The 1,110,390-nt window shown below is 42.8% G+C and overlaps 2 protein-coding genes and 1 pseudogene across 12 annotated transcripts; 1 reads left to right on the forward strand and 2 right to left on the reverse strand.

Moving 5' to 3' along the window:
- Nucleotides 1-262,038: 262,038 nt before the first annotated feature.
- On the forward strand, nt 262,039-878,783 carry CREB5 (cAMP responsive element binding protein 5). Of its 11 annotated transcripts, none has more exons than XM_056519874.1 (12): nt 456,020-456,326; nt 457,113-457,184; nt 462,393-462,486; nt 476,886-477,001; nt 529,410-529,579; nt 736,834-736,960; nt 747,797-747,907; nt 820,113-820,436; nt 838,193-838,420; nt 842,522-842,630; nt 860,915-861,112; nt 878,727-878,783. In XM_056519874.1, exons 2-11 carry the CDS (start codon nt 457,131-457,133, stop codon nt 861,076-861,078), a joined length of 1,497 nt encoding a protein of 498 aa, XP_056375849.1. In that variant the 5' UTR covers nt 456,020-456,326; nt 457,113-457,130; the 3' UTR covers nt 861,079-861,112; nt 878,727-878,783. The 11 variants fall into 11 exon arrangements, with proteins under 11 accessions (XP_056375851.1, XP_056375848.1, XP_056375847.1 ...); XM_056519878.1 differs by lacking the exon at nt 878,727-878,783 and adding an exon at nt 850,431-850,466 and having other exon boundaries at nt 860,915-861,053; XM_056519876.1 differs by lacking the exons at nt 456,020-456,326; nt 878,727-878,783 and adding an exon at nt 262,039-262,057 and having other exon boundaries at nt 860,915-869,188.
- Nucleotides 843,181-843,299, reverse strand: LOC130274766 (small nucleolar RNA SNORA17; annotated as a pseudogene).
- Nucleotides 878,784-1,080,036: 201,253 nt separating the features above from the next.
- On the reverse strand, nt 1,080,037-1,082,944 carry TRIL (TLR4 interactor with leucine rich repeats). The gene has a single exon (XM_056518415.1). The coding sequence runs from the start codon at nt 1,082,723-1,082,725 to the stop codon at nt 1,080,113-1,080,115; it is 2,613 nt and encodes an 870-aa protein (XP_056374390.1). The 5' UTR covers nt 1,082,726-1,082,944; the 3' UTR covers nt 1,080,037-1,080,112.
- Between the last annotated feature and the right edge of the window lie 27,446 nt (nt 1,082,945-1,110,390).

Here is a 1,110,390-nt window from a genome sequence, read left to right on the forward strand (position 1 = left end):
CCGCCTTCACCAACAACTCCTCCACCTGACAACAGCCAGGTGACAGCCCCTCCACCTGAGTGGAGCCGACAGCCCCTCCACCTGAGTGCAGCTGACATTCCCTCTACCTGACTGCAACCAACAGCCCCTTGACACCCCCCTCCACCTGACTGCAGACGACAGCATCTCCATCCGACTGCAGTTTACAGACAACAGTCCTTCCTCCTGAGTACAAATTAACAGCCCCTCCAACTGACTGCAGCTGTCAGCACCTCCACCTGACTGCAACCCAACAGCCCCTCTATCTGACTGCAACTGGACAGTCTGTTCACCTGACTGCAGCCGGACAGCCCCTTCACCTGACTGCAGCCAACAGCCCAGTGACAGCCCTTCTGCAGCCAGCGGACAGCCCTTCGACTGCAACCTGGTGACAATCCCTCCACCTGACTACAGACAACTGACAGCCTTCCACCTGACTGCAGCCGACAACCCTTCCACCTGACTGCAGCCGACAACCCTTCCACCTGACTGCAGCCGACAACCCTTCCACCTGACTGCAGCCGACAACCCTTCCACTTGACTGCAGCTGATAGCCCTGTGAAAACCCCCGCCACCTGACCTCAGATGACAGCATCTCTGCCTGAATGAAGTTTAAAAAACTAGAAACAGGCGCTCCATGTGGAGTATCACCCGAGCTGAAGTAAATAGGGGAGAAAGGAGTAGGCAGTCGCTTACCCAGTCTGGTTGTGTACTGACATACACAACAATGGACAGCACGTAGTGAATGGTAAAGGTAACCCGTCTGCAGCCTTCCTGTTGTAACGTAGGGTAAAAAGCCAGACTTCAAGGAAATCAGGAATTCAACGGCACTGACTGGGATGGACACAACTCAGGTGCGATGACTTGAGGCAGAACACTTTTTTATTAACCAAGATACAATGCGTTTCACTGTGCAGGCGCAGCTTCCTCAGGCATCACATGCATCTTGGTTAATAAAAAGTGTTCTGCCTCAAGTCATCGCACTTGAGTTGTGTCCATCCCGGTCAGCACCATTGAATTCCTGATGTCCTTGAAGTCTGGCTTTTTACCCTATGAATGAAGTTTCAGAAACTCCACCTGACTGCAGACACCCAACAGCCCCTGTACCTGACTGTAATTGTGTAGCCCCCTACACCTGACGGCAGCCAACACTCCCTTCACCTGACTGCAGCCAACAGCCCTGTGACACCACCTAACTGACTGCAGCCGACAGTTCCTCCACCTTACTGCAGCCAACAGCCCCTCCACCTGACTGCAAACGTATAGCCCCTCCACCTGATGGCAGCAGAAATCCTGTCCACCTGCCTGCAGCCAACAGCCCCGTGACACCCCCCCTCCTCCTCTACCTGACTGCAGCCGACAGCTCCTCCACCTGACTGCCGCCCCCCCGCCTCCAACTGACACCCTCTGATGGCAACCGACACCACCTCCACTTGACTGCAACCGACACCTCCCTCCACCTGACTGCTGTCTACAGCACCTCCACCTGACTGCGTCCAGGAGCCCTTTGACACCCCCTCCACCCAACTGAGGCCAACAGCACCTCCACCTGACTGCAGCCGACAGCACCTCCACCTGACTACAGCCGGCAGCACCTCCTCTTGACTGCAAGCCAACAGCCCCCCCCCAACTGACAGCACCTCCACCTGACTGCAGCGGACAGTACCTATACCTGACGGCAACCAAACAGCCCCTGTTCTTGACTGCAACCGGACAGCCCCTTTATCTGACTGTAGCCGACCGTCAGGTGACAGCCCATCTACCTGGCTGCAGCTGACAGCCGGGTGACAACCTCCTTCCCTCTACCTGACTACAGCTGTCAGTCACTCCACCTGACAACAGCCAGCAGACAGCCCTTCCACCTGACTGCAGTCGAAAGCCTAGTGACACCCCCCTCCACTTGAATGCAGCCAACAGCCCCTGACTGCAGCTGACAGCCCAGTGTCAATCTCTTCACCTGACTACAGCCAACCCACAGCCCCTCCACCTGACTGCAGCCAACATCCCCTCCACCAGACAACAGCTAGGAGACGGCCCTGCCACCCGACTGCAGCCAACAGCCCCTCTATCTGACAACAAGTGACAACCCCTCAGCCTGACTGCAGCCGACAGAATTTGGACCTGACTGCAGCGAGCCGACAGCCCCTCCACCTGACAAGAACCAGATGACAGCCACACCTCCTGACTGCAGCCAACATCCTCTCCACCTGACTGCAACCGACAGCCCCTTACTTGAGAACTGCTAGGTAACAGCCCTACCACCTGACTGCAGCGCAACCTGAAGAGCGCACTCTGTGCTCTCTGTGCTTCTCCAGGTGTCAGGTGCAGAGGGTCCGAAGAGAGGCAGGTGGAGGGCCACATCACCTCCAGCAACTGTTTTGTTTTTTTCAGCGAATCCTCCCCCCCCCCCCCCCCCCCCGCTCCATGCCCAGCATCCCTTCGGATATTTCAGTCATGGTGCTCATTGATCATAGTTACCAACTTTTCAGAAGGGACATCAGGAAGTTTCCAAAAAGGTGCAGAGCCCATATATATCTTCAAGCCTGTATTTTCTATATAGGGAACAAATAATACATATCACCCAATTGTGTACACTTCGAAACACAGACTATCTGTATGCAGTCCCCTGTACACAGACTCCACAGCGGACCACTCTGTATACTGTCCCCAGGCCGTACATACCACAGAGCTCCAAAAAAAACTACATGCACTCACAAAAACAGACCAGCCTCCTTTCTGCTTTTACACAAACCCTGACGTATAAAAACATAAGACCAGTGCCCAATTTTACAAACCCCAGACCAAGCCCCTCTGTTAACAGTCCTTTAGAACAGACTATTCCCAGTGTAAAGACCAAAGACCAGACCCCAAACTACCCCTTTACAGACCTCAGACCAGACATCAGGAGATTTGTAGTGGGGCAGATTCTCCTATACAAAGACTCCACAGCAGATCCCCACGTATACAGCCACAGGCTCCCAAAATAAATACAAATCCATAGATAAAGATTCTTCCACAACCCCTAAACTAATAAAGCATCAAGACCAGACACCTAAAAATACACACCCCAGAGCACCTACAAAATACAGGCTCTCCAAAAATACGGAACAGCTCGCTCCCATCTCATATACAAACCCCAGACCCCCAGCATATACGAGCCTCAGCTGTGCCCCATTTTATGAACTCCAGACCAGCCCCCCTCGTTTACAGACCTTTAGAACAAACTCTTCCCAGTGTACAGACCTCAGACCAGACCCCAAACTACCCCTTTACAGACCTCAGATCAGGCATTAGGATGTCTGCTGTGGAGCATGGGAGGAGCAGGACAATGGAGAGATGAGTATGTTGGACAGTGGCTCTTCCAGTCTAGGAGGTCTCCCTTTACTCTGGAAGTTGTCACAACTTGGCCCTCAGGTCTGAGGGAACTAAAAAAAAAAAGTGTGGATCCAAGTGAAACCCCTTTAATACCATGGCAACTTTCGCTGTACATGTACAAAGGATGTGTGCCAAGGAAATATGGGGCTAGTTCAAAAGCTGGACCCACTCCATATGTTGCAGTCCTGCTGCGGTAGTTTAACTTCTCAGATGCCACAGTCAGTAGTATCTTAGACCAATGTTTCCCAACTATTATGCCTCCAGCTGTGGCTTTCTATGCATGCTGGCAGTTTTGCAACAGCTGGAGACACCTTGGTTTGGAATACTGGGTTAGAGAGGTAGAGTTCCTCCTATGTCACCCGGTCATCCTCACCCCATAGGAAACCATGAGATTAGTTATGTTACATCTAGTGTTTTATTTCCCATGTTGTAGGTAAAAAGACAGGGTCCTGTACAGTGGGTGAAGTAAGTATTAAAAACATCACCATTTTTCTCACTAAATATATTTCCAAAGTCGTTATTGACATGAAATTTTTACCAGATGTTGGTAACAACCCAAGTAATCCAAACATACAAAGAAACCAAAACAAATAAACTCAGAAGTTAAGTTATGTGCAATAACGTGAAATGACACAGGGAAAAAAGTATTGAACACATGAAGAAAGGAAGGTTCAGAAAGATATGGAAAACCAGTGCAAATAATATTTTCTTCATATGTGAAGATTATTTAGGTTATGTTTGTAGCATTACAAGAAAAAGGAATTCCTAATACATAAATAAAAAGTTCTAAAAATGTATCGTCAGTCTTCAATAAATGTGTGAGAGAATAAGTAAATAGTAATAATGCTTATCACAGGTCCATATGGATGCCTGAGATAGAATGTATTAACAACCATCTCTTAAAGGAAAGCTGTAAGCCTGTTGACCCATACTTAACACAATACACTGGGTTATAGTGTAGGCAAACGGGTCCAATGAGGGATCACCTACTTTTTTTTTTTTTTAAAGTATTTATTTATTAAATTTTGATGCAGAAAATACACAACAGAACAATAACGTGTAGCACCGAACCAGTGCCTCTGTAGGTCCACAAGTCAACTCCATCACTATTACAAGGATAAGATAACCAACGGCAATCACGCACATAAGTAAAGAGCATTCCCATGACCATCCAGAGAAGCCCTACACCGACAGACAAGCATACATTAACACTACCACACATCCCAGTGACTCCGAGCCCCCCCCCCCAGTCCACCCCCCCTGGAAGGCCAATACCTTAGTAGAAAAAAGTTACTGAGCCAAATTTTTTCAGGCACCTACAACTCTTATACAAAGCTTGGTACAACGGGACATATTTATTAACCATATTCAGCCAGCGAGATAAAGGAGGAAGGGACAAATCCTTCCACATCATCACAACCACCTTACGGGCACAGAACCGGATCAGGGTACGTCTATGCGAACCAGTTACCACCTCATTGAGGATTTCCAACAAGCAAACCACTGGGGTAAGCAAGAAGGGGAAATCTAGATTATCCGCCAAAAACCCCATCACCTCCCTCCAAAAAGAGGCTATAACAGGACATTCCCAAACCGCATGCAGAAAAGTACCTACCTCTGCAGAACAGCGGAAACATAAATCCGACGAGGACACCCTTGTACGCTTCAGCTTAACAGGAGTATAATATAACCTCAAAACATACTTTGCCTGAGTCAACATGTCCCTACTATTAACCACCATCGAATAATAGGATCCCTCCACTTCCTTCCACTGGCACAAATCAGGAATATGAGCAACCCATTTATGATAGGCTTGCGAGAATGGGCTAGGCCCCAGCATCTGGAGGAGATCATAAGGCTGGGTAAGGGGTTTAGTGAGATCCAAGAGAATCTCCACCTCAGAAAACACAGGAGTAAACGTCAGGGAGCCAAACTGCGCTTGGACCGCATGCCGAAGCAGAAGATACCTATAAAAGGCACTGCCAGGGACATCATATGTGTCCTTCATTATATATGCATGACATATCAGGAAGCTCCGCCCATGTCCAGTCACGTTGCGTCACTTATCAGCCCAGCGTCGGAAAATTAACCCCTCACCCTTCGGAGTCTTGCAGTAAGGTCCACAGCGGGGAGCAGGGGTGAATTGACAACTCGTGGGGACCCCAGGCAATGTGTGAGCCACACCTATATAGGTGAGCTGCCCACATACAATAAAATGTATTTCTCCTTATTTTATGTTTTTTTTTTTTTTTAAATAAATCTTTTAATACCTCCACATATTAATTTATACTATATACTGACCCCCATATATAAATGTATACTATATATATATATATATATATTTATACTTTATACTGACTCCATATATGAACTTATACTATATACTGACCCTATATATGAATTTATACTATATACTCACCCCATAAATGAATTTATATTATATACTGACCCCTATATTGAATTTATACTATATACTGACCCATTATATATGAATTAATAGTAGATCATTTTCAGCAGCATAATTGATAAATATATATTCTGCTTATTAGTGCACAACCCCCTCTTGGTGGTCATTAGTGTGAACTGTGCCCTGGTACCCCAATCTGTTTACAGAGATTTACCCTACTTTAAATAATACTGTAATTGCTGATACCACCTTACCACTATACCAAGATTAGATAACACTGCCATAACAGTGCTGAAAAATACCACCATACCAAGACTAGGTAACACCCCCATACCATGACTGAACAATACCACCATACAAACCATCATTCTACATTAGGGTACATTGACATTTTACTGTGTGTTTTACTGCTGATTTTTATACCCATTAAAGTCAAAGGGCAGCAAAATATGTGTTCACACAGTTGATTTTTTTTCAAACTCACACCGTGTTTCCTGCTGTGAGTTTAAAAGGGACAGGCTCTCTTCGGACTGTCTGCTGCAAATATACAGCAGCAGAACTTTCGCTGCAAAAAATCTGCCACAGACCCCATTCTAGTCAATATGGTCTGTGGCGGATTTTCCTCAGCGGAATTTATGCTGCTGAAAATTTACTCACAGCGGGAAATTCAACCTCACAGCGGGAAACACGTACGAGTTTAAAAACAAATCTGCTCATGTGGACGCAGCCTAAGGGGCAGTTCACACTGTGTATTTTCTGCTGCAGATTTGCTGTAGCAGATTTAGTTACCCATTGAAGTCAATAGGCAGCAAATTCTGCAGCATGAATAAGGATATGTGAACTGACACTAAGGCTGAGCCTTTTACTTCTACAGAAGCTGCAGAGTCATAGGGTACCTGTAAAAATGCAAGTACTACAACTCCCAGTGTGGTCCATCTGTGCCCCCCTAAGGCTCAAGGTTGGAGGAAGCACAGGCTGAACAGACACACCACACTGGGAGTTGAAATCCTGTAGTTGTAAAAGATCCTGAAAAAAAAAAACTTAAAAAAACAAACAAACTGCCTGGGGCTTCCGTGATCGTAATGCCACCCCCCTCCATTCATCTCTATGGGAGGGGATGTGATGGCTAGTACACAGCCATCATGCCTCCTCCCATAGACATGAATGGAGGGGGCATGGCGGCTGTGATCACTAGTCTTCTGGCACGGAGCGGAGTTTGTGGAGTGCCAGCAGCTGGACCCCTGCGATCAGACATTAAAGGAGAGTACTCCTTTAATGTTCTCATCAGTCTGCTGCTCTGATATCCCCCCCCCCCCCCCTCCTTATTAGTCACAGTGTAAGTCAGTGGTACCCAAGTTGGGTGTAGAAGAGTGTACATGGGTGACAGGGGGGCATAGGGGGTAACAGAGGATTGTACATGGGTAACGGGTGTTGGGGGTGTAGAGAAGTGTACATGTTGAGGGGTGTACATGGGTGACAGATGGGTGTAGAAGAGTATATATGGGTGACAGAGGGGTGTACATGGGTGTAGAAGAGTGTACATGGGTGACAGGGATATGTAGGGGGTGACAGAGGGGTGTACATACATAACGGGTGTTGGGGGTGTAGAGGAATGTACATGGGTGACAGAGGGGTGTAGAAGAGTGTACATGGGTGGCAGGGGGGCGTAGGGGGTGAAAGGGGTGGACAGGAATTACAAGGAGGTAACAGAGGGGTGAAAAAGGGACAGAGGGGTGAATAGTGGGGGTTGGACATTGGTGATGGGGGTAGACTGGGGGTAGTCAGAGGGGTGTGAACATGGGTGACAGAGGCGGACAAGGTGGATGACAGGAAGGTCGACAAGAGTGAAAGGGGGCAACAGAGGGGTGACAAAGGGGAGGGGATGGACAGGGGTGACAGAGGGAAAAGGGTGCAGTACCTTAATTAAGCTGAGCTGTTTTTCAATGTCCTTCCGCAGGGGGCCAGGAAGATGGTCCTGGGGCTGGAAGGATGGATGTCCCTGGGGCGGGAGGATGGACGGTAATGGGGCAGGGAAGATGGTCCTGGGGCCGTGAGGATGGTCTGGCGCACCATCCCCATTGCATATATCCCCTTCCCGCGCCTGTGACTCACTAACGTCCACCAGCCACGCACCCCCCCCCCCCCCCCTGTGCTGCCGTGATTCACAGGCGTGCAGGCCAAGGCGGGAGAATTAAAATAAAAAAATTGTTGGAGCGTCGCGGTACCCCGGGCAGGGATCACTTGTGTAAGTACTGATAGGAAGGGGTTAATCTTCTCCCTTGTGCTGAGCTCTGCAGGCAGATGACAGGCCTGTGTGTGTGAGTGAAAGGTCTCCACCAATCAGAGCTCAGCTGGCAGAAGGAGGGGGGCGTGGTTAGCTCTCTCCTCTCCCTCTCTAAATATCACAGCATAGGGGAGATGAATAAATACATTGCATTGCTAATATTTTTATATAAAAAATACCGGCAGGGTGTTTAAAATATCGGCTGTGCCTGTAAAATAACAGCCAGGTGGCAACCCTAAGTGTATGACATGGCTGTAATAATTATTGGGGAGATAAACAAAACCTGTGCAGTGGAAAAGTTTCCCAGTTTCCCATAGCAACCAATCAGATCGCTCCTTTCATTCTTAACAAGGCCTCTGAAAATAAACTAAGCAATCTAATTGGTTGCTATAGGCAACTGGTCAACTTTTCTCTCCTCCGATTGTCTTCATAAACAGGATGAGAATCTACTGACAAAGTGAGAAGCCAACTATTTCTGGGCATACATTTCTATAACAGACAGCAGTCTGGGGGGCATCTGTGGTGGCCATCAAGGGAGGGGAGGAGGTCCAAAGACATTTTTTGCATCAGGGCCCTGTGGTTTCCAGCTGCGCCCCTGCACATACCCCACATCGGATTATACAGGTAGGCAAGAGCAGCACTCTAGAGACCTTTCAAAAAGTCAAATAAACTTCAGGAATAACAATCTGTCCAGTTAGGAAGCATAAGCTCCCATCTTTATCATATTGGCAAGAAGGTTGCCATGTCTCCCAGGTAGACAACATGTGCTCTATTCATTTCTATGGGAGTGCTGATGATGCCCAAAAGCTGTACTCCGGTCTTTTCAGTGATCCCATAGAAAATAATGGCGCGAGGGCCGTTTGCAGCATGCGCTTCTCACTGAGCGCCAGGTTTCATCCCGGAGATTGCAGGGGGCCCCAGCGGTCAGACCCACCGGATCAGCTACTTATCCCCTATCAGTTAATTTTTGCCATAGTACTACTGCGGTGGTCCCAATCAGCTCCGCTGAGCTGCTGGGAATGATTTTTTATTTTACTTTAATTTATTTTATTTTATTTGCTGCAATCAACTTTAATTGCAGTGGGACCCCCATGATCAGACATCTCATCTCCTATCCTTTAGATAGGGGATAAGATGTCTAGGGGCGGAGTACGCCTTTAAGGGCCAGTGCACGTACCCAAAAGTTGATCCTTTGGAACCGTATGATCCTTAGCAAGTTCCCTGCATGAGTCCTGTTCATCAGAAAAAGGCTCGTGCACGGAACTTGCTGGGTGTACGGAACTTGCTGGATGTCTTACGGTTGTCTTGGCAATGCACCGCATTGTGCAGGTCCTGCAGGAGAGCAGCTTTGGACACTTAAAAAGAAATATCATGTCATGGACATTTTGCTAACAATATTTTTCACACACAGAAATTAAATAAATGAGTCGAACAAGTCAAAGAATGGTTTAAAAAAAGGCGAACTTTGTTATTTATTAAAATATTTGTGTAGGGTATTTTTTTGTAACCTCTCATTACTCACAAAGAGCGTACAGTAACACTGAGGACAGGAAGAACCTCCAGAGGGGAGGAAACCTGTAGGGAATCCATGGCTACTGTATTGCCCTTCCTCTGGGCATACTAAAGGAGGTTACCTTTATAATTTGGCCAAATGTGTACGCGTATGTGCGTGATTCGAAGGGCTATGCCTTCATCCAACTTCTTGCTGTAGGTCCAGAAATGCGACTACACATCCTGGAAATATTGTATCTAAGAAAGGAAAACAAAATATAGACTATTTACATGTTTATTATAGAAATGCCCATGGAGGTGCACTGACCTTTTGGACACAATAATGTTACAGTTACCTGTCATGTGTATGAATCTGCATTCCTGGATTCCTACAGTGTCCAGCATTGGCCCCTCACTGATAAAGAATGAGCAGGAGCAGTCTTATTTCTGCTCAGTACTACTCTCTAGTGGAGAATAGTTATGATATCACATGTATGAAACACAGTTACCTCCTGGGAGTTCTTTTTGAGTAGTGCTGTTCTCTGATTGGCGTGACTGTTATCTAAGGGATTTTTGGCAATTTTTATTAAAATGGCGCTATACCCTGTGGGGGCGTTATATTTGTTTCTCCTAACTAGACACTCAGTATGTGTAATATCATTTGGTGGCACCAACAGCCTGGGCCCAAAGGTTTCTTACTCATATTGATGCAGGCTCAATGAGCAATGAGCATCACTGGCTGCCGGGACGTCTGACGAGTGATGCCCCTGACGTTGCAGTGTGGAGCTAAAGGACATCACTCGTCAGACATTCTGACAGCCAGCGCTGCTCATTGATTTAAAGTGGTTGTGGCTCTTGCTGCCAGTTCAACATCGGGCAGCATGAGTTGAGATTGACATACTGCATCAGTGATCATCTGTGGCTGTCTGGCTGTATCAAAACTACAACTCATAGCATGCCGGGAGTTGTAGTTTTGCAGAAGCTGGAAAGACGTCTGTCGGAAGGGGAGAAAAAAAGGCCAAAGATAAAGCAATGTGGGCTTTGAAAAATAACACACATAAATTGTGTTTAATCCCAGTCTAAGCCTAGGATCAGACTCAATTTTTGTTTGAGGTTTTCTTTGGCCAAAAACAACAAACACCACAAAAAACTGCCCCCTCATTTCTTTTCTCCCAAGATGCCGTTTTTGTGGCGTTTTTGCCAAAAACATTGGGGGAGATTTAAAGGAAAACCACAACATATATGAAATTGAGAGGCGATCCCATTATTCAGTACTCCAGAAATATTGTGTAACAGGGATAAAGATAAAGGCATCCTATCCAAACAAGAGTTTGATTTTTATCACAGGCACACATAAGTGTACACCGTTTTTTATACCATACCCAAAATTCATAAAGACCCCAGAGAACCCCCAGGGAGACCAATTGTTTCAGGCATTTGCTCCCTAACAGCCAATTTATCTCAATGCATCAATCAATTCCTTTAACCGTATGTCAAATTAACCTCATCATATCTACATCATATGACCCACATTATTCAAATTATTAAATCAGTCAAATGGAACCCTACTTGGTATCTGGAGACACTTGATGTGAGTTTGCTTTACACTATTATTGATCATCAACAAGGATTGGAGGCCATTCACAATATACCAAACATGCTGACACACATCCAGATCAGGTTTCATTTATATAAAATAGCATCCAATTTATATTATCACACAACTACTTCCTGTTTGGCTCTGACTTCTACCTTCAGAACAATGGTTCAGCCATAGGCACCAGGTTTGCGCCCAGCTACGCTAATCTATTTATGGCAGATGGGTACGTTTCCATCATCATACCCAAGTTGGGCGGCAGCCTGGTGTCATGGCACCGCTACATTGATGATATTTTTTTCATCTGAAGCGGAGACAAGCCGGAAATATATCAGTTAATTTCTTCACTAAATTCTAATTCACTCAATCTTAGGTTCACCCCTCCCCCCACATATTAGTACAAATTCTGTAGAATTTTTGGATTTACTTATCTCATCAACAAATGAAGGACTAATTTGCAGCATGTACCATAAGCTAGGGGCCAAGAATGGATTTAAATTACACACTAGCTGCTATTTACCCCAATGGTTGGTTAATGTACTAACAAGCCAGTTCCGTTGATTGAAAAAAAAACTGCACAAAACCTGAACAATTTGAAACAGAAGCCGCCATACTCACCAATCAATTTTTAGAGAAAAAATATCCTATGAAAAAATCTAGAGAAATCCCTGGACAAAGTCTGTAAACTGTACCTAAAGACACGAGTATTCCTACAGTATCAAACATAGATGAGGACCCCAAACTGATCAAAATAAAATATCTACAGTGATGGACATACAGTGGTGCAAAAAAGTATTTAGTCAGCCACCAATTGTGCAAGTTCTCCCACTTAAAAAGATGAGAGAGGCCTGTAATTTTCATCATAGGTATACCTAAACTATGAGAGACATAATAAGAAAAAAAATCCATAAAATCACATTGTCTGATTTTTAAAGAATGAATTTGCAATTTGTGGTGGAAAGTAAGTATTTGGTCAATAACAAAAGTTCATCTCAATTCTTTGTTATATACCCTTTGTTGGCAATGACAGAGGTCAAACATTTTCTGTAAGTCTTCACAAGGTTTTCACACATTGTTGCTGGTATTTTGGCCCATTCCTTCATGCAGATCTCCTCTAGAGCAGTGTTTTGGGGCTGTCTCTGGGCAACACGGACTTTCAAATCCCTCCAAAGGTTTTCTATGGGGTTGACATCTGGAGACTGGTTAGGCCACTCCAGGACCTTGAAATGCTTCTTACGAAGCCACTCCTTCGTTGCCCGGGTGGTGTGTTTGGGATCATTGTCATGCTCAAAGACAAAGCCACGTTTCATCTTCAATGCCCTTGCTGATGGAAGGAGGTTTTCACTCAAAATCTCACGATACATGGCCCCATTCATTATTTCCTTTACACGCATCAGTCGTCCTGGTCCCTTTACAGAAAAACAGGCAAAAACATGATGTTTCCACCTCCATGCTTCACAGTAGGTATTTGGATGCAACTCAGCATTCTTTCTCCTCCAAACATGACGAGTTGAGTTTTTACCAAAGTTCTACTTTGGTTTCATCTGACCATATGACATTCTTCCAATCCTCTTCTGGATCACCAAATGCTCTCTAGCAAACTTCAGATGGGGCCGGACATGTACTGGCTTAAGCAGGGAATACGTCTGGCACTGCATGATTTAAGTCCCTGGTGGCGTAGTGTGTTACTGATGGTAGACTTTGATACTTTGGTCCCAGCTCTCTGCAGATCATTCACTAGGTCACCCCATGTGGTTCTGGGATGTTTGCTCACCGTTCTAGTGATCATTTTGACACAACAGGGTGAGATTTTGCGTGGAGGCCCATATTAGGGAGATTATCAGTGGTCTTGTATGTCTTCTAATAATTGCTTCCACAATTGATCACACCAAGCTGCTTGCCTATTGCAGATTAAGTCTTCCCAGCCTGGTGCAGGTCTACAATCTTGTTTCTGGTGTCTTTCGACAGCTCTTTGGTCTTGGCCATAGTGGAGTTTGGAGTGTGACTGTTTGAGGTTGTGGAAAGGTGTCTTTTATTGTTACGCCGAGCGCTCCGGGTCCCTGCTCCTCCCCGGAGCGCTCGCGGCGTTCCTCTCTCTGCAGCGCCCCGGTCAGACCCGCTGACCGGGAGCGCTGCACTGACTCTGCCGGCGGGGATGCGATTCGCATAGCGGGACGCGCCCGCTCGCGAATCGCATCCCAAGTCACTCACCTGTCCCGGTCCCCGGCTGTCACGTCCTGGCGCGCGCGGCTCCGCTCCTTAGGGCACGTGCGCGCCAGCTCTCTAAGATTTAAAGGGCCAGTGCACCAATGATTGGTGCCTGGCCCAATCAGTCTGATTAGCTTCCACCTGCCCCCTGTCCTTATAACCTCACTTCCCCTGCACTTCCTTGCCGGATCTTGTTGCCTATGTGAGAAAGCTATTACTGTGTTTACCATTACTGTGTTCCTGACCTCCTGCTCTTACTATTGACTACGAACCTAGCCGCCTGCCCCGACCTTCTGCTACGTCTGACCTTGCTTTTGCCTAGTCCATCTGTCCCACGCCTTCTCAGCAGTAAGCGAGGTTGAGCCATTGCCGGTGGATACGACCTGGTTGCTACCGCCGCAGCAAGACCATCCCGCTTTGCGGCGGGCTCTGGTGGAAACCAGTAGCAACCCTAGAACCGGTCCACCGACTCGGTCCACGCCAATCCCTCGCTGACACAGAGGATCCACATCCAGCTAGCCGAATCCTAACAGTAGATCCGGCCATGGATCCCGCTGACGTGCCGCTGCCAAGTATTGCTGACATATCCACGGTGGTCGCCCAGCAATCCCGACTGATCGCCCAACAAGTTCACCAGCTGTCGCACTTGACCACCATGTTTCAGCAACTTCAGTCACAGCTACAGCAGCTGCTACAGCAGCAACCATCTCCTCCGCTGGCTCCTGCACCTCCTCCGCAGCGAGTGGCCGCTCCTAACCTCCGCTTGTCCCTGCCGGACAAATTTGATGGGGACTCTAGACTCTGCCGTGGTTTCCTGTCACAATGTTCCCTACATTTAGAGATGTTGTCAGACCAATTTCCTACTGAACGGTCGAAGGTGGCTTTCGTGGTTAGTCTCCTGTCTGGGAAGGCTCTGTCATGGGCCACACCGCTCTGGGACTGCGATGATCCTGTCACCGCCACTGTACAGTCCTTCTTCACTGAGGTTCGCAGTGTCTTCGAGGAACCAGCCCGAGCTTCTTCTGCCGAAACTGCCTTGCTAAACCTGGTCCAGGGTAGTTCTTCTGTAGGCGAATACGCCATCCAATTTCGTACCCTCGCCTCTGAATTATCTTGGAACAACGAGGCTCTCTGCGCGACCTTTAAAAAAGGCCTATCCAGTAACATCAAAGATGTGCTGGCCGCACGAGAAATTCCTGCCAACCTGCATGAACTTATCCATTTGGCCACCCGCATTGACATGCGTTTTTCTGAAAGACACCAGGAGCTCCGCCAGGAAAAAAAACCTTGATCCCTGGGCACCTCTTTCACAGTATCCTTTGCAATCTACCCCTGTGCCTCCCGTCGAGGAGGCTATGCAAGTGGATCGGTCTCGCCTGACACTTGAAGAGAGGTCTCGCCGTAGGGATAAAAATTTATGTCTGTACTGTGCTAGTACCGAACATTTCTTGGTGGATTGCCCTATTCGTCCTCCACGTCTGGGAAATGCACGCACGCACCCAGCTCACGTGGGAATGGCGTCTCTTGGTACGAAGTCTGCTTCTCCATGTCTCACTGTGCCCGTGTGGATTTCTCCTTCTGCCAACTCCTCCTTCTCAGCCGTGGCCGTCTTGGACTCTGGTTCTTCTGGAAATTTTATTCTGGCCTCTTTGCTTGATAGGTACTGCATCCTGGCGACCCATCTCGTCAAGCCGCTCTACATTTCTTCGGTCAACGGAGTGAAGTTGCACTGCACTGTGCGTTACCGCACAGAGCCCCTGCTTATGAACATTGGACTGCATCACGAGAAAATTGAATTTTTGGTCCTGCCCAACTGCACCTCTGAAGTCCTCCTCGGTCTGCCATGGCTCCAGCATCATTCTCCCACCCTGGACTGGACCACCGGGGAGATCAAGAATTGGGGTCCTGCTTGCCGCAAGAAATGCCTCACGTCTGCTCCCAGCCCCGTCTGTCGGGCCTCAGTGTCTCCTCCTGTGCCTGGTCTCCCCAAGGCCTATCAGGACTGTGCCGTGCCTCCTCATAGCCCCTGTCCTGGTGACACCCTGCCCTGTGACATGCTTCTCCCTCTGCCCCCCCTCCCCATTCCTTCTGTACTGCCTGCCGTTGATCTGTATACCCAGGACTTCTCTGTCCTCCAGAAGGAGACTCTACAATCGCTCCCAAAGTCCTCGTCCCTGGTGGAGCGACAACCGGACAAAAAGAAGGGGAGACCTAAGGGGGGTACTGTTACGCCGAGCGCTCCGGGTCCCTGCTCCTCCCCGGAGCGTTCGCGGCGTTCCTCTCTCTGCAGCGCCCCGGTCAGACCCGCTGACCGGGAGCGCTGCACTGACTCTGCCGGCGGGGATGCGATTCGCATAGCGGGACGCGCCCGCTCGCGAATCGCATCCCAAGTCACTCACCTGTCCCGGTCCCCGGCTGTCACGTCCTGGCGCGCGCAGCTCCGCTCCTTAGGGCGCGCGCGCCAGCTCTCTAAGATTTAAAGGGCCAGTGCACCAATGATTGGTGCCTGGCCCAATCAGTCTGATTAGCTTCCACTTCCTTGCCGGATCTTGTTGCCTTTGTGCCTAGAGAAAGCTATTACTGTGTTTACCATTACTGTGTTCCTGACCTCCTGCTATTACTATTGACTACGAACCTAGCCGCCTGCCCCGACCTTCTGCTACGTCTGATCTTGCTTTTGCCTAGTCCTTCTTTCCCACGCCTTCTCAGCAGTAAGCGAGGTTGAGCCGTTGCCGGTGGATACGACTTGGTTGCTACCGCCGCTGCAAGACCATCCCGCTTTGCGGCGGGCTCTGGTGGAAACCAGTAGCAACCCTAGAACCGGTCCACCGACACGGTCCACGCCAATCCCTCGCTGACACAGAGGATCCACATCCAGCTAGCCGAATCCTAACATTTATACTGATAACAAGTTCAAACAGGTGCCATTAATACAAGTAATGAGTGGAGGACAGAGGAGCCTCTTAAAGAAGTTACAGGTCTGTGAGAGCCAGAAATCTTGCTTGTTTGTAGGTGACCAAATACTTATTTCCCACCATAATTTGCTAACAAATTCTTTAAAAATCAGATGTGATTTTATTGATTTTTTTTTCTCATTATTTCTCTCATAGTTGAAGTATACCTATGAAGAAAATTACAGGTCTCTCTCATCTCTTTAAGTGGGAGAACTTGCACAATTGGTGGCTGACTAAATACTTTTTTGCCCCACTGTACAAGGTTTTTTCAGGTGTGGTCAGCGTCCAAATTGTAAGGCAACTAACTTTCAAAAAAGAACAACTTCAGTTGCATTAACTACTAATGAATTTGTCCATAAAATTTATGAATTTCTAAATTGTGCAAGCAAGGGTGGTAATATTTTTAAAGGGTTACTCTGCTCCCCAGCGTTCAGGAACTCAATGTTCACATTGAGTTCCTGAACGCTGTGTGCAGGCTTCCGTGTTCACGCCCGCCCCCTCGAGACGTCACAGCCTGCCCCCTCAATGAAAATCTATGGGAAGGGGGCGCGATGGCCATCACACCCCCTCCCATAGACTTGCATTGAGGGGGCGGGACGTGATGTCACATGACGGGGCGTGACGTCACAAGGGGGCAAGCTTGAACACGGAAGCCCGCACACAGCGTTCAGGAACTCAATGTTTAATAGAATTCCTGTATGTTGCAATAAGCAACATGTAGGAAGAACCTCCAGTGCACTTACCCTTAAAAGGCTCTGGGGGGGGGGGGGGTCCCTTCCCCTTCCTTCGTGTATTTGTCTCTTCTACATGTGTATGTATTTTAATTGTATTTTTATATTCTGCAGGCCAAATTTATTTTTATTTCTTTAATTCCTGCAAGTAAGATTTATTTTTATTTCTATTTTTATCTTTCTTTATAATGATAGTTAAGCCTGTATAACATGTTAGGAGTTGTATAATTATCTAGAAGTTTTCATACCTGTTCTATATATCATTGGTATATTACCATATTGAACTTCCTACAGGTAATGATTTTATCTTTGTATCCATACATATAAATAATAATATTATCCTATAAGGTGCTAAACCCTTATATGGGGCAAGGAATCCTGAGAATGCGGGAACAATGATCGGCGGGATGACCCTGAATCACATCCAGCATGCAGCCTATCAGCAACCAGCCACCCCTGTGATGTCACAGCTCTATGTAATCAGCAGCCATCTTGTGGCCAGTCACATCAGCGTCCTATTACAGAGAGTGAGGGACAGCCAGCAGTGTGTGTTGCACAGAAAATTATTTTTACAGCAGCGATTCACCTCCCAGTCACATCAGCGTTCTATTGCAGGGAGAGAGGGACAGAGAGCGTGTGTGTTGCACAGAAAAGCTTTTTTACAGCAGCGATTCACCTCAAGCCCAAATCCAGCCTAGAAGCACTGATAGGGAATGGAGTGAGATTGAGAGAGAAAGTGAAATTTTGGGTGTAGTACACAGCGACTGTGTGCTACAGCACTGGTGTGTACAACAACTGAAAAGCTAATAGCAGCCAGCCAGTTGGGGTGAACAGAGCACTAAAAGCGTATTGTCCTCTAGTAAGTGTAACCTGTGTGTACAACTAAGTGGTGTACCATTTTGTTCCTATTAAAATCTTAAGTGCCTAGATACTGTGAAAGGCCAGGCAAAAGTACATACCTGCTGGTGTTATAGACAAATACTGTTTTAAGCGTACTGGAGCGCATTGTCCTCCCCTGATAAGTGCATACCACATACATACATCTAAATGGTGTACCATTTTGTTCCTGTTAAAGTCTTAAGGGTCTAGATACTGTGAAAGGATAGCCAAAAGTACACACCTGCTGTTGTTGTAGACTAATACTGTATTAAGCGTTCTTGAGCGCATTGTACTCCCCTCATATACGCACTAAGTATGTCAGGAAGAGAAGTACCAGGACGTGCACAAAGGAGTGGCAGAGGCCTAAATTTATCAGGCAGAGGTCGCAGCATTGTCGTCGCCTCATAAGTGCATGGCACATATATACATCTAAGTGGTGTACCATTTTGTTCCTGTTAAAGTCTTAAGGGCCTAGATACTGTGAAAGACCAGCCAAAACTAATCACCTGCTGGTGTTGTAGACAAATACTGTTTTAAGCGTACTGGAGCACATTGTCCTCCCCTTACAAGTGCATACCACATACAGACATCTAAGTGGTGTATGATTTTGTTCCTGTTAAAGTCTTAAGGGCCTAGATACTGTGAAAGGCCAGCCAAAAGTACACACCTGCTGGTGTTGTAGACAAATACTGTTTTAAGTGTACTGGAACGCATTGTCCTCCCCTCTTAAGTGCATACCACATACGTACATCTAAGCGGTATAACATTTTGTTCCTGTTAAAATCTTAAAGGCCTAGATACTGTGAAAGGATAGCCAAAAGTATACACCTGCTGGTGTTGTAGACTAATACTGTTTTAAGCTTACTGGAGCACATTGTACTCCCCTCATATACGCACTAAGTATGTCAGGAAGAGAAGTGCCAGGACTTGCACAGAGGAGTGGCAGAGGTCTAAATTTATCAGGCAGAGGTCGCAGCATTGTCCTCACCTCATAAGTGCATGGCACATATGTACATCTAAGTGGTGTACCATTTTGTTCCTGTTAAAGTCTTAAGGGCCTAGATACTGTGAAAGACCAGCCAAAACTAATCACCTGCTGGTGTTGTAGACTAATACTGTTTTAAGCTTACTGGAGCACATTGTACTCACCTCATTTACGCACTAAGTATGTCAGGCCATGTAAGAAGTGCCAGGATGTGCACAGAGGAGTGGCAGAGGCCCAAATTCATTAGACAGAGGTTGCAGCAGACTAGGGGCGAGTGGCAGCAGGAGTCGCAGCGAGAGGCCTTAGCTCCCGGTATCATCTAGTGGTCGTGTCTCGACCAGCAACCCATCTGCCATCATCTATTGACATCTGACACCCCCAGTCAACAGTCAGTGGGTTCCTCAGACACATCCCTCAGTTGGCATGGCCCGGGAGTAATCCCTGTGCTCTCATTGCCTCTGTCCTATGCTGTTCCCTCCCCCACAGAAGTATCTTATGCTGTGGGTTCATCTTCACTATTTAGTGTGGATGATCTACTAGATGACAGTCAGCACCTACTGTCCAGCCAAGAAGTGGAGGAGACATCCGCCGCTTCCTCCGGTAGGTAGGCGGGCAAGTAGTGATGAGGAGACTGGCATAGGAGGTGGTGTTGCGAGCATTCAGTCTCCTGAAGCAGACACTGTTGAGGAACCTGAGGAGGACATTAATAACGTGCAGACACAATTCGATGATGATGAAGCCGATCGCACTTGGGAGCTGGGTGCAGAAGGGGTTTCATCATCATCATCATCATAATCATCAGGAGAAGAGGGTTGCAGGTTGCCTGTGAGGCCACAGCTGAGCCAGCAAGGTGATAGCATGGTTGGCAGCCAGCATGGTGGCCAAAGTGGAAAGTCTGGAGCCAAACGTGCCCGGGGTAGACCACCTGCTTCGTGGCAGCCTACCTTCCCATGGGTTCCTGGAGAAGGCGGCAGTAGCAGTCAATCAGTGTGGACTGTTGGTGGGCTTTGTGGCAGTTTTTCATCAAGCATCCGGAGGATGTTAACCTGGCCACAAGATATATTGGCAGAAGGTGAAGCATGAGCAGGGCCCCAATGTTGGTACCATAGCCCTGCGCCAACATATGCAATGTCAGCATTAAGTGGCCTGGGAGAACTGTGGTTCCAATGTGGTGGTCCAGCCTTCTGCATCACCCAGTGGCACGCCGCTCCCTGTTTCAGCCAGCCAAGGCTCCACCACCTCAGCCGAAGGGAGCTGTGTATCATACCCATCTTCTGTTGCTCCAGATGCTCCTCCTCCTATTTTGAGTCAGTCATTCCGCCAGCAATTCATTGGCAAAGCCATGTCCAAGAGACAACAGTATGCACCCACTCATCCAATGGCGCAGAAGCTGAATGTGCTCATGTCCTAGTTGCGGGTGCTGCAATCCCTCCCTTTTCAAGTGGTGGACTCTGCATCTTTCAGAGAACTGATGGCTTTTGCCGAGCCGAGGTGGAGCGTTCCAAGCCGTTATTTCTTTGCGAAGAAGGCAGTAGCAGCCCTGCACAATTTTGTGGAACAGAAGGTGAGCCAGTCCTTGAGCCTGTTGATGTGTACCAAAGTTCAAGGCAGCGCCGACGTGTGGAGCTGTAACTACGGTGAGGGACAATACATGTCCTTTACGGCTCACCGGGTGAATGTGGTTCCTGCACAGCCACAGCAGCAACTTGGACAGGTCACGCCGCTTCTGCCTACATGCTCTCGGGCCGTTGGTCCTGTGACAGCGTGCGACTCCACCTCCTCATCCTCCCCCGTGTCCTCAGCCTCCACTGCACCGCAGTGTCACACTGTTCTTCACATGGTTTGCCTTGGCGAACGGAGCCACACAGGGGGCAAATAGCTAAAAGTCATTCAACAAGAAATTGAATCATGGCTTACTCCACAAAAACTGGCAATGGGAACCATGGTGACCGACAACGGGAAGAAAATCTTGTTTGCAATGTGACAAGGAAGCCTGAGGCATGTGCCCTGCATGGCACACGTGTTCAATCTGGTTGTCAAGCGGTTCCTGAAGTGTTCCCCCCCATCTGCAAGACATCTGCAAGACATCCTAAGACACCGCAAAGCACACCCTCCTTGAGCTGCAGTGTGAGAACCGTATCCCCCAACATAGTCGGATTTGAGAGTTTTCCACACGTTGGAATTCCACCCTCCATATGTTGTACCGATTTCTTGATGATCCAAGCGGATAGGGGGACTCCCCTTGTGTAATGTCAACCAGTGGTAGCTCATACGTGACACCTGCCGTTTGCTCAGGCCCTTTGAGGAAGCCTCCTTTTTAGTCTCCAGGATTATGGGATGAACAACGTCATTCCACTGCTTCATTTACTACAACACGTGTAAGTAACGATGGATGATCACGGCACTGGTAAAGTGGTGCCCACATCTCATGGCCACATGAGCCCTGTGGGGGCTGAACTGGAGGAGGAGGGGGAGGGGCACAGTGGAGCACAGATAAGGTTTCGCGAGATGGGCGGTTTTTCTAGTCAGCTAACAGGAGAGGAGGAGCAGGAGCAGCCAGAGGAGCTAGAGGGTTATGAGGAAGGTGAGACAGAGGACCCAGATACACCATGGCAGTATGCAGCAGAGATGGAGGCAGGGAGTCCCTCCGAGTCACTTGCAAAAATAGCACGATGCATGCTCACTTGCTTGCGTAGTGACCGCCGACTTGTCACCATTCGGCAGCTGGATGACTTCTGGCTCTCTACCTTATTGGGTCCTTACTACTGGCACAAAATGGGGGACTTTGTTACACCCACTGAGAGGGAGGACAAACTAACCTACTACAGAGACATCCTACATAGTAAGTTGGCCAATGCTTATCTGTGCCATCGTCCATCCCCTCACAGGTCATGGTGCCACACCAACACTTCACAAATATTGATAGTGCAAAACATACTTAAGGTGCTGCTCCCCAGTTACAGACATTCCTCCACATCAGACTACAAGTAAGTATTGAGCAGATGCATTAGCTAAAACGTAAAATTTCTTAGGATAAAATATATGTACCCCAATTTTTTTTAAATCAAACAAAAGGAAAGGTGTGCAAAAAACACCATGTGCCACTTACACCACCAAGTATTGATGTGATGCAAATACCTTTAAAAGGTGTAAGGCAACAACGGATGGTCCATTGTAACCGGTGGGGGTAAAAACTTTCCCTGTAAGGCCCTACTCTCGCATTATTAATTCCCTTCTTGGCAAGTGTTACTCGCCCTAAAAAGGGCAGCCCCACACAGGACCCTCTCCCTATTTCCACCTACAAACAGGGGCTGCCCTTTATAGGACACTCGTCCTATAAAGGGCGGCCCCTATTTGTAGGTGGAAATAGGGAGAGGGTCCTGTGTGGGGCCGCCCTTTTTGCCAAGAAGGTAAATTTTTTTGAAAATTCAGCGAATTGGCCGAATCAAATTTTTCTAAAAATCGCTCATCTCTAATATTATATATATATATATATATATATATATATATATATATATATATATATATATATGTTTTATTTTTTTACCTAAGTGGTTCACAAGGGCCCTGTGAGCTGCCAGTTACTATCACTAGCATTGTTTTTACGTTTTATAATAGAATACATTAAATATTATTCATATCTATATACTGAGTCATTATATCCATATAATGCAAATAATATTTTATGCACTTAAAACCATAGTGTACTGCCCTTGACTACAGTACATATGTTCAGGCCATTAAACTAAATGGACCTGCTGCCAGTGTGCCACAGTAAATACGGGCCAACTTTTTTGAATGGGCAATTGCAGTGTGAACTCTAAAACCTTATATAAATATAAATTTGCTTATTGAACCCCTTAAGGACAATGGACGTACTCCTACGCCCCCTTTTCCGAGTCCTTAAGGACCGAGGACGTAGGAGTACGTCCTGTCCATTCCCAGCCCCCCGCAGCCAGCTGGAGCGGAGCCGGTGCCCGATACCTGCTGATATCGATCAGCAAGCATCGCGGCATATCGCCCAGGGGGGTCATGATGACCCCCCATGTCAGCGATGGCCGCAGATCGCTGAACAATTTAGCCCAGCGATCTGCGGCGGATTCCGGGTCAATCGGGTCTCCAGTGTCTCTGACGGCCCCGAACAGCCATAGCCAGTAGGGGTGAGGTGGCACCACACCATCACCATGATTCGTCGGCCGGTTTACCGGCCGACCAATCAGGGCGCCTGCTGCGGGTGTCACTCCTACAACCCACTCCGCCCCTCTTCGGGTGCGGGAAGAGGACCCCGGCAGCTGGGGACCCCGATCCCCAGCATCCCTGTTGGGATCGGGGCCCCAGGAGCGGCGGCGGCAAGGGACTGACCTGCAGCCTGGATCAGCAGTTGGACGTGAGTGACAGCCTCCTGCTGCTGCTTAGCAACAGCTCCCAGAATGCAAAAAGGGCATGCTGGGAGCTGTAGTTATGCAACAGCAGGAGGCAGACCACCACAACTCCCAGCATTCCCTTATGGGCATGCTGGGACTTATAGTTTTGCAACAGCTGGAGGCACATTTTTTCTATGGAAAAGTGTACCTTCAGCTGTTGTATATCTACAACTCCCAGCTTGCACAATCAGCTAAAGTGCATACTGGGAGTTGTAGTGGTGCATCTGCTGGTTGCATAATTACAACTCCCATCATGCCCGTTGGCTGTCGGTGACTGCTGAGAGTTGTAGTTTTGCAACAGCTGAAGGCACACTGGTTGTGAAACACTGAGTTAAGGAGCAAACCAGTGTGTCTCCAGCTGTTGCATAACTACAATCCCCAGCCAAAGTAGTATGCCTCCAGCTGTTGCATGACTACAAGTCCCAGCATGCCCTTCCACTGTCTATATATGCTGGGGGTTGTAGCTTTTGCAACAGCTGAAGGCACACTGGTTGCAAAACACTGAGTTTGTTACCAAACTCGGTGTTTCACAACCAGTGTGCCTCCAGCTGTTGCAAAACTACAACTCCGAGCATGCACTGATAGACCGTACATGCTGGGAGTTGTAGTTTTGCAACAGCTGGATGTTTCCCCCCCCCCCCCAATGTGAATGTACAGGGTACACTCACATGGGCAGAGGTTTACAGTAAGTATCCGGCTGCAAGTTTGAGCTGCGGCACATTTTCTGCCGCAGCTCAAACTGCCACGAGAAACTACTGTGAACCCCCGCCTATGTGACTGTACCCTAAAAACACTACACTACACTACACTAACACAAACTAAAATAAAAAGTAAAAAACACTACATATACACATACCCCTACACAGCCCCCCTCCCCTCCCCAATAAAAATGACAAACGTCTGGTACACTACTGTTTCCAAAACGGAGCCTCCAGCTGTTGCAAAACAACTACTCCCAGTATTGCCAGATAGCCACTGACTGTCCAGGCATGCTGGGAGTTTTACAACAGCTGGAGGCACCCTGTTTGGGAATCACTGATGTAGAATACCCCTATGTCCACCCCTATGCAAGTCCCTAATTTAGGCCTCAAATGCGCATGGCGCTCTTTCGCTTTGGAGCCCTGTTGTATTTCAAGGCAACAGTTTAGGGTCACATATGGGGTATCGCCGTACTCGGGAGAAATTGTGTTACAAATTTTGTTACAATTTTTTTTTTTACATATGCAAAAGTCGTGAAACACTTGTGGGGTATAAATGTTCACATTACCCCTTGTTACATTCCCCAAGGGGTCTAGTTTCCAAAATGGTATGCCATGTGGGTTATTTTTTTGCTGTTCTGGCACCATAGGGGCTTCCTAAATGCGGCATGCCCCCAGAGCAAAATTTGCTTTCAAAAAGCCAAATGTGACTCCTTCTCTTCTGAGACCTGTAGTGCGCCAGCAGAGCACTTTTCACCCCCATAAGGGGTGTTTTCTGAATCGGGAGAAATTGGGCTTAAAATTTTGGGGGGTATTTCTGCTATTATCCTTTTTAAAAATGTAAAATTTTTGGGAAACCAAGCATTTTAGGTAAAAAAAAAAATTTTTTTTTACATAGCAAAAGTCGTGAAACACCTGTGGGGTATTAAGGTTCACATTACCCTGTCTAGTTTCCAAAATGGTATGCCATGTGGTTTTTGTTTGCTGTTCTGGCACTATAGGGGCTTCCTAAATGCGGCATTCCCCCAGAGCAAAATTTGCTTTCAAAAAGCCAAATGTGACTCCTTCTCTTCTGAGACCTGTAGTGCGCCAGGAGAGCACTTTTCACCCCCATATGGGATGTTTTCTGAATCGGGAGAAATTGGGCTTCAAATTTTGGTGGGTATTTTCTGCTATTACCCTTTTTAAAAAGGCAAAATTTGAGGGAAACCAAGCATTTTAGGTAAAAAATTTATTTTTTTTTTTTACATAAAAGTATTTTTTTGCAAAAGTCGTGAATCACCTGTGGGGTATTAAGGTTCACTTTACCCCTTGTTATGGTCCCGGAGGGGTGTAGTTTCCAAAATGGTATGCCATGTGTTTTTTTTTCTGCTGTTCTGGCACAATAGGGGCTTCCTAAAGGTGACATGCCCCCCAAAAACCATTTGTCGCTCCTTCCCTTCTGAGCCCTCTACTGCGCCCGTTGAAATATTTACATAGACATATGAGGTATGTGCTTACTCAAGAGAAATTGGGTTTCAAATACAAGTAAAAACATTCTCCTTTTACCCCTTGTAAAAATTCAAAAATTGGGTCTACAAGAACATGCGAGTGTAAAAAATTAAGATTTTGAATTTTCTCCTTCACTTTGCTGCTATTCCTGTGAAACACCTAAAGGGTTAAAACACTTACTGAATGTCATTTTGAATACTTAGGGGGGTGCAGTTTTTATAACGGGGTCATTTTTGGGGTATTTCTAATATGAAGACCCTTCAAATCCACTTCAAACCTGAACTGGTCTCTGAAAAATAGTGAGTTTGAAAATATTGTGAAAAATGTGAAAATTGCTGCTGAACTTTGAAGCCCTCTGGTGTCTTCCAAAAGTAAAAACTCATAAATTTTATGGTGCAAACATAAAGTAGACATATTGTATATGTGAACCAAAATTTTTTTTATTTTGAATATCCATTTTCCTTAGAAGCACAGTGCTTCAAAGTTAGAAAAATGCTAAATTTACATTTTGGATAGGGGGATAAGATGTCTAGGGGCAGAGTACCCCTTTAAGGTGTAAAATGGCCTGGTCCTTACGGGGTTAATGTAAAAAAAAAGTAAAATTATTAATTTTATAGCATTATTTTTAAAGCCCTAAATGAGTGGACATTGGGATGGTGTTATCTAATACATGTAGTGATCTGCCTGCAATAATCCATTACTGTTTTTATGTAATTACCATGTACCTTAACCCAGGCATAGCTAGGGTTAGTGTTAGCTGTCCACAGCCCTGTTTTCCCAGTATTTGTACTGTACATTGATCATATACAGGTTGTATTGCAATTTTATAAGCTGACAACTCAGTTAGCTTATCTGTGGAAAATGGTTTCTATGTTACTTCTATTGCTATGTAACAATGCAGTTAAATGTAAGGGGCTATTGGGAAAAGTGCTATAACACTGTGTTGTAATTTCAATAAGATCTAATCTTTTTCATGATATTTACAGTGGGTGTGCGCTTCTCTTGCATATCATCTTTTTCTTGTATTGCATGGTAGTCTATTGATAAACCTAGAAAGCACCCCCGGTTAGGATTTTGTTGCTGAGCCCGCTTTGTCTTTGGTACCTCTGTCCATGCCAGGAACTGTACAGAGCAGGAGAAAATCCCCATAAGAAACATATGCTGCTCCGAACAGTTCCTAAAATGGACAGAGGTGTCAGCAGAGAGCACTGTGGTCGTGACAGAAAAGAAATCCCAAAATAAAAGAATTTCCTCTGTAGTATGCAGCTGCTAAAAAGTACTGGAAGGGTTATGATTATTTTTTATAGAAGTAATTTTCAAATCTGTTTAACTTTCTGGCACCAGTTGATTTAACCCCTTCCCGACCCATGACATACATGTACGCCATGACCGGAAAGGTTTTCCTCGGTAAGATGGTGGTATCACTAATAGCCAGCCATCTTGCCTCGGGACCCCCGTCACAGCGATCGCTCCTATTAGCTAATTAAATCTGGCTAGCTGATGGCAGCGTTTCGCACATAAAAATCCTGAGCAGCGCTGTGTTTGTGTCCCCATCACAGGGATCGGGACACACACAATGCTCTGCTAGGAGTCCCCAGTGTACCTTACCTGTCCCCCTTCCCCAGGTGTCCCTTACCGTTTGTAAAGGAGCTGTTTAGTTGTACAACAGCTCCCCTAGTGACCTAAACCTGCTACTGCATATTTTGTGCACTAGACACTAGGGGAGCTGTTGTACAGAAGTAGAATATATATATATATATATATATATATATATATATATATATATATATACAGTACAGACCAAAAGTTTGGACATACCTTCTCATTCAAAGAGTTTTCTTTATTTTCATGACTATGAAAATTGTAGATTCACACTGAAGGCATCAAAACTATGAATTAACACATGTGGAATTATAGATATAACAAAAAAGTGTGAAACAACTGAAAATATGTAATATTCTAGGTTCTTCAAAGTAACCACCTTTTGCTTTGATTACTGCTTTGCACACTCTTGGCATTCTCTTGATGAGCTTCAAGAGGTAGTCACCTGAAATGGTCTTCCAACAGTCTTGAAGGAGTTCCCAGAGATGCTTAGCACTTGTTGGCCCTTTTGCCTTCATTGGGTTCAGGTCTGTGGTAGCCATGCTTGTTCAGTATGCCTTCAATTTTGAATAAATCCCCAACAGTGTCACCAGCAAAGCACCCCCACACCATCACACCTCCTCCTCTATGCTTCACGGTGGGAACCAGCAGTTAGAGTCCATCCGTTCACCTTTTCTGTGTTGTACAAAGACATGGTGGCTGGAACCAAAGATCTCAAATTTGGACTCATCAGACCAAAGCACAGATTTCCACTGGTCTAATGTCCATTCCTTGTGTTCTTTAGCCCAAACAAGTTTCTTCTGCTTGTTACCTGTCCTTAGCAGTGGTTTCCTAGCAGATATTCTACCATGAAGGCCTGATTCACACAGTCTCCTCTTAACAGTTGTTCTAGAGATGTGTCTGCTGCTAGAACTCTGTGCGGCATTGACCTGGTCTCTAATCTGAGCTGCTGTTAACCTGCGATTTCTGAGGCTGGTGACTCGGATGAACTTATCCTCCGCAGCAGAAGTGACTCTTGGTCTTCCTGTCCTGGGGCGGTCTGCATGTGAGCCAGTTTCTTTGTAGCTCTTGATGGTTTTTGTGACTGCACTTGGGGACACATTCCATCTAGAATATAACATCTTTTCAGTTGTTTCACACTTTTTTGTTATGTCTATAATTCCACATGTGTTAGTTCATAGTTTTGATGCCTTCAGTGAGAATCTACAATTTTCATAGTCATGAAAATAAAGAAAACTCTTTGAATGAGAAGGTGTGTCCAAACTTTTGGTCTGTACTGTATATATATATATATATATATATATATATATATATGTATATATATATAGTCCTGGCTGTAAATGTTGGCACCCCTGACAGTATTTCTCACAGAAAAGGATTGCAGCAACACATGTTTTGTTATAAACATGTTTATTCCCTTTGTGTGTATTTGAACTAAACCAAAAAAGGGAGGAAAAAAGCAAATTGGATACACCGAACTCCAAAAATGGGCTGGACAAAATTATTGGCAAGATTGTTTCAAGCATGTGATGATCCTTTAAATTCACCTGGGGCAAGTAACAGGTGTGGGCAATATAAAAATCACACCTGAAAGCAGATAAAAAGGAGAAGTTCACTTAGTTTTTGCATTGTGTGTCTGTGTGCCACACTAAGCATGGACAACAGAAAGAGGAGAAGATAACTTTCTGAAAACCAAAATTGTGGAAAAAAATCAACAATTTCAAGGTTATAAGTCCATCTCCAGAGATCTAGATTTGCCTTTGTCCACAGTGCGCAACATTATCAAGAAGTTTGCAACCTATGGTACTTTAGCTAATCTCCCTGGGCGTGGACGGAAGAGAAAAATTGACGAAAGGTGTCAATGCAGGATAGTCCGGATGGTGAGCAGCCCCAAACAAGGATAAGCAGCCCCAAACAAGTTCCAAAGATATTCAAGCTGTCCTGCAGGCACAGGGAGAATCAGTGTCAGCAAACTATCCATCGACATATAAATAAAATGAAACGCTATGGCAGGAGACCCAGGAGGACTCCACTGCTGACCCAGGGACATAAAAAAGCAAGACTACATTTTGCCAAAATGAACTTGAGTAAGCCAAAATCCTTCTGGAAAAACGTCTTGGGGACAGATAAGACCAAAAATAGAGCTTTTTGGTAAAGCACATCATTCTACTGTTTACCGAAAACTAAATGAGGCTTACAAAGAAAAGAACACAGTACCTACAGTGAAATATGGTGGAGGTTCAATGATGTTTTGGGGTTGTTTTGCCGCCTCTGGCACTGGGTGCCTTGAATGAGTGCAAGCCATCATGAAATCTGAGGATTACCAGTGGATTTTGGGTCGCACTGTACAACCCAGTGTCAGAAAACTAAGTTTGCTTCCGGGATCTTGGGTCTTCCAGCAGGACAATGACCCCAAACATACGTCAAAAAGCCCCCAGAAATGGATGGCAACAAAGCGTTGGAGAGTTCTGAAGTGGCCAGCAATAAGTCCAGATCTAAATCCTATTGAACAACTGTGGAGAGATCTCAAAATTGCTGTTGGGAAAAGGCGCTCTTCCAATAAGAGAGACCTGGAGCAGTTTGCACAGGAAGAGTGGTCCAACATTCCGGCTGAGAGGTGTAAGAAGCTTATTGATGGTTATAGGAAGCGACTGATTTCAGTTATTTTTTCCAAAGAGTGTGCAACCAAATATTAAAATAAGGGTGCCAATACTTTTGTCCAGACCATTTTTGGAGTTTGGTGTGACATTATGTCCAATTAGCTTTTTTCCTCCCTTTTTTGGTTAAGTTCTAATACAAACAAAGGGAATAAACGTGTACAGCAAAACACGTGTTACTGCAATCCTTTTCTGGGAGAAATACTTCAAATTCAGGGGTGCCAACATTTACGGCCTTGACTATATATATATATATATAAATAAATATATATATATATATATATATATATACACATATATACGTATATATATATATATACATATATATATATATATATATACATATAGATATACATATATATATATATATATACATATATATATATATATATATATATATATATATATATATACACAGTGTCATGGCCGTAAATGTTGGCACCCCTGAAATTTTTCTAGAAAATAAGGTCTTTCTCACAGAAAAGGATTGCAGTTACACATTTTGCTATACACATGTTTATTACCTTTGTGGGTATTGGAACTTAACCAAAAAAGAAAATTGGACATAATGTCACACCAAACTTCAAAAATGGGCTGGACAAAATTATTGGCACCCTTAACTTAATATTTGGTTGCATACTCTTTGGAAAAAATAACTGAAATCAGTCGCTTCCTATAATTATCGATAAGCTTCTTACACCTCTCAGCCGGAATGTTGGACCACTCTTCCATTGCAAACTGCTCCAGGTCTCTTATTGGAAGGGCACCTTTTTCCCAACAGCAATTTTAAGATCTCGCCACAGGTGTTCAATGGGATTCAGATCTGAACTCATTGCTGGCCACTTCACAACTCTTCAGCGCTTTGTTGCCATCCATTTCTGGGTGCTTTTTGACGTATGTTTGGGGTCATTGTTCTGCTGGAAGAACCAAGATCTCGGACGCAAACCCAGCTTTCTGACACTGGGATGCATAGTGCGACCCAAAATCCGTTGGTAATCCACAGATGTCATGTACACATTCAAGGCACCCAGTGCCAGAGGCCAGGGCCGGATTAAGAGCATCATGGGCCTAGTGCTGAGGATTTTGATGGGCCTACAAGTGTCCGTGACCCAACAGCTGGGTTGCGGCCATTTGTGGGTTGCAGTGCAACTCCATTTACTTACATTATGTGCGACACGTACGACAAACATATGACATATGTAGATAGCCAGATAGCTAAGTAGAAGCAAGGTAGAGCAGCACATCCGAACAGCGTCAAGGTGATGTGGGTGCAAGTGGGCCCAATCACAGCCCTGGTCGCTGGCGGCAGTAATCGACACAAATAGAAAGCGTCCCACAGCCTCCAATATAAGGTGAAAAGCAGTGTCGTTTATTTCCTCATATGTGGCAAGCAATGTTTCGACTGTCTGCACAGTCTTTATCAAGCATACAAAAGTGACCAGAGTACTGGTATTTATGTGTGAACACACACAAAATCAATTACAGGGTAATTATAGCAAATCAAAGTGAAAAGGTTAAAAAATTAAATTAAAAAAAAAACAATGATCCAGTGTAAAAAAATAAAATACACATACAGTGATCCCTCAGCTTACAATGGCCTCAACATACAATAGTTTCAACACACAATGGTCTTTTCTGGACCATTGTAACTTGAAACCAGACTCAACATACAATGTACAGACAGTCCAGATCTGTGAAACATGTCAATGGCCGGAAGAACCGACCAATCAGAATGGGCATTTACTGGTAAAACCCCTGTATTACTGAAGTGCATGCACTGACTGGCTGTTTGGTAGCGCCCCCTACAGTACAGGAAGGTATTACATGTTCTATTCTCTTTACCTGTGCCAGGGTTAGCTGCTCCTTTGGACACCAGGTGAGGGCGGCTCCACGATACTTTTTTAGGACACTGTGCACTGTACAGGACCCCGAAGAAGCTCCTGTCCTCTACATAGACCAGTGTTTCCCAACGAGGGTGCCTCCAGCTGTTGCAAAACTACAACTCCCAGCATGCCCGGACAGCCTTTGGCTGACCAGGCATGCTGGGAGTTGTAGTTTTGCAACAGCTGGAGGCACCCTGTTTGGAAAACACTGAAATAGACAGTGATTACAGCTCCCAGCAGATCTTTCTTATTTATGTGTAAGGATTTGCTTTATCTATATTAGTTATCTACTTATTTTTTATTTAATCCTCACTTTTTCCTATTTTCAGATGACTTTTTGGGGCTTCAGAACCAATTACCAGGTTTCCATAGAGTTCTGGTCTCAACATACAATGGTCGTCCCGAAACCTATTAATATTGTAACTTGAGGGACCATTGTATGGATATATGCGTGCAATGAAATACAATGTATTTAGTGTTATTACATTTTCATATCACCAAACCGATCATAGTGAAAATATAATCATGATTAAATACGTATCTACAAGAGAATTAAAAACAATGGCGGAGGAGGGGTTAGGTCAAAAACACTCACCACATGTGTAAGTAATCATGGCAACGTGACAGGTTGTATACAGACGCTCACTGCCTCGTGAACATAGAAAATGTGATGCGTCCTATACACAGACCAGTATCACTAATAACACCACAATACAAGGGACATATAAATCTGACACACCATGACCACTGACTAAACAATACCACCATACTGTATGGAAATAAAAGCCACTATACACAGACCAGTATCACTAATAACACCACAATACAAGGGACATATAAATCTGACACACCATGACCACTACCACTACCATGACCACTACCACTGCTATATTGTTATTGAATAAAAACCAGTACAGTATACAAAAGATCAATAACCCTACACAGGAATAGATTTGAGCTGTACACAGGGTCTGCAGACCATATAGGTTATTATAGTTATATACTCACAGGGGCGTCTTCTCTGATCGGAGTCGTTCACTTTTCTCTTTCTTCTCCATCTGTCCTGGGTCATCATGAAGATTTCTCCCAATCACAACTCGTCTTCACCGAATCTGCCAGACAAACATTTTAGGATTCTCGCTACAGCAAAATCCTCACCTCTATACAAACCCCCTATATGTATTACACTGCCCCATATAGTAGTCCCTTCTGTGCCCTATATAGTATTAGGCCCCAACATTGTCCTCATACATTATAATGCCCCTTCTCATTGCCCCTATATAATATAATGCCCCCTCACATTGCCCCCATATATAGTAATGCCCCCTCACATTGCCCCATATATAATAATGCCTCCTTACATTACCCCCATAGATTATAATGCCCCCTAACATTGCCCCCATATATAGTAATGCCCCCTCACATGACCCCCCATATATATATAGTAATGCCCCCTCATATAGTAATGCCCCTCACATTGCCCCCATATATAGTAATGCCTCCTCACATGACCCCCCATATATATAGTAATGCCCCCTCATATAGTAATGCCCCTCACATTGCCCCCATATATAGTAATGCCCCCTCACATGACCCCCATATATATAGTAATGCCCCCTCATATAGTAATGCCCCTCACATTGCCCCCATATATAGTAATGCCCCCTCACATGACCCCCCATATATATAGTAATGCCCCCTAATATAGTAATGCCCCTCACATTGCCCCCATATATAGTAATGCCCCCTCACATGACCCCCCATATATATAGTAATGCCCCCTCATATAGTAATGCCCCTCACATTGCCCCCATATATAGTAATGCCCCCTCACATGACCCCCCATATATATAGTAATGCCCCCTTATATAGTAATGCCCCTCACATTGCCCCCATATATAGTAATGCCCCCTCACATGACCCCCCCATATAGATAGTAATGCCCCCTCATATAGTAATGCCCCTCACATTGCCCCATATATAGTAATGCCCCCTCACATGACCCCCATATATATAGTAATGCCCCCTCATTTAGTAATGCCCCTCACATTGCCCCCATATATAATAATGCCCTCTCACATTGCCCCCACACACAATGCCCCCCTCACATGTCCCCCACATATAATAATGCCCCCCTCACATGTCCCCCACATATAATAATGCCCCCTCACATTTCCCCCACATATTATAATGCCCCCTCACATGTCCCCCACATATTATAATGCCCCCTCACATGTCCCCCACATATAATAATGCCCTCCTCACATGTCCCCCACATATATTAATGCCCCCCTCACATGGCCCCCACACATATTAATGCCCCCTCACATGGCCCCCACACATATTAATGCCCCCTCACATGGCCCCCTCGTATATTAACGCCCCCCTCACATATTAATGCCCCCTCACATATTAACGCCCCCCTCACATATTAATGCCCCCTCACATATTAACGCCCCCTTCACACATTAATGCCCCCACATACAATAATGCCCCCTCACATGGCCCCCACATATAATAATGCCCCCTCACATGGCCCCCTCACATATTAATGCCCCCTCACACATTAATGCCCCCTCACACATTAATGCCCCCTCACACATTAATGCCCCATCACACACATATGCCCCCTCATATAGTAATGCCCCCATATATGGAGGTCTTGTGAGGGGGCATTACTTATATGGGGGCATTACTATATATGGGGGCCATGTGAGGGGCATGTATGGGAGGCATGTGAGGGGGCATGTGAGGGGGCATTACTTATTGGGGGCAAAGTTAGGGGGGCATTACTTATTATTACTTTTCCCCCATATAAGTAATGCCCTCTCACTTTGCCCCCATATAAGTAATGCCCCCTCACTTTGCGCCCATATAAGTAATGCCCCCGTCACTTTGCCGTAATGCCCCCTCACATAATAATGCCCCCAGCAAAAAAAAAAAAAAACACTCACCTCTGTCTCGTTCCCCCCCAGCTCTTGTTCTATCCTCTTCTCTCCTGTGCTGACAGCCTCCGCAGAGCCGCTGCCGCACAGGAAGCCCGGGATGGAGTGACAGGACGGAGCCGCCGGCTCCTTCCTGTTACGTCAGCTGCCGCACCGAGCGCACGCTCTTAAAGGCGCACTCAGTGTTAAAAGCTGCGGACGCTCGGAGATTCAGGACAGGTGTCCCGAATCTGCTGGCGTCCCGGATCCTTCACCTGCTGGCCCAGTCGCAAGGGGAACGATGGGGCCCGCAGGTGAAGCGTCTGGTTATGCACATGCAGGGACCGTGCCAGCATCGGTCCCAGCATGTTGCAGCCCTCGGTCTGTGCGGCCGTTTGTGCAGGCCATCGGGCCTATTTTAACGCAGGGGCCTGGAGCTGCCGCTCCATCCGCCCCTACGTTAATCCGGCCCTGCCAGAGGCAGCAATACAACCCCAAAACATCAATGAACCTCCACCATATTTCACTGTAGGTACTGTCTTCTTTTCTTTGTAGGCCTCATTCCATTTTCGGTAAACAGTAGAATGATGGGCTTTACCAAAAAGCTCTATATTGGTCTCAATATGTCCACAAGCCATTTTCCCAGAAGGATTTTGGCTTACTCAAGTTCATTTTGGCAAAAATTAAGTCTTGCTTTTTAATGTCTCTGTGTCAGCAGTGGGGTCCTCCTGAGTCTCCTGCCATAGCGTTTCATTTCATTAAAATGTTGATGGATATCTCGCACGGACACTGATGCTCCCCGAGCCTGCAGGACAAATTGAATATCTTTGGAACTTGTTTTGGGCTGCTTATCCACCATCCAGACTATCCTGTGTTGACAACTTTCATCAATTTTTCTCTTCTGTCCATGCCCAGGGAAATTTGCTACAGTGCCATGGGTTGCAAACTTCTTGACAATGTTGCGCACTGTGGAAAAAGGCAAATCTAGGTCTCTGGAGATGGACTTGTAACCTTGAGGTTGTTGATATTTTTCCACAATTTTGGTTCTCAAGTCCTCAGACAGTTCTCTTCTCCTCTTCTCCTGTAACCGTATGCGCTCCCGTATGCCATTCACTTCAATGAGCCGACCGGAGTGAAACGTTCGGTCCGGTCGGCTCATTTTTGCGCCGTATGCGCTTTTACAACCGGACCTAAAACCGTGGTCAACCACGGTTTTAGGTCCGGTTGTAAAAGCGCATACGGCGCAAAAATGAGCCGACCGGACCGAACGTTTCACTCCGGTCGGCTCATTGAAGTGAATGGCATACGGGAGCGCATACGGTTACATACGGGAGCGCGAGCTTTTAGCTCCCTCCTGCCGTATGCGCTCCCGTATGGGACAAAACGTAGTGTGAACCCACCCTTTGTGTGGCAAACACAGAAACACAATGCAAAGACTAAGTGAACTTCTCTCCATTTTATCTGCTTTCAGGTGTCATTTTTATTTCTCTATCGGCTCCATTGGGGGACACAGACCATGGGTTATGCTGCTGTCACTAGGAGGCTCAACACTATGGCAACAAGAGAAGTTGGCTCCTTCCAGCAGGGTATACCCTCCCACAGGCACCTGAGGTAATCAGTTTTAGCTTAGTGTCTTAAGGAGGTGGACATGATCTGGAGTTCTCTCCAGACCAGGCCTTATGTTTTATTCTTTTCCTAGTTAGGGATGTGTTAGTTTTTTTATTCCTTTTTCTTTCATGTTTTCAGGTGAGGATTCAGGAACTGCGGCTCACTGTGTCCCCATTGCGATTGAAGGGGCACAGACATTGCGTATATGCGCTGTTAACCCCCTCTCGCCAACGGTCAGCGCCTGGGGTTGTACCTCATGGGTCCGGGTCCCCCTGTTTTCCTGCTCGCCTCGTTCGCACATGGTAGCTCGGCGTGATGCAGGTGACAGAAAGCTGACTGAAGACCTCATAAAAGTCTTCATTAGGTAAGTTCTTCTGACTGAGGTGAGTATATTCCGTTCTCCTAGGTACAGCCTTGCAACCTCTGGAGACCCTCACTTTTTGCCCACTTTTTCTCAGGGGCTGGCCTGGACAGGGTTTTTTTCTATATTTATTGAAAAAACTGGGGTGAGCAGGAGCATTTTTGGACTGGGGCACAGATTTATTCAGAGGGCACCATACTTTTTACTTTTCTGAACGATATGTGTGTGTGGTGTGTGTTACTATGCGGGCGCATGAAGCGCCGGCTTACTTTCGCTTTCGGCAGCAGTCGGCTGCCGGCGGCGTCTCGCTCGCTCGCTTCCCCGCAAGCGCATATGCGAATGGCATGTGCGCTCGGGGAGAGGAACGGGCGTGGGCGCCATTACTGACCTTCTTGTCAGGAGCTGAGGGCGCTATAGCTCCGCCCCCTCTGTTGTTGGGGCTTCTGAGAGGCGCGAATTAGCCTCCAATCAGTGCTGTGTGCGCGTTTGTGAGAGGCAGGGGCCAATCAGCAGTGCCCCTGCTCCTGGCCCGCCCCTCTTTTGCTATTGGCCGGCATTTCTACCTTCTTTGTCTACACTAGAATGGAGTTCTCCTCACAGCAGCTGCCCTGGGGTCACAGACTTGGGCTGCACAGACAACTGGAGCGTTAGTTCATCATTTTGTCTGTAAAGCTGTAATTCCAAAATGCCTGATTCTGCTGAACCCATTTGCTTCCTCTAAACAGTTAACTGGAGTGTTAGCCACTCAATACATCTGTAAAAGTTGTATCTAAAAAATGTCTGGTTCTGCTGAACCACTTGTTCTGCCTGCTCCACTGCTCCCCCAGACCCCCCTGCTATTCTACCCCGGTTGTCTACCAGACCCGGTGGGTTAAAAAAAAAAAAAAAGGCCGCTCTCCAGAGCTGCGTACCTGGTCAGTCTCCCCCTCTTACAGGGCCACCTCACACGTTCCCATTCACCTGGAGAACTTGTGGATGCAGTTTCCGATTCGGCCTCTGATTCAGAGGACCACACGGATATGTCGGACATGGTGCACTCATTGGTCTCGGCCACAAGAGACACCTTCCATCTAGAGGACCCAGGAACTTCGGACGTGACTCCAGAAGTTTCCTTTAATCGTGCCCAACCTCCAGGGCTGCCTCACCTCGTTCCCATTCTCCCGGAGAACTTGTGGATGAGGTTTCTGATTCGGCCTCCGACTCAGAGGACCATACGGATATGCCTGATGTGGTGTACTCATTGGTTTCGGCCATAAGAGACACCTTCCAGCTAAGGACCCAGGAACTTTGGACATGGTCCAGAAGTTTCGTCTCATCGTGCCTGACCTCTTCCAGGACTGTCTCACCTCATTCCCATTCACCTGGAGAACTTGCGGATGAGATTTCTGATTCGGCCTCCGACTTAAAGGAACGCACGGATGCCTGATGTGGTGTACTCATTGGTTTCGGCCATAAGATACACCTTCCATCTAAAGGACCCAGGAACTTCGGACGTGGCTCCAGAAGTCTCTTTTTCTTCGTGCCGGACCGGCACCCAAGACCTTCAGCTCTCACGCTGAATTTTACGCCCTGCTGGTATCCGCCTGGAGGCACCCTGACAAGAAGTTTCAGGAAACTTAGAAGGTTCAAGCGCGGTATCCCTTTACCAAGGACCTCTTTGCTTGGTGGACCTCCTCTACAACTGTGGATCTGCCGGTCTCCCGCCTCTCTAAGGCGCCTACCAGGCCTTTGACTGATGCGGCTGCCTTCAAGATCCAGCCGACATGAAGGTGGAGACTTTGGCAAACTTTGCCTTGAGACAGCAGGATCTTCCTGCTTTTGCTTCGGCCTGGGGGTCAAGGGCCCTTTCAGTATGGTGTCCCAACTCCGCCAGGGTAGTCTTCAAGATCCCTCTGGTGGATTTATTTAATCTAGCTCCCGATGCTCCGCAGCTGGAGATTTTCTGTTCCATACACAGCCACTGTGCTGCCTTTGCCGCAAGCTACCTGGTAGCCACCGTCCCTCCATATGGCTTAAAGCCTGGAATGTGGATGCTGTCTTCAGGAAGTGAGGCGTCGGGTGAAAAAGAGTTCTTTATTATCTCTGGATACGGCTCACAGAACCGCTTTCCGTCATAAGTCCTCCTTCTGGTTCTGCGGACCTTTGGTGCCACCACAGGGTACCAACAAAGGGTCCAGCCAGGCGCCTTCACGGGAAGAGGGCTTCCTCCTTCCGGACCTGTCCCTCCTGGAGGTCGGCTATCCGTTCAGGCCGTTTTGCGGCCCCATCAGGCACCCGTAGGCCTTCCTCGATCTGATGGGTCGCCCCCACCCGCCGACCTTTCTCGGGTGGTTGGTCGCCTCTTACTCTTCCGGGATGCCTGGACTACGCACATTCATTGACCGGTTTCTTCAGGGGAATGTTTTCGATCTTTATCCCAACCTCTTTGTGGTCCCCAAGAAGGGCGTTTCTGTTCGCCTAATCTCGAGTATCTCAGCCACCATCTTCTGCTTCCCATCCCGAATGGAGTCTCTCCATTCGGTGCTGGTGTCCCTGGTTCATGGGGAATTTTTGTTCCTCGGTGGACATCAAGGATGCCTGCCTCCACATCTCATTGTTCCGGTCATCAGCAGTACCTCCACTTTGCAGTTCCGGATGGTCATTTTCTATTGTGGCTCTCCATTTCGGTCTGGCCACTTCTCCGCAGACCTTTAACAAAGTCCTGGCGCCTGTGATAGCCCCTTTTACAGACAACAGTTGTTTCCGTGATTCCTTACTTGGACGACTTTCTGATCAGAGTTCCAGCCAGGGCACAGATCCTGAGAGAGTCTTAGTCTCAACCTCCAGACCTTGTCTCTCTTCGGTTGGATGGTCATTCGGGACAAGTCCAATCGCTTTCCTGGGGCTCCAGTTCGACGCGGCCTCTGCCCGCTTTCAACTTTGTCGACCAATCGGCTGACTCTCTTATCAAGAGTCCAATGACTTCGGCACCCTGCTCCAGTTTCCATTCGCTTTTGCATGGATGTCCTGGGTCGGTTAGCGGCGGCCGTGAGGGTCATGCCATTTACCCAGTTTCATCACCGACCTCTTCAATTGGTGATTCTCTTCCGGTGGGACAGGTCTCCATTGTCACTCGACAGTCATGTAGGTCCCTTCTATGGTGGCTTTGTTTCCCCTCTGCTTTTTCGGGGGCGCTCCTTCCTGCCCCTCCCTGCCAGTCTGTCGGGCTGGGGAGGTGTTTTCAAGGACCGGCAGGTCTGGGGCCTTGGTCCTCGAGAAGCCCTTTTCCCCTTCAACATGTTGGGGCCTAGGGCAATCCTTTATTTGCTTGCTTCTTGGGAAATTCCCTTCTGGGCGGAACTCAGGTTTGCGGCCATCTCAGCGCTTTTCATTCCGGGCGTTTCTGGGATGTCGTCTTTCTCAGCCGGTCTTCAGCCGTCCAAGGCGAGTGGTCCCTGCATACGGAGGTGTTTTCAGTGATATGCAACCTCTGGAGCGCTCCAGGCGTGGACCTCTGCTCGTCCTGCCACAACCAAGCGTTCCTCTTTCTTGATTGGGTTTTGCCCTACCTTATCTGTTTCCTCCCCTTCCTCTCTTTTCGGAGTCCTGAGGAAACTCACAGCAGAGGACATTCCCGCCATTCTCGTGGCCCAGACTGGCCCCGGCGGGCGTGGTACGTCGTCGTGGTCAGGCTCCTGTACTACTTACCTCTGCACCTTCCCTATCGTCCAGACCTCCTATATCAGGTCTCCTGTGCCACCCCTATTTAATGTCTCTGCTTTTGGCGGTTGAGACAGCGGTTCTGAGGACCCGTGGTTTCTCTTCCCAAGTGGTTCACACTATGCTGAGGGCTCACAAGCCTTCCTCTGCAAAGATTTACCACCATACCTGGCGGTCTTATTTCTGTTGGTGTGAAACTCAGCCTTTTTCTCCGGTCGTGGTTGGCTTTCGACCGTTTCCATTCTTTTTCAACGTTCTTTGGCGTTCAATTATCATGTCCGAACCTAGTTCGGGGAGTGGCACAAGCTGCCCCTCCTTATCAGTCACCTTTTTTCCCTTGGGACTTACACTTGGTCTTAGGTGCTCTGCAAGACGCCCCTTTTGACCCTCTCAGGGACATTTCTCTTCGCCTCCTTCCCCGGAAGGTGGCGTTCCTTATTGCTCTTACATCTGTTAGGAGGGTGTCAGAGCTGGTAGCTCTCTCCTGCCGTTCTCCCTTCCTGGTGGTATACCAGGACAAGTTGTTTTCCGTCCAGGTCCTTCTTACCTTAAATGGTTTTTGACTTTTTCATCTCAATGAGAACATCGTCCTACTGTCCTCTTGTCTGGCCCCTTTCTCATCCCTGGAAGCGTTGGTTCCACAACCTGGTTGTGGTGAGGGCTGTTCGGACTTATCTCTCAGTCACTCTTTCCTTTCGGCAGTGTGGCCCTCCTTTTTTGTTTTTCCGGAAGGTCGTTGTATAGGACAACCTTCTTTTACGACCACCATTTTTCGGTGGATCTGGTCTTCTCTTTTTGGGAGCTTACCACTGCAAGGGGAAGATCCCACCCTTCAGGGGTTTTGCTCATTCCACCCGTTTTTCGGGGCATCCTGGGCCCTCCGCTACGTGGAATTGGCCTTGTAGTTCTGTAAGGCGTCTGCGTGGTCGTCTTTGTACACTTTTTCAAGGTGCTACTGGATTCATGTCTTCGCATCAGTTGATGCTACTCTGGGCTGTAAGATGTTGCAGACGGCGGTGGTCCAACCGTCCATCTGTCTGATTCCTTACCCACCCAAGGGACGGCTGTGGTACGTCCCATGGTCTGTGTCCCCCAATGGAGCCGATAGAGAAAAGGAGATTTTTTATGCTTACCGTAAAATCTCTTTCTCAAAGGATCCATTGGGGGACACAGCTCCCACCCTTTTTTCTGGTGTTCCTATTTCAGTTATCTGTCCGAAGGTGTGTTCAGTTGCCTTTTCTTTTGATTCCTCGGACAGTTGGTCGTTTTCTCTTGACCTGTCGGTCGTCTCCTATTGCTCTGGGACTAAAACTGATTACCTCAGGTGCCTGTGGGCGGGTATACCCTGCTGGGAGGAGCCGACTTCTCTTGTTGCCATAGTGTCGAGCCTCCTAGTGACAGCAGCATTACCCATGGTCTGTGTCCCCCAATGGATCCTTCGAGAAAGAGATTTTACTGTAAGCATAAAAAATCTCCTTATTGCCCACACCTGTTACTTGCCCCCAGGTGAGTTTAAAGGAGCATCACATGCTTGAAACAATCTTATTTTTCCACAATTTTGAAAGGGTGCCAATAATTTTGTCCAGCCCATTTTTGGAGTTTGGGGTAACAGTATGTCCAATTAGCTTTTTTTCCTCCCTTTTTCGGTTTAGTTCCAATACACACAAAGGGGATAAACATATGTATAGTAAAACATGTGTTACTGCAATCCTTTTCTGTGAGAAATACTTTAATTTTCTTTAAAAAAAAATTTTTTATTGTTCCCCAAAAAATTGATTTTGAACTCATATTTTGAAATGCTCATAATAATATAAGCCTTCTAATGTCATAAAAAAGTAAAAGAATGTTTAACAAATGATGCCAGCATAAAGTAGACATGTTGTGGATGTGAATTATAAACAAAATGTATTTGGCATGACAATTTCTCTTACAAGTAGAGAGTTTCAAACATAGAGAAATGAAAATGATTCAAGTTTTTTACAAAAATTGCTTCATGTATCAATAAAAATTTACCACTAATATAAAGTACAGTATGTCTCGAAAAAAGCAGTCCAACGTTATTACCACTTAAAGAGACACATGTCAGATTAGAAAAAACGGACTGGGTCATGAAGGGGTTAAAAATAAAGTTTTGCACTGGAGTGCCCCTTCAAACTTGTAGATTTAAACACTCCAGGGTCGCCACTTCCCTGAGAGCAATTACACAATCTACCTACGTACATTGCTTAGAAATCAGGGGTGGGATTCAAATTTTTAACAACAGGTTCCCTACTTTGAATATATATATATATATATATATATATATATACATATACAGGGTGGGCCATTTATATGGATACACCTTAATAAAATGGGAATGGTTGGTGATATTAACTTCCTGTTTGTGGCACATTTGTATATGTGAGGGGGGAAACTTTTCAATATGGGTGGTGACCATGGTGGCCATTTTGAAGTCGGACATTTTGAATCCAACTTTTGTTTTTTCAATAGGAAGAGGGTCATGTGACACATCAAACTTATTGGTAATTTCCCAAGAAAAACACTGGTGTGCTTGGTTTTAATGTAACTTTATTCTTTCATGAGTTATTCACAAGTTTCTCTTTGTTTACAGCCATTGACATGTCGTCGAGGTTAACATGTGAGGAGCGGATAGAAATTGTGTTGATGTCTGGTGAACGCAGTAACTGGGTCATTGCAGCAGATTTCAATGCAAGACACCCTACGAGACGACCCATCTCCCATGCTACAGATAGCAAACTGCTTGCTAAGTTTCGCAAAACTGGTTCAGTGTAGGATTTGCCAAAATGTGGACGCATGAAATCTGTCACTAATGATGAAACATCAGTGGCTGTCCTAGCTTCATTCACCAAGAGCCCACAGCGTAGCACTCACCGCATGTCACTGGAAAGTGGCAATAGTCGAACATCCCTTCGGCGGATATTAGCTACTCACAAATGGCACCCTTACAAACTCCAGCTACTGCAGCATCTCAACAAGGATGACCCAGATCGGCGCACTGAATTTGTGGAATGGGCAAAACAAAAATTGGAACAGGACCCTCAGTTTACGCAGAAGATTTTGTTCAGTGATGAGGCAAACTTTTATGTGAGTGGTGTAGTTAACAAACAAAACCACCGCTATTGGTCTGACACTAACCCACATTGGATAGATCCCTCCAATACTGTTGGAACACAAAAATTGATGGTATGGTGTGGCATATGGGGTACAAAGATGGTGGGGCCATTCATCAATGGAAACTTCAAGGCCACTGGATATGCGAAATTGCTACATGATGATGTGTTTCCCTCTTTAGGCACTGAAGCTGGCACGTTCCCTGAGTCTTTCCAGCAAGATGGTGCACCACCACATTATGGGTGTCAGGTCCGAGAATTTCTAGATGAAAAGTTTCCTGGAAAGTGGATTGGTCGTCGTGGGCCAGTTGAATGGCCCCCAAGGTCTCCCGATCTGACCCCCTTAGACTTTTATCTTTGGGGTCACCTGAAGGCAATTGTCTATGCTGTGAAGATACGAGATGTGCAGCACCTGAAACTACGGATACTGGAAGCCTGTGCTCGCATTTCTCCTGCGGTGTTGCTATCAGTGTGTGAAGAGTGGGAGGAAGAGGGTTGCATTGACAATCCAACACAATGGGCAGCACACTGAACACATTTTATAAGTGGTCAGAAACTTGTAAATAACTCATGAAAGAATAAAGTTACGTTAAAACCAAGCACACCAGTGTTTTTCTTGTGAAATGTCCAATAAGTTTGATGTGTCACATGACCCTCTTCCTATTGAAATAACAAAAGTTGGATTCAAAATGGCCGACTTCAAAATGGCCACCATGGTCACCACCCATCTTGAAAAATTTCCCCCCTCACATATACTAATGTGCCACAAACAGGAAGTTAATATCACCAACCATTCCCATTTTCTTAAGGTGTATCCATATAAATGTCCCACCCTGTATATATATATGTGGTATCCCGGTACCGTATTGCATACGTTACCTTGTGGTGAGGTCCCCAGAGTCAGAGCCCCTAGGAACAGTGGGGGTCCTCTTCCTTGGTTAACCCCTCGTCACCCCTCAGTTAACTAGAATTTATGTAAATATACATGTAAAGCTGTATATTTAATATTCCTACCTTGTTTGCGTTGCAGGACCTGCGGGTCATGTTACCGGGTTACAGAACTCTATGGTTTTGCTAAAGGACCTTTGGTGGTTCTAGTCAGGTGATCACCCACAATCCATTGTAACGGTGAGTGACAGCTGATATGGACCAATCCAAAATGGCCAGCCCCTGCCCATATGAGGGAGCTGCACCATGTTGTCTCTCTCTTGGGTTGCTGATTCTGGACGAGGTAGGACCTCTGCAGCTTACAAGACAATTACTAGGCCAAAGCCTTACGGCCTAAGCCTGCACTAGAGACGGATAGTTCTTACAATTCCCCGCTATCTCTGCAAGATCTCTGGACCTAATACAACCCCTAAATCCAGAAGATCTATGCCAATCTAATCCTAATCTTAAGAGAACTTTCCGGTCCTAAGCAACTGTCAGTCACTGCTATGCTGTCTATATAGACTTTGTTATCTGGACTGTTACCGATGCAGCATGTACAGAAAATCTTCAGTAAAGTTCCTGCAAGTTTTAAGTTCAGCACTGCTGTGGACAATCCATTTATTTGACACTCACCTATCGCTCTTGGGAAGGGAGGTGATAGGCCCAGCATCACTATAGAGTTTTAACCCCCACCCTGGCATCACGAGTGACAAGGGTTAACAGTGCCCTTTATAATACTGAACAGCAACACCCCAACTACCCTACACCCCCACAAGGCTTTATTCCCCAAGTCTACCACAAAGCCTTTTTGGCGTCTGACGAACAGGATTCAGGTGTGTGCCTGCTGCTGTTGCCACTAGTGAAATTGTACTCCCCCCAATATAACGGACTATATTCATGTGCTGTAAACCGCATTATTGTGTACGAGAGCGGTGCGTGTGGTGCAAGTTGCAAAGGGGCCACGCGAAAAGTACGGGGGGAGGCGGAAATTTATGCGTAGCAAGAATGTGTAAACTGCAAAATGAATACATGCTACGATCCTCTGGTCCGGTCAGCACAGGAAGAGTTAACCTGCTGCCGGAAAAGTCCCGCTCTGCGCCATGTCCCGCCCCTGGGCATGGCTGTCAAGTTGCTGTATCGCAGCCGAAAAGGGAACTTGGAAATAGAGGAGTTGTTTCTGGGAGGACAATAAGTCGGGGCTGCACCGATGACGTCCTTCCTGCCGGCTGCCATTTTGGGGAAGCACAATATAAAAGACACCATGCACAGCGACCTCTTCCGTCTGCACAAGGAGCCGGAGAGTACAGACATGGAGGAGAGCAGCGTTCCACATGGTGAGAACAGCAAAATGGCGCCGGAACAGCGGAAAGTTGTGGCAGTCGCAGCCCAACTATTCCAAGATATTGCCGGCCGTCTGCAGCGGTTGTCACTGGACGAAGAGGGGGCCTGCAATCTTCCCCCACTGCCCGATGACGATAATGACTGGCCGGACACACCTCCAGTGGAGAGCGCAGGGACACCTGGAGGTGCATCACCGGTGAGATTGTCCCCTCACCACAGAACTTGGGGCTCATCGACCGAGATCCCATCAGAGAAGTCTCCAGTGAGTACCCCGCCAGAGGTGGCCTTTTCTTCCTCCTCCAGCCCTGAAGCTGAAATACCCCTATCCAGCTTACCATGTGCACGACCGTGCTCACCAGATTTGCCCCAGTGGATTTTTGGGGACGAGCCGGGACTCATCGAGTATATGCACACGGTTCTACAACCTATACCTGGGAAGCCACTCCCACCAATTCCAACGGCAGGGGTATACTAAAGAAATGGAAGCACTCTACATCTGCAAGTGGGACCATCCCCAAGAATGGGAGGAGCCTTTAGAACGACAAAGAACAACTGTGGCCAAGTTCAACAAGGTCAGAGGTTATGGGACACTCCCAGATTGCCATACAGGGCAAACCATCCTCGTAAATCGGCGAGCAGTACAGAGGCCATATCTACATAAAAAATTCTACTCTCTGGAGGTGGGTGAGATAGTGGAGTACACCCCCGTCCAGAGCCTGCGTGCAGAATGGGCTGCAGCGGTCACAAGACCAACGGCCCCAACACAGCTTCCCTTCAAATACTTTCTGTCTACAGATTGTGAATCGGATCCCTTCAACCTGAGGACGAAATGGTCTGCTCCTGATGCCTCCACCACCATACTCAAGGAGGAGGAGCCTCTACAGCATCAGTCATCTGTTTCATACAGCCAAGTGCCAAGACCTGCTCAAGACCAAGAAAGTAAGCCCAAATTGCGGGCACCAAAGACCGTACCTAGACCCTCTCGGAGCAATGAGAGTTTGTCTGTTCCAGAGATACCAACATATGCACCTAGGCCCTCTCGGAGCAATGAGAGTTTTCCTCCTGCACAGGTACTAACGTATTTACCAAGGCCCTCTTCCGACGTGGAGAGTTTGCCTGTTTCCGGGGTACCAACGAAAGTGCTCTGGCCCACTCTTGGCATGAAGTTGGGGCTAAAACCTTATGCACCAACCTTGATCCCGACCAGTAAACCTCTGGTCACTTTGAATCCTACTGTTACCCATTCTACTCTCACCAATGTGGTGTGGGAGAGTTACATTAACTCCTTGCCTGCTCCAGATGTTGGAAGGTATAGAGGAACTACAAGAGGCACAAGAAGAGTTCGGAGGAATATTCTCTGAAGGACTGTAAGGTAATGTCTATTGTTTGTCTGTGCTAACCACTTTTGTTTTTCAGTAACCAGGTTCAAGAAACTGTGCCTAGCAGGACTATGCTAAGATTGTTCCAGTTCCAAGTTCAGCAATTTAACCATTAAGCTTTGTGCCTGACCATCAGGTCAAGAGACTCCTAGCCAGTAGGAGATTCGTAAGTTTTGTGCCCAGCTGATTGTGGTAAGGCCGTGTTCTATCAATAGACTCCTAGTGTAGGTGGACTGCAGATCCTTACATGCCAGTTTTGTGTATACACCTCTATATTTATGAGAATTTCTTGCTAAAAATTGCATTTATCAGGTGTATGCGCCAGAACCTTGTTGGAGTGTTAATAAATATGTAAGCTTGTATAATAAAAATGTATATGGTTCCTGTACACAGAAGAGATAGCTTTGTGTCTGTGTACATAAAAAGCAAGTGAAGGTTGTACACGGAAAATTGTCCGCTAGATGCACGTGTACACCAAAAACAAAAAAACTTAAATAATTCTTGTATACATGTACATACAAATGTATAAAAATATTTAAAAGGTGTTTTAGTAGTTGCTAAATAGGTGACTTTCACTGAATAAAACTACTTTTAAGATATCAAGACTAACTATTAAGTAGTACCTGCACACATAGTAGCTCACTTAAATGTACTACCTCAGTCTTCTTCAGTACATACACAAAAACAAAAATATCTCTCTCAATATTGATATCCAATTCCTGCCACTGTTAGGTACACTCATATTTCTCTTCTCTGTATTACGTGTGTGAGATGCTCTACCTGGCCAGTGAGTGACAAGGGTTAACAGCGCCCTTTATAATACTGAACAGCAACACCCCAACTACCCTACACCCCCACAAGGCTTTATTCCCCAAGTCTACCACATATATATACCACAAATATATCTCTCAATATTGATATCCAATTCCTGCCACTGTTAGGTACACTCATATTTCTCTTCTCTGTATTACGTGTGTGAGATGCTCTACCTGGCCAGTGAGTGACAAGGGTTAACAGTGCCCTTTATAATACTGAACAGCAACACCCTAACTACCCTACACCCCCACAAGGCTTTATTCCCCAAGTTTATCACATATATATATATATATATATATATATATATATATATATAATGTATAATAATATAATAATTGAATGTATCAGTTGCCAAATAAGGAGAAAAAGCTTTGGGAAATAAATAAGGAGAACGTTTTTACCATGTGAAACTACAGCTCCCAGTATGACTACAGTACTGATGGGCAGAGACATACCTAGTGCCCCTTGCGCCCATGGAGAGATGCTGTATCAGCATCCCCCCCCTGCCATGCATCTTTGCCCTTTCCCCCCCTTTAACATAGAGTTTAATTATAGTTAAATTAAGTTACTCACAATTTATGTATTTTCTGATCTTTCCTTTTTTTCTCTATTTGGCTCAGATCACCATGATGACTTCTTCCAGCCAAAGCATCATCTCTTATCTTAGACTCCCCCCTCTGCACAATCTCCTCATCTATAGGCTCCAAACTGTAATAAGGCCCCCCTTGGTGTCTGGTACAGTAAAAGTGGGTAGAATAGTAGGAACTCCATTAAGTAGGTATATCCCCCACAGTAGGAAGATAAGTGTGTCCCACAGCAGTTAGTATCCTTATTAGGTAGTCCCCTCTTAGGCAGGTATATAGGTGGGTAGTTAAATACATCCTAAGTTAGACCCCCCCCAAAGTAGATAGGTATCCAGGTAGGTAGCTAGCCAGGTAGCCAGTTAGATAGTAAGCTGGTAGCTAGCTTTGTAGGTGAGTAGGTATGAAGATAGCTAGGTTGATAAATAGAAAATAGCTATGTAGGAGAATAGCAAGGTAGCTAAATAAGTAGGTAGCTATGTAGGTAGGTAGCCAGGTAGCCATGTAGGTAAATAACCAGGTATCTAAGTAAGTAACTATTTAGGTAGGTAGCAAGGTATCCAGGAAAGTAGATATGGAGGTAAGTAGCAATGTAGCTAGCTAAGTAGGTAAGGAGGTAGGTAGCCAAGTAGCTTGGTAGAAAGGTATGTAGCCAGGTAAGTAGTTACATAACCAGGTAGGTAGCTATGTAGGTAGGTAGCAAGGTTGGTAGCTATTCAGGTTGGTAGCCAGATAGGTAGCTATGTAGGGAGGTAGAAATCCAAGAATTCAGCAGCACACAAACTTGTGAAAAAATAGGTGGGTGTTTATTACATCACCAGAAAAAAAGAAGCAACGTTTCCGCGACCTCTCGCCGCCGTTTTCAAGCTCAAGCTTCTTGGATTTCTACTTAAGTGAGGACCCCTTACCAAGGTCTTTATTTCCAGCGTGCACCTTTTTACTTTATGAAACTGAACTAGTTGTGCTGCTCTTCCTTTTCTTTTTTTTTTTTTTATGTAGGGAGGTAGCTATGTATGTTGCTAGTCAGGTAGGTAGCTATGCAGATTAGTAGCCTGGTAAGTAGCTAGGTAGACAGTGGGTGTTACCCAGTGAGGTCTGGACCCCCTAGCAATGCCACTGCTTAACAAAGCCCCATGTACTGAAACCAACATAAAAAAAGACAAATAATAACGCCACAAGATGAGCACATATGGCCACCACATAGGGGTAGATTTATCATTGTTGTCTTTGGAAAGGGAGTTTTGAAGCAAGGGTAGACTGACCGGACAGTCTGTTCAGACATGGTCCCAGATCCCCAGGCAGGCGAGCGCAGCTTTCAGTTGTATGCGTGGATCACGCATCTGCGGCCTACACTGAGAGGAGACGTGACCTCCGACCCCCATGCAGTGCTGGCGCCAATGACGTCACTCATCGGCGCCTGCACTGTGGAGGCTGAAGAATGCGGCTGGCAGTAAATCTGAGGAGAATCGCTGCGTGGGACAGGTGAGTATTTCTTTTTTTTCTTTTTCTTTTTTTTTTTAACCTGACACAAGAGGAAGGGGAAGAACTGGAAGGAGAGGGGGCCCATAATTACCTGGCTGCCCCCAAATGCCGGGCTACATGCTTGTCTACCTACCTAGCTAGCTACCTACTTACATGCCTGACTACCTACCAACCAGGCTTCTTACCTACCCACATATCTTACTACCTACTACATACCTGGCTACCTACATATCTGCCCTTTTCTGTGCAGGACACCTCGGAGGGCATTATTACAGTTCAGCGACCATAGATGGGGATAATGTGTAGAGGAGGGGACGGCACTGGAAAAATGCAGAGTCTAACATGTTTGTCCTGCAGATGTTAAGAGATGAGTTTTGAATGGAAGTAGTCAACATAAAAAGAAGCAATCTTATTAGTTGCTATGGGCAACTGGTCAACTTTTTCTCTGCCCAGGTTTTGATAAATCCCTCCTCCCCCACCTTTTTTTTTTACTCTGTCAGTTCAACTCCTGGTTGAACTGACATATAAAAATACTGCATGTGAACGCAGCCTGATAACTACACACATTTTACATCACTTTTATTTGTCTTAAAGAAGCAGCGAGAAAAAAATATTTTTTGATTAGAAACAAAACAGTACCAAGCCATTATGGAAATACAGCCTTGTGAGCTTTGACACATTTAAAAAAATATATCCGTTCTATGAACGTACAGATCTTTTACCTTGCACTGTATTGATAAATCTGTTAGAATATGTGTAGTGTTATTTTCGGTATGGACGTAGATGACTTTATGACTTTATTAGGGGCCATGTGCTGGAGAAAGCTGTGCTGTTCTCTTTTTGGGACCAATCAATACTGATATGGCCTGCACTGTGACAGATTGTCTATTGTAAGAGACATTAATGAACACACCTATTGTGTGAACGGGAACAGAATCCAATAAGCATCCCTTCATGGCTGGTGCAGTACATAATAAACTGTAAGGGCACTGTGACACTTAGGGGTAATTTAGCATCAAATGTAGCAGCTTTCTAGACTCTACTGAGGTGTTTTGTGGAGCTGAGTGCCATAGAAGTAGCATAGAAGCAATCCAAAAGGAATTGCTTTATCCAGCTTTTATATGATATCAGGAATGAAAACAAGATAAGTCTAGCCCAAACATTTCTTGAACCCTAGCTATACTTTTACCAAGGTCCCTTCTGAGGACCCTGGCTCACACTGAGCTTCTTGAAGTCCCTTCTGAATGCCAGTCCTCTAGGGACTAACCACCTGTCTCAAACTGGTCCAGAGTTCACCTGCTCCCTGAAGGACTAAACAGCTTTCCCTTGGCTTTTTGTCTAAGCTCAAGTGTAGTAAGTGTTCTATTAGTTAGTGTAGTTGTAGGAGATCACCAAGGCAGAATAGAGAACCAGAAAGGTAAACACTCTGGGTATGCGGGGGTGGGTCCAATGGCTACACCGGGGTAACCTCCATATTTGGCTTAAAGGTCTAAGTAGGGTAAGAGCCGAGGTGCCCTGGGAGTGGCAAGTCCAGGGTTTCTTAACTCTCACTCTGTTTGGGCACTCACCTCTAGTGCTCCGCCCTTCCGACTGTCAATCCAAGAGCTTTACTGATGTAATGTTTTTTTGGTGGGGTCCTATGTATGAAGCGGGACAAAACGGTGCACTGAGGTAATAGAGGCATATTACACATTATTTTATTTGGCATTGTGAGCTCAAAGGCTTAAGAAAGAAAATTCTGGAATATCCCTTTGCCGCAGTTTCACAGCAAGTTCAGCAAACGCATATAAAAATTATGGGGAAAATTTATCAAAACATGTGCAGAGGGAAAGTGGGGTAGGTGCCCATAGACCTCTGAAAAATAAAAGAAGCAATCTGATTGGTTGCCATAAGCAACTGTTCCACTTTTCCTCTGCACTTTTCCAGAGTCTTTTTGGTGTAGTGAATTTTGAAAAAGTGGCTTGCTTGTCATTCTACTTTGGAAATTCCATAATGAACCTACCCTCAGACTTTTTGTTTGTTTTTGTTTTTTTTTTGCTCTTTTGACATTGTCATTATTGATACAACCTAGTTTGTATCAGGAAATGACTGTACCCTGAATATTTAGGTTCCCAGATTTTTTTGTTAGTGAGCCCCTTAACGACTGCCGCCGCATATATACATCGCAGCCGTGCTGCGGGTCTATGAAGCAAGCTCTGGAGCTGAGCTCACATATCTGTTTGGTCAAGGCTGCAGCAGTTGGGACCCGTGGCTAATGTCGGACATTGGCGATTAGACTGATGTCCTTCAGATGCTGCGATCAAAGTTGATCATGGCATCTAAAATGCCGAAAATTTACTACCAGCAGCTCAGTGGAGCTGTTCGGGGCACCCGGGGCAAAATCATGAGGTCCCAATCAGTGAGAGGACAGCAGGAGGGCCCTTATCTGTCTCCTTGCCGTCCAATTGGCACTCCAATTCTGCAGAAAGCCGATAACACTGATCAATGCTGTTCGATGGAGCAATATTTGCAATTTAAAGATTGCATGTAATAGTCCTCTATGGGGACTGAAAAAGTGGGATTTAATCCCTAATAATCACTCTCCTTTTCCCATTTTATAAATAATATAATGTAAACAAAAATAAACATAAACATATGTGGTATTGCCATATGTGTAAATGTCCAAACTATTAAAATATAATGTTAATTAAACCGCATGGTCAATGGCATAAACGTAAAAAAACACCAATGGCCAAAAATGTGTCCTTTTGTATATATCATGGTGTAAAGAAAATTAGCCCTTATACGTCCCCATATATGGGAAAATAAAAAAGTTATAGGGGTCAGAAGAGGACAATTTTGAAAAGTTATAATTTTTTACTAAAGTAGTAAAGTAAACGAAAACTTTTAGGAATTGGGTATCATTGTAATCGTATGGACCCACAAAATAAAGAGAACATATGATGGCTATTTAAGGCGAATAGGAAAAAAACGAACCCCACCCAAAAAAGAATTGTCTGGCTCCTTAAGGGCTTATGGGATGGAGATTTACTTAAAAAAAAAGTGCCAACTTTCAATCTCAAGATGCACCATAACAATAGAGTACATTGTGTGTGCTAAATGTATTATGTGTTTTGTACACTTTTATACCTAACTAGTCAGTTTATTGAACATGTATGCCAGCCATGAGGTAATATAAGAAAAAGTGAACGGCACCAATTTTTTTACGCATGCTCATCATGAATCTTACAAGATTGGTGTCATATTAGTGAGTAAACATCCCATTCTATAATGTGCTCAAATGTACCGTAGTATTTAATGTAGTCTTTAATTTCTTTATGAAATGTAAATGTTTGATCCTTAACAAAATTATTCCTATTAAACTGCATTAAAGAAAGGTCACAAGTTCAGTGGCTCAGCTTGCTTTTATTTAGGATTGAGTAGGATTGTCATTGAAGATTAATGGATGTGGGAGGTGACAGGATGGAAATGCCGGCTGGAGACAATGATCTAGTGATAAATAGAAGTGGCCAGTACACCTGCATGCACTGACCGGGGTCACACATATGCTAAAGCTTTCCTAGCAGACATCCTGATCCGTCAATGTAAGACATCAATATTCAGTTACTTGTCATTTTTCAAAGTCATTCTTGACAGTCTGATGGCAGTATAATATGACAGTGAGAATTAGGGTTCGCAGAAAAGATTATATAGGCTGGAAAATGTAATTTGTTGTAAAATTTAGGTTCAATTGATGCTGGAAAATTGCAACAAGCAATGTATGTTTTGTGATATAGGGTATTACTTAAATTATTCCTGTTGGCCTGATTTACACAACAGAAAGAGTAAAAATACACAGAAAAATACACATCACTAACTATACAGCTAGATATACAGGATCCACAGAAAATATAATGTTAATAAGTAAAGGGCAACTGTTGGACCAGTTGGGAACAGACAGCCTGGGTTTTAAAGGGGTTGTCTATGGGCTGCATCTGTTATTGTATCTCAACCTCATTCAAATAAATAAGTACACTCTTCTCTGACTGAAGACGTTTTTTCCTTTTCTTCTCCATCCGACCCAAACCACCCTGACGGTTTCTCCCATCCACAATTCATGTCTATAGAATCTGTTAAACAAAAATCTTAGGCTCTTTATTTTTCCAACATAATCTTTTCCCCACCCAAAGTGCCCCAAATGTTAATAATGCCCCTCTTGGTAGGTAGATGCCCCTTTTAGGTATCTAACTTCTGGTAGGTAGTTGCCCCCCCCCTCCCCCCCCCCCGCAGTAGATAGATATGTGCACCCAGTGGGTAGCTGGTGCCCCCATTATATATCCCCCAAATAACTAATTAGGTGCTTTCCCATGAGGTAGTTCCTCCCCTGTATTCAGTCAGGTGCCAACCCATAGGCAGATAGGTGCCCTAGTAGGTATATGCCCCCGAGTAGGTAGTTGCTCCCCTTTAGTTAGCCAGGTGACCCCCATAAGTAGATACCTGTAGGTACCTCCCAAGTATGTACCTGGTGCCCCCAGTAGAAAGGTGTCTTCCCCAAGTAGGTAATTGCCCCTTTTGGTAGCTAGGTGCCATCCCCATAGGTAGCTATATGCAACCAGTAGGTAGCTTCCTCCCTAGTAGATATCTGGTGCCCACAGTATGTATATTCCCTCTAATAGGTAGATATGTGCCTACCCCAATAGGTAATTGCTCCCCTGTGAGTAGTCAAGTCCCCCCCCCATAAGAAGATAGGTGAAATATAGTAGGTAGCTTCCCCTAGTCGATATCTGGTGGCCCCAGTAGGTAGCCAGGCCTCCCATAGGTAGCTATGTGCCACCAGTAGGTAGCTTCCCCTCATTAGATATCTGGTCCTCCCTATATCTATATTCCCTCTAATAGGGAGATATGTGCCTCCCCCATTAGGTAATTGCTCTCCTGTAGGTAGTAGGTGCCCCACAAGAAGATCAGGTGACAGACAGCAGGTAGCTTCCCCCCTAGTCGATATATGGTGCTTCCAGTAGGTATAGCTGCCTACCTTTTAGATAGCCAGTTGACCCAAAGTGTAGACCCCATTCGGAATAATAAAAAAAAAAACACTGTATGCAGCATTTGAGACTTCTTGGCAGCTTGAGAATTACTGTTCTCAGTGATTTTGTGTCCTGGCACCCTTTGGTTACATTCAGATGTGGCATAAGTACCACAGATCCATGGTAATTTACAGTACAATACTTCTGAAAAGGGTTTTTAGAACCATATCCACTTGTATTGGAAGTCAGAGTATACTGCATTTTTCAAGTTAGCACCATGATCATTTTTTCACAGAAATGTTGAGATGTTTGTGAAAAACAGATGTTGCAGCCAATATAACACAGGTTTCCTGATTTATTTATTTTTTGCTCTTTTAAAACTGTCATTATTGATTCTAGTATATATTGGGGGCACCAGATATTTACTAGGGTGGAAGCTACCTACTGGTGTCACATACAGTCATGGCCGTAAATGTTGGCACCCCTGAAACTTTACTAGAAAATGAAGTATTTCTCACAGAAAATTATTGCAGTAACAAATGTTTTGCTATACACATGTTTATTCCATTTGTGTGTATTGGAACTAAATCAAAAAAGGGAGGAAAAAAAGCAAATTGGACATAATGCCACACCAAACTCCAAAAATGGGCTGGACAAAATTATTGTCCCCCTTTAAAAAAATTGTGGAAAAATGTGATTGTTTCAAGCATGTGATGCTCCTTTAAACTCACCTGGGGCAAGTAACAGGTGTGGGCAATATAAAAATCCCACCTGAAAGCAGATAAAAAGGAGAGAAGTTCAATTAGTCTTTGCATTGTGTGTCTGTATGTGCCGCACTAAGCATGGACAACAGAAAGAGGAGAAGAGAACTGTCTGAGGACTTGAGAACCAAAATTGTGGAAAAATATCAACAATCTCAAGATTACAAGTCCATCTCCAGTGATCTAGATTTGCCCTTGTCAACAGTGCTCAACATTATTAAGAAGTTTGCAACCCATGGCACTGTAGCTAATCTCCTTGGGTGTGGACAGAAGAGAGAAATTGATGAAAGGTCAACACAGGATAGTCTGGATGGTTGATAAGCAGCCCCAAACAAGTTCCAAAGATGTTCAAGCTGTCCTGCAGGCTCAGGGAGCATCAGTATCAGCACAAACTATCCGTCGACATTTAAATTAAATTAAATGCTATGGCAGGAGACCCAGGAGGACCCCACTGCTGACACAGATACATAAAAAGCAAGACTACATTTTGTCAAAATGAACTTGAGTAAGCCAAAATCCTTCTGGGAAAATGTCTTGTGGACAGATGAGACCAAGATAGAGCACATCATTCTACAGTTTACCGAAAACAGAATGAGGCTTAAAAGGAAAAGGACACAGTACCTACAGTGAAATATGGTGGAGGTTCAATGATGTTTTTTTTTTTTTTGCTGCCTCTGGCACTGGGTGCCTTGCATGTGTGCAAGGCATCATGAAATCTGAAGATTACCAATGGATTTTGGGTCGCACTGTACAGCCCAGTGTCAGAAAGCTGGGTTTGCATCCGAGATCTTGGGCCTTCCAGCAGGACAATGACCCCAAACATACATTAAAAAAAACACCCAGAAATGGATGGCAACAAAGTGCTGGAGAGTTTTGTAGTGACCAGCAATGAGTCCAGATCTAGATCCCATTGAACACCTGTGGAGAGATCTTAAAATTGCTGTTGGGAAAAGGCGCTCTTCCAATAAGAGAGAGTGGTCCAACATTCCAGTTGAGAGGTGTAAGAAGCTTATTGATGATTGTATGATTTCAGTTATTTTTTCCGAAGAGTGTGCAACCAAATATTAAGTTAAGGGTGCCAATAATTTTGTCCAGCCCATTTTTGGAGTTTGGAGCCCATTGTGTCTTTACAAAGTACAATTGGTCCTGCAAAAAACAAGCCCACATATAGGTCTGTATGTTGAAAAATAAGAGTTCTGGTTCTTAGAGAGCAAAGAATGCAAAATTATGTCCAATTTGCTTTTCTCCTCCCTTTTTTGGTTTAGTTCCAATACACACAAAGGGAATAAACTTGTCTATAGCAAAACATGTGTTACTGCAATCCTTTTCTGTAAGAATTACTTCATTTTCTTGAAAAATTTCCGGGGTGCCAACATTTACGGCCATGACTGTAGCTACCTATGGGAGGGCACCTGGCTACTTTCAGGGGCAACTACCTACTGGAAGAGGCACCTATCTATCTACTACATACTTATATTCTCACAGCTCCCTTGCTCCTCCCCAGAATATGCACGCATGCACAAACATGTGATCATCACATGTGTGTCTGAGCCAGGGAGCACAGATGATTCCTGCTTCAATACTGCCTGTGACCTACAGTTGTAGTAATAAATCCTGGCACTCGTGGATTCTGGATGCAATTTATTTTCTCTTTTAGTGAAACATCTCATGCAAAGTGAACGCAGCATGTGTCCCGGTTAGATAGCCTTTTTCAACTGCCAGTTGAAAAAGGCTATCAAGCCGATACGCGTGCTGCGTTAATTTTGCATGAGATAATGCTTCAATAAAAGAGAAAAGAAATTGCATCCAGAATCCACAAGTGCCGAGATTTATTACTACTATTGTATTTTGCTGTCCACGTGCACTGATTATCACACCATTGCAAACCAACTAACTACCTGTGGCCTACAGTTGGTTTTCACCTGCAAGTGTGTCCTAAGAACACACTTGCAGATAAAAGCTTCTTTTGCTAGTACTTGAGATCCAGGGCTTGCCCTGGTTTCTCAGTGCTAGAGATCACCAGCAATTGTGCCCCCCGGCCGGTGAGGTGCTCTCTGAGGGTACTAACCCTGCCTACCCCTTGTCCCAGCCCTGTGCACACTTACCATGACAAAAATATTAATCACACAGTTGCTACACTTCTATGAAGGATGCTCATGAGCTGAGCATGCTTCGTAGGCAGTGGGTGATGGCTGCTATCAACAGCCTTGAATCACGTTAATGTTGGTCGATTAACTCCTTAAAGGGTTACTCCGGTGGAAAAAATTTTTTTTAAATCAACTGGTGCCAGAAAACAGATTTGATAATAACTTCTATAAAAAATTTTAAATCCTTCCAGCACTTATTAGCTGATGAATACTACAGAGGAAATTCTTTTCTATTTGGAACACAGTGCTCTCTGCTGACATCACGAGCACAGTGCTCTCTGCTGTCATCTCTGTCCATTTTAGGAACTGTCCAGTGTAGCATAGGTTTGCTATGGGGATTTTCTCCTACTCTGGACAGTTCCTGAAATGAACAGATATGTCAGCAGAGAGCACTGTGGTTGTGATGTCAGCAGAGAGCTCTGTGTTCCAAAAAGAAAAGAATTTCCTCTGTAGTATTCAGCGGCTAATAGGTAATGGAAGGATTAGGAAGGCTAATAAGTACTGGAAGGATTTTTAATAGAAGTAATTTACAAATCTGTTTAAAGGGTTACTCTGGTGGAAAACTTTTTTTTTTTTTTTAATCAACTGGTGCCAGAAAGTTAAATAGATTTGTAAATTACTTCTATTAAATCATCTTAATCCTTCTAGTATGTATTAGCTGCTGAATACTACATAGGAAATTCTTTTCTTTTTGGAACACAGAGCTCTCTGCTGACATCACAACCACAGTGCTCTCTGCTGACATCTCTGTCCATTTTAGGAACTGTCCAGAGTAGGAGAAAATCCCCATAGCAAACCTATGCTGCTCTGGACAGTTCCTAAAATGGACAGAGATGTCAGCAGAGAACACTGTGCTCGTGATGTCAGCAGAGAGCTCTGTGTTCCAAAAAAAAATAATAATTTCCTCTGTAGTATTCAGCAGCTAATAAGTACTGAAAGGATTCAGATATTTTAATAGAAGTAATTTACAAATCTGTTTAACTTTCTGGCACCAAAAAAAAAAAGGTTTCCACCGGATTACCCTTTTAAATGCAGTGATCAATAGCAGTTGGGGCACTTAAGCACTGGATTGACAGAAGCTGCGCCTTTTGGGTGCCAGATTGGCATCTCTACATTCTATTAGCTTATGAAGGCCTCCATTCCTGCCATGGTAATATCTGCTAATACAGCATGCCTCAGAGTGCCAATCAAACTTATCAATGCCATGCAATAGCATTGATCAGTCTAAACAATCTATTTATTGCTTCTAAAAGTTCCCTATGGGACTTAAATGGGCACTCTCATTAAAAGAAACTTTTGATATGTTATACCTTATTAAAAAGTATTAAAATCTTTCTAATATGTTTGTTTAAAAAAAAAATTGTTAAAACCCTGTTTTTTTTATCTTTGAAATGCTGGCCACTAGGGGTCTCCCTACTGGTCCAGCATGCTTAACCCCTGAGTTCGGACCACCGCTGGCCGGGCAGTGGTCCCATCCCAGGAAATGATGTCAGGCCACAGCTCGCTCGCTGCCTGTATATGAAACAGGCAGAGAGCGAGCACAGGTAATATTGTAAAATGCAATTGTGTCTTTACAAAGTACAATTGGTCCTGCAAAAAACAAGCCCACATATAGGTCTGTATGTTGAAAAATAAGAGTTCTGGTTCTTAGAGAGCAAAGAATGCAAAAATGCAAAAATAAAAATTGTCTGGCCCAAACAGGCTGGGTTAGTAAGGGTTCAATTGCTTTGTTTGCTAAATTTGTGGTCCTTTTTTGTTATGGTCAGAAATATTCCCCTCACTTTACGGGGTTGTCTACTTTGGGCAGTCCTTTTTATATTAATAGTTTATAGATCACAGTATTCCACTGCTGGGACCCCTAGCTGTCACATGGAGTCTGTAGTGAAATCAGCAGCAACTATTCAGTTAGCCTGAATTGCCACCTCTTTCAGAACGTTGCCCCAGGGAAATGAGCTGATTGCCCCATGTCCTGCTGCTGGCACCTCTGGCAAACAGCTGATTTTGAATTGAATTCCCCATGCAGCAGTCATTGTGTAAAACATGAAGGAGGCACCAATGTAGGATGGCATGAAATAATGGCAGGCAGACATGTGACAGTAAATGCAGCACTCAAAAATGTTACTTGACATGGGAATAGATGACAAATGATTTCTATATTACAGTTCAATATGTCCACAGCGGTGAAAACATTCTCATTAACCTATTAACCTAACATTCTCATTAACCTATTAGTCCTAAGGCTAAGTTTCTACTTGTTTTTTTGTCCTGCGTTTTTTTTGGGTTGAAAAAAACGCATGAAAAAACGCCAGTGCAATTTCCTGCGTCTGGTGTTTCTCTGGCGTTTTTTCATTTGTGTGGAAATTGCATTTTTGACACCTTTGGTGTTTTTTTTGGTATGCAAAATGTGTTGGGTACCAAAAAAAAAAAAAAAAGGAGGCAGTAGTGATGGAAAAAAAATATATATTTAACGAAATATTGATTTTTTATAACAAAATTGTAATTCATTTTTAATAAAGTGTGTGTGTGTTTCACTTTTTTTTCTCTATTTATTAAATTTTTTAGGTAGTACTACTACTCCCAGCATGGAACAGGCTGTTCCATGATGGGAGTAGTAGTACCTGTACTAATAGACATATCGTCCCGGGTGTCAGTCGTGACACCCGATGCGATTGTCCATAATATAGCAGAGATGCTGAGCGGCTCTATACAGCACTCGCATCTCTGCTCTGTACTCTGGCCAGTGATGTGAATAGAACATCATTCATATTTTCCACCCAGAGTGGTGATTGGCCAGGCCAGGATTGCAGCCAATCACAGCTCTGAGGGAAATATGAATGAGTGAGTGGCCAGCCGGAGTATAGTGCAGCGATGCAAGCACAGGAGAAAGCCGCTCTGCATCTCTGCTATAGACAGGACGATCGTAGCGGGTGTCAGTAGTGATACCCACTGTGATCTGTTCTTACCTGCAAGTACTACTACTCCCAACATTTAGCACTCACTGCTCCATGCTGGGAGCTGTAGTACCTGCATTAATAGACAGATCGCAGCGAGTGTAACTTCTGACACCTTTTGTGATCTGTCTATTAATGCAGGTACTACAGCTCCCAGCACAGAGCAGAGTGTGCTCCATGTTGGGAGTAGTAGTACCTGCAATTAAGGAAAGATCACAGTGGATGTCACTCCTGACACCTGCTGTGATCCTCCTGTATAATGAATAGATACGGCCGGACGCTCTTCCATGGTCCCCTGCACTGACGTATATATACACCTATTCCTATTTTCCACAGAGAGCTGTGATTGGTTGGAACCATCTGGCCAATTACAGCTCTCTGCGGGAAATATGTATAGGCGGCAGTGCAGGGGACCATAGAAAAGCAGCCGGCCGCATCTATACATTATACAGGAGGATCGCAACGGGCGATCTGTCAATTAGTACAGGTACTACTACTCCCATCATGGAACAGTGTGTTCCATGCTGGGAGTAATAGTACTACCTAAAAAATAAAAAAATAAAGAAAAAAATTTGAAAAACTCACACACACTACATTTTTATTATTGCTGGTTACATTTTTAGGTCCCCGCCCACCCACATAAATTGATCCCTCTTTAAAAATTAATAAAAATTTTGTAATAAAAAAGATACATTTCATTAGATACCCTTTTTTCCTTCACTACTGTATCTATTTATTTATTTTTTAATGGTACCCTACGAAATTTTATTAAAAATGGTATCTCCATCACTTTTTTGGATCACTAAAGTCAAAAAAAGAATAAAAACCACCTGCAAAAACGCCAAAGTTAAAACCCACATATCGTTTTTCTTGGCGTTTTTTCACTCCCATAGAAAAACACCACGATTTTGAAAAAAAAAATGCTGCGATTTTGAAAAACCACCAAGGAGCTGAAAAACGCCAAAAAAGAGCGAAAAAATGCCGAAAGGATTAAAAAAAAGCCAAAGTGAAAAACGCCAAATAGAATAAGAATTTTGCAATTTCTCATTGATTTACAGCTATTTTCTCATTGATTTTTTGGCGTCCCCCCCCCCCCCCAAAAAAAAAACAAAAACAAGTAGAAACTTAGCCTAAGAGGGAACTTCCAGATTCTCTGATCTATTAAACTATACTATATGTATCAAGACCCTAACCCTCCTGTACAATACCCCAACCCCCCCTGTACAATAACCCAACCCCCTGCACAAGACCCCATGCCCTCTCTGCACAACACCCCATGTCCCCTTTGCACAACAACCCATGCCCCCCTGCACAAGAAAGACCCCATGCTCACCCTACACAAGAACCCATGCCTCCCTGCACAACACCTGATGAACCCTTCACAAGACCCCATGACCCCCCCTTCACAAGACCACATGCCCCCCTGCACAACACCCCATGACCCCCTTCACAAGACACCATGACCCCCCTTCACAAGACCCCATGCCCCTTTTGTACAAAATTCCATGCCCCCTTTGCACAAGACCCCATGCCCCCCTTCACACAAGACCCCATGCCCCTCAGTTCCCCCACATTAGGTATGCAGTACAGTTCCCCCACATTAGGTGAGCAGTACAGTTCCCCCACATTAGGTGCAGTATAGTTCCCCCACATTAGGTGCAGTATAGTTTCCCCACATTAGGTGCAGTACAGTTCCCCCACATTAGGTGCAGTATAGTTCCAAAACATTAGGCGCAGTACAGTTCCCCCACATTAGGTGCAGTACAGTTCCCCCACATTAGGTTGGCAGTATAGTTCACCACATTAGGTGCAGTATAGTTCTCCACATTAGGTGCCTATAGTTCCCCACATTAGGTGCAGTATAGTTTCCCCACATTAGGTGCAGTACAGTTCCCCCACATTAGGTGCAGTACAGTTCCCCCACATTAGGTTGGCAGTATAGTTCACCACATTAGGTGCAGTATAGTTCCCCACATTAGGTGCAGTATAGTTCCCCACATTAGGTGCAGTATATTTCCAAAACATTAGGCGCAGTACAGTTCCCCCACATTAGGTTCAGTACAGTTCCCCCACATTAGGTGTAGTATAGTCCCCCACATTAGGTGCCGTATAGTTTCCCACATTAGGTGCAGTACAGTTCCCTCACATTAGGTGCAGTATAGTTCCCCCACATTAGGTGCAGTATAGTTCCCCCACATTAGGTGCAGTATAGTTCCCCCACATTAGGTGCAGTACAGTTCCCCCACATTAGGTGCAGTATAGTTCCCCCACATTAGGTGCAGTACAGTTCCTCCACATTAGGTACAGTACAGTTCCCCCACATTAGGTGTAGTACAGTTCCCCACATTAGGTTGGCAGTAGAGTTCCCCCACATTAGGTGCAGTACAGTTCCCCCACATTAGGTGCAGTATAGTTCCCCCACATTAGGTGCCATATAGTTCCCCACATTAGGCTGGCAGTATAAGTCCCCCCCACATTAGGTTGTAGTTCCCACCACATTAGATGCAGTATAGTTCCCCCACATTAGGTGCAGTATAGTTCCCCCACATTACGTGCAGTATAGTTCCCCACATTACGTGCAGTACAGTTCCCCCACAGACATACAGCCTTCAGCCTTGTCAGAACACAGAACATCGAAGATGACGTGCTGGTGAGTGGTGACTTACCATACCCGCGTATCCTCCTCACTGCTCCGCTCTTCTCCTATGGGCGCACGCATGGGTCGTCAGTGATGTCCCTGCGTGCGCTACCTACCGGCGGCCCCTGTGTTTTTGAAGTTAACGCAGGGCCGCAGAGAGGTAACTGGGGCATCCTTGTGTCCTTAAAAGATTTTTCGGGACACAGGGATGCCCCAAATGTGATGGGGGCCCCCTGCGGGCACGGGGCCCGAAGCAGACGCTCCAGGAGCGCCAATGATGATCAGGCCCTGACCAGAGTAATGAATATCTTTGCCAGGCCACAAAGATATTCATTGTGGGGCGTGCCGCATGTTTGACACCCATTATCTACAGGTATCATCTTATAGAGCGGGAGGAGCTGAGCAGATTATATATACAATACAGTACAATCTGCAGGGATCATGTTATAGAGCAGGAGGAACTGAGCAGATGATATATACAATACAGTACAATCTGCAGGGATCATGATATAGAGCAGGAGGAACTGAGCAGATGATATATACAATACAGTACAATCTGCAGGGATCATGTTATAGAGCAGGAGGAACTGAGCAGATGATATATACAATACAGTACAATCTGCAGGGATCATGTTATAGAGCAGGAGGAACTGAGCAGATGATATATACAATACAGTACAATCTGCAGGGATCATGTTATAGAGCAGGAGGAACTGAGCAGATGATATATACAATACAGTAAAATCTGCAGGGATCATGTTATAGAGCAGGAGGAGCTGAGCAGATGATATATACAATACAGTAAAATCTGCAGGGATCATGTTATAGAGCAGGAGGAGCTGAGCAGATGATATATACAATACAGTAAAATCTGCAGGGATCATGTTATAGAGCAGGAGGAACTGAGCAGATGATATATACAATACAGTACAATCTGCAGGGATCATGTTATAGAGCAGGAGGAGCTGAGCAGATGATATATACAATACAGTACAATCTGCAGGGATCATGTTATAGAGCAGGAGGAACTGAGCAGATGATATATACAATACAGTAAAATCTGCAGGTAACATGTTATAGAGCAGGAGGAACTGAGCAGATGATATATACAATACAGTACAATCTGCAGTGATCATGTTATAGAGCAGGAGGAGCTGAGCAGATGATATATACAATACAGTACAATCTGCAGGGATCATGTTATAGAGCAGGAGGAACTGAGCAGATGATATATACAATACAGTAAAATCTGCAGGTAACATGTTATAGAGCAGGAGGAACTGAGCAGATGATATATACAATACAGTACAATCTGCAGGGCCGCAAAGATATTCATTGTGGGCCGCACGTGGCCGGCAAGCCGCATGTTTGACTCCCATGCTGTTTACACTTGAATTTTAGCTAGCTAGCGGTGTTTCAGCCTTGTGGCCATATCCATAACCTTCTCCATCCCTGGGCACTTGCTTGTTGCTGTGGGAACTGTCCAGTTGTTATGTTGTAGGCCAGCTCGAATCTGTAAGTCTGTGCACTAGCACAAGTGAATCAAAGTGAAGTGAAATCTCTGACCCTGGAGCATCTCTTCCGTAGATGTGACAGTGAATTCCCCACCACTGAAATCCGTAGTGTTAATAGGTCCACAGAAGGCCCATTCACACCAATGTTAAGGTTCACACAGCGGAATTCCCGATAGCAATTCTGCACATGGAAATTCTGTAGTGGGAACATGCCCTAACAGGTAACTTTACTTTGCTCAGCAAGTAATTATCTGTATACATGGAGACACAGTTCTTAATCAGTAGTGATGTCGCGAACATAAAATTTTCGTCCGCAAAAGTTCGCGAACTGGGCGAACCACCATTGACTTAAATGGGCAGGCGGATTTTGAAACCCACAGGGACTCTTTCTGGCCACAATAGTGATTTAAAAGTTGTTTCAAGGGGACTAACACCTGGACTGTGGTGTGCCGGAGTGGGATCCATGGCAAAACTGCCATGGAAAATTACATAGTTGATGCAGAGTCTGGTTTTAATCCATAAAGGGCATAAATCCCCTAACATTCCTAAATGGTTTGGAATAACGTGCTTTAGCCCCCTTTAGGCAGCACATAGAGCCCCCCTTTAGGCATCACATAGTTAGATTCCCCCCTTTAGACAGCACATAGATTCCCCCATATTAGGCAGCTCATAGTTAGAGCCTCCCTTTAGGCAGCACATAGTTAGATCCCCCCTTTAGGCATCACATAGTTAGATTCCCCCTTTAGGCAGTACATAGATCCCCCCATGTTAGGCAGCACATAGTTAGAGCTCCCCTTTAGGCAGCACATAAGATTCCCCCATATTATGCAGCACATAGTTAGAGCCCCCCTTGAGGCAGCACATAGTGGGATTTGAACAAGGCCCCAGCGCTGCAAGGCAGCAGTGCTAACCTCTGAGCCACCATGCATACTTAGCATACATCTAATATCCACGGATGCAAAAATGTACACATGCCTGAAAAATTTGGTATTGTTGCAGCTGCTTCTGTAGCAGCGGCCATAAAAATTGCAGCAGCATAAAAAGTGCAGCAGCAGAGGCCAGAAAAATTAGGCATGTACACATGGATGAAAAATTTGGTATTGTTGCAGCCGCAGCTGTAGCAGCAGCCAGAAAAATTGCAGCACCATAACAAGTGCAACAGCAGAGGCCAGAAAAATTAGGCATGTACACCTGGGAGGAAAATTGGTTATTGTCGCAGCTGTAGCAGCGGCCATAAAAATTGCAGCACCATAACAAGTGCAGCAGCAGAGGCCAGAAAAATTAGGCATGTACACCTGGCTGGAAAATTTGATATTGTCACAGCCACAGAAAGTGCCCTAAAACTTTGCGGCTTGAACCCTAGTTGATGGCGGATAAGTCACGCAAGTCATCCGGCATTCAGAGTTCAAACACAGCAGCGTGTGGACCATTTTTAGGCCAAGGCAGCTCATCTGATCAGGCCTTGTTCAGTCAAATGTATCGCCCAGTGTCAGCGGGATCCAACCCTCAAGGTGAGGTAATCCAGACTTTTTTGACCAAGGCGACTCCTCTTCTCAGTGACAATACCTCCCGCTGCACTGAAGGTCCTTTCTGACAGGACACGTGAAGCGGGACAGGCCAGAAGTTTGAGCGCAAATTGGGATAGCTCAGGCCACAGGTCAAGCCGGCACACCCAGTAGTCAAGGGGTTCATCGCTCCTCAGAGTGTCAATATCTGCGGTTAAGGCCAGGTAGTCTGCTACCTGTCGGTCAAGTCGTTCTCTGATGGTGGTGCCCGAAGGGCTGTGGCGATGCGTAGGACTTAAAAAGCTCTGCATGTTCTCCATCAACAGCATGTCTGTACAGCTTCCTGTCCTTGCCGGCGTGTTCGTGGGAGGAGGAGGAGGATTACTTTCACCTCTTCCCCTGTTAGATCCCTGTTGTGCTGTGACATGACCCTTATACGCTGTGTACAGCATACTTAATTTATTTTGGACCTGCTGAATCCTTTCCGCCTTGCTGTAATGTGGTAACATGTCAGGCACTTTATGTTTATACCGGGGGTCTAGTACCGTGGACACCCAGTACAGGTCGTTCTCCTTCATCCTTTTTATACGAGGGTCCTTCAACAGGCACGACAGCATGAAAAACCCCATTTGCACAAGGACGGATGCCGAGCTACTCATGTCCCGTTCCTCGTCCTCAGTGATGTCAGGGAAGGTATAATCTTCTTCCCCCCAGCCACGTACAACACCACGGGAACCAGATAGGTGACAAGGAGCACCCTGGGATGCCTGCTGTGGTTGGTCTTCCTCCTCCTCTTTAAAGCCACATTCCTCCTCTGACTCCTCTTCCTCACAATCCTCTTCCAGCGTTGCCGCAGGTCCAGCAAGCGATGCTGATAAGGCTGTTTCTGGTGGTGATGGTGTCCACAACTCTTCCTCTTCACGCTCATCTACTGCCTGATCCAGCACACTCCAGGGCACGCTCCAGGAAGAAAACAAACGGTATGATGTCGCTGATGGTGCCTTTGGTGCGACTGACCAGGTTTGTCACCTCCTCAAAAGGACGCATGAGCCTACAGGCATTGCGCATGAGCCTCCAGTAACGTGGCAAAAAAATTCCCAGCTCCGCAGATGATATCCTAGCACCCCGGTCATACAAATATTTGTTGACGGCTTTTTCTTGTTGTAGCAGGCGGTCGAACATTAGGAGTGTTGAATTCCAATGTGTCGGGTTGTCGCAAATCAAGCGCCTCACTGGCATGTTGTTTCGCCGCTGGATATCTGACAAGTGTGCCATGGCCGTGTAGGAACGCCTGAAATGGCCACACACCTTCCTGGACTGCTTCAGGACATCCTGTAAGCCTGGGTACTTGAGCACAAAGCGTTGTACAATCAGATTACACACATGTGCCATGCACGGCACATGTGTCAACTTGCCCAACCTCAATGCCGCCAACAAATTTGTTCCGTTGTCACAAACCACCTTGCCGATCTCCAGTTGGTGCGGAGTCAGCCACTGGTCCACCTGTGCGTTCAGGGCCGACAGGAGCGCTGGTGCGGTGTGACTCTCCGCTTTGAGGCAAGTCAACCCCAAGATGGCGTGACACTGCCGTATCCGGGATGTGGAATAGCACCTGGGGAGCTGGGGTGGTGCCGGTGATGTGGAGCAAGACACAGCAGTGGAAGAGGTCTCGGCTGAGAATGTTATGGAAGAGGATGGAGTAGGAGGAGTAGAGGAGGTGGCAGCAGGCTTGCCTGCAAGTCGTGGCGGTTTCACCAACTCCTCTGCAGAGCCACGCATTCCATGCTTGGCAGCCGTCACCAGGTTTACCCAATGAGCAGTGTAGGTGATATACCTGCCCTGACCATGCTTTGCAGACCAGGTATCAATGGTCAGATGGACCCTTGCCCCTACACTGTGTGCCAGACATGCCATTATTTCCTTTTGCACAATGGAGTAAAGGTTGAGGATTGCCTTTTGTGCAAAAAAATTTCGTCCGGGTACCTTTCACTGCGGTGTCCCAATGGCTACAAATTTTTTAAAGGCCTTAGACTCCACCAGCTTGTATGGTAAAAGCTGGTGGGCTAGCAGTTCCGACAAGCCAGCTGTCAGACGCCGGACTAGGGGGTGACTTTGAGACATTGTCTTTTTGCGCTCAAACATCTCCTTGACAGACCCCTGACTGTGGGCAGATGAGCAGGAACTGATCAAGGCGAGAGACGGAGAGGCAGATGGTTGAGAGGGGGCAAGGAGGGCAGCAGTGGTTGACCTGGCTGAAGATGCTTGACCAGGAGGAGGATGGCGGCTTTGACTTTGTGTGCTGCTTGTACTGACGTGTTGATCCCATAGGCATTTGTGATGTGACATCATGTGCCTTCGCAAAGCAGTTATGCCTAGGTGGGTGTTGGACTTCCCACGACTCAGTTTCTTCTGGCACAGGTTGCAAATGGCCTTGCTCTTGTCAGAGGCAAGCACACAAAAAAAATGCCACACTGCTGAGCTCTGCGATGACGGCATTCTGGTGGTGGCAACAGCATGCGTTGATTGGCGTCCCGTCTGGCTGACCCCGGGTGCCGATGCATGCTGTCTGACTGTGCCACTAGCTCCTTGCGACGACCTCCCCATGCTTCCAACTCGTCTCCTCCTCCTCTCTGTCTCCCCATCTGAACTTTCCCCCTCTTCTTCTCTTCAAGCGGGCACCCACGTGGCATCCACAGACACATCGTCATCATCAACACAGAAGTGAAACAAGACACCTGGCACCGCCTCAGGATTTTGAGCACGAGTGTGAAAGTGCTGTCAGAGGGCTACACGCTAATGATGTACAGCTACTTATATGGTGGTGCTCACGCATTGATAGATGAGGCAAAAAAACAAAGTCCAGAAGAAATGAAGAAAAGAGCGGATCACTCACCGATTTGATGCTGTGAATTTTATTGAAGTTATCGTGCAGCGGCTACATACGGGTTAATGTCAGCGGCAGGGCAGGAGGTAGATCAGAGCCCCGTCCAAAGCGACAGCGCCGTTTCACGCCCACCAAACCAGTGGGCGTGAAACGGCGTTGTCACTTTGGACGGGGCTCTGATATAACTCCTGCCCTGACGCTGACAACAACCCGTATGTAGCTGCTGCATGATAACTTCAATAAAATTCACAGCATCAAATCGGTGAGTGATCTTGTCACGATGCCGGCTGGCAGGAGGTGGATCCTCTGTGCCAGAGAGGGATTGGCGTGGACCGTGCTAGTGGACCGGTTCTAAGTTACTACTGGTGTTCACCAGAGCCCGCCGCAAAGCGGGATGGTCTTGCTGCGGCGGTAGTAACCAGGTCGTATCCACTAGCAACGGCTCTGGCCTGCGAGATGGGAGGAGTGACCCCATTTGAGGATTCCGAGGCGTTGGCGTGGAGAGACGAAGGTCTTCCCTGGAGGAGTTTGCCTGATGGAGGCTGGAGAAGTGGAGATCAGGCAGTCAGGAGGAATGATGTGTTGCGGAGAGAGCTCTACTTCCGAAGCATCCGAGGAACGAGAGAGAGCATCGGCCCTAATGTTCTTATCGGCAGGGCGAAAGTGAATTTCAAAATTAAACCGGGCAAAGAACAGAGACCACCTGGCCTGGCGAGGGTTCAGCCATTGGGCAGACTGGAGATAGGAGAGATTCTTGTGATCGGTGTAAATAATAACTGGAAATTTTGATCCCTCCAGCAGATGCCTCCATTCCTCAAGTGCTCATTTAATGGCCAGTAGCTCTCGATCCCCGATGGAGTAGTTCCTCTCCGCTGGAGAGAAGGTCCTAGAAAAAAAACCACAAGTAACAGCATGCCCAGAAGAATTTTTTTGTAGAAGAACCGCTCCAGCTCCTACTGAGGAGGCATCAACCTCCAATAGGAAGGGTTTAGATGGGTCAGGTCTGGAGAGCACGGGAGCAGAAGAAAAGGCAGACTTGAGCCGTTTAAAGGCGTCTTCCGCTTGAGGAGGCCATGACTTAGGATTGGCATTCTTCTTGGTTAAAGCCACGATAGGAGCCACAATGGTGGAAAAATGTGGAATAAATTGTCTGTAATAATTGGCGAACCCCAAAAAACGTTGGATAGCACGGAGTCCGGAGGGGCGTGGCCAATCTAAGACGGCAGAGAGTTTGTCTGGGTCCATTTGTAGTCCCTGGCCAGAGACCAAGTATCCTAGGAAAGGAAGAGATTGACATTCAAACAGACATTTCTCCATTTTGGCATAAAGTTGATTGTCTCGAAGTCTCTGAAGAACCATGCGGACATGCTGGCGGTGTTCTTCTAGGTTGGCAGAAAAAATCAGAATATCGTCCAGATACACAACAACACAGGAATATAAGAGATCACGAAAAATTTCATTAACAAAGTCTTGGAAGACGGCAGGGGCGTTGCACAGGCCAAAGGGCATGACCAGATACTCAAAGTGTCCATCTCTAGTGTTAATTGCCGTTTTCCATTCGTCCCCCTCCCTGATGCGGATGAGATTATAAGCACCTCTTAAGTCCAGTTTGGTAAAGATGTGGGCACATTGGAGGCGATCAAAGAGTTCAGAGATAAGAGGTAGAGGGTAGCGGTTCTTTACCGTGATTTTATTAAGTCCGCGGTAGTCAATGCAAGGACGTAGGGAGCCATCTTTTTTGGACACAAAGAAAAATCCAGCTCCGGCAGGAGAGGAGGATTTGCGGATAAACCCCTTTTTTAAATTTTCCTGGATGTACTCAGACATAGCAAGAGTCTCTGGGGCGGACAGAGGATAAATTCTGCCCCGGGGTGGAGTAGTGCCCGGGAGGAGGTCAATAGGACAGTCATAAGGCCTGTGAGGAGGTAGAGTCTCAGCTTGTTTCTTGCAAAATACGTCAGCATAGTCCATATAGGCCTTAGGGAGAACGGTTACAGGGGGAACCACAGGGTCACGGCAGGGAGTACTGGGAACCGGTTTAAGGCAGTCCTTGAAACAAGAGGTACCCCAGCTCTTGATCTCCCCTGTGGACCAATCCAGGGTTGGGGAATGGCGTTGAAGCCATGGTAGTCCAAGGAGAATTTCGGAAGTGCAATTGGGGAGGACCAAAAACTCAATTTTTTCATGATGAGGTCCGATGCACATTAGGAGGGGCTCCGTGCGGTAACGTATGGTACAGTCCAATCTTTCATTGTTAACACAATTGATGTAGAGGGGTCTGGCGAGACTGGTTACCGGGATGTTGAACCTGTTGATGAGAGAGGCCAAAATAAAGTTTCCTGCAGATCCGGAATCCAAGAAGGCCATAGTAGAGAAGGAGAAGGTAGATGCAGATATCCGCACAGGCACAGTAAGACGTGGAGAAGCAGAGTTGACATCAAGGACTGTCTCACCTTTGTGCGGAGTCAGCGTGCGTCTTTCCAGGCGGGGAGGACGGATAGGACAATCCTTCAGGAAGTGTTCGGTACCGGCACAGTACAGGCAGAGATTCTCCATGCGGCGTCGTGTCCTCTCTTGAGGTGTCAAGCGAGACCGGTCAACTTGCATAGCCTCCACGGCGGGAGGCACAGGAACGGATTGCAGAGGACCAGAGGAGAGAGGAGCCGGGGAGAAAAAACGCCTCGTGCGAACAAAGTCCATATCCTGGCGGAGCTCCTGACGCCTTTCGGAAAAACGCATGTCAATGCGAGTGGCAAGATGAATGAGTTCATGTAGATTAGCAGGAATTTCTCGTGCGGCCAGAACATCTTTAATGTTGCTGGATAGGCCTTTTTTAAAGGTCGCGCAGAGGGCCTCATTATTCCAGGATAGTTCAAAAGCAAGAGTACGGAATTGTATGGCGTACTCGCCAACGGAAGAATTACCCTGGACCAGGTTCAGCAGGGCAGTCTCAGCAGAAGAGGCTCGGGCAGGTTCCTCAAAGACACTACGAATTTCCGAGAAGATGGAGTGTACAGAGGCAGTGACGGGGTCATTGCGGTCCCAGAGCGGTGTTGCCCATGACAGAGCTTTTCCAGACAGAAGGCTGACTACGAAAGCCACCTTAGACCTTTCAGTAGGAAACTGGTCCGACATCATCTCCAAGTGCAAGGAACATTGTGAAAGAAAGCCACGGCAAAACTTAGAGTCCCCATCAAATTTATCCGGCAAGGATAGTCGTAGGCCTGAAGCGGCCACTCGCTGCGGAGGAGGTGCAGGAGCTGGCGGAGGAGATGATTGCTGAAGCTGTGGTAGTAGCTGCTGTAGCATCACGGTCAGTTGAGACAGCTGGTGGCCTTGTTGCGCTATCTGTTGTGACTGCTGGGCGACCACCGTGGTGAGGTCGGCGACAACTGGCAGAGGTACTTCAGCGGGATCCATGGCCGGATCTACTGTCACGATGCCGGCTGGCAGGAGGTGGATCCTCTGTGCCAGAGAGGGATTGGCGTGGACCGTGCTAGTGGACCGGTTCTAAGTTACTACTGGTGTTCACCAGAGCCCGCCGCAAAGCGGGATGGTCTTGCTGCGGCGGTAGTAACCAGGTCGTATCCACTAGCAATGGCTCAACCTCTCTGACTGCTGAAGAAAGGCGCGGTACAAGGGAGTAGACAAAAGCAAGGTCGGACGTAGCAGAAGGTCGGGGCAGGCAGCAAGGATCGTAGTCAGGGGCAACGGCAGGAGGTCTGGAACACAGGCTAGGAACACACAAGGGAACGCTTTCACTAGGCACAAGGGCAACAAGATCCGGCGAGGGAGTGCAGGGGAAGTGAGGTATACATAGGGAGTGCACAGGTGAAGACACTAATTGGAACCACTGCGCCAATCAGTGGCGCAGTGGCCCTTTAAATCGCAGAGACCCGGCGCGCGCGCGCCCTAGGGAGCGGGGCCACGCGCGCCGGGACAGGACCGAGGGAGAGCGAGTCAGGTACGGAAGCCGGAGTGCGCATCGCGAGTGGGCGCCACCCGCATCGTGAATCGCATCCCGACTGGAGGCGGTATCGCAGCGCACCCGGTCAGTGGATCTGACCGGGGCGCTGCCGTAGCGAGGATGTTGCGAGCGCTCCGGGGAGGAGCGGGGACCCGGAGCGCTCGGCGTAACAGATCTGCTCTTTCCTTCATTTCTTCTGGACTTTGGTCATCATCAACACCTTCACCGCTATCTGACACCTCAAGAAAGGAAGCAGCAGCAGGTACAACATCATCATCACACCGTACATCCATGTGTGTAATGCTGCCTGACTGAGACATATCCCTGTTAACTACATCCTCTGCCAATAATGGTTGTGCATCACTCATGTCTTCAAACTGATGTGTAAATAACTCCTCTGACGGATCAAGTAAAGCTGCTGTGGTGCTAGTGTTGGTGGTGGCGGCAGGCGGGCAAGTGGTAGCATGAGAGGTGCTCGAAGCTAAGCTAGAGGAGGAGAAGGACGGTGCGTCAATGTTCCGAGCGGAAGCTTTAGTAGTTGATTGGGTGTCTTGTGATAGCCAGTCAACTAAGTCCTCAGAACTTTGGGGGTTCAGGGTATGTGGCCTCTGAACACTGGCTATTCTAGGGCCAAAGGGAATCCCAGCACCACGACGGCCCTTGCAGGGTGGCCTTCCTCTGCCTGTCATTTTTTTTTGTTAAATTTGCACAAGTGTCACACCTAATGTGATTTGCACTAGGGTGACACAATTTGCCCTGCAGGCAGGAAAAATGGCAACTGTGACGTGAACTAACAGTGACGACTGATTTTATTTAACAGACAAAAAAGGTATTTTTTTTTATTTACACAACTGTCACACCTAATGTGATTTGCACTAGGGTGACACAATTTGCCCTGCAGGCAGGAAAAATGGCAACTGGAACGTGAACTAACAGTGACGACTGATTTTATTCAACAGCCAAAAAAGTTTTTTTTTTTAATTTGCACAACTGTCTAACCTAATGTGATTTGCACTAGGGTGACACAATTTGCCCTTCAGGCAAGAAAAATGTCAACTGTGACGTGAACTAACAGTGACGACTGATTTTATTTAACAGACAAAAAAGGTATTTTTTTTAATTTGCACAACTGTCACACCTAATGTGATTTGCACTAGGTTGACACAATTTGCCCTGCAGGCAGGAAAAATGTCGACTGTGACGTGAACTAACAGTGACGATTGATTTCATTTAACAGCCAAAAAAGGTATTTTTCTTAATTTGCACAACTGTCACACCTAATGTGATTTGCACTAGGGCGACACAATTTGCCCTGCAGGCAGGAAAAATGATATCTGTGACGCGAACTAACAGTGACGTCTGATTTTATTTAACAGCCAAAAAAGGTATTTTTTTTTAAATTTGCACACCTGTCACACCTAATGTGATTTGCACTAGGGTGACACAATTTGCCCTGCAGGCAAGAAAAATGGCAACTGTGATGTGAACTAACAGTGACGATTGATTTTATTTAACAGCCAAAAACTGTATTTTTTTAAATTTGCACAACTGTCACACCTAATGTGATTTGCACTAGGGTGACACAATTTGCCCTGCAGGCAGGAAAAATGGCAACTGTGACGTGAACTAACAGTGTCGACTGATTTTATTTAACTCCTTCAGGACGGAGCCCATTTTGGCCTTAAGGACCAGAGCGTTTTTTGCACATCTGACCACTGTCACTTTAAACATTAATAACTCTGGGATGCTTTTAGTTATCATTCTGATTCTGAGATTGTTTTTTCGTGACATATTCTACTTTAACATAGTGGTAAATTTTTGTCGATACTTGCATCCTTTCTTGGTGAAAAATCCGTAAATTTGATGAAAAATTTGAAAATTTAGCATTTTTCTAACTTTGAAGCTCTCTGCTTGTAAGGAAAATGGATATTACGAATACATTTTTTTTTGGTTCACATATACAATATGTCTACTTTATGTTTGCATCATAAAATTGACGTGTTTTTACTTTTGGAAGACACCAGAGGGCTTCAACGGTCAGCAGCAATTTTCCGATTTTTCACAAAATTTTCAAACTCAGTATTTTTCAGGGACCAGTTCAGGTTTGAAGTGGATTTGAAGGGTCTTCATATTAGAAATACCCCATAAATGACCCCATTATAAAAAACGACACCCCCAAAGTATTCAAAATGACATTCAGTCAGCGTTTTAACCCTTTAGGTGTTTCACACGAATAGCAGCAAAGTGAAGGAGAAAATTCACAATCTTCATTTTTTACACTTACATGTTCTTGTAGACCCAATTTTAGAATTTTTACAAGGGGTAAAAGGAGAAAATGTATACTTATATTTGTAGCCCAATTTCTCTCGAGTAAGCACATACCTCATATGTCTATGTAAAGTGTGGCGGGCGCAGTAGAGGGCTCAGAAGGGAAGGAGCGACAAGGGGATTTTGGAGAGTACGTTTTTCTGAAATGGTTTTTGGGGGGCATGTTACCTTTAGGAAGCCCTTATGGTGCCAGAACAGCAAAAAAAAAACACATGGCATACCATTTTGGAAACTAGACCCCTCGGGGAATGTAACATGGGATAAAGTGAACCTTAATACCCCACAGGTGTTTCACGACTTTTGCAAATGTAAAAAAAAAAAAAAAAAAAATTTTTACCTAAAATGCTTGTTTTCCCAAAATTTTTTAATTTTTAAAAAGGGTAATAGCAGAAAATACCCCTAAAAATTTGAAGTCCAATTTCTCCCGATTCAGAAAACACCCCATATGGGGGTGAAAAGTGCTCTGCTGGCGCACTACAGGTCTCGGAAGAGAAGGAGTCACATTTGGCTTTTTGAAAGCAAATTTTGCTCTGGGGGCATGCCGCATTTAGGAAGCCCCTATGGTGCCAGGACAGCAAAAAAAAAAACCCACATGGCATACCATTTTGGAAACTAGACCCCTCGGGGAACGTAACAAGGGGTTAAGTGAACCTTTATACCCCACAGGTGTTTCACGACTTTTGCATACGTAAAAAAAAATTTTTTTTTTTACCTAAAATGCTTGTTTTCCCAAAAATTTTACATTTTTAAAAAGGGTAAAAGCAGAAAATACCCCCCAAAATTTGTAACACAATTTCTCCCGAGTACGGCGATACCCCATATGTGTCCCTAAACTGTTGCCTTGAAATATGACAGGGCTCCAAAGTGAGAGCGCCATGCGCATTTGAGGCCTAAATTAGGGACTTGCATAGGGGTGGACATAGGGGTATTCTACGCCAGTGATTCCCAAACAGGGTGCCTCCAGCTGTTGCAAAACTCCCAGCATGCCTGGACAGTCAACGGCTGTCCGACAATACTGGGAGTTGTTTTGCAACAGCGGGAGGCTCCGTTCTGGAAACAGTGTCGTACCAGACGTTTTTCATTTTTATTGGGGAGGGGGGTTGTATAGGGGTATGTGTATACGTAGTGTTTTTTACTTTTTATTTTATTTTTTGTGTTAGTGTAGTGTAGTGTATTTAGGGTACAGTCGCACAGGCGGGGGTTCACAGTAGTTTCTCGCTGGCAATTTTAGCTGCAGCAGAAAGTTTGCGGCAGCTCAAATTTGCAGCCAGATACTTACTGTAATCCTCCGCCCATGTGAGTGTACCCTGTACGTTCACATTGGGGGGGACATCCAGCTGTTGCATAACTACAACTCCCAGCATGCCCGTTGGCTGTCGGTGACTGCTGAGAGTTGTAGTTTTGCAACAACTGTAGGCACACTGGTTATGTATCACTGAGTTTGTGACCTAACTCAGTGTTTCACAACCAGTGTGCCTCCAGCTGTTGCAAAACTACAACTCCCAGCATGTACGGTGCATGGTGTACGGTGACTGCTGAGAGTTGTAGTTTGCAACAGCTGGAGGCACACCGGTCGTGAAACACTGAGTTAGGTAAAAAAAAACTCTGAGTTTCACAACCAGTGTGCCTTCAGCTGTTGCAAAACTACAACTCTCAGCAGTCACCGACAGCCAATGGGCATGCTGGGAGTTGTAGTTATGCAACCAGCAGATGCACCACTACAACTCCCAGCATGCACTTTAGCTGTTTGTGCAAGCTGGGAGTTGTAGTTATACAACAGCTGAAGGTACACTTTTCCATAGAAAGAATGTGCCTCCAGCTGTTGCAAAACCATAAGTCCCAGCATGCCCATAAGGGAATGCTCGGAGTTGTGGTGGTCTGCCTCCTGCTGTTGCATAACTACAGCTCCCAGCATGCCCTTTTTGCATGCTAGGAGCTGTTGCTAAGCAACAGCAGGAGGCTGTCACTCACCTCCAACGATCCAGACGCATGAGGTCAGTCCCGCCGCCGTCGCTGCTCCTGGGGCCCCGATCCCAACATTAACGCTGGGGATCGGGGTCCCCAGCACCCGGGGTGCACCCGCAGCAGGCGCCCTGATTGGTCGGCCGGTAAACTGGCCGACGAATCAGGGCGATCGTGAGGTGGCACCAGTGCCACCTCACCCCTGCAGGCTCTTGCTGTTCGGGGCCGTCAGAGACGGCCCCAAACAGCCAGTAATTCCGGGTCATCGGGTCACTGGAGACCCGATTGACCCGGAATCGCCGCAGATCGCTGGACTGAATTGTCCAGCGATCTGCGGCGATCGTCAACATGGGGGGGGGCATAATGACCCCCCTGGGCGATATGCCGGGATGCCTGCTGAACGATTTCAGCAGGCATCCGGCTCCGGTCCCCAACCGGCTAGCGGTGGGGGCCGGAATTCCCACGGGCGTATGGATACGCCCTCGGTCCTTAAGGATTCGGGATGCAGGGCGTATCCATACGCCCTATGTCCTGAAGAGGTTAACAGACAAAAAAGGTATTTTTTTTTAATTTGCACAACTGTCACACCTAATGTGATTTGCACTAGGGTGACACAATTTGCCCTGCAGGCAGGTAAAATGTCAACTGTGACGTGAACCAACAGTGATGACTGATTTTATTTAACAGCCAAAAAAGATATTTTTTTTTAATTTGCCCAACTGTCACACCTAATGTGATTTGCACTAGGGTGACACAATTTGCCCTGCAGGAAGGAAAAATGTCAACTGTGACGTGAACTAACAGTGACGACTGATTTTATTTAACAGCCAAAAACTGTATTTTTTTTTAATTTGCAACAGCGAACATGCGAAATTCGCCGGGAACTGTTCGCCGGCGAACAATTCGCGACATTTCTATTAACCAGTATATTTTCAATGTGAACAAAAAAGCAGCAGATGGTGGAGAGTTTATCCATCCAACGTCAACATTCAGAGCTAGATCCTGAAATGTTAAAATCCCTAAGGTGACAGAAATGTTGCTGGTTGGTGGTCAGATCCTAACCAGAGGTTCACAGCTGATCATGTTTGTTCTCTCTAATGCCTCTCTTCTCTTACTCTCTCCTTCATACTATTCCATAGTCAGCTCATTGGCCACATAACAAGGTTTAAATAATGTTTGATTAGGATATCACACCCCCTACCACCAAAAAGTTGTATGAATGGAACAGCAGCATGACAATACAGTATAAAACACAATTCTACTAATAAACATAGATCAATTTTAGTAGCTATTTACACTTGTTCAACCATAAGAAACACAGAGAGTACTGATATATATTATTATATATCTATCTATCTATCTATCTATCTATCTATATATATATATATATATATATATATATAGTATACATATTATATAGTATAAATGCTAATGATCTAATGATCAGGTTCCTCACACTATATTGTTGTTGAGAGGGTTAATCTTTACTCCTATAAATAAGCACCTTACCTCTCCTTGTCATGCCTGATGAAGCTGCACCATTGCAGTGAAACGCGTTGCATCTTGGGAATAAACCTTTTGTTATGCTACCTGGCTGTATCGTGAGTCTATCCTGCATCTCGTTGACCGGCATTCTGTTTGAAGCATTTCCTCTCTATGCATCAAATGTAGCCGGAGGGCAGCGGATGACTTGTCTTTATCTACGTGTGTTACCATTGTTGTGTGTCAGGGGCAGCGCTTGGCCATCCATCCTGGCCGTGAGCGCTCCCCCTCTCCTGTCTCTGCCCGTCCCATGACTCACGGTGCAGGACGCACCCGCACACGTATCCTGGGCATTGCTAGGGGCAACGCTCTGAACTTTTTGTCTGGCCGTAAGCGCTCCCCATCTAGTCCCTGTGGCGGCTCCAGGACTCGCTATGCGGGACGCGTCCGCATGCAAGCCCCGGGCGTCCCCTCATCTCTCTCTGCTCCTGACTGTTCCTCTGTTCTGCTTCGCGGGCACAAGCATCCCTTGCCCTTAGGGTGCACGTGCGCACCGGCATTGCTAAATTTAAAGGGCCAGTGCGCCCACAATTGGTTGATCGCTGGGCAGACTCTATATTAGTCCGGCACCTCCCTATTAGGGTGCTGGATCTTTGTACTTAGTGCCCTAGAGAAAGTGTTTCTGAGTTTGTGCCATATTAGTGTTTTTGACCTCTAGCTTGTGACCTGACTTTCCTCCTTTGCCACCTGCCTCCTAACCTTATGCCTGTGACCTGACAACGCTTTTTTCCTGCCTGCCTTCTGACCCGTGCTACGCTTCTTCTTCTTGCCAAGTTCATCTGGGCATCCTGTGTGGACGGATCGTGCCAGGGGTAGCGACCTGGGTGCCGCCTTCCGCAGCAAGACCATCCTGCTTTGCGGTGAAAAACAAGTGGCACCTTGCCCACACAGGTCAGCAGATCCCCTTCCCAGCCGTCTATGGTAAGACCGTTACATTGTGTATGTAGGTACACAACAATCTGGGGTGAGCGGCTTTCATGCCTTCCCTTAATAATTCTTTGTATCTATTTTATTACACTATGGCGTGCTCTTATTTTGTTTTTTAGGTCATATCCTTGAAGTCGGCAGTCACCACACAGGGTCAGGCTTCCAAACACAGGACATGAGACAAATGTGCCTTTTGTATCCTAGCAGTTATAGATGAGTGAATTTTTAGAAAATTCGATTCAGATGATTCACAGAATAAAAAAAAAATGTTTTGGTTCAAATTTTTTTGGGGGGGCGAATCGCTATTAAAAATGCTATTTCTAGCCTACAGAGAGCCTCAATAGGGGTATAGAACACTTTGCCTTGCTGTAACATAGGATGTGTGCTGGGTTAGTGAAATAATACTGTTATTCAGTATGACATGCAAATAAGAGGCGTCGCTATTAGAATAATTGTCACAGAGCGGCACAATGACAGAGCCTGGAGGTGGCATCAGTATGAGGAGACCATATAGTGGCTGAATGACACAGCGTGGTGGTGGCAGCAGCATGAGGAGAACATATAGTGGCTAAATGACACAGCCTGGAGTTGGCGGCAGCATGAGGAGACCACATAGTGGCTGAATGACACAGCCTGGAGTTGGTGGCAGCATATAGAGGCTGAATGACACAGCCTGGAGTTTGCGACAGCATGAGGAGAACATATAGTGGCTGAATGACACAGCGTGGAGGTGGCGGCAGCATGAGAAGAACATATAGTGACTGAATGACACAGACTGAAGGTGGAGGAAGCATGAGGAGACCATTTAGTGGCTGAATGACACAGCCTGGACTTGGCAGCAGCATGAGGAGACAATATAGTGCCTGAATGACACAGTGTGGGGGTAGGGGCAGCATGAGGAGAACATATAGTGGCTGAATGACACAGCCTGGAGTTGGCGGCAGCATGAGGAGACCATATAGTGGCTTAATGACACAGCTTGGAGTTGGTGGCAGCATGAGGAGAACATATAGTGGCTGAATGACACAGGGTGGAGGTGGCAGCAGCATGAGAAGACCATATAGTGGCTGAATGACACAGCCTGGAGTTGGTGGTAGCATGAGGAGGCCATATAGTGGTTTAATGCCAGCCTGGAGTTGGTGGCAGCATGAGGAGAACATATAGTGGCTGAATGACATAGCCTGGAGGTGGCGGAAGTATGAGGAGACCATATAGTGGCTGAATGACACAGCCTGGAGTTGGCGGCAGCATGAGGAGATCATATAGTGGCTTAACCCCTTAAGGACTGAGCCCTTTTTCACCTTAAGGACTCGGCCATTTTTTGCAAATCTGACCACTGTCACTTTAAACATTAATAACTCTGGAATACTTTTAGTTATCATTCTGATTCCGAGATTGTTTTTTCGTGACATATTCTACTTTAACGTAGTGGTAAAATTTTTTGGTAACTTGCACCCTTTCTTGGTGAAAAATCCCAAAATTTGATGAAAAATTTGAAAATTTTGCATTTTTCTAACTTTGAAGCTCTCTGCTTGTAAGGAAAATGGATATTACGAATAATTTTTTTTTTATTCACATATACAATATGTCTACTTTATATTTGCATCATAAAATTGATGAGTTTTTACTTTTGGAAGACACCAGAGGGCTTCAAAGTTCCGCAGCAATTTTCCAATTTTTCGCAAAATTTTGAAACTCGCTTTTTTTCAGGGACCAGTTCAGGTTTGAAGTGGATTTGAAGGGTCTTCATATTAGAAATACCCCATAAATGACCCCATTATAAAAACTGCACCCCCGAAAGTATTCAAAATGACATTCAGTAAGCGTTTTAACCCTTTACGGGTTTCACAGGAATAGCAGCAAAGTGAAGGAGAAAATTCACAATCTTCATTTTTTACACTCGCATGTTCTTGTAGACCCAATTTTTGAATTTTTGCAAGGGGTAAAAAGGAGAAAATTTTTACTTGTATTTGAAACCCAATTTCTCTCGAGTAAGCACATACCTCATATGTCTATGTTAATTGTTCGGCGGGCGCAGTAGAGGGCTCAGAAGGGAAGGAGCGTCAAATGGTTTTTGGGGGGCATGTCACCTTTAGGAAGCCCCTATGGTGCCAGAACAGCAAAAAAAACACATGGCATACCATTTTGGAAACTAGACCCCTCGGGGAACGTAAGAAGGGGTAATGTGAACCTTAATAACCCACAGGTGATTCACGACTTTTGCATATGTAAAAAAAATATATATTTTTTTTACCTAAAATGCTTGGTTTCTCTAAAGTTTTACATTTTTAAAAAGGGTAATAGCAGAAAATACCCCCCAAAATTTGAAGCCCAATTTCTCCCGATTCAGAAAACAACCCATATGGGGGTGAAAAGTGCTCTGCTGGCGCACTACAGGTCTCAGAAGAGAAGGAGTCACATTTGGCTTTTTTGAAGGAAATTTTGCTCTGGGGGCATGCCGCATTTAGGAAGCCCCTATGGTGCCAGGACAGCAAAAAAAACCACATGGCATACCATTTTGGAAACTAGACCCCTCGGGGAACGTAACAAGGGGTAAAGTGAACCTTAATACCCTACAGGTGTTTCACGACTTTTGCATATGTAAAAAAAAATAAAAAAATTTACCTAAAATGCTTGGTTTCCCAAAAAATTTACATTTATACAAAGGGTTAAAGCAGAAAATACCCCCCAAAATTTGAAGCCCAATTTCTCCCGATTCAGAAAACACCCCATATGGGGGTGAAAAGTGCTCTGTTGGCGCACTACAGGTCTCAGAAGAGAAGGAGTCACATTTGGCTTTTTGAAAGCAAATTTTGCTCTGGGGGCATGCCGCATTTAGGAAGCCCCTATGGTGCCAGGACCGCAAAAACCCCCCACATGGCATACCATTTTGGAAACTAGAGCCCTCGGGGAATGTAACAAGGGGTTAAGTGAACCTTAATACCCTACAGGTGTTTCACGACTTTTGCATATGTAAAAAAAAATAAAAAAATTTACCTAAAATGCTTGGTTTCCCAAAAAATTTACATTTATACAAAGGGTTAAAGCAGAAAATACCCCCCAAAATTTGAAGCCCAATTTCTCCCGAGTACGGCGATACCCCATATGTGACCCTTAACTGTTGCCTTGAAATACGACAGGGCTCCAAAGTGAGAGCGCCATGCGCATTTGAGGCCTAAATTAGGGATTGCATAGGGGTGGACATAGGGGTATTCTACGCCAGTGATTCCCAAACAGGGTGCCTCCAGCTGTTGCAAAACTCCCAGCATGCCTGGACAGTCAACGGCTGTCCGACAATACTGGGAGTTGTTGTTTTGCAACAGCTGGAGGCTCCGTTTTGGAAACCGTGGCGTACCAGACGTTTTTCATTTTTATTGGGGAGGGGGGCTGTATAGAGGTATGTGTATATGTAGTGTTTTTTACTTTTTATTTTATTTTTTGTGGTAGTGTAGTGTAGTGTTTTTAGGGTACAGTGGCACGGGCGGGGGTTCACAGTAGTTTCTCGCTGGCAGTTTGAGCTGTTGCAGAAAATTTGCTGCAGCTCAAACTTGCAGCCCGATACTTACTGTAATCCTCCGCCCATGTGAGTGTACCCTGTACATTCACATTGGGGGGACATCCAGCTGTAGCAAAACTACAACTCCCAGCATGCGCTGACAGACTGCACATGCTGAGAGTTTTAGTTTTGCAACAGCTGTAGGCACACTGGTTATGTATCACGGAGTTTGTGACCTTACTCAGTGTTTCAAAACCAGTGTGCCTCCAGCTGTTGCAAAACTACAACTCCCAGCATGTACGGTGCATCGTGTAAGGTGACTGCTGGGAGTTGTAGTTTGCAACAGCTGGAGGCACACCGGTCGTGAAACAATGAGTTAGGTAAAAAAAAAACTAAGTTTCACAACCAGTGTGCCTTCAGCTGTTGCAAAACTACAACTCTCAGCAGTCACCGACAGCCAACGGGCATGCTGGGAGTTGTAGTTATGCAACCAGCAGATGCACCACTACAACTCCCAGCATGCACTTTAGCTGTTTGTGCAAGCTGGGAGTTGTAGTTATACAACAGCTGAAGGTACACTTTTCCATAGAAAAAAATGTGCCTCCAGCTGTTGCAAAACCATAAGTCCCAGCATGCCCATAAGGGAATGCTGGGAGTTGTGGTGGTCTGCCTCCTGCTGTTGCATAACTACAGCTCCCAGCATGCCCTTTTTGCATGCTGGGAGCTGTTGCTAAGCAACAGCAGGAGGCTGTCACTCACCTCCTGCTGCTGCTCCATCGCAGGCTGTCCCTCGCCGCCGCCGTCGCTCCTGGGGCCCCGATCCCAACATTAACGCCGGGGATCGGGGTCCCCAGCACCCGGGGTCATCTTCCCGCACCCGCTCACGCCCTCCGGAAGAGGGGCGGAGCGGGTGCGGGAGTGACACCCGCAGCAGACGCCATGATTGGTCGGCCGGTAATCCGGCCGACGAATCAGGGCGATCATGAGGTGGCACCAGTGCCACCTCACCCCTGCAGGCTCTGGCTGTTCGGGGCCGTCAGAGACGGCCCCGAACAGCCAGTTATTCCGGGTCACCGGGTCACTGGAGACCCGATTGACCCGGAATCGCCGCAGATCGCTGGACTGAATTGTCCAGCGATCTGCGGCGATCGCCGACATGGGGGGGCATAATGACCCCCCTGGGCGATATGCCGGGATGCCTGCTGAAAGATTTCAGCAGGCATCCGGCTCCGGTCCCCAACCGGCTAGCGGTGGGGACCGTAATTCCCACGGGCGTATGGATACGCCCTGCGTCCTTAAGGACTCGGGATGCAGGGCGTATCCATACGCCCTGCGTCCTTAAGAGGTTAAGGACACAGCCTGGAGTTGGCGGCAGCATGAGGAGATAAATGTAGTGACTGAATTACACAGCCTGAAGGTGGCGGAAGCATGAGGAGAACATATAGTAGCTGAATGATACAGCCTGGAGTTGGCGGCAGCATTAGGAGACCATATAGTGGCTTAATGACACAGCGTGGAGTTGGCGGCAGCATGAGGAGACCATATAGTGGCTTAATGACACAGGCTGGAGTTGGTGGCAGCATGAGGAGACCATATAGTGGCTGAATGACACAGCCTAGAGGTGGCAGCAGCATGAGGAGAACATATGGTGGCAGTATGAGACAGCTTGGAGCTGGCATCAGCATGAGGAGAACATATGGTGGCAGAATGAGACAGCCTGGAGCTACCATCAGCATGAGGAGAAAATATGGTGGCAGAATGAGAAAGCCTGGTGGTGGCAACAGCAGCATCAGGAGTCCTGAAAGTGACAGAGTGGTGCATTGGGTGGCAATACCAGTACCGGTGATGAAGGTGGGTGAAAAAAAGGAAAGCATCAGATGTGTGGCATCAGGTTGGTGGCAGGATCAGAATAGTAGCTGAGGCAGGTAGGCAGAAGAAAACGGTCTCTTTTGTAAAAGTGTTAGTGCGCAAAAGTAAGTATTGAGGATATGCATTACATAAAAGCTAACTTATACATTTTTTAAAGTCAAACAAAAGGAACGGTGTGCAAAAAACACCATGTGCCACCTACACCACCAAGTATTGATGTGATGCAAAGACCTCTAAAAGGTGGTAGCGAACAACGTATGTCCATTGTAACCGGAGGGGGTAAAAACTTCCCCTGTATGGCCCTACTCTCGCAGTACAAGTATCTTGGCAAGTATTGTTCGCCCTAAAAAAGGGCGGCCCCACACAGGAACCTCTCCCTATTTCCACCTACATACACTGCCAATGCTTTTCTGTGCAACACACACTGCTGTCTGTCCCTCTGTCTCTCTCTGCAATAAAAGGCTGAAGTGACTGGCTGCAAGATGGCTGCCAATTATATAGGGCTCTGACATCACAAGGGTGGCTGGCTGCTGATAGGCTGCATGTGATTCAGGGTCATCCCGCCTACCCTTGTTCCCGCCTTCCCAGGATTCCTAGCCCCATGTCCTCACATGTGGATACGCCATTTTAGATGCTCTGGAGCCTGGACCGCACTAAATGGAGTTTAATGTAGCGATCACATTTTTCCTGAAATTCGTAACAAATTCAGATTCGTCAGATTCGATTCGCTCATCCCTACTAGCAGTTGTTACGCTATGCGCTCTAGCCACACACGCTGGCCGTGAGCGCATGCTCTCCTTACCTTTTGCTGCCGACGGGGCTGGGACTCGCATCGCGGGACGCGCCTGCATGCGAGCCACAGTCCGTCACTCTACGGGTGTTTCTCCAGCCTCTGCCTCGGCCTCTCTGCTCTGGCGCGCCTGACCCCGTCCCTTAGGGCGTGCGCGCACCGGAGCTTTAAGAGTTAAAGGGCCAGTACACTCATTAGTGTAATCCACCTGTGGCTTGTTTATAAACTCCTCCACCCTCCTCAGTTCTCTGCCAGATCTTTGTTGCCTTGTGCCCTAGAGAAAGCATTCCGTTGTATTGCCTTGCCGTGTACCAGATCTCCTGCTTTTGTGACTTGACCTTGCTCCTATGCCGCCTGCGTACTGAGTAAGAGCCATGCCAGGGGTAGCGACCTAGGTGTCGCCTGCAGCTGCAAGTCCATCCTGCTTTGCAGCGGGCTCTGGTGAAAACCAGCGGCACCTTAGACTCCGCTCCCTGGTACGGTCCGAGTCATCTGCCACACAGGTCCAGCGGATCCACATACACCGGAGTTCCTGTCTTTAGTGTTACAGCAGTCAATGTAGTTTGTTGCCCAAGCCCAGCAGTGTGTGTAGTCCTGGTTTATACCTTTTTACTCACCAATAAAGAGCCTGCCATTCAGGTAGCCAGCTTAACTACTAAGGAAAGCTTTCCCAGTCCAAAAAGTAGGCAGGCCTTTGTTCGTGTTGGTTTATACAGTGCGCTTCTTCCAAAATCTTAGTATGCTAGAGTCATAAACCCAACAATAAGAGTAAAAGGGGAATTCATTTTGCACATCACGGCACATGTCACAATATTGCACTTGCATGGAATTCTTGGCTCCAACACCAAAACTAATCTGCTCAATTTGTTTAACTGGAAGTTGACCAATTCATTTTTCTCTTGTATAATATATGAGGTGATTGTGGTGCAGGCTTACTTCCAACTAAGATCCTTCTGAACAGTTTCTTCAAATAAAATAATCAATTTTGAGCTCCATATGTGTGAATTGTGCTGCCAAGTGCCATACAATAAAAAAAAAATTATAAAAAAAACATCTTCAAAAGGAGATTCTGGAAAGGGAATTTGTGACATAGATCTCATCCTCACTGTATTCATGGTAAAGTAATACAGTAAAGCTTTATTTACAGTATTTCTATTGCCATCAAGGTTTTTTTGTTTATAATGAAAAATGCTTTATTATTTACTTCATGTCCACACAATTTTTTTCAGTCTTATTTTTTTGCCTTATTAACTGGAAGTTGTAGTCCACATTTTACATCTCAAACCAAAACACAAATGCTGCCCATGCATTATAAAATAAAATTGTTCTGCTCTCCTTATCCATCTGTGGAGTCTTTGGAATAATGTAAAAAATATTATATTTCATGATTTGGCTGCATTTATGTCCTTAACCCCTTAAGGACCCTAGACGTACGCGTACGTCATGACACCCTGGTACTTAACCCATTCATGACCCAGGGTTTTTTCATTTTTGCACTTTCGTTTTTTCCTCCTTACCTTTAAAAAACCATAACTCTTTCAATTTTGCACCTAAAAATCCATTTGATGGCTTATTTTTTGCACCACCAAGTCTACTTTGTAATGACATCAGTCATTTTACCCAAAAGTCTACAGAGAAACGGAATTTTGTGCGACAAAATTGAAGAAAAAACACAATTTTGTAAGTTTTGGGGGATTCCGTTTCTACACAGTACATTTTCCGGTAAAAATGACACTTTCTCTTTATTCTGTAGGTCCATACGGTTAAAATGACACCCTACTTATATAGGTTTGTTTTTATTGTACTTCTGGAAAAAATCATAACTACATACAGGAAAATTTATACGTTTAAAATTGTCATCTTCTGACCCCTATAACTTTTTATTTTTCTGCGTATGGGACGGTATGAGGGATAATTTTTTGCGTCGTGATCTGAAGTTTTTAGCGGTACCATTTTTGTAATGATCGGACTTTTTGATCGCTTTTTATTCATTTTTTCATGATATGAAAAGTGACCAAAAATACGCTTTTTTGGACTTTGGAATTTTATTGCGCGTACGCCATTGACCGTACGGTTTAATTAATGATATATTTTTATAATTCGGACAATACCACATATGTTTATTTTTATTTTTATTTACACAGTTTTTTTTTCTTAAATATGAAAAGGGGGGTGATTCAAACTTTTATTAGGGAAGGGGTTAAATGATCTTTATTCACTTTTTTTTCCACTTTTTTTTGCAATGTTATAGCTCCCATAGGGACCTATAACACTGCACACACTGATCTTTTACATTGATCACTGGTTTCTCATAAGAAACCAGTGATCAATGATTCTGCCGCATGACTGCTCATGCATGGATCTCAGGCACTGAGCAGTCATTCGGCGATCGGACAGCATGGAGGCAGGTAGGCATGGAGCATGGATCCCGAGCAGCTCCCTGAGCTAACCGGCATTAGTTTACTTTCACTTTAGACCCGGCATTCAACTTTGAACACCACGTCTAAAGGGTTAATAGCGCGCGGCACCGCGATCACTGCCGCGCACTATTAGCCACGGGTCCCGGCCGTGTCATGGGAGCCGACCCATGACATACATGTATGCCATGGGTCGGGAAGGGGTTAAGGACCCATGACGTACGCATCGGGCGGGGATCGGACCGGGATGCCTGCTGAAAACATTCAGCAGGCATCCCGTACAAATGCCCAGGGGGGGTCATCAGACCCCCCCATGTCGGCGATCGCGGCAAATCGCAAGTGAATTCACACTTGCGATTTGCGCGATTCTGGGTCATTACGGGTCTATAGTGACCCGGAATATAAGGGGGATCGCGGTTTTCTAAGACACCCATGATCCCCCTGAAGGCATAGGAGTGAGGTGGCAGGGGTACCACCCCTCCTATCCCTGCTATTGGTGGTCTAGACGCGACCACCAATAGGAGATCGGGGGTGGGGGGGGGGGGTTAACTTTAGTTTTCCCCATCCTGCCCACCCACAATAGACGGGGCAGGACGGGGAAACGACATGGCCCGGCGCCGAAGATCCACTTACCGATCCGGGCGGGAGATGGAGATCGGCGGGCGGCGATCCGACGGAAGACAGTGAGTTGCCTAGCAACATCTGGAGGGTACAGTTTGAGACCATTATACAGTGGTCTCTAACTGTAGCCCTCCAGATGTTGCAAAACTACAACTCCCAGCATGCCCAGACAGCTGTTTGGGCATGCTGGGAGTTGTAGTTTTGCAACAGCTGGAGGGCTACAGTTTGAGACCACTATATAGGGGTCCCTAAACTGTAGCCCTCCAGATCTTGCAAAACTACAACTCCTAGCATGCCCAAACAACTGTTTGCTGTCAGGGCATGCTGGTAATTGTAGTTTTGCAACAGCTGGAGGACCACAGTTTGGAGATCACCTTGCAGTGTTCTCTAAAACTGTAGCCCTCCAGATGTTGCAAAACTGCAAATCCCAGCATGTCCAAACAGCAAACAGCTGTCTCAGCATGCTGGGAGTTGTAGTTGCGTACCTCCAGCTATTGCGTAACTACATCTCCTAGCATGCCCTTCGGCAATCAGTACATGCTGGGAGTTGTAGTTTTGCAACAGCTGGAGGCACACTGGTTGGAAAATACTGAGTTATGTAATAGAACCTAACTGAAGGTTTTCCAACCAGTGTGTCTCCAGCTGTTGCAAAAGTACAACTCCCAGCATGCACGGTCTGTCAGTACATGCTGGGAGTTGTAGTTTTGAAACAGCTGGAGGTTTGCTCCCCATGTGAACGTACAGGGTACATTCACACGGGCAGGCTTACAGTAAGTTTCCTGCTTCAAGTTTGGGCTGCGGCAAATTTTTCAACGCAGCGCAAACTCCTAGCGGGAAACTCACCGTAACACGCCAGTGTGAATGTACCCTAAAAACACTACACTAACACTTAATAAAGAGTAAAACACAACATATACACCCCCTTACACTGTCTCCCCCAATAAAAATGAAAAACTTATTGTATGGCAGTGTTTCCAAAACGGAGCCTCCAGCTGTTGCAAAACAACAACTCCCAGCATTTCCGGACAGCCACTGACTGTCCAGGCATGCTGGGAATTTAGCAACAGCTGGAGGCACCCTGTTTGGGAATCACTGGCATAGAATACCCCTATGTCCACCCCTGTGCAATCCCTAATTTAGTCCTCAAATGCGCGTGGAGCTCTCTCACTTCGGAGCCCTGTCGTATTTCAAGGAAACAGTTTAGGGCCACATATGGGGTATATCCGTACTCGGGAGAAGTTGCACTACAAATTTTGAGGGGCTTTTTCTCCTTTTACCCCTTATGAAAAGGAAAAGTTGGGGTCTACACCAGCTTGAAAGTGTAAAAAAAGAAAAAAAAATTACACTAACATGCTGGTGTTGCCCCATACTTTTTATTTTCACAAGCGTTAAAAGGAAAAAAAGACCCCCAAAATTTGTAACGCAATTTCTCCTGAGTACGAAAATACCCCATATGTGGGCGTAAAATGCTCTGTGGGCACACAACAAGGCTCAGGAGTACATTTGAGGCCTAAATTGGTGATTTGCACAGGGGTGGCCGATTTTACAGCGGTTCTGACATAAACGCAAAAAAATAAATACCAACATGTGACCCCATTTTGGAAACTACACCCCTCACGTAATGTAATAAGGGGTACAGTGAGCATTTATGCTCCACAGGGGTCTGGCAGATTTTTGGAACAGTGGTCCGTGAAAATGAAAAATTTTATTTTTCATTTGCACAGCCCACTGTTCCAAAGATCTGTCAAACGCCAGTGGGGTGTAAATACTCACTGCACCCCTTATTAAATTCTGTGAGGGATATAATTTCCAAAATAGGGTCACATGTGGGGGGGTCCACTGTTCTGGCACCACGGGGGGCTTTGTAAACGCACATGGCCCCCGACTTCCACTCCAAACAATTTTTTTCCCAAAAGCTCAATGGCGCTCCTTCTCTTCTGAGCATTGTAGTTTGCCCGCAAAGCATTTTACGTCCTAACATGGGGTATTTCCATACTCAGAAGAGATGGGGTTAAAAATTTTGGGGGTCATTTTGTCCTATTATCCCTTGTAAAAAAAAAATATTTGAGGGAAAACTAGCATTTTAGTGAAAAAAAAAAGCTGACCGCCGCTTCTAAATTGAAAGTGAAAGTGACTCGGCTGCTCAGTCGGGCTGTTCGGGACCGCCGCGGTGAAATCGCGGCGTCCCGAACAGCTGACCGGACACCGGGAGGGCCCTTACCTGCCTTCTCGGTGTCCGATCGGCGAATGACTGCTCCATGCCTGAGATCCAGGCAGGAGCAGTCAGGCGCCGATAACACTGATCACAGGCGTGTTAATGCACGCCTGTGAACTGTGTAAAAGATCAGGGTGTGCAGTGTTATAGGTCCCTATGGGACCTATAACACTGCAAAAAAAAAAGTAAAAAAAAAGTGTTAATAAAGGTCATTTAACCCCTTCCCTAATAAAAGTTTGAATCACGCCCCTTTTCCAATAAAAAAATAAAACAGTGTAAAAAAAAATAAATAAACATATGTGGTATCGCCGCGTGCGTAAATGTCCAAACTATAAAAATATATCATTAATTAAACCGCACGGTCAATGGCGTACGTGCAAAAAAATTCCAAAGTCCAAAAAAGCGTATTTTGGTCACTTTTTATACCATTAAAAAATGAATAAAAAGTGATCAAAAAGTCCGATCAAAACAAAAATCATACTGATAAAAACTTCAGATCACGGCGCAAAAAATGAGCACTCATACCGCCATGTACGTGGAAAAATAAAAAAGTTATAGGGGTCAGAAGATGACATTTTTAAACGTATACATTTTCCTGCATGTAGTTATGATTTTTTCCAGAAGTGCGACAAAATCAAACCTATATAAGTAGGGTATCGTTTTAACCGTATGGACCTACAGAATAATGATAAGGTGTAATTTTTACCGAAATATGCACTGCGTAGAAACGGAAGCCCCCCAAAAGTTACAAAATGGCATTTTTTCCGATTTTGTCGCACAATGATTTTTTTTTCCGTTTCGCCGTGCATTTTTGGGTAAAATGACTAATGTCACTGCAAAGTAGAATTGGCGACGCAAAAAATAAGCCATAATATGGATTTTTAGGTGGAAAATTTAAAGGGTTATGATTTTTAAAAGGTAAGGAGGAAAAAACGAAAGTGCAAAAACGGAAAAACCCTGAGTCCTTAAGGGGTTAAAGTGTTTGAATATTACCCCTCCTCCCTAAAAAAAAGTGTTACTATGGACACCCCCTCCTCTGAAGACCTATTCTTCACCTGTGTGACATAGCGGCTGATGTAAAAAGATACTTGCAGAAGTAGTATTGTGTCAGTACCAGTCACCTTCCTAAAAACAGACCCACCGGTAAAGGCAGACATCGGTAATCCTGCAGATGTCCGCCATTGACCCCACAGATGCCGCGATCAATACAGATCTTTGGCAGTGCATCACTTAAAATCGGAATCGCCCACTGTGCTGCAGCGTGGATCTGATCATACATCATGGTGGAACCTGACTGAACCCGCAAAAGTTTTGAGATAAACAACACAAGAGTCCAGGAATCTGCAGAAAGGTCTAAACAAGAGTGCAAGCTAGAGCTTTTCCCGCCCGCCCCAAGAGTGTAAGCTAGAGCACTAGGTACCATCTCTAGGGGTACCTAGTGCTCACATGCAAATGAAAGAAACTGATTACTCTTTTTTTTCCCTCAATGCCAAGAAAACTATTGAGAAGGCCTGGAAAAAAGTACTTTGCACTTCTTTGAAGAAAGTCAACAGCTAGATTACTATTTGGTCAATGAGAAACTTGTGTTTCTTTCCTAAGAAACGCACTTAAAAAAGTGGATTCGATTTTAACTGTGAATGCTGGCCATAACTATTTATTTTTTCTAAAATTTGATGAGGACTTGCCATGCATCTGTAATATTTAAATGGGCACTGTCGTATTGAAAAACTTTTTATATGCTGTACATATTAGCAGCACATTGACCTTTCTAATATACATCTGAAACATATCTATCTCTTTTTTATAGAAATCATGGCTTATAAAAAATACCTCAAGGTGTCCCCATACCATCCAGAACATGGTCCTGTCCGACTGCAGCATCATCTTTGTCCCAGCTGAAGCACAGTGAGGATGGGACTAGCACTCCTCTGTCCTCACTTCTGTCCAACTAGACTGCAGTCTGGAAACAGAGAGGAACGGGTATTACCTGTATTGATTGGATGAAGAGACCCAGCACAGCACAGCAGACTCAGTGAGGAAGTGAATGCATGATAAGGGAGGGCAATAGATGGACACATCTCTAAACACAAAAAAAATTAACACTAAAAAGAAAGTATTTGTGAGAAAAATATAGGTGCTAGACACATACAAGTCATATTTACATAATCAAGATTAGGTATTGAGTAACATATAACATATTTTTTGTGGGATATGAAAGGTACTCTTTAAGCCTTTATTTGACCCTGTTTACATTTTCCTTAGCTCCTGCATGAGCATGCATTGATCACACAGCTTACTTTTCTTTGGTACTTTCTTTTTACTTTTCGATTTTTAATTCTTTGTTTTTAATCTCTTATGGTCTTTATTTAAAATTCGAATAAAACTAAAGTTACTTTTTTTTTATCAATGAGAGTCCAGTGTGTTATATCAGGGAATGGCCTCATATAATTTTTTTAGTGATTGGTAATAGCCTGGTTTACCTGTAATTTATGCAGCTATAAATAAACACATGATTTTGCATGTAAATTTTTCAAAACTGTCAGCCATTACCAAGCAATTAGAAAACAGCATTGAACAATGTGTCAGTATATGAGACCATATCCTTGAGTATTTAGAACAACTATTTTTAAGAATAAATCTCTAGAATTTGAGATTATCATTTCAAAGGGTTTATCAGCTAAACTGTAGTAACCCACAACAGTGACTACATAACGTAGAGAGTTGTCTGCTTCAGTCTCTTTACTTTATATGAAGATTCCTCACCTCTGCAAATAGCTTATGGGTGGTTGTGTCAAATTCTTTTAAAAAAGAAAGCCCCAAAAATACATTGTCAACTTTCAAGTTAAAGAGAATGTGTCATCAAAAAATGACAAATTGTATAGGTTTTTATGTTAAACATATTTTATAAGAATTTTTAAATACCGTATTTTTTGCCGTATAAGGCGCACTTTTTCTTCCCCAAAGTTGGGGGGGGGGAGTTGGGGTGCGTCTTATACGGCGAATACCTGCGGCCATCAACGGCCGGGATCCGCGGCTATTACAGGACATCACCGATCGCGGTGATGCCCTGTATTAGCCCTTCAGATGCGGCGATCAAAGCTGACCACCGCGTCTGAAGCGAAAATAACACTAACCCAGCTGTTCAGTCGGGCTGTTCGGGACTGCCGCGATTAAATCGCGGCGTCCCGAACAGCTTACAGGACACCGGGAGGGACCTTACCTGCCTCCTCGGTGTCTGCACCGTTCCGGGATCCCCTGCATGACGGCGCTCTCCTTTGACGTCATCACGTCATCGTGCACGCCGTCCCGTCATCCAATAGGAGCGGTGTGCGTAGCGACGTAATGAAGAAGACGTCTGGAGCGTCGGGGACACCACGGGGACGCGGCAACAGCGATGGAGCGACAACCAGGGCAGCGGTGACGGGTGAGTACTACCTCCTATCCGGCTGTCTGGGCATGCTGGGAGTTGTAGTTTTGCAACATCTGGAGGTCCGCAGGTTGAAGATCACTGTTTGGTGCAGAATCTTTTTTTTCTAGAGTTTGCACCTCTAAAATAGGGTGCGTCTTATATGCCGGTGCGTCCTATAGGGCGAAAAATACGGTATGTTTTTTTTTCATTCTCTATTTCACTATATACATTTTAAAATAATCCTAAACTATTGCAGTTTTCATTCTGTTCAAATTCTCTTCCAACAGTGATCTCCTTATCATCACAGACAGGATTACAATGAAAGATGACACCAGAAGATAGATAACACAATAGATGATGTTGACAGCTCAGTTCCCCCCCCCCCCCCTCCCCCTATGGAAAGTAAGGTCTGTAAAGTTCAGAAAGTACACCCAGAAACCTTTCATATTGATGTCAATGGGACAGTTCCTGTCTATTATTGCCTATGTCTACGGGGCTTGCTGTAAAAAAAATTCTCTAAATGCTGAAATGCTGTAAAGGAAAGAAACGCAGACAGGATGACTTCCCCAGTATAATGTACAAAACTTTTTTATCAAAATAAATGGAAATATTACAATCATAAAATGGAAACAAATTAGAAAAAAGAACATGTTTCGGTATCTGACTCTAATAATTAAAAACAGGCTTACAGATCATAAGTCCAGTATTTTCCATACCAATTTGTTCTCAGATAGGCATAGACAGAACAAAAGATGGTGGGGTCCAGCTCACAAAACAGAATTGTTAAAACGTAACTTTTACTGTTCGAAATTAAAACATGGACATGAAAATTGAAAAACCTAAGGGTGAATTAAAACAAAACGCCACATTTTTTATTTGCCTTTAGGTTTTTTGCTTTTCATGTCCATGTTTTAATTTAGAACAGTAAAAGTTACGTTTGAACAATTCTTTTTTGTGAGCTGGACCCCACCATTTTTTGCTCTGTCTATACCATACGGGATGCAGCCGGCATTGTCCGTGCTCCAAGAACTCTTGCAGTGCCGCATCAGAACCGCAGTCCTGTCCATTGAGGTCCACATTGGGTGGTGAGCTGAACTACATTTTCTTTTTTCTATCTCAGATAGGCATGTATGTCGTGTCCAGATTTTTAGAATCCTAATGACTTTCTAGAAATCCGTACACCATTCTTCAAGGATAGTTGATCCATGCTGAGTAAAATGGAACAGCCACAGAGCTTAGCTGTGAGGGTGGGGGTCTAGGCACTTGGACTCTCACCGAGAAAAACTGTAGGTTTATTTTTTTAGTTAGTCTTAGTTTTTTTTTTTTAAATAAGCCAGCTGCAAGGCTTCAGATCTTCTTGAGAAGATGAACAAGGTGGTGATGAAGACATCAAAACAATAGGTAGAGAGACGTCCAAGGGCTTAGACAGTAACTTGGAGAATAACTTTTCAGTTTACTATATGTTATCCCTTAATACTTGTTTTGTAGATAAAGAGAAGAACTTCAAGGGAAAAATATTTTGTAGTACCTTTCAAAGTAAAAAGTATAACACACAGGTAACCAAGGACTGACTGGAAGGATACTGTGAAATATCTTTACCACCTTCATTACTGTATGTGGAAACATATAAAAGAAAAGTGTTATTCTAAGTACAGTTCTATAGGCAAGAAATGAATTGTATATGTACAAAACAACTTGGTTATAAATCACATGAGATTTCTTCAATTAAAGGCACAATAATAAAATGGAGGAGGGTCTAGCTTTCAGTCCTCCCCAGTGTTTTATTACATCTCAATCCCAAAAGATACAAAAGAAACAAAAAAAAAGACAGAAATTGGAACCAACACTCAAGATCTAATAGAATTGGAATGTTGGATGTCAGCCCAGTGCGAGTGCTTAGAGAGGGGAAGGAGACGGTCTGAGTCAGTGCACACATTTATTAAACTGTTTATTTCTGTTGTCATGGGAAAGATATATATGTAGCTGTTGCCATGATCATGTTATACAGATGGACTCTGCTAACAAACTTTGGAAAGTCTTCCATCAGCCCAGCCAGTTTATGACTGTAGTCGGGCAGCAGTGTTATGGACCATGAAAGGTGAAGGTTAATGAAACTTCCTTAATAGATTGATGTTTATATAACATAAAGAACACAACCTCCAGCGCTGGTTTTCCTGGTACACTTTCTTTGCTCTATATTGTAAATGGCTTATGTTACAATTAGAGATGAGTGAATTTTTTAAAAATTCTATTCGGCCGACTTGCCGAGTTTTCCCAAAAAAATTTGGTTCGGTCCGAATTTATTCGTGACGAATCTGTATTAAAAACTGCTATTTCTGGCCTACAGAGAGCCTCAATAGGAGTGTAGAACACTTTGCCTTGCTGTAACACGCATAGGATGTGTGCTGGGTTAGTGAAATAATACTATTATTCAGTATAACATGCAGATTAGAGGTGTCGCCATTAGAATCCCTGTCGCAGAGACGCACAATGACAGAGCCCGGAGGTGGCATCAGTATGAGGAGACCATATAGTGGCTGAATGACACAGTGTGGAGGTGGCGGAAGAATGAGGAAACCATATAGTGGCTGAATGACCCAGCCTGGAGGTGGCAACATCCTGACGAGACCACAGGGCCTCACAATTGAAAAGACTAAAGACATTTTTAACATTTAAATTGAAGATTTCAAATAGATGAACCTAAAAAGTTTTATTTAATGTGCCAGCAGCATGAGGAGACCACATGGCGGCACAGTGACACAGCCTGGAGGTTGCAGCATGAGGTAACCATATAGTGGCTGAATGACACAGGCTGTAGTTGGCGGCAGCATCAGGAGACCATATAGTGGCTGAATGACACAACCTGGAGTTGTTGGCAGGAAGAGCAGACCATACAGTGGCTGAATGACACAGTCTGGAGTTGGTGGAAGCATGAGGAGACCATATAGAGGCTGAATGACAGCCTGGAGTTGGTGGCAGCATAAGGAGACCATATAGTGGCTGAATTACACTGCCTGGAGGTGGCGGAGGCATGAGAAGACCATATAGGTGAAGAATGAGACAGCCTGGAGGTGGAAGCAGCATGAGGAGAACATATGGTGGCAGAATGAGACAGCCTGGATCTGGCATCAGCATGAGGAGAACATATGGTGGCAGTATGAGACAGCCTGGAGGTGGCATAAGCAGCATCAGGAGTCCTGAAAGTGACCCGGTGACATAGTGGGGCAGTGGGTGGCAATACCAGTACCCTGTGAGGAAGGTGGGTGAAAAAATTTGAACTTGGCATGAGATGTGTGGAATCAGACGGGTGGCAGGATCAGAATAGTAGCTGAGGCAGGTAGGCAGAAGAAAACGGTCTATTTTGTAAAAGTGTCAGTGTGCACAAGTAAGTATTGAGGATATGCATTACGTAAAACTTAACTTTTAATAATATTCTTAGGTTAAAATATATGTACCCTAAATTTTTGGGAAATCAAACAAAAGGAAAGGTGTGCAAAAAACACCATGTGCCACCTACGCCACCAAATATTGATGTGATACAAAGACCTCTAAAAGTGGAAGGGAACAACATATTGTCCATTGTAGCAGGTAGGGGAAAAAAAATTCCCCTGTAAGGCTCTACTCTTGCTCTATTAATTTCCTTCTTGGGAAGTGTTACTCACCCTAAAAAGGTTGGCCCCACACAGGAAACTCTCCCTATTTCCACCTAAAAACCCTGTGAAATGGCAGTGTTTGTAGGTGGAAATAGGGAGAGGTTTCTGTGTGGGGCTGCCCTTTTTTAGGGCGAGTAACACTTGCCAAGAATGGAATTAATAATGCGAGAGTAGGGCCTTACAGGGGAAGTTTTTACCCCCCCACCAGTTAGAATGGATCATACGTTGTTCCCTTCCACCTTTTAGAGGTCTTTGCATCACATCAATACTTGGTGGTGTAGGTGGCACAAGGTGTTTTTTGCACACCTTTCCTTTTGTTTGGTTTAAAAAAAATTGGGTACATATATTTTATCCTAAGAAAAGTTACGTTTTAGCAAATGCATATCCTCAATACTTACTTGTGATCTAATGCGGAGGAATGTCTGTAACTGGGGAGCAGCGCCTTAAATATGTTTAGCACTATCCATATTTGTGAAGTGTTGGTGTGGCATCATGGTCAATCTACTCTGATGCATCAGGCATTGGTGGGTGGAAATCCCATTTTTTGTGGACAGTCGAGTTTTCCTTGGGGTTACTATGGCCCTGCCGCACTAAACACCCAGTCTGATGGCACACTACTGGCCAGGCAGGACAGCTTTTCCAGGGCTAACTCTGCTAGTTGCAGCCACAAATCAAATTTGGCTGCCCAGAAGTCCAGCGGATCTTCAAGGTGTGTTGGCATGGTCATGTCAAGGTATGCCACCACCTGCTGGTTCAGGTTCTGCTCCAGATCTACCTGCTGCTGATGAGTTGCTCGCTATGTGGGTGAAGAAAGCTACTCATCAGCGACTGTAGACTCAAGCTGCTGCTGATGAAGCTGTTACTGCTCCTGCGACCCCACCCCTCCCCAGCAGCCATGGCAGTGGAAGGTGAGCACAAAGGGCCCCCCAAATCAGACCTTCGAGAGGATGGACGATGGCGCAGATAAGCATCGGCCAACCGACTAAGTAGGGTGTCTCTGTAGTAGGTCTGTTTGTCCTCCCTCTTAGTGGGTGTAAAAAAAGGCCCTCATTTTGTGCAGGTAGCTAGCGTCCAATAAGGTGGAGAGCCAGAAGTCATCTCGCTGCCTAATGGTGACAATTCGGCGGTCACTACTCAAACAAGTGAGCATGCATCGTGCCATTTTGCAAGTGACTCGGAGGGACTCCCTGCCTCCATCTCAACGGAACACTGCCACAATGTGTCTGGGTCCTCTGCCTCACCTTCCTCATAACCCCCTAGCCCCTTTAGCTGTCCCTGCTCCTCCTCTCCTGTCAGATGACTAGAAAAACCGCCCATCTGGTGAAACCTAAACTGTGCTCCACTGTGCCCCTCCACCTCCTCCTCCTCCAGTTAAGCCCCCAGAGGGCTCATTTGGCCATGAGATGTAGGTGCCACGTCTCCAGTGCCCTGACCAGCCATCATTTCCAACACGTGTTGTAGTAAATGAAGCAGTGGAAGGATGTCGTTCATTCCGTAATCCGGGCAACTGACTAATAATGTGGCTTCCTCAAAGGGCCTGAGCAAACAGCAGGTGTCACATTTGAGCTGCCACTGGTTGACATTGAAGTTACATAGGGGAATCCCCTTATCCGCTTGGATCATCAAGAAATCAGTAATGGTTTTTCTCTGTTCATATAGTCGCTCCAACATATGAAGGGTGGAATTCCAACGTGTGGAAACATTGCAAATCAAACTATTTGGGGGGATACCGTTCTGACCTTGCAGCTCAAGAAGGGTGTGGTTTGCTGTGTATGAGTGGCTGAAGTGCATACAAAGTTTACTTTTCATTGTTAGGATGTCTTGCAGATGGGGGGAACACTTCAGGAACCATGTGAATTCCAGATTGAACACGCGTCCCATGCAGGGCGCATTTCTCAGGCTTCCTTGTCGCAGCGCAGACAAGATGTTATTCCCGTTGTTGGTCAGCATGGTTCCCATTTCCAGTTTTTGTGGAGTAAGCCATGATTTGATTTCTTGATGAATGACTTTTAGCAGTTCCTCCCCTGTGTGCCATGGCAAACTGTTACGCCGAGCGCTCCGGGTCCCTGCTCCTCCCCGAAGCGCTCACGGCGTCTCTCTCCCTGCAGCGCCCCGGTCAGTCCCGCTGACCGGGAGCGCTGCACTGACATGGCCGTCGGGGATGCGATTCGCACAGCGGGACGCGCCCGCTCGCGAATCGCATCCCAAGTCACTTACCCGTCCCGGTCCCCTGCTGTCATGTGCTGGCGCGCGCGGCTCCGCTCTCTAGGGCGCGCGCACGCCAGCTCTCTGAGACTTAAAGGGCCAGTGCACCAATGATTGGTGCCTGGCCCAATTAGCTTAATTGGCTTCCACCTGCTCCCTGGCTATATCTGCTCACTGCCCCTGCACTCCCTTGCCGGATCTTGTTGCCTTGTGCCAGTGAAAGCGTTTAATGTTGTCCAAAGCCTGTGTTACCTGAACTCCTGCTATCCATCTTGACTACGAACCTTGCCGCCTGCCCCGACCTTCTGCTATGTCTGACCTTGCCTCTGCCTAGTCCTTCTGTCCCACGCCTTCTCAGCAGTCAGCGAGGTTGAGCCGTTGCTAGTGGATACGACCTGGTTGCTACTGCCGCAGCAAGACCATCCCGCTTTGCGGCGGGCTCTGGTGAACACCAGTAGCCTCTTAGAACCGGTCCACCAGCACGGTCCACGCCAATCCCTCGCTGACACAGAGGATCCACAACCTGTAAGCCGAATCGTGACACAAACCATGTGAATAACAGCATGACACCGCCGTGCCCTGCACACATGGCTGACTCAAAGTAGGAGGAGCAGGAGCATCTGGAGCGACAGAAGATGGGTATGATACACAGTTCCCTTTGGCTGAGGTAGTGGAGTCTTGGCTGGCTAAAACAGGGAGCGGTGTGCCACTGGGTGATGCAGCAGGCTGGATCACCACATTGGAGCCATGTTTCTTCCAGGCTGCTTTATGGTGACGCTGCATATGTTGATGTAGGGCTGTGGGGCCAACATTAGGACGCAGGCCACGCTTCACCTTCTGCCGACACATCTTGCATGTGGCTAGGTTAACATCCTACAGATGCTTGATGAAAAACTGCCACACTGCTGAGTAGCTGATTTTCCCACCAACAGTCCACACTGATTTACTGCTACTGCCACCAACTCCAGGAACCCCCAACCCCTGTTCCACTACCTCCCAGGAAGATAGGCTGCCGCGAAGCAGGTGGTCTACCCTGGGCGCGTTTGGCTCCAGACTTTCCACTTCTGCCCCCATGCTGACTGCCAACCATGCTACCAACCATGCTACCAACCATGCTGACTGCCAACCATGCTACTGTGTCCCTTTGTTTTTCTGCTCAGCTCTGTTCATAAAAGCAGAGCTAAAGGTATATGATTAATTGAAATGTGAATGAGACTTTCTGCAAATGCTTATACCACTCACTCCAGCAGAAAAAAAGCAAAAAACTATGGGATAAAGTGATCAGTCGAGCATTTCTGCCCCTGCATTTTTGTGATTGGTGGGTGTCTCAGCACCCGGACTCCCACCGATCAGAACTTCTGACATGTCGGTATTATGTTGCAGAAGGTTTTTAAGTGATAGGCACCCTTTAAAGAGGTATTTTGGCTCCTTGATCTTTTCATCCTTGGAAGTATAGGTGAAACACAGCAAGTAGTGGTTGCTATGCCTCTGCCACACTGTGTAGAAGTAGCCTAAAACATAGTAAAATATTTGCAAGGAATGAGAAAAAAAAGAGGAAAAATATAGCTGGTCCATAGGGCATTAAGTAAGATTAAAAAAGCAAAGATGAATAGGAACCAATTAGCACTTCTATCAATCAGAGAGAAGAGATGTGCTCATTCGCACAGGAGGACCAGGGAATGGTGAAAATGCCAAGTTGTCACTTGGTATTATTAGTGCAGCTCACTATGGGGATTTAATGGATATGACTACATAGGATCAAAGTTGTTGATGTGTCACCCCTACCTGTAAGTAACTGGGAAATTAATATAGATATATACAGAGTCACCCATATAAGTGAACAAGAGCTAAGGTAAATTAGCTAGATGCTATAGGACAGTGATGGACCGTAATGCACGCCAACTTTTTCCCCTCAAAGTGCCAGCACAGCAATTAAATCAGAATACTGAGGTTTAAGTTTAGAAAAAACAACTCATCGAGTTGCCATTACTAATTAACATCTTTTGTTTTAAAAGAAGAACACAGCAACAGAGTTCAATGATCCAAACTTTTTTTTAATTGATAGTTTATAGTTCCCCACATTAGGTTTTAGTTCCCCCACATTGGATTGGCAGCGCAGTTCCCCCACATTAGGCTGGCAGTATAAGTCCCCCCCACATTAGGTTGTAGTTCCCACCACATTAGGTACAGTATAGTTCCCCCACATTAGGTGCAGTATAGTTCCCCCACATTAGGTGCAGTATAGTTTCCCCACATTAGGTTTTAGTTCCCCCACATTAGGTTGTAGTTCCCCCCACATTAGGTGCAGTATAGTTCCCCCACATTAGGTTGGCAGTATAGTTCCCCCACATTAGGTGCAGTTTAGCTCCCCCACATTAGGTGCAGTGTAGTTCCCCCACATTAGGTGCAGTATAGTTCCCCCACATTAGGTGCAGTACAGTTCCCCCACATTAGGTGCAGTACAGTTCCCCCCCCACGTTAGGTGCAGTACAGTTCCCCACATTAGGTGCAGTATAGTTTCCCCACATTAGGTGCAGTATAGTTCCCCACAGACATACAGCCTTCAGCCATATACAGTGTATGGCTGGAGGCTGTATGCCTGTGTACTGCCCCAAGTCAGTGTTTTCCTACCACCGCTCCTCCGGTACGGTTGTTGTGTTTAAACTATACTTCCAAGGATGAAAAGATCAAGGAGCCAAAATACCTCTTTAAAGGGTGCCTATCACTTAAAAACCTTCTGCAACATAATACCGACATGTCAGAAGTTCTGATCGGTGGGAGTCCGGGTGCTGAGACACCCACCAATCACAAAAATGTAGGGGCAGAAATGCTCGACTGATCACTTTATCCCATAGTTTTTTTGTTTATTTCTGATTGAGTGCTATTTACTGCTACAGCCTACAGGTAGGTGCAGTAGGTCCCGGGACTGGAGGAGTGGTGGTTGCAACACTGAAGATGACGTGCAACATACAGGTAACTTACCATGCACGCGCGTCCTCCTCCTCGCTGCTCCGCTCTGCTGTTGCTATGGGCGCATGCCCAGTATATCAGTGATGTCCCTGCATGCGCTACCTCCCAGCGGTCCCTGCGTTTTTAAAGTTAACGCGGGGCCGCAGAGAGGTGGTAACCAGGGCATCCTTGTGTCCCGAAAAAATCTTTCAGGACCCAGGGATGTCCAGAATCGGCTGATGGCGAACTATGGCCGCGTGCCCACAGAGAGGGACATCACTGCTATAGGATGATAAGTATGATATACCTCACTACTTCTCATCCCTTGGCCTTCTTCTGGTCCAGACACTGTTGCACTGAGTTCTGAGGCCATCTTTCATTAAAATGAAGTGTACGGTGGCATGCAAAGCATACTGATGCTGGCTGGCACCCTATAAATATCACAGCTGTGGAATTGTGCTCCTCTGGAAATCCTGGCCAGCATCACTCATTACGCATTAAGCCTAAATTGCATGGAGGAATCTTTGGCACAAGCTGCTCCTGGTTGAAGGGTGAGGGTCATACAACAGCTGTATCTCCTGCCTGGCAACAAAGGCATATGGGGCTGTAGCAGCTGTGCCAAGCCATTACGGACAGTGTTGTTTTGGCTGTGCAGTGCACTGATGTGTGTGCAGTCCTGCCAACTATGGTAGTAGCTTGGGATGGGTTGCATGACTGAATGAGCTCTTATGTGGTTATTTGTACCATGTTACTGGAGTGTGATTGTCATATGGAACTCTTTGTCCATAGACCAAAAGTAATGGTACATTACAGTCAATTACAGCTTCTGGTGACCAATTAAAGATGTATTCCTGTTTGATACACCTGGATAGGTGATAAATGCTAGATATTTATTAGTCTAGATACGGAACAAATAGGGCCTGCTTTGGTCCTCCATCTGCATACCTGCAAGTCTGCAGCTAAGAGGAGTTGGAATGGAGCTGCAGTCAAGCATGCTCATTGTCACATTATTCAAAGTCCAAGGCACTGATGAAAACAGTTGAGCAGTACCATGGACTATGAACGGAGTGCCATGACATATGTCTCACCTGTGCTCCTAGCCACTGACTTTGGGAAAATGGGGTCTCCATTCTGACAATTACCAGGGGTCACAGCAGACTTACCCTCTTACCCTCCATCTATCTAGCAATTGCCACCTTGGCAGTGGATTGATGAAATGATTTTCAGTCTGGAATAGAGATTTGATTAGGGGTCTGGTGATTACTCCTTAATGTGTAATACAGAACAGTAGTCCCAGATCCCCAGGCAAGTGTGGGCCACTTTAGGCTGTATACACACATGCATATACACTTGAAAGCTGCCTGTCAGTGTAAGCCATAGGAACTGTTATCGTGACATGCTTTATTGACCCATGTTAGCTGCTGGGACTTTACTTGGTATTTGGCTAACTACTTCAATTAGTGACCTGGATTGTAACCCTGTCTGCTTGCACCCATACAGCTATACTCTAATTTGGTTGTGCTGCTCCCACGATAAGAAAAAAAAAAAAATGGAACATAGGTTAGTATATTTATGGTGCTCTACCCTGGGGATAACACCCACTACTACCCCCCCCCCTATCATTTCCAGACACCCTTTGACTGTCTGGAAATTATCGGAGTTGTAATTTAGCACCAGCTGGAGGCACCCTGTTCCAAAACTACAACTCCCATGATTGGAGTTGTAGTTTAGGAACAGCTGAAGGCACCTTGTTCCAAAACTACAACTCCAATCATGGGAGTTGTAGCTTAGCAATAGCTGGAGGCACCCTGTTGTTAAATGGTAGCTGCTCCTCGGCCACCAGTCCGAATCTACCACCCGCCCGCTAGCTAATGCAGAATTACATCTCCCAGCATGCCCGTACAGTGAGGACATGCTGGGAGTTGTAGTTGCAACAGTTAGCAGGCGGGTGGTAGATGCGGGCGGGTGGCCAGGGAGTGGAGCCGGCCGGCTGAAAGAAATATCTAACTATATATATGCAGCAACAGAAGAATGCAGCAGCACACTGCCAGCACAAAGATATAGATGAAACATGAATATGCAGTTAAAACATGGAGAGCTATACAGCTATGGTGTAATAGATGCAAATGTGAAACTATGAAATAGTGAGGCACTTAGCTCGCAAATTTGTCTCCGCCGGCGGTCAATTCTTTGTCTGTATAACTATATATATGCATATGTCCTGGGCGGAGCACGCAGGCGCGTGGACAGGTAGTGGAGCTTTACAAAAAGTCGTACAAAAAGTCAAAGTTGCAACAGGCCAAAAGGCAAGTTTTTAAGCCTGGTCTGACCTGGCTTTGACTTGCGACTTTTTAAAGGGGGTTTGTGATTATTTTTTTTTTTTGCCTATGTGCGACATTTGCACTTCATAAATTCCCAACCACTGCAAAGTGAAAACTGAAAATTGCTTAGGTAGGGCTGATTGATACTTTATGCGTACCCACAAAAGTCGATTATGCGCACGTGCTGTCCCTTGTCCCCTGTCAGAATGGAGTGGCGTTGCGCTTACATGACTGCTTCTACATTCACTAAGTGGGATTGATGGAATCTGCCTAGTGCGATCTCTAAGTCCCATAGCAGTAAATGGAACGTGGTCATGCATTTCAGTGGGGTGTGAAGACTTGTGTGAAGACTTGATCACAGACATAATTCAGAAATCACAAAGTCATGAAAAATTATTTATTTCTTTTTACTATATAAATTGATGTAGAAAAGGCAAATACATTTAATGTATAAGTAACAGATACATTAGTAGAGCGAGTCATGCCTGAATGAGATAGTCCAAAAGAATTGTCAGAATATGTAAGTGTTTATTAGCAGAGAACTGGCACAGGCTGCAATACCAGTATTATTTCAGATTTTAACAAAGATTGATTTCACTGTGGCTAAAAAGTCATGCGAGATAAGACTTGCTCTTCAATGCAAGTCATGTGTGTCTAAAACATCTCAGTACTCAAACTCATAGGAAACATTTTCCTGATGTGAACACACAAACAGGGCTGTAGCTGCATTACATTGAAATCATGGCTTATAGCGTGTAGCTACATAAAAATTTTAATTTTTCTTTATATAATTTTTTTACCAGCAACAATAACAATTTTTTTTTTTAAAGCTACCACTCCCTAACCCTTAAAGTGCACCTGTCATAGTGCAAAAAAAAGAAAAAAGAAAAAACGTGATATGTTACTCAGGACCCAATCCTGATCATGTGCATATAATTTTTATGTGTCTCGGACCTATATATCCAGAGATATAAGCATTTATCTGCTGGTGAGTTACTTTTTCATTGTGCAGGCTGGAGGGGGCGTGTCAGTCTGTCTCCCTCACAGAAGCAAGCCTGGGCAGTCAGCCAATCAGTACTCTCTACTCTGTAACCCTTTCCTCTCTGGTTTTATGCGGTGTCATGTGTCAGAGGAAGATACTTGGAGCTTGCCTGCAGTAATCAGAAGACATTATGGTGAATTCATAACAGGATAAAATGTATAAATATAAGAATAGATCTTTATAAAATTAGTGCAAGGATTTTTTAGATAAAAGTACAGCATTTTTATGAATACATGTTCTATCTGTTTTATCTTCTCCTAGTTAAGCTGGATGCTAATCAGCATAGCTGTCACTATGTGTGTCATTCATCTTTCACAGACTCCTGAATGTCTGATCAACTTCTTTGTCATTCAGGAGTCCGAGAAAGCTTTGACTATTTCAGCATGCTGGGAGTTGTAGATTAGTAACAACTGAAGCTGCAATGTTTGTAAATAACTGTTAGAGCAGTGTTGCCTCCAGCTGTTGTAAAACTACAGCTCCCAGCATGTCCACACATCCTTTATCTGTAGTTTTGCATACACAATAGAAATCTCCTATACTGGATACCGGTATGCTTTACGGCCGGTATCCAGTATGCTGTAAAATCTAGACTAGTCTGTCTGGCTAAAAGACAGGCGACCCCTAGTGGTGGCTATTTTGAGCATGAATTTCAGGTGAAAATGTAATTTTTTTTTAACAGGTGTATATTGTGAAATGTCATAATATAATGAGTCCTGCAATATATGAAAAGTTTTTAACAGTGACAGTGCCTCTTTAAACAAAATGTAAATGTACTATTAAAGGGGTATTCTGGCACAAACTTTATATATATATATATATATATATATATATATATATATATATATATATATATTTATTTATATGTTTTGTTCGGGCCACTGTGAAAAAGGTACCTTACCTAAACAGGTCTCCTGCAGCTCCTAATGTGGCTCCTACCAGTCTCCTCCTGCTCATCTCTTCTTTATGCTTTCATGAAGAAAGGTTGGAGCAGGTTTTGCTATAAACTTTCTTCTTGGAAGCAGGAAGAAGAAAGTTCATATTTTTTCCTCCATAAAGCTATGTTCACAAAGTGGAAACTGGTGGAAAAAGTCAGCTTGGAAATTCTGTCCCATTGTTCAATAAGATGTCCCATAAGATTACGCTGCACCACATGCACAACGGAATTTTCACGGTTTAACCCCTTGGGGACGGAGCCTATTATGACCCTAAGGACGGGAGCATTTTTTGCAAATCTGACCACTGTCACTTTAAGCATTAATAACTCTGGAATACTTTTACTTATAAATTTGATTCCGAGATTGTTTTTTCGTGACATATTGTACTTTATGTTAGTGGTAAACTTTCGGCGATACTTGCATCCTTTCTTGGTGAAAAATTCAAAAATTTCATGAAAAATTTGAAAATTTTGCATTTTTCTAACTTTGAAGCTCTCTGCTTATAAGCAATATGGATATTCCAAATAAATTATATATTGATTCACATATACAATATGTCTACTTTATGTTTGCATCATAAAATTGATGAGTTTTTACTTTTGGAAGACATCAGAGGACTTCAAAGTTCAGCAACAATTTTCCAATTTTTCGCAAAATTTTAAAAATCGGAATTTTTCAGGGACCAGTTCAGGTTTGAAGTGGATTTGAAGGGTCTTCTGGTTAGAAATACCCCATAAATGACCCCATTATAAAAACTGCACCCCTCAAAGTATTCAAAATGACATTCAGTCAGCGCTTTAACCCTTTAGGTGTTTCACAGGAATAGCAGCAAAGTGAAGGAGAAAATTCAAAATCTTCATTTTTTACACTGGCATGTTCTTGTAGACCCAGTTTTTGAATTTTTACAAGGGGTAAAAGGAAAAAAATCCTCTTAAAATTTGTAACCCAATTTCTCGAGTAAGAAAATACCTCATATGTGTATGTCAAGTGTTCGGCGGGTGCACTAGAGGGCTCAGAAGCGAAGGAGCAACAATGGGATTTAGGAGAGTGAGTTTTTCTGAAATGGTTTTTGGGGGGCATGTCCCATTTAGGAAGCCCCTATGGTGCCAGGACAGCAAAAACCCCCACATTGCACACTATTATGGAAAGGACACCCCTCAAGGAACGTAACAAGGGGTACGGTGAGCCTTAACACCCCACAGGTGTTTGACAACTTTTTGTTAAAGTCGGATGTGTAAATGAAAAAAAAATATTTTTCCACTAAAATGCTGGTTTTTCCCCAAATTTTACTTTTTTACAAAGGGTAATAGGAGAAAATGCCCCCCAAAATTTGTAACCCCATTTCTTCTGAGTATGGAAATACCCCATGTTTGGACGTCAAGTGCACTGCGAGCGAACTTCAATGCTCAGAAGAGAAGGAGGGCCATTGAGCTTTTAGAGAGATAATTTGTTTGGAATGTAAGTCGGGGGCCATGTGGATTTACAAAGCCCCCCGTGGTGCCAGAACAGTGGATCCCCCACATGTGACCCCATTTTGGAAACTACACCCCTCACGGAATGTAATAAGGGGTACAGTGAGCATTTACACCCCACTGGCGTTTGACAGATCTTTGGAACAGTGGGCTGTGCAAACAAAAAAATTAAATTTTTCATTTTCACGTACCACTGTTCCAAAAATCTGTCAGACCCCTGTGGGGCGTAAATGCTCACTGTACCCCTTATTACATTCCGTGAGGGGTGTAGTTTCCAAAATGGGGTCACATGTGGGTATTTATTTTTTTGCATTTATGTCAGAACCGCTGTAAAATCAGCCACCCCTGTGCAAATCACCAATTTAGGCCTCAAATGTACATGGTGCGCTCTCACTCCTGAGCCTTGTTGTGCGTCCGCAGAGAATTTTACGCCCATATATGGGGTATGTCCGTACTCAGGAGAAGTTGCGTTACAAATTTTGGGGGTCTTTTTTTCCTTTTACCTCTTGTGAAAATAAAAAGTAAAGGGCAACACCAGCATGTTAGTGTCAAAAAAATTTTTTTTACACTAACAGGCTGGTGTAGACCCCAACTTTTCCTTTTCATAAGGGGTAAAAGGAGAAAAAGCCCCCCAAAATTTGTAGTACAATTTCTCCCGAGTACGGAAATACCCAATATGTGTCCCTAAACTGTTTCCTTGAAATACGACAGGGCTCCAAAGTGAGAGAGCACCATAGGCATTTGAGGACTAAATTAGGGATTGCATAGGGGTGGACATAGGGGTATTCTACGCCAGTGATTCCCAAACAGGGTGCCTCCAGCTGTTGCTAAACTCCCAGCATGCCTGGACAGTCAGTGGCTGTCCGGAAATGCTGGGAGCTGGTGTTTTGCAACAGCTGGAGGCTCCGTTTTGGAAACACTGCTGTACAATACGTTTTTCATTTTTATTGGGAGGGGACAGTGTAAGGGGGTGTATATGTAGTGTTTTACCCTTTATTATGTGTTAGTGTAGTGTAGTGTTTTTAGGGTACATTCACACTGGCGGGTTACGGTGAGTTTCCCGCAAGGAATTTGCGCTGCGGCGAAAAATTTGCCGCAGCTCATACTTGAAGCAGGAAACTTGCTGTAAACCCGCCCGTGTGAATGTACCCTGTACGTTCACATGGGGGGGGGGCAAACCTCCAGCTGTTTCAAAACTACAACTCCCAGCATGCACGGTCTGTCAGTACATGCTGGGAGTTGTAGTTTTGCAACAGCTGGAGGCACACTGGTTGGAAAACCTTCAGTTAGGTTCTGTTACCTAACTCAGTATTTTCCAACCAGTGAGCCTCTAGCTGTTGCAAAACTACAACTCCCAGCATGCACGGTCTGTCAGTACATGCTGGGAGTTGTAGTTTTGAAACAGCTGGAGGCACACTGGTTGGAAAATACTGAGTTGGGTTCTGTTACCTAACTCAGTATTTTCCAACCAGTGTGCCTCCAGCTGTTGCAAAACTACAATTCCCAGCATGTCTGATCACAGAAGGGCATGCTGGGAGATGTAGTTATGCAACAGCTGGAGGTACGCAACTACAACTCCCAGCATGCCGAGACAGCTGTTTTCTGTGTGGGCATGCTTGAATTTGTAGTTTTGCAACATCTAGAGTGCTACAATTTAGAGACCACTGAACAGTGATCTCCAAACTGTGGACCTCCAGATGTTGCAAAACTACAACTCCCAGCATGCCCAGACAGCAAACAGCCTGTGTGGGCATGCTAGGAGTTGTAGTTTTGCAAGATCTAGAGGGCAGTATAGAGATCACTGTGCAGTGGTCTCTAAACTTCATACCTCCAGTTGTTGCAAAACTACAAATTCCAGCATGCCCACACAGCAAACAGCTGTCTAGGCATGCTGGGAGTTGTAGTTTTGCAACATCTGGAGGGCTACAGTCGAGAGACCACTATAGTGGTCTCAGACTGTAGCCCTCCAGATGTTGCTAGGCAACTACTCACCAGCTTCCGTCGCATCCGGGAGCCGTCCTCTTCTGCCGCACGCCGCCGCAGATCTCCGCCGCCGCCGCCGATCCCCGTCGCTCCGCTGCCTCTGGAGGGGTAAGTGGACTCCGGCGCCGCTCCTCTTCGTTTTCCCCCTTCTGCCCCGCCTATTGTGGGTGGGCAGGACGGGGAAAACGAAAGTAAACCCCTCCGCCCCAGATCTGCTATTGGTGGTCGCGTCTAGACCACCAATAGCAGAGATAGGAGGGGTGGCAACTCTGCCACCTCACTCCTATCGCTTTAGGGGGATCGTGGGTGTCTTAGACACCCGCGATCCCCCTTCTATTCCGGGTCACCATAGACCCGTAATGACCCGGAATCGGCGCAAATCGCAAGTGTGAATTCACTAGCGATTTGCGCCGATCGCCGACATGGGGGGGTCTAATGATCCCCCTGGGCATTTGCACGGGGTGCCTGCTGATAGATATCAGCAGTCACCCCGGCCCGGTCCCCGCCCCGCGCGCGGAGGGGGCCGAAATTTCCACGGGCGTATGGATACGCCCTTCGTCCTTAAGTACCAGGACGCAAGGGCGTATGCATACGCCCTTCGTCCCCAACAGGTTAAACATCTGCCACTGAAATTCCGATTCAAGTCAATTCTTCCTGCAGAATTTGCTCGTCGTCTATGAAGAAGGCGCATTTCCGAGAGGTCTTACCACCAGCTTGTTGTGTCAGCAGCCACTGTCTACGGGACGTAGCCTATAAAGGTATGTTCACACAGACGGATTACCTGCTGAATTTCTGCATCATATTTGCTGTGGAAAATCCGTAATGGATTTTGCTACCTCTGACTTCAATAGGTCCGAAGGAAAATCTGTAAATCTGCCTATATTGCGGATTTTCTGCTTATCCATTGAAGTTAATGGTAGCAAAATCCGCTGTGAATTTTCTGCAGCAAATACACTGCGAAAATTCCGCAGGTAATCTGCCCATGTGAATGTACCTTAAGGGTATGTTCACACGTATATAATCCGCTGCACATTTTGTTGCTACTCGTTGACTTCAGTAGGTCAGCAGCAAATCTGCTGCAGAAAACCTGCAAGGGACTGTGTACATGTGAATTTACCTAATTTACTTAGCTAATGCAGTTTTTTTTTTTTTTACCTAAATAGTTGATTAAAGGGGTAGTCCAGTGGTGAAAAACTTATCCCCTATCCTAAGGATAGGGGATAAGTTTGAGATCGCGGGGGGTCCGACCGCTGGGGCCCCCTGCGATCTCTCTGTACGGGGCCCCGGCTCTCCGCCGAGATAGCGGGTGTCGACCCCCGCACGAGGCGGCGGCCGACACGCCCCCTCAATACATCTCTATGGCAGAGCCGGAGATTGCCGAAGGCAGCGCTTCGGCTCTGCCATAGAGTTGTATTGAGGGGGCGTGTCGGCCGCCGCCTCGTGCGGATGTCGACACGCCCCCTTCCAGCGGGCTGTCGGGGCTCCGTACAGGAGATCGCGGGGGGCCCCAGGGGTCGGACCCCCCGCGATCTGCAACTTATCCCCTATCCTTAGGATAGGGGATAAGTTGCTCACCACTGAATCACCACTGGACTACTCCTTTAATGTATATCAATTTTTTTTATGTGGCATGTTGTCACCTGTGTTTTCTTTTCTCGTGATTCATTATTCATTCAAAAAAATGCACTTGGAAATACATTACCGCTTATCCGAGGGGTCCTAGAGCCTGCTTATTCTGCTGGCACCCACCACAAATGGAATTGTGGCGTGTTGTGTGAATGAGCCTTTGCCCATGCATTTATTTAGCCATTTCTTTTTATCCTATGGAGGTTTATGGGTGAAAAAATGCTACAAGCCAGAAAAAATTGCTATATCCAGAGCATGCCACATCTTCAAAAGACTTCAAAACCAAAACTTTGGTGTAGGTTTATATTTCCTTATTGACTTCCAGCTAACACCTTGCATTTTTGCAGAAAAAAACAAAACGAAACGCTGTGTGTTATCCATGTATTTTAAATTTAGAGTTATATGGAAAAATGCTTTGTCTGAAACCACCCTAATTCTTCATTCCTTAATTTAATCTGTAGTCTAGGAAGATCTTCCCAATTTATACAATTTTTGTAAGTACTTTTCATTATTAAGAATGATACCTGTATAGAGGAGGCTTGTTAGTCCTATGTGTGGGTAAAATTTAACCCTGATATACTGCAGCTTTCGAGATGTTTTTTCACTTTGCTATCACAAGGTATATACTTTATGTCACAAATTGCTTTGTTTTAGTTTTTTCACTCAAAACTAACACATGTGAATATACCCTAAAACATTGAAAGCAAGTAAATTAGGAAAAAAAGGGGTTCTATGAGTTAACTGCATAAGGGTCAGGATGGAATAAAAGTATTTCTATCAGTGTCCCAGTTGAGTTGAGCCAGAACAGTCTTACTACAGTATGCCATAATTAGAATTGATTGCCCATCCGAATGGCCTGAGGTGGCTTTTACATCTCAGGTTACGTCAATGAGAGTAATCATCCTCATGCTCACTAGCGGGGGTCAGAAGGGACTTCCAGAATGGCTTGTCTTTTGGCAGCCGGCCATGGTTAACTTGGAACATTACCATGGAATTTAAATTATTTTGTCAAACAGCTCTTCTAAAAAAAAACATAAGCATACTGAAATACTGATACTAGACTGCCAGCTCCCAGACAGGTTAGGAACATCACCAACTGCTTTTACTATTTCCCCACTTTATTGTACACATATCATAGACACAAATGTTTCATAAGGCAAGTATGAAGGCAGTGTGGATCTACAACTATATAAATGAGGGCCTAAAATTATATATGGGTGCACAAAGCGGGCACTATTATTGTGTGAAGCAATATATATTGGGGGGGGGGGGATTATTGATATTTCAGGGGGCACTATAAATATATTGGGGGGGGGGCATTAATAATATACCAGGGGATACTATTAATATGAGATGGGCATTTAAAATGTATGGGGGCATTATAAATATATTAGGGGCCACTATAAATATAGCAGGTGTAATGGTGCTGGATGTGGATCCACTGACCTGTGTGGCAGATGACTTGGGCCGTATCGGGGAGCGGAGTCTAAGGTGCCGCTGGTGTTCATCAAAGCCTGTAGCAAGGCAGGATGGGCTTGCTGTGGCAGGCGGCTCCCAGGTCGCTACCCCTGATATGACTTGACCACACAAGTAGCTGGGCGAGGTGAGGTACAGAAGAATGAGGCAGAGGCATAGTCGGACTTAGCAGAAGGTCTAGGCAGGCGGCAAGGTGGCGTAGTCAAATAATGTAGCAGAAGGGTCAATACACGGGCAAACAACAAATGAAATGCTTAAGCTCAGGCTATGGGGCACTGAAGATCCAGCAGGGAAGAGGGGGCGGAGCTGCCTTAAATAAACTAGCAGAAGGACCAGGCACCAATCAGTGGTGCACTGGCCCTTTAAAGCTCAGGCAGCCGGCGCACAGACACCCTAGAAGTCGGGGGTGCACACTTCGGGAACCAGAGACGGGAGCAGATAAGGGACGGGTCGCGATTCGCATGCGGGCAAGTATCGCCATGCGAATTGCAGCCCGGACCGAATCCTTCCCAATCCACAAGGAAAAAATATTTTCTTCTGATAAACTTGGAGTCTAAAATCTCTTTAACGACATAAACATCAGAGGTACCAGAGATGGGAGTAGGTGAGATTACTTTTTTAGAAAAGCGGTTGTGGATGACAAGTTTCAAGAGGGAGACATGGAAGGAATTTGGAATCCGGAGAGAGGGTGGCAAATGGAGAGAACAGGCCATGGGATTTAGTCGTTGATTTTGATTTTATAGGGACCCAGATAGCGGGAGCCCAGTTTATAGCTGGGTACCCTGAAGTGGATATACTTGGATGACAACCAGACTCTGTCACCAGGAGAGAAGTTGGGAGCAGGACGACTTTTCTTGTCCGCTTGAGATTTCATTCGAGCAATAGTGAGCGACGTGTCGTCTGCCAGATGGTGGAAAAATTCCACACTTGCTCAACCACAGGAACTCCAGAGGAAGAAGACAAGGGAAGAGGAGTACAAGGATAAAGTCTATAAACCACAAAGAAAGGCGAAGTCCCAGTGGATTCAGAATCCCTATGATTGTATGAGAACTCTCGAGCCAGTCGTTCTGACTAGCAGAGACAAAATGATAAAGATACTCTCCTAAAACCTGATTCACTCTCACGACCTGTCCATTGGACTGAGGGTGATAGGCAGAGGAAAAATCCAGCTTAACTTGGAGACGTGAACAGAGGGCCCGCCAGAACTTTGAGATGAACTGGACTCCACGGTCAGATACAATATGAGAAGGCAGTCCATGTAAGTGGAAGATGTGGCAAAGGAAAAGCTTAGCAAGCTGTTGTGCAGATGGAAGTCCAGGCAATGGCACAAAATGAGCCATTTTAGAAAATCGTTCCACTACCACCCGGATGAACGTATTGCCGCCGGAAGACGGAAGGTCGGTAATCAAGTCCATAGCAATATTGGTCCAGGGCAGCTCTGGGACTGGCAAAGGCTGTAGAAGACCTGCAGGTTTAGAATGAGGGATCTTGTCACGGGCACAGGCTAAACAGGAATGGACAAAATCAACGACATCCTGTTTTAACCTAGGCCACCAATACTGTCTGGAGATGAGCTGCAAGGACTTACGAATTCTGGAATGACCGGCCAGGAGAGAGGAATGACCCCACTTCAAGACTTGGAGACTTAAACGGGCAGATACGTAAGTCTTGCCAGGAGGCAGGTGCTGAAATCTTGCTGGTGCTACGGAGATGAGACGCTCAAGAGGAATAATATGCTGAGGAAGAGATTCCCGGTCATGAACGTCAGAAGACCTGGAGAGAGCGTCGGCTTGTAGATTCTTTGCTGCTGAACAAAAGTGAATGTAGAAGTCAAATCTGAAGAAGCCAATGGATCTGAAGGTTTAGAAGCAAATGCTATGCTCCCTCAAGGCATCGGGCACCATCCAAGCTGGTTGGGCAGGCCAGGCCTGAATGAGTCAGGAATCAGGAACAATTCTAACATTATTGTACTGTGATGGATGACTTAAAGGGGTATTCCAAGCCAAAACTTTTTTTTTTATATATCAACTGGCTCCGGAAAGTTAAACAGATTTGTAAATAACTTCTATTAAAAAATCTTAATCCTTCCAATAGTTATTAGCTTCTGAAGTTAAGTTGTTGTTTTCTGTCTAACTGCTCTCTGATGACTCACGTCCCGGGAGCTGTGCAGTTCCTATGTGGATATTCTCCCATCATGCACAGCTCCTGGGACGTGACATCATCATTGAGCAGTTAGACAGAAAACTTCAGAAGCTAATAACTATTGGAAGGATTAAGATTTTTTAATAGAAGTAATTTACAAATCTGTTTAACTTTCCAGAGCCAGTTCATATATATAAAATCAACTCTTTTTTTTTTATTTTTATTTTTTTTACCAACCTAATAACCAATGTAATTATGTAATGTATCTATGTGTGTACTTTGCATTCTACAGCAGCACTAGACTGAACACTGATCACGGAGCGATCATTCTATTAAACCATTGACTGAGAAAACTGTGCTTTTTGTCTGGTGCTTGGGATTTTCAGGGTGTGCCCAGGATAACCCTGTGCACATACATATGCAGTGCTTCCATTCAGAGTTTCTTAGTAAGATTTCCTGGCGCATACATCAAACTTGGTCAAAAAACAATATATGAGCAGAGCCTTAATAAGATGGTGCCGCCTAATCACAGGGATTCATGAAATAGAATTGACCATTACTATTAGTAGTCACCTCAGTAATGAGATCAGCATTATAAGTAAGGCTTGGTTCACATTCCGATTCTGCTATATGTTGCTCATAAATGTCATTGGATGCAGAAATATCCATGCAAGTAGTGGCACTAGCCCTATTGACTTTAATGGCCTAACATAAGTTAACTAGTTGAGTACATTTGCACCATTAAAGTCAATAGGGCTAGTGTCTGTCTGTGCACATATACAAAGGCAGCCAATTTTGATAGGCTGCTGACGTATACATGCAACGTATTATTAAATCATAATGTAAAGCCTGTCGTATGTTTTCAGTATGATCAGAAGACCAAGAGGAAATGAAAGAATCATGGTTGTCCCAGAATATGATAATTATATGTAAATAGTCAAAGTTTAATACAGATAATAATAAATATAAGTTCAGTATCATTGAACTGACTTTTTTTTTATTAAAAAAGGAGAGTGACCAAAACATTTTTTAAACCAATTCCAAGGAGGTATAGAACCAATCATTGTACATTGTACCCCAAACTAAACTACTATGGAAACACACTGCACATCCTGCTTCCCATTTCCGTAATGTCTATACAGACAGACATTTCTTTGAATGTTGTATCTGTGTATTGAACAGAGATATCAGTGACTTTACTACAAATAGTTCTTTTCACCTCGTGCCCACACAGGCCATCTCATCACATCTACAAATGCAATGGTTTCCTCTGATGGCAGGCAGCCAGCTCTATAGAAATGCCACAGAAGTGGTCTGCGTTATGTAAATCAGAGATCTCGCCTTAGGCCATCTGTGCAGCCAGGCACATGAATGTATAATGTGAATGTCTAGCAGCTTACTGCATTGTATTAGGACTTGTATTATATGATGAATTGGTCTCCAAGCTATTCATTTATGTTACTTACAATTTATAACACACTTAATATAGAATTATGATTGAGGGAGCGGTGCTTTAAAGAGGCACTGTCATTATGAAAAACTTTTTATATTTTGTGGTACTAATGATAAGATTACTTTTTTTTAAATATACATTTATTTAAAAACATTTTTTTAAACTAAAAATCTAAAATGAAAATAGCCGCCACTAGGGGTCATCTGTCTTTATGCAGATAGATAACTCTGTATTTTGCAGCATACTGGATACCGGCCATAAAGTGTGTTGATATCCAGTATAGGACATCACCAATGCACCACTGCAGCCTTCAGCTATTCCTAAACTACAATTTCCATGATAGTAGTTTTGCAACAGCTGGGGGGTACAATCTTTGCAAAACTCTGTTTTATAGCTGTGTATTCTCCAACTGTGTGCCTCCAGCTCTTGCAAAATTACAGACAAAGGATGTGTGGGCATGCTGGGAGTTGTAGTTTTTCAACAGCTAAAGGCAACACTGCTCTAACACAGTGCTTTATAAACACTGCAGCTGTTGCAAAACTACAACTCACAGCATGCTTGAACAGCTAAAGCTTTCTCTGACTCCTGAATGACAAAGAAGCTGATTAGACATTCAGGAGTCTGTGAAAGCTGAATGACACACATAGTGACAGTTATGTTAATTAGCATCCAGCTTTACTAGCAACAGATAGAAAATGTATGAATAAAAACTACTAGGCAGTGTTTTGCAGACTGCCCAGAGAAGAAAGGGTTACAGAGTGCAGTGATTTGCAGACTGCCAGGCTGCTCCCAGATGAGTCATTAACAGTGAGGTAGAGAGATGGACACGCCCCCTCCAGAGGGCAAGAACACAAGCAAGTGAGCAACATATGAATGCTATTTGTTAGGGATATATAGGTCCTAGACACATACAAATTATATGCACATGATCAGGATTAGGTACTGAGTAACATATGCCTTTTTGTTTGGTTGTTTTGCACTATGACAGGTACACTTTAAAGTGTGACTTTCCATGTGTTTTACATCTATGGAAGTGAATAGGTTAGCTTTTGGGTTACTTAGGAAGCATTTCTAACCTGACTAAATACAAAGGAAGCCATAGGGGAATGCTCGCATGGCAAAAATCTATGATGATTTGGATGCGGAATCCACAACTATTTCCACATCCAAATCAGCATGGTTATCCATAAAAACAATCTCCTATTGACCTCAATGAGAAATTCCACACTAAACCTGAAAATCTGTAAAGTAAAAAGGGAAAGGTACTCCTCTGCACACTTTCACATGGCTTCTCATATTGAAATCAATGTCAAAATCCACATGTAAATCTTTATCGTTTTGACATAATGATCCATGATCCGCACCCTTCCAGTTGCGTACTTTTGGGTCTGAGTGCATTAAACCCTTAATGATAACGGGTTTTATCATTTTTACACTTACGTTTTTTCCTCCTCACCTTCTAAAAATCATAGCATTTTCAATTTTCTACCTACAGACCTATATGAGGACTTGTTTTTTGCACTACAAATTTCACTTTGTAATACCATCAATCATTTCCCCACAAAATCTACGGCGAAACTGGGGCAAAATTGAATAAAAAACACACCATTTTGTAACTTTTGGGGGCTTCAGTTTCTACGCAGTGCAGTTTTCGGTAAAAAAATGACACCTTATCTTTATTCTGTAGGTCCCAAAGATACCTAATTTCTATAGGTTTTATTTTATTTTTACTACAAAAAGAATTATAACTACAAGCACCAATATTAGTATATTTAAAATTGTCATCTTCTGACCCCTATAACTTTTTTATTTTTCTGCATACAGGGATGTATTATATAACATTATATTTTTATAGTTTGGACACTTACACACGTGGTGGTACCACGTATGTTTATGTTTATTTTTTTACATATATATATTTTTTTTTTTTACATGGGAAAAGGGGAGTGATTCAAACTTTTATTAGGGAAATGGTTAATTCACATTTATTAACTTTTTTTTAAAACAATTTTATAGGGGACTATTACATGCAATCCTTGGATTACATACACTGTTCAACGCTATGCCATAGCATAGCATTGATCAGTGTTATCAGTGCTTGATTGCTCCAGGCTGATTAGAATGCCTGGAGCAACCTAGCAAAGATCAGACGAGTACGAGGCAGGTAAGGGCCTTCCCGCCGTCCTCTAAGCTGATCGAGACACCAGGGTTTGACCGCGATTGTCCCGATCAGCTCCACTAAGCTGTTGGAGATACATTTGTTTTGCTATTTTAGATGCCGGGATCAACTTTGATCGTGGCGTCTAAGGGGTAAATGCCGGATATCACTACGATCAGTGATGTCTGGTATTAGCTATGGGTCCCATTGGGACCACCCTGCTATGATTCAGGGTCAGTCCATGACCCCACATCAGAGAAGGGGATCAGGACGAGGGCGTACAGCTACGTCCTCCGTCCTCAAGGAGTTAGAATGGTTATCCAGCTTAGAAAAATAAGTCCCCTACACAAATTATAGAGGATAAGTGTCAGATTGCAAGGAGTCCAACTGCTGGGACCCCTGCAGGGGTCGGCACATGCCCTCCATTCATAGACGAAGCGCAGTATTTGGGTAACTCCGACTCTTCCATAGAGATGCATTGAGGGGGCATGTTAACCACAGTTTTGTGCGGTGGTCGTCCCAGCGGTCAGACCCCAACACCCCCCCCCCCCCCCCCACAATCTGCCACTTATCCCCTATCCTTTGTATAGGGGATACATTTTTCTAAGCTGGACTACTCCTTTAACATACCTGGAGGCATTGTTTCTTGTTATTGGTGGGGTAACAAGCAGATTTGGAGAGGGGATCACCGGAGGTATGTTACTATCTGTGACTTGAGGGGCAGATATGATGTCGACACTGCTGGATGCAGTATTCCTGCTCACCTGCCCCTGTGTAGCACAGGGGTAAGCTACCATCTCCTTCAAACCTCCTTTAAATGCCCATGCATCCAGTAGTACACAATAGATATTAGCTTTCTTCCCTACATTCTTTGGCACTGTCCATACTCTGCTCCAGTATTTATTCTATGTAGAATATAAGTATTTTCTAAAATGAATGTGAGGTCTGACAGCTTCTGGTTCTTTTTAATATACTTATATGTCTAAAATGCTTAAAAGTGGATTTAGTGCAAAGTTGATTTAGCATTTTCGTTTTGTGTAATTTTTTTAAAATAATTTTTTAGAATTTGTCTTCTCTCAGAACCCTTCTCCGCCACAGAATAAATCATAAAATCCTAATTCAGCAAACATCAGTATCTTTCTGAATAATTAGATGCCTTATTACATATTGATATTATCATAAAGTCAGATCATGTATATTTAGGAGCACGTTATACAGAGCACATTATACATGGTAAATGCAGGGATTGTTAGAGAAAACTATGGTTGACATACACCTGCAAGGCAATATGTTATAGGACTATAATCTAATAAAACATTTTACTAATTAATTTATTGAAATGAATAAATAAAAATGGATTTGCCTTTTACGTTTATCAGTACATTTCCAAAGTGAATGAGCCGAATTACCTATAGTGACCACAAGATGGCACAAGATCAGTATAACGTTAATTGTTTTGTTTAGAATACAGCGGCCAATCAAGTACAATGTTAACTGTAAGATAACTGTTAACTGTGTAGAGACGAGAATTCTATGAAAATCTAGTAATTGTTTTCAAAGCTCCCAAAATTTCAACTCAAAGTAAAAAATAATGAAGGTTAAAAAATGAAAATAAAAAGAATAAGCAGATAGCTAACACAAATAAATTGAGTCTTTAGATATAAAAGTCAGAAAATCAGAGAAGAGAACAGGAGCTTCTTCAGGGTCCTGTATGGTGTAGTACTGATCTGTACTGCAGAGCGGCGCCACTATACAATCAGTACATATACTACAGTAATACAGAAGTTTGCCAGTGAAGTGCCCAATCATTTTATATCAGATTCTCCAGTCATTTACATATACCACAAATAAAGACTGTCTGTAGTGGCCCTCATTTACTAAGAAAATGGGGTTGTAAGTCTATGTTGCTTTCTTACCCGACTGCTTTTTTCCCCTGATATTTATTATTATGTCGCATCCTGTTTGTCGCACATGGGTTTTGTTGGTTTTGGTTTCCAACTCCCCTGAGCTGTCGGGAAAAAATCCACAACAATTCAACAAATTCGGGTTGGAAACCTTTATAAATACGTGGGAAAGCTCAGAAATGTCGGGTTACGCCCCTTTTTCGGGTTTGGGAGAATCCACATCGGGTCCGTCGGGAAAAAATGTCGCATCGTGTCGCAGACTGGCGCACGATGTCTGCGACATGGCGCAGACAAAGATGCGACAAAAAACCCCGACAAAAGAGGTCGGGTTTAGAATAGTAAATGAGGGCCAGTACGTTCAATTGAATGTTCAATATGGGTCCAAGTTACAGGGACCCAGTAAAAATCATTGTGTGCTACAAATACTGTAACCTGAGGCCATTATAAGTGGAGGGAGCCCAGGGATCACATTCATCAGCTCTAATATTGCTCTTTAATGGCTCCTATACATACTAAGGGTTGTGAAAAACAGTGGATGAATGTAATAGTGTATATCACATCTCATAAATGTTTTATTGCATTTTAGACCAGGGCTACACAACGACACGTGTCATGCAACAGGGAATAGGTTGTGCTACCAAAGTATTTGTAAGAATTGTCTGCAACTTGCTTCATTACATTTGAGATTAAGTTGTTAAAAAAAAAACGTCAAATCACTTAAATTCCCACTTGAGGTCAATCGTAGCAAAATTGCGTGCAACTTGCGACCGAAAGATTTATTTGTCTTTTTTCTTTAACTGTCACAACCTGTCACAACACAGAACAATCTACGTGATCAGCTGATGAATGAATGTTTGGTATTTTAAAGGGGCAATATTCAATAACTGTCCCAGGTTAAGGCCCTGAAGCTACATTTACAGTAGATTTACAAAGAAATTACTGGTTAACACTAAGGCAAAAAGATACTCTGGAATGATCTAAAAACATTGAGGGACATAGTCAAACATTTTGCGTTTTAGCGAGAAAAGTCTCCATCAGATATTTAAAGTGTTTTACATGACAATTATTTGAGTTTTACACTATTAAAGTCATTTTGCAAAAGTGGCCGTGGGGATGTACATTTCATGTTTTGCATGATGTTTTTAAAAAGGTGACAGTCCATTTTACATCACAAATGTATACCATGAAAATCACAAAAATGGTTGTGTTTTTTTAAAGTGTTTTTTTTTTTTTTTTTTTAACTCAATTATTGAAATAGAAATTTTTGGCAAATTATAAAAAAAAAATTACTTTTAAATTTTTCTTCATAGGGTTGCAACAACACATCTATTTGTCATCATGGTTGTTTTGATTAAAATTACAGTCCAGGTTGTCCCACCTGACTACACTGTCACTGCACATGTACTTACATTTAACCCCTAGAGGACATGCAACATATATGTAAATCTCTGTGCCCTGGTAATTGGCACACACTGACGTACATGTACATTGGGTTTACAGCCTAATATGTAAAGCGGGATGCTACAATGGTATACAAAACACACTACAGAAAATCTAAGAACAAAGTAGATACCATACAAATGTGTTTACCCAAAATGAGATAAGATAAATCAAATAATTTTATTGCGGAACAATTACCAAAAGACACAGACATTTAAAAACACTTAAAAGGCTCGACACAGAGCCACTCTAGAAGACAGGGGGAGGGGGGGGGGGGGGAGTCAATGTGGCCCCCTCCTGGACTGCCCCACTGTATGCAATGAAAATGATGACCCACCCTCAAAAACAGGGAACCACTAAGATGAATAAAGTGCCTTTACACACATATGGTAAACAATACAAAAAATACAAAAATGTATGTGTGGCAAGCAAAACAAACCATATCAAAGGGACATAATAAGGAAAAAAGTATATGCATGAAGTGAGACAAAGTAATGCTGTCCTTAAGCAGCAGATACCAGCAATAGAAGAGAGGATTAGGTCAAATATCAAGATGGTTGTCACAGGTACGGTGTACACTAAGTCCCATATTCATAGATTGCAGGTACAGCCGTGGATCCACCACTAATGGTGGACATCAGCGATCACGCTGATGTCCACCATTATCCCTTTAGACAATGCAGCCAATACTGATTATATATACAAATATATATATATATATATATATATATATATATATATATATGTAAAATCTATTTTCCTCTTGTCTTTGCCTTCAAACATGTTTCATCCCCACAGTCATCGCTTGTCTTGTTATCGTGTTAATAGTGTTACCCTGGAATATTACATGAGATTAGCTTGCTTCCGATGGAATTTAACAAGAATTACAATTTGGCGCCTAACTTGGACAACTTTGGCACGGAAAAACAAAACAAAATTTGCACAAAAAGCCCCAAAAGTCTCAAATATTTTGAAAGATGCACAAGGGATCCTTAAAAGTGTTAGGAGAAAAAAAAAATGTGATCGCACAAGCAGCTAAGTAAGTAGGCACCTATTCACATGGAAGATTGGTGGAAGGTTGGGAGTTGGGAAAAAAAATACAGGAATAATAAATCGGGAAGGGGGCGTGTCGACCTCCGCACGAAGCGGCGGCTGACACGCCCCCTCAATACAACTCTATGGCAGAGCCGAAGCGCTGCCTTCGGCAATCTCCGACTCTGCCATAGAGATGTATTGAGGGGGCGTGTTGTCTGCCGCTTCGTGCGGAGGTCGACATCCGCTATCTGGCCGGAGAGCCTGGCCCCCGTACAGAGAGATCGCAGGGGGCCCCATCGGTCGGACCCCCCGCAATCTCAAACTTATCCCCTATCCTTAGGATAGGGGATAAGTTTTTCACCACTGGACTACCCCTTTAACAAGTATACTTCTTAGATACTTAGATTAAATAAATAAATAAAAAACTTAAAAAAAAATACATTTCATTTTTGTTTTTTTAACATACAATAGCTATAAAAATTGTAAGCTCAAGTCTTACATTAGTCAAAATAAGATACTAGAGATTTCTTCGCACAAAGCACCTTAAGAGTATTAGGGTGCATTCACACTACGGAATTCCCGTGGAATTCCACGAGCGGAACTCCGCGAGCGGAATTCCATAATGTGAACTTAACATTAGTGTGAATGGGTCTCCGTGAGACCCGTTCACACTGCGGAATTTTCGCGCAGACAATTCCGCCACTGAAATTGTTCCGCACAAAGAAAGAAGATGTTCATTCTTTGCGCGGATTCTGCGAGCACTGCATAGCCGTCAATGGTGATGGCTCAGTGCCCCGCGGCCCTAACGTCGAAGCACCTCCGGCGGCGGCCACCAGGCAGAATCTCTGCTCACGGAATTCAGCGAGTGGAGATTCCGCAGTGTGAATGCACCCTTAAGATAAACTTCTGTGCATCAGTGGTAGACTATTGACATTTTTATTTGTAAACAATACATTTTCTTCTTGTAAGTAATACTAGTGTTGCTCGCGAATATTCGCAATTCGAATTTTATTCGTGAATATCGCATATTCGCGAATTAGCAAATATTCGCGAATATAGCACTATATATTCGAAATTATAAATATTCATATTTTTTTTTTTTACAGTACACATCACAGTGATCATCCCTCTCTGCTTCCAGCTTTTGTGGTCTAAAGAAGGCTCTAATACTACTGTGTGAGACCGCCGGGCGAATATTCGCATATTCGAATTTTCACGAATATTGATCCCTCCCTTCTGCTGCTTCTATCAAGTTACACTGGTATACTTGCTATGAAGTTCATAAATTTTCGCATATGCAAATTTTTACATATGCGACAAAAACGTGAATATTATGAAAATGCGAATTTAGCGAATATATGACGAATATTCATCCATATATTCATGAAATATTGCGAATTTGAATATGGCCTATGCCGCTCAACACTAAATAATACTTTTTACATCAGTGTTTTCCAAACATTGTGTCTCCAACTGTTGGAAAACTACAACTCCCAGCGTGCCCGGACAGCCTTCGGCTATCCGGGCATGCTGGGAGTTGTAGTTTTGCAACAGCTGGAGGCCCACTGTTTGGAAAACACTGATTAACATGATCCATTTATTGTTGAATTATATTTACTTCATTTATAGAAGCTCTGGGATGAATTTTGTTCTTCAGCCATTAGAGGGAGTTTTAGCTCCATGTATTTCATGAATACGATAGTAACGTTATCTGTACAGCCGGTTTATCAACAGTTGAAACATTACCAACATCTGACGCCACGTACAGACAGCATCTTTGTGCTGCCGCAGTTTACATATATTCTTAACAGTTAGTATATATGCAGAGAAATAGAGCAGTACCGTAGATCACACAGTTCTGGCTTTCCTTCTTTATTAGGCCAGGTTCACACCACGTTTTTGCAATACATTTCCCATGTCAGGTTTTTGATGAAAAACAGATTCCTCAAATTTTAACCCGTATACGGTTAAAAAACGCATATGGTTTGAAAAATGATGTCCGGTTGCAGAAAAAAATTTATATGTTTTTAACTTTTCACTCCATCATGAATAAGTTTCACTTGTTTGATTGAAATTCCAAGAAAAAACTGTACAAAGTCAAAAACCGTATGGTGCAAACCGGATGGAACCGTACACACATACAGTTCTCTATGGTTCCCATTGACTCCCATGTTCAAAAAAAACTGTATACGGTTTTTAATACGATTTTTCACCCGGACCAAAAACCGTGGTAGGCTACAGTTTTGAAAAAAAAAAAAACGGACAAAACCGTACAAGACGCAAGGATGCAACCGGATGCATCGTTTGGCATACGGTTTTCAATGGAGAGTCAATGCATACGGTTTTCAATACGGTTCCATACGATTTTCAAATTGTAAACGTATATGGGAACTGTATTGAAAAAGGTGGTGTCGATGCACCCTTACACACCAATATACATGATCCACAATTAAACTGTACACTGTGATTTACCCATGCACGGACATTTATTATAAAGCAAAACAAAAACTACCACAACAATATGAATAAATACAAGCTTCCGACGCATATTTGGGATCTCAGTACCTTCCTCAGGGAAAACAAAAACTACAAACTGGAGGGTTATCAGAACCCCAAATACAGGATCTCATACCACAGAGTACCCAGGACTGCCCATTAAATGAAAGTTTGGAAAATAAAAAGAGCCCAATGCTAATACCAAAAAAATTTGAATATGCACATGTAGTATTGAGAAGACCGAAAAAGCTGACTAATTAATCCAATTCAATTTGGAAAATGAAAAACCAGGAAGAGAATAGAATAAGAAGAAGATGAAGAAGAAAGTGAGGGGAAAGTTTACCAAAACTTGAGTGGGGAATATTAATGGTTTCAGAGTCCCAAGTAAACCCTCCTGGCATTGATAATTTGAGAAAGGGAGGGATGTTTAATTTATCTACACATCATATTACACGAGATACATATTACATAAGATGAACTTGCAGTTCTAAAAAAGGGTTTTGTCTTTTTGTCTATCCTCTGGTATGGATCTTTTTAACCCCTTAAGGACCCTGGGTTTTTCCGTTTTTGCATTTTCATTTTTTCCTCCTTGCCTTTTAAAAAATCAGAACTCTTTCAATTTTGCACCTAAAAATCCATATGATGGCTTATTTTTTGCGTCACCAATTCTACTTTGTAATGACATCAGTCATTTTACCCAAAAATCTACGGCGAAAGAGAAAAAAAATCATTGTGAGAAAAAATTGAAAAAAAGCACGCCATTTTGTAAATGTTGGGGGCTTCCGTTTCTACGTAGTACATTTTTCAGTAAAAATGACACCTTATCTTTATTCTGTAGGTCCATACGGTTAAAATGATACCCTACTTATATAGGTTTAATTTTGTTGTACTTCTGGAAAAAATCATAACTACATGCAGGAAAATGTATACGTTTAAAATTGTCATTTTCTGACCCCTATAACTTTTTTATTTTTCCATGTATGGGGCGGTATGAGGGCTCATTTTTTGCACCGTGATCTGAAGTTTTTGTTACCATTTTTGCATTGATAGGACTTATTGATCATTTTTTCATGATATAAAAAGTGACCAAAAATGCACAATTTTGGACTTTGGAATTTTATTGCGTGTACGCCATTGACCGTGCGGTTTAATTAATGATATATTTTTATAATTCGGACATTTCCGCACGCGGCAATACCACATATGTTTATTTTTATTTACACTGTGTTTTTTATGGGAAAAGGGGGGTGATTCAAACTTATTAGGGGAGGTGTTAAATGATCTTTATTCACTTTTTTTTCCACTTATTTTTTGCAATGTTATAGCTCCCATAGGGACCTATAACACTGCACACACTGATCTTTTACATTGATCACTGGTTTCTCATAGGAAACCAGTGATCGATGATTCTTCCACTTGACTGCTCATGCCTGGATCTCAGCGATCGGACAGCGAGGAGGCAGGTAGGGATCCTCCAGCTGTCTTATAAGCTGTTCGGGATGCCGCGATTTCGCCGCGGCTATTCCGAACAGCTCCCTGAGCTAACCGGCATGCTTTCACTTTCACTTTAGACGCGGCGTTCAACTTTGAATGCCGCGTCTAAAGGGTTAATAGCGCACGGCACCGCGATCAATGCCGCGCGCTATTAGCCACGGGTTCCGGGCCGGGCCCGAACCGCCATGACGCGGGGCCACGCTGCGTTATAGATCGGAAGCGGACTCATGACGTAACGTTACGTCATGGATCCTTAACAGGTTAAAGTTTTTTGTGAGTTGAAATAATTATATATGAAAATTTACTTTTTAACATTTTTCCCACTACAAAGGAGAAAAAAAGAAGGTAAGTCTCCATTTTCGCTTTAAGTAAAGGGGATGGTGTTTTAAGATATGATAGATTCGGATAGGGTAGCAGAATTTTGTAAAAATAAGTCCACAGAATCAGGATTAAAAAAGAAATCCACATTATAATCTACAGATAATAAAAGGAATCTTGTTGTGACCTTGGCTTCTGTGGTCATAAACCCCCCAGCGCTGACCCCGTAATCAGACATGTTATCCCCTATCCTTTGGATAGGGGATAAGATGTCACGATACTCCGCCCCCTGTATTGCCCATCATTAAGCATAGAGCAAGTTTGCTCTGTGCAGTAATGACAGTGGGGTGCTGCAGCCGAGATCCCAAGGGTCCCTAGCGGCGGGACCCCTGCGATCTGACATCCTATCCCCTATCCTTTGGATAGGGGATGAGATGTCCTGGGCGGAGTACCCCTTTAAGGAAGCGGAAAAGGGGATAGGGTATTGGTAATGGAGAAGACAGACAGTCATGGCCGTAAATGTAGGCCCCCTGAATTTTTAAAGAAAATTAAGTATTTCTCACAGAAAAGAATTGCAGTAACATGTTTTGCTATACACATGTTTATTCCCTAAACCAAAAAAGGGAGGAAAAAAAGCAAATTGGACATAACGTCACATCAAAGTCCAAAAATGGGCTAAACAAAATTATTGGCACCCTTAACTTAATATTTGGTTGCACACCCTTTGGAAAAAATTACTGAAATCAGTAAGCTTCTTACACCTCTCAGCCGGCATGTTGGACCACTCTTCCTTTTCAAACTGCTCCAGGTCTCTCTTATTGGAAGGGTGCCATTTCCCAACAGCAATTTTAAGATCTCTCCACATGTGTTCAATGGGATTTGATCTGGACTCATTGCTGGCCACTTCAGAACTCTCCAGCGCTTTGTTGCCATCCATTTCTGGGTGCTTTTTGACATATGTTTGGGGGCATTGTCCTGCTGGAAGACCCAAGATCTCGGAAGCAAACCCAACACTGGGCTGTACAGTGCGACCCAAAATCCATTGGTAATCCTCAGATTTCATGATGCCTTGCACACATTCAAGGCACCCAGTGCCAGAGGCAGCAAAACAACCCCAAAACATCATTAAACCTCCACCATATTTCACTGTAGGTACTGTGTTCTTTTCTTTGTAGGCCTCATTCTGTTTTCGTTAAACAGTAGAATGATGGTAGACATTTATCATTGTCTTTAGACAGTATTTTGTGTCTAGAAAAGGGGCAAAAAAGGCCCAAGCCATTTTTTGCGCCTTTTGGTTTACACATTTCTGCTAATTTTGAGTTGCAATCCACTAGTTTTGACAATACACATGATATTGACTGGTTTTATGAACTACGCCTTTTTGTAAAAAGGCGCAAAAAAGGCGCTAAGCCACGGAAAAGTCTCTAAAGCTATACCAGCCCAGACTTAGCTTAGCTTTTTGGCTTATGTGAAGAGAGAAATTTCTGAAAATGTGACCTGCACAAAATTTATGAAATGCTCTTTGACTATTTAATAAATTTGGTGCTCCCACACATTACCAGCACACACAAAAAAGGTGTAGAAAAATGCTTCACTTACACCTACAATGATAAATGCCGGCCGATGTACTTTACCAAAAAGCTCTATCTTGGTCTCATCTGTCCACAAGACGTTTTCCCAGAAGGGTTTTGGCTTACTCAAGTTCATTTTGGCAAACAGTAGTCTTGTTTTTTTATGTCTCTGTGTCAGCAGTGGGGTCTTCCGGGGTCTCCTGCCATAGCGTTTCATTTCATTTAAATGTCGACTTATAGTTCGCGCTTACACTGATGCTCCCTGAGCCTGCAGGACAGCTTGAATATCTTTGGAACTTGTTTGGGGCTGCTTATCCACCATCCGGACTATCCTGCGTTGACACCTTTCATCAATTTTTATCTTCCATCCACGCACAGGGAGATTAGCTACAGTGCCATAGGTTGCAGACTTCTTGATAATGTTGCGCACTGTGGACAAAGGCAAATCTAGATCTCAGGACATGAACTTGTAACCTTGAGATTGTTGATAGTTTTTCACAATTTTGGTTCTCAAGTCCTCAGACAGTTCTCTTCTCCTCTTTCTGTCATCCATGCTTAGGGTGGCACACACAGACACACAATGCAAAGACTAAGTGAACTTCTCTCCTTTTTATCAGCTTTCAGGTGGGATTTTTATATTGCCCACACCTGTTACTTGCCCCAGGTGAGTTTAAAGTAGTATCACATGCTTGAAACAATCTTATTTTTCCACAAATTTGAAAGGGTGCCAATAATTTTGTCCAGACCATTTTTGGAGTTTGGTGTGACATTTTATCCAATTTGCTGTTTTTCCTCCCTTTTTTGTTTTAGTTCCAATACACACAACGGGAATAAACATGTGTATAGCAAAACATGTGTTACTGCAATCCTTTTCTGTGAGAAATACTTCATTTTCTTGAAGAATTTCAGGGGTGCCAACATTTACGCCCATGACTGTACTATATGAGCATTTTAAATGATGCTATATACTGGGGCTAACTTTCAGAGGATCCAACTGAATTGTTGAGTTGTTGACCAAAGGTATAGAAGAAGCAGCGTAAAACAGAGAAGAAAAATGTTCTTTGCTCATAAAAAAACCCTTTAATTCCCTATTGTTAGTTTCTATCTAAATTGCAAAAGGATCCCTTAGTTCTTCCTGGGAGACCTTTTGCACTCCATAAATATTCAGTCTGCCTCACTTCATATTAAGAGACTCAGGACTTCTCCTTATCTTGTTAGAGGAAGTTGTATGGGATCAGGATTGTTGTATGGTGACATTATACATTTCAGCCTTATATTCTAATATATTTCATGGTAAAGGGTTATAAGCAGTGGGAGAATTCCTGAGCGAAGATATTTTTATGCCACTTCATCAAAGACAAGTTTTTTTTTATTATTAATTCACTCCGAACCATAATTATTTTGTTTTCAATTATCAATTTTATACACAACAGCTCAGCACAACCATGGGTGCGGAATGCGCACATTTTTGCTAATGTTTTTATGGGAGGTTTTGAATTTTTTTTTAAAATTTATGATAGTAGTTTTTATTCTTGTAACCAGTTTAATAAGTCCCAAGATTTATTACAGCCATTTATACAGCACCTTAATAATAATGAATGGGGATTGAGTTTTGCAAGTATAAGTAGCATGACCAATAGAACATTTTTATAATTTAGTATAAAGAATGATAAAATGAATACAAAAACATATTTTGAAACTGTAGATGTTAATGGATACTTGCATTTTAATAGCGATTATTTGAAGATTTGGAAAACAAATATTTCTTTCAGCCAGATGGTAAGTCTTAGAAGGAACTGTACTGTTGAAAATGACTTTGAGGATCAAGCTAATATTTTCAAAAAAAAAGGTTTAAAGAAACACTGGTTAAAGGAGCAAAAACTTAAGTTAGAAAAAAAAAAGAGAAATATCAGAAAAAGGAAAAAAAAGAATGTGAAAAATAAAATAAAAGAAGTCACTTTTATAACTAGGTAAATAGAAGAAGTCACTTTTATAACTAGGTATTCAATTGATCACCAAGAGATTTGAAACATTTTAAAAACAAATTTGGCTATCGTGGAAAAAGATTCTTTCCAAAAAACCTGCCTTGGTGAAGTCCCAAGAATAGATTTTAAGAAGCAAGGTACGCTTAGACAAATGATGGCCCCTTCTTACCTGTGTTTTCAGCATAAAAACAATAAAAATATGTGTATAGGTAGCAAGAACCTAAGCAAATGTTCAGAAGTGTGGACAGAATAGGTGTAAAGCATAAATGGATGTAATATCAAAAATGGAGTTACATTAAAATTAAGACTATTAAAGATAGCATAAATTGTGGAAGTAATTTTGTGATATTATGTATTGGAGTGCACTTGTTCTGCGTAGAAGAACTCAAACACTTAGAAGAAGACTAAATACCCACCACTTTAATATACAGCATTGCTATCCTAAGCATAGCGTTTCTCAACATTTAGCCAAATTCCATGAAGCAGATCCAACAGCACTAAAAGCAAGTTCCATAAAAGGATTAATGAAGGTTTCCAGAGATTTGCTAAGTTATGTATACAAGAGTTTTATTGGGATATTTTATTTAAATACCCTTACTCCTAGTGGATTAAACTAAATGTATAACATGTGAAACATGTATATGTGTTTGTAATTTTATATTTATATTTTTCTTTGGTACTAACAGTTTCCAGTGAGCTTCTAATGTGTAGTTGACAAAATTGGTTATTTCAGGTTCTGTAAGGGATCATTTGCAATAGTATCACTAATATAAAGAAGAGTCTGTGTTAGTTGGGGGTAATTTCCCTGAGAACCAGGATGAGACCCTAAATACATGTCGGAAGCATGTATTTATTTGTATTGTTTTAGTAATTTGTGTTCTGTTTAATAATACATTTCTGTGAATAATTAATTCGTAGTGTACAGTTTAATTGTGGATCACGGCTATTGCTGTGTTAGAAAGAAGAAATGCCCAATGCTGAGTCTAAGTTTAAACGTGAACTTATAGGTATTTATGCTTTGGTCTCTTGACATTCATAAGGCAAACTTGGATAGAGGGTGTCACGATGCCGGCTGGCAGGTAGTGGATCCTCTGTGCCAGAGAGGGATAGCGAGGACCGTGCTAGTGGACCGGTTCTAAGACACTACTGGTTTTCACCAGAGCCCGCCGCAAAGCGGGATGGTCTTGCTGCGGCGGTAGTGACCAGGTCGTAACCACTAGCAACGGCTCACCTCTCTGGCTGCTGAAGATGCTGAAGATGCTGAAGAAAGGCGAGGTACAAGGGAGTAGGCAGAAGCAAGGTCGGACGTAGCAGAAGGTCGAGGCAGGCAGCAAGGATCGTAGTCAGGGGCAACGGCAGGAGGTCAGGAACACGGGCTAGGAACAGACAAGGGAACGCTTTCACTAGGCACTGAGGCAACAAGATCCGGCAAGGGAGTGCAGGGGAAGTGAGGTAATATAGGGAAGTGCACAGGTGATCACACTAATAGGTAATTGGAAGATTGGACCAGGCACCAACATTGGTGCACTGGCCCTTTAAATTGCAGAGACCCGGCGCGCGCGCGCCCTAGGGAGCGGGGCCGCGCGCGCCGGGACAGGACCGACGGAGAGCGAGTCAGGTACGGGGACCGGGGTGCGCATCGCGAGCGGGCGCCACCCGCATCGCGAATCGCACCCCGGCAGGAGGCGGGACCGCAGCGCACCCGGTCAGTGGATCTGACCGGGGCGCTGCAGCAACGGGGATGAGGCGAGCGCTCCGGGGAGGAACGGGGACCCGGAGCGCTCGGCGTAACAGTACCCCCCCCCTTGGGTCTCCCCCTCTTCTTGGGGCCAAAGAACCTGGGGAAAAAAAAGTCAATTTTTCCGTGAAGAGGTCCGATGCACATTAGGAGGGGTTCTGTGCGGAAACGCATGAGACAGTCCAATCTTTTATTGTTAATACAATAGATGTAGAGGGGTCTGGCGAGACTGGTCACAGGGACGTAGAACCTGTTGATAAGAGAGGCCAAAAAAAATTTTCCTGCAGATCCGGAATCCAAGAAGAGCATAGTAGAGAAGGAGAAGGTAGAGGCAGATATCCGCACAGGCACAGTAAGGCGTGGAGAAGCAGAGTTGACATCAAGAACTGTGTCACCTTTGTGCGGAGTCAGCGTACGTCTTTCCAGGCGGGGAGGACGGATAGGACAATCCTTCAGGAAGTGTTCGGTACCGGCATAGTACAGGCAAAGATTCTCCATGCGGCGTCGTGTCCTCTCTTGAGGTGTCAAGCAAGACCGGTCAACTTGCATAGCCTCCGCGGCGGGAAGCACAGGAACGGATTGCAGAGGACCAGAGGAGAGAGGAGCCGGGGAGAAAAAACGCTTCGTGCGAACAAAGTCCATATCCAGGCGGAGCTCCAGACGCCATCCGGAAGAACGCATGTCAATGCGAGTGGCAAGATGAATGAGTTCATGTAGGTCAGCAGGAGTCTCTCGTGCGGCCAGAACATCTTTAATGTTGCTGGATAGGCCTTTTTTAAAGGTCGCGCAGAGAACCTCACTATTCCAGGACAACTCGTAAGCAAGAGCACGGAACTGAATGGCGTACTCGCCAATGGAAGAAACACCCTGTTCCAGGTTCAGCAGGGCAATCTCGGCAGAAGAAGCTCGGGCAGGCTCCTCGAAAACACCACGGACCTCAGCGAAGAAGGACTGGACTGTGGCTGTGGCAGAATCATTGCGGTCCCCATCAAACTTGTCCGGCAGGGACAAGCAGGGGTTAGGAACGGCCGGTTGCTGCGGAGGAGTTGCAGGAGCCGGCGGAGGAGATGGTTGTTGCAGCTGTAGCTGTGACTGAAGTTGCTGTATCTGCGGCAGCAGCTGCTGTGACTGAAGTTGCTGTATCTGCGGCAGCAGCTGCTGTAACTGTGAGTGAAGACGCTGTGTCTCGGAGATCAAGTATGCCAGCTGTTGATCTCGTTGGGCGATCTTTCCGCCAAATTTGTCCGGCAGGGACAAGCAGGGGTTAGGAACGGCCGGTTGCTGCGGAGGAGTTGCAGGAGCCGGCGGCGGAGAAGGTAGTTGCAGCTGTAGCTGTTGCTGTATCTGCGGCTGCAGCTGCTGTATCTGTGACTGAATACGCAGTGCCTCGGAGGTCAAGTATGCCAGCTGTTGATCTCGTTGCGCTATCTGTTGCGACTGCTGGGCGATCTGACGAGCTTGCTGGGCGACCAGCGTAGGGAGGTCAGCGACAACTGGCAGAGGAACTTCAGCGGGATCCATGGCCGGATCTACTGTCACGATGCCGGCTGGCAGGTAGTGGATCCTCTGTGCCAGAGAGGGATAGCGAGGACCGTGCTAGTGGACCGGTTCTAAGACACTACTGGTTTTCACCAGAGCCCGCCGCAAAGCGGGATGGTCTTGCTGCGGCGGTAGTGACCAGGTCGTAACCACTAGCAACGGCTCACCTCTCTGGCTGCTGAAGATGCTGAAGATGCTGAAGAAAGGCGAGGTACAAGGGAGTAGGCAGAAGCAAGGTCGGACGTAGCAGAAGGTCGAGGCAGGCAGCAAGGATCGTAGTCAGGGGCAACGGCAGGAGGTCAGGAACACGGGCTAGGAACAGACAAGGGAACGCTTTCACTAGGCACTGAGGCAACAAGATCCGGCAAGGGAGTGCAGGGGAAGTGAGGTAATATAGGGAAGTGCACAGGTGATCACACTAATAGGTAATTGGAAGATTGGACCAGGCACCAACATTGGTGCACTGGCCCTTTAAATTGCAGAGACCCGGCGCGCGCGCGCCCTAGGGAGCGGGGCCGCGCGCGCCGGGACAGGACCGACGGAGAGCGAGTCAGGTACGGGGACCGGGGTGCGCATCGCGAGCGGGCGCCACCCGCATCGCGAATCGCACCCCGGCAGGAGGCGGGACCGCAGCGCACCCGGTCAGTGGATCTGACCGGGGCGCTGCAGCAACGGGGATGAGGCGAGCGCTCCGGGGAGGAACGGGGACCCGGAGCGCTCGGCGTAACAGAGGGGAGTTGAAACAATACTTCCCTCTTGAAAGTAAGTAATTCTTGAAAAGTTTGTGGATATACCAGTGTATTACCTATGAACTTGGTGCTGGCCCGCTCTTCTTTTTTTCTAAGTATATTTTTTTAAGTAAACTATTGTATTGTAAATATAGATAAAATATTTGAATGTTCAGAAGGGGCCATACTGGTTTTTAGATTATGGTCACCACCGATTTTTTCACTTATAATTTCTTTACTGGGTTTTACTGGATCCGGCGAATCACCAATTACCAAAAATTCTACTAAATAAAAAGAGAATGCACAGTTATGTTTACATATCATTTTGCACATATTTTCCGTCACAATCTTGTAGTGTTGTATTAAAGTTTGAGCTCACACTTTTTCTTCAATTACTCTGAGATAAAAACAAATGGAACAGAACACAGAGGCCCAACTTTATCAATACATGAAAACTTATCTTAACGCCCCATGCTTATATCAGAGGCCTATACAGCCATGGAGCATTCAACCTTCATGTACTACTGTATGCTCTTTTGGCTGCTGTGCTTACAGAACTAGGATACAGTGATGATGGAGCATGCCACATTTGTATTCCACCTGAAATTAAAGACATATGAAGGTACAGCAAAGGCTTTACAGTGGGATCCTAGTTTTGTAAAGCTTTAATATGGTTGTGTGGATGTGGTCTGCCAGAGGGGACAAGCTCAAAGCAAAAGAAAAAAAAATAGGATCATCCTGTGTCTTGATTTGTCTATTTTTGTATCCCTTCTTTTTACCTATTTTTCACCTTATACCCTAACTTCCCATAATTATGCACTATCACTATGGCTTAATTTAGCAATATTCTGCCTTTAACCCTCTCCTGCAGTAATAGTACACTGCAGGAAATATGCAATTCCCACAGTACTACAGCACTATTGTGACTCACAAGCTGTGCTGGTGCTATCACTTGTGGGGGTGGCTGTATTATTTTCCTGTATACTCTGGAATATCTCCTCCATGCTACTGCTGCTTTTGAGGGTTTTTCCAGAGAAGAACAAAAGCATTATTTGGGTGTCCTATGGAAGTCTAATACACTGGCCTATACACTGACTGACATGATTTTTGCTATATATTGAGACTTTATAACTCCAGTACATGAATACTTATCCCCTATCCACAGCATCCTGTGAATAGAGAGTAAGTTATCTCCTGCCCAGCCCCCCTTTTCTCTACATGCATGGAGCAACCTTCGTTCAGTGCACGTATTACTGTCTACCATGGCATGATATCTGTATTGGAGAGCTGGAGATACAGGGGGAGATTTATCAAAACTAGTGCAAAGGAAAAGTTGCCCAGTTGCCCATAGCAACTAATCAGATTGCTTCTTTCATTTTGCAGAGGTCTTGTTAAAAATGAAAGAAGCGATCTGATTGGTTGCTATGGGCAACTGGGCAACTTTTCCTCTGCACAGGTTTTCTCCACAGTGCTTGTGTATCTTCAACTCTCCCATAGAGATACATGGAGGGGCATGTTAGCCACCGCTTCGTGCTGTGGTCAACAGCAATACGTGCACGAAGTGGAGGTTGCTCCTTGCATGGAGAGAGCTGGTTTTCCGGGCAGGAGATCACGAGTATCCCAGTGGTCAGACCACCCCCATGATCAGACACTTTTTCCCTATTCACAGAACTCTGTGGATAGGGGATAAGTACTCATGTACCTGAGTTCCACTTTGAAACACAGTTTTTCATGAAGAAATGCCTGAACAGTTTTGGCCATTTTTCACCTTTTTTTTTTTCTTTAAAAAGTTTGCACATACTGATGAAAAAAAAAAAATCCAACCATGTATTTGACCATATATGGCATAAAAAGAGACATTTCATTTAATTTTACGGCTGTTAAAATAACAGTTGTACATTTAATGTATGTATGTACAAAATGACATTTTACTATTGATTTTAAATTAGCTGTACAAAAAACTAGGCAAAAACCTGTGAACGATTGATTGAATTGAGATCTGGGAAATTTGAAGATCAAGCCAACACCTTGAACTTTTTGTCCTGTTCCTCAAACCAATCCCTTAAAGGAGTAGTGCAGTGAAACATAGGATAAGTTATAGATCGCAGGGGTCCGACCGCTGCCCCCCCCCCCCCCCCCCCGCGATATCTTGAACAGGGACCCGGCAGTCTGCCGGAAGCGGCTGTTCCAACCCCCCACAGGGAGCCAAGGTTGACACGCCCCCCCATGCATCTCTATAGGACTGCCGGGGCCCCATTCAGGAGATCACGGCGGGTCCCAGCAGTCGGACCCCCCACAATCTATTACTTATGACCTATCCCAACACAATTTAGCAATGTGTGCTACATTAACCATCTTTAGGATCGGACCTGATGGGAAAGCCTTTGTTCTCCATGCACATAAATGACCCTGCCACTGGTTCACTAGTTGACTTTCCTTAGACACCTTTGTTGTCTTACCTTAGACTCTGCTTACCAGGAAACCCTCCAGAAAACTGCCATTTTGAAAGTGCTCTTACCCACTTGTCTACCCATTGTTAAAGTTAATCAGATTCTTATGCTTGCCGATTTTTCCTGCTTCCAACAAGTCAGCTGTAAAGGTGTACTCCGGTGGAATTTTTTTTTTTTATTAACTGGTGCCAGAAAGTTAAACAGATTTTTAAATTACCGTATTTATCGGCGTATAACACGCACTTTTTAGGCTAAAATTTTTAGCCTAAAGTCTATGTGCGTGTTATACTCCGATACACCCCCAGGAAAGGCAGGGGGAGAAAGGCCGTCGCTGCCCGCTTCTCTCCCCCTGCCTTTCCTGGGGTCTAGAGCCCTGCTGCCGGCCCTTCTCTCCCCCTGGCTATCATCGCCGCTGCCCGTTCTGTCCCCCTGACTATCGGTGCCGGCGCCCCATTGCCGGCGCCGATAGCCAGGGGGAGAGAAGCGGCGCCGACAGCCAGGGGGAGAGAAGGGGCAGCGGCACCCATTGCCGGTGCCACTGCCCCGTTGCCTCCCCCCATCCCCGGTGGCATAATTACCTGTTGCCGGGGTCGGGTCCGCGCTGCTTCAGGCCTCCGTCGTGCGTCCCCTGCATCGTTGCTATGCGCTGCACGGCGCGGCGCATGACGTCAGCGCGCCGCGCCATGTAGTGCATAGCAATGACGCAGGGGACGCACGCCGGAGGCCGGAAGCAGCGCGGACCCGACCCCGGCAACAGGTTATTATGCCAACGGGGATGGGGGGAGGCAACGGGGCAGCGGCGTCGGCAATGGGTGCCACTGCCCCTTCTCTCCCCCTGGCTGTCGGCGCCACTTCTCTCCCCCTGGCTATCAGCGCCGGCAATGGGGCGCCGGCACCGATAGTCAGGGGGACAGAACGGGCAGCGGCGCCGATAGTCAGGGGGAGAGAAGGGCCGGCAGCAGGGCTCTAGACCCCAGGAAAGGCAGGGGGTGAGAAGCGGGCAGCGACGGCCTCTCTCCCCCTGCCTTTCCTGGGGGTGTATCGGGGTATACGCGCGCACACAAGCACCCTCATTTTACCATGGATATTTGGGTAAAAAACTTTTTTTACCCAAATATCCTTGGTAAAATGAGGGTGCGTTTTATAGGCCGGTGCATGGTATACCCTGATAAATACGGTACTTCTATTAAAAAATATTAATCCTTCCAGTACTTATTAGCTGCTGAATACTATAAAGGAAATTATTTTCTTTTTGGAACACAGAGCTCTCTGCTGAATCATGAACACAGTGCTCTCTGCTGACATCTCTGTCCATTTTAAGCACTGTCCACAGTAGGAGAAAATCCCCATTGCAAACATATGCTGCTCTGGACAGTGCCTAAAATGGACAGAGGTGTCAGCAGAGAGCACTGTGCTCATGATGTCAGCAGAGAGCACTGTTTTCCAAAAAGAAAATAATTTCCTCTGTAGTATTCAGCAGCTAATAAGTACTGGAAGGATTAAGATTTATTAATAGAAGTAAATTACAAATCTGTTTAAACTTTCTGGCACCAGTTGATTAAAAAGTTTTCCACCGGAGTACCCCTTTAAGAATTGACTGTTACCTTTCTGCCTTATACATCCCATCTCTTACAAGATGCCGTTGTCGCAAGATTATCCATCGTATTCACTTCATTTGTCAGCGGTTTTAACTGTTATTGCTGACTGGTGTATATAGTAATATTATTGCTCTTGTTTTCCAGTCTGAGGCTACTCCTATCATTTTCATGCTTTCGCACATGCTTGGACACAGAATCTTGTATACGGATTACATCATCCTGAAACCACCACATTTTATGGCCAGAAAACATTGTTCCAGAGCACTTGCTTCTGTTACTCCTAGTTCTCTGAATCCCCGTTCTGCTTCAATTCAGTTTTAATTATTTTTGACAACAGCTTGGTGCTCATCAATTGACAAAAAATACTGACCTGACTGTTGGTAATATTAAAAAGGTATTTACGGAATATTTTTTTTTTTTTACACCAAACAGTAGTAAGAACAAAGAACACATATGTGTTTTGTATTAGGATAAAAGAGAAGTAAAAAGGCAAAGCTCCAGCAAAAGGGTTTGTGGTGGAAGGAGAGCAAATCCATGGCAGAAGTTCCATTGACCTAGGGGTTGTTTATATAGGTTCAGTTTGGTTACACTTGAGTCTTTTCTTGGCAATGGTTGTTGGAGAGTTGATAATAAAATCTGATCATAAGAGTGACATGACGTTACTTCTGTTCATGTTCTAGAAATTGCAAATTTTTTTAAAACTGTGACAGTAAATTCCATTATTGTTAGAACCATACTCAGTGCTGTTGCTGGAAAATGTCTTTCATTGTCTTTGCCAGTGGTTCCTAACTTAGGCGTTGTAAGGATTCACCAGATATTGTTGCCTAGAGGAGCAATCTATCTACCTAATTGGGGGGGGGGGGGAGAGACCTACCAACTGCCCTAAACCTCCCCACGAACCCAGTTGCCTACCCACTTAACTGTGCCTGACACCAAACATTAGAATTATTACTGTTTGGGACCCTATAGGTTGGGAAAAGGTTAGGAAGGTAATGAAAATGTGGAGAGGCTAAGATGTTTGCCTGGCAGGATCTGCAGAAATTAGTGTTGGCTGGAAGAAACAGTCATGGCGGTCTGGGTCAGTTGGAGAAGAAAAGGGAAAGTGAACGACTCTTCTGTGAGGCACTGGACATAACAGCACTGTAATCTACATAGCTATACATAGAGAGGTGTCTCATGGTGGGAAAGGTTTGTAATTACTGGTTTAGGCAGCTGAGAACTCGACCACACCACTTTTTCTCTATTTGGCACCACTTGACTTTCTTTGGGGTCTGCATGATCAAGCCATTATAGTCAAGAGCCAACAAAGCATCGTCAGCAGAAAAAAAGAGTGGCACTGTCAGAAGATGAAGCAGCTTTCATAGTGAAGCAAACACATTATTCTGGGGATCTGTGGGGTCCCAGTGTATGCTTCCTTTAATGCCGGTCCGGCAGCCACACTCCGTAGTGAGTAGATACTCAGGGAATGTTAGCAGTACCGGGGGCATGTTGATGAGTTCTCAGTGGAGGGCTAATGGCTTAAATATCTCCACACTGATTTTTTTTGTTTTTTATCTATCTATCTATCTATCTATCTAAATTCAGAATAAGGAATAATTATAAATTATTGTCTACCCTTCAGCCCTAAGGCCAACCTTTAAAAAATCAATATAGTACAAAAATATATTGTCTCATTATGTCTAAAACCAGTTATGAAAGATAAAAAGTTTCCGCGCGATGTTTATTTGCGTTCTTATAAGAAGTCCAGGACGTCTGCACAGTATTAAATAATAAATGCAGCCATTTGTGATATGAAACCTGATTGTAAGCAGAAGACAAGGTCAAGAACCCATTATACTGCTTTTCCAAAACATTTTTCACGTGCCTTTAATAATAGTGCAAAGTCAGTCAAGGAAACATATTTCACTGTTACTGAGGAAAATCAGTCCACATTTTTTAACCTGAGGAGAAACGATCTTTTTTTGGACATTAACCAGAATATGAGCTGGATCTCAAAATCTATTATCTTAATAATAACCATATATTCTGACCTGCAGTATCAGGGTAAGTGGGATGTACTTTTAGTCATCATTTATAATAATTCAATGTTTTCAAACTCAGTATCGTAAGTAGATTCTATTCTGTACATATGCATATTACTGGAAATTTTAAGGTAGGCTTGTCTAATTATATATAAAAAAATATATATTTATAAAATAATATAAAAAAAATAGATAATAGATGAATGGACAATGGACGTAAATGTACGTCCTGGTGCCCTGGTACTTAATGCATCAGGATGTACATTTACGTCCTGTACATGAAGCAAGCACAGGAGCTGCACTAACGTCATTCACGGCAGGTCCTGACTGTGATCCGCTAGTAATGGCGGACATCAGCAATTGCACTGATGCCTGCCATTAACCCCTCAGACACCGTTATCACTACTGATCACGGCATCTGCAGCTATGCGGGGGTTCCGATGGCTGATCTGATCAAACCTATTTAATATCTGCATGTGTAAATGTCCGAACTATAAATATTAGTCAAAATAATAAAAAAATCTAAATATTAGTATATATATATATATATATATATATATATATATATATATATATATGAAGAAGCAGGTAGAGCAGCACTCACAGAAAGATATGATGTAACGGGTGCAGGCTGTGGATGGGCTCTGGTCCTCGAGCCCCAATTAGATACAGCAACCAAGCAGACGCAGCAGCACTCCTAGTGAGGAGTGCTGCTGCGTCTGCTTGGTTGCTATATATATATATATATATATATATATACACATTTTTTTTAATTTAAATGCATTGGGGTAGTAAAAAATAGTTGCAAAAGAGTAAATTTTCTTTAAGATCTTAAAAATAAGCTTGCCTTTATAAATGACTTGAAAAAGCACACGTTCCCTTTTATGTTATTTAGAAGTAAAATTGCACTTTTATTTTCATAACGTAAACCACAGCCATATATATGAGCACCACATCCTATAGTTTTTTTTTATAGTTCAGATCTCTTTCACAGATTGCTAAATCCACACATTCAACCACATTTAACACATAAATACATAACACTTAAATTACAGCATGTAACTTGTCTTATGATCTCATAATTGGTCAACTTTCTGCAGTTATTACACTACTCCTAGTATATATTAAAGATTTTCTGAGCTGATAACATTGTTATTAGTGCTTTAGAAATACAATACATAAACTATAACATTACAGCACAGAAATAATTTTGTCAGAGCAGGTATTTTCCAAATTTTAAGAAGAGAACCCATACAAACATGTAGAAGGACTTAATTACATCACATTTACGGGCTTTTTTTTTGCTAACAATAGACTTAAAACACAAGAAAGATAGATAAATGCCAACAAAGAGGTTCTGCAGCACGCCGGTTATGTCAAAATATGTAAAGTTTATTTACCCATGTCTGTGATACAACGTTTCTCCGCCCTCACGCCAGCTTTCTCAAGACACTTCAGAAAGCCTGCGTGAGGGCAGAGAAACATTGTATCACAGACATTGGTATATATATTGTACATATTTTTACACAACTGGAGTGCTGCAAAACCTCTTTGTTTGCAGTTGGCTATTTGTGGCTGACCCTGACCTGGACTGCAAATTTTTGCTGGCACCCACAGCATCTTGAGTTACCTCTGAGGCTATGTTCACACGTCGGAATTTCCCTGCCGCATTGGAATTTGGCACAGAGATTCCACTGCAGCATAGTCCCGTTGAATTCAAGGGGATTCTTCTGCACTGTGCACAGGGCAGAATTTCTGTGCCAGATGTTTCTGGCTCAGAAATTCCATTTTCGGTATTGTGCATTCTGTGCAGCCCTAGCACTGGCATTTTGCGATATGTCCGCACAGAGATTTTCTGTGCCGACAATCTGTAGTGTGAACATAGCCTAAGGGTTGTGCTGCTTCATTGCTTAAATGGGCACTGTAAGAATCAAAAACTTTTTATATGTTGAACATCTTGGCAAAACAATGACGTTTCTAATATACTTCATAAGAAAATGTTATTTCCTTTTTTCCTTTTTATAGAAATCATGGCTTTGTCCAAGCTGAGGCACAGGCATGGACAAAGTCCATTTAGTGAGGGTGGGCTAGCATTCCTCTGTGCTCTCTCCTGTCTGATAGTACTCCTCTGTTCTCTTTCCTGTCTGATAGCACTCCTCTGTGCTCTCTCCTGTCTGATAGTACTCCTCTTTGCTCTCTCCTGTCTGATAGTACTCCACTATATTCTCTCCTGTCTGATAGTACTCCTCTGTGCTCTCTCCTGTCTAATAGTACTCCTCTGTGCTCTCTCCTGTCTGATAGTACTCCTCTGTGCTCTCTCCTGTCTGATATGACTCCTCTGTGCTCTCTCCTGTCTGATAATACTCCTCTGTGCCCTCTCCTGTCTGATGGGACTCCTCTGTGCTCTCTCCTGTCTAAAAGGACTCCTATGTGCTCTCTCCTATCTGATATGACTCCTCTGTGCTCTCTCCTGTCTGATAGTACTCTTCTGTGCTCTCTCCTGTCTGATAGTACTCCTCTGTGCTTTCTCCGGTCTGATAGTACTCCTCTGTACTCTCTCCTGTCTGATAGGACTCCTCTGTGCTCTCTCCTGTCTGATAGTACTCCTCTGTGCTCTCTCCTGTCTGATGGGTCTCCTCTGTACTCTCTCCTGTCTGATAAGACTCCTCTGTGCTCTCTCTTGTCTGATAGGACTCCTCTGTGGTCTTTCCTGTCTGATAGTACTCCTCTATGCTCTCTCCTGTCTGATAGTACTCCTCTGTGCTCTCTCCTGTCTGATAGTACTCCTCTGTGCTCTCTCCGGTCTGATAGTACTCCTCTGTGCTCTCTCCTGTCTGATAGTACTCCTCTATGCTCTCTCCTGTCTGATAGTACTCCTCTGTGCTCTCTCCTGTCTGATAGTACTCCTCTGTGCTCCCTCCGGTCTGATAGTACTCCTCTGTGCTCTCTCCTGTCTGATAGGACTCCTATGTACTCTCTCCTATCTGATAGCACTCCTGTTTTGACAAGATGTACAACATTTGAAAAGTTTTTGTATCTGACAGTGCCCATTTAAGGATATTAGATAGATAGATCTACAGATGCAGAGATACGTACACAATTATGCACACATTTAAGCAATGACAGATTCCCTGCATTTCAGAGGTGGTGGGATGCACGAATATCATTTATGTTTTGTATAAAATTATAAGAGTCAGAAGTTTATTATTGACACTAGATATTTGTATTGTTTTTTTGTGTTTTGTAAACAGTCATGGCCGTAAATGTTGGCCCCCCTGAAGTATTTCTCACAGAAAAGGATTGCCGTAGCACATGTTTTGCTATACACATGTTTATTCCCTAAACCAAAAAAGGGAGGAAAAAAAGCAAATTGGACATAATGTCCCACCAAAGTCCAAAAATGGGCTGGACAAAATTATTGGCACCCTTAACTTAATATTTGGTTGCACACCTTTTGGAAAAAATAGCTGAAATCAGTGGCTTCCTACAACCATCAATAAGCTTCTTACACCTCTCAGCCGGAATGTTGGACCACTCTTCCTTTTCAAACTGCTCCAGGATTCTCTTATTGGAAGGGCACCTTTTCCCAGGAGCAATTTTAAGATCTTTCCACAGGTGTTCAATGGGATTTAGATCTGGACTCATTGCTGGCCACTTCAGAACTCTCCAGCGCTTTGTTGCCATCCATTTCTGGGTGCTTATTGACATATGTTTGGGGTCATTGTCCTGCTGGAAGACCCAAGATCTCGAACGCAAACCCAGCTTTCTGACACTGGGCTGTACAGTGCAACACAAAATCCCTTGGTATTCCTCAGATTTCATGATGCCTTGCACACATTCAAGGCACCAAGTGCCAGAGGCAGCAAAACAACCCCAAAACATCATTGAACCTCCACCATATTTCACTGTAGGTACTGTGTTCTTTTCGTTGTACACCTCATTCTGTTTTCCGGAACCGGTAGAATGATGGCAGACATTTATCATTGTCTTTAGACTGTTTTTGGTGTCTAGAAAAGGTGCAAAAAAGGCACTGATTTTGAGTTGCAATCCACTAATTTTAGCAATACTCATGATATGGACGGGTTTTATGAACTGCACCTTTTTGTAAAAAGGCACAAAAAAGGCACAAAGCCACTGAAAAGTCTCTAAAACTACACCAGCCCAGACTTAGCTTAGCTTTTTTGTTAATGTGAAGAGAGAAATTTGAGAAAATGTGGACCTGCACAAAATTTATGAAATGCTCTTTGATTATTTAATAAATGTGGTGCTCCCACACATTACCAGCACACAAAAAAAGGTGTAGAAAAATGCTTCACTGACATCAACAATGAGATTTCATGATTCCTTGCACACATTCAAGGCACCCAGTGCCAGAGGCAGCAAAACAACCCCAATTTCACTGTAGGTACTGTGTTCTTTTCTTTGTAGGCCTCATTCCATTTTCGGTAAACAGTAAAATGATGTGCTTGACCAAAAAGCTCTATCTTGGTCTCATCTGTCCACAAGACATTTTCCCAGAAGGATTTTGGCTTACTCAAGTTCATTTTGGCAAAATGTAGTCTTGCTTTTTTGTGTCTCTGTGTCAGCAGTGGGGTCCTCCTGGGTCTCCTGCCATAGTGTTTAACCCCTTCATGACCCAGCCCATTTTCACCTTCAGGACCTGGGCATTTTTTGAACATTAATAACTCTGGAATGCTTTTACTTATCATTCTGATTCCGAGATTGCTTTTTCGTGACATATTCTACTTTATGTTATTGGTAAAATTTCACTGATATCTGCATCCTTTCTTGGTAAAAAAAAATCTAAAAATTTCATAAAAATTTAGAAAATTTAGCATTTTTCTAACTTAGAAACTCTCTGCTTGTATGGAAAATGGATATTCCAAATAAATGACATATTGATTCACATATATAATATGTCTACTTTATGTTTGCATCAAAAAATTGACGTGTTTTTACTTTTGGAAGACACCAGAGGGCTTCAAAGTTCAGCAGCAATTTTCCAATTTTTCTCAAGATTTTCAAAATCATACTTTTTCAGGGACCAGTTCAGGTTGGAAGTGGATTTTAAGGGTCTTCATATTAGAAATACCCCATAAATGACCCCATTATAAAAACTGCACCCCCCAAAGTATTCAAAATGACATTCAGTAAGTGTTTTAACCCTTTAGGTGTTTCACAGGAATAGCAGCAAAGTGAAGGAGAAAATTCTAAATCTTCACTTTTTACACTCGCATGTTCTTGTAGACCCAATTTTTTAATTTTTACAAGGGGTAAAAGGAGAGAAATCACCCTAAAATTTGTAACCCAATTTCTCTCAAGTAAGTAAACACCTCAGATGTGTATGTAAAGTGTTCGGCGGGCGCAGTAGAGGGCTCAGAAGGGAAGGAGCGACAATGGAATTTTGGAGAGTGAGTTTTTCTGAAAGGGTTTTTGGGGGGCATGTCCCATTTAGGAAGCCCCTATGGTTCCAGAACAGTGGACCCCCCCACATGTGACCCCATTTTGGAAACTACACCCCTCATGGAATTTAATAAGGGGTACAGTGAGCATTTACACCCCACTGGCGTTTGACAGATATTTGAAGCAGTGGACTGCGCAAATGAAAAATTTTATTTTTCATTTTCACAGACCACTGTTCCAAAAATCTGTCAAACACCAGTGGCGTGTAAATGCTCACTGCACCCCTTATTAAATTCCATGAGGGGTGTAGTTTCCAAAATGGGGTCACATGTGGGGGGGTCCATGTGGGGGGGGGGTCACATATTGATATTTATTTTTTTGCGTTTATGTCAGAGCTGCTGTAACAATCAGCCACCCCTGTGCAAATCACCTCAAATGTACATGGTGCACTCTCCCTTCTGAGCTTTGTTGTGCGCCCGCAGAGCACTTTGCGCCCACATATGGGGTATCTCCATACTCGGGAGAAATTGCATTACAAATTTTGAGGGTCTTTTTTCCCTTTTTCCTCTTGTGAAAATGAAAAGTATGCGGCAACACCAGCATGTCAGTGTAAAAAATTAAATTTTTATACACTAACATGCTGGTGTAGACCCCAACTTCACCTTTTCATAGGGGTTAAAGAAGAAAAAGCCCCCCAAAATTTGTAAGGCAATTTCTCCCGAGTACGTAGATACCCCATATGTGTCCCAAAACTGTTGCCCTGAAATACGACAGGGCTCCGAAGTGAGAGAGCGCCATGCGCATTTGAGGCCTAAATTAGGGATTTGCATAGGGGTGGACATAGGGGTATTGTACGTCAGTGATTCCCAAACAGGGTGCCTCCAGATGTTGCAAAACTCCCAGCATGCCTGGACAGTCAATGGCTGTCCAGCAATACTGGGAGTTGTTGTTTTGCAACAGCTGGAGGCTCCGTTTTGGAAACAGTAGCGTACCAGACGTTTTTCATTTTTATTGGGGAGGGGAGGGGGGGCTGTGTAGGGGTATGTGTATATGTAGTGTTTTTTATTTTAGGTTAGTGTAAGTGTAGTGTAGTGTTTTTAGGGTACAGTCACACGGGCAGAGGTTCACAGCAAGTTTGCCGCTGGGAGCTTGAGCTGCAGCGCAAAATTTGTGCCATCTCAAACTTGCAGCACTCACTGTAAACCTCCGCCCATGTGATTGTACCCTGTACATTCACATTGGGGGGAGGGGGGGCAAACATCCAGCTGTTGCAAAACTACAACTCCGAGCATGCCCTTTGGCTGTCCGTGCATGCTGGGAGTTGTAGTTCTGCAACAGCTGGAGGCACACTGGTTGCGAAACACGGAGTTAGATAACAAACTGGTGTTTTGCAACCAGTGTGCCTTCAGCTGTTGCAAAAACTACAAATCTCAGCATGCAGTTACAGCAGAAGGGCATGCTGGGACTTGTAGTTATGCAGCAGCTAGAGGCATACTGCTACAACTCCCAGCATGCCCTTTGGCTGTCCGTGCATGCTGGGGGTTGTAGTTATCTAACAGCTGAAGGCACACTGGTTGCAAAACACTTGAAAGTTTATTACTTAACTTAGTGTTTCCAAACCAGTGTGCCTCCAGTTGTTGCAAAACTACAACTCCCAGCATGCCCAGACTGCCCAGGCATGCTGGAAGTTGTAGTTCGGCAATATCTGAAGTATCAGATGTTGACGAACTACAACTTCCAGCATGTTTGGGCAGTCTGGTATGCTGGGAGTTGTAGTTTTGCAACATCTGGAGGTCCACAGTTTGGAGACCACTGTATAATGGTCTCCAATCTGTGCTCTTCCAGATGTGACAGAACTACAACTCCCAGCATGCCTGGACAGACTGAGCATGCTGAGATTTGTAGTTTTGAAACATCTGGAAGAGCACAGATTGGAGACCATTATACAGTGGTCTCCAAACTGTGGACCTCCAGATGTTGCAAAACTACAACTCCCAACATGCACAGAAAGCCAAAGGCTGTCTGGGTATGCGTGGAGTTGCAGTTTTGAAACTCCCAGAGGCAGCGGTGAGATCGCTTTACGGCGATCTCACTGCTGCCAATGAAGATGCCGCCCTGCTGCTGCAAACTCACCACGGGGACGCACCACCGCCGGGACCGCCTGGAGGATGCCGCTCGTGCCGGGACCGCTCGGGACACCGCGTGGCCGGGTAAGTGACGCCGGGGGACGGGTAAGGGACACTTAGCAGAGTGTGATCGGGACTCACACACCGCGCTGCTAAGTATTCTCATAGCGAAACGCTGCTATCAGCTAGTCATATTTGACTAGCTGATGGCAGCGATCGCTGGGGGGGGGGGGTGGGGGATGAAACCCCCGTGGTCGCATGGTAAGATGGCTGGCTATCAGTGATAGCCACCATCTTACCGGGCGCTGCGGGATGCCGCGAGTAGCGGCAAAAATGTTCATGACGTACCTGGTAAATCATGGGTAAGGAACACCTTCCCACTCATGACGTACAGGTATGTCATAGGTCAGGAAGGGGTTAATTTCATTTAAATGTCGACAGATAGTTTGTACTGACAGTGATGCTCCCTGAGCCTGCCGGACAGCTTGAATATCTTTGGAACTTGTTTGGGGCTGCTTATCCACCATCCGGACTATCCTACGTTTACACCTTTCATCAATGTTTCTCTTCTGTCAATGCCCAGGGAGATTAGCTACAGTGCCATGGGTTGCACACTTCTTAATAATGTTGCACACTGTGGACAAAGGCAAATCTAGATCTCTGGAGATGGACGTGTAACCTTCAGATAGTTTATATTTTTCCTCAATTTTGGTTCTCAAGTCTTTAGACTCTACTCTGTTGTCCATGCTTTGTGTGGCACACACAGACACACAATGCAAAGACTAGGTGAACTACTCTCCTTTTTATCTGCTTTCAGATGTGATTTTTATATTGCCCACACCTGTTACTTGCCCCAGGTGAGTTTAACCCCTTAAGGACCAAGGACGTACCGGTACGTCCTTGGTCCTGCTCTTCTGATATAATCATATCACGGCGGGCCCGGCGTCATAGTGAAGCCGGGACCCTCCTCTAATAGCACGCAGCGCCGATCGCGGCGCTGCGCGCTATTAACCCTTTAGCCGCGCCCTCAGAGATGAGCCGCGCGGCTAAAAGTGAAAGTGAAAGTTACCGGCTTGCTCAGTCAGGCTGTTCGGGATAGCCGCGGCTAATCGCGGCATCCCGAACAGATGACAGTACAGCGGGAGGGCCCCGTCCTGCCTCCTCGCTGTCCGATCGCCGAATGACTGCTCAGTGCCTGAGATCCAGGCATGAGCAGTCATGCGGCAGAATCGTTGATCACTGGTTTCTTATGAGAAATCAGTGATCAGCATAGAAGATCAGTGTGTGCAGTGTTATAGGTCCCTATGGGAGCTATAACATTGCAAAAAAAAAAGTGAATAAAGATCATTTAACACCTCCCCTAATAAAAGTTTGAATCACCCCCCTTTTCCCATAAAAAAACACAGTGTAATTAAAAATAAAAATAAACATATGTGGTATCGCCGTGTGCGGAAATGTCCGAATTATAAAAATATATCATTAATTAAACCGCACGGTCAATGGCGTACACGCAAAAAAATTCAAAAGTCCAAAATAGTGCATTTTTGGTCACTTTTATATCATGAAAAAATTATCAATAAGTCCTATCAATGCAAAAATGGTACCGTTAAAAACTTCAGATCACGGCGCAAAAAATGAGCCCTCATACCGCCCCATACACGGAAAAATAAAAAGTTATAGGGGTCAGAAAATGACAATTTTAAACGTATTAATTTTCCTGCATGTAGTTATGATTTTTTCCAGAAGTCCGACAAAATCAAACCTATATAAGTAGGGTATCATTTTAATCGTATGGACCTACAAAATAAAGATAAGGTGTCATTTTTACTGAAAAATGTACTACGTAGAAACGGAAGCCCCCAAAAGGTACAAAACAGCTTTATTTTTTTTACATTTTGTCGCACAATGATTTTTTCTCCCGTTTCACCGTAGATTTTTGGGCAAAATGACTGACGTCATTACAAAGTAGAATTGGTGGCACAAAAAATAAGCCATCATATGGATTTTTAGGTGCAAAATTTAAAGAGTTACGATTTTTTAAAGGCAAGGAGCAAAAAACGAAAATGCAAAAACGGAAAAAACCCCGGTCCTTAAGGGGTTAAAGGAGCATTACATGCTTGAAACAATCTTATTTTTCCACAATTTTAAAAGGGTGCCCATCATTTTGTCCAGCCCATTTTTGGAGTTTGGTGTGACATTATGTCCAATTTGCCTTTTTTCCACCCTTTTTTGGTTTAGGAAATAAACATGTGTTTAGCAAAACATGTCTTACTGCAATCATTTTCTGTGAGAAATACTTCATTTCTTGTAAAATTTCAGGGGTGCCAACATTTACGCCCATGACTGTATGTATTTTTACTTTATTAAAAATAAATAAAAACATTGAACAGGATATTGGCAAAAATGTATTCTGATGTACACTGTGATGTACCTATGTAGCTTCTATTTTTAATAGACCAAACATAGTCTATGAATGACACAACATTTGGTCTATCATGTGGTTCACTAAGGTCATTGACCTACATTTATCATATTAGGTGTAAGTGAAGCGTTTTTTACACCTTTTTTTGTGTGCTGATACTGTGTAGGATTACCAAATTTCTTAAATATTCACAGAGCATTTGATAAATTTTGTGCAGGTAAACATTTTCTCAAATTTCTCTCTTCACATACACCAAAAAGCTACGCCAGGTCTGGGATGGTGTAGCTTTAGAGACTTTTCAGTGGCTTTGCGCCTTTTTACAAAAGGCTCGGTTCATAAATCCCTTCTATATCATGTGCATTGCCAAAATCAGTGGATCGCAACTCAAAATCAGTGGATTGCAACTCATAATCAGCAGAAATGTGTTAACAAAAAGGCGCAAAAAAGGTGCTAATAAACCCTGCTTGCGCCTTTTTGTGCCTCTTGTAGACACAAAAAACAGTCTAAAGACAATGATAAATGTCGGACATTGGGTGTACCATGGTATATACATCTATTGGCCGTAGATGCAGCATTAAAACTGGTCTTAGGCATATAAATAAAACAAAAAAAAAGGGGGAGGGGGGGTCTTTCAGGGCTGTATTTACAGGTTGTGTTGTCCATTCCACAAGCTTCAGAAATGATTTTTATGAAGATCTGTCACAAATATATTTTACATGTGGATTTTGTTGCAGAATCACTGTGGATCTAATCCCCATACACAGATCATTATCAAAACCACAACAATAATAAGCAGCTTCGGCTGCAAATCCATGGGTAAAATAAAATTATTAAACAAAATGTGAATGTTTTTCTTTAAAAGACCTCTATAAACTGCTTATTGTAAAATGAACACATACAAATATAGAATAACAAATCTATTAAATCTATTACATATAGAACATAAAAAAAGTCATAGAGGGGAATTTATCATTGAATATTGAGCTTTTTTGGTGTATTTATTAACGCAAAAAAAATAATAATAATTTTGCGCAAAATCTGCTAGAATTTTTTATTAACTGTAAAAGCTGGCAGCACATGCAGCTACACTGCCCTGCCTGCCGGCTCCAGGCTCCTGTATACACTGTCATAATTCCTAATCCCTGCCGCCTGGAGATGGGAGCTCTGATTGGTGAAAAGCTATTAACCAATCAGAGCTCCCGTCTCCCGGCAGGGATTATGAATTATAAGAACTGTATACAGGAGCCGGTGGGGAGCACAGTGTAGCCGCATGTGCCGCCGGTTTGTATAGTTAATAAATGCGGATCGCATCTGATCTCCGGAGAGTGATTTGCTGCGATCTGCCCCTCTGCCCTTGGACTACTACACCTATTATGGGACAGAGTCTGTCCCATGATGGGAGTAGTTGTAGTACCACGGCGCTGCTGAGGGATGGCACTTGCACATCCCCCGGCTGCGAGACTTTATAGGACTACTACTCCCATGATGGGAGTTGTAGTCCAGGGGCTGAGGTGCAGATCGCACGCGGTCATTCTGCAGAGACCCGCTGCGATCCGCATTTAAGTTAACAAGCCGGCAGTACATGCGGCTACATCGCGCTCCCCGCCGGCTTCTATATACACTGTCATAATTCATAATCCCCCCGGGAGACGGGAGCTCTGATTGGTCAATAGCTATTTACCAATCAGAGCTCCTGTGTTCCTTCGGCAGGGATTGTGAATCATGACAGTGCATGTAGTAGCCGGCGGGCAGCGCAGTGTAGACACATGTACCGCCGATTTGTATAGTCAATATATACGGATCGCAGCAGATCTCCAGAGAATGATCTGCTGCAATCCACATTTAAGTTAACAAGCCGCCGGTACAGGCGGCTACATCGCGCTGCCCGCCGGCTTCTATATACACTGTCATAGTTCATAATCCCCGCCGCCAGAACACAGGAGCTCTGATTGGTGAATAGCTATTGACCAATCAGAGCTCCCATCCCCCGGCGGAGATTATGAATTATGACTGTGTGTATAGAAGCCGGCAGGGAGCGCGATGTAGCTGCATGTACCGCCGGCTTGTTAACTTAAATGCGGATCACAGAGGGTCTCTGCAGAATGACCCGGTGCGATCTGCACCTCAGCCCCTGGACTACAACTCCCATCATTGTCAGAGTCTGTCCATGATGGGAGTAGTAGTCCTAAAAGTTCCGCAGCTGGGGGATGTGCAAGTGCCATCCCTCAGCAGCGCTGCAGTACTACAACTACTCCCATCATGGGACAGACTCTGTTCCATGATAGGTGTAGTAGTCCAAGGGCAGAATGACAGATCTCTGTTCACATTATGCGTTTTGCATAACGGGAACAGAGCAGTGTGTTCCCAAACAGGGAGACTCCAGCTGTTTCTTAACTACAGCTCCCCATGATGGGAGTTGTAGTTTAGCAACAATTGGAGGCTCCCTGTTTAGGAACACGCTGCATTATGTGCACTCTTCCCAGAGGAGTGCACAAAAAATGTACTAACCCATATTTCTTGTTTTTCTCTTCTTCTCATTTCAGATACGTGAATGCGGAGGACTAGGTCTGATTCGGTGGACTGCGACGATGACCAGCGTTTTTTTTTATTTCAATAAAATGGTTAACGAGGGCTGTGGGGGAGTGTTTTTTTAAATAAGATTTTTTTCAATGTGTTGTGTTTATTATAATTTAATTTTCAGGGTTAGTAGTGGAAGCTGTCTTATAGACGGAATCCATTACTAAGCCGGGTTTGGCATTAGCCGCAAAATCAGCTAGCGCTAACCTCCAATTATTACCCCGGTACCCACCGCCACAGGGGTGGCGGGAAGAGCCGGTACCAGCAGGCCCAAAGTGTTAAAAATGGCGCTCCTGGGCCTAGGCGGTAACAGGTTGGCATTATTTAGGCTGGAGAGGGCCAGTAACAATGGTCCTCGCCCACCCTGGTAACGTCAGGCTGTTGCTGCTTGGTTGGTATCTAGCTGATAATGAAAATAGGGGGAACCCTATGCATTTTTCTTTTTTTTCTAAATAAATAATTTAAAAAAAAAAGTGTGTGGTTAACTCATTTTTTCAGTATCAACCAGATACCAACCAAGCAGCAACAGCCTGACATTACCAGGGTGTGCGAGGACCATTGTTACTGGCCCTCCACAGCCTAAATAACGCAAGCCTGTTACTGCCGAGGCTCAGGAATGCCATTTTCGACACTCCGGGCCTGTTGGTCCCGGCCCTTCCTGCAAGCCCTATGGCGGTGGGTACCGGGGTAATAATTGGGGGTTAGCGCTAGCTGTTTTGGGGGCTAACGCTAAGCCCCAGCTTAGTAATGGATTCTGTCTACAAGATGCCTTCCACTACTAAGCCAGAATATTCAATTATAAAAGACACAACACATTGAAATTTTTTTTTATAAAAACACTCCCCCACAGCCCTCTTTAACCCTTTTATTGATATTTTAAAAAACGCTGTCCATCGTCGCAATCCACCAAATCTGACATAGTCCTCCGCATTCAGGAATCTAAATTTCGAAGAAAATAAAAAACAACAAAAAGTTTAGTACGTGTTTTTGTTTCTACACACCAGCAAAAACGCAAGAAAAAAACCGCAAGAAAAACTGACAAAACGCAGGAAAAAGCTGGGACAGTTTTTCTGCATTTTTGCTGATGGACAAAAAACCTCAATGGAATCCGACCTCAAAGCAATAGAACAAAATCCATACCTCCACTCCACTTTTCCTGTGAGGTAGAGATGGAGTGTACGGTAGAGCGAAGGGGGGGGGGGATGTTTCTATATTTGCACAAAATTTATCAAAGGAGTGCACAGCCTTTGTAAATTCTGAGCAAGAGTGTAAATTAGACAAGCAGTGTAAAGGGGTAGATCTGAATCGACAATAGACACCTAATGATAAATCTCCCCCATACCGTACAGTATATGTGACTGAGCAGATAGTATTTTTATTGTGTAACCATTTGAGCTGTGTGTTCATCTAACAATATACTCGAGCACTGCTGTAATTCATTAGCAATACCACGGCTATCCATTGTGGCCTCTATAAACACAGTTGAGATTGCTGGCATACAGTTATGAAGAATGCATGGCTAATATCATGATGCAGTTGTGTTTAACTTTGTAGCATTGTTATATTGTGCTTGAGATTGTAAATGAGTACAGTCCAAGTATATGAGTGCTCTCTGGAGAAAATTTTTAGCTGCAGCTCCACCTAGAGCCTTTTCTCATCACGTCTGGGATTTGGAAGATGTGCTGGAAGATGTGCTACATTCACTCACTTATTTATTCAGAGGTTTCAAGTATTTGCAGCACTAATGTCTGACTCCAGTTTAACCTCTTGATGTCTAAATAATAATCCATGTAACCTACACCATGAGTAAAAATCAGTAAGAAAAAAAATTGTAAGTAAGAGTGAAGCCACATGATCAGGTTGCAAGTGATGCAGTAACTGCTTCTAAAATGATGTGGAGGACACTAATGATCGTGACACATCAGGGAAGATGAGGGGGACACTAATGATCGCAAAACAGTAAGATGAGTGGACACTAATGATTTTTGACACAGGGATTGATGAGGGGACACTACCACTGACCCCCATTCCCCCCCCCCCCCAACCTCCTGATTTCCTGCGTGGCGGCCTGGCTCTGTAGAAAAGGAGCTGTGACATGCCCCCCCATGTACAGGGGGGCAAAAAAGTATTTAGTAAGCCACCAATTGTGCAAGTTCTCCCACTTAAAAAGATGAGAGAGACCTGTAATTTTCATCATAGTTATACCTCAACTATGAGAGACAGAATGAGAAAAAAAATCTGTAAAATCTCATTGTCTGATATTTAAAGAATTTATTTTGCAAGTTATGGTTGAAAATAAGTATTTGGTCACCTAGAAACATGCAAGATTTCTAGCTCTCACAGACCTGTAGCTTCTTCTTTAACTGGTTAACGACCAAGCACGTGTATACACGTCCTTATGCCGTTAACAGGGTATGGTGCGTGCTCCCGACTCGAGCCCGCTTCATACCAGCTGGCAACAAGCGATCCACTTCTGAGGTAGCTGGAAGGCTTACCTTTCCTCCTGTGTCGGCTGCAGTGTTGTGAATGATAAAGCCTGGCAGGGCCAAGCTTTATCAATCGAGCGCAGAGCACACAGATCAATGTGGTTCTATGGAACCACAGTGATCTGTATGAGGAATTAAATGATTCCTCCTAAAAGTCTCCTAAGTGAACTAAAAGTGTAAAAAAAAAAAGGGAAAAAAAAGGTTAAAAACACACACATTAACCCCTTTCTTATTAAAAGTTTAAATCGCCCCCCTTTTCCCAAATTCCATAAAAAAAATATAAACATAATAAAAATGAACATATATGGTATTGCCACGTGCGTAAATGTCCAAAATATAAAAATATAGGGTTAAACTGCACGGTCCATGGCATACACATAAAAAAAAACTTCCAAAGTCCAAAATTGTGTATTTTTGGTCCCTTTGTACACCCAAAAATAAAGCTATAAGAAGTGATCAAAAAGTCAGATCAAAACAATCATGGTACCGATAAAAACCTCAGATCACTCACGGTGCAAAAAATGAGCTCTAATATCAACCCATATACGGAAAAATAAAAAAGTTATAGGGGTCAGAAGAGGACAATTTTAAACATACTAATTTTGGTGAGGGCAGTGATAATTTTTTTAAAGTAGTAAAATAAAGAAAACCTACATAAATTGGGTACCTTTGTAACTGCATGGATGTACAGAATAAATATATTGTGTCATTTTTACCAAAAAGTGCACTGCGTAGAATCAGAAGCCCCCAAAAGGCATTCTTTTTCCAATTTTGCCCCAAAAATATTTTTTCCCTGGGTTCGCCATAAATTTTGTGGTGCAATGATTGATGTTATTACAAAGTACAATTGATGGTGCAAAAAATAAGCCCTCATATGTGTCTGAAGGTGAAAAATTGAAAGCATTATCATTTTTAGAAGGTGATGAGCAAAAATTGGAAGTGCAAAAACAGAAAAAACCTGTGGTCCTTAAGGGGTTAAGAGTCTCCTCTGTCCTCCTCTCGTTACCTGTAAAAATGGCACCTGGCACTTGTTATAAGTATAAAAGACACCTGTCCACAACCTCAAACAGTCACACTCCAAACTCCACTATGGCCAAGACCAAAGAGCTGTCCGAGGACACCAGAAACAAGATTGTAGACCTGAACCTGCACCAGGCTGGGAAGACTGAATCTGAAATAGGGAAGCAGCTTGGTGTGAAGAAATCAACTGTGGGAGCAATTATTAGAAAATGGAAGACATACAAGACCACTGATAATCTCCGTCGATCTTGGGCTCCACTCAAGATCTCAACCCGTGGTGTCAAAATGATCACAAGAACAGTGAGCAAAAATCCCAGAGCCACACAGGGGACCTAGTGAATGACCTACAGAGAGCTGGGACCAAAGTAACATATGCTACCATCAGTAACACACTACACCGCCAGGGACTCAAATCATGCAGTGCCAGACGTGTTCCCTGCTTAAGCCAGTACATGTCCGGGCCCATCTGAAGTTTGCTAGAGAGCATTTGGATGATCCAGAAGAGTATTGGGAGAAAGTCCTATGGTCAGATGAAACCAAAGTAGAATTTTTTGGTAAAAACTCGTCGTGTTTGGAGGAGAAAGAATGCTCAGTTGCATCCAAAGAACACCATACATACTGTGAAGCATGGGGTGGAAACATCATGCTTTGGGTATATTTTTCTGCAAGGGGACCAGGATGACTGATCTGTGTAAAGGAAAGAATGAATCTGGCCATCTATCATGAGATTTTGAGTGAAAACCTCCTTCCATCAGCAAGGGCATTGAAGATGAAACATGGCTGGATCTTTCTGCATGACAATGATTGTAGATGAGCGAATTTTTGAAAAAATTCAATTTGGTCAATTTGCCGGATTTTCCCCCAAAATGTGTTTCGGACCGAATTTCTTTCTGGCGAATCGCTATTAAAAACGGCTATTTCTGGCCTACACAGAGCCTCAATAGGGGTGTAAAACACTTTGCTTTGCTTTAACTGTGTGTTGGGATAGTGAAATAATACTGTTATTCAGTATGACATGCAGATCAGAGGCGTCGCTATTAGAATGACTGTCGCAGAGCAGCAAAAAGACAGAGCCTGAAGGTGGCATCAGTATGAAAAGACCATATAGTGCCTGAATGACACAGCATGGAGGAGGCGGCAGCGTGAGGAGACCATATAGTGGCTGAATGACAAAGCCTGGAGCTGGCGGCAGCTTGAGGAGACCACATAGTGGCTGAATGACACAGCCTAGAGTTGGCAGCAGCATATAGTGGCTGAATGACACAGCCTGGAGTTTGTGGCAGCATGGGGAGAACACATAGTGGCTGAATTACACAGTGTGGAGGTGGCGGCAGCATGAGGAGAACATATAGTGGCTGAATAACACAGCCCAGAGTTGGCGGCAGCATTAGGAGACCACATAGTGGCTGAATGACACAGCCTGGAGTTGGCGGCAGCATATAGTGGCTGACTGACACAGCCTGGAGTTTGCGGAAGCATGAAGACAACATATAGTGGCTGAATGACACAGCCTGGAGTTGGCGGCAGCATGAGGAGACCACATAGTGGCTGAATGACACAGCCTGCTGTTGGCGGCAGCATATAGTGGGTGAATGACACAGCCTGAAGTTTGAGGCAGCATGAGGAGAACATATAGTGGCTGAATTACAAAGCCTGGAGGTGGCGGAAGCATGAGGGGACCATATAGTTACATAGTTACATAGTTAGTATGGTTGAAAAAAGACATACGTCCATCAAGTCCAACCAGGGAATTGAAGGGAAGGGTGTAAGGGGATAAGGGAAAGGGATGTAGTTTTATAATTCTGCAAAAGCATTAATGTTATTTTGTTCCAGGCATGTATCTAACCCTGTTTTAACCCCTTCCCGCAGAATGTCATATATAAACGCCGGGTTGTGCTGTGCGTTCGCGCATCCCGGCGTTTATAAATGACATTCAGTTAACCCGGCGATGCGCAGCATCGCACGGGTTAACTGGCAGAAGTCCCGCTGTTTCCAGCAGGGGACAACTTCTGCTTCATCCCCCAGGACCATCCATTGATGGTCCTGGTCAGCAATCACTGTGATTGGTCCCTGTGGACCAATCACAGTGATCTGGGGTGAAAGTTCAGATCCCCCGCACTGCCCGCCCCTGGAAGTCGGGCAGAACGGGGGACGAAGGCTGCGGGGGCTCGCGGGGACCTGCGGCACACGGGGGGAACACGTGGGGATCGGCGGACTTACCTGGAGCAGCGGCGGGACCGAGGAGCAGCGGCAGGACCGGCCACGTGGAGGAGCAGCGACGGGACCGGCAGGTAAGTATGTAGTCCTCAGAGGCAGCAGTGAAGATCTTCACTGCTGCTTCTAGGAGTCTGAAAACTACAACTCCCAGCATGCCTAGACAGCCTTTGGCTGTCTGGGCATGCTGGGAGTTGTAGTTTTGCAACATCTGGAGGGCCCCAGTTTGGAGACCATTGTATAATGGTCTCCAATCTGTGCTCTTCCAGCTGTTGCAAAACTACAACTCCCAGCATGCACTGACTGTCCAGGCATGCTGGGAGTTTTAGTTCAGCAACATCTGGCCCTTCAGATGTTGCCGAACTACAACTCCCAGCATGCCCTTCAGCTGTCTGGGCATGCTGGGAGTTGTAGTTTTGCAACAACTGGAGACACACTGGTTGGGAAACATTGTTTCTAACTCAGTGTTTCCTAACATGTGTGCCTCCAGCTGTTGCAAAACTATAACTCCCAGCATGCACTAACAGACCATGCATGCTGGGAGTTGTAGTTTTGCAACATCTGGAGGGCCCCAGTTTGGAGACCATTGTATAATGGTCTCCAATCTGTGCTCTTCCAGCTGTTGCAAAACTACAACTCCCAGTATGCACTGACTGTCCAGGCATGCTGGGAGTTTTAGTTCAGCAACATCTGGGCCTTCAGATGTTGCCGAACTACAACTCCCAGCATGCCCTTCAGCTGTCTGGGCATGCTGAGAGTTGTAGTTTTGCAACAACTGGAGACACACTGGTTGGGAAACATTGTCTGTTTCTAACTCAGTGTTTCCTAACCTGTGTGCCTCCAGCTGTTGCAAAACTATGACTCCCAGCATGCACTAACAGACCATGCATGCTGGGAGTTGTGGTTTTGCAACAGCTGGTGCAGGGTACATTCACATGGGCGAGGCTTTTACAGTGGGTTTCTCGCATCTTGAGATGCAGCAAATTTTGCGCTGGGAAACTCGCTGTAATCCCCCGCCCATGTGACTGTACCCTAAAAACACTACACTACACTAACACAAAATAAAATAAAAAGTTCAAAACACTACATATACACATACCCCTACACAGCCCCCCTCCCCCAATAAGAACGTCCGGTACACCACTGTTTCCAAAGCAGAGCCTCCAGCTGTTGAAAAACAACAACTCCCAGTATTGCCGGACAGCCGTTGACTGTCCACGCATGCTGGGAGTTTTGCAACAGCTGGAGGCACCCTGTTTGGGAATCACTGGCGTAGAATACCCCTATGTCCACCCCTATGCAAATCCCTAATTTAGGCCTCAAATGCACATGGCGCTCTCACTTTGGAGCCCTGTCGTATTTCAAGGCAACAGTTTAGGGCCACATATGGGGTATCGCTGTACTCGGGAGAAATTGTGTTACAAGGTTTGGGGGGCTTTTTCTTCTTTAACCCTTCATGAGAAGGAAATGTTGGGGTCTACACCAGAATGTTAGTGTAAATTTTTTTTATTTTTTACACTAACATGCTGATGTTGCCCTATACTTTACATTTTCACAAGAGGTAAAAGGGAAAAAAGCCCCCCAAAATTTGTAACGCAATTTCTCCCGACTACGGAGATACCCCATAAGTGAGCGCAAAGTGCTCTGTGGGCGCACAACAAGGCCCAGAAGGGAGAGTGCACCATGTACATTTGAGGTGATTTGCACAGGGGTGGCTGATTGTTACAGCAGTTTTGACAAACGCAAAAAAAACAAAACCCCACATGTGACCCCATTTTGGAAACGACACCCCTCACGGAATGTAATGAGGGGTGCAGTGAGAATTTACCCCCCACAGGTGTCTGACGGATCTTTGGAACAGTGGTCCGTGAAAATGAAAACTTGTACAGCCCACTGTTCCAAAGATCTGTCAGACACCAGTGGGGGGCAAATGCTCACTGTACCCCTTGTTACGTTCCTCAAGGGGTCTAGTTTCCAAAATGGTATGCCATGTGGGTATTTTTTGCTGTCCTGGCACCATAGGGGCTTCCTAAATGCGACATGCTCCCCGTGCAAAATTTGCTCTCAAAAAGCCAAATATGACTCCTTCTCTTCTGAGCATTGTAGTTCGCCCATAGTGCACTTCAGGTCAACTTATGGGGTACCTCAATACTCAGAAGAGATGGGGTTACAAATTTTGGCGGGTATTTTCTGCTATTAACCCTTGCAAAAAGGTGAAATTAGGGGGGAAACACACATTTTAGTGGAATTTTTTTTTTTTCTGCTCCTAGCCTTGTTGTGTGTGGGCGCACAGCCAACTTCGGTAAGCGGCTTGGGAATTGCCTTCCCCTACCCCCACCTGCAGGATCTACTGATCCCGCACATGAGGCGCCTTCCTTCCTTTCTCTAAAAGTAAAAACTCGTCACTTTTATGATGCAGACATAAAGTAGACATATTGTATATGTGAATAAAAATTTTTTTTATTTGTAATATCCATTTTCCTTACAAGCAGAGAGCTTCAAAGTTAGAAAAATGCAAAATTTTCAAATTTTTCATCAAATTTTAGGATTTTTCACAAGGAAAGGATGCAAGTTACCACAAAAATTTACCACCATGTTAAAGTAGAATATGTCACGAAAAAACAATCTCGGAATCAGAATGATAACTAAAAGCATTCCAGAGTTATTAATGTTTAAAGTGACAGTGGTCAGATGTGCAAAAAACGCTCTGGTCCTTAAGGCCAAAATGGGCTTGGTCCTGAAGGGGTTAAAGCTGTTAATTGTTCCTGCTGTGACCAGTTCCTGAGGTAGACCGTTCCATAAATTCACAGTCCTCACGGTAAAGAAGGCGTGTCGCGCCTTTAGACTAAACCTTTTCTTCTCCAGACGGAGGGAGTGCCCCCTCGTCCTTTGGGGGGGTTTAACCTGGAACAGTTTTTCTCCATATTTTTTGTATGGGCCATTTATATACTTATATACGTTTATCATATCCCCCCTTAAACGTCTCTTCTCAAGACTAAACAATTGTAACTCCTTTAATCGCTCCTCATAGCTAAGATGTTCCATGCCCCATATTAGTTTAGTCACACGTTTCTGCACCCTTTCCAACTCCGCAGTGTCCCTTTTATGAACAGGCGACCAAAACTGAACAGCATATTCCAGGTGAGGCCGTACCAATGCTTTATAAAGTGGGAGTATTATGTCCCTGTCCCTTGAGTCCATGTCTCTTTTTATACATGACAATATCCTGCCGGACATTGCTTGCTATTCTGTAGTCTGTGATCTACAAGTACACCCAGATCCTTCTCTACCAGTGACTCCCCCCTAAGACATACGATGCATGCATGTTATTAGTACCCAGATGCATAACTTTACATTTATACACATTGAAACTCATTTGCCAAGTGGATGCCCAGACACTTAGTCTATCCAAGTCATCTTGTAATTTATGCACATCCTCTATAGACTGTACCGTGCTACAAAGCTTGGTGTCATCTGCAAAGATAGAAACAGAGCTGTTAATGCCATCCTCTATATCATTGATAAATAAATTAAACAACAGCGGGCCCAGTACTGAACCTTGGGGTACACCACTAATAACCGGGGACCAATCAGAGTACGAATCATTGACCACCACTCTCTGGGTACGATCCATGAGCCAGTGTTCAATCCAGTTACAAACTAAAGTTCCCAAGCCCAAAGACCTTAACTTACTTGTCAGACGTCTGTGAGGGACAGTATCAAACGCTTTGGCAAAATCCAGAAATACTATATCCACAGCCATTCCTCTGTCAAGGCTTCTACTCACCTCTTCATAAAAGCAAATTAGATTGGTTTGACAACTTCTATCCTTAGTAAACCCATGCTGGCTATCACTTATAATACTATTATCCCCTATATATTCCTGTATGTAATCCCTTATAAGTCCTTCAAACAATTTACCCACAATGCACGTTAGACTTACCTGTCTATAATTGCCTGGCGAAGACCTAGAGCCCTTCTTGAAGATTGGTACCACATTAGCCTTGCGCCAGTCCCTTGGCACAATACCAGACACCAGAGAATCTCTAAATATCATGAACAAGGGTACAGATATTACTGAACTTACCTCTCTAAGAACTCTTGTGTGTAGTCCATCCGGCCCTGGAGATTTGCTTACATTTACTTTACTTAACTTACCTTGTACCATCTCTACATTAAGCCAGTTCAGTGCATTACATGATGTGTTACCAGCACTGACCTGGCCAATGTCAGCTCCTTTTTCCATAGTGTATACAGAACTAAAGAACCCATTCAGTAGCTCCGCCTTCTCTTGATCGCCCGTGACAACCTCTCCATTATCATTATTAAGGGGTCCTACATGCTCTGTCCTTGGTTTTTTTGTATTTATATATCTAAAAAAATATTTAGGATTAGTTTTGCTTTCTTTGGCCACCTGTCTCTCATTTAGAATTTTTGCTGTTTTTATTACATTTTTACAGATTTTATTAAACTCCTTGTACTGTTTAAATGTTATAGCTGACCCATCAGATTTGAATTTTTTTAATGCAATTTTTTGGTTGTTTATTGCTCTTTTAACATCATTTGTCAGCCATGTAGGATTTAGTTTTAATCTTTTATATTTGTTCCCCTTTGGTATATATTTAGCTGTATAGTTATTTAGAGTTGATTTAAAGATGTCCCATTTACCTTCTGTATCAGTATTTGAGAACACCTCCCCCCAGTCTATGTCCTGTAGTGCAGCTCTCAGCCCAGGGAAATTTGCCTTTTTAAAGTTATATGTTTTTGCCTTCCCCGTCTGTCTTTGTTTTCTACATTTTAAATCAAAAGTAACTATATTGTGGTCGCTATTACCAAGGTTTTCCCACACAGTTACATTACCAACCAGCTCTTCGTTGTTGGAAATGATCAGATCCAACAAGGCATAACTTCTTGTTCTTATGGGCCACAAACTGGCCCATAAAATTATCCTGCAATAAATTTAGGAATTTTCTCCCCTTTGTAGTTTTAGCCAGCCCCCGGCCCCAATCTATATCTGGATAGTTAAAATCTCCCATTATTACCACTGTACCGGCCCGGGCAGCCCTCTCTATTTGTTTATACAGCTGACCTTCTATCTCCTCAGTGATATTAGGGGGTCTGTAGATTACACCAAATACTATTTTTTCAATATTTCCCTCCTTTTGTAATTCTACCCACAATGATTCCACATCCTCAGAATCATCCCACACTATGGCATCGTTCACACTTGCTTTCATATAGTGGCTGAATGGCGGCAGCATGAGGAGACCATATAGTGCCTGAATGACACAACCTGGAGGTGGCGGCAGCATGAGTAGAACATAGAACGACTCCAGGAACTCCTGTTCCACTACCTCCCTGGAAGGTAGGCTGCCTTGAAGCAGGTGGTCTACCCTGGGCATGTTTGGCTCCAGACTTTCCACTTCTGCCACCATGCTGACTGACAACCATGCTACCACCTTGCTGGCTCAGCTGCTGCCTCACGGGCAATCTGCAACCTTCTTCTCCTGATGATAAATCCCCTTCTGCACCCGGCTCCCAAGTGCGATCGGCTTCATCATCATCATCAGGTTGTGTCTGCACGTCACCGATGTCCTCCTCAGGTTCCTCAACAGTGTCTGCTTCAGGAGCCTGAACGCTCGCAACACCACCTCCCACGCCACTCTCCTCATCACTACTTGCCTTCTTAGTGGAGGTAGCTGCATATGTCTCCTCCACTTCTTGGCTGGGCAGTAGCTGCTTACTGTCCTCTAGTAGATCGTCCTCACTAAATAATGGAGCTGAACCCACAGCATAAGATACTTCTGTGGAGGAAGGAACAGCATAGGACAGAGGCAATGGGAGGACAGGGACTACTCCCGGCCATGCCAACTGAGAGTTGTGTCTGAGGAACCCACCGACTGTTGACTGGGGGTGTTAAATGTCACTTGTGATGAAATGGATGACCATGTTAACCAATTGATGACGGCAGATGGGTTGCTGGTTGAGACACTACCGCTAGCTGATCCTGGGAGCTCAGGCCTCTCACTGTGACTCCTGCTGCCACTCACCCCTAGACTGCTGCGACCTCTGTCTGATGAATTTAGGCCTCTTCCACTCCTCTGTGTACGTCCTTGAACTTCTCTGCCTTACAGACTTAGTGCAGTATGAGTGGAGTACAATACGCTCTACTACGCTTAAAACAGTATTTGTCCACAACACCAGCCAGTGTGTACTTTTGCCTGGCCTTTCACAGTATCTAGGCCCTTTAGACTTTAAAAGGAACAAAATGGTACACCACTTATATGTACGTATATAGTATGCACTTGTGAGGGGAGAACAATGCGCTCCAGTAGACTTAAAACAGTATTTGTCTACAACACCAGCAGGTGTGTACTTTTGGCTGGCCTTTCACAGTATCTAAGCCCTTAAGACTTTAACAGGAACAAAATGGTACACCACTTAGATGTACGCACAGGTTACACTTAATAGAGGACAATATGCTTTTAGTGCTCTGCTCACCCTAACTGGCTGACTACTAATAGCTTTTCAGTAGTTGTACACACCAGTGCTGCAGCACACAGTCGCAGTGTACTGCACCCAAAATTGCACTCTCTCTCTCTCTCTCAATCTCACTCCCTTCCCTATCAGTGCTTCTAGGCTGGATTTGGGCTTGAGGTGAATTGCTGCTGTGAAAAAGCTTTTCTGTGCAACACACTGCTCTCTGACCCTCTCTGCAATAAAATGCTGATCTGACTGGGAGTTGAATCATTGCTGTAAAAATGCCTTTCTGAGCAACTCACACTGCTCTCTGTCCCTTTTTCTCTGCAACAGAATGCTGATGTGACTGGGAGGTGAATTTCTGCTGTAAAAATGCTTTTCTGTGCAACACACACTGCCTTCTGTCCCTCTCTCTCTCTCTCTCTGCAATAAAAGGCTGAAGTGACTGGCCGCAAAATGGACGCCGATTATGTAGGGCTGTGACATCAGTGCATGCTGCATGTGATTCAGGGTCATCCCGCCTACCCTTGTTCCCGCCTTCCCATAATTCCTTGCCCTATGTCCTCACATGTGGATCCGCCATTTTAGATGCCCTGGAACCTGGACCACGGCGATATTCGCATTCATTGCGAATCAAATTTTTCCAGATATTCCTAATGAATTCAGATTCGTCAGATTCGATTCGCTCATCCCTAACAATGATCCCAAACACACCACCCGGGCAACAAAAGAGTGGCTTCGTAAGAAGCATTTCAAGGTCCGAGAGTGGCCCAGCCGTGTTGCCCAGTTACATCCCCCCAAAAAATCACTGCTCTAGAGGAGATCTGCATGGAGGAATGGGTGTAACACTCACGTTTCTGAAGACAGGAACTCCGGTGGATGTGGATCCGCTGGACCTGTGTGGCAGATGACTCGGACCGAGTCAGGGAACGGAGTCTAAGGTGCCGCTGGTCTTCACCAGAGCCTACCGCAAAGCAGGTTGGGCTTTGCCTACCGCAAAGCCGGCAACGGCTCAACCACACAGACGGCTGAGGAGATGCGAAGCACAGAAGGGATGAGACAACTCGTAGTCAGGATAGCTGTAGGTCAGGGCAGGCAGCACAGTAGCGTAGTCGGGACGTAGCAGAAGTTCAGTAGGCAGGTGGCAGAGAAGCAAGGTCAAGGTCACAAGAGCAGGAGATCTGGTACACGGCAAGGCAATACAAAAGAACGCTTTCTCTAGGGCACAAGGCAACAAAGATCTGCCAGAGAACTGAGGAGGGTGGAGGAATTTATCAACAAGACACAGGTGGTTACAATAATGAGCATACTGGCCCTTTAAATCTTAAAGCTCCAGCGTGCGCACGCCCTAAGGGACGGGGACACGTGCGCTGGAGCAAAGAGGTGGAAACAGAGGCAGGGGAAACAACCGGAGAGTGAAGGACTGAGGCTCGCATGCGGGTGCGTCCCGCAGTGCGAGTCATAGCCCCGTCGGCAGCAGAAGCTAAGGGGACCATGCGCTCACGGCCAGCATGTGAGGCCGGAGCGCATAGTGTAACAATGGGCCAACAAACTAGCAACAGTGTGTGAAAACCTTGTGAAGACTTACAGAAAACGTATGACCTCTGTCATTGCCAACAAAGGGTGTATAACAAAGGATTGAGATTAACTTTTGTAATACGTATTTTGCACCATCATGTGCAAATAAATTCTTTTAAAATCAGACAATGTGATTTTATAGATATGTTTTTCCCTTATTATGTCTCTCATAGTTGAGGTATACCTCAATTACACGCCTTTCTAATCTTTGTAAGTGGAGGAACTTGCACAATTGGTGGCTGACTAAATATTTTTTTGCCCCATTGTATCTCAATGGTAAAGTCAGAGATACAGTGTTCCTGTATCATCGCCTCTCCCATAGAGAAACATGGACGGGGCTTGTCCCTTGCTTCATTTGGGGGACGACAGTCTCTGTGCACAGAGCGGAAAGTAAGAATAGACCCAGAAGGTCCAGCATGAGACATACACACATAATATACAAATATATATATATGTACTGTAAGTATTTGGTCAATAACAAAAGTTAATCTCAATACTTTATTACAAACCCTTTGTTGGCAATGACAGAGGTTATGTAATGTTTTCTGTAAGTCTTCACAAGGTTTTCACACACTGTTGCTGGTATTTTGGCCCATTCCTCCATGCAGATTTCCTCTAGAACGGTGAGGTTTTAGGGCTGTCGCTGGGCAACACAGACTTTCAACTTCCTCACAAGGTTTTCTATGGGGTTGAGATCTGAAGACTGGCTAGGCCACTCCAGAACCTTGAAATGCTTCTTACAAAGCCACTCAGTTGCATGGACGGTGTGTTTGGGATCATTGTCATGGTGAAAGACCCTTCCACGTTTCATCTTCAATGCCCTTGCTGATGGAAGGAGGTTTTCACTCAAATTTTCACGATAAATGGCCTCATTCATACTTTCCTTTACTTTGGTTTCATCTGACCATATGACATTCTCTTCTGGATCATCCAAATGCTCTCTGGCAAACTTCAGATGGGCCAGGACATGTACTGGCTTAAGCAGGGGGACATGTCTGGCACTGCATGATTTGAGTCCCTGGTGGCGTAGTGTGTTACTGATGGTAGCCTTTGTTACTTTGGTCCTAGCTCTCTTCAAGTGATTCACTAGGTCCCCCCGGGTGGTTCTGGGATTTTTGCTCACCGTTCTTGTGATCATTTTGACACCACAGGGTGAGCTCTAGCGTGGAGTCCCAGATCGAGAGAGATTATTAGTAGTCTTGTATGTCTTCCATTTTCTAATAATTGCTCCCACAGTTGATTTCTTCACACCAAGCTGCTTGCCTATTGCAGATTCAGTCTTCCCAGCCTGGTGCAGGTCTACAATTTTGTTTCTGGTGTCCACCGACAGTTCTTTGGTCTTGGCCATAGTGGAGTTTGGAGTGTGACTGTTTGAGGTTGTGGACAGGTGTCTTTTATACTGATAACAAGTTCATACAGGTCCTATTAATAAAGGTAATGAGTGGAGGACAGATGAGACTCTTAAAGAAGAAGTTACAGGTCTGTGAGAGCCAGAAATCTTGCTTGTTTGTAGGTGACAAAAATACTTATTTTCCACCATTATTTGCAAATAAATTCTATAAAAAATCAGACAATGTGATTTTCTTGGAATTTTTTCTCATTGTGTCTCTATGATGAAAATTACAGGCCTCTCTCGTCTTTTTAAGTGGGAGAACTTGCACAATTGGTGGCTGACTAAATACTTTTTTGCCCCACTGTATACATATAAACAGCAGATGAAATAAGTATTGAACACGTCCCCATTTTCTCACTATATATATTTTTAAACGTGCTATTGACATTAAAGTTTCACCAGATGTTAGTATCAACCCAAGTAATCCATACCTAAAAAGAAACCAAAACAAATAAACTCAGAAATTAAGTTACATGTGATAATGTGAAATAATTACTTACAAATAGGACAGAATAAATTAGCATGGAAACAAACTGACATAGTTGTTCTTCCAAGAGATATCAGTACAGAAATTATAAATTATGTAGTGTCCCAGCTCCAAAGGCTGTACTGTGGCTTCGAACTTCCTCGGGCAGACCTGTGGCACAGGTGTTGGGCCCCCATTAGACTGGTCATCATGTTGAAGCATTTTATCAAATGGTTAATCTATTTTCTATGTTATTTCTATATATGTTATTTATCATTTTTTTTTTTACCTTTAAGAGAACAGCTGTGCAAGCCCATGTGACCCTGTATGCCCAATGGGAACCCCTAAATTCCATAGTATATAGATAGTGGGGGAGGAATTGCCCCAGTGCAGTGCTAGTCACTGAACAGTTCTGAGCACAAGTTTGGTAAAGGTGTAAGGTGTGTGGAGAAGCTCTGAGGGAAGGCCCAGCTCAAAATCTAATTTCAAGTCTAATCCAGCCATTCTGTGAGGATCAACCGCATGGAGAAAATTCATGCCCTGGCAGAGAAACCTACAGGACCTTGACAGAATCCTAGCTACCTGGAACAATCTTCAATCTCATTTCATGTTAGTATTGAATATATTGGGTGAAAAACACCATAAGTCCCAGCAAGACAACAGGGCTCCCAAGGGGTTACACTACATCCTCTCCACCCTGCACCATACTGTCTGCGTGTATTAACATCTGCACCATGCTCAGTAAAGACAGTTATCCGTAACCTGACGTTGTTGTGCTCCTTTACTCCCCGTGTCTGGCCCAGGAGAAGCTGTCTGCAACCTCAGACCATGTATAGGCTAACGGTGGCCTGGCGTCACAAAGTAATCAGATATTCCTCACACCAACAGTGGCACCACAATGACAAAAAACAAGATGGTAATTTTTAATGCAATAATATTAAATACTAAATCCCATTCACATACTAGTTATGCATTTTGTAGTCAGATGATAAATACTAACAAGTTACACTATAGATGTGCATATTCCTTTGGTACATGATGGCTAAATGTTTGTTTGCCTGACAACTTATCCTACTAATACCCTGTACACATGTATGCTTGGTTCAACCAAGTGCGTATTTGTATTCAATGGGGGGAGGGGTGTAAACTGTTCCCAGCCACTTTGCGCACTGGCTTATCTCAAGACAGAACAAAAAAAAAAAAAAAGGATCAGAATTGGAATTCCACACTCCAAAATCATCTGCTGGAGAGAGTCTGGAGGCCCCCATATACATTAGATAGGGCAGTCAGGCTGAAATTGGGGGGTTTGGCGTACTTTCCTTACAATTATGTTGTTTATGTTTAACCTGATTTTATTGAATTTTTAACCTTTAACCCACATACTTAACTTACAAAGAGTACAGATGGGATCTCAAGTGATACAAAGGCAAGTAATGTATTCAGTGAGGATACACTGTAAATATCTTTGAGGTGTAACCCACCAATACAATAGACAAATAATGGATATCATATATGTAAGCTTGTGCATGGCATGCAGGTCTGAGTGCAGACAATAATGCTGTATAAAATTGTGTTGTTATTTATAATATGGCAGAGCTGCTTTCCTACTGTAACATAATGGGTACAATTGTATTATTTTTTACTCCTTTTACACTATTTTTTACTGGCTTCTTAAATTCTTACATTACTGATTTGGAATCCCCTTTTATATAAATGTTTAGCCCAGGTCGGCTAGTTGCTAGATGTATAAATGTATACATTTTCTTCCTATGTAACAAAACGAGCTATGGTAGAATACAGCTGCTAGTAGTCATATAGCACTGAATAAGCCAAGCACAGCTTCAGAGTGTTTATATGGCCAATTTACATAAGAAGTAAATATTAATTTATACAATTCACAATTTGCTTTAACATTGTCCTTATTGATTTTGGTTTATAAGTCATAATGAAGCAGGTTTATTTTACATAAGGTATGAGACCAAATAGATCACTTAATGCATACTTAGACGACAATACAGCACAATGGTAAATTCCTACTCTAAAGGTAAAGCAGTTGTACAGACATATACCCTCCTTAAAATGTACCTGTCATTTTGCAAAAACCTTTAATATAATGTAGATAATAACATTATATGAATATTGGTAATATACATTGGTTAACCCCTTAAGGACTGAGCCCTTTTTCGCAATTCTGACCACCGTCACTTTAAGCGTTAATAACTCAAAAAAGCTTTTACCAAATATTTTGATTCTGAGATTGTTTTTTCGTGACATATTCTATTTTATTTTGGTGGTAAATTTTCGGCGTTACTTGCATCCTTTCTTGGTGAAAAATCCAAAAATTTCATGAACATTTTGAAAATGTTGCATTTTTCTAACTTTGGAAATGGATATTCCAAATAAATGTTATTTTTATTCACAAATACAATATGTCCACTTTATGTTGGCCTCATAAAATGGACATATTTTTACTTTTTGAAAAAATTAGAGGGCTTCAAAGTAGAGCAGCAATTTTCAAAAATTTCATGAAAATTGCAAAATCTGAAGGGACAGATGTTACAGAACAACAACTCCCAGCATGCCTGGGTGGTCTGTAACAGTGGTCACCAAACTGTGACCCTCCAGATGTTGCAAAACTACAACTCCCAGCATGCCCAGACAGCCTTTAGATGTCTGGGCATGCTGGGAGTTGCAGTCCAGTCTTCCTAGTGGTTGCCACAGTAAAGATCACATTACTTTCACTTTAATTTCTCCCCCCCACCGTCGATTCCCTACCTGAGCCGTGATCTCCGCTGGATGTCTGTGATGATCGCCTGGCCCCACACATCTGGTCCTCAGATAAAGGCCTCCATCTTCTCTCCCCATTCTGCCCGACATCCAGGGGTGGGCAGAACGGGGGGTTTCCATGGCAACCCTGCAGCACTGCAACCTCACTCCTATCCCTTAGGCTGATCGGGGCTGTCACTGACAACTCCAATCATTCCTATTTTCCGGGTGATTGTGTCACCATAGACCCGATCAGCCCGGAATTGGAGAAAATCGCATGTCTGAATTGACATGCGATTTTCTCCGATTGCCGACATGGGGGGTCTCAGGACCCCCATGGGCGATGTGCCGGGGTGCCTGCTGAATGATTTCAGCAGGCATCCCGATCCGGTCCCCAACCGGCTAGCGGCGGGGTCCGGAATTACCACGGGCGTATCCATACGCCTTGCGTCCTTAAGGACTTTAAAACGGGGCAGTATGGATACGCCCTGCGTCCTTAACAGGTTAAAAATGCATATTTTTGGCAGTGAAAAAAACGCTGTCTTGATTGTCTGTGTGTCTCTGTGCAAAGACAAAATATGGGAAGTGTGGGTGGACAGGCAAGACTATGTGCAGTGAGGACAAGCAGGGCTCTGTACCCTGAGGACAAGCAGGCCTCTGTACACTGAGGACAAGCTGGGCTCTGTACGCTGAGCACAAGCAGGGCTCTGTACACTGATGACAAGCAGGGCTCTGTACACTGAGGACAAGCAGGGCTCTGTACACTGAGGACAAGCAGGGTTCTGTACATTGAGGACAAGCAGGTTTCTGTGCAGTGAGGACAAGCAGGGCTCTGTACACTGAGGACAAGCAGGGCTCTGTGCAGTGAGGCTCTGTGACATGCCCCCGGCTCACACAGCAGGGATGATTGACAAGCCAGGAGCCTGCACAGAGCCCTGCTTGTCCATCCACACTTCCTGTATTTTGTCTCTGCACAGAGATACACAGACAATAACTGCAAGGACAAGATAGCATTTTTTCCACCAAAAAATATACCCATTTTTAACCAATGTATATTACAAATTTACATATAATGTTATTATGTATGTTATATAAAAAGTTTTTGCAAATAACAGTAATGCTTTAAAGTGTATTTTTTTTATCTAGTGAAGCATAGGCTATTAGTATAGAATAATGTAGAGAATCTTGTGTATGCCTTTTGCTTACCTTTTTTTGTTCACCCCGGAAGAAGCCTTCATTGGTGAAACGTTGGGTGGCGGGTGGCTGTAGCGCCGTACTCCTTGCTCCACTTGGTAAAGTATTTTGCTATCTCTGTCCAGTTTTGGTTTTGCCCTACCTATAATGCTTTATTGATCCCCTGGTTTTTTTTTGTCTGCTCTATGATTTTCTGTACTTACCTGTGGTCTGAACATACTTGCTGGATCCGACCTTAATACTTAATACACAAATTATGAGCAGCAGTCTCTTTCATTAACCCACGGGAGCCAATATTTATTATGCACTAATTATTTAACCCTTTTCCTGGCAGACAAGCGTAGCCCCCGTTTCTCTCTCAGCATTTTTGGATTCATGATTGTTACTATATATGTATTTTTTTAATTATTTTAAATGTCTTGTCACTTTGGATTCATGTTAATAAAGTATACTTTGTGATATTTATGTCCTGTTTGACGCCTTTCTTTATGAATTTAATCTCTTGTGCCATAGCAACAGCCTTTTTTGATGCTATTCACATTTGATCTTATATACATTTTACATTTCAAGAGACTTCAAGGAAATACAATCTGAACAGAACCACAGTTTTTGGAAAAAAATGCAAACATTTCTGGATGATATTTAAACCTTAAGACATTTTCAGTAATACAGTTCCATGGCTATTGCCCTAAAAATCTAATTTTTATTGTGAATATCGCAAATTCACGAATATTGCAAATATATTTCCTATGTATTAGAAATTACAAATATTCACTTTTTTCCACATATGCGCATATTCCCATATGGGAATATTCGCATATGCGCATATTCGCATATGTGAATATTCACATATTCCTTCTTTTCACTTGTGGGCCAATTAGAATGATGCAAATACACTTGTGAGAGGTTATCAACAACATCCCTAGAAATCAATAGTAAAGTTGCCCACCCCCTCACTGTTTTCTTCATCGAATACGCGAATATGCGAATATTCGCATATGCGAATATAACGAATACGCGAAATTCGCGAATATAAGACGAATATTCGTCTAAATATTTGCAAAATATCACGAATTCGAATATGGGCAATACCGTTCATAACTACTAAAGAGTTAATAAACAGTGGCAACATAAATTAGACCTGTTTTAGTTGTAAATGAATCATTCATTTATGTGTCATGACTATTTCTCTTATAAGCAGAACATTTCAAATCTAGAAAAATTTACATTTTTCTCGCTGAATATGTAAACCAAAATTTACCACTGATATAAGGTACAATATGTCACAAAAAAACTATCTTGGAATCCCTTGGATAAATAAAAGCATCCCAAGGTTATTACCACATAAAGAGACTGATTTGAAAAATGCGGCTGGGTCATTTAGGTTAAAACAGGCTGAGATGTGAAGGGGTTAAAAAAAAAATCCCTATTTTAGCTGCAAAATGTGCTTATATAAAAATGTCATCAAGATAGAGCAAAAATTATTTTAAAAATGGGTCATAAAGAGGTGCAAGTGGCCAGGTTTACAAGTGATTAAAGGAGTAGTGCAGTGAAGCATAACTTATCTAAAGGATAGGGGATAAGTTATAGATCGGAGATCGCGGGGTGTCTGACCAGCTGGGACCCCCTGCGATTTCCTGAGCAGTATGCTGGAAGTGGCCTCTACATGAAAGAGGCGTGTCGCCCGCTGCTCTGTGCGGCGGTCATCACGCCCCCATCCAGCAGACTGTCAGGGCCTCGTTCAGGAGATCACGGGGAGTCCCAGCGGTCGGACCCCCGGCTAATTATAACTTATCCCCTATAACATTTTCTAAGAGTGGAGTGTAGTTTTCTTTGTGTTTTTTTCCGACAAGTATTTTTTTATGGTATTTACTATTGCATCTTGTATTTGGTAATTTTCCCTACATTTTGCTTTTTTTTTTTTTACACATGCTCTGAGCTGTTGGGCTTTGCAGAGCTCAAATCCACCACATTTTATATGGGAAAACAAATTTAGAGATTTCTTTAAAAAAAAAAAGTCCATTTGTCCAGATGCCTTCCCTCTCTTCGGGTTTTCTAGTAAAGTAGAGAGTTAGCAGGGTTTAGGTGCAGGTGTCCTGATCAGCTCCAATAAGCTACTGGCAAGAGATTTTTCCTGTATTAGATTCTGCGATCAACTTTGATCGTGGCGTCTAAGGGGTTAATACCGGACATTGGCCCGATCGACGATATTCAGCAGAAGACATGGGCTAATAGCAACTGGGACTTACCTGGCTCAGCTCAGCTCAGATATGAGTGTGCTTCATATTGCAGGAGCGGGCACAGGACATACATATACGTCCTGTGTCCTGAAGGGGTTAATACCGGACATTGGCCCGATCGACGATATTCAGCAGAAGACATGGGCTAATAGCAACTGGGACTTACCTGGCTCAGCTCAGCTCAGATATGAGTGTGCTTCATATCGCAGGAGTGGGCACAGGACATACATATACGTCCTGTGTCCTGAAGGGGTTAAAAATGAATATCAGGCATCTGTAAGTAATAGATGAAAAATAAAAATGAGCAGCTTCAAATACTTTTGACCTTGATATTTGTATCATATAAATGTCCTGTTTATTGTCATCTAGCAGATGTTGCAGGTCGGATAACAAGATCCACCACATCTAAACCGACGGAACCTTTCCATATATAAAGTAGTTAATTACTTCAGCTCCAGTCTGTAGAAAAAACAATGTCACCTCAGTTATCTTATTGTCTTGTCTGAAGTCTCAGTTAAGATTCTGTTGCACGTCCTTCTTCTAGGAGTAAATCAAACAGACTGAATAGACTAGGACGCCTGTCTGACATTGTATAACACTACAGAATACTTGGTGATAATCTGGAAGCTATCAATATAGAAACACAACACAGCTGGTGTTTTCTCTTGCGCGTGTGAGAGATAGCTGGCATTTTATTTTAGGTGACATCTGACATCCCAGTAATTGGTCTATGGACTCTGGAGACAGATTTTTTTTTTTTGGTATGAGACTTGCTTTAAAATACAATTATGAAGATGGGGATAGCCCCTATGTATACTAACACGCACACATGACCTTCTGGATAAACTAGAACATGATTGTTGCAGTGCAAAAGTTGTTAACACGTCCAAAGTATAGATTGTAATAAAAAGGGTTGTTTGGATGGGTTTACACATGTCTGGTGATCTGGAACCATGGGAATGCAAAATGCTAGATGTGGTGCATTATAAGCTCAAATGAGGAATGGTCTCAGGCTTTTCGTAGTTTTGCATAATTACCCCCCTGTGTTGTTTTTGCCAGTTAATTTGGCCTTAGACTTGTAAGCTATCATAAAATCTGAATCAGGGACACTGTCAGATCTCAAACTCTCAACAAACTGATCCTGGACATGAGAACATAAGATGACATGGCTCAACCTGAAGCTTTTAAGTAGAATAAACGTTCTACTTTCAGTGCTCAGATGATGGACATGTGTCTTTTTTTCAACCGTAATAAGTAACTATGAAACTATGGTTATCTTTCCCGACGTCCCCATTCAAACAGCATTTGGCACAGTTGACCCATAGGTAGGGAAAAGGGGGGTAAACCACAGCTAGAAAGCTCTGTCATTGGCTTATCCTTACCAGGACAATAGAATCAAGCAGTCCAAATCCAATATGCCTGACCCTTCCCTCTACCAACACCAAAAGTCATCATACATCTGAGACAGTCATACGAACCCACCACAGATGGATATGTCTGATATTAGTCTAAGGTCAATTGGCACCTTTAGTTTTCAACCTATGAGTGAGTAAGAAATTTTGATGGTCCCAGGGGTAGACATTGTCTTTTTGGTCCAAAGGCAGCATGTCAACACATCAAGCTTGATACACATAGCTTGGCATTAACTAACAAACCTCAGCTATGGCAACAGTTTTCAGGACCATTTATTTTACATCACATTGGTATATGATGCTCAATATAAGTAAACATTTATTAAATAAATAACAGACCTGCACTTTAGACCTGCACTTTAAATACATCAAATTTTATTGATTGCCATAATTTTTTTTCCATAGTATATTTTACTGATGCCCTTCATATTAAGTGTAAATTAATCTCCCCTAGGCATAACTGTACAGGGACGAGAGTCTTTTAGACTGTCCTTTGACATAAAAGAAATATAGGCAGTACCTTTACTGTTGGTTCTATCAGAAATGTTTCTGCAAAATGTATCTAATAAAAAATATTGAACTATTATTACAGGCCAAAAGCTGCATTATTCACAAACCTGGCACAGACCTATGATGAGATGATGGCACGTCCTTCATCCATTGCCAGGCATCCCAATTATTCTCTGATCATATGAGTCAACCCAAATCTAGATAAAGAAGAAACTTCTACACCTCTCGTCATTATACCTTGGTGATTAATGGATGGATTATAGATATACCCTTTAATAACTGTCTTGGGTATAAAAATGCAAATAAAAGAGCCTATAATAAATCACTGTGTACTTTGTGTGAAATGAAGCAAATAATCATACAAATCATTTCTTCAACAGCTCCATGTACTGTATGGAAGCCGAGAGAACTATAGCATCGATCAATCCTTCCGTGATCACCCCATCAGGTCAGCTTTACATCAAGGTCGGGATGGCTGAGGCCAGTGCTAGTTTGGCTACACTCTGAAGAGGACATCTGCAAATCATTGTGAGAATCAGTGGAGTACAAATTCATTGCAGTAATGCTCTCTCGAGTTGTGGTTGATATTTCCTGTTTTTTTTTTTTGGTTTCCTTGGTATCTGACACATTGGACTGCTAAACACCAGCTGCTCCAACTGAGTCACATTTACAAGGTCTTTGATCAGTTATCTTGTCGTGATTAACCAATTTTTAGATAATTGTTGGAAAAATTTTTTTTTTTTTTGTAAACATGAAGCTGAATAAACATTTGTATGCAGATTTAATTCAATTTATAAAAGTGTGCTACAGGCTATAGGCTATAAAGGATACCTCATTTTCATCCAATTCATTCCTCAATGATATTTAGAAAATATAACTAATTGCACACGGATGGGAAAACCAGGGAACTAAAAGCTAAATTTAACCTATTAATTGTAGCAGCTGCATTCTAAGTGCTCTAAGGGTGCATTCACATTACTGAATTTCCAAGGTGCAGCAGTCCAATTGCTGTCAATGGGATTCCACTGCAAAGTGCACACTACGGATTTTCAGCGGTGAAGTTTTCCCCCGCTTACATTTTTCCACAGAAATAATGGACATGTTTGTTCTTTCAGCAGAATACTGCTTAGAATACATTGCCATCTATGAGGACTTTATCTTTTCCCTCTATAATCCAGTAGCTATCTGAGCATTACTTGTTTTCCACAGTAAAAGCCTAGTTGTCTCATTCATTTTCGTGTTTGCTCTCTCTAAATACCATTCTTGGCTATGTTCCCTCCCTAGGCCTCATTCCTCCTCTGCTGTGTTCCACTCTGATTACTTTTTAATTTAGCACTATGGTGCTATATACATCACTACTCTATATTTTATTATGTGGACTATGTTTCTGTCTCATATTTTGGTACCACAGCTAGTCATATCTAGTAACATAGTTCATAAGGTTGAAAAAAGACCAGTGTCCATCAAGTTCAACCTATAACCCTAATGAGTCCCTACTGAGTTGATCCAGAGGAAGGCAAAAGACCCTCATACTAGAGGTAAAAATTCCTTCCCGACTCCAAATATGGCAGTTAGAATAAATCCCTGGATCAACGTTCTGTCCCTATAAATCTATTATCCATAACCTCTAATGTTATTGTTCTCCAAAAATGCATCCAAACCCCTTTTGAACTCTTTTACAGAGTTCACCATGACCACCTCCTCCAGGAGAGAATTCCACAGTCTCACTGCTCTTACAGTAAAGAACCCCTGTCAGTGGTGGTGTAGAAACCTTCTTTCCTCTAAACGTAGAGGATGCCCCCTTGTTATAGATACAGTCCTGGGTATAAACAGATCATGGGAGAGATCTATGTACTGCCCCCTGTTATATTTAAACATAGTTATTAGGTCTCCCCTAAGCCTTCTTCTTCTAAATTAAATAAACCCAATTCTGCTAATCTTTCTGGGTACTGTAGTTCTCCCATTCCCCGTATTACTCTGGTTGCCCGTCTTTGAACCCTCTCCAGCTCCACTATATGTTTCTTGTACACTGGAGCCCAGTACTGTACACAGTATTCCATGTGTGGTCGGACTAGTGATTTGTACAGTGGTAGAATTATTTCCTTGTCGTGGGCATTTATGCCCCTATTGATGCACCCCATGATTTTATTTGCCTTGGCAGCAGCTGCCCGACACTGGTCACTACAGTTAAATTTACTATTTACTAAGACTCCCAAGTCCTTTTGCATGTCAGTCGTCCCAAGTGTGCTCCCATTTAATACATAATCCTAGCCCTGATTTTTCTTCCCCATGTGCATTACCTTACATTTATCAGTGTTGAACCTCATCTGCCACTTCCCAGCCCAAAACTCCAACCTATCCAGATCCATTTGCAACAGTACACTGTCCTCTATAGTGTTTACCGCTTTACAGAGTTTAGTATGATCTGCAAAGATTGCTACTTTACTATTCAACCCCTCTACAGGGTCATTAATAAATATATTAAATAGAACAGGACCCAAGACGGACCCCTTTGGTACCCCACTAGTATTAGTCACCCAATCAGAATAAGTATAATTAATAACCACCCTCTGTTTCCTATCATTGAGCCAGTTACTTACCCACTTGCACACATTCTCCCCCAGCCCCATCCTTCTCATTTTATGCACCAACCTTTTATGTGGCACCGTATCAAATGCTTTGGAAAAATCCAGATATACGACATCCAGCAATTGCCCCATGTCCAGTCTGGAGCTCACATCCTCATAAAAGCTGATCAGGTAAGCTGATCAAGCCTGATCTGCTTTAAGGATATTAATAGTCCATCCGCTGTATGTTCTCTGCCTTGGACTGTAGAATGGATACTAGGAATGAGCGAATCGATTTTCAGGAAAAATTTGATTCGCAACTAATGCGAATATCGCTGCGATTCGATCATGCTAATCGCTTAATTAAACTCCATTTGCGTGTGGTCCAGGCTCCAGGGAATCTAAAATGGAGGATACACATGTGAGAACATGGGGCAAGGAATCCTGGGAAGACGGGAACAAGGGTCGGCAGGATGACCTTGAATCACATGCAGCATGCAGCCTATCAGCAGCCAGCCACCTCTGTGATGTCACAGCCCTATATAATCGGAAGCCATCTTGCGCCCAGTCACATCAGCGTTCTATTACAGAGAGAGAAGGACAGTCAGCAGTGTGTGTTGCACAGAAAAGCATTTTTACTACATCGATTCACCTCCCAGTAACATCAGCGTTCTATTACAGAGAGATAGGGAAAGAAAGCAGTGTGTGTTGCACAGAAAAGCTTTTTTACAACAGCGATTCACCTCCCAGTCACATCACCGTTCTATTGCAGAGAGAGAGGGGGACTGAGAACAGTGTGTTGCACAGAAAAGCTTTTTTACAGCAGCGATTCACCTCAAGCCCAAATCCAGCCTAGAAGCACTGATAGGGAAGGGAGTGAGATTGAGAGAGAAAGTAAAATTTTGGGTGTAGTACACAGTGACTGTGTGCTGCAGCACTGGTGTGTACAACAACTGAAAAGCTAATAGTAGCCAGCCAGTTATGGTGAACAAAGCACTAAAAGCATATTGTCCTCTTTTAAGTGTAACCTGTACGTACATCTGAGTGGTGTACCATTTTGTTCCTGTTAAAGTCTTAAGGGCCTAGATACTGTAAAAGGCCAGGCAAAAGTACATACCTGCTGGTGTTGTAGACAAATACTGTTTTAAGCGTACTGGAGCGCATTGTCTTCCCCTCAAAAGTGCATACCACATACGTACATCTAAGTGGTGTACCATTTTGTTCCTGTTAAAGTATTAAGGGCTTAGATACTGGGAAAGGACAGCCAAAAGTACAAACCTGCTGGTGTTGCAGACAAATACTGTTTTAAGCGTACTGGAGCGCATTGTCCTCCCCTCATAAGTGCACACTACATACGTACATCTAAGTCGTGTACCATTTTGTTCCTGTTATGTCTTAAGGGCCTAGATACTGTGAAAGGCCAGCAAAAAGTACAAACCGGCTGGTCTTGTGGACAAATACTGTTTTAAGCGTACTGAAGTGCATTGTCCTCCCCTCATAAGTGCATACCACATACATACATCTAAGTGGTGTACTATTTCGTTCCTGAGACTGGAGCACATTGTACTCCCCTCATAAGTGCATACCACATACGTACATCAAAGTGGTGTACCATTTTGTTCCTGTTAAAGTCTTAAGGGCCTAGATACTGTGAAAGGTCAGTCAAAAGTACACACTTGATGGTATTGTAGACAAATACTGTTTTAAGCATAGTGGAGCGTATTGTACTCCCCTCATATATGCACTAAGTATGTCAGGCAGAGAAGTGCCAGGACATGCACAGAGAAGTGGCAGAAGACTAAATTCAACAGGCAGAGGTTGCAGCATACTAGGGGCGAGTGGCCGCAGGAGTCGCAGCAAGATGCCTGATCTCCTGGTATGAGCTAGTGGTTGTGTCTTGACCAGCAGCCCATCTGCCATCGTCGATTGGTTAACATGGTCATCCACTTCATCACAAGTGACATCTGATACCACAGTCAACAGTCGGTGGGTTCTTCAGACACAACCCTCAGTTGGCATGGCCCAGGAGCAGTCCTTGTCCTCCCATTGCCTCTGTCCTATGCTTTTTCCTCCCCCACAGAAGTATCTTATTCTGTTGGTTCAGCTTCACTATTTAATGAGGAGGATCTACTAGAGGACAGTCAGCAGCTATTGCCCAGCCAAGAAGTGGAGAAGACATCGGCCGCTTCCTCCGCTAGGCGGGCAAGTAGTGATGATGAGAGTGGCGTGGGAGGTGGTGTTGCGAGCGTTCAGGCTCCTGAAGCAGACACTGTTGAGGAACCTGAGGAGGACATCAGTGACGTGCAGACACAACTCGATGATGATGAAGCCAATCGCACTTGGGAGCCAGGTGCAGAAGGTGCTTCATCATCATCAGGAGAAGAGGGTTGCAGGTTGCCCTTGAGGCAGCAGCTGAGCCAGCAAGTTGGTAGCATGGTTGGCAGTCAGCATGGTGGCAGAAGTGTAAAGTCTGGAGCCAAATGTGCCTGGGGTAGACCACCTGCTTCGCGGCAGCCTACCATTCTGAGAGGTTGTGGAACAGGGGTTCCTGGAGTCGGCGGCAATAGCAGTCAATCAGTGCGGACTGTTGGTTGGAAAATCAGCTACTCGGTGGTGTAGCAGTTTTTCATCAAGCATCCGGAGGATGTTAACCTGGTTACATGCATGATGTGTAGGCAGAAGGTGAAGCGTGGCCATGGTCCCAATGTTGGCACCACGGCCCTGCGTCAACATTTGTAGCATCACCATAAAGTGGCATGGGAGATCTGTGGCATTGATATTGTGATCCAGCCTGCTGCATCACCCAGTGGCACGCCACTCCCTGTTTCAGCCAGTCAAGGCTCCACCACCTTAGCCGAAGGGAGCTTCCATACCGATCTTCTGTCGCTCAAGAAGCTCCTGCTCCTCCTACTTTGAGTCAGTCATTCTGCCAGCAATCCATCGGCAAAGCCATGTCAAAGAGACAACAGTATGTGCCCACTCGGGCGCAGAAGCTGAATGACAGTAGTGTGCCATCAGAGTGGGTGTTTAGTGCGGCGGAAGCCTTAGTAATCCCAAGGAGAACCCATCTGTCCATGAAAAATGTGGAGTGACTGATCTTTGTGAAGATGAATCAGGCATGGATCAGCCAGGATTTCCATCCACCAATGCCTGATGCATCAGAGTAGATTGACCATGGTGCCACACTAACACTTCACAAATATGGATAGTGCAAAACATATTTAAGGTGCTGATCCCCAGTTACAGACATTCCTCCGCATAAGACCACAAGTAAGTATTGAGGATATGCATTAGCTAAAACGTAACTTTTCTTAGGATAAAATATATGTACCAAAAATTTTTTTGAAATCAAACAAAGGAAAATGTGCCACCTACACCACCAAGTATTGATGTGATGCAAATACCTTTAAAAGGTGTAAGGCAACAACGGATGGTCCATTGTAACCGGTGGGGGTAAAAACTCCCCCTGTAAGGCCCTACTCTCGCATTATTAATTCCATTCTTGTCAAGTGTTACTCGCCCTAAAAAGTGTGGCCCCACACAGGAACCTCTCCTATTTCCACCTACAAACACTGCCATTTCCCAGGGTTTTTAGGTGGAAATGGAGAGAGTTTCCTGTGTGGGGCAGCCCTTGTAAGGGTGAGTAACACTTGCCAAGAAGGGAATTAGTAGGGCAAGAGTAGGGCCTTAGAGGGGAATTTTTTACCCCCACCTGCTACAATGGACAATACGTTGTTGCCTTCCACCTTTTCAAGGAAAATTTTACTTGTCTTAAAAAGGGCGGCCCCACACAGGAACCTCTCCCTATTTCCACCTAAAAACCCTGGGAAATGGCAGTGTTTGTAGGTGGAAATAGGAAGAGGTTCCTGTGTGGGGCCGCCCTTTTTAGGTAAAGTAACACTTGCCAAGAAGGGAATCAATAATGCGAGAGTAGGGCCTTACAGGGGAAATTTTTACCCCACCGGTTACAATGAACCATACGTTGTTCCCTTCCACATTTTAGAGGTCTTTGCATCACATCAATACTTGGTGGTGTAGGTGGCACATGGTGTTTTTTGCACACCTTTCCTTTAGTTTGATTTAAAAAAAAATGTGGGTACCTATATTTTATCCTAAGAACTTTATTAAAATTTAAGTGTTACGTAATGCATATCCTCAATACTTGTGCACACTAACACTTTTACAAAAGAGACCGTTTTCTTCTGCCTACCTGCCTCAGCTACTATTCTGATCCTGCCATCCGCCTGATGCCACACATCTGATGCCAAGTTCTCCTTTTTTCACCTATATTCGTCACCGGGTACTGGTATTGCCACCCCCCACCCTATGTCTCCGGATCACTTTCAGGACTCCTGATGCTGCTGATGCCACCTCCAGGCTGTCTCATTCTGCCACCATATGTTCTCCTCATGCTGATGCCAGCTCCAGGCTGTCTCATTCTGCCACCATATGTTCTCCTCATGCTGCTGCCAGCTCCAGGCTGTTTCATACTGCCACCAAATGTTCTCCTCATGCTGATGTCAGCTCCAGGCTGTCTCATTCAGCCACCATATGTTCTCCTGATGCTGATGACAGCTCCAGGCTCTCTCATACTGCCACCATATGTTCTCCTCATGCTGCTGCCACCTCCACGCTGTCTCATTCTGCCACTATATGGTCTCCTCATGCTTCTGCCACCTCCAGGCTGTGTCATTCAGCCACTATATGGTCTCCTCCTCCTGCCGCCACCTCCAGGCTAGGTCATTCAGCCACTATATGGTCTCCTCTTGCTGCTGCCAGCTCCAGGCTATGCCATTTATCCACTGTATGGTCTCCTCTTGCTGCTGCCAACTTAAGGCTTTGCCGTTCAGCCACTATATTGTCTCCTCATGATTCTGCCACCTCCAGGCTGTGTCATTCAGCTACTATATGGTCTCCTCTTGCTGCCGCCAACTCCAGGCTGTGCCATTCAGCCACTATATGGTCTCTTCTTGCTACCACTAACTCCAGGCTGTGTCATTCAGCCACTATATGGTCTCCTCATGCTTCCGCCACCTCCAGGTTGTGTCATTGTTCCGCCATGTGGTCTCCTCATGCTGCTGACACATTAAATAAAACTTTTTAGGTTCATGTTTTTGAAATCTTCAATTTAAAAGTTGGAAAAGATCTTTAATATTTTCAATTATGAGGCCCCATGGTCCCGTCAGGCTGTTGCCACCTCCAGGCTGGGTCATTCAGCAAAGATATGGTTTCCTCATGCTGCCGCCACCTCCAGGCTCTGTTATTGTGCTGCTCTGCAACAGTGATTCTAATAGCGACACACTTAGTAACCGGGCACACACCCTATGCATGTTACAGCAAGGCAAAGTGTTCTACATCCCTATTGAGGCTACAGAGATTCACTAATTTTTGGATTTATAAATTAATTTTTTATAGATAATCCTATGGAAATTACTTTTCTAATATACTTCTTAATAAAATTTTGTAACTTTATGTGTTAAAACTAAAAGTTTGTCCACAAGGGGTCCTGCTTCTGGTACTGCCTGCAGTTCTGCTAGCAGATTGTCTCCTGCAGCAGCCTGGAAGAGACAAATGTCCAGGAATGCAGGTGGGACCTCAGCTCTGCACAGTGTACACAGTGTGTAGACCTGAATATTTTGGCTCCTTTTCCACTTAAGCTGAGTTAGACTGTGGAGTCATGATGCTTTGAGTGCAATGTGCTGAACATTTTGCTAAATATTGTGCTGAATAGTTCAGCTCCCTTTGCAAGCTGCTGGGCAGAGCTGACACACTGTAGAGTACAGTGCAGAGAGCTGAGGGGTGTGTGTGTGCAGTCTCAGCCAATCACAGACTCATCTCACACTGAACTGCCCTCGGCTGTTTGTAGCTGAATGAGGGAAGAAGTTCTTCCCAGTAGGGCTTCAGATGACGTCACGCCTGCTGGGGAGAACTTCCCAGTCTGATAAGCTCAGTGAGACAAACAAGAAGATACCGAACAGTATCAAGGAAGAAAAATAAAAAATAAAGGCAAGGGGTGGTTTATCATGATGGGGAAGTGAATTTGGAGGATTATAACATTGATCAAGCACATCACAAGTACTCTTTAAGCACAGTATCAAATATGTGGCATAAAATCTGCAGTGGAAAAAGATGTTAGATGTTTCTTGTCAACTGCATGTATAAACAAAATGGGAAGGCTATAAAGGAGATACAAATAGACCGAGAAAAACATCAAAGCTTCAGGATAGAAAACTCAAAGCAATGTCCCTTGAAAATAGAAAGTGCACAACAAATGAAAAGCAAATGGGTAGAAATGTGTCTTAAAGGGGTTATCCACCATAAGGTGATTTTAATATGCACCTGGCAGACAGTAATGGACATGCTTAGGAAGGATCTGCGCTTGTCTTGGGGCTAAATGGCTTGTGAGATTACCTTAACACTGTGGCTAGCTGTTTGTGAACTGGTATTTCCTGTTTCACTTTTCTTTTTTGACTACAAATCCCACAATTTCATCTTCCTCCCTCCCACACATCAGCCACCCCACCCATAGAAACATAAATTATCTGCAGCGATTCAAATAAGTGTGCCCACAGCTGTTGCAATTTGATCTCTCTCCCACTAAGCGATCCCTCCAACCATTGAAGCAGACAGACAGTGAGTCAGGTCTCGGCCGCATTGCAAGTTGGGAGTTGGGAAAAATCTGAGACAACAGTCATTTTGTATGCTGGTAAAAATAAATATTGGAGTGAAAATACAGAAGAATTGTGAGAAAACTGTCACACACAGGTACAGACACTATATTATGAACTACACTAACTTTACAGCCCCTGTAGCATGGTCAAATAAAAAAAACTTCCTGGAATACCCCTTTAACTCCTTAAGGATGCAGGGCATACCTGTATGCCCCGAGTCCGCTCCCTTTCTATAATGCGGGGCCACTGCACTAATAGCATCTAACAACAGCCGGAACGCGTGGCTAATTGTGCGCGGCACTGATCGAGGTGCCACGTGCTATTGACCCTTTAGACGCAGAGTTCAAACTGCTCCCGGCTAGCTCAGCGGGCTTCATGGGACCGCCGCAGCAAAATCACGGAGTCCCGAACAGCTGGCAGACACAAGAAGGGTCCCTACCTTCCTCCTGCATCGCCGATCGCCGAATGACTGCTCAGTGCCTGAGATCCAGGCATGAGCAGTCAAGTGGCAGAATCATCGATCAATGTTATCCTATGAGATAACAAAGATTGATGTAAAAGATCAGTTAGTGCAGTATTATAGCCACTAGAGGGGGCTATAACACTGCAAAAAAAAAAGTGAGAAAAAAAAAGTTAATAAAGATCATTTAACCCCTTCCCTAATAAAAGTTTGAATCTCCCCCCTTTTCACATAAAAAAAAAAAAGTGTAAATAAAAATAAACATATATGGTATCGCCGTGTGCGGAAATGTCCAAATTATAAAAATATATTGTTAATTAAACCTCACGGCCAATGGCGTACGCGGAAGAAATTCCAAAGTCCAAAAAGTACAATCAATACAAAAAGGGTACTGCTAAAAACGTCAGTTCATGTTGCAAAAAAAATAGCCCTCATACCGCCCCATACATGGAAAAATTCAAAAGTTATAGGGGTCAGAAGATGACAATTTTAAACGTATACATTTTTGTGCATGTAGTTATGATTTTTTCCAGAAGTACCACAAAACCAAACCTATATAAGTAGGGTGTCATTTTAATTGTATGGACCTACAGAATAAAGGTAAGGTGTAATTTTTATCGAAAAATATACTGCGTAGAAACAGAAGCCCCCAAAACTTACAAAATGGCGTATTTTCTTCAAGTTTGTCGCCCCAAATTTTTTTTCCGTTTTGCCGAAGATTTTTGGATAAAATTACTGATGTCATTACAAAGTAGCATTGGTGGTGCAAAAAATAAGCCATAATGTAGATTTTTTGGTGCAAAATTTAAAGAATTATGATTTTTTAAAGGTAAGGAGGAAAAATGAAAATGCAAAAATGGAAAAACCCTCAGTCCTTAAGGGGTTAATATCTGTGACAGAACTGTTAGAAATCAGCTGAATGAAACACAGTTACATATAGTAAAGCCAAATAATAACCAGGGATAATACCTAAACAAAAGAAAACAATGTTACAGTGGACTAAGGAGAAGCAATCATGGAGTGTGGAAGATTGGATGAAGGTGATACCAATATGCATTGGCCAAGGAGATGTTGCTGGAATTAACCATTCTGTAGATGACATCTGGAGAAAACAATTATGTTTCCCCATTCATTTATGATATACAGTAGTGAAAAGGGACCAGGGAGTGTATAGGACTAGGGAGATGGTCATCATTGCCTCAGTATTCAATGCACAGGTGTGTATAGAAATTGTGGGCACATTTCTCTTTCCATCTTTAGAATATAGGTGTAGTGATAAAGGAATATTTTTTAGGATGAGAATATATATTTCCACAGAGCAAAGAGTGTTAAAGCTTTTTTTTTTTTTTTTTTTTAAAGGAAAGGCATGTATAGTCAAAGGGGGAAATTTATCAAACCCTGTGCAGAGGAAAAGTTGATCAGTTGCCCATAGCAACCAATTAGATCACTTCTTTTATTTTTCAGAGGCCTTTTCAAAATAAAAAAAACGCGATCTGATAGGTTGCTATTGGCAACTGGTCTACTTTTCCTCTGCACAGGTTTTGATTCCTCTGCAAAGAGTTTAAATCTCAATCTAATATAAAAAAATTGTCATTTGACATACATTTGAAATTTAAAAATCGGTCCATAATAAGACTTCATCCTGTAACTTTGATGTTTGTTCCACTCTTCAAGTAAGTTGAAACCAGCAAGATATAGAAGATTATTTTATAACTAGTAAAATCCATGCCTCAAAAAACTTAATCAATCATAAAAGCTAGAGGAGGAGCAATAAAGAATTAATTGGGATTTTTGTATGGTGATTCCATAATTTTTTCCTTCAATGGTTAAGTGTATCTGTCATAATACAAAACGTTCGACAATTTGTCAAAAGTCTTGATCAGTGAGGGTCTGAGTGTTGAGACCCCTACCTATCTCTATCCTGAAGCTTTTATAGTGTTACAATGTTACTGGATAGAAATCATGGCCACCCAGGTATATCTTGAGACCCCCTCACCTGATGACATGGACCCTTTAATTAAAATAATGTACTTTTTATTTGTTTGAGGTGCGTTTGATGAATCCAGAATGCTTAGCTATTATGCATTGTTTTATGCCATATCTGTGATACGTGTGCCACAGAGTTAGAAATTTGTGTGAATATTCTATAAGTGTTGTGATTCCATATTTTTTAGGGGTGGCAGGATGTATTTTACATCTTCTTTGAACTATCGTAGTTATGAATTTTTTTTTCTGTTTAAAAACCTTCCTGTGGGTGGACATATTGGAGGCATACACTGTCCAGTATTGTTTGTACATACTTTCTGGTTCTTATAATAAATAAGAGGTAAAATGTCAATAAGCTATTACAGTCTCTAGGAAGTGATGGGACACACATGCATATAGAGTTTTATCTGTGTGTATAGTGTGTGGTGGTACTTTCCTGCCTTGCCTAGACCTACAACAGTATAATATACGGTAGCTATTGTTAAATTTCCTGCCCTCTGCTAACACTGCCCTAGTCTATACAGCAAAGCTGACAAGAGAGCTACAGAAAACAGGAAGTGGTAAAACTTAAATATTTGAAATTTTATTTTATATGGAGTATCACATAAAAAGCAAAATAAAAAATATCTATTTATTATAAAAGCCTGAGGAAAATATTATTATGCCATTTGCTTATGATGGATGAGGATAAGAAGTCAAAGGGAATGGCCTAAGTAATCCAGTGGGCAATGCTATTCAGTGACTTTTTCTCACAAAACTAGATATCAATCCGCTCAGCTCCTCCTGCTCTATAACATGATGCCTTCAGATTGGACTGCATTTTCAATGTGACAGGCTCCAGAATGATACAATCCAGAATGAGACAAGTTTATTTTACCAATTAAACTGCATTATTGAAGTGAACAGTATGCAGCTATATAAGTATTTTGTATGTTATAGTAATATTAATATGTTACGTTCATGAAATTGTATATAAAATATACTAATTAATAATTTCCTTTACTATATTTAATCTTTCTTGTGTTTCTGAAATACACAAATAAATACCTGGGACCAGACGTTGACTCAAGGCTTCGGTTGGAAAACAGTTAATTTTTACTTTAATCTTTGGGAACATTCTTTTCTGCTCCATAATTAACTAGTTGAGCTGTAATTGCAGGGGGACATATGGAAAACATACTATAACTGGAAGGAACAAAATGTTTATGAATTATAGTCCTTTTAATACCCCATTAATTTCATTCAGATTCGTAGTGATGAAAACCAGCTTTACAGAACTTATCATAAAGTTACTTGAGGTTAGGCTGTGCATGTTTACTTTAATGTTATAAGGTGTGAGGGTTTAGGGTCAGATTCTTATATATGGCTGCAAAGGCCAAATGTACAACAAATAGGCATGTTAAAAAATACAAGAGGTTAACCTGTCTTGTTATGGTTCCCCACATATAAAAAAAAGAAGAACAATAAAAATTGTAGTACTTTTGTGAGGTTGTAAGAGAATGTACACGTGTTTTGGCTTTTTTCCTTGGTGCAGCTGTACTGGTGACGCTCATTATGTTTACCCTTTGGATGTAGCTATGCCTATGGGGTTGTGCATAAGGTAGATGTTGTCAATAAAGCAATCTATGCTTTTTTTATTTTTTACTGTTGTGTATAAAGCATGTGGAATAGGTTAGTAACAGTTTATACACAGGCAGAACAAGTAGCCATTGGGCCCTATAGCAAATTTGGATGGGCCCTTGCTCCACCATAACCACCTTTAGCAACATATTCAGAACATGAAAAGCATATGATTATTTTGGTCTGCCATGTGTCATTTATTAATGCACAGAAATAATGTACCAAATGATGACATAGGGGGAGATTTATCAAAACTGGCCAGAGGAAAAGTTATTGAATTGCTCATAGCAACCAATCAGATCGCTTCTTTCATTTCTGAAAAGGCCTGTGAAAAATGAAAGAACCAATCTGATTGGTTGCTATGGGCAACTCAGCAACTTTTCCTCTGGACAGGTATAGGTAAATCTTCCCCATAGTACTTGTTAATGTACTTAGTGATGTCTCAGCAGTGGCGTACATAGTACACCCTCTCCCTCATTATAGTGTTTTTTATTCTCCTTCTAAATACTTTTCCTATTCTTTTGGGCCAATTTGCCAGCCAAGTGTTTGCTGGAAATGCAGTTTCCATTAAGACAGTAGTCCTGAAAAAATTCTCTCTACCCAATAGAAAGAGAGATAGGGCTACCCCAGGCTGTGTCCCAAATCTTGAACTAAAGTGAAGTTACAGTGCAAGAATCATGTGACAGTAACTATACAGGAGTAATGTGCCCAGGGAGTAAGATGACACATATATGGATGTCACAGAACAGAAGCAATGCACCAAGTGATGTCATAAATGTGGATAATCTACTCGCTAAAGTTACTGAATAGGATTAATACAGTGAAGTCAGAGTGCAAGGACTGTGCGCAAAGTGATGTCACAGTACAATAATCAATATTATAAAATCATAGCACAGGAATAACAAATACAAAGATATTACCGTGGTTACATTACATAGTTATTTACACACACCCTCACCAGTTATAAGAGATTGTGAGTATTCATTTTAGGTTTAAAGTTTAACCCATTGAGGATGCAAGGGTACATCCTGCTCCCTTTTCTGTTGTATGAAACGTGCTCAGGAGCTTCATACCAAGTGGGTCCAGGCTGCTATCAGCATCTGGGACCCACGGCTAATACTGGACATCACTGATCAGGCTAATGTCTGGCATTAACCTTTTAGAAGCTGCAATCAAACTTGATTATGGCGCCTAAAACAGGTCATTGCCAACTAGCCCGGGGAGCTAATTGGGACCACCGCCGCAAATTCATGGGGTCATGATCAGCTGAGAGGTTGGGCAGGGGGTCCTTAACCCCTTAATGACAATGTACGTAAATGGACGTCATGGTGCCATGGTACTTAACGCACCATGACGTACATTTATGCTCCACCATGACCGCGAGCACGGGACCAGTCTTCGCGTCATGCACGGTAGGTCCCGGCTCCTATCAGCAGCCAGGGACCCACCGGTAATGGCGGACATCCACAATCGTGCGGATGTCCACCATTAACTCCTCAGATGCCCTGATCAATACAGATCACGGCATCTGCGGCAGTGCGGTACTTTAAATGGATGATCGGCTCGCCCGCAGCACTGCCGCAGGCATCCAATCATCCATAATGGCGGACGGAGGTCCCCTCACCTGCCTTCGTCCGTCTCCAGGGGTCTTCTGCTCTGGTCTGAGCTCAAGCAGACCAGAGCAGAAGATCGCTGATAACAATGATCAGTGCTATGCCCTATGCATAGCACTGAACAGTATTAGAAATCAAATGATTGCTATCAATAGTCCCCTATGGGGACTATTAAAGTGTAAAAAGAAAGTTAGCAAATTTTCAAAATAAAAAGTAAAAAAAATGTGAAAATCCCCTCCCCAAATAAAAACGTAAATCATCCATTTTTCCCATTTTACAGGCAAAAAAAGGAAAAAGAATAATGAATAAACATATTTGGTATTGCCGCATGTGTAATAGTCTGAACTATCAAAATATATTGTTAATTATCCCGTACGGTGAACGGCATAAACATAAAAAATAAAAAAGTCAAAAATTGCTGCATTTTTGTCACATTTTATTCCAAAAAAATCATAAAAAATGTATAAAAAGTAAAATCTAAGCAAACCGAGAAAAACTACAGATCACGGCGCAAAAAATTAGCCCTCATTCCACCCCGTGTACAGAAAAATTAGAAAGTTATAGGTGATCAAAATAGGGCAATTTCAAACATACTAATTTTGTTAAAATAGTTTGAGATTTCTTTTAAGCGGTACAATTATAGAAAATCGTATAACATGGGTATCAATTTAATCGTATTAACCCACAAAATAAAGAAAACATGTCATTTTTACCATAAAGTGTACACTGTGAAAACAAAACCTTAAAAAATTAGCTAAATTGCGGTTTCCTTTTCAATTTTTCCACATAAATCATATTTTTTGGGTTGCACCATACATTTTATGGTAAAATAAGTGATGTTATTTCAAAGTAAAATTGGTGACGCAAAAAACAAGCCCTCATATGGGTCTGTGGATGGAAATATAAGAGAGTTATGATTTTTAGAAGGCGAGGAGGAAAAAACAAAAATGCAAAAAGAAAATTGGCCTGGTCCTTAAAGGGATATTCCAGAAAAAAAATATTTTTATATATCAACTGTTCCAGAAAGTTAAACAGATTTGTAAATTACTTCTATTAAAAAATCTTAATCCTTCTAATAATTATCAGCTGCTGAAGTTGAGTTGTTCTTTTCTGTGTGACAACAGTGCTCTCTGCTGACATCTCTGTCTGTCTCGGGAACTGCACAGAGCAGAATAGGTTTGCTATGGGGATTTGCTTCTACTCTGGACAGTTCCCGAGACATGTGTCATCAGAGAGGACTTAGACAAGAACAACTCAACTTCAGCAGCTCATAAGAACTGAAAGGACTGAGATTTTTCACAAATCTGTTTAACTTTCTGGAGCCAGTTGAGAGATATATATATATATATATATATATATATATATATATATATTTATATATAAAGTTTTTTTCCTGGACAACCCCTTTAACCCCTTAAGGACCAGGCCAATTTTCACTGTAGGACCAGAGCGTTTTTTGCACATCTGACCACTGTGACTTTAAGCATTAATAATTCTGGGATGCTTTTAACTTTCATTCTATTTCCTAGATAGTTTTTTCGTGACATATTCTACTTTATGTTAGTGGTAACATTTTGTCGATACTTGCATCATTTCTTGGTGAAAAATTCAAAAATTTTATGAAAAAATAGAAAATTTAGCATTTTTCTAACTTTGAAGCTCTCTGCTTGTAAGGAAAACAGACATTCCAAATAAATTAGATTTTGATTCACAAATAAAATATGTCTACTTTATGTTTGCATCATAAAGTTGACATGTTTTTACTTTTGGAAGACATCATAGGCCTTCAAAGTATAGCAGCAATTTTCCAATTTTTCACAAAATTTTCAAAAGTGGATTTGAATGGACTTCCTATTAGAAATTCCCCACAAATAACCCCATTATAAAAACTGCACCCCTCAAAGTATTCATAATGACATTCAGTAAGTGTGTTAACCCTTTAGGTGTTTCACAGGAATAAGAGCAAAATAAAGGAGATAATTCAAAATCTTCATTTTTTACACTCGCATGTTCTTGTAGTCCCAGTTTTTGAATTTTTACAAGAGGTAAAAGGAGACAAATCTTCTCAAAATGTGTAACCCAATTTCTCTCGAGTAAGGAGATACCTCATATGTGTATGTCAAGTGTTCGGCGGGCGCTGTAGAGGGCTCAGAAGGGAAGGGGCGACAATGGGATTTTGGAGAGTGAGTTTTTCTGAATTGGTTTTTGGAGGGCATGTCACATTTAGGAAGCCCCTATGGTGCCAGAACAGCAGAAAACTTCCACATGACATACCATTTTGGAAACTACACCCCTCAAGGCACGTAACAAGGGGTCCAGTGAGCCGTAACACCCCACAGGTGTTTGATGACTTTTCGTTAAAGTCGGATGTGTAAATGAAAAAACATTTTTTTTCACTAAAGTGCAGTTTTTCCCCCCAAAAATTTACCATTTTTATAAAGGGTAATGGGAGAAAATTCCCCCCAAAATTTGTAACCCCATCTCTTCTGAGTATGGAAACTTCCCATGTTAGGACGTAAAATGCTCTGCGGGCAAACTACAATGCTCAGAAGAGAAGGAGTCACATTTGGCTTTTTGAAAGAAAATTTTACTGAAATGTTTTTTGGGGGGCATGTCGCATTTAGGAAGCCCCTATGGTGCCAGGACAGCAAAAAAAAAAAAAAAAACACATAGCATACTATTTTGAAAACTACACCCCTCAAGGAACATAACAAGGGGTACAGTGAGCCTTAACACTTCACAGGTATTTCACGACTTTTTGTTAAAGTTGGATGTGTAAATGAAAAAAAATTTTTTTTCACTAAAATTCTTTCCCCCCCAAAAAAATTTTACAAGGGGTAATAGGAGAAAATTACCCCCAAAATTTGTAACCCCATTTCTTCTGAGAATGGAAATACCCCATGTGTGGACGTCAAGTGCTCTGCTGGCGCACTACAATGCTCAGAAGAGGAGGAGCGCCATTGAGCTTTTGGAAAGGGAATTTGTTTGGAATTGAAGTCAGGGGCCATGTGCGTTTACAAAGCCCCCCATGGTGCCAGAACAGTGGACCCCCCTCATGTGACCCCATTTTGGAAACTACACCACTCACAGAATTTAATAAGGGGTTTGACAGATTAATAAGGGGTTTGACATTTGACAGGTCTTTGGAACAGTGGGCTGTGCAAATGAAAAATAAAATTTTTTATTTTCACAGACCACTGTTCCAGAAAACTGTCAGACACCTGTGGGGCGTAAATGCTCACTGCATCCCTTATTACATTACGTGAGGGGTGTAGTTTCCAAAATGGGGTCACATGTGGGAGGGGTCCATTGTTCTGGCACTATGGGGGCTGGGGGCTTTGTAAACACACGTGGCCTTCAATTCCGGACAAATTTTCTCTTCAAAATCCCAATGGCGCTCCTTCTCTTTGCCCTCAGAGCACTTTACATCCACATATGGGGTATTCATATACTCAGAAGAAATGGGGTTACAAATTGTGAGGGGGCTTTTTTCCTATTTCCCCTAGTGAAAAAGAAAATTTTAGGGCAACACCAGCATTTTAGTGACATTTTTTTTTTTTTCCCATCCAAATTTAATGAAAATTCGTCAAACACCTGTGGGGTGTTAAGGCTCACTATACCCCTTGTTACATTCCGTGAGGGGTGTAGTTTCCAAAATGGGGTCACATGTGGGTATTTATTGTTTTGCGTTTATGGCAGAACCGCTGTAAAATCAGCCACCCTTGTGCAAATCACCAATTTAGGCCTCTAATGTACATAGTGCGCTCTCAATCCTGAGCCTCGTTGTGCGCCCGCAGAGCATTTTACGCCCACATATGGGGTATTTCCGTACTCAGGAGAAATTGTGTTACAAATTTTGGGGGTCTTTTTTTCCTTTTACCTTTTGTGAAAATAAAAAGTAAAGGGCAACACCGGCATGTTGGTGTAAAAAAAATTTTTTTTTACACTAACAGGCTGGTGTAGACCCCAACTTTTCCTTTTCATAAGGGGTAAAAGGAGAAAAAGCCCCCAAAAATTTGTAGTGCAATTTCTCCCGAGTACGGAAATACCCCGTATGTGGCACTAAACTGTTTCCTTCAAATACGACAGGGATCCGAAGTGAGAGAGCGCCATGCGCATTTGAGGACTAAATTAGGAATTGCATAGGGGTGGACATAGGGGTATTCTACACCAGTGATTCCTAAACAGGGTGCCTCCAGCTGTTGCTAAACTCCCATCATGCCTGGACAGTAAGTGGCTGCCCGGAAATGCTGGGAGTTGTTGTTTTACACCAGCTGGAGGCTCCGTTTTGGAAACACTGCTGAACATTACGTTTTTCATTTTTATTGGGGAGGGGGACAGTATAAGGGGGTATATATGTAGTGTTTTACCCTTTATTATGTGTTAGTGTAGTGTAGTGTTTTTAGGGTACATTCGCACTGGCGGGTTACAGTGAGCTTCCCACTAAGTGTTTGCGCTGCGTCAAAAAATTTGCCGCAGCTCATACTTGAAGCAGGAAACTCACTGTAAACCCGTCCATGTGAATGTACCCTGTACATTCACATGGGGGGCAAACCTCCAGCTGTTTCAAAACTACAACTCCCAGCATGTACTGACAGACCGTGCATGCTGGGAGTTGTACTTTTGCACCAGCTGGAGGCACACTGGTTGGAAAACCTTCCGTTAGGTTCTGTTACCTAACTATATATTTTCCAACCAGTGTGCCTCCAGCTGTTGCAAAACTACAACTCCCACCATGAACTGATCGTTGAAGTGCATGCTGGGAGATGTAGTTATGCAACAGCTAGAGGTATGGAACTACAACTCCCAGCATGCTGAGACAGCTGTTTGCTGTTTGGGCATGCTGGGATTTGCAGTTTTGCAACATCTGGAGGTCTACAGTTTAGAGACCACTGCACAGTGATTTCCAAACTGTGGACCTCCAGATGTTGCAAAACTACAAATTCCAGCATGCCCAGACAGCAAACTGCTATGTGGGCATGCTGGGAGTTGTAGTTTTGCAAGATCTAGAGGGCCACAGTTCACAGCACAGTGATCTCCAAACTGTGACCCTCCAGCTGTTGCAAAACTACAAATCCCCGCATGACAACTGTCTGGGCATGCTGGGAGTTGTAGTTTTGCAACATCTGGAGGGTAACAGTGTAGAGACCACTGTATAGTTGTCTCAAACTGTAGTCCCCTAGATGTTGCTAAGCAACTTACGGCTTCCGTCGGATCCAGGGAGCCGTCCTTTTCTGCCGCACGACATGCCGCCCCTGCCACCTCACTCCTATCCCTTCAGGGGGATTGTGGGTGTCTTGGACAACCTCGATCCCCCTTATTTTCCGGGTCACCGGGTCCCCCTGGGCATTTGCGCGGGGTGCCTGCTGATAGATATCAGCAGTCACCCCAGTCCGGTCCCCGCCCGGCAGGGACCGAAATTCCCACGGGCGTACAGGTACGCCCTTAGTCCTTAAGTACCAGGGAGCAAAGGCGTACCTGTACGCCCTTGGTCCTTAAGGGGTTACTGTCAAAATGGGCTTGTTCCTTAAGGGGTTAACTGCATCCATCCAATCAGCCTCAGCAGCCTGTAGTAATGGGGCGGCTATAACACTCATGCACACGGTAATTAGTTGCGGTTCCACAATGTGTATACACAGACCAAATTTTTTCCTCAATCTACAGAATGTTAGTGAAAGTGCACAAGGAGTCCATGATATGCTGAAATCGATGTAGGGTAATATATCATTTTTCCATAAGCTAAAACGCTTTCATGAATAGAAAGCCTCATGTGAGGTGTATGTAGGGTGAGCGGAGACAACTAGATTGAAAACAAATATAAGCAAAAAAAAATCTGAAAATGTTTCCCACAACAGTGTTATCCAGGGTTAAACAAAATATCACAGTCACACTACATAGAAACCGTGCAGGAACAAGGACACAGTAAGACATGACGGCTGAGTAGCCTAGGTTATAAATGCCAAGCTTGTGCTTTCTTACTGTCACTTTAGTTTCTTCCTGGACCACCTGTGTAAATAGCTGGGACACTTGTTTAACATAAAACATGTGCACGCTAAAGAGGTGAAAATCACAGAAATAAACCCAGTGTTCAATATAAGACTGAGTAACTGCTTGTATGATATGAATCTTTCCAATTAAATTTTACATTTAAATGTTAATTTTAATATTTTATACAGGGATCTAAATAAGTTGCAATTCCTTATCGGCATTGCTACCTTGAAGGTGTGTTCACATGTTCAGGATTTTAAATGCAATAATTGAATGCAAAGCCAGGAATGTGAGGAAGTCCTTCCTTTGTATGTGATCTGTTCCTGGCCGTGTATTCAATACCTGTCATTAAAATTGTTTGGACGCACCCTTAGCAACTGAAGTGTTAAGTTAATATAGAAGCTGCAAAATTTAAACTCTACGTTTTAAACAATTTTACACTAAGGAATCTTCCGAGGGGCATAGGCTTTGACAAACTAATGGACCTCTAGTATAAGAAGGGACCCCAAAGACTCATATGAAGACAACCCCATTTAAAGGAAAACTGTCATCAGTGTCACTGCACTAACCTGCTGATGACAACCATAGTCACATGTCCGAGATCTGTGCTCCCATTTTCCCGGTATCTTCACCTGTTCCCTCCGTTTGGCCGGCAGGCTTGGGGCAAGGGCAGGGTTTCATGACATCACTGCTGCTATGTATCTGCTGGGCCCTGCTGAGAGCAGGCCTAAGAAAAAAAGCAGCGGTGACGTCAAGAAGTTCCACCCGTATCCCAAGCCTGCTGGCCAAACGGAGGGAACAGGTGAAGATACCGGGAGAACGGGCATGAATCGCGGACACTTGAAAATGGTTGTCATCAGTGTCACCCGCACTATCTACCTGTAATAGCAGAGTATACAAAAAAGAGGATTGCAGCAGCACCCATTGGTCACAAAATTGAGGCTCTTAGCGCACTTTTTGATCAAAACGTATCCCCATCCACCACGGTGAGGTGGCCTCATTTAGGATGGGACCCTAGCACAAATTCTGAGCCTAACGCTCAGATACCAACTCACCTCTGCTGGGCATATAGCCTCTGACTGGGTGACATGCTGGATCCATATACAATTTAAAACACCACCTGTGAGAAAGGGGGAGGGGTGCACAGCTAAAGAGGGTGCCATTCCACCTGAGTTGTAAATACAAGCAAAAAGAAAAATAGCCAGCACAACAACCTAATACACGGGTGCACACTGCTGTGGCAGATAGAGAGTATACAAAAAAGAGGATTGCAGCAGCACACATTGGTCAAAAAATTGAGGCTCTTAGCGCACTTTTTGATCAAAACTTGTCCCCCATCCACCACGGGGAGGTGGCCTCATTTAGGATGGGACCTTAGCACAAAGTCTGAGCCTAACGCTCAGATACCAACTCACCTCTGCTGGGCATATAGCCTCTGACTGGGTGACATGCTGGATCCATATACAATTTAAAACACCACCTGTGAGAAAGGGGGAGGGGTGCACAGCAAAAGAGGGTTCCATTCCCCCTGAGTTGTAAATACAAGCAAAAAGAAAAATAGCCAGCACAACAACCTAATACACGGGTGCACACTGCTGTGGCAGATACAGAATATACAAAAAAGAGGATTGCAGCATCACACATTGGTCAAAAAATTTAGTCTCTTAGCGCACTTTTTGATCAAAACGTGTCCCCCATCCACCATGAGGTGGCCTCATTTAGGATGGGACCCTAGCACAAATTCTGAGCCTTGGGGACACGTTTTGATCAAAAAGTGTGCTAAAAGCCTCAATTTTTTGACCAATGTGTGCTGCTGCAATCCTCTTTTTTGTATACTCTGTATCTGCCACAGCAGTGTGCACCCGTGTATTAGGTTGTTGTGCTGGCTATTTTTCTTTTTTTTTGCTTGTATTTACCTGTAATAGCAGGTTAGTGCGGTTACACTGATGACAGTTTTCCCTTAAGGCTAGCTTTAGAAGCGGTCATTAACCAATAGGGTATAAACAAATAACCCATTAGACGTTTGTGATTATATGTCCTGTATAATGTACAATGATAACACAGATTGCAAATTATAGCAAAGATTATGATGAATCAATATGACCTTCAGAGTAATTTTGTCTGGTGAGCCCTGGAAGGATCTCCAGTCCAATGCAGGTTATATCTGTCTGTCTATCTATCTATCTGTCTATCTATCTAAAACTCCCTCAGATACGTGATACCAGAGGGAGAGGGAGGAGGTGGGGGGGGGGGGGGGGCTAGAGTTGGTCTTGTTGGATTTCAATTGCCTGATCCTAATTCCTTCAAGAGAAAAGCTGTTGCCGGAGATGTCTGGCAGCAACTTAGTGCCCCTCTTGCCATTCAGAACACATGAATGTGCAACTTAGCCAAGTGCTAATATGAACGGGAGAGATAGCTGTTGGTCAAACAACTATAGGGGTATTTTAGTATATAAAGAACATGACCCCTATCATCAATGACCTAGTGTGGGTCATTATTTTTTAACTATACATTTATTTTAAAAAATTTGAATTTTACTTAAAAATCTAAAATGAAAATAGCCGCCACATTTGTCTTTATGCAGACAGACAACTCTGTATTTTGCAGCATACTGGATACCGGCCATAAAGTGTGCTGGTATCCAGTATAGGAGATCACCAATGCACCACTACAGCCTTCATCTGTTCCTAATCTACAACGTCCATGATGAGAGGTGTAGTTTTACAACAGCTGGGGGTACAATCTTTGTAAAACTCTGTTTTAGAGCTGTGTATTCTCCAGCTGTGTGCCTCCAGCTCTTACAAAACTACAAAGGATGTGTGGGCATGCTGGGAGTTGTAGTTTTGCAACAGGTAAGGGCAACACTGCTCTAACACAGTGATTTACAAACACTGCAGCTCCAGCTGTTGCAATGCAGAACTATAACTCCCAGCATGCTTGAACAGCCAAAGCTTTCTCTGACTCCTAAATGACAAAGAAGCTGATCAGACATTCAGGAGTCTGTGAAAGCTGAATGAAACACATAGTGACAGCTATGTTCATTAGCATCCAGCTTTACTAGGAACAGATAGAAAATGTATGCATAAAAAACTACTGTGCAGTGATTTGCAGACTGCCAGGCTGGTCCCAGACTCAGAGCAGATGAGTCATCCACAGTGAGGGAGAGAGACGGACACGCCCCCTCCACAAGGCAAGAACAAAAAGCAAGTATACAACATATAAATGCTATTTGTTAGGGATATATAGGTCTTAGACACTTAAAAATGATATGTACATGATCAGGATTAGGTACTGAGTAACATATCACTTTTTTTTAAATTTGCAGTATGACAGGTACACTTCAAATAGTTGTTATATTTGTATTCTTTTGCACATATTTTAACCCGTTAAGGATAAAGGGTGTACAGGTATGCCCTTGCGTCCTGGTACTTAAGGGCCAGGGGCGTACCTGTACACCCTCTGGTCCTTAAGTAAGGTCCAAGTAGGTCCTGGGATATCATTTTGGGTACATAATTGGCATATCAGTATGCAAATAACAATTTAAATTTTTCCTAAACTTCACTTCATCCATTCCTGGAAAATAAATTTAGGGAACACCTGTCCCTTCCAAATGTCCACTTCATCCTTATACACCTTCCCTAGGGGGTGTACTGTCTTTAAAAGACTCACATGTGGGTGTTCCTTTTATTGTCCTCTGAATGTATGTAACCGTCAACTACTGATGGGTGAGAAAGAAACATTGGCCTCAAATGTGAGTTCTCTCTCACGAACCCTGTCATATTTCCAGGCAACAATTTTAGGTCACATGTTGGTTGTTCCCAGAATGATGATGCAGAGCATAGGTTGAAAATTGCAATTTTCATTTTTCTCAAACTACACTTTATCCATACCTGGAAAATAAATTTAGGAAACACCTGTGCGTTCAATATGTCCACTTCACCCCTATACACATTCCTAAAGACAAGGTTGGTTCTGTCTGTAATGGTGTCACATGTGGGTGTTTCTTTGTTCTATTTTCCTCTGAATGTATGTAACCGTCAGCTACTCATATGCTGTAGGCCTCAAATGCAAACATAGCTCTATGACTCTTGAGCCATGTTGTGTGTCCGCACAGCACATTACGTCCACATATGGGGTATTTCCATACTCAAAAGCAAATTTTCGGGGGCATTTTTTCTTATTACCCCTTGTGAAAATAAAAAAAATTGGGAAATCACCATCATTTTTGTTAAAAATCTAATTTTAACAAAAGTCCGTCAGACACCTGTGATGTGTTAAAGCTCACTGTACCCCTTGTTACGTTCCTTAAGGGGGGTAGTTTCCAAAATAGTATGCCATGTGTTTTTTTATTTTATTTTGCTGTTCTGGCACCATAGGGGCTTCCTAAATGCGACATGCCCGCCTAAAAACCCTTTCAGCAAAATTCGCTCTCCAACATCCCATTGTCGCTCCTTCCATTCTGAGCCCTCTAGTGCATCCACAGCACTTTACATCCACATATGATTTATTTCTTTACTCAATGGTAATTAAGCTACAAAAGTGTGTTTTTTTCTTTTGCCTCCTTTTACCCCCTTGTAAAAATGGAAAAAATTGGGCTACAGGAACATGTTAGTGTAAAAAATTGAGATTTTGAGTTTTCTTCTCCATTTGCTGCTATTCCTGTGAAACACATAAAGGGTTAAAGCGTAACTCTCATTAAAACTAATTTTTGCTATTGCATTCCTTATGGTAAATAAAAAATATTTCTAATATACTTTGTTCAACCTCTTCAGGACACAGGGCGTATGGATACGCCCTGCATCCCGAGTCCTTAAGGACCGAGGGCGTATCCATACGCCCGTGGGAAATCCGGTCCCCACCGCTAGCCGGTTGGGGACCGGAGCCGGATGCCTGCTGAAATCATTCAGCAGGCACCCTGGCACATCGCCCAGGGGGGTCCTGAGACCCCCCCATTTCGGTGAACGGAGAAAATCGCATGTCAATTCAGACATGCGATTTTCTCCAATTCCGGGCTGATCGGGTCTCTGGTGACCCGATCACCCGGAAAATAGGGCTGATCGGAGTTGTCAGCAACAGCCCCGATCAGCCTAAAGGATAGGAGTGAGGTCGCAAAGCTGCGATCTACTCCTATCCCCTGCCATTACTCAGAACGGAGTTCTGACCAATGGCAGCGCAGGACAGGGCAGGACAGGACGTTCTGCCCGCCCCTGGATGTCGAGGGGCTCTGGGAAGAAGATGGAGGCCGTACCTGCAGGAGAAGATGCCTAGGCTACCTGGGATCTTCGCTGGAGCCTGCAGGATCCTGATCAGGTAGGGAATCGACAGTGGGGGGGGGGGGGGGAATTGAAAGTGAAAGTAAATCGATCTTTACTGTGGCAACCACTAGGAGGGCCAAACTGCAACTCCCAGCATGCCCAGACAGCCAAAGGCGGGGCATGCTGGGAGTTGTAGTTTTGCAACATCTGGAGGGTCACAGTTTGGAGACCACTGTTACAGTGGTGCCCAAACAGTAGCCCTCCAGATGTTGCCAAACTACAACTCTCAGCATGCCTCGACTGCCCAGGCATGCTGGGAGTTGTAGTTCTGTAACATCTGTCCCTTCAGATTTAGCAATTTTCATGACATTTTTGAAAATTGCTGCTTTACTTTGAAGCCCTCTAATTTTTTCAAAAAGCAAAAATATGTCCATTTTATGATGCCAACATAAAGTGGACATATTGTGTTTGTGAAGAAAAATAAAATTTATTTGGAATATCCATTTTCCTTACAATTAGAGAGCTTCAAAGTTAGAAAAATGCAAAATTTTCTAAATTTTCATGACATTTTGGGATTTTTCACCAAAAAAGGATGCAATTAACACCGAAAATATACCACCAAAATAAAGTAGAATATGTCACGAAATAACAATCTCAGAATCAGAATATTCGGTAAAAGCGTTTTCGCGTTATTAATTCGTAAAACGACGGTGGTCATAATTGCGAAAAAGGGCTCAGTCCTTAAAGGAGTACTATGATATTGAAAAAAATGTCCCCATAGAATAAGGTATCTAAATACCTTTAAATAGAGGTGCTAATCTCCCGAATCGGTCCAGCGGTTCTCCCGTTACAGCCCGTTCTAATTTCTCTTACTTCCGGGTACTGTACGTCTCAAAGTGACGTCATGATTGACGCTACACCAGCATTCATATCGCCTGTCCCTCTGGTCTCAAGCCCTCCTTCACTGTAGCTCCCCATCCCTAATAATATTCAGCACTACGCCCTTCTCTGCCTCCCCTTTCCCTAACCACCACCCCCATCCGCATGGAACTTGTTCTCTACCAATTACATCATGCGTAAGTTGATTTGTGAATCTAACTGATAGTTACGCCGACGTAATTATCAGTTATATTACTGGACGAAAGTAATCACATGCCCGGTCCGAAGATGTTGCTGAGTGCGCAGGCGCGCGACTCGCAGCATGATAGGAGGGAGGTTAGGGAGGCATTTCCTCAGCAGAGCGAATGCCGGCTGAGGAAACGAGAGGGGTTATGAATATTCAGACGGGAGGGACCGAGTTGGGCTTGTGGGGGCTGGCAGACTGCGGGGAGGATCACAGAAATGATGACGTTTCGTTACAAAGATGGCGACAGATGGCCAGAACATGCGGAACGAGCGTCATAGCTCACAGTCAGAGGATGAACTTCCGGATTACGGGAAAACAAGGTATGCTTGCTATATAGGTTATGAAGGTCATTTAGACTATTGTATAACTTGATAAATGATTGCTAATGGCAGTTAAATGTTTTGATTTAGAGTACTCCTTTAAGGTGAAAAAGGGCTGCGTCCTTAAGGGGTTAAAAAAATGAAGTTTTCTATGTTTTATTTGTCCTTTAAAAAGCTCAAGAGCACATTTTCTCCCATCTCATTCACAGACTTTGGACCGAAGTCCAAACACAGGAAGGTCAGCCTGAAGTGCTGAGGGGTGTGTGTCCAGCCTCATCCAATCATAAATCCCCTTACACTTAACTGCCATATGCTGTTGGTTGGACCCCCCCCCCCCTCAGAACTCTAGGCTGCACTTCCTGTGGGCTTTGGTCCAAAGTCTGTGAATGAGATAGGAGAAAATGTGCTCTTGAGCTTTTTAAAGCACAAAAAAACAAGGAAAACTTCATTTTTTTTTATAAACAAAGTATAATAGAAATATTTTTTATTTACCATGAGGAGTGCAATAGCAAAAATTAGTTTTAATGAGAGTGCCCATTTAACAAACTTTCTGAATGTCAGTTTGAATACTTTGAGGGGTGCAGTTTTCATAATGGGGTTCTAACATAAAGACTAGAGATGAGCGAACTTACAGTAAATTCGATTCGACACGAACTTCTCGGCTCGGCAGTTGATAACTTTTCCTGCATAAATTAGTTCAGCTTTCAGGTGCTCCCGTGGGCTGGAAAAGGTGGATACAGTTCTAGGAGACTCTTTCCTAGGACTGTATCCACCTTTTCCAGCCCACCGGAGCACCGGAAAGCTGAACTAATTTATGCAGGAAAAGTCAGCAACCGCCGAGCAGAGAAGTTCGTGACGAATCGAATTTACTGTAAGTTCGCTCATCTCTAATAAAGACCCTCAAATTCACTTAAAAACCTTACATGGTTCCTGAAAAATTCAGATTTTGAATTTTTTTTTTTCAAAATTGGAAAATTGATGCCAAACTTTGAAGCTCTCTAACATCTTCAAAAAGAAAAAACATGTCAACTTTATGATGCAAACATAAAGTAGACATATTGAATATGTAAATCAATACATCATTTATTTGTAATGTCCATTTTTTTTTTCAAGCAGAGAGTTTCAAAGTTCGAAAAATGATAAATTTTCAATTTTTTTCCCAAAATTTGGGAATTTTTCACATCGAAATGATGCAAGTATCGCCAAAATTTACCACTAACATAAAGTAGAATATTTCACGGAAAAACTATCTCAGAATCAAAATGATAAGTAAAAGCATCCCATAGGTTATTAACCCCTTAAAGGAGAACTCCGGAATATAAAAATTGTCGCCCATAGTGCCGGCAGTAAAAAAATAAAGATGTACATGCCTTCCTCCGCTCCCCCAGGGCCTCCGGTAACCGGCTCCAGTCTCCGCCACGCCCACTTCCTGGTTGCCGGTGGTCGGATGAATCATACTGCGCTCAGCCAATCACCAGCCGCAGCGAAGTCAGACTCGGCCGGCGATAGGCTGAGCGGCAGTGTGAAAACGCTTCAGGACACAAACTTCACTACACCGGCACCTGAGGCCGGGGCCGAAAACGTCACACTGCCGCTCAGCCTATCGCCGGCCGATTCAGGACTTCATTGCGGCCGGTGATTGGCTGAGCGCAGTAAGATTCTCCGACCACCGGCAACCAGGAAGAGGATCACGGCGGAGGCCAGAGCCGGTTACCGAAGGCCCTGAGGGAGCGGAGGAAGGTATTTTATTTTTTTACTGCCGGCACTATGGGCGACAATTTTTATATTTCGGAGTTCTCCTTTAAGGACCAAGACCATTTTTATCTTAAAGGGGTGGAAATTATTATTTTTTTTTTCAACTGGTGGAAGAAATTTAACAGATTTGTAAATTATTTCTATTAAAAAATCTTAAAGGGGTTCTCCCTTGTTTATACTGTTTTTTGTTATTATGTTTGTGTGTTATGTGTGTATAAGTATGTGTTTTTTTATGTGTGTTGTGATTATGTATATATGTATTTTCTCACCTTTTGTGAAGATTCGGAAGCTGGCCCCTTTTTCTTCCAGTGGCTCGCTGTGTACCTCGGCCTCCGCCATGTTGTGTTCGGTAAGTGGAATGTGGGGGGGTGTTCTTGCTTCTGTTCTTCCTATCTTCTGACGTCCGAGGCAAATCTTTTCTTCCTGTTTCTTCTGTGGCTCAGCGACGAATCTGCGGCCTCTTCCGGCGCATGCGCAGGTATTTATTATTTTTTTTTACCAATAATGTTTTTTTTGGCTAATTGACAAACTGTCTGCGCTTCGGCGAAGCTACGCTATTAGCGTAGACCTAACGTACGCTACGCTGTTAGCGTAGCACTTGCATACTCGCGCATGCGCAGACAGTTTGTCAATTAGACAAAAAAAATACGTTATTGGTTAAAAAAAAAAACTACCTGCCCATGTGCTGGAAGAGGCCGCAGATTTGTCGCTGAGCCACGGAAGAAACAGGAAGAAAAGATTAGCCTCGGACGTCAGAAGATAGGAAGGACAGAAGCAAGAACACACCCCCCGACATCCCACTTACCGAACACAACATGGCGGAGGCCGAGGTACAAAGCGAGCCACTGGAAGAAAAAGGGGCCAGCTTCCGGATCTTCACAAAAGGTGAGAAAATACATATATACATAATCACAACACACATAAAAAAAAACACATACTTATACACACATAACACAAAAACATAATAACAAAAAACAGTATAAACAAGGGAGAACCCCTTTAATCCTCCCAGTACTTATTAGCTGCTGAATACTACACAGGAAATTATTTTTTTTTTGGAAGAGGTTATACAAGGAGATCGTCCTCGTCTTACGCAGCAGGAGAGGTCACGACGAGGCAACGAGAATTTGTGTTTGTACTGTGCTAGCCCGGAGCACTTTCTCAAGGACTGTACTGTTCGTTCTCATCTAGGGTATGTGGGAGAGGCATCCCTGGGTGTGAATACTACCTCTCCACGCTTAACAATTCCTGTACAAGTCTTCGCTTCAGCCAAGTATTCCTTCAGCGCTACTGCATTTTTGGACTCTGGATCTGCAGGTGACTTTATTGATACTGCTTTAGTCCACAAGTATCATCTTCCTCTTACTCGGCTTGCCAAGTCCTTGTTCATCTCCTCTGTAAATGGACAAAATCTGGACTGTAAGGTTCACTTCCGTACTGAATCTCTCGTCATGCAAGTGGGAGTATCACATAAAGAGAAGATTGAATTCTATGTTCTGCCACACTGTACTTCTGAGATTCTTCTTGGTCTTCCTTGGCTGCAACGCCAACTGGATTGGAGAACTGGAGAAATAATTCGCTGGGGACAATCCTGTCAAAATTTTTGCCTCCAATCTGCTCTGCGTAAAGTTGTTTCTCGTCCTCCACCTTTACCTGGCCTGCCGCCACCTTACCAAGATTTCTCGGATGTCTTCTGCAAGAAACAGGCTGAGTCTCTGCCTCCACATCGTCCTTACGACTGCCCTATTGATCTTCTGCCTGGTACCACTCCTCCTCGTGGGAGGATATATCCTCTTTCAGTTCCTGAGACCAAAGCCATGGCTGAGTATATCCAGGAGAATCTCCAAAAGGGATTTATCTGTAAGTCCTCTTCTCCTGCAGGAGCAGGTTTCTTCTTTGTAGGGAAGAAGGATGGCTCACTACGTCCATGCATTGACTACAGGGGACTTAAAGGACAACTGCAGCGGCATTACACTTATCCCCTATCCACAGGATAGGGGATAAGTGTTTGATCGCGGGGGGTCCGACCGCTGGGACCCCCCCCGATCTCCCTAATGGGGCGCCGCCATAAGCGCTCATGGTGACGTAGCGTCGACCTAGAGGTCGACGGTGACGCCCCGTCTCCTCCCTGTCCCCATACAGTTCTATGGGGGATGCGGGGAGGCACTAATGCTGCCTCCCCGCCTCTCCCATAGAGATGTATGGAGGAGGCGTGACGGCCACAACGTCATGCTGCGGCTGGCACGTCCCCTGCACTGGAGAGCCACGGCCCCGTACAGGAGATCGCCGGGGGCCCCAGCGTTCGGACCCCCCGCGATCAAACACTTATCCCCTATCTTGAGGATAGGGGATAAGTGTTTGTAACGCTGCAGATGTCCTTTAACAAAATCACGGTCAAGAACCGTTACCCTTAACCTCTTATCTCAGAACTTTTTGACCGTTTACGTGGTGCCAAGGTCTTCTTCAAGCTGGACTTACGCGGTGCGTATAATCTCATTCGTATCCGCAAGGGAGATGAATGGAAAACGGCCTTCAATACTCGTGATGGACATTTTGAGTATCTTGTTATGCCATTTGGTCACTGCAATGCTCCAGCTATTTTCCAGGAATTCGTTAATGATATCTTCCGTGATCTTCTTTACACCTGTGTTGTCGTATACCTTGATGACATCCTGATCTTCTCTTCCAACTTACTGGAGCATCGTGCTCATGTTCGTCAGGTTCTTCAGAGACTACGGAAGAATCATCTCTATGCCAAATTGGAGAAATGCCTGTTCGAAAAGTCTAGTCTTCCGTTTCTTGGCTACATTGTCTCTCATCTGGGCCTGCAGATGGATCCAGATAAGTTATCTGCAGTTTTGTATTGGCCTCGTCCCTCGGGCCTACGTGCAATTCAACGCTTTCTGGGATTCGGTAACTATTATCGTCAGTTTATCCCACATTTTTCATCCTTGGTTGCTCCTATTGTAGCTCTCACTAAAAAAAGCATCCAATCCTAAGTCTTGGCCTCGAGAGGCTGAAGAGGCCTTCTCCCGTATAAAGTCCGCGTTTGCCTCTGCTCCCGTGCTTACAAGACCTGATCCAGAGAGGCCCTTTGCGTAGGAGGTTGATGCCTCATCTATTGGAGCGGGAGCCGTCCTCACACAGAAAAACGCCAAGGGCAAGAGTGTAACTTGTGGGTTTTTCTCCAAGACTTTCTCTCCTGCTGAGAGGAATTACTCCATTGGAGATCGTGAACTCCTCGCTATTAAGCTAGCTTTGGAGGAATGGCAACATTTACTGGAAGGTTCTTCTCATCCGGTCAGCATCTACTCTGATCATAAGAATATTCTATACCTTCAATCTGCTCAGCGTTTGAACCCCCGCCAGGCAAGATGGTCACTGTTCTTTTCCCGTTTCAACTTCTTCATTCACTTCCGTCCTGCAGACAAGAACATCAGGGCTGATGCACTCTCCAGGTCCTCTGACGTCATTGGTTTGGACTCCACGCCTAGGCACATTATTACTCCTGACCGTTTGATTCCTGCCGTTCCTGCCGAGATTCAGCAAATTCCTCCGGGAAAATCCTTTGTGCCCACCAGATTGAGACGCAAGGTCTTGAAATGGGGTCATTCTTCCTTGACAGCAGGACATTCTGGAATACGCAAGACCCCACTTCTTATTTCCCAGCACTACTGGCAGCCCCATCTTGAACGTGATGTTTCTCGGTCCTGTGTAACTTGTGCCCATGACAAAATTCCTCGGCAAAGACCTGCAGGACTCTTACAGCCTTTACCCATTCCAGAGACTCCTTGGTCCCATATAGCCATGGATTTCATCACCGATCTGCCACCTTCTCATAATAACACTGTCATCTGGGTCGTGGAAGATCGGTTTTCCAAGATGGCTCACTTCATTCCTCTACCAGGTCTTCCTTCTGCTCCACAGCTAGCGAAGTACTTCATGTTGCATGTCTTTCGTTTACATGGTCTTCCACAACATATCGTTTCGGATCGAGGTGTGCAGTTTGTCTCTAAGTTCTGGCGAGCCCTTTGTAACCGTCTGGACATCAATCTGGACTTCTCCAGGGTCAATCAAATCCTTGAGACTTATCTTCGGCATTTTGTTTCAGCTCGCCAAGATGATTGGGTCGACCTTCTCCCCCGGGCTGAATTCTCTCATAATCTTAAGGATTCCGAGTCCACGAGGTCGTCTCCCTTTTTTGTTGTCTATGGACTCCATCTCCATCCTCCTCTTCCTCTCCCAGTCTCCTCCGGTGTGCCTGCTGTTGATGAGCTGGTCCGTGACTTCTCCACCATCTGGCAACAGACCCGACAGTCATTGTCCCAGGCTTCTTCACGTATGAAGGCGCAAGCGGATAAAGGTAGAAGACCTCCTCCGTCTTTCTCTCCTGGTGAAATGGTGTGGCTTTCATCCAAATACATCTGATTCAAAATCCCCTGTTACAAGCTCGGTCCCCGCTACCTTGGTCCCTTCCAGATTCTACAAAAGATCAAACTCCTTCTACCTGCTACATAATGTATTCCCAATTCCTTCCACGTCTCTCTCCTCAAGCCTCTTGTTGTAACCCGGTTTTCTCAGAAGAATCCTCCCCCAACACCTGTCTCCGGCTCATCAGATGTCTACAAAGTTAAGCAGATCCTTTCTGCAAAAACTGTGAGAGGTAAACAATTTTTTTTGGTCGACTGGGAGGGTTAAGGTCCTGAGGAGAGATCTTGGGAACCTGAGGAGAATATCCTGGACCGTGACCTTCTCAGGAGTTTCCTCTCTCATAAAAGGAGGGGGAGACCAAAGGGGGGGGGGGGGTACTGTTACGCTATGCGCTCCGACCTCACAAACTGGCCGTGAGCGCATGGTCCCCTTACTTTCTGCTGCCGACGAGGCTGGGACTCGCACTGCGGGACGCACCCGCATGCGAGCCCCAGTCCGTCACTCTCCGGGTGTTTCCCCTGCCTCTGCTTCCACCTCTTTGCTCCGGCGTATGTGTCCCTGTCCCTTAGGGTGTGCACGCGCCGGAGCTTTAAGATTTAAAGGGCCAGTACGCTCATTAGTGTAACCACCTGTGTCTTGTTGATAAATTCCTCCACCCTCCTCAGTTCTCTGCCGGATCTTTGTTGCCTTGTGCCCTAGAGAAAGTGTTCCTTTGTATTGCCCTGCCGTGTACCGGATCTCCTGCTCTTGTGACCTTGACCTTGCTTCTCTGCCGCCTGCCTACTGAACTTCTGCTACGTCCCGACTACGCTACTGTGCTGCCTGCCCTGACCTACAGCTACCCTGACTACGAGTTGTCTCATCCCTTCTGTGCTTCGCATCTCCTCAGCCGCCTGTGTGGTCGAGCCGTTGCCGGGGGTTACGACCTGGGTGTTGCCTGCAGCAGCAAGCCCATCCTGCTTTGCGGCGGGCTCTGGTGAAGACCAGCGGCACCTTAGACTCCGTTCCCTGGCACGGTCCGAGTCATCTGCCACACAGGTCCAGCGGATCCACATACACCGGAGTTCCTGTCCTCAGAAACGTGAGTGTTACATCTACTTTATGGTTGCATCATAAAGTTGACATGTTTTTACTTTTGGAAGACATCAGAGGACTTAAAAATTCAGCAGCAGTTTTCAAATTTTTCACAACATTTTTCAAAATCCGAAATTTTTCAGTGACCAGTTAATGATTTGAGGGGCCTTAATATTAGAAATACCCCATAAATGACCCAGTTATAAAAACTGCACCCCTCAAAGTATACAAAATAACATTCAGAAAGTTTGTTAACCCTTTAGGTGTTTCCCAGGGATAGCAGCAAAGTGAAGAAGAAAATTCTAAATCTCCACTTTTTACACTAAGTTCTTGTAGACCAAGTTTTTGAATTTTTACAAGGGGTAAAAGGAGAAAAAGCCCCCCAAAATGTGTAAACCAATTTCCCGCGAGTAAGGAAATACCTCATATGTGAACGTAAAGTGCTCTGTGGGTGCACTAGAGGGCTCAGAAGCGAAGGAGCGACAATGGGATTTTGGAGAGTGAATTTTGCTGAAATGGTGCCACAACAGCAAGAAAACCCCCACATGGCATAATATTTTGGAAACTATACCCCCCATGGTACGTAACAAGGGTTTCAGTGAGCCTACGCCACAGGTGTTTGACGACTTTTCGGTAAAGTCGGATGTGTAAATGAAAATTTTTTTTTTTTCACTATAATGCTGTTTTTCCCCAAATTTACCATTTTTACAAGAGGTAGTAGGAGAAAATGTCCCCCAAAAGTTGTAACTACATTTCTATGGAGTATGGAACTACCCTATGTGTGGAAGTAAAGTACTCTGTGAGCGCACTACAATGCTCAGAAGAGAAGGAGCCACATTTGGCTTTTTGAAAGCAAATTTTGCTGAAATGATTTTTGGGGGCATGTGGCATTTAGGAATCCCCTATGGTGCCATAACAGCAAAAAAAGAAAAAAAACACATGGCATACTTTTTTGGAAACTACACCCCTGAAGCCTCGTAACAAGGGGTACAGTGAGCCTTAACACCCCACAGGTGTTTGACGACATTTTGTTAAATTTGGATGTGTAAATGAAATTTCTTTTTCACTAAAATGCTGTTTTTTCCCCCCCAAATTTACAATTTTTACAAGAGGTAATAAATGCTTCTGAGTATGGAAAACCCCATATGTGGATGTAAAATTCTCTACGGGCGCTCTACAGTGCTCAGAAGAGAAGGCGCGCCATTGGGCTTTTGGAGAGAGAATTTGGCTGGAATTGAAGGCCATGTGTATTTACAAAGCCCCCATTTTGCCAGAACAGTGGGCCCCTCCCCCACATGTGACCCCATTTTGGAAACTACACCACTCACGGAATGTAATAAGGGGAACAGTGAGCATTTACACCCCACAGGTGTCTGACAGATTTTTGGAACAGTGATCCATGAAAATGAAAATTTTTTCATTTGCACAGCCTACTGTTCCAAAGATCTGTCAAATGCCAGTGGGGTGTAAATGCTAAATGCACCCCTTATAATTATTAAATTCCGTGAGGGGAGTAGTTTCCGAAATAGGGTCACATGTGGGGGGTGAGGGTGGGGTCCATTGTTCTGGTAGCATGGGGGCTTTGCTCAAAGAGAAGGAGCTACATTTGGCTTTTTGAAAGCAAATTTTGCTGAAATAGTTTTTAGGGGGCATGTTGCATTTAGGAAGCCCCTATGGTGTCAGAACAGCAAAAAAAGCCTTGCATGGCACACAATTTGGGAAACAACACCCCTCAAGGAATGTAATAAGGGGTACAGTGAGCCTTCATACCCCACAGGTGTTTGACAAATTTCTGCTAAAGTTGGACGTGAAAATGAAAAAAAAAAAATTTCACTAATATGCTGGTGTTACCCCAAATTTTTCATTTTCAGAAGGGGTAAAAGGCGAAAAAGCCTCCCAATATTTTTGACCCTAATTCTTCTGAGCATGGAAATACCTCATATGTGTATGTAAAGTGTTCTGTGGGCGAACTCCAATGCTCAGAAGAGAAGGAGCGCCATTGGGCTTTTGGAGAGAGAATTTGTTTGGAATGGAAGTCGGGGGCCATGTGCGTTTACAAAGCCCCCATCCTACCAGAACAATGGACCCCCCACTGGCATTTGACAGAGCTTTGGAACAGTAGGCTATGCAAATAAAAAATATTCATTTTCATGGACCACTGTTCAAAAAATCTGTCAGACACTAGTGAGTTATAAATGCTCACTGCATCCCTTGTTACATTCCATGGGGGGTGTAGTTTACAAAATGGGGTCACATGTGGGGGGGTCCTCTGTTCTGGCACCATGGGGGCTTTGTAAACGCATATGGCCTTCAATTTCAGACACATTCTTTCTCCAAAAGCCCAATGGCGCTCCTTCTCTTCTGAGCCTTGTAGTGCGCCAGCAGAGCACTTTATGTCCACACATTGGGTATTTGTATACTCAGAAGAAATGGTGTTACAAATTATTTCCTATTACCCCTTGTGAAAATGAAAAATTTGGGATAACACCAGCATTTTAGTTAAAAAAAAATAGATATATATTTTTCACGTTCAACTTTAACGAAAATTCTTCAAACACCTGTGGGGTGTTAACTTTGTTATGTTGCATGAGGGGGGAAGTTTCCAAAATGGGGTCACATGTGGGTGTTTTTTTTTTCTTTTTGCGTTTATGTTAGAACCACTGTAACGATCAGCCACCCTTGTTCAAATCACCTCACATGGTGCTTTCACTCCTGAGCATTTGTTGTGCGCCCGCAGAGTATTTTATGTCCACATATGGGGTATTTCCGTACTCAGAATAAATTGCGTTACAAATTGTGAGGGTCTTTTTTTTTTCCTTTTAACTTTTTTTTACAATAACATGCTGGAGTAAACCCCAACTTTACCCTTTCATAAGGGATAAAAGGAGAAAAAGCCCCCCAAAATGTGTTAGGCAATTTCTCCCGAGAATGGAAATACCCCATATGTGCCCTAAACTGTTGCCTTGAAATAAGACTGGGCTCTGAAGTGAGAGAGCGCCATGCGCATTTGAGGCCTAAATTAGGGATATGTATAGGAATGGACCCGGATGCAAGAATTACACTTGCCTACGATACCAAAATTACCCTACGGGAGTGTGACCGGTGAAGGTCCGGGGCGGCGGGGACACGTGAGTATAACTTTCTATATTATTATTGCAAGGATTCCTCAAAATACAATGGATTAAATTAATGATGGTTCATTTGGAATTAATTACCATCATATGTTGAGGGATAACTGTACACATGTTTATTTCCTTTGTGTGTATTGGAACTAAACCAAAAAAGGTAAGAACTCCAAAAATGGGCTGGACAAAATTATTGGCACCCTTAACTTAATATTTGGTTGCATACCATTTGGAAAAAATAACTGAAATCAGTCGCTTCCTATAACCATCACTAAGCTTCTTACACCTCTCAGCCGGAATGTTGGACCACTCTTCCTTTGCAAACTGCTCCAGGTCTTTCTTATTGGAAGGGTGCCTTTTCCCAACAGCAATTTTAACCCCTTACGGGGGTTTTTCTGTTTTTGCACTTTCGTTTTTTGCTCCTTGCCTTTAAAAAATCATAACTCTTTAAATTTTGCACCTAAAAATCCATATGATTGCTTATTTTTTGCGCCACCAATTCTTCTTTGTAATAACGTCAGTCATTTTACCCAAAAATCTACGGTGAAACGGAAAAAAAAATAATTGTGCAACAAAATTGAAAAAAAATGGCGTTTTGTAAATTTTGGGGGCTTTCGTTTCTACGTAGTACATTTTTTGGTAAAAATGAGACCTTGGCCCTCATTTACTATTCTAAACTCTTTTGTCGGGTTTTTTTGGCGCATCTTTGTCTGCACCATGTCGCAGACATCGTGCGCCAGTCTGCGCCACTATGCGACATTTTTTCCCGACGGACCCGATGTGGATTCTCCCAAACCCGAAAAAGGGGCGTAACCCAACATTTCTGAGCTTTCCCACGTATTTATTAAGGTTTCCAACCCGAATTTGTTGAATTGTTGTGGATTTTTTCCCGACAGCTCAGAGGAGTTGGAAACCAAAACCTACAAAACCCACGTGCGACAAACAGGATGCGACATAATAATAAATACTAGGGGAAAAAAGCAGTCGGGTAAGAAAGCAACATAGACTTACAACCCGATTTTCTTAGTAAATGAGGGCCTTTATCTTTATTCTGTAGGTCCATACAATTAAAATGATACCCTACTTGTATAGGTTTGATTTTGTCGTACTTCTGGAAAAAATCATAACTACATGCAGGAAAATTAATACGTTTAAAATTGTCATCTTCTGACCCCTTTAACTTTTTTATTTTTCTGCGTATGGGGCGGTATGAGGTTTTTAACGGTTTCATTTTTGCATTGATAGGACTTATTGATCGCTTTTTATTCATTTTTTCATGATATAAAAAGTGACCAAAAATGCACTATTTTGGACTTTGGAATTTTTTTGCGCGTACGCCATTGACCGTGCGGTTTAATTTACGATATATTTTTATAATTTGGACATTTCCGCACGTGGTGATATCATATATGTTTATTTTCATTTTTATTTACACTTTTTTTTTATGGGAAAAGGGGGGTGATTCAAACAAAGGGGAGGGGTTAAATGATCTTTATTCACTTTTTTTTTTCCACTTTTTTTTTGCAGTGTTATAGCTCCCATAGGGACCTATAACACTGCACACACTGATCTTTCACATTGATCTTTCACATCAATACACACAAAGGGAATAAACATGTGTATAGCAAAACATGTGTTACTGCAGTCCTTTTCTGTGAGAAATACTTATTTTTGAAAATTTCAGGGGTGCCAACATTTACGGCCATGACTGTCTGTAGTGTTTTACTTTTTATTTTTTGTTGGTGTAGTGTAGTGTAGTGTTTTTAGGGTACATTCACACAGGCGGGGGTTCACAGCGAGTTTTCCGCTTGGAGTTTGAGCTGCAGCAGAAAATTTGGTGCACCTCAAACTTACAGCGAGAAACTCGCTGTAAACCCCCGCCCGTTTGAATGCACCCTGTACAACTACTGGGGATTGTGGACATGCAACAGCTGGAGGCACACTGGTTGCAAAACACTGAGAATTTGTTCCTTAAATCAGTGTTTCGCAAACAGTGTGCCTCCAGCTGCTGCAAAACTAAAACTTCCAGCATGGACGGTCTATTAGTGCTTCAGCAGTGCTGCTGAAATCATTCAGCAGGCATCACGTGACATTGCCGAGGGGGGGGGGGGGGTCCTGAAACCTGAAGGGATAGGAGTTAGGGGGCAGGGGTGCCACCCCCCCTATCCCTGCGATTGATCGGTCAGAAGCGACTGACCAATCACAGAAGGGGGGCGGGGGGGGTTAAAGTTCAGTTCCGCTTTTCCCACCCATGGGTGTTTGAATGATGCCGCTCACCAGATCCAGTGGCAACAGGGGTGATTACGTCATCCGGCGGCGGTCATGTCGACAGCGGTGCAGTGGTGGCGATCTGAGTAAGTGGCCTGAAGATCTGGAGGATCACAGTTTCAAATCTCTAAACTGTGGTCCTTCAGATCTTGAAAAAATACAACTCCCAGCATGCCCACACAGCCATTTGCTGTCTTGGCATGCTGGGATTTGTAGGTTTGCAACATCTGGAGGGCCACAGTTTTGAGATCACTGTGCAGTGGTCTCTAAACTTTGGCCCTTCAGATCTTGAAAAACTACAACTCCCAGCATGCCCACACAGCCATTTGCTGTCTGGGCATGCTGGGATCTGTAGTTTTGTAACATCTGAAGGGCCACAGTTTGGAGATCACTGTGCAGTGGTCTCTAAACTATGTCCCTCCAGATGTTGCATGACTACAACTCTCAGCATGCCGGAACAGCAAACTGCTGTCTCGGCATGCTGGGAGTTGTAGTTGTGTGCCTCAAGCTGTTGCATAACTACAACTCCCAGTGCATGCTGGGAGTTGTAGTTTTGCCACAGCTGGAGGCACACTGGTGAGGAAACACAGAGTTAGGTAACATAACCTAACTCAGTGTTTCCCCACCAGTGTGCCTCCAGCTGTTGCATGCACTGACCATGCATGCTGGGATTTGTAGTTTTGTAACAGCAGGAGGGATACTGGTGGGGAGTTAGTTTGTTACCTAACTTGGTGTTTCCTCACCAGTGTGCCTCCATCTGTGGCAAAACTACAACTCCCAGCTTGCACGGTTTGTCAGACCATGCTGAGAAATGTAGTTTTGCAACAGCTGGAGAGGTTTGTCCACCCGCCCCCCCATGGCCCCATGTCCCCATGTGAATGTACAGGGTGCATTCACACGGGCAGGGGTTTACAGTAAGTTTTCCAGGTCAAGTTTGAGCTGTGGCAAATTTTCCACCGCAGCTCAAGCTCCCACTGGGAAACTCGCTGTGAACCCCTGCCATGTGACTGTACCCTAAAAACACTACACTAGACTAACACAACACAAAATAAAGAGTAAAACACTACATATACTTAAAAATTCCCCCCCTTAAAAATTCAAAATGTCTCGTACAGCAGTGTTTCCAAAAAGGAGCCTCCAGCTGTTGCAAAACAACAACTCCCAGCATTGCCAGACAGCCATTGACTGTCCAGGCATGCTGGGAGTTTTGCAACAGCTGGAGGCATCCTGTTTGGGAAACACTGCTGAAGGGTATTTGTGGTGGCGGAGGCAAGTGCCATGCTTGAACCCGGGTCCACCCCTATGCAAATCCCGAATTTAGCCCTCAAATGCACATGTGCTCTCTCACTTTGAAGCACTGTTGTATTTCAAATCAACAGTTTAGGCCCACATATGGGGTTACAAATTTTGGGGAACTTTTTCTCCTTTTACCCCTTCTGAAATGAAAAAGTTGGGGTCTACACCAGTATGTTAGTGTAAAAAATATATAAATTTTTACACTAACATGCTGGTGTTGTCCCATACTTTTCATTTTCACAAGAGGTAAAAGGAAAAAAAGACCCCCAAAATTTGTAACGCAATTTCTTGGAAATACCCCATATGTGGATGTGACAGTAGTGAGTGCGCACCATGTACATTTGAGGCCTAAATTGGTTATTTGCACAGGAGTGGCTAATCACAGCGGTCCTGACATAAACACAAAAACAGAACGTAGAAAGGAGTACATTGTGTTTGACGAATTTTCATTAAAGTTGGACGTGAAAATGAAAAATTAGATTTTTTTCACTAAAATGCTGGTGTTACCCCACATTTTTCATTTTCACAAGGGGTAATAGGAGAAAAAGCCTCCCAAAATTTGTAACCCCATTTTTTCTGAGTATGGAAATACCCCATATGTGGATGTAAAGTGCTCTGCGGGCAAACTACAGGGCTCAGAAGAAAAGGAGCACCATTGGGCTTTTGGAGAGAGAATTTGGCTGGAAATGAAGGCCATGTGCGTTTACAAAGCCCCCATGGTGCCAGAACAGTGGGCCCCCCACATGTGACCCCATTTTGGAAACTAGACCCCTCACAGAATTCAATAAGGGGTGCAGTGAGCATTTACACTCCACAGGTGTCGGACAGATTACATTTTTCATTTGCACAGCCTACTGTTCCAAAGATCTGTCAAACGCCAGTGGGGTGTAAATGCTCACTGCACCCCTTATTACATTCAGTGAGGGGTGTAGTTTCCGAAATAGGGTCACATGTGGGGGGGGGGGGGGGTCCATTGTTCTGGTAGCATAAGGGCTTTGTAAACGCACATGGCTCCCGACTTCTATTACAACCAAATTCTCTCTCTAAAAGCCCATCGGCACTCCCTCTCTTCTGATCCCTGTAGTGCGCCCGCAGGGCTCTTTACATCCACATATGGGGTATTTCCTTACTCAGCAGAAATGGTGTTACACATTTTTTGGGGGCTTATTCTCCTATTTTCTCTTGTGAAAATGAAAAATTTGGGGTAACACCAGCATTTTAGTGAAAAAAATCACATTTTTAATTTTCACGTCCCACTTTAACAAAGGTTTGTCAATCACCTGTAGTGTTTTATGGCACACTATACCTCTTGTTACGTTCCTTGAGGTGGGTAGTTCCAAAAATATTGTGCCATATGGGTTTTTATTGCTGTTCTGGCACCATGGGGGCTTCCTAAATGCGACATGCTCCCCAAAAACCATTTCAGCAAAATTATCTCTCCAAAAGCCAAATTTACGTCAACATATGAGGTATTGCCATACTCGAGAGAAATTGGGTTAAAAGTTTTGGGGGGCTTTTTCTCCTTATAACCCTTGTTAAAATGAAAAAAAAATGGGTTACATGAACATGTTAGTGTAAAAAATTGAGATTTTGATTTTTCTCCTCCACTTTGCTGCTGTTCCTGTGAAATACCTAAAGGGTTAACAAACTTTCTGAATGTAATTTTGAATACTTTGAGAGGAGCAGTTTCTATAATGGGGTACTTCTCACAGAAAGTCCCCTCAAATCCACTTCAAACTTAACTGGCCCCTGAAAAATTCAGATTTTGAATTTTTGGGGAAAATTTTGAAAATTGCTGCTATACTTTGAAGCCCTCTAATGTCCTCAGTAAGTAAAAACATGTCATCTTTATGATGCAATTATAAAGTAGACATATTGTCTATGTAAATCAATATATCATTTATTTGGTATGTCTATTTTCCTTACAAGCAGAGAGTTTCAAAGTTAGAAAAATGCTAAATTTTCAAAAGAAAGGATGCAAGTAATGACGAAAATTTACCAATCTGTTAAAGTAGTTATGTCACGATAAAACAGTCTCGGAATCAGAATAAAGGGTAAAAGCATCTCAGAGTTATAAATGCATTAAGTGACAGTGACAGAATTGCAAAAAAGGGCTGAGTCCTTAAGGTGAAAGTGGGCTGAGTCCCTAAGGGGGTTAAGATTTTTAATATTTATTATTAACTGTGAATGATCCTTAGCTTTTAAATCGGTCTTGTATTGTTCAGAAAATAACTGCCACTCAAACCAATGGTCACATGACCACTAAACCAAGGGCGTAATTTGGGTGTTTTATGTTATTAAAATTGTGTTGTATCTTTTATCTAGATGTACCTTACAAAGACGTCCCTTTGGTAAAAAAAAAAAAAAAAACAGAAATGGATAAATGAAGTATCTTTAATATGTGTGGCAAGGCAGAATTAGAGTGCTGCTTTTTCTGTGTATGAAGAGCACCAACCCATTACTTGAATATTAGTATATATAGAGAAAAAGTGTCAATTGTCCTGTTTCAGACCATAATTTCTTGGCACAGTTTGCTTTCTTCACAATAGAAAGTAATGTGAAAAAAAGTGGAATACTCTTTTACAACCTCTTCTAAATGTGTCCATAAATGTAAACACTCCCACAACCAAGGACTCAGGCACATGGAGCTTGTTAAACTGGCACCTTTGTCCCTTGTTTAGTAACGCCACAGTGCAGGTGCTGAGGGGGTGCCCTGCACAGGTTCACAGAAGGGACACAGCATGGAGCCAACCTTGACTTTAGTCAAAGTTGACCACATATTGGACCTCATACGTTCTACAGGGGCTGCCTCTTTATTATATATGCCCCTTAGATTTAAATATATAGGTGGACATTTATAATGGTGTTTAGTGCTCTTTTTTTGCTTATTTCAGGCGCACAAAAAGCCGTACCTTAGCACTTTTTTTGTGACTTTTGTGGATACCCATAACGTTGCAAACAGCCTTACCTAAGCAACTTTGCAGTGGTCCCCAATTTATGATGTGTGAATTTGGCACGTAAGCAAAAATAAAAGTCGCAAAACCCTTCAAAAAGTCGCAAGTCAACTCCAGGTCTGACCTGGCTGACAAAACTGCCTTTGGTAAGCACTTTTAAAGAGTTGCAAAAAAGTATCACATAAGTCTCACTTGTGACTTTTGTGTTTTGCTTATGTGCTCTTCATAGTGTGATAAATATGTAGCACATAACCAAAACTTAAGAAAAAAAAATTGACACACTTACCAAAGCCAACAATGATAAATGTCCCCCCATTATCCTTATCAGTTAACCCCTTAAGGACCCTTGACGTACGCGTACGTCATGACACCCTGGTACTTAAGGACCCATGACGTACGCGTACGCCATTGACAATTCTGGTCCCCGCTGGGCGGGGATCGGACCGGGTTGCCTGTTGAAATCATTCAGCAGGCATCCTGTGCAAATGCCCAGGGAGGTCATTAGACCCCCCCCCCCATGTCGGCGATCGCAAAAAAACGCAAGCGAATTCACACTTGTGAATCGCTGCGATTCTGGTGATGCAGGTCACTGGTGACCCCCTGACCCGGAGATACAAGGTGATCGGGGGTGTAGGATACACCCCCGATCACCTCCTGTATCTATGGGGAGGTGGCGATTTCGTCACCCCCCCCCCCCCAGGATCGCTGCTATTGGCTGGACAATCGATTGTCCAGCCAATAGCAGCCGGCAGGGGAGGGGTTAACCGCATCCTCCTGCATCTCCCGTGCCTGGCTGGGTTCAGTCAGCGGTCAGAGCTGCTGGAGGAAGACCGGGATCCCCTCTGCTGAGATCGGAGCCCCCACAGAAGAAAAGAAGCCCCCATAGATCAGGGAAAGAATACAATCCAGGGAAAGGTAGGGTAAAAAGTAAAATAAAAGTTAAAAAAAGTAAAAAAAAAATTCCCCCCGACCCCCTAATAGGTCCCCAAGGGTCCGCCACAATTTTTCAGTGTAACCAGGGCCCTATTAGGGGTTCAGGGCACTGCATTTGGCCCCCCATTTTTTTTTGGGCCGCAGCGCTTTATTTCCCCCCCCATACAGTTTATAGTTACACCAATCACACACAGTACATACTCCACCCCCCCCCCCCCCCCCCCGAACACACACGGCCACGGGTTCCGGAGTTTGTTGGCGACTCAGGAATCCGGATTGACATGGCCGGGTTCACTGAAATTGACTATTTCAGTTATTTTTTCAGTGACGGCCTGGTCAATCTAATGGTGGAGCAGACAAATCTGTACACCAGGCAGTTCATCGCCCACCACCCTGATTCCTTTTTGGCCAGGCCCAATGAATGGCGTGCCATTGATGCAGCAGAGATGAGGACATTTTGGGGCCTCTTGCTGCATATGGGCCTGGACAAAAAGCTTAGTGTCAGGCACTACTGGAGCGGGGATGTCCTATACAAGACCCCGCTTTACAGTATGGCCATGACACGGAAGCGGATCGAGGCCATTCGGAAATGCCTTCATTATGCAGATAATGAGGCATGTCCATCCGGAAGTGATCCCACCTATGACCGGCTTTACAAAGTGAGGCCGGTCATCGTCCACTTTGGGGCCAAATTTTTGGAGGCCTACGTACCGCTTAAGGAGCTCTCGGTTGATGAGTCTCTTATCAGTTTTAAGGGGAGACTCATCTTCCACCAGTATATTCCCTCGAAGCGGGCGCGATATGGCGTGAGGCTCTATAAACTTTGTGAGAGTACCTCCGGGTACACTTACAAGTTTAGAGTGTATGAGGGACGAGATTCCAGTATTGAACCCCCAGATTGTTCCCCCACTCTGGGTGTTAGCGGGAAACTCGTTTGGGAGCTTGTGCACCCATTGCTGGATAAGGGTTACCACGTGTACGTGGACAACTTTTATACCAGCATCCCTCTCTTCACATCCCTTGCCGCCAGATCGCCGACCGCTTGAGGGACCATGCGGAGAAACCAGAGAGGCCTCCCTCTAAATTTAATCCAGACACCTATTCCCAAGGGTGAGTCCCGTGCCCTTGCCCATGAAAACCTGTTGTTGGTCAAGTATAAGGATAAGAGGGATGTCCTTATGCTGACCACTATTCATGGCAACGGCAGCTCACCTGTCCCTGTGCGAGGTACCACAACACCGGTCCTCAAGCCCGATTGTATTCTGGACTACAATCGGTATATGGGGGGAGTTGATCTTTCATCTTTCTTTGCGCAAAACACGGGTATGGTACAAAAAAGTTGCGGTCTACTTGGTACAGGTTGCCATGTACAACTCTTTTGTACTGTCCCAGCACACTGGCAACACAGGGACTGTTACGCCGAGCGCTCCGGGTCCCCGCTCCTCCCCGGAGCGCTCGCTTCACTCTCCCCGCGGCAGCGCTCCGGTCACGTCCTCTGACCCGGGGCGCTGCGATTCCGCTGCCAGCCGGGATGCGATTCGCGATGCGGGTAGCGCCCGCTCGCGATGCGCACCCCGGCTCCCCTACCTGACTCGCTCTCCGTCTGTTCTGTCCCGGCGCGCGCGGCCCCGCTCCCTAGGGCGCGCGCGCGCCGGGTCTCTGCGATTTAAAGGGCCACTGCGCCGCTGATTGGCGCAGTGGTTCCAATTAGTGGTTACACCTGTGCACTTCCCTATATCACCTCACTTCCCCTTCACTCCCTCGCCGGATCTTGTTGCCTTAGTGCCAGTGAAAGCGTTCCTTGTGTGTTCCTTGCCTGTGTTTCCAGACCTTCTGCCGTTGCCCCTGACTACGATCCTTGCTGCCTGCCCCGACCTTCTGCTACGTCCGACCTTGCTTTTGCCTACTCCCTTGTACCGCGCCTATCTTCAGCAGCCAGAGAGGTGAGCCGTTGCTAGTGGATACGACCTGGTCACTACCGCCGCAGCAAGACCATCCCGCTTGCGGCGGGCTCTGGTGAAAACCAGTAGTGGCTTAGAACCGGTCCACTAGCACGGTCCACGCCAATCCCTCTCTGGCACAGAGGATCCACTACCTGCCAGCCGGCATCGTGACAGTAGATCCGGCCATGGATCCCGCTGAAGTTCCTCTGCCAGTTGTCGCTGACCTCACCACGGTGGTCGCCCAGCAGTCACAACAGATAGCGCAACAAGGCCAACAGCTGTCTCAACTGACCGTTATGCTACAACAGTTACTACCACAGCTTCAGCAGTCATCTCCTCCGCCAGCTCCTGCACCTCCTCCGCAGCGAGTGGCCGCTCCTGGGATACGCTTATCCTTGCCGGATAAATTTGATGGGGACTCTAAGTTTTGCCGTGGCTTTCTTTCCCAATGTTCCCTGCATCTGGAGATGATGTCGGACCTGTTTCCCACTGAAAGGTCTAAGGTGGCTTTCGTAGTCAGCCTTCTGTCCGGAAAAGCCCTGTCATGGGCCACACCGCTCTGGGACCGCAATGACCCCGTCACTGCCTCTGTACACTCCTTCTTCTCGGAAATCCGAAGTGTCTTTGAGGAACCTGCCCGAGCCTCTTCTGCTGAGACTGCCCTGTTGAACCTGGTCCAGGGTAATTCTTCCGTTGGCGAGTATGCCGTACAATTCCGTACTCTTGCTTCAGAATTGTCCTGGAATAATGAGGCCCTCTGCGCGACCTTCAAAAAAGGCCTATCCAGCAACATTAAAGATGTTCTGGCCGCACGAGAAATTCCTGCTAATCTACATGAACTTATTCACCTAGCCACTCGCATTGACATGCGTTTTTCCGAAAGGCGTCAGGAACTCCGCCAAGATATGGACTCTGTTCGCACGAGGCGTTTCTTCTCCTCGGCTCCTCTCTCCTCTGGTCCCCTGCAATCTGTTCCTGTGCCTCCCGCCGTGGAGGCTATGCAGGTCGACCGGTCTCGCCTGACACCTCAAGAGAGGACACGACGCCGTATGGAGAACCTCTGCCTGTACTGTGCTAGTACCGAACACTTCCTGAGAGATTGTCCTATCCGTCCTCCCCGCCTGGAAAGACGTACGCTGACTCCGCACAAAGGTGAGACAGTCCTTGATGTCTACTCAGCTTCTCCACGTCTTACTGTGCCTGTGCGGATGTCTGCCTCTGCCTTCTCCTTCTCTACAGTGGCCTTCTTGGACTCTGGATCTGCAGGAAATTTTATTTTGGCCTCTCTCGTCAACAGGTTCAACATCCCGGTGACCAGTCTCGCCAGACCCCTCTACATCAATTGTGTAAATAATGAAAGATTGGACTGTACCATACGTTTCCGCACGGAGCCCCTTCTTATGAGCATCGGATCTCATCATGAGTGGATTGAACTTTTGGTCCTCCCCAATTGCACCTCGGAAATTCTCCTTGGACTTCCCTGGCTTCAACTTCATTCCCCTACCCTGGATTGGTCCACTGGGGAGATCAAGAGTTGGGGGTCCTCTTGTTCCAAGAACTGTCTAAAACCGGTTCCCAGTAACCCTTGCCGTAACTCTGTGGTTCCTCCAGTAACCGGTCTCCCTAAGGCCTATATGGACTTCGCGGATGTTTTCTGCAAAAAACAAGCTGAGACTCTACCTCCTCACAGGCCTTATGATTGCCCTATCGACCTCCTCCCGGGCACTACTCCACCCCGGGGCAGAATTTATCCTCTCTCTGCCCCAGAGACTCTTGCCATGTCCGAATACGTCCAGGAGAATCTAAAAAAGGGCTTTATCCGTAAATCCTCCTCTCCTGCCGGAGCCGGATTTTTCTTTGTGTCCAAAAAGGATGGCTCCCTACGTCCTTGCATTGACTACCGCGGTCTTAATAAAATCACGGTTAAGAACCGCTACCCCTTACCCCTCATCTCTGAACTCTTTGATCGCCTCCAAGGTGCCCACATCTTCACTAAATTGGACTTAAGAGGCGCCTATAACCTCATCCGCATCAGAGAGGGGGACGAGTGGAAAACGGCATTTAACACCAGAGATGGACACTTTGAGTATCTGGTCATGCCCTTTGGACTGTGCAACGCCCCTGCCGTCTTCCAAGACTTTGTCAATGAAATTTTTCGTGATCTGTTATACTCCTGTGTTGTTGTATATCTGGACGATATCCTAATTTTTTCTGCCAATCTAGAAGAACACCGCCAGCATGTCCGTATGGTTCTTCAGAGACTTCGTGACAACCAACTCTATGCCAAAATTGAGAAATGTCTGTTTGAATGCCAATCTCTTCCTTTTCTAGGATATTTGGTCTCTGGCCAGGGACTACAGATGGATCCAGACAAACTCTCTGCCGTCTTAGATTGGCCACGCCCCTCCGGACTCCGTGCTATCCAACGCTTTTTGGGGTTCGCCAATTATTACAGGCAATTTATTCCACATTTTTCTACCATTGTGGCTCCTATCGTGGCTTTAACCAAAAAAAATGCTGATCCCAAGTCCTGGCCTCCTCAAGCAGAAGACGCCTTTAAACGACTCAAGTCTGCCTTTTCTTCGGCTCCCGTCCTCTCCAGACCTGACCCTTCCAAACCCTTCCTATTGGAGGTTGATGCCTCCTCAGTGGGAGCTGGAGCTGTTCTTCTACAAAAAAATTCTTCCGGGCATGCTGTCACTTGTGGTTTTTTCTCTAGGACCTTCTCTCCAGCGGAGAGGAACTACTCCATCGGGGATCGAGAGCTTCTAGCCATTAAATTAGCACTTGAGGAATGGAGGCATCTGCTGGAGGGATCAAGTTCTCCTGTTATTATCTACACCGACCACAAGAACCTCTCCTACCTCCAGTCTGCCCAACGGCTGAATCCTCGCCAGGCCCGGTGGTCTCTGTTCTTTGCCCGATTTAATTTTGAGATTCACTTTCGTCCTGCCGATAAGAACATTAGGGCCGATGCTCTCTCTCGTTCCTCGGATGCCTCAGAAGTTGAACTCTCTCCGCAACACATCATTCCACCTGACTGCCTGATCTCCACTTCTCCTGCCTCCATCAGGCAGACTCCTCCAGGAAAGACCTTTGTTTCTCCTCGCCAACGCCTCGGAATCCTCAAATGGGGTCACTCCTCCCATCTCGCAGGTCATGCGGGTATCAAGAAATCTGTGCAACTCATCTCCCGCTTCTATTGGTGGCCGACTCTGGAGACGGATGTTGTGGACTTTGTGCGAGCCTGCACTATCTGTGCCCGGGATAAGACTCCTCGCCAGAAGCCCGCTGGTTTTCTTCATCCTCTGCCTGTCCCCGAACAGCCTTGGTCTCTGATTGGTATGGATTTTATTACTGATTTACCCCCTTCCCGTGGCAACACTGTTATTTGGGTGGTCGTTGATCGATTCTCCAAAATGGCACATTTCATCCCTCTTCCTGGTCTTCCTTCTGCGCCTCAGTTGGCTAAACAATTTTTTGTACACATTTTTCGTCTTCACGGATTGCCTACGCAGATTGTCTCGGATAGAGGCGTCCAATTCGTGTCTAAATTCTGGAGGGCTCTCTGTAAACAACTCAAGATTAAATTTAATTTTTCTTCTGCATATCATCCCCAGTCCAATGGACAAGTAGAAAGGATTAACCAGATCTTGGGTGATTATTTGCGACATTTTGTTTCCTCCCGCCAGGATGACTGGGCAGATCTCCTCCCATGGGCCGAATTCTCGTATAACTTCAGGGTCTCTGAGTCTTCCTCCAAATCCCCATTTTTCGTGGTGTACGGCCGTCACCCTCTTCCCCCCCTCCCTACTCCCTTGCCCTCTGGTCTGCCCGCTGTGGATGAAATTTCTCGTGACCTTTCCATCATATGGAGAGAGACCCAAAATTCTCTCTTACAGGCTTCATCACGCATGAAGAAGTTCGCGGATAAGAAAAGAAGAGCTCCCCCCGTTTTTTCCCCTGGAGACAAGGTATGGCTCTCCGCTAAATATGTCCGCTTCCGTGTCCCTAGCTACAAGTTGGGACCACGCTATCTTGGTCCTTTCAAAATTTTGTGTCAAATTAATCCTGTCTCTTATAAACTTCTTCTTCCTCCCTCTCTTCGTATCCCTAATGCCTTTCACGTCTCTCTTCTCAAACCACTCATCCTCAACCGTTTTTCTCCCAAGTCTGTTCCTCCCACTCCTGTTTCCGGCTCCTCGGACATCTTCTCGGTCAAAGAAATTTTAGCTGCCAAAAAGGTCAGAGGGAGAATTTTTTTTTTAGTGGACTGGGAGGGTTGTGGTCCTGAAGAGAGATCCTGGGAACCTGAGGACAACATCCTAGACAAAAGTCTGCTCCTCAGGTTCTCAGGCTCTAAGAAGAGGGGGAGACCCAAGGGGGGGGGTACTGTTACGTCGAGCGCTCCGGGTCCCCGCTCCTCCCCGGAGCGCTCGCTTCACTCTCCCCGCGGCAGCGCTCCGGTCACGTCCTCTGACCCGGGGCGCTGCGATTCCGCTGCCAGCCGGGATGCGATTCGCGATGCGGGTAGCGCCCGCTCGCGATGCGCACCCCGGCTCCCCTACCTGACTCGCTCTCCGTCTGTTCTGTCCCGGCGCGCGCGGCCCCGCTCCCTAGGGCGCGCGCGCGCCGGGTCTCTGCGATTTAAAGGGCCACTGCGCCGCTGATTGGCGCAGTGGTTCCAATTAGTGGTTACACCTGTGCACTTCCCTATATCACCTCACTTCCCCTTCACTCCCTCGCCGGATCTTGTTGCCTTAGTGCCAGTGAAAGCATTCCTTGTGTGTTCCTTGCCTGTGTTTCCAGACCTTCTGCCGTTGCCCCTGACTACGATCCTTGCTGCCTGCCCCGACCTTCTGCTACGTCCGACCTTGCTTTTGCCTACTCCCTTGTACCGCGCCTATCTTCAGCAGCCAGAGAGGTGAGCCGTTGCTAGTGGATACGACCTGGTCACTACCGCCGCAGCAAGACCATCCCGCTTTGCGGCGGGCTCTGGTGAAAACCAGTAGTGGCTTAGAACCGGTCCACTAGCACGGTCCACGCCAATCCCTCTCTGGCACAGAGGATCCACTACCTGCCAGCCGGCATCGTGACAGGGACATTTCTCCAGTTCCAAGTCCTAAAGGTCCTGATCTTTGGCGACCGGGAAAGAGCAGGTCGGACTTCCCAAGGAACTGGAGTTATAGGTGCCAGGATCATCCACGGCCAACACTTTCCAGGTGAAGTCCCCCACACTGGAAAGAAGGGACGAACCCAGAAAAGATGCAGAGTGTGTTACAAGAGGGGGATTCGGAAGGACACCACCACTCAATGTGACACTTGCCTTGATCATCTGGACCTCTGCATTAAGGATTGCTTCAGGGAGTATCACACTTCCATGGAGTACTAAATTTTCCCTTCTCATTTAAATTTTCCATAATTTGACCCCAATGTACCAAGTCCAGAGTACATTCCAAGTTTTAACCCCATAATCAACTAAATTGCCCAAAATAATGTTTCATCTGAAAAAAACAAACAAAAAACTGATAACACCTCTGGGGGTATTTTTTATTTTTTTTTACAAAAAATGGGTCACTATCATCGGGGACTTTTTATGTTGTCTCAAATGCGCAGCGCTCTCTCTCCACCTGAGCGGGTGCGCATTTGAGGAAACAAGTTAGGGATGGCCACGCACATCACATTCCCAGAATGATGATTCAGAGCATAGGGTTTGGGGTGGGCATATTTTTTAGCTTTGGCTATGCTCGGGGTCATCATTCTGGGAACATAATTTATAATTTTATGTCCCACTTTACCCCATTTTAGTTATTTAGTGTACCCCAGTTATTTACCCCATGTAATGCCCCTTAAGGGGGGTCCCACTGTTCTGGCTCCATAGGAGAAAGCCAAAGCTCAAGGACCCTGACTGATCTCCGGCACCTCTGAGACCGGTGTGCATGCTGTTTACGCCAAGATATGAGGTATGTCCTTACTCCAAAGAAATGTATTTACAATGACATTTTCTCCTTTTACCACTAGTGAAAATGAAAAATTTGGGGTAACCCCAGCATTTTAGTGTGAAAAAAATAAAATTTTTCATTTTCACATCCCACTTCATGAATATTTATCAAACACCTGTGGGGTGTTAATGCTCATTGTACCCCTTGTTACGTTCCTTGAGGGGTGTAGTTTGTAACATAGTATGCCATTTGTTTTTTTTTTTGCTGTCCTGGCACCATGGGGGCTTCCTAAATGCGATATGCCCCCGCATTTCAGCAAAATTAGCCCATGGGGTATTTCCATACTCAGAAAAGATGGGGTTACACATTTTGGGGGGCAGTTCTCTTATTACCCCTGGTAAAAATTTAAAATTTTGGAAAAAAACTGCATTTTAGTGGAAAATAAGAATAAAAAATAATGTACACATCCAAAGTCGTCAAACACCTGGGGGGTGTTAAGGCTCACTGTACCCCTTGTTACGTTCCTTGAGGGGTGTTGTTTCCAAAATAGTATGCCATGTGTTTTTTTTTTTTTTGCTGTCCTGGCACCATAGGGACTTCCTAAAGGGGACATGCCCCCCAAAAAACATTTCAGCAAAATTTACTTTGCAAAAGCCAAATGTGACTCCTTCTCTTTTGAGCATTGTAGTACGCCAACAGAGCACTTGACGTGCACATATGAGGTATTTCCATACTCAGAAGAGATGGGGTTACACATTTTTGGGGTAATTTTTTCCTATTACCCCTTGTAAAAATGTAAAATTTGGGGGAAAACCAGCATTTTAGTGAAATAAAAAAATAATGTGCACATCCAACTTTAACGAAAAGTCGTCAAACACCTGTGGAGTGTTAAGGCTCACTGTACCCCTTGTTACGTTCCTTGAGGGGCGTAGTTTCCAAAATAGTATGCCATGTGGTTTTTTTTTTTGCTGTCCTGGCACCATAGGGACTTCCTAAATGAGACATGCCCCCCCCAAAAAAATTCAGCAAAATTTATTTTGCAAAAGCCAAATGTGACTCCTTTTCTTCTGAGCATTCTAGTACGCCAATAGAGCACTTGACATGCACATATGAGGTATTTACATACTCAGAAGGGATGGTGTAACAAATTTTGGGGGCATTCTTTCCTATTAACCCTTGTTAAAATTTAAAATTTGGGGGAAAACTAGCATTTTAGTGGAAAAAAATAAAATCATTTACACATCCAACTTTAACAAAAAGTTGTGAAACACCTGTGGTGTGTTAAGACTCACTGGACCCCTTGTTACGTGCCTTGAGGGTTCTAGTTTCCAAAGTAGTATGCCATGTGTTTTTTTTTGCTGTTCTGGTACCATGGGGCTTCCTAAATGTGACATGCCCCCCAAAAACAATTTCAGAAAAACTCACTCTCCAAAATCCCACTGTTGCTCATTCCCTTCTGAGCCCTCTACTGTGCCCGCCGAACACTTGACATACACATATGAGGTATTTCCTTACTCGGGAGAAATTGGGTTACACATTTTAGGAAGATTTCTCTCCTTTTACCCCTTGTAAAAATGCAAAAACTGGGTCTACAAGAACATGCCAGTTTAAAAAATGAAGATTTTGAATTTTCTTCTTCACTTTGCTGCTATTCCTGTGAAACACCTAAAGGGTTAACAAACCTTTTGACTGTCATTTTGAATACTTTGAGGGGTGCAGTTTTTATAATGGGGTAATTTATGGGGTATTTCTAATATGAAGACCCTTCAAATCCACTTCAAAACAGAACTGGTCCCTGAAAAATTTCGATTTTGAACATTTTGTGAAAAATTGGAAAATTGCTGCTATACTTTGAAGCCCTCTGATGTCTTCCAAAAGTAAAAACATGTCAACTTTATGATGCAAATATAAAGTAGACATATTGTATATGTGAATCAATATATCATTTATTTGGAATATTCATTTTCCTTATAAGCAGAGAGCTTCAAAGTAAAAAAAAAAATGCAAAATTTTCAATTTTTTCATCAAATTTTGAAATTTTTCACCAAGAACTGATGCAAGTATCGACAAAATTTTACCACTAACATAAAGTAGAATATGTCACGAAAAAACATTCTCGGAATCAGAATGAAAGGTAAGAGTTATTAATGTTTAAAGTGACAGTGGTCAGATGTGCAAAAAATGGCCGAGTCCTACACTGAAAATTGGCTGGGTCTTTAAGGGGTTAAGCATTCCAAAATATTTGAATACTTACTACTAACCTAGAATTTTGATTATATTTCCAACAATTGTTTAATTAAAAGAGTATATTAATAAATGTAACATGCACATGTATTTCTTTTGTAATATTGAAATGCATGCATTTTATTTTATTGCTCTGCCCGATCAACAAATCAATAAATCTCTCTAGTTGGATGTGTTAAACAAAAAGTACTTACAATAATACAACACAAGGAATGAAAAGTAGCAGAACAGATGTTTCACACCTTATGTAAACAACTAGTGCTGGGACTTGCAAGTGCATAAAAATCTAGGCCCTATAAAGTTTCTGTGAGCAACTTGAGGGTACATCTTAAGATTTAATAAGGGTGAGCTATGCCAAATGTTGCTGGCTGCTTCAGTGATCACTGTTATTCATCTTTAGTGCAATACATCAACAACTTGTTCAGCTTTGCAGTTCTGGAATAATTTAGGCCAGGGCTTAGCTTTGTTATAGTTTTTCAACAAACATGGAACAGTTTTATTCCAAAGTTCTGCATTTTCAAATATCCCTAAGGTGGCTAGTTCATCAGTAGAAAAGTAGTTCATTTTCTAAGAGGTAAAACTTTAACATCAGCCTAAAAGAGTCAAACTTAAAAGTCAAAGGGGTACTCCACCGGTAAACATTTTATTTTTATTTTTTTATCAACTGGTGCCAGAAAGTTAAACAGATTTGTAAATTACTTCTATTAAAAAAAAAAATATCTTAATCCTTCAAGTACTTATCAGCTGCTGTTTGATCCACAGGAAGTTCTTTTCTTTTTGAATTTCCTTTCTGCCTGACCACAGTGCTCTCTGCTAACACCTCTGTCCATTTTAGGAACTGTCAAGAGTAGAAGCAAATCCCCATAGAAAACCTATCTGGACAGTTCCTGACATGGACAGAGGTGTCATATTTCAACAAGCGTACCTGGACAGTGTGAATTCGGCTAGGCACGTGCTGACATCAGTCAGTAAAGTTACTAACAGACTCAGAAGCTTTCTCATTAACTTCTTGTTAACGCTTGTTGAAATATTGCAGTAAAGAGGTTGTGCAGCAGACCTAAGTGCCTGTCGACTTGTGCAGTACTTAACCATTGGAGTACTTGTATCTTAACTGTGTCTAAGGACTGTGTTTATCTGAAAATGGACAGAGGTGTCAGCAGAGAGCACTGTGGTCAGACAGAAAGGAAATTCAAAAAGAAAAGAACTTCCTCTGGAGTATACAGCAGCTAATAAGTACTGGAAGGATAAAAAAAATTAAATAGAAGTAATTTACAAATCTGTTTAAAGGGGTATTCCTTGGAAAAACTTTTTTTTTTATATCAACTGGCTCCAGAATGTTAAACAGATTTGTAAATTACTTCCATTAAAAATTCTTAATCCTTTCAATAATTATCAGCTGCTGAAGTTGAGTTGTTGTTTTCTGTCTGGCAACAGTGCTCTCTGCTGACATCTCTGCTTGTCTCGGGAACTGCACAGTGTAGAAGAGGTTTGCTATGGGAATTTGCTTCTCAACTGGGCGGTTCCCGAGACACGTGTCATCAGAGAGCACTTAGACAGAAAAGAACAACTCAAATTCAGCAGCTTATAAGTACTGAAAGGATTAAGATTTTTTTTAATAGAAGTAATTTACAAATCAGTTTAACTTTCTGGAGCCAGTTGATATATATAAAAAAAAGTTTTTTCCTGGATAACCCCTTTAACTTTCTGGCACCAGTTGATTTAAAAAAAAAAAAATTCCAGTGGGGTACCCCTTTAAAACTTCCAAAAAAAAATGGGCATTCAGATTTGGTTGAGCAGGGTCCAGCAATTGGATGAGATGTTAAAGTTACAGACATCTTTTTAGAGGAAAATATTGTTCCATTTCGGATGTATACAGGGTTATTCTGCAGCTGCTGTCAAATGTGTGGAGGGCACAAGTATTAAATGAGTAGGAGCAATAAGTACATTAGATTTATAAATATGAGTCCAATGTTGTCTATGTACATATGTTGCATTTTCTCATTATTAGCCATGATAACTGTTACGCCGAGCGCTCCGGGTTCCCGCTCCTCCCCGGAGCGCTCGCTTCACCTCCTCCGCTGCAGCGCCCCGGTCACGTCCTCTGACCCGGGGCGCTGCGATCCTGCTGCTAGCCGGGATGCGATTCGCGATGCGGGTAGCGCCCGCTCGCGATGCGCACCCCGGCTCTCCTACCTGACTCGCTCCCCGTCTGTTCTGTCCCGGCGCGCGCGGCCCCGCTCCCTAGGGCGCGCGCGCGCCGGGTCTCTGCGATTTAAAGGGCCACTGCGCCGCTGATTGGCGCAGTGGTTCCAATTAGAGTTATCACCTGTGCACTCCCTATATTACCTCACTTCCCTTGCACTCCCTTGCCGGATCTTGTTGCCTTAGTGCCAGTGAAAGCGTTCCTTGTGTGTCCCTTGCCAGTGTTTCCAGACCTTCTGCCGTTGCCCCTGACTACGATCCTTGCTGCCTGCCCCGACCTTCTGCTACGTCCGACCTTGCTTCTGCCTACTCCCTTGTACCGCGCCTATCTTCAGCAGCCAGAGAGGTGAGCCGTTGCTAGTGGATACGACCTGGTCACTACCGCCGCAGCAAGACCATCCCGCTTTGCGGCGGGCTCTGGTGAAAACCAGTAGTGGCTTAGAACCGGTCCACTAGCACGGTCCACGCCAATCCCTCTCTGGCACAGAGGGTCCACTACCTGCCAGCCGGCATCGTGACAGTAGATCCGGCCATGGATCCCGCTGAAGTTCCTCTGCCAGTTGTCGCTGACCTCACCACGGTGGTCGCCCAGCAGTCACAACAGATTGCGCAACAAGGCCAACAGCTGTCTCAACTGACCGTTATGCTACAACAGTTGCTACCACAGCTTCAGCAGTCATCTCCTCCGCCAGCTCCTGCACCTCCTCCGCAGCGAGTGGCCGCTCCTGGGATACGCTTATCCTTGCCGGATAAGTTTGATGGGGACTCTAAGTTTTGCCGTGGCTTCCTTTCCCAATGTTCCCTGCATCTGGAGATGATGTCGGACCTGTTTCCCACTGAAAGGTCTAAGGTGGCTTTCGTAGTCAGTCTTCTGTCCGGAAAAGCCCTGTCATGGGCCACACCGCTCTGGGACCGCAATGACCCCGTCACTGCCTCAGTACACTCCTTCTTCTCGGAAATCCGAAGTGTCTTTGAGGAACCTGCCCGAGCCTCTTCTGCTGAGACTGCCCTGTTGAACCTGGTCCAGGGTAATTCTTCCGTTGGCGAGTATGCCGTACAATTCCGTACACTTGCTTCAGAATTGTCCTGGAATAATGAGGCCCTCTGCGCGACCTTCAAAAAAGGCCTATCCAGCAACATTAAAGATGTTCTGGCCGCACGAGAAATTCCTGCTAATCTACATGAACTTATTCACCTAGCCACTCGCATTGACATGCGTTTTTCTGAAAGGCGTCAGGAACTCCGCCAAGATATGGACTCTGTTCGCACGAGGCGTTTCGTCTCCTCGGCTCCTCTCTCCTCTGGTCCCCTGCAATCTGTTCCTGTGCCTCCCGCCGTGGAGGCTATGCAGGTCGACCGGTCTCGCCTGACACCTCAAGAGAGGACACGACGCCGTATGGAGAACCTCTGCCTGTACTGTGCTAGTACCGAACACTTCCTGAGGGATTGTCCTATCCGTCCTCCCCGCCTGGAAAGACGTACGCTGACTCCGCACAAGGGTGAGACAGTCCTTGATGTCTACTCTGCTTCTCCACGTCTTACTGTGCCTGTGCGGATGTCTGCTTCTGCCTTCTCCTTCTCTACAGTGGCCTTCTTGGACTCTGGTTCTGCAGGAAATTTTATTTTGGCCTCTCTCGTCAACAGGTTCAACATCCCAGTGACCAGTCTCGCCAGACCCCTCTACATCAATTGTGTAAATAATGAAAGATTGGACTGTACCATACGTTTCCGCACGGAGCCCCTTCTTATGAGCATCGGATCTCATCATGAGAGGATTGAACTTTTGGTCCTCCCCAATTGCACCTCGGAGATTCTCCTTGGACTTCCCTGGCTTCAACTTCATTCCCCAACCCTGGATTGGTCCACTGGGGAGATCAAGAGTTGGGGGTCCTCTTGTTCCAAGAACTGTCTAAAACCGGTTCCCAGTAACCCTTGCCGTAACTCTGTGGTTCCTCCAGTAACCGGTCTCCCCAAGGCCTATATGGACTTCGCGGATGTTTTCTGCAAAAAACAAGCTGAGACTCTACCTCCTCACAGGCCTTATGATTGCCCTATCGACCTCCTCCCGGGTACTACTCCACCCCGGGGCAGAATTTATCCTCTCTCTGCCCCAGAGACTCTTGCCATGTCCGAATACGTCCAGGAGAATCTAAAAAGGGGCTTTATCCGTAAATCCTCCTCTCCTGCCGGAGCCGGATTTTTCTTTGTCTCCAAAAAAGATGGCTCCCTACGTCCTTGCATTGACTACCGCGGTCTTAATAAAATCACGGTTAAGAACCGCTACCCCTTACCCCTCATCTCTGAACTCTTTGATCGCCTCCAAGGTGCCCACATCTTCACTAAATTGGACTTAAGAGGCGCCTATAACCTCATCCGCATCAGAGAGGGGGACGAGTGGAAAACGGCATTTAACACCAGAGATGGACACTTTGAGTATCTGGTCATGCCCTTTGGACTGTGCAATGCCCCTGCCGTCTTCCAAGACTTTGTCAATGAAATTTTTCGTGATCTATTATACTCCTGTGTTGTGGTATATCTGGACGATATCCTAATTTTTTCTGCCAATCTAGAGGAACACCGCCGGCATGTCCGTATGGTTCTTCAGAGACTTCGTGACAACCAACTCTATGCCAAAATTGAGAAATGTCTGTTTGAATGCCAATCTCTTCCTTTTCTAGGATATTTGGTCTCTGGCCAGGGACTACAGATGGATCCAGACAAACTCTCTGCCGTCTTAAATTGGCCACGCCCCTCCGGACTCCGTGCTATCCAACGCTTTTTGGGGTTCGCCAATTATTACAGGCAATTTATTCCACATTTTTCTACCATTGTGGCTCCTATCGTGGCTTTAACCAAGAAAAATGCTGATCCCAAGTCCTGGCCTCCTCAAGCAGAAGACTCCTTTAAACAACTCAAGATTAAATTAAATTTTTCCTCTGCATATCATCCCCAGTCCAATGGACAAGTAGAAAGAATTAACCAGATCCTGGGTGATTATTTGCGACATTTTGTTTCCTCCCGCCAGGATGACTGGGCAGATCTCCTTCCATGGGCCGAATTCTCGTATAACTTCAGGGTCTCTGAATCTTCCTCCAAATCCCCATTTTTCGTGGTGTACGGCCGTCACCCTCTTCCCCCCCTCCCTACCCCCTTGCCCTCTGGTCTGCCCGCTGTGGATGAAATTTCTCGTGACCTTTCCATTATATGGAGAGAGACCCAAAATTCTCTCTTACAGGCTTCTTCACGCATGAAGAGGTTCGCGGATAAGAAAAGAAGAGCTCCCCCCGTTTTTTCCCCTGGAGACAAGGTATGGCTCTCCGCTAAATATGTCCGCTTCCGTGTCCCTAGCTACAAGTTGGGACCACGCTATCTTGGTCCTTTCAAAATTCTGTGTCAAATTAATCCTGTCTCTTATAAACTTCTTCTTCCTCCTTCTCTTCGTATCCCTAATGCCTTTCACGTCTCTCTTCTCAAACCACTCATCCTCAACCGTTTTTCTCCCAAATCTGTTCCTCCCACTCCTGTTTCCGGCTCCTCGGACGTCTTCTCGGTCAAGGAGATTTTGGCTGCCAAAAAGGTCAGAGGAAAAAATTTTTTTTTAGTAGACTGGGAGGGTTGTGGTCCTGAAGAGAGATCCTGGGAACCTGAGGACAACATCCTTGACAAAAGTCTGCTCCTCAGGTTCTCAGGCTCCAAGAAGAGGGGGAGACCCAAGGGGGGGGGTACTGTTACGCCGAGCGCTCCGGGTTCCCGCTCCTCCCCGGAGCGCTCGCTTCACCTCCTCCGCTGCAGCGCCCCGGTCACGTCCTCTGACCCGGGGCGCTGCGATCCTGCTGCTAGCCGGGATGCGATTCGCGATGCGGGTAGCGCCCGCTCGCGATGCGCACCCCGGCTCTCCTACCTGACTCGCTCCCCGTCTGTTCTGTCCCGGCGCGCGCGGCCCCGCTCCCTAGGGCGCGCGCGCGCCGGGTCTCTGCGATTTAAAGGGCCACTGCGCCGCTGATTGGCGCAGTGGTTCCAATTAGAGTTATCACCTGTGCACTCCCTATATTACCTCACTTCCCTTGCACTCCCTTGCCGGATCTTGTTGCCTTAGTGCCAGTGAAAGCGTTCCTTGTGTGTCCCTTGCCAGTGTTTCCAGACCTTCTGCCGTTGCCCCTGACTACGATCCTTGCTGCCTGCCCCGACCTTCTGCTACGTCCGACCTTGCTTCTGCCTACTCCCTTGTACCGCGCCTATCTTCAGCAGCCAGAGAGGTGAGCCGTTGCTAGTGGATACGACCTGGTCACTACCGCCGCAGCAAGACCATCCCGCTTTGCGGCGGGCTCTGGTGAAAACCAGTAGTGGCTTAGAACCGGTCCACTAGCACGGTCCACGCCAATCCCTCTCTGGCACAGAGGGTCCACTACCTGCCAGCCGGCATCGTGACAATAACAATGACCAGACCATAACAGTTGATTCAGACTGAAAGTGATCAGATGTTTGCTAACCTAGCTTCTCTAGAATAAGTGTCTGCCTTTTAAGGCGCATAAAGTTTACTATATCATGCAGTTGACTAAGTTAGCCTCTCTTAAAGGAGATTTTTATTAAAGTTTCAAGAGAAGTAAAATTGCTTATTAAAGAGGACTGCAACAAATGCTTGGTAAATGGCAGTGGTAGAGGATCAGGATAAGTAAGCAACTTATTATTTTCACTGCAGCCTAGGCAACATTTCGAAAAGCTTTCCCTGCCTGGGAAACCAATATGACTCAAGGGCACCTGTTATTCAGGGAGTTTCATTAAGATGAGGAAAGAGATACTGTGACAAAGTTACATAATTGGTATTGCAGTTTAAAGGAAACCAAAGGAGTTACAGAGATTTGGCTTATAACCCTTCAAAGTTTCCTTCATATTAATATTATGGCTTTTTCCTTTGGAAACTCTATTGTGGAATCCATGGGAGAAATCCAAGTCCAAATCTATGGGAGAAATCCCATTCTGCCACAGATTTGTTGCAAATTTGTTCAAGGTTTTGGACATGGCTGAGCCCCTCTAAGCAAAAAATAAATAAAAACCCTCACTTGTCAATTTTTGTCTGTGTCACAGATTTCAAGGAAATAGGAAAACGTTTATAAGACTAGAAACAAGGCCTGTGTGTGTGTGTTGAAAGGAGAGTTGCGACTATGACAAATATTTTATAACTGCCCCAATTTTACAGCAACCTAATGGCTTTGTTGTTCAGTCCATTTTTTAAATGCGTAAAATTTTGCATTGCTTAACCCCTTAAGGACTTAACCCTTTTTCCCCTTAAGGACTCGTCCGTTTTTTGCAATTCTGACCACTGTCACTTTAAACATTAATAACTCTGGGATGCTTTTACTTATCCTTCTGATTCCGAGATTGTTTTTTCGTGATAAATTCTACTTTAACATAGTGGTAAAATTTTATGGTAACTTGAAAAATCCCAAAATTTGATGAAAAAAATTAAAATTTTGCATTTTTCTAACTTCGAAGCTCTCTGCTTGTAAGGAAAATGGATATTCAAAAGAAAAAAATTTTTTGGTTCACATATACAATATGTCTAATTTATGTTTGCATCATAACATTTATGAGTTTTTACTTTTGGAAGACACCAGAGGGCTTCAAAGTTCAGCAGCAATTTTCCAATTTTTCACAAAATTTTCGAACTCGATATTTTTCTGGGACCAGTTCAGTTTTGAAGTGGATTTGAAGGGTTTTCATATTAGAAATACCCCATGAATGACCCCATTATAAAAACTACACCCCCCAAAGTATTCAAAATGACATTCAGTAAGTGTTTTAACCCTTTAGGTGTTTCACAGGAATAGCAGCAAAGTGAAGGAGAAAATTCAAAATCTTCATTTTTTACACTCGCATGTTCTTGTAGACCCAATTTTTTAATTTTTACAAGTGGTAAAAGGAGAACATTTTTACTTGTATTTGTAGCCCAATTTCTCTCATGTAAGCACATACCTCATATGTCCATGTAAAGTGTTCGGCGGGCGTAGTAGAAGGCTCAGAACATTTTTCTGAAATGGTTTTTGGGAGGCATGTCACCTTTAGGAAGCCCTAGGGTGTTAAAACAGCAAAAAAAAAAAAAAAAAAAAGCACATGGCATACCATTTTGGAAACTAGACCCCTCGGGGAATGTAACGGGATAAAGTGAGCCTTAATACCCCACAGGTGTTTCATGACTTTTGCAAATGTAAAAAAAAATGTTACCTAAAATGCTTGTTTTCCCAAAAAAACATAAAAAAAAAAGAGAAAATACCCCCCATAATTTTAAGCCCAATTCCTCCCGATTCAGAAAACACCCCATATGGGGGTGAAAAGTGCTATGCTGGCGCACTACAGGTCTCAGAAGAGGAGTAGTCACATTTGGCTTTTTGGAAGCAAATTTTGCTCTGGGGGCATGCCGCATTTAGTAAGCCCCTATGGTGCCAGGACAGCAAAAAAAAAAACCCATATGGCATACTATTTTGGAAACTAGACCCCTCGGGGAACGTAAGAAGGGGTTAAGTGAACCTTTATACCCCACAGGTGTTTCACGACTTTTGCATATGTAAAAAAAATATATTTTTTTTATCTAAAATGCTTGTTTTCCCAAAAAATTTACATTTTTTAAAACGGTAAAAGCAGAAAATACCCCCAAAAATTTTGAACACAATTTCTCCCGAGTACGGCGATACCCCATATGTGACCCTAAACTGTTGCCTTGAAATACGACATGGCTCCAAAGTGAGAGCGCCATGCCGATTTGAGGCCTAAATTAGGGACTTGCATAGGGCTGGAGATAGGGGTATTCTACGCCAGTGATTCTCAAACAGGGTGCCTCCAGCTGTTGTAAAACTCCCAGCATGCCTGGACAGTCAGTGGCTGTCTGGTAATACTGGGAGTAGTTGTTTTGCAACAGCTGGAGGCTCCGTTTTGGAAACAGTGGCGTACCAGACGTTTTTCATTTTTATTGGGGAGGGGGGCTGTGTAGGGGTGTGTGTATATGTAGTGTTTTTTACTTTTTATTTTATTTTGTGTTAGTGTAGTGTAGTGTTTTTAGGGTACAGTCGCACGGGCAGGGGTTCACAGTAGTTTCTCGCTGGCAGTTTGAGCTGCGGCAGAAAATTTGCCGCAGCTCAAACTTGCAGCCGGATACTTACTGTAAACTTCCGCCCATGTGAGTGTACCCTGTACGTTCACATTGGGGAGGAGGGAACATCCAGCTGTTGCAAAACTACAACTCAAAGCATGCGCTGAGACTGTACATGCTGAGAGTTTTAGTTTTGCAATAGCTGTAGGCACACTAGTTATGTATCACTGAGTTTGTGACCTAACTCAGTGTTTCACAACCAGTGTGCCTCCAGCTGTTGCAAAACTACAACTCCCAGCATGCAACAGCTGGAGGCACACCGGTTGTGAAACACTGAGTTAGGTAAAAAAAACTCTGAGTTTCACAACCAGTGTGCCTTCAGCTGTTGCAAAACTACAACTCTCAGCAATTACCGACAGCCAACGGGCATGCTGGGAGTTGTAGTTATGCAACCAGCAGATGCACCACTTCAACTCCAAGCATGCACTTTAGCTGTTTGTGCAAGCTGGGAGTTGTAGTTATACAACAGCTGAAGGTACACTTTTCCATAGAAAAAATATGCCTCCAGCTGTTGCAAAACTATAAGTCCCAACATGCCCATAAGGGAATGCTTGGAATTGTGGTGGTCTGCCTCCTGCTGTTGCATAACTACAGCTCCCAGCATGCCCTTTTTGCATGCTGGGAGCTGTTGCTAAGCAACAGCAGGAGGCTGTCACTCACGTCCAATTGCTGATCCACGCCGCCGCCGCTGCAGGTCAGTCCCTCGCCGCCGCCGCTCCTGGGGCCCCGATCCCAACAGGGACGCTGCCGGGGTCCTCTTCCCGCACCCTATCACATCCTCCGGAAGAGGGGCGGAGCGGGTTTAGGGAGTGACACCCGCAGCAGGTGCCCTGATTGGTCGTATACCGGCCGACGAATCAGGGCGATCATGAGGTGGCACCAGTTCCACCTTACCCCTGCTGGCTATGGCTGTTCGGGGCCATCAGAGATGGCCCCGAACAGCCTGTAATTCCGGGTCACCGGGTCACTGGGGACCCGATTGACCCGGAATCCGCCACAGATCGCTGGGCTGAATTGTCATGGAATCATCATGACCCCCCTGGGCGATATGAACGATTTCAGCAGGCATCCGGCTCCGGTCCCCAACCGGCTAGCGATGGGAACCGGAATTCCCACGGGCGTATTGATACGCCCTGCGTCCTTAAGGACTCAGAATGTAGGGTGTATCCATAGGCCCTGTGTCCTGAAGAGGTTAAAGCACAGCAGACCAGGTTTTTAAGTATACAATGGGAAAATAGACCAAATGTAGTCACTAGTTGACTACATGTGGTCCATTATGCTCTTAGAGTGTACCTTTCGTCAACAAAAACTTTTTATATAATGTAGATAATACCATTATATGTTTATTTGTAATATACATTGGTTAAAAAAATGTGTATATTTTTTCCCTGCAGCTATTACATGTGTGTCTCTATGAGGAGTCCAAATACAGGAAGTGCCTGTAAAAAGCAGGGCTCTGTGCACTAAGAAAAAGCAAGACAGTGTGCACTAGACAGTGTGCACAGAGTTTTTTCACTGAAAAAACACCAGAAAACGCCAGAAAAAAATGCTATTGCAATTTGCTGCGTCTGACTTTTTTCTGGCGTTTTTGCATTTGAGTTGAAATTGCATTTTTGGCCCCTTTGGCTTTTTTTCAAAATGTGTTGGGTACCAAAAAAAAAAAGGGTGCAGTAGGGATGGGAAAACATTTATTTAAGGATTTTTTTTTTTTATATAATTAACTTTTAATTCATTTTTAATAAAGTGTCTATGTGTGTTTCACTTTTTTTTCTCTATTTTTTAAAAATCTTTTTAGGTAGTACTACTACTCCCAGCATGGAACAGACTGTTCCATGATGGGAGTAGTAGAACCTGTACTAATAGACATATCGCCCCGGGTGTCAGGACTGCGATTGTCCTATCTATTGCAGAGATGCGGAGCGGCTCTATACAGCACTCGGCATCTCTGCACTATACTCCGGCCAGTGATGTGAATAGAACATCACTCATTCATATTTTCCGTCCAGAGTGGGGATTGGCCGGATGGTTGCAGCCAATCACAGCTCTCAGAGGGAAATATGAATGAGTCATGTTCTATTCATATCACTGGCCGGAGTATAGTGCAGAGATGCCGAGTGCTGTATAGAGCTGCTCCATATCTCTGCAATAGGACGATCACAGCGGGTGTCAGGAGTGATACCTGCAGTGATCTGTCCTTAACTGCAGGTACTACTACTCCCATCATGGAGCACACTCTGCTCCATGTTGGGATCTGTAGTACCTGCAGTTAAGGAAAGATCACAGCGGATGTCACTCCTGACACCCATTGCGATCCTTCTGTATAATGTATAGATGCGGCCGGCTGCTCTCCTATGGTCCCCTGCACTGCCGTATATATACACCTATTCATAGTTCCCACAGAGAGTTGTGATTGTCTGGAACCATCTGGCCAATCACAGCTCTCTCCGGGAAATATGAATAGGTGTATATATACGGCAGTGCAGGGGACCATAGAAGAGCGGTCGGCCGCATCTATAAATTGTACAGAAGGATCACTACAGACTCGGGTGATCTGTCAATTAGTACAGGTACTACTACTCCCATGATGGAACAGTGTGTGTTCCATGCTGGGAGTAGTAGTACCACCTAAAATAAAGAAAAAAAAAGTGAAAAACACACACACACTACATTTCTATTAGTGTTGGCTATATTTTTAGTGCCCTGCCCGCCCACATAAAATGATCCCTGCTTAAAAATGAATAAAAATGTTGTTATAAAAAAGATACATTTCGTTAAATACAATTTTTTCCATACTATTGTATCTTTTTTTTTTTTTAATGGTGCCGTATGAAATTTTATGAAAAAAGGTATCTCCATCACTTTTTTGGATCGCTAAAGTCATAAGAGAATAAAAACTTCTATGGGAGAAAAACGCCATGATTGCAGGGAAAAAACGCCATAGGCTCAACATGCTGGGATTTTGCAAAACCGCCAAGGAGCTGAAAAACGGCAAAAAAGAGTGAAAAAATGCCAAAAGGATAAAAAAAAAAAAACACTAAACTGAAAAACGGCAAGTGGAAAAAAGAATTTAACGATTTCTCATTGATTTACAGCTAACATTTGGCCGCAGAATTTTTGGGCTGAAAAAAACCCCATGTGGGAGAATTGGCGTTTTCCCCCAAAAAAGTGGAATTCCAGCCTAAGGCTCTATATAACATGCTCCTGGCTCAAACATCAGGATGAATGACAAACCAGGAGTCTGCACAGATCCCTGCTTGTCCTACACTTACTTCCTGTTTTTGGACTCAACAGGCAATAGCTGCAGGGACAGCATTTTTTTCACCCAAAAATATACACAATTTTTAACCAATGTATATTACAAAAATACATATACAGTGGGGATCAAAAGTTTGGGCACCCCAGGTAAAAATTTTTTATTAATGTGCATAAAGAAGCCAAGGAAAGTTGGAAAAATCTCCAAAAGGCATCAAATTACAGATTAGACATTTTTATAATATGTCAACAAAAGTTAGATTTTATTTCCATCATTTACACTTTCAAAATAACAGAAAACAAAAAAATGGCATCTGCAAAAGTTTGGGCACCCTGCAGAGTTAATATCTTGTACTGCCCCCTTTGGCAAGTATCACAGCTTGTAAACGCTTTTTTTAGCCAGCCAAGAGTCTTTAAATTCTTGTTTGAGGTATCTTTGCCGATTCTTCCTTACAAAACTCTTCCAGTTCTTTGAGATTTCTTTGAGATATCTGTCACGCACTGCTCTTTTAAGGTCTATCCATAGATTTTCAATTATGTTGAGGTCAGGAGATTGTGAAGGCCATGGCAAAACCTTCAGTTTACGCCTCTTGATGTAATCCCCCGTGGATTTCGAGGTGTGTTTAGGATCATTATCCATTTGTAGAAGCCATCCTCTCTTTAAATTCAGCTTTTTCATAGATGGCATCAAGTTAGCATCCAAAATTTGCTGGCATTTTATTGAATCCTTTTTTCCTTCTACTCGTGAGATTTTCCCTTTGCCACTGGCTGCAATACAACTGCAAAGCATGATTGATCCACCCCCATGTTTAATAGTTGGACAGAGGTTATTTTCATTAAATTCTGTTCCCCTTCATCTCCAAACGTACCTTTGCTCATCGGTCCACAAAACTTGTTTCCAAAATGCATGAGGCTTGTCTATGAGTTCATTTGCAAAGTTCAAATGCCGATTTTTGTGGTGAGGACGTAGAAGAGGTTTTCTTCTGATCACTCTTCCATAAAGACCATATTTGTACAAGTATCTCTTTATAGTGGAATAGTGTACCACAACTCCAGTGTCTTCCAGATCTTTCTGGAGGGATGGTGCAGCCAAACGTGGGTTTTGAATTGTTTTTCTCACAATCCTGTGAGCTGTTCTGTCTGATATTTTTCTTGGTCTTCCAGATCTTGCTTAAACTTCCACTGTTCCTGATGACTGCCATTTCTTAATTACATTCCAAACAGAGGATATTGACATCTGAAAACTTTTGCTATCTTCTTATAGCCTTCTCCAGCTTTGTGAGCGTCAACTATTTTCAGTTTTATATTTCTAGACAACTGCTTAGAAGAACCCATGGTGCTGATTGTTGGGGAAAGGTCAGATGAATCTGGGCATTTAACATATTGACATATTATAAGAATATCTAATCTGTAATTTGATGCCTTTTGGAGATTTTTCCATCTTTCCTTGGCTTTTTTTATGCACATTGTTACGCCGAGCGCTCCGGGTCCCTGCTCCTCCCCGGAGCGCTCGTGGCGTTCTCCTCTCTGCAGCGCCCCGGTCAGACCCGCTGACCGGGAGTGCTGCACTGACACTGCCGGCGGGAATGCGATTCACATAGCGGGACGCGCCCGCTCGCGAATCGCATCCCAAGCTACTTACCTGTCCCGGTCCCCGGCTGTCACGTCCTGGCACGCGCGGCTCCGCTCTATAGGGCGCGCGCGCGCCAGCTCTCTAAAATTTAAAGGGCCAGTGCACCACTGATTCTTGCCTGGCCCAATCACTGTAATTAGCTCCCACCTGCTCCACGCCTATATAACCTCACTTATTTCAAAGTAATACAATAATAGTAAAGCATGTAAACATGAGAATCATTTTCATAGACATATTGACCCACACCGTATAAACAAACCCCCCAAAAAGCTGCATAATTGTGGTTTTATTTTTAATTTCCCACCATAAAGGATATATTTTTGGTTGTGCTGTACATTTTATGGTAAAATTAAAGGTGTCATTAAAAAATACAATTGGTTGTGCAAAAAACAAGCCTTCATATGGGCCTGTGAATGGAAAGAGAAAAGAGTTATGGCTCTTAGTGGGCTGTGTCCTTAAGGGGTTATACTCAGTAGACATTCAGTCAGTAAAACATGGTATACGATGAGGTTTTTTGTTTTTTTTCCGTTTTACAGGTTGAATAGGTTATTATTATACCTGTTATACAGGTTGAATAGGTTATTATTATACTTTGAGCATAGAGGGTAAAAGTGACGTGAACATGGCCTTAGAGGGGGTTTCCAGGAAATTAAAAACAGAGATAATTTCTTTCAAAAACTGCTCCCTTCTTTCTCCAGGTTGAGTGTGGTTCTGCAGTTCAGTTCCAATTAAATGAATGGAGCCAAGTTGTAATACCACACAACCTGGGGACAGATGTGGAGCTGTTTATGAAATAAATTACCTCTGTTTTTCTATTCCTGGATAACCCCTTTAAGCACTGTTTCTATTATTGTATGGCTCTTTATGGCACCACCTTCTCCCCTTTAATACCTGTAGTAGTGAATATCTACATAATATGGCATGTGATGGGGCATGCCACACTTTTTCTGTGTGAAATTGGAAATTTTCTCAGGGGTTATGTCAAAATAGGAATATGTAGACATTTTATTTGATTAGGAAGGAAATTGTCATTATTTTACACATTGGAATAAAACCAACAGCATTAATGTATTGTCCAGTTGGCATTCTACAGAACACTTTCCAACTTTTCCTAGTTTGGCTTCAGCCCAGCATACTCTAATCTTCCCTAAATATTTCTCAATATATTTCTGAACACTGACTCGAAACACCATTTCTATGTTTAAGAAATTAACAATCAGTTCCTTTTGTGGCTTATGGTGGAGAACATGATATTATTTCCAGTGAATTTGATAAGCTTGTTTTGAGTATACATTCACATGTCTGGGAGTTGATGGTCAGAATACAATGTGCAATGTATTCCACTTGGACACTGGATTATTGACTTTGAGCCAAATCCCACACCTGGAAGAATTCAGAGATAATATACCGGCTAAAGAGAGCCCAGTGACAACTTAATGGACTCCTGCTGTGGTATTTGTAGAATAAAAGATGCTGAGGCAAAAATCTGAGCATTTATTTTCAAAGCAGGAGGCCGATATTATCCCATCACAATACAATGACACTCCCAATTTTTTTCTTCTGTTTCAATTTATTAACAAAATAGATTTAATGAAATGTTGTGAAATGTCTATATAGAGCTGACTTTTACTCTTGTCACTAAATGAAATGGCGTATTAAACATGTCAAATGGAAAGCCATATGAAATCATTTAATGTACAAACCAGTGCCAAGAATACTCTCTAGACTTCTAACAATAAACTGCTACAACAAGAGTTTCAATGCACATAAATGCCGATCTGTAGAGTTCAGTGCATTAATGCTGTCAGTGTATATTATACTTTACTATTTGGTACTTTGCTTATTAAGAATTTCCTCTAAAAATCAAAGCTAGAACATTGTCTAATGGGTTTGTATGTTTGACCCAATGTATTAAGGGAAAACACGGATTGGATCTGGCTATCCTAATTACAGCTACAAAGATCTATTAGGACACTCAACCGGGACTTATACTGTTGAAAGGCGGTCCTCTTCAAGAATGTTTCTTTCCCCCAAAGAATATGTGATGTTAAATAGTTTTGTGTCGAAAAAGACAAAAGTAGAAGGAATTATTCCTATTTTGGCTTACAGTAAAAATATTTAATAAAAGGTATCACCCCTATAGTACTTTTGACTATTTTAACACAAAAGTATTGAGGATCATGTAGACGTTTCTGGCTCCGACATGGGTCCAGCAGGGATAAGGCAGAAGGCGGTTTTGAAATTCTTCAACCAAACTTGGCTGCCATAGAGTGAAACCGTCAGGGTTTCACTCTATGGCAGCCAAGTTTGGTTGAAGAATTTCAAAATTGCCTTCTGCCGTATCCCTGCTGGACCCATGCCGTATCCCATTCATTTTAATAAGCTGACAAGAATCAGCTAGAAACTCCAGTCAGCTCAATTTCCTGATGGTATCTGTTTTTTGAACCAGACTGAAAACCATGGTCTGATGCGCTTTTCAGTCCGGTTAAAAAACCAAATATGGTCAGAAAATAATGATATTCTCACAAACATTACTGTGATTGAAAATCAGTCTATTTTATTCAAATGGGTTTGTTATGGCAAGAAACGTGAAATTCTGTAAGCCCCATTCATACAAAGTGATGCACGCAGTATAAACAAATCAGGATATAATATACACAACACCATATCTTGCTTTGCAATGCTTGTTACCATTGTATCTTTAGGTAGGAAAGTGGCTTCAGTCCCTTTCACATGGCGGAATTTCCATCTGAAAAATTCTGTCTGGACATTCTGTGGACTGTTCGGAAAAGTGCTGTCTCAAAGATGGAAATGCATGTCTTAACAGATTCTGCATGAACATGTTCATTCTTTCTGCAGAGTCCTGAATTAGAATTTTCTCAGCAGAATCTAACTGAAAAATAAATGGGAGGCTGCTGCAATGGAATATTCAAGCTGAATTTTTCCGCCAGATTCTGTTCAGAAATTCCACTGTGTGAATGGGACAATAGGATGATGAAAAGATAGGAATAAAGAAAGAGTGGGAAAAGAATGAGAATAAATACTGAAATCTAGGACTGATTGAAATTGGGGGCACAGGAGGCGGGGCCCCGCCAGCTGGCCACCCCTGCTTCTTTCTGTCTTCTCAATCAGCCATCCCCTTAGTTAGCATATTCATATTCTGCAACTCCACATCCTAGTGACATGAGTTGCATGTCACATGAGCACAGCACTCTGTCGGCAGAGTGCATGCGCCGGCAGCTCTACAGCTTCCACATGACTACAGCTCTCACATGACTGCTTTCAGCAGTAAGAGCTCGGGACATGAGAGCTGTATGTAAACTGCCAGCACATGCGCTCTACCGACAGCGCAGCGCTCACGTGACATGCGACTCACGTAACTAGGACGTGGAGTCGTAGAATATGAATATGCTAACTAAGGGGATGGTTGATTGAGAAGACAGAAAGAAGCAGGGGCGTCCAGCCAGCAAGGCCTTGCCTCCTGCCCGCGACTCCCTGAATTCAGAAGGGGAACTTCGCCAGCCAATATTTCGGAAACCACAGTGCTGATTATAGTAAGTGATCCCTCTTTGGATTCCTGGTCACCCACCCTATAACCCAGTGTATTGGGTTTAGTTTGGGTGATCAGGGTGACAGTTTTTTCCTTTAAATTTGTATTAGGCTGAGTTCACAAAAAAATAAAACAAAAAAGCCAAAAACAGCAGTAAAATAGGTATACAAAAGTGTCAGTAATTTTAATCTAATAATATATTCCATTATGAAAAAGCAGTCTATGAAAAAGCAGCCAAAAGCACAAATATAACATTAGAATGACAGCAGTTTTTAATACAATGGGGACATATACAAATCTCTTCACATCAAAAATGTTGTGTTTTGCATCAAAATGTTGGTGCAAAAAAGTTTCCATCAGATATTCAAAATGTTTTATGAAAATTAATAAAGGTTTACGCTAGTCACACCAGTTTTGCAAAAGTGGGCGCGTTTATGTAAATTTCATGTTATTTCATGATATTTTCAAAGGGGTGGGGGTCCATTTTACATTTTTTTTGGGGGGGGGAGGAGAAGTTATCTAATCAATTATTAAGAAAGAGATAATTTTTATGTATTTATTTTTTCATGGTCACTGCACCTGCACTTAGATTTAACCACTGGACACGTTTTATTTATACAGTTATCTCTTGTATGGGAACTAGTGATCATGGAATATTATGTGAGATGGTGCTTTTGGTGTAAAAACTGCCCCAAAAAAATATAGATGGCAGTAAAAAAAACCTTTGGGTGCCAAAATTGTAAATTTTGCTATGATAAAAACCTTAAAGTGGCACTAAAAATGAACTCTCTGATTAATATCAGTGTAACAGAAATTACAGTAGTTTTTGAATATCTTCCCCAATGTATACACTGACAGATGCTTTTTTGAAGAATCTAATGGAACACATTAGATAAAAAAAATTACCACTTTTAAAACCTATTTTACTGCAATTTTTATCACTTTACATTTTATTTTGCTTTTCGGTTTTGACTTTACAATGTGTAAACTTAGCCTTATGCTCATCAGCTCTAAGTTCCTCCGTTCTCATTAAAGGGGTACTCCGCCCCTAGACATCTGATCGTGGGGGTCCCGCTGTACGGGAGTATTGTGACATCATGACTCCGCCCCCTCGAGATGTCATGCCCTGCCCCCTCAATGCAAGTCTATGGGAGGGGGTATGACTGCCACCATGCGCCCTTCCATAGACTTGCATTGAGGGGGTGGGGCGTGACATCAGCCACGGAGCAAACGTAGCTCCAGGCTGCTGATGAACAGGGGTGCAGCAGGAGAGATCACGGGGATCCCCAGCAGCGGGACCCCCGCTATCAGACATCTTATCCTTTGGATAGGGGATAAGATGTCTAGGGGCGGAGTACCCCTTTTAGAAGTTTAGAACATTCACCCACATGGATTTCATGTATATATGCTTATAAAAGTGGCAGGTTTCTATGATATTCGCCTGCAGCACTACCCTTTGTCCACACAACAAACTAATAGCTGAAACATCTGGGATATGCTGTTATCAAAATAAGGGGCCCTTGAGCACAGGATATTAAAAGTGCATGAAGGGAATAGTAACCGTTTTTGTGAGAAACAATTGTGCTAAGTCGTCCAAAAAACACCAAATTTACTAGATGTTCATGTTTACCTACTAAACCTTATAATGTTGGTTATTGGACAAATGTTACTAAACAAATTGAATTGTTTTACACGTACACTTTATCAATTTAAAACACAAATGTAACTTTGAAATCAAACTACTGCACTTAAATGGGCACTCTCATCAAAACTAATTTTTGCTATTGCACTCCTTGGGGAAAATAAAAAATATTTCTAATATACTGTGTTTAAAAAAAATGAAGTTTTCTATGTTTTATTTGTGCTTAAAAAAGAGCAAATTTTCTCCAATCTCATTCACAGACTTTGGACCGAAGCCCAAACACAGGAAGCGCAGCCTGGAGTGCTGAGGGGGTGTTTCCAACCAACAGCATATGACAGTTAAGTGTGAGAGGAGCTATGATTGGATGAGGCTGGACACACCCCCGAGCACTCCAGGCTGCACTTCCTGTATTTGGGCTTCGGTCCAAAGTCTGTGTATGAGATGGGGGAAAATGTGCTCTTGAGCTTTTTTAAGTACAAATAAAACATAGAAAACTTCATTTTTTTTAAAACAAAGTATGTTAGAAATATTTTTTATTTACCATAAGAAGTGCATTTTTGCCCTGTATGCAGTTTTCCACCACGGTTTTCGGTCCAGTGGGAAAACCGCATACGGGGCAAAAATGAGCCGACCGGAGTAAGCGTTTCACTCCGGTCGGATCATTGAAATTAATTACATACTGGCAACATACGGCAGGGATACGGGAGCACCTGGTTTCGGCTCCCCCCCCCCAGCCTTATGGGGTCCCGTATGGCTGAAAACGTGATGTGAACCCAGCCTTATACTTGTCCCCCCTTGTAATTGGATGGAATTGGCCTGGCTTTTTTTTTTTGGCACAAACCTCATTCACAGTTATCTGAATTTGTTAATGTGAAGCTTTCCTAGGAGGAAATCCCAATATATGCCTGGGTATCGAGGTACGCCCTGAGTCGCACCGCAGCTGTGAAGCAAACACAGGTGCTATCAGCAGCAAGGCAGTGCCCATAATGGTGTACATCAGCGATCACACTGATGTCCGCAATGAACCCCTCAGATGCCTGATCACGGCATTTGCAGAAATGTGGTGGTTCCGGCCATCATCATAGAGTCTTCTTCTCTGATCTGGCTTCTTGCAGACCAGAGAAGTAGATTGCAGTTGCATATGCATAGCACTGATCAGTATCTGCAATCTAAAGATTTCAAAAAATAGTCTCCTGTGGGGACTAAAAAAATAAATAAATAAAAAAAGTTAAAAATAAGTTTTAATAAAAGTGAATAAGTTCCTCCCCCCAATAAAAAATGTAATTCCCCACTTTTCCCATTTTTCAAAGAAAAAAAAAGTAGAAAAAAATATCAAAGTTTGGTATCGCCACATACAGAAATGTCTGATCTATTAAAATATTATGTTAATTATCCTGCATGGTGAATGGCGTAGACGTTAAAAAAAATAATACCAAAGTCCAAAGATGCTGATTTGAGGTCACATCATATCCCAGAAAAAAAATTATAAAAAGAGTGATCAAAAAGTCACATATACACAAAATGGGTACCAATAAAAACTACAGATCATGCTGTAAAAAAATGAGCCCTATATATGGAGAATTAACAAAGTTATAGGGGTCAGAGGAGGACAATTTAAAACATACTTATTTTGTTATACAAAAAGAGGGAAAAGATGGGGATCATTTTAGTCATATTGACCGACAGAATAAAGAGAACGTCAGTTCAAAATTGGGGATTTCTTATCAATTTCCCACCATAAATAATAATTTCTTGCTCCGTAGATTAATGGTAAAATGAATGATGTAATCACAAAGAACAATTGGTGGGCAAAAAAGAAGCCCTAATATGGGTCTGTAGCTGACAAAATAAAATAATTATGGCTCTCAGAAGGTGAGGAGGAAAAAACAAAAATACAAAAATGAAAACTTTGTCTTCAAGGCCAAAATGGCCCTAAGGAATTAAGCACTAAACTGCTACTGATGCTGAAGAGTTTTAGTGGTGGGGGATATTTTACAGAGGCACTGTGGACATACAATAGTAGGTACACTGGCATTTACAAAAGGGACTGTTGTCCTGAGTTTAATGGTTTTTAAAAGCTGAGAGGGAAGCCTGGGGTTCCCTTTCAGAACCAGTGTGGATTATCTTCAGCAGGCAGACTGGCTTAGCTTGCAAGTACACAAACTCTCTCACTCTCACTCTCTGCTGCACCTAGCAGATGCTAAGCCCCACCCCTATTTCTTGTGTTTTGTCTTGCTGTGATTGGGACAGATTTTCCTTGACAACAGTTAGTAGACAGCATTTTGATAGACCTAGTGGCCAAGGGCTGTTTTTCTGGGGTAAGGAGTAATTTTAGGTTAATGAAGTTAGGAATCACATGGGCTATCAAATAGAGGGAGGTTGTTTGAAACAATGACCATTTAGAACCACAGAAACAAGGGTACAGTTCGCAGCCAATCTCTTCTGCAAGCGAATGCACTTCCCAAAGACCCACTTAACTTGCAGACCCCATAAGCAGCTGCCATGTTTATATTTAGACCCATATCTATCTAGGTGTAGGAGCAATCTGAAATGCCTGAATCATCATGAGTTAAGAATGAACATTCTAGACTCTTTTAAATGAATCTCTGTTTGTATTTCTTGTTATCTTTTTATGACCCTCCTCCTCGCTGCCAGTTTTAAGCAGCTTTTATAATATGATACTACTAGAGGAAAATTAAATTGCACGGAGTGTTTCAGGTAACACGGGGTTCATTTTCCGATACGGTGCTAATCTTAAACCCATAAATTCTGTTACGCAATCTACAAAGTGGCTGTGTTTTATTTTTTCAGACCAGATGTACATGTGTTTTCACAAACGATCCCACTTAAATATGGAACAAGTAATAGAGCCATTCAGCCCTCGCACCAGAGTCAGGTGTGTTTTATTTCACAACATTTTCATGAAGCAAAAAACGTTCAATTATTACCTCTTAAAACTTTTAGATAGTTAACTCAACATTTTGTTTTGACTTTTTTTTATTTTATAGCATTTTTCGCAGGCTCACCTCTCATTGGAATGCCTGTGTGAGAATAAACACATCATTGTTTATAAATTGTAAAGTCGATCGCTGTCCCCTTTTTAATTAAATGACAGGATCTTTATATGAACGCAGGGTTCATAAATATACAAATTACTACATAAATGTACATTGTTGTTTGCCTTTATTTATTATAAGAAACAGGGAATACCTTCTCTACTAACCTACATGATGAATATGGGGGTGGGGGTAAACTTCACTGCCATAAGCTCTGTTGTGTAAGGAACTGGAAAACGGCTTCCTGGAATAGGGCTTTACTGTCCATTTGCCTCTAATTTCATATGAAGACAAACAGAGTCTTTACTGTTAAAAAGGACTCCATATGTACAGATTTAGTCTAAAGTAGAATATCTCTATACTTGATATGGCCTATGTAGTCCTCAGGAGCTCTACAGCCTCTGTGCAACACAGTACAGGCAACACACTTAATGTCCATGGGCCCTAAAGGCAGGTCTCAAGTCCTGCAGGAACCTGTGGGAACTGAGTTACTTCACTATTTTCACAGCAGGAACAATGTTACCGTTAGCAGGAGTTTTTTTCCCCAGGACTTGACCCCTGCCTACAGAGGATTATTTTTAAACCTATGGCTTATGATAACAAATAGGCCAAGTCTTAAAGTGTATGTTTGTCGTGAGCAAATACTTTTTATGTAATGTAGATAATACCATTATATGTACAGTATATTTGTAATATACATTGGATAAAAAAAATGCTGTTCCTTGCAGCTATTGCCTGTGTCTCTGTGAAGATTCCAAATACAGACAGTGTGGGCGGGACCAGCAGGGCTCTGTTCAGGCTCCTGGCTTGTCAATCATCCTGCTGTGTTAGCCGAGGGAGTGTCATAGAGCCTCAGAGCACAAAGCCTCACTGCAGAGATCCCTGCTTGTCCTCGGTGTACAGAGCCCTGTTTGTCCTCACTGGACAGAGCCCTGCTTGTCCTCACTGCACAGAGCCCTGCTTGTCCTCACTGTACAGAGCCCTGCTTGTCCTCAGTGTACAGAGCCCTGCTTGTCCTCACTGCACAGAGCCCTGCTTGTCCTCACTGTACAGAGCCCTACTTGTCCTCAGTGTACAGAGCCCCGCTTGTCCTCAGTGTATAGAGCCCTGTTTGTCCTCAGTGTACAGAGCCTTGCTTGTGCTCACTCAGTGCACAGAGCCCTGCTTCTCCTCAGTGTACAGAGCCCTGCTTGCCCTCACTGCACAGAGCCCTGCTTGTCCTCAGTGTACAGAGCCCTGCTTGTCCTCAGTGTACAGAGCCTTGCTTGTCCTCAGTGCACAGAGCCCTGATTGTCCTCAGTGTACAGAGCCCTGCTTGTCCTCACTGCACAGAGCCCTGCTTGTCCTCACTGTACAGAGCCCTGCTTGTCCTCAGTGTACAGAGCCCTGCTTGTCCTCACTGCACAGAGCCCTGCTTGTCCTCACTGTACAGAGCCCTGCTTGTCCTCAGTGTACAGAGCCCTGCTTGTCCTCAGTGTAGAGAGCCCTGTTTGTCCTCAGTGTACAGAGCCTTGCTTGTCCTCACTCAGTGCACAGAGCCCTGCTTCTCCTCAGTGTACAGAGCCCTGCTTGCCCTCACTGCACAGAGCCCTGCTTGTCCTCAGTGTACAGAGCCCTGCTTGTCCTCAGTGTACAGAGCCCTGCTTGTCCTCAGTGCACAGAGCCCTGATTGTCCTCAGTGTACAGAGCCCTGCTTGTCCTCAGTGTACAGTGCCCTGCTTGTCCTCACTGCACAGAGCCCTTAATGTCCTCAGTGTACAGAGCCCTGCTTCTCCTCAGTGTACAGAACCCTGCTTGTCCTCAGTGTTCAGAGTCCTGCTTGTCCTCAGTGCACAGAGCCCTGCTTGTCCTCAGTGTACAGAGCCCTGCTTGTCCTCAGTGCACAGAGCCCTGCTTGTGCTCAGTGTACAGAGCCCTGCTTGTCCTCAGTGTACAGTGCCCTGCTTGTCCTCACTGCACAGAGCCCTTAATGTCCTCAGTGTAGAGAGCCCTGCTTCTCCTCAGTGTACAGATCCCTGCTTGTCCTCAGTGTACAGAGTCCTGCTTGTCCTCAGTGCACAGAGCCCTGCTTGTCCTCAGTGCACAGAGCCCTGCTTGTCCTCAGTGCACAGAGCCCTGCTTGTCCTCAGTGCACAGAGCCCTGCTTGTCCTCGGTGTATAGAGCCCTGTGTGTCCTAAGTGTACAGAGCCCTGCTTGTCCTCACTGCACAGAGCCCTGCTTGTCCTCACTGCACAGAGCCATGCTTGTCCTCAGTGTACAGAGCCCTGCTTGTCCTCAGTGTACTGAGCCCTGCTTGTGCTCAGTGCACAGAGTCCTGCTGTCTTCAGTGCATAGAGCCCTGCTTGTCCTCAGTGTATAGAGCCCTGCTTGTCCTCAATGCACAGAGTCCTGCGTGTCCTCAGTATACTTTGTAATTACATCACTTATTTTACCATAAAATGTACGGCGCAACCAAACAAATATTATTTATGTGGGAAAATTGAAAAGAAAACTGCAATTTAGCAAATTTTGGAAGGTTTTGTTTTCACGCTGTACACTTTCCGGTAAAAATGACATGTTTTCTTTATTCTGTGGGTCAATACGATTAAAATGATACCCATGATTATATTCTTTTCTATAATTGTACCGCTTTAAAAAATCTGTTGATTGCTAATACTGTGCTGTGCTATGTATAGGACACAGCACTGCTCAGTATTATCGGTAATCTTCTACTCTGGTCTGCTCAATCTCAGACCAGAGCAGAAGACCCCAGGAGATGGCCGGAGCCAGGTGAGGGGACCTCCGGCCGCCATGCTGGATGATCGGATCCCCACGGCAGCGCCGCGGGTGATCCGATCATCCATTGAAAGTACCGCACTGCTGCAGATGCCGTGATCTGTATTGATCACGGCATCGGAGGGGTTAATGGCGGACATCCGCGCGATCGCGGATGTCCGCCATTACCGGCGGGTCCCTGGCTGCTGATAGTAGCCGGGACCTGCCGGATATGACGCGAGCACCGCTCCGGTGCTCGCGATCATGACGGCGCGTAAATGTACGTCATGGTGCGTTAAGTACCATGTCACCCTGACGTACATTTACGTCCATTGTCGTTAAGGGGTTAAAAACTGTGAGGGAGCCAGAAATTCATGTGAAATCAGTAATGGAGTCAACAAACATAACATGATAGCAGCATGCATAGGGTTAATTTGATAAATGCCAATGTAGCTAAGACTTAGTTCACTAAATGCTGGCTGATTGGTAAACATAATGATCATAAATATGACCTCATAGCAGCATAAAGCAGCATAGTAACTAATAATGCCATACAGCACAATAACTAATGGCAATGCGATGAAAGGGCAGATGGAATTAACCCTAGGGGCAGATGGAATTAACCATAGGGGCAGATGGCATTAACCCCTTGTGTTTTTGATGCCAGGGTGTGGTTATCCTCTTCACCACCTGAGGTATGGCCGCTGATTCCTGGGCCAGGTGCGGGGCAAATATTCATTCTGATGCAAGGTTACAGAACAACAGCAGCTTTACTGAGGCAGACAGATGGAATAGTCTTTACAGCTCAGTTAGGCCCAAGGAGAAGACCAGTGACTTTAGGAGACTTGTGGGCTCGCTTGGACTTGTAGTGGACTTGGACTTAATTATGAAATCCCACGCTGACTTTAGCAGACTTTATAAACTTGACAATGACTTACCAAATTTTGACTTTCACCTGAAGGGGTACACGGTTGATGAAAGCATGGCTGGGTGGTTAGGCCTAGGTCTCCTTTAGGACACCAGATACTCTCAGGTCTTGACTGTACTCTACCTCCGAACAGAACTCGATTAGCTAGCTCCTCCTCAGTATATATGGGAGCAATTTGGAGGACTCCCATAGGTCACCCACAAGTCACCTGGTCACTGACACCTTCCCTGGTTACATGACTTGGTAACAACATTTAAGGGCACATTAACATCAGAAAGACAAATGAATAAATAAAATAAGGCACTGTCAACCATTTAGAATGAAGGTGGACCCAGGGGGCACTAAAATAGAGTCCGCGGCCGCCACACAGGACTGAAAAGGGTACAGGAGGGCAACTCCTGTACTGTAATAAAAACAAGCAATCTCCAGGTAGCAGAGCGGGATCAATGGAAGTGCTGAGACCAGATAAGAAGTTAAAAGGATTTATTTCCCATAATGCAACGCGTTTCACGGTCACCCGCTTCCTCAGGCATGTCTGAGGAAGCGGGTGACCGTGAAACGCGTTGCATTATGGGAAATAAATCCTTTTAACTTCTTATCTGGTCTCAGCGCTTCCATTGATCCTGCTCTGCTACCTGGAGATTGCTTGTTTTTACCATGATTCTATTTCAGCGGGACGAAGCTGCAGAGACCCTTTGATGATACGCCCTGTTCCATTGTTGTACTTGGTTGGAGTACAACTTCATGTGGTAAGCGCAATTCAAACTTAGCGGTCCTCACCCCGCTGCTCTCCTCCTCCCTCCGGGTCCTCTCCCCGGGGCGTCTCCGTTGTGCGGCTCCTTCCTCGTGGCCGCACGACAGCCGCATCACTGTAATGTCGCGGCGCATCTCCTGTGCGCCCTCCTGTGGTGCCGGTGCGCGCGCGTCTCTTCCTTAGGCGCGCGCGTGCCAGTACCTAACATTTAAAGGGACAGTGTCCCTTTAATTGGTCCTTGCCTGAACCACCCTTATTTAAGGATGTCACTTCCTATGTCTCCCTGCCAGATCTTTGTGCTCAGTGCCTTTGAGAAAGCGTTCCCACTGTTCTGTTTCTGACCTGACCGTGTACTGAACCCTTGCTACGTTTCTTGACCACGAACCTGAGCCGCCTGCCCCTGACCTTACTGCCATTCCTGACTACGAGTATTCTCCCTGCCTGGTCGGCCGTCTGCCTCTAGCATCCCAGCTCCATCACTCCGAGCCAAGCGTCACCTCGGCAACCCACACGGACGAGTCGTGCCAGGACGTCGCCTGCCGCAGCAAGTCCATCCTGCTTTGCGGCGGGCTCTGGTGAAGACCAGCGGCGTCTTAGATTCTGCTTGCCTGGTACGGCTCTCTACTCCTTCCTCGCGGGTCCAGCGGATCCACCTTCTGATTCATCCCGGTGAGTGTGACAGATAATAAGACAGCAAAATAAAATTCCCAATGCAGCAGATGTAATGAGTAACTGATAGACGGCTCCCCCACTGCTTTGTCCAGGAGCGGTGAGGTGGGGGAATGGCACAAGTCTTATATACCTGTATATGATATAGCATGGCCAATGACAGTGCAGGCACCATTACTGGGTGCTTCCTGCACGCTGCGTGCCATATATATATGGCCGCATATATAGTGTCACACTGTTGTGGCGACATTTAGAGCTAGCACACACGTCGGGTCATTTCATACTGACAAACAACACTTCACAGTCACAAGTGCCAGAAGAAGCTTTAACCTCCCGTTGCTCTGTTCTGCCTGCCCACACACAGAAGATGGTGAGAAGAGTGAAACCCTGTGCCATCTGTGCCCCATCCTGTGCTATCCAGCACTGTATTCAGGTCAAGGACATCTTTAGATTAGGGAGGAAGAGTTAGGAATTAAAAAAAATATATATATAAACATTTAGGGGGAGATTTATCAAAACCTGTGTAGAGGAAGAGTGGTGCAGTTGCCCATAACAAGCAATCAGATCACTTCTTTCATTTTTCACAGGACTCTTTAAAAATAAAAGAAGCTATCTGATTGGTTGCTATGGGCAACCGCACAACTCTTCCTCTGCACAGGTTTTGATAAATCTCCCCCTTAGGGTCCACAGCAGTGTGGGCTGTTTGACACAGACCCTTCTTAGGGGTGCCTCTCCTGCATGCCCCCAGCCTTTTTTTCGGATGTATACCTTTTTTTAATAACTTGCTGATCAATGTAGCACCTATGATTATCTTTTTCAGGGTGCTGGAGTTTTATTTTGTTTTGTTTTGTTACAAGCTCTTTTTTGAGGAATCTGTCTGACCTGATTCCTGTGTGCAGCCTGCCTTGACCACAGACATGTTTTTTTTTTCTTTAACGTCTTGTCTGTTGTCCGTGCCACATAAGCTGTCCATGTTGTGTGGACTGACAGCACCCTTAGTGTAGCCTGCCCTGTCCACTGGGGATCAGGAGGGTGTTCTTTTTGTTTGATGGGGGGTCTTTGCTCTACATGGCACCAGCAACTGTTCTGCACTCAGAATCAGTACAATAGACAAAAACATCCCAGAGTTATTAATGTATAAAGTGAGACAGGTCAGATTTGAAAAATGTGGCTGTGTCCTTAACCCCCAGAAAATGAGGGGCGTACAGGTATGTACTGAGTCCTATCACATCTATGAAGCAACTACATTTCGAGCAGAACAGAGAAGTAGTAGCTTTGCATATGCAAACCTCTGATCAGTATTTGCAATCTAAAGATTGCAATAAATAGTCCCCTGTGGAAGTATGGTATCACTGTATGCAGAAATGTCCGATCTGTGCATACTGTGGGCATATTGCTGCTCAGCCATTCACTGGCTGCAGCAATGTCTCGCCTCACCTGTGATTAGCTGAGCAGCACTGTGACACACTGGGCCCCAATGTCCCTCTGGGTTCAAGAGTCACACTTACTCTGAGAAACCAAGAAAAGAAAAGAAAGACATGTGTCCCTAGTGTAATAGACAAAAACACCAATAGAATTAATACAGGCTAGGTACACTCAGCCTGCCCAGTTACACTAAGAGCACAATGTCTGTACGGATGTGGGGTAGTAGTTAAATCAGGATAGAAGTGATGATGCACTTCTGTCCTGAAAAAGGGCCTGATCCGGGCCAGAAATGCATTGATATGTGCCTTTAATAAACAGTTATATATTGATTTATGCCGTATGTCATCTTACTTTGGACCGAATCCAGCGCTACAAAAATTCCTATTTTTTACTGCTCACTCGTTAACTTACTCTCAGAAAGAAGATTGCGCCTAGGCACCGGAGCAGGACACAGGAGGCACCACAAGAGCGCTTAAACTAAGTAATAGGTTTATTTTTTATATACTTTAGAATGGGCATTGTTATTTTAACACCTTAAGGACCAAGGGCGTACCCGTACGCCCTGGTACCGCTCCCCTGCTATGACACTGGGTCACAGGCTGACCCCGCATCATAGCTGGGTGGTCCCGGAAGCTATCAGCCGCCAGGACCCGTGTCTAATGCCAGACATCACTGGCATTAGCCCCTTAGACACAGCAATCAAAGTTGATCGCTGCATCTAAAACAAAAGTAAACCATTCCCGGCAGCTCAGTTAGGCTGTTTTGGGCTGCCGCAGTGAAATTGCAGCGTCCCTAACAGCTGAGATCCAGGCTGGAGCAGCAGAGTGCCGATAACACTGATCAATGCTATGCTATGGCATAGCATTGGACAGTGTATGCAATCAGAAGATTGCATGTAATAGCCCCCTATGGGAACAAAAAAAAATGGTGTAAAAATAGTTTTAAAAAAAGTTAATAAATGTGATTTAACCCCTTCCCTTATAAAAGTTTGAATCACCCCCCTTTTCCCATAAAAAAAATATATAAAATATTTAAACATAAATAAACATATGTGGGTCAAGAGGAAGCGCAACCGCGCAAAACAATTGTCGCTCGTACTTTGTGAACGCACTTGCGATTGTCCTGCTGTAAAAGATTTACTGTACCGGAATAAAAAAGGTGTTTGTTTTGCATCACTGGAGAGTGCAGTCCCATTCTTTCTCTCTGGACTTTATACAACATATGTGGTATAGCCGCGTGCGTAAATGTCCGAACTATAAAAATATTAATTAAACCACACAGTCAATGTTCAAAAAATTCCAAAGACTAAAATTGTTTGTTTCTGGTCATTTTCAGGGCGGGCCGTGACATCACAATGCTTCATCCCCTGCACCACCCGTCATCAGCCTCGGAGAAAACTTAGCTCCGGGCTGATGAGGTACCGGGCTGATCGAGGGGGTCCCCAGCTGTAGGCCCCCGGTGATCAGACATCTTATCCCCTATCCTTTGGATAGGGGATAAGATCTCTAACAGCAGAGTACCCCTTTAAGGCAGCAGGAAGCCTTTCTCAGTCACAGTAGTTTTCTTCAGAACAGGCTCAATGCTGTTTTATCTGAGAAAGGATTTCTGCTGCCTTAAAATCTAACAAAACAGAAAAGTGTTTCAAAATCATTATAGATGTGTACGATTAAAGTATTGTAAATTTATTGTGTGCAAATCATGCCACAATTCTGGTGCATTTGCAATAGTAAATTAGTGTTTTGCTGTAAGAACATAACTTTATAACTTCTTTGTTTATTTGAGAATTTTCCCACATAAGTTTCCCATTTTTTTTAAATCTTCGGACCCTGAAAAAATGAGTCGTCAGTAGGCAAAAAAAAAATCAAAAGGAACCACTAAAGAGCAATTTGGTCATACACTTCTCAGACAGATATTGATATAGAAATAGTGCAGCATGTCTCAGCAATAGGAACTGATGGAAGGTCAACAGTGGAAGTTCAAATTTGTTGTAACTGAGAGAACCAGAATGTTCCATCAGCATGCCCTTGGTAGATACAACAAATCCCTTAGGGTAGGAATCTTTAGTGAAATTAGTTTAAACTGTGTTTTTAGGGAACTTAAAGGGGTAACTCCACTGCCCCAGCACGTCTATGGGAGGCAGGGATGGCAGCTGCCACGCCTCTTCCCATAGACTTGCATTGAGGGGGCATGGTGTGACGTCACAATCCACACATACCGCACCGAGCGTTTTGAACAAAATGTTCCGGTCGCTGGGGCAGTGGAGTACCCCTTTAAAAGGGAAATTCAGGGTTAAAAAAATAAATACCTGTAGCTACTTTCTTTCAGAAACAGGGTCCCTCTTGTCCTAATTTTATGTGTGGTATTGCAGCTAGGTTCTATTGCAGTTAATGGAGCTGAGTTGTAATATCACACACAAGGACAGGTGTGGTGCTGTTTTTGAAAGGAATCAGCTACATTTTCCTTACAGGCTTTCCTCCAAACAAATGCTCAGATAAATTACTCTTAGAGTCTATCCAACTATGCACTTTACAGCTGTTACGCCGAGCGCTCCGGGTCCCCGTTCCTCCCCGGAGCGCTCGCCTCATCTTCGTTGTTGCAGCGCCCCGGTCAGATCCACTGACCGGGTGCGCTGCGGTCCCGCCTTCAGCCGGGGTGCGATTCGCGATGCGGGTAGCGCCCGCTCGCGATGCGCACCCCGGTCCCCGTACCTGACTCGCTCTCCGTCTGTTCTGTCCCGGCGCGCGCGGCCCCGCTCCCTAGGGCGCGCGCGCGCCGGGTCTCTGCGATTTAAAGGGCCACTGCGCCGCTGATTGGCGCAGTGGTTCCAATTAGTGTGTTCACCTGTGCACTTCCCTATATCACCTCACTTCCCCTGCACTCCCTGGCCGGATCTTGTTGCACTTGTGCCTAGTGAAAGCGTTCCCTTGTCTGTTCCTAGTCCGTGTTCCTGACCTCCTGCCGTTGCCCCTGACTACGATCCTTGCCGCCTGCCCCCGACCTTCTGCTACGTCCGACCTTGCTTCTGCCTACTCCCTTGTACCTCGCCTATCTTCAGCATCTTCAGCAGCCAGAGAGGTGAGCCGTTGCTAGTGGATACGACCTGGTCACTACCGCCGCAGCAAGACCATCCCGCTTTGCGGCGGGCTCTGGTGAAAACCTGTAGTGGCTTAGAACCGGTCCACTAGCGCGGTCCTCGCCATCCCTCTCTGGCACAGAGGATCCACTACCTGCCAGCCGGCATCGTGACAGTAGATCCGGCCATGGATCCCGCTGAAGTTCCTCTGTCAGTTATCGCTGACCTCACCACGGTGGCCGCCCAGCAAGCCCGACAGATCGCCCTTCTAACCCGTCAGCTGTCGGAAATGTCCACCATTTCGCACCAACTTCAGTCGCAACTTCTCCAGCAATCTTCTCCTCCGCCAGCTCCTGCACCTCCTCCGCAGCGAGTGGCCACTCCTAGCCTCTGCCTGTCCTTGCCGGACAAATTTAATGGGGACTCTAAGTATTGCCGTGGCTTTCTTTCGCAATGTTCCCAGCACTTGGAGATGATGTCGGACCAGTTTCCTACTGAAAGGTCTAAGGTGGCTTTCGTAGTCTGCCTTCTGTCTGGAAAAGCCCTGTCATGTGCCGCACCGCTCTGGGACCGCAATGACCCCGTCACTGCCTCTGTACACTCCTTCTTCTCGGAAATTCGAAGTGTCTTTGAGGAACCTGCCCGAGCTTCTTCAGCCGAGATTGCCCTGCTGAACCTGGCCCAGGGTGTTTCTTCCGTTGGCGAGTACGCCATTCAGTTCCGTGCTCTTGCTTACGAGTTGTCCTGGAATAGTGAGGTTCTCTGCGCGACCTTTAAAAAAGGCCTATCCAGCAACATTAAAGATGTTCTGGCCGCACGAGAGACTCCTGCTGACCTACATGAACTCATTCACCTTGCCACTCGCATTGACATGCGTTCTTCCGGATGGCGTCTGGAGCTCCGCCTGGATATGGACTTTGTTCGCACGAAGCGTTTTTTCTCCCCGGCTCCTCTCTCCTCTGGTCCTCTGCAATCTGTTCCTGTGCTTCCCGCCGCGGAGGCTATGCAAGTTGACCGGTCTCGCTTGACACCTCAAGAGAGGACACGACGCCGCATGGAGAATCTTTGCCTGTACTATGCCGGTACCGAACACTTCCTGAAGGATTGTCCTATCCGTCCTCCCCGCCTGGAAAGACGTACGCTGACTCCGCACAAAGGTGACACAGTTCTTGATGTCAACTCTGCTTCTCCACGCCTTACTGTGCCTGTGCGGATATCTGCCTCTACCTTCTCCTTCTCTACTATGCTCTTCTTGGATTCCGGATCTGCAGGAAAATTTTTTTTGGCCTCTCTCATCAACAGGTTCTACGTTCCTGTGACCAGTCTCGCCAGACCCCTCTACATCTATTGTTTTTACAATAAAAGATTGGACTGTCTCGTACGTTTCCACACAGAACCCCTCCTAATTTGCATCGGACCTCATCACGGAAAAATTGAGTTTTTCTTTCTCAGGTTCTTTGGCCCCAAGAAGAGGGGGAGACCCAAGGGGGGGGGTACTGTTACGCCGAGCGCTCCGGGTCCCCGTTCCTCCCCGGAGCGCTCGCCTCATCTTCGTTGTTGCAGCGCCCCGGTCAGATCCACTGACCGGGTGCGCTGCGGTCCCGCCTTCAGCCGGGGTGCGATTCGCGATGCGGGTAGCGCCCGCTCGCGATGCGCACCCCGGTCCCCGTACCTGACTCGCTCTCCGTCTGTTCTGTCCCGGCGCGCGCGGCCCCGCTCCCTAGGGCGCGCGCGCGCCGGGTCTCTGCGATTTAAAGGGCCACTGCGCCGCTGATTGGCGCAGTGGTTCCAATTAGTGTGTTCACCTGTGCACTTCCCTATATCACCTCACTTCCCCTGCACTCCCTGGCCGGATCTTGTTGCACTTGTGCCTAGTGAAAGCGTTCCCTTGTCTGTTCCTAGTCCGTGTTCCTGACCTCCTGCCGTTGCCCCTGACTACGATCCTTGCCGCCTGCCCCCGACCTTCTGCTACGTCCGACCTTGCTTCTGCCTACTCCCTTGTACCTCGCCTATCTTCAGCATCTTCAGCAGCCAGAGAGGTGAGCCGTTGCTAGTGGATACGACCTGGTCACTACCGCCGCAGCAAGACCATCCCGCTTTGCGGCGGGCTCTGGTGAAAACCTGTAGTGGCTTAGAACCGGTCCACTAGCGCGGTCCTCGCCATCCCTCTCTGGCACAGAGGATCCACTACCTGCCAGCCGGCATCGTGACAACAGCCTTGTATGTATTAAAGTTGTGATTATAAACACTCCTGGTAGTGTATGTTCAAGTAGTTGGCATGCTCATACGTCCCAACTTGATATACATATATATCACATTGTCTTTACCTAAAAGACAATGCGGTATAAAAAATGATATAGTTCCAAATCTATGTAGAACAAGAAGGTATGTGTGGCAGAGGCACACAAAAAACTTTACTCCTGGATTGTTAAATTGCCATATATGACTGCTTATAAGAGTTGCTGGTTGCTGTTTTGAAACTTTGTTTAACCCCTTAAGGACCCAGCCAATTTTCACTGTAGGACCCGGCCATTTTTTGAACATCTAAAAGGCTAAGGAAAATGAATATTCCAAATAAATTATATAATGATTCACATATACAACATGTCTACTTTATGATTGCATCATAAAGTTGAAATGTTTTTACTTTTGGAAGACATCAGAGGGCTTCAAATTATAGTAGCAATTTTCCAATTTTTCACAACATTTTCAAAATCAAAATGTTTTAGGGACCAGTTCTATTTTGAAGTGGATTTGAAGGGCCTTCTTATTAGAAATACCCCACAAATGACCCCATTATAAAAACTGCACCCCTCAAAGTATTCAAAATGACATTCAAAAGGTTTGTTAACCCTTTGGGTGTTTCACAGGAATAGCAGCAAATTGAAGGAGAAAATTCTAAATCTTCATTTTTTACACTCGCATGTTCTTGTAGACCCTGTTTTTGAATTTTACATGGGGTAAAGGGAGAGAAATCTTCCTAAAATGTGTAATCCACTTTCTCTCGAGTAATGAAATACCTCATATGTGTATGTCAAGTGTTTGGTGGGTGCACTAGAGGGCTCAGAAGGGAAGGAGCGACAGTGGGATTTTGGAGAGTGAGTTTTTCTGAAATGGTTTTTGGGGGCATGTCACATTTAGGAAGCCCCTATGGTGCCAGGAGAGCAGAAAAAAACCACATGGCATAAGATTTTGGAAACTACACCCCTCAAGGAACGTAACAAGGGGTACAGTGAGCCTTAGCACCCCACAGGTGTTTGACGACTTTTCGTTAAAGTTGGATGTGTAAATTATAAAAAAAAAATTCACTAAAATTCTAGTTTTCCCCAAAATTTTCAATTTTTTCAAGGGGTAATAGGAGAAAATGCACCCCAAAATTTGTAACCCCATCTCTTCTGAGTATGGAAACACCCCATATGTGGACGTCAAGTGCACTGCGGGCGCACTACAATGCTCAGAAGAGAAGGAGTCACATCTGGCTTTTGCAAAGCAATTTTTCCTGAAATGGTTTTTGGGGGGCATGTCCCATTTAGGAAGCCCCTACGGTGCCAGGACAGCAAAAAAAAAAAACACATGGCATACTATTTTGGAAACTACACCCCTCAAGGAACGTAACAAAGGGTACAGTGAGCCTTAACACCCCACAGGTGTTTGACGACTTTTCGTTAAATCTTGGATGTGTAAATTATTTTTTCTTTTATTTCACTAAAATGCTAGTTTTCCCCCAAATTTTCAATTATTGCAAGGGGTAATAGGAGAAAATGCCCTCCAAAATTTGAAACCCCGTCTCTTCTGAGTATGGAAACACCCTATATGTGGACGCCAAGTGCACTGCGGGCGCAATACAATGCTCAGAAGAGAAGGAGTCACATCTGGCTTTTGCAAAGCAATTTTTTCTGAAATGTTTTTTGGGGGGCATGTCCCATTTAGGAAGCCCCTATGGTGCCAGGACAGCAAAAAAAAAACACATGGCATACTATTTTGGAAACTACACCCCTCAAGGAACGTAACAAGGGGTACAGTGAGCCTTAAAGGAGTAGTCCAGTGGTGACTCAGTGGTGAGCAACTTATTCCTAAGGATAGGGGATAAGTTGCAGATCGCGGGGGGTCCGACCGCTGGGGCCCCCTGCGATCTCCTGTACGGAGCCCCGACAGCCCGCGGGAAGGGGGCGTGTCGACCTCCGCACGAGGCGGCGGCCGACACGCCCCCTCAATACAACTCTATGGCAGAGCCGAAGCGCTGCCTTCGGCAATCTCCGGCTCTGCCATAACGATGTATTGAGGGGGCGTGTCGGCCGCCGCTTCGTGCCGGGGTCGACACCCGCTATCTGGGCCGAGAGCCGGGGCCCCATACAGAGAGATCGCAGGGGGCCCCAGCGGTCGGACCCCCCGCAATCTCAAACCTATCCCCTATCCTTAGGATAGGGGATACGTTTCTCACCACTGGACTACCCCTTTAACACCCCACAGGTGTTTGACCACTTTTCATTAAAAGTTGGATGTGTAAATTATTTTTTCTTATTTTTCACTAAAATGCTAGTTTTTCCCCAAATTTTCAATTTTTTCAAGGGGTAATAGGAGAAAATGCCCCCCAAAATTTGTAACCCCATCTCTTCTGAGTATGGAAACACCCCATATGTGGACGTCAAGTGCACTGCAGGCGCACTACAATGTTTAGAAGAGAAGGAGTCACATTTGCAAATTTTGCTGAAATGGGGGGGGGGGGCATGTCGCATTTAGGAAGCCCCTATGGTGCCAGGACAGCAAAAAAACAAACACATGGCATACTATTTTGGAAACTACACCCCGCAAGGAACGTAACAAGGGGTACAGTGAGCCTTAACCCCCCACAGGTGTTTGATAAATGTTCATTAAGTGGGATGTGAAAAGGAAAAATTTGATTTTTTTACACTAAAATGCTGGGGTTACCCCAAATTTTTCATTTTCACAAGTGGTAAAAGGAGAAAATGTCATTGTAAATTTGTAAGTACATTTTTTTGGAGTAAGGACATACCTCATGTCTGGGCGTAAACAGCATGCACACCGGTCTCAGAGGTGTCGGAGATCAGTCAGGGTCCTTGAGCTGTGTATTTCTCCTATGGAGCCAGAACAGTGGGACCCCCCCTCAAGGGGCATTGCATGGGGTAAATAACTGGGGTACACTAAATAACTAAAATGGGGTACAGTAGGACATAAAATTATAAAACAGGTTATGTTCCCAGAATGATGATCCAGAGCATAGCCAAAACTAAAAAATATGCCCACCCCAAACCCTATGCTCTGAATCATCATTCTGGGAATGTGATGTGTGTGGCCGTCCCTAACCTGTTGCCTCAATTGCGCACCCCGCTCAGGTGGAGAGAGCGCTGCGCATTTGAGGCAACATAAAAAGTCCCCGATGATAGTGACTCAGTGACCCATGACCCATTTTTTATTAAAAAAAAATACCCCCAGAGGTCTCATCAGTTATTTTTATTTTTTGATTAAACATTTTTTTGGGGCAATTTAGTGGTTTTATGGGGTTAAAACTTGGAATGTACTCTGGACTTGGTACATTGGGGTCAAATTGTGGAAAATTAAAATGAAGAGGGAAAATGTAGTACTCCATGGAAGTGTGATACTCCCTGAAGCAATCCTTAATGCAGAGGCCCGGCTGATCGGGGCCAAGTGTCACATTGAGTGATGGTGTCCTTCCGAAACCCCCTCTTGTAACACACTCTGCATCTTTTCTGGGCTTGTCCCTTCTTTCCAGTGTGGGGGACCTCACCTGGAAAGTGTTGGCCTGGGACGATCCTGGCACCTATATTTCCAGTTCCTTGGGAAGTCCGACCTGTTCTTTCCCGGTCGCCAAAGATCAGGACCTTTAGGACTTCTTCTTGGAACTGGAGAAATGTCCCTGTGTTGCCAGCGTATTGGGATAGTACAAAAGAGTTGTACATGGCAACCTGTACCATGTAGACCGCAACTTTTTAGTAACGTGTTTTCTGCATGGCGTTATATGGCTTGAGGACTTGATCAGAAAGATCAACTCCCCCCATATACCGATTGTAGTCCAGAATACAATCGGGCTTGAGGACCATTGTTGTGGTACCTCGAACAGGGACAGGTGAGCTGCCGTTACCATGAATAGTGGTCAGCATAAGGACATCCCTCTTATCCTTATACTTGACCAGCAACAGGTTTTCATGGGTAAGGGCACGGGATTCACCCTTGGGAATAGGTGTCTTAACAAAATTTAGATGGAGGCCTCTCTGGTTTTTCCGCACGGTCCCACAAGCGGACGTCGATCTGTCGGCAAGGGATGTGAACAGAGGGATGCTGGTATAAATGTTGTCCACGTACACGTGGTAACCCTTATCCAGCAATGGGTGCACAAGCTCCCAAACGATTTTCCCGCTAACACCCAGAGTGGGGGAACAATCTGGGGGTTCAATACGGGAATCTCGTCGCTCATACACTCTAAACTTGAGAGTGTACCCGGAGGTACTCTCACAAAGTTTATAGAGCTTCACGCCATATCGCGCCCGCTTCAAGGGAATATACTGGTGGAAGATGAACTGCCTGGCGTACAGATTCATCTGCTCCACCATCAGATTGACAAAACTGTGACTGAAGAAATAACTGAAATAGTCAATTTCCGTGAATCCAGAATTGTCAATCCGGATTCCGGAGTCGCCAACAAACTTTGCAATCCGTGGCTGATAAGCCTCTGGGGGTCTCCAGACAGGTTCATCGGAAGGGGGCTCCGGTAAACTTGTCTGGGGGGTCGGGCTCCTAGTACGAGCGGCATCACCACTCGCACTAGTGCCGGCCACTGGGCCACTATCATGGGGGGTGCGTGGCTTTGCTTGGCAGTGGCGGGGGAGGGGGTCGATGACGGGGGGGGGGGGAGGTATGTACTGTGTGTGTGCTTGGTGTAACTATGTATAACGGTGTGTGATTAGAAATCACACACTGTTATATGGGGGGAAAAAATGCTGCAGCCCCAAAAAAATGGGGGGGCTAATGCAGCGCCCTGAACCCCTAATAGGGCCCGGGTCACACTGAAAAATTGCAGAAGACCCTTGGGGACCTATTAGGTGGTCAGGGGGGGGGGAAACAAATTTTTACTTTTTTTTTACTTTTTACCCTACCTTTCCCTGGATTGTATTCTTTCCCTGATCTATGGGGGGCTTCTTTTCTTCTGTGGGGGCTCCGATCTCGGCAGAGGGGGGGGGGGGTTCCGGTCTTCCTCCAGCAGCTCTGACCGCTGACTGAACTCAGCCAGCAGCGGGAGCTGCGGGAAGATGCTGTTAACCCCTCCCCTGCCGGCTGCTATTGGCCAATAGCAGCGATCCTGGGGGGGGGGGGGGGGGGGGAAGAAATCGCCACCTCCCCATAGATACAGTGGGTGGTAGGGGTTGTATCATACACCCCCGATCACCTAGTATCTCCGGGTCAGCGGGTCACACGTGACCCGCATCGCCGGAATAGCCGCAAATCGCATGTGCAAATTCACATGCGATTTGCGGCGATCGTCGACATGGGGGGGTCTGATGACCCCCCTGGGATTTCAGCAGGCATCCCGACCCGATCTCCGTAACTGTACGTCATGGGTCCTTAAGACCCAGGGTGTCGGGACGTAACGTTACGTCATGGGTCCTGAGCGGGTTAAGGATGAATTTATATTATTATTATAATGATTATTATGATTGAAATCTCCAAAATCAGCAATAGGGCATGGGGAGCACGCAATGTATGGGTATGAAGGTATTCTTTGTACAGTGGGGATCAAAAGTTTGGGCACCTCAGGTAATTTGTATTAATGTGTATAAAGATGCGAAGGAAAGATGGAAAAATCTCCAAAAGGCATCAAATTACAGATTAGACATTCTTATAATATGTCAACAAAAGTTAGATTTTATTTCCATCATTTACACTTTCAAAATAACAGAAAACAAAAAAATGGCATGCAAAAGTTTGGGCACCCTGCAGCATTTATAGCATGCTGTAATACTCATGTTTCTGAAGACAGGAACTCCGGTGTATGTGGATCCGCTGGAATTGAAAGTATATGAGGGGGAGATAAGCGAATATTTGAGCAGGATTGTATTCCCTCGGGTGGAGGGAGCGTTAGGAGAGAAATTGGAAGAACCCATTACGATAAGGGAAGTGGAGGAGGTTTTGAGTAAGATCACAGGTAATAATACATCACCAGGCAGTGATGGCCTGCCCTTTGAGGTATTCCGGAAATATGGGCCTGTCTTGATCCCTGCCTTGGTGAGAGTATTGGAGGCAAGTATGAAAGAGGGTCAGCTCCCCCTATCGATGAGAGAATCAATAATTGTATTAATATTAAAGGAGGGGAAGGAGGAAAGCGAGATGGGATCTTATCGGCCCATCTCGCTTTTGAACACAGATGTCAACATTTTTGCAAAGTTGATGGCAGTCAGGTTGCAACGGGTAGTGGGGGATTTGGTCCATCGGGATCAATGTGGGTTTATCCCTTGGAGAATGGCCTGTCTGAATATTCAGAGGGTATTTGCCAACATAGAATTGGGGGGATGGAAGGGGGGGATTCCCACTCCATCCTGTCCCTAGATGCCTCAAAGGCCTTTGACAGGGTGGAGTGGGAGTTCCTATGGGGGGTGTTGATAGGGTTCGGAATAGGGGAGAAATTTATAAAAATGGTCCGACTGTTGTATTCGGCCCCCAGAGCCAGAGTGCTAGTAAATGGGGAGAAATCGGAAGATTTCTCTCTAACAAGGGGGACCAGACAGGGGTGTCCTCTCTCCCCATTGCTTTTTGCCCTTAGTGTGGAGCCTCTTGCAATTAGGATCAGAGCAGAGGAAGAGATTGGGGGGTTTGGGGCGAGGGGGAGAGAGGACAAGCTATCCCTTTACGCGGAGGACATCCTTTTATTTCTCAAGGGGGATGGGGACCTGTGTAAGGTAATGGAGATTATAAAGGAGTTTGGAGGGTATTCAGGGCTAGAAATTAATTGGGAGAAATCAATATTTCTGCCACTGGGGGAAAGCACCCCAGTAACGGGAGGGAAGGTAAGAGTGTTGAATAAGGAAGAGAATTTCAGGTATTTGGGTATTAAAATTTCAAAAAATATCGAAGATTTCCACTCATTGAACTTGAAACCGGTGGTTAAGGAAGTGGAGAGGAAGGCTCAAATTTGGAATAAATGGACCGAATTTGTCTAATTAAAACTATAATTCTTCCAAAATTGTTATTTTTATTTGGAGCTACCCCAGTTTGGTGTGAGGAGGGATTATTTAGGAAGATAAAATCAATTCTCAATTCTCTAATTTGGGGGAGATGTCGAACGAGAATTAAGATGGACTACCTCAGCCTCCCCAAGGATAGGGGGGGGGGGGGGGCTGGAGTTCCCAGATATTAGAGGGTACTTTTTGGCTTCACAGATATATCTTATTAATAGATGGGGGGAAGTGGATTTTTTTAGACACATTATTAAATCTCAACAGGGAGCTTATGATGATATCCATCAATTTTTAGAGGCAGGGGGGAAGGGCACGGGCACAAGTACGGGATTAGAGAATAATGAACTTGTTATACAATTAAGGAAATCATGTAAAATATTAAAACAAACACTAGGGATTAAAAGTATTTTGGAAAATGCCACAATCTGGGATAATAAACACTTCACGGTGGAACTAAGAAGTACGGAGTTTGAGAGTATGAGGAGTTCTGGGATAAAAATGATTAAGGATGTTTGGAATAATGGGAAATTTGTATCATGGGAGGAGTTGGGGGGGACAAACTAGACTGGGGGGTGGAGGATGGTTGGAATATCTGAAAATTAGAGAAACATTTATGAAATCGATCAAGAAGGGCTGGTGATCCCGAGGGGAGACACTTTAATCCAAAAATTAATAGGCGGAGTGATAAAAAAAGTACTTTCAGTGGTGTATGGAGAAATTAGAAATAAAGCCAAAAATGTACCAGAACATTTTAGTAGAAAGAAGTGGGAGAGGGAATTGGGGGTAATAATGGAGGAACAATGGAATAGAATATACTTAAGAATGAACTCAATTACAAAAAATAATAATGATGATACAATATAATATCATATATAGATTATATTATACTCCTTATTTCATGAAAAAAATCGGGAAGACTAGCTTTGTATGTTGCCCAAACTGTGGGGAGGACAGGGTTGGTTTTCTGCACATGATGTGGGAGTGTGGGGAAGTGCGAAAATTTGGATCAAATATTTGCAAAAGAATGGAAAAAGAATGGAAGGTTAGGGTGGAACCAGCTGCGGTCTCAGCAATTTTGGGGGATGACCCGGTAAATATTAGAGGGTACCAAATAAGAAAAAAGGTCGTTTTGGGCCTTTTCTATGGGAGATTAACTCTGGTTCGGAAATGGATTTCAACTGAGCCACTGCAAGTTCAAGAATGGTGGTCCGGACTGAAAAAGGAATATCTGAGGATATAAGTCCTTTTTTATTTTATTTTTTTTTTGCTCACGGGAGGTCGGGGGGAAGGGGGGGTGGGTCTTAAGGGGTGAATTGTAAATTCTGTATTTTAATGGAATTTGCATCTGATGGAATTCATAAGACTTGTATGTTGTAGCATTTCTAAAAAATAAAAAAGAATATTATAAAAAAAAAAAAAAGAGGCCGCTGCAAAGCGGGATGGGCTTGCAGCTGCAGGCGACACCCAGGTTGCTACCCCTGGCACGGCTCGACCACACAGGCGGCTGAGGAGATGCGAGACACAGGAGGGATGAGACAACTCGTAGTCAGGATAGCAGTAGGTCAGGGCAGGTGGCACAGTAGCGTAGTTGGGGCATAGCAGGAGTTCAGTAGGCAGGCGGCAGAGGAGCAAGGTCAAGTCACAAGAGCAGGAGATCTGGTACACGGCAAGGCAATACAATGGAACGCTTTCTCTAGGGCACAAGGCAACAAAGATCTGGCAGAGAACTTAGGAGGGCGGAGGAATTTATAAATAAGCGACAGGTGGTTACACTAATGAGTGTACTGGCCCTTTAAATCTTAAAACTCCAGCGCGCGTGCCCTAAGGGACGGGGACACGCATGCCAGAGCAGAGAGGCGGAGGCAGGAGAAACACCTGGAGAGTAACGTACTGGGGCTTGCATGTGGGTGTGTCCCGCAATGCGAGCCCCAGTCCCATCGGCAGCAGAAGGTAAGGGGACAATGCGCTCACAGCCAGCATGTGAGGCCGGAGCGCATAGCGTAACACATGCACTGCCCCCTTTGCAAAGCTGAGACCTGCCTGTGTCATGGATTGTTCTCAATCATCATCTGGGAATACCAGGTGATGCCAATCTCAAAGGTTTTAAATGCCCAGACTCATCTGACCTTGCCCCAACAATTAGCACCATGGGTTCTTCTAAGCAGTTGTCTAGAAATCTGAAACTGAAAATAGTTGATGCTTACAAATCTGGAGAAGGCTTTAAGAAGATAGCAAAACGTTTCCAGATGTCAATATCCCCTGTTCGGAATGTAATTAAGAAATGGCAGTCATTAGGAACAGTGGAAGTTAAAGCAAGATCTGGAAGACCATGAAAAATATCAGACAGAACAGCTCGCAGGATTGTGAGAAAAACAATTCAAAACCCACGTTTGACTGCACAATCCCTCCAGAAAGATCTGGCAGACACTGGAGTTGTGGTACACTATTCCACTATACAGAGATACTTGTACAAATATGGTCTTCATGCAAGAGTCATCAGAAGAAAATCTCTTCTACGTCCTCCCCACAAGAATCAGCATTTGAACTTTGCAAATGAACATATAGATAAGCCTCATGCATTTTGGTAAACAAGTTCTGTGGACCAATGAGCTTAAAATTTAACTTTTTGACCGGAATGAGCAAAGGTACGTCTGGAGAAGAAGGGGAACAGAATTTAATGAAAAGAACCTCTGTCAAACTATTAAGCATGGGGGTGGATCAATCATGCTTTGGGGTTGTATTGCAGCCAGTGGCACAGGGAACATCTCACGAGTAGAAGGAAAAATGGATTCAATAAAATTTAAGCTTTCGGTATCAGCTAGCGGTCATGTCTCGACCAGCAACCCATCTGCCATCAACGATTGGTTAACACGATCATCCCCTTAATCACAAGTGACATCTGATATCCCAAGTCAACAGTCGGTGAGTTCCTCAGACACAACCTTCAGTTGGCATGGCCCGGGAGCAGTCCCTGTCCTCCCATTGCCTCTGTCCTATGCTGTTCCCTCCCCAAAAGAAGTATCTTATGCTGTGGGTTCAGCTCCACTATTCAGTGAGGACGATCTAATAGAGGCAGTCAGCAACTACTGCCCAGCCAATAGGGGGAGGAGACATCTGCCGCTTCCCCCGCTAGGTGGGCAAGTAGTGAAGAGGAGAGTGAAGTGGGAGGCGGTGTTGCCAGGGTTCAGGGTCCTGAAGCAGACACTGTTGAGGAACCTGAGGAGGACATCAATGACGTGCAGACACTTGTTGTTGATGATAAAGCCGATCACAATTGGGAGCCGGGTCTTCATCATCATAAGGAGAAGAGAGTTGCAGGTTGCCCTTAAGGCAGCAGCGGAGTCAGCAAGGTGGTAGCATGGTTGGCAGTCAGCATGGTGGCAGAAGTGGAAATTCTGGAGACAAACGTGCCCTGGAGAGACCACCTGCTTCACGGCAGCCTACCTTCCCATGAGATAGTGGAACAGGTGTTCCTGGAGATGGTGGTAGTAGCAGTCAATTAGTGGAGACTGTTGGTGGGAAAATCAGCTACTCAGCTGTGTGGGTGTTTTTCATCAAGTATCCGGAGGAGGTTCACATAGCCACATGCAAGATATGTAAGCAGAATGCGAAGCGTGGCCAGCATCCCAATGTTGGTACCACTGCCCTGCGTCAACATATGCTTCGCCACCATAAAGCGGCCTGGGATAACCATGGCTTTCGATGTAGTGGTCCAGCCTGCTGCATCACCCAGTGGCACGCCGCTCCCTCTTTCAGAGAGCCAAGGCTCCACCACCTCAGCCAAAGGGAGCTGTGTGTCGTACCTTCCTTCTGTTGCTTCAGATGCTCCTGCTCCTCCTACTTTTAGTCAGCCATTCCACAAACAATCCATCGGCGAAGCCATCTCCAAGAGACAACAGTATGCGCCCACTCATCCAATGGCGCAGAAGCTGAATATGTTCCTGTCCAAGTTGCTGGTGCTGCAGTCCCTCCCTTTTCAATTGGTGGACTCTGCACCTTTCAGAGAATTGATGGCTTGTGCCGAGCCGAGGTGGAGAGTCCCAAGCCGTCATTTCTTTGCGAAGAAGGCAGTACCAGCCCTGCACAATTTTGGGGAAGAGAAGGTGGGCCAGTCCTTGAACCTGTCGGTGTGCACCAAAGTGCACGGCAGCACTGACGTCTGGAGCTGTAACTATGGTAAGGGACAATACATGTCCTTGATGGCTCACTGGGTGAATGTGGTCCCTGCACAGCCACAACATCAACTTGCACAGGTCACACCGCTTCCTCCTCCATGCTCTCAGGCCGTTGTTCCTGTGACAGTGTGCGACTCTGCCTCCTCAGCCTCCACCGTGTCCTCAGCCTCCACTGCCCAGACAAGTCTTAGTGGCCCTTCAGCATATCATGTGTGCAGGGCATGGCATTGTCACGCTGTTCTTCAAATGGTTTGCCTTGGCACATGAAGTCACACAGGGGAGGAACTGCTAAAAGTCATTCGTAAAGAAATCGGAGCATGGCTTACTCCACGAAAACCGGAAATGGGAACCATGGTGACTGACAATGGGAAGAACATCTTGCAAGCGCTGCAACTGGGAAGCCCGAGCCATGCGCCATGCAAGGCACACGTGTTCAATCTGGTTGTGAAGCAGTTCCTGAAGTGTTCCCCCCATTTGCAAGACATCCTAACAATGAGAGGGAATCTTTGCATGCACTTCAGCCACTCGTACACCACAAAGCACACCCTCCTTGAGCTGTAGCGTCAGAACAGTATCCCCCAACATAGTCTTATTTGTGACGTTGCCACACATTGGAATTCCACCCTCAATTTGTTGGACCGACTGTACAAACAGAGAAAAGCCATCACCGATTTCTTGATGATCCAAGCGCATAGGGGTACTCTCCTGTGTAACTTCGATGTGAACCAGTGGCAGCTCACACGGGACACCTGCCGTTTGCCCAGGCCCTTTAAGGAAGCCACATTATTACTAAGTCACAGGATTACGGGATGAACAACGTCATTCCACTGCTTCATTTCTTACAACACATGTTTGAAAGGATGGCTGGTCAGGGCACTGAAGACGTGGCGCCTACATCTCACGGCCACATGAGCCCTGTGGGGGCTGAACTGGAGGAGGAGGAGGGGGAGGGGCACAGTGGAGCACAGTTTAGGTTTTGCCAAATGGGCGGTTTTTCTAGTAATCTGACAGGAGAGGAGGAGCAGGAGCAGCCAGAGGAAGTAGACAGTTCTGAGAAAGGCGAGACAGAGGACCCAGACACACCGTGGCAGTATGCAGTGCAGATGGAGGCACGGTGTTCCTCCGAGTCACTTGCAGAAATGGCACGATGCATGCTCACTTGCTTGCGTAGTGACAGCCGAATTGTCACCATTCGGCAGCAGGATGACTTCTGGATCTCAACCTTATTGGACCCTCGCTACCGCCACAAAATAGGGTCCTTTTTTACACCCACTGAGAGGGAGGACAAAGTGACCTACCACAGAGGCATCCTATGTAGTCAGTTGGCCGATGCCTATCGGCGCCATCGTCCATCCTCAGGTCTGAATCGGGGGGGCCCCCTGCGCTCACCTTCCACTGCCATGGCTGCTGGGGAGGGGTGGGGTGGCAGGAGCAGTACAAGCTCCATCAGCAGCAGCCTGAGTCTACAGTCGCTGATGATTAGCTTTCTTCATCCGCATAGTGAAGCAACTCATCAGCAGCAGGTACACCTGGAGCAGGACCTGAACCCACAGGTGGTGGCATACCTTGACATGCCCATGCCAACACACCTTGAAGATCCGCTGGACTTCTGGGCAGCCAAACTTGATTTGTGTCCTACCCGGCCAGTAGTGTGTGATCAGAGCGGATGTTTAGTGCGGCAGGGGCCATATTCACCCCAAGGAAAACTCGTCTGTCCACGAAAAATATGGAGAGACTGACCTTTGTGAAGATGAATCAGGCATGGATCAGCCAGGATTTCCAACCACCAATACCTGATACATGAGAGTAGATTGATCATGGTGCCACACCAACACTTCACAAATATGATAGTGCCAAACAGATTTAAGGCGCTGCTCCCCAGTTACAAAGAAACATTCCATCAGACTTTTTCCCCCACCTTCGTCACCGGGTATTGGTATTGCCACCCACCGCACCACTCTGTTACAAGGTCACTTTCAGGACTCCTGATGCTGCTGCCGCCACCTCCAGGCTGTCTCATTCAGCCACTATATGGTCTCTTCTCATGCTTCAGCCACCTCCAGGCTGTGTCATTTAGCCAATATATGGTTTATTGATAGTGCTGGGCCTGGGCTTGGGCCTAACAATATTTATGGTAGCACTAGCTACCATAAATCTTCAATTAAAATTTCAAAATTCGTCTTTTAATCTTAGGGATTCTGAAACCGTAGTGTCTACTCATGCTGCTGCCAGCTCCTGGCTGTGTCATTCAGCAACCATATGGTCTCCTCATGCTGCCAACACTTCCATGCTGTGTCATTTAGCCACTATGTGGTCTCATCATGCTGCCAACACCTCCAGGCTGTGTCATTCATCCAATATATGGTTTACTGATGCTTCAGCCACCTCCAGGCTGTGCCATTCATCTAATATATGGTTTACTGATGCTTCAGCCACCTCCAGGCTACTCCATTGATTCAATATATGGTTTACAGATGCTTCAGCCACTTCAAGGCTGTTCCATTATTCCAATAAATGGTTTACAGATGCTTCAACCACCTCCAGGCTGTGCCATTCATCCAATATATGGTTTACAGATGCTTCAGCCACCTCCAGGCTGTGCCATTCCTCCAATATATGGTTTACTGATGCTTCAGCCATCTCCAGTCTGAGTCATTATGCAACTACATCATTTAGTGATGCTGCTGGGCCTAGGACATTACCTATATATGTTTATGGTAGCACTAGGTACCATACATCTTCAATGGAAATTTCGAAATTCATAATTTAATCTTAGGGGTTGTGAAGCCCTCTTGTGTACTCATGCTGCTGTCAGCTCTAGTCTGTGTCATTCAGCAACTACATGCTTTAGTGATGTTGCTGGGCATAGGACATTACCTACATATGTTTATGGTAGCACTAGGTACCATATATCTTCAATGGAAATTTCAAAATTCATCTTTTATTCTTAGAGATTGTGAGGCCCTATTGTCTGCTCATCTGCCACCAACTCCAGGCTGTACCATTCAGACACTATATGGTCTCCTCATGCTTCAGCCACATCCAGGCTATGTCAATCAGCCACTATATGGTCTCCTCATGCTTCAGATACCTCCATGCTGTGCCATTCAGACACTATATGGTCTCCTCATGCTTCAGCTACCTCCAGGCTGTGCCATTCAGACACTATATGGTCTCCTCATGCTTCAGCCAACTCCAGGCTGTGTCATTCAGCCACTTTATGGTCTCCTCATGCTCCAGCCACCTCCAGGCTATGTCATTTAGCCAATATATGGTTTACTGATGCTGCTGGGCCTGGGCCTTAACCTCTTAAGGACATAGGACGTTCTCTAACGTCCCAACTACCTGGGCTTTAATGCCCAAGGATGTTAGAGAACGTCCTGTTGTATTTCTGGTCTCTGCCGCTCGCCGGGCAAAGATCGGAAGCGGATGCCTGCTGAAATCCTTCAGCAGGCATCCATGGCAAACGCCGAGGGGGGCCATGTAGGGAAATAACCCTTGCGATCTGCAGCGATACCGGGCTGATCGGGTCTCTGGGACCCGACCGCCCGGTAATTTTGCATGATCCCGGCTGTCACAGACAGCCAGGACCATGCTGGAGTATAGGAGCGAGGTGGCAAGCCTGCCACCTCCTCCGATCCCCTGCGATCCGTCGGTTAACTAACCGACCAATCGCAAGGGGGGGGCGGTTACTTCCTCCCATCCTGCCCGGCCCCTTGAAGTCCGGAGAGGATGGAAGGAAGACCGGAGGACGCGGCGGGGGACGGGGTAGTGCTGGGGACCGGCCCCGGTACTTACCTCATCCCTGAAGAGCCGGATCCCGGCGACGGAGACGGCGGCGGCAGCGAAAGGTGAGTTGATCTTCAGCCGCGGTCGGGCCCTTTACAGCAATGCACGTCGCCGTAAAGCGACGTGCATTGCTGTATTGGGACCCTGTATACTACAACTCCCAGCATGGGAGTTGCAGTTTTGCAACATCTGGAGGTCCACAGTTTGGAGACCACTGTGCCCTTCCAGATGTTGCAAAACTACACATCCTCAGCATGCCCTTACTGTCCAAACATGCTGGGAGTTGTAGTTCTGTAACATCTGGCCCTTCAGATGTTGCAAAACTACAACTCCCAGCATGCCTGGACAGTTTTGGCATACTGGGAGTTGTAGTTTTGCAACATCTGGAAGGGCACAGATTGGGAACCACTGTATTAGTGGTCTGCAAACTGTAGTCCTCCAGATGTTGCAAAACTACAACTCCAAGCATGCTGGGAGTTGTAGTTCGGCAACATCTGGCTCTAAAGATGTTGCCGAACTACTACTCCCAGCATGCCTGAGAATGCTGGGAGCTGTGGTTTTGCAACAACTGGAGGCACACTGGTTAGGAAACATTGTCTGTTTCCTAACTCAGTGTTTCCCAACCCGAGTGCCTCCAGCTGTTGCAAAACAATAACTACCAGCATGCACTGATAAACTGTGCATCTGGAGGCCCCCCCCCCCTGTGAATGAAACTCGCTGTAATCCCCCGCCCGTGTGACTGTACCCCAAAAACACTACACTACACTACACTAACACAAAATAAAATAAAAAGTAAAAAAAACACTACATATACACATACCCCTACACAGCCCCCCTCCCCTCAGAATAAAAATGAAAAATGTCTGGTACGCCACTGTTTCCAAAATGGAGCCTTCAGCTGTTGCAAATCAACAACTCCCAGTATTGCCGGACAGCCGTTGACTGTCCAAGCATGCTGGGAGTTTTGCAACAGCTGGAGGCACCCTGTTTGGGAATCACTGGCGTAGAATACCCCTATGTCCCCCCCTATGCAAATCCCTAATTCAGGCCTCAAATGCACATGGCGCTCTCACTTTGGAGCCCTGTCGTATTTCAAGGCAACAGTTTAGGGTCACATATGGGGTATCGCCGTACTCGGGAGAAATTGCCTAACAAACTTTGGGGGGCTTTTTCTCCTTTAACCCCTTATGAAAAGGTGAAGTTGGGGTCTACAACAGCATGTTAGTGTAAAAAAATAAATTTTTTACACTAACACGCTGGTGCTGCCCTATACTGTTCATTTGGACAAGAGGTAAAAGGGGAAAAAAAGCCCCCCAAAATTTGTAATGCAACTTCTCCCGACTACAGAGATACCCCATAAGTGGGCGCAAAGTGCTCTGGGAGCGCACAACAAGGCCCAGAAGGGAGAGTGCACCATGTACATTTGAGGTGATTTGCACAGGGGTGGCTGATTGTTACAGCGGTTTTGACAAACGCCAAAAAAAAAAAAACACATGTGACCCCATTTTGGAAACTGCACCCCTCACGGAATGTAATGAGGGGTGCAGTGAGAATTTACACCCCACAGGTGTCTGACGGATCTTTGGAACAGTGGGCTGTGCAAATTAAACATTTTGTACAGCCCACTGTTCCAAAGATCTGACAGACACCAGTGGGGGGTAAATGCTCACTGTACCCCTTGTTACGTTCCTCAAGGGGTCTAGTTTCCAAAATGGTATGCCATGTGAGGGTTTTTTTGCTGTTGTGGCACCATAGGGGCTTCCTAAATGCGACATGTCCCCCGACCAAAATTTGCTCTCCAAAAGCCAAATATGACTCCTTCTCTTCTGAGCATTGTAGTTTGCCCGTAGTGCACTTCAGGTCCACTTATGGGGTACCTTCATACTCATAAGAGATGGGGTTACAAATTTTGGGGGGTATTTTCTGCTATTAACCCTTGCAAAAATGTGAAATTTGGGGGGAAACACACATTTTAGTGAAAAAATGTATATATTTTTTTACATATGAAAAAGTCGTGAAACACCTGTGGGGTATTAAGGCTCACTTTACCCCTTGTTACGTTCACCAAGGGGTCTAGTTTCTAAAATGGTATGCCATGTGGGGATTTTTTGCTGTTCTGGTACCATAGGGGCTTCCTAAATGCAACATGCCCCCCGAAAACCATTTCAGAAAAACGTACTCTCCAAAATCCCCTTGTCGCTCCTTCCCTTCTGAGCCCTCTACTGCGCCTGCCGAACACTTTACATAGACATATGAGGTATGTGCTTACTCGAGAGAAATTGGGCTACAAATATAAGTATAATTTTTCTCCTTCTACCCCTTGTAAAAATAAAAAAAATTGGGTCTACAAGAACACGTGTAAAAAATGAAGATTGTGAATTTTCTCCTTCACTTTGCTGCTATTCCTGTGAAACACCTAAAGGGTTAAAATGCTGACTGAATGTCATTTTGAATACTTTGGGGGGTGCAGTTTTTATAATGGGTTATTTGTGGGGTATTTCTAATATGATGACCCTTCAAATCCACTTCAAACCTGAACTGGTCCCTGAAAAATAGTGAGTTTGAAAATTTTGTGGAAAATTGCTGCTGAACTTTGAAGCCCTCTGATGTCTTCGAAAAGTAAAATCACGTCAATTTTATGATGCAAACATAAAGTAGACATATTGTATTTGTGAATAAAAAATGTTTTTATTTGGAATATCCATTTTCCTTACAAGCAGAGAGCTTCAAAGTTAGAAAAATGCAAAATTTGCAATTTTTTCATAAAATTTTGGAATTTTTCACAAAGAAACGATGCAAGTATCGACAAAATTTTACCAATACATAAAGTAGAATATTTCATGAAAAAACTTTCTCAGAATCAGAATGATAGGTAAAAGCATTCCAGAGTTATTAATGTTTAAAGTGACAGTGGTCAGATGTTCAAAAAACGCTCCGGTCCTAAGGTGTAAAATGGCCTGGTCCTTAAGGGGTTAAACATTTTTATGGTAGCACTACAAAAATTTCAAAATTCATCTTTTAATCTTAGAGATTGTGAAGCCCTAGTGTCTACTCATGCTACTGCCAGCTTCGGGCTGTGTAATTCAGCAACTATATGGTCTCCTAATACTGGTGCCACCTGCAGGCTCTTTCATTGTGCTGCCATGTGACATGTGACTCCTTGATAGATTTGGTCCTTTGTACCCACACGCTGGGGCCCGGGACACTAAAACTTGGGAGTTAAAATTTCAATTTCAATATCCTCAATTTCAATTTAAAAATCTTACATTTCTATTTAAAAATCTTAAATTTCAATGGTCTCCTCATGCTTCTGTTAACTCCAGTCTGTGCCATTGAGACACTATATGGTCTTCTCATGCTTCATTCAACTCCAGGCTGTGTCATTCAGCCACTATATGGTCTCCTCATGCTGCCAACACCTCCATGCTGTGTCATTCAGCCATTATATGGACTCCTCATACTGATGCCACCTCCACGCTCTGTCATTGTGCCGCTCTGCGACAGTGATTTTGAAAGCATTTGAATACCTGTAATCTGCATGTCATACTTAATAACAGTATTATTTCACTACCCCAGCACGTTCCATATGCATGTTAGAACAAAGCAAGTGTTCTACACCCCTATTGAGGCTCTCTGTAGTCCAGAAATAGCCATTTTTAATATTGGCCAAATCAAAATTTTCATCTCTAGAGGCTAACATAGAGTCAGTTTGGGTTACGTTGCAGTTTGGTAATCATGCAGTAACTTGTGTAGATGTGATATATAGACCACCTGGCCTAGTTAAAGAATTAGATCTACTAGTTTAAGAAATTGCTAAAATGACAATGAAAGGTTATCATTATGGGAGACTTCAATCTTCCAGATATAAACTGGAAACCAAAATAGCTAGTTCTGCCAGGAGTACAGCTCTTCTAAATTCCCTACTGGGATTATCTCTACAACAAGTGGTTGAGGAGCCAACCTGGAGGGAGGCCATTTTGTATTTTGTATTCACAAATGGGGATTTTGTATATGATAATATTGTAGGCGAAAGCTTGGGATCTAGTGATCACCAGTCAGCGTGGTTTAATAATAAAACAGTGAAGTAGTCAAACCACACAAAAATAAAAGTTTTAGATTTTAGAAAAACAGACTTTTCAAAAATTAGATTAGTCATAAATGAGTCCCTATGAGACTGGAACAGATTACATGGAGTCCGGGAGAAATGGGACTACTTAAAAGACGCTTTATTGAAGGCAAGAGACCACTGTGGTAGTCAGCAGAAATGTCCAAAATCATTAAAAACTAAAAGCTAGCATTTAGCAATTATAAAACAAGCCAGAGAAATGAAGATAGGCAGGCAGAAGAAAACTATCTCAGTCTGTGAAAAAAGGGGATAAGACATTCTTCAGATATATAAATGAAAAAAGGAAATTAAAACAAGGAATAACTCAATTAAAAACAAAGGAAGGAAGGTATATAGAAGAGAATAAAGGGCTAGCCGACTGCCTTAATGAATACTTCTGTTCAGTTTTTACAGAAGAAAAAGAAGGAAAAGGACCTCAATTAGGGAGGAAGACTAATGAATCAGTTGATGCATGTGTCTTTACAAAGGAAGAGGTTCTACGTTTGCTGTCTAAAGTGAAGACAAATAAGTCACAGGGGCCTGATGGGATACGCCCAAAATAATTAAGAGATTAGTGGTGAGCTATAAAACCGTTAACAGATTTATTTAACCAATCATTGGTAACAGGAGTAGTCCCGGAAGATTGGAAATTAGCAAATGTTGTGCCCATTCACAAGAAAGGTAGTAGGAAGGAATCAAGTAACTATAGGGCAGTAAGTCTGACATCAATAGTAGGGAAATTAATGGAAACCCTACTAAAGGATAGGATTGTGGAACATCTAAAATCCCATGGATTGCAAGATGAAAAACAACATGGGTTTACATCAGGGAGATCATGTAAAACAAATGTTATTGATTTTTTTGACTGGGTGATTAAAATAATAGATGGTGGAGGGGCAGTAGACATTGCATATCTAGATTTTAGTAAGGCTTTTGACACTGTCCCACATAGAAGTCATATTGTTGAGTTGATTAGGCAGTGGCTGAGTGACAGACAACAGAGGGTTGTAGTCAATGGAGAATATTCAGAGCAAGGTCTTGTTACCAGTGGGGTATCTTTGGGATCTGTAATGGGACCATTTTTGTTTACTATCTTCATTAGTGATATTGCAAAAGGTCTTGATGGTAAGGTATGTCTTTTTGCTGATGACACAAAGATATGTAACAGGGTTGATGTTGCTGGAGGGATACATCAAATGGAAAAGGATTTAGGAAAACTAGAAGAATGGTCAGAACTCTGGCAACTGAAATTTAATGTGGATAAGGGCAAGATAATGCACCTGGGGCGTAAAAACCCTCAGGCAGAATATAGAATATTTGACACAGTCCTGACCTCAGTATCTGGGGAAAGAGATTTAGGAGTAATTATTTTAGAAGACTTAAAGGTAGGAAGACAATGTAATAGAGCAGCAGGAAACGCTAGCAGAATGCTTGGATGTATAGGGAGAGGTATAAGCAGTAGAAAGAGAGAAGTGCTCATGCCGCTATACAGAACACTGGTGGGGCCTCACTTGGAGTATTGTGCGCAGTACAGGAGGCCGTATCTCCAGAAGTATATAGATACTCTAGAGAGAGTTCAGAAAAGAGCTACTAAACTAGTACATGGACTGCAGAATAAAACTTACCAGGAAAGGTTAAAGGACCTTAACATGTATAGCTTGGAAGAAAGAGGGGATATAATAGAGACTTTAAATACAAAAAGGGAATCAACACGGTAAAGGAGGAAAGCATATTTAAAAGAAGAAAAACTACCACAAGAGGACATAGTTTTAAATTAGAGGGGTAAAGGTCTAAAAGTGGATGCATGGAATAACCTTCCTGCAGAAGTGGTCGCTGCAAATACAGTGAAGGAGTTTAGGCATGCATGGGATAGGCATAAGGCTATCCTTCATATAAGAAAGGGCCAGGGACTATTGATAGGATTCAGATTATTGGGCAGACTAGATCGGCCAAATGGTTCTTATCTACCAACACATTCTATGTTTCTATGTTCTATATGTGTTATGGTGCCCCCTGGAGTTCTTTTGTCTTAAAAAGTCTTATGTGTTTACAGTAACTAAAAAGAGGTCATGGGATAGTACCCACAGTTTTCCCTCACTGTATTGCACATCTGTACAAATCACTTTGCTACCTGTGTAGAAAAGGAACTTGGAGTAGAACTGAGCTACTGGGCATGACTGAATTCCTTAGGTGGACATTCTGTGAAGGAATCAAAAGAACATTAGGGGGCAACTTAACAAGTATATAAAGGCATTATCAAAATATTTGAATGATTCTGAAAACTCATTCTACAGAAATATAATACTGATTTGTTGGACAATCTTTATAAAGGTTTTATTTGATTTTTCAAAGAAAAAAAAAAAGAAAGAAAAAGAACATAATATTATTTAAATAATGTTTATATACTTTAGCAAATGAGCATTCCTGAAATCCAATGTGCAGAGGAGAAGTAGCGGACTGTTTATAGGGTCGGGTATTATGGCTTAGTTTATAAAATCATTAGCATACCGTAAAGATATTTAAAAACAAACAGCAGATTAAAGGATTATTTGGTGGCCATCATCACTTACATACTTGAAGCTTTATATTCTCTTGCTCCTGCAGGGGGAGAATCGTTTAGCATAATAAGCTACTGTATCAACATTTGGACTCTTGTGGTTTTGGAGAGATGTTTAGGAAGTATTAGCAATTCTGCAAAAATAAATTTCAAGACGGTAAAACTACTAGCAAAAGAAAATGTGGGTTAAACGCAAAGATGGCTATTTTTTGATTATACTAATTAGATTTGGTATGATATATTGTATATAAGGATTAAAGGGCTTTTATGGGATTAACACATTGGAGGAAATTTACTCCAGTGTTTTCATAAAACTCCACCCATGTTTACTGCGCTGGACCTACTGAGAGGCGCAATTTGTAAAGTAAATCCAGTTTATTTGAGGTGCCAGTTGCAAGAAATTTGAGCTAGCTGGAGCAGATTTCTTCAGCAATTTGTGTCTGCACAAAAATTTTGCGACTTCTGACACTTCGTGTCTGATGCGCAGATACCCCCTTCCCCCTTAGTGTCCATTGCACTAAGTCTAAACATGGCAAATTTATTGCAGAGTTCTGCACAACTGTCATATTCAGCTACATGGAGCTTGCAAAAAAATCTATGTTTGTTGCAGTAATTTCTGTATCAAATCTGTTATGTGTGAATATACCTGTAATTTTAATTTACTAAAGGGTTTGGAGGATGCATTCACACCAGAGTGCTCATGTCTGAAGGGGCCGTAGATTTGGTTGCCCTCTTAACCCCTTAAGGACTCAGGGTTTTTCCGTTTTTGCACTTTCGTTTTTTCCTCCTTACCTTTTAAAAATCATAACCCTCTCAATTTTCCACCTAAAAATCGATATTATGGCTTATTTTTTGCATCACCAATTCTCCTTTCCAGTGACATTAGTCATTTTACCCAAAAATTCACGGCAAAACAGAAAAAAAATCATTCTGCGACAAAATCGAAGAAAAAACGCCATTTTGTAACTTTTGGGGGCTTCCGTTTCTAGGCAGTGCATATTTTGGTAAAAAATGACACCTTATCATTATTCTGTAGGTCCATACGGTTAAAATGATACCCTACTTATATAGGTTGGATATTGTCGTACTTCTGGAAAAAATCATAATTACATGCAGGAAAATTTATACGTTTAAAAATGTCATCTTCTGACCCCTATAACTTTTTTATTTTTCCACGTACAGGGCGGTATGAGGGCTCATTTTTTGTGCAGTGATCTCAAGTTCTTAACGGTTTGATGTTTGTTTTGATCGGACTTTTTGATCACTTTTTATTCATTTTTTAACGGTATAAAAAGTGACCAAAATACGCTTTTTTTGACTTTGGAATTTTTTTTGCGCGTTCGCCATTGACTGTGCGTTTTAATTAATTATATATTTTTATAGTTGGGACATTTACATACCACATATGTTTATTTTTTATTTTATTTACACTGTTTTATATTTTTTATGGGAAAAGGGGGGTGATTCAAACTTTTATTAAGGAAGGGGTTAAATGACCTTTATTAACACTTTTTTTAAACTTTTTTTTTGCAGTGTTATAGGTCCAATAGGGACCTATAACACTGCACACACTGATCTCCTATGCTGATCACTGGTGTGTATTAACACGCCTGTGATCAGTGTTATCGGCGCTTGACTGCTCCTGCCTGGATCTCAGGCACGGAGCAGTCATTCGTCGATCGGACACCGAGGAGGCAGGTAAGGGCCTTCCCAGTGTCCTGTAAGCTGTTTGGGACGCTGTGATTTAATCGCGGCGGTCCCGAACAGCCCGACTGACTTGCCGGGATACTTTCACTTTCGCTTTAGAAGCGGCTGTCAGCTTTGATCGCCGCTTCTAAAGGGTTAATACCACACATTGCTGCGATCGGCGATGTGTGGTATTAGCCGCGGGTCCTGGCCGTTGATGAGCGCCAGGACCGACGCTTCATATCGCTGGAGCCGGCGCAGGACGTAAATATACATCCTGCGTCGTTAAGGGGTTAAAGGGAACCAATCATGTGATTTTACTATATATATATATATATATATATATATATATATAAAACACTTGGCAATGCATTATATTAAGGAGGGGCTTGTGAGGGAGTGTGTGTCTATATAGGAACTGACTAATTAGCTGGCCTAATTCATTAGCTGCATATTCAAAGTACTGCTATTTCTAAGTGCATTTGAGAGATATTGCAAGAGATAGTCAGGAGGTAGGCTGGAGGTGGATACAATCTAAAAAGGTAAGATTTGTTTGTTTTAAAATGTTCGCTTAAAATGGCAGACTTGGTTCAGTGCAGGAATTGTGCATTTATTTCATGTTCCACTCTTTGGAGGTTTGGATGCTGTCAGATCTGTAGACAGTTCAGGAAGCAGCTGTTGCTGGGTGATTCAATCATAAGAAGTGTGGAGCGTAAGGAAAATGGTTTTGTGAGAAGCCTCCCGGGTGCTACAGCTAGAAGAGACAGAAGACATATTCTTAATATTGTTAAGCAAGCAAAGCATGAAGGGGACATAGATGTTCTTGTCCATCTAGGGACAAATGGCCTGGCTTGTAATGAAGTTTCAGAGGTGAAGGAATCTTTTATCACACTTGGTAATGATGTACAGGATTTTGCATACACTGTTTCATTTTCTGAAGTTCTGCCTGTGCATAACATTTAGAATGATAGGCAGAGGCACATTAAGAAGTTCAACTTATGGCTTAGTAAATGGTGTCAAGAACAAGGATTTGGCTTTGTGTCTCATGATAGCTCTACTTGTAATAGAATGGAACTGTAAAAAAAGATGGTTTGCATCTTTCTCTCAAGGGAAGGAATGTACTCAGTGAACAGTTCCAAGAATTTGCTAAGGAGTATTTAAACTAGGAAAGGGGGGTAAAAGAGTGAAAACCCATGTGTCAATTTGCCCCCTGAAACAATGCCAGAACATGTCAGTAGAACAGAGGTTAAAAAATGACAAGCTCAGAGTCCTGTCTATAAATGCTCACAGTTTAGGTAATAAAATCAATGAAGTTGGGTCAAAGAATGTAGATTTAGTGGATGTTACTGAGATATGGTTTAATATAAGTAATGACTGGGACATAAACATACCAGGGTACTCTTTATACAGAAGAAACAGAGAAGGCAAGAAAGGAGGAGGAGTGGCCCTGTATGTGAAGGATAGCATAAAATCTAACCTAATACAAGTTAGTGAGGCCAACATAGAGTCAGTTTGGGTTACGTTGCAGTTTGGTAATCATGCACTAACTCGTGTAGGTGGGATATATAGACCACCTGGCCAAGTTAAAGCATTAGATCTACCTACTAGTTGAAGAAATAACTAAAATGACAATGAAAGGAGAAGTTATCATTATGGGAGACTTCAATCTTCCTGGAAAAACAAAATAGCTAGTTATGCCAGGAGTACAGATATGCGAAATTCCCTACTGGGATTATCTGTACATCAAGTGGTTGAGGAGTCAACCCGGAGGGAGTCCATTTTAGATTTGGTATTCACAAATGGGGATTTGGTATATGACGTTATTATAGGCGAAAGCTTGGGATCTAGTGATCACCAGTCAATGTAATTTAATATAAGAACAGTGAAGGAGTCACACAAAAACTAAAGTTTTAGATTTTAGAAAAACAGACTTTTCAAAACTGAGATTAGTCATAAATGAGTCCTTATCAAACTGGAACGCATTACATGGAGTCCAGGAGAAATGGGACTACTTAAAAGACGCATTATTGAAGCCAACAGAAAATTGCATTAGACTTGTCAGTAAAAGCCGAAAAAGGAAGAGACCACTGTGGTACTCAGCAGAAGTGGCCAAAATCATTAAAAACAAAAAGCTAGCATTTACTAATTATATAAAAAACCCAGAGCAATGAAGATAGGGAAAACTACAAGATTAGGCAGAAAGAGGCAAAGCAAGTTATAAGAACTTCTAAAGTGCAGGCAGAAGAAAAACTAGCTCTATCTGTAAAAAAAAGGGGATAAGACATTCTCAGACATATAAATGAAAAAAGGAAATTAAAACAAGGAGTAACTCAATTAAAAACAAAGAAAGGAAGGTATATAGAAGAGAATAAAGGGCTAGCCGACTGCCTTAATGAATACTTCTGTTCAGTTTTTACAGAAGAAAAAGAAGGAAAATAATCTCAATTAGGGAGGAAGACTAATGAATCATTTGGTGCATGCATATAACACTTGGCAATGCATTATATTTAGTAAAGTGTTCATCTTCACCATCCCTGGGGGATGTTACTGCACGCAGGGATGGTGAGGACATCAGGTTAAAAAGTCTATCCGCTGTCCCCCGGGCAGGGAGCTATACTTACCTAGTCCTGGTGTTCTCGGCTGTAATCATGCCCCCTCATCATGATTGACCGCCCACGTCACCACTCTTTAAATATGCAGCTTAAAATCCTGCACATCAAATATACATAGGATACTGTGCATGTGAATACACCCTTATACAGCCTACTCTAATGCTTAACCCCTTAACGACCACGGATGTAAATGTACGTCCTGATGCAGAGGTACATCACGCACCAGGACATACATTTACATGGCCGCGAGTATCAGAGCGATGCTCGCATCATGCACTGCAGGACCCGCCATTAACCCCTCAGATGCCGTGATCAATACAGATCACGGTATCTGCGGTAATGCGCATCTTTAAATGGATGATCGCCCGTGGCGCTGACGCGGGGATCCAAACATCTAAAATTGCTCCAGCCGTCTCCGGGGGTCTTCTGCTCTGGTCTGAGATCAAGCAGACCAGAGCAGAAGATAGCCGATAACACTGATCAGTGCTATGCTCTATGCATAGTACTGAACACAGCACTTATGTCCCTATGGAGACATAAAAAGTGTAAAAAAAAAAAATGTAACACATTTTTTTAAAAATCCCCTCCCCCAATAAAAAATGTAAATTGTCCCTTTTTCCCATTTTACCCCAAAAAGTGTAAAAATAATAATTATTAAACATATTTGGTATCGCCACGTACGTAAATGTCCAATCTATCAAAATATAATGTTAATGATCCTGTACAGTGAACAGCGTAAATGTAAAAAATTAAAAAAGCCCCAAATTGCTGCTTTTTTTGTCACATTTTATTCCCCAAAAAATCATAAAAAGTGATTTCAAAGCTTCATATACACAAATGTGGTAATAAAAAGTACAGATTATGGTGCAAAAAATTTGCCCTCATATATGCCCATATATTGAAAAATGAAAAAGTTATAGGTGGTCAAAATAAGGCGAATTTAAACATACTGATTTTGTACAAAAAGTTTGATATTTTTTTAAGCAGTACAATAATAGAAATGTAAGTAACCATGGGTATAATTTTAACCGTATTGACCCACAGAATAAAGAAAACATATCATTATAATTATATATATATATTAACAAAATGTAAAAAAAAATTTGATTTTCATTTAAATTTCCTCACAAATTTTTTTTTTATTTTGCCATACATTTTATAGTAAAATGAGTAAAAATTGGTGATGTAAAAAACAAGCCCTCATATGTGTCTGTGGATGGAAATATAAAAGAGTTATGCATTTTAGAAGGAAAAAAACGAAAATGCATAAATAAAATTGGTCTGGTCTTTAAGGACAGAATGGGCATGGTCATTATGGGGTTAAAGTGTACCTGTAGCAAAATCTTTTCATATAATGTAGATAATACTATAATATATATATATATATATATATATATATATATATATATATATGTAATATGCATTGATTAAAAGATTTGTATATTTTTGGGTGAAAAAATGTTGTCGTTGCGGCTATTGCCTGTGTGTCTCTATGAGGAGTCCAAATAGAGAAAGTGAGGGCAGGACAAGCAGGTCTCTGTGCAGGCTCCTGGTTTGTTAATCATCCTGATGTGTGAGCTGGGAGCATGTCATAGAGCCTTAGTATACAGAGCCCTGCTTGTCCTTAGTGTACAGAGCCCTGCTTGTCCTCAGTGTACAGAGCCCTGCTTGTCCTCAGTGTGCAGAGACATGCTTGTCCTCAGTGTACAGAGCCCTGCTTGTCCTCAGTGTACAGAGCCCTGCTTGTCCTCAGTCTACAGAGCCCTGCTTGTCCTCAGTGCACAGGGCCCTGCTTGTCTTTGGTGTACAGAGCCCCGCTTGTCCTCAGTGTACAGAGCCCTGCTTGTCCTCAGTGTACAGAGCCCTGCTTGTCCTCAGTGCACAAAGCCCTGCTTGTCCTCAGTGTACAGAGGCCTGCTTGTCCTCAGTGTACAGAGCCCTGCTTGTCCTCAGTGTACAGAGCCCCGCTTGTCCTCAGTGTACAGAGCCCTGCTTGTCCTCAGTGCACAGGGCCCTGCTTGTCTTTGGTGTACAGAGCCCCGCTTGTCCTCAGTGTACAGAGCCCCGCTTGTCCTCAGTGTACAGAGTCCTGCTTGTCACTTGTCCTCAGTGCACAAGCAGGACATTATATAAAAAGTTTTTGTTAATGACAGGTACACTTTAATAATGTCTTTACATTAATAGAGCTCACAATCTAAATTCCACATGCTTTGGAGTGTGGGAGGAAAGTGGAAAACAGGGAGAACATACAAACTCCATGCAAATGTTACTTTGAACCCAGAATGTCAGTGTTACAAGACAACAATGTTAGCCACTAAGCCAATGTGCTGCCCACTTTATGAACAAGCAATGGGTCATCTAATTTGACGATCAACTTTTTACAAAAATAAATTGCATATTTATCTAACATTTATAGGTGTTTTTCGGGTTAATGACAAGATTATACAGGGTTAAGGGATAGATACACCTCAGCATTCTCCCAGTCAGGCACTGCTACAGCAAGAACAAGTTAATATGACCGCTAAAGTTAGTGATTGGCTTAAGTGTCCGTATTAAATGTACTATGGCATCAATGGGACTCCTCAATTCCCATACCATCCTCCTGCGCTGGCTAGTTTTAAAAGTTTAGTTCAATAAATTCAGAATTCAGTAGACTATGGTGTACCTACTGCAGAGGCAGGGCACATGACTGTGGGCTTGACTCTGAACAGCTGCTGAGCTTGCCCTGACAGATTCTACATGAATACATATGGATTCTGCCTCAAAATCTGCCTAGAATAAATGCCTAAATGATTTCAATGGAGGGTCCTGAATGGAAATTTATGTTAAATCTGCCTCAAATTACTTAGTGTGCATTAGGTTCTGCATGGAGAAGTAGAAGACTTCAGCATACTCTCTCTTTTTCTTCTCCATCCGGCTCTGACCACCAATGATGACTTCTTCCAGCCAAAATACTTTTCTCTAGCATTTGCAGGATATATATTAGACTTTATATTTTTCCAGTGGTCATCCCTCAGCTACACATTCTCCCCATCAAACAGTAATAATAGTGGCAAGAGTGGATAGAATAGTAGGTCCCCCATAAAGTAGAGATATCCTCCCCACAGTAGCCAGGTAGGTATCTCCCACAGCACTTCCCTTATTAGGTAGACCCCCCCACACACACACACATAGGCAGGTAGGCAAATACATCCTTATGTCGGTAAATTATTCCCAACCCCCTCCCCCATCCCAAGTAGGTACATATGTAAAGAAGACATTAGGGATGAGCAAATCAAATCTGACGAATCCAAAATTCTATTTGCAACGAATGCGAATATCACCGTGATTCGATTGTGCGGATCACTTCATTAAACTCCATTTAGTGCGGTCCAGGCTTCAGGGCATCTAAAATGGCGGATCTACATGTGACATGCAGCATGCAGCCTATCAGCAGCCAGCCACCCCAGTGATGTCACACCCCTATTTAATCGGCAGCTATCTTGCTGCCAGTCACTTCAGCCTTTTATTGCACAGAGAGAGGGACAGAGAGCAGTGTGGGTTGCACAGAAAAGCAGGCTGGTGTTGTACACAAATACATTTTTATGCGTACTAGAGTGCATTGTCCTCCCCTCATAAATGCATACCACATACGTACATCTAAGTGGTGTACTATTTTATTCCTGTTAATGTCTTAAGGGCCTAGATACTGTGAAAGGCCAGCCAAAAGTACACACCGGCTGGTCTTGTACACAAATACTTTTTTAAGCGTACTGGGGCGAATTATCCTCCCCTCATAAGTGCATACCACATACGTACATCTAAGTGGTGTACTATTTTGTTCCTGTTAAAGTCTTAAGGGCCTAGATACTGTGAAAGGCCAGCCAAAAGTACACACCGCCTGGTGATGTACGCAAATACTGTTTTAAGCATAGTGGAGCATATTGTATATTATACACACTAAGTATGTATAATTGTATATTGTATAATTGTATATTGTATATTATACACACTAAGTATGTCAGGCAGAGACGTGCCAGGACATGCACAGAGGAATGACAGAGTCCTAAATTCATCAGGCAGAGGTCGCAGCGAGAAGCCTGAGCTCCCGGTATGAGCTAGCGGTTGTGCCTCGACCTGCAACCCATCTACCGTCATCTGACACCTACAGTCAACAGTCGGTGGGTTCCTCAGACATAACCCTCAGTTGGCATGCCTGGGAGCAGTCCCTGTCCTCCCATTGCCTCTTACCTATGCTGTTCCCTCCCCCACAGAAGTATCTTATGCTGTGGGTTCAGCTCCACTATTTAGTGAGGACGATCTAGAGGACAGTCAACAGCTACTGATCAGCAAAGAAGTGGAGGAGACATCTGCCGCTTCCTCCGCTAGGCGGGCAAGTAGTGATGAGGAGAGTGGCATGGGAGGTGGTGTTGCGAGCATTCAGGCTCCTGAAGCAGACACTGCTGAGGTACCTGAGTAGGACATCAGTGACTTGCAGACACAACTCGATGATGATGAAGCCAATCGCATTTGGGAGCCGGGTGCAGAAGGGGCTTCATCATCATCAGGAGAAGAGGGTTGCAGGTTGCCCCTGAGGCAGCAGCTGAGCCAGCAAGGTGGTATCATGGCTGGCAATCAGCATGGTGGCAGAAGTGGAAAGTCTGGAGCCAAACATGCCCGGGGTAGACCACCTGCTTCGCAGCAGACTACCTTCCCGGGAGGTAGTGAAACAGGGGTTCCTGGAGTCGGCGGCAGTAGCAGTCAATCAGTGCGGACTGTTGGTGGGAAAATCAGCTACTCGGCGGTGTGGCAGTTTTTCATCAAGCATCCGGAGGAGGTTAACATGGCCACATGTAAGATGTGTCGGCAGAAGGTGAAGCGTGGCCAGGGTCCCAATGTTGGCACCACGGTAGTGCATCAACATATACAGAGTTACCATAAAGTGGACTGGAAGAACCATGGCTGTCCAGGGTGCAGCATCACCCAGTGGCACGCCGCTCCCTGTTTCAGCCAGCCAAGGCTCCATCACCTCAGCCGAAGGGAGCTGGGTGTTATACCCATCTTCTGTCTGTCCATATGCTCCTGCTCCTACTACTTCGAGTCAGTCACTCTTCCAACGACGCATAAGCTGAATGTGCTCCTTTCCAAGTTGCTGGTGCTGCAGTCCCTCTCTATTCAAGTGGTGGAGTCTGCACCTTTCTGAGAAATGATGGCTTGTGCCGAGCCACGGTGGAGAGTCCCAAGCCATCATTTCTTTGCGAAGTAGGCAGTACAATCCCTGCAAAATTTTGTGGAACAGAAGATGGGCCAGTCCTTGAGTCTGTCCGTGTGCACAGCAGTGCCGACGTGTGGAGCTGTAACTATGGTCAGGGACAAAACATGTCCTATGCGGCCCACTGGGTGAATGTGGTTCCTGCATAGCCACAACAGCAACTTGGACAAGTCATGCCGCTTCCGCCTCCATGCTCTCAGGCCATTGGACCTGTGACAGTGTGCAACTCCGCCTCTTCATCCTCCACTGCACGGAAAAATAAAAGTCATTCATGAAGAAATTGTATCATGGCTTACTCCACAAAAATTGGAAATGGGAACCATGGTGACCGACAACGGGAAGAACATCTTGTTTGCAAGGAAGCCTGAGACATGCACCCTGCCTGGCATACATGTTCAACCTGGTTGTCAAGCGGCTCCTGAAGTGTTCCTCCATCTGCAAGACATCCTAACAATGGGATGGAAAGTTTGCATGCACTTCAGCCACTCGTACACCGCAAAGCACACCCTCCTTGAGCTGCAGCATCAGAACAGCATCCCCCAACATAGTCTGATTTGCGACGTTTCCACATGTTGGAATTCCACCATAGTTGGACCGACTATATGAACAGAGAAAAGCCATCACCGATTTCTTCATGATCCAAGCGGATAGGAGGACTCTCCTGTGTAACTTCAATGTCAACCAGTGGTAGCTCATTTGTGACACCTGCCGTTTGCTCAGGCCCTTTGAGGAAGCCACATTATTAGTCAGTCGCCAGAATTATGGGATGAACAACGTTATTCCACTGCTTCCTCTACTACGATGGCTGGTCAGGGCACTGGAGACATGGCACCTACATCTCACGGCCACATGAGCCCTGTGGGGGCTGAACTGGTGGAGGGGCACAGTTTAGGTTTCGTGAGATGGGCGTTTTTTCTTGTCATCTGACAGGATAGGAGGAGCAGGAGCAGCTAGAGGAGCTAGAAGGTTATGAGGAAGGCAAGACAGAGGACCCAGACACACCGTGGCAATATGCAGTGGAGATGGAGGCAGTGAGTCCCTCCGAGTCACTTGCACAAATGGCTTGATGCATGCTCACTTGCTTGCGTAGTGACTGCCGAATTGTCACCATTCAGCAGTGGGATGACTTCTGGCTCTCCATCTTATTGGACCCTTGCTACCGGCACAAAATGGGGGCCTTAGAAACATCCTATGTAGTCAGTTGGCTGATGCCTATTTGCACCATCATCCATCCTCTCCAGGTCTGACTCGGGGGGCCTCTGCGCTTATCTTCCACTGCCATGGCTGCTGGGGAGGGGTGGGGTGGGAGGAGCAGTACAAGCTCCATCAGCAGCAGCCTGAGTCTACAGTCGCTGATGAGTAGCTTTCTGCCTCTGCATAGTGAAGCAACTCATGTGCAGCAGGTAGCTGTCCTGCCCGGCCAGTGGTGTGCCATCAGAGCGGGTGTTTAGTGCAGCGGAGACCATAGTATCCCCAAGGAGAACTTGTCTGTCCACGAAAAATGTGGAGAGACTGACCATTGTGAAGATGAATCAGGTATGGATCAGTCAGGATTTCCACCCATCAATGCCTGATGCATCAGAGTAGATTGACCATGGTGCCACACCAACACTTCACAAATATGGATAGTGCTAAACATATTTAAGGCGCTGCTCCCAGTTACAGACATTCCTCAAGTATTGAGGATATGCATTACATAAAACTTAACTTAGAATAAAATATATGCTTAGGCTGTGTCATTCAGCCACTATATGGTCTCCTCGTGCTTCCGCCACCTCAAGGCTGTGTCATTCAGCCACTATATGTTCTTGTCATGCTGCCGCCAACTCCAGGCTGTGTCATTAAGCCACTATATGGTCTCCTCATGCTGCCGCCAACTCCAGGCTGTGTCATTCAGCCACTATATGTTCTCCTCATGCTGCCGTCACCTCCATGCTGTGTCATTAAGCCACTATATGGTCTCCTCATGCTGCCGCCAACTCCAGGCTGTGTCATTCAGCCACTATATGTTCTCCTCATGCTGCCGCCACCTCCACGATGTGTCATAGAGCCACTATATGGTCTCCTCATGTTGCCACCAACTCCAGGCTGTGTCATTCAGCTATTATATGGTCTCCTCATGCTGCCAACACCTCCACACTGTGTCATTTAGCCACTATATGGTCTCCTCATGCTGCCGCCACCTCCACGCTGTTTTATTCAGCCACTATATGGTCTCCTCATACTGATGCATTCTCCATGCTCTGTCATTGTGCCGCTCTGAGACAGTGATTCTAATAGCAACGCCTCTGATCTGCATGTCATACTGAATACCAGTATTATTTCACTAACCCAGCACACATCCTATGCATGTTACAGCAAGGCAAAGTATTTTATACCATTATTGAGGCTCTCTGTAGGCCAGCAATAGCTGTTTTTAATAGTAATTTGCCACAAATAAATTTGGACTGAAACAAATTTTTGGGGAAAATTCGGCAAACCAGTTGAATCTACTTTTTCAAAAATTCGCTCATCTCTAGAAGACGTTCCTGTCTACCCTTGTCATGGTCGTTGTTTAGAGGGGCACTCACCCAGCTAGGACTTTACGGACAGATACTTTTGGTGGTCACAAATATATTATATATTTATTATTATTTATTATTAACTTATTATTTATTGATTATATATTTGATAGTGTATCGTTAACCCTGAAATAAAGTTACACTTTTCTTCCAAAAGTTGTCTATGTGTATTTTATTTTAGCAGAAGTTTGGGGAGAGGGGGTAATATTGGGCTTGCACTCCCATGTTTTCTACATGTAATTCTGTGTTGTCTACATAGTATAAAGAGCAACTTATAATGTAACCAGAAAAACGGCATCAAGTAAAAAGCAATATTCCTCAGCTCTGCAGGATACTTGATACCTGAGGCCCGGACCTGATTGATTACTCAGCCTGCATTCTGGAAACTGTGAACTTTTGGCCTATTGACACTGATCATACTGTTTCCACCTGGTACCTGTTGGTGTGCCCTGTTCTCTGGGTCATGTCATTTGCAATTTACTTAGTTTTAAAATATTCTCATTTTGCTAACTCTACCAACTAAAATGGCCATAAGGACAATATAGTTAAGTGACACAGGATCACGACCTACTGACCAGATAATATGAGCAGTCAAAACTGTATTACAGCCATTAATCCCTTAAGGACGCATCCCATTTGGGCCTAAAGGACGCAAACTATTTTATTTTTACATTTTCGTTTTTTCCTCCTCGCCTTCAAAAAATCATTACTCTTTTATATTTTCATCCACAGGGCTTGTTTTTTGCACGACCAGTTGTCCGTTGTAATGCCATCACTCACTTTACCATAAAATGTATGGCGCAACCAAAAAAATACTATGTGTGTGGGGAAATTAAAAAGTGAACCTCAATTTAGCTCATTTTGGAAGGTTTCGTTTTCACGCTGTACAGTTAACGGTAATGTTATTTAATCTTTGGGTCAATTCAATTAAAATGATACCCATGATAACATACTTTTCAATTACTGTTGCTCTTAAAAAAAATCACAAACTTTTTAACCAAATTAGTACGTTTAAGATCCCCCTATTTTGAAGACCTATAACTTTTTAATTTTTCTGTATAAGCGGCGGAATGAGGGCTCATTTTTTGCGCCGTGATCTGTACTTTTTATTGATACCATATTTGCTTATATAAAACTTTTAATACATTTTTTATTAAGTTTTTTTGGAATAAAATGTTATAAAAACAGCAGCTATTTTGGACTTTTTTTTTTAAGTTCACGCCGTTTACCGTTAATGGTTCAGATATTTACGCACGCGGCGATACCAAATATGTATATTAATTTTTTTTTTAACACTTTTTGGGGGTGAAATAGGGAAAATGGGACAATTTACGTTTTTATTGGGGGAGGGGGTTTTTCACATTTTTTTACTTTATTTTTTTAACTTTTATTTTTATACTTTAATAGTCACCATAGGGGACTATTTATAGCAATCATTCGATTGATAATCCTGTTCAGTGCTATGTATAGGACATAGCACTGATCAGCATTATCGGTCATCTTCTGCTCCGGTCTGCGGGAAGGCAGATCAGAGCAGAAGACTCCCAGAAGGCAGCGGAGCCAGGTGAGGGGACTTCCGGCAGCCGTGATGGATGATATGATCGGATCGCCGCGACAGTGCTGCGCATGATCCGATCCTCAATTTAAGTGACCGCAGATACTGCAGATGCCGTGATCTGTATTGATCACGGCATCTGAGGGGTTAATGGGATCGGATGTCCGCCATTACCAGCGGGTCCCTGGTTGCGATCAACAGCCGGGACCTGCCGCGCATGGCTCCAGAAAGTTAAACAGATTTGTAAATTACTTCTATTAAAAAATCTTAATCTTTTCAGTACTTATGAGCTGCTGAAGTTGAGTTGTTCTTTTCTGTTTAAGTGCTCTGTCTTGGGAACTGTCCAGAGTAGAAGAAAATCCCCATTGCAAACCTCTTGTCCTCTGTGCAGTTCCCGAGACAAGGAGAGATGTCAGCAGAGAGCACTGTTGCCAGACAGAAAAGAACAACTCAACTTCAGCAGCTGATAATTATTGGAAGGATTAAGATTTTTTTTATAGAAGTAATTAACAAATCTGTTTAAATTTCTGGAGCCAGTTGATAGATATGGAGCAGTGTGCTGCTGTATTCTCCTGTTTATGTATATTCAGCCTAGCAGCGTGCACCTGTATGCCAGGTCCATGCAGTAGTTTCGGTATCAGTATGTGCTGGCCAACTTATCCTTGTTTGTGTTATACATATGGGGGAGTGGCTACCTCCATGTTGGCTCCTGCACCCCACCCACCTCTCAGACCTTGCAAGCCTGTTAAACTGATTGCACAGAGGCATATTCACAGTGTAGGGTCCGTCCCAATGAGGTCACCTTATCATGGTGGGATGGTCCAAACTATTTGGCCGCCAAATTGTGAGCTAAGTACCTCACTTTTTCATTTTTTGCATTATAGCTATATAACATTTCATGTTTTATCTGTATCTTTGTGCTAGCAGTGTGCTGCTGTATTCTCCTGTGTATATATATATATATATATATATATATATATAAAATCGTTTTTCCCTGGAATACCCCTTTAGTACAGTATTCTATGCAGATTTGATGCGCAGGATTTTCTGCTGCAGATTTCAAGGTAAACTGAATGACTGAACAAAGCTTGAAATCCTGTGCATCAAATTTGCGCAGAATACTGAACATGTGAATAGACCATTAAGAAGGAAAAGGAAACAAAAAAAACATAGAACAACAAAAGGAGACGTAGGTGCACTCACCGCAAATTTAAGACTGTCGCATCTCGGTGTCTGGTGTCGGGTAGCCGGGTCACGGAATTGGTGGCTGGTATCTTGTGGCGCTCAGAGGCTACGCCAGCAGTTTCACACTTAGGTACGTGCTTCTTCCGGCCTCTAGTTCACGTCATCGCGCCCGGACATATGTAGTGGGGAAGAACGTAATGTTGTCATAGCAATCATAAACACCGCTACGAAACACCAAATGAACCAAAAAGTGTCAATCAAGCCCCAGTGCAGAAGGTAGAAAAAAGTGTAGGTAACTCATCAGCTGTGAAGATCTGGAAAAAAGGCAAAAATAATCAAGCCATAATAAACCAAAGCAAACAGGGGAAAGAAAAATACTAATATAATATAAGAAAGCAAAAGAACAAAATAATATAATACCTATATAAAAATATACTAAATAGTAAGAAAACGGAATTCGACTAGTGTGGAGAATAAGGCTGGGTTCACACCGCATTTTGTAACTACGGTTCCCGTATATGGCTGGGAGGAGGGGGGCTGGGCTTAATAGCGGCGCCCGCACTCAGCCGTATTCGGGAATCGTATTTAATGCATGTCTATGAGCCGACCTGAGTGACCCGCAGCCTCCCAGTCGGCTTCGTTTTTGGCCGTATGCGGTTTCCCGACCGTAGGCAAAAACGCGGTCGACCATGTTTTTGCCTGCGGTCGGGAAACCGCATAGGGCCGAAAATGAAGCCGACCCGAGGCTGCGGTTCGCTCCGGTCGGCTCATAGACATGCATTAAATACCCGAATACGACTGAGTGCGGGCGCCGCAATTAAGCTCCGCCCCTCTCCTCCCAGCCGTATACTGGAACCGTCATATCGACTCTATCATTGAATCCCACAGGACCGCGGGCATTAGTCTTCATAATCATACGGGCTTCATGTTGTAGTAATAAATTCTCTATATCACCTCCTGTGTCAGGTGCAATTATTTTAAGGAGGTCACCAAATCTAAGTACATCTGTATTATTCTCATGGTGTGTCATTAAATGTTCAGCCAACCTGGGGATACCTGTACCTTTCTTTACGGTGTAAATATGTTCCCTAAAGCGGGCGCATAATTGACGCTTGGACCTATGTAAAAACGAGAGCAGGGGCAAGTAATATAGTACACTACATGTGTACTCTTGCATGTAATAAGCTGAGACACTATATGGGAAACTCCACCTAAATTGCAATGTATTGTAGCGGCAAAATTTGCAATTGCCGCACTTAAAGTTTTCTACCATTCTGTTGTCAGTAAGCCAATTAGAGGGGCCATCAATTTTACTCTGTTTTTTCTTAGAAAGTTTTTTCAAGTGGTCGGAGATTCTTACGATAGGTAATCAAAGGAGGTTTTCTAGCAATATGACAGATTTCCCTATCGTTTTCAAGGAAGTGCCAGTACTTACGGATCGTAGAATTGATAACTGAATTAAGTGGGGAATTTTTTTATGAAAATGTCAATCTTCTTTCTTCAGACAAAGTATTTTTCTTCCTTTTGGTCTTTTTATTCTTATATGTCAGGAGATCATGCCTAGTCATATTGGAGACTTTTTCTTGTGCATTTGTGAGGTATGAAGCTGGATAACCTCTCTCTAGGAGCCAGCTCTTCAGGTCCTCGGATTGTTGTATAAAAGTCTGATACCTGACACAGGAGGCGATATAGAGAATTTATTACTACAACATGAAGCCCGTATGATTATGAAGACTAATGCCCGCGGTCCTGCGGGATTCCATGATAGAGTTGATATGACTCCTTTTCTCGCTTAGCTCTGTTTTATTCTCCACACTAGTCGAGTTCTGTTTTCTTATTATTTACTATATTTTTATATATGTATTATATTATTTTGTTCTTTTGCTTTCTTATATTATATTAGTATTTTTCCCCTGTTTGCTTTGGTTTATTGTGGCTTGATTATTTCTGCCTTTTTTCCAGATCTTCACAGGTGATGGGTTACCTACACTTTTTTCTACCTTCTGCACTGGGGCTTGATTGACACTTTTTGGTTCATTTGGTGTTCCGTAGCGGTGTTTACGATTGCTATGACAACATTACTTTCATCCCCACTACATATGTCCAGGCGCGATGACGTGAACTAGACGCCGGAAGAAGCACGCACCTACGTGCGAAACTACCAGCGTAGCCACTGAGCGCCACAAGATATCAGCGCCGAATGCCGTGACCCGGCTACCTGACACCGAGATGCGACAATCTTAACCTTGCGGTGAGTGCACCTACATCTCCTTTTGTTGTTCTAGTTGATACTTCATATCTTGTTCGTGCACCCCGCAGGAGACTGGTATCGGAGGTCACCGCGGACCTTGCTGCAGACGCCATTAGGTGATATTATTCCCCATGTGTGCTCTCCCTGCACCTCTACCTTGATATTTGACACATATCTTTTTCCTTTATCCTCATTATTGTGGAGATTGAGCAACTGGCTAAGAACATACACCGTATCCATTAGTTTTGTGATGGACATGGATGCAAATACAGCTGAACTTGCGGGACCTCCCAATATGGGAAGAGATGGCGCTGGGGCATTTTTCATGTCTTGCCACAGCCTGGACGAGATTAGGGTGTTGAGTGTTGAAGCACTTGAATATAAGGTCACAAACCTTGCTTACAAAGAGTTAAGACTTTTCTGGACAATTAACTCATTAAAGGCATATCAGGAAAGTGGGCGGGTCCCTCGCGGACTTAGAGTATATAAAACTCAGTCTCAGTTCCTTGATAATGAGAGCTTTATGGAAGCTTGGAAGGATTCACATTCCGCCCATTCAGAAAAATAATTATCTTTAATATTAGAACATAATCAACGTGAATACCTTAGTGTGACGGAGGATTTGTGCAGTGCTAAGATTGAGTTGCGCACAAGATTGTCCTCACAACAAGCGTAAATTTTTTTCAGCAACCTAGATAAAAAGAGCAAACTTACAGAAATAGACGTAAAAGAGAGAAAGAGGGACAAGTTTATTAGGGATAAGAAAGACCACGATTCCAATACCATATTCACATGGAAAAATCTAAAACAACCCAGAGGGGGAGCTAGAGGGGGTAATAGACAATGTTTTCAAAGGAGACGCCGTAACCCCGATTTCTGGACCACAGACTCTGACACTAGTGTGTCAGATGAAACTGGTAAAGACCCTAGAATGTCTTCGGTTAGTGTAAATCCTGATGGTGAGGTCCCTTTAAAACGAGGAGAAGCCAGCATAAAAGGTAGAGGACAGTTGAGACCCTATCATCAGAAAAGGAAGTCAGTGTTTTGGAACGAATAGGAAGGGAGAATAATGTCATTAATATCTCTGGAAGTGAACTACCTATAGAATGCGTCAATGCTTTATCAAAAGGGTTGAATTACGGTTTACATGAAAATTTTGATATTGTTGGCTTTGAGATAGATCTTTTTAAGGCCACCAGGAAGATGTTCCTCTTTAAATTGTATAACAACAAACCTAAGAAGGCCAATACTCCAAGGGAAGGCACTATACCGTGCACTATTGGCCCATTAGGATTCAGTGCAGTCCATGGCTTTGAACAAAGTGATAATGAACTAGTCAGCATCTTAGCTGAACTACCTAATATCCAACAAGATGAAGTACTTACAGAAGACGAGTCCCTTTTTACAGGAGGGAATCCATCTATGTTGAACCCTCCAGTGGCATCGGGATCCCCCATAGATCTTTTTACCCAGGCCGTAATGCATGACGTGAAGTGCCTCATTTATCCTGAGAAACCACACAATTTGACAGGGGCAGAGTCTAAGGCTTTGGATTGGCTTGCTTCACAAACACATTTAACAGTTACAAAAGCAGACAAAGGAGGAGGTATCGTAGTTATGACAACAGCATATTACCAGTCAGAAGCCATGAGGCAGTTATCGGACCAAACTACATATGAATTGTTGACACAAGATCCTACTTTCAAAACAAAGGAAAAACTACGTACATTCCTTCGGATACAGGTGGACAAGAGCGTTTTAAAAATTAAAACAGCAGAACGGCTTCTTCCTCTTTTCCCTAGGAGACCGAAATGGTATATGTTGCCTAGGCTGCATAAATCACAGATCAATCCCCCTGCTCGGCCAATCGTCGCTGGAATTGGTTCTGTCACTGAACACCTGTCAAAATATATTGATTGGCTCCTACGCCCTCTTCTTCCGTCTATTCCTTCTTATTTGAAGGATTCGACTGAAGTTCTCCAATTTATCCAGGACCTCCCTTGGTCTGATACTTACAATTTAGCAAGCATTGACGTAGAGAGCCTGTACACCCGCATCCCCATTGATGTGGGTGTACAGGCTGTCCGTTTTTTTCTACAGCAGACTGACAAATCAGCAGATTACATTAATTTTGTGTGTGAGGCTATTCACTTCATTCTAACACAGAATACTTTCCAATTCGAACAGAGTTGGTACAAACAAAGGACCAGGACAGCTATGGGGACACCGATCTCCTGCACGTTTGCCAACATCTTCCTAGCAGTTTTCGAACACTATTATATTTTTTCTATGAATAACAAATACTCCAGCTTCATCAAAGCATACAAAATTTATGTTGATGACATTCTTATAGTATGGGATGGACCTGAAAATACTTTTGACGCATTTGTATCATACCTAAATTCTAATAACACTATGAACATGCGGTTTACTAGTACATTTAGTTCTACAAATTTAGAGTTTTTGGACATTAATATCATTATCACTCCAGAGAAACTTTTGACTGAAGGATACCGGAAGAGTATTGCTAAAAACCGCATTCTCCATTTTTTAGTTCACATCCCGATCATGTCAAACGGGGTATACCATTAAGTCAATTTATAAGACTTAAACGTCTGAATAGTGATGCAGAGACTTTCATACAACAATCCGAGGACCTGAAGAGCAGGCTCCTAGAGAGAGAGGCATGATCTCCTGACATATAAGAATAAAACAGACCAAAAGGAAGAAAAATACTTTGTCTGAGGAAAGAAGATTGACATTTTCATTCAAAAATTCCACGCTTAATTCAGTTATCAATTCTACGATCTGCAAGTACTGGCACTTCCTTGAAAACGATAGGGAAATCTGTCATATTGCTAGAAAACCTCCTTTGATTACCTATCATAAGAACCTCACCATCTCCGACCACTTGAAAAAACTTGCTAAGAAAAAACTGAGTAAAATCGATGGCCCCTCTAATTGGCTTACTGACACAAGAATGGTAGGAAACTTTAAGTGCGGCAATTGCAAATTTTGCCGCTACAATACATACGCTAAGCATTGCAATTTAGGTGGAGTTTCCCATATAGTGTCTCAGCTTATTACATGCAAGAGTACACATGTAGTGTACTATATTACTTGCCCCTGCTCTCGTTTTTACATATGGAAGACCAAGCATCAATTATGCACCCGCTTTAGGGAACATATTTACACCGTAAAGAAAGGGACAGGTATCCCCAGGTTGGCTGAATATTTAATGACACACCATGAGAATAATACAGATGTACTTAGATTTGGTGGCCTCCTTAAAATAGTTACACCTGACACAGGAGGTGATATAGAGAATTTATTACTACACCATGAAGTCCGTATGATTATGAAGACTAATGCCCGCGGTCCTGCGGGATTCAATGATAGAGTCGATATGACTCCTTTTCTCGCTTAGCTCTGTCTTATTCTCCACACTGGTCGAGTCCATTTTCTTACTATTTACTATATTTTTATATAGGTATTATATTATTTTGTTCTTTTGCATTCTTATATTAGTATTTTGCTTTCCCCTGTTTGCTTTGGTTTATTGTGGCTTGATTATTTCTGCCTTTTTTCCAGATCTTCACAGCTGATGGGTTACCTACACTTTTTTCTACCTTCTGCACTGGGGCTTGATTGACACTTTTTGGTTCATTTGGTGTTCCGTAGCGGTGTTTACGGTGATTGCTATGACAACATTACGTTCTTCCCCACTACATATGTCCGGGCACGATGACGTGAACTAGAGGCTGGAAGAAGCACGCACGTACGTGCAAAACTGCTGCCGTAGCCTCTGAGCGCCACAAGATACCAGCGTCGAATGCCGTGACCCGGCTACCCAACACCGAGATGCGACAGTCTTAACTTTGCGGTGAGTGCACCTACGTCTCCTTTTGTTGTTCTAGTTGATACTTCATATCTTGTACGTGCACCCCGCAGGAGACTGGTATCGGAGGTCACTGCGGACTGTGCTGCAGACGCCATTAGGTGATATTGTTCCCCATGCGTGCTGTCCCTGCACCTCTACCTTGAAATAAAAAAAAACATAGATGACATACAAAATGTATATAGTTCTATAAAATGACATAGTTTGTAAGGTTGAAAAAAGACCATCAAGTTCAACCCAAAACTCTACTGTGTTGATCCAGAGGAAAGCAACAGCCCCATGAGGCTGATGCCAGTTTAACTTATGACAGAGAAAGAAATTCTTCCTTCTCGACTCCAATTTGGCAATCGGAATAAATCCCTGGATCAACTTTCTATCCACATAAATCTAGTATTTAAATTTAGACCCCCCCCCCCTTGAACTTGCATATCGAGTCAGACATCACAACATCCTGTGGCTGAGAGTTCCATAGTCATTATGAAGCTATCCTGTGCTATCTGCCCTAAAAATATTGCCAACAGATTGATTGCTGAAAGGCTATAGACAACTTTACTTTGCACTGATTTTTTTTAACATTTATTTATTTATTTTTATTGGTGATTTGTTTACTGAATACAAACGGAAGCAGCTTTCTAAATAGCCCTCATTAGATATTTCCTACCATTTCACTGGTATTCAGATAATGACAAATCCATCAGATGGACTTTTTGTTTTCTCATACATAGGCCCTGATTTACTAATGTGAACCTGACTCTGTTTCTCGAGTTGTGCGACCAAATTTGTGTCGCATAGCCCATGCAACACTTTGTGAGACACAATTTTTCGACACAAAACACCATCATTCAGAGTGTTTTTTAAACCCTTAAAACTGGGCATGGTTAGCCAAAAAGAGGCGTGTTCCCGACAAAAAAGAAAAAAAACACTCAGAATATGATGAAAAACTCACAGGAAAATGTGCGAATTTTGCTTCACCAAAACCCTACAGCTCTAAACTGTCTGGAAATTATTCAAAACTGAGTGAATCCTACCCCCATCATGGAACAGGGTCTGTTCCATGTTGGGGGCAGTAGTACAGGGGCTGAGGCATTGATCGCACCGGGTCTCACTTCTGCAGGGGAGCAGGCGGCATGTTCCGCTCCACAGCGATGTACAGTGTACTTTTACTTTCCTTTTGAAATTTCCCACTGGGAGCCCTGAATTGCCGGTACTGAGTTTTCAAATAGAAGCAATGCGGTGGGGAAAGATATATAGGATCGCTGGGGGGGTGGGTATATGTCTGGCCCCCTGCAGCACTTCGATATATCTTGCCACCTGTTGCGTTATAAAAGTCTTGCTTCCTGCAGCGCATTTATATAGGTAATGTCCCTGGCAGTGCAATCATATGCCCCCCACATGAGCATGTGTATATATATCCCCCCCCCTGCAGTTCTATCATAAGCCCCCGGCAGTGCTATGAATGAAGAGTATTCTAACAGCAGCGCATCTGGCTGGGAAGCCAGCCGACCTGATACGCTGCTGAAAGAATACTTGTCTTTCATAGCGCTGCGGTGATATATGCACATAGAAGCACTCTGGGGGCCAGATAACGCTATATGTCTGGCCCCCACAGCACTTCTATAGTCATATGCCTCTGCAGCACTATGAATGACAAGTATTCTTTCAGCAGAACATCAGGCCGGACGGCCTCCTGGCCCGATGAACTGCTAATAGAATACTTTTCATTCATAGCGCTGCTGGGGGCTTATGATAGTGCTGCAGGGGGGAAATATATATATATATATGTACAAGCGCTGCGGGGGACAATACCTATATAAATGCGCTGCAGGGGGGCAAGACTTATATAGCGCAGCAGGGGGCAAAATATATAGAAGCACTGTGGGGGCCCAGACTATACCCCCTCCCCCACAGCGATTCTATATATCTTTCCCCACTGCAACGCTTCTAGTTAAAAACCCCGCCTTGAGCCCTGAAAACCCCAGCTGGACATTCAGGGCTCCCGGTGAGGGAATTTAAAAATGAAAGTAAAAGTACACTATACATCACTGGGGAGGAGCATGCTGCCCGCTCCCCTGCTTAATAACTTCTGATCGAATCGGGTCTCATAAGTGAGACCTGGTGTGATCAATCCCTAAGCCCCTGTACTATTGCCCCCAACATGGAACAGACCCTGTTCCATGATGGGGGTGGTAGTACAAGCACTAATGTAGTCTGAATTTACAGAGACAGACGGCTGTGTGAATGCACCCTTTGAACATGTTACATTGTACAACTTTTTAAAATTCTTTTTGACCCATATATCTTAATCTGTTCTGTGTGTTTGCTTCTAACTTTCCTATCTTTAATTGGATGTTTCTGTAATCATCTTGGCAATACTGCCTGTCAGGGCAGAATAAATTTTGTGCAACAGATTTAAACCCGTGCGACACAAAAAAAAAAAAACAGAGATGGGCGACAGATCAGTAAATCAGAGGGGGAAAAAAACAAGTATAAAGAAAAACATTCCTCATTAAACACTCAAGTTTTTAGTAAATCGGGGCCATAGTGTTTATGTCAGGATTTTGCTGAGTGTTTTAAAACAATATCTGGAGTGGAACTAACACAGAAAAGGTGCACATCTTTCAATTATAGTTTTTCTATGTGTCTGTTTCACTCCAGGTTTTGGTTAAAAATGCTAAACAAAATCCGGACCAAAATACTATGGGGGAGATTTATCAAAACCTGTGTAGAGTAAAAGTTTCTGAGTTGCCCATAGCAACTTCTTTCATTTTTTTAAAAGGCCTCTAGGAAATGAAAGAAGGGATCTGATCGGTTTCTATGGGCAACTCAGCAACTTTTCCTCTGGACAGGTTTTGAAAAATCTCCCCCTATGTGTGAACATAGCCTTAGAGATAGCAACAAAGTGGGGGAGTAAAATACACACCAGTTTAACTGCAAAAAGGGGAGAGAAACCTTGGAGGACAGCTGGAGAAAGAGAGAAAAGCAGATACAAGACAGTCAGCTGGGAAGGATCATACAGACTTTGTACAGGTACAGAGAGAAAAAGAGCACATACAGCAAGTTTCAGAGGCTGTAGAAGCTAAAGTGAGCTAAATGTTTAAGAAATACTTTTTTGTATGTTGAAACAACTGCAAGGCTCAATCTGCAGAACATTAGGGGGAGGAGGGGGGCGGGGATTTACCAAGACTGACATTTCACACACTGATCTAATGTAAGTTATCATAAGTAGGCAAACTTATAGGAGAACTGCAGAGTAAATTTAAGTCCCCCTGTGCCCCGGCTGCAAAAACATAAAAAACAAACTTTAACTCACCTTCCTCCGTTCCTCCGTTGCGGAGATATCGACATCCCGTTACTCCGATGCTGCTGCTTCTTAGGCTTGAAATGTCACTCTGCAGGCAGCATTTTGCCGGCTGCAGCAATGTCCGATATCTCTGCAACGGGGAAACGTAGGAAGGTGAGTAAAAGTTTGTTTTTTATGTTTTTGCAGCCCGGGCACAGGGGGACTTAAACAAATTATGCCGCAGTTTTCCTTTAAAAAAATATAAAAAATCATGTGCTGGTGCACAAAATATGCATTCTGTTTTTTTTTTTTTTTCTTTGTAGTTTGCACTAGGTGGAACCTTGATAAATTCCCTCCTTTATTTCTACAGTTTTTGTCGTAGATTGGAATAATGCCATTTAGAATTCAGGAGATCTACTCAGGTCAGCATATTAATAGAATTATGAAGTACCTGACACAGAGCTCAAATTAAAGAGGAAGACTGTTAAGCAAGTTCTGAGTCTGGTCAGTAAGAAAGAAAGAACACAGTCTAATATTACCCGTTTACAGTCTCATAATGGGACCTAACAAGGGGATAATCATATTGGGACAATATAGTAACTACATATAAGTCACCTAAATGTCTCTCTAAGGCACAAAGGCTGCTTGGAAAACATTTAAAGCGACTACTTTCTTGTGGATTCTAAAGGTCATTAATTTAACATAGGAATTCCAGTTTCTTTGTAGTTACGAAGCAGTTAGCGTAATTAGTGTCAGAAAATATGAAGTGTTACTCGGTTTACAATGTAAATACCTGGAGCTAAACCCATAGAGGATTCATGCATGCCCTAGGAACATGTAACACGATATATCAGAATACTGCATACTGAAGCTCCACTGCTTAGTATGACTAAAACCCAAGACCCTTGTTTGTTGGCGTAATTCATTTGTAGAGATTAAACACTGCACAGTGTGGACACTCAAGTACTTTGCAGTTGGCAATTACATCATTAAGTGGATTATTCAGGCTAAGACGTTCAGAGACACTCTGTATTGTACTAAGAACGGTTGGAGAATGGATTTTTATATGTTCAACTACAGTCCATTTCACACAGACCACTGTAGTTTTTAAGATATGTGCCAAAATTTCAACAAAAGTTATAGCAGTAGTCTTGTTTTTTCTTTTAGCAGTTTCCAGTTTTAGGGTCTGTACTGTAGGTCCCTGGAAAGCAAGTGAGGAAACTAGCAGAATAAAGAACTATAAATGGGCCAACATACTTCGTTCTCAGGATCAATTACTGGAACCTGAACCTTACCGATCAAAAAGGTGCAATATGGTTTAAAGAGGTATTGGGCTGAAAACATCTTATCCCCTATCCAAAGGATAGGGGATAAGATGTCTCCGCTCTGGCACCCTTGTCATTCGGTGCACAGAGTGGACTCCGCTCCGTGCCCAATGACTGGCTAACACGGCCACCACACCCCCTCAATTCATCTTTATGGGAAGAGGCATGATGGCTACGTACTAGCCATCATGCCCCTTCCCATAAACATGAATAGAGGGGGCATGGCATGACATCACAAATGTGGAAGCTCCATCTCATCCCCTATCCAAAGGAGATGTTTTCAGTGGAGTAGCCCTTTAACTTTCTGTAATGGAAAACCATAGGAGTACAAGGTGGGGGGTGCATAGTTCTAACATCATGCCATACTATTAGGGCATAAAGATGGTATGGGTTTAGGAGCTGTGTGTATGTCTTTGATACTTTTTATCAGCTGTATCATACAGCTGACACCCTACTGCAACAATCGGGATTGAAGTTATATTTGATCTTGGATTTTTAACCCCCAGATGCTGTGATTTATTGCTGACTACATCACCTGTGTGTTTTGGGCTCCAAGGTCTGCCAAGTACCAAATCTTATCAAGTCCTGCCTAGGGCAGTACATAATAGACTACCTACCTGTATAAGGCTGGGTTCACACTACGGGTTGTAATTACGGTTCCCGTATACGGCTGGGAGGAGGGGTGGGCGGGGCTTAATCGCGGCACCCGCACTCAGCCGTATAGGGAACCGTAGTTAATGTATGTCTATGAGCCGACCGGAGTGAACCGCAGCCTCTGGTCGGCTGCTTTTTCGGCGGTATGCGGTTTCCCGACCACAAGCAAAAACGTGGTCGACCCTTAAGGACTCAGCCCATTTTGCCCTTAAGGAGCAGGTCATTTTTTTTTCTGCATAATTTTTTCCTCCTCCCCTTCTATAAATCCTAGCACTAGCACTGTTAATAAAAATAAACATGTGGTATCGTCACGTGCGGAAATGTCCGAATGATGAAAAATATATCGTTAATCGCACAAAAAAATTCTAAATTAGCATATTTTTGGTCACTTTTTATATCATGAAAAAATTTAGAAAAAACGACCAAAAAGTCCGATCAATACAAAATGGTACAGCTAAAAACTTCGGATCACAGCGCAATAAATAAGTAAATAATTTTTTCCAGAAGTACGACAAAACCAAAGTAGGATATCATTTTAATCGTATGGACCAACAGAATAAAGAGAAGTTGTCATTTTTACCAAAAAATGGACTGCGTAGAAATGGCTTTTTTTCTAAAATTTTGTCGCACAATGATTTTTTTCCATTTCGCCCTATATTTTTGGGTAAAATGAATGTCATTATAAAGTAGAATTGGTGGCACAAAAAATAAGCTGTCATATGGATTTTTAGATCCAAAATTGAAAGAATCATGATTTTTTTTAAGGTGAGGAGGAAAAATTGAAAGTGTAAAAAACTGAAAAACCCTGAGCCCTTAAGGGATTAAAGTTGTCATATTCTGACCCCTATAACTTTTTTTTCCCTCTTCATACAGGGATGTATGAGCTAATTTTTTGCACAGTGATCTGTAGTTTTTATTTGTACCAATTTTATTTTAATGGGACTTATTTGATTGCTTTTTATTAGTTTTTTTTTGTATATGCTCAAAAATGCGCAGTTTTGGACTTTGGTGTTTTTTTTTTATGTATACACCATCGACCATGCGGTTTAACTAACCTTATAGTTTAATAGTTCGGATATTTACGCACATGGGGATACCACATATGATTATGTTCATTTTTATTACATTATTTTAATAAAAAATTTGGAAAAGGGGGTTTTATTAGGGAAGCGGTTAATTTACTGCCGATTGGACGGCAAGGAGGCAGGTAAGGGCCCTCCAGCCATCCACTCTCAGCTGCCCTGCGCTAACCGGCACAGTTAATCCTGCACTTTAGACGCCACGATCAACTTTGATCACAGCGTCTAAAGGGTTAAGGCCAGGCATCAGCCCGATCAGCGATGCCTGGCATTAATCGTGGGTCCTGGATGCTCATAGCAACCAGGACCCACTGGGTATAAAGCTTGTGAGTGTGCTTCAAATCCTGGTAATGGGACCAGGGCGTACAGGTATGCCCTTTGTCCTTGAGGGGTTAAAAAATCTTCATCCTTCCAGTACTTATTAACTGCTGTATGCTTCAGAGAAAGTTGTGAAGTTCTTTTCAGTCTGACCACAGTGCTCTCTGCTGACACCTTTTTCTGTGTAGGGAACTGTCCAGAGCAGGATAGGTTTGCTTTGGGGATTTGCTCCTACTCTGAACACTTCCTGACACAAACAGAGAGCACTGTAGTCAGACTGAAAAGAACTTCACTGCCTCTGTAGAAAACAGCAGCTAATAAGTACTGGAAGGCTTAAGATTTTTTAATAGCAGTGATTAACAAATCCGTTTAACTTTCTAGCACCCGTTCATTTGAAAAATTGTTTATACCACTGGAGTACTCCTTAAAGGGATTTACCACCCTTAAAAAACAAAGTATTCTGTTTTTTGGAAGAAAATGCAATGGGGGTCAAAATACAAAGTGGAGAACTTATATTTCTTGCTGATGTAAAAAAAAAAAAACTGCCCACAGAATTTTTACTTAAAAAGAAACAAACAGATGAAACAAAAATGGCTCATTCTAATCTAGTCTACAAAAATAGAGAGTAAATTACATGCATCAAATTTGTTGCAAAAATTGGTTTGACTGTTACATACATTTTAATGAAGCTTGGAGAGATCTATGTGCTTGTTTACAACATATCCCCTTTACTATGTACAGGACTTTTCAGTCACAGAAATTTCAGCAAAAAACTAGTGCACTTAAATTCAGCCTAAAGATAAGCAGGGATATCTCCCTATAAAAAGTGCCAGGTCTATAATGTCTAAAGAGGTACTAAGAAGCAGAGCTGTCCTATCAATCATGACCACAGCAGAATCAGCCAGTGCCCTGAGGGGTTAAGTGAGGACAGCAGTACAGTTCAGCATCCTTTTACCATCTGAGAAGATCCAAAGCCTGCTTGCTGTTCCATTTATGACATTCTTCAGTAAAGTTTGAGTAAACTGCATTGTGTGTTAGGCATACATTCATCCCGGAACACCCTGAAACCCGTAATGTAGGCTTGTGGACCCACACTTCACAGGCTTCAACCCGTGCCCTGAATAAGGCTGGGTTCACATCTCGTTTTTGCAATACGGTTGCCGTATCCCGTTTATGTTCAAAAAGTGTATGTAACCGCACCAGACAGAAACGTATGCAAACGTATGCAACCGTATATGCCTCCTCACGTTTTTAAACCATATACGGTTTAAAAACGGATTTCCGTTTGCATACATTTTAATACGTTTTTCTTGAAAAAAATATATACGGTTTTAAAGTTTGTCAACATTTTAAATAAAGTTCTTCTTTTTATTGAATTTCCCCCTATAAAAAAGAAAAAAATTAAAAACCGTATTGTGCAAACCAGATGTAACTGTATGCACATACGGTTACCATAGAACTCCATTTTAAAATAACTGTATACAGGTTGGATACGGTTTTTGACCGGGACACAAAACCGTATCAGACTACGGTTTGGTGTACCGTTAAAAACCGTATACAACCGTAAATGATGCAAAACGTACACAACCTGATGCTACGGTTGGTATACGGTTTACAATGAAATGTCTATGTATACGGTTTGCACTACGGTTCGATGCGTTTTTTTAAATCATACCGGATACGGCCACCGTATTGCAAAAACGAGGTGTGAATGCAGCCTAAACTAACCTTGTAGCATTATGACAATCATATGAGGTAACTTAAGTTGTTTGTTCCTTCCACCATACTAATGCGACACACTCATAACTCTCCTGCCTGCAATAGTCCATGCTCTGAAGAAATTTTAAAGGGGTATTCCGGTTTTTATAAAATTCTTATTTAGACTAATACCCCAACATATATATCTTACTAATATTGTGTCATCATTCATTCAGTATTGGCATCAGCGTACTTTTGCGCAATTTATGTCTCTTCCAAGAAAATGCATAATCCTCTGCTGTCTCAGGAAGGGTGGCTGGATCTTGTCCCTGAGCTCTAGCCCTGCCTCCTGAGTGATGTCACCACCTATACCAGCCCCTACAGCCTATATCACCATCTCCCTGTCATATACATAGACAGGGTGGGCCATTTATATGGATACACCTTAATAAAATGGGAATGGTTGGTGATATTAACTTCCTATTTGTGGCACATTAGTATATGTGAGGGGGGGGGGGAAACTTTTCAAGATGGGTGGTGACCATGGTGGCCATTTTGAAGTCGGCCATTTTGAAGTCCAACTTTTGTTTTTTCAAAAGGAAGAGGGTCATGTGACACATCAAACTTATTGGGTATTTCACAAGAAAAACAATGATGTGTTCGTTGTTTTTAACATATTTTATTCTTTCATGAGTTATTTACAAGTTTCTGACCACTTATAAAATGTGTTCCATGTGCTGCCCATTGTGTTGGATTGTCAATCCAACCCTCTTCTCCCACTCTTCACACACTGATAGCAACACTGCAGGAGAAATGCTAGGTGGATTTTTTCTCTCTTCTCAGGCCTCAGGGGTGGGAGGGCTGTTAAGGTCAGATTGAGGCTGGGTTCACATATGTCGGGCATACTCAGCCTAGATCTCAACGCGCCTGATGCCATAACTGATGACAACAAGCATTAGTTGTCATCAGTTGTATGGCAACTGGCGTCCATTGTTTCTGGATGCTGGACATGGGAATGCAGCAAGCTACGTTCCCCTGCCCGGTGCTGTCCGGTGTGTCCAACAATCCGGTGTCAAAATTGAGATGCTGGATGATTGTGAACTGTCCCTTTCAAATAAATGGGATCAGTTCTATCATCAGTTTCCCTCTGGTGCACGCCAGAGGGAAACTATGCCGGACGGCAGAGTTATGTGCAACCAGCCTTATAAATGTTTTGGTAATTTGTTTGATTGTAAAATGTCATATGTAAATTTTCACTAATAAATTTATTGTAAAATGTCATTCTGTAATGTTGTACTGATAAAATAAAAATTTTAAAATAAAAATATGTCAGCAAACCAGATGTAAGCTATGGCATTCATAAATAAATCAGTTTATTTTATTTCCTATTCTGAGGCCTATTTCATACAAAACCAGATAAACATCAGCATTTTTTTACATTTAGGTAGGAAATCGGAGTACCAGGAGCAACCCCTTTACTCCATGTTAATGTTCCCCTGGTTGCTTTCCAAAACCAAGACCCCAGTGCTAACCACAGAACCACTGTGAAGAACACCCTGTAAATGTGATTGTGGTTTAAGCATACTCTTTTGCATGTTGTGTTTTTTTTTTTTTGTAACTGAAGCCAATGGGGCATAACTGTAATATAAAAAACCTAAGTATATGTCAAGCTATGGATTAAAAAAAAAACGCAGCGCACCGTAATACCCTGGCTATTGTAAGTAAAATTGTGTGAACTACGGTTGTCAAAATCCTTTTCATTACAATGTAAATTGCCAAAATGTAAAAAAATTGTACATTTCAACAGACCTTTACGAGAATGGTTAAATACACACCATAAATTAACACTTAGATTAATATAGGCCTCTCTCCTTTTGAATTATTGTTTGTTCATCTACTTTGAACATTTTGTCATTTAACTTGTTTATTACTTCCCAAATTGTGAAGTACTGAGGAATGTGCTGGATCTATATTTATAAGGAGAATAATTAGAATACTGATGATGATGATAATAATGATAATCAGAAATTATTTTTATTGGTATTATTTCACCTTCACTGCAATATTTTTTATTTTATGTCATATCCATTTTTTGCGGGTTTGTGAAACAAAAAAAAAAATCTAGTTTCATATAGGGAAATTGGCAGAAAGAAGATTTTTTTTTATATAAGTTAAAGGAGTACTCCAGGATAAGAAAACTTATCCCCTATCCTAAGGATAGGGGATGAGTTTCAGATCGCGGGGGCCCAACCACTGGGGCCCCCTGTGATCTCCTGTACGGGGCCCTCGTCTCTTTGCCGAAATAGCGCATGTCGACCACCGCATGATGCGGCGGCCGACACGCCCCTTCAATACATTTCTATGGCAGAGGCGGAGGCTGCTGATTGCAGCGCTCCGGCTCTCCCATAGAGATGTATTGAGGGGGCGTGTCGGCTGCAGTGTCATGCGGTGGTCGGACACACCCCCTGGCCGCTGACTGTCGGGGCCCCGTACGGGAGATCGCGGGGGGCCCCAGCGGTCAGACCCCCTGCGATCTGAAACTTAAGGATAGGGGATAAGCTTTCTTATCCTGGAGTACTCCTTTAAAGGGGTACTCCGATGAAAACCTTTTTTCTTTTAAATCAACTGGTGGCAGAAAGTTAAACATATTTGTAAATTACTTCTATTAAAAAAATCTTAATCCTTCCAGTACTTATTATCTGCTGAATGCTACAGAGGAAATTCCTTTCTTTTTGGAACACTGATGACATCACGAACACAGTGCTCTCTGCTGACATCTCTGTCCATTTTAGCAACCATGCATAGCAGATGTATGCTAAGGGCAGCATGGTGGCTCAGTGGTTAGCACTGCTGCCTTGCAGTGCTGGGGACTTGGGTTCAAATCCCACTAAGGACAACAATAAATAAAGCATTATTATAATAACATCAGCAGAGAGAACTGTGCTTGTGATGTCATCAGAGAGCATTCCAAAAAGAAAATAATTTCCTGAGTAGAATTCAGCAGCTAATAACTACAGGAAGGATTAAAAATTTTTAAAAGAAGTAATTTACAAATATGTTTAACTTTCTGCCACCAGTTGATTTAAAAGAAAAAAGGTTTTCACCGGAGTACCCCTTTAATGTGATAAATCTGTCCAAACCAAATGTACAGTGGTCCCTCAAGTTAGAACGGCCTCAGGTTACCAGAGCCACTGTGAAACCAAGCAACATGAAATCAAATTCAACATCTAAGACTATACACAGTGTGTAGGTTTCTTTGTGGATTTTAATTCCATACAATTTTTTTCATTTTCCACTTTCTCTACATTTTGCTTTTTTTTTTTTTTTTTTTGTTGTAGGGTTTTCCTCAGCTCAAATCCATCACATTTTCTGTGGAAACCTTAGTAAATATGTTGGGTTTTGGTTGACCACACCCCCTTTTCACAGACAGCCACCCCCCTTTTTCGGGTTTTCCCAGTAAAATGAAGAGTTAGTCATGTTTTTTTCAATGTACCAGAATCCGGTGCACAACCCTACAAAACGGGTTTGCAATAGTAAATGAGGGCCACAGTCTGTATCTGTCCCTTGAGTGAATCGCTGGAAGAGTCAGCCTACAGCATATACATTTCACTGGTAAAACCCTGTATTACCGAAGTTCATGTGCTGATTGGCTGTCTAGTAGCGTCACAGTGCTGCATGTACTTACCTTATTGCCCTTTACCTGCAGCCAAGATGAGTGGCTCCTTTGGACACAAGGCAAGGGCGATACCACTATGCCCCGAGTATAATTATACCACACTGTATTTCCTGAATAAAATAGCATAACACATTGGGGGGTCATTTACTAATGTGATCCCAACTGTTGTTCTCAGGTTTTGCATCAAAATTGTTTCCCCCACTTCATGAGCCAGAATTTGTAAACAAAAAACCCCAGCTCTCCATTTTACGCAGAAAACCTGAAAAGAGGTGTGGTCTCCGGAAAAACGTGGGTGTCCCCGACAGTTTTGAAAAATTATCAGTTATGTTGCCACATAAAATGTGGTGGATTTGAACTCTGGAAAACCCAACAGCTCAAGGCAGTTGTGTAAAAAAAAAAAATGCAAAAAGTAGAAAAAAGCGCCAAATTACTAAATACCAAGTAAAAATACCTGTCTGAATAAAAGCTAAATCCTACCCCTGGCCCATATAGTTTTTTTTATTCTACTGTTGACATTGTTGCATGATGGCTTGTTTTTTAAAGGATGATTTCAATTGCACCTTTTTGAAGTGTATATCATTTATTGATTAAAGGGTTTGCCTGGATTTAAAAATAGTTGCCAAGAGCCGTAAAATGTTAGGCAATTCAAAAATAATAAATACTCCACAAAAAGAGTACAGAAATAACCACAAAAAGAGTACAGAAAAACCATGTCCTTACTTTTATTAGTCAGAAGGAGCAACTTAAAACAGTTTAATCAGTACAGTCCAGTACTGTATACAGTGCTGACCTCACTCTCTACCCCTACATACAGTACTGTGTTGAGTAAGGGGCAATACTGAATAGGAGCAATGTTGTGAATGTGTGTGTGTGCTGTTTTGTGCACATTACTGTACTTACTGCCTTGCTTATATCCTTGCAACTGCGTGCACACTAGAGGTACATTTGGACCCCTAGTGTTCGAGGGATGAGCAGGGCAGCTATGATTTGATGTTGCAGCAGAAGCTGCAGGCTTATTGGACACAGGGTCAGCGTGTTAACGGGGCATAGTGATGAGGGCGGCGCAGGGCAGCGGGCATTGGACACGGGTGGCGTGAGTGGCACAGTGACGAGGGCTCCGCAGGCAGCGGTGATTAGATGCAGGGGCAGTGCACTGCAAGCCTGAGCAGCGGGGACAGGTGAGTGCCAGTGCAGCATTGCGGGGCAGCTCAAGCGACCCGGCGGCAGCTACAGCAGTCAGCGCCGCCAGAGAACCGTTTTCCAGGATGGCCCCGACTTTCTGATGCATCATAAGTCAATGCGGTATTCAGCATATGATGTGCTCTCAGAGCCCATTATATGTTGAAAACATCATATGTCGGGACCATCGTATGTCAAGGGACCACTGTATATGTTCCAGCATCACTTTCAAATGGCTGGAAATATTTTGCTGAAACTTTGCACACGTTACTTATATGTCAACTAAAAATATAAGATAGTTAAATTAACCCTAACCCACCCCCATTTCGAAAGTCCCATGCAAGTCTATGGGACATCCGGGTACCTTAATCCACAAGCTCCACTCTGCATCTCCTGGTGTGTCATTCCAGCTTTCAAGCCACACCCTCTCCACATGCCACACCCCTTCTATTTTCACCCATTTTTACTGTTTTGGTTCAAGTCAGTAAACACCATTTTTACCCCACACTACAGGTGCTTCAACCACAATCTCTTCACCACAGCTCTGCCCCACCTTACTCCTCAAGTTCTGCATCTCCAGGTGAATGTGTTGGTCCATCTTGCGCCCCTTCTATTTTAAGCCTACAATTTATTCATCACAGCTCAGTCCCACCTGAAGACAGGATATGAGGAGGGGATATAAGGTCGGGATAGAAGGACGGGATATGAGGACAAGAGCATCATTGTTGCTTTTTCTCTCCCACACGGTTTAGGTAGGAAGACCGGGCAATGCCGGGTACTCAGCTAGTATTTCATATGTCAACACACAAACTGCATATAAAAATATTCTAGGATAACACTAACAGCTTATTACAGATCTGTGCCACAGAAATCTTATACAGAGCTGTAATACAATAAGATTGTGTGATTTTTAAATTAGCTGAAATTTTGCACTAAATCCACAGCAGTGTGAATGGAGTTTAGGAGGCATGTTCATGTTGTGGGACTTGCATTTGGTCATCTAAACCCCATTCACACTGCTGTGGATTTAGTGCATTTTTTTCAGATTTCAACTAATTAAAACAAATCACACAATCTGTAATTTTATCTAGTGCAGATGTGAGATATTTATAACTTTATATATATAAATATATATGATAAATGTCAATAGCCCTCTTACAACTTTTATTGGGCCTAGATTGTAGTAAAAAGACAGCCTGAAGTTTATGTAACTACTGTATAAGTCTTACCATAACCTGTAGTACCACACGACCTAGCATGACTTATCACCTTAAAGGGGTACCGTACTCCAGTGGGAAACATTATTTATTTTTTTAAATCAACTGATACCAGAAAGTTAAACAGATTTGTAAATTACTTCTATTAAAAAATCTTAATCCTTCCAGTACTTATTAGCGGCTGTATGCTACAGAGGAAATTATTTTCTGTCACGACCACAGTGCCCTCTGCTGACACCTCTGTCCATGTCAGGAACTGTCCAGAGCAGGAGAGAATCTCCATAGCAAACATATGCTGCACTGGACAGTTCCTAAAATGGACAGAGGTGTCAGCAGAGAGCACTGTGGTCGTCGTGACAGAAAATAAATCCTATACAGCCGCTGATAAGTACTGGAAGGATTAAGAACTTTTAATAGACGTGATTTACAAATCTGTTTAACTTTCTAGAACCAGTTGATTTAAAAAAAAAGTTTTCCACTGGAGTACCCCTTAACTAGTAAAGAAATAAAGCTTTCCTTATCTTCTGCTTGCTACATCCTGTTGTAGAACTACAAGTCTCATTGTTACCTGTTGTAATACTGCACTGTACACTAAGCCATTACAGAATTATACTGTAACTGTCCTTATATTCTGCTAATTGCATGCTGTTGTGCAAATGCGTCTCTTACCATAGTATGCTGTTGAACTACACGAGCTAGCATGCCCTGCTTAAAGGAGTACTCCGGTGCACACTTTTTTCATGTTATCCTGTCCGGGCTGCAAAATAAAAGTAAACACACTTTATCTTACCGGCCAACGAGCCCCCGGAGTTCCGGTACACTCCGGTACAGGTGTTCGGTCCCCGGGCTGTATTCTTCTTACTTCCTGTTAGCCCAGCACATCACACGGAGCTTCAGCCTATCACTGGCCGCAGCGATGTCCCGCCTCAGCCAGTGATAGGCTGAAGCTCCGTGTGATGTGCCGGGCTAACAGGAAGTAAGAAGAATACAGCCCGGGGACCGAACACCTGTACCGGAGTGTACCGGAGCTCCGGGGGCTCGTTGGCAGGTAAGAGAAAGTGTGTTTTCTTTTATTTTGCAGCCCGGATAGGATAACATGAAAAAAGTGCGCACCGGAGTACTCCTTTAACTACAACACAACTATAGCTTTCCTTACTTCCGGCAAGATGCTGAAGAATATATCTTACTATACTTCGCTGTAGTACTACAAGAGCTAGCATTCCCTGGGGTATTATAGTCCCATAGTCTTCCTTATTTCTTACTTGGTGTATCCTGTTCTATACAAGTCTCACCATTCCCTATAATAGTACTATAAGACCCAGAATATCCCATCCATTATAGACCTATAGGCCCAGATTTATCAAACTGTGTGAGAGAAAAAGTGGAGGGATTTTCCCACAGCAACCAATCACAGCTCTGCTTTCACTTTACCTCAGCTCGTTAGCTGAGCTGTGATTGGTTGCTGTGGGAAAATCTATTTTTTCTCTCACACAGTTTGATAAATCTGGGTCAGTGTCTTTCTTCTTGTTGGCTGCATGATGTTATGTAACTACAATTCTTACCATCAGCTCTTGTAGTATTACAAGACATGACAAACCCTTCTCAGCTATTACAGAACTATACCTTATCTAACTACTTATTTCATTGTTCCACAACCAGGGTGCCTCCAGCTGTTGCAAAACTACAACTCCCAACATGCCCGGACAGCCGAAGGCTGTCCGGGCATGCTGGGAGTTGTAGTCTTGCAATAGCTGGAGGCACCCTGGTTGGGAAACATGGACTTATTTGCTACATGGTGTTGTGTAACTACAAGTCTCACTATCCTTTCTTGTAGCACTACAAGACTCAGCATGCCTTACTCTGCTATTACAGACTTTTCACGTTCCTTATTTGCGGAATTTTTTTGTTTGACTACTAGTCTCATCATCCCCTCTTGTAGTACTGAATGACCTAGCATGCCCTACTCAGCTATTACTGATTTATCACTTTCCTTATTCCCTACTTGCTGTAAGCAGTTGTGTAACTACATATCTCACCATCCGCTCTTGTAGTACTACAAGACCTAGCATGCCCCACTTTAGCTTTGATGTACCTATTACTATCCTTATTTTCCTCATGCTGTTGTGTAACTACAAGTCTCATCATCCCCTCTTTCACCACCCCAAAACCTAGCATGCCCTACTCATCTATTACAGACCTATCACTTTAGTTATCCCCTACTTACTGTAAGCAGTTCTGTAACTACAAGTCTCACCATCCCTTTATATGGTGAGACTTGTAGTTGTCATCCTCCTCTCGTAGCACTACAAGACCCAGCATGCCCTACTCAGCTATAACTTTCCTTATTTACTACTCGCTATCGTCACCCTCTCTTGTAGCACTACAAGACCCAGCATGCCCTACTCAGCTATAACTTTCCTTATTTACTACTCGCTATCGTCACCCTCTCTTGTAGCACTACAAGACCCAGCATGCCCTACTCAGCTATAACTTTCCTTATTTACTACTTGCATTCGTCCTCCTCTCTTGTAGCACTACAGGACCCAGCATGCCCTACTCAGCTATAACTTTCCTTATTTACTACTCATTGTCATCCTCCTCTTGTAGCACTACAAGACCCAGCATGCCCTACTCAGCTATAACTTTCCTTATTTACTACTCTCTGTCGTCACCCTCTCTTGTAGCACTACAAGACCCAGCATGCCCTATTCAGCTATAACTTGCCTTATTTGCTACTCCCTGTCGTTCTCTCTTGTAGCACTACAGGACCCAGCATGCCCTACTCAGCTATAACTTTCCTTATTTACTACTCATTGTCGTCCTCCTCTTGTAGCACTACAAGACGCAGCATGCCCTACTCAGCTATAACTTGCCTTATTTGCTACTCCCTTTCCTCCTCTCTTGTAGCACTACAAGACCCAGCATGCCCTACTCAGCTATAGCTTTCCTTATTTGCTACTCGCTGTCGTCCTCCTCTCTTGTAGCACTACAAGACCCAGCATGCCCTACTCAGCTATAACTTGCCATAGTTGCAATTTACTGTCATCCTCCTCTCTTGTAGCACTACAAGACCCAGCATGCCCTACTCAGCTATAACTTTCCTTATTTGCTACTCGCTGTCGTCCTCCTCTCTTGTAGCACTACAAGACCCAGCATGCCCTACTCAGCTATAACTTGCCTTATTCGCTACTCCCTTTCCTCCTCTCTTGTAGCACTACAAGACCCAGCATGCCCTACTCAGCTATAACTTGCCATAGTTGCAATTTACTGTCGTCCTCCTCTCTTGTAGCACTACAAGACCCAGCATGCCCTACTCAGCTATAACTTGCCATAGTTGCAATTTACTGTCGTCCTCCTCTCTTGTAGCACTACAAGACGCAGCATGCCCTACTCAGCTATAACTTTCCTTATTCGCTACTCCCTTTCCTCCTCTCTTGTAGCACTACAAGACCCAGCATGCCCTACTGAGCCATACCCCCGCTATAACTTCCCTCATCTCTCGCTCGTCCCATGCTCTGTCACTACAACCCCCAGCATGTCCTGCAAACCTCGATCCACAGACATCCACAAGACATAACACATTTCCCGATCGCTCGGTTATTCTACAAGCAGTGGCCGTCCCGGTGGTGTGCCCGGTGGTGTGCCCGGTGGTGTGCCCAGCAGCAGCAGCAGCCTGCCCTCTCCCCGGGCTCCTTTCCCGCATGAGTCAGCCCCCCAGCAGCTGAACTACAGCTGAGCGCTCTCCACCAGCCTCCAGGGGGCGTGCCAGCTAGCCTCCCCCGGCCACACCCCCGCTCCCTGCTATGATTTAGAAGTTCAGGAATCCCACGTGACGTCACCGGGGGATGATGTAATGCTGCTCTAAATAGAACGTATTGTAATCTTCCCTCAGTCCAACGTGGTTCTTTTGTAGTGCATGGCACTGTGTCTTTAAATGTGTGTGTGTATGTGTGATGCAGGGGAAAGTCACTCCCCACTCCAGAAAGACGCCGAGTCCTTAAGCAGTCTGTGAGGAGTTCAGCTGCTGCTCCAAGTCTTTGCCCTGTACATGCTGCAGCCAAATAAAACTTCTAGCCCACTTACCTGCATCAGCCCTGCGGAGCCGAGACCCCTCCATCTCCTCCTAGTCTCTTTATACAATTCAATCTATACGAGACCTCTGCTGATTTCTACACTGATTGGGTAAGTTATCGCAAATATTTATCTTTTTCATTACATACAATGTATAGTTGTCAATTAATTAGATGGTGGATTTAAAGGGACAGTAGGTTTAGCCATGAAAGCTTGTAGTTTACTGTGTAGGCGATTCAGGAAAGGATGTCAGATCTGTCACCTGTTGTGACAACTGGAGAAGTGTCAGCAAAGTGTGACTTTTCTACAAAACATTGTACCTGCGGGGCTGGAGGGGTTAAGTTAGCTTTGAGGATGACAGTGACAGCTCTTGTGTTGTGATAAGAGGACTGGTTACTCATCAGGTGGATGGAGGGGTGTGCTGCTCATTTCCAATACTTTTACAAAGCTGTGGCACTCTAGCTGTCGCAACACTACAACTCCCAGCATGCCCTGACAGCCGAAGGCTGTCAGGGCATGCTGGGAGTTGTAGTGTTGCAACATGCTACTCAATGGGGGTCACGCTTTACAGCTTGTACTAAGGTTGGGACATGCTGGGAGTTGTAGTGTTGCAACATGCTACTCAATGGGGGTCACCGCTTTACAGCTTGTCCTAAGGTTGTCAGCTGACTGCTGTCAGGACATGCTGGGAGTTGTAGTGTTGCAACATGCTACTCAATGGGGGGTCACGCTTTACAGCTTGTCCTAAGGTTGGGACATGCTGGGAGTTGTAGTGTTGCAATATGCTACTTAATGGGGGTCACCGCTTTACAGCTTGTCCTAAGTTGTCAGCAGACTGCTGTCAGGACATGCTGGGAGTTGTAGTGTTGCAACATGCTACTCAGTGGGGGTCACCGCTTTACAGCTTGTCCTAAGTTGTCAGATGACTGCTGTCAGGACATGCTGGGAGTTGTAGTTCTGCAGCAGCTGAAGAGTCACCAACTTCTGGGTGACCACAGCTGTAGCGTCACTTCTTATCACTTGTTGTCACCGAATTTGCTAGCTGTAAAAAGTTTCTAAAAACTTTTCCCCTCTTCTGGCACAGCTGATCTGGGCACCACAGTCAGGGCATTATAATGTCATTAATATGCTGGTGCCATCACCAACATGGGTGACAATACATTACACTGCCATCTCCACTGCCTCTGAAAAATAATACAATAAATAAGGGACGCATAACCCCTGCATTGTTCGAGTGTTGTCAAGTCAACGGCGAAGGGGGGGGGCACTTATATTAGAATGGATCGTGTCGCTGGAATGTGTCATGGCTAATTTTTATTCTAAGACATTAGCCCGTGCGTTTAAAACTATTTAATAAAACTATACTGTTTGCTGCATGGGTGCAAAACTACAAGTCTCAGCATGGCTTGCGGTGGTTAGAACATGCTGGGAGTTGTAGTTTTCAAATCAGTTAGGAAGCCACCGGTTTGGGGACACGGTTATAAGTAATCCCTTATTGCCCAAAAGTTCTATAATAAATGCTAAAATCCTTAAAATCCCAATCTAACTTTATTAGAACCTTTGTAAATCACAACTATTCACTAATAGAAATAACTTCTCCATCACGTTGTTTCAGCGCTAAATTTGTCGCTCGAGTTTGGTTGCACAAGTTTGAATAAAGGAATAAGTTTACACGACAAACCCAGCTCTGCTTCGTTTGCGTCATTTTTTTTTCTTCTAGGGATTATTCCAGTTTGGCTTTTCGACGTGTGTGGATAAACTCTCGCTTTTACTATACTATTGACCTTCACAGCCTTCTATGTATTATAGAGTAAAACAGTGTTTCCCAACCAGTGTGCCTCCAGCTGTTGCAAAACTGCAACTCCCAGCATGCCCGGACAGCCGAAGGCTGTCCGGGCATGCTGGGAATTGTAGTTTTGCAACAGCTGGAGGCACACTGGTTGGGAAACACCGGAGTCGAGTTTGGCTGTCTGCGTTGGATTGCGCTTTGTGTGTATTTGGTTGTTAGGTGTCAGTATTTGTATGTTTTCCTTGCAGACATCTCGGGGAATCATGCTGGACATAGGGTCATTACATCATTCTGCAGCCTAGGAAGAGGGTATGATTAACAGCTTCAGATAGCGAAGGGTGCAGGGGTTAGATATGCTGACAGTGCAGTCTGCCTCCCAGATAAACAGTGGCTAAACATACTGGACATCTTTGTTTTGTGCCCTGCTGATTGTTCTAATGTACTGTGTGAATTGCGTCTTGGTGGGAATTTTGATTCAGAGATATAGCTGGTTGATCCCTAGAACTAGTTGATGGGAAAAGCATTTATGGGAAAAGCACAGCCGTATTTTATCACCAACAGTACATCATGAATTTTACTCATAACAATAATAGAATCTCAAGTATCCGAAAACTCCTTAAGGCCGTACCGGTCAAGACTGTAAGTGAAGACCTGTTAATGGGCCATTAAAAATGACTCCTTTCATGTGTTCGCTTACTTTATGTGAGGTGTGTGACCCCAAGCAAAGGTTAAAAAGACAAGAGGTGCTTCTTAAAATTAGGAACTGATGTACCTGCACCCTTCAACTTGCTTTAAACTTCTCCACCCACCAAAAACATGAATGGAGCAGAAAGTGTGGGATGAAAAGGGGGGGTATCAAAAGATCTGTAGGGTCACTAGGATAGAAGGGAGATCAACCAAGACTGGCATCAGTTACATTAATGAGAACTAGTTAGCCGGAATAGTAGGGGAATAGAAACTTACAGGAAAGGCAAGAACGTGGAATGTATAGAATTTAGAATAGGTCATTGAAGTTGGGGGGTCAGGATAAAATGCTCAAAAAATACGACTTATAGTAGAAACTACTGAATGTTTATATTTCATGGTATTGCAGCCATCTATAAAAAAAATAAATAATAATAATATTTCGGACATTTACGGTAGCAGTGTATGTGCTTGCATGCCTATAAATTTTTCGGTATTTCAAAACATAATAACATCTCCCAACCGTATAAAGTTATAGTAACCTCTTGTAATCCTATTCTATGGAGCATGCAGCAGTATGACTCTTGTGTAAGCCATTTACTTAGTAAGAGGAAAGTTTAGGACTTGGATTCGACAAAACTGAAACTCCATAAACTTTGTCCTGGTGTCTGAGGTGTACGAGTACTAGTAGACCTCAGTATTATTACAACAGCGTTCTCTGTTTCAGTTTGTACTCGTGTTCAGTGTTTGGTAAATATTGAAATAAACATTTCCTTATTCATTTAATAAAGTCAATCTGTTATATTTGTTTTTAATATTAACATGAAAATAACATTTGGTGGCTTAAGCAAAAGTGATTTAGTCTGAACATGTGTATTCTGTGAAGCCAGAGGTATGAGGGTATATTGCGGTGGGGATGCTAATGTGCTTTAAAAGGCAACGGTGAATTATAGGAGTTTTTAAACAATGGCAAAAGTGACTCTCCATCTGACCGCATTTTAAGAACCAAACAGATGCACCCAGTGAGATATAAATGGATGGGCGGTTAAATATTAGATGAATAGATGATAGAGTGATATATAGAGATATATAGATAGATAGATTGATGGACGAGATAGATAGATAATAGTTGAATGTATGGATGGTTAAATATGAAAAGGTGAGATGGTGACAAATAAAAAGATAAGTATTGCATGAATGTATATATAGATAATTATAGATAAAAAATAAGAAGTCAATACATCTACATTGCATTGAGTCAATTATTAGCGTCTAATCTGTTTCGGAGTCTGATGCTTTTGATTCTCAATAACTATCGTCTATTCTATAATGCAGAACGGTAGCTGTGTATTCCACGTGTTAGTTCTGAAGCCTGAGCCTGTGATTAATGATAAGTGATTAACCATATTGTTTCAGGCCGTCCAAAGTAATGCATCAGAGAATCCGCTCGCCCTGTTATATTACAGATTCTTAACCTTTTTGGCAAATGCTGTGACCTGACAGTCGATTTGGAGGCTGATGTCCTCATTTAAATGAACAACTTGCTGCTTTCTAATTGATACAGATAGGCTTGCATGTTACATAGAGTAAAATATTGTTCATATTCTGCTTAACCCTTAGGAAATCACACATGGTTCGCATATTTGATTTTTTTAAAGTGATTTTAAACTTGCTTAAAATGTGCAAAGGAAATTATAACCTTCAGTTGTCTAGGCCTGATTAAGCCAGATCTAGAAGTTGGGGTGCCCAGCCATAGTAGAGCATTGGAGAACTGCACCCCTATTACACAAAGAAAAAAAACTGCAGAAAAAATGTGTGTTTGGATATAAGTTTATGAAAAGAACTAATTGTTTTTTATAGAAAATAAAAACTCAACATATCAATGAGTTAATTCTCATTCATTAACTTTACATTAGTAGCGGGGTGTGGGGCTCATAAACTCTCATTCATTAACATTACATTGTAATTTACATTTATACATGTGTTTGGTGCACTTAAAAATGAAATGTGTGATTACAAATATGTATAGGTTTATATAGTATAAAAGTATACATCTCTACTAGAGAATACAGTACTAAATGAATCTCACCATTAGGCAGAAGCACATGTACGTTACTAGGTAGCGCAGTCTCATGGCTTCATAAATAGGCAGGACAGGCTTTAGAGCCAGTCATATGAATTCTTGTTTAATAGTCTCAACGCTCACAACAGAGCTGATTCTGTAGTAGGCCAAACAGTAAAATAGTTTTTTTTTCCATGTCTCTTCAACCTGCCCATTTATTGGTCAATGGAAAATTTACTGTCATAACTTGTCATTTCACCTACACACAGAAATGTATAGAGTGATAGAAACTTTGAAAAAAAAACAACATTTTGTTTATTTAATATTTTTGAAGTTGACGAAGATCAGATATTCAGGACTGTTCTTATAAGCGCTTACTATACAGCAGACTGTGTATGGCTTTAGAACAAGCCATTCGAATGGATTGTACATTTACACTGTTTTACATTTGAGCCATGAAGGTTTAAAATTCTGCCATGCAATTTTTTTCGTTTGTTTAAATTTTTTTTAAAATAAATACTTAATAGAGAACATAAAATCATGAATTCAAGTTGTGTATATTGTATTTTTTTTTAGCCAAAATTAGGAGTGGATCCGAAAGGAAAAGGGAGTCGAAATAGTAAACTTACATGTTTTTTTTTTTAAATCTTTTTTTATCTTTTAATAGTTCACTAGGAGTGGATCCTGAAGGGAAGGGGAAAAAAGTAAAAAAACAAAAGCAAACCACTTCTTATCTTTTCGGATCTTATCTTTTGCCTACATGAACCTGGCCTATATGACATTGACCTAAAATGACGGTAGAGAACGCTTTTTAGGCTTCATTTATATCCTTCTTTAGAAGGATAAATTTGGTTTGAAAAAAAAAAAAGCGTACAAATGTATCCTGTGAAATATACATATGTTATATATTCAAAAAGCCTTGGCCTACTACAGCGTTTCTCAACCAGGGTTCCATCAGCTGTTGAAAAACTACAACTCCCAGCATGCTGAAAGCTGGTAGGACCTTGTTTGGAAATGACTGGCCTACTGTACGGCATGGATCTTGATAGATCAGGCAAAGCTTTGGGCAATTTCACACAACACAACTATTTATCTATTTGATCATTTTTGTTGTTTATTATCCTTTTCAAAGTATAAAAAAGTAAAATAGATAAAGCAAAGGTTGCAAAATGCTAAATGTAAAATACCATTACACATTATATTCCAATGTCTAATATTGCGCATTAAGGAAGATGTTTTGAATCGCTCTTATACAGGTAGAAGCCGAGAAATCTACTTTCATGGTGTCCTGAAATCCCAGGTTGCTATGAAATGTTTTGAGATATGAACTCTTGCTGATTCAGGTTCATGCAGTAAGTGATACAGTGTCAGGCGATCATATGTCTCACCCAAGTACTGTTCTAGTGTATCCCAATAAATAATTCCTGTTGGTTAATGTTCAGGGGAGCGGTGCATTTTCTAAGAGCGGTCATTTGTTTATGCCTTACTTGGAAAAATGAATATAGAAACAGGCCAGATCAGATGAAAGGAGTATACAGGATATGCTGTTGTAACCGATCCAAGGAGAACTGATCAGTTTATGAGGGAAAGAGCCATGTAATCTGGGCTGCAAGGTGACATGTACATAATGTATACACGCATGGACTTTTAGGGACAGAACATTATTTAGAACAATTGTTTATTAAAGATATTGTTTGTTTATCAATATTTTGCAGTTATAGCAAATGTGTTTATCATTTAGTTTAAAATGAGAACAAATATTCTATTTTTGTAGCCCACAAGCATGTTTATTACAATAGTCACCATACTGCATTGGAATTTAACATTTGAAAGTGCTACACAACACTGACATTTTACTATACCCATATGAGGCCTGACAAGGCTTATCGTTCACAGTTCACCTGCACTCATAGCTATGCAGTAATTATGTTTATTGTGTTGTTTTCTTATGTATCGCTTTTAATACATATACAAGTTCTAGGGTCGTCCTGCAAAACCAACCCCAAAGCTGCTTTCCCAACTGAGCTGTTTCCTATTAATTCAATAAAATCTGACAGGGCCGCGTAGCAATATCATTAATGCCTGCTTATGTTTTGAAAATCTTTAACCCTATAATTAGCTCTTAACCCGTGCCGATTAAATTTATGTCTTCATGTGGTTTTTGGGTGTTGGTGTCTGGTTTGAGTTTTCTCTCCGGCATCGATATAAAAGAAAACTATAAAACTGCTCACTCCTTTGCAAACATTGATTTAATCTATTGTCCTTGTGATATTAGGAATCTGCGCGGCGTATATATGTTTATATTATCGCTTCAAATACATGCTTGTTATTTGCCCATACTTTGAATGTACAGAGTAGAACTAATTTTTTTTTTTTCCTACAGAGTATTGCCTTGCACCATTATGCGGAAGTGGGTGGGTTAATGTGTGGCCTTGGTCGCTGTCGCAATCTACACAATTCAGCTGTTAGCGGTATAATTTGTTACCGTGGCTCAGCGCTGCATCGGTTGCAGTCTTTTAGGCTATAAATTAAACAGCTCATTAGGTAAAGTCAGCCTCATAAATCTGCCAGTTAACCTTTTCGCGGTCATGGAGGGTCGCACCCTGGTATTTAAAAGTTTTGGTTTACGCAAAGCGTAAGGAACAACAGAAGAAATGAGTCTTATTGGAATGCATTATTTTAAATTGGGCTTAGCCTCATGGTAATGATCTTGTTCAATCGGATAGTTTGTGCATTAGCGTATGAACAGCGCCATTATCCCTTCATCAATAATCTAATTGCCATACATACTATTGAGATCAGGCTAACTTTTACCAGATGTAGAGGGTTTGATGGAAAAGTTTGAAATGATGCATTATATTTGTATTTTCTAAACTTTCCTTTCAGGCATACAGGTTGGGGGACTGGGTCATTTTGAGAAATAATTTGGAACCAGTTCCTATAGATTAATATTAAACAGGTCATTTTTGCGATCAGTAGCCTGTAATATTATTAGGTTTGGGGTTAGTTTTCTGTATGCATCCTTACCGGTGTTCAGTTTGAGATAACAAAAATACAGTACCAATATGGAAATTTGTCATGGATCTGTATACAGCAGCCCCTCAACTTACAATGGCCTCAGGTAATATTTGTATCATACAATGGTCTTTTCTTAACTATTTTAACTTGAAGCCATACTCAACATACAATACTACAGACAGTCCAAATCTGTGAAACATGTCAATGACTGGAAGAACATGATCAATCAGAATGGGCATTTTACTGGTAAAACACCTGTATTACTGAAGTGCATGCACTGACTGGCTGTCTGGTAGTGCCTCCCTATAGTACAGGGAGGTATTAAATATTCAGTACTACTCTTTACCTGTGCCATGGTTAGCTGCTCCTTTGGACACCAGTTAAAGGCAGCCCCATTTTACTTTTTTGGGACATTGTGGGAGATTCATCAAAACGTGTGCTGAGGAAAAGTTGACCAGTTGCCCATAGCAACCAATCAGATTTCTTCTTTTATTTTTTAGAGGCCTTTTCAAAAATGAAAGAAACAATCCGATCGGTTGCTATGGGCAACTGGTTGACTTCTCCTCTGCACAAGTTTTGACAAATCGCCCCCATTGTGTGTACTGTACAGGACCCTTAAACTCCTGTTCTCCACATAGACAGTGATTTACATCTTCCAGCAGCTCTTTCTTACTATTATATGTAAGGACTAATGGGTGACATTTTGGGTCTGAAGAACCAATTACAAAGTTTTTAGAGTTATGGTGTGAACATACAATGGTTATCCTGGAACCGATTAATATTGTAACTTGAGGGACCACTACTCTTATTTACAAGTGTTCATTGACCGCCACGGGTGCAAATCATCATATCATGGCATATGATGGAACAAGGGATAATATTTTTTGACATGGCACATGGACTGCGTAGTAAAGGATTCTGTGCAGCAGTGTGGCCTAGCACAATGGTGGACACTTTCATAGGATAATCTGATGTGGTACGAGTAGTGGAGCTACTGAAACTATTATGAATCCATAGTGCAGTCCTGTGTAAGAGGCCTGAGGTAATCTACTTGTGTTACACATATGTATGGATTTTTCTACAGCATGTGAATAGGGTTTTGTAAATCCTCATCCAAATAGATTATTCTAAACTGTACTTTATTGTGGGGCAGAATTCACACTGAAATAAATAAAGCAGATGTCATCTTTTTCAGTTGCACAATTATTCACTAAAATAAACTGAAGCAGTAGAAAAACATCTCAAAATGGCTTGTGTGAACCAAGCTTTAGTGGCCTTAAAGTGGAACTCTGGTACATAAGTGAAAAAGATGTGTAGCTCACTTAGGGCCAAGGAATATGTACTCAAGGTTACTGGTGATACCTTCAACCAAAAAGTCCAGAACTGTGTAGGAATTGGATATAAAATGTATTATTATTAATTATTAATTATCTGGTACATAAGTACTTCTGGGGATAGGGAATAAGTGTCTGATCTCGAGAGTCCGACCTTAGCACTGTGTACGGATTACTGTCAACCATGGCACAAAGTGGTGGCCGAAACACCCCTCCATGTATCTCTATGGGAAAGCCAAAGATGCAGTGCTCGTGTATCTTCGATTTTCCCATAGAGGTACATAAAGGGGGGTGCCGGCCACCGCTTTGTGCCATGGTCGACAGTAATCCATGCATTGAGCGGAGTTCGCTTCATGCATAGGGAGATCCGGAGTGACGGGCAAGGTGTGGATAGGGAATAGGTACTTTATGTACGGGAGTTCCTCTTTAAGAGCAAAACCTTGACAATATGGCCCCACAGATATGGTGTATTCATTATACAATTATGTTAACACATATTTTATGCTGCAGAGTTATATTTAACCTCCACCCGTGGCCTCATGATTTGTTTTCCAAGCCAGTGGATGTAAATTGATTTGATCTTCATCATAATGTCAGCAGCCAGACACACATAAACCACCCATATTAATCTTTTTTTTTTATTATGCGCTTGCTAGATGAAAGTAATGATCTGGTTGTTATTGTTAATATTGTCGTAAATATTTCAGAATCAAAATGAAGAGGCAATGGAACCATCTTCAAGAGAAAAAAGGTGGTGGGATTGGGCTGGACTACCTTGACCCCATCAAGAAATATGATCCAGTTAGCTCATCCTTATGTTCGTGATTTCTTTATATTGTATGGTATACTTTTGTTATACCATTGAAAACACAGGCCAGAGGAGTAACAGGTTGTTAGTCCACCCTACTGTAAATATCAGGGTTTGTTTGTTACTTGAATACATGGACCCTGAGTATTGTGACTCTAAATCTACAGCCTTTGGCTGTCCAGGCATGCAGGAAGTTGTAGTTTTGCAACAGCTGGAGGCACACTGTTTGGAACCATTGCTCTAGAAACACTTTTCTTTTCATTGTCTTGTTAACGATAGACCCTAAGAGCTGGATGCTTTGTCATTAGAACAAATAGGATCGGACTTGCAGCCTTTGTTCTCTAAATTGTTATATCATTTGATATATTAACACCTTATGCATCATAACACCAATAGGAAAGTATTGAAGTTTCACTGGGCGTTTCTTAAAATTTGACATGCAGCTTTCAATTATTTCCAGTCTAATTGAATCTTAAAGTGTACCAATGGTTAGCAAAAACTTTTTATACAATGTAGATAATACTGTTATAAGTATATTTGTAATATACATTGGTTAAAGAGTATCTGTCACCAAACAAAACTTTTAATATATTGTTCCTTGTGTTATTATAAGACGCTTTGCTTTTTACTTGCAGTTAAAATACTCAACCTTTATATGTTTTTAATGTGATTGAAAAAATGGCCACTAGGTGGCTCTGTTCTGTTCTCTGACACAAGTCAAACAGTTAGTTTGGTCTCCACCTGGACTTGCAGAAGTCCAAACTCAGGAAGTGCATGTGGGGCATGGCGGGGGACAGCTCAGCTCTCGCAGGCTTCAGTAACATTGTGCCTGCTGGGGAATGCCCACTTTCTCCTGCCGGGAGCTCATACAATTTGAGCAAGGGGAAAGGTATGATACAGTGCTTTTTAAAGCTCGGAAATTTTTTTAAGGGCAGGAAGGGTGTTAGGAGTAGTTAGGGAATATAATCTGAGTTAGTTCAGAAAATATGGTTTGATAAATGTGAATATTTTTGAATAAAAAATTTCTGTCTCTGCAGCTATTGCTTGTGTGTCCCTGTGAAATACAGAAAGTGAGGGCAGGGCAAGCAGGGCTCTGTGCAGGCTCCTGGCTTGTCAATCATCCTGCCGTGTGAGCTGGGAGCATGTCACAGTGCCTCAGTGTGCAGAGTTCTGCTTGTCCTCAGTGCACAGAGTTCTGCTTGTCCTCAGTGCACAGAGTTCTGCTTGTCCTCAGTGTGCAGAGCCCTGCTTGTCCTGAGTGTACAGACCCCTGCTTGTCCTCTGTGCACAGAGCCCTGCTTGTCCTCAGTGTTCAGAGCCCTGCTTGTCCTCAGTGTACAGAGCCCTGCTTGTCCTCAGTGCACAGAGCCCTGCTTGTCCTTCGTGTACAGAGCCCTGCTTGTCCTTCGTGTACACAGCCCTGCTTGTCCTCAGTGCACAGAGCCTTGCTTGTCCTCAGTGTACAGAGCCCTGCTTGTCCTCACTCCACAGAGCCCTGCTTGTCCTCAGTGTACAGAGCCCTGCTTGTCCTCAGTGCACAGAGCCCTGCTTGTCCTCAGTGCACAGAGCCCTGCTTGTCCTCAGTGCACAGAGCCCTGCTTGTCCTCAGTGCACAGAGCCCTGCTTGTCCTCAGTGCACAGAGCCCTGCTTGTCCTCAGTGTACAGAGCCCTGCTTGTCCTCACTCCACAGAGCCCTGCTTGTCCTTCGTGTACAGAGCCCTGCTTGTCCACCCTCACTTCCTGTATTTGGTCTCCTCACAGAGACACACAGGCAATAGCTGCAGGGACAAAAATATAAAAAAAATGTTTAACCAATGAATATTACAAATATATATATAATGTTATTTTTGCTAATGAGAGGTACACTTTAAATAATGTGTTTTCACTCATGACTATAGGTAACATATACGTTTGCAACCAGGAATACAGTAGTCTCAAGAAATCTAGATGAAAAGGGACCCTTCAGACTCCCTACTAATGTCGTGTTAAGGCTTCTATGATAGCCTATGGTCTTACCATATCTAGTCAGTTGCTGAAATAGCTGTCCTGCAAGATTCTATGCAGATTGAGAAGGGCAGGTGTTGAGCATGTTTTTCTTCAGCCAAGGTTGAAAGGTAGCTACCAGTATCTGGGCTGTTTTAAAGTGTACCTTTCATATAACAGAAGAAAATAATGCCTACATATGTTACCCAATAGCTCATTCAGATTCTTTCCCTCTCTTTTTTTTTTTTAGGTGTCTAACTTCTGTACTCAGCTCACACTTCTCTTCGTTCTGCTGTTCAATCATCCTGACATCCACTGCTCAGGAAGGGGAAAGTGTGAGGCAAGCACTGAGCCCACTTACCATGCATTAACTTCTCTCCTGAGTCTGCTGTGCTGGATCTCTTCATCCAATCACTGCAGGCTGCTCTGTAACCCCTTTCTTTCTGTTTTCAGACAGGAGTCTGATAGACAGGACAGGAGTGAGCACAGAGAAGTGCTAGTCCCACCCCCATTTCCTTGACTTTGTCCATGCCTGTGCTTCAGCTTGGACAAAGATGATGTTCCAGCCAGACAGGATTATATTCTGGATGGTATGGGGACCCCTAGTGGTCTTTTTTAATAAGCCATAATTTTTTTTAGAGAGAAATGAAATTTTCTTAAAAAGTATATTAGAAATGTCCTTGTTTGGCCAAGAGGTACAACGTCTAAAAAGTGTTGGGTTCTGACAGTGCCCATTTAAAGAAAAGTGATTACTACACGCTTGTCAATTTTTACTTGAAATATGAATGTCAGAGAGTTCAACAAACAGCACTAGCCAGTTTAACCCCTTAAGGACCAAGGACGTACCGGTACGTCCTTGGTCCTGCTCTCCTGATATAACGCGGGGTTACACCGCATCATATCACGGTGGGCCCGGCGTCATAGTGAAGCCGGGACCCGCCTCTAATAGCAATCGGTGCTGCGCGCTATTAACCCTTTAGCCGCGCGGCTAAAAGTGAAAGCGAATGTTGGCGGTTAACTCAGTGGGCTGTTCGGAATAGCCGCGGCGAAATCCTGGCATCCTGAACAGCTTACAGGACAGCGGGAGGGCCCCTACCTGCCTCCTCGCTGTCCGATCGCCGAATGACTGCTCAGTGCCTGAGATCCAGGCATGAGCAGTCATGCGGCAGAATCGTCGATCACTGGTTTCCTATGAGAAACCAGTGATCAATGATGAAGATCAGTGTGTGCAGTGTTATAGGTCCCTATGGGACCTATAACACTGCAAAAAAAAGTGAAAAAAAAAAGTGAATAAAGATCATTTAACTCCTCCCCTATTAAAAGTTTGAATCACCCCCCTTTTCCCATAAAAAAAAAAACAGTGTAAATAAAAATAAACATGTATGGTATCACCACGTGCGGAAATGTCTGAATTATAAAAATATATCATTAATTAAACCGCTCGGTCAATGGCGTGCGCGCAAAAAAATTCCAAAGTCCAAAATAGTGAATTTTTGGTCACTTTTTATATAATTTAAAAATGAATAAAAAGCGATCAATAAGTCTTATCAATGCAAAAATGGTACTGTTAAAAACTTCAGATCACGGCGCAAAAAATGAGCCCTCATACCGCCCCATAAACAGAAAAATTTAAAAGTTATAGGGGTCAGAAGATGACAATTTTAAACGTATTAATTTTCCTGCACGTAGTTATGATTTTTTCCAGAAGTCCGACAAAATCAAACCTATATAAGTAGGGTATCATTTTAATCGTATGGACCTAAAGAATAAAGATAAGGTGGCATTTTTTGCTGAAAAATGTACTACGTAGAAACGGAAGCCCCCAAAAGTTACAAAACTGTGTTTTTTTTTTCATTTTTGTCGCACAATGATTTTTTTTCCCGTTTCACTGTAGATTTTTCGGCAAAATGACTGACGTCATCAAAAAGTTGAATTGGTGGCGCAAAAAATAAGCCATCATATGGATTTTTAGGTGCAAAATTGAAAGAGTTATGATTTTTTAAAGGCAATTATACACAACTGGTCCCTAAAGGAAGTCAGGGATCACTTTCTACGAAAAATTACTAAAGCCCGGGGCAAAGAAAGCCCAGGGCACAAGATCCCTATTGCAGGGAGACTTCCCTAAAACTTAACTTTTAATGGTGCTCTGATAAAATATTTGTGACCAAAACGTTAAAATCTCATGTCAAGGTCCACTGTGTTCTGATAATTGTGAGTAAATTCACTAGTATGATTGTATAGGGAACTGCAGTTTCCCTTTATCTGAGTGGGCCGAGACAGATTTAAAACACTATCATTTGCCCCCCTCTACTAGTTTCGGCGCTACTGCACCATCCTCACGAGGAACAATGGGCAAACACCTTCCCACGTGTCAAGCACTTCCTTATATATGGTCTGTTTGTGCTGTCATCACTCAGCGACAGGTGTATCAACCTATCCTGAGTGCTTAATGTTAAGGAACCAATCACAGAAATCCATTCCGGTTAACCTGTCCTGGATTGTCCAATCACTATGTTGCTGTCTTACCTGTCAGCTCTATGCGCCATATTTCCGCATTGCGCCCGCTCATGTGATCTATCACATGATCGCAGGGCCGTCTCGTTCACAGTCGCGCACGCGCGCGGACTTAGAATTTCTAAAGTCCGCGCGCGTGCGCGACTGTGAACGAGACGGCCCTGCGATCATGTGATAGATCACATGAGCGGGCGCAATGCGGAAATATGGCGCATATGTTGGCGCATATGGCCAATATGTTCACATACATTCATGGCTGTAAATATTGGCACCCCTGGCATTTTATAAGAGAATGAAATATTTCTCACAGAAAAGGATTGCAGTAACACGTTTTGCTATACACATGTTTATTCCCCTTGTGTATATTAGAACTAAACCAAAAAAAGGGAGGAAAAAAAAGCAAATTGGACATAATGTCACACCAAACTCCAAAAATGGTCTGGACAATATTATTAGCACCCTTTCAAAATTGTGGAAAAATAAGATTGTTTCCGGCATTTGATGCTCCTTTAAACTCACCTGGAGCAAGTAACAGGTGTGGGCAATATAAAAATCACACCTGAAAGCAGATAAAAAGGAGAGAAGTTCACTTATTCTTTGCATTGTGTGTCTATGTGTGCCACACTAAGCATGAACAACAGAAAAAAGAGAAGAGAACTGTCCGAGGACTTGAGAACCAAAATTGTGGAAAAATATCTCAAGGTTACACGTCGATCTCCAGAGATCTAGATTTGCTTTTGTCCAGAGTGCGCAACATTATCAAGAAGTTTGCAACCCATGGCACTGTAGCTAATCTCCCTGGGCGTGGACGGAAGAGAAAAATTGATGAAAGGTGTCAATGCAGGATATTCCGGATGGTGGATAAGCAGCCCCAAACAAGTTCCAAAAATATTCAAGCTGTCCTGCAGGCTCAGGGAGCATCAGTGCCAGCTCAAACTATCCGTCTACATTTAAATGAAATTAAACGCTATGGCAGGAGACCCAGGAGGACCCCACTGCTGACACAGAGACATAATAAAGCAAGACTACATTTTGCTAAAATGACCTTGAGTAAGCCAAAATCCTTTGGGGAAAACGTCTTGTGGACAGATGAGACCAAGATAGAGCTTTTTGGTAAAGCACATCATTCTACTGTTTACCGAAAACAGCATGAGGCCTACAAAGGAAAGAACACAGTATCTACAGTGAAATATGGTGGAGGTTCAATGATGTTTTGGGATTGTTTTGCTACCTCTTGTCACCTCTTGGAGCTGGATATGGATCCTCTACCTGTGTGGCTGATGACTCGGACCATATCGGGGAGCAGAGTCTAAGGTGCCACTTCACCAGAGCCCGCCGCAAAGCAGGATGGATTTGCTGTGGCAGGCGACACCCAGGTCGCTACCCCTAATATGGCTCTGCCAAACAAGTAACTGGGCAAAGCGAGGTACCGGAGGATGAGGCAGAGGTGTAGTCAAGGTGGCAGAAGGTCTAGGCAGGCAGCAAAGGTTTGCAGTAAAAAAAACATAGCAGGAAGGTCTGGAAACACGGGAAGGAAAACAGGCAATGGGAATGCTTTCTCTTGGGCAATGAGCACTGAAGATCCAGCAGGGAAGTGTGGGAGGTGCAAACAACTTATAACATGGGGACAGGTGCATTCACTAATTATGGGTGCACTGGCTCTTTAAATTTCAAACTCCGGCTCATGCGTGCCCTAAGGGACGGAGAGTTCTGAAGTGGCCAGCAATGAGTCCAGATCTAAATCCCATTGAACACCTGTGGAGAGATCTTAAAATTGCTATTGGGAAAAGGTGCCCTTCCCATAAGAGAGACCTGGAGAGGTTTGATGGTTATAGGAAGCAACTGATTTTCAGTTATTTTTTCCAAAGGGTGTGCAACCAAATATTAAGTTAAGGGTGCCAATCATTATGTCCACCCATTTTTGGAGTTTGGTGTGACATTATGTTCAATTTGCTTTTTTTCCTCCCTTTTTTTGTATAGTTCCAATACACACAAAGGGAATAAATGTGTATAGCAAAACATGTGTTACTGCAACCCTTTTATGTGAAAAATACTTTACTTCCTTGAAAAATTTCAGGGGTGCCAACATTTACGGCCATGACCGTACTTGCTACACTGCACAAAAAAAAATACAGGGAACACTTAAACAACACAATGTAACTCCAAGTCAATCACACTTCTGTGAAATCACACTGTCCACTCAGGAAGCAACACTGATTGACAATCAATTTCACATGCTGTTGTACAAGTGGAACAGACAACAGGTGGAAATTTTAGGCATGTAGCAAGACACCCCAATAAAGGAGTGGTTCTGCAGGTGGTGACCACAGACCACTTCTCAGTTCCTATGCTTCCTGGCTGATGTTTTGGTCACTTTTAAATGTTGGCGGTGCTCTCACTGTAGTGGTAGCATGAGATGGAGTCTACAACCAACACAACTGGCTCAGGTAGTGCAGCTCATCCAGGATATCAATGCGAACTGTGGCAAGGTTTGCTGTATCAGTCAGCGTAGTGTCCAGAGCATGGAGACGCTACCAGGAGACAGGCCAGTTCATTAGGAGAAGTGCTGGAGGCTGTAGGAGGGCAACAACCCAGCAGCAGGACCGCTTCCTCTGCCATTGTGCAAGGAGGAGCACTGCCAGAGCCCTGCAAAATGAACTCCAGCAGACCACAAATGTGTCTGCTCAAATGGTCAGAAACCGACTCCATGAGGGTGGTATGAGGGCCCGACGCCCACAGGTGGGGGTTGTGCTTATAGCCTAGCACCATGCAGGACGTTTGGCATTTTCCGGAGAACACCAAAATTGGCAAATTCGCGACTGTTGCACTGTGATTTTCACCGATGAAAACAGGTTCGCACTGAGCACATATGACAGACGTGACAGAGTCTGGAGACGCCGGGGAGAATGTTCTGCTGAATGCAGCATCCTCCAGCATGACCGGTTTGGCGGTGGGTCAGTAATGGTGTGGGGTGGCATTTCTTTGGGGGGGTCACACAGCCCTCCATGTGCTTGCCAGAGGTAGCCTGACTTCCATTAGGTACCGAGATGAGATCCTCAGACCCCTTGCGAGACTATATGCTGGTGCAGTTGGCCCAGGGTTCCTCCTAATTCAAGGCAATGCTAGACCTCATGTGGCTGGAGTGTGTCAGCAGTTCCTGCAAGAGGAAGGCATTGATGCTATGGACTGGCCCGCACATTCCCCAGACCTGAATCCGATTGAGCACATCTGGGACATCATGTTTCGCTCCATCCACCAACGCCACATTGCACCACAGACTGTCCAGGAGTTGGCAGATGCTCAAGTCCAGGTTTGGGAGGACATCACTCAGGAGATCATCTGCCAGCTCATCAGGAGCATGCCCAGGCATTGTAGGGAGGTCATACGGGCAGGTGGAGGCCACCCACACACACACAGTACTGAGCCTCATTTTGACTTGTTTTAAGGACATTACATCAAAGTTGAATCAGCCTGTAGTGTGGTTTTCCACTTTGATTTTGAGTGTGACCCCATATCCAGACCTCCATGGGTTGATACAATTGATTTCCATTGACAATATTTATGTGATATTGTTGTCAGCACATTCAACTATGTAAAGATGAAAGTATTTCTTACGATTAGTTCATTCATTCAGATGTAGGATGTGTTATCTTAGTGCTCCCTTTATTTTTTTGAGCAGTGTATTTATTAATTAGGCAAAATCTGGACATTTAAGCCTCTACTTTTGGAACTTGGGTAATGCCCCAAAGCTTTGCGTAATCACACCATTTTGTGCCCTGATTCTAAGGACACAAAATCAGGCATGTTGGCAAGGGTATATTCAGCTTGCCCCATAGTCCTGGTTCTGACATGTGAGCAGCTAGTTAGCGGTTGTCTGCGGCTGCTGGGCAGAATCCTGGCGTTCATTGAGATTCCCAGACAAGTCGTGGAAGTTTGGCAAGTATTATGTTACGAGTGAATATGTCTCCTGCTAGTGTTCCTTTTTAAGCAACTATCGCGAATATGGACATGACATTCTATTACACACATGATACACTCTGCTCGTAATGGACAATGCAGGCAGCCTCCCAGCAACACGAATAAGCTAGCCTTTTGTAGAACAAATGTTAATAGTATTTGAGTTCTCACAAATTCTGTGAAAACACAGGATATCCTACATACATTTCTGTTAATGTGGTATTTACTGATGCTTGTGTTCTAGAATTACTAATCTTTTAAGATGTGTCCCCTGTACAGTATCATATTTTTGTCTTGGCCTGGTAGGACCCAGGAACATTTTACCTCTGGACTTCTCCCCGAGCTGTGATTCATCTTATCAACAAGTCAAGTTTGTCTGATTTTAATGTTTTTCTTTGTATACAGCGCCAGTGGGAAAAATACAAAAGCTGTTTCAAAATTCTTGGAAGTATTTTATCCCAACAGACTCATAACGGCGTCACTCTGACATATAATATAGCAATTCCAAAGGCTTAAAAAAGCTAAATAACTTCAGATACATTGCAGGCTTATTTACTTCAGCCCCTCTGTTGCTTCATGGGTTTAGCTTCCAGTGATTATGATTTTTATAGTTATTTAATATTCTTTGTCCACATGCCTGAAAATTTACATCAGGCCATAGATTTTATGACCACATTTTAGAACATGGTCATGTGGTCTGCTTAACTAAGAAGACTCAGGGCTTGGACCTCTCATAGTAAGCAGTTCTGTGCATGGTATCATTTCAGGTGTTTCTTGTGTAGGAAGTGTCATTCAGAGGAATATCATCTATGTATCGTAGCTTGTAATTCACATTGTAAGTCACACAGGTCTCAGCAAGACTTGTTGTGAAGCATAGTAGGACATAGTATGACATTTGAGCTTAAAGGGGTACTCCGGTGGAACACTTTTTTTTAAATCAACTGGTGCCAAAACGTTAAACAGATTTGTAAATGACTTCTATAAAAAAAATCTTATTAGCTGCTGAATACTACAGAGGAAATTCTTTTATTTTTGGAACACAGAGCTCTCTGCTGACTTCACGAGCACAGTGCTCTCTGCTGACATCTCTGTCCATTTTAGGAACTGTCCGGCGCAGCATATGTTTGCTATGGGGATTTTCTTCTACTCTGGACAGGTCTTAAAATGGACAGAGATGTCAGCAGAGAGCACTGTGCTCTTGATTCAGCAGAGAGCTCTGTGTTCCAAAAAGAAAATTATTTCCACTGTAGTATTCAGCAGCTATTAAGTACTGGAAGGATTAAGATTTTTTTAATAGAAGTAATTTACAAATCTGTTTAACTTTCTGGCAACAGTTGATTTATAAAAAAAAAAAAAAAAAAAAGTTTCCCACCGGAGTACCCCTTTAAATAAAAGCTATTCCCACCTTCACAAACAAATTTATTTGTTCCAGTACACTTAAAATAAGAATGCAACTACAATATAGATCTTCAATAGGTCTTGAGTAAATCCTTGCAATCATTTTTGTGTATCTACGGGAGGTGTATATGAGCAAGCCTTATATAGGCTCATGCTATAGTTGTTCTGTAGGTAACCAATGAGAGACTGCTTTACTTCAGGGTCAGACTACACAGGTCTGAATATGAGCTGTATACACAACATTTAAAAGGACATTTTTAATCAAGACCTATTGATACATTACTTTATGTTTCATTTTGGAAGAATTGTATCTGTAAAACGGAAAAATAGCTACAATCCAACTCGTAAAAATCCCAGTTCTTTGAACTTGAAAGTTAAAAGCAAATCATACAGTATTTAATAATAACCTAGGGATCCTGTTTTTTAAATTAGCTCTGTTGAAAAGTCCCCATAACTATACATTAATTTGTATACCATAGAAAATTGTATAGGCAAACTGACCTTATTGAATAAAAATACCATCTTTATTTCTTTATTTTCTCACAATACTAAAATCATTTACGTATATAACAATATAAAATAGGTGTTTGGTGAAAAAAATTCCACAGCACTGATTAAAGTGCACACAGGAGAAAGGTGCTAAATAATTTCACATATACAATTTGTGCTCGCGGGAGTAATAGCTGTTACCACTGCCTGACTATGGCTATAAATATGCTCTATAGGGGTGATATATTCACTACTCCCTACTCAGAACAGACACTCCTCTATAAGGTGCAAAAACCACCTCCATTATCCCACATCGCTACAAAAGCAGTTCTTACCCATTTGCTATGCCATCAGTGCACTCCTCCGACCTCGGCGCATGTTTCGGTTCTTTCTCAAGGGGCCGTGCACGGCTGAGCACCGCCTCTTGAGAAAGAACCGAAACGTGCGTCGAGGTCAGAGGGGTGCATATCATTTTCTATAATTTTCTATGGTATACAAATATTCTTGCATAGAGCGACCTATATATATGGTGATATAGGATGTATAGAACCATAGTGTACTTATAACTATACATTCATGTAGCCCACTGTTAGGTTTGCATTAGTAATTGCTAGTGTTCTTAGAGATACATAACAGGTGAGGACTTCCAAGGGGCAGTGGGGGGTATCGGCGCTGGCCAAGATCAGACAAGTCCGGTGAGTAAAAGATTTTTTATTCAAATGCAACGCGTTTCACCGCACTTAGGCGGTTTCACCAGGCATCAGATGCCTGATGAGGCCGCCTAAGTGTGGTGAAACGCGTTGCATTTGAATAAAAAATATTTTACTCACCGGACGTGTCTGATCTTGGCCAGCGCCGATACCCCCCACCGCCCCTTGGAAGTCCTCACCTGTTGAATATTGCCCAGGTTGGGGGGGGCTGCAGACCAGATATACTCTCTCATCCACGCAGACCATTGTTGTGTGTGAGTTCACACAACCGCCTTCGGTAAGGGTTTTTTACCACTTTAAACCCTGGAGTGGCGGTTTTACGCTATGGATCGCTCTTCTTTCTTGTCTTAGAGATACATAGGTTACTCTACTAGCCTAAAGACCTATAGAGTTGATTATAGATCAGGAAAAAAATTCCTTCATTGAGATTTAAAAGAAATTATATAAACTCATAGTTAAAGCGTCATTGTAATTTGTTAGATTGCGTCGGGTCTTAGTACAGACACCCGCTGCAATTGCAAGTTATAGCTGGTAAAGTATGCGCTATTGTGGCCTCACTCCCTGACTGTAACCCAATCCTGAATTTTTTTACCATAATCTGTACTGTAGCAAATGGGTTGGATTTTGGGGCTGGCAAAGGCAGTGGAGTGTGGTTCCACACACTTTATAGGAATCAGGTTGATCTAAACTTTTGACATTCTGAACGACATGTCAAAAGTTTTTTTTTACAAATGACAGAGGACATGCATCGAGCATTTATGTTGCTGTTCCCTGCCAAATGCCCAGCGACATCTCCCGACATGGTGATGGCGCCAATATGGGGACGCGCTGCTAATAACCAGTATTGATCGCGCCATCTAAAAAGTAATAACTGACATCAGCGGGATTGCTGATGTCTGCCAATTAATCTTTTAGATGCAGTGATCAATACTGATTGTAACGCCGAGCGCTCCCAGTCCCGTTCTTCCCCCGGAGCGCTCGCGGCGTCCTGTTCATCCTTGCAGCGCCCTGGTCAGACGGCGGGGATGCGATCCGCGCGGCGGGACGTGCCTTCCCACGGGTCACATCCCGATCATCTCACCTGCCCCGTCCTCCTGCTCAGTCCCGGCACGCGCGGCCCAGCTCTCTAGGGCGCCCGCGCGCCAGGTCTCTCAGATTTAAAGGGCCAGTGCACCATTAATTGGTACCTGGCCCAATCAGTTTCTAATCGCTCCCTACACATAAAAACCCACTTCCTAGATCTTGTTGCCCTAGTGCCAGTGAAAGTGTTCCCGTGTGCCTATTGCCTGTGTATCCAGACCCTTTGCCGTTGCTCCTGACTACGAACCGTTGCCGCCTGCCCAGACTTTCTGCTAAGTCCGACCTGGCCTTTGCCTAGCCTTTGTGTACCGCCCCTGTCTCAGCAGTCAGTGAGGTTGAGTCGCTATCGGGTGGAACGACCTGGGGGTACCTGCCGCAGCAAGTCCATCCTGCTTTGCGGCGGACTCTGGTGAATACCAGTAACCCCTTAGATTCCGTTTCCCTGGTCTGGCCCACGCCATCGCCTCACTGACACAGAGGATCCACTCCCGTGTTCTTCCCGCTACCAACCCGGATCCTGACACTGATCATGGGAACTAAAGCATTAGGGGGCTTTGTGAGACTCATTGAACCACCGGCAACACATTCACAGAGGTCCGATGAGTTAAGATGCTTCATGCCGCTCTTCAGCAAGCCTCTTGTATGGTCTGCCTTTTGGCAGGCTGTACAAGTGGATCGCCGATATTATTGACCAGTGCTATGCCTATGCATAGCACCCAACAGTAATCGCAATCATAAGTCCCCTATGAGGACTTAAAAAGAAAAAAAGATATAAACATTTTTTAAAAATCAGCCCCTCTCTCCAATAAATAAAAAAAATGTAATTACCCCCTTTCCCCATTTTAGAAATTATAAATGTAAAATAAATAAATAAACATATCTGGTATCGCCAAATGTAACAATGTCCGAACTAATAAAATAAAATGTTGATGATCCCCATAAGGTAAACAGTTTAAACGTAAAAAAAATGGCAGTCCATAATTGATCATTTTTGGTCACATCACATCCCATAAAAAGTGGGAAAAAAAAGTTACCAAAAATATATATGCAATAATTGTACTGATAAAAACTACAGATCACGGTGTACAAAATGAGCCCCCCATACAGAATAGGGAGATTTTAAACATACTTATTTTTGAAAAGTTTGACTTTTTTAAAAGCAGCACAATAATAGAAAAGCATGTAACCATGGGTGTTTAAATAATTACCAACAGAATAACATGCCGTTTTTTGCTGTTAACTGCTGTAAAAATGTAATCCCCAGAAGTTGCAACATTTTTCAATTCTCCGCCACAAATAATATTTTTTTGGTTGCAGCAAACAATTTATCATAAAATGAAAGGTGGCATTGCAAAGTACAATTGGTTACACTAGAAACAATCCCTCATATGGCTGTTTGGATGAAAAATAAAAGAGTTGTAGCTCTTAAAATGCGAGGAGGAAAATGTGTCCTTAAGGGGTGTTAAATAAATACATTTTGTTAATCTACATTAAAAGAATGCAAATAATATATTCATAAATGCAGTACACATGTAAAATACATGTAGCACATTATTTATCATGATCATTGAACTATAAAATGGGTGATGTTTCTTTCTTTCGGCATTTTCATTGTAAAGCATTGCAAATGCTCTTATGCTGATTTCTTTTTTCTTTTTTTATTTTTTATTTCTTTTTTATCCAGAATCAGGATTGGAGCTGGCAAAGGAAGTATTACAGAAAGCTTTACAAGTCCTTGTTTTTGGACCCATTCCTAATTTTGATTGCAAAAATCTCATTCAATGCCTGCATCAAAATGCAAAGTGTCTGCTAGGCCTTAAAGGGGTACTCCATCCAAGACAACTTATTCCTTATACATAGGATAGGGGATAAAATGTCTGACTGCAGGGGTCCCGCCGCTGGGACCCCCTGCAATCTCCTTGCAGCACCTGGCATTCTAAACAATATGTTTGGGTGGCTGGAGATGTGACGTCCTCTCCCCTTATGACGTCACGCCCCGCCCCCTCCGTTCATGTCTATTTCACTTGTGGTGTTTTTTCTGTGTTTTGACTGCAGATTCTTGCTATATCTTTTCCTGAATCCGATTCACACTTTTGTGGAAAACAAACATGTTGACTTTATTATATAACACCCCGACATTCTACAGACTGAATTCATTTCAAATGAATAGGAAAATCTGCAAATGATACTGCATGTAAATCTGCATGCACAAATGCATGCAGATTTGCAATGTGCGTAGATGTTTTATCGGCCTTGCTCAGAGGTTGAAGAACTTACAGACGAGAGATTGTTGAATGTAAGGTCTAACTGCGCTGGGCTTTTTCCTGTAGCCAATAACCATGCGGCTATACAGATCTGCCTGGAAGTTGTAGATATTTAATGAATGAAATGTAACACTCTAAAATACCTCCTTAATTTATGAGAAAGTATCATGTGGACATACACATGTTTCAGGGTAATATTATGTTTCAACTGTATAGTTAATTTCATTTGAGTAAAATGCAGAGATTACTGTAGACTTCCAGTGCTGTTTTAATGACATGCGCTACCTCCTCTCCCCTCCAGATGGCACTGTAAATATTGCTGTTTGCAAAAAGATATTAGTTATTGGTAACATTTTTGTATGCATCAATAGTACAATAATAAAAGTACAGAATTCTAATAAACAAATACACATTTTATGAAAATTAAATGATATTATAAAAACTTATTAGCAGTCTATGCCAATGTTCCTTTAGGGTCTATTCACACGTACAGTATTCTGTGCAGATTTGATGCGCAGATTTGATGCACAGGATTTTCTGCTGCAGATTTCAATGTAAACTGAATGACTGAACGCAGCTTGAAATCCTGCGCATCAAATCTTCGCATCAAATCTGCGCACAATACTGTACGTGTGAATAGACCCCTAAGGTTCATTTATTTAACATATACTTCTTACTTTTAGCTGTTAAAAAGACCACAGGTTTGATACCTTGATTTTTTTCCTATATTTTTTTTTGAGGTTCTAAGAAAAGATAGAAAAATTAAATTTCCTGTATTAATTTGGATGCAGTTAATATAGTTAGAAGAAAATATATAAATGACCAGTTCTGATTCAAAATATTTTTGTGGCTTTTTTATGTGTTGAGATAGATAGAGATATATATATATATATATATATCTATTTTTTTTTTTTTTTCCTCACTTAGGGCTGGTTCACATCACGTTTTCTCCCATACGGGAGCGCATACGACAGGGGAGAGCTAAAACCTTGCGCTCCCGTATGCCTTTCTATTCGCTCCCGTGTGTAATTCATTTCAATGAGCCGGCCGGAATGAAACGTTCGGTCCGGTTGGCACTTTTTGCACTGTATGCGCTTTTGCAACCAGACCTGAAACCGTGGTTGACCACAGTTTTAGGTCCCGGGAAAAAGCGCATACAGCGCAAAAATGAGCCGACCAGACCGAACGTTTCACTCCGGCCGGCTCGTTGAAATGAATTACACACGGGAGCGCATAGAAAGGCATACGGGAGCGCAAGGTTTTAGCTCTCCCCTGCCGTATGCGCTCCCGTATGGGAGAAAACCTGATGTGAACCCAGCCTTACATAGAATAGAGGTAGACGAACAAAGCTCCAACTGGACCACTATTATGTTGTAAACACAGAAGTTCACTGTCGCTGGTTCACTGAAGGGTCACTGTCATTTGTGAACATTTATTACATGTTGTTCATATATGTCACATGTTTAGATTGCATTGGGTCTCAGCCCTGAGACCAGCTATGATCGTGGGTTATAACATTTCAAAGTGCAATGTAGTGTGCTCCACTGCTTTTCTGGCTGCCAAATCCAACTCATTCACTACATTAGAGTCTAGAAGTTGGCTTGGAGCAACAGGTGAGGTGCTCCTCTGCACAATTCACTGAGCAGAAACTCAGAATTAAAATGAGTGTAAGAATTGAGACCTGGCGAGATATAAACCTTATTTGGAAAATACCATATAGTTCACACTTAAAAGACAAGTCTTGTAAATTTAATCACACTACAGAACAAGATCAACTAAAATGATTCCAAGTGCTTCCCATTTAGGTTTACAGGCTCCGGGTATGGTCACATGTGCCGTATTTTCCTGTATATTTGTTGCGGCATATTTTCTTACTCATTGAAAACAAAATCAGCCGCAGAAAATATAGGGCATGTGCGATAGGACACATGTGACCCTACCCTTAAAGGAGTACACTGGTGGAAATTATTTTTTTTTAAATCAACTGGTGCCAGTAAGTTAAACAGATTTATAAATGACTTCAATTAAAAAAATCTTTACCCTTCCAGTAATTTTAAGCAGCTGTATGCTATAGAAGAAATAATTTTTCTTTTTGAATTTTTTTTTTTTATTCTTGTCCTCAGTGCTCTCTGCTGACACCTGTCCGTGTCAGGAACTGTCCAGAGCAGCATAGGTTTGCAATGGGGATTTTCTCCTGCTCTGGACAGTCAGAAGAGAGCAGTGTGGAAAAGACAAAAAAGAAATTAAAAAGAAAAAGAATTTCCCCTGTAGCATACAGCTTCTAAAAAGTACTGGAAGGGTTAAGATTTTTTTTAAGAGAAGTGATTTACAAATCTGTTTAACTTTCTGGCACCAGTTGATAAAAAATAAATAAATAATGTTTTCCTCCAGAGTACCGCTTTAAAGGAACACTTTGGCTAAACAGCTACCCTGCTCCCTGTATCACCGTGCGTCTCATGCACTTACAGAGAGAAAGTGACTTCTCCTTCACATACAAACCCTGTGAAGGTGTGAAACACCTTGTCACATGGCAGCGCACTGGGAGAGCCGCACGGTAAGATGGGGAGCAGGGTTGCCCCTGTAAGTTCTCCTGATAGAATAATATTTTCAGTTGGAGTTTCCCTTTAAGTGGCTTGAAGATAAACTCACTATGAAAAATAACTTCAACAACTACATGGAAGCACACAATAAACATACATTTGATCACCAGATGAGTTCCTGCTCAAGCCAACCATGATATATAGGTTTAAAACACCACTGCTTTATAGTCCTCTCCAGTGACTATTCATCACTGATGGTATTAAGTCACGAGTAGGGATCTGTCGATTATGAATTAACATTGGATGGCTACGGGTTGGTGAAAATTGTTTAAGTGGAAATCTCAGGGAAAAAAAAGGCTTTTAGCTGATTAAACGTATACAAGAAAAACACCAAATGCACTCCATAAATAACAAGGAAAAATCCCCAGACCCTGAAACTGCTGAAACCTCGAAGCAAATGCACAGTTTCCCTTCTGTGGCAGCAGTCAAGGTCCATAAAATACTGAATCACTTAGAGATGAATGCGGTATTGTTTTACCCAAACAAACACAGCTATCAGGCTTAATAGAGTAATTAGCACTTAGATCCCCTGACACAGCATCAGTGATGGCCAATAGAAAATACATCTCTGAAGGGGGCCACGGACATTCCCATATCATACAGTATATACTTATTTCTCACTGTAATCAAGACGAGATCTTCGTCCGAATGAAAAGTTTCGTTCAGCATTCCTTATTGAGGCACTGTTGTTGAGATTTAATTTTTTTTTAAATTTTAAGAATATTCTAATAGTCTACAGCAGCGTTTTCCAAACAGTGTGCCTCCAGCTGTTGCAAAACTATAACTCCCAGCATGCCCGGACAGCCGAAGGCCTGGCCTGGTCGTGCGCACAGCTCATCACATCTGTCATTGAAGCTTGCCTCACCCTTTAGGATGCTTTTACATAAGACTGGTATGCAGCATATTTTTTGCAGCAGATTTATGTGTGGAAAATCCACAACGTATTACAGCACCAGTAATGGGAAGTAGATTGCAATAAATCGTTTCTACACATTGTGGAACAACACTGCATGGAATATGTACAAATTGACCTGTGATGCAGATTTTAACGGCGTACTCTGCCTCTAGAAATCTTATCCGCCGCTGGGGACCCCTGCGATCTCGACTGCGGTACCCCAGATATCCGGAGCACGGAGCGAGCTTTGCTCCACGCTGGATGACTGGCGATGAGGGGTGGAGGCTCGTGACATCACGTCCACGCCCTGCTTGTGACATCACGTCCACGCCCCTTAATGCAAGTCTATGGGAGGGGGCGCCCACTTGCGTGACACCATCTGAACCAAATAAACTCATCTTGGTTTCATCGGACCACAGGACATGGCGATTCATGTCTGCTTGTCTTCCGCACACTGTGTGCAGGCTTTCTTGTGCATTATCTTTAGAAGAAGCTTCCTTTTGGAGCAGCCATGTAGAACAATTTGATGTAGTGTGCAGCATATAGTCTGAGCTCTGATAGGGCGACTTCCATCCCTTCAATCTCTGCAGCAATGCTTGCAGCACTCAAAAATCTATTTCCAAACACAACCTCGGGATGTGACGCTCAGCATGTGCACTCAACTTCTTTGATCGACCATGGTGAGGCCTGTTCTGAGTGGTCTTGGCAACCTTCTTATAGCCTAGGCCACCTTTATGTAGAACAACAATTTTTTTTTTTTAGATCCTGAGAAGGTTCTTTGCCATAAGTTGCCATGTTGAACTTCAAGTAACCAGTATTAACCTGTTGGGGATGGAGGGCATACCTATATTCCCTTTCTATAACGCGGGGCCACGCCGTGGCCCTGTGTCATAGCGAGTCGGGCCCGACCTCTAACAACGGCTGGGACCTGTGGCTAATAGTGCGCGGCACTGATAGCAGTAACCCTATTAACCCGTTAGACGTGGCGTTCAAAGTTGAACGCCGCATCTAAAATAAAAGTAAACTGCTCAGTGGGCTGTTCGGGATCACTGCGGCAAAATCACGGCATCCCGAACAGCTGTAGGACAGCAGGAGGGTCGCCGAATGACTGCTCAGTGCCTGAGATCCAGGCATGAGCAGTCATGCGTCAGAATCATTGATCAATGGTTTCCTATGAGAAACCATTGATCAATGTAAAAGATCAGTGTGTGCAGTGATACAGCCCCCTATGGGAACTATAACACTGCAAAAAAAAAAAAAGTGAATAAAGATCATTTAACCCCTTCCCTTATAAAAGTTTGAATCACACCCTTCTCCCATTAAAAAAAAAAAAAACTGTGTAAATTAAAATAAACATATGTAATATCGTCACGTGCGGAAATGTCCGAATTATAAAAATATATAGTTAATTAAACCGCATGGTTAATGGCGTATGTGCAAAAAATTCCAAGGTCCAAAATAGCGTATTTTGGTCACTTTTTATATCATAAAAAATTGAATAAAATGCGATCAATACAAAAATGGTACCGCTAAAAACTTCAGATCACGACTCAAAACGGGAGCCCCCATACCACCCCATACACGGAAAAATAAAAAAGTTATAGGGGTCAGAAAATGACAATTTTAAACGTATATATTTTCCTGCATGTAGTTATTTTCTCCAGAAGTACCACAAAATCAAACCTTTATAAGTAGGGTATCATTTTAATCGTATGGACCTACAGAATAAAGGTAAGATGTCATTTTCACCGAAAAATGTACTGCATAGAAACGGAAGCCCCCAAAAAATTACAAAATGGCGTTTTTCTTCAATTTTGTCTCACAATGATTTTTTTTTCCATTTCGCCGTAGATTTTTGGGTAAAATGACTGACGTCATTACAAAGTAGAATTGGTGGCGCAAAAACATAAGCCATCATATGGATTTTTAGGTGCAAAATTTTAACGGTTATGAGGAAAAAATGAAACTGCAAAAAACGGAAAAACCCTCCGTCCCCAAGGGGTTAAGATTGTGAGAGTGATAACACTAAATTTAAGACACCTGCTCCCCATTCACACCTGTGACCTTGTAACAATAATTAGTCACATGACACTGGGAGGGAAAATGGCTAATTGGTTCCAATTTGGACATTTCCACTTATGGGTGTACCTGCTTTTGTTGCCAAGGTTTAGACATTAATAGCTGTGTGTTGAAATATTTTTAGGGGACCCAACATTAAATACTGTTATACAGGCTGTGCACTTACTACTTTACATTATAGCAGAGGGTCATTTCTTCAATATTGCCACATGAAGAGATAAAATAAAATATTTACTAAAATATGAGAGGTGTACTCACTTATGTGAGATACTGTAGACTCTAGATGCATATATACATAACCGTTCTGTAAACTACTGACAATTAATTCCTGTCCAACATTTTCCTTACAACCCTAAGCATGGACATTTATAACAATAAAGTTACATTATATATTTGTCAAAATCTACTTAACAATGTCCTTTTATTGGATAAATCGCTAATGATTATTTTTGTTTTACAGTTTCAGAAAGGGGGATAATAAGATTTATTTTTATATTAATCAACAATAAACAATGATTTTATAATTTAGAAGTTCTGGGCATTTAGATTTGCCATTAGTAATAGGATTTTACAAAAAAAATAGCTTTTTGTGGAGGGAAAAAAAACATTCTAACGTACTGGAATTAATTTATTATGTCTTATTATAAATTGTTTACGTAACCTTTACACATTTACACTTAATGATTTATAGTAAACGTGAATTAAACTGTAGTTTAATTTAACAGTAAGATGTATAAATGACAATCTGTCCAAAAGCAATTAATGACATAGTGTTATCTGAATTAAATCAAATAAACAGTATAATCATGGAGATAGCGGAATGTGAATCACGTGAAATATATTATTCTAGTTTATTTATGTAACTTTTCTTGTCTTACATAAGCAATGCTGAGGCCATCTTCACTCATACCGTTACAATTATCAGGTATCCTGGGAGTTAATCAGGATCCGAACCTTCTATTCCCCCTAGTTAATTCACACAATGCATACACATCTGGTAACATTTATTATCTATGAATGCTAATAGGTTAATGATTAATAACTCCCATTCAGACAATACTGTGGGTGGCTTCAAATATTCATATATACCATTGAAGAATATTCGCTCATTCTTAAGTTATATGTATATTTTAAGCAAAGTTTATTTTAGTTTTATTATATTTAGGGGATTTTTTTTTTTTAGGGGAATTGAGAGCTTGTTCCCACATAGCATTTTGGGCCACTTCTACAGCTGTATTCTTTACCATTGAGTTTTACAGAACTTAATAGTAAAACAACATTTTTTATTACCGTTTTTCTTATTTTGGCCTTTTCGTTTGAAAATAATGGCTGATTTCTTTCCCCCTTATGTTTGCACTAATGGTCAATTTTTCATTGACAACAATGAAACACATTGTTTAGGGCTTTTTGCATAACGCTTTCAATTTTCCACCAACAGACCCACATGAGAGCACCATTAATTTTACTGTGTAATGACATCAATCATTTTACCAAAAAATCTATGTCAAAACAAAACCAAAAAAAAATTTGTGGTCCGGAAAAAAAAAAAAAAAAAGACGCCGTTTTGTAAACTTTGGGGGCTTCTGTCTCTATGCAGTGCACTTTTTGGTATAAATGACACATTATCTGCTTTCTGTAGGACAAGACAGTTATTACTATACCAAAATTATATAGGTTTTATTTAGTTTTACTTCTTTCAAAAAAATTATAACTTTTGTATGAAAATTTGCATATATAAAATTGTCCTATTCCGACCCCTATAACTCTTTTATTTTTTGATATACGGGGGATGTGTAAGGTAAATTTAAACATTTTATGGTATAAGAAGTGACTAAAAAAGATAAAATTCTTGTTATTATTCTGAATATATTTTTTTGCGTTTAACCCATTGACCATGCGGATTAATCAACATCATATTTTTTATAGTTCGGACATTTACACACTCGACAATACCATAAATGTTTATTTATGTTTACATGTTATGTTTTTTTTTTATGGGGGGGGGGATTCAAACTTTTATTAGGGAAAGGGTAAATTCACATTTAAAAAAAAATGCTTAAACATTTTTTTATTTTTTTTACTATTTTTTTGTCCCAACAGGGGACTGTTACTTGCAATCTTCAGAATGAATACAGTGTTTGAAGGAAATCTGTCATCAATGTCACCTGCACTAACCTGTCGGTACAGACAGATAGTGCAGGTTACACTGATAACAACGGTACTTACCTTGTCCCTGTAAGTTCCGTTGTCATCAGTGTCACCTGCACTATCTGTCTATACCAACAGGTTAGTGCAGGTGACAATGATGACAGATTTCCTTTAATGCTGCTCCATAGAACAGCATTGATCAGTGTTATTGGTGCATCTGGGATTAGTTTTTTTTACATTTTAGACACTACAATCTAGGTTAAAGAGTTAATGCCAGTGTGAGGTGCAGAACTGCGCCCCATGCAATTTTGCATTGGCCGCTCCCCTTAGCTGTCTGGAGATTTCAGAACAGACAGCGAGGAGAGGGGAAAGGCATAGCAGTGAAGGGCGCAACTCTGCACCTCCCTCAGGAAGACGTAGATTTTCACAGTCCTGCTGCTGGATGTAGATTTTGACAGCTATGAAAATCTACGGTTCAGGGGGCGGTAAAAATCTACTTGTGGTTGTGTGACTTACGGAGCCATTGTGAAAATTTACATCCAAGGGGCTGGACGCAGTGCACCTCCCTCAGGAGAAGAGGGATTCTCACAGCGCCACTTGCACAGACACCTGGACGTAGATTTTCACAGCTATCTAAATCTACATCCAGGAGCGGGGCTGTGAGAATCTACATCCTCCTGAGGGAGGGGCAAAGAGGGAGCTGTGTACGGGGTTTAGGGAGGTGCAGAACTGCGTCCTGCACAGCAGCTCTGCCTTCCCCTCCACTCGCTGTATGTTCGGAAATCTCCGGACAACTGACGGGAAGGGGGCAAACGCAAAATTGCATGGGGCGCAGTTCTACACCTCACACCGGGCATCACCTGATAGCCTCCGGGACCATTCCAATATGATGCCTGCTCAGCTCTTGAGTGTGTGTCATAGATGGTGAGTGGGCACAGGGTTAACACTTATGCCCTGCGTCATTAAGGTGATGATAAGAAAATCTTCCAATTTTAACAGATTTTTTTTAACTGTAAAAATGCTGTTATATGGCCCCCTTATACTCTGTGTATATGGCCCTGTATTTATGTAGCCCCCCGTATACACAGTATATATAGACACTACACAGTATATATACACATGCACACACAAATACATGTTATACACACACATGGGGGACATTTATCATTGGCGTTACACCACTTCAATGTTCTAAATGTCCCTGCAAATTTTGCGCAGTTGCATTTTTTTTGCACAATTTTTGGTAGAACATCTTTCAAAGTTGTCTACTGTTTGGTGCACCATACCTCACTTTTTGCAGTGGAGCTGTATTTATTATTTGCGCAAATAAAATTAAGAAGTGTTGTTTTTAGCGCAAAGCCTACTTTTTTTGCACAAACCTACACCACTTAATAAGACACGTACAAAAGTGTAAGATGCTAGAGCACAAAGCTTAAACCAATCTCTGCAGCCCACTGGTTTCTATAATTGTGCAAAATGTATCAAGCCCTGTGCACCTTTTTGGTAAATTTTTAGCAACTGTGCAAACAATACACCAAGCAAACAGGGGTAAAATCTATTCTACCTTACACCAACATTGATAAATGTCCCCCATAGAGTATATACAAACACAGAAAGAGTATTTACACACACACACACACACACACACACACACACACACACAGTATATATACACACAATATATATTCACACAGAGAGAATATACACAACATACAGAGATTATGGGGGAGATTTATCAAACCTGTGCAGAGGAAAAGTTGCCCAGTTGTCCATAGCAACCAATCAGATCTCTTCTTTCATTTTTAACAAGGCCTCTGCAAAATGAAAGAAGCCATCTGATATGGTTGCTATGGGCAACTGGGCAACTTTTCCTTTGCACAGGTTTTGATAAATCTCCATATATATATATATACACACTTACACACTTTTAATTTAAAAAAACAAAGCTCCAGGAGGCCCACATGACATTGCAGATCCTCCCCTGCTTACATATAGACACCTCTCTGCAGTCTCTCTCTACCCCTTCATCTCCTCCTGTGTTTCAGCAGCAAAAGCAGCCTGAGAGGAGGGGCCCATGAGAAGGGGCCTGCAGGGGGAATGAAGGGAGCGCAGCATGCATGAGGACATGGCACTCTCCAGTAGTGTGTCCCTCCCTATGTCTCTATCCGCCTGCTATCCGTCTATTATCCACCTGTTACTGCCTGTCCAGCCAGGCAGTGCAGCTGGCTTCAGGGGCAGCTGCATGAGCACTGATGAATGACAGGGCCCCAGGCAGCTGCCATTTATGCTTCGCCGTAAATACGGCTCTGACTCTAGGAGTTGTCCAATATTAAAGGGGTATTCCGTGCAAAAAACATTTTAGGGGATAGGATAGGGGATAAGATGTCTGATCGCGGGGGGTCAGCTGCTGAGACCTCCCGTGATCTCCCTGCAGCACCCGCATTCTATGCGGGTGCTGAATCTCCAGTTTCAGAAACCTCTGGGTTTCCGGGACTGGGGACGTGACGCCACGCCCCCTCCATTCATGTCTATGGGACTGGGGACGTGACGGCTGTCACACCCTCTCCCATAGACATGAATGGAGGGGGCGTGGCGGGACGTCCCCAGTCCCGGAAACCCGGAGGTTTCCGAAACTGGAGATTCAGCACCCGCATAGAATGCGGGGGCTGCAGGGATATCGCAAGGGGTCTCAGCAGCGGGCCTCCCGCGATCAGACATCTTATCCCCTATCCTTTGGATAGGGGATAAAATGTTTTGCCCTGAACACCCCTGTAACAAAAAGAATCAGCTTTTTCTTACAAACAACACTATTCTTGTCTAAAGGCTGTTTGATATTGCAGCTTGGAATGAAGTTGAGCTGTAATACCAGACTCGGCCCATAGACAAGAGGGGTGCTGATTCTGGGAAAAAGCAGAACTTTTTTTATTGTGTCAGTAAGCCATTCAATGTTGCACTGTGCTGAGACTATTGCTTTGCTCATCTACCAAATACAGGCCCCTGTAAATGGACCCTGCATTTATTCGGCTTCTTTTTACCATGTACAGTAAGTCTATCTGATCTGAAGTTATTTTGGGGGCTCTGACATTGCTTTTCCACAGAAAGTCCAACATACATGTAATTTAAGGAGAAAACAAACTAATATAAGATTATTTAGCAATTTGCTACGTTTCCATTTCTGTGGCTTCCCATTTAGAAGTAGACCTGGTAAAATTTTACAGTTTGGCATGAAACGCAGCGGTTAACAGAGACAGTTAGTGTTGCTTCTGGCTGTTTTAATTTCAACAGTCTTTAGTTTCAAAGCCTCTAATCTATTAATACATTGGAAATGTGCTGATCCGCAACTGAAAGCTTCTTTCATTGGGACTTGGAATTAGAAATGCTGTAAATTTAAACACTTTTTACAACAGCAATATTCACTAGTTAATGGAGAAATTGAAAAGTCCTTCCGTGTTTGACCATGGTGTGATATGCTTGAATGTAACGGATACTCATAAAAACAAGTCTGGGTATAAATCCCTCTTCAAAATCAAATATATGTTCCACAGAGGATCAAATACATTTCAATTTAAGCCCCTCTTTCAATACATCTTTAACACAGTGCTTCATTAATCGGCCCTTTTTCCTATTGTTTTTAAGCCTTGGAGCCATCTTGTTATGCCTCCTGCAGCCTATTTAGGGATTACCAAAATAAGATTGTGAAGCAAGTAGATCCAGTCTGTCGTACAGCAGACAAAACTTACTAAAAACAAATACTATAGTGCTTAGGTCTTCATGTGCTAGAATGGATCTCAAGTAAGTGGCTTACAAAAAGGTGGAATAAAATACGCCTTACTCCGTAACTTTCCTAGCTCTTCCCTGACGGTCTAGGAAAGTTACGGAGTAAAGTTTGCCTGTGATGATGTCTTCAATCTGCTAGTGACAAGTGAAAAATTACATGGGAGATGTTCATCTTTTATCTAGCAAAGGGCAGAGAGGATTGTATACAGATAGACAGTAGTCTATCAGAGAAACAGGAGGAGAGCCCTTTTACATAACGTACAATTAACTGCTGGCTGGAGCAGGACTGTACTGCTGTGCCCTCCTCTACCTTCATGAAAGATATTTAGCAAAGAATGTATGTATACTGTATTTACCAGTGTGTATATGTATATAAATGTGTCTGCTACAGTGTGTGCATGTGTGGGAATGTTTGCATGTATGTATACATGTGTGCTTCACTATGTTCATGAGTATTTGTACCAAATCCTACGTGCTTTCCTGTTGCAAGTTATTGGTTGACACCTTTCATTGAAGCCCATGAGAAGATAATACAAAATGCACCCATCTTCTGGTCCCCACTGATTGAGCTGCTTGCCACTTCTGAGATGGACTTGTCTAGATTGTGAGGGCTGCTCAGTCAATAACCGGTGTCCCACCGTAGTCAGTGGTTGGCTGAGCAGACCATCACTGCTGAGACAAGTCTTTCTCAGAGGGAACAAGCAGGGGGAGCCTCAGGGGATCAAGGTAGGTGAGCATTCATAGTGGCCCCAGCACCATAAAAAAATGATGTGTCTGTAATACCCCTAATACATTTAAAAAATTGTAAAAAATATTATACTCTACTCTCTTGAAATATAATGAAAGTTACATTTTTACATTTCAAAGTGTTCTTATGTGTCATTAAAAAGAAGCTTTTGACACGTTACAGAGACATGTCAAAAGCTTTTGTATCGGGGTCTTAGTACTGAGAGTCTTGCGATTAGTAGATTGAGTGGGGAGAAGTGCGCACATAAGCACTTCACTCCCTGTCTCACAGCGATTTCCATCCAGCTTCACTAGATGTCTTTGTGACATACACCTATGTGTCCCTTAAATGTAATTGCTTCCTAAAGGAGGAAAAATTGCTGAGTTGCTAATAGCAACCAATCATATTGCTTCTGTCATTTTTCACAGGCCTTTTCAAAAATGAAAGAAGCAATCTGATTGGTTGCTATGAGCAACTCAGCAACTTTTCCTCTGGACAGGTTTTGATAAATCTCCCCCATACGGTTGAACAAAGACACCTATATAAAGCTTATGCAGGACACACACAAATAAAGTAAAAATCCTTTAGTTATTGATCAAAAAAATCCATAATCCATTCAAGACACCGAACCAAGCAGATGGGGGGACACTAACACATATCAGACCATATGTATAAAAATTTCTACATGTAGACAAAATGAATGCAGAAGAATCCATGCAGAAAAAAATATTCATTAGGTAAATAAATTACTACATGTAGTAAAAAATCAACATGGCAACACAATAATTACCTTAAAAATGGGTAAAAATAACAGCATATTGAGAAGTTCCCAACAAGGGGAACCAAATATCCCCACAAAATGAAAAGTGAACCCTCTGCAAAATAAAGTGCAAGTCAGTAACAGCGTCCACCCACCTGCCTGGTTCAGTGTCTTGCTTTGCTTCTTTCATTTAGAGAAGTTTTTATGTTTTTTTGTTTTGTTTTTTTGTTGGTGAACAATAAATAAAGGATCCATACTTTGCATAATATTTTTTTATTTTATTTTTGTTTGACATGACAAAAGTTTATTTTTTTGTTAAGGACAGGGAAATGTTAAGTTTTTTTTTCCAATTGTACCCTGTATGGGATCCTATACAGTGGCATAAGTCAGAGTCTGTGTTGAAGGCTTATATCAGGATTATGTCATATACCTACTGAAGGCTCGAATGCATGCCAATGTACAGTATCCTATAAAAAGTACCATTGTAAAAAAAAAAATACAATATAACTGGCATTATGCATTTCTTTATCACATAATGAACTATATATAAGGAAACTTTTGATAGATCCAGTTAATAGAGAACTATGGCTACAACTGGCAGATGCACCAGGAGTTTTCCTGTTGTATTATTTACATGTGATTGAATAATTTTTTAGAAGTAGTTCATATATTATTAACACCCAGAGCGTACTCCGCTGCTCAGCATTGGGAACGAACGCTTATAGCTGGCGCAGGGGCTCGCGACATCATGGCCCCGCCCCTCATGACAGCCCCCTCAATGCAAGTCTATGGAAGGGGGCATGATGTCACGGCCCCTCCCCCTCATGCAAGTCTATGGGAGGGAACATGACAGACGCCATGCCCCCTCCCATAGACTTGTATTGAGGGGGCGGGGTGTGACATCACGAGGGGGGCAGGGCCATGACCTCACAAGCCCCCAGTGCCAGCTCTAAGTCTTCAGAACATTTTGTTCCCAATGCTGAGCAGCGGAGTACCCCTTTAACCTTTGCTGCCACTTTGGTTAATAGAATCTTAATGTGGATAGCAATAGGCAGACATTGTTCTCAAAATAATTTTCTCCGTTTTCCTTTGATGGAAGATTCTCATTCAGTCGCTGTAAATGTGGCTATTTCATTCTGTAAATAAAAGGCGACAGAAAGAAATGGGCCAGAAGTATTCCTGTCTTAGTTGCTGCATTCTTTTTACTGTCCTTCCTCAAATATTTAAAAAATCCTACATCTGTATTCAAAGCTCCCAGGGGAAAGATTGAAAGAGGTTGTAAATATATTTTATTCTTTCTACCAGACTAGACAGTAAACGCCTATGTTGTGGGAGGATGGCATAAAATTGCCTCTCTGTCCCTGCATTTAGTGAAAGGCTAAGTGACAGCCAACTTTGGCTGCAATCTCCAGACCACAGTCTGCTGGAAGTCACAAACTAACCACTGGACTATCCAATTAAGGGAGGGAACCGTGATGTCACAGGCGGAGGAACACACAGAACGAGCTGCAGGAGAGAACAATGCTGTCCTCTAGATAGCTGTCAGCTATGGGACGGGGGACATCTAAAATACTAATCAAGGTTTATGGGAAAAGATGTATTAAACAATTCAGATTCAGTCAGTACTGCCCACTCTGTATTTTCCCCCTTATATGTTTCCTATTGCATTGAAATGTAGACTGCAGGAAATTACTAAAGTTAATCGGGCAGAGTAGAGAACTTGTCCGCTGCCTGTCACCAGCATCTGGTATTCATCTCTCACATAGTAAAAGCTGCATTGTGGGTTTCATTAAAATTTAGTTTACACTCTTACTTGAATAAAGATGGCTTATCTGAAACCAACATTTATGTCGTATCTGAATTGATAATTTTCATCTGAAAACTGGAAAATGTCATAAACCACTTTCCTTGCCCCTAATTCCACACATTAGATGGCTATTACGCACCGCCAAGGCTTCCAAAAACATGTTCTCTGTTTCCTGTGTAACTTCACCTACCAAAATATCAGCCTTCACCTTTCTTAATAATCCAGTATCTAGTATCCAAAACAAATGACTATGAAGGATTATGATTAACTGCGATAGGGATAACAAGTAAGTATTGGTTTTAGTGGTTTGGTACGGTTAGAAACAGGCATATGGCCCTTCAAAAACAAAATGAAATTTTTACTGTATTACATGTACTGTAAGTGGATTGTATACAGTTCCTTGGATTATATTTGGAAAGCTTTATCAGTTAAATGAAAATATTGCATATTCTATAAACCTATATTTATTTATGTATTACTTTTATGTATTTACCTACTTTAGTAAATATGTTATTTCAATAACATTTGTACTATATGCATTTTCTGTTTCAAATAATTTTTATTGGTTTTAAAAATAAAATGGTAAGTAAACATAGAGATTTCACCATCTGTAAGGTAAATATTTTCTATTGCTTCATAGAAAATGCGTATCTGAAGACATATAGACATATTGTAGACTACAGCAATAGAAGAATACAGCAGCACACTGCTAGCACAATGATACAGATAAAACATGAACTGCTATACAGCTAAAGTGCAAAAAATGAAAAAAATGAAAAAGTGAGGTACTCAGCTCACAATTTGGCGGCCAAATAGTTTGGACCATCCCACCACGGTAAGGTTGGGACAGACCCATTGGGACAGACCCTACACTGTGAATATGCCTCTGTGTAATCAGTTCAACAGGCATTGCAAGGTCTGAGACGTCCAAGCACCTTATATACACATACTAGAGGTGGGTGGGGGGCAGGAGCCAACATGGAGGTAGCCACTCCCCCGTTTGTATAACACAAACAAGGATAAGTTAGCCAGCACTACTGACACCAAACTATTATATGGACCTGGCATACAGGTGCACGCTGCTAGGCTAAATATACAGAAATAGAAGAATACAGCAGCACACTGCTAGCACAATGATACAGATAAAACATGAACTGCTATACAGCTATAGTGCAAAAAATGAAAAAGTGAGGTACTTAGCTCACAATTTGGCGGCCAAATAGTACCTCACTTTTTCTTTTTTTGCATTTTTTGCACTATAGCTGTATAGCAGTTCATGTTTTATCTGTATCATTGTGCTAGCAGTGTGCTGCTGTATTCTTCTATTTCTGTATATTTAGCCTAGCAGCGTGCACCTGTGCGCCAGGTCCATATAATAGTTTGGTGTCAGTAGTGCTGGCTAACTTATCATTGTTTGTGTTATACATATTTTAGAATAGTCATTATATAGAGAATCAGATATTGATTACAGATATGAGTACAAATAACAAAACATTCCTGATACAGGAAGGGTCAGAGATAGGGATAACAAAGACACAAAGGGTAGGAGCAAATTTTTCACTTAGTATTTGTTTATGGTTTTTGCTTGTTGGATTTTCAAGAGAGAATCCCATGTAGCAGGGAAAGATTATCATGTGAGGAAAAAGTAAACTTTATAGGGGGAATTTATCAAGGCTTGCGTCAGTTTTCTGGAATAAAAAGTCCCATATTTTTCTACAAACCTCATTTAGCTCAAAAATTTTTAAGTTGTCTATGTTTCGGACACCTGCCACATCTGCTGCCTTATGTTGATCAGTATAAGAAGGGAATGACTAAAGTGCAACTCCACTCCATGCAATAGGTCCTCCCCCCCCCTCGTAGGTAGTTTTCCAGTAGATAGGCCCCCAGTAGTAAGGTTCCTACTGTAGATGCTCTCCCAGTATGTACAGGGTGGGCCATTTATATGAATACGCCTTAATAAAATGGGAATGGTTGGTGATATTAACTTCCTGTTTGTGGCACATTAATATAGGTGAGGGGGGAAACTTTTCAAGATGGGTGGTGACCATGATGGCCATTTTGAAGTCGGTCATTTTTAATCCAACTTTTGTTTTTTCAATAGGAAGAGGGTCATGTGACACATCAAACTTATTGGGAATTTCACAAGAAAAACAATGATGTGTTTGGTTTTAACGATACTTTATTCTTTCATGAGTAATTTACAAGTTTCTGACCACTTATAAAATGTGTTCAATGTGCTGCCCATTGTGTTGGATTGTCAATGCAACCCTCTTCTCCCACTCTTCACACACTGATAGCAACACCGCAGGAGAAATGCTAGCACAGGCTTCCAGTATCCGTAGTTTCAGGTGCTGCACATCTCGTATCCTCACAGCATAGACAATTACCTTCAGATGACCCCAAAGATAAAAGTCTAAGGGGGTCAGATTGGGAGACCTTGGGGGCCATTCAACTGGCCCACAATGACCAAACCACTTTCCAGGAAACTGTTCATCTAGGAATGCTCAGACCTGACACCCATAATGTGGTGGTGCACCATCTTGCTGGAAAAACGCACGGAACGTACCAGCTTCAGTGCATAAAGAGGGAAACACATAATCATGTAGCAATTTCGCATATCCAGTGGCTTTGAGGTTTCCATTGATGAAGAATGGCCCACCTATCTTTGTACCCCATATACCACACCATACCATCAATTTTTGTGTTCCAACAGTTTTGGAGGGATCTATCCAATGTGAGTTAGTGTCAGACCAATAGCAGTGGTTTTGTTTGTTAACTTCACCATTCACATAAAAATTTGCCTAATCACTGAACAAAATCTTCTGCGTAAACTGAGGGTCCTGTTCCAATTTTTGTTTTGCCCATTCTGCAAATTCAGTGTGCCGATCTGGGTCATCCTCGTTGAGATGCTGCAGTAGCTGGAGTTTGTAAGGGTGCCATTTGTGAGTAGTTAATATCCGCCGAAGGGATGTTTGACTAATACCACTCTCCAGTGACATGCGGCGAGTGCTACACTGTGGGCTCTTCATGAATAAAGCTAGGACAGCCACTGATGTTTCTTCATTAGTGACAGATTTCATGCGTCCACATTTTGGCAAATCCAACACTGAACCAGTTTCATGAAACTTAGCAAGCAGTTTGGGAGATGGGTGGTCTCGTAGGGTGTCTTGCATTGAAATCTGCTGCAATGACCTGGTTTCTGCATTCACCAGACATCAACACAATTTCTATCCGCTCCTCACGTGTTAACCTCGACGACATGTCAATGGCTGTAAACAAAGAGAAACTTGTAAATAACTCATGAAAGAATAAAGTTACGCTAAAACCAAGCACTAGTGTTTTTCTTGTGAAATTCCCAACAAGTTTGATGTGTCACATGACCCTCTTCCTATTGAAAAAAACAAAAGTTGGATTCAAAATGGCCAACTTCAAAATGGCCGCCATGATTACCCACCCATCTCCCGCCTCACATATACTAATGTGCCACAAACAGGAAGTTAATATCACCAACCATTCCCATTTTATTAAGGTGTAACCATATAAATGGCCCACCCTGTAGTTTCCATCTACAGAGGGAACCTACTACGGACCATCAATAGGGGAAACATACCTACACCTACTGGGGGTCATCTACAGGGGGAAACTGCCTTCTGGGGGCCTATCTCCAGAGGGACACAACCTACTGCTGTCCCTGTATACTGGAAAAAAAACTGCCTACTTGGACCTTTTTATTTTATACTTTTGGACTTATACTGGGGAAACTACCTACTGGGGCTCCTGAATACAGGAGAAAACTGACTACTAATACTGGGAAACTACCTTATGGTGCCACCTACCTAATGGGGGAAACTACATACTGGGGGGACCTTTTTACCTACTGGAGTTACATAAATAGTTATTGGGGAGACATGTCTACCTCTTCCTCATGGCCCACTTACCTATCCACATTATTTTGTTGGACAACAAGGGGACAATATTACTGTTTGGGACACTAACGATGGAAAAAGGTAAAGAGGATGCTAGAAAAGTTCAGAGCCTTTTTTCAAAGATTTTTTCTGGACTAGATTGATATACAAAAGGGAAAGTGACTGACTCCTATCAGAGAAGACTTCACCTGTGAATGACTGGATGTACCTGCACTGTAATATGGTTTACAGAAACTGTGTGGAGCAGGTATTTACCACTGTATTGGGGGGGGGGGGGGGGAGCGGGGTTGTCTGTATGCAGTCTTTTTTTTTATTTAGTAACTTTATGGTGATAATATTGGGTCATGGTGTGACATAATTATTTTTTTTAACCCCCCCCCCCCCCCCCCCTCATTGAGAAAATCCTGTGTACATCCCTGTGGGGATTTTAACATTTTTGGCCTCTTAACATATTTGAAAGGAAAATCTCATGCAAAGGATTGTATAGTTGTCAGTAGTTTCCCTTTAAAGAAGATGCAAAGAATAACACCTGTTAAGTCTCTTTTGCTGTCACTAGCAGTTAGAAGGAGACATAAACCAGACCTGCTTATTTATTCATTATCTTTCAGGATATGTATGTTACATTATGATACACTATGCTGCACAGTTCCATGCCACAGGCAGTAACCTGTTCTACATATTTTCATGAATGATTGCTTCAGATGAACAGCATGAAGCAGCATTATCTGCTATGAGATAACATAACCCAGTTTGATGAATATATCCTTAAGTGGGTTAAGTGCTTTTTATCTACATCAGAAAGTTGTGTGTATGACATGAAGCCTTCCATAATTCACAATTTGCATGTACAGAACATGTATAGATGTTTCTTTATAAGCTTCTTTCATCTGCCAGAAACACCACTGAAGAATGTAGCTTAAGTGAAGTTTACAACTTAGGCACGTGGCGGAGAGCTTTAAGAAATGCACCCTTGTGTTTAGAATAAGTAGCTGTACCATAAATCTTACAATAGATTTAGGCAATCCACTGGTGTATATATATATATATATATATATATATATCGCAAGTCCAAAAATCACCGCACCAATCAGATCTTGGATTGTGAAAAAAGCTGGAATTCTTTATTCCCAAATAAAGTGCAACATTTTGGCAGCAGTAGCCTTTGTCAAAGGGCCTAAAGGACAAAATCCTTTATATTGAGGGGTGAAAACACATTCACGTATGAAGTGTATCTATCATTTGAACAAATTTCTAACATGTCAGAATGATGTCAGGAGTTTGTATGCAGGGGTCTAGGCGCGGAAACCACACTGATCTCAAGAATAAAGGGGTAGAATCTCAGGGCTGAATGCAGTGTGCCCCTTCAGATCTGCCCTGTACAGGTCAGGCAAGCGGTACTTAGAATTACAATTGAGGTCTATGGGCATTTTGACAATTCCATATACTGCTTGCTTTAGCTATACAGAGTGGATAGGATGGGGACACAGCACTCTCATTGGCGCACCTCTTTTCCTTCATTCTAGCAATCAGTGGGGATGTTAGAACCTGAATCCCCACTGATAACTTCTAACATGTCACTATGGCATTCTAAAACATTGTTTAATGTGATAGGTGTATTTTAAACTCCTATAATAAGTTTAAGTTATAAAATTGCTATTAAATTTCCCCAATGCATCTTTGGTCCATATTTTATGTAATCTATTTCCTGTTGGGTGCTGTATAGAAATTCTCATCAGTCACATACAGTGGGGCAAAAAAGTATTTAGTCAGCCACCAATTGTGCAAGTTCTCCCACTTAAAAAGATGTGAGGCCTTTAATTTTCATCATAGGTATACCTCGACTAGGAGAGATATAATGAGAAAAAATCCATAAAATCACTTTGTCTGATTTTTAAAGAATTTATTTTCAAATTATGGTGGAAAATAAGTATTTGGTCAGAAACAAGTTAATCTCAATACTTTGTTATATATATCTTTGTTGGTAATGACAGACATTTTCTGTAAGTCTTCATAAGGTTTTCACACACTGTTTCTGGTATTTTGGCTTATTCCCCCATGCAGATCTCCTCTAGAGCAGTGATGTTTTGGGGCTATCGCTGGGCAACACAGAATTTCAACTCCCTCCAAAGGTTTTCTATGGGGTTGAGTTCTGGAGACTGGCTAGGCCACTCCAGGACCTTGAAATGCTTCTTACGAAGCCAATCCTTCCTTGCCCGGGCGGTGTGTTTGGAATCATTGTCATGCTGAAAGACTCAGCCACGTTTCATCTTCAATGCCCTTGCTGATGGAAGGAGGTTTTCACTCAAAATCTCATGATACATGGCCCCATTCATTCTTTCCTTTATATGGATCAGTCGTCCTGGTCCCTTAGCAGAAAAACAGCCCCAAAGCATGATGTTTCCACACCCATGCTTCACAGTAGGTATGGTGTTCTTTGGATGCAACTCAGCATTCTTTCTCCTCCAAAAACGACAAGTTGAGTTTTTACCATACTAAAGTTCTACATTGGTTTCATCTGACCATATGACATTCTCCCAGTACTCTTCTGGATCATCCAAATGCTCTCTATCAAACTTCAGATGGGCCCAGACATGTACAGGCTTAAGCAGGGAAACACGTCTGCACTGCATGATTTGAGTCCCTGACAGTGTAGTGTGTTACTGATAGTAGCCATTGTTACTTTGGTCCCAGCTCTCTGCAGGTCATTCACTAGTTCCTCTGTGTGGTTCTGGGATTATTGCTCACCGTTCTTGTGATCATTTTGACACCACAGGGTGAGATCTTGCGTGGAGTCCCAGATCAAGGGAGATTATCAGTGGTCTTGTATGTCTTCTTTCTAATAATTGCTCCCACAGTTGATTTCTTCACACCAAGCTGCTTGCCTATTGCAGATTCAGTCTTCCCAGCCTTATTCAGGTCTACAATTTTGTTTCTGATGTCCTTCGACAGCTCTTTGGTCTTGGCCATAGTGGAGCTTGGAGTGTGACTGTTTGAGGTTGTGGACAGGTGTCTTTTATGCTGACAACAAGTTCAAACCGGTGCCATTAATAAAGGTAATGAGTGAAGGACAGAGGAGACTCTTAAAGAAGAAGTTACAGGTCTGTGAGAGCCAGAAATCTTGCTTGTTTGCAGGTGACCAAATACTTATTTTCAACCATAATTTGCAAATAAATTCTTTAAAAATCAGACAATGGGATTTTATGGATTGTTTTTCTCATTATATCTCTCACAGTTGAGGTATGCCTATGATGAAAATTACAGGCCTCTCATCTTTTTTTAAGTGGGAGAACTTGCACAATTGGTGGCTGACTAAATACTTTTTTGCCCCACTGAAAGTCATTGATGCCAATGTTGCTCAGAATCTTATTTCTCAACATCAGATGCCCACACTGGGAACAATTTCATGAGAAGCCAGTTTACCTATCAGTATGCTTTTAGAGTGCGGGAGAAAATTGGAGAACCTTAAAGAAATCCATAACACGGGAAGAGCATACAAACTCCATGTACCATATATACTCGAGTATAAGCCGAGTTTTTCAGCACGATTTTTCGTGCTGAAAACACCCCCCTCGGCTTATACTTGAGTGAACTCTCCGCCCTCAGTGGTCTTCAACCTGCGGACCTCCAAATGTTTCGAAACTACAACTCCCGGCAAGCCCGGGCAGCCATCGGCTGTCCGGGCTTGCTGGGAGTTGTAGTTTTGAAACCTCTGGAGGTCATCATCCAGCCCCCCCCCCTCTCACCCCCTTTAGTTCTGTACTCACCTCCGCTCGGCGGGACGTTAGAGTGCGCTGGTCTGGTGCTGCAGGACTGTCCGGTGGGGAGGTCGTCAGGTGGGATAGTGGTTCCGGGCTGCCTCTTCTCCGTGCTTTGGGACCGGAATAGATGCGTTGCCTTGACGACGCCGCAGAGGGACGTTGGTAATGAACGTGCCTCTGCGTCGTCGTCAAGGCAACGTGACTATTCCCGTGCCGGGCCCGAAGCGCGGAGAAGAGTCCCCCAGGTGAAGATGGCAGCCCGGAACCACTATCCCACCTGACGACCTCCCCACCGGACATTCCTGCAGCACCGGACCGGGGGGCCTCTTCTCCGCGCTTCAGGCCCGGCCCCGGAATAGTCACGTTGCCTTGACGACGACACAGAGGCACGTTCATTACCAACGTCCCTCTGCGTCGTCGTCAAGCCAACGCCTCTATTCCGGTCCCGAAGCACGGAGAAGAGGCCCCCCGGTGAAGATGGCAGCCCGGAACCACTATCCCACCTGACGACCTCCCCACCGGACAGTCCTGCAGCACCGGACCAGCGCACCCTAACGTCCCGCCGAGCGGAAGTGAGTACAGAAAATAAGGGGGTGAGAGGGGGGGGGGGCTGGATAATGGCGAAGGCCGCAGTGGTCTTCAACCTGCGGACCTCCAGAGATTTCAAAACTACAACTCCCAGCAAGCCCGGACAGCCGATGGCTGCCCGGGCTTGCTGGATGTTGTAGTTTTGAAACATCTGGAGGTCCACAGGTTGAAGACCACTGTATCAGACATTGACATGCGGTGATGATGAAGGGGGGGGGGGGCTGATGATATGTGGTGATGATGACAAGGGGATGATGAAGGGGTGTGTGGGATTATGACAAGGGGATGATGAAGGGGGGGTGTGGGATGATGACAGGGGGATGACGAAGGGGGGTGTGGGATGATGACAGGGGGATGATGAAGAGGGGTGTGTGGGATGATGACAGGGGGATGATGAAGGGGGGGTGTGGGATGATGACAGGGGGATGATGAAGGGGGTGTGGGATGATGACGGAGATGATGAAGGGGGGGTGTCGGATGATGTCGGGGATGATGAAGGGGGGGTGTGGGATGATGACAGGGGGATGATGAAGGCGGGGTGTGGGATGATGACAAGGGGATGATGATGGGGGTGTGTGGGATGATGACAAGGGGATGATGATGGGGGGGCGTGGGATGATGACAAGGGGATGATGAAGGGGGGGTGGGATGATGACAAGGGGATGATGAAGGGGGGGTGTGGGATGATGACAGGCGGTGATGATGAAGGGGGGATGACAGGTGGTGATGATGATGAGGGTGTTAATGACGAGGGTCTGGATGATGACATGGGGGGATGATGTATTTCCCACCCTAGGCTTATACTTGAGTCAATAACTTGTCCGGGATTTTGGGGTGAAATTAGGGGCCTCGGCTTATACTCGGGTCGGCTTATACTCGAGTACATACGGTAGATATTATTGTCAGATTTAAACCCAGGACCCCAGCACTGCAAGGCAAGAATGCGTAGCAAATAACAGAATTTTCCTTTTACATGCATATCTTACCCTTGGTTTGACTGATTTATAACCTGCCTTTGAACCTCTTTAGAGGAGTTGTTCCTTTTTTGATCAACTACTTAGATGTCTGTTAGCTTTCTGGGTCATAATTATACACCCAAGTTTTATCTCTGGGCACAATTTGATCAATAATAATTCTAAAAACTCTTTACAGCAATTTGCTCAAACTCATTTCTGAGGGGCCGTGGGTACTCGAGGTACACATCTTAAACTTAAAGGGGTACTCCACTGTTATACATCTTATCCCCTATCCAAAGTATAGGGGATAAGATGTCTGATAGCGGGGGGGGGGGGGGGGCACGATCCCCCTGCAGCAACCCGGTACCCCTGCAGCCCGGAGCTAAGTTTTCTCCGAGGCTGATGACGGGCGGTGCCCTGCCCCCTCAATACAATTCCTTTCCATAGACTTGCATTGAGGGGGGCGGACGTGATGTCACGAGGGGGCAGGGCCACGATGCCCCGTCCCCTGCACCGCCAGTCATCAGCCGCGGAGAAAACTTAGCTCCGGCCTGCTGAGGTACCGGGCTGCTGCAGAGGGGATCGCGGAGGTCTCCAGCAGTGGGCCCCCATGATCAGACATCTTATCCCCTATCCTTTGGATAGGGGATAAGATGTCTAGGAGCAGAGTACCCCTTTAAAGGGGTTATCCACCATAAGGTGATTTTAGTACGTACCTGGCAGACAGTAATGGACATGATTAGGAAGGAAGGCTAAATGGCTATGTTGAGAGATTACCATAACACTGGGGCTAGCTTTTTGTGAACTGGTATTTCCTGTTTCAGTTTTCTTTTTTTAACTACAAAACCCACAATTCCATTTTCCTCCCTCCCACACATTAGCCACCCCACCCACTGAAACATAAATGAGCTGCATCCATTCATATCAATGTGGTTTTCAATCAGGGTGCCTACAGCTGTTGCATTAGTTGCAGATTGATCTCTCTCCCACCAAGTGATCCCTCCACCCATTGAAGCAGACAGGCTTCCTGTCATCGGCTGACTAGTGAGTCAGGTCTAGGCCGCACTTCAACCTGGGAAACAGTCATTTTGTATGCTGTTAAAAATAAATATTGGGGGGAAAATCACAGAAGAATTGTGAGAAAACCGTCACACACAGGTACAGACACTATATTATGAACTACACTAACTTTACAGCCCCTGTAGCATAGTCAAATAAAAAAAAAATCCTGGAATACCCCTTTAACTTTATCAAATTTAGTTGATCATGAGGTACATGGTGTATGGTACACAGGTTCCTCTGGATCAGCACAGTAGGGCTTTAGCTTGAACTCAATTGACTTTTGTCTTTTCTTCAACCTTACAGACTATATGTTACTATGTTATAAAGGGCTATTGTTGGACACATGGGCCTATATTGTCCTTTGTGATAAATATGATACAGTGATCATTCATGTGGCCATGCCTGCTGGATAGTTGAACCATATAAAGGTACTCTGACCAATGATATAGATGTTTACTATCATCCTGAAGTTGGCACATCTAAAAGGGCCCTTATCAGCAGCTGAAGGCAGATGCAATTTTTACTTTTAACTTCTGTGGGAGTCATGTAATGTACATTTTGCTGCAAGGGAAGTGAAGGTGTGCTGTTTGCTTTATTGCCTATATATCTAATAGAAGCATACTGTTTATACATTGAACTTGACAATAATACTGTACACTGCTAGCTCTTCACCTCTCTCAACTGGCAGCTAGGGGCAGCATACATGTTATTTATTGAAAGCATTTTTGTGCAGGAGATTTGGAGCTGTGCATGAGAAACAAACTATGAACATATATTAAAAATACAATAATCAATCCAGAAATGTGCATATAAAAACAAGATGATTATAAAAAAGTGGACATTGGCAGAGAGCTTATGGGGAGCTAAAACAAATGATATCTGTCTCCTAGCTGATGGCTGTTTGGAAAGTTATAAAATCATGTTTTCCTTCCAAGCTCAAGTGTCATAGAGATGATACTGAGCTGCAGCATGCATAACTCCTCCCTCCTTCACCTCCTTCTGCCTTCCATAACAAGGCTCTGCACTTGTAGCCAATCAAGGAGAGGTGTGGAAAGGAGGAGGCATGCATGCTTGCAGTATCTCAGCACTGCCTCTATGGCACCAGATCTTAAGAGGAAAACATGATGTTATAACTTTGCAAATAGACAGGTATCATTTCTTTTATCTCCTTATCAGCTATATTCCCATATCTGCAGCTCTTAGCATGATGGAACTGACAGTTTCCTTTAAAGTTCAGCTAAGCAATGTATTTGGGTGAATTGTATTTGGGCGAATTATGAAAAAGCTACCCAATTTAAACATCCACGTAATTGTACAATACCATATTGTATCAAAATTTATTTTTTATAATTTTTTATTTATTTTATTACATTGTCAGGACTGACATAGTTACCATGAACCATGGGACAATTTAGTTGAGATCTACAGTATATACACTTTTGTTATGGGACTCTTTGGTTACCTGTTATGTGTGAGTATGATTTTATTTTCTCTTTTAGGACTGCTCTTATCCCGTTACATATTTTTTTTTTCAGTTTTGCTTTCCGTAGGTGCTAGCTAGTACCTGTGGTGACATTCATCACATATTCACAGTCATCTGAGTATTGTGTATATGTGCACCAGTGATAGGTCTGTAAAAATCTGGCGTCAGAGTCTTTCACAGTCACATCATTGGAGACATTCACAGGTAATTCATTCTAGGAGATCAGTCTGTTATGCTCATTCAGCTGTTGATGAAGGAAGTGGAAAACTGATAGGCTGTATATGGAGTAGTGCACTCCTGACATGTAGTCACCATGTCCCCAGACTAGGGACACAGCCTATCACTGCCAAACATTAAAGAGTGTGTTGATCATGACAACATGGCTAATAATACTTATATAAACTTGGCAGTCGCCCTGCTTCCCAGTGTGCAGAGTCAGCACATTGATAAAGAGAATAGAAAACACACTTGTTTTATGCAATGCTGAAGGTAATTTGATGTGATATCTTTAACTACAATGTTGCGAATCTTTATTTAAATAAAATATTTACAGATACATACATTTCAAGAGTTACATATTGAATCACTATAGTTTATATTTGCATGTAAGTTTATACATAGGTCAAGATGAAGAGTGTAAGACAGTGGAAGTCTCTGAGATAAATTGTATTTCCAGGGTATACTTTCTATGATAAAGCTATAACATACGGATTCAATACAAGAGGTTAAAGTTACACAATTGACATTTTTATGAGCTAATTCCGTCTTCAAAGAGAATATATAGCTTATAGGACATTGGTTCTTGGAAACAGACATTAATGGCACGGGAAAGATTCCAGATGAAGATTTGCAGGCTGTTGTGTAAGCACTTCCACCATTTTGAAGAGAGGTTTTGACTGTACAGTGGTATGAAATGATAGCTTAGACATTAATACTCATAACTATGCAACATATGGTTATTATATAACTAGTATTCCTACATACACCTTTCATTCTCAGAGGTCACAAAGTCTTCTGAAAATAATCAGCATAAGCAGTCTTGGAATTGTTTGCGAACACAATATTGTTGGGTGGAAGCCATGTACTATACTCTGCATTTACTTAGAAAACTTTGGGCATGTCATCCAATCTAATAGGATTGGCATTCCCTTCATCATAGCCATTTTCTGATGTCATAGGCCTTCCCACCATAGACTGTGATGTCTCTTTTGTCTTGTGAGCTGTATTCATATCCTTCTTCAATGCAGAAGCATCTCAGCCTTTATGAATATTTGTTGCCATGTCTATTTTAGGTCCAGAATTTTATATTGATTAATATCTCAATTTGTTTTTACACTGGAAGGAGCTCTTTTTTCTGATATAAAGTACCAATTCCCCTACATGGATAACATAGATTAAAAGGGCACTCTGGTATCTAACATTTTATCCCCTATCCACAGGATAAGTGTCTGATCTCTAGAGGTCCAACCGTTGGGACCCCCCGAGATCTTCTGCTCGGTGCCCCATTGTTTGAAATCATTTGTCTTCAGAACACTGGCTCTTTTCTTGCTCAGAGTAGCTGTGGTTTGCATGCCCCCTTATTTATCTCTATGGGAGAACCAGAGATACAGCACTCGTGTATCTCTGGCTCTCTCATAGAGATGCATGGAGGGGGTGTGTTGACCACAGCTTCATGTGGTGGTTAACAGTCTTCTTGCACTGAGCTGATATCGCTCCCTATACAAGGAGAGCTGGGGCACCAGGCATGGGATAGCAGTGGGTACCAGCAGTCTGATCCCCCATGATCAGACATTTTTTTCCTATCCTGTAGATAGAGAATAAGATTTTATGTACCAGAGTCATCACTAGCGTGAGCATGAAATAAATCCGTACATAATTCTGAACCTGTTAGGATTTTAACAACCAAACTATGTTCAAAGCTAGATACTCACTTTGAAGTGGAAGTGTCATTTCAGAGTGGTTTTAACATGTCATAGATACATGTCAAACATTTTTATCGGTGGGGGTCTTCTCCTCACTGGTTCTAATGATTAATGGAGGTATCAGCACCCACTGTTTAGGCAACCTCATGTCCTGTTTTATGGTGATACGTATTTTGCTTTCTTTGTTACATCAAAATATAGTAACAATTGTGTATGTGATTTTCACCTATTGTTGCATTTGGGACTTGCTGGTGACGGCCATGGTCCTGTATACATGTACATTTTTTTTTAAATGAATTTATTCTTTACAAAATACACATAATAACAATCCAAACAGTAATCATTATTGTATAAAAAGTTTTCACCCTTCCCGCTCAACCACCCACTGCCACCGAGGAGGAAAAAAAAAAAAGAAACATTTCCCTTATGCTTACAGAGGACATATCCTCATTAAATCAAAAATTCCTCATGTCCCAATCTGCCAAAATTTTATCAAAAAAACACTGTTTTTTTTATAGCTTTCCATAGCCGAATGTTTCTCATACTGCCCAATTATTCTGAACAATGCTTTCCATTCCAGTATGCTAGGTAAAGCATTAGACAACCAAATGTGCAGTATAATCAACCTGGCACAGAACATTAATTTCAAGATAAGGAGACTTTTTGTTCCCAACCCTGCTGTAGACCCCAAGATAGCTAGTTCTAATACATTCTATATTTGCACCCAAATTCCTATTGATGGTTTGAAAAATCCCCTCCAAATATTTCCTCAGGCCTGCACACTCCCAGATCATATGGAAGAAATCTGCCTCCGCGTCAGAGCACCTTTTACAAACAAAATCCCCTTCACCTCCAAACTTAGCCAACTTCTTAGGAGTACAGCATGTATTGTATAAAATTCTCAGTTGAGTGATTCTAAAACTATAGATAATCGAAATGGCGTTAACATTTTTAAGTATTCCTATCTATTGGGTATCAGACAATGAGCCAATTTTCTTCTCCCGTCCCACTCTGTATTTTGAGTTCAAAAATGTAAATCTTATTGACAACATACTTTTATAAATTATCACTCGACCCATGTACATGTTTTTAGAGTGCATGTGTTAGTTATTTCAACCTGAGTTGTCCATGGGGGCCCAGGGTCTCCCTGACTTTATGCAATATAGTGATTTGTATTGTTTACAGTTTCATAATAAAGATTTATTGTTTAATTGAAATATCTCTGGACTTCTGGGACATGCAGTCCTTTTTGTGCATGAAACCTTTTCTATCTGTGTTGTTGTAGCTATTGTCAGCTCTGTTACGCCAAGCGCTCCGGGTCCCCGCTCCTCCCAGGAGCGCTCGCAACTTCCTCGCATTTGCAGCGCCCCGGTCAGACCTGCTGACCGGGTGCGCTGCAATGTCTCTCTCAGCCGGGATGCGATTCGCGATGCGGGAGGCGCCCGCTCGCGATGCGCATCCCGGCTCCCGTACCTGACTCGCTCCCCGTCGGTCTTGTCCCGGCGCGCGCGGCCCCGCTCCTTAGGGCGCGGGCGCGCCGGGTCTTTGCAATTTAACGGGCCACTGCGCCACTGATTGGCGCAGCAGGCTTAATTAGTGTGTTCACCTGTGCACTCCCTATTTATACATCACTTCCTCTGCACTCCCTTGCCGGATCTTGTTGCCATTGTGCCAGTGAAAGCGTTTCCTTGTGTGTTCCTAGCCTGTGTTCCAGACCTCCTGCCGTTGCCCCTGACTACGATCCTTGCTGCCTTCCCTGACCTTCTGCTACGTCCGACCTTGCTCTTGTCTACTCCCTTGTACTGCGCCTATCTTCAGCAGTCAGAGAGGTTGAGCCGTTGTTGGTGGATACGACCTGGTTGCTACCGCCGCTGCAAGACCATCCCGCTTTGTGGCGGGCTCTGGTGAATACCAGTAGCAACTTAGAACCGGTCCACCAACACGGTCCACGCCAATCCCTCTCTGGCACAGAGGATCCACCTCCAGCCAGCCGAATCGTGACAGTAGATCCGGCCATGGATCCCGCTGAAGTCCCACTGCCAGTTGTCGCCGACCTCACCACGGTGGTCGCCCAGCAGTCGCAACAGATAGCGCAACAAGGCCACCAGCTGTCTCAACTGACCGTGATGCTACAGCAGCTTTTACCACAACTCCAGCAACAATCTCCTCCGCCAGCTCCTGCACCTCCTCCGCAGCGAGTGGCCGCTTCCGACCTACGATTATCCTTGCCGGATAAATTTGATGGGGACTCTAAGTTTTGCCGTGGCTTTCTTTCACAATGTTCCCTGCACTTGGAGATGATGTCGGACCAGTTTCCTACTGAAAGGTCTAAGGTGGCTTTCGTAGTCAGCCTTCTGTCTGGGAAAGCTCTGTCATGGGCCACACCGCTCTGGGACCGCAATGACCCTGTCACTGCCTCTGTACACTCCTTCTTCACGGAGATTCGAAGTGTCTTTGAGGAACCTGCCCGAGCCTCTTCTGCTGAGACTGCCCTGCTGAATCTGGTCCAGGGTAATTCTTCTGTTGGCGAGTACGCCATCCAATTCCGTACTCTTGCCTCCGAATTATCCTGGAATAATGAGGCCCTCTGCGCGACCTTTAAAAAAGGCCTATCCAGCAACATTAAAGACGTGCTGGCCGCACGAGAAATTCCTGCTAACCTGCATGAACTTATTCATCTGGCCACCCGCATTGACATGCGTTTTTCCGAAAGGCGTCAGGAGCTCCGCCAGGATATGGACTTTGTTCGCACGAGGCGGTTTCTCTCCCCGGCTCCTCTCTCCTCTGGTCCTCTGCAATCCGTTCCTGTGCCTCCCGCCGTGGAGGCTATGCAAGTTGACCGGTCTCGCTTGACACCTCAAGAGAGGACACAACGCCGCATGGAGAATCTGTGCCTGTACTGTGCCAGTACCGAACACTTCTTGAAGGATTGTCCTATCCGTCCTCCCCGCCTGGAAAGACGTACGCTGACTCCGCACAAAGGTGAGACAGTTTTTGATGTCAACTCTGCTTCTCCACGCCTTACTGTGCCTGTGCGGATATCTTCCTCTACCTCCTCCTTCTCTGCTATGGCCTTCTTGGATTCCGGATCTGCAGGAAATTTTATTTTGGCCTCTCTCATCAACAGGTTCAACATCCCTGTGACCAGTCTCGCCAGACCCCTCTACATCAATTCTGTTAACAATGAAAGATTGGACTGTACCGTGCGTTACCGCACGGAACCTCTCCTAATGTGCATCGGACCTCATCATGAAAAAATTGAATTTTTGGTCCTCTCCAACTGCACTTCTGAAATTCTTCTTGGATTACCGTGGCTTCAACGCCATTCCCCAACCCTTGATTGGTCCACAGGAGAAATCAAGAACTGGGGTACTTCTTGTCTCAAGGACTGTCTTAAACCAGTTCCCAGTACTCCCTGCCGTGACCCTGTGGTTCCCCCTGTATCCGGTCTTCCTAAGGCTTATATGGACTATGCTGACGTCTTTTGCAAGAAGCAAGCTGAGACTTTACCCCCTCACAGGCCTTATGACTGTCCTATTGACCTCCTCCCGGGTACTACTCCACCCCGGGGCAGAATCTATCCTCTGTCTGCTCCAGAGACTCTTGCCATGTCAGAGTACATCCAGGAAAATTTAAAAAAGGGCTTTATCCGCAAATCCTCCTCTCCTGCCGGAGCTGGATTTTTTTTTGTGTCCAAAAAAGATGGCTCCCTACGCCCTTGCATTGACTACCGCGGACTTAATAAAATCACGGTAAAAAAACGCTACCCCTTACCTCTTATCTCGGAACTCTTTGATCGCCTACAAGGTGCCCACATCTTTACCAAACTGGACTTAAGGGGGGCTTATAACCTCATCCGCATCAGGGAGGGGGACGAATGGAAGACTGCATTTAACACCAGAGATGGACACTTTGAGTATCTGGTCATGCCCTTTGGCCTGTGCAACGCCCCTGCCGTCTTCCAAGACTTTGTTAATGACATTTTTCGTGATCTCTTATATTCCTGTGTTGTGGTTTATCTGGACGATATTCTGATTTTTTCTGCCAACTTAGAAGAACACCGCCAGCATGTCCGCATGGTTCTTCAGAGACTTCGGGACAATCAACTTTATGCCAAAATGGAGAAATGTCTCTTTGAATGTCAATCTCTTCCTTTCCTAGGATACTTGGTCTCTGGTCAGGGACTACAAATGGACCCAGATAAACTCTCTGCCGTCTTAGATTGGCCACGCCCCTCCGGACTCCGTGCTATCCAACGTTTTTTGGGGTTTGCCAATTATTAAAGACAATTTATTCCACACTTTTCCACTATTGTGGCTCCTATCGTGGCTTTAACCAAGAAAAATGCCAATCCCAAGTCCTGGTCTCCACAAGCGGAAGACGCATTTAAACATCTCAAGTCTGCCTTTTCTTCTGCTCCCGTGCTCTCCAGACCTGACCCATCTAAACCCTTCCTATTGGAGGTAGATGCCTCCTCAGTGGGAGCTGGAGCTGTCCTTCTACAAAAAAATTCTTCCGGGCATGCTGTTACTTGTGGGGTTTTTTCTAGGACCTTCTCTCCAGCGGAGAGAAATTACTCCATCGCCAGGCCAGGTGGTCGTTGTTCTTTGCCCGTTTTAACTTTGAAATTCATTTTCGCCCTGCTGACAAGAACATTAGGGCCGATGCCCTCTCTCGTTCTTCTGATGCCTCTGAAGTAGAGGTCTCTCCGCAACACATCATTCCTCCGGACTGTCTGATCTCCACTTCTCCTGCCTCCATCAGGCAAACTCCTCCAGGGAAGACCTTCGTTTCTCCACGCCAGCGTCTCGGGATTCTCAAATGGGGACACTCCTCCCATCTCGCAGGCCATGCGGGCATCAAAAAATCCTTGCAACTCATCTCTCGTTTTTATTGGTGGCCGACTCTGGAGACGGATGTTGTTGATTTTGTGCGGGCCTGTACTGTCTGTGCCCGTGATAAGACTCCTCGCCAGAAGCCTGCTGGCCTCCTTCATCCTCTGCCCGTTCCCGAACAGCCTTGGTCACAGATTGGTATGGACTTTATTACAGACTTGCCCTCATCCCGTGGCAACACAGTTGTTTGGGTGGTCGTTGATCGATTTTCCAAGATGGCACATTTTATTCTGTTACGCCTAGCGCTCCGGGTCCCCGCTCCTCCCCGGAGCGCTCACGGCGTCTCTCTCCCTGCAGCGCCCCGGTCAGTCCCGCTGTCCGGGAGCGCTGCACTGTCTTGGCCGTCGGGGATGCGATTCGCACAGCGGGACGCGCCCGCTCGCGAATCGCATCCCAGGTCACTTACCCGTCCCGGTCCCCTGCTGTCATGCGCTGGCATGCGCGGCTCCGCTCTCTAGGGCGCGCGCGCGCGCCAGCGCTCTGAGACTTAAAGGGCCAGTGCACCAATGATTGGTGCCTGGCCCAATTAGCTTAATTGGCTTCCACCTGCTCCCAGACTATATCTGCTCACTGCCCCTGCACTCCCTTGCCGGATCTTGTTGCCTTGTGCCAGTGAAAGCGTTTAGTGTTGTCCAAGCCTGTGTTACCTGAACTTTTGCTATCCATCTTGACTACGAACCTTGCCGCCTGCCCCGACCTTCTGCTACGTCTGACCTTGCCTCTGCCTAGTCCTTCTGTACCACGCCTTCTCAGCAGTCAGCGAGGTTGAGCCGTTGCTAGTGGATACGACCTGGTTGCTACTGCCGCAGCAATACCATCCCGCTTTGCGGCGGGCTCTGGTGAACACCAGTAGCCTCTTAGAACCGGTCCACTAGCACGGTCCACGCCAATCCCTCGCTGACACAGAGGATCCACTACCTGTGAGCCGAATCGTGACTTATTCCTCTTCCTGGTCTTCCTTCAGCGCCTCAGTTGGCAAAGCAATTTTTTGTACACATTTTTCACCTTCATGGATTGCCCACGCATATCGTCTCGGATAGAGGCGTCCAATTCGTGTCTAAATTCTGGAGGGCCCTCTGTAAACAGCTCAAGATTAAATTAAACTTCTCTTCTTCTTATCATCCCCAATCCAATGGGCAAGTAGAAAGAATTAATCAGGTCCTGGGTGACTATTTACGGCATTTTGTTTCCTCCCGCCAGGATGACTGGGCAGATCTTCTACCAAGGGCCGAATTCTCATACAACTTCAGAGTCTCCGAATCTTCTGCTAAGTCCCCATTTTTCGTGGTGTATGGCCGTCACCCTCTTCCCCCCCCCCCCCCCCCTCCCTACTCCCTTGCCCTCTGGTTTGCCCGCTGTGGATGAAGTGACTCGTGATCTTTCCACCATATGGAAAGAGACCCAAAATTCTCTTTTACAGGCTTCATCCCGGATGAAAAGATTTGCCGATAAGAAAAGAAGAACTCCCCCCATTTTTGCTCCCGGAGACAAGGTATGGCTCTCTGCTAAATATGTCCGCTTTCGTGTCCCCAGTTACAAACTGGGACCACGCTATCTTGGTCCTTTCAAAGTCTTGTGCCAGATCAACCCTGTCTCTTACAAACTCCTTCTTCCTCCTTCTCTTCGTATTCCCAATGCCTTCCATGTCTCTCTCCTTAAACCACTCATCATTAACCGCTTCTCTCCCAAACTTGTTTCTCCCACTCCTGTATCCGGTTCTTCTGACGTCTTCTCCGTGAAGGAGATTCTGGCCTCCAAGACAGTCAGAGGAAAAAAAAATTTTTGGGTGGATTGGGAAGGCTGTGGTCCAGAAGAGAGATCCTGGGAACCTGAGGACAACATCCTAGACAAAAGTCTTATTCTCAGGTTCTCAGGCTCCAAGAAGAGGGGGAGACCCAAGGGGGGGGGGGGTACTGTTACGCCGAGCGCTCCGGGTCCCCGCTCCTCCCCGGAGCGCTCGCAACTTCCTCGCATTTGCAGCGCCCCGGTCAGACCTGCTGACCGGGTGCGCTGCAATGTCTCTCTCAGCCGGGATGCGATTCGCGATGCGGGAGGCGCCCGCTTGCGATGCGCATCCCGGCTCCCGTACCTGACTCGCTCCCCGTCGGTCTTGTCCCGGCGCGCGCGGCCCCGCTCCTTAGGGCGCGCGCGCCGGGTCTCTGCAATTTAAAGGGCCACTGCGCCACTGATTGGCGCAGCAGGCTTAATTAGTGTATTCACCTGTGCACTCCCTATTTATACATCACTTCCCCTGCACTCCCTTGCCGGATCTTGTTGCCATTGTGCCAGTGAAAGCGTTTCCTTGTGTGTTCCTAGCCTGTGTTCCAGACCTCCTGCCGTTGCCCCTGACTACGATCCTTGCTGCCTGCCCTGACCTTCTGCTATGTCCGACCTTGCTCTTGTCTACTCCCTTGTACCGCGCCTATCTTCAGCAGTCAGAGAGATTGAGCCGTTGCTGGTGGATACGACCTGGTTGCTACCGCCGCTGCAAGACCATCCCGCTTTGCGGCGGGCTCTGGTGAATACCAGTAGCAACTTAGAACCGGTCCACCAACACGGTCCACGCCAATCCCTCTCTGGCACAGAGGATCCACCTCCAGCCAGCCGAATCGTGACAAGCTCATTATAAATGATTACATTTCTCTGTTAGATCATAAACATATATATAACGTTTAAAGGGGTTATCCAGGAAAAAACTTTTTTTTATATATCAACTGGCTCCAGAAAGTTAAACAGATTAGTAAATTACTTCTATTAAAAAATCTTAATCCTTTCAGTACTTATGAGCTGCTGAAGTTGAGTTGTTGTTTTCTGTCTAAGTGCTCTCTGAAGAAGCGTGTCTTGGGAGCTGTCCAGAGTAGAAGCAAATTCCCATAGCAAACCTATTCTGCTCTGTGCAGTTCCTGAGACAAGCAGAGATGTCAGCAGAGAGCACTCTTTCCAGACAGATAAGAACAACTCAACTTCAGCAGCTGATTATTGGAAGGATTAAGATTTTTTAATAGAAGTAATTTACAAATCTGTTTTAACTTTATGAAGCCAGTTGATCTAAACAATTTTTTTTTCCCGGAATACCCCTTTAAATCTGTTAAAGTTACAGCCAACTGTGGCCTTAGATGAGTTATCTAGCCTTTAAAGGGTTACTCTGGTGAAAAACTTTTTTTTTTTTTTAATCAACTGGTGCCAGAAAGTTAAACAGATTTGTAAATTACTTCTATTAAAAAGTCTTAATCCTTCCTGTACTTATTAGCTGCTGAATACTACAGTGGAAATTCTTTTCCATTTGAAACACAGAGCTGTCTGCTGACATTATGAGCACAGTGCTCTCTGCTGACATCTCTGTCCATTTTAGGAACCATCCACAGTAAAAGGAAATCCCCATAGCAAACATATGCTGTTCTGGACAGTTCCTAAAATGGACAGAGATGTCAGCAGAGAGCACTGTGCTCATGATGTCAGCAGACAGCTCTGTGTTTCAAAAAGAAAAGAATTTCCGCTTTAGTATTCAGCAGCTAATAAGTACAGGAAGGATTAAGATTTTTTAATAGAAGTAATTTACAAATCTGTTTAACTTTCTGGCCCCAGTTGATTTAAAAAAAAAAAAGTTTTTCACCGGAGTACCCCTTTAAAAACTGATGGCCTGTCAAAAGTGCAACAATGATGCAGCGTTTGGAGTCACTAATACAAATAGTACAGCAATTGCAAGTATGAGCTGATATGAACATCAAAGAGGCTGCAATGCTTACTGTACTGAGTGCCGTGACCGCTTCACACAGGAAATTGATAAGGGGCCATGAGTCCGACCCCTACCAAACTTATCCTGAGGATACACCATCAATGTTTTGGCTTTTTGAATGTTAGCTTTTCTGCAGGAATGGGAAATATACAGAGAGGGCTTGTGAATGTTAGATCAGTAGGGATTCCACTGATGGGAACACCATTAATCACAAGAAGGGGTCCTATGTGCCTTGTTTTAATGGAGCAGGGATCAAGCGTGCTGCATTTCAAATCTACGGGAGTCATAAGGATACCCAAGTAAACCATACCAGATAGTCTATGCCCAACAAATACAGAATCCTTAAACCTACAAAGAACATTTTCCTTTAGAATGGTTTCTGACTGGCCACGTGATAGCTAGCTGCTTAATAGATGACTCACAGGGATGTATTTAGAAGTCAGTAGATGACTGTCACAATGTGAGGTTGTGACATAACAACCAATCTCCCGACCTATACAGTGCTGCAGGTGAGGATATTTGTGTATTTGGCCAAGGTTGGGCCAAGTGTGAGTAGTTTAGAACAAACAGACAATTAACACTAGTCCTTTCACTATTATAATTCCTTAGAAATTGCTTTATATTCACTTGGTGTGTACACGCTCTCCCTTATTTTTGTTGTTCAAAGGGCATGAATTGCATTGTTTAGGTCTTGCTGTAAGGTGTACTGTGAAAGAGGATCCGTAATATATACTTAAAGTCAGAGTAAAGTGATCCCGCTGTATTATAAGCAGACCTTGAAGGAGTAGGATCAGACAGCTTTTTCTTCTTATTGTAGCATATAATTTTAGCATTAAATTACCTTCAGCATCAAGACAAAATAGTTTTGAGTTTAAAATGCCTCGATACAGGAGTTTTTCTTTCCTATGAGAGTTTACAACACTAGTAGCACTAATGCATATAAGGAGGGGACAGAATTTATATTTTTACAGATAAGGAAGCAATATAAAGAACTGTTTACATTTCATAAGCCTCCATGTTTGGCGTATGCTGAACTGACTGTGTATTGGGAGGACAGAACAAATACCCTAAATTTTGTCAGAAATGTATGGCCATCTAAAGGAGTTAACCTAAGATTATAACTTGCCACCAAGCCACAGGATATACCATAGCTCTTTGATCAGTGGGGATCCAGCCAACGGGCACCCTACTATCATAGGAATGGATGTCACGTGTCCCCTGAGTGAGTGAAGTGGGAGTCGAGCACTACCACTCCATCTTTTATTTCCTGAGACCAAGTGTCAAAGAGGCATTCCCAACCCCTGAAGTGCTAAGGGCTGAAAATGCCTCTTTGTTTCCTTTCACATCTATGATTCACTATCAGGGCTCAGCTTTCGGTGCCAAGCCCTGTGTATACAAATGGTGTGCCGTTGTGGCATTTGGAAACAGTGCTTGGCTTCCTGCTGATTGTCAATTTAGCAGGGATAGGGCCAGGAAGTGGGAGGTATTCCAGCTCTTATCACTTCAGGGGCTTGGAAACCCCTCTTTGACACTTGGCATCAGACATTAAAAGCATTATTCTATGTTATGGAAGCACAGACTGATTTATGAAAATTACCATATGTCTCCTTGTCCCAAAAGCTATGTAACAGTGTCAGCAGTTAAGTACATGAATTGCAGCTGATAGCGTTCCTTTAAGTCAGTTGTGGTCATGGCTCCAAGAGCCTAGAGTGGGAACTGTACAAACTGTATAATACTGACCGTACTTACCGACCTGGAAACAGGAGACCATCTAGAGGACCTAAGAGGGAAAACTAGCGGATGAGGTGTGCCCAATTACCGCGACCGTGGGTATGCCTGATAGAGGGCATACCCTAGTGGGAATTATGAGAAATGAGGGAGGGCTGGGTGGGTGACGCCAACGTAACACACGCCCCCAGATGTGGGAGAGGGGTGATTATATACCCCACGCCACTCCCACAAATAAAGCCAATTAGGCTTAACACTTGTGGTCATGGCTCCAAGAGCCTAGAGTGGGAACTGTACAAACTGTATAATACTGACCGTACTTACCGACCTGGAAACAGGAGACCATCTAGAGGACCTAAGAGGGAAAACTAGCGGATGAGGTGTGCCCAATTACCGCGATCGTGGGTATGCCTAATAGAGGGCAAAGAGTCGGAGGTAGGGTACAACTGAGTTTTATTTGAATTTACAGAGCCAACACTTTAAACACCCCCGCCATCTCGGTGGACGGGTCAGGGACGTAGCACTCGAAACAGCCAGAATTCCAGCACCCCAACTTCTTGATGACGTGTGCAGGGGCATTGTGTTTAGACGCTGCAGAGGCTGCTCCGATCCTAAACGAGTGACCTGAAATGCCACTAGGCTCGTGTCCCAGGACTCTGACAAGGGACCGCACGTGTTTGGTGAACTGTGAAGAGGAGAGTGCTGACCCATTGACCGGCAGAAGAGGGCTGTGCGCTGGCTGTCCAGGGAACGTGGAAAGGAGTTGTGTGAGGGCCAGGACCGGACACCATTGGTGAAAAGTGGGGAAATAGCGTATGGTGGCTCCCCATCTACAGGTTTTGGTGGAAGACAGAGTGAGTGCAAACCCTGCCCCGTGCGGTGATAGTTGGCTCAGGAGAAGACCCCGTGACCTTCGACCGCAGCGTGTGAACTCCCCCGGCCTCAAGAATCCGTAGAAGGCCAAGTAGATCGCTGCTTTGATGACAGTGCTGAGTCTGGGACCAAACAGGTGAGTGTCCAGGAGTGAGGACATGGATCGGAAAAGGTCGCCAGTGACTGGTGCACGGGAGGGTGGTTTGGGACGTGACAGGACAAGGATGCCTTTGAGTGCCGCCTTAATAGGGTTAGTGGACAGTAGAGAAAGTGCGTCGGGATGTGAGAAGGATCTATGGTGTTGTTACCCTGCTAAGTGAAGCTTGATGGTGTTGTGGGAGAGGTGAAGAGAAGAATGGCAGAAACCGACATAAGCAAGAGAGGAACGAACCGAAATTGTGGCAGGGAGACCTTGTTTGTGCATGAACGTGGAAAAAGAGGCTAGAGCTGCGTCATACGCCCGTTTGGTGCTGGGTGCAAGGGACTGTCTGATTAAAGAATTTGCCACTGTGATGAAGTCTGTTAGTCCATCTGGAGATACTGTGTTGAAGGAACTGGGACCCCGACGATGTCTGCTTCTGGGTGTACCTGAAAGAACAGCTTCATGTTACCTCGTGACAGAGCGTCAGCTGCTGTGTTTTTAGTACCCTCAATGTGCTCAACACAAAAGTGAAAATTGTGCTGAAGAGCGATCAAGACAAACTTCCTGACAAAACGCATGATATGCGGGGACTTAGAACGCCCTTTCCTTAAGATGTCTACTGTGGCCATGTTATCGCATCTGAAGCGGACAGTGGAGTTGACCCACGAATCACCCCATACGGCAGCGGCTGCTACTATTGGATAGATCTCAAATAAGGCCGAAGTTTCGTGAAAATTCGGGATAAGCAGTATGTCCTGAGGCCAAGGACTGGCCAGCCAGTGTGCGCCATGGAGAGTGGCGAAACCGACGGCTGAGGCGTCAGAAACCACGGAGGGGGATGTTTCCGTGGCTGAGGGGACAAAGAGCGAGATTCCGTTCCAGTTATTCAGGAAGTGACCCCACATGGCCAGGTCTGACATTGCCTCGCTGTCAATTCGAATGACATGCCTCTGCCCGGAAACTGAAGGAAGTAAGTCCAGGAGTCTGGATATGAATGACCTACCTTGCGGAATGATCCTCATCGCAAAGGCCATCATGCCTAGGAGGCTTTGGAGCTCCACCCTGGATACTGTGTGGCATTTTGTAATTTTTTGGATAACCTCACGGATCCTAGCCAGTTTCTCCTGGGGAAGCCTGGCTTGCATTTCCTCTGTGTCTAAGATGATGCCTAGGAAGGTGAGCTGAGTGGACGGGCCTTCGGTCTTATGGGGTGCGATTGGGACCCCAACTTCCTTGAACAGCCTCAGCAGTGACCTGAGATTAGAGGGACTGTGACCAGGGTGTTCCAGCAACAGGAATTCGTCCAGATAGTGGATAGTGTAGTGACAGTTGGAGACATGTTGTAAGCCCCAGTGTAAGGCCGTGGCTAGTTGATCAAAAAGCCAGGGGCTACTTTTGGCTCCAAAGGTGAGTTTAGTGGCAAAGTAATACTTGCCTGCCCATTTTACACCATGCCACTGCCACAGGTCTTGCTTGATGGGGAGAAGTTTGAAGGCGTCGGTAATGTCAGCTTTGGAGAGCCACGTGCCCCTGCCCAGCTGTAGTATGGCCTGTATGGCTTGATCGATAGTGGAATATTTCATACTGAACTGATCGGAAGGGATCAGTGCATTGATGCTAGGGATGTTAGAAGAGTAAGGCGCGGAGAGGTCATAGATTAACCTTCTTTTATTAGAAAACTTCCCAGTGGCTAGCCCCAACGGACTAACCCTCCAGACAGAAAAAGGGGGTACATCAAAAGGGCCGATCATAAAGCCTTTCAGAAGTTCGGTTTGTATTAATTCTGACACCACCGTGGGTTCAGCGAGTGCTGACTGAAGGTTAAGGCATTCATACGTGCTTTGAGGCAACGCGACCAACCCTGTGTGAAAGCCTTCGCGAAACCCCCCAACTAACCATCTGACCCAGCAGGGATCAGGGTGGCTGGCTAGAATGCGGGCCAGGGCGTCAACCCGCACCACGCCTAGTCACGCCTGGTTGCCTTTTTGAGAACAGATGGAGCTGGGGTGGGCCCGGAAACAGAGAAAACACACATGGAGAAGCTTGCAGTTGCTGTAGGTGCATGCAGAGAGGTTGAAATTGTTACATATCTGAGTCTTGCCCAGAAACCTGACCGGCCTACCTAGCCTGTCTAGAGCAGGAGAGTTCCTCTGACTGGGGCCTAAGGAGATATTTTGGCTCCTGTTGGTGCTTGTATCCGCCTGATCTTTGCTCAGGGGGCACCAATTAGTGGTGTGTGCAGTGACCCCGCACCAGCTGCAGGAGGGGGCTTTTAGACCTGCGAAATGCTCGCAGTAAAGTTCAGTGTCAACGGCTCCCCAGTTGGTCGTGTAATTGAATTGCTCGAAAGAAGCAGCTGCCTTAGCAGCAAAAGATTTGTGGTACTCGTAGAAAGTGGACCCTCCGTGTTTGTACGCCATTTGTGCGATCTTGTGGAGGTACAAATCAAGTTCCTCCCTGCGACTGGGACTAACTGAGCAAATGACGTCTCTATATAGCCCAAAGGCTATGACAAACTCGTTAATTGTTAGTTTCCTGTTAAGCCTGGCATCTTTGCTTTTGAAGGTGACAGCGAGATCGCCACAGGCAACGGTTTTGGTGTCATTGATGTCCGTGGTGGCTATCAGCAGAAGAGCCAAGTTGACATTCTTGCCCTCCAGAATGTCTTTTTTAATTGCTGCCGGGATAAAGTGTGCGGGTGTAACATTCGGGGGAGGCTGAAGCATACCTGAAGGCGGAGCCTGAGAGGTAGAAGCAACAGGAACAGCGGGGCCTGGGGCTGTGTCCGTGACCCTGGCGCGTTCCATGTCCTCTAGTCTATCCTGTAGCCCGGACACTGATGTGAGCACCTGGCTCATCATGGGGTGGAGCTGCGAAAGTGAAGCACTGGACGCTTGGTCCGATGCTGCTGCCTGCCTCGCCGGGGGGGCCCGGTCTGTGCCCAGCAGGTTGAACAGCTCCCCTTTCTTGGCTGAGGCCGGAAAGGGGGTGCCCCTCCTCCTGAGTTCCTGCATCAGTTTGGGGATTGTCCAGGTACGGTAGGAGGACATGCTACCCCGGTCCGAAGCTCTTGCTGGGGTCTCGGGGACGGAGAGGGTGTCCTCAATGTCAGAGGGTTGCGACATGCTGCGTCGGAACCTGTCCGGGCCAGTAACGGGTGCCGGTAGACAAAGTTGGATGCTAGTGAGAACAGGGATGGTACCTGAACAACTCTGGCTGCTATCTTGTAACACTGACCTGCTGTATCCTGAGTTGTGGGAATAGAGGGAGCCTGAATAGGCACGATCCGGCTCACGGCTGAGGGGATACACAGAGACAGACAACAAATAGTGAAAATGGGTGGCAGCTGAGTGCCTGACGTGATGAGTGCGTGACGTGGTGGGCTAAAAATGAGTTTCCCCCTATATATATATTTTTTTTTTTTTTTGGGGTGTGTCAGATAACGGATGACCCAGTGTTCGTGTGTGTCGAGTTGCGTTGTGCTGAAGCAAGTCAGGAACAACGGGCTACACCAAGGCCCCCACTGACGCGAACGGCCCAGGCTGAACGGGGGTGTCGGCCGCCCGAGGCCCTGGGCCGCGTCAGCGGCGGGTCCAGCGCGTGAAATGTGTTGGCCAAAATGATTGAATGTCGTGCAGAAGTGAGAACTGATGGCTATGTGAGAAGAAGTGAAATCAGTATATGCGTTTTTTTTTTTTTTTTTATATACCTCGAGCTGAAAGCTGAGAGGCGAAGCCACTTGTGGGGCTTAGGAACGACAGTGGAACCTGAAGGGTAAGACAAATACTATAGTCATTAATGATGAGGGACAGCATGTGCCTGGCCATAGGGCTGGTTCCCCCCTTTTTTTTTTTTGGAGAAGGAAGGGGGGGGGGGGCAGGTGTGATGACATGGTGGCCGAACCTGGGTGATGCCGACGCTCACGGCCCGACAGCCCAGACCCCGGGCGCCTCCCCCCCCCCCGCGGCACCCGACCATGCATAAGCACGCCGGGAGCTAGCAGGAAAGGGGGGAGAGCGCCCGGACCCGACTGTGGGATGGCACCCTGCGCACGTCCCGGCTGGCCCCCATGACAGGGATGGTGTGGCTCCGGGGAGTGGCGCCGCCCCCCTCAACGGCGGGGCCCCGCCCCCGCAGCCCGTGGCGCCGCAGAGCTGGGTGCAGGAACGGAGCCCCCCCCCCGTGGCGACGCGGCGCGGGGTGATGACGCGGGACGCCGGGACGCGTACTCTCGCCCTCTGTATTGTGGGAAGGAGTGACCGGAAGAGACGCCGACCGCCGGGGCGAATGGGGACCCCGCCCCCCGCAGCCCCACGCCGCAATCTGGAGCGTGGGACGGGATCCCCGAGCCCGGCAGCAGGCGCAACTCCACTCCCTCGGGACCGGGAACCGGGCGGGCCAGGTGAGCGGTGAGGGAACACGGGAAGGGGAAAACATGCAAGAAAAACCGGGGTACAAAAAACCTGGGGGAGCGCGAGGAGGCAAGCGACCCAGCTGGGGGTGAGCCTGCTCCGGCACTACGAACCCGGGCTGAACAACATAGAGCCACACTGGCACTTACCTAACCAACCTCTGCGAGGACGGGGGATAGAACCATTACACACTACCAACGACACTCCAGGGGGGGGGGACGTATGCACTAACACGGTAGACTACTAGAGAACTACCGCCAACGTAACACACGCCCCCAGATGTGGGAGAGGGGTGATTATATACCCCACGCCACTCCCACAAATAAAGCCAATTAGGCTTAACACTTGTTCCACAATCAATTGTTTTTCTTAAAAGTAGAGTATACACATAAAAACCACTACCCCGTACTAAAATAAACTTTGGGTTCCCCATTAAAGTATTTTGATCCCTATTCTCCTGTACAAGTATACCTCTTCAGACAGCAAGCTGGTTACTGCTACCACCTGACCGCCAAGCTAAAAAAGTGCCCTGCATACCCAAAAATGTTCTTATTGGTGGTTTACTTGGATCTTCTTTAAAGCATGCTTGACCAAAGCTGTCACGCTGCCTAGTATTGGTAAATACAGGCGAGAGAGACAAGGCAGGGAAACACAGCAAGCATTTAATAGGAGTAAAGGGAGGACAAAATGTGGTTTCTTAACTGCTAAGTGACAACATTATAGAGGAGTGTGCAGTAGAAATGAAGGGTAAATAACAGTGGGGGAGAGGATCAAAAACAGTCTTAGGCCAGGTTCACACCATTGAATCCCTGGCCACAATAAACTGCTCTGCCCAGAAATGTATTGCCGTCTATGAGGATGGTAATGCTGTCCACATGATCCTAGCACTGCCCTCATGGTCCTAGTGTTGCCCCCAGCCAATGATTCTATGGTGTGAACCCGGCTTAATTGTAAGACAGTGTAAACTAAGACTAGACAGCCATATAAAGCGCCAGATTTTGAACAATATCTCCGACTGTTTGATAAGCTGGCACATTTTTATACTGTCTAGTCAAAGTTTGCACCAACTAAGTGGCTTTGTTTTATGCCAAAAATGTGTGAAAAAAAGGTGGCATGTCATTTAAGCCATGTCCCTTTACAGAAGTAACTTGAACTTTCAGCAATCTATGGCCCTTCATCTGTAAAGTGTCTTGACAGTTTTGATTGCCATGGGATCTTTACAGGGGTGAAGATTAAAAGTGGCGCCTTTTGCAAAGAATACATATTTTGGGTATAGAATATACTGAACAATCAATGTAATCTTGGGAACACTCTCTACTATACATCAGTCCTTTTATAACCTTAATGGGCCACCTTGATCAAATGTAAGAAACCTCCCTCTGTTGCCCCTAGCAACCAATCACAATGCAGCTTTCATTTTACCAGAAACGTTTAAGAAATGAAATCTGAGCTCTGATTGGTTGCTACGGGCAACTAAAACCGTATTTGTTTTGGACAATTTTGATAAATCTTCCCCGTTCTTCCATTGATTTTAGTAAATACTCTTTTATATACTAAACATTAGATTTTACATTTCATGGAATGTTGTGCACAGCTAACTTTGGCCTCATCTACAATTGTTAGAATAACATATAAACATTTTACTGTTCTCTTTTTTATTCTATTTTTCCACTCTTGTAAAGCGAGCATTTTATTGTCCTCGTGATCGCTGCGCTCAGCTATGACATGATCACAGACAGTAATTTGTGGCTAGTCAGTAACTGGGAACTACTTTATTATGATGAACTGCCTACTTAATGGAGTCTCTGCTCTTTTTAGGCCACATAGGCAGCTTTTAAAAATCCATTTGGCAATTTAGTTATCTTTATTGTTCTCTTTCTAGGCACATTGTGGATGGTATTTTAGCCCAAAGGCATACATTTTGGCCATCTAAGAGGTACAATATTGAACTTCCCCTTTAAATGCAGACAGTACTAAACATTACTGCTACCATATGTCACATTGGCAGAGTAGATCTATGTTTGGCTTGTTTACAACATATTTATGTTGTAGATTTTTAGTTTCTTTTACCAGTTTGTTGCTCAGTGAATTGGAGCAGTATGTGTAGAGATGCACTATTGGATTATTGATTAATAAAATACTTAGCATGTAAGTAACAATTGACTGTTAGGATGACATTGTTGCAAAATTGCATTGTGGAATTTAACACTGAGACCATGTTCACACATCTAAATTTCTGTACAGAATCTGGCGGAAAAATCCATCTCAGAAAATGTTGTTGAAGGAGAGTCCTATTGTTTTCAATGGGATTCTGCTGCACTGTCCACATGGCGTAATTTCTGCATCATATGTTTCCGAGATGGAAGTTCCAATTTCGGTGTCTGCCTAAAGAGTGTACATGTTTATTCTTTTAGTGGAATCCACTCAGAAATGCATTGCCGTCTATGGCGACAGATCATTTTCGAGCAGTCTGAATGTGCAAATTTGCGTAATGTCTGCCCAAAAAACATGGAGGGGGCTGGTTAGGGTCCAGTGCTGACATGTCACTTCTTTTTCACCATCTTTGATTAAAATCTATGGAAATTGGGTTTTTGGTGTGGAAATTTGTGTATTTTTTACATTAAAAATCATGTGATTAATGCATTTTATTAATATACTACAATAATAAAAAATATACTACAACCAATAGCATTTGTTACATTTTCATGCTTTTACAGTGACAAAGTGGGGTTGGGTAGGCCTAATTTTGTTGCTGCCCTTTGCTCGGTTAAATATCTCTGTTCCCTAATGGGTCATATGAATTGGGCTCTCAAGTTGGGGGTCCGACTCTCATGAGAAGCTTGCGGCCCCATGGACATCCTGAGTAAAACCTTGCATTCCTTTCAGAATTGGAAAAACCCACATTCCGCCTGAACATTGCATTGCACAGATCCTACATTTACACCCTTTGATAGGTACCCAGCAACAAAACTGAATACGGTCCAAAAATGAGCCGACCGGAGTCACTAGCTTACTCTGTCTGGCTCATTCAAATAAATAGGGGGCAGCATGGGTGTGGCAGAGGTACGGCAGGGGCCAGCTGCCATATCTCCAAAACATGATGTCAATAAGCACTTACTAAAACTATAAACAGTTTTTTTTTTTTTTAAACAAACAAACATTAGAGCTTGCCTAAAACAAACAACCCCTTTTAGCAACTCAGCATCATCTATCTCTATTTCCATAGCCCCTGTCACTATGACGTGTTGAGGAGCAGCCATTGGAATTAACTACTTATCATTTAAGGGGTACTCCGGTGGAAAAAAACTTTTTTTTAATCAACTGGTGTCAGAAAGTTAAACAGATTTGTAAATTACTTCTATTTGAAAATCTTAATCCTTCCAGTACTTAGCTGCTGTATACTACTTTTTGACTTTCTTTTCGGTCTGACCACAGTTCTCTCTGCTGACACCTCTGTCCACGTCAGGAACTGTCCAGAGCAGGAGAGGTTTGCTAGCTCTGGACAGCTCCTGACACTGATAGAGGTGTCAGCAGAGAGCACTGTGGTCAGACAGAAATCTGTTACAAATCTGTTCAACTTTCTGGCACCAGTTGATTTAAAAATATCAAGAAAAACATTTTCCAGTGAAAAATTATTTATTAATTCTCAACACAATAATAATAAAGGTGGTTCAAGACAATTTGTAAACGCATAAGTAATATCACTCAATGAGCAGCCAAGGAACAAGTCAGGTGGGGAAATCTGATCCTATCTCTGTCTGAGACCATTGGCCTACACCGGAACCTCCTGGTAGACCCTAGGCTAGGTTGGGGATGCAGATAGTAGATATGGTATACAGGTGTGTTTGGCCGCAACAGGTAATAACCCTTTATTCTCAATAGTAAATACAGACGCACAGGTTGGTTACATAAGAGAAAATAACATGTGGTGGATAAGGTAGCAAAAATTACCCGTGGCTGTTATCCAGGGTTTTAACACAGTATTCAGTTGTCAACATAGCATAGCTTAGGATGTCATTATGCAAATATGAGTAAAACAATACACATCCAACACGTTTCGCTACTCTGTGTTACTGCAGGTAGCTCATCAGGGATAAGTAAGGAATACTTAGAGGCAGGTCAAAAGGGACCCCACATGGCAGTCAGAGTGCCTTGACATATATAAACAAATGATGCTTGATGGCATGCGTGCAATGGATAATCCTCACTTTGGTTATAGATGAGGATAGTAGCAGACGAGTGTACCGCATCGGGTGACACCCTGACTGGCCTGCCTGGCACTAAATAGCTGCACTCCAACTATCCCACAACAACCCATCCACTTTCCTCAGAAATTAAAAAGTATTAATAACATACTATGCCGCACCATGAATATAATGTTTAATTTTGAGCCCGCATTTTGTGACATTGGTGGGTGGAGTCTTGCATCGCTGCGCTGAGGCCGGAGTTTACATCATGAAAGAAGACAGCACCAACAGGCACATAAGCAATAGTGAAGCCACAAAAAAAAAAAAAAAAATGGCTCGGTACGTTACCCACCCCAAAATGTGCATGAAGCTGTATTACTATGGATGTAATTGGAGTACTATGGACTTGCGTTTGACAGATCTTTGGAACAGTGGGCTGTGCAAATGAAAAATTACATTTTTCATTTTCATGGACCACTGTTCCAAAAATCTGTCAGACAGCTGTGGGGTGTAAATGCTCACTGTACCCCTTATTACATTACGTCCATTGTTCTGGCACTATGGGGGCTTTGTAAACACATGTGGCCTTCAATTCTGGACAAATTTTCTCTCCAAAAGCCTAGTGGCATTCCTTCTCTTCTGAGCATTGTAGTGCACCCGCAGAGCACTTTACAACCACATATGGGTATGTTCTTACTCAGAAGAAATGGGGTTACAAATAGTTTTTTTTTTTCATTTTCCCATCTAACTGTAACGAAAACTCCTGAGCCTTGTTGTGCATCCGCAGAGCATTTTAAGCCCACATATGGGGTATTTCCGTATTCAGGAGAAATTGTGTTAAAAATTTGGTCGGTCTTTTTTTCCCCTTTTACCTCTGAAAATAAAAAGTATGGGGCAACACCAGCATGTTAGTGTAAACATTTTTTTTTACACTAACAGGCTGGTGTAGACTCCAACTTTACCTTTTCATAAGGGGTAAAATGAGAAAAAGCTCCCCAAAACGTGTAGTGCAATTTCTCCCGAGTACGGAAATGCCTCATATGTGGCCCTAAACTGTTTCCTTGAAATACAACAGAGCTCCGAAATGAGAGAGCGCCATACACATTTGAGGACTACATTAGGGATTGCATGGGGGTGGACATAGGGGTAGTCTATGCCAGTGATTCCCAAACAGGGTGCCTCCAGCTGTTGCTAAACGCCCAGCATGCCTGGACAGTCAGTACGATATGTTTTTATTGGGGGGACTGTGTAAGGGGTTGTATATGTAGTGTTTTACCCTTTTATTATGTGTTAGTGTAGTGTAGTGTTTTTAGTGTACATTCGCACTGGCGGAGGTTTACAGTGAGTTTTCCGCTAGGAGTTTGCGCTGCGGCAGAAAATTTGCCACAGCTCAAACTTGAAGCAGGAAACTCACTGTAATCCCGCCCATGTGAATGTACCCTGTACATTCACATTGGGGGGCAAACCTCCAGCTGTTGCAAAACTACAACTCCCAGCATGCACTGACAGACCGTGCATGCTGGGAGTTGAACTTTTGCAACAGCTGGAGGTACACTGGTTGGAAAACCTTCAGTTAGGTTCTGTTACCTAACTCAATATTTTCCAACCAGTGTGCCTCCAGCTGTTGCAAAACTACAACTCCCAGCATGTATTGGTCGCCGAAAGGCATGCTGGGAGATGTAGTTATGTAACAGCTGGAGGTATGCAACTACAACTCCCAGCATGCCGAGACATGTTTGGGTATGCTGGGAGTTGTAATTTTGCAAGATCTGAAGGGCCACAGTTTAGAGACCACTGCACAGTGATCTCCAAACTATGGCCCTCCAGATGTTGCAAAACTACAAACAGCTGTATGGACATGCTGGGAGTTGTAGTTTTGAAACATCTGGAGGGCTACAGTTTAGAGACCACTGTATAGTGGTCTCAAACTGTAGCTCTCCAGATGTTACTAGGCAACTCACTGGCTTCCGTAGTTTGCACCGGGGAGCCAGCCGCATGTCACCGCTGCCGCCGCCGATCGCCGACTGCTGTCATCGCTTCCGTTGGTAAGTGACCTCCGGCGCCGGTCACCGACAGTTCCCCTGCTCTGCCCGGACAACAGTGGGTGGGCAAAGCAGGGGAACCGAACCTTAACCCCCTGCCCCCGATCTATTGGTCGGTCACTTCTGACCGACCAATAGCAGGGATAGGAGGGGTGGCACCCCTGCCACCTAACTCCTATTCCTTCAGAGGGACTGGGGGTGTCTTGGACACCCCCGATTCCCCTTATTTTCTCGATTACCGGAGACCCGTATGACCTGCAATCGCCGCAAATCGCCAGTATGAGTTGACCGATGATTTGCGGCTATCACCGACATGGGGGGGGGGTTGTCTGGGCATTGGCATGGGATGCCTGCTGATAGATATCAGCAGTCATCCCGTCCGTTCTCCGCCGCGCAGTACCAGGGCATCAGGGCGTACCTGTATGCCCGTGGTCCCTAAATGGTTAATGTAGTTGCTTTGTTTCATGATGCAGACAAGAACAGTTGTGTTAATGTCCTTTTCTGCAGATGTCTGCACTTTCTGTAAGCCAGGTTGGACCTGGAAAACATATGCGACTTTTAAATGGAGATGCAACTTTTTTTCTTCATAAATATCGACTATCGCATTTGATAAATACATGACCACTGCAAGGTGAAAAAAATTAAAAAAATTACTACGTGAGCAGATTTCAGAAATGTGCTTTGGAATAAGCAAAAATAAAAAAGTCGCAGCATGTATAGAAAAGTCGCACGTGCGCCAGTAAAATCTACTACGGAGCTTTATAAATCTCCTTCATAGACAGCTGGCAAGATTGGTTGGTACACATGTACTCAGCTGTTTTAGTAACTCTTATAGAGTTGGCATGGAGTGGCAATGAACATGCTTAACCACCAGTACATATGAACCCCTTATCATTGCTGATCTATCACATGCTGCTGTGCGAGTGAGGAGGAACAGGGGACACCTGCTCTAGTGATTGGTCTCCAGGGTCAGGCGGATCCCCTGTTAACAAAATGTCATCATCTATCCTGTTTATTGTGAGAAAACCCTGCTTATGATGATCTTCACGTAAATATCATTTTATTGAAAATAAGATGGAAGTAGAGTATCTATCTTTTATTTACTAGCTACCAGATAGGGATCATCAGTACACATTATGATAGGCACAGATTTTTTCCAGGTGAATGATCCAGTATATTTTTTGTATAAAATAATGAAGTGTATCCAGTCTAAGACTTCTCACAGATTTTCTAGTTGAAACAATTTTCAAGCAAGATATTTTTCCTATTGTTGCAAGTATCACATTGGCAGTTTTTTTTTGCCTTGCATCCCCTAAAATAATTATAGAATAATTTGTTGCATAAAATTTTAGAGTGACAGAATAGATTTCCTTTGTTCTGAAACAATTAACCCCTTAACGACCACTGACGTAAATGTATGTCCTGGTTTGGTGGTACTTCGCGCACCAGGACATAGATTTGCGTCCTGTGTATGACCGCGAGCATCGGAACGGTGCTCGCGTCATACACGCCAGTAATGGCTGACATGTCCGCCATTAACGGAGCAGAGCAGGCGAAACGTCGGGCGAATGTCCTCCATTAACCCCTCAGATGCCGTGATCAATACAGATCACGGCATCTGCAGCAGTGCGGTACTTTAAATGGATGATTGGATTGCCTGCAGCGCTGCTGCGGCGATCCGATCATCCAGCATGGCGGCCGGAGGTCCCCTCCCCTGGCTCCGGCTGTCTCTCGGGGTCTTCTGCTCTGGTCTGAGATCGAGCAGACCAGAGCAGAAGATCACCGATAATACTGATCAGTGCTATGTCCTATGCATAGCACTGAATATTATTAGCAATGAAATGATTGCTATAGATAGTCCCCTATGGGGACATAAAAAGTGTAAAATAAAATGTTGGAAAAAAAATGTGAAAAATCCCCTCCCCCCAATAAAAATGAAAATTGTCCGTTTTTCTCATTTTACCCCCAAAAAGCGTAAATGTCCAAACTATCAAAATATAATGTTAATGATCCCGTACGGTGAATGGCGTAAACGTAAAAAATAAAAAAGTAAAAAAATGCTGCTTGTTTGTCACATTTTATTTTAAAAAAATTATAAAAAATTATCTAAAAGTTTTATATATGCAAATGTGGTATCGATAAAAAGTACAGATGACGGCGCAAAAATTAGCCCTCATACTGCCCTATATATGGAAAAATGAAAAAGTTATAGGTGGTCAAAATAAGGCGATTTTAGATCACTGATTTTGTACAAAAAGTTTTAGATTTCTTTTTAAGCGGTACAAAAATATTAAAGTATCTAGCCATGGATATCATTTTAATCATATTGACTCACAGAATAAAAAACACATGTCATTTTTACCGTAAATTGTACAGTGTGAAAACGAAACCCACCAAAATGTGCAAAATTGTGGTTCATTTAAATTTCCTCCCTAAAATTTTTGGGGGGATCGTCGTACATTTTAGGGTAAAATGAGAGGTTTCATTACAATGTACAATTGGTCACGCAAAAAACAAGCCCTTATATGGGTCTGTAGATATAAATATAAAAGAGTTATGGATTTTAGAAGGCGAGGAGGAAAAAACGAAAACGTTAAAATAAAATTGGCCTGGTCCTTAAGGTTAAAATGGGCTTGGTCCTTAAGGGGTTAAGTCATCAATGCAGAGGTGAATATCATCATTTTATATGTTAGAAAAGGTATGGCAGCCTGATAATAAACCCTAAGAACATGTTTTGCATAAATGCCAGAAGCTTTTCCAGTGTGCACACTATACATACTCGCAAACACAACCTTATCTATATTCATTTACTGCTGTGATAATGTACATGTTCCGAGCTGCGAGGTTTACACCTTGTTATAGCCGTATGCTGTGGTTTTATTAAGTGAGTAGTTGCAGGCTAAGATCAAACACAGTACATCAATATAACAGACATCAAGGTTCTACATGTAGCTAAATTGTTTGCAAATGTTTCCTGTAACTGTACATTATATGCTGCTTTTGTGTATTAGATTTATAATAGATAAATGAATGAAACATCTGAGAATTGGTGTGTAGATGGAGCGGATTCTAGCAAGCACTGATCCACATGCCTAAGCAATTCACAATAAACCCATTAATGGAAATAATGTGAGGATAATCCCTGTAGCTGTTGCTAAAGGGTGGAGCTGATGTTCTTAAGGATAGCCTGCCCGGGGTTTGTGATTAAATATTATATCAAAGAAGACCAAAAAGTTTTTTTTTCTTTTTTTATGTAACTCTACCTTCCACTGTCTTTCTAAGGGCCCATACATATTAGGTTAACGGGATACTCCACTGGAAAACTTTTTTTTTATATCAACTGATGCCAGAAAGATAAACAGATTTGTAAATTACTTCTATTTAAAAATCTTAATCCTTCCAGTACTTATCAGCTGCTGTATGCTACAGAAGAAGTTATTTTCTTTTTAAATTTCTTTTCTGTCTGACCACATTGCTCTCTGCTGACACGTCTGTCCATTTTAGGCACTGTCCAGCGCAGGAGAGGTTTGCTATGGGGATTTGCTCCTGGTCTAAGACAGTTCCTGATGGACACGGACAGAGGTGTCAGCAGAGAGCACTGTTGTCAGACAGAAAAGAAAATAACTTTCTCTGGAACATACAGCAGCTGATAAGTACTGGAAGCATTAAGATTTTTAAATAGACGTAATTTACAAATCTGTATAATTTTCTGGCACCAGTTGATTAAAAAATGTTTTTCCAGCGGAGTACCCCTTTAACCCCTTCATGACCCAGCCCATTTTCACCTTCATGACCTGGGCATTTTTTGAAAATCTGACCACTGTCACTTTAAGCATTAATAACTTTGGAATGCTTTTACTTATCATTCTGGTTCCGAGATTGTTTTTTCGTGACATATTCTACTTTATGTTATCGGTAAAATTTCACTGATATTTGTATCCTTTCTTGGTAAAAAATCTAAAAATTTCATGAAAATTTTGAAAATTTAGCATTTTTCTAACTTTGAAAGTCTCTGCTTGAAAGGAAAATGTATATTCCAAATAAATTACATATTGATTCACATATACAATATGTCTACTTTGTGTTTGCATAAAAAAATTGACAAGTTTTTACTTTTGGAAGACACCAGAGGGCTTCAAAGTTCCGCAGCAATTTTCCAATTTTTCTCAAGATTTTCAAAATCGTAATTTTTCAGCGCCCAGTTCAGGTTGGAAGTGGATTTTAAGGATCTTCATGTTAGAAATACCCCATAAATGACCCCATTATAAAAACTGCACCCCCCAAAGTATTCAAAATGACATTCAGTAAGTGTTTTAACCCTTTAGGTGTTTCACAGGAATAGCAGCAAAGTGAAGGAGAAAATTCTAAATCTTCATTTTTTACACTCGCATTTTCTTGTAGACCCAATTTTTTAATTTTTACAAGGGGTAAAAGGAGAGAAATCACCCTAAAATTGGTAACCCAATTTCTCTTGAGTAAGGAAATACCTCATATGTGTATGTAAAGTGTTCGGTGGGCGCAGTAGAGGGCTCAGAAGGGAAGGAGCGACAATGGGATTTTGGAGAGTGAGTTTTTCTGAAAGGGTTTTTGGGGGGCATGTCTCATTTAGGAAGCCCCTATGGTGCCAGAACAGTGGACCCCCCCCACATGTGACCCCATTTTGGAAACTATACCCCTCACGGAATGTAATAAGGGGTACAGTGAGCATTTACACCTCACTGGCGTTTGACAGATATTTGAAACAGTGGACTGTGCAAATCAAAAATTTTATTTTTCATTTTCACAGACCACTGTTCCAAAACTCTGTCATACGCCAGTGGGGTGTAAATGCTCACTGCACCCCTTATTACATTCCGTGAGGGGTGTAGTTTCCAAAATGGGGTCACATGTGGATATTTATTGTTCTGCGTTTGTCAGAACTGCTGTAACAATCAGCCACCCCTGTGCAAATCGCCTCAAATGTACATGGTGCACTCTCCCTTCTGGGCCTTGTTGTGCGCCCCCAGAGCACTTTGCGCCCACATATGGGGTATCTCCGTACTCAGGAGAAATTGCGTTACAAATTTAGAGGGTCTTTTTTCCCTTTTACCTCTTGTGAAAATGAAAAGTATAGGGCAACACCAGCATGTCAGTGTAAAAAATTAATTTTTTTACACTAACATGCTGGTGTAGACCCCAACTTCACCTTTTCATAAGGGGTTAAAGAAGAAAAAGCCCCCCAAAATTTGTAAGGCAATTTCTCCCGAGTACGGCGATACCCCATATGTGTCCCAAAACTGTTGCCCTGAAATACGACAGGGCTCCAAAGTGAGAGAGCGCCATGCGCATTTGAGGCCTGAATTAGGGATTTGCATAGGGATGGACATAGGGGTATTCTACGCCAGTGATTCCCAAACAGGGTGCCTCCAGCTGTTGCAAAACTCCCAGCATGCCTGGACAGTCAATGGCTGTCCGGCAATACTGGGAGTTATTATTTTGCAACAGCTGGAGGCTCCGTTTTGGAAACAGTAGCGTACCAGACGTTTTTCATTTTTTGGGGGGAGGGGGGCTGTGTAGGGGTATGTGTATATGTAGTGTTTTTTTACTTTTTATTTTAGGTTAGTGTCAGTGTAGTGTAGTGTTTTTAGGGTACAGTCACATGGGCGGGGGTTCACAGCAAGTTTGCCGCTGGAAGTTTGAGCTACAGCGCAAAATTTGCGCCATCTCAAACTTGCAGCACTCACTGTAAACCTCCGCCCATGTGAGTGTACCCTGTACATTCACATTGGGGGGAGGGGGCAAACATCCAGCTGTTGCAAACTCCGAGCATGCCCTTTGGCTGTCCGTGCATGCTGGGAGTTGTAGTTTTGCAACAGCTGGAGGAACACTGGTTTGGAAACACTAAGTTAAGTAATAAACTTTCAAGTGTTTTGCAACCAAACTTAGTGTTTCCAAACCAGTGTGCCTCCAGCTGTTGCAAAACTACAACTCCCGGCATGCATGGTCTGTCAGTGCATGCTGGGAGTTATAGTTTTGCAACAATTGCAACAGCTGGAGGCACTGAGGTAGGAAATGGACAATGTTTCCCAACTAGTGTGCCTCCAGTTGTTGCAAAACTACAACTCCCAGCATGCCCAGACTGCCAAGGCATGCTGGAAGTTGTAGTTCGGCAATATCTGAAGGATCAGATGTTGCCGAACTACAACTTCCAGCATGCTTGGGCAGTCTGGGCATGCTGGGAGTTGTAGTTTTGCAACATCTGGAGGTCCACAGTTTGGAGACCACTGTATAATGGTCTCCAATCTGTGCTCTTCCAGATGTTAGAGAACTACAACTCCCAGCATGCCTGGACAGACTGAGCATGCTGAGATTTGTAGTTTTGCAACATCTGGAAGAGCACAGATTGGAGACCATTATACAGTGGTCTCCAAACTGTGGACCTCCAGATGTTGCAAAACTACAACTCCCAGCATGCCCAGAAAGCCAAAGGCTGTCTGGGCATGCTGGGAGTTGCAGTTTTGAAACTCTCAGAGGCAGCAGTGAGATTGCTTTACGGCGATCTCACTGCTGCCAATGAAGATGCCGCACTGCTGCCGGAAACTCACCTCCGGGACGCAGCGCAGCCGGGACCGCACGGAGGACGCCGGGACCGCACGGAGGACGCCGGGACCGCTCGGGACACCGCTCCGACGGGTAAGTGACGCCGGCGGACGGGTCAGGGACACTTAGCAGAGCGGTGTGTGTCCCGATCCCCGTGATCGGGACTCACACACCGCGCTGCTAAGTATTCTGATAGCGAAACGCTGCTATCAGCTAGTCAGATTTGACCAGCTGATAGCAGCGATCGCTGGGGGGGGTGGGGGATGAAACCCCCCGTGGTCGCATGGTAAGATGGCTGGCTATCAGTGATAGCCACCATCTTTCCGGGCGCTGCGGGATGCCGCGAGTAGCGGCAGTAATGTCCATGACGTACCTGTATGTCATGGGTCGGGAACACCTTGCCACCCATGACGTACAGGTATGTCATAGGTCGGGAAGGGGTTAATATTGATGGCTGCTGGACATAATTCACTAGGTAAAATGGCACTAAACTGGATTGGCTATGCTGAATTTCCACATGACTGATCCTTTTTTTTGTGGTTAGAAACAGCTTGAAATTTTCCTTAGGAAAGAAGGATACCCCTCTACCCTCTATTCTCAAATTTGTGAGTGCTTGGCCAAGAGTTTGGCCAATAGCTAACTTGTGTGTGTGATACCTTATACAGGGGGGGGGGGGGAATAGCTGGTCAACAACTATTACATGTGATTAAAGGGGTACTCCGCCTCTAGACATCTTATTCCCTATCCAAAGGATAGGGCATAAGATGTCTGATCGTGGAGGGTCCCTCTGTTGAGGACCCCCGCGATCTCTGCTGCAACACCCCAGTCATCCTGTGCACGGAGCGAACTTCTCTCCGTGTCGGATGACTGGCGATGCGGGGCCATCACGCCCCCTCCAATAGACTTGCATTGAGGGGGCCGTGTTGTCACGAGGGCCCGTCGCCGTGACATCACGAGCCTCCAGCGCTGCAAAAGATGCTCTAAACGACTGCCAGGTGCAGCAGCGAGATCGCGCGGGGGGGGGGACCAGCAGCGGGACCCCCGCAATCAGACATCTTATTCCCTGTCCTTTTGGATAGGGGATAATATGTCTTGGGGCGGAGTACCACTTTAATACCTTTTTTAAGAAAGCTTCATTATAGTAATGTAAGGGGGAAAAAAAACATGTCACAGCTACAACACCGCAGCTTCACTTAGTCTGGGACTTTCTTTCAAGCTTGTAATAGACGGCATTGCATCATTGAAGAAAATTGTTTCAATTATCACCCAGAACTGCATTTAAAATTTTGCAAGCTGCAGAGCTAAATTCTTACTGCATTTTTTTTGTCAATATGCAAGAAATGAAGATGGCACTCACTTGTCCGCAGTATCATTGACCCGACTGTTTCAATAAATGGATGTTTCTGCAGACAATTGAGTGCCATAATCATTTCTTGCATATTGATACAGACTTGTCTATTCTGATTGAGCACCACTGAGTCGGCAGAGGGGGCAGTGAGTTGAGGACGACAGCCGTTCATAATTGTATCCACATGGGAGTGTGTAGCAGTGCCGGCCTATCTTTGTTCTATATGGACGGCATTCATTTTTTTTTCTTTGGTTATTTGAACTTTAGGAGATGTAATTTTGATTATGATAATGCATAAAAAAAATTCTCAGCCCCCGTCCCGCCAAAATTCTAACTTTGAAAATGTACCTGTGTATATTTAAGATACATTACCTGAAAACTGTAATTAGGACCTGACAAAGGAGGGAGCCCCTCTGAAATTTGTTGTCCGCACCAGGACTGTACTTTTTATGACTAATAAAAAAAAGTACCTTAACCCTATACCTGACTCCCGTGTCCTCACGTCGGTAATGCTCTACTGCCGAAGCCGGGATCTCCACCTCTTCACATCTGTTCTCCTGCCATCTTGAACATGACACTGTACAGTAATCTGGTATAGAAAAGTCTATCTGTCCTACTGCATTGTGGGAATTCAGCTAAGTTTTTATGAACATGTCTGGCAGTAAGCTTGTTGACTGTTTCATGAGCTTATTGACTATTTCCACTGACAACAAGTAGAACTGTGAATACAGCTCTTGACTATGACACAGTTAATAACTAGGATTAGACCAAATAAGCAAATAATGTGATATATTTTCTAAATGACTTATTTTTATGTAGAGTATACAAATAAATAAATATATTATTAACCATCCATCTTAATGTTACAGTAGCAAATCAGTTCTTTTGCTAGCGTTCTTATGCAGAGTACCCAATAATTGCATTAATGATCTGTAGAAGTTACAAGTTTTATATAAAATGATACATCTACAGTTTGCATTTTCAGGCTTTGATGTCTGGTTGACTTTAAAGGAAATCTCTTTTTAATCCATTAGCATGAATAAAATGTTTTTAATATTAGCTAAGTCCTATCTGATCATGGTCTGGAGCTTGTACAGTTGTTTATAGACACATACAGTTGCGGAACACAAATCCATGCTTCTGTCAACAAAGCCGGGATCTGGGAGGAAGTAATAGGCTGTGAAAATGTTGTATTTTTAAGTGAGCCACATATTTCTTTCCTTGGATAAACAGTTATTAATAGTTTGAGTTTGATTATGTTGGAAACCTCCATTAATGTTTGCAAATATAATTAAAAAAACACAGCCACAAGAAGGTTTTTATGACATTGGTTTTGGCTTCGGGTCTACAAAGTGCAATGTGACCTTTTATTATACAGATATTTTGTTAGATTTCCTCCAGTTTTTCTGACCCATTCATTAAGGCTGAGTATTATGTAAGGTGGAGGATCAGTGACAATGTGCTGTTCAAATGGCGGATCTGCAAAAAAGCTTTGACCCAAAAAGCTTTTAATAGATATACACTGCTCAAAAAAATAAAGGGAACACTAAGGTAACACATCCTAGATCTGAATGAATGAACTGATTGTATGAAATACTTTCGTCTTTACATAGTTGAATGTGCTGACAACAAAATCACACAAAAATTATCAATGGAAATCAAATTTATCAATCCATGAAGGTCTGGATATCTAGTCACACTCAAAATCAAAGTGGAAAACCACAGTACAGGCTGATCCAACTTTGATGTATTGTCCTTAAAACAAGTCAAAATGAGGCTCAGTAGTATGTGTGGCCTCCACGTGCCCGTATGACCTCCCTACAATGCCTGGGCATTCGCCAGATGAGGTGGCGGATGGTCTTCTGAGGTCTGTGGACAGTCTGTATTGCAAAGTGGCGTTGGTGGATGGAGCGAGACATGATATCCCAGATGGGGTCAATCGGATTTAGGTCTGGGGAACGGGCGGGTCAATCCATCAATGCCTTCCTCTTGCAGGAACTGCTGACACACTTCAGCCACATCAGGTCTAGCATTGTCTTGCATTATGAGGAACCCGGGCCAAGCACACCAGCATATAGTCTCACAAGGGGTTTGAGGATCTCATCTCAGTACCAAATGGCAGTCAGGCTACCTCTGGCAAGCACATGGAGGGCTGTGGGGCCCCCAAAGAAATGCCACCCCACACCATTACTGACCCACTGCCAAACCAGTCATGCTGGAGGATGTTGCAGGCAGCAGAACGTGCTCCACGGCATCTTCAGACTCTGTCACGTCTGTCACATGTGCTCAGTTGGAACCTGCTTTCATTTGTAAAGAGCACAGGGCGGCCAGAGCGGCAGTGGCGAATTTGCCAATCTTGGTGTTCTCTGGCAAATGCCAAACGTCCTGCACGGTGTTGGGCTGTAAGCACAACCCCCACCTGTGGACGTCGGGCCCTCATGGAGTCTGTTTCTGACCGTTTGAGTGGACAGATGCACATTTGTGGCCTGCTGGAGGTCATTTTGCAGGGCTCTGGCAGTGCTCCTCCTTGCACAAAGGCGGAGGTAGCGGTCCTGCTGCTGGGTTGTTGCCCTCCTACGGCCTCCTCCACGTCTCCTGATGTACTGGCCTGTCTCCTGGTAGCGCCTCCATGCTCTGGACACTACGCTGACAGACACAGCAAGCCTTCTTGCCACAGCTCGCATTGATGTGCCATCCTGGATGAGCTGTACTACCTGAGCCACTTGTTTGGGTTGTAGACTCTATCTCATGTTACTACTAGAGTGAAAGCACCGCCAGCATTCAAAAGTGACACAAACATCAGCCAGGAAGCAGAGGAACTGAGAAGTGGTCTGTGGTCACCACCTGCAGAACCACTCCTTTATTTGTGGTGTCTTGCTAATTTCCTATAACAGCATATGGAATGGATTGTCAATCAGTGTTGCTTCATGAATGGACAGTGGGATTTCACAAAAGTGTGATTGACTTGGAATTACATTGTGTTGTTTAACTGTTCCCTTTATTTTTTTGAGCAGTGTATATTTTCATCAAAATGGGACTGTTGTTAGGCTTAGTCTATCTAGCATATTATTATTTTTTTGTAATACATTTTTATTTAAGTTTTCAGTTTACAAATGCAAAATTTTTATTTTTGTTTTAGGTTACGAATGCAAAATGAAAGTTCCCCAAACTTCCCCACCCCTCCCACATGTGACCTATCCAGCATATTAACACACAAATAGGGGCCCTAACAGATCAGACTTAAATCATGAAAAAATTCTGTATTATACATCTAATAAAAAAACATATCTAAAAGAAGAAATAGATTAGGAATATACAGTTGAAAAAGAGCAGGCTTGCAGCTGGGTGTGTATAATCAGTTCATATAACAACAAAGTTATATGGCATCATTGACAGGTGTCCTGCTGAGAGTATATGCACTTAGTAACAACAACTTGCAGGTTTGCCCCTGCGGCAGGACCGCAAGTCTCCGCAAGACTGCAAGGCTACATAAACGTACAGAGAAACATCATAATAGCATGAAAAACAAACCCATAAACAGCAGAGTCCCCAGACCCAACACATGTTTTGCTTTCAATTGCTTCTTCAGTCCATCCAGCAGTATCAGTTCAATGCTTACTGTAACACCTTAATTAATAGGCTGCTGTAGTTTATTAAATTTTTACTCATATAACACCTTCTAAAGCCAGTACATCAGTAACCCCTTCTCTCTCATATGTCCGTCTATAGTAGTGCACTGTAAATTATTTCCCTGCACAGTGCCAACCTGTTGAATTCAGTACATGTTCTGCATCACTATGTCATGGTATAGCAAAGAGGAGTTTGTGCTCTGCTGTATTTGACCAGAGAGGTAAGGGAAAGGAAGTCAAGTGTATGTACAACTGGCAAACAGCCCAGCTCTGGCCCTGCCCCCTGAAACAGAGAATGAGAAATAGCTTTAAACCATGGAAATAACCTTCGGCGGCTCAGTAACAGTAGTGAGAAAACTTAATGACTTTGTCACCACTTTAAAGGGTTAATCTAACTGTGCAGATTTTTAACAATCTCGTGAAAATACCGGTACATTTTAAGCTCTACCCCAGGACTTCTGGGAATGTACCAAAAATGCCCAGGAATGCTCCAAAATGGGCGATTTTGCATAAACCTCTTCACCTTTTGTGGTCTGTTGGCAAGTATGACCATGCACTCTATTATGAATGAGGAGAACAAAATGGGCACAAAGCTAGAGGTTTGTATCAAACACTCTTTTTAATTTCACCTCAGGGTAAAAACACCAAGTACAAGTGATATCCCTGACAGGTCACACAGAAGAACCCCTGCTTATTCCTGGCCCAGCTCCTGTGGCCTATTACCGTATTTTTCGCCGTATAAGACGCACTTTTTCTTCCCCAAAACTGGGGGGAAAAAGTCGGTGCGTCTTATACGGCGAATACACCCCTATCGCGGCGGTCCCTGCGGCCATCAGCGGCCGGGACCCACGGCTAATACAGGACATCACCGATCGCGGTGATGCCCTGTATTAACCCTTCAGACGCGGTGATCAAAGCTGACCGCCGCGTCTGAAGCGAAAGTGACACTAACCCGGCTGTTCAGTCGGGCTGTTCGGGACCGCCGCGATTTCACCGCAGCGGTCCTGAACAGCCCGACTAAATAGCCGGGTTAGTGCTTACAGGACACCGGGGGGGACCTTACCTGCCTCCTCGGTGTCTTCTCCGTTCAGGGATCCCCTGTATGCCGACGCTCTCCTTCCTCATCATCACGTCGTCGCGTACGTGCGTCGGCGTGCGTAACGACGTGATGGCGGCGACGGAGAGCGAGGATACCCGCCGGCAGCAGAGACGTTCCAGAGCGACGGGGACACGTCGACAGCGATGGAGCAACATCCAGGGCAGCGGTGACGGGTCCGGAGCGGCGGGGACACGTGAGTATTACCTCCTCCTGCAGTGGTCTTCAATCTGCGGACCTCCAGATGTTGCAAAACTACAACTCTCAGCATGCCCGGACAGCCAACGGCTGTCCGGGCATGCTGGGAGTTGTAGTTTTGCAACATCTGGAGGTCCGCAGGTTGAAGATCACTATTGGGTTCAAAATCTAAATTTTTTTAGATTTTGCCCCTAAAAATTGGGTGCGTCTTACACGCCGGTGCGTCCTAAAGGACGAAAAATACGGTATATTTAAAAAATGGAATGGATGGACATATTCTTTTGGCCTCTGCATGAGGATCTATGGCTAGGTTTAGCGCATACACTAGGAGCTCTTCCCATCCTATATACTTTATGTGTACTGCACAATTACAGTATGCACTTGTGACAGCAGGAAACTATAAGGATGTTACTTGGGAATGAAGCCTGTCTCTGTTACCTTTTTATTCGTGAGACATCTGCTTTCCCACCCTTAATCTTGGCAGGAGTCTTTCCTCAATTGGGGAAATGTAATTCTTTTTTTAAACCTTACTCAAAGGTTTGTTTATTTTTCACCATTAATAAGGACTTTCTCTTCTGACACTGCTATAAATCTTGTTGAAACTCCCAGTGTCATGGAATTATTTTTGGAAGTTTGCAGAGTTGATCTATGTCTAAGAAAATCAATTGTAAATCATTTACTTGAGCGGAATGATCAGGTGCAGCTCCTTTTTTTTATATACAGTGATTTTGTTTGTTTGCCCACTGACAAAAAAATAATCATTCTAGAGTCTTAATGATAGGTTTATTAGAACTATGAGAGACAGAATAGCAACAAAAAATCCTGAAAAACACATTTCAAATAAGTTTATGAATTGATTTGCATTTTACTCTCTTTTATACAGGTAACGAGCTGAGATTAGGAGCACTCTCTTAGGCTGTGTTCACACGGTCAGGTTTTTAATTGCAATTATTGAATACAAAGCCAGGAATGGATCAAAAATAAAGAACATGTTTAAAGAAAAGACTGTGACTACTTATGTTTTCCAATCCACCCCTGGCTTTTTATTCAAAAATTTACATTAAAATTTTGAACGTGTAATACAGCTTTGGGCTATGTTCACACGGTAGAATGTCTGTGAAGAATTCTGCATGAATCTTCTGCATGGACATTCTGCAACGGCTAAGTCCCGTTGATTTTAATGGGATTCTGCTGCTCTGTGTCACACGCAGATGTTGCTGCTGCAAAAATCCTGATTCTGTCTACAAATACAACATGTTCAAAGTTTTTGCAGATTCCGCAAGAAAAAGCATTGCCGTCTATGAGATTGGCGCATTTTCAAGCGTCTCTAGCGCCGTCATGTTGTGGCGACGCTCCCATGTCTGTGGAATGTCTGCACAGAAATCTTTGCCCCTAGACATCTTATCCCCTATCCCAGCGACGCGACCCCCACGATCTACCTGCTGCACCCAGCGTTCATTTAGAGCGTCGGGTGCAGCAGCGGAGGCTCGTGATTTCACGGCCACGCCCCACTCGTGACGTCACCGCCGCACCCCCAAATGCCACACACCCCCAATCTCGGCTGCAGCACACCAGACATTCGGTGCACAGAGCGAACTTCACTCCATGCCGGATGACTGGCGATGCCGGGCAGAGATTTGTGACGTCACGGTCACGCCCCGCTCGTGATGTCACAGCCACACCTCCTCAATGTAAGTCTATGGGGGGGGGCATGGCTGTGACATCATGAGCTGGGCGTGACCGTAACATCACGAGCCTCTGCCGGGCATCGCCGGTGCTCCATGCATCGGATGTCTGGGGTGCAGCAGCCGAGATTGCGGCTGGACTCTGGTGATCAGACAGACCCCGGCGATCAGACATTTTATCCCCTATCCAAAGATGTCTAGGGGCAGAGTACCCCTTTAACTGGTTAACGACCATGGACGTGTATACTCGTCCATGTGCCGTTAACCGTTGTATGACGCGGGCTCCCGACTCGAGCCCGCATCATACCAGCCGACCCCAGCTGATTCTTGTAGCTGGTGGCCGGCGTTAATAGCCGACATGTGGCGATCGCAAAGTTGACAGCGGTGTCTAAAGGAACTGTGAACACTCCCTGTTGGTCCAGTGGGGTGCATTGCCCCCCAGCAGCGTGATCGCAGGGGCTTGATTCACTGTGGAGGTAGCCGGGGGGCTTACCTCTGCTGCTGCGGCTGTCCCGGCTCTCCCATTGATAAAGCCTGGCAGGACCAGGCTTTGTCAATTGAGCTCAGATCACACAGATCAATGTGGTTCTATGAATCACATTGATCTGTATGAGGAATCTAATGATTCCTCCTAAAAGTCCCCTAAGGAGACTAATAAAGTGTAAAGTAAGTGTAAAGTAAACAAGTAAAAAAAAACACACATTAACCCCTTCCTTATTAAAAGTTCAAATCACCCCCCTTTTCCTAAATTCCATATAAACAATATAGAAACATAAAAATAAATATATTTGGTATCGTCACATGCGTAATGTTAATTAAATCGCAAGGTCAGTAGCGTACACGTTCAAAAATGCCAAAGTCCAAAATTGCGTATTTTTGGTCACTTTGTATACTCTTAAAAAAAATTAATGAAAACAGGTAAAAAAAAGTCGCATCAAAACAAAAAATGGTCCCGATGAAAACTTCAGATCATGGCGCAAAGAGTCAACTCTCATACCACGTATACGGAATATGGAAAAATACGGAAAAATAAAAAAGTTATAGGGGTCAGAATAGGACAATTTTAAACATACTATTTTTGTAAATGTAATTTTTTTATAGTAGTGAAATAAAGAAAAACCTATATCAAATGGAAATCATTGTAACCGTATGGACCTACAGAATAAATATATGGTGTCATTTTTACCGAAAAGTGCACTGCGTAGAATCAAAAGACCCCAACATTTTGTGGTGAAATGATTGATGTCATTACAAAGTACAATTGGTGCAAAAAATAAGCCCTCATATGAGTCTGTAGGTGCAAAATTTAAAGTGTTATGATTTTTAGAAAGTGATGAGGAAAAAACAAAAGTGCAAAAACAGAAAAACCCGTGGTCCTTAAGGGGTTAAAGGGATAAAGGGAGTGCTCCTCACCTTAGCTTGTTATCTGTATAAAAGGCACCTGTCCACAGAAGCAATCAATCAGAATCCAAATTCTCCACCATGGTCAAGACCAAAGACCTGTCCAGTAATGTCAGGGACAATATTGTTGACCTATACAAGGCTCGAATGGGCTAAAAGACCATCACCGAGCAGCTGGTGAGAAATTTACAATGGTTGGTGCGATTCCTCACAATCGGAAGAAACACTAAATTACTGCCAGTCTCCCTTAGGCTGGGTCCACACTACGTTTTGTCCCATACGGGAGCGCATACGGCAGGAGGGAGCTAAAACCTCGCGCTCCCGTATGTGACCGTATGCGCTCCCGTATGTCATTCACTTCAATGAGCCGACCGGAGTGAAACGTTCGGTCCGGTCGGCTCATTTTTGCGCCGTATGCGCTTTTACAACCGGACCTAAAACCGTGGTTGACCACGGTTTTAGGTCCGGTTGTAAAAGCGCATACGGCGCAAAAATGAGCCGACCGGACCGAACGTTTCACTCCGGTCGGCTCATTGAAGTGAATGGCATACGGGAGCGCATACGGTCACATACGGGAGCGCGAGGTTTTAGCTCCCTCCTGCCGTATGCGCTCCCGTATGGGACAAAACGTAGTGTGGACCCAGCCTAAGTCAGGGGTTCCATGCAAAATCTCACCTTGTGGAGTGTCAGTGATCAAGAGAACGGCCCAGAAGTCGTCCCCCCCCACCCCCACATGAAAATAAAAAGTAAATATATGAAAAAAATAAAATATATACATATAAAAAACACCACCCAAGATTTCATGTTAAAAAAACATGAAAATAATTTTTTTTTAACAATGTCACAAAAGTAAACAATGTGTGAAGGAGGTCTAGGAATATGTGTTTCATTGTCTTAATACTCATTGGGAAAGAAAGGCATATGGCACTAATAAATATGTACATACATCAAAGCGCTGTTTAGCCTATGGCTGGACTTACTCATTGGTATATGATAATGCAAACCTTTTGCATTACCTTAGGACAAAGCAGTCATTTCCACTTCAAGGGCAGTGACAGAGGGCACTCAAGGCTAGTGACTTATCAGTGGCTACAGAGGTCTTATCTGAACTACAACTCGTAGAATGCTCAGGTATCTGGTAGATCAGTGGTATCCAAACTGTGGCCCTCCAGATGTTGCAAAACTACAACTCCCAGCATGCTGGGAGTTGTAGTTTTGCAACATCTGGAAGGCCACAGTTTGGAGACCACTGTGGTAGATGAAGTACATAGATTGTAAGGACAGGTGGTATGACCTAGGATACGGCATTGACTTCTTGCCATACTGTACCACCGACTTCCTGGTCTTTGTGCTCCAGATTAAGCGACTGGATCTCATCCAGTATTTCCACCTGGGTTCTAGCAAAAGCAGCATTGACTTTGGAAAGCTCAGAGTGCAGAAAGTTTTGTTGTTTTCTCCCTGCTTTCTCCATGGTGATCTTGGGTGTTGACTGAAAATTTATGTTGCTGTATTAAAACCAGATTCCCCCCGAGAAATAAAAAGAACTGGCCTTGAGTTTTGTTTACTAATGGTATAGCTGTTTGAGAATTGTGATGAATTGGTAGCTGATATTAACTAGGAAGATAAAGGCAACAATGGCCCATTACTATTTATTATTATTTATCCATTGGATGGCTGGTTTTACTTTGTAGCTGACATTGTGCATATGGCCGTTTCAGTGTTAGCTAAACCATTGGGGAAGGCCCAGAAATCGAGGGTTTAAATTTTCTACATCCGCTCTGTTAATCATGTGTTATTCATAAAAGCTATTTAGCTATGAGTGTCGTAGCTTCCCATTTCATGGTTATTGAGTCTAAAGTCTCACAAGAAAGACTTTTACCCAGCTATGTCCTCCCCCCATTGATGGATGATCTAAGAACTCTATTTAGAATTTCTGCTGTTTTCGGACATCACAATTAATCATAGTTGGGTTATTGTACACAGTATAATATGGGGTATGAAGTTTGCTAGAAGCTTAAAGGGGTACTCTGGTGGAAAACATTCTTTTTTTTTTTTTTTTTTTTTTTTTTTTTTTTTACAATCAAGTGGTGCCAGAAAGTTAAACAGATTTGTAAATTACTTCTATTTAAAATTCTTAATCTTTCAAGTACTTATCAGCTGCTGTATGCTCCAAAGGAAGTTCTTTTCTTTTTGAATTTCTTTTCTGTCTGTCCACAGTGCTCTCTGCTGACACCTCTGTCCATGTCAGGAACTGTCCAGAGCAGGAAAGGTTTGCTATGGGGATTTGCTCCTGCTCTGGACAGTTCCTGACATGGACAGAGGTGTCAGTTGAGAGCACAGTGGTCAGACAAAAAAGAAATTCAAAAAGAAAAGTACTTCATGTGGAGCATACAGCAGCAGCAATCAACTGATGCCAAAATGTTAAACAGATTTGTAAATTACTTATATTTAAAAATCTGGAAGGATTAAGATTTTAAATATAAATAATTTACAAATCTGTTTAACATTTTGGCACCAGTTGATATAAAAAAAAAAAAAAATCCTCCGGAGTACCCCTTAAAGGTGTAGATCGGCAAAACATAAAATGGCTGGAGCTAGGCTTTATGCAAGTGAATGAGGCATTGCTTTTATTTGAGAAAAAAAAAAAGCAGCCAAGATTCTGCACTTTAGGCAATTTTTACATGTTAGAATGGTCCCTTGACAATAAGTTTATCCTCTGCAGGGACCTCCAGCAATCATCTGTAATCTGTGAGAATACCTGCAAACAAGAGCCTATTCACACTACGTAATTTCTGAGTGCAGATATTAAGCTCGAAAATTCTGGTGCAGCAGCCTCCCAATGTTGTTTCACCATGCATACTGTTGGATTTCAACAGTGGAAATTCAAATACCAGATTCCACTAAAGAATGAACATGTTCTTGACAGAATCAAGTCGGAAATGCATTGCTGTCAATGGAGACGCCACATTTCCTAGCACTGGATGATTCTGGCAGCGCCTGCTGCTCACGGAGTTTCTCGAGGCATATATTCCATAGTGTGAATGAGTCCTAAGTGTGCAGTTTCCTTGCAGCACTACTACAGGAGAAATGAAGCATTACACAATGCCTATTCTCATCAATGTTTTGTCTGTGTAGTGCAGGACAGGATCATTCAGACTTATCAATCTGTCTGAGACAAAAACTGTCTGATTTTCCCATAGCAACCAAACACAGCTCAGCTTTTATTTTACCAAATCAATTTAACCCCTTAATGACCTATGACGCTTATTTTTGTCATGGAGCCGTTAAAGAAAACTGTCAGCTTTCTCCCCCCGCACTAACCAGCAGTACTGGCTGGTAGTGCAGGGGATGCTGATCAGTTTGATGCTTACCATGCCCGGATCCGCCTCGCCGTTCGGCCGTAATCTTCCATTTTCGGTATATGCTAATGAGGTGCTCACTGGCATCGGCCGGGCTAACTGGCACTCTGACGTCAGTGCCACCTGTCGCAGCGCCACCCAGCTCATCAATATTCCTCCCCTCCCTCCGCCTCTCCCTCTTCTCCCTGCTCTGTGATAAAGAGAGAGGGAATATTGATGAGCTGAGCAGCGCTGCGGCCAACAGCACTGACGTCAGGGTGCCAGTTAGCACCTCATTAGCATATACTGAAAATAGAAGATTACGGACAGACGGCGTGGCGGATCCGGTCAGCATCCCCCGCACGACCAGCCAGTAATGCTGGTTAATGCGGGGGGAGAAAGCTAACAGTTTTCCTTTAGGGGGCATGGAGTAGCTTGGGACTTGAGCATGCTCCATACCTGGCGATACCTGTCTATTTTTAAATCAATCAGGGCCATCACTAATAACAATCTCCGCTATTTGCTATTAACCATTTAGATGCTGCCGTCAAGGTTGACAGCGGCATATAAATGGCTGTTGCAACTGTCATTGGTGGTGCAGTAGTCCAGATCTGCTGCCCTCAACGCGATGACAGGCAGTAGTTTTATTGTCACGGCAGCCTGAGGACTGTATGAGGTTCACGTAGCTGCCAAGACACTGCTAGTGATAGATCCTGCATTTGTCAGGCCCCATCAATAGAGTGCAGATCTCATGGATCAATGCAGTACAAAAAATGCAGTACAAACAAATTATCCATACTATCATATAAAAGGTATTATTTTAAAATACAGTCAAAACTTTGAAAAACAGAAGGTCAAACGGTCAGCTGCTGCACCCCAAACCTTAACAGTTGTAGCAGTCAATCTGATCTGAAATCCTGGAGTTGTTTTCTGTCTCGGCTCCCCACATGAGTACTCCTCAGCCTGTTCCTTAATTTTTTATGTGAGCTTTGATTTGTTTCTTTATGCACTAAGTAAACTGACCCACCCAGCCACATTTCTAATTTATTGCAACAAAGACTTGAATTTCTCCTGACATCATATTTTGCTGTGGATACGTAAATAATACTGCCAAACAATAAACAACGTTGCCTGGTTGTTCTGCACTGCATTTGGCCATTCACTCTTTGGAAAATATGATATATCGATGATAGGCTTAAAAAGAAATATTATAGAGCCATATCTGCATTCATTCTTCTAAGATAACAGCCAGAAATTCTATATTAACAAGTATCTAAGGGACGTGACAGCTTTTCTATCCCTTCTCTAATGATATGTAACGTGAGATTTGTGTTTAGAAAAAAATGTAATATTTCTTTGTATTAATAATTCAGAACCTAAAAGTGCAGAACGCACCGACTTATAGTAAACGGCTGTTACAGATAGGCTGTTTTAACCCTTTCTGGGTGTCTGTGAAGTTTAAGGCATCACAAATTATACAGTATGAATAGCTAGCACATGTGTCCCAATTTGTCATAGAGTGTCCATATTACAGGTGTATTCACATGTAGATTTGTTGCAGAATTTGCTGCCTATGAAAAATTGTTCTGTACTTCTCACTGGGGTTGTTTCTGTAGTGTGTACATAGATTTCTGTTTTCCCCATTCACTGAAATTTCTGCAACAGATCTGTGACACATGGGACACCACATACAATATCAGTACAAGCTTAGTTGTAATTTATTCTCTGAAATAGAAATGCCAAAGATGGGACAAAAATTACTCAATTCACAGATAGAGCCCAGGGTGCCAGTGCTTTGTGTGGCGCACATATTAGATGCTGGATCGCTTACTTGATCGAATAGCATGGTGTACTACACGTTATTATATAACTGGTACCCTTTGTATGGCACCCAATGTTCTAGCATAATACTAAGCAGCTAACCCCCCCCTCCCCCCCATTAAAAGTAGGCATGTGAGTGGTTTATCTGTATTTTTGCAGTGGTGCTCCCTCTCCCCTTATAGCATTGAGGCTTGTCTACAGTGGCGATCAAAAGTTTGGGCACCCCAGGTAAAAATGTGTATTAATGAGCATAAAGAAGCCAAGGAAAGATGGAAAAATCTCCAAAAGGCATCAAATTACAGATTAGACATTCTTATAATATGTAAAAAAAGAAGTTAGATTTACACTTTCAAAATAACAGAAATCAAAAAAATGGCGTCTGCAAAAGTTTGGGCACCCTGCAGAATTTATAGCATGCACTGCCTCCTTTGCAAAGCTGAGACCTGCCAGTGTCATGGATTGTTCTCAATCATCATCTGGGAAGACCAGGTGATGTCAATCTCAAAGGTTTTAAATGCCCAGACTCATCTTACCTTGCCCCAACAATCACCACCATGGGTTCTTCTAAGCAGTTGTCTAGAAATCTGAAACTGAAAATAGTTGATGCTCACAAAGCTGGAGAAGGCTATAAGAAGATAGCAAAACGCTTTCAGATGTCAATATCCTCTGTTTGGAATGTAATTAAGAAATGGCAGTCATCAGGAACTGTGGAAGTTAAAGCAAGATCTGGAAGACCCAAGAAAAATATCAGACAGAACAGCTCGCAGGATTGTGAGAAAAAGAATTCAAAACCCACGTTTGACTGCACAATCCCTCCAGAAAGATCTGGCAGAAACTGGAGTTGTGGTACACTATTCCACTATAAAGAGATACTTGTACAAATATGGTCTTCATGGAAGAGTCCTCAGAAGAAAACCTCTTCTACGTCCTCACCACAAAACTTTGCAAATGAACACATAGACAAGCCTGATGCATGTTGGAAACAAGTTCTGTGGACCGATGAGGTTAAAATTGAACTTTTTGGCCGGAATGAGCAAATGTACGTTTGGGGGAGGGGAACAGAATTTAATGAAAAGAACCTCTGTCCAGCTGTTAAGCATGGGGGTGGATTAATCATGCTTTGGGGTTGTATTGCAGCCAATGGCACAGGGAACATCTCACGAGTAGAAGAAAAAATGGATCCAATAAAATTTCAGCAAATTTTGGATGCTGACTTGATGCCATCTGTGAAAAAGCTGTAGTTAAAGAGAGGATGGCTTCTACAAATGGATAATGATCCTAAACACACATCGAAATCCATGGGGGATTACATCAAGAGGCATAAACTGAAGGTTTTGCCATGGCCTTCACAATCTCCTGACCTAGGCATAAGTGAAAATCTATGGATAGACCTTAAAAGAGCAGTGCGTGACAGACAGCCCAGAAATCTCAAAGAACTGGAAGACTTTTGTAAGGAAGAATGGACTTCAATACAACAAGAATTGAAAGACTCTTGGCTGGCTACCAAAAGCGTTTACAAGCTGTGATACTTGCCAAAGGGGGAAGTACTTGATATTAACTCTGCAGGGTGCCCAAACTTTTGCAGACACCATTTTTTTGTTTTCTGTTATTTGGAAAGTGTAAATGATGGAAATAAAATCTAAGTTTTGTTGACATATTATAAGAATGTCTAATTTGTAATTTGATGCCTTTTGGAGATTTTTCCATCTTTCCTTGGCACATTTCTTTTATGCACATTAATACAAAGTTTTACCTGGGATGCCCAAACTTTTCATCCCCACTGTACATCATGGTAGGAATAGATGTCTAACCTGCCCTTGTACCAGTAACCTGTAAGTATGGCTAAAAACTGAAATGGACATGAAATTTGATTAAGCATGTATGATACATGGAGAACTCAGAGGTGAACCCTGATGCTTCTTTGCCCAATGCAAATCTTTACTAGGTCCCACATATCATGCACCATTACTCTGGTGTGTTGTAGAGAGCAGCGGGGCCCCCTAAGATTCAGAGCTTACCTATATCTACATGCCTTATAGATATGCCCAGTCAGATTGTAGGAGGAAACATCCATCAGTCCTGGAATAAGGTTCTGACAACCCTAAAAAAAAAGTTACATAAAAGTAATTGTGGAGGGAACCAATTACTATTAGCACTGCAATATTCCCTTACTAAGGAAAGACAGCAACAGCTTTGTATGAAAGTATATTGCAAACAAAAACCTAGTGCAATGGTATGGTTTTGAGCCCAAAACAAAACCTGTAGCAACCCCCTGTGCCCAAACTACATAGCATGCATTTTAATGCACTGGTCTTCTGATAAAATGCACAGGGATTTTGTGCACTCCCTTGTGGAAGCCATAAACTTTTAATAGCTTTCAACTGAATGCTATTTTGGCCAAAAGTAATTCATGCTGATTCCCCCATGCACATTTGGCTTGCCTGAATGTGCATATAAATATTAGGCCTGTCTCACCAAAATTGGCAGTTTTAACCTACCGTTCTCCAATGTGTATTTTGGCTTTAGACTCTAGACCACCCCAGCTGAATAATAAATAATGCATTTAAAAACAACTTCTACTTACCTCTCTCTCTTCAGTGCAGTCTCGGTCTCCGCCACACGGCACTACCCCGAGCTGCAAATGGCACGTCACATCACTGCTTAACCAGTCACTGGCCGCAGTGGAGTCCCCTCCCCCCCCCCCCCCCCCCTCTGCCAGTGATTAGCTGAGCGGTGATATGATGGGCCTTCTGCAGCTCAGGGATGTGCAGCGCGGCGGGAACTGGGTGCCAATAACAAAGGCTGTGCTGGAGCAAGGGAGGTTTTTTGGTTTTATTACATATTACTTTTCCTGGGCACATTGCTTTAAAAAAAATGACCCTTTAAACTGTGTCTTAGATGATTGGTAAATTGTTTTCACACCTCACAGGCTGATAATAGAAGATACATAAAGCAGGGATGGTCTATGAGTTATAATGGCTAAATTGATGCAAACCATTTACTGTGACAATATCACTGCCAAGGGAAAACCAGTTTCTCCCACTGATGGTATGTTATGAGATTAAGACAGTGGAAAAATATTTGCTTTGCAGCAGTTCATGTCAGTGATAAACCTTGTGCAACTTTAAGATTTATAATGTGTTTATTACCTGTTATGTATGTACTGTATATCAGTATGTACTGTATATCATTATGTATGCATTATGCAGCATGGTAAGGAGAATGTATCATTTACACTGGTCCTTGTCCCCATGGGCTTTATCACAATCTGTTTTTTCTCAGATACAAAAACAGGCTAAGTAGGGTTTTGATGTATGGGAGGAAACGTACCCAGAGTAAAGCCACATGGACATGTGGGGATCATATTCATAATGTGTGTGCTCCGTAGATATATTGCCCTAGTCAGATTGAACTTGTGTTGCCATTGACCATCCTGCCCATGCTAAAGCATATAAACAATTTATGATGATTATTCTAAGAAATAACTTGGATAACATAACTTTTATGCATGTAGTGATATACACAAAAGAGAGTGTGCCCCATAGGAAAGCTTAAACTGGGTCCCTTGTTATGGTTCCAGCAAAGAAGGGCCTGGTGGTTGTTCCTCCCGGCCATTACCATGACTCTTCCTTTTTTTCTAACAATTCAGTTTCTTTCGAGGGGAGCTTTTCCAAAGTTCTCACCATAGAATACTGACGGGGTGAACAAGCACTGGACCACTATTTAAAGGGGTACTCCGCAACTCAGCTTTTGGAACAAAATGTTCCAAATGCTTAGAGCCGGGAGATCTTGACGTCATAGCCCCCGCCCCCTCATGACATCACGCCCTGCCCCCTCAATGCAAGTCTATGGGAGGGGGCGGGACAGCTGTCATGCCCCCTCCCATAACTTGCATTGAGGGGGCGGGGCGTGATGTCATGAGGGGGGAGGGCTATGACGTCATGAGCTCCCGGCACCGGCTCTTAGCGTTCGGAACATTTTGTTCCAAATGGTGAGCAGTGGAGTACCCCATTAAGAACTCCATACCATTCACAAGGGTTGCCTTTATGGCACGTAAACCTATGCATGCAGGTATGAATATTACGTATTTGTAAGCACCATCATTTTTTTTAAATCAGATCTTCCATCATTCTGCTACAGACAATATGCTCCCCTTGGTGGACTTCAGGTATGCGCATGGTAAAAAGTAGTGTGATATACATAGAGCCAATGCCCACAATGATATCATACGTAGTGAGAAACTGTTGCTTTACTTGTATTTCAACTTGGATTTTCCCCGGACTTTGAAATTTGGCTTGAATTTCAGAAATGCATCTGACACTGGTTTCTGGGCCAAACACATAGATTTACCCTTCATCACCTCTACTTTACCCCATTCTGCAAGTGATCTAATCAAACTTATACGTGCCTTGGCATCCCTTCTGGCAGCTCCGAAAATCTCTTCTGCAGACTAAGTAATGTTTTTTTATTGACCTGCACTTGCAAGTGTAGTCAAAATAAGCAATTCAGATGGGCTTTAAAACCCACGGATTATTGTGTGTTGGGCACAAGTTGTAAAAGAGTTGGATATTTTGAGATGAGTTTTCCCCTTAAAAAACAGAGACATGAATCACCGGTCACAAATCGCATTGTTCTCCTGTAGAAAATAATCTGCATGCCTGGCTGTTTTCTTAGTTAAAGATTCATTCTTCCAGTTTGTAAGAAAGATCACATAGTATACTTTTCTCATGACGTGGGAGGGTTCTAACTGTCCAGCAAATATTCTCCCAGAATTCATAGGAATCATTTTCAGGACTAGGGGGTTGAAGCAGACTGATAGAATAGAAATGGTATTATATGCCACTGATTTATAGGGTTTCTCTCCCCTTCCTTAAACGGAGGATGTCATCATGACCGATTGTTTAAATTTAGTTTTTATGTTAAACATGTTGTATATAATATTTTGTGTTTTTTTAAATTTTATTTTTTATTATTATTTTTTTAATTAATATTATTTTTATTTCTGTTTCTTTGACGTCACGAGGGGGCATGGCCGTGATGTCATGACCTCTGCTGCCTGCACTCAGCTTTCTAAACAAATGCCAGGTGCTGCACAGAGGTCGCGGGGGGTCCCAGCTGTGGGACCCCTGCTATCAGACATCTTATTCCCTATCCTTTGGATAGGGGATAAGATGTCTAGGGGTGGAGTACCCCTTTAAAGATCCTTATAACATGACTGGGGATTATATGTCATGCCAGAATCTCTCCCAATCTCTCCATCCTAGCTGTGTCATTTCTATGTTACCGCCTCGCTGTCAGGATGCCTGGGGTCATTGATTTGAAGGGAAGCTACCTCCAGAAGGTGGCAGGGTAGCACTAGTTATGATGGAGAGCTGTTTTTCATACATTTTTCCCATATGCCAGTTTGGTACAATCCTTGAATTGGGAACCATTACCCCCAGTACCCCCCAAAATTTCTAAATTTCTGAACTGTTCCAATTTTTCCTTGAAACTGAGTCTGATAAACTGATATGTCCTGTCACTTGTCAACATTCTCAGTGTTAGGGTGGGTTCACACCACGTTTTTCAAGTACGTTTCCCAGACACATTTTCATTATTGAAAACGCATGGAACCGTATTGAAAACCGTATACATCCGGTTGCGTACGGTTTGCTTGCAATACGGTTTTCTCCCGTACTCAAAACCATAGTTGACCACCGTGTGGTCTCCGGTTTAAAAACTGTACTGCAACGGCATACGTTTTTTTATAACATGGAAGTCAATGGGAAATGCACATGTATACAGTTCCATACGGGAAACCGTATACGGTTTTTACTTTGCACATGCGCATTTGCATCCTAAAGTCCCCACCCAAGACCCCTCCCATTAAAAATGGACAACATTTTCAAAAATGTATTGTTATTTTTTTTTAAATAAAAATGGACGGAACTGTATGCACTTTTCAAAACAGTATACGGTTTAAAAACGCATACGGTTTACCTTTTGCCGTACTGTTCCATCCGTTTTTTTGCCATACGGTTTTCTTTAGAAAAACAGATTGAAAACAGTATGGCAGAAACGTGATGTGAACCCAGCCTTATCACAGGTAAGATTACTATAAAAGGTAAGGCTCAGTGCACACTGCATCTAAAATTTCCTGATGCAAATCTCCAGTGTATGCCACTAGTCATACATTGGCCAAAAAGTCCATTCTATAGAAAAGTCTGGTGCACTATCCTATACAATTGAAAAAAGGATCCTGACATATACCAGCTGAGAGAGGACAACATGCCACTCTTTTAGTCTCTTTGGGTACATTTGATATTTTTCTCTTAGAGCTTATAAGTGTAATTTGTTTTGTTGATGATTGATTGACTATTACATGTGACAGTCCTGCTACCTGCTGTACTACAGAACACAGTCCCCCACCCCTTCATCCCTCCAGACCTCCGAATGACAAATGATTTGTTCAACTCATCACTGTCTAGAACTGCAGCAAGTCTGTAGCTGTTGCTGGCACTGGAACACTGGCTGTTTATCCAGGCTGTAGTCATAATAAATATGCCATAGAGTATGCAAGACTATTCATACAAATATTTTTCAAATCACTTAAAGTGAGTGGATTGCCTGGCCATCTGTTGCTCTGGTTATGATCCATAACATATGCCTTTCCTTTTCTTTTTATTCATATCAAAGTATACATGATTCAGATGCATTCAAAAATCTCTTTCAAGGTAAAGTGCTGTTTAGGTTGATATTAGAAGGCTATGGCGATATGTCATTGACGTAACTTACACAAATCAGCCATAGCATATCACCTGCCTTATATTGTGGAGGTCTCCTATGGAATGGACTATACAAAACCTCTGAATGTGTCCTGGCACCAAGATCCCTTAAAAGGGACACTAGAGGGGATTTTCCAAGATGTTTTGGCTTTTGGTATGTGTAATTTGTGCCAGATTTTTTTTGGGGGGGGGAGTGGTGTACAGCACATTTTTGAATTAATTTCACCCTGTTTATGTCATTCTTGCCATTTTTTTTTATTTTATTGATCTTGCCTCTGAAATGGTGAATCTGATCCAAAAATCAATCTGAGCCACTGTTAAATATCTGGCTCAATCTTAGACTGCCTAGTGCAAAATTACCTTTTCTAAGAATTAGCCAATTAAAAATCTCCCCACTGAGTTTTCAAAATACCTCTGACATGTCCTAGGTTTCTGATTGGTTGGGGTCTAGTGATTGGTCTGTGACTTACCTGCACGCAGCTGTCCATATAATGTTAGAAAATAAGAATTAGAAGTCTGCCTTCTTCCGTTACCTTATTACTTTTATGGATAGGCAGAGGTCAACATGGACATTGTGACTGGTCTGGGGCTATATAGCCCTTTAGTAGTAAGCTATAACGCACTGTGTGTTCTGACACATCTCTAACAGGCAGTTTTGCTTATGAGTTTAATCCATTTAATTCTATCATTCTGCCATATAGTGCCAGTGTAATACTACCTTATGTACAGTGAGGCAAAAAAGTATTTAGTCAGCCACCAATTGTGCAAGTTCTCCCACTTAAAAATATGAGAGAGGCCTGGAATTTTCATCATAGGTATACCTCAACAATGAGAGACATAATGAGAAAAAAAAATCCATAAAATCACATTGATTTTTAAAGAATGTGTTTGCAAATTATGGTGGAAATTAAGTTTTTGTTCAATAACAAAAGTTAATCTCAATACTTTGTGTGAACAATGGCTGAACCGTACCAGGGAGCAGAGTCACCAGAGCCCGCCGCAAAGCGGGATGGACTTGCAGCGGCAGACGGAAACCAAGTTGCTACCCCTGGCATGATCCATCCACACAGGTTACCCAGATGTAACTTGGCACAGATTTTATAGCGCAGTCAGGACGAAGCATAGGCCAGAAGGCAGGCGGCCAAGAAGCGTAGTCAGGTCACAGGCACAAAGTCAGGAGGCAGGCGGCAAAGGAGCAAGGTTAGGTCACAGGCATAAGGTCAGGAGGCAGGCGGCAAAGGAGCAAGGTCAGGTCACAGGCACAAGGTCAGGAACACTAAATGGCACTCACAAAGAAACACTTTCTCTAAGGCACTAAGTACGAAGATCTGGCACCATGATAGGGAGGTGCCAGACTTATATAGAGCACCCCCAGCAGGCGACCAATTATGGGTGTACTGGCCCTTTAAATCTAGCAACACCAGCATGTGTGAGCCCTAAGGAAAGGAGATGCCGGTGAAGCACAGAAACAGCGAGTCCCGGGACCACCCGAGACAGGGGAGAGAGAGAGCGCTCACGGCCAGAATGAATGGCCGGAGCGCTGCCCTTAACAGTACCCCCCTTGGGTTTCCTCCTCTTTTTGGGTCTTAGAAAGTCTCAAACCAGGTAGCGATCAAAAATATTCTCCTCTGGTTCCCAAAACCTCTCCTCTGGACCAAACCCTTTCCAGTCAACAAGAAAATAACATTTTCCTCTTACAGTTTTCATAGCAAGGATCTCTTCTACCTCGAAAGCATATGAGGAACCAGATACAGGAGTGGGAGCAACGACTTTTTGAGAAAACCGATTAATGACCAGAGGCTTGAGCAGAGAAACATGGAAAGTATTTGGAATGCGAAGGGAGGAGGGCAGACGTAACAGCCCTGTAAGAGACAGGATTGATCTTTTGAAGAACTTCATATGGACCCAGATAACGGGGACCCAACTTGTAACAGGGAATTTTAAAGCATATATTCTTGGAGGAGAGCCAGGCCCTGTCACCAGGAAAATAGGACGGAGGAGCTGTTCTCCTCTTGTCGACTTGAGACTTCATTTGGGAGGAAGCGGATAGCAATGAGCGCCTAGTCTCCTGCCAGATGGATACAACATTTCTGATTAAGGCAACTACGGCCGGCACTCCAGAGGAATCTGATAGAGGAAGAAGTGGACGAGGATGAAGACTGTAGACAACAAAAAAGGGAGAAATCTTTGTGGACTCAGAGTCTCTATGTTTATAAGAAAACTCTGCCCATGGCAGAAGATCAACCCAATTGTCCTGCTGAGCTAAAACAAAATGACGCAGGTAGCTTTCCAGAATTTGGTTAACTCTCTCCACTTGCCCATTGGATTGAGGGTGGTAGGCGGAAGAAAAGTCCAGATACATTTTTAAACGAGAACAAAGGGCACGCCAGAATTTGGAGACAAATTGTACCCCATGATCTGAAACCATGTGGGTGGAAAGACCATGTAGACGAAAAATTTGTTGAAGGAAATGTTTGGCCAATTCAGGAGCAGAAGGAAGTCCGGGCAAAGGAATAAAATGTGCCATCTTGGAAAAACCGATCAACGACCACCCAGATGACAGTATTGTTACAGGAAGGAGGAAGATCGTTGATGAAATCCATGGCTATATGAGCCCAAGGGGTATCCGGAATAGGTAAGGGCTGTAGGAGTCCAGCAGGTTTCAACTGGGGAGTCTTGTCACGAGCACAGGTGGTACAAGAACTGACGAAGTCAAAGACATCCTGTTTGAGTTGTGGCCACCAATAGTGTCGAGAGATTAACTGTAAAGACTTCTTGATCCCAGACTGATGATAAATGCCACCTTGGAACACTCTGTAGGAAGATGGTCCGCTTGGAGTTCTAGGTGCGTAGAACTCTGAGTTATGAAGCCCCTGCACAGCTTCGGATCACCATCATATTTAGTAGGTAGAGACAGACGAATTTTGGAGCCAGCAGAAGCAACAAGAGCAAGAGTCGTGGAAGGTTCTGCTGGGGGGAGTTGAGGCTGTTGTGTAGCTAAGAGTTGCTGCACCAGTGAAGAAAGCTGAGACATCTGCTGGTCTTGCTGTTCAAACTGTGCAGACTGTCACGCCACAATAGTAGAGAGGACAGCAACATTGGGCAGAGGAACTTAGGCTGTATCCATTGCCGGATCTTACTGTAACTTTCTTACCGTAGTGGATCTGCTGTCCTGTGTGAACAAGGGCTGAACCATACCAGGTAGCGGAGTATAAGGTGCCTCTGGTTTTCAACAGAGCCCGTCACAAAGCGGGATGGACTTGCAGCGGCAGGCGGCACACAGGTCGCTACCCCTGGCATGATTCATCCACACAGGTTGCCCACATGTAACTTGGCACAGATGGTATAGTGTAGTCAGGACGAAGCACAGGTCAGAAGGCAAGCGGCCAAGAAGCGTAGTCGGGTCACAGGCACAAGGTCAGGAGGCAGGCGGCAAAGGAGAAAGGTTAGGTCACAGGCTGGAGGTCAGGAACACTAAATGCCACACACAATGTAACGCTTTCTCTAAGGCATACTGGCCCTTTAAATCTAGCAATGGCAGCGCGTTTGTGCCCTGAGGAAAGGGGATGTGCGTGCTGGCAAAGCACAGAAGCAGGAAGGCCGGGGACAGCAGGAGGTGAGGAGATGCCCGGGACTCGCATGCGGGTGCGTCCCGCATAGCGAGCCCCGGAGCTGCCGCAGGGACGAGACGGGGTGTGCTCACAACCAGGCAAAATGGCCATAGTGTTTCTCCTAGTAACGCCGTGGACACGCATGCGGGAACGTCCCGCACCGCGAGTCCCGGGACCACCCGACACAGAATGAATGGTCGGAGCACACTGCCCTTAACAGTTATATACATTTTGTTGGCAATGACAGAGGTCAAACGTTTTCGGTAAGTCTTCACGAGGTTTTCACTAACTGTTGCTGGTATTTTGGCTCATTCCTCCATGCAGATCTCCTCTAGAGCAGTGATGTTTTGGAGCTTTCACTGGGCAACCCAGACTTTCAACTCCCTCCAAAGGTTTTCTATGGGGTTGAGATCTGGAGACTGGCTAGTCCACTTGAGGACCTTGACAAAGCCACTCCTTCGTTGCCCGGGTGGTGTGTTTGGGATCATTGTTGTGCTGAAAGACCCAGCCACGTTTCATCTTCAATGCACTTGCTGATGGAAGAAGGTTTTCAAAATCTCAAAATTCTCAAAATCTCACCATACATGGCCCCATTCATTCTTTTCTTTACACGGGTCAGTTGTCCTGGCCCCTTTGCTAGAAAAACTGCCCCAAAGCATAATGTTTCAACCCCCATGCTTCACGGTAGGTATGGTGTTCTTTGGGTGCATGACAAGTTGAGTTTTTACCAAAAAGTTCTACTTTGGTTTCATCTGACCATATGATATTCTCCCAATACTCTTCTGGATCATCCAAATGCTCTCTAGCAAACTTCAGATGGGCCCGGACATGTACTGGCTTAAGCAGGGGGACACATCTGGCACTGCATGATTTGAGTCCCTGGCGGCATAGTGTGTTACTGATGGTAGCCTTTGTTACTTTGGTCCCATCTCTCTGCAGGTCATTCACTAGGTCCCTCCCGTGTGGTTCTGGGAATTTTGCTCACCGTTCTTGTGATCATTTTGACACCACAGGGTGAGATCTTGCGTGGAGCACCAGATTTAAGGAGATTATCAGTGGTCTTGTATGTCTTCCATTTTCTAATAATTGCTCCCACAGTTGATTTCTTCACACCTAGCTGCTTTCTTATTGCAGATTCAGTCTTACCAGCCTGGTGCAGGTCTACAATTTTGTTTTTGGTGTCCTTCGACAGCTCTTTGGTCTAGGCCATAGTGGAGTTTGGAGTGTGACTGTTTGAGGTTGTGGACAGGTGTCTTTTACACTGATAACAAGCTCAAACAGGTGCCATTAATACAGGTAACGAGTGGAGGACAGAGGAGACTCTTAACCCCTTAAGGACCACGGGTTTTTCCATTTTTGCTATTTCGTTTTTTCCTCCTCACCTTTTAAAAATCATAACCCTTTCAATTTTGCACCTAAAAATCCATATGATTACTTATTTTTTGCGCCACCAATTCTACTTTGCAGTGACATCAGTCATTTAACCCAAAAATCTACAGCAAAAAGGGAAAAAAATAATTGTGCAACGAAATTGAAGAAAAAACACCATTTTATAACTTTTGGGGGCTTCCGTTTCCACGCAGTACATTTTTCAGTAAAAATGACACCTGATCTTTATTCTGTAGGTCCATACGATTAAAATGATACCCTACTCATATAGGTTTGATTTTGTCGTACTTAGTAAAAAATCATAACTACATGCAGAAAAATGTAATACATTTAAAATTGTCATCTTCTGACCCCTATAACTTTTTAATTTTTCCACATATGGGGCAGTTTGAGGGCTCATTTTTTGCGCCGTGATCTGAAGTTTTTAGTGGTACCATTTTTGTTATGATTGGACTTTTTGATCGCTTTTTATTCTTTTTTTCATGATATAAAAAATACGTTATTTTGGACTTATTTTTTTGCACGTACGCCATTGACCGTGCAGTTTAATTCATGATATATTTTTATAGTTTGGATATTTATGCACGTGGCGATGCCACATATGTTTATATTTATTTTTATTTACATGGTGTTTTTTTATGGGAAAAGGGGGGTGATTTGAACTTTTATTAAGGAAAGGGTTAAATCACATTTATTAACTTTTTTTTTTACACTTTTTTTTTGCAGTGTTATAGCTCCCATAGGGACCTATAACACTGCACACAATGATCTTATACCCTGTTCACTGTAAAGCCATAGCTTTGCAGTGATCATGGTTATCGGCGGTCGATTGCTCAAGCCTGAATCTCAGGCTTGGAGCAATCAATCATCGAGGGGACACGCCGGAGGCAGGTAAGAGGACCTCCGCTCGTGTCCCAGCTGATTGGGACACCGCATTTTCACTGTAAATATAGTCCTTGGTCGTTAAGGGGTTAAAGAAGAAGTTACAGGTCTGTGAGAGCCAGATATCTTGCTTGTTTGCAAGTGACCAAATGCTTATTTTCCACCATTATTTGCAAATAAATTCTTTAAAAATCAGACAATATTATTTTATGGATTTTTTTTTCTCACTATGTCTCTCATAGTTGAGGTATACCTATGATAAAAATTACAAGACTCTCTCATCTTTTTAAGTGGTAGAACTTGCACAATTGGTGGCTGGCTAAATACGTTTTTGCCCCACTGTATACAGTCCACATACTACCATATAATGCCCCAACAATATGCAGTAGGGACTGGTCCCATAACAACTCATCCCCTATGCTAGCAGTTGCCCCTTGCCCCATAACATTGAGAACAAGGACATGAGTCTCCCATTGGTATAGAGTGGCAGTCCCGCATGTGGTCCTGCCACTCTATTTATTCTCTATGGGTGCTGTTGGAGATAGATAAGTACAATTGTTATGGTGGGAAAAACCCCTTTAAAGTGTGTGCATAATAATATTGGGTATTTAGTTTGCTCTTTGGGTTCCTAACAGCCCCCAAGTACATAGGGACTCTAGGCAGTAGCTCCACCTTTAACAAAAATGGGCCTTCATGCTGATATATCTCCATTTTACCTGTACAATTAAGCAGAATTGTCTAGCCTTGCAAGTATGACTTCTTAACCAGTGACATAACTGGAACATGAGTCATTTGAGTCACAACTAGTGCAGGAATAAATACACGTGATATGGTTATTCTGCTTTATAAACATGGCTGACTTCAGGATATGTAGAGCATTGAAAGTGTTCCGTTTCCAGCTTCCTGTTAAGCCCTCTCACTAAGACAAGAGCAGCAAATTGTCATTTGAATGTAATGCTGAGCAGCATATTTTATCTGAGAATGTAATACACGATGACAAATAGTTTTCCTCTGAATTCCAGGAGTTTGCTGGGCTGAAATCCTTTAGTGTTGATGTAATCACTCAACAATTATTCTCTGTGATGTAATCTGTGAATGGTTAATAAGCCTGTAATCGGTCACTGCTCATAAAAAGCTGGCATTACTCCACCGGTGGAATTCAAATGAGTTTACCATTTGGAATTTGGGAAAACAAACATTGTTGCGAGGCTGTGTGTGGACAGCCGAGAGGGGAAGGAAATACCAGCTATGGACGGGGAGAAATTGCTATTCTAACTACATTATCACAGTCGTAAAACTGAAGCACTTCATTTCTGCCACAGGCCAAAGTGTTTTGTAATGAAGGAAGGAACAATCGGGGAATTGAAGTAACAATTTGTAGGCTGCTACGGTACTTTTGTCTTTTATGAGCCAAGGAAATCTAGACAGTAGTGTTTACATGACATCATGGTGTCTCATCATAATAATCTCCATATAAGCCGGTAATACTGAACTTTAACTGAACAAAAAATCATTAATGGAAAGGTTATATATAACGAGCATAAAGGCCAGCTCCGGGTCATGTGTCTGGGGACACTCCAAATAAGGCTTAAAGGGGTATTCCCATTTTATAAATTATGGCATATTTCAAGGATCAGCGATAAAGTGGACAGGGGATGGGTGGGGGTTGCTGGTCAGACCTCTTGGAATGAATGGTCCGCAGTGCTGATTTAGCACATCTCCATTCAAGTTCCCATCATAGCTAGTTGCCTGGGAGTGCCTCTGTGCTGGGCAAAACTGTGCACTACAGCACCAAATCAGATGCCTTCTTTTCCCGGGTCAGTAGGGGTCTCAGAGGTTAGACCACCTGTGATTATAAATTAATTCAATACCCTAGGAATATATAACTTTATAAGTGATTATGTAAGGGTGCGTTCACTAGCAATGGGTTACCTGCAGCGGTAATCCCGCTGCGAGTTATGCTACCATTGATTTAAATGGGTCCACAGACAGTCCGAAATAGTGTCAGATTTGCGGACTGTCCGTGGACCCATTGAAATCAATGGTAGTGTAACACGCAGCAGGTTTCCCACAATGGAAAACTCGCTGCTAGCTACTAGCATGTGAACGCACCCTTAAGGGGTTTTTACAAGATTAGAAAAAAACAAAGCTGCTTTCTTTAAACAATAGCACCCAACTTGTCTGGGCATTGGGTATGGTATTGCAGCTTAAACGTATTGACTTCCATAGAGCTTATTAGCTCTACAGGTGAAGCACAGAAGCAGTTTGAAGGTCAGATTAACCTTAAGTTGGTTATACACATTAGATAGAAGTGGGATAATGGTTAAATGACTGTTTAACATCTGATAAACAATTGCTTGGCAGAGGTAGCCATACACATTTTATTCTATGTTAAAGTTGTTCAAACTGGCCGTACATGATCAATGACACCTGATGAAGGATTAACGATGTTTCTGAGAATATTCACTTTGAAAGATTGTTCTTGAATAAAAGAACTTTCCTGAATTAAAGATCTGTCATCTGACTAGCACCTAAACTGATCGTTTGTTGTTAAATGGGTACTTCAGAGGAAAAAAAATTCAAATCAACTGGTCCCAAAAAGTTATACATATTTATTTAGATACAAGTAACTTACAAATTTGTATAATTTTCTGGCACCAGTTGATCTTAAAAAAAATGTTTTCCATCGGAGTACCCCTTTAAGGAACATCTACTAGCTAATAAAATATTGCGGTTCAAGGCCAAGCATGTAATACGCAATACTTCATTTATTATTCCTGTCCACCTAAGAGGGCACCAGCCTCCTCGACTACTAAGTCCAGGTGCACTTTATGGTCCTGCCTTGGGGTACAAATGGAGCAGAGCCTAGTCTGTCCTTTGGCCAAGTTTGGCTCTGCTACGTCTGTAGGCAATTCTGTGCATGACATTATAGTTTATAAGATGAAAAATCTGTAGAGAACAAATGAAACTGTATATAGCAATACTTGGTATTTCATTATTTGGACAAAGACCTATTAGAGATATTTGGAAGACTAACCCTGCGTAAAGTTCATACGTCATATGTATGAAATTGAAAATCACACTACACTGGTAAAAATTGTCTTTAAACATGAATAGGATTATGCACAATTTGGATAATAGACCCTTTCAAAGATTTCGGCCTGTAAAGGTTGAAATCATTGGGATTAGGGGGATAAAGAATGATTTTAGTGGAAATCTGCTCATTGGCATTAGTGAGCTAAATGCGTCAGACTGGTAAGGGTTTTTGGCAAATCATTTTCCCTTGTCATGAGGAATACAATCAGATGGCTGTCTCTCAGTCTATCAAAGTATTAGCTGCTACAATCCAAACCCTTAAAACCGAGCTTCTGTTTCAATATTAGGGAGTGGACATAAGTGCTAAAGGCAATCATATTTCTGTTCCCCCCATTCCTTTCTTTATGATGTCTTACAGTATATCTAGTTTAATCCTCCATTCAGATTCATGAACTTTGAAGAAACAATGTATTCTATTATTCATGTGTTTCTTAACCTAAGTTCAAGGAGACGCATCGGTAAAATAGAAGTCTTAACGTTTAGAACAAGATTTAGTAATTCTCATAATTATATAGTCATATACCTCAATACCTTCTGCTGTCTTCACTCGGCTCCGCACACAAAGCCGCATTAACAGGTTCCATGCGTCGTGCTAAGTAGTGGTAGTGAATAAATACCTAGACTTTAGATAGTGGTCTTGGGTTTAGGCCAGTGATCTCAAACCTTGACCCTCGCAATCACTGCAAATGGGTAGCACTGTCCGCTCTCACCAACGACCTCTTGTGCGCATTATGATGTAACAGAAATTCTGGGGCGATGGCGATAAATTCCTTCAGACCAGGGGAGTAATTACTGTAGTGTTCCATGTGATGTCTGAGAGCCATTAAACCCTTGCAAAGTTGCAAAAATTGAACTCCCAGGATACCATTGGCTGTCTGGGCATGCTGGAAGTTGAGGTTTTGCAACATCGCGAGGGCCACAGTTTGAGACTGCTGGTTTAGGCTATGAGGTATATCACATTACTTTTATCAATAATTTAGTTTTATTTTACTCAACCATTTAGGCTGCACTTTACGATTATCTATGAACAACCAATGGAAATAGCTTTATGAAACCCACCAATTACATGACTGTTTGCAGAATGGTCTAAAAACCCTAATACAGATCCTAAAACTTTCTTAATAGCCCCTTGACCAACTGCACCCAATTCAGTGGCTGACACAAAATGGACTATTTACCGTAATGTATCAACAGCTGAACTAGGATTTGGTGGTGGATCTGTTAAAGAAAGGGTGAAGTAGGACCACTAAGGGACAGTCAGGAGCAGGGCCAATGCTATTGGGATCGAAGTAGAGATGAATGAATCTCCAATGGGTTTTTTCAGGCCCGATTTACTGAATATAATTGTCAAATTCATTTTGGATTTCAGGTCCCAATTTAGATGTGTAAGTGCCCCAATTGTCTTATGATTGCCTACACAAAGTATGTACAGGGACTCTTGTCAAAGCCAGGAGTCCCTGCTCTTGTATAGTACACCGAGTGGCCGGGTTGTATGCAGAGCACCTGACCCAGTAAATGTAGTAGAATCAGAGATGCATACATCATCGTTGCTTACCTACAGGTGTCCAGTGTACAGGAGCAGGGATCACCTAATCTATAACAAATCACAAAAAGTTTAAATTCTTACAAACCTGATTTTTTTTGTAAAATTTAAACCAATTTGTAAAAGTGAAATATGTGATTAAGCCAATGTTGGTTGCATGAAAATAGCCATGAATGGAGCTTTCTAATCAGTATATAAAGTTAGTGTATGATTAAAAACGACATACCTTTCTAACACACATTGAGGAAAGGTCATATTTTTTGCCAGTGTCTTTGAGGCCATATTTGTCAACTTCTGGCCACTTTTTACGACTCAACAGACAACAACAAACTAGTTATAAAGATTTGCTGCCAATTGGCTGCCATAGGTGCAGGTTAGGATTATATTGATCTGGCACATGTTATACTGGGGGAGTGACCAATGCACCACTCAGTACTTGTTACTCTTTTGATACTCAGGACCCCCACAGATCAGCTGTTTGCCAGAGCCATGGTGCCTGCATACATGGAGAACAGAGCCAGAAACAGGTAGCACCATATCTTGTGTAGTGGACATGCTCGATTACTGCAGCTACATGTCCATTGAACTAAATGCAAGCTGCTTTGCAGTTACCCAGCATGGCCACTATACAGGGTCCTAAGTGTCAGACCTTACCGATAGGACATTGATGAGGACAGGCAATGAATAAAAAAGTCCCAGACAGCCCCTTTATTTGTTCTGGATACATTGCAGCATGGCAGGAGATAGATTTGTATTGTTGTTGCATTTAGTTTGCAGACTCAAACCTGGATACAACTCTGGCAATTTCTGTAAGACATATAAGATGTGTATAAGGCTGAATGCACACTACGTTTTGGCTTTAAAACGGGTGTATACTGTGGTTTTAGGTCCGGTTACAAAACCGGATATGGGGCATAAATGAGAGTGCTGGAGTCACTATCTGACTCCGGTCGGCTCATTCAAATGAATGAGATGGGGACTGCTTTCGGCTGGGATACTGGAGCACCCGGTTTTCTCTCCCCCCAGCTGGATCTGGTCCCTGTATAGCCAAAACGTAGTGTGAACCCAGCTTGCATCCTCATATCAAGCAACTCCCCTCCACTGACTATAAACAGTGATCTTAAAGGGGTACTCCGGTGAAAACCTTTTTTCTTTTAAATCAACTGGCGGCAGAAAGTTAAACATACTTGTAAATTACTTCTATTAAAAAATCTTAATCCTTCCTGTACTTATTAGCTGCTGAATACTACAGAGGAAATACTTTTCTTTTTGGAATGCTCTCTGATGACATCACAAGCACAGTTCTCTCTGCTGATGTTATTATAATAATAATAACGCTTTATTTATTGTTGTCCTTAGTGGGATTTGAACCCAAGTCCCCAGCACTGCAAGGCAGCAGTGCTAACCACTGAGCCACCATGCTGCCCTTAGCATACATATGCTATGCATCTGCTATGCATGGTTGCTAAAATGGACAGAGATGTCAGCAGAGAGCACTGTGCTCGTGCTGTCATCAGCGTTCCAAAAAGAAAGGAATTTCCTCTGTAGCATTCAGCAGCTAATAAGTACTGGAAGGATTAAGATTTTTTAATAGAAGTAATTTACAAATATGTTTAACTTTCTGCCACCAGTTGATTTAAAAGAAAAAAGGTTTTCACAGGAGTACCCCTTTAAAAATGGCAAATAATTGAAATACAAAGTATATATAAAAAATTTCTCATTGTAATTTTTAAAAATAATTTTAAAGTAAAACCTGAAAAACTAATTCAGACAGAGGCTCTGTAGGTCAAGCTGGCAAACTACATGACATAGGACACTTGTATTACACCTGAAAGAGACCTTTGTGCCATTCTATATGGTATAGGTTTCAGGATTGTCCCACTTAACACACAATCGCTATTTAACATGACACCCAGCATTGTTTCATTCCCAAATGTACAGGTCCCTGCAGATGTGGCCTCCTGGTCGCTCTTAAAAGTTTATTGTTGGTAGCTTTCCCTTCCTTTCTACCGTGACCCATTTTATTCTGTTCTCAATGCCATGGCCCAGTTTTCCCATATACTTTTATAACTAAACTGTTAAAAAATAAATTATTAAAAAATGTTTTCATAAGTGGCAAAAAGTTAAACAGATTTGTAAATTCTCTTTAAAAATCTTGAGCCTTCCAGTACTTATCAGCTGCTGCATGCTCCAGAGAAAGTTGTGTAGTTCTTTCCAGTGTGACCACACTACTCTCTGCTGACACCTCTGTCCTTGTCAGGAACTGACCAGAGCAGAAGAGGTTTGCTATGGGGAAAGAACACAACTTCCTCTGTAGTATACAGCAGCTGATAAGTACTGGAAGTATTAAGATTTTTAAATAGAAAAGATTTATAAATCTGTTTAACTTTCTGGAGCCAGTTGATTTGAAAACATTTGTTTTCCACTGGAGTACCCCTTTAATGCTTTAAATCTCAACAGACCTAAGGGATAGAACATACAGTAACTCCGGTTGCATAACCTAAGATTTGGTCAACAGACCTGTGACTAAAACAACCATCAGTTAGTGCGATGCCTGTGCATCAGTATTCAGACCATCAGAATATATGTTTTTATGTTGTCACTTGGTTTTTTTGTTCAACCTTATGAAAGAACACAGGTTGCATGGTTAATATTACACAGTTTGAAAACTAGTAAAAAAGATATTAAAGAGGCCCTCCAAGTATTTAAATCTACCACATTACCTAGATATGTTTCCTGTAAACCACTCTGCCTTTATATGCAAGGATCCTGTGGCCCCTGTTGTCTTCTCTGGCTGCATGGCTTCTGTGGCTCCTGTTGTCTTCTCTGGCTGCTTGTTATTTTTTGCCATCCTTTCCTCCCTTTCACTATTAATACTACTTTCCAGGCAGCCATTGCAGCTCTGCTCTCGGTGCCTGCCAGCTCCCTCTCTGAAAGCAGCCCCCACCTTCTTGATCTGTGAGTAGAAAGATTCAGTGTTTGATTGGCAGAGGCTTCTCACACCTTCCAGATATCAGCACTAAAGGGAGCATGACATATCAGTGCAGGGCAGAAAGAACATGGTCTGTGTCTCTCAGGAGGGTGGGGGCTGCTTTCAGAGAGGGACTTGGACAGAGACACAGTGGATGGCTGGATGATGTCTTTTCCTCACTCCCTACATGTAAGTGACAATGGAAATAGAGGAAACTGCGCTATATACAGTGGTGCAAAAAAGTATTTAGTCAGCCACCAATTGTGCAAGTTTTCCCACTTAAAAAGATGAGAAAGGCCTGTCATTTTCATCATAGGTATACCTCAACTATGAGAGACATAATGAGAAAAAAAATCCATAAAATCACATTGTCTGATTTTTAAAGAATTTATTTGCAAATTATGGTGGAAAATAAGTATTTGGTCAATAACAAAAGTTCATCTCAATACTTTGTTATATACCCTTTGTTGGCAATGACAGAGGTCAAACGTTTTCTGTAAGTCTTCACAAGGTTTTCACACACTGTTGCTGGTATTTTGATCCATTCCTCCATGCAGATCTCCTCTAGAGCAGTGATGTTTTGGGGTTGTCGCTGGGCAACACGGATTTTCAACTCCCTCCAAAGGTTTTCAATGGAGTTGAGATCTGGAGACTGGCTAGGCCACTCCAGGACCTTGAAATGCTTATTATGAAGCCACTCCTTGGTTGCCCGGGCGGTGTGTTTGGGATCATTGTCATGCTGAAAGACCTAGCCACGTTTCATCTTCAATGCCCTTGCTGATGGAAGAAGGTTTTCACTCAATATCTCACAATACATGGCCCCATTCATTCTTTCCTTTACACAGATCAGTTGTCCTGGTCCCTTAGCAGAAAAACAGCCCCAAAGCATGATGTTTCCACCCCCATGCTTCAAAGTAGGTATGGTGTTCTTTGGATGCAACTCAGCATTCTTTCTCCTCCAAACACGATGAGTTGAGTTTTTACAAAAAAGTTCTACTTTCATCTGACCATATGACATTCTCCCAATCCTCTTCTGGATCATCCAAATGCTCTGATGCAAACTTCAGATGGCCCCGGACATGTACTGGCTTAAGCAGGGGGACATGTCTGGCACTGCATGATTTGAGCCCCTGGCAACATAGTGTGTTACTGATGGTAGCACCTCATAGTGTGTTACTGATGGTAGCCATGTCTGGCACTGCATGATTTGAGCCCCTGGCAACATAGTGTGTTACTGATGGTAGCCTTTGTTACTTTGGTCCCAGCTCTCAGCAGGTCATTCACTAGGTCTCCCCGTGTGGTTCTGGAATTTTGCTAACTGTTCTTGTGATCATTTTGACACCACGGGGTGAGATCTTGCGTGGAGCCCCAGATAGAGGGAGATTATCAGTGGTCTTGTATGTCTTCAATTTTCTAATAATTCCTCCCACAGTTGATTTCTTCACACCAAGCTGCTTGCCTATTGCAGATTCAGTCTTCCCAACCAGGTTCAGGTCTACAATTCAGTTTCTTGTGTCCTTCGACAGCTCTTTGGTCTTGGCCATAGTGGAGTTTGGAGTGTCAGTGTTTGAGGTTGTGAACAGATGTCTTTTATACTGATAACAAGTTCAAACAGGTGCCATTAATACAGGTAATGAGTGGAGGACAGAGGAGACTCTCAAGGAAGAAGTTACAGGTCTGCGAGAGAAAGAAATCTTGCTTGTTTGTAGGAGACCAAATACTTATTATACCGTGGAATTTACCAATTCTTTCATTAGAAATCCTGCAATGTGATTTCTGGTATTCCCCCCCCCCCCCCCACCCCCATTCTGTCTTTCATAGTTGAGGTATACTTATAATGAAAATTACAGGCCTCTCTCTCATCTTTTTACGTGGGAGAACTTGCACAGTTGGTGGCTGACTAAATACTTTTTTCCCCCACTGTAGCTAATGAATGATATTTAGACAATTAAATATATGAATGGGAAAGGATGGACTATGGGTTTAGTTCCCTGAGGTACCCCTTAAAAAAAAATAAAAAATAAAAAGATATGTGCTATATGAATGACCATTGAAAAAAATGGAAACTGCATACATCTGACCTTGTGATGTAATTTCCTGTGAATTATTGGGCTGGGGCAAAACGTGTAAATAAAGTTGCATAAAAGTTGCACATTTAGCATAAATATTATTTTTCTGTGTTTGTGTGTGTTTGGGTGGGGGTGAGGGGGAGTGAATAGCTGCCAACCCGTCCATTTCATTTATCCCTGACATTACTCAGGCAACTCTGGCAGCTCCCTAGACATGAGATTGTGGCTGAATTCCACTGAAATAGTTAAGATTTGCCACTAAAGCCTGTGAGCAGCACTAAAGATATTTGCAGAAGTCTTCACTGTGTAGTCTCAGATTTTAACCCATTTAAGTATCTCAGACATGTAACACTTTACCTTCTGGATTGCCTCATTTGTGAGGAGCTTAAAATAAGTTAGAACTTCTGCCAAAAAGCTTCTGGCAGTGTATGCCATTGAAAAATGGAATCTATACATGTCATTCAGTTAGAATGTTAAACATTCTGGGGAAAAAAAACAATGTAATTGTCACGATGCCGGCTGGCAGGTAGTGGACCCTCTGTGCCAGAGAGGGATTGGCGTGGACCGTGCTAGTGGACCGGTTCTAAGCCACTACTGGTTTTCACCAGAGCCCGCCGCAAAGCGGGATGGTCTTGCTGCGGCGGTAGTGACCAGGTCGTATCCACTAGCAACGGCTCACCTCTCAGGCTGCTGAAGATAGGCGCGGTACAAGGGAGTAGGCAGAAGCAAGGTCGGACGTAGCAGAAGGTCGGGGCAGGCAGCAAGGATCGTAGTCAGGGGCAACGGCAGAAGGTCTGGAAACACAGGCAAGGAACACACAAGGAACGCTTTCACTGGCACTAAGGCAACAAGATCCGGCAAGGGAGTGCAAGGGAAGTGAGGTAATATAGGGAAGTGCACAGGTGAAAACCCTAATTGGAACCACTGCGCCAATCAGCGGCGCAGTGGCCCTTTAAATCGCAGAGACCCGGCGCGCGCGCGCCCTAGGGAGCGGGGCCGCGCGCGCCGGGACAGAACAGACGGGGAGCGAGTCAGGTAGGGGAGCCGGGGTGCGCATCGCGAGCGGGCGCTACCCGCATCGCGAATCGCATCCCGGCTGGCAGCAGGATCGCAGCGCCCCGGGTCAGAGGACGTGACCGGAGCGCTGCAGCGGAGGGAGTGAAGCGAGCGCTCCGGGGAGGAGCGGGGACCCGGAGCGCTCGGCGTAACAGTACCCCCCCCCCTTGGGTCTCCCCCTCTTCTTGGAGCCTGAGAACCTGAGGAGCAGACTTTTGTCAAGGATGTTGTCCTCAGGTTCCCAGGATCTCTCTTCAGGACCACAACCCTCCCAGTCTACTAAAAAAAAATTTTTCCCTCTGACCTTTTTGGCAGCCAAAATTTCCTTGACCGAGAAGACGTCCGAGGAGCCGGAAACAGGAGTGGGAGGAACAGATTTGGGAGAAAAACGGTTGAGGATGAGTGGTTTGAGAAGAGAGACGTGAAAGGCATTAGGGATACGAAGAGAAGGAGGAAGAAGAAGTTTATAAGAGACAGGATTAATTTGACACAAAATTTTGAAAGGACCAAGATAGCGTGGTCCCAACTTGTAGCTAGGGACACGGAAGCGGACATATTTAGCGGAGAGCCATACCTTGTCTCCAGGGGAAAAAACGGGGGGAGCTCTTCTTTTCTTATCCGCGAACCTCTTCATGCGTGAAGAAGCCTGTAAGAGAGAATTTTGGGTCTCTCTCCATATAATGGAAAGGTCACGAGAAATTTCATCCACAGCGGGCAGACCAGAGGGCAAGGGGGTAGGGAGGGGGGGAAGAGGGTGACGGCCGTACACCACGAAAAATGGGGATTTGGAGGAAGATTCAGAGACCCTGAAGTTATACGAAAATTCGGCCCATGGAAGGAGATCTGCCCAGTCATCCTGGCGGGAGGAAACAAAATGTCGCAAATAATCACCCAGGATCTGGTTAATTCTTTCTACTTGTCCATTGGACTGGGGATGATATGCAGAGGAAAAATTTAATTTAATCTTGAGTTGTTTACAGAGAGCCCTCCAGAATTTAGACACGAATTGGACCCCTCTATCCGAGACAATCTGCGTAGGCAACCCGTGAAGACGAAAAATGTGTACAAAAAATTGTTTAGCCAACTGAGGCGCAGAAGGAAGACCAGGAAGAGGGATGAAATGTGCCATTTTGGAGAATCGATCAACGACCACCCAAATAACGGTGTTGCCACGGGAAGGGGGTAAATCAGTAATAAAATCCATACCAATCAGAGACCAAGGCTGTTCGGGGACAGGCAGAGGATGAAGAAAACCAGCGGGCTTCTGGCGAGGAGTCTTATCCCGGGCACAGATAGTGCAGGCTCGCACAAAGTCCCCAACATCCGTCTCCAGAGTCGGCCACCAATAGAAGCGGGAGATGAGTTGCACAGATTTCTTGATGCCCGCATGACCTGCGAGATGGGAGGAGTGACCCCATTTGAGGATTCCGAGGCGTTGGCGTGGAGGAACAAAGGTCTTTCCTGGAGGAGTCTGCCTGATGGAGGCAGGAGAAGTGGAGATCAGGCAGTCAGGTGGAATGATGTGTTGCGGAGGGAGATCAACTTCTGAGGCATCCGAGGAACGAGAGAGAGCATCGGCCCTAATGTTCTTATCGGCAGGACGAAAGTGAATCTCAAAATTAAATCGGGCAAAGAACAGAGACCACCGGGCCTGGCGAGGATTCAGCCGTTGGGCCGACTGGAGGTAGGAGAGGTTCTTGTGGTCGGTGTAGATAATAACAGGAAATCTTGATCCCTCCAGCAGATGCCTCCATTCCTCAAGTGCTAATTTAATGGCTAGAAGCTCTCGATCCCCGATGGAGTAGTTCCTCTCTGCTGGAGAGAAGGTCCTAGAGAAAAAACCACAAGTGACAGCATGCCCGGAAGGATTTTTTTGTAGAAGAACAGCTCCAGCTCCTACTGAGGAGGCATCAACCTCCAATAGGAAGGGTTTGGAAGGGTCAGGTCTGGAGAGCACGGGAGCCGAAGAAAAGGCAGACTTGAGTCGTTTAAAGGAGTCTTCTGCTTGAGGAGGCCAGGACTTGGGATCAGCATTTTTCTTGGTTAAAGCCACGATAGGAGCCACAATGGTAGAAAAATGTGGAATAAATTGCCTGTAATAATTGGCGAACCCCAAAAAGCGTTGGATAGCACGGAGTCCGGAGGGGCGTGGCCAATTTAAGACGGCAGAGAGTTTGTCTGGATCCATCTGTAGTCCCTGGCCAGAGACCAAATATCCTAGAAAAGGAAGAGATTGGCATTCAAACAGACATTTCTCAATTTTGGCATAGAGTTGGTTGTCACGAAGTCTCTGAAGAACCATACGGACATGCTGGCGGTGTTCTTCTAGATTGGCAGAAAAAATTAGGATATCGTCCAGATATACCACAACACAGGAGTATAACAGATCACGAAAAATTTCATTGACAAAGTCTTGGAAGACGGCAGGGGCATTGCACAGTCCAAAGGGCATGACCAGATACTCAAAGTGTCCATCTCTGGTGTTAAATGCCGTTTTCCACTCGTCCCCCTCTCTGATGCGGATGAGGTTATAGGCGCCTCTTAAGTCCAATTTAGTGAAGATGTGGGCACCTTGGAGGCGATCAAAGAGTTCAGAGATGAGGGGTAAGGGGTAGCGGTTCTTAACCGTGATTTTATTAAGACCGCGGTAGTCAATGCAAGGACGTAGGGAGCCATCTTTTTTGGACACAAAGAAAAATCCGGCTCCGGCAGGAGAGGAGGATTTACGGATAAAGCCCTTTTTTAGATTCTCCTGGACGTATTCGGACATGGCAAGAGTCTCTGGGGCAGAGAGAGGATAAATTCTGCCCCGGGGTGGAGTAGTACCCGGGAGGAGGTCGATAGGGCAATCATAAGGCCTGTGAGGAGGTAGAGTCTCAGCTTGTTTTTTGCAGAAAACATCCGCGAAGTCCATATAGGCCTTAGGGAGACCGGTTACTGGAGGAACCACAGAGTTACGGCAAGGGTTACTGGGAACCGGTTTTAGACAGTTCTTGGAACAAGAGGACCCCCAACTCTTGATCTCCCCAGTGGACCAATCCAGGGTTGGGGAATGAAGTTGAAGCCAGGGAAGTCCAAGGAGAATCTCCGAGGTGCAATTGGGGAGGACCAAAAGTTCAATCCTCTCATGATGAGATCCGATGCTCATAAGAAGGGGCTCCGTGCGGAAACGTATGGTACAGTCCAATCTTTCATTATTTACACAATTGATGTAGAGGGGTCTGGCGAGACTGGTCACTGGGATGTTGAACCTGTTGACGAGAGAGGCCAAAATAAAATTTCCTGCAGATCCAGAGTCCAAGAAGGCCACTGTAGAGAAGGAGAAGGCAGAGGCAGACATCCGCACAGGCACAGTAAGACGTGGAGAAGCAGAGTAGACATCAAGGACTGTCTCACCTTTGTGCGGAGTCAGCGTACGTCTTTCCAGGCGGGGAGGACGGATAGGACAATCCCTCAGGAAGTGTTCGGTACTAGCACAGTACAGGCAGAGGTTCTCCATACGGCGTCGTGTCCTCTCTTGAGGTGTCAGGCGAGACCGGTCGACCTGCATAGCCTCCACGGCGGGAGGCACAGGAACAGATTGCAGGGGACCAGAGGAGAGAGGAGCCGAGGAGACGAAACGCCTCGTGCGAACAGAGTCCATATCTTGGCGGAGTTCCTGACGCCTTTCAGAAAAACGCATGTCAATGCGAGTGGCTAGGTGAATAAGTTCATGTAGATTAGCAGGAATTTCTCGTGCGGCCAGAACATCTTTAATGTTGCTGGATAGGCCTTTTTTGAAGGTCGCGCAGAGGGCCTCATTATTCCAGGACAATTCTGAAGCAAGTGTACGGAATTGTACGGCATACTCGCCAACGGAAGAATTACCCTGGACCAGGTTCAACAGGGCAGTCTCAGCAGAAGAGGCTCGGGCAGGTTCCTCAAAGACACTTCGGATTTCCGAGAAGAAGGAGTGTACAGAGGCAGTGACGGGGTCATTGCGGTCCCAGAGCGGTGTGGCCCATGACAGGGCTTTTCCGGACAGAAGACTGACTACGAAAGCCACCTTAGACCTTTCAGTGGGAAAAAGGTCCGACATCATCTCCAGATGCAGGGAACATTGGGAAAGAAAGCCACGGCAAAACTTAGAGTCCCCATCAAATTTATCCGGCAAGGATAAGCGTATCCCAGGAGCGGCCACTCGCTGCGGAGGAGGTGCAGGAGCTGGCGGAGGAGATGACTGCTGAAGCTGTGGTAGCAACTGTTGTAGCATAACGGTCAGTTGAGACAGCTGTTGGCCTTGTTGCGCTATCTGTTGTGACTGCTGGGCGACCACCGTGGTGAGGTCAGCGACAACTGGCAGAGGAACTTCAGCGGGATCCATGGCCGGATCTACTGTCACGATGCCGGCTGGCAGGTAGTGGACCCTCTGTGCCAGAGAGGGATTGGCGTGGACCGTGCTAGTAGACCGGTTCTAAGCCACTACTGGTTTTCACCAGAGCCCGCCGCAAAGCGGGATGGTCTTGCTGCGGCGGTAGTGACCAGGTCGTATCCACTAGCAACGGCTCACCTCTCAGGCTGCTGAAGATAGGCGCGGTACAAGGGAGTAGGCAGAAGCAAGGTCGGACGTAGCAGAAGGTCGGGGCAGGCAGCAAGGATCGTAGTCAGGGGCAACGGCAGAAGGTCTGGAAACACAGGCAAGGAACACACAAGGAACGCTTTCACTGGCACTAAGGCAACAAGATCCGGCAAGGGAGTGCAAGGGAAGTGAGGTAATATAGGGAAGTGCACAGGTGAAAACCCTAATTGGAACCACTGCGCCAATCAGCGGCGCAGTGGCCCTTTAAATCGCAGAGACCCGGCGCGCGCGCGCCCTAGGGAGCGGGGCCGCGCGCGCCGGGACAGAACAGACGGGGAGCGAGTCAGGTAGGGGAGCCGGGGTGCGCATCGCGAGCGGGCGCTACCCGCATCGCGAATCGCATCCCGGCTGGCAGCAGGATCGCAGCGCCCCGGGTCAGAGGACGTGACCGGAGCGCTGCAGCGGAGGGAGTGAAGCGAGCGCTCCGGGGAGGAGCGGGGACCCGGAGCGCTCGGCGTAACAGTAATTATCATTGCCAGCTCAATGCATTCTGAGTTTGGGAATCCTCATGTTTTCAGTAGGAGCAAACAGATTATCCAAAAACCAGTGAAAACAAGACGTCAGCTAGGAATCTCTTGGAGCAGAATCCCTTATCTTAGCATAAAATTGCACATATGTTTATTTCTAATGCATGTTCCTGCAGTGGAAGTCAAGCTGTGTATTCCTTTTTGACTTTTTTTAACTAAACATATAGTAAACCTAAAAGCCATGCTGAAACTGTGAAGCCAGTAGTAGAAATTGTAACACTCACGTTTCTGAAGACAGGAACTCCGATGTATGTGGATCCGTTGGACCTGTGTGGCAGATGACTCGGACCGTGCCAGGGAACGGAGTCTAAGGTGCCGCTGGTCCTCACCAGAGCCCACCGCAAAGCAGGATGAGCTTGCTGCTGCAGGCGACACCCAGGTCGTAACCCCCGGCAATGGCTCGACCACACAGGCGGCTGAGGAGATGCGAAGCACAGAAGGGATGAGACAACTCGTAGTCAGGATAGCTGTAGGTCAGGGCAGGCAGCACAGTAGCGTAGTCGGGACATAGCAGAAGTTCAGTAGGCAGGCAGCAGAGAAGCAAGGTCAAGCTCACAAGAGCAGGAGATCTGGTACACGGCAGGGCAATATAAAGGAACACTTTATCTAGGGCACAAGGCAACAAAGATCCGGCAGAGAACTGAGGAGGGTGGAGAAATTTATCAACAAGACACAGGTGGTTACACTAATGAGCGTACTGGCCCTTTAAATCTTAAAGCTCCAGCGCGCGCATGCCCTAAGGGACGGGAACACATGCGCCGGTGCAGAGAGGTGGAAGCAGAGGCAGGGGAAACACCCAGAGAGTGACGGACTGGGGCTCCCATGTGGGTGCGTCCCGCAGTGCGAGTCCCAGCCCGTCGGCAGCAGAAGGTAAGGGGACCATGTGCTCACGGCCAGCGTGTGAGGCCGGAGCGCATAGCGTAACAGAAATGATGCATACACATACATTAAAGTGTAGTTAATGGGAATCAGTCAGCAGTATTTGCTTCTAAGAGCTGTATACACTATTGGATAGCTGTTAGGGTATGGCAGCATACTTTTACTTTTCTGGAGCTGACGGTGATTGCTAAACTTTTACATTGCCCTTTTATTTCTCAACCAAGTGTCAAAGAGGCGGGTCACAGCAGCTGAAACACCAAAAAAATACCCCCCCCCCCCAGTGGGAAACTCGCTTCTGATCCACCCGTGTGAACGTAACCTAAAAGTGCAGCTTAAAAAGAATTTCAGTTTGACTCTTTAGCCCTGTGAAATTGTTACATTCTTGATAAGAGATCTTCTTCTGCAATGCGCTAGTAGTACCTTTAAAGGGATTATCCAGGAATATGGATAATTTCTGGATGACCCCTTTAAGAACAAGGACTGTGTAATGGTAGGGAAATGCACAGGCTCCACCGCCAAATATTGACAATTGCTGAACCCCTTTTCTGGACAGCTATGTGTGGAGGTCCCATAGAGAGTGAAAGCAGCTAGTTATCTCTAGTGGATAAAGGATGAATTTTAATCATCGGACAATCCCTTTAATTGTTGATTAGCAATAAATAAGAAGCCATATAACAGACCAGTCAGTTTTCAGTACGTAGAAACAGGTACACAAGTGTTTTTTGATCTATAGCCCATACAGAAGTGTTAATCCCTACCTTTTCTTAAATTTAAAGGGATTGGCCACTCTCTTTGTGTTGTCAAGCAGAGCATATTCTCATTATAAAATGTTATCCACAGTGAGCTCAACACTCTGCATTATCTGGAAGCCCCATGAAAAATTAATGGAGCACTGGCGCTCCATTAGTTGTGAGGACATATTTCCTCCATTGTCATGATCAGTGAGGGTCCCTTCTGATCTGCTATTTCTATGGATGGGGATAACTTTTGATAATGAGAATACCTCTTTACGATAAGAAAAGGCCATGTGACTATATACTTCACTCTGCCTCCCCCATAGTAACACATAGTAAGATGGCTGCCGATGGAGTAGGCTTAGTGATGCGTATGATCACATGCCACTCCATCGGCAGTCATCTTATGGATGTAACTGCCATCAAAACAGCATAGTTACTATTCACCTGGGCAGGAGGGCTGTAGTAGGACTTGATCGTATATGCTGTTTCCATTGTTCTGTATAGTGTGCACAACCACGGGGGGGAGGGGGTGTAAGCTTATTCACACCTGACATTTCCCCCTGTCCTGTTGGTTTTATGCTATGGAGTGCTGTCTTGTTTGCTTTTAGGGTAAGTGAGGGGGCAGGACTTTAAAAGTAAGTAACTAGGTACTACTGCACTAAGGTTTATAGAAGTGGCATCTTTGATATGCTTTGCCTGACCCTCACAACACAACGTATGGGGCCGATCCCTTTAAGTATTTTGATTTTCCATAATATAAATTCAATACAACGTGACATGGTGGAAATGTCATTAACAGGCTGCAATCCACATCACAACCACTGGGCAGCCACGCCTAACATAACACATAAACATATCCTGAGAAAGTATGGCAAAATAATTTTTTTGCACTTTTTGAAAGTTTTAGCAATCTTTTGAAGCTAATCATTTTTAGATTATGTTCAGATTTTAGATTATGTTCAGCCTTGAGGAAAGGGAAGAAATAACACATTTGCATGCCACAGGTTGCTACAACATGTTGGATGTTGTAGCTTTGCAGCATCTGGAGAGTCATAAGTTCAAGATCACCAACATAAGAAAAAATTATGCTTTCAGGGAAGACTGAGCATGGGTGGGACTCTGAATGAATATTCATAAACAGTCATTCTGTTTAAAAGATCTTATGAAATTTGGGAGGGTCACTGCTAAATAAAAAAGGAATAATCCACACTTTAAATGCTGTATGATTTCATACAAATACGGTATTTAGTAAGTATTATTGTCATGTTCTCTTTACTTTTACCTTATTGTTTATGATATTGTTATATTGTTTATTTAATAAAATAAGAAAAAAAACTAATATTTATGAAGTGATCGGATGCCTTAGTATCTAATCATCACTGTATCTTTTTCTAGATATATGAAGAATAAGAGATGAATTTGGAGCAGGACCGGTCCTTTGTATGCAATGCTCCTGGCTGCTCACAGGTAAGGATATGAAATTGTTCTTAAGTATTTTTTGTATCAACACTTATTGAAATTTACACCGGGCCTTGGAATATGTATACATTTTTTTTTAATACAAAGCATTGTATGTGTGTCAAGAGCAGATTATATTACTTAAAACATTCACTGATTGGCTACAGCATGTAACCTACTGACAGGTGAAAGTAAATAACATTGATTGTTACATTACAAACTCATCTGTCAAAGTATTAGACAGAAAGTGACCACTCAATCCGTGAAGTTGATATGTTGGTAAGACCTTGACTAAATACTAAATAGTGATAGCTAGACAGTTGGGTTAGGGCATCTCCAAGATGGCATGTTTTTGGGGTGTTCCCAGAATGCAGCGCTCAGTCACTACCTTAAAAATATTGTATAAAAAAGACAACCAGTGAACCAGTAAAATATACTCTTTTTGGGCTGATCTTACAGAAGAGCTCTTGTAGCTGTAGCAAAAACTGCTGAAAATGTTAATTCTGGACACATTTTGAACTTTTGGAAAGACAATGCTTTGGCAGGTCAGAGTTGTATTGGTGGCACAAGGGATTCAAAGATTCATGAATAGTATATATGAACACATGAAACTTTTATAATCTATTATCTTCATCTCCTTTAAGCAGCCTGTATTTCCCATTTCTTTGTATATAGGCTTTCTTTGAATGTTTACAAACCTCCTCAATCCTTGTAATGCTATGTTCTATGACACAGTAACCAAAGACACACAGAAGAGAGAAAGGGGATGGGGAGGAGGGAAATATGCAGGTTATATTGATGGCATGTGGCCGGCTATGAACTTTTTCGATTGCTGCTGTCAGCTAGTGGGACATTTACACGGTCCCTGGTGGTGTAGTGGTGTGGATCAGACCCCCACCACGCTATCTCTGAGGGGATGATCCACTGTTGAGGTAGCCTTAAAGAGGGCTTAAAAAGTCCAATATATATCAAACAAGATAAAAACTTAAGATCACAGCGCAAAAAATTAGCCCTCATACAGCCCTGTATAAGGAAGAATAAAGGTGCCCATACACCCATTGTGGTAGATATAAGTGGTAACCCTGTGCTTCATCTGTAATTTACCTGGACTTGCGAAGTTTTCTTGGCAGTACACAGTAAATTGTAGAAATTAATTCCTGAGGATACTCTGTAAGTACAGATGAAGTACAGATGAATCAAGTGCTTTCTTCATGGATCTACCAAAATTTGTATGGCCACCCTAAGATGCTTAAAGGGGTACTCCACTGCACAGCATTTGGAACAAACTGTTTGTTCCAAATGCTGAGCAGCAGAGTACCCCTTTAAGGGTCTATACACTCGTACAGTATCCTACGCAGATTTGATGCACAGGATTTGATGAAGCTGTATTCAGTCACTTAGTTTACATTGAAATCTCCAGCATAAAATCCTGTGCATCAAATCTGTGCAGAATACTGTATGTGTGAATACACCATAAGGGTAGGGTCACATGTAACAGATCCGCAGCATATTTATGCTGCGTTTCGGCCGGTGAACCGACCCATAGTGTGCCTCCAGCTGTTGTCACCTAGCACCCCACCCTGCATGCCCCCTGGCCTGCTCGCAGCGGCAAACTGGAGGCACACTATGGGTCGGGTCACCAGAGGATCCGCAACGTACAATATCCTGCTCTGATTTGATGCGCAAGATTTGATGCACAGGATTTTAAGCTGTGTTCAGTCATTTAGTTTACATTGAAATCTGCAGCATTAAATCCTGCGCATCAAGTCTGCGCACAATACTGTACGTGTGAATAGACCCTAGGGGTCTGTTCACACGTACAGTAATATGCACAGATTTGATGCGCAGGATTTCAAGCTGTGTTCAGTCATTCAGTTTACATTGAAATCTAAGTAGAGGAAACAGACACGGTCGCACATTCACATTTAGTATTTTGATCTACTTGCTTCTCAGCATAAATTCAAAAACTAACAGGTTGTTAGTATACATTTTGATCAAAAAGTACAAGCCCACTCGCCACGTCAAGGCCACCTTTTTAGAGTGGGTCCCTAACGTCCCTAGCATAAAATGGCGTAGCACTGGGCGGTGACCACCACCGCCGCAACACCAGTGCCCACAGGGGAAAGGACGGACCCACTGGCAGAGCAGCCCCAATGCCATTCAAACCAGTCCTAGGGCCGCGCCTCCCCACAGACACGGTGCCACAGCAGCAATGGACGCCGCACAGCACCACATCAATGTGAACAAGGTGCAAAAGCTCACTAGCCATGTGCTCCCAGTCATACTGGGAGGCTGCCAGAAAGGAAGGGGCCCTGTGTAGCTACCTGCTACTTATATAGGGTTGGGCTGAGGGGATGGGGCAGAGTGCAGACCAAGAAAAAAAAATAAAAAGGAGGGGATAGAAAACACAATGGGAATTCAAGTAGAGGAAACAGACATGGTCGCACATCCACATTTTATATTTTTATGATAGGACAGGAAAGAGCACAGATGAGTACTATCAGACAGGAGAGAGCACAGAGGAGTCCTATTTGACAAGAGAGACCACAGAGGAGTACTATCAGACAGGATAGAGCACAGAAGAATGCTATCGGACAGGAGAGCAGAGAGGAGTCCTATTAGATAGGAGAGAGCACAAAGGAGTCCTATTAGACAGGAGAGAGCAAAGAGGAGTACTATCAGACAGGAGAGAACACAGAGGAGTACTATCACACAGGAGAGAGCACAAAGGTGTACTATCAGACAGGAGAGAGCACATAGGAGTGATAAGGATGTTGCGTTAATGTGCGGCCTTAATCTGTGAGTGACTACCGCTATACTAATTTCCGACTTCAAAATTTCACTTTGAAAATTCACTCCAGGCCAGGTTGGTATGAGTCCCCTACTCGGTACCCCAGGGAGTTCTGTTTATTACAGGAAGTCAATTTGGTTTTTACAAACTGACAAAAAGGGGAGGGTGAAAGGTAAAACTATGCATCTTTCTATGTGCTGATTGGTCATTTGACCCTGGCGTAGCATAAGTCATTTATGTTGCAAGACTTCTAGCTTGAGATTTCTTCATCTTTCCACAAAGTCCAATGTTTAGACGTCTTGTATCCAGAGTCTCCATCTCGAGGTTCTAATCTTAGTTACAGGCAAAGGGCAAGCTGAAATGTTTTGAATTAAGGAAAGCAAAATTCTTCTGCAATATTGAGCATTAGCATATAGCATTTAGCAAAGGCAAATGAGTATAGATATAGCGATCAATATATCAGAATAATATAGACCCAACAGGAGTACTATCAGACAGGAGAGAGCACAGAGGAGTACTATCAGACAGGAGAGAGCACAGAGGAGTCCTATCAGACAGGAGAGAGGACAGAGGAGTACTATCAGACAGGAGAGAGCACAGAGGAGTACTATCAGACAGGGGAGAGGACAGAGGAGTACTATCAGAGAGGAGAGAGCACAGAGGATACTATCAGACAGGAGAGAGCACAGAGGAGTGCTATCAGACAGGAGAGAGCACAGAGGAGTATTATCAGACAGTATTCCTCTGTGCTCTCTCCGGTCTATCAGACACAGAGGAGTGCTAGCCCACCCTCACTTGTCCTGTGCTTCAGCTTAGACAAAGCCATGATTTTACAAGCCATGATTTCTATAAAAAGGAAATAACATTTTCTTATGAAGTATATTAGAAAGGTTAATGTATTATCAAGATGTACAACTTATAAAAAGTTTTTGTATCTGACAGTGCCCATTTAAGTAAACAGCATAGCTGGCAGTGCTACACTGTTTATGCAGCTCTTAACAACATTGAGGGGAGCTATACAAATTACAGCTGGCATGGCTATTTTCAGCTTCCCTTAACCAGACTGGAGCGGGCCAGGGAACCCTTATTTTCAGACTTACCTATACATTCACCTTATGTCTAGATATCCATAATGTTAGTTAGGTGTCCGCTAAACAGTTACTCATTCTGTAGGTATTAGTCCCAAATCTCTTAAAACATAGAAGGTAGCTCAATTTATTTTCAGAAAAGATTAGGTAAAACAGAATCTTCAACCCCAAGGCATTAGTAGTTGAAATTGATGGATTCTTCAGGCCAAATGGTGTCTGAGAACAGCTGAACTTGGAGAGATGAAAACATCTCATCTTTCGGCTGCACATTGTGCTGTTGAGTGACTGTTCTTGCCTATTGTTTTCCAATCACTTGTGACCTCACAGAGTTGCCAAGTATCTGCATGTCCTTTTCTCTCGATGATTTGTTGTGGTCATCGGGAGAAGGGATTAGTATTGCATAAACAATATTCCAAACAATTACGTTAAGCAGATGTGGCAGATTTATGCATAGGAATCTATTCTAGATGCCAATACTGTTTATTTATTTTTTATGAGTCAGCGTTAGTTGGTAATGGTTTAGGCATCATTTTAGATTTAATTCTGCAAAAAATAAGCCCTCATATAGCCCCAAACGTGGTAAACTAAAAAAGTTATAGGGGGTCAGAATATGACAATTTTGAACATTAATTTTTAATTTTGGTGCATGTAGTTATAATTGTTTTTTAAAGAGTAAAATAAATAAAACCTACATAAATTTGGTATCCCTGTAACCATATGGACCTACAGAATAAAGATAATGTGTCATTTTTACCAAAAAGTGTACTGTGTAGAAACGGAAGCCCTAAAAATTTGCATAGTGGTGTTTTTTTCTTTTCATTTCACACCACAAATAGTTTTTTTTTTCCGCAGATTATCTTACAAAATAAGTAATTTCATTACAAAGCACAATTGGTGACGCAAAAAACAAGCCCTTATATGGCTCTGTTGGTGCAAAATTGAAAGCGTTATGATTTTTAGAAGATGAGGAGGAAAAAACGAAAGTGCAAAAACGAAGATTGTTTTGAGTCCTTAAGGGGTTAAATTCCACCAGAGATGGAACTGTAGTTACAGCGCTCATGGACAAGGGCTGTATTTATGAGACAACCTCTTAGGTACTGATTGATTCCAAATATGTACCCCAGCCTAGCAGTTCAACTTTGTTATTGTTGACGCCCAACAAATAGGTATTCAGTTAAGTATTGTCGTGTGAAGAAACAAACATTGTAAGTAACATCTAGTTACTTATTCATGCCCTAGATGGCTTTAATGGATCCTCTTACCTTTACAGCTCAGTTTGTGTTGTATTGATACTCCTTAGCAAGGATTTATTACACATTTCTGTTTTCTGTGTTACAGCGATTCCCCACTGAGGATCACCTGATGATTCACAGGCACAAGCATGAAATGACCTTGAAGTTTCCTTCTATAAAGAATGATAACTTGCTTTCAGGTAACAGATGACTTGTTTAAAATATGTTCAAAAATAAAACATTTTTATGGCTCAAAGTGATAAAATCTTTTTTGACTAAACGGGGAATTTTGATTAATTTTGGATGTAGGCAAATGGCAAAGGATACATATACAAAGGTGATGTTGATAGTTTTGACCAATAGACAGGAGTCACTCCTTCATAGAAATGTGTTGAAAGCAAACACAGCATAATGCTTCCTGAGGGGCATTGATACAGGGTGTGCAGAGGTAGGGTCTATTCACAAGACAAAATTTCCGCTTGTTGAGTTCCGCCTCAAATGAAAGCCCATAGACTTCTATGGGATTGTGTAGTGCAGTGTGAATGGGAGTGCGGAATCATATATAAGTCTATGGGCTTTAATTTGAGACGGAATTCCGCAAGCTGAAATTCTGTCATGTGAATAGACCCGTAGACTCTTTAATACACTCAGGTCCTGGTGTTTGATGGCATTTAAAGAAAACACCAGAATTATTAATGACAAATAGTACCCTAGATTTTCAATGGGCCAGAGGTGTCTGCAGAGAGTTGTCTTTCCAGGAGAAAGTTGTTGGCCAAATATGGTTTGGTAATGGCTTATGTTTATTTAGTGTATAGATAAGTCAATTACGCTTATGCACTAATTTCTAGTTCCCCCTTTATGCTTTTTTAATCTCCCTACACATAATAGCTAAGTAAAATCATAGACTAAAGCAAGTCTACATTATGGACAAAATAGCATAAATGTAAATATTTATTTCATACCTTTTTTCCCAATAGGGGGCAGTATGTGTAGGAGACTCAAATGAGTCAGCTCTTTGTTTTAATTTTATTCATAATACACTTGCCAAACCACATTTCAGTCTTGTTTTACAATAATGTACAATCATGCTACACAGACAAACAAGAACTGAGATTAGAATATACTGTTGTATGAAAGCAATTCACTTACTGTACATAATGTACAATCATGTAAAATAATCCACAACTGAATGTGCTAAATTTATATCGGAACAGAATTATTTTTTTGATGTAGTATACTGGTTTTCATGTAGAAGCCCAGAAGTGGTGTATTAAACAAACATATATTAATTATGTTGTGACTTCTGGCAAATATATATTTAAGTATGCTCCATCTTGGAATAGTTAGTACAAGAAAATGACACTGTTTCCCTTTATAAAGTGCTGTCGGGGTGCTCTCATCAGGATATGCTATACATGCAGGATAGGTGTAGTTCCTATTTCCCCTGACTACTGTTCACAAATTTAAATTAGAAACTATTTGATGGGAGGAATGAAAAGTTGCAGGTTTTCCCCATAGACTTCAAAGGGTAAATCGGTCAATTGATGAATAAGTATTGAGGAACCCCAGTTCTCTCACTAGCTGAGGATTCCAGTGGTGGGACCTACCAAACCTATGAATATACTATGAAACTATTAATGCATTTCCCTTTTTAAAGTGTCTGTGAGGTATTTTGTTCATTTAAGGCCATGTTCACATGGCCAAAAATGTGTGGAATGTCTGCTGGAAAATATGGGCGGACATTCCGCACACTTTCTTGATATAGCGGCACTAGCCGCTCAGAAATGCGCCGTCTCCATAGAGAGCAATGCATTTCCGAGACGAATCTGCAGAAACATTGAATAGGTTCAATGTTTCTGCGGATGCCGGAATCAGGATTTCCGCGGCACAAACATCTGCTGTGAAAATTCTGCTGTGTGTACGTGCAGCGAATGCCATTGAAATCAATGGGACTCTGCTGGAGCGGGATTTCCGAGCTGAACATTTCAGCGGAATTCCATTTGGAAATTTCGGCGTGTGAACATGGTCCAAGGTAGGGTACGAACATTGGAAAATCACAAGAAATATATGGCTGTAAAATAAGCATAAAAACCGGCCATATTTTTGTCTAATATTGTGCTCTATGAAAGTCTTTGGAAAAGCAAATGTTGGAATTATGACCATTGTTTTTTTAAACAATGTTTATTTTATGACCATCTTTTCCTTATCATTTTACATTGTGTGAACCGAGCCTCAAAATGCCCAGAGAGTGGTTCAACATTATTTCTTTCTCCTGGAGATTGGGCCATGCAGAGTAGATCAGTAAGCAGACCTCCGCTTACAGTACTTCCATTATATTTTCTTTACATAAAAGTATTTTTCATTGAAATTCTTTATATTTGGTTTTATTGTGAAATGTATAAAAAATAAATAATTTTGTTTTACCATAATTTATATTTGTTCTAGTCCCATTTCTGTTCACTACAGTCTCATATTTTGATTACAGGTTAATTTCTTAGCTACAACACATTTTATTTTATCACTTTATGCATTAATTTTGCATATTTTCTTATGATTTATTTTTAGAGTAAGTAACAACATCAATATTTAAAATTAGTGCTTTAACTTTTTAGTTCAGTAGAACATTAACATGTGTTGTCATATTTTGTAAAATCCTAATATAATAAAACCAACTCCCTATTTTACATTAGCGCAGGGTAGTTTATATTTGGCAGATTGCTGCTCCAATGACACATAGTGGTTTGGGGTATATTGTTGACCATTATTTGCAACTACTTACTACAAAATTACTTATGATTTGTTAATAAGTCTACTGTTGTCTGCCGTCTCCTCAAAATTGCCTTCTTTCTAATGTTAGCGTTGCTACGTTTGTCAACTCCAATTTGAACTCTCTATTTTAAACAATTGTATATTAACCCATACTACAAGTAAATGGCTAATTCTATCCATGAATATTTAATCCTATGCTATAAACTATTGTCATTGTTTTTCTTTACCTTGATAGCGTCATTTTTATATATTTGGTAATTAAATCCACACTTTGAGTTTCCTGCTTCACTTTTACTATCTGCTCTTCCACATCTTCAGGAACCAAATAAGAAATGTCTCACACTGATCTCTGCAAGTTCCCTTACACTGTATAAGTGATAAAATAATTAACATATAGAAATATATAACAAAAATTAACTTTTTCTTTTTTTTTTTTACTAAAAGAGAGATCAAATGGCCATATCAAATACAATGTAACCTGATGTAATCACAGCCATCCGTAAAGTTTTTTTGCCCTTATTTTACAGCTTAAAGGGGTATTCCGGCTTTATACATCTTATCCCCTATCCAAAGATGCAGGGCGCTTCCTCCGAGACCAAGACGGGACGCCACAGCCACACCCACTCGTGAAATCACTCCCTGCCTCCTCCATTCATTTAATCTCTTTTTTTTTTTTTTGCATTTGAGATGTAAAATATTGCCTTTTTTGGCATATATTGTAAGACATTTTTCTAGCAAAATCTATAGCTCAAAAACTGCTATTTTCACTGTCATCATGACAGCACCACCATGAGATTATCCCTTGTAGTTCTAATAGAAACAGGAAACACTGAGAGGTTAAATAGGCCCCTCCCCATCCACCCCTCAGTGTTTCCTGTTCCTAGGAGCAGACACGGAGAGTGAGGTTCTTACCTCTGGTGGGCTGGTTTCTGCTCCGGACGGGGCTGCCAGGCAATGGGGGCTTCGGTCATGCTGGCATCTCCCTCCCCCTGGACTCCACCGGGTCGTGCTCCCTCCAGGTTGTTGCCTCCTGGTCCCTTCCTCCTGCCTCGGCGCTCGTCCGGGTTTATGCAGCAGGAGTCCTGTTCTGGCCAGTCTCAGTACTCCTTGGAGCTCCCTGGCTGTTCCGCGTTAAAACATCTGCATGGATGTGTGCATGTTTGGACATTGGCTGGGGACAGGAAGTCCCTCCCCCAAGATGGTGGCGCACACCGCAATGCCGGAGAAGCATGGAGGGGCGCCAAGTTTGAACAGAGGAGTACAAATTGCTCCTCTGTTCCATCCTACATCCCTCTGAGTCATGGATGTGCCGTAACCGTGAGTAGCAGGCCGTTAGGGGGTTCACTTACTTTCTGTGCTGCTTTTTCTTATGTATCACATGGTGTTTTCTATAGCAGCGGTTTCTTTGGGGTTAGCACCATATTGCCTTGCTCTATGCTGCTTTTTTCCCCTAAATTCTACTTTCTTAAGTAGTATATAGTTTTGATTCTTATGGGTATTCCCATAAGGAGGCCCCGAAGAAATCAAAAGAAAGAGAATCCTCTAATGAAACTGTTAAGGAATCTAAATCTAAGTCCAAAAAATTTGGAATCTGTGCTGTGGTACTACCAGATACCCATCATTAAAGGGGTATTCCAGTCCAAAACTTTTTTTTTATATATCAACTGGCTCCGGAAAGTTAACCAGATTTGTAAATTACTTCTATTAAAAAATCTTAATCCTTCTGAAGTTGAGTTGTTGTTTTCTTTCTAACTGTTCTCTGATGACTCACGTCCAGGGAGCTGTGCAGTTCCTATGGGGATGTTCTCCCATCACGCACAGCTCCCGGGACGTAACATCATCATTGAGCAGTTAGACAGAAAACTTCAGAAGCTAATAACTATTGGAAGGATTAAGATTTTTTAATAAGTAATTTTTTAAGAAGTAATTTACAAATCTGTTTAACTTTCCGTAGCCAGTTGATATATATATATAAAAAAGGTTTTGCCTGGAATACCCCTTTAACCCCTTTGTAAAGCTTGCACTGACAGAATTGTTTTCCAAGAATCTCTGTCCTTTATGGATGAGCTTCTTTTATTTATTAAATAGCCAGTACAGTCTGCCATAGCTACTGCATTGCCTAGTACCTCAGCTCCCGCTACTATTGATATGCCTGTGGCTGAACCTCCTCCACCCAAAAAGCAAAAAACGGCTATTGTTTTGGACTCAGACTCGGATTCTAATGAAAATTTTAATTCTGGTGTTACTTTCTTTGAAGAAGAGGGTGAAATTCAAGACACTCCTCCTAAAAGGGATGATAAAAAATATTATTATTCTGAAGATACAGATATCTTACTTACTGCTGTAAGAAATGCCATGAATATAATAGATACTCCAGAACCTACGTCTGTCCAGGACAGGATGTTTGCTGGTCTGAAACCTCAAAAAACGAAAGTTTTTTCGATTCATGATAGCATAAAAACTTTTATTACAGATGAGTGGCAGGTTCCAGATAAGCGCTTGCAGGTTCCTAAAGAATTTCGCAATCGTTTCTCCTTTGACTCAAATGAAGTAAATCTGTGGAGTGAACCTCCAAAGATGGATGTGCAGCTTTCTAAAGTTGTTAAAAGTATAGCGCTTCCATTTGAGGATGGGGCTCAGCTTAAGGACACCCTAGACCGCAAAATGGATGGTCTTCTAAAAAGATCCTGGGAAGCCTCTTTGGCTTTAATCAACCCCAATATTGCAGCTACTACCTTAGCCAGGTCTCTCTTTATATGGCTAGAGGAGTTAGAGAGCCTTTTGCTCAATTAAACATCTAGAGAAAATATTTTATCTTCCATTCCAATGTTAAAACTAGCCACAGCCTTTTTGGTGGATGCACCAACGGAATCAATTAGATTTGTGGCAAAATCCACCACCTTATCTAACTCCGCTAGAAGGGCCCTATGGGTTAAAAATTGGCAAGGTGACTCTACCTCTAAGGTTAAGCTTTGTACCATCCCATTCCATGATAATCTTGTCTTTGGCACGGTCCTTGAAAAAATTCTAGAACAGGCGGCTGACGGGAAAAAAGATTTCCCTATCTAGAAAAAACCTAAACAAAATAAAAAATGTAATGTAAATGTAAAAATCCCTTCATTCGAAATTCCATATCCCAGGGATACAGGATAGAGTTTATCAGCCTTCCTCCTCCAAGATTTTGTTCTACAAATCCCGGATCAGACATTTTAAATAAACATCTCTTTTCAGGCATAAAGGATCTTTTGTCTCTAGTAGCTGTCATTCCGGTCCCCATCTTAGAACAAGGTCTGGGTCACTACCCCAATCTATTTTGGTGCCCAAGCCAAACAGCACGTTCAGAACTATTATAAATCTAAAAAATATAAACAAGTTTATTTCATACAAAAGGTTCAAGATGGAGACCCTGAAGACAGCCATACCTCTGATTCAAAGAGACTCTTGGATGTGCACCATTGATCTAAAAGATGCCTACTTCCACCTACCAATTCATCCTTCTCATCAAAAATACCTCAGGTTTGCAATTCAACACAATCACACTGGTAGAGGTGGTTGCTCATCTGAGACAAAAAGTAATTTTAATAATTCCTCACCTGGACGATTTACTAATTATTGCCCAGTCAAAGGAGACACTTTATCAGCACCTCCTTCTAACTCTGTCTTGTCCTCAGAACCTCGGCTGGATCATAAACTGGCAGAAGTCAGACTTAATTCCAGCAAGCTAACAGTTTGACCCCCGGACGAAGGTCTTAGGACTAAAACACGTGTTGGGGTGGCGGCATCCTAGGACTTCTCCTGACTCTCTAAGCTTGTGTGGTTGGTATTCATAGCATATTGTTTTAGATTGTATGGGCTGATATTGGCAGTGGTAACATCTAATACTATAGACTGCATTTGCACTTAATTCTTTGCTATACTTGCTAGCTGTGTGACATATGTACAGCATTGATTCCTGCTATATACTTACATCACATCTATTTTGCTGCTATAAATGGCATGTTTGCGCATATTGTTGCTATGTATATATATATCACAATTTAGCCTATTCTTTTCTTATACAATGTCCCACTTGGTCTAAACATTTCACACATTATAAGTCCCAGGCTGCCGCCATTTTGTTGTGAATTCCTCCCTGTCTTTTTAATGCATTTTATTACATTCTCTGCATTTGTGCAATAATAAAGATTGATATATTTTGTACTCATATGTGTGTCAAATAGCTTCTTCTTTTTGGGTATATAAATTCCAGCAAGGAAGAAGAAATTTCTGGGCATGATCCTAAATTTGTAGAAACAAAAGACCTTTCTCCCAGAAGATAAGATTCTCTCCCTTCAGCTGAAAATAAAATATCTGATACGGAGAAATTCTTATCCTATAAGAACAGCCATGTTAGTCTTAGGTTCAATGACATCCTGTATACCGGCAGTACTATGGGCTCAAAGCCATTCGAGACCCCTTCAATCCCTGATTTTGAAAGTATGGGACAGATCCCAACTGTCTTTAGAGAAGAGATTACAAATTCCACATCAGGTAAAAGCCTCATTAGCATGGTGGATGAAGAAAAATAATCTCGCTATGGGAATTCATTGGATCCTTTCTCCTGCTGTTACAGTGACGACAGACGCGAGTCTTTGTGGTTGGGGTGCCCCCGTCGAGAACCTTCATCTTCAGGGCTCATGGTCCCAGAAAACCTGATGTCACACCTCCAACTTTTTGGAATTTAAAGGGGTACTCCTGTGGAAAACTTTTTTTTTTTTAATCAACTGGTGCCAGAAAGTTAAACAGATGTGTAAATTACTTCTATTAAAAAAAATCTTCCAATACATTTTATGGGCTGTATACTACAGAGGAAATGCTTTTCTTTTGGGATTTCTCTGATGTCACGACCACAGTGCTCTCTGCTGACCTATGCTGTCCATTTTAGGAACTTTTCAGAACAGCGTATTTTTGCTATGGGGATTTTCTGCTGCTCTAGACAGTTCCAAAAATGGACAGCAGAGGTCAGTAGGTCATAATATCAGCCCCTAAAAAATACTGGAAGGATTAAGGCAGTTTTAAGGGCATTAAGAGCTTCAGAACATCTCTTAAAAAACTATCATGTGAAGGTATATTCGGACAATATAACCACAGTGGCCTTTCTCAACCACCAAGGGGGAACAAGACATTCCCCTCTAAGAGATCTCTCCTCAAAGATTTTCATCTGGGCAAAGAAAAATGTTCTTACCCTTACAGCTGTACATCTGAAGGGTGTAGAAAACCAGGAAGCAGACTTCCAAACCAGGAACCAAGTGGATCCAGGGGAATGGGAACTAAATTCACAAGTCTTTCAGTCACTGGTGAGAGTTTGGGGGGAACCCGGAAATAGATCTCTTTGCCAACAAGAAAAATTGCTAAGTCCAGAACTTTTTCTCCCTCAATCCGAGGGAGAAACCTGTTGCTGTAGATGCTCTTCAACAAGCTTGGGATTTATCTCTTGTTTATGCATTTTCTCCTCTGCCTCTCATCTTGAAAGCACTCCAAAAGTTTAAAGCGGAGAAAGTTCGTGTCATCTTCATAGCCCCTTGGTGGCCCAAGAGAGGTTGGTTCAGTCTCCTAAATCTCCTCTCTGTAACAGATCTGATCCGGCTTCCTCAGGTGAAGAATCTTCTGACACAGGGACCTCTATGTTACCAAGACCTAGACACCCTACAGTTAATAACAGCATGGCTCTTGAAAGGCAGATCCTACTAAACAAAGGACTTTCTAGTAAGGTGGTTAATACATTGTTAAAAAGTAAAAAGGTTCTACTTCTGCTATATATTTAAGATACTGGAAGAAATGTATCTCATGGTGTGTTCCCAAACGTTTCCTGTAGTTGCAGATCAGACGTGCACAACGGTCATAAGTAATTTTAAACCTTTCCTCTTTACAGAACAGTTTCAGTTGAGGAATATTCTTGGGAGTCTGGTGTGAATCACTTTCTTGTGGTCATGCCACAGCATCTCTTGAGGTTAGGTCTCAACCAATCCAGAAGGCGTATTTTCTTTTGTTTAAGCCATTCTGTTGTTGATTTACTTCTATGCTTTGGGTCGTTGTCCTGTTGCAACATCCATCTTCTGTTGAGCTTCAGCTGGTGGACAGATGGCCTTCAGTTCTCCTGCAAAATGTCTTGATAAACTTGGGAATTCGTTTTTCCTTCAATGATAGCAAGTCGTCCAGGCCCTGACACAGCAAAGCAGCCCCAAACCATGATGCCTCCACCACCATACTTCACATTTGGGATGAGGTTTTGATGTTGGTGTGCTGTTCCTCGTTTTCTCCACACATAGTGTTGTGTGTTTCTTCCAAACAACTCAACTTTGGTTTCATCTGTCTACAAAATATTTTGCCAGTACTGCTGTGGAACATCCAGGTGCTCTTGTGCAAACTGTTTTTTTTTTTTTTTTGGACAGCAGTGGCTTCCTCTGTGGTATCCTCCCATGAAATCCATTCTTGTTCAGTGTTTTATATATCGTAGATTCGCTAACAGGGATGTTATCATATGCCAGAGACTTTTGTAAGTCTTTAGCAGACACTCTAGGATTCTTCTTCACCTCATTGAGCAGTTTGTGCTGTGCTCTTGCAGTCATCTTTACAGGACGGCCACTCCTAGGGAGAAAAGCAGCAGTGCTGAACTTTCTCTATTTATAGACAATTTGTCTTACCGTGGACTGATGAACATCAAGGCTTTTGGAAATACTTTTATAACCCTTTCCAGCTTTATGCAAGTCAGCAATTCTTAATCGTAGGTCTTCTGAGAGCTCTTTTGTGCGAGGCATCATTCCCATCAGGCAATACTTTTTGCGAAAAGCAAACCCAGAACTGGTGGTAGTTTTTTTTATAGGGCAGCTGTAACCAACATCTCCAATCTCATCTCATTGATTGGACTCCAGTTGGATGATACCTCACTCCAATTAGCTCTTGGAGATGTCATTAGGCTTGGGGAAACTCTGACCAGGTGAAACCGAACAGAAACCAGTCAGACATGGCGCAATACTTCAGAAAAAAGCTAGCTCAGAGCCTGGCACGCACACCCAAGATGGTGCCAACTACTGTGAATGAAGCGGAACGTGAGGATGACTCTGATGTTGAAAGCTTACCTAGCACCCTAGTGCTCGGGGGCGAGGAAACCCGGAGACTCCTTTACAAAAAAGACGGTCCACCAGGCTGTAGCTAAGGCTAACACTGTTACTAAGCAGGGCTTTCTTGCTCCTGGAGGATCAAGAGAACCGCAGCAGGAGGAAGAATGTGCACATTAAGGGCTTACCTGAAACGTATGCCACAGAAGTCCTGGTTTCGGTATCCCATATGTGGGCGTAAAATGCTCTGCAGGCACACAACAAGGCTCAGGAGTGAGAGCGCACTATGTATATTTGAGGCCTAAATTGGTGATTTGCACAGGGGTGGCTGATTTTACACCGGTTCTGACATAAACGCAAAAAAATAAATACCCTCATGTGACCCCATTTTGGAAACTACACACCTCATGGAATGTAACAAGGGGTATTGTGAGCCTTAACACCCCACAGGTGTTTGAAGAATTTTCATTAAAGTTGGATGGGAAAATGAAAAAAATAATGTTTTCACTAAAATGCTGGTGTTACCCTAAATTTTTAATTTTCACAAGGGAAAATAGGAAAAAAGCCTCCCAAAATTTGTAACCCCATTTCTTCTGAGTAAGAACATATCCCATATGTGGATGTAAAGTGCTCTGCTGGCGCACTACAATGCTCAGAAGAGAAGGAGCGCCATTAGGCTTATGGAGAGAAAATTTGTCTGGAATTGAAGGCCACATGTGTTTACAAAGCCCCCATAGTGCCAAAAAAATGCCCCCCCCCCCACATGTGGCCCCATTTTGGAAACTACACCCCTCATGTAATGTTATAAGGGGTACAGTGAGCATTTATGCCCCATAGGTGTCTGACAGATTTTTGAAACAGTGGTCCGTGAAAATGAAAAATTGTATTTTTAATTTGCACAGCCCACTGTTCCAAAGATCTGTCAAATGCCAGTGGGGTGTAAATGCTCACTGCACCCCTTATTCAATTCTGTGAGGGGTGTAGTTTCCAAAATGGGGTCACATGTGGGGGGGTCCACTATTATGGCACTACGGGGGGCTTTGTAAATGCACATGGCCCCTGACTTCCATTCCAAACAAATTCTCTCTCCAAATGCTCAATGGCGCTCCTCCTCTTCTGCACTTTAGTGAAAAAAATTTTTTTTTTTCATTTACATATCCGACTTTAACGAAAAGTCGTCAAACACCTGTGAGGTGTTAAGGCTCACTGTACCCCTTGTTATGTTCCTTGAGGGGTGTAGTTTCCAAAAGAGTTTGCCATGTGGGGGGTTTTCTGCTGTTCTGGCACCAATGTCAGACATGCCCCCCAAAATCCATTTCAGCAAAATTCCCTCTCCAAAATCCCATGGTTGCTCCTTCCCTTCTGAACCCTCTACTGCGCCCGCCGAATACTTTACATACACATATGAGGTATTTCCTTACTTGAGAGAAATTGGTCACAAATTTTGGGGGGCTTTTTCTCCTATTACCCCTTGTAAAAATTCAAAAACTGGGTCTACAAGAACATGCAATTGTAAAAAATGAAGATTTTGAATGTTCTCCTTCACTTTGCTGCTATTCCTGTGAAACATCTAAAGGGTTAACACACTTACTGAATGTCATTTTGAATACTTTGAGGGGTGCAGTTTTTATAATAGGGTCATTTGTGGGGTATTTCTAATATGAAGGCCCTTCAAATCCACTTCAAAACTGAATTGGTCCCTGGAAAATTGCTGCTTAAATTTTAAGCCCTCTGATCTCTTCCAAAAGTAAAAACATGTCAAAATGGGCTTGGTCCTTAAGGGGTTGGGCTTGGTCCTTAAAGGGGTACTCCGCCCCTGGCATCTTATCCCCTATCCAAAGGATAGGGGATAAGATGTTAGATCGCCGCGGTCCCGCTGCTGGGGACCCTGGGGATCACCGCTGCCATTTCACTCTGTGCATAATGACGGGCGATACAGGGGCCGGAGCAGCGTGACGTCATGGCTCCGCCCATCATGACATCACGGACCCTCCCCTTAATGCAAGTCTATGGCAGGGGGCGTGACCACCGCCACGCCCCCTCCCATAGACTTGTATTGACGGGGCGGGCCGTGACGTCACGAGGGGCGGAGCCGTGACCTAACAATGCTCCGGCCCCTGTATTGCCCGTCATTACGTGCAGAGCGATCTCGCTCTGCGCAGTAATGATAGCGGGGTGCTGCAGCAGCGATCCCTGGGGTCCCCAGCGGCGGGACCCCGGCGATCTGACATCTTATCCCCTATCCTTTGGATAGGGGATAAGATGTCTAGGGGTGGAGTACCCCTTTAAGGGGTTAACATAAGTTTTGTCACTGACTTAAATATATATATATATATATATATATATATATATATATATATATATATGTTTTTTTTTTTTTACATTGATTTTGAAGAAGTGAAATGAAAAAATAAATTGTTGGTCTCTCGCTGATTTACAAGTGCAAATAACCCAGATGGAAATAATCTGATAGTTAACACTATGTAAAACAGGTGTAAATTGAATTGTAGTTCTGTAGAATTGCATTAATAGAAACATAGACACATAGAATAGCCTTATGCTTATCCCATGCATGCTTAAACTCCTTCACTGTATTTGTAGCGACCACTTCTGCAGGAAGGCTATTCCATGCATACACTACTCTCTCATACTTCCTGATATTACTTTTAAACATTTGCCCCTCCTCTAATTTAAAACTATGTCTTCTTGTGGTAGTTTTTCTTCTTTTAAATATGCTCTCCTCCTTTTCCGTGTTTATTCCCTTTAAGTATTTAAAAGTCTCCATCATATCCCCTCTGTCTCTTCTTTCTTCCAAGCTATACATGTTAAGGTCCTTTAATCTTTCCTGGTAAGTTTTATCCTTCAATCCATGTACTAGTTTAGTAGTTCTTCTCTGAACTCTCTCTAGACTATCTATATCCTTCTGGAGATACGGCCTCCAGTACTGCGCACAATACTCCAAGTGAGGCCTCACCAGTGTTCTGTACAGCGGCATGAGCACTTCTCTCTTTCTAGAATGCACTTTTCACTTGCTTTTTTTGCTAACATCTTATGAATAAAAGAATTCATCTATTACATGTATTAGTACTGTTATTAAATAGACAGTTATATTATCACATTCCTTTCCCTAAGTATTGTGCACCCAGGGTCTCACCTTCTCTCCTCCATAGTAATATCTCCCCTCAAATTTCTGTCTTCAGATTTTGCATCTTCCCTCTTTCTCACATATAAGTTCTTCTTCCTTTCCTAGATACCACCTTCCCTGCTTCTACTGTTCCCCCCAGGTATAATTTTATCCCCAGGCATTAACTCTCCACTAGTGTTGAGCGGCATGGGCCATATTCGAATTCGCGAATATATGGACGAATATTCGTCATATATTCGCGAATATTCGCATATTCGTTATATTCTCGTTTTATTTGCGCGTATGCGAAAATACGCGTATGCGAAAATTAACATATGTGAAAATTTGCATATGCGGAAATTAGCATATGCGAATTTTCGCATATGCGAATTTTCGCACGCCAGTCTCACACAGTAGTATTAGAGCCTTCTTTACACCACACAAGCTGGAAGCAGAGAGGGGTGATCACTGTGATGTGTACTGTGAAGAAAAAAAAACAAAAAAAATGAATATTCGTAATTACGAAAATATAGCGCTATATTCGCAAAATTCACGAATTCGCGAATATGCAATATTCGCGAATAATATTCGAATTGCGAATATTCGCGAGCAACACTACTCTCCACTAAGTATCACCTCTTTTCTCTGTAGCATTATCCCCCCCCCCTTCATTATTATAATCACTAGTATAATCTCACCCTCTCATCTCTCTCTCTCTCTTCAAGTATTTTCTCTCCTCACTTCAGTATAATCTGCCTCCCCCTCAGTATTAGTAAATATCACCACCCATCTCTCCCAGTTTACTGTACTAATTTCAGCAGAAGCTCTCAGCAACTCTTACCCGTAATAGCTCTTGTACTTTGCCTCATTTCGGTGAAGCCCCCTTGACATAGATCCAGCAATCTGGCGACATTTCCCACTGGCGCTATAGAAAAGTGCAAAAGGGAAATTCATGGTAGAACTGATTCCATTTATTTGAAGTGGACAGCGCCTAGTTATCTGTTGCCTCAATCTGGATGCCAGATCGCCAGACATGCTGCATGGTGCCAGAGGGGGGAACACATCGTTCCCCATCCTGCCTGTAGAAAGTGTCGGTTCCTAGACAACTAATGCCAACCAATGCACTTTGCCATCAGTTGTGGTATCATTTGCGATCAGTTTTAGGCGGGGTTCACTGTCAGTGTGGAGAGGTTATAATGTTGCCGACAGTTACCTTCTATGGAAAGGGAATCAATGCTGCCCCATGTAGCTAAGGTTGGCATTTGTTGTAGCGCTTTTTTTTTTTTTTTACTGCTGCATCCCCTTCATTATTTGCCAGGCACAGCACTGTAAATTTTGTAGATACTGTACATAGATCCATAGCATTTAGAAAAGCTGACTTTATTTCTTTTCTTAACCATTATAAATCTCTAAATAAGAAACATGATAACCTAAAATGTTATGGAAAATCATAGCTAAAACTTCACCTGGATTGATTTACTCCTGTGTGCTGCCGTCTTTTCCTATGGATATATATATATATATATATATATATATATATGTAGATATGTGTACTTGCATAGTAATGCATAATTTAGCATACATTAAATAACATAATGGTCCTTTACAGATCAGACACCAACTCCAACGCGTTTCTTGAAAAACTGTGAGGAAGTGGGGCTCTTCAATGACATTGACTTGGAGCATGAATTTAGAAGTGCACAAGAAGAGGAAAACAGTAAAAGGGTGAGAGTCTTAACTGTATTTAATGTAATATCACCAGCTTTCCACTGCACTGATTGAACATTCATAGTTTTTCATAAACTTTTAAATTAAGACCAGAGAAGAGAACACAGAACAACATTTCTTCTGGAAACATGAACATAGCCACTATACGGTTAATTGGCTCAAATGAGCTGGTCATATGGCCTCCAGAGAAGAATGGAGCCAATAAATCCTAGCGTTAGCAGGGATGAGACCCCCAACAATCGGACATTGACCATATACCATTGTAATGAAAGAGGTAATATATCTGAATGAAACTAGCCACTACATACAGGTATTTCATGAGAAAGTAAGTCTTAGGCCATGTTCACTTTTCTGGAACTTCGGGGCGGAATTGTGCATTGGAATTCGTCCGGAGATTCCGGAGAAGCAGAGTCCTGTTGATTTCAGCAGGATTATACTGCACTGTGCACATGTCAGGAATTTCCATGCCAGATGTTTCTAGCAAGAAAATTCTGTTTTCCATGTCCACAGAAAGAATGAACCATGAAGTCCTAGTACCGGCATATTATGCCGATGCTGGCACGCACTCTCTGGAAAGTCCGCACAGAGATTTTCAGTGTGGACATTCTGGACATGTGTACATAACCTTAGAATAAGCAAGAGTGTCCAGGATTTTTTTTTTTTATAGTAGTTATAGATGTACTGTGACCATGGTTCACTGTAGTGACCAAAATTTAGGTTCTATCAGTTGGAGAAGACAAGGGCCTCATGTACTGTGTTTCTCCCTTTTTTTCCCCTTTTCATAGTGAGTTATTATTCATTTTGCGACTGTAGAGAAGAAATAATGAAGTCGCAGTCACCCGGGTTGTTCTTCAGCAATTCGTAGAATCTTTATTCCTAAATAATAGCAGTGAAACAGATAAAACAATGTTCCATAGCTGGGAGCGAGAGTCAGGAAGCTCTCAGACGTGGGGCACACCAAAGAGAGGCAACTAGTTTTATGTCACCTGCGGACGCTTCTTCCTGCCAAGGGGCCTTGGCATCTTGGCCAGAAGCGTCCGCAGGTTACCTCCAAAATTGAGTAGCTGATAGCAGAGAGTTGTATATACAGTGTATTGGGTGTGTAGAATGTGTGGGTTTTATTTGTGGTCATTTTGCAATTTGAGTGGAAGAGGGTTAAAGGGGATATTCCAGGATTTTTTTCTATTTGACTATGTTACAGGGTCTGTAAAGTTAGTGTAGTTCATTATATATTGTCTGTTCCCGTGTGTGACCGTTTTACTAACAATTCTTATTTTTAACAGCATACAAAATGACTGTTGTCTCAGATTTTTCCCAGGTTGCAATGTGGCCGAGACCTGACTCACTTGTCAGCTGATGACAGGGAGCCTGTCTGCTTCAATGGGTGGAATGATTGCTTGGAGGGAGAGATCAATCTGCAACTAGTGCAACAGCTGTAGGCACTCTGATTGAAAACCACAGGTCTTTTGAATGGATGCAGCTTATTTATGTTTCAATGGGTGGGGTGGCTGATGTGTGGGAGGGAGGAAAATGGAATTATGGGTTTTGAAGGCAAAATAAGAAAACTCTAACAGGAAATACCAGTTCACAAATAGCTAGCCACAGTGTTATGGTAATCTCACAACATAGCCATTTAGCCCCAAGACAAGCACAGATCCTTCTTAAGCATGTCCATTACTGTCTGCCAGGTACATACTAAAATCACCTTATGGTGGATAACCCCTTTAAAGGGGTTGTCCATTATTAGTAGAGATGAGCGAATCGAATTGGACGAAGTCGAATTTGTTCTGAATTTCATGAAAAATTCGATTCAGACCGAATCCGAACCTCGATTAGAAATAACAAATTTCTTCATTAGCGACACCCCTGCGATCGTCCTGTATAATGTATAGATGCGAGCGGCTTTCTCTGGGAGCTGTAGTAATAGACAGATCGCAGCGGGTGTCACTTCTGACACCCGTTGCGATCGTCCTGTATAATGAATAGATGCTGGCAGACGGCCGCTCTTCTCTGGTCCCACTGTGGTATGAGTATATGCCGTATATATACCTATTATTCATATTTCCCACAGAGAGCTGTGATTGGTTCCAGCCATCTGGCCAATAACAGCTCTCTGTGGGAAATATGAATAAGTGATGTGAATTCTATTCCCATCCCTGGCTGGCCAGAGTATAGTGCAGGGATGCGAGCGCAGAAGAAAGTCGCTCCAGCTCTGCAATAGAAAGGACAATTGCATCACCCTGGGCGATCTGTCTATTAGTACAGGTACTACAGCTCCCATCAGAGAACAGTCTGTTTCATGCTGGGAGTAGTAGTACTACCTAAAAAATGTAAAAAAATTGAGAAAAAAGTGAAACACACATACATACACACTTTATTAAACAATGATTTAAAAATACATTACTAATATAAAAAAAAGTAAAAATTATTATAAAAAATATATTATTTTGACATTTAAATGGCCCCTTTCTACATTTTTATTATTGTCGGCTACATTTTTAGGTCCCTGCCCGCCCACATAAATTGATCCCTGTTTCAACATTTTTTTTTTTTTGTCTTTCAATTTTTGGGAGCAGGCAGGAACCAGAAAATTCAGCGCTCAATATTAAAAATGAATGAGGAGTGCATTTCATAATTTTTATTTACTAGTTTTCGTTCTAAATCCAACTTTTTTTTTCACTTACATTTTTTAGCCCCATAAAAAAATGAAAGCTCCATGAAATAAAAATAAAAAATTATGATTTAGAACGAAAACTAGAAAAAAAAAATTATGAAATGCACTCCTCATTAATTTTTTATATTGAGTGCTGAATTTTCTGATCCCTGCCCACTCTCGGAAATTGAAAGACCCCAAAAAAATAAATAGAAATAAATAAATAAAAAATATTAATGTTCATTTTAAACAGGGATCAATTTATGTGGGCGGGCAGGGACCTAAAAATTTAGCCAACAATAATAAAAATGGAGAAAGGGGCCATTTAAATAAAAAAATTATATATTTTTTATAATTCATTTTCCATTTTTTAAATTAATTTAATTAGTAATGCATTTTAATATTGTGTTTAATAAAGTGTGTGTATGTTTGTTTCACTTTTTTTTCTCTATTTTTTAAATTTTTATATGTGGTTCTACTACTCCCAGCATGGAACAGGATGCTCCATGATGGGAGCTGTAGTAGTGTCTGTACTAATAGATATCACTCCTGACACCCGATGCAATTGTCCTATCTATTGCACTGTCTCTGCACTATACTCCGGTCGGCCAGTGATGTGAATAGAATTCATATCACTTATTCATATTTCCCGCAGAGAGCTGTGATTGGCCAGATGGCTGGAACCTATCACAGCTCTCTGCTGGAAATATGAATTTATATGTATATATACAGCATATACTCATACTACAGTGGGACCAGAGAAGAGCGGCCGGTCGCCCGCATCTATACATTATACAGGATGATCACATCAGGTGTCAGAAGTGATACCCGCCAGGATCTGTCTATTAATGCAGGTACTACAGCTCCCAGCATGGAGCAGAGTGTGCTCCATGTTGGGAGCAGTAGTACCTGCAGTTAAGGACAGATCACAACGGGTGTCACTCCTGACACTTGATGCGATCGTCCTTTCTAGATGCGAGAAAGCCGCCAGCATCTATACATTATACAGGATGATCGCAGCGGGTGTCAGGAGTGACCCCCGGGGCGATCTGTCTATTAGCACAGGTACTACTGCTCCCACAGTCTGTTCCATGCTGGGAATAGTAGTACTACCTAAAAAAAAAAAAAAAAAAATAGAAAAAAAGTGAAACACATGCACACACTTTATTAACCCCTTAAGGACGCAGCCCTTTTTCACCTTAAGGACTGAGCCCTTTTTTGCAATTCTGACCACCGTCACTTTATGCATTAATAACTCGAAAATGCTTTTACCGAAAATTCTGATTCTGAGATAGTTTTTCGGGACATATTCTACTTTATTTTGGTGGTAAATTTTCGGCGTTACTTGCATCCTTTTTTGGTGAAAAATCCCCAAATTTCATGAAAATTTTGCATTTTTCTAACTTTGAAGCTCTCTGCTTGTAAAGAAAATGGATATTCCAAATACATTTAATTTTTATTAACAAATACAATATGTCCACCTTATGTTGGCATCATAAAATGGACATATTTTTACTTTTTGAAACAATTAGAGGGCTTCAAAGTAGAGCAGCAATTTTCAAAAATGTCATGAAAATTGCAAAATCTGAAGGGACAGATGTTACAGAACTACAACTCCCAGCATGCCTGGGAAGTCTAGGCATGCTGAGAGTTGTAGTTTGGCAACATCTTGAGGGCTACCGTTTGGGCACCACTGTAACAGTGGTCTCCAAACTGTGACCCTCCAGATGTTGCAAAACTACAACTCCCAGCATGCCCAGACAGCCTTTGGCTGTCTGGGCATGCTGGGAGTTGCAGCTTGGCACCCACTAGGAAGGGCAGCAGTAAATATTGCTTACTGCCCCCTATCCTCCCCCCACCGTCGTTTCCCTACCTTCGCCTGTCTCCAGCGACGATGTTCTGCGATCACCGACATAGGGGGGTCTCAGGACCCCCGTCGGCGATGTGCCAGGATGCCTGCTGAATGATTTCAGCAGGCATCCCGGTCCCCAACCGGCTAGCAGTGGGGACCGGAATTCCCACGTCCTTAAGGACTCGGGATGCAGGGCATATGCATACGCCCGGCGACCTGAAGAGGTTAAACACATTATTAAAATACATTATTAATAAAAGTTCGCCAAGAATTTATTCGGATCGAATCGATTTTTAAAAATAAAATGTATTCGGCGAATCATCCGAATTAAATTTTTCAAAAATTCGCTCATCTCTAATTATTAGATGATTCTTTTTTTTTTTTTTTTTTTTTTTTTGCGAAAAACAGCACCTCTCCTGTGCACAGTTTGTGTCTGGTATTGCAGCTCAGCTCCATTAAAGTAAATGGGACTGAGCGGCACTACTACACACAACCTGTGGACAGGAGTGGTGCTGTTTTTGCTTATAAAGAAGCTGCCTTTTCTAATACTGGGCAATCCCTTTAAGTGAGTTGAAATAGATTTGTTTGTACCCCATAATTATAAGAGCTGCGGAAACTGTAGGCGCTATATAAATAAATAAAATAAAAATAAATAGATTAGCCAGTGGAAGTCATGTCACATTCTAGGAAAGGGGGTACATTACAAACAACAATGTCAATCCTGAGGCACAACCCTATGAATAGATTAAGATTAGCCTTTGTATCCCCCAATAGTCTGAAGACCAGTGGATGACATGTTGATTTACCGCAGAATTATTATATTTACCATAACATTTTTGTATACATTAGGTGCAAATAAAGATGCTTAAAAATTAAATACATAAATAAATAAAAGCCTAATGTGAAAGAGGGATGATTGTCGGTGTGTAAAATGAAGAAGGACAAAATATGTCTGCTTGTTTTCAGAAATCATGAAGATGATTTTGGGAAAACCCAGATGCTATTGTTCAACCTAACAACTTGTGCCTCGCATAAGCTTACTTTCTGTGAAAAATACGAAACATTTAGGGTTGAATAATATATTAATTTTGCTACAGGTGGTTAATATATGGCTCTTGTATGACTGCTGGAGATGAACATGAACACATGGATTGATTTTCATTCATCCAAGCCTTTGCATGCTTAAAGTAAGCCCGCAACTGGAACAGGTTACATGCTCTGTAATAAGAACCACATTTGTGTAAATGGTGAACGCGAGCGCAGTTTTATTATAATGTCAGCTATTCTTTCCCAAGACTATTATACTCATTTGTGCTCGCAGAGAACCGTGGACATTCTATGGATAACTGAGCTCTGTTATAAATCATTACATATAAAAAAAAACTATAACACATACAAAAAGGGGAAGAGTTATCAAAACCTGTGCAGAGAAAAAGTTGACCAGTTGCCCATAGAAACCAATTGGATTGCTTCTTTAATTTTTCAAAGGCCTTTTCAAAAATAAAAGAAGCAGTCTGATTGGTTGCTATAGGCAACTAGTCAACATTTCCTCTATACAGGTCTTGTTAAATCTCCCCCAAATAGTTTTTGCTAATTATTTCATCATGAGATGCCAAAGAAAACATCTTTGATGGTATTCTGGTGTTGGTATTGGTTATCCTTTGTGTAATGAAAAGTTACTGTATATAATTTGCCAGTTTACTTTCTCTATCATGTCTTCATGGTTTTCAAGATCTCTAGTAAGAATTTTCTTTGTTTTATCTGTCCTCATCTATACTGCATTCGAAATGAGCTGTGAGTCATTACATGACCAGGACAGATTTTAACCCTTTGGCAGTAAATTACAAAGGTTCCTGTTAAATGACTATCTTCAGGTGTCTTCAGGTGTCTTGGGAAATTGAGACCGGAAAAATAGTGCAAAAATTGTATAACTTTTAATTATACAATGAATATGTTTATTATTAAAACTGTAACATGCCTCTGATGTCAAATTCTATCAAAACAGTGATGAAATGTTAGTGTTAGTGATAGTTGGTGATAGATCAGATGAGATTATAGATAATCACAATATCTTACTACCCCTGTCACTACCACAGTGGTACCTAAATGTAATGTGGGGTACAAAATCAGAGCTATGGAGTATGTAGAGGTGGACTCTGGTACCTAAGGAAGTGAAAGGTATAGGGGAACAGTAGTGCCAAAAATTGAATGCAGCATTTTGAAGGGCCTGCTACATATATTGCATTCAAACCCAATAGCTTTACTGTCCTTTTTTACAATTTTTTTACATTTCGGCGATTCAAATTTATTTCATTTTGTCCGGATGGGGTTGTTTTAGGTTTTAAGTACATATATTCAGATGAATGGGACAACCACAGACATTTCTGCAACATATATAGTATTTTTAGCTGCATCTGCCTGATGCAGAGAAGGCTTTTTGGCAGTCAACTTTTCAACTTTTTTTTTATAGGGGTTGACCAGAAATAGAAAATCAAAGCTAATTTTTTCAAAGACAAATACAGCCCAAAAATTGGGTTTCCATGACAAGCATGGATCCAGGGCTAAAGTGGCCAGGGTTTACTGTGTGATTAGACAAAATCTCCATTCCATATTGTTTTAATATTTAGACCTCCTCCATATCCATAATCTAGTTAGACTTAGTCCATTGCTCCAAATTTGTAATAAACCTAGAGTCAGCATGTCTGTACTTATACATTAGTCTTTTTAGTTGTAGGAAAAAATTGTCTCACATATATTCCTGTAAAGATGGTGCCTTCATCACCATCCCATATTCCTTAAAAGGCTTATAAGCATAAAATATAACTTTAGTGACATTAGCAATCAGATTGCTTCTTTTATTTTTCAGAGGCCCTTTAAAAAAATAAAAGAAGCATTCTGATTGGTTGCTATGGGCAACCAGTCAACGTTTCTTCAGCACATATCTTAATGAATCTCCCCCTATAAAGCATTAGGTTGTCTAGTAACTTTTTTGGTCTCGGTAATGAGAAGACACAAACTTGGATCATCAATGACAGGGGCTCCAATACGATTTTTCGCAATCGGAGTCCCCAGAATTGTCTGGTCTTATGGCACTGCCACAATTATTGAAAGAAAGTCTCTGAGTAATAAGGAGAGACTGCTTAGTGCCAGTTTCCATTTCTCATCTGTGAGACCACCTAGATAGGCTTCCAGTTTTTCTCTGGCAGACAGTATCTCTCTTTGGCTCTTAAAGCATAGTAAGTCTGCGTAGAGTATCATTACGGCATTTCACCCAGGAGGCTCAAGTAGAAAACGGGATATGGGAAAGTCATTAAATATAAAGGAGAGCCCTGGAAACTTTGTCTGCAGGGTGGAGTAGAGCTGTAAATATGGTAAATGAAATGAGTGTTAGAATGATCTGATAATGTTTCTCGGACACACACCTTCCTTGTATCATATTCCCACCCCTTTCACTGTAGCACATGGAAATACATGGCAACAGTGTCAACTCAGAAAGAAAAATAAGTCACACAAAATGGTCATATTTCACCATATATCCCAGGGATCATAAGAGTCAGGCATAACATGGGGTATTGCCTGAGATCATGCCACCATGCAATGATTGTCAACATAATGGAAGTACAGGCATGTCAGCAGGGTAGTTCAGTGGTTAGCACTGTTGCCATGCAGTACTGGGCTCCTCGGTCACATACTGCCAAGATTAGTGTGTATTCCCTGTGTTTGTTTGGGTTTCCTCCAGGAACTCTGGTTTCCTTGCATACTTTACAACTAACTCATAGGTTAATCTAGAATTTAAATTGTGAGTCCAAAAGATAACAGGGACCGAGTTGAGTGATGACAAGCTCTGTACAGTGCTGCTAAATATGTTGGTGCTATATAAGTAAAGGAATTATAATTGTTCTAAACATTTTTTATCATCAATGCCAGAACAAGAATTGCACCATGGAATATGTGATAGCTGTGCTGCCATGTAGTACAGTTGTAGTTCTCGGAATGCCAGGCCCCAAGTTTCCTTATTCTATGTAGACAGAAATGCTATGTACCTGTCTAAAGGAGCAGGATGGAACACATATATACACAACACATGATAGCTGAACTCCTGTCAAAGACGTACTGTGGACCTGGCTGCTTACCCAACTGTATAGAGTGTATAGTCATTGAGCCTGCTCTGAAAAATGCCCCAGGACTGTCATTTTCTGAGTGATCACATGATCACAGTAAACACCCACTAATGATGTCATCTGTCTGGCACAAAGAGGTAAGGGGCGTTGCTGTTCATCACCAGTTAATTACTTACACTTGTTGGGCAGAACCCTCTAGCCTGTTGAGTCTATGGCTAAATAGGTTTAGCATTAGGTCTGGGGCTACATTTAAAACCAGTTTGATGGCAGATTCGAGTAAAACCTCCAAGAAGAAATCTTAATTTAGTGTTGAATATTGAGGACTGTGCAGTGTTGGGGACTGTGGTAGAATCTGTCTTCAGGTGTGCAGGTCAACATGAATAGTGGCCATTACAGGTGTAGAATGTGAGCCGAGTTTGGGGAAAACTTTATGATCTAGATTTTCCCGGAACATGCACTGTAGCAGTAAAATCACTGTCTGCACAGCAATGCGCTCATTGGTAGAAACATTAAAATGTCTTGCAAAGCAATAATTTTTACTAGGCATATTTACTCCAATTTCTGCAATATATAAAAATATATACTATAACATATACTGTATGTTTACTCTGAATTTCTAAGTCTGAGACTGGGTTCACATCAGCGTTTTACATTGCTGTTATAGAATTTGATAAAAATAAAAATAAAGGTAATGGATCCCGTTTATTTCAATGTTGTTTTTTTTTTTTAAATCTCCACTGTACTATGTAGCCTAGCAAGTTAGAGGTACAGAGCCCTGTGCTGCAGAATTGTAGGAGAACAGCATAAAATGCATTGCTCACCAGAAGCATGGGGACACAGGAACAGTGAAAAAGAAAGTTTTGGCACATAAATTATTATTCATTTACTGTCCTTTTAATCACAATAATATTTTTGGGGAATTTAGCTTCTGTGATTACTCCTTGAACATTTTTGAATGTCTAGCTATCTGGTATGTAAACTTGTCATTGGGTTGCCCTATTTTCTTCATGGTGTTGTTTATGACAGGACCCTCAATCATCAGTTTTTCAGATGAACTTTACCGAGATATTTAGGGTGTTTTCAAAAGAATGTGTCATCAAAAAATGACCTATTGTTTAAATCAGGTTTTTATGTTAGTCATATTTTTGAAAGAATTTTTGGTGATGTTTTTTCTAATTTTCTATTTTACCATCAATATTTTATAATAATCCTGAAATCCTATTGTGTAAGTAACAGCGCTGTATGGGACTTGTACAAAGAATATGTTATAATTAAGTATATAGAACCAATATCAAAATGCCCTTATGCGTAGTGTAACCATGTAGAAGCAGTCCAATGCAGGAAAATCACAGCAAAATAATGTCTGTAGGAATAAATAAACAGTCCAAAAATGTATTTCCAATTTAGTCTGAACCTTTATCCATGGCTTGTTTTAAGTGAATGGCAACTCAAGGAGTGAGGGTAGAAACTTGTTCACTGCTGGGAGTATTGCCCGCCCAGCGGTGTCTCAACCAGCAAGCTCTGTTATAGTCTAGTTAACTCGGTCCCGTAGCTGCATATGACATCACAACAGGTAGCTAGTTGTGCCAAAAAGCCTACCCATTTCGGAAAGAGAACACTTTCCTTTGTCAAACAGAGGGGAAAGTTCATGAATCTTTAAACAATGTTCATAAAGTTGAAGTTTGTCTTTTCTATCTCAAGTCCATGGTACATGGACTTGTACTCCCCAATTGAAACATCCATAGTTTTTACTTCACAAATGTATAAAAATAAATGCATGTGACAAGTGCTTTATTATATGTAGTGATTATTTAAACATAAAGGTTTTACATGTGTAGCCATAAAATGCCTAATTTTATTACCAATGGGGCACTAAAGAGAAATAAAGTGACTATACATACCATTATATGTCATTGTGTGTATATATTCTTATGCAACAGGGCCTTCCATAATCTGAAAAAAAAAACATGAACCGCATAAGGAGACCCTACATGTAAAGGTAATGGTACCATTGTATTTAGATTAAAAATCCACCGACCTACCGTATATACTCGAGTATAAGCCGGCTGTCCGGGCTTGCTGGAAGTTGTAGTTTTGAAACCTCCGGAGGTCCGCAGGTTGAAGACCACTGCGGCCTTCGACAGCATCCAGCCCCCTCTCACCCCCCTTTAGTTCTGTACAGTACTCACCTCCGCTCGGCGCTGGTCCGGTGCTGCAGGACTGTCCGGTGAGGAGGTCGTCCGGTGGGATAGTGGTTCCGGGCTGCTATCTTCACCGGGGAGGCCTCTTCTAAGCGCTTCGGGCCCGGCCCCAGAATAGTCACGTTGCCTTGACAACGACGCAGAGGTACGTTCATTGCCAACGTACTTCTGCGTCATTGTCAAGGCAACGCCTCTATTCCGGGCCGGAAGCGCAGAGAAGAGGCGCCCCCGGTGAAGATAGCAGCCCGGAACCACTATCCCACCAGACCACCTCCTCTCCGGACAGCCCTTCAGCACCGGACCAGCGCCGAGCGGAGGTGAGTACTGTACAGAACTAAAGGGGTGAGAGGGGACTGGATGATGTCGAAGGCCGCAGTGGTCTTCAACCTGCGGACCTCCGGAGGTTTCAAAACTACAACTCCCAGCAAGCCCGGACAGCCGATGGCTGCCCGGGCTTGCTGGGAGTTGTAGTTTTGAAACCTCTGGAGGTCCGCAGGTTGAAGACCACTGAGGGCGGATGATGAGAAGAGGATGATGAAGGGGGGGTGTGGGATGATGACAAGAGGATGATGAAGGGGGGGTGTGGGATGATGAAGGGGGGTGGGGATGATGACAAGGGGATGATGAAGGGGGGTGTGTGGGATGATTACAAGGGGATGATGAAGGGGGGTGGGGATGATGACAAGGGGATGATGAAGGGGTGTGGGGATGATGACAAGGGGATGATGAAGGGGGTGGGGATGATGACAAGGGGATGATGAAGGGGGGATGTGTGGGATGATGACAAGGGGATGATGACAGGTGATGATGATGAGGGTCTGGATGATGACAGGCGGTGATGATGATGAGGTTGTTAATGACGGGGGTCTGGATGATGACAGGGGGGATGATGTATTTCCCACCCTAGGCTTATACTCGAGTCAATAACTTTTCCTGGGATTTTGGGTTGAAATTAGGGGTCTCGGCTTATACTCGGGTCGGCTTATACTCGAGTATATACGGTACCTCTCTGGACATTTGAGCCATAAAAATCCCCTCTCCTCCCCCCTTCCCCAATGGCCATTCACCTTATCAATCCCGAAAAAAACAGAACCCTGGAAGGACACATCTTGTTTATTCAATAAGTATTTTTAGAGGGGGTGTCCATTCATATTTCCGTGATATATTGTATTCATGTTTACCTATATGTTTTGATAACATTCTTTTTGTTCAACCCACATATATTTTTTCCGCAGACGCAATAGATACCATGATTATCCTTTTGGTTTTGCAATTTATATGTGTTTTTATTTTTGCTTCAAATGATCCATCTTTTAACCTGAAACTTGGTATTTTTGTCATTACGTTGCTAGACAAGCTTTGCATAAGCGTCAGGGAAAAAGGTTTTCTTTTTCAATTTGGGGTTTTTATGGTTGGAGAAACCACATTCCCTTTTTAAGGTTTTTTGAAGGTAAATGTTGAATGTTTTGTATGAATGTGGGATGTTTGATAATGGTAGGCATAGTCACTTTCTTTCTCTTTAATGCCCAAATGGTAATAAAATTTGACATTTCATGGATAATTTAGACACATGAAAAATCTTTGTTTAAATAATCACTGCGTATAATAAGGACCTGGTCACATGATGCATTTCTTTTTATGCATCTGTAAAGCGGCAATTATGGATGTTTCAGTTTGGGAGTACAATCTATAATGTACCATGATGGACTTGAGATAGAAAATTGAAATAAGGAAATACAATCAGAACATGTTTCACTATCTTCTTTTAATCAGGAAAAAATCATCTAGGCAATACATTCACTTTTAGGCTAAGTCTCCACTTGTTTTTTTTTTTTGCAAAACGCAAAGAAAAACGCCAATTCTGCCGCATAGCGTTTTTTGGGTCAAAAACGCTGCAACAAGATGTTAGCTGTAAGTCAATGAGAAATCGCAAATTTCAAATTCCACTTTGCGTTTTTTCACTTTGCGTTTTTTTTAATCCTTTTGGCGTTTCTTCACTTTTTCTGCGTTTTTTCCGCTCTTTGGCATTTTGAAAAAAACGCTGTAGTTCCCTCAAACCTGCGTTTTTTGTCAAAATCGTGGCGTTTTGTTCCAATAGAAGTCTATGGGAGTGAGAAAACCCCAAGAAAAACGCTATGTGGATTTTAACTTTGGCGTTTTTGCAGGCGGTTTTTAATCTTTTTTGGACTTTAGCGATCCAAAAAAAAGTGATGTAGATAGCTGTTTTTAATAAAATTTCGTAGGGTACCATTAAAATTTTATACAGTAGTGAAGGAAAAAAATATACAGTAGTGAAGGAAAAAAATTGTATCTAACGAAATGTATATTACTGAAAAAAAAAATGTACTTTTTAAACAGGGATCAATTTATGTGTGCGGGGAAATAAAAATGTAGCCGACAATTATAAAAATGTATTGTGTGTGTGTTTTTCACTTTTTTGCTTTATTTTTTACATTTTTTTTTAGTTAGTGCTACTACTTCCAGCATGGAACACACTGTTCCATGATGGGAGTAGTACTACCTGTACAAACAGACAGATCGCCCGCTGCGATCTTTCTGTATAATATATAGATGCGGCGGCCGCTCTTCTATGGTCCCCTGCCCTGACATATATTTACACTTATTCATATTTCCCACAGAGCTGTGATTGGCCAGATGGTTCCAGCCAATCACAGCTCTCTGTGAGAAATAGGAACATGTGTATATATACGGCCGTGCAGGGGACCATAGGAGAGCGGCCGTCGCATCTATACATTATGCAGGAGGATCACAGCGGCTGCCAGAAGTGATACCCGCTGTGATCTTTCCATAACTGCAGGTAATACTACTCCCAACAAGAAGCACACTCTGCCTCATGCAGGAAGCTGTAGTACCTGCATTAATAGACAGATCGAAGCGGGTGTCAGAAGTTACACTTGCTGCGATCTGTCTACTAATACAGGTACTACAGCTCCCAGCATGGAGCAGAGTGTGCACCATGTTGGTAGTAGTAGTGCCTGCTTAAGTACACATCACAGTGGATGTCACTACTGACACCCTCTGTGATCGTCCTGTCTATAGCAGAGATGGAGCGGCTGTATACATCACTCACATCCCTGATCTGCACTATACTCTGGGCCGGCCACTCACTCATTCATCTTTTCCTCAGAGCTGTGATTGGCTGCAACCATCCGGCCAATCACAGCTCTGGGTGGGAAATATGAATTTCTGTTGACATCAGTGGCCGGAGTATAGTGCAGAGAGGTGAGCGATGTATAGACCCGCTCGCTTCTCTGCTATATTATGGACGATATATGTCTATAGTACAGGTACTATCACTCCCAGCATGGAACAGTCTGTCCCATGCTGGGAGTAGTAGTACTACATAAAAAATGTAAAAAATGTATTTAAAAAAAATAAAGTGAAACACACTTTATTAAAAAATAATAAAAATTGGGTTATAAAATATATACATTGCATTTAATAACATTTTTCATCACTGCTGCATCCTTTTTTTTTTTTTGGTACCCAAGAAATTTTGGGTATCCAAAAAAAAAACGCCAAGGTGCAATTTCAACACAAATGAAAAAAACGCCGGAAAAAACGCCAGGAAAAACGCAAGGAAAAACGCATGATGATGTCACTTGCACTGGCGTTTTTCAGGCGTTTTTTTAATTTAATTAATTTTTTTAATGGCGCAGCCAAGACTGTGGTAAAAATGTTTTGCAATAGTGACCATAATCATCATAAAGTAAGACAAAAGAATGCATATATTTTACTGTAGTTATAGCATTATCATCTGGTACAGATAGTCTTTTATGAATCATTTTATAGGCACTGTGCTTTTCCATTTATATAGTTATGCCAATAGCTCCTGAGTCGCTTAGGCATGTACTATGTTCAAACAAACACGAATGCCTCACTTTTTTTTTCGCTCTTTATGGTGCTGATAGATTAAAGTCCCTAAAGAACCGTAAGCACTGTGATTATAAAGCAGTGATCTTCCTGAGGAAAAATATGCTTCACACAGTGAGGAAATAAGCCAAGGCCATGGAATAGCACTGCGTTTCCTCTCCTATTCAAATTAGGAAACCTTGACTGTCCAGTTTACTTGCCAGTTTTAAATCGGAAATGTTTTGGAAGAACAGTATTATTTCTCAACAAAAAGTACAAAAGTATATTGATGGATGTGTAACGCTCACTAAAAGTTTGACATTGTAACGGTGATATCAAGGATTTTTTAGCTGGCACTAGATGTTGGGCCAACCTCAGCAGCAATGTTGATTTCCTTGCTATCAAAGAACGGAAATGGTTAATAAAAAAAGAAAAAAAAACACATGGAAGAAGCAAGTGTATTCAAAGAGAATATGTCATTGTACAAGCAGCAATGTGCCTGTGTGACTGGGGAGCTCAAGTGCCATCAATAATTTAAGCCATGGAACCAAGTATGTAGTTGTACACAGCATTCTCAGGGGTAAAGCCATCTCAGACATATATGGCATATCCACAAAAGGTGGCTGTTTTCCAAAAGCAGATAAATGGGCTGTTTTTTTTTTTTTTTTTGCAGTTTATGAAACTCTCATTAATGTTAATAGGAGTTGGATAAACAGCATTGCACTGTGAGAGATGCATGCAGGTCCCAAAGGTACTGTAGGACCCACATCTTGCCTTGGTAAAGAAAAACCCCTTCACAACATTTAGCCGAGCCAAGAACACTCTCTAGGAGGTTGGCATATCGTTGTTAAAGTCTACAAGAAATGCCTTCATGACAGTAAAAACTGAGAGTTATCTCTAGATAATAAATTAAGGAATCCTGAAACTTGTAGTTGGAGGGAAGGAGGTTCAATATGAAATAGCCATTTCTCGAAAAGAAAGCAGCAGCTTTATGGTGGACTCACAACATAACCATTTAGCCTCAAGACAAGCAGGGATCCTTCCTAAGCATGTCCATTACTGTCTGACAGGTAAGTACTAAAGTCACCTTATTTTGGATAACCCCTTTAAAAACTTCCCAGTTTGAAAACAAAATTCTTTGGACACATAAAGCCAAAATGAGGTTATGCCAGAATAATGAGAAGAGAACAGTATGAAGAAGGAAAAAGGGGCTCATAAACATACTTCTACAACATTATCTTTAAAATATGGTGGAGGCAGTGTTATGGCTTGGGCACATATGGTGGCCAAAAGAACTGGGTCACTGGTGTTTAGTGATACCGTCACTGGGGATAAAAGTAGCATGATGAATTCTGGAATATACAGAACTCTACTTTCTGTTGTAAATTCAGGACAGCTCATCACATTATATAGATGGAAATGGATTGATAAAGACTCAAAACATACCACAAAACTTGATTTAAACAATAGGTCATTAATCATTATATAGAATACATACAGCATTGTATAAATGTGCATGCACTTAAAGGGGTACTCCGGCGCTAAGACATCCTATCCCCTATCCAAAGGATATGGCATAAAATGCCTGATCGCGGGGGTCCCGCTGCTGGGGGCCCCCGTGATCTTCCACACCCCGTTAGAATCTGCCCCCGGAGCGTGCTCGCTCCGAGTCTGATTACTGGCGATCACGGGGACGGAGCATAGTGACGTCACGGCTCCACCCCCGTGTGACGTCATGCCCTTCCCCCTCAATGCAAGCCTATGGGAGGCGGCGGGACCCCCACGATCAGGCATCTTATCCCCTATCCTTTGGATAGGGGATAAGATGTCTTAGCGCCGGAGTACCCCTTTAAAGTCTTTCATGTCTTTCATGAAGAAGGACCCAAGGGGTTAAAGTTTTGTCTTGAGGAGAGTGTCCTAAAGAAGGGTGGAGACTTACAAGCCATTCGTGCTATACTAGGAATATGTAAAGCAGCTCCCTCATTCTATCTTTTCCAGGCAACATTCCCTTAAAGTGAGTGTTTCAATTCTACTATGAGCCTTAGAACCTGACTGAGAATGTATGCCAAGCCAGAAATATTTCCAGAATAACCCCAAAACAGCCATTTGCAGAAGGGCATCCTTTCCTTCTTGAAAAAAAATGTGGGCCTGGCATACACTCCCAGTCTATTTATAGTAAAACATGGAATTTAAGGCAAAACTACTTGGAAAAAGTGTCATGAGATAGCTGCTTTGCATATCTTTTGTACTTTGGGGCACACACAGTCCTATAAACAATTCTATTCAAACATTTAAATATAAAGAAATATTCAAAATAAAGACATTTAGTACAGACTTCTACCAATTGGAATGGTCACTTTCTGATATTTCAATAATAATTTTTAAGGCCTATTCTGTTATCGTTTACCATAGGTCCAGTTATGATGATTTCTCATGGTCAATAATTGATATTATTACTTAACAAAATTACATGTAGCAATAAGTCTGTTTGTTGTTTTCAAGTCTCTTCAGGGTGCTTTAAGCTATAATTCAAGTAATAGAGGAAATGATAGAAGATGTATGGGAACATGACTTAATGGTGCACTACAGATTATTTCATTTTGCAATTTTGACCATCTTATAAGTCCCTGTAATTGTTGCCAAGAGGTATACAATAGATTAATGTACAGTAACAGCTATGACATAAGCGCATATTTGACTATATAGATTTATGACAGTAAGTATTGCAAAGTTATTACAAGCTCAACATGTCCCATGAAGAGTCTTCTTCAGGCTCTAAAGAACAATGAATTTTATATCTCCTTTTCAGTAATGATTGAAGCCAAAAGACTTATTTTGTTAGATGTGTCCGTGCCCCTTTATTCATTTCTAGTCATGTATTTTGCATCTTTATCTCAACTTAGGAAAAAAATACTTAATTTTAATATTTTAAATTGTATGCTATTTTTATCAGCTTAAAGGGCTACTTCGCTGCTCAGTGTTTGGAACAAAATGTTCCGAATGCTTAGAGACGGCGCCGGAAGCTTGTTACATCATAGCCCCATCCCCCCCCTGATGTCACACCCCGCTCCATCAATGCAAGTCTATTTGGTGTACTCGTCAACCATTACTTCAACTCAGCCTTTTTGTGATAAAATACTGGGCATTGCCAATGCTATCAAGGTATTTATAATACCTTTAATATTAGACAATATGGACTTTACCAAAACTGCCTATCACATGTACAGGCTGTCTTGTTTGTGCATGGTTTTACTATTCTGGTCCATGGTCTATATTAAAGGGGTTTTCTAGGAAAATATGATTGATGACCTAGCCCGAGGATAGCCCATCAGTTATTTTTGCCCAGAAAACCCCTTTTAAATTTGTCTCATGTCTGGTATGTGTTCACTGCTAGAAGTATCTAAATGTTTTTACACCAATCTTAATTTGGTTTATAAAACACCACTTTTATGTGCCAGATATGTGTCTAGTTGGCCTTTTAAATGTGGCTTGAACATGGATAATCCTTAAAGGGGTACTCCGGTGGAAAACTTTTTTTTTTAAATCAACTGGTACCAGAAAGTTAAACAGATTTGTAAATTACTTCTATTAACAATTCTTAATCCTTACAATACTTATTAGCTGCTGAATACTACAGAGGAAATTCTTTTCTTTTTGGAATACAGAGCTATTTGCTGACATCACAAGCACAGTGCTCTCTGCTGACACCTCTGTCCATTTTAAGAACTGTCCAGATTAGGAGAAAATCCCCATAGCAAACATATGCTGCTCTGGACAGTTCCTAAAATGGACAGAGATGTCAGCAGAGAGCACTGTGGTCATGATTCAGCAGAGAGCATTGTGTTCCAAAAAGAAAAACATTTCCTCTGTAGTATTCAGCAGATAATAAGTACTGGAAGGATTTAGATTTTTTAATAGAAGTAATTTACAAATCTGTTTAACTTTCTGGCACCAGTTGATTTAAAAAAAAAAAAAAAAAAAAAAAACGTTTTCCACCGTACCCCTTTAACCAGATCTCTTATCAGAAAAGTGAAACAAAGCACATTTTACTATTCTTTCTGGTGCAAACATAACAATACATTTGTCATCCATTCAATAAGCCATAGTTTTGGCAAATGTTGTGCCAACATGCTGGCACTGCAGGCATAGTAAATCTGGGCTATAGTTTCTATAGTGAATATAAAGATTTGTGAACAGTAAAAGTCTCCATAGGCTATATTGTCCCTAAGGACATACTCCAATGATGATTTGGGGCATTGTAACTGAAATACAACAGGATATTTGTGAATTCTGATGTATACATCAGTCTACCTGTGGCATGGCCATAGACTTTAAATGGATACTCTAGGTAGAAAACAATATATTTTTTTAAATCAACTGGTAAAATTGGGTATGTGTAGCTCACTCAGGTATTCTAACCTGAGGTTAACTGGATTGGTCTAAATCCCCAAAAGACCTAATAAAGTGGGAGAATATATATAAATAATTATATAGGGCCAGTCCTCAAGGCTAGTGAGTGAAAAGTGGCAAGAATAGATAGAAAGAATTGATGAGATGTGAATGAATATATTATTTGAAATAATAGGGTAGTAAAAATACAAATTAATTAATAGTAAAAAATGATCAAAGAAATTAATAATGAAAAAAGGGGATCAATAAAAATTAATGGATGATAGCATGTAAATGGGAATGAGCAGAACCTGAATCAAGAATAACAGATAATACAATTTATTAAGAATATGATGGTATTAAAACTGACATCTGGGCAGAGCTCTTGCACCAGGTGTCAATACAATAGAAAAATAAAACATAAAACATTTGGATATGAATAAAAGTCACTTCTGTGCAACCACCTGTAATTTGCAGTCATAAATATGAGTATAAATATGAGATAGCGTCTGCAGATGATAAAATCCGAGGTAGATGGTAGTGTCCGAGGTAGGTGGTAGTAATATATATTAAAGTGCAAGGATGGTACAGTTCAGGGAGCGATATAGAGAATGGCGTCAAAGGTATTGCAAAGGTAGTACCTGTATGCCATTGAAGAGATCACCGCTTACTGGTCGTATACGGCCGGTGTCTTTGGGAGTGGCAGTCCCGTCATGAGGATAAATATCGGCGTTGGCACGGGGTGGCGTCTGGCCTGGGTCCAGATGCGTCATCTCCACGGTGATGCGTCCGGCCGTGGAGATGACAGAGGTGATGGGGTGAATTCTGTCCCTGGCGTCTTTGTGTGCTGGAGAGGGAGAATCGCGCGCGCAATTCTCCCTCTCCAGCACATGAGGACGCCAGGGACAGAAAGAAATTCAGAAAGAAAAGAACTTCCTCTGTAGTATACAGCAGCTGATAAGTACTGGAAGGATTAAGATTTTTAAATAGAAGTAATTTACAAATCTGTTTAACTCTCTGGCACCAGTTGATTAAAAAAAATATTTTCCACTTGAGAACCCCTTTAATAGACATAACATACAGTAGCCATCTAGTGACTACGTTTGGTATTTTAAAGTAGCATATACCTTTTTTTTTTTTTTTGCAGGGCACAAAAGTGCAGCATTGTATGATCTAAGTCTAAGATGTCAATACCAATAACATTGTAGGCAGTGTTTCATGGTCTTAGAGCAATAAAGATAAATGATTATATAAAAAAATAGTTCAAGTACTGATGTGCTCCATTTCATGGACAGTAGTATAGGAGGGTGGTCGCTATCCTAACGTTTTACTTATAATATATAGATAATCCTGATATATTTCCTTCCTCCTCTTAATTATCAAATTAAGGCAAAGCTATTTTACTCTATTTGACAGGACTCATGTCTTGACCTTATCTTATTATCTCTGCAGAGGGGAAGGTTATAGTCCATGTAAGAAGACCACTGGCTTACAAAAGCCCTTTTCACTTAGATGATTCATGAGGAAATTCAGGAGTAAAAATAGTAATGTGATAATGTCGTAAAATGATGATTGGCTTTGCAGGGATGAAAAAGGGCCCTTAGCTTTTCAGACAATGGATATAACTCAATGAGACCCAGGACGACTCTTCCAAACTTGCTGGTAAATGTGATTGACAGGTCAGGAGTTCCAGCTTGCCTAGAACAAGATGGCATTGTTGAGTTTCTCCTCCAGGCCAGAGATAAACATGCAATTAAGATATTAGACCATACTAATGCATGGGGCAGGCATGGAGGTCATTTATCAAACACTTGGGGTCTAAATTGTTGAAAAAACCTTCTTAGAACCAGAACTATTCACATTGTATTGAGATGGACTTGTTTAATCTTGACAACAAAGATGGATAAAGAAGTAGATAATTTAGTGAATCTGCCATAAGACAACCCCCATGAATTTGTGCTCTTCATTTGACCAGTAAGTGTCTATAATAGCTTTCCTCTCTGTAGTAATTATAGATATTCATTATGTAAAGCTGGGGGATCATTGGCTCACTGAAGCCTTCATCCTGATCAGATACCTAATATTTGTAAGCTCATAATTTTCCCGAATTAGATACAATTAGTCACCTACCACTGGAAAATAAATGTCTGTTTGAAGTAAAAGGAGACTACATGAACAGTGGTTAAAGGCGTTTTCCACGTTCCTAATTTATCGGATTGAATTTCTTACACAGAAACTTTTGTAAAAATATATTGGGTAAATGGGCACTTTTATTTAAAAACATTTTTTTGATGTTGTACAAACATTTTGAAAGTTTTGGTTGGAGTCAGAGTGTTAAAGGAGTACTCTAATGGAAAAAAATGTATTTAAAATCAACTGGTGCCAGAAAGTTAAACAGATTTGTAAATTACTTCTATTAAAAAATCTTAATCCTTCCAGTATTTATCAGCTGCTGTACACTACAGAGGGAGTTCTTTTCTTTTTGAATTTCTTTTCTGTCTGACCACAGTGATCTCTGCTGACACCTCTGTCCATGTCACGAACTGTCCAGAGCAGGAGCAAATTCCCATAGCAAACCTATCCTGCTCTGGACAGTTCCTGACATGGACAGAGGTGTCGGTAGAGAGCACTGTGGACAGACAGAAAAGAAATTCAAGAAGAAAAGAACTTTCTATGTAGTAAACAGCAGCTGATAAGTACTGGAAGGATTAAGATTTTTTTAAATAGAAGTAATTTACAAATCTGCTTAACTTTCTGGCACCAGTTGATTTAAAATAAATTGTTTTCCACTGGAGTACCCCTTTAAGACCCAGACTGATTGCCCGATAGAACCAGGAGAAGTATACACTAAACATGTTCTCTTCCTTATTATACTATGTATAATGCTACAAAAAAAAAGCAGAGCTTCTCATAGGGCAGTATATTCGTGCAAAGGTGTGCAAAGTGAATATGAAAACGTTAAGTGAAATGGTGCTCATCTTCTTCAGTTGTGTATAGGGACACAACTACCTCTGACAGCGTTTGCTGCATTAATGCGGTGCAGCCGCCCGGCAATCGGATTCAGGTGTCTCCTGGCCGAGGGGTACAGTGTCCAAGTGCTGTGTTCCATGGGTACAGTGGCCAGTGCTGTGTACCCGAAACGTGTATGTTTGAAGGCTATTTGGTATAAAATATATGATATTTTACCAATGCTGCATCCTCATCTTTCTGGGCGGTTGGCACCAAAGTAAACCGTTTTTTTTTTTTGTTCCACGGAGTCACAAGAGCCATGGCATGTTTCTATACCCACATTATTGCTGTTGTCAGCACAGTGGCTCAGTGGTTAGCACTGTTACCTTGCAGCACTTGGGTCCTAGGTTGGAATCCCACCAAGGACAAAATTGGTAAGAAATTTGAGTGTTCCCCCTGTGTATGTGTGGGTTTCCTCCCACAATTGAAAACCTACAGGAAGGTGAATTTAGATTGTAAACCCCAGTGGGGACAGTGACCAATTCAAGTGTACAGTGCTGAGGAATCTGTGTGCCCTATATAAATAAATAATTATTATTGATATTCAGTGTTGTAGCCGAGGCCAGTGATAAAGTCTGTGAGGCCAAAGGTCACATGGTGCACCAATACAGCGGAAAGAGGAACTATTTTTGGGACTGTAAATTAATTATGACTGATAGATATAGACAACACTTTTAAGGTCCTGAAACCTTAAAATAATTTCAAGTAATTTCTATGGATCTCAGAAGTAGTATATATGTATTTCCATTTTAGCTGCAGTTGAGTGTACAAAGGTCATTAGTCAAACTTCATTTACATAAGGGAATTTGAGCAGTTTAGACTAAAAGCCCCTTATTAATAGCAGTAATTTTTTTCCCCTTTGCTTATATGGGGCCAACATACACTATGTAGACGTACAGAGATTATCATCACTTACATCACTCTTCGTACCCTCATAATCTAATTTTCCTATCGCAAAAATAAACACTAGAGCCAATTTCGTAGGAAACCAAATAACCTATCAGTATTCTTTAGGAGTGTGGGAGGAAACCCACACAAACACGGTGAGAACATGCAAACTCCATGCAGATGTTGTTTGTGGTCAGATTTAAATCAAGAACTCAAGCGCTGGAAGACAATGTGCCAACCACTGATCCAGGGGGCTAACACAAATGGAGTAACCATTAGGTTATTACAAGGAACGGGCTGTAGTACTGCAGTTTACTGTAGATTACATTTTTCATGGATTTTAGGGCCATAATTGTAAAATTGAGGGCACTATACGTAAAGCTTGGATAACGGTCAATAAGTGCACATTTCTGAATAAAAGTAGAATGCAGACAATACTGAATTAATACTCTGCCTTGTCTATTATAGGTAAAAAAGTGGTTGATGACAGTCAAAGATATAAGATATAAAAGTTTTCAAATCATACTCTTGAAATTAAATTCGATTCAGTCTAGGAGAGTCTATTACAGACAAAGGTTTTATGAAGTTAGCAATATCTAGGCATGTATGCTATATACAGTACACCAAGGTGAATTCTCATCAGAAACTGCAGTAACTGTTTAGTTCATTGCTGAGATTTGGTTGAAATAAAACATATAAAGTGTTTGGAATGTGGCCAATCTCAATATGTTGGCTGGTTTTTATTACATGAACTGTTTGCATTTCTCATGTAAAGCTGGGGCTTTGCAAAGTCTGCCTTGAATTAGATCATAAGCTCAGACAAAAAGAATCTAGAAGTGAGGGCCATAGTTTATTCTATAACCTGAATAAATAGGGTAAATGGACATTACATGCATACTGTATAGGTGTGTAGACACAGTGCATTGCAGAACTATTCAGCCCTTTAAAAAAAAGTCATCAGATTTGTCTGAATTACAAATAATATGTATGATTGTTCCAGACAGTATTTTATATTTGTAGGTATGCTCCTAAAGCAAGCTTTTGAGCTAACGATTTGTCATCAGATTTTTGTTTTAAAATATTTAAGTAATATAAATAAATAAAATATGCTTAAAGAGGGTATTCCAGGAATTTTATTTGACTATGCTATAGGGGCTGTAAAGTTAGTGTAGTTCATAATATAGTGTCTGTACCTGTGTGTGATGGTTTTCTCACAATTCTTCTGTGATTTTCACCCCAATATTTATTTTTATCAGCATACAAAATGACTGTTGTCTCAGATTTTTCCCAGCTTGCAATGCGGCCGAGACCTGACTCACTTGTCAGCTGATGACAGGGAGCCTGTCTGCTTCAATGGGTGGAGCGATCGCTTGGTGGGAGAGAGATCAATCTGCAACTAATGCAACAGCTGTAGGCACCCTGATTGAAAACCATAGGTCTTTTGATGGATGTAGCTCATTTATGTTTCAATGGGTGGGGTGGCTGATGTGTGAGAGGAAGGACAATGGAATTGTGGGATTTGTAGTCAAAAAAAGAAAAGTCAAACAGGAAATACTAGTTCACAAAAAGCTAGCCACAGTGTTATGGTAATCACATGACATAGCCATTTAGCCCCAAGACAAGCGCAGATCCTTCCTAAGCATGTCCATTACTTCCTGGCAGGTACGTACTAAAATCACCTTATGGTGGATAACCCCTTTAAGTATTCAACCCCTTGATTGACTCTACTGATTTAGTGGAGATGGTCTATACTACAGGGTGGGCCATTTATATGGATACACCTTAATAAAATGGGAATGGTTGGTGATATTAACTTCTTGTTTGTTAGGGGGGAAACTTTTCAAGATGGGTGGTGGCCATTTTGAAGTTGGCCATTTTGAATCCAACTTTTGTTTTATCAATAGGAAGAGGGTTAAGTGAAACATCAAACTTATTGGCAATTTCACAAGAAAAACAATGATGTGCTTGGTTTTAACGTAACTTTATTCTTTCATGAGTTATTTACAAGTTTCTGACCACTTTTAAAATGTGTTCAATGTGCTGCCCATTGTGTTGGATTGTCAATGCAACCCTCTTCTCCCACTCTTCACACACTGATAGCAACACCACAGGAGAAATGCTAGCACAGGCTTCCAGTATCCGTAGTTTCAGGTGCTGCAGAATGGGCAAAACAAAAATTGGAACAGGACCCTCAGTTTACGCAGAAGATTTTGTTCAGTGATGAGGCAAACTTTTATGCGAATGGGGAAGTTAACAAACAAAACCACTGCTATTGGTCTGACACTAAGCCACATTAGATAGATCCCTCCAAGACTGTTGGAACACAAACATTGATGGTATGGTGTGGTATATGGGGTACAAAGATAGTGGGGCCATTCTTCATCAATGGAAACCTCAGGGCCACTGGAATGCGAAATTGCTACATGATGATGTGTTTCCCTCTTTATGCACTGAAGCTGGCAAGTTCCCTGAATTTTTCCAGCAAGATGATGCACCACCACATTATGGGTGTAAGGTCCAAGCATTCCTAAATGAACAGTTTCCTGAAAAGTGGATTGGTCATTGTGGGCCAGTTGAATGGCCCCAAAGGTCTCCCGATCTGACCCCCTTAGACTTTTATCTTTGGGGTCATCAGAAGGCAATTGTCTATGCTGTGAAGATATGAGATGTGCAGCACCTGAAACTACGGATACTGGAAGCCTGTGCTAGCATTTCTCCTACGGTGTTGCTATCAGTGTGTGACGATTGGGAGAAGAGGGTTGCATTGACAATCCAACACAATGGGCAGCACATTGAACACATTTTATAAGTGGTCAGAAACTTGTAAATAACTCATGAAAGAATAAAGTTACGTTAAAACCAAGCACATCATTGTTTTTCTTGTGAAATTCCCAATAAGTATTGATGTGTCACATGACCCTCTTCGTATTGATAAAACAAAAGTTGGATTCAAAATGGATGACTTCTAAATGGCCACCATGGTCACCACCCATCTGGAAAAGTCCCCCCCCCCCTCACATATACTAATGTGCCACAAACAGGAAGTTAATATCACCAACCATTCCCATTTTATTTAGGTATATCCATATAAATGGCTCACCCTGTAGAGTACATGTACTGTACGACTCTTTACTACTGCCAGGGTGAGCTACTACTTTGAAGACCTAGTGAGATGGCTGTATATTATCTTTCTGTTATACTGTGTTTATTGTGGAGAATAGAGGGAGAAAATGGATTTATAGAAAATCCCAAATAAATTAGTATTTGTAACAATCTTAACTTTTTGAGATTTTTTTTAAAGATTTTTTTCATCCCTGCTCCTGTACCCAGTAGTAAGCAATAATGCTGTATGAATTTCAGCTTTCACACACTAAATTTGCTATCCTGTATGCTCTGTGCCCATCCCAACCGCTCAGTGTACTGTTCAGAAGCAGGGACTCCTGGCTTTGATAGAAGTCCCTGCAACTGTACTGTACATACATTGTGTGGTCAATTAAAGGACAATACTTCTAAATGGAAAATAATTCTGACAGTCACCAAATAGGACCACCTGAAATTAATCTTTGAAGATTCCATCATCTATAGCAGAGACCCTTGAACAAATCCTTGTATGTAGCATATTGTAAGGGAATGTAGTTGAACCTCTCCTTAAAGGGGTACTCCGACCCTAGACATCTTATCCCCTATCCAAAGAATAGGGAATAAGATGTCTGATCGCAGGGGTCCCGCTGCTGGGGACCCCCGCGATATCCCTGCTGCACCCGGTGTTTGTTTAGAGCATCATGTCCGTGCCCTGCTCGTGACTTCACAGCCATGCCCCCTCAATGCAAGTCTATGGGAGGGGGCTTGACTGCCTCCTTCCCACATCGCCAGTTATCCGGCACAGAGTAAAAGTTCGCTCTGTGCACTGGATGTCTGGGGTGCTGCAGCCGAGATCCCCTTTGGATAGGGGATAAGATATCTAAATGCGGAGTACCCCATTGAGTTCAGAACTGTTATATGAATTGTTTTATTGCCTTTAAATATTATTTTGTCATGTTATGGGAATTGTTTAAAACTGTTCTCTCTTGAAGGATGTATATACCCTGCAGGGACTGTGGATCTTTGTATTCGCTGGTACCACCGTCCCCTGCTTTGCAAGGATGATGGAAATGCTATCTTGTTACCCATTTTTGCATAGGATCCTTTTTATGAGTGAATAGATGTTTGCTTGAGATCTTTATCTATGTCTTAGGTAGCCACTTTGTAGCCATCAGAAGTTAGGAGTCATACAAAAAGTATAATTTTGGACATTATAAGGAGGCTGTGAGTCAGCAGTAGCTTGGTAGAGCAGGAGAAGCAGAGATGTGACGTTGCCGCCCTGCAATGCTGGAGAAGTATCAGATAGAAAAGTTATTGTCACGATGCCGGCTGGCAGGTAGTGGACCCTCTGTGCCAGAGAGGGATTGGCGTGGACCGTGCTAGTGGACCGGTTCTAAGCCACTACTGGTTTTCACCAGAGCCCGCCGCAAAGCGGGATGGTCTTGCTGCGGCGGTAGTGACCAGGTCGTATCCACTAGCAACGGCTCACCTCTCTGGCTGCTGAAGATAGGCGCGGTACAAGGGAGTAGGCAGAAGCAAGGTCGGACGTAGCAGAAGGTCGGGGCAGGCAGCAAGGATCGTAGTCAGGGGCAACGGCAGAAGGTCTGGAAACACAGGCAAGGAACACACAAGGAACGCTTTCACTGGCACTAAGGCAACAAGATCCGGCAAGGGAGTGCAAGGGAAGTGAGGTAATATAGGGAAGTGCACAGGTGAAAACCCTAATTGGAACCACTGCGCCAATCAGCGGCGCAGTGGCCCTTTAAATCGCAGAGACCCGGCGCGCGCGCGCCCTAGGGAGCGGGGCCGCGCGCGCCGGGACAGAACAGACGGGGAGCGAGTCAGGTAGGGGAGCCGGGGTGCGCATCGCGAGCGGGCGCTACCCGCATCGCGAATCGCATCCCGGCTGGCAGCAGGATCGCAGCGCCCCGGGTCAGAGGACGTGACCGGAGCGCTGCAGCGGAGGGAGTGAAGCGAGCGCTCCGGGGAGGAGCGGGGACCCGGAGCGCTCGGCGTAACAGTACCCCCCCCCTTGGGTCTCCCCCTCTTCTTGGAGCCTGAGAACCTGAGGAGCAGACTTTTGTCAAGGATGTTGTCCTCAGGTTCCCAGGATCTCTCTTCAGGACCACAACCCTCCCAGTCTACTAAAAAAAAATTTTTCCCTCTGACCTTTTTGGCAGCCAAAATTTCCTTGACCGAGAAGACGTCCGAGGAGCCGGAAACAGGAGTGGGAGGAACAGATTTGGGAGAAAAACGGTTGAGGATGAGTGGTTTGAGAAGAGAGACGTGAAAGGCATTAGGGATACGAAGAGAAGGAGGAAGAAGAAGTTTATAAGAGACAGGATTAATTTGACACAAAATTTTGAAAGGACCAAGATAGCGTGGTCCCAACTTGTAGCTAGGGACACGGAAGCGGACATATTTAGCGGAGAGCCATACCTTGTCTCCAGGGGAAAAAACGGGGGGAGCTCTTCTTTTCTTATCCGCGAACCTCTTCATGCGTGAAGAAGCCTGTAAGAGAGAATTTTGGGTCTCTCTCCATATAATGGAAAGGTCACGAGAAATTTCATCCACAGCGGGCAGACCAGAGGGCAAGGGGGTAGGGAGGGGGGGAAGAGGGTGACGGCCGTACACCACGAAAAATGGGGATTTGGAGGAAGATTCAGAGACCCTGAAGTTATACGAAAATTCGGCCCATGGAAGGAGATCTGCCCAGTCATCCTGGCGGGAGGAAACAAAATGTCGCAAATAATCACCCAGGATCTGGTTAATTCTTTCTACTTGTCCATTGGACTGGGGATGATATGCAGAGGAAAAATTTAATTTAATCTTGAGTTGTTTACAGAGAGCCCTCCAGAATTTAGACACGAATTGGACCCCTCTATCCGAGACAATCTGCGTAGGCAACCCGTGAAGACGAAAAATGTGTACAAAAAATTGTTTAGCCAACTGAGGCGCAGAAGGAAGACCAGGAAGAGGGATGAAATGTGCCATTTTGGAGAATCGATCAACGACCACCCAAATAACGGTGTTGCCACGGGAAGGGGGTAAATCAGTAATAAAATCCATACCAATCAGAGACCAAGGCTGTTCGGGGACAGGCAGAGGATGAAGAAAACCAGCGGGCTTCTGGCGAGGAGTCTTATCCCGGGCACAGATAGTGCAGGCTCGCACAAAGTCCCCAACATCCGTCTCCAGAGTCGGCCACCAATAGAAGCGGGAGATGAGTTGCACAGATTTCTTGATGCCCGCATGACCTGCGAGATGGGAGGAGTGACCCCATTTGAGGATTCCGAGGCGTTGGCGTGGAGAAACAAAGGTCTTTCCTGGAGGAGTCTGCCTGATGGAGGCAGGAGAAGTGGAGATCAGGCAGTCAGGTGGAATGATGTGTTGCGGAGGGAGATCAACTTCTGAGGCATCCGAGGAACGAGAGAGAGCATCGGCCCTAATGTTCTTATCGGCAGGACGAAAGTGAATCTCAAAATTAAATCGGGCAAAGAACAGAGACCACCGGGCCTGGCGAGGATTCAGCCGTTGGGCCGACTGGAGGTAGGAGAGGTTCTTGTGGTCGGTGTAGATAATAACAGGAAATCTTGATCCCTCCAGCAGATGCCTCCATTCCTCAAGTGCTAATTTAATGGCTAGAAGCTCTCGATCCCCGATGGAGTAGTTCCTCTCCGCTGGAGAGAAGGTCCTAGAGAAAAAACCACAAGTGACAGCATGCCCGGAAGGATTTTTTTGTAGAAGAACAGCTCCAGCTCCTACTGAGGAGGCATCAACCTCCAATAGGAAGGGTTTGGAAGGGTCAGGTCTGGAGAGCACGGGAGCCGAAGAAAAGGCAGACTTGAGTCGTTTAAAGGAGTCTTCTGCTTGAGGAGGCCAGGACTTGGGATCAGCATTTTTCTTGGTTAAAGCCACGATAGGAGCCACAATGGTAGAAAAATGTGGAATAAATTGCCTGTAATAATTGGCGAACCCCAAAAAGCGTTGGATAGCACGGAGTCCGGAGGGGAGTGGCCAATTTAAGACGGCAGAGAGTTTGTCTGGATCCATCTGTAGTCCCTGGCCAGAGACCAAATATCCTAGAAAAGGAAGAGATTGGCATTCAAACAGACATTTCTCAATTTTGGCATAGAGTTGGTTGTCACGAAGTCTCTGAAGAACCATACGGACATGCTGGCGGTGTTCTTCTAGATTGGCAGAAAAAATTAGGATATCGTCCAGATATACCACAACACAGGAGTATAACAGATCACGAAAAATTTCATTGACAAAGTCTTGGAAGACGGCAGGGGCATTGCACAGTCCAAAGGGCATGACCAGATACTCAAAGTGTCCATCTCTGGTGTTAAATGCCGTTTTCCACTCGTCCCCCTCTCTGATGCGGATGAGGTTATAGGCGCCTCTTAAGTCCAATTTAGTGAAGATGTGGGCACCTTGGAGGCGATCAAAGAGTTCAGAGATGAGGGGTAAGGGGTAGCGGTTCTTAACCGTGATTTTATTAAGACCGCGGTAGTCAATGCAAGGACGTAGGGAGCCATCTTTTTTGGACACAAAGAAAAATCCGGCTCCGGCAGGAGAGGAGGATTTACGGATAAAGCCCTTTTTTAGATTCTCCTGGACGTATTCGGACATGGCAAGAGTCTCTGGGGCAGAGAGAGGATAAATTCTGCCCCGGGGTGGAGTAGTACCCGGGAGGAGGTCGATAGGGCAATCATAAGGCCTGTGAGGAGGTAGAGTCTCAGCTTGTTTTTTGCAGAAAACATCCGCGAAGTCCATATAGGCCTTAGGGAGACCGGTTACTGGAGGAACCACAGAGTTACGGCAAGGGTTACTGGGAACCGGTTTTAGACAGTTCTTGGAACAAGAGGACCCCCAACTCTTGATCTCCCCAGTGGACCAATCCAGGGTTGGGGAATGAAGTTGAAGCCAGGGAAGTCCAAGGAGAATCTCCGAGGTGCAATTGGGGAGGACCAAAAGTTCAATCCTCTCATGATGAGATCCGATGCTCATAAGAAGGGGCTCCGTGCGGAAACGTATGGTACAGTCCAATCTTTCATTATTTACACAATTGATGTAGAGGGGTCTGGCGAGACTGGTCACTGGGATGTTGAACCTGTTGACGAGAGAGGCCAAAATAAAATTTCCTGCAGATCCAGAGTCCAAGAAGGCCACTGTAGAGAAGGAGAAGGCAGAGGCAGACATCCGCACAGGCACAGTAAGACGTGGAGAAGCAGAGTAGACATCAAGGACTGTCTCACCTTTGTGCGGAGTCAGCGTACGTCTTTCCAGGCGGGGAGGACGGATAGGACAATCCCACAGGAAGTGTTCGGTACTAGCACAGTACAGGCAGAGGTTCTCCATACGGCGTCGTGTCCTCTCTTGAGGTGTCAGGCGAGACCGGTCGACCTGCATAGCCTCCACGGCGGGAGGCACAGGAACAGATTGCAGGGGACCAGAGGAGAGAGGAGCCGAGGAGACGAAACGCCTCGTGCGAACAGAGTCCATATCTTGGCGGAGTTCCTGACGCCTTTCAGAAAAACGCATGTCAATGCGAGTGGCTAGGTGAATAAGTTCATGTAGATTAGCAGGAATTTCTCGTGCGGCCAGAACATCTTTAATGTTGCTGGATAGGCCTTTTTTGAAGGTCGCGCAGAGGGCCTCATTATTCCAGGACAATTCTGAAGCAAGTGTACGGAATTGTACGGCATACTCGCCAACGGAAGAATTACCCTGGACCAGGTTCAACAGGGCAGTCTCAGCAGAAGAGGCTCGGGCAGGTTCCTCAAAGACACTTCGGATTTCCGAGAAGAAGGAGTGTACAGAGGCAGTGACGGGGTCATTGCGGTCCCAGAGCGGTGTGGCCCATGACAGGGCTTTTCCGGACAGAAGACTGACTACGAAAGCCACCTTAGACCTTTCAGTGGGAAACAGGTCCGACATCATCTCCAGATGCAGGGAACATTGGGAAAGAAAGCCACGGCAAAACTTAGAGTCCCCATCAAATTTATCCGGCAAGGATAAGCGTATCCCAGGAGCGGCCACTCGCTGCGGAGGAGGTGCAGGAGCTGGCGGAGGAGATGACTGCTGAAGCTGTGGTAGCAACTGTTGTAGCATAACGGTCAGTTGAGACAGCTGTTGGCCTTGTTGCGCTATCTGTTGTGACTGCTGGGCGACCACCGTGGTGAGGTCAGCGACAACTGGCAGAGGAACTTCAGCGGGATCCATGGCCGGATCTACTGTCACGATGCCGGCTGGCAGGTAGTGGACCCTCTGTGCCAGAGAGGGATTGGCGTGGACCGTGCTAGTGGACCGGTTCTAAGCCACTACTGGTTTTCACCAGAGCCCGCCGCAAAGCGGGATGGTCTTGCTGCGGCGGTAGTGACCAGGTCGTATCCACTAGCAACGGCTCACCTCTCTGGCTGCTGAAGATAGGCGCGGTACAAGGGAGTAGGCAGAAGCAAGGTCGGACGTAGCAGAAGGTCGGGGCAGGCAGCAAGGATCGTAGTCAGGGGCAACGGCAGAAGGTCTGGAAACACAGGCAAGGAACACACAAGGAACGCTTTCACTGGCACTAAGGCAACAAGATCCGGCAAGGGAGTGCAAGGGAAGTGAGGTAATATAGGGAAGTGCACAGGTGAAAACCCTAATTGGAACCACTGCGCCAATCAGCGGCGCAGTGGCCCTTTAAATCGCAGAGACCCGGCGCGCGCGCGCCCTAGGGAGCGGGGCCGCGCGCGCCGGGACAGAACAGACGGGGAGCGAGTCAGGTAGGGGAGCCGGGGTGCGCATCGCGAGCGGGCGCTACCCGCATCGCGAATCGCATCCCGGCTGGCAGCAGGATCGCAGCGCCCCGGGTCAGAGGACGTGACCGGAGCGCTGCAGCGGAGGGAGTGAAGCGAGCGCTCCGGGGAGGAGCGGGGACCCGGAGCGCTCGGCGTAACAGTTATATTCGGATTAGGCAGAAAAGGAATATAATATTGGTCAGAATTTAAAGTTGAAAAACACAAGGCATTTCCACTGAATTCATAAAAGTGAAGGGATGTAAGGCAGATGATTCCGGTCATTAATGTCAGGGAATATAAATGACATAATCTGTCGTCATCATCTTATTACTTTGGCATTTTGATCTGAGATGACATCACCAAGCATAAAGAAGGAGTCGAATCATTTGTTACATTTGTAGAATGTGTTTGTTTCATTATTGATGATTTTATTCAATTGCTGTAACTAGTTGAGCAGTTGCCCATAACAATCTTTTTTTTTTTAATTATTATTCAGAGGCCTTTAAAAAAAAAAAAAAGAAGCAATCTGATTGGTCAACTTTTACTCGGCATAGGTTTTGATAAAACTCTCCAATAATTTCTATATCTAGTTTTATTCCTTATGTAATATGGAGAACTGTTTTCTAGGGATAAGTGGAGTTATCACTGCTGTACATCAAAATAAACTAACACAGTAGCTTATACTATGAAATACTGTATATCTTCGAGACATAATGTTTCATTTTCTTTGTGGGAACATAGCCTCAAAGTGTATTAGTCCCGGGCGCAAATCATACAGGCCTGGACGAAGTCCGAGACATCCTTCTCCAGAGAGGGCCACCAGTATCTTTGGGGGATCAGTTGAAGGGATTTTTGTACCCCAGTATGCCCGGCAAACAGGAAAGAGTGGCCCCACTTGAGAACTTGTAACCGCTGACGTGGAGGTACGTAGGATTTGCCGGGAGGAAGAAGGCGCAGGTCCATGGGAGTTACGGTAATCAGGCGTTCAGGTGGGATGATATGTTGAGGTGTTAGCTCATCGCCCACCACATCTGAAGAGCGGGACAGAGCATCTGCTCTAATGTTTTTGCAAGCCGGACGGAAATGGATTTCAAAATTAAAGCGGGCGAAGAACAAAGACCACCGAGCCTGACGGGGATTAAGTCTCTGGGCAGACTGGAGATAAGCCAGGTTCTTGTGGTCAGTGAAGATGTTCACAGGATGTGTGGCGTCCTCGAGTAAATGCCTCCATTCCTCAAGTGCAAATTTAATGGCCAGCAGTTCTCTGTCTCCAATCGAATAGTTTCTCTCTGCGGGGGAGAATGTTTTAGAAAAGAAGCCACAAGTTACTGTCTTGCCCCCGGAAGACTTTTGGGGAAGGACAGCTCTGGCCCCCACCGAGGAGGCATCCACTTTGAGAGAGAAGGGCTCGGTGGAATCTGGCCTAGAGAGAACAGGTGCAGAGGCAAAGGCAGCTTTCAGTGACTGGAAGGCTTCTTCTGCTTGGAAAGGCCAAGATTTGGGGTTAGCTCCTTTTCTTGTTAAAGCCACGATAGGAGCCACGAGAGTGGAATACTGCGGAATAAATTGCCTGTAGTAATTAGCAAAGCCCAGAAATCTTTGTATGGATTGGAGTCCAGAGGGGCGTGGCCAATCCAGTACCGCAGAGAGCTTGGCAGGATTCATTTGAAGTCCTTGGGCTGAGATAATGTATCCCAGGAAAGGTAGGGAGGACTGTTCAAAAAGACATTTTTCAAGTTTGGCGTATAGGTGATTTCTCCTAAGACGGGTGAGGACTTGTCGCACATGGACCCGATGTTGAAACAAATTGGAGGAAAAGATGAGGATGTCATCCAAGTATACGACCACGCAGGTATAAAGTAGGTCCCTGAAGATGTCGTTGACAAATTCCTGGAAGACGGCAGGTGCATTGCATAGGCTGAAGGGCATCACCAGATACTCAAAGTGCCCGTCCCTTGTGTTGAAGGCGGTCTTCCATTCGTCCCCCTCTCGGATGCGGATCAAATTATAGGCCCCTCGTAGGTTCAATTTGGGGAAGATCCTTGCCCCTCGAAGACGATCAAATAGTTCAGAGATTAGGGGCAGAGGATAACGGTTCTTGATTGTAATCTTATTAAGTCCTCTGTAGTCAATGCAGGGACGGAGAGAACCGTCCTTCTTAGTCACAAAGAAAAAAACGGCCCCAGCAGGGGAAGAAGACTTTCTAATGAATCCTCTCTGTAGGTTCTCACGTATATAGTCGGACATGGCAAGAGTCTAAGGAGGTGAGAGAGGAGAAATCCTGCCCCGAGGTGAGGTCGAACCGGGCACCAGGTCAATAGGACAATCATAAGGTCTGTGAGGAGGAAGGACCTCAGCTTGTTTCCTGCAAAAGACATCCGCAAAAGAATGGTACGGCTTGGGCAGACCAGGAGGCGGAGTAACTTGCGGGACCTGTTTGACAGGAGGGGCCTTGAGACAACGGTCAGAACAGGAGGAGCCCCAACGCAGGATTTCACCGGTGGTCCAATTCAGGACAGGACAATGACGTTGAAGCCACGGCAGGCCCAGGAGGAGTTCGGAAGAGCAGAAAGGGAGGACAAAGAACTCTAAAGTTTCAGTATGAAATATTCCAATGTCCATCTGCAGAGGCTGAGTACGGAACTGCACAGTGGTAGAGAGTCTCTCACCGTTAACTGTAGAAATGAGGAACGGCTTTGGTAGACTGGTTACTGGAATATGGTACTTGTCAACCAAGGAGGCATGAATGAAATTGCCAGCTGAACCGGAATCCAAGAAGGCGGAAGCGGAGAAAGAGGACTTGGAAGAGATGAACAACTGCACGGTTATGACGAGACGTGGAGAGGAAGAATCCACACCTAGCAAGGCCTCTCCCACGTTTACTAGGTGCGAGCGTTTCCCGAACGTGGTGGACGGAGAGGACAATCCCTAAGGAAGTGCTCGGTACTGGCACAGTACAGACACAGATTCTCGTCTCTGCGGTGGCTTCGTTCTTGCGGAGTCAGGCGTGACCGATCCACCTGCATGGCTTCCACGGCAGGAGGCCCGATAGCGGGTTCAGGTGGACGCAGAAAAACGGGAGCCAGACGAGGTTAGCGTCTAGGAGTTCCTCTTGTCTCTCGGCGAAACGCTTGTCAATCCTAGTGGCCAACAAAATAAGGTCACTAAGGGTGGAAGGAATCTCACGTGCAGCCAGAACGTCCTTTATCTCACTGTTGAGGCCCTTCTTGAAGGAGGCACACAGAGCTTCATTGTTCCAGTTCAGTTCAGAGGCCAGGGTGCGGAACTGAATAGCATAGTCACCCACGGAAGAACCTCCTTGGGTCAAGTTAAGTAAGGCAGTCTCTGCGGAGGAAACCTGGGCAGGCTCCTCAAAAACATTCCGGAACTCTTGGCAGAAGTTCTGGATGGAAGAGGTGGCTGGATCTGCGCGGTCCCATAGGGGTGTAGCCCAGGCCAGGGCCTTCCCGGACAATAATCTTAGGATAAAGGCTACCTTGGCTCGCTCAGAAGGAAACTGGTCGGACAGTAGCTCGAGGTGGAGAGAGCACTGTGACAGGAACCCACGGCACTGTTTCGGATCTCCGTCATATTTGTCTGGCAGGGACAAACGGATTCTGGAACCGGAGGCAACTGCAGGTGGAGGTGTAGCGGCAGGTGCGGGCGGAGGAGCTGGCTGTTGCTGAGAAGGCAGGAGCTGTTGCATCATAGCAGTCAACTGGGCCAGCTGTTGACCCTGCTGGGCCACCATGGAAGTGAGGTCCGCTAGGCTTGGCAGAGGGACATCAGCGGGATCCATGGCCAGATCTTACTGTCACGAACCGGCAGGACTGGTAGTGGATCCTCTGGACCAGAGAGGCGATGACGCGGGTTGTACCAGAGGACCGGTTCTAAGTGGTTACTGGTTTTCACCAGAGCTAGCCGCAAGGCGGGATGAACTTGGTGCGGCGGTAACCACCAGGTCGTATCCTCCAGTAGCAACTCGACCTATCTGGCAGCTGATATGGCGTAGTACACAGGGAGCGGGCAGAAGCGTAGTCGGACGCAGCAGAGGTCAGGGCAGGCAGCAAAGGTTCAAAGGCGAGTGGATGGTAGCAACGGGTTCAGCAACAGGCAAGGCAATATACACAATATGGAACGCTTTCTCAAAGGCACTAGGGCACAAAGATCCGGCAAAGGCAGGAAGGGGCAGGTTATATTCATATGGAGGTGGCCAGAGGTCAGGGACCAGCGCACCAATTAATGACGTGCTGGCCCTTTAAATTTACTGAAGGCGGCACGCGCGTGCCCTAGAGAGCGGGGCCGCGCGTGCCGGGAGACAGAGATGGACGGCACAGGGAGCGAGGAGCCAGGTAAGTGCGATAGGGACGCGGCGCGTGAACGGGGACCAGCCGTCACGGCAGCTGCGTCCCCGACACAAGGGAACCCGTGCTCCCGGTCAGTGCGTCTGACTGGGGGATGCCGGGATCCCGAAGCAGAAGGCCGAGGGAGCGGGTGCTCCGGTTCAGGGAAGGGGACCGGAGCGCACACTGTGACAATTAGTAATACAGAATTCTTTGCCAGCTCTTGGTTTTTGGCATATCACTAGAGGCTGACTGTCTACAGAGTGCCTATAGAAAAATGTACTGTACTGTTCTCAGCAATAAGGTGTATGGAGCTATCATTACTATAGCCTACTATAAGCAAGCTATTTTTGGTACTGGTTACTCTATATAAAGCACTGTGTACAGAGCTTTTTTCCTGAACCTATTAATGCAGCCCTTATGATTTTGAGACCTGCCATTTCTCATATTGTCACTTTGAACTTTTATTTCAAATACTCTTGTTTTAATCCAGCTCCGCTGAAGCCGTAAGATGTCCGCACTGAAAGGTGTATTTATTTTACTTTGTGAAACTGGTTTTATGCTATTCAGTTACAGCTTTGAGTCGTACTCCTACAGAGGTGTTTAATACATCTTAAATAGTAAAACAAATGTTTGAAAATGCGGGGTTGGATGTACAACAGACTGTCTTTTACTAGCTCCTTTATAGTCATCAAAAATCTAGATCATTTATGCCTCCTCATCTTTTTGTATGCTCCTAAAAATCTGGCAACGTTTGTATGAACAAATAGTTCAGTAAAATAAAAACCTGTCATATCTGTGGGTACGAATAAAATAATAATAATAATAATAGTATTACTATTATTTAAGGTGCAGCCTTTATACCATAGTCACATGATATGCTATTAATACACTTATAAGTGCAGGTCCCAACCCTGTGACCCTCAGGGTTCATGACCCCTATTTGCAAATCCAAAAACATTTTAATGGTTATTTATTAAAATGTATCCCCATCCATAGGTTAAGGGACCCCCACCAATCCCCAAAATGGAGATCTAATCTTTTGACAATGAATGGAGCGCCGGCATGCATATGTGGCCAGCACACACCATTCATTCTCTATCTTGGGACTTCCAAACATCATTTGAAAACCCCATAGAGAATGAAAAAAAATGTTGGCTACACATGTGCACTGCAGCCAAACACTTGGAAAACATTTGTCCTTTATTAAATTTAAATTAAATTATATTAAATGACCTTGCTGACCTTGTATACAACATTACCTTCCTGACTCCTTATACTGTATATATTGTATTATCTACTATCTCTGGTATTACATATAATGCATTACCTTTTTTACTTCCTGTGTAGAGCATTACTAGTACATCAGGTCCTTGACTTCCCACATAGTGCATTACCTCCTGTGCTCTATGTATAGCACATTGTTTCTATGTAGTTCTATGGAACTACATTGATCTGCATGGGGAATCTAATAATTTCCCCTAAGAGTCCCCTAAGGGGACAAATAAAGTGTAAAAAAAAAGTTGAATAAAAGTAAAAAAAAAATAAATACACCATTAACCTCTTCCATATTAAAAGTTTAACCACTTAAACAAAATTTACGCCCTGGTGCGGAGATACTTTTTCGCACCAGGATATACATATACGTCCTATACATGACTGTGAGCATCTGAATGGTGCTTGTGTCATGCACTGCAGGTCCCGGCAGGTCATGCACTGCAGGTCGAGTCGATGTCTGCCATTAACCCCTCAGATGCCGTGATCAATACAGATCACGGCATATGCGGCAATGCGCACGTTTAAATAGATGATCGGATTGCCCGCAGTGCTGCCGCGGGGATTCGATCATCTTAAATAGTGGCCAGAGGTCATCTCACCTGCCTCTGGCCATCTCCTGGAGTGTTCTGCTCTGTTCTGAGATCGAGCAGACCAGAGCAGGAGATAATAGCCAATTACACTGATCAGTGCTATACCCTTTGCATAGCACTGAACAGTATTAGCAATGAAGTTATTTCTATAGATAGTCCCCTATGGGGGCATAAAAATTGTAAAACAAAAGTTAAAAAAATTAAAAATTAAAAGTAAAAAAAAAGTGAAAATTCCCCTCCCCCAATAAAAATGGAAATTGTCCCTTTTTCCCATTTTACCCCCAAAAAGCATTAAAACATTTTTAATAAAAAATTTGGTATCGCCGCGTGCATAAATGTCCGAACTATCAAAATATAATGTTAATGATCCCATACGGTTAACAGTGTAAACGTAAAAAATAAAAAAAAGTCAAAAATGTATGCTTTTTTGTCACATTTTATTCCCAAAAAAATTATTTACAAGTTTTATATAAGCAAATGTACAGATCATGGCGCAAAACATAAACCCTCATACCGCCCCATATACGGAAAGTTATAGGTGGTCAAAATAGGGCGATTTTAAACATACTGATTTTGTACAAAAAGTTTGAGATTTTTTTTAAGCGGTACAATAATATAACAGTATGTTACCATGGGTATCATTTTAATCGTAATGACCCACAGAATAAAGAAAACATGTCCTTTTTTCCCGTAAAGTGTTCAGTGTAAAAAATGAAACCCTCCAAAATTAGCAAAATTGTGGTTTTCATGCAAAAAACAAGCCCTTATATGGGTCTGTAGTTGGAAATATAAAAAAGTTATGGATTTTAGAATTCAAGGAGGAAAAAACGAAAATGCGGAAATAAAATTGGCCTGGTCCTTAAGCTGAAAATGGGCTTGGTCCTTAAGGGGTTAAACCACCCCCCTATTCCCAAATTAACGTGGTATCGCCGTGTGCGTAAATGGCCGAACTATAAAAATGTCATGCTAATTAAACTGCACGGTCAATGGCGTATATTTTATAAACATAAAATTGCGTATTTTTGATCACTTTGTATACCCTAAAATGTTTTTATAAAAAGCTATAAAAAATTCCCATCAAAACAAAAATGTACCTATAAAAAAAACTAAAGATAATGAAAAAATGAAATAATGAAGAAAAAAAAAAAAACGTTATATGGGTCAGAAGAGGACATTTTAAACACACAAATTTTCGTGCACAAAGTTATAATTTTTTTACATGTTGGGATTATACTTTAATTAGGATAGACATGTATGGGTCAATTGATAGTTAAGAAAGTGTTTGAACCGTGGGAAATAGGTCAATTGGATACCATAAATGGGCAACTAGGTTAATTGAAACAGGAGGTAATGTGTGGTATCCAACTGACCTAGTTCCTACGGTTCAAAAAATCATGTCTATCCTAATTAAGTATAAACCTAACACTGTATATCAACCTGGGAATTGAACCTACACCAGGGTCTCCCTTCCACCATAGTACCAGGACCCTGCTGTTTAGCTTTCTACACTGTTTGCCGCAAGATCTCAATAGACCACAATGGGCCCATTGATCTCAGTGGGCCAAAAATCACAGTGTTATAGATCTAGCCCATCCATTCCTATACACCACCAATAGACCCTGGAGGCTGACGTCATACTCAGCCTCCAATGGCATTCAGAAATATGTATATATAAAGTACTGTATCCACACACTGTAACTCATACCTGAGGAAGGAGGGAGCCCCTCAGAAACGCGTAGTCCTACCATGTATTGCCACTTTTTATGATTTTTAATAAAAAGCAATTACAAATCTATACCCGACTCCTGGTTGAATCATGCAGCAGACAGCATACCCGATGTTGTGGAGATACAGGTGTACAACATCGGGTAGGCTGTCTGCTGCGTGATTCAACCAGGAGCAGCTCCTTCATTCAAGTGCTACCTGAGAGGAGGATTGCTACAATTGAGATTTTCATCCACTGGAGCCTCCTGCCGGAGTATGTGCTCCTATCAACATTGTGAGCCTCACACAGCAATCACAAGTACCGCAGTGCCCGCAATATCTAAATAGCTGCAGGACTTCCATTCTTGGTCCATTTGCAGTACGGGACCAGCGGCTGGAGACACGGTGAGCAATGACATTGTAATCATTACAAATAGACTGTGGTGGCCTATTGTAGCCATTTTAGAGATCTTTCATACATTTAAATCTCTTGATATCAATCGCCGGACTAGCGGATTTTTTCTGAACCATCAGTTTCTAAGTGCAAGAGCAATCAGTATTAGTGCTCTGAAGTTTTAGCCATTGGGGCCCAAATGGCAAATATTATCAGTGCTATATTCTTGTGTTTTAGGACTTTATTTTAAATTGTTTTTATATTGTGATTAACATTGTGAAATAAATCATTTTTGCATTCACATCAATAAAACTGTCTGCAATATTTATTCATTGTGTATCATCCTAGAGGTGTGGTCAAAAAATTACTACTATTTATATTATATTTTTGATCGGTGGGGATCGATCGTTTTGGCCACATGTACCTCGGGCGTTGGTTATGAGCTGCACACACAAGTTTTCTTTCCAGATTTGTAAATTACTTCTATTAAAAAAATCTTAATTCTTTCAGTACTTTTTAGCTGCTGAGGTTGAGTTGTTCTTTTTCTGTCTAAGTGCTCTCTGATGACACGTGTCTCGGGAACTGTCCAAAGTAGAAGCAAATCCCATGATCAAACCTATTCTACTCTGTGCAGTTCCGAGACAAGCAGAGGTGTCAGCAGAGAGCACTGTTGCCAGACAGAAAAGAACATGTCAACTTCAGCAGATGATAATTATTGGAAGGATTAAGATTTTTTTAGGAAGTAATTTACAAATATGCTTAACTTTCTGGAGCCAGTTGATATATAAAAAAAAGTTTTTTCCTGGAATACCCCTTTAACGTAGAATCTAACGAAAAAGATTTCAGATAGTTCTAAAGAAGAAAGAATTTGGGCAAAATGAATAAAGCAGAATATTGTCCAAGATAAACCTGACGGATGGCTCAAGACAAGTAATATAACTACCATTCAGAGAGTTACCTGAAAAGAGAAGACCAGAGGGTCCAGGCTGTTTTACATTTTTGGTATCTGTGGTTTGGATAAAAAAATCTATTATTTTATAATTATATGGATAATGTTTTTTAGTGATTTTCTTAACCAACTTTGTAGCTGTAGGTGCAATTGAAACTATCCCACGTTAATTTACATCATACCATTGGAACTAATGTATGTTTGTTGGATAGGGCTATGCTTTTCAGTTACGATGAAGAGTTGAGGTATGAAAGGACTTAATGTGGGTTGACTGGTGTTTATAATGTTGAAACACATGGCAAGTTTGGATCTACAAATGTGTCTTATCTTTCCTTGAATTTAGTTAAGGATTCCAATTTCTCATAATTAGGGATGAGCGAATTGAATCTGCCGAATCCATTGGTTACACATTTCAGGAAAATTTTTATTTGCAACTAATGCAAATATCACCGCGATACAATCATGCAGATCGCTTCATTAAACTCCATTTTAGTGCGGCCCAGGTTCCAGGGTATCTAAAATGGCAGATCCACATGTAAGGACATGGGGCAAGGAATCCTGGGAAGGCAGGATGACCCTTAATCACATGCAGCATGCATCAGCCACCAGCCACCCCTGGGATGTCACAGCCCATTATAATCGCAAGCCATCTTGCAGCCAGTCACATCAGCCTTTTATTGCATAGAGAGAAATGCACAGAAAAGTATTTTTACAGCAGCGATTCACCTCCCAGTCACAACAGCGTTCTGTTGCACAGAGAGAGGGACAGAAAGCAGTGTGTGTTGCACAGAAAAACATTTTTACAGCAGCGATACACCTCCCAGTCACATCAGCGTTCTATTGCAGAGAGGGACAGAGAGCAGTGTGTAGCACAGAAAAGCTTTTTTACAGCACCGATTCATCTCAAGCCCAAATCCAGCCTAGAGGCACTGGAAGGGAAGGGAGTGAGATTGAGAGAGAGTGCAATTTTGGGTGTAGTACACAGTGACTGTGTGCTGCAGCACTGGTGTGTACAACAACTGAAATGCTAATAGTAGCCAGCCAGTTAGGGTGAGCAGAGCACTAAAAGCATATTGTCCTCTATTAAAGGGTAGCTTCCACCATCCTATATGTTTTTTTTTCTGTCCCTGTCTATTGCACATCTAGCCCTAACCCCCTCCCTGCTTTTAATTTTTTTTTTTTACTATATTTTTTTACTATTTGCTCACTACCAGGCAGACTTCCCCAGCAGGCAGACTTCCCCAGCAGGCAGATGTCACTGATGCCTGCTGGGGCCGGCACTTCCGCCCTTAGTTCATCTATACAGGGTGCCTCCAGCTGTTTGCTACTACAACTCCCAGCTTGCCTTGACATCTATTGGCTGTCAGGGCATGCTGGGAGTTGTAGTGGGGAAACAGCTGGAGGCACCCTGTGTTGAAAACAATAAGTTAGGGCCATGGGCGCAGCGCTGCGCGGCGCTACCCTGTTCCCTCCGGCGCTAAACACCGCCCCCCCCCATGTTGAAACCCCACTCTCCCCGCAACACCCGTGTTCAAACCCCGCTCTCCCCTCAACCCCCGTGTTCAAACCCCGATCCCCGCAACCTCCGTGTTCAAACCCCGCTCTCCCCGCAACCCCCGTGTTCAAACTCCGATCCCCGCAACCCCCGTGTTCCAAACCCCGATCCCCGCAACCCCCGTATTACAAACCTCGATCCCCATACATGCAAACTGCAGAGTCCAGCAGCATCAGCGGCGTGCAGGGGCAGCATCAGTGGCGTGGTGCAGGAGGAGTGGCCGGCATCTGAGGCCAGGGAGCCAATGTCCTTGAGCCTGTCGGTGTGTACCAAAGTGCACGGCAGCGCCGACATGTGGAGCTGTAACTACAGTCAGGGACAATACTTGTCCTTTATGGCACACTGGGGGAATGTGGTTCCTGCACAGCCCCAACAGCAACTTGGACAGGTCACACTGCTTAGGCCTCCACGCTCTTAGGCCGTTGATCCTGCAACAGTGTGCGACTCCGCCTCCTCATCCTCCACCGTGTCCTCAGTTTCCACTGCACAGACAAGTCTCAGTGCCCCTCCAGCATACCATATGTGCAGGGCACGGCGGTGTCACGCTGTTCTTTACATGGTTTGCCTTGGCGAAAGGAGTCACACAGGGGAGGAACTGCTAAAAGTCATTCATCAAGTAATCAAATCATGTCTTACGCGCAGAAAACTAGAAATGGGAACCAATGTGACCAACAATGGGAAGAACATCTTGTCTGCGCTGCGACGAGGAAGCCTGAGACATAAGCCCCCTGCATGGCACACGTGTTCAATCTGGTTGTCAATCGGTTCCTGAAGAGTTCCCCCATCTGCAAGACATCCTAACAATGGGATGGAAACTTTGCATGCACTTCAGCGACTCGTACACCGCAAAGTACGCCCTCCTTGAGCTGCAGCGTCAGAATGGCATCCCCCAGCATAGTCTGATTTGCAACGTTTCCACATGTTGGAATTCCACCCTCCATATGTTGGATCAAATATACGAACAGAGAAAAGCCATCACCAATTTCTTGATGATCCAGGCGGATAGGGGGACTCCCCTGTGTAAGTTCAATGTCAACCAGTGGCAGCTCATACGTGACACCTGCCGTTTGCTCAGGCCCTTTGAGGAAGCCACATTATTACGGGATGAACAACATCATTCCACTGCTTCATCTACTACAACACGTGTTGGAAACAAAGGCTGGTCAGGGCACTGGAGACATGGCGCCAACATCTCGGTTCAGCCCCCACATGAGCCCTGTGGGGGCTGAACTGGAGGAGGAGGAGGGAGCAGAGGGGCACAGTGGAGCACAGTTTAGGTTTCGCGAGATGGACAGTTTTTCTAGTCATCTGACAGGAGAGGAGGAGCAGGAGCAGCTAGAGGAGCTAGAGGGTTATGAGGAAGGTGAGAGAGAGGACCCAGACACCCCGTGGCAGTATGCAGTGGAGATGGAGGCAGGGAGTCTCTCCAAGTTGCTTGCACAAATGGAACGATGCATGCTCACTTGCTTGCGTAGTGACCGTCCAATTGTCATCATTCGGCAGTGGGATGACTTCTGGTTCTCCACCTTGTTGGACTCTCGCTACCGGCACAAAATGTGGGCCTTTTTTAACACCCACCGAGAGGGAGGACAAACTGACCTACTACAGAGACATCCTACGTATTCAGTTGGCCGATCTGCGCCATCGTCCATCCTCTTGCAGGTCTGATTTGGGAGGCCCTCTGCACTCACCTTCCACTGCCATGGCTGCTGGGGGGGGGGGGGTGGCAGGAGCAGTACTAGTTCCATCAGCAGCAGCCTGAGTCTACAGTCGCTGATGAGTATCTTTCTTCACCCGCATAGTGAAGCAACTCATCAGCAGCAGGTACACCTGGAGAAGGACCTGAACCAGCAGGTGGTGGCATACCTTGATATGACCATGCCAACACACCATGAAGATCCGCTGGACTTCTTGGCAGCCAAACTTGATTTGTGGCCGCAATTAGCAGAGTTTGCCCCGGAAAAGCTGTCCTGCCCGGCCAGTAGTGTGCCATCTGAGCGGGTGTTTAGTGCAGCGGGTGCCATAGTCACCCCAAGGAGAACTCGTCTGTCCAAGAAAAATGTGGAGAGACTTACCTTTGTGAAGATGAATCAGGTATGGATCAGTCAGGATTTCCACCCACAAAACTTTACTTTTAATGACATTCTTAGGATAAAATATATGTACCCCAATTTTTTTTTAAATCAAACAAAAGGGAAGGTGTGCAAAAAACACCATGTGCCACCTACACCACCAAGTATTGATGTGATGCAAAGACCTCTAAAAGGTGGAAGGGAATAACGTATGGTCTATTGTAACCGGTGGTGGTAAAAACTTCCCCTGTAAATCCCTACTCTCACATTATTAATTCCCTTCTTGGCAAGTGTTACTTGCCCTAAAAAGGGCGGCCCCTTATAGGAACCTCTCCCTATTTCCCTCTACAAACACTGCCATTTCCAAGGGTTTTTAGGTGGAAATAGAGAGTTTTCTGTGTGGGGCCACCCTTTTAGGATGAGTAACACTTGCCAAGAAGGGAATTAATAGGGCGAGAGTAGGGCCTCACAGGGGAAGTGTTTACTCCCACCTGCTACAATGGACAATACGTTGTTCCCTTCCACCTTTTCGAGGAAAGTGTTACTCGTCTTAAAAAATGCGGCCCCACACACCGAAACCAATCCCTATTTCCACCTAAAAACCCTGGGAAATGGCAGTGTAAGGTGGTGGAAATAGGGAGAGGTTCTTGTGTGGGGCTGCCCTTTTTAGGGCGGGTAACACTTGCCAAGAAGGGAATTAATATTACAAGAGTAGGGCCTTACAGGGGAAGTTTTTACCCCCACCGGTTACAATGGACCATATGTTGTTCCCTTCCACCTTTTAGAGGTCTTTGTATCACATCAAAACTTGGTGGTGTAGGTGGCCATAGTGTTTGTTTTTGCACTCCTTTCCTTAAATATTTTATCCTAAGCATATTATTAAAAGTTAAGTTTTATGTAATGAATTCTCATGCTGCCGCCAACACCAGGCTGTGTCATTCAGCCACTCTATGTTCTCCTCATGCTGCCACCACCTCCACGCTGTGTCACTCAGCCACTATATGGTCTCCTAATGCTTCCGCCACCTCCAGGCTGTGTCATTCAGCCACTATATGGTCTCCTCATGCTGCCGCTGCCACCACCTCCACGCTGCGTCATTCAGCCACTATATGGTCTCCTCATGCTGCCGCCACCTCCACGCTGTGTCAGTTAGCCACTATATGGTCTCCTCATGCTTCTGCCACCTCCAGTCTGTGTCAGTCATCCACTAAATGCTGCCACCAACTCCAGGCTGTGTCATTCAGCCACTATATGTTCTCCTCTTGCTGCCGCAATCTCCAGGGTGTGACATTCAGCTACTATATGCTAACGCCAACTCCAGGCTGTGTCATTCAGCTACTCTGTAGTCTCCTCATGCTGCCGCCAACTCCAGGCTGTGTCATTCAGCCACTATATGTTCTCCTCTTGCTGCCGCAATGTCCAGGGTGTGACATTCAGCTACTATATGCTAACGCCAACTCCAGGCTGTGTCATTCAGCTACTCTGTGGTCTCCTCATGCTGCCACCAACTCCAGGCTGTGTCATTCAGCCACTATATGTTCTCCTCATGCTGCCGCCACCTCAAGGCTGTGTCATTCAGCCACTATATGTTCTCCTCTTGCTGCCGCAATCTCCAGGGTGTGACATTCAGCTACTATATGCTAATGCCAACTCCAGGCTGTGTCATTCAGCTACTATGTGGTCTCCTCATGCTGCCGCCAACTCCAGGCTGTGTCATTCAGCCACTATATGTTCTCCTCATGCTGCCGCCACCTCAAGGCTGTGTCATTCAGCCACTATATGTTCTTCTCATGCTACCATTACCTCCATGCTGTGTCATTCAGCAACTATATGGTCTCCTCATGCTTACGCCACCTCCAAGCTGTGTCATTCAGCCACTATATGTTCTTCTCATGCTGCCGCTAACTCCAGGCTGTGTCATTCAGCCACTATGTGGTCTCCGCATGATGCCGCAAACTCCGGGCTGTGTCATTCAGCCACTATATGGTCTCCTCATGCTGCCGCCACCTCTACGATGTGTCGTTCAGGCACTATATGGTCTCCTCATGCTGCTGCCACCTCCACGCTGTGTCATTCAGCAACTGTATGGTCTCCTCATACTGATGTCACCTCCAGGCTCTGTCATTGTGCCACTCTCCGACAGTGATTCTAATAGCGACGCTTCTGATCTGCATGTCATACTGAATAACAGTATTATTTAACTAACCCAGCACACACCCTATGCGTGTTACAACAAGGCAAAGTGTTCTACGCCCCTATTGAGGCTCTCTGTAGGCCAGAAATAGCCGTTTTTAATAGCAATTTGCCGCAAATAAATTCGGACCTAAACAAATTGTTTTGGAAAATTCAGCTAATTGTCCGAATCAAATTTTTCAAAAATCCACTCATCTCTACTCATAATTCTATTTTAATACAGTATTGCAACATGCTAGCCAAACCCTCAACAGGCTGCAATGCACATCACGACCACTGGGTGGCCACTCGCAGACCTAATGTAAAGTGATCCCTTAACTTACAATGTCAATATTTTCAACATACAATGGTCTTTTCTGGACCATTGTAACTTGAAACCAGACTCACAATACAATGCCACAGACAGTGCAGATCTGTGAAACATGTCAATGGGTGAAAGAACTGACCAATCCGAATGGGCATTTTACTGGTAAAACACCTGTATTTCTGAAGTGCATGAACTGACTGGCTGTCTGGTAGTGCCTCCCAACAGTACAGGGAGGTATTACATGTTTTGTACTACTCTTTACCTGTGCCAGGGATAGCTGCTCCTTTAGACATCAGGTGAGGGCGGCTCCATTATACTTTTTTGGGACATTGTGTGTACTGTACAGGACCCTAAGGAAGCTCCTGTCCTCTTCATAGACAGTGATTTACAGCTCCCAGTAGTTCTTTCTTACTTTTATATATAAGGACTTTTCTATTTTTGGATGACATTTTGAGACTTCAGAACCAACTACCAGGTTTTCATGGAGTTATAGTCTCTACATACAATGGTTTCAACATACAACGGTCATCCTGAAACCGATTAATATTGTAACCTATGGGCCAATTCTATGTATAGCATATACATCTTCTGACACAATTAACACGTTAACTACCATGGGCGTGTATACACATCCAGGCACGTTCACGCACCAGGACGAGTATACATGTCACGACCAAAGTAAACTTCGGTCCCGGCAGTTTAACCCTTACATCCACGGTCGGAAGTGACTGCGGGCTGTAAGTGTTTTGACAGAGGGAGGGAGCTCCCTGTCTTCCCTTCAGCACCCCGCAGCACGATCGCGGGGTGCTGTGAGTGATCACCAGTGGGCGGGGACCTGCCGCACTGTCGGGACCGAAGTAAACTTCGTCAGTTTAACCCTTACAGCCATGGTCGGAAGCGACCACGAGCTGTAACGAGTATTGACAGAGGGAGGGGGCTCCCTCTGTCTCTCTCCTGTAGCACCCCACAACGATCGCAGGGTGCTTCTAGTTACCTGGGTCTTTACCTGGTCTTTACAAGGACCCCAGGTCTGCCCCGGTTATTGCCTGTCAGGACGTGCCAGAGGCAGCATATAACTGCAATGCTTTGGAATACTAAATATTCCAAAGCATTAAAAAAAAAAGTGTAAAACATTTTTACAAAAAAGTGTAAAAAAAATAAATAATGAAAAATAAAACTAAATAATGAAAAATAAAAATGCATAATTTGTAGGATCACATGGCACACATCCGCAGCATATTACATGCTGCGGATGCCCGCCAGCAGTCACAATAATGGGCTCCCTGCTGCGGCTGGGTAGCTTTGTGTATCCACTCATAGCGGAGGATTTCCCGCCGGCAGTCATGAGCGGACGCACTGAGCTACCCAGCTGCAGCAATGATCTCACCCTTGTGACTGCCGGGGGCATCTTTGTTGTGAAATATGCTGCGGATGCGCTCTATGTGACCCTACACTGCACCCTGTTCATACTGCGTTTCAGTAGTATGTTACAGGTATCCGTCAGCATCATGGCAAAAAAAGGTGCTGAAATATACTGTAGAAGCTCCATTCATTTCTGAATGAGACTGCTACAGTATACATTGGCATCCCTTTTTTGACATGATAACGGACACCTATACTGCAGAGATGCAGTATGAATGGGGACTATCACCCAGCCCCCCCCCCCTCCCTTCCAACAAATAAACAATTTTATATATATTTTTTTTTTCTTCTAACGCCCAGTGATGGATATATTCGCCATGAGTGGGTACTTGTTCCCACAACATGACTGATATATCCAATAGGAACTCTAACTGTCACAGACAGCCACGCGTCACTTCTAGCCGACCAAGGACCGATCAGAGCGGTCCCTGGTCCAGCCAATACACTTGTAGGGGTGCGGTATTGTTCTGACAGCTCCGATCCTTTGCATGCATGGAATGGGGTCTATAATTCATATAATGATGCCCTGAAAGCCAACTGGGGTTCTACCAGGCAGTCAGGCAACCAGATATGGCTTAAGTAGGGGTACTTCCCAGCCCAGGATGAACAGCGTGATAAAATATGGGGCGCATTTCCTCCATTTCAAAAGCGACTTACCAAAATGATGTCCCACAAATAAAGAATTTGTGGAAAAAAAGCTAATGGATTTTTTTTCCACTGACTTTGAAATAATTCTAGCCACACAATAAGGGCTCAACGTACTCACTTTTGCCCTAGGTTAATACTTTAGGGGGCGTAGTTTTGAAAATGGGGTCACTGCTAAAACCCTTTGCAGGCACGAAGTGCGACCTATAATTTGTATAATGATATCCTGAAAGCCAAATGGTGCTCCTCTCCTTTTGGGTCCCACCATGTGGCCATGCAACCAAATATGGCCTAAGGGGGGTATTACCGAACACGGGGCGAACAGCGTAATAAAATGTGGGAAGCATTTTTACTTTTCAGATGCAATTTACAAAAAAAATGTCCCACAAATGATGCATTTGTGGAAAAAAAAGAAAATTTTTATTTTTCCACTGACTTTGTAACCATTCCAGCCACACAAAAAGGACTCAAAGTACTCACTTTTGGTCCAGGTGAATACTTTAGGGTGTAGTTTCCAAAATGGGGTCACTTGTGTGGGTTCTGTATGGTTCCGGCAGCTAAAACCCTTTGTAGGCATAAAGTGTGGCCTATAATCTAAACGGCCTAAAATGATGCCCTGAAAGCCAAATGGCACTCCTCTCCTTCTGGGTCCTACCACGCGGCCAAGGAACCAAATATGGCTTAAGCAAGGGAATTTCCAAACATGGGTCAAGCAGCTCAATAAAATGTAGGGTGCATTTCTTTCAATATCAGAAGCTATGTACAAAAAATATGTCCCACAAATTATGCATTTGTGAAAAAAAGCAAATTTTTAATTTTTGACACTGACTTTGTAATAATTCCTGCCAAAAACCTATGGAGTGAAAATACTCACTGTACCCCCTAGCAAATACTTTGAGGGGTCTAGTTTTTAAAATGGGTTCATTTGGAGGGAGGGGGGTTCCTGTGTTCCACCACCTTCAAGTTTCTGCAAACCTTGCATAGCACATAAAAAAAAAGATGTACTTTTCAAATTTTCTAAATTTTCTAAATTTCAAGTTAAATTGTTAGGCTTCTAATTCATTTAAAATGTTAATTAAAAACAAAAGAAATGCTTTCAAAATAAAGTAGACATCTGAAAGTGTAAGTTTCATAAACTATTTGGTCAGAAATAAATATATGCAACCTATTAGTGTTAAAATGGCACAAAATCTTTATTTTTTTTTATTTCATGATTTTTTGCATTGTAAAAAAAAACTACAAATGATATCGACTTACTTTTACTATGTACATAAAGGACAACTTGTGACAAAAACAAAAAAACAATGTTGGAATTATCGTGATTGGCAAAACGTTACCAGAGTTATTCTCTAATAAAGTCAGACATCCCCGATTTGAAAAAACATGCCCGGTCTTTAAGGGGCGTACATACCAAATTGTCTTGGTCCTTAAGGGTTTAATTCAAAATCATAAAAAAGTTAAGCAAGGAAACATTTGAACAGTAAATGTCCCTAAATAAAATTTGTTATTGAGCCCTTAAATCCATTATGGACTGTAGAAACATTTCATGATAACCAAAAATCTTTAAAAAAGTCAAGAGGTGAAGAATAGTTTGCTATGTATCTCATGAGGAAGTTAGAAATAAGGTTGTCATGTAAATAAACATTTACAAAAAATTTTTCAAAACTTCATATGTGGTTTTCATAGTCAATTAACATTGGGTTAACTTTGGTAGGAGATAAAATAATTAGGTTTTATAAGCAGGTGCCCAGCCATCTTGTCCTCCATCCCAAATTCCAAATGAACCTATTAGTATGTTTTTGGAGTTTCCAATGTCTGGTCAAGAGCTCTTAAGAGTACCTGGTAGCCCTGATAGTACTTAACAGTCTATATTGCAAACAGTTAAATAAAAATTAGAAAAAGGTATTACAACACATCTAGAGATGTATGATATGGTGGGGAGAATGAACATCTTCCTTGTGTAAATTACTCCTGCCCATGACAAAAAAGGTTAGCAAAGTGGATGATTCGAAGTCAATTATTTTTTCTGGTTAAAAAATTGATAAACAAAAGAGTAATGTTATGCTTAGTAATGTTATGTGTTTTTTTTTTCTTTTTGCAGAATATCACACTACATAACTCTGTTGGAGGCATGGCAGGACCTGCATCACACCAGCTATCAAATACAAGACTGCCAAACCATGATACCAGCGTTGTAATACAACAGGCAATGCCATCTCCCCAGTCCAGCTCAGTCATCACACAAGCACCTTCTACAAATCGCCAGATTGGGTAGGATGACAAATCAAATTTTATTTCATAGATGTGTTACAGTTTTTCTATGCTTCTATATTTATAATAAACATACGGAATGTTTGTCACTGTAATGGACAAGAATTGAGGCATATCGTTTGCCATATTTCTTCTAGTTCCCTTTTACATGTGATAAATGAACTTGCATTGAGCAAGATGTGTGTCATCTATTGAGCATGTGCGTAAAGATGTTTGACCTTTATTGGATTTCCTTTTAGCCAAAAACGGTGCATACTGAAAAGAATGTTCTGTACCATCATTTTATTGTTTCAATGTCAAAATATGAGCTTTTGAATTGTTTCCAACCATGTAGCTTTTACATAAAATGGCTTAGGAAATGTTGCTTGAACTCTTGCTTGTTTATAAAGAAAAATATTTAGTGGTATCTTTCAAACTTTAATATAGATGCTTAGGGCTGCAAAGGACACATCTCCACTTGTAACATTATGTAGGCACCCTTAGTTGCATGCAGTATTCTTTTTATTTTGGTATATTTTGGTTAATTGGTTAAATTGTAAACTAAATATTCATAACTTCAAGATGTGTGATGGATTATTGGTTATAGAGCGTTTTTATTATATTAGTGTTGCAACCCTGTACTATGTACTCCTTTACAGCTTTTGCTATACTAAAGCACCTTCAGAAGATGCATCTGATTTTGGTAGAACCTTATGCACCACAAAGAAAAATGAAAGGGTACCTATTGTCACATGAAACATTTAACACAGTGTAGTGATGTGCCAAAGCTTTTGGTTAATTTGTATCCAGATGCTAAGGCCCCCCTTTAGTTTCTGAAATGAAGGGGCAGAATGTGCAGTGTACAGACATACAGTATATACTAGTGCATGGCTCTTCAAAAAGAGCAGAGGAAGCTGATCAAACTCTAAAGGCTGGAACATTCAGCAGAGCATTTCTCACCCTTTATTTCAGTGATTGTAATTGGACAACCACTGTTCAACACTTATGACATGTCAAATGTTTTATGTTCACCCTCGAGTATATCAGATACGTAAAGAGCTTACAAATATATGTAGAAAAAGGTCAGTGGTCCACTACACTATATAGACTACATAGACTACATACACTATATACACTACATAGAATAAAACACCATATATAGTGAGTGCCAACTTACTTAATGTAGTGGTGCCGGAATTGGCACAGCTTTATATGTTCCCATAAACATTAATGCGAAGTTGGTCAAGCCTCAAGACTCGACAACCGTCTAATGTGTATGAGGCATCCTGACTCTCCCCTGACAGATGATGCCCAACAAGAGAAGGACCATGCATCTTTGATTTCAACTGAGTGACCCTTTTGTTTTGGAGAAGATAAGGCTTACTCCACTTTTCTTTGTATGTAGGACACATGAATTAGGTGACCCTTCATATATGGAGTGAAAGGTAAAGCTAGCTGAATGATAAATCGACTGACAGCTATTTAAGGTACATGGGCAACTTTAGATAAACTGGATGATAAACTGACCAATCTAGGGTCCAAAAGCCTAAAAGTAGGAGCCTTTAGGTATGCAAAATGTTACGGATATAGCACTAGACTGAAAGGTGAGAGAAAATGGACAGACTATACAGGTGGCGCTGAAAATCAATCTTTAGTTCCCAACAGGGCCATATCGCGTAGAAATATACCTCCAAAAAAGGCTCTATGACAGATGCTGCTGATGGTCTCTAAAAGAAGAATGTGTTGTGGAAAAAGTCTGCTTGAGAAAGGCCAGACTGAGCTGGTCGAAACATTGTTTTTACTAAAGACCCTGTTAATGGAATAAACCTCACGTTTTGTCACTACTTGGGTGCTTCGGTGAGATTTCTTTTATGTTTTGTGGTAAAAGTAGATACTAAGTACAGATAGTATGGAAAAATAGCTTGTATGACCGAGTCTGTTGATGATCTCCAAAATAAAGTTCTGTAGCAAATTTAAAGTCAAAGTGGCTTCACATAGATGATAGCTTAGGGTGCCTTGATTCCACCCCTTTTTGCTGTTTCTTGATACTCCCTCCTGTTCCTGAGATAGGTGAGTTTATAGTTTGTATGACAATTCGGGAAATTGTTAGATGGGCATATACTTAATTTTAATATTGGGAGTGAATTTAGGAGATGGGTGGAATTATACAGTCAGGGGAGGGGAGGGGTATGGCTAATACACACCTCTCAATGTAAAATCCTGTGACTGTATATCACCCCTACCACCTGATATTCACTCCCATTATTAAAACTAAGTTCACGCCCATCTGATTGATTCCCTGAATTGCTAGACAGATTATAAATAGTGTTGCTCACGAATATTCGCAATGCAAATTTAATTCGTGAATATCGTATATTCGCGAATTTGCAAATATTTGCGAATATAGCACTATATATTCGCAATTACGAATATTCGTTATTTTTTTTTTTATTCATTTTTATTTCTTCACAGTACACATCACAGTGATCATCCCTCTCTGCTTCCAGCTTGTGTGGTGTAAAGAAAGCTCTAATACTACTGTGTTAGACTAGCGTGCACATTTTTGCATATGCGAAAATTAGCATATGCAAATTTTCGCATATTTGAATTTTCGCATATGCTAATGTTTGTATATGCTAATTTTCCCATATGCAAATTTTTGCATATGCGAATCTTTGCATATGCGAAAATATGCTGCAAATATTACGAATATGCAAATTTAGCTAATATATCACGAATATTCGTCAATATATTCGCGAAATTTCGCGAATTCGAATATGGCCTATGCCGCTCAACACTAATTATAAACTATAAATCCCTCAGGAACGAAAGGGTGTATCAAGAAACTGTAAAAAGGTGTGTAATCATGGCATCCTATGCAATTTAATGACCCTAACATCTATTTTTTGAGGAGTTGGCTACAGGTTCTTTTTCATAAAGATATGACACATTAAATCCTTTTCTTTCTTGCAATTAATATTTGTCACAAGACTTTCTTCTTTAAGGAGTCATCAGCAATCTCGGTCATATAAAAAAATTTCCATGGTATCTTTCTATTTCTCCCATTTTAACCCCTTAAGGACTGAGCCCTTTTTCACCTTAAGGACTCGGCCATTTTTTGCAAATCTGACCACTGTCACTTTAAACATTAATAACTCTGGAATGCTTTTAGTTATCATTCTGATTCCGAGATTGTTTTTTCATGACATATTCTACTTTAACTTAGTGGTAAAAATTTTTGGTAACTTGCATCCTTTCTTGGTGAAAAATCCCAAAATTTGATGAAAAATTGGAAACTAACTTTGAAGCTCTCTGCTTGTAAGGAAAATGGATATTCCAAATATTTTTTTTTTATTTACATATACAATATGTCTACTTTATATTTGCATCATAAAATTGATGAGTTTTTACTTTTGGAAGACACCAGAGGGCTTCAAAGTTCAGCAGCAATTTTCCAATTTTTCACAAAATTTTGAAACTCTCTTTTTTTCAGGGACCAGTTCAGGTTTGAAGTGGATTTGAAGGGTCTTCATATTAGAAATACCCCATAAATGACCCCATTATAAAAGTTTTTTACTTTTTATTTTATTTTTTGTTAGTGTAGTATAGTGTTTTTAGGGTACAGTCGCACGGGCGGGGGTTCACAGTAGTTTCTCGCTGGCAGTTTGAGCTGTTGCAGAAAATTTGCTGCAGCTCAAACTTGCAGCCCGATACTTACTGTAAGCCTCCGCCCATGTGAGTGTACCCTGTACATTCACATTGGGGGGGACATCCAGCTGTTGCAAAACTACAACTCCCCGCATGCGCTGACAGACTGTACATGCTGAGAGTTTTAGTTTTGCAACAGCTGTAGGCACACTGGTTATGTATCACAGGTTTCAAAACCAGTGTGCCTCCAGCTGTTGCAAAACTACAACTCCCAGCATGTACGGTGGATGGTGTAAGGTGACTGCTGGGAGTTGTAGTTTGCAACAGCTGGAGGCACACCGGTCGTGAAACACTGAGTTAGGTAAAAAAAAACCTCTAAGTTTCACAACCAGTGTGCCTTCAGCTGTTGCAAAACTACAACTCTCAGCAGTCACCGACAGCCAACGGGCATGCTGGGAGTTGTAGTTATGCAACCAGCAGATGCACCACTACAACTCCCAGCATGCACTTTAGCTGTTTGTGCTAGCTGGGAGTTGTAGTTATACAACAGCTGAAGGTACACTTTTCCATAGAAAAAATGTGCCTCCAGCTGTTGCAAAACCATAAGTCCCAGCATGCCCATAAGGGAATGCTGGGAGTTGTGGTGGTCTGCCTCCTGCTGTTGCATAACTACAGCTCCCAGCATGCCCTTTTTGCATGCTGGGAGCTGTTGCTAAGCAACAGCAGGAGGCTGTAACTCACCTCCTGCTGCTGCTCCATCGCAGGCTGTCCCTCGCCGCCGCCGTCGCTCCTGGGGCCCCGATCCCAACATGGACGCCGGGGATCAGGGTCCCCAGCACCCGGGGTCGTCTTCCCGCACCCGCTCACGCCCTCCGGAAGAGGGGCGGAGCGGGTGCGGGAGTGACACCCGCAGCAGGCGCCCTGATTGGTCGGCCGGTAATCCGGCCGACGAATCAGGGCGATCGTGAGGTGGCACCAGTGCCACCTCACCCCTGCAGGCTCTGGCTGTTCGGGGCCGTCAGAGACGGCCCCGAACAGCCAGTAATTCCGGGTCACTGGAGACCCGATTGACCCGGAATCGCCGCAGATCGCTAGACTGAATTGTCCAGCGATCTGCGGCGATCGCCGACATGGGGGGGCATAATGACCCCCCTGGGCGATATGCCGGGATGCCTGCTGAACGATTTCAGCAGGCATCCGGCTCCGGTCCCCAACCGGCTAGCGGTGAGGACCGGAATTCCCACGGGCGTATGGATACGCCCTGCGTCCTTAAGGACTCGGAATGCAGGGTGTATCCATACGCCCTGCGTCCTTAAGAGGTTAATCACATTACTTACTTCTTTGATCTTGCACCTATTGGTCATATTATCAATAAAAACTTATTAGTTGTGAAACAATCCAGAACTGTAGAATCTATGTTCATTTGGCATCTTCGGAGATATTTGCTTATTGCTGTCTTCTGATGGGTCACGTCAGCCCTGGGTCTACTAGGCTATAAATGTTTTTCCTTTATGATAATTTACCCTTATACAATTGTAGGAATATTTTATGTACGGCTTATTGCCATCTTCATACATTTCATATATTATTTCCATGTAAGGAGACAGGTGTTCAGGCAAGAAGGTACTGATGGGTATCAAAGTGTTTCTTGATAGCATCTGAACATATGATGTCAAAATTTCCTTTATTTTCCCTCACCCTGTCTGAGCTGTTACAAACAGGATTATGAATCTGCGAGACTTATGAGTTTTCCTATTTGCCATAGGAGGATAAGCAAAAATAAAAAATGTGAGCCTTTTGAAAATGTATGCCTCGAACAGTTGTAACATGAGCATGAAAGGCAAAAGAACTTGGACGGACTCGCTTTCATTTCCATTCCCTCCCAAAACACATTAAAACCAAAACATTTGGGAATAAGTAGTATACTAATTTCAAATGTGAATTTCTTAGTGGTCTCCAGAGAATGGATCTTTTAACATACATTTCATATTAAGGATTGCACATTACACTTTGTATAGCGCCATATTGTAGTAATATTCTGATTTTATCACGGCCTCAAATATTTAAGTGTCAAAGTATGGCCAAGCCACCTGCAAATGTTTGAGATGGCTTCTTTCCAATCCAAACAGCCAACAGTAATGAAAGTCTTCTTTCAGGCTACGCGCTGAGCTCTGCTCCAGCAGGAGGCTGGGATCCACCTGTGCCCACGCAGAGCTCCATTCGTTGGGGAGTGGTGAAGTGTTCACAGATGGGGCTCTCCTGGGAATCCTGTCGTCTCTCTGCTCCACCTTCCTCCTGAAATTCTCCTCATTTGTGTAACTGTCCACACACATTCACTATTCAAGCATCTTTTCATTGATTCTTCGCTTTAGTAACCATACACTGTATAAAATCCATGAATCCTGGAAAATACCATAATATTAAGGAAAATTATGGGTAGGATTAGCTGGAAGCAACGCCTCTCTAAAATAAAACCTCAGGGCATTATAAAGCCACATACAGAGAGTAAAAAAAAGTTAAACTGCAGGCTGAAAGCTATGAAAAGTCATTGCTTAGTTTAATAAGGTGTTTTCTTGTCAAAATGTGAAAAGCCTGCGAATAAATCAAATCCAAAACAAATGGAAGCCTAGTCACACTTTGCAAAATACATCAGCAAGATTGGCATGATTCACATGCAGCATGAGCAAAATGGTTTTATATGCCTTTTCTCTATACTTATGTATGTGTGTGTGTTTTACAGGAGTACTTTTATGTGATCCTATTCTGGGCAGCTAAATTCTGAAAAACCTATGCAACATGGGCACATGCCTAGGGCTGCCTAATTTGGGGGGGGGGGGGCAAAAGTGAAATAGACTTATGTTCATTTTAAAGGGGTACTCCGCCCCTAGAAATCTTATCCCCTATCCAAAGGATAGGGGATAAGATGTCAGAACGCCGCGGTGCCGCTGCTGGGGAGTTCACTCTGCACGTAATGACGCGCAATACAGGGGCCGGAGCATCGTTACATCACGGCTCCGCCCCTCATGACGTCACGGCCCGCTCTTTCAATAGAAGTCTATGGGAGGGGGCGTGGCGGTCGCCACGCCCCCTGCCATAGACTTGCATTAAGGGGACGGGCCGTGATGTCACGAGGGGCGGAGCCATGACGTCACGCGGCTCCGTCCCCTGTATCGCCTGTCATTACCCACAGATTGAACTCGCTCTGTGCTGTTATGATAGCGCAGTGCCGCAGCGGGGATCCCGGGGCTCCCCAGTAGCGGGGGATAAGATGTCTAGGGGCGGAGTACCCCTTTAATTACTTTCTTGTTTTTCTAAATAATGGATGCTAATTTTTTTAAGGGAGTTTTCAGGAGTAAACATATTTTCACAGGTTTTATTTATAATATAAAGATTAGCCCCTCTTCCCGGTTTTGGTTTTGTCTTAGGCTATCGGCACACTGTGAGGGAGATTTATCAAACTTTGTACAAACGAAACATGAAGCAGTTGCCCATAGAAAATAATCAAAAAAACTATCTTCCCATGTTTTTTGTCAATTTTGTTGTTGTTGGTAAAACGTGATATGATTTTTCTCTATTGAGCTCAATTAGAAAGCGTCTCCTAGAGCTCCTGGGATTAAGGTTAAGATTAGAGAAATTGTTATTTATTGAAAAAAAGCATTTTGCCTTTGTCTCCAGACTAGGGACACAGTATAGAGAACCTTCTAAAGTGGTTATTCACCTTTTATTTATTTTTTGTCCAAGTAGCTTGAAAATTCTGTCTATACAGTATTCCATGATAAACAGAGTCCACCACTTTAATGCCACTTACTATGCCACCTATGTAAAAGGCAAAATTTGCCCGCTTTCCTTCGTCCATTCGTCTCTGTTGGCTAGTTACCAAGACCAAGATGGACCACTCAACTGCCAGAGGTTCTAGAAACTTCCTGCTTCACGAGTAGCATACCAGATTCTTTTTAACATGTAAATCACACATATAATTTACAGTATATACAAGGGGACCTTGCTTGGGAGCCTGGCCATTACTGTGCTTGTTGTTTTGTTGCTAAATGAAACATTTAATGGCAATTCCTGCAGATTTCACCTTTGCAATGTTAATATAATCAGCTGGTATGAATTCATTGCTTCCCATCATGTACGATGTGCTAAACCCTCCCCATGGAAAGCAACTAAAAGCTGTAGTCTTAAAATATATATTTAGGAATAATAATAATAAATGAAGAAAAATAGATGTAGACAGACATTGAATAAAAAGAAGCTAAATAGTAATTACGTAGAGGAGAGTCTTGTTAAGCCACATTTCAGAAAGAAGAAGAAATCCCCTAATTATATTCTAAGCCTCTGCTGTCTAGTCAGTGCAGCCAATTTATGTCTACACATTTGTCTTAGTAGAAAAATTTTACACTCTCTTCTCTGGCTTACGAGGTCTGCAAAGAAGAAAAACAGATGTAACTTTTATTGATTTTATGAGTTTTTTTGATTTGGAGTCAGTCATTTTTGTTGATAGAAATCTGTCTTTCATATTAGAGGGCTTTCATTACTCGTCGAGTATTAATAAAAAGGTGAAGGTTTATCTGCCCTCTGTGAAGCTCATTTAGCGACTAAGTGATTGTGAACTATGTATTTATTTTATTGTAAATGTTACTAGTATACTATAATTATGATTAGTAACAGCCATCATGTAGGTAGCAATAGTAATATTAGTGGCAAAAAATGCAATAATACCGATGTCCGCAATGGCAATTTTTATCCCAGTTATTAATAGAGCAAAGAAAAGGAGTAGTTTGTTTTTTGTTGCTTTTTTTTTTTTGTTATTACAAGAATGGCAATAGAGACGGTTTGCACCTTAAATTTGTTTTCCCACTTTAGTAAATGATGGCATAGCCCAAGAATATGTTATTATGTACTTTTGAGTCACTAAGTAAAGATAAGCATATAAAGGGGCTATACAGGGGACATCATTTTTTTCTATATAGTGTTGTAAAAAGCAAAAATAAGTCATACTCATCTCCTCCGATTACCCACAGCTCCCAGTATAATGCAAGACAGCCCCCACTCGTTGCTGTTTCTACCTGCTTCTGAATCAAACTGCCTCAGCAGAAACTGCCTGCTCAGCCAATGAGTGGTGTCCCGCAGTGGTGTCAGTGATCAGCAGTTCCTGCTGAGACAGTTTGTTTTCTGTCCCTGCAAAACCCTTGTAAAGTTGTCCGAACCCCCTAAATTTGGTGGGATTGACCTAATATTTAATGTGTATGGGGAGAAAATGGTTATTTATGTTGGAGATCAACATGCCTGATCCATTTGTTCTCAGAGACTTCCAAAGGTGTCTAGCAGCAGTTTTCCCTCCTATCTCTATTTCTAATACATGCATGCCTTGCCAAGCCAAAGGTGTATGGGGGGAGGGGTCAGTGGAAATAGCTGGAAGCTGAAGAAATGTTCGACCAACAGCTGTCTAAAGGTGCCTATACAACATTGACTAAAGTTGAACAAATCCACCATGTTGGATGAATTGTCTAAAGTGTAAGGTGGCCTCCATCCCTCCACTGACAAATGATGCAGATAGAGAAAAGGGTGGGGCATGTTTTTTGGCATTTGTCTGGCTGTGGCTTGCCCCTCCCCTCTCCATAGAGTAAATATGAACATTTATTTACTTATGTATTGTAAGAATCAAAGGGGGGGGGGGGTCTACTTTTAGTCATAGGACCCTTGTTTTATTGCATATCCTGTCATAAATATCTGTGGTTGGAAAAAATGCCTAAATGCAGTTGTTCAGTATGAGGACTCTTCATGTCAATAGCCCTATCTCTGCTTCTTGGATACCTGTTAGTATATCTCAGGGGGGGGGGGGGGGGAGGAGGATTGTAATAAATGATTGGTTTGGGTGTTTTATGACGAATATAGTATTTAAATTTTTTTATGCTTTACACTTTTACAATAGTTGTACAACTTTACTTTTTAGTTAACTTGTATTATAATAATTAATCTTCTAAGTTAATGTGGTCCACTAATATTTTGGTAACTGACACCCAGACTAGTACAGTCATTGATTTATAAAGGGCAGTCATAGATAAATAAGCATCTATTACAGTCTGTAGATCTTTGCATTTATGTGAAAGATGATGTTATAGTTTTACTTTGCAGTGCCTTGTTGCTTTTGCTTTATTTTGCATTTCTATTAGCCACCCGGTGTATGTCATGTAATCAAATCAGGTTTTTATAAGTTCCAAGCACTAAAGCTTACATTTTGTTATTGCACCAAACCATCAAGTGCTATTTTCATATGAGCATTAACTGCAGATACGGGGCATGGTGCAGGTCAGCAGCAAGATGAGGCTTTTAAATACATGGAGATGTGAATGCCGTTCCTATATTTGTTCAATAACATACAATTGTGTGGCCATACTGGCACGGTTAGTTCATGAATTATTGTAATTCTTCTAGTATGTTATTTTTAATGCTTGAGTAATAAAACATCTGTATAACCATTGAATTAGTTACTGGACTTTAATCATTGGTTCATTTTTTAAAAACAAGGTTACATATAATCTGCATAAACAGTTTAGTTATATTACAAATACATTGTTTTACATCTAGTTATAGTATATATTATAACCCATTTTCCACTATTTTCTTTGCATTGATCTCTAGACAGAAAAATGTGCACATTGCGTTGACTGCCTGAACATTATCTGCTTGTTTAGTGCCTGGTCTTTTTTTCTATCCTAGAAGTTTAGTTTTTATCCCAGATTGTGTCTTGTTTGTGTGGAACAACATATGAATGTTGGCATATTTAAGCCATATCAGGGGCTATATATTCCTATTTAAGATATATATATATATATATATATATATATATATATATATATATATATATAATTAATTGGCAGTATATCTTTCACCCACTTCTCTAGATTGTTGGGTATATGCAAGTTGTACATACTGTATTAATTTGTTTTTGTTTAGGAAATACAATATATGTGAGCATAACCCCCTTCATCTTTTGGTAGTTTGGAAAGCAGAACCTCAAAAACCTTCCCTCATCCTGTTCACGGAAACATAATGAACATTACATGTCTATCAATGCTCGTCTGCGGCTACCTAAAGAGCCATCATTACGGCTCATTTTATCAATATGAATAGTTAATGAATTCACACTGTGGCCTTTTATTGTTTAGGCTGCAAAATACACAAGCTTAGTCTGGGAATTCGTAACTGGTTCATTAACTATTTCTAAACACAAATATGTATACCTTTTATGCCATAACCACGGTTTTAAATACATACACAAATATGAAATAGACATTTATATGGGTATGTATATGGGAAGTTAAGTGTCCCTGTTATTTATTAAAACTCTTAAATGTTACAGAGACCTGTCAAAAGTTTTGCTCAGTTGGGGTACCGCGCTTCCAGTGACCTCCATCCAGCTTCACAGGATGTACCCATAATGGACGGAGACTTCTGAAAGCCAGGGGGCGAAGAGCTACCATGTACTTCTCCACACTAATTTTAATGATTGGTGGGGGTCTACGTGATATGTTAAAGTAGTAGTCTTGTGAAATAGAACTTATCCCTATCCAAAGTTATAGATCATAGTGGGTCCTTTGGAAAGGGGATAAGTTATAAATCACCAGACTACTACTTTAAAGCTTTTTAGAAATGACAGGTACAATGTTTTTAGCAGCTTGTACAGTAGAAGGTTATCGCTCTATAGAAACAGAGCAGTCATTTAGGCCCTAATCTGTCTATATTTTTTGCTATATTTATATGAGACTTTCTCTAGCTTTTATGGCTGTGAGGGCTGGCTAGGTTTTCTAGGTGCAGTGGTTTAAGCATTGGGTTATGACACACAATATTTGCTAAATTTGCACAGATTTTTGCAACAGCCAACCAGCTTCTCCTGGCGCACACTAGTGCACTGCAAAGACGAAAAAGAAAAAAAGATGTACTGTACATGTTATTAGATGACCCCCACAGAGTACAATAATAACACTCGACCTCCCATACACAAGAGAATTTGATCGCTTATACCAGTTCTCTGATATATTTTTTACTAGGTGGCTCAGTTAAAAAAAAATAATAATTATACACACACACACATATATATGTATAAATAATGCCATGGGGGTCCTGATTCCAACGCGGATTGAACCCCCAATATAGATGCCCAAATTGCTATGGTTAGCAGCATATACACAGGCTGGAACTGGGTGGCTCTCCAACAAACGTCATTGATGGAAGGTATCAACTGTAGATAGCAACTGGCACCCAAAGTGTATGGAGTGGGCTCAGCTCCCCCCCTAAGTCATGACAAAACTGTACTTTGGGGAAAAGGGGACCATTGTTAAATCTGATATTTTCTTACATCATACATAATTCTAATAATAATCTTTGTATATAGAGCACCAACATGTAAATATAAAAAATCTGACTTTACATATAACTAATAATTAACAATTCAGGCAAGAGTTTACTTTTAACAAGGCCATGGCATTAGAGTGTATTTTTGTTGTACATTGGTTCAGCGTATCTTTACCTTTACCCAGATGTATGCAACTGTATAAGCATAGAGCTGAATGGGTCTAGGGCATACATTATGGGGTCTGGTTCGAATATTTTTTGCTGTATATTATCCAAATGTGCACTGCTCAAAAAAATAAAGGGAACACTAAGATAACACATCCTAGATCTGAATGAACTAATCGTATGAAATACTTTCGTCTTTACATAGTTGAATGTGCTGACACACAAAACAATCACACAAAAATGATCAATGGAAATCAAATTTACCAACCCATGGAGGTCTGGATATGGAGTCACACTCAAAATCAAAGTGGAAAACCACACTACAGGCTGATCCAAATTTGATGTAATGTCCTTAAAACAAGTCAAAATGAGGCTCCCTAGTGTGTGTGGCCTTCATGTGCCCGTATGACCTCCCTACAATGCCTGGGCATGCTCCTGTTGAGGTGGCGGATGTTCTTCTGAGGAATGTCCTCCCAGACCCGGACTAAAGCATCCACCAACTCCTGGACAGTCTATGGTGCAACGTGGCATTGGTGGAAGGAGCGAGACATGAGGTCCCAGATGTGCCCAATCGGATTCAAGTCTGGGCAACAGGCGGGCCAGTCCATAGCATCAATGCCTTCCTCTTGCAGGAACTGCTGACACACTCCAGCCACATGTGGTCTAGCATTGTTTTGAATTAGGAGGAACCCAGGGCCAACCGCACCAGCATATGGTCTCACAAGGGGTCTGAGGATCTCATCTCGGTACCTAATGGCAGTCAGGCTACCTCTGGCAAGCACATGGAGGGCTGTGCGGCCCTCCCAAAGAAATGCCACCCCACACCATTACTGACCCACCACCAAACCGGCCATGTTTCAGGCAGCAGCATGTTGTCCACAGACTCTCCAGACTCTGTCACATCTGTCACATGTGCTCAGTATGAACCTGCTTTAATCTGTGAAGAGCACAGGGCACCAGTGGTGAATTTGCCAATCCTGTTGTTCTCTGGCAAATGCCAAACGTCTTGCAAGGTGTTGGGCTGTAAGCACAACCCCGTCCTGTGGACGTCTGGTCCTCATACTGCCATCATAGAGTCTGTTTCTGACTGTTTGAGTGGACACATGCACATTTTTGGCCTACTGGAGGTTATTTTGCAGGGCTCAGGCAATGCAACTCCTGCTCCTCCTTGCACAAAGGCGGAGGTAGCGTTGCTGCTGGGTTGTTGCCCTCCTACGGCCTCCTCTACATCTCCTGATGTACTGGCTTGTCTCCTGGTTGTGCCTCCATGCTCTGGACACTACGCTGACAGACACAGCAAACCTTACCACAGCTTTCATTGATGTGCCATCATGGATGAGCTGCACTACCTGAGCCACTTGTGTGGGTTGTAGACTCCGTCTCATGCTACCACTAGAGTGAAAGCACTGCCAGCATTCAAAAGTGACCAAAAAATGAGCCAGGAAGCATAGGAACTGAGAAGTAGCCTGTGGTCACCACCTGCAGAACTACTCCTTTATTGGGAGTGTCTTGTTAATTGCCTATAATTTCCACCTGTTGTCTGTTCCATTTGCACAACAGCATGTGAAATTGATTGTCAATCAGTGTTGCTTCCTGAGTGGACAGTGTGATTTCACAGAAGTGCGACCTGGGGTTACATTGTGTTGTGTAAGTGTTCCCTTTATTTTTTTGAGCAGTGTAGTTTGACCCTAGCCTATCATTTCTTCTCCTTGTTCTTTCTCCCTCCTACATATATATTATTAGATATTACACTGTATGTTGTTATGCTGTATGTGTTCTATTGTATCTTCCTTGTTAAGCTCTTCTAATATACTGCTGATAAGTATGTATATCTCCTGTCCTGACATTACACATTTGTTATAAGTTCAGATACTGGGACACTTGTGTTTCCAAAAATCAGCTGGTGCCGGTATTCATAAAGCAATACAGATAAAATACACTATGGTATCTCTGCACCAGACACTGGAGGACACACAATATCTGCCTAATGAGAGGGGAGGATGGGCTGTTTGGACTTGTTTTATGTTTCCCTGGTTTAGTGTATTTCTCAGGAGTGTGAGAATTTGTGTGTTCTGTAGGTACACTACTGGGATCGCAGGTGTTTTCCAAGCTCGCAGCATAATGCCTCCTGGCAGTGAAATAACATTGAGAGATTAGCTGGAAACAGTTCTTATAGGGAATTCTTTATTTTGAATTCCATGCTGAGTACAATCTGCACAGGGCCGGACCTCAATATGCAGCTAGAAAAAATGAGCCAGTGTTTTTCTGGTTTCAGGTTTATTTTTTACTGCAAGAAATTGTAGATTGTTTGCAGAAAGCACAAGAGTCCGTTCCTGGGACTTAGAAGAAAGTAAAAAATGTAAATAGTTCATATAAGAAGTAGCACGGCACTGCGGTATTGGTGGAAACTAACGTGTTGGAATGCGTCGGTGTAGCTAGGTGCTGCTGGTGGTGCTCTGACACAATGAGATATTCATATGATATTCCAAGAGAAGAGAAAGAAATCGGTAACTCACCATATCAGCTGGTATGTTCTTCTTTTATTGAAGCATACTCACATAAATATAACAAAGGGAGAGGGTGGTGGGGGGATAGTGATATGCGACCGAGCTCCTGTTTCGCACACTAAGTGTGCTTCCTCCGGAGGAAGCACACTTAGTGTGCGAAACAGGAGCTCGGTCGCATATCACTATCCCCCCACCACCCTCTCCCTTTGTTACATTTATGTGAGTATGCTTCAATGAAAGAAGAACATACCAGCTGATATGGTGAGTTGCCGATTTCTTTCTCTTCTCTTGGAATAAAAAATTTAAATAGTTTAGTTGGTGTTAGGTGTTGATTATTATTATATTATATATTATTTTAATAATACACTCAGGCCATGCATGTATAACAGTGGTGTAGTTATAGAGGCTGTATGTTATCTGTCTATATATCTAGTAAATTTAAAGGTGCTGGCCTGGGGGTAAAGTATCGTTTAGAGATGCCCCAAGGTGCGGCAAAACAGGTGCTGCTGTTCTGACAGCACCCATTCCCCAGTTCACCCAGCTTTTCATGCTTCCGATGACCTGCCAACCCTGCAGAAACCGCCCACTCAGCTACTCATCACTGGCTTAGGCGGGTTACTGCTACAGTCAATGATTGGCTGAGAAGGCAGTTCCTGCAGGGTTGGCAGGTCATCGGAAGGAGGAAGAGGACTGCGCACTGGACTGGAAACTGAGAGGACTGCACACTGTCAAAACGCCAGTGGGAGGATATTGGGGCTGGGGAGTATAGGCTATTATTCTATTCTGGCAGCACCTGTAGGCATTTCTAAAAATAATATTAATTTCTAGACAACCCTTTCAAGTTACCTATAAATTAAGGAAATAGATAAGCCAAAAAGTATTTTCAGCACAGAATGGCACAATGTTCTATTCTAAAACATCTTAAAAACGACAAAGCTATAGAGCTATAGAAACCCACACCCACCCACCCACACACACACACACTTACACTATATATATATACATATATATATATATATATATATATAGTCTTTTTTATTTTATTTATTTAACTACTTATACACAACTGTGGATTAGACTGAAAATGTATGCTCATTTAGTGGGTGTTTTCATTTTGGCCCCAAATAACTTAGACTTTTGGTATTTAATGTAGCAATCCTGGCAGGAACTTTGGCTGGAAAATGGTAATTTTCTTGGCAAAATGACTGACAAGTTCCAGGATTATTCAATATATAATATTATGTTTGCATAATACAATAGTGCAGTTCTTTCCACTATAAAATGCCAGCATGATGGAATAATAGGGTCCTTGTGACAGTATTAAGGGTGGGTTGCAGTGAACTGGTTATGTCATCTACTCATCATGTTTTTCTTTTACCACTGTCATTCATCAAACAGATCTATATACTGCTATCCTGCATTTTAATGTTGAAATACGTAAAGGGAATCTATCAGATCTGTCTGCAATTCACTTCCAAATAGATAAGGCTAGGACAAGGATGTACCTTTTTATATGTGTCTGTGCTTCTTATTCCCTGTGCCAAGTGTCCAAGAGGGGTTCTGAAGCCCCTGAAGTGCTGAGGGCTGGAACACCTCCTCGCTTCCCCTCCCACCATTGTCCCTACGTGATTAAAAGTCATCGAGAAATCTCACACCTTTACACAATTTGTATGCAGAGTACAGGAAAATAGCAAATAAATCCCTTTGTTTTACATTTGAATACCCAAACTAGCAGAAATGTAAAGCTTTCAAATTCACATGTCCTACAAATTAAATATGTCTAGATGGTAGAGGAAACGGTTCCTGTCTAGAACTAGTTAAGGAGTGTGAACAGCCTGTTTTTTTAAGGAGACTACTTGTATTCACGATCTGGTGCACCTGTTAGGTAGGGATAGGTGGGGAAAAAATGTCTGAATCCACTTGTTAGTGGGGGTGCACACTCACTTTTGGCCATGTTATTTATATATATTTTTTAGTTAATCTATTGAAATAACACAAGTTGATAAGTGCACCATTGTTTGTAGGCAGAGGGTCGTGAGTGTTACATATTGCATCCAGCAGGTGTTTTAGTCAGATCGCCTGGCGGATAAAGAGAGCCTGTGTTTGGCAGACTACATATTCCAGTGGGGTTGTGTTGAAAGACTGAGCTTTTCTTGGCTATTTTAACACATGTTTGGTTGAGGATATGTTTAGAAGTGCATTATGTAAATTCTCAGCTATGTAGCAACAAATGACACAGCAATGTAGAATAAGTATATTTTGGGGTTTTATAAAGCATAGAAAAGTATGTTATAATCGGATCATGGGTATACAAGCAGGCAACTCCTCCGCTTTTCTTTTTTTCCAATTTTTTTTTAGTTTTTAGTTTTGTTAGGCATTAGGCAGTAGTATTTTTTGTTATAATTGTGATCAATATGCAGAACATGCAATCCAAAGCAGTAACTGCAGGCAGCATTTTGGAAATCTGCTAAAATAACCCTAAACACACAGAAACACCACACACAAAAGTGGGCACGGTTTTACGCAAAGAGGACGTGGCCACCTGCAAGCGCTGGTTTTATTACAATTTTATGGGTGATACTAGGTGTAAATTGTATTTGAAATCTAAACCAGCTCCACCACTTGGCCTGCTCCTCTTGAAAATCCACCGTGATTGCACACTGGCAGAAAAGGACCTGATGAAGAGAGGAGGACTGTCCAAAACGTGTTGTTCAAAGTCCTCAATTTTGTTTTTTACTGTACACTGTTGGGGTATACTTATGATCAGCATGTAAAAAGCTTTTCTGAGTAAATACCCCCTATTGTGCATTAAGAGAATAGGGCACTTGGGACAGTTTGGGCAATTTAAATGTCAGCAACCATGCTATTTTACAGTTGTATAGATATATTATATGGCATCCGTAGACTTCCATGGCATCTTACTGCATATCTGTATGTCTCCAATTTTATTAAATATTACATTTATTCATATTCAGTTTTGCCTGAAGTAATACATTCTCCACTATCGTAAATCTTATTTCATGTAGGAAACATGTTTTGGAAAACTGAGGGAGTGACCTGTCTACATTGGCTCATTCTATGCAATGGTAATAGAAAGCCAAGTCACATTGTGTCATCGTACACATCTAATACATTCCTTGTATAGGAAATAATTCCATAAAGCAATGTTTTGTGGCAGACAGGATATGCCTATAGACCTCTAAAATGAAGGGGGTGGGGCAAGAAGTAATGATGTCTTGCGCTCCAGAATTAGGACAGGGGTAGATTAAGAAATGTTCTGAGCTATTGATCATTACTGTTCATGTTTTATGAGTAAAGTGCAAAATAAATACAGGGTAAAAGCTGTCTGATTCTGACCTAGATCAGCGCCTTCTCTAAAACATGTAATAAGATAACTAACCATATGGGGCCGTAAAAGTCAAGATAGTCTTTCTGGTAGGCAGTGACATGATGGGATGTTACCAGATGTCAAGCCTCGAAATTCATGTAATAATTCTCATCCTTATTTACATATGGTGCAGTATTTCATTATTCCATGTGTAAAAGCATAAAATGTTATTCAGACAACCCAGCCTGCCCTCCCCATGTACATTGATGAGCCTTTGGTGCTGTGAATTTGCAGACAGTTTTTCCCTTCCCTGGATCACTTTTGGTAGGTACTGTAATAACCACTGCATACTGAGAACACCCCACAACAGCTGCCATTTTGGAGATGCTCTGACCCAGTCCTTATTCTTACCCATGTTTCCTACTTTCAAGACATTAAAGGGGTACTCCAGTGGGGAAAAAAAATGTCAAATCAACTGGTGCCAGAAAGTTATACAGATTTGTAACTTACATCTATATAAAAATCTTAAGCCTACCAGTACTTATCAGCTGCTGTATACTACAGAGGAAGTTGTATAGCTCTTTTCAGTCTGACCACAGTGCTCTCTGCTGACACCTCTGTCCATGTAAGGAACTGTCCAGAGCAAGAGAGGATTGCTATGGGGATTTGCTAATGTTCTGGGAAGTTCCTGACATGGACAGAGGTGTCAACAGAGAACACTGTGGTTAGACTGAAAATAAGTATGCAACTTCCTGTGTAGTATACAGCAGCTGATAAGTACTGGAAGGATTAAGATTTTTTAATAGAAATAATTTACAAATCTGCTTAACTTTCTGCCACCAGCTGATTAAAAACATTTGTTTTCTACTTATTTTTCACTGGAGTGCCCCTTTAACTATGAAAACTGGCTTTTCACTTGCTGCCTAATATGTCCATACTCCTTGACAGGCATTTTTGTAACAAGATGACACATATTTTGCACTTCACCAGTCAGTGGTTTTAAGGTTATGGTTGGTGTACAGTATATAACTATGCTGATTGAATTAGGCTTTATACACAGGCCCATATTCACTCTGTCCCTGTATGTTGCCTATTGTGAATGGGGCTGTATTTGTCACTAGGCACTGTTGTTCCAGTACATAGGGAAGTGTCTTGCAGGGGACAACACTTGACCAGTAAACTTTTTTTGACACCCCCACCACAATACTTGATATCTACATAGTAAAAATGACAACAGATGGGGGGGGGGTCTGGTGGGTGTTGGTAAAAGTCGCTCTGAGTTGTTGATACTTTCACCAACCCAACAAACATTCCCTAGAGGATGTGAGTAAGATGTGGGAGAAGAGGGACACCAGGATTGCAGCTTCGTCTCCTCGCACTTCCCTTTCCAAAGGACTCATTGGTAGAGTAGGTAAGAAGCTTCTCCTTGTTTTTCCTTTTCCTCTGTAGAGAAAGACTCTGTTACTTCTGCCCATGTGGGAATGAGGGAAGAGCCATGTCACCAGCAAGAACAGACAGGAGAAGTTGTGGACAGGACTGTGAGATATTGTATTGTCCCTTAGAAGCTATGTAATATAAATATAACATGTATAACATAGCATGCAATGGAACATGCCATAGTTTGTTTTTTTCTCAAGAACTGCATATAAATCTAAAAAAACATCTGTCTCCATATAAAGCCAGAGGTACAGTATGACCCTTAGAAGGTTTTGGATACTCTATCATTTTGGATACATAAAAAGGAATCCTTAAAGGGGTACACCAGTGAAAACCTTTTTTCTTTTAAATCAACTGGTGGCAGAAAGTTAAACATATTTGTAAATTACTTCTATTAAAAAATCTTAAGCCTTCCTGTACTTATTAGCTGCTGAATACTACAGAGGAAATTCTTTTCTTTTTGGAATGCTCTCTGATGACATCACAAGCACAGTTCTCTCTGCTGACGTTTTTATATTAATAATAATAACGCTTTATTTATTGTTGTCCTTAGCGGGATTTGAACCCAAGTCCCCAGCACTGCAAGGCAGCAGTGCTAACCACTGAGCCACCATGCTGCCCTTAGCATACATCTGCTATGCATGGTTGCTAAAATGGACAGAGATGTCAGCAGAGAGCACTGTGCTCGTGATGTCATCAGTGTTCCAAAAAGAAAGGAATTTTCTCTGGAGCATTCAGCAGCTAATAAGTACTGGAAGGATTAAGATTTTTTAATAGAAGTAATTTACAAATATGTTTAACTTTCTGCCACCAGTTGATTTAAAAGAAAAAAGGTTTTCACCGGAGTACCCCTTTAATATGGTGGTGGACATAAAGATGCAAGTTTAGATAAGACTCTTTCACAGTACTCTAAAGAGTGGATTTATTTGCAAAGATTCTTTGGTTGAAACGGCTTATTTTGGATGTGATGAGCATTTGTGTGAACATAAAATGGTAATATGGATTAATTGTCTGTAACATCGAGTGCCAGATCCTGGAGTATATAGATATAGCCGTTGCAATTCACATACTGATGAACAGGCCGCATAATTCTCAGGGTGCACAGTGCTGCCAAAAATACCACAGGTGGCTTTATAAAATAATTGCCCATGGCCATGAGTGTGAGCTCTACCCAGCGACGGGGAAAAATGACCTTATACATTCAAAGAAAAAGTTTATTCTAATTACATTTTCCAGAGAATTTGGAAACACATGCGTAAAATCATCATTCAGTGAAATTATTCCTAATCCTTACATGGTATTTCCAGTCAGTGTTACCATTATAATACCTACTGTGCCAGAAAGAAAGAAAGAAATCATATAAGTAAAGCAGCAAGAATCTGCTATTTGCGAAAAATAAAATAAAATGTAATATTTGTTTGTTTATCTTAAATTGTGATTTTTTTTTTTTTTTACTGCATTCTAAACTAATTCTGTTATTTCAGTCTAATATAAAGTCTACAATATCACAGCACTTCTATATGGGATGTAGTTCACCACCGTACAGCTCTAGAAATTGAAATTCATAAAAACTAGAGCAAATTTGGATCAATTTCCGCTACAATCTCTTGGGCAATGGAGTCAATTTCTGCTTGTTTCATGTGGTTTATTTTCCTAGGGTTCACGGTACGGCGCAGGTTTGAAATCCGTCCTTGACTGCACACATGTGGCCAGAGGGTTATAAAAAGAGAATGAACTTGCAATCAACTCGGGTTAAGTTCCTCTGTTTTGAAACTGTTGGTGATTTCTCACAGCTTAAGTCTGCGGGGCACCTAACAAAGCAGCCTGTTCCTTATGTAAACACGTGGATATTTGTATATGTACAATATAGGTAGATCATATGTATAGGATATGAGGAAAGTAAAGGCAAACCTTTAAATGTGTATGAAATGAAGTTAAGTGGCATCAGTTTACTGCTAAAAAAAAATATTCGTAAAACGTTTTTTTCATTTTGCTGTTGTTAATGTTAAGTTTTTTGGTGGTGCATAATTTACTAAATTTCAGAATGATTTACAATTCTACAGGGACCTTTTAAGGAACAATATATAAAACACAACCCGTGCTTGCAAGAAAAAAAAAGAGGTCAAGATGTTAAACTGAATTTGTTTTGATACATCCCCACACTCCTTTGAAATTAAATAGAATATTGTGCCAAAACCTACATTGCCATATTCCAAATGTGGTCATTGTGCAACGTCTGCCTCTGTTTTCCTCCGATGCTTTATAGTAGTCTACAGGAGATTCCTTCCACGTAGCAGGAGTTTGCCTGGAGGAGAGAGGGTTTGTCAGAGAAAGTCCCCAGCTTTGTATTTATGGGGAAGCTAAACTTAAAAACATGAACTTAAAGGGGTATTCCGGCTTTATACATCTTATCCCCTATCCAAAGTATAGGGGATAAAATGTATGATCGCAGGGGTGCCGCTGGGGACCCCTGAGATCGCGGGGGTCCCCAGCGACGGCACCCCTGCGATCATACATCTTATCCCCTATCCTTTGGATAGGGGATAAGATGTATAAAACTGGAATACCCCTTTAATTTGCTGTAAAGAAAATCTGAACATGTTGCTCTTGTAATAATCATTTCGACTTTGTTCTTATCCAGTTTCTGTTGTTCCAATCATGATACCATCAGCTTGAATAAAAATACTGTTTACATAGATTACTGCATAGACCGTGACTTAAGAATAGTGTAGATACTGACGATATCATAAATCGTGTGCACCATAAATGAAGAACGATGGATATGGATATGTATTTTCTCTGATGGAGTACGTCCACTGCCCTGGCTCTTTATGACATCATAACCTCTGCGACCTCATCAGACCAGTAATGTTATCACTGCAGCAATGCCATTACCACCACTTGGGACTTCTATTCCTTCTGATAAGGGAACGGCTGTACCATTTCCAGGGTTGGGATGTGTGAGTCTGGAGACTACAAAATGAACACAGATGAGGTAAGATAAGGTGAGATGACTGTAGAGCTCTCCAGATACTCCACCTCCCACCTCCACTGTCACTTTGTTTTCTTCTGCAGCTAGCGTGCTATCATCTCTGCCCTATAATGCTGAGCTTAGTAGTCCTCTCAATGCACCAGCATGAAATGATCAGTTATAAAATTATCCATCTTTTTTTTAGCTGATTGAAATATTGCTTTAAAAACCTTAAAATAAAAAAAAAAAAAAGTTGCAGCCATGTGACCAGTATATGTAACAAATCACATACACTGTTTTGGTCATTAAAGATGTTTTCCCATTTTATATAATAATACATCACAAGACTATGCTATCACTTTACGATTGGTGGTGCAACCCCCAAGGATCCTGAATAGGTTGCAGCACGGATTTAGTGCAACGGCTCCTTCACTATATTTTCTCAGGATATGAAGCCAGAGGAGCCTGATCATATATCTATCCCCCTTATATCTTAGCAATATGCTGAGAGTGAAGTACCACTTTAAGGCTCAAATAGCTTAGATAAAAGGGGCTATATCAGATCACCACACTACTCTTCCACTAGTTAAAGGAGATATAGCATGCCAAAAAACTTATCCCATATCCAAAGGATAGGGGGATATGTTTTAGATCACAGGGGTCTGACTGTTGGGACCCCCACGCGATCTCCTGGACGGGGCACCTGACACACCCCCTCCATGTATCTCTATGGGAGAGCCATTCAGCAATCTCCGGCTCTCCCATAGAGATACATGGAGGGGACGTGCTAGTCGCCGCTTCGTGCGGGGTCAACGCGCTCATGTTCTCATCCTGGAGATAATGGGGGCGTGCTAGCAGTCGGACCCTCGTGATCTAAAACTTATCCCATATCCTTTGGATAAGGGGTATGTTTTTCAGCATGATACTTCCCCTTTAACTGTGTTAAATAATGTTACTGTACAGTACATAAGGAAGAGAGTTGTAGTATACTTATGGTCCAAATTGAAATCATTTTGGTCACAGATCCTGTCTTGAAAGTTGAAGACACATGAGTTTGGAGATATTGCAGGGAACAGAACAAATTACTGTACGAAGGGAAAATTTGGCAAAACCCAGTATCACTTCTTATTCATACTTTATTGTTTCAGTGTTTCTGTGTCATTTGAGCTGTGTTCACTGCTGAAAGTATTTCTGGGGTTCACATGTTATATATTACAGATCACCAAATAAAAGCAGCACAGTCAACCAAATGCAACTTTCCTAAATATAAAACACATGATGTTCATTTCTATATGGAAGTATTTTTCTTATGTTCTGGGGGCCGTAGATTTACCTGTTTAAATGCTTTCCGCCAGTAAGTGGCATTGCTAGGGTTCGTGTCACCCGTTGCGGTAGAAAATGGTGTCTCCCCTTAATAAGCCCCCCCCACAGACTCCACCAAAGTAATATTTTAGCCTGTTGTGTGCATCGCAGAAAAGTATTACTAGTACAATAATCAAATATACCAATTTTCAAGTAAGAGGAAGGCACTAAAGAAGCTTTTACAATGTAAAACTACAGCTCACAGTATGATGTAAGCACCGCTAAGGGGATTCTGGGAGTTGTTGTTGCAACCATCATTACTGCAGAACTTACAAGTGGCTACAGCTCACACATACTGCCACACACTAAATCCTCTAAATATAATACTGCCACACATTGCGCCCCCCCCCCCCCTGAATATAATTCTGCCACATACTGCCACACTGTGTACCCTCTAAATATTAGACTGCCACACACTGTGCCCTCTGAATACAATATTCATCATCCATCAGCAGGATCTGCTGATGGGGGTGCACCTGCTGGGGGGGGGTGTTGCTGGTTGAGGATGAGGGTGCCACTGTCCCCCCCCCCCCTGGCATTAGCACCCCCATCATCCATCGGCAGCTCCATCCTCCTGAATGATGGGGGTGCTACTGCCAAGAGGATGATCCTGCCGATGGATGATGAGGGTGCTACTGCCCCCCCATGGCAGTAGCACCCCCATAATTCATCGGCAGCACCATCCTCCTGGCCGCAACATACAACCCCCCCCCACCCACCCCCGGTAAAAGCACCCCTGATCATCTTTTAGATCAGCAGACCCCCCCCCCCCACACACACACACACACAAAGCCTAGAGCTCCCCAGCCCCCCTTGTCTCCCTGGCAGTAGCTTACCAGGATCAGGTACACCCAGGGTCTTCCTTGGTCGGTTGTATTCCAACTGACCTGCACTGGTCCAGTCAGAGGCAGCTCTAGACTTTTTGAGGCCTTAGGCAAAACTCAAACACGAGGTCCTTACTGGCAAGATATTGCGGCATAGTGTGGGTTGGCAGCACCTGGGGCAAGGCATAGTATTGTGCGCCACACCTTATGAAAGTGAATGGCGATGCATACAGTGTATACATCGCCACTTACCAGGGGCGCACAATTTTCTCAAAGGTTGGGATATAGAAACATAAAATAATACTTCCACACTAGGACTATATATAACTACTGCATTGACTAAATAACAGCATTATACTGATACAAAATGAATAAAAACACTATACACATACCAGTTTCACCAATAACACCACTAAAGTAGACAAATAATTCAACTAAGCCATTAACATTAAACAACATAGTGACTGGGACACGCGGCCCCGCCTCTAAACCTCACTGCACACAAAGGGTTGTCGCTGGAAAGCCCTTTGTGTATTGTTATGCAGCGTATTTCCCGCTGCTGCTCCTGACAGTCATGCCCCTTTTTCGGCTTTTCTTAGTAAAATGGAGTAAGTCAGGTTTTTTAAATTCTGGCGCAAATTCTGGCACAGACAGAATTTTTGCCGCAATGTGCCAGAATCTGGCGCACAACCCGATAGAGCATGTTGGGTTTGCAATAGTAAATGAGGGCCATTGTACTTTTTATAAGTGGTGCATTCTTGCTGACGCATGCTGCATTTTTTGTGAAAAACTCCAAAATATTGTGAAAAACTAGAACATTTCTGGCGTTTTTGAAATTTTTTTTATGGTGTTCACTGTGCGGAAAAAGGGATGTTATATTTATTCTGTGGGTCGGTACGATTATGGAGATACCCATTTTATATAGCTTTTTATGTTCTTTTTTCTTTTCTGAGCAAAATAATTTTTTCCCCTTTTTTGAGTTATCATTTTCCGGAAGCCGTAACTTTTTTATTTTTCATCCAACATCATTGAGTGAGGGCTTATTTTTTGCGGGACAAGCTGTACTTTTTGAACTTTTTATTCCGCCATTTGTACCAAAATAGAATTTTGCATTTTTTCTTATTTTTTTTTTTTTTATGGCGTTCACTGTGTGGGATAATTTACATTATAGCTTTAAAGTACACATCATTACGGATACCTAGTATGCATATGATTTGTGATTTTTTTATGATAATACAGGGCTTTTATTGGGAAAGGGACATTTATCTATTTTTTTTACACTTCACAACCTTTTTATTTTTTTTATTTTTCACTTTTTACAGGTTATACTATGCTGCAATACATTTGTACAGCAGCACAGTATAACCTGATCAGCTGCACACACTACAGCCCGTGCAATCCAGCCTGTGGCTGGATCTCACAGGCTTCCGTAGCTGACAGACAGGAGGCCATCAGCTCTTTTCCTGCTGCCATAGCAACCAATGGCGACCAGCGATCGTATTGCGGCACCGCCATTGGTGAACAGGCTGAGCACCCTCCCCCTGTTAACACCATAGATGCTGTGATCAGGATTGATCATGGCACTTATGGGGTTAATGCTGCCGACACTGGCGCGATCACGGCCCGGTCAGCTGCGGTGGGACCCCGGCTGTGATTGAAAGCCAGGTCCCGCTGCCTATCTGAGCTGTGCGCAGCAGAGCAAGAGATCAGCAGGACGTATACATATGTTCCAGCGCGCGAACATGTCGGGTGCTGGGACGTATGCATACGTCCTAAAGCGGGAAGGGGTTAAAAGAGTTCTGTAGTGGAAAATAACTTATCCCCAACCCAAAGGATCATTTAATTGCACGCGGCCTCCTACATAGAAGCACTGAGCCGCGAGAGAGGAGGAGAAGCGGTGATAAAGTACAGGAGCAGGGATTCATGTTCCCTGCTCCTGTACTAAGTGGTGAGGGGGATTGGGTCAATGGGATGCTAGTAGCGGGCAGAGCAGGTGAGGACGGGGGGGGGGGGGCGTGGTATTGGTGCTAGTTGTCAAGCCCCTGGGCGACGCTGCTGATGACGAGGGGGAGGACTGCACCCCAGTCGCTACGCCACTGCCGCCAGTCTGATTTCATAAGCACAAAATGGGTGACAGACCCATCCTCCTGCAACTTAACTGTAAAATTATTCTATATTGTGACCTAAAAAAGGGAGCATGTAAAGTGTTTATGATAAACTAGGTTCCTCATTACATGGGGGGGGGGGATCCTCAAACGGATACTTGTTGTTAAAGGATTGACTGTAGGGAAAAACTAATAAACTAAGACTGTGTTTATATTTGTGGGGTATTTAGGGGTATTACAACCATATTACATAGTTACATAGTTAGTATGTGGGTATGCTGGGAGTTGTAGTTTTGCAACAGCTGGAGTCACCCTGGTTGGGAAACACTAACTTAAAGGGGTACACCGGCGGCAAACTTTTTTTTTTTAAATCACCTGGTGCCAGAAAGTTAAACAAATCTGTAAATCACTTCTACTAAAAAATCTTAATCCTTCCAGTACTTCTTAGTGGCTGTATACTACTGAAGAAATTCTTTTCTTTTTGGATTTCTTTTCTGTCACGACCACAGTGCTCTCTGCTGACACCTCTGTCCATGTCAGGAACTGTCCAGAGCAGGAGGAAATCTCCATAGCAAACATATGCTGCTCTGGACAGTTCCTGACATGGACAGAGGTGTCAGCAGAGAGCACTGTGGTCGTGACAGAAAGGAAATTGAAAAAGAAAAGAATTTCCTCAACAGTATACAGCCACTAATAAGTACTGGTAGGATTAAGAGTTTTTAAAAGAAGTAATTTACAAATCTGTTTAACTTTCTGGCACCAGTTGATTTAAAACATGTAAAGTTTAAAAAAAAAAAGTTATCCACCGGAGTACCCCTTTAACATTAAAAGCAAAAATGTCACCTCCATACAGGCACCATCAGTTAGGGCATAATGCAATCTAAGAGAAGGTCCTTTTCCTCACATTGCCTGCGGTTGTGAAGTGATATTCATGCTGTCTTGTAATGCAGGTGAACAGAGGGGCTGACCGACTCCCAGCCCTAACCCCCTCCCAGCATGGACCCCTGTATGTCAATTATGCGGGGCCAGCAAAGTAAGGAACAGGACCTTCTCTTAGATCACACTATGCCCTAACTGATGGTGCCTGTACCTCCGTACCTCATATGGTGGGGAGGGTGGCCCAGTGCTCCGCCCTCTGGCCGGCTGTCTCCCAGCAGGGAATATGAAGTTACTGTGTGGTGATTTCATATTCTCCACCAGGAGCTCTGATTGACCGATCGGTGCAAACCAATCAGAGCTCCCAGCAGGGAATATGACAGCACTGTAACTTCATATTCTCATGCTGAGAGCCAGGCGGGGAGCGGGCAGAGTACAGTGCTGCCCACAGAAATGCAGCGCTGACCCGAAAAATAAGCTGCAAATGTCCTAATACGACGTTGTTGCTAGTTTTTTGCCCAACAATGAATCCGAGCTCGATAAATCGACGACTGGATTCGTGGACAATGAATCCCGTTAACCATTGCAGCCCTATTAAGATCACAACTGTAACATGGAAATTCAGACACTGCATGTTTTACTCCTTTAGCCTTTCAGCCCAGAATGTTTCTTAGATTTACCAAGAAACTTGATCTTAATCACATTGACATAATTTAATTTACTGTGAAACAAGTTAATTAAGTAACTACATTAAATTGTCCCCAGAAGTCCCTAGTATAACAGATCTACAGAAGATTGTGCACATACCTCTGCAAGAGTGTTTGGAATAGGTAAAATGCCAATTTACTTACAGCAGCCTATAGAAAACAGAGCAGTCCTGAAGCCGCCCAAGTTCCATGGAACTAATCTGTAGCAGAATATGACTGACCACCTACTATACAGATATTCACAATAGAAATGCCGATCCATGATGCCTGTTGCATACATTCATTGCAGTAAAATATGTAAATAAAAGAAGGAAAAGTATTTACACTTGTGCACATAAAGATAAGTGTAATGTCCACATTATGCGGTGGGGTATATCAGATTTTCCAGATTGTGTCTATGAAATATTGCCAATTTAGGTCATCTGGAGTATACAGATATGTCCTTTCTTCACTTTTATCTAAGGCGGTGTTCACATCTGCATTGTTGTTTTTATGTGCTTTGCTTTGTCATAGAAGCAGAACAATAAAAATGTAGGTGGTGCCTGACCAATCCAATGATACGGTAGACACCAATGAACAGATCCCATTGACTATGAGATTCCTTAAAACATATGTCCAACAGATGTCTTAAAGGTGGTCATCTGTCACCTGTACAACCCCATATAAAATAAATGTATGCAAATAAAGGGAATCTGTTAGCAGTGTCATCCCCATAATAGTGCAGTTTACACGGATTCCAAAGCTGGTTTTTTTCTAGGAGGCCCCATTTCTGAGTTACACCCAAAAATCAAAATATGCTAATGAAGTAATTTGGTGCACTAGGGCTGTTCCCAGTCCCTTAGTGCACTCTTCTGCTCCGCTCAGCTTACCCCTGTGGACCTCTGTCCCCTTAATAATTATTCATGGACTTGAGCTCCATTCTATACAGAGAACATGTATATTCTAGATCCACTCTGCCCTATCCTATCACATGATCATCATCATTACAGGTCCTTCAGCCATATTCTCTTCTATCCTGCACTGCAGAGCTTTACCCCCACATGTGCATCATCTAGCAGATAAAGAACAGGTCCTGGTTGGACTGTCGCTGAGGAGCAGTCACTGAGGTGCAGAACAGTGCATGGGCGGAGGGGCAGAGCTTAGCAGTGCAGGAAAGAAACATATGTTGCTGAAGGACCTGCAATGATGATCAAGTATTAGGAGTGGTTGAAGCAGGAGAATGCACCAAGGTGCTGGAAGCGCCCCAGTGCACCAAAGTACTTAATTTACATATTTGGATTTTTGGGCACAACATAGAGATACATTGAGGGGCATGTCAGCCACAGCTCAGGGGCACCGGGCGAGAGATAGCATACAGTGCATTGGGAAAGCCTTCAGACTCTTTCACTTTTCCACATTATTGCTCAAAGTAAAAAACGGGCTAGACACAGAAAAAAACAATGACTTAAAGGGGTATTCCAGGAAAAACCTTATGTATCCCAACTGGCTCCAGAAAGTTAAACAGATTTGTAAATTACTTCTATTAAAAAATCTTAATCCTTCCAGCTGCTGAAGTTGAGTTGTTCTTTTCTTTCTGACAACAGTGCTCTCTGCTGACACCACTGCTTGTCTCGGGAACTGTCCAGAATAGGAGCAAATCCCTATAGCAAACCTTTAATGCTTCTGACAGTTTCTGAGACAAGCAGAGGTGTCAGCAGAGAGCACTATTGTCAGAAAGAACAGTTATTTTAGCGTAAGTAAAAGGGTGTGAAAAAATGTAAATAGAATTAAATTGTATTAATTTGGTAATGACAGATTGTGTGACTTAACACTGTTGAGACTCATAACCACCCTTCCTCCTTGGGGATATCTGGGCACCACCACATATAAAAACAACAGGATGATTCCCAAAAGTAAAAAAATACTAATTTATTAAAAGTAAAATACGTTTCAAAGCGGGTCCGGCTTCTTCTTCAGGAAGAGGAAAAAAACAGGCGTGCTTTGAAACACTTTTGGGAATCATTCTGTTGATTTTATGTCTGGCAGCGCACGGATATCCCCGAGGAGGGAGTATTGATGGTTATGAGTGTCTTTGTGTCTTGAAACATGTTTGGAAAGAAGCAGTAGCCCAGCTAAATTGTGCCGAGTTGTACCGGTATTTGTGTCGGAGTTGTGCCGGAATTTTCACAACTTGGATAGGTGAGTGTTTTTTGTACCATCTATTTCACAAACTTCAGTATCTTAAAGGGGTACTCCGTTGCTCAGTGTTTAAAACAAACTATTCCGAACGCTGGAGCCGGCGCCGGGAGCTCGTGATGTCGTAGCCCCACTCCCTCATAACATCACGCAGGTGCAGGCTATGACATTCTTGTTCTTGTTTGTTATTTGTTTTTAATACAGTTGAGGGTAGACACGTGTACGTGATGCACTTTTTGCTCTGGTTCTCCTACTTCTTGCTGCTGATTCAGTGTCCTATTTATTGTCCTTTTTTGTTAATACCATGGACCAACTGATTCCCAACTATAATCATCATTAGGTACAAGTTATTTATCAGATGCAAATCCAGTTCACCTGTGTGCTTTAAATATTTACCAGACGCACCTACAGAGGACATCACCCCAAATGTTAAAAAAAATGTTAAAAATATACCACTTACGAAGGAAAACTTTGATCTTTAAAATATTTTATTCCTTAAAGTCCAAAACATGAGTATGCGGAGAAAATATCCATCACTAGGCTCTGCACGTTTCGGGTACTGGACCCTTCGTCAAATTGGCATTCCAATATGAGGAAGGGTCCAGTACCCAAAACGTGTAATTGGCTGCTCACATGCTCTTTTGGCCAACAATGATGGAAAGGGCCACACAAATGATCCACAAAATCAAAGCAGCCCTGCTTGCACAATGTTTGAGCTGTGTATTGGTTGAGCTATCTCAAGCCAGTCTATGTGATTAATGCTCATTAGCAGTACCTGTTTGGCAGGTCTAATACATAGCCCTTAGGATTGTGTGACTGCATAGGGCACCTCACTTTCCCTTTATAAAGGGGTGCAGAGAACAGACTGACATGGATAGTCTTGGATAGGATTTGATCTCTCTAGCAGCTGACTCTTCGGTGCTGCTGTCCTCTCTGCAGCCTGTCCATACATCCCTTAGTTGAACTGCAACTAGGTGGAGTACATAACATATAATCAATTGGTCCTCTTGTGTCTGAGCCCTGTGTGTTAAACAGTTGTTCTTTACACATTTATGTGAACCCCAGATCTGGTAACAGAACATAATGTGCACTTTCACTTCATTAATGGACCACTCCACACCTGGTAGAGATTGATGAAGGTTGAGTGACAATCGACAGACGCTTGTCCGCTGTTCTGCAGTGTCAAAAATTCACACCTGGGAAAAACATTTCAAGAAAACCACAAAATACATTTTACTCCTGTAAAGTATGATACTTTTTCTTACAAAAAAGACTGTTAAATGCAGAATAACAGATGATCAATATGAGTCGTCATACTTACATGGGCATCCTTTGTGAGAAATCAGACATCCGAATACTGAAGTGAATTTTATATTTGCAGTGTATATTTTATTTACAGTTAAAGTAAATGTATTACTTTATATTTTATATATATGTATATATATATATATATATATATATATATATATATATATATAGAAATAGAAAGCCAGCATATATATATAGATAGATAGATAGAGAAAGAGAGAAAGCCAGTGAGAGACTGGTGAAGCGTTGTCTTTGCACATGATGGAATAAACAACCACCTTTTGCATATTTGTGGAGTGCTGCATCATCTTTATTTCTCTGGATTGAGGAACCAGTGGACCAGGGTTCCAGGAATGCGGGCACCCCATTTTCATCTTCTTCTTCTATTCTGGACGACTGAGGTGCTGTCTTTATCTATTTGCTATATATATATATATATATATATATATATATATATATATATATATTTTTTTTTTATTACAATCAAACACTAGGGGGGCTTGGCCTAACAAGCTCTGTTGCCAGCGGCTTTGTTGAGGGGACTCCTGCCTTTATAAGCACTCAAAGTGGAGCAAGAAGAATCTCAAGGGACCCTCAATGCTGTAGCCAACGGGAGTCCAGATCTCAAGCTTCTCCTAGCTGGCTGTTGAATCAGATGAGCTGGAAGCTGCAGCATGGTGCTCTGCGTCATATTATCCTGCTCACTGCACATCCTTCAGGTTATCCAGCTACCCAGCTCTTTTTAGTCCTATGTGCCCATACTGGCAGATTCCCCCCCCCCTTCTTGACATGTTTTCTCTCCTCCCTTTCCCCTGCCTGCAACTCCTTTCTTCTCTTTTTTTTCTTTGTTTGTTTTTTGCTCTTTTCTTCTGAGGTCCCACAACTATATGTCTTAATTGTTAGGTGCTCTGCTGGAACTGTATGCTTCAGAGGAATTTCTTTTCTTTTTGAATTTATTTTTGTCTTGTCCACAGTGCTCTCTGCTGACACTTAATGCCCATATCAGGAACTGTCCAGAGCAGGAGAAAATCCCCATAGCAAACCTATACTGCTCTGGAAAGTTCCTGACACGGACAGAGGTGTCAGCAGAGAGCACTGTGGACAAGAAAAAAAGGAATTCAAAATGAAAAGAATTTCCTGTGTAACATACAGCTGCTAATACATACTGGAAGGATTAAGATTTTTAAATAAAAGTAATTTACAAATCTGTTTAACTTTCTGGCACCAGTTCATTAAAAAAGAAAAAAAGTTTTCCACCGGAGTCTCTTCTGCCGTGTTTGCCTTTTTTATAAGGACTTGGGTTTCACAACCCTTTATTATGCTATGTTGTTAGTTTCAGCTGTTTGCTTTCTCCTCTAAATTTTCACTCTCTTTATGCACCAATTCTCTGCTTTTGAGAATGTTTATCTGATACTGTTTTTTGTGATACCCGCTCCCACACTTTTCCTGTACCTCTTATAGTTGTTTATTAAAACTTTACATATAAAAAAGAGAATCAGACAATATTAAATACTTTTTTTTCTAATGTGTTTTTATTTCCTGATTGTAGATTTTTTTTATAAATTTTTTTATACGTGATTATAGAGGCAGCCATCTTGCTTCAGATACTGTTAGCATCTAGAGATATGCTTTACAGCAGCTACATGGGCAATAGGAGCCTGTAGTTTTGTACTAACTTTTATGGTACAGTGTTCTAAGCATGCTCTGTGACCTGTGCAGAAGTCACTCAACAGGAAAGGGAAGGAAGAGAGATATGACGATCATTTATTGTGATTGCCTATAGTGATATTGTTGAGAACGCTGAAAAGTGATCTCTACAGAACAAAAGCCATTTAAAGCATAATTGTTTGTACAGGGATAAAAAATAATTGTATATATGGCTGGGGCACCAATATCCTGCCCTGATATCCTGCAACTGCCGTTCGGTGGCTCTCTGTTCCCACTCTGCAATTCTTGTGACTTCCTTGCCATGCCAATGCTGCTGCATTTCACCTCAGTCAGTAATTGGCTAAGTGGGTCAGTTCCTGTGTAGAGAAGGCATCACAGGAACAAGGAGTGGGGACAAGTAGCTGTCCGAACGAGAGTTGTGGGGGATAAGGGTAGGTTAGTATCACTTCTTTTTTTTTTTACTTTTATATTCATATATATAAAAAAAAATAATTATCTTCAGAAAAAAACCTTTAATCCAGAATTTCTGATGGTTTAAAACGTGTGGTCCCACGGATGCTAAATTGAAGGAGCAGCAACTTTTTTGTTTACATTATGAGCCCAAAAAATCCAATGCTAGGCCAAAAAAGTAAAGTAAACCATGAAGAAAAATGCCTGTTTGGCAATGTTATCATGTGTCTGTATCACTTTTTAACAGAATTATTTGCTTAGTCTTTATATCAACCACCTTCAGTCTACCAGGTTCAGCTTGATCCCCAGCTGAAACTCACCCAAATCAGGTTTTATTCATTCAGTATAAGGTTTGACCAAAATATGAATGGTAACTCCAGACAGATCCAATCACTCAACTCTCATTACCATTACCCCAGCTATGATGAATAGGCTGTTATAATCTTGTTGAGTTTCAGCTGGACTGAAATATTTATATTTTATGGTCTAGAATTATTCTGTTTTTAGTTTTCAAAGTTAGTTAAACGTTTAAGTATATTTAATGTCATGTTCGCCCCCTCCCCCACCGAACATTTGTTTCCAAAATGTCGAAATTAGACATATGGAAACTATTAAATTAGATATAAATTACTGTACAATTCTTTGCCTTGATTGACATTGGGGAAATGTGGAACTTACCACAAATATATTTGTGAAGTGCTTTCATTGCCATTAAAAAAAAAAGGAACATTAACCCCTTTTTGTTTTGTGCACATCTGCGTTGGAGACTTAGTTTGGAAGTCGCATATTCTGAAGCCAATGCTATTTTTTTGACAAAATGACAGACATCTTGGTGGATCCAGACCAAACCCCTATGTAAGGGAATGGAGCCCTTAGGATGTTGGTATTAAATGGTAATTCCAGCTATGTGTCAGGGTTTCAAGTGTAAATATAGCCTTTGCTTTATTTAAACTTTGTAGTATTTACTAACCCCTTCAGGGCCAAGCCTATATTGATGTTAAAGGGGTATTCCGTGCAAAAACATCTTATCCCCTATTGATAGGATAGGGGATAAGATGTCTGGGACCCCCCTCCCCTCGTGATCTCCCTGCAGCAGCCCGCATTCTATGCGTAGCTGCGTTTGCAGTTTCGGAAACCGCCGGGCTTCCGAGACGGGGACGTGACCTCACGCCATGCCCCCTCCATTCATGTCTATGGGAGGGGGCGTTGCGGCCATTACGCCCCCTCCCATAAAAATGAATGGAGGGGGCGTGGCGTGATGTCACATCCCTGTCTCTGAAGCCCGGTGGTTTCCGAAACTGCAGACGCAGCAACGCATAGAATGATGCAGGGAGATCGCGGGGGGGCCTGCCGCTGGGACCCCCCCGTGATCTCCCTGCAGCAGCCTGCATTCTATGCGTTGCTGCGTCTGCAGTTTCGGAAACCACCGGGCTTCCGAGACAGGGACGTGACATCATGCCATGCCCCCCTCCATTCATGTCTGTGGGAGGGGGCGTTGCGGCCGTTACGCCTCCTCCCATAGAAATGAATGGAGGGGGCATGGCGTGATGTCACGTCCCCGTCTCGGATGCCCGGTGGTTTCCGAAACTGCAGATGCAGCAACGCATAGAATGCGGGCTGCTGCAGAGAGATCGCGGGGGTCCCAGCGGCGGGCCCCCCGCGATCAGACATAGTATCCCCTATCCTTTCGATAGGGGATAAGATGTTTTTGCCCGGAGTACCCCTTAAAGGACTGATGGATTTCTTATGACATAACATGCCAGAGAGCCATCATTTCCATCTTTTCTGTTGAGGGGTTGTTTCTTTTCTTTAGCCCTTAAAGGGGTACTCCACTGAAAAAATGATTTTTCTAAATGAACTGGTGCCAGAAAGTTAAACAGATTTGTAAATTACTTCTATTAAAAAATCTTAATCCTTTCAATAATTATCAGCTGCTGAAGTTGAGTTGTTGTTTTCTGTCTGGCAACAGTGCTCTCTGCTGACATCTCTGCTTGTCTCGGGAACTGCACAGAGTAGAAGAGGCTTGCTATGGGGATTTGCTTCTAAACTGGGCAGTTTCCGAGACACGTGTCATCAGAGAGCACTTAGACAGAAAAGAACAACTCAACTTCATCAGCTCATAAGTACTGAAAGGATTACAATTTTTTAATAGAAGTAATTAACAAATCTGTTTAACTTTCTGGAGCCAGTTGATATATCTGTAAAATAGTTTTTTCCTGGATAACCCCTTTAAGAACTAGGGCACCAGGACTTAAATGGGTACTCTATTCCCTTGCTTTCGGAGCTCCGCTCCCCAGCGTCCAGAAGTTATTGTTCCGAACGACGTGTGTGGGCTTCCGTGTTCAGGGCCACCCCTCGTGATGTCCTGCCTGCCCCCTCGTGACGTCACGCCCGTCCCCTCAACGAAAGTCTATGGGAAGGGGGCGTGATGACCTATTAATACATGAAATCTTATCGTTTGCCTGTGCTTGACCTGCTGTACCTTGGAAAGTGTTATCCCAATTCTCCTGTTTTTTTTTCTTTTTTAAGATTGTTGGAGTCGTACTGTAATGTCTGTCTTGATTTATATTCAGACACTGCCATTGGATCTTGGTTGTGGTTGAACAGTTTGATGCTCCCTGGCAAGGGAATAGTTAAAGCTCTTAGCCTTTCACCCAATGACAGTGCGGGTGTGTCTATATTTCTCCAGCTCAGTCTAGGTTCTGAGATGGTGATTGAGCTGTTGCTACTATGATGTCTGTCTGTGCATACATGCTGCTATGAATTCTGTTAGTGCTATGATGCTATTATGAGTCTGTGCAATATACTTCCTAGTCTGCTTTAGCATGCACTTTGTATTTATCTTTGATATGATCTGAGTTTTTAGCCATGGTTTAAATAGTCTTGTTTATTGTAGATTTTATTCTGTTACATTTGTCAATTTTTAAGATGTATGTCCTTTCTGTTTGTCTGTGTTCACACTGTGAGAATCCTGCCCTGTCCCTCCATTGTGAAGTTTGGTTTTGAAATGTCTAGTATCCTGACTAGAGTTCCTCTACATTGTAGAGTTTGGTTTTCTTGTATCCGTATTTATGAGGTTTCTTGTATTATATTTCTGTTTCCTACTGGGTCAGCATCCTGATCACATGGCGGAGTGTGCCCGCTGGCCAGTAGTCTATTTGGCTTTATTATAATGGCTACTCCTTTTGTGGAGTGGAGTGTCCCATTTGTTTGTTCTGTGTCCCAGTGTGAACAGTGCTCTCTGTTACCTGATCAGTTTTGTGTTTTAGCTCTCATTTTTTCCATCCATCCCCTGCATTTCCTGGATTCTGCTGTATTCCTGTTTCATTCCTAGTCTTGTTTATTTAATTATGTCTGTCATTTATCTGATATCTGGTTTATGAACTGTTTGTTAATACACTATATTCTGCCCTGTTTGTATTTGTATCCTGTCTGGTATATCTGGTTGTCTGCTTCTCGTTCTGTTTCTGGCCTGTGACCGACTATGTATGTTGTTTGTTTATACGCCACTGCACTTTAGGGACCGGCTCCAAGTTGTCAATGCATCGCTTAGGATGGATGGGCAAGTAGGCAGGGAGAGTGTTTTTAGGGTCAGTTGGGGCTCACTCTCCCTGTCCCCGCAGTTGGTCATGACACGTAGAGTATGTTCTATCACATGTTCTGTTTCCCTTTTTCTTTACAACTAAATTGGTAGCAAACTAAATATTTATTTATTTATATGTTTTAAAGAAAACAGCAAGTTAAAAGGGATAAGAGAAAAAAGGGTTAACATTACTGAAGAGGTGTCATTTTTATAGCACACTTTATGGTTGTGCACTGGAGTGCAGTGGTGTTCTTTTTCTGACACCTACCCCATAGCCTTTCATTGCTGGCCTCCTCTGCTGCGGAGATCTGCACAGCTTCAAACCCCTACGTCTTTAGTCACATAGACTGCTTCATTTTTTTGTGGTAAATGATGGAAGATTAGAAGCATTTTTCTGTGCCTTTGTAATCCATTTGGCCCCAGGTGACTGACTAATTTAATGAAGGATATTTTTAGTTCTTAGAGATAAATTATCAATAGATAAAAATGATTTTTTAACCCTGTATTGTCATGCAATAGATGTATTATGATGCACTGTATCCTGGGCATGTTGCAGAGAACACCGGAGGCAGCAAAAGAAATGTTTAATATGATCCTGCTTTACCAGTTTACTTTTAATTTAGCGTATCAACTTAGTTTTAAAAGGTATAACTATGGCAAAGGGCAGGAGCAGAATGGCGATCCCTGATTATTTTGTTTGTATGGCTAGGACACAAACATTTAATTTCTGGTTGAAAAACACTAAAAAGCAAACATAAAAAACACTAATTTTATAATGTACAGTATGATTATTTAGGATAGTTTCATGACTCTACAATAAGGTCCCAGTATAACATCTTTGTTAACATTGCACTTAGATCACCATAGCACCCTTATGCATTGATTGCCACTTTTATTATGTCTTTTTTAAATTTCTCTAAACTCTATGGACAAGATTTTTCTATTATTTAAAGGAGATATCCAGCCAAAAGTGGTAAAAAAAAAACAAACACCTAAAATAAGTTATATATATATGAGCTCGCCATGACTCCACAAGACATCCAAGCTGATTTATTTAAAAATCAGACCCCCATAGCTTCATTAATAGCCTTTGAAAATCCTGCTGAGTCAGCAAAAAACTCCACACACTGGGCTTATTTCCTGTGTGAGCTGCAGGGAGGGGCTGCAGTGAGAGTGGGCAAGGAAGGGGTGTGTTGCCCTCCAATCAATCAGGAACACTCAAACAGGCACACTAATGCTATCAGTTCTCTGAGCTTAGGAGAGACGGTAGACGCTAGTCATCAGTGTGATAAGATTTCCTGAACTTCCTGCCTGGAGAGAAACAGGGTATGTGCTCAGCAAAGATTACACTTCAGATTGCAAAGTTATATAACTTTATCATGTGCAGCTATGGAAAGGTAATTTCATTTGGCTGGAGTTCTCCTTTAATCAAAATTGAGCACTCTTAATTATGATAACAAAGTATTATATTGTCTTAATGGTAATTACATTTCTATTTTTCCTAATGATCTCCGTTAGCCCTGTAGTTAAAGCTTATTACATATACACTGATGAAAGCCACATTGAGAACTCTGCATTAGTTTTTATAATTCTACATTGCAGATCATGTTTCCTATAGAATTTTTTCCAATTAAGTGATCAGGAAATCAGCCAGATAGGAGTCAGAATGTGCAATAATGTTATAAAGTTAAAATGTGATTTTATAGTACTATAGAAATCATAAAAGGCAATCCCTGTTCTATCAAAATTTTTGCTGGATAGTTTTTCTAGATTTATGATACACTTAAAGTTTGTCATACACATCAGATGCACCTACCAAATTGTTAGTTTAAGGCAATGGCAGATGCCACTGGAAAAAGGTTTAGTATGTTCCTTGTCCAAATGTGGCTCATAATTTCATACAGTCATCTATAAGCTAACCAATGGCAGAATAAAATTTAACAGATATACAGTCATAGCTGTAAATGTTGGCACCCCTGAAATTTTTCAAGAAAATTAAGTATTTGTGCAGTAACACATGTTTTGCTATACACATGTTTATTCCCTTTGTGTGTATTGGAGCTAAATCAAAAAGGGGAGGAAAAAAATCTAATTGGACATAATGGGGGATATTTCTCAAAGCTGTCTATGTCCCGCATCAATATAGACCAAACTACAGAGGGTTAGGCCGGTCTATTGTGTGCCTAATTTATCAAAAGGCGCACGGCTCTTGATAAATTCTGTGCACGGACTTCGGGATCTATGCTTTACACTGTATTTAAACCTGCTCCAACATGGTCTGACATTTCGGCGTACTTTCAGCTGATGCGACTTGTCGCTGAAAAGTCGCTTTTGATAAATTCAGCACCAATGCATTTTTCAATGCATTTCTGTCTAAAATAGACTAGAATGCATCATGTTCTAAAAATCCTCTAGAGCAAAAGTCGCAAAAAAGTCGCACATATTTAGACTGCGACTTTCTGTGCGACAAATTAAGACAGGAAAAAACAGTCTAAATCCTTTGATAAATATCCCCAAACTCCAAAAATGGTCTGGACAAAATTATTGTCACCCTTTTCAAAATTGTCGAAAAATAAGATTGTTTCAAGCATGTTATGCTCCTTCAAACTCACCTGGGGCAAGTAACAGGTGTGGGCAATATAAAAATCACACCTGAAAGCAGATAAAAAGGAGAGAAGTTCACTCAGTATTTGCATTGTGCGTCTGTTTGTGCCACAATAAGCATGGACAACAGAAAGAGGAGAAGAAAACTTGCCTTTGTCCACAGTGCGCAACATTATCAAGAAGTTTGCAACCCATGGCACTGTAGCTAATCTCCCTGGGCGTGGACGGAAGAGAAAAATTTATGAAAAGTGTAAATGCAGGATAGTCCGGATGGTGGATAAGCAACCCCAAACAAGTTCCAAAGATATTCAAGCTGTCCTGCAGGCTCAGGGAGCATCAGTGTCAGCGTGAACTCTCCGTCGACATTTAAATGAAATGAAACGCTATGGCAGGAGACCCAGGAGGACCCCACTGCTGACACAGATACATAAAAAAGCAAGACTATATTTTGCCAAAATAAACTTGAGTAAGCCAAAATCGTTCTGGGAAAACGTCTTGTTGACAGATGAGACAAAGATAGAGCTTTTTGGTAAAGCACATCATTCTAATGTTTACCGAAAATGGAATGAGGCCTACAAAGAAAAGAACACAGTACCCACAGTGAAATATGGTGGAGGTTCAATGATGTTTTGGGGTTGTTTTGCTGCCTCTGGCACTGGGTGCCTTGAATGTGTGCAAGGCATCAGGAAATCTGAGGATTACCAAGGGATTTTGGGTCGCACTGTAAAGCCCACTGTCAGAAAGCTGGGTTTGTGTCCAAGATCTTGGATCTTCCAGCAGTACAATGATCCCAAACAATACATCAAAAAGCCCCCAGAAATGGATGGCAACAAAGCGCTGGAGAGTTCTGAAGTGGCCAGCAATGAGTCCAGATCTAAATCCCATTGAACACCTGTGGAGAGATCTTAAAATTGCTGTTGAGAAAAGGCGCCCTTCCAATAAGAGAGACCTTGAGCAGTTTGCAATCGAGCGGTCCAACTTTTGTGCAAACAAATATTAAGTTACAAGGCCGGTAAGTAGACAGCTCTCACCTCCCACTGGACACAGGTGTGCACGGACTGGCGGAAGCACAACCGCCCAATACAGCAGACAAAGTTGAACGTCCAGCACTCGATGTCCGTTGCAATAATGTTTATTGGCATAAAAACAGATACATGAACAGGACAGAGCGTGAGCCAAGCTTACGCTCTGTCCTGTTCATATATCTGTTTTTATGCCAATAAACATTATTGCAACAAATATTAAGTTAAGGGTGCCAATAATTTTGTCCAGACCATTTTTTGGAGTTTGGTGTGACATCATGTCCAATTTGCTTTTTTCCCCTCCCTTTTTTGGTTTAGTTCCAATACACACAAAGGTAATAAACATGTGTATAGCAAAACATGTATTACTGCAATCCTGTTCTGTGAGAAATACTTCCTTTTCTTGAAAAAATTCATGGGTGCCAACATTTACGGCCATGACTGTGAGTCGTGGATGATGATTTCCGTATCATTTTCAAAAATAGGGCACCAAAATCGTCCAGTTCGGATGACCTTGATCTTATGTGCATGACCAGTTCAAGACATAAGCTACTGTCAGCTGTGGATTAGTCCTTTTCACCATTCTAAAAAAAAAAACATGCATGTTCAGCTGAGCTGAGTATACATGTGTACACACTGAATCAGTGTGTTTAGCGAGCTATCTGGTTTGTCTGTTCAACACATATACTGCATTCATCCTCTAAAAAGTCATTGAACAGCCCTTAGCTGTATATCACCACCTCTCATTTTTTTGAATGGAGTCTTAGATTAGGCCTATATTGCCTGCATTCCAGTTCATTTGAAATTTATTCAGTCCTATCTGCTACATGTAATAATTTTAACTAAATTGAATGTAACATTGGAAATATGTGATTATTGTATATAGAAAAGTCAGACTGTGCTCATTGTTGGACATCCTGCTAGGGGGCTTCGATCTTATACAGAGGACATTAGATTATTTTTTCTAAATTCAATGTTGCCTCTATTACTGTATTACCATTATATACTAACCTAGGAGCATTGCTATAAATCATATGAAAATATAACTACAAATATTTATTGAATAATCTTTAACAATTATCATTTTATTCAGATCTAACATAGTGTAGGATTATAAAGGGAAGAAGCACAAATGTAACTAATCATAGAACATAATGAAAACCTATTTTGGCTACTGGCTACCTAAATAGTGCAGAGGTAAAGCTTGGGTTATGCCTATTTTATATGTCATATGTGTAGGTAAGCAATATTTTACCTGGGGTAAATATCAATTTTTTTTGTCCTAATCCTGTCAGTCATCTGTAGTTGTCCCAAACAGTTTAACCCAGTGCCTAAGGCACACGCTTCACCCAGCTATGCCCTTGAATATGTTAACTGTCTCCAATCATTTCCCTGTGCTTGATCCCCAAGATACAATCATTCCATAATTAAAATGACAAATCTATATTTAAAACTCAGCATGTATGTGTATGTTCCAGCATTACTCCAAACAACTGGAGATATTTTGATGAAATTTGGTACTTGGTGCATGTTACCTATATGTGAACAAAAAATATAGGATAGTTTAATAACCCTAACCCACCCCCATTTGCAAGGGTCAGGGTTTTTGTCTAAAGTCCCATCCAAGTCTATGGGATTTTCGGTCCTGGTGAGTGTGTCGGTCCAACAGGCAAGCCACACCCCTTCTGCAATCAACTCCTTTTCTATTTTCAGCCCTTTTTTTGTTTTAGTCTAAGGCCGAAAACACAATTTTTGCCCCATACACCCAGATCACAGGTCCTTCAACCACAATCTTTTCACAGGTCCTTCAATCACAATCTCTTCATCATAGCTCAGTCCCACCATACTTTACAAGCTTTGCAAGTGAAGATGTCGGTCCTGCTTGCAAGTCATGCCCCTTTTATAAGCCACACCCACTTAAAACCATGCCCCCCTTCTATGGGATAGGAGTATAAAATATGAGGGCGGGATAGGAGGATGAGATATGAGCTCAGGGTATTGGGACGAGAGCTTTATTGTTGCTTTGCCTCTCCCCACAAGGTTTAGGTAGGAAGACCATGTAACGCAGGGTACTCTGCTTTTACTAAATAAAATGGCATAAATAAATGTACAAGCAGCAGGCACAGGCATTAGACAGATTTTCCAGTGAAATTATATAAAAATTATACAGATATGCGACTGCTTGAAAGGGGAGGATGGCTTAGCAGATTTCCATATTTTCTTCCCTTTTATATCTACTCTTAAAAATCTTGTGCACTTCGATAGTGGCTGGCGATGGGCGGGTCAGTTTCTTGTTTCTTCCCTTGCTTACTTGTATCTGTTCTCTCTTCTTTCCTCCCTACCCCTCCCCTCTCCCCACTCCTCCCGTCTCCCTTAGCTTCCCCTCTCCCCACCCTTTCCACCCCCCTACTTTCCCCCACTGTGTTTTTTTTCCTTCTTTACCCCCTCTCCTGCCCTACCCGACTGATCTCCAGTGCAGCTCATTAAATTGCTCTAGTCTTGCTCCCTCACTTTATATGCTTGACCATGCAAGTTGTTTGATGCTCTACTTTATTATGGATGTCCTTTTCCTTTTGTATTGCACTGACAGTGATTAACCAGTCTTATTCGTATATGCTGGTTCCACTGCGCTGGATCTGTTATATTCGTATATGCTGGTTCCACTGCGCTGGATCTGTTATTTTGTGGTTTTTACTTCCCTGTTTTTATTTCAATAAAACCTTTTTGAATATAAAAAAAAATCTTGTGCACTTTTAGACTGTCTAGTCTAAGTTTATTCTGTCTTATTGTAACTCCTTCACTGTCCAAAGAAATCTTTAGTACGGTAGTCTGTTCACATAATAATTGCTCAGCATTTCTTTATGTGAGCAATAGTGCTTTCACTGTATAGGGACAATTAAATGAAACATATAATTAGTTCATATTTCTAGTTATAATAATCATTATGCCCCCTATTATTTTGACTAATAATATTTGTGGTTTTAGAGTTCTTACATTCACTTAAAAACTGACCTCAAGTTAAGCCAAAACCTCGAGGCTCAAAGTCAATGAGAAAAATCCCAGTACGACAACAGAAAAAGCCAGCTCATAATTGTCTTTTCCTATCTTTCAGCAGTTTGAGGTTCCCAGTTTTGGTCACATCACATTTATTCTTAATGTAGTTGTGTGTGTTTTTTTTTTTTAAATGTAGTAGTGTTGTTTTATTATTGTTGTTGTTTTTTTTGTTTTTATATAAATCGACACTGTTCAGTGAGTTAAATACCAGTTTAGTCAGAATAAACAGCTGAATAGCCATAAAATATAATTCCACTGGATTTGTTGTTCAAGAAATATATTTTAGGAATGCATCTTCTAAGCAGCCAGCGACACAGTCAGCCCTAGCTACATTGGCGCTCCGTAGAAACTTGAATTACTTTATTCCCAATGAAAGTGTATAAACCATGAGGATAAGTAGGTCAAGGAAGCTAGGCAATTGGACTGTGCTTTTGTCCCTGTCTGGCCAGTTATTCATCATAGTAAATAGGGGAATAGAAAAAGAATGCACTTTTCTTCACTGTATTTGTATGCTCATAAAATATTATTGTCATTTATTGTAAGTGCCAGGACATTGTACATTTAAAAAAGGAGATTTAAGTATATAACGTAAGACTGAAAACAAAACAAGAAACATGAACTAAATGGTAGACAGTCTAGTACAGAGGGGAACGAGAACCCCTACCCACAAGGGCCTACAACCTCCAAGTGGAAGGGGGGAGGGGGACATTTGTAGTGAAAAGAAGTTGTTCTTATGGCAGTGAGGTGAAAGCAATGTTATTGTACGTTTAATACTTTTCTGAATTAAAAAGCTGTCAACAAATTATTCTTGTGACATAACAAATTGCTGCCCATGTGCTATGAATACATTTTCGGCTTACATTACTGATGTACGGTACATGTTTTTTTCATGTTAGGTCTAAAATTCATCCTGCCCTTATTCAAGAGACAAAAGTAAAGGGGTTTTCTAAGCTGAAATGATTGATGGTCTATCAATCACTGATCATCATTTTGTAGTGTGGGGCACCAAATGGGTGCCAATAATCAGCGATTGATGGCCTATCCTGAGCATAAGCCATGAATCATTTCAGCCCAGAAAACCCCTTTAATATCCACAGCAATTTCCCTGAGCAGGGTTCTGACTACCCCTTTGGAGTGCCTAGGCTGGCACCTTGCAGGTAAGAGTGACTGGATTCTAAAAAACTACAATTTATTTATTTACATATTATTATTTTTTTTAGTTTCCCCCGCCTCCTGTTAGACAGTAAATCAGGTGGAGGAGTAGCTATCTAATTTTAGGAACACAGTCTGGATATAGTTCTTAGCAGCACTTCCTTGGTACTGTGGCTGCTGCTAAGTGGGTTGTTAAGCAGTGGACCCTGCTTTTTTATGCATACAGAATTGTGGTATTTTTAATGAGCCCTTTAGGGCTGCTTTAGTTATGTGTACAAGTTGATTTTTTATTTCACAGTATGACGGGATTATTTATATCTACAGATTAGAGTACATCTTGTATCTTTAAATATAATTAGGTTGAGGGATAAAAGAGATTTGGTGGGATGGGGGTGAGAAACAAACCAACCAAGAGCTTTAGATTTGATAAAGGGGTCCAGCAGACCACAACGCGATGTGTGAACTTAGCCTGACTCTGCAATAAGGCAAAAGCCTAAATGTGTCTAAGCAAGTATTGATTCAAAAAACATAACTAAAAGCTCGCTGTTTACTAATGCTTACCTTCCCTTTGGTAGAGTTTTAGAGCAGTTTGTGCAATAGATAGCATAATTAATTACATGGCATATTAAAGAAAAACGGTCATCCTGCTCACCCACACTAAACTCTGACTAAGTGCTCACGTGACCTGCAACAATGAATATTCAAATTGAGCCGGCTCCAGCGCGCAATTCAGAGAAGATGGAAGCCGATCTTCGGAGGGACAGATCACCACTTTGCAGGTACGTATAGCAGTCATTGACCCCTCATCGGTCACCCACACTATTACCCAGTGTATTGTGTTTAGTGTGGGTGAACAGGATGACCTTTTTCCTTTAATATGTGAACTCTATAGCTCTTAGAAATAATATAGAACTAACCTGGAAAGAGTATTTCAGTAAATTGGTAAGAGTATGGATAGTTTTACACCACTTGGAAAAGGACCTGTAACCCCTAAAAATGTTTTACATAGCATAAGGTACCCTGACTACTCACCTTTTACAGTTTCTTAATATGCCTAAAATGAAGGGATTACAAAGAAAAAATGCTTCTGTTCTAATGACTATTGTTTACATTATATTATACTATAGTCACTGATGCCATTTTATTTATGCAGCATTGTAGCAGTGTTAGAAAGGTGATAACGTTGTTCGATCTTATCTCTTTGTTGTAACCATGCTTCATTCCTTTAGGTATAGCAGATATATATATACACACACACACACACACACACACACACACACATATATATATATTTAGTTGACTACGATCAGTTTTATACAGTAAATCCAATTAAATTGCATTGTTTTTTTAAACAACATTTCTGAATGAGAAGTGCAGCCATCTATAGAAAAAGTATCAAGGCGAAATTTATGTAAACATGGATGCAAATTCTTATTTCAGTGCTTAATGGAATAAAATGGTGATTATTGTATGTCTTTTCCTCCTCGGCCAAGTAAATAAAAATTTTTATTACACATATGTGCTTCATATGCGTATAACACCATTTTTCCTCACACCCTTCAAAAGATCGGTACATGCTTTACACACCATCCTGCGTATGAATGGCTTTACTGTGTTTCTGATGCTTGTGTATAGTGGAAGTCATTGTTATGCAACTGCTTAGTTGTATGGCTTGAACTGCAAGGGTTTTATTCTTCATAACTTCTTTGTTTATGACTATAATTTGCACTTTTTAATTATCATATTATTAAAGTATCACTAAAATAGATTTTGTTTGCCCTGGTCTTGCCAGGATACTACTCAAATTTCATATGTATAGCAATATGCACATTACGCCCTTCTTTAGATCTCTGTCCATTTATGCTACTGTCATTGCTAAAGTTTGGCACTGTGACCCTTGTTCACATTTTTCTCCTTAGTTAAAATATCTGAAAATGGAATAATAAGCAATTCCCTTATGTACTGGAAATAATAAATCAACTAATATAAATGGCATTTTTGCAGAGAATATTTCATGATGTCTCTGATTTCTTTTCATTGAGCATGCAATGTAAGGGATCAATAGGATTCTCAATTTACCAACTAAGATTTCCCTGTTGGAAGATATATTATCTATTGGCTCTAAAGGTCTATATGCACCGTTATAATGTTTTTACTAGGAGGCGGTTTTGTTAACATGGACTCACAGATTTATGAGCATTAAAGGGGTACTCCGCTGCTAGACATCTTATCCCTTATCCCCTATGCCTGATCATGGGGGTCCCGCTACTGGGACCCCCGCGATCTCCTTGCAGGACTTGGTGCTCTGAACTAACGTTGGTTTATGGCAGCAGTGGTCATGATGTCACGCCATGCCCCCTCGTGATGTCACATCACACCCCTCCATGCATGTCTATGGGAGGGGGCTTGACGGCTTGTCTGGGCAATCACAGGGCAGCATCTACTCCCCTTCACTATGCTAGGACCTAGTGCTGATGAAAGTGCAATGGATTGAACAAGCTGGCACACTATATGGCATGTGGAGAAAGAAAAGAGGGGGTGGGGTGATTCTCTTGGTTTGCAAGGTGCCATGTGAGCCAAAAACAAGAAACAGCGGCAATAGCAAGAAAGAGGTTACATTGAACACTGAAAGGCTCATAGTGATTATAAAAAGCCTGCTGACTAAAGAGAGAAGGGAAATAACATTCAAGAGGTAGCACTGTATATATACAGAAGTACGAACAAAGGCATTTAGTCATTGCAGAACTGCCCAAAACTTTATGGGTCATCAGAGATGAGGATGGACCCTCTGGACAATAGTGAAGAGCAGTTTTCAAGGAAGTGAGACACTTAGTTACCAAGACTTGAGTTTTTATTCAGATGTAAAGAGTAATTTTTGATAAATAAAGCAATTTACTTATATGTTAGAAATGGAGGGAAGTAGTTTAAAATGATAGTGACTATTAAAGGGGTACTCCACTGGGGAAAAAAAACTAAATCAACTGGTGCCAGTAAGTTAAACAGATTTGTAAATTACTTCTATTTAAAAATCTTAACCCTTCCAGTACTTATCAGCTGCTGTGTGTTCCAGAGGAAGTTCTTTTCTTTTTGAATTTCCTTTCTGTCTGACCACAGTGCTCTCTGCTGACATCTCTGTCCATTTTATGAACTGTCCAGAGTAAGAGCACATCCCCAAACCTATCCTGTTCCTGACAGTTTCTTACATGGACAGAGGTGTCACCAGAGAGCACTGTGGTCAGACAGAAAGGAAATTAAAAAAGAAAAGAACTTCCACTGGAGTATGTATACAGCAGCTGATAAGTACTGGAAGGTTTAAGATTTTTAAATAGAAGTAATTTACAAATCTGTTTAACTTTCTGGCAGCAGTTGATTTAAAAAAAATATATTTTCCAGGAGAGTACTTCTTTAAGCTTTTTAATTTGTCTTTTACTGTCTTTATGCTAGAAATAATTTTCTATTCACTCACCCATTTAGACCCTGTTTCTTGAAAAGGAAATGCCCTTGATTTCTTTTTATTTGATAAGACTTGGCTGATGTGATGGTAGTGGAAGTAACCTTCATATGGTCTCGGTGAGTCACTGCTTGTTCTCGGCTGTTATCTTAGCCTTGTTTAACTTCCATTAATGAGGTAAGTTTAATTAGCATTGCCTGTGCTTTTAATAACTCTTGAAGACAACATGTTAGCTCTGACTGCATCAATAGCCTGCAGCAAGTTCATAGTTAAGTAAACCTACAATAAAATATGTTCTTGCACTTTAAGGGGGAAACATTGAAAATCAATTTATATAAGCTGCAAATCATATCATACACTGCCAACAAAAAGCCAATAAATGGTAGATATAAACTTTCTCCAAGTGTAAATAGCTGTAGGATGATTATCCTCTCCTGCTTCAACCTGGGTTCATAGCCTAAAGCATTTACTGCTAATGTAGTTTGTAAAAGCTGAAACAACACAGAGCAGGCTACACCTTTACATCTGCTTCCATACAGGTGTGCTGAATTACCTTGGCTCCATCGTTGGGTTTTAATGGCTGTATGAAGAATATTTATTCACATTTCATATTTTAGTCCAACATTTACACTAAATGAGTGGATTATATGTTGTACCCATCAGGCCATGTTTCATCTGCTTTGTGTTTACTTCAGGAAGGAAGATGCTGTAGTTACCCCAATGGTGCCATTATCACACTATTTTAGAGGTTTTTTTTTCTAGACTTTGATCAGAGTTGTCTACTAAATGTCAATTGTAAAGTACCTAACGCCTTTTGTGATATTACTGTTTTTGAAGTTGCTAAATATTTTGTAGATTCAGTATTCTGACCACAAATGCTTAAAAATACTATGGAAGTTCTTCCTATATTTGCATTTCCTTAAGGAGTCTTTTTTGTTAGGGAAATAATTAAAGTATTATACTTAGGACCACAATGGAGACAGCAGTGTAAGTATTTAAACCTAAAATAGACCCTCGCACATTTAACCCCTTAAGGACTCAGGGTTTTTCCCTTTTTGCCTTTTTGTTTTTTTCTCATCACCTTTTTCATCATAACACTTTCAATTTTGCACATATGAGGGCTTATTTTTTGCGCCACCAATTGTACTTTATTATGACATCAATCATATCACCACAAAATTTACAGCAAAACCAGAAAAAATATATACCTAATTTATATAGGTTTTATTTTATTTTAATACATAAAAAAAAAATATAACTACATGCACCAAAATTAGTATGTATAAAATTGTCATCTTCTGACCCCTATAACTTTTTAATTTTCCATATACAGGGATGTATGAGGGCTCATTTTTTGCATCGTGATCTAGTTTTTATCGGTACCATTTTTGTTTTGATGGGACTTTTTGATCGCTTTTTATATATTTTATTAGGGTATACAAAGTGACCAAAAATACGCAATTTTGTACTTTGGGATTTTTTTTTATGTGTATACCATTGACCATGTGGTTTAATTAACATTACATTTTTATAGTTCGGACATTTACGCACACGGTGAAACTACATATTTTTATTTATATTTTTTTTAAATGGGGAAAAGGGGGGTGATTCAAACTTTTATTACTGAAGGGGTTAAATCACATTTATTAACTTTTTTTTTTTTACTTTTTTTTTTTTAGTCCCCATAGGGTACTAGTACATGCAGTTCTTAGATTGCATACACTGAACAATGCTATGTCATAGCATAGCATTGATCAGTGTTATCAGTGCTCTGCTGCTCCAGCTTGGATCTCAGGCATGGAGCAGCAGAACGACAATCAGACAGCAGGAAGCAAGGTAAGAAGCCTCCCACTGTCCCCCTCAGCTGTTCGGGATGTGACCACCTTTGATTACAGGGTCTAAAGGGTTAATACCGGACATTAGCCCAATCAGCAATGTCCGTTATTAGCCGCAGTTCCTGGTTGCTGATAGCAACCAGGACCTGCCGGGCATGAAGCGTGCTCAGCCCCGGAGCACGCTTCACATATTGGGAGCCGGCGCAGGACATAAATATACATCTCGCATCGTTAAGGGGTTTTATATATATATATATATATATATATATATATCATATTAAAAGAGGACCTGTGGCTAACCCCCTCAAAATGAGATTGCTTTATCATTAAATAGATTTGGGTGCCCTGTTCACACACCTTTTTACAGTTTCTTGCCAATTGGCAAATTAGTATGAGAAGAATTTGTAGTCTCTTTCGTACCTGTTTCATGGCAAATAAAATGAAAACATAATGGATTCAGTTGGCTTTAATGGGATTCATCAAGTTTCTTTTTTAACACTGAGTAGAAAACCAGCAAACATTGGAGATCAATGGAACAATGGTTAACTGAGGCCATGATATGAAAAAAAAATTCTATTAAAGTCAATAAAGACATTAGGAGAAACTCATCCTTACATTTATTGTACATATGAAAGAACAGAATAATGTAGATACAGATGGCAGTGTTACTAAAGCCTTATCGTTGCTGGACATTTTGCTTTGAGCGTATTATTGGTCATGTCATTTCCATTATAATGTCTGGATATACGTAACTCTTGTCCATTTTACTACTAGTGGGAAATGAATATCTGATTATATGAAAGGTCATATTCCATTTGAGAATCATATGGGCCATATATCTGATACATGTCATATCACTAGACAAAGGGGACATAGTTTGCCATCTATAATACTATTTTCCATTTATTAAAGGTATGGTTTCCCTTCTAATAAAGTTATTGGGTAGCACTAGGACATGCCATGGCTTAATGATCATAAGGGTTTTTCATTCCTGAAAAAAAAGGCACCTCATTTCAGATTCCACCATGCAGTCCCTTAACTGTTGCTCCCATGCACAGCTTCACTACTTTGGAGAGGAGCTGCAGTTTCCCAGTGCAGCAAGAGGCCATGCACCATAAAGCAAGTTAAAACTCAAATAAATATAATGTATTTAAGTGCTCAAATAGGGCTTAATATGTATATCATAATTGCTGGAATGTCAGTATATATTGTATAAAATATACGTGCTTACAATTTTTGTGAGATAATTCTGTGACTGTAATTCATGTAGTTCATGTACCGTACTGGTGAGCGTTAATAATTCAGTTGTTTCAATATATGAGTTATGAAGTTCCGATCTTTGTTGGATTTTTACATTAATGAATTACACCGTGTAGCCCAGGCTTCAGTTTAATCGGCACTCTTTAGAGCGTGTTGTAAGGAAGAAGGGAGGAATCCTCATAATGTCCAGGGGATTCCTATTTTTGGTCCAGATTTTGTGATGTTCCGGTCGTCCTGCTTGTAATCCGGATCCTATTTGTGGTCCAGATCTTGTGATGTTCCGGTCGTCCTGCTTGTAATCCGGATCCTGTGGATGTAATGTTCGGGTCAGGAGGGAGACTGCTCCGGCAGGTAGCGTCTCAACCTCGCTTATCCCGTCTGGAGCATATGGATGTGGCTCGAAAAAGTAAAAGTGACGTCACTACTGGGAACCAAGAAGGACAAAAAGATTCTGACGCGTTTCGGAAGCTATGCGGCTTCCTTCGTCTGGGATGATGCTCCTTTGCCTCGTCATCCTTTATATCTCCAGGTAAATTTTTTTTGAAAAATGGGTGGTTTCACAGGAATCCGAACAACTAAAATCCTGATTTAACCCTTGTGGGGCCAATGAATTTAATATGTATTTCACAAATCCATTTTCTTTCAGCCCTAGACATCTGAGAGATAAAATTTCCCCCTCTCCAATGCGGTGTAGTTTTTTCGATTCCAAAGAATGTAGTCCCCGCAGGGGATGATCAGTGGTTGTCAATAAAATGTTTTGACAGATATTATACAAGTGTTCACTAATCCTCTTTGACAACAGGCAGCTTGTACAACCCCCAAATAACTGATTGCAGGGGCATCTAATACCATATATCACTCCCTTTGTTTTGCAATTTATATGTCGTTTAATTTTTATTTCTGTTTGTTGGTCCTGAGAGTGGAAAGTGAAAAGCGGAATCTTATTTTTCCTTATTGTGCATGCCTTACATTGGGGACATGGAAAGAATCCCGGTTTTGTATTTAGTAGAGTATCCGTTATCTTTATGGAGGGTTTGGGGTTTTGTACCGTCGGTGCTATTTTACTTCCAATATTTTTGCTTTTCCTAAAGATGAATATGGTATTTTTTGGTAATAGTTCCCCCACAATTTTATCATTCTGGAGGATGTTCCAATGTTTATTAACTATTTTCTTCAGAAAATGACTATGAGTTGAGAAGGTGGTGATAATGGGAACATGCAACACATTATCTTTTTTGTCCTGAAGTGGTGTATTGGTATTCTTTATATTTTTATTTTCATTTTTGTTTATCAATAGAGAAGCTCTAGCTACGTCCCCTACTTCTTTCTACGTGTCCACTAGGATATCCTCCTGATAGCCCCTTCTAATGAATTTTCCCTTAAATTTTCCAGCTTCTTCTTCATATTTTCGTTGTTCTGTGCAATTTCTTCTGGCTCGCAAAAATTGACTGCGGGGAATATTGTCCAGCGAGCGAGGAAGATGGCAGCTATTCTTATGTATGTAGCTGTTGCTGTCTGTATGTTTACAGAAGGTGCATGATGTAATAATATTATTTTTAATAGAAATATTTAAATAAAAAAAAGGTTTTCTGTGGTGCTATATTTGGTTGTAAAATTAAGATAAAATTAATTTTTATTAACTTTCTCTAAAAACAGTTTAAGTGCCAATTGCCCATTTTCCTATATAAAAATCACGTTGTCTATAAATGAGGACCAGACACGCACCCAGTTTGCCATCCAGGAAGATGTGAGTTTCCGCCCAGTGGCTAACATACAAATTTGAATAACTGGGTACGAATCTGGTCCCCATTGTCGTACCCCACTTCTGCAGGTAAAAATTATCACTATATTAAAAATAATTGTGGGTTAAAATAAACATGATTGATTCCCATATAAAATGTTTCCTTCCAGATTCAGGAAGTGTTCTGAAGCTTCTCGGCCTTTTTGGTGCTCAATCACCGTGTATAAAGAAGTCACATCAAGTGTGCCTATAATGTAATGTTCCTTTTAATTTATCTCTTCTAATAATTTTAATATGTGGGTGGCATCTTTTAAAAATGCAGGTGATTTAATAATGCAAGGTTGTAATTGTTGGTCCACATATCTGGATAAACTCAGCGGTCACTGAGTTAAAACTCAGCGGTCATTTCATCTCAAAGTTTGGAGATCCCAAAGGTTGGACCGCCGCTGATCATATAATGATGGCATATCTTTGTGAAATCGCGCTTATGAGATGAGAATACTCAAGATACCTGACACCCAAGAGACCCTTTCTTAAAATTGCTACCAAGCCACTCTGCTACTTATTACATTACATAGGATATGCCAAACTACCTCCCAAACGTCCTTACAGTTATGTCCTTCATCTGTAGCTGATAACATAGGTTCCAAAATCTTTACCAACATCCATTATCTGTCAGGGTGTAATTCAGGTCAGGGCATAAAGTGCATTATGGTTTTGAATTGGCTACATAGCAACAGTTCGAGGAACACTGTTCTTTCCTGACCATAGCCATTGACAGACACAGAAGCAGCAAACTTTTGGAACAAATCAAGTTGATGCCAGTGAAAAGTTATGGCATTTACAGAAATAATATGGTGCCACCTATGTTCATAGTGTATAGCAAAGTGTAAATTTGCCTAATGAACTTAATGCTGGTGAACACACACATGTTGAGTGACTCTCCACAGCCAGATCTCTGTGCAGCGATCCTCTATTCACCACAGTGCAGTCAATAGAAGTGACCCTATTCCCAGCCTCTCTGCTCAGTTTCCAAGGCACTGCCTAGTAGGGATGCCATGCAGTGTACATCTTCACTTCTCTGGATCCCACTATACCTATTCCCTGGGAAGAAACAAGTATTTATATTATCACTTGCCAGAAGAGGATGGAGCCTGATTATATGTAGAACTTGCCTTCTGAGCAGCATGAGCAGTATGTGCATCACCAGAGCCACATGGAAGCAAAAATGGTGAAAAAAGTGTTATGTTACACAAGAAACGCTGCATATTACTTTAAATTTGCTGTTAACAGCATCTGGACTTTTGGTATGAAAATGATTTATTGTGATAACCTTTTAATCTTAAAAAAAAAGGAATTGACAAATATCAAATAGTAAGTATTTTACTATAACTTGCAAAGACATATGCTCTTGACTAGCATCCTACACTTCATTATTCTGTTTTCTTTAATTATTACAAGAACCTTCCATACTTTTAGTGCCCTGCAGGCAGCTGTTAATGGTGAGCAGTAAACCCAATGTGTTCGTTGGCACTATCATAGCCCAGAACCTGTTAGTATATTGTTAGGGATTATAAGGTGGCCATAGGGGGAGGTATATAATTCTGGCTGCCAAATCCAGCAGAGATCTGTCATGCACTAGGAATCTTTGACCTGAGTGACAGACATGGCTGCTCATAGGGGCTAAATGTCAGCCTTGTTCTGGGCTAGTAGCTGGAGTTCTGCCAAAAGCATTTTAAACTGGAGACTTTGGTCCCTTTTCCTCCCTTTCTGTTTCTCAGTTGGGTTGTAACTCATGTTGCCAATTATCAAATGTTGTCCCCTTTGGACCTCTCCCATAAATCTTCAGGACACAAATTTTCAGACCTGCAGAAATGTCTGCCTTTATGTGATTAATTTCCTTGATGGAACCCATCAGCTTGGTAAGTGCTAAGGAGTGGTCACATTCATGTGACATGTCCTCAGACATTAGCAATGTTCTCATTTTGGCCGATAAAAGATTATGTGAATATTAGTTTGCTTTTTAACCCTGGTTTTTGCTGCCCTATTTCTCTCTGAGGAAAACTATGTTAATTGATCTGGGTTAAAGGCAGCGTTCTTCTTTCTCTGTATATTACTTATTATTTTAGAATGTATTTTGTGTTTGATTCATTTCAGATTATGGAAATGTAATATAGATCTCTGGCTAGATATAGATATAAATACCTGCATTTAGCTCAACATTTTAATTTATTTTATTTTAATTTATTTTTTTTTTTTTTTTTAATTAAGCCTTTATTTCTTTGGATGATATCAGAAATTTCTCATAGTGTATATAAAAACAAAGAAGCCCTCTCTGACTCACAGAAGGGCCCATATTTATCAATCATTCTGAAACCCTAAATGTCAGATTTTTCACATAGCAACTAATCACAGCTCAACTGTCATTTTACAAGAGCTCATTAAGATATGAAACATGAACTGTAATTGGCTGTTATGAAAAAAAACAGACAATTAGGGTTTTAGGCTGATTGATAAATCTGGGCAAATATCTTTTTGCAGGAAAAAAAAACAGGGAGCTATTTTGTTATTTGCCAGAAGAGGAAGGAGGCTGATTCTGCATTGAGTCTGCTCACCAGCAGCATACATTTTTAAATATTGCTGGGGGAGGTGTAAAAATGAAAAAGAAGCAGTACTCTCCTAACCTTATACTCCACAGCTGCAGAACAGCAGGTTGAGGAAGACCTCTTTCCTGGCCATAACCATTGATAGATTCAAAAGCAATGAACTACTGTACACGTTTGGAACAAATCAAGTTGATGCCATTGAAAAGTTATTGCATTTACAGAAATAATATGGTGCCATCTGGTGTTCAAAGTGTATAGCAATGTGTTCATCCACCTAATGAGCTGCATTCTGGTGGACACACATGTTCTGTAACTCTCCGCAGCCAGAACTTGCCACCACTCTATTTACTTGGGAGACAAATGACCACTATTCTCATAATTGTTGGGGGGGGGGGTCAAAAAAGTCAGACCCCCACCCACCAGCAACCTATAAATCTTCTATTTTGTGGATAGGTAAAACATTTTAATCTTGGAATAATTGCTTTAACTCGTAAATAGTGGCTTCAAATTACAAGATTTCATGGTACAATGTTGCTCAGTATTTTCCAACCAGGATTCTAAGAAAACCTGAATTTTCTTGGGACCTAAAACACCAGTAGCAAGACATGTCACCTGGACATTAGGGAAGGTAAACTGATTTCAGCCTGGTTTAAGATTTTTCACAAAGCAGTCTGGAGGCAGAAATGTGAGTAGGGGTTCCCAGGGATAACAAATATGTTTTAGGGTTTCCTTAAATGGGTACTTCAGTGGAAAACATTTTTTTTAATCAACTGGTGCTAGAAAGTTAAACAGGTTTGTAAATTACTTTCATTTAAAATGTTTAATCCTTTCAGTACTTAGCTGCTGTATGCTCCACAGGAAGTTGTATTTCTTTCTGGAGTTCTTTTCTTTCTGACCACAGTGCTCTCTGCTGACACCTCTGTCCATGTCAGGAACTGTCCAGAGTAGGAGAAAATCACCAGAGAAAACCTCTCCTTCTCTGGACAGGTCCTGACATGGACAGAGGTGTCAGCAGAGAGCACCGTAGTCAGACTGAAAAGAACTCCAGAAAGAAAAGAACTTCCTGTGGAGCATACAGCAGCTGATAAGTACTGGAAGAATTAAGATTTTTAAACAGAAGTAGTTTACAAATCTGTTTAACTTTCTGGCACCAGTTGATTTAAAAAAGAATGTTTTCTACTGGAGTACCCCTTTAATGGTAACAAGGCCAAGAATCACTCTTCTATTTTATATAGGGGACTCCTGCCCAATCTGATAGCTTGTCAATCTCTGCAGGAGAAAACGGTATGCTCAGGAGATAAGAGGATGAACATAGAAGACTTCACAGGCCTGCACTTAAGATCCACTTTTTCTTGCATAAACAGAAACAAAGATGCTAAAGATTAAAGAAAGGAGATTTAAGATTTGTCTAGAGATATACTCACTTAAAATGGTTTACTCCTAAACAGGAGAGAACGCATGCAACAGCTTTGTTAAATATTTCTTCCAGCTTTATGGCCTCCTCAGGTTCTTCAGCCTGAGCATCTGCTTCTTGTTTATGAAAACGTCTACACAACACTATGAACCACGGATTACCTTAGGAAAGGTCATATTTAAAGAACTGTAACAAACATGTCTAGCAGACCCTTTACAGATAATAGCATGGTCCAGATGTTTCTATGAATTTATCAAAACAGGTCTTTCTGTACTAAAAGTTAACATTTTTCTAGAAATGACCTAGAAGAACTCTTGGCTGTTATAGACATACCCATTTTATAGCACAACTATATTTAGATTGCTTCCTTTATAGTGGGGATCTCCAACATGTGGCTCTACAGCTGTTTTGGACCAAGAGGTTCCAGCATCATGCTGAGCATTTTAATTTCACCGAAGTTGCTGAGCCACAGGTGGGAGATCACCACCTTATCATAAATCAGGAATATCTAGACTTTATTTTATTTTTTTATTGTATACCATGGTGATAAAGTTCATGTGTCCTATAGACAGTAGTGAAAGACTTTGTGTGCCCAAGCAAGATATTGTTACTCTAATGGACTTTCCCATGGGAAATGCTGCTTTTTAGTTCCCTCCCCCAATTTTCAGCACCTTGGACAGTGGATAAAAGTTTACTTTGGTAGTCGTAAATTCTAATGGTATCCTAAGGATATATCCATGTACAGCGTCAATGTCGCAGAGCAAAACCTGCAGCATTTCTTAACCAAAATCCTCAGCAGAAAATTGGCACCAAATCATGCGGATTTTAGTGTGGATTTGTTACAGCTTTTCCGTTGCAGATTTCTGTGTGGATGATACAAGTTCAATTTAAAAAGAAATCTGTTTGAAAATGCACATTTGTTGATCTAGCTGTAGATCTGTAGTTAAACAGATTTGTAAATCCTCACATCACAAAAAGAGTAGACCTGGCACTGTCTAAATTTATATATCTCGCAGAAGGAGTTAGCGTGGTGTGGGTTGTGCTTCACAATCTAACGCAGACTTCAAACATATCACGGACAAAGGAATGGATGAGCAATGGAGCACTAACCTCAAACACCAGGTAATTCTTTGCAGAGATGCTTTATTTCATGTTGCTCTAAGCACGTTTGCAGGGAGGTGGATAGATGGCAAACAGGCGGGTGGATGTAACCGGTGGGCGGCGGTCCGTTGTCGCGCCTTAGCGCTTCGTCAGGCCCCGGGGCCTAACGAAGCGCTAATGCGCGACAACGGACCATCGCCCACCGGTTGCATCCACCCGCCTGTTTGCCATCTGTCCACCTCCCTGCAAACTTGTAATTCCCTTCTATTAAAATTTTTTAATCCTTCCAGTACTTTTTAGGGGCTGTATACTAAAGAGAAATACAAAAAAGAAATGCATTTCCTGTGATGTCCTGACCACAGTGCTCTCTGCTGTCCATTTTAGGAAGTGTCTAGAACAGGAGAAAATCCCCATAGCAAACATATGCTGCTCTGGACAGTTCCTAAAATGGACAGCAGAGGTCTGCAGAGAGCACTGTGATCAGGACATCACAGGAAATGCATTTCTTTTTTGTATTTCTCTTTAGTATACAGCCCCAAAAAAGTACTGGAAGGATTAAGATTTTTTAATAGAAGTGATTTACAAATCTGTTTAACTTCCTGGCACCAGTTGATTTAAAAAAAAAAAAAAAGTTTTCCACGGGAGTACCTCTTTAAGCACAACATGTGAATACAGCCTAAAAATAGGAAAATATTTCACTTACCTCCTCAGCAAGTATATCTTTTTTAGCATGTGAAAATCTTTTTTTAGGGGGATTTGTACTTTTGTTTGGCTTTTTCCTAGGAGGTGTGAACTCATATTGGTTTCAAATTCATCTTTTTTGGTGGACTTCTAAACCATTTAACAATCTCATTACTAGTTATTTACGTTTTCCCACCTTAGGTGGGAAGGTATGAATATGTGGTGAAAATGGTGTGACTAAAATTACTGTAACATAAATTCCATGGATTTTTGAATATGTCTGCTGTATTTTAAAACAATGGTATGCTGTGGATTTTTGCAGGAATTTGCCTTAGCAGATTATATATATATATTATTTTTTTTTTATCTCATCCACTTTTAATTCAGACTGGCTCAACAAAAATGTACCTCACGATAATTTTCCTTGCGGGCATTGCAATGACTGCAAATATATTCTCGAGAAAAAACACTTTCAATTAGGGAGTTATATAGTGAAGGTGAATCAATGTATTTCTTGTAGGTCTAATTTTATAGTTTACTGTTTGATTTGCACATGTGGTCACTTCTATGTGGGAAAAACTAAGAGAAATCTTAATGTTAGATTCCGTGAACATCTTTACTCCTTACGGACAAAAATAGGTGCTACTCGCTTTATTGCCCACATAGATGACCATCATGGAGGAAATCATGGAGAAATTCTATTTGCAGGCCTAGAACATATCCCTCAACAAACGCAAGGTGTGGACAGGCATACAAAACTTTTGCAATGTGAAGTAAAAGGGATCATGAGACCAAGAGCATTGGGCCTGTTAGGCTTGAATGAAAGGAATGATCTTAGCTCATTCATATAAGATCACAGGATAAGATTGTCCTTTATTTTTATTATATTTTATATTATGTATTTTTTGGTGAAGGGTCACTCCTCCCCCTTTTTCCGATATTTACCTGCTTAGTAATCCAAAGGATCAGGATGCGTCATTGACGCGAAACCACGCTGTCATTCTACTGATACGCTCCTGCTCCAAGCTGGGAGCTGCCTTCCCTCCCTACACCCGGGTGAACTTTTTTGCATATGGACATTGTTGAAATAAAGTCCTGATTTTATGCTTCATACATGGGCAGTGCAGACATGCTTTCTTTGCCTGTTGGATATTATTTGTGGAAGACCTACTATTCTAATTGGTGGCATTCACTGATATATAAGGGCACTTATTATGCCTCCGCCTGACATAAAAAGTTACAAAATCTGTGACTTCTGAGCAGTTTACACTGTGCTTGCCAAGTGCTTGCAGCTCCCGCTGGAGGGGGCCTGGCTACATGTGAAAGGGCATGGTTGCTCCTGTGCGCTCTAAGATTTAAAGGGCCAGTGCACCAGTGATTGGTGCCTGGCCCAATCAGTCCAATTAGCTTCCACCTGCTCCCTGTCCATATAACCTCACTTCCCCGGCACTTCCTTGCCGGATCTTGTTGCCTTGTGCCAGAGAAAGCGTTTAGTGTTGTCCAAATCCTGTGTTCCAGATCTTCTGCTATCCTCATTGACTACGAACCTTGCCGCCTGCCCCGACCTTCTGCTATGTCTGACCTTGCCTCTGCCTAGTCCTTCTGTCCCACGCCTTCTCAGCAGTCAGCGAGGTTGAGCCGTTGCCGGTGGATACGACCTGGTTGCTACCGCCGCAGCAAGACCATCCCGCTTTGCGGCGGGCTCTGGTGAAAACCAGTAGCAACCCTAGAACCGGTCCACCGACACGGTCCACGCCAATCCCTCGCTGACACAGTGGATCCACATCCAGCTAGCCGAATCATAACATATACCTTATGGGAATAAAAGTGTCAGGAATAAAAGAAAAAAATGTTAAGGGGGCAATAAATGACAAAAATAAAGCATTTAAACTACTAAAATAGGACGGCAGTGAAAAAGCATTAAAAAGCTATGGAGAAATATGTAAAATATGTAATAAAAAAAGACAAAAGACACAAAAATAGAGACAGAAAGACTCATTGCCAAAGAGAGTAAAACTAACCCCAAAATGTTCTTTAACTATATAAATAGCAAATAGGTCAAAAAGTGTAGGCCCTTTAAAAAATTATGAGTAATTAATTATAAACGGGGATCAGGAAAAAGCTAATATATTAAACAGATTCTTCTCTACTGTATTCACCGAGGAAAATGAAATGCCAGGTGAAATACAGCGAGATAAGGTAAACTCCCCAGTACAGGTCATCTGTCTAACCCAGGAAGAAGCACAGTGCTGCCTACAAAAAATCAAAAGAGACAAATCACCAGGTCCAGATGGCATTCACTGCTGTGTTCTAAAAGAATTAAGTAATGTAATAGACAGACCCCGATTTTTAATATTCAAGGACTCTATAGTGACAGTCTGTTCTCCAGGACTGGCGCATGGCAAATGTGGTACCAATATTTAAAAAAGGGTCAAAAGGTGTCGCCGGGAAATATAGACCTGTTAGTTTAACCTCCGTTGTATGTAAATTGTTTGAGGGTTTTCTAAGAGATACTATTTTGAGTATCATGATAAAAAAAAAAGTATGACTCCATATCAGCATGGCTTTATGAGGGATCGGTCCTGTCAAACTAACCTGATCAGCTGTTACGCCGAGCGCTCCGGGTCCCCGCTCCTCCCCGGAGCGCTCGCTACACTCTCCTCACTGCAGCGCTCCGGTCAGATCCACTGACCCGGGGCGCTGCGATACCGCCTCCAGCCGGGATGCGATTCGCGATGCGGGTAGCGCCCGCTCTCGATGCGCACCCCGGCTCCCGTACCTGACTCGCTCCCCGTCGGTCCTGTCCCGGCGCGCGCGGCCCCGCTCCTTAGGGCGCGCGCGCGCCGGGTCTTTGCGATTTAAAGGGCCACTGCGCCGCTGATTGGCGCAGTGGTTCCAATTAGTCTGATCACCTGTGCACTTCCCTATATCACCTCACTTCCCTTGCACTTCCTTGCCGGATCTTGTTGCCATCGTGCCAGTGAAAGCGTTTCCTTGTGTGTTCCTAGCCTGTGTTCCAGACCTCCTGCCGTTGCCCCTGACTACGATCCTTGCTGCCTGCCCCGACCTTCTGCTACGTCCGACCTTGCTTCTGTCTACTCCCTTGTACCGCGCCTATCTTCAGCAGCCAGAGAGGTGAGCCGTTGCTAGTGGATACGACCTGGTCACTACAGCCGCAGCAAGACCATCCCGCTTTGCGGCGGGCTCTGGTGAAAACCAGTAGTGACTTAGAACCGGTCCACTAGCACGGTCCACGCAATCCCTCTCTGGCACAGAGGATCCACCTCCTGCCAGCCGGCATCGTGACAGTAGATCCGGCCATGGATCCCGCTGAAGTTCCTCTGCCAGTTGTCGCTGACCTCACCACGGTGGTCGCCCAGCAGTCACAACAGATAGCGCAACAAGGCCAACAGCTGTCTCAACTGACCGTTATGCTACAGCAGTTACTACCTCAGCTTCAGCAATCATCTCCTCCGCCAGCTCCTGCACCTCCTCCGCAGCGAGTGGCCGCTCCTGGTCTACGCCTACCCTTGCCGGATAAATTTGATGGGGACTCTAAGTTTTGCCGTGGCTTTCTTTCCCAATGCTCCCTGCACTTGGAGATGATGTCGGACCAGTTTCCCACTGAAAGGTCTAAGGTGGCTTTCGTAGTCAGCCTTCTGTCTGGAAAAGCCCTGTCTTGGGCCACACCGCTCTGGGACCGCAATGACCCCGTCACTGCCTCTGTACACTCCTTCTTCTCGGAAATCCGAAGTGTCTTTGAGGAACCTGCCCGAGCCTCTTCTGCTGAGACTGCCCTGTTGAACCTGGTCCAGGGTAAATCTTCCGTTGGCGAGTATGCCGTACAATTCCGTACTCTTGCTTCAGAATTATCCTGGAATAATGAGGCCCTCTGCGCGACCTTTAAAAAAGGCCTATCCAGCAACATTAAAGATGTTCTGGCCGCACGAGAAATCCCTGCTAATCTACATGAACTCATTCACCTAGCCACTCGCATTGACATGCGTTTTTCCGAAAGGCGTCAGGAGCTCCGCCAGGATATGGACTCTGTTCGCACGAGGCGTTTCTTCTCCTCGGCTCCTCTCTCCTCTGGTCCCCTGCAATCCGTTCCTGTGCCTCCCGCCGTGGAGGCTATGCAGGTTGACCGGTCTCGCCTGACACCTCAAGAGAGGACACGACGCCGCATGGAGAACCTCTGCCTGTACTGTGCTAGTACCGAACACTTCCTGAAGGATTGTCCTATCCGTCCTCCCCGCCTGGAAAGACGTACGCTGACTCCGCACAAAGGTGAGACAGTCCTTGATGTCTACTCTGCTTCTCCACGTCTTACTGTGCCTGTGCGGATGTCTGCCTCTGCCTTCTCCTTTTCTACTATGGCCTTCTTGGACTCCGGATCTGCAGGAAATTTTATTTTGGCCTCTCTCGTCAACAGGTTCAACATCCCAGTGACCAGTCTCGCCAGACCCCTCTACATCAATTGTGTAAACAATGAAAGATTGGACTGTACCATACGTTTCCGCACGGAGCCCCTTCTAATGTGCATCGGATCTCATCACGAGAGGATTGAACTTTTGGTCCTCCCCAATTGCACTTCTGAAATTCTCCTTGGACTTCCCTGGCTTCAACTTCATTCCCCAACCCTGGATTGGTCCACTGGGGAGATCAAGAGTTGGGGGCCCTCTTGTTCCAAGGACTGCCTAAAACCGGTTCCCAGTTACCCTTGCCGTGACTCTGTGGTTCCTCCTGTAACCGGTCTCCCTAAGGCCTATATGGACTTTGCGGATGTTTTTTGCAAAAAACAAGCTGAGACTCTACCTCCTCACAGGCCTTATGATTGTCCTATCGACCTCCTCCCGGGTACTACTCCACCCCGGGGCAGAATTTATCCTCTATCCGCCCCAGAGACTCTTGCCATGTCTGAATACGTCCAGGAAAATTTAAAAAAGGGCTTTATCCGTAAATCCTCCTCTCCTGCCGGAGCCGGATTTTTCTTTGTGTCCAAAAAAGATGGCTCCCTACGTCCTTGCATTGACTACCGCGGTCTTAATAAAATCACGGTTAAGAACCGCTACCCCCTACCCCTCATCTCTGAACTCTTTGATCGCCTCCAAGGTGCCCACATCTTTACTAAACTGGACTTAAGAGGTGCTTATAATCTCATCCGCATCAGAGAGGGGGATGAATGGAAAACGGCATTTAACACCAGAGATGGACACTTTGAGTATCTGGTCATGCCCTTTGGCCTGTGCAACGCCCCTGCCGTCTTCCAAGACTTTGTTAATGAAATTTTTCGTGATCTTTTATACTCCTGTGTTGTTGTATATCTGGACGATATCCTGATTTTTTCTGCCAATCTAGAAGAACACCGCCAGCATGTCTGTATGGTTCTTCAGAGACTTCGTGACAATCAACTCTATGCCAAAATAGAGAAATGTCTGTTTGAATGCCAATCTCTTCCTTTCCTAGGATACTTGGTCTCTGGCCAGGGACTACAAATGGATCCAGACAAACTCTCTGCCGTCTTAGATTGGCCACGCCCCTCCGGACTCCGTGCTATCCAACGCTTTTTGGGGTTCGCCAATTATTACAGGCAATTTATTCCACATTTTTCTACCGTTGTGGCTCCTATCGTGGCTTTAACCAAAAAAAATGCCGATCCCAAGTCTTGGCCTCCTCAAGCGGAAGACGCCTTTAAACGGCTCAAGTCTGCCTTTTCTTCGGCTCCCGTGCTCTCCAGACCTGACCCTTCCAAACCCTTCCTATTGGAGGTTGATGCCTCCTCAGTGGGAGCTGGAGCTGTCCTTCTACAAAAAAATTCTTCCGGGCATGCTGTTACTTGTGGTTTTTTTTCTAGGACCTTCTCTCCGGCGGAGAGGAACTACTCCATCGGGGATCGAGAGCTTCTAGCCATTAAATTAGCACTTGAGGAATGGAGGCATCTGCTGGAGGGATCAAGATTTCCAGTTATTATTTACACCGATCACAAGAACCTCTCCTACCTCCAGTCTGCCCAACGGCTGAATCCTCGCCAGGCCAGGTGGTCTCTGTTCTTTGCCCGATTTAATTTTGAAATTCACTTTCGGCCTGCCGATAAGAACATTAGGGCCGATGCTCTCTCTCGTTCCTCGGATGCTTCTGAAGTTGAACTCTCTCCGCAACACATCATTCCTCCTGACTGCCTGATTTCCACTTCTCCAGCCTCCATCAGGCAAACTCCTCCAGGAAAGACCTTTGTTTCTCCACGCCAACGCCTCGGAATCCTCAAATGGGGTCACTCCTCCCATCTCGCAGGTCATGCGGGCATCAAGAAATCTGTGCAACTCATCTCTCGCTTCTATTGGTGGCCGACTCTGGAGACGGATGTTGTGGACTTTGTGCGAGCCTGCACTATATGTGCCCGGGATAAGACTCCTCGCCAGAAGCCCGCTGGTTTTCTTCATCCTCTGCCTGTCCCCAAACAGCCTTGGTCTCTGATTGGTATGGATTTTATTACTGATTTACCCCCTTCCCGTGGCAACACTGTTATTTGGGTGGTCGTTGATCGATTCTCCAAAATGGCACATTTCATCCCTCTTCCTGGTCTTCCTTCAGCGCCTCAGTTGGCTAAACAATTTTTTATACACATTTTTCGTCTTCACGGGTTGGCTACGCAGATCGTCTCGGATAGAGGCGTCCAATTCGTGTCTAAATTCTGGAGGGCTCTCTGTAAACAACTCAAGATTAAATTAAATTTTTCTTCTGCATATCATCCTCAATCCAATGGACAAGTAGAAAGAATTAACCAGGTCTTGGGTGATTATTTACGACATTTTGTTTCCTCCCGCCAGGATGACTGGGCAGATCTTCTTCCATGGGCCGAATTCTCATATAACTTCAGAGTCTCTGAATCTTCCTCCAAATCCCCATTTTTCGTGGTGTACGGCCGTCACCCTCTTCCCCCTCTCCCTACCCCCTTGCCCTCTGGTCTGCCCGCTGTGGATGAAATTTCTCGTGACCTTTCCATCATATGGAGAGAGACCCAAAATTCTCTCTTACAGGCTTCATCACGCATGAAGAAGTTCGCGGATAAGAAAAGAAGAGCTCCTCCCATTTTTTCCCCTGGAGACAAGGTATGGCTCTCCGCTAAATATGTCCGCTTCCGTGTCCCTAGCTACAAGTTGGGACCACGCTATCTTGGTCCTTTCAAAATTTTGTGCCAGATTAATCCTGTCTCTTACAAACTTCTTCTTCCTCCTTCTCTTCGTATTCCTAATGCCTTTCACGTTTCTCTTCTTAAACCACTTATCATCAACCGTTTCCCTCCCAAATCTGTTCCTCCCACTCCTGTTTCCGGCTCCTCGGACATCTTCTCCGTCAAAGAGATTCTGGCATCCAAAAAGGTCAGAGGGAAAACCTTTTTTTTAGTGGATTGGGAGGGTTGTGGCCCAGAAGAGAGATCCTGGGAACCTGAGGACAATATCCTAGACAAAAGTCTGCTCCTCAGGTTCTCAGGCTCTAAGAAGAGGGGGAGACCCAAGGGGGGGGGTACTGTTACGCCGAGCGCTCCGGGTCCCCGCTCCTCCCCGGAGCGCTCGCTACACTCTCCTCACTGCAGCGCTCCGGTCAGATCCACTGACCCGGGGCGCTGCGATACCGCCTCCAGCCGGGATGCGATTCGCGATGCGGGTAGCGCCCGCTCGCGATGCGCACCCCGTCTCCCGTACCTGACTCGCTCCCCGTCGGTCCTGTCCCGGCGCGCGCGGCCCCGCTCCTTAGGGCGCGCGCGCGCCGGGTCTTTGCGATTTAAAGGGCCACTGCGCCGCTGATTGGCGCAGTGGTTCCAATTAGTCTGATCACCTGTGCACTTCCCTATATCACCTCACTTCCCTTGCACTTCCTTGCCGGATCTTGTTGCCATCGTGCCAGTGAAAGCGTTTCCTTGTGTGTTCCTAGCCTGTGTTCCAGACCTCCTGCCGTTGCCCCTGACTACGATCCTTGCTGCCTGCCCCGACCTTCTGCTACGTCCGACCTTGCTTCTGTCTACTCCCTTGTACCGCGCCTATCTTCAGCAGCCAGAGAGGTGAGCCGTTGCTAGTGGATACGACCTGGTCACTACCGCCGCAGCAAGACCATCCCGCTTTGCGGCGGGCTCTGGTGAAAACCAGTAGTGACTTAGAACCGGTCCACTAGCACGGTCCACGCAATCCCTCTCTGGCACAGAGGATCCACCTCCTGCCAGCCGGCATCGTGACATCAGCTTTTATGAGGAGGTGAGCTCCAGACTGGATCAAGGGAAATCGCTGGATGTCGTATTTCTGGATTTTTTCCAAAGCATTTGATACGGTGCCACATGAAAGATTGGTGCATAAAATGAGAAGTATTGGGCTGGGGGAGAATGTGTGCAAGTGGGTAAGTACCTGGCTCAGTGATAGGAAACAGAGGCTGGTTATTAATGGTACTTATTCTGATTGGGTGACTGTTACTAGGGGGGTACCACAGGGGTCCGTCTTGGGTCCTGTTCTATTTAATATATTCTTTAATGACCTTGTAGAGGGGTTGAATATTAAAGTAGCAATCTTTGCAGATGATACTAATCTCTGTAAAATGGTCAACACAGTAGAGGACAGTGCACTGTTACAAATGGATCTGGACAGGTTAGAGATTTGGGCTGGGAAGTGACAGATGAGGTTCAACACTGATATATGTAAGGTAATGCACATGGGGAAGAAAAATCCGGGCTTGGATTATGTATTAAATGGGAGAACACTTGGCACGACTGACATGGAAAAGGACTTAGGGGTCTTAGTTAACAGTGAATTTTGCTGTAGTAACCAGTGTCTGGCAGCTGCTGCCAAGGCAAATAAAATCATGTGGTGCATCAATAGGGGCATAGATACCCATGACAAGGAAATAATTCTACCACTGTACAAATCACTAGTCAGACCACACATAGAATACTGTGTACAGTACTGGACACCAGTGTACAAGAAAGATATAGTGGAGCTGGAGAGGGTCCAAAGACGGGCAACCAGAGTAATACGGGGAATGGGAGGACTACAGTACCCAGAAAGATTATCAGAATTAGGATTATTTAGTTTAGAAAAAAGAAGGCTTAGGGGAGACTTAATAGCTATGTATAAATAAATCAGGGGACCGTACAGAGATCTCTCCCATGATTTATTTATACCCAGGACAGTATCCATAACAATGGAGCATCCTCTACGTCAGACGGGGGTTCTTTACTGTAAGAGCAGTGAGACTGTGGAATTCTCTGCCAGAGGAGGTGGTCATGTGGAACTCTGTAATTCAAAAGGGGCCCGGATGCATTTTTGGAGAGTAATAACATTACAGGTTATAGATACTAGATTTATAGGGACAGAACGTTGATCCAGGGATTTATTTTGACTGCCATATTTGGAGTCGGGAAGGAATTTTTACCTCCAGTATGAGGGTTTTCTGCCTTCCTCTGGATCAACTCAGTAGGGACTCATTAGGGATATAGGTTGAACTTAATGGACTCTGATCTTTTTTCAACCTTATGAACCATGTTACTATGTTACATGTGGACCCTCGGAGATTCTCTGGTTACTCCTAATCATCATCCATGAGTCTACTACTCTCGATTACTGCACTACCGCCAAGCTTTGCAAGCAGAGGTCAAAGTCCACCTGCACCTGTCCAAGAACTGATTACACACCAGAAGTAGTTGTGTAGAGGCGTGTATTGGTGTTGTGCCTAAAGCGCAATACAAGAAGCTGAGCAGTTTCACTCATCTTACCTATGCTTACCTTCTTATTCAAGTATTCCTGTTTTATGGCACTTAGAGTGCCTTGTATGTGTACCTTTTTTTTTATTTTTTTTCTAAGCTATGTGCTAGATTTATAACGCATGTGTCTCTTGAGGAATTTAGTGATCACTGGTGGGGAATGCATTGCATTGCAGGTTGGTGCTGTTCTTGGAAAGCAAGTAGATAATTTTTCCAATTAGAACCCCTAATCGGCCTGAACCATTCTCAACCACTAAGTTCACACATATATTATAATTCACCTGAATCGTAGAGTGTTCGTTTCTGTGGATTAGACCAACAATTTAAATCAGAGATAATATACTGAACAGGCGACCATTCTAAAGAATTTCCTTGCAAAACGTGCGGATAAAGTCTTGTAAACTAATGACCAATTTAAAGTATATACCTTTAGCCTATGGATTTAAAATACATATTCATTTGGTAGCATGCCTGGATTTCATTATACATGTCTGTAAAAATGACAGTATGTATTCTACTTCATGGAACATTTTTTTTGGAAAAGTAAAATGAACCAAGAATCAATCAGAATCTATAAGAAACAGAAAAGTTGATGTTTTGACTAGTGGTTTGCTTGTCCACTGCTGCCAGGTCTACAATTGGAGTTAATCGTAGCACTGCTTTTTTTTTTTTTTTGTTAGACATTTTATTTCAATTTATATCGTACGGATGCCTAAGGGTAATAGGTAATCCCGTCGACAAATAGTAAGAAAAATATTTTACAACGGATGGAAGGATCTTTTCAGATGAAACATTGTACGTACCCAAGCGCCCAAGGTATTAAAAGAGTAGGGGGAGTGTGGAGGGATTTGTATGATATGAAATACCACAGAAAGTGGTTTTCCAAGGAAAACACAAGGAAACCTTCTACGAGAATTTAATGTACGCTTAAGTTTTTAAAAGGAAACATTAATGGGGATATAAAATCTCCGAGGATAACCAAGCAATAAATTGAATGTCGTAGAATGACCTGTCATTGGGGTTATATCAAGCAACGGAGCATTCGACAGAAAAGAAATAATTATATGTTTATGGAAGAAGTTCAAAGACCTGTAGGCAGCCTATAGTCTAATCCTTGGGTACAACACTATTTCCAAAAGAATTTTGTTTCGGATGTGAAGAAAAACAGAGCACTATTGTTTAATGGGGTAAAAAATGTGTTTAATGTTTACTTTGTTAGCGACAATCTTCAAAAATGTGAGTTTGACTTTATATTCTATTATGAAACAAGAGTGATTAACCGCATGCTGGGGTGTTCAATGGAAATTCATGCTATGCAAGTTCTTCATCTCCTTCTTGACTATGTGCTGCTCAAAACTCGTAGCTGACAGGCGCCTAGACAACATTTACAAGCCAGCCAAATCCCAGCATAGATTTTTATTAGATGTCAGGAAGATTGTTCCATATGTCTACCAATATTTACTATCTAATGTGTTCTTCTTCGTGTCACAAAGTATACTCAACATTTCATATGAAAGTCTAAATAGGGGGTTGTCAAGAGTTTTAACCACATGTAGAGGTTTAGCCCCAAAATTATACATTGTAAGCAAGAACTCTGCAAATGAAGCAGAGCTGACCTTGATATTTAATTATTTAAAGCTGCACTGTTAAAGCACATAAATGGCTAGTCCTCCCAAAAACAGTAAAAGACAATCATGCAACAAATACGCCTGATATAAACCCAGTCATATACTGTAGCTTCATTGTCAAGAATCAGGTAATGCAGATGATTGTTTAACCCCTTAACTACCAGAGTTTTGGATCTTAACCCCTTAATGACCACGTATGTAAATGTGCATCCTGGTTTGGTGGTACTTCGCGCACCAGGACGTACATTTACGTCCTGTGTATGACCGCAAGCATCGGAACGGTGGTCGCGTCATACATGGCATCAGCAGCCAGGGACCCGCCGGTAATGGCCGACATCCCCGATCACGCAGATGTCTGCCATTAACCCCTCAGATGCCGTGATCAGTACAGATCACGGGATCTGCGGCAATGCGCATCTTAAAATAGATGATCGGATCGCCCGCAGCGCTGCCGCGGTGATTCGATCATCTGTAATGGCGGACGGAGGTCCCCTCACCTGCCTCCGTCCATCTCCCTGCATCTCCTGCTCTGGTCTGAGATCGAGCAGAAGATAGCCGATAATACTGATCAGTGCTATGTCCTATACATAGCACTGAACAGTATTAGCAATCAAATGATTGCTATAGATAGTTTCCTATGGGGAGATAAAAAGTATTAAAAAAGTTGAAAAATGTAAAAATAAAAGTAAAAAAAAAGTGAAAAATCCTCTCCCCCAATAAAAATGAAAATTGTCCACTTTTGCCATTTTACCCCAAAAGCATATAAAAGCGTAAATGTCCGAACTTTCAAAATATAATGTTAATGATCAAGTACGGTACATGACTAATAATCATACGACGGAAAAAAATGCCATGACGCAAACGCGTAGCGCCGTGTCATCCGGGGGGCTGAGTTCCCGCAGAAGAAACACAAAGCCAAGCCCACGGACTGATAACAAGCAGTGACGCACGGTCTCGGCCCGCACAGAAACATGGGAAACTGGCGAGACATACTTCATATGGTAGGCAGAAAATAAACAACTTCCTGTGGAAAGAACAAGAAAGAATGGGCTAGAAATAAAAAAGGTATACAGTGGTCCCTCAACATACGATGGTAATCCGTTCCAAATGAACCATCGTTTGTTGAAACCATCGTATGTTGAGGGATCCGTGCAATGCAAAGTACAGGAAGTTGTACTCACCTGTCCCCGCCGCTCCGGACCGTCACCGCTCGTCACCGCTGCCCTGGATGTCGCCCTCCATCGCTGTCGCCGCGTCCCCGTGATGTCCCCGCCACTCTGGAACGTCTCTGCTGCCCTGGAATGTCGCTCTCACGTCGCCGTCATCACGTCACTACGCACGCCGCTCCGATTGCATGACGGGACGGCGTGCACGGCGATATGATGACGACGATGGAGAGCGCTGGTGATGGAGGGGATCCCGAAGAGGACTCTCCGGAGCCCCGAGGACAGGTAGGAGACCATCACCGGAGCACACGGGGCACCGTAAACGGATATCCGGCGGCAGTTGAAGCAGTCAGCGCTGCCGGAAAGCCGTTTATACGATGGCCCCGACATACAAAAGCATCGTATGTTGATGCTGCCTTCAACATGCGATGGCCTCTGAGAGGCCATCGCATGTTGAAATTATCGTATGTCGGGGCCATCGTAGGTCGGGGGGTCACTCTATTTAGAAAAATCCTGATCTGGGCAACCCCTACAACATGCAAAGATAAAAATAATTCCTGGAATAAACCTTTAAGGTGAAAATGGGCTTGGTCCTTAAGGGGTTAAAGCTTTGCTATAATTCATGAAAAACTTTAGACATGTAAAATGTTTTGATTTTAGCGGGTCTCACTTCTGAGACCCACTGTGATTGCTAGTTATTAGTCAGTAAACTTTGCAGCAGAGCGCACCTCAAACCCCAGCTGTCAATCAAATCAGACCTTTTATCTGTATAAATCTATGCAGTGAAAAGGTTAGATCCGAGGGTTGGACTCATTTTTCTTCCTTATAACTAGCAACTCTAGCGGGTCTCACGAGTAAGGCCCAGTGTGCCCAAAACTTTTGACATGCGTAGGCAACATGTCATAAGTTTTTTTAAATGATGGTAAAGTAAATGTTCTTGTCATTGTAATATGCATTTGACATACTGCACAGACATATCTGTAGTTGTGTTTCTTTTTTGAGTTCTTTTCTGTCTGACCACAGTGCTCTCTGCTGACATCTCTGTCCATATCAGGAACTGTCCAAAGCAGGAGAGGTTTGCTATGGGGATTTGCTTGTACTCTGGACAGTTCCTGACATAGACTGAGGTGACAGCAGAGAGCACTGTGGTCAGACTGAAATATAACTTCCTCTGTAGCATACAGTCGCTGATAAGTACTGGAAGGATTAAGATTTTTTAATAGAAGTAATTTACAAATCTGTTTAACTTTCTGGCACCAGTTGATTTGATAAAAAAAAAAATGTCCCCCCCCTTTGAAAAGGCAGAAGGAGAAGGAGTGGGGAAAAAAGTAAAAAAAAAACTAAAAAACTGTGATAATAACACATTTCTCATCAGACCACTAAGAGAACTTTTTACTTGTCATGCAACTGATCAATACATATTTAGTAAGGAATTTCTGAGCTCCTCCAATGGTTTACACATAACTCTTTATAAAAAATGATATATATATATATATAAATTTTTTTTTTTTTTCAAGTTGGGGAATTTTGACAACCGTTTATAAAGAATCATCAGTCTTGGCAAAAATAAAAACTGCAATACAAATCAGAATTTCCCTAGAGACATAGTACATAGAACAATAACATTGGGCAACAAGAGACGTTGTTTAACCATTGATTTTAATAACACCAAAATATCCCTTCAATATTTAAACCATTTTGTTCACTTCCATGTCAAATAAATAAGATCAGCTTCGCTCTGTGAACACACGTGACACGTAGGATTTTCTCTCCATCTCATGATTTCATCATTTCCAGAGTGCAATAAAATCTATAAATATATAAAAAAATATTTTTTTTAAAAACAAAGGGGGAGATTTATCAAAACCTAAAGGAAAAGTTACTGAGTTGCCCATAAGATCAATAAGATCACTTTTTTCACTTTTTTTATTTTTCAAATGAAATAAGCGATATGATTTGTTGCTATGGGCAACTCTGCAACTTTTGCTCTAGACAAGTTTTGATAAAATTTCCCCAAAGTGCGTAATTTACAGACACCTCAACAATAGATCTATAGATGTTCATCTATTGTGACTGTCTCCTATATTATTCTGCTTTTCTTGTAAGAGATTTACTTTTATTAAAATCGTGAAGGTCTCTAATAATTTACCACACCCTTATAATTCCTTCTAGCAAAATCTGTATTAAAGGTAGCATTATATGCATATGTAAGTAACATGTACTGTATATACTCGAGTATAAGCCGAGTTTTTCAGCACAATTTTTCGTACTGAAAACGTCCCCCTCGGCTTATAATCGAGTATACTCTGCCTGTCAGTGGTCTTCAACCTGCGGACCTCCAGATGTTGGAACCTTTGGAGGTCCGCAGGTTGAAGACCACTGCAACCTTCGTCATCCTCCATACACCCCCTTTAGTTTTCTACTCACCTCCCCTCGGTGGGACGGAAGGGTGAGCTGGTCCGGGCCATCTATGCTGCAGGGACCGTCCGGTGGGGAGGGTTAGTCATTCCAGGCTGTCCATTTTCACTGAGGGGCCCTCTTCTCCACTCCGTGCCTGGCCCTGGACTAGTGACGTTGCCTTGACGATGACGCACAGGGACGCGCATGAACATCCCTGTGTGTCGTCATCAAGGCAACGTCACTAGTCCAGGGCCAGGCCCGGAGCAGAGAATAGGGCCCCCCCGGTGAAAATGGACAGCCTGGAATGACTAACCCTCCCCACTGGACGGTCCCTGCAGCATAGATGGCCCGGACCAGCTCACCCTTCCTTCCCACCGAGGGGAGGTGAGTACAAAACTAAAGGGGGTGTCTGGATGATGACGAAGGCCGCAGTGGTCTTCAACCTGCGGACCTCCAGAGGTTTCAAAACTACAACTCCCAGCATGCCCTTACAGCCGATGGCTGTCTGGGCATGCTGGGAGTTGTAGTTTTGCAACATCTGGAGGTCCGCAGGTTGAAGACCACTGATGAAGGGATTGACAGGCGGTAATGATGAAGGGGGGGGGGATGATGAGGGGGTCTGGATGATGACAGGGGGGATGATGTATTTCCCACCCTAGGCTTATAGTCGAGTCAATAACTTTGCCTGGGTTTTTGGGGTGAAATTAGGGGCCTCGGCTTATATTCGAGTCGGCTTATACTCGAGTTTATACGGTAAGTTCAAATACCAATATCTCCCATAATCAGGTACACTATAGTAAGTGAATCCTACATAAAATTAAAGTTACCCCCCCCGACATGTGATGGCCCCGACATATGATAAAATCGACATACGATGCTTTTATATGTCGGGGCCATCGCATTAACTGCTATCCGACAGCGCAAAATGCTTAAGCTGCTGTCGGATAGCAGTTTAAGCATCCCGGACAGGTTCACTTACCTATCCCCGCTGCTCCGGGTCCACTTTGCGATCCTCCGGCATCTTCCGCATCTTCTCCAGGGTCCGGGCCTCGCTTTCTGGCGTCGTTATTACGTCCCTACGTACGGCGCGCCGGCGCAGCAGCGTAATAACGTCAGCAGAAAGCAAGGCCCGGACCCTGCAGAAGATGCGGAAGAAGCCGAAGGATCACGAAGAAGACACCGGAGCAGCGGGACAGCATCGGGAGCCCCTGGGACAGCATTGGGAGCGGTGAGGACCTGGTCCGGAGCGGCGGGGACAGGTAAGTATAACTTCCTATACTTTACATTGCACGGATCCCTCAACATACGATGGATTCGACAAACGATGAGTCGTTTGGAACGATATACCATCGTATGTTGAGGGACCACTGTATACTTTTTTTTTTGCTGAAACAAAATTGGTCAACTTTATACAATGGCCCTGATTTACTAAGAGTGGAGTGTAGGTTTCTTTGTGGGTTTTATTTCCCTATAATTTTTATTCCCACGGTATTTACTAAGGTTTCCCTACATTTTGCACTTTTCCCTACATTTTGCTTTTTTTTTTTTTTTTTACACATACTCTGATCTGTAGGGTTTTCCTCAGCTCAAATCCACCACATTTTCTGTGGAAACCTTAGTAAATATGTAGTTTTTTTGTGAAAATGTTGGGGACTTTTCACTGTGGACACGACCCTTTTTCGGGTTTTCTCAGTAAAATGGAGAGTTAGTCGGGTTTTTTCCAATTCTTGCGCAAATTCTGGCCCAGATTCTGGCGCACAACCCGACAAAACATGTTAAGTTTGCAATAGTAAATCAGGGCCAATGTATTTTACTTTTTTTTTATACAAATTTTTAGAACTTCTATATTCTATATGTCATTATTTATTTATTGAACTATGTCTCCTTTTGGAGGTTAGAAAATATCTACAGTATCAGACTTTATATTATATTATAGCAGAGAAGTTTCCTACTGTAATTTTGGCAATCATTAGCCACAAATAAAACTAGTTTGGATCTGGCATGTCGAGGGCACCCAGTTGTCATAATTGTTTAGCAATGGTGCACACTCTCTTTAACACCCAACACCTACAGAGCATAGTGTATGTACAAATATAGAAGTGATAACAATCCTATGCTTTACTCATAGTCATGTACAGCCATGTGAACAAGTTGCCCCTGCTAATGTTAAAGGGGTACTCCGGTGGAAATAATTTATATATATTTTTTTAATCAACTGGTGCCAGAAAGTTCAACAGATTTGTAAATGACTTCTATTAAAAAATCTTTACCCTTCCAGTACTTTTTAGCGGCTGTATGCTACAGAGGAAATTCTTTTCTTTTTGAATTTCTTTTTTGTCTTGTCCACAGTGCTCTCTGCTGACACCTCTGTCTGTGTCAGGAACTGTCCAGAGCAGCATAGGTTTGCTATGGAGATTTTCTCCTGCTTTGGACAGTTCCTGATACGGGCATCAGGTGTCAGCAGAGAGCACTGTGGACAAGACTAAAAAGAAATTCAAAAAGAAAAGAATTTCCTCTGTAGCATACAGCTGCTAAAAAGTACTGGAAGGGTAAATATTTTTTAATAGAAGTCATTTACAAATCTGTTTTAACTTTCTGGCACCAGTTGATTAAAAAAAAATAATGTTTTCCACCGGTGTACCCCTTTAAAGTCTAGGACCTTTTACACAGGGTTATCCAGGGATAGAAAGACAAAGCTAATTTCTTCCAAAAATCACCTATGTCCTCAGGTTGTGTGTGGTTCTGTAGCTCAGTTCCATTAAGGTGAATTGAGCTAAGTTGTAATATCACACACACAACCTAAGGACAGGGGTGGTACTGTTTTTAGAAGAAATTGGCTCTGTGTTTCTATTCAGGGTCGGAACTATAGGGGTGCTGAGGTAACAGTCGCACTGGGGCCCTGGTGCCTTAAGGGGCCCCAAGGCACATCTGCGCCATAAGAAACCAGTATTATAGATGGAACAAGGGCCCAAATGCAGCTTTTGCATTGGGTCCCAGAAGCTACAAGTTAGCCTCACCTATTATCCCCCTGGCAGGACTGTTTTGACGTGCTGGCCATGCTGTCAGTGTTTCCTTTTCTCAGTCCTGATGCAGAAGAAAAGCCCCCTAGCTAATTCGAGGCCAAGGCGGGTTATCTCTGTGGCCAATGATTGGCTCAGTGGGAATTTTCCTATCAGGACAGAGAAGAGGAAGCTGAGAAGCAGGATCAGAACCATTGGTACTGCACCTGCTTGTATGCTATGTTAGAATGGCACTTCTAAATGTTAAATATATATTCCAGTAAACCTTTTTAATGGGTTGAAGGTAATGAAGCAATGACTGTAAATATAGTGAAACTTCTCCAAATGAACACTTGTTTAAACAAAAAAAAAAAAAACCTCCTTATCAAGATTAAATTTCACTGATGGATTTTCAGTCCACCAAACAATATGCTTAGTTGTCATTTTCTTTCTTATGGTCTATTCACATGTACAGTATTCTGTGCCGATTTGACGCGCAGATTTGATGTGCAGGATTTTCTGCTGCAGATTTCACTGTAAACTGAACACAGCTTGAAATCCTGAGCATCAAATCTGCGCAGAATACTGTACGTGTGAATAGACCCTTAAAGCGCTTTTACTGTAATATAATAAAGGAGAGTTAATTGAACTGTTTTATTCAAAGATAGAACATAAAACACTAGACTACAACTTCCAAACCTTACTTGGACTCTCTTTAGTTTTTTCCCTTTATATGTATTATGTTCATAGTCCCATGCTGAATAAACGCCGCTTACTTCATGAGTTTGTTGAGTTTTTTTTAACCTGTGATGCAATTTTAAATACAATAGCTGCAAGCCAGATGACACATTCAGAGATGACATCATGGGCAAGCATCAACAAGCAAGGAGGTGCCCACACAGTATATGAGCAAATACTTTAATTCGGTTCTTATGCAAAGTAAAGATATTTTTTTTGGCCTTATCTCACTTAATTACTATGCAAGATCCAATTTACTTATCCGGTCTTCTGTAATTTCATGTCTCTACTGACAACACTGATGTTCAGTAAAACTAAACTACATGTAGAAGATGTTTAGCCTTTATGGGGGACATTTATCATTAGGTGTCTATTGTAGACACATATCTACTCCTTTACACTGTTTGTCTAATTTACCCTCTTGCTCAAAATTGACAAAAGTTGCGCACGTCCTTTGATAAATCTTGCGCAAATATAGAAATGCCCCCCCCCTCGCTCTACCCTGCACTCCTTCTCTACCTCACACTTCACAGAGTTGTGACATTTTCCTGCTGTACACTGCTCACATAGCTAGAAGTGCTGGAGCAGCAGTGTGCGCCGAACAAAACTCTGCACAATAGTAATATCATAAATCTTTATAAAGTACACGGAATGTCTGGGTTTGAAAAATATGTAATTTTGCTAAACAATCTGTACCCTTACCTCTATATCAGTTTTACCAACCAGAATGTTGCAAAACTTGGCATGCTGGGAGTTGCAGGCACCCTGGTTGATAAACACTGTGTACATGTACCAGAGCTGAGTGTGTGATCATGTACATGTAGCAGAAATTAGTGTGTGGCATGTGTATGGAGCAGAGCTGAGTTGTGTGATCATGTACATGTAGCAGAAATTAGTGTGCGGCATGTGTATGGAGCAGAGCTGAGTGTGTGATCATGTACATGTAGCAGAAATTAGTGTGTGGTATGTGTATGGAGCAGAGCTGAGTGTGTGATCATGTACACGTAGCAGAAATTAGTGTATGTGTATGGAGCAGAACTGAATGTGATTATGTGTATGCATGACCACGCACACCCTCAGCTCTGCTGCATACACACAATCACACACTCAGCCCTGCTGGATACACATGATCATGCACTCAGCTCTGCAGCATACACCCAATCACACACTCAGCTATGCTGCATACACATCGTCACACACTCAGCTCTGCTGCACACACACAATCACACACTCAGCCCCGCTGCATGTGCGTGTAAAGAGAAAAGACGCAGTTGATAAATTGATGTCCACCACATAATCAGCTCTTTCGTACACCATGATTTAGAATTACACTTGTAAAGTTCTATCAAAAATTTCACACAAAAAAATGGAATTGCGCAAAAAGATTGCGCAATATAGACAGTGAAAACTGTGTGTATATATATATATATATATATATATATATATATAATGATAAATTCCCCCCTATATGTTTATTTTTTATGATGATTTTTGAGTAATGTTTGTCCATTTTCTGTGATTGTTTTACTGCCCGCAAGACAATGAATTGTTCTTCACCCAGCTTTTATGTAAAAAATATTTGATCATATACAGATTGTTCGTCCAATAATTTATCAGTGTTTTTCTGAAAGAAGTCAGGAAGATAAGGCACAAAAGTGGATGAAATGAAAAGTGGATGGATGAAAGATGAAAAGTGGAGCAGTAGCCCATAGCAGCCAATCAGATTGCTTTTATTTTTCAAAAGCCTTTTTATAAATTAAAGAAGGGATATGCTCGGTTTTCAAAGCTTTCCTCTGCACAGGTTTCGATAAATATCCTCCAATAACCATATTTCATTTGAATCAAATAAGGTTCCCATCAAATTCCCATATGCATGTTATAGCATTACGTTATAAAAACTAGAAGTAGTCCTACATGATATTATGAAAAAAAGCATACAAATACAGTATATATTTCCCTCTCTCAGTTGTGATGCCAAAACTTACAGTATTTTATAAATTAAATATATATACAGTATATATATATATATATATATATATATATATATATATATATATATATACATATATTGGAGGGGCATCAGAATTCTCCTAAACTCCATCCTACTGTATTAAGATTAATAAGCCGCTAATCAGAGAAAGTCCATTTAGTGTAATTACTGCTCATAAAGTCTGCTCAGCGTCACTGGCCTGACTGGGGCCTTGTTCACCAGCAGCAGGTTTTATTCATGGAAATCTTCTGTGCTTTGTCAGAAATATACTTATGACCTGAAGCTTTTGAGATGTAAAGTTAGGTCTTTGTTCTCAGGGAATTCTTTTTTCTTTATTTCTGAATTTTTTTTTACATTTGATGGATTGAACATGAACTAATTGTGCTATAGTTCTGCAAATCTTATATCTACATATTTATATAAATCTACACTTATAGTGAAAGTTTATTGGATTGAATCATTTTATAATGAAATTCAGTGCACGCCATGTGATGGTGAGCACACTTCTAAATGATCTTCCAAGATTGGGTTCAACCTAAAAGATATACAAAAAAGTTAGCACGTTTTTTAAATAATTTGATAACTCAGTTGTTAGCTATATGTACTAGTTTGTAGTTTTCTATAATTCTTTTCTAGAAAGGTAGTTCATTGTATCAAACTCTAATGGTTATGTACTACAGCGGTGTGCCCTCCACCAGTGGGTCACTTCTGGATTGTGCTCAAAGGTCCACCAATAGTAAGGCACATATGATTACCTCATTATTTAATTTTATGCTGAGAGTTTATTTACAGATGTATAGAGGGTATTGGCATTACTAATCACAGCTGGGGGCAGTTAATTATTTCACCAAGGCACAGCATTCATAAGTATCATAGCCTTTTCTGTTTGTAATCCCCACCCATCCCCTGATGAATCCAGGAGGGCAGAAACATGTTGGGCCATTATGTAGACAAGATAAATATATCTGTCTACATTTCAGGATTGGCATTTTAATATGTGTTTTGTTAAAGGGTATTCCAATATTTTCTTTTTATTTGACTATGCTACAGGGGCTGTAAAGTTTGTGTAGTTCATAATATAGTGTCTGCACCTGTGTGTGACGGTTTTCTCACAATTCTTATGTGATTTTCACCCCAATATTTATTTTTAACAGATGTTGTCTCAGATTTTTCATTTTTATTTTTAAAAGTGACCAGGCTGGATAAAAAAAAATAAAAGGCATACTTACCTGCTGCAATCCCCCACCACTGCTATTTCATGGGTGTATGCTCCACTTTACAACCCTTCCTGGTATCCCGTTGTTTGCTTAGCCAATGCTTACCTTACTGACTGAGGTTGGTCACTGTTCGGACCTGTGTTTGGCTGAGTATACCTAGAAGTGGGAAACAGGGGACCATGCACATTGGAAGGGCAGTGTTGGGGGATCACGACAGGTCAGTACACATTTTTCATTTTTATTTTTTAGCTCCACTTGGTCACATTTAAACATAAATATAAGACAATACTTTTAACCAATTCTGAGTTAGAGCCTATTTATGTACTTTTTAAAGGTTCAGATCATATCACTCTTTTAAAGTCAGTTTCCTTTAGAGACTTTAAGGTTGTATTGACAAGTAATACAGGTTTACGGGTAAACTGTGACTAGACATGGTTGTATTTTGGGTTTCTTTTTTTGTGGGACTTCAATCCTATTTATAAATCACCATTCTAAATGTTTAGCAAGAAACGTATTTGGCCTTTGTTCAAATCCATCACAAAACCAGGTGCAAAACTGTGTCCTGCGGATCCTTTATTTAAAATGCAGGCTTTAAAAGACACAACCGGTATGCAGTTGGAGTAAAGGTATATACACACGCTGTAAATCATTTCACTTGAATAAGATCCCCTAAATTTCCATGGCAATATATTTGTCAGTTAATGGGGCCCACAGGTCTAGTTCTTGTGCACAGTTCTATAATATGGGTTTTTGAGCGTTACACTAGACGGGCCTAATGTACAGGTTTCCCTGGTAACAAACACGCTTGTTTGCTCTGCAGAACCTCATAAACATCAAGCATTGCATAATTAGGGGCTTAGGAAAACTATTTATTGGGAAAAATGTGAATAAACAGCAAGGTTCTTTGTTCACACTGAATACTGTAAAACTTCAGCCTGGTGGTTACCCGTGCCACTTACACTGCTTTATGCAATTGAAACAGTGATGGTTGTTCCTACACATTGGGCTTCATGTATCAAAAATTACTAAATGACAAAGCTTAAGCTTTCTTCCCCATAGGATCCGATCAAAATCATGCGCTGAAAAATTGTAGGATTGTCTCGAAGCGGCTGCTTTGGGTGACAACAATAGTTGCTTTATTAGACAATGTTTTAAAGGGGTACTCCGATGGAAAACTTATTTTTTTTTTTTTTTATCAACTGGTGCCAGAAAGTTAAACAGATTTGTAAATTACTTCTATTAAAAAAATCTTAATCCTTCCAGTACTTAGTAGCTGCTGAATACTTTTCTTTTTGGAACACAGAGCTCTCTGCTGAATCACGAGCACAATGCTCTCTGCTGACATCTCTCTCCATTTTAAGAACTGTCCAGAGTAGGAGAAAATCCCCATAGCAAACATATGCTGCTTTGGACAGTTCCTAAAATGGACAGAGATGTCAGCAGAGAGCACAGTGCTTGTGATGTCAGCAGAGAGCACTGTGTTCCAAAAAGAAAACATTTCCTCTGTGGTATTCAGCAGTTAATAAGTACTGTAAGGATTAAGATTTTTAATAGAAGTAATTTACAAATCTGTTTAACTTTCTGGCACCAGTTGATTTAAAAAAAAAAAAGAAAGTTTTCCACCGGAGTACCCCTTTAATAGACAAGAGGTGTGCACTGATAGACGCTTGTTCATAGACTAAAATAAAAGACATTATTAGATTCAAAATTTGTCCATTCTCTATACTTATTTCACCACCATATTCCTCTTTTCCTTTTCGATCCCTGAACCCAGCCCTATGCTTTGTTCACACCATGTAAAATGAAAACAAGAAAACTGCAGTAAAATACTGTAGGTATTAAAAAGCTGCCATATTTGTTTTTTTAATCAAATATGGAAAAAATTGGGAAAACTGTCTGTTAACGCATTATATATAAAAATAACTCAATTTATTTCAACACTAATTGCAGTTTTTTGAAACAATGGGTGAAATGATTAAAGTCTGTGCCTGACGCAGATCAGGGAAACGTTGTTTTTTTTTCCTCCAGAAAATGCTAGCAGGCATATAGTTTTGGAAATGTACATCACTAAAGTTCTTGGAATTATCAAGAGGCGTTGTTAAATCCAGTCAATGGGGTCTGTGGCGGATTTTCCGCAGCAGAGATTATGCTGCTGAAAATCAGCTGCAGAAAACCCACGGAGAGCCCACCGCTTTTAAGCTCGCAGCGGGAAACCCGCTGCAAGTTGGAAAGGGGTGGGCTCTCCGTGGGATGTCTGCAGCTGATTTGAAACAAAATAAGTTTGAAACGAAATACGCTCATGTGAACGAGCCCTAATAGAGCACATTATTAGACTAAATAAAACCTGCCGCTTTTTTAACTTATTTCACTGCTGTTTTTGGGTTTGATTTTACAATGTGTGAACTTAAAGGGATACTCCTGTGGAAAACATTTCTTTTTAAATAAACTGGTGCCAGAAAGTTAAACAGATTTGTAAATTACTTCTATATAAAAAAAATCATTACCCTTCCAGTACTTTTTAGCAGCTGTATGCTACAGAGAAAATTATTTTCTTTTTTAATTTCTTTTTTGTCTTGTCCACAGTGCTCTCTGCTGACACCTCTGTCCATGTCAGGAACTGTCCAGAGCAGTAGAGGTTTTCCATAGGCATTTGCTCCTGCTCTGGACAGTTCCTGACATGGAAAGATGTGTCAGCAAAGAGCACTGTGGTCAGACAGAAAAGAAATTCAAAAAGAAAATAATTTCCTCGGTAGCCTACAGCAGCTTTTGTATAGAAGTTATTTACAAATCTGTTTAACTTTTGGGCACCAGTTAATAAAAAAAAAAAAAAATGTTTTCCAGCTGAATACCCCTTTAAGGGGAGAGAACTTGTAATTGCTCTGTTCAGTTTATATTGGGTAAGAATGATATGTATTGGTTCTAAATTTGGATAACATTTCAGAAAAGTTTTGCAACATGTGACCTCACAGTTATATGATCAAATGTATAGTTAAATGGTACCTGTCACCATCAGGGAAATGTAATATATTATACAGGGTGGGCCATTTATATGGATACACCTTAATAAAATGGGAATGGTTGGGGATATTAACTTCCTGTTTGTGGCTCATTTGTATATGTGAGGGGGGAAACTTTTCAAGATGGGTGGTGACCATGGCGGCCATTTTGAAGTCGGACATTTTGAATCCAACTTTTGTTTTTTCAATAGGAAGAGGGTCATGTGACACATCAAACTTATTGGGAATTTCACAAGAAAAACTATGATGTGATTGGTTTTAACGTAACTTTATTCTTTCATGAGTTATTTACAAGTTTCTGACCACTTATAAAATGTGTTCAATGTGCTGCCCATTATGTTGGATTGTCAATCCAACCCTCTTCTCCCACTCTTCACACACTGATAGCAACATGGCAGGAGAAATGCTAGCACAGGCTTCCAGTATCCGTAGTTTCAGGTGCTGCAGAATGGGCAAAACTAAAATTGGAACAGGACCCTCAGTTTACGCAGAAGATTTTGTTCAGTGATGAGGCAAACTTTTATGTTAATGGTGAAGTTAACAAACAAAACCACTGCTATCGGTCTGACACTAACCCACATTGGATAGATCCCTCCAAGACTGTTGGAACTCAAAAATTGATGGTATGGTGTGGTATATTGGGTACAAAGATAGTGGGGCCATTCTTCATCAATGGAAACCTCAAGGCCACTGGATATGCGAAATTGCTACATGATGATGTGTTTCCCTCTTTATGCACTGAAGCTGGCACGTTCCCTGAGTTTTTCCAGCAAGATGGTGCACCACCACATTAGGGGTATCAGGTCCAAGCATTCCTAGATGAACAGTTTCCTGGAAAGTGGATTGGTCATCATGGGCCAGTTGAATGGCCCCCAAGGTCTCCCGATCTGACCCCATTAGACTTTTATCTTTGGGGTCATCTGAAGGCAATTGTCTATGCTGTGAAGATACGAGATGTGCGGCACCTGAAACTACGGATACTGGAAGCCTGTGCTAGCATTTCTCCTGCGGTGTTGCTATCAGTGTGTGAAGATTGGGAGAAGAGGGTTGCATTGACAATCCAACACAATGGGCAGCACATTGAACACATTTTATATGTGGTCAGAAATTTGTAAATAACTCATGAAAAAATAAAGTTACGTTAAAACCAAGCACATCATTGTTTTTCTTGTGAAATTCCCAATAAATTTGGTGTGTCACATGACCCTCTTCCTATTGAAAAAACAAAAGATGGATTCAAAATGGCTGACTTCAAAAGGGCCGCCATGGTCACCACCCATCTTGAAAAGTTTCCCCCCTCACATATACTAATGTGCCACAAACAGGAATTTAATATCACCAACCATTCCCATTTTATTAAGGTGTATCCATATAAATGGCCCACCCTATAGATTAGCCTATTTGAATAACTTTTTAAATATACTTCTTAATTAAATTTTGTAACTTTATGTGTTAAATTAACCTTCAAAAGTTTGGACACTAGGGGTCCTCCTTCTGGTCCTGCCTGCAGTCCTACTTGCAAATGCCTGGCAGAGACAAATGTCAGGAAATGCAAGTGAAACCTCTGCTCAGCACAGGGCCCAATGTATAGAGTGTATGGAGCTGAATATTTCAGGTCCCTTTCCCTTTGAGCTGAGCTAGACCGTAGAGCAGGGTTTTTACGACAGCTGTTGCAAAACTACAACTCCCAACATGCCTGGACAGCCTGGTTGTGAACACTGCTGTAGAGTCATGATGCCTTCAGTGCATAGCAGAGTGAGGGAGGAAGTTCTCTCCTGCAGGTACTTTTTAACTGTTGATGGGTAATATGTCTGATAACAGGACTATGTGGGAGATTTATCAAAACCTATGCAGAGAAAAGTTGGCCAGTTGCCCATAGCAACCAATCAGATTACTTATTTCATTTTTGAAAGGGCCTTTGAAAATTGAAAGAAGCGATCCTATTGGTTGTTATGGGCAACTGGTCAACTTTTCCTCTGCACAGGTCTTGATAAATTTCCCCCATATTCCTTATTATCAACACACAAAATATCTCATTAACTGCTTTGACTTGCTGAAACGTTTTTAAACAGTACAAAAAAGTGTGTGATAAATATTTGTAGCTGGCAATAACAAAGAAGGTCGTCATGTTTACTTTTTAAGTTTGCAGAGAAGCAAGAGATTTAGTTACACTACAGATTTTGCCTGAAGAATCAGAATATGGCCTATTGTTTTAAAAAAAAAATTGTGGGGTTTAAAATATTTTTAAAGAATTTTTGGTGATGTTTTTCCAAATGCTGCCATCTGTTTTCTTTTTAAAATAATTCTGAAATCTTGCAGTTTCATTGTGGACACTAAGCCTAATAATAAGTTTAGACTTCCTGTTCCGTAGAGAAAACTTTTCAGCAGTCTCTACCTTATCATTACAGGCAGGACTTCAGTTAAAGGTGACATCAGTATATAGATAAAACAGGATAAGGCAATTCACAATAGGTGATGGTCACAGCCCTACACCTTTCTCTGCCTGCACAATGACTTCTGCATAGATCACCCAGCATGTCTAGAAAAAACCCATAGAAGTCAACAGGGTCAGCTCCCGAATATTGTTTCCCTTTACCTACATGACAAGACCATCTCAAGTTCCTTCCATTGTCCTATCAGGGACAGGAATAAGCACATATGAGAAGTTAAAGGGGTACTCCGGTGCTTACACATCTTATCCCCTATCCAAAGGATAGGGGATAAGATGCCTTATCGCGGGAGTCCCGCCGCTGGGGACCCCCAGGATCTTGCACGCGGCACCCCGTTAGTAATCAGTGCCCGGAGCGTGTTCGCTCCGGGTCTGATTACCGGCGACCACATGGACGGTGGCCCGTAGGCTTGCATTGAGGGGCGGAGCGCGACGTCACACGGGGGCGGAGGCGTGACGTCACACGCCGCCGGCTGTGTGGTCACCGGTAATCAGACCCGGAGCGAACACACTTTGGGGACTGATTACAAACGGGGTGCCGCGTGCAAGATCCCGGGGTGGTCCCCAGTGGCGGGACTCTTTAAGGCATCTCCCCTTCCCTCCACTGCCAATGATTTTTCCTTACCCTATTAGGGCAGGCAAGAAAGATGCTGGGTCTGCTGTCCTGCATGCTGGGCCCAGTAAATTCAGGACTTGTGTGGCAGGGTCAGTTGGGGCTTGTCTCCTGGTTCATGCAAGGGTCAGCTGGGGTCAGCCCCAACCCACTGGGGGAGGTTCTGATGCCTCATCAGGGATTATGTGCATCCTTCCAACAGCCTGGAGATGTGCAGCCTATTTCCATAGGCGACGTAGGTAGCGTTGAGGCATGCAGGAGTCCTGCTATTACGTGCTTTCTGTGCACATGCTGAAGCTGTAAATGAGGTCGGTCAGTGTACACAGGGAGCCCTAGTGTGACTCCTTCTGCTGGAATGTCTAAAGGCATAGCCATTCAGTGGGGTAAGATCTTTCTGATTATGTACCAATATCAAATCCTCTGGCAGGACCGCCCTGGGGGTCATCCTTGTTTGAAATCTTATAAATAAAGGGCTAGATCTGGGGGAAGTTAGGGAAATATTGTCGCATTACTTTTTGTGTGATGTTATGGTTGCTTTCCGCCATTTTTGCAATATTTGGTTTCGGACAAGTTGGACCAATGGCATGCTAAAGCTGGACATCTTGGATCTGTGAATCCTTGTTCTACTAATGTTCCCTGTATATATTATGTTTCTGGGTTCTGATGGTCATTCATCTTTTCCAGAAGATAAAGATTCAAACCTGAAAAAAATCTCAACTAAAAAAAGTATACTTGGTAAAGAAGAGCACTCTAAATTTCTGCTGGAAACAGCTAGAAAAAGATGAGGTTCACTTGTATATCTCTATGTATTGACTGCTAATACATATACTCCATCTGCTTTTTCTGTGAACTGTTCCTCTGCTACAAAAAAAACATAGCCATGTCTTTATTAGATTCTCCTCATGATGAGGTGAAGGATAACAATATTATTTTCTGTCTTAGAATATTAAAGGGGTATTCCAGGCCAAAACTTTTGTTAAACAGATTTGTAAATTACTTCTATTAAAACGTCTTAATCCTTCCAATAGTTATTAGCTTCTGAAGTTGAGTTGCTGTTTTCTGTATAACTGCTCTCTGATGACTCACGTCCCGGGACATCATCATTGAGCAGTTAGACAGAAAACTTCAGAAGCTAATAACTATTGGAAGGATTAAGATTTTTTAACAGAAGTAATTTACAAATCTGTTTAACTTTCCGGAGCCAGTTGAGATATATATAAAAAAAAGTTTTTGCCTGGAATACCCCTTTATTGCACTTCTGAGGGCAATCCATAATACTGTGGACATTGAGGAGCTAGCTGCATAAAAAAAAAGAGTGCAGAATGAGATGTTTGCAGTTCTCAAAGCAGAAAAGAAATTTGTGAAAATGTTCGTTCTTTGATCCGGGAGTGAATAAGAAAACCCAGTAAAGAAATTGTCAGTCCAGTGGGAGATTAAAACTCAACTCAACTCAACTTCAACTGATGTGAAGAGGGGAGCTCATGTTACTGTTCATTAGGTTTTAAGGCAGCAGGAAGCCTTTCTCAGATAAGACAGCAGTGAGTCTTTTCTGATGTAAACTACTGTGACTAAGAAAGCTTTCCTGCTGCCTTAAAGGGGTATTCCAGGAAAAAACTTTATATATATATATATATATATATACACACAGCAATATATATATATATATATATATATATATATATATATATATATATATATATATATATATATATATATATCAACTGGCTCCAGAACGTTAAACAGATTTGTAAATTACTTCTATTAAAAAATCTTAATCCTTTCAATAATTATCAGCTGCTGAAGTTGAGTTGTTATTTTCTGTCTGGCAACAGTGCTCTCTGCTGACATCTCTGCTTGTCTCGGGAACTGCACAGAGTAGAAGAGGTTTGCTATGGGGACATAAAATGTCCAAAATGTCTGGCGGAAAATACAGCAGACATTCCACACATTTGAAAAATCCGGTAGTCGCTAGGACCGCTCAGAAATACGTTGTCTCATAGAGGGCAATGCATTTCCTTGCAGACTCTGCAGAAAGAATAGGCTTGTCTTGACAGTTCCCGTTATACCCTCCCTATCATTTGCATATAGATTTGTATATTTGTATTTAGTTTTGCTCTGGTAGTGGTTTCATTGCACTTGTTGGTGGAGGGAAGAGGATGGCCTTTAAAGGGGTACTCCGGCGCTTAGACATCTAAGGATAGGGGATAAGATGTCTAAGTGCCAGAGTACCCCTTTAACCTTTTGTGTTTTTTTTTTCCCTATCCCATATAGGTCAATAGGAGGAATTTCTGGTTCTGCTATAATGTCTGGTCAGTAAAAAATAAAAAGATATCTAGGTGACACATTCCTGCTAAAGCTCTTTAAAAATTCATATGCGTTTTTTTGTCTATAAATTAGGGACTGTCCCACTGGAAAGTGTTACTATAACTGTAATCCCACATTCACTTTTATTATTCTTACAGTGTTCATTTATACTAGTATTTGCTGCATATTATGAAGCTTTTAGTAGCAGATAGAAAAATAGCGCCATGCATTAATACTGCAATATATTTTCTCACATAACTGCATAAATTATAGACATAACTCCCACTTTGTAGCTTTATTGATTTGTTCCTTTAAGAAGAGCCGAGCTTGCACGTGCAGCCGAGACTGTTTGCTGCTCTGTGTATGACCCCGGTTACTTTGTATTCATTGTCTGAGTTCACTATGAATACTATTTATTTCTCTTCTGCCTTTACTTTAAAAGCAGTTCAAAGCAAATGGCAAGCTCTCACTGGTGGCATGTTCAATTGCACTTAATTACAATGTGTATGAGCAGAAATTCTTTCATTTAGAGAAAAAAAAAATTGACGTCTCCAAAAAAAAAAAAAAGTAAGAATCTGTAGTGGGTTGTTATTAAACTTCAATGGTTCAGGCTGCTCACCACAAACTTGTGACTCTGTAAAATCCCAACCAGGAGATGCTACAGGGCAAGTCCGAGGTTTCAGTGGAATGAGAAACACTTAAGGAAAAATTGGTTGCATTTTGCCTTCAAGTCTTTTCCCATATGATTCTCCCTGAAAAGACTAATGTGCTGTCATTTACTGAGCTTATTACTATACCGATACATTTGTGTGCTCCATTTCCACTGATTTATGTTTTGGGGTTTTCTCGTTTTGTTTTACATAGATTCAAATGCAAATGTGACAGATGTTCAATAAAATCCTTCTACTTTTGAAGCAAAGAGTTACCTAAAAATGTTGTAATTCAGTAGTTTGGGAGGCAGGGGTTGTTGAATTACCTGGTGTTTTCTGGGAAAACTGGATGACCGCAAATATTCCCTCTAGTAGCTGTAATGTACTTTCTGGTTCAGGTAGTTGGTACTGCAACTAGTAAGACAATTAAAGGGGTATTCTGCCCCTAGACATCTTATCCCCTATCCAAAGGATAGGGGATAAGATGTCTGATCACGGGGGTCCCGCCGCTGGGGACCCCCGCATTCTACCATGCGGCACCCACCTGTAATGGCTTCCGGAACCGCTGGAGGCCCTCAGGCTAATGCCATCCCAACCACGGGGAAGGAAGATCGTGACGTCACGACTCAGGCCCTGTGCGACGTCACACCCGCCCCTCAATGCAAGTCTATGGGAGGGGGCGTGACAGCCCCTTTGGATAGTGGATAAGATGTCTAGGGGTGGAGTACCCCTTTAACCCCTTAAGGACTCAGGGTTTTTCCGTTTTTGCACTTTCGTTTTTTCCTCCTTACCTTTTAAAAATCATAACCCTTTCAATTTTCCACCTAAAAATCCATATTATGGCTTATTTTTTGCGTCGCCAATTCTACTTTGCAGTGACATTAGTCATTTTACCCAAAAATGCACGGCGAAACGGAAAAAAAAATCATTGTGCGACAAAATCGAAAAAAATACGCCATTTTGTAACTTTTGGGGGCTTTCATTTCTACGCAGTGCATATTTCGGTAAAAATTACACCTTATCATTATTCTGTAGGTCCATATGGTTACAATGATCCCCTACTTATATAGGTTTGATTTTGTCGCACTTCTGGAAAAAATCATAACTACATGCAGGAAAATTTATACGTTTAAAAATGTCATCTTCTGACCCCTATAACTTTTTTATTTTTCCACGTATGAAGTGGTATGAGGACTCCTTTTTTGCGCCGTGATCTGAAGTTTTTATCGGTATGATTTTTGTTTTGATCGGACTTTTTGATCACTTTTTATTCATTTTTTAATGGTATAAAAAGTGACCAAAATACGCTTTTTTGGACTTTGGAATTTTTTTGCGCGTACGCCATTGACCGTACGGCTTAATTAATGATATATTTTTATAGTTCGGACATTTACGCACGCGGCGATACCACATATGTTTATTTTTTATTTTTTTTACACTGTTTTATTTTTTTTATGGGAAAAGGGGGGTGATTCAAACTTTTATTAGGGAAGGGGTTAAATGACCTTTATTAACACTTTTTTTTTACATTTTTTTTGCAGTGTTATGGGTCCCATAGGGACCTATAACACTGCACACACTGATCTCCTATGCTGATCACTGGCGTGCATTAACACGCCTGTGATCAGCATTATCGGCGCTTGACTGCTCCTGCCTGGATCTCAGGCACGGAGCAGTCATTCGTCGATCGGACACCGGGGAGGCAGGTAAGAGCCCTCCCGGTGTCCGATCAGCTGTTCGGGACGCCGCGATTTCACCACGGCGGTCCCGAACAGCCCGACTGAGCAGCCGGGTCACTTTCACTTTCACTTTAGGAGCGGCGGTCAGCTTTGACCGCCGCTTCTAAAGGGTTAATACCGCACATCGCCGCGATCGGCGATGTGTGGTATTAGCCGCGGGTCCCGGCCGTTGATTAGCGCCGGGACCGACGCGATATGATGCGGGATCGCGGCGCGATCCCGCTTCATATCGCGGGAGCCGGCGCAGGACGTAAATATACGTCCTGCGTCGTTAAGGGGTTAAAAGGGTATGCCGCCGTAAAACATCTTATCCGCTATCCAAAGGTTCAGGGATAAGATGTCCAAAGTGATGGGGACCCCCGCGATCTTCGACGCGGCACCCTGGTCATTGGTGCAGGAAGCGAGCTCCGCTCCGTGTCAGATGGCTGGCGACTACAGACTCTATTCATGTCCATGGGAGGAGACGTGACGGTTACATACTAGGAAACTCCAAGCTCCCGCGTTCCGGGCGCCGCCGCTGCCGGCCCAGAGATCGCGGGGGTCCCGCCGCTGGGGATAGGGCATAAGATGTCTTTCGGCAGAGTACCCCTTTAAGTCTCTAAGGTAATTGCTAATGGCGTTCAAAAGTTATATTTTCCATTTTAACTTTAAATATATAAGTCCCAATGTGCCAGAATTTTATCATCTTTTGGGCCCTTACAGATCAGATCATTGTGAAATGTACTGATACATTAATGCATGAATAATTATTTATTATGATTATTATAATCTATTTATTTGGTGGTAAAATTTTTGTTCTATGAACAAAAATCCCATCTTGAATCTATATAAATTGGTGATCTCAAACTGTGGCCCTTCAGATGTTGCAAAACTTCAACATTGTTTGTCTAAACAAGCCACCATCTTCTACTACCCCATAGTACATTTCTGATGCTAACATGCCTATACAGTGGTCCCTCAACATATAATATTAATTGGTTCGGGGAGGACCATTGTATGTTGAGTATGGGGAGTGTTTAACAAACCAGTGCACCTCCAGCTGCTGCATATCTACAACTCTCAGCATGCCTGTACAGCCATTGAATGTCTGATAATGCTGGGAGTTGTAGTTTTTCAACTGCTGGAGGAACACTGGTTGGGATAGGCTTGGACCCCCCCTTCAGTAGGTTGGTAGTCCTCTTAGATTAGATCACTCCCACCTCCTCCGGATGATGATGGTGCTGCACAGGTCTGGCAGCCTACAGTCGTATCTGTACAGCGGCCGCACAGTTCATAGGTCATATGCCCGGCTCCTGCACAAACGGCCCCAGGAAACTAATGGGTAAGTGGGCCCAGTCTTCTTAATACAGTACTGTTTTGCCTGCCGGCCGGCCCACAGTATGTGCAGGCTACCGGCCCTGGCTATCCGGTGGCTGCTGAAGCAGTCAGTGCTGCCGGATAGCCGTTTTAGCGATGGCCCTGACACACAGCAGCATTGTATGTTGATGCTGCCTTCAGCATACGATGGGCTCTGAGAGGCCATCGTATGTTGAAACGATTGTATGTCGGGGCCATCGTATGTTGGGGGACCACTGTAATAGGCACTTTTTGTCATAGATGGGGCAGCACTCCACGCACTTTGAAAGATCTATATAACCCCACTTGCAGCAAGCAACACCTGTCTATCATAGTCTGCATGAACTTTTTCAGGAATTTGTGCTATAATAGCTGTTCCGTGGGACTGGAACAGACAGGCTAAGTTTCAGATGGATAAATGAGGCTTGGGTGTCCATGAAACTCCAACTGGTTTTCGAATTTTCTTCCTTCGATTACTTTTGGTAGGTACTAACAACTGTATACTGGGGCCTACTATTTTTGAGATTGCCTTTAACCCTGTCACTCTGATTCTTACATAGTAACATAGTTCATAAGGTTGAAAGAGACCAGAGTCCACCAAGTTCAACCTATATCTCTAATGAGTCCAGAGGAAGGCAAAAAACCCTTATACTAGAGGTAAAAATTCCTTCCCGACTCCAAATATGGCGGTCAGAATAAATCCCTGGATCAACGTTCTGTCAATATAAATCTAGTATACATAACCAGCGATGTTATTATTCTCCAAAAATGCATCCAGACCCCTTTTGAACTCTTTTATAGAGTTCACCATAACCACCTCCTCAGGCAGAAAGTTCCATAGTATCACTGCTTTTATAGTAAAGAACCCCTGTCTGTGCTAGTGTAGAAACCTTCTTTCCTCTAGACGTAGAGGATGCCCTCTTGTTATGGATACAGTCCTGGGTATAAATAGATCATGGGAGAGATCTTTGTACTGTCTCCTGATATATTTATACATAGTTATTAGGTCTCCCCTAAGCCTTCTTTTTTCTAAATTAAATAACCTTAATACTGATAATCTTTCTGGGTACTGTAGTCCTCCCATTCCCCGTATTACTCTGGTTGCCCGTCTTTGAACCCTCTTCAGCTCCACTATATCTTTCTTGTACACTGGTGCCCAGTACTGTACACAGTATTCCATGTGTGGTCTGACTAGTGATTTGTACAGCGGTAGAATAATTTCCTTGTCGTGGGCATCTATGCCCCTATTGATGCACCCCATGATTTTATTTGCCTTGGCAGCAGCTGCCCGACACTGGTCACTACAGTTAAATTTACTGTTAACTAAGACTCCTAAGTCCTTTTCCACGTCAGTCGTCCCAAGTGTTCTCCCATTTAATACATAATGCCAGCCCGGATTTGTCCTCCCCATGTGCATTACCTTACATTTATCAGTGTTGAACCTCATCTGCCACTTCCCAGCCCAAACCTCCAACCTATCCAGATCCATTTGTAACAGTGCCCTGTCCTCTATAGTCTTTACCACTTAACAGAGTTTAGTATCATCTGCAAAGATTACAACTTTACTATTCAACCCCTCTACAAGGTCATTAATGAAAATTTTAAATAGAACAGGACCCAAGACTGACCCCTGTGGTACTCCACTAGTAACAATCAGCCAATCAGAATAAGTGCCATTAATAAACACCCTCTATTTCCTATCACTCAGCCAGTTACTTACCCACTTACACACATTCTCCCCCAGCCCAATCCTTCTCATTTTATGTACCAATCTTGTATGTGGCACTGTATCATTACGCTTTCCCATTTTTACTGCTTCCAATGTTTTAACTTTAAGAACTGACTCTTCCCTCATCTTTTGACAGGCGCTATTAGCACAAAATAATCTTTTCAGTTCACCTCAGTCAGTACTATGGCTGATCAGTGTATATATAAATGCTTTGGAATGGAGCAGTCACTCTGAATACAATATGAAACTGATAGAAATATGTTACCATTGAGTGTATCTTTGTCAACGCAGCATTAATGGTAAACTGCTGCATAAAAGTATATACACCAATTATATAGAGTCCTAAAATTTGATCAGAGAAAGACTTTGCCTCTATGATCTAGACGCTTCTAGACGAAGAATGGAAAAACATATTTATATAAAAAAAACACCTATACTGGTTTACATCACCTGCCATTCAGCAGTTGTCAAAACCTTGCATTTCCCTCACTTCCTGTCTAGGCACAGTGGGACACTGATACAGTGTGTTTCCTTGAGCTGACTGACAGGACGACATCTATATCTTCAGCTTTACATGGATTATCTTTCTCCTGCCTAATTGAGGAAATAGACTTGAGAACTTTGTTTTATTTTCCGTCCGGTAGTTGCATAAAAACTGATCATGGTGATGGTGCTTGGGAACATACTTGAGATGTCTAAGAAGTTATGGTAAAAATACAGCCCTCCTCTTATGTTATACAAATAAGCTAACAATGTAATTAAATTATTGTGGGAAAACCCAGCACAGTCTTGAGATTTTGACAATATTAACCATTTTGTGCTCCTAAAGGGCCTTTCACATAGGGCTATTATTGGAAGATAGAGCAATAATTGCCTTGTGTAAAAGATCCAGTGATCAGCCAATGAAAAAGTAATTGCTTATTTCTCAGGTGACCGCTGGGAGCGTACTAGCCTCTAAATTATTATTGGTCAGCTCGACAACTCCCTGTATACACAAGGGATCTGTAGTGAAGATGTAAGTGTAGGGCCAGCACTTGTTTGTCTGGTCCTGGCTAGACAATCTATAAGCCGTATAATAGGGTCATTAAATGAGTTCTGATCTGCTGGATTGGCGCTCATATATGTCATGGGTCTTCCCCTATAGAAGAACCCCAACAAAAAGTTTAGATCCCTTCCTAATGTAACAGACATTGCAAGTTTGAAATAACCATAAAAAACATAGGAAAGATTACCTAAAGAACATACTGATTCTGTTGGGTGATGAAGCCAACTGCAGTGCCCTGCATAGCCTGGTTGCCATAACCATTGCAGAGCAAGAAAAAAACTAGTGAGGGTTCTAGAGGATGGACCATCATCGATTGTTTCCCCTGCCAAAAGCACATCTTCTGTTGACTCCATGTTCTCAGAACTGTGAGGCCAACAAATGATGGCAGTAATGATGGATCATGCGTGTGGCCCTCCCAGCACAATAGTCTTGTTAAAGCCTCATGTACAGAAAATGTCAGACTGTGTAACAGGCCTCTAAAGGTTGTGACATAACACAAAATGTAAAACAGGAGATATGACTGAGTAAAAGAAGTGATCTTATGAAAGGTGTTTCACATTATTTAAGCTTTCTGTGTTATATAGACCATTTAATTTTGCTATTGAGTTTAACTAGCGGGACGTAAGAAAATAATCTGAGGGCTTTAGTGCTTCACTTTATCAGCATTTATTACCTGACCTTATTCACTTGTAAATCCTGTATGAATACTGGGACAGATAACTATGAAATGGGATGTAAAGTCTAAAGTCTTAAGTTATTTATAGGCCTACAATGATGTATCAAAGCATCTTACATTAGTCAAAGCATGGCATGGAATGGACAACATTAGACTGGATTCATCTCACAAACCAGCCTGTATTCCTTCTTTTGCTCCTGTCTGATAACTTGTGTTTATTCGGGTTTATCTTGCAATGCAAAGGAGTCACAGACAGGCTGACATCCCATTTTGCCGCACAGGATGTACACTGAAGGGGGCAATAGGATTTCCTAGTTGTTATCATAAATTGATACAGTAATTGGAAATTATGAGGGTTTGTTTTGTAACATTTTAATCTTCTATGTGCTTTTGTTTTCTAAACAGAATGATGCAAAATTCGCCACCAGTAACAACTGGTAATATTTACCAAACACAGCATGCTTTCTTTCATTTAAGAGAATGACATAGCTGGGTATCTTATATGCTAGAAAATCTGTGTAAAATCAAATACATTTTAATAACAAATGAACACACCTTAACTTTCACGTTTGTCCACCTGGGAGTGTTAGCAGCTCCGACCTTATTTCCCAGGTGTCCCATATCACTTGGTTAGCCAAGTAGTAGATCAAATGTATAAGGTCATTCTGTCATATACAATAAAATGTACACAGAAAATTCATACAAGTATCCTTGTGTTTCCCCCTACAGGGGAAAATAAACTTCCTAAATTCCTGTGAACCTCACAATCCAGAACATCATAGTGCCTCAAAACATTAAAGTGGTTGTCCAAAAGTTTAAAGTGTACCTGATGCTCTTATAAAACATGTCCTAGAGACACAAGGAAAGCTTTGTTCAGTCGGGGTTTGAGTATTCACCTGGCCGATCAATGGAATGAGCGGGAAGAGAAGCAGACAGCTGGGAACGTCTCTCCCTGCTCTCTGTCTTTGAGATAGACAGTGCCGTAGACCTGCATTATGAGACCATCTTGGTCAAAACATACATACCTAGGAGAGAATGGGGCTTAGGGTACAGTTCTTCCAGCTCGTTCTAACGATCGGTTAGGGTCTGAACACTTAGACCCCAACTAAACCAAACTTTTCATATGCTTCTAGGACATATCTAACATCTTTTTAAAATGATAGTGCCCATTCAAGAAACTAAACAAACTGTAATAAATGTTATAAAACAGCAAAAAGAAATGTTACTTTTGAATTCCTCCTCCATTTTAGTCCCAAGTTTCTGGTGTTCCCCACCGGTCTATACTTTAACCTTTTGTTAACTCCTAATTCACTAGGGATTAAATCTATTAGGATTTAACCACCCTACTCAACCAGAAATATTGCCAACGACCTCTTAAAAATCTTGGCATTGGGTATACAATAATAAACATGTTGCCATCTTCTCGTTGGCCATCAAAGCATTTGGAGACCTTTATTTACCCCTGATTATGTCAATGTTCTTAGATCACCTTAACTTTGTCATCATTTCTGAAACTCACATAATCTTAGGGAGATGTTGTCCTTGGTGCTGGTTGGCAACAGTTATAACTAGTGAACCATTGTACTGAGTTACCTTGCTGAGTATAAGCTGCTATTTAAAGAGTACCTCCCATGATCTTGTTAAATTTTATAATCCTCCCAGTTCACTGCCCCCATCATGGTAAACTACCCACAGCCTTTATTTATTTATTTATTTTTAGTTTTCTACCTTGATATTGTTCTTTATTTTCTGCTCAATCTCAGTCAGATTCACGAACTGGGAAGGGGCGTCCTCAGCAGGCATCACATCATCTGAAGCCATACAGGGGAGAACTTTCTCCCTCTTTCTGCTACACACAGCCCGGAGCAGTTTAGTGTAAGATGAGCTATGATTGGCTAAAGCTGCACACACGCCCCTCAGCACTCCAGACTGCTTTTCCTGATTTTGAACTTCTGCCAGGCCAGCAGGAGTCCAGTCAGTGCAAGAGATAGGGGGAAATGTGCTCTGGACAAGTAGGGAGACACCTAGTGACAGATTTTGTAAACACAAATAAAACATAGAAAACTTCATTTTTTTAAACAAAGTACAATAGAAAGATTTTTTTATTTACCACAAGGAGTGCAATAGGAAAAATTAGTTTTAATGATAGTGCCCATTTAAAGCATTTTTCTTTCTGACAAGTAGAATGGGGTCCTGATTGAAATTGCTTCCTATGTAATGTCCTTATGCCTTAATGGAGCAAATGGACAGGACATGTCCTATGCAGATACCCCCAGTAGGGGTAATAGTATTATAAGTATTAGTTAGTAACATTAAAAGGAATGTGTCATAGTGAACAGTCAGTTTAATCTTGTTGTATCATCTTATAGAGGTGGAGGAGCTTAGTAGATTTGTGTGTGTGTGTGTGTGTGTATATATATATATATATATATATATATATATATATATATATATAGTTCTGTGGAAAAGATTCTGTATAACATGTCTAAATTACAGGTTATATTGAGTCTTTTTTGCAATCCCCTGCTTCCCTAGTAATGGACTTCATGTTTAATGTGACCATTTCCCATTAAAGGGGTACTAATGGGTACAACTAATAATCACCAACTGACCAACACCAGTGAATAGAGGTGGCTTAAACATCACTTTTAATATATACTCAATAAAAGTAGAAAGTACAATTAGTGCCGTTCCGTGCATGTACTCGATAATCTTTGATCCAAATTATAACTGCTAAAAGCAAATATAATTATATCCAAGCTAGGAGTGCTATAGTATAATTCAAGCACATCCAACCATAAAAAAAAGGGTGTGCTGCATCAAAGCACAATCAAGCTGATGTGACAAATCACTTGGGGTCACCCAGCAAATAGTTACTCCTTCAGTCATCCAATGATGGCGACTGAGTCTCCCAACGCATTTCTATCGCCTGTTACGGCGGTGTCATCAGGGGAGGTATTGACCTAGGAGTCAATCAAAAGTAGACCGTCAGGGTGTGTACCAACTGAACGGACTATGTCAAGGGGCTGCAGCATGAAACCATACACAACATGCGGCAACCTCTTAGCTATGGCACTTAGATATATAAAACATCAAAATAAGATTTTTTCAAAAAAAGAACCATATGATTATGTTACTTGAAGTCCAGCACCAACAGAGGCCTTTCTTAACCACCTCCGATTGGCTGCCTATTGCGTGACTTCAAGAAGAATTACCGGTGGCGCGCACTCCCGCAGTGGCGAAGAGGCCGGCTGACATCCAGCCCAGTGCGCTTGGATGACTGAAGGAGTAACTATTTGCTGGGTGACCCCAAGTGATTTGTCACATCAGCTTGATTGTGCTTTGATGCAGCACACCCCTTTTTTATGGTTGGATGTGCTTGAATTATACTATAGCACTCCTAGCTTGGATATAATTATATTTGCTTTTAGCAGTTATAATTTGGATCAAAGATTATCGAGTACATGCACGGAACGGCACTAATTGTACTTTCTACTTTTATTGAGTATATATTAAAAGTGATGTTTTAAGCCACCTCTATTCACTGGTGTTGGTCAGTTGGTGATTATTAGTTATATTGATACTTGGCTTAGAGGTTTATTAAATCGGTCGTCTACTGGACCTTATTGGTGTGCAATTTATGTCGTACTAATGGGTACCCCAGAGAAAAAAAATCTTTTGCAAATGTCAATCTCAAACCTTCCAGTACTTATCAGCTACTGTATGCCCTGGAGGAAGTCTTGTAGTCTTTACAGTCAGGCACAGTGCTCTCTGCTGCCACTTCTGTTTATGTCAGGAACTGTCCAGATTAATAGCAAATTTTCATAACATTCCCTGACACAGACAAAGGTGGCAGCAGGGATCACTGTGTTGGATTGGTAACAACCAAAGGATATTCTCTGGGGCTGATAGTACTGGAAGACTTGAGATTTTTAAATAGAAGTCATTTACAAATCTGTATAAATTGCTGCCAGTAGTTGATTTGAATTTCTTTTATTCTCTGAAATACCCTTTAAAAGGATTAAAAGAAGCAATCCCTTGACAGTAAAATAAAGAATAAGCAGTGTATGCTGCAAAAAATATTAAATAACTGAACCTTTATCTGACCAGATGGTAAAAAGAGGCTGGTCACCGCACAATCACTATTTCTTTGCAAAAACAAGCGTGAGCGTTGTTCTGGTGAGGAAAAAAATAATATAGTCACGGTGAAACCACTTTGGAAGCCTCCTGTTTATTATTAAAAACATTTGTTTCAAGTTGTACTCCGGCTTTATGTAGTGAAAATCTGAAAACAATAACTCTAACTCATTGACATAAACCGGCTGTCAGGTCCTTGTGGGATTTAGGTTGATCAAGAAACACAGAAGAGAGAAAAACATGGTTTTATTTGCAAAATTAGAATTTTAGCCTGTGGAGTTTTCAGGTTTGTCGGCAGTAAAGGTAGGTCCACTTGTGTTATAAGCTGTTAGAGGCACAGCATTGCCTTCTTTTTGTAGTCCCTAAGGACACAATTAAGAATTATAGAATGTGGAAAGCTGTTATTAACATAACTATTGGGCTGAATGGAATTCAACATGTATGGGTCTCTTTTCCTCTGTACTTCAGGCTCTAGGCTAGCAGGCAATAAAGATGCAACATTCTGGTTATAGGTGCCACATTTTAATGGAGATGTGTGCAGCTTGTGTTTGTTACTGAACCCAGATCTATGCTTGCTGCACAAGCCAGCTTCTAGCTATCCAGCTCAGGAATCTTGATAAAACTTCACATTTATTGAAAATATTAAAAGCAGTAGTCCACCAACATACAGTCTCAAGAACGCACAGGATCTGACACGTTTTGGTCTATATGACCTTACAGGGTAATACGGCTTTATACATCTTATCCCCTATCCAAATGATAGGGGATAAGATGTATGATCTAAGGGGTCCCGCCACTCAGACCCCCACGATCGCGGTGCAGCCCCCGGAATTCTGTGCCGGGCGCTGCCTCTGAAACAGAGACATGATGTCACGGCCACGCCCCTCTTGATGTCACGCCACACCCCCTATATTCATGTCTATGGGAGGGGGGCAATTTGAAAGTGTTTTTAAGTTCAGCATGAACCACATTACCTGGGCATACACTGCAGGTATGCCTAGGTAACACTCTCACTAAAGTATGCTGGTACAGCAACTTTGAACAAACAGTGGATAGGTGGTCATAAGTGCTGGGTTTTTAATTTACACTCCAAATTTATTTTTTTATAGCTCATGTTAAAAGGAATTTATTTATTAATAAAAGTTAAAGAGTACCTGTCACAAAACTAAGCTTTTAATATACTGTTCCTTATGTAATTATAAGACACTTTGCTATTTACTTGCTGTAAAAATTTTCAACCTTTATATGTTTTTAATGTGATTGAAAAAACGACAACTAGGTGGCTCTGTTTTGTTCCATGCTACAAGTCAAACCGTTCGTTTGGTCTCCTCCCAGCCTAGCAGGAGACCAAACTCAGGAAGTACATGTGGGGCATGGTATGGCACAGCTCTCACAGGCTTTAGTGACATCACGCCTGCTGGGGAATTGCTGGGAGCTCACACAATTTGAGCAAGGGAAAAGGTATGATACAGAGCTTTTTAAAACTCAAAAAAAAAAACGTAAGGTCAGGAGGGGTGTTAGGAGTAGTTAGGGAATAAAATCTGAGTTAGTTTAGAAAATATGTTTTGATAACAGGTACTGTTTAAGTTTTAACACAACTATAGTGAGGGTTAAAAAGTGGGCAATTTACCCAGTCTAATATTGGCTGGGCTGCGTATTAACTAACAATTGTTAACCCACCCCTCATTTGGATCTTTTTATAATTGTTAATTTAAAGATGCAATACCATACACAACCTGTGGGAAGGGGTGTTTTTGCAATGAAGAAGCACTGTTTTCCTAATCCTGGACAACTCCTTTAAGTTGCAGTCATTTTACGTGCATGGTCCCTATGGGGCAGGCCAAGAACTGCAGCCATGGAGGAGAGAGGCCAGAGGAGGAGACCTTGACCAGCCGGGCAGTGGTGAGTGCTGAAACAAGCCATGTGCCACTGGATGCCAATTACTGGCATTACACTTGCATTCCTATATACATGTGTACGTTTGATGAGTATGTTGGGGTGATATGGTGCGGATCCAGGGTCATGAAGGAGCTGATCCGTTATTATGGCAGTTGAGGGCTTTCTAAAGGCAGGTCTCTTGACAAGAAGACAGCAGTTTGTCAGCACAATACGATGACTAGGTATTGCAGTGCACTGTATAGACAATCAAGTGATCACATAGGGACTTTTAATTTAAAAGAAACATTTTTAAAATGTTTTAAATATAAATAAATGCAGAAATTAAATCAAACACCCTCTCTTTCCATTTTCAGATACAGAAATCTGAACAAAAAAAAATTATTAATTGGTATTGCTGCAAAAATTTAATAAAAAGCAATGACAAACCGTAAAAAGTATGTGATCAGCCTCCCTTAAGCTGTCTATACATAACAGAAAATGCATTTTTTTAAATGACCACAGGTCCTCTGTAATAAGATAGCTTACCCTACTTGTCTTAGTTAAAGGGGTTGTCCGACTTGAAATGGTTTTAATATGCAACCCTCTGGGTAAGAAACATAATAAATCTGGAAACTTACCTAGCCTGCTCCCCCACCGCCCGCTACCGATTTTACAAGCACCCGGTCTCCGCCACGGTCCTTTACTACATTTGCAGACATGCCCCGCAGACAAAGAAGAGGATTGTGGTAGAAAAACATTTTTGGGCAGAAAACTAATTTAAGCTGTCAGCCAAACACTCAGCGTTCATGTATTCAGAATGAAGGAAGGGGTAAGTTGCTCACCACCCCAAGAGCATTGAATCAGGCAGTTAAAATTCAACTCTTGGTGAAGAATCAGGAGGGCCCATATACATTAGGTGGTCAGCTGATCCCATCAAAAATCCTGTCTAATGTGTATAGGGGCTTTTACTCTAATGAATTCAGTCTTGGACTCCAACATTATGAAGACCTCAGATAGCCCGGCTTGTGATGCCCTCATCTATTAGCTATAATCTGGGTTGGCATTTGGCCGCAAGTGTTCAATTCTGCTGCAGCGCTACCTGCAGGGAAATAAAGCGTTAAACAGTTCCCATTTATTGTGTTGAGTCAGACAGACTCAGTCCTCCATCCTGGTTTATAGGTGAGAGTTGTAAGCAATGGACCCTTTTTATTTCCTCCGATTCCTCTAATAGGGTGGAAAAAACTGGAACAAGCGCTTAAATTAAAACACATTAGACACATTGAGAATGATCTGTTTATGTCAGGACTGAATCTATAATGGAGATGATGCCTAGTTATATATGCATCCCATGCTAAAGAGATATTAGCCGAAGCTAAGGGAGTGATCTCAAAAGAGCTGAAATGTAAGGTTCAGAAATGCTTTGTTGGTATAAGTGATCACAGCCTTTACTCTGCAATTGTTTTAATCAATAAGTGCACATTTCATCTCACTTGGGACCCCGGGCATAGATAATATCTCAGTGATGCTTTTGACAAAGGTTCACTAAAGCTCCTTTAAAGTTTAATGTACATAAACACAGCCAGAGGGTCTCAGATTGACATTCTGGCTTGGTTCCAGGCTGCTCAGACCTAGCTTTATAAATGGCAGCTGCCACCACAAAAAAAAAAAAAAAAAGATTTCATGTTTCACGAGCTGTAGGTGTAATCTGTTCTCTCCGTGCGCTCATGTCACTTTCTGCAGCTTCCAATTTAGCTTTCCATAATACAAAGGTATTCGGTGTACCCAGCTTTATTTGAGTAATGATTTGATAGTTGTCACATGGCAAACATTGGGTTTGGATGCGGACACCACAGCCCACAGTTTCCAGTCTGTGCTCTTTACTGTACCACATTACAAGCCAGTTAGTTCTTTTTTTTTTTCATTTTTTTTTCATGTGGCTTATTTGACAGCTCTCGCTTTTTTCAGCATACACCTTTCTTTTCATGGCTTTTCTTGTATGTACAGATGTCCAAAGATATCTCATTTTTATGGTTGTTTCCTGTAAATGTCAGCTCGAAATATTGGCAGTGTGGTCCATAAAAAATAAGTGTTATATCTGTACGTATAGATGTTTAGAGCAGCAAGTGCAGGGAACAAAATAGGCAACGTGCTGCTGGCTGCTCCGTGTACAGAACCAACATTTACGTTGTATAGGTTGTACTGAGGTTTAAAAAACAAAAGTATATAACATTTTATAAAAATTCATATTTTTGTTGTATAGTTTTTATATTTTCTTAGAGAACTCCTAAAGAGAAATAGAATATTTCTTGTTTCCCCTATAGATACCAGATAAACACTTGTTTGGTTAATAACTCTAGCATTGCAGATGGCATGTCATTGATGTGCCCCTCCATATGTGCTAACTACAATGCCACCCTCTTTATACTGCATTTGTCTAGTTTTTAACAATGGTTTTAAACATATTCAAGTGGTCATGTCTTAAAGGGGTTTTCCACCTCTAGACATCTTATCCCCTATCCAAAGGATGGTGGATAAGATGTCAAATTATGGGGGGTCCGGCGACACGGCCGCCACGCCTCCTTCAATAAACATGTCACGTCACGAACATGGAAGTCCCAGGTGCTGGCCCGGAGCTCTAGCTGTTAGAAACCATCAACCTGTGCATTGGGCATAACTTTCTGAAATGAGAATGCTCCTTTGAGTCACCAGGTAACATAAAGCTGTCTAAGACCCTGTTCAGATGTCGGAGAATCTGTGCCAAAATTTCTTGTAGAATTCGGACTTGCACCACATGTCTATTGATTTAATTGGGTTTTGTATTGCTTGGTTCCATTCTGTAAGCTTCTTATGAGAATTTGGATTTCCCTTGTAGGTGTAGATTTTGAGTGGCATCCACCTGAAGGAGCCTCCTATTGATTTGGATGGGATACTGCTACTTAGTTTACACGTCAGAAGATCCATAGCTGAACCTCCGATGAAGAGTTAGATTCCTCTGGAATCTGCCAGAGAAGTGCCATTCGCCTATGGGACTATGCTTTAGTCCAGACAGATTTCTGTAAACGTAAGCTGCACAGATCCATTATGGAAGTTCATCAAGGAAATTCCTTGCTGATTTTCTATTGTGTGTATATACCCTTAAAGAAACATTCTCTGTTGCTCATAGCAACCAATCAGAGATCATCTTTCATTTCTCATCTTGCTGTGTTAAAATGAAAGCTAAGCTGTAATTAGTTGCTATGAGAAACAAAAGGAATTTTACTACAGGACAGCTTGATAAATCTTTACCAACCATGTCAGGGTATAAGAGCAGTCAGGATTGAATGGCTATGTTACATATGGAAGCACGTGTATTGTAGAGGTCATTCTTCTTGAGTTACAGTATTCAAAACAGTGTGAAGTATCCTAGCAAGCTCATGGCAATGTGTAATCTTCCCCTACTTCATTGGATTTGTATAGCTTTTGCTTAACCTAAGTTTAAAAGTGGAAAACACCCAGGAAGCTTATGCTTGTGTAGAAAGCCATCATATTTTCTGTTAGGGAAGATTTTCACATAAGAGTGGTATTACGACTATTATTTGTCAACATGACCTAAAGCATGTTATATCCCTGAAGCTGCTGCAAGGCCAGTCAGACTAGATTAGCATAGAGTGGGCAGGTTGTATGTTCTCAGGGTACGTTCACACATGTGTATTTTCTGCTGCAGATTTGCTATATCAGATTTTGCTACCCATTTAAGTCAAGTGGCAGCAAAATCAGCAGCGACAAATTTGCAGCAGATCTGGAGCAAAACTACACTCATGTGAGTATACCCTAAGGGTTTGTTCACACGAGCGTATTTTGTTTCAAACTCACAGTGGGTTTCCTGCTGCGAGTTTGAAAGGGGCGGACTCTCTGAGAGCTGTCCGCAGCTGATTTTCATTAAAGTCAATGGGATCTGCGGCAGCACTGTGTGTGCAGTGAGGTTTGGAGGCAGGTCAACAGGCCGGTGTGTCTGAAATGCCCAGCCCCACCCCCAAACCCCATTGCACACAGGGCTATGGGGGGCAGCCCTATGTGTATGCTCATCGGAGATTATCCAGCGTATTTCCCGCTGCGCAGTAGATTTTGCGCATCGTGAAATACACTGCCCATTGAGTTCACTGGGTAGCAAAATTTTCTACAACAAATCGGCAGCAAAAAAAACACACATATTTTTATATGCAATTGTGCCTAGGTGGCTGTCAAATAGAAGAAAAACCTATACATACCATCCTCCCTTGTCAGGTTATGGGAAACACTTACGGGGTCAGGGATGGCATGTGGAATTGCCTATTCAGCCAATCAGTGGTCACATCGGTGTCCTGCCTCAGTCACTGATCGGCTGAAGAGGCAACTTCACATGCAGACTCCGACCCTAAAAGTGCTACACAGTGGAACCAGACAGAACAGCAGCAGCAGGGGAATGAGGAAGGTAAGTATAGATTTTTCTTCTAGTTTACAGCACAGTATTTGTGAGCACAATTATTTTCATCACCCGCACTAACCTGCCTATACAGGGTAAAAGTGCCAATGATGCTGATTCCGATGCAGCCCTGTTCCTAAGATATGAACACATTTCCTAATATGTAAATGAGCTTCTTGGTGCAATTGGAACATTCCCTATCCCCTTGGTGTTCCGTTCTGCTCACCCGAACCGGCCCTGTGATACACCCCCTTTATAAATATTTATAGTCCTCACTTCAGCATGTCGCCAATACTTGCTTCAACCAGGTATTGGGGAAGCGCTGAAGAGAGGACTATGACTATGAATATTTCTGAAGGGGGGTGTATCACAGGGCTGGCATGGGTGATGCTCAGCTCCTGAGCTAACTTCATAGTCCCTTAGCTCACAGTCTCTCTCTCTCTCTCTCTCTCTCTCTCTCTCTCTCTCTCTCTCTCTCTCTATATATATATATATATATATATACGGTGTTGTGTATAAAGGGGTTAATAACTGAAGATAATTGCTTCATGAAACATGCCTCAAAAATAGAAGTTAATCATTTTAGTTGATGGTATGTTTTGCCGATTACGTAAATGAAAAAATTATGGAATCCTGACAGCCTTAATTCTTTGTAGCTTCACAAATGATAATATTCTACATCAGGCCTTCTTCTTCTGCACGGAATTGGCCGTCTGAACATGGCCTTAGAATCCATAGTCTTATATACATTGCCCCAGAGAGATATGCCTAATACACACACTGTATTAAGTAAGATACGTCACATAAAAATACTTCCAATAAAGGACAACCACAATAGATACATATATGCACTCACCGCTCAGCAGACATCTAAATGTCCAGGAAACCGGGATCACAGGATCATCCATACAGACGAGCACTCAGAGGCAATGCCGGCCGTTTCGCACTGCTGAGCGGTGAGTGCATATATGCATTTATTGTGGTTGTTCTATGGATACTTTATCTTAGTATATGCTCCCCGCAAGTATCATTTTGGTTGGACTGCTCTTTTTGAGCACTCCCAGTAAAGGGGCTAACAAATCCTGTTAATATAGTAGCTTGTATACTGGGAGTTTTCTATAACCCTGTCAGCAAAGGCAAAGCTAGTGGTTCTGCACTAGGTGGGGAGCAAAACACCTCTGATGCCTGAATGGGCCCCAGGTATTGCATGTTTGTGCAGGTGCATCTGTGAAAGCAATAGTCACACAGTTACCAAAATATACCACTTATTTCTACTAACCAAGCTCAAAATACTGTTACAGAACAAAACCTAGTACACCAAGTCCAGGTGCATCTAACCTGTGGGACTTCTGTATAAGGTGATGACCATATCTGTGTCCAGCTTTATGTTTTTGTAGGTTTCATTTATATATATATAGGTATTCATGCTTTACAATAAACAGCTTTCTAATCTAGTCTTTGGACCAGTTTGGCAAGTGGTCATGGCTTTGTTAATGACCCGGAAAAAGGTTTTATAAAACATTAAAGAGAAGGCATTGACCACAAAAAAGTGTAGTTTCCATGCATTATTTTAGTCAGTCCTCACTTTTTACAGTTGTTTCATGTATTTTCTTTATTGAAACTTTGCAGTAACAAAAAATAACAAGGTGTAAGCTTAGATACAGGCATACATTATGTTCAGAAGCCTTTTCTTGAGCTTGGACCGACTCATAAATGTCTTCCTTTATTAATATACTGTGATTGGCGTTTGCAAGCTGCAGCTTCTTATGAACACAAGTTCCCCTCGGCCCCTTGTAAAGCATCCGTTGGCTAGAAGGAAAGCAGCAGGAAGAAACATAAAATACTCTAGGTTTTAGCTTTTCATATCCATTTAATTTAAACACATTTAATATTTGGCTATATATTAATTTCCCCACAGACAGCTAGTTCGAAGTTAAATGGGGAACTGTGGGGTATGTTAAACTGTCAAGTGCTAAAACTCACGTGCCCCCATAGGATATTATAAAAAAGAAACCTGATCCTTGAAGCCTACAAAATTTGAAGTGAAAAGGCTATTATATTTCCATTGGTCAACCGCGAACACTTTATAAGAAAGTGAGATGGAGTCATTTGATGTAGACAAACGTGGTCTGTTTAGTGTCGGGTCAAAGGCTGCTAATGAAATTAAGTTGGTGATTTTCTTCTGCGTGTAAAGCTTAGCGGCTCGCTCCGTTGTGATAGAAAGACATCTATTTCCAGAGAGTAATGTTTGGTGAAGGAGAGATTTTACGACTGAATGCCATAGGTGACAGACTAGGATATTTAGGAAACAAAACTCTCTTAAAAGAGCAAAGTGAGGGAAATGTTTTCTGATTAGACTTATGCTCCATATGAAGTCGGGCCAGCGCGGCTGCTTTGCCTTGGCATAATTCTGCAGCTTTATTTAAAAGGACATGAAGTATAATCCTTTTTAGTTTTGGATCTAATAAAGCACCTCAGGGCTAGGCTGTTACCGTATTTTTCGTCCTATAGGACGCACCGGCGTATAAGACGCACCCAATTTATAGGTGCAAAATCTAAAAAAATAAAGATTTTGAACCCAATAGTGGTCTTCAACCTGCAGACCTCCAGATGTTGCAAAACTACAACTCCCAGCATGCCCGGACAGCCGTTGGCTGTCCGGGCATGCTGGGAATTATAGTTTTGCAACATCTGGAGGTCCGCACATTGAAGACCACTGCATAGGAGGTAATACTCACGTGTCCCCACCGCTCCGGACCCGTCACCGCTGCCCTGGATGTTGCTCCATCGCTGTCGCCGTCGCTCCGGAACGTCTCTGCTGCCGGCCGGGTATCCTCTCTCTCCGTCGCTGCCATCACGTTGTTACGCACGCCGACGCACGTACGCGACGACGTGATGACGAGGAGAGTGCCGGCCATACAGGGGATCCCTGAACGGAGAAGACACCGAGGAGGCAGGTAAGGTCCCTCCCGGTGTCCTGTAAGCACTAACCTGGCTATTCAGTCGGGCTGTTTGGGACTGCCGCGGTGAAATCACTTTCCCTTCAGACGCGGCGGTCAGCTTTGATCGCCGCGTCTGAAGGGTTAATACAGGGCATCACCGCGATCGGTGATGTCCTGTATTAGCCGCGGGTCCCGGCCGTTGATGGCCGCAGGGACCGCCACGATAGGGGTGTATTCGCCGTATAAGACGCACCGACTTTTTCCCCCCAGTTTTGGGGAAGAAAAAGTGCGTCTTATACGGCGAAAAATACGGTACTTTGTATTGGTGGCATTTGCCCACGTATGCTACAGACATTTGCCCATGTGTGTTCTGCCCTCTGCAGAAGGGAAAGAAGACTGATCAGAGGACAGACACCTGAACAAAAATATCTCAGCTTGTACCACAAAGTGGAGGAGAAATCCCATAACACTTACTGAAACCTTGAAGCCATCTCAAGGGAAAAAAAGTCAGCAGCAAAGGACTTGGCCGACTCCCATCCTGAAAGGACATTCTAAAGGAGAGTGTATTATTTATTATAAAACAAGACATTTGAACAAAGCTTAAAAACCTGAATATTTATGTTACAAAAATAAATAATTTAGGTTTACTGTTATAGCTAATGAAGTTATAAAATATTTGTTAGTGCTTTCCATACTTGGTTAGGACTAGGCAATTGTAAGAAGACGTTTAAAAGTATTACTATTATTATTGTTGTTGTTTTACTTTTTAATATCTGGAAAAATCAAAATCATTGCTCTACCATTCAGCACTTAACCCCTTAATGGCTAAGTATATTTTCCTTTAAGGAGCAAGATCATTTTTGCCTCTCATATTCTGTTAGCCATAACATATTATTAGGCTATTTAGCAATTTGAGGCCATGACATTTTAGGTTTTTAGTTTTTTTTTTTATTTATACTTTTTAGGTACTTAACTTTTTAGTGCAAAAAAGCATAAAGAGGCAACTCTGTAATTTTTTTTAAATTTATTCTACAGGTTTCACTGTTCAATTTCATAATCTGTTCCTAGCAGTTTGCCACCAATATGAAATATAAATAGCCCTTTAAATGTACATCTGAATATAACCGTTCCGTCTTCATTGTCTTATGTACTTGAAAAATGAATGAACATATGAATTTCGCACATCACTGTCGGCTAGGCGTATTTTTAGATTTCCCTAGTGTTTCCTAGAGTTTTAACACTTTGATTGCTGGAAAACACTGTGTATGGGTTGGGTACCCTTCAGTCCCAATTTTGGCAGGTGGTGGGAGCGTGCTATATATCTGGGGTGTGAAACAGCATTGGGGGTGGGACTTGTGTTCAGTTTGCAACATAGGTGTAAGGTGAGTGCAAGAATGAGTGAGTGGAGATAGATTAATATGTGAAAGATAATTGAAGATGTGTCACTCACCACCCAAAAAGCTTCTAGTTCAGGTATATTTATTAAAGCTTCATCTCAGTGAACAGCAGTACATGGCATCATGTAAGGATTAACCTCTTGCAGTGGCACCTATATTACGTGCTGTGTATGTGACTACTTGTGTGATTTTACCTTTAAAGGGGTACTCCGGCCCTAATACATCTTATCCCTTATCCTTTGAGATGTCTGATCGCGGGGGTCCCACATCTGGGGACCCCCGCAATCTGTCATTCAGCACCCACCACCAGCGCTAGAGGCTCCGAGTGTGCAGTGTCACGACCACCGGTGTATTGGGGCTGTGGTCATCACGCTGCACACTCGGAGCCTCCAACACTGCAGAGAACTGGTAAAGGTGGGTGGTGAATGACAGATTGTGGAGGTCCCCAGCGGCGGGACCACCGCAATCAGACTTCTTATCCTCTATCCTTTGGATAAGGGATAAGATGTATTAGGGCCAGAGTACCCCTGTAAGGAATGACCAAAGATATATGTGCATGGTATTCATGTTGTGGTGTTCGTTCTCTATATACTTTTTTTTTCATGCAACTTTTTGATTACATTTTCCACGGGAGATTCAAGACTCACTTTCACTTTTTCCTAAACATGACCTATGTCAGTAGTCTTCAAACTGTGGCCCTCCAGATGTGGCAAAACTACAATTCCCAGCATGCCCGGACAGCCGTTGGCTGTCCGGGCATGCTGGGAGTTGTAGTTTTGCCACATCTGGAGGGCCACAGTTTGAAGACCGCTAACCTATATGGTTGTGGCGGTTCTTATACATATGAATAGACTCCTGGCTCTAGAGTGGCAGTAATTCTTCTGAAAGTATTGCATTTGGGGCCATATATATATGACCAGAAAAATACTACCTTTAAAGGGGTACTCCGGTGAAAACCTTTTTTCTTTTAAATCAACTGGTGGCAGAAAGTTAAACATATTTGTAAATTACTTCTAATAAAAAATCTTAAGCCTTCCTGTACTTATTAGCTGCTGAATACTACAGAGGAAATTATTTTCTTTTTGGAATGCTCTCTGATGACATCACGAGCACAGTTCTCTCTGCTGACGTTATTATAATAATAATAATGCTTTATTTATTGTTGTCCTTAGTGGGATTTGAACCCAAGGCCCCAGCGCTGCAAGGCAGCAGTGCTAACCACTAAGCCACCATGCTGCCCTTAGCATTCATCTGCTATGCATCTGCTATGCATCTGCTATGCATGGTTGCTAAAATGGACAGAGATGTCAGCAGAGAGCACTGTGCTTGTGATGTCATCAGTGTTCCAAAAAAAAAGGAATTTCCTCTGTAGCATTCAGCAGCTAATTAGTATTGGAAGGATTAAGATTTTTTAATAGAAGTAATTTACAAATATGTTTAACTTTCTGCCATCAGTTGATTTAAAAGAAAAAAGGTTTTCACCGGAGTACTCCTTTAACATACATTCACAGTAATCATAAAGGCTATGGACACCTTTGCACTGATTTTTTTTTTATAGTTATTTTGTACAAGTACAAAATGATCCAGCTTTCTAAATAGATTTTAGTTAAACATGCCTACCATTCAGCTGCTGCTCAGAAAAGATAGCTCTGTCTGCTGTAAAAGTGTAAGATATAACAGCAGGGGAGAAACCTTGGACCGCACAGGCTGAACAAATAGTGGATATGAGATACAAGGCAGTCTGCTGTGGAAACTCATATACACTGAGTATAGAGAGGAAACTGTGTACACTATAGAGATTGCAGAAGCTAAAATAAGCAAAATGATCTAATAAGAAGAACCTATGGAGAAAATGTTTTTTGCACCATTACAAGTACAAAGCTAGAATAAAAAACATGCTTTCAAGGGTGTCTATGTATAATAAAGTGAACAATTCTGCATACATATTAGTGTATACAACATAGCACAGTCATTTATTTGTTTCATCAGCAGTCATAGGGCTTAAAGGGATACTCCGCTGCCCCAGAGTTCGGAACATTTTGCTCTGAACGCTTGGAGCTAGCGGTGGGGGTCGTGACATCACAGCCATGCCACCTCGTGTCATCACCACGCCCCCACAATGCAAGTCTATGGGAGGGGGTGTGGCGGCCGCCACCTCCCCTCCCATAGACTTGAATTGAGGGGGCGTGGTGTGGTGACAGGAAGTCATGGCCGTGAAATCACGACCCCCGCTTCCTGTACCCAGTGTTCTAAATTAATGCCGGGTGCTGAACAGAGATCGCCGAGGTCCCGGCAGGACCACTGCAATCAGACATCTTTGGATAGGGAATAAGATGTCTAGGGGCGTAGTACCCCTTTAAGTAAAAATTCCATTGAAAATCTGAGCCCAGAATTTGTGAGAATTACACTAGTGATGCAACCTAAGGAATATGGACCAGCGGCTCCATCTCCATTCTTGAGTTAATCTCTTTTAGCTATAGAATCTCTGTATGTAGACCACCTGACTCACTTATAAGAACTAACTAAATTAGAATCAGGATTTTTTGCAAAAATTTGAAAGTATTCTGTTAATCCATGTTACGTGGCAGAATTTTTGCGGAGTATTTGCCCCAAGCAAATGAGATGTCAATTCTTTCGCTGGAGGCTGGAATAAGGATTTCCACAACAGATGTTTCCGCCATGGAAATTCCGCCGTGTGCATGTTGCAGCAGAATCCCATTGAAAACAATGAGACTCTGCTGCAATGATTTTTTTCAGCTGGATTATGCTCAGAAATTGCGCCGTGTGAACCACTGTCTGGTAGATATAGTAAAATATATTGTGCAGATAAGGAACAATGCAGAGATTCTACAATCTACAATGAAACCAGGTATAAAAAATATCACCTGGAAAAACCTGGAAGAATATACATTAAATATGAATGTAATTCCTTTTATGGACCACATAGGTCCCCTACCTAAAGTTAAAAGGGGATTTCACATTCCTATCTAAGGCTGGGTTCACACCACGTTTTTCAAATACGGTAACCGTATACGGTTTTCCGCAAAAAAACGACCGCATCCAAAACCGTATGCATAGAGAATGCATTGTAAACCATATTCCAAATGTTGAGTACGGTTGCATCCGTTTTGCCTCGGATACGGTTTTGCCGATTTTTCAACCGTAGGCAAAAACGCTGTCGACCACGTTTTTGCCTCCGGTTGGAAAACCGTATGCAAACCGTATGCGGTTCTTTTAACATTGTTGTCTAAGAGAACCGAATTTCAGAATACGGTTGCACACGGTTTTTCTAATCCGTTTTTGGAGTTGACACATGCGCAGATTGGAATTTCAATAGAACAATAGTAACTTTATTAAATTGCTGGAAAACTAATTCCAACAAAATAGCAAAACCGTTGACAAAAACTGATGCAAACGGATAGAACCGTACGGGGAAAAACCGTATACATTTTAATTTGGAGTCATACGGTTGTATACGTTTGCATACGGTTTTTGCCATAAGTTTTTTAGCGGAAAACCGTATACGGTAACCGTATTTGAAAAACGTGGTGTGAACCCAGCCTAATGTAGACACATACTGTTTCAGGAGAAGTTGTTTGCTGGAAGAGGTATGGTGGCACTTATGGTGTGGAATCTAATGAAAATGTATCTGATTAAAAATAAAATCTTCCATAAAAACCTCTTTATAGATATCAGCATGTCTTTATGGAAGTCTATGGGTGCTGTACCACAATAGAGCTGTTATATGGCTATGTTCATGAGCCTTTAAGTGACAGTCTAGAGATGGCAAAAAAAAACGTAAGAAAAGTTTAAACATTTTATGTGATGATTTCTTTGTATCTCTTAAGGAAACCAATTATTTGACAAATAAACCCATTTCTCCATGGAAACTGCCATAGAGACATCTCAAGCACCCAATGAATGCAGTCTCCTAATTTATTATGTAAATTACAGGTAATAACACATAGGGATTTTCATCTATTTCATATTTTATACGCATTTGCTTGTATAAATATTTACTCCTTAAATCACATAGGCAGCGGAAAAAGTAATTATTTTACCTAGAAAAATATTGGTGGCATTCTTCAGGCTGCTGGAAGGTTTCGTCAGCTTGCGTTGGTCATCCTGGACAGACATAAATATTTTCTGAACAGCGTGACATTTGCTGAGTTGATATTTATTCAGATGTAGAGCCAAATTAGGTGAAACCCATGTATCAGAAACCCCCAAATGTCACCAATGTTCATATTTCTTCTTTCTTCTAAAGTTAATGTTGGATATTGGTCTCAAAATAAGAAATCATAGTAGCGTCAAGCCTTCACCAAGGACAAGCATGAGTTGAATTTCCAGCATTACAGTGTTTGTCCAGTTTCATTTTTCTATTTATTTATTTTTTACATAGAATATTGTAATCTAAAATAAAATAATTCACACTAATGTAACTGATCCTCTGCTGCTCCCATTATGCCAGGTCCTGGCTCCATGGGGTAAGTAACTTCTGCTGTCAATCCCTAGATGTAGGAGGACACTACTGCAACCAATGATTGGGTGCACTGGTCACATGTCCCATGTTGAGAGGTACCAGGAAGTAAAGATCATTGGACAACTTTAAGAACTTCAACAACTTCTTCCTGATATTTAGGGTCCATGTACAGTATGGAAATTCAGTGAATTTGCTGAATTTCTCAGCTGATATGTGCTTCCCGAAATAATGCATAATTTGTGTGGAATGTTTTAGTGGAAATAAGCATAGGAAAGAAAAGGCCCATTGACTTATAGGCCTTTCCGTGTGGGTTTTGCCAAAAGAATGAACCCCCGGATCTGCATGAGAAGTTCCATTACAGAATATCCATAGTGTGCGCTGGGCAGCAGAATCCTATTGAAATCAATGGGATTCTGCTGCAAGTGGATTCTTCTCGGAATTAGTACTGAGCAGATATTTGTAGTGTGCATGGGCCCTTAAGGATACAATGTGGGGAAGATTTATTAAAGGAGTACTATGGTGCTTTTTTTTATTTTCCTCTGTGCCCGGGCTGCTAAACGAAACAAAACAAACTTTAACTCACCTTCCTACATTCCCCCATTGCACCGATATCGGTGTTCTGTTCCCCGGTCCCTGTCTTCCCCTTCCTGCGGGACGGTGAGTCACACTATGCTCAGCGTATCACCACCACTCAGGAAGTGGAAGACAGGGACTGGGGAACGGAACACCGATATCGGCACAACGGGGGAACGTAGGAAGGTGAGTTAAAGTTTGCACCATAGTACTCCTTTAAATAAAATACAGCATATTACATCAAGAAGTAGAGCACACACAAGGAACCAAGTTTATTTTATTACACCAAAAGTTCAAGAAAAGACCAGTGCACTCACCACTTCATTTGCTTCTTCCTTATTTAAGAACACATTCGTTAAAACAAGACAATGGTGCAGGGGGGTACAGCGGCGTGGTGTTCAGAGGTGTTTGCCTGCTGAGCACCGCGCCACTGTATCCCCCTGCACCATTGTTTTAACGAATGTGTTCGTAAATAAAGAAGAAGCAAACAAAGTGGTGAGTGCACCGGTCTTTTCTTGAACTTTTGATGTCACAGTGGATTTTATCTTTCGACTAAGTTGGCACCACCTATATGCATGCTCTATTCGACAAACTGCCTTTATGTTTCTATTTGGGGATCTTGTAATCAGTGTGTGAAACAGTAGTGCCAGGTCGCTTTCTTGTTCTTTAATACTTTATTTTATTATACGTTTTGGGTTAAATCTTTGTTTATTAGACAAAAAGGATGGAAAAAATCCACATGTAGCAGATTTGTTGCATAAAGGTTTATTCAACTCAAAAGGATTGTAAAAGTGGAATTTATGATGGGTCTCTGTGGGACAGTTTACCTGGAAATTACTAATGGAGAATTAAGTGACATTTTATTTAAACACCTTTTGTACTTTTCACAAATCTATTACCATGTTATTTTTGGTGCAAAATATTTGTGTCCATGTGCAACAGTCACTAGGTAGTATAAGGAACATAATAATTGTGATTACAACTAAAAATATATGTACTTGTTTTTGTTCCCTTAGTCTTGCAAAAAAACTTTTTAATAACTTTAATAAGTTTTTATTGCCAATAAAATGCTAGAGTATTAGAATTTCTTCACTGTCAGATGCCAGATTAGGCAACTTTAGTTAGACATTTATTTGATGTATCAAAAAATATTATTAAAATAAGTTCACAACCTTCAAGTGAACTTCTAACAGTGTTGTTATTTTGTTGCTATGACCCCCCCCCCCTTCCTGTCCCCAAGATACAGAGATTTTCATATTTAGTTTTGTATCTGCACTTTTCCCTGAATAGTCAGGTGGGTATGAACTCATTCAGGCCTCCTCCCCCCACCCCACTCAACACAGATGGACATCATGTGACACTTTGTCCTGGCTTTTAGCATCCTCTTCTTGTAAGCCACTACCCATTCTGACATCATAACAACAAGTCACTCCCCTTCCTAACATTGTCCATCCAAGCCACTCCCCTCTCTATCATAGCTCATCAAGCCACCCCCTGTTCTGACATCATATTGACAAGCAACGCCCCTTTTCTACTGTTCTTGACAGTGGGAAATGTAGTTTTAACAGGGTGTGCAGGAGGAAATGACAGAGAGATAATATAGCAGTGGGCAGAGGAGGATGGTGCATTGGAGAGAAGTGAATGGTGCCAGAAACAAACAAGGGGGGCTGTAAGTACTTTCCACACCCATCTGACTGATTCCCTGAATTGTTAGACAAACTATAAACACACATATCTCGAAAACAGAGGGGTGGACCACAGGTCCTCTTTAAAAAAAAATAATTATGCTTTATACCTATATTATATTTTGCAATGTAACATATTTAATAATGGAGCTGTAGAGTTGACACAGCCCTTATATACATCAGTAGCCCTGCAGATACTTTGCCCATTCCTGGCAGCCCATATGGAGCAGAAGACACATACGGTCATAGAACAACTCAAGGACTGACAACCTGACTTTGAGTTTTCTGTTGCTTCTCTTCGTTGTTACATCTCTGTATTACTACTTAAACCAATTTGCTGAGAAGGAATAGAAGATGGCACTCAAGTTCAGCGGTGAAAAACTTGGTATTCTTTATTGGTGGGGTAACAAGGCCTTGTTACCCCACCAATAAAGAATACCAAGTTTTTTACAGCTGAACGTGAGTGCCTTCTTCTATTCCTTCTCAACTAATTGCTTCTGATATTGAGACTGCATCTTTATAGATTGAGCACCACTGCATGCTGCGGTTAGTGACGTGGTGGATTCTGCGGGTGTACGCACCGGTGAAGTGCTGTTACAAGGAGTCTGAATAGTGCCGACTGACTTCTCTTGTCTATCAGCTGGTTACAAATAAAACCATTGTGGTGATAAGAAGGTATGAGGTCATTGTTTTTCATGCTGGGTCACTACCTTAATCCCTTAATGACCGCAGATGGATATTTATGTCCGCGGCTGGCTCCTGTTATGTGAACCACGCTCAGGAGCTGAGTGCGCTTCGTACCTGCTGGGTCCCGGTTGCTATCAGCAACCAGGACCTGCAGCTAATACCGGATATCGCTGATCGGGCTGATATCCGGTATTAACCCTTTAGACACCGCAATCAAAGTTGATCGCGGCATCTAAATCGGGAGAAATCACTGCCGGTTAGCTCAGTGGAATTGTGGCATCTGGAACAGCTGAGAGGACAACGGAAGGCGCCTTACCTTTCTCCTCGCTGTCCAATCGGCATTTGATTGCTCCAAGCCTGAGATCCAGGCTTAAGAAATTGAGCGCAGATAACACTGATCAATGCTATGCTATGGCATAGCATTGTTCAGTGTATGCAATCAATGAATTGCATGTAATAGTCCCCTATGGGGGATGAAAAAAAAGTGAATAAATGTGATTTAATTTAACCCCTTCCTGAATAAAAGTTTGAATCACCCCCCTTTTCCCATTTGAAAAAATATATATGTAAATGAAAATAAAAATAAACATATGTGGTATCGCCACAGTCGAAAATGTAAAAAATTTATAAAAAGTGATCAAAAAGTCCCATCAAAACGATTATGAAGATGGTACCGATAAAGACTACAGATCACGGCGCAAAAAATTTAAAAGTAAAAAAGTTATAGGGGTCAGAAGATGACAATTTTAAACAGACAGAATAAATATATGGTGTCAGTTTTACTGGCAAGTGCACTGCATTGAATCGGAAGCCCCCACAAAACAAAATGTTTTTTCCAATTTTGCCCCACAAATAATTTTTTTTCTGGTTTCACCATACATTTTTGGGTGAAATGATTGATGTCATTACAAAGTACAATTGGTGGCACACAAAAACAAGCCCTCTGTAGGTGAAAAATTTTAAGCTTTCTGATTTTTAGAAGGTGAGGAGGAAAATACAAAAGTGCAAAAACTAAAAAAAATCTGTGGTCCTTAAGGTGGTTAACATTAAAGGGGTTATCCAGGAAAAAAACTTTTTTTATATACCAACTGGCTCCAGAAAGTTAAACAGATTTGTAAATCACTTCTATTAAAAAATCTTAATCCTTTCAGTACTTATGAGCTTCTGAAGTTAAGGTTGTTCTTTTATGTCTAAGTGCTCTCTGATGACACGTGTCTCAGGAACTGCCCAGTTTAGAAGAGGTTTGCTATGGGGATTTGCTTCTAAACTGGGTGGTTCCCGAGACACGTTTCATCAGAGAGCACTTAGACAGAAAAGAAGAACCTTAACTTCAGAAGCTCATAAGTACTGAAAGGATTAAGATTTTTTAATAGAAGTAATTTACAAATCTGAGCCAGTTGATATATAAAAAAAAGTTTTTTCCTGGATAACCCTTTTAAAGTGTCTTTGCAGCACAGGCATTAGACCCTTTTGCTTTTGACTTATGTAACATGGGTTTTTTAAATGCTGCGTGTGACATCTTGTTCTGGGCTGGATTTTTCCCCGCCCTGTGTCTCAGAATTTCCTGGCAGCATAGTGGCACACACATATCACTGCGTTCTTCTGTATGACACATGGAGATAATAAGGACTTGTACTATGTACAGCATGGTTAGTGCTGTTCATTGTGTACCATGTGCCCAGGACACCACACATGCGGAGCATCATTTGCCCCAGCCGTCACACTATTCTTTCCATGCCATCTGAAGACATATTGACAGGTTACTTTCACAGGTAAAGCTAAACTTGTTTTCCTTTATAATCTTTATTGTGCAACAACTCACAGTGATGGAAAATACACAGTAAACACAGTAACACTCGCTCTACAGGTGAGGTGTCTTGCCCTAACTTGTGATGGAGTCATAATAAGGACTACATGCCTCAAAGTTTATGCTGTGTGTAAATATGTCTAGTGATCACTATTAGGTTATATGAGATCACTTAATAGCTTGCTTTCAACAATACCACCATTGTTCCTAAAATTCCCTTATATTAATGCAACATGAAAACAACTTCAGACTTTTATAGTAACACAATAAGTAAGGAGGAATAAAGACCTATGCAGATGCAAAAAAATATGTAAGTACGGTATGTATTTACATACTGTATTTAAAGTGCACATGAGATGAGTCAGGTGCTCCTCTATCATAGGCTTATGCAGGATGCTCATGAAGAGGTGAACTACTGTACCTGGCCATACAGGTGAGATAGTAGTTGGCAGAAATGGCCGATTTTGTCTCTAAATAATATACAAACAATCATTTGTTATGGCTGATGGCAGACTAACATCTGCCAAAATTTTGATTGGCCACAATTGATTTTTTTTCTGCCATGGTTGGCTGAAAAAAATTAAGTGTATGACATCACTGGCCAAATTAGACTGATCATTTACCATTTTATGCAAGTTTACTGTCATTAGAAAACCCCACAATGATCCGCCAGTTTTGATCCCATGAATGATTGATCGGCTACATAGTGACCGGTCAAAGTCCCATTTGTAAGTGCCCACCATTAGCCCTCCAAAACAAAAATGTATGCCATCCAGATGAATTAGATTTTTGTTTGTACAAGAAAACCATACATATGCCATGTTAGGACAGTGACAACATTCTACATGACACCTGAACACGAGGGAAGTCACAATGTACAGTGTGTCAATTACCTTTTAATTTAAGATGCCAGAAAATTATACAGATTTGTAAATTACTTCTATTTAAAAATATTAATACTTCAAGTACTTATCAGCTGCTGTATACTCCACAGGAAGTTCTTTTCAGTCTGACCACAGTGCTCTCTGCTGACACCTCTGTCCGTGTCAGGAACTGTCCAGAGCAGGAGTAAATCCCCATAGCAAACCTCTTCTGCTCTGGACAGTTCCTGACAGGGACAGAGATGTCAGCAGAGAGCACTGTGGTCAGACAGAAAAGAAATTCAAAAAGAAAAGAACTTCCTGTGGAGCATACAGCAGCTGATAAGTACTGGAAGTATTAAGATTTTTTTTATAGAAGTAGTTTACAAATCTGTTAAACTTTCTAGTATAGAAAAATAAGTCTTTCAGCTCACCTCCTCCACGGTCTGCAAGGACTCGAGCCCGGCCCGGCTTGGTACTTGTGAGTAAAATGAAAAATGGGTAGTCCAGCAGTACCTTTAAAATGTAGATCCTTTATTGAGCTTTTCTTTAAAATGCAGAGAACACACCATACACCTTCACCTGGTCAGCAAACCTCTCCTATGGACGCGTTTCGAACGCATGCGTGTTCTTGATCACCAGGTGATGATCAAGAACGCGCATGCATTCGAAACGCGTCCATAGGAGAGGTTTGCGGACCAGGTGAAGGTGTATGGTGTGTGCTCTGCATTTTAAACTTTCTAGTACCAGTTAATTGAAGAGAAAAAAAATGTTTTTCCATCGGAGTACCCCTTTAAAGAGAACTTGTCATGGCTTTCTGGCTGAACACAAGTTATAAGGACAGTCCCCAGTGACTACTTCCTGCCCTGCAGGCTTTGATTGATAAAACAACATCAAGAGATACAGTAGATAGGTATACACTACTTAATGATAACAGTCTTTTGTAGGTTGTTTTAAGGTGACTTTCAATGGTGCAGACATAAGGTAATAACAGACATTCGGTGGTGCTCAGCTCTCGCAAAAAGTATAAGTCCATAATGAGTCAAACAGCAAGAGAATATAACAGTGGCACTCACCAATTCTGTAAAATCCAAGTCCCAAATGTATCGTGATACACACATGGAAATTGTGCAAAGCTAAACACAGGGGGACAGCTGTTTTGCAGCAACTAATCCCTTTATCTGCAGCGTCACCTTACCGGAACTTACAAAGGACTCAGAGTCTGTCCTTTGATAGATCTTTCCCTTTACCAGAACAGTGAGAAATCATTCAAGGCTCTTGGGGCAGGGACACATGGCTCAGGCAGAATGCCAGTGGTGAAAGGTTCCCTTTAAAGTGTCGCTTTCATTAAGAAGACTTTTGACATGTCCTAGAGACATGACAAAAGTTTTGATTAGTCAGGGTCTGGTTGTTAGGACCCCTACCGACCACTAGCATGATTTGGGAGTGCTCAGCTGAGTACATCTCTCTCCATCTCCTGGCAGCATAAGATAGTTCCATAGACTTTTTATAAAATCCATCTCCTACAGCAAGGAAAGAGACTGGGGGAGAGACACTCGGCTGACCATTTCTCTCACATTCGTTCTCACCCAGACGCCCACCAATCAAAATTTTTGAAATACCTCTGTCACGATGCCGGCTGGCAGGTAGTGGATCCTCTGTGCCAGAGAGGGATTGGCGTGGACCGTGCTAGTGGACCGGTTCTAAGCCACTACTGGTTTTCACCAGAGCCCGCCGCAAAGCGGGATGGTCTTGCTGCGGCGGTAGTGACCAGGTCGTATCCACTAGCAACGGCTCACCTCTCTGGCTGCTGAAGATAGGCGCGGTACAAGGGAGTAGGCAGAAGCAAGGTCGGACGTAGCAGAAGGTCGGGGCAGGCAGCAAGGATCGTAGTCAGGGGCAACGGCAGAAGGTCTGGAACACAGGCTAGGAACACACAAGGAACGCTTTCACTGGCACAATGGCAACAAGATCCGGCAAGGGAGTGCAGGGGAAGTGAGGTGATATAGGGAAGTGCACAGGTGAACACACTAATTGGAACCACTGCGCCAATCAGCGGCGCAGTGGCCCTTTAAATCGCAGAGACCCGGCGCGCGCGCGCCCTAGGGAGCGGGGCCGCGCGCGCCGGGACAGAACAGACGGAGAGCGAGTCAGGTACGGGAGCCGGGGTGCGCATCGCGAGCGGGCGCTACCCGCATCGCGAATCGCATCCCGGCTGGCAGCGGAATCGCAGCGCCCCGGGTCAGAGGATGTGACCGGAGCGCTGCAGCGGGGAGAGTGAAGCGAGCGCTCCGGGGAGGAGCGGGGACCCGGAGCGCTCGGCGTAACAGTACCCCCCCCCTTGGGTCTCCCCCTCTTCTTAGAGCCTGAGAACCTGAGGAGCAGACTTTTGTCTAGGATGTTGTCCTCAGGTTCCCAGGATCTCTCTTCAGGACCACAACCCTCCCAGTCCACTAAAAAAAAAGTTTTCCCTCTGACCTTTTTGGAAGCTAAGATCTCTTTGACAGAGAAGATGTCCGAGGAGCCGGAAACAGGAGTGGGAGGAACAGATTTGGGAGAAAAACGGTTGAGGATGAGTGGTTTGAGAAGAGAGACGTGAAAGGCATTAGGGATACGAAGAGAAGGAGGAAGAAGAAGTTTATAAGAGACAGGATTAATTTGACACAAAATTTTGAAAGGACCAAGATAGCGTGGTCCCAACTTGTAGCTAGGGACACGGAAGCGGACATATTTAGCGGAGAGCCATACCTTGTCTCCAGGGGAAAAAACGGGAGGAGCTCTTCTTTTCTTATCCGCGAACTTCTTCATGCGTGATGAAGCCTGTAAGAGAGAATTTTGGGTCTCTCTCCATATGATGGAAAGGTCACGAGAAATTTCATCCACAGCGGGCAGACCAGAGGGCAAGGGAGTAGGGAGGGGGGGAAGAGGGTGACGGCCGTACACCACGAAAAATGGGGATTTGGAGGAAGATTCAGAGACCCTGAAGTTATACGAGAATTCGGCCCATGGGAGGAGATCTACCCAGTCATCCTGGCGGGAGGAAACAAAATGTCGCAAATAATCACCCAAGATCTGGTTAATTCTTTCTACTTGTCCATTGGACTGGGGATGATATGCAGAAGAAAAATTTAATTTAATCTTGAGTTACTGTCACGATGCCGGCTGGCAGGTAGTGGATCCTCTGTGCCAGAGAGGGATTGGCGTGGACCGTGCTAGTGGACCGGTTCTAAGCCACTACTGGTTTTCACCAGAGCCCGCCGCAAAGCGGGATGGTCTTGCTGCGGCGGTAGTGACCAGGTCGTATCCACTAGCAACGGCTCACCTCTCTGGCTGCTGAAGATAGGCGCGGTACAAGGGAGTAGGCAGAAGCAAGGTCGGACGTAGCAGAAGGTCGGGGCAGGCAGCAAGGATCGTAGTCAGGGGCAACGGCAGAAGGTCTGGAACACAGGATAGGAACACACAAGGAACGCTTTCACTGGCACAATGGCAACAAGATCCGGCAAGGGAGTGCAGGGGAAGTGAGGTGATATAGGGAAGTGCACAGGTGAACACACTAATTGGAACCACTGCGCCAATCAGCGGCGCAGTGGCCCTTTAAATCGCAGAGACCCGGCGCGCGCGCGCCCTAGGGAGCGGGGCCGCGCGCGCCGGGACAGAACAGACGGAGAGCGAGTCAGGTACGGGAGCCGGGGTGCGCATCGCGAGCGGGCGCTACCCGCATCGCGAATCGCATCCCGGCTGGCAGCGGAATCGCAGCGCCCCGGGTCAGAGGATGTGACCGGAGCGCTGCAGCGGGGAGAGTGAAGCGAGCGCTCCGGGGAGGAGCGGGGACCCGGAGCGCTCGGCGTAACAACCTCTATGATATGTAGGCATTTTGGCTAGATTCACACTAGAGGATTTCCCAGTGTATATCAATTTACAAATTAGCAACACAAATAGAGAAACACAGCCGCATATCCACCATTTGTATTTTGATCTACTTACTTCTCAGCATAATTAAAAAATTAACAGGTTGTTAGTATACATTTTGATCAAAAAGTACAAGCCCACTCGCCACGTCAAGGCCAACTAGTCAAATGGTGGATGTGCGGCTATGTTTCTCTTTGTGTTGTACATTTGTAGTCTCTCATTTCTTTCATAGCCAGCACTCCACTCCACCCATTCGGCCCAGGCATTTTTAATTAGCAGCCCTCTGGAAGGGAGCACATGGTAGGTTTCATACTAGTGTGGTTCTCTGTGGCGGCCATTGTTTCTGTGCTTTGTCTGTGGGGTGGTGCGGCCCAGAGCCAAGGGCTTGGCCAGGCAGCAGTGGGGCTGCCTGGCCACTGAGTCATTCCGCCGGAGAGCTTGGTGTCTCAGAGGCAGTGGTCGCTGCCCAGTGCTATGCCAGTGTTAGGTTAGGGACCCACTCTGACTAGGTGGCCTTGACGTGGCGAGTGGGCTTGTACTTTTTGATCAAAATGTATACTACCAACCTGTTAGTTTTTTAAATTATGCTGAGAAGCAAGTAGATCGAAATACAAATGGTGGATGTGGTTAAGTTTCTCTTTGTGTTGTCCATTTACAAATTACACTTGGTTATTCCAGTGCAGCAGAGTCGTATTGCTGTCAATGGGATTCTGTTGCACCATGTCGGCCATGAAATTTCGCCACCAAAAAATGTTCTCAGTCAGTCTGTAGGCAGAATCTGCCTGAAATACATTGCCATCTATGGGGACAGCAATGTACGCTCGCTCCTAGCACCAACTGATACATTGGGCGCTGGCTGCACTCGGAATCCCTGTGCAGAATTTTTCAGCCTAGAGATTCCGTAGTGTGAACCTAGCCTAACACTTTATTAGACTTGTTTAAAGCTCATGCATGGAGCTGATTTAAGGAAGTTTTCCGAATTAAGCAAATAAAGTGTATTTATATATCATTATGTAATATTTTTTATTAATACATCCTTTGCAGTTTATAAGGTATCTATTAGTAGTCAGTGAATGGAAAACTTCATTGTTTATTTCCAGTTGCATGGCTTGTTATAGGTCCAGATATAATGCACTTGTGGGTCTTCACAGACAAGACATATCTTCTGGAAGCAAATGATGGTGGTTCCCAGAGCAGAGATTTTGTAACTCATGGTAAAAATGACATAGATGTACTGGATAACATGTTACTCCACTTTTAATAAGCTATAGTGTCAGAAACCAGAACACTCCTTCAACTGAGGGTCTTATCAGGTTTGGTGCACAGTAACATCACTATTTTGCATCACCTTTATTTTGTATAAAATGAGATTGTAGCCCTCAGACCAAAATGTTTTGAACAATTGTTATAGAGGATGAATGGATAAATATATAGATAGGTAGATAGATAGATACCATAGATAGATAGATAGATAGATACTATAGATAAATAGATATGGATAAATAGATAATTTATTCTCTTGCTTATATAGCAACTGCATATTCACTTATTTATCAATATGTTTTTGAAGTGGATACAGAGAATTTGTATTCTATATACAAGGAAATCCCTAAACAAAAGATATTTACAGTTTCCAAAGGAACATATTTAAGTCCTGACCATAGACAGGTATTGTACATACTTCTTTTTTGACACCTTAAGTTATAGCATCTTGCGGTCTGCCCGAGGACAAGTATTTCTTGCAGCACCTGGTGTTTTTTGGATGCCTCCCATGTATGTATTCCGTTTTCCTCTACTCTGCTGTCCTGAGAGAAAACAGGGAGATTCTGTGGCAGTGCTGGATTTATGTCTCGCTATTATGTGCTGCAGTCACAGTGGACACTCTCTATGAGAGGATGCAGCTGTTTAGTTCATGTCAGGTTGCTGTCTGCAAATAAAAGATCCAAAGACCCTAAAAGGCACTTTCATCAATCACATGCTTCAGACATACGTTCCCACATTATGGGGCTGTGTGACTGGCTGAATTCTACAAGGATGCATTATAGGTCATGCATATCACTGACAATGATGTGCATACGTTCTGCAACTTTCCATCCTAAAACCAGTACAATTCAGTTTGACACAGTCTCTCTTTGGTCCAGTAGGTGGCAGGTAATTACTCAAAAAAAGGTATATTAGTTTTATGAGAAAGGATGATCCGACTATATTCCTCTTAAACTGACCTCCTCCCTCGGAGATCACAGGGGAAGCGCCGACCGGAGCGCCTTTTTGTCCATTGATGTGGATCCTACCTCCATTATGAGAAAGGATGTAATATATATTGGGATGTCATGCACTTATTATTATTAATATTCAATAACTGTCAAACTAACTATCCACAAGACCATGTTGGAATGCCCAATCCTGGCAAATAAGAGCTGCTATAGTTCTAGTAGCATCTTATCTCCTTCTTTCTTATATAAGTAAACACAGTTTGCTGAATTTATGCATTTGTTCTAGGGAATAGGACAGCCCCCCAGCAGCAGGTGATCAATCAAAAGATTTCAACGGCATAACCAAAGGTAATGTATAATCCATGAGAATAGATAAACAGGGCACTCACCACACGATTTGCTGCTTCAGTGAAGGATTTATTAACAGATCCACGTTACATCAAGTGCTGTGCAGACATGACTCGGCGCAGGGGTGTCTTGTAGAGCAACGGTGCCGTTTTGCGCATGGCTGCGCTTCAACTGGCCCGCTGGGCCAATTGAGGCACAGCCCATGTGCGAAACGGCACTGTTGCTCTACTAGACACCTCTGGACCGAGTCCTGTCTGCACAGCACTTGATGTAACGTGGATCTGTTAATAAATCCTTCACTGAAGCAGAAAATGGTGTGGTGAGTTCCGCGTTTTTCTATTCTATTCGCCACACGATTTGCTGCTTCAGTGAATGATTTATTTACAGGTCCACGTTAAATCAAGTGCTGTGCAGACAGGACTCGGTGCAGGGGTGTCTCGTAGGGCAACGGGGCCGTTTTGCGCACGGGCTGCGCTTCAACTGGCCCGCTGGGCCAGTTGAAGCACAGCCCGTGCGCAAAACGGCACCGTTGCTCTACGAGACACCTCTACACTGAGTCCTGTTGCTCTGCGAGACACGCCTGCACTGAGTCCTGTCTGAACAGCTCTTGATGGAACATGGATCTGTAAATAAATCCTTCACTGAAGCAGCAAATCGTGTGGTGAGTGCCCCATTTTTCTATTTGTTTTTCTATTCTATTCACCACACGATTTGCTGCTTCAGTGAAGGATTTATTTACAGGTCCACGTTACCTCAAGTGCTGTGCAGACAGGACTCGGTGAAGGGGTGTCTCGTAGGGCAAAGGTGCCATTCTGTGCACGGGCTGCTCTTCAACTGGCCCGCAGGGCCTGTTTAAGCGCAGCCCGTGTGCGAAATGGCACCATTGAAACGGCACCATTGCTCTACAAGACACCCCTGCGCCGAGTCCTGTCTGAACAGCACTTGATGTAACATGGATCTGTAAATAAATCTTTCACTGAAGCCGCAAATCGTGTGGTGAGTGTCCCGTTTTTCTGTTCTTATGGATTATGTTTATGGACTGTTGGCATAGCAGGAAGGTTTGATCCCGAATCCGGCATGTGCGTCTGATGGTAACAGGTGCATTAATCATAGCAGTGCCGAGTAAATATGTGTTGGTTGAAAAAAACAACAGATAATGTATCTATCTGTAGACTTTGTAGAACTGGAAATTCTTATTACATCTTGGAATTTGGAAAACCATAGTCCCAACAAACTTACTATAATTCATAAAACTTGTCTAAACTATCAATAACGCCTCTATTTGAAGATACTGAAGAATGATAATAAGGCTGTGCTCTGTTCATCTAGACATAGGCTCCTATTCTTATCGAAATTCTCTTTCTTTGTGTCACTGGAAGCCTACTGAGCTGCCCGGTTCTTGTAAGAACTAGTGTTGAGCACGAATTTCGTATGGAGAAAAAAGTGAATGAATATGCGAAGTTCACGACTATAAGACGAATATTCGTCCAAATATTAGCAAAATATGGCAAATTTGAATATGGCCTATGCCGCTCATCACTAGTAAAAATTTGAAACCAAAGAAAAAACACGAGTTCACATTTTATGAGCTGAAACTACCAGGAACACACAATCTGGTTTGGCAGGGTGGACGCTGTTGCTGGGTGGCTGTCTTATTACCTAGAACAAATGCAGTTTGCAGGTCATAGATTTCTGCAAACTGTGATATGTTTTACGGGAGGCAACCACTCAGCAACTCAGTAGATAAGCACACACCTGGTAGTGGCGGTCATGAACTGTATACATTCTGACTCTAAGGGTATTCAATAATGCTTAACAACTAACTGTTTTATGGGAAGACCATTTGGCTGCTTTAACCCCTTAAGGACTTTCGTTTTTACCTTTTAAAAATCATAACCCTTTCAATTTTCCACCTAAAAATCCATATTATGGCTTATTTTTTGCGTCGCCAATTCTACTTTGCAGTGAAATTAGTCATTTTACCCAAAAATGCACGGCGAAACGTAAAAAAAAATCATTGTGCGACAAAATCGAAAAAAAAACGCCATTTTGTAACTTTTAGGGGCTTCCGTTTCTACGCCGTGCATATTTCGGTAAAAATTACACCTTATCATTATTCTGTAGGTCCATACGGTTAAAATGATACCCTACTTATATAGGTTTGATTTTGTCGCACTTCTGGAAAAAATCCTAACTACATGCAGGAAAATTTATACGTTTAAAAATGTCATCTTCTGACCCCTATAACTTTTTTATTTTTTGTTTGTTTTGATCAGACTTTTTGATCACTTTTTATTCATTTTTTAATGGTATAAAAAGCGACCAAAATACACTTTTTTTGACTTTGGAATTTTTTTGCGCGTACGCCATTGACCGTGCGGTTTAATTAATTATATATTTTTATAGTTTGGACATTTACGCACGCGGCGATACCACATATGTTTTTTTTTTTTTACACTGTTTTATTTTTTATGGGAAAAGGGGGGTGATTCAAACTTTTATTAGGGAAGGGGTTAAATGACCTTTATTAACACTTTTTTTTTTACATTTTTTTTGCAGTGTTATAGCCCCATAGGGACCTATACCATTACATACACTGATCTTTTACACAGATCACAGGCGTGTATTAACACGCCTGTGATCAGTGTTATCGGCGCTTGACTGCTCCTGCCTGGATCTCAGGCACGGAGCAGTCATTCGCCGATCGGACACCGAGGAGGCAGGTAAGGGCCCTCCCGGTGTCCGGTCAGCTGTTCGGGATGCCGCGGCGGTCCCGAACAGCACGACTGAGCTGCCGGGTCACTTTCACTTTAGAAGTGGTGCGATCGGCGATGTGTGGTATTAGCCGCGGGTCCCGGCCATTGATGAGCGCCGGGATCGACGCGATATGATGCAGGATCACGGCGCGATCCTGCTTCATATGGCGGGAGCCGGCGCAGGACGTAAATATACGTCCTGCGTCGTTAAGGGGTTAAAGGGGTTCTCCGGTGAAAAACTTTTTTTTTTTAAAATCAACTGGTACCAGAAAGTTAAACGGATTTGTAAATTACTTCTATTAAAAATTCTTAATCCTTCCATTACTTATTAGCGGCTGTATACTATAGAGGAAATTCTTTTTTTGGGGGGGGATTTCTTTTCTGTTACGACCACAGTGCTCTCTGCTGACACCTCTGTACATTTTAGTAACTGACCAGAGCAGCATATGTTTGCTATGGGGATTTTCTCCTGCTCTGGACAATTCCTGATATGGACAGAGGTGTCAGCAGAGAGCGCTGTGGTCATGTGAACATAGCCTAAGGAGTGCGCTTTAAATTTATTAATGTTAATTACTGCACTCATCATAGCGCACAAAGTTCAACCTCTTATTAGAAGTTGCTTCCCTTTTATCCGGTTTTCGTGATGTAATAAAAAGACTAGTAATCTTGCTCCTTAGTGGATCCACCAATTCTAATTTTTTTTGCATTGTCTTGACCAAATATAAGGATTGATCCTCTGAGTCCTCAAATAGATCAAATTCTATGGAAGGTATTGTCCATGCTGTCTGTCTTTGTATTTTCTTTAAGGATTAAATGAAATCCATTAGGGGTTGAAGAAAGCTGAGGCTCGCTTGTATGCAATAATACCATACATCTTGCTGCTTAAAGAGGTTATCCAGGAAAAAAACTTTTTTTTATATATCAACTGGCTCCAGAAAGTTAAACAGATTTGTAAATTACTTCTATAAAAAAAATCTTCTTCCTTTCAGTACTTATGAGCTGCTGAAGTTGAATTGTTCTTTTCTGTCTAAGTGCTCTTTGATGACTCGTGCCCAGTTTAGATGCAAATCTCCATAGCAAACCTCTTCTACTCTATGCAGTTCCCGAGACAAGCAGAGATGTCAGCAGAGAGCACTGTTGCCAGATAGAAAACAACAACTCAACTTCAGCAGCTGATAATTATTGAAAGGATTAAGATTTTTTAATAGACGTTATTTACAAATCTGTTTAACTTTCTGGAGCCAGTTGATATATAAAAAAAAGTTTAAAGTTTATATATAAAGTTTTTTCCTGGAATACCCCTTTAAGCTAACACCAATAGACATGCTAGCTTTATACCTGACATTCTTAAATGGGCACTCTCATTAAAAAAATTTTTTTGCTATTGCACTCCTTATGGTAAATAAAAAATCTTTCTAATGTACTTTGTTTAGACATGCATGGAGGGGAGGGGGCCGTGACATCACGAGCCTCTGACGCTGCACCTGACACTCTAAAAAAATACCCAGCGGGACCCCCACGATCAGACATCTCATCCCCTATCCTTTGGATAGGGGATAAGATGTCTAGGGGCGGAGTACCCCTTTAAGGGAAATTTAACTATTTGGGGTATGTTTCCCCTTAAACTGAATAAAGGCAGATAATGTGAAAATGAATTCAAGCCAACATATTCTACTCCTGAGAAGGCAATAAAACAGAGGACCTTAATGTATGGACTGTCAGCTGGGGAGATTTTCACCTGTCACTCATCTCTATACTTTGAACTGTTTGGAATAAACCATAACTGTTTAAATATTTTTGTGACATGATAGATGTTTTTTTGTCTGACAGCAGAAATATACTTCACTCACATACACATGGAAGCAGCTGCTTCTATGTGGACCGAAAAGGTGATTTTCTCATGCACCGCTCTCAGCGAAAGCTATGATGATTTACTTCAAAAATCGATGTTGTAGATATATAAATAAAAAAAGTGCTGATCTCGGGTAGAATTGGACTAAACATTATGTAAGTAAATATTGAAATGCATGTTGAAAGTACGATAAGCATTGCCGTTTGTTGGTTGATGCTACAGCACCATATTGTGCCAAAGATGCAACTAGCAGTAACATTGCTACAACTAAAAATAGACCTATTGCTAATACGTTGACTGTTGCTAGTTTTTTTTCTCATTTACTTTCATAGGTTGAGGTTTAGCCTTTTTTTTAGACCAAAAACAGCCAAAAATGTGCAAAAATGTTTTCAAGAAAATGGAAATATTAATTTCAACTGGTGGATTTCAACTGAGGAAAACCCTACAGATGTGTAAAAAAAAAAAAAAAGCAACATGTAGGGAAAGTGGAAAATGTAGGGAAACCTTAGTAAATACCGAGGAAAATAAATTGTCAGGAATTAAAACCCATAAAGAAACCTACACAACACTCTTTGTAAATAAGGGCCATTATCTTACAGCTCGAAAATAGACCAAAATACTGTAGGTGAATATAGTCAGAGACTGAAGGAAGGACAAATCTAGTGACTCATGCAATCTGCCCACATTAGAGCTTTTGCGTATGAGGGTATGAGAAGCTTTTCTGCCGTATAAGAAGACACATGGCACATGATTGATAGGGGGTTCTAGAATGTATTTTTCATTGCAGCTCAGGACCTTTAAGTTGTACCCAAATCCAGCATATTTCTCATGGCCGTATTTTCTTTCTGTTTGTCAAGTAATTTTTGTCAGTTTTTTTTTTTTTCGTAATTAGCTGTAATTTAACCCCTAAATTGAAAATCTACATAACCCTCCTTTTACAGTGATTATTGTTGGCCCTTATTCTAGAGCTCCATATTTTTACACCACTGGAAAAAAAAATTATTTATAATACAATTCCCACCCCAGATGCAGTGACCCTATCTAGAGCATGTCATATATCAAAAGGTCTGACCCTCAAGACAATTTCCAGCATCACTTTTTCCTAATAGCCCGAGGGGATAACAATAGTCCAGGATCTCTTAGCATCTGAAACCTTTGTGGACATCCGGTCAGGTTCAGTCATTTCTAGATCACTGTGAGCAAACTGGTGGAATCATATCACCTCAGATATCTCAGACATCTCAGAGACTAACTTAAGAACTCCTACAGACTTTAACAGATTAACTCTGCACCACGCACTTCAATGTTTGATGTTTTATTTTTGTTGGAACAGGAAACTATTTAAGAACTGAGCCTCCTTTTATGTGGATGAATTGTTGTTGCTCAGTTACTGTCAAAATGCACATCTCTCTGGACTGGATCTGGACTTCTGTCTACCCGGTCACTATAACATCAAGGGCACATCCAGATACCATTGGTCTGGCACTGTACGTGGTGCCACAGGAGTCTAAAAAACTCCATCACTACAATGCAGTCCATATCCTTCTCTTTTTGCTGTGACCCCCAGGGCTGTACTGTGAGGCCTGAGATCCACTCCAGCTCCTGTGACCAAACATGGTGCAGGATTACAAGCATTAGATGGACCTACTTAACAACACCTGTGCTGCCATCCCCCTTTGGGGACCTGCTGGATAGTGGCACCAGCACATGCAAAAAGTTTAACAAACTGTTCTTGGTATGAAGGCCCAAAACCGAGTATGAAGGGGGAATACCAATAAACAGGCAAATATAGTATACTTTTACATTTAGGTTCATTTTGTGTAGGCTGCTTTATCTAAGGCCAGCTTTATATAAACAAAGTAGAAATACCCATTTTTGAGCACCTCTCGTTCTTTCTTTATGGCTTCACCAGTCTATGGACATCTTTAGTCTGAATATACAAAAAAACTGATGGCTGATATCATTATTGCAAACTTGTCCAGTGGTAGAAAACACAAGTACACATATTTATATTTATATATATATATATATATATATATATATATATATATATTAAATTTGATAAAGAGTTAGGAGGGCACTGCTTTTACTTTCCATTTATTATGTAACCGCGTGATGGAATAATTAAAGCGGTGTCAGTAGCCGTAGCTGCCAATATTACTGTTAACTGCTGTGGTGCTAAGTTATATGAAATACTAATGCAATAATAAAATTATTGAAGAGAAAAATCACTTGCACTCACCGGTCTAGTGGACTTCAGTGTTTCGGATAATCCGTTGTGCCGGGAGACGTGTGGATGAGGGTGCTCAGAGGGTAACAGCTGTTTTTGCGCACAGCCGTGCCCTTCTTCCGGCTGGAGGCCGGAAGAAGCCTCAGAGCACACTCATCCACATGTCTCCCGTCACAACAGTTAATCCGGAACACTGAAGTCCTCTAGACCGGTGAGTGCAAGTGATTTTTCTCTTCAATAATTTTATTAACACACACACACACACACACACACACATATATATATATATATATATATATATAATTTTATTACATACTGAAAAAAATAATATACTGAATCACTGTATACAGAAGCGAGTATATACATTTTTCTTGGAGCTGAAACCCTTTTCCTACAGAAGCACTTTCAGAATTTTGACAGAAGAGAAAATGTTCTGCCCTACGAGTTGATAGGGTTACAGTTGGGCATTCTGTCTAAATATTAACTATAGGACCCACGCCTGCCACCCACACGTGTAGGTCACCATAAATCATCTGCATTGACTGAGTGCGACCAGAATCTCGGATGTTAACTGACACCCAAGAGTGGAACTTGTGAAATAATTTCCTACAAATGCCTCAGTAGACAGGGCTGACATCATGAATCATGATACCCAATGAGCTTACAAAGCATTTACTTTAACAGTGTGATCCCTGGACTGCAAGTTCAGAGATGTTAGAATGTTAGAAGTGGAGCCAGACAAAGAGCCTTCCTGCAAAACAAAAGGATGTGGTACTCAAGTGACACTTTCTTTGACAGGCTGACACCTCTAGACCATAAGGCGAGGTCTGTTCTGTAGGCAGGACTTCTTATGTGGGATATTTACTTAGTGCATGGAGAGGATTATCTGGAACAGTTTCTTTTATCTTTAAGAAAACAAATATTCTGTTCCATTTTCATTGTCCAGTGGAAATTGAGTTGAAGTGAGACAAAAAGAAAAACAAAAACCTTTAAATAAAAAAATAAATAAAAAAAATCTGTATGAGTAGGTGGGTGCCTATAAAAGATTTTCAAGCAAAAGCCAGTTTCACATCAGCATAAAATTGATATATTAAGAAAAGACAGACTGAATATTGATACAGATGGTGCTGTGGAATGCTGGTACATACTGAACAAAAAGTATTATTAAAGACCACTCTTTTGGCATACATTAGCCCATTAAGATCTATGGACGTGTTAGATTAAATGTAACAGATTTTTATGGGCACTATACAACTGTGCAGCACAGACATATAGTGAATTAAGACTTAAGCTGATCATATACAGTACAGACCAACAGTTTGGACACACCTTCTCATTCAGAGTTTTCTTTACTTTCATGAATATGAAAATTGTAGATTCACACTAAAGGCATCAAAACTATGAATTAACACATGTGGAATTATAGACATAAAACAGTGTGAAACAACTGAAAATATGTCATATTCTAGGTTCTTCAAAGTAGCCCCCTTTTGCTTTGATTACTGCTTTGCACACTCTTGGCATTCTCGTGTTGAGTTTCAAGAGGTAGTCACCTGAAATGGTTTTCACTTCACAGGTGTGCTGGTGTGGAGGAGGAGGTGTGATGGTGTGGGGGTGCTTTTCTGGTGACACTGTTGGGGATTTATTCAAAATTGAAGGCATACTGAACCAGCATGGCTACCACAGCATCTTGCAGCGGCATGCTATTCCATCCGGTTTGGGTTTAGTTGGACCATCATTTATTTTTCAACAGGACAATGACCCCAAACGCACCTCCAGGCTGTGTTAGGGCTATTTGACCAAGAAGGAGAGTGATGGGGTGCTGCTCCAGATGACCTGACCTCCACAGTCACCGGACCTGAACCTAATCGAGATGGTTTGGGGTGAGCTGGACTGCAGAGTGAAGGCAAGAGGGGCAACAAGTGCTAAGCATCTCTGGGAACTCCTTCAAGACTGTTAGAAGACCATTTCAGGTGACTACCTCTTGAAGCTCATCAAGAGAATGCCAAGAGTGTGCAAAGCAGTAATCAAAGCAAAAGGTGGCTACTTTGAAGAACCTAGACTATGACATATTTTCAGTTGTTTCACACTTTTTTGTTATGTATATAATTCCACATGTGTTAATTCATAGTTTTGATGCCTTCAGTGTGAATCTACAATTTTCATAATCATGAAAATAAAGAAAACTCTGAATGAGAAGGTGTGTCCAAACTTTTGGTCTGAACTGTATATAACATTTTTCTAAAGGTATCCTTGTTGGAGCTTAGTCGTTTACCCGTTATATCAAATAGCAAACCTGTTTTATCGAATCAGTTTTCATTTATGCATTAAATCTTATTTTACTAGAACATATTGCAATCAAAGGCAATGATTTGTCTCCATAAAAATCTTTTGTATGGAATGTTTTCTGGGAACTAATAAAATACAAAGGAAGCACATGCTAAAGGGATATTCAAGTATCAGAAAATTGTTTTATTATATAAAACCATCACCCCAAGATCTTGTATTATCACAAATTATCCTGGCTTTAATATTTTTTTTCTTCTTGCTTTATCCCTGGCAGGAAGTTGTGTAGTCCTTTCATTTTCAGTGTAGTACTGTCTTGGCAGCTCTCCAGCTCTTCCTCTCACCCTGAGATGAGGCCATGTCCTCTGCTGTCTCATAAGGCTTGGATGGATCTTACCTCCTGGTCATGGTTACCGGCATAGGTATAAAAAGATCACTAGAAAGATCTCTGTACTGTCCGTTCATATATTGGTACAATGTGATCAGATCACTCCTAAGATGTCTTTTCTCCAGCAAAAAATTTTTTACGAAAATCCCAGTATTCCCTGACAGCATAAAACAGCCACAGGCAGGGAAACGTTGACATACAGCATACTGCAGACTTGAAAATCTAGCAGACCCTAAAGTTAGTACAGATATTTATGGTGACATATCAATAAGGTTTTGTAAAGCTCCACTCATTTTTATTGTTCTGTACTTTGTTGTATATTTTAGTTAAAAACTAAATCATAAAATATTCACAGCAAACATACATGTAAACTTTTCACTAAACTGTGTTCCTAAAAATGTGTATACGTATGTCTTACTGTTGTTTGGTGCATTGTTTGTGCAGATCAGAGGGTTAAAATGTGTTGAAGAATTTAGAAATTAAGTAGTTAACAAGACCCTTTTTTATACGAACCTACAGGAGTTTATCTGACAATTTTCCTTTTTAACCTAATGGTTCCCAGATCAGTCAGCTTGGAGTACGAAGGACATATATTGGTGCCAGACTGTAAAAGCGCCAACATGTAAAAGCGCCAACATGTTGAATACAGTATTGTGCGCTCTTCCCACACGGACATGCTTCAATCCTTACACCTTCCCTCACATTAAATAAAACCACCTCCCTCATCTCTCCCATGTAAAATAAATTTGCTCCCTCCTGACCTTTATAAAAAATGAAGTGCTCAGCTGCCTGACATGATCCTACAGACGTGCCGCTGGCAGAGCTGGGACAGTGTGTGTGCAGTCTTCTCTCTGCACAGCGTACTCAACCATCATCACCAGCAAATGTAACAATATACAAGTAATATACAACTAATACAATAATAAAACACACCTTCAGCATCTATTCTTTTTCTATGGGAGATGCAGTATGGAGGTCCACAGTGCTGCTTATTAGTTAGCCCAGCTTTGATCTCTTTTCTTTATATGATCACAGAGATTATGGTTTTTGTTTTGTTTTTTTAAATGACCATACCTATATATACCAGTATGAATGGCACATCTGATATGTACTGAATATTTTCACTTGTTACATCTTGTTTTGTATCGAATTAGGCTACAGCCATGGTGTGAGGCTGCTAAGGTGATACCTTTATATTTACTGGACACTTAAATGCCTATGAGAAAAAAATGTGGAAACAATTGGACCATTGGCATTATTTAGAGGGGAAACTCCAACAAATACAGTCCTTCTATTCAATTCTGAGGCCTGGAACCCATGTTCCTGGGAAAAATCCTGGGTGGGGAATTTTTGGTGGCGTGTTGATGAAGTCTGCCAGCGATGCTTTTGTAGACTGGCATATGATCTAGCATTAGTGTGGTCACTGCTTCCTACACCATCCTTTTATAAGGCAAAGCTTTAGACATATTTGGAAGCTGTACTTAACATTCAGTGTTTAGTAAATATAAAAATGGGTGGAAAGTGTAAAGAAAGAAGATTAGTACGGCACTACTACTAAAGTAAAGTAAATCTCGGAATGACCTCGGCGCGGACAGTGTAGGAATCAGCAAATTATTAAAGTGGTGGTGCTCTGACATGATCAAGACCTTAGAACACTTGCATGAATGAAAGAAATGAAATAGTCGGCAACTCACCATGACGGGCAGACAAAGCACTGATTAGTGCAAAAACGGTTACTGTCGCCTTGTGGTACCCCCCTTACCTGCACTTGTCCCTCTCTATATATATATGTACATGTATGTTTATGAGTATATTTACATAATAAACTAAGAAGAAAGCAGATATTGTGGTGAATTGCTGACTCGATTACATTTCTTTCATTCATGCAAATAAACATGGGTGGAACAGTGGCTTAGTGGTTAACGCTGCAACATTGGAGCCCAGGATTGAGTCTGGCCAGGGACGGGTTCATGTCAATAAATGCGTAGTGTTTGTATATTCCCAATGTGTTTGCATAGGTTTCCTCCAACACTCCAAAACACACAGGTTAATTTGGAATTTGTACAGTGCTACAGAGTATGTTGGCGCTATATAAAAAATAAATTATAATTATTAAGGATGTCTAAGTGGAGTTTCTATAAAACACACACACAGACCAAAAGGAAATACAGACCTACATGTAGAACACACCAACATAATTGTAGCATCATAACATTGGGCAGTGACTTTAACCCCTTAAGGACGCAGCCCATTTTCACCTTAAAGGGGTACTCCAGCGCTAAGACATCTTATCCCCTATGCAAAGGATAGGGGCTAAGATGCCTGATCGCGGGGATCCCGCTGCCTCCCATAGGCTTGCATTGAGGGGGCGGAGCGTGATTTCACACTGGGGTGGAGCCGTGATGTCACAATACTCCGGCCCCATGATCGGCAGTCATCAGACCCGGAGCGAACATGCTTCGGGGGCTGATGGTAACGGGGTGCTGCGTGAAAGATCACGGGGGTCCCCAGCGGTGGGACCCCTGCAATCAGGCATCTTATCCCCTATCCTTAGGATAGGGGATAAGATGTCTTAGTGCCGGAGTACCCCTTTAAGGATGCAGCCCGTTTTTGCAAATCACGCTACACTTCCCCCGTTCTGCCTGGATTACCATGAGTAATGGTATGAACAATTACAATTAATGAAAAAAAAAAAAAAAAGTAATGACAGAACGGGGGAATCGAACTTTAACCTCTCCACCCCGATCTGCTATTGGTCGGTCGCTTCTGACTGACCAATAGCAGGGATAGGAGGGGTGGCACCCCTGCCACCTCACTCCTATCCCTTCAGGGGGATCGGGGGTGTTTTGGACCCGTATGACCCGAAATCGCCGAAAATTTCTTGGGACCCCCCTCAGCGATGTGCCAGGATGCCTGATGAATTATTTCAACAGGCATCCCGGTCCCATACGCCCTCAGTCCTTAAGGACTCAGGATGTAGGGCGTATGCATACGCCCTGCGTCCTGAAGAGGTTGACATGAACAGCAATGCATACAGTGCTGTACTCTCAAGGCAGCGTAGAGGAGCAGAGAGTCCCTTCTTCTGTACCTACATTTAGCTTACGTAGCTTATGACAATATGTAGCTTATGAAAATAGCTTATTGCGCCACAGAAACAAAGAGTAGCATGTTGGCTGCTATATCTGTTACATGTCTTCCTATGAAATTAGCTCATGTGTATTTCAGAAGGAAAATGGCTTGTTAGGGCCATTGAGGGCAAAGACTAATGTGATAGTAGGAAATCTCGGCTGTGGAATAAGCAACAACAACAAACATTAATAAATAAATAAATAAAACAGCTTCTGGCAAAAAAATGCATTGTGGTTGAATATAGAGTCATTTTCTTTAATTGTGTCCAGCTTTTATGTACCAAAAAATGTCACTGGTATAAAAGATAGCATGACTCAGGGAAACTGTGAACACAGGACATTACTGTTTCTTCCCATTCTGGACTTTGATCTTGATCTCTAGTAATAATACGAAGTATGTTTTGTATTCTCCTGTGGTCTTTCCTACGCAGTGAAAACCACATGAATATTTAATGTTCTTCACAACATATTTAGAGACACACGTAATTCATTGTGCTGGCCATGTTTCACCCTCATCATGTTGGGCTTGTAGAACGTTTAAAGCTGATGTCAATAAGTAAGACGAAATGTAAATATTTAGTATTTGAACATTCTTTTGTTGTTATTGACATAGTAATGAGGAGATACAGTATTTAGTCCATCCTATATACAGATTGGGACTGTTATCAGGCACATCTCATCCACAAAGATTAAACCAAACACTTGAATGACATTATAAACCTAAACTTGTTTAAATGAAAACTATTGTAACTACATAATGTAATATAAAAACAATTTAACTATGTAATGTATATAAAAACTATTTAATGCAACAATTATGAAAACAAACAGAAAAACGGATTCAATGAATCCAAACAGTAATCCTGTAGTCTTTATCCAGAACAAGCAAGAATCAGTAGCATGGACTGTGTGCATAAAAGGGGTACTCCAACAAAAAACATCTTATCCCCTATTCAAAGGATAGGGGATAAGATGTATGATTGCAGGGATCCCGCTGCTGAATGACTGACAACTACAGCCACCACGCCCCCTCCATTCATGTCTATGGAAGGAGGCGTGATGGCTACGTACTAGCAATCACACCCCTCCTATAGACATGAATAGAGGGGGCGTGGCATGACATCACGAACATGGAAGCTCCAAGCTTCGGTGTTCTGGATGCCGCCACTGCCGGCCCAGAGATCGCGGGTGACCCCAGCAGCGGGACTCCTACAATCAGACATCTTATCCCCTATCCTTTGAATAGGGGATAAGATGTTTTTCGCTGGAGTACCCCTTTAAGATTTGTTATTCTTTTATCTTGTTACCCCAATGCTAATTTAGGACTACATAAGAGGTGGAGCTTGTCCAAGACAGCACAACTTAGTGTTATTTGTTACAGAACAGTGGTGGAGGGCTTGTTTTGCAGTCATTTTTCTTACAGCCAAAGACAGTTTAAAGGGGTACTCCAGTGGAAAACAAAATTTAGAAAATCAACTGGTGCCAAAAAGTTAAACAGATTTGTAAATTACTTATATCTAAAAAATGTAATCCTTCCTGTACTTGTCAACTGCTGTATGCTCCACAGGAAGTTGAGTTGTTCTTTTCAGTCTGACCACAGTGCTCTCTGCTGCCACCTCTGTCCGTGTCAGGAACTGTCCAGAGTAGGAGCAAACCCCAAAGCAAACCTCTCCTGCTCCAGACAGTTCCTGACATGGACAGAGGTGTCAGCAGAGAGCATTGTGGTACAAAAAGAACTATTTAACTTGCTCTGTAATATACAGCAGCTGATAAGTTCTGGAAGCATTAGAATTTTAAAATAGAAGTCATTTTCAAATCTTTATAACTTTCTGCCATCAATTTTTTTTTTCCACTGGAGTACCCCTTTAAGTTCTTAGTTTAAGGTCTTTTTTTTATCACAAGCACCGATTGACTATGTAGCAAGTCGTCCGACACACAATTCAAAGTCCCTTCATACAGTCTGATGCATACCGCATGAGGAATGTTGAATCAATCCTCAACCAACAGATTCTATTTTGTTGCCAGCTCACCCCCTGTCTACGTGGAAAGATGTGTTGCTCACCAACAAGCATAAATAATCTGTAAGAGCTCATCCACACTGTGAACATTTAGCTAGCGAAATTCTACCGCGCAGTTTTGATTGCGGCAGAGTCCCATTGTTTTAGTGTGTATGTGCTGCTTTGTGCCTACTTTGTGCATGTTCATTCTTTGGGCAGAAGAATGAATGTTGGACTGCATTGCCATATAGGAGACAGCGCATGAGCACGTGGACCTCTGAGGCTTTCGGCAGCGCCTGCTGCAAGTGGAATTTCGCCAGCTGAATGTCTGCAGTGTGGAGAAGCCCTTAACAATATCGGCTGATAAATTAGCATTTGGTTGTTTGTTTGCTGATGGGGGGCACATTTACACATGAATTTGCGAACATACAAAAGGCCTTTAATATTCTTTCATCGTGAAAGCCTGCTATTTAGTGATTTCCTTCAATTATTACTGATCATTAGTCATTATTACATTTGCAATACACTTGCGTCCAAAACTTAAGAATTTATTTATCCAACAACTCTCAGCTTTAAGGTACGTTCAGACGAGTGGATCCACAGTGTATTTTACTCTGCGGATCCACCTCTGAGGGACTGCTACAGTGTGCCTTTAGATGTGCCTGCTCGGAGCAGCAATACGCAACGTAAAATACTCTGTGGATCCGCTTGTCTGAACTTTTATAAAACGGTCACATGTTTGCTTTTATACTTCAGCCACAAGTTCAGGCCAGACCACAGGTCTTATTAACCAAACTGACCCAAACTTTGTGGTAGCCATCATATAGTGCAGAGACTCCCATGTTAAAAAGACTAATATACTGCTTGGTATCCATTTACAGGGTTCTGCTCTATGACATGGTGTGAAAAGAACCAAAATGCTTTTCAGCATTAAAGGAAAAGTATCACATACAAAAACGTATCCCCTATCTGCAGGATAGGGTATAAGTTTTAGATCAGCGGGGGTCCGACCGCTGGGACCACCGCAATCTCCTGTATGGTGCCCTGGCGGCCGACACCCCCTCCATATATCTTTTTGGGAGAGCCGAAGATAGCTGAATGGCTCTCCCATGAAGATTTATGGAGAGGGCGTGTCGGCTGCAGCTTCGTGCATTGGTCAACACGCCCCATTCCCGAAGAGAGCCGTGGCCCCGAACAGGAGATCACGGGGGGTCCCAGTGGTTGGACCCCCTGCAACTAAAACTTATCCCCTGTCCTGTGGATAGGGGATAAGTTTTTGCACATCATATATTTCCCTTAAAGGGGTACTCCAGTGGAAAACTGTTTTTTTTTTTTTTTTTAAATCAACTGGTGCCAGAAAGTTAAACAGATTTGTAAATTACTTCTATAAAAAAATCTTAACCCTTCCAGTACTTTTTAGCTGCTGAATACTACAGAGGAAATTCTTTTCTTTTTGGAACACAGAGCTCTCTGCTGACATCATGACCACAGTGCTCTCTGCTGACATATCTGTCCATTTTAAGAACTGTCCAGAGTAGGAGAAAATCCCCATGGCAAACATATGCTGCTGTGGACAGTTCCTAAAATGGACAGAGATGTCAGCAGAGAGCACTGTGCTCGTGATGTCAGCAGAGAGCACTGTGCTCCAAAAAGAAAATAATTTCCTCTGTAGTATTCAGCAGCTAATAAGTACTGAAAGGATTAAGATTTTTTTAATAGTAGTAATTTACAAATCTGTTTAACTTTCTGCAGCCAGTTGATTTAAAAAAAAAAGTTTTCCACCAAAGTACCCCTTTAAGGAGATTTCTGGTTTTATATAAAGCCTGATTGTATTTATTATCATTATTATTATTATTATTATTATTAATCATAATATTGTAATAATAAGATATTTTTTTGCTTAACCGGCTTCTAGGGTCTAAACTCCAGTATTTTTTATTTTTTTTGTTTTTACCTAGCGAAGATTTCTTGATCGCTATGGATAAACAATTACCTTACCTGAGAATAGAACCACCCTTTTCGCTCTTCATCTATCCAAACAATGTAATCATATGTACAATAATGCCAAATACATATATATATATATATATATATATATGACAAAAGCGTGAAATGCTTCAGCTCACCCAGCATGCAGCATGGACCAGGCGTGGACCTCGCCCCAGGTAAATGTACAAGAAAGGAGAACGCCCAGTGCAGAAGCCTCAGGAAAGGTAAGTTTATTCACAAACCACACAGGACATAATGAAGACTCAGGTACAGGGGATTTGTTTCGACCACACAGGAAGGCCCTTAGTCAAACGTGTCACCTGTACCTGAGTCTTCATTATGTCCTGTGTGGTTTGTGAATAAACTTACCTTTCCTGAGTCTTCTGCACTGGACATTCTCCTTTCCAATATATCTATACTATCTATATAGCTATAGACTTCCTACAACATCATTTATTTCTAGTTAACCTTCTCATGACTAAATGTCACTACGTGTTTATCTGAGACATACATCACTGACTTTAATTTCATAATATTTCACAGTTTTTTCTTGATACTCTGACATGTACTAGATTTGTAATTTTTTTTAATTTTCTCCTTTTCTTCTTTATGTATACAGGGTGGGCCATTTATATGGATACACCTTAATAAAGTGGGAATGGTTGGTGATATTAACTTCCTGTTTGTGGCACATTAGTATATGTGAGGGGGGAAACTTTTCAAGATGGGTGGTGACCATGGCGGCCATTTTGTAGTCGGCCATTTTGAATCCATCTTTTGTTTTTTTCAAAAGGAAGAGGGTCATGTGACACATCAAACTTATTGGGAATTTCACAAGAAAAACAATGACGTGCCTGGTTTTAACGTAACTTTATTCTTTCATGAGTTATTTACAAGTTTCTGACAACGTATCCTATCTTCACAGCATAGACAATTGCCTTCAGATGATCCCAAAGATAAAAGTCTAAGGGGGTCAGATCGGGAGACCTTGGGGGCCATTCAATTAGCCCACGATGACCAATCCCCTTTCCAGGAAACTGTTCATCTAGGAATGCTCGGGCCTGACACCCATAATGTGGTGGAGCACCATCTTGCTGGAAAAACTCAGGGAACGTGCCAGCTTCAGTGCATAAAGAGGGAAACACATCATCATGTAGCAATTTCGCATAACCAGTGGCCTTGAGGTTTCCATTGATGAAGAATGGCCCCACTATCTTTGTACCCCATATACCACACCATACCATAAATTTTTGTGTTCCAACAGTCTTGGAGGGATCTATCCAATGTGGGTTAGTGTCAGACCAATAGCGGTGGTTTTGTTTTTTAACTTCACCATTCACATAAAAGTTTGCCTCATCACTGAACAAAATCTTTTGCGTAAACTGAGGGTCCTGTTCCAATTTTTGTTTTGCCCATTCTGCAGCACCTGAAACTACGGATACTGGAAGCCTGTGCTAGCATTTCTCCTGCGGTGTTGCTATCAGTGTGTGAAGAGTGGGAGAAGAGGGTTGCATTGACAATCCAACACAATGGGCAGCACATTGAACACATTTTATAAGTGGTCAGACACTTGTAAATAACTCATGAAAGAATAAAGTTACATTAAAACCAAGCACATCATTGTTTTTCTTTTGAAATTCCCTAAAAGTTTGATGTGTCAAATGACTCTTACTATTGAAAAAACTAAAGTTGGATTCAAAATTTATATTAAGGTGTATCCATATACATGGCCGACCCTGTAGATAAAATGTTGTAAAACTTTTATAAATAAACAGTTTTAAAAGATAGTTTTGCCTAGATACAATTGTATCTGTTTCTGAACCAAGAGGAGGGGTAAAGGATGTCATGTACATCACATATAATTTCTCCAATACCTGGCAAATTTAAAAGGACCAGTTGACTGTCTTATGTGTATTGGGGGCCTTCCTACATATAATGTAATTAGAGAGAGGGACCAACAACCAATGCTTTTGTTCTCTCTATAGGTAAACCACCACCAAGGTGTCTAGCTGTGGTTTTCTCTTCTCTACCTATTGAAAATAGATACATGGTCAGCTGTGTATGGAAGAATAGAGAGGAATAGCTGTACGTTGAACGGGCATTTGGCTGACAGCTGTTTAAGGTGTATGAAACCCAAAGTACGTTTGCTACCATTGAATGTAAACAAAATTGTTCTCATTCACTGACAGCAAACACCTATGACCTACAATAACCCAATGCTTAGGGGCTAATCATTTAGTGGTAGTGTGTCCGTACTATGTATAAATCATCATGGTAAGGTTTTGGTAAGGGCGACTGCTCTTCCCTTTGTGCTCTGAAAATATGGGACACCCAAGTTGATTGAGGACTAAATAAAAACACATGGGGCTGCAGTGGTCTGTAACCAGAGGGTTTGATGGAAACAATTTACAGAAATGTTTTTAAGAAGCCACCTGGATGGTCAATTTGGGTGAGATGTTTCTTTTTTGAATAAAAATGTAATCGTGAGCTCTCATTTCTCTGCATGTGAGAGTAATTAGAGTTTATTTAAGCCTGAAATCATCTCCCTGGCGGATTGCTGTTGGATTTCTTTTTCCTTTCTTTTATGATGCAATTGAGGAACTACAGAGCTTACTGCACCTGCTGGCAGAGGAGTGTTCATGCAACCTTAAGAGGCACAGATCTAGGCAGGCTCTATTCAGACAGTGGAATTGCCAGTAACGCTAAAATGTTAAATGCAAAGATGTAGTAAATTGTAAATGAATTGTTCAAAATAAAAGTTTTCTTTAAGAAACATACATGTTTTATTCTGTACATACTGTAAACTTAAGTTAAAGGGGTTTTTCAGGGATTCAAAAAAAAAAAAAATAAATAAATATATATATATATATATATATATATATATATATATATAAATGACTGTGGGTGGTGTAAAATAAAAAGTTAATTATACTCACCTCTGATCCTCTGAAGCTGCTCATCACTTATCATTGAGGCGAGACACGTCTGTTCCCAGGGATTTGAGGAGCAGGTAGCTTTTGTGGGGTCAACACATCACAGGAACCAGGAAGAAGCTATGACATCTTTTTTACTTTTACACCACCCCAGCCACAACGATTTTATTTTTTATTTTTATCCCTGGACGTCCCCTTCAATGTTAACTGCAGGACTGTTAAAAATGGACCCCTTTTCATGGTCACTGATACAATTTGGTGCTGGTTCATGAGCAGTTGCCTGTCCAGTCCAGTTCTATGCAGCTTTCAAATGGTGAGCTCCAAGCATGCCCATTTACATTGAAGAGAGCCGTGTCCCCTGGGACTTTGCCCACTACTTGGCAGACTTTCTCTTCATACTTAAAGACAAGCAGTGGAAAAAATCCTCAAAGATCAAGCAACTGTGTACTCAACCAAAAGGAATACATTATCTGTCTTGGGAGAAAGTCAAAAACTCCTTTTTAGTTATGCTGGTCCCAGGCAGATGTGTATGAATTATAAGCTTACTTCAAAATGCTGTGGAGAAACTTTTCTTCCCCAGAGAACAGTCTCGACATTGGAACACAATTTATTTTTATTTTTTTTACTTGTATAGTAAACCAAATACAATACAGTACGGGTTTTAAAATCTCAGCACATGTTGACTAATGTCTAAGAACAATGGGCAATTGCAAGAGCTAAGATGCATAAGGGGACATTACTGGACACCTTTAGATCCTCCTAATCCTGCTTTAAGGCAATAAGAGTGGTTGACATTGGGTTAACTGGTCGTTATTAACCTTTCATGACCATTCAAAAGAGATCAGAATTTTGTAACCTCTTTGCAACACATGTGATAAGTGGGAATCCATTATATTTAAGAGCTGATGAGTTTAGCCTGGCCAGGATGTCAAATAGAATCAAATACATGGATGGTCCCTATTTGTCTCCTAAGGCGATACCTCTGATACATAAACAAATAAAACCTTACAGCCTCCATTTTTTTTTACAACAGAGAGACAAAAGCGCTGCCTGACATGACTATACCATCGCAGCTACACAGCGCCACGTAGACACAACAGGCATTTTAATTGACTAAAAGTTCCTCAAATGCAGGATATTGCTTATCATTAGCTGGTGACAGGAAGTAGATGGGGAAAGTATGTCTTCCTGAGTTGACTTTGAATGGGCTTTTTTTATAGCCTTTTGTTTTCTTAAAAACATTGTCTTGACTTAGCAGCGTCTGGTCACACAGTTGCTTTATACTGTAACATTCATGGTAATACTCTTCTCTGAAGTTAATAATACTATGCAGTGACATCAAGATTATTATTCATTTTTTCAATAATTTTGTTTTGTGTTTCATTTTTTTATTTCCTAAAAATAAACCACACATAATGGGACAATTTCAGCAAACTGCACATGTATGCGGACAATACAGCACATTGTTGGCAGCAGCCCAGAATGTTAGTAACTTATTCATGTTCTTTTATCAGAGCTTAGACTTTTCTACGCATGCTGATTTTTACATTGCAGTAATCTATTGGTCTTCCTATGAACTAGAATAACGTGTATAGTATGTGTAATTTGTGACTAGAAGTTTGTTTCAGATTACTTCTTCCTTATAACCAACCATCTATCCTGCATGTCGTAAAGCAGCTTCAAAAAATGATATGAATATCAGTATAACATGTGGTGTTCATATATTCAAGTTTTATTATTGCAACATTTGTGTTGTATATGTAGGAATTGTGACATTATCAGTTACCAATATGGCTTGAAATAGAAGTGATTTTAATTTATGCACAGTTTTTACCAGATACAATTTTTTTATTCTTTCATCATTGATCATTTTATACATTTAGACAAAGTGATAATAATTATCATCTCATTTATTTGCATATACATAGGGCTCTCTGTGTCTATGAAAAATGAGGAGCAGCAAGTGCTCTAAACTTACACACTAATCCCTACTTGCTGTTTTCTTTTTTTTTTTCTTTTTCTTTTGTTATTTTGTTATTTGTTTACAATTTGCCGGCATTTGAATACTATTGTGGCACATGACAACTATGGTGGCCTTAGCACTCCATAATACAAGCATAGATGCTCAGGGGATGTGTCCTCAGAAAATGAACTATTGTTTTAATCAACATAAAGTTAACCAAATTTGTGAAAAATTGTTGGTGGTGTTTTTTCTAATTTTCCCTTTTACCATATATATATTTTTTAATAATCCTGAATTGTTTCAATTTCCATTCTGGCCACAAGGCCTAAAACTAAGCTGAGACTTTTTGTTCTGTACAGATTTACCAGTAATGCTTTTCTTTGCAGGAGTACATTGAAAGGTGACACCAGTAGAATGATAACATTGGTTCCACTACCATTCACAGCAGACCTCAGCATCCCCCCTCCCTTTAGAAACTTTTGACTTGTCTCTGCAACTTGTTCTAATGCTAGAGAAACTTTAAAATTCTTTATAATCAGAACACTCTCCATGTTGAGGTGTATGTATCCTGAATAAGACACAACTCTATCCACGTCACATACAACACAGGTTTTTATTAAAGAGTACCTGTTCTTATGTCCAGCAGCAGGTTATGTCAAAGGCTATGTTTACATGTCAGAATGTCCGCACGGAGCACTGGCGGGGCACCAGCATAATCATGCTGGTGCTAGGACCACACAGGAAGGCACCGTCTCATAGACGGCAATGCATTCTGTGCGAACTCCGCACAAAGAATGAACGTGTTCATTCTTTGTGCAGACACGGAAAATGGAATTTCCGTGCCGGAAACATCTGGTGCAGAAATTCTGCAGTGTGTACAGCGCAGTGGAATCCCATTGAATTCGATGGGACTCTGCTGCATCTGAATTTCTGTGCCGAATTCCAATGCGGAATCCAGCACGGAAATTCTGCTGTGTGAACATGGCCAATCACTCTCAGACACTCTTGTAGCCTGAGACTTGCCCAAGATGACGTGATCAGAAGACATGCTGTATGTCTGGAATTCTGGTGCAAGCCTATGGGAATTCTAATCGCGTCATCTCGGGCCAGACATTATTACAGGCATGCTTTAAAAATAACTTTTAAATAGCTTTTATGCAGATTTATATTTTATATAAGTTATATTATTTCGAAATATATTGCTATATTTATTATGGTTATATTTTTCATGTTGCAACTTTTTCAGTTACATATTTAGTTATTCTATAATTTTAGGTTACTTTTATATTTTTTATAATTTCATTATATTATCACATATAATAATATTGTACTTCCCATGCTCTTTTATAAAAAAAATTTATATATCTACTCACACAAAAAATTCAAGTTGCTATGGCCTCCATCTTTGCATAAAAAGGCAAAAAAATTAAATAAAAATGTGACCTCTAATTCCATACAATTCACGTCTGCAGTGCAATGACCCAGCAATCTTTAACACAGTGTAGTCTTTCCTAACTGTGAGGAAGTTTATTAGCCCTAATTACGCCCGTTAACAAATGTAACCTATACTTTACTTTTTATACACTAAATACAGAATCTGACATCTCACACGAGGTTACACATACATCTTGCTGGTTTTAGTGACTTTGACTAGCAATAAAAACTGAAAGTAGCTCTTCGGTTGTGCTTTATTGAGTTAAAGTGCTAAATCCTCAAGAAGGGGCTTTCTCTGAGTGAAATATTGGCTTAATAAATTACTTTTAATAACCACTAGGAAGGCGCCAAGTTTTGTCTTTGTTGTATAATTCAGCAACATGTCAATGTTGACTTATATTCCTGATAAATTAAAGAAGGTCAGCAGAGAAACTGAGATAAATATTACATATTCCCCGGTATTATTTAGAATCGGGCCAGACCGAAGCAGGCCGTCAGTGGTTATTAACTATTTCACCAACTGTGTCTATTAGAAAATATTAAAACCTGTGGCACTTCATAGAGTCTTCTCATATACCTACATGGGGAGATAGGCTGCGTGCACATGTTCAGTTTTTTATTTCAATTATTTAATTAAAAAAACTATGAATGAATTTGAAAAAAGGAGAAGTTTCAGTCCTGGTATTTATGATTAGTGATGAGCAGCATTGGCCATATTCGAATTTGCTATATTTCGCGAATATATGGACGAATATTTGTCCTATATTCGTGAATTTTGCGTATTCATTATATTCCTTGTGTATTTGCGTATTTGTTGCATATTTGCGTAATTGCGAATGCGCGTATTCACATATTAGAGGAAGAAAACAGTGAAGGAGTGGGCAACATTTCTATTGTTTGCTAGGGATGTTGATAACCTCTGACAAGTGTATTTGCATCATTCTCATTGGCCCACATTTTGCCTCTCATTTGCGCTCCACAGTCTCAGACAGTAACTAGTATTGAAGCATTCTTTAGACCACAAGCTGGGAGCCAGGAGTGAAGATGATCACTGGGTTGTGTTCTGTGGGGAAAAAAAAATGATATTCGTAATTTCGCGAATTTGCAATATTCGCGATAAAAATTTGAAATGTGAATATTCGCGCCCAACACTATTTATTATTTGTTCCTGGCTTTGTATTTAATAATTGCACTTAAAAACCTGAACGTGTGAACACTCTATCTTCTACATAAGGATGTAAGTTTATAGTATTGGTACAGTATAGTATTTATGTTATTGGGTATTCGTACTATAGGTGAGTTGGGGGACCCCTTGTTCTTTTTTTGTATTTTCAAATGTAATTCTTTATAAAGGGCTGGGGCGAAAGGGGGGGGGGGGAGGGTAGTTATTCACCTTTGCAGCCTTCGGGAAGCAGGGTCTTTTAAGTTTATAGTTTATTGCAGGTTTGGAAGGTATATACAGACCATTCTTCATATGTTCAGATAAAACAGTTCCACTTTTATTATTAGATCAGATCTAGATCTAATAAAGATGAGTGTTATGGTCTAACTAATCATGGAGATTGATTCCATATGAAAAGGAAATATCCATTGGACCTATATCTCAGAATATGTATTAAGTCACGTTTCAAAAGTGTCTACCTTCCTGCCAAGAGATGGACTGAGACAGTTACTGGCCCCAAGCTAGGATTAGTGCAACATCACTTAATTTAAGAAAGCCGGTCAGTCAAAAGTTTGACTGTCAAAAGGAGTCAGGAGAGCAGGAGGTAATCTGGTCTTTTTCCAACTCCAGTGAGGGGTCTGCTCTGGGTGGGTTACCATCTGAAAGGTAAAATGGGGTCTTGTCAGCTCACCACCATTACTTCTGCTTCCTTTACTGCATTCTGTTCTTCTTATGCGTCAAGTAAAGTAACATAAAAAACTATATTATATAATAAAGGATTTGCTTTGGACAATTCTTTTTGTTAAAGGGGTCCAGTGGCAGTAAGCTGATAATAGGTTATGCTGCTGGGAGCTCAGTGATCAGTTGTCAACTGTAAAGGAACTTAACAGCAAATGAACAATGTCCCTGCATTATCATCACAGGTGAAGTACGGAGTGATTCAAAAAGGATGGGGCAAAATTATAGCCTCACACGCTAAGTTTTATCTAAGTTTTATCTATACACTACAGATGTTCAAAGTCACTTCCATTGGTGACAAGGTGGAGGTCCAAACGTGTGCCACCATAGCAGATATGCTCTCCACTGTTTCATTGATGCATTGTCTCAGGTCATTGAGATCCTACGAGCAGCAGAGACACTCCACAGACAGCAATGTATTTCTGAGTGGGTTCTGCAGAAAGAATCAAAACGTCAATTCTTTCTGCAAAGGCTGAAGTCAGAATTTCCGTGGCAGGTGTTTCCATTGCAGAAATTCAGCCATGTGCACAGTGCAGCAGAATACCATTGAAAATAATGGAACTCTGCCAGAGGCGTAGCTTGTAGCTTCTGGACCCGCTGCAAAATCTGCAACAGGGCCCCTATGCCGATTATATAACTGGTCTCTAATGGGGCAGATGTGCTTTGGGGCCCCCTTAGGCACCAGGGCCCTGATGCGACTGCTACCTCTCGTACCTCTATAGCTATGCCCCTGAACTCTGCTGCAACACTATTTCCAAGCTGAATTTTTCCCCCAAGTGAGGGATTGTGGTATCTGGAAGGAGAACTGTGCGTTCAGCTGTTGAAATTATTCTTTAATATAAAACAATTACACTTATCATTGAAGATTCAGAGTGTTCTGTGAGCTATCACACTTAGTATTGACTTATTGGCATACAGTAAGAAATCACAGTTCATCTTACCCCTTATCTACCAGTCTGGTCACATAATGATCTTATTCTCTTCATTACAATTATAGTCTTAAGATGTATGCGTTAGACGTTAATTATCAGAATTAAATACAGATCACTGTATGAAAAACTCATCTATTCCGCAGTATTTAAGTCATTCTAGGTACAATAGAGAGCAGCGCCAGGAATAATTATGGCTGCTCACCCCTACATTAATATTTCTCCCAATCTAAATCAGACAATAGCATCTGCTCCATGCACTCAGATGGGGAGTCACCTGGCAATAAAACTCATTTCTATAGAGTGGAGTTGACTTTAGCGGGTTCTTACAATTTTCTAATTCAATTAAATGTGCCCTCGTAGGAAGACAAACACATATATATTTTACGTGTCAAGCCAGAAGAAATGATCTGCAGCCATTCATTCTTGGTTTTTTATGGCCTTGTCACTGTGTTGGAGCCTTAGACCATAAACAGACCTCACTTAATCACATCAATAAACTAGCGGAAAATGGAGATTTGTCATTGTCCAGCAGGACAGCTGAAGAGTGTGATGACATATACTGTATGGTTAAATGATTTTCTTGCCTGGATTGCTATCCTATGAAATTAAACTTCTGTGTCTGCTACTATTGTATGTGTTGTGCTACTGATACAGGTTATTTATTATTGTATTGTTTTGTAGTATATATGTTTTATATGAATTTTTCATATCTGACTGGTGGAAAACAGAGTCTTCTTTTTCTGTTTCTTAAATGTTCCCTACCATAAGTTGAGGTTCACATATATTAGCTTCATCTTGATCAGTTTTTTAGTGCTTCTGAAAGATATGAAAACACTACAGGAGGTGTTTTCCAATGTGGTGTCTGGATCGTTCTCCACTGACAGACCAGATGCCTTGAGCAATGCCATTAAAAACATTGGGATCTGTTCTAGCAACAGTTTCCCTCCAGAGTTTTACTACCTTACTGGAGGGAAACTGAGCCAGATTGCTGGATGAGTGGGAATGGTACCTGAAGTAAACAATGTCCTATAAGGGCATATGAACCCATGTTCACACATCGGAATTTCTAGGCGGATTTCTGCTCAGAATTTCCGCACCGAAATTCTGCTGCAGCAGAATTCTGCTGCGCTGTGCACACAGCAGAATTTTTGTGCCAGATGTTTCCAGCATGGAAATTCTGTTTTCAGTGTCCGCAGAAAGAATTAACCTGTTCCTTCTTTCTGCGGACACCGCATGGAATGCATAACCTTCTATGAGACCTGTCGTTAGCATATTACAGAGCACTCTCTGGAATGTTCGCACAGAGATTTTTCGTGTGGACATTCTGAACTGTGAACATAGCCGTAATAAGCCAGAGCAAAGAACCACTAAGTATCAGCTCTCGCTTTGGCAGGCTAAGGCTAACCGTAAATGGCATGGAGGGCAATGTTCTGAAAGGCTATGTTCACATTAGAGAACGTGACAAAAATATAGCAAGCAGTATTTTCTTGTAAGTTTTTTTTCCAGGAAAATGACACTAGACGGAAACAGCATTGGGATTAATAGAGTCTGCCAGGCTCTGTTGGTGGTCAACATGCACCAGGCCATCCAGCTCTGTCTCCTGGCCCTGAACAGAATCTATGAAAAGAGCCTCCAACACAGATGTGAACCTAGCCATATACTACATTTTCACTGCAGCAGCCATTTCAGGGGGAAGAGTCTTTTTTCTGGCTGCAGTCGCTTTTATTAGACTGCATTTCCACTTGACAGTTTTTTTTAGAAGATGTTCACTGCAGTTTTTTTAAGCTAAAACCAGAAGTGGAACGAGAATTAGAAGTCCTTCCTTTACATTTCTTATTCTTTTTGGCAGTTTAAAAAAAAAGAAAACCAAGTGGAAACGTAGCCTTAAAGGGTTATTTGTAGTGTGTAACAACACCCCAAAGTCAGCCATATACGTAATATAGTTGTCAAAGGAGAATGACCTCCACCAAAAATAAGAACATTTCAGTGGGTAACATATATACTACAAAACAATACAATAATAAAGGGGTCAAATGGGTTGCAATCCAACCAAGGACAACATTTTAGTGGAGTTTTTGTAGGTTTTCCCTGTTTGTGTCAGTGTTCTCCCACACTCCAAAAAACATACTAATAGGTTAGTTTGGAATTTATATTGGAAGCCTTAGTGAGAAAAGGGAGCAATGTCAGTGATAACAATTCATTGGTGCTGTATAACTCAATAAAATTAATTAATTAATTAATGAATAAATAATTCAATAAATAAATATATAAGAGATATGCTTTAACCAGACCTTGGTGATAATAATATTTTCTTAAAACTGTTTGTACAAAGGTATTATTGTTCAAATCAGATCTGTGACTATAATTGCCCCATGTAAATGACAAATACACCCAGTGAACAATGATGAAAGTAATAAAAAAAAACTCTACTGTGTATACCATATTTTCCGGTGTATAAGACGACGGGGGATAAAAGACGACCCCCGACTTTTACAGTTAAAATATGGAGTTTGGGATATACTCACCGTATAAGACTATCTCTCTAGCGCGATACAGTACCTTACCATTGTTCCCCCACACAAGGTTGTCAGTATAGTTCCCCCTCACTAGGTAGGCAGCATAGTTCCCCCCACATTAGGTTGTCAGCATAGTTCCCCCACATTAGGTTTTCAGCATAGTTCCCTCACATTAGGTTGGCAGTATAGTTACCCCCCACATGAGGTTGTAGTTCCCCCACATTAGGTAGGCAGTGGACCCCACAGACATACAGCCCTCAGCCATATACAGTGTAAGGCTGGAGGCTGTATGTCTGTGTACTGCCCCACTTGAGTGCTCCGACCACTGCTCCTCCAGTCCAAAGATGACGTGCTGGTAGCTTACCATGCCCGCGCGTCCTCGCTGCTCCGCTCCAATCTGCTGTTGCTATGGGCACACGCATGGGACGTCAGTGATGTCCCTGCGTACGCTACCTCCTGGTAGCCCCTGCGTTTTTAAAATTAACGCGGGGCTGCAAAAAGGTAACCGGGACATTCTTGTGTCCCGAAAAGATCTTTCGGGACACAGGGATGTCCCAAATGTGATGGTGAAAGTTAATCTCGGCCGGGACGCCCGGGGTATGGATAATCCATACCCCGGGCGTCTCGGCCGACTGCAGCACCTGGCATATAAGATGACCCCCGACTTTTGAGAACATTTTACGCGGCTAAAAAGTCGTCTTATTCCAGTTCTTTGGAATACAGTACCCTGAACCCTCAGACTAATACCCAACATCCACAGTATTAAATGTGCTTTTAAAGAGGCACTCCACCCCTAGACATCTTATCCCCAATCCAATGGATAGGGGATAAGATGTCTGATTGTCAGTGCCAGATGACTTCGCTCCATGCTCGATGACTGGTGATGTGGGGCGGAGGCTCGGGGTGTCACGATCATGCCCCACTTGGGACGTCACGTCTAGGGATGAGTGAATCAAATCTGAAGAATACGAATTTGTGACGTATTTCAGGAAAGATTCCGATTGCAATGAATCCGAATATGGCCGCGATTTTATCGCACGAATCGCTTCATTAAACTCCTTTTAGGTTGGTCCAGGCTCCAGGGCATCTAAGATGGGGGCTCCACATGTCAGGACATGGGGCAAGGAACTCTGGGAAGGTGGGAAGACGGGTAGGCGGGATGACCCTTAGTCACATGCAGCATGCAGCCTCTCAGCAGCCAGCCACCCATGTAAGGTCACAGCCCTATATAATCGGCAGCCATCATGCGGCCAGTCATTTTAGCGTTTTATTGCAGAGAGAGAGAGAGAGGGGGACAGAGAGCAGTGTGTGTTGCACAGAAAAGCATTTTTACAGCAGCAATTCACCTCGAGCACAAATCCAGCCTCAAAGCACTGATAGGGAAGGGAGGGAGATTGAGAGAGAGAGTGCAATTTTGGGTGTACTACACAGCGACTGTGTGTTGCAGCACTGGTGTGTACAACAACTGAAAAGCTAATAGTAGCCAGCCAGTTAGGGTGAGCAAAGCATTAAAAGCCATTATCTCCTGCTATTAGTGCCTAATACAGGTTGCGTAGCGGAGCATATTGTCCTCTATTAAGTGTAACCTGTGCGTACATAGGTGGTGTACGGTTTTGTTCCTGTTGAAGTCTTAAGGGCCTAGTTACTGTGAAAGGCCAGCCAAAAGTACACACCTGCTGCTGTTCTAGACAAATATTGTTTTTAGTGTAGTGGAGCGTATTGTACTCCCCTCATAAGTGTATACCACGTATGTACATCTACGTGGTGTACCATTTTGTTCCTGTTATAGTCCTAAGGGCCTAGTTACTGTGAAAGATCAGCCAAAAGTACACGCCTGCTGGTGTTCTAGACAAATACTGTTTTAAGCGTAGTGGAGCGTATTGTTCTCCCCTCATAAGAAAATACCATGTACGTACGTATTTACGTACATCTACATACCTTTTTGTTCCTGTTATAGTCCTAAGGGCCTAGTTACTGTGAAAGTCCAGGTATATGAACATTGGCACAATGCAAGGGTAGGTGCCAGGGATTAGTAGATCCTATAGAAGTAAAAAGAATCCCGGCACTCGTATAATGTTGAGGCAATTATTTTCCTTTATTTGTAACATAAACTGTAGAACATACAACGCAGCATGCGTTCTGGCTTTACAGACGCCTTTTTAGCCTATGCAGTTGAAAATGGCTTCTGTAAAGCCAGAACGCGTGCTGCGTGATATGTTCTACAGTTTATGCCACAAATAAACAAAAAGAATTGCTTCAACATTATACGAGTGTCGGGATTCTTTTTACTTCTATAGTTGCTGTGAAAGGCCAGCCAAAAGTACACACCTGCTGGTGTTCTAGACAAATACTGTTTTAAGCATAGTGGAGCGTATTGTCCTTCCTTCATAAGTGCATACCACGTACGTACATCTACATGGTGTACCATTTTGTTCCTGTTATAGTCCTAAGGGCCTAGTTACTGTGAAAGGCCAGTCAAAAGTACACACCTGCTGGTGTTGTAGACAGATACTGTTTCTCCTCATGCTGCCGCCACCTCCAGGCTGTTCCATTTAGCCACTATATGGTCTACTCATGCTTCCACCACTTCCAGATTGTGTCATTCAGTCACTGTATGGTCTCCTCATGCTTCCGCCACCTCCAGGCTGTGCCAATCAGCCACTATATGGTCTCCTCATGCTGCCGCCACCTCCAGGCTGTGTCATTCAGACACTATATGGTCTCGTCTTGCTGCCGCCAACTCCAGGCTGTGTCTCCAGGCATTCTGCCAGATTATGGTCTCCTTATGCTGCTGCCACCTCTAGGCTTTGTCACTGTGCCGCCATGTGGTCTCCTCATGCTGCTGGCACATTAAATAAAAACTTTTTAGGTTCATCTATTTGAAATCTTCAATTTAAATGTAAAAAAATATCTTTAATCTTTTCAGTTGGGAGGCCCTATGGTCTTGTCAGGCTGTTGTCCCCTCCAGGCTTGGTCATTCAGCCACTATATGGTCTCCTCACCTCCACGCTGTGTCATTCAGTCTCCTCATACTGATGCCACCTCCAGTCATTGGGCCACTCTGCGACAGTGATTCTAATAGACACGCCTCTAATCTGCATGTCATACTAAAAACAATATTATTTCACTAATACAGCACACTCCCTATGCGTGTTACAGCAAGGCAAGGTGTTCTACACCCCTATTGAGGCTCTCTGTAGCCCAGAAATAGCAGTTTTTAATAGCGATTCAACGCAAATAAATTTGGACCAAACCAAATTTTGGGGGAAAATTCGGTAAATCGGCCAAATCTAATTTTTCCAAAATTCGCTCATCTCTAGTCACGGCCATGCCCCCTCAATGCAAGTCTATGGGAGGGGTCATAACGGCCGTTATGCCCCTTCCCATAGACTTGCATTGAGGGGCGTGACCGTGACATCAGGACCGGGCTGTGGCCGTGACATCGTGACTGGGGCATAAGACACATCTCTCAAGCAGGCCTATAACATTCCCTAATTGGTCTCTCCTACTATCACTTTGCCCCTTTTGAGACCTCTGGTCTTGGAGACTTAAAAAGTACCATATTCGACAGTTGCCACATTTGCCTTTTTTTAGGCCCTTAGTGGACATGCTTTAGGTAAATATTTTAGTGTAATAAATTAAATAGATAAATATCCAGGATTAGAAAACATACCTGCTTGTTTTCAAAAACAGCGCCACATCTGTCCTCAGTTTTCGTATGGCATTACTACTAGGTTCTATTCCCTTCAATGGAACTGAGCAGCAATACCACACACAAACTACGGTATGTACAAGAGTGGCGTTATTGGAGGAAAGCAGCTAAGTTTTATCAAATCCTGAAAATCTTTATTCTTTATTTATCTGTGTGTATATATATATATATAGTGGAATAGTGATATAGAAGGTTAAAAAAGAGATAATCAAACTTAACTGAAATATTGGGGGAGGAGGGGTCATCTTGGAACACTGAGTTAAGGGGTCAAAAAACTAAAATTCTAGTTAACCCCGGTTATCCGTAATGTGTATTAACAATAAACGCAACAACATGTATAGAAGTACTAAAAATTATAATTTTATAATAATGAAAAGAGCAATATATACACTGCTCAAAAAAATAAAGGGAACGCTTAAACAACACAATGTAACTCCAAGTCAATCACACTTCTGTGAAATCACACTGTCCACTCAGGAAGCAACACTGATTGACAATCAATTTCACATGATGTTGTGCAAATGGAACAGACAACAGGTGGAAATTATAGGCAATTAGCAAGACACCTCCAATAAAGGAGTGGCTTTGCAGGTGGTGACCACAGACCACTTCTCAGATCCAATACTTCCTGGCTGATGTTTTGGTCACTATTGAATGCTGGCAGTGCTTTCACTTTAGTGGTGGCATGAGATGGAGTCTACAACCCACTCAAGTTGCTCAGGTAGTGCAGCTCATCCAGGATGGCACATCAATGCGAACTATGGCAAGAAGGTTTGCTGTGTCTTGCATTAGGGGGAACCCAGGGCCAACCGCACCAGCATATAGTCTCACAAGGGGTCTGAGGATCTCATCTCGGTACCTAATGGCAGTCAGGCTACCTCTGGCAGCACATAGAGGGCTGTGCACCCCCCCCAAAGAAATGCCACCCCCCACCATTACTGACTCACCGCCAAACCGGTCATGCTGGAGGATGTTGCACGCAGCAGAATGTTCTCCACAGCATCTCCAGACTCTGTCTCATCTGTCATGTGCTCAGTGTGAACTTACTTTCATCTGTGAAGAGCACAGGGCGCCAGTGGGGAATTTGCCAATCTTGGCATTCTCTGGCAAATGCCAAACGTCCTGCACGGTGTTGGGCTGTAAGCATAACCCCCACCTGTGGACGTCGGTCCCTCATACCACCCTCATGTAGTCTGTTTCTGTTCCGTTTGAGTGGACACATGCACATTTGTGGCCTGCTGGAGGTCGTATTGCAGGGTTCTGGCAGTGCCACTTCCTGCTCCTCCTTGAACAAAAGTGGAGGTAGCGGTCCTGCTGCTTGGTTGTTGCCCTCCTACGGCCTCCTCCACATCTCCTGATGTACTGGCCTGTCTCCTGACCTCCATGCTCTGAACTCTACGCTGACAGACACAGCAAACCTTGCCACAGCTCGCATTGATGTGCCATCCTGAATGAGCTGCTCTACCTGAGCCACCTGTGTGGGTTGTAGACTCCATCTCTCGCTACCACTAGAGTGAAAGCACCGCCAGCATTCAAAAGTGACCAAAACATCAGCTAGGAAACATAGGAACTGAGAAGTGGTCTGTGGTCACCACCTGCAGAACCACTCCTTTATTGGGGGTGTCTTGCTAATTGCCTATAATTTCCACCTGCTGTCTGTCCTATTTGCACAACAGCATGTGAAATTGATTGTCAATCAGTGTTCCTTCCTGAGTGGACAGTGTGATTTCACAGAAGTGTCATTGACTTGGAGTTGTGATGTTTAAGTGTTCCCTTTATTTTTTTTGAGTAGTGTATATATATATATATATATATATATATATATATATATATATATATATATATACATATAATGTATTATTAATCTGGTTGAAAACAGATTTCTTCAGAGATATTAAACCAAGCCAGAAGTGAATCTATTTCTGAATTCTGGCTTAAAAAAAATGCATAAAAAGCTGCACTGGCATTTAAAAAAATAAAATAAAAAAATATTGGGTGAGATAAATTAAAACTGTTCAGTTCTTAGACAGTTTCAGATTAGACTAGAAGTACACATCTTTAAAACTGTCTAGACTGAATTTAAGGCTGGGTTTCACTTGTTTTTGTTTTTAATAAAACATCCCCCCCCCCCAAACAAAAAACACACCACAAATACTGCACTGATTTTTAATTATTTATAAAAAAAATTGTGTGAAGAAGACACTGCAGCCAAATGTTAGCTGCTTTCTGCCTAAGGATTTATGACGTGCAATACCCACTTGCCATATTTTCACTACTCTGGCATTTTTGTGTGTTTTTGGGCTCAGTGTGCCATTTTCTAAATTGCAGCATGTTGAGAGACTATTGCGTTTTCTTATACAATTGGATTTTTCTTATAAAAGTCTATGAGAGAAATACACTATTTAAAACACAAGTCTTTTTTCCTTTTTTTGCCATTTTTACATATTTTCTTTTTTTTTAATTAAGAGTTGAAAAAGGGGGAGGATACAGGAATACCTGCCAAAAGAGAAAAGAAAAAACTCAGTTACTACAAAAAGACAAAAAGTCTAGAAAAAAAAACATAAAAATGTAGGAAAATACAGTGCCGATTTTTTTCTGGCATTTCTACCTTTTTTTTGCGGGGACAAAAGTGGAAACCACGCCTAAGATTAATTTTAAATTAGCTAACTTTTATGCCAACAAATGTGCATTTAACCCCTTAAGGACTCAGCCCATTTTCACCTGAAGACTAAGTTTTTGGAAAACTGCCACTGCAGTTTTTGAGCCAAAATCAGAAGTGGATCCATAAGGGAGGAGAAGTGTAAGTCCTTCCTTTATATTTCCCATTCCTTTTGAATACATTTCTGGCTTTGGCTCAAAAACTGCAGTGGCAGTTTTCCAAAAACTGCCAGAAAAAAAAACAAGTGGAAACTTAGCCTATGTTTCCATTTTTTTTTTTTTCAAAAACACCAATAAAAATGCCCATTCTGCTGCATTGCGTTTATTTGGTGAAAAAACGTTGTGGCCAGATGTTAGCTGAAAGTCAATAGGGAACTGCAAAATGCCATATCCACTTGGCGTTTTTCAGTTTGCCATTTTTTTTAATCCTTTGGGGGTTTTTCAGCTATTTTTGACTCCTTTTTTTCTAGGAAAATCTTGGCATTTTCCTTCCAAGTCTATGGGAGTGAAAAAACGCCAAGAAAAACGCCATGTGGATTTTAACTTTGGCGTTTTTGCTGGTGGTTTTTATTCTTTTTTTTACTTTAGTGATCCAAAAAAGTGATGGAGATACCTTTTTTTTTTTATAAAATTTAGTAGGGTACCAATAAAAAATTATAATAATAAGATGCAGTAGTGATGGAAAAAATTGTATTTAACAAAATATATCCTTTTTATAACTTAAGTTTTATACATTTTTAAACAGGGATCAATTTATGTGCGCAGGCAGGGAACTAAAAATGTAGCCGACAATAATAAAAATTTAGAAAAGGGCCATTTAAATGTAAAAATAATATATTTGTTATTATTAATTTTGCTAAACTTTTTATTAATAACATATTTTAATAATGTGGTGAATAAAGTGTGTGTGTTTTTAACTTTTTTTCTTAATTTTTTTTTTTTATGTTTTAGGTAGTACTACTACTCCCAGCAGGGAACACACTGTCCCATGATGGGAGTAGTATATGTACTAATTGAAAGATCGCCCAGGGTGTCACTTCTGACACCTGTTGCGATCCTCCTGTATAATGTATCGATGCAGACAGGTGGCCGGCCGCTCTTCTATGGTCCCCTGCACTGACGTATATATACACCTATTCATATCTCCCGCAGAGAGCTGTGATTGGCCAGATGGTTCCAGCCACTCACAACTCTCTGTGAGAAATATGAATAGGTGTATATATACGTCAGTGCAGGGGACCATAGAAGAGCGGCCGCCAATTAATGCAGGTACTACAGCTCCCAGCATGGAGCAGAGTGTGTTCCATGTTGGGAGTAGTAGTAACTGCAGTTAAGGATAGATCACAGCGGGTGTCACTCCTGACACCTGTTGCGATCATCCTTCATCCCTGAGATGAGGAGTGGCTTTTCCCTGCGCTTGGCATCTCTGCTCTGTACTCCGGCCAGGAAACATTCACACAGACGGGGGTTTACAGCGGCAAGTTTGAGATGCAGTACATTGCAGTACATTGCAGATGCAGCTGCAGTGCAGCTCAAACTCCCAGCGGAAAACTCGTTATGAAAAACACTAGACTATGCTACAACTACACAAAATAAAAAGTAAAACACTACATATACACATACCCCTACACAGTTACCTCCCTAAAGATTGTTCATTAAAGTTGGACGTGAAAATGAAAAAAAAATGTTTTCACTAAAATGCTGGTGTTATCCCAAATTTTTCATTTTCACAAGGGGTAATAGGAAAAAATCCCCTCATATTTTGTAACACCATTTCTTCTGAGTATATAAATACCCTATGTATGGACATAAAGTGCTCTTCTGGTGCACTACAGGGCTCAGAAGAGAAGGAGCACCATTGGGCTTTTGGATAGAGAATGTGTCTCCAATTGAAGGCTATGTCTGTTTACAAAGCCCACATGGAGCCAGAACAGTGGACCCCCCCACATTTGACCCCATTTTGGAAACTACACCCCCCACAGAATTTAACAAGGGTTGCAGTGAGCATTTACACCCCACTGGTGTCTGACAGATTTTTTGAACAGTGTTCCTTTAAAATAAAAATACATTTTTTCATTTGCACAGCTCACTGTTCCAAAGATCTGTCAAAAGCCAGTTGGGTTTAAATGCTTACTGCACCCCTTATTAAATTCTGTGAAGGGTGTAGTTTCCGAAATAGGGTCACGTGTGTGTGTGTGTGTGTGGGGGGGGGGGGGTCCATTGTTCTGCTAGCATGGGTGCTTTGTAAACGCACATGAGCCCAAACTTCCATTCCAAGTTCGCCCGCAGAGCACTTAAGATCCACATAAGGGGTATTTCCATACTCAGAAGAAATGGTTTTCTTCCATTACCCCCTGTGAAAATTTTAAATTTGGGGTAACACCAGCATTTTAGTGAAAAAATCTAATTTTTCATTTTAACTATTTTCCCAAATAGTGTGCCATGTGGGGCTTTTTTGCTGTTCTGGCACCATAGGGGCTTCCTAAATGTGACATGCCCCCCAAAAGACAATTTCAGCAATTTTTTTTTAAAAAAAGCCAAATGTGGCTCCTTCTCTTCTGAGCATTTTAGTGCACCCGCAGAGCACTTTACATCCACACATGGGGTATTTCCATAACCCCGTAATGGGGTTACAAATTTTGGGAGACATTTTCTCTTATTACCTCTTGTAAAAATGGTACATAAAAACTGCATTTTAGTGAAAAAAAAATTTCATTTACACATCCAACTTTACCGAAAAGTCATCAAACACCTGTGGGGTGTTAAGGCTCACTGTACCCCTTGTTAAGGGGTGTAGTTTCCAAAATATTATGCCATGTGTTTTATTTTATTTTTTTTAGCTGTTATGGCACCATAGGGGCTTACTAAATGCGTCATGCCCTCCAAAAACCATTTCAGCAAAATTTACATCCAAAATCCCATTGTCGCTCCTTCCCTTCTGGGAAGTGAGCCTTAACACCCCACAGGTGTTTGATGACTTTTTGGTAAGGGAAGGAGCAACCCACAGAGTACTTTACGTTCACATATGAGGTATTTCCTTACTCTAGAGAAATTGGGTTACACATTTTGGGGGGCTTTTTCTCCTTTTACCCCTAAAAAAAACTGGGTCTACAAGAAAATGTTAGTGTAAAAAACTGAGATTTTGAATTTTCTCCTTCACTTTGCTGCTATTCCTGTCAAACACCTAAAGGGTTAACAAACTTTCTCAATGTAATTTTGTATACTTTGAGGTGTGCAGTTTTTATACAATCTCTGAATCAAATTTATTAGTAAAAGTATCCCAGATTTATTCATGCTTAAAGTGACAGTGGTCAGGTGTGCAAAGAATGCTCTGGTTCTTAAGATGAAAATGGGCTTGGTCCTTCGGGGTTAAGGGCTCAAAACTATTTTTGTTTTTGCACTTTCATATTTTCTTCCTCCCCTGCTAAAAATCATAATGCGTTCAATTTTGCACCTACAGACCCTTTGTCATGACATCACTTATTTTATAACATAATCTGTGGTGAAACCCCCCAAAAAATTATTTGTCGGATGAAATAAAAAAAAAAGCCATTTTGCTAATTTTGCGGGCTTCCGCTTCAACGCAGTGCACTTTTTGGTAAAAATGACACCTTATCTTTATTCTGTAGGTCCATATGGTTGCAAGGTTACTCAATTTATGTGGGTTTTATTTTATTTAACTACTCAAATCCTAAATGCATGCACCAAACTTAGTATGTTTAAAATTGTCATCTTCTGACCCCTATAACTTTTTTTTTTTCTGCATACAGGGCTATATGAGGGCTCATTTTTGCACCGTGTTCTGTGGGGCTTTTTGACCACTTTTTATTAATATTTTTATGGTCTATTGAGTGACTAAAAATGCATAATTTTGGACTTTGGTATTTTTTTTTACTCGTACGCCATCGACCCTCCGGTTTAGCTAACCTTATATTTTAATAGTTCAGACATTTACGCACTCGGCAGTACCACATATGATTATTTTTATTTCTTATTACATTATTTTATTAAAAAAATAAGTAAAGGGGGTGATTTAAAATTTAAATAGGGAAGGGGTTAATTAACTTTTATTAACTTTAGCCCCCCATAGGGGGATATAACATGCAATCTTCTGCTTGCATATACTGATCAATGCTATGCCATAGCATAGCAATGATCAGTGTTCTCGGCACTCTGCTGCTCTAGCCTGCTGAGCAGGCTTGGAGCAGCAGATCGCTGATCGGACGACGAGGAGGCAGATGAGGACCCTCCTGTCGTGCAGTAAGCTGATCAGAACATCACGATTATGATAGTCCCGATTAGCTCCGCTGAGCTGCCGGAAACTTTTGTTTTCATTTTAGACACCGTAATCAGCTTTGATCGCGGCGTCTAAAGGGTTAATGCCGGGCATCGGCCCGATCGATTGTGATCGGCATTAACCCTGGGTCCTGGCTCCTGATAGCAGTTGGGACCCATGGGGATTAAAGCGTTCTCCGGCCGTGAAAATGGTTTAAACCCTGTTAACGGGACCAGGGTGTATAGCTACGCCCTGAGTCCTTAAGGATTTGGGAACAAGGACGTACGCATACGCCCTGCATCCCCAAATGCCCTGCGTCCCCAAGGCGTTAAGATGTGGCACATAAAACCCACAACCACTTTCTGTTGAGCCACACCCCCTTGTCAAATAAAAGGAAAATCTCAATTATTTTTTTATTTTTTGTTTCAAAAATCAAATACCATGTTGTGTCTAAATTCTGGTGCACCACACTTTTATTTAAGTCATCCTTTGTGTGAAGTCATATTAACACACACACATGTATATGTGTGTACACATAATATATGTTATAAAATGCTCAGTTTTTTTCTATTTCATCCAGTCAAGAAATGATAACCAGGTTGGGGGAAGGGTGCACTTAAGTGCTTCACTCCCTGGCTCACAGTGATCTCTATTCAGTTGCACTAGAAGGCCCCAACATAAGTCTATGGAGCCCATCTAGTGCGACTGGATGGAGATTGCTGCAGGTCAGAGAGTACAGCAACACACAGAAACTGACCAATCAAAATGTTTGTTTAAATGACAGGGACACTTTAAAGGGGTTATCCAACTAATAAAACATATCCACTATCCACAGAATAGGGCATAAGTGTCTAATTGGTGGTGTCTTACCACTGCAACCACCTGTGATCTCCCGAACAGGGCCTGTCTCTTACAGCTGAGTGTTCTGGCTTCCACCTTAAAGGGGTACTCCAGTGGAAAACTTTTTTTTTAATCAACTGGTGCCAAAAAGTTTAACAGATTTTTAAATTAATTTTATAAAAAAAATCTTAATCCTTCCAGTACTTATCAGCTGCTGTATGTTCCAGTGGAAGTTCTTTTCTTTTTGAATTTTCTTTTCTGCCTCACCACAGTGCTCTCTGCTGACACCTCTGTCCATGTCAGGAACTGTTCAAAGCAGGAGAAAATCCCTGTAGCAAACCTCTCCTCCTCTGGACAGTTCCTGACATGGACAGAGGTGTCAGCATACAGCAGCTGATAAGTACTGGAAGGATTATAATTTTTAAATAGAAGGAATTTACAAATCTGTTTAACTTTCTGGCACCAGTTGATTTAAAAAAAAATTGTTTTCCACTGGAGTACCCCTTTAAGAGAGAAACTAGTCTTGGCAGTGACAGCTTGCTCAGCCAATCACCAGCTGAGACAGGACAATGCAGTGGCCAGTGATTGGCTAAGCCTATTGCTATTGAAGCTAGTTTTTGTTGGAAGGTGGGGGCCAGAGCACTCAGCGGTAAGAGATTGTCCCCATTTTGGAGACTGCTGGAGGGCCCAGCAGTCGGACCATCTGCGATCAGACCCATATCCTTTGTATATACAAAAAACCTATTGCCCTCTTAAAAAGAATCAAAGAATGTAATTTGTATAAATATAATGTATTTGTTTAATTTTTTTAAGGAATTAGTGAATGTAAAAGAATGTATTTCAACTTTAAGTTAATAATGTAGAATAATTATGAGATAAATAATTTGTGCAAATCATGCTACATCATACTATATTTTCACCATATCTGCTTTTAAACAAATGTTACTCATTGACCAACAGCAGAGATCTTTAAACTAGTGAGGAATATAAACAAAAAGGATATTAGAAAGTTTTTTTTTTTCATGAAACAATATATACGGTATACATTATTTACATACAATCTGGAGAGACCATTTAAGCTTGTTTACTAATATCCATTTTGAAATAATTGATATAATACCTACTTTTCTTTTTTAACCGCTGTTCTATAAATAGAATGCTAAAAATAAATGACTACGTGAATAGAACTGGAATCTCTACAGCAGTGATTTCCAACCCGTAGATCTTCAGTTGTTGCAAAAACGCCAACTCCCAGCATGCCCAGGCAGCATCAGGCTGGGAGTTGTAGTTTTGCAACAGCTGGAGGCACCCTCTTTGGGAAACACTGGTCTATGTAGAGGACAGAAGCTTCTTCAGGGTCCTGTACAGACCAAAGAATGTCCAAAAAAAAAAAGGAAGCCGCCCTCACCTGATGCCCAAAGGAGCAGCTAACCCTGGCACAGGTAAAGAGTACAGAACATGTAATACCTCCCTGTACTGTAGGGGGCGCTACCAGACACCAGTCAGTGCCTGCACTTCAGTAATACAGAAAAAGAGTAGTACAGAACATGTAATTCCTCCCTGTACTGTAGGGGGCGCTACCAGACACCAGTCAGTGCATACACTTCAGTAATATAGGTAAAGAGTACAGAACATGTAATACCTCCCTGTACTGTAGGAGGCGCTACCAGACACCAGTCAGTGCATACACTTCAGTAATACAGGTAAAGAGTAGTACAGAACATGTAGTACCTCCCTGTACTGTAGGGGGCGCTACCAGACACCAGTCAGTGCAGGCACTTTAGGAATACAGGGGTTTTACCAGTGAAATATCCATTCTGATTGGTCGGTTCTTCCAGCCATTGACGCGTTTCGCAGATTCCATAGCATTGTATGTTGAGTCTTGTTTCAAGTTACAATGGTTCAGAAAAGACCATTGTATGTTGAAACTATTGTATGTTGAGGCCATTGTAAGTTGAGGGATCACTGTATATATATATATATATATATATATATATATATATATACGGTATATATATATATAGTAATAGAAATAAAGGCCATCTATGACACTGACTATAGGAACCTTCATCAGGATTGTTGCCAGTTATTGGTCATAGCTGTGGCTGTTTGCTAGGGTGAATATACACATCTTTCTCTCTCATTGATCTTTGTGGAGAGTCTTTAATGTGATGTTTTTGACAGCTGCTTAGCTTTTGTGACACTGTTTCTCCCGAAGTTTATCCCGTTTCCAATGGCAATTGCACCACCAAGTTTGGAACTTAGCCTTGGGCTGTTTTGGTTACGTTGAAGTTTTTCGTTGCAGCTCTGCCAGAATTAAATGGTGACTTCACCAGCACTGAGCTAAAATGAGAAGGAGGGGTTGGTGTGTGCACTGAGAGAGAGCGAGAGAGAGAGCGAGAGAGAGAGAGTGAGTGAGGGCCAGAGCATTACATCACCATCTGGAGGGGAATCAAATGGGAAGGATATGACTCACACAGGCTAGTTAAGCTTTGGCTCTGGTTCTACATACACTCATTCCAGGGCTCTCGTGTTCTGCTCCTCAGCAGGGAATACAGAATCAGTGATGTCCATGAGGTAAGTTGCTCGCTTTTCTTTTTTTTTTATTTTTTAAATTTATGAATATTTTTCTGGTATACTTTAGAATAGGTCTATGCATGCACAGTCCGTCTGAAATGACATTTCTGTGGACACTTTGCAAGGAGTTACTTTATTGTTGTTGAAGAACAGAAGCAGCAGGAGGAGGAGGTAGAGCGCCGACTGAGCAGCGCAGAGTCAAAGTTGTACATTCCATCCTAGAGATGAGTAGTCATTAGTGGGTTAATGAGAAGGGACCAATGCTTAGTAAGTGATGTAATGTTGGCTCCGTAGCCCAGTTAAGTAATGTGAGAGTGAAAAGGGTCAGAGTTACAAAGTAGTTACCTGTTCTCCTGGGGGCTATAGTTTATTATCAGTATCAGGAACATGAACTGGCTCTAGCCTGCCATCCCTAATTATTCGCAGACGCCTTCTTTTATCTATTATTAGGTAAAGCCATGTTATATTGTTGGTTTAGAAAAAAAAAAAAAAGAGCTAAAGATTGGGGATGTTATCACAGCTGCAGATTATTTTCTGCAACGATTCGAAATATTAAATAGTCACGAAAGTCGTGCACCTTCTCCGGACGTCATGGAGGGCAGAAGGTGAAAGTTTAACTAGATCATTAGAAAATTACTTTTCTGCTAAAGATTTAGGGGCCATTTGTATTATTTGGGACAGAGACATCCTTTGAGTGCACGTATCCCCCAATGACATTGTGATCTGGGGTCTCCACTCTAGAAGGGCTTTACAGTCCTCCCATTATGGAATTTAGTTTTCGCAGACTGTAAGGAAACTTTTCTTCAGCTACACAATGACTCACCTGAGTAGTAAGCATCAGCCAGCATGACGTACTGCACACCTCAATTACCAGAGTATGTGGGCACTGTCCTGGCGCTAATTTTTCTGGCTGGTACTTAATTTATACATACGTAATCTGCTGTAATCCCCATTTGACAATGAAAACAATGATCACCGGTAACGCTTTCCATTCCATGATTGGGAAGAATAGAAGTTCTTACCATGTGGTGGAGAATGAGGAAGTTGTTTTGTATTCTTAGTTAATGTACACAGCTGAGAGGGGCTGTTGTAGCGGTGTCAAGTTTGTTATTTGGAACAACATGATGTAATGCAACTCCGACAGTTAACAAATTCAGTTCTGCTACATAGTACTTGAGTACTGAATTGGTTAATCTGTTGATGTGCTACGTAAAAACCTGTTGGGACTGGCAGGAGGAAAATCCTGTGTCTTTTCTCGTTGATCAAGTTCTTTTCTTTTTTTTTTTTCTGTACTTTTCAGCGGTTTGGTATAAGAAATAAGTGTAAAAGTGTCATTCAGAGAGAATGCACGTTGGCTTCCAGCAAATCAGGATAAAGCTTGGCTGTGTTGTAAATACAATGGAGTGGCTTCTGCAGACAGTGGCTGAATTCCTTCAAGCTCATCTGTGAGATGTCTTGCTGGCCTGACAAGAGCACAACTTGTAGAGAAGGAAGTGTATTGACAGATAGGCAAGTACCTCATTCATTGCTCTCTGTAGCCAGGGTCCGTGTCATGACACAGTCTGCGGGGAGAAACTTGTTTAGACTCATTGGAAACAGCAGAGGTGCAAAATAGTCCTTGGAATAGTTCACTTGAGTTACAGTCACTTTTCATGTTCGGCACACGGATCGGTATGTCTTAGGTACTGGAAATTCTAAATATATATATATATATATATATATATATATATATATATATATACATCAAATACAATAGCACCAAGGCTTGTAAAATACAACTCTAATTCATCCCGGTACTTCTCACCTCCATTTATATACAGTAGTCCAGAAATAAGTGTAATTTTTATGAATATTCTACAGTACTAGACGAGATATCTATAAATACAGCTTTGCGTTATAAATAGCACTACTAATACAAGAAGTATATATATATGCTTTTTATGATATTGTGTTTTTTTTATAATTTTTTTTATAAGTGATCTATAATATCATGTTAATGAATTATCCCAAAAAAAGTTGCCATAAAACTTGCACCAAATACATCTTTCAAGACAAGTGAAGCACAAACATTGATCCTGTAGTTTATTCTATATATATATATATATATATATATATATATAATTTATATATTATTAATAAATAGTGAAGCTGTAATTTTTGAATATTTGTTCATTACCCTGACCATATATATATATATATATATATATATATATATTTATTAATAATACATTTTTCTATACTATTAATAACATTAATAGGTTATTGAAATATTGCGGTTGATGGGAAATTGTAAGAATTCTCTTTATGGATGGTTTATATAAGCTATGAGCTACATTGTAATTTATAAAATTAATAATAGAATAATCATCATTATTATAGCATTATAGCAAAGACTAATTCTGCCATGCACTTAAAGCTGAAGACTTCTCAGTAATATTCTTTAGAGACAGCACACTGCAAAGTTCTATGGTGAGCAAATTAATTAATTAATTAATTAATTAATAAAAAAAATGATGTAATATCGATGTGCTATGATAGAGATGCATTATTAGGTTTTCACTGCAGACTAATTTGTAATGGTAATGTACATAACCTCAGGATTACTGAACATCGGCTGTGCACGCTCTACACTGCACTGTTAGAAGTTCTGACTTTCCATTCATTATGCGTTTTCATGTAAACTCATATATATTATATTTTGTCTTTGTATGTGATGTTCATAAAAAAGTTATATACATTATTCATCCAAAGAAATATCTAGCTAGGGTTCACATTTTATATGAGTTTACTGCAGTGTTGCATATTGTGGGAGGAGCCTAGACAACCCTTTATTTTCTTTTATACTCTATGTAGTGGTGGAGCCAGTCCCTTTAATAAACCATTAATAGACCAGTAATAGTAATATACTCACCAGACATGCTGAATTCATAATAGAAATCTGGTATAATCTTAAGTCCTGGAAACTTTTTACGAGAAAAAGTTTAGAACAGGTTCTGTGTTAGCACATGTGAGTTAAATATCGCAGTGAATGGAGTGTGAAAGTAGACACTAGTGGTTACAGGTTGATAAACATCCCATTAAGAGATGACTGGTAGACTGGTTACTAAACAGTTAAACACAAAGTCAGATACACTGACATAGCAGAGTTCAGTTAGTCCGGGCTTAGTTGCCATATCCCTAACCTACCACATCATCGTTTTATAAGAATGCAGGCCTAAAATGTCAAAGGATAAATTTAGCTCTGCTACATCTGTTCTTATTTTTTATAACTTTATTGTCTGCATGCATTAATACCATTAACTGTCCCTTTATGTGTACTTTTATTTTTGCTTTCCTTTGACTTAATATTCTATACAGTGATCCCTCAACTTACAATGGCCTCAACATACAATAGTTTCAACATACAATGGTCTTTTCCGGACCATTGTAAGTTGAAACCAGACTCAACATACAATACTACAGACAGTCCAGATCTGTGAAACGTGTCAATGGCCGGAAGAACTGACCAATCAGAATAGGCAATTTACTGGTAAATCACCTGTATTCCTGAAGTGCATGCACTGACTGGTGTCTGGTAGCGCCCCCTACAGTACAGGGAGGTATAATTATTACATGTTCTGTACACTTTAACTGTACCAGGGTTAGCTACTCCTTCGGACACCAGATGAGGGTGACTCCATGTTACTTTTTTAGGACATTGTTTGTACTGTATAGGACCCTGAAGAAGCTCCTGTCCTCTACATAGACCAGTGTTTTCCAAGCAGGGAGCCTCCAGCTGTTGCAAAACTACAACTCCCAGCATGCCCGGACAGCCTTTGGCTGTCCGGGCATGCTGGGAGTTGTAGTTTTGCAACAGCTGAAGGCACCCTAGTTGGGAAACCCTGACATAGACAGTGATTACAGCTCCCAGCAGATCTTTCTTACTTTTATATGTAAGGATTTGCTTTATCTCTATTAGTTATCTACTTATTTTTCTTTAATTCTCACTTTTTCCTATTTTTGGATGACATTTTGGTGCCTTTAGAACCAATTACCAGGTTTCCATAGAGTTATGGTCTCAACATACAATGGTCGTCCCGGAAACCAATTAATATTGTAACTTGAGGGATTACTGTACAATTGCAAAATGTAAGTTACATTTAGTTTGTTTACTTATAGTATTTTTTTTTACTAAATCATTTTTCTTTAGTATATTGTAAGGTAGCAAAACATGGTACTAAATAGCATTCTGATAAATGAACCGCATTTACCCATTTAGTATACAAAAGATGTGTATTTGGTTTATTCATAGCTAAACAATGCAGACAGTTACTTTAAAGCCAGGCATTTGTTCAGATACCTTAGACCGGATTTCCAGTAGTAAAATACTTGGTTGCAGTCTAGCAATACATAATAACAGGGAAAGTATGCATGTAATGTACAGTATGTATAGTTCATACATACTAGACCAGTCAGCTGAGGACACAGTCATTGAGTAAGCCGTCCCGAGCTCAATTCTCTTAATACTCATTTTTCTTTTGTTTCTTACATTTCCTGTCTTTTTCTCATAGCAGTGGACAATTTTAGACATTTTTATACCCTAATTTCTAAAGACCAGGGAAGACAAAGCCATCTGTAAATATTGCCCTGAATTGTCATGAGTTGTTTGCTTCTTAAAGGGTACCTCTCATCAAATAAACTTTTGATATATTTTAAATTAATGAATGTTGAATAACTTTCCAATAGCATGTTAATGAAAAATACGCTTCTTTCTATTGTATTTTTCCCGATCAGTCCTGTCAGCAAGCATTTCTGACTCATACAGGAGTCCTAAACAATCAGAGCTGCCAGCCTGCTTTGTTCACAGCCAAACAGGCTGTGAACAAAGCATGCAGGCAGCTCTGAGTGTTCTCCTTTGTGAACAAAGCAGACTGGCAGCTCGTAGTGTTTAGGACTCCAGCATGAGTCTGAAATGCTTGCTGCCAGGACTGGTAGGGAGACCCCTAGTGGTCATTTCTTCAAAGTGGAAAATTAAATAGAAAGAAGCATATTTTTTAATAACATGCAATTGTAAAGTTATTCTGCATACATTAATCTATAATATATCAAAAGTTTTTTTGATGAGAGGTACCCTTTAAAAGCAAAATGGCCACCATTATGGTCAGCAGTAATTCTATCATAGAGGGGTTCCATGCAACGTTCCCAGACTCCAGAATAAAAATAATCTCTTTGAGCAGCACTATATACCTGGATTTCAAAGGTGTTTTTGCAGGAACATATAGTTACAATGCACCAGCCTAAGCTAATAATATCATTTACACGTGTGTCTACAAGAAACAAAGATACATAAGGGTAAAAACGCACAGTAAATACTTCCCAAATACTTCTTGTCAACCACAACGTAACCTCAACACACCGCAACTGTTGCGTTTTTACCCTTAGAGTACATTCACACTGGATAATTCCTGCGGAATTCCGCGCAGTGAACGTTAATATCAGTGTGAATGGGTCTTCCGCGATACCCGTTCACAGTGAGGAATTTCTGCCGCTATAATTGTTCCGCACAAAGAAAGAACATGTTCATTCTTTGCGCGGAAGTCCGCGAGCCCTGCATAGCTGTCAATGGTGAAGGCGCAGTGCTGCGCTGTCCTACCGCCAAAGTTTTTAGGCGGCAGCCACCAGATGGAATCTGGATTCTGCAGTGTGAACATACTCCGAGGCTTAGTTCATACTTACCAGATACAATGTAGATGAGGTGAGACCTAAACTGCAACCAAAACTGCACTGACATTGACCTCAGCTACAAGCATTTTATTTGTTAATAGCTGCACAGTTTTGCAGAAAAAAACAGCAGTTTACCTTATGGCCTGCTATTAGCTGAAGTCAATTGCAGACCACACTGACCTGCATCACATTGCATCTACTACGTGAGAACCTTACCTATGTGTCCATTAGGGGTATGTGTGCCCAGGACAATCCCTTCTTGTTATAGTTCCTCCTGAATATAAAGGGGTTCCTGCTGCTGGAAATCTCAGCGATCAGAAAGCCTAGTAGGTGTTCAGTTTCTTTGCAGCACCACCAAAGGGCAAATGTAGTACTACATGGTACCCATTAAAATCAAAAGGATGTTTGTATAATGAACAAATAATTGATAACAAATATCACTGGTTATCCATAAATCCAGAGTGCATTTGCGGTAGAACAAAATTTTTTTAGGGAAAATTTTCAATATGCGTTATTAGTATGTCAACATACAGGAAAAAGAAAGGAGGATCTAGAACAATGGAGAACATGTCTACTAGATGGCAACAAAAACCTATATTTTTAAGAAAATCTTTAAGAGATACACAATATACTTTATGTTTAACCCCTTTTGCCCTCTCTTATAGCAAATCAGTAAAAAGGAAGTGTACTTTCCCATTGGTCCATTCCAGCACTGACGGCCAGCAGTCAGGGTAGGAACTTGTAGCCTTGGGGCCCATAAGTGCAGCTTCCCACTCTTTAATAACTTCCATTAGCATAAAAAAAAAAGTTAGTATTTTTGCATATATGACTATGTCCTCTTGATCTTTTTTTCGTGTTTTCCTTGTTGTCTTGAGTCACGGTCTTTCTATTTCTTTTCCTTTACCCATAGAAAGTTCCCATTCTCTATAAGGGTATCTTCACACTATGGATATGTACCTGAATCTCAGCTCGCGGAACTCAGCGAGCGGAGATTAAGCCTGGCAGCTGGCGGTCGGCTGTAGGACCGCGCGTCACTGCGCCATCACCATTGACGGCTATCCAGTGCTCGCGTACTTCCGCGCAAAGAATGAACATGTTCTTTTTTTGCATGGAACAATTTCAGCGGCAGAATTGTCTGCCGCTGAAATTCCGCAGTGTGAACGGGTCTCGCGGAAGACCCATTCACACTGATGCTAACGTTCACTGTGCGTAATTTCACTTGCGGAATTCCACGGGAATTCCGCAGTGTGAACATACCCTAAAGCTCCTTTAGCAGAAGCTTCTCTTTTGGCCATGTGGGGGGTGAAGTTGGGACCATTTAGCTACTTTGCACCATTGTAATAGGTACACTTCCTATATTCGCAGCCATATATTCCAGTAAAATGCTGGTAGTGTTGGTACTGGTGGCACATCATTGAATATGGGACACCTGCACTGTTGTTGTATAGAAGGTGACAATGCTGGTCTCTAAAACAATAATCCAGGGTCCAGTATTTTCAGACTGAATATATGGCATTATATCAAGACCAAGACCAGGAAGGGTTTTCTGTGTAGTAGGACCAGGTCATATTGTTACGTGATAATCTTTGGAAAGTTAATGGGGTTATTTGGGCAGCATGCTTTATATAAATTTGCTCAGGGAATGGGTCATTAAAAACACACATACTTACTCTCCTCGCTCTTGCACCACTGTTATTATGGAGCTCTGATCCCTGCTGTTCAGTGCTTCTGTATTTAGTTCTATGGGATATTACCTCAAAGGCCTGCTTAACCAATTAGTGGCTAGGGTGGGACAGCACTCTGGCTGTTGGTTGGATGATGGGCAAATACTGTACATAAAAATATGCTGGCTGGCTAATCCCTTTAATAAACTGGCATCTCATCAATCTGTTCTTAGCAATCACAGTTATATTTTGTGTGCAAAAGAAATGCATGGTAGTCTGGATAGTTGTCACTATCTCACGTGTGGTTATTACAGTAGTAATGTATATTACTATATCATTAGTGCATTAGCAAGTGTTTTGTAATGCAGATCCTTTCAACGTCCACTCACTGTCAGCTGAAAATAGAGGAAATAAACCGCTGATGTGCACAAGGTCTTTGGCCGACTAACACTTTCTTTTTCGCTGTGCATAAAATGATTTAAGGCCTATTGTCTTTTTGGCAGGTTATGGATGTACCTTTGAGACAGCAATGTAAAATTGAGCTATGTGGATCTAAGCTTACGGCCAATAATATGCACATGATATATTGAGAACATGTGAAACACATTATGCTTTTTACTAGAGGTGTAATTCTTCATTGTGTTGGCCTTTTCTCCATAATGTCTGTGATATAAAGCTCAAGCCTCATCTGTTGGGTTGGGTCAAAAACATGCTTCTTGGCGTCAGATACAAATATGCCTGAAATACATAATGCTGTCTGAAGTTAAAACAGCCTATGTACAAATAGCTAAAAGGTATTAACGTGCATGCCAATAGCATTAAAGGGAACCTGTCAGCAGATTCAGGCTGCCATAACCATGGGTTGCATGGGATACTGATAGGCTCCCTCATTGCAAAGAGCTACTGTATGTGATATCATGAAACACTGTTTTTTTTTAAAACATAGTTTGTAAAAAAAAAAAGTAAAACAGAGAGCAAGGCACACAGAGAAGTATGCTGTGGAAGACAGGCCTCCAGCTTATGCCTCCTCAGCTTGACTGACCAGTCTCTTCCTATTTGCATAGTTTGTAACCTGTTGGCCCTAACCTTGGGTGGCATAAATCCACTGGTAATTTCCTGTAAAGCATTATCCAGCGAGATAAAGGTTATAACCCCCCCTCTGAAATGAGAAGTATTCATCTCCCCAATCCCCCTTCATTGTTGTTCCAGCGCTCACCAGGTACTTGCTGATCTCTACTTTCTGGTCCCATCTTGACACACAGGAAAGGGCAAGCAATGGTACCATTTCAGCAAGTGACTGTCCGAAAGGGCATTTCCTGTCTGTCCTGTCTGTCAAACTATGATGAGGAAGTGGTGATCAGCAGCGACCTGGTGAGTATTGGAATGGTAGAAGCTGAGGATCCGTCAATAATGTTAATTAAATTTTTTTTAACACTGATCCTTTGTGAAAGATTTTATTTACTTTATGTCTTTAAAGGTTTACTCCACTGGAAAACATTTTTTTTTTTTTTTTTAAATCAACTGGTGCCAGAAAATTAAACAGATTTGGAAATTACTTCTATTAAAAAATCTTAATACTTCCAGTACTTATCAGCTGCTGTGTGATCCCCAGGACATTCTTTTCTTTTTAAATTTCCTTTCTGTCTGACCACAGTGCTCTCTGCTGACACCTCTGCCCATGTCAGGAACTGTCCAGAGCAGGATAGGTTTTCTAATGGGATTTGCTCCTGCTCTGGACAGTTCCTAAAATGGACAGAGGTGTCAGCAGAGAGCACTGTGGTCAGACAGAAAGGAAATTCAAAAAGAAAATAACTTCCTGTGGATCATACAGCAGATGATAAGTACTGGAAGGATTAAGATTTTTTTAATAGAAGTCATTTACAAATCTGTTTAACTTTCTGGCACCAGTTGATTTAAAAAAAATGTTTTCCAGTGGAGTACTCCTTTAATGACATATATGAATAGGGCCTCTTTAAGACATGAGTAGATGACAAGCACTTGGGGTCGGTGATAAGACAATAAATATTTTATTATTTATATGAATACTGATGACCCGATCTAGTTGATATTGCTACAATTAATTGGCTTTGTTAATGTCTCATATATTTGTGGCTGTGAATGTAGACATAAAATGTTTAAAAGTGAGATCTCTATCCTTCCACTAGTAGATCTATGTAGGTACATTAAAAAGGACGTACAATGATAAAAATATATTTAGTATAAAATATAAGCATAATATATGACCATACAAATACCTTGTATTTATTTTACTATTATATTTTTGCAATGGCTGCTATGGCATGCAAACTATGGAGGATTCATCACTGGAGTGACTTGCCTTTAGCAGCTATTACAGCTCAGCTTTCACTTCACCAGAACTCCTAAAGATATGAAAACTGAGCTGTGATTGGTTGTTAAAGGCAAGTCACTTTAGTTTTTGTCTCAGAAAGATTGATTAATCAGGACCTATGGCTTTGTATGGGGCTCAACCTAGAATAGGTGGCAGAGCAGTATTCCTTCCGGAGAAGAGCTACTTTGTGACTTATAAAAGTCTAATAAGTAGTATAGTATGATGTAGGAAATCATTGGTTATACAGTCAGCTAATGTATTAGTCCAGATCCCACAACGCAACGCAATTCTTTAAAGAGTAGCTCCCACCATCCTTTTTTTTTTCTGTCCCTGCCTATTGCCCATCTATCCCTAACCCCCTCACTTCCTTTTTAATTTTTTGTACTAGATTAAAAATGCCTTTTTGTCTGCCAGGTAGTGTGCTCACTTACCAGGCAGACTTCCCCAGCAGGCGCAAGGTCACTGATGCCTGCTGGGGGGGGCAACTTCTGCCCTTAGTCCACCTATACAGTGTACCTCCAGCTGTTTCAGCACTACAACTCCCAGCTTGCCCTGACATCTATTGGCTGTCAGGGCATGCTGGGAGTTGTAGTGGAAAAACAACTGGAGGCACGCTGTGGTGAAAACAGTATCTGTGATGGCTGCAGCTGCTGCACATCCTGCTCCCCCAAACCCCGACGCAGCTGCCGCGCAACCCGCTCCCCCTCCGCCTGCCAGAAATAGAATAAAGTGCAGGGCAGTCCTAGCGCAGCACTGCTTAGCAGCAGCGGCACATGGAATTTTACCTCACAGCCAGCGTGCGAGGCCAGGAAACCTACACGCATCCTCTTTGTTCAAAGCGTCGCTCCCGCCTGTCTGATTGACAGGCAGGGAGCGAGTGCAGGCTGAATAAATTAGGACCGATTGCCCGACCGGCATCGGTCCGAATTCAAGCGTGACGTCACGCCAGGCTGCAGCCGGCCACTAGGAGGGAGACCCCTAGTGGCCGGTTTTCAAATGTAAATTAAACTATTTTAATGAAAAAAAAATTCATGAATGTACTACAACATATGAAAAAAAAAGTTTTGTGACAGTGCCCATTTAAATGTGTCAAAGAAATCCAGTTTTCAGTACATATACAGCAGTTATATAAACCTCACTTCTCTGGTTACAAGACATAATACCTAGGAAAGTCCACATGTTAAAGGGGTACTTATCGGGTAAGATGTCTAGCAATGTAATACACCTTTAAAGGTTTTTCAGGACTTCTGCGTGGTGCTGCATGACACACCGTAAGTGTTGTAAGTTTTCCTACCATGCACTGAATAATTGTCTGATGCCAAGGGAGAATTCTATCCCCTGATAGTCGCTGGAGATCAAATGAGTCTATGACATTCTTTCCCTGCAAGGGACATCACGCCGTACACTGAGTCCACATAATGGACACCAGGGACCGGGAGTGTATCGTTTCTCGGGAGCTTTCATATTAGGGAGGCAGCACCAGTCAACTACGTCATCTATCATCTGTAGCCTGATTCTTCATATATCTTCCAATAGGTGCTGTCTGGAGCTGAATCCGTCACTGATCCTCTATTTGGATGTCATTTGGCGTTGGGCATCTTATTTCTTGGGGTGTCAATGGTGCAATCCATCACATCTTACTCTCGTGCTATATCAGCAATTACCTATCGGGTGCTTGTGGACTATTTGAACCAGGGCTCCAGTTTAACTTGCAACCCATATTTGTGTGACTAGAGACTTCTTCCTGGGTACACCAATAATATATTATCCGGCTACTTCGAGTATACATAACTCTATGGGAAGTACCTTTTTGGGCAAAGAACGTATTGTTATATCGATAAAATCAAGGATTCTCATTCCCATATCTGCGGCCTGTGTGGATGAATACATTTAATTTATCTGCAGTATCTATTCTTGACTCAGTATCATCGTGCAGCTATTACGCTTTGTTTATGTATCACGTGTGCCTCACTATTTATGTGTATTTTTTTGTATATCTTGTGTATTTTCTAGATATAGTGTCTTGTTGTTTGATTACTATATGTAGTGGTATGTTGATTGCTCCTCCGAGCCCTGATAAACCCCAAATCCCAAGTTAGGGCGAAACGCGTAGGTCATAAGGAGTAAGAGTATATACATATTGTCATTTTGTCATTTAACTATTTATAAGTTTTGTATGTTTGACTTATTGGTTTTGTATATTGTTTGTATCCCTACTCCCTGTCCACACGTATTGTAGTGAGGGCAAGGGGTTAGACCAGGTAGGGTTGGTTAGGTCAGGTTATTCACCTGTACCCTACACCCCTCCTTTGATTTGTGTTCTATATTCTGTGTTTCATATTATTTGGCACTTCTGAGCACTCTAGTGTGAGGCATTGTCTTGCTTTTGCTGTAATCTTTAATAAAAGGAAACATTTTAGCTTATTGTGTATATATTTGTGGCCTCATTGGTAGATTTAAGTTGACTTATTATTTTGTAGTTTATCTCCAAGGGCGTGTGTATCAGTGGTTGAAGGACCATATATTTCTTCTTCATGGGTCTGTTCCTGCCAGGGACATCTACTAAGTTTCAGGAACTTTGCTTCTAGGTGGAACAGGTTCTTTTTATACTCTCTCTTAAATATTTAGTGATTAGTTTAATGGTTTACTAACCAGTCTATAGTCTAAAGGTCAACTCCAGAAGAATATTTTCTTAAATTAAGTTTCTGGTTTGTTCAGAACCTTCAGAAATGTTGAAAGAGTTTCTGGATAAAATAAATGTTCTATTCAGGAGTAACATGGGGGTGTATGTATGCCGAAGCATTCATTGCCAGGTCCACACTCAAAGAAATCAAAGTACAAGAGTAAATGAAGAAGGTGAAACAGGCTTACTTGGAGGAAGGATACCCTCCTATGCTGTGTAAGTCCTCCTTCCTCTTAAGAATTCACCCTAACACTTTTTTTGCATAAAATTCCAACCAGTTAATAAATAACTCACACATAAGAAAAAAAAAAAATTGTAAGTAAAAAAATAACTAAAAAATGGAATAAGTAAGCAAACATTGATAAATGTTCCCCTTAGATATTTTATTGGCTATAGCCAAGTTACTAATATATTCATGATGTAGAGATGAATAGGACTATGATTGCTTTGCCACTTTGTCTGCAGTTCAAGTAAGTCACAATATAGACTAAAGTGTAGTAATCAAGTAGTATAGTAGTAAATGAGAGCGTAGGCATGCAAGACACAGTATGCAGAATTCCTGTAATCGTTCAGTGTAAAAGAAATAATTTCCCATGGGCAATTGTTATTTGTTATCTACACTACTTGTCTATTGTAAGACAATGACAGAAATGGTTGTTGCGGATAGTTATATTTCCCTAGGGTACCTGTCGGATGTGGATAGCAGGGAAAGCTGGGTGAGATATGAGAAATCCAATAATAGCTAAAGGGGAACTTCGGTGGAAAAAAAAATGTTTTCAAATCAACTGTTGCAAGAAGTTAAAACAGATTTGTAAATCACTTCCATTAAAAAATCTTAACCCTTCTAGTACTTATAAGCTGCTGTATACTACATATATACTACAGAGACATTTGTGACGTTCTTTTCAGTCCGACCACAGTGCTCTCTGCTGACACCTCTGTCTGTGTCAGGAACTGTCCAGAGTAGGAGAGGATTTCTATGGGGATATGATTCTAATCTGGACAGTTCCTGGCTCAGACAGGGGTGTCAGCAGAGAGCACTGTTGTCAGACAGAAAATAAATTCACAAATTTCTGTTTTATACAGCCAGAAAATAAATTCACAAATTTCTGTTTTATACAGCAGCTAATAAGTACTGGAAGGATTAAGATTTTTTAATAGAAGTAACTTACAAATCTATAGATAAAGAGAAGCAGTTCGGCACAGCTTAGTTTGTGATCCCTGGGTAGTGAGCTCTATAGCGGCATACACATAAGAAGCAGGCGGGGCTCTGACCATAAAGAAGGTAAATCTAAATATACTTTCAGATGTGTAGGAAAAAGTCGGCCACTCACCGGTCTTCTTGTTTCAGCAAATTTCTATTATTAAGCACATACTCACAACCGTGTATCCCAGGGAGAAGACATAGATGGTAACGGACGGGGGGCACCACTGAGAGGCTAGCCATAGAGGTTACCATCTATGTCTTCTCCCTGGGATACACGGTTGTGAGTATGTGCTTAATAATAGAAATTTGCTGAAACAAGAAGACCGGTGAGTGGCCGACTTTTTCCTACACATCTGCAAGTATATTTTAATTTACAAATCTGTTTAACTCTCCGGCACCAGTTGATTTGAAAACATTTGTTTACTACTTTTTTCCACTGAAGTTCCCCTTTAAATCCATGGCAAGACTTAGCTTGCTAGGGACTTTGATATGTCCTGTTATCGGGCCTGGATTTTTATTCAAGCAAAGTCAGGTTTGGTAATGGGGCCTTTTTCCCCCTTTCTGGGACACTCTAGGAATTCAGATTAGCCCAGATCAGCACAGGTGATGCAGACAGCTTGTCACTGGGCTTTAAAACTTGGTGAGCTATTGCAGGGCAGGCTGTGGGAAACCTGCGCCACTCATCAGAGTTTAAACCCAGAGGTTTTCAGCCTTAAAAGGGGACATTGTAATCTGTGTCAGTATGGCATTTGTTGTGGAGGGTAATAACCACCTGTATGGACAGGGAAGTTTAATGTATAGTTATCACTAAACAAGCATGATTTATTTGTATGTAAGTGTGTTTGCTTTATTACTAAAAAGTAAAGACAGTAGAAGCTATGATTGTTACTTCTGTGTCCCTGTCTCTGCTATTTTGCCGCTATTTGACTGGTTCTACGTTGCTTTCCCACACTATCTATCACGTAAAACCCATTTCCCCAAGTATCTCAAGTCCCTTACAAATAGACCATTTCACGTTCACACATTAATACTAATTTCAGTGTGCTCCCCTGATAACAAATAGATCTATCTTATAATCCAAACTACTTGCTACTGTAAATAAGGTGAAAAATGAAAATTACACATTGGCAAGGCCCAGATATGAGATTTCTAAATGCTCAACACCAGCTGAGAAAACACGGAGTAAGGATTTGGGAAATCTATCATACAATTATTCTAGTAATGTATACAAAAAAAACTTGCATATGTACTAGAGGACGGACCGTTCTAAAGCTTCCTCTGTAGTCTACAATGAGAGATATTAATGATTATATAGTACTATAGATAGTATTCCTACACTTCAAGCTTTTAGGGCTAATGCATACAGTAAAGTTATGTATGGACCTGGGACAGTTAATAACTATTTGCACTGCATGCAGCCATCATTCTAGGGGAGAACCATATTATGGTCATATTCAAAAGATTGTGCTATAGAGCAAAGTAGCACCAGGGGTCTGATGGTTAAGATGGCCAAAGACCTCTCTGCCACACAGCGAGATGTCTGCTCTATAAATGGTACATGGTAGGTTTTACAGTTTTTGCTCAATACCTTCTTTGCAGTGTCCCCTTTTTTTTAATCAATGGAGAGGTAGCCGAAGGTTGGCCCTGTGTCCTGGCTTCTCTGTGCCAACAAGCTACACTGCTTGTGCCGGGGTATTTGAATACAGGGCTGGGACAGAAATGTAAAATTTGGATTTGACTATAGAAAAAGGGCTGTACAAAAAATATGTATCCCTAATACATAAATATTTATCCCTAATACATAATATAATTTTTTTGCTGGTGTAGACCCGAGGGACATCTGAACTAGAGTTGAGGGAAATTGGGCAGGTCAGTGTGGTTTCTTTATGTTTTTTTTTTTTCCAACACCTGGGGACCTTTTTGGGAAAAAAGTACCTGGAAATATCTGCCCCACTGGGAAGTACAGTCAACTTTATTTGCTCAATTTAATCTATAATTCGACAATATGTAACAAGATACAAGTAGAAAGCAAATTTCTAATGTATCAACCTGCTTCTTTACATCATAGCCCTTGTTTATTTATGCAGCTTAGGAAATGCATTATCATATTTCTTTCTAGTACCAAGTAAAGTATGTTTTGTATAAAAGAGATAGGCATAACTTAATAAAGATGTGGTGTTCATTTTCAGAAAAAAAAAAAAAAAGAAACCTCTGGCTTCAGACCAAAAGAAACCTAAATATTTTGCCAGCAGTTTGCAGTTTACAGTAATCCCGGCATATTTCCCTTATTTCTTATATCTCTTCCTAAAACATATGCCTGTATCCTTAAACATAAGTCAACAGAGAGCAGACAGTGAGATAAAGGCCGGGGTTGAGAGGTTTATTGTTTCAGCAGAGCTGAGGTTTCATTGGTCATGATGCTGATAACTGTTGTTTGACGTTTCCCAGTGACACTCTTATATTTTATAATAATAATTCTTTATTTTTATATAACGCACACAAATTCTGCAGCGCTGTGCACTCAAATTGGTCCCTGTCCCTATTGGGGCTCACAATCTAAACCTATCAATATGTTTTGAAGTGGGGGAGGAAACCCCGGCAAACACTCTGGGGGAGATGTATCAAAACTTGTGCAAAGGAAAAGTTGCCCAGTTGCCCATAGCAACCAATCAGATCGCTTCTTTCATTTTGTAGAGACCTTGTTTAAAATGAAAGAAGCCAGTTGATTGGTTGCTATGGGCAACTGGGCAACTTTTCCTCTGCACAGGTTTTGATAAAACTCTTTGCAGATGTTGTCCTTGGTGGGATTTGTACCCAGGACCCCGGCACAACAAGGCAACAGTGCTAACCACTGAGCCACCGTGCTGCCCCTGTAGAATTCTTTTATTAATATTCCATATAAATGGGAAAAAATATCAGAATTTAGCATGAGGAGATCATTGGCTTATTAGTAATGGTGTCCAAATAAAGTGAAATGTATTAGTCTAAACACATGCAGGTGATGCGCAGTTTCAACCTGACAATCAGGTTTTTATCAAGCCTGATTGTAAGGTCGAAACATTGCATCACCTGTATGTGTTTGAACCAATAAATTTCACTTAATTTGGACACCATACCTGGAGTGCCTTCATCCATCTCTTAAAGGGGTACTCCGGCACTAAGACATCTTATCCCCTGTTCAAAGGATAGGGGATAAAATGCCTGATCGCGTGGGTCCCACCGCTGGGGACCCCCGTGATCTTGCACGCAGCACCCTGTTAGAATCAGTCCCCAGAGCGTGTTGGCTCCAGGTCACGGCTCCGCCCCGTGTGACATCATGCCCCGCCCCCTCAATGGAGGCCTATGGGAGGGGGCGTGACAGCTTGCATTGAGGGGGCGGAGCGTGATGTCTCACGGCGGCAGAGCCATGACATCACAATGCTCCATCCCCGTGATCGCCAGTAATCAGACCTGGGGCGAACACGCTCCGGGGACTGATTCTATCGGGGTACTGCGTGCAAGATCACGGGGGTCCCCAGTGGCGGGACCCCCGCGATCAGGCATCTTATCCCCTATCGTTTGGATAGGGGATAAGATGTCTTAGCGCCAGAGTACCCCCTTAACTCTATTGGACTTACTTGCCTTGGTCAAGCTCTGAGGACTGGCACCCACCTACCTCAAAAGGTCTATCACTGTGCGCTTTCCATACACATATATCTGGGCATATTAGTAATGGTTTTCTTAGAAGGATATGTACATTAACAGGAGTGACTGCATGAGATAATACAAATTTAAGGTTAAAGCATTTTTGCAATCTGTGTTGCACCCTGAACTGTTATCATTGACTGTGTAAAGCACCCCACTGCGTCGCACCTCGTGTGCTCAAGTCACTTTGTAGTTCCTGTGAAAACTGTCTGGTTTTGAAATGCTAGGACTCTCTCAGACATTGCAAATATTATTGTGGACATTCAGAGTGGTTCCTGCACTTACAGTAAATGGAAATGAATGGACTCTAGCTAACAAACACTGATTTTCGAGGTATGCTGCTGATTTTCAGACTAAGAACATTTCCTATACGTTATGGATTTGATACAGATTTTTTTTTACAGTAGATTTAACTCTGTGTAATACACGTGACATCACAGTCAGAGCTGTATTTGCCATTAGGCAGCAGTGGGCCTGTGCCTAGGGCAGCGCTGTTGATGGGGCAACACCTGACAAAAAAAAAACTGAGTAAAAATAAATACTTTTGATGTAGCTGTTACCACCATAATGTGGCCTTGTAATGGGAAAAAATCCCCCTTTAGTTAAGTCCACATAAGTCACAACAGCTGGAAATTATGCCTTAAAGGGGTACTCCGATGGAAAACTTGTTTTGTTTTTTTAAATCAACTGGTGCCAGGAAATTAAACAGATTTGTAAATTACTTCTATTAAAACATCTTAATCCTTCCAGTAATTATTAGCTGTTGTATACTACAGAGGAAATTATTTTCTTTTTGGATTTCTTTTCTGTCACGACCAAAGTGCTCTCTGCTGACACATCTGTCCATTTTAGGACCTGTCCAGGGCAGCATATGTTTGCTATGAGGATTTTCTCCTGCTCTGGACAGTTCCTGACATGGACAGAGGTGTAAACAGAGAGCACTGTGGTCGTGACAGAAAAGAAATCCAAAAAGAAAATAATTCCCTCTTTAGTATACAGCCACTTATAAGTACTGGAAGGATTAAGATTTTTTAATAGAAGTAATTTACAAATCTGTTTAACTTTCTGGCATTAGTTGATTTAAAAAAAAAAAAAAAAAGTTTTCCACCGGAGTACCCCTTTAACCCCTTAAGGACCAAGGACGTACCGGTACGTCCTTGGTCCTGCTCTTCTGATATAATGCGGGGTTACACAGTTACACAGTTACACAGTAACCCCGCGTCATATCATGGCGGGCCCGGCATCATAGTGAAGCCGGGACCCGCCTCTAATAGCGCGCAGCGCCGATCGCGGCGCCGCGCGCTATTAACCCTTTAGCCACGCGTTCAGAGCTGAGCCGCGCGGCTAAAAGTGAAAGTGAAAGTTCCCGACTAGCTCAGTCGGGCTGTTCGGGATAGCCGCGGCTAATCGCGGCATCCCGAACAGCTGACAGGACAGCGGGAGGGCCCCTACCTGCCTCCTCGCTGTCCGATCGCCGAATGACTGCTCAGTGCCTGAGATCCAGGCATGAGCAGTCATGCGGCAGAATCGTTGATCACTGGTTTCTTATGAGAAACCAGTGATCAACATAGAAGATCAGTGTGTGCAGTGTTATAGGTCCCTATGGGACCTATAACACTGCAAAAAAAAAGTGAAAAAAAAAGTGAATAAAGATCATTTAACTCCTCCCCTATTAAAAGTTTGAATCACCCCCCTTTTCCAATAAAAAAAAAAAACACAGTGTAAATAAAAATAAAAATAAACATATGTGGTATCACCGCGTGCCGAAATGTCCGATTTATAAAAATATATCATTAATTAAACCGCTTGGTCAATGGCGTGCGCGCAAAAAAATTCAAAAGTCCAAAATAGTGCATTTTTGGTCACTTTTTATATCATTTAAAAATGAATAAAAAGCGATCAACAAGTCCGATCAATGCAAAAATGGTACCGTTAAAAACTTCAGATCACGGCGCAAAAAAATGAGCCCTCATACCGCCCCATACACGGAAAAATAAAAAAGTTATAGGGGTCAGAAGATGACAATTTTAAACGTATTAATTTTCCTGCATGTAGTTATGATTTTTTCCAGAAGTCCGACAAAATCAAACCTATATAAGTAGGGTATCATTTTAATCGTATGGACCTACAGAATACATATCAGGTGTCATTTTTACCGAAAAATGTACTACGTAGAAACGGAAGCCCCCAAAAGTTACAAAACAGCGTTTTTTTTTCAATTTTGTCGCACAATGATTTTTTTTCCCGCTTCACCATAGATTTTTGGGCAAAATGACTGACGTCATTACAAAGTAGAATTGGTGGCGGAAAAAATAAGCCATCATATGGATTTTTAGGTGTAAATTTGAAAGAGTTATGATTTTTTAAAGGCAAGGAGCAAAAAACGAAAATGCAAAAACGGAAAAACCTCCGGTCCTTAAGGGGTTAAGATTTGCAGCCGTTCATTATGTTGTAATATGTTGTAGATTTGTCAATGATTTCATTACTTTCTGGGCATAGGGTTGAGAGCCATGGGGAATCTGCAACAAAATATGAGTGCACAAGCTTTAAATACGACCTTTATGCATGTTTATTTTGCAAACAGCGATGTCTAGCACTATAGAGAATGCAGTGATGTCACACCATAGTGTAATGGAAATTGTGATGTCACAACACATAGTGACAAAACAATTTCACAGCACAGATAGAGGGAAGAGAAATAGTGGTTAACCGTTGACTTGGCCTACAGTATATTTACTTGTGTGTTAGGGCTTTTATCTATACTTTCCCCTTTCCATAAAGTTACCTATAAAAAAATACCTGAATGCAATGCTCCATGTGAACAAGGCTTGATATAATATTGAACTTTCTTTTAATTAAGATAGAAATCTCTGTTCTGTTGGGAATGGTGTGCTGTGGCCATTAACACGTTCTCTATGGTAACTTGCAAGAAGCCGACAATACTGTACAGTAACTCTTTTCATATTACACGCCGGGACGTCTTAAGTACTTGCTGAGTGTCTAACGGATTTTCCCAGGTGACTGATATAATTTTAAGAGAAGCGTTAACCTTTACATTAATCCTTCTCAGGTCCCATTATAAATACATTGAACAAAATTCACACCATCGTTGTAGTTAAAGAAAGAAATCACAATTCAATTGCAGGGAGGCTGCTTTCACACTATAAGTTGCTCCGTTTTAAACACCCGTTATAATGTCCCGGTAAGAAAACTCTTAAAAACGGCCGTTACAAAATCCTATTAAAGTCTATGGGATTTTTTGATTATCCGGTATCACCCGTTCTAGCCCGTTTTGAATAATGGACGTTATTTGTGACGGGAGAAAAAACATTACATGCACTAATCCTCCCCTCACAAATAACGTCCGTTATTCATAACGGGCTATAACGGGTGATACCGGATAATCAAGAAATCCCATAGACTTGTGGGATTTTGTAACAGACTTTTAATAACCATTTTTAAGGGTTTTCTTAATGGGACATTATAACAGGTCTATAAAATGGAGCAACATATAGTGTGAAAGGAGCCTTATACTGCACAACTAAGGGAATGTCATGTATTTTATATAGATGTGGGCAAGTGGGACTGTGACACTGGATGCTGTTTTAATACGAGAATTGTTTTTTAAAGCCAGTACTTATATTTATTTTGTGACTATGGAACTTTATAAATTTCATTTTCTTTTTGGATTTGGTGGACCCAGCCGTACGCAGCTTATATCAAACTATTTTACCTTATTTTTTTTACGCCTATCAGCACACATGTAAATGAAAGATTCCTTATAAATAAATGATATTACATTTTTATTATTATTACCACTATTATACTATTATACCTGTGGGTGAATACTGCACATTTTCCGGTATTCCAACATCTTTAAGGTTTACATGAGCAAATATCATAATTGTCTATTTCCTACTTGATAAAGTAGACTCAATGATTTAGTGATCAAGATTAGAAGGTTTTGTACATGTCTTGTTTTAACTATCATAATGTACAATAGTTTATGTAAATTTAAAACAGTTACCAGGTCACAAGGTACTGAGGCATCAGACTTTTTGCCCTACTTTATCATAGATTCTCACTCCTTGCTCTGCTTTAAGGTAATAGGAGTTACCTGGGATTAACAAAATGAAACTGCTTTTCTATTCTAGAAACAGCACTGGTTTTGTCACCAGGCTATGTCTTGTTTCTCAGATCTGCCCCATTTACTTTAACCCCTTAAGGACCCATGACGTACCGGTACATCATGAGTCCGCTCCTGATCTATAACGCGGGGCCATGGCGTGGCCCCTCGTCATAGCCAGTGGCTAATTGCGCGCAGCATTGATCGCGGTGCCGTGCACTATTAACCCTTTAGACGCGGTGTTCAAAGTTGAACGCCGCGTCTAAAGTGAAAGTGAAAGCATGCCGGTTAGCTCAGGGAGCTGTTCGGGATAGCCGCGGCGAAATCGCGGCATCCCGAACAGCTTACAGAACAGCTGGAGGATCCCTACCTGCCTCCTCGCTGTCCGATCGCCGAATCACTGCTCAGTGCCTGCGATCCAGGCATGAGCAGTCAAGCGGCAGAATCATTGATCACTGGTTTCCTATGAGAAACCAGTGATCAATGTGAAAGATCAGTGTGTGCAGTGTTATAGGTCCCTATGGGAGCTATAACACTGCAAAAAAAAAGTGCAAAAAAAAAAGGCGAATAAAGATCATTTAACCCCTTCCCTATTAAAAGTTTGAATCACCCCCCTTTTCCCATAAAAAAAGACACAGTGTAAATAAAAATAAACATATATGGTAACGCCGCGTGTGGAAATGTCCGAATTATAAAAATATATCATTAATTTAACCGAACAGTCAATGGCGTACGCGCAAAAAAATTCCAAAATCAATCAATAAGCCCTATCAATCAATAAGCCCTATCAATGCAAAAATGGTACCGCTAAAAACTTCAGATCATGGCGCAAAAAATTAGCCCTCATACCGCCCCATACGCGGAAAAATAAAAAAGTTATAGGACCTACAGAATAAACATAAGGTGTCATTTTTACCGAAACATGTACTACGTAGAAACGGAAGCCCCCAAAATGTTACAAAACGGCGTTTTTTTTTCAATTTTGTCTCACAATGATTTTTTTTCCCGTTTCTCCGTAGATTTTTGGGCAAAATGACTGATTTCATTACAAAGTAGAATTGGTGGCGCAAAAAATAAGCCATCATATTGATTTTTAGGTGCAAAATTGAAAGAGTTATGATTTTTTAAAGGCAAGGAGGAAAAAAACGAAAATGCAAAAACGGAAAAACCCTCGGTACTTAAGGGGTTAGCTGCAATACCAAACACAGCCCATGGACAAGGGTCCCACAGCTGCCTCCTAGGTCTTTCTTGTTGCATCCTTCCGGCTGTCATTTTATTCTTCCTGGGTGATCTCAGAGTAGAGCGTATACACACTGGGGGACATTTACTAATCTAGTCTATTCTGGGAATGCTTATAGACCAGCGTATGTGGTAGTCTCCTGTCTATTGTGCTCCTAATTTATCAAAGGTCTCACAGCCCTTGATAAATTCTGTGCTCAGACTTCAGGGTCTACAGCTTAAACTGCATTTAGACCTGCCCCAACATGGTCTGACATTTCAGCGTATTTTGGGCAGATGCGACTTGTCCCACAAAAGTCGCACTTGATAAATTCAGCACCAATGCATTTTCTAATGCATTTCCGTCTAAAATAGACTTGCATGCATCATGTTCTAAAAATCCTCTACAGCAAAAGTCGCAGAAAAGTCGCACATATTTAGACTGTGACTTTCTGTGCGACAAATTTAGACAGGAAAAACCAGTCTAAATCCTTTGATAAATCTCCCCCACTGTCTCTACCTTTATTGATGGGCCAGTGCACTGACAATCTCATCCCTCTGCTCTATCATTGCACTGTATTTAAATGAGTACTCCACTGGCCAGCATTCGGAACTAAATGTTCCGAACACTGTTTTTGCACTGGAACATTTAGTTAGAATGCTGGCCAGTGGAGTACCCCTTTAAAGAACCTTTTCTCCTACACCCCTTGCAATATATGTTTTTGAGCCTTAGGCTGCTAGGCTGTAATGCTAATAGTATTATCCAGTCCAGAACCAGCTAGTTTTCTAACTATGTTCCTTGCTGCCTACCCTGACCATGTGCATGTTACCTGTGTAGACTGAACTCTTCCACCCCTGATCTGTCTGATCTACTATGTCTTCTGTTTGCTCACTTGAAGACGTTAGCTTTTGGTGTTGGAGACCACTCTGAAGGTAGGGGTTAACCAGGGATTAAATAGTAAAGGTCAGAGGCCCCTTACATTCTACTGCTTAGTTTTGCTTTTCCCCAAATACTAAGAAACCCAAAGGATTCTCTCTGGTGCTATATTAGAATACAAAGTGAAAAGATAAAATTCTCAGAGTTGTGCCAAAAACTATGTCTAATTCAACTTACATAGTTGTCACTTTAAATGCTTAGAAACATATTTTATGAAATTTTGATCATCTACTCAACTATGTTTTTGTGGTGAGGGTGTGATGCAGGGCAGATGGAATTACCCTAGGGGCAGATGGCATTAACCCCTTGTGTTTGTGACGCCAGGGCGTGGTTTAACCGCTTCACCACCCGAAAGTAGGCCGCTGGATCCTGGGCCAGGCATGGAGGCAAATAATGACTCTGACTCCAAGTTACGGAACAACAGCAGCTTTACTTAGTCAGAAAGATGTAACAGTCTATACAGCTTGGCTAGGTCCAAGGAGGTGACCAGTGACTTCAGAGACCTCAGGGCTTGCTTCGACTTATGGTGGACTGGGACAATTTGCTTCAGAGCCAAGCTGACTGAAGACAGATTGACTTGGACTGACTTGACTATGGCAGACTATGACTGACTTCACCCCTTCTGTACCAGCTTACCCCTTCTGTAGCTTACCAGGCTTTGACTTGACCTGTGGGGTACTGAACTTGTGGATCCGTGGCTATGTGGTAGACTTTAGGCCTCTTCTCTCCAGACACACTCTGACAGGACTTGACCTTACTGCAACTCAGCTAAGCCGAAAGAGAGTAAGCAGAGGCTCCACCAAGGGCTTATATGGGGGACACTCTGGGAGGTCCCATAGGTTACCCTGTAGGTCACATGGTCACTAGTACCTCACCTGGTTACAATCCCATGACAACAGGTCTTAAAGGCATAACACATTTTATATGCAATACACTATACAACACAGGCACTTAGGAACATACATAGGGAACAGCTGCAGGGGGGGGGGGGGGGGCAGGGGTCAGTGTATGGAGGCTGCCTGACAGGGCAGCATGGGTACAGGGTGCAACTCCTGTACTGGGCCATCACATTTTTATATGGCTGTTGGTTTAATGTTGGTTGGGTTAGCACTGAAGTCAGAAAACTAAACTTTCATGTAAACATCTGCTTTTTCTGGCAGAACTCATCATAATTCCATCAACACACCCCTAGAGCGGTGAAGAGCTGAGATGTTATCTTTTAAAGCTTCTAGATTGTTTTCTGAAGATTGTCTGATACCGTGAAAAAGCCACTATGGTTCCTTTGTTGTGAACTTACGATGCCCCTAATGTATCTATCTGAGCATGTCTTTCACTGCTCTTCAGATTGTTATCGTGAAAAATTTAGGATCGCAGCACTGTTGAGAAAGCACTATGCCTTTATTTTCTAAAAATGCTTAGAGTAGGTCTTCAAAACACCGAGGATATGGGCATGGGTGCATCTGAGTATGTTTGGACATTCAATCCTAATATTGCACATATGTAGTTTACTTTCTCCTATTAAAGATAAATGTGAATTAAGAAAATAAAGCTTTTTTATATAAATTTATTAACACTATCCAGTGTAGACCATTTATTTTTAGGGATAAATTTGTGTTCAGCTTAAAAGTGAATATTGATATAAACCATGATGGAATGCAATACAAAATATCTGAATGATCTACAAAGAAATTGTTATATAGGGCTTTTCCTCTAACTTATTTTTAAGAATGGTGAGTTGCAATACTGCAGACGACCTATGCAAAGATGTGGCATTGTTTTGGGGACAAGTAGTCATTTTTTTTAGTCCTGGCAACCATTTTAACAATCGGGTTAACAACTATCTACAGAATATGGAATATGTATCTGATAGATAAGCATAGCTAAGCGCTGTACTCTTCTATTTTATGAATTCTCTTTCTGCAGCATGCATGTTGCTGCTCCAGTCACTTAGGGGACAAGGGACCTCAATTCTTGTAAACGTTGGGGGTCCCAGCAGTCAGATGCCTACTGATATCTTGTAAATAGGTGATACAGCTGTGGTCTACATTGCTGGGAGATCAAGTGGTATATAGAGACTATATTTTAAGGCAATGCTCTGTTTAAAAAAATATAGAACTAGAGTTTCTTTTTTTACGGTGTGTGAACATGGGCTAAAAGACATCCAAACAGCTAGTTTGGGGTTCTTGTCCCACATCAGTGCTGAGCAGAGTACTGGTTGTCTAGAAAGATGCCTTAGATACAGTTCAGCAGGGTGCTGAGTGTACAGACACTTATTACAGATGGCTTATTCTTCCATTTAAAGCAATGTCTGGTTTATCTTGAATCTGGATCAAAGTATCCAGCTCCCAGAAAAAAAGTGGATTAAAAAATGAGAGAACGAAGAATATGAAACTCAAAAAATGACATGTCACTAGAAACAAGAAAAGTGGAACTCTAACACGTTTCTGACTGATAAATAGCCCTTAATCGTGGTTTTGCCTTGTATAGGATAGTTTTCTTCTTCCTGGAGAAGAGAAAATTTACATACTGTAAGTATTGAGGTGAAAATGCAGCATAGCCATGTATTCAAGTTCTGTAGAGATGTTGGGAACTCACTGACCATATAATGTACTTCTGAAAGATTCAAGAAATTATGGAAAATGAAATGGTTTCTATTATTTTCTCCCCCCATTGTCATTCAAACATTACTTTATTGGATATAAGTTTCTGTGAGTTAAGAAATCTGTAAATAGCTGCATAAACATGTGGTCTTGTGAAATAAAATGATTTGATGTTTTGGTAGTTTTCATGTTTTTATCTGAGCATACACTGCTCCAGGCACACATCACTTGTTATGAACTGGCACTTTTGTGTTGTGGGATAGTGAGATGTCCTGCATTCAATCCTTAACTACAATATCCAGTTGCAATGCACTTACAGTCTCTGCCTGCCGTAATGACTCTGCATATGCATTTAATTGCCACGCATGAGCTATGAGAAATAGTTCCTGAGCCTGCCTATGTACACACTGGCCCTGATTTACTAAGAGTGGAGTGTTTATTCTGGAGTGATTTCAATATCACTCGTTTTTTTTCAGGCTTATTTACTATTCTGTCGCACATGTCGGTTATTTTTCTGTCGCACAGTTTTTTGTGTCGCACTAGTCAATTGTGTCACACAACTCCAAGCTAAAGAAATTAGTTGTGTGAGTCAAAATGGTTTAGACTTGTTTGTTTAAAAATGTTTCCATGAATCAAAAGTATTCATGTGTTATAATTTTTCAAACATTACAACAATTATCCTTGTTTATTAGCTTGGGTGTTAAATGGATTTAAACCTAATATTGCAAATGTGTTAAAAAAAATATAAACATTAACTATCACAAAAGCATTCAATATTTTATTCATAAAAGTGTTGAACTGTACAAAATGTTTTCGGGTAAGAAAACAAGTTACTTTAACACACCACAATGGTAAACAGTCCCTTGTTACACATCATTAAATTTTTAGATTTTCACTCGTCCTCTTGGCTGTCTGTTATTCTGTGAACCAAACTCACGCTTTTTCTGGAGTGATTTTTGAAGTACTCCGAGTATTTTTGGCTTTATGTCAGGAACACGCCCATTTCAGAGTAAAAAAAAACACTCCAAGCTTTTTCAAAAGTGCAGGTTGTGCGTCGTAAAAATTTGGGTGCAGAAATAGATGCACGGATGGTGCGACAAAAATTTAGGCCCATAAACCGAGAAAAAAAGTCGGTTGGACTTTAGTAAATCAGGGCCACTGTCGGTGCTAATAATGCATACATTGGAGAAAGCCAAACAGAAGAGATCTCATGTGAATGTACCTGTACTATCCTAAATCCCATAAGAAATCTCAAAATCAGCGGATTGATGAGTTTATTGTTATGGTTGGAAATGGTTAAATTGTAGAAGCCTGCTGCTGCCATTCCAATGGTGCTTTGTGCCTGCCCAATGGTACCTGCCTTAATTCTTACTACTTAGTGGTCTTTTGTCGATACCAGGAGGTGCCTGCTTGGGCAATCACTCCATGAGGCACCCGGGGACGTCCTTGTGTCCACGCATCACCAGTAAGTGAAGGTAATGGTAGCAGCATAGGACAGTGAATACTGTTGTTGTTTTTTTTTTTTACTTTTCAGCCCATTTTGGCCACTATGAAATAAAAAACAATTGGGGGACAACCCATTACATGCGCTTATTACACCTCGGTTATTTAACCCCCACAGGTTTTACCCGATAATCTTTTCCGCAAATTGCTAAAAGCCAGCAGTCACGCATTTATTTGCTAATATTTTGTGATGTTTACTATATATTTATATTTCCATTGCTTTAGTGCATGTAATATAAAAAAATTTATAATAAGAACTTTAAAAATGTCAAATGGCCAGTGCTTGCTTGCATTCATTTATGCTTTCCACTTATCTGTAAGCAAATTGTCTATATAAGGCTAGGTTCACATCTGCCTCAGAGGCTCTGTTTGACTTTAATGGGGTCTGTTGGGTTACCTTTCAGTCACTTTGCAGTATTCTATAGTGAGGAAGTACAGCCTCAGCCCTACACAATATACACAGTGACTGAATGGCAATGGCTGGGCGATAGAGAATTATATGTGATAGAAATTTGCATCTCAGGGGTGCTCTTACATGAAATCAATAGAACTTCACAGCAAATGAAAAGAAAATTGCAGTACAGCACTCCCCCAGGATGGTGCTAGCATGGGTATCTTTATTTCATGTTCCTGGATGGTACATAACAGTAGAGGAGGGGTGAAAGACAGGAACACCACAGAGCTTGTGGGTCCGATGGTCCAGTTTCGTGGCCAATCCGCATGGTCACGCCCCTGGCGGGGTATATTTATTTCATGTCCCTGGACAGTACATAGCAGAAGAGGAGAGGAGAAAGAGAGGAGCTCTGTGGAGCTTGCAGGTCCAATGGTCCTGTTTTGTAGGTGATCTGCATGGTCACTCCCCTGGTTCAGCCGCAAAATAGGACCGCCGACCCCACGAGCTCCGCAGAGCTCCTGTCTTTCTCCTCTCCCGCTATGTACCATCCAGACACATGAATTTAAAATACCCCTGCTTGCACCATGCTGGGGTAGTGCTGTGCAATTTCATATTTTCCTGCATTTTTTGTCCCCTTACTTAAAAAGAATCTGCAACGGAGGCCTCGAACAGAGCCTCCAACGCAGATGTGAACATAGCCTTTCCCTGTTTAATTTCTAGGATTTGCGATGTGTGTAATTGTTGTAAGAATTACTGTTAAAAGCACTGGACTTAAGCCTAGGAACTGTTCTTTCCTAGCAATGCTTCATGTAGTCACATCCATCATTTATCCTGGACACTTCATAATGATTTACTGATCTGACGGCAGCGGGCCCTGGTCTGGGGCACTACAGTATTTATCACTATAGGCAGGAGCCTGAAATTTCTACCTGTCATCACTGACATGTTAATTGAAAAAAAGGCTTATCTAGTCTGTGACTTCATGAATGCTGTTTATACAAGTACACAGGTAAAAGTAATCTGTCTGCAGAGGCTCAGCTCTCTAGGAACTAGATTAGTGATAGAACAATGCATCGATACATATCCCATAGTTTGCTTGAGACTTTTTTTCTCTTCTTTTTGTAATAAAATACTTTCCCTTAGGGAAACTGTAATAAAAATCAAAATTATTGTGTTCTAAATCTGGAGCGCCCACATGCAAGTCTGTGCGTGATCGTGCTTTGTTTTCATTTTCAGAATGAATTGCACTTTTGACAACAGATGATGTGAAGCACACAGTTAAATATAATAATAGCAAAGTATCCCGACAGATAGAATTACTAACCCAGCAAAGTGTTCCACTTTTGCCGCTCACTTATACAACTTATACAACTTATAGCATGTGTCATAGAGGAACATAACCGGTGCCCACCAGGGTGTAGGTCTCAAAACATTTTGGCTATCCAAAAAAAAGGAAAAAGAAAATCAAAAACAATGCATTTCATTATTAGAAAAGTAACCCCTTAAAGAGTACCTGTCATCAAACCATATTTTCTAAATATATTTTATTTTCTAAACCATATTTTCTAAACTATATTCCCTAACTACTCCTAACACTCCTCCTGCCCTTAAAAATGTTTTCTGAGCTTTAAAAAGCTCTGTATCACACCTTTCCCCTTGCTCACATTGTGTGAGCTCCCAGCAGGAGAAAGCGGGTGTTCCCCAGCAGGCGCAACACCACTGAAGCCTGCGAGAGCTGTGCCTCTCCATGCCCCACACACACTTCCTGTGTTTAGTCTCCTGCCAGGCCGGCAGGAGACCAAACTAACTGTTTAACAGAGCCACCTAGTGGCCATTTTTTCAATCACATAAAAAAAACATATAAAGGTTGAGAATTTTATCAGCAAGTAAATAGCAAAGTGTCTTATAATCACATACGGAACACTATATTAAAAGTTTAGTTTGGTGACAGGTACTCTTTAAGAATATGACTTATTTTGGCCTTCAGGAGGCTGCATATATTTTGTGTGTTTGTCTCGCATTCTAAGGTAATAAAATATAATTTTTTTACATCTCCAAACACCTTAAATTACGTATTGGCTTAAATAAATCTTACAAGTATTAAAATTAAGTTGTAATAATATATGTATGACTTTTTGCTTCAGGCCCAATGACTTTATGACAAAAAATTATATATATATATATATATATATATATATATATTTTAAATAATCGTTTATTCTTGATTTTTTGGAAACTTTACTTAATTATTTATTTGATTTTATTTGTTTTCATTATAGTGCATTGGAATATCTAGGTATTTTGCTGCATTACTGCCTGTGAAAAACAGGGATTATCTCAGGTCTTAAAGGGGTAAATTCGAATCAACTGGTGCCAGAAAGTTAAATAGATTTATAAATTACCTCTGTATGAAAATCTTAATCCTTGCAGTACTTATGAGCTGCTGTATGTTCCACAAGAAGTTGTATTTCTTTCTGGAATTCTTTTCTGTCTGACCACAGTGCTCTCTGCTGACACCTCTGTCCATGTCAGGAACTGTCCAGAGCAGAATCAAATCCCCATAGCAAACCTATCCTGCTCTAGACAATTCCTGATACAGACAGAGGTGTCAGCAGAAAGCACTGTGATCAGACAGAAAAGAATTCCAGAAAGAAATACAACTTCCTGTGGAACGTACAGTAGGTCATAAGTACTGGAAAGATTAAGATTTTTAAATAGAAGTAATTTACGAATCTGTTTAATTGATTTCCACCGGAGTACCCCTTTAATATTCTAAAACCAGTTGGTTATCTCTAAATATAGGCATCATGCAAAGATCCTAGTTCTGTCTGTACTGGGAAATGTTTAACCTATAATATTGCGAGGTTATGAATGTTAACTGAATAGTCCCCAAAACAAAAAATTTTTTATTAGAATGTAGAATCTCCTTTACTTTTTCCCCCCAAATGTTCTTGTGGTGTATTAAATACCTTCATAGCTATAAACTTACGAATAATACACTAGGTCTTTTGATTCCATCTTCACTACGGTTAAATCATAGGCATTGTAAGAGACTAGTTTGGTTTTGTCATTGACATGGCTGCATGGTGACCTCTAGGAGAGTCTGTTTATTTGGAAAGTACTGGGATCATGGCAAGTTAATCTGGTTTTGGTGGTGAACTGAATAGTTTATTTTTATGTACTTGAACTTTGATGTATAGTGTGCATTCTGCTTTCTATCAGTTTTTAAGGTATGATCCTATGAGATTATTTCATAATACGGTCCAATAAAAAAATCTGTCCTTTTCCATACAACATAGCAAAATGTACTGCACATATACATAATAAAATGTAACCCATATAAAACAATGGGGCTCCTGTATGAAATCTCTTCTAAGGTCTACAGTAGTGTTCCCCAACCGGTGACATTTAACCTGTTGCAAAACTACAACACCCATTATTGCAGTTTTGCAACAGCTGGTAAGTTACATGTTGGGAACCCCGGCCTAAATACGAAATAACAACTCCTGCTATGGTCAGTAGTGGCAGTAGCAGGATCTGCAGCATTTCCAGCTAGAGGACATCAGCAACATTGCTATGTGATGTATATGCATTGTCTACATTTAACACAGTCCTGAGAGATTTCTTAGGAACAAATCTCAACTCTTATGAGAAGTGCGTCCCAATCTCTGTACAATGCTGCAGAACATGCTATCGCTATATAAGAAACAAAGGGTGATACATTTATCTTACCTTAACTATCCTGTTAATTCATTTTATTTAGAAGGATTTATTTATTAAATAAATAAATGTATTTAATAATAAATAATTAGTTATTAATTAAATAAAAGTAGGTTTTGCCTTTACAGGTGCTGAATTGTTAGTGTGTGGTCAATGTATTTCTTACTTGCATCCAGGAGAAAATGGAATTTCAGTGTTGATTCATTTTTGTTTTTTTAAGTTAGATACAGTCACTATCCTCAGGGGATTAATATTAGTTCTGACTGATAAAACGTGCAAACTGTAGTAGTAAGAGTGTATTAATAAACAAGAAGAAGGCAGAACATGTGCATCTGGAACCATTTCTGTAGTCTAGACAATTTAAAGATAAAATTCTTATAGGAGCTGGCAAGGGAATGATGGCTGTTGGGAACCAGATTCCTGAGCTGAAAAGGTGATTTTACTAAATTACTCTGAAAAAGGGAATTGTATTGACAGAAGAATGGAGTAATGGAAAACCCATCCATTATGCACTCATTGTGCATTATGAATTTTGTTTTAGAATTCATAAAAACTCATATTGGATGCTATGTGCAATAGTTTTTGAAACACAAAACATATTGGTTATGATTGCTGTAGGAAACAAGTGAGTGGCAATCTGGGGTTCTTGGGCCTACCTGAGGAAATGATTCTGAGGTTCCACCCTCTATAGGGAACATTGCACACTAATTTAAACATATATGTAAGCCCCTGTTTATCTTATCTATGTTTGATTATTTGGGCTATTCTCTCCATGTTCTGCTACAGTGACAATGAGACTTTAGGACTTTGAAAATGTGTCTGGAATAACTAATAAAGTTAAAGGATTGTTATTACAATTCAGCTCTATTTACTATTCCAATTTTGCTAAAATATGACTCCCCAGCCCCCACCAGCCTTTTTGTGGCTACCAGAGGTGTTGGGGAGCTGAAATCAGTTGAGCTGGCTGTCTTATGCCATTTGCATGACTCCTTTGACATTAGAGAGAGTTGCCTAAATGGCATGGCCTTGAGAGCTACACTGTTTATTTAACTCTCAGAGTTACACAAACAGTGTAGTTAACAGTGCTACACCATTTATGCATCTCCTATTAAAGTCAATAGGAGTTATGGAAATTGTATAAGAAAGCCAAATATGTTGATTTAGGCTTCCCAACCACCTCTATGGACACCTATTGACCTGCATAAGTGGTCTTGATGCAATAACTTTGCCCAACCTTATGTCCTCATAAAGACTGCTAAAACAGCATTCCAGTGTAAGGACTTTGATACATAACTCACATTATCTCTTCTGTGAGCTATGCTCACATCACCACTAAACCTTACCATTGTCCTGTTTCTAAAACAGAACAACAAAAATAATGGTGGTGTCGGAGCTGCTAAATGGTGGCAGCAATGGTACTTGGAAGACCCATTGACTAATAGGGTCCATCAGTTTTCAGTCATGATGTAACAGAGCCTCCAAAGCAGTTGAGAACCAATCCTAATACACTCTATGGCAGTCATATGCTAACTGCATTGTTTTGCACATTAGTAAAGCTCCCCCCATGTATAGTCCACTGGATTTACTGACAGACGCATACCTCTTAGTAAATCCAGCAGCGCCATGGCTGCCCTCGCATAAATATAAGCCAGTGGTGTCAAATGTCGCTTGTGAGGAAAGTGCGCCCCCAGCAAACCCCCTCCATGCAAGGTTGAGCCACATCCAGCCTCCTTCGTGCTCAGTTTTCTGCATATGTAGAGGTTATGAATGAAAAATGCCATTAATGCGCAAAAATTTGTGACATTTGGGCATCTGTGCCACTGACACAGCTTAACAAATGTCCCCCAAAGACTTTGTGAAGGAGATATTGGATGAAGAAACAACTGTACCAGCTAACTATGTACTCCATTTTTTAGAGAATAGCTGGATATTTTTTTATAAGACTCAAACTGCAAATGTAATTGTATATACACTTAATATCTGTTTATTTCTAAATCTATGCAGGTCTGTGGAGTGCCTAGAGGGTTAATGTACCATGTAAAGTTCTAGTATGTGTGGGCAAAAACAAGAAGATCATATTGAAATAATTTCAACTTCCTCTAAAACCATTAAATGCATTTATTTTATTATACAGGCTGTACCCCCAGGCGCCCAATCTTCTCATCTTATTCATCAATACATGAAGCTAGTATAAATGTCCACAGATCATTATATCCCTTTGTACCATCGCACATAATGGTTTTATTAAGTGATTAAGAATACAGTTCATGTAAAAGGATTGTACAATCTATAGTGGGCTAGAGAACGTTTCTTCTATTTAGATCTACAACTCTCAACATTTTTGTTCTTTTCAATAACTGCTTGTTCGCTATTCTTTCTCTTGTATTATGATGTTTTGGATTCTGCATTCATTATACGGTAATGTACATGTCTGCAGTATTCTTTGCTGGCCGTTTATAGTATAATGCACCAGTTGTCTTCTTTTGGCAATCGGCAAAACATTCTGATGAATTTTAATTCGGAATACCCCATTCATAGTTGCTTTAAAGAAATGTAAAGGGAGGTAAGATTTTAGAGAAGTCACAGAAGCCTAAATTAAGTATGGTGAATATTAGTGCTGGGCGGTATACCGGTTCATACCGAATACCGACATTTTTGTGCTGCACGATATGAATTTTAACCCATGCCGCAATACCGGTTTGGCCCCTCCCCCTCGAATGAATGGATTATCAGCTCAGCGCTGCGCTGTCCCCATCAAGGAACTAATCATATGTGAACCGCGAGCGCTGTTCAGCCCAGCACTACTTACTACTCACATTTGTCACCCGCAAGCGCTGCCCTCCTGGTCCTCCTGTTTGCTGCGGCCGCCGGCGCTGACACTCTATACCAGTGGTCTTCAACCTCCAGATGTTGCAAAGCTACAACTCCCAGCATGCCCGGACAGCCGTTGGCTGTCTGGGCATGCTAAGAGTTGTAGTTTTGCAATATCTGGAGGTCCGCAGATTGCAAACCACTGCTCTATACTGTATCCCTATGCTCGGGCTGCAAAAGGTAAACAAAATAAACTTTAACTCACCTTCCCCGTCGGTCCGGACTTGCTTCCCAGGGAATGGAACGTCGGACAGACGTCAGCCTATCACCGGCCGCAGCGATGTTCTGCCTCGGCCGGTGATAGGTTGAGCCCACTGTCATGTAAGAAGCTGGCTTCTTACATGACAGTGGGCTCAGCCTATCACCAGCCGAGGTGGAACATCGCTGCGGCCGGTGATAGGCTGGCGGCTGCCGACGTTCACGTCCCCAGCGTAAGGCCAACGTCGGAACATGCGTTTAATTTGTTTACCTTTTACAGCCCGAGCATAGGGATACCGCACAGTATAGAGTGCCAGCACTGGTGGCCGCAACAAACAGGAGGACGAGGAGGGCAGCGCATGCGGGTGACATGAGTAGTACCCCGATGGGGACAGTGCAGCGCTGGGCAAATCATTTATTTTGGGGGAGGGGAATACCTTTATATACCGGGATACCGCCATAAATTACAAAAATACCGTGATACACATATTTGGCCATACCGCCCAGCCCTAGTGAATATATCATTCCATGGGAACTCTGGTATGATAGGCCTCCTGTCATCACATGATGACATCAAATGTTTCCAGTTGTTGAAACTAGTTACCATATCTCTTTAGGTTAGTAGATTCTGTATTATTGTAGATAGGTTACAATTCAATTATTTATCATAAAAACTAAATAATATTTTGAGATATCTATTTAAATAGTACAGTTTCATTAAATTAGATAAACATGTTCAGTTTGTCTAATTTTCAGGACTATAAATTGTTGTACTTTGCTAACAAATGAAAAAAAAATAGAGGGAAAGTGCATTAAGACATAACTTTTATTTGATTCCTTTAAAGCTTACCAATTACCAGTGTGAACCCTAGTACCATTAAAATCTATATACAACTTGCCAGCTATTGCTGGACTTACCGGACAAAAGAGTTAGTGCCAAAACAATTTGGCACAATGTGATAAATAACAGGGATAATAGGTTGAAAGCCATATATTCCCTCAAACCCCTACTTGTTTCTAGCACAGTCAGTGGTGTCCTCAGGGGGAAGTGGGGTGTTATTATTGTATCCTAAAGGCAAGAATTTTATTATTGTATCCTAAAGGCAAGCAGGGCCTGGTTTACTAAACACTAAATTGCATTTCATCAGAATGTAGACCACTGCATACCAGCTAAATTGGTATATTCCCTAAACTAGGAATGTGGCTGATTTTGCAGAATTAACTTTGGATGGAATTGTTGGCAAGTATACTACTGTAAACAGAGGCGGCATTCTGCTGACAGACTGACATATTAATGGCATGGATTTCATAATAAACCATAGATCTCTTTTGTCATCATAAATTAATCATATATGTAACAATTCTGATAACATATAAGAGAATTTCTCTAACTATAATTCCAAAAAATATGAATGTAGGTTCAGAGATGACTGAATAGAAAGGAGTGTTGTAGCTAAACTGGTCATTTCTTTACCTTTTGACTGTATGTTGGGATGTTGTGTTGGTTCACTCCTCCTAAATAATTGCATTGTACCATATTTATTGTCTTCAACTGAAGAAAGAGAATGTTGCCGAAAACAAGACAAATGGATACAAATCAGATGTTACCGATTTTTGGCTTGTGTTTTTTGCATTCTGGAAAATGTAATATGTAAGTTATTGGTCACTGAACTGTTCTCTATTATTATAACCCACAGTCCTGTGATAATAAGAGAGCAATGAATAGGGAGAGCTATAACACTAAACATAGGTCAAAATATCAGGTATCTCGAGTGGAAGCTTGACATGTGATACAATACACAGCACTTGTATATATTGTCTGTGATACTTAGGCTGTTTTCTTTCTGTTCTGTCTAGGCCTGTCCCGGGCTCTCTTTCCTCACTACTGCATCTCCACAACAGACAACGACAACCAATGCCTGCCTCTATGCCTGGCACGCTGCCCAACCCCACCATGCCTGGATCCTCTGCTGTGTTGATGCCTGTGAGTCATTATAAATTATGTTCTTGTACGGTATAATGTCAAGAAAAGCTTGTTTTTATAATTTTTTTTTTTTTTACCTTATTTCATTTTGCATGTTTAATCTGATCCCTTATTGGGTCAGGGCATTTTGTGGTAAATGCTGCAGTGTTGGTGAGTTGGTCTTATATTATACTGTATATGTCTGTGTATGGTTTCTGGGAAACAACTGTGTTTCAGGGGTATTCTAATTCTGAAACCTTTTTTGAGCTGTCTTATAAATGAACATATACAGTATTAGTAAATAAAGTTTTTTTTACTACCTTTCTGTGATCTTAGGGGAAAATTTATCAAACCCTGTCTAGAGGAAAAGTTGCTAAGTTGCCCATAGCAACCAATCAGATCACTTCTTCCATTTTTCAGAGGTGTTTTCAGAAATGAAAGAAGCAATCTGGTTGGTTGCTATGGGCAACTCAGCAACTTTTCCTCTGGACAGGTTTTGATACATCTCCCCTTTAATGCTTATCTTCTGGTCCTAACCCAAACTGTCTGTTTTGTTTTCTCTATTGCTCTACCTCTTGTCTAGTGTAATCCTGTAATTGACTTTCTGTTCCTGTTACACATTCTAGCCAGGAATTCAGCCAACTCTATCTCCCTCTCCCTGCACTTTTCTGATTATAACCCCACCCACTAAACCAGACCAGAAGTGTTGCAGTGAAGATAACAGAGCAGACAGTATCAGGAGCAGAAAAAAAGCATGCAAGACCACAAAAAGAAAAAAAAAGCTTTATTTACCAATCTAGGCTTATTGTATTTTACTGTTGAAAATAGGTTTCATAGTTGGAAAACCCCTTTAAATTCAATTGTCCATTAAATATGAAAGTAAATAGGTTAAGAGATGACTTTGCACTATAATGCACCAAAATATTCTTCCAGCCCACTAGTAATTACTGTAAATTGATACAAAATTAATACTTTGATGCTTTACTGCACAGAAGAGAGGTCCTATGTAGGAATACTGGGGTCATATTCAGTCAAAATTTTTGCGTTTTGTGCCAAAATTTTGGCGCAAAAATGAATCCATCAGATATGAGAATGGTCCAAGGTTTACACTAGTCATGCCAGTTTTTCAGAAGTGTCGTGGTTATCTAAATGTCATGTTTTACATGATATTTTCAAAGGGGTGAGAGTCCATTTTACATGAAAAATTTCACACTAGCTCTTTCCTAGTGTAGAAATCACAGAAATGGTCGTAGTTTTTTAGGTTTGTTTTATTCTTTAGTTTGTTTTTTTTTGTAAATTTGGAAAATGTTAATACATTTTCTTTTTTTCATGGTCACTGCACCTGCATTGGCATTTAACCCCTGGACATGTTTTATGCATAGAGTTATCACTGTAATCATGGAATATAACCTGCGGTACTTCTGCCAGAACTTTCTGGGATTTTTTGTGAAAAAAAAAGGTGCCAAGAAAAAGAACTCTCACATATTTTCATATTTTCAAAGCAGCACAAGAGACATGCGAGGAGAAAAACAAGTGATCAATATCACTGTGACAGAAATTACAGTATTTTTTTTATTAATGCCCCCACTGTGTATATGTAAAGACATGGTCACATGTGGCACATTGTAGTAGTATCCATTCCATTGCGTTTTGTCTGCAGCATATACATGGATTTCTACAAGCTCCATGCAGATGAAAGGGACAGTTAAAGGAATATTTGCAACAAATATGCTGAATGTGACTTTACTCCAAGGACATGTTCACACAGGCAGAATCTACATCCCATCTTAAACTCTGTGTGCAATCTACTATCTGGATTTTGTTGTGAATTTTCCTATGGGTTTTCATGCAGATTTTTTAAGTTTCCATTAATGTCAATAGGATCTTCCATACAGAATGAAGCAGAAAAGTATTGTCACTTTTTTTGCTAGGGATTAAAAGTGCAGTTTCTGAATCAACATCCATGTGTTTTTAGCTGTGTGAACATGCCCTAAAGGATACTTTATTAAAGGGGTACTCTGTCCCTAGACATCTTATTCCCTATCCAAAACATAGGGGATAAGATAGACATCTTATCCCCTATCACAGGGGTCCCCAGATCTCCCTGCTGCACCCTACATTCGTTTACTGTGTCGGGTGCCATGCCGGAGGCTTGAGACGTCATGGCCGTGCCCAGCTCTTGATGTCATGGCCACGCTCCTTCAATGCAAGTCTATGGGAGGGGCGTGATGGCATGGCCGTGATGTCATGAGCGGGGCATGACCGTGATGTCACGAGCCTCCTCCCCGCATCGCCAGTCATCCAGCAGGGATATCTGGGGTGCCGCAGCTTGGACCCCCGCGATCAGACATCTTATCCCCTATCCAAAAATGTCTAGGGGCGGAGTACCCCTTTAAGCTATTTGTGTTTTAATCATATAATATGATATAATGAAAAGTGTAGACAAACTAGATTTGTTTTAGAATCATAAACATGGCAGGCTCTTTTATATTATGCTCATTCAGTGATATCTACAGTTTTTATTATATTCTGAATAGAAATGTATCTAGCAAAGACTGGTTTTTGGAGTAGTATTGGAATGTTAACCTGTAGAATGTAAAAATACAGCAAAAAATATAATTGGACGAGTGCCATTTAGCACATGTAGAGTATCATATAGGTTCCCTCAAGGGTATATGGCCATTAGTGCTATCTAGTGGTCCATTGTTCCCTTGTTCATCTCAGTACTCACTCACTTTGTGAACATCTGTGTAAGGAGAGAATTCAAAACACAGGTAATCGTGTCTAAACTTGTGTGATCTCTACATTCGCATCAAGGTTCAGGTTTGGGACACAGTATGTGATTCCATTATTAGCAGACAGTAAGTAAAGGATATAACGCATTTTTTTTGCTTTTTTCACATTTTAAATTGAGGCCTTGAGCTAAAATTAAAAATGCCCATCTATTTAACCTGCATTCCGTACCTCATAATGAGGATTTTGAATACAAATTTTGCTTTGATATAAGCATTCAGACCCGTTGCCACTTACAATTTAGCTCTATAGGCCTCTTATTTCTCTTGTTCATCTCTGAGATGTTTCTACACCTTGATTGGAGTCACCTGTGATGAATTCCATTGAACAGGATTTGGAAAGACACAACTCTGTCTATATAAGGTCTCATAGCTGACAAGGTATATCAGATCAAAAGCCAAGTCATGAGGTGGAAGGAACTGACTGTAGAGCTCAGAGACAGGATTGTGTGGAGAAACAGATCTGGAGAAAGGTACAAAAACACATTCTGCTGAAAGTTCCTAGAAGCACATTGGCCTTCATAGTTTGGAACAACCAGGACTCTTCCTAGAGCTAGCTGCCCCACCAAAGAAGGTTTTTTGTTTAAATTTTTTGTTTTTCAGCACAAGGCCACAACATTACAAAATGTGAAAAAATACTTTCTGAATGTATTGTATGTTAATAAAGGGTTATTAGATATAAGCTATGATCCCCTGTGAGTTAATAAACAAGAATACATTATACCAACGAGATCAGCCTGCTTTTTGAACCATACTGTTTATAAAGGCATATCCAAGGCTGGAAAGCGATGTGGCATAGGCCAGTTATTTGTCATTTATACATTATCCACATATTTAGCACCACTGTGCAACAAATGTATCATCTACATGCACCTTTGTACTGCTTCATGTGAACCGCTGGACTGTCGAGTAAAAAAAACAAACAAAAAAAAAAATGGGAAAAGATAGCCACTTGATATATATATATATTAATTATAATAATTAATGAAAGGTGCCCCTACATTAAAGTGGATGATATCAATTATAAGGAACGTTTGGTTTGTTGGGTGAAATTTAAAGGGTTTTGGCCTAGTTCCAGTTTCTGACAAAATATTATTTAATACTTAGGTTAGGTTACCTACATAAAGAGGCTTTATTCTGGCAGTGCCCTTTACTCGATTCAGGTAAAATCCTGTCCCTTTTCTGCCCCATCCTTCAGTGCAGTTAAGATGACAATCTCATCCATAGCATAGCTGCACATTGAGGAGCATGTTATATAAATGTCACTTTACATCCTCTATGGGGGAGATTTATCAAAACCTGTCCAAAGGAATAGTTGCTGAGTTGCCCATAGCAACCAATCAGATTGTTTCTTGCATTTTTCAGGGGCCTTTTCAAAAATGAAAGCAGCAATCTGATTGGGTGCTATGGGCAACTCAGCACCCTTTCCTCTGGACAGGTATTGATAAATCTCCCCCCATAAGAATACACTGACAGCTGAGGATGCCAAGTGAGGGGTGTAATGAAGGGCAGATGTAAACCACTATCAGGGCCATCTATCCTGGGTTGCAAAACCTGACACCCTAATGTGGCCCAGTCTAATCTTCGCTATGGGCTGCTCTATTCTTTGTACATGACTGTTTCAGATAGATTAGTAAAGATCCATTTTATCCATGGTACATTTAATCAATTATACAACTTCCAAAAGGGTCAGCGGCCCTTGGGACAACAATTTCTTCCTTCAGGGGCAGATGAGGCCATTTCTATTATAGGTTTAGTTCTCTACTGTGTGGATAGGAAAAACCAATTGTTGTGACTGTCTAGAAGTGACCAGAGACATAACAGATTTTACTTAAAACTTAACATTATTATAGAGTAGAATGTATGTAGTGATTTGGCAGAATGTATGTATTCCACTTATAGACCCTCTGGACTTGCTTGATAATTCTTCTTTGCTTTGTCCAGTCTTGAGTTTCCATATTTATTTCTAGTTGTTGACATTATTCTCCTTTTATTCTCTTCTGTTTCTGATTAAAGCTTCAAAATATCCTTTTTATTCTTGACTGATATATTCTTGTTCCAATATCGGAAACATCTTCATAATGAAAACCAATTATTTATATTCAACTTCTCCACTGGGTCGGGGTCTTTTTATATACCAGCAGCAGCCTGCCTTTGTTCTTCTTTTAACACATACTGTGTCCTGCTTTCATTCTGCTGATTAACATGGAACCATCCTTTGTCTGGTCAATTTTAAGTAATAGCATAGAAGCCTTCGTGGTATAGAAATCATTTTTGGAATGCTTACTGGAAATGGGAAACATATCATGCCGTGTTCGGAGAGTACTTATTTTTCCCTTTTTCTTTAACATTTTCCACCCTCCCTCTTTTTGCACTTAGAATTTTTTTTTTTATAGAAACCACAAAAGAGATCAGCACTAAGTTGACCTCTGCTAGGGCTATCAAATTCCACTGTGCAGATGTATCTCTTGGTAAAGCTAGCTGACACGCCTGATTCGCAAAGCATGACAGTTTATCAACTCGCAGATTATGTAGCCATGTACCATGACTGCAAAAAAAAAAAAAAAACAACACAACCTTCTATAAAACAAAAACATCTTAAAGAAGTATAATGTAATAGTATAAGGCAAATAAATAACGGGTGAAGAAGACCTTTTCCTTAACAGCTTAGAGCACACGATAAAAAGGATTATGCATTTAAAAGCTTTTAGCACTAAAGTTGTCCGCTGATAAGACAGAGTTTGTTTTTCTGCCATGTTGATGGCTATTTGTGATAAATACGGTAAAGCTAAACCAGTCTGCTTGTCACATCAGCAGGCCAAGGAGACCAGAAATATGATCTCCTCTGCTTTCCCCCAGAGCCTTCCTTCTAGTAACATTCTGGCAGCACTTACCCTTCTGTAATGATCAAATGTATCACAAACCTTCACGTTCTGATTACTTTGCAGAGAATATACCATTTTCATCCTTGGGAAAATGCCATAAATTTCTGTTCTGTTTCAACACATGCTTTTAAAGCTGCAATTTCTTCTATAATAAATATATATTGTTTATACAATGTACTAGATGCTCTGCTCTAAGTTTTTTTTTCTAAAAAGATTTATTGTCTTATCGTAGTATAAGTTCTGCTTTTCCCTATCTTTATTTACCTTTAGTTCTAATACCTAGAAAGAGGCCAAGTACATGTTTTTTCCTCATGCTGTTTGGTGAAACACATAAGAAAGCCATTATTTAAAGTGCACTAACATTGGAGGAGGTAACCTTTATATCCAGCACTGGGTATGGATTTGTTTTATTGCTGGAACTTCTCATTCATTTGGTTGAGTTTTTCCAAAAATCTCATTTGTTTAAGCGTTCTTTGACCCCATCTGGTATCTGCTCAAGGGTAGTTAGAAAATAGATAATACTATGGGGTGCTATTGCCTTCAGACAAGTTGACATTTAAAAAAGAACACCCAAAAATCTTAAGTAAACTTAGTGAATATGCACTACAATATAATGCACAAATATTGGATTTAATACTTAAAGGGGTATTCCAGGCCAAAACTTTTTTATATATATATCAGCTGGCTCTGGAAAGTTAAACAGATTTGTAAATTACTTTGATTAAAAAATCTTAATCCTTCCAATAGTTATTAGCTTCTGAAGTTGAGTTGTTGTTTTCTGTCTAACTTCTCTCTGATGACTCACGTCCCGGGAGCTGTGCAGTTCCTATGGGGATATTTTCCCATCATGCACAGCTCCCGGGACGTGACATCATCATTGAGCAGTTAGACAGAAAACTTCAGAAGCTAATAACTATTGGAAGGATTAAGATTTTTTAATAGAAAAAATTTACAAATCTGTTTAACTTTCCAGAGCCAGTTGATATATATATATATATATATATATATATATATATATATAAAAGTTTTTGCCTGGAATACCCCTTTAATGTATACCAGTCCTTTTCAAAATGAGCTGCTGTTTATATGTGAGAAGTAGCACTATTTCTACCCATTGTATAACTTGTATCTGGCAGACTTCATCAGGGTTCCCTCTGCAGGCAATTGTCAGTTTTCCCTGAGCTCTACTCCAGAGTGAACGCAAACTAGCTACTATGACGTATCACTTACATGGCTCACATGTTTCTGTGGCACACTCTCAGAAGCAGCAGCATAGAAGACATTGTAGACCAGTAATGAGCAGTGTAGGTTGTGAATCCAACACTGGGGGGGAGGGGGGGCAAAGGAGTCTTACAAGGAGCTTCAGCTGCATCCTTGTGTTTTCTTTAGAATGTAAATTATGGTACAGCTATATCAATATAAAGAATCTCTAGACTCCACATTGTTTTAGGTATGGGGACACAAGTACTTATCCTCAAAAAATGTGTTTTCCAAATTATGCAAACATATTATTATTATTATTATTATTATTATTATTTTAATCCTTTATAGTTAAGTTAGTAACTTTATGAGTGAATGGAGTATGTTGATGTATAGCAGATGAAATGCTGAAGTACTACTATTTACCAATATCATTCAGTATAATTTATAATTTCCTATATACAGTAAAATAGAGCTAAATGCTGTATTCAGTGATGATGCCTACACCTTATGGTTAAATTTGGTTGCTACAGAATTAGACAGTGAAGTCTGTATAGACAAGATACATATGTAAAGCACCATATAAAGGTATCCTTTATATGAGAACATAATTCTGGGGTGATATTATAACAGAGGTAACATTAGTAAGTTGAAGCACTAGAACTGTTCACCACAGGCCACTTTCAGGCATCAATAATGCAATTCAATATTATGGCCGCAACACCTGGACCTGCCACAGTTCAACTGATCGGAGCTTAGATCACCATTGACCTGTTGGTCCACAGGATGTTTGAATGTTGCAGTTCTGATACAGATGCTAAAAGGCAGATACATTACATATATCTAAAAGCAGCCTTAATGATATATTCCTATGATATTTATATGAGTTTGGAGAAAAGGCTATAATATTGGATTATATAGGCTTTAAGGAGTATCTTGTCAAGATATATGAATAAGTGCTCATGTATACATAAACCATTATAGGCTCTTAAAGGGAATCTGTCAGCTACAATTCAGGTTTTAATTTGATGACAATATAAGATATCTGTTAGAACAAGAAGACACATGGGGGGTTATTTATCATTGTGTTATATTCCTTTTTTTGGTCTAAATCTGCAAATTTTTTAAAAATTTGGCGCTAACTACAGGTTTTTATTTTTTGCGGGGTTTTTTTTGTTTGTTTTTTTACCAGTTCTAAATTCCGTCATTTTGACCTTTTGGTGTTGCTAGACCATTTTTTAAAGTGACGGATGCAGTGGTCACAAATTTATTATCTGCGTGTTTTTAATTTTTCCACAAATTTTCTGCAAAAGGTGCAAAAAAAACCCCGCAAATCTAGACCCCCTCCGGACCAGGTCTAAAAAAAATGACTACTCCTTTGATGTTTTTGCAGGCGTTTTTAATTCTTTTTTGGACTTTTTTTTTATACAATTTCGTAGGGTACCATAAAAAAAAAAAAATACAGTAATGATGGAAAAAATTGTATTTAATGAAATTTATCTTTTTTTTAACCAAATTTTTATTAATTTTTAAACAGGGATCAATTTATGTGTGCGGGCAGGGCACTAAAAATGTAGCTGACAATAATAAAAATGTAGTGTGTGTGTGTTTTTCCCTTTTTTTTTAAAACATTTTTTAGGTAGTACTAATACTCCCAACATGGAACACACTGTTCCATGAAGGGAGTAGTAGTACCTGTACTCATTGACAAATCGCCCCGGGTCTGTTGCGATCCTTCTGTATAATGTATAGATGTGGCCAGCCGCTCTTCTATGGTCCCCTGCACTGACGTATATATACACCTATCCATATTTCCCACAGAGAGCTGTGATTGGCCAGATGGTTCCAGCTAATCACAACTTTGTGGGAAATATGAATAGGTGTATATACACATCAGTGCAGGGGAAGAGCGACCGGCCGCATCTATACATTATACAGGAGGATCATAGCGGGTGCCAGGAGTGACACCAGCTGTGATCTTTCCTTAACTGCAGGTACTACAGCTCCCAACATGGAGCACACTCTGCTCCATGCTGGGAGCTGTAGTACCTGCATTAATAGACAGATCGCAACAGGTGTCAGAAGTTACACTCGCTGTGATCTGTCCATTAATGCAAGTACTTCAGCTCCCAGCATGGAGCAGAGTGTGATCCATGTTGGGAGTAGTAGTACCTGCAGTTACAGACAGATCACAGCAAATGTCACTCCTGACACTCAATGCGATCGTCCAATCTATTGCAGAGATGCGGAGCGGCTCTATACAGCGCTCCGCATTTCTGCACTATACTCCGGCCAGCCAGTGATATGAATAGAACATCACTCATTCATATTTCCCTCTGAGAGCGGTGATTGGCTGCAACCATCCGGTCAATCCCCACTCTGGGCAGAAAATATGAATGAGTGGTGTGAATTTTTATTCACATCACTGGCCGTCCGGAGTATAGTGCAGAGATGCGAGCGCTGTATAGAGCCGCTCTGCATCTGTGCAATAGATAGGACGATCACATCGAGTGTCAGGAGTGTCACACCCGGGGCGATATGTCTATTAGTACTGGTACTACTACTCCCATCATGGAACAGTCTGTTCCATGCTGGGAGTAGTAGTACTACCTAAAAAAAATTGAAAAAATACATGAAACACACACACACACTTTATTAACAATTAATTAAAATTTTGTTATAAAAAAAAGTGTTAAATAATTTCTTCCCATCCCTACTGCATCCTTTATTCTTCTTTCTTTTTGGTACCCAAAAATGCAATTTCCACTCAAATGAAAAAATGGCAGAAAAAAAAAACGTCGGACGCAGGAAATTGCACTGGCATTTTTTCTGGCGTTTTTTTCTGTGAAAAAAACGCAGGGGGAAAAAAGTGGAATCCTAGCCTTAGAGGCAGGATAGACATGATCTGAATGCGGGGTATAAAATGATCTGGGTGCAGATCTGTGCAAAATTTATCATGGTCACTGCGACAATATGATAAATTTGGAGCAGCAACGCAAAAAAAAAAAAAAAAAAAAGCATCTAGACAAACCACAAAAATTATCTAGCCAAGATCATTATTGATAAATCTCCACAATGGTACATTTTGTATACCTGTCTGTGCTTTAGTAAGGAATAAAAATACTTTCATTCGCTGGTGCTAAAAGCTAAAAAGGATGTTCCCAAGCTCCTGAAAGACTGAAGGCCTCCTTACTCCCTGTCATCACTCTGGCTCATCTTCCAACTCTGAGCCCTATTTCTAAATATTGTTCCTGTGCTGTACATACAAACTGTATGCAGGTGCAACATTTGGAAACAGGGCTCGGCTTTTAGCTGCCTGTCAATCATCAGGGACAGGGATGGGAGAGGGAGCAAAGAGGCATTCCAGTCCTTAGCACTTCAGGGCCTTGGGAACACCTCTTTGACCTTCTGAACAAGAGACTAAAATCATTTTGCTGTGTTTGGGGAGCACAGGCAGATACATGAAAGGTACCATGTGTTTCCTTGTCCTGACAGCTATGTTACAGTGCCAGTAGATTGGGACATGAATTGCAGCTGACAGATTCCCTTTAACGGCCAAACCACAATTGAAGCCCAGAACTTCCCCTATAGTCTTGATATATCTATCTATCTATCTATCTATATACATACTAGTTGAGGCTGAGACCCAAAAGTCTAGCAAAATAGATCCCTTGGCTTGATGGTTACAGTGTATACCAAATCAAATATTTGCATGAACCCGTTTTTTACATGTAACATATCCTGTACAATATCAGACATATCAAAATAATTAAAATAATAACTAGCTAGTGACATCTGCTTTCCCCTGCGATTCCAAATTCCTATGATTTGGGAATCAATAGTCTTGCTATGGCCATTCAAATAATTTGTTTTTTTATTTCAATTAGACATCCAAACATGAATAGAGGTCTATTTACCTGACGCTGTCTTATTGTGGATTCAGTGGGTGTATGTCACAATTTTTCTCATATCCCACACAGATGGAAAGACAGATGTCAATGAACTCCAATATCATGGGGATGCAGGGTCCCAACCTAAGCAACCCTTGTTCTTCACCTCAAGTCCCTCCAATGCACTCAGATGCCAAAATGGTAAGAAAATGCAATGCTGTTTTTATTAATACAGATTGGAATATATGAAATGTAGACTTGGTGAAATGTAGACCTAATCATTTCGATCACATACTATTAACGGTTAGAAACCTGTTCAACCCACATCAGCAGCAATAAGATCACATTAATGTGACTTACATTGCACAGTTTCTTAAGTTATCTTTATGTAATGAATCCAGATTAACAAAACAGTAAAATAATGGAGGGGTGAATAGAACTTGCAAAACAATGTCGTACTAACTAGTGAACATAACCCTGTAGATGAGCTCTGTGGGTAGGTAGCTACAGAATAAAGTACAGTTTGCAATTGATTCTTAGGTTGTTAGAAGACAGATACAAATGTTACCTAATAAAGGTACAACTAGCATTGGCATTGCAGGTAGGCATGTTTCATTGGAAATGTATTCTCCCTAAGGGAGAATTGGCAGAAAGGTAAAAAGACGTGTGTCTCTGCAGATGAGGATCTACTGTCCTTTCCCATTGATACTTACAAACCATTATTCCATTAAAGCTAAATACAAAGAGCTGCATAGTGCTAACAATTATTAGGTTTGAATGATAGAATCAGATCTGTACACAAAATGTTTATCTGCATATCTAATACCCAAGTCATGGTCTACTAGACCGATATATGGAATTGCAGGGTATGAAGTAAATAGTGGCATACACAAAAATCATAGAATCCCATAGCAACACTCAGTCCGAACATTACTTCTCACTGCTGCTTCTGACAATTGTACTATGTCTTTACTAAGGTTGATGTCCAGCATTCAATTTCAAGGTCCAACATTTGTGTTCTGATAGCAATAAAACCAAATGCGTAATATTGTGTAGTAAAATAAACACAAATTTCCCCTTGGTAGGGTCAGGGATCAATATAATCACAAGGCTGCATTCACACTTTGTTTTTACATTACAGGTGCCAGATCCGGCTGGGGGAGGGGCAAACCGGGCTCTAAACCAGGGCCTAAGCCTGGGACACAAAATCCCTTGTAGGAACCCCCCCCCCCTTATTAAAATGTAACTTTTATTTAATAGCTTCTTAAAATGAATGTGACCAGTGATTTTAAAAACTGTGCAGTAAAGCCCCAGATATTCAGAATGAATTACAAGTTCTTTGCCTGTCAACCCTTCTGAGCATGGTGCTGCTGCACCGAAACTAGTAGAGGGGGGGCAAAGTACTGATTTTAATTAGCGCTACAGCTACCCAGTTTAGGAAGGGGGACTGCAGACCCTGGCACATGTATATGAGTGGGTTTATCCCTAATTCATTCTGAATATCTGGGGCTGTACTGCACAGTTTTTAAAATCACTGGTCACATTCATTTTAAGAAGTAATTAGATAAAAGTTACATTTTAATAAGGGGGGGGGGTATTCCTAGAAGGGATTTTGTGCCCTGGGCTTAGGCCCTGGGTTATTGGGATTATAAAATTGTGTAGGCTCCCCTCATTGCAGCAAAACCCATCTGGCCTATTGAGGCATAGACTCTACAAGCCCCCTTAAGGTGTCCTGTGATATCTGGCACCAATATGTTAGCAGCAGATCTTTAGTAATTCCTCAAGTCAAATAATTTGTGATGGGGCCTCCATGGATCAGACTTGTTTTTTCAGGACATCTCACAGATGGTCAATCAGATTGAGATATGTGGAATTTGGAATGTGGAATCTTGAACTTTTTGTCATGTTTCTCAAGCCTTTTTTCGACTATATTTAAGTGTGGCAGGGGCATTGTCCTGCTTGAAGAAAACACTACTATTAGGGAATACAATTGCAATAAAGTAATGTACTTAATAAGATACATACCACCTACCTAAAATTGCTGCAGTGCTGGCTAACATCTACATGTATGCCAGAACCCAAAGTTTCCCAGCAGAACATGGCTCAGAGCATCTAATTGCCTCCGCTGGCTTATCCTCTACCCACACTGTACATCCTGGTGCCATTTCTTTCTCTCGTAAGCAACACACAAACAATGTAAATCTGTATGCTGTGATGCTTTAAGGCTAGGTTTCCACTTGGTTTTTTTTCTGGCAGTTTTTGGAAAACTGCCACTGCAGTTTTTGAGCCAAATTCAGAAGTAGATCCATAATGGAGGAGAAGTGTAAGTCCTTCCTTTATATGTCCTATTCCTTTCGAATACATTTCTGGCTTTGGCTCAAAAACTGCAGTGGCAGTTTTCCAAAAACTGCCAGAAAAAAACCAAGTGGAAACCTAGCCAAACCCAGTTTTCTTGCCCTTACAATTTGGTTATTGTAAAAGTCACTCAAAATGTTACACTTCTCAAACATCAACTTCAAGGACTATTTGTTTACCTATTGCATAATGTACCCCCCCCCCCTCCTCACAGGTGCCATTGTAACAAGGTTTATCCTTTTACAAGTTAGTGGTTTGAATGTAGTAGCTTCTGGTTTCCATGCATGATAATATGTATATATGTGTATTATGTGTATATAGACACCACTAGGTGGAGCTAACCACATATGCCTTTATACAGCTGATTTTGAGCTGTAGGCATTGAGTTTCTCATAGTGTTGACTACAAGAAGCTGATATGACAGTTCCACTGTAACCAACAATAGCAGTTCTGTGCCCGGTCCCTTCCCCATAATAGTTGCATGTCCTTTCTCAATGGTTGGTCTGCCACTGCATAAAAAAGGTTTCATCAAGATGACACTCTGATCAGACTGTTATAAACCTTGTCACATAAAAAACCTTTCATGAACTACAAAAATCCAAATATTAAAAAGATATCGACATTATGACATCTCACCATCAAAGTAAATTAGTCATAATGTATGCACAAATGAGAAATTATCTTAGTGAATGAATGTTGTATTGTTTTTAAAATATTACTATATATACACAATATTAATCTATTTACCCTACTAACCATGAATTTCATTATTTTTTTTTTTGTGGTAGTTGCTGAAGCTAAGACAGGAAATCAGCGTTTTCCACAAAATATTAAATTGTAAAATCCTTTGAAATGATACTGCAAAAATACTGAAACTAGGCTAAATAGGAACATTTGGAAAATGATCCCATCACATTTGATTTTAATTTTAAGAATTGAAATTGTTTTGTTTTTGAGCAGAGATTTGGAGTAAAGCAAGTAGTTTGTTACCATGGCTGTATTTGTATACTGAGCAATTGCTGAAAGGCTGTCAGCAGCAATCACCGAGTGGCAAATAGTAATATTAAAGTACGGGACCTCTTGTGTTCGGCGCACAAGTGTAGCTACTCGGAAAGATGTCATGAACAGATGTGCATAATATTCGCAGTATTCTATTTAGAGCAAGCCAGGGAGAAATATTTGCGTATTGTCATAGAAATCAAATGTTGCCTCCAGCACATATGGTAGTCTAATTGATAAATTATTGCCATTGTTACTAATGATAGTAATTGTAGTAATCATGTTATTTTATGTCATACAATGAACATAGGGTTTTCCCCTTAAATGAATCGAGTGTATACCTGTATCTCTTTATTCTTTATCTTGTATTATTAAGCTTCTCCTTTACTCCCAGTAACATCTTTATACCAGTTTGAGTTAAAAACTGACATTCAGGGAACGCTACCTGAAAAGGTGGTGTGAATGAGTTGCTGTGTATATTTTTCCTTTCCAGAATTACCAGTGGAGCGGTAATGGCCTATTAATTTCCCCACACCGGTATGGAGTTCTCCCACTTTTGACCTACGTTGTTAGGCCTCTCACCAGCCAAGCCAGAATGCCATGCCCTGCACTAACAAGGGGTACAAACCCTGAAACAGCACTGTCTGCAGATGGATACTCTTTCCTTCTGGAGTGATTTCTGGCTTAGCAAAAGTTCCCAGTTAGTTGGAGTGAAAAGCTGATATTTTGGGAAAGCTATAACTAGAATGAAGGGATAGGTGCACTTAAAGGGGTACTCCACTGGAATTTTTTTTATTTAAATCAACTGGTGCCAGAAAGTAAAACAGATTTGTAAATTACTTCTATTAAAAAATCTTCATCCTTCCAGTACTTATCAGCTGCTGTTATTTAAGAAAAAAAAAATGTTTTCCAGTGGAGTACCCCTTTAACGGATTTCTGTGCTCCTTCAGCTCTGGTTGTCTTTATCTCCCCCTCCTTCCATAGGATGGCTTAGCTATGAAGGGGTAACAGCCTATCTACAAACTAAAGATTCAGTGGAGCTAAAAAATAAATAAATTAATAAATAAAAAAAAGCCAATCAGAGCTGTTCCCTTTTCCTCCTTTATAATAGTAACCATGGGGGACTAAACACTGGAACCCCCATCAACACAAAGTCTTTGGGGGTTATTTATCAATAATGGTCTTGGCTAGATCATTTTAGTTGTTTGTCTAGATGCAGGTTTTTGTTTTTTGTTTTTTTGCAGTGTGGCACAAAATGTATCAAATTGTCGCAGTGGCCATGATAAATTTCGCGCAGATCCACACATCCACTCCCAGATCATTTTCTACCACTGCTTTAAGATAATGTCTACCCTGCTTCTGAGGACTTGTTTGTCTTTGGGCTTGGCTTTATTTGTTTTAGTTTAAATTTTAGGGCAAATTAATGTCTAAAAGAAGGTCTGCAAAGAGTCTCCCTCACATTTGAGTAGTGGTTTCACCTTTTTATTTTATTGTGTTGGATATTTTTTTTAATCTTGGGCACATTAATTTGTTAGATTTTGGCCATTGTTAACAATCTTATTGTTTCTTACATCTTTACCATTCCTTTTTTGTACCTTAAAAAATATATCTGATTGTTTCATATGGACTTCTGCTTTACTTTTCCTTTTCATTTTTTTGTTTTTAACATTTTATGTCTTTAAACGTTCTTATTCTCTACGTTATTCTCTCTCTCCCTCACTTTCATTCGGGACAGACGGGAGTAGTTATTTTTTTTAGACCTGGTCGGGAGGTGGTTTAGATTTGCGTTTTTGTTTTTGCATCAGTTGTGGCAAAATGTGTGTAAAAATTAAAAACGTGGTTCATAAATTCGTGACCACCACATCTGTCACTTCAAAAAATGGTCTGGCAACACCAAAAGTTCAAAAAGACGGATTTTAGAACTAAGCAGAAAAAAAAAAGAAAAAAATTGTGCAAAAAAATAAAAAATAAAAAAAAAAAGCCCACAATGCGCTAATTGAAAACAAACAAAAAAAAGCATAAATAAAAAACATAACTAACCCCCTCTGTGTCTCAGTATGTGCATTTGACATGTTGAGAGGAAATGTTGGCCACCATCATTAAAGGGGTACTCCAGGCAAAACCTTTTTTTTATATCTATCAACTGCCTCTGGAAAGTTAAACAGATTTGTAAATTACTTCTATTAAAAACTCTTAATCCTTCCAATAGTTATTAGCTTCTGAAGTTTTCTGTCTAACTGCTCAATGATGATGTCACGTCCCGGGAGCTGTGCATGATGGGAGAATATCCCCATAGGAGCTGGACAGCTCCAGGGACAGGAGTCATCAGAGAGCAGTTAGACAGAAAACAACAACTCAACTTCAGAAGCTAATGACTATTAAAAGGATTAAGATTTTTTAAATAGAAGTGATTTACAAATCTGTTTAACTTCCCGGAGCCAGTTGCTATATAAAAAAAAGTTTTGGCCTGGAATAACCCTTTAAATTTCATTCACTTACATACTCATTACATGCAAAAATTGGGGTAACTAAAGAAGTAATTCATTGCAAAGATCCTGCATGTAGAAGGCCATATTCAAGCTCTATGGGGGAGATTTATCAAAACCTGTGCAAAGGAAAAGTTGCCCAGTTGCCCATAGCAACCAATCAGATTGCTTCTTTCCTTTTGCAAAGGCCTTGTTAAAAATAAAAAAATAAATGATCTGATTGGTTGCTATGGGTAACTGGGTAACTTTTCCTCTGGACAGGTTTTGATAAAGCTCCCCTTATAAGCTCACCTAGTGGGTAGGACTTAGAATGAAGTTGGGATTGTGAAATACTGCACAGAAAACAGCATTTCTAGGAGCTGGAGGTATAAGTAAAAGCAATGAACTATCATACTAAGTGATACTTTTGGTGTGCTCATGTTAGACTATAAATTTGCTGTTGAAACATCTTCTTGTAAACTTTTCTAACTTGCAACTTATAAATACTTGCATCCTTGTATCAGTTCTGCAGCATCTTTTCTTAGAAATCTGCATCAGGTCATTCCACTATCATTCTTCCTGCAAAGTATATATAGAAGTTGACAATTGATGTTACCTCCATTGTCAAAAGGACATGTCGCTAAAATGTCTAGTCTGCGATGACCAGTGTCAGAATGCATAGGACAACATCTTATTGATGGTTGAGCTGGTGAACTATGTGTCATTATTCTCAATTACATACAGTATAGGCTAAAATGCTCATGTAATGAATGCCAAAACAAGCTATTTCTTACCTGTGTCTGCATCATCGTGGTGCACATCCAGTTACAACAAAGCAGAGAACTATCAGCTGCCTTTCATAATTGTATGAGCCACAGGTGAGAAATCAGGTGCATGCAGAGAATTGTTCCACATGATAGCCTATCAATAATTGATCAGTGGGGTGGTGACCTCCAGCACCCCTGCCAATCAGCTGTTAAGTGCCCGTACTATACTGAGAACAAAGTTGGAAGCAGTTGGCTCTGTACTCTGTGTAGCAGTGTCACTGGGGTACTGCAGTCTCAGCTCCTGTTTACTTCAGTAGGAGCTGATGCTGCAGTAACAGTGCACCACCACTACACGGAGTACAGAGCCAACTGCTCCCAACTCCGTTATCAATGTAGTGCAGGTGCTGAACAGCTGATCGGTGGGGTGCAGGGTGTCTGCACCAAGCCAATCAACTATTAGTAGGCTATCCTGTGGACATGTCATGAATTATTGTAAATTTTTCCAGGAAAACCCATTTAAAAGGGGTGGAAAATGCACTTTTAAGGACTATATGGAGGCACAAAAGAGGACTACTGTTTAGGGGCAGAAAGAAGGACACTTTACAAATGTGTTGGGCCTCAAATGATATTTTACTATTGTAGGAGGTACAAAGGGGGCATTGCTACTTTGTAGAGACTCAAAAAAGGGATTATTGTGTAGGGAACACAAAAGTGGGCACTAGATAGATCGATGGATAGATACTGGCTTTGGTAAACTGGCTTTTATTTACAGGTATATTATCATACCTAATAAAATTATCACATAGCTATACTGTGTTTTTGCACAGTTTTGCAATAGTGTTAACCCTTCTCCTAGTTGGGAAAATTAAAATAACAGACTTTAATGGAAAGCATGAGGTATAGTCATTGTAACACTGACTTAAATTTATCAACCCATGGGGGTCTGAATATGGAGTCACACTCAAAATCAAAAGTTGGATGATCCAACTTTGATGTAATGTCCTTAAAACAAGTCAAAATGAGGCTCAGTAGTGTGTGTGGCCTCCACATGGCCATTTGACCTCCCTACAATGCCTGGGCATGCTCCTGATGAGGTGACGAATGGTATCCTGAGGGATGTCCTCCCAGACCTGGACTAAAGCATCCGCCAACTCCTGGAAGTCTATGGTGGATGGTGCGAGAAATGATGTCCCAGATGTGCTCAATCAGATTCAGGTCTGGGGAATGGGCGGGCCAGTCCATTGCATCAACGCCTTCCTCTTGCAGGAACTGCTGACACACTTTGTATTTCATTAGGAGGAACCCAGGGCCAACCGCATCAGCATATGGTCATGCTGGAGGATGTTTCAGGCAGCAGAACGTTCTCCACGGCATCTACAGACTCACGTCTGTCACATGTGCTCAGTGTGAACCTGCTTTCATCTGTGAAAAGTGGAGAATTTGCTAATCTTGGTGTTCTCTGGCAAATGCCAAACGTCATGCACGGTGTTGGGCTGTAAGCACAATACCCACCTGTGGACGTTGGGCCCTCATACCACCCTCATGGAGTCTGCTTCTGACCGTTTGAGTGGACATATGCATATTTGTGGCCTGCTGGAGGTCATGGGATCCTGTTCCTCCTTTCACAAAGGTGGAGGTAGCGGTTCTGCTGCTGGGTTGTTGCCCTCCTACAGCCTCCTCCACGTCTCCTGATGTACTGGCCTGGATCTTGGTAGTGGCTCCATGCTCTGGAAACTGCACAGACAGACACCACAAACTTGGCCCAGCTCCTACACCAGCTCTGCTTTGATACTCTGCCACCACTAGTTCTGCCAATCACTGCCCCACACTGCTCTGCTACTACAGCTCTGCTCTGCTACTCTGCTGGCTCTGACAGTCATTACCTCACTCTGCTCTACTACTCCGTCATTAGCTCTGCTATTCCAACTATACTCTGCTTCCCTGTGAACTGCCCCACACTGCTGGGCCAATCACTGTGCACTACTCTGATACTCCAGCTTGGATTGGCACAGCAGTGTGGGGCAGTTTACCAGGTAGCAGGGCAGAACTGACAGCTGATAAGCAGAGCAGTGTTTGGCAATGATTGACAGAGCCAGTGGAGGAGCACAGTTGAGCCACCTGTGGACGTTGGGCCCTCATACCACCCTCATGGAGTCTGTTTCTGACTGTTTGAGTGGACACATGGACATTTATGGCCTGCTGGAGGTCATTTTGCGAGGCTCTGGCCGTGCTCCTCCTTGCACAAAGGCAGAGGTAGCAGTGCTGCTGCTGGGTTGTTGTCCTTCTACAGCCTCCGTCACGTCTCCTGATGTACTGGCCTGTCTCCTGGTAGCACCTCCATGCTCTGGACACTACACTGACAGACACAGCAAACCTTCTTGCCACAGCTCGTCTTGATGTTCCATCCTGGATGAGCTGTACTACCTGAGCCACTTGTGTGGGTTGTAGACTCCGTCTCATGCTACCACTAGAGTGAAAGCCCCACCAGCATTCAAAAGTGACCAAAACATCAGTCAGGAAGCATAGGAACTGAGAAGTGGTCTGTGGTCACCAGCTGCAGAACAACTCCTGTATTAGGGGTGTCTTGCTAATTGCCTATCATTTCCACCTGTTGTCTGTTCCATTTGCACAACAGCATGTGAAATTGATTGTCAGTCAGTGTTGCTTCCTGAGTGGACAGTGTGATTTCCCAGAAGTGTGATTGACTTGAAGTTACGTTGTGTTTCCTTTATTTTTTTGAGCAGTGTATATATATATATATATATATATATATATATATATATATATATATATGTGTATATATATATATATATTTATACACTGCTCTAAAAAATATATATATTTACAGTATTTTACAAAATAATGAGATATATATATATATATATATATCATTATTTTGTAAAATACTGTAAATATATAAATGATATAAAATATTCAGATTATAATAAGCATAAAACTGTTTTTGTAGCATTTTTGCATTAAACTTTTTTTTACACGTACATAATAAAAACATGCAAAAATATGAAACTATTTATTATTTTTGAAGGGCCAAGGTCAATCATGTACAGCTGAAACATCAAGTCAAGCTATACTATACCATTTTAAATATTCCAAGATCAAATATTTGTTATACAAAAATAAGAATAAAAGAAAATCAAACTTAAGTAGTTTGGAATTTCCCTTTGGAAACATTAAGAAACCTATGTTAATAACCCAGCAATAAAAACTGTTAAAATGTCAGTTTTACAGCATATAAATACATAGTACTGCATGTCCAAGCACTACAAGCATAACATTTACATTAGCATGGTACAAAGTAGTCGAGCAGCACTACAATAATGAAAATCAAGTGTTAAGTTAAACATTTTAAAGATGTTATCTTTGGTTTCAACAATCACTTCTCAGATGCTTACAGTGAACTTTTAGTCTTGATCATATTATAGCATGAAGTGGGCTTAAAGTTACCCTATGTCACTTATTTTAAAGGGGTTTTACAACATAAAAGTTGTCATTAAAAAAGCTTTAAAGGGGTACTCCGCTGCCTAGTGCTTATTTCACCAACTTTTTACTTCTTACTTGATGACTTCACATAACACCCATGTACTGTATGCGCCTTATCCATTAGCGTTGTCGTTCCCTGAGTTGGCGTTCTGTCTGGCTCACGTTGTTGCTTATTTCCTGTTGTTCGGTCCGTGAAAACTACCATTTCCCTAATACTTTGCGGTATGATTATGCGCTTAGGTGCCACCTATTTTTCCTTGTTATTCCGCCCATCCTTTTTTTTGTTCACGCCTATGTGCATGCCCATTTTTTTTAATTTTCCGCCCCTTGTTTCTTCTTTCCACGCCCATTATGTTCCAGCGTACAGGAGAGAAATGTGCGCCTGCGCATCCCTACGCTACCAGCGTAGTGCTAACTTAGCATACGTTAGTAGCGTAGCCATGCGCATGCGCAGTTCTCCTTCCAGTTCAGGGCATACGTTCCTAACGTAGCCCTGTGCATGCGCAGTTGTCGCTACAGCTCAGGGCTACTCTACTAATGTAAGCCCTTATCTGTAAGGACTACTGCGCATGCGCAGGGCTATGCTACTGGCGTAGCCGCCGTTAGCACTACGCTGTAAGCGTAGTGCTGAGAACGCGATTCACAAAATGACCAGACATGCGCACTATGCGCCGAAGACGACTTTCAAAATATACATGACGCATGCGCCTGGCGCAAAGGTCGATTGGACCAGGCTAGGACGCTCACACAAGGGCCGGCAAAGAAAGGGAAAAACGTAATTCCCAAACAATTTCAAAGAATGAACATTCAAGAAGTGGGCCGGCTTGACTACGGACACGGGAGGAGGGAAATGCGGACGTCAACGCCGACACTGCAGGGCGGGCTGACAACAACATGGCCGCAAACGTTGTCAGCAGTCACAAAGCACCAAAAAACTACACTACTTCCTGCACATAGGAACAGTAAGTATAACGGAAATAATATGCATTATTGACACAGCAAGCATATTAGAGAGTTAAACAACTTTACACAATGGGCAAATGTATTGATAAAGTCATAGCAGCGGAGTACCCCTTTAAATTATATTATGCTTTTTTCCCCCATCCTGTACGCCCTCATGCTCCAGTCCCAGGATCACTGCACGCATGTTTTTGTTTACAACTTGCATTCCCATGATGCATAATTTCTGGTTCAGCCTTCTGTGGGTGTAAGCGATGACCTCACAGCTAGCTTTAATAGTCAGCTAACAATAGTCCTCACATGTAGTTGAACCCCTCCACTTCTCCTTTTGCTCCCAGTGGTGAAGACTTGGATGCAGGGCAATTTGTCATTATCAGGATGGCACAGTAGTATGATGTGATACTACACTGCTCAAAAAAATAAAGGGAACACTAAGATAACACATCCTAGATCTGAATGAATGAACTAATCGTATGAAATACTTTCGTCTTTACATAGTTAAATGTGCTGACAACAAAATCACACAAAAATGATCAATGGAAATCAAATTTATCAAACCATGGAGGTCTGGATATGGAGTCACACTCAAAATCAAAGTGGAAAACCACACTACAGGCTGATCCAACTTTGATGTAACGCCCTTAAAACAAGTCAAAATGAGGCTCAGTAGTGTGTATGGCCTTCACGTGCCCATATGACCTCCCTACAATGCCCGGGCATGCTCCTGATGAGGTGCCTACACTATAGGATCCGCCAACTCCTGGACAGTCTGTGGTGCAAGGTGGAATTGGTGGATGGAGCGAGACATGATGTCCCAGATGTGCTCAATCGGATTCAGGTCTGAGGAACAGGCGGACCAGTCCATAGCATCAATGCCTTCCTCTTGCAGGAACTGCTGACACACTGCAGCCACGAGGTCTAGCATTGTCTTGCATAAGGAGGGACCCAGGGCCAACCGCACCAGCATATGGTCTCACAAGGTGACCTGCTCAGTGTGAACCTGCTTTCATCTGTGAAGAGCACAATTGCGCAATTTGCTAATCTTGGTGTTCTCTGGCAAATGCCAAACGGTGTAGGGCTGTAAGCACAATACCCACCTGTGGATGTTGGGCCCTCATACCACCCTCATGGAGTCTGTTTCTGACCGTTTGAGTGGACACATGCATATTTGTAGATAAAAGGTGATCCAAGAAAGGGAGATAAATCGTGCTGCCACAAGAAGTATATATGGGTAAATTTATTGCACACAAAGGATCCACGCAACGCGTTTCAAAGCCATTCCGGCTTTTTCGGCAGGCACCTGACAAAAAAGCCGGAATGGCTTTGAAACGCGTTGCGTGGATCCTTTCTGTGCAATCAATTTACCCATATATACTTCTTGTGGCAGCGCGATTCATCTCCCTTTGTTGGATCTCCTTTTATCTATATTTGCGCCTGGACGCTGGGAGCCGCAGCAGCCGCGACTACAGGATTCCTGATCAAGTGCATTGAGTGTTGTGCCTCCATTCGCACAACTCGCATAGGTGAGTGCGTTTTGTATGGGCTCTTCACTATCTCATCCATCAGGTTCCATCATGGGGCGCGCACCCTGTTCTCTTTTGTACATGCTTATTTGTGGCCTGCTGGAGGTCATGGGATCCTGTTCCTTCTTGCACAAAGGCGGAGGTAGCGGTTCTGCTGCTGGGTTGTTGCCCTCCTATGGCCTCTTCCACATCTCCTGATGTACTTGCCTGGATCTTGGTAGTGCCTCCATGCTCTGGACACTGCACAGACAGACACCACAAACTTGGCCCAGCTCCTACACCAGCTCTGCTTTGATACTCTGCCAATCACTGCCCCACACTGCTCTGCTACTACAGCTCTGCTACTACAGCTCTGCTCTGCTACTCTGCTGGCTCTGACAGTCATTACCTCACTCTGCTCTACTACTCTGTCATTAGCTCTGCTATTCCAACTCTACTCTGCTTCCCTGTGAACTGCCCCACACTGCTGGGCCAATCACTGTGCACTACTCTGCTACTCCAGCTTGGATTGGCACAGCAGTGTGCGGAAGTTTACCAGGCAACAGGGCAGGGAAGATAGCTGATAAGCAGAGCAGTGTTTGGCAATGATTGACAGATCCAGTGGAGGGGCACAGTGGAGCCATGGTAGCAAAGCAGTGTGGGGCAGTGATTGGCACAGCTGGTGGTGGCTATGTTGCAGAGTGGAGTTGTTGCAGAAGAGATGCAGGAGCTTTGCCAATCACTGCACATTACTCTGCTACTACTCTGGTTTGGCTCTGCCATACCCTCCGCTACCCCTTTCTTTGTATTTTGGCTCAGCCCGAAGCACTCATGATGTAGCCAGCTTGGGCATGTGCAGTAATACACAGTACGCTGTGATACAGCTATCCGTCTATTACATATCTCAAGAAATTCAGCATCTGGAGAATAACTTTAGAACATCAGCCCCGAATGTGTGCTACACTGGGCAATGAACGTGTGATGAACTATAGTGTGAGATCATTTTATAGCTGAAAACCCCTTTACATTTGTTAAATTAAGCATAGGGTAAAACTTTTCCCCTAAAAATAAAATAGAACCGTACATAGAAAGTTGTAAAAAGTCATACAAATGCCTACCATACATATATAATCTGACCATCTCCACATTCTACTTATAATTCTCATTTCTGGAGGCGGACTTTATTTATTTATGTTATAATTTGTTGGGTGAATTATTAAGAGGTACACGAGAGACCATATGAGATGTCCAACATGAGAAGTAGTCTAAATAGATTCAGATCAGTTGATAAAATATCTATGTGACCCTGGCAGCCATACCCTTTTCTTGAAATTGCATAAACAGCAGGCACCACCCTGTTCATGGTTGGCCTCAGATCTCTGCATATTCTGACAATATCCCTTCTTGACATTCCGTGTGACCAATTTGCCTATGCTGACAATAAAATACTTTAAATAAAACCTATGCCAAGTAATACCAATAACTGGTCAAATATGTAATATATGTCTTTTAGGCTATTGTCAGTGACAAAAATTGAGCATAGAGTTTGTAGCACAAGCCTCAATGCCACAATTCACCATCTTCCCCCACTTGTGGATACATAATAGATTAAAGGATCATTAAAAGAAATGGATTCAGATAAACACGGAGGCTGATTAACGTTGTAATCGGCAATATGTTGCCCTGTAAACCACACTTTGTGTTGTGTGCTTTTTTCCAGTTCCTTTTTTTTATTTATAACCTCTACACATTACTGCTTGGCCTTTCTAGGTCTTATAATGAACATTAATTGATTAGCTGGATACGAGAGCAGCTTTAGCACTAGTAAGTACTATCCCAGCGGGCACACCGCTAAATACTTTATGAGGTAATTAGTATGGCAATGCCTTCTGAAATGAGTCCTTTCAGTAAAGAACTCTCAGGAGGGCATGTTATTGGTTTATGGCCATACTTTCTTCAGACACAACAGAAAAAGGGTGGCAATAAGGAATTATACAGCCATATTGTAGGTACTTTTAAGGGCTTCCCGAAATTATTTTCTGCAACCATTTGTTCTGTGTTAAGGTAGGAATGAATTGAACTATTTTCCAGATTTCATTGCTTATTAAAATTAGTGCAAAGTATAGGTGGCGATTTGTTGTGTATTCTTAAGCAAATGTCCCTACCTCCTGCCAACCTCATTGTTAAAAAAAAATCACAGAACCTTGTGTTTGCTGGTCAGGACCATACAAATGCCACTGACCTAACCACAAATTGCCCAAATCTGTCAGCTGCAATTCATATTCCAAACTGCTGACACTGATATATAGCTGTTAGGACAAATAGACACATGGTACCATGTACCTGTCTGTGCTTCTGTAACATGAAAAATGCTTTTATTTGCGAGTGCCACGGGTCAAAAAGCTGTTCCTAAGCCCCTAAAAGCCTTTTCGCTCCCCTTTACATCTCTGTCTCTGCTTAATTGGCAGTCAGAGCCCAGCTTTCAGTGCCAGGCCCTGTTTCCATGTCATGTTCCTGCACTATGCATACATTTGTGTGGAGGTGTGATATTTGGAAACAGGACTCGGCTTCCAGCTGACTGTCAATCAAGCAGGGTCACGGATGGGAGGGGTGGAGAAGGTTTTCCAGCCCTCAGGACTTGGAAACTACTCATAAAACACTTGCCAGAAAACACCATAGAATAAAACCATTTTTTTTCATTATGGAAGCACAGACAGATATTTTAAAGGTACCATGTGTCTCCTTGTTCTAACAGCTATCTATGGGTGGGATTACAGTTGTCCTTTTTGTCAAATAATCTCTATAAAAAAACATACATGCTGTATGTAATCTGGGAGGCAATAGGTAAATATGTAATGCCAAATATTGTTGTTTTTTTTCACCCTTTTACGGTTGTGCCCAATTCCAGCCTAAAAGTGTCAGCAGTTTGTTACATGAATTGAAAAGATTCCGTTTATCTTTGAATAATATATGTTAAGCCTATCAGGCTGTATTTGTGCGAGGGGTGTGGATGTCTTCTGCCCCCACTTCTAGGCGGGGCGTTCAGGAGTGGTATATAGGGGGCAGGGGTATATAACGCCCCTGCACCTACTGGCTGGGCGCTATGTGCCGTTTTGTGAACGAAGGCGGCATGGCTGCGGCTGACGTTTGAATCTCCAGCCACATTGTACTTCTTACAGCCACTCCCCGTCTCGTAGCCTCACTGTTCCTGAGGGCTGTGTCGGGCGGCATGATCTCGGCATCTCCCGTAGCCCACTGGCTGCCTCACGGCAGGATGCCTGGCTGCCCGCCTCCCGTGTGGTAAGACCATTGCTGGCCTCCAGTGCAGAGGCTGCTGCTTGTGTACTGTTTTCTTAATTACAGATTGGGGTGACAGATGCTCCTGTCAGCCGAGTAGCATCGCAGTGTCCAGAACATCGTGCGGGGAAATTAATTACCTCTTAGCAGAACATTTCTGCAATCTGCTTGCAGCCCTTCTACTGCTGGGGGCTGCTGACAGTCACCAGCAGTTTGATTCCGCTGCTGGGTTGGTTTGCAATCAGGTAGCCATGCTCCAGTGCTGTCCGTAAGCTGCACTTGGTGTGTCGAGCAAAGCGCTGGTTTGTCTTTCAGTCCACAACAAGTCAGTAGTTTGTAGGTACTGTCTCTATTTCTTCTTCAGATCGTTGGCTCCATAGAGGACTCTCATTACCAGCACGCAGGATGAGGGCACAATCTTTTTTCACTCTGTATTTTTCGCATTTTCGGCCTGCGGGGTCACCATAGGGCACTTCATAGTAACACTGCATAACAACATGTTATGCATGCATACTTTACAAGCACTTCACTATGATATATATATATATATATATATATATATATTCGGTTTTGTTGTGCTGCTGGCATGCCAAAGGACCATAAAGTAGTCACATGGTTGCGATATGTTGACATACCTTGGGTATGTTATATAATTGTATGTTATATAATTGATTTGTTATAAAATTCATACTTTGCGTAGCATACCATGCATACATATACCAGGCACATTCACTAGTACACATAGATTAGACACGCTACCATACAACATACATCACTATTCCATGCATACATCTCTACATTATGCGAATGTTACAATACATATACCTTGCATACATTTTTTATACTGGGTATACAGACTTCATAACACATGTATCAGGCGTTCGGTCACGCCAAGTCTTTTACCATGCATACAGTCGCTACGATTCTCATGTATATTTGACTATGGCATGCTAAAAAATAAAAGGATAAAAAAATTGAGGATGTTGTCTGATCCCCTGCGTCTTGGTTGCTCTTACAATACAGGATATAGATTCACGCATTGTTTATACTGGTCACTTATTTACTTATGAGGGGCACATTATTAGGGTAATGTCATTTCTTGGCACACCTTGGCTGCTGCGCAACCTCTTTTGTTTGTAGGGTGGTATTGCTTGTCTGTCAATGAGGCAATTTTGTAGCATTTCTTTCGCACATTCTCACATTCTCACATTTACATCTGGTATTTACCCGTGCATACAGTTATACATTTATAGCATTTATACTGCTCATACGCTCATGGCTTTTATACGGTTCATATGCTCATGGCAGTCATACTGTTCATACGCTCGTGGCAGTCATACTGTTGATACGCTCATGGCATTAATACTGCTCATACGCTCATGGCATTTCTATTTGTTCATGCGCTCATGGCATCAATACTGCTCATACGCTCATGGCATTTCTATTTATTCATGCGCTCATGGCATTTATACTGTTCATACACTCATGGCATGTATACGGTTCATTCGCTCATGGCATTTATACTATTCATACGCGCATAGTTATATTGTTCATACACTCGTGGCATTTATACTGCTCATACGCTCATGGCATTTATATTGTTCACACGCTCATAGCATTTTACTCTTAATTTGCTGATGGCATTTATATTGTTCATACGCTCATGACATTTATGCTATTTACACGTTCATGGCAATACTGTATATACGCTCATGGCAATTATACAGTTTATACGCTCATGGCATTTATACTGTTGATATGCTCATGGCATTTATACCATTTGATATGTTTCATGGCATTTATATACGGTTTATACGCTCATGGAATTTATACTATTCACACGCTCATGGCATTCATGCTGTTTATACACTCATGGCATTTATACTGTTCATATGCTTATGGCATTAATACTGACATACGCTTTGGCATTGTTACCAGTTCATACGTTCATGACATGTATATGGCTCATACGCTCATGACATTTATACAGGTCATATTTACATGGCATTTATATAGTTCATACACTAATGGCATTTATATTGTTCACACATTCATGGCTTTTATATTGTTCACTCATTCATGGCATTTATATTGTCATACACCCATGGCAGTTATACAGTTCATATTACGGTTCATACGCTTATAGTATTTATACTGTTCATATGTTCATTGCTTACTGTCCGTACCCTCATGGTATTTATTCTGTCCATTAGCTGGCTTGTATACTGTTCATACGCTCATGGCTTTCATACTCTCATATGCTCATGGCATTTATACTGTTCATATGTTTCTTTACATATTACTGTTCTTACGCTCATAGCATCTACATTGTTTCATTTGCTCATGGTATTTATACTGTTCATACGCTCTCATTGTTCATTCGTTCATAGCATTTATGCGGCATGTGCACTCATAGAATTTTACTGTACATACGGTCATAGCTTATATGGTACTTTCGCTCATATTGTTTATACGGTATATTTGCTCATCATTTACGGTACTTTCACGCATATCGGTACAAACGTACATAGCTTTGTACGGTACATACGCTCATAGCTTTAGACTGTTTTTATAGGCTCATAGTACTCACACAGTACATTATGCCAGCCATACATTCATAATGCGTATACTACTATACTGTTAAGTATTAATAGCTTTTCATGTTCTTTTACACTGTGCAGTCATACACAGCATTTATACAGTACATAGGTTCTTAGTTTTCATATCAGTCATAGGTCCATGACCATTTACCGGGCATAGATAGGTTTACATACAGATGTCGATGATAGAATTTATATACATACTCTTGATAGGTTCATAACATTCATTGGCTAGCACACTCACAACACTATAGTCGTCATCACATGCATGTGATAGATATCTTTGAAATCATGCATATGTTTTCCAGTTGTTACTATGTCTGTTAGTTTCAGTAGAAATGCTGGGTATTGATTATTACAGTGCATATGTTACACTTAACATGCAACAATAGCGTTCGTATCCCATACGTCACCAAGTCAGTCACTCATTTGTTAGCATTTGGTGCAGCTTGTTATATTACACTCAGCACTTACCTTACAATTTTCCAAGGGTATGTACTACTCTAGTAGTTGTTGACATCATGGTATTCATCATACCTGCCACGTCTGCAGGGGCACAAAATGCGTATTTGCTGTTATTGACAAGTTTTCAGAGAGATAACATTTAATTTAGGCATTTGCATACCCATTATGCCTGCCACATCTCCAGGGAGATGCACTGCATAGTCATTGTTGCTACGGACACATCTTCAGAGCAACAAGATCACGAAACATAGGTGGTTATATACCCATCATACCTGCCACATGTGCAGGGGAATACACTGCGTAGTTGTTATTACTGACACATCTTCAGAGCAACAACATCACGACACATAGGTGGTTGTATACCCGCCATACCTGCCACGTCTGCAGGGGGGATACACAACATAGTTGTTTGTTACTGACACGTCTTCAGAGCATCAACATCACGACACATAGGGGGTTGTATACCCTTTATACCTGCCATGTCTGCAGGGGGATGCACTGTGTAGTGGTTGTTACTGACACGTCTTCAAAGCAACAACATCACGGCACATAGGTGATTGTATACCCATTATACCTGCCATGTCTGCAGGGGGATGCACTGCGCAGCTGTTGTTACTGACACATCTTCAGAGCAACAACATCATGACACATAGGTGGTTGTATACCTTTCATACCTGCCACATCTGTAGGCACAAAAGTCACCCAAATACCTGTCACGTCTACAGGCTCAATGGTTACCCAAAGACCTGTCACAGGCACAATGGTTATGAGAAGACCTGTCACATCTACAGGCACGATGGTTACAAAAAGACCTGTCACATCTACAGGCGCGATGGTTGTGGAAAGACCTGTCACATCTACAGGCACGATGGTTGCGGATAGACCCTTCACACCTACAGGTACGATGGTCACGTTAAAACCTGTCGCGTTTACAGGCATGTTGGCAATTGTCACGATGCCGGCTGGCAGGAGGTGGATCCTCTGTGCCAGAGAGGGATTGGCGTGGACCGTGCTAGTGGACCGGTTCTAAGTCACTACTGGTTTTCACCAGAGCCCGCCGCAAAGCGGGATGGTCTTGCTGCGGCGGTAGTGACCAGGTCGTATCCACTAGCAACGGCTCAACCTCTCTGGCTGCTGAAGATAGGCGCGGTACAAGGGAGTAGACAGAAGCAAGGTCGGACGTAGCAGAAGGTCGGGGCAGGCAGCAAGGTTCGTAGTCAGGGTGGATAGCAGAAGTTCTGGTACACAGGCTTTGGACACACAAAACGCTTTCACTGGCACAAGGCAACAAGATCCGGCAAGGGTGTGCATGGGAGGAGGTCAGATATAGTCAGGGACCAGGTGGAAGCCAATTAAGCTAATTGGGCCAGGCACCAATCATTGGTGCACTGGCCCTTTAAGTCTCAGGGAGCTGGCGCGCGCGCGCCCTAGAGAGCGGAGCCGCGCGCGCCAGCACATGACAGTAGGGGACGGGAACGGGTAAGTGACCTGGGATGCGATTCGCGAGCGGGCGCGTCCCGCTGTGCGAATCGCATCCCCGACGGCCATGACAGTGCAGCGCTCCCGGTCAGCGGGACCGACCGGGGCGCTGCGGAGAGAGAGACGCCGTACGCGCTCCGGGGAGGAGCGGGGACCCGGAGCGCTAGGCGTAACAGTACCCCCCCCTTAGGTCTCCCCTTCTCTTTGTCCGGTAACTGCCCCCCCCGGGATGAGGACACCGGGAAAGGATGGAGGGATTCCTCAACGGCAGGCAGTACAGCAGGAGAGGGAATGGGGAGGGAGGGCAGAGGGCGAGGCCTGGCACGGGGCAGTGTGACACCAGGACGAGGGCCACGAGGAGGCACCGAGGCTTGACTGACTGGACTGGGAGGGGGGGAGAGGCACTTCTTAAGGCGGGCAGAGTCCATAACGACCTTAGGGAGACCGGATACAGGAGGAACCACAGGGTCACGGCAGGGAGTACTGGGAACCGGTTTAAGGCAGTCCTTGAAGCAAGAGGTACCCCAGCTCTTGATCTCCCCTGAGGACCAATCCAGGGTTGGGGAATGGTGTTGAAGCCAGGGTAGTCCAAGGAGAATTTCAGAAGTGCAATTGGAGAGGACCAAAAACTCAATTTTCTCATGATGAGGTCCGATGCACATTAGGAGGGGCTCCGTGCGGAAACGCACGGTGCAATCCAACCTGGCTCCGTTGACCGCGGAAATGTGGAGTGGCTTGACAAGACGGGTCACCGGGATGCGGAATTTATTCACCAAGGACTCCCGAATAAAATTCCCAGAGGCACCAGAGTCCAGGCAGGCCACGGCTGAGAGGGAAGAGCTGGCTGAAGAAGAAATCCGTACAGGCACCGTGAGACGTGGAGAAGCCGACTTAGCATCAAGAGACGCCACACCCACGAGAGCTGGGTGCGAGCGTGCGTTTCCCAGACGTGGAGGACGGATAGGGCAATCCACCAAAAAATGTTCGGTACTGGCACAGTACAGACAAAGATTCTCTTCCTTACGGCTATTCCTCTCTTCCAGGGTCAGGCGAGACCGATCCACTTGCATGGCCTCCTCGGCGGGAGGCCTAGGCGCAGATTGCAATGGAGACTGTGGGAGAGGTGTCCAGAGATCTAAGTCTTTTTCCTGGCGGAGCTCTTGATGCCTCTCAGAAAAACGCATGTCAATGCGAGTGGCTAGATGAATGAGTTCATGCAGATTAGCAGGAGTATCTCGTGCGGCCAGAACATCTTTAATGTTGCTGGATAGGCCTTTTTTAAAGGTCGCGCAGAGGGCCTCATTATTCCAGGAAAGTTCAGAAGCAAGAGTACGGAATTGTATGGCGTACTCGCCAACGGAAGAATTACCCTGGACCAGGTTCAGCAGGGCAGTCTCAGCAGAAGAGGCTCGGGCAGGTTCCTCAAAGACACTTCGAATTTCCGAGAAGAAGGAGTGTACAGAGGCAGTGACGGGGTCATTGCGGTCCCAGAGCGGTGTGGCCCATGACAGGGCTTTTCCAGACAGAAGGCTGACTACGAAAGCCACCTTAGACCTTTCAGTAGGAAACTGGTCCGACATCATCTCCAAGTGCAGGGAACATTGCGAAAGAAAGCCACGGCAAAACTTAGAGTCCCCATTAAATTTGTCCGGCAAGGACAGGCGGAGGCTAGGAGTGGCCACTCGCTGCGGAAGGGGTGCAGGAGCTGGCGGAGGAGATGATTGCTGCTGAAGTTGCGACTGAAGTTGCTGCACAATGGTGAATACTTCCGACAGCTGGTGGGTTAGATGGGCGATCTGTCGGGATTGCTGGGCGACCACCGTGGTGATATCAGAGATATAAGGCAGAGGGACGTCAGCGGGATCCATGGCCGGATCTACTGTCACGATGCCGGCTGGCAGGAGGTGGATCCTCTGTGCCAGAGAGGGATTGGCGTGGACCGTGCTAGTGGACCGGTTCTAAGTCACTACTGGTTTTCACCAGAGCCCGCCGCAAAGCGGGATGGTCTTGCTGCGGCGGTAGTGACCAGGTCGTATCCACTAGCAACGGCTCAACCTCTCTGGCTGCTGAAGATAGGCGCGGTACAAGGGAGTAGACAGAAGCAAGGTCGGACGTAGCAGAAGGTCGGGGCAGGCAGCAAGGTTCGTAGTCAGGGTGGATAGCAGAAGTTCTGGTACACAGGCTTTGGACACACAAAACGCTTTCACTGGCACAAGGCAACAAGATCCGGCAAGGGAGTGCATGGGAGGAGGTCAGATATAGTCAGGGACCAGGTGGAAGCCAATTAAGCTAATTGGGCCAGGCACCAATCATTGGTGCACTGGCCCTTTAAGTCTCAGGGAGCTGGCGCGCGCGCGCCCTAGAGAGCGGAGCCGCGCGCGCCAGCACATGACAGTAGGGGACGGAACGGGTAAGTGACCTGGGATGCGATTCGCGAGCGGGCGCGTCCCGCTGTGCGAATCGCATCCCCGACGGCCATGACAGTGCAGCGCTCCCGGTCAGCGGGACCGACCGGGGCGCTGCGGAGAGAGAGACGCCGTACGCGCTCCGGGGAGGAGCGGGGACCCGGAGCGCTAGGCGTAACAGCAATGAAGGGATCGGTCATTTGCAGCGGGACATCACTCCTGAGTTCCTAAGGTGTTTATTTGAGTGTAGTTGATTTTCAGGTGACATGATACTACAAGGTTATTATCACCGAAAGTCTGTCATGTAGTTTTGTTACTGTGTCTCTTTTTGCTAACAGTTTATTTTTAGCCTCTTAATAGCAGGGACTTTGATATGTCTCATGTTATGCCTGACAGGTATCTATCGGTTTTTAGTTTTGCCATGGTGTCATAGGTAAGTATGGGAAAGATGTGTATTTTCGCTAGTACGGCAGCCCAGTCCTGTTCCAGTGCTGGAATGTTTCTTCCAGAGTGGGCGTGACATTTAGCTCCACGGTACTAGGCATCAATTATTAGGACAGCTAGTTTGCAGATTTTACTTCTGTCACATAAGTCACAGTCTAAATATGGGTTTGGTGTTAGTGGTTGTGGTATTGGTTTATGGTTATGAATTCTATTATTTATCCTACCCAGTCACTTTTTCCCCTTTAAAGGTGTGCCCTCCGTTTGTGGTTATGGGCACAAATCTGACCGCTTTGTTAAGTTAAAGGTTTTTCATATAGGTATGCATGTATAGTTGTAATCACGAGCACAAATGAGAAGCCCTGAGCACAAGTGTTAAGCCTATCAGGCTGTATTTATACGAGGGGTGTAGATGTCTTTCTCCCCCTTCACTTCTAGGTGGGGCGTTCAGGAGTGGAGTGTAGGGAGTGGGGTATATAATGCCCTTGCACCTACTGGTGGGGTGTTACATGCTATTTTGCGGACCCCTCCCAACCCTCCCCTTTTTCAATTTATTCATTACAGGGTGTGCCCTCTAAAGGCGTGCCCTCCATTTAGGGTTATGGGCACAAATCTGACCACTTTGTTAAGTTTAAGGTTTTTCATATAGAAATGCATGTATAGTTGTAATCACGAGCATGAATGTGTAGCCCTGAGCACAAGTTTACAAATTCAACACTGATACCCCAGTCAAATAAATCTGAGAGAACTCCATAGGCTAGAAGCATAAAAGCTTAGAAAGACACCTTTTACGTTTCAGTTATACATCCAGCTCAATGGAGGGGAACATATATTTGATAATAATATCCTTTTTCTTCTCCTTTTTAAATCTTTACAATGGAAGCCATGTGACATGGGTTAAGGGAAGACCATCAACCATATATCCCTTTAAAGACACTAAAGCATGTTTAATGAGTACTGTCGCTGCTCCCACAGAAGGCAGTGGAGTGCCTGCCCTGAAAAGGAAAACTCCAAGCCTGAGCTACACCTGGCACTCACCCTTTTTCCAAAACCTATATCTTTCCTACATTTACTCATCAGGGGAGTTATAGAAATTGGTAATAGAAGTCTTGGGGTTAGAGAAATGAGTACCAGAGGCCTGGTTAACCAAAAATTTCTAAAACCTGTACATAATACAAACAAAAATAAGGCAGCTATGTTAAATAACAAATCGCAATGGTGCTGTGAGCATTGACACAGGTGCGTCTAATGCTGACCAGAAAAATGACTCTAGTGTACAGCTTAATTTTTTACTTTGTGGCAGAAAATACCATCATGGCAGTATTGTTGTTTCAGATGTATTTATATCCTGAGGTTATATTTGCTCAAGCTGCCTCCGCTATTCTTTGGATTTATGATCAATGTCACATTCAGCCGGACCAGCCTCTTTAATGACCTTTAGTGTCAAGCCCAAGTTCTCAGTCCAAACCCATGTAGAACAACTATGACTGGAAAATTGTCTCCAATGGCCAGACCAACATCCTCCTGCATTTCCATTTCAGCATGACACTGTGCTTTCATAGCTGTCAATGTGAATTGAAGACCTTCTGCTGAGGAAAACCAGAAGTGTGCTTGGTGTAGTTTGGTGTTTGTGTCTATTAAGGAATCAGCTACATGCTAAGACCACGAAATGAATGAGACTCACTTCACACATCATCACTCAGCTCTGTAGCGGTTCCTTCATTACACCATGAAAAACCAGGACTCTGGCCTGAGATATATCAAGTAAAACACATTAGGAATACAGCTTTGCAATTTTACCTGGTAAGAGTAGAGTTTGCATGTGACTGTAGCCATTATACAGTATTGCTTGTTTTCCTTAAGATAAGCAGACAGAGCATTGCTTTCACTATATCACCTAATCAACTTCATATACATTTCAGCCATAGTACTATTCGATAAATTAAAAAAGGAAAAATAAGTATATATGTTAGGGCATACTACACTACACACAAAGAGTTACACAATTATAAATCATCTCTAAAAACAGATATAAAAAAAATAAAACCAGAATAGACACCAAAACTAACTCAATCTATGTCAATCAATGTAAAATACTGTAACATAACATTAGATGTGACAATGAAATCTCTGTATCAGTGCTGTCCATATAGAATATCACACATATTGCTCCTTCCTCAGGGTTATGCTATGATTGATGTACAATGTCTATATACACTTTAGACATTTTAAAGTAAATTAGATTGTGGGGGGGAGGGGGGGGGTTATCAAAACCTGTGCAGAGGAAAAGTGGACCAGTTGCCCATAGCATTTTAACAAAATGAAAGAAGTGATCTGATTAGTTGCAATAGGCAACTCAGCGACTTTTCCTATGCACAAGTTTTGATTAAATGGTACCTCTCATCAAATAAACTTTTGATATATTTTAGATTAAAGAATGTTGAATAACTTTCCAATAGCATGTTAATGAAAAATATGCTTCTTTCTATTGTATTTTTCCCGATCAGTCCTGTCAGCAAGCATTTCTGACTCATGCTGGAGTCCTAAACACTCAGAGCTGCCAGCCTGCTTTGTTCACAGCCAAACAGGCTGTGAACAAAGCAGGCTGGCAGCTATGAGTGTTCTCCTTTGTGAACAAAGCAGACTGGCAGCTCGTAGTGTTTAGGACTCCAGCATGAGTCTGAAATGCTTGCTGCCAGGACTGGTAGGGAGACCCCTAGTGGTCATTTCTTCAAAGTGGAAAATTAAATAGAAAGAAGCATATTTTTTAATAACATGCAAATGTAAAGTTATTCTGCATACATTAATCTATAATATATCAAAAGTTTTTTTGATGAGAGGTACCCTTTAATTCCTCCATGGTGTGCATCAAAGGGGGCATGGAGTCACACATTAACAAAAATAGTTTTACCACTGTACAAATTACTAGTCAGAGCACACATGGTATAGTTGTGTACAGTTTTGACACTGGTGCACAAGAACAATATAAGTTGAGTAGGTGTAAAGATGGACATCCAGGGATAATTGGATTGGGTGGACTACCAACAAAGAAGAGAGATTTTAACTGCAAGAGCATTGAAGCAAAGGAGGAAGTTGTAATGTTGAGCTGTCATTTTTTTTCTTCTAGTTATAGTACTAGATTCTGGAAAAGGGTTGTAGTCAATCCTGGGATTTATTTTGGCCTTGCTCCATAAAGTGAGGATTTTTTGTTTCCCTCTCAAGGACTTTTTTTTGCTTTTCTCTGGATGAACTCTACCAGATGAAAAGCTAAACTGCGTGAAGATGTTTTTGTTTACCCTAACAAACAATGGGGGGGAATGTATTATACATTTAGCCAATATCTTGCATTATGGGCACAGCTCACTCTGAACTAAAAAGAGCAAAAAGCGAAGAATACCTATACATTATTGTTCCCAGAGAGCAAACAAGAAAATCTAAAACACAAATAGTAAACTCTGCATGCATGCCCCCCATGTCTGAGCTGCCATCATCCAGATAATATATGACAACCAACTGAAAATCTATGCACATGTGCCAGCCTTTTCTTAATACCTATTACCAGTAGTGTGCTGCCTACCTTTTATTGTATTTATGCTTACTGTATGATAAATAGAAGTAGTTTGTTATTACTTGTGTCACAGAGAATCGATCATTATAGATCCTATTTGTTGTCAGTCTTACATAAGCATAGGGTCACAGTATATACCCAGTCTTCTAATGATGGAAATACACACAAATAATAACATTAGAGTTCACAAAGGAAAGGTGTGTAGAGATATTGAGGAGAAGGAACTTTGGTTCAATCTAGCAGCTGTGCATAAAAATAACATTATCTATGACCTTATGCTGTGGGCCCTAATTCCAGTGTAAGTTTGATATTCTTTCCTCTAAATCCTAAGTATTAATGCTGATCCGGTCCGTGCTTAAATTCCTGTCATTTTTGGCTCAGATCCTGCATTTGGTGTGAGATCTTGGATTTGGTGTGGAAAAAATCGGGTCATGAATAAAACAATGTACATACTTTGACCATGTCAGGAATTATAACAGAAATTATACAGAATTATTTATACTACTATATGCATAGGTCAGAATCAGTACACTTTTTGTTAATTTTCTGTAGTGTAGTACAGTTGGGTCCTTATCTCATTTTCAAGTAAAAGTACATTTCTATAGCAGTAAAGTAAATTGAATGAATTTACCAACATGAAAAAGCCAATAGTACAGATGTGTCCGCCCATACCTTTCATCTAGTTAATATGAAGGTATTCATATAATCATGGCATTCCGGCAGCCTCAGCTTGTTGGCAATGGACAGAAGTGGCCGGGCAGTCAATAAAAAGTGTAGCAGAATGTCTTACGCAGTTTGCATAGATCCCCATTGACTTGTCTTTTGAAATGGTTTCACTGTATATCTAAATCAGTTGTTAAAAGTAAAATAGTATAGTACTCTGTTAGAATGAAATAGTCTGTGAGCAGTCTAGTACACACAGGGCAGAAATATAAATGCTTCTCGGGCCAGTGGAAGCAATATTTGGCTGTAAAATGTCCATCGCCCGTTTGTTCTCTGCATTCTGTTATGTGTATACTTTGTTTTTGCCTGCAATAAATGAAGCACTGGATTATACTACAGTGGAAAGTTCCCCTTTTCTTCTGTTCTTCTGATGGGATTGTTACCACTCACTCTTTGAACTTTCATAGCAGAGCACAGTTGCAGATATATATATATATATATATATATATATATATATATATATATATATATTGGCAAAAAGAAGTCGAAGAGAAGCTGGTCAGACTCATTCAATGGTCAGGTGACAGGCTGACATATTGGTCCTATTTGGATTATGTGAGTTATCCAGGGTAAGAAAAACTGAGCTGATTTCTTCAAAAACAGCACCACTCTCAGGTTGGATGTAGTATTGCAGTTCAGTTCCAGTGACAACCTGAGGACAGGTATGGTGCTGTTTTTTTTGGAAGAAATTAGCTCTGTTTTCTGTTTGATAACCCCTTTAATTGGATGAACTAGCCTTGGCACCATTGTAATCTTTTTTGATGACTTTATATGCAGACCAATTAGGACAACTCAGTTTTGTTTTCAATGTTATCAATACTCTAGTTTGCAAGGGGAATAGTATTTAAAGGATTGGTTATTTTTAACATATGCTCTGGAATTGACCAGTGTACAACATTGGTTGGAAACAGTACAGTCAGCCTAAAAATGAATGACAATTCAGAACAGGCATCAGCATCTTAAATGGGCACTGTGAGATACAAAAACCTTTTATATGTTGGCCAAACATAAAACTTTCTAATATAGTTCATAAGAATTTAGTTTTTCCTTTTTTTATAGAAATCATTGCTTTGTCTAAGCTGAAGCACCGGCATCGACAAAGTCCAATAAGTGAGGGTGGGTTAGCACTCCTCTGTGCTCTCTTCTGTCTGATAGCACTCCTCTGTGCTCTTTCCTGTCTGATAGTACTCCTCTGTGCTCTCTCCTGTCTGATAGTACTCCTCTGTGCTCTCCCCTGTCTAATAGGTATACTCTGTGCTCTCTCCTGTCTGATAGCACTCCTCTGTGCTCTCTCCTGTCTGATAGACCTCCTCTGTGCTCTCTCCTGTCTGATAGTACTCCAGTGTGCTGTCTCCTGTCTGATAGCACTACTCTGTGCTCTCTCCTATCTGATAGCACTCCTCTGTGCTCTCTCCTATCTGATAGTACTCCTCTGTGCTCTCTCCTGTCTGATAGGACTCTTCTGTGCTATCTCCTGTATGATAGGACTCCTCTGTGCTTTCTTCTGTCTGATAGTACTCCTCTGTGCTCTCTCCTGTCTGATAGTAGTCCTCTGTGGTCTGTCCTGTCTGATAGAACTCCTCTGTGCTCTCTCCTGTCTGATAGAACTCCTCTGTGCTCTCTCCTGTCTGATAGTACTCCTCTGTGCTCTCTCCTATCTGATAGTACTCCTCTGTGCTCTCTTCTGTCTGATAGCACTCTTCTGTGTTCTCTCCTGTCTGATACTACTCCTCTGTGCTCTCTCCTGTCTGATAGTACTCCTCTGTGCATTCTTCTGTCTGATAGTACTACTCTCTGCTCTCTCCTGTCTGACAGTACTCCTCCGTGCTCTCTCCTGTCTGAAAGTACTCCTCCGTGCTCTCTCTTGTCTTATAGGACTCCTCTGTGCTCTCTCGTGTCTGATAGTACTCTTTTGTGCTCTCTCCTGTCTGATAGTACTCCTATGTGCTCTCTCCTGTCTGATAGCACTCCTCTGTGCTCTCTCCTGTCTGATAGTACTCCTCTGTGCTCTCTCCTGTCTGATAGCACTCCTCTGTGCTCTCTCCTGTCTGATAGCACTCCTCTGTGCTCTCTCCTGTCTGATAGTACTCCTCTGTGTTCTCTCCTGTATGATAGTACTCCTCTGTGCTCTCTCCTACCCTATCAGTGCTATTCCACCCTCACTTACTGGACTTTGTCCATGCATGTGCTTCAGCTTGGACAAAGCCATGATTTTATAAGCAATGATTTCTATAAAAAAGAAATTACATTTTCTATGAAGTATATTAGAAAGGTTAATGTTTTTCCAAGATATACAATATAAAAAGTTTTTAAATCTGCCAGTGCCCATTTCAGTTTAAGCCATTTCTATCTAGAAAACAACACACTAGCTGCTCAGTAACTGATCACTTGTGGAAGCCCTTACCGTGAACCTAGACATGGGTGTAATACTCACTGAAATAAGTTTGCAGAGTTGTCACTATTATGGCAACCAAACATGTATTACATAAGCAAGATGTTAAGCGATAACAAATATGAGATTAAGGTCAGCTATGAGCAGCTTGGGGTTACAGTGTTTATCAGGTTGCTAAGGGTACCATATTCCCCACCACTAGCTGAAGAGGTGCTCAGTGCACGTGCCAAATTTTTCACAAGAGAAACACTTTTTACATGTTTCTGAAGAATATTCCACTTGGACAAGAATCTGGCTTGAACATCACACATGACATCATCTTTTGGCAGAATTTGGAGATAGCTGTTTATCTAACATTGGTAAAGTAAATATTCATTCAACATCAACTACCTATACAGAATGTGTCTAACAAGAGAGAGAAAAAAGAACCTAGGTAAATGTAATATGGAATATGAGCTCATGTACAGTCAGAAAGTTTAGTCCTGTACAACCGATGCAGCACCAGTCTGGTCTGACGTATCAGTTCATTTGCCCACATCAACCCCTAAGCATCAATACTATGTATGAATAATGACATAAGGGAAGAAGACGTATGATCTGCAATATATTCTTTGAAAAAGCCATTCTTTATAGTAAATAGTTTTATGATTGGACCTTTTTTCATAGATTGTCTACCCATTAATGACCTATTAGAGCAAGTTTAGCTAATATAATATAATCTGAAGAACCCAACAAATATACACATTATTCAGACAGCCCACAGATTTCAGCAGGAATGGTCTAATTCCTTATTGTCTCTAGGGTCATCCTGATGGGTAGTTACACACTTACCACCAGTCCCACACAGTTTACGTCTGATCACTAATTTTCTAAAAAGAAGGTCACCAAATGATCAGCTTATGGTCACTGGGCACTTCCAATGAAAAAGAGCTTAGGAATACCATTTTTAGTTGTGTAACAAATTTATGCCAAATGTATACCCCTATTCCCCTATAATTTCAATGGATGCCATAAAACATTCTATTCTCTAGGAAAATAAGCATTGTGTCACTACAGCTACTGTTTACTAGAGTTCCCAGTACTTTGACCATACGTCAAAACTAAGCTATAAATGGGTCTTTTATTATGTAAAATTTTTTGATATTTCCCTTTGTAGATAAATAGATAGATATGGAATAGATAGATAGATATGAAATAGATAGATAGATATGGAATAGATAATAGATAGATAGATATGAAATAGATGATAGATAGATATAGTATAGATAGAGAGATAGATAGATAGAAATGTAATAAATAGATAGATAAGCTATATATTTTGTTGCTCATTATGTTCTTGTTTTCATTAAGAAATACTTTTCTGTAAACTCAGCCAGTTTATACCCGTCAGAAAGCACTATAAAATTCAGAATTCTTGTGACATCTTCTTTCTGCACAAATTTTTAATCGGTGACTCACAATGTAATTTTTAGCCTTTGCAGCGTCACACATTCATTGACATACACTAGTATGCTTCTTGTTATGGTAATGACACAGAAAGGGACATTTACTAGGGCAAATGTTTGAAGATTGCTGCAAATGCCTTTATTTCAATCTCTTGATGTATTTAAACTACATGTTCATTGTGTACACCCGAATGTAATAAAACAAATTGGTGACAATCTTGACTTGCTTGAAGCTGGAATTAACTATCTGGATAGAAAAAGACACTGGGGGAGATTTATCAAAACCTGTACAGAGGAAGAGTTACCCAATTGCCCATAGCAACCAATCAGATCGCTTCTTTAATTTTTAACAAGGCCTCTGCAAAATGAAAGAAACGATCTGGTTGGTTGCTATGGGCAACTGGGCAACTTTTCCTTTGCAAAGGTTTTGATAAATCTCCCCCACTGTGTATGGGGGTACGTTTACCATGGTCATGAGCACATTTGGATGGAATTCTAATGGGTTTGATATTTGTCTGGCAAAATTGGCAGTGGTACATAAGCAGTCAACTCAAACATATATAGAAAGACACAGCTTTGTCCTTCAAAACCAAATTCAATTGACTTCCATTCCCCATGGGTAAAAAGTGTTACAATTTGTTCATCAGGAATAATTGAATAAGGAACCAAACTATGATTCGTTTACTGCAGACAAAGCCATGAAAACCATATTGCGGTATTGCTGTGATGTAAGGCTAACATTGTACATACTCCCACACACCTTTGCGAGAGTTATATAGCTTTTATTTCATCCAAGCGTCTCAATGTTCATGTTTACATGATTAAATGAAAGCACTGTAGGCTGTCGTCTAGCACATCTGCATGAATGGTATCTTTGTAAGAGGATGAGGTCACTAGTGAAGGGAGAGTGGTGTTAGAACACAGCTGAATCTACAGCTTTCCCCTGTGCATGGGCTGCTGTCTGCTTGTTGTAGAAAACACATAGTGAAGCATTCATCAAAGTCTCCCGGCTAGTGCAAAACTCCCTATCCCATATAGCTTCATTTCACAAAGACACAATCCTCTTCATACGTAGGCTGCCTAACAGTCAACCTGTTTCAGAAGTACATGTTTTTTGTTATCATATGCAAATTGCCTTCTTGTCGGATGTCAGAGAAAAGAATGTTAAAATAAAATTATTGCAAAATTGTAATAAATAACTCTAAACAAAAACTTCATTCCTGTTGCCCATTTCAGGGACTTTGACTATTAGGGCAATGAATGTCTGGAACTATTTGTCCATAGAGTTGTATACATGTATGTGTCCCATGCCAAGATTATTCTTAAAGATCATTATGAGGAGCTACCTAAAACTCCTGGTCCTTAAAGGGGTACTCCACCCGTAGACATCTTATTCCCTATCAGATGGGACCCCTTCGATCTTGGCTGCGGCACCCCAGACATCCGTTGCCGGATGAATGGCGATGCAGGGCGGAGGTTCGTGACGTCACGATCACACCCTGCTCGTGACGTCACGGCCACGCCCCCTAAATGCAAGTCCATAGATTTGCATTGAGGGGGCATGGCCATGATTTCACGAGTGGGGCGTGAACGTGACACCACGAGCCTCCAGGGCTGTACCCAATGCTCTAAACAAACGCCGGGTGCTGCAGGGAGATCCCGGGGGTCCCGCGATCAGACATCTTATTCCCTATCCTTTGGATAGGGGATAAGATGTCTAGGGGCGGAGTACCCCTTTAATTCAAAATGTGTAATAAGTCGCTCTACCCACCCTGCACCAATTATAATACTAGGGGCCTTTGGGCTCCCTTAGACACCAGAACCTGGTAGGAACTGTTATGTCAGCTCTGCCCCTAATATTAATCATGCTCAGTAATTTCTTAGTAAGTATTTAATAAGTATTATTTTTGTAGTGCTATAGTTTATTTACTTTGAGGAGACGTTTTTGCACAAAGTGGCTATGAAGCTTTAAAAGAGCACAGGATTTTTAAAAAATAAAGTGAAGTTCAATAGACCTTCAATAGTTGTTAACTGAAGTTGTTCGCCCAACTGGTATTGCTCCCGATCCCTCCATACACTTAATAATAGGCTCAGGTTGCTTGTTCATGTGTTCTCAGCGGAGAGAGGAGGGGTAATCCGCTGCTTAAAGGGGTTATCCAGGAAAAAACTTTTTTTTTATATATCAACTGGCTCCAGAAAGTTAAACAGATTTGTAAATTACTACTATTAAAAAATCTTAATCCTTTCGGTAGTTATGAGCTTCTGAAGTTAAGGTTGTTCTTTTCTGTCTAAGTCCTCTCTGATGACACCTGTCTCAGGAAACGCCCAGTTTAGAAGCAAATCCCCATAGCAAACCTCTTCTAAACTGGGCGTTTCCCAAGACAGGTGTCATCAGAGAGCACTTATACAGAAAAGAACAACCTTAACTTCAGAAGCTCATAAGTACTGAAAGGATTAAGATTTTTTAATAGAAGTAATTTACAAATCTGTTTAACTTTCTGGAGCCAGTTGATATATATAAAAACGTTTTTTTCCTGTTATACCTCTTTAACTTAACTAGCAGTAGCTTATCTGTCTGATAACAACAGGGCTGGGCAGTTGAAAGCCAACATGGCCCACCTTTCTGTTAGGGGATTGTTGGAAAGTCTCCATACAAATGAGTCTGATGGCCAGTCTCACCAAAGTTGAAGGCTTTGACCAACCTTTGACTAATGTGTATGGAGCTGGAACTGCCATAAAATATAAACATAAACTTTACTCACCTGTAAATCTGCCGTTGATCCAGGGCCACTGCACTGGTGTTTCACACTATCATGTTAAACACAAACGTGATGCTGCTGTCAGTCACTGGTCTCAGTGGTCACTTACCATATATATAAGCAGTGGCTGCAGAGGCAATTGTCTTACTGCATCACGTGAATAATCTTTTTTAACATTAATGCAGCAAGACCTGAATGGCAGCAGCACCGGAGCAGCAGTGGAGTTTGGAGTATTTTTTTTCTCTATTTTATACTTTTTCAAATTCTTACTGCATTTTCTGAAAATCCCAGACAACATCTTTAAATGAAGTTTTTTTCTGGCTTTCCATAGCTAAAGTTAGGCTCTGTTCACATTTTAAATGGTTCCTATGACTTATATTGCTTGACACTTTTTACTGGCAGAATATTGCAGCAGAGTAGATTAGTGTGAACAGCATTTACTGTATCTAGTCCCGGTATGTGGGATTAATAATTTTAATAATCAATGATTTTTAAAACAAAAAACTAAATGTTTTTTGGATCATAGAAGAATGTTTGTTTATTATTCATTAGTTTTATATTGTTATTATAATGCTTGAAAAATATTAGTAACTAAACCTATATTGGTCACTAATCCCAGTGGACATTGCAGTCCATTTTCTCAACATCAGGTCGGCACTTCCATACTAAGGGCAATTTTTATAGAAAGGAAAATGGCCTGAAAAACCCAAGGGAAAACATCAATGCTAACCAAGCAGCTGTTATGCTCTTAGACTACTTTAATACCCATGTTATATGAATGGAAACAGAAATCTATCTTCAGCATTTTACAATAATAAAAAAAGATAAGTATATAATAAAATAAGGTTCTTACATTAAATTGCATGAAAAATCTTGAACAGCCTAATATTTGGTTATCAGACACATTGAGAACATAGTAAGGGGAAAAAAATCCTGCCTTACATATGAATAATATATTTGAGAAATGCAAAGAAACTTCAAAGTGATGTTCTTCAAGTGAACAACCCCTCGCAAATCCCTGTAAAAAATTGTAAGCACAGCATAAAAAATCACAACGACACTGCTGAGATCTGAGAATGAAGAATTTCCGTGAATTACAGCTTCTGAGGATATTAGAGGGGTAGACCGGCTTGCTATAAACCTTGCTAACACTTTTGAACTTTACTTTATAATTATGTCGCTAATACAATTATTGCTCCTATTACAGTTCCCCATAATGGGCCATTGTAACACATTTCCAAAAAATGCATTCCAAAGAAGAATAATCAATAAAAGCTCAGAATGCGTAATAAAAGTATTTACCTGATGTGTTAGAACAAAGGCTATCTGCAGGCTTCCATAGTAAAAATCACTAATTGGGAGAAAAATACTAAATTATAACCACAAAAATGTATTTTTCTTTTACCTGATCCACTAATAAAATGTAGATATTGTGTATCTGGGAATGAAGCCAAAAATCATCTTCTTTACAAGCTTCTTTGAACTTCATGCTTCCCTTTGTTTTAATTCCCATGTACCAGGCGAAGGTTTTAATTAGGGCTTGGATACAAGTTGGCATTCAGTCCAAGGGCTTTATTCTGCTTACATATTCCCAGAGGTGTGCACTCACCCATACAGATACTTTGCTCTGTTCCTTTATGACTGACATACTTGGCTTATCTTTAGCCAACCAATGCACAGTACACTTCATCTTCAGCCAAGCAACATATTAGACCAGGAAAAAAAAAACGTTGCCCATAGCAATCTGTTAGGTATATATGTATTTGTAAACAAATATCAAAGCAAATGTAGTTGTCATGGGCAACCATTGTTGTTATACCTTTTTTTAGTACACAAATTAAACAAAAAATATGTGTGGTGGGAAGAGGTACAAACTATTTCTTACTATGCTCTCCTTAAAGACAACCCTTGTCCATTTGTTTTGTCCATCCAGCACTCCACGGTGTAGTATCCTAGATACATGTTTGGGGAAGAAAACTCATGGCTAGTGGGAGATAAGTTCATCAGGCACAACTGTATGGAAAGGCATCAAATGATGTCACTGCCGTCAGTCCATGTGATGCACAGATGAAAAAAGATAAGGGAAAGAACTGAGGTTGCTAATAATAAAGGGTAAATGGAAATCATAGAAGTTGCACACTGCAAAATGAAGAACCTCTGTATGAGAAAGGTGTTTGCTCGTGAACTTGAGCTTTCCCTGTATTAGAAGGTGAGCTAATCTTGTGAATGACTAACTTATAAGGGTAGACAGCTGTCCGATATGAGTGCGGCTCTAGTAGATCGCTGCTTGCTAATAGTAGCCTTTACACATCACTATAATTGTAGGTGCAGGGCCACATGAATGATCACTGGATCATTCATTGGCTCTTCACTGCCATCATTTTAGTTCATCAACCCCTTAAAGGGGTACTCCGCCCCTGGCATCTTATCCCCAACCAAAGGATGGGGGATAAGATGTTAGATCACCGCGGTCCCGCTGCTGGGGACCCCGGGGATCGCTGCTGCGGCACCCCGCCATCATTACTGCACAGAGCGAGTTCGCTCTGTGCGTAATGGCGGGTGATACAGGGGCCGGAGCAGCATGACGTCATGGCTCCGCCCCTCATGACATCACAGCCGGTCCCCTTAATGCAAGTCTATGGCAGGGGGCGTGACGACCGACACACCCCCTCCCATAGACTTGTATTGACGGGGCGGGCAGTGACGTCACGAGGGGCGGGCCGTGACGTAACAATGCTCCGGCCCCTGTATTGCCGTCATTACGTGCAGAGCGATCTCGCTCTGCACAGTAATGATAGCGGGGTGCTGCAGCAGCGATCCCCGCGGTCCCCAGCAGCAGCACCCCGGCGATCTGACATCTTATCCCCTATCCTTTGGATAGGGGATAAGATGTCTAGGGGCGGAGTACCCCTTTAATAGAGGGAGACCTGCAGCCAACTGACAAGTGGACCACATGATTGACACAGTCATCTGACAATTGGGCAATTGTTCATTGGGCAGTATTTGTCCCATTGGCCAATAATTGCCCGATGTGTAAGGCCTTTAATACTACACAGCTGCTTTAAAGTAAATATCTGTCTGCACACAGCTTTCTACTGCAAAATCAACCATTTGCCAGGGGTACATCTCTGATCTGAAAGGGGTATTGTGTTCTGAGTGAGCCCATTTAAAAGCAGCAGAATTAGCTAGAAATCGTGACTCTGGCTCTAGGGACCGCAGGTAATCATACCGGGCACTGGGCCAAAAGGGCCTGTCACGTATGTTCATTCTGTGGAATAGGAAGTGATACATCTGAATCAGAATTGTGTAGACCTGTGGTTGTCATCCATGTACTATGGCATATTCTGCACTGCAGGGCCGGTTTTAGACTTAATGTGGCCCTGGGCAAAATTAAAAGTGGGGCCCCAAAAGCCGAAAAAGTCAGTCACATTTAGTTAATTCAGGATGTAGCATGCCAAGAGTGTTGCAAGTTTATTAACCTCTTAAGGATGCTGACCCCACATCATAGCGGGGCGGACCCGGCGGCTATCAGCCGCCAGGACCCATGTCTAATGCCGTACATCATCGATCGCGGTGATGCCCAGCATTAACCCCTTAGATGTGGTGATCAAAGTTGATCGCCGCGTCTAATGTGAAAGTGAAATCGTTCCCGGTAGCTCAGTTGTTCTGGACTGCTGCGGTGAAATCAGCTGGATCAGCAGAGCACCAATAACACTGATCTATGCTATGGCATAGCATTGAACAGTGTATTGCATGTAATAGTCCATGGTGTAAAAAAAAGTTTAAAAAAATAGTTAATAAATGGGATTTTACCCCTTCCCTAATAAAAGTTGGGATCACCCCCCTTTTCCCATTAAAAATATGTAAACAAAAATATACATAAACATATGTGGTATTGCCACGTGCGTAAATGTCCGAACTATAAAAAAATATTATGTTAATTAAACTGCACGGTCAATGGCGTATACGTAAAAAAAATTCCAAAGTCCAAAATTGCGTATTTTGGGTTATTTTGTATACCCTAAAAAAATTTATAAAAAGCAATCAAAAAGTCCCATCAAAACAAAACCAACAAATGGTACCAAAAAAAACTACAGACCACGGTGCTTAAAATGAGCCCTCATACATCTTGATATACGGAAAAATAAAAAAGTTATAGGGGGTCATAATATGCCAATTTTAAACATACTAATTTTGGTGCATGTAGTTTTATTTTTTTTAAATTAGTATAATAAAATAAAACCTACATATATTGGGTATCCTTGGAACCATATGGACCTACAAAATAAATATGTGTCACTTTTACCAAAAAGTGCACTGCGTAGAAGTGTATTTTTTTTTTGTAGCAAAGCATCCCCTGCTCTTCACAGAGCACAACCATCCAATGCCACTCCGTGCTGGAAAGTAAACAAATAAAAATATTTAACAACATTGAATTAAATGTTTTATGTATGCAAAAAAAAAAATCATATCACCATTTACAACCATTTACTCCAACTTTCTTGTATAAGTTGCACCATAGGGGATCAATATAAAAACACTGTGAATAAAGAGATGTATCAAACCTAAAGCTAAAAAAAAAAGTGGAATAGTTGCCCATGACAACCAACCAAGTTTCATTTTCTAAAGGACATCAGAAAAATCGGAGGTGGAATCTGGTTTAGAGATGAGCGAACTTACAGTAAATTTGATTCGTCATGAACTTCTCGGCTCGGCAGTGTATGACTTATCCTGCATAAATGAGTTCAGCTTTCAGGTGCTCCCGTGGGCTGGAAAAGGTGGATACATTCCTAGGAGACTCTTTCCTAGGACTGTATCCACCTTTTCCAGCCCACCGGAGCACCTGAAAGCTGAACTAATTTATGCAGGATAAGTCATCAACTGCCGAGCCGAGAAGTTTGTGACGAATCGAATTTACTGTAAGTTCGCTCATCTCTAATCTGGTTCATTGACACGGGAAAATGCTCTACTTTTACTTTGCTCCAGTTTTCATGTATATGATTTCAGTCTTAGTGCTTCTTCTATTGAAATGAATGAAATTCCTAAAAGAGATGATACTCCCCCAATCTCCTATTAATATAAATACTCATTTGAGTTAAGCATGCAGGTTTATATACAGTAGGAAAGGGAGACAATCTTTTTTTTTGGAGACGATTGACAATGGCGTATCTTCTATGTTAATAAAAGGAACAGTCATGTTAAAAACCAACATGTCAAAACCTTGTTTTTATAGGTAGACCCCTATACACATTAGATCATGCCTAATCTGCCAATGCAGAACAGTCAGCAGGCCCCATACCTCCACAACATACAATGTTGGGAATTTATTAAAACTATTAGAGTTATTGTTTAAATCTCTGACTGTCTCAGACTGGTTCCTAAATCTGTCACATTAATCAGACTCTATGTTTAGACCAACTATTGGTTTGTGCACTGTACAGCAGAATTGTGTGCCAAATTTTTGGCATATATAGGCAAAACCCTTATTCGCCACTACCACACCATTTTTCCAATAAGCCACCCCCTGTTTTGGACAAGGAGAAAAGGTATCCAAAAAGTGTCTAAAATACATAGTAAATGTAATGCAGGACATGACAGTTTATTAGTACAAATTATGCCAGAATTCTGGTGCATTTGCAATAGTAAACCTGCCCCGATATATTATGTCAGTGTCACTTCTGTGAGTAGAACATTTAGTCCACCAGGTTAGTCTGCTCCTGTCAGCTCTTCCTCAGCAATATACAACTTTCAATTTTTAGTCTCAGTTCAGTCTTAACCCCTGGAAATGTACCTGCCGCCTAATGAATAAAAGTTGGCAAAATTGCAAATCATTTTCTCTGTCCTTTTTATTCCTTATCTCATCTCTTGCCCACATACAGCCTTTGGGGACTCCTGACTTATACTTGACCTTCATATGTAATGATGATATACACTTTTTGTGGATATTATGATATTGATTGAAGAGTATATTATGTGTGTATACACACTGTTAGGCACCAATGGACCTCCTTTTGCCTTCAGAACTGCATCAATTCATTATGGCTTAGACACCACTAGGTGTTGAAGGTATTGAAGGTTTTGCAGAAATATTGCCCCATGGTGACAGGATAACAATTGTCCCACAGATTGAGGTACTGACATTATATGAACCATTCTATCTAGTTCCAGAGAAGCTCTATGAGGGACATTTATGAAAGTTGGCTTAGGTATGCAATTTTTTAGTAAGTTTTTTTCACTTCCATTCTGCTTATGTGTGACAAATTTACTATATTGTTGCACGGCGTTAATAAATTTTTCGCAGGTAAGCAAAAGCGGGAGTTTTTTCTCACCTAAGCGAAAACAATAGTCAGTTTCTGTTAGTTAAGCCAAGGTTCGGCTGGAGTATATTTAGTAGGTTTTTAAAGCCTTATCGACTTTTTTGCGAAAGTCACGGTTGATAAATTTCTGACTGTGGCAAGTCAAAATTGTAAAAACGCTTTGAAAAAAAAATACTTTTCTCGCTCTCGTGGCAGATTGTTGCACGAAAAAAGATGGTGGCGCAATTGCTAATATTTTGCGACAATTTTATGTGAAAAAACTCGGGTAAATCGGTTGATAAATGTCTGTCTATAAGATTCAGAATTGCCCACTCCAGTCTAGCCTTTCTGTGTCTCTCAGGCAAACATGGCACTCAGACTGTTCTTCTGCTGTTTTAGCCTATTCGTGCTAAGGAGCAAAGAGTTGTGTGTTTGGAGGGTTAGATGAAGTACCAGCATTGTGTTCGGCTGCATTTTGCTTGACTGTTCACCGCCATTTCATCAAAATCATTATTGACATCTTCCTTTGATCCTTAGTGTAGGTGTGTTGTTTACTAGAGATGAGTGAATTTTTGAAAAATTCGGCCGATTTGTCAAATTTTCCCCCAAAAATTGTTTCGTTACGAATTTATAGGCGGCTAATCGCTATTAAAAACAGCTATTTCTTGCCTACAGAGAGCTTCAATAGAGATGTTGAACACTTTGCCTTGCTGTAACACGCATAGGGTGATCACAAAGTGTGGAGGGGGCGGCGTAACACGCATAGGGTAATCACTAAGTGTGGAGGGGGCGGCGGCATGAGGAGATTATATAGTGGCTGAATGACACAGCGTGGAGGTGGCGGCAGCATGAGGAGAACATATAGTGGCTGAATGACACAGCCTGGAGTTGGCGGCAGCATGAGAAGACCACATAGTGGCTAAATGACACAGCGTGGAGCTGGTGGCAGCATGAGGAGAACAACCCTCTTCTCCTGATTATGATGATGCCCCTTCTGCACCCGGCTCCCAAGTGCAATCAGCTTCATCATCATCGAATTGTGTCTGCACGTCACTGATGTCCTCCTTAGGTTCCTCAACAGTGTCTGCTTCAGGAGCCTGAAAGCTTGCAACAAAACCTCCCACGCCAATCTCCTCATCACTACTTGCCCACCTAGCGGATGAAGCGGCGGATGTCTTCTCCACTTCTTGGCTGGGCAGTAGCTGCTGACTGTCCTCTAGTAGATCGTCCTCACTAAATAGTGGATCTGAACCCACAGCATAAGATACTTCTGTGGTTCAGGGACCAGCATAGGACAGAGGCAATGGGAGGACAGGGATTGCTTCTGGGCCATGCCAACTGAGGGTTGTGTCTGAAGAACCCACCGACTGTTGACTGGGGGTGTCAGATGTCTCACTTGTGATAACGTGGATGACCGTGTTAACCAATCGATGGCGGCAGATGGGTTGCTGGTCGAGACACAACCGGTAGCTGATACAGGGAGCTCAGGCCTCTCGCTGCGACTCCTGCTGCCACTTGCCCCATGTCTGCTGTGACCTCTGCCTGATGAATTCAGGCCTCTGCCACTCCTCTGTGCATGTCCTGGCACTTCTCTTCCTGACCTACTTAGTGCGTATATGAGGGGAGTACAATACGCTCAACTACGCTTAAAACAGTATTTGTCTACTAAACCAGCAGGTGTGTACTTTTGGCTGGCCTTTCACAGTATCTAGGCCCTTAAGACTTTAACAGGAACAAAATGGTACATCTCTTAGGTGTACATATGTGGTATGCACTTATGACGGGAGGACAATGCGCTCAATTACGCTTAAAACAGTATTTGTCTACAACACCAGCAGGTGTGTACTTTCTCCTGGCCTTTCACAGCATCTAGGCCCTTAAGACTGTAACAGGAACAAAATAGTACACCACTTAGATGTACGTATGTGTTATGCACTTATCAGAGGAGGACAAAGCGCTCCTGTACGCTCAAAACAGAATTTGTCTACAACACCAGCATGTGTCCACTCAGTCAGAAACAGACTCCATGAGGGTGGTATGAGGGCCTGACGACCACAGGTGGGGGTTGTGCTTACAGCCCAACACCGTGCAGGACATTTGGCATTTGTCAGAGAACACCAAGAATAGCAAATTCACCACTGACACCCTTCACAGATGAAAGCAGGTTCACACTGAGCACATGTGACAGAGTCTGGAGATGCTGTGGAGAATGTTCTGCTGCCTGCAACATCCTCCAGTATGACCGGTTTGGCAGTGGGTCAGTAATGGTACGGGGTGGCATTACTTTGGGGGGCTGCACAGCCCTCCATGTGCTTGCCAGAGGTAGCCTGACTGCCATTAGCTACCGAGATGAGATCCTCAGACCCCTTGTGAGACCATATGCTGGTGCGGTTGGCCCTGGGTTCCTCCTAATGCAAGACAATACTAGACCTCATGTCGCTGGAGTGTGTCAGCAGTTCCTGCAAGAGGAAGGCATTGATGCTATGGACTGACCTGCCCATTCCCCAGACCTGAATCCGATTGAACACATCTGGGACATCATGTTTCGCTCCATCCACCAACACGGATGCTTTAGTTCAGGTCTTGGAGGATATCCCTCAGGAGACCATCCGCCACCTCATCAGGTGCATGCCCAGGGATTGTAGGGAGGTTATATGGGCATGTGGAGGCCATACATACTACTGAGCCTCATTTTGACTTGTTGTAACCCCTTAAGGACAAAGCGTTCTTCTGTTTCTGCACTTTCGTTTTTTCCCCCTTACATTTTAAAAATCATAACCATTTCAATTTTGCACCTAAAAATCCATATGATGGCTTATTTTTTGCACCACCAATTCTACTTTGTAATAACATCAGTCATTGTTACCAAAAATCAACGACGAAATGGGAAAAAAAATCATTGTGCGACAAAATTTAAGAAAAAATAAATTTTTTAAATTTTTGGGGACTTCCGTTTCTACACAGTACATTTTTTTTTTTGTAAAAATTACACCTTATATTTCCTTCTGTAGGTCCATACGATTAAAATGATACCCTACTTATATAGCTTTGATTTTGTCGTACTTTTGGAAAAAATCATAACTACATGCACGAAAATTAATACATTTAAAATTGTTCTCTTCTGACCCCTATAACTCTTTTTTATCTAAAGGGTTAATAGCCGGCCGTGGCGATCGCCGCATGTCGGCTATTAATGCCGACCCTCAGCTACAAGAATCAGCTTAGAGCCCGCATCATACCCGGTCAATGGACATTGGACGAGTATACACGTCCATGATCGTTAACCAGTTAAGGACAGTACATCAAAGTTGGATCAGCCTGTAGTGTGGTTTTCCACTTAAATTTTGAGTGTGACTCCATATCCAGACCTCCATGGGTTGATACATTTGATTTCCATTGATAATTTTTGTGTGATTTTGTTGTCAGCACATTCAACTATGTAAAGACGAAAGAATTTCATACGATTAGTTCATTCATTCAGATATAGGATGTGTTATCTTAGTGTTCCCTTTATTTTTTTGAGCAGTGTACAAAGTTTCATATTTACAATATATTTACCCATTACCATCCTTGCAAATCCATTTTCTTCAATCAATTTGTGGTGCCTATAATTTCTCTTATATAGGATGTGTTATCTTAGTGTTCCCTTAATTTTTTTGCGCAGTGTACTTAAATGGGCACTGTCAGTTACAAAAACTTTTCACATATTGTAAAGCATGCAAAACCAATAGGTTTTGCAATTGCTTTCATTAGAAAATGTTCAGTATTTCATACTGAAAAAGACAGTCAAACAACTGCCCCCCCGCCTGCTTGGACACCTACTAGTCCTGCTGTGTCCATGCATCATCACCTATGTCATGGACACACTTCCTTGATTGACAGCTGTGAGTGCAGGGCTCACAGCTAGAGGAAAAATCCTCCCACTGTCAGCTTGTGTCCCGCTACTGTCAGTGAGGACAAGCTGGGAGTTATAGTTTTGCTAATGCTTGGGGAGATGTGAGCAGACAGCATACTGAGGGAGGGGGCGGAGACCTGCACAGTGAGGCCACGCCTTCTCCCTTTGAGAGGAATTCAGACTAGTGAGCTAAATTTAAAGTGTAATAAAAATAAAATAAAGGTGCTAGACACATACAAATTAGATGTACATGGTCAGGATTAGGTACTGAGTGATATATTAAAAAAAAGTTTTTTGTTTGATCTAATGGGTACTCTTTAACATACTTAAGTCAAGTAAAACATTTTTTATAGATGAAATCTACATGTAACATAACTTATATATTTTACTCACTAGATCATGCAGATACTTAACATGTCTGTTTATGTGTCTAGCTTAGTGTTTCCCAACCAGGGTGCCTCTGCATTTGGCTCACAAATCCCTCTTTTCTGCTACTCACTTCTTCTGACATGCACTTCTAAGGAAGTAGTGTATCTGAGGCAAGCACTGAGCCTGCCCTTACCTACCATGCACTCACTTCTGCCCTGAGTCTGCTGTGCTGTTTCTCTTCATCCAGTCACTGCAGGCTGCTATGTAACCCCCTCCTCTCTGTTTACAGACAGGAGTCTGATAGACAGAAGAGTGATGGTTCTGCCCTGGCTTCCTGGATTTTTTTTTTTTTTAACCTTATCAGCTGAATGCTGTATGTAAATATTTTTATGACAGGTAAAATCACACTGCATTTTGACACTATATTCAGTCTATACATTAGGACATTTTTCTGAATTATAAGTCTAATATGCGCATGGAGTTCTATTAAATAGACGCATGCCAAAAGAGTATGCTTTTGGCATCTGTTTGGCTGGTATATGTTTTTTTCCCTTTGAGTCAATCCTCTGCCTTGTTCTAGCCTTTTATAGCACCATCAGAACAGAATTTAATGGTCAAAAAGAATTAATTGGATTCAGTGCTTCTTCCCAATGATGTCATTTTTCAGATGATGACATTTCTAGGGTGTTGCCAGAAAACATCCCTGGCATTCTTTCACACTTATGTGATCCCTGCAATGTGCGTCACAGACCTGCCCACAGTAAATCAGTGCAACTTTGGTCCAGCTTATGCATGAAAAACTCCTGCTGCATTAGACATATAGTTGAGTGGCAGTCAATCATTTGAGGCCTAGAAACGGCCGCCCTTTTAAAGCGGGGGCACAGTGACAAACTGACTTGTTTTTGTTAATAGATGAAATTATGGGTGTAACTTTGGCTGAGTCCAATGCAGAACTTTAGCAAACTGTTTACTCAGCTGTCCATGAACAGTCACTTCATGTCTTATGGATAAATGTAAAATCCTACTATGTCAGGCTCTTTATGCTATTCATCCCACTTAAATGTCACTTAACAATTGGAAACCATAATTGGGACTACACCAAATATATATATATATATATATATATATATATATATATATATCTTTTAAATATGGAAGCCAGCTATAAGCTTTACGTTACTTATTGTAAATAATTAAAATGTTATTTACACCATAGGAAGCTTAGTAGAGGTCATATTACACACATTATCAAAATTGTTGGTACCCTTTCCTTAAAGACAGAAAAAAACATAATACTCCCTAAACTTGAAAGTGAAATGTAATAATGAATTAAAATTCACTGAAAATTATTTGATGAAAATGATGGTACCCCGAACGTAATATTTATTTTGGACAACCTTCTGAGGCAGTCACTGCAACCGAGCGATTTCAGTAACTGTCAATGTGACTTCTGCAATTGTCAACAGGTATCTGGGGACAAATTCAAAGACTACTATCATTTTTGTTAAAGCAATATTAATCATACTTTTTTTTCTCCTCACATTTTCCAAGCTCCATTGTGATACTTTGAAAATATGAATTCATTACCGTGCCACATTTGTTTTCTCACCAAAATTGCTGAGTTTTGCCAAAACACTAAATTTTTGATGTGAAGAGTTTTGAATATGTCCCCCAAGACGTTAGTCTCCTGTGTGGCTGACTTCCTGTGAACTGCAGGATTAAATATTTGCCAATCACACCTCTTCCTGGCAGCTTAGACTCCTCCCCATCCAGCTTCACCCTCTTTGCTTCTCTAAGTAAACAGAATGCTGCTAAAGATAGAATGTCCGCCCTATCTAAGAGACCAGGATATCAGTGATTTAGTAGGTGAGTCTATTTACTGATTAGCTGTAGAGTTAAACATATCCTCTGACTAATACTGCTAGACTCTATATGCTATGAGCAGATTATCGTATTGTCCTAAACTTGACACTGCTCTTCTAAGCTAACAGGAAGAAAAAGAGACTGGCTGGAGATGCATCTGATATTATACTTTAAAGTATGAGTGAGGGGACAGAAATTTTAAGTCACTCAGCTAGAACTTGCTCCTACTTTAAGGACTTGATGAGGGTGATGAGAGGTGAAGAGCAAATCCTTCATAGTAAATACAGACTGCATTAGGAAATTATATTAAAGGGGAAATAGAAATCATGGTAGAACACAACCCATGCATGCCACATCAACTAAAATTGGCATATACAAGGCAGACACAAGAGCCTCTACAATATTCTAATGAAAAAAAAAAGCTTATGCTGCATTATATAAGCAAGGAAGTAAATTGCTGGACTGCAATTTAAGCATCTTATTGGCACGAAAAAGCTTAATTAAATAATAATAATGACAATCATAAGGCTATGTTCCCACAGTGTAAAATTTACCAACATATTTTATTTTACACCAACATTTTCTGTAAATCAGCAAAAATGCTGTTGTATATATATATATATATATATATATATATATATATATATACACACCATATTTATCGGCGTATAACACGCACTTTTTAGGCTAAAATTTTTAGCCTAAATTCTACCTGCATGTTATAAGCCGATAAGCCACTGCAGTTGAATGATTTAAAGCGGGCGCTTTAAATCAATGAACTGCAGCGGCTTTGCAGGTGCAGAGACCTGCTGTCACTGCCTTCTTCTCTGCCCCTGCCTGTCCTGGGGTCTAGAGCCCTGCTGCTGGCCCTTCTCTCCCACTGGCTATCGAAGCCGCTGCCCCATTGCTGGCGCCGATAGCCAAGGGGAGAGAAGCAGTGCCAGCAATGGGGTAGCGGCGCCGACAGACAGGGGGAGAGAAGGGGCAGCGGCACCCATTGCCGGTGCCGCTACCCCGTTGCCTCCCCCATCCCCGGTTGTATTATTACCTGTTGCTGGGGTCGGGTCTGCGCTGCTTCAGGCCTACGGTGTGCGTCCCCTGCATCGTTGCTATGCGCTGCGAGACGCAATGACGTCACTCGTCATTGTGCCGCGCTGTGCAGTGCATAGCAACAACGCAGGGGACACACACCGGAGGCCTGAAGCAGCGTGGACCCGACCCCGGCAACAGGTAATTATACAAACGGGGATGGGGGAGGGAACGGGGCAGCGGCGACGGCAATGGGTGCCGCTGCCCCTTCTCTCCCACTGGCTATCGGCGCCGCTGCCCCATTGCCGGCGCCGCTTCTCTCCCCCTGGCTATCGGCGCCGGCACCAATAGTCAGGGGGAGAGAACGGGCAGCAGCGCAGATAGCCAGCGGGAAAGAAGCGGGCTCTAGACCCCAGGAAAGGCAGGGGGAGAGAAGCGAGCAGTAACGGCCTCTCTCCCCCTGCCTTTCCTGGGGGCTTCTGCGGGGTCAGAAACAGTGTGTCGGGGTATACGCATGCACACACACGCACCCTCATTTTACCAAGGATATTTGGGTAAAAAACTTTTTTTACCCAAATATCCTTGGTAAAATGAGGGTGCGTGTTATAGGCCGGTGCCTGGTATACCCCGATATATATATATATATATATATATATATATATATATATATATATATAAAGATTTGCAGTTGCATTTTTAAGGTTACAGCAGAAAATGCATGCAGAAAATAAAATATGTTGGTATGTTATTATTTTTATATTTAGAAAACTGTCTGATACAAAAATCATATCTTCTCATATCATAATAGGACCAGCTCAATTGTAAGGAATTAAATCACACATGATGCTGCAACATTTATGGAACGCTTATGGTTTTTAAAGATTAAGGTTTCCGCCTAGTGGATACAAGTCCGCAGAGGATCTGGGTGCAGTAATTAATGAATCCATTTGGTAAGGCCGTGCCCTTCAATTAGATCCCACACAAGAGAACAGCTGCCATTCCGTCCCCTTGGGGCTGCCAGGGAGAGTGTAGAAAGAAATCCTCTGAGCACTTCACAAGGCTGATTTATATGAGTAATTATAGTCTCCATTTGCACACAATTGTCCAATATAGACACAGTGCAAAAATTAAGAATTTATAAGCCATCATTATGGACTTCCCTCGATATAAAGGTCTAAGAGATATGTCTCAGTTCACAACACATCATTTCCGTCATTTTCATGCAGTCCATAAATAATAAGGTTGATAGTTATTGGTGGAGATAATAAGCACTTTTCATTGTGAGTTAATAATTATTTTGGCAAAACATTAGCGAATAAGGATTTTGTGAAAGGCATTCTACATTATAAATAGTTCATTGGTTTAAAAAAATCAAAGCATTATTTTCCTATATTTATGTGGACTTCAACTGATTAATCAGTTGTCTGGCTTAAAAAACCTATTGTTAACTATACTATTATGGCATTCTATGTTTCTTTAACTCAATCATCTATTGGCCTAAATGTTGCTAATAGCATTTCTGCCTCTCTGGAGGACCTAAAACATCTGTACATCACTCAAACAGTCCATTATATTTGAATGTGCACTGTGTAATGCTTCATAACCTTGTGGTGGTGCTGCGCAAAAACAGTGGCTTCTGGATTCTACACAGATTACCTCTGCTTGCTGGGATGCCTGTGCTCAGCTTGTTGTTAGCGCAAAGAACCTCTATAATCTAATACACACGTCTTTAAACTTAAAGGGGTACTCCGCTGGAAAACATATTTTTTTTAATCAACTGATTCCAGAAATGTAAACAGATGGGGATTTGCTCCTGCTCCAGACAGTTTCTGACACAGACAGAGGTGTCAACAGAGAGCACTGTGCTCAGACAGAAAAGAAATTCAAAAAGAAAATAAATTCCTGTGGAGCATACAGCAGCTGATAAGTACTGGAAGTATTAAGATGTCTAAATAGAAGTCATTTACAAATCTGTCTCTTTCTGGCACCAGTTGATTTAAAAGAAAATGTTTTCCAGGGGATTACCCCTTTAAGTGACCAAACCTTTTAGGCTATGTTCTCACATAGTTTTTCCTTTATTTTAGCTGTAAAAAAATAAATAACAACTGTCAAAAAAAATCATCTGTTCGTTTTTGCAGTTTTTGCATTATAATCCGCCTTATATCCCCAAAAATCTATTTTTTTAAATAGTTTCCAGCCAATTTTTAAGGTTATAGCAGGTGTTTGTATTTCAGCTTTCTTTAACTCAAAACCAACCAAACATAAAGAACATTAGAATACTTTTTTATTTTACTGTATTGGTGTACTAACAGACAGATTTTCTACTCACAACAATGAATTACATTGGGGAATATTAATTAAGCTGTGCCAGTTGCATAGATGTACTTTGCCCATGCCAGGGGGGGATGAAGGAGGGAAAAATAGAGGCTGGAAGGTTCTCTGGGCCTCTCATGGAGGGGGCATACCGGGGCCACACTTCTCACATGTGATCAAGTGCAAAGGCATCCACGGCACAGCTGAATTTACTCATAGTCGAGCATACCGAAAAAGCTTTATTGATGTGTGGCAGAACAAAACAAAATAGTTCATAATTGTCAGCCTATGTTATTACAGATTTCTTAACTGTATAAATGCAGTTTTGTAAATCTTCCCCTGAGGAAGTCACCAATTGGGTGACAGAACGCATGGGGCTCTTGAGCGGGCACCCACCTACGATGAAATTGCACTGTACCTCCAACTGTGTCCTTTTGCTTTCTTTGTCATACTGTTGTGTCTCTCCTATAGCTATCTGCATTGACTGGCAGTAATCTATTGCATATTCCACAGCACTTTAAGGAGAGATACTATTTTTTAGGTTGGTAGAGGTCTGTTTTGGTCCAGTGGCTACAGTATACACTGAACAATATACAATATATTTATATGCTTTTTCCAGAGTTGTTGCATGTACTAATTATTTATAAGGACCAATAGGAGTGTCACATATTTATCTAGCACTAGCTTTTGCCCCCGGCTTCGCTCACGTTAAATTTGGGGTAACATAGATCTACTTTACCTATAGTAATGAGGCCACTCTGGGTAAAGTCTATGGGCATTGATCGCCGTGTCTAAAGAGTTAATGCTGGACATATGCCGGAATGGTGATGTCCGGCATTAGCCACGGGTCCTGATAGCAGCCGGGACCGTGTGGGTACGATGCGAGCTCAGCTCCTGAGGTTAATTCATACAAACTTTGAACCCCCGTTTCACCCCTTCAGGGGTATAGTTTTAGAAAACGTTAAAACACGTGTTTCTTTATCTCTAATTGTTAGCCTAAAAGCAAAGTTTCATGCTTCTATCTTCAAAAATGACAGACTTCCATACAAACTTTCAACCCCTTTTTCACCCCTATTAAGGGTTGAATTTTTAAAAATCCTTTCTTATTCCTTGTCTACGTCTTAAAAACAACCCCTGTTCAGCTTTCTAGTTCCAAGAGTTTAGGCTGGGCGTTGATGAGTCAGTGAGTCAGTGAGTCAGGCCGTCTCTTTATATATATATATATATATATATATATATATATATAGATATATTGTTGGTGTAGGTGAGTGTCCATTGGAGGGTGTGCCATTCGGCCCCCTCCAGTTGTACAGGATTACCCATTATTTTTGGGTGTTTTTAACTGTTTTTAACTGTATGTCCGTGTTATCTATATTGTTTTGATACCTATATGTTATTTGTTTGGCATTTATTGTGATAGGTGTGCTGTTTATCAGATGGGTGTTAGTCTTTTCTCTTTTTGTAATAAATGTAGTTTTGTGGCTCTGGCAGCTGGCTGGGTAGTCAAGCACCCACTTTCCCAGCTTATAACTAGCTCATCTCAGGAGTAAGAAACGGTATGATCAATACTTGTCTGGGCAACATTAAGCAACTATTGGACCCCCTCTTGTCTTGAAAGGTACAGTATAATTCCAAAAGGTGCCAGGGGTGCAAGTGGAGTGCCCAGAATCAGATTAGGTCATATTGTTTCTGCTTTCCAGAAAACCCCTTTAAGATAAAGATAAATGTATGTATTTTATTAACTTATTTATTTGAATACAGTTTCGTAATTCTACATCTATAACTATTGGCATGTAGCCTCACATCTCTTGTAAATTCTTCAATCAACTTTGATGGTGTGAAATACGCTCTTTTCTCCCATATTGGGTTTCACCAAATTAGCAAAATTTAGCAAAAAGTTAGCAAAACCTTTACAATTATTCTTTACAATACAGACAAATAGATACCAAAACATTCAAAATGATGAATTCCTGCCTTAGGTTAAAAATAATATTAATCTCACACAATACAATACTAAGTATCTCCTGAACAAAGAAAGTTGTTATGTTCTCTCATGTTCAGGGCTAGGCCCAAAATTATTTTGGACCAATTTATCATGATTTTGTTTGCTGCTTGCCTAAAGGCAAAGTTTGTGATCAATGAATTCCATTGTACATGAAGTTTTCCCACAAAAGTCAACCTCAAAAAACAGTCCTGGTTGAAAGCTCACTACCCATTTTAATCAATAGATGCAATTGTGTGTATAATTACTATTGTGTAGAGGTACATGGATCTGAAGAGGAGTTGACTTGGACTTCTCAGTCCCCTTTTTGCTAGTGGTGTATCATCTTTCTTAAAAGGGTACTCCGGTGCTTAAACATCTTATCCCCTATCCAAAGGATAGGGGATAAGATGCCTGTTTGCGGGAGTCCCGCAGCTGGGGACCCCCGGGATCATGCACACGGCACCCCGTTTTTAATCAGTGCCCGGAGCATGTTCGCTCCGGGACTGATTACTGGCGACCGCAGGGCCAGTGGCGTGTGACGTCACGCCTCCGCCCCCGTGTGGCGTCACGCTCCGCCCCTCAATGCAAGCCGACGGCTATCAAGCTATCATGCCCCCTCCCGTAGGCTTGCATTGAGGGGCGGAGCGTGAAGTCACACGGGGGCGGAGGCGTGACGTCACACGCCGCCCGCCCTGCGGTGGACCATAATCAGGCACTGATTACAAGCGGCGTGCCGGGGATAAGATGTTTAAGCACCGGAGTACCCCTTTAATTAGAATTTACTCTAACCAGTTCAAAAAATATGCATGTAGGCTTTTCACCCCCTGCAGATTAAATCTATCTGGAGTTTATTATTGATACATTTGAACAGGTTCTTTCTCCTGTGAGCCTCTTGTAAATGGATGAATGTTGTGTATTTAAATGCCTTAGTTTTAGAACTACCCGTGGGTTTTCCATTTTTTTTTCTGAGCAGCAGTGACTTCCCACAACAGTCCATAGACTGCAACAATATCTGTATAAGGGGCACTAACCTCAGTTGTCAGTTGGCATAAACCCAAACACTCTCCATGTTGAGAACTGGTAGATGGGGACTGCCTAGTTGGCAGTTTAAGCTCTAATAAGAATTTTGAGTACCAAAACTAACAGCACCACTAGCTGGGATATGGCATTACATTAGCAATTAATAATGTATCAGAGATCAAATACATCAATAGATCAAAGGCATTGACATATATGTTTGATGTTTAAGTGTTTGATATAGGTTGTTTGTGACCTTTGCATTCCTTACCTTACTTTTTTCTTTTCTCTTTTACTCTTGTTCAAACCTATTTTCTGTTAGGAGCTTTTAACACCACTCTTGATCCCTGCCTCCTCCCCATATTCTGTTTTCCACCCCCATTTCTTCTGCACCCCATGATTTTGGGATACAGTTTTAGCCAGTTTCAACTCCATCCCAGAGGCATTAAAGTGTACCTCTTTATATAATGTAGATAATACCATTATATGCATATTTGCAATATACATTGGTTAAAAAATGTGTATATTTTTGGGGTAAAAAAGTGCTATCCCTGCAGCTATTGCCTGTGTGTCTCTATGAGGAGTCCAAATACAGTAAGTGAGGGTAGGACCAGCAGGGCTCTGTGCAGACTGCTGGCTTGTCAATCATTCTGATGTTTGAACCCGTAGCAAGTCACAGAGCTTCTCTGCACCGAGCCCTGTTTATCCTCAGTGCACAGAGCCCTGCTTGTCCTCACTGCACAGAGCCCTGCTTGTCCTCAGTGTACAGAGCCCTGCTTGTCCACACTGTACAGAGCCCTACTTGTCCTCAGTGCACAGAGCCCTGCTTGTCCTCGCTGCACAGAGCTCTGCTTGTCCTCAGTGTACAGAGCTCTGCTTGTCCTCAGTGTACAGAGCACTGCTTGTCCTCAGTGTACAGAGCCCTGCTTGTCCTCAGTGTACAGAGCCCTTCTTGTCCTCACTGCACAGAGCCCTGCTTGTCCTCAGTGTACAGAGCCCTGCTTGTCCTCAGTGCACACAGCCCTGCTTGTCCTCAGTGCACACATCCCTGCTTGTCCTCAGTGTACAGAGCCCTGCTTGTCCTCAGTGTACAGAGCCCTGCTTGTCCTCAGTGCACAGAGCACTGCTTGTCCTCAGTGCACACAGCCCTGCTTGTCATGAGGGTACAGAGCCCTGCTTGTCCTCAGTGTACAGAGCCCTGCTTGTCCTCAGTGTACAGAGCCCTGCTTGTCCTCAGTGCACAGAGCACTGCTTGTCCTCAGTGCACACAGCCCTGCTTGTCATGAGGGTATAGAGCCCTGCTTGTCCTCAGTGTACAGAGCCCTGCTTGTCCTCAGTGTACAGAGCCCTGCTTATCCTGACTGCACAGAGCCCTGCTTGTCTTCAGTGTACAGAACCCTGCTTGTCCTCAGTGTACAGAGCCCTGCTTGTCCTCAGTGTACAGAGCCCTGCTTGTCCTGAGTGTACAGACCCCTGCTTGCCCTCAGTGTACAGAGCCCTGCTTATCCTCGCTGCACAGAGCCCTGTTTGTCCTCAGTGTACAGAGCCCTGCTTGTCCTCATTGCACAGAGCCCTGCTTGTTCTCACTGCACAGAGCTGCTTGTCATGAGGGTACAGAGCCCTGCTTGTCCTCAGTGTACAGAGCCCAGCTTGTCCTCGGTGTACAGAGCCCTGCTTATCCTGACTGCACAGAGCCCTGCTTGTCTTCAGTGTACAGAACCCTGCTTGTCCTCAGTGTACAGAGCCCTGCTTGTCCTCAGTGTACAGACCCCTGCTTGTCCTCAGTGTACAGAAACCTGCTTGTCCTCAGTGTACATACCCCTGCTTGCCCTCAGTGTACAGAGCCCTGCTTGTCCTCACTGCACAGAGACCTGTTTGTCCTCATTGTAGAGAGCCCTGTTTGTCCTCAGTGTACAGAGCCCTGTTTGTCTTCAGTGTACAGAGCCCTGATTGTCCTCACTGCACAGAGCCCTGCTTGTCCTCACTGCACAGAGCCCTGCTTGTCCTCAGTGTACAGAGCACTGCTTGTCTACCCTCACTTCCTGTATTTGGACTCCTCATAGAGACACACAAGCAATTGCTGCAGGGACAAAAATATACATATTTTTTAACCAATGTATATTACAAATATACATATAATGGTGTTATCTACATTATTTAAAAAGTTTTTGTTGATGACAGGTATACTTTAAGATATTTTTTCTACATCCTAAGGTTGAGATCCTTACACAACTTTTGGACACATTGCACAAACATAATTTTAACATTACTCTTCAATTACTGATACTTTTGGCACTATAAAAATAAATTAATAATAATAAAATAATAATAATAGTCTTTCTCTGGTGCATTAGGGTATCCTATCACAGTGGTCTCAAACTGTGACCCTTCAGATGTTGCAAAACTTCAACTCCCAGCATGTTCAGACAGCCATTGGCTGCAGTCAACAGCTATCCGGCCATGCTGGGAGTTGAAGTTTTGCAACATCTGGAGGGTCACAGTTTGAGACCACTGTCCTATCGTGTTAAAGGGGTACTCCAGTGGAAAATTTTTTTCTTAAATCAACTGGTGCCAGAAAGTTAAACAGATTTGTAAATTAGTAGAGAAATATGTGGAGTGGCTCTTGTTCAAATCGCGACCAAAATAGACCTGGGCTGCCCAAAAGATACACCTATACCCACGGTGTATCAAAGGATTGTAAAATTAAAAGGAAAGAATATTGGGGCTCAAGGTCAAGGATTTATGGACACATATAAAGTAGTATACATTTGATTTATTAATAATATGTATGAACAGTGATCCCAATGACCTACAGGGCCCTTGTAAAGTCACGGTAATCACTTTCTGGCACCAGATGATAAAAAAAAAAAATGTTTTCCACTGGAGTACCCCTTTAAATGTAAAGTTTTTTGTTAACAAGATAACCATGGCTACATCTGTATACGGTCCTACCTCCTACCATATTTGTTCCCTCTATATGTGTAGCTTATAAAATGTGTGACACATTTGGACACACTTACTTTAATGGGGTACTCCGGTGCTTAAACATCTTATCCCCTATCCAAAGGTAAGATGCCTGATCGCGGGAGTCCCGGAGGTGGGGACCCCCGGGATCATGCACGCGGCACCCCGTTTGTAATCAGTGCCCGGAGCGTGTTCGCTCCGGGTCTGATTATGGTCGACCGCAGGGCGGGCGGCGTGTGACGTCACGCCTCTGCCCCCGTGTGATGTCACGCTCCGCCCCTCAATGCAAGCCTCCCGTCGGCTTGCATTGAGGGGCGGAGCGTGATGTCACTCGGGGGCGGAGGCGTAACGTCACACGCCGCCGGCGCTGCGGTCGCTGGTAATCAGTCCCGGAGCGAACACGCTCCGGGGACTGATTACAAACGGGGTGCCGCTTGCATGATCCCGGGGGTCCCCAGCTGCTTTTTTTAGACAAAGTCTGGAGGGGGAACCAAGCTCATTCCTTGTTTTGGCAAAAAATACTGACCAAATACCGACCAAAATAATACGTATGAGCCGAGCCTTAGAAACACACATATGCTGTATTGTAATAGGTGACTATGTAACTGTTTCTTATCTGTCCGAGCCCACGCGTCTTATGGATCTCCTTCGTATGGCTTTTCTGCTGCATTGTTCTCCCATGTTTAAATAAAGAAAAAAATGGTTCTGGTGTCCTCATCTATTCTTTTAGGGGAATGCATTGTAAATTTCTTTTTTTCCCCAGTGTAGTCTTATGGCACATTTAGAAGTTAATTCTCAATACTTTCTTCAAAGTTTCTGCCGTTTGCACATGTTAGTATGACTGCTACTCTCCTGCTGTTTTGGCTCGATCTCACAGAGATACTTGCTATTGAAAAAGACCTGACTTAGCCTTGCTCATAATGGGATATTAAGTCCCTCGTCTGTAGCAGAATACTATGGCACTCATTGAAATATAGGTATCACATGATTTCGTGCCAGTGTCTTTCTGATCCCAGTTTGTGGTTAAAACATAGCAAATACTTGTTAAAAAAATTCTTAAGATGTGGTTCATTAGTTCAGTTCTACACTGTCTGCTTTCTCATAGTCTAGCTCACTTTATGCCAAGCAGCTGTCAGCCTCCTCTCGCTAGGATTTATAGTAAGCTTGACTTGCACATTAGTGATCTCCATGTAATTATTGTTTTTTTTTTAACATCTATATTTATGTTTATGTAACAGCTGAATATCATTTTGTGTTCTATATACCTGCACTGTATTGTAGTTGGGGTATACTGAATGCCCTGCCATGTGTACCCCGCCTATTCATTCTCAGCATCTGTTTTATTATGTAGGATGGCTGTACTGTAAACAGTTCCTCAAATTATATTAGGAAAGAAACAGAGCAGAGGAGGGGAGTTAATAGGAACAATCGCCGGGCCCTAAATCCCCTGGGTTTATATTGTAACAGACTCATAATTAAAGATAAAGTAATGAATAATATGTTTGGTGCCAGTTATTTGGAACAGCGGATGGAATATAAGAACTTGTAAACAGACACAAGACCTAAAACTGGTCTTCCATTAGTATCCCCATCCCTAAATATATGCCAGGCTAAGAAGCAGCTGCTATTGCTTGTATTTGTTAGTATTATATGCATCGGTGTAACAGTAGTTGTAGCAGCCATGTTATAGGGACCAGAGGTTGAGGGGGCCCATTTATGTACAACAACACAGGTACAGTACCTTTTTGTAGCATATGAAAAGTTGATGGCTTTCTGTCATCTAGCACTACTTTGTGAATTCTTTGTTATAGGGCTCTAATATACATATATATATATATATATATATATATTTTTTTTTTATTTATATACTAATGTTGCTGTTTGAGTCCCCCCTCATCTATATATATATATAAAACTCAATGTGTGTGTGTGTGTGTGTGTGTGTGTATGTATATATGTGTGTATGTATGTATGTGTGTATGTTCCAGCATCACGTCCATACGGCTAAAGATATTAACATGAAACTTGGCACATATGTTACTTATATGTCAACAACAAACATAGGATAGGTGATTTAACCCTTAATCACCCCCATTTGCCAGGGGCAGGGTTTATGTTTAACCCCTTAAGGACCAAGGACGTACAGGTACGTCCTTGGTCCTGCTCCCGTGATATAACGCGGGGTTACACGGTAACCCCGCATCATATAACGGCGGGCTCGGCGTTATAGTGAAGCCGGGACCCGCCGCTAATAGCGCGCAGCGCCGATCGCGGCGCCGCACGCTATTAACCCTTTAGTGAAAGTAAAAGCTGCCGGTTAACTCAGTGGGCTGTTCGGGATAGCCGCGGCGAAATCGCGACATCCCGAACAGCTTACAGGACAGCAGGAGGGCCCCTACCTGCCTCCTCGCTGTCCAATCGCCGAATGACTGCTCAGTGCCTGAGATCCAGGCATGAGCAGTCAAGCGGCAGAATCATCGATCACTGGTTTCCTATGAGAAACCAGTGATCAATGATAAAGATCAGTGTGTGCAGTGTTATAGGTCCCTATGGGAGCTATAACACTGCAAAAAAAAAGTGAAAAAATATCATTTAACCCCTCCCCTATTAAAAGTTGAATCACCCCCCTTTTCCCATAAAAAAAAAAAACACAGTGTAAATAAAAATAAACATATATGGTATCACCGCGTGCGGAAATGTCCGAATTATAAAAATATATCGTTAATTAAACCGCTCGGTCAATGGCGTACGCGCAAAAAAATTCCAAAGTCCAAAATAGTGCATTTTTGGTCACTTTTTATATCATTTAAAAATGAATAAAAAGCGATCAATAAGTCCTATCAATGCAAAAATGGTATCGTTAAAAACTTCAGATCAAGGCACAAAAAATGAGCCCTCATACCGCCCCATAAATGGAAAAATAAAAAAGTTATAGGGGTCAGAAAATGACAATTTTAAACGTATTAATTTTCCTGCATGTAGTTATGATTTTTTCCAGAAGTACGACAAAATTAAACCTTTATAAGTAGGGTATCATTTTAATCGTATGGACCTACAGAATAAAGATAAGGTGTCATTTTTACCGAAATATGCACTGCGTAGAAACGGAAGCCCCCAAAAGTTACAAAACAGCGTTTTTTTTTCCATTTTGTCAATTTTTTTTCCATTTTTCCGTTTCACCGTAGATTTTTGGGCAAAATGACTGACGTCATTACAAAGCAGAATTGGTGGCGCAAAAAATAAGCAATCATATGGATTTTTAGGTGTAAAATTGAAAGAGTTATGATTTTTTAAAGGCAAGGAGCAAAAAACGAAAATGCAAAAACGGAAAAAACCCCAGTCCTTAAGGGGTTAAAGTCCCATACAAGTCTATGGGAAATATATGTTACTGCATAACTTCCAAACGGCTGAAGATATTTCGATAATACTTGGTCACATGTTACTTGTATGTTCACTTAAAATATAGAATAGTTAATTTAACTCTTAACTACCCCCATTTGTGAGGGTCCGGTTTTTCGTTTAAAGTCCCATGCAAGTCAATGGGAAATGTATGTTCCCACATAACTTCCGTACGGCTGGAGATATTTCAATAATACCTGATAACATATTACTTATATGTCAAATAAAAAGATATGATAGTTAAATTAACCCTTACCTACACCCATATATAAAAGATGGGTTTTTGTTTCAAGTCCCATGCAAGTATATGGGACTTGCAGTACTTTACTCAACAAGCTCCGCTCTGCATCTCCTGGTGAATGTGTCAATCCGACTTGCAAGCCACACCCCATCTCACAAACACATGCCCACATTTTAAGCCCCACCCCTTTTATTAACTACCCTTTTTGTGCATCAGTCTGGCTTGCAAATCACGCCCAGTCCCACAAAGCCACGTCCCCTTCTATTTTCAGCTTACAATATCTTCATCACAAATCAGTCCCACCTGAGGACAGGATATGAGGATGGGACATAAGAATGGGATATGAGGTTGGGATATGAAGTCGGGATATGAGGATGGGATATAAGGACTGGATGTGAGGACCGGATGTGAGGACTGAATGTGAGGACGGGATATGAGGACGGGATAGGAGGACGGGAAATGAGGTTGAGATAGGAGGTCGGGATATGAGTATGGAATATGAGGTTGAGATATGAGGACGGGATAGGAGATCGAGTTATGAGGATGGGATATGAGGTCGAGATATGAGGATGGGATATGAGGTCAGGATATGAGGACGGGATATGAGGTTGAGATAGGAGGACGGGATAGGAGGTCGGGATAGCAGGTCGGGATAGGAGGTCGAGATATGAGGTCGGGATAGGAGGACGGGATATGAGGTTGAGATATGAGGATGGGATAGGAGGTCAGGATATGAGGTTGAGATATGATGACGGGATATGAGGTCGGGATATGAGTTTGAGATATGAGGAAGGGATATGGGGTTGGGATGTGACAACAATATATGAGGGCGGGATATGAAGTCAAAAGCTTCCTCCTTTGTTGATGTTCCTCCCCAACAAGGATTAGGAAGGAAAAACTGGGCAACAACGGGTACTGGTGCTAGTTACAGATAAAAGCACACATATGGCTACAGCTGTGCATGCATGCATATTATACTCAGTAGTTTCAGTGGCACCCTACGATATCTGTATGGAGCACCATGCAAACTGTATAGAGGAGCAGTGACTCCTGACAAATGAAAGGGGTCCCTGCTCCTGTACTCTACAGTAAGCCAGTGATGCTTTATGCATTGCTAGCTTATGCCAGTACATCCTCTGGGTCATGCATTCTGGGGCCAGCCCAGCGAATCTATGAAGTTGGTTTAAAGTAAGCCAGTATTGTTCTTAGTATCTTGTATTGTGGACTGGGACATATAATTGTGGTCTACACCAGGTATTGAATGAAGCACAGTGTCTTTGAACTTTTATGTCCCAGGTGCTCTGTCCTCAAAAATACAAAAATGGAAGACGGCACTACAAGCAAAGGTAGTGAAAAAAGTACAAGTGCTTTTATTCACCTATCATATAATTACATGCAACATTTCAACTTATGTTTCAAGAATGCTTGAGAAAGGCTTCATTGTGAAGTTGAAATGTTGCATGTAATTGTATAGTGGGTGAATAAAAGCACTTGGATTTTTTTCACTACCTTCACTTTAATTGTGGCCTACAGTATAGTATAACTTTTTTTTTAAATGGATTAAAACCATATATAGACAATCATGATAGCTATCTCTGTTGAATAACGTACACACAAAATAACCTTTCATATTAATACACTACTGCGTAACTGGCTGAATATCCTCCTACTTGTAGAAACATATACACTTGGTATTAGGGCCGAAAAATTCACACTACAATGATGTGTAGATAAATATTCACCCTGAGCTTATACCATTTTACCGCTCTTAACCCCTTAACAACCACGGACGTAAATATATGTCCTGGTGTGGTTGTACTTTGCGCACCAGAATGTACATTCATGTCCTGTACATGACCGCGAGCATCGGAGCGATGATCGGGCCATGTGCGGCAGGTCCTGCTCATAGCCAGGGACCCGCCTGTAATGGCCGACATCCGCCATCGCGCGGATGTCTGCCATTAACCCCTCAGATACCGTGATCAATACAGATCACGGCATCTGCGGCAGCGCAGCAAAATTTTATGCTGATCTGATCGCTCGGGGCAGGGCCACGGGGATCAGATCAGCTAACATGGCGGATGGAGGTTCCCTCACCTGCCTCCACCACCTTCCCGGCTTCATGTGCTCTGATCGAGCAGACCAGATCAGAAGATAGCCGATAACACTGATCGGTGCTATGCCCTATGCATAGCACTGAACAGTATTAGCAATCAAATGATTGCTATAAATAGTGCCCTAAGGGGACTATTAAAGTGTAAAAAAAGAAGTAAAAAAAGTAAACAAAATTTGAAAAATCCCCTCCCCCAATAAAGATGTAAAATGTCCCTTTTTCCCATTTTACCCCAAAAAGTGTAAAAAAAATTATTAATAAACATGTTTGGTATCGCCACGTGCGTAAATGTCCGAACTATTAAAATATAATGTTAATGATCTTGTACGGTGAATGTAAAAAAAAAAAAAAAAGTCCACAATTGCTGCTTTTTTGTCACATTTTATTAAAAAAATTTATAAAAAATTTATAAAAGTTTTATATACACAAATGTGGTATCAATAAAAAGTACAGGTCACGGCACAAAAAATTAGCCCTTATACCGCCGCTTAAAAGGAAAAGTTAAAAAGTTATAGGTCATCAAACTAGAGGGTTTATAAACATATTAAAAATAATAGAAAAGTATGTAATCATGGGTATAATTTTAATTGTATTGACCCACAGAATAAAGAACACATGTCATGTTTACCATAAATTGTACAGCGTGAAAATTAAACCTTCCAAAATTAGCAACATTTTCTTTTTAATTTCCCTACACAAATTGTATTTTTTTTGGTTGCGCCATACACTTTATGGTAAAATGAGTGATGATATTACAAAGGACAACTGGTCGTGCAAAAAACAAGCCCTCATACTTGTCTGTGGATGAAAATATAAAAGAGTTACGATTTTTAGAAGGTGAGGAGGAAAAAAACAAAAATGCAAAAATAAAATATGCCTTGTCCTTAAGGTCAAAATGGGCTTGGTCCTTAAGGGGTTAAAAGGGAGGGTCTTGTGCAGGAATCTTGCTCTTTCTATTATGCCCTTACATGCTCATGTAGGTACACCACTAGGTTTTGAATACCCTCCGAGACCCTTCTCATGCCCATACATGGTAAGGCAAAAAAAAATAATAATAATAATTTTACAACCAGTCATAGCACAAGTAGCACCAATAACGATCAAATGTTAATTGTACTGTGGAGATAAAGTAGATCATATTCAGAGATAAATGATACTTATCGTCCCTACACCTTTTGGACACACAGGCCTCCTCAGGGAACCCAGACTAAACAGACTAAACAAGACGCTGAAGATGGTAGTGCAACAGATGTTTAAGAAAGATGCTTCAGAAGATTAGATAATGCCAACCATTGCTAAATGCAATGTGGTGGGAATAGTCATTATATCCAGCCAGCCAGGGAAGGGGCGTAGTGAACTCAAAAAGGGGCATGTTTTCACAGCCCGACCTATTAACTATTAAACTCACACAAAATCCTGACCTGTGCATCCCAATAATAAATAGTTTGAAATGTTGTTTCAGACTTGCATGATTCCACTCTAATAAAAACCTAACACTCTTACCATAATAACACTCTTAACACTCCTAATTGGCCCTGATTTAGTATTGTAAACCTGACCTGTTTTGTTGGGTTGTCCACCAGAAATTGCGCCAGTATTTCTGTCTCTGCCAGAATTTGCGCCCAAAAAGATCTAAAACCAACTAACTCTCCATTTTACTGAGAAAACCAGAAAAAAAACACAGCTTAGAGCATGTGTAAAAAAAAAAAAAAGCAACATGTAGGGAAAAGTACAATATGTAGGGAAAACTTAATAAGTGCCGGGGAAAATACCTGTTGGGGGAAAAAAAAAACACACAAAAAAACTCCACTCCACTCTTAGTAAATCAGGGCCATTGTGTTTTTTTTCTAGCATTTTTTCCATCCATATAAGTCTGTGTAGCAATTTTTCTAGAAAAGAAAAAAATGATGCCTTCAGCAATTTTGATAAACTGCCCCTGAGCCTCAAAAGCGAAAAAGGGGAGAAAAAATGCCTGAGCTTTTATATTTCATTATTGACTCCCAGCTAACATTGGATCAAAAAAGCTATGCGGGTTTTTTTTGTTGTTGTTGTTTTTGTCATTTTTTATCTATAAATATATGTGTGTGTGTTTTTATTTTTCCCTTATTAAATATGTGCAAATATCGCTGTAGCTACTCTTTTAGTCCAGATCTAGTAAGAATCACTTCCAAAATTGCTCCCCAGTGAATAGAAATGACTCCCCAGAGAAGCATATTTGGACTCTAGAAATGAAGGCTGCAAAACACTTCCATCCAGTAGATTATTGAAAGCGTGTGTGGTTCCATTTAAGTGCACACTTTTCGTATAGATTTGGGAATCACTCTGTTCTCATCCTGGACCACTGCCTGCATTGGGATTTCACTTGTGGCAGTGTTTTGTTATGTTTTGTGTTGCTAACTAAAGTGTTGTATTAGGAAACCATCGGCTTCCCCACCAATCCAAAATGTTCTGGCCCCTTTGCAAATTCCAGGAGGTGAAATTAGCAATACTCAGGAACGAACCATTCGACAAGGGACGTTATTTTTCTCTTCTGTTCTAACGTTATCGAAGCACGGAACGCATTACATTTAATTCTTGCCAATTCAGTGCAATACAAGTAACTCCAACATCTTTCTTTTTTTACATCTTTTTTTTTTTTCAGGATTTTATAGCATTTTTTTTAAATCAGACCTACAAATTACACACATTATGAGCCAAGAAAGCAGACATAAAAAATGTAATCTATCACTTTTTCATATAGTCCCAGTGTGAGTTGAAATAAACCAAAGCACATTCTCTCTCGGCATCACGGCATAGCTTTTTTTTTTTTTTTTCCTCACTTAAATAGAACAGATTTTTACAATTAAAACAAATAAGGTCAATTCCCTTGCTGGTCCGCTAAATGCAAACAATTTACTTTATCCTTGAAGGATTTTGTGAGTTATAAACAGAAAAAGCAATTGATCTCACAAAAAAAAAGCGAAAGGCTGTAACGATTTTGTAAATGTATGTAATTTGCAGAAGCTCTAAATAGTAAGACCTCGATGACTTTATGTATAGACACTGATGATGTTAATAGACATTTACTTCTCCTGCATAAACTTACCTATTTGTGGACACATTTATTTTGTTATAAAGCACTTGGACATAAAAAGGGAAAGTTCTGATCACATCTGCTTTCAATGCTGTGTATTCACCGATTCCTTAATATTTGAGACAAAAAAAAATTGGTGTGCATACAGTACTTTTCATTCAAAAGTACAGATACTATAAATGAGCTGCAGTATTGGGGTCTGTTGGGTGCTGCTGGTGCATTCCTTTTGTCTGCTCCTATTTGGAAACAGAAAAATAGAATTTATAATGCAGCTTAAAGGGGTGCTCCGCCCCTAGACATCTTATCCCCTATCCCAAGGATAGGGGTAAGATGTCTGATTGCGGGGGTCCCGCCACTGGGGACCCCCACGATCTCGGCTGCAGCACCCCAGACATCCAGTGCACAGAGCGAACTTCACTCCATGCCAGATGACTGGCGATGCGGAGGCTCATGACGTCACGGTCGTGCCCCCTCAATGCAAGTCTTGAGGGGGTGTGGTCATTACATCATGAGCGGGGAGTGGCCATTACTTCTTTAGCTTCAGGCGCTACACCCGACGCTCTAAACGAACGCCATGTGCAGCAGGGAGGTCGCAGGTGTCCCCAGCTGTGGGACCCCCGAGATCAGACATCTTATTCCCTATTCTTTGGATAGGGGATAAGAAGTATATGGGCGGAGTACCCAGTTAAAGTGTTCTCATCATTTTGAAAAAAAATTTGATGTGTGAAACGTTTTGGTAGGTCGGGGGTTCAGTGGTGAGATCCCCATCGATCAGGAGAATAAGAGAAGAGAAGTGCACAGTAAGTCAACAGGCCCTAGGATTTTACAAGCCAGGGAGTGAAGCATGCTACTGCGCACTTCTCCTCGCTTGTTCTCTTGAACTGTGTGGGTTTCAGCATCAATAACCTTATCAATCAAAAATTGTCTATGTGACATGTCAAAAGTTCTATTTTAAATTAGAGAAACACCTTAAAATATATTTAGTAGCCAAATTTCTTTTATTGAAAACAGACAATTCTCTGGGTCCCAGGATTGCTATTTGTATTGAACTTTTTCACAAAACCTAACTAAACATGAGTAAACATTACATAAATTTACAAATTCTTATCCAGTGCCCTATACTTTGTCATGTCAAGTATTCTGTGCTTTTGCCTAGTTTCGATTGCAGCTGAATAAATGTAACACTATGGGGACTGGGAGAGGTAAAAATAATTTTTTTACACAATTTATTTCCAAGGCAGTTGGACCACCCTTCCACTAGGGAGAGAGTGTGGGGAGTTTCTCGGCTGCACAGACCTAATTCAAATCACCCCCCTCTGACTTAAACCAGCTGCATGTCAGGTTTTTTTTATATCCTTCTTGGTATTCTGGATTGTAATACATATTGATAGGAATGCTTATTGCACATATTCTGCCATTGTTATTACCCCAGGGTCCCCCACCTAATTCTAGTACAAACAACTTAACACTTCATTTATCTAGTTTTATTATTTATTTTACAAGAGAATCTAAAAATATTTGGAAACATGATTTTTTGGAATTTTTCATAAAAACTGAAACCATGCTGAATTCTATTAAGATTTGTACAAGACGGGTATTAATTTCACTCGGGAAATGGTTTGCAGTTTTGTGGTACAGAAATTTTATCATTTTAAAGGAAAGAATCAATAAAAAAGGAAGACATTCCTATCTCAACTTACATCTTGGTATTTTCTGTATTACATATAAGGCAATAACAGTATTGCAACTATATTGCATCTTCTCAGTATGCTCATCATATTTCAACTGATGCGTGTTCATTGCTGTAATGAATAGTAGAGACCATCTAAAAGGTCATATCAGGGGCACAATTCATGGGGCCCCATGGCAAAAAATCCCTGACCCCCCCAAGCCCCCCCCACACACACACATACGCTAAACGACACTGCTCTCACTATGATGAAGTAAAGAAAAAAGTACCAATACGCTAGTATGAACCCGACCTAAGAGATAAAATCCTGCCTCTCCATTCATTCATTCATACATCCATTCATTGCTGCATCTACACTACTAGTATATAATAGGGAATCACATACTGTACATATATGTTTAAAGGGGTACTCCGGTGAAAACCTTTTTTCTTTTAAATCAACTGGTGGCAGAAAGTTTTAATCCTTCCAGTACTTATTAGCTGCCGAATGCTACAGAGGAAATTCCTTTCTTTTTGGAACACTGATGACATCCCGAGCACAGTGCTCTCTGCTGACATCTCTGTCCATTTTAGCAACCATGCATAGCAGATGCATAGCAGATGTATGCTAAGGGCAGCATGGTGGCTCAGTGGTTAGCACTGCTGCCTTGCAGTGCTGGGGACTTGGGTTCAAATCCCACTAAGGACAACAATAAATAAAGCGTTATTGTTATTATAATAATGTCAGCAGAGAGAACTGTGCTCGTGATGTCATTAGAGAGCATTTCAAAAAGAAAAGAATTTCCTCTGTAGTATTCAGCAGCTAATAAGTACAGGAAGGATTAAGATTTTTTAATAGAAGTAATTTACAAATATGTTTAACTTTCTGCCACCAGTTGATTTAAAAGAAAAAAAGGTTTTCACCGGAGTACCCCTTTAACACATTTTAATGTAGAATAGTTCATTTAATTTGGTTGAGATTTCATATAAATTTAAATATTTTTTAAAATGTCAATTTTTTTCCTGCAGTACTTTTGTACTGTATGAGTTTTGCACAATTTAGGAGCTCTATAGTTCTCAGTGGTACATGGAATATCTATGACTACATGTTAATTTTCATTAAATCAAATCAGCTCAGGAAAATACTGATACAAAAACAACTGGTAAACGGAATCTGTGAGTTCTATTTGCTGCTAAAAGCTGCAGATATTGTTTTATAAACATATTCTTTTTCTCAGTGAAGTGTCAAGGAGGCCTCTGTACATCAGTCAAGGTGGGGCTGGGAGGTGAGGGCAAGAGAGACGACTTACCGGAATGTGGCACTTGAGTAACTTAGTCTCGCCTCCTTGACACTTGGCTGAGAAATAAGACAATTTTATAAGTTTGGCAACCACCATCAGCTCCAGGGATGGTACATTTTGCTTTTTTACCCCAACCGCTATTCAACAGTGTCCGCAGCTCTTAGCAGCAAATAGTTGACAGATTCCCTTTAATCTCTGAGTCAGTGCATATTCCATAAACTGTTCAATAAGGAATAAATGGTTTTGCAGTTACCATCTATTACATACCACTCAGTGTTTAAATGGTTCAAGATGACATTTGATACGTGTCATAAAAAACAGTTTTAATTGCTTTTACAAGTCCTGGGGTTGGCACACAAACTGGATTTTTTTATCCAAACTGATTACTATATTTCTGTAAAAACAATTATAAAATTAAAAGGTGAACAATTTATATTTCTACAACTCTAAGCACTGAAACAGCTGGCAGTTGCTCAAAAGAATACAAGAGCATGTAACAAGATGGAATAAAAATGTCTTTGCCTCCTTCTCAATTATGAAACCCTATTAAAAAGTTAATTGCCTTTTAATAAAAAATAAAAAAAAGCAAAAATTAAGGCCAAAACTTTTATATCTCATTTATATACAGAAAGAGGTATTTTCTGTATGTTGGTAATATGTCAGTATATGGGAAAATAGAGAAGTTAAACAAAAGTAAAAAAAATAAATAAATATATGACAGTGCCACATGTAATTCCATTGTAATTGGTCAGTATATACATTTACCTTTTGTTCTACTTTAAATAAATATGACCATTTTTGTTTTGTTCCCATATTTTTCAAGGCTGACATAAAAACTTTCTTGTACTGAGTGACCAGTCAAAATTCCTGGTTTCATTTTCTTTACAGACTAAAAAAGTTTTCCTTAAATGGGCACTGTCCGATATAAAAACTTTTTATATGTTGTAAATCTTGGCAAAACAATAGTTTTTCTAATATACTTCTTTAAATATTTTAAGAAAGTTTACATTTTATTAAAGAAAACTGCCTTTAAAAATCCCACCACTTGGGGTCCCCATACCTCCTGGGACACTGATGAGTGCCACAGCAGCATGAGTGTGTCCAAGGGTCATGGACACCAGATGGCTGATTGACAAGGCTGCAGGAGGAACACAGCCTGCAGCAACATTGCTGTAACACAGTTTTACCAAACATGTGCATCCAGCGGTTGCAAAACTACAACTGCAAGCATGGCTGGAAAGTCAAAAGATGTCTGGACATGCTGGGAGTTGTAGTTTTGCAAAAGCTGTAGGCACATAGCTGAAGGCAACACTGCTGCAAAAAAAGAGTTATCCTAACACTGTACCTCCAACTATTCCAAAACTACAAGTCCCAGCATTACAAGATTGGCATAGGATGATACACATGAAAGACATAAGAACAGAAAATGTATGAATAAAAAAAAAAAAACACTGTATTTTTATCACTAAACCTTTGCACTAATTTAGGAAGATATAAGTTATACAGTCACCACATTGTCTCTGGTAATAGAGTACAGGCAATCCCTAATAATCATTTTGTGTGTGTGTGTGTGTGCAGCATAAATCCAGAGAGGAAAGGGTTACAGTGCAGGGATGCCAGGCTCCCAAGTGCAGTGAGTCAGCAGAGTGAGGGAGGGGGAGGAGTCATCACAGTGCAAGGAAGAGAAAGACACACACACTCACTTTGGAAGGATGAAAAAGGCAGTGAGCAAGTTTAATATGATATTTGTTAAAGAATTAATGGTGATATTACATGTGCATGATCAGGATGAGGTACTGAATAACATATAAAAGTTTCGTTTTTTTTTTTTTGTATAACTTAAGCTTCTATGTTTCTTTTTTTCATCCTTATGCACTGTTTTTGCAAAATGTCCTCCCCAATATAGCTTTATGCCCCTTATTATAAACATTTTTTATGTTTATTCATGTCTGTCTGGCAATGCCATCATAACACAACCCCATCTTTGTATTACTGTAAAATTTGATGGACCTTTAAGTAAACTATATTTTATCATAATTTGTATATAAAAATGTGATGAAACATTATTTACACAAATATCAGCTAGCTGACATATAAGCCTTTCAAGTAATTTCAGGTACGGTGGTCTTCGACTTTGGTAGGTAATGTAATTTAATATCACGGAGGAGAATATCTACTCTCTATAATGAGCCTATGAGAGGCAATACAGGGCTCTAATGTTTTGGCAGAGTGTATCAATGTAATTTGAGGTCATTATTTTAACATAATATTGAACATATGGAGCATGTTGAGAGATCAGCAATCAGTCACTTTACAGATTAGGATTTTCCAGACCCCCAGTTCACATTCAGGTTGTATTTTATAAACATAGACTGCTTAGAATGCGAGTACAGTAGTCATCTCATTACGGGGCTCTACAGTTTAGCGTGGATGGATTGCTTTAACTCCTCCACTAGATTTTAGCATTGAGTAATAAATCTCTTGATTGAATTGGTTGAGCTGCCAGAACATAAGAGAAATTACAGGCACCACAAATTGATTGAAGAAAATGGATTTGCAAGGATGGTAATGGGTAAATATATTGTAAATATGAAACTTTATACACTGCTCAAAAAAATAAAGGGAACACTAAGATAACACATCCTATATCTGAATGAATGAACTAATCGTATAAAATTATTTCGTCTTTACATAGTTGAATGTGCTGACAATAAAATCGCACAAAAATTATCAATGGAAATCAAATTTATTAACCCATGGACGTCTGGATATGGAGTCACACTCAAAATTAAAGTGGAAAACCACACTACAGGCTGATCCAACTTTGATGTAATGTCCTTAAAACAAGTAAAAATGAGGCTCAATAGTGTGTGTGGCCTCCACATGCCCGTATGACCTCCCTGCAATGCCTGGGCATACTCCTGATGAGGTGGCAGATGGTCTCCTGAGGGATGTCCTCCCAGACCTGGACTAAAGCATCCGCCAACTCCTGGACAGTCTGTGGTGCAATGTGGTGTTGGTGGATGGAATGAGACATGATGTCCCAGATGTGCTCAACCAGATTCAGATTCTGGGAAACGGGAAGGCCAGTCCGTAGCATCAATGCCTTCCTCTTGCAGGAACTGCTGACACACTCCAGCCACATGAGGTCTAGCATGATCTTGCATTAGGAGGAACCCAGGGCCAACCGCACCAGCATATGGTCTCAAAGGGGTCTGAGGATCTCATCTCAGTACCTAATGGCAGTCAGGCTACCTCTGGCAAGCACATGGAGGGCTGTGCGGCCCCCAAAGAAATGCCACCCCACACCATTACTGACCCACCGCCAAAATGGTCATGCTGGAGGATGTTGCAGGCAGCAGAACATTCTCCGCGGCATCTCCAGACTATGTCACGTCTGTCACATGTGCTCAGTGTGAATCTGCTTTCATCTGTGAAGAGCACAGGGTGCCAGTGGCAAATTTGCCAATCTTGGTGTTCTCTGGCAAATGCCAAATGTCCTGCACGGTGTTGGGCTGTAAACACAATCCCCACCTGTGGACATCGGGCCCTCATACCACCCTCATGAAGTCTGTTTCTGACCGTTTTGGTGGACACATGTACATTTGTGGCCTGCTGGAGGTCATTCTACAGGGCTCTGGCAGTGCTCCTCCTTGCACAAAGGTGAAGGTAGTGGTCCTGCTGCTGGGTTGTTGCCCTCCTACAGCCTCCTCCACATCTCCTGATGTACTGGCCTGTCTCCTGTTAGCGCCTCCATGCTCTGGACACTACGTTGACAGACACAGCAAACCTTCTTGCCACAGCTCGCATTGATGTGCCATCCTGGATGAGCTGCACTACCTGAACCACTTGTGTGAGTTGTAGACTCCGTCTCATGCTACCACTAGAGTGAAAGCACCCCCAGCATTCAAAAGTAACAAAAACATCAGCCAGGAAGCATAGGAACTGAGAGGTGGCCTGTGGTCATCACTTGCAGAAGCACTTCTTTATTGGGGGTGTCTTGCTAATTTCCTATAATTTCCACCTGTTGTCTGTTCCATTTGCACAACAGCATGTAAAATTGATTGTTAATCAGTATTGCTTCCTGAGTGGACAGTGTGATTTCACAGAAGTGTGATTGACTAGGAGTTACATTGTGTTGTTTAAGTGTTCCTTTTATTTTTTTGAGCAGTGTAATTCATCCAATAATTATAATTATTATAAGCATTTTTTGCCTACAGTGTAATTTTATGTTATCTTTATGTACATATGTATTTATTTTTTCATTTATATTGTTTTTTGTGATGGTGTGCTTTCTTTCTTTTTTTTTTATATCAACAAAAAGACTTGTAGGAATTTTTGAAGTCATGTATTAGTCATCAGTATTAAATCTTTACTGTAATTTGAATCCTTTGAGCGCAAATTATAGCTTTGGGAAGAAGTGTAGCTAGCTGTAGTTATTTAAGCCAAGGCATAGATTTAGATATGACCACTCTGGCAGGACTGTCTTTCTCTCAACTCTGCCAGCTTATATTATCAAGGACCCAAACGTTTATGTCCTCAAATACCCCCTCCCCCCCCCCCCCCCCCATCATCAATACTTAGTGATTTTCTTGTTATTAGATTCATCCATCCACTCTTCAGTTATTCTCAATAAGTCACACTCTGTCAACTATTATGGGCAGGGTACATGAACCTGGGGCAATTAAGAAATGTTTAGAACATAAATAATGTTCATAGTATATGTATTATTCATTATTATTTTCTTTTCTCTCTAGAGATTAAAAGCAGCTTTATCCCATCACCCTGGAACTATATCTAATGGAAATATGAATTCAATGGGACACATGATGGAAATGATGAGCTCCCGACAGGAACAGACTCAACATCATCATATGCACTCGCATCCTCATCAGCATCAGAATCTGTCGCAACATCACCCATACTCTCATCAGCAGCACCAGCAGCCAGCACATCACCCCCATTCTCAAGCTCATCACCAAGGACATCCACATCATCACTCCCATTCACATCTGCACCCACATCAATCACACCACCAGACGTCACCGCATCCACCCCTGCACAGTGGCGGACAAGCACAGGTCAGTGTCCATGGCCTTCCCTGGTATGTTGATAATTGCAAGCACTTATCTGTAATATGTGACCTCAATGTCATAGGAAGACAGAGAAAGTTCAGCATAATAACATCAAACTGGGCTGTTAACACATTTTGGGACGAAATTAATCTAGTGTGTACAATGTCATATGTAAAAAATAGGCAAATACACTTTAATATCAAAAGTTTCTACAGGATATTGGAATTTCCGATGTTTTCCAAGTATTGATTTATTCTCACCTTTACATATAATATACAAACCTGTAAAGGAACCTCATTTAACAAACCACAAGTGAAAATCGGTATTTTTAGTGCTACAATATTCTATGGTAATAAATGTATTAATATATATTCATATTGCTCACTTCTCTGTTTTCCTGATAAATTACTCCAGATTCTCAAGATTGATATTGAATTGAAAGAAAACATGGTGGATGCTTGTAGTTTGTAGTCATCACAATGGGAGTTTAACCTCTTAAGGACCCAGCCATTTTACACCTTAGGACCCGGCCATTTTTTGAACATCTGACCACTGTCACTTTAAACATTAATGACTCTGGAATGCTTTTACCTATCATTCTGATTCCGAAATAGTTTTTTTGTGACATATTCTACTTTAACATAGTGATAAAAACATTTTTGGTAACGTGCATCCTTTCTTGGTGAAAAATCCCCAAATTTGATGAAAAATTAGAAAATTTAGCATTTTTCTAACTTTGAAGCTCTCTGCTTGTAAGGAAAATGGATATTCAAAATATTTTTTTTTATTCACATATACAATATGTCCACTTTATGTTTGCATCATAAAATTGACAAGTTTTTTCTTTTGGAAGACACCAGAGGGCTTTAAAGTTCAGCAGTGATTTTCCAATTTTTCACAAAATTTCCAAACTCACTATTTTTTAGGGACCAGTTCAGGTTTGAAGTGGATTTGAAGGGTCTTCATCTTAGAAATACCCCACAAATGACCCCATTATAAAAATTGCACACCCCAAAGTATTCAAAATGACATTCGGTCAGCCTTTTAACCCTTTGGGTGTTTCACATGAATAGCAGCAAAGTGAAGGAGAAAATTCACAATCTTCATTTTTTACACTCGCATGTTCTTGTAGACCCAATTTTTGAATTTTTACAAGGGGAAAAGGTGACAATTTATATTTAATTTTGTAGCCCAATTTCTCTCGAGTAAGCACATACCTCATATGTCTATGTAAAGTGTTCGGCGGGCGCAGTAGAGGGCTCAGAACCGAAGGAGTGACAAGGGGATTTTGGAGAGTACGTTTTTCTGAAATGGTTTTTGAGGAGCATGTTGCATTTAGGAAGCCCCAATGGTGCCAGAACAGCAAAAAAAAAACACATGCCATACCATTTTGGAAACAAGACCCCTTGAGGAACATAACAAGGAATTAAGTGAGCCTTAATACCCCACAGGTGTTTCACGACTTTTGCATATGTAAAAAAAATAAAATAAAAATTCATTAAAATGTGTGTTTCACCCCAAATTTCACATTTTTGCAAGGGTTAATAGCAGAAAATACCCCCAAAATTTGTAACCCCATCTCTTCTGAGTATGGCGGTACCCCATAAGTTGACCAGAAGTGCACTACGGGCGAACTACAATGCTCAGAAGAGAAGGAGCCATATTTAGCTTTTTGAGAGCAAATTTTGCTCAGGGGGCATGTCGCATTTAGGAAGCCCCCATGGTGCCAGGACAGCAAAAAAAAAAAAACACATGGCATACCATTTTGGAAACTAGACCCCTTACAGAATGTAATGAGGGGTACAGTGAGCATTTACCCCCCAGTGGTGTCTGGCAGATCTTAGGAACAGTGGGCTGTACAAAATGTTTTAATTTGCACAGCCCACTGTTCCAAAGATCTGTCAGACACCAGTGGGGGTAAATTCTCGCTGCATCCCTCATTACATTCCGTGAGGGATGTAGTTTCCAAAATGGGGTCACATGTGGGGTTTTTTTTTTTTTTGCGTTTGTCAAAACCGCTGTAACAATCAGCCACCCCTGTGCAAATCACCTCAAATGTACATTGTGCACTCTCCCTTCTGGGCCTTGTTGTGCGCCCCCAGAGCACTTTGCGCCCACATATGGGGTATCTCCGTAGTCGGGAGAAATTGCATTACAAATTTTGGGGGGCTTTTTTCCCCTTTTACCTCTTGTCAAAATGAAAAGTATTGGGCAACACCAGCATGTTAGTGTAAACAATTTATTTTTTTACACTAACATGCTGGTGTAGACCCCAACTTCACCTTTTCATAAGGGGTGAAAGGAGAAATAGACCACAAAATTTTGTTAGGCAATTTCTCACGAGTACGGCGATACCCCATATGTGGCCCTAAACTGTTGCCTTGAAATACGACAGGGCTCCAAAGTGAGAGCGCCATGTGCATTTGAGGCCTGAATTAGGGATTTGCATAGGGGTGGACATAGGGGTATTCTACGCCAGTGATTCCCAAACAGGGTGCCTCCAGCTGTTGCAAAACTCCCAGCATGCTTGGACAGGCAACGGCTGTCCGGCAATACTGGGAGTTGTTGTTTTGCAACAGCTGGAGGCTCCATTTTGGAAACAGTGGCATACCAGATGTTTTTCATTTTTATTGGGGAGGGGAGGGGGGCTGTGTAGGGGTATGTGTATATGTAGTGTTTTTACTTTTTATTTTATTTTGTGTTAGTGTAGTGTAGTGTAGTGTTTTTAGGGTGCAGTCACACGGGCGGGGATTACAGCGAGTTTCCCACTGCGAGTTTGAGCTGCCGCGCAAAATTTGCTGCATCGCAAACTTGCAGCATGATACTCACTGTCAGCCCCCTGCCCATGTGAATGTACCCTGTACATTCACAGGCGGGGGGGTTCCTCCAGCTGTTGCAAAACTACAACTCCCAGCATGCACAGTCTATCAGTGCATGCTGGTAGTTATAGTTTTGCAACAGTTTTGCTGGAAGTAGTAGTTCGTCAACATCTTTAGAGCCAGATGTTGCCGAACTACAACTCCCAGCATGCTTGGAGTTGTAGTTTTGCAACATCTGGAGGACTACAGTTTGCAGACCACTAATACAGTGGTTCCCAATCTGTGCCCTTCCAGATATTGCAAAACTACAACTCCCAGTATGTCAAAATTGTGCAGGCATGCTGGGAGTTGTAGTTCTGCAACATCTGAAGGGCCAGATGTTACAGAACTACAACTCCCAGCATGCCTAGACAGTAAGGGCATGCTGAGGATGTGTAGTTTTGCAACATTTGGAAGGGCACAGTGGTCTCCAAACTGTGGACCTCCAGATGTTGCAAAACTGCAACTCCCAGCATGCCCAGACACCAAGGGCTGTCTGGGCATGCTGGGAGTTGTAGTGTAAGGAGACCAGAGGGAGCAGTCCAGATCGCTTTACGGTGGTCTGGACTGCTGCAAAGATCCCGCGCCGCCGCCGAAGATCAACTCACCTGTTGCCACCACCACTGTCTCTGCTGCCAGGATCCGGGTCTTCAGGGAAGAGGTAAGTACCGGGGCCAGTCCCCAGCACTCCCCCGTCCCCCGCTGCATCCTCTGGTCTTCCTCCCGTCCTCTCCCGACTTCCAGGGGCCGGGCAGGGTGGGAGGAAGTAACCCCCCCCCCCCCGTGCGCGATTGGTCGGTTAGCTAACCGAAGAATCGCAGGGGATAGGAGGAGGTGGCAGACTTGCCACCTCGCTCCTAGCCTTCAGCATGGTCCTGGCTGTCTGTGACAACCGGGATCATGCAAAATTACCGGGCGGTCGGGTCCCAGAGACCCGATCAGCCCGGTATCGCCGCAGATTTCCCTCACGATTTGCGGCGATCGCCGACATCGGGGGCAGACATGGCCCCCCTCGGCGTTTGCCCTGGATGCCGGCAGGGACCGGAAAACGCCAGGGCGTATGGATACGCCCTGGGTCCTTAAGGCCCAGGGTGTGAGGGCATATCCATACACTCTGGATCCTTAAGAGGTTAAAGGGGTAGTCCACTGCTCAGAGTTTGAAACAAACTGTTCCGAACGTTGGAGCCGACACTGGGAGCTCGTTACGTCATAGCCACGCCCCCTCATGATGTCACTTCCCGCCCCCTCAATGCAGTGTCACGCCCCATCCCATAGACTTGCATTGAGGGGATGGGGCGTGACATTATGAGGGGGCGGGGTTATGAAATCACAAGCTTCCTGCTCCAGTGTTCGGAACAGTGTGTCCCTAACGCTGAGCAGCAGAGTACCCCTTTAAGAGCTAACTGCATACTATTTACTGTGTAAGTGTCAAATTCATTGTTTGTACATAATGCAGTTAGCTCCTAAGCTCCCCTAGTGGTGGCTGATGCTGACAGAACAGTTATGCATAGTTCAACTCAATTTTTGCGTGTGTGTGTGTGGGGGGGGGTGCGGTTGGGGCTATTCAGGGGTTATCCAGGATGAAGATAACATATCTGTATACTTCCAAGGGCATCGCCACACCTGTATTTAGGTTGTGCGCAGTGTTACAACACAATTTCCTTTACTTCAATGGAACTGAGCTGCAATACCAAACACAAACTTAGGACAAGAGTGGTGCTGTTTCTGTAAAAAGCAGCAATTTTGTTTTGTAATACTGGATAACCTCAATATTTCTGTCTATAATTCTGATTATAATTTACTAGTATAATGTTTGCTTTATGTCTTGATACTACAAAAATTTGTTTTTAAAACAAGTTTTTATTTAGAAAAATGACAATATGCTCTGTTACATTTTATTGTGGCAAACACAAAATTGTGCATTTTTTTAAATAATACAAGTATTAGGTTGGGTTCGCACATAGACATATTCTGATCAGTATTTTTAGCCAAAACCAGAAGTAAACTAACACAGAGAAAAACTATAATGAAAAGATTTTTACTTTTTTTTTCTTCTGGTTTAAAGGGGTACTGCCGTGGAAAACTTTTTTTTTTTAAATCAACTGGTGCCAGAAAGTTAAACAGATTTGTAAATTACTTCTATTAAAAAATCTTAATCCTTCCAGTACTTTTTAGGGGCTGTATACTACAGAGGAAATACTTTACTTTTTAGATTTCTCTGATGTCATGACCACAGTGCTCTCTGCTGACCTCTGCTGTCCATTTTAGGAACTGTCCAGAGTAGGAGAAAATCCCCATATCCCCATAGCAAACATATGTTGCTCTGGACAGTTCCTAAAATGGACAGCAGAGGTCAGCGGTCAGAGGTCAGCAGAGAGCACTGTGGTCATGACATCAGAGAAATCTAAAAAATAAAGCATTTCCTCTGTAGTATACAGCCCCTAAAAAGTACTGGAAGGATTAAGATTTTTTTATAGAAGTAATTTACAAATCTGTTTAACTTTCTGGAACCAGTTGATTTAAAAAAAAGAAAGAAAAAAAAGTTTTCGACGGGAGTACCCCTTTAAGCTAAGCCTACTGACCAAATACTATCAGGGCAATTATTAAGCCCCCCTCCCCTAGCACGCAGGCTCTGCTGCCAGACCACAAGCTCACTGTATTTATGTAGAGGTGGATGCCTTTGCATAAATCCAGCTAACCTGTGTTCTCATGCTGTAATCTCTCTAGCTCAGATTTATGCAGGTTTGTCGGTGTAAACTGCCAAGAATCTGGCAAATGGTGGTCATCACATCTACTTGATATAACCTGATATCACTTCCTTTCCAGCAGGCCACACCCCTTAGGCCTTAGGCTGGGATTACACAGCAGAATTTCCTCACTGAAAAACGCTTCCTTGATGGAAAAACCAAAAACCATGGCACTCAAGTCATTTGAATCAGATTTCAAGCAGAATTTCCATGTGGAAATTTTGCCTGGAATCAAAGTGCCGTTGATGTCAATAGAATGTCCTGACGAGGAGTATTTTCTGCTCCAAGAAATGACTTATTGAAATTCAGTGATAAACTGAGATGGTGTGAACACAGCCTTAGGCTATGTTCACACAATGGGATTTCCATGCGGAATTCCGCACTGACATTCCGCTGAATGATTTCAATGAGATTCTGTGCACTGTGCACATGGCGGAATTTCCACAGCAGCTGTTTCTCCTGCTTAAATCCCTATTTCGGATTTTGCAGAAAGCAGAGACGTCTATTCTTTCTACGAAGTCCGCATGGAAATGCCAAACAATGAAAGTCTCTGTGTAGATACTTGTTTATGCCCAGGTGTGGATATTCACCAAGTCCACAGAAGAATCATACAAGTACAAAGGCTTGGGCTGTATATATGTTCATAAAAGAATTCCAGCACTCACGGCTAGAAGATTCATCTTTTTTCGTTTATTCAAAAGTTTCCGTAGTTTAAAGCAGCTTACAGATGGTATGTCGGCAAACATCCAATCTAGCAGAGGTCTTAACACACTAATTGGGAGCCATCATGGTCTGACGCGACGTTTCGGGGGACTGCCCCCTTACTCCGTATCCAGGATCTAGTACGCATGAGTAAGGGGGCAGTCCCCCGAAACGTCGCGTCAGACCCTGATGGAATACCCTTATGAACATATATATACCCCAAGCCTTTGTATCCGCATGGAAATGAATTGCCGTCTATGAGATGCTGTAAGGGGAGTGTCCGCATAGAATTTTTCTGTGTGGACATTTGCCCATGTGAACATAGCCTTATACTTCTTACCTGTATGCACTCCTGTGTTTCACTCAAAATATGTATTAAACATTGCAACAAAAACTGCCAGTGTCAGCAATATGGAGATGCAGGTCTCAACATGTCATTGTCACCCTAATTCTCAATTGCTGATTGGAAGGGTGTTAACCACAATACAAAGTAGACGGCAGGAGGCACTTGGCTCCTTTCATTTAGGGAAATTTAACAAAACCTGTGTAGAGGAAGAGTGGTGCAGTGGCCTATAGCAACCAATCAGATTTCTTCTTTCATTTTAAATATGAAAGAAGTAATCTGATTAGTTGCTAATCTGATTAGTTAACTGCTCCACTTTTCCTCTTCACAAATTTTGATAAATCTCTGCCTTGTGTAATGGCTAAGCCTGGTTACTGTAGCTTAGTTAAGCTCCAGCTGCAGTAATGTGGCACCACGACCATACAATGAATGTCGGAGTGCTTCTAGCCTCCTTCAGTGTGTAGTGTGGAGTGCTGAATATCCGATTGGCCCGACACCCCAACAATCAGCGCTTAATAGCCTATCCTGTGGCATGGCCCCGCAATTAGGATAGCCTGGAAAACTCATTTATAGCTCAGGTTTTTTTCTCTCTGTAGTAATGCACATATGATAATAACACTAGGGTAAACAGTGGGTTATAGGGACATTTCAGCGTCCTCACATTCACACTATAGCATCATTTAAAGGGGTACTCCACCCCTAGACATCTTATCCCCTATCCAAAGGATATTATTTACACCCATGTCCTGTGGTGGCCACTATTGGCCCCACTGTTGTAGTGTGGCTCTTTGGAGCTTTTTTAAGTGTTTTTAATGTTGTGCTGTCCCATATCATTTATTTTGATTGTTATTATAATAAAGCTTTTTCATTCTTCAATAACTGTTTAGGGTGTGCATCCTTTCATGGCATTTCAGTCTGGTTGCTTTTGTCTATCCAAAGGATAGGGGATAAGATGTCTGATCGAGAGGGTCGCGTCGCTGGGGACCCCCGCACTATAGCATGCGGCACCCACCTGTTTCTTGTCCGTAAGCGCTGGAGAGTCTTGGTCCCGACCTCGGGAACGGAATTTCGTGACGTCACGACTCTGCCCCCGTGTTACGTCACGCCCCATCCCCTCAATGCAAGTCTATGTGAGGGGGTGTCACGCCCCCTCCAATAGACTTGCATTGAGGCGACGGGGGTGTGACCTCACATGGGGGCAGAGTCGTGACGTCACGAACTTCCATTCCCGAGGTCGGGACCAAGACTCTCCAGCGCTTCTGGACAAGAAACCGGTGGGTGTCGCATGCTATAGTTCGGGGGTCCCCAGCTGCGGGACCCCCTTGATCAGACATCTTATCCCCTATCTTTTGGATAGGGGATAAGATGTCTAGGGGTGGAGTACCCCTTTAAAACATAATTTAATTCAAATGCCAAAACTAGTTACAAGTCAGTGAATTTCCTCATCAATGCAGGTGCTTGACTGAAGGCCACATTAAACAGATTGCTCAGAAATACATGTGCCATCTTTCTAAAGGGAAACACAATTGTCCCAAACCAAAAACATACTTGATGAATAATTGCCCTTTTTGACGTCAGGAGACAGCAATTATGCCTCAAATTGCCGTATTTTCCTTTGAGTAACCATCGGAGAAAATCACAAGACTGCTTTCAGATGCTGCGAGCTCCTGGTGTCTAGTGTACACTTGTTGTCTGGTGGTGCAGCCTGCTATATACAGTATGTGCTAAGAAGAGGTGTTTAAATCAACCTCATAAATGCTCATCTGTGTAGTAAATACATTAAGAAGGAAAACTTTTTTGGCTGAAATTCTAGTCAGACAGCAGATGTGTTACAAACAAGACTGCAGACACATAAATTACAGAGCTCCCAAGTCTCGAATATGTTGTGCTATACTCTGTGTACAAATTAACAGACTGTCTTTTATGTGACAGCCATGCTGAAAAGGTAACATTTGCTCTTTGAGCCTATTCATTTGCAGAGCTCATTACGAAAAAGATAAAAATCAGAACGGCCTTTACAGGTGCAGTTTTCACATAAACAGGCTGTCCTACAGACATGTACTTAAGAGAAAGAAAACAGCGGTGGAGGGTGATGAGAGGCAGCGTTACCTGGGCCCAATTTATTACAACTCCAGTTATTTCATTAGCTCTATAGCTACATTTTATTGGGTTTAAGTCTTCTGTGTCTTTTAATGCGTAATGGAGGATATACATTAAAAAAAAACTGCCAAGTTGTGACATGTTCTGTGATGTCATCAAGTTTTAAGGATTTGTCTGATTTAGGAGACTTATGTTCAAATACAGTACCCCAGTAGGGAATTCCATTCCTTATTCAGCCCTCTCATCTGGAGAGCAGTTGCAATGTATATTTCTTTGGAGGACCTGACATATTACATTTTAAAAAGAATGGTGTAATGCTTAATTTCACCTGTGGAGGTGCTGCAGGACTACTGAACACTTGCTTCTAGGTTCATACAGCAGACCACTGAGCGTCTTACAGCTGAATACTCTATGATCAGCTTATTGTCATCAAAGCTTAACATTCCCTTTAAAGGGGTACTCCGGCCCTGAGACATCTTATCCCCTATCCAAAGTACTCCGCCCACGTGTGACATCACCCCCCGCCCCCGCTATGCAAGTCCATAGACTTGCATAGCGGGGGCGGGTGGTGATGTCACACGGGGGCGGAGTTGTAACGTTATGATACTCCGGCCCCGTGGTCGCCACCCGGCTGTTTGTGAGCTGGCACCGCGGCGTGCAGCCCAAACAGGTGGGTGGCGAATACAAGATTGCAGGGGTCCCCAGCTGTGGGACCCCCGCGGTGAGACATCGTATCCCCTATTCTTTGGATAGGGGATAAGATGTCTCAGGGCCGGAGTACCCCTTTAATTAAGAAAATCTTCTAGATATTGATGTCTGTCCTATTTTCTTTACTCTTATTTTTAAGGCATATTCATAAAATCATATGCATTAAGAATAATTTAGTAATAATAGCAGGAACCTGGTTCAAACTTCCTATAGGGCAGCTCCCATCATACCCAATGATAGTGAAATGCCACAACTTGCTTTATATCAAGCAATCTTGCATCTCTAAATAAAAACTGCAATCTAGAATGTTCAGCATTGTTTGAAAGCCCCAGAGAATGAATGGAGCACTACCAGAATATAATTGTCCCCCATTCTCAGGGTGGGGGTACCAGCCGTTATCTGGTAACTTTCTTTCCAGTTAAGGATAACATTTGCATCTAGATAATTCCTTTCAATAGATTCCATTAGAATTACTTAAAAAGGAGAATTTTTTCACTTAAAGGGGTACCCGGTGGAAAACAATTTTTTTCAAATCAACTGGTGCCAGAAAGTTAAACAGATTTGTAAATTACTTCTATATAAAAATCTTAATTCTTCCAGTACTTATCAGCTGCTGTATCCTGCAGAGGAAGTTGTATGGTTATTTTCTGTCTGACTGCAGTGCTCTCTGCTGACATTTCTGTCCATGTCAGGAACTGTCCAGAGAAAAAGAGGTTTGCTATAGGGATTTCTTCCTACTGTGGACAGTTCCTGACATGGACAGAGGTGTCAGCAGAGAGCACTGTGGTCAGACAGAAAATAACTAGTATACAGCAGCTGATAAGTGCTGGATTAAGATTTTTAAATAGAAGTAAATTCCAAATCTGTTTAACGTTTTGGCACCAGTTGATTTAAAAAAAAATTGTTGTCCACAGGAATGCCCCTTTAACTTAACTTATCCCCTATTCATTAGAGGGGATAAGTTTGAGAGTGCAGTGAATTTCGAGAATTGCATCCCTACTTTTAATGGAGCATACCCCTGGGGCCCCATTGTTTCTGGAACCTCTGGAAATAGCAGAGTATACAGAGCATAGGAAATGACAGGCTGATCATAGAAGGAGGGGTCCATTTACTGGGACTCCCATTAATCCCTTGAACAGGTGGTGTGCACTGCACGTGTGTGGCCATCGCTCCTGTATCCTCTATGAGGAAGACAGACATTGGTGAGTTCATCTGTCAGAAATGCTCGACAGCCCATGGAGAATAAATAGAGTGCTGAATGTAAATTTGCAATGCGCACCATTGATCCTATGGGAATTCTGTCCCCGTATTGATCATCTATAGTATGTATAGGGAATAACTTTTTCAGATAGGAATACCCTGTTAGCTGTGGATGTGTAAACATTGACTTTGTAATTTGATGTTTGTATTGAAAGCGCTATGCTTACTAATCACTGGTAATTTACAATTACAATTACTCAACAACGTACTATAGTTTAATATTAATACTATTTAAAAACTACAATAGTATAAGAGTATACAGTGTAAGTACTGTAAATACAATTTTCAAGTAACTCATATTTATCATTCAGAATATGTACAATGTTTCCTCTACATAAATACATAGATTTTTCTTTTATCACAATATATTTTTGTGATTATTGTGATTTGTATGCTGCAGCGATCCCATGATCCCAAGTGACTGTAAATCTCCAAGTCCCTCATGCCATCCAAGTAGCATGCACCTTGTCCGACTTCCAAAGGCAGCACTTAGTTTTATAGGTTTCGGCTCCTTAAATTATGAGCAGTGCGAATATTGTGTAATGGCACTTTGATCAATGGGAATCTAGTCACTGTAAAAGCCCTATTACAAATCTTTTCCTTACCAGAGGCTGCATGTCAGAAATAATTTAGAAGGCAGTGGTGGTGCCTTTGAACTCTTGCCAGAACTGAAGATGTGTGATAAGAGGGGAATACTACAACACGATATGAGATTTACTATCTATAGCAGTTTAGAAATGTTACATTGTATCTGCAAGCAGGTAAACAAAACATTATACCCTTCCAGGCAGGAGACTGCTTTAAAAGCATTCCTTTGGTAAACCTATGCCAAATATATTAGGAAAATGTGAAAAGAACTAGTTCTTAACATATTCTCAATTTTATTAGTTCCCCTTTACAAGCAAAAACATGTAATGAATGAACCTTGACACATCATTGTAGCTTCCAGTTTATGCTCTGTTCTCTTTATTGGAGCTATCCAGGTGGTAGATACCAAGAGCATAGCACACTTGGTGTATATTCCCCTTGTGACATATTTGCATTTCAGGATGTGAAAATCTTCATACCCTACCTAAGAAGGTAACTTTGTGATCTGTTTTGAAAATTCTACAAAGTATGCAACTAAGGTTCTTACACATTGTAAGTTTAACATACACGTGTATATACATTAAAGCCTTTCTAAAAGGCCACGTCCTTAAAGGGAATATATCACCTATATTTACTTTTCCTGATTAGAGCCAGATACACTGAAACATGATCTTTTCTTCTAATCTGCTTCTATTTTTTTTTTTAACTTAAATTCATTATTTCGGGGAGCTGCCACCTTGCCTGAGCTGTTTTTATTTTGTTTTATTTCAAATATTTCGTAGTTTAACAAAATATAAATACATTTGAAAAAAATGTTCAGCAAATTAGCAAAAATAACACTATCTCATCATTTCCCCACAGAGCAAAAGCAATCTTAGAAAACCTTATTATCAACCTTACCACCCTACCTGCCTACAAGCAGATGGACCAGAAAAAAAATTACCATTTTCTCCATTTCTTAAAGGGGTTCTCCACCATAAGGTGATTTTAGTACGTACCTGGCAGACAGTAATGGACATGCTTAAGAAGGATCTGTGCTTGTCCGGGGGCTAAATGGCTATGTCATGTGGCTAGCTTTTTGTGAACTTGTATTTCTTGTTTGTTTTTCTTTTTTTGACTACAAATACCACAATTCTATTTTGCTCCTTCCCACACATCAGCCACCCTACCCATTGAAACATAAATTAGCTGCAGACCTGTGGTTTTCAATCAGGGTGCCTACAGCTGTTGCATTAGCTGCAGATTGCTCTCTCTCCCACCAAGCGATCCCTCCACCCACTGAAGCAGACAGGCTCCCTGTCATCGGCTGACTAGTGAGACAACAGTCATTTTGTATGTTGTTAAGAATAAATAGCGGGGTGAAAATCACAGACGAATTGTGAGAAAACCGTCACACACAGGTACAGACACTATATTATGAACTAAACTAACTTTACAGCCCCTGTAGCATAGTAAAATAAAAAAAATTCCCAGAATACCCCTTTAAATTATTTTGACACTTTTTAGAGCAGAATAACCATCTATATTCATAAAATTTTATATATTTTTTCTAATGTTTGTTTCCAAACCACAAATTATGGTGTATTTGGAAAGGACAGTAAGTTTGGCATACAATATTCCTTTAGTGACAAAAGAATCTTTACTGCCCATTCTAAACGATTCCCCAAGAATTATCAGATCTTCACTTCTGAAAATGCTATATTTCCCTCTACTCTTGAGCTCTTAAGAATTAGATTGCAGGGATGTTCAACTGCTGGGACCCTGCAATCTCCTGCATGAGACCCCGTCAAGCCCCCTCCATGTATCTCTATGGGAGAGACTGAGATGGGCGAATGCTGTATCTCAGGCTCTCCCATAGAGATACATGAAGGGGCCGCTTCGTGCAGGGGTCGACATGCCCCTTTCCAAGGGCAAAAGGGCAAGCCATGGTTCTGGGGCATGTCAGTGGTCAGACAAACCCCCCCCCCCCTCCCCCCACAAGCTAAAACTTATCCCCTAAGTTTTTATGCATGATACTTCTCCTGTACATACTTCTAAAGAGTGTGATTTTCTCACTATGAATATTACATATTTGTGACCTATCCTCCATATCGGTAATTCTATCTCCAAACACACTATACTCTTTCATGAGATCAACCAGCTAGTTATCTATTCTCTTTATTTTAATTTCTATCTCAGTTGCTCCTTGTATTTTTGTGAGATCACGTCTAATCAGGGATAGGTCCATATCCCCCCCCCCCCTTTCCCTCATCTTCTATATTCTTAATATTAGGATCCACAATTGCTGTATTGGACTTCAGCACTTATGGGATTATCTCACCCCAGATTGTGGGTCTCTCTGTTTCATCTAGACCTTACATCTAGGTCTTGTCCATAAACCTATTTCCTGCAGCCAAGTTCCTGTAAGTCACAGATGACAAGTCTTTCTGAGTTTTAGCTCTGGAGGCGTTCAGAGACTTTTGATATTTCTACCAATACCTTTAGCTTTTGGGGATGTGCCCTCCTCCCTGATCTTTTCTGTTGGGTTTCAGGCAGCATTCCCACTAAAAACTAAACCTCCAACCCCGTTCTCGAGATCAAAAGAGGAAAACAAGCAGTTAGACAGTGATTTCATTTGTGCAAAATACAAACTATGCAAACAAACTCAGGGTTGCTTATATAGTGGCAATGTATTTTTGACCTGTCCTTATTCTCTCAAGGTGTGATACACAATAAGGACTCTTGTCTTCAAATACACTGTGATCCTTCAGGGCTTACAGCACTATACCTTGTACCTTGACGAGTGTGATTAAATAGTCGTTGCTTTTATCCCCAAATGGGACTCTAAACCTGCTTGACCCAGGCTGTATAAAATCCGGCAAGCCCATGTCCTTAACCTTAAATACAATCCTCTGGGGACAGCAGAGTCCAGAAGCTATTTTACAAGAGCCCAGCGGATCATTCGAATCTCGAGGTGGATAGTGTTTAAGCAGAATATACCCCAGTTAGTGGATATGGTTGGAGTTTACATGCCATATACAGAAAACTCCTTACAATAGTCGCAAAACATTTATACAGGAGAGAAATAGTAAATGCTGTGACCTAATGGCATTCAATGCGGAGCCCTTGTTAAATATGCTAGTACATACTACTTGTTCAGACAAGGTTACCGTTTTTATAATGCCACATAAAACGTATGTTATCCCTGTACTCAGCAGTTGAACCAATCATTTGAATATTCACTCAGGAATTGGGATTATTCCGGAGGCCTCCGGCAGTGCCTTAGGTAGGGAAATTCGTTTTTAAGGCTGACACTTTTTCTGTCTCACATGAACATTGACCATTGGTCTTTGGAGTCCGAACTACAAGGCAATTCATTTTGTTAGGTTAGATGATGCTCAGATATCTGTTATAGCACATAAACTCTGTACCTTATGTTAGCAGAAACATTGGGGGGGGGGGGTAATTTATCAATACTGTATCATTGAGGTCAGAAGTAAAATTATCACAGTTTTTTGCGCAAATTTCTTGGTTGCTCAAAAATTTGCGACATTTGTCATACATACTCTGCCTGTATACTTAGAAGCTAACATATCTATAAACCATTTTTTTTTTTTTTTTTCAGATTAAAAAAAATTCTACATCGTGGGTCACTATGATAAATTAGAAAGATATGTAAAAAACGCTCCTAGTGGAGTATTATTAGAGATAGGGTAACGCGTGCACGGTTAAATGCACCTTACCATGGGTGGTTGTGCTGAGGGCACAACACCTTAGTGTGCCTGTAGACTCGCTGTAGTCTGTGGTGCAGGAACGGGTGGCAGCCTCGGCGTCCTTCACTGTGACTCACTGGTAGCAATTGTAGAAAGGGCAAAAGATAGGACGATTCTCCCGTTGGCGCCTTCCTAAGGCGCCAATGTGAGAATCATCCTATCTTTTGCTCTTTCTACAACTTTGATAAATTAGTTGCACATATGCAAACCATGAATGGTCCTTATCTGTTTTAAGAAAAAAATGAATATATGCATAGAATGATACATTCCCCTATAGATCAAATAAAGGATTTCATGAAACGTGATAGGTAGGTTATCCCTAAGAGAACCATCAATAATACTGTACACAGATGAGAGAGTTGCTTGCAGAGGACAAGGTCACTGGAGACTTTTTGGTATACTTGTTTTGTATACAAGTGGCCTGATGGATAATGTTACATAAGATATTTCTTCATTTATGGCAATAGTTGGTATTTCAAGAGTAATGTAAGGCAAAAGAAAAAAAAAAACATCATGAAAGCTTCAGTGAAACTATAGAGGACATTATTTTATTTTATAAACTACTTATGAAAGACTCCTGGCCTCGGCTTGGGTCAAGTGAACCTGAGCCCCTCAAACAATAAAAGGCATGGGCTCCTTTCAACTCACTATAGTCCTTATACATTTAAATGAATGTGTCACCATAATCATTATTATTTTTTTTTACTAATTTGAGCTAGATACTGACATTCTTTTTTTTTAAATCTTTTGTTTATTTATCATTGTACATTTTAACCCCTTAAGGACTCAGGGTTTTTATGTTTTTGCACTTTCATTTTTTTCCTCCTCACCTTTTAAAAATCATAACCCTTTCAATTTTGCACCTATAGACCCATACAGGGCGGTATGAGGGCTCATTTTTTGCGCATTGATATGAAGTTTTTATGTACCATTTTTGTTTTGACATGACTTTCTGATCGCTTTTTATAAAAAATGTTATGGTTTGCAAAGTGACCAAAAATACACAATTTTACACCATTGACCATGCGGTTTAATTAACATTATATTTTTATAGTTTGGACATTTATGCACGCGGCAATACCACATATGTTTATGTTTATTTTTGTTTACATATTTTTTTTTTTAAATGAACAAAGGGGGGTGATTCTAACTTTTATTAGGGAAGGGGTTAAATTATATTCATTAACTTTTTTTCACTTTTTTCTTTACACTTGTATAGCCCCCATAGGGGACTATAACATGCAATCTTCTGAATGCATACACTGATCAATGCTATGCCATAGCATTGATTAGTGTTATCGGCGCTCTGCTGCTCCAGGCTGGATCTCAGGCTCCGCTGAGCTGCCGGGAAGTATTTTTTTACATTTTAGATGCGGTGATCAAAGTTGCATTGATCAGTGTATGCAATCAGAAGATTGCATGTTATAGTCCCCTACGGGGGCTATACAAGTGTAAAAAAAAGTGAAAAAAAGTTAATGAACCCCTTTAAAAGTTAATTAACCCCTTCCCTAATAAAAGTTTGAATCACCCCTCTTTACCCCATTTAAAACATTTTTTTTTAACAAAAATAAACATAAACATATGTGGTATCGCCGTGTGCATAAATGTCCGAACTATAAAAAATATAATGTTAATTAAACTGCACGGTCAATGGTGTAAAGTTGTGGGGTTAATACTGGGCATCACTGCAATCAGTGATATCCAGTATTAGCCACGGGTCCCAGCCATTGCTTGGTGCTGGGACCGACCCACTATGATGCAGGATCTGCACGTCACCCCACGTTATAGCATGGGAGTGGGCGCAGGGTGTACAGGTATGCCCTGCTTCCTTAAGAAGTAAATTTAATTTTTTTATATATTGCCTCCTTTTTTTCCAAGGCTTCCTCTGTGACCTGTGCAGAGGTCAGATGGGATGAGGAGGTGAGCTGTAAGCATTACCTATTCTGGATGGTCTGATCCTTATCTATACACTCGTGTCACTTTTACTGTAATTCTGCCTGTGAATGATAAGGGGGGGGGGGGGGACTGCTGAAAGGTTTTCTCTACAGAACAGGAAGTGACAGCCTATTATTAGCAAAATAGAAAATTAGAGGAAAAATAAAAAATTCCTAAACACTCTTTTTACCATAAAAACTTGATTTAGGTAATAGGTCATTTTCTGATGACACATTCCCTTTAAGGTGTACTAACACATTGAACTTGAGCAGCATGTGTCAACAATCGGTATCTTTTTGCAGGTCCTGCTGTTAAACTTGTGTAAGTGGTTTACTTCTCAGAGGGTCATTAAACTCTCTCTTGCTTTAGTCCTCTGAATACTGCCCAAGTGACAAATGGCCAGTGTTTCCCCCTAGGCACAGGGATAGCAATTACATTCTGGCTCCAGTGCTCAAGGAAGGGTCTAAGGGCCCAGAGCTGCAAAAAAAGACACCAGTATGAATGACACATGGTAGGTGGATGTGTCCCTATTCCAGATTTTGCATCAAGGCCCAGGAGTTCCAAGTTAAATCTCTCTGTATACAGACATCTTTTTAATATCCCGTTTCTTAATATTTCACACATATAATTTACTTATCTGTACAAATTTATAAAAATAAAGAAATAGAGCTGTCACATGAATGATGTTTTGGCTGACATTTCTAGCACCACATTTCACATGTCTGTTTTTAGTAGTGTGAGAGTCAATCCGCTTTTCTTTTTTGTCCAGCTCTCACCAGCAGCACAGCAAATGCAGCCCACTCAGACAATACAACCCCCTCAGCCCACGGGAGGCCGACGCAGAAGGGTGGTGGATGAGGATCCAGACGAGAGGCGGCGAAAGTTTCTGGAAAGGAACCGAGCAGCTGCCACTCGGTGCAGACAGAAAAGGAAGGTCTGGGTGATGTCACTGGAAAAGAAAGCAGAGGAACTCACCCAGACAAACATGCAGCTTCAGGTGTGTACTGTACAGCCTCAGAGAGCCACTGTTTATAGCCCGAGCATTTTCTGTACCACTCCATCATACACAACCTGCCTGTAAAGCAAGACACATTAGATTAATAATGAAAACACAGACATAATCTGCCCTCAAAATGATTGAGGTTCTCTTATAAAAACAACCCATATCCAAGGATGCCAAAGTGAACTTTCTGCATAAGTAAAAGCTTCATTAAGATTTATTGAAATAAGCCCACAGGTCTAGTCTATACATAACATAACTTTATTTTTCCTTTTTAATATAACATTTATCCAGCACAAGTTATTAAGGATATTGAGGTATTAAACTTTATGTCCCTTTCCTTTAAATTAATTCCTGGAAAAAAAAAAAAAACATAAACGTTCAAAGTAATGTGTAAGGAATCATATTATTTCATATAATTTCAGTCTGCTAAGATATCATGACTGTATGTTTCTCCGTTCACATTCTTATTTCCAAATCTAACAATTGAAATCCTTAAATAGATTTTACTTCTTTTTTTTTCCTTTTTGCATTAACAGGGGTACGTTATGCTTTTAATCAGTGAAAGATACCAAACAGTTTTAGATATTTATTATAGAAATGTCATTCTGTGCTTCAAAATTCCTTTAGTCCTGATGGACATGGGCTTGGGGCATAAACTCTACAGATCACTGCTTCAAGTCATAGAGAAACAGATGGCCCAGAGCTCAAAGAGTATGTTCAACATTTAATTCAATTTTAGACCTAATTTACACAATTTTGCTGGTTGTTATTGGAAAAGGTCAACTATTTTGCCAATATACACGACCCTAACACCTTAGGCTCTGTTCACATATTTATAATGTGCTTTCCATCCAAGCTTTCCAAGTTTCCAGTAAATATGGAGCACTCTATAGCACTATTCTTCCAATAAAAAGCAATCAAACCCTGACAGGAACCTAATCTATTATGAATCAAGGGACCCGTCAAGATTCACTGACATCCATCAGGATTCATTGGGATCTAGTTAAAAAAAACACATGAACATAGCCATCCTCATTGAGTTCTGTGAACAGAGCTGAGTTTCTTTGTTGCAGTGGGACAGTTTGTTTTCTCCCAGACTGAAGTTGTTCATAGAGATTTTACATAATTTTAACAATTTAGCTATAGTTCTTGTATTTATATTTATCTAATATTTTGCTACTCATACATACCGTACTCTACACATGATGATTAGTGTTGCTCACAAATATTTGCAATTCGAATATTATTCGCGAATATCGCATATTCGCTAATTCGCGAATATAGCGAATATAGCGCTATATATTCGTAATTACGAATATTCGTTTTTTTATTTATTTATTTATTTATTTATTTTTTCACAGTACACATCACAGTGATCATCCCTCTCTGCTTCCAGCTTGTGTGGTGTAAAGAATACTACTGTGTGAGACTGGCGTGCGCAAATTCGCATATGCGAAAATTCGCATATGCTAATTTTCGCATATGCGCATTTTCGCGTATGCTAATTTTGTATATGCTAATATTCACATATGTTAATTTTCGCATACGCGAATTTACGCATGTGCGAAAATAAAACGAGAATATAATGAATATGCGAATATTCGCGAATATATGACGAATATTCGTCCATATATTCGCGAATATTCGCGAATTCGAATATGGCCTATGCCGCTCAACACTAATGATGATGTTACAAGATGAAGACTTTTTGTTACCAAATTAAGGAAAGAAACCATTTGTACTTTGTACTTGGTACTTATTACATCTAAAAAAGATATACAAAAAAGTAATAAACATAAATTTGTTAGTGTCCCTAAAATCCATATATTAGGAAAGAAAATAGCAAAAAAGGAAAATCTCACCCTAACACCCCAGGGGGTGCCCATTTGCTTTACAGAAGCCCGGGGCTTTATATCAGTGCAGAAAATACAAAAACAGCATGAGTTAGGTAGGAGAATTACAGAGTTAAAATGCCCAGGGGTTATAACATAATAAAGGAATTATGCAGTCACATTTTAATGAACAATTGTATAACATTTATGCAGCTGATAAATGTACACATGTGTCCTATTACAAGGGCCTTGGTCTTAATTCACAAGTTGGCATGCTTGTAGATGTTTAGCTTTTGTTTTAGGGGTTGCAGAGTCACAGTTTACCTGCAGGTTAAAAACACACACGCTGGATGGAGTTATATCAACAGTGTGCTTCAGGCACAGATAGTATCTTCACATCTTTTGATTCTGAGTGGTTAAAGGTGAAAGGTTAAAAGCATTAACTATTGCCATATGCACCTGCAAAATGTCTACTTTAAACCACATGAAGCAACTTACTAATACATGAACAGTCTTCCAAGGGGATGAGGATGGATTGGAAAGATCATTTTACCTGTAGCACTGGCCCAACCTTGGCTCTACTACAAAGCCTAGCATGGCAGTCACCTCCATGGGTAAAGCAAGTAAACTGTAGACTAAAATTGGAATGTGTGTACATACTTTTTTTGGTAGGACTCAAAAGTGGTAGAAAGTGATGAACAAATCGACTTGAAACTAAATGGATTTGTTCTGATTTGTCCACTCAGCCACATAGACATACTGTAAAAAATACTCACCTGCTTCCTGCTCCTTTAAGTGACTAGGCCGAGGCTGACTTATTCCAATTCAGCCTCTAGGGACCATTTAGTGAGTTAGAGTTTTCCTCTGTAGCACTCTAGTGATCACTAAATGGTCACTAGAGGCCAAGGATAAAGACACCAATCTGGGCCTAGCCACACATCGGAGCATATATATATATATATATATATATATATACATATATATATATATATATATATATATATCTTGCTGCTGGCTGCAGGATTCATTCACTGATCAGGAATACAGTCAGGCATACAGTCCCTAGATTCCACATACAGGTAAAAAAAAGGTTTGCTTATATGTAAAATGCTGCCCTAAAGGGGTGGGTTGTCTGGGTAACAGAATGGTCCTACCTGTTGTGCTCCCCAGCTTTCCACTTCTGCTCCCAGGTCCTCTTCGATGCAAAGATATAAGCCATTTTGTTAAGATGCAAAAGCCCAGAGAGTGTTTCCAAGCATGGAAAGAGCCCATGTTAGGCCAGATAATGTCCTCTTCATCATCACCCCTCGGCTCTCTTGCACTAGATAAAGTGGACCTGGGCTTTTGAGCTCCATTTGCATATTAATAAAATGGCTTAAATCTCGACACTGGTAAGCACTATAGAGATAAAGAAAAAAAGAAATCCTCGGAATGATAAAAACTAGCCCCATGGGCCAATGTCTTTATTTGCACCCCTGTTTCCTTGCTGACAGGTCCACTTTAATGCATACTGTGATCATTTCCCAACCATATTATTATGGCACAATCTGGCTAATAACATGCGTTCCCTGTAGCAAACTATGAAAACAACAATTAAGAGGATTGCACTGGATATGAATTTGTAACTTGTTCTGTAATTTAAGTGGTTGATATTGTCATTTCATATAAAGCCGGTATTAGATTAAAGAACATGTTGTTATACAAAAATCAGATGAGCAGTGAATGGGACAAATGGGACTTCTTGATATTTGACATTTTATGATGGGACTTGGAGTCTTTATGATACACCCCAACTTCTTCAGTTGAAGGCAACAATCTGGAGCCTTTAAATGGTTGAATAGACACAATTTGCCTAAGAATATTAAGAAAAAAAATACCCTACAAACCCTGCAATTCAGGTTCCCCATGTTCATTATTACAATGAATTCTACATGGGAAAGCCACAGGGCTAATCCAAATCCACTAGCACATCTACGGTAGTCATCTGATTCTCAGCTTTGGATTTCTGCCACTTTTTTATTTTTTTTTATTAAATGGAAAATGTAATATCTGTGAAAAGGGTTGTAAGAGATTACAAAAAGAAACATTTTCTTCCTAGAAATCGCTATTCATGTCCATGGATTGTGTTGATAATGTCTGCTCTTACATCTTCAATTAAACTGGGAAAAATTCAAGATCAGAAACACTTCATAATTTTATAAAAATTGGATTCCGATTTTTATGTCATTCCAACTAAATCCAACTGTAATTCATTCTCTTCCAGAATGAGGTGTCCATGTTGAAAAATGAGGTAGCACAACTCAAACAGCTATTGCTAACACATAAAGACTGTCCAATAACTGCCATGCAGAAAGAATCACAAGGATACTTGAGTAAGTATTACACTATCTGTACAGAATATTTTCTGTTTATTGCCTGTGCCAATGAAAAAATGCTCTGCTCCAGTGTATTACAGAGGTATCTCCAACATACAGCATCTGCTGGAGCACCATATGACAGCACACAGAATCTTATACAAAAAAAGCCACAAAGGGATTTGTGGCCAATGTGAAGACCCCTGCACACTGCTCTGTGCTGGAGGCTTGACTACTATACATCTAGAACAAATCCTGAACATCAATCTAAATGATTTAGTTCCTAACCCCAACATGTCTCAATATTAACTAAAGCCTTATATTGGAATTAACTCCAAGCTTTAACATGAACCCAATGTATTTTCAACCCACTGCTTTCCATTGCCTATATTAGGCCTTAAAGGGGTACCCTGCGCTAAGACATCTTGTCCCCTATCCAAAGGATAGGGGATAAGATGCCTGATCGCGGGGGTCCCGCCACTGGGGACCCCCGTGATCTTCCACGCCGCACCCCGTTAGAATCAGCCCCCGGAGCGTGCTCTCTCCGGGTCTGATTACTGGCGATCACGGGGACGGAGCATATAGACGTCATGGCTCTGCCCCCGAGTGAAGTCACGCTCCGCCCCCTCAATGCAAGCCTATGGAGGGGGTGTGACAGCTGCCACGCCCCCTCCATAGGCTTGCAATAAGGGGATGGAGCATGACGTCACACGGGGAGGATCCGTGACGTCACTATGCTCTGTTCCCATGATCGCTAGTAATCAGACCCGGTGCGAACATGCTACGGGGGCTGATTCTAACGGCGTAGAAAATCACGGGGGTACCCAGCGGCAGGACCCCCGCGATCAGGCATCTTATCCCCTATCCTTTGGATAGGGGATAAGATGTCTTAGCGCCGTAGTACCCCTTTAACATAAATAGGGCTTCGCTCCTGGGTTAGAAGGCTCAATGATGCCTTGGCCAGTGTGTAGCAGAAGAGGAAGCTATGAGATGTAGGCTCTGCTTTATCTGCAGAGTATTTCATAAGCATTCACTGTTGCAAACACTTGTGGTCGCTTTGGTGCAGGCAAATGCAAATGGTGTTACAGGAAGAGTTACTTATCAACATGTGCCGTGGATTGCATGTGGTGTACAGCATTTTCATACTAGCATAAGGTGATGGGATAACACTGCAAACCTTCCTCCAAAAATTCACGTTATGTAGACCTTCTGCCTCAAAAACTGCATGCTATTGCCTTTCCCAATTCTATCAGTGTAATAAACGTCAGATGACTATTTACTTGGCTCTATATATAGCCTAGAATACTTGACCGTTATATTATTGTAAACTAGTTTTCTATCAGCATAGAAGGGCTAGTGTAATCTATATGTATCAGTCTGAGCACCATTTCAAAGTTTACAAGAAAATTATTCTACATGAAAAAAGCTAAATAAGTTTATAAACAATATTACTTAAACTGGTATTCCCATTTTACAATGCAATGGCCCTTACTTATTCTGAGCTGACCCTATTCACTTGAATGAGGCCGTACTGCAGTTCCCTAAGAGGCAACTAAGTGGGGAATGAATGTGAGAGTCCAGAGCACTGAATCAGTATTGCAGCCCCCTTATTCTTAGCATGTGTAGGGGCCTAGAGATTACATTTACACCAATCACAATGTGATCGGATATTCTATTGATACCTATTGATTAAATTGTACTTATCTGGACAGTATAAGTTATAGTCCAGAGCTGCATTCATAATTCTGCAAGCTTCAATGTTAAATCACTCAGAATTATTGATGGTTTTATTGGAGATAAATTGAGAGATTGCTTTGAGAGATTGCTTTCTGGAAAGTACAGTCCCTACAACAGGTACTGTAAAGCAATCTGATATAGAAAAATATCTATTTGGATTATAATACTGACAGCACAGCATGTAAAATACAGATAAATAAGACAAGGGCCCAGATTTATCAAACTGTGTGAGAGAGAAAATGGAGGGATTTCCCCACAACAACCAATCACAGCTCAGCTTTCACTTTACCAGAGCTCGTTAGTTGAGCTGTGATTGGTTGCTGTGGGAAAATCTCTCCATTTTCTCTCTCATACAGTTTGATAAATCTGGGCCCTTAAGGCCGTTGCAAACATACTTAACATTTGTATAGATATAATGGCCCTGATTTATCAATCAGCCTGAAACCCTGATTGTCTGGTCTTTCCCATAGCAACCAATCACAGCTCAACTTTCACTTTACCAGAGCTTGTTAAGATTAGAAAGCTAAGCTGTGATTGGTTGCTGTGGGGAAAAAACAGACAATTATGGTTTCAGGCTGATTGATAAATCCCCCTCAATATATTTATATATAAATATAAACTTTGAAATGGTGTTCAATGGTTGACATACATTTTCAATATTAACCTGTTAGAATGGCAGTGCTTGTCCTATGCTCTCTAGAGATGAGCGAACTTACAGTAAATTCGATTTGTCACGAACTTCTCAGCTCGGCAGTTGATGACTTTTCCTGCATAAATTAGTTCAGCTTTCCGGTGCTCCCATGGGCTGGAAAAGGTGGATACAGTCCTAGGAGACTCTTTCCTAGGACTGTATCCACCTTTTCCAGCCCACCGGAGCACCGGAAAGCTGAACTAATTTATGCAGGAAAAGTCAGCAACCGCCGAGCTGAGAAGTTTGTGACGAATCAAATTTACAGTAAGTTCGCTCATCTCTAATGCTCTCTCTCTGCCATTCAAAAGTACTCCTACAGCTTGTACAGGGAAACAAACCAGGAGTCATGTATCAAAATTAAATTTGCATGACACTGTATTTTCTTTTAAAATATTATAAAAAAAATCTTGGTACTAGTATTGATATATATAAATTTTTTATATGGTATGAGGCTGCTATAAAAAAAGATTCTTACCTGGGTCCCCCCCCGCAGCCCCTGCTGTGATGTCTTCTGGTCCCTGCTCATCGCTGTGTTTGCTACTTCAAAGGCAGGACACCATTGTGGCCAGTGATTGATGGCCAGTGATTGCATGAGGTGTCCATCATTGCTGATACCAGTCCATCTGGAAAGAAGCTATCAGAGCAACAGTGACCAGAAGATGTCACAGCAAGAGCTGTGGGAGATGTCAAAGCAGGAGCTGAATGGATCCAGAAGGGTAAATATGTATTTTTTATAATGATACAGCAGACTCAGAACCATATAATTATTTTTTATATATATCCGGAATACTTAAAAAAAAAAAAAAAAAAATATATATATATATATATATATATATATATATATATATATAAATATATATATATATATATATATATTAGTATGGAGCACATTCCATACACCATAACATCTAATACAACTGCACAATTGTCTATTGTTTACCAAAATTGATACATGAACCCCAATAAATCTGAAGTTTGGAGTGTTTCCCCAGATGACATTTGCTGCATTCATTTTAGTAGAGTGCGTCTCCTCCACAGCAACAGGCATGTAAAGGGTTTCCTTAAAAGATTATACTAAGAACATGTTCAGACAGCTGTAATAGACCTATATTTAAGTATCCATATTTTTACAATACTGGACCTCCTGTAGTGCTACTGAACACCCATCTTTGCTGATCTAAGTTTAGTTCAGTGGCATTGTAGGAGCTCCAAGTATTTTTGGTTATATGGGCAATACAAAGCAGCTACATTAAGACCAGCAAGATTTTACTTTGACATCATGATTTTTTTTTCTAATTCTCTTTAATCTGCTTTCCTGCTTCCTGTGCAAGAATGTCGAAGCATGACATCACAAACAGGTGTCTAACTGCTTAGAGTCGGTGTGCTCCCTATTCCCTATTTATTGGATGGAGTTCACCATCATACACATCATACAAATTTGATTTTGCTCATTTACTAACAGTCAAAAGTAATTGGATTAGTCCTGTGTTCTGTTTTTATTTCCAATTTTACACAATTCTTGTTCACTGTTTCCTTATAAGCATGTATGTGCTAGAATTTGCTCTGTTCTTTCTATATTAAGCTATTAAAATAGTCATATACCCATGGATGCTCATATGATGACTTTTTGGCCAGACACATTATTATTATTATTGACTACAATAGGGACACTATATTATAATTTAAAAATCTGTATTTATTCAGTTTCAAAAGACAGATCCAAGATATGAGTCTATTTTGATACTTAGTTTGAGCCTTCAGTCAGTAGTATACTTTGGGAAATCCTTCAGATGAATACCCACAATAAAAGGCTCAAATAAAGGAAGACTGACTTTTATGATGTAACTATACATACATAGATTAGCATATGCTGCCCATAGAATGCCATAATGAAGAAAACAAAATTATAATGCACATTTTTTTTTCTCCAATTCCTTTATCACCTAAACATAACTGTATGCCAACATACATCTTGCTGTATGTCAGTATGACACTATTTTAGAATACATCGGATGAATGGAACCCTATGAATATGTTCTGCATATGCACCAAGAGCTTTTATAATGCATGCACCTCAAGTATTCACAAATTTTATACTAAATATTACATTTTTATTTTTTTAATGCCAAACATTACGCAATACATATTTACTTACATAACCTGTTTGAACCTTTCCCTCTAAAATTTAAATTATTAAGAAATCCTTTTTCTGTAAAGATGATAAAAAAAAAAAATGTATTGAACTTTATCTTACTTGTATGTCTTTCAATGGAAGTCAGGTGACAACCAATATAATAAACATTATAGCTTCTACAATGTTGTCACACAACTTTCCCAGATTTATGATTGGTAAATATTCCTGTGTGCGCTGTATACAACTTAAACGGGTACTCTGGTGAAAACCTTTTTTCTTTTAAATCAACTGGTGGCAGAAAGTTAAACATATTTGTAAATTACTTCTATTAAAAAATCTTAATCCTTCCTGTACTTAGTAGCTGCTGAATGCTACAGAGGAAATTCTTTTCTTTTTGGAATGCTCTCTGATGATATCACAAGCACAGTTCTCTCTGCTATTGTTATTATAATAATAATAGCGCTTTATTTATTGTTGTCCTTAGCGGGATTTGAACCCAAGTCCCCAGCACTGCAAGGCAGCAGTGCTAACCACTGAGCCACCATGCTGCCCTTAGCATACATCTCCTATGCATGGTTGCTTATATGGACAGAGATGTCAGCAGAGAGCACTGTGCTCGTGATGTCATCAGTGTTCCAAAAAGAAAGGAATTTCCTCTGTAGCATTCAGCAGCTAATAAGTACTGGAAGGATTAAGATTTTTTTAATAGAAGTAATTTACAAATATGTTTAACTTTCTGCCACCAGTTGATTTAAAAGAAAAAAGGTTTTCACCGGAGTACCCCTTTAATGCACAAGGTAGAGCCTATAGCTATGTGCACACACATTATTTGTTCCCTTATGTTCCCAGAAGCACACAGAGTCCCTACTGCTCTGCACCATCAAACTGTAGGGAAGCTATGCACCATTGTAGTGTCCCTCTATGTAATTGTAGAGATAGATATTTTCTGCTGAGAGGTGATGCTTTTAACAGAGAATACCTTTGTTATATGGTATGTGATGAAGCATGTTAAATATGAAGCACACATAAGTACAGTAAAGTACAGCATCATTCTATTTTAGTGTATATTAACCATGAAGGGATATTCTGATGATTAATTTTTTTTATATTATGCTGGGGTTAAAAAACTACAAAAAACTATATTAACCTACCCTGGTCCCCTGCAGCTATTGTTGCAACTCCTTTTGATTCCCTGCAGCTCATCTCTCATCACAGAAGCAGGACCTGCCCGGTCAGCCAATCACTATCCAAGGCCAACCGCTGTGGTCAAAGATTGGCTAAGTGAGCAGGTCATGCTTCTGCTTTTTAGACGAGATGCTGAAAAAAGAGACAAGCAGCGAGGGACAGGAAGGTGCCGCAACATGAGCTGCAGTGGACTGGAGTTGTTAAAGGAGATAACCAGGATTGCAAGACTTATCCCCTATCTTAAGGATAGGGGATACGTTTTTGGACCCCCCCCGCGATCTCCCAAACAGGGCCCGGCCTGCATGCGAGAAGGGGGCGTGTCGAGCACTGCACAAAGCGGCAGCCGACACGCCCTGAAGCAGCAGCTGACACGATTTGTCAATACAAATCTATTGGAGAGCCAGAGCGCTGCCTTCGACAATCTCCGGCTCTGCCATAGTGCTGTATTGAGGGGTGGTCGACACGCGCAGTGGTCAACACTCGCTCTCTGGCCGTAGAGCCGGGGCCCTGTACTTGAGATTGCGGGGGGGTCCCATCCCAGGTTGGGGATACGTTTTTTAATCCAGTTTATCTCCTTTAAGTATCACTGCTTTTTTCACTGAAATACCCCAGGTGATTGTCCAAAGGTAAGAGATTGCAGCAGCTGCAGGAAATGTTATAAAAAAAAATAACAAACATAACAAACCTGTTAAAAGGGTATGCCCATTTAAAGAATTCATGACATGTGAACAGAATATGTCATAAACATCTGATAGATGCGGACCCCACCTTTGGGACCCACATCTGCTTCAAGATCAAGGGTCCCCAACCACCTCTGGCCTATTCACATCTACAGAAAGTGATTGTTTGTTTTACATTATTTGTGTAACTCCTTTTAATGTTAACAGCAAAGAACCACATGCTACGCTGTTTACACTGCTGCCATAAAAGTCAATGGGGGAGATTTATCAAAACCTGTCCAGACGAAAAGTTGCTGAGTTGCCCATAGCAACCAATCAGATCACTTCTTTAATTTTTCAGAGGCCTTTTCAAAAATGAGAGAAGCGATCTGATTGGTTGCTATGGGCAACTCAGCAACTTTTCCTCTGGACAGGTTTTGATAAATCTCCCCCCCAATGAGCCTATTTGACTGTATTCGGTTTCCTGACCACAACCTGGCAGTCACAACCAGGCCAGAGGGGGCTGGGGGGCTCTTAAAACCAAATCTGGTTCATGTGTCAGAGGTAGGACCCATATCTGTCCAACATTTATGGCATATCCTGTCATATACCACTTTAAGTTCCCTGCCTCTCCAGTGATAATGCTTCAGTTGTCGCCACTGGTCTCTGTTCCCTGGAGCAATGACATACCATACATGCCGAGACTGTTGCAGCCAATCCCTGGCCTCCATCATGGTTACGGGCCATACATACTAGCATCACCAATGAAGTCAGTGAATGACTGCAACAGTCACAAACATATACAATACATATTGCTCATGGAAAATAAGCAAAGACTGTAGTATTGGTGCTGGAGTGGCAAGGGATTTAACAGGTAAGTAGTGTTTGTTTGATTTAGATTTTTATGAAATTCCCTGTAGCTTTTATCATTTCTTCATTTCTCAGACAACTCTTAGGAATTTGGGAAAATTTGGTGACAACTCTGATGGGAGGTATAATAGCGGCCATATTGGTTGTCATGTCTGTGGTTAATTCTACTGTGGGGCATACTGTACTGTTTCAGCCACCAGCATAGCTTACTGAATATACTGGGACTTTGAGTTTTGTATCTGATTTGTATCAGTTTTATTACCAGTAAAGTGTTCTGTAATAGCTTTGTACATTTCTTTAATACCTCCTGTTGTGTATGTATGTCTTATGACTACATAATGGCTTTCACACATATTTTCACATAATGGCTTTCACACTATATTTTCTCAGTAGTTCTCCAATCACATCTTTTATTTTATTTTTTCTAAACCTGGAGTGTATGATGTCATCTTTGGCCTTCTTGCAAGCTTTATTTAAGGTAACAAGCAAAGGTGCAGGAGAGCTGCTTAAAGCATTTAAAATGAATTTTCCATTTTATGCAGGATGAGTACTGCTACTCAAAAGCTGCCCAGTGCATGGTAAGTTCAGTTTCTTTTAAAGATACAGCACATGTCCTTTATAAAGCCTTGGTCTACCCATTATAGATAATGTTGTGACTGCACAGAAATGAAACCTATAACAGATACATTAATCCCCTTAATATGGAGGCATTTACATTAAAGGGATATTCCAGGAAAAAACCTTTTTTTTTTTTTTATATATCAACTGGTCCAGATAGTTAAACAGATTTGTAAATTACTTCTGTTAAAAAGTATTAATCCTTTCAATAATTATCAGCTGCTGAAGTAGAGTTGTTCTTTTCTGTCTGGCAACAGTGCTCTCTGCTGACATCTCTGCTTGTCTCGAGAACTGCACAGAGTAGAAGAGGTTTGCTATGGGCATTTGCTTCTACTCTGGACAGTTCCCGAGACACGTGTCATCAGGGAGCACTTAGACAGAAAAGAACAACTCAACTTCAGCAGCTCATAAGTACTGAAAGGATTTCGATTTTTTTTATTGGAAATAATTTACAAATCTGTTTAACTTTCTGGCACCAGTTGATTAAAAAATAATAATAATTGTTTTACACCAGAGTACCCCTTTAAGTATCAAATAATTAATGTAAACAATTGATTCCCAGTTGATATATATAAAAAAAAAAAAATTCCCTGGATAACCCCTTTAATATTAGGTTGACAGTAATACTTCATATGACATATTGTGTGTCAAATGAAAGGTAATTTTCATGCATAATAAAGGGGTACTCTGGTGGAAAACATTTTTTTTTAAATCAACTGGTGCCAGAAAGTTAAACAGATTTGTAAATTACTTCCAGTAATTATCAGCTGCTGTATGTTCCAGAGGAAGTTGTATTTTTTTCTGGAGTTCTTTTCAGTCTGACCACAGCGCTCTCTTCTGTCACCTCTGTCCATGTCAGGGACTGTCCAGAGCAGGATAGGTTTGCTATGGGGATTTGCTTGTACTCTGGACAGTTCCTGACATGGACAGAGGTGTCAGCAGAGAGCACTGTTGTCAGACTGGAAAGAATTCCAGAAAGAAATACAACTTCCTGTGGAGCATACATCAGCTGATAAGTACTGGAAGGGTTAAGATTTTTAAATAGAAGTAATTTACAAATCTGTTTAACTTTCTGGCACCAGTTGATTAAAAAATAATAATAATAATAATAATAATTGTTTTACACCAGAGTACCCCTTTAAGTATCAAAGAATTAAAGTAAACAATTGATTCCCTTTAAATTTAATTTTCTATTTTTGACAACATTTTCTTATACCTTATGAGAGACTTCTGACTTACTTGAGAGGGATCCTCTGTTGAGTAGTCTCATCTCTTGATTAGAGTGAAGGTTGGATTTTAGTAACCTCTTTCACTCTCGAGGACCTTTCCTATCCTGTATTACACAGACATCCTATTAAATATTAATGTGCACTGTGTAATGCTTCATTCCACCTGTCGTGGCACTACAAGGAAATTGATCACTCACAGCAAAGTCTAGTAATTTTGAAAATCATTTTGTTGCACTGACACATGCAGCATAAAGGAGTTGTCTGCTTTAAAAAAATAAAAAATAAAAAAAACATTGTCCATTAGCCTATTAAATGATTTGAAGTTAAATGGGCGCTCTCATTAAAACTCATTTTTGCTATTGCACTCCTTATGGTAAATAAAAAATATTTCTAATATACTTTGGTTAAAAAAAATGAAGTTTTCTGTTTTATTTGTGCTTAAAAAAGCTCAAGAGCACATTTTCCCCCATCTTATACACAGACTTAGGACCGAGGCCCAAACACAGGAAGTGCAGTCTGGAGTGCGTAGGGGGTGGTTAACCAACAGCATATGACAGTTAAAGAGTAGCTTCCACCATCCTTTTTTTTTTTCTGTCCCTGCCTATTGCCCATCAATCCCTAACCCCCTCTCTGCCTTACTTTTTTTTTTTACTAGATTAAAAATGCCCTTTTGTCTGCCTGGTAGTGTGCTACTAGGAAGTTATGGCCATGGAAGTTATGGCCATGGCCGCGGCGCTGCCCCGTTCCCTCCCCCCCCCCTTGTGTTTAAAACCCTGAACCCCTCGCTCCACCCGTGTTGAGAACCCCGGACCCCACTCTCCCCCAACCCCTGTGTTGAAAACCCCGAACCCCGCTCTCCCCAAGACATACCCTAGTGCAGAGTTCTGAAGCAGCAGCTTGTAAATGCCGGGAGACGGGGCCGGTGTGTGAGGCCAGGGAGCCAATGCGCTCTCAGCGCTCGCTCCCGCCTGTCTGATTGACAGGCAGGGAGCGAGCGCAGGCTGAATGAATTAGGACCGATTGCCCGGCCGGCATCGGTCCGAATTCAAGCGTGACATCATGCCAGCCTGCAGCCGGCCACTAGGAGGGAGACCCCTAGTGGTTGGTTTTCAAAATTAAAATAAACTATCTAAAAAAAAATAAAAAATAATGGATCTATATTAGAGATATGTTGTAGTACATAAGTACTACAACATATAAAAAAAAAAAAAGTTTTGTGACAGTGCCCATTTAAGTGTGAGATGAGCTATTATTGGATGAGGCTGGACACCCCCCCCCCCCCCCTTCAACACTCCAGGCTGCATCTTCTGTGTGTTTGGACCTCAGTCCTAAGTCTGTGTATAAGATGGGGGAGAATGTGCTCTTGAGCTTTTTTAAGCACAAATAAAACATAGAAAACTTCTTTTTTTTTAAATAAATTATATTAGAAATATTTTTTATTTACCATAAGGAGTGCAGTAGCAAAAATTTATTTCAATGAGAGTTACCCTTTAAAGTTTACCCGCCACTTAAAAAGTTTGACACGTCTCTGTCAAAAGTATTGTTTTTGATAGGTCGGGGCCTCAGTGCTGACCTCCAACGATCAAGAGAACAAGTGTAGATTACTTTCCAGCTCATAGTGATCTATGTCTTCCTGCTGCATTATAGGTTTATAGGGCAGCGAGACAAAAATCTATGAGAGCCATGGAGTAAAGCTGTCACGCTCTTATCCCCGTTCCCTCTCCTGATCGGTTGAGGTAAACGTGGTAAACGTTTTTAAGTGACAGGTACATTTTAGTAAAAAGTTCTGAGGTTGTCTCTTTCTGGAGGACCAATGTGTCTTTTCTCTACACAGACAGGTGCAACTGAGAATTGTTGTAAGAAATCTCTAATCTGTAAATCTATTTACTATGTGTATACATTGCTGTTGTTATACCAACGACTAGATGTAGATCTAGATTTTATTCATTGTATTATGGTAATATAGTTGTATTTTATTTATATTATAATATATTTTTATGTGATTAATTATACAGTATGATAACATAAAAATGTATTGAAACAATACATGTACTTTAAGGCTTCATTTTCATTAATATACAGTTCTAAAACTGTAACTGTTTAAGATATATATTATTAATAGTTAACTCATTATGGCATCATATATTCCAGTGCTCTCTTCCAAAACAGAACTGGCTGAAAGTCTATATTGTATATTAAGCTATATACAGTGGGGCAAAAAAGTATTTAGTCAGCCACCAATTGTGAAAGTTCTCCCACTTCCGGAGATGGGAGATGCCTGTAATTTTCATCATAGGTAAACCTCAACTATGAGAGACATAGTGAGAAAAAAAAATCCATGAAATCACATTGTCTGATTTTTAAAGAATTTATTTGCAAATTATGGTGGAAAATATGTATTTGCTCACCTACAAACAAGCAATATTTCTAGCTCTCACAGACCTGTAACTTCTTAAGTCTCCTCTGTCCTCCACTCATTACCTGTATTAATGGCACCTGTTTGAACTTGTCATCAGTATAAAATACACCTGTCCACAACCTCAAACAGTCACACTCCAAACTCTACCATGGCCAAGACCAAAGAGCTGTCGAAGAACACCAGAAACAAAATTGTAGATATGCACCAGGCTGCGAAGATTGAATCTGCAATAGGCAAGCAGCTTGGTGTGAAGAAATCAACTGTGGGAGCAATTATTAGAAAATGGAAGACATACAAGACCACTGATAATCTCACGCGATCTGGGGCTCCACACAAGAGCTCACCCCGTGGTGTCAAAATGATCACATGAACGGTGAGCACAAATCCCAGAACCACACGGGGGACCTAGTGAATGACCTGCAGAGAGCTGGGACCAATGTAACAAAGGCTACCATCAGTAACCCACTACACCGCCAGGGACACAAATCATGTAGTGCCAGACGTGTCCCCTACTTAAGCCAGTACATGTCCGGGCCCGTCTGAAGTTTGCTAGAAAGCATTTGGATGATCCAGAAGAGTATTAGGAGAATAATAATGTGATAAGGCCTGTTGAAGCGCAAAGTATCGCGAGAAATGGACCGTAGCCTGTAAAACATCCCTGCATGAGCGTCTGCCGCACTGATGTACCATTCTGAATAAATCCACACAAGCATCAAAATCGTGAGTGCCCAGTGTATTTTCTTTCTTTTGGCGGAGTTTTTGTTGGAATTGGACTGCATCTACATTGCACTGTGAGCACCATTGGACAGTTGTGTGAACGGAATTGCTACTAGTGGAAGCGGCAAAGGTCTGATGTGGAGTGCTTGAGCCAGGCAGTGCCGGGCAGCTGTGCGTGGATTAGTAGTATTAGGAGAATGTCATATGCTCAGATGAAACCAAGTAGAACTTTTTGGTAAAAACTCAACTCGTCGTGTTTGGAGGAGAAAGAATGCTGAGTTGCATCCAAAGAACACCATATCTACTGTAAAGCATGGGGGTGGAAACATCATGCTTTGGGGCATTTTTCTGGTAAGGGACCCAGATTACTGATCCGTGTAAAGGAAAGAATGAATGGGGCCACATTTTGAGTGAAAACCTCCTTCCATCAGCAAGGGCATTGAAGATGAAACATGGCTGGGTCTTTCAACATGACAATGATCCCAAACACCACCCGGGCAACAAAGGAGTGGCTTCGTAAGAAACATTTCAAGGTCCTTGAGTGGTCTAGTCTCCAGATCTCAACCCCATAGAAAACATTTGGAGGGAGTTGGAAGTCCGTGTTGCCCAGCGACAGCCCCAAAACATCACTGCTCTAGAGAAGATCTGCATGGAGGAATGGGCCAAAATAAGAAATTACAGGTCTGTGAGAGCCAGAAATCTTGCTTGTTTGTAGGTGACCAAATACTTATTTTCCACCATAATTTGCAAATAAATTCTTTAAAAATCAGACAATGTGATTTTATAGATTTTTTTCTCTCTCATTATGTCTCTCATAGTTGAGGTATACATATGATGAAAATTACAGGCCTCACTCATCTTTTTAAGTGGGAGAACTTGGTGTCTGACTAAGTACTTTTTTGCCCCACTGTATCTGTTCACTACACTTTAAATGATATTAAGATATAGTCATGCAGAGAGGACCTGTGAATCTTCTGCTGTTTTATTAGCACCCTATACTCCATAGTATTCGCTTGCAGGGATAATATCTATCATTACAGAGATTAGGAACATTTAAGTAATTGAGCAAACTGCTTGCTGTCTTCTCACCATGCAGGTGTACTCTGAATATAATAAGCAGGTTGAGCAGCTGTTATTGTAGGTGTCTACAATGCGCCATGTGGATTATTATATATTGTATAACACCTTCCATGATGAAGTGTGTCTCTGAAATATCCTGACACAGCTCATATGAGTTAGTCAATATTTCTAAGTGTGTACATATAAATATTTTGCAGTATAGATAGTAAGAGTACACACTTAAAAAATGGATACCAACAATACTCCTGTCTATGACAATAGTAATATGAAAAAATACACTGAAAGCCATTAAAGCCACAAACTGGTACTATTGTAGTAAACTCAATCAGGTAATAAAATAAAGTTCCAGATTTAAAGGGGTATTCCGGCTTTATAATTTTATCCCCTATCCAAAGTATAGGGGATAAGATGTATGATCGCAGAGGTCCCGCCGCTGGTGACCTCCGCAATCTCGGTGCAGCCCCTGGCATTCTGTTCCAGGCGCTGCCTCCAAGACAGGGACGTGACGTCACGGCCACGTCCCCTAGTGACGTCACACAACGCCCCCTCCATTCATGTCTATGGGGGTCACGGGGGTACCCAGCGGCAAGACCCCCTGCGATCATACATCTTATCCCCTATCCTTTGGATAGGAGATAAGATGAATAAAGGCGGAAAACCCCTTTAAAATTGCCCTGTCCAGGATTTCAGTTCGTCTAGAATCTCTGACACATTTAAGTGTCTATAAAGATGTTGTAGTTATAGTTAACATGCCCCTAGCTACAACAAAATTTTAGAATGTGATAGCACTTACCAATATACAGTGGGGCAAAAAAGTATTTAGTCAGCCACCAACTGTGCAGTTCTCCTACTTAAAAAGATGAGAGGCCTGTAATGTTCATCATAGGTATACCTCAACTATGAGAGACATAATGTGAAAATAAAATCCATAAAATCACATTGTCTGATTTTTAAAGAATTTATTTGCAAATTATGGTGGAAAATAAGTATTTGGTCAATAACAAAAGTTCATCTCAATACTTTGTTATATACCCTTTGTTGGCAATGACAGAGGTCAACGTTTTCTGTAAGTCTTCACAAGGTTTTCACACACTGTTGCTGGTATTTTGGGCCATTCCTCCATGCAGATCTCCTCTAGAGCAGTGATGTTTTGGGGGCTGTCGCTGGGCAACATGGACTTTCAACTCTCTCCAAAGGTTTTCTATGGAGTTGAGATCTGGAGACTCGCTAGACCACTGTCATTTAGACCCCACGGGGTGAGATCTTACGTGGAGACCCAGATCGAGGGAGATTATCAGTGGTTTTATATGTCTTCCATTTTCTAATAATTGCTCCCACAGTTGATTTCTTCACACCAAGCTGCTTGCCTATTGCAGATTCAGGACAGAGGAGCCTCTTAAAGGGGTATTCCAGGAAAAAACTTTTCATATATATATATATATATCAACTGGCTCCAGAAAGTTAAACAGATTTGTAAATTACTTCTATTAAAAAATCTTAATCCTTCCAATAATTATCAGCTGCTGAAGTTGAGTTGTTGTTTTCTGTCTGGCAACAGTGCTCTCTGGTGACATCTCTGCTTGTCTCGGGAACTGCACAGAGTAGAAGAGGTTTGCTATGGGGATTTACTTCTAAACTGGGAGGTTCCCGAGTCACATGTCAACAGAGAGCACTTAGACAGAAAGGAACATCTCAACTTCAGCAGCTAATAAGTACTGAAAGGATTAATATTTTTTAATAGAAGTAATTTACAAAGCTGTAATTAATTAATTTTCTTTCTGGAGCCAGTTGATATTTAAAAAAAAGTTTGTTTTTGGATAACCCCTTTAAAGAAGAAGTTACATGTCTGTGAGAGCCAGAAATCTTGCTTGTTTGTAGGTGACCAAATACCTATTTTCCACCATAATTTGCAAATAAATTCTTTAAAAATCAGACAATGTGATTTTATGGATTTTTTTTTTCTCATTATGTCTCTCATGGTTGAGGTATATCTATGATGAAAATTACAGGCCTCTCTCATCTTTTTAAGTAGGAGAACTTGCACAATTGCTGGCTGACTAAATGCTTTTTTGCCCCACTGTACCTGTGCCCCATTTAGTAATAATTCACGCGGAACACCCTTGCTGTATAGCTATTATATCACAGGAGACACAACATTCATATAATATTAATATAAAATTAATATCTGTCTTCTAAGTTTGCTACCCACAGAATTCTCAATCTCTGCTTGGAGTTAAAGGGGTACTCCAGTGGAATTTATTTATTTTTTTAATCAACTGGTACCAGAAAGTTAAACAGATTTGTAAATTACTAAAATTATTGTTTAAAAATCTACATCCTTCCAGTACTTATCAGCTACTGTATACTACACAGTTCTTTTCTTTTTGAATTTCTTTTCTGTGTGACCGCAGTGCTCTCTGCTGACATCTCTGTCTGTCTCATGAACTGTTCAGACCAGAATAGGTTTGCTTTTGGGATTTGCTTCAACTCTGGAGGGATTAAGATTTTTAAATAGAAGTAATTTACAAATATGTTTAACTTTCTGTCACCAGTTGATTTAAAAAAATATATATATATTGTTTTCCACTGGATAACAACCAAAGCATTTGACTGGACATGGGTATCTGGGAGATGCATTAGCTCCCCGGCCACTCAAAATTGCTTCTATGGGAAAATATCTCCATACATATGGGGGGGGGAGATATATCAAAACCTGTGTAGGGGAAGAGTGGTGCAGTTGTCTATAGCAAACAATCAGATTGCTTCTTTAATTTTTCATAGGCCTCTTTAAAAATGAAATAAGCAATTTGGTTCGTTGCTATAGGTAACTGCACTGCTCTTTCTCTTCACACATTTTGATAAATCTCCCCCATGAGGTTTGACGGTGTTTGGATTTAATTTTCCCTACATTGTATGATGGATGACATGGTGTATCACACCACAGAAAATTGTTCTTATAATTGAATAAACCAATTGCCAAATTAGGTTATTCCCTGCTATATAAGTTGGTACCACATGAAGGTACAGCTCCCAGTATAACCTGAACAATGGTAAGGGTATGCTGGGAAACAAGAATTTTAGCACACCCCCTCTTAGCAGACCCATACAGTGAATACAGTGCCTTTCTCCAAATTGGGACATGCTCCTCACAGCTCAATACACTGCACCAGGAAAATATTATACTGCTTCACCCTGTGCCTTTTTTTTAAAGAGCATCTGTCACCAAACTAAACTTTTAATATATTGTTCCTTATGTAATTATAAGACACTTTGCTATTTACTTGCTGTTAAAATTCTCAACCTTTATATGTTTTTAATGTGATTGAAAAAACAGCCACTAGCTGGCTCTGTTCTGTTTTCTGCCACAAGTCAAACAGTTAGTTTGGTCTCTTCCTGGCCTGGCAGGAGACCAAACTCAGGAAGTGCATGCAGGGCATGGGGGGGGACAGCTCTCACAGGCTTCAGTGACGCGGCGCCTGCTGGGGAATGACCACTTTCTCCTGCCGGGAGCTCACACAATGTAAGAAACATATTATACAGTGGTTTTTAAAGCTCAGAAAAGGTCAGGAGAGGGGTTAGGAGTAGTTAGGGAATATAATCTGAGTTAGCTTATAAAATTTGGTACTCTAAACAAAACTGCTATGCATTGTCCCTCTAAATCTATCACACACTGTACTCCCGTGTGGATAATACTGCCACATAAAGTCCACTTTTAATGAATAGAATACACTGGCCCAGATATGTCAATCTGTCTAAGACAAAAATTGTCTTTGTTGCCCATATTATTTCAGTAATGTGCAGTATATGTGGTATTCTCTCCTTGTTTCCACCGGTAATGATATGAAAACCTATAAGGATTGAGATACATCCACTTTAAAATTCATAACTAGCCCAGATTTATCCATCTGCCTCTCACCTAAACTGTCTGGTTTTGACCATAACAACCAATCACAGCTCAGCTTTCATATTTTATCGAGCTCTGGAAAAATGACAGCTAAGCTGTAATTGGTTGCTATGGGGTAGAAAAAGTGTCTAAAAGTTAAACCTTATGTGTTTCCCATAACAATCAATCAGTGCTTAGCTTTTATTTTGACAACAATATAAGAGATAATAGCTGGTCCGTGATCAGTTGCTATGGGAAACAAAAAAGTTTTTCTTTTTGACACTTTTGATAAATCTTCTTATGTAATCAATAGAGTATACTTTACCTTCTGTAATTGACAGAATATACTGTGTCCATGTTATTAATAGGATACACTGGATCCTTTTCAGTCAATATTATGCACAATACACAGTGAAGTCAAGAGAATATAATCTATCTGACTCCGTTCGGCTGGGATACGGGAGAGCCCGGGTTTCACATCTCCCAGCCGGATACGGTCACCGTACTAAAGAATCATGGTGTGAATGCACCTTTAAAAGATACAAATGCCAGACCCTGCACTGCCATTTAGAAATGCCTAAAAATGCTGAAGTAGCACAGTGACATAGACACCCCACTTAAAGACATAGATACAATTGAATCCAGGGGGAACTAGGTTGGGATCCTGCTTGGGCCTAGCTATAATTTGAACAACTGATTTTGGAGAACTGGACAGATCTCACCTGTATTAAGGAATTCAGGTTCTGGGCACAGGACATTGCCCCTTGCATGAGCCTTCACTACAGGTCTCAATTGTGATGGTATCCAATGTGACTCAACAAGTGGTGGTGAACAACCACTGTACAACACTGAGACATCTTACACTATTTGGTTGTGTTTGCCTCTGGTCTCAATCTTAATAAATATTTCAACCAATTTTTGTGTGGGGCATACCTAGTTTGGTTAATTGGTTATTGAATAATGATGGTTATATAATTAGCTTAAGCATGTTGTATCAAATTGTTATGTATAATGAAACTGTCTTATATATTATATAGTACAATATAATCTAACTAAGTATTGTGCCAATGTCTTACTCAGGTCCTGAAAATAGTCCACCCGAGAGCCCAGTTCCTGCCTGTTCCCAGCAGCAAGTGATCCAGCATAACACCATAACAACTTCTTCGTCAGTCAGTGATATGGTTGGAAGCTCCTCTCTAAACCCTCTCGCCAACCACAGAACAGACATAAATCCCATTCTCTGAAACAATGGGTTAAAGAACTGCCTTCAGGAGTTTGGTATTAAATCAGTTCTTCCATTTTTATTAACTTTTTTCAACTTTATTTGAAACCTGGAAGTCTCTTCAGTCATTGAAAGACCATACCTACCCTTTTTTTTATAGTATTCATTGTTTTGTCTTTTTTGTCTAAGAAAAGGGATTTATAACATTATTATCATGCAGTTTTGGGAAAAGTGTGATGCTTTCTCAGTGTTCTGGTACAGCGTTTATGAACTGTTGCATTTATGTACAGAGTTAATTTTTTTTTTTTACTATTCATCTACATAGTGGCCTGAACCCTTTATTCTTTAAGAATCTATGACTATAAAAAAAAGGTTAACAGCCATTTCTACTCAAAGATCAAATTCAAGGGGTTGCAACGAGGTAATAAAGCGTACAATTACATTTATTAGGGTACAAGGAGCCATTTTCTGGGACAGATTCTAAATTGGAGAGAATATATCCAATGCATTAGGAAGCAATTCCTTATGTTTCTGTGTACAGATTAAGTATTTATTCACACCACAAAATGGCCTCTTCCACTTTTTGCAGGTAACGGTTCTCCTTTACATGTAGCATTGTAAAAGCAACTACAGCGTGATCTGTTAAATTCCAATTACCTATTCTTTACATTTCAGAACAATTATATGTAAAAAAAAAAAAAGGGGGGCCTCATGTATCCAAACAGAAAGCAAGAAATGTGTCCTGGTTGCCCATAGCAACCAAGGTCTGGGTTTCTTTGGCAATTTAGAACATGAAAACTGAATGTGACTGGTTGCTATGAGCAGTTTGGCCTTTTTTCTACTGAGTTTTTATACATGAGACCCATGAGTCCCAAACTGCTGTAATACAGTAGCCTATGACATGAAATTTCTAAAAGTATGTAGCAGACAAAAAAAAAATTTTTTTGAAAAGCAACAACATCTCTCCCTACGTCAATAATGATAAAGCTGTCCCATAAGATATTGTAAAGAATAATGCAGCTCTTTGTGTATTTTATTACAGATATGAGAAGCCATCTTGAATGTTCAGGCTTGTATGAATTATTAGCCTAGCAGTCTACTGTATTTCTTTTTTACACAATTTGTATGTGAGTCTAGTACTTACAATACAAAAGGGATCTTCATGAAAGCAGTAGGGTTGCCTTTAGCACCCATCCAACATTTTTTGTGTATTGTTAAACAGTCGATGTTTTGTTTTGTTTTATAAATTTTTTTTAAAGCAATTTACCAAAAAATACATCTGATTGGTTCTAATGTGCAAAAAACATAAAGAAGATGTTTAGTGCTAAGCAATTTATCCCCTATCCAACCATTGGGACCCCCCGCGATCTTCCGTATGGGAATCCTACTCAGCCACGGCTGAGCTGCTGTGTGTGACGTTTTGCACATAGCAGGTCAGCTGGTAGAAACACTCCCCCTCCATTCATCTCTAGCGTTCCTGTGTCTACTCCTCTCCCATAGAGATGAATGGAGGAGGGGTGTTTGTACCAGCTGACCTGCTGGGTACGAAACGCGCTGTAGCAGCGCAGAGTCGGGGCCAAGCCGGGGCCGTATGGGAGATTTCTGAGGTCCCAGCGGTTGCACCCCCCACAATCAGACATTTATCCACTATCTGCAGGATAGTGGATACATTGATTAGCACTGGACACCTTCTTTAAGGACAGATTTACTTATCTTGTCTAATATTTAGACAGTTTATACATATACCAGTCAGCTTGAAGAGCTGTATTCATCACAGTAGCTAATGCTGTACTGTAATTTGTAGCATATTTAGACACTGTGGGAGATAATCAAAAACTGTGTATTTCGTAGACATTGTAAACTTAGACTAGGCGGTTTAAGATTGAACCGGATCTTTGTCAGCCGTGTAGGCTGTTTGAAAATCTGGTGCATCTTTAGACTGTCTAATTTAAATTTACACCATGTATTAATTGACTTCGTTTTATGCCAAAAAATTAAGCCAAAAAGTGGTATAAGCCATGGTTCCCTTTTCCCCAAACCCACACCAAATTTCCAGTAAGCCTCGACACTTTTTGTGAGGTGCAAAAATTTATGAAAAGTATCTAAAATACATGGAAAGGTTAGTGCAAGTAACAAAAGCCATTTTTGGCCCACAAATTGCACCAGGTTTTTGGTTCAGGCAGTTTTGATTATCTCGCCCGCCGTTGTCTTGGTTGGTTTACATAACACTATTATTTTGTGGCAAATGTTTGGGGAAATTTTGGGGTATGGTGTCACATTTGAAAGCATACCACCTTCCCACTTAGCTGCTCCTCATTTGCCCCCTTTGCGAAAAGTGTTTAAACACATTATAAATGTGGTGCAAGGCATGTGGACCTTTCTTTTTGCTACAAATCATGACAGAATTCTGGCACATTTGAATCAATCATAGTCTTCTTGTTTATAGATAACACCTATAGAGTCCACCTTGGCTTAATATTCAGAATATATGCTGCATTAGAGTTAATGCACTTGAGTACATTAAGGATCTGCACAATATCCAAGTTGCACAGATCTGTAATATAGACATTTTTTGGGGCCCTACTGTACCTCTGTATACCTTTGATTTCCTATGGAGTCATGTAGAGCACTGAAGAATATATTACTGACCTATTCTTCACTGCCGTACAGATCCCCATAGGCTCTGTGTGCCTCCATAAAGCCTCCATGCCTGTAAGCAAATACACTTTCTGCATTGCATAATGAGAACTATAGTGAAAAAGGTGCAGTCTACAATACTCTCTCATTTGCCACCAGAATTAAAATTTTATGCACTTTCCCTCATTTTTTACCTCACATTTACCCTATAGCTACAATAGCTCTGCCCAGTACCATAAGTCTGAAACTACTTGCCACATAAATCATGTCTAGAAAAAGTCCACTTTTTATATTTCTTTCCAAAACTCAATATGGTGTGGAACTGTTATACACTCGACACAACCCCGGTCCAGGTCTAGCATGCACTGTACTTTCTTTAATTTAATCCAGTCAACCAAAACAATGTACAGGCCTTTTTATACATTATATATAAATAAATATATATGCCTATATATTTTTAAGCGAGCATTTACTTTTAAATTGTTTAGTCCAATGCTTTCTTTTTTATTGCTTTTTCTACATTTTATGGGAAATCAGATAGCCTTTTATAAAAATGGAACATATATATTGGTACACCATGTGTAAAAAAAAATCTTATACCTTTAAAATGCCCCAGGGTGCTAATTTAGTTAGATTTTTTTTTTTTTTTTTATGGAAAGAACATAAGTGAGATTATATGAACATAAGCACTAATGGTAACACAAGAATCACATTTTATGTTACCTTTGATTAGAATCAAGCTTTATGGATTGGTTCTGTTTCCTCAGTTAAATACAGTTGTATTTTTTTCTATTTTTTTTGTAATCAAATGAAAAAAATAAGGTTTAGCTGTTCAATATGTGTCTGCGTTTTCTCAATTTTGTAGCCCGACAGTTTGACATATGTATACCTTGTGGCTCAGGCATGTCTGTATTTTATGCTAAACCAACAAGCTGACTCGTGTCAGTCTGTACCGCTATAAAGTTTGCCATTGCATAGCATTCACTATTGACAGTGCGTTGGAGACTGTTAACCTTTACAGGCAGTCACAGGCAGTGATATGAGTGTTATCAAACCCAAAGGACATAGCAATTCTATATAACCTCCTACTTGCCGCCATATGGACCAAGCACCTTTAATGCAGTTCATGTGATTTGCACAATATGTATATCATTTCTTACATCCTTCCTGATCTTCAGATCAAAAGCCCATCTCGCCTCAGAAAGTCAAGTATGTGTCTGCTTTATAAAGAACTGTACTACAGAAGTAGCAGAGCTTAGTATGTCATTTGGCACTGCTCATATTATGATGATTTATCTGGAATTTTACATGGGTCTGTAGGTTAATCTACTGTGTTTTTCTATCATGATGCACTAAGAAAGCGGACCCAAAGAGTTAAAAGACATATTTAGCACTGCTACATCTGCAATTGCAAGCCGTGTTTTGCTGGTATCTAAAGGATAGGGGATAAGATGTCTGATCACGAGGGTCTGGCCACTGGGACCCCCACAATCTCCGGGCTGGCACCATGGTGTTCTGAACACAGAAACATGCAGTACGTAGCCGTCACTCCTCCTCATAGACATGAATGGAGGGGGCATAACAGCTGTAGTCACCCATCATAGAGCAGAGTTCGGATGACTGGGTTGCCATGTTGGAGATCGTGGGGGGTCTCAGTGGCCAGACCCCACAATCAGACATCTTATCTCCTATATTTTGCATAGGGGATAAGATGTTTAGGGGTGGGGTTTTTTTCTGGCGTATTTTGTAAACTGCCACTGCAGTTTTTGATCCAAAACCAGAAGTGTATTCAAAAGGAATGGGAAATATAAAGGAAGGACTTCTACTTTATACTAGATCCACTTCTGACTTTGGCTCAAAAACTGCAGTGGCAGTTTTCCAAAAAGTGCCAGAAAAAAACCTGTGTGGAAACTTAGCCTAAACCTTCCTGTGGTCCAGCATTCTATGCAATGTAAATGTACAGGATTTTATGCACATGCACAGGGCACATCTAAAGATATGGTGAGCTTGAACCTTACACGACTTCTAGATCACCCCTGTGTTTTAAACCCTCAGCACCTAAGCTCAGGTCCTCATCGACCATTTTTTCACCCTGTGATGCCAGTTTGAGAAAACCATACTACATGCATGCATTTGTTTGCATCTGCTGAACTGTTATGCCCAAGACTTGCCGATTTTCAGCTGCCTACTGACTCTGGGTTTGGAAACTATCCTTACTTTTGTAAACATCTATATATGAGAATTTTACTTAGATTGCTGTTTTATATTTTTTTCTGAACTTTAGGATTAATAAAGCAACAGCAACAATATGGGTCATGTATGCTTGTGTATAAAAAAAACTGGGTATTCCAGGACATATCTGGAGAACAAACAGAAGAGTGCGATAAGAAAATGGTGAATCATTATGCACTTTGGGAAAAATGTTATTCTATACCTATAACAATGTCATTGTGTGCTTTTTGGTCATGTTGTCAATGAGAGATGCAAAAAGACCCTGGTGCAGTCGAATTCCACTATTATTAGGGCATGAGATGGAGCCTGGACCAACCAATACTCACAGTAAAGAGTCACCTATTATGATGTTTTTGGTGATAACCTAGTGCAAACCACAAATCTAGACTTTGCCTTTATTGTAAGTCCTGGCTCTTAAAACCTGCACTATATTTAATACAATATTGAGCTATATGCAATGTCTATGGAAAAGACTCCCATATAAAAATCTGCAATTGTTTTGCACCAGGTTTTCACTAAAGAATATATCATACAATTGCATAACCATCAGGAGACGCATTTTATATAGGAAAAAAAAGCCATTTTGTATGTTTGCCGCCTGTTATCTGTATTGTCTGAATTGTTCCTATTATGTTAGGGGTACTGGCACAATATATGAGTGATGATGGCTCAATAAATGATACCTACACATACTTCATATAGACTGTTTAATGATTGTTTAATTAAAGGTTTTTAGTGTAAGCCATGTGGTAAGGGCCACAATATTGTCATATGTCCTTTAGGATATGCAGAATTGTTTTAACATTTAGCATTATCCATGACAACCGTGGTTGATTTTATTTTGTATTGTACATTTGGTTTGGATCTGAGCTCCCTTTAGTTATCAATGTATTAATCAGAACAGGTCACATAGTGATGTAGGGCCGTTAACAGTTAAAGGGGTGTTCCGGACAAATACACCTTATCCCCTATCTAAAAGATAGGGAATAAGATGTTTGATCGCGGGGGGCCCGCCGCTGGGACCCCCTGCGATCTCCGTGCAGCACCCGCATTCTATGCGGGGCTGTGTCTCCAGTCTCGGAAACCTCTTTGTTTCCGGGACTGGAGACATGACGTCCTGCCATGTCTATGGGAGGGGTGTGATGGCCGTCATGCCCCCTCCCATAGACATGAATGGAGGGGGCATGGCATGACGTCACATCTCCAGTCCTGGAAACAAAGAGGTTTCCCGCAATCAGACATCTTATCCCCTATCCTTTGGATAGGGGATAAGATGTATTTGGCAGAATACCCCCTTAACTACCACCTAACTTAGCCTATGGCACCGATTCCATGCAAGCTACATATCACTGCCCAAGACTGTTAGTTCATCAATGTCTTTGTGTGAAGACACAACCATAACAAGACATAACCAGTTTGGCAATGCAAGAATGTAAATTATGTTAGGGCCTAGTTGTTGATAAAGTTGGATATTATAGATCATGTCACAGAACCAAGTCATGTTGTCATAGAAAATGATTGTGATAAATAGCTGTAGGCAACTTTTTCTCAAGTTCCCTCAAATGTCTGCCAGAAACTGCACTGGGGAATCACTGGGGATATATTTATAAATTATATACTGCAAAAGGTGGCCATAAAGACTAGTCAGGTGACAGCACTTATTTTACCTGCACTTTTGATAGTGGCTGGGATCTGAGCTCTTGTGCAATGCCACCACTATAGGGCCCCTTGTTGTCTTGTAATTCAGGGGTCTTGTAGGTGTCACATTGACAATGCCACATACATTTTTATTTGTATATGTGTTACAGAACAAAGAAAAAAAAATAGGTTTATGGATTAACTGCGATAAAAATTAACCAAAGAAGCAAACTTATTGGGTGTTTTGTGTTATGGAGTGTGTGAGGACCTGGAGTAAAGGGCTCATGTCTGAATTATGTGAAATACAGAATGGTATGCCCCACACCTCCCCCTGTTATGGGTAAATGGAATAGAAACAAACTGTATCTTATCTTTTCACATTCAGGTCTTACTATATCTCAGTCTCTTAGGTCCTGTTCACACTACTGGGATTCCACATGGAATTTCCATAAGAAAGTTCCACGTGGATTCCACTTGCAGCAACCTGCCTGATTTCAATGGGCGTTCCTCGGCTCTGTTCACATGTCAGAGGTTCTGTAGTAGAATTCCTACAAGGAAATTGATTCCGGAAAAATATTGAAGGTGTTCACCAGAATCCACCAGAGAAGTTGCATTTGTCAATGGGAAGGCCTTTATGTCCATGGCAGATTGCGGCTGACATAAGCGCCAATTCTGGACTATTCTGGGCCATCTCTGGATTACCTCAGTGTTGCATACACTTAGTGGACTAGAGTAGATTCTCTGCCCTGCCCCATCAGAGCCGAGATCAGCTAAGATTATTAACAGGCCTGTCTGTATGTTGTTTATGTAGTCTGGTGATTGCCTAACCTAACCAATCAAATAGAAAATACCAGAGTTGTTGCAGCTTTTGTAAACTTTTATGGGACAAAGAGCACTACATGTAGCATATTTTTTTCCATCACGGTGGCAAATACCTTGACTGAAACTAATGGACTAACTTGTAAGTCAGTAGGGTTATTCGGGCATCTGCACTATGTTGTGTTTCCATTTATAATATAAAACCATTTACAATGTAAGCAGAGCTGTAGGCTATGGCCACAGAGTGGATCTCAGGCCTATTTTGTTGTAAAAAAAATGTGTCCATAATATAGCAAAAATTTGGCATCTGAGTTATTAAAGGGGTTTTCCAGTAATAGAAAAACAGTGCTAATTTCTTCCAAGAACAGCAACACATCTGTCCACAGGTTGTGTGTGGTATTACAATGTGGCTTCATTCACTTCAATGGAACTAAGCTGCAAATCCACACCCATCCACACAAGAAATCAGCTCTGTTTTTCTAATGTTAGATAAACCCTTTAACATTAATGTGTTCTATCTAAGTCTATGGGAAAGTGGTTGTCTGTGCACACAAGATGTAACAAAAAAACTGTCATTTTATTACATATCCCTTTTAATGGTGCAATAGTCTGTCTACACCAGGGGTCTCAAACTGGTGGCCCTCCCAGCATGCCTGGACATCTGGAGGGCCACCAGTTTCAGACCCCTTGTCTACACAGAGTCAGTTTGGACATTAAACATGTGTATCCCCTATGGGTCCTCAGGTTATTGATGCCTATTTGGCTCAGTATAACTATGTAAATTACCTGATAATCTTTAGTGCATAGCACCAGCTATGATCATTGTGTCCTTGTCATAATCAATATCAGTATTTCATGCCATGACTTCCCACTGAGTATATATTATCATTGCTAATGTGAGCAAACATGTATGGGTGTAATACTTAGTGGAGAAAGAGAGAGACAGTCTCAGCCACTGATAAAAAGAAGTCAGTACATTTCAGACTACCTTAGTCTTCCTTCAGACAATGCAGCTATACTAAAGTCAGTGATCATAGCTATATAAAAAAGATGCACCAGATCTACCAGATGTTAAGCTTTCTGCAGTCCCCTCTAGACTGGTCCACTTTGTGATGAATTCTGTTTGAAAACAAGAACACAACAAGGGGTTTTAATTTCTCATTCATTCTTAAAAAAGTAAAGTTAAAAAATATATTAACTCTTTATATTCTCTTACATAGGATTTTTATATCTCTAGTGCAATGGTCTGCAACTAGAGTCACCACCGTTCTTGCAGAAAAATACTTGCCATGCTAATTTGCTAAATTATATCACAGGATACACATATGTGGGGGAAATTTTGGCCTATTCTGACCCCTATTACTTTTTTTTTCTTTTTTGCACCCCAATCTGTAGTTTTTCACAGTACCATTTTTGTTTAGATTTTTTATGACTTTTTGATTGCTTTTTTATGCCCTGATACAGCCTGTAGCTCAGCACCTGCCCCAAACGAAAACTACAACTCCCAGCATGTTGCACTATATAGTATAGGTCAATGTTTCCCAACCAAATGTGCCTCCAGCTGTTGCAAAACTACAACTCCCAGCATGTTGGACTATATAGTAGTATATAGTATAGGTCAATGTTTCCCAACCAGGCATGCCTCCAGCTGTTGCAAAACTACACCTCCCAGCCGTTGGCTGTCCGGGCATGCTAGGAGTTTTTGTTTTGCAACAGCTGGAGGCACCCCTGGTTGGGAAACACTGGTATAGTATATGTTGCAACATTCCAGGAGTTGGGGGATTGATTGGATAATTACCAGCAATTGCAGTGCCAGTATCTTTAATCTAAAATTACCGGCAGGGTGGCCAAAATACAGGCTGCACCGGTAAAATATCGGCCTGGTGGCAACCCTATCTGCAACCTGTGACTCTCCAACTGTTGTGCGACTACAATTCCAGCCAGGCCAGAAGTCATAGCTCTGCAACAGCTGGAGAGTCACAGATTGGAGACCACTCTTCTAGTGATTGATCTATTGCAATAAATTTCAGCTTTTACTTTGTGTGAATACAAAAGCTTAACCTATGTGGAAGACAAGAATTTGGCGAGGAGTTGCTATATTAACAGATCAATATAATTACTGTTGAGCAAAGATTAATGGTGCATACCTATAAAGATAGGAAATGGAATGTGTCTGGAGCTCTGAAAAATGACTGTTCTCTTTCTTAACCTTTATGTAGCTGCCTGACTAAACAGAATTAGTAAACTGATCCCTTCACCTGAGTTATGAAACACATTGTAACTCTCTGTAAACTTGACTTTAAGGACACACAGAGATTAATAGCTCTCCTCATACAAATCACCCATCTGGTTGTATTCCCGTATTTCCCCTTTTCCATGTACTTTCCATATATATTGAAAAAAAGAAAAACAAATATACATATGAAATAATTTTGACACCTCCTGGTAAATAAAGTCCCAAATGTCATAAGCTAGTAATAATATTTTATTACCTATGTAATATGATCCAGTCCAGTCATATGGTTTGGCTGTGAGTGTAGTCTGGGCATTTGTTACCATATCGGCAATGTGCAAAGATAAGGGGGTCTGCCTACATGGAATGGCTGCATGCAACACCTACCAAATTATTCATACCTAGGTTCATTTAACACCAAGACTTACATATGACTTACTTAAAAGGGAACAGCATTGGGACAGCTAACTTAAAGGGGTACTCCGCTGCCCCAGCATTTGGAATATTTAGTTCCGAATGCTTAGAGTGGGGGTCGTGGTTGTGACCTCATGGCCACACCCCCTTGTCATGTCACACCCCACCCCCTCAATGCAAGTCTATGGGAGGGGGGTGGTGTGACATCACAAGGGGGCATGGCCGTGGCGTCACAACCCCACCGCCCACACCTAGCGTATTAAACAAACACCGGGTGCTGCACAGAGATAGAGGTGGTCCCTTTGGATAGGGGATAAGATGTCTAGGGGCGGAGTCCCCCTTTAAAAGCTTTGTTTAGATCTAGTTTTTTCTGGATATAATTTCTAGTATTGCTATAATATCCTGGTGCCACAAGTGCACAATAGCATGTGGAACTGCCATTAGCTGGGAAGCAACATTCAAGAGGCATGATCCACTGGTGAACATTAATCAATAATATACTGTATCTGGCTCTTATGGATACCAAGCCTGTAATTTTGTTTACTGTTTTGTTAGTTTTGTGTTGTATTAAAGGATCTTACAGGACTTTGATATTTATGGTAATTATTATAAAATAGGTGGGGGTCTGATTCCCAGCATCCCCAATGAACGGATGACTGAAGGGACTTCGGCCTTCCAGTGAACACTGCGGCCTCTTTAATATTTACCAGGCACAGCTCCATACATGTTGTAGCAGCTGTGTCTAGTACTGCATCAGTTCAGACCCATACAAGTGAACAAGACTGGGCTGCAATACCACTCATGGCCACTAGTGCACCACAGAAATTTGAATTAGCTGATTGGTGGGGGCCCAACTCCTGGCACTGACACCAATCTGCTATTAGGCTATCAATATTAAAGTCCCAGAAATATTTTAATGTTATGTTGGTGGCACAGCAGTTGTGAATAGTTCAAAGCACTCAATGAGTTAAGAGTAAAGGCTTGTAAAAGAGGACATGTTCATGAGTTACTGTGCAGGAGGGAGAGGGAGCAGATTATTCCTTTATCCCTCCAGCCTTAGTGTTCTGCTAGTTGTAAGTGCTGGATCTGCTATGTTTTGGCATACATTAGAATTGTAGCCAGTATAACACTTTATGCCTTAGAGAGACCCTATCACGAATACTGTATAATGCTATGCAGGAATTCTATTTTGCCGACAGCACATAAAGTACTGGTCCCTCCCGAAAGCTCTTATTAAATGCCATGCATACAATGAGAACATCCTTGTGGTGCCAGCCTCGACAGTAAACCTTCTAAATCAGTAGTGGCTACATTACTATAATCCCCCTCATTTATTTGTGAATGGATTACACTACACGGCACATTTAGGTGCCAAAAGTAAAAAAAAAAAAATGAACATAGGTGTCCGGTGCTTGTAAGAAGTTCTAAATATCATTGCAGATATGCAGATAGGTAGAGGCAATGTTTTATGGTAAATGTAAGTCATCATTATAAACCATCTCTGATATTTTTTGTAGAATAAAAATTTAAACTATATAAACTATTAAACAGATTAATTATGTTGTAGACAGTAATGCAGCTACTTTCTATCAATTGGCATGGCATCCCCCTCAGTTGGACATACTAGGGATATGGCTTCAATGTCTGTCCTGAGATAACCCCTTCAAATTCTTTATTACATTGTGTTGCAAAAGTTTGAGTCATATTCAATAGAGAATGATGAATATACTGTCTTGGTAGCTTTATCCTATGGTCAACAAATTAACCTTGAGCACCTATGTTACATATTGGGGTAAGGTTGGGATACTAGCCATAATTGTACTGTAGGAGTGCTTACTTTTGCATGAATCAATGAAATATAAAATACAGCTCCCTGAAAGTGACTCAATATGGCAACTTGATAAAACAGAACATTATTTGTTTTCAATTTGCTCAGTCTTTCAGTTTTTGTTGCTTCACACAGAGACAATGGGAGGACATTTACTATCTGTAGCATATCAGATAGCAGATAGTAAATGTCCCCCATGTTCAGAGGTTAAAAGTGTCAGATGTGCTATGGAACCATTTCTTGATAAATTTGTCCAGTATTTGATTAAATGCATAAGGTAGAGCTCCAGCCCCACCCTGCCTTCCTGCATATTGGAAATGATAATATACTGTAAATTAGATTTCAACAAAGAGTTTAGTGGGAGTTGTAGGCATTCTGACCAACTGAGATCCAGTTATAGATTCTACAGCTTCATGAGATATCCCTGCTCTTTATTTCCTGCTTCTGAGCTTATGTGCTTCTTTAATTCCCCCAAAAAAGAAGAATGTAGAATTTTGTTGTGAGATAATGCAATACATTTAAAGATAATATATGCCTTAGAGCCAGTGACCATTGGTATTGCATGTCTTCTAAAACTGCATGTTGCTTTACAGTACATCCCATTCTCACTATTTTTTTTCAACATGTTATACCTAATATTGCTACATTTAGGCACTCATTGAATACTATTATGTCCTACTTTTTAGCTATACATGCCTACCCTAACTCTCTAAACTAAGGCCAGTATCTGCTCTATAGTCGTTGGCTTGTATATCTGTTTTGTAACTTAAATTGTACTGTACATTATAATCTTAATCTGCAACATATTTATAACAGATCCATTTTTTAACCATGGACTATAAAAAAAATTATCAATAGGTCCACCATATTCTACAGTTTAGAAACCGCTTAATGAATTATGGAATAATACCATCATTGTCAGAGAGCTCTAAGCATCATAATAAGTATCTGGGATCTTACCTAAAGTTTGTAACATGTAGTTGGAGGAAAGCCATCAGTTCCGTCTATTAAGTGTCCACGAAAATGATGAGTCTGTGGACCCACATACGCTTCCAGCAATCTATTCTTTTTTTAAATTTCATATACATTAACTATTAGAAATAATGAGATAAAAAGAAGTATAAGGCACCAGCACCAAAGTTGCAAATTGAAAAGTTAACTATGATTAAAGCCCATACAATGACCAGAAATGGATTAGTTTTTTTTCTTATTGTGCATTGATGAGCTAAATTATCTTCTATGCTTTATGGGGGAAATTTATCAAGTAATAAATCGGACAATAACGTTGTCCATGCACTGTGCTCTTAGCTAGTGTACATTTTAAATACAATTAACGCTACAACTGTAGCGTTATTTGGGGTAAATCCAAGCTGCCGGAGACCACGCCTCCTTTATCACCACTTTATTCCACGCTCCGCCCACTAGGCACATTTTCTACAGTCTGCGCCTATCGCAGACAATGATCAATTATTATCAAAAACAATGATCTATATATTAGGTTCTTCCATTACTTTAGCTCTACAGATTACTTTATACATATCAATCATTTTCATATGTTTTCCACACCTAAAATAAAGTTCATTTATTTATAGAAGGCCTGAAAGATGCAATGTATGCCCTGACAGAGTTTGGGACACTTTTCCCACAAACAAATAAAAAAAATAGTGGCTAGTTATGTCATAACAGAGACTGACCAAAACTAATAATACATTTTAATGTTAATTTTACATGTTGAATATTTTACCATCTGAAATCCACATGTCCTCTAATTTATGGCATATTAATGTTATTTGACATTTCTCCTAACCAATGAACTTCCACAGAGATTATACAGTGGTTTGCCTTCACGAGAAATGTTTCCTTTTTCTACCTTGGCCCGCGCTCATACAGGGATGGTGATGAATGATGTCACTTATTTAAGAAAAATCTTATTAGTAATTACAGGGATTTCATGGTTTGCTGGAATTGCACAATGTCTCCTGAAGTTAAAGTTAGGTCTTCGGACCATAAGTAACAGTAGTTTTGTTGGTGTGGAAAAGATCCAGTATTATTTTACGTGCTCTGGTAGAGACAAGTTTATAATAAAAATATATATTTATTGAATGATCAACCAAACATGGTCTATAGAAATAAGTGTTACGAGCTGAGTTACAATAATTCTGTTAGGCTTCAACTTGAGTATTTGGTCCATCATCCTCGGGAACAAGAGTGATACTAAGGGTACGTTCCCACACGGCGTATTTTGCTGCGTATTTGCTGCGTATTTGGTGCTGCGTATTTTCCTACCCATTGACTTCAACAGAGAAAATAAAATACGCAGCAGCAAATACGCAGTAAATACGCCGTGTGGGAATGTACCCTTACTAGTCATTTTCACTCACTAGAAGCAACCATTCATATTCAGTGCATAAATGGCTGCCGTCTCTAAGTGCGGATGAAAAAAAATTCTCTAGCACTGTGTCAGGTAAATAACCGCAAAGGGTGCTGTATAATTGTATTTTATTTCTGTTTTGCTTTGTATACAACAGCATTTCATGTATAGTAACCACCTTCCTTACTGGAAGCAGAAACATTTCGTACCATATGTGTAAATAATTTCTAAAAACATTTCTTATGTTATGCTTTGTATGTTTTTTTTTTGTTTGTTGTTTTTGTTTATTTGTCTTCAGTTTGGAAATTCATTGTTACAGAAAATATTAAAATTCTTCAGTTTTTACATCTATTTGTAGATTTAAAAAGAATGTTTGTACAAATGTTAATATCCACTGCAATTTCAATATAATAAAGCACTCAAAGTACAGATATTTTCTGTAATTTCGTATGTCTCTGTATTTTTTTTTATGTAATACTGCAGATATTTAACAAGCATGATGTTATAACAATATAAAACAAAGTCATACTATTAATGAGGGTGATTATTATTATCAACAGCATACGTAGAGGACTGGGGACCCCATAGCAAAGATCAAAAAAGGGCTCCATTATGGTGCTACATTTTTGTACTCCACTTAACCACTTTGGGACTATTCCTTTACATTGTTTCTGGATAATCTTTGTATATGTTCTTTCTTTCTTATATCAAAGGGTATAAAACCAACCAGTACTGGGTCCTCTTTCTCATGGACTTCCTTTATTTTTTGTATGCCCTTTTATATAAGCATTTAGGCCTGTTAGGAAGAAGTTCATGTTCCTCTTAGCTAAAGCTGTTCACCCTTCTCGCCATTTCCACCACATTTGCAATATGTTTTTGAAAGTGATGAAAAGCAAAATATTGCACTTTTTCCACACTGAAAACTGTTAAAATGTGCTCTATGAATTCTATCTTTTGATGATTAGTGTAGATAATAATGTAAATCACTTGTCCAGAGATCATTTCTTTATAACACCGTATCTTGTAAAACTTGGACCATCAATAAAATTAAACAGCTACATTTCCATTATAAACGATGAGTTACACAGAGTCAAGTACAATTTCCCCTCTTATGATCAAAATTGACCACAGTAACCCACAAATAACTTAAAGCGTTACTGTCACTAAAACAACTTTTTGCATGTTGGTCAGATATATCAAAAGTTTTTGGTGGCACCGGGTCTCACTCCTGAGACCCAATGTGATCATGAGTCATTAGCTGGGGGGGTGGCATTGTGTCCCACTCCCCAGCAGGCAGTGTAATCCGTTCATTTCTCTGCATAGAAGTCTACATAGGATCTCTCATCCTGCCAGGGAATGGAGTGCAATGCCCGCTTCCCTGCTTATAACTCATGTCACGATTCGGCTAGCTGGATGTGGATCCTCTGTGTCAGAGAGGGATTGGCGTGGACCGTGTCGGTGGACCGGTTCTAAGTTGCTACTGGTTTTCACCAGAGCCCGCCGCAAAGCGAGATGGTCTTGCTGCGGTGGTAGCAACCAGGTCGTATCCACCGGCAACGATTCAACCTCGCTGACTGCTGAGAAGGCGTGGGACAGAAGGCAGAGGCAAGGTCAGACGTAGCAGAAGGTCAGGGCAGGCGGCAAGGTTCGTAGTCAATGAGGATAGCAGGAGATCTGGAACACAGGCTTAGGACAACACTAAACGCTTTCACTGGCACAAGGCAACAAGATCCGGCAAGGAAGTGCAGAGGAAGTGAGGTAATATAGCCAGGGAGCAGGTGGAAGCTAATTAGGCTAATTGGGCCAGGCACCAATCATTGGTGCACTGGCCCTTTAAATCTTAGAGAGCTGGCGCGCGCGCCCTAAGGAGCGGAGCCGCGCGCGCTAGGACATGACAGCCGGGGGCCGGGACAGGTGAGTGACTTGGGATGCGATTCGCGAGCGGGCGCGTCCCGCTATGCGAATCGCATCCCCGCCGGCACTGTCAGTGCAGCGCTCCCGGTCAGCGGGTCTGACCGGGGCGCTGCAGAGAGAGGAACGCCGCGAGCGCTCCGGGGAGGAGCAGGGACCCGGAGTGCTCGGCGTAACAACTCATGATCACAGTTGGTCTCAGGAGTGAGAGCCAGGGCAATCGACAACTTTTGACATGTCTGATTGACATGTCATAAGTTGTTTTTAATGACAACTTTTGAAAGGGGTCTTGAAGGGGTCAGAAAAATGTTGATTAATATGAAATACCATCATAGATAACAAACCAAGCATGTTCATATGCTTATACAGAGTCATAGGCACACAGGGTGCTTCTGTACACTTTAGCGCCACTGAATGCCCCATAATACGTAGATTTTCTGCATTGTTCTTTATGAGAATGTATCTAAAACATGACATCAGATGGAGAATACCATTATTTTTATAAGATTTCAGATCAATGCAAAAGAAAAACATCTGTATATCCAGCGGCATGCCGTTGCATCGGAGAAAAAACACATGCCACCTATTGAGGTGGTGTATATTTCTGTGACTTTAGGTGCCACAAGTTGACCCTAAAGTCGCATGTGAGAAGGGTGTGCCCCCAGCATGTATCTCCATGCAAGGCTGAGCTGAGTGAACACAGTCTGAGGGTGCGTTCACACGCTTTTTGTTTTTGCGGGTTTTCCGCTGCGTATTTGAAAGGGGGGGGGCTCTTCTCGGCTGTCCGCAGCAGATTTTTCACGGAGGAATTTCCGTTGTGGAAAATCCGCTGCAAGCCCCGTTGAAGTCAGTAGGGACTGCGGCGGATTTTCCGCAGCGTAAATTCCGCTGCGGAAAATCTGCTTTGAACAGCAGAGAAGAGCCCTCCCACTTTCAAATACGCAGCGGAAAACCCGCAAAAACTAAAAGTGTGTGAACGCACCCTTAGACTACGAGAATTAGTCCCTCTTTGCTCCATAAATGTCCCTCTTTTTTAACCTAGGGATTAGATTTGCATTCATAAACTTTCTACGTTGCCAGAAACTAACTGTCTGGCTCCTAGCTGTAAATTAGACTCAAACCTGCCTATTATTTTATCATCTGGTATCATCTGGTGTCCTTCTTAAAAAATGGTTCTATGCAGATGAGTTGTATGATATTATTTAAAATAAAAAGTATTGAGGCCTACAGAAATGCATGTAAAAATAAAACTTTCATACAATGGCCACCCAAAAAGTTAGTTATGGTTAACATGAAGTGATTAGCTTTTGGGAACTTAGAGATATGGGGCTTATTAGTGTAACTGAATTATATCCATCTCTGTGTACATAGGGCAGTATTTATGACTAAGGACTGTCATTTTATATAGTATATGGAAAAAATATCAGTTTAATCCAGTCTGGTATAAATAGTTAGTGCCCATATTCATAGCTAATTTTAGAAGTAAGTAAGATCATACCGGTAAGATTTGCACCTGGTATATTTTTTATTATATTGTATTACATGCTGTATAACCGCATTGCAGTATATTGATGTTTCCATGCTCAGGTGGCAAGATATTTATAATATAAAAAGTCAAGCATTCGGAAAAAATGCTTAGACACAATCCTAGGACACCAGCGGTGTCACATCGTGCTGAAGATGTCATTAGTATAAAAATAACACATCACAAGACTACTATGAAGCACTCGGCAATATTTTACTACGGACAAGACACAGGACCTCTTCATGTCCTGAGAACCTGCTGAAAAGCAATGAGGGCTTCACATAAATAATCACAGGTGGGCAAATGATCCAGTGTAAATCGACTGCTACGGGGGCTGGTAATGTGTAGTCTGTACAGAGCAGATTAAAAAAAATAAAAATAAGCATGAAAAACAAGAGGGGTATTTTATGTTGAAACTCGGGACCCTGCACAGCAAGAGGGCCCAAACCTGTCTTATTAAATATCAGTGGCACAATAATGACATTTACAGGCATAAGGTGAGGTCTGCTAGATGGGTTCTCTGTATATGAATTTATTATTTATTTCTATAGCTGCCATATCTTCCACAGCTTTGTATATACTGTAAAACATTTATAGGAAATGCAAGTACACATATAACACATACAATAAATGCTGGAAGCACTGGGAAGCAAAACACAAAAATTATGTACCGTATTTTTCGCCATATAAGACGCTCCGGCAAATAAGAAGCACCCAATTTTAAAGGATGAAAATGTAAAAAAAATATTCTGAACCAAATACAATGTAAAGTATAGGACAGTGATCTTCAACCTGCGGACCTCCAGATGTTTCAAGACTACAACTCCCAGCAGGCCAGGACAGCCGTTGGCTGTCCGGGCATGCCAGGAGTTGTAGTTTTGCAACATCTGGAGGTCCGCAGGTTGAAGACCACTGGTATAGGAGGTAATACTCAAGTGTCCCCACCACTCCGGACCCGTCACTGCTGCCCTGGATGTCGCTCCATCGTTGTCACCGTGTCCCCGGGGTGTCCCCGTCGCTCCGGAACATCTCTGCTGCCCGGTCTCCTTGCTCCATCACGTCGCTACGCACGCCGCTACGCACGCCGCTACGTACGCCGATCCTATTGGATGACGGGACGGCGTGCGCGACGACGTGATGATGACGAAGGAGAGCGCCAGTAATGCAGGGGATCCCGGCACAGAGCAGACACCGAGGAGGCAGGTAAGGTCCCTCTCGGTGTCCTGTAAGCTGTTCTGGACACCGCAATTTCACCGCAGCGCTCCCGAACAGCCCGACTGAGCAGCCGGGTTAGTGTCACTTTCGTATCAGACGCGGCGGTCAGCTTTGATCGCCGCATCTGAAGGGTTAATACAGGGCATCACCACGATCGGTGATGTCCTGTATTAGCCGCGGGTCCTGGCCGTTGATGGCCGCAGGGACCGACCCGATAGGACAGGGTTTTAATGTGTATTTGCAGTTTTGGGGAAGAAAAAGTGTGTCTTATACAGCGAAAAATACGGTATTAGCTAAATTCATGACAAAAAAGTGATGTCACGATACTGCGTCCCCGTGGTCGGGAGGCATAACACTGAGAACCGCCAGCGCTTTCTACAGTGCTTACAGGTGGCTGCTGCATGCTAGATTGCGGAGTTCCCCAGCGGCGAGACCCCCGCGATCAGACATCTTATCCCCTATCCTTTGGATAGGGAATAAGATGTCTTGGGGCCAGAGTACCCCTTTAATGTGGATAAATGCAAGATAATTTATGTTACGTGCAAAAATCCCAGGGAAGAATATAGAATATTTGGTACAGTCCTAACCTTAGTATCTGAGGAAAGAGATTTAGGAGTCATTATTTTAAAAGACTTAAAGGTAGGAAGACAATGTAATAGAGCAGCAAGAAACGTTAGCAGAATGCTTGGATGTATAGGGAGAGGTATAAGCAGTAGAAAGAGAGAAGTGCTCATACCGCTGTACAGAACACTGGTGAGGCCTCACTTGGAGTATTGTGCACAGTACTGGTGGTTCTATGGTTTAATGATATATTTTTATAGTTCGGACATTTACGCACGTGGCGATACCATATATGTTTATTTTTATTTACACAGGTTTTTTTCTGGGAAAAGGGGGGTGATTCAAACTTTTATTAGGGAAGGGGTTCAATGACCTTTGTTTACTTTTTTTTTTTTCTTTTTTTTTGTTCCAAAAAGAAAGGAATTTCCTCTGTAGCATTCAGCAGCTAATAAGTACGGGAAGGATTAAGATTTTTTAATAGAAGTAATTTACAAATATGTTTATCTTTCTGGCACCAGTTGATTTAAAAGAATAGGTTTTCACCAGAGTACCACTTTAATGACCTTGTAGAAGGATTACAAAGTAGAATTTCTATATTTGCAGATGACACTGCAGAGAATGATAACATAATATTACAGAGGGATCTGAGGAAGCTTGAGGCTTGGGCACAGACATGGAAAATGGAGTTTGATGTGGATAAGTATAAGGTTAAGCACTTGGGCCGTAAAAACAAAATGTGCAATTATGTGCTAAATAATAAGACTACCAAAAAAAGACTTGGGGGTACTGGTGGACAGTAAACTCGACTTTAACAGTTAGTGCCAGGCAGTGGCTGCCAAGGGTAACAAAGTCATGGGATGTATAAAATGAGGTATAGAGGAATGTGACTAGGACATAGTTTTGCCGCTGTATAAATCACTAGTCATATGACAAGTATTGTGTCCAATTCTGGGCACCTGTATATAAAAAGGACATGACCGAACTGGAGAGGGTGCAGAGGATGGCGACAAAGATAATTAATTAATGGTATGGCAGGATTACAGGACCAAGACAGGTTATCAAGCTTGTGGTTATTTAGTTTAGAGAAAAGACGTCTTAGGGGCGATCTGATTACATTGTACAAATATATGAATGGACAGGACAGAGATTTTTATAGGGATCTTTCTATACCTAGGCCGGTAACCATGACAAGGGAGGATCCTCTACGTTTAGAGGAAAGAAGGTTTCACCATCAGCACAGACAGAGATTCTTTACTGTAAGAGCAGTGAGATTATGGAACTCTCTGCCACATGATGTTGTGATGTCTGACTCAATAAACAAGTTCAAGGGGGCCTGGATGTTTTTCTAGAGGGTAATAACATAAGAGGTTATGGATACTAGATTTATGGGGATAGAACGTTGATCCAGGGATTTATTTTGATCTCCATATTGGGGTCGGAAAGGAATTTTTCCTCTGTCATGGGGCAATTGGCATCAGCCTCATGGGGTTTTTTGCCTTCCTCTGGATCAACACAGTAGGGTTTTAAGTTGAACTTGATGGACTCTTGTCTGTTTTCAACTTTACAAACTATGGAAATATGTTACTATGTATGAGACAGAGGGGATATGATAGAAACTTTTAAATATATAAAGGGAATCAACACAATTAGAAAGAGAGTATATTTAAAGGAAGAAAAACTACCACAAGAGGACATGCAGTGGGGCAAAAATTTATTTAGTCAGCCACCAATTATGCAAGTTCTCCCACTTAAAAAGATGAGAGATGCCTGTAATTTTCATCATAGGTATACCTCAACTATGAGAGACATAATGAGAAAAAAATCCATAAAATCACATTGTCTGATTTTTAAAGAATTTATTTGCAAATTATGATGGAAAATAAGTATTTGGTCAATAACAAAAGTTCATCTCAATACTTTGTTATATATCCTTTGTTAGCAATGACAGAGGCCAAACGTTTTCTGTAAGTCTTCACAAGGTTTTTACACACTGTTGCTGGTATTTTGGCCCATTCCTTCATGCAGATCTCCTCTAGAGCAGTGATGTTTTGGGGCTGTTGCTGGGCAACACAGACTTTCAACTTCCTCCTAAGGTTTTCTATGGGGTTGATATCTGGAAACTGGTTAGGTAACTTCAGGACTTTGAAATGCTTCTAACGAAGCCACTCCTTTGTTGCCCGGGCGGTGTGTTTGGGATCATTGTCACGTTTCATCTTTAATGCACTTGCTGATGGAAGGAGGTTTTCACTCAAAATCTCACGATACATAGCCCCATTCATTCTTTCCTTTAGGCTGCATTCACACTTCATTTTTGCGTTACGGGTGCCAGATCCAGTTTTAGGTCCGGTCACAAAACCACATACAGGTCAAAAATGAGCCGACCGGAGTCACCGTTTAACTCCGGTCGGCTCATTTAAGTAAATGGATTTCAGCGCTGGTCCGGCTGTGGTACGGGAGAGCCCGGTTTTCCCCTCTCCCACCTGTAATGTAAAAACAAAGTGTGAATGCAGCCTTACACTGATCAGTCGTCCTTGTCCCTTCACAGTAGGTATGGTGATCTTTGGATGCAACTCAGCATTCTTTCTCCTATAAATCTGACAAGTTGAGTTTTTACCAAAAAGTTCTACTTTGGTTTCATCTGACCATATGACATTCTCCCAATCCTCTTCTGGATCATCCAAATGCTCTCTAGCAAACTTCAGATGGGCCTGGACATGTACTGGGGAAGCTTAAGCAGGGGAACACGTCGGGCACTGCATGATTTGAGTCCCTGGTGGCGTAGTGTGTTATGGTAGCCTTTGTTACTTTGGTTCCTGCTCTCTGCAGGTCATTCACTAGGTACCCGTATGGTTCTGTGATTTTTGCTCACCATTCTTGTGATTATTTTGACACCACAGGGTGAGATCCTGCGTGGAGACCCAGATCGAGGGAGATTATCAGTGGTCGTGTATGTCTTCCATTTTCTAATAATTGCTCGCATAGTTGATTTCTTCACATCAAGCTGCTTGCCTATTGCAGATTCAGTCTTCCCAGCCTAGAGCAGGTCTACAATTTTGTTTCTGGTGTCCTTCGACAGCTCTTTGGTCTTGGCCATAGAGGAGTTTGGAGTGTCGCTGTTTGAGGTTGTGGACAGGTGTCTTTTATACTGATAACAAGTTCAAACAGATGCCATTAATACAGATAACAAGTGGAGGACAGAGGAGACTCTTAAAGGGGTACTCCGGTGAAATGCTACAGAGGAAATTCCTTTCTTTTTGGAACACTGATGACATCACGACCACAGTGCTCTCTGCTGACATCTCTGTCCATTTTAGCAACCATGCATAGCAGATTTCAGCTAAGGGCAGCAGGTGGCTCAGGGGTTAGCACTGCTGCCTTGCAGTGTTGGGGACTTGGGTTCAAATCCCACTGAGGATAACAATAAATAAAGCGTTATTCTTATTATAACAACATCAGCAGAGAGAACTGTGCTTGTGATGTCGTCAGAGAGCATTCCAAAAAGAAAAGAATTTCCTCTGTAGTATTCAGCAGCTAATAAGTACAGGAAGGTTTAAGATTTTTTAATAGAAGTAATTTACAAATATGTTTAACTTTCTGCCACCAGTTGATTTAAAAGAAAAAAGGTTTTCACCGGAGTACCCCTTAAAGAAGAAGTTACAGGTTTGTGAGAGCCAGAAATCTTGCTTGTTTGTACGTGACCAAATACTTATTTTCCACCATAATTTGCAGATAAACTCTTTAAAAATCAGACAATGGGATTTCATGTTTTTTTTTTCTTATTATGTCTCTCATAGTTGAGGTGTACCTATGATAAAAATTACAGGCCTCTCTCATCTTTTTAAGTCGGAGAACTTGCACAATTAGTGGCTGACAAAATTCTTTTTTGCTCCACTGTAAATAAAAATTAGAGGGGGCAAAGGTTTAAAAGTAATATGATGAAGTATTACTTTACTGAGAGATTGGTGGATGCATAGATTAGCCTTACTGCAGAAGTGGTCACTGAAAATACTGTGAAGGAGTTTAAACATGCATGACTGGCTGCGTAGCTTATCTCTATAAAACTCCAAGTTATCTGCCTTCTCTGACAGAGAAAATTTCCACATTTTGGCTTTATACTAAGGGTCTAAGAGTGTGGTTATCCAGAACTTCAGTCCTCTATCCTTTATGCGCACAATACAGTCAGTGTCAGCAAGCAGGGGTGGACAAGAGGTAGCTGTAGCCAGTGAACAGCAGGCATTGGTGGACTAGTGGTAGCTGTATCCAGCAAACAGCAGGCAGTGGCTTACTAGTGTTAGCTGTTGCCAGCAAACAATGGTGGACTAGTGATAGTTGTAACCAAGCTTTGTAAGGGTGCGTTCCCACTTGGAACGGCAGCCCTATACGTTTAGTGAGTTTTGGAGGCGGGGTCGTATGCCGGCATAACTATGACAACTCCGCCTCCAATACTCACTGCAGATGTAGGGCTGCCGCCAGAAAGCCTTGTGTGTATAGTGAGCGAGGAATACGCAGCGTATTTCCCGCTGCTGCCGCAAATTTTGCGCAGTATGAAATACGCTGCGTATACGCCAGGTGGGAACGTACCCTAAGGGTGTTTTCACACTACCTTTTCAGCCTATGGCTGCCGGATCCGGCTGGGGAGGGGAAAACCATGCATTCCCCTCCCCCAGCTGGATCCGGCAGTCGTAGGCTAAAAACGTGTTGTGAAAGCACCCTAATGTACTTCAATGTGGTAAAGTAGAGTCATAATTCCAAAACTATGCCCCAGACCGGACTGGTATCTTAAAATAGTGAAGTAGAAATAGTTCTTGTAAACTTTAAAAAGTTGAAAAAAATATCATAAATTCTCCCTTTTGTGAATTGCAACCGGATTGATAACAGGATGTCTCAAAATAGTGCAAAAGAAATAGGTTTTGTAAACATTGAAAATGTATAAAATTATCACAAACATCTCTCTCTTTGGGAGTTGCAACAATTACCCACATGGATGCAATGAACCAAAGTCGACCATTGGAAACATAGAGTAAAAATTCCACCATCCAACCTTCTGTGCGGATAAAACATCTACGTTTTATTTAATCTTAGGCACGGCACAATTAACCCCTTCAGGACACAGGGCGTACAGGTATGCCCTGATGTCCTGGTACTTAAGGAAACAGGGCGTACCTGTATGCCGTGGGAATTCCAGTACCCGCCGCTTGCCGGGCGGGGATCGGACTGGGATGCCTGCTGAAATCATTTCAGCAGGCACCCTTTGCAAACACCTGGAGGGGGGTCCTGAGACCCGATCAATTCAGATCGGTGATTTGCGGCAAATCCGGGTCAATCTGGTCCCAGGTGACCCTGAAAAAAAGGGTGATAGGTGCAGGAGTGAAGTGGCAGGAGTGAGGACTCCTGCTGTGGGGGTGTCCCTAGCGGCACTCGGTGGTGGGATCGGGGCCCCAGGAGCAAGTCAGTGGCGGCAGCAGTCAGGCAGGAGGACAGAACGCAGCAGCAGGAGCTAAGGCTGGCCTCCTGCTGTTGAACAGCAACAACTCCCAGCATGCACAAAAAGGCATGCTGGGAGTTGTTGTTATGCAAAAGCAGGAGGCACAACTACAACTCCCATAATGCCCTTTGGTAGTTTGTACATGCTGGGGGTTGTAGTTATGCAACAGCTGGAGGCACATTTTTTCTATGAAAAAGTGTGCCTCCAGATGTTGCATAACTGCAACTCTTAGCATGCACGGACAGCCGAAGAGCATGCTGAGAGTTGCAGTAGTGTGCCTCTAGCTATTTCATAACTACAGCTGCCAGCATGTTCTTCGGCTGTCAATGCATCCTGAGAGTTGTAGTTTTGCAACAGCTGAAAGCACACTGGTTACGAAACACAAAGTTTGTTACCTAACTCAGCTTCACCACCAGTGTGCCTCCAGCTGTTGCAAACTACAACTCCCAGAATGCACTGACATACTGTACATGCTGGGAGTTGTAGTTTTGCAACAGCTGGAGGCACACTGGTTGCGAAACACTGAGTTAAGTAACAAACTATTTTGCAACAAGTGTGCCTCCAGCTGTTGCAAAACTACAACCCCTAGCATGCACGGACAGCCAAAGGACATGCTGGGAGTTGTAGTAGTATGCCTCCAGCTGCTGCATAAGTCCAAGCATGCCCTTTGGCTTTCACTGCATGCTGAGAGTTGCAGTTTTGCAACAGCTGAAGGCACACTGGTTGCGAAACACAGAGTTTGTTACCTAACTCAGTGTTTCACAACCAGTGTGCCTAAAGCCTACAACTCCCAGCATGCACTAATAGACCATACATGCTGGGAGTTGTAGCTTTGCAACAGCTGAAGGCACACTGGTTGCGAAACACTGAATTAAGTAACAAATTCTGTGTTTTGCAACCAGTGTGCCTCCAGCTGTTGCATAACTACAATCCCCAACATACACGGACAGCCAAAGGGTATGCTGGGAGTTGTAGTTTTGCAACAGCTCGAGGTTTGCCCCCCCCCCCCCCATGTACAGGGTACATTCACACAGTCGGGGGTTTACAGTGAGTTTCTCGCTGCAAGTTTGAGATGCAGCAAATTTCCCCTGCCGCTCTAACTCCCAGCGGGAAACTCGCTGTGAACCTCCGCCCATGTGAATGTACCCTAAAAACACTACACTACACTACACCTACACAAAATAAAGGGTAAAACATTAAATATACATTTACCCCTACACCGTTACTCCCCCAATGTTTCCAAAACGGAGCCTTCAGCTGTTGCAAAATATCAACTCCCAGTATTGCCGGACAGCCATTGACTGTCCAGGCATGCTGGGAGTTTTGCAACAGCGAAAGGCACCCTGTTTGGGAAACACTGCCATAGGGAAATTTTGGAATCGGAGGCAAGTGTAATTCTTGCATCTGGGTCCGTCCCTATGCAAATCCCTAATTTAGGCCTCAAATGCGCATGGCCCTCTCTCACTTCAGAGCCCTGTCGTATTTCAAGGCAACATTTTAAGGGCCCGTATGGGGTATCGCCGTACTCGGGAGAAATTGCCTAACAAATTTTGGTGGGCTTTTTCTCCTTTTACCCCTTATGAAAAGGTAAAGTTGGGGTCTGCTCCAGCATGTTATTGTAAAAAAATTTGTAACGCAATTTCTCCTGAGTACGGAAATTCACATTATGTGGAGGTAAAATACTCTTCAGACGCACAACAGGGCTCAAGAGTGAGAGCGCACTATGTACATTTGAAGCCTAAATTGGTGATTTGCACAGGGGTGGCTGATTTTACAGCGTTTCTGGCATAAACGCAAAAAAATTTATATCCACATGTGACCCCATTTTTTGAAACTACACCCCGCACGGAACGTAACAAGGGGTATAGTGCACCTTAACACCCCACAGGTTTTAGACGATGGGAAAGTTGGATGAGAAAATGAAAACTTTTTTTATGTACCTTATTTATGTGTGTATCTACTTGTGGGGCACTATATGGGTATATGGGGACTATGTTCAGGAGACTGGGAAAGCTGAGCGACAGGCAGTACACACTAAAGTGCTCACACTGCTTCCCCAGCTGTATGTGTACTGCCTGTCACCCAGCTTCCCCAGTCTTCTGAAGGGAATATCTGTCTGGTGAAGCATCTAGATTGGAAAGGAGAAATGGAGTGAAGTAACAGATTACACAATAGTACTCTGCCATTGAAAAGTCCTGGTGCAGTCCATGTGGATATTCCCTTTAGGAGACTAGTAAAGTGACAGGCAGTTTATAAAGTTGAGGGAGTACTGTGAGCCCTGCACAGTGTACTGTCAGTCACCCAGCTTTCCCAGTCTCCTGAAGACTCTGAAGTGATGGGCTCCCTTGTCCTCCCTCTCCTTGTCACTGAATATGATGGCTGTGCCGTCTCCCTGCCTCAATTCTCATCTTCCCTCGCACTAACTCTGCGACACCACTGCTTACCATGCTGCTTGGCGTCCCTTCTTCCTCCTTGAAGTTATTGAAAGGGTCAGGGTGTCACGGCCACCTGCTCCAAGCGTTCCGAAGAAAATGTTCAGAATGCTGGGGCATGGGATACCCCTTGAAATAGGTATTGGGGACATATACAGTAATGGCAATGATACCAATATCGGAACATCACCACTATCTACTGTGAGGAAAAATATGGGATCTAACTACTGTGGGAGCTATTAGTGGGTCACCGCTGTGCCATGAGCTGACACACAGAGCTATGGGAGCAGCAGCAGGGAGCTCGCTGTGCCGTAACTCTGTGCATGCTGGCAGCACATCCGTGGTATCAAATACGCTACGTTGTGCTACTGTATAGAGTTATCATTGGTAATATTGGTCTTTATATTGGGTTTTATTCATTATCAGTATATGGTGACATTATTCAGTCACTGTGTGGTAGTAATGTATAATAATGACATTGGCGGTATTATTTGTCCATTGTGTAGCAGCATTATTCATTATTAGACTGGTCTAGTTTGATATGATGTGGGGTTGGGGGGTCCAGGTTTTGGGAACATTTTGGTGTATAGTAGTTAATCCGCCCATGCATGTATATGTATATATATATATATATATATATATATATATATATATATATGTAATTAGTAATTAGTATTTAAACATGCCTATATATATATATATTAGGGATGCACCAATATATCGGCGGCCGATACATATCGGCCGAAAATAGCTATTTTGGGGAAATGCCGAAACAACAAAAAATTTGCCGATAATGACCCACCTCCCCTGCCCGCCCACAGCACAAGTTACAAACACTGCCAGTGCCAGAGGCGTAGCGTGGGGGGTGCAGGGGGGGCCGGCCGCACCGGGCGCAACATCTGGGGGGGGCGCACTCTCCGAGATAGGAATACTTCTTTTTATGTGCCCGGGCCGGCTCCTGTGTGTGGCTGCAGGCGGGGGCCGGCCAGAGCATATAAAAACTAATACTGTATACTAAAAACCAGGGGGCTACAGCTGTTGTGAAACTACAACTCCCAGCATGCCCAGACCGGCAAAGGCTGTCCGGGCATGCTGGGAGTTGTAGTTTCCCAACAGCTGTAGGCCCCCTGGTTTTTAGTATCCAGTATTAGTTTTTATATGCTCTGGTCGGCCCCCTGCCTACAAATGTGCGGGGAGCTGCCTAATATTCTTGGGGGGAGCTGCCTAATATTGTGGGGGAACTGCCTACTATTGTGGGGAACCTGCCTACTATTGTGGGGGAAATGCTGACCTAATGTGGGGGAGCTGCCTACTATTGTGGGGGAACTGCTACTATTGTGGGAGAGCTGCCTACTATTGTTGGGGAGCTGCCTATTAATGTGGGAGAGCTGCCTACTATTGTGGGGGAGCTGCCTACTATTGTGGGGGAGCTGCCTATTAATGTGGGGGAATTCCCGACCTAATGTGGGGGAGCTGGCAATCTAATGTGGTGGAATCTAATCTAATCTAATTAGCGGAGCGCTGCATTTTACCAGAAGACGGGGAGAAGTCATTTTCAGTTTCGGTATCGGTTTCGGCCGGACATTTTTTTCTAAATTTCGGTTTCGTTTCGGTTCTGAAATTTCCATTTCTGTGCACCTCTAATATATATATATATATATATATATATATATATATATATATATATATCCATCCAAGATTTGTTAGGGAAAAATTCAGCATTTTTTCTGGGATATTAAATTTGAGCTTTATTGTAGATTCATAGTGCAAGACACCCACTTTTTTACTGCCGGCAGTATGGGGGACAATTTTTATATTCCGGAGTTCTCCTTTAACAAAAAGTCGCCAAACACCTGTGGGGTGTTAAGGCACACTGTACCCCTTGTTACATGCCTTGAGGGGTGTAGTTTCTAAAATAGTGTGCCATGTTATTTTTTTCTGGCACCACAGGGGCTTCCTAAATACAACATGCCCCCCAAAAACCATTTCAGCAAAATTTGCTTTCAAAAAGCCAAATGGGGCTCCTTCTCTTCTGAGCATTTTAGTGCACCTGCAGAGCACTTGACATCCACACATGGGGTATTTCCATACTCAGAAGAAATGGGGTTACACATTTTCCATTTTCTCCTATTACAAAAATGTTTTGATTTGCTCATCCGAATTTACCGAGAAGTCGTCAAACACTTGTGGGGTGTTTAGGCTCACTGTACCCCTTGTTACGTTCCTTGAGGGGTGTAGTTTCCTAAATAGTGTGCCATGTGTTTCCTAAATAGTGTTTCATAAAAAGTGTGCCAAAGTGTAAAAAAATTTCTGCTATTTCTGTGAAATGCCTAAATGGTTAACACTCTTATTGAATATCATTTATGGGGTATTTCTGATATGAAGGCCCCTCAAATCAACTTCAAAACTGAATTGGTCCCTGAAAAATTCCGATTTTGAAAATGTTGTGAGAAATTTGAAAATTGCTGCTGCACTTTGAAGCCCTCTGGTGTCTTCCAAAAGTAAAAACTTGTCAATTTTATAATGCAAACATAAAGTGTCAGACATATTGTATGTGTGAATCAATATATCATTTATTTGGTTTGTCTATTTTCCTTAAAGGCAGAGAGCTTCAAAGTTAGAAAAATGCAAACATTTAAAATTTTTCAGGAAATTTTGGAATTTTTCAGCAAGAAATGATGCAAATATTGATGAAAATTTACCACTATGTTAAAGTAGAATATGTCCCGAAAAAAAAATCTCAGAATCAAATTCAGATGTAAAAGCATCCCAGAGTTATTAATGCTTAAAGTGACAGTGGTCAGATGCGCAAAAAATGCTCTGGTCCTTAAGGTCATAATGGGCTTGGTCCTTAAGGGGTTAAAACTGCATCCATGCAACATATTTTGAGCTTCCGCTCTTTATCACAGCTGTGATAAAGGAAAGATACTCAAAATATGTTGCATGGATGCAGTTTTTACTGTGCAATACCCTTGAGATGGAATAAAGCACGTAGATGCTTTATCTGCACGGAAGATTGGATGATAGATTACTTCCTCTATGTCAAGTTCTATTGTTTGGCTAAAAACGCTAACCAAAATACTGATTAAAATACTATGTGTGACGTTAGCCTAAGGCTAAGTTCACATATTGTAAAATAAAAACTAGAACAACACAGTAATGTAGGAATAAAAACTGCCATTTTTTTGTAACGAATACATTTTCACAGAACTAATAGCTGTCCTAATATAACAGATAATCTCCAATACTACACTATATCCTCCTGAGTATGTGTTTACATTGCACATGTATTGCCTATTTTTGGCCACCGGAGGAGGTCAAAAAGCCAAATAACAGCTGAGTACAACTTCCATAATGCCCATCAACTTAACCCCTTAAGGACACAGCCCTTTTTCACCTTAAGGACTGAGCCCTTTTTCGCAATTCTGACCACCGTCGCTTTATGAATTAATAACTCGAAAACTACAAGTCCCAGCATGCCAAAGGCTGTCTGGGCATGCTGGGAGTTGCAGTTTGGCCTTCCTAGTGGTTGCCACAATAAAGATCACTTTACTTTCACTATCATCCCCCCCCCCCCCGTCCACTGTCGCTTCCCTACCTGAGCCAGGATCCAGCAGTCGCCAGCGACGATCCGGGGTCCCCAGGCATCTTCTTTGCAGGTAGTCGGCCTCCATCTTCTCCCCATGTTCCCCCCAACATCCAGGGGTAGGCAGAACGGGGTGGGGGGGGTTGCCATGGCAACCCACTGTCCTGCTCTGCCATTGGTCAGAATCAGTCCTGACCAATGGCAGGGGATAGGAGATCGCAGCACTGTGACCTCACTCCTAGCCCTCAGGATGATCAGGGCTGTCACTGACAGCTCCGATCATCCCTATTTTCCAGGTGATCGGGTCACCAGAGACCCGATCAGCCCAAAAGAGCAGAAAATCGCATGTCTGAATTGACATGCGATTTTCCGCGATCGCCGACATGGGGGGTCTCAGGACCCCCCTCGGCGATGTGCCGGGATGCCTGCTGAATGATTTCAGCAGGCATCCCGGTCCAGTCCCCAACCGGCTAGCAGCGGGGGACCGGAATTCCCACGGGTGTATACATACGCCCCACGTCCTTAAGGACTCGGGATGCAGGTCGTAAAGGGGTTAAAGGAGTACTCCAGTGGTAAATTTTTTTGATTATATGGCATCTTCTTTGTAAGTTTAGTTTTTTTGCAATATACACGTGTTCTATGTCTATGTTTTGGCAGCATGTGTGTGTTTTTCTTACCTGTTTGTTGGGCAGGAAGTTCTGTAGCTCAGAGGGTTTTCTTTTACTGTTGTCCACAGTTCTGAGTCTGTTGTAGACAAGATGTCATAGCTTTTTTTTTCTTCTCTGTCTGCATGAGAGAAATAAGCCACGCCCCCTCATCTCATCCAGCTGAGTACACAGCTTCTCACCTCCCCTCCCCCCTGCTCTGTATTCTAAGGACGCAGGTCTGCACAGGAGAAGGAACACAGAGAAGATAAGTGTTATCTGAAGGGGAGGATGAGAAGGTGCATGGTCTGGGGATGTATGGACTGCAGGGGAATGAATCTCATACTGGGAATGATCTCTATATGTGAAGGGGGAGGGGGGGGGGGACTCCTGAATGACACATGCTGGGAGTTGTAGTCCCTGTTGTGTGTGTGTATGCTTGTGTTTACAAACCAGTGTGCCGCCAGCTGTTGCAAAACTACAACTCCCAGCATGCCCTGACAGACTTTGGGCATGCTGGGAGTTGTAGATTTGCAACAGCTGGAGGCACACTGGTTGGGAAACACTGTTCGATCCTATTCAGCATGCACATTATGTGCCTCCAGCTGTTGCAAATCTACAACTCCTAGCATGCCCAAAGGCTGTCAGGCTGTTTTACAACACCTGGAGGCACCCTGGTTGGGAAACACTGGTGTATGCCCTACAGAGGTGTGGTGAACTACAAACCACAGGAGACTACAGAGGCAGCATGCTGGTGTTATACCACAGACTGAAGACTCCTGAATGACACATGCTGGGAGTTGTAGTCCCTTTTGTGTGTGTATGCCAGTGTATCCCAACCAAGGCTGATTATATTAGTGTGCTGTGTATAAGGTGGCTGAGCCGGGAAAATAGTAGGATGGGTAAAGGGCAGAACAAACAAACAAACAAAAAAAATTAGCCTCCCCAAACAAGCAAGGCATGTGGCATGCTGGGATTTGTAGTTTTCAGCACAGCAAGAAACAGGAAATAGAAGCAAAGATAGGAAAACAAAGTGGGGGATAAAAAGACAACAAAGAGTCGCCTAAACAACAAGAATAGAAATGAAACAAAACAAATAGGGTAAGTCAAAAACGGAAAAACATGTTGACCACCGGAGTACCCGTTTAAATAAGAGTTGTGTGAAGGTGTGTACTTAGCACTACTTACTGAGAACACCCCTAAAGATCTCTCATTGTGGAGATGTTTTGATCCAGTCGTTTTTCCATAACAGTTTGGCCTTTGTCTCTTGGATCTTTACACTTACTTATCTTTCCTGCTTCCATCACATCCGCTTTAAGATCTCACTGTTCACATGCTGTGTAATGTAGATAGTCAACGTTATTTACTGGAACAGTCAGCATAAATTACTTGTGGCATGTAACATAGTTCATAAGGTTAAAAAAAAAGAGTCCATCAAGTTCAACCTATACCCCTAATGAGTCCCTACTAAGTTGATCCAGAGGAAGGCAAAAAGCCCTCATGATAGAGGTAAAATTCCTTCCTGATTCCAATATGGCATTCGAATAAATCCCTGGATCAATGTTCTGTCCCTATAAATCTAGTATACATAACCAGCAATATTATTATTCTCCAAAAATGCATCTAGACCCCTTTAAAAATCTTTTACAGAGTTCACCATGACTACCTCCTCAGGCAGAGAATTCCACAGTCTCACTGCTCTTACAGTAAAGAACCCCCGTCTGTGCTGGTGTAGAAATCTTCTTTCCTCTAGACGTAGAGGATGCCCCCTTGTTATAGATACAGTCCTGGGTACAAATAGATCTTGGGAGAGATCTCTGTACTGTCCCCTGATATATTTATACATAGTTATTAGATCACCCCTATTGATCAGACTTCTATGCAGAGAAATGGACAGATCCCTCGGCTGGCCAGGGAGTGAATCACAATGCCACTAAGTTCCCTGGCTAATAACTCTCGATTGCAGTAGGTCTCAGGAGTGAGACTCGATGCGATCAACAATTTTTGGCATGTTTTTAATGACAGTAATGCTTTAAAACTTATCAGTGTATGGATTATTTTATGAAACAAGAATGTTTAAATGGGTTATTAAGGAATAGAAAAACAGAGCTAATTTCTTTTTTTTTTTAAACAGCTCCATGTCTGTCCCCAGGTTGTGTTTGGTATTACAACTTGGCTCCATTCACTTCAATGGAGAACCACACTCAACATGGAGACAGATAAAACGCCAGTGCAATGTCCTGCGTCTGACGTTTTTTATGACGTTTTTGCATTTGAGTTGAAACTGCATTTTTGGGCCCTTTGGTGTTTGCAGTAGGGATGGGAAAAAATGAATTAAGAAAATTGTGTAAGAAAAAGTGTGTATGTGTGTTTCACTTTTTTTCACTCAATTTTTTATTTTTTTTTAGGTAGTACTACTACTCCCAGCATGGAACAGACTGTTCCATGATGGGAGTAGTAGTACCTGTCCTAATAGACATATTGCCCTGGGTGTCAGTCCTGACACCCAATGCGATCGTCCATAATATAGCAGAGATGCGGAGCGGCTCTATACAGCACTCCCATCTCTGATCTGTACTCTGGCCAGTGATGTGAATAGAATATTTTCCGCCCAGAGTGGTGATTGGCCGGATGGTGGCAGCCAATCACAGCTCTCAGAGGGAAATATGAATGAGTGATGTTCTATTCATTCAGCTCCAAGATCCCAAGGATCAAAGATCCAAGTAAGGGGTGGACCTAACACTCGTTATATGGCAAAGCAACTCAGCCCAAAGGACTGAGTAAAAAAGTCCACTTTTTATCCCTTACTGCAAATTAAAACTTAACTTTTATTTATTGTATATAGTTATTCGTGAGCTGTAAGTGAATTTAAAAAAAACAGCACATTATGCACCAATATATTCACACATGTTGTCGTACAACAGGACTGGCTTCCTATCTTTGCAAAGCATACCTGCTGTGTGTGAATTCAGGTAGAAAACAGACATAGCGCACATCTACAATCTTGTATAATGATCTGATTGCTTCTCAGCATAATATCAAAAACTAACAGGTTGTTAGTATACATTTTTGATCAAAAAGTACAAGCCCACTTGCCACGTCAAGGCCACCTATTTAGAGTGGGTCCCTAACGTCCCTAGCATAAAATGGCGTAGCACTGGGCGGCGACCACCACCGCCACGACACCAATGCCCAGGGGGGGAAAACGACCCACTGGCAGAGCGGCCCCCAATGCCACTCAAACCAGTCTATGGGTCGCACCTCCCCGCAGACATGGCACCACGGCAGCAACGGACACCGCACAGCACCACACCAGTGTGAACAAGGTGTAATAGCTCACTTACCATGCTCTCCCAGTCAGACTGGGAGGCTGCTAGGAAAGAAATGGCCCATGTGTAGCTAACTACTACTTATATAGGGTTGGGCTGAGGGGGTGGGGAAGAGTGCAGCACATGTTCAAACAAAAAAAAGGAGGGGATAGAAAACACAGTGTGAATTCAGGTAGAAAACAGACATGGTGCACATCTACAATCTTGTATAATGATCTGATTGCTTCTCAGCATAATATCAAAAACTAACAGGTTGTTAGTATACATTTTTGATCAAAAAGTACAAGCCCACTCGCTACGTCAAGGCCACCTATTTAGAGTGGGCACCTAACATCCCTAGCATAAAATGGCGTAGCACTGGGCGGCGACCACCTGCAGTGTGTGTTTGCCAATGGTGCTTGTGCTGTAATTAAAAACTCTTCACAGAGCCACTCCTAACAGATGTGATGTCTTCAGAGGTTATGGGGCAATGACCATTCATATCACTGGCTAGAGTATAGTGCAGAGATGCGAGTGCAGGAGAAAGCCACTCCACATCTCTGCAATAGACAGGACGATCGCATTGGGTGTCAGTAGTGACATCTGCTGTGATCTGTCATTAACTGCAGGTACTACTACTCCCATCATGAAGCACGCTCTGCTCCATGTTGGGAGCTGTAGTACCTGCATTAATAGACAGATCAAAGTGAGTGTAACTTCTGACACCTGTTGCGATCTTTCTATTCATGCAGGTAGTACAGCTGCCAGCATTAAGCAGAGTGTGCTCCATGTTGGGAGTAGTAGTACCTGCAGTTAAGGAAAGATCACAGCAAATGTCACTCCTGACACCCGCTGTGATCCTCCTGTATAATGTATAGATGCGGCCGACCGCTCTTCTATGGTCCCTTGCACTGCCGTATATATATATACACCTATTCATATTTCCCACAGAGAGTTGTGATTGGCTGGAACCATCTGGCCAATCACAGCTCTCTGCGGGAAATATGAATAGATGTATATATTCGGCAGTGCAGGGGTCCATAGAAGAGCGGCCGCATCTATAAATCATACCGAAAGATCGCAACGGAACCCGGGAGATCTGTCAATTAGTACAGGAACTACTACTTCCATCATGGAACAGTGTGTTCCATGGTGGGAGTAGTAGTACCACCTAAAAAATAAAGGTGTTGGCTACATTTTTAGTGCCCTGCCCGCACACATAAATTGATCCCTGTTTAAAAATTAATAAAAATGTTGTTATATAAAAGATACATTTCGTTAAATACAATTTTTTCCATCACTACTGTATCTTTTTTATTATTATTTTTTAATGGTACCCTATGAAATTTTATTAAAAACAGGTATCTCCATCACTTTTTTGGATCGCAAAAGAGAATAAAAAACGCCTGAAAAAATGACAAAGTTAAAATCCACATGGTGATTTTCCTGGCGTTTTTTCCACTCCCATAGACTTCTATGGGAGATAAACGCCACGCTATTAGGAAGAAAAACGTCAGTGGCTCAACAAGCTGCGATTTTGCAAAACCGGCAAGGAGCTGAAAAATGCAAAAAAAAGAGTGAAAAAACACCAAAAGGATTTTAAAAGAATACCAAACTGAAAAACAGCAAGTGGAAAAAGAATTTTGCGATTTCTCATTGATTTACAGCTAACATCTGGCCGCAGCATTTTTTGGCCCAAAAAAATGCCATGCGGCAGAATTGGCATTTTTCTTGGCATTTTTTGCCCCAAAAAAAACAAGTGAAATTCCAGCCAAATAGAGCTGTTCTTGAAAGAAGTTAGCTCTGTTTTTCTATTCCTGGATAACCTTTTTAATAATCCGGTTATCTAATTGATGACAGGTTATAAGAATTGCGCTTTACATTTTAATTTGGGGGGGGAAATATTTTTAACCTCAAAATGTTCATACAGTATGCACGACTGATGTTAATATCATTTGTGACTGGATTTGCCCTTTGAGTGAAACAACACATGCTTCTCTGAATCTATAGCGTGTAGCATGCAGATCAAACCGAAATAAGTGATTTCTGTCTTCAGACTGTTCATTGCCTCCATAAAGTGAAATAAAAAGGATTTTGTTGTGCTTGGCACTAATAGCAAGTGATAGTTAAGTCTGGTGTATTCCACATTCCACATTCTTGCCTGGGAAAAATACTCCCTTTTAAATGAATGGATACATATGTTTCCTTGAAACAGGAGCAACATTTTAAATTACCTCTGACATTTTGATGCTGATGCACCTTTTATGATGGAAAACGAAGACATTAATTCTTCCACTAGCATTTACAGAAGTCTGGATAGAGTGGAAAGTGCAGTCATGTCAATGGAAATCCTCATGTGGAACTGAAGGCACTTATTTTAGAACTCATATTTATAACTGTTTTCAAACAGAGTCAAATCAGGTCTACAATGTCAACATTTACTGGAGGAGAGCAGAGCAGCTATGATATAGTATATATGCCTAAAATTGCTACTGACTAGTGATGAGCGAACGTTTGAAGGATTCGACTCACCGGTTTCGACAAACTTTTCCAAAATTGCAGATTTCATTCGGCTCGGTTCAACGCGAATCGGCATTGGAATAAGCCCCTAAGTACGTTTTTAATACTGCCTAACAGCTGTAAAGCTAGGAATGTATTCAACTAGTTTTAAATATTTTTAAGGCTTAGTTTTGGTGACATGCGGTAGCCCATGGTAAATAGCAGCTTTTTTTATGCGCTCACGGATTTTTGACACTTTTTTCACACTAAAAATGCGACATCAAATATCCCTGGTTGCCGATAGATGCCTGCAAGTGTTAAATGCACACAGGGGTATTGGAAGCCAGAGTGACTTTTTTAAGGGTTCCAAAAATTAACCCTTTTGGGAGTAGCAACATATTTTTAGCCTGTCAAGGATTATTCCAAGTCTTCCAAAAATCATGCAATCTGTAGTCTCTTCATTACTCTCCAGCCCACTTACGTGACTAGTAAGGGGAACACCTATGGTGGATTTTTATTTAGAAGGAGTACTGGTTAAAGGGGTACTTCAGTAGAAAACAATTGTTTTTAAATCAACTGGTGCCCGAAAGTTAAACTACTTCTATTTAAAAATCTTAATCCTTCCAGTACTTATCAGGTGCTGTATACTACAGAGGAAGTTATTTTCTTTGTTAATTTCTTTTCTCTCTGGCCACAGTGCTCTCTGCTGACACCCCTGTCCATGTCAGGAACTGTCCAAAGCAGGCTAGGTTTTCTATGGGGATTTTCTCTTGCTCTGTACTAGAAGAATTAAGATTTTTAAATAGAAGTGATTTACAAATCTGTTTAACTTTCTGGCACCAGTTGATTTTCTACCGGAGTACCCCTTTAAGGATTCTTAGTAGGAGCCTTAGGTATCCCAAACAGTCCTTAGCTATTCTCCTCTGTTACATTCTCTCCTAATAACTTGGAGGGAGAGACTAGCCTGCAGATCTATCAGTAGAAGGGCTAACTTTAGGCTCTGTAGGAGAGCCAGCACTAAACTAATTAAAATGGACAGTGTCAGCTCCCAAAAACGTTTTGCATGTTGTTATTGATGAACATTTAAGACATTTTGTAATATGGTTGTTTAAACATTTTTTCATATTTAATAAAGAAAACGGCTCCTGAAAACCCCACCACTAGTGGTACCCACACCTACTGGGATACAAACCAGTCCTGCAGCAGCATCAGGCTTGTCCATGAGTCATGGAGAAGAGATGACTCATGGACAAGGCAGCATGAGCAGACACACCAATCACCTCCCACCAGCACAAGGGAGGGACACGCTCCCTCCCCCTGAGAGGATTTGGAAATTATAGGCAATTAGCAAGACACCCCCATTAAAGGAGTGGCTCTGCTGGTGGTGACCACAGACCACTTCTCAGTTCCTATACTTCCTGGCTGATGTTTTGGTCACTTTTGAATGCTGGCGGTGCTTTCACTCTAGTAGTAGCATGAGACGGAGTCTACAACCCACACAAGTGGCTCAGGTAGTGCAGCTCTTTCAGGATGGCACATCAATGCGAGATATGGCAAGAAGGTTTGCTGTGTCTGTCAGTGTAGTGTCTAGAGCATGGAGGCACTACCAGGAGACAGGCCAGAACATCAGGAGATGTGAAGGAGGCTGTAGGAGGGCAACAACCCAGCAGCAGGACCGCTACCTCCCCCTTTGTGCAAGGAGGAGCAGGAGGAGCACTGCCAGAGCCCTGCAAAATGACCTCCATCAGGCCACAAATGTGCATGTGTCCATTCAAATGGTCAGAAACAGACTCCATGAGGATGGTATGAGGGCCCGATGTCCACAGGTGGGGTTGTGCTTACAGCCCAACATCAAGCAGGACCTTTGGCATTTGCCAGAGAACATCAAGATTGACAAATTCCCAACTGGCACCCTATACTCTTAACAGATTAAAGCAGCTTCACATTGCGTACATGTGACAGACGAGTCTGGAGATGCCATGGAGAATGTTCTGCTGCCTGCAACATCCTACAGCATGACCGGTTTGGCACTGGGTCAGTAATGGTGTGGGGTGGCCTTTCTTTGGGGGGCCGCACAGCCCTCCATGTGCTTGCCAGAGGTAGCCTGACTGCCATTAGGTACCGAGATGAGATCCTCAGACTCCTTGTGAGACCATATGCTGGTGCGGATGGCCCTAGGTTCCTCCTAATGCAAGTCAATGCTAGATCTCATGTGGCTGGAGTGTGTCAGCAGTTCCTGCAAGAGGAAGGAATTGATACTATGGACTGGCCTGCCCGTTCCCCAGACCTGAATCCGATTGAGCACATCTGGGACATCATGTCTCGCTCCATCCCCCAATGCCACGTTGGAAAACAGACTGTCCAGGAGTTGGCAGATGCTTTAGTCCAGGTCTGGGAGGACATCCCTCAGGAGACCATCCGCCACCTCATCAGGAGAATGCCCAGGCATTGTAGGGAGGTCAAACAGGCACTTGGAGGCCACACACACTAGTGAGCCTCATTTTGACTTGTTTTAAGGACATTACATCAAAGTTGGATCAGCTTGTAGTGTGGTTTCCACTTTGATTTTGAGTGTGACTCCATATCCAGACCTCCATGGGTTGAGAAATTTGATTATTATTGATCATTTTTGTGTGATTTTTCTGTCAGCACATTCAACTATGTAAAGACAAAAGTATTTCATACGATTAGTTCATTCATTCAGATCTAGGGTTACGACAGTGGGAAAAAAATATTTCAAATCAACTGGAGAGCGGTAAGTCAGGACACTTCCGGCTCCTTGCAAGTAGCAGGTGCGCTCTTTTCCTAGCAACTATTTGTAGGTGGATTTTGGTTATAGTTATATTGCTGGAAAAGAATTACGCCTAGCATGGTCCCTCGTAAACTCTATTATTCAAATAAACTGGTGCCAGAAAGTTAAACATATTTGTAAATTACTTCTATTAAAAAATCCTAATCCTTCCAGTACTTATCAGCTGCTGTATAATTCAGAGGACGTTGAATAGTTATTTTCTGTCTGACCACAGCGCTCTCTGCTGACACCTCTGTCCATGTCAGCAACTGTGCAGTAGGAGCAAATCCCCATAGCAAACTGCTCCTGCTCCAGACAGTTCCTGACAAGGACTGAGGTGTCAGCGGAGACAGACAGAAAAGAACAACTCAACTTCCCCTGCAGTATAAAGCAACTGATAAGTACTAGAAGGATTAAGATTTTTTTTAATAGAAGTAATTTACAAATCTGTATACCTTTATGACACCAATTTATTTGAAAAAAAAGAATTTCCACCAGAGTACCCCTTTAATCTTTTCTGCATTTTCAGTATGCAGCTCACACACCACACTCTATCCCTAACTGTGTGTTATGATGTGAGAAGAAAACAGAAAGGTGCCAACGACATTCATAGGTTAAACAGACCTATTAACTACAGTTAAATGAGCCAAAAAAGATGTTCTGAAATTACATTTTGATGATACATTTTTGTTTGAACAGTTGCAAAAAGACTAAGTCTTACCACATGTAACAGTAATAATAGCAATATGCCAAAATATGCAATTATGTTCTACCTAATTCTATAGAGTGTGTAACAAAACATCAGCATGAGTCACTCTATAGTTGTTGCCACTTCAAAGAAATAGCCAAAGACTAACACATTAAAAACAAGCATTTAAAGGGGTTGTCTGGATTTTAAAAAGAACAGAACCTGTGTCTGTTGACCTGACTTTTTACTGTTTGACTTCAAACAATAGCAGAGTACTACTATGATAAACTCAGATTATTTTACCTTTATTTAACACAAGAATATTCAGTTAGCATTGTTAGTACCAGGCTGATATTAGTTATTGGACTGTGTTTACCTGATGTTGCCTCTGCCTGGCCCTTGTGTACTACGCTGGCTCTCCTTTATATAACCTGAACTGCTGATGCTGAACCTGTGCCACCAGCCACGATTCTTTTGCCATCCCAGAACGTGATGCCGAATCTGTGCCTCCTGGTAAGACTTTTCAGTCAGAAACTGACATTGAAGCTGTGCCGCCTGCCCCCACTCTTCCTCCTGGGCCTGAATTTGCCACCTCACTCAAAGCCTACTAATCATCAGCCTCACAAAAAACAGAGCTAATTTCTTCCAAAAACAGCCCCACCTCTGTTCTTAGGTTGTGTGTGGTGTTGCAGATTGTCATCTGAGGAAGGAGGACTGTCTATCCGAAATGCGTAATTGGTTTTATTATTTTATTAATAAACATAGTGCTATTCAGCACTTTAACCATCCTTCAGCATCTGACTTGGCTTGAACTTCCTGGAACTTGGAACAGCACCGGTATAAAGGTTTTTTCTACATATCGTTTCATTACAGCATGGGTTAGGGTCATCCCTTTTCCCATTCACCTTTGGGCTTGGCAGTTCATATCCACAGGACTAGGGTGATATGCGCAAAATCTTTTTTACAAGGTGAGCGGCCACCTATAGAGCCTCTGACAGGACACTGGTGTCTTAGGTAACGGACAAGACGCTGTCCTCCTTTTCTACTTCTCTCTGCAGGTTATGCCATGGGCATAGCATTGATGAGTGTTATTGGCACTCCACTTTTACAGGCTGCCATGGCTTCCTGTATTCTTGGAGCGCCGATTGAATGGCACAGCTGAGTGTAAGCGACATCCAGCCGGCATTCTAGTTGGTTGGGATCAGCCCCACCCCACCCAAACCTATCAGCCCCAGTAATTTTAAATTTTACATCCCTTGTTAAACTAAAGGGTTAATGCCGGGCATTGCCGACTGATAGCAGCCATTTCCCACCATCTATAAAGTGATTACTGCTTCATAGAGCGTTAAAACGGCAGAACATAAATATAATGTCGCGTTAATGTATTTCTGCCCAGGACGTGATTATACGTCCTAGGGCAAAAAGGGGTTAATTCATAAATTTTGCAGGAGCAATGACAGAGGAACATTACAGCGCCAAGTGCTTCTCAAAGATGCCCCAGCATTAATTTGTACATTAACATGCATTTACTAAAACACAGATGCCAGGGGAAGCCATGGGCCCTCTTTAAATGCCCCAAAATTCACGCAAATCTTAAAATAAACACCCATTGTCCATCTGTTAGAAGGTTAATGTAATGTACAATGGATCGGAGAGCTACTTAAAGAACTTTCAGTTACCAATGTTACTGACTGTATGAAATGAAAAATACACATCAGGCCATAAGGTGAGCGCCCAATTAACAGGGAAAAAAGATGACATCAAAAGAAGGTTTTATTTAATATCCTGTAAATACTTCTTGATTTGTTATGTTTTATATTCGGAGGGTCAGCAATGTCCTTTCTTTTGCTTTGCTCTCCGTCAGAGTGATGAGGTGGTGAAGTATTTATCATGGCCTCCCAGCTGCTGGGTTAAAATAAATTACATCTGTCACTTTGGCCTCAGTTTTACTTCACGCCCAGCCGTGCGCAAGCATTGAGCGTTGCTGTTTTAATATGTTTTAATATGTCAGTGGAAAAGTAAACTCTTTAGGGACACATAATAATTAATATCCCTCCACACTAAAGCATTGATCAGACTCGGTAATGTTTTTGCATCACTTTAAAATCTATACAGAGTAAGAGCTTTTTATGCAATGCTTCCATGTTGTAAAAAAAAAGTGATGCATATTAAACAATCAAACTGGGGGCCTTAAAACGATCGGATAGACATGACGTGCCATGCAATTTATTGGGCATCTGAGAGCAAACCCATCAATGAATGGTCCAGACTAATCCTAGAGTCATCCTGTCTAACACACCCTTTCCATTCCCTTATGGACAAGTTCTATTCTCAGACAGTTGCCAAAACCTCAGGAGTCAGATTTCTATCTGTCCCATACTAAATTAAAGAAACATAAAAACAAGAGCATTCCATCATGTTCCATTATGTCACACAGAATATGGGTGAATACTGTGCTTGTTATTACAGAATAACAAGTATATGGGCATGGGAAGTAAGTATACAGGTTGTAGTTGTAATAAGGATATATTTAGGTCAATTATTGGTTAAAAGCAATTTGTGAATAATATTAGTTGATTAAAACAAGGGCTGTGTGCTGGGCCACCATCAGGACAGTACAGGTAGTGCTGCTGCCAGAAGCCAATGCAAACCCATCTGCCACCTACTAGTCGAAACAGGGATTACAGTATGAAAGTTCATGCACCCTTTTTTTTTTAGTTTTTACTGTAATTTGGGGCACATTTTGGACCATAAATGGGCCAATACCATTGTTATGGCTATACATATTACAGCTATAAATATCTCCTCTAGACCACAGGCACAACCTCAATAGAGCCTATCTGACCGCTAAGAATAGGTCTAGTGGGTAGTTTTAACAGCTGGGAGGAGTCATAAATATAGTCAGTGTCAAGGTTAACCTGCTTCAACGCCTTCACAATATTGTCTCTATTTATCCCAGAGTATATATCATTCTGGATGTTACTAAGCCATTTTCTCATGGCTTTAGCAACCTTATAAGGAAGCTATACCCACACAACACTGACTAGAAGCAGCAGTATAAGACTTCTTCAGTGACACGATCAATGGGGTTGCAAAAATTGGATCAATAATCAGAGGGTACAATAGTTCTCTTGGACAATTTTGCAATAGCAACATTCACATTAGGTGGAAAACACCAACCCATAGATTAATCCACATGAATAGGATAAAGTGTCTTGAAATGCTTATGATAACAGCTGCCTTTTTGTGATCCTTTCATTCAGACTTCATTAAATCCCACAGCATATCATCCACATTAAAGGCCCTTAGCCCTCTAGAAGTGGTCTGAGCTTACCCCGTACTCCAAAGGTAAGCTGTCGACCTACAATGGGAAACAAGTGTGTATCTTGCTCTTCCTGAATGAAATTCACCTATAATTCTAAACTCTTCATCAGAGTTTAACCCCTTAAGGAGGTTTTTCCGTTTTTGCAATTTAGTTTTTTCCTCCTTAACTTTAAAAAATCATAACTCTTTAAATTTTGCACGTAAAAATCCATATGATGGCTTATTTTTTGCGCCACCAATTCTACTTTGTAATGACGTCAGTCATTTTACCCATAAATCTATGGTGAAAGGGAAAAAAAATCATTGTGAGACAAAATTTAAGAAAAAACATCATTTTGTTACTTTTGGGGGCTTCCATTTCTACACAGTAAAAATGGGGTATTTGGGTAAAAATTACACCTTCTCTTTATTTTGTAGGTCTATAAAACGATTAATATGATACCCTACTTAGAATTGATTTTGTATTATTTCTGGAAAAAATCATAACTACATGCAGGAAAATATATACTTTTAAAATAGTCATCTTCTGACCCCTATAACTTAAATTTTCTGTGTATGGGGAGGTATGAGGGCTCATTTTTTGAGCTGTTGTCTGAAATTTTTAGCAAGACCATTTTTGTATTGATCGGACTTATTGATCGCTTTTTATAAATTTTTTCATGATATAAAAAGTGACCAAAAATACACAATTTTGGACTTTGTAATTTTTTTGGTGTGTACGCCATTGACCGTGCGGTTTCATTAATGATATACCGTATTTATCGGCGTATAACACGCACCCCCATTTTAACAGGGAAATTTAAGTAAAATAAATAAAATGTAAAATAAATGACTTGGACTAAATGCCACTTCATCCCCCCCCAACTTCATTTTCTTCTGCACCTCAGTTTAGTCCTGTCCCCTCCAGTCAGTGGCGTTGCGACCCGGGTGCGGGGGGTGACACCAACCTAATGGGGTGACACCAAGACACTCCGCAGCATTCCCCCCCCCCCCATCTGTGCCTGATCGGCCTCCCGTCCGTCTCTCTGTCTGTCTCTATCTCTGTCTCTGTGTGACTCTGTGTGTGTGTGTGTGTTTGACTCTGTGTGTGTGTGTGTGTGTATGTGACTGTGTGTGTATGTGACTGTGTGTGTGTATGTGACTGTGTTTGTGTGTGACTGTGTATGTTTGTGTGACTCTCTGTGTGTGTGACTGTGTGACTCTGTGTGTGGGTGTGGGTGTGTGTGTGGGGGGGGGGGTTTGAACCAGCGATTTAATGTGGGGAGACTTTGACTCATTGTGGGGAACCTGCGGCCTAATGTGGGGAAACTACTACCAAATGTGCAGAGTCTATGCTACCTAATGTGGGGAGTCTATGCTACCTACTGTGGGGAATCTGCGCTACCAAATGAGGGGAGTCTATGCTACCTTATGTGGGGAATCTGTGCTACCTAATGTGGGGAATCTGTGCTACCTAATGTGGGGAAATTGCTAACTAATGTGGGGGAACTGCTGCCTACCTAATTTGGGGGAACTGCTTCCACCTTATGCTCCCCCCTGGCAGTAGCACCCTCATCATCCACCAGCAACACCCCCCCCCCCCCACCCCAGCAGTAGCACCTCCATCAGCAGATCCTGATGGTGGATGATGGCGGTGCTCCTGCGAGGAGGATGATCCTGCCGATGGATGATGGGGGTGATACTGCCAGGGGGTATGGCCAGTAGCACCCTCATCATCCTCCAGCAACACCTCCCCCCAGTAGTAGCACCCCCATCATCCACTAGCAACACCACCAATACCCCCCTCCCGTGGTAATAGCATCAGCTAACGGATGTTGAGGGGTGTGACATCAGTTGTGGTATTATATTCAGAGGGTGCACTGTATGGCAACGTTATATTCAGAGGGCGCAGTTTGTGGTAGTATTATTAGAGATGAGCGAACTTACAGTAAATTCGATTCGTCACGAACTTCTCGGCTAGGCAGTTGATAACTTATCCTGCGTAAATTAGTTCAGCCTTCAGGTGCTCCGGTGGGCTGGAAAAGGTGGATACATTCCTAGGAAAGAGTCTCCTAGGACTGTATCCACCTTTTCCAGCCCACCAGAGCACATGAAAGCTGAACTAATTTACGCAGGATAAGTTATCAACTGCCTAGCCGAGAAGTTCGTGACGAATCGAATTTACTGTAAGTTCGCTCATCTCTAAGTATTATATTCAGAGGGCGCAGTGGGTGGTAGTATTATATTCAGAGGGTACAGTGTGTGGCGGCATTATATTCAGGGGTACAGTATGTGGCAGATTTATATTCAGAGGGTACAGTGTGTGGCGGTATTATATTCAGGGGTACAGTATGTGGCAGATTTATATTCAGAGTGTACAGTATGTGTTGGTATATTCAGAATGTACAGTGTGGTAGTATTATATTCAGTTGGTATGGTGTATGGAAGGTTTATAATCAGAGAGTATAGTGTATGTTAGTATTATATTTAGAGGATACAGTGTCTGGCAGGTTTATAATAATAATTGTTTTCATATAGAGGATGAGAATGTGCTGACATAGTGAGGAGACGTCTGGGCGTCACATTCTACAGACAGAAGTTTTAGCTGGACCAGGCGGTATGTACCATCTGAATTAGATAAGGGAAGACTATAGAGAAGATGTCACCTGTAGTAACTGATATCATTGTGTATTCTCCTCACTATAGAGAAGACGTCACCAGTAGTCACTGATATCATTGTGTATTCTCCTCACTATAGAGAAGACGTCACCTATAGTCACTGATATTGTACATTCTCCTCACTATGTCCTATCAGAGCTGTAGTCGCTTGTCAGTTCTACAGTTAGGTCAGTGAAACTACAACTCCCAGCATAACCTTACCACTGCATAAATGAGTACTCTACTGGAAAACATTTTTTTTTTTTTTTATCAACTGGTGCTACAAAGTTAAACAGATTTGTAAATTACTTCTATTTCAAAATCTTAATCCTTCCAGTATTTGACAGAGGTGTCAGCAAATAACACTGTGGTCAGACTGGAAAGAACTACACAACTTCCTGTGGAGAATACAACAGCTTATAAGTACTGTAAGGATTAAGATTTTAAATAGAAGTAATTTAAAAATCAGTTTAACTTTCTGGCACCAGTTGATATAAAAGTAAATGTTTTCCAGTGGAGTACCCCTTTAAGTAATTCTGGGAGCTGTATATTTAAATGGTGAAAACTTCTTTAACACTTTCCTATTCTGTGGCAACTGGTATATCTGATTATTATACTGGAATTTCTCACAATGCGCAACAACAGTGGTGTCTGTCACAACAGGCTAAAAACTTACAGGGGGAGGGGGTAGGTATGGGGGTGACACCATTTTCTACCGCACCGGGTGACACCAACCCTAGCAACGCCACTGCCTCCAGTGCCACATCATTCCTTCCCTTTTATCAGTCCCTGTGCCACATTTACCCCTCTCATCGCCACCCCCTATGTCTCCTCATCTCCCCATGTCTCATCATTTCCCCTTGTCATAGACCACCACTAGCCATACAGACATTAAGCATTTAGTGCCTCCCCCACCATCATTTCCCCCTGTCTCATCATGTCCCCCATCATTCCCCCCTCATCATCCCCCCACCTTGTCTCATCATGTCCCCCAGCATTCCCCCCTCATCATCCCCCACCCTGTCTCATCATGTCCCTCATCATCCCCCCACCCTGTCTCATCATGTCCCTCATCATTCCCCCCTCATCATCCCCCCACCCTGTCTCATCATGTCCCCCATCATTTCCCCTCATCATCTCCCCACCCTGTCTCATCATCCCCCCCTGTCTCATCATCCCCCCACCCTGTCTCATCCTCCCCCCCACCCTGTCTCATCCTCCCCCCCACCCTGTCTCGTCATCCCCCCACCCTGTCTCATCACCCCCCCTACCCTGTCTCATCATGTCCCTCATCATTCCCCCCCTCATCATCCCCCCATCATCCCCCCCTCATCATTTCCCCATCTCATCATCCCCCCATCATGTTCCTCCTATAGCATGATCAGTGGTCTTCAACCTGCGGACCTCCAGATGTTGCAAAACTACAACTCCCAGCATGCCCGGACAGCCAACTGCAGTCCGGGCATGCTGGGAGTTGTAGTTTTGCAACATCTGGAGGTCCGCAGGTTGAAGACCACTCTTCCCCTTTCCTTACTTGTCTGCGCTTCGGCTGTCTTGCGGGGTCAGTGAAGCAGATGAGTTACGTCCTCTCCTGGCTTCTCTGTGCAGCATCACGGATGTCACTTTTCGGCGGTGACTACAGGAAATGAAAAGTGACGTCAGTGATGCCGCGCAGAGAAGCCAGGAGAGGACGTAACTCATCTGCTTCACTGACCCCGCAAGACCCCCCCGCCTGACCTGACCTGCCGAAGCGCAGACAGGTAAGGAAAGTAAACAAAACTATAAAAAGCTGAGAAAGGGGGAATGATGAGGGAGGGGGGAGGGAGGGAAAATGAAAAGTGAAACTCACTTGTCTCCCGCACGATCCACAGGTGCTGGTGTGGTGGATTGTGCGGGAGACGCTGATTAAAAGGCCAGGCAGATCCGAACAAGTTAGGGCTCATTTTAATCAGCATCTCCCGCACTATCCACCACCAGTACCTGTGGATAGTGCGGGAGAACACAAGTGACAGTGCGGGGAGGAGATGCCGCTGGTCACTGATTTAAAGTGGCCGCGGCCGTGCTGTTAATACTTAACAAGCAGACGCTGCGGCCGCTTTAAATCAGTGACCAGAAGACTTATCGGCGTTTAACATGCAGGCAGACTTTTTGCCTTAAATTTACGTTTTAAAAGTGCGTGTTATATGCCGATAAATACGGTATTTTAATAATTTGGACATTTCTGCACGCGGCGATACCACATATGTTTATTTTTATTTACACAGTTTTTTTTTTTTTACGGGAAAAGGAGGGTGATTCAAACTTTTATCAGGGAAGGGGTTAAATGATCTTTATTCACTTTTTTTTAGCAGTGTTATAGCTCCCATAGGGGGCTACAACACTGCACACACTGATCTTTTACATTGATCAATGGTTTCTCATAGGAAACCATTGATCAATGATTCTGCCGCTTGACTGCTCATGCCTGAATCTCAGGCACTGATCAGTCATTCGGCGATCGGGCACCAGGAGGCAAGGTAAGGGACCCTCCTGCTGTGTCTCAATTTCACCGCAGACATCCCGAACAGCCCCCTGAGCTAACCGGCAATGATTTACTTTCACTTTAGATGTGGCGTTCAATAGGGCGTGGCACCACGATCAGTGCCGTGTGCGATTAGCCACGGGTCCCGGGCATTGTTAGAAGCTCGGCACGACCCGCTATGACGCCCCGCGTTATAGAATGGGAGCAGACTCAGGGCGTACCGGTACATCCTGGGTCCTTAACAGGTTAAAGGGGTATTCCATGATCTAACATTTTATCCCCTTTCCAAAGGATAGGGGATGAGATGTCTGATCGTGGGGGGCCCGCTGCTGAGCCACCCCAATCCCCCTCCCCTTGCGATCTCGCTGCAGCACCCGCATTGTATGCGGAGCTACGTGTCCAGTTTTGGAAACCGGAGGTTTCCTTTGGATAGGGCAGGGCAGATGTTGTTACCCTAGGGGCAGATGGCATTAACCCCTTGTATTCATGACGCCAGGGCATGGTTTAGCCTACAACAACCCGAAGGTATACCGCTGGATCCTGGGTTAGGCACAGGGGCAATAAAGACTCCAAAGCCAAGTTACGTACAATGGTAGCTTTACTGAGGGTAGACAGTTGGTAAAGTCTATGCAGTTCAGCCAGGGCCCAAGGAGGTGACCAGTGATACAGAGATCTTAAGGGCTTGCTGGGACTTGTAGTAGGACTGGACAATTAAATGCAGACCACGCTGACTTCACAGATGACAGGGACTGACTTGACTTGATTTGACTCTGTGACTCTGTAAAGCTGTGACTTTAGCTTACTTGACTTGACTTTGAGGTCTCCAACACTGTGGACACAAAAACTAGGCACAACTGCACTGGACCTCAGCTTAGCAGAAGAGCAGAGCTGAAAGAGAGAGAAGCTAGTTCCACCCAGGGCTTACATGGGGGAGACTAGCAGGAAGTCCATAGGTCACTCTTGGGATCACCTGGTCACTGGTACCTCCTGGGTAACAATCACATGACATATCACATGGTATAACTCTTAAAGCAACATTACATTTTATAACACTTTACATGGTAAAACATATTTACAATGGGGAAACAAGTGTGAGGGGCCTTGGGAACACTGAAGAAGGCTGCCTGACAGGACAGCAGGAGCACAGAGTAACACCTCCCGTACTAGGCCACCACAAACTCCCCCTCTTAATTAAAGTTGTCCTCGACGCCCAGTCCTGGAAGGCTGAGGACTGAAATGGTCACTGAGGCCTAGTGACAGTTCCTGGGGCATTTATGCACAATGTCCTTCTCAGGACTGGATTACAAAACAAGATAAGGATGAGTACATGTGGCATGGTGAATGTCCATACATGCTCTTTAAACATTTGAGGTTAAAGGGGTACTCCGGCCCTAAGACATCTTATCCCCTATGCAAAGAATAGGGGATAAGATGCCTGATAGCGGGGGTCCCGCCGCAGGTAACCCCCGCAATCTTTCATTCAGCACCCCGCTATCATCAGCCTCCGGAGCGAACATCGGTCTGATGAATCACGATCATGGGGCCGGATTATGGTGATGTCACGCTCTGCCACCTCAATGCAAGGCTATGGGTGGGGGCGTGGTGGCTGTCACTCTAGAGACTCTAGAGACTGGCATATAGACCGGAGCCAATGGTTACAAGACTGTGACTGGTGTGGAGACTAGTGTTGGTTGAACCTGCTCCGGGATTGGTGAGACACAGAAGATCGCAGGCTGAGTTGGAGAAAACATGGGGAAATCCATGGATGGGTGGATTCACCTGCCTGGAACATATTCTCTCACAGGTCTGACAGCTGGAGGAGGTGGTGCTGGGAGCACTGGCAGATGTTCTTTCATACACAACTTGATTCGGTTTCGGTGAACAACTTGTGGCTCATACCCAGACTTTTGTGCTTCGTATACATCAGAGACCCGATAGGGGGGTATGGCCGTCACCATGTGCGGTTCTGTCTTCCAGATAGAGTCTAACTTGTGGGTCCTTGGAAACTTCCGCAGCCAGACTTTATTGCCCAACTGAAATGGTTTGGCTGAAGCATGACGGGTATAATCCTCCTTTTGTCTCAGCTGGGCCTCGCCCATCTTCTTGCTGACAATTTCTTTGGCCTCTTGGACTCTTCTCTGGTGGTCGGAGATCCACTTTAGGGAGGTTTGTGGAGAGTTTTTGAACGGGGCTTGGAGCCCAAATGTTCGGTCTTTAAGCAGCTGTCCATGGCACCCCATCATCAAGTAGAAAGGGGTGTACCCCGTAGAACAGTGGACTGTTCCCCTGGGGGTGATAAGCAGTAGTACGGAGTTCATTGCAGGCATGGAATTGACTCAGCTCTTGGAAGAGTCGAAGGCCGTTTCCCCGGTCCGTTAGGACAGACTCCGGACACCCAAGGGTTGGCATCCAATTGGAGTACAACATCTGGGCGGCTATCCTGGCTGTAAGATCTTTGACAGGGACAGCATCAATCCATTTAGAGTAGTGATCCACCATGGTGAGAGCATAAGTGTACCCGGACCGGGTAGGAGATAACTTGACATGGTCTAGCATGACCAACTGGTTAGGCCTTTCACTCCAGATGAAATGAAGGGGTGTTCTTGCGACCTTCGCAAGTTGTTGGTGACATTACAGACAGCACATTCACTGCACCATTTCTCAATGTTGCTCCACATTCCGATTCAATAGAATCTTCGCCTGACAGTAGCTTCGGTCTTGTGGACTCCAAAGTGTTTCGACTGATCATGGTATGCATTGAGGACCATCACCACATCTCTTCGGGGAACCAGAATCTGATGAAGTCGATCACCAGAAACCGGATCCAAAGAATTTCGGCACAACAGCCCTTTGTGCACAAACAGTCGCTTCCTCTGTCGCCACAGACATTTCGAGCTCATAATCATACCGGGCCTGGTATAGACGGGTTGGTACCTTTTTCGCCAGAAGGTAGTCCAACAGATCCCCCATGACCCAACTTTAATCTTGAAGAGTCTTCCAGGTGTACAGGTCTTCTTTAACCTTTTTGGACCTGGGTTCACCGTCCATCAGGGTGGTCACAACATTCTGGTTCATGAACCATTGATAAAATGGGGCATCTACACGTCCTCCCACATATCTTTGACAGGTCATCCGAGACAGTACATTGGCATTGACATTTGATTTGCTGCTTCTGTACTTGATGGTTAAACTGTAATTGGCTAATCTTGAAGCCCAATGTTGTTCGATGGCACCCAACTTGGCAGTGTTCAGGTGGGCCAACAGGTTATTATCTGTGGAGACAGTAAATGGCGTGGCAGCCAAGCAGTCTTAGAACTTCTTGCTCTGGTATGGGCCGTGACCAAAACGTTCAAACTTGAATGAGCTGTGGTTTGCATTGTTCTTCTCTGCTCCTTGCAGTTTACAACTGGCTTAGGTAACTACTTGCTCTTGCCCTTCCTGGACTCAGGACAGGAAAGCTCCCAGACCTTCGAAACTGGCATCAGTATATAACCGGAACGGATGACTGTAGTCTGGGTACGCCAGGATGGATGGTTCTGTCAGCAGACATTTAAGAGCTCGGAAGGCTGTCTTTTGCTCTTTGGCCCATTCAACAGGTAGTTTACCATTGTAGTTCTCCTTCGCCATACCCCGTAAGAGAGCTGTGAGGGGTTCTGCAATCTGGGCGAAGTGGGGAATGAAGCGGCGGTAGTAGCCGGCAAATCCCAGGAAGCTCCTGACATCTTTCACCGTGCGCAGGGTAGGCCAGTTCTTGACAACTTCCACCTTTTCAGGATTGGGCTGGACTCGGCGCTGACATCATGACCCAGGTAGTGTTCCTGAGGTTTGAGCAAGTGACACTTTGACGGCTTGATCTTCAGCCCATGCTTGATCAGGACTTGGAAGACATCTGACAGATGACTGAGGTGTTCTTGGTAGGACTTGGAATACACAATGACATCGTCCAGGTACAATAGGACACTGAAAATTTAGATGGCCCAGGCACCTTTCCATCAAACGCTGAAATGTAGCAGGGGCCTTACATAGCCCAAACTAGAACAGTCCCATGGGTGTCACAAAGGCGGTCTTCTCCCAGTCGACACAGAAGCAGATGACTCCGTATTTTTTCTTGACCAGAACAAGTGGCACCGCCCAGGGACTTTGACTTTTTTAGATGACATCTGCCTCTTTCATGTCGGCAAGCATCTTCTTGACAGTCTGATACATGCCTGTCGCCTCCAACTGGGAGTTGTGCCCACAAGGGCTCGGGAGGACTCGTACTGGATCCTTCAGCCACTTGGGCTGCACACTGTCGGGCCTCCATACGTTCTGTTAAGATGTCCTTTGACTTTATGAGATCCAATTGGGCTACTATGGTGTATTTGGGTAACACAGTAGTAGCAGCATCAGACAGGTTGACTAACCAGACTGGAACTCTTCCATTGGTAACAGTGACAAGGCTTCTTGCAGCTCGGACAAGAGGGTGGTCTTCTAGTTGCAGAGGCTCCAGCAGGGCTTGATAGTCTCTATTCTTGACACCGGGACATGCACGACACCAGATGACAGTCTCTGTGTTGGGTTGCACGGTCACCGACCGGATGACTTGTACTTGAACTCTGCAGATTTCACCTTGCTTGTTGGCAAACTTTCACTCCGCTTGTAGAACTTTCAAGTGGTGCTGCGCAGCCCGCTGGCCTGAAGTGGACATATGGGGAAGAGAGGCATGCAAGGCATCTACTATTTCAACAAAACAGTTTTTCATAATGTTCATCCCCAGTATAAATTCAGCAGACCCCTGTCACATTAGTTACAATCACTCTCTGCCCGCTAAGTACATACTCTCCCAACTGAATAGTTGGCTCCCAGTATCCAAGTCTGGGGACTGATTGCCCTTTACCCGCAACTACTCTGAAGTTAACATCCTCCGGTTCACACAACAAATTCTGATGGAAAACATTTTTAAGTCTAGTAGACACTTGTGACCCTGCATCTATCAATGCCTCCAACGGAACACCTTCTACAATAACTTTTACATAGGGGCAGGAGGCAACATAAAGTGAGAGTCCTGACTGAGGTCGATCCGGGATTGGACCTGATGATGGTTTTCCTGAGGGCCGGTCCGTGACCTCAGGGGAAATCCATTTAAATCCCAACACTGCATTTTACAATGTCCTGGTTTATTACAATAGGTACAAAAGGGTCTTTGAGTCCCTGAGGGTCCATTAGGCGGAGGGTTTTGGGGGTTGAAATTGCGGGGAGCAGGGGCAGGTTTTCTGGGTAGGGGCGGTTCACAGTCAGGTGGGGCGGGCTGGGTGGCAAGCTCCTTCACAGCCTTAGTCAGTTGTTCATTGTCCTGCCTAACTGGCAAAGCAGGTGACACTGAACCGGGCTGAAGATGGTGGTATAGGTCTGACAAGTTGGGGTTATGGACTGCTAACATTCGCAGCTGGGCTTTGTCCCACTTATTATGAGCTTCATCAATAAATCTGTCCATTAACACCTTGTTGCCCGGCTCATGAGTTATACCATCTAATTTTTTGAACAGTCTCTAGGGCATTCTGTAGGGCTACGGCATATGCTCTCAAGGTCTCACCTGGCTTCTGTCGCCTTTCATACAGCCGGAGATGGAGAATGGGACTCAAATACCTGGTACAGGTATCTTTCAAAGATCTGCTCTATAGTTGCCTTCTCAGAGGCTGGCCAGGTGCAGACTTCCTCTAACGCTGGTCCCTGTGAGAAGTTGCACCTGTTGATTAGGAAGGAAAGAGTAAAAGACAAACAAACTCTGGATCCTTTCTCTGAAATCCCTCAGGGTGAAGGGGTCTCCATTGTAGGTAGGGAGGACAGGGTTCCCCTGAATACCGATGCAGATGCTGGAACACCAGGGTTGTTGATGTGGACTGCAGGCAGGACTGGCAACATTCCGGCCGCTGGGGCAGGTGATGATCCCGCTGCTGGAGATGGAGGGGCACTGTCGCCTGGTTGATCTGGAGAGCTGGGTTCTGACATCTTGTTGAAATTTGAGTGTGCTGTCACTTTAAGAAGAATGAGGTGCCTTTAAGATAATTGTGTAGTGCTGCAACGGCTTAGACTCGGTTAGTGAATAATGAATGCTCCCCCTCTATTTTGCAGGTAACCGGTAGTAATTTGTCTTGCGACCAGACTTGCAGACACTAGTGGGTTAATGCTGATAGTTACCGACACCGGAGACTTTATACTGGTAATTGTTGGCGTTTGCAGAGTCTGCACTGCAGCGGGTGCTTGATAGAAGACAGCGGAGTCGAACGCAGCAGCCAGAACCTCCAATATGGCTGCGCCCAGGGAACTTCCTGTTTTGGTCCGGTTGGCAAAGTCTTCTCCTGTGCAACACAGGATGGCTCTTTGGTTCCTCCTCACTGTGCTGGAGAGGCGTCACCACTGGGGACTGACAGGGCAGAGCTGCAACTGCTCGCGCACGTTGGAGACACCGGACCCAATTAACCCTTTCAGGTACCGACTCTCTACAATCCACGATGGCAAATAACAGTCTTTTCTTCCCCTCCCCTCTGTTTCAAAAGTGCCACGAGTAAAACACATTTCACTTGCAAATGTCCCATACACTTTTTGGCGCAGACTTAAATCACATCGGCATGCGTTTTTTGCAGACAATATTGGACACAGTTCAGACTAGGGGGGAGGACTTGTGGCATAAGGCGCACACCCGTATCCTGTTTGTGACACCAAAAGTTGTGGTGGCGGGGTGTGTGGTGCAGGGCAGATGTTGTTACCCTAGGGGTAGATGGCATTAACCCCTTGTATTCGTGATGCCAGGGCGTGGTTTAGCCCATAACCACCCGAAGGTATACCGCTGGATCCTGGGCTAGGCAGGAAAGGAGGAGCACAGGGTAACACCTCCCATACTGGGCCATGACAGTACAAAGGATTACTTTAATTCTTAAATAGATCCCTGCGCAAAATCTTTGACCCGCACTACCACGTCCTGCAGGGGTGTATTACAGTTTTTATTTTTTTTTATTTTATCCTCTCCTGCCTGAATCCACAGAGAACATCTGCAAAATATAAGGAAGACATTACAATATATAAATCCCTAATAAAAGAAATAGAGGAGGGGGGACAGAATTTACAGCAATAGAAATAATTGTTTATACAAGAAGATCACTGACAAAGTAAGTAGTCACACAGATACTTAGAGGATACACATTCAAAGAGTATCTGACACAGACTGGGACTAATTTAAAAATGCATTTGGTTCCCTTCCACCAGAGGCTCCACCCCTACCAAACATAAATTTGAGTACATAAAAAATAAAACACATTATCATATAAATACATCAGTTAATATAACTAAGTATCTATATACAGGTACAATACAGTGTACTGTTAAAACAGTAAACTGCAAGAGAAATCTTTCTTCCACAATGAGGTCTGGGTGACTGGAAGTACGCATACCCTAACCCAGAAGACAAGAGCTTGGAGACATGTAACAACACCGCCACACGGCTCAGAGAGGGCTATTACTGACACTAGCACAGAGCACTGCACTGGACAGACATCCCAGAACACCCAGATGGATGGCTCTTACTCCTGTCCTGTAAGAAAAAAAAACTGTGTTAATAAGTGAGGAGAAGTCCAGCTGACACTAGGTCACCTATACTGGCACAGGGGGAGGTGCTTGTAACTCAATTTATTTTGTTGTAATTTAAATATTTCATTGTCCTTCTAGCTCACAAGGGGAGAAATCACCCCCCCCCCCCCCCCAATATTATGCTCCTTAAGCACACTAGGGAAATGCCTGTTTTAGTTTTGGCAACGTTAGTGCGCTACTTATATGTGGGGTACTCGAGTTTTGTAAGTATAGAAGGGGAAGTCCCTCTATTTGTTAGGGTATGTTCACACTACGGAATTCCCTGCGGAATTCTGCGGTGTGAACTTAACATTAGTGTGAATGGGTCTCCGCGAGACCCGTTCACACTGCGGAATTTCAGCGGCGGAATTGTTCCGCGCAAAGAAAGAACATGTTCATTCTTTGCGCGGAAGTCCGCGAGCACTGAATAGCCGTCAATGGTAACGGCGCAATGCTGCGCAGTCCTACCACCGCCGCCGGCTGCCAGTCTGAATCTCCACTCGCTGAATTCAGCGAGCAGAGATTCCGTTCACACACTGTAGTGTGAACATACCCTTAGTATCCATTGCTTTGTTGAAGTCTACATGCAGTTACTCTATTTACTCTAATAGATATATATATATATATATATATATATAGATATAGATATAGATATACATATATATATATATATATATATATATATATATATATATATATATATGTTTATATACACACATACATACATGTTAAATATGTTTCCAGCCTCACTGCATGTGCACTTTTTCAGCACTGGTGCTAGGCACTCCAGACACAATGTTGTTGGTGGTTCTTCATGAACCATCTATGAATAATTTTTTGCACCTTAGAGAAGACAGAACAAGGATCTCTCTGCAATATATTAATCTGTTCGTCAGTCTATGGTCAGAGTTAGTGGTACCAAGTCAGGAAGAGTAAATAAAAAGTCTATATATTGCACCACCTCAGAAGGTTTGCTTAATTGAGCAAAAGTAACAGTTAACCGTTTGCCATCTAAGGACGAGGCGGCTCATCCTGAGACAGCAACTAGTGTATGGCGCAGGCGATAGCTGCAGCCAGCTATTAACCCTTTGGATCGCCGCTGTCAAAGCTGATAGCGGCATCTAAAATTACCTTTAACCAGTCCCTGGTGGTCCATTGGGGTGGATGCTCCCCCCACAGCGCGATTGTGGTGGAGCAACCCACTTCTGAGGTAGCCGGAGGGCTTACCTCTCCTCCTGTGCTGGTTGCAGCTCTGTGATTGATAGCGTCTGGGCCAGGCTTTATTAATTGAGCGCAGAGCACACAGATCAATGTGGTTCTATGGAACTACATTGACCTGTATGAGTAATCTAATGATTCCTCCTAAAAGTCCACTAAGGAGACTAATAAAATGGAAAAAAAAAGTAATATAAAGGTTAAAAAAAAAAAAAACACCAGTTAACCCTTTCCACATTAAAAGTTTGAATCCCCCCAAATTACATATAAAAAATATGTAAACATAATAAAAACATATGTGGTATTGCCGCATGAAAAAATGTCCAAACTATAAAAATATAACATTAATTAAACTGCACGGTCAATGACGTTTACGTAAAAAAAAAACAAAGTCCCCAATTGCATATTTTTGGTCCCTTTGTACACCCTAAAAATGTATAAAAAGTGATCAAAAAGTCCCATGAAAACAAAACTAGTACTGATAAAAACTTCAGATCCCACAAGTTTTTTTTTACAGAAAAATAAAAAAGTTATAGGGGTCAGAATATGACAATTTTATATTTACAAATTTTGGTGCATGCAGTTATAATTTTTTTAAGGTAAACCTATATAAATTAGGTGTCCTTGTAACCGTATGGACCTAAAGAAAAAAGATAAGGTGTAATTTTTACGAAAATTGCCCTGCGTAGAAACAGAAGCCCACATAAGTTACAAAATGGCAGTTTTTTTTTATTTTTATTGTGCCCCACAAATATTTTTTTTCTGGTTTTGCCGTAGATTTTGTGGGGAAATTATTGATTTAATTATAAAGTCAAATTTGTGGCGCAGAAAATAAGCCCTCATATGGGTCTGTAGGTGGAAATTTTAAAGGGTTATGATTTTTAGAAGGCGAGGAGGAAAAAATGAAAGTGCAAAAATCAAAAATGGGGTTAAAGGGACAGTGACCAAATATGCAGTGTTCTGGCTAAAAGCTGTAATATTCCAAGCTATATCAAAATAATTGCAGTTTACTGGAATTGCACCAATAGTTTTGGTTAAAAAAAATTTAAGTCGTTTCACACAATTCCAGAGGTCTCCTTCCTGTACATATGGAAACAGCTTTCTTAGCAAAAAGATAGTAGTGTGGTCACAGAGAAAAATCAAGTTAGTTAAACTACCCTGCCATATGACCTATATCAAGGACTACTATTCCCAGCATAACCCAAGAGACAGAACCCAGGGCAGACTGCAAACTATTTTCTTATCTGATGGTGAAATTCTCCCAATGAGAAATCTTAACAACAATGCACTGATGTTTTCTTATAACAGATGCACCTCAGCTTGGCTGGAGAGCAATATGGATTCTCATATGGTGGTGAAATCCTCCCAAGAAGGGTTCTTTAGAATCACTTTGGTGAAGACTTCTCACTACAAATGTGCCTCAGATAGGCTGGATTCTAACTGGTTTGACTGCAAGCAATCTCATACATGGTGCAAAAATCCTTTAAATGAGAGAACTGTAGCACCAATTCAGTAGAGTAATGTCTCCCCATATGCACCTCAGCTAGGCCCATATGGATTGTGAAGGTTGATCTTAAAAGAACAGAATATCTCTGCAGCGGTGTATTTAAATCATCAGGGAGGTCGGACCAACAGTAAACTCCCTTAATCCAGGAAGATTCTCAGATGCAACATCTTCGCATTACATTCCAAGAGCCCTTAACATTCTGGCAGGTGTGTAAGCAGAAGCTGGACATGAAAATGATAATAGAATTTAGAGATCATTGGAACCTAACAAACCCATGGACTTGCCAGAGGTGGGTCTTATGGCCATTAAAGTAATGTTTACAGTAGCAGTCTTGTGAATGAATAAGGGGACCTATAAGTGGGTTATAAGATTCATCAAATCTAATTAATGGGCCAATCTTTAGCAAACCAGAAAGGAATACATGTCCAAGGTCATTGGCTTGCATGGCGTTGATCCTTTGCTGCCTGCCTCACTCTTCAGTCTGGACATGACTCTGCCACCTCACTGCCAGTCTACTACACAAGCATCAGCCTCACTTCTGCCTGTGTGGCCATTCCTTAGCATGTGGACTGTTTGGCCTATTTAGCCAGCTACTACCTATATTAAGACCACTCTTGAGGTAGCAACCTGGAAATCCAGTTTCTGCATCCTGGAGTAGGATAAACGGCACTGCTCCCATGTTATGTCCTAAATCAAACTGGTTAGGAAGCAGAGCAGGTCCACACCCATGTTGCTTAAATAGCCCTGTGGTGTCTCGGTACCGCATCCTATACGGTACCTGTATTTAGGTCCCCATAGCCAGAGTCCCTAGGACGTCGGGGTCCTTCTTATCTAGTCCGCCCCTTGTCACCTCTCATCTAAGAATTAGTAGATCTAATAGTTTATTCAAGATTTATATAAGTATAAATGTACAAATGTATATAATTGGTTAATTACCTGTACGGAGCGTAGCAGGACCTGCGGGTCACGTGATCAGGTAAACTCTATGGTTTTTGCTCAAGGACCTTTGGAGGTCCCTGTGACGTATTGCGCTCATCATTCCTTGTAACAGTGAGTGACAGATATTCGGACCAATTAAAACGGCCCTGCCCCTGCCCATATAAGGGAGTGGTGGCCATAGCTCGCTCTCTTGTTCCCGGGCTTTGGTGAGAGAAGGATCTGCGCTGCTGTCATCAGTGAGTTTAGGCCTGAGCCTTGCGGCAATGGCTGATCGTTACCAAACAAGTGTATTAATCCCTAAGCACTCTGCAAGATCACCGGACCTTATCTATCCCCTAAATCCGGACGGATCTTCGCAATTAACCCTAAATTCAGAGACTTATAATACAAGTCAAGGTCCGCAACAACATAGAGACTGTATTGCTGAGACTGTTACTGTTCATTGGATGTACTGCAAGTCTTTAAGTAAAGTTTATCCAAGTTCAAGTTCAGCTACCTTGTGGACCTTCAGTCATTTTATGCATGCACCTATCGTTACTGGGAAGGGCGGCGATAGGCCAGACAATTACCTCAGCATACTAGCCCTCAGCCTGGCGTCACGAACAATAGGGCTAACCTTAACCCCTGATATACTGAAGCAATACCCTTACTACACTAACCCTACCCCAGAGGCCTACCACAGCCCCAACACATTCAGCTGCACTGTACATAATATCATCATTCACATGATTGTAAAAATAACAAGGAAAACGAGGCTCGCACCTCATGAGGACCACAGGACAAAACCAATGATGGAATTGAGAAAACTGGACACTTACCAAGCAGGGTTGTGCTTAGAGCATAACACCTAAAGAAGCCTTTTAAAAGATATTGGTCAGCTGCCTCGTGGTCTCTCTGGTATAGACAAATCACCACCAATAAAATTAGAATCACAATAAAAATGGGACTTTTGTACAGGCACTTCCCCTGTAGAACAGCAAGTTAGCCAATCTTACTCAAAACAATATGCTTTATTATTAAAACTAGTGTTACTTCCATACACAGCAAACACATTGCATTATAAAAGCCAGTGGGTCAGAGTGGTTCCGGGTCACCATTCCATTTTATGTGTTAATAAAATGCATTGGAGGAGCATTTACATTTTAAGGTGTGACCAAAGATCTTTGAGCTATGTTTAGCCCTGTCATTAGAAATATCTTTGTCCCAAATGGTCAGGGCCATTGAATTTTCCATTATCTTTATCAAGCTCTGTCTTGTACCCTATTAAAGGGGTACTGTCATTGCAGAACATCTTTATCCTCTATCCACATCTTTATTCTCTATTGTGATTCTAATTTTATTGGTGGGGATTTGTCTATACCAGAGAGACCACGATGCAGCTGACCAATATCTTTTAAAAGGCTTCTTTAGGTGTTATGCTCTTAGCGCAACCCTGCTTGGTAAGTGTCCAGTTTTCTCAATTCCATCATTGGTTTTGTCCTGTGGTCCTCATGAGGTGCGCGCCTCGTTTTCCTTGTTATTTTTACAATCATGTGAATGATGATATTATGTACAGTGCTGCTGAATGTGTTGGGGCTGTGGTAGGCCTCTGGGGGTAGGCGTAGTGTAGTCAGGGTTTTGCTTCAGTATATCAGGGGTTAAAGGGGTACTCCGGTGAAAACCTTTTTTCTTTTAAATCAACTGGTGCCAGAAAGTTAAACATATTTGTAAATTACTTCTATTAAAAAAAATCTTAATCTTTCCTGTACTTATTAGCTGCTAAATACTACAGAGGAAATTCTTTTCTTTTTGGAATTCTCCCTGAAGACATCACAAGCACAGTTCTCTCTGCTGACATTATAATAATAATAACGCTTTATTTATTTATTGTTGTCCTTAGTGGGACTGCAAGGCAGCAGTGCTAACCACTGAGCCATCATGCTGCCCCTAGCATACATCTGCTATGCATCTGCTATGCATGGTTGCTAAAATGGACAGAGATGTCAGCAGAGAGCACTGTGCTCGTGATCAGTGTTCCAAAAAGAAAGGAATTTCCTCTGTAGCATTCAGCAGCTAATAAGTACTGGAAGGATTAAGATTTTTTAATAGAAGTAATTTACAAATATGTTTAACTTTCTGCCACCAGTTGATTTAAAAGAAAAAAGGTTTTCACCGGAGTACCCCTTTAAGGTTAACCCTATTGTTCATGATGCCAGGCTGAGGGCTAGTATGCTGAGGTAATTCTCCGGCCTATCGCCGCCCTTCCCAGTAACGATAGGTGCATGCATAAAATGACTGAAGGTCTGCAAGGTAGCTGAACTTGAACTCGTGGCAGTTTGACCTCTGGGACCCCCCCACGAACTCCTGTCTGGCACCCAATCACTCTTAATGCACAGAATGGTCTCAGGTTGTTTCACGGATTACTGTCAACTACTGCATAAAGCCCCTCCATGTAGCTCTTTGGGAGAGCCTGCGATAACCCAACTCTGTATCTCCGGCTCTCCCATAGAGCTACATGGAGGGGGCGTGTTGGCCACAGCTTCGTGCGGTGGTCGACAGTAATCTGTGCACGGAGTAGGTAAGCTTTTTTTTGGAGGAGACAGAGGACATTAATTCATCAATTGCAATTTTTCTTTTAATTTACAACTTATAAAAAATAAAATAAAATGTGCGCAAGAGGAACATTTTTGCACCAAACTACACCACCCATGGACCACACTTACAAACTTGTTGCTTATACTGCGTTGGTGTTTTTTTTTTTTTTTTTTTTGTAATGTAGATGTGTAATGTAAATTAAGAAACTCTTAATAAAGTTAAAATTGTCTCTGTTTATGGTAATATTTTTGGTATGGGTAAGTGCTGGAGGGCTTTAGACTGTTACAAAAAGACAAAAAAAAAAGTTAGCCAGTTGCCTGGAATTTATCACTAACAAAACCCATAAGCAGATGACACAGATGCTGAGGTAACAAACAGAAGTCATTGAGGATTGGTGTAGTGAAATCCTTTTCTTGAGTGTTTTGTGTGCCTTATAGATAAATTTGGGGCAAATATGTCAAATTCACAGCAACTTAAAACAGTGCCAAAAAGCATCCACACAGTGCACACAATAACAATTGTTTGTGCAACCCTTTGTTTAAAACAGCAGATGTTTGTTAGGTGCTGTATATATGGCACTTGGCTCACTTACAGGTCACAACTTTTTTTTACCCCATAAGTACATACATGTAGTAAGAACATACTGGTGTCTACACATAGTAGGATATAACCAGGCAGCACATTGCTTTGCAACAGTGGAGTCCTGAATTTGAACCTGACCAGGTCAATATGCTGAAAGGTTAAGGAGATCCTATGAAAACTGACCATAACATAGGTGTGTGTAGTGGGGAAATAATATTTTAAAGGGGTACTACAGTGGAAAACATTTTTTTTTTTTTTACAACTGATGCCAGAAAGTTAAACAGATTTGTAAATTACTTCTATTTAAAAATATTAATCCCCCCAGTACTTATCAGTTGCTGTATAATATAGAGGACGTTGTAAAGTTATTTTATGTCTGACCACAGTGCTCTCCGCTGACACATCTGTCCATGTCAGGAACTGTCCAGAGAAGAAACAATTCCCCATAACAAACCTCTCCTGCTCTGGACAGTTCCCGGCATGAACAGAGGTGTCAGCAGAGAGCACTGTCGTCAGACAGAAAGGAAATTCAAAAAGAAAAGAACTTCTGTAGTATACAGCAGCTGATAAGTACTGGAAGGATTAAGATTTTTAAATAGAAGTAATTTACAAATCTGTTTAACATTCTGGTACCAGTTGGTTAAAAAAAAAAAAAAATGTTTTCCACCGGAGTATCCCTTTAAACTCCATTGTGGACAGGGAATGGTGACAATCTGTGTACAACACTGCAAACATTTTTTTTGTGCTACATAATTAAAATAAATTCGAATGAGGCCTTTTCATTGTAGCAACTGGTTAACAATAGAAAAATGTATTTCAGTTATGTCTTCTCAGTCGTCAATTAGTTTATATTTTCCTAAAAGGAATGAGGGCCCATTCACATGATGGAATTTCCAAGTGGAATCCAGCGGAAAAATTCTGCTCTGAAATTCTTTAGCAGCACCCTTCCAGTGGCGGCAAAAACTGCAGCAGAAATCCTAATTCCAGACTGGCTACTAGAATATCACTTACAATACCTACCTTGTAGTCAATAAATGATTATGGGCAAGCAATTGTGTCTAGTAGTTTGTGGTACACTGGAAAGTGTACTACAATGAGGAGAAAATGAATTAAGGCTACGGAATAGGAAAGATTTTCATAAATCTCGAACAATCTGGTGCAATCCGCACCAAAAAACTGGCTTAAAGGGGTACTCCGGTGGAAAACTTATTTTTTTTAATCAACTGGTGCCAGAAAGTTAAACACATTTGTAAATTATATAACAATAAAAGAATGCAGCATTCACTCACCGCAACAACGGCATCAACGTTCCCGGCTGGAGGGGATCGTGGGCTAGCGTCTTTAGGACTTCAGGAGCGTTCAGAGCCTCTGAGCGTTCCTGAAGTCCTGAAGATGCTGACTCGCGATCCCCTCCAGCCGGGAACGTTGATGCCGTTGTTGCGGTGAGTGAATGCTGCATTCTTTTATTGTTATATATTGATACTTTATCTAGTCGCATACACCCCGCAGGTATTACGGAGTAACTGGACCCTGACAACTGCCGCAGACTCCTAATACTGGTATCACCATTATACAGAGTTGCTCTCCTTCTGTTCTTTTTTCTTTATTGTGCGAGATTTGTAAATTACTTCAAATAAAAAATCTTAATCCTTCCAGTACTTATTAGCAGCTGAATACTACAGAGGCAATTCTTTTCTTTTTGGAACACAGAGCTCTCTGCTGACATCACGAGTACAGTGCTCTCTGCTGACATCTCTGTTCATTTTAGGAACTGTCCAGATTAGGAGAAAATCCCCATAGCAAACATATGCTGCTCTGGACAGTTCCTAAAATGGACAGAGAGAGAGCACTGTGCTCGTGATTCAGCGGAGAGCACTGTGTTCCAAAAGGAAAAGAATTTCCTCTGTAGTATTCAGCAACTAATAAGTACTGGAAGGATTAAGATTTTTTAGTAGAAGTAATTTACAAATCTGTTTAACTTTCTGGCACCAGTTGATAAAAAAAAAAAAAATAATAAGTTTTCCACCGGAGAACCCCTTTAAAGTACACGACTTTGCTTGACAAGGGTATGTGGCTTAGTGAGGTGTGTGGCTGTAAAAAGGTGTTTGTGGCTTAAATATTGGCATAAAACTAACCAACTACCATATATACTCGAGTAGAAGTCGAGTTTTTCAAACACCCCCCCCCTCGGCTTATACTCGAGTAAACTCTCTGCCCTCAGTGTTCTTCAACTTGCGGACCTCCAGATGTTTCAAAACTACAACTCCCAGCAAGCCCGGGCAGCCATAGGTTTTGAAACCTCTGGAGGTCCGCAGGTTGAAGACCACTGCGGCCTTCGACATCATCCAGCCCCCCCCCCCCCTCACCCCCTTTAGTTCTGTACTCACCTCCGCTCGGCGGGACGTTAGGGTGCACTGGTCCGGTGCTGCAGGACTGTTTTGAAACCTCTGGAGGTCCGCAGGTTGAAGACCACTGCGGCCTTCGACATCATCCAGCCCCCCCCCCCCCTCTTACCCCCTTTAGTTCTGTACTCACCTCCGCTCGGCGGGACGTTAGGGTGCGCTGGTCCGGTGCTGCAGGTGTGGGATGATGACAAGGGGATGATGAAGGGGGGATGATGACGAGGGTGATGATGAAAGGTGGTGATGATGATGAGGGTGTTAATGATGGGGGTCTGGATGATGACAGGCGGGGATGATGTATTTCCCACCCTAAGCTTATACTCGAGTCAATAACTTTTCCTGGGATTTTGGGGTAAAATTAGGGGCCTCGGCTTATATTCGGGCCGGCTTATACTCGAGTAGATACGGTAATACAAGATGTAAACATAGACAAGACAGTCTAAAGATGTACCAGACTGAAAATCTGGCATTCACACTGCCTGATATGCGACAGTTCGTAATTTTCTACCCCAATGTGTATAGTGTACGGCACCTTCTAAACAACCACCACTCTGTCACCCTTGTTACAGTTGAAAATGTAGTACTAACCTAATGATATGCCCTTTCCCCTTTAGGTTTGTCTTATAATAGGCAGGAGAGGACCTATAACACTAATGGCTAAGTATACATATATTAGTAATGGACTAAGGATTATTTTGATTGGTAACTATTTTAGATCAACAGCCATTTCTTGACACAAGAATGTAATCTCTAATCTATTCACTTATTACTGCATTAAAATAAGTCCAAGCTAGATCAAGAATAAATAAAATATATTCATATTTTCCATAATGCTGTTTTCTCAGAAAAGAAAAAAAAAAGTTTGTGCGTATGTCTTTAAAAATATTCTTATTTGTTGCGGTCCACAAACACAGTGCTTCCATGGGAGCTCTGAGGTGATGAAAAGGAGCCATAAAATAACAGGCTCCTCTTATTACATTTACATTCCTTTATTATTATTTAAAGCAAAACTGATATATCACCCAAGCTCATAGAGCTGTCAATGTGAAACTGTACAGCAGAGAGTATATATTAGCCTCTTAAACTTTATTTAAGAGAGAAGGGGACATATCGTGTTTTGGCTCATACAACAATGCCCCCCAGTGGGTTTTTTTAGGAAACACATTTCCTCCTCATAGTTAAGAACTTCTAAGATTGTTTTGCATCAGTGTTTCAATTTGCAGTCTATAGAAATTAATAATAATCACAACAACAACAACAACAATAAAAACAACTACCCTTCTAACAGTAAAATAGTACCAACTACATACATACTCACACTATTTTTCTTATGAGCTTTTGCACTCCATTTGTGCCACATAACAAGGGCAAATAACAGTACCATATAAAGCTTCAATATCTGTGCTTTACAAAGTACAAAGAGCTATACCTCGCCACAACACACTAGTTCCAACTCTGGCCAGGAGTCCCAGACATTTTGAGCTTTGGAGCCTGTTGTGAAGAGTGATGAGGACCTGCAAGCAGTAACTATATTTTTTCTTTTGTCCGGAGTCTGAATTAATTTTAGGATTTTGGCCTGGGGTCTAAATAAATTTTAAGAGTCTGATCCGGGGTCTGAATAATTCTCATGGTCCTGATCTGGGATTTGAATTAGTATTAAGGGTCTGGTCTGATGTCTGAATACATTTTAGGGTTTGGTCTGGGGTTGAAATACATTTTAATGGTCTGGTCTGGAATCTGAATTAATTTTAAGAGTCTGATCTGTGATGTGAACTAGTTTTAGGGGTCTGGTTTGGAGTCTGAATGAGTTTAGGGGCAGGTCTGATTGCTGAGTTTGGGAATCGTGTGTCTGCATGAGTTTAGAGGTCATGAGGTCTAATCTTAATGGACATATTTCTCCAAGGCTTTCAAAATGTGGTAGCCCAGTACAGTAGTTGCAGCCTGTACCCTAGCTGCCCTCTCCGGCAGACTACATTACAGTGACCCCTGGGCCAACCCCCCCTGCACTTTTGTTCTACCTACTCCCTTAAGTGCCTATGTTATACTATATAATGTATATGAAATGTGTTATGGCTTTAACCCCTTAAGGACCCAGCCCATTTTCACCTTAAGGACCTGGACATTTTTTGCAAATCTGACCACTGTCACTTTAAGCATTGATAACTCTGGGATGCCTTTACTATTCATGCTGATTCCGAGATTTTTTTGTGTGACATATTCTAATTCCTGTTAGTGGTAAATTTTTGTTGATACTTGCATCTTTTCTTGGTGAAAAATTCCAACTTTGATAAAAAATTTGAAAATGTAAAATTTTTCTAAATTGGAAGCTCTCTGCTTGTAAGGAAAACAGACATTCCAAATAAATTATATATTGATTCACAAATACAATATGTCTACTTTATATTTTCATCATAGAGTTGACATGTTTTTACTTTCGGAAAACATCAGAGGGCTTCAAAGTTCAGCAGCAATTTTCCAATTTTTCAAAATGTTTTCGAAATCGGAATTTTTCAGGCACCAGTTATATTTTGAAGTGGATTTGAAGGGCCTTCATATTAGAAATACCCCACGAATTACCCCATTATAAAAACTGCACCCCTCAAAGTATCTAAAATGACTTTCTGAATTTTTACAAGGGGCAATAGGAGAAAAAGCCCCCCAAAATTTGTAACCCAATTTCTCTCAAGTAGGGAAATACCTCATATGTGTATGTAAAGTGTTTGGCGGGCACAGTAGAGGGCTCAGAAGAGAAGGAGCAACAATGGGATTTTGAAGAGTGAATTATGCTGAAATGGTTTTTGGGGGGCATGTCACATTTGGGAAGTCCTATGGTGCCAGAACAGCAGAAAACCCCACATGGCATACCATTTTGGAAACTACACCCCTCAAGGCACGTAACAAGGGGTCCAGTGAGCCTTAACACCCCACAGGTGTTTGACGACTTTTCGTTAAAGTCGGATGTGTAAAGTGCAGTTTTTTCCCCCAAATGTACAATTTTTACAAAGGGTAAAGGGAGAAAATGCCCCCCCCCCCAAATTTGTAATCCCATCTCTTCTGAGTATGGAAATACCCCATGTTAGGACGTAAAATGCTCTGCGGGCGAACTACAATGCTCAGAAGAGAGGGAGTCATATTTGGCTTTTGGAAAGAAAATTTTGCTGAAATGTTTTTTGGGGGGTCATGTCGCATTTAGGAAGCCCCTGTGGTTTCAGAACAGCAAAAAAAAAACACATGGCATACTATTTTGAAAACTACACCCCTTAAGTAACATAACAAGGGGTACAGTGAGCCTTAACAACCCACAGGTGTTTGATGACTTTTTGTTAAAGTTGGATGTGTAAATGAAAAAAAGAATTCACCAAAATACTGTTTTTTCCCCAAATTTTACATTTTTGCAACGGGTAATAGGAGAAAATGACCTCCAAAATTTTTAACCCCATATCTTCTGAGTATGGAAATACCCCATGTGTGGACGTCAAGTGCTCTGCTGGCGCACTACAATGCTCAGAATAGGAGGAGCGCCATTGAGCTTTTGTAAAGAGAATTTGTTTGGAATGGAAGTCAAGGGCCATGTGCGTTTACAAAGCCCCCCGTGGTGCCAGAACAGTGGACCCCCCCACATGTGACACCATTTTGGAAACTACACCCCTCACAGAAATTAATAAGGTGTGCAGTGAGTATTTACACCCCACTGGCGTTTGACAGATCTTTGGAACAGTGGGCTGTGCAAATGAAAAACTGAAATTTTTCATTTTCACAGACCACTGCTCCAAAAATCTGTCAAACACCTGTGGGGCGTAAATGCTCACTGTACCCCTTATTACATTATATGAGGGGTGTAGTTTCCAAAATGGGGGGGTCCACTGTTCTGGCACTATGAGGGCTTTGTAAACACACGTGACCTTCAATTCCGGACAAATTTTCTCTTCAAAAGCCCAATGGTGCTCCTTCTCCTCAGAGCATTGTAGTGCACCTGCAGAGCACTTTACTTCCACATATGGGGTATGTTTTTACTAAGAAGAAATGGGGTTACAAATTTTGGGGGGCTTTTTTCCTATTTTCCCTTGTGAAAATGAAAAACTTAGGGTAACACCAGCATTTTAGTGAAAAATATTTATTTTTTCATTTTCCCATCCAACTTTAACTCCTTGGGGACGGAGGGCGTGGGGGGAGCATGGTCCGGCTTACCCGGACCGGGGAAGGCATCCTGGACCAGCGGCAGCGGCGGCGACGGCATCGACAGCAGTTGGAGCGGCCGGAAAGTGTGGCGAGCAGAAGGCGGCAGTGAAGATCGTGGTAAGTGATCTTCTCTGTGGCCTTCTAAAAGCTGCAAAACTACAACTCCCAGCATGCCCACACAGCCAAAGGCTGCCTGGGCATGCTGGGAGTTGTAGTTTTGCAACATCTGGAGGGTCACAGTTTGGAGACCACTGAATAGTGGTCTCTAAACTGTGGTCCTCCAGATGTTGCAAAACTACAACTTTCAGCATGCACTGACTGTCTGGCCAGACAGTCAGAGATCCTGGGAGTGTAGTTCTGCAATATCTGGCCCTTCATATGTTGCAGAACTACAACTCCTAGCATGCCTGGACAGTCTGGGCATGCTTGGAGTTGTAGTTTTGCAACACCTGGAGGGCCACAGTTTGGAGACCACTACTTAGCAGTCTCCAAACTGTTCTTCCCCAGTTGTTGCATAACTACAACTCCAAGAATGCCCAGACTGTCCAGGCATGCTGGGAGTTGTAGTTCTGCAACATCTAAAGGGCCAGATATTTCAGAACTACATGCCCAGCATCCCTGACTGTCTGGCCATGCTGGGAATTGTAGATTTGCAACAGCTATAGGCACACTGATTGGGAAACACTGAGCTAGACTCAGTGTTTCCAACCCATGTGCCTCCAGCTGTTGCAAAACTGCAACTCCCAGAATACACTGACAGACCGTACATGCTGGGAGTTGTAGTTTTGCAACAGCTAGAGGCACATTGGTTGGAATCACTTAGCTAGAGTCTGTTTTCTAACTCAGTGGTTCCCCACCAGTGCGCCTACAGCTGTTGTAAAACTACAACTCCCAACATGTACGGTCTGTCAGTGCATTCTGGTAGTTGTCATTTTGCCACAGCTGAATGTTTAGGGGGCCCCCCCCCCCATGTGAATGTACAGGATACATTCACACGGGCGGGTTTACAGTGGGTTTCCTTCTACAAGTTTGAGCTGCGGAAAATTTTCCAACTCCCAGCGGAAAACTTACTGTGAACCCCCGCCTATGTGAATGTACCATAAAAACACTACACTACACTAACAAATAATAAAAAGTAAAACACGACATATACACCCCCTTACACGTCCCCCCTCCCCCCCCCCCAAATAAAAAACGTCTCATACGGCCATGTTTCCTAAACTGGGCCTCCAGCTGTTTCAAAACCACAACTCCCAGTATTGCCGGACAGCCATAGACTTGTCCTGGTAGGCTGGGAGTCTTGCAACAGCTGGAGGCACCCTGTTTGGGAAACACTGCTGTAGGGTTTTACTGTAGGTAACCGGGTCCGCCCCTATTGCAAATTCCTTATTCAGGCCTCAAATGCGCATGGCGCTCTATCACTTCAGAGCCCTATCGTATTTCAAGGCAACAGTTTAGGGCCACATATGGGGTATCTCCGTACTCAGGAGAAATTGCACTACAAATTTTGGGGAGCATTTTCTCCCATTACCCTTTGTAAAAATTGTAAATTTGGGGAAAAAAACTGCACTTTAGGGAAACTTTTTTTTTTTCATTTACACATCCGACTTTAACGAAAAGTCGTCAAACACCTGTGGGGTGTTGAAGGGGTATTCCAGGCAAAAACTTTTTGTTATATATCAATTGGCTCCGGAAAGTTAAACAGATTTGTAAATTACTTCTTTAAAAAAATTGTTTCAATAGTTATTAGCTTCTGAAGTTGTCTAACTGCTCAATGATGATGTCACGTCCCAGGAGCTGTGCATGCTGGGAGAATATCCCCATAGGAACTGTACAGCTCCCGGGATGTGAGTCATCAGAAAGCAGTTACACTGAAAAATACAACTCAACTTCAGAAGCTAATAACTATTGCAAGGATTAAGATTTTTTAATCAAAGTAATTTACAGATCTGTTTAACTTTCCAGAGCCAGTTGATATATAAAAATACCTGTAATGGCCTGGAATACCCCTTTAAGGCTCACTGGACCCCTTGTTACGTGCCTTGAGGGGTGTAGTTTCCCAAATAGTATGCCATGTGTTTTTTGTTTTTTTTTGCTGTTCTGGCACCATAGGGGCTTCCTAAATGTGACATGCCCCCTAAAAACCATTTCAGAAAAATTCACTCTCCAAAATCCCACTGTTGCTCCTTCCCTTCTGTGCCCTCTACTGTGCCCACCGAACACTTCACATACACATATGAGGTATTTCCTTACTCGAGAGAAATTGGGTTACAAATTTTGGGGGGCTTTTTCTCCTACTACCCCTTGTAAAAATTCAAAAACTGGGTTTACAAGAACATGCGAGTGTAAAAAATGAAGATTTTGAATTTTCTCCTTCACTTTGCTGCTATTCCTGTGAAACACCTAAAGGGTTAACACACTTACTGAATGTCATTTTGAATACTATGAGGGGTGCAGTTTTTATAATGGGGTCATTTTTGGGGTATTTCTAATATGAAGGCCCTTCAAATCCACTTCAAAACTGAACTGGTCCCTTAAAAATTCAGATTTTGAAAATTTTGTGAAAAATTGGAAAATTGCTGCTGAACTTTGAAGCCCTCTAATGTCTTCCAAAAGTAAAAACATGTCAATTTTATGATGCAAACATAAAGTAGACATATTGTATATGTGAATCAAAATATTATTTATTTGGAATGTCTGTTTTTCTTACAAGCAGAGAGCTTCAAAGTTAGAAAAATGCAAAATTTCCAATTTTTTCATGATATTTTTGAATTTTTCACCAAGTATCGACAAAAATTTACTACTAACATGAAGTAGAATATGTCACAAAAAAAATATCTCGGAATCAGAATGAAAAGTAAAAGCATCCCAGAGTTATTAATGCTTAAAGTGACAGTGGTCAGAATTGCAAAAAATTCTCCAGTTCCTAGGGTTATAATGGGCTCCTTCCCCAAGGAGCAGGGCTGCCATCAGAAATTTCGGGGCCCCTCACACAGCTCAATGCATGGGCCCCCCCGTGGCCTGCCCCCAATATTATTTTATTTTCTAATTATATATTTCTAATTAGATTAGAGCAGAGTGCGGTGTTATATAACACTGTGCTATTAAAGGAGTTGTCTGGTAAAAAATAACTTATCCCCTATCCAAGGGGACGTGCCCCTCCATGTACCCCATAGAGATATATGGAGGGGGTGTGCTGGCCGTGGCTATGGGGTACAGACGTCAGCTTCCAGCAAACTGCCAGGGCCCCGCAAGGGGGGTCCCAACACTTGCACCCCCCTGTGATCGATAAATGATCCCATATCCTTGGATAGTGGATAAGTTATTTTTCACCAGACTACTCCTTTAACAGAGGGGCCTACCCAAACTATATGGAAGCAACTATTAACAGAGGGTCTCCATATAGTTTGGGTAGGCCCCTCTGTTAATAGTTGACCCCATAGTTGTGGTAGGCCCCTCTGTTAATAGTTGCCCCCATAGGTGTAGCTAGAAACCACAGGGCCCTGATGCAAAAAATTACCTCGGGGCTCCCTACCCATCCCCCTGCCCCCCCCCCAGGGCCATTTTTTTGGTGGGGGTCCAACTGCTGAGACCCCCACCAATCACCTCGGATGAAGTGGTTCTCCAGCTGTTGGAAAGCTAAAACTCCCATCATGTCTGGAGAGCCTCTGGCAATGGGAGTTGTAGTTTTGTAACAGCTGGAGAGACACAGATTGGACACAGTTTTGCCTATTATCACTGCAGAACTTACAAGTGACTACAGCTCTGATGGGACAGTCAGGAGAATACACAATGATATCAGTGACCTGAGTGACGTCTTCTGACTTGAGTCATATCTTCTCTGTTATATTTTCTTCTTCATCTGGTCCAGAGACCAGGTCTTCCTCCAGCTCCATCTTCTCTGCAGAGTCTGACATCCAGACATCATTGGCTCCTCACTGTCAGCAGATCCTCATCCTCTGCATGAAGACAGTAATCATTATAACCTTGCCAGAGAGTGTACCCTAAATAAAATACTGCCCCACACTGTACCCTAAATAAAATACTGCCCCACACTGTACCCTCTGAATATAATACTGCCATACACTGTACCATGAATAGAATACTGCCATACACTGTACCCACTAAATATAATCCTGCCTCACACTGTACTGTACCCTGAATATAATACTGCTATACACTGTACCCACTAAATATAATCCTGCCACACACTGTACCCTGAATTTAATACTGATATACACTGTATCCTGAACATAACACTGCCACACACAGTACCCTGAATATAATACTGCTATACACTGTACCAACTAAATATAATCCTGCCCCACACTGTACCGTGAATATAATATTGCCCCCCACTGTATCCACTAAATATAATACTACCACGCACTGTACCCACTAAATATAATACTGCCATAAACTGTATCCACTAAATATTTTACTGACACACTGTATCCACTGAATATAATACTACCCTACACTGTATCCACTGAAGATAATACTGCTATACACTGTACCCACTAAATATAATCCTTCCACACACTGTACCCTGAATATAATGCTGCTCCACAATGTATCCACTGAATATAATACTGCCACACACTGTATCCACTGAATATAATGCTGCCACACACTGTACCCTGAATATAAAACTGCCATACATGCATACACATCATATATACATATACACCCCCTCTTATGCTCTGTGCCCTCATCACTCCTCATCACCCCCATAACCCCCCACCAAACCTCTCCTCATCACTATTATAACCCCCCTCCTCATCACTACTATAACCCCCCCCCCCCCAGCACCTCTACTCATCACTATAACCAGGGGGGGTTATGGGGGGGGTGATGAGGAGAGGTGCGGGGGGCCCCTCTCCTCATCACCCTCCATAACCCCCCCTGCACCTCTCATGACCCCCATAACCCCCTGCACCTCTCCTCATCACCCCCATAACCCCCCTGCACCTCTCATCACCCCCAGCACCTTTTATCATCCCCATAACCCCCCCGCACCTCTCATCACCCCCAACCCCCCCCCCCCCACAGCACCTCTCATCACCCCCCCAGCACCTCTCATCATCCCCATAACCCCCCTGCACCTATCATCACCCCCATAACCTCCCTGCAGCTCTCAATACCCCCATAACCCCCTGCACCTCTCATCACCTCCATAACCCCCCTGCACCTCTCATCACCCCCATAGCCCCCCTGCACCTCTCCTCATCCCCCCATAACCCCCCTGCACCTCTCATCACCCCCAGCACCTTTTATCATCCCCATAACCCCCCTGCACCTCTCATCACTCCCCCAACCCCCCCCCCCCACGGCACCTCTCATCACCCCCCCTGCACCTCTCATCATCCCCATAACCCCCCTGCACCTCTCATCACCCCCATAACCCCCCTGCACCTTCCAATACCCCCATAACCCCCCTGCACCTCTCAATACCCCCATAACCCCCCTGCACCTCTCATCACCCCCATAACCCCCCTGCACCTCTCATCACCCTCATAACCCCCCTGCACCTCTCATCACCCTCATAACCCCCCTGCACCTCTCATCACCCCCATAGCCCCCCTGCACCTCTCATGACCCCCATAACCCCCCTGCACCTCTCATCACCCCCATAACCCCCCTGCACCTCTTATGACCCTCATAACCCCCCACACCTCTTATGACCCCCATAACACCCCTCCCCTGCACCTCTCATCACCTTTGTAGTCCCCTAACCACCATACACCCCCCTCCACGCCCCCCCCCCCACGCCAGTTTACTTACCCTGCCAGGGATCGGATGCGGCGTGAGGTGTGAGGCTGATGCTCCTAGTCCCGTCACTGGATGCTGGAGATCGCATGGGGACGTAGGCAGGGACAGGTCAGGTGACTGAAATAGACGTCACGTGCCCCGCGTCTCCACCCCAATCAGCCCCTGACCTGTATCTTAAGGGGCCCGCGCCATAGTCCTGGGGGCACCCAGCGGTCAGTGAGTGACAGTGGCAGTCACTCACTGACAGGCCAATTAAAAAAAAAAAAAAAGGTCCAAGGACGTCTGGGCCCTCCTGAAGCTCCGGGCCCCATACAGGTGTATGGGTTGTACCCCCCTGATGGTGGCCCTGCCAAGGAGTTAATGAAAATTCTTAAAACACCTGTGAGGTGTTAAGGCTCACTATACCCCCCTGCACCTCTCATCACCCCCAGCACCTTTTATCATCCCCATAACCCCCCCGCACCTCTCATCACCCCCCAACCCCCCCCACAGCACCTCTCATCACCCCCCAGCACCTCTCATCATCCCCATAACCCCCCTGCACCTCTCATCACCCCCATGACCTCCCTGCAGCTCTCAATACCCCCATAACCCCCTGCACCTCTCCACCTCCATAACCCCACTGCACCTCTCATCACCCCCATAGCCCCCCTGCACCTCTCCTCATCCCCCCCATAACCCCCCCTGCACCTCTCATCACCCCCAGCACCTTTTATCATCCCCATAACCCCCCTGCACCTCTCATCACTCCCCCAACCCCCCCCCCCCACGGCACCTCTCATCACCCGACCAGCACCTCTCATCATCCCCATAACCCCCCTGCACCTCTCATCACCCCCATAACCCCCCTGCACCTTCCAATACCCCCATAACCCCCCTGCACCTCTCAATACCCCCATAACCCCCCTGCACCTCTCATCACCCCCATAACCCCCTGCACCTCTCATCACCCTCATAACCCCCCTGCACCTCTCATCACCCTCATAACCCCCCTGCACCTCTCATCACCCCCATAGCCCCCCTGCACCTCTCATGACCCCCATAACCCCCCTGCACCTCTCATCACCCCCATAACCCCCCTGCACCTCTTATGACCCCCATAACCCCCCGCACCTCTTATGACCCCCATAACACCCCTCCCCTGCACCTCTCATCACCTTTGTAGTCCCCTAACCACCATACACACCCCCCCCCATGCCAGTTTACTTACCCTGCCAGGGATCGGATGCGGCGTGAGGTGTGAGACTGATGCTCCTAGTCACGTCACTGGATGCTGGAGATCGCATGAGGACGTAGGCAGGGACAGGTCAGGTGACTGAAATAGACGTCACGTGCCCCGCATCTCTACTCCAATTAGCCCCTGACCTGTATCTTAAGGGGCCCGCGCCATAGTCCTGGGGGCACCCAGCGGTCAGTGAGTGACAGTGGCAGTCACTCACTGACAGGCCAATTAAAAAAAAAAAAAGGTCCAAGGACGTCTGGGCCCTCCTGAAGCTCCGGGCCCCATACAGGTGTATGGGTTGTACCCCCCTGATGGCGGCCCTGCCAAGGAGTTAATGAAAATTCTTAAAACACCTGTGAGGTGTTAAGGCTCACTATACCCCTTTTTTATGTTTCGTGAGGGGTGCGTTTATGTCCGAACCGCTGTAAAATTAGCCACTCCTATGCAAATCAAACTGTTTCCTTGAAATACGACCGGGCTTCGAAGTGATTTGAGGACTACATTAAGGATTGCATAGGGGTGGACATAGGGATATTCTACACCAATAATTCCCAAACAGGGTGCCTCCAGCTGTTGCTAAACTCTGGGAGTTGTTGTTGTGTAACAGCTAGAGGCTCCCTTTTGGAGACACTGCCGTACAGTACAATACGTTTTTAATTTTTATTGGGGAGGGCAGTGTAAGGGGGTGTAGATGTAGTGTTTTACCCTTTATTATGTGTTAGTGTAGTGTAGTGTAGTGTTTTTACAGTATATTCGCACTGGGGGGTTTACGGTGAGTTTCCCGCTAGGAGTTTGTGCTGCGGCAAAAGATTTGCCGCAGCCCAAACTTGCAGCAGAAAACTCACTAGAAACCTGCCGGTGTGAATGTACCCTGTACATTCACATGGGGAGGGGCAAACCTCCAGCTGTTTCAAAACTACAACTCCCAGCATGTACTGACAGACCGGGCATACTGGGTGTTGTACTTTTGTAACAGCTGGAGGCACACTGGTTGTAAAACCTTCAGATAGGTTCTTTTACCTAACTCAATATTTTCCAACCAGTGTGCCTCCAGCTATTTCAAAACTTCATCTCCCAGCATGTACTGATCCTCGAAGGGCATGCTGTGAGATGTAGTTATGCAACAGCTGGAGGTACGCAACTACAACTCCCAGCATGCCGAGACAGCTGTTTGCTGTTTGGGCATGCTGGGATTTGCAGTTTTGTAACATCTGGAGGGCTACAGTTTAGAGACCCCCTCACTCCTATCCCTTCAGGGGGATCATGGGTGTCTTGGACAACCGCGATCCCCCATATATATTCTGGGTCACCATAGACCCGTATAACCCGGAATCGGCGCAAATCACTGGTGTGCCTGCTGATCGATATCAGCAGTCACCCCGGTCCGGTCCCCGCGCAGCGGGGACCGAAATTCCCACGTGCATATGGATACGTCCTGGGTCCTTAAGTACCAGGGAGCCAGGGCGTATCCATACGCCCTAGGTCCTTAAGGGGTTAAGACCTGTTGTCATGTAATTGTAACCCAGTAAGGTATCAGTGACCATGTGATCTAAGGGTGACCTATGGGACCCCTCCTAGTCTTCCCCATATAAGCCCTGGGTGGAGCTAGCTCACTCTCATGGCTCTTAGAGTCTTGTATGCTGAGTTGCAGTGAGGTCAAGTCCTAGGTGTGTATCTGGAATCCAGAGGAGACCTAAAGTCAGTCAAGCAGCCACGGATTCTCAAGTCTATTGCCCCATAGCTCAAGTCAAAGCCTGGTAAGCTACAGAAGGGGTGAAGTCAGTCATAGTCTGTCATAGTCAAACCAGTCCAAGTCATCCTGTCTCAAGTCAGCGTGGCTTGCATCCAAATTGTCCAAGTCCACTAAAAGTCCCAGCAAGCCCTAAGGTCTCTGAAGTCACTGGTCATCTCCGTGGGCCAAGCCAAGCTGCATAGACTGTTACACCTGTCTGACTCAGTAAAGCTGCCATTGATCAGTAACTTGGCATCGGAGTAATTATTTGTTCCAGTGCCTAGCCCAGGATCCAGCAGTTAATGCCATCTACCCCTTGGGTTACTCAATCTGCACTCATCACACCCTCACCACAACTTTTGGCATCCTGTGAACAGGATATGGGTGTGTGCTTTATGCCTAAAGTAACCCCCCCCCCCCCCATCTGAATTGTGTCCAGTATTGCCAAAAATTCACACACAGATGCGAAAAGAAATTGCGCCAGAAAGTGTACAAAACTTTGTCAGTGAAAAGTATTGAATCCGAGGCGCTTGTGAAATAGAGGGTGAGGTGAGGAAAAGACTGTTATCTGCCGTTGTGAATTGTATAGAGTCTGTACCTGGAGTTATCTTGAAACGGTGATTCCTGCGCGTGCGAGTGGTTGCAGCTCCACCCCATCAGTCCCCAGCGGTGACGCCTCTTCAGTACAGTGGGGACGTACCAAAGAGCTGCCCTGTGTTGCATAGGGGAAGATTTTGCTAACCGGACCAAAACCAAAAGTTCCCTGGCACAGCCATATTGGAGGCTTCGGTTGCTAAGCTCATCTCCGGCTGTCATTTACCAAGTACCCGCTGCAGCGCAAATTCTGAAAACACCAACGATTGTTAAATACCAAGTCTCAGGTGCCTGAAGCTGTCAGTACTGCCACGTTATTGCCTGCAAGTCTGGTCGCAAGACTGTCCATTACCAGTTACCTGCAAAATAGAGGGGGAGTATTCACTACAGTACCCCCATTAGCCAAACCAGAGCCGCTGCAGCACTTCAGCAGTCATCTTAAAGGGGAACATACCTTATTCTTCTTAAAGCAACAGCACTCTCAAAAAGCAAGGGGATGTCTGAACCCAGCACCACAGATCAACCGGTGCCAGCGCCCCTTCATCTCCAGCAGCAAGGTCATCACCTGCTCCAGTAGCCAGGGTCCTGCCCCCCTTGCCTGCAGTCAACATCAACAGTCCTGGTGTTCCAGCGTCTGCACCGGTATTCATGGGGAGCTCTGTCCTTCCTACCTACAATGGAGACCCCTTTACCCTGAGGGATTTCAAAGAGAGGATCCAGACTTTGTTTGTCTTTTACTCTTTCCCTCCGAACAAACAGGTGCAATTGCTAACATGACAACTCCAGGGACGGGCACTAGAGTTAGTCCGCACCTGGCCAGCATCTGAGAAGGTGACGGTGGAGCCAGGTATTTGAGTCACCAGGTATTTGAGTCACATTCTCCATCTGAGGTACTTATCCAGCTGTATGAAAGGCAAAAGCAAAAGCCAGGTGAGACCTTGAGAGCGTATGTTGTAGTACTACAGAACGCCCTAGAGACTGTCTAAAAATTAGATGGTATAACTCCCGAACAGGGCAACAGAGTGTTAATGGACAGGTTCATTGATGGAGCCTATAACAAGTGGGACAAGGCCCAATTGAGAATGTTAGCGGTCCAAAACCGCCACATGTCATTTTCTGCTTTTAAAAAACTGGCTATCCAAGTGATCGAGTCTGGGACTGAGATAGAGAAAACTTGTACTCCCTTTACGCCTGTTTAAGAGCCACTGGGGGCGGTAGCCAGGTCTCTACCATCACAGTCCCCTGTCCCCATCCCAGTGCAGCCTACTTTGCCAGTCACTGCAGCCTTAGAGCTACAGAGTGTTAGACAGGACATCTGATTCGGACGTTTCACCAAAGTTTCCCAAAAAAATTGTTTAAGTCCGAATTTATTGCCAGCAAATCGCTATTAAAAATTGCTATTTCTGGTCTACAGAGAGCCTCAATAGGGGTGTAGAATACTTTATTTTGCTGTAAAACGCATAGGGTGTTTGCTGGGTTAGTGAAATAATAATAATAATTATTAAGTATGACATGCAGATCAGAGTTGTCACTATTAGAATCACTGTCGCAGAGCATGAGAACATATAGTGGTTGAATGACACAGCATGGAGTTGGCGGCAGCATTTAGTGGCTGAATGACACAGCCTGGAGTTGGTGGCAGCAAATAGTGGCTGGATGACACAGTCTGGAGTTGGCGGCAGCATTTAGTGGCTGAATGACACAGCCTGGAGTTGGCGGTAGCAAATAGTGGCTGGATGACACAGCCTGGAGTTTGCGGTAGCATGAGGAGAACATATAGTGGCTGAATGACACAGCCCGGAGGTGGCAAAAGGATGAGGAGACCATATAGTGGCTGAATGACCCTGTGTGGAGGTGGCGGCAGCATGAGGAGACCATATAGTGCCTGAATGACACAGCGTGGAGGTGGCAGCAGCATGAGGAGACCATATAGTGCCTGAATGACACAGCGTGGAGGTGGCGGCAGCATGAGGAGACCATATAGTGCCTGAATGACACAGCGTGGAGGTGGTGGCAGCATGAGGAGACCATATAGTGACTGAAGGACACAGCCTGGAATTGGGGGCAGCATGAGGAGACCACATAGTGGCTGAATGACCCAGCTAGGAGTTGGCGGCAACATATAGTGGCTGAATGACACAGCATAGAGTTTGCAGCAGCATGAGGAGAACATATAGTGGATGAATGACACAGCCTGTAGAAGGCGAAAGCATGAGGAGACCATATAGTGGCTGAATGACACAGCATGGAGGTGACGGCAGCATGAAAAGAACATATAGTAGCTGAATGACACAGCCTGGAGTTGGCGACAGCATATAGTGGCTGAATGACACAGCCTGTAGTTGGAGGCAGCATGAGGAGAACATATTGTGGCTGAATGACACAGCCTGGAGGTGGCAGAAGCATGAGGAGACCATATAAAGGCTTAACCCCTTAAGGACCAAGGTTATTTTGGCCTTAAGGACTAGTGTTGAGCGGCATAGGCCATATTCGAATTCGCGATATTTTGCGAATATATGGACAAATATATTCGCGGTATATTCACGAATATATGGATGAATATATTCGCGGTATATTTTCGCATATGCGAAAATTGGCATATATAAAAATTTGCATATGGGGAAATTAGCATATACAAAAATTAGCATATGCAAAAATTTGCATATGCGAACATTTGCATGCCAGTCTAACACAGTAGTATTAGAGCCTTCTTTACACCACACAAGCTGGAAGCAGAAAGGGATGATCACTGTGACTGTGATGTGTACTGTGAAAAAAAAACTAATATTCGTAATTGCGAATATATAGTGCTATATTCGCAAATATTCGCATTGCAACACTATTAGGGACCAGAGCATTTTTTGCACATCTGACCACTGTCACTTTAAGCTTTAATAACTCTGGGATGCTTTTACTTATGAATTTGATTCAGAGATTGTTTTTTCATGACATATTCTACTTTATCATAGTGGTAAATTGTTGTCGATACTTGCATCATTTCTTGGTGAAAAATCCCAAAATTTCACAAAAATTTGAACATTTTGCATATTTCAAACTTTGAATTTCTGTGCTTTTAAGGAAAATAGACAGGGCCGCCATCAGGGGGGTACAACCCATACACCTGTAAGGGGCCCGGAGTCTTAGGGAGGCCCGGCCAGCCCTGGACCTTTTTTTTTTTTTTTGTGCTTGTCAGTGAGTGAATGTCACCCACTGACAGCTGGGGGCCTGCACACACATGCTGTCTCTCTCCAGAAGCCTGCAGGGCGCCGCTGCTGCACATGCCCGCGATTGTCCAGTAATTCATTCATTCATCCAGGGAACCTCTCTGGCCCTTTAAGAGCAGCGCAGAGGCTGCCTGGGAGAATAGACGTGTGACGTCACTTCATACTGATAGAGAGGAGCGGAGCAGAGGGGGATGTGCCGCTTCCTGTGTTGTGTGTGTAAAGCCTGCAGCCAGCATCCTGATTTATCTTCATACTGGTATGATTTTCTATATTATCTTCTCCTCTTCCGACAGCATTTATCTCTCCTATCCCATCATCATTCATCATAGAAGTAGGGGGGATTATATGCATGTGAGGGGGGGGGGTTATATACATGTGGAGGGGGGGGGGGTATATACATGTGAGGGGGGATTATATACATGTGAGGGGGGATTATATACATGTGAGGGGGGATTATATACATGTGAGGGGGGATTATATACATGTGAGGGGAGATTATATACATGTGAGGGGAGATTATATACATGTGAGGGGGGATTATATACATGTGAGGGGGATTATATACATGTGAGGAGGGGATTATATACATGTGAGGAGGGGATTATATACATGTGAGGGGGGATTATATACATTTGAGGGGGGATTATATACATGTGAGGGGGGCGAGATTATCTACATGCGAGGGGGGATTATATACATGTGAGGGGGGTTATATACATGTGAGGAGGGGATTATATACATGTGAGGGGGAATTATATACATGTGATGGGGAATTATATACATGTGAGGTGGGATTATATACATGTGAGGAGAGATTATACATGTGAGGGGGGATTATATACATGTGAGGGGGGAATTATATACATGTGAGGGGGGGATTATATACATGTGAGGGGGGGTTATATACATGTGAGGGGGGGTTATATACATGTGAGGGGGATTATATACATGTGAGGGGGGATTATATACATGTGAGGGGGGATTATATACATGTGAGGGGGGATTATATACATGTGAGGAGGGGATTATATACATGTGAGGAGGGGATTATATACATGTGAGGGGAGGATTATAAACATGTGAGGAGGGGATTATATACATGTGAGGAGGGGATTATATACATGTGAGGAGGGGATTATATACATGTGAGGAGGGGATTATATACATGTGAGGGGGGGGGATTATATACATGTAAGGGGGGGGATTATATACATGTGAGGGGAAATTATATACATGTGAGGGGGAATTATATACATGTGAGGAGGGGATTATATACATGTGAGGAGGGGATTATATACATGTGAGGGGGGATTATATACATGTTAGGGGGGATTATACATGTGAGGGGGGATTATATGCATGTGAGGGGGGATTATATACATGTGAGGAGGGGATTATATACATGTGAGGGGGCATTATGTACATGTGAGGAGGGGATTATATACATGTGAGGGGAATTATACATGTGAGGGGGGATTATATACATGTGAGGGGAAATTATATGCATGTGAGGGGGATTATATACATGTGAGGGGGAATTATATACATGTGAGGGGGGATAATATACATGTGAGGAGGGAATTATATACATGTGAGGAGGGGATTATATACATGTGAGGGGGCATTATGTACATGTGAGGAGGGGATTATATACATGTGAGGGGGAATTATATACATGTGAGGAGGGGATTATATACATGTGAGGAGGGGATTATATACATGTGAGGGGGGATTATATACATGTGAGGGGAAATTATATACATGTGAGGGGGATTATATACATGTGAGGGGGAATTATATACATGTGAGGGGGGATAATATACATGTGAGGGGGGATTATATACATGTGAGGGGGGATTATATACATGTGAGGAGGGGATTATATACATGTGAGGAGGGGATTATATACATGTGAGGAGGGGGTTATATACATGTGAGGGGGGATTATATACATGTGAGGGGGGATTATATACATGTGAGGGGGATTATATACATGTGAGGGGGAATTATATACATGTGAGGGGGGGTTATATACATGTGAGGGGGGATTATATACATGTGAGGGGGGATTATATACATGTGAGGGGGGATTATATACATGTGAGGGGGGATTATATACATGTGAGGGGGGATAATATACATGTGAGGGGGGATTATATACATGTGAGGGGGATTATATACATGTGAGGGGGGATTATATACATGTGAGGGGAGATTATATACATGTGAGGGGAGATTATATACATGTGAGGGGAGATTATATACATGTGAGGGGAGATTATATACATGTGAGGGGAGATTATATACATGTGAGGGGGATTATACATGTTAGGAGGGGATTATACATGTCAGGAGGGGAGGGTACATGTGAGGAGGGGATTATACATGTGAAGGGAGATTATACATGTGCGGGGGGATTATATACATGTGAGGAGGGATTATATACATGTGAGGGGGGATTATATACATGTGAGGGGAATTATACATGTGAGGGGGGATTATATACATGTGAGGGGAAATTATATACATGTGAGGGGGGATTATATACATGTGAGGGGGAATTATATACATGTGAGGGGGGATAATATACATGTGAGGGGGGATTATATACATGTGAGGGGGATTATATACATGTGAGGGGGGATTATATACATGTGAGGGGAGATTATATACATGTGAGGGGGGATTATATACATGTGAGGGGGGATTATATACATGTGAGGGGGATTATATACATGTGAGGGGGAATTATATACATGTGAGGGGGGATTATATACATGTGAGGGGGGATTATATACATGTGAGGGGGAATTATATACATGTGAGGGGGGATAATATACATGTGAGGGGGGATTATATACATGTGAGGGGGATTATATATATGTGAGGGGGGATTATATACATGTGAGGGGAGATTATATACATGTGAGGGGGGTTATATACATGTGAGGGGAGATTATATACATATGAGGGGAGATTATATACATGTGAGGGGGATTATACATGTTAGGAGGGGATTATACATGTCAGGAGGGGAGGGTACATGTGAGGAGGGGATTATACATGTGAAGGGAGATTATACATGTGCGGGGGGATTATATACATGTGAGGAGGGATTATATACATGTGAGGGGAGATTATACATGTGAGGGGGATTATATACATGTGAGGGGGGGATTATACAAGTGAGGAGGGGATTATACATGTGAGGGGAGATTATACATGTGAGGGGGGATTATATACATGTGAGGGGGAATTATACATGTGAGGGGGGATTGTACATATGATTTTTCTTTTCTCACTAACTTCACTGAGAGGGGTTTCTCCGTCCTAAAGCGAGCTGGCCAGGAAGGTAATTATCCAACATGCCACCTTCAGTGTTCAGACCACTGCTCTTCTGGTCCAGGGACCTACTGTAGGAGCAGTGGTTGGAGCACTGAAGCATGTCAGTACACATATATACTGTATATATAGCTGGAGGCAGTATATCTGTGGGGACACAGAGGGGCTTACAACTATATATGGGGGCACAGGGGGCCTACAACTATATATGGAGGCACAGGGGGCCTACAACTATATTTAAGGGCACAGAGGGGCCTACAACTATAGGCTGGGACACAGAGGGGCCTCCAACTATATAGGGGGGAAGAGAAGCCTACAACTATATATGGGGGTACAGAGGAGACTGCAACTATAGTCAGGGACACAGAGGGGCCTGTAACTATATAGGGGGGAAGAGAAGCCTACAACTATATATGGGGGTACAGAGGAGACTGCAACTATATATATGGGCACAGAGGTGCCTACAACTATATACAGGGACACAGAGGGGCCTGCAACTATATAGGGGGGAAGAGAAGCCTACAACTATATATGGGGTACATATGCCCCCATATGTAGCTTAAGGCCCCTCTGTGCCCCCATATATAGTTGCAGCCTCCTCTGTACCCCCATATATAGTTGTAGGCTTCTCTTCCACCCCTATATAGTTGCAGGCCCCTCTGTGTCCCTGCCTATAGTTGTAGGCCCCTACAATTATATATGGAGGCACAGGGGGCCTACAACTATATGTGGGGGCACAGAGGGGCCTAAAGCTATATATGGGGGCACATAAGGACCTACAACTATATATGGGGGGCACAGGGGGCCTACAACTATATATGGGGGGCACAGAGGGGCCTAAAGCTATATATGGGGGCACATAGGGACCTACAACTATGTATGGGGGCACATGGGGCCTACAACTATATATGGGGGCATATGGGGACCTACAATAAATATGGGGGACACAGGGGGCCTACAACTATATATGGGGGCACATAGGGACCTACAACTATATATGGCGGCACAGGGGGCCTACAACTATATATGGGGGCATATGGGGACATACAATATATATGAGGGACACAGGGGGTCTACAACTATATATGAGGGCACATAGGGACCTACAACTATATATGGGGACACAGAGGGGCCTGCAACTATATAGAAGGGAAGAGAAGCCTACAACTATATATGGAGGCACAGGGGGCCTACAACTATATATAAGGGCACAGAGGGGCCTACAACTATATACAGGGACACAGAGGGGCCTGCAACTATATAGGGGGGAAGAGAAGCCTACAACTATATATGGAGGCACAGGGGGCCTACAACTATATATAAGGGCACAGAGGGGCCTACAACTATATACAGGGACACAGAGGGGCCTAGAAATATAGGCAGGGACACAGAGGGGCCTGCAACTATATAGGGGGGAAGAGAAGCCTACAACTATATATGGAGGCACAGGGGGCCTACAACTATATATAAGGGCACAGAGGGGCCTACAACTATAGTCAGGGACACAGAGGGGCCTGCAACTATATAGGGGGGGAAGAGAAGCCTACAACTATATATGGAGGCACAGGGGGCCTACAACTATATATAAGGGCACAGAGGGGCCTACAACTATATACAGGGACACAGAGGGGCCTGCAACTATATAGGGGGGAAGAGAAGCCTACAACTATATATGGAGGCTCATGGGGGCCTACAACTATATATAAGGGCACAGAGGGGCCTGCAACTATATAGGGGTGGAAGAGAAGCCTACAACTATATATGGGGGTACAGAGGAGGCTGCAACTATATATGGGGGCACAGAGGGGCCTTAAGCTACATATGGGGGCACATAGGGACCTACAACTATATATGGAGGCACAGGGGGCCTACAACTATATGTGGGGGCACAGAGGGGCCTAAAGCTATATATGGGGGCACATAGGGACCTACAACTATATATGGGGGGCACAGGGGGCCTACAACTATATATGGGGGGCACAGAGGGGCCTAAAGCTATATATGGGGGCACATAGGGACCTACAACTATGTATGGGGGCACAGGGGGCCTACAACTATATATGGGGGCATATGGGGACCTACAATATATATGGAGGACACAGGGGGCCTACAACTATATATGGGGGCACATAGGGACCTACAACTATATATGGGGGCACATAGGGACCTACAACTATATATGGCGGCACAGGGAGCCTACAACTATATATGGGGGCATATGGGGACATACAATATATATGAGGGACACAGGGGGTCTACAACTATATATGAGGGCACATAGGGACCTACAACTATATATGGGGACACAGAGGGGCCTGCAACTATATAGGAGGGAAGAGAAGCCTACAACTATATATGGAGGCACAGGGGGCCTACAACTATATATAAGGGCACAGAGGGGCCTACAACTATATACAGGGACACAGAGAGGCCTGCAACTATATAGGGGGGAAGAGAAGCCTACAACTATATATGGAGGCACAGGGGGGCCTACGACTATATATAAGGGCACAGAGGGGCCTACAACTAAAGGCAGGGACACAGAGGAGGCTGCAACTATATATGAGGGCACAGAGGGGCCTTAAGCTATATATGGGGGCACATAGCGACCTACAACTATATATGGGGGGGCACAGGGGACCTTCAACTGTATATGGGGGCAAAGAGGGGCCTAAAGCTATATATGGGGGCACATAGGAACCTACAACTATATATGGGTGTTGTGCCTAGGGGGGTGTTGGACTTCCCACAACTCAGTTTCTTCTGGCACAGGTTGCAAATGGCCTTGCTCTTGTCAGAGGCAGACACACACAAAAAATGCCACACTACTGAGCTCTGCGATGACGGCATTCTGGTGGTGGCAACAGCATGCGTTGATTGGCATCCCATCTGGCTGACCCCGGGTGCCGATGCATGCTGTCTGACTGTGCCACTAGCTCCTTGCGACGACCTCCCCCTGCTTCCAACTCGTCTCCTCCTCGTCTCTGTCTCCCCATCTGAACTTTCCCCCCTCTTCTTCTCTTCTAGCTGGCACCCACGTGGCATCCACGGACACATGGTCATCATCAACCCCTTCACCACTATCTGACACCTCAAGAAAGGAAGCAGAGAAAGAAAGTACAACATCATCATCACACCGTACGTCCATCTGTGTAATGCTGCCTGACTGAGACATATCCCTGTTAACTACATCCTCTGGCAATAATGGTTGCGCATCACTCATGTCTTCAAACTGATGTGTAAATAACTCCTCTGAATGATCAAGTAAAGCTGCTGTGGTGCTTGTGTTGGTGGTGGTGGCAGGCGGGCAAGTGGTAGCATGAGGTGCCCCAAGCTAAGCTAGAGGAGGAGAAGGACGGTGCGTCAAGGTTCAGAGCGGAAGCTGTAGTCTTGTGATAGCCAGTCACTAAGTCCTCAGAACTTTGGGGGTTCAGGGTACGTGGCCTCTAAACACTGGCCATTCTAGGGCCAAAGGGAATCCCAGCACCACGACGGCCCCTGCGGGGTGGCCTTCCTCTGCCTGTAATTTTTTGGGTTAAATTTGCACAACTGTCACACCTAATGTGATTTGCACTAGGGTGACACAATTTGCCCTGCAGGCAAAAAAAATGGCAACTGACGTGAACTGACAGTGACGACTGATTTTATTTAACAGCCAAAAAAGGTATTTTTTTTTTACATTTGCACAACTATCACACCTAATGTGATTTGCACTAGGGTGACACCATTTGCCCTGCAGGCAGGCAAAAAAACTGGCAACTGTGACGTGAACAGTGACGACTGATTTTATTTAACAGCCATAAAAGGTTGTTTTTTTTTTTAATTTGCACAACTGTCACACCTAATGTGATTTGCACTAGGGTGACACAATTTGCCCTGCAGGCAAAAAAAAAATGGCAACTGTGACGTGAACTGACAGTGACGACTGATTTTATTTAACCCCTTAAGGACTCAGGGTTTTTCAGTTTTTGCACTTTCGTTTTTTCCTCCTTACCTTTTAAAAATCATAACCCTTTCAATTTTCCACCTAAAAATCCATATTATGGCTGATTTTTTGCGTCACCAATTCTACTTTGCAGTGACATTAGTCATTTTACCCAAAAATTCACGGCGAAACGGAAAAAAAATCATTGTGCGACAAAATCAAAGAAAAAAATGCCATTTTGTAACTTTTGGGGGCTTCCGTTTCTACGCAGTGCATATTTCGGTAAAAATGACACCTTATCATTATTCTGTAGGTCCATACAGTTAAAATGACACCCTACTTATATAGGTTTGATTTAGTCGTACTTCTGGAAAAAATCATAACTACATGCAGGAAAATGTATACGTTTAAAAATGTAATCTTCTGACCCCTATAACTTTTTTATTTTTCCACGTACAGGGCGGTATGAGAACTCATTTTTTGCGCCGTGATCTGAAGTTGTTATTGGTATGATTTTTGTTTTGATCGGACTTTTTGATCACTTTTTATAAATTTTTTAATGGTATAAAAAGTGTCCAAAAATACGCTATTTTGGACTTTGGAATTTTTTTGCGCGTACGCCATTGACCGTGTGGTTTAATTAATGATATATTTTTATAGTTCGGACATTTACACACGCGGCGATACCACATATGTTTTTTTTTTATTTACACTTTTATTTTTTTTATGGGAAAAGGGGGGTGATTCAAACTTTTATTAGGGAAGTGGTTAAATGACCTTTATTAACACTTTTTTTTTAAACTTTTTTTTGCAGTGTTATAGCTCCCATAGGGACCTATAACACTGCACACACTGATCTCTCATGCTGATCACGCCTGTGATCAGTGTTATCGGCGCTTGACTGCTCCTGCCTGGATCTCAGGCACGGAGCAGTCATTCGTCAATTGGACACCGAGGAGGCAGGTAAGGGCCCTCCCGGTGTCCTGTAAGCTGTTCGGGACGCCGCGACTGAGCCCGACTGAGAAGCCGGGATACTTTCACTTTCACTTCAGACGTGGCGGTCAGCTTTGATCGCCGCGTCTGAAGGGTTAATACAGGGCATCACCGAGATTGGTGATGTCCTGTGTTAGCCGCGGGTCTCGGCCGTTGATAGCCGCCAGGACCGACCCGACATGACACGGGGACACCGCGTGACCCCGCGGTATATCGTGGGAGCCAGCGGAGGACGTAAATATACGTCCTGCGTCGTTAAGGACTTAACAGCCCAAAAAGTTTTTTTTTTTTTTTTATTTGCACAACTATCACACCTAATGTGATTTGCACTAGGGTGACACAATTTGCCCTGCAGGCAAAAAAACTGGCAACTGTGACGTGAACTGACAGTGACGACTGATTTTATTTAACAGTCAAAAAAGGTATTTTTTTTCTTTTTATTTGCACAACTGTCACACCTAATGTGATTTGCACTAGTGTGACAATGAGCAAAAAAGCTTGCCAGCGGAGTTCCCCTTTTAAGCAGTGGTCCCCAACCAGGGTGTCTCCAGCTGTTGCAAAACACACGGACTGATATATTTCAGCCCTTTGAATACTGTAGTAGTTAGTTGCTTTAAAGAAAAAAAGCTTGACAGCGGAATTCCCCTTTTATGCAGTGGTCCCCAACCAGGGTGCCTCTAGCTGTTGCAAAACACACAGACTGATATATTTCAGCCCTTTGAATACTGTAGTAGTTAGTTGCTTGAAGGAACTTAAGTTTTATACTGGAGTACCCCTTTTATCCAGCGGTTCCCTCCCAACCAGGGTGCCTCCAGCTGTTGCAACTTGCAAGACGCACGGACTGATATCTTTCAGCCCTTTGAATACTGTAGTAGTTAGTTGCTTGAAGGAACTTAAGTTTGATTCTGGAGTACCCCTTTTAACCAGCGGTTCCCTTCCAACCAGGACTGATATCTTTCTGCCCTAAAAAGGGCTTTTTTGGGTGCTGTCCTTAAAGCAGATGTTACACTAGTGCTTTAGAAGTAAACTGGACCCTGAATACACCACCTAGCAGCAACCTAGCTATCGCTTTCCCTATACAGCAGGAGCAGCTTCTCTGACCCTCCACTTCCTAAGCCTGCAGCATGCGGAATGAGGCTAAAATGGCATCCGTGCAAGAGGTAGGAGGGTCTGGAAGGGAGGGACTGCTGCTGATTGGCTGTAATGTGTCTGCTGACTCTGACTCACAGGGTCAAAGTTTACTGCAATGTTAAAGTATAGGGGGCGAATCGAACTTCACATATGTTCACCCGGCGATGCGAGCACGAACATGCTAAATTCGCCGGGAACTGTTCGCCGGCGAACAATTCGCGACATCTCTAGTCAGAAACCTGTTTCCTTTATGAGATTCACAGGTCTCAGTGTCCCAGTTTATATCAGGATAGTTAAAGTCTCCCATTATTATAACCTCATTTTGATTTGCTGCCTTGTTTATTTGCTTCAGTAATTGATCTTCTGCCTCTTCCATTATGTTTGGTGGCTTATAACAACCCCTACCAGAATTTTTTTATTTTTATCTCCATATATTTCTACCCATAATGACTTCACATTATCGTTTCCCTCCCATATATCCTCCCGCAGTGCGGCCTTCAGACTCGATTTCACATAAAGACAAACTCCACCCCCTTTCTGTTTTGTCCGATCCTTCCTGAACAGACTGCATTGAGCCATTCCGGCTATATACTGATGCCAGTTTTGAAGATCAGCGAGCTGTCCTGTCAGAAGTCCAGGAAGGACAAGAGCAAGTAATTGCCTATGCCAGTCGTAACCTGCAAGGAGCAGAGAAGAACTATGCTAATTACACCTCATTCAAGTTGGAACTTCTCGCCATGGCATGGACCGTGACCAAAAAGTTCAAAGACTGTTTGGCTGCCATGCCTTTTACTGTCTACATGGATAATAACCCGTTGGCCCACCTGAACACTGCCAAGTTGAGTGCTATCGAACAGCGTTGGGCTTCAAGATTAGCCAATTAGTTTTACCATCAAGTACAGAAGCGGCAAGTCGAATGTCATTGCCGATGTACTGTCTTGTATTACCCCCGGCGAAGAGCCACCCGTCGAAGACGTGTGGGAAGACATGGAGACGGCTCCATTTTATCAATGGTTTGTGAACCAGAATGTTGTGACTGTTCTCATGGATGGTGAACCCAGGTCCAAAATGGTTAAAGAAGACCTATACACCTGGAAGACTCTTCTGGACAAAAGTCGAGTCATGGGGGATCTGTTGGACTACCATCTGACGAAAAAGGTACCAACCCGTCTACGCCGGGCCCAGTAAGATTATGAATTGAAAGCTCTGTGACGACAAAGGAAGCGATTGTTTGTGCACAATGGACTGTTGTACCGAAATTCTTTGGATCCAGTCTCTGGTGATCGACTTCATCAGATTCTGGTTTCCCGAGGAGATGCGGCGATGGTCCTCAACGCATATATGACCAGTTGGGACACTTTGGAGACGGAAGCCACTAACAGGCGAAGGTTCTATTGGATTGAATGCGGAGCTACATTGAAAAATGGTGCAGTGAACGTGCTGTCTGTAACGTCACCAAGAATATGCGCAAGGATGTAAGAGCACCCCTCCATTCCATCCAGAGTGACAGGCCCAACCAGTTGGTCGTGCTAGACTAGTGAAATTATCTTCTACCCGGTCTGGGTATACCTATGCTCTCACCATGGTGGATCATTATTCCAAATGGGTTGTCGTTGTACCTGTCAAAGATCTCACAGCCAAGACAGCGGCTAAGATGTTCTACTCCAAATGGGTGCAATCCCTTGGGTGTCCGGAAGTCCATCTTAACTGACCATGAAATGACCTTCGACGCCCAACTCTTCCAAGAACTATGTCAATTCCATGATTGCAAGAAATTCCGGACCACCGCCTACCACCCCCAGGGGAACAGGCTCTGTGAACGTATCAACCAAGTCTTCATCCACATGCTTCTGTATCAAGGCAAGAATAATGGCACCAGTTATTGCCCGAGATGTTGGAAATCTACAACAATACAGTACACTGTTCCACCGGAAACACCCCCTTCTTCTTGATGATGGGTCGACTTGGGAAACTGCCGAAAGACCAAATGTTTGGATTGCAGGCCCCGATCAACAATTCTCCACAAGCGTCACTGGAGTGGGTCTCTGACCATCAGACTAGGATTCAAGAGGCCAAGGAGATTGTCAGCAAGAAAATGGGCGAGGCCCAACAAATACAACAAGAAGACTATAACCGCCATGCCTCTGCCAAACCACTCAATGTGGGCGATAAAGTCTGGATCCGGAACTTCCCGAGAACTAACAAGTTAGACCACATTCGGGAGACAGAACCCTATACGGTGACGGACATACCCTATCCTGAGTCCGATGTATACGAAGTACAGAAGCCTGGGTATGAGCCACAAGTCGTCCACCGAAATCATGTCAAGCTCTGTCACAAAGAAGATCTACCAGTGCTCCCAACCCCGTCACCTCCAGATGTCCGACCTGCAAGGGAGTATGTTCCTGGCGAGGGGATCCATCCATCCATGGATTTCCCCATGTTTTCTCCGAATCAGCCAGCATTCTTCTGTGTATCTCCAACCCCAGGAATAGTTCAACCAGCATTAGTCAACAAGCCAGTCCCAGTCCTGTCACCATTGGCTCCGGCCTATATACCTGTCTCCAGAGTGCCGACCATGTCTCCAATGTCTCCAGAACAAATGCCAGCGATCCAGAGTCCAGACAGTCCTGAACCATTTCCAGATCCTGACTTCGCTGAAGAAGAGCCAGCTGAAGGTCCAGAAGTTTCAAGGGTTCCCGATTCCCCGGAGATGGTGCTGTGCAGATCGCAAAGGTCAACTCAGGAACAGTTACCAGCTAGGCACCAAGAGTGATAGTACCTTTGTATTTCTAGTCAGTCTAGCATAGATAATGCTAATGTCATGTACACAGTGTTTTGTATATAAACTAGTCAATTGTCATGTCTAGTCAGGACTGAAGCTAAAATGCATATTATTCAGACCATACATAGTCAGAAACGTGTAAATGTCTAACCATTTTCCTGTCCATAGTGTACAGGATTCTCTACTGGCCAGAGGGTTCCCCGGAAGCATAGGTGAAACACGTATAGAGACAGAGTTACCATGTATAGGTAATCTTGTAATATTGTTATATTGTCTAGAAATGTGCATAGTGTTCTGGGGAGAAGTAGCTATTGCCAAAGAGCCCCAGCAGCTAAGGCATTCAGGTAGAAAGCCTCCCACAGCCAATCTGGACTCCTCTTTAACCAAGTCCCAGCAAGCCCTAAGGTCTCTGAACTCACTGTTCACCTCCGTGGGTCTAGCCAAGCTGTACAGACTGTTATGCCTGCCTTCCTCAATAAAGCTGCCGTTGTTCCATAACTTGGAGTTGGAGTCATTATTTGCCCCATGCCTAGCCCAGGATCCAGCAATACTCCTTCAGGTGGTATAGATAGTAAACAAAGCCCTGGCATCACAAACACAAGGGGTTAATGCCATCTGCCCCTAGGGTAATTCGATCTACCTTCATCACACCTTCACCACAAAAACATTTAGTAGATGGCATCTATACTGTTGGTATTTAGCTGAGACCTTCAGCTGACTACAGACCTCTAATAAAGCTTATTGAGTGCCCTAGACCATCACAGAGATAACTCCTTCACTTCAGTGTCTGTGAGTTCCTTGCCTGCACACAGTAGATGGGCACTTAAATTTGTCATGGTATGGCACTATAAGACCCCGGTCTTTGGCACATATAGCTACAGTTGTGTAGCCCATGGGATCCCTACAAATGTTAATAGAATAATAGCTGCCAATACTTTTTTAAGAAAGTTCTCAGAATTGTTTATCTAAACTTACCCTTCTCCCACTGATCATTTTACATTCCATTTTATGGTTTCAGAACCATACTGTGGTGTACATAAAGAAGAAGGGGCCAATAACAAACATCGAGCTGGTTCCTCCTTCATGTGGTTGGGTTTTGCCACCCATAACAGAAATTCCTGATGTTTCTTTCTTTCCATTCCTTTTCCATTATCTTTGGACCAATTTTCTATCTCCTTCCTTACAACATAGTTCCTTCAGAGAGGGGAGTCAAACAGCTGCCACTCAATAGTAAATGTTAGTGGAGCACCAGGGTTGGCCCCCCTGTCTTCAGGCTCTAAGGCTTTTCTTATATTATTCTATAGTATTTTAGATAATACTTTCATTGAATGTTCTACCATGGGAAAACAAATTATAGAAATAGTCTTATATAATGACAGTGTTCTTCGTGTAATAAATTTGTTACCAGGCCAGTCTATGGGTCAGGATGATGCAGGCATTGACAAGGTTTAATCACTCTATTGTTCCAGTTACATTGTCAGTATTCATCACCTTCATTATTTCCATTCGTTCCTATGGTACAAAGGTTACTGATTTTTTTTCCCTAAATGTCCAAAAGAACCAATAAAGCAGTGTCTGATTGATGTCTTCCTCCATTACATGACACAGACAATGTCACCAGTCTGCTCTTTTTACTTTATTTTACTCTATGTCCGTAGAATCATTCTCACAGGCAATAAGGTCCCGGCCTTTCCAGGCGCCAGAATATTTAGATATTTCTTTCTTGTCTAATGAGTCTCTTGTTTATTGATTAAACCTGCTGGTGTCAATGCCTATATAATTGGGTTTTTTACAGTTTATGGTGTTACTGTGCACAGTATCACACATATTAACCCTTAATTATCCTGTCATTCAGGTCTGACACTATACAGTTTATACAGAGGAAACTTGAAATTTGTTCAGGAGAATTTAGAAAATCCAGACAGGGGAAGGCAAACCGTAAGTGGAGATTTTGTAGCTGCAAAGGCACCTAAAGAGAGCAGGAGTACATGAAATTAAGGGGTTTTATGGGTGTAAGAGGTAGTTAAGGGGACACTTCAAGCAAATCTGGTGTTTCAGCTATGTTATACATAGTGCAGGGAATGAAACTGTGACATGGGTGTGTGACACATGGAATTGAAGAATAAGAACACTATAGAACAAACCTTTGCATCAAGCATCACCCTCTACCGTCATGCACTAGGATTAACTCAGTTTACCAGTTTTGGGCAGAGTGTCCCTTTAAAGCGTACCCGTCAGATCCCAAAAACTTTTTTTTTTAAATATATCACTCAGTACCTAATCCTGACCATGTGCATATAATTTTTATGTGTCTAGCACCTTTATTTATTTTTTTTATTACACTTTTTATTTAGCTCACTAGTCTGAATTCCTCTCAAAGGGAGGGGGCGTGGCCTCACTGTGCAGGTCTCAGCCCTTCTCTCAGTTTGCTGTCTGCTCACATCTCCCCTAGCATTAGCAAAACTACAACTCCCAGCTTGTCCTCACTGACAGTAGCGGGACACAAGCTGACAGTGGGAGGATTTTTCCTCCAGCTCTGAGCCCTGCGCTCACAGGTGTCAATCAAGGAGGTGTGTCCATGATGTACGTCATGATGCATGGACACAGCAAGACTAGTATATGTCCAAGCAGGCAGGGGGACAGTTCTTTGACTGGCTTTTTCAATATGAAATACTAAAATTTTCTAATGAAAGCAATTGCAAAACCTTTACAACATATCAAAAGTTTTTGTATCTGACAGTGCCCATTTAACCCCTTAAGGACGCAGGACGTAAATGTACGTCCTGGTGAGGTGGTACTTAACGCACCAGGACGTACATTTACGTCCTAAGCATAACCGCGGGCATCGGAGCGATGCCCGTGTCATGCGCGGCTGATCCCGGCTGCTGATCGCAGCCAGGGACCCGCCGGCAATGGCCGACGCCCGCGATCTCGCGGGCGTCCGCCATTAACCCCTCAGGTGCCGGGATCAATACAGATCCCGGCATCTGCGGCAGTTCGCGATTAAAATGAACGATCGGATCGCCCGCAGCGCTGCTGCGGGGATCCGATCATTCATAACGCCGCACGGAGGTCCCCTCACCTTCCTCCGTGCGGCTCCCGGCGTCTCCTGCTCTGGTCTGTGATCGAGCAGACCAGAGCAGGAGATGACCGATAATACTGATCTGTTCTATGTCCTATACATAGAACAGATCAGTATTAGCAATCATGGTATTGCTATGAATAGTCCCCTATGGGGACTATTCAAGTGTAAAAAAAAATGTAAAAATATGTAAAAGTTAAAGTAAAAAAAAAGTGAAAAATCCCCTCCCCAATAAAAAAGTAAAACGTCCGTTTTTTCCTATTTTACCCCCAAAAAGCGTAAAAAACATTTTTTATAGACATATTTGGTATCGCCGCGTGCGTAAATGTCCGAACTATTAAAATAAAATGTTAATGATCCCGTACGGTGAACGGCGTGAACGAAAAAAAATTTAAAAAGTCCAAAATTCCTACTTTTTTAATACATTTTATTAAAAAAAAAATTATAAAAAATGTATTAAAAGTTTTTTATATACAAATGTGGTATCAAAAAAAAGTACAGATCATGGCGCAAAAAATGAGCCCCCATCCCGCCGCTTATACGGAAAAATAAAAAAGTTATAGGTCATCAAAATAAAGGGATTATAAACGTACTAATTTGGTTAAAAAGTTTGTGATTTTTTTTAAGCGCAACAATAATATAAAAGTATATAATAATGGGTATCATTTTAATCGTATTGACCCTCAGAATAAAGAACACATGTCATTTTTACCAGAAATTGTACGGCGTGAAAACAAAACCTTCCAAAATTAGCAAAATTGCGTTTTTCGTTTTAATTTCCCCACAAAAATAGTGTTTTTTGGTTGCGCCATACATTTTATGATATAATGAGTGATGTCATTACAAAGGACAACTGGTCGCGCAAAAAACAAGCCCTCATACTAGTCCGTGGATGAAAATATAAAAGAGTTATGAATTTTAGAAGGCGAGGAGGAAAAAATGAAAACGTAAAAATTTAATTGTCTGAGTCCTTAAGGCCAAAATGGGCTGAGTCCTTAAGGGGTTAAAGGGTATACATGTGTCTGCATTAACTTTTTTTTGTTCCTTTTCCCCATTATATCTACAGCCTTCATTCATCAATCCAGACTGAAGTCATACTCCTTTTATCCATCCTCTACTTTTTGCTAACACAGCAAATAAACATTATAATAACTAAAGCGGGAGACATAGCTTTGCATTGCATCTATATGTGGTAGGGTGAGGGCGGCATGTATGTAGACTGATAGGTGTTGTTACTATGGTAAGACTTCATGACACCAGGAGTGTTCACGCCCACACTCCAAGAATGAAGCAGTTGCTGATGCCAAACACCGGGTAAGGAATGCCACAAATGCAAGTTTAGGGAAACCACTTGTGAACTTTTCTTCAGGAATTATAACAGGATAATACACACAGGACAGTTCAGTTTTAGAGCAATTTTGCTGGATGCTATAGGGAACCACAGTTGCTCTATTGGCACTCCGGAACTTGTAGTCCTCCTCTACTAAGATGTGACTTGACTGGTCTGAACTTGATGTGGACAGACTTGACTGAGCTAGCTCTGGCATGACTAGACTGACTGGCTGAGTGAGAATTGACTGGAATTAGGCTTTGCTTGACTTGAGACCTGGCTATCACTGACTTGTATGGACCAGAATGGCCAGATAATCTTCAATCACGTTATCCTTTTCTTTGGCTATGGGGCCTGACAGCTCTCTTGGCACTTGTCCCCAAAGCTTACTGGAACTTGACAGATGGATGACCTGGTCAGCAGAATCCTTGTGAGGGGTGATGTTGCTCAGGAACTAGAATCTTTGCAGCAACTGGGTCTTTTAGGCCTGTCCTCATATGATGAGGGCCAGGTCACCCTGCAGAGATCTGGACTGGACTGGACTGGACCTCCACTTTCTCTGTCTCCAAACTCACACTATCCTACTAATTAACTAATTCCTCCCCATCTACACATAACTGAGGGAGCAGGGTAGGAGGCCCTGATTGGAAAAAGTGTTCATGTGATTTCCCATGCATCCTTCTGCACAGATACAGTTAACACTTTCATGACAATAGAAAACAACAAGTGCACTAAACAGTAGAAATCACAGAATAAATTATAATACACATGACATGTAAACCTGTAGCTGTGGGCTGGAGCAGGCACAATAAAGTGACACCCACTTGACAGGGGAAGTGGAAAAGTGTGTTCCGCACCAGGATACCACATATATACACAAGACAATAATAAAAAAATTATTTGTGTTGGGCAATTGGAAAAAAAACAAACACAATTTTGTAAATTAGGGGGGAGGTCGTTTTTACACAGTGCACTTTATGGTAAAACTGACATGTTATCTTTATTTTGTTGGCCAATACAATTAAAATGATACCCATATTTACATGCTTTGTGTTTTTCCTGCATACCTATATTTACATGCTTTGTATTTTTTGTTTTTCCTACAGACCATAGGAGTTTTTTTTTTTTGTTTGTTTGTTTTTTGTGCCACCAATTGTTCTTTGTAACAACATCTTCTATCTTAGCATAACATTTTTTTATGGAGTACACTTTATGGTAAAACTGGCAAGTTCCTTTCTTTCTATGGGTCAATACGACTAAAATGATCTCCATGGTTACACACTTTTCAATTATTGTACTGCTTTAAAAAAAAAAAACTTTTAAAATAAAATTTGTACACAATACCAAATATGTTTTATCTTTATCTTTTACTTTTTTATTTATCTTTTATAAATGGGAAAATAGGGGAATTTTATTTTTTATTGGGGGAGGGGGTTATTCACTGTAATTAAAACTTTTTTTAACACTTTTTTAGTCCCCACAGGGGGACTATTTATTGAAATCTTAAGATTGCAGATACAGATCAGTGCTAAGCATATGCATAGCACAGACCAATGTTGTCTGCGATCTACTACTCTGGTCTGCTTGATGTCAGATTAGAGATGTCGCGAATTGTTCGCCGGCGAACAGTTCCCGGCGAACTTAGCATGTTCGCGTTTAATCGCTGGGCGAACATATGTGAAGTTCAATCCGCCCCCTATACTTTAACATTGCGGTAAACTTTGACCCTGTGAGTCAGAGTCAGTAGACGTATTACAGCCAATCAGCAGCAGTCCCTCCCTTCCAGACCCTCCTACCTCCTGCACGGACGCCATTTTACCTTCATGCTGCAGGCTTAGAAAGTGGAGGGATAGAGAGGCTGCTCCTGCTGTATAGGGAAAGCAATAGCTAGGTTGCTGCTAGGTGGTGTATTCAGGGTCCACTTTACTCCTAAAGCACTAGTCTAACATCTGCTTTAAGGACAGCACCCAAAAAAGCCCTTTTTAGGGCTCAAATATCAGTCCATGTGTCTTGCAACAGCTGGAGGCACCCTGGTTGGGAGGGAACGGCTGGTTAAAAGGGGTACTCCGGTGTAAAACTTAATTTCCTTCAAGCAACTAACTACAGTATTAAAAGGGCTATAAGTTCAGTCTGTGTGTCTTGCAACTGCTGGAGGCACCCTGGTTGGGGACCTCTGCTTAAAAGGGGAACTCCACTGGCAACCTTTTTTGCTCATTGTCACACTAGTGCAAATCACATTTGGTGTGACAGTTGTTCAAAAAAAAAAAAACTTTTTGGCTGTGAAAACCTTTGTCAGTTCATGTCACAGTTGGGAGTTTTTGGGCCTGCTGGGCTCATTGTCACACTAGTGCAAATCATATGTGGGTTGACAGTTGTGTAAATTAGAAAACAAATACCTTTTTTGGCTGTGAAATAAAACCAGTCCGTTCACGTCACACTTGGGAGTTTTTGGGCCTGCTGGGCTCATTGTCACACTAGTGCAAATCATATGTGGTGTGACCGTAGTGTACATTTGAAAAAAAAAACACCTTTTTTTGGCTGTGAAATAAAATCAGTCAGTTCACTTCACACTTGGGAGTTTTTGGGCCTGCTGGGCTCATTGTCACACTAGTACAAATCATATGTGGTGTGACCGTAGTGTAAATTTGAAAAAAAATAAAAACTTTTTTGGCTGTGAAATAAAATCAGTCAGTTCACTTCACACTTGGATGTTTTTGGGCCTGCTGGGCTCATTGTTGTTACGCCGAGTGCTCCGGGTCCCCGCTCCTCCCTGGAGCGCTCGCAACATCCTCGCTACGGCAGCACCCCGGTCAGATCCACTGACCGGGTGCGCTGCGAAACCGCCTCCAGCCGGGATGCGATTCGCGATGCGGGTGGCGCCCGCTCGCGATGCGCACCCCGGCTTCCGTACCTGACTCGCTCTCCCTCGGTCCTGTCCCGGCGCGCGCGGCCCCGCTCCCTAGGCCGCGCGCGCGCCGGGTCTCTGCGATTTAAAGGGCCACTGCGCCACTGATTGGCGCAGTGGTTCCAATTAGTGTCTTCACCTGTGCACTCCCTATGTATACCTCACTTCCCCTGCACTACCTCGCCGGATCTTGTTGCCATCGTGCCAGTGAAAGCGTTTCCTTGTGTGTTCCTAGCCTGTGTTCCAGACCTCCTGCCGTTTCCCCTGACTACGATCCTTGCTGCCTGCCCCGACCTTCTGCTACGTCCGACCTTGCTTTTGTCTACTCCCTTGTACCGCGCCTATCTTCAGCAGTCAAAGAGGTTGAGCCGTTGCTAGTGGATACGACCTGGTTACTACCGCCGCAGCAAGACCATCCCGCTTTGCGGCGGGCTCTGGTGAATACCAGTAGTAACTTAGAACCGGTCCACTAGCACGGTCCACGCCAATCCCTCTCTGGCACAGAGGATCCACCTCCTGCCAGCCGGCATCGTGACAGTAGATCCGGCCATGGATCCCGCTGAAGTACCTCTGCCAGTTGTCGCCGACCTCACCACGGTGGTCGCCCAGCAGTCACAACAGATAGCGCAACAAGGCCACCAGCTGTCTCAACTGACCGTGATGCTACAGCAGCTACTACCACAGCTTCAGCAATCATCTCCTCCGACAGCTCCTGCACCTCCTCCGCAGCGAGTGGCCGCTTCAGGCCTACGACTATCCTTGCCGGATAAATTTGATGGGGACTCTAAGTTTTGCCGTGGCTTTCTTTCACAATGTTCCCTGCACTTGGAGATGATGTCGGACCAGTTTCCTACTGAAAGGTCTAAGGTGGCTTTCGTAGTCAGCCTTCTGTCTGGAAAAGCTCTGTCATGGGCCACACCGCTCTGGGACCGCAATGACCCCGTCACTGCCTCTGTACACTCCTTCTTCTCGGAAATTCGTAGTGTCTTTGAGGAACCTGCCCGAGCCTCTTCTGCTGAGACTGCCCTGCTGAACCTGGTCCAGGGTAATTCTTCCGTTGGCGAGTACGCCATACAATTCCGTACTCTTGCTTCTGAACTATCCTGGAATAATGAGGCCCTCTGCGCGACCTTTAAAAAAGGCCTATCCAGCAACATTAAAGATGTTCTGGCCGCACGAGAAATTTCTGCTAATCTACATGAACTCATTCATCTTGCCACTCGCATTGACATGAGTTTTTCCGAAAGGCGTCAGGAGCTCCGGCAGGAATTGATGTAGAGGGGTCTGGCGAGACTGGTTACCGGGATGTTGAACCTGTTGATGAGAGAGGCCAAAATAAAGTTTCCTGCAGATCCGGAATCCAAGAAGGCCATAGTAGAGAAGGAGAAGGTAGATGCAGATATCCGCACAGGCACAGTAAGACGTGGAGAAGCAGAGTTGACATCAAGGACTGTCTCACCTTTGTGCGGAGTCAGCGTGCGTCTTTCCAGACGGGGAGGACGGATAGGACAATCCTTCAGGAAGTGTTCGGTACCGGCACAGTACAGGCAGAGATTCTCCATGCGGCGTCGTGTCCTCTCTTGAGGTGTCAGGCGAGACCGGTCAACTTGCATAGCCTCCACGGCGGGAGGCACAGGAACGGATTGCAGAGGACCAGAGGAGAGAGGAGCCGGGGAGAAAAAACGCCTCGTGCGAACAAAGTCCATATCCTGGCGGAGCTCCTGGGGTCTCCCCCTCTTCTTGTGTTAACAATGAAAGATTGGACTGTACCAAACGTTACCGCACGGAGCCCCTCCTAATGTGCATCGGACCTCATCATGAAAAAATTGAGTTTTTGGTCCTCCCCAATTGCACTTCCGAAATTCTCCTTGGACTACCGTGGCTTCAACGCCATTCCCCAACCCTGGATTGGTCCACAGGGGAGATCAAGAGCTGGGGTACCTCTTGTTTCAAGGACTGCCTTAAACCGGTTTCCAGTACTCCCTGCCGTGACCCTGTGGTTCCCCCTGTAACCGGTCTCCCTAAGGCCTATATGGACTATGCTGACGTATTTTGCAAGAAACAAGCTGAGACTCTACCTCCTCACAGGCCTTATGACTGTCCTATTGACCTCCTCCCGGGCACTACTCCACCCCGGGGCAGAATTTATCCTCTGTCCGCCCCAGAGACTCTTGCTATGTCTGAGTACATCCAGGAAAATTTAAAAAAGGGGTTTATCCGCAAATCCTCCTCTCCTGCCGGAGCTGGATTTTTCTTTGTGTCCAAAAAAGATGGCTCCCTACGTCCTTGCATTGACTACCGCGGACTTAATAAAATCACGGTAAAGAACCGCTACCCTCTACCTCTTATCTCTGAACTCTTTGATCGCCTCCAAGGTGCCCACATCTTTACCAAACTGGACTTAAGAGGTGCTTATAATCTCATCCGCATCAGGGAGGGGGACGAATGGAAAACGGCATTTAACACTAGAGAGGGACACTTTGAGTATCTGGTCCTGCCCTTTGGCCTGTGCAACGCCCCTGCCGTCTTCCAAGACTTTGTTAATGAAATTTTTCGTGATCTCTTATATTCCTGTGTTGTTGTGTATCTGGACGATATTCTGATTTTTTCTGCCAACCTAGAAGAACACCGCCAGCATGTCCGCATGGTTCTTCAGAGACTTCGAGACAATCAACTTTATGCCAAAATGGAGAAATGTCTGTTTGAATGTCAATCTCTTCCTTTCCTAGGATACTTGGTCTCTGGCCAGGGACTACAAATGGACCCAGACAAACTCTCTGCCGTCTTAGATTGGCCACGCCCCTCCGGACTCCGTGCTATCCAACGTTTTTTGGGGTTCGCCAATTATTACAGACAATTTATTCCACATTTTTCCACCATTGTGGCTCCTATCGTGGCTTTAACCAAGAAGAATGCCAATCCTAAGTCATGGCCTCCTCAAGCGGAAGACGCCTTTAAACGGCTCAAGTCTGCCTTTTCTTCTGCTCTCGTGCTCTCCAGACCTGACCCATCTAAACCCTTCCTATTGGAGGTTGATGCCTCCTCAGTAGGAGCTGGAGCGGTTCTTCTACAAAAAAATTCTTCTGGGCATGCTGTTACTTGTGGTTTTTTTTCTAGGACCTTCTCTCCGGCGGAGAGGAACTACTCCATCGGGGATCGAGAACTACTGGCCATTAAATTAGCACTTGAGGAATGGAGGCATCTGCTGGAGGGATCAAAATTTCCAGTTATTATTTACACCGATCCCAAGAATCTCTCCTATCTCCAGTCTGCCCAACGGCTGAACCCTCGCCAGGCCAGGTGGTCTCTGTTCTTTGCCCGGTTTAATTTTGAAATTCACTTTTGCCCTGCCGATAAGAACATTAGGGCCGATGCTCTCTCTCGTTCCTCGGATGCCTCGGAAGTAGAGCTCTCTCCGCAACACATCATTCCTCCTGACTGCCTGATCTCCACTTCTCCAGCCTCCATCAGGCAAACTCCTCCAGGGAAGACCATCGTCTCTCCACGCCAACGCCTCGGAATCCTCAAATGGGGTCACTCCTCCCATCTCGCAGGCCATGCAGGCATCAAGAAATCCTTGCAACTCATCTCTCGTTTCTATTGGTGGCCGACTCTGGAAACGGATGTTGTTGATTTTGTGCGGGCCTGCACTGTCTGTGCCCGGGATAAGACTCCTCGCCAGAAGCCTGCTGGTCTTCTTCATCCTCTGCCTGTCCCCGAACAGCCTTGGTCTCTGATTGGTATGGACTTTATTACAGACTTACCCCCATCCCATGGCAACACTGTTGTTTGGGTGGTCGTTGATCGATTTTCCAAGATGGCACATTTTATTCCTCTTCCTGGTCTTCCTTCAGCGCCTCAGTTGGCAAAACAATTTTTTGTACACATTTTTCGTCTTCACGGGTTATCCACGCAGATCGTCTCGGATAGAGGCATCCAATTCGTGTGAAAATTCTGGAGGGCTCTCTGTAAACAACTCAAGATTAAATTAAACTTTTCTTCTGCTTATCATCCTCAATCCAATGGGCAAGTAGAAAGAATTAACCAGGTCCTGGGTGATTATTTACGGCATTTTGTTTCCTCCCGCCAGGATGACTGGGCAGATCTTCTTCCATGGGCCGAATTCTCGTACAACTTCAGAGTCTCTGAATCTTCTTCCAAATCCCCATTTTTCGTGGTGTACGGCCGTCACCCTCTTCCCCCCCTCCCTACTCCCTTGCCCTCTGGTTTGCCCGCTGTGGATGAAATAACTCGTGATCTTTCCACCATATGGAAAGAGACCCAAAATTCTCTCTTACAGGCTTCATCACGCATGAAGAAGTTTGCTGATAAGAAAAGAAGAGCTCCCCCCATTTTTTCTCCCGGAGACAAGGTATGGCTCTCCGCTAAATATGTCCGCTTCCGTGTTCCCAGCTACAAATTGGGACCACGCTATCTTGGTCCTTTCAAAATCTTGTGCCAAATTAATCCTGTCTCTTACAAACTTCTTCTTCCTCCTTCTCTTCGTATTCCTAATGCCTTTCATGTCTCTCTTCTTAAACCACTCATCATCAACCGTTTCTCTCCCAAACTTATTCCTCCTACTCCTGTCTCCGGTTCTTCAGACATCTTCTCCGTAAAGGAGATACTGGCCTCCAAAAAGGTCAGAGGAAAAACTTTTTTTTTAGTGGACTGGGAGGGCTGTGGTCCTGAAGAGAGATCCTGGGAACCTGAGGACAATATCCTAGATAAAAGTCTGGTCCTCAGGTTCTCAGGCTCTAAGAAGAGGGGGAGACCCAAGGGGGGGGTACTGTTACGCCGAGCGCTCCGGGTCCCCGCTCCTCCCCGGAGCGCTCGCAACATCCTCGCTACGGCAGCGCCCCGGTCAGATCCACTGACCGGGTGCGCTGCGATACCGCCTCCAGCCGGGATGCGATTCGCGATGCGGGTGGCGCCCGCTCGCGATGCGCACCCCGGCTTCCGTACCTGACTCGCTCTCCCTCGGTCCTGTCCCGGCGCACGCGGCCCCGCTCCCTAGGGCGCGCGCGCGCCGGGTCTCTGCGATTTAAAGGGCCACTGCGCCACTGATTGGCGCAGTGGTTCCAATTAGTGTCTTCACCTGTGCACTCCCTATGTATACCTCACTTCCCCTGCACTCCCTCGCCGGATCTTGTTGCCATCGTGCCAGTGAAAGCGTTTCCTTGTGTGTTCCTAGCCTGTGTTCCAGACCTCCTGCCGTTGCCCCTGACTACGATCCTTGCTGCCTGCCCCGACCTTCTGCTACGTCCGACCTTGCTTTTGTCTACTCCCTTGTACCGCGCCTATCTTCAGCAGTCAGAGAGGTTGAGCCGTTGCTAGTGGATACGACCTGGTTACTACCGCCGCAGCAAGACCATCCCGCTTTGCGGCGGGCTCTGGTGAATACCAGTAGTAACTTAGAACCGGTCCACTAGCACGGTCCACGCCAATCCCTCTCTGGCACAGAGGATCCACCTCCTGCCAGCCGGCATCGTGACAATTGTCACACTAGTGCAAATCATATGTGGTGTGACCGTAGTGTAAATTTGAAAAAAAATTCCTTTTTTTGGCTGTGAAATAAAAGCAGTCAGTTCACTTCACATTTGGGAGTTTTTGGGCCTGCTGGGCTCATTGTCACACTAGTGCAAATCATTTTTTGGGGTGACCGTAGTGTAAATTTGAAAAAAAAAAAACTTTTTGGGCTGTAAAATAAAATCAGTCAGTTCACTTCACACTTCGGAGTTTTTGGGCCTGCTGGGCTCATTGTCACACTAGTACAAATCATATGTGGTGTGACCGTAGTGTAAATTTGAAAAAAAATAAAAACTTTTTTGGCTGTGAAATAAAATCAGTCAGTTCACTTCACACTTGGATGTTTTTGGGCCTGCTGGGCTCATTGTCACACTAGTGCAAATCATATGTGGTGTGACCGTAGTGTAAATTTGAAAAAAATTCCTTTTTTTGGCTGTGAAATAAAAGCAGTCAGTTCACTTCACACTTGGGAGTTTTTGGGCCTGCTGGGCTCATTTTCACACTAGTGCAAATCATATGTGATGTGACAGTTGTGTAAATTTAACCAAAAAAAAAAAATTTTGACTGTAATAGATTGAATAGCAGTTAGTTGTCTGCAAGCGTGTGCGTCAGGCCTACAGCGTCTACATCTACGTCTGTCAAGGACATGTTTGAGCATAAGATGCCAATGTCACAAGGTCACCCCCTAGCCCGGCATCTGAAAGCTGGCTTGTCTGAACTCATAGCCCGCCAGCTTTTAAAAAATGAATTTAAAAAATGTAAAAAAAAATTAATAAAAAAAATAGCTAAAAAATTTTTTTTAGCTATTGGGACACCGCAGTGGAAGGTACCCGGACAAAATTTCTTTGCACAAAAGGCAATCCCTAACCGGTACTCGATTGTGCAACAGGAAGTAATGGCACGTCTGGCACACAGTGTTGGGGCAAGGGTCCATCTGACCACTGATACCTGGTCTGCAAAGCATGGTCAAGGCAGGTATATCACCTACACTGCGCATTGGGTAAACCTGGTGATGCTGTGCAGGGTTGCCGCGGTGGATTTTGAATGAATACGGGCCTCTTGAAGCTGATTGGTCGCTCGCTGCTGGATGGTATGGGGGCGAGGTATCAGGAATGTGCTGTACATGGCTGTGTACAGTTACGCTGTCATAGGAAAAAGTCGGTGAGGGGATGTCATCCAAACAGGGGCATGGGGATGGTAGGCTTAACTCTGATTGGCTGTTCGGGATGTCGAGTGAGCCAATCAGAGAGGGGACGTATGAGTTCAGGTTTCAAGTCTTTGCCGCTGGTGGCGGCAGGATGTCTTTCAAATCTTTCAGCCAATCGCTGCTGGGCAGGTCCCGGCGGCGACCAATCAGGTTAAAGACGTATAATTCCTCTTTGGGGGATTCCTAGAGGCATCGGTGGCAAATCTTTTTTGAAGAATTCGACCAATCGCTGCTGGGCAAGTCCGGGTGGCAACCAACCAGGGATGAGACGTGTATTTCCTCTTCGGAGAATTCCAAGAGGCATCGGCGGCAACTCTTTTTTAAAGAATCTGACCAATCACGTTCCCCCTGGGTAAGGTGGCGACCAAGGATGACTTGCATGACTTATTCGCCACCAACTATGGTTCAAGCAGAAATGTTTTACGGCACTTTCTGGCTGGGAAACAAACAGACATTTTTCAGCCATGTGTACATGCCTAATTTTTCTGGTACTTTCTGCTGACATCTCTGTCCATCATGCCAGTGAGGCGGTTGATTGCAACATCCCAACACGTTGGAATTCAACACTCCTAATGTTCGACCGCCTGCTCCAGCAAGAACAAGCCGTTAACGAATATTTGTATGACCGGGGTGCTAGGACATCATCTGCGGTGCTGGGAATTTTTTTGCCACATTACTGGACGCTCATGCGCAATGCCTGTAGGCGCATGTGTCCTTTTGAGGAGGTGACAAACCTAGTCAGTCACACCGAAGGCACCATCAGCGACATCATACCATTTGTTTTCCTGCTATAGCGTGCCCTGCGAAGAGTGCTGGATCAGGAAGTAGATGAGCGTGAAGAGGAAGAGTTGTGGTCACCATCACCACCAGAAACAGCCTTATCAGCATCGCTTTTGGGACCTGCGCCAACGCTGGAAGAGGATTGTGAGGAAGAGGAGTCAGAGGAGGAATGTGGCTTTGAAGAGGAGGAGGAAGACCAACCACAACAGGCATCCCAGGGTGCTCATTGTCACCTATCTGGTTCCCGTGGTGTTGTACGTGGCTGGGGGGAAGAAGATGATACCTTCCCTGACATCACTGAGGACTAGGAACGGGACATGAGTAGCTCGGCATCCAACCTTGAGCGAATGGGGTCTTTCATGCTGTCGTGCCTGTTGAGGGAACCTTTTATTTTGAAAAGGATTTCTTTGTGTTTTTCACCATGCTGCATTATAGAGTCCTCTGGACTTTATGATAATTTAAACTTGGAACGCTTCTTGCGTGTGATTTTTTAACTTAAATTTTCAAAAGTAAAATACAGAGCGGGAAGAACTCTGTTTCTTTATTTGATGAAAAATTTTATTAAATTTAATAATTCCTTTGTGTGTTTCTCTGTCCTGCATTATAGAGTCTTCTGGACTCTTGGATATGCGCTTGTCCTTATTTTTCAGCCATGTGTACATGCCTAATTTTTCTGGTCTCTGCTGCACTTTTTATGCTGCTGCAATTTTTCTGGCCACTGCTACAGCAGCGGATGCAACAATACCAACTTTTTGAGCCATGCCTAATTTTTCTGGTACTCTCTGCTGACATCTCTGTCCATTTTAGCAACCGTGCATATTAGATGTCAGAGGTTAGCACTGCTGCCTTGCAGCGCTGGGGCCTTGGGTTCAAATCCCACTATGTGCTGCCTAAAGGGGGGGCTCTAACTATGTGCTGCCTAACATGGGGGAATCTATGTACTGCCTATAGGGGGATCTAGCTATGTGATGGCTAAAGGGGGGATCTAACTATGTGCTGCCTAAAGGGAGGCTCTACCTATGTGCTGCCTAAAGGGGGGATCTAACTATGTGATGCCTAAAGGGGGCTAAAGCATGTTATTCCAAAGAATTTAGGAATGTTAGGTGATTTATGCCCTTTATGGATTAAAACCAGACTCTGCATCAACTATGTAATTTTCCATGGGAGTTTTGCCATGGATCCCCCTCCAGCACGCCACAGTCCAGGTATTAGTCCCCTTGAAACAAGGAGTCCCTGTGGGTTTTAAAATTCGCCTGCCCATTGAAGTCAATGGCGGTTCGCCCGGTTCGCGAACATTTGCAGAGGTTCGCGTTCGCCAACCGAAAATTTTATGTTCGCGACATCACTATGTCAGATCAGCCACCCGAACTGCCGCAGATGCCGTGATCAGTATAGGGGTTATACTGATTGCTGATGTCCGCCATTACCGGCCGGTCCCTGGCTGCTGATAGCAGCTGGGACCCGTGGTATATGATGCGAGCGCCGCTCCTGCGCTCGCTTCATAGCCCCGGCGGGATTCAGGATGTACAGGAACATCCTGGTGCGCTAACTACCAGGCGCCTAGGGTGTACCTGTATGCCCTGTGTCCTGTGTATGAGTTAAAGGGGTACACCAGTGCTGAGCATCTTATCCCCTATCTTCAGGATATGGGATAAGTGTCTGATCACAAGAAATCCGACCGCAGGGACCCCCTGCAATCTCCTACCCACCACCCCAGCCCTCTCAGTGCACAGAGCGACCTCCGTGCGAAGCTGTGACCGACATGCCCCTCCATGTATATCTATGGGAGAGCCATAGATACCCAAACTCTGTTTCTCCGGCTTCCCCATAGATATACATGGAGGGGCGTGTCAGCCACAGCTTCTTGCGATGGTTGAAAGAAATCCATGGAGGAAACGGAGGCCATGGTGCCGGGCAGGAGATCGAAGGGGGTGGGGTTGAAGGGGGTCCCTGTGGTCAGATCCCCTGCAATCTGACACTTATCCACTTATCTTGGCACCAGTGTACCCCTTTAAAATGGTTTTAAAGGGGTATTCTGCCCAGAGACATCTTAGCCCCTATACAAAGGTTATGGAATAAGATGTCTGATCACAGGGGTCCTGCCGCTGGGATCCCTGCATCTCCGTGCAGCACCCAGAATTCTAAACAGTGAGTATAGAACGCTGGGTTTCCCCGGCCAGAGGCGTGACGTCACGCCACGCCGCCCCCATTCACGTCTATGGGAGAGGGCATGAAGGCCGTCATGCTTTTATTTAAAACATTTTTTTTTTTAATTAACACTTTTTTAGTCCCCACAGGGGACTATTTATTGCAATCATTTGATTGCATATATTGATCAGTACTATGCATAGGCATCTACTTTTCTGGTCTGCTCGAAGCCCCCATTATTACAATAGGAGGCAGGTAAGAAGATCTCTGCCATTTTAGCTGATCTGATCCACACGGCTGTGCTGCAGGTGATCAGATCAGCCACTAGAACCACCGCAGATGCCATGATCATACCTGATAACGGAATCTGAGGGGTTAATGGCAGACATCAGCACGATCGCTGATGTCCTACTGTGGTAGCCATGGGGTGTTAGTAGAAATATGACAAAAAGAACAAAAAGTTGTGTAGTTCACTTAGTAAAAGAAGTATGCCTGAGGTTACTGGTGTTACCTACACCCAGACAGGCCAAATAATATTGGAAAAGGAATAAATTATATATAATATATATATATATATATATATATAATGTAACCAGTCCTCAAAGGTATACAAAGGAAAGCATATTAGGTCCAGTACGGTACAATATTAAAATAGTTATTAAATAAAATGCAATATATTAAATTAAGCAACTGGAGTCTAGCACAGGGCCCTTGCACAGGCCCCAGATACAATAGATATTAGGCTAAGTTTCCATTTGTTTTTTTTCTGGCAGTTTTTGAGCCAAAGCCAGAAATATATTCAAAAGGAATAGGACATATAAAGGAAGGACTTATACTTCTCTCTTATGGATCCACTTCTGACTTTGGCTCAAAAACTGCAGTGGCAGTTTTCCAAAAACTGCCAGAAAAAAAACCAAGTGGAAACTTAGCCTAATGGGGGAGATTTATCATACTGTTTAGACCAGTTTGGACTGCTTAAAAAAAAAAAAACTTTTAAAATAAAATTTGTACACACGGCAATACCAAATATGTTGATTTATCTTTATCTTTTACTTTTTTATTTATCTTTTATAAATGGGAAAAGAGGGGAATATTTGTCTCTCAGAAAGTCTCAGTCATTTTAGTTGAGGCTTTTGCTTTAGAGCCTTCTCCGCAGAAATAGTATAGTGGTCTACAATAGAGCATAAAATGCAGTAGTCAGGAATTTATCAACTGTGACTTTTATGGGAAAGTCTCAAAAAAGTCTCATCAACAGAAAGTACGCCAAAATGTCAGACCTGGAATAAAGCCAATCTAAATAGTTATTCAGAAGCCTTTTAGCAATTTTTGGGACGTACAAGACGACACAGTGCAGTTTACGTTTGAAATAAATTTTAGCTTGAATCTGAAGGGTAATCTAATCTAATAATATATAAAATTCTTTTTTTGTAAATTTTTGTTAACTTTGTAGATGTCTTATGATCATTTTGTGTTTTAGTTTTCTATATTTTAGTGCTCCAATTTCCCTTTTGCAGCTGATTCGAAGAAAGCATTTGAATTTATGCAATGTGCATGGTACAATTTAGTCTCTCTCTAGAATTCTCACAACATGTGTAGTGGAAGAGTGGTGCAGTTTCCCATAGCAACCAATAAGATTCCTTCTTAATTTTTTTTACATTTTGTTAAGACAAAGCAATTGGTTTGCTATGGCCACTGCACCACTCTTCCTCTGCACATGTTGTCTGAATGCCACGAAACTATGACTGTGCCTAGGGCTATGTTCTCCCGACAGAATGTCCACACGGAGAATCTCTAAGTACATATTCTGTACAGTATGTGCGCTGGCAAAATCCTCCTGCACTTGAAACGCACAGGAATGCGCTGTCTCATAGACAGTTATGCATTCCGTTAGGCTTCCACACAAAGAATTACTGCGTTTATTCTGTATGGACAAAGGAAAGGTCAAGAAAGATCTGCCATGGAAATTCCACTGTGCACAGTACAGCAGAGTCACTTTGAATTAAACGTGACTCTGCTGCAGCTGAGTCTCCTTCCCAATTTTCTATCCGGAATTCGGAATAAAATTTCCATTGTGTGAACCTAGCCTACAATTCTTCCTGTTTACCACATGGATAATCCTCCTTTTGAACTTAGACTAAGAAAGTTGAGAAGTAACTTAGAAAGCTTTAAAAAGGAAAGATAGAGAAATACTTTAAGAAAAACATGGTTTGGAGAGGTTACATTTATTGTACAAATATCAGAACCTAAGAACGAAAGCAAGTGGAACCAGACAGCACCTCACAGAAGACCTATGAGATGTTCGCTTTCTGTATACATTCTGTCTCCGGCTCTAAGACTTTTATGAGATTTTTCTCGTCTATTTGTCTTAGGCTCTGAGACTTTTCTCATCTAAAGTGCTGTGTAGAATAGACAATAATGTCCATCCGCAAGATTTACTAAATGCTGTGCGACATTTGATAAATTGCACGGACAATAGACCCATGCTCAGAGACTTTTCTGGTCTAAAGTACTGCGGAAAATAGACAATGATAGTAAATCTACCCTTATGAGTATAAATGTGATATCATGCCAATACGGTCACTATAATAAATAGAATGAATAAAATATTCCCCACTCTCTATTTCTGGGTATATTGAGGTAGAAAAACTGATCAAATATAATGAAAAATCAGGGGTATCATTGCTGCTGGATTAGTGTATAACAAATGCTAGATATGCTTTCAAGTTTCTATATACGGTCCGAGGTAGGTGATAGCTTCTCCTGGGCCAGACTCGGGGAGTAAGTAAACACACCAACATCAGGTTATGGATAACTGTCTTTACTGAGCAGGGTGCAGATGTTATTACACAGACAGTTGGTTTTGGGTGAGAGGATGCAGCGTAACCCCTTGGGAGCCCTGTTGCCTGGCGGGGACTTGTGGTCCTTTCACCAAACGGAGTAATACTGACTTGGAAGATGGGTAGATGAATCCTGGTAGGTAGGGTTCTGTCAAGGAATTGAAGCCTTCTCCGCTGGGGCATGAACTTCCACCATTTGAGTGATCCTTGCAGACTGACCAGATGAAGAAGATTTGAGCTAGGCCTTCCCTCAGAGCACACAGCACAACACACGTGAACCAAACTGTGGCTCAGCCTACACACTACTGAACACACTGGGGCAACTTCTCCCCAGCTACACTACAAGGGTGAGAATCTAGGGGTTTCCATTGGCAGGCAGGGTTACATGGGGTTCAATGCTCTCTTAAGGGTACAGTAACACATTAATAACATATATACAGATAATATAATGAATTGGAAAAATATATTACTCTTCAATTAAGTGTGGGCTTAATCGGTATAACAGTAAGTCTCTGGTGGACCCAATACCTTGTGCTGCAAAGTTGCCCAAAGCAGTCCAAAGTCATAGGACAGCAACTGGTACTGGGACACCACAAACTCCCCCTCTAAAATGCAGCCGACCTTCGCGCCTAGTCCTGGAGGCTGAGGAGTGGTGAAGGGCTGTCCTTTGAGGTAGGAGAAAATGTTAATTTTTAGGGCAAAAGCCACGTAAAGTCACTTTCTGGATCGTAGAACCAAATGCTTTTTAGGGTAGACTGTGCCAATTTGACAGTGGAATGAGGGGTTATGAAACCTTGTAACTGCATCTAGCATGCAATCTCACAAACATATAAGACAATACACACAATGAACACACCTTGACATACACCTTGGGCTGCAGCAGTCACTTCTAAGGGAACTCTGGAAGGTGGGCCAGCACTGCTGTAGGCTATCATTTTGCAACCGTTCTTGTGCCACGGGGACTTTTGGCTTTTAGCATCATCTCCCCAAGATGAGTCCTCCTCCTTGGCCACACCCAGGAACAGACAAGGACACAGACAAACACCTCCTTCCATGACTAATTTACCTTCAAGGTACCTCCTTGAATTTCGAGGACCCTCTTGCGCTTCAGGAGACACTTAAGACATACGACATAAAACATAAAGAAAGACACATCCTAACTGGGTTTGAGACAATATAATAAGCATGCGTTAAGACTATCTAGGATATATATTTTTTCTACTCTAGACAATACTAACTATGCAAAGTATTTTCAAGGCACTTTAAGCATTTTGGCAACCAACTAGGAAGGTATATGTAGAGAGTAGAGATGAACGAATGGAAGCAGACAAACCCGAATTTGTTGCGGTTTTCAGTATTTATTCGATCCATTTTACAGCGTTCCAAGCTCCAGGGCACCTAAAATGGCGGATCCACATGTCAGTACATGGGTCAGGAGATGCTGGGAAGGTAGGAAGGCAAGGCGGGAAGGGAGGTAGGCGGGATGACCCTGAATCACATGCAGGATGCAGCATTCATTCATCCCTGTTATGTCAAAGCCCTATATAATCGGCAGCCATTTTGCGGCTGCTCATTTCATGCCTTACACTGCAGAGGGATAGGACGGACTGCGTGTCTCTGTATGTTACATAAACACGCAGAATTGATTATAACACAGCGTTCCACTGCCAACTGCTAGTCACATCAGCTTTGTGGACAGAGAGCAGTGCAGTGCTTTGCTTTTTCTCACTGAGAAGGATTTTTACACCAGCCATTAACCTCCCAGTCACTTTATTCAGCATTTTATCAGAGAGGGGCAGATAGCTTTTCGTTGCCTCATAGATATCAACAAGCTGCCTTAAAGCAAATCTGTCATCAGAATCACCCGCACTAAACCTGTTACACAGGCTTGTAGTGCGGGCGATCCTGATTAAAACGCTTCTTACCTCATTAAAAATGGTTCAGCGGTTCGTCAGATATCTTTATTTTTAGTTTTCTGTTATTCCCTGGCTTGGGACTCAGTGGGAGGTCCGCATCAGCTCGGACTCGGCTATACGTCATTTTAGCCGGGCGGAGCGGCCGCCCGGCTCATGAATGTTCATGAATGTATCATCGCAGTCTAAATGTCTAACTCCTTGTTTTTGGTCACGTGGGGATCGCCGCGTATGCGCCGCGTTCCGTACACCCGGAAGCGGCGTTCTCCCCCCGGCTTCACTCGAGCAGGGGCCCAATACAAGTACGAAGACGGCCTGCATGAGTGAAAATCTGGGGGTGGGAGGAATGGAAGGACGGACGAATGACGTATAGCCTAGTCCAAGCTGATGCGGACCTCTCACTGAGTCCCAAGCCAGGGAATAACAGAAAACTAAAAATAAAGATATCTGACGAACCGCTGAACCATTTTTAATGAGGTAAAAAGCATTTTAATCAGGATCACCCGCACTACAAGCCTGTGTAACAGGTTTAGTGCGGGTGATTCTGATGACAGATTTGCTTTAACTTCATGAACCGTATCACAGGAGGCAGGAATGATTTTTCAGTGCAATTCTGTGCATTTTTTCCACAAGATATCATTGGCTGCTTATACTAGTCTGTAGACGGTATAATAACCTGTTCACACCATTCTTAATACTCTGTGACAGAGTGCAATGTGGGGTTTAATACACATTTTTTTTGTGGTGCTGTACTGTTGTGTCCTGCTGCTGTGCAAAAATATGTTTTTTCAGCAGACTGTAGTGCATTTTTCTGCCCTCATACGTGCATACCACATACCTACATCAAGTAGTCTACTATTTTGTATTTGTAAATCTGTGACAAGTCTAGATACTGGGAAGGTCCAGGCAAAAGTAATCACCGGCAGGTGTTTTACGAAAATACGTTTTCCAAGTGTACTGTAGCGCATTTTTTTGTCCTCATACGTGCATACGACATACCTACATCTAAGTAGTGTATCATTTTGTACCTGTTAATTGGTCAAGGGCCTACATACTGTGAAAGTCCAAGTAAAAGTACTCACCGGCTGGTGTTTTAAAAAAAATACAGAGTTTTTAGGCGTATTGTAGCGCATTTTTCTGCCCTCATCAGTGCATACCGCATATGTACATATAAGTAGTGTGCTATTTTGTACTTGTTATCTGTCAAGGGCCTAGATACTGTGAAAGGACAGCCAATTGTACACACCTGCTGTTGTTCTAGACAAATACTGTTTTAAGTGTAGTGAAGCGTATTTTACTCCCCTCATATACGCAATAAGTATGTCAGGAAGAGTATTGCCAGGATGTGCACAGAGGAGTGGCAAAGGCCTAAATTAATCAGGTGCAGGCAGAGGTAGCAGCAGAGTAGGGGTGTGTTGCAGCCGGAGTCGCAGCGAGAGGTCTGAGCTCCCAGTGTCAGCTAGCAGTGGTGTCGCGACCAGCAACCCAGCAGCCGTGATTGATCGATTCACTCGGTCATCCACATCATCTCACGTGAGATCCGACACCCTCAGTCAACAGTCGGTGGGTTCCTCACACTCAACCCTCAGTTGGCACTGCTGCCACCTCCAGGCTCTGTCATTGTGCTGCTCTATGGTCTCCTCATGCTATTGCTACCACCTCCAAGCTCTTTCATTGTGCCACAATACGGTCTCCTCATGCTGATGCTGCCACCTCCAGGCTCTCTCATTCTGCTGCTCTATGGTCTCCTCATGCTGATGCTACCACCTCCAGGCTGTGTCGTTGTGCCGCCATATGGTCTCCTCATGCTGATGCTACCACCTCCAGGCACTGTCATTGTGATGCTCTATGGTCTCCTCATGCTGATGCTACCACCTCCAGGCTCTCTCATTGTGATGCCATGGATACTGCAAAACATGATTAAGGAGCTGGTCCCCAGTTTCAGAAATTCCTTGCATTAGGGTCACTTTCAGGACTCCTGATGCCACCTCCAGGCTGTGCCATTCAGCCACTATATGGTATCCTCTTGCTTCAGCCTCCTCCAGGCTGTGCCATTCAGACACTATATGGGCTCCTTATGCTTTCCCCACCTCCAGGCTGTGTCATTGGATATTACCTACAATTTTTTATGGTAGCACTAGCAAACATACATACTCAAATATTTCAACATTGATCTTTTAATGTTAGGGGTTGTGAAGCCCTCTTATGTACACATCCTGCTGCCTGATCCAGGCTATGTGTTTCAGGAACTAGTTGGCTTACTGATGCTGCTGGGCCTGTGCCTTAATTTTTTGGATGTTAGCACTAGCTAACATACATGTTCTATACAGATTTCAATATTCACCTTTTAATGTTAGGGGTTATTAAGCCCTCTTGTGTACTTCTGCTGCTGCCTGATCCAGGCTGTGTGTGTTTCAGCAACTATATGATTTAGTGATGCTGCTGGGCCTGGGCCTAAAAACATTTTTTATGTTAGCACTCGCTAACATACATCGTTTATACAGATTTAAACAATAACATAATGTTAGGGGTTGTGAAGCCCTCTTGTAAACACGTGCTGATGCCTGCTCCAGGCTGTGTGTTTCAGGAACTATTTGGCTTAGTGATGCTACTGGGACTAGGGCATTACTTAAATATATTTATGGTAGCACTAGGTACCATACATCTTCAATGGAAATTTCAAAATGCATCTTTTATTCTGAGAGATTGTGAGGCCCAATTGTTTCCTCATCTGCCGCCAACTCCAGGCTGTGCCATTCAGACCCTATATGGTCTCCTCATGCTTCTGCATCTCCAGGCTGTGTCATTCAGCCACTATATGGTCTCCATATATTGACTGTGTATTGTAGGAAACATGTTGCTTTCCTTGAGTTACTCTCCCAGCATTATTGCCATGTTGATACCAGACCAGTAATGAAAGGAATATTGCCAAGGACTAGCAGAAACAGGGAACTGTGGATACTGACCTACAGCTGTTGGAATTGACTGACTATCCCAGGTGGTACATTTATCATTTTGAAGTTCCTCAGTTCCAGTAGGCTTTAAGTCATTCACTCTTTGTTGTGGTTCTTCAGTTGCAGAATTAAGTTGTGTCATGTTTTCCTGTTCCTCCGATGAGCTAATGTCACTGGAACACACAATACTCATATCGTCATCTAATGAATGATCCTTTTCTTCAGAGAACGTATCTATCATTTTATTATTTTTAATGTCAGGTGGTATTCTGACAATTTCTGATTATAAAGGAATTTTGTAATCTGGGACACAGGTAAAAATAAGTATTTTTAAGCATACTGTAGCACATTTTTCTGCCCTCATTAGTGCATACCGCATACCTACATCTAAGTAGTATAATATTTTGTACCTGTTAATCTGTCAAGGGTCTATATACTGTGAAAGGACAGCCAATAGTACACACCTGCTGCTGTTCTAGACAAATACTGTTTTAAGCGAACTGAAGCATATTGTACTCCCCTCATATACACAATAAGTATGTCAGGCAGAGTAGTGACATCTCAATTACTTAATCCATGATATCAATTTCAAAATCTTACATTTAAATTTCAATGGTCTCGTCATGCTGCTGCCAACTCCAGGCTGTGTCATTCAGACACTATATGGTCTCCTCATGCTTCAGCCGACTCCAGGCTGTGTCATTCAGCCAATATATGGTTTACTGATGCTGCTGGGCCCGGGCCTGGGAATAAAAATTTTCGTTATAGTAGCACTAGCCACCTAAAATCTTCAGTTTAAAATTTCAAACTTTGTCTTTTTTTCTTATGGGTTGTGAAGCTCTGGAGTCTCCTCATGCTTCAGCCAACTCCAGGCTGTGCCATTCAGACACTATATGGTCTCTTCCTACTGATGCCACCTCCAGGCTCTGTCATTGCGCTGACATGTGACTCCTTGTTAGATTAGGTCCTTTGTACCCACATGCCAGGGCCTGGGACACTAAAACTTGGGAGTTAAAATTTCAATTTCAAAATCTTAGATTTTAACTTAAATTTCAGAATTCATCTTGTAATCTTAGGGATTGTGAAGGCCTAGTGTCTACTCATGCTGCTGTCAACTCCTGGATTTACCGTTCAGACACTATATGATCTCCTCATGCTTCAGCCAGCTCCAGGCTGTGCCATTCAGGCAATATATGGTTTACTGATGCTGCTGGACCTGGGTCTGGAAAAAAAAATGTTATGGTAGCACTAGCTACCCAAAATCTTCGGTTTAAATTTCAGAATTAATTTTACAATCTTAGGGATTGTGAAGGCCCAGTGTCTACTCATGCTGCTGTCAACTCCTGGTTGTGCCATTCAGACACTATCTGGTCTCCTCATGCTGCCAACACCTCCACACTGTGTCATTCAACCACTATATGTCTCCTCATGCTGGCAACACCTTCACACTGTGTCATTCAACCACTATATGTCTCCTCATGCTGGCAACACCTTCACACTGTGTCATTCAGCCACTACATGGTCTCCTCATGCTTCAGCCTCATCCAAGCTGTGCCATTAAGCCACTATATGGTCTCCTCATGCTGCCAACACCTCCACGCTGTGTCATTCAGCCACTATATGGTCACCTCATGCTGTCAACACCTCCACGCTGTGTTATTCAGCCACTATATGGTCTCCTCATGCTGCCAAAAGCTCCACGCTGTGTCATTCAGCCACTATATGGTCTCCTCATACTGATGCCACCTCCAGGCTCTGTCATTGCGCTGACATGTGACTCCTTGTTAGATTAGGTCCTTTGTACCCACATGCCAGGGCCTGGGACACTAAAACTTGGGAGTTAAAATTTCAATTTCAAAATTTTAGATTTCTATTTAAAATTCTTGTATTTCAATGGTCTCCTTATGTGTCAGCCACCTTCAGGCTGTACCATTCAGACACTACATGGGCTCCTTATGCTTTCCCCACCTCCAGACTGTGTAATTCAGCCAATATATCATTTTCTGATGCTACTGGGACTGAGATATTAACTCCAAATATGTTCTGGTAGCACTAGCTAACATAAATGCTTGAGATTTCAAGCTTGATCTTTCAATGTAAGGGGTTATGAAACCCTCGGGTGTACTGCTGATGCCTTCTCCTGACTGCTCCTGTGTCTTTCAGGGATTACTTGGCTTACTGATGCTTCTGGGCTTAGGCCTTACATTTTTAGATGTTTAGCACAAGCTAAATACATGCTTAATAGAAATTTCAACATTGATCTTTCAATATACCGTATATACTCGAGTATAAGCCGAGATTTTCAGCACCATTTTTCGTGCCGAAAATGTCTCCCTCGGCTTATACTCGAGTGATGGGGGGGGGGGGAATTGCAGGCATACCGGTGGGGGTGGCGAGGGGATGGGCCGGGCCGTCCATCGTCGCCCATCTATGCTGCAGGGACCGTCCGACTTCCAGTGGGGATGGTGAGCCGGCCCGTCCATCTTAACCAGGAGGCCATCTTCTCCACTCCGGTCCTGCCCTGGACTAGTGACGCTGCATTGACGCCGCCGTGCAGGGATGTCCGTGCGCAGCAGACGTCCATGATTTCAGGGGCATCCCTACGCGTTGTCGTCAATGCAGCGTCACTAATCCGGGGCCAGCCCGCAGCGGAGAAGAGGGCCTCCTTGTCAAGATGGACAGCCCGGACTGGCTCACCCTCCCCACTAGAAGTCGGACGGTCCCTGCAGTGACGTTGGACGGCTGCTAGGGAAGGACTGACAGAGCTGCAACTGGTGATGACGGGGGGTATGAGGGGGATCTGGATAATGATATGGGGGGCAAGGGGGATCTGTATCATGGGGGAATGAGGGGGGGTCTGGATGATGACAGGAAGGATGAGGGTGGGTCTGGATGATGACAGTTGGAGTCGGAATGATGACAGAGGAGGACGGGATGATGACGGGGGGGATGATCTATTTCCCACCCTAGGCTTATACTCGAGTCAATAGGTTTTCCTGGGTTTTTGGGGTGAAATTAGGGGCCTCGGCTTACATTCGGAACGGCTAATACTCGAGTGTATACGGTAAGTGGTTATGAAACCCTCAGGTGTACTGTTGATGCCTGCTCCTGACTGTGTGTTTCAGGAACTACTTGGTTTATTGATGCTTCTGGGCTTGGGCCTTAAATTTATGGATGGTATCACTAGCTAACATGCATCTTCAATAGAGATTTCAACATTCACCTTTTAATGTTAGGTGTTGTGAATCCCTCTTGTGTACTCATGCTGCTGCCTGCTCCTATATGTGTCATATAGCAACTACATGGCTTAGTGATGCTGCTGAGCCTAGGACATTACCAATATATGTTTATGGTAGCACTAGGTACCATACATCTTCAATAGAAATTTCAAAATTCATCTTTTATTATTAGAGATTGTGAGGCCCTATTGTCTCCTCATCTGCCGCCAACTCCAGGCTGTGCCATTCAGGCTCTAAATGGTCTCCTCATGCTTCAGCCAACTCCAGGCTGTGCCATTCAGGCAATATATGGTTTACCAATGCTACTGGGACTGGATCTGGGAATAAAAATGTTGTTATGATAGTACTAGCTACCCAAAATCTTCAGTTTAAATTTCAGAATTCATCTTGTAATCTTAGGGATTGTGAAGGCCTAGTGTCTACTCATGCTGCTGTCAACTCCTGGATTTACCGTTCAGACACTATATGATCTCCTCATGCTTCAGCCAGCTCCAGGCTGTGCCATTCAGGCAATATATGGTTTACTGATGCTGCTGGACCTGGGTCTGGAAAAAAAAAATTGTTATGGTAGCACTAGCTACCCAAAATCTTCGGTTTAAATTTCAGAATTAATTTTACAATCTTAGGGATTGTGAAGGCCCAGTGTCTACTCATGCTGCTGTCAACTCCTGGTTGTGCCATTCAGACACTATCTGGTCTCCTCATGCTGCCAACACCTCCACACTGTGTCATTCAACCACTATATGTCTCCTCATGCTGGCAACACCTTCACACTGTGTCATTCAGCCACTACATGGTCTCCTCATGCTTCAGCCTCATCCAAGCTGTGCCATTAAGCCACTATATGGTCTCCTCATGCTGCCAACACCTCCACGCTGTGTCATTCAGCCACTATATGGTCACCTCATGCTGTCAACACCTCCACGCTGTGTCATTCAGCCACTATATGGTCTCCTCATACTGATGCCACCTCCAGGCTCTTTCATTGTGCCGCCCTGCGGCAGTGATTCTAAAAGCGATGCCTGTAATCTGCATTTTATTCTGAATAACAGTATTATTTCACTACCCCAGCACACTCCATATGCATGTTAGAACACAGCAAAGTGTTCTACCCCCCTATTGAGGCTCTCTGTAGGGCAGAAATAGCTGATTTTAATATAGATTCACAGCAAATAAATTCGGATCAAACCACATTTTTCGAAAAATTCGGCGAATCGACCAAATCTAATTTTTCAAAAGTTTGCTCATCTCTAGTAGAGAGTTCTTGGCATAGCCGGGCACATACGCATATTGGTTACTTCTTGACCAAAGGTCAGGCACATTTCTTGAACTGTTGCTTAACTTTAAAACAAGAATATGTATCAGTCCTGGGGCATTTATATGAATGTCCTGCACAGGCTGGTGAATATTAGGAAAGAATAGCAGGTACTTTAGGAACTTAGGCTCTGATGCCAAAACAGTAGAACAGAAAAAACAGGAGAGACTTGTGAAGGGGCGAGCCTTATTATGGCTCACCTCCTTTGTTGATGCAGACTCCAATAAGTAGAGTACTTGCCATCCCAATGGTGGCGACCTCTTCTTGGCTGGGACAGGAATCTTGCTGCTCTTTTTGAGAACCCTCTGGTGGGTTAATATTGTTGGTCCAGGATACTTTAGACAGATTGGAATGTGAGACAGTTGGACTGATAGTAATAACCATCTGTACAGAGGCAACTGGCGCCGCTGGGATGGCAGGTTCTGCAGCTGCTGCTCCTTCACCGTTTTCTCTGGTGGAGGTGTCTCAGGTTTGGCTTCTGCAGCCACCTGAGAGGCAAACAGTCCATGCAGGTCAGAGGACCAATCTTCCAAGGGAAAATAAACAAATGGAAACTGCGTTGGATTTTTGGGTCTGGTCACCGCAGCCGCCCATTCTCCCCAGGAAATATGTACTGGGGTATATTCAACAATTTCCACACTTTCAAGATTGTGTAGGGGCCCGGGTAGGTAGTCTCTTTTCACAGCCCACTTGTTCACTAAGATAGTGCCACCATGGGGACAGTCCCTCTGGGTTCCAAACCCCCTCTGCTTATCAAATTTGACAAAACTGGCTCGTTGCAGGACTAAGGGGGCTTGACCAGGGGACTCCGCTTCTGGAGTCAAGCCGGAGGGAATTGGGAGGAGAACTTTACCAGGCAGAGGAGTCAGGAACTAATGCATGACCCGGATGACCACTGGTTCGTCACCAAACACCCACTGCTTACTGGGTCCAGCCGCTAACTTCTCAGATGAAAGTTCTGCTTCTGGAGGCGCAGCCAGGTCCTAGAGGGAGGCCAACATGGGTAGCTGTGAGGCAGCAGGCCCTTCTGCCTCCAGGGGTGCTGAGGTGTCCAACCAGGAATCATCCTTTGGCAGCGTGACAGACAACCAGCTCTCTTCTAGGGACAGGAACGCCAGTTGCTCCGCAAGAAGTTGCGCCACCTCAGAGATGTCATTGTCAGGATTTAGTGCTCTCAGGCGAGGTGCTGTCCTCTATCTTCTCTGCGCCGATAACACAAGGCACAACTGGTGGGTGCAGTCCTGCTGCAAGCTTTATAGCAGGCTTCCCCAAAATGGCCCCCATCTGGAAATCCGTCATCCGTGCAGCCTCTTCAACTGTCCCCTTGGCAACAAGGCGGCGGTCCTTTGAGTTCCACTTAGACTTTGGCACAGAAACTTGGTTTCTGCGCCCAGAGGCGGGGCAATTCATCTGGTGGGAAATCTTTGTGTGCTTCACGTTCTTTGGATTAACCCCTCCTGGGGCAGACTGGATTCTGTGGCACAGCATAACTCCACCCATGGTATTACACAGACAGTTGGTTTTGGGTGAGAGGATGCAGCGTGACCCCTTGGGAGCCCTGTTGCCTTGCTGGGACTTGTGGTGCTTTCACCAAACGGATTAATACTGATTGGAAGACGGGTAGATGAATCCTGGTAGGTAGGGTTCTGCCCAGGTACAGAAGCCTTTTCCACTGGGGCATGAACTTCCACTGTGTGAGTGATCCTTGCAGAATGACCAGATGAAGAAGATTTGAGCTAGGCCTACCCTCAGAGCACACAGCACAACACACCTGAACCAAACTGTGGCTCAGTTTACACACTACTGAACACACTGGGGGAACTCCTCCCCCCACCACACTACATGCGTGAGAATCAAGGGGTTCCTATTGGCAGGAAGGATCACATATACAGATAATAGAATTAATTGAAAAAGATATATTACTTTTTAATAAATTGCAAACTTAATTGGTATAAGTAAGTCTCTGGTGGACCCACCTGTAACACTCCCGTTTCTGAATACAAGAACCCCGGTGGATGTGGATATGCTGGACCTGTGTGGCAGATGACTCGGACCGTACAAGAGAGTGGAGTCTAAGGTGCCGCTGGTTTTAACCAGAGCCCGCCGCAAAGCTGGATGGGCTTGCTGCTGCAGGCGACACCCAGGTCGCTACCCTTGGCACGGCTTGACCACACAGACGGCTGAGGAGATGCGAGGCACAGGAGGGATGAGGCAACTCGTAGTCAGGATAGCAATAGGTCAGGGCAGGCGGCCTAGTAGCATTGTCAGGACGTAGCAGGAGTTCAGTAGGCAGGCGGCAAAGGAGCAAGGTCAAGTCACAAGAGCAGGAGATCTGGTACACGGCAAGGCAATACAAAGGACCGCTTTCACTAGGGCACAAGGCAACAAAGATCCAGCAGAGAACTGAGGAGGGTGGAGGAATTTAAAAACAAGCCACAGGTGATTACACTAATGAGCGTACTGGCCCTTTAAATCCTAAAGCTCCGGCGCGCACGCCCCAGGGGGCGGGGACACGCGCATCAGAGCAGAGAAGCAGAGGCAGGTGATAAACACCGAGAGAGTGACGGACTGGGGCTACAGCAGGTAAGGGGAGCATGCACTCACGGCCAGTGTGTGCGCCTGGAGTGTATAGCGTAACACCAACACCTTGTGCTGCAAAGTTGCCAGAAGCAGTCCAAAGCCACAGGACAGATAATGGTGCTGGGACACCACACTAAATTACCGGCGGGTCCCTGGCACTCTACCTGCCTTATCTTCCTCCCTCAGTCTACTCTGAGTCACTGGGTCTTGAGAGTGAGCCAGGGCAGTCATCTATTCAATGCAGGCCCTCTGTAACCCCTTCCTTTTTGTTCATGCTACATATGTAACAGAGAGTAAGGTTATTGGAATTTGCCTTTAGTATAACTAAGACACTATGGTGAGTGTATAACAAGGTAAATGTGTAAAAATAAAAATAGATCTTCCTAAATTAGTGCTAAGGTTTAGTGATAAAAGCACATTAGTTTTTTAAGCATATATTTTTTATCTGTTCCTAGGAAAGCTAAATGTCAACAAACATGGCTGTCACCGTGTGTGTAGCTCAGCTTTCACTGACTCCTGAATGGCAGAAAAACATAATTACAAAAGTCTGGGAAAGCTGAGTGAAAACCAATATGGCTGTCACCATGTGTGCCACTCATATTTCACTGACTCCTAAACGGTTGCAATTCTACAACTCCCAGCATGTCCAGACATCCTTTGGCTGTTCAGGAAGCTTGAACTTTTGTGAATGGTGTCTTTTCTATAAACCAATCTCCCCTCTCGCTGTACAACTTTAAAAGTGCAGTTGGATTCCAAATTTATACCAGAAGATATTCCTTTCCCATTTCAGTATGTAAAGGTCTTTCATACAAACTTAAGGTCAATAAAAATAGTTTTCTGAGTTTAGTATGAAAGTATTTGACTTGAAAGAGAGTTCATGAACCTCAATACTATAAAACAAATTTTTTATTAACTGGATGTCTTTGAGAGCCAGGTCAGGGCTGGCATCACCTATAGGTAGGTAGGTGTCGGCCTAGGGCACACATTTGATTAGGGTGCTGCGCCGCACTGCCAGAGAAAAAACATATATAATTTTTATTTTTTCAGTTTCTCCCTCCAGGGTGTGCTGGTCTGCATTATAGATAGAGAGAGCACCAATGTCTCCCTCCCCCTCCCTCTGCCAGTAAAATGAGCGCAGTTATGATTGATGTAGAAACTTCTCCTACAGTCAAAGAGAATGCTCTCCTAGCAGCCTGTCAGCTGCCCTCACCGGAGCTTAAGAAGGCTACAAAATGTACCGTATATACTCGAGTATAAGCCGAGTTTTTCAGCACGATTTTTCGTGCTGAAAACACCCCCCTCGGCTTATACTCGAGTGAACTCTCCACCCGCAGTGGTCTTCAACCTGCGGACCTCCAGAGGTTTCAAAACTACAACTCCCAGCAAGCCCGGGCAGCCATCGGCAGGTTGAAGACCACTGCGGCCTTCGACATCATCCAGCCCCCTCTCACCCCCTTTAGTTCTGTACAGTACTCGCCTCCGCTCGGCGCTGGTCCGGTGCTGCAGGACTGTCCGGAGAGGAGGTCGTCCGGTGGGATAGTGGTTCCGGGCTGCTATCTTCACCGGGGAGGCCTCTTCTAAGCGCTTCGGGCCCAGCCCCAGAATAGTCACGTTGCCTTGACAACGACGCAGAGATACGTTCATTGCCAACGTACTTCTGCGTCATTGTCAAGGCAACGCCTCTATTCTGGGCCCGAAGCGCGGAGAAGAGGCGCCCCCGGTGAAGATAGCAGCCCGGAACAACTATCCCACCGGACGACCTACTCACCGGACAGTCCTGCAGCACCGGACCAGCGTCGAGCGGAGGCGAGTACTGTACAGAACTAAAGGGGGTGAGGGGGGCTGGATGATGTCGAAGGCCGCAGTGGTCTTCAACCTGCGGACCTCCAGAGGTTTCAAAACTACAACTCCCAGCAAGCCCGGACAGCCGATGGCTGCCCGGGCTTGCTGGGAGTTGTAGTTTTGAAACCTCTGGAGGTCCGCAGGTTGAAGACCACTGAGGGCGGATGATGACAAGAGGATGATGAAGGGGGGGTGTGGGATGATGACAAGAGGATGATGAAGGGGGTGTGTGGGATGATGAAGGGGGATGGGGATGATGACAAGGGGATGATGAAGGGGGGGTGTGGGATGATTACAAGGGGATGATGAAGGGGGGTGGGGATGATGACAAGAGGATGATGAAGGGGGGGGTGGGATGATGACAAGGGGATGATGACAGGTGATGATGATGAGGGTCTGGATGATGACAGGCAGTGATGATGATGAGGATGTTAATGACGGGTCTGGATGATGACAGGGGGGGATGATGTATTTCCCACCCTAGGCTTATACTCGAGTCAATAACTTTTCCTGGGATTTTGGGTTGAAATTAGGGGTCTCGGCTTATACTCGGGTCGGCTTATACTCGAGTATATACGGTATGTGATGTTCCAGAAACATCCTTCCAGTTCCGGAACTATCCAGAGCAAGTTTGCCATGGGGATTTGCTCCTGCTCTGGACAGCTCCTGACCTGAAGGAGGTGTCAGCAAGAGCACTGTGGTCAGACAGAAAGGAAATTCAAAGAGAAAAGAACTTCCTATGGAGCATATATCAGCTGATAAGTACTGGAAGGATTAAGATTTTTTAATAGAAGTAATTTACAAATCTGTTTAACTTTCTGGCACTAGTTAATTAAAAAAAAAAAATTCCAGCAGAGTACCCCTTTAACCCCTTAAGGACCAGGCCACTTTTCCCTGTAGGACCAGAGTGTTTTTTGCACATCTGACCACTGTCACTTTAAGCCAGTGTTTCCCAACCTTTTTCGGGTCGGGGCACACCTCGAGAAAAAAAAATTCTGCGGGGCACCGCTACAGAGGTTGACGAGCAAAAAAAAAAAGGGGGAAAATGGTAAAAAACGCAATGCACTATATCTATTTATCAGTGGGTATGTAGTTTAAAGTGCTGCTTTATACAGCAACTCACCAATGACGTCTTCTCTAATTTGCTTCGTTGCCTTCTCTTCTCCATTTGGTCCGGGCCATCATCACGATTTCTTCCACACACAATTCTTCACCGTTAAACCTGCAAAACAAATCTATTAGGCGCCAAACTTTTTTTTAAATGGGTGACAGAGGGATGTAGAGTGGTGGACATGGGTGACAAAGTGGTTTAGAGGGGTGTAGAGGAGCGTACAGAGGGGTGTAGAGGAGCATACATGGGTGACAGAGGGGTGTAGAGGAGCATACATGGGTGACAGAGGGGTGTAGAGGAGCATACATGGGTGACAGAGGGGTGTAGAGGAGCATACATGGGTGACAGAGGGGTGTAGAGAAGCATACATGGGTGACAGAGGGGTGTAGAGGAGCATACATGGGTGACAGAGGGGTGTAGAGGAGCATACATGGGTGACAGAGGAGTGTAGAGGAGCATACATGGGTGACAGAGGGGTGTAGAGGAGCATACATGGGTGACAGGGGTGTAGAGGAGTGGACAGAGGGGTGTAGAGGAGTGGACAGAGGGGTGTAGAGGAGCATACATGGGTGACAGGGGTGTAGAGGAGTGGACAGAGGGGTGTAGAGGAGCGTACATGGGTGACAGGGGTGTAGAGGAGTGGACAGAGAGGTGTAGAGGAGCGGACAGAGAGGTGTAGAGGAGCGGACAGAGAGGTGCAGAGGAGCGTACATGGGTGACAGGGGTGTAGGGGAGTGGACAGAGAGGTGTAGAGGAGTGTACATGGGTGACAGGGGTGTAGAGGAGTGGACAGAGGGGTGTAGAGGAGCAGACAGAGGGGTGCAGGAGCGTACATGGGTGACAGGGGTGTAGAGGGGTGTAGAGGAGCGTACATGGGTGACAGGGGTGTAGAGGAGTGTACAGAGGGGTGTAGAGGAGTGGAGAGAGGGGTGTAGAGGAGCGTACATGGGTGACAGGGGTGTAGAGGAGTGGACAGAGAGGTATAGAGGAGCAGACAGAGGGGTGCAGAGGAGCGTACATGGGTGACAGGGGTGCAGAGGAGTGTACAGAGGGGTGTACAGAGGGGTGTAGAGGAGCATACATGGGTGACAGGGGTGTAGAGGAGTGGAGAGGGGTGTAGAGGAGCGTACATGGGTGACAGGGGTGTAGAGGAGTGGACAGAGAGGTGTAGAGGAGCGGACAGAGAGGTGTAGAGGAGCGGACAGAGAGGTGCAGAGGAGCGTACATGGGTGACAGGGGTGTAGAGGAGTGGACAGAGGTGTAGAGGAGCAGACAGAGGGGTGCAGAGGAGCGTACATGTGTGACAGGGGTGTAGAGGAGCGTACACGGGTGACAGGGGTGTAGAGGAGCGTACATGGGTGACAGGGGTGTAGAGGAGCGTACATGGGTGACAGGGGTGTAGAGGAGCGTACATGGGTGACAGAGGGGTGTAGAGGAGCGTACATGGGTGACAGGGGTGTAGAGGAGCGTACATGGGTGACAGGGGTGTAGAGGAGCGTACATGGGTGACAGGGGTGTAGAGGAGCGTACATGGGTGACAGGGGTGTAGAGGAGCGTACATGGGTGACGGGTGTAGAGGAGTGGACAGAGAGGTGTAGAGGAGTGGACAGAGGGGTGTAGAGGAGTGTACATGGGTGACAGGGGTGTAGAGGAGTGGACAGAGGTGTAGAGGAGCAGACAGAGGGGTGCAGAGGAGCGTACATGTGTGACAGGGGTGTAGAGGAGCGTACATGGGTGACAGGGGTGTAGAGGAGCGTACATGGGTGACAGGGGTGTAGAGGAGCGTACATGGGTGACAGGGGTGTAGAGGAGCGTACATGGGTGACAGGGGTGTAGAGGAGCGTACATGGGTGACGGGTGTAGAGGAGCGTACATGGGTGACAGGGGTGTAGAGGAGCGTACATGGGTGACGGGTGTAGAGGAGCGTACATGGGTGACAGAGGGGTGTAGAGGAGCGTACATGGGTGACAGGGGTGTAGAGGAGCGTACATGGGTGACAGGGGTGTAGAGGAGCGTACATGGGTGACGGGTGTAGAGGAGCGTACATGGGTGACAGGGGTGTAGAGGAGCGTACATGGGTGACAGGGGTGTAGAAGAGTGGACAGAGAGGTGTAGAGGAGTGGACAGGGGTGCAGAGGAGTGGACATGGGTCGACAGGAGGGTGAACATGGGTGACAGAGGGATGACAGAAGGGTGGACGGGGATGACAGGAGGGTGGACAGGGGTGAACATGGGTGACAGGGGTGACAGGAGGGTGGATGGGAGTTACATAGTTACATAGTTACATAGTTACATAGTTAGTACGGTCGAAAAAAGACATATGTCCATCAAGTTCAACCAGGGAATTAAGGGGTAGGGGTGTGGCGCGATATTGGGGAAGGGATGAGATTTTATATTTCTTCATAAGCATTAATCTTATTTTGTTCCAGGAATGTATCTAATCCTGTTTTAAAGCTGTTAATTGTTCCTGCTGTGACCAGTTCCTGAGGTAGACCGTTCCATAAATTCACAGTCCGCACGGTAAAGAAGGCGTGTCGCCCCTTGAGACTAAACTTTTTTTTCTCCAGACGGAGGGAGTGCCCCCTCGTCCTTTGGGGGGGTTTAACCTGGAACAGTTTTTCTCCATATTTTTTGTATGGGCCATTAATATACTTATATACGTTTATCATATCCCCCCTTAAACGTCTCTTCTCAAGACTAAACAATTGTAACTCCTTTAATCGCTCCTCATAGCTAAGATGTTCCATGCCCCATATTAGTTTAGTCGCGCGTCTCTGCACCCTTTCCAACTCCGCAGTGTCCCTTTTATGGACAGGTGACCAAAACTGAACAGCATATTCCAGGTGAGGCCGTACCAATGCTTTATAAAGGGGGAGTATTATGTCCCTGTCCCTTGAGTCCATGCCTCTTTTGATACATGACAATATCCTGCCGGCTTTGGAAGCAGCAGCCTGACATTGCATGCTATTCTGTAGTCTGTGATCTACAAGTACACCCAGATCCTTCTCTACCAGTGACTCTGCCAGTTTAATCCCCCCTAAGACATACGATGCATGCAGGTTATTAGTACCCAGATGCATAACTTTACATTTATCCACATTGAACCTCATTTGCCAAGTGGATGCCCAGACACTTAGTCTATCCAAGTCATCTTGTAACTTATGCACATCCTCTATAGACTGTACTGTGCTACAAAGCTTGGTGTCATCTGCAAAGATAGAAACAGAGCTGTTAATACCATCCTCTATATCATTGATAAATAAATTAAACAACAGCGGTCCCAGTACTGAACCTTGGGGTACACCACTAATAACCGGTGACCAATCAGAGTACGAATCATTGACCACCACTCTCTGGGTACGATCCATGAGCCAGTGTTCAATCCAGTTACAAACTAAAATTTCCAAACCCAAAGACCTCAAAGACCCAAAGACCCATTTTCCTGTGCTGCTTTTCATGAGCAATTAAATCAAATCATCGGTTGTTTTTACAGGTTCTTAGTTACATAGTGAAAGGGATGACAGGAGGGTGGTGAACATGGATGACAGGAGGGTGAACATGGGTGACAGGAGGGTGGATGAGGGTGAACATGGGTGACAGGGGTGACAGGAGGGTGGATGGGAGTGAAAGGGATGACAGGAGGGTGAACATGGGTGACAGGAGGGGGTGAACAAGGGTGACAGGAGGGTGAACATGGGTGACAGGAGGGGGTGAACGGGAGTGAAAGGGATGACAGAAGGGTGAACATGGGTGTGAACAGGGGTGATAGGAGGGTGGACAGGGGGGGGCTGGATATGGATGACGGGGGGGGGGTGAACATGGGTGACAGAAGGGTGCACAGGAGTGAAAGGGATGACAGGAGGGTGGACAGGGGTGACAGGAGGGTGGATAGGGGTGACAAGGGGGGCGGACTGGGTGACAGGGGGGGGCGCAGACTGGATGACGGGGGGGCGCAGACTGGATGACGGGGGGCAGACTGGGTGACAGGGGGGGGCGGACTGGGTGACAGGGGGGGGCGGACTGGGTGACAGGGGGGGGCAGACTGGGTGACAGGGGGGGGCGGACTGGGTGACAAGGGGGCGGACTGGGTGACAAGGGGGCGGACAGGAGTGGACAGAGGGGTGTAGAGGAGCGTACATGGGTGACAGGGGTGTAGAAGAGTGGACAGAGAGGTGTAGAGGAGTGGACAGGGGTGCAGAGAAGTGGACAGAGAGGTGTAGAGGAGTGGACAGGGGTGCAGAGGAGTGGACATGGGTCGACAGGAGGGTGAACATGGGTGACAGAGGGATGACAGAAGGGTGGACGGGGATGACAGGAGGGTTGACGGGGGTGACAGGAGGGTGGACAGGGGTGACAGGAGGGTGGACAGGGGTGACAGGAGGGTGGATGAGGGTGAACATGGGTGACATGGGTGACAGCAGGGTGGATGGGAGTGAAAGGGATGACAGGAGGGTGAACAGGGGTGACAGGAGGGTGGACAGGGGTGACAGCAGGGTGGTGAACATGGGTGACAGGAGGGTGGATGAGGGTAAACATGGGTGACAGGAGGGTGGATGGGAGTGAAAGGGATGACAGGAGGGTGAACATGGGTGACAGGAGGGTGAACATGGGTGACAGGAGGGTGAACATGGGTGACAGGAGGGTGGATGAGGGTGAACATGGGTGACAGGAGGGTGGATGAGGGTGAACATGGGTGACAGGAGGGTGAACATGGGTGACAGGGGGGTGAACATGGGTGACAGGAGGGTGGATGAGGGTGAACATGGGTGACAGGAGGGTGGATGAGGGTGAACATGGGTGACAGGAGGGTGGATGAGGGTGAAAGGGATGAAAAGAGGGTGAACATGGGTGACAGGAGGGGGTGAACATGGATGACAGGAGGGGGTGAATGGGAGTGAAAGGGATGACAGGAGGGTGAACATGGGTGTGAACAGGGGTGACAGGAGGGTGGACAGGGGGGGGCTGGATATGGATGACGGGGGGGGTGAACATGGGTGACAGGAGGGTGCACAGGAGTGAAAGGGATGACAGGAGGGTGGACAGGGGTGACAAGGGGGGCGGACTGGGTGACGGGAGGCGGACTGGGTGACGGGGGGGGGGCGGACTGGTTAACGGGGGGGCGGACTTGGTGACAGGGGGGGGCGGACTGGGTGACAGGGGGGGCGGACTGGGTGACAGGGGGGGCGGACTGGGTGACAGGGGGGGCGGACTGGGTGACAGGGGGGGGCGGACTGGGTGACAGGGGGGGGACTGGGTGACAGGGGGGGGCGGACTGGGTGACAGGGGGGGGCGGACTGGGTGACAGGGGGGGGGGGCGGACTGGGTGACGGGGGGGGCACGGCCTGGATGACGGGGGGGCACGCAGACTGGATGACGGGGGGCACGCAGACTGGGTGACAGGGGGGGGTGTACATGGGTGACGGGGGGTGGACATGGGTGACAGGGGGGGGTGGACATGGGTGACAGAGGGGGGTGGACATGGGTGACAGAGGGGGGGTGGACATGGGTGACAGAGGGGGGGTATACGGTGGACCCGGGTGATGGGGGGGGGGGTTGGACAGGGTTGAGAAGGGGTAACAGAGGGGTGGAAAGGGTACAGTACCTTAAGCAAGCAGGTCCACGGCAGGCACGGGAGTCCGGCGCAGATGAAAATCGTTCCGCCCCAGGGACCTATTTTCGGCTCACTGCGTCGCAAGGTAGAAGGGGGAGGGGGACGCAGGGGACGCAGTGGGAAGGGGGAGAGGGACGCAGGGGACGCAGTGGGAAGGGGACGCAGTGGGAAGGGGACGCAGTGGGGAGGGGGAGGGGGACGCTGTGTGCGCTGTGCGCACGCAGGCTTCCCTTCCCCCCTGCGCTGCCAGTCATAAGCGCGCAGGCCGGGGCGGGATATTTAAAAATAAAAAATCACAGCAAAATTCCGCGGCACCACGGCCAGTGTCGAACGGCACGTGTGCCGCGGCACCGCGGTTGGGAATCACTGCTTTAAGCATTAATAACTCTGCGATGCTTTCACCTTTCATTTTAATTCCAAGATTGTTTTTTTGTGACATAATCTACTTTATGGTAGTGGTAAAATTTTCTCGATACTTGCATCATTTCTTGGTGAAAAATTCCAAAATTTGATGAAAAAATTGAACATTTTTCATTTTTCTAACTTTGAAGCTCTCTGCTTGTAAGGAAAATAGACATTCCAAATAAATTATATTTTGATTCACAAATACAATATGTCTACTTTATGTTTGCATCATAAAGTTGACATGTTTTTACTTTTGGAAGACATCAGAGGGCTTCAAATTTCAGCAGCAATTTTTCACAAAATTTTCAAAATCAGAATTTTTCATGGACCAGTTCAGATTTGAAATGGATTTGAAGGGCCTTCCTAATAGAAATACCCCACATTATAAAAACTGCACCCCTCAAAGTATTCAAAATGACATTCCGTAAGTGTGTTAACCCTTTAGGTGTTTCACAGGAATAACAGCAACATAAAGGAGAAAATTCAAAATCTTCATTTTATACACTCGCATGTTCTTGTAGACCCAGTTTTCGAACTTTTACAAGAGTTAAAAGGAGACAAATCCTCTCAAAATTTGTAACCCAATTTCTCTCGAGTAAGGAAATACCTCATATTTGTATGTCAAGTGTTCGGCGGGCGCTGTAGAGGGCTCAGAAGGGAAGGAGCGACAATGGGATTTTGGAGAGTGAGTTTTTCTGAAATGGTTTTTGGGGGGCATGTCACATTTAAGAAGCCCCTATGGTGCCAGAACAGCAGAAAAAAACCCACATGGCATACCATTTTGGAAACTACACCCCTCAAGGCACGTAACAAGAGGTCCAGTGAGCCTTAAAACCACACAGGTGTTTGATGAATTTTCATTAAAGTCGGATATGTAAATAAAAAAAAAAATTTTCACTAAAGTGCAGTTTTTTCCCCAAATTTACCATTTTTATAAAGGGTAATGGGAGAAAATGCCCACCAACATTTGTAACCCCATCTCTTCTGAGTATGGAAACACGCCATGTTAGGACGTAAAATGCTCTGCGGGCGAACTACAATGCTCAGAAGAGAAGGAGTCACATTTGGCTTTTTGAAAGCAAATTTTGCTGAAATAGTTTTTGGGGGGCATGTCACATTTAGGAAGCCCCTATGGTGCCAGAACAGCAAAACAAATACACATGGCATATTATTTTGGAAACTACACCCCTCAAGGAATGTAACAAGGGGTACAGTGAGCCTTAACACTTCACAGGTATTTCACAACTTTTTGTTAAATTTGGATGTGTATATGAAAAAAAAAATGTTTTCAATAAAATGCTGGTTTTTCCCCAAATTTACATTTTTACAAGGGATAATAGGAGAAAATGACCCCCAAAATTTGTAACCCCATTTCTTCTGAGTATGGAAATACCCCATGTGTGGACATCAAATGCTCTGCTGGCGCACTACAATGCTCAGAAGAGGAGGAGCGCCATTAAGCTTTTGGAAAGGGAATTTGTTTGGAATGGAAGTCAGGGGCCAAGTGTGTTTACAAAGCCCCCCATGGTGCCAGAACAGTGGACCCCCCACATGTGACCCCATTTTGGAAACTACACCCCTCACAGAATTTAATAAGGGGTTCAGTGAGTATTTACACTCCACTGGCGTTTGACAGATCTTTGGAACAGTGGGCTGAGCAAATGCAAAATTACATTTTTCATTTTCACGGACCACTGTTCCAGAAAACTGTCAGACACCTGTGGGGCGTAAATGCTCACTGTACCCCTTATTACATTACGTGAGAGATGTAGTTTCCAAAATGGGTTCACATGTGGGAGGGGTCCATTGTTCTGGCACTATGGGGTCTTTGTAAACACACGTTGCCTTCAATTCCGGACAAATTTTCTCTTCAAAATCCCAATGGCGCTCCTTCTCTTCTGAGCATTGTAGTTTGCCCGCAGAGCACTTTACATCCACATATGGGGTATTTATATACTCAGAAGACATGTGGTTACAAATTTTGGGGGGCTTTTTTCCAATTTTGCCTTGTGAAAATGAAAAATTTAGGGTAACACCAGCATTTTAGTGAAAAAAAATTTTTTTCTTAATTTTCCCATCCAAATTTTATGAAAATTTGTCAAACACCTGTGGGGTGTTAAGGCTCACTATACCCCTTGCAAACCCCTTGCAAACCTCCAGCTGTTTCAAAACTACAACTCCCAGCATGCACTGACAGACCGTGCATTCTGGGAGTTGTACTTTTGCAACAGCTGGAGGCACACTGGTTGGAAAACCTTCAGTTAGGTTATGTTACCCAACTCAGTATTTTCCAACCAGTGTGCCTCCAGCTGTTGCAAAACAACAACCACCAGCATGTACTGATTGCCGAAGTGCATGCTGGGAGATGTAGTTATGCAACAGCTGGAGGTACGCAACTACAGCTCCCAGCATGCTGAGACAGCTGTTTGGGCATGCTGGGATTTGCAGTTTTGCAAGATCTAGAGGGCCACAGTCCACTGCACAGTGATCTCCAAACTGTAAGGTAATCAAACAAGGGTGTCACTCAGGTATTCCTCTATAAAGTGCCTAGTGCATAATTCATAAGAGGGCAAGCATACAACATATGCATAGCAGCAATCATATGTAAACAGTGTTATAGTGAAAATAGTGCAGGGAAGCATAATCACGAATATATACTTAACCATACATGATAGTAAAATAGGCACAGGACACCGGAGCGACACCACCCCAACGCTGTGTTTCGGCAAACCTTTGTCGAGGGGTGGCGTCTTTCCAACAGGATATGCTATTTATATCCCCACAGACCAATCATCAGTAGCTACATCATAGTATTAAGTTGTAAACATCCGTTTTACCTGAGTGCAGCGTTGCTATGGCGCACACGCCGTCCATCCCGGCATCACCGACTTCTGGGCACCGTGTCAGAGACCTGGTGAGCTGACCGGATCACATGACGCTGCATACCCGCAGTCACGTGAGCCGGGAATCGGCGTGTGCTCACTGCATTGAACACAGTACTTCGCCGAAGCGAAGTCTATAATACCCCGGAGCCGGCTCCTATAACGCATGTGCAATAAATGAAAAGAGAATATTTGCAAAGAATGAGTGTAATGAGAATGTGAGAGTGCTGGTGAAGGGGATGTATGTGAATATATAATGAAATAATGTGAATAGAGTGAATGGTGAACTGTGTGTGTGGAATGTGGGTAGTGAAAGATGGTGCTATTATATTGTAATACAATAAATAAATAAACATAATATAAATTAATAAATACTCTCATATTTAGAAGTGGAATTATATTGCGTGCAGCAAGAAAATCGAAAAATTTGAGAGACATATTGGTAAAGAGTGAATATATGCCAAAAGTACCACCTAACATCTTTGGTTCAAGAGGACTAAAAAATGGATGTTCGCCATGTGGGCATTGTGTGGCATGCCCAAATATACAAAACACTGATGTTTTTTATAACTCCCTAGGTACCAAGGAATATCACATACGTTCAAGAATAACATGTGAATCGAAAGCCGTAATACCGTATTTATCGGGGTATACCACGCACCGGCCTATAACACGCACCCTCATTTTACCAAGGATATTTGGGTAAAAAAAGTTTTTTACCCAAATATCCATGATAAAATGAGGGTGCGTGTGTGCGCGTGTATACCCCGATATACCCCCAGGAAAGGCAGGGGGAGAGAGGCCGTCGCTGCCCGCTTCTCTCCTGCCTTTCCTGCGGTCTAGAGCGCTGCTGTCGGCCCTTTTCACCCCCTGGTTATCGGCGCCGCTGCCCGTTCTGTCCCCCTGACTATCGGTGCCGGCGCCGATAGCCAGGGGGAGAGAAGCGGCGCCGACAGCCAGGGGGAGAGAAGGGGCAGCGGCACCCATTGCCGGCGCCGCTGCCCCGTTGCCTCCCCCCATCCCCGGTGGCATAATTACCTGAGTCGGGTCCGCGCTGCTCCAGGCCTCCGTCGTGCGTCCCCGGCGTCATTGCTATGCGATTATTACACTATTATTATTATTATTATTATTATTAAATATTAAATATTACACTATTAGGTGAGTAACTACTTTTTGAAAGGTACTATTATTGTGTGGGGCACAAACTGGGGCATTATTACTGTATGAGACACTATGGAAAGTGTGTATAGGTGTAGGTAGAAGAAAAGGTACAGAGCTTGTTTATCTGACAGATTCTATGGAAACAAGTCACAGCTGGAATTCATTCAGTCATTAAAGGGTAGTAATATGTGATTAGGGGCTCTTCACACTGGAGCGCATCTGCTGCATATTTGACATAGCTTTGTGTCCGCTCGTAGTGGTGGATTTCCCTCTGGCAGTCATGAGCTGACACACAGAGCTATGGCAGCAGCAGGAAGCTCGCTGTGCCGTAACTTTGTGCATGCTGTGCATCAAATACACTACGGTGCGCTCCTGTATAGAGGTATCATTAGTAATATTGGTCTTGATACTAGGTTTTATTCAGTATCAGTATATGGTGACATTATTCGGTAACTGTGGTCTAGTAATGTATAATAATGACATTGGCGGTATTATTTGTCCTTTGTGTAATGGCATTATTCTTGATGTTGGTATTATACTGGTCTAGTTTGATATTGTGGTGTCTGGGGTGATGCAACAGTGTAGCAGGGTCTGGTGGTAATAACCCTGTGGGGTAAGGTGTTATTAACCCCTGATTTGTCGTGACGCCAGGATGTGGTTGTTTTCTGTATAAGGCCCTGCCGACAACCAACCCAAAAACGGCAGGCAATAAAGGAATGTCCACAGCAGTAATTGTGAAAATAGCTGGAACTTTTACTTAAACTTCTTATGGAACAGTCTTTACAATTATGCAGTTTCTTTAGAGGCAACCGGGATGCAGGATACCTCACAGGCTTGCTGGGACTTGTAGGATTGAGATTTATGCAGGCCACTGTGCTATTAATTATATACTTGAGTTGAGTAGTAGTCACTAGAATTGTAGATAGAGCTTGATAACTCACGTTTTGAAGTGGCTGCAGGTTCCTTAGGCTTTGGCCTAGATGAGATGAATTTAGTATACGCTGAGATTGTGCTTGCTTTAGGTCTCAAGAGAGAGAATTTAGAGAATACAGCCCCTTATATACTAGGGGGGCTGGACTAAAGCCCATTGGTTGCTAAGCCTGTGGTTCCTGTGCCCAGAGCACTCTGGGTACATCACATGACAGTAGATAACATGACCCAGGAAGGTCCTATACATTTTATACATTTGTACAACCTTTATATAAAATGAACAATATGCACAATACATTTACAATGCATTTATATAAGGTGTAACTGATAAGCAAGGGGGACTCTTTCTGAGGGGATTTAAGGCAGGAACAGGACACCACAATATGATGTGGGGTTGGGGGGGGTCCAGGTTTTGTGAACATTTTGGTGTATAGTAGTCAATCTGCCCTTGCATATATATATTTATATATTCCATATTTAAATGTGCCTGTATATATATATATCCAAGATTTGTTAGGGAAAAGTCCTTCAATTTTTTCTGGGATATTAAATTTGAGCTTTATTGTGGATTCATCAGGGCCAGATTAAGACTGCCTGGAAGACGGAGCACTTCATTAAGATGTCTAGGGGTGGAGTACCCCTTTAAGTCCCCCCCTTCAACACTCCGGGTCCTTCTACACTATTCCACTTTTCTGCACCCCTACCCCCCCCCCCCCCTCAGTCCCCTTCACACTCCTCTGCCCCTTTACCAAACCCACACTTACCTTACCTCACCCCCCCCCCCCCCCCCCCCCCAAACAACCTCATTTCAGCCCCCCATGCCCTCCTGGTCCTTCTCCACTACACTTTTCTCCACCAACCCCACCCCCAGTTCCCCCACAGTAGGTTGCAGTTCCCCCGCATTAGGTTGTAGTCCCCCCACATTACGTTGGACGTGTCCCCCACAGACATACAGCCTCCAGCCATATACAGTGTATGGCTGGAGAACTGTATGTCTATGTACTGCCCACTTCAGTGCTCCGACCACCGCTCCTCTTGTCCGGGGTCATGATCTACTGCAATGGCCTAGAGGCTATAGCAGTAGGCCCCGGGACCGGAGGAGCGGTGGTCGGAACACTGAAGATGACGTGTGGGCAACTAACCATGCGTGCATCCTCGTTGCTCCTCTCCTATGGGTGCACGCATGGGACGTCATTCCCCCCCCTGCTCATCATTCCCCCCCTGCTCATCATTCTCCCCCCTGCTCATCATTCCCCCCCTGCTCATCATTCTCCCCCCCCCTGCTCATCATTCCCCCCCTGCTCATCATTACCCCCCCTACTCATCATTACCCCCCTGCTCATCATTCTCCCCGCCTGCTCATCATTCTCCCCCCCCCCTGTTCATCACCCCCCCCCCCTGCCAATCATTAAAGGGGTATTCCAGGCAAAAACTTTTTTTTATATATCAACTGGCTCCGGAAAGTTAAACAGATTTGTAAATTACTTCTATTAAAAAATCTTAATCCTTCCAATAGTTATTAGCTTCTGAAGTTTTCTGTCTAACTGCTCAATGATGATGTCACGTCCCTGGAGCTGTGCATGATGGGAGAATATCCCTTGCATGATGGGAAAATATCCCCATAGGAGCTGGACAGCTCCCGGGATATGAGTCATCAGAAAGCAGTTAGACAGAAAACAGCAACTCAACTTCAGAAGCTAATAACTTTTAGCCTGGAATACCCCTTTAACCCCCAGCTCATCCTTCCTCCCCCCTTCTCATCATTCCTCCCCCCTGCTCATCATTCCTCCCCTGCTCATCATTCTCCCCCTGCTCATCATTAACCCCCCCTGCTCATCATTACCCCCTACTCATCATTACCCCCCCCGCTCATCATTACCCCTCCCCCTGCTCATCATTCTCCCACTTGATCATCATTCCCCCCCTGCTCATTATTATCCCCCCCGCTCATCATTACCCCCCTGCTCATCATTACCCCCCCTGCTCATCATTCTCCCCCTACTGCTCCCCCCCTGCTCATCATTCTCCCCCCTGTTCATCATTCTCCCCCCGCTCATTATTACCCCCCCTGCTCATCATTACCCCCTCTTCTCCCCCCCTGCTCATCATTCTCCCCCCTGTTCATCATTCTCCCCCCGCTCATTATTACCCCCCCTGCTCATCATTACCCCCTCTTCTCCCCCCCTGCTCATCATTCCCCCCCCCGCTCTTCATTACCCCCCCCCCCCACTGCTCATCATTCCCTCCCCCCCTCCGGTCATCATTACCCCCCTGCTCATCATTACCCCCCCTTGCTCATCAATACCCCCCCTGCTCATCAATACCCCCCTGCTCATCATTACCCTCCCCCCTGCTCTTCATTCCCCCCTGCCAATCATTCCCCCCATGCTCATCCTCCCCCACTCTGCCTCATCCTCCCCCACTCATACTCCTCCCCTGCTCATTAATCCCCCCTCCTTATTCTATTTTTCATATTTCCTTACCTGGCCGCGCTCGGCAGGCTCACGTGATGGTCTTGTGGGCTGTGACGAGTGACGTCTCCTGCGGCTCCCCTGCACAGCATCAGGGGTGTCACTCGTCATTTCCGGCAGCGCTGGGGTGTAATGAAGAAAACTGTGCCCTGTGGCGGCCGTGGCTGCAGGAAATGATGAGTGACGCCCCTGACGCTGTGCAGAGGAGCCGCAGGAGGCGTCACTCGTCACAGCCCACATGACCCGACGCATCACCTGAGCCTGCCGAGCGCGGCCAGGTAAGGAAATGTGAAATGTAGAAAAAGCAGGAGGAGTCCAGGACGGGCCCACAGGAGTAGCTGCTGGTCACTGTTTTAAAGTGGCCGCGACCGGGCTATCGGGGGGCCCCGATCCGCTACTGAGCAGCCCGCAGGGATGTCCCGAATGTGACAGGGCCCCTACGGGCACGGGGCCCGGAGCAGGTGCTCCATGAGCGCCAATGATGATCCAGCCCTGAGATTCATAGTGCAAGTCCCCATTGTTGGACTTTTCCCTATAAGGCTATGTTCACACATAGCATTTCAACTGAAAACTCTTTTGTTTCTTTGTTCTAATGATCAAAGGGGTCTTAGCATCCAGACCCCCACTGTCAAAGATTGAATAAAAGTTGATGAAAAAACTTTTCTCCATTTAAATGCCAAAATCTGGCCATATTTTGACTTGCAATGCTGATTTTCGAGCAGTCCTAGCGGCTCCCGGTTGGTCATATGTGCAGAATGTCTGCACCTGTTTTTCGTGCAGATATTCTGTACATTTTTCACTTGTGTGAATTCAGCCCAGACGTTATGGCTGTATGGGGCCACGAAATTCCTTATAGTGGCCCTGGCTGTAACAGAGTCACACCTGCTGTCTGCAGTTCCACACATCTTTAGGGTACAGTCCCATGTACCGCTTATGCAGCGTACTTCAAACTGTGCAAAATCTGCTGTGCAGCAGGAAAAACGTGGTGTTTATGGTGGCAGCCCTGTGTGTGCAGTGAGTTTTGGAAGCAGGGCTGTGTGTCACAGTCACGTCAGCATGCGGCCCCGCCTACAAACTCATTGTACACACAGCAGGGCAATCGGATAGCCCTGTGTGTATGGTGATCGGGGATCATGCAGCATATTTCCCACTGCACAGCATAAAACACGCTGCGTATGCAGTACATTGGACTATACCCCTAGTGAGGAGCCTTTCTTCTGCCCTTATACCTTCAAAAAGGGTAAACCCCAAGCTACACCAAAAAGTTCCAGAGCTAGCTGAAATGCTGACAGTGTTGACAGTAAGGGCCCATTCTCATGGCAGAATTTCCAAACAAAATCCAGTGAAAAAATACTGCTAGGAAATTCTGCTGTAGCAGCCTCCCTTTATTTTCAATGCGAATCTGCTGCACTGTACACACAACAGAATTTCCACTGTAGAAATTCTGAACTCTTAAGAAAGATCATGCTCATTCCTTGAGCGGAATCCGCTTAGAAATGCACTGCCATCTGTCCGGGCATGCTGGGGTTGTAGTTTTGCAACAGCGGGAGGCACTCCAGTTGGGAAATACTTTTCTAGACCATACATTCTCTTTAAGCTTTTTGGGACTTGTCACTTTATAATGTTTTGGATATTTATTGCACTTTTTCACATATCGGAAGTTTGTGTGTGAATTAGATATACATTATAGGCATCAGCCTCAGTACTTACTTTTATTGTTTGATCCAAGGAGTTGCATTTACTATATCATCTTTATTATGGGGAAGTCTGTGTTCATTGTTCAATTGATCATTGAAGAGGTTGAGGGTTGTTAGTCATATGTCATATATACACAATATACAACACCACCCACAAGAGCGATTCTCCACAAACCCCCCAGGTCTCCTCAATAAGGATTCTCCGCAACAACCCGCCTCCCCCCCCCCCCCCTCACCCAGTCTTCTAAACACTGATTCTTCACACAGCCCGGTCTCCTCAATACCAATTCCCCCACTTCCCCTCCGATCACCACTCACCCGTTAGAAGATCAGTTCCATCAGTGCCACGGTGTCAGAAGCTGCTGCTCCTGCTCCACTGCTTGGGGATTTTTAACGGACCCACGTCCACAAAGGTACTGCAAAAAAAAAAAGGACAAGCTGACAGCACCGGGCCGGGCCCTCGGGCAGCGCCCGAGTGTCCGGCCTACTGCTGCAGCTGATAGTAAGTGTAGCAGGGCCCCCCTCGGCTGTGAGGCCCGGTCGCAAATTGTGACCATTGCGACCTCTATAGTTACGCCACTGGCTCTAGTGCCGTTTGATTCAGTTGGCACCTGCTGCACACAGAATGTCTGCTCAGATATTCTGCCATGTGAATGAGCCCTTAAAATCATTAAAAATGTGGTGGACAAGGGGGTGTGGTTGAAACAGACTAAGTAGGATGCATGGGTACTAAACTTCATTCTAAAAAGCAGTTCATGCCCTGCAAAAGCCCTATAAACAGTTCCTAGGGGTGTCTAATCACCTGTGAAGTGCTGCTTCCACTAGTAACCGTAAACACTGTGCTACCTATTACCAACTCACCGGCCACCGACTGCTCTGGAAGAAGCCACGAATTCCTGTCAATTTACCTGCCTGCGCCCAGGTCTCAACCTCTCTGTCTCTAAGCACAGCGTTCGGGGCACATATACTTCTGCCCCTAATACCGCTGGGGACCAGAACCTGTCAGAAACAGGAAAAGTGAAGTCCAGCTGCCACACGTCTCTTTGGCTCCTCAGCTTCTTCACGCTGGGTGAAGCTGCAAACTCCTGTCCACACGCCTGAGATCACTGGGCTCTTGGTTTCTGAGGGCAAAGGAGGGAGCATAGGGGGAGATTTATCAAAACCTGTCCAGAGGAAATGCTGCTGAGTTGCCCATAGCAACCAATCAGATCGCTTCTTTCATTTTTGAAAAGGCCTCTGAGAAATGAAAGAAGTGCTCTGATTGGTTGCTATGGGCAACTCAGCAACTTGTCCTCTGCACAGGTTTTGATAAATTTCCCCCATAGACCTCACACACCAAAAATTTTGAGTACCGAGACTTGTAATAGACAGGTGAGAGGAATCCCACTTGCCATAAAGAGAGATACAGAGAGGAGATAAAGATAAGCAGGAGAAGTTACTTTGGCTTATCCTCACAGTCTCCCATGTGCTCCTCAATGTAGGCGTCATCTTAGTTAATTCTCCCATACCAAAGGAGCTCACACAAAGGACCCTACCTAGATCTTTCACACAGACATTTATATGTCTAATCAAAATGCTCTTAAGATAGGCAAAAGCAAATCTATATACTTGATAAGTTAATACCCTCTGCATGGCCAGAGCTTGCCAAATACCACCTATATAGTGACTTTTAACTTAACCTCTATATACCTGAGGTAAATATTCTTGCATATATACTCCAGAAAAATGTAATACAGATAATTTTGGGACAAGATGTTGATAGAATTGGGTAGAGGAGACTCCATTTTTGTGTTCAAAGACTCCATTTTGTATGAAGACTTGATTATTCTCGGTCTAAGTGACTGTATTCTATCTTTCTTGTTTTTTTTACATAACAAACTTTAAACTTTTGAACTAAGAGACGATGGGTACCTTATCTTCAAGAATGCAGACACTTATCTTTTTCTACCCCAGATGCGTCCTTGAAACAATGGTTCATTATATTTGAGCTTAAGCAATGTATATTTTGTATCTAACTTTCTTCTGCGAAAGATTTATGGTTTTCCTGTGTTTGTACAATGTAGAGTTTACTGCGCACGCCTAATTGAAAGTGGGCTATAAAATACTCCTGAAAAGAGGGCTAGGGCAGTTCTGCCTTCAGCTTACAGAGACAACACTTGTGTTTGTGTCGTGATTTTGAATGGCAGGTAGTGTTGGAAGGAACGTTGGGTGACTGCAGCCCCATACAGGCTTTCCACACACAAATTGGGTGTCACGATTCGGCTTCCAGGTAGTGGATCCTCTGTGTCAGCGAGGGATTGGCGTGGACCGTGCTAGTGGACCGGTTCTAAGAGGCTACTGGTTTTCACCAGAGCCCGCCGCAAAGCGGGATGGTCTTGCTGCGGCAGTAGCAACCAGGTCGTATCCACTAGCAACGGCTCTACCTCGCTGACTGCTGAGAAGGCGTGGGACAGAAGGACTAGGCAGAGGCAAGGTCAGACGTAGCAGAAGGTCGGGGGCAGGCGGCAAGGTTCGTAGTCAGGAAGGGTAGCAGAAGATCAGGTACACAGGCTTTGGACAACACTAAACGCTTTCACTGGCACAAGGCAACAAGATCCGGCAAGGGAGTGCAAGGGAGGAGACTAGATATAGCCAGGGAACAGGTGGGAACCAATTAAGCTAATTGGGCCAGGCACCAATCATTGGTGCACTGGCCCTTTAAGTCTCAGAGAGCTGGCGCGCGCGCGCCCTAGAGAGCGGAGCCGCGCGCGCCAGCACATGACAGCAGGGGACCGGGACGGGTAAGTGACCTGGGATGCGATTCGCGAGCGGGCGCGTCCCGCTGTGCGAATCGCATCCCCAACGGCCAAGACAGTGCAGCGCTCCCGGTCAGCGGGACTGACCGGGGCGCTGCAGGGAGAAAGATGCCGTGAGCGCTCCGGGGAGGAGCGGGGACCCGGAGCGCTAGGCGTAACAGTACCCCCCCCCTTAGGTCTCCCCTTCTCTTTGTCCGGTAACTGCCTCCCCTGGGATGAGGACACCTGGAAAGAATGGAGGGTTTCCTCAACGGCAGGCAGTACAGCAGGAGTGGGAATGGGGAGGGAGGGCAGAGGGCGAGGCCTGGCACGGAGCAGTGTGACACCAGAACGGGGACCATGGGGAGGCACAGAGGCTTGCCTGACGGGACTGGGAGGGGGGGAGAGGCACTTCCTGTGGCAGGCAGAGTCCCAATTCCTGATCTCCCCGGTGGTCCAATCAATGGTGGGGGAATGAAGCCGGAGCCAAGGCAGACCGAGGAGGACCTCAGAGGTACAGTTGGGGAGAATGAAGAACTCAATCCTCTCAAGGTGGGGTCCAATAGACATGAGGAGGGGCTCTGTGCGGTAACGCACGGTGCAGTCCAATCTGGCTCCGTTGACCGCGGAAATGTAGAGCGGCTTGACGAGACGGGTCACCGGGATGCTGAATTTATTAACAACCGACTCCAAAATAAAATTTCCAGAGGCACCGGAGTCCAAGCAGGCCACGGCTGAGAGGGAGGAGTTGGCTGAAGAAGAAATCCGCACGGGTACCGTGAGACGTGGATGAGCAGACTTGGAACCAAGAGACGCCACACCCACGTGAGCTGGGTGCGTGCGTGCGTTTCCCAGGCGTGGAGGACGGATAGGGCAATCCACCAAGAAATGCTCGGTACTGGCACAGTAAAGACAGAGATTTTCTTCCCTACGGCGATTCCTCTCTTCCTGGGTCAGGCGAGACTTATCCACTTGCATGGCCTCCTCGGCGGGAGGCCCAGGCGTAGATTGCAACGGATACTGTGGGAGAGGTGCCCAGAGATCTAAGTCTTTTTCCTGGCGGAGCTCTTGGTGTCGCTCAGAAAAACGCATGTCAATGCGGGTAGCTAGATGGATGAGTTCTTGCAGATTGGCAGGAATCTCTCGTGCGGCCAGCACATCCTTGATGCGACTGGATAGGCCTTTTTTAAAGGTCGCGCAGAGAGCCTCGTTATTCCAGGATAATTCTGAAGCAAGAGTACGGAATTGTACGGCATACTCGCCAACGGAAGAATTACCCTGGACCAGGTTCAACAGGGCAGTCTCGGCAGAAGAAGCTCGGGCTGGCTCCTCGAAGACACTCCGGAGTTCAGTGAAGAAGGCCTGGACTGTGGCTGTGGCAGGATCATTGCGGTCCCAGAGCGGTGTGGCCCAAGACAAGGCCTTTCCTGAGAGAAGGCTTACTACGAACGCCACCTTAGACCGTTCTGAAGGAAACAAGTCCGTCATCATCTCCATATTCAGGGAACACTGAGACAAAAATCCACGGCAGAGTCTGGAGTCCCCATCAAATTTGTCCGGCAGGGACAAGCGGAGGCTAGGAGCGGCCACTCGCTGCGGAGGAGGTGCAGGAGCTGGCGGAGGAGATGGTTGCTGCTGTAGCAGAGGCAGAAGTTGCTGTAACGTGGCGGTCAACTGCGACAGCTGCTGTCCTTGTTGGGCAATCTGCTGCGATTGCTGAGCGACCACCGTGGTAAGGTCAGCGAGACTTGGCAGCGGCACCTCAGCGGGATCCATGGCCGGATCTACTGTCACGATTCGGCTTCCAGGTAGTGGATCCTCTGTGTCAGCGAGGGATTGGCGTGGACCGTGCTAGTGGACCGGTTCTAAGAGGCTACTGGTTTTCACCAGAGCCCGCCGCAAAGCGGGATGGTCTTGCTGCGGCAGTAGCAACCAGGTCGTATCCACTAGCAACGGCTCTACCTCGCTGACTGCTGAGAAGGCGTGGGACAGAAGGACTAGGCAGAGGCAAGGTCAGACGTAGCAGAAGGTCGGGGGCAGGCGGCAAGGTTCGTAGTCAGGAAGGGTAGCAGAAGATCAGGTACACAGGCTTTGGACAACACTAAACGCTTTCACTGGCACAAGGCAACAAGATCCGGCAAGGGAGTGCAAGGGAGGAGACTAGATATAGCCAGGGAACAGGTGGGAACCAATTAAGCTAATTGGGCCAGGCACCAATCATTGGTGCACTGGCCCTTTAAGTCTCAGAGAGCTGGCGCGCGCGCGCCCTAGAGAGCGGAGCCGCGCGCGCCAGCACATGACAGCAGGGGACCGGGACGGGTAAGTGACCTGGGATGCGATTCGCGAGCGGGCGCGTCCCGCTGTGCGAATCGCATCCCCAACGGCCAAGACAGTGCAGCGCTCCCGGTCAGCGGGACTGACCGGGGCGCTGCAGGGAGAAAGACGCCGTGAGCGCTCCGGGGAGGAGCGGGGACCCGGAGCGCTAGGCGTAACATTGGGCTTCCGCCGACAGAAGACGTCTCGGCCTTTGAGGTCGAACCTAACATTATTTGGTGCTCGAACAGGGACCCGCTGCCGAATCACAAGGAGCATCTCAGATATAGTGCGGGACCACTACGGCTCGGGCCTCCGGAGACCACAGATTGAAATCACCTGGCCAGGTAAGAAAAAGCTTTATTTTTCTTATATCTGTGCCCTCCTGAGATCTGTGGCTGTAGGTCCTGCACTTAGACTGGGTTTTAGAATAGCTAAACTCCTGTGATAGTGGGTCTATTTGAATAGACAAAGAACCCGATTCCTTCTGTCGGTTGGATATGTACAGTGTTACTCCGCAAGGAGACATGGAATGAATGTATGAGCCATGAGAGGATGGTATGTGATTTTATGAGGGTATTGCCGAACTGATCTGTGAAAGCGCCTAACGGGGGTCACAGATTATGCTTAAATCCCATATTATCACATAAACCATTATCTGGTTGTTAGTATGAGCCTGGAATACATCATAAGTCTAGGACAGGATTCGTGTGATAAGCCCGTGTAGTCTGGGGGAATAAGGTGTGAAAAAATAAAAATAAATAACACATCTAGAACGGACACTGACCCTATGAGAGTGATGTGGATGACGGTGAAAAGGCCAGGTGAGCCTTTTAGCATATTAGTCGCCTAGGAGGACAGCAACGAGGGAAAGACACCTTACGAGGGTTTCCCCAATAAGCTACCTAGGAACGGACGGCTAGTATGAGCTAATATCTAATACAGAATTGTCATGCATCACAGGTAAAGGCCAGGAGAGCCTTTTAATCAGGTAAAAAGGCCAAAAGAGCCTTTTTAACCTACTAGCCGCCTAAGGAGAAGGCAACGAGGGGGACATACTTTCCGAAGTTCCCCCCAATAAGCTACTTAGGAATGGTCGGCTAGAGATGGGTCAGCAAAAGTCCAAGAATGCAGACGGAGAACCCCAGATACACGCTCTTAAAACAATCCTTGAAGAATTACACGGCAAGGACAGGTTGTCAACCTAGCCCCTGTACACCTACTGAGGGACGAGGTTAGAAAGATGATAGGAGATAACCAGTATCAGACAGTACCTTTAAATAGGCACCTGTATAAACCATGGAGTCCTGCGGAATGTATGGCTCTTGTGCAAAATGCCCCTGACCCACTTACTAAGCCTTTGGGTTTTTGTAGGTACCTGACTCAGGTCATGGAATCTCATAATGCCACATGGCAGGATGGGGAAAACCTTTGTAGGTTAAAAATGCCACCCACCATGTTCTCTCAATTTATAACTGTCACTCATGCAGCTAGACCCAATGAACCCAGGGGAGAGGCCTCCAGACAGACGTTTACTAACTCTCTTAGAACCTTTTGCACGCAAAGACAGAGAGAGAGGGGGACGGTAGCAGTGGACACTCAAACCCTGACCCAGACTGTATCTGACTATTACCTTGGTCTAGAGCAAGATTACTTAGACGAAGGATTAGACATGGACAGTGACGTAATACAGAGACTGTTTGTAGGTGCTTTTGTGGACGGTTTAAGACCCCAGAGAAGGGAACAACTGAAAGCCCAGGGGATAGGACCTGCCCTACGGGGAGCCCCTAAAAAGACTACAATAGCATATGTCTCTGAAAAATCCCAAGGTGGGGGTCAGAATAACAAAGGAGACAGACCCCGGAAACCCCCAATTTGTTATTATTGTGGCAAGTCAGGACACATAAAAAAAACCTGCAGAAAACGTATTGCTGACGAGGGGAGTGACAAGCAGGACTAAAGGGATGTACGGACTTAAGAATGAAATCAGAATGTGAAAGTGATGGAATACTGAGTAATCAGCGTTTGGAAAGATAGCAGGTTATGGGAATGTTGACAAGTTGAGTTGACTAAAGCTAAGTGAAGGAAATAGAAGCTTTCTGTGAAATCTATGTGTATGTTTGTTATTTCCATACAAATTGTTTTGTCAAGTTGTGTTGTCCACTGTGTATGCAGGACATGGGATGTCTAACATGCTACATTTTTACGTGAGTCTTGTGATGGTAGAGAACGTGAATTGAAACTCTTTTTTTCTCTTATGTGAGGTATGATACCTTTATGGTCTAAATATGGCATCTAGGGACTAGCCAGCGCCAAAAATTCCAAGAGGAGGAGCTTGTACGTCACATACTGTAGACAAAGAAATAAGCGTTTACCTTATGGGATAGTTTGTGAATACTTTTTAGTACATGTGGAAGTTGCCGGATTAGTGGAAATTCTGGAGTATGCAATGTTTTAGTTGAATGAAGTGGAAATAATCTCTCAGTGAGACTGTTTTAGAAGGCTACTGATAAGCTTTTTGCGTCTATATATATATATATATATATATATATATATATATATATATATATATATATATCTTTGTGTCACTATTAGGTTTGTTTGGTTGTGATTACTGATCTCCAAAGATAATATTAAATGTTTGTGTTTGAACACTAGGTCTTTGTGACTTTTTTGTTTACTAATCCTGATCCTGTGTCTTGATATCTGTTTAATATTAATTTTCCCTATCTAATTGTATGTCACAGATCATTCTTGGATTAGTTATTTAACCCTTGCCTCTTCTTGCTTATGCTGTTCTGTTTAACACCCTTGTATTGTAGTTCAGGAATAGGCTGGTGACTAGTTATCATGCAATCTGTGATTTATTGCTATGTGAATCCCTTTTTGTGTTTGTATTTTTTGAGTCTTTACGGTCCGTCTGTGTAAAAGCTGACACAGCATTCTAACCTGTGTGTGAACAGCTCGATGCTGTAGAGGGGGGCAGCCCCCCTTCCTGTCTTTATCTCTCAAGATTTTCTGTGTGAGAGCGGCATTCCTAGTTTGTTTTCATTTGTTTTTCTTGTGATTATTTAAATGTAGTTTATCTCTTATGATAAAAATATTAAGTCACCTTTTATTTTGCGTAATTTTGCCATAGTGCTGAAACCTTGTTGTCTTATTGGGTTAAAATTCTGTTCTTGTGAAAGATTGAGATAATTTCAGAATTACATTTTGGTTTGTGAGAGGGAGTCAACCTGTTGATTCCATTCACTGACTTGTAGCAGCTTGGTAGTCTGGTCTTCTTTCCAATCCATTACACTCCTCTCTACACTAGATAACTTTGCCCTTGAATCCAGCTTCATTGCTCTCTGGTGGAGAATGACTGGATTCAGAGGGGGGAAGAGATGATGGGAGAGGGGAAGAGATGATGGGAGAGGGGCATAATTTATTACAAACTCTGTGTATAATAATGATGATGAATGCCTGTATAGAGTTAATGTTACAGGAGACAGCAGGGTTCTTACATGATGGGGTATGCATTCTGCATGACACCAAGTAGTAAAAAGAACAAACTCTCTACCTGCTTGCCCAGGGCAGAAAGGTAATGAGTTGGCTGCACTAACTGGAGCTTACAAACTTGTCTGGGGTAAAACCGCTAACAGACTTATCTGGAAGACTTTTCTCACCTCTTCAGGCAGACCAATAAAATATGCAGAGAGTTGGAGCACTCATGGAGGGGTCTGCTAATGTCAGAGGAGGTGGGAATTGTCAGAATTAGGGTCCATACTAAGACTGGTACCTTAGAAGCCAAAAATAATGAGTTGGCTGACACCACTACAGAGGCAGTCGCCGCACTGCCAGTGATATCTGTCAGAGACGTGGAGGTGAGCGTGGAAAAAAAACCCTTCACAACAGGCAGATGTTGCTGTAAAAAGAATCTTGGAGGATGTTAAGGGACAGAGGAGAAAAGACGGCATATGGGGGACTTCTGCAAAAGTCTGCCTGCCTAGAACTCTGCTTCCCAATGATAGTCCAAGTAATAAATGGTAAAACACATTTTGTCCAAAGGGGCCATGCTGCAAGTCATAGACAAATCCTGGATAGCCCCTGGTATCTCCACTACCGTAGTAGCTTTTCTTCAAGCCTGTATGACCTGTGCTTCATACAATCCAGGGAGGACTATACCAGCCCCCTGAAAGTATACCCAAAGCCACTCTGTCTGCTCTAGAGAGTCCAGGTAGATTACATAAGCTTGACCCCTTGTTCAGGTTATGTGTTTTGTCTTGGTGTGTGTTGATCTCTTTAGGCTGACATGAGGCCTACCCCATGGGAGGATGTATTATAGTTATAACAATAGTATGAGAATCTGTCCTCATATGTGCAGTTCTTGTGAAAGTATCTGAAACTAACATGTGGGCAAGTGTTGTCTTTCCTTCCCAGATCCGGACAGCATTGAACCCACACGCTACAGCCTGGAGACTACGTGTATGTAAAGAAATATACCAAGAAGTCCCTCGAGCCCTGATTTGAAGGACTATATCAAGTCCTCTTGACTACAGCCAGCTGGATTCATGCGTCACACTGCAAGAAGGCGGTATCTGACCATGACAATACTTTGGTTTCTGTTTAACTGTCTAATATGTTACATCACAACCGTACATGATGAGCTAGAAAAGCATCCAGATAACAAATTCTTGAAACACCACTTAATGGTGGCACAAAATCTCACAGTGAAAGATTGCTGGATATGCACACATGCTCCTACATCTGCCCAGAGTATGCCTTATTTGGCTATCCCTGTGCCACCACATGAGATGTTCCAGGGGAATTGCTTCAACACATTAGCAAGCAACAAGCCACGGTACACAAAACATTGGTACACTTCAGTGGGGATTCCAATAGTGGGATGGATTGGGCAACCCTGGTGGCAGGGAAACCTGAGCAGTTTTGGACAAGGACCACAGCAGATACTGACCTTTAAGGGGGGCTCCTGGGTAGCACGTGAAGTCACACAAATACTAGACCTAGGACAAATACCCACACAGGGGATAAAGGTCAGTTATAGCAGAACATCTGTAAGTACTGATACATTTAAGCCTAGTCAAATAGAGACAAAAACTGGCTGAATAATACACTTTTTCCTCAAGGTACCGAAGAAGAGTGTCATAACATGACAGGACACCAAAAATGTAGTGAATCTTCATATTACCAGCCCTATGACCCGACATGTAATAACCCAGATATAGGTTACTGTGGTACAGAAACCTGGATGGTGCTACATGACTAACGCCTCAAGACTGGTTGATATAGTTAACAAACTGATAAATCAACATTCCTCATATTGGGAACTCCCAAGAGACACATATTGGGTATGCGGAAGGGGGGCCTACAAGTGGTTGCCAGTAGGGGTAAATGGCACATGTACCCTAACAAGACTCACTCCCTCGACTTTTGTGATACCCAACAAAGACGTTGATATGAGAGCAGTCCCAAGACACATGCTATACCAGAGAGCAGCAAACAACAAGGAAAGAGAAAATGGAAGACCACACGTAGTTCAGATGGGAACAGCCAATAAACTCTTCAGCACTTTCTTTGTATACCCCATGATGATGCAAATATCGGACAAATTAGTTGAGACAACTGACTACCTTGACGACCAAATATATGACATTCTGGAAATCACTAACACCTCTGTGTCTGTACAACTAACCAGCACACAATAGTTCTTGATTACCTTACAGCTGCTCAAGGGGGAATGTGTCAGATTATAGGCCCCACTTGCTGTCACTACATAGACACCACAGGTTCCATCCAGATGCACCACCAACTTGAAAACATACAAAAACTAAGGGAACAGTACGCTAAAGACAATGAGAAAAATAAAGATAAATGGTGGGGAGACACTTTCTCCATAATGAACCCAGTCACCTGGTTGAAAGGTATTGGAGGATGGGTAGGAGGTGCCATACATTTTATATTACAAGTCGCAGTTGTTATTCTTTTATCTTATTTAGTTATAAAGCTTTTGATGATAAGCATAAGTTGCTGTAAATATAGAATCGGTAAATACTGAGTATTGTTTACTTCAAATGAATGGGTTAACATAAACATTTTATGTTGTTTTCCCAGGATGTAGAAGGAATAATGATCGGCATTTGTTTTCAGGTTCTCATGTCTCCTCTCTTTTTCGTTTGTTTTTAGATTGACATCACACCTGAAACACTCTTCCTGGTGAGGATGCCGGTCCATTACTCAGGGGACGGAGCCATTTTAAGAAGACTTGGTTCCCTCAGACAACTCGCGGTCTGGGATAGTACCTGAGGAAAGACCTGCTATACACCTGACCTGGAGGACCCAGTTCTTTCAGATGATGATGTCAAAGGGGGAAATGATAGAATTGGGTAGAGGAGACTCCATTTTTGTGTTCAAAGACTCCATTTTGTATGAAGACTTGATTATTCTCGGTCTAAGTGACTGTATTCTATCTTTCTTGTTTTTTTTACATAACAAACTTTAAACTTTTGAACTAAGAGACGATGGGTACCTTATCTTCAAGAATGCAGACACTTATCTTTTTCTACCCCAGATGCGTCCTTGAAATAATGGTTCATTATATTTGAGCTTAAGCAATGTATATTTTGTATCTAACTTTCTTCTGCGAAAGATTTATGGTTTTCCTGTGTTTGTACAATGTAGAGTTTACTGCGCACGCCTAATTGAAAGTGGGCTATAAAATACTCCTGAAAAGAGGGCTAGGGCAGTTCTGCCTTCAGCTTACAGAGACAACACTTGTGTTTGTGTCGTGATTTTGAATGGCAGGTAGTGTTGGAAGGAACGTTGGGTGACTGCAGCCCCATACAGGCTTTCCACACACAAATTGGGCATCCGCCGACAGAAGACGTCTCGGCCTTTGAGGTCGAACCTAACAATGTAGACACAGAAGGGAGGTTACACGTAACCTATCTAGACACTCCACCAGGTAGAATTAGCCTTTATAATGTCTATGGCCCTCACTCAGATAGGAAGGCTTTCTTCTCCGGTATCAGTAGTAGACTTTTAAGTGGTAATACGTTTGACAAGCTCGTAGGGGGGAGACCTTAGCACAGTACGACATAGTTTGGAGGACAGAAAATGTACTTACCTGACGGTCACTCAGTGACCAGAACCCCTATTTACAAGATTTCATAACAACAATGGCTGGTTATGTCTCGACATAAATCTGCTTAACATGAGATACATGATATAGTAATATCTGATCATAGTCCAATTAGTCTGAAGTTACAAAATTCCTTTCTAAAGGTGTCAGATGTGGTCTGGAGATTCCCTTCTTATTTATCATGCCAGGATTAATTTTGTCAACTTCTTAAAACCTGGTGGATGGAATACTCGAAACACAATTCGGAGCATTCCTCCTCCTCATTTCCCTTCAGGGAGGCCACCAAGGCTGTACTTAGGGGGAGAATCATAGCAGATTTAGCCTCTCAGAAGAAAAAGGCTAAATTGGATCACCGAGCGCAAACGGACGCTCTGAGGAAGGCATACACAGATTTTTGGTTCAACCCCTCCCAATCTAATAAAGCTCTTTGGATCAAAGCTCTATCTGACTTTTATATATCTCAGGATAGGCTGGAATCTTTTCGTAAGTATGTCTTTGCGGCAGAGATGTGCAAATTTGGGAACAAAGCTTTGGCAAATTTGACGAGGGGACAGCGGAAGTCGTGCCATGTGCGCTTTATTAGAGAGGACACTGGTAAAGCTCACAATAATCCTAGAGCTAATGCGGAGGCATTTAGGCAGTTTTATGCCAACTTATATTGGGACCAACCTCTGATACTTTGGAAGGCACAAACTTTTTGGATGTGTTGTATCTCCCATCATTGTCCGACGACAAAGCGGTTCTAACCTGTTGGGGATGAAGGGCGTATGCATACGCCAGTGGGAATTTCCAGTGGGCAGAACAGGGAAACCGAAGAGGACTGGCAGTAGAAGATCCACTTACCCATCCGGAGGCAGCGGGTGATGGTAATCAGCGGGTGGCGATGTCGTGCAGCAGAAGAGGACGGCTCCCTGGATCCTACGGAGGCCGGTAAGTTGCCTAGCAACATCTGGAGGGATACAGTCTGAGACCACTATACAGGGGTCTCTAACCTGTAGCCGTCCAGATGTTTCAAAACCAAAAAATCCCAGAATTCTGTTTGGGCAAGCTGTTTGGGCAAGCTGGAATATGTAGTTTTGCAACAGCTGGAGGGCTACTGTTTGAGACCACTATACAGTGGTCTCTAAACTGTATCCCTCCAGATCTTGCAAAACTGCAAATCCCAGCATGCCCAAACAGCAAACAGCTGTCTCGGCATGCTGGGAGTTGTAGTTGTGTACCTCCAGCTGTTGCATAACAACATCTCCTATATTGTTGCATAACAACATTGCCCTTCGGCGATCAGTACATGCTGGGAGTTGTAGTTTTGCAACAGCTGGAGGCACACTGGTTGGAAAATACTGAGTTAGGTAACAGAACCTAACTGAAGGTTTTCCAACCAGTGTGTCTCCAGCTCTTGCAAAAGTACAACTCCCAGCATGCACGGTCTGTCAGTACATGCTGGGAGTTGTAGTTTTGAAACAGCTGGAGGTTTGCTCCCTCCATGTGAATGTTCACGGTACATTCACACAGTCAGGTTTACAGTAAGTTTCCTGCTTCAAGTTTGGGCTGCGGCCCAACTACACTAACACATAATAAAGGGTAAAACACTACATATACCCCCCCTTACACTGTCCCCCCAATAAAAATGAAAAACATATTGTACGGCAGTGTTTCCAAAACGGAGCCTCCAGCTGTTGCAAAACAACAACTCCCAGCATTTCTGGACAGCTGCTGACTGTCCAGGCTGGGAGTTTAGCAACAGCTGGAGGCACCCTGTTTGGGAATCTCTGGCGTAGAATACCCCTATGTCGACCCCTTTGCAAATGCACATGGCGCTCTCTCATTTCGAAGCCCTGTCGTATTTCAAGGAAACAGTTTAGGGCCACATATGGGGTATTTCCGTACTCAAGAGAAATTTCACTACAAATGTTGTGGGGCTTTTTCTCCTTTTACCCCTTATGAAAAGGAAAAGTTGGGGGCTACACCAGCCTGTTAGTGTAAAAAAATAAAAATGTTTACACTAACATGCTGGTGTTGCCCCATACTTTTTATTTTCACAAGCAGTAAAAAGAAAAAAAGTCCCACAAAATTTGTAACGCAATTTCTCCTGAGTAAGGAAATACCCCATATGTGGGTGTAAAATGCTCTGCGGGCGCACAACAAGGCTCAGGAGTTAAAGCGCATGATTTGCACAGGGGTGGCTGATTTTGCAGCGGTTCTCACTAAAATGCTGGTGTTACCCTAAATTTTTCATTTTCACAAGGAAAATTGGAAAAAAGCCCCCCAAAATTTGTAACCCCAAGAAAATACACCATATGTGGACGTAAAGTGCTCTGCGGGTGCACTACAATGCTTAGAAGAGAAGGAGCACCATTGGGATTTTGAAGAGAAAATTTGTCCTGAATTGAAGGCCATGTGTGTTGACAAAAACCCCATAGTGCCAGAACAATGGAACCCCCCACATGTGACCCCATTTTGGAAACTACACCCCTCATGTAATGTATTAATGGGTGCAGTGAGCATTTACGCCCCACATGTGTCTGACAGATTTTTGGAACAGTGGTCCGTGAAAATGAAAAATAAAATTTTTTATTTGAACAGCCCACTGTTCCAAAGATCTGTCAAACGCCAGTGGGGTGTAAATACTCACTGCACCCCTTATTAAATTCTGTGAGGGGTGTAGTTTCCAAAATTGGGTGACATGTGGAGGGGTCCACTGTTCTGGCACCACGGGGGGCTTTGTAAACGCACATGGCCCCTGACTACCATTCCAAACAAATTCTCTTTCCAAAAGCTCAATGGAGCTCCTCCTCTTCTGAGCATTGTAGTTCACCAGCAGAGCATTTTACGGCCTAACATGGGGTATTTCCATACTCAGAAGAGATGGAGTAACACATTTTGGGGGTCATTTTCTATTATTACACTTTGTAAAAATGGTAAATTTCAGGAAAAAAAATGCATTTTAGTGAAAATTTTATTTTATTTTATTTACACATCAGATTTTAACGAAAAGTCATCAAACACCTGTGGGGTGTTAAGGCTAACTGGACCCCTTGTTACGTGCCTTGAGGGGTGCAGTTTCCAAAATGGTATGCCATGTGGGGGGTTTTCTGCTTTTCTGGCACCATAGGGGCTTTCTAAATGTGACATGCCCCCCAAAAATCATTTCAGCAAAATTCACGCTCCAAAATCCCATTGTTGCTCCTTCCCTTCTGAGCCCTCTACTGCGCCCGCCGAACACTTGAAATACACATATGAGGTATTTCCTTACTTGAGAGAAATCGGGGGGCTTTATTATTACCACTTGCAAAAATTCAAAAACTGGGTCTACCAGAACATGTGAGTGTAAAAAATTAAGATTTTAAATTTTCTCCTTCACTTTGCTGCTATTCCTGTGAAACACTTAAAGGGTTAACACACTTACTGAATGTCATTTTGGATACTTTGAGGGGTACAGTTTTTATATTTGGGTCATTTGTGGGGTATTTCAAATATAAAAGCCCTTCAAATCTACTTCAAAACTGAACCGGTCCCTGAAAAACTCAGATTTTTAAAATTTTGTGAAAAATTGCTGCTGAACTTTGAATCCCTCTGATGTCTTCCAAAAGTTAAAACATGTCAATTTTATGATGCAAATATAAAGTAGACATATTGTATATGTGAATCAATATATAATTTATTTGGAATATCTATTTTCCTTACAAGCAGAGAGCTTCAAAGTTAGAAAAATGCTAAATTTTAAAATTTTTCATCAAATCTTTGAATTTTTCACCATGAAATGACGCAAGTATCGATGAAAATTTACCACTACCATAAAGTAGAATGTGTCACGAAAAAACTATCTCGGAATCAAATTTATAAGTAAAAGCATCCCAGAGTTATTAATGCTTAAAGTGACAGTGGTCAGATTTGCAAAAAATGCTCCTGTCCTTAGGGTCATAATGGGCTCTTTCCCCAAGGGGTTAAATGCTCCAGTTCAATTAGAAGAGATCTTAACGGACATCAAAGAATTAGCAAATTTCAAAGCACCTGAGCCTGATGGATTCACTGATGAATTCTTTGAAATCTTGGGACCAGATATTGGCCCATCACTTTAGGCCATGTATAACATTATTATGAACACTGGCACATTTCCGAGCACTGGAAATAGAGCACATATTAAAGTACTGCCTAAATCAGTCAATAATCCTTCTTTGCCCGGTTCATATTGCCCCATATCACTTATTAATGTAGATATTAAACTAATCTTGAAGATTTTGACGGACAAGCTAGCCAAATTTCTCCCTAAATTAATTGGGACGCATTGAGTGGGATTCATCAAAGGTCAGACTGCAGTGACTAATATTAGAACAGTGCTAGCTGAGCAGGAAGAAACTCATAGGAGGCCATACTTCAGCCTGGTTCAAGCGCTTTTATCTTTAGATGGTGAAAAAGACCTTTGACAGCATACAATGGACCTGGCTGGGGTTGATCTAAGACAGTGGGATAGTGGGTCCTTTTAGGGCCTACCTACAGGTGCTATACACGGCTCCTGAGGCAGCTATTTTTATCCTAGGGATGATATCTACTCCTTTTCAGCTTTTGCCCACTGCCCCCCCCCCCCCCCCCCCCCCCTTTTGAGCCTTTGGCTAGGCACCCTATTTCTTCCCTTTTATACATGGGTATTACAGTGGGGCAGATGGAGGTTAAAATAGCATGCTTTGTTAATGATACATTACTTTTCATAGATACTCCCAATGAACACCTATCCGGAGTTGTGTCTTTTCTTAAATACTTTGGATCCTTCTCGGGTTATATGTTAACATGACTAAAAACCAGCTTCTCTATTTAGGTTTCCACAACCATGCACCTTCCACACCAGTAGGAGTTACAGTAGTCTACCCTAACATTACTTATTTAGGTATATACTTGAGGCGCACACCTCCTTCTCTGTATAATCTCAACTATACACCACTAAATTAAAAAACTAGAACTCCATAGATGGCGTACATTACCGTTATCTCCAGTGGGCCACATGCACTTGATGACATGATGACATTTCCACAGCTGCTCCTCCGCAAACCTGGATGTCTGTCGACTTCAATTTTGCTTTACTACCTTTCTGTGGGGTGGAAGAAAACCTAGGGTATCTTACAATACACTCTGTCTACCAAGACATATAGGAGGTTTGAAGGTCTCCAATATACAGCTATATAATTTAGCAGCCCTCTTTAGGTGTGTCATGGACTGGATATTTGGTTCACATTTCTACCCCAACACAGCCCTAGATTCCCAATTAGTTAAAACATGGTTCCTACCTGTCAATTTACACTCCAAACTGAGAAACATCCCTTCTTCCATGAGACACTTTATCCTGATACAATAGATACATGGAAAGTGCTCAGGAAAGAGTATAAACTACCTTTTAGCTTATTGAAATATCTCCCCCTCTGGCATATGCCAACTTTCCCTACTTTAGACATGCATCCTCTATACAAACACTGGCAAGTTGCAGGTATCCCCACTTTTGGGGCGATGCTGTACAAGCAGTCGGGATGGTTCATGGAGTGGGAGGTTTTTAGCTTACAGCACAATTTATCTGCCAACCATAGATGGTTGTACAACCAACTCAGATCCCTTTTTAGACCTATACTCCAGGTCTACTCTACTGTAAAGCATCTCAATAGTTTTGATGGTCTCTTGTCCTCAGCATTGACCCCAGTATCGCTGTCTGATGCATATGCAGCTCTACTCCATCTCTCCGAAGTAAATTCTGATCGTTGCTTGGGAAACTCTGATTTAGCAGTTAAATTAAGAATGGTTCTAGAACTTGTAAAGGTGTGCACGCCATCTTTATAAATCCTTAAATTTTACTCCCCGCTCTCGGACTCATGATTACCTGACTGCTTGTCCAAACTGTTGGACCTTTGGCACTGTTTATGGCAGTTTCCATCCTTACAACATTGGTGGTCACAAGTCAAAGCCACTATTAAAAGTATATGGCATGTAGATATTGCATTAGAACCTATTGCGTTTCTTTTCCATTATATTCCAGGCGGGGACCAGGATTCTCCTAGTAAAGGGAGGGGTATGACAGGTGTCCACTTATTCTTATTGGTGTTCTTAAAATGTTTACTGTGTCAGTGGCTACACTGTAAAGAGCCATCCATTGTTGATCTTATGCGAGAAATGTCACAGGTGCTCTGCTATGATTCTGGACATCTAGTTATCCATCCAGAAGAAAACAGAAAATCCAATGTGTGTCTGTTCATGTTTTCTCAGACCTATATATGGCTATGTATCTGTTATTGCCTTTCATGACTCTTTAAAATATCAGTTTTTTGTTAATTAACTATATAAAAAAAAACACCCAGATAACTTCATATATAAAAACAAAAAAGTTACAAAAAACATATGTTGGTTACCAACTGAGTAGAATACAAGTTACTACTTAAAATTATCTGTACTGAAACGTTATTGCCATCTACTGGTCACTCTGAAGATTGCACTGTTCATATGCAGGAGTGGGTTAGAGTCTACCTAATCAATCCTATTTACTGCTTTGTCTCCATGGGTGGGTTGAAAAAAATACCAAGACAAAAAGGCAACCAAATCCACAGTCACAAATCTCATCTACCCTCAGTGTGGGTAAAAGGTCTGAACACTCCTCTTTGCAAACTCAAAGCGCACCCTCATCTCCCACCTGAGGCACTTGGGCTAAAACCATTCTGCACAAATCTCAACTCCAGAAATTCCATAATAGACAACATGACAGGAGTCAGAGATACATAATGAAACCAATGATGTACCTCCTTTTGCGATGGGTATTACTCCAAACTATTAATACCTGATGCTATGTGAGCTCCTGCATTCACTTCTGTACAAGATAGAAATTTAAACTGTTATAGTCCAACCAGAAATTTAACTCAATTATTAATGGAAAAACTTTGGCTTAGGCTGGGTTCACATCATGTTTTTCAAATACGGTTACCTTATACGTTTTTCCGCTAAAAAATGTATGGCAAAAACCGTATGCAACCGTATACAACCGTATGACTCCAAATTAAAACGTATAGGGTTTTTCCCCGTACGGTTCTATCCGTTTGCATCAGTTTTTGCCAACGGTTTTGCTATTTTGTTGGAATTAGTTTTCCAGCAATTTAATAAAGTTACTATTGTTCTATTGAAATTCCAATCTGTACATGTGTGAACTCCAAAAACGGATTAGAAAAACCGTGTGCAACCATATTCTGAAATTCTGTGTACGGTTCTCATAGACAACAATGTTAAAAGAACCTCATACGGTTCGCATATGGTTTTCCAACCGGATGCAAAAACGTGGTCAACAGCGTTTTTGCCTACGGTTGAAAAATCGGCAAAACCATATCCAAGGCAAAACCGATGCAACCGTACACAACATTTAGAATACGGTTTACAATGCATTCTCTATGCATACGGTTTCGGAGACGGTCGTATAAGTTTTTTTGCGGAAAACCGTATACGGTTACCGTATTTGAAAAACGTGGTGTGAACCCAGCCTTATTTACCAAAAGAACAAAGAATTTCAAGAGTTCAATCTCAGCATACCAGAAGATCCCGTGATGTTGCATCTGCTTGGGACCTAGACCTCCCAGGAAGCCACCTTCCCACAAAAAAGGACTAACTTTCTCAATGAGGTAAAGAATACTCTTCAGGTGGAACTAGCAGCAGTATGACAAGATATGCGTAATATCTCTCAGAGAGTGGAAACCCTAGAGGAGACGGGAACATTTTTTTCGTTTTTTTGCCTTCCTCTGAACTTAGCAAGGACTCATTAGGGATATAGGTTGAACTTGAAGGATCTTTTTTCATCCTAGTTAGGCTGGGTCCACACTACGTTTTGTCCCATACGGGAGCGGTTTTAGGTCCGGTTGTAAAAGCGCATACGGCGCAAAAATGAGCCGACCGGACCGAACGTTTCACTCCGGTCGGCTCATTGAAGTGAATGACATACGGGAGCGCATACGGTCACATACGGGAGCGCGAGGTTTTAGCTCCCTCCTGCCGTATGCGCTCCCGTATGGGACAAAACGTAGTGTGGACCCAGCCTAACTATGTAACAATACACATCAGTATAGTGTGGTGTCCCGGTGCGGAACACACTTGTCCACCAGGCCTGTAGGTGCATGTCACTTTACCGTGTCTGCTCTGGCCCACAGCTCCAGGGTTGCATGTTGAGTCTTTTATATTGTATTTTTTATGTGTTTCCATTTATTTAACCACTTAAGGACCAAGCCAATTTTCGTTGCACTTTAGTTTTTTCCTTCTTGCCCTATGATAGCCATAACTCAACTACACATCCATATAAGGGCTTGTTTTTTGCAAGACCAATTTTACTTTGTAATGTCATTTTTCCATAATATATGCTCCAAAATGGGAAAAAAAAATTTGTTAAGCAAAACTTTAGGTCGGCATGATTAACCCCTTAACGGCCATGAGCGTATATTTACGCTTGTGGCCGGCTACCGGTATGTGAAGTGCGCTCAGGAGCTGAGCACACTTCGTGCCTGCAGGGTCTTGATTGCTATCAGCAAACAAGACCCGTGGCTAATACCGGACATCGCACATCGCATGGCATAGTATTGTTCAGTGTATGCAATCAAAGGATTGCATGTAATAGTCCCCTATGGGGGCAAAAAAATTGTGTAAAAAAAAGAAAAGTGAATAAATGTGATTTAACCCCTTCCTGAATAAATGTTTGAATCACCGCCCTTTTCCCATTTAGAAAAAAAAAATGTAAATAAAAATAAACATGTGGTATTGCCGCATGCGTAAATGTCCGAACTATAAAAATATGTTAATTAAACCGAACGGTCAATGGCGTACACGTAAAAAAATTCCAAAGTCAAAAATTACATATTTTTGGTAACTTTGTATATCCTAAAAATTTTTTTTTATAAAAAGCGATTAAAAAGTCCCATGAAAACAATCGTGGTACCAATAAAAATTTGGATCACAGCACAAAACATAAGCCCTCATACCTTCCCATATACAGAAAAATAAAAAAGTTTAGGGGTCAGAAATGACAATTTTAACCCCTTAAGGACTGAGCCCTTTTTCACCTTAAGGGTGTGTTCACACGCTATTTGTTCTTGTGGGTTTTCCGCTGCGTATTTGAAAGGGGGCTGGCTCTTCTCAGCTGTCCGCAGCAGATTTTCCACAGCGGAATTTACACTGCGGAAAATCCACCTCAGTCCCTACTTACTTCAATGGGGCTTGCGGCGGATTTTCTGCAGCGTAAATTCCTCCGTGGAAAATCTGCTGCGGACAGCCGAGAAGGGCCCGTCCGCTTTCAAATACGCAGCGGAAAACCCGCAAAAACAAATAGCGTGTGAACGCACCCCAAGGACTGAGCCCTTTTTTGAAATTCTGACCACTGTGCCCTTATAATTGCGAGAATTGCCTCTAATGATGACGAGCACAAAGTATTCATTGGTTATACTTTTTATTTTATGGTTAGTGTTATACATTGTTAGTCATTACTAATCAGTTCTGTGTACATTAGCCACGGAGTGGCCTTTTTCCATTTTACATGCATACCTTGTACTGTAATATATCTTTTGCAATGATTGTTCTACTTTGCTGTACACATTTTTATTTTCTTAAAATAAAAATATACATGTTAAAAAAAAAAAGCAGCAAAGTGAAGGAGAAAATTCAAAATCTTAATTTTTTACACTCACATGTTCTTGCAAAGCAATTTTTTGAAATTTTACAAGGAGTAAAAGGAGAAAAAGCCCCCCAAATTTGTAACCCAATTTCTCTTGAGTAAGGAAATACCTCATAGGTGGATGTCAAGTGCTCTGTGGGTGCACTACAAGGCTCAGAAGGGAAAAAGCGACAATGGGATTTTGGAAGTATTTCTGAAATGGTTTTTGGGGGGCATGTCACATTTAGGAAGCCCCTATGGTGCCAGGACAGAAAAAAATAAAAAAAAATAAAAAACATGGCATACTATTTTGGAAACTGCACCCCTCAAGGAACGTAAAAAGGGGTTCATTAAGCCTTAACACCCCACAGGTGTTTGACAACTTTTCTTTAAATTTGGATGTGTAAATTAAATTTTTTTTTCACTAAGATGCTGGTTTTCCCCCAAATTTTACATTTTTACAAGGGGTTATAGGATAAAATGCCCCCCAAAATTTGTAACCCCATCTCTTCTGAGTATGGAAATACCCCATGTGTGGACGTCAAGGAAACATTTGGCTTTTGGAAAGCAAATTTTTCTGAAATGGTTTTTGGGTCGCATTTAGGTCTCGGACAGCCCCAATTCATCCTTTTTTTTCCCGGTCACCAGAGACCCAATTGACCCGGAATAGCCACAAATTGCCTGTCTGAATTGACCAGCGATTTGCTGCGATCGCCGACATAGGGGAGTCTCAGGACCCCCCCCCCCCCAGGGGTTTGCACGGGGTGCCTGGTGATAGATATCAGCAGTCACCCCGGTCCCCGCCCTGTGAGCGGCAGGGACCGGAATTCCCACGGCATACCCATACGCCCTCAGTCCTTAAGGACTTTAAAACGGGGGGTATGTATACGCCTGGCATCCTTAAGGGTACGTTCCCACATGGCGTATTTGCTGCGTATTTTATTTTCCGTGTTGAAGTCAATGGGTAGGAAAATACACAGCACCAAATACGCAGCAAATATGCAACAAAATACGCCACGTGGGAATGCACCCTAAGGGGTTAAACATACTAATTTTGGTGCATGTAGTTATAATTTTTTTTAAAGTAGTAAAATAAAATAAAAACTATATAAATTGCGTATCATTGTGACCTACATAATAAATATACAGTATGGTGTCATTTTTACCAAAAAGTGCACTTTACAAAATAGCGTATTTTTTCAAATTTTGCCCCACAAATAATTTTTTTCTGGTTTTGTCATCAATTTTTGGGTAAAATGATTGATGTCATTACAAAGTACAATTGGTGGTACAAAAAACAAGCCCTCATATGAGTCTGTAGGTGCAAAAATGAAAAAAAAAACTCTGGTCCTTTAGGGGTTAAAACAATACCCAAGTTGTATAGTTTGCATCATGTTTTGCTAATTTAAATAAAATTCTAAACTTTTAAGAAAACATTTTTTTTTTATAATTGTCATTTTCTGAACCCTACATATGAGATAAATAATGTTATATTTTATAGTTCTGACAATTATTTATGCGGCGATACCAAATATGTTTATTTTATTATGTTTATGCATTTTTATGTGGTAAATTGAAAAAGATGGGTGATTTAAACTTTTTTTTTGTTTTGTTTTAAATAGAAGAAACAACCTTAAAGGGGTTATCCAGCATAAGGTGATTTTAGTATGTACCTGGCAGACAGTAATGGACATGCTTAGGAAGGATCTGCACTTGTCTTGGGGCTAAATGACTATGCTGTGAGATTACCATAACACTGTGGCTAGCTTTTTGTGAACTGGTATTTCCTGTTTGATTTTTCTGTTTTAGACTACAAATCCCATAATTCCATTTTCCTTCCTCCCACACATCAGCCACCCCACCCATTGAAACATAAATGAGCTGCATCCATTCAAAAGACCTGTGGTTTTCAATCAGGGTGCCTACAGCTGTTGCATTAGTTGCAGATTGATATCTCTCCCACCAAGCGATCCCTCCACCCATTGAAGCAGACAGGCTCCCTGTCATCTGCCGCATTGCAAGCTGGGAAAAATCTGAGACAACAGTCATTTTGTATGCTGATAATAAATATTGGGGTGAAAAATCACATAAGAATTGTGAGAAAACCGTCACACACAGGTGCACACACTATATTATGAACAACATTAAAGGGGTGTTCCAGGCAAAAACTTTTTATATATATATATATATATATATATATATATATATATATATATATATATCAACTGGCTCCGGAAAGTTAAACAGATTCATAAATTACTTCTATTAAAAAATCTTAATCCTTCCAATAGTTATTAGCTTCTGAAGTTTTCTGTCTAACTGCTCAATGATGATGTCACGTCCCGGGAGCTGTGCATGATGGGAGAATATCCCCATAGGAACTGCACAGCTCCCAGGACTTAACATCATCATTGAGCAATTAAACAGAAAACAACAACTCAACTTCAGAAGCTAATAACTATTGGAAGGATTAAGATTTTTTTTATAGAAGTAATTTACAAATCTGTTTAACTTTCCGGAGCCAGTTGATATATAAAAAAAAGTTTTGGCCTGGAATACCCCTTTAACTTTACAGCCCCAGTAGCATAGTCAAATAAAAAAAAATCCTGGAATACCCCTTTAAGTTTTAGACAAAATATAATGTAAATAAGGCTTCCATGTATCCTGTAGTAAATTAAGCTATGATTTAAACTTTTGATATGGAAGGGGTTAACCCCTTAACACATATGGACGTTTATAAACGTCCATAAGCGTCTCCTGAGGTATGATGCGTGCTCAGCAGGTAAGCGCACATCATACCCGGTGGGTCCTGGTTGCTATAAGCAACCAGGAGCCGTGGCTAATGCCAGACATCGCCGATCGGGCTGATGTTCGGCATTAACTCTTTAAATGCGGCGATCAAAGTTGATCGCCGCGTCTAAAGTGAAAGTAAAAGCTTCCCGGCAGCTCAATCGGGCTGATCGGGACCATCGCAGTAAAATCGCGATGTCCCGATCAGCTAGAACGCAACAGGAGGGTGCCTTACCTGCCTCCTGTGCGTCCGATCGGCGATTGATTGCTCCAAGCCTGAAATCCAGTCTTGAGCAATCAACCAATGACACTGATCCTCTCCATTGCAATGCAATGGTAGTGATCAGTGATCAGTGTATTGAATCAATGTACTGCATGTTATAGTCCCCTATGTGAAAAAAAAAGTTAATAAACATGATTTAACCCTTTCCCTAATAAAAGTTTGAATCACCCCTCTTTTCCCAATTAAAAAAAAACTGTGTAAATAAAAATAAACATATGTGGTATCGCCCCGTGAGTAAATGTCTGAACTTTCAAACTATATCAATAATTAAACCGCACAGTCAATGGCGTATGCGCAAAAAAATTTCAAAGTCCAAAATAGCGTATTTTTTATCACTTTTTATTCCAAAATTTTTTCATAAAAAGCGATCAAAAAGTCCAATCAAAACAAAAATGGTACCGATAAAAACTTCAGATCACGGATCATACCACCCCGTACATGGAAAAATAAAAAAGTTATAGGGGTCAGAATAGGACAATTTTAAACGTATACATTTTCCTGCATGTAGCTATGATTTTTTCCAGAAGTAATACAAAATCAAACCTATATAAGTAGGGTATCATTTTCACCGTATGGACCTACAGAATAAAGGCAATGTGTCATTTGTACCGAAAAATGTACTGCGTAGAAACAGAAGCCCCCCAAAATTTACAAAATGGCATTTTTTCTTCCATTTTGTTGCACAATGATTTTTTTTTCCATTTCACCATAGATTTTGGGGTAAAATGACTGATGTCATTACAAAGTAGAATTGCTGGCGCAAAAAATAAGCCATCATATGGATTTTTTGGTGCAAAATTGAAAGGGTTATGATTTTTAGAAGGTGATGAGGAAAAAACGAAGATGCAAAAACTGAAAAACCCTCCGTCCTTAAGAGGTTAATGTATGTGGGTTAAAGGAAATTTGGCAACAGTGTCACCTGCACTAACCTGTCGGTACCGTCACTAAGCTCTGCATGTGTCCCAAGCCGGGCCCGGAACTGAAGCTTAACAGAGAAGATTACCGGAGATCCCCAGCACGGAACGGGACAAGATAAGTTCCGTTGTCATAAGTGTCACCTGCAATATCTGTCCGTACCGACAGGTTAGTGCAGGTGACACTTGTGACCGATTTTCCTATAAAGGGGTACTCCGGTGGCAAACAATTTTTTTTTCAAATCAACTGGTGCCAGAAAGTTAAACAGACTTGTAAATTACTTCTATTTAAAATTTCAATCCTTAAAATACTTCTCAGCTGCTGTATGCTTCACAGGAAGTTGAATTTATTTCTGGAGTTCTTTTCAGTCTGCTCACAGTGCTCTCAGCTGACACCTCTGTCCATGTCAGGAACTGTCCAGAGTACAAGAAAATCCCCGTTGCAAACCTCTGCTGCTTCGGGCAGTTCCTGACATTGACAGATGTGTCAGCAGAGAGCACTGTAGTCAGACAGAAAAGAACTTCAGAAATAAATACAACTTCCTCTGGAGCATACAGCAGATGATAAGTACTGTAAGGATTAAGATTTTAAAATAAAAAGTAATTTACTAATCTGTTTAACTTTCTGGCACCAATTGATTTGAAAAAAATTAGATTTCCACCAGAGTAGCCTTTAAATCTTTATTACAGGTTTTTTTTTGGACTTTATTAGTCCCCCTAGGGGACTTTTAGGAGGAATCATTAGATTCCTCTTACAGATCAATGCCATTCAATGGAACTGCATTGATCTGTGTGCTCTGCACTTGATTGATAGAGCCTGGTCCAGCCAGGCTCTATCAATCACAGAGCAAAAGACAGGAAGGAGAGGTACTCTTTCCGGCTACCGCAGCAGTGGATCGCCATGCCAAATTCAACCCCCCAGCATGATCACGCTGCCCTGTTCCCCCAGGTCTGAGTCCAGTCAGAGTTATCTGTAGTATATCTGCCCCATACCTCTAATGGGGACAGTTTCCATGTCTGTCTTCTAAGTCTACCTATTCCAGAGTGGTTGTCCACTCGCCCTCGGATGCCGCCGACCATTAGACATGTGCATTTCGTTTCGGAACGAATCGCTAAAATAACAAAAAGTGTGATTTTCGGACGATCCTGAAAAACGAACATGAAATATCGAATGTTTCCGAAAACACCTCATTAACGAATGATAATCTGACGATATTCGTAAGGTGCCGAACATAAAATATCGGGTCTTTCCGAAAACGCCGTATTAACGAATGCCAATCTGACGATATTCATTAAGGTCCGAATGCCGATTAACATATGCATTCGATAATTACGAATGTTGACTCTTGTTCACAAATAATGCAGTCTGTAAATAACGAACGCATTCGTTACTTACGAATGCATTCGTTACTTACGAATGCATTTGTTAATTACGGAATGCATTCGTTATTAGTTAACGAAATCGAAACTAAGAAATAATCTTCTCCATTTATTTGATTGGTCCCTTTACAGAGTTTGTTGTCACATGACACTAGTCAGCCAATCGGGGTGTCCTTCTACATCCTGTGTTTTTCACAGACATTGAGGAAAAGATGTTACCAAGAAGCCAAAGGTAACAGCTGCCATTTTTTACAAGAGGACATCAGCAAGGCCTGCTGCCAAGTCTTCCAGTGGCCATATCTCTAGGCAACCAAACAGAGACATCTGCAATGTGGAGACAGAGACTCTAGCAGAAAATGAGACAGCCATTACTGATGCTGAGGTGGCCCTAAATGTCCATCAAGAAGGCTCTGACACAGAAATAGACAACATCATGCATGTCAGTCCAGCCCTTGCAGATGTGAACATTGGCATTGTAGAAGAGGAGGTAGCATGGTTCAGTATTGCACCAGATAAACCTTTTTCGCCACTACTATTCGTACATGACATTGTTGATGACTATCAAGAATCTCCATAACCACCATCCTCCTCTGGCTCCATAGTTGTGGATACACCCTCCCATGCAAAGACTGCCACTGTCACCAGTACAAGGACTTTAGCTGCTGCTTCTAAGAGCACTCCCCTTCCAGAAAAACCTTCCCCATCAGCACAACCCAGTGTCAGTGGTAACCGCAAATCTAAGGTATGGGAGCATTTTATAACAGTTGGGGATGGTCACTTGGCCAAATGTAAGCTATGTGGCAAGGAAGTAAGTCGTGGCAAAGTCTTGGGGCATCTCACAGATGCAGGAATGAATAACCATCTGAGGACACACCACCAGGCAGTGTTGATGAGAGAAGAAAGGGGTTTGGCAGCTCCACCAAGTAAAAAAAAAAGGGAAGTAGTAGTGCTAGTTCCAGTGCTACTATGAGTTCAGCCTCAGATAACCTGGAAAAGGGGCAAGGGGCTGAAGCTGTTGTTCATCCCAGTAAAGGAAACCAGTCCACCATAGAACAGTTTACTGATTTTCATCCCAGGGGGATTTCCCGCCAACAGTCCCGCAAGATTACCCGCCGTATAGGTGAGCTCATAGTCATTGGGGGGGCTCCATTTAACATGGTGGAAGGGGAACCTTTTAAATGCCTTCTAAAGGCACTTGCACCCCAATATATTGTGCCATCACGTACCACATTCAGCAGAAGTATAGTACCTGCTTTGTATAAATCGTGTGTGGATCTGCTAAAAGAGGAGCTGGGCAAAGCTGCTGGACAGTCTGTACATCTAACCACTGACCTGTGGAGTGCTCCCAGTGGCCAGCATGCTTTCCTATCATTGACCGCTCATTGGTGGCAGCCCATTGTCACTGAACTTGCCCAAACCAAATCAGGTCCAAGAAGCACAGGGGCTGGTGTTTAGAATACAAATCAGGGCCACCGCTCATTCCTCCTCCATGTGGAGGTATTGGATGAGCAGCACAGCTCACAAAACATTACCAGAGCACTTAAAAAAATGGTGGAAGAATGGCTTGGGGAACACGGAGATACACATCCAAAGATGGGTTTCGTGGTGACTGACGGTGCAGCCAACATGATAAAGGCATTGCGTGATGGCAACTTTGTGGGTGTGCGATGCTCTGCACATGTCCTCTATCTTGGGTGAAGGCCGGTTTGGAAGACACCTCAGAGAGCAACACAAAGCTCACAGGAGTTCTGGATTCATGCAGAAAAATTGCAGGGCATTTTCACCAGAGTGTTAAAGACAGCCACTTACTCAGACGGGAGCAGAGTAAGGTAGGTGTTAATCAACACAGACTGAAACAGGATGTTAGCACCCGGTGGAATTCCACACTAGAAATGCTGGAAAGAATCCTAGAGCAGCAGAAACCCATACATGCAATGTCCCATGAAAATTATTATATTGGCATCACCAGAGCATTTGGCAGGGAGGAGTGGACCTTAGTTGCTCAGGTGGTGGCTGTACTTAGCCCCTTTCGTGCGGTCACGGAAAACTTAAGCCAGGAGAAGGCAAGTTTGGCGCAAGTCATCCCTCTCTTTACTCATCTGTTAAACAAAATGGATGCCTTCCTGAATAACAGAGAGAAGTTGACTGGAGGCTATATAGTTGGTGATGTTGCCACACTGGTAAGGAGACTCCAGGTCCAACTAAAGCGTAGGATCAAAGAGCTGACAGACACTTGCCCTGAGCCAATGCTAGCCACCATGTGTGACCCCCGGATTAAGGGCAAAATGGCTCTCCAAGCAAATGCCCTAACAAGCTGGAGGGACAAATTAATCACCAAGGTGTGTGACAGACAGACACTATTGGATGTGGGACAAGAGAGGGATGATGAGGAGAAAGAAGCAGAGGAAGATGAGCCTGCTGAAATCTCAGCAACCATCAGCAACACTGTTGCACCCTCCTCAAGAGCTGCAGACTTTTGGGCAGAGACATTGCAAAGCCTGGTTGGACAAACCCGACAACCCTCCTGGATACCAAGAGACAAGGTGGCAGACATGGTCAAAAATTATGTGTCTGAACCACATATATTACCCACTGCTGATGCCATGAAATATTGGGATGAAAGGAGGGCTATTTGGCCTGCTCTAAGCATGGTGGCCCAGGAGCTCCTATCCTGCCCCCCAACCTCTATGCAAAGTGAGCGGGTATTTTCTGTCCCCGGGAACATTCTATGCCCACAGCGTTCTCAACTGGCCCCTCAGCTCATGGAGCAGATTACTTTTTAAAAGTCAATAGGCCAAAGTTAGGGTACCCAGCCCTAAACTTTGAAACAAGTTAAAAAGTTGAAGTTACCTCTTCAGTTAAAGTTGAACACTGCAGTTACCGTTGAGTTCAAGTTTCGTTAACAAGTTGGAATGTTTTCCCGTCACTACCAGTTGTTTAAAAGTGAAGCAAGTGACAAGCTTAACAGTCCCTTCAAACAGGTGAGTGGTCTGTCAATCATCCCCTTCCCTCCTAATATCCCATTATTAATTTTAGTTTAATTTATACCTTTCCATCTCTCTTTCAGGATTTAGGAATCCTATTGCTGGACCTTGAAGTGGGTGAAAAAAAGGAGTTTCTTTCAGCAAATCACTGGTGAGTAACTTAAAATTCCATCAATTTTCTTTATAACAGTTGTGCTTTACAGTGCCTCTGCCACTAGAGGGACCCCTAGTAAATGAATGGAGCAAATATTCCAGAGGCATAATGGTCTATTCACACGTACATTATTTTTTGCAGATATTGAAATCTGCAGCATAATATGCAGTACATCAAATATGCGCAAAATAATGTACGTGCCAATAGAAAATATAATTCAGTGTATTTTTTATTTTTTTTCTCTCCAGTCTCACCACAGGGCTCTCTCTGCTGACACCTCTGTACATGTCAGCCAGGAACTGTCCAGATTAGAATAACATTTTCATAGCAAAGTTCCTGCTGCTCTGGACAGTTCCTAATACGGACAAAGGTGTCAGCAGAGAGCACTGTGGACAAGGGGGCTGATTTATCAAAACCTGCCCAGAGGAAAAGTTGCCCAGTTGCCCAGTTGCCCATAGCAACCAGTCAGATCGCTTCTTTCATTTAGCACAGGCCTTGTTAAAAAATGAAAGACGCGAGCTGATTGGTTGCTATGGGCAACTTCTCCTCTGGACAGGTTTTGATAAATCTCCCCCAAGATGTGGACAAAAAAAAAAGTGGAAATAATTTAATGTTAGTAATAATTTAGACACCACACAGGATAAAGAAAAAATCTTTTTTTTTCTTGAATGGCCAAGGCCTTCAATGCTGCTGTAGGAATAATAACATATCTTAAACAGAACAACAACTGAAACATATCAACAAGGCGAAGTAATTTAGTCCCGTATATTTCAGGGGGTTTCTGGGGTATTGTTGCTGCTGCTGCTTATGGGGTCAGGCAACCTCTGAGAGCTGGCAATAGCAGACATAGCGTCCACCCTGAAATCATGCATCGCCTGCATCTGTTGGATATGGTGGGACAACATGGCCTGAAATTATCCCATTTATTTGGCCAACAGGGCTTGGAACTCTTGTTTTTGCGACCGGTGGAGTTCAAGCAAGGTGCGATTGATCCGGCGCAATTCGCGCGACATGTTCCTGTTGTCCTTGACCAGCCTTTGGTTTTCTTTAACAAGCTGCATGTAAGTATCCCTTGGGACAGAGCCAGGAGCTATGGTTGGGGAGAGTGGTTGGTGTTGTTCACCTGGGGACACCTCCTCCTCCACATCTGTCTCAGCCGGTGCTGAGGAAAGGACAGGTGATTGGGGCAAGTTTTGATGACGGACCATCCTCCCTGCAGATGGACCTGGTTGATCTGAAAAAAAAAATAATAATAATAATTAATTAGTAATGTTTTGACTGAAGCAGTAAGAAAGTTTACATTACAGTGTGTCTCATTACTTTGATTAGCTGCCATCATAAGTTGTTAAACCTTAAATAAATAAACTACAATATGGTGAAAAAGTGATGAGTTTATTATATAGAAGAAGATACTGAAATATTATATTCTTAACCTCTGAGGAAATAAACTCATCACTATTTCGGCATTTTGGAGTTTGTGGGTCTGGAGGGGCTGCATTCTCTTGATTGTAGATATCTATCTACACACACATACACATACACATACACACACACACACACACACACACACACATACATATATATAGATACAAATTATAAAATGTTGCAGTATCTTGTAATACCTTTTTTTATTGGACTAACAGCATTTTGTAGAGACAAGCTTTCGGGATTTCTCCCTTTATCAAGTCCAAAGCAAATCTAAGCTCACAAGTATCTCATTATCAAAATTTCTTATAACCTGTACTGTACTGGATTCTCTTATAACCTGTGCTGTACTGGATTCTCTTATAACCTGTGCTGTACTGTATTCTCTTATAACCTGCACTGTGTTCTCTTTTACATCTCACTATGTCCTGCTAATTCCCAGTCTCTCCCCTGCTCCCCCCCTCCCTCCCCCTTTTTCTCATCCTTATCTATTTAGTCTATGTTCCCATAACAGGACAATTTATGGCCCATCTTAGTGTGAATTCTCCACATCTATTGTCTTAACCCCTGCATATTTGTGAGATGTAACCTGTGTCTTCTACTTGTGAGATTAGATTTGCTTCGGACTTGATAAAGGGAGGAATCCCGAAAGCTTGTCTCTACAAAATGCTGTTAGTCCAATAAAAAAGGTATTACAAGATACTGCAACATTTTATGATTTGCATCTGCATCACTGGACTAATACGGCTACTCAAATTTACTCTCTCTCTCTCTCTCTCTCTATATATATATATATATATATTGTGGCAAGGAAAGGGTGTATTTCCCTTGCTATCTCTGCAGAATGCTCCACCTGTGGCCTGATTAATGAGGTATCAGGAAGGGAAAGTGTGTGTTTAAAAGGAAAAGGAACAGAATAGTTGGGGCTCTTCCTAGGAGACAGCATGTGGGCTGTAGGGAAGAGACAGAGGCTGCTGAGGAGTACACAGCCCGAGCTGAGTGGCTCAAAGAGAGTGACATGAATTGTGAGTAAAAGGTTGCAGGGGACATATGTTTAACTGGCTGAGGGTAGCTCAGCGGTTGTTAGTCAGGACAAGCTGATCTGTGAAGTCAGTGACCAGACGGTCTAGGATTTTGTTTGTTCCTGCTTTTTGTTTATTTCTTACCCTGCAACCTGTCTAATAAAACTGGCAAGGTGCCAGATTTGCATTATAAGCGTTTGTTTGCTGGTTTATTGAGAAGAAACGCATCCTGTGGCGTGGTCCAGGACGATCCCCGAGCTAATCCCCAAGGAGGAATCCTTACAATATATATATGTATACATACATATATATACCAATATATACACATATATATTTAAATATATATACACAAATGTGTATATATATATGTTTGTGTATATATATATATATATATATATATATATATATCCGTATTTATCGGCGTATAACACGCACTTTTTAGGCAAAAATTTTTAGCCTAAAGTCTATGTGCGTGTTATACGCCGATACCGCCCCAGGAAAGGCAGGGGGTTTCTGCTGCTCTAGGATTCTTTCCAGCATTTCTAGTGTGGAATTCCACCGGGTGCTAACATCCTGTTTCAGTCTGTGTTGAGGAACACCTGCCTTACTCTGCTCCCGTCTGAGTAAGTGGCTGTCTTTAACACTCTGGTGAAAATGCCCTGCAATTTTTCTGCATGAATCCAGAACTGCCAATGAAAACGAATGATTCTGTTTAAGAATGAATCCGATAACGAATGCGTTCGAAAATTTTGTCCGCCATCTTGGAGAATAACGAATCTGTCCGAAAATGGATGCCGAACCGAAAACCTACGAATATTGGTGTAAAACTAAACTAAATGAAACAAAAATTTTTGGTGTGCACATGTCTACCGACCATATCGTCCCTCAGTTACGTGTATCCACATGAAGTTCAGACAAAGTCAGCTTTGGGGAGAAGGGCAAAGAACAGCCATAGGATAATGTGAATGAAAGCCTCTGGCAGCTCCAGTCCTGCTAAGTCCACCCTGGGTGGTAAGCCCTAACCCTGGAACCCCCTGTGTGGGTCGATGGCAGCTACCTCCTTTCTCTAAAGTCTGTGTTTCCTACCTTCTCTCAAGTTAAAGGGGTACTCCCCGGGAAAACATATATATATATTTTTTTTTTAAACAACTGGTACCCGAAAGTTAAACGATTTGTAAATTACTTCTATTTAAAAATCTTAATCCTTCCAGTACTTATCAGCTGCTGTATGCCCAACAGGAAGTTCTTTTCTTTTTGAGTTTCCTTTCTGTTTGATCGAGTTTCTCTGCTGACACCGCTGTCCATTTTAGGAACTGTTTGAAGCAGGATAGATTTGCTATGGGGATTAGCTCCTTCTCTGGACAGTTTCTAGAACGGACAGAGGTGTCAGCAGAGAGCACTGTGGTCAGACTGAAAGGAAATTCCAAAAGAAAAGAACTTCCTCTGGAACATACAGCAGCTGATAAGTACTGGAAGGGTAAAGAAAATGTAATAGAAGTAATTTACAAATCTGTTTAACTTTCTGACACCAGCTGATTTAAAAATGTTTTTTTCCCAGTGGAATACCCCTTTATGGCTAGGTTCAGACTACGGAATCTCCGGGCAGAAAATTTCCGCCCGGTGATTCCGAGTTCCGCCTGCGCTGACTGAATTAGTCGGCGCTAGGACCGCGCGGACACTGCAGTCTCCTATAGACTGCTATGTGTTCCGCTAGGATTTCCGCCTGAAGAAAGAGCAACCCCTTTCTTCAGGCGGAAATTTTCTAGCGGATTTTTCATCCGGATTTTCCGCTTCACAAATTCCGAAGTGTGAATTTGTGAACAGAAAACCATTCACTACACTATACATTATAGTAAGCGGAGTTTCTGCCGGAAATTTCAAAGCGAAAATTCCGGCGGAAATTCCGTAGTCTGAACCTAGCCAAAGTATCAGTCAGTGAGTCTAATCACATCAAGGCTAGCTCAATAAAGTCTGCTCAAGTCAAGTTCCGACCAGTCCAAGCTATATCTTAGCGTATAGATGAATAGTTCGGCACTGCTAACTTCTGTACCTGAAGGCGAGTGGACACTAAGTCGCTGTAGCGGAGTGAGGATGCGGTGGTGCTCGGACTCATGTAGAATATACCATCAGTGCATGAGAAAACAAAGAAAAGTCAGCACTCACCGGATTTCCAATTCAGCAGATTTTATTGCACATTACTCACAGCCGTAGTACAATTCTCGGGGAGACGACGGATGGTACAAGGGGGGTACCACAGAGAGGCGACACCTGTGTTTCGCACTTAGTAGTGCTTCAACGGGCCCGTTGAAGCACTACTAAGTGCGAAACACAGGTGTCGCCTCTCTGTGGTACCCCCCTTGTACCATCCGTCGTCTCCCCGAGAATTGTGCTACGGCTGTGAGTAATGTGCAATAAAATCTGCTGAATTGGAAATCCGGTGAGTGCCGACTTTTCTTTGTTTTCTCATGCACTCAAGCTATATCTCAGTTGAGAAGGACTACAAGTACTAAAGTGCCAAGAAAGCAACTGTGGTTCCCTACTGCTACCATCAGCGTACATGCACTAAAACTGAACTGTACCTGTTTTATCACCTGTCTTCAATTCCTGAAGTAAAATTCTTAAGTGCTTTCCCTAACCTTGCATTTGTGGTATTCCTTACCCGGTGCTTGGCACCGGCAACCGTTTCATCCTTTGAGTGTGGTGGGTTAACACTCCTGGCATCACAAACCTTACCCAAGTCACTTCACCCATAGTCTACATACACGCCAATAACATTCCACAATAGGTCTTCTTTACAATCTACAGTTGCAGCACAACATGCCAGCATATGTGAGTATCAATGTCATCTAGAAAACCTGGATAACAGAGACCGTTGACACAATATATGGGTAAAAGGATTATCTAAAGCTACTCATGGCGAAGATTTCAAAATCACCCTGGAGGCCATAATTAATATGATTCTAAAAGTCCCAAATGGCCATAAGATCTAACTAGATCAGGATTAGGCAACCTTATGGTAGTTCTGTGCTCAAAAAATTTTCAACGTGGTTTGGTCTGCTAGCACTATGGGTGTGGCTTGTTATGGATGTGGTTTATTGTGGGTGGGGTTTGTGGCTTTTCACAGGATGTTTTTTTCAGATTTTTTTTCTATATATTGTCTTTGCTGTAAGGACCTTGCAGTTTGGACAATACAGAGGGAGGAGATTGCCCACAATAGCCATTAAAGGGGTACTCTGCCCCTAGACATCTTATCCCCTATCCCCTCTCTGGAGTGGCACCCATAAATCTGCTGCATGGAGTGAACTCTGCACTGTTCCATATGACTGGCGACTAGGGATCAACCGATATCGTTTTTTTAGGGCCGATACCGATAATCGGTGGAGGTTAGGGGCGATAGCCGATAACTTATACCGATATTCCGGTAAAAGTTATCGGCTATTTACCCCCCGCGACACCGCTGCAGATCATTGATTTAAAGTGGGCGCTTTAAATCAATGAACTGCAGTGGCTTTAGCGGTGCCATAGACCGCCGCCGCCACCCGCTACTCTCACCCTGCCTGTCCGGGGGTCCGGGTCCCGCCGGGGCGGTGCGGTGGGGTGTGCGACGCGGTGCGGTGGGTCGGGGGGGGGGGGGGCGATCACTGTGCGGTGGGGGCGGGGCATTATCGGCTTATCGGCAAGGTAATTGACGATACCGATAATACCCAAAATCGTGATTATCGGTCGATAATATCGGCCAAACCGATAATTGGTCGATCCCTACTGGCGACCACAGCTGTCATGCTTTGGATAGGGGATAAGATGTCTAGGGGTGGAGTACCCTTTAAAGTTTGTTCATCAGAGATAACTATTTAAATTTAGACCTAAATAATATGGACCCTAGACCATAGAATCAGACCCCACCATAAAACAAACATAATACAGACCCCAGTATCATCACTCCCATGCACAATAAAGTCCCCAGAATTACATACCCCTACATAATACAGACCCCAGAATCACATCCCAGTAGCAACCCCCCTCTCCAAAGTCATACTACAGTTAAATTAAAGGAAATCTGACACTAGTTTCACCCGCAGTGGATCTGGCTGGTAGTGCAGGTTATACTGATTAAAATGATATCTTCTGTGTTCGGATCCGTCTCTGTGTTCCAGAGGTATGTTCGTTTTACTGAATATGTAAATGAGCAGTCTGGGGCATGGGCAGGGCTATGATCGCAGCCTCGAGCACAGTGACGTCAGCACTGTTCAGTGCTCTGCCCAGCTTATTGATATTCACTGCTCTGTCTTAGTCCCTACTGCAGGTAGCCCCTTCCTAATAGGTAAATACATCCTTACGTAGATAAATCAATCCCCCCTCCTCCAGTAGGTAAATATGTGGTAGGAAGGTAGCCTGGTAGGTAGCCAGGAAGGGAGGTAGGTAGCCAGGTTTCTAGCTTGGTAGCTAAATATGTAGGTAGGTTAGTAGGTAGGTAGCTAGCTATGTAGGTAGATAGCCAGCCAGGTAGCTAAGTAGGTAAGTAGGGAGGTAGCTAGCCATGTAAGTAGCTAGCTATGTAGGTAGGTAAGTAGGTAACTAGGTAAGTAAGTCGTAGGTATTTAGCTATGTAGGTAGGTAGGAAGTCAGTTATTTAGGTAGGTAAGTAAGTAGATATGTACATACGTAGGTAGACAGGTAAATAGGTAGGAAGCCCAATATCTCAGTAGATAGGTAGGTAGCCATGAAGATAATTAGGTAGAAAGGTAGGTTGGTAGTCACCTCCCTTAAGAGAAAAAAGAGAAAAAAAAATGATGCTCACCCCATGTCCTACGCAGAAATCTCCTCGGCAGTGCAGGCTGGCTGCATTCTTTTTCCTTAACAATGCATTTACTGACGATTGGCGTAATCAGCGTCTGCACTGCTTTGGGGGTGGTGGTAACAATCTTGGCGGTCACGATAACAATGCTTGATTGTGAAGTCACAATGCACAATTATGACATCACAATTTCGTATTATGATATCACAATGCCGATTGTGACATCACAAAGTGACAAAGTAAGAGGTAGGTGGAGTGTCCTTAAAAATGATTTCAGGGACTTAGGCCGCAAGCTTAAGGCAAGGACCTCCAAGGTAGTCTTTTCTGAAATACTACCAGTACCACGAGCCGCACCAGAGAGGCAGCGGGAGATCAGGGAGGTAAACAAGTGGCTCAGAAGCTGGTGTAGGAAGGAAGGGTTTGGGTTCATGGAGAACTGGGCTGACTTCGCTGTTGGTTACCGGCTCTACCGTAGGGACGGGCTGCACCTCAATGGGGAGGGTGCAGCTTTGCTTGGGGAGAAGATGGCTAGAAGGGTGGAGGAGTGTTTAAACTAGGGACTTGGGGGGAGGGAACCTACAGCAAAGAGGGGGAAGATAGTGTAGATAGAGAGGTGGGAATTATAAATGTACCTGGGGGTGGAGCGGAGGGAGGGGTTAGAATAGTTAATAGGAATAGGCTTCATAGGAAAATAAAACTTACACCCTTGAATCCCATTAACCCCAATAACATAAAGGATGGAAATGTAAAGTGTATGTTCACAAATGCCAGAAGCCTAGCAAATAAAATTGGGGAGCTTGAGGCCTTGATACCGGAGGAACATATTGATATAGTTGGGGTCACTGAGACATGGCTGGACTCCTCGCATGACTGAGCTGTCAATCTGCAGGGGTTTACATTGTTTCGCAAGGATAGAATGAACAGAAAAGGTGGTGGAGTCTCTCTGTATGTAAGAAGTGGTATGAAAGTCAGTGTGAACGATGCCATAGTGTGTGATGATTCTGAGGATGTGGAATCATTGTGGGTAGAATTACAAAAGGAGGGAAATACTGAAAAAATAGTATTTGGTGTAATCTACAGACCCCCTAATATCACTGAAGAAATAGAAGTTCGGCTTCATAAACAAATAGAGAGGGCCGCCCGGGCAGGTACAGTGGTAATAATGGGAGATTTTAACTATCCAGATATAGATTGGGGTCCGGGGTTGGCTAAAACTACAAAGGGGCGACAATTCCTAAATTTATTGCAGGATAATTTTATGGGCCAGTTTGTGGAGGACCCAACAAGAAGTGATGCCTTGTTGGATCTGATCATTTCCAACAACGCAGAGCTGGTTGGTAATGTAACTGTGCGGGAAAACCTTGGTAATAGCGACCACAATATACCGTATTTATCGGCGTATAACACGCACTTTTTAGGCTAAAATTTTTAGCCTAAAGTCTGTGTGCGTGTTATACGCCAATACACCCCCAGGAAAGGCAGGGGGAGAGAGGCCGTCGCTGCCCGCTTCTCTCCCCCTGCCTTTCCTGGGGTCTAGAGCGCTGCTGTCGGCCCTTTTCACCCCCTGGTTATCGGCGCCGCTGCCCGTTCTGTCCCCCTGACTATCGGTGTCGGCGCCGATAGCCAGAGGGAGAGAAGCGGCGCCGACAGCCAGGGGGAGAGAAGGGGCAGTGGCACCCATTGCCAGCGCCGCTGCCCCGTTGCCTCCCCCCATCCCCGGTGGCATAATTACCTGAGTCCGGTCCGCGCTGCTCCAGGCCTCCGTCGTGCGTCCCCGGCGTCATTGCTATGCGCTGAACGGCGCGGCGTATGACGTCAGAGCGCCGCGCCGTGCATAGCAACGACGCTGGGGACGCACAACGGATTCCTGGAGCAGCGCGGACCGGACTCAGGTAATTATGCCACCGGGGATGGGGGGAGGCAACGGGGCAGCGGCGGCGGCAATGGGTGCCGCTGCCCCTTCTCTCCCCCTGGCTGTCGGCGCCGCTTCTCTCCCCCTGGCTATCGGCGCCGGCACCGATAGTCAGGGGGACAGAACGGGCAGCGGCGCCGGTAACCAGGGGGTGAAAAGGGCTGACAGCAGCGCTCTAGACCCCAGGAAAGGCAGGGGGAGAGAAGCGGGCAGCGACGGCCTCTCTCCCCCTGCCTTTCCTGGGGGTATATCGGGGTATACATGCGCACACACGCACCCTCATTTTTTCATGGATATTTGGGTAAAAAACTTTTTTTACCCAAATATCCTTGGTAAAATGAGGGTGCGTGTTATAGGCCGGTGCGTGGTATACCTTGATAAATACGGTAGTTACTTTTGACTTAAAATGTAGAAAACAAAGACAGGCGGGGAAGGCAAAAACATATAACTTTAAAAAGGCTAATTTCCCTGGGCTGAGGGCTGCACTACAGGACATAGACTGGGGGGAGGTGTTGTCAAATACTGATACAGAAGGTAAATGGGACATCTTTAAATCAACTCTAAATAACTATACAGCTAAATATATACCAAAGGGGAACAAATATAAACGATTAAAACTAAATCCTACATGGCTGACACATGATGTTAAAAGAGCAATAAACAACAAAAAAATAGCCTTCAAAAAATACAAATCTGATGGGTCAGCTATAACATTTAAACAGTACAAGGAGCTTAATAAAATCTGTAAAAATGTAATAAAAACTGCAAAAATTCAAAATGAGAGACAGGTGGCCAAAGAAAGCAAAACTAATCCTAAATATTTTTTTAGATATATAAATGCAAAAAAAACAAGGACAGAGCATGTAGGACCCCTTAATAATGATAATGGGGAGGTTGTCACAGGCGATCAAGAGAAGGCGGAGCTACTGAATGGGTTCTTTAGTTCTGTATACACTATGGAAGAAGGAGCTGACATTGGCCAGGTCAGTGCTGGTAACACATCATGTAATGTACTGAACTGGCTTAATGTAGAGATGGTACAAGGTAAGTTAAGTGATATAAATGTAAGCAAATCTCCAGGGCCAGATGGATTGCACCCAAGAGTTCTTAGAGAGGTAAGTTCAGTAATATCTGTACCCCTGTTCATCATATTTAGAGATTCTCTGGTGTCTGGTATTGTGCCAAGGGACTGGCGCAAGGCGAATGTGGTGCCAATCTTCAAAAAGGGCTCTAGGTCTTCCCCAGGAAACTATAGACCGGTAAGTTTAACGTGCATTGTGGGTAAATTGTTTGAAGGACTTATAAGGGATTACATACAGGAATACATAGGGGATAATTGTATTATAAGTGATAGCCAGCATGGGTTTACTAAGGATAGAAGTTGTCAAACCAATCTAATTTGCTTTTATGAAGAGGTGAGTAGAAGCCTTGACAGAGGAATGGCTGTGGATATAGTGTTTCTGGATTTTGCTAAAGCGTTTGATACTGTCCCTCATAGACGTCTTACAGGTAAGTTAAGGTCTTTGGGTTTGGAAATTTTAGTTTGTAACTGGATTGAACACTGGCTCATGGATTGTACCCAGAGAGTGGTGGTCAATGATTCGTACTCTGATTGTTCCCCGGTTATTAGTGGTGTACCCCAAGGTTCAGTACTGGGACCGCTGTTGTTTAATTTATTTATCAATGATATAGAGGATGGTATTAACAGCTCTGTTTCTATCTTTGCAGATGACACCAAGCTTTGTAGCACAGTACAGTCTATAGAGGATGTGCATAAGTTACAAGATGACTTGGATAGACTAAGTGTCTGGGCATCCACTTGGCAAATGAGGTTCAATGTGGATAAATGTAAAGTTATGCATCTGGGTACTGATAACCTGCATGCATCGTATGTCTTAGGGGGGATTAAACTGGCAGAGTCACTGGTAGAGAAGGATCTGGGTGTACTTGTAGATCACAGACTACAGAATAGCATGCAATGTCAGGCTGCTGCTTCCAAAGCCGGCAGGATATTGTCATGTATAAAAAGAGGCATGGACTCAAGGGACAGGGACATAATACTCCCCCTTTATAAATCATTGGTACGGCCTTACCTGGAATATGCTGTTCAGTTTTGGGCACCTGTCCATAAAAGGGACACTGCGGAGTTGGAAAGGGTGCAGAGACGCGCGACTAAACTAATATGGGGCATGGAACATCTTAGCTATGAGGAGCGATTAAAGGAGTTACAATTGTTTAGTCTTGAGAAGAGACGTTTAAGGGGGATATGATAAACGTATATAAGTATATTAATGGCCCATACAAAAAATATGGAGAAAAACTGTTCCAGGTTAAACCCCCCCCAAAGGACGAGGGGGCACTCCCTCCGTCTGGAGAAGAAAAAGTTTAGTCTCAAGGGGCGACACGCCCTCTTTACCGTGAGGACTGTGAATTTATGGAACGGTCTACCTCAGGAACTGGTCACAGCAGGAACAATTAACAGCTTTAAAACAGGATTAGATACATTCCTGGAACAAAATAACATTAATGCTTATGAAGAAATATAAAATCTCATCCCTTCCCCAATATCGCGCCGCGCCACACCCCTACCCCTTAATTCCCTGGTTGAACTTGATGGACATATGTCTTTTTTCGACCGTACTAACTATGTAACTATGTAACTATGTAACAATGCCCCATTATGACATCACAATGCCAAATCATGGCATCAAAGGGACCGATTATGACATCACAATTGAAGGTTGCTGATCTTCTTGCTTCAAACTTCCGGCTTCAAACTTGTGATGTGGTGGCTTGATCTTCACAATAGAGTGGTCTTGATATCATGATGTGATTGGTTGCTTGATCCCTGGCAATTCTCTCTTCAGACAGCAGGAACATCGGGTAAATGCATATATGATCAGGATGGAAAAGAATAGCATTAATATATATACTCCAATCCGCTTCAACCAGTTACCAATTGACCAAATGAAATCTCCAAAACTGCCTAATGCTTTAAACAGATTCCATCCTTCCTCTGCAATCGCCCGTGCCCTGCCCTGTAGATCCTTTATCTTGTCCAGATGAGCCTGCACTTGATCCTTGGTGTCTGCAATTCAGGTGCAGCAATCTCTTCCTATGAATTCACAAAACCCACCCTTAGCTGCCAACAAATAGTCCAAAGCCATCTTCTCCTGAAACAGGAGAATTTTTATCTGTCTCTGTTCCTCAGAAATCTCCTTTACAGCCTCCACAGTTTCATTAAACATTTGATCCACTATAGTTGAGAAATTGTTTAATCTGTTCATAAGCTCTATCCCCCACCCCGTCCATGCAGGAAACCATGCCCAAGCTTCATCGGACTTAGTAAATAACTCCCTTTTGCTCTTCCAGTGAAATTTTAATTTCACATGGGTAGAGAAATCCTCATCAGATGTAACATAAGAGGCTTGTACTAATTTGACCAATGTGCAAGTGCCCATTGACCCTGGAGGAATTACCTTATATGCTGAGGATCCACAAAGGAAATAGTAGGGACCAGACAAACCAATGCAGGGAGCCCCAAATGGACGGTGTCCCGCTTGTGCAATTAACCAAACAATTTGGGGAATCCCTCCACTGGTCTGTGCCCCACAAACCCCGTTCCAACAAACATATTCAGGTCCTTCTAATCCACCAGGTTCACTTGAGAAGTCAAGAACATCATTGTCCAAGCCGATTGTAACACAATTTTTACATGTGGTGGTTCCCAGGTCGTTATTTCCAAAACTAAAAGTAAAAAAACACCTGTGGATCACCCAGTCTTCCAGAAACCCAGATAGGTTTGCTGAGGGTTATGCATGAGTCACGGTCATGGTTTAAATTATACAGACGCTCCCTTCCCATTCTGTCATCCAGAAATGTGCTGTTGAGTTCAATTGTTAGATCCCTACCACCTACCGTGGACAACCCAACACTATATGTGGCATAGGTGGCGGCCATGGCCGATCTGCTCTGACTAGGGGGCGGGAGGGAGCACACCCAACAGTTGGTAAGATTGGCAGCTTTAGCCAATTGCACATGTATTCTGAATAACAGATTAGGACGGCCACTCATACACAAACCTAGGGTTACAAAAACAAGACAGTAGCCGACACTGATACTTAGACCCGTTTCCCGTATATTTCTGCAGCTTCTTGCAGTGGACGTCGTGGATCCAGATGTCCTTGTCCTGAAGCTTTAGAGATGTTGGTGATGTATCAGCACTTGGAAAGACCAGTGTAGCTTCTACCCCCTTCTGTTGGAACTTTATAATTACGACCCAATCACCTGGTTGGATGGAATGTAAACCAGTTATTGAATGTAGGTCAGGGATAGATACATGGACATGATGGTGGATCATAGAAAGCCTGTGTCGCAGGGGCTGCATACTCTCAGTCAGCAGTACAGTCCTGTCTTAGGGCCGACCTAATAACTATGTATTAATTTATTGGGGGCAGCACAGAGATCTCTACATGATCTATTTATACCCAGGACTGTATCTATAACATGGAATAAAATTAGATTTTTTACACCAGCACAGACTGTAAGAGCAGTGAGACTATGGGACTCTGCCAGAAGACGTGGTCATGGTGAACTCTGTAAGAGAGTCAGAAAAGGGCCCGGATACATTTCTGGAGATAATAACATTACAGGTCATTGATACTGGGGTAAGAACTATTATCCAGAAATTTATTCTGATGCTATTTGGAATCAGTAATGGATTTTTTTTCCCTCACTAGTATGTGGCAATTACCATCATCCATTTAAGGATTATTATTATTAATTTTTTTAATGTAGGAATTCAGTAGGGGCACAATAAGGATAAAGGCTGAACTTGATGGACTCTAATCTTTTTATATTTAACCTTATGAACTATGTAACTATGTTTTACGCCTATTCACAAACAAAATTTTATACAGGGATAAACTGTGGGGACATTAATGAGCATTTCATACTGGATTCAAAGTGTTCAGAAGACATTCTGGCCAAAGCGGACTCGTGTTTGCCATCATCTTAACTATTTTATTTTTAGGCGTCCCATTTAACTTTTTTCAAACTTGCCACTATTCTAGGGGTGGTATGTGGAGTGTGAACCCTAATGCACAATAATGCAGAAACCAGACCAGCAAAGTAGGTATAGGAGCTTACTTTACAGGACAGTCATGCTAATCATCTGTACACTGCCTTGCCTGAGTCTTATGTCACTATATAGTATATATACTTCTCCCCCCTTTTCTTCCTCCTCAAAAGGAAGAAGAGATGCCGGGTATAGGATGAGGGGGACCACCTTGTACTTTGTCAGATGACCTGCTGGAAGATGTTGAGTTTTTACCTGGTTCAAGATCTCTTGTACTGACTATGACCTTTCATAGTAAAAGTGGACAGATGCCTATGGCACGGACACATCCTGGTGATCCGGTTTACAGGGTCCAGAGCCTTAGAAGGATACATAATCGGTCTGTATCTAGCCCCATGGTGTTGAGTCAAGACCCCTGTGGCCTGCCCTTCGCTCTCGTAGCAGAATAGGAATAAGGGCAGCTCGTAGTTGGGAAGGCCTAGGGTGGGGGCTGGAGAGAGTACTTGAACCAGTGTTTGTAGTGTCAGCCAGTCATCATCTGTCAAAGTAAAGGGTGTTGTGGAGGCTTCTTATAAAGATGACCCAGGGTTGTGGTAATGTTTGGTACCCGATCTCTACAATAATTTATTTACCCCAGAATAGCTCAGTTTATAGGAGGTTTTGCGGCCTAGGAAAATCTTTCAAAGCTTGTACCCTTTGGGCTGTCAAATATTGACTGCCCCGCAATATGCAATGTCCCAGGAAGGTGACCTCATGTTTCTGTTGATGTTAGTAGACTTATCAGAGACACAGTATGACAATAACAAGTCGATCAGTATGGACAACAGATCAACAGATTGTTGACACACTGTGGGAGAAAGACATGACTACTGTCAGACATCCACTGGTCTAATACCAGCTTCAGTCACTATACTCATATGGTCTGGTCACCAAGCCCTGCGGTAAACATGTCCAACTCTACTGCTGACCCTGTAATGAGAAAGCAAAAAGGTATTGACATCGTGAGTCCAGTGACACAAAGAAAAATACATTAGTGAGGTCAGTCACACCAAGACAGGAGAAATCAGTTGCTGGACCACTGACTCTGTCTGTCAGTGTTTCTTCAACTATTGCGAATTCGCTATCCTGGCAGACACCACTGAGCCCAAATTATTACAAGTCTGGATATTCTAAAACATTTGGCGAGCACAGGTAGGAGGCACCTATGTTTCAATAGCTGCATTTAATGGATAATCTGTATGTTTTGAAGCCACAACTCTGACCGATCTTTTAAAGTAAGAAACATTGTATTTCTTTTTGTAACTTTTTAAATTTGACTTATGGTTCAACTCATACGGCCTATCTGGCCAGCTGTTGGGACAGAGGCTGCCTTAGTTATAGCCAGTGATTGTGTCTGCCATTAAGGGAAATTACCAGCATTGTGGCCCATGTTTGTATATAGATTGTGTTGTCTGTGTTTTCACATTGACCATATTGTTGGAATATTAGAATTGTGTTTGGTTGTGTTTAGTCACATTGTGCTGTGCTGGAGGGAAGGTGATTTGAACAAAGTGTTTGCACAAACTCATTGAAGTGGTGTATTCTCTTTGTTCAAAGTGTAATTTTCCCGCCATTTTTTTATAACTTTTTGTTTACATTTTTTAAACTGTTTTTCCCGCACTTTCTTTATTGTCTTTGTTTAAACAAATTTTCCCGCCATTTTTGTAACCTCTTTGTTAAAAACTTTTTTTAAACCGTCTTTCCTGCTCTTTCTAACCTCTCTATTTAAATTTTTTTAAACTGCTTTTAACCTCTGTATTTACATTTTTTTTACTGCTTTTAGTTTCCCGCCCTCCTCTCTGTCTCTTTTGTTTGTGCTCATGTAACTGGCGGCCATTTTAAGTCACTGTAAACAATTTCTGTAGCTGAATGTTTATCACATTTAAGCTCACTACCTCTCCCTATGTTGATAGTCCATAAGTTTTAACTGAATAGTATTCCACTAACATACCCATTCGCTTTTGTGTTCATGGAAGTAAGAGTTTCGCTTCCATGTTCACAAAAGTAAGAGTCATTTTTTTCTCTATGTGGGATAGGTTCCCCTGTGTGGGGTAGTTATTGTCTCCTGTGTGGATTTTCTCCTGTGTGGAGTAGTTAATATGTCCCTTTGTGGGTATTTCATGTCCCTGTGTTGGTATTTATTTGTCCCCTGTGTGGGGTAGGTGTCCCCTTTGTGGGGTAGTTCAATTGTCCCCTGTGTGGGGTTTAGAATAGTAGAAGGTATCTTGGTGGAGTACTGATTCAGAGTTATATGGAATTTTTTTGGTAAATTAATGTCTACCTAATGTGGGGAACCTGATTCTACCTAATGTGGGGAACCTGCTACTACCTAATGTGGGGAGCATGCTTCTACCTAATGTGGGGAACTATACTGCCAACCTAATGTGGGGGAACTATACTGCCAACCTAATGTGGGGGAACTATACTGCCAACCTAATGTGGGGGAACTATACTGCACCTAATGTGGGGGAACTATACTGCACCTAATGTGGGGGAACTGTACTGCACCTAATGTGGGGGAACTGTACTGCACCTAATGGGGGGGAACTGTACTGCAACTAATGGGGGGGAACTGTACTGCACCTAATGGGGGGGAACTATACTGCACCTAATGTGGGGGGAACTATACTGCACCTAATGTGGGGGGAACTATACTGCACCTAATGTGGGGGGAACTATACTGCACCTAATGTGGGGGGAACTATACTGCACCTAATGTGGGGGGAACTATACTGCACCTAATGTGGGGGGAACTATACTGCACCTAATGTGGGGGGAACTATACTGCACCTGATGTGGGGGAACTATACTGCACCTGATGTGGGGGAACTATACTGCACCTGATGTGGGGGAACTATACTGCACCTAATGTGGGGGAACTATACTGCACCTAATGTGGGGGAACTATACTGCACCTAATGTGGGGGAACTATACGGCACCTAATGTGGGGAACTATACGGCACCTAATGTGGGGAACTATACTGCACCTAATGTGGGGAACTATACGGCACCTAATGTGGGGAACTATACGGCACCTAATGTGGGGAACTATACTGCATCTGATTAAGGGGGGCAGGGGACTAGTGAAGGGGTACATGGGACTGATTAAGGGGGCAGGGGACTGATTAAGGGGCGCCACAAGGTTAGCTCGCACAGGGCGCTTGAACACCTAAGGCCGGCCCTGCGTACATTCAGGAACTAAGGGAACATACATATGTTTGCTATGGGGATTTTCTCCAGCTCTGGACAGTTCCTAAAATGAACAGCAGAGGTTAGCAGAGAGCACTGTGGTCATGGCATCAGAGGAAATGCATTTCTTTTTTGGATTTCTCTTTAGTATACAGCCCCTAAAAAGTACTGGAAGGTTTAATATTTTTTAATAGAAGTGATTTACAAATCTGTTTAACTTTCTGGCACCAGTTGATTTAAATAAAAAAGGTTTCCACAGGAGTACCCCTATAAGAACTCAGCCCATTTTGACCTTAAGGACACAGCCAATTTTCTTTTTGCGTTTTCCTTTTTTCCTCCTCGACTTCTAAAATCAATAACTCTTTTATAATTCCATTCACAGACCCATATGAGGGCTTGTATTTTGTGTGAACAGTTGCACTTTATAATGACATCATTCATTTTACCCTAAAATGTATGGTAAACCCCCCAAAAAAATTTTGTGTAAGGAAATTGAATCGAAAATCATAATTTAGCAAATTTGGGGGTGGGGGGGGGGTTGTTTTTACGCTGTACACTTTAATTTTAATTTAAATTTAATTGAAAAATGACATGTTTTCTTTATTCTCTGGGTCAATATGATTAAAATAATACCCATGATTACATACATTTCTATTATTGTACTGCTTTGAAAAATCTCTAACTTTTTTTTTTTTTTTACAAAATCAGTATGTTTAAAATTGCCCTAATTTGAGCACCTCTAACCTTCTTATTTTTCCGTATTCAGGGATGTGTGAGGTCTCATTTTATGCACCATGATCTGTAGTTTATTTTAGTGCCAAGTTTGCGCATATGTGACTTTTTGATCGCGGCAGTGCCGCGGGTGATCAGATCAACTATTTTAAGTGCCGCACTGCCGCAGATGCTGTGATCTGTATTGATCATGGCATCTGAGGGGTTAATGGCAGACATCAACACGATCGCTGATGTCTGCCATTACCGGCAGGTCCGTGGCTGCTGACAGCCGCCGGGACCTGCCGCGAATAAAGCAAGCCACGCCGTAAATGTACAGCGCTGTGTGTTAAGTGACGCTATGCAGCACCGTACATTTACGTCGCATGTCCTTAAGGGGTTTAAAAAAAACATTTTATAATAGTTTTTCTGCTGTATACTTCTGGATACCAGGGGTCACTATTCTTGGCCAGAACAGCTTCCATCTGGTCAAAATCCAGATTTTGGTCTCCTGTTCTTCCTCAGGAAGTGTTTCTCTGAACTGAGCTTGATTGACAACTGCAAAGAGCCTCACTGAACGCTGCAAAGACTAAAAGCTGCACAGACTGAAAGCTGCAAAGAGCCTCACTGAACGCTGCAAAGACTAAAAGCTGCACAGACTGAAAGCTGTAAAGAGCCTCACTGAAAGATACACATACTGAAAGCTAATTAACCAAAAGAAAACAGCAAACAGAATCAGCCATGTACTGGACCACATAAACAATGCATAAAACAAAAAAAAAGGTAAAATACAATATGTTGAAACACGAATACTCATTGTCATAAATGCACATACATTTAAAACACTCTTAAAAACAAAGGATGTGGGCATACAGGGATGACACAATACAGAGAGGAAGGTGCAGGCATCCAGGAAAGGGTACTATGAAAGTGCAGTAATAACAGATATGCTTTATAATAGATCTTATTGCACATCCCCAAGGCAAGCAGAATAAAGAAATAAGGCTAACTGAGCACTAAAAGTATAGAGAAATGTAAAATTCACAACACAAACAGTACAGAGTATAATACAATCAAAATATCAAACATAACACATCAATACCTGCCATGAACCCAAAATGGAGACCAATGCACCTACACCCTAACACACTTTTCGCGTATGGGCTTCATCAGGGGGCGTATCCAAACCCCAAGGGGGGAAAGTATTTATAATGCATAATGGCCAATAGAAAAAAGGTGGTACCTCTGACTGACGTGTTAGGAACCAATAGTAAACTAGGTATATAAATAGATAGCATAGATAGAAGTGTCAGGTAAGTAAAATTACTTATACAGTTGTGTGCATAATGTCAGGATCGCAGGCAGTGCACGCGCCGTGGCTCCCACTGACTCCTGACGAACTCAGCGGGTGATGTCATAATGCGTTCGGCGGGCGTGAATACTCACGATCACAAGCAGAAACTGGCCAGTAACAGGAGCGCTGTGGATGGACCAATTGGATGCGAGCATTTGATCGCCATAGCAATGCAGCGCAAAACTAGCGGACAGCCGGTGCGGGGAGTACAGCTGCGGGGGACGGGGAGTACAGCTGCGGGGGACGGGGAGTACAGCTACGGGGGACGGGGAGTACAGCTACGGGCGACGGGGAGTACAGCTGCGGGGGACGGGGAGTAGAGCTACAGGCGACGGGGAGTAGAGCTGCGGGGGACGGGGAGTAGAGCTGCGGGGGACGGGGAGTAGAGCTGCGGGGGACGGGGAGTAGAGCTGCGGGGGACAGGGAGTGGAGCTGCGGGCGTGGGGCGCTCGCGGGCACGCACACTGATGACAGCGGCATAGGGATCCCGATAGCGCTGTGGATCAACAGTAAATGTATATGAGGCAGCCGTATGAGCTGCGTACATGTGTGAACTTCTGTCGGGCCACAGAGGCCATGAGAGCTCCGTACAGCTTGTGCGAATCGATGCGTGACGTTTAAATATGTCACGTGACAAGAGAGAGCCAATAGGATGTGATGGAGGCGGACCATCTCATTCTATGGCAAATCTCATTCCACAGCAATGCACCGGTGCATTGCCGTGGAATGAGATTTGCCATAGAATGAGATGGTCCGCCTCCATCACATCCTGTTGGCTCTCTCTTGTCACGTGACATATTTAAACGTTATGCATCGATGCGCACAGCAGTGTCAGTTTGGCTATGACAGGGAGATGATCTCCTCTCCCTGTGATAGCTGAAGCTGTACGGAGCTCTCATGGCCTCTGTGGCCCGACAGAAGTTCACACACGTACGCAGCTCATACGGCTGCCTCATATACATTTACTGTTGATCCACAGCGCTATCGGGATCCCGATGCCGCTGTCATCAGTGTACGTCCCCGCGAGCACGCCACGCCCGCAGCTGTACTCCCCGTCCCGTTAACGCTCAGGGAGCGGGGAACAGAATGTAGAGCACCAGGCGCAGGTTAAGTTATTCGCGTAGTGCTGCGCATGCGCAGTACTACTGTACCTGCGCCCGATGCTCTACTTTCTGTTCCCCGCTCCCTGAGCGTTAACGGGACGGGGAGTACAGCTGCCGGCGTGGGGCGCTCGCGGGGACGCACACTGATGACAGCGGCATCGGGCATAGGAATCCCCATAGCGCTGTGGATCGCTCCCTGAGCGTTAACAGGGGACGGGGAGTACAGCTGCGGGGGACGGGGAGTACAGCTGCGGGGGACGGGGAGTACAGCTACGGGCGACGGGGAGTACAGCTGCGGGGGACGGGGAGTACAGCTACGGGCGACGGGGAGTACAGCTACGGGCGACGGGGGAGTACAGCTGCGGGGGACGGGGAGTAGAGCTACAGGCGACGGGGAGTAGAGCTGCGGGGGACGGGGAGTAGAGCTGCGGGGGACGGGGAGTACAGCTGCGGGGGACGGGGAGTACAGCTGCGGGGGACGGGGAGTGGAGCTGCGGGGGACGGGGAGTGGAGCTGCGGGCGTGGGGCGCTCGCGGGCACGCACACTGATGACAGCGGCATAGGGATCCCGATAGCGCTGTGGATCAACAGTAAATGTATATGAGGCAGCCGTATGAGCTGCGTACATGTGTGAACTTCTGTCGGGCCACAGAGGCCATGAGAGCTCCGTACAGCTTCAGCTATCACAGGGTGAGGAGATCCTCTCCCTGTGATAGCCAAACTGACACTACTGTGCGCATCGATGCGTGACGTTTAAATATGTCACGTGACAAGAGAGAGCCAATAGGATGTGATGGAGGCGGACCATCTCATTCTATGGCAAATCTCATTCCACGGCAATGCACCGGCTGAACACATACATAGACACAAACACAAACCGCTGCGTGACTACAGTGAAGGAAAGAGACACATACCTTCCACCAGGAGAGATTAGAGTATCTAGGATAAAGAAAGGGACAATACATAGAATAGTACGAAACCTTTAAAAAAAAAAAAAAAGGACATAATTGTAAAAATCACCACAATAGCATATGTGATGAGGGAAAACAAAAAGTGATGAATAATGACAGAAGTGTTTGAATGTATATAACCACAAAGGGATAAATAAATATGTGAAAAACAGATAAGAATATATAAGTGGATGTGTATAAATATAAAGCTAATGATAATAGATTAAAATATATAGTAATTAATGTGAAGAAAAAGCACTACTACCATAATAATTTGTAAAAAGAACTATATATGTAATGTAAAAAGAAGATGCATATAGAAGCAAATAATATGTGGAAGAAAAACAAAATGGGTACATGAGAAAACTAATATAGTATAATAACACTGTGCAAGCCCAAGTGCATAACTGAATAAATTAAATTAAATAATATATCAAATTCATATAAAAAACTAATTGTACATTCAGTGGCGTAGCGTGGGTTGTCAGCACCTGGGGCAAGGCAAGTAATTTGCACCCCCTAACCCGTGGATTTTAGCACTCGAGTCTCTTCCACTAGATTAGTTAAAGAAACCCTTACCCCCTAAGCACATGTATTGTTTGTTATGAAAATACTGATGTAATTAAAGTAAAATGCATCTAAATACAAGTTTATTTTCAAACACTTTATTGAGTGCGAACATGCATTACACATTCTCCACATTCTCAGCAGGTCTATAAATACAAATCTACAAATGTAGTAACCTAGCATGGGCCATGCTATTATATGTCGTCTCACAACCATCGTAAACGACAAAAAATATCAAGAAAAAAAACTAAACATCAAAATGGAACCATACCCTGGAGATGATCCAAGGCACATGACTTTGGGTAATTGCCCCGTTGCCCCCCCCCCCCCCCGGATCCGCCACTGCCTCCACAGTGGGCGGCGACCCGGCGGCTCGGATCGGATTCGCACAGCCAGCACTGCAGAGAGAGTGAGTGAGCCAGGCAGGGGCAGAGAGCTGCGAGTGCGAGCGCGCCCCCCCCCCAGATGTTGCGCCCAGTGCGGCCGCCCCCCCCCTGCTACGCCTCTGTGTACATTCATTACTAGACGTGAAGATAGAAGAAAACATTATAAATATAAAGGATTGCAGGACTAATTATATTGAAAGATACATTGAGACTGATTAGGTAGTCTATGCGGAGAAAGAAAAAACTTTTACTATAATTTATTATTATTAATTGTTATAATGGGGCTATACATAAAATAAAAGTGCATACGTGCATATACAGTATGTGCAAGTCATGTGTAAAAAAGTGATAATGTGTACATAAGAGAACTAGTATAATGATAGAGGAATGCGAGTCCCAGAATACATAGTAAGATAATAAAAAATTTATAAAAATATATCCAATTCATACCAAAATAAACTACTCGGTGCTTAAATAAGCATAAAATTGGAAATTAATGTAAACTAATAAGTAAGAAAGTGTCAACGTGCATAAAAAATTATCCGGTTGTCCTGGTCATACCAATATATGGGTACATGGCAAGTACTGCTACTAAGAATAGCAAACAATCATAACATAATGACACCAAATGACATCATAAAAGCAGTCAGTATGGAAATTCACGCTCCTAGAAAGCTGGTCAGGGCCAATGATCAAAAACCACCTAAAATGGAAACAACAAGGATAGGGTAAATAAAAACAATTAAAAACAATTGTAAAAACAACCTCATCAGAGGAAACAGACACATGGATCAGGAATCGATACACAACATCATATATTGAAAACTAAACAATATCAGAGAATCAAGAATCCTATAGGAATGGAACGAAACGCGCATGATCATTAAGGCCTACAAGACAAAAGGTTATGAGACAGTAGAACCAGCGCGTTTCAAGCTGGGCCAAATGTCATTTCCAATTTCCACCCCTAATCCCCACCTATACCTTGTCGATTCCCCTTACCATCAGTCCACGGGAATCACATGCATGGTGTTGTTTGAAGTGTAGAGGGATGGTAGTCACTTTTTGTGGATCATCTTCGTCTTTTGCTGCAATAATACCAAGCACATGTTCTCTGGTCCTTCGACGTAGTTCTCGAGTGGTGATGCCTATATAGATCAGGCCATATGGGCATGTGGCGTGATATATGACTCCGGTCATGCTGCAGGTAATCCTATGAGTAATTTCAAAGCACCGTGATCCACTGGAATTAAAAAATTCATAATCAGTACAAATGTTAGGACATTATACATTATAAATACTTACCTCCTCTGGGGTTTGGACATGCCCCCTGATGAAGCCCATACACGAAACGTGCGTTGGGGTTTAGGTGCACTGGTCTCCATTTTGGGTACATGGAGGGTATTGATGTCTTATGTTTGATATTCTGATTGTATTATACTCTGTACTGTTTCTGTTGTGAATTTCAGATTTCTCTATACTCCTAGTGCTCAGTTAGCCTTATTTTTTTTATGCTGCTTGCCTTGGGAATGTGCAATAAGATCTATTATAAGGCATATCTGTTATTACGGACAATAAATATTATTCGTGTTTCATTATATGGTGTTTTACATACTGAAAGCTTCTGCACATAGCTTGAGGTCTTTTATTCATCACAGCCCTGCAACGATGTGAGGGCAGAAGTGGTCCTCCAGCAGGCTTCAGTGATGCCTGCTGGGAAACACCCACTTTCTCCTGCTGGGAGATTGCACTATGTGAGCAAGAAGAAAGGTATGATACACAGCTTTTTTAAGCTCTGATATGGGAGCATGGGAGGGGTGTTAGGAGTAGTTAGGGAACATAGCATGAGTTAGTTTAGAAAAGTTTATTTGGTGACAGGTACTCTTTAAGCAAACATTTCAGAACCATGGCTGACTGTATATTCTAGAACCCTGGCTCATGCATGAACATCTTGGATCTCCAGCTGTGCAAACATTCCAGAAGTCTGGCTGTGCACATTTTCCAAAACTGTAACTGAGTGAGCTTTCTAGAACTTAAGTTTTGCTGACATTCCAGAACCCTGGCTGCTGTGAGAACATTCCTGAACTGTGGTTGAAGCTCAATCATTCCAAAACTCTGAGCAAACATTTCAGAACTCTGACTTTGCGAACAGCCTGGAACTCTGACTCTGCGAATATTCCGATACTCTAGCTGAGTCAAAATTCCAGAATTCAGGCAGATCAAACACTACTGTTTATGAATGGTTTGAGGAACATGACAAAGACGTGCTGGAAAAAAAAAATCCAATTTGTGAACCACCTTCAGAGGTCTTGTGGGGTCTATGGGGGACATTTATTATTGTTATCTTTGGAAAGCGATTTTTGAAGTAATGTTTTTTTTCTTTGGATTTGCTGATGTGTGATATATTTATCATACTATTGGTGAAATTTGGCGAACATAAGCAAAAACATTAAATCACTTCAGAACACCCCTAAACATCTTATCCCCTATCCAAAGGATGGGGGTCCAGCCGCTAGGACCCCCCGCGATTGCCAGTCATCCGGTGCACGGAGCGAACTCTGCTCCGTGCCAGATGATGGGCTACCACAGCCATCACGCCTCCTTCATTCATGTCAATGGGAGGAGGAGTGACGACTGGACCCCCATGATCAGAAATCTTATCCCCTATTCTTTGAATAAGGGGTAAGAGGTCTAGGGGTGGAACACCGCTTAAATTTTCATGATAACACTATGAAAATTTCGGCTGTAATCTGACTATTCTCTATGGAAATATTTTCTTCTTATAACGCAGAACTGAACAATTGTTTATCTGGATTTCTTCAATTTATCTATATAAATGATACCTGTGAGAATAGGACTGTTGGCCAACAGCTACGTAAATGTATGATCTATCGTATGTGTGTGCAGATCTGAGAGATTTGTGAGTCACATGACCCGTCTTTCCTAAAGATTTAAGCGGATGCAGCTGACTTTTCCACCATCTGCAGCAGATAATCATTCATCATGAAAGCCCTGTCTCTCCATTGTAGTAGTCCCTTCCAAATACCCACTAAACCTACAGAAATCTATCCTTTCCACCTTCGCTTTTAAGAGATCATTTTATATTTCAGCTTTTAGACATCAATCTGAAGAGTTGAACTTCCTACAATAACATCTGAAAGTCTCTGTCTATTTTGTTCTGGCAAGGGCCATCCCTGAAAACCGGAAAAAAACATCTGGTTTGAATTGAACATTAATTTGCTGTTGTTTCTAAAGCAAAATCTCAGAAATCTTACATTAAAAAAAATAAAAATAAATATATATACACACACACTCTTGGCAAAGCTGTCTTTCTAAATATCAACGCACCCTAACTCAACAAAAACATAATGCCAACACCTTAGAGGAAATCTGTTGCATTGAACATGCTATCAGAGCTGCAGTTAGCATGTTATAAAGCACGATTTATTTTGTATATTTTAATGGAAAATGATTTTACAGAACTTCTGGGCTTAAGAGTCCAATGGGTGGTCCTAATCAATGATTTGCAGCATTTTACTGTGCAAGTCTGCATACAGAAATAGCTATTAGTCTCTGACTGGGAACACCCACTGGACTCTTTGGAAAAGGTCACCGAAAAGGGGCATGTTCCCGACGTTTAAAAAAAAAAATGTATTAAGGTTTCCACAGAAAATGTGGTGGATTTGAGCTGAGGAAAACCCTACAGATCAGAGTATGTGTAAAAAAAAAGCAAAGTGTAGGGAAAGTGGAAAATGTAGGGAAACCTTGGGTATTAAAAATTGTTGGGTATTAAAACCCACAAAAAACCTACACTCCACTATTAGTAGATCAGGGCCATTGAGTTTACTGTACAGGACCCTGAAGAAGCTCCTTTCCTCTACATAGACAGTGATTTACAGCTCTCAGCAGATCTTTATTACTTTTATATGTAAGGATTTGCTTTATCTGTATTAGTAATCTACTTATTTTTCTTTAATCCTCACTTTTACCTATTTTTGGATGATATTTTGGGGCTTCAGAACCAATTACCAGGTTTCGATAGAGTTATAGTCTCAACATACTATGGTTTCAACTAGAGATGAGCAAATTTTTGAAAAATTCGATTCGGCCGAATCACTGAATTTTTTAAAAAGAACTTGATTTGATCCAAATAAACTCACGGCGAATCATGTGTGTGTGTGTGTGTGTGTGTGTTTCACTTTTTTTTCTCTATTTAAAAAAAAAAAATTAGGTAGTACTACTACTCTCAGCATGGAAAAGACTGTTCCATGATGGGAGTAGTAGTACCTGTACTAATAGATGAATCACCCCGGGTGTCACTCCTGACACCCGCTGCGATCATCCTGTATAATGTATAGAAGCGGGCAGCTTTCTCCTGCGTTCGCATCTCTGCTATATACTTCGGCCGGCCAGTGATGTGAATAGAATTCACATCACTCAATCATATTTCCTGCTGAGAGTGGTGATTGGCTGCCACCATCCGGCCAATTACCACTCTGGGCGGAAAATATGAATGAGTGATGTGAATTCTATTCACATCACTGACCGGTCAGATGCGAGCACAGGAGAAAGCTGCTCCACCTCTGCAATAGATAGGATGATCGCCTATGGGAGGAGGCGTGGTGGCTGTCATGCCCCCTCCCATAGACTTGCATTGACGGGGCGGAGAGTGACATCACACGGGGTGGAGCCGTGACATCACGATACTCCGGCCCTGTGATCGTGATTCATCAGACCCGGAGTGATGTTTGCTTCGGAGGCTGATGATAGCGGGGTGCTGCATGAAAGATTGCGGGGGTCCCCAGCAGCGGGACCCCTCGCGATCAGGCATCTTATCCCCTATCCTTTGGCTAGGGGATAAGATGTCTTAGGGCCGGAGTACCCCTTTAAAAGCCAATAAGGTTACAGTAGACTTATACACTGCTATATCGAGCCTATTATGTTGGCTCCATACAAAGTTGAGATGTCAATGAGCTCTAATGGTCAGAAGAATAAAACCAGAATGGATGAGTTTTTTAATAATTTGCAATGACATTAGGTTTTTACTTAGAAAATGTTTAACTTTATTCTCCCTTTAATATTGGCTAACCTTTCCAATGTGTGCAATGCTGCCAAAGGAGTAACACTATGTCTTACTGTATCTGACCAATGTGTAAATTCCTCTAATACCATTGAGGATTATATAACTCAGCTGGAAATAATACAGCATAAGGATGTGTAGGAAAATGTGACAACTATTTATTGACAAGTGCAGTATTATACCACTGTATTACCAGTTGGCCGGGTCTTTGTATTCTGTGTGTTCATTGCTCCCCAGGTCTTGAGTCAGTGAAGTCACTCCACTAGCAGATGCAATGTGTCTTCATACCATGACTCATGTTCCATAGGGTCCTTCAAGGACCACAATACAGCTTGTTCTAGACTAGTACTGATCACGTTTATCACAGGGGACTCCATGTGAGGACAACAGATTACTAAATCTAAAGAGTCTGAAGACACATGAATGCCTTTACCCTGTTACATATTGTGCATTCCTTAAAGGGATTGTCCAGTGATTTTAATTTTTTTTAAATACTGTGTCCAGCCTGCCTAATAAAACAATAAAAGCTTGAACTCCCCTTCTTCTGCTCCTTTATAGGTCCCGGTATCAGAACACTCCATATTTTCCTGGTCTTCGCTAACATTTCTGTAGCTGGCTGGAGCTGCAAACCGGATGTCACAGCCTGCTAAGCCAATTACTAACTGAAGTGGTGTCCCACCTTAGCCAGTGATTGGCAGAGTGGTACTGTTAGTTCCCCCAGCTGCAGACACTACGATCTTCAGTTTGAAGAAAGCAGTATCACAGGCTGATGACTGGGTGCCCTGATACAGGGGGCCATGAAGAGGCCAAGGAAACTGAGTTACAGTTTTTATTGTTTTATACAGCAGGCTGGGCATAGTACTACAGTATAAAATACTGGACAACATCTTTAAAGGATATATCCAGTGGTGAAAAAAGTATCCCCTATCCTAAGGATAGGGGATAAGTTTCACCTCGGGGAGGTTTGACCGCTGGGGCCCCTGCGATCTCCTGTAACTTAGAAGTCATTTACAAATCTGTAACTTTCTGGCACCAGTTGATTTAAAAAAAAAAAAAAAAAAAAAAAAAAAAGTTTTCCACCGGAGTACCCCTTTAAGCTTTAGCACATGCATAAAATAGATAAAATCTAAAAACATAGTTTGTGCAATCTACAATAGAGGTAATAAAATGTCCAGGTAAAACCAATACACTGGTGCATGACTCAAAGAACACAAAAACATACATCGCCTCCTTCTGCCCTGCACTAGCCTTATAACTGTGGATTTCTCTGGAGTGTTCTTTTAACATGCTAAAATATAACAGTTAACTGCATAATTCAGTGATTCTGGGGACATGGGCAGGAGATTATGAGGCAGCAAATATATATTTAAGAATTAAAGAGATTTTTCAGGACTTTTTAATTGATTAAAACATTTCCAGGGATAGGTGATCAATAGCTGATTGGTGGAGTGTCAACACCTGGTACCCCCTCCAATCAGCAGTGCCGCAGAACCATTGTACCTTGATGTAACCGGTTAAATGTAGCCAAAAGACTTGGGTACACCTGAGGTAACCCGGCAATGCCATTACCAATGAATGGAACTGGGCGCACTGGCACTGCTGAACATTTGATTGGACGGGGTACCATGTGTCTTCCCTCCATCAGATACTGATCACACATCCTAAGGTTATTCAAGTCCTGGACAATCTAGGTATTTCTTCAATAAGCATCAGATTAGCCAAATGAATACAACCATAAAGAGAATTCATTCATTCATATTCTTTCCCTCCCAGCAAATACAGGTAAGGAACATGGCGCACTACTGTCCTGTGGTGTATATAAGGAAAGATAAATCAAAACCTGTGCAGAAGAAAAATTGACCAGTAGCCAATAGCAACCTATTTTCTTTATAAAACTTGATGGCTATCAGAGCTCTGTTTTTCTAATACAGGTAGCTTACTGCATATGATGTTATTCACTTAAAGGGGTACTCAAGTGGAGCAAAAAAAGGTTTTCAGGTCAACTGCTGCCAAAAAGATTAATAGATTTGTAAATTATGTCTATTTAACAATCTTAAGCCTTCAAGTACTTATTAGTTGCTGTATACTACAGAGAAAGTTTTGTAGCTCTTTCCAGTCTGACCACAGTGCTCTCTGCTGACATGTCAGAAACTGTCCAGAGCAGGAGAGGTTTGCTATGGGGATTTGCTTCTACTCTGGACAGTTCCTGCCAGGACAGAGGTGGCAGTAAAGAGCACTGTGTTGAGACTGGAAAGAACTACACAACTTTCTCTTGAGTATACAGCAGCTGATCAGTACTGGAAGGCTAAATATTTTTGAATAGAAATCATTTACAAATCTGTGTAACTTTCTGGCACCAGTTTATTTGGAAACATTAGTTTTTCACTGGAGTTACCCTTTAACCCCTTCCCGACCTATGACATACCTGTACGTCATGGGTGGCAAGGTGTTCCCGACCCATGACATACAGGTACGTCATGGACATAACTGCCGCTACTCGCGGCACCCCGCAGCGCCCGGAAAGATGGTGGCTATCACTGATAGCCAGCCATCTTACCGTGCGACCACGGGGGGTTTCGTCCCCCACCCCCCCCAGCGATCGCTGCTATCAGCTGGTCAAATCTGACTAGCTGATAGCAGCGTTTCGCTATCAGAATACTTAGCAGCGCGGTGTGTGAGTCCGGATCACGGGGATCGGGACACACACCGCTCTGCTAAGTGTCCCTGACCCGTCCCCCGGCGTCACTTACCCGTCCGAGCGGTGTCCCGAGCGGTCCCGGCGTCCTCCTTGCGGTCCCGGCGTCCTCCGTGCGGTCCCGGCTGCGCTGCGTCCCGGAGGTGAGTTTCCGGCAGCAGTGCGGCATCTTCATTGGCAGCAGTGAGATCGCCGTAAAGCGATCTCACTGCTGCCTCTGAGAGTTTCAAAACTGCAACTCCCAGCATGCCCAGACAGCCTTTGGCTTTCTGGGCATGCTGGGAGTTGTAGTTTTGCAACATCTGGAGGTCCACAGTTTGGAGACCACTGTATAATGGTCTCCAATCTGTGCTCTTCCAGATGTTGCAAAACTACAAATCTCAGCATGCTCAGTCTGTCCAGGCATGCTGGGAGTTGTAGTTCTCTAACATCTGGAAGACCACAGATTGGAGACCATTATACAGTGGTCTCCAAACTGTGGACCTCCAGATGTTGCAAAACTACAACTCCCAGCATGCCCAGACTGCCCAAGCATGCTGGAAGTTGTAGTTCGGCAACATCTGATCCTTCAGATATTGCCAAACTACAACTTCCAGCATGCCTTGGCAGTCTGGGCATGCTGGGAGTTGTAGTTTTGCAACAACTGGAGGCACACTAGTTGGGAAACATTGTCCGTTTCCTACCTCAGTGCCTCCAGCTGTTGCAATTGTTGCAAAACTATAACTCCCAGCATGCACTGACAGACCATGCATGCTGGGAGTTGTAGTTTTGCAACAGCTGGAGGCACACTGGTTTGGAAACACTAAGTTTGGTTGCAAAACACTTGAAAGTTTATTACTTAACTTAGTGTTTCCAAACCAGTGTTCCTCCAGCTGTTGCAAAACTACAACTCCCAGCATGCACGGACAGCTCAAGGGCATGCTCGGAGTTTGCAACAGCTGGATGTTTGCCCCCTCCCCCCAATGTGAATGTACAGGGTACACTCACATGGGCGGAGGTTTACAGTGAGTGCTGCAAGTTAGAGATGGCGCAAATTTTGCGCTGCAGCTCAAACTTCCAGCGGCAAACTTGCTGTGAACCTCTGCCCATGCGACTGTACCCTAAAAACACTACACTACACTGACACTAACCTAAAATAAAAAGTAAAAAACACTACATATACACATTATCCCTACACAGCCCCCTCTCCCCTTCCCTCCCCCCAAAAAATGAAAAACGTCTGGTACGCTACTGTTTCCAAAACGGAGCCTCCAGCTGTTGCAAAATAATAACTCCCAGTATTGCCGGACAGCCATTGACTGTCCAGGCATGCTGGGAGTTTTGCAACAGCTGGAGGCACCCTGTTTGGGAATCACTGGCGTAGAATACCCCTATGTCCACCCCTATGCAAATCCCTAATTCAGGCCTCAAATGCGCATGGCGCTCTCTCACTTTGGAGCCCTGTCGTATTTCAGAGCAACAGTTTTGGGACACATATGGGGTATTGCCGTACTCGGGAGAAATTGCCTTACAAATTTTGGGGGGCTTTTTCTTCTTTAACCCCTTATGAAAAGGTGAAGTTGGGGTCTACACCAGCATGTTAGTGTAAAAAAATAAATTTTTTACACTGACATGCTGGTGTTGCCCTATACTTTTCATTTTCACAAGAGGTAAAAGGGAAAAAAGACCCTCTAAATTTGTAACGCAATTTCTCCTGAGTACGGAGATGCCCCATATGTGGGCGCAAAGTGCTCTGGGGGCGCATAACAAGGCCCAGAAGGGAGAGTGCACCATGTACATTTGAGGTGATTTGCACAGGGGTGGCTGATTGTTACAGCAGTTCTGACAAACGCAAAACAATAAATATCCACATGTGACCCCATTTTGGAAACTACACCCCTCACGGAATGTAATAAGGGGTGCAGTGAGCATTTACACCCCACTGGCGTATGACAGAGTTTTGGAACAGTGGTCTGTGAAAATGAAAAATAAAATTTTTGATTTGCACAGTCCACTGTTTCAAATATCTGTCAAACGCCAGTGGGGTGTAAATGCTCACTGCACCCCTTATTAAATTCCATGAGGGGTATAGTTTCCAAAATGGGGTCACATGTGGGGGGGGTCCACTGTTCTGGCACCATAGGGGCTTCCTAAATGGGACATGCCCCCCAAAAACCCTTTCAGAAAAACTCACTCTCCAAAATCCCATTGTCGCTCCTTCCCTTCTGAGCCCTCTACTGCGCCCGCCGAACACTTTACATACACATATGAGGTGTTTCCTTACTCGAGAGAAATTGGGTTACAAATTTTAGGGTGATTTCTCTCCTTTTACCCCTTGTAAAAATTCAAAAATTGGGTCTACAAGAAAATGCGAGTGTAAAAAATGAAGATTTAGAATTTTCTCCTTCACTTTGCTGCTATTCCTGTGAAACCCATAAAGGGTTAAAACGCTTACTGAATGTCATTTTGAATACTTTCGGGGGTGCAGTTTTTATAATGGGGTAATTTATGGGGTATTTCTAATATGAAGACCCTTCAAATCCACTTCAAACCTGAACTGGTCCCTGAAAAAAAGCGAGTTTCAAAATTTTGTGAAAAATTGGAAAATTGCTGCGGAACTTTGAAGCCCTCTGGTGTCTTCCAAAAGTAAAAACTTGTCAATTTTTTAATGCAAACACAAAGTAGACATATTGTATATGTGAATCAATATGTAATTTATTTGGAATATCCATTTTCCTTTCAAGCAGAGAGTTTCAAAGTTAGAAAAATGCAAAATTTTCAAAATTTTCATGAAATTTTTAGATTTTTTACAGAGAAAGGATACAAATATCAGTGAAATTTTACCGATAACATAAAGTAGAATATGTCACGAAAAAACAATCTCGGAATCAGAATGATAAGTAAAAGCATCCCAGAGTTATTAATGTTTAAAGTGACAGTGGTCAGATTTTCAAAAAATGCCCAGGTCATGAAGGTGAAAATGGGCTGGGTCATGAAGGGGTTAATAATACAATAGTATGCAGTAAGCTGCCAAACTCTCTGTAATGGCAGCTGCAGGTAACAAGATGTGAGTGTATATATAGCAAACACAATCCTGCAGTCACAGGCATCCCTAGGTCTTAGACATATGGAACATCACAAAGCACTAACATTTATTGCACTCATTTCTATGACCACAAATTAAGAGCTGTAAATAATTGTGATACTAACAGATGTTATACAGTGACGGGACATCATGGCGGAAACATTTCCGCCACGAGGTCCCGTCACTATATAACGTTTGTAAGGAATTACGGGCATATACGGGTGCAAACGGGCAGTTACAAAACCCCATAGGCTGCAATGCGATTTAGTCGCGGCTGTCAGGGGTTTTGTAACGGCCGGTTTTCCCCGATATAGTGACGGAACTTCTGACGGAAGTTCCAAAACGGAACAATAATATAGTGTGAAAGGAGCCTTATTTGTCATCTCTACCCCTCAACCCCCTGAAAAAAACAAAACACATTTTTACTAAAAAAAAGTTATTTAATTTCATAAAGTACATATTAATTGTAAAAGTCAAGCACCGTTTTATTAAATATTACAACCGCTGTGTAAGAAATACAAATCGAAATAACATCTTAGCATCTCCCATTGGAAGAATATCCAGTGATATGATGACATCAAATTACATACACTTTATTTCTAGTGGTTTTCTCTATGGTATTATTCTTTAATATCAATAAATGATCGCTTCTACTAAGGCACAGACATTATGTACAAATGTGGAAGACAAAGATTTACAGTTCAGAAAGTTAAAGCACCCATCTAAAGTAAACATTATACCAATCATAAAGCTTAATTCATAGATCACAGTGAAGCAGGTGTTTAAAGTGATACTGTCATTTGTAAAAATGCTGATATGTTGTTTCTGTGTGCTTCACTTTCCCAGCTGTCAGTCAAACCCCACTCATTCACCAATAGATTATAAGGGTCTATTCACACAGGCGGAATTTCCGAACCAATTCTGCTTTCGCTTCCTTGGGTGGTTTCTGGCTTGTGCGGATTTTGTGTGGAAGTGGTGCAGAATTCATGCGAAAATTCCGAAGTATGGAATCCCATAGATGTCTATTGGGCTTCCATTTGAGGGGGAATTCCGCCAGCGGAAATTCCGCCTGTGTAAATAGACCCTAAAGAAGTGAACAACTCTGATTAGGCAGCCGGTTAGTCTACGTACTTTACCGGGTTATGACTCTAGAACACAGGACTGTGACCAAGAGTGATCTAAATTTTTGACAACTCTGGACAACATGTCAAAAGTTTTACAAATTACAGTAACGCCTTAAAGGGAACATGTCACCTTGAACTAGGTGTCTGAGCTGTGGGCATCTTATAAAGCAGGAGGAGCTGAGCAGGTTCTTCTAGAGTTTGATGGGTTTAGGGGTCAATCTGGGCTTAGCGGTCCAGTGTGTGGGCTTAATCAGTAACTGACAGCTGTGTCTGTGTGAATACTTATACAGAGAAGGCTGTCAATCATTGGGTAAGACTGCCCACCGGACTAGACTAAGCCCAGAAAGTAACATAGTAACATAGTTCATAAGGTTGAAAAAAGACCAGAGTCATCAAGTTCAACCTATAACCCTAATGAGTCCCTACTGTGTTGATCCAGAGGAAGTCAGAAAAAACCCTCATAAGGCAAAAACCCTCAAAGAGCAGCATATTTTTATTTTTTCATACAACTAGATAGATATGGATTTAACAGCAATTTCCTACAATTTTCCTAAGTATAGTCAATTGTGAAAAAGTTCACCTTCTTTTATTAGGGGTTGACCAGCATTTTTTTTTATCATTTTTTGTAAAAGGCACCAGGCTTAGTAAGGCTACTGTAACACTGCTGTTGTGACCCGGCAGTACACCAGCCATTGTAAAATGAATGGAGGAATATAGCAGGAGAAAATGTAGTGCATGCACCTTTTTTTTCTCCCACTATACTCCTCTAAAACAACAGACCCCATTATAATTAAAGTGTACCTGTCATCAACAAAATAATTAGTTAAAAAATATGTCTATTTTTGTCCCTGCAACAATTGCTTGTGTGTCTCTATGAGGAGTCCAAATACAGGAAGTGAGGGTAGACAGTCAGGGCTCTGTGCAGTGAGGCTCTGTGACATGCTACGGGCTCACATATGAGGATGATTGACAAGCCAGGAGCCTGCACAGAGCCCTGCTTGTCCCGCCCTCACTTCCTGTATTTGGACTCCTCACAGACAATAGCTGTAGGGAAAGTACTTTTTCACCCATAAATATACCATTTTTTTAACCAATGTTTCTAGCAAATATACATAGAATTATATTATCTACATTATATAAAAAGTTTTTGTTGACGACAGGTACACTTTAATAGGATCCAGCAGTGCCCGCTGTGAGTTGTCCCGATAATGGCCGTTAGAGGCCAAAAAAAAAAAGTGCCTAACAGACCAGTTATGGGTGGGTCACAATGGCAGTGTGAAATGAGCCCGACACTGACATTAACTGGGTTCCCACTGTGTGACACTTCCTGGTCCCATCTTAACACACAAGAAGTGCCTTGTCAGCCAATCATTGTCTGGAGCAGTAATTGGCTGAGAAGTCTTTTGTACTCTTTTTGTGTGTGTCCAGATGGAAGCTCGAAGTGTTGACCAGCATGACCCAATGAGCTTCAGAATGACAGCAGCAATCAGGCAAATAAGTAATGCTCTTTTTTTTATTCCCAAGCTGAACTTTAAAAAAAAAATTAAAAAAAACAAACGGACAACACCTTTAAAGCAGATCTGCATTACAGCCATGCTTAGGTCTTAAGAGAATTATAGGTACAGAATGAAACAATGTGCACTAGAAGAACAGGGTATACTATCACATCATATATATTATAGCATGCTCTATTTTCTAGCAGTAAACATAGTTACAATGTATTTTTAGACATCATCTTCTATGGAGACAAAATAAATACCTGATGGAAAAAGTACCCAGTTTCACTTTTTGTAGCGTAGTGAAAGCTTAAATTCAGTGAGGTTTACGGCTGCGTTCAGACTGTGTTTTTGTTGTGTTTTTAACATGCAGTTTTTGTTCTGATTGGTGAATTCCCATATGTATTAAAACCACAACAAAAATGCACATTATGAACATAACCTAATAATCGCAGAGAACCATTTGAGAGCTGGCGTCAATGTGCGGGCACCGGGCAGTCACTGTACTGCCGGATTCTTTAGGAGGTGTGAACCTTTTCTCAAATTGTCTTTGCTAAAGACTGGTCTTAGTAGAGTCCCTAAAATGTTTGGCCGTCAAATTCATAATGGCCAATGAATGGCAAACCCCCTCCTACTACCCAGGGGACAAATGATGTCAAATGATGTAACCTTTGGGTTATACCACATAACCCTTGCATGTGGCTGACGGCTCAGGTGGTTTCACCATTAGACCATTGGTAAATCATGTTCATCTATATTTAAATTGCTGTATTTTTCTAGGCTACTGCCAAGTCCCTACTTTGGTCCTGCCATTTCATCTTCAAACTTAACAGGAAGCCAAACTTATATTGCTTCTGAAAGTTTTGTCTTGCTATTTTTGCATTAAAAAACCCTCAGAATCAACATACTATAATATACAGAATATGCACCTACAATGCCACATACGCTTGTACAGGAAACTGCAAGCACATGTTCTTACAGCACATAGTAATTCTTCATTACCATCTACGAAAGAGAAATACATTGAAATGAAATATTAATATTAGTCCACTACTCAAAGGAATAAGGCCCACATATGGTGATCTGTCACTATGGAATTTCACAGTATGGTATGTATTTCCCTTACTTTAATAAGGACGTCTGCTCACCATATAATAAGCAGTCTGTGGTGCGAGTCCAATCTCTTTGTGAAAAATGACTGAATGCGCCATAAAGCTGCTGTCATTTTTGGTAGTGTATTGTCATCTTATTTGACAAAGAGTTCGATCTCGATATTTTCACTTATTTGCATATAACACTGGAGACATTTTACATAACACAACATTACTACTGGAATTATAAAAATCTAGAAAAAAAGAACTGGAATTATACACAGCATTAAGATATGGTTCCAGATAGAGGAAAAAAGAAAAAAAATGGCTTTTCATTTATGTTCTCTACAATACAAAGAACATGGCTCAATATGTCCAAAAATAGATCATGTTGGAAATTTCAAGTATTTAGACAAATTTATGGCCATATTATTACTCAGCTTATTAGGAAAATATTAAAGACTGTGTTCAAAAGCATTAAACATAGGCAAAAAAAGGAATATACAATAGACCCAAGTCAATAAGACCTTATGCTGAGGTTACACTTTATGTGCTGGTATATACTAAGGCTTCTTACTGATGACTCTAAACTAAAGGAGTCTACTACACTGTCTTTAAATTATGGGGCTAAAAGCTAGCTTACCACATATGCAACTACACCTGTATGTTAACAGCTCAGCATGGAAATGGCTTGTCTGCTTCTATATCTCCATTACACTATAAGGGTATGTTCACATATGCAGATTTTTCTGCAGATTTTATACTGTGGTTTTTGGCTAATTTGTTACTTGCTTTTTTGCTTGTAAATCAACGATAATATATGCAGCGGAACAGAAACAGAATAAATTTAGCTGCATAAAATCTGCAGCAAAATACGCACTTCTGAATAGACCCTAATAGGGAGTTCCTGTATATTCACAGCTAACTCTCCACTGGCAACAGAAGACTAAGCACGCTTGTCCTGTAAGTCAAATGGGGTCCCGGCAGTCTGTATCTGATGATTGGATACATATTGACCATATTGCTGATGGTGTTGTTCTTTTTATTGATTTTTATTGTTCCCCTTGTTTGACCTTCCCCGGTTTTCTTCATTCTGTATCCCTAGCCTTTTGGCTTCATTTATTGATTCAATAAAGCTTTGAATTAGAAAAAAGGGGTCTCAGTAGTCTCACCCCCAACATATTGCAATATGTAATAAAGATTGGAATCTTCAAAGTTAGTGTCCCACAAGGCATATACTGTAATTCCAATGCACTGACCAGTCAGGGACTTGGAATCAGTGTTAAAGGGGAACGCTGGTACTTTACTTCTTAGTGGTGGTTGACATGACCCCTCCATGCATCTCTATGGGAAAGCCTGAAATACACGAGTAAAGCGCTTGTGTATCTCTAACTCTCTCATATACAGTGCAAGGAGGGGGCATGTAGACCACCGCCGCTATGTGCACGAGCAGAGCAGGTGTTCTGAATAAAAATCTCCAGAACTCTGGGATGCTGTGCAGGAGATCTGACACTTATCCCCTATCCTGTGGATAAGGGATGAGTGTCTGAAGTACTGGACTTTCCCTATAATACAGGTTCCTACAACACGGCAGACTTTGCTCAACAGTAGATACTGAATTGTCTCTAATACAAGAGGATACTAGGAATCTCCACTGTGCATATTAAATCTGATGCACCCCCTATACATATCATTTAGGAAGCCAAAGACACTACTATGGAACCAATAAAGAAATACAAATAGCTCCATCTCTATAGGGACATCAACAATAGCAAATAAGGGAAGGGAGAAGATGCACAAAGACCTCAAGACTTCAAAGACCTTCGATTAGAGATGGGTAGGAGGTTCAACAAGCACCAAAATGTATTATTACCAGGATGACATGTTGAACTGAACTACAACTTGGTGGTGTCCCCACTTTGTTCTTACAATAGGATTCACTTTTGTCTATGTATGCCCCTATGCAAAGTGAGAACACAACAAAAAATGGCTGTAAATAATAACAAAATACATTTTTGAAACTGCTGTAAATAATATTAACAAATTAATATTCAATAAGTAATGTTAATTATACCAAACAAAATGGTCAAATGTAACAAAGAGCAACCAGTCATCAAATAGTATACATAAGAAGACAAAAAGGTACCCGCACTCACCGCGAGGAAACAGCAGACCAACTTCTATGGCATCTAGGACAGATCCGACTTCAGGCTAGCAGCAGGGCGCTCAGAGTGGAGACGACTGCTGGCAAAGTTTCGCGCAGATCGCGCGATCTGCGCGAAACTTTGCCGGCAGTCGCCTCCACTCTGAGCGCCCTGCTGTTAGCCTGAAGTCGAATCTGTCCGAGATGCCATAGAAGTTGGTCTGCTGTTTCCTCACGGTGAGTGCGGGTACCTTTTTGTCTTCTTATGTATGCTATTGAGTGACTTCGGGTTTCTTGGTTCCCAGCACCTCCGGACCCACAGGCATCAGGACTCAGCGTTGTTACAGTGACAGATCGCTAGCCTCCACAGTACATGCTGACACAATTGGTCTTTCTCCACAGCAGTGCCCTCTAGCTTGTGTTAGTTAGTAGTCACCAAATAGTGTCCACCCATTTAGTGCAAGTTAAATCTCCAAAGCACTAGTAGAAAGTGATGGTAGGGGCTGCCACTAATCTGTGATGCATTACAGCACTAGGGGCTTACTAAATGAAGGCATGTCATTTTCTTACATCTGTAAACATATACAGCTCTATACATGGCAGATGTGACTAAGAACGCCCTTATATCTTCAAGGCACATACAGTCCAATACAATGCAACTGGCAGTGAAGTTGTTCCCGTGATTGCATTGGAAAAGAATCTGGTGATGTATGCATTGGCTCAGAGATCCTTGACGGAATCAGAGCACTGAGAACCATTAATAGACACGCCTGCAAACAATGTTAGAATATTGGGAACAGTAATATTTTTCCATGTATTAAAAGAGATATATGTAAGGACAACACTAAAAACATTGCAATGGTCTAGCCCATGGTAACTGATCAGATTACAGCTGTCTTTCAATCTAAGCAAGACTGAGAAATAAAAGCAAACAATTAATGGGGTTGAAAAAATTTGAAAATAATGGATGATTTTTTTTTTTCAAAAACAGCACTAGAGTTGTCCACAGGTTGTATGTGGTATTGCAGCTCAGCTTTATTCACATTTAAGCTAAACTACAAAACCTAATGGAAACAATTTTCTGGAAGAAGGCAGCCATGTTTTTTCAACTGTGTGTTGGACAAAATCCAAACAAACATACTTTATACTTCTTCACAGAACATTCCAACAGAGCCTGAGTATTTTCTGCAAACCAGAAAAATATATAGCTGGCAGTAAGAAGGATCAGAATATGTACTAGCATCCATTACGATATACAATGTACTCTCATGACAAGAATTTTCTAGCTGTTATGAGGTTATATCCATAAGTGAACAGTAGACCCCCTGCCAAAGCATTAGGTATTATAGAAGTATACCCTGCGGCCTCTACTGGTACAGTAAAGACCCCAGTTTAAAGAGTACCTGTCACCAAACTAATCTTTTAATATATTGTTCCTTATGTAATTATAAAGACATTTTGCTATGTACTTGCTGTTAAAGTTCTCAACCTTTATATGTTTTTAATGTTATTGAAAAAATGGCCACTAGGTGGCTCTGTTCTGTTCCCTGGCCAAGTCAAACAGTAAGTTGGGTCTCCTCCCAGCCTGGCAGGAGACCAAACTCAGGAAGTTTGTGCGAAGCATGGCGAGGCACAGCTCTTGCAGGCTTCATTGATGTCACGCCTGCTGGGGAATGCCCACTTTCTCCTGCCAGGAGCTCACACAATGTGAGCAAGGGGAAAGGTATGATACACAGCTTTATAAAGCTCAGAAAAAAAATGAAGGGCAGAAGGGGTGTTAGGAGTAGTTAGGGAACATAATCTGAGTTAGTTTAGAAAATATGGTTTGATGACAGGTACTATTTAAAGAGGAACTGACTCAAGGTGTGTGCTGCCCTTCTCCTACAAGACTATATGAGTGGGCAGTGGGGGTCAAACATGTGCTGAGCTGTCCTATATTGTGAAAAAGAAGCAGCTTTAGTTTATATTGCTTTTATTTTGTGGTATTATATACATATAACTGAGTTATCACAGTCTCTGGAAAGTTTCTATCCTTCTATATACATGAACATTTGGCTCAGCCAAGTGTTCATGTGTTTTGGAGAGAGGAGGGGTAAGCTGCTGCCAGGCATCCAATTCTTCTCTCACCTAATGTGATCTGCAAAGAGGAGGGGAGAGTTGGGAGACCACCATACACACACATACATTATAGAGGCGGTCAGTCAAATTTAAATCAGCAGGGACAGCAGACTTTTGTCTAATGTGTATGTGGGCATTTACAATTTTTATCTTTTACGGACAATGCATAGTGAAATACAACGTGATTTAGGGTCCATTCACACGTACAGTATCCTGTGTAGATTTGATGCGCAGGATTTGAAGCTGTAATCTGTCATTTAGTTTATATTCAAATCTGCAGCAGAAAATCCTGCGCATCAATCTGTGCACAATACTGTACGTGTGAATAGACCATTAAAGGGGTACTCCGCCCCTAGCATCTTATCCCCTATCCAAAGGATAAGGATAAGACGTCAAATCACGGGGGTCCCGCCGCTGGGGACCCCCGGGATCTCCACTGCAGCACCCTGCTATCATTACTGCACAGAGCAAACTCGCTCTGTGCGTAATGACCGGCGATTCAGGGGCGGGAGCATCGTGACATCATGGCCCCACCCCCTCATGACATCATGACCCGCCCCCTCAATACAAGTCTATGGGAGGGGGCATGGCGGTCATAACGCCTCCTCCCATAGACTTCCATTAAGGGGGAGGCCCGTGACGTCATGAGCGGGCGGGGCCGTGACGTCACGATGCTTTGGCCCCTGTATCGCCGGTCATTACGCACAGAGCGAGTTTGCTCTGTGCAGTAATGATAGCGGGGTGCTGCAGCGAAGATCCCGGGGTCCCCAGCAGCAGGACCCCCGCTATTTGACATCGTATCCCCTATCCTTTGGATAGGGGATAAGATGCCAGGGGTGGAGTACCCCTTTAATGGGTTATTAGAACGTGCTTAACCCAGTAATAAACTAATTTTAAATATACTGCAAAAAACAGAGGTGCACAAAGAGTAGAGAGGGTCCTTGGTCTACTGTATACATCAAATTGTACACTTTGGTGGCTAATTTGCCCTTGTTTGATAACATTGCAGTACTTGGAGAGGACCCCATTACCTATGGGCCCCATAGTAGCAGCACAGTATGGAAGGCAAATCTATGGTTACAAAGTCCAGTACAGATCGCGCCAGCACAGATCTCTGTAAGGACATCTGGACCAGCATGCAGCACAATCTGTTCCTGGGAATTGTTAGTGGACCTGAGGAAGGCATTGGTGAATGCCGAAACGTGTTGTCCCTATTACAAAATAAAAACATTCGTTGTCCTGGGCTGCTCGTGTGCTGCCTTGTTGCTCTACTAACTGCGCAGCACCTCCAAAAACCGTATTTTTTTCCCCACCGCAATAACCCACTATGGTTGCAAAGTGCAAGCACAAAAAGTATTAAAACATTATAGTATACTTTGTGTTAAAAATTTTTCTAATTAGAATAAATACAGACTGTGGGTGGTAAAAGGGAGCTCATCTGTGCAAATGGGTGCATGGATATGTAGAATACTATGGCCAAGAATAATCCTTATAGATGTTCCCATAGACAAGGCCGATGTTACAGCTCCCTCCTCAAACCCCCATTCTGTAGCTGCTCTCAGCAGCAACATTTTAACACAAGAGAATATTACATTCTGGATACATGGCCAAAATAGTGTACAAGTGAGAGAACTCCATGGTTGACCTCACATGAGGCTATAAAAACAAGAGCAGGTATCCTTACTGATCTCGCTGCTGCATTTGTCATGCATGTCTAATACCAAAATACTCCATTGTGCGACAGGTACTATTTACTGCATTGTCAATATGATGCCTTCAAAACAGTTTAGTATGAAATTAACCAATATTGAGCACATTTTTCGTTAATGTAAACCTATAGTACACTTGTGATGTGGATTGACAAATTGTACCATGAAAAAACTTTTGGTGGCTCACCTGACACCTGTCTGCAGAATGACACTTCCTAATATGGGAGATAAATGCCACTAGCTGCTATGCAGAAACCTTACTGTAACACTGAACACAGAGAACACATACATAGCTGTAACAATTCAGAACGTATATACAATATGTGAAACCTGCTTGACATATTACCAGAGATTCTTCAGATAATGTAATGCTGTGAAAGATCCAGGTTCAACACAAGCATATTGTATAATCCAAAGGAATACTTAAACTGAACATATAAATTTACCATGCACTACTTTTGATGATAGTCCTGAGAACCCTTTAAGTAATTCTGACACTGTTCTCTTTCAGGTACTGTAAATGTAACCTATTATTCGCATATTACAGTTCTTATGTACCTATTGAGGCCTAAAGCATTAGCTCATAAATAAGGGCCAAATGTTGCAGACTCAGAAGTAGTAGGGACAACTACTCCATTGTTGTTGCATTAGAAACCATATTTAAGTAATGGCTGCTTAGTCTGTGAATCTCTGCAGGAGGTCATCTCTGTGTAGATTTCCTCCCTCTCTGAAACGGTCACAGCCTGGAAACTCAATAAGGTCAGATTCTCCTAAAGCACACACAGCAGTGCGAGGTCGATGTGACTGGAAACCTGAGAAATCAGTGGAAACTCCAGTACCCACAGACCTGTAGGGCCGACGAGTAGAGTACATTTGACGTACGTGGACAGGGGCTCTTCTACGACACCATTTCTTGCGTGCTCTCTTCGAACCCCAAATAATCAACCCTAGCAAAAGAAGCAAAGCGTTGAGAGCTAGCAGCCCCAAGGCTAACATTTGATAATTTAGCAAAGGGCGATGATCTTCTGAAGGTGATGTCACAAGTCCTACACAATGTTCCCTAGGGGCCACAGGACAAGCTCGGCCATTAATTAGACTCTCAACACACACAAGATATGGAGTATCTTCGGTGAGCTCCAGTAAAGTTAAAGATTCTGCATGGCCCCGAGGATATACAAAACGCTGAAAGCGGCCACTCTGCCCAAAACGCTCATACAGCACCCTGAATAAGACATGCCCGTGGGTATGAGAGATTGAAGTCTGCCAACGTACACGAGCTGAGTTACTTTCTACAGTTTCCACCGAGAGGTTCAGTAGATACAGCTTGTTAAATTCACATGGGTCAGAGAGGCCTAAAGGAGCAACTTGGTGCAATGTTTCGCTGTGGCCCTGATGAACAGTGTCAAATGATGGCTGACCTTGCTGTAAGGTCTCTGGCACAGGGATGTCTAGTTTCAGTTCAGGGCCCACATTCTCACTGAGTAACTGCAAGGTACCATTGACCTCTGAGTTCTCAGCTTTAGGTGGAGGCTGTTTGGTATCATGGAGCTCTTCATGGAAACCTTCAGCTGTAGGGATACTATGAGGCAACTTGTTGGATGTTGTTATTTCAGCCTCAGCTTGCCGGAGATGTACCTGTGGTAGTGACTCAGTTGCAGTCTGGAATGTTTCAGGATTTGGCCTTTCAGCCTCTGGATGCTGTTGGCTGTGGTACATCAAGTTCTGTTTAGTTCCATGAGGCTGTCTGGATCCAGCTGTAGTCTTTATATTTCCCTTTTTATCAGTTTGTGATACCTTTTGTCGTCCAGTACCACCTTCTCTTTTCATGTTCAGAGGTCTCTTTGTGCTTGGCACCTTTTGCACTGATGTTAGGGTTTGGAGAAAAGTGGAGCCTCCTGATGACAGAGTTGATACTGGAGCTAATAAATTAAGCTTGGAAACCATTTTCATTGTCTGGTCTACAGGTTCAGCACTTGTATCACTCATCCCCTGGTGCAAACGTAAACCATCATCTAGCAGGGGGGTAGTCAGTTGTGGAGGTGTGGTGCTGAATGTGCATCCTCCAACTGCCTGTAAATAGGCATCATCTAGGTAGTCCAAATATTTCCCTGCAACTTCCCGAGGCTGCCTGCACTGCACAAATACAGTCAGAATCCGGCTCCGTGAATGCAGGGTTCCCAGAATCCAGTGCTTAAGCCCCAATAGGTGGCAGTCACAGGTCCACTTATTTCCTTCCAGCTGTAACCGGTAAAGAGCTGGATTTCCAGAAAAAATATCTCCAGGCAGAAATTTCAACATATTGTCCTGTAAATCTAGCACTCTTAGCCGTTTAAGTCCATTAAAAGTTCCAGGTTGCAATTCTGACAGGGCATTGTGGCTCACGTTCAGCACTTCTAAACTCTGCAGTGATGCCAGGAGGCCTTCTGGGAGCCTGGTCAGCGAGTTGCCATCCAGTTGCAAATCATGCAGCATCCCAAGCCCCTGAAGAGCCTTGCTGTGTATTGTAGAAATCCTGTTTGAGCTGAGAATGAGCTTGGAAAGCTTTTGTAATCCATTGAAAACACCTGGTCCCAGTTGTTGTAGATTATTTCCAGCCATGGTTAGTGTGCTCAGAGAGCGCAATGGTAAAAATATGGGATATTGCAAGGAATTCAAGGGGTTTCCTGACAGGCTCAATAAACGCAATTTCACAAGTCCTACAAAGGCATTTTTACTAATATTGTTAATTTTGTTGTTTTCTAGATGCAAATAAAGCAGATTAGTGAGACCCAAGAAAGGAGAACCATGCAGTGTCTGGATATTATTACTGTCCAGTCTCAACTTAACAAGTGACCCCAAGTTAGCTAGGCTGGAGCGACTGACATTGTGAAGCCGATTGCTGTTCACATTAAGGACCTTTAGTTTCTTAAGTGGCGACAAAGCATTGGTAGAAAGAGTGGGAAGCCAGTTGTTGCCAAGGTATAGTTCTTCTAGGTGAGTGAGCTTCTCAAATGCTTTGGGATGAATGAACTGGATCTGATTGTATTGCAGGTCAAGCCTCTGTAGATTATAATAACTTGAAAAGTCTACAGCACTTATGTTGGAGATAAAGTTTCCTCCCAAGCTGAAGGTTTTAGTTGCAACTGGGCTTACAAAGTGACTAGTTTTTGGAACAGACATCAGACCCCTGTTAGAGCACAGTATGTGCTGTGGATGTTGACAGTCACATGGTTCTGGACACTTTTCCACACTCCAACAAACAGTGGAAGTCACCGATATCAACAACACCAAAATTATAGCCTTCTCCATCTCACCTGGGTCTTTGTATAGGTTAACCCAGTGCTGAGCATTCCCTCCCTGTATTCAGGCTTACGAAATCCCTTCCGGGATTGGAGACATTCAGCTGAAGGATTGTGCAGGAGCTCCAGTTTCTCAACATCTTGTTAACTCCTACATTACTACTTGCTTCACTTTGAAATGTAGAAGATCAAAAACGAACTTAGATAATAAGTATAGTCATTGGGAACCAACACTCACTGTTCAGTGCAGTAATCCTCTTCTGGCCTTCGGAGATCCAACTGCTGATGTCCCCCTTTTGTGTGGTGACCAGATGTGGCTTTACAGTACAGAAGATCTGCAGCTTGTTAGGAGTCACTCATAGATCCATGGTAACCCGAAGTTTTACACTTGGTCTAGAAGTCATTCCAAGTTTGCACAGCTTGCTCATAAAAGTTCAGTGAAATAGCCAAGTGCCCATGCCACAACCTAACCTCTTCTTCAGTTCAACTTAAAAATATCCAAGATGCAGAAACTTGCGTAGTGTGAAGAAGCGGAGAAGGTTTGTAGGAAGAGGAGGAAATACAGGCTTCCCACACTGACTCCCTGGAGATTGTTAGCAAGGAAAGAGGATCCTAGTGAGGCAGCTCATAGCTGCTGGTGGGAGGAGGAAACATCCAGCACATGTTAGATAGAAAGAGAGCACTCACTGACTCTAATAGGGAAACAAAGGGGGAGCCTGAGCCAAACCAAATCATCTACTCAGTCTGAACTGTTTTCTCCCCCAACAATCCTTGTAGCTATTGTAGGGTAAGGTTTGTTGGGGGGCCTCTCTCCTGTCAGAGAAGGGCTTGGGATAGTCTGCATCCTTTGTGCACGTTTTTTTAGTGTAACACGTTCTGCACTTTCTCTTGCACTTTGGGTGATTCAAGAGCACGTTCCTCAGCTCTTAGAAAAAAATATTGTACTGCTGCATATTGATTTCATTAAAATATTTCCATTTAGATCTGAATACTACCTTAAAGACACAAAGGAAACTGGAAAGCTTCTGCCCCTTATTTACTTCTTAGTTTAACCTGGTAGATTCGTAGTCTTTTATAGAAATGCAAAGACCTAGTTACCATTCCCTGCTGTGTGTTTTAGCGATATCCATTTATCTCTTTATATATTTATTTCAGCAATCTGTTTTGTTCTATAGTTCTTACACAATTGTGTTTATCTATTGTGCATGAGCACTGTAATGCTGCCATAAACATTTGTTAAAGGGCAACAGACAGATGGGCAATAACAGGCAATTGAAATTCTACAATTCCTCTATTGGATTCCTATTACAACCTCAGGGCAGCATAACAGACTGCTTTATATAAATCCTTCTGTGGTGTCCCGGCACCATATTTCATACTGTGCCTTAGTTATTAGTCCCCAAAGTCAGAGTCCCTAGGACTGTCGGGGTTCGCTTCCCTAATTAACCTCTAGTCACCCCTTAGTAACTTGATATTTATAAATATTATCTATGTAAATATATGCATATGGTGTTACTCACTTGTTTTAGCGCCGCAGGACCTGCGGGTCATGTGACACGGTTCAGAACTCTATGGTATGTTGAAGGACCTTAGGTGGTTCTTGAGTCCCGTGTTTTCCCATAATGCCGTGTAACGGTGAGTGACAGTTGTTTCGGACCAATCCAAAACAGCCCGCTCCTGCCCATATAAGGGAGCTGCGGCCATTGATCGCTCTCTTGGGTTGCGGACTCTGAATGAGGTAGGACCTCCGCAACTTTCAAGTACGTTTACTAGGCCAAAGCCTTGCGGCCTCGGCCTACACCACAGTGGTTAGATATCTATAATTCCCTGCTACTCACCACAAGATCACTGGACCTAAACGTACCCCTAAATCCAGCGGATCTATGCAACGGAATCTTCCTAAAGTTAAACTGAGCTTACCTGATCTCAACCAACTGTCAATCACTGCTCAGATACAAATAGACTTTGTTCATGGACTGTTATTGCTACCGTATATACTCGAGTATAAGCCGACCCGGATATAAGCCGAGGCCCCTAATTCCACCCCAAAATTCCAGGAAAAGTTATTGACTCGAGTATAAGCCTAGGGTGGGAAATACATCATCCCCCCTGTCATCATCCAGACCCCATTATTAACACCCTCATCATCATCACCCTGTCATCATCCCCCCTTCATCATCACTGCCTGTCATCATGGAGAATGCTTCAAACCCTGTGGGTCCCGATCGGGCCGTTGCCTGGCATTAACCCTTCATACGCCGCAATCAAAGTTGATCGCAGCGTCTAAAACTAAACCAAAAGTATCCGGGCAGCTCAATGGAGATGATCGGACTATCGCAACATATGTCCCGATCCACTTACTGGGCAACAGGAGGGTCCTCACCTGCCTCCTCGTCATCTGTTTGGTGATCTGCTGCTCCAAGCCTGACATGAAGGCTGGAGCAGCAGAGCACCGATAACACTGATCAATGCTACAGTGGGGATCAAAAGTTTGGGCACCCCAGGTAAAAATTTGTATTAATGTGCATAAAGAAGCCAAGGAAAGATGGAAAAATCTCCAAAAGGCATCAAATTACAGATTAGACATTCTTATAATATGTCAACAAAAGTTAGATTTCATTTCCATCATTTACACTTTCAAAATAACAGAAAACAAAAAAAATGGCGTCTGCAAAAGTTTGGGCACCCTGCAGAGTTAATATCTTGTACTGCCCCTTTTGACAAGTATCACAGCTTGTAAACGCTTTTTCTAGCCAGCCAAGAGTCTTTCAATTCTTGTTTGAGGTATCTTTTCCCATTCTTCCTTACAAAAGTCTTCCAGTTCTTTGAGATTTCTGGGCTGTCTGCTCTTTTAAGGTCTATCAATAGATTTTAAATTATGTTGAGGTCAGGAGATTGTGAAGGCCATGGCAAAACCTTCAGTTTACGCCTCTTGATGTAATCCCGCGTGGATTTCGAGGTGTGTTTAGGATCATTATCCATTTGTAGAAGCCATCCTCTCTAACTTTTTCACAGATGGCATCAAGTTAGCCAAAAAGTTCAATTTTAACCTCATCGGTCCACAGAACTTGTTTCCAAAATGCATCAGGCTTGTCTATATGTTCATTTGCAAAGTTCAAATGCTGATTTTTGTGGTGAGGACGTAGAAGAGGTTTTCTTCTGATGACTCTTCCATGAAGACCATATTTGTACAAGTATCTCTTTATAGTGGAATAGTGTACCACAACTCCAGTGTCTGCCAGATCTTTCTGGAGGGATTGTGCAGCCAAACGTGGGTTTTGAATTGTTTTTCTCACAATACTGTGAGCTGTTCTGTCTGATATTTTCTTGGTCTTCCAGATCTTGCTTTAACTTCCACTGTTCCTGATGACTGTCATTTCTTAATTACATTCCGAACAGAGGATATAGAAATCTGAAAACGTTTTTCTATCTTCTTATAGCCTTCTCCAGCTTTGTGAGCGTCAACTATTTTCAGTTTCAGATTTCTAGACAACTGCTTAGAAGAACCTATGGTGTTGATTGTTGGGGCAAGGTCAGATGAGTCTGGGCATTTAAAACCTTTGAGATTGACATCACCTGGTCTTCCCAGATGATGAATGAGAACAATCCATGACACTGGCCGGTCTCAGCTTTGTAAAGGGCGCAGTGCATGCTATAAATTCTGCAGGGTGCCCAAACTTTTGCAGATGCCATTTTTTGTTTTCTGTTAATTTGAAAGTGTAAATGATGGAAATAAAATCTAACTTTTGTTGACATATTATGAGAATGTCTAATCTGTAATTTGATGCCTTTTGGAGATGTTTCCATCTTTCCTTGGCTTCTTAATGCACATTAATACAAATTTTTACCTGGAGTGCCCAAACTTTTGATCCCCACTGTAGGTGTTGTTACTATGGTAAGGCTTCATGACACCAGGAGTGTTCACGCCCACACTCCAAGAATGAAGCAGTTGCTGATGCCAAACACCGGGTAAGGAATGCCACAAATGCAAGGTTAGGGAAACCACTTGTGAACTTTACTTCAGGAATTGCAACAGGATAATACACACAGGACAGTTCAGTTTTAAAGCAATTTTGCTGGATGCTATAGGGAACCACAGTTGCTCTATTGGCACTCCGGAACTTGTAGTCCTCCTCGACTAAGATGTGACTTGACTGGTCTGAACTTGATGTGAACTGACTTGACTGAGCTAGCTCTGGCATGACTAGACTGACTGGCTGAGAATTGACTGGAATTAGGCTTTGCTTATTAAAAGTTTAAATCACCCCCCTTTTCCCATGTTTTAAATAAAATAATGTAATAAAAAATAAAAATAATCATATGGTAATGCCACATGCGTAAATGTCCGAACTATTAAAATATAAGATACGCTAAACCGCACGGTCGATGGCATACACGTAAAAAAAATACCAAAGTCCAAAATTTCGCATTTTTGGTCACTTCACATACCATTAAAATATTAATAAAAAAACAATCAAAAAGTCCCATCAAAACAAAAATAGTACTAATAAAAACTGCAGACCACGACGCATAAAATTAGCCATCATGCATCCCCATATGCAGAAAAATAAAGTTAAAGGGGTCAGAAGATGACAATTTTAAACATACTAATTTTGGTGCATGTAGTTATAATTTTTTCAAGTAGTAAAATAAAATAAAACCTACATAAATTGGGTATCGTAATCATATGGACCTACAGAATAAAGATAATGTGTCATCTTTACTGAAATGTTCACTGCGTAGAAACTGCGTTGCAAAGTTTGTTTTATTTCACCCCACAAATAAGTTTTTTTTTGTTTCAACGCAGATTATGTTATAAAATAAGGGATGTCATTACAAAGTACAATTGGTGATGCAAACAACAAGCCCTTTTATGTCTGTAGGTGCATAATTGAACACGTATGAATATTAAAAAGGAACAAAAACGAAAGTGCAAAAACAAAAATTGTTTTCAGTCCTTAAGGTAAAAATGGTCTGAGTTCTTCAGGGGTTAAATTATGCTGAGAAGCAAGTACCGTATTTTTCGTCCTATAGGACGCACCGGTGTATAAGACACCAAATTTTTAGGGGCAAAATCTAAAAAAATAAAGATTTTGAACCCAATAGCGGTCTTCAACCTGCGGACCTCCAGATGTTGCAAAACTACAACTCCCAGCATGCCCGGACAGCCGTTGGCTGTCCGGGCATGCTGGGAGTTGTAGTTTTGCAACATGTTGAGGTCCGCAGATTGAAGACCACTGCATAGGAGGTAATACTCACGTGTCCCCGCCGCTCCGGACCCGTCAACGCTGCCCTGGATGTCGCTCCATCGCTGTCGCCGTGTCCCCGTCGCTCCGGAACGTCTCTGCTGCCGTCCGGGTATCCTCGCTCTCCGTCGCCGCCATCACGTCGTTACGCACGCCAACGCACGTACGCGACCATGTGATGACTAGGAAGGAGAGCGCCGGCATACAGGGGATCCCTGAACGAAGAAGACACCGAGGTGGCAGGTAAGGTCCCTCCCGGTGTCCTGTAAGCACTAACCCGGCTATTCAGTCGGGCTGTTCGGGACCGCCGCTGTGAAATCGCGGCGGTCCCGAACAGCCCGACTGAACAGCCGGGTTAGTGTCACTTTCCCATCAGACACGGCGGTCAGCTTTGATCGCCGCATCTGAAGGGTTAATACAGGTCATCAACGCGATCGGTGATGTCCTGTATTAGCCGCGGGTCCCGGCCGTTGATGGGCGCACGGACCGCCGCGATAGGGGTGTATTCGCCGTATAAGACGCACCGACTTTTCCCCCCCAGTTTTGGGGAAGAAAAAGTGCGTCTTATACGGCGAAAAATACGGTAGATCAAAATACAAATTGTGGATGTGCGGCTGTGTTTCTGTTTCTCTATTTTTGTTTTATATTTGCAGAACAGGCCACAGATCAAGACAAAGATTGATCAGCAATCTGTCATTTTAGGCACTGGTTTTGTTGCCTTAAACAGCAAACTTACAACCATGAAGATAAAGTTGGTCAAAAAATACATGTCTGAAGTCACCAACATGAGCAAACTGAAAAACCGAGGCAAACATGAAAGGAGCCTAGTGAATCATTTAGCTTGAACAATGGTCACAGATCACACCTTGTGCTTATCACTTCTTAGTTAATGAAATGTAAATTGTATTTCCTTGATAAGGTAAAGGCAGCTAGAGACAACTGGGGAAACTGTCAATTGACAATATGGTAATAGAGATAAGGAAGCTAAATAAACATTAAGAAACTCAGCAAATGGCCAAAATAAGACAAGGGAGAGCAAGAGAAAACATATTTGACATATGTGGCAAGATCATCAAAGTGCAACTTCAGGCAAAAATTTAACTAATTGAAACTAAAAAAAAAATAAAAAAATTAATTTAACTCTATTAACCATTAAAGTAACAATATTTGTAGTGGCCATGATGACACATGAACCGAGAATTACTTGGTGTATTTCCTATGTTCTCAAGTGCAAACTGTAGTGGTTGTGGTAGTAAAGCGGCCTAGAAGATGACAAAAGAATCCCCCCAGCCACTCAGGTAAATGAAAATAAGATATCCATATTGCTAGTCTGAATATAAAATATTCTTCAATGAAAACACTTTTGCAAACATAACACACATATGTACACCCAGCAGAGTGCATATATTCAACATGCACATCTTGCCATGTGGTAAAAGAGGGTTGCTAGGAACCAGAGTTGGATCAAACACGCTTTGCAATTTCCGCATGCATTTAACATGGCCATAAACAGTTAAATTGTTCTAGTTATCTAGTGACTAAGTTAGGGTAGCTTTCCTTGATCGCTAAGGTACAATACACCCCGCTTCAAAGGTCAAAGGCCTTAGTATGCGTTTAGAAAATGACCTGAACAAAGCCTAAAGGACATCAGGCACTTAAAGTCTAAGGGGGCCAATGCCTGTCCATGCAGAGATACAACAGATAGAATAAGTATTTAACATGTCACCATTTTTTTTTTTACTAAATATATGTTTTCAAAGGGGCCTTTGAGATAAAATTTTCATCAGATGTTGGTAAAAAAACAACAACAAATAAATACATAAAAAGAAACCAAAACAAATAAGCTCAGAAACTAAGTTATATGTAATAATGTGAAATGATGAAGGGGAATAGTATTGAACACAAAAAAAGGAGGTGCAAAAAAGCATGGAAAGCCAAGACAATGGCTAAAAATCAGTAATTTAAAATCCAGACCCTTGTCAGTTGGTTTGGTCCAACAAAAAGGTTTCACACAGGAAACGGTTCATTATTCTCCATTAAATATCCTGTAACGTCAAAACAGAATATTAGTAATCTTTGCTAATTTATTGCAAAGGAAGAGACAGAAGTATTCAGACCCTTTGCTCAGTATTTAGTTGAAGCACCTTGGGCAGTTATTACAGTGATCTTGGGTATAATGCCACAAGGTTTGCACACAGATTCAGGGGTTTTCTGCCATTTTGTTCTGCAGATCCTCTCCAGCTCTGTCAGGTTAGATGGGGACCATGGGTGGACAGCTTTTTTTCAGATCTCTCCAGAGATGTTCAGTTGCAATCTCTTACAAAGGCCTGTCTCTTAAGGGCACTCCACCCTCACCTTCTCGCCTGAGCTACAAAATGGTTATCCATTGCAAAGGTTCTGTTTATTGTGCTGTTCTGCTGTATCCTGTGTTTCCAGACCTGTCTTGCCTGATCCTTTGGTACTTTCATGATTGTCCTGGTAGATGCCTCTGCCTGCTATTGAGCTAAACACCATGTACACCTGTGCTATTCAGCTCTGCTGTTCCAAGCTCTAACTCAGTTATAACATGTAGACTGTCGATTCTCTACAGCAGTGTTTCCCAACCAGGGTGCCTCCAGGTGTTGCAAAACTACAACTCCCAGAATGCCTGGACAGCTAAAGGTTGCCCAGACATGCTGGGAGTTGTAGTTTTGCAACATCTGGAGGCACCCTGATTGGGAAACACTGCTCTACAGACTCTGCTGCTGTGCTAACTCCACCTAGTCTCAGCTAGCCCCACCTGCCTGTATCTTAGTTGCTTTACACTTAGGTCTGCTTGACCAGCTGGATAAAGGGTAAAAACCAGGGACATACTTAGACACCGCTCTTAAGTTTGGCCCAAAGCCAAACTGGTGAATGGCACAGCGGGTCCACAGCCATTGGGGGTGTTACACAAATCATGTCCAATTACCTGAATTTACCACAGGTGACTCCAGTCAAGGTCTCAGAGATGATCAAGAGAAATGGCAGCCCCCCCCCGTGCCAAAGATCAAGTGTCATAACAAAGGGTCTCAATACTTATGTCCATGCAAAATCTCAAATTCATTTTTTACATTAAGGGGTATTAAAGGACATCTGTAGTGTAATATAACTTATCCCTTTTTCCAAGGATAGGGGATAAGTTATAAAACGCAGTGGGTCCGAGCGATCTCCTTCACGGGGTCATGGCAGTCTGCAGGAAGTGCAGTGTTGTACCCAGCAGAAAGCCGCAGCAGACTCGCCCCCTCCATGTTTCTCTAAGGAATACATGGAAGGGCGTGTCGATCGCCGCGTCATGCGGGGACGGAACGCCCCCTTTCCAGCATACTGCCGTGGCCCTGTTCAGGAGATCACGGGGGGGGGGGGGGGAGGGGGGGGCAGCGCTTGGACCCCCCCACGATCTATAACTTATCCCCTAAGTTATATTGCACTACAGATGTTCTTTAAGTGCAGAACGATGAAAGGGGGATAGATTTTACTGTAGCGCAAGGCTTCGACATTACAATATGTGATAAAATGAAAGGGTCTACACATTTTCTGAATGAATTGTATATGGACAGCTCTTTGCTCTGGCATCATGGCTTCCATGATTCATTACAGATTTGTCTACTGCCTTGCCATCACCCCCTCAGCATAGGACAGTGCATTATAAATATTTTAATTAGGATATGAAAGAGAATCAGCAACCTGACAGGAGAAAGTATGAACAGAACCATAGTGGTATCATCTTCATGCCATATTAGTGGTATCTTCATGTCATAAAAATATACTGCTATATCTATCTACACAGGTTTGATAAATCTCCCCCAATATACATGGTTGACATGACTTAACACACGTCTGCCCAGCAGTGTCCTTCTGGAGGCCACACAAACAGTGATAACTGCAGCTTTATGATGCCATTTGTTTCAGGCTCTCCCTAAATAACTCGATAGAGACACAATTACATTTCACTATTGGTGTTTCCAGGGCTGCTGCCAGGATGGTGCAGCCAGTACCCCAGTAGGGGCCCGAGCTTCCAGCTTCCACCCCCTGCAGCAGCCGGATCAAAGAAGAGGTGGACTGATGGTGGAGCACTCCAGCCTGAGAAGGAGCCCGTTGCTGCCAGCACATTTTCTTTTCCTTCTTTTTAAAATTTGATTTAGTCTTCAGTCCCTTTAAAAACAGTGCAGGGGCTGCGGCCACACTGACTTTCTATGAGGAGAGCAGAGGGACGCTCCTCCTCCTCTAAATCCCTCCCCCCCTCACGCTCTTCTGCGTGCAGCCCTATTGGTGGAGCAGGCACATATTTCCTGCTCCCCCTGGTTAGGAAACACTGATCTATCTATCTCTTATCCATCTATTTATCTCCTATCTCTCTCTCTCTCTATGTTATATCTATCTATCTATCTCATATTCAGGGACAGACTGAAAGGTCGGGCACCCAGGCACTGCCCAAGGACTCAGACCTGAGGGGCCCGCCGCTGCCAGCGCCTTTTCTTTTTTCTTCAATCTACCTTCAGCCTATGACTCAGACACAGGGACAGGCTGCGGGCTTTTTAGAATCAGCCACTATCTGCAGGGGACACTACCTACCTGGGGGCACTACCTAATAGAGCAATTCCTACCTGGGGGAGTACCACTACTGGGGGCATTACTTATCTTGGGGGGGCACTATCTACTGGGGACATTACCTACCTGGGAGCATTACCAGTGCCGGTGGCATTTTCTACTAACTAATGGGGGCATTATCTACTAAGGGACACTACCTACTGGGGGAATTACCTACTAAAGGACACTACCTACTGGGGGCATTACCTACTATCGTTCTACCTGGGGACATTACCTACTATCTACTGAGGGCATCACTTACAACCTACATAAGGGGGTATTACCTAATACCAACCGGGGGAATTGCAGACCTACTGGGGTTTCTATCTTATAGGGGAAGTTTCCTACCAACCTATTGGGGGCACTACCTAATAGGGAAGAGGAAATCACCTACCCATCACCACCCAATCTCCCTACCCTTCCCCCCCCCCCCCCCCAACACATTTACCTACTCCTTCTCAGGGACCCAAGGGGGGCATTATTTGGGGCACTGAGGGTAAGAAACAGGTGTGGAATGTGCAGAAAAAATACGGAGCCTACTATGTTTATTGTCTGGCAGCTTCTGTGGAGACAAGTCATGGTTGGAAGTAGACTTTATGGCAGTCATATGAAAACAGAGAAGAAAAGGAAAAATAACTACTCCGAGAAGAGGCCCCCCATGAGTCAGTAAATGTAATCACTTATACGGTTTGCAGTCCCTGTGTAGAGCCGGGGTCACTGCTATATGGGCTTTGCATGGGGAATATTGGTGTATGTTCAGTGATATTTATACAGTCACTATGTGGTGGTAATGGTAGTGGTCATGGTGTGGCGATACTATTCTACCATGTGTCCTGGTATTATTGGTAAAATTGGTGTCAGCATACAGGATTTGGTCAGTAACTAATTGCTCATTGAACTAAAGGGCTCTTGTTTTTCATAGACAGTGGGGAAAATAGTGGATGGGCCCAGGAGGCGTGCCAAGGGAGGGGGCCCAGGCCTTAAGTTGTCTAAGGGGCCCCAAAACTTCTGATGGCAGCCCTTGGTGTTTCAAATTATTTCAGGATATGACTCCCTGGTAAGACTTCATCATGGATGGTATCGTATTGGACCTGCACCTCTGTAGACATCCTAATGACAGGATCTTATACCGTTATTTTTTTATTGAACAATTCATGACATGCATTATGCCACTTTGTAGAGATTTGTTTCATTTTGGCATTCGAGTGTATGAAAGAGCCATAACGGTTAATGCACATGTGTTATGGCATCTATTATGTGTTCTGGCTCATATTGCCCCCAAATGAATGTGCTTTTATGGTGCTTGGTACATGGCACATTACAGAAAAACTTTGTACAAAAGCACTGCATCAGGGTAAGAATACTGTACTTTCCAGAGGTACCATATAGCAACACCTATGCTCTGCATATTTCATAGGGAACCCCAAAAAGGGCCGATAAACATAGCTCTGAGGCCTTACTGCGGAACCTGTCAGCAGTAAAACATGGGTGTTAATAGGGCAATGGCTAGAAAGCCCTAGCCATCAGGATTTCCTGCAAGTATTTTATCTCTATAGTCCCTTCCAGTGCAGATATATAATATAAGCCTGCCTTTCTGTTATAATGCAAATTAAGCTCAAAAGCCTAGGGGGTGTTTTACAGAATGGAAAGAGCCAGGTAAATCGAGCTCAGTCCTCTTTAATACCCACTTCCATCCACTTACCCAATTTGCATAGTAGCCACTAGAATAAGTGTGCAGGAGCTTCCCTCTCATCTCATAGTGGTGAGTGTCGGCTACTTTCAGTAGCAGGCCACTCCTCACTAAGGATGGAGTCCTTAACACTATAGATGCCGTTTTCAATGCCGATCATGACATTTAAAGCATTAAATCATAGATGCCAGCTAGCCTCATCAGACCACGTTGCAGGGGTCCAATGAGCTTAAATGACAGTAAAGGGTCCCCTTACCTGCCTCTGGCCGACGATTCACTGATGGCTTAGTGGGGTGGGGAGAGAGCCATGCACGCCTCCTTCTGTTCTGTTTCTATGTGAGCAGGATGCTCAGAACGCTAAGCGCGCATTTCTCCCAGTTCTTTCTACTGGTCAGTCGGAGTATGAATACCTCAACTCAAACTTTTGATATGCCTTAATTACATATCTAGGTACACTTTTAAACATTAAGCAGATCCATGGGTTGGTCTGGCATGGCACCTGAAACCTATTTACATAAATAAGGCTGATCTGCAATACCAGAAACAGCTCGTGGACAAGAGTGGCACTGTTTTTGGAAAGAAAAGAACCTTTTGTTGTGGTGTTATACAACCTATTTAACAATGTTCCATCAATGTAGACATGAGCCCCGATTTATAAAACTCTGTGAGAGAAAAAGTGTTGAGATTTTCCCACAGCAACCAATCACAGCTCAGCTTTCACTTTACCAGAGATCCTTAGCTGAGCTGTGATTGGTTGATGTGGGAAAATCTCTACACTTTTTCTCACACAGTTTGATAAATCTGGGCCATTATCTTTAGCCCCTCAAAGGAGTACTCCGGCGCGCACTTTTTTCCTTTTATCCCGTCCAGGCTGCAAAATAAAAGAAAACACACTTTCTCTTACCTGCCAACGAGCCCCCGGAGCTCCGGTACAGGTGTTCGGTCCCCGGGCTGTATTCTTCTTACTTCCTGTAAGCCCGACACGTCAAACGGAGCTTCAGCCTATCACCGACCGCAGCGATGTACCGCCTCGGCCAGTGATAGGCTGAAGCTCCGTGTGACGTGCCGGGCTAACAGGAAGTAAGAAGAATACAGCCCAGGGACCGAACACCTGTACCGGAGTGTATCGGAGCTCCGGGGGCTCGTTGGCAGGTAAGAGAAAGTGTGTTTTCTTTTATTTTTCAGCCCGGACGGGATAAAAGGAATAAAGTGCGTGCCGGAGTACTCCTTTAAGGACTGAGACCTTTTTTGCAATTCTGACCACTGCCAGTTTATGCATTAATAACTCTGGGATGCTTTTACCGATTATTCTGATTCCGAGATTGTTTTTGCGCGACACATTCTACTTTAACATAGTGGTAAATTTTCGTCATTACTTGCATCCTTTCTTGGTAAAAAATCCCCAAATTTCATGAACATTTTTAAAATTTTGAATTTTTCTAACTTTGAAACTCTCTGCTTGTAAGGAAAATGGATATTCCAAATAAATTATATATTGATTCACATTTACAATATGTCTACTTTATGTTGGCATCATAATGTTGGCGTGTTTTTACTTTTGGAAGACATTAGAGGGCTTCAAAATTCAGCAACAATTTTCCAATTTTTCACAAAAATTTCAAAATTTGAATTTTTCAGGGACCAGTTCACTTTTGAAGTGGATTTGAGGGGCTTTTAATGTTAGAAATGCCCCATAAATTACCCTATTACAAAAAACTACACCCCTCAAAGTATTCAAAATGACGTTCAGAAAGTTTGTTAACCCTTTAGGTGGTTCACAGGAATAGCAGCAAAGTGAAAGAGAAAATTCAAAATCTTCATTTTTTACACTCGCATGTTCTTGCAGAGCCATTTATTTTTATTTTTACAAGGTGTAAAATGAGAGAAGTCCCCCCAAAATTTGTAACCACATTACTCACGAGTAAGGAAATACCTCATACGTGGATGTAAAGTGCTCCGTGGGTGCACTAGAGGGCTCCGAAGGGAAGGAGCGACAATGGGATTTTGGACAATGAATTTTGCTGAAATGGTTTTTGGTGGTATGTCACATTTAGGAAGCCCCTATGGTGCCAGAACAGCAAAGAAAAACACATGGCATACTATTTTGGAAACTACACCCCTCAAGGAACGTAACAAGGGGTACAGTGAGCCTTAACACCCCACAGGTATTTGACGACTTTTCGTTAAAGTCAGATGTGTAAATGAAAAAAATATGTTTTTCACTAAAATGCAGTTTTTTTTCCCAAAATTTTTATTTTTTTTACAAGGGGTAATAGAAGAAATGGAGTTACACATTTTGGGGGGCATTTTCTCCTGAGTATGGGAAAACCCCATGTGTGGACATCAAGTGCTCTGCTGCCGCACTACAATGCTCAGAAGAGAAGGAGCGCCATTGGGCTTTTGGAGAGAGAACAGTGCCAGAACAGTGGACCCCCCCCCCCCACGTGACCCCATTTTGGAAACTACACCCCTCACGTAATGTAATAAGGGGTGCAGTGAGCATTTACACCCCACTGGCGTTTGACAGATCTTTGGAACAGTGGGCTGTGCAAATGAAAAATTACATTTTTCATTTTCATGGACCACTGTTCCAAAAATCTGTCAGACACCTGTGGGGTGTAACATTCCGTGAGGGGTTTAGTTTCTAAATTGGGGTCACATGTGGGGGGGGTCCATTTTTCTGGCACCATGAAGGCTTTGTAAACACACATGGCCTTCAATTCCGGACAAATTTTCTCTCTAAAAGCCAAATGGTGCTCCTTCTCTTCTGAGCATTGTAGTTTGCCCGCAGAGCACTTTACATCCACATATGGGGTATGTTCTTACTCAGAAGAAATGGGGTTACAAATTTTGGGAGGCTTTTTTTTTCTATTTTTCCTTGTGAAAATGAAAAATTTAGGGTAACACCAGCATTTTATTCAAAAAAATTATTTTTCATTTTCCCATCCAACTTTAATGAAAATTTGTTAAACACCTGTGGGGTGTTAAGGCTCACTATACCCTTTGTTATGTTCCGTGAGGGGTGTAGTTTCCAAAATGGGGTCACACGTGGGTATTTATTTTTTGCATTTATGTCAGAACCGCTGTAAAATCAGCAAACCCTGTGCAAATCACCAATTTAGGCCTCAAATGTACATGGTGCACTCTCACTCCTGAGCCTTGTTGTGCGCCCAAAGAGCATTTTACATCCACACATGGGATATTTCCGTACTCCGGAGAAATTGCATTACAAATTTTGGTCTTTCCTTTTACCTCTTGTGAAAATAAAAAGTATGGGGCAACACCAGCATGTTAGTCTATAAAACAGTAGTTAGTGTACTAACAGGCTGGTGTAGACCCCAACTTTTCCTTGTCATAAGGGGTAAAAGGAGAAAATGCCCCCAAAATTTGTAACTCAATTGCTCACGAGGACGGAAATGCCCCATATGTGGCCCTAAACTGTTTCCTTGAAATACGACAGGGCTCTTAAGTGAGAGAGCGCCATGCGCATTTCAGGACTAAATTAGGGTTGCATAGCGGTGGACATAGGGGTATTCTATGCCAGTGATTTCCAAACAGGGTGCTTCCAGCTGTTGCTAAACTCCCAACATGCCTGGACAGTCAGTGGAGTTGTTGTTTTGCAACAATGTTAGTGTAGTGTAGTGTTTTTAGGGTACATTCACATGGGCGGGTTTACGATGAGTTTCCCACTAGGAGTTTGTGCTGCGGCAAAAAATTTGCCACAGCTCAAACTTGAAGCAGGGAACTCCCCGTAAACCCGCCCGTGTGAATGTACCCTGTACATTCACATGGGGGGGGGGGGGGCAAACCTCCAGCTGTTTCAAAACTACAACTTCCAGCATGTACTTACATGCTGGGAGTTGTACTTACATGCTGGGAGTTGTACTTACATGCTGGGAGTTGTACTTTTGCAACAGCTGGAGGCACACTGGTTGGAAAACCTTCAGTTAGGTACTGTTACAACTCCCAGCATGCACGGTCTGTCAGTGCATGAAGGGAGTTGTAGTTTTGCAACAGCTGGAGGTTTGCCCCCCCCCCCCCCATGTGAATGTACAGGGTACATTCACACGGTCGGGTTAACAGTGATTTTCCTGCTTCAAGTTTGAGCTGCGGCAAATTTTCCACCGCAGCTCAAACTCCCAGCGGGAAACTCATCGTAACCCCCTGCCCGTGTGAATGTACCCTAAAAACACTACACTACACTAACACATAACAGCATGTACTGATTGCCAAAGGGCTTGCTGGGAGATGTAGTTATACAACAGCTGGAGGTATGCAACTACAACTCCCAGCATGGCGAGACAGCAGTTTTGCTGTATGGGCATGCTGGGAGTTGCAGTTTTGAGTTTAGAGGGCCACAGTTTAGAAACCACCGCACAGTGATCTCCAAGCTGTGGCCCTCCAGATATTGCAAAACTACAAATCCCAGCATGCACTGACAGACCGTGCATGCTGGGAGTTGTAGTTTTGCAACAGCTGGAGGCACACTGATTGGAAAACCTTCAGTTAGGTTCTGTTACCTAACTTAGTATTTTCCAACCAGTGTGCCTCGCGCTGTTGCAAAACTACAATTCCCAGCATGTACTGATCGCCGAAGGGCATGCCTGGAGATGTAGTTATACAACAGCTGGAGGTAAGCAACTACAACTCCCAGCATGGCGGGACAGAAGTTTGCTGTGTGGGCATGCTGGGAGTTGTAGTTTTGCAAGATCTGAAGGGCCACAGTTTAGAGACCACTGCACAGTGATCACCAAACTGTGGCCCTCCAGATGTAGCAAAACTACAAATCCCAGCATGCCCAGACAGCAAAATGCTGTCTGGGCATGCTGGGAGTTGTAGTTTTGCAACATCTGGAGTGCTACAGTTTAGAGACCACTTTGTAGCTCTCCAGATGTTGCTAGGCAACTCACCGGCTTCCGTAGTCTGCAGCACGCACCACGCCGCACCAGGGAGCCAGCCACATGTCATCGCCGCCCGCCGATCACCGCCACCGATCATCGCAGCCGATGGTAAGTGGACCTCCAGCGCCGGTCACCGTCGGTTCCCCAGTTCTACCCAGACTACTGAGGGTGGCCAGAACGGGTTAACCCCCCCCCCCCCCCCAATCTGCTATTGGTCGGTCGCTTCTGACGGACCAATAGCAGGGATAGGAGGGATGGCAACCCTGCCACTTAACTCCTATCCCTTCAGGGGGACCTGGGCGATGTGCCGGGATGCCTGCTTAATGATTTCAGCAGGCATCCCGGTCCGGTCCCGGATCAGTTAGCGGCAGGGACCAAAATTCCCACGGGCGTACCCATACGCCATCAGTCCTTAAGGACTTTAAAAAACGGGGAGCATATGGATACGCCCCGCGTCCTTAAGGGGTTAGAATGGTCGATTGAAAAGCGTAACGTTTTTTAAAATTATTATTACATGAAAAAGCAAAGTCAAAGCAAACAAAATGACTTCATATTTGAGAACCATGCACAAATATTTGAATGAGGATTACTTTTCAATGCTAAGAGGGCCATGTTGTCTTTTTAGAACCATGAAGGGGGTGGGGCAGCACAGCTCGCTCACACGCTGATTTTCTACTGAATTTCAAATTTATGTTTTAAGGAAGAATGCAACCTTAGTATGGAGAGTTCAGGAGGACAAGTAAACAGACAGCATTAGGGAAAAAGAACTCTGTAGACAGTAATAGTAACAGCCCAATGAATGGAGACAGGAACTTCAAGAAAAAGACGACAATTTTTTTTGTTACTGTTCAATCAAAGATACTGAAAACAAATTGCCTCAAAAAGAGAAAAAAAGAGAATGACTGAAACCATGAAAACCTAAAATATAAAGCTGGGCTGTCTATGTGTCAGTTTTAATGGATATAGGTTTGTAATAGCAACTGGGTTTCATTAGTTGCACATTTTTTGTTTTGTTTTCTTTGTTTGCTGTTCCTTTTAATCAAAGAAAATACTTTGAGGGTAGGGTCACATGTAACTGATCCGCTGCATATTTTATGATGACCGACCCTAGAGTGAGCCCTCTGCTTGTGCCCATGTGTCCGCTCATAGCAGTTTACTCTCAGACATTGCGGCCGCTCTCTGCCTAGCCCAGGGAGCAGAGGAACGACCCAAATGTTTTTTCCCAATAAATTCATTTAAAAAAAAATTCTCCTTCGCCTGATATTTCTGCTGCTTTCCTCCCCTTGTTGATAGCTCATTGCCAAGATTACACCAGTCTAACCAATATTAATACATTATATATATATATATATATATATATATATATATATATATATACACACACACACATACACACACACATATACATACAAACATACACACAGACATACATAAATAGATACACAGTGGATATAAAAAGTCTGCACAGCCCAGTTAAAATGCCAGGTTCTTGTAATGTTAAAGAATTAGTCAAAGGTAAATCATGTCAAAACTTTTTCCATCTTTTAATGTGACCTACAACGTGAACAATTCTATTGCATAATAAACATTTTTCTTTCTTTCTCCCTTAATGATTTCATATAAAACACTAAAAACTGGTTGCATAAGTGCTTACCCTCTGAACTAATGCTTTGCTGAAGCACCTTTTGCTTTTATTACAGCAGTCTTTTTTATTTTGGCAGACTAGTAGTAAGAAACAAAGCGCTATCAGGCACTGCTATTATTCCACCAGCCAGCAATATAATCTGTCACATCGGTCTAGATGATAGGGATCCACTTGAGGGTGCAAACAGTGTAGTAACTAGCAAGAGTTCACATTCAATAGTGAGGTAAAAAAAAGTCGCACTCACCCGAGTCTCTTGAAATCCCAATTAAACTTTTATTTAAAGAAATGCAGCATCACAGAAACAACAGGTTCCATAGTGGGGAGCAAGAGCAGCCACTCTCCGAAGTGGGGGGCACACCCCTGAAGGCAACTAGTTTCACATCACTCACGGATGCTTCTTCCAGCCAAGGTGTAGACTAGAGATGAGCGAATCGAATATGACAAACCCAAATTAGCTTTGAATTTCATGAAAAATTTTATTAGCTACGAATGCCAATATCGCCGCAATTCTATTGCGCAAATCGCTTCATTAACCCCTTAAGGACCAAGGACGTACCGGTACGTCCTTGGTCCTGCTCTCCTGATATAACGCAGGGTTACACAGTAACCCCGCGTCTTATCACGGCGGACCCGGCATCATAGTGAAGCCGGGACCCGCCTCTAATAGCGCGCAGCGCCGATCGTGGCGCCGCGCGCTATTAACCCTTTAGCCGCGCGCTCAGAGCTGAGCCGCGTGGCTAAAAGCGAAAGTTGCCGGCTAGCTCAGTGGGCTGTTCTGGATAGCCGCGGCAAAATCGCGGCATCCCGAACAGCTTACAGGACAGCGGGAGGGCCCCTACCTGCCTCCTCGCTGTCCGATCGCCGAATGACTGCTCAGTGCCTGAGATCCAGGCATGAGCAGTCATGCGGCAGAATCGTCGATCACTGGTTTCCTATAGGAAAACAGGGATCAATGATGAAGATCAGTGTGTGCAGTGTTATAGGTCCCTATGGGAGCTATAACACTGCAAAAAAAGTGAAAAAATAAAGTGAATAAAGATCATTTAACTCCTCCCCTATTAAAAGTTTGAATCAACCCCCTTTTCCAATAAAAAAAAAACACACAGTGTAAATAAAAATAAAAATATATGGTATCACCGCGTGCGGAAATGTCCGAATTATAAAAATATATCATTAATTAAACCGCTCGGTCAATGGCGTGCGCACAAAGAAATTCCAAAGTCCAAAATAGTGCATTTTTGGTCACTTTTTATATCATTTAAAAATAAATAAAAAAGCAATCAATAAGTTCTATCAATGCAAAAATGGTACAGTTAAAAACTTCAGATCACGGCGCAAAAAATTAGCCCTCATACCGCCCCATACACGGAAAAATAAAAAAGTTATAGGGGTCAGAAGATGACAATTTTAAACGTATTAATTTTCCTGCATGTAGTTATGATTTTTTCCAGAAGTCAGACAAAATCAAACCTATATAAGTAGGGTATAATTTTAATCGTATGGACCTACAAAATAAAGATAAGGTGTCATTTTTACCGAAAAATGTACTACGTAGAAACGGAAGCCCCCAAAAGTTACAAAATGGCGTTTTTTTTTTCAATTTTGTCGCACAATTATTTTTTTTTCCGTTTCACCGTAGATTTTTGGGCATTACAAAGCAGCATTGGTGGCGCAAAAAATAAGCCATCATATGGATTTTTAGGTACAAAATTGAAAGAGTTATGATTTTTAAAGGCAAGGAGCAAAAAACTAAAATGCAAAAACGGAAAAAACCCCGGTCCTTAAGGGGTTAAACTCCATTTAGTGGGGTCCAGACTCCAGGACATGTAAAATGGCAGATTCACATGTGAGGACATGGGGCAAGGAATTCTGGAAAGGCGGGAACAAGGGTAGGCAGGATGACCCTGAATCACATGCAGGATACATCAGCAGCCAGCCACCCCTGTGATGTCACGGCCCTATATAAATCGGCAGCCATATTCTGGCTAGTCACTTCATCCTTTCACTGCAGAGAGATAGGACTGTCAGCGCTTTGTGTGTTACACAGAAAAGCTTTTTCCAGCAGCGTTTCACCTCCTAGTCACGTCAGCGTTCTGGAGGACAGAGAGCAGTGCATTTTTCACGGAATTTTTTTTTTTACTGCAGCCATTAAAGGAGTATTTCGTGCAAAAAAATCTTATCCCCTATCCGAAGGATAGGGGATAAGATGTCTAATCGCAGGGGGCCCAGCGATCAGACATCTTATCCCCTATACAAAGGATAGGGGATAAGAGGTTTTTGCCCCGAATACCCCATTAACCTCTCAAACACTTTCTACAGCATTGTATTACAGAGAGGGGCAGAGAACTGTGTGTTGCCTCATACATTTGAACAAGCTGGCTCAGCTTGAGAAACCTTAGCAGAGGAAGAAGGAATCATTTTTTAAGCGCATTTCTGCCCTCTTTATTCCACAGCAAATGGTCTGCTTGTTATACTAGTCTGTAGACGGTATAACACACTCCCAGCAGTCCATTCCTAATAGTCTGTGAGAAAGTACAATTTTGGGTTTAGTACACAGTGACTGTGTGCTGCAGCACTATTGTGTACTGCTGGAGTTGTGCAAAAATATGTTTTTTAAGCGTACTGCAGCGCATTTTTCTGCCCTCATAAGTGCATACCACATACCTACACCTAAGTAGTGTACTATTTTGTACCTGTTAATCTGTCAAGGGCCTAGATACTGTGAAAGTCCAGGCAAAAGTAATCGTCGGCCGGTGTTGTAGACATTTTTTTTTTAAGCGTACTGTAGCGCATTTTTCTGCCCTCATAAGTGCACACCACATACCTTCATCTAAGTAGTGTACTACTTTGTACCTGTTAATCTGTCAAGGGCCTAGAAACTGTGAAAGGTCAGCCAAAAGTACACACCTGCAGCTGTTCTAGACAAATACTGTTTTAAGCGTAGTGAAGAGTATTGTATTCCCCTCATATACGCACTAAGTATGTCAGGCAGGGAAGTGCCAGGACGTGCACAGAGGAGAGGCCTAAATTCATCAGGCGCAGGCAGAGTTCGCAGCAGACTAGGGGCGAGTGGCAGCAGGAGTCGCAGCGAGAGGCCTGAGCTCCCGGTATCAGCTAGCGGCCGTGTCTCGAACAGCAACCCATCTGCTGTCATCGATTGGTTAACACGGTCATCCACTTCATCACAAGTGACATCTGATACCTCCAGTCAACAGTCGTGGGTTCCTCAGACACAACCCTCAGTTGGCCTGGCCCGGGAGCAGTCCCTGTCCTCCCATTGCCTCTGTCCTATGCTTTTCCCTCCACTAAAGAAGTATCTTATGCTGTGGGTTCAGCTCCACTATTCAGTGAGGACGATCTAATAGAGGACAGTCAGCAGTTACTTGCAAGCCAAAAAGTGGAGGAAACATCCACCGCTTCCTCCGGTAGGCTTGCAAGTAGTGATGAGGAGAGTGATGTGGGAGGTGGTGTTGTCAGTGTTCAGGGTCCTGAAGCAGACACTGTTGAGGAACCTGAGGAGGACATCAGTGACGTGCAAACACTTGTTGATGATTATGAAGCCGATCGCAATTGGGAGCCGGGGGCAGAAGGGGCTTCATCATCAGGAGAAGAGGGTTGCAGGTTGCCCGTGAGGTAGCAGCTGAGCCAGCAAGTTAGTAGCATAGTTGGCAGTCAGCATGGTGGCAGAAGTGGAAATTCTGGAGCCAAACATGCCCGGGGGAGACCACCTGCTTTGCGGCACCCTACCTTCCCGGGAGGTAGTGAAACAAGGGTTCCTGGAGACGGTGGCAGTAGCAGTCAATTAGTATGGACTGTTGGTGAGAAAATCAGCTACTCAGCAGTGTGGCAGTTTTTCATCAAGCATCCGGAGGAGATTAACATAGCCACATGCAAGATGTGTCGGCAGAAGGTGAAGAATGGCCAGGGTCTCAATGTTGGCACCACAGCGCTGCGTCAACATATGCTGCGCCATCATAGACCGGCCTGGGAGAACTGTGGCTCTGATGCAGTCGTTCAGTCTGCTGCAACACGTCCCATGAGCCCTGTGGGGGCTGAACTGGAGGAGGAGAGGCACAGTGGAGCACAGTTTAGGTTTTGCGAAATGGGCGGTTTTTCTATTCATCTGACAGGAGAGGAGGAGCAGGAGGAGCCAAAGAAGCTAGAGGGTTATGAGGAAGGTGAGAGAGGACTCAGACACACCGTGGCAGTATGCAGTGGAGATGGAGGCAGGGAGTCCCTCTGATTCACTTGCACAAATGGCACAATGCATTCTCAAAATGGGGGCCTTTTTTACACCAACTGAGAGGGAGGACAAACTGACCTACTACAGACACATCCTACGTAGTCAGTTGGCCGATGCCTATCGGTGCCATCGTCCATCCTCTCGCAGGTCTGACTCGGGCGGCCTCTGCGCTCACCTTCCACTGCCATGGCTGCTGGGGAGGGGTGGGGTGGCAGGAGCAGTACCAGCTCCATCTGCAGCAGCCTGAGTCTACAGTCGCTGATGTGTACCTTTCTTCCCCAGCATGGTGAAGCAACTCATCAGCAGCAGGTAGACCTGAAGCAGGACCTGAACCAGCAGGTGGTGGCATACCTTGACATACCGATGCCAATACACCTTGAAGATCTGCTGGACTTCTGGGCAGCCAAACTTGATTTGTAGCTGCAACTAGCAGAGTTTGCCCTGGAAAAGCTGTCCTGCCCAGCCAGTAGTGTGCCATCAGAGCGGGTGTTTAGCAGGGGCCATAGTCACCCCAAGGAGAACTGTCCACCCCACTATACAGTATGTTCTACTCATGCTGCCACCAACTACAGGCTGTGTCATTCAGCCACTATATGTTCTTCTCATGCTGCCACCAACTAAAGGTTGTGCCATTCAGCCACTATATGGTCTCCTCATCTGCTGCCAACTATAGGCTGTACCATTCAGCCCCTATATGTTCTACTCATGCTGCCACCAATTACAGGCTGTGCCCATCAGCCACTATATGGTTTACTGATGCTGCTGGGCCTTGGACATTACCTAAAAATTTTTATGGTAGCACTAGCTACCATAAATCTTCAATAACATTTTTAAAATTCATCTTTTAATCTTAGGGATTGTGAAGCCCTATTGTCTCCTCATGTTGCCACCAGCTCCAGGCTGTGTCGTTCAGCCACTATATGGATTACTGATGCTGATAGGCCTGGGACATTACCTAAAATTCTTTATGGTACCACTAGCTACCATAAATCTTCAATTTAAATTTTAAAATGTATCTTTTAATCTTAAGGATTGTGAGGCCCTATGGTCTCCTCATGCTGCTGGGACATTACCTAAAAAATTTTATGGTAGCACTAGCTACCATAAATCTTCAATTTAAATTTGAAAATTCATCTTTTTATCTTGGGGATTGTGAGGCCCTATCTATGGTCTCCTCATGCTGCTGCCAACTCCAGGCTGTGTCATTCAGCCACTATATGGTCTCCTCATGCTGACAACACCTCCACGATGTGTCATTCAGCCACTATATGGTCTCCTCATACTTCCGTCACCTCCATGCTGTGTCAATAAGCCACTATATGGTCTCCTCATGCTGCTGCTAACTCCAGGCAGTGTCATTCAGCCACTATATGGCTCCTCATGCTGCCGCCAACTCCACGCTGTGTCATTCAGCCACTATATGGTCTCCTGATACTGATGCCACCTCCAGGCTCTGTCATTGTGCCGCTCTGCTGCAGTGATTCTAATAGTGATGCCTGTAATCTGCATGTCATACTGAATAACAGTATTATTTCACTAACACAGCACACTCCCTATGAGTGTTAGGACAAGGCAAAGTGTTCTACTCCCTTATTGAGCCTCTCTATAGGCCAAAAACAGGCATTTTTAATAGTGATTCGCCGCAAAAAAATTCTGGACGAACTGATTTTTTACAGAAAATTCGGCGAATCGGCAGAATCACATTTTTCAACAATTTGCTCATCTCTAGTGTAGACCATAACACATTTTCCTGCGTGATTATGGGAACTGATAGGAGCTTCCCTGCCCAGTTTTCTTCTTGTTTTTCATTAAGGGATGTCCAGTTTCTGGTAATGTGTCTACCATTTTTTCTCTACTTGATGATTGTCTTCACTTTGTTCCATGGTATATCTGTGGCATTGGAAATTCTTAATTTGCAAATTATTAAAAGGCATTACATTCAGAAGACCTACTTGGGATGTTAACCTAGTTCTACGTCTTCTTGAATCCTGGGGTGATAATGAAGCACGACCCTTGCGTTTATTTTCTTTCAAACTTAGTTTTACTATGCTTAATATCGTTTAAAAGAGTCTCTGGGATATATCTAGAGCTTTTACATCAAAGACAATTTTCTCCTCAAGGAGTTTTATTTACCATTAACAGACGTACAAAAAAGGGTCTTCATAAGTTCTTAAGCAGCAAACTACACACAGATTTTCTTGTTGAGGAAAAGCTGCATAAAATTTTTTTTGAACGCAACATCTGCGGAATCCTTCTCTTTCTCAACTTCTCATATCTTTTTGTAAGCCCCATCTTCCTGTATCATCCCCTACCTTGGCCAGATGGGTCAGACAAACTAGGTCATTAGCAGGAATAGACATTTCCTTATTTGGAGATCATTCTACTAGAGGTGCAATGTCCACTAAAGTAAGACAAGCTGATGGCTCTTTATCTGAAATTCGGAAGGCAGATGATTGGGCTTCAGAATCCCCTTTCAAAACTTTCTATTTCCATCCTAATCCTCATGTTTCTATGATATTGTTTTAATACGAGGGGGCGGGCGTGACGTCAAAAGAGGGCAGGCGTGACGTCACGAGGGGGCGGCCTCGAACACAGAAGCCCGCACACATCGTTCAGAGTAATAAACTTCTGGACGCTGCGAGCGGTGCTCTGGAAGGCAGGGCAGTGTAGAACTCCTTTAAAGACTGGAGGCAAACATTATCCCACCCTATTGACCCTACCCTATGTTCTCTTATTTTATTGTTCGATGGAAGATGAACTTCTTCAGTAGATATTTCTCAATGTCATTACGTTTCTTCATTTCACCATTTGCTGTTGATGGATTCCATTTCCAGTGACTACTGTTCAGTATGCTACGATTAAGCTGTTTTCATACTACTATCAAGTTGACCATGATGAGAATACCACTCTTCTTATTGTCTCACCATCAAAGAAGAGGACCTTATTCACCTGTTACCTTTTACGTTCTATGCTGCAATGTGTTTGGATGTTACCACACACTGGATTTGCATATTCAAACCTTTTTTTCTGTACAACTATACTTGTTAACTCTTGCTGCTATGTGGAAGTAGTAAAGAAGAAATGCAATAATGTTTGTCTCTTGTCTTTAATAAAATCTATATTTTCTGTCTTTTAGACTAGGAAATTCCCCAATTATTCAGAGTCACTTTAAATGATGGCAGGTGTGTAATGACTTTTATATCACATGAGTTTGAATGTGATTGGTTAATTCCAAACACAGCCACATCCCCATTTATATGATGGTGTGCAAACTTAGGCTGCATTCACACAGCAGAATTTCTGCAGTGAATTTTGCATGAATTTATAGCCAATACAATTCAATGATTCTGCTGACCTATTCACACAGCAGAAATTCTGCTGCAGAATTTTCGCTTCAAGAATTCCATTGAAGTTAATAGGCTATAAATTCATGCAGAAATTCAGCCCTGTTAACCCGGCCTTATGCAACCAGGTTGTAGTGTGTTATTTTTTTCCCTTTCCCCCTTAAATATTGCAGTTTGTTTTCTTTTGATGATGGTACAGGTCACATTAAAAGGTGGAAAAAGTTCTGACAATTTTTTCTGTGCCTCATTCTTTAATGTCACAAAAACCTGGCATTTAAAATTTTTAAAGAAGGGTGGGAAGAATATATTAGATACAAACAACCCACCCCAGTTTGACCGCCTCTTTTAGGGTAGGGTGGTCGTCTGTGACCTAGGCAATGAGCCGTCAACAGAGGAAGGAAGGGACCAGGAATATTAGGAGGAGGCAAATTTGCTAGTTAAATGTATTTACAAAAACATTTTTTTTACTTGACCTTCCCTAACACTTTATCCACATTAGCTAAGATGGAAATACCCCTTTAAGTAACAATACAGCACTTGCACTAGAAAACACCTGCATATCGGTTTTATAGGATTAGGGCTGGAGCAGCCACATATGTGGCCAATGTGACCAAAGAGGGCAAAGTCTGATTCAGAAAGTGGTTATTTTGTATATGGATCAGCTAACATTACATTACTGTAAGGTGCTGACCCCGTGTCATAGCGGGGTGTTCCCGGCAGCTATCAGCCGCTGGGACCAGTGTCTAATGCCGGACATCATCGATCGCAGTGATTCCCGGCATTAACCCCTTAGATGCCAGAGTCCAGCAGAGCACTGATAACACTGATCAATGCTATGCTATGACATAGCATTGAACAGTGTATGCAATCCAAGGATTGCATGTAATAGTCCCCTATGGGGACAAAAAAAGTGTAAAAAAAAAAGTATGAAAAAGTTAATAAAAGTGAATTACCCCTTCCCTAATAAAAGTTTGAATCAACCCCTTCTCTTATTGAAAAAAAAAAATTTAAACAAGAACATACATATGTGGTATCGCCGCCTACGTAAATGTCCGACCTATAAAAATATGTTAATTATACTGCACGGTCAATGGGGTATACGTAAAGAAATACCAAAGTCCACAATTGCATATTTTTGGTCACTTTGTATGCCCTAAAAAAAATTATAAAAACGATCAAAAAGTCCCATCAAAACAAAAATGGTACCTGTAAAAACTAGAGATCACGGCGCAAAAAAAAGTTATAGGGGTCAGAAGAGGACAATTTAAACATGCAAAATTTTCTTGCAAACAGTTATAATCCTTTTACAGAAGTAAAAGAAAATCAAACCTATATAAATAGGGTATCATTTTAATTGTATGGACCTACAGAATAAAGATAAGGTGTCATTTTTATGTATAAGTGCACTGCGTAGAAATGAAAGCCCCCAAAAATTACAAAAATTTTGTTTAGTTTTTTAAATTTTGTCCCACAAATAATTTTTTGGGGTTTAGCCATAGATTTATGAAATGATTGATGTCATTACAAAGTAAAATTGGTGGTGCAAAAAACAAACCTTAATATGGGTCTGTAGGTGGAAAAATCAAAAAGAGTTATGATTTTTAGAAGGTGAGGAGGAAAAAACTAAAAGTCCTTAAGGGGATAAAAAAAAAATAATAATAATAATAAATGTACCGGTATATAAAGACAGAAAATGTGGAAACTGCTCAGTGCTAGCATCTGATGAAAAATAGTAAATACTGTAATGTATGGTAATATAATGTCTATGGACCAACTGTGTGGGGCAGATTCATTAATGTATTCATGACAGTTTTCTGGCATTTAGCCCAAAACCATATTTATGAAGCATGGTGCCACTTCTGACATCTATGAGTGCGTAAGGATTAGTGGACATCCTAGAAATGTATGAATTAGTTGACAGTTGAATGTACCATTCCCCAAGTCTCGACAATGTCCAACCAGTGACGTCAATGTAGTGTGTAGGAACACACCTTACTG

This window comes from Hyla sarda, chromosome 5 (assembly GCF_029499605.1).
Source record: "Hyla sarda isolate aHylSar1 chromosome 5, aHylSar1.hap1, whole genome shotgun sequence".
Lineage (NCBI taxonomy): Eukaryota > Metazoa > Chordata > Amphibia > Anura > Hylidae > Hyla > Hyla sarda.

Excerpts from the sequence above, each read along its gene's own strand:
- CREB5 (XM_056519876.1), top strand. The coding sequence starts at position 457,131 with ATGAATTTGGAGCAGGACCGGTCCTTTGTATGCAATGCTCCTGGCTGC. Across the intron at positions 457,185-462,392 it reads ATGCTCCTGGCTGCTCACAG|CGATTCCCCACTGAGGATCA; the intron begins GTAAGGATATGA and ends TCTGTGTTACAG. Across the intron at positions 838,421-842,521 it reads AGACAAACATGCAGCTTCAG|AATGAGGTGTCCATGTTGAA; the intron begins GTGTGTACTGTA and ends ATTCTCTTCCAG.
- TRIL (XM_056518415.1), bottom strand. The coding sequence starts at position 1,082,725 with ATGGAGAAGGCTATAATTTTGGTGTTGTTGATATCGGTGACTTCCACT.